Source organism: Grus americana, chromosome 8 (assembly GCF_028858705.1).
Source record: "Grus americana isolate bGruAme1 chromosome 8, bGruAme1.mat, whole genome shotgun sequence".
NCBI classification, from domain to species: Eukaryota; Metazoa; Chordata; class Aves; order Gruiformes; family Gruidae; genus Grus; species Grus americana.
The window spans coordinates 24,672,794-25,779,086 of record NC_072859.1 but is presented as its reverse complement, the minus strand read 5'-3'; the positions used below and the strand labels follow the sequence as shown (position 1 = coordinate 25,779,086).

Below are 1,106,293 nucleotides of genomic sequence, written 5' to 3'. Positions count from 1 at the left end.
GGCCCCCCTGCAGCCGTGGGAGCTTGGGGCAGGGGGGTTACCGCAGCAGATGCCTCTCCATATCTATGTTTTACATTTTCCATTTGAGGTCTTGGGAGCAGCTGGGGAGAAGCCTGAGTTCCATGGGGCAGCCTGAGGGTGGCCGCCCAAAGGGCTTGGGCAAGCTTGATGGCTGTCAGGGGCAAACCAGGGGTGGCTTCACCCCTCAAACATGGGAGTTGGGTGGGATGCCACAGCAGCATCATTGGAAAATATGGGCAGGGGCAGAAATGGTCTGTGCCTGGCTCAGCTGGCCAGGGTTGCAAACGGCTCGGTGTTTTTCCAACCCGCTGAGTCGACCATTTCCCAAAAAGTGCTGCGCCAGCATTTTCTCACATTGCCGAGTAAGCCTTTTCAGCTGCTGAGTCAGCATTTCCTCCATTCCCTGAGCCCCAGGCCCCTCTGCCAGCAGGCAGGGAGCACCAACAAGGGCAGAAAAGCCCCTGTTCGGGGTGCAGAGGAGTGGCAAGCACCCACATGGACCCTGAGGGCTCATTCAGGCTTCTGTCTTTACACCCAGCCAGGAGGATGCCCCACATTAAAGCACCCCGAGCTCAGGCCCCCTCTGCCTGCCCCGTGCTCCCTGCTGCCCGCAGTGCTGCCTGCAGGCACGGGGCACAGCGCTGGAGGGATGCGGCTGGCCCAGCATCATCACCTGGAGGCGGCAGGAGCCACGCAGCTCCCCACAGATGAGCCGTGGGCGTTGTGGGCCGGTGTCCACTCATCAGCCCCCTGGGCACCCCAGTGGGAGGAGAGCAAAGGGAAACAACAGCAAGGAACTGGGAGAACTCTGCAAGGCGCTCCTAGGGACTGCCTCTTTTTTTTTTTAATGTATTTCTTTTTAATAAAGGCTAATGAGGTAGAATTACAGGAAAGATGTAAGTCACTAATTGGCGAATCATTTTTCAGGGCTTTGCCAGACGGGTCGTTTCATTATGAAAACATTACAGCCGGGAGCTGGTGTAGGAAATTTCCAAGCGGCTGTGCTGACTGGATGGAAAGAAAAACACCTCCCAGCTCAGATGTCTTCTTGGAGAAAGGGCAGATCCCTGGGATTTTTCCATCCTCGGCAACGCCACGGAGCTTCCTGCAAGTCCCCTGGGTTCCCTCCCCCGGTCACACACCGGACCCTTCCTGGGGCAGGCAATGGCCATGGCACCGCAGGGCAGGGGGGTGGGATGGATGGACAGATGCCCCCGGGATGCTTTCATGGGATTCCTGTTTCCCCAGGGCATGAGATAGTTGAAGTGGGACTTTTAGGGGGGGATCTTACCAATGGGAAAAAAAATCTGGGGTGGGAGGGTGAAATCATCTCCAAAAGCCAGTCCTCCGCCAGCCAGAACGCCTTGTTGTAAGGCACCAGGGTTTGGTTCGAAAGCCATTGGCTTGTGGCAGAAACCAAGCTGCTCCACTCCTCCTTGGTTTCAGCTCTCTCAGGGAGACACGAGGAGCATGGAGGAGCGTTCACACTGGCCACGAGCCCCAGTGCTCCCAGCAAGACGTGAGAAGCAGTTTCCCTCCCCAGAGCATCAAGTCCAAGCTCAGAGTGGGGGCCAGCAGCTTTCAAGTAAACCAGAGGATTAGGGTTGGCCAGGGACCCAGAATCCCCATTTCTCGGGAAATCTCGTCATCTCACTCGCCGGGTTTCATCCAAATTGGAACAAAATGTTAAAATACAAAATTTGACTCTGGACAATATTTTCAGTGGGGGAAAAAAAACTCAACACAACGATTTGGGTTCAGCTGGCACAGTCCCATGCCAGAGTTAGCCTTTATCCACCAATACAATCCAAACGCCCAGGAAGGTTTGAAGGAGAGAGGCTTCACCCCTGACCGAGATAATCCACTTCACTGGCTACTATTTTCTCCCTGAATTTTCATCAAATCTGCACTTTCTGATGGCAAAACTTACTCACTGGGAAAACCAAACTGCAGAGAAGTGAGGGGTAGGGGACATGCTGATGGGGCACTCTCTGCATGACAGCTTCATGCTCCCTGGGGCAGAGGACACAGCAGAGTAGAGAAGGAAAGGTGCAGAGCACCAGTCTGGGCTGCTGCCTGCCCTCCTGCCTCCAAACCCAGCCTTGGTGGCAGTGGTGGCTCCGGGGAAGCATCTCAGCCACGACCGCCCAGCCATGCTCCCCCAGCCTGAACACTGGCACCATGGAGCGAAAACTGACTCCGGCTTCCCCATGAGCACCCACTCTCCTCCGCAGTGCCCTCTGCCCTCGGAGCCCCTTTCCCTTCCCCATCCCTGCCAGACCTGAGCAGAGGGGCACAGCTTTGACCCCTCCTTCAGCGCAGGAGGAGGAACTCAGGCAGCCTCTGGCCAGGCTCCTCACACCCGGCTGGCTCGGCCTCAACGCCCTGATGCAAAGCAGAGCAATCCAGGGGCTGGTTCCCGGCAGAGGGATAAGGAACAAGAAGGGGAGCATTAACTGTCGCAGGGCCCTGGGGGCAGCAAAGGCATGTCCTGGGATGGAGCATCCAGGGCAGACCAGGACGCCAGGGACCAGGGATGTGCCCCTCCATCCCACGGGTGCTGCGAAGGTGGCAGATAAACCTCTCCCTGGGCTCCTGCATGGGGTCCTGGGAAAGATCCTGGGTTTTTCGGGTGACTGTCACAGGTCTCTGCCCGGGCGAGGCGCTTGCTAGCTACAAGCCTGCTTCAAGCGGGGCAGGCACTGGAGCATTTCCCAAACATTTTCCCGTTCCTCCCGCTTTCAAGGGAAGGGGCTGGATGGGTGCGCTGGGAGCAGAGCCAGCCCGCCCGCCCCGGGCAGGTGCTGTGCATGCTCCCGCAGCCGCTCTGCCAAAGGAAACACAAACATCCTACCCAAAGAAAGCACTTTTCATCAGCAACACAGGTTCCCATTTTTGCACAGGGCTGGCCCGTTCTGGGCAGCTTTCCCCACCACACCACTGGGCTGAGCAAGAGCCCGGCCGAGCTTTCCGGACTGGGCTTCGGCCAGAGCTGCCCTTCCCATCCTGCGTTAGATCCACCGAAACCAGTCAATGTGACCACGTCCGAGACCTGGAGAGGATTTAAACTGGCCTGATGTGAGACACTTTGGAGTTAAAGGGGCTTAAGTCAGCCTCAGAGCCCCTCCTGTCCTCAGGGCAGGAGCTGGGGATGTGGGTCCAGGGGGATGTGGGACCTGGGATGCGGGATCTTGGGAATGTGGGTCCAGGGGAATGCAGGACCCCAGGAGGGTGTGGGACCTGGGGATTTGGGACCCAGGAGATTTGGGACCTGGAGGATACAGGACCTGGAGGATGTGGGGGGCCCCAATTCTCTTTACTTCTGGCAAGGGGGAATTTGGCCAAACCTGGCTGTCCCCAGCACTGCAGATGATGAGCCCCAGTACCTAGAAGCAGCTGCTGGAGGGAAATTCCACTTTCATGGAATGGTGCAGCTTATGAAATAGGCCAGGGCAACAAAAATAGCTAAAAAAAAAAAAAAAAGTCTGTAACTTTGGCCTACAGTTTGGGAAGATGTGAGGAGAAGACAGGAATCAGGGCGGAAGAGGGGGCGAGCAGGAATGTGAGGGCCCTTAGACCAACATCACACATGGAATAAATAGCTCCGGGTATTTTATACCTGCCCTCAGTGGCGGCCGGCCGGCCAGGGAGAGGAGCAGCAGCGGTTCCTCATCCTGCTCCTCTGCGCCCATCAAAGCGCTGCCGCTGAGTCAGCGCCGGGCCGGTCCCCACCGGCCCCCAGCACCTGCCCCCGGCAGAGCCGGCACGGCGGCGGAGCGCAGCCTCCCTGGCTGCCGGCGGGAGCAAAGTCCACAGGGGCAAATGTGAGGCCGAGGCCCTGGGAACAAAGCGGCCTTTCACGGCAGCGGCTTGGCCAAAGAACCCGGGGAATATTTCTGTCCAAGGGCTTCCAAACGGCATCTAGCTTTGATCCCGGGCACGGGGTAGGTTGTTGGGTTGGGTTTTTTTTTCTTTCCTCCTCCGCGTCGCGCTCATTTTTTTTCTTCCTGCTTCAAGGCATAATTTTTGGGAGTGTTTATAATTTCTAGGAGGAATTTCTTGCCGCCCCAGGAGCCGGAGCTAACGCGCTCCAGGGAGACGGGTGCCCAGCCAGAGGCATGGGGTGGCTGCGTGCTCCAGGGGAAAAGGAAACACCTTGCAGGGAGCAAGGGGCAGGTAATGCACGACCCCTTTACCCTGTCATGGCTTTTCCCCGCAGAGCAAGGCTTCAGCTGCTCTTTCTGCTGAGGATTTCAGGTGCAGTGCCAGAGCATGTGGCTCCCACAGCCCCTCTGAGGACATGGCACCCCTCCTTCACACCCAAAGGTCCTCCTAAGGGAGAGAAACCTGCTCCCCAGGGCTCGCTGCGGGCGCTGGTGTCCATCACTTTCATTTTCTGCTCAGAGGTTGGTTTCTGAACCCAGCTGATAAATCCCGGCCTTGCTCAGGGTGGGAAACCCAAGCAGCTCCATGGCTGTGTGCTTTCCTCCCAAACCGTGCCCCTTGCAGAGGAGGACCCAGGCTCTTGCGTGCTCAGGTGGCCTTTCAGACCCCCCGCCCCAGGTGATGAGGACAATCTTCCTCCTGACCAGCCCCCAAACCTGCTGGATTTCCAACCAGTTTTTCTGTCATCTGCCTAAAATCTGCTACCACGCGCCAAACGTGGAGGGAGGGGACTGACACCCCCCCCCCGCCCCCCCAGCCCAGCCGAAGCCGTGCCCAGCCCTGGGCTGTCCCCTCCTGCAGCACGAGGGAAGGTCCCCACAAACCCGAACACCCACATGGTGTGGGGCGCACATGACACCCCCTCGGCAGGGCAGGCAAGCCAAGCCTCCCCCTGCCTGCTGCCCACATCCCAAACATTTTTAGGCAGCAGGAAACGTGCCTCTGCTGCCGCCAGCCTCCGGCACAGGGAGGGGAGGAGACGGGTGGGATGGAGAAATGGAGTCAGCCCTGCGAGGCCACTGCTGCCCTGTGAGCCAGCAGCCAAGGGAATAAAACCAGCCCTGCTCCTCTTTCTCTTCCTCCTCCTCCCCCCAGCCCCACTAGCCGCCTTCTGACGGATGTTGCCTTTGGACAGGACCCTCTTGCAGCCCAGCTGCTGAAAAAAGTGCCGCGGCGAGGGCTGTGTGCCCATGGGCCATCTGGAATCCATCGCCGGCTGCACGCGGGGATGTCGGCCAAACCCCGGCCCTGCCTGCTGCCGGCAGCGCTTTGCTTTCCAGGGGAGCACCTGCGGGTGCAAAGGGGTCCCCCCGCTCCCCTGGAGCATCCAACCAGAGACCCTGCTGTGCCACCAGCAGCAGCTGGGGAGGGGAGCGGCTGCCCCACCACCATCACAGTGCCAGCGGGAGCAGGGAACCCCAAACCGCAGCAGCCCATGGGGGCCAGCCCCAGGCTGGGGGGATAGTGCTTTTTTTCCCCCTGCCAAGGGATGGATTGGCACCTCCAAAGCACGGGACACAGAGGATGCTCCTTGCCAGCTCACCAGGAGGAGCGGTGGGTATTCCCCGGGAGGGAAATCACCGCTTCCGCTCGAGCTGGGAGATGCTGCGGGTCCCAGCTGAGCTGTAGACCAGCCGCAGCTCCAGGAGGCTGGAGCAGCCCTGACGTGCTGGAGCAGGGATGAGCCGTGTGATGGGGCTGCAGGTGCCGCACGGCATTTTCCAGCTCTGCCACTGCATCCCCAGGCATCCTCGGGGACATCCCCGCAGCCCTCCCCATGGCCCTCAACAGTATTTGGGGCTCATCCCTCTCTTTCTGAGCAGCAAACGCCCCATCCAGCAAACAGACCCCAAAGGAGCATCTGCACCCTGTACCCACGGGTGCAGCGCCTGCCCCAAACCCCGCCGTGTTTATTCCCTGGGCTGCCTGCAGCCCCCGTCAGGGCAACCCACCGCTGGGGCTTCGCCAGGGCCTGGCTGGAGCATCGCGGGAGGGCTGGGGCAGTTCTGGTGGAGCCCCAGCCCCGCTCCCCAGGGACCAGGAATTGAGGCAGGATGGGCTGGATTGCCTTGAATTTGGGGTCTTCCCCCTGCACAGGATGGCCCCAACGGGCAGTTGGAAAAAGGAGTGCCAGCCCAGCTCTGACTGCAATCTCACACCAGCTCAAGCTGCCAAACCCCAAAGACCCCAAAAAATTCACGCTTGGTCTCCTGGCGAACTGAGTATCGCTCCTGTCCCATTGCCAGCGCCCGCCCCTCCAGCGCAAGGACGGAAAAGCGGGGCTGAAACACGTGCGTCCCGCGAACAGGAGGGGTTTTCCTGGGTGTGGGACAGGGTTTGTCATAAAAACCAGAAATCCTTGCACTGCTGCTGCACAGGCAGCTCTGGCCTGACTCCGGCAGCTGGAGATTTTCCTGGGGAAGAGGAAAAGCGGGGCCTCCATCCAGCTGCAAAACAGCTGGGTGGGCTGCCCGTGCCCCCCCCCCCCCAGCCTGATCCGGCAGCACAGTTCCGGGCAAGGGCTCAGCTGCTCCGCAGCGCTGCTCCACCACCATTTCCTTGCATTTAAAGGCTCACATCCCCCAGCGAAGTTTCCTTCCCGTCACAGCAGCCACGGCCCCGTGGCTTTCTGCTGAAAACGTGGGAAAGAGACGAGGGGGGGGGGAAATTCCTCCCGGCCCAAAGTGCTTCATGGCCAAAGCAACCGGGAAAGTCAGCGCATGGAAATTCAGGGGCTGAGAGGATGTGGCGGAGAGGGGGGGCACAAGGGGGTCCTGCTCCCCTCCTCATCCTCTTAATATCCTCATCTTTTTAACAGACAAATAAGGAAAGTGGGCAGGGCTGGGGCGCAGCGTGGGTCCCCTCCCAGGAGAAGCGTCCCCCACCACCGCGGGAACGTGCAGCCCCAAGCGGCCCCACCAGCAAACCCAATGGCACCACCGGGGTTAAGGAGCAACCTAATTAATGACAACTCCAAAATCAACGAGCTGGCTCCACATCTGCAGCAACTTCTGTAACGATGGGCGAGGGCAGGAGGGAGGCAAGAGGAGCCCATTTGCTCTTTAAAATCACTGGCGAGCACCTGAGCAGGAAGCGGCCCGGGGTGGCACAGCGGCAAACCTGGGGCTGGAAACCGTTAAAAGCACATTTTATTCTTCTCCTTTTCAATTCCAGCAAAGCGGACATGGATGCCAGAGGACGAGAGGATGAGGACAGGGAGGAAATGGGCTTTTAATGTCACCCTGTTTGCAGAAGGCGCCCACGCTCTGCTTCGGTCTGTTTTTCTTGGGGACTGATTGAAACTGTTCAAACATCCTCAGTGGAGCCAGCGGCACGGTGAGCGGGAGTCAGGGACAGGGAGTGCCGGCCCCGGTGAGGTCCCGCTTCAGGTGTCTGCCTGGAAAGCCAAAAATCGCAGCCGAGGGTCAGGGAAGGTGCTGCCCCCACACCTGAGCTGGGAGGGAGCAGGGTCGGGCGCTGCAGGACGGTGGGATGAAGCCCCAGCAGAGCTCGGCTCACACCAGGACAACACCGCACATGGATGGCAATCCCTGGAAGCTGACTCCTCCCGGGAATGCTGCACCTGCAGTTTTTATTATTGAAGTCCTACAACATCCATCTTTTCAGGGCCCTGGATCCATCCCTTCCCTGGTGGAAGCAAAGGCAGAGCCCAAGGCCCTGCTCCATCCCCCAGGCTCCCGTTCCCTCCAAAGCTGCTTCTCTCCTTCCTTCTCTTCCCCATCAGTAACTGGGAAGGGCTGGGGCTGAGGCAGCCCTTCCCCAAAGCCACCCTGGGCGCTTTGGAGAGACACCAGGATCAGCACAACCTTTTCAGCAGCTGCCACCCACGAGCTGGACCGAAAACCACGGGAGTGTGAAATGCAGAAGCAGCAGAGGATGGAGGGTGGTGTAACAGCTGCTGCTCTTCAAGCAAAAGGCGTCTGAGCAGGGGCAGGCACTGGTTCCCAGTTCAGCAGGTGGCACCGAGAGCTGGGACAAGGTGGCCGTGCCACCTGGCTCCTGGGAAGGGCTGGGGATTCGCAGCCGGCAGCATCCCTGAGCTTCTCCCCCTGCCCAGGAAAATATAAACACCACAATTTCTCACCACCCAGGGTTTTCCCATGGGAGGCAAGCGGGGGAAAGGAGTACGTGAAATTTTATATTCTGGCTGGAAAACTTTCTGCTTGACAAAGCGGTTCCTGCAGAGTCGCGCGGCCACCCCTGTGCTGCCCAGTCTCAGCCCAGCACCACTGCGGGCTGCTGAGCCCCAGCCCAGGATGATGCTCTGGGGTGCCGTGCGTCCCACCAAGAGCCCAGCCCAGCGCAGCTCCCTTCTCCAGCCAGTCCTGCAGCCCCAGGGGAGCATCCTGCACCCAGCAGAGCGAGGAGGTCCAGGGCACAGCACCCCAATGGGACCTCACTGCCGAGGGGAAACTGAGGCAGCGAGTGGGGGAGATGTGCAGTCCTCCTGGTTGTGCTTAAGGTGTCAGGATCCGGCCCCAGAGAGGCCAGAAGCTCAGGAGCCCAGTGGGGAGACGGATGCTGCAGAAAAGAGCCCGTTTAGAGGGTTAGCGCCTGGCTCGGTCCCAGGGACTCAGCTCAGGCTCAGAGATTAAAGGCAGCAAGCTGGGCTCGTTTAACTGGGAACGTAACCCTCTGCTGCCAGCGACCTGGGAGGGCAGCGCCTTTCCCAGAGACCTTCCCCTCCAGGATTAACGGGGGTTGCCAGAGCAAAGCCCAGGCTTATTGAAAGCCCAGCGAGACCTGTGTCCTCGCTGACAGCAGCGGGGGCGGCTTGGCCATATACTTGGACAGACCCCGAGACAAACCCCTCTGGGATGCTGCCCCCCCCCGCTGCCTGCAGAGCCTCCTGGCAGCCAGCTGTGGGGGGACTCCAGCCTTTTTTAGTCCAGGGGATGAGCTGGCTGCTGACCAGGGAGGAGTTTGCAGCCACCAGGTCCATGGGTTTAGTCCACCCTCTCCTGCATCCCTCCCTCCTGGCACCCAGAGCTCTTGCAAAGGGGCAAACCAGTAATATATATATATATATGTGTATATATACACACACACACGTATGTAATAGAAATGCAAGAGAATGCTGAAACCAGCAGCCAGAGCCATGGCGCAACTCAGTCTTTCAGCCAGTTGTGCCACTGAGGGACCACAGAGCCCAACGGAGCTGCAATGGGTTAAGTATTGCCTGACCCACTGCTCCAGGGAGAGCCAAGGATGCTCCTGGGTGAGATCTGGGGGAGCAGGATGCCCTCCCAGCCCGACCCCCTGGTGTTCAATGACAGCCCTGCACGTAGGAGCTCCCTGGGCAGTGGCGTGGGAGAGCATCCCACTGCGGGAGAGGTTCCCAGCCGGCCCCAGCCCGAGGAAACCACAGGTATTCCAGACCAGAGAGGGGCAGTGCAGCAGGGATGAGTTGCACAGCAAAATATAGCAGCTTGTGGGTGCTCCTGTCCCGGGGCATCACCGTCCCTGCCACGCAGCACCCCTCAGGACCTTGCACACCTCAGGACCAGGACGACTGACGCTCCCTGCCCCACTGCTGACCCCCTCCACGCCGATTTAACCCGCACGTCACGCAGGCCTCCCACGCCGGGCTGTCCCCGGCAGCACGCCGTCATGCCGAGGCCCTGATTAGGGCCGGTGCGAATAAGCCAGCTGGCGAGGAGGATGCTCCCGTGGTCCGAGCTCAGGGGAGGCTGTTCAGGGGAGCCCTGTCACGCGAGCGCAGCTTAGTGGGATTAGCAGACAGTCGGACGTGACTGCGAGGCAGTCGCCTGGTGCTAATTAAAGAAGGGATATATTTAGGCACTCGGTTATCCCCTGCATTTCACTTATTTTTAGCTCCCAGGCTGCCAAGCCCAGGTGGCACATGGGGAAGGGCACGGCCACGGAGCAGGATGGATCCATCCCCAGCTGGTGCTCCCCATCGAGGGCTGGAGGGACAGGGGAGGACCATGGCCCCGTGCCCTGGCTGGCTCTGAGCCCCTGCAGGAAGGACATCTCCAGCCCCACTGGCTGCAAAGGAGGAGGAAGGGTTGGTTGTTCCCCCCCCGCCCCGAAAGGCATGAAAACAGGTTTCGGGGAGCAATAGGAGCATCCCTGCCCAGTCCCTGTCCCGGCTCCATCCACAAGCCTCTGCCACCCTGATCCCCATCCCGGGTTGAAAATGGCCTTTTGGCATCAGCCAGCACAAAGTGCTGCCATGGCCAGAGCAGAGGCAGCTCCCCTGTCCCTCAGAGACCTGTCCCTCCATGGTGGCACTGGCCTGGCAGCAATGCCACCGGTCCCCATCCTGTCCCTTGCTCCCCCACTGCCCCTTGGCACAGCAGGAGAGTGTCCCTGGCCTGTGCCCGTGGGCCATCACCAGGTGCGGAGCTGGACTTCCTTGAGTTTTAAACACACTGAAGAGAGGAGGCAAACAGCAGCGAGGACAGAGCCCAGCACCTCCCGGTCCTTGTGCCTTCCCGGGCCAGAGCAGCCAGGTAGTCCCATTCCTTTTCCCCTTTGCTACACTCCTGCCAGGGCTCTGGGATTTGATACTTTGGTATTTGGGTTTGGGGTTTTTTTTCCCCCTTTCCGGTGTGAATTATTGATCAGGTGGCTGCTAAGCTCCAACACTCTCCCCGCCTCCTGGCTGCCGTGCTTCCCTGCTGGAGCAGAGGGTGGGACAGGGGAGCACATCAAAATAACAGGATAATTAACAGCCCAGGGAGCTGAAACCCAGCAGAAAGCAGAGCTGCTCTGGGAAGAGGCTTTCCAGCAGCCAGGAGGTTGTACCCAGGAGGGCTTTTGCAGGAGGGTGGTTTTGGGACAGGGCAGGCGAACGCAAAATAAAGAGGTGACAACAAGTGAGCATCTCCCTTCCCCTCCGAGGGGCTGCTGCGCGGGCTGATGCTGGCAGCCCTGCCAGCCCAATTCCCATCTCCTCCCTGCCGTTTCCCCAAGGTCAGCACTGGATGAAGCTGGGGGCGGGAAGAAGGGGGTGTCTGTTATGAGGCAACACCCCAAAATGCAGCTGCAGCTGCTGCCATGAGCCGAGCACAAGGACTAACATGAATCCATGTCCCCAGGGCTCATCACCAGCTCCCAGCTACCACAGAGCCCCACAGCATCCAGGGGTGGCCAAATTCCTCCTTAGGAGGCCCATCAGGTAAAGCCTCTCCCAGAGCAGCGAGGCTGGGCAGGTCAGACTATCACTCAATAAATTTCAGCTGGGGGGAAAAAAAAAAACCAACAAAAACCAAGCCAACAATTTGTTTTTAAATCCCTTGAGTCCAGGAGCAGATGCCCTGAACCCTCGAGCCTGAGGAGAGCGGCCGGGGCTGTGCGGGGCCGTGGGCTCCCATCACCTCGGCCACAGCTCGCCCCGGTTCCCTGCTGCCCGTCAGAATTAGCCAGCCCTTTTGAGCAGGTTTACGATAATCATCAAATAACTGGTTCATTGACAGCATGTCAGGCTGAGAAGACTGACTGAGCCCTCGTTTGGTGATTGCTAATTAGCTTAACATTCCTAATCCCTCATTAGCGACTATGAAGTAAGCTCTGAAATATGAGGTCAGCCCTAATCAGCGTTTAAAATATAAAGCCCACTGGCACGTGATGGAGGCAGAAGAGAGAGGGGGGTGGCTGCAGGTCAGCCTTGAGGGCTTCCATGGTTTGGGGGGGATGGGGCTGCACAGGGCAGAGCCAGATGTGAAGGGTTAAACCCTGCGGCCATGGACATCTGCACATCACCCCAAAACTCAGCCCCCCCCCCCCTCGGTGCACATACCAGCTCCACATGGGTGCAGGCGGTGGCATTCAGGGTGACAGCACGTGAGATGTCCCAGGTCCCTCTCAAGCCCCTTTCCCCATCGTGCCCGGCTGGACGTCACCCCCGGGGCTCACAGCGTCCCTCTGCTGCACCGAAACCTCTCAGCCCCTCACAACCAGGCTTTCCCGGCTGGAAACCCCAGACGGGCCAACCTGCAGATGGGGACCCTCATGTCCCCGAGGATGGGCAGCAGGAGGGACGGAGGAGCAACGAGCCATGGTAAATGCCCTCAGCAATTAGCACCATGTCCCTGCCCCGCGGCTCTGTGGAGGGGAGGAAGGCAACAGGTTTTAATGGGCTTTAGGATGGGTTTAACGCTGGTGAGCTGAACGCGTCCAAAAGGGGACAAGTCCAGGGTGACGCATATGACATCCCTGGGACGAATTCCAGGCAAACGCACCCGCAGGTGATGCTGACCTGGCCTCACTCCCTGCTGCGTCGGAGGGACCGCGGGCCGCTGGCTGCTGGGGACAGTGCCGCGCGCGGCCCCACGCTCCCACCGCCATCCCCACCGGTTCTCCCCCAGCCCCGTGGGGTTTGGGCAGGGGCTTTGTACCATGTAGCCGTGGTTTGGTCCCACTGCCCTGCCTAAACCCTGCCTGCTGAAACCTCCTGCCTGCAGTCAGCGGAGGTGCCAATCCCCCGCACAAATCCCCAAAGCCTCTTTCTGCTCCTGGCTCTTGTGCCATTTCTCTGGGGGTGCCTGGGCAGCACCCCGCCACTCACATCACATACCCGAGGGTGGCTACCACCCCCCCCCGGTGTGTCCTTCCCCATGGGCTGCTGCTGCCTCTTGGCGTGGGGGCCCAAACCAGCCCCCAGGCTGCAAAGCCTGCAGGGTCTGGGGCCCTGGAGCTGCTGCTGCTGTCAGGGCAGACCCAGGGGTCCAGGCAGCGGCTGCGAGGGGACGGCAACAGCTCCATGGCTGCAGGGCACAGGCGGCCACCAACCCCACCGTGCCAGGAAAGGCCAGAGAAGAAAAGTCCCCAGGAAGGGGCAGAGGAGCATCGCCCTGAGAGAGGCTGGTTCTGCCAGTGAACCCCAATTTGAAGCAAAATGCTTTGAAATATTTTAATGCACACAAAGGCAGAATAAACTTGTCCTCTTGCACCGCTGTCGGGTATTATTGGGTATCCCCTGCCCAGTAGCAGCTTTCCCGGTCCAGCCTCTCTCGAATCAGCGCTTTGCAACCCAGTTGCTCTCTCAGCTGCACCCGGTGCCTGGGCTGGGGTCTGAAATCGCACGTGTCGCTCTTCTGACAACCTGGCTGCGAGGAAACAGCCTGGGCCAGGCTGGTCTCACCCTAAATCCCTGTGAAGTCAGAGCCGTAAGCTCGCAGGCGCATCACACAGTTCACCGGGATAGCACAAACCCTCCTGGTCCGGGGATGTGCCCCTCGCTCAGCCTGACCCTGAAGGATGCTGCTGCAAAGCCTCCCGTGGGGACACCCTCTCCCCTGGCAAGGGCAGCCCCCACTCACAAGGCATCCCAGCCCTCCACACCACACACCATTTGTTATTAAAAGGCCTCAAAAAAGGGGGAAAAGGCTTGCAGAGGTGACAAGCCCCAACCCTCCCCGCTCACAGGGCACAGCAAGTGCTGCTGCTGCTGCAGATGTCAGATTTTGATGGGACCACGAGTCGCTGCAGCAATTCCAGCTGCAGTTTCCATTCAGGGCAGGCTGTCACCAGCGTGGGGCCAAGCATCCATGAGGATTGCTTCAGCTTTCCCCATAATTCTTCAAAATTTCTGGTAAGCTGCTGGCAGTGGGACTTTGCCCAGGGTATTGCTTGTGCCCTCTGATCCTGGGGAATGGAGTCAAACCTTGGTGTCAGCATCAGCAGGCGGGCACCAAAGCACACTGAGCTGCCCACGTGCGTGCTGTCATTCAGGAGGAAAATGGCCCTTATTTGTTGTGGCTTAATCCTCTGGAAGAATAAACTGCTGTGGACTAAGAGCAATTTATTTCTGACTGGGGAAACCTCTGCAGGAGGGCTGCAGACTTTAAACTTAACCCTAAACTCTAGCTAGTAAGTCTTAAAAAAGGAGAAAAACTGGATGCTGCCATGAAGATGTAATTTGGAAAGCTCTTGTTGCCACATCTCCGTTCATCCCCAAGGAGCAGCACCAAAGGGATGCTCCCGCCCCAGCCCCGGCCCCCCCCGTGCCAATGGCGTGTGATGCTCTGGACTCAGGCGGCGGGGCACGGCCAGCCCTTGCCCTGCACCGGGTCCCTGCAGAGCCAACAGCGGCTGCAGGAGCTGGGAGCCTTGCCGTGCCAGAGAAAGGGCATGTTGTTCAACGCTGCAGGAGATGGAGGAGCGTCCTTTCGCTGTGTGCTCTGCGCTCCCATCCCTTTGAGCCGTGCCGTCCCTCTCTGCGTGGGCAGGAATATCACTCTTTTATGAACTGACGTCAGCAATGACGACCAGCGGCGCGGCGAGAGGCTGCTGGCAGAGGCACTGCAAATCTCCCGTGGACGGAGCTGCGCTTCGCCCCCGATTTCTGCTCAGCAGCTTCTCTGGAGCATGGAGACACGGGATATTTTGAGCAGCAGCGAAGGAGGCCGAGTCCAACCCCCAGACACAGGCGTCTCCCCAGCTCTTTATTTCCAAGGACAGGAATAAGCTTTTGAAGGCTTTTCACGTGGCAAGTGCACACCTGCAAATGTTAAAAGCGAAGGGCTGGTTTCGGAAAGGTTTTGGGTGGTGTATTATCAAGACAGCCTAAATAACTGGGGACACAAGGGAGGCACACAGCTCCTGCTGCCTCGTGCTGTTTGGCTCATCCAAGCCAATGCCGTACCTGTGCCACTGGCAGCCACTGCCCTTTAGATTTTATTGTGCCGGTAATTCGCACACCCAGCAGCTGCTGCATTTGCTGGTGGCCAGTCCCATCCTCTCCTGGCCTCGCTGTTTGCTTCTGTCGCTCAGCAAAGTCTCACATCTCAGACCTTTATACCCCTTTAGTAAGGACCGACCATTAGGACCCGGCATTAGCAGGGACGCAGGACGCTGTAGACTTAAGGGACTCTTGGTGGAGGATGATAAATTCTGGGCGTGGGTTTCAGAGTGGAAAGCTTTGGCTCATCCACACATCTGGCTCATGGAGCAGAAAATCCCACACAGCCTGGCAGATTTACTCTGATACGTCCGATACCCAGACACTCTATTTTCTACCCCGCCAAGCCGCCAGGGCTGACAGCACAGCCACCCCGGCGCTGCGGGAGGGCAAGGGGAGACCGAACAAGAAACACACGCGAGTCTGGTTTTATGTAAAAAAAAAAAAAAAAAAAATTATTTATTTTGGAGGAGGATTTGAACATCAACATGCAGGTACAACATGAATAAAAATTATTGCACCGCTATTATGTGGCAATTGTTCAAGTTTCTAAAAACACAGAAATTCCACACTTTCTCTTATCTAGCTAAGTGCTGAGTGACACGGCTTGGCAGAGCCCAGCTCAGGAGGTGCTCTCACAGCCACCTGGATATGGTAATCGAACACAACGTAAACACACACTTCTGTCAAATCTTCTACTAGAAGTACAGAATTATCCTTCACATCCAGTAAGAGAAAACCAGAGAAAGACTTTATCCTCCCCTCTTCGGAAGAAAAAAAAAAACAAACAACTCAAATTAAAATACTCCAAATCACACCTTAATGCAAGTGTGGCAACCAAAACCACTGGTCACTCCTACCCCTTCCCCGGCAAGCGCTCTTTAGTATATTAGCAGCCAGAGGCCTCTGACATTCGGACCCAGGAGTGGCCGTTACAATGCTAAAGTCTAATATTTACAATAAATATCCTCCATTTCTCTTAGTTTGCAACAGTAAGAGACAAAGGGAAAAATAACACTGAAAAGAGGCACGGGGCAGGAATGCGTCGGCTGGATGCAGAAGCAGAGAGGAGCTGCGAAGGCTGGAACCAGCTCTGATGCCGTCATCCCAAAACGGACGAGGAGCAGGAGACGCATCCAAGCCGACAGAAGGAAACAGGGAAATGAAGCGGGACAGCAGCGGATTTGGATGGTTATATGCACGGCTCATTCACCACACGCACACCACTTCTACCTCCCGCCTGTCTGACTCGGGGTTATCTATGGAGGCCGAGTTCTCGGCTTGCTGAATGCTTCGCTCGGGTACCGCGGGTCCCATCCTGTGCTGGGAAACGCACTCTCGCTCTTCCCACACAGCTGTTCCAACATCTCGTTCATTTTGCAAGCTGATCTGAGAAAGTATTTAAGCAATTCTTAGCAGAGCAAGGAATAAGTCTTGGTGTATCTACCTGGTTTATTATCACATTGTTAAAGAAAAAGGGTTTTTTCCCCAAATATTTTTGCTAAGGTGCACCATTTAAATTTGACAGAAGGTGGAACCAGGACGATGGGGCACCTGGCACACCAAGGGAAACTGCAGGACTGCCCAGGAGCAGGGGATACGGGGCTGCACTAGGATGCTCTCCTGGTAACGCTGCTTGGCTTTGGCTTCCGAAAAAACAGAGGTTTTTAAATTGCACTGATCACTTTCCGTACCGTAGCTACAAAAGAGGTGACTAAACACATACCTCACCTCTTCTTTGGCCAATTCAGGAAAAAGCAGCAAAAGCTGTGACATAGGAAGGTTTTTGACTCTTTTTTTTTTTTTTTTTTTTTATGTGCAAGACAGGATAACTCTGCCACTCAGCGCTGGAACCCCCCGCTGCAAAGGGAGGGAGACAGCGGCTCATACAGCTGGTACCTTCAGGGGTCCCACCCCAGCCCGTGTGGGATGAGGCAGGTTACAAAGCCCTCTCTCTCCTAAGAGAGAGGCTGGTTTTTCCCCTGAAGTTTTTTAAACGCAGAGCCCTTTGTGGATGCCCGGGGAATAAGCTGCGTTACCGCAAGGAGAAGGAAACAGGGACCTGCCACCCAGGGAACGGCCAGGTCCTCATGCAACTCTGGGCTCACTACTTAATTTACACAGCGACTTCCATCTTGCCAAGGTTAGGTGCTCTCAGGAGATAAGCTTGAGGCTTGTCTTTGTAATTACCACAGACTCAGGATGCTGAATCAATTTTTCACTCTTCCTGTCCACTTTATCGTATAATGTACTGCCAATCAGACCTTGTTTCTCAGCAATTTTTTAGTAGATCAACCCATCAGGGAGAAAACCAGCCAGATAAGTACCAGATCCTGCCAAGTCTCTTCCTTACTTGCTATTGCCCCAAATCGGCACAGAATGATGCCCATCAACAAGAGTGCTTTGAGAGGCTGGAGGTACCCAGGACCCTGACAAGGCAATGGAAATATTGCGGTTTATAATTGCAAACCAAGTGTATACGAGTAGCCTATGAACTCCAGGAAAAAGAGCAAAGAGACAGCGCAGCAGGCTCTGCTCTCGATACCGTCACAGCAAGATTTATTAACGTGTTATCTGGGAGCATCGAGGCTTTGGTTAGTGTATTAACAACACCATACATGTTCACACAGACACACGGAGTAAACATTCATTTAAACATGTTAAAAAAAAAACAAAACACAAACCCAAACAAAAAAAACCCCCTCAAACCAACCCAAAACTTGGTCCAGAAATGAAATCCAAGCAGCCAAAATCAAGTATATAATGGGGGGAAAACAATGGTTATAGAGAAAGAAGCAGGGCAAGATTCCAGAGATTTTTGTGATTTGTGGATTGAGCTGAAATCAAGTTGAAAGAAATGGAGAAAATATATTCCTATATAAAAACAGATTTGCATTTAGGGGAAGAGAATCAAAACTTCAAGTCCGGAAAAGGCCGAGACAATGAAGAAGGTGGCGGTGTAATGAAATCAGACCAACAGAGGCAGGTTTTAGCTTGAAATACTGTTGCACGGTCATTCTGCTTCTAACAGAGTAAGCCAGTGAGCAGGACACTAGAACCTTGCGGGTGATCCGCAGGGAGATACACTCAGACAAGACTAGAGTAAAAGCTGAGCACAATCTGGGACAAATGACGGGAGTGTTCATTGAGAGGAACCTTTAATTGGATGAAGAAATGTCTTACAGTGCTATAGGTATCACCACTCGACACATTTATTGGTGTATTATTATTGATCTAATCCTCAGCAGAGAGCACTGTTATCCAGAGTCAGTCACACTTAAAGCAAAGCAATGTCTAAACCTAAGAGCGAAGAGTAATTTTTAATGGAAAGTGATCTCAGCAGTGGAAATGATCTAGCTATCGAAGCTGAAATCTTAAAATCTCACATGTGTTTTGAAGTCTGCTTGCAGCTTGTCCACAGAACTCGAGGAGTCAGAACTCTTCGTAGGTTTTGTTTTTAAAACGGGCAGATTCAGAAAACTCAGCAAGTTTCCCAAGCCCCAATTCAGAAATGTTAAGGAACACCTTAAAATCCCTACCTATTTAGACTCACCAAGAGAAGGAAAAGTCTCCAAAGGTCATTTATCACTGAGATAACTTCACCCGAGACATACTGGAGAACACGCGACTACAAATTTCTCTACTTTAAAATCAACCTACAAGGCCCCCCTTTCCTGGGGTCATTTATTCTAAGGCAGGGCAAGTTATGAATTGAAGCCAGAGAAAGGAAGATAAAACATCATTAAAATTTTAAAAACAGAGGGAAAAGTTGCTATGTGTCCCATAAAGGATAAGTAAAAACAATCTCAGAAGAACCAGCTTACGGATTGGAGATTTCTCTTTCTGATAATTCCATTGAAAAATACTTTTACTTGGTTTAAAGAGAAGACAGGGATCTCTGTCCGACCCCTCCAGCCAAGCCCCTTGCCTCTGTATCCTCTAAGGACGCGCACACGGTGATGAAGGGGCCTTACTTGCACCAAAGAGGGTTTCTAGTTCCAGAATAACTTGCGGACAAGAGAGTATTTTCTTTTCCTTGTCAAAGGACACCAGATTGTAAATTCAAAGAAACCACTGGGAATTTGTGAATTTCAATGGCATTTCAAAGAGAAGGTTGAAAAGCAGAGATTTTAAAGTAAGCTGCCTTTTTTGTACTCAGAATTTTGGGGATCTCAAATAAATGTAGGATTAGAGGGAAGAGCACAACAGGCACTAAACTCAGGCAAAATAAAAGGTCTGGGAGAAAAAAAAATTAAAAAAATCAACAAACTGTTTCTTAAGCCCTGCTTTAAAGATACCCTGTTCTAAAGAGACCTCAAACGGCAAGCATTACTGTGTACAAAAATAGAATAGCAAGGATGAAAAAACACAAAAAACAGTATGAAAAAAACCCTCCCAAAAATAGATGTACACAAGTTCTATTTTATATTAGTGTATATTACAAAATTCAAACATGCAGTCTCTATTTTGAATGTAGAATGCTCCAGTCCACCTGTACCAGGGATGCTGCTATGTTTTCTTTACAGCACCGTCATGTGACAGGGGAAAGTCTTGTATTTTTAACTGACTTCCAACCTCTTTGCTTTTTGCTTGCGCGAGAGTCCCTTCTTTACAGGGCCTCGTGCTGCCATCTGGCAGAGGAGAGGCTCTCAGAGCTGCTTGTCCAAGAGCCTGAGACAGCTCTTTTGATGGAGTGATTTTGCAGCTACTGCCCAACACTTCAGATGCTTTAGCACTGCAAAACGTTGCCTCCTTTTTTGCTGCCATGGGACACATTGCCTCCCAGGGCTTTGCTGAGCTTAATGACTCCGTGCAGGATACACTCCTTGTCGTCAGACCGTCTGTGCTAGATAGTTTGGCTTTCTCTTGACACACTCCTGCTTGTGAAGTTTCCTGCCTTTTTTGTTTCGAATCTCTCTCTTCTTTACAGGAGGCACCCAAATGGGGGAAATCCTTTCTCTTTTCCACCTCTCCGGAACCAGACATACTGAGCTTCAAAGGGCCTAACACGCTCTGAGCCAGCGGCACTAACTGAGACACGGAGAGAGCTCTTTCAATAGCACCGGGGACGAGGAGCGTGGAGGATACGGGTCCTGCTGGGCTCGTTTTGCTGGCAGTTGAAGCACACTCTGCCTGAGATGAGCTGGGTTGCTTTTCAGTACCAGGACTTTTTTGGGACACTTTGCTCACGCTTCCAGGAGACAGAAATGAGGTGCTGTGTTGTTCTGCAGGCTGAAGCATCTCGTTGAGATCTTTCTCAGTGCAATCCGCGGCGCTTGCCGAAAGAGGAGTGCTCACGCTTGCCATGCACCACGAAGGAAGTGACAGCAGAGGTCTGGAATCCTGTTTTTTCTGACTGGTTTCTGTTAGCAGAGGGTCTTTCAGGTCAAGCTTACCACAGGAGGCCCCTGAAGAGTCAACTTGTTCAAGTTCCAGGAGTTTGATAGATGGGTACTGTATATGTTCTGTGCGATCTATTGGTTTTTGAGTACTTGTAGTGCCCCCTAGGTCTTTGATTGCTTCAGAAGACTTGTCTTTTGGACCAAAACACTCAAAAGTTTTGTTTTCTGGCAATTTGTGTTCCTTTGCAGTTGTTTCTGATCTTAGGAATGCCTTTTCTAAATTAGCTAACTTTTCTGGAGAAGTTCTCGGGAGGACCTCTGATGGGGAAGGGCGCACACTGATTTGCAGCGGCACTGAAACAGGCTTGTCTTGTTGATTAGTTCCCTTCTGCAGATCTTCTGGACCTTTTGGATCTTCAGGTAGAAAGGCATCATCTTCAATACTATCCTTGCTTTCCAATTTAGATGAAAACTTATTATCCTCATTAAAAGAATCTGAGCCTTGGTCTCCACTTTCACGGGGCTTGTCCAGTCTTCTCCCATCTTGACTATCTTCTGAACCATCATCCGTTTCATCTTCGGAAGAATCTACTTCTCGGATAGCCTCTTGCTTCTGCAGAGACTCCCTCCTCTCCACCCTGTCCTGTCGAATAGCACCCAACTTCCGTGAACCCGGCTTCTGCAACATCCCTTTTTCCGCTAGCCCAAGTTTGCCACCTGTTGTTTCATTCGCAGATTCTTGTAAGCTCTGGAGACTGGGATCCCTCTGTAGCATCTCCTTCTTAAATTCGGAGTGAGAGATATCCAAGCTATGCTTACGTGAGGAAGTCAGCTTCTTCTCAGAAGAGGACAGCGAGGCAGCCAGTTTCTCGGCCGACTGCACTCTCTTTAGCAAAGGAGACCTAGGGGGCTCAGCACTTTTGGGGCGAGAAATTTGTCTCACCAGCGGTGGAGAGGAGTGTAGTTTTACTGGGAAAGACTGAATAATACTGGAGCTGCCAACTGAGTGTCCTGGTAAAGGAGATGGGGAGCGCTGCGGTGATGTGGACTGTGGGGTTGGTGACGGAGTGTGAGCTAGTGGTGACAGAGGGATGTTTCCCGCAGATTTACGCCTTGGAGATCTGTACTGCCTTTGAAGTTTTGGTGCTAGTCCATGCAGAGAGCTGGGTCGGATGTGTCCAGAGCTGGCTGGAGAATTGGGAACACTGGAACTGGGAGAGCTGCTCTGGGAAGAATTGCCACCAACTTAAAAGAGAGGGGAAAAAAAAAAAAGAAGAGAGACTAAGAAGATTAATATATATTTGGCCATGAAAACAAGTTATTGAAAATAAGACATGCAAAGTCAAGACAAAATGTCAAGACGTTACCAAGAGCACTGCAGTAATATTACAAGGTAATATTGCATGGCTTCTGACAGAAAATTCACATCATTGTCACACAACACCAGAACATAGCAAGAAACATTCTGCTATCAGAACGTTTTTTCTGAAAAAAACCTCCAAGCAGATAAACCACATGTCTCATTGCTGTTCTCAGGATGCAAATCTCTTTGTTCCATCAGCTGATTCAATTTTCAAATATGACATTCCCACACTGTTTCAATTCCTTTTCTCTGAACTAACATAGAAAATGTGTCAAACTGCTACAAAAACATTGCAACTTACAATGCAGATGTGCAACAAAGTGAAAGGATGCTGTAGTACAGCAAATGCATTCTTAAAAGGCTGTATGGATTTTCATTTTTAAGTGAATCAATGAATGAGAATACATCTATCCCTAAGATAATCGACATCACAGCTGTCATTTTACTTCACAAACAGATCTACTACCTGCTGCTGTGTATTTTACTTCAAAAAATAATCAATAAGCAAAAATCTTCTCCAAGCTTTTTTCTGCTTGTGTGGATTTTTGTCAGGTTTTTGTTTAGTTTCTTTTGTTTTTTTACCTGAGTGTACAGACTCGGGAGTGGATCTGTAACTCTGTGTTGGTGACCGAGGAGACAGGTTGTGAGTTGGAGAGCCAGGCACACTTTCTCCAGAAGACAGAGAACGGTTTAGTGAAGATAAACTCCGGCTGGTGTGAAGTAGTGAGGCTTGTTTAGTGATCTTCCTCAACAAAGAACTCTTCTTCTTACTGTGGAAGAGCATTCAAAAATTGCTGTCAACCCCAAGTGATTTATTTATCTTTATTGGCATATTTCTGACAATTTTATAGCAGTTAAAGAGAAAAAGAAAACAAAAAGACAAGAAGAACTAAAGGATGTACCTGCTGATACACATTATCAGCAAATGGCTTTCACAAGATTTCTCTTACAGTATCTTGGTTACCATTGAATGTTCACAGAGAAACATCAAAACGAACCTTTCCTGACCATCCTTAGTTTTGCTCTTCTTGTTCCTACGAGCCATCTTGGATTTGTAGCTGGCCTTTCGAGCTGGCCCAACTTTGATAGACGTGTTCTCAAATGGCGTGGTGGAGATGGACACTTTATTTCCACTCTGTCAGAAACAAGATGCAGAGACGCTGCTTAAAATGTGGCTATTTGAAGCAGATCTGCAGGCTAGGCAGTTAGGCTGCTAGTTTATTGCTGCCCGCCATTTTGTAATCCTTTGTCAAACTCCATTTTCCCCTTTGCATTTTCACCTATCATTTATTAAGGAATTGCTGAGAGAGCGTCCTTTTTAGTCAGGCTTTCACAAATGATTAGCTCAGGCCCCAGCTGGTAGGTAGAGCTTCCCAGAGCTGGGAGAATACAGCATCTGACCTCTCCCATTGAGATCCCAACTGCCTCAATTTAATACTTGTAATACTTGGAAACTTGAACAAAGTAATATTCTGTCACCAATCCTATTCCCAGTGCTCTGACTGATGGCAGATATGAGCATATCAGGCATCTATCATGATGAAACTGGAACACAGAGCACGGCTTGTCTCACTCATTTAAAAAAAAAAATTTTTAAAAATCCTGATTGCTCCTCTATTTGCAGTCCCAAAGATTTCTGTCTCTTGGAATGGTCCAAAACTTTGGGTTTTATTTCTGTAAATGGATTCAGCTCAGAGGAGGCATCAAAATGCAAGTCATTTAACTGGATAATTTTAAGACCAACCATTACAAAGCTGCTTTTAAATAGCACTAGGAATAATCCTTGAGAAAGCAGTATTAAGAGCTAATAACATTAGCACAGCCTAAAGGCAAAAAATAAAAGTAATTTGGAAAAATGTTATGGTATTTGTTTCTTAAAGTGATGTTTGAGGAAAGGTATACTTAAATCTTATTAACCTTTGTCTCTACTGGTGATAAAAATGTATCTGACAGGTTCTTATATCTCACACAAAATATCTGAGTTCAGCTTAAATTACATGCAGAAATTTTGGAGATTTAGGGAACAAGCTGCAGCAACGAGCTTTTGCAAAACAAGGGCTGGGTGCTGTGTACATACTTGTGTTTCAGACAACACCAATTAGATACCTACAGCGTTTTAAACAAGCTGCCTCATATTTTCCATGTCACCTATTTTCCAAAATGTAACAGTGCCGAGTCCCTACCTTCAGAATCAGCTCCACCACTTCTGTGTGCACCAGTCCATGGACCGGCTCCCCGTTGACATGGGTTATCAGATCTCCTTCACGCAGACCTGCTTCGTTTGCTGGACCACCTTCCTCCACGTGCTGGCAACGAGAAGGGGATGACTGATTTGAGAAGAGGAATGTACAAGATCGCTGGCCAGATCAGACTCAAAGCCCATCCATCTCATCTCTTACTGCAGCCAGCATCAGCTGCTTCAAAGGAGGGTGAAAGAAAACCACTGACTGGCTCAGCCAAGCACAAAAATCTGCGCTCTTCCATTCCTCCCCCAGCACCTTGCCAGTCTTCTCCTGATCCAAGGCAGCCAGCCAGGGTGGTTAAGCTGATCAAGAGACCAGTTCCTCCCAAAGCAAAAGGCTTAACACACGTCCAAAAATTTTCAGCACTCGGGAATGTTAACTAGATACTCTTGATTTCCAGACAAGCATTCAGTTTTTTTTCAATTCCTTTGCCATCCTAAATCCAGCATCCTCCCACATACAGACTTTTAAATAAGACTCTGGGCCATGTGTTTAGGGTGCCTATATTGCATCTCATCCCAAACAGAGTTTCTTTTTCCACTTTCCATCCTTTATTAACCTATCCAACATCAGATCTTTCCCCCCATGAACACTTTGCCTTTCCCCATCACTGTTCAGAAAGGTAAGTCTCCTTTACAGCGAGGAGACAGATACGCTTGAGAATCAGGCAACTCTCCCTCTAGCCAGAAAAGACTACAAATCAGTATCTTGGTAAACTCAGCGTTTTTCAAGGAAAGCAGAGAGGAGCAAGGGAAAAATGCAGCTTCAGATTATTTTTGTAGGTAAGAATGAGTGTTAAATAATGACCAAAGCATATGAAGTCCAAATTGTCTAATAAACACAGAGATACAAGGAAAAGAATGAATCACCTTTGCCCTGACTCCATTCTCCCTAACTACACAATTCAAGCAACACTGCTTTGGGGAACGGATCATTCCTAGAAGTCATATGCATTAAAAAAAAAGGAAAATGGAGATCAAGTACCAGAAGTAATGGGAAGGAAGAGATACAGACATGGAAACCAGACCTTTTAGCATAACAAGCAACTAAGCCAAGAGCTAAATCCCCAGGCAATCAGCATAGCAGTGGTGATACTTTAAGGCTTGTAATCAATTCCAAGCGACTGCTTGGAAAACCCCAGCAGACTGAACTGATCTGAAGCAAGGTATAATCGCTAACACAGGTCTGAATAAATTAGCTATGACTGGCCCTCATGCAACAACCCCAATAGAGAGAAAGAGGGTATGTACACAAAAACTTGCTTTAAAGTATGTGCTACAGGTGAAAGAAGGTGGATTCGTGTAGCCAGGGAAGAAAGAAGGAAAGAAAGGTTGTTGTGGTTCTGTGATGGGTTTGAAAACTGCTACAGGTACAACCCAAAGTGCTGTAATTTATCTATTTTTAGAGGGTTTCCCCCACCCCAGAAAGATAACTTTGGGTCCAAATAAGGAGAGAGAAAACAGGGTAGCAAAATACAATTTATAAAGTTAAATCCCACAATCCTGGCTAGACGCACTTCTGGCCCCAAGGGTACTCTTTTGAGAAAAGCAGAGACATACCCAGACCATGTGATGCACAGTGTAGATATCACTGTCACCCATATAGACGCGAATGGCACGGAGAGTGAAACCATATTTCTTTCCAGCCCGATGGATGATGATTGGTGGTTTCAGGTTTGCAATAGCAGGAGAAAAGTCGCGGCTGGGTGAGGAGTCCCTCGAAGATGGGTTGGAGGATAGAGAATGAGGTGACATTGGACTGGCCAATGGAGAACACGTGTGGTGATCTACAGTGATGACACAAAGGTGGGCAAAAATTAGGAAACCAGGCCTCCAAAAGAGAGAAAATTCTTGTTAGAGAACAGCTAGGAAACCATCTCTCCCAATGCTCTTAAAGCTGGTGGACTTCACCAGAGCTGGGCTTTGCCAGCAGCTTCAACTGCTTCATGCTCTGAAGTAGGAAAATCAGCAGTTTTCAAAAAGCCCACTTGGAGGTAGGTACTTGATACAGCAGCACTGCTCGCCTAGGATTATGATGTGTCACAGTGTTTATTTCTCCTCTATCAGGGATTTACAACCCATTATAAGCATTTGCTCTAGGCACAATTCTGGAACAACCCATTTCAAGGTTATGAGCTATTATCCCCCTCCAAAAGATCAGATAGCTTCTAGATCTTGGTGCAAGTTATATGTTGGTGCTGAGATAAATCAAAATCAGTTAGTATTAAAACCAAAAAATCAGTAGACAATCAGACAACAACTACATCTAGGTAGTTTTGGTAGTGTTTTAAATTCGCAGGGGCAAAAATATTTAAGCCTGAAAATTAGCTACTGCAGGGACTCTGCTACTGAAAAACACCACCACAAGTGTATTTTAGAGTGCATTTCCGAAACAAACAGCCAAGGGCTGGGCTATCGGCTAAACTATCTGACTCTGCTTGCTAGAGGAACAACACCCACTTTTAAAAATACAAAGCAAATACAGAACTCTCATATTAAAGTGAAGCTGGTCAACATCAGTAAAATAAACCCAAAGAGCAGGAATATTAAATGCAGCTGTAAAAGGTAATCTCTAATCCATTAAGAAACACCTGCTGAGTCGCCTGGCACACATTTACCCAGCAGATGAGAGCAGCCCTGGAGGAACCTTGGCTGGGTGATTAAATACACATTTTAGAGATTTTAGTATCACAGAATGATAGAGTGGTTTGGGTTGGAAGAGACCTTAAAGACCATATAGTTCCAACCCCCCTGCCATGGGCAGGGACACCCTCCACTAGCCCAGGTTGCCCAAAGCCCCATCCAGCCTGGGCTTGAACACTTCCAGGGATGGGGCATCCAAAACTTCTCTGGGCAGCCTGTGCCAGTGCCTCACCACCCTCACAGGGAAGAATTTCTTTCTAACATCTAATCTAAATCTACCCTCTTTTAGTTTAAACCCATTACCCCTCGTCCTATCACTACATGAGACACTTTGTAGTTTGAAAAGCAACCAACGCCCCAACCACAAGAAATGTGGCGTGCATCACCACGACGGTGCCAAGCAGCAGTTGCATGCAGAGAGGGGGAGGCAGGCATCGCTCTGCCAGCAGGTTCTGCTGGGCTGGCACTCGTGGGCCAGCTGCAGTTCCCTGCTCCCATCTAGGCTGGAACAGCCCTGGGAATAGAGCAAGGACTTATTCTCCGGAAAGAGGGACAAAGTCTTTGTGGGGAGAGCGTCCTGCTGAACCGGTCTGTCATAGCTCGGCATGATTGGGCTGTTCACTAGAAGTTACTACCTGGCATTAGGAACTGTCAAGGTCTGGCTCTGCTTGGGCACAGAGCCGGGCCAACAAGGTGAGCTATTCAGCGTAACTTGCCTTGTGAGTTACTGACACTACCGAATTCTCAACCAGGTTATCTGGAGCTACTGAAACTTCCTTGTGCGTGAACGCACCAGACACATTCAGTTCCCAAACAATGCTGTAGTTAGCATGTGACCCCCAAAAATAGTACCTTGTGGGTTAAAATCATTCCGTGTCTCTATACCTCCTCGCTGCACCATTGTCTAGAGACCAGCTAGGAGCCAATTTACACAAAACTACGGAAAGAATAAGGCCCAGCTGCCATTTGCAGAAGCTGCAGTCAGACCACGCACACAATGCTCCTGTCTGTGGCAAAGCAGTATTCATTATCCTGCCGAGCAGTAAATATTAAACCGATTGTAAAAGTTAGATCTCTCCCCTCCTGCCAGTGAGGGTATTATTCCAGGAGAGCGAAGGGGGAGGATCTGTCTGCAGACCTTTTGTTTAGAGCTTGCAGATTCTGACAATGCCTCACCCGAGGCATTTCTTACCTGAGGGAATCAGGAGAGACAAGGCAGTAGCGGATGCTGATTTAATCACTTTATTGACAGGTCTTGAGGTACGTTTCTCCCCTGATTCCCCAGAGAGCAACCTGTGTCGTGCCCGCCGCACTGCCAAATCGCTGATGGCTTTTGGAGTGGTAAAGTCTGGGCCTTCATTGCTATTACTGCGAGCGCGTGGATCAGAGAAATCTGCAGTGCTCCCAGCTACAGTTTAAATTAAAACAGATTAGAACCACAGGGAATTCCTAACAGTCTATTCCCCTACAGGCAAAATACATTAAATCAAAGTCATGTTTACATGAAGTCCAAGAGTAAATTTTCCTAAGAAGAAACCCCAGGGCTTGAATTTTTATTTACAGAAATGGTGTTATTCTGAATACAGAAAATCAGCAGCTTCTGTTCTGTTGGAAAAGCTCGCTAATGAAATCACGTTGATCAGCAGCAGTTACATGAATCCTAAAGCTGTGGTGCAGTTCTGCAGGCAAGCCATTTCAACAGGATCATTCAGAGATGAAAACAGGTTTATGAAAGTGCTCCATTTTTACAACCAGCAAGAACTGTCAATCTTTAAGTTAAAACTCCCTGTAACAGAAGAACCAGGTTCTACTGGAGTTGCATGTAAAAAATCCACTGTAAGAGAATAGTAAGGTACTAAAGTCAGGGAAAGTCAAAATGTGGATTGCAAAGACAACCCTAATTTGCCCCCTTCTGTGCACCATTGCAATTTAGTCTTGAATTACTTAACCTGCTATAATTATATATAAAATGCAAAGTAATCTTGAAAATTAGACTGGGCATACAGCAACAGCCGACGCTGGGGGTTGGGGATGCTGTATTCAAGCTCTGTTCCTCAGTTCCCCATCTGATACCTTAAAGGGGGGACTGTGAAAATACATTAATTAGAATTTACAAGGTGCTCAGAAATGAAAGTGGTGAGCATCACAGCAAGTCCACATGGGAAATTAATCATTCTGTCTTCAAAAGCAAATTTTAAGCAGCATGCGATAAATAAAGCCTAAGGGCCACATTTTGAACAATGAGGACAGAACAAAACATTGATCATCGTTATTTAAGTGGGCACCACTGCTCTGCATACTAAGTAAAGCAGGAAGTACCATGAAAATAAAAATTCAAAGCACCATTCCCATAGACCTCAGTACCAGATGCCAGTTCAACATTTAACAGCCGCAGAGTTACAAATAAGGCTGCCAGACAATGAGGAACCCAGAATCAGAGGCTGCGTGTGAAAAGGCTGCGATGTGCATTAGAGGAGCGCTCCGAGACAGCGACAGGAATGAAATTCTTTTCTTGCAATCCTCTGCCTCTGACTTAACTTTGCAGGCTGAAGACACTGAAGCAATGGTATCGTTGAATCCCGTGCGCTGGATTAAAGATTGATCTAATGCACTAGGCTCAGGGGAGCAGGCTGCCCAGGGAAACTTCATTTGCCCATTTCAACTTGTAGATACTCAAATTTGCAATGGAAGTGTTCTTGCAATTTTTAATAACATGTTTCTAGGCTTTTAGTATGAAATTGAGAAACTAAGGTTGCTTACTTCACTCCTACACCTTTTCCCACGGGTTAATGGAGTATGTGATGGCAGCACCGGGTCTCTTCTGGGAGGATGAGCCATAGCAGGGAATGGGACCATTTTGGAGGAAATTTCACAGACTGCATTGCAGAACAGGAATAACGAGATGGGGGAATCTTTGGCTTTACTCCAGTCTGGAGGCAAATTTCCTCTGAGGCATTTCCACCTTCTGCTATCAATCCGCCATCACATCTGCCCAGTGCCCTTCACCTTGTCCTTGTCCAGCCTTGCTGCTGCTCTGACTCCTTGCTCAGTACCCCTTTCCTCTCCCTTCCATCCTCAATTGCTTTGCCTGTCTGCTCTTTGTTTCCCCCAGCAACTCATTTCTTATTTTCTTAGTTAGTGCTTGTTCTTCAATGCTACAATCTAGTTTCTCCCCTAAATATGCCTTTCTTCTCAAATATTATCTTGCCAACCTTCAACTTCCCCGCCCTCTTCCATTTGGCTAAATTTTGTTTTTGTCCTTTTCTCCTTGCTACTTCCCACCAGTTCCCAGCTCTGGCTCCCTCTGTACTCAGGCAGCTTTGCCCTCTGCCTTCCCGGTGCCCTGAAGGGGGCAGGAGCTGGGGACACCCCAGCACCCAGAGCCCAGTCCTGCACCACAGCAGCCCAGGGCACGATCACCAGGAAGGTCCCGCTCAGCCCGGTGCTAGAGAATGGCCCCAGGATGGACAAAGCTTCCCAGAAGTCAAACACTGACTTCTAAGACTAACTCTACTAAACCTAGGCTGCTTTTTCAAGCCTGCAATTTTGCTAAATTTCAGGATATTTGGCTGAGAAGCAGGTAGCATGTCCCTGACGCAAACCACACTCCCCCAGCAAATTTCAAGTCTCTACTTGAAACTTGTTGGATAAATAAAATCATAGGAAGCAGGGATGTGTTAGTACAGATGACACCCATAGTCTCCAGCCCCAACTCAGTAGTGATCTGCTCTGACTAAGGATTAAAATAACGCTGCCTCAGGTAGGCACCCAGTGGTTCTAAGTAGGCATAGACCATATGGGTCTCAAGCATGAGAAGACCTTATTCAATTTGAAGTGACAGGACTGAAATATATTTTGAAGAGATTAAACTATCGATGTCATTTTAAAGGAAAGCACATCCACAAAATTATAGTAAAATAACCACTTAGCATGAGATATTCACATTACTTGAATCCAAATCCACAGTTTCACAGAGTTAACATCTGCAAGCTAACACAGGCTTTCTTGGGGACCACAACACCATCACGCTGTGCACATACCTGTCAGCGTTGAGGCGCTGCTGATGGCCGTGGAGGGGGTGGTGGGTCTGGCATCACCTTCCAGTTGCAGGTCTTGCTCCACAGGCTGTTCTGGAATGGGCACTGGCAGCCCCTCCCGCGATTGCACAGAGGATAAGAGCATCCCCTCGGACTGTGGCCTTTTGAGAACAGTTCCCTCGTCCTCGGTGGAGATGGCAAAACGGGGCATATCGAGAAGCCCTGAGCAGCGTCGGCGGACCGTCAAAGGTGGGCTGGAGTCGCTCTCCGTGTGTGAGGATTCAGACATAGACAAGCGCTTACGCAATCTAAGAGAGAGAACAAGACAGAGCCCGCCCCTCAGTTAAGTTAGGGAGATAATAAACTTAAAAGGGTGAAAATAGTCCACAGACCCAACTCACACATCTGAAGCCAAAATACGGTGAAGTTAGGAGATGGAGCTACATCGTTAGGAATTAAAACAGCAAAGGCTTGGAGCATCACCTGAGTTTAGATCTCCAATATATTCTGTTGTTAAGCTTCTAAGAAAGGAAGGAATAAAACCAAATTCTGAGCATTCATATATTTTACTGACATTTTTATTAGAACACAAGATTTTTTTGGATATTCTGAACTTTAGAATATTTGGACTTTCCTAATTGTTTCACTAAATTGTGACAAATGGTAAAAGTCTGGCAACACCAGACTTTGGATTCACTGATGTTTAAGAAAAAAATGCTGTTGATACATCTGCAACATAACTAGCCTTTCCACAAATGAAAGCTTTACTTCAGGTTAGAAACCTTTCAAATTAATTTATAATATTTGCTATAAATTTAGGAGATGTTAGTACTTAATTAGGTACATTTAAGGACTATATCACTTCTACACATTCATTTTCAGCTATTTATTCCACTTTTCAGGCTCCACCTGTGGAAATAAATCATACGAAGCACTCCCGACCTAACACTGGTCATAGAAAGTTTTGGCACAGGTTGGTCTTTCTTAGATGCTATGAGAAACCAAAAGATTTAGTTCTACAGAACTTACATTTCAGGAGATCCAATCACCCAGCTGCGGTCTCGACTCTTCAAGCCGCCAAGGCTGTCCAGTCGGTCATCTTTTTCTTCACTCAGACTCCGTTTAGTTGGTGGTGGAGTCTTCCTCTCTTCGTGGATGGAAAGACGCTCCATGCTGCTGTACACCTGCATATAGCAAAAGATAGCTCTGTACAGAGGAAACAGACCTGCGTGGCCTTTTCTGATCAAAGGGCATAATCTCTTCTCAAAAAGGAAGATTTCCCTGAAAACATGAACTTGGCAATGTTCTTTGACTAAATAACACAGTGCAGATGTGACATGCTCAAAGTGTGCCAGGGAGAAAAGGCAAAAACAAGCTTCAGAAACATTAAACATGTTTTTTCACAACAGCATGTCCTCTTAAACAGTCCAGCACACCACAGAAAGACTAAGACTTTTTGAAACTACTTGATTTTTGGTTTTAACGATTCTCAAATCCAAGAGGAGATATTGCTAAAACAGGCTCCACAAGCCTTGAAGGCTGGCATCTGGATCTTGAAATCTTACTACACAAATTCAATTCAGTGATAGGCATCACGCTCATGACCCCATTTCATTATCATCAGTCTATCAGCATTGCCCCAAGCTTATTTCAGAACAAAAAAGTCCTGCCCTCCTCAAGGAATCTACTATAATGCTGACAGCTTAATGAAAGTGCCTTTCTTGATTTTACAGCCGTCTTTAAATAATTAAATGATTAAGCAAAAAAATCCATCCTTTTAAAACTACACTTGACTGTGGACCTAATTTCCATAAGAAGAGATTAATGAAAATAATGTTATTAAAAATTCAGAGCATCAACAAGATAACTATTAATAAATCATATGGCTGAATTGTCAGACAAGAATTTCAAAATATAATGAGCCTTTTATGCCTCCCACATTACAAATGCTGTATAATTTTCCAGGTCTTAAAATAAATTCATTAAAAGTGAACTTTTTCTCTTTGTGGCAAAAACACTGAACCCTAAAGAAAAGCTTCAGTCTTACAGATGAATAATACTCATGATGAGACAAGGCAGAAATAAAGAAACCCTTACGTACTCCTGAGAACTTTTTCAAAACCCCAACTAATCCTGAGGCCCAATTTTAAACATACTTTTGGTGATGCAAATCAGGAGCAACTCCATAAAACTAATGGTAACTGTTACTTAAGCCACTGTAGCCCAGCTGAGGACAAAGAAGAACGAACTGGTGCTTCAAAACTGACTTTGGTAGTGAAAATCTGGAGGAGCTGTCATGGAAAACTAAGATAGCTTTCAGAGGCCCTAAGGAATTTTACTCCCATCTCATCAAGAAGAGGGAAATACAATTCATAGAGCAGGCTGACCTCAAACCAGCATTTCATCTCCCTTCCCCCCCTCCCCAAACATACTTTATTTTCTCCAAGTTAACAGTGGAGTTGCACTACTTGAAAATGTCCTGAATTCCAACTTTTTATTTCAGATCACCTGGGTAAGAATGAGAGACCTGCACAGACCTAAATCCAGAAAGCATGGCTAGAGGGGACCTTCTCAGGGCTTCCTGCCCATTTCCTCACCTCAGAGCAGAACCAGCTCTCTTGTGATCACCTGACAGATGTTTCTCCAACCTGTTCTTAAAAGCCACCAGTGATGGAAATTCTACAAATTCCCCAGGCAACCCATGTCAGTGCTTAATTATTGTTCAACATTGGAAACTTTTTCTCGTCATCTCCCCTACACCTCCTTTGTGCCCATCATTACCTATCAGTTCTGCGTAGAACAGGAAGACCAACGGACTCCTTTCCTTCTAGCAGTTATGTATTTGGAAACACGTTAGGTTTTGTGTTTTGTAGATCTCGGATCATTCTTGTTGCTTTCCTCTGGATTCTCTTTTACTGGTTCATGTTTATTTTCAAGAACATTGCCCAGAACAGGACAGAGTACCCCAGCCTTCCTACTGCTAAGCAGGTGGAAAGGATTTCTTCATCCGCCTTGCAGAAAATATTCGTGCTTGCCCAGAATGGTAGCTAACTACCTTTTTGTTTCAATAATTTGGCACATCTAACTCACGATACACTATCTGCCTAGATCCTTCTCTTTGAAATTGCCACCTCGCCTTTTGTTCCTCAGGCTGTACTTGAGACAACGAACAGCAGAGGTGTAAACTCCACCTTTGCTCTTACTGCATGGCATCCCTTTGATTTTAGACCATTATTCCAAAATGTCAGAATCAATTTTCATCCCAATACCATCTTGTTACCTACTGGAAGACCCTTTCAGAATGACACTGTTCAAAGAAATAAGCTTTGGACACTCCCTATGCCAGCATCCAAGTCATAAGCAAAAACATCAAATTGTATCAGACACAGGAGACACCAATTATTCTTGCACTCACCTTCTAATAGGCCAGAAACTATCACAGAATAAACAACGTATACAGTTTTCTCTTTCCTCCGTGAATACTAAACACCATGCAACTCCCACATATCATCTGCATGATTAAAATCTACCCCGTATGAAGCAACAAAACCGTGTCCTCTCTAAATTTTTTCTTTCAACAAGTTAGCATGCTCCTACCTTGCTGAACCTTGGCGAGCATGAGGAAAACTGTCGAATTTCCACATGATCATCATCATTAGTGTCCTCCTCTTCTTCTGAATCCAGGTGTTGGTACCGTTCTGAACGAGCTGTGAACAAGATGTGCCACATTTCACCAGTGCGGGGAGTGTTATAACTCTCACACCTCAAGCATTCCTACTTGTCTACTTACACTGTGCAGGGTATTTTCCTTAATACTGAAACACACCCAGCCAGCTTTGCTCATCCTGTACAATTAGCAGTGAAGAATATCTTCTTCCTACTGAATTTATCTTATATCATCAGCTATACTACATTCTAAAAGCTGCTGATGCTCAGCAGGTGTCTAATCCTGCAGACCCTTCATGGTAGGGATATTTCTACCCTATGGCAAACAATCACATGGAAGGAGACATGGAAACAATTCACTGTCCCAATTTCCAATAAACAGCTTTATGATTTTCCAAAGTCTGTCCTGCAGACATATGTACATACAAGCCTTCTTTAAAAAATAAAAATATTTACTCCCACAAAATATTTCTTCTTCTCCCTCCTACAACTAGAAAAAGGATTAGATTTCATGAAAGAAAATGGGCAAGCAGCCAATATGCAAAGCTATTTTTTAATGCAAAAATCTAAACTGCCTGCAAAGAGATTTTGTGCTTTGAGATTTGCAGCACTGGATTTCTAAGCCAGCCACACTGGATTTTGCAGGGCAGGCACTAATAAGTTTGGCTACAGAAAGCTGATAGCTGTACTGAGCCAAATTTGCTGCACTGTATCAGCCAGAAAGCCACTTTTGTAAATTCTAAAATTTTCTGCATTAGAGTTTATAACAGCAACACCAACTCTTATCAGTCTCTATGTGAGATATTTCCTGATGTGAGAATTCCAGCCTTTATAAAGGACTCAGATCAAAGTTACCCTGATAACCTGCTGAGCATGCCTGGGCACCTGGGGAGTTTGCCATCATTCTGACTTGACAGACCCAGTGATTTGCACCACTGAACTTAACGTGGTGCTTTTACCCACCAGGATCTGCTCACGGCTGCTGTGCTGAGCCTCTCCCCATCACTGCCCCAGTTCAGTGACCACAGCTCAAGTTACAATGTCCAATAAGTCCAATGAGTGAGGGGAACACACCGCCACCTCGGTTTCTACCTGTATGTTGTACCACAACAACCTCAATACACACAAAACACACCTCTGCTCCCTCTGCACAGCTTCACTCAGATTGCTCTCTGCCATGACTACATGGAGATGTCTGCGTGTCTCTCTCTCCATCCCACCTCTCCGCCCAACCCCTAACCTAAAAGCCTCATGCCCAAACTGGGAGTGCATTATCCAAATAGGACCGCTGCTTTTGCAGCTTGGCACCGAGGGGCGAGAGGTAGACTGCTCTCTCCCTCCCTTCACCCTGCGCAAAGCGCAGGAGCAGAGCAAAAATGTGCTTCATACGGAGTCAGCGAGTCCCGTGATGGCCCTGGGAGAAGGATGGAAGAGATAGTTCAGGAAACTCAAGTAGCCCAGTATCATCCTGCTCTGCAGCTGCAGTGGGGGAAAGACCCCCCTGACCAGTGACAAGCCCCAAGCCCATTCCACCTGCTCAGCTCCCCAAGTCAAATGAGAAAAGCCAGGGAGGCAGAGGCTCTGGGGACAGAGACCTCTCCATCCCTCACATGATGCTCCTCCCTTCTCTCCCAAGGGCACCCACTCTGTCTGGTGCTTATCTGGAAATACCAGGAGTCTTACATAGCACTGATACCATGGCAGTTCCCAGACATTTATACACACCAGACAGGCACTTTATATCTCATCAGAGTTAACAATACTAAAATAAGGTTGCAGTGAAAATAATTTAAGTTACTTTATATCTCTAAAGAATTTTCCCTACATACTTGTCTTCAAGCTTTGGATTTTGCTTGATTTTTTTTAAAAAAAAAAATTTCTTGGCTGAAAACAGTCACTAGGGAAAGATAATATTGCTCAAAAACTCATGGAAGTTGGATATACTGAATGCTTTGGAAGTACTGTAATAAACTCAGCATAACAACCGCAGCTCCTTTCACTGCAGGGCCATGGCTGGCAGGACCACGGGTACCCGTGAAAGGCCAACTGACTTCAGCAGCAACATTTTTTCATTTAAAATTAATTTGCTTTCAAAGAAACCTTACTTGGCATTCAACAGAAACTTTTTAAAGCAATTTCCATCAAGTGTTTTATTCAATTTCTAACAATGACTTATCCCTAACAATTCAAAAAATGAAATATGCACGAAAAATATGATGCCATTTACGCTGAATCTTTGTTCTTACTGTCAAAATAGCTTGTGTCATCCTCAGATTCTAACTGTGGGATGAATTCAGCTTTCTGCCGAAGTAATCCATTCCAGTCCAAATCTTTAAAGAACCGATGCTGTTTCACTTCAAAGGCACTACCTGAAATAAGAATCTTTTATTGCACAGTATTTCTTTCAGCATTTGCATAATAAGAAAAACAAACCCTAAAAATATCAAGAGCCTAAAAGAATATACTCGAGTACATTTAAGTCACAAATCTTCCAGAAATTTTGAGAAACAATTTATCCTTTTACCAAAGTGGTGATACAGGATAAAATCTGAACAAGATTTCCTTCTTCCCACCTCCTCTTCCTATTTAATGACAACACATGACTAAACTGGCTGGAACACAGCATCTGCTGTTACATTCCACAGCAAGTTGCAAGAGTAAGACTTAATTAACATCTTCATTTAAAATTTCCAAACTCTAAATACCATGTTGTTCATAGCTAAAGAGAGGAAACTCAGAAAGGTACTTAGCAGTTGAGTGGCTCCACTCATGAATAAACTCATCCATGTGCTTAAAACAAGGCAGGAGCTTACATATCTTCCTGAATTACTATCTTTTGTTATTAACCTCAGCAGCTTGGGTACCCAGAAGGAGAAACTAAGGACTATCTGTCTACTAGTATGTGCATTTTCTTTCAAATGAAATTAATATTCATAAAAGATGTTACTGTCTTTTTAAAAAAGAGAATAGCAGAGAAAAAGAGATAAAAGGTTTGCTGAGTGCCAGTGGCACTACAAGATGCCAAGTGGAACAGCAGTCTCAGCATTACAGGTATATAAAAAAAAATCAAAAAAATCAGTTCATCAACTCATTTTATAAGGCAAGAAACTCTACATCTTTTCCGTGACAGTAACATCTTTCAAGTACCTGGATTTGAAGTAAAGAAGAACATGTGAAAATCATCTGATATTATTATTAATTCATGATCTATTCATCACCCTTGTGTGCACATGCGTTAAGTCTGCTGAATACATGTGCCTTTTGGAATTGTTATATATTTGGGTTTTATTTTATCCTTACAGTATAGTTTCCAATTGAAAATCAAATAAATCAAATCAATGAAACAGACAACCTGTGCCGTGAAGCCACAGTGTTGCACAAATTATTTTAAAACAAGAGCGTAGCTAGAGATTATTTATGGTTATTTACTATCAGGAAATGAGAATTGTTGACTTGTAAAACTTTAAATTTGACATTATATACAGAAAGATTGACATACACATCTGACTTTGCCAAAGAGGCTTTGTTGTATGTTTGGAGAATTCTACAGTACAGGCATCTAGGAATGGGAAAGTTTTCATTTATTTTATTATACCCAGGAGTTCACATTCATACAGGGGATTAAGCCCCTAGTCAGAGAGAACTTCAAAGAAATCTGATTCTACACGGTTCAAATGGAGACACAACCCTCAAGCCTTTAATGGAACAGCACAAATTTGAGAAGTTATGTTGCCGAGCTGACGGTGCTCCTTTCTTGTTTCCCAAACAAGACAGTCATATCTGTCTGACTCATGTACAATCTACGCTAATTCTCAGAGTTTCATCGCACGGGATTCATCGAACCCAGTATAAACTGTTTCCCAGCTCTAGATAAGCATTTTTCAACATGGGCGGGTGTGCATCACTGGCAAGGTAGCTTCTTTTCCCACCTCCGGCTAGTACTTTCCTACGCACAAGGTTCCTACCTGTTCCCATTCTTTCCAGAGGATTTTGGCGGAGAAGCTTAGAAATGAGGTCCTGGGCATCTGGTGGCAGTGCATCGTCACCTTCTGGCCAGGCAATTTCATCTGGGGACATAAAGAGACTTTATGTTTTCTACTAGCTTCACGACCAATTTGAATAACCATTCACATTCCTATACTGTAAACCGCAGTGTTCAGTATTGCCCCAGAATCGTAAATACCTTGAATTCAGCAGCTTGCATACTTAATATAATTCAAGCATTGACATTTTCCAAAATGCATAAAATTCAGCGTCAGCTAAAGCTGCTGTCAATCCAAGTAGTGCTTGTGGAGAAAAAAAGCATTAAGAACTCTATTAATAAAGTATGAAATGGGACTTCCATGACAATCCATAAACAATGACACTGACAATACTGCAGCTGTATCTCGTGCCCACACATTCCACGCTCGTTATACTTGGAACAGAGAGAACAATTCACAGGTAACAATTTCATGCATCATCTTTAGTTCTTTGCTGAAATTTGCTTTTTACAAAGGACATTTGCCAAGTGTGTTAAAAATTTACTGTTTCAGAAAGCATTCCCAATAGGAAATGTTTTCACTGGCATATTCACTGAGAGAACACAAAGCAATCATTTGTCCAGCTCCAAGCAGGAGATGGGTTTAAAAAGCCACAAGACTTGAAGGTACTGAGTACAACAGCTTCAATGTGTTTTGCTTAGAATTTCCTTTTTATTTCATTTATACAATTACTAATTGACTGCCATTTGCACCTACAGAAGCAATAACCAAAATCAGACTGAATTAGACCAGTTGGCAGCTGCTCCTTTCATATTCTCCATTATTTAAGTTAAAAGGCAGAACAGAAAAATCCCCAATCCCACAAGGATTTGCCTGACTCCCACAGCATGTACAATGACAGAACTATCTAGCAAGATGTTAAGCAACTCAATAACTTTTGATAGCTGGAATCGGATGGATGCTACTTTGACATAGAAAGATAAATATTTTAAAATTAAAACCCATTATTTTATACCTAGTCTTTCCTGACTAAACTGCGTATCCTCAATATTTTCAAGGTTTTACTTCACAGCACGCTTTGAAACCCCTTCAGAACCAGAACAGAAACATACCACTGATCACTTGTCCAAACAGCTCTTCAGGTGTGTCCCCAAAGAAAGGAACGCAGCCGACTAGAAACTCGTACAGGATAACCCCCATGGCCCACCAGTCCACGGGCTTCCCATAGCCCTGGCGCAGGATCACTTCTGGTGCAATGTATTCCGGAGTCCCACAGACCTCAAGAGAAACACACAAGAAAGTAATAAACCTACAAATTGCCAAATTCACATCAAAGCTTAAGCTTGGTTTGCTGGTTTGTTTTTTTTCCTTTCTTTTCTTTCCCCCTCAGAGCTTTACAAGGAAGTTAATGTTTTGCCACTAACCACTTTATGCTGTGAACTACTTCCATGGAGCAAGAGTCTATATTCGAGGAACACATTACCTGCACAGAAATGATATCACATGCTATGAAATGTTCCTAGTGTGGACATGCCAGCTAAGTAGTTCTTTGGTGCACGTAAAGCATATGGGAAAAATGCATATTCTGTGTGTGTAGGTCTGTCTGCTTGATGGATGTCTACTGGCACAGCTATAGCGATCAGGAACTGAGTTCTGACAAACCTCTCACAACTCTGCGCTAGCAGAATTCAGTTTCACAGATGCAGAATTAGCAGCACAGCATGATTACACACTTCAGCGTTTAAACTTGGGAGGTATAGCTGGCACAGACAATGGCTAAGGAAATCACGCTGGAAGATCTAGGTTGCCTCGGGCTTAGAAGCAGCAACAATTACAAAATAGTTGTAAAAAAATATAACACTGCAAAGTGCAAGACCATGATCTAGTGACCAGAGAGAGCTCCTGCTAGAAAAAAACATCGTTACTCAGAAGGAAAGCACAGATAATGCCCCAGGATGATTATGAATTAACACTTGGCACAGCTAAAAGAGAAAATTCAGCTGCGATCCTAAGTATTTCCAGAAAAGAGAAGTATTTTTTAATCCCATTATACAAGGCACTGGTGAGCCTGCATCCAGAACAGTACAGTTCCTGTGAACTATGCCCAGGAAATATCAACTCAAGCTGAAAGAGGTGTATGGAAGAGTTATTCATTCATCAAAGGAAATTCTATCTTGTTATCTAAAAGAACTTAGCTGGTTAAGCCTAGCAAAATGAAGGCTGAGGAGACAAAAAGACCCTTAGTAATTATCATTGGGATAAAAATCCATGTTTAAGCCATCAGACACAATTACAAGAAGAAATATATAGGAACTTGCCATGAACTTTCTAAGCACCAGAAGGGGGAGACTGTGGAACAACCTTCCAGCAAAATCTGTGTTACATCCATAAACCAACTTCTGTTCACACCTGCACTGCTGCCTGAGACACACTTTCAATATCCTAAACTAAGAGCTGAAGTGCATCACTCCAAAACAAGAAGTTGAAATAACAAACGATACCAATTTAGGCACAAACATGAGAATGGACTCGTATCTTTTCCTCCCATTCCACAACACACAGCAGTGTTGATGCAGAGAGGGAGTGCTACAAACTCCAGTTCTATCCCGAGACAGAATCCTGCATATGATCGCATATCAACAGACAAAGTTTTTCAGCTTACCTGCTTGTCCAGGAATTCCCTGGTATCCTTCTCAATGTGTCCTTCGTAAAGATTAGTTGTAAGACTCATTAACCCAATTTTAGATAGTCCAAAGTCTGTTAGTTTAATGTGACCCATGGAAGTTATCAGGAGACTGGAAAAAAAAGAAGCAAAATAATCCAACATTCAATTAATTGTTTCCCAAAAACGGTTTTAAAAAAAGAACACAAAGATGATGCTCAGCAAGTTCTCAGTGTTACGTTCCCATCAAACACCTGGAAGGAACCTCCTATGTAACTGAATATCACAGAGCTGCCAAGGCAGCTAGAAATGAGACTACCTTCTGCCATAATTTCATTAGTGTAGCAACAGCTTTGAGATAATATCAGAAAATGTTATTCCCACCCTTTCTCAGTATCTATCTGGTTGTATATCAGTAGCAAGAGACTCCATAAAATCTCCTACATGTCAGATGCCATTGAAGATCTCTACTGTCTCTAGCCTCCATGTCCTCTTGCCTATGGAGAAAGCCCCTGAAGAACTGGCTCTCTCCCTCCAGCTTCTGAAGAGCTAAAGACTTACTTATCAGGTTTTAGGTCACGGTGAACAATCCCATAATTGTGTAGGTATTCCAACGCCAGAACTGTCTCAGCAAAATACATCCTCGCCATATCAACAGGTAGGGCACCAATGTTCTTGAGAAGTGTAGCACAATCACCTCCTAGAACAAAAGTTGCAAATGTGGCACAGCGAAATGGCAAATATCAGTAAGAAAGAACAGCTACGGGTCTACAATACTAGAATAGAGAAAGTTTCCTAAACGCTGTCTCTCTCAACCCTGTTAGCCTGAATTCTAAAGCTCTCTCTACACTGCATCTTGAGCTTCAAATAAATATTAAAATCTTGGGAAAATTGAGATCCATGTGTGCTGGGCATGTTTGCTCAAGAGCTGTACAGATGCCGTTTCCAAACCATTGAAGAAAGGGCAGTCCATAACTGTTTGGCCTCCCTATAAATTTATTTGCTTTCCATCACTGAGATACATACTACTTCTGATATACAACCTTCTTAAAATAGTAAGTAAACACCTCTACAACAACTAACTGGCTCTCCCTAGACATGGAGAGGTAGCCATGCCTTTGGACACAGTGGTACTCATGAAATTAAGTCTGTGGACCCCTGATTCAAGCTTCTTAAGGAGCACTGGCCACACATTTCATTCAACCTTCATCTCTATATGCAAACAGGAATTAATTTTAAAATTTGTTACGTCAATACATCTGTTTTCATTCTACTAATTTATCTGAAAGAGCACTGATACAATAACTGTAAGCTTATTTCTCATAAACATTCAGCCAAGTAAGCCAGACATAAGAAATTAATCTGATCCACCAGTGGAAATATATTGCTTACAATAAGATACAGTAATAAAATAAAATCAAACAATATTCCAAAGAATAAGCAAAACAAACAAACAAAAAACCCCAGCATAAAATAGCACTGTATTTTAAAAAAGGCTGCTAAAGAACAAAGACTGTGTTGCTTGGTGATGTTTCTTAACTGTCTTTTTCTAATTGTAATGCCAAGCAAACGTGCTATGGATCTAGCCATGCCATCCCATAGGAGAGCGGGAGGTTCTCTTTCCAGTGAGGACTGGAAAGTTCATGCCGACTTCTGACTCCAGCAGTTTTTCACATGTGGCTTTATGTTTCCTCGGCTCCACTACAATCATGGTGTATTAGTCACAGGGATTCACAAACGGAGTATCCCCTTACCCTACACTGTGCTAGCAGTAGAATGACTCATTTCTCTGGCTCAGCCCAAGCAGAACACACACTCCTCCCTGAAAGGAGGACCTCCCCTGTGACTGCAGGGCTGACGGAGCCCACCTTCTGTGAAGAAAGGACTAGTACACACGTGAGATGGTCTTCCCATTTATTGTGTTCAGAGCAGTGCACAGATCAGTATTACACCCAAAAGTACACATCTTATAAATCACTCAGAAACGTCATCCTTTATGAGGAGACACACTGCATACACACTACACATCTATCCTATCTAAGGTCCCTTTGCAGGTGTAGATAATGACAACCATACCTTCCACATACTCCATAACCATGCACAGGTGGCGCTTGGTCTCAAAGGAGCAGAACATGCTGACCACGAAGGGGTTCTCGGCAAATGTCAAGATATCTCTCTCTACAAAAGCCTGCTGGATCTGGTTTCTCAAAATTAGGTTCTGTTTGTTGATCTTCTTCATGGCAAAACGTTGACGGGTGGTCTTGTGTCGCACCAAATACACCGCTCTAGAAAACCACATACCAAGAGGAAAAGTTCCATTTTCAGTTCAAACTGGTTTGTTGGGTTTTGTTTGTTTGTTTAAAAAAAAAAATAGTGATGGTAACTGCTTTGGATAGATGCTGACAGACTTATCTGTGATTCCATAAAATCCCATCTCAGTGCCAAGCTCCCCTAGAAGACAAGGAACCCCATGAAAGAACTTCCTTCCAAAAGCTACTCTGCCTTCTTAAATTAAGCAGCATTTTCGCTGATGTGACTAACAAGGAGGTATTTCAGACACAAATGTCACAAACTTCCTTAAGCATCATTGCAGACACACATGTATTTTTCAACACTACAGTCACCATTCCACTTAAAAAACTGTCCAAAATGTATGGAATCAGCACGATTTCTTTCCAAGCTCCATAAAATTAATTTGATGCAACACTGTTGCCGTGGATTTCCTTCAGTAAAGTATCTCTTACATTTCTATCATTTGCAGATCATTAGATTCCTGCACATTAATAATACAGTTTGCAAATAAAATTTTCATCCAGTTTGCCTGCTTTATTGAATCAGTACTTGTTTCCTTTTCTCTGGAGTATATTACATTTAATGTGGTATTGTGTCTCACCAGCAGCTGCCTATAAAATACACCCAGGATAAAGATAGATATGAGTAACAGCAAAACTTCTACCTCTCCCATTTTTAAAAAGTTGTATTTAAATCATGGTGACTGTGCAGAAATACAATTGAAAAAGACATAAAATCTTCTCGTCTAATAATATGGCTCTTCGACATGCTCCATTGTGTCTTCACTGACTAAAAAATATGCTTACGTTTTTTCCACATATAATATTTAAAAAATGAGTTGCTGTTAACTAAGCACCCACTTCAACAAAACACTCAAGCACATGCTCAAGTTTTGCTGTTATGACCTACTGAATATCACTGCTTTTCAGTTACAGCCTAATGACTTCACCGGTAAGGATTTATGAACTGCAGAGTCAGGAACCATCTTTAATATTCCGGATAGGTTTGTATGACCAGTTAAAATCTTAACCGACCGACTTCATTCTGGATTCTTCAATGGATAATAAAATCTAATAGCATTTACTATATTACTTCTCATAGTAGATTTGCCCCAATGTAATTTTAGCATTTCTTTTAGTATTTCAAGGGCTCACAAACAGCCACATATTACACATATAAACTAAATACATGGAAGAATAGAAAAGCATGAACTACTCCCTCAATATTCTTGCTGTTTCAATAAATCATCAATAATATCTGCAGCTACAGAATTTTACCCTCATTCGTTTAGCCTTTGAACAAGTACAAATCACAGGACTTAACCTGACAGCACGAAAGGAAATACACCCTGCCTTGATGAGTAGTAAGGAAATGGGTGCACAATAATTTTCTCAGACTCATTGAACTACATTGTTTTACTATTACTTACGAAATCTCACAATAAAGTAAGTGAAAATACTTTCCCTGGAGACAATGTCTAGGGAAAATGTTTTTGTCATCTCAAGCTAAGGTACTGAAGTTCTATATATTACCTACCTGCCATAAAGAAACCGTGCAGAAATAGTCGCCAGAAAAATAGGCTTGAGGTCACAGTTAGGAAGGGCTTCAGAAAACTTGTGCCACAGGAGGGATTAGGAATACCAGAGTCTGAAAGCTTTAATGTAGGGCAACTAATTTTCCTGAGCTGGAAGCTGTGTGTCAGTTCAGTGCTACGTAAGGACTCCACAGCCAGGAACTATGTGCGGGTACAGGGGCTATTGTCTAAGAAACCCCAAAAACGTGCAAGAAATGGCATCTCCCAGAAGAATGCAGAAGACATCACAAGTGTGGAACCTCTGTAAGACCCAAGTAAAATTCATTTGTGCTTTGGACCCTGGTTTTTGTAACCAGTCATTTGCCAAACTTCACTATAGTCCTTCCCTGGGTAGGACAACAATGGTATCTTCTTCTAAAGCAAAGTCTAAAAGCCTTACCCATAAGCACCATTACTAATCAGTTTAATAGTTTCAAACTCTTCTTCAGATGGAGTTTTCTTTGACTGGACAGAGGCTCCACGGCTCTGGGGAAAGAAGACAAGAAAATGGAAATCAGGAGCAGGAATGACTTCATTCTACGCATCGCTTTTTGGTCCTTTTGTTCTTTAAGCAGCATTCACCCAAACTCAATCCATTTCTAAACCACTGGAGTCCTCACCTCTAGGATAATCATCGGTATCCCTAGGACCCTTGCAGATTCCCCCCACAATTATTAGCGCAATCAGTGGACTATAAGATTCAGGCCTTTCCCCAACATTAGATTTTTAAAATACCAATAAACTAAACAACTAAGGATTTTTGAAACCCAGTGAGTTATATAATTAAATATTTCCAACAGTCCATTACTAAAGCCAACTCTCTTCAATACCCATCACATTTTACAAATGCAGATATGAAGAATTTCTCCAGATTATTTTTGTTTGCAACTCCAAAAAAAAAAAAATCAACAAAACTAGACGATAATGACTATTTGCAACTTTTAAGCATTTCACCACCACAGTGTAGAGATCTCCACATTTTTATGACTGTATACACTCTAGTTTTAACACGCACTTTTAAATGTCAGCACTTTTTTTTTAAATTAAAATTACTCTGCATTATAATTAATTCTTTACTGTAGACTACTTCTTTCCAGAGAAAAAAAAGCACTAGACTGAGCGTATTACTGCTTTACCTCGACTGAATCATCTGTCTCAGGAGTGTCTGGGCTGTCATAGCTATTCAGCTGGGCCATTTCTGAAAAGAAAGAAGAAAGATTACTGCTAATGATCTCAATCAAACACTATTCTCTTTGTTTATACAAGACAAACAGGATTTTAAGAGGTACTTGTAGATGAGGAAGGACATTTTTTCCCCTCTGTAAAAATTCACCCCAATTATACAGTGATAACCTTTAGCATCTTTTAAGCTGTAGGCAGTATTTTATATAAGGATGAATAGAATTAATTGTTCTCATTTCAGCCTGACTTATTCTAGGTGGTTTCTATAACAAGTAAAAGCATTAAATGCAAGTTTGGGGAAACCACTAGCTAGTTAATATTAAAATCTATTCCATGCATATATGTCTGCATACAGCCTGGTGGCACCTCTGTACTCCAGAAAAGAAAAAGCATTACATTTCAAACCTCCCTCCATGAAATGTGTCTGATTCTGCAAAACGCTGAGCAGCAGCAAACTGGGAGAAAGTCTGTTAGATTAGGCTACTCAGCTGTCATAGGAGATGCTATAGACTTTGCAAAACTAAATTCTACATTAGCTACTAGTCTCTGCACAGACATCATTGACATTTCTGGGTGCCCTCCTTATAGAAAAGAAATAAGGCACCTTGACATCTCCACACATTTCTAAAGAAAATTTGACTTTAGTAAGGGGAATTAGTGATGGAAAGGTTCTCTCCCATGACAGGGATCAAAGGAAATTTCCCTTTAATGTCAGATTTCAACAAATGCTATTAAATTGCATTTAGCAATCTTTGGTAGAAATTCTCCCGAAGAGCTCTTCACTTGAAGTCAACCTGTCACTGTCATTCCGGTAAACACCGCAGAAGTTAAACTAGTCCTATCCAGACTACTAATTTATGCTAAAATTATGCTCTCCTGAGAAAACAAAAAGTACGGTTCAATTGCTGAAATATTCTGCAGTAACCTCCAGTCTCTGTCACACTTCTATTGTTGCTGAGCAAGCTGTGCACGCTCGTAAAACTTGTCATAGGAGAAGAGATTCAGCTAGCAAAGTGCCAGACAGAAATATTAACTCACAAATTCCAAAATTAGGATCTTCTGGGCCTCTGTACATTTACAGTATATTTAATTTACCATATGCAATGCTGGCACCTAGCAGAAAAGCTGTTATGTCTTCTAAAGAATTGCTCTCTTTGGCTTTGTTGCTATGCAAGATGTAAAAATACAATCTCATCTCCACCTAAAAATTCATACTAGTCCTGGTTTCTCATGGAAAATCACAACAAATAGACTTTTCCCAGAGAGGACAACAAAGTGGGATGACAGGATACTTTGCAACCAGGCCATCAGCAGGCAGGCAGATCAGAAAAATAATGGGTAAATTTACTTTTACTGTCCAACAGCACAGAGAAAACAGTTAAATCATAAAGCGATTTTCTAATATTGTTTCAGCTATAATACAGGGAGACATTATTAACATCGTAAGTAAAGAACTGTCACTGTTGATGTGCCATCCTTACCCCAGCAACACTCCTTTGAGACATGGGGCTGGAAAAGACAATCTAGAATTTGACAGCAAACAGGAAAATAAGGAAAAATGGTCTAGAAATAAAACCAATAAAATAAAAGCCTCCTTCAGCTATGTAGAGACCAAGAGATCTGGTTATCCTTTCAGCAGTTTGGAGAGCACAAAATGAGTTCTCACCCTCCAGGGGATCCCTGGTGAGTCCCAGCTGGCTGATAATATAACGAGGAATGTCGCATTTAATTCCTTGCCCCTCCTTGGCATGGCCTTCTGCAGCTTCTAACAAATGGTAGAACTCTTCAGGATCAAACTCCTACAGCAAGGTGGTAAGAGAGACAGAGAGGTAAATGATTCAGCTTTACAATTACGAAAGGTTTCTCCCCCATATAGGAGATTCCTCACAACATCCAAAGTTAACTCTGAGCTCAGCAGTGATGCAAAACATCAAGCATGTCAATGCATTCCACGATGCTCTGCAAAAATGACAGACATTTACAGCCTGCTGGATGTCCACTGGCTTAGATCTGCAAATCAAAACATGACAAGACCGTAGGGACTTTTTATGAACCAAAACCAGACTACGGATGATATGGTCATGATACTGAGAGCAACAATGTGGAAACACCTCCCAGTTTTGTCACACTGAGATGGGCCAGGGAAAGGTCTGTGACGAGGACTGAGGTGCCGCCTTCTCCCACCTCCCTCTGACAGGTGAATTAAGCCAATATAAACTCTCCTGCTTTCAAATGTCACCTCTGATCAAACCGTATACTAACCCAATTCTGTAACTGTCCCAACCTCAGCAATTGCTAATAAAATTATTAATAAAACAGCAATTGCTATTTCATCAGCAGAGAAGATTTCACTTTCAATATAATAAATACTGCTGCAGTATTTCTTGTACGATACAGTACAGGATCATCTTAACTCCGCCCTGGTGTATATGATCTCTAAGGCAAGAAAAGGTTGTGAGAAGTCTTTTACTAGACTAACAGATATAGTTGGAAATAAAAGACAAGCTTTTGGAGGCAGGAGCACTCTGCTTAAAAGCAAGTTCACTAGTTAACTTTAACTCTCCCCTATAAACTTCACCAGTAATGAGCAGCTTTGCCAAGACTTCAAAAATTTTCTAGTGAAATGAGAGGATAAAAGGGGAAGAGTTACAGCATACAGCCGTGAGGGCATCAGAAAAGAACTGACGTGAGTGTGCTCAGCGTAAGAGAAAAGAGAACACAGAACTGCAAACAAGAAAAACAAATATGATGATGTAAAGACATTTGAATGGTTAGAGAAATAGAGAAAAGATACGCTTTTTCTTGATTGCTTTAAGCAATGCTGCTTAGATACATGCTATCACCAACAACAGCAAGAACGCAAGAAAGTACGTTCCTTCCTGAAAAATCTGGAAGAGGATTCATCAGCTACCCCAGAACTGGCAGAGAGCAGGAGCCAGAGCAGAGAAGACCATGGGAGAGAGAAGGTCAACAGCACTGCGCTACTGAAAGGGAAGGTGGAGTCAAGGAAGGACTCTTCAAGATACAACTGTAGGTTGTTTATTGGCAAGTGAAGGACAGAAGAAAAAAAGTCTGGTGACAAAAAATTCAAACATATAAAAATTAATACATTAAACAAATTCCAATTCTGTCTTCCTTTTAGTAGATTTATTTAATCATCTCAATACCATTTTACTTAAACAGAGAAGAATGATCCCTACTAAGCAGAGGTAAATGCTATGGAAAAATAATCTGGAAAAAAAAAAAAAATTACATACTTTTTCCCAAAAGATGGTTTCAGTGATGCACAAAACACATTATTATTTTCTTGAAGCCCCAGAGACTCAGTCCGTAAATCAACATTTCACAGTTCAACAGGTAATACGAAGACTGAAACCAAATAACTGAATTTTAAAATACTTAAATGCCTTCACTCCCATTAAAACAATCACAACCATCACAACCACTGCCTATATGGTCAATTATTTCATTTACAAGGAAGAAATAAGAATGACCTGTGTTACTAAAATTAACATCAATATTAAATCTTAGAATATTTGTCTATAAATTTACAAACAATGAAGCTAGAGGTTAAACTACCAAAAAAATGTTAAAAAAAAAGAGAAATGTAGTTCTCAAGCTCTTTAAATGATAGACTATCCATTGCTATATATCTCGTTCTTTTAAGGGATAAAAGGGACATTAATACTTAAGTCTTCACGTCACCAGAATAAAATACATATATGGAAAAAATTGCTAGAAAGGAAATCAGGTTAAATAAACAGGAAAGACTAGGATACAGATACAAATACTATTTTTACACTTTGAAGTTGTGTTGAGTTTGTGTGGCAAGGTTTGGGGGGGGGGGGGGGGGGGGGGCTACAGGGGTGGCTTCTGTGAGAAGCTGCTAGAAGGTTCCCCTGTGTCTGATAGAGCCAATGCCAGCCGGCTCCAAGACAGGCCCGCCGCTGGCCAAGGCCAAGCCAATCAGCGCCTCTGTGATAACATTTAAGAAGGGAGAAAAAAACAGTTAGTGAGAGCTTTTGCAGCCGGAGAGAGGAGTGAGAAGATGTAAGAAACTCTGCAGACACCAAGGTCAGTGCAGAAGGAAGGGGAGGAGGAGCTCCAGGCGCCGGAGCAGAGATCCCCCTGCAGCCCGTGGTGAAGACCATGGTGAGGCAGGCTGTCCCCCTGCAGCCCATGGAGGAAGGATGAGGAGGTGTAGAGATTCCACCTGCAGCCCATGGAGGACCCCACGCCGGAGCAAGTGGAGGCACCTGAAGGAGGCTGTGGCCCATGGGAAGCCCACGCTGGAGCAAGCTCCTGGCAGGACCTGTGGAGAGAGGAGCCCACGCCAGGGCAGGTTTGCTGGCAGGACTTGTGACCCCATGGGGGACCCACACTGGAGCAGTCTGCTCCTGAAGGTCTGCACCCTGTGGGAGAGACTCACGCTGGAGAAGTTCATGAAGGACTGTCTCCCGTGAGAGGGACTCCATGTTGGAGCAGGTGAACGATGACAGGAGTCCTCCCCCTGAGGATGAAGAAGTAGCAGAAAGTGTGATGAACTGACCGTAACCCCCATTCCCCGTCCCCCTGTGCTGCTGAGGGGGGGCAGAGGTTGAAGCCAGGAGTGAAGTTGAGCCCGGGAAGATGGGGGGGGTGGGGGGAGCTGTTTTAAGATTTGGTTTTATTTCTCATTCCCCTACCCTGTTTTGCTTAGTAATAAATTAGATGAATTTCCTCTAAGTTCAGTCTGTTTTGCTCGTGATGATAATTAGTGAGTGACCTCTCCTTGTCCTTATCTCGACCCACAAGCTCTTTGTTATACTTTTTCTCCTCTGTTTGGTGAATGAGGGGAGTGATAGAGCAGCTCTGGTGGGCACCTGGCCCTCAGCCAGGGTCAACCCACCACAGAAGCCTAGCCACTTCATTGTCAAGGTTGTCACTACATGCTTTGGAGTTTATTACTCAAATCTCAATGACTTTACAGCTTCCACCTGCTCCCACTCACTGTGCAGAACATCAGGTGCAGAAGACAGCAGAGGAACCTGGAGACCTATTGATTTACAGCTAAAAGCTGGCTTGAGTTTGGATCTGCTTGCAGGTATAGAGATTGGTTCACAAAACTTGCTGAGGTTTCACGCCTTCCTAGATGATGTGTTACTAGCAGGGTGTACACAAGTATAAATGACAATGGTGAACACAGCAAATACAAAGACAATAAGCTTAAATTCAGTTGCTTTCTTCATTGTCTTCACTTCCAAAGGGTATTTTGAATAAGTGCTGGAAGATAACTGGAGTCACAAAACACCTCTAAATCACAAAAATAGTTTTAAAAGCCAAAGAATTCCCAATCTGAATGGAGTTGTGTCCAGAATTTTCAATGCAATCTAGTGGATACTTCTTGAATAAGTAAGCATAGGCATCTATCTTTCTAGTTGTGTGACCTACTTCTTCATGTACTGGCCCCAGTACAAGAAAGACATTGAGCTGTTGGAGAGAGTCCAGAGGAGGCCACAAAACTGATCGGAGGGATGGAGCACCTCTCCTATGAGGACAGGCTGAGAGAGTTGGGATTGTTCAGCCTGGAGAAGAGAAGGCTCCAGGGAGACCTAATTGCGACCTGCCAGTACCTGAAGGGGCCTACAGGAAAGATGGTGAGGGACTGTTTATCAGGGAGTGTAGTGACAGGACAAGGGATAATGGGTTTAAGCTAAAAGAGGGTCGATTTAGATTAGATGTTAGAAGGAAATTCTTTACTGTGAGGGTGGTGAGACACTGGCACAGGTTGCCCAGAGAAGCTGTGGCTGCCCCTGGATCCCTGGAAGTGTTCAAGGCCAGGTTGGATGGGGCTTTGGGCAACCTGGTCTAGTGGAGGGTGTCCCTGCCCATGGCAGGGGGGTTGGAACTAGATGGGCTTTGAGGTCCCTTCCAACCCAAACCATTCTATGATTCTATGATTCATCACTGACAATGGTCTTCCTTGCGCTATAGTGTACACAGCAAAACAGTCCATCTGATAGTCATGGAGGAGGAATAAGGGAACCCTCCAACACCCCTACTGGTGTTTTCACCGGTACCTCAGCAGATATTTTCAAAAGCTGATATCACTGGCAAGGTTAGACCACTCTTGTCTACTTTGTCAAAGAAAGCTCTGCAAAACTCATTTATCTTCTAGTGATTCCAGTGATAAAAGTCACCCCTGTGCACACTACCTGCAATGTGCTTCAAATATTAACTGTACATCTATATCCAGCCACAGATTCCTAATTTAGCCAACTTCTTTAATCTCTCAATCAGATGTAGCTGCTTTGTCATTTTTATGTCCAGAAAGAACCATTACATTGTAAGATTCGACCTCTCGTGTAACACAAACCAAGGAATTTCATCCTATTTCATAAGTTTCCGCTGTAGATTTGTGACACCTTCTCCAGCCCTCAATTTGTTGTGACTCTTCCCTACACTTTCACCAATTTTTCAACTTCCTTTTGAAATAGCGTCGCAGAACTGACCCCTATAATCAATAGCCACCACAACATTGTGTACACCAGAGGCCTGAACACCTCTTTCCCTATATATTCAAGAATTATGCTAACCCTCTTGCTGTGGCGTAACAGTGAGAATGCACATTCAGGCTGCATAAATATTTTTTGGAGTTGCACGACTTCAGGACACGGTGGTATATTTCATTGGGATGGCCTATACACTTTTCACCATTTCCTAGAGTTAAATAAAAGAATATGTTCTTATTAGCCAGAGTAAGTTGTAAAAAAAGCAATGAGACTTGCTTTTCCATATATTCCAAAAACATTGAAAAGGATTTCAACTACAGGCTTCCAAATCTGCTTGGATCTCTCATTGGCCTATCCCTCTGCAGTCACAGCTGGAAAACCTGACATCAGGTTTCTCTGTAATTGTTGGGTCTACGGTAAGAATTTGAGTCCAAGAGCCCAAACACCATTTATATCGTGGAAGGGAACTTCTTCCTTAGCGGCATTTCTTTCTTAGCATGGCTCTCAGCACCGTACACACACCATACATTTACACACTCTTCACTGTACCTACTAACAACAGGAGGAACATCAGGTGGCATCAAGTAGCATGAAATGATGTCAACAGCTACATCTGGTGCCTCAGCCATAAACTTTATAATAAAATATAATCTAGCTGCTGTTGCAGCTGACACTCCAATGGAAAGATACTTCTATATTAATGCAAAAGACACTTTGTACTTCTTTTTTGAAAATATTGATTTATTTTTCATCAATGCTTTTATGAGCATTTAGAGCTTTCTCTTGATGGCTTTGTGTTCCTTATCTCCTTAAACACTCACCAGACTCTTTAGATCATACGTGCACTTTCCCAAGGACCAAACTTACCAGGCACTCAAGCAGCCGAGCTGGTCGTGCAATGATAATCATCAGCTTCTTCACAAGTTGGGTAACGAAGGCAACCTCGGAGCTCTCGGATCGCTCGTGGGCCTGTGGAGAGCAGAACATCACATTATGGTCCTAGCAGTGAACTCCTAATTTTTATATGTCAGATGCTGAACGCAGAGCAATCATCAGCTCAGTAGCTGTAATTCAGCAGCAAAGGCACGACTGAGTCAGGGCAGGCAATGATCTCGGCTCATTCAAGGATGCCAAGTTACACATAGCTTTTCCATTACAACTGACTCCTTTTATCATGCAAGAGATATTTCAAAGGCTCTATTTGCATTATATCACCTATCAATTATATTAGATACGATATGTTTTTATTTTTTAAAATGAAAATAAGAATACTGATTTTTTCAGTTTTACCTTCCACATGGTACTGACATCTAGATAATTACTAACAGCTACACATATTTCTAGGCTTTACTTTCAGCTAGAATTTGAACTACTTCTGTTCATCATCAAGAAAAACTTAAACTTTAATTTTTCTTTATTTATTTTTATAAATCCTGCTGAATGACTACAGCATTGTATCGTATGCTATGTAAGATCACGCACACAAGCAAGGCAAAGAGCATACAGAAACCTAATTCAGAGAATTTATTCTTGTCCACCCCTTTTACTTTACCAGTTCTGAGTATAAATTCAAGGCTTAGTTTTAAGGTATATGTGTGTGTGACAGGGTGTCTTTTTATAACAATGAACACACCAAAACAAATGTAAAAAAAACCCCAAAACCACCAAAGGCACATTTGAACAACCACCCCCAAATTACTTTTCTTTTGCTCAAGCACACAATGGTTACATTATGAGTCCTGAAGAACAAATAAATAGTATTTTATTGCAGGGTCATAAAAAGATGGTTCCAATGAGATGTGAAAATTATGAAACAAAGTATAGCTATTTTTTCCCCAAGGTCTAAAAATTAGTCCTTAGCAGGGCCACAAATACAACGTCCCGAACTTAACCAATGAGCTTATGCTGGCAATGAGCCAGTTGCTTATAGGAATTATATCTTATCAACATGGATGCAAGCAACAAGAAACTAAAAGGTTCATTTAGCATTGTTCATTAGCACCATCTAAGCAAAAGACATATATGATTGGGAAGTCAAATCACACTGGTGATCACCTAAAAAGAACAATAAAAACACAGAAAAGCAGAAATTCAGAGCTAGAAACGTGCAGGCAGTATGTTAAAATAATATATCCCTGGTATTTTTTTACCAAAAAAAAATTTAAAACTTCATTATTTTTCATTTTGACACAGGTCAGAATTAGAAATGTTAATTGTCTATGTCAGCACTGATAAGCTAGAGCTAGAAGTTAAACCTTGAAGAAAAAGATGTACCTGCTAGTTCATTATCTAAAAACAACACCAGATGCTTCCTGGCTATACAGCCTTAGAAAGAAGATTATTTTGAAAGCATTGAAATAAGTTGCAATTTTTTTCTAACTAAAAGGTATTTTCTAAATATAAAATAGAAAATAAGCAAAATGAAAATGATTAGTATTCACTCTGTTTCCCCCAACGCATTACCCAAACTTATGAGTTAAAATATGAATTCTAGAAAGAAATTAATGCTTTCATATTTGAAAAGCCATTCCAGATCACCAGGGGTTAGCTGTGTTGAAATGAATAAATAAAACATCAACAATTTAGTATTATTTGAAATATGAGCCGTGCAATTGGAAAGTCCTCCTCCCCCCATAAGTTATATTATGCAAAAAATAATAATAATTCATCTTTTTGCATCCATTTATATTCTGGAAACAAACTTATTCTTTTAAATCAAGTCTTTCTATTTTCTCCTTTTCTCATCTAAGACAATTTAGGCAAAATAATTTTAAAATGTAACTGATTTAAATCAGGTATCTGTTTTGAAAATGAAAAGCTAGACCATGACTGCCAAATGACAGAGAAAAGCAAAAGTAAAAAAAAAAAAAAAATTACAAAAATCAAACACAACTTGTAACAGCCACTCAGCCATCATCTCTGCACAGTGCTGCTCTTCCAAGATCCTCAGCAAAACTGCCTCTTCTTGTTTCCTTCTCGCGCAGGACAGCCCGGACATCCCTACAGACGTCTGTTTATAATCTGTCCCACGGACACTATCTGGAGAGCAGAGCGTTATATAGCCAAGCACTGCCTGCCGCTTCCATGTGCCTTGGTACGAGGCGTGCCATCTAATTAGCAGTTCCCAATGACGACACGCTTGTCTGAAGGTTGCTGGGGGCATTTCAGGGTTTCCCCCCCTCCGCCTCCCAAGGGGAGGTGGGAGAAGCTATGGGGGCTGTGGGTAGAGGCTGATGCCATTCCTACACACATTGCCAGTGACACGTGGACAGGAGGCAGCACCGGGTAATTTACAAACCGATTCCCTTATCTGAAAGACCCATCCGTCACTAACTGTAGCTACTGGGGCATGAAATTAAAATCACTGTCCTCCCCTGGGGTTCGGCAGGACCAATAACTGGGATATGCAAGTCACAACGTTGTAATTGAGCTAATATACTGATGGAAACCAAAACAATAGACCTACGGTGCCAAGAGCCAATAAATTTACGCTCAGGCTTGTATTAAGAAAGCAGTCCCAATCAGAATATCCGTTTGCCAGTGCGCAGCATCAGTCACCGCAGTACAACACTAATACCCTCCCCTGTTTCTTTTGTTCCAGGCATAGAAACACCTGTAATCCTTCACCTTCCTCACCAATTGCCTACACCTACACAAAAGCCATTAAACTTCTTTTGGCTAGTTTTACCTTGTCAATTCAGCCAAGTAATAACTGACTATAACCCTTTTTTTCCCCAGTAACCCAAGGTCCTATGCCATCCTCTAAGCCTAACCCATGGTAACAGATAAAGAACTAAATGTCATCTATTCTTTTTTATAGGTGCTTTATCTCATTTTTCAATGTTTTTACTCTAAGTGTGAAGTGTAACATTCAAGTTCATTTTTTTCAAAATAAAGAAAATCTCTTAAATTCATTTTTACTTCAGGATAATTTCAATGATGCAATAAGCAATAGGTTTTTCTGGCTAAAACACATTATTTCATGCTCCAAACAAGGGGAAAGATCTCATTTGCCATAACTAATGAGATTTGCTGGCATTCTATTACAAAATCCAGGATCTAAAAACTTTTAAAAGCTTTCTGGTTTGGTATATTTAAACAGCTCATTATTTACATACTCAATTACTCTGTTTTATAGACACATTTTTACAATATAAAGTAGACTCAAACTGCAACATATTAAATTGAATTTTCTTTCTATGGTTTGAAATACTGTGAGAGTTTAGTTTGTTACCACATGTCAGAATCAACACATTAAAAAAGAATTTCAAGAGAATCCATTCTTTCACAGTAAAACTGTGTGAAAATCTATGGATTTTCCTGCCACTTGCTGATCTCCTTATTCACCAATAAATCATCTTCTCAATCTTTCGATATGCTATAAAAATACACGATAAAACTATATATCCTACTGCATAGAACATACAACTTCCCAAGTGGAAGAGCTTTTTTGATGACCTTCCAGTTGGTATTATTTATACAGTGTGTAACTCTGCATGGTACCTTACAAGCTAAGCAAAGGTAAAGACCCTGCCCTCAAATTTGGAATAATCTAAACTTGACTCCAAACTTTTTGTGTTTCAGGTGAGTCCTCCAAAAGAAATATTATCACCAATTTCTATATATTTAGACTGAAGTGTCCCAATTATTTCCTTCTAGAATGCAGTCTGAAGGGCAAAGCACAGACTGGCACACAGAGGAAAACAAGTACCTTTTAAATATTAAAATATAAAAGAAAGACCAAGGAACCATGATAGGACAGAAAAAAAAGAAAAAAAAAAGAGAAAGAAAAAAAAGAAGAAAAGAAAGGAAAAAAAAAAGAGAAATATGCGGAATGAAGTCTTTGGCATTCCTCTGCTGTCTTGAATTTCTTTGCGCTCTTCCTTCCCAGCCTGTTCTGCCTGCCTTGTCTCTCTAGGTTTTCCCTTTAATCGTCTCTAGCCCACCTTACTTCCTGAAGTAAATCAATTAAACTTAGGAGCTGACCTTTCCCTCACCCCTGCTCTGCGAGGATGTTAAGGAGGAAGAGGTCAAAGAAAGCCCTGAACAAACCCAGAGATGACCACTGTATCTTCTCTAATAACAGTTCAAGGTCATCTTTCCCTGTGCTTAGGAGCAGCAGTGTAATGCATGAGGATCAAGGGGGAAAGGACATTCAACAAGTGTGTTTTGAGGATTTGTTCTGAGGGAGGGGAAAGGAAAGGAAAAAGATTTATCTGACCCATGCCTCCTCCAAGATCCTGGTTAACCTCTTCAGGCCACACAACAGGCCTGAAGGCGGCCAGACCCAATTCCTTATGGCACGAGAAATCATTGTCCACATCCAGAGGGGGGAAGTCTGGGAGCGGGACAATTTCAAGCTCTGAGTATCTGCTACCAGAAGCAGTAAAACACACTGAGGTCCCCTTGCACCCCTTGAAACGTCAGCTATTTTCCTGAGTATATACATCCACTTTTAGTAAAATCTTTTCAATTTCCAACCCATCACCCAAAGAGAGTTGATCCCCTCTGTCATAGCTGACACGTGCAAATACCCTGCTTCCAGACTCCAGAGATACAAGGTGGACCCAGTGGCATGTGCCCATCTGGCGCAGGAATTCCCTCCGTCTCACGTGCCATCGCTGGCCCCAGCACTAACACCTGGGCGATGCTGATCCTGCCCAGGAAAGCTACGCTGCCACTTTCAAACTCCGGAAACATTTTCCTCTTTTTTAAAGATTATAAATACTGAACAATTTATTTGACTAGATGCAGTTTTTCCAGCCCTGGGTGGTGGCATCAATGGTCAAACTCTTGCATAGCGTCCAAAGAACATCACTTTTCCCAGGAAACACATTTTTTACTGTTAAATGCCTCCACAGCGGTTACTGATATCCCATAGGCAGACAACCATATAGGCCCTCGAAAGATATTCTCTGTCTCTCTTGATCGGTCAAAATTATATTCCCCATCCAGGCAGAACACCACAAAACCAAACATGAGTCATTTTTTTCCCATGTATCACAAATATCAGGGAAATTACAGCCACAGTCATATAAACAGGGTAGCCAAAGATTTTAGGTGATACAAAGGAAGACTCTGCAGTTTTCACAAAGCTTTTTAATACAATAATTGTATATTAATATAGTATTTTTATTCATCTCCCATTTTCTAATGTCTGGAAAGAGTGGCAAAGGGGCACAACCTAGTGCAATTCATGCCAGTGGGTTGGCAAAATGATCAATGACATATAAACACATCTTCACCAAATAGATTAAAAATCATCACAGAAAATAAATTATTTCAGGTGTTCTGTTTCTAGATGTCTCTGTGATATTTGTTATCTGAGACTACGATCTTTATAAATCCTGGTTTTTTTCAGCTTGCTATCTCCTTAAATCAAAGCTTAGGAAGACATTCCCAAGCGGAGGTCTGGACCCAGCAACTGGTAATTGCACCGACTCTTCACAACAGCTATAGCATAAATTCTAAGAGATTTTCTGAATTTAATATTATTTTTATTTTAAAGGAAAAGAGCAATTTTTAATGAGTAGCTGAAGCATACGGAGCACGCATTAAAATTGTGCCCCCTTGTGTATTTTCATATGCTTTGAACACCACAAAACACACTGAAGTACTAAAAACCCCACAACTGGATGAAGTTCAGCTCAAGAAATTTTTTTATGAAAAATTTATAGCAACATTACAAACTATGGTGTTTTCACTCCTTGAAGGCACTATTGTAATTAATAAGTCATTCAGAGTCTTGAAGTACATGAAAGAAAAGTTCAGTAATTTCCTTCATCTGGATGAACCCAATTTTCATAAATGGTAAAGACTTACTCATATGCAGATTTAACTTTTGTACAAAACGAAGTACACAGGTGAAGTGCTTTGCTCAAATCTGTCTGTGGTAGATCAACAGCAGACTGAAATGACTCAGATCTCCTGACACCCCCCACCTGCTGCCCTTCCCCTCGAATCCACATTGTCTCTCCTAAAATCAAAGCTCTGGCTTATTGTTTAAAGTTTCAATCAAAATAATACATTCTACTTTCCAGACAGCACTTACATCCTGGAGAAGTTTCTCCAAGTTTTCCTGCAGCTCATAAAAGTACCGAGAAGTAATAAGACCTTCACGTGATTTATCTAGGCAATCTCTGGCCAGTTCAATAACTTGATGATGGATGAAACTTAGAACCCCATCTGCTAATTGCAGCACGTTCTCTGGAGCATTAGAGGCAATAAACTCAGCCAGCCGTTCTTCCATCTGTGCCGTGGCCTAAGAGTACAGAATAAATGGAGATTATTCTTAAATTTTACTATCCCAGAACTTAAACAAAAACAAGTAGGGTGCTAAAGTAACATATTCTTAATTCCAAAATGCACGTGACTTAAAAATGTTCCAAAATACAATAGCATTTTTGCTGAGAATAAAAATAGCATACCATAGGCAAAAGTTATGTTCACGTGAGCAAACAACAAAAATTAATCGGAACACACTTTCTCAAAATGCAAATGACCATAAACATATCCTGGTCCTGAGGCTGTATCCCTTCCTGGGTCTCCAGAGTAAGGATGTAAGATACGAGGCAGTTTTCAGAACTTTTAGGCAAGACCATGGAACCTGAAAATGATTGCCCCAAGCAATAGACACATGGCATTTCTATCACTATAAGCACTGATATCCCGTCACCAGAGAAGCATCTATTTTTGCTGTTGGTGGAACAGGAAGGATTGGCCATATCAACAGCTCCAGGATACACAATCTTTTACACTCATTTCAATGAGATGTTAACTTTCAAAGCTTAATTCCACGGATTTCAATATTCAGGTTTATTAAAAAAAACAAACCATGCTTATTTTTATGGCAAATCACTTGAGCAGATTTCAGTGTGACTGAATTCAGACTGACTTTTCTAAAAATCCAAGTCCATCTTCATTGCTTCTCTGGTACCAAAAGCCCCAGTGGCAAACTTAGTTTTTGCCAAAACCTCCAGTATAATTTGGAATGACTTTAAAAGAAAACTTTGCATTTCCAATATGTAAATGGAAAGCCTACCAAAAGCAAAGAAGTTTGGATCAGTATAAAGCAAATTTAATGTAGTTATACAAGGAATGATGAGAGAATGTTATTCAACATAGTTTGAAATTACTCTTTAGAATAGCTTTTTAAAGTATATATGAAACAAAGCAAAACATCCCTCTTCTAGCCTTGATCTGATTCAGAACTTAAAGAAAAAAGACAAGGATTAGTTAAAAATATATGGAGACACTGTCCTCATAAACAACATAAGTGGACTGCGCAGCCAGAGCAGCTCAGCTGCTCCTCCTTCCTGCGAGCATTTGTCTTGCCAGTAAGAGACGTGAGAAATTTAGCAAATATGATGTACATACACAAATACACAAAGCTTTTCTATTTCTTCTACTGCAGGATTGACATGCAAAGCAGAGAATGCAGCTTCAAACTCTCAGCAAACTGCACTGCTTGGAAATCAGAGGTAAGAGCCGGGCTCCTTCTCCAATGAGCACTAAAACGAATTCTGAGCTTGGTCATTGTATGTATTATTCAAAAAGTGATTCCTTACCTTTGGAAACCTTTCTTTGTACACATGATTCATCATTATTATTTCACTGTCAAAGGAAATTGGGGAGCGACCCGGGCTAGAGGAGAAAAGAAAGTACGTTATCATTTACAGATATCACAGCAAAACCCGCCAAAATCCAGTGCTGGTCATAATGCTGCCACGCTGACTGCAGCCCTTCCAAAGCTCTGCCTTCACTTCGGAAATGGGCAGATGCTTAACTTCAGAGAAAATCCTGGCAAGCAATGGCAGTCTGCAGTCATCTGAAAACATTCCTGTCTTCACATGAACTCAGGCAGAAACCCACCTATTTTCAGTGAATCCAAGCCCTAACGTACAAGCACGTAAAAACCCCGTGCATTTGTTGCAGGTACGTCTGTAATTCCTCTTGCTCTCTTACTGCCCTCCATGGCAGAGGTAGCAGCCCTGCCCAGGAAGAAATCACTGTTATCTCTGGAGCCTCTAGTGCTGGGATAGAGCAGAATAAATGAAACAAGGAACTTGAGATGACTTGCTTTCCTTTGTCTGAAGCATACTATGCTACGGGAGGGATGCATAAGCAGTGTTATTTGGCTAAATCTTATATATAAATACCACAAGCAATAGGAACAGAATACTTTTATGAAAACTGCACTCCCTTGAGGCATGTAACACTACGGATGCATGTGCATGTATGCATAGGTTAGCAAACAACTTCAAGGCACACCAAAAAACAGGACACTAAATCATGACAAACTGCATTTATATTAGTGTTTGGGTATTTTTTTTTAAAGAAGAGTTGCATCTCATTTCATCACATCTGATGGTATGCAATGCTCTGACTCATTCTGCCACTGAGGACAGTTGGAGTGAGGTAATGCGAATAATCGCTAGCTACAGGATCGCCTACAGCATCTCATTTCTCTGGTTACCTTGTTTTGATGTTCAAGACAAGCAAGGGCTTCAATTATTTGGCATCTTACATGATCATTGTCTTTATGATTTTTAGAGTACTACATATTGCTAAAAATATTTTCTTTATGTCAAAACCCACAATTTTATCTTGAGTGAGTTCAAACATTTTTAAACTTTCTTGTGAAGGATTAAATGAATCTCTCTAAATGGAATAAATACATTTTAAACTTGGAATGCATCACAGTTACTACCTTGCTGCTAACCTATTTTAAGGAAAAAACATTCTTTTGGGAACATATATTTACAATTCAAAGAAAATTTGTCTCATGGAATCTAGCAATACCAATCTCTTTTCATGCCCGGCACTGGAATTCCATGAATTACATTGTGTCTTGTTTTTATTAAGGTTTATCCCTCAGCTTGGGAAAATGCACTTCAGATTAAATGTCTCACTGAATCCTTACATTAAAGGAGAAAAACTGATTTGGATGTTTTGCATACCAAGTAAAAACACATTTTCATCAACTTTTTTTGAAGAAAATACATCCCTTAGCTTGGTAGAAACCCATTTTTAATCAAGGGAAATTTTCTTAAAAAAGAAACTTACATTTATGTTCATATGTAATGCATAACATAATAAAAAGAAGTGTAAGAACATTTAAATTCCAGGCTTAGAAGCAAATTTCCCCACACATCTAGCCTGCTATCTTTATCTTTTTTTCTCTAAGACCCAAACAATCTGACACAAACATATGACACTTGTTTACTGGCGGTTCCTATGGAGCTGAAGAACTTGGTGAACAAAGTTATTGAAGAATGAATTTTTCTATGATGTATTATTTCTCTGTGTGATTTAAGTGAGGTATAAATTACAAGGATATATAAGCACTTTGATACTAACTACAGAAATACGGATGTACATACATCCTTCATTCTAACACTAAAGTAGTCCTACAAAATTTGTGCACGCTTAAGGATTTGCTGTCTTAGGGCCATAATAGAACACGAGGGGGTTTGATTTTCCTTTCAAGGCACTTTATTCACAGGGACACAGGAAATTAAGAGCTATGCAGAAATCACGCTACTTGAGCTGCGCTGCAGCAGATGCAGTGTTTCCTTAAGGAGAGCCACAATGATACAGGAGTTTATTGGGTTTGCTCTTGTTTTTTACGATTCTAAAACAAAGTAATTTCTTTGCAGAAGAGTCTACTGATTGGCAAGAAAGTAAACCCTTAGAATAATCCCTTAGCTTCCTCAGGCATTAGTAGTTTTATCTCTCATCTTTGGAAGCTGATTAATGCCACTTTTTACCACTTAAATGACAGAGCATCCAAACAACTCCAGATAAAACCTGGGATCAAGGTTCAAATTATCATTCTAAATAAAATTTGCCCAATATAACAGGTCAAATTAAATGTCTAGCTGACTATAGCAAGACTGCAACATAATATACTGCACCATAATTTTTTAATGTTGATCCTCAGCCCAGGAAACTACAGAAATAATTAGATGGATAACTGCCTAACTAACCACAGGGTAGCTGCCAGGTGCTGCTGGTTATGTTACAGCACCTTGGAGACAAAACCAGGTGAAAAATAAAGCAGGACCGGGTAGATAACCAAATGCCACCAAGGGAGAACTTAAGGATATTTAGAAAAAAAAGAAAAAAGGAGTTTAATAGATTTTATTGGTGTGACAGCTTTTCAAATGCAAAAGCTTCACACATCTATCTAGCACCAAAATTTTCACATACAGAACTAAGCCAGTCTAACATTTCAAGCCTCACAAAGGAACAGATTATTTTCCGTAAAACAGAGGGCACATACTTTGCACGTGCATAACATTCTAAGACAAAAAGCAGGCTGCTTCTCTTTTCTTGGTGTAGGTAGGTAGGTCAAAGAAATTATTATTGGCAGTGTGTTTTTCATTTCAGCAGAGCAGACATTAGAAGAATAATATCTGTCCCCTTAAGCTTAACAACAGAATGAAAAACTATGCTTTTCCGCTTCTTCATCCTCCCTCCACTTTATGAAATGATGTGGTGGTAGACTTTCAGTGACATCTATCTCCCGCTAAGGTTTCTAGCCTTCAACTTGCCAAAACTCATGTGTCTTTATCTGATGCTAGAAAGTGAAAATAGCTTATAGACAGCTATTTCAAGGAGTAGCATTTATAGTAATAACTTAAATCTTAACAAAATCTAGTCTAACTGTGACTAAATAAAATTGAGATGTTTATGAATACCTAATTTTTCCTTCACTGTGACAGCTGTATTTAGATATAAGGAAAAAATTGTTTAAGAAATTTTTTACGATGAGGGTGGTGAGACACTGGCACAGGTTGCCCAGAGAAGCTGTGGCTGCCCCTGGATCCCTGGAAGTGTTCAAGGCCAGGCTGGATGGGGCTTTGGGCAACCTGGTCTAGTGGAGGGTGTTCCTGCCCATGGCAGGGGGGTTGGAACTAGATCATCTTTAAGGTCCCTTCCAACCCAAACCATTCTATGATTAGGAAAAAAGCAGAGAAGTTAAAAGCACTGTGCTCCCCTCTGCTTTTACCCTGTACATAAAGGTTTAATCAGGACGTATGTACAGCACGTTACCATCAGAATCCATCTGCCACAGTCTGAATTTATGCAACATGCAGAATCATAGTGAAATACAGTTTCCCATAGAATTACAACAATCTATACCATGAAGGAAAAAATGTAGAAAAATAAATGTGTAACTTTAGATTATTCTTCAGGATTTATTCAAGGATCCTTCTTCCTGTATAATCATAACAAACAGCACAAAGTCCACACCAGGCAGTTATTCTAGTGCTGCTAGAAAAGAGGGAATCTGAGGCAAAGCAGAAATTCTTCTTCTTATAGAACAGGCAAGCAGCGAAACAGAACAGTAACGAGTCTTTCTCACTGAGCGCTTTGAAAAGTAATTTCTGAGTTTGTTTACATACCTTTTGATTTTTTAAATTCATTTTTACAAAGACTGAGCTTCAGCTACATTTAGTCTGCAGACAAATAGTATTTGTGATTGGTTTTGTATCACTTCATTATACTAGGAATGACAGTTTTATGAACATAAGGTGTTTTTTATATGTATAAATAATAAGTTAATAAACAATAATTATAATATATATGTATATATATGAGATAACATTAAAGGAAAGAGAATACATTTCAATTGAAATCTCTTTGAAAGTAAGGACTAATGAGTTTTTTTCTACAGACCCATACCAGGGCTGCTACTAGCTCTTTCCAATACTTTATGCATGCCAACAAAGACTGAGACTGCTTTAGACAGAAAGCACTAGAAAGTTAAAGTAATGAGCAGTACAGTGCGCAAATAAGAATACCCAGTTTTCCTCATATTAGAAAACAATAAAGATGGTGAGTGAAAGCAAAAGTTAGTAAATTTAAAACCAATCACTCTGAAGAACTTTTTTTGAATCAAGTTCACAGAACTCACTGTCTTGAGAGACAAACCAAAAAGACCAACATTATCTGTAACGTAGTTAGAATGTATTTTCAAAAGAAATAGATGCCTTATGCTTCAGAATATAAAATTATTATCCTTCTCTGACAAATCCGTGGCTGTGTGAATCCCCGCTCTGCAGGGAACACAGCCTGCCCCTCCGCAGCTTGGGGCGGACGGCACTTTCTGAAAGCAGCAGCGTGAAGCGATGAAACCACCAAGATTACTCAAGTGGTTAAAGCTGACGCTTAAGTGCAGTGAGATGAGAGAGCTCCATAACCTGCGGGATCAATTTTTAAGATAAAAATGGACTATGTGGGCCACCGGTGCGGTTTCACAACACCTAGTCTTTCTTCCCATCTTGGGTATTTTATTGTCAGAAACCATTTTTGGCAACTGGCATTTTCTAGGAGTCCTTAATGGCAGGATCTAGCATGTCAAAAGTCAGGTTAGAGGATTGCATTTAAAAAGCACTACCCAGTAAAGAGATGAAGGAGCATATTTGATTAAGGATGATCTCATCTACTTCAACTATATAAAAATTCACTGCTGCAGTCTTCAACCCTTTTTCCTTAGACAACATTATCCTGAAATATGAAGAGAGATCAAGAAAAATGGGCAGATTGGTGGGCTGAGTGACTGCACAAAGGCAGCTCCTGAAGAAGTCGTTATTAGTTAACTCTACTTTTATCTCTGACATTCTCCACACATTCCCACGTGTTAGCAACTGCTAAAGGATGACAAGTAAAGAGAACTGGGAAAAGATGGAGGGCAGCATCTCTCTAACTTAAAAAGAGTAACGATGCCAAGTTTAGTGGAAAAATTCACACTCTCCCTGCATTTTACTCCTGGGAAAAAAGATTTTCCTCGGGTAAAGCTCAGGATTGTTCTAAACAAAATGAATGTAACCTGGGCATCTCTCTGTTGGTCAATAACTTGAAGGTTGCATTACCCAAAAAAGAGAACAGTTGAGAGATGATATTTAGGAAATACTTCTGCAGATAATAAAGAAATATTCTTTTCTACTGCAGACATGCTGTAAGCCCCAAAACAGGTGGGTGACATGGAAGTATGTTCTTTCATTTAGCATGTGAGTACTGGACCTACTGGAGATGGATGAGAGAACAGTCTCCTGGCTTTAGCAACCAGCTTTATAAGCACATCACACTTTTGGATTCCAGCATTGGTCTCAGGCTACCTCCTTCCCCCTGCACAGGAAAGCAGCTGGGAAAGAACTAGTGCCATTTCTTTGGTGTAGAAATTCAGGGACTTTCAAATAAGGCATGAGTAGTTGAGTATCTTCAAGCCACACTGGCAGAACACTACCAACCTATCTGTGTACATCAGCCAACGTCACCCTCCACAACTGTACGTTTTGTTAATTTTTTCATCCAGTTTGATCATTAAGACTGCTCTGCATGAACAGAATATTTGCAAATTAGATACAAGGAAATGGTAAATGTCTAGTCAAAGTAGATTTTCCCAAAATTTACATCTAGGCAATACTTTCCTCTATCTACAAGCATAAAAGGATCATCTGATACTTCTAAAAAATCCTGGGATACAGAGACCCTCTAAAACAACGGCCCCAGCATTTGACAGTGACATCTCAAAATACTAGTTCCTCTCTCATAAAAAGAGATGTAAGGCTGCAGTCACAAGAGATGAAAGATGAATACATGTTAACAATAAGTCATAAATATCAGACCACCTTTTAAATTACAAAGTTGTGGTCACCAGTTAAGGAAAACATGTGATGTATTTTGTTCATCTGCTTTTCATTAAAGCTGATCAAACAAGACCATTAAATGCTTATGAAAATATTGCATTTTTAGGAAATTCCTGCTTAATTTTCAACACATTAACTGCTCAGGTTTTATTTTTTTTTATTTTTCAAGTAAGTAAAAATATCCTCTCACCAAGTGAGCTAACTCTGTCGTGTGGGCAAATAAATAAGCAAGCTGTGCAGTGAATATTTCTTCACATATTTCAGTACTTGTTTGTTTACAAGGACGCGCTACCCTCTGTCAAAGAGGGTATTTACTCCTGCAAACATTGCTCCAATTGGTGGGACTGACATATCAATTTTCCTTTGAGGTGCAAGGGCCAGCATGAACGCTTGGTAGTGGCAAGTGTGCTTTAGAGTCTCACAGTATCACAATACTAACAACAAGCAAAATAAAAAAGAAATCAGGCATGGTTTAACTTTAAAAAATTAAATTACTTCATTCTAAGCTTTGGAATACCAATAAGGCTGGCCATTACCACACTGAAAGCCAGTGAGAGCTAGAGGAAGCATTCAAGAGAGGAAGAAATTAATTATACAGGTATATGTCACACTGAATTAATTTAGTCTCATCACAAATTATAAACCTACTATATAACTCTGCTTTTAAATTGGCTCACAGAGGTAAAATTCTCAGCAAGTTGATAATCCATATTAACAAGGAAAAAAATAAAACTGTGCTCTTCATTTGATTGTTTATATCATTCCTGCATTAGCAAGAGTGTCTTTTACTTCATTATGCCAAGAGTAATATATCTGTGTTAGAAAGAACAATAATTACTTTAGTGATGTGTTGTCTACGTACAGTAGCTGTCTTATCTATAAGGAATTAGCGCCACTACAGTTATACTACTCAGCGACAGCGTTAAGAGTGACAGCAAGAGGACTGAAGTAGGACTATTGTTCAAAGAGACTTAGTACAAATCACATAACTACTCTTTTACTACATGGCAATTGACGGAGATCACAGGCTAAGTGTGGTACTACCCATAGTACTTACCTGCTCTTGTAGATTACTGTGTAACTACACTTAGTAGATCCATATGCAATTACCATGCAGCCTGCACTGAAGTTTAGAACATACAAATAATTATAAATAATCATGCAAAGTCAGCTCTGCCATGACACGATACTCACCATGGGGATTTTTTTTTTTTTTTTTTTTTTTTAAATCTTGGTCTGTTTCAGTTCCCTCTATTACAAACCCCAGCCTAAGTCCTGAGCTGGGCACACTGATTCAGTATGTCCAGCTGGCAAAGTTTCTGAATCTTGCCCATTAATTTAAAGTTGATATCCACCTCTGACACCCTCAGATGAGAAGCAGAAGGGAGACTTCACCTCCTTGTCCCCTGCTTGCATAAATCCTTTTTCTTTCAGAAGATGCTGTGTCTAGAGGTACACATCTCTAGACTTTCATTCACCTGGTCCAGAACTAAATGCACAGCAAAACTTAAGGCTTTTGCCATGACACAAAATGTTTGTGGATTTACTCCACATAATTGTTAGAGACCTGCAAGAAAGATTGCCCAGAGAATCTCTGTCGTTGGAGATATTCAAAACCGATCTGGACTTGGCCCTGGGCAATCTGCTGGAACAGGGGCTTGGACAAGATGACCTCCAGAGGTCCTTTCCAACCTCAGTCATTCTGTAATTCTGTGAAAGATGAAGTTCTAGTTGCTTCTGGTTGGAAAAATCAACTGCATAAGGAAATAACCCCTGGATAGCTGTCTTTGAACAACCAGATCTCTGAAGGAACAGTAAAAAATATCCAACTGCTAATGCAGGTGAAATGTTTTCAGCACTACTACAAAATCACTCTTGGGTGCAATTCCATTTAAGGTTTTGACTTCATCTACTCTAGTTTTCATACCCCTTCAGAAGCACTGCTGGAAAAGTTATTAATAGTGACTGTAACCACTTCCTTATATTAATGCAGCAAAATTCTGAGAAGAAACTTCACTAAAGGAAATCTACATCCTATAGATTTAGTCCGAGACGCTTGTGGATCATGTTTGCATAGAGGTATTGTGAAGATACAAAAGCAGACTATGCTAACCATCTTGCAATCCAAAACCTCAGTGCCAAATGTGGGGAAAAAAAAATAAATATCCCTTCTGATTATGTGAGGTGGGTTAAATGTTGATTAAAATAATTTCAAAAAATGTAACAAAACAACCATTCTTAGATCTGAAAGCACACACAGAAATGCAATACATGTGTCCAACATCTTAAAAATCCAACAAACAACCTGAAGCTCACCTGAGACTGCGCGATCGAGGCCTCAAGGCTGGAGAATGGCGCCCTTCCTCATCTGTGATGCTCTCAGTACTGAAATGCTTTGTCAGGAAATGAAGTTCATCTGCCGTAGGCTGAAAGGGCAGCTGGTGCAGCTTCTCCTGAGATGAGCATGATGACTGAGTACAGAAAAAAATACAGAAAAGAAATGCACTAAACGCATGCATAGGGGTCAGCTAATGAATGGAAGAGGAACGGATTCTGCCAGACACTGCATACTCCAGCGGAAAAGAAAGCTACTTATCAGACCAGGTGCCTCTTTTTATTGTTCTCATTAGGCTAAGCCAACCCTTATGTACAAGGATAGAGCTGGTGAGATCAGGCAAACTTTGGGAAAAGGCTAGGGAACCATTGCATCCGATTCTGCAACCACCACATCTGATCATGCAGGTAATTTACTATCAGGAGATAGAAAGCAAGGTACGTGAGTACCAGTGCTACTCTGGAAAGGACAAAAAGAGGTTCCTGGAGTGGTGAGCAACTTTCTTTCCTTTTCCCTCATGCTCTCTTAGCTCAGGAGTTTCACTGGCATGCAAAATGCTATGGAGCTGCGTAGACATGAGAGTTTTTGCTGATTATTGGGTCTCATTGGAAATTGCTATTGTAAATGGTCAGGATATTATTTCTCCCTTCCTTTACCCACCAGGCATCTTCTCTAACCAAGCAGGCAATGATAAAATTAAAGTAGCTGACTTTGAAGAGTTGTAAGATTAACAGAGTTTCTTGCTATAGAGTTAAACAGCTTATTATTCTTTAAATAAATTGACAAATTTATATGACACACGTCCTGTAATAATGATAGACATGAAACTGTTTTAATTCTTGAACCTCAAAACCCCCGAGATTAAAACAATTATTTGTGGGAAGTGTTAATAACATCAAACGTTGGATTTTCCAGGGGAAATAGCAGTAGGTCAACTAATGAATTCATTTTTTCTTCTGTGATTTTTCCATGCCATTTTCTGTTTTACAAAAGTAAGAAAATACATTATGGAAGAACAAAATAAAAATCCTCTCTAAAAAAGGAAGAGTGGGGGGAAAATGTGCTGAATAACCAGAGTAGCACAGAATAACACCAGTGGGCCTTATTAAAAAGATCATCCTAATCTAAGTTCCAAAGCTACTTATTGATCTGATGAAATTAATTATGTACACTGTTCCAGTGGAAAAACTTTTCCTTTTGCTACAATGACCCTCACTCATACTGGAAAGCACTGCATCCTAGTACCAGAAGTATGGGTAGGAGGGAATTATACATGATATGACATGTACGACCAAAGCTTTAACTCACCTAGCATGCTCTTCTAGACTTATTCGCTGTTGATGTTTTTTGGAAAAGAAAGCTAAGGAGTATGGCCAAGCAACGAAAGCCAAATGTTGGCAAGGTTTTCACTAAGTCCCGCAGGTTTGTAATGTTGATAGCAAAGAGTCTGAAATCACCTAAACCAGCTACGTCCAAATTTGTCAAGAAGGTAAGTGCTACACTTGAACTGAATTAAAACTAAGCAGATTGTTGCAGATCCTAGTATGGTCTTATCTAGAGAATTCTAGACAAGACTGAGATGGAGATCTGAATATGAGAACTTATATACCTAAAGATCATATTCTTTGAGAAAAATATAAATGGCACCAGACCCCAGATCCACTTCCTCTGCACTGCACAGAGGTATTTACAGAAAAGAACCCCCTTGAAAGCCCTGGGACATGCACGAACTCCCCAGGTGTGGCTGGAACTGGATGCCACCACTTCCAATGTTTTCCTTCAGGCAGACCTAGGTGCAGGGATCATGTTGGGAAGTTGTCTCCAGCACTGTGTCCACACAGTGATGATTATCCAGAGGATCTATCAGCATACATTGGTCTAAATCCACAGTGAAGCCAAGACAGAGAGTCTGGGTATTTGATAGCCCCTTCGCCCACAGGTATTCTGCTGTGCACACTGCTTATGCCAAATACAGGAAAGATTCTCTCCCTGTAGTACAGAATTATGCAAGCCCTGTTTGACTTTCAGAGCTTTCTTTGATGTCTGTCTTTGTGTCTCTCACAATGCAAGGAGTGGGAAGAAGTGCTTGCCTATGAAAACACAGCAACGCTTTTCAAAGAAGAGGTACATGTCAGTTGACATCCTGTTCATGATGAGTAAGTCGAATCCTGCAATAGAGCAGGAAGTACTAAAGACACTGTCTTACAAACTTGTGTTAGCAGGTACTCAAGTTCTGGCATTACAAATACATGTCTTATTCAAAACAAAATTAAACTAAGAATACCACATTAAGGAAGGCTAGCACATAAGTACTGGTTAATAGAGTTAGAAAAAAATAAAAAATTGTCTAGAAAAAGCATTAAAAACTTTGTGTCTCCCAACAGCAAAATCACTGGGGAAGTAGTGCTAGTCAACTCATGGATGACCCAACAAAATCCTCCCTCCACTTTCTCTCCTTAAAAGCGATCAGATCACAAAGTTTATAATTCCAGAGAATGAATAAAGAAAACCCTGAAGATAAAGACTGTGATGAGAAATGGACTTTCCTCTGCCAAAAGCTTCTCTAGCAGTCTTAAGGCATACCACCTTTCAATGAAAAAGCGTGAAAACAAAGTGAAACACTTCTGAAGTATTGATTTTTAAGTAATTACATCACTGTATTCAATATTTGCAGCAGACTAATACAAACACCCTCAGTGTCTTAATTACAGATGCAGAATTAACCAACACTTCTCCAGTAAAAATATTCAAGCTAATACTATAGTAGCTTATATATTAACTCTGCATCTAGAAAATTAATAGCAGATTAGATGTTTAAAAATAATTATTGGCCTATTCAACTGACTGTTCTATATTCATCTAACTTGAAAGAAAGTCTTCTCCAGCTTTTTCAGTGTTGGTCTGATGATACATATCTGGTCTTCATGATTTGTATGAAAAGGGTAAACATGTATTTTTTAAAAGTGTCCTCCCTCATTTGGAAACAAAAAATAAAGCAGAATCTACAGGTTTCCACTGACCTTAGACTAGGTAAAAGTCTTGGTGTGTTCAGCTGGTTGGTTGGTAGAGCAGCTGATCTATGACCACAGAGGTGCAGGTCAGCCCTAACAAACTCAGGCCAGCAGAACACAGAACTGATGCTCCTCTTCTTGATATTTCATTTCTTACTGATACATACACCAGGAAGAAGGTCTACTGGCTTCCTTCTATCTTGCTTGAAAAAGAAATGTAATCTTGAGGACTGATGACACCAAATGGAAGCTCAAAGTTCTGTTAAATTCGCATCTGCGGCATTAATTCATTGTGCCCTTTTGACAAGCCCCTTGACTACTTCTTGCTTCAGTTTTAAAGTCTATGCAGGAATAATACTGCTTATCAGCTTCAGAGGTGTTATTCACATCAATTCAAATTAATTCTAATCTATGAAATACTATGATAATAGTATTGTCATAGACAAGTAGTAAGTAGGATTGGCTTAGAAACGTAATACTGAGTTTAATAGCTCCAAGAATTGCATCGCTACTTACTAAACAGCCCATGTCAATGTCTGAGACTGTAATACTGAACCAGCAAAAGGACAAGAGATGAGAGACTCAGCCATTTAGAAAAGTAAAGTCTTGGAATTACAGGTTTTAATCTATTTCCCGCAGGAAGGTAAATTCAGATCTATATATAACTATCACTTTGTGCTTCTCATTATACCACCCTGCTTTCTGTTTCTTACAATACTTATAATACTTACACCATTTGAAATTGTACTTTCTATGTGACATGTCTATCTCAGATTTGTTGGGTTGTTTGGGTTTTTTTCTGGAAAAATGTCAATCAAACCAATCTAGCTATTTCTGGGAGCGTGACAAGAGACAAATATGCTTTCTTTCCCATGTTAGAAAGCTGAGAACTTTCTAAAAGTAGCTTTAATGTCCCTATTTCAAAGGAAGGACTGATACTTCCAACAGATTTTTTTTGTTTGTTTGTTTTTTGTTAGTTTTGCTCTCTCTGTGGACATCTACCCAAAGGCTGGTCAAACTATAAACTCTTGAAAAACTACAGATCACACCTGCAGGTAAGAAGGACTTATACACTGCAGGCAGTTTGGTCTCCACAGGTGTCATCTTCACAGGCATCTTGGAAGCTCTTTCAGTGACTACCAATGATCAAACTATTTAGAGAAGGTAACTGTACTTGCTCCATACTCTCATAGCTTGCACCCAGAAGAGGACTTAGCCATGGTTTATGCCCATAAAGATTTAACCTGAGATTATAAAGGCAAAAGCAGAGATCTTTTTTAACAGCTGCTCTCAGGCGCTTGAATATATAATATTGCTTAGCAGTGAAACCAGGGGCATCTTTTTCGTGTTGATAATAAAATTTTCTCCCACATTTTTCTGTGCTCTTGCCCATATATCTGTACACACACACAGAGACTTCTCCCACAGGAGACTGAAATCAAGTCACCTGCCTTCTAAGGAGACAAAAAAAACCCCCAAAACCAACACAAAAACAACTATCTTGAAGGACAAAAGAGAATAAATTGTGGTAATTGTGCAAACTAGAGTCTGTAGGAATGTGTCAGAAGATATGAAGCTATAGAGATGAGATTAACGTTGCAAAATCAAATTTTAATCATATGAATTTATACTAAAAAGAAGCTTGCGACCCCAATTTCTTCTCTTGCTATACAGACTGAATTTAACACTCACCTCCTAAGGATCTGTGATGATAAGTTTGTGTTTGAGAGCATAGAAAGTTTATGGATGAACATTAACAGAACAGCTCACAAGGAAAACAATGATACTGCACACAGTGTAAGATTTGCATAACGTGGAATATTAAGTCCTAATTAGTGCAGGTATTACAATTATTAGGAACATACTCTAAATAGCGCATATAAAACAAAACGATCAGTAGAAGTATTATGGAAAGAGGTAGTGATATGTGAGCACACAGTTAAAGAGACTCACCATAACACACACACAAAAGCGTGTTACATTAAGTTTGTACAGGCAGCCTTAACATTTCTAATTTTTCTATGTTTGGCTTTGCGAGGTTGTTCCGTGGGTAACTGCAACATCTAGTTCACATAAACTAAAGAGTAAGATTTATTGTATGTAGTATCTGAGAGTTATAAGAGTTAACATGGTGCTGCTACCTTACTGGTATTACCGACAGGCTAGTTTGAAAGTACAGAACTCAAGCAAACTGCAGCCAGCCTTTCTAATGACATGTGTAAGAACTGAAAAGCTTCATTAGGAGGTTCAAATTATTGGAGTAACAGATATGGATTATCAGTTTTTCTTTCTGCTAGCCTATTAGCAGAGGTTTTCATACTAAGAACTTGAAAGCAGACAAGAATTTCATTTCCCAGTTATAAAAAAGCTGAGAGCTGGCTAGTAATTACGCGCTATCTCTTAGAGTCTTGCCACTTCTGACACATTGTGCCTCTCAACTGATCAGTCGAGCCAAGTGCTGCACTGGGATTTTTTTTTACCAATGCTAAAGGCAAAGTGCAAGATGATAGGAGCTGGGAAATGGAGGAAAAAGCAGCAGAACCAATAATTAAAATAATTTTTAAAATAATTAGTATATTAAATAATGTTAGCAAAACAATGAATAAAGATCAGGTATTTTAGTAAAGACTCAGAAGCTGATTTGTTAGGGTGTGTTTGTACAAACTGAATTGCATGAAAAACTCTGTGCCACTTACTGAAACTGTTGAACTGGGAGTGTTTGTTCCATATCCAGATGAAGGAAGGGAGGCCAAGGACCAGCGGCGTCCATCCGTTCTGGGGAAAAGAAGTAAGAGAAGTTACTCTCAGGGATATATTACGGCTAATACTTGGGGAAAATAAACATGTTCCTTCCTCAAATCTCTTAACTTCACATTTTTGCTATCTATTCAGGTAAACCAGGTATCCTATTTATAATGACCTTTGTAAAAAAGCAGCTAGGGTAAGTTTTAAAAGCAAAAGTAAGTGACCTTGGAAAAGGTAAAGGGGCATCAGATTCCTCCATTAAGTAAATGCTTTATAAATATTACCAGTTCTGCAAAAATTGGAGTTTCTAAAACAGACAAATTAAATTGGCTTATTTCAAACTTCTCTGAAAAAGAAAGTCAAAAGCGGACTTGTTTGTTTACCTAGGCAGAAAGCATTCTGCCCAGCACATCGCCTGGCACAGCTGGTGCAAAATCCACTACAGCGGGTTGAACAGAGCCGAGGGGTCCACGCAAAATACAGAGGAAATTGAAATCACAGAAATTCCACCTAGGGTCTCTTTCTCCTCCAGTCAATACAACATTAGTAGTTATTTTCCTATCGTAGCCAAAGAAAGATAAACCTCAGCGAAAATAGCCAAAACATCCTGGAGATACTGCAGAAAAGGTCTTATATTACCATCATCAAAACTGAGGAACTGAGGAACTATACAACTGCTTTGAGAAGAAGCAGTATTGCCCTCCTTGAAATCCTCTTCGCCCCCCAAAACCCGCCTCAGTGAGGATGGAACCTGCACAACATTCAGCTCAGTCTCACAGCCCTTTTTCTGCCTCTGATTTCATTCCAGTCTCACAAGCATTTTGTGTCCTATGCACGTTGGGATGCATGTTAAAGTCTCTTCCTCACATTGGTCTCCACTTGTTTGATTACAGCAAATTATCAGTAACTGGTCATAAAGCAAAGGTGAATTAGAACAGTTCTAACTTCCTTTGGAAGGATTTGGGTTCTTTTGGGTACACACACGTTAATGCAAGTGCAGTATAAAACAGGATGTTTGGTACAGGTCTGAAATAGTGCTTAGTGCTTATAAAAACCTCAACTGTTATCATCTTCACAGTAACATTTCTCATCTCACTACCTGCACCCATGAAGCCTCATCTTCAGAAAAACATTCACTGCACATCCAGACATAAATGCCTGTTTATATTTTTTCCAGATCTAGTTCCTTTTATTTTCAGGCACTGATACACACCGCTCTTGTTTGCCATCTATCTTAGAACAAGAGGGAAATAAACCCACTGTTCTACATCACTGAAAGAATATTAAGAGAGTTTTTTAAGAAGACTCATGCTTCATGCATTAAAAAAACCTCAAAAATCAAGTTGTAATGCAGTTTTCTATTGCATGCGTAGGTTATAGCTAAACCCCATTTAGCGACAGGTGATGTTTTCTTTGGCAAGACAATTACATATAAAAGAACAATCTCAAAAAATTTCAAGAGAAATTAAATTCCTTTTTTAACCCTGAAAAACAACTAACGTCAGCATTACAAAGCTGCTGCATGACGTGGTCAATGACCGAACACCAAACTTCAATGATCTTCATTCAGCTTCTTGTAACATACAGGGGTACTGGGGAAATATTTAGGTCAATGATTCAACCCCAGTTTGGACCCTCAGTCCCAAACTGAGACAGCACGTTCCTGACTTCTCAGACATTAGATAGGAAAGCACAAGTGACTCATTTTTTGCAAAAGGAAAGCCTAATCCCTTTTTTTACTGAGGTGCTTAAATAGTGTATTGAAATTACTTCAGAATTTTCATTTTGGCAAAGTTAACCAAAAAAGCCTTCCTCAGTTAGAAAATTACAGGATACCTCTTCATGCTTGGGCTATTTTCTGCTGATGCAATCTAGGCAAGCAATGTGCTAAGCAGTCAGGACAATGCATATCAGCTCTATTCTAGCAGAAATAAGTGGGCCAAGAGTAGAAGTCTTCCAAATCAAAGGCAATGGGAAAAAGACTTTAAAAGAAAATTTGTCCTTCATTTATGCAAAACATTTCAAAGTTACTTCAGTGTTTTGTTAATAAACATATTTTTAGAGAGGCCTCATGCAATTTTGCTTCAGGAAAAGATACTTAGAAAGAAATTTTTAGGTCTTGTCTTTTATTTTATTTATTATAGACCCTTTGCTAGCACAATAAAAACATGTGAACAACAAATTTTGCCTTTAAAATGACATTTTAATTAGTTCATTATGGAGGTATTTTATGGCAGCTAAACACCATTCAATGAAGCGTAGATCAATTTCAAAACAAGAATGTGCTAGAACAACACCACCACTTCTCCTGAGTACTACCTGTTTATCATTTTAAGTCAAAATGCAAAGATTTCCTGTTTTGATTAGAAAGAATAGAAGCTGAATGCCTAAATGGGGTTATTATAGCATGAATGCGTTAGGGACACAGGCTCAGCTGCACAGAAGCATGGTTTAGACGCACACACAAACAGCAGCAACACCATACACATTACCTGTCTGCTCTGTGTCCGTGGCTGTATGGAAGAAATTGTAAAATGAAAATGAGAGAGGGAGAAGTAAAAGATACACATGTGATTTCTGGGGGGGGGGGAACACAAAAAAAACCCCACACCACCAACCCTCATCTTCTGTTAGTGGTATTCCACTAAGATCAGTTTTAGTGAATATGGACAGAATTAACCATACATTTCCTTACTCAAACAGGAGGATTCCTGAACATGCTAACTTTGCGGCTATGACACAATCATTGAAAGGGTGTCCAGCAAGGGATTTATGATTAATCATTAGTCAAACTAAGGACAATCTTGCAGTATATTTTAGTGAAATTGGCTTTACAATAAAATGAGTTTTCCAAATGTGTTTTCTATTCTGTCCCAAAAATCACCTCATCACAGAGCTATAACGAAAGAATGGAAATCACAAATTATATCCCAACAGGATAACAAATGAAGAAATTACACCAAATATAAAAGGCAGAAAATCAACAACAGAACATTTCTGTGATGGCAACAGGAGGAAATCAGGTAAAAAACATCTCCTACGACCCACGCAATGCCAATCAAAAGTGTACAGCGAAATAACTGTTTGTCTGGGGTAACAGAACACCATGCTTTCAATTACTTAATACCATCATATAGAAGTTATTCTGATACCACTATGTGATAATCTAATAAATATGTATTGGTACTACTTGCATAGCTATTCAGGGTGTAATGCAAGCAGAAAATAGAAATAAGTTTCTAAAACAAGCTGTGCTTAAGTGTTCTTTTCAATGACAGAAAAAGTATGGAGAGCAACATGCATACTGTAAAATGAACCACAGTATTCGATAGGACAGACTTAACCTTTATTCATCTATTTTGTTAAAAATTACTTTTAAAAGTGGAAAAGTATGAAAAGGTACTCTTCAGAGATTTATTATTAAAGCACTTATTTTCTGTTCGGAATTTTAGAAAGCAATGATACTGAAACATCAAGTTGAAACCAGACGTTGAAAATTTATGTTAAGTTTTCACAATGGTTTCAGCTGTGACTTTCCTCCTGGTTTCCAGGGTCCAGAACTCCAGATACTGTGAAAACTGGTAAAAATTCAGTTGACTTCAACAGAACTTATTGAATACACCCAGATCAGGCTCAGATACTTCTTTAAAAATAAAGGTGGATGTCATGAGTCCATTTGAATTGTTTTACCAGCAGGTAAAACACTAATTTTTCCCTCTGAGGCAACAGGAAAATACATATCCAGTCTCTCACTTTTCACATGTGATTATACAGTTTTTTCTTGCTTAACACCTGAAAACCAAAGTCTACTTCAAACAGTATTCAAGGACACCAGGTCTTCTAGCAAATGCAGATAAAAAGTGTACCTTATTTCATCAAATCCTAAACCTTTATTCTTCTTTGAAGTTTTGAGACCCATCCTTTTTCTAACAAGTCCTCAAGCTAAATCTGTCGTTCTCAGAAAATTTACTTCCTCTCAGGATGATCACATATTTCCCATTCTCAGATCACTTTAACACAAACAGGGTTTTTTCAGCCAAGGCAGAGTTTAGCAAATCCAAAATATCTCCCTCACACTTGAATCAAATAATCCTGGTAGTATGCCCGAACCCTGCTTGGGATCTTTTTTTTTTTCCCCTGTTCTTCATTTCTCCACAAAATTTAACTTTCCATATCATTATCCATTTTTGCCTACCTGCTGGGATTTGACATTCAATACACCATTTGCCTGCTTCTTCCAGCTGTCTTGATTCTTTCTGTCCTATTCCTTACACTAATTTCATCCCTATAGTATCAGATTTCTTTCCACCAGTTTGATATACGGCAGGACCAGCATTTGTCTAGCATTCACTGGAGGACAGACGATAGCTTTGCATTCAGGTCTCTCAACACTGCTGCTCTTCTAGAAGTTCTTGTAGACTTGCAATTTCAATTATCAGCTGTTTTCCTCATTAGAGCATTAATGTCCTCTTGACAGCAATGCCCAAGACAGCAGAGAAAACGAGGAAGTTGCTACCAGTCAGAAGGCAGTGAATGAACGCACGCACAGTTGTGCGTGCCTAATTTTAGATATCTTTACGGCTTTGTGCAGGCATAGCAGAGAAGATCAGTACACTTACAACTTAGAATACACCTCAGTTATCCAGTGAGAAGAGCATCTAAGACTACAACTAAGATATAATTATCCTAGTCATAACTGGTTTTAATGTCATTATAACTACATTTGTTACATCACATGCCCTATATGTCACCCTTCTGGGAGAACGTTGCCTCCTCCCTAGGTGTATTGACTACTTAATTTATCTTCTTCTAGGCCTGAAAAGCACCTAACACTTTCTGAGTGCTGCCAAGATCTAAACAAAAAAGAAGAAAATAAAATAAAATTGCGAAGTAAAACACAATCGAAAAACTTCTAACCCATAGGCCATTTCTAAATCAAAGTATATAGAATATTTGCTTGCCAGTCCAAAGCGAATTAGATCCTGCCTTACCTTCGGGCAGGAACAAAGGAAAAATGAGCAGGTGCATTTGGAGAGAAGTTCCTGGGACTGTCCAAAGGGCTGCTACCTGTTTGAGAAAGTAAAAAAACCCCACCCAGAAACATTTCATTCATATTTGCAACAAACGGAGTAAGTTTTCACTGTGCAGAAAGACTTTCAACTGCAAGGTGTAGCCACAAATAATTGAAAATATGGAGCTTTGAGTCTTTGATCATCTGAGCGTTAGTTTGCTAAAGAAATGTTCCGATATGGCTATATCAGTATTTTCCCCCCTCTTAAAATAATTTAAAGTGCACATTTTCTTTCTTCCTTTCAGATAAATAATCTATCACACATAAACAATATAGTCTCTTAATATTTTGCAATAATTTCTATATACAAACTTTTCCTAACACTCCTCAATGAAAAACTTGCGTTAGAAATTACATTGATGACAGTTTCAGGGATAATAAACAGTAAGAAAGTTTTTCTTCACAATGTACGTCAAGGCCGAATGCAAAATTCGCTAAGGAAGAAAAAGACATACCAAAGGAACTGCACATGATAAGAAAAGGACTATACACACGTAAGATGATCAAGCTATAACGTGTCAGTGTTCACCCTAACTACCACTTTACTGATATAATGCTTTTGTCATGAAAATGAAAGATCCAGTGAATTTATACAGTGAGGAAAAAAGAACAATTTTCACTTAGCACAAGAATACTTTCTCTAGGCTTTGTCCTATGATGTGTAAGCATATGGTTGGTAAGTGGCATGTTGTGATGTATTTTATTTTAAAGTAAAAAGCAACCATTCCACAGAAAGCCCTTCTGAAAGCCAGTATCATTTACAGACTAGCTGCAGAAACCTTTGAAAGTTCTGGATGAATTAGAAGCTTCATGTCAGCAACTATGCTTTCTGTTGGGCATATTCTTAAGTGGTTTGCTCTTTCAGATCCTTAATACAAGCACAAAGAGAAACTATACATAGTAAACATATGCCAACAGCAATTTCTTTGTGCACGGACAATAAAATAACAAAATAAAAGCAGGAAAACTAAATAGATACTGGCAAGGAATGCACTGCAAGGTACATAACTGTGATCATCAGAAACGTTTTCAAATTTAGATCCCATATAAAATGGGATTTATTTTAAAAGACGCATTGAAAAGTCAAACATCAGTGATGAGTCACTGGACTTGTCTCTGTTTCAGGAGAAGTACTAGGTGCCCAGCTCGCCCCCCAGCACTGTTTCTGGGGTCACAGTCCCATCCAGCACCGTACTGAAGCTTATAATTAAGTTGCATTAACCCCAGCACAAGCTGTTCATACACCTTAACCGTTACGCTGAGCAGAAACAGAATATAAGCACTGTGCTCAGTCACAGGTAACATTCCCTCACGCTTAGGCTGTACAAACGGGTCACAAGAAACTGCAGTAGCGTCTCTCCACAAGTTCTTGTGAGCAAGGTGTGTGCACACCTGGCAAGCATGCCGGGGCATGTAGGGAAGAGAAGGGGGAGAACCCGCTGATGCCATCTGGGTACGAGGATGGGCACAGCGCAGCACAGGCCAGCAAACTCCATCTGGTCTACAAGTCTACGAGGGGAAAAATAGCAACTGGTTGAGATTAAAACAGCCCCAGGCTGATCTAACATGTGGCGAGGGGTGATGAGAGAACTGGAGAGGTAAGTGAATTCCAGACCACTTCACAATCTGCTTCACCAGGAGCAAACTAAATTAAAAACAAAGGGCTTGAGCAAGAGGTTCGTTTTCTTTTAGCTTGGATTTCTTTTGTATTGTTAGTTAAGAACTATCAACAAGTTCACAGTGTAATATAACACAATGCAAGTCTTCACCCAAAACTGGATACTGCTTAACCCATTCTCAGTATATCCCAAATGGGAAAGGGAGAGAGCGATCAGAAATCATTAACTAGATGATTTTGGGGGCTTCATTTACCGAGCTTGCAGTCATTTTAATTCTTAAGGTCATAGTGGAAAAACAGAGATATTATACTGCTTTTGAATTAAGAGAAGACTGGTTTGACAGTCTAGATGGCACTGCAAGCTTACAAAAAAGCTGGAAGGCTGCGCTAGCCACAAAGTGAACAACTCAGCGGTGCATAAACACACACATCCTGGTAGCAGCACACAGCTAGGGTTAGGGTCACTATTTACTTGCTAGCAGAAAGCTGAAGGAGCATTTTAGGTCCAGAGGAAATGCAGCAGGAGTGAAGCCTTTTTGTGTTTACGTAGATCTTCTAACAAAGCAAGGAAGGCTGCCAGTTTTGGTGGGAACCTTGGTCTTTTTCTTCCCATTTTTCAAGCTTTACTACCGACGAACTCTACTGTGTTGAGATGATCTTTTTAAACAAAAAGCCCGTTGCCCAGTGCTGTTATAAACAAGCAGTGAACTGTCGTTGCCTTTTTATATCTTCATCAATCTTTTGTAAACTTTCCAGATTGTGATCAAAATAGGATTTCAGAATAACTGAGCAAATTGGGTAATGACAGTTTTTAAATTTTGAAATTAAGTATGTGGGTGTTCGAATTCTTCTGAGCCTGCACAATCTGGTACAGAGATACTACTAATTTTTAAGCAACTACTTTTTCAGATTTATATAGCATGTTTCCTTCCAGACACTGGAATTTTAATTGGATCCCCTGTGAGTTGCTTCTAGTTTTAAAATGAAAAGCAATTAGTTTTTCTACTCAATTCAAGTCTGGGTGAAGCTTTTAAAACAACAACAGGGAGAAGGGGAATTACTACTTTCCCTAAAATTTCCCAGCACCGCTGCATCTGCTATAGTTGAAGGAATTTTAATAAGAGAAGCCTTAGTGCAATGGTCTCGTTCACCAAGGCTGATCGAAACCCTATTTATTGTGTTAGCAAAGGTAAATTCCCCTGTTGCTCAAGGGTTATAGTTGGCTACTACTGAACCTGAAGTGACTCTGTCTCACGGGAGGCTGTTACACAGACTGATTACCCATTAGGTAAATCAACACAATTACATGTACGTTAATAATTCAGGCATGAATCTTTACATTTTCCGGACACGGGAAGATGGATGCCGCCAAAGCATTTGTACATCCGCTACCCTCAAAGTACAAAAACAGACCTTATGGGCAATAGAGGGGTGAAAATCTCAGCTATCATCTACAGATGTGACAGTTAGCAGATAGGTAATGAGTCCAAAAACTTACACTAGAACCATTTTGTAAAACCTGCTTCTGAGACTTGTAAAAATAAACACAAAAGACAAAGTTGATGTGGTCTTCTACGTAGGATATACTAACATTATCTGCTGAATACTAACACAAGCTGCTAAAGATCTTATTGCACAGTACAGAATTAGCTGCCTTCCAGCACACACAAATCTTAAAATGACCAAAAATGTTTAAGGATCCTGTGTACCACCTGTCTCATATATAGTTCTCACACCATCCGAGGATCACACACGTGAAATGCTGATGAACTGGACAGGACCTGGGGTTGTATGTTACACACTCTGCCCACTCTAAAAATAATAAATAAATAGAAGCCTTAGTACTAGCCATTTTTCTGCCAGAAGGTGGAACTGAACTTGCAGTAAAAGAGCAGAATAATTTAATTCAGTACCACGGTGCTGCCTGCGAGCAGCTCCCTCCACCTGCCGTTACAGATGGGAGCAGGACAGAGGTCCCAGCAGTGACAAGTGTCTCCACTGGAAGCCAGTGAGCAACCTGGCTACCTTACAGCTGGGGAAAGTCAATTTTAAAATAGCCTGAACTTCAGTCATCCAGCTGTAAGAACCTCTCTCTCTCCTACTGAATTATAAGGATGAAATTGCTGCTTTGATTGATTTTAAGCTTTTCACTTTAAAATATAATCTAATGGTAACTTAGTGTTCAACCTCATGACGGGGATTCTATAACAGATTACTGTGCACACCTTCTCCGTAATTTTCAGATTTTAAAAAATGGATTCAAACAAATACAAAAAAATGTAAGGAACGTATGTATATATCTTTTTTCCCCTCTGATTTTGAAAGAAAAAGAATTTAGAATAAAAGGAGGATTTTCAAACCTGTACTCTTAACACTGGTCACTTCAATCCAAGTTTGGGTGACCAGACAAGCAGAGTGACTTTCCCACAAAGTTAACAAGATGTAGCACTCTATACCAAGGTCCCAGCTCATTTTGGAAAACATTATTTCATACAGTTTGAAAACTGAATTAGCACGCTTCAAAGCCATTAAACATTCTTGAACCAGAAGTGATTTCATGGCAGAGTTGAAATTGTTTGGATGTACTTCCATCTCAAATGTTGAGATCTCTTAGGTATTACTTTTCCTCTAAATTTTCTAGGATGTAAAATTGCCTGGCATCTTATCTGGATGCTGCTTCAGACAGCAAGTGTATCTGCCTGGATCAGTGGTCATTAGGAGGCAGGTCTGCCTGATGGACAGGGGTATATCACACCCACCAACTTCGACATTACCTACAGAAGAATAACTCCTGAAGCTCGTGCCATATGGGATTCGGGTTTGGAGTGGTTTCTGAACAGAAACATTTTAGAAAGCCCCCCTGATTTCTCTGCAGGCTTGCTGTTCCTTTGATTCATAAGAGAGGTTCAGAATGGGCATTAAGAAGAACGTGTTCAAGACAAAGGAGGCCAGGGAGAGGCTCCAGCATTTCTTAGTAACTTATCAGTGCATGTGCCTGAACAAACAGATTGATAGATTCTGTTCAAATACTAAACAAATATCACAGCCTGTTCTCAAATTCACATCTCATATATGATATTTCTTAAGAAAATATTTGTGACACTACTCTAAATTTCAGCTACTTTTCTCTCTTGAATAAATGATTTTTCCCAGGGAAGACTCCTAAATATAGTACTGGTAGAAAACTCAAATTACAAGTAATTTATCTTCCTATGCTCCACTGGCTATTCTTGGAGGTCACAAAGGATATCCTTTTAATTAATAGTTTTAAATCCCATATGCAACATCAGAAGAAAAAATGGAAATATTTGACAATTACTGCTGAAGAAAGATGACATACCACTGATTAGTTACTCTAGTTTCTTGAACACAGTCGCATACTTCTAATAAAAGATAAGCTTGTAAAGCCTGAGACAGCATCAAAACCACTAGGAGCAATTTTTCGTTTTTTAAATAGAGGAGACAAGCAACTCCAAAGAAAATACAAATGTTTCTATCGTGAACATTTCTGCATTTGTTTTCTAAGCAATGATCATGTTAACATCTTGTTGCAATCTGCCAAGAAAGGACACTTCTATATTCTGAGGAGTATCTTTCTCTGTCACTTTAGTTAAAGGCTTGTCCAGCTAATTTAGAATTTGTTAAATCCCGCATATATATTAACTCTAAGAACAACGTAAAAAGCAAAATGTAACTAAGTGGAGAATCTCAACCAGGAAAAATGCCCTGCTGAAACCAAATTTTACAAAGCTATCACTACCATAATCACAGACAACAGAACCAAGGGAGTTTGAAGTGGAAGGGAATTGCCCTATGCACATTTTTGGCCCCGTATTTTATCTGAGATGCTGAAGCAAAAAGAAAATCGTTTTAATATACTACTATTAAGATTTTGCTAACATTTTAATTTGAAAATCATGGGCCATTTTAAGAAAACAATATCATTAAAGTAACTTCCCAGTCTTCCATGACTGGGCTTTATAGCATCCCAAGCAAGCATGACAAAGTTTTATGAAAACTTAGAGTGGTTAAGGAATTCATGGACATCCCAGAACAATAACTTTGGTTTTCTTTTGCCTTTCAACAGGCTGGATGTCACGTCTCGAGATGCAATGCTCTGCAAACAGAAGCAGATGGCTCCTAGCTGAGCTACTATCAGTTTGCTGTTCTTTCTCAGCATTTCCTTAGTTTCAGTCTCCAGAAAGTATTTACAGAACATACTGTCATGTAGGAGGAAGAAAGTCTGATTATAATGAAAACAACAGTTACTTGTCTTATGTGCAACAGTGATGTGCTTCCAGACAGGCTCCGCTGTGGATGATGTGCCACAAACGTTCAAGCTGTTTCATGCTACTGCCTGGTGCCCATTAGGGCCACACCTGAAGCCCAACCGTCTTCTCTGGCATTTTGAAATATCGAAAACAATGCAGTTACACATAACCTACCTCCCTCAACAATAAAACCATCAAAGGAACATGGTCTTCAGGTAAGCTACTGAATCTGCATGTATGACCCTTTCTGAAAATCCTTAGTTACTGTAGGCTGAACAATTATTCTTGCTTTTTCTGTAGAAAGAACATCTCCACACACTTCACCTCAATGACTAACAAGAAGTTGCCCATTTGCTCTGAAATGACCATTTCCCAGTTGCTGCCATGGTAAAACCGGCAATAATGTAAAAAAAAGAAAAGAATCCTAAACATCTCATGCTGCTCGAAGTAGCAGATAGAGAGACCATAAGCTGGCACACTGCACTGCTGACAGGCTGCCGGAGGCATACAGAAACAAGCTGGATGTTTCCTCTCATGCAAACTGCAGTTCAATCACTGGCACAAATTAACCATGCTAGGAGACTCAAAACAAGGTATTTATTTAAATGTATTTATTTAATTTTATTTTACTTTGTTCTCCATCTCAGGTTGTTTTGCGGGATGTAACAGGACTGAATTCCCCAGAAAGAGTGGAGGATGGATATGGCAGCGAACTAGAAAGTCCAGAACAGATGAGGACATAAAACATTTATTTTGAAACTATAAGGACTGTCTTACAAGTTAGAAAAGGTGAAAAAACATAGTCAGGTTAAGTTTCAAAGAGCATATTTTGATGTAAAGTATCAATATGTTCAAACTCACCACAATGAACACCACTGATTCCCAAGTAAAGCAGTCCTAGGGAGTTACCTGCGTGTCCATGAAGAGGGGAATGTGGTCGCGGGAGAGTTGGAGACGTGCTGGATGTTACGATCAAACTCTTTCTGTTGCTTGTCCGACAGCTGAAAGACAGACAAACGATAAGGCATGGTAAGATGAACAAAAGCATCTGAAGGCAGGTCCTGCAGAATGTCTTTCAGTTAAGGAGGAATCTCTCAGTACTTAGGTCAGTATTTCCTCACGCTCTCAATCTCGGTAGTGACCCTGTAAAGAAGTAAACATACAGCACCAAAAGGTACTCTGTCAACAACAAGTGGTTTAATGTGCTGGAAGCAATATAAAAACTGTATCTCATGCTGTACAAGCCACTACAGATAGCTGATAACACACTCCTGATTCACAAAATACATGCAACTCATGCTTTACAAATCACACAAAAACCAGAAAACTAAAATACCCCAAAGTGCTTCAGATATTCTTACCAATATCCAACCTAGCAAAGAAATCTGTTACCATTATTGGCTATTACTATAAGAAACCAGAACATATCCCGTAAGGCAGAGTTAAATTATGAAGCAAAGTGTTAGCACAATTCAGCAGATGAGCAGGATTACTAATAAAACTTAAAAACCTGAGATTCAAGAATCTTTGTGAACACATATGGCAACACCGATAGAAAACTCTGCAAAGCGAGTTTCAGACAAGCCTTCTGCCGAATCAACTCTACTCACAGCCATGACTCTGTTCCAGCAAAGAAAGCAACGCTTCTGTATGAGACAGTTCAGATTCATTTTTTCCCGCACTGGAGTTTCAGAACTTAGCCAAAGGAAGAGAACAAAGTGTTCCTCCATTTGTTTCCCAGCCTGTGATTGCTAGTAGCAAACATTTAGCTCTAAAGATGATAAAAGTAATTGTAATGGGCAAGGGAAGCATTTTTAAATCATGGGAGCTGTGAACAAGAGCAACTAGATATTTAAATCACTTTCTGATCACCACTTTTCCTCCTGTTGTTTAAACAGAACAAACAGTCCAAGTTCTCAGCAACATCTTACAACCGATCAAGTATTAAAGCAACGTACATTTATTCATTGTACCCCTAACTTGCTTTCTAGATGGCAGAAACATTTCTGCTTACTTCAGCAGTTCTCAAAAACAGGAAACTGAAATCACATTGGCCTTGACAGGGGCTGGGAGAATAGACAGGAGCGGGAAAGACTGAGCAGAGGCTGAACAAGGTGCTCACTGGCCCAGCTCCGGAGGTGTCCTGTGAAGCTCCACGCTGGGTTATCGCAGGCGCAGGCAAAGCCCTTTCGCTTCCAGAGCTCCGACTGCAGACGCCTGCCCGCTCGGATTCTGGAGCTGCCCAACAATGAACACACTCACACTGCCAAGAACTACAATTTAATGCAAAACTATTTTGCTGCCATAGGATACAGTGCATCTGACCATTATTATTTGTAAGCTTTTTTTATTGCTGTTCTATAGGAAACTAGAGAACTTGATGCAGAAATAAAATACAACTGCACTGCCAACTATAATAAACAGTAATAAAGTTGAAGCACCATTAACTGCTATTAAGGCTCTTTAGTGTACTTAAAGCATTCCTCAAAATTATCCAACTGATTCCATACAATCTCCATTTACATTCATGTATTATTCAACAACAGTCTGTCCAAAAACTGATTGCCATTGTGTACATCGTATGGAAAAACTAACGGCCTGATTTTAAGAAGCTTAAAATCTCAGTTCATGGATTTTTTTTTTTTTTTAAGATATTTTCAGTCACTCTATTCCAATAACAGTTGAAAAAACCAGCATACTCAATTCCAACATTAATACCAGATAAACACTATGTTTATATTACTAGAAAAATCTTTCACACAACACAGAAGTCCTGAGTATTCTAATGTAATATATATTATTATGTAAGAAATAAAAAAAAATCCTGGCTATTTTAATACAACTTACAATGTAAGAATTCAAGATTTTGCTCAATATAAAAGACTAGCACAACGAGAAAGCGGAGCTCCATCCTCTATGGTCATATCCCTTTGCTAAAAAGAGTTCCTAAAATACACTTTACCACAGCGATGTCTGGAGCTGGCTATGGAAACTTGGTATATTTAAATCACAGCATAACGGGGAACGTGAACTGTCCCAAACTCAAGAGCTTTTTAACTGCTTGCCTGCATTTGCCAGATTGAACTTAGTTTTACAAACCTGTTTTCCCTACTGTATTTGCAAAGACAGGGACCCAAAAGAGAAAGGGTTAAGTGGCTGGAGAACAAGCGCAGCTGAGACCCCTTAAAATAGGTCAGGTTCACACAAACGTACCCAGAGGAGGGAATGGCTTGGAGTGAAAGCCTAGCCCCAAGTTAGCAATAAAAACATATTCTTTTTACACCCCCAAGATTGGATAACTTTCAATTTCCCTGGATCTCTAACCTGGGAAGGGGAAACATCTCTTAGGCCCATTTAGCCACAACCATGTGTGTTGGCAGTAAAGCAAAACTTAAACACAGAGGCTAAAACCAGAATTTCTATTTTCTTGAATCTATGATATACGATGAGAAAAATATACAATTACAGTCATACTCTTTACTGGTTGAAGAGAGCTCTCTGGATATATGCACAAAATTTTTAACAGATCTTGGAATCCCAGAGAAACTGCAGAAGAAGAGTGATGAAGTCCGGCTGGTCACAAAAATATAAAAAAATGGGAAGGGAGGAGGTAACATGAAGACTTCAGCTGGGCAACCTCCCCAAGAAGTCACTACCACAGCATTTGAGCACCTCCTAAAGAAGAACAGCTAAATGTGAAAGAAGTAAAGCTGGCTTTAACCAGGGCTTTGTGCCAAAGAAATTCAAACTAGTCAATTTAAGTGTTGGCAGAAACAGTTCAAATGAAGAAAAAACTATTTCCTGGAAGATGCACTTTAGCCAAACAGACGGTACTGAGCTCAATACTGATCTACAAGGCCAATGATAATGACAAAATCATATTGTTAATCCTTTAAATGGTATTAATTGTTGTTTATTACTGTTCACGAATTCAACAAACAATACTGTATGTTTCTCTGCCCTAAAAATTATTCAATCTACATAAGAAAACAGGAGTAGAAGGAGAAAATAGAAAGATAAAAGGTCACCTATATGTCTCTGAGTATTTTAACTAGAAAAAAAAGAAAGTTCTTAACCAGTCCAGAGAGGTTCCAAGCATTATTATTTGTTTATAAGCCAAAGTTTTACTATTTTCATTAAATGCAAGGCAAGCCTGACCTTGACCCTCCTTTCCTCTCACAATTTGCTATGGGTCTCGTTAACCTTTTTTTTTCCTTCCCCCCTCAGATTCCACTTCATAATTTCAGAGAACAAACCCCCTCCAGCTCTTCCAGTTTATGCAAAATCCAATCTTAAAAGCATGGAGTTTCTGTACCGCCTGGAGTTGCAGGGTCAAGCTCCAGGCAGGGAGTGCTTTGGAGGGCTGTCAACGTAAAAATACCCCTGCTGCCACCAAGGTCGCACACCCACGCTGCCAAACCCAAGTCTAGAAACCTATGAGAGCATGAGAGCAAATTGATTTAATTCTGAACATGCACAGCAAAATGGATAGTTTATACCGAAATATTTGAAACAATGCCTTTGCCATCACTACGGAAATTGTGCTTTTACTATTTCTAGAGTTAACTTTGCCTGCAGTAAAAATAACGCTTGTTACGTGTACTGAAGCATTCCCAGGGCATTCTTGAAACTGAACACTGCAGGACATCGGACGTGGGTCTGGTAACTGGACACTGGGTTTGGACCCACTGAAATGTGCTCTGGAGCCAGCGCCCTTGGCTGGTGTTATTTATGAGAACATTTGGTAGCGTACCTGCGAGCTGCACGCAGCCCGCGTGCTCTTCAACTGCACCCGAACAAACCTTCTATGCACCAACAATCTGATGTCGAGCCTCTAAAATGAGCACTGTTAATACACCTTGTTTCATATGTGTTTTCAGTCCAAAAAAGAAATCAATGTTTCAGTTCCAGCATAAATCAATATTTGATTCTTTATTTTAGCAGTTTACTCAAGGGACATCTCTAACTCACTGAGCAAAACTGATTAACATCCATGAGGCATTCATGTAATGAAAGCCAGGGCCACAGAAAAACAATTTAAAAATAAATAACCAACACCCCTATCAGGTAATCTCATAGACTTGCTGGTTATTAGAAATGAATAATGATAAGGAAGTGTCTCAAAATCTATCTAAATTTATAGACTTTGAAAAATTTCTCATAGTCGCAGCTGCTGAATATGTAAGTAAACAAGATTAGCACTGATCGCATGAGTCTTCCTCCACAGACTTTGATGGAAATCAACTTGAAGTAAAAACATGTACAGAAAAAGTATAGCTTAAATCACATTTTGGTTAGGAATCATTAATGCATTTTATTTGTATTAGTGATTTTTAATTACAGAGTTTTAGTTTTGTAAACCACCTCAGGCTGTCATAGTGCCAGACTAACTCTTGCATTAACTAAGAGCTCCTTTCAAAACAACATTTCAGAAGTCCAGCATCAGACTTGTTCCAGATTTGACATCTAATTCAGTGAGCCTAAATCCCTACAAAATGGGATCCAAAATTCAGAGCGATCATACCTACAAAAGCTATCTGTGGTTACATGTTTTCCTAAAATGCACTATCACCTAACCAAATTTAACTAGATTCTCCTCTGATGTTACAGGAGTTTGGTTTCAGTTGATTTGGTTTACAAAGACTTCTTTATGAGAAACAGACATTTTGGAAATGAAAATAAGTATTTAAAATTTTTATTCACAATGGCAGAAAATTTACAAAATCCAAAATCTGCATGTCAATGAATGCACCAGCTGCGCAGCAATGTTAACTAGATGTGGAAGTTATTGTCTTAATTATAGTAATTCAAAGATGGAAGCAATTTTGTAAGCTTTAGCACTACCAACAACAGGGATAATTAGTTCTCTAAAATAGATAAGAATAAGTAAGCATCTGGTTCAAATGATTATTTTTTTCATGTTCAAGAATAGTTTAAAAGTTATTCATCCTAGAATAACTGGGGAAAAAAAGTGTTATTATTCATGGTGTAGGTTTGGTGGTTTGCACATTCTTACGATAAACACTTGTCTTTTCTCTTAAGGAAATACAGTTACGCTCGCTTAAGACATGAAGAACAAGTCCAACACACAACTTTCTAAAGATCGCAGACAGATTCTCCATCACTATTCTCTTCCCACTGTCACCCAGGAAAACAATATATATTAATTTCCTGTCATTAAGTCCCATGAGCAGGGAAACATCCTTAATTTGGATTGCCTCCTGGTTACCTTGTCCAGACTAAATGACTAAGGATTCTTTCTCCAGTGCATCCCTAGACTGTCTTTCCCTGCCATCCAGCCAAGCAAAACTCTCAACTACTCCAACATCCTCATCACTAATCTTCACAAATGGAGCCTTAGTCCACTCACAGCAATCCAAAGTGCTACCACAAAATTAATTTTTCTAGTTAAAAGCCTATCCTTATGACTCCTACCTCTGGATATTACTAATGCAACTTTTGACAACATAACACTTCATCGCACATTTTTATGGGTGTTTTGGTAGAAGCAGCTCCTTTATATACCAATATAATCCATGTGCTGTCTTCTTGTAGATCTCTCCTGTTACAGATTTTTAAAGTTTTGCTTTTAAACTACAATTACAATTTTTATTGTGTTCCTTGGAGGGGGGGGGGGGGGAAGCCGTTAGGTATAATTCCTCCATAAAGTCAATCCCCAACTCCTGTGACCTTGAGGCTGGTTTGCAGTACTCCTGTTTCCCCCATCTTATCAAAGAATTTCAAATAGGATTGAACTCCAGAACCCAAAGGAATTTAGCCTTAAAGAAAAATAACAAGCAAAATCAAGTGCAGGAGTGCAGGATCCTTTTCCATGAGAAGTTTGCATGGCCTGCTTACTACAACCATGCTGACTACAACCACAGAAACAGATGCAAGTCATTCAACAAGCCAGGCTCTTCTTGAATTTGCATTGCTCGTTGGTTTCAAGGTCACGAGAGGAAATAAACTGGACAAATAAGTATTTTTTTTTATATCTGGCCACTTTGCTCCAAGTTTTTTGGCTTCCTGTAGGTGACCGTTGTACCAAGCTGCTGCAGACTCCGCTCTATGTTCAAGGGTGTTCCACGCAGAATAAAAAAAAAGCTTTATCCTCCTCCCTCCAATTTTTTTAGCATCTATTTCATATTAATCCAGATATGTGCAATGGATGAGCTACTTCAGAGGAAGAAATTTTGCACAGCCATCTACGAGGCACAAGAAAGTCTTCTTGGAAAGTAGTTAGAAACAAAGGAAAAGTCCTGCCATCCTGCCCGTATGGTCGAAGCCTTTCCCTTCTGTATTAAAGATGTGCGTTCCCATGCCTCAGGCTGGTACCAGTAAAGTAGAGTCAGCGTGCGGATGACTGTGGAAAGATGTGAATTCTGTGACACAAGGAGCATGGAAATAAAAGATGTAGTCAACTTGTAAAGTGTGGGCTGCACTTCTGTACGGATATCCAAAGAGAGCACAGGGGAAAACCACAAAGAATGTCTTTTTTCGTAAAGTCACATATTTCAGCATGCTAACGAACACATTAACTGAAGTGAACAAGGTACTGAGCAATGCAAGACTGACAAAGCATGCAGTAAGTCGGATGCAGACTGGTTCTTTTTTTTCAGGAAAATTAACACCTTAGTATTTAGGAATTAACTTATTGCATGAAAGACCATTTTCCTTTCATCTAAAACAAGCTAAATGTTAGATATACCCTTCTATTTCTTCATTTAGAGCTCAAATTTAAGCAGCAGCGTCACCTCAAGTTAAGAAATTATGAAAGAAAAGGCTAAAATTGCCATAATTTATGTCTAATTTGCCTAATGTTTGAGGCTGGTGCACATCTGCTTACACCACGCTGTATAGTCCAGACCTTTTACATTATTAACAATGTAGGAACAACTCTGCAAAGCCAAACAAAATGAAATGTCACAACAAATTACAATGACTGGTACAGTCATTCTCAGCTAAATCAAGCCACTTTATTTTGAAATATTCCTCCCTTGCAAATACGCTCCACAGCTATCTTCATTCTTGTATGAAAAGAAAAAAAAATGAGAAAAAAATCTCTGATTACAGAAGAGACGCTCCAGAATAAATATAAACAATATTTAATGGGAGAAAATACACACTGACCTTCTCAGGCATTACTATCTCCTACTTCAGTTGTGTTACGCATTATACTGCCATGAAGTTACATCGCAAAGTGTGAAAGGATGATTTAATGAAAACTAATCATAACTGCATACTTTCATTTCCCATTTCCTCCAACTATTATTAAATGCTTCATGTAGCATAACTGCTTTTTAAATATGTCTCTATTCGGCAATTCTCATGGCATATAGTTTATCATATTGTTTTCTCCAAAAAATTCAAGAAAACAAATTCAAGAATGAAATGACAAAGGGATTTTATATTGTTTCAAATCTTTTTACCATGTAGCTTATAATGATATACAGGTGTGTAATACAGCAAACCCATTCTAAACACAATCCCCAAAGATGTATCTAGAAAACTAAGCATACAAGCTGAAAATGAAACGAAACAGTTTTCCAAGATTCAAAAGTGAGGAGGTTTAATATAAATCTTGCATAAATTAATATGAAAAGTCACTCAGTTGCTACGTAGCACACAACATGAACAGTTCTCATTGTTTCAGAACCTTTTCTTAGTTTAAGTATCAAAAAATGTTACAAATTAGTTCTTTATCAGCTAATTGCAGTTTCAAACCTCAGTGTGAGGATAAATTACATACCTAATTTAAAAGATATTCTAACTATACATTATTTTGGAAATAATCTCCAACTCTGACTGTCAGTGGAGTTGCCTTCTCTGCACAGAGCACAGATTTTCACACGGTTGTACAGTAGAGCAATAACCAGGGTGGGAGCATTATGAATGTAAATGGGACTAAAATGTTTGCAATTAAATTATATGCCAAATTTTAAAAATACATATTCTGAAGGTTAGACAAACAAAATTAATACATATGGGCAATAAAAACTATACTTTTCCTGTGACAAATACTCAAATCAAAAAGTAATCTTTTCCCTGAAAAAAACCCATCCTCCAGGGTTTATTTTCTAGTGATGATTCACAGCCAAAACCTTTTCAATAGGCTATACAGAAGCTCAAAAAGGATGATGTGCCACTGATACCTTCATAACTACACAGATTTTCACAACTTAATAGATTTGAAAAGCTATTCCTCTAGTTCACACAAATTATCAGGTTTGACCTGAGTTTTGCCAGATAGGGCAAATGCTAGCACAGATGCTATTCTAAGGAAACCCTAGTACAGACAGATCAGGGGAAATGAAAAGAATGTTTTTATTTATATATCTGTCTCTGAATGCTGCTCTCCCTCCAAAAAAAGGGAACGTCAAATACTTGTGGTTCAGCAGACCATGAACTGCAGAGGCTTAGTCCATAGGTGGAAGGCAACTCTCCCTGTCCGTCAGCCAGCAGTACCACCGGTCTGCACCAAGGACTCCCCGCTGCTGGAGCTGACTATTCCCAAATTGTAGTTTGGAAGAGACAGAGAGGTCCTGTGCTTTCCTCAGCTCTACTGGAAAGGTTTTGCCCTGTTGGTGAGACTCATCTTTCCAACTATGGAGATGAAGAGTAACAGCCCTACTGAAGAGTTTCAGGTTTTGTGCCTGCTTGGCAGGACTTTATGCTCATGGGACGCTTTCGTACTAGCTGGAATTACAGTCCTACTTTGGCTTTTAGGATAACAGGCTAACGAGCGCTGGGCCATGCTTCCATCCCTGGTGCTACTGCTATTTAGCAGACAAGCCTCTGATTGCCATCCTTAGCTCTCTGAGGGGCACAATGGACATCATCAACTTTCCTAAGAACCATGCAGCATATTTAGCTTTCCAATTCATTGGAGTCCAGAAAAGCCTGAACAGAACATGGCACCACATCTGGACAACCATGCCAGAAGAACAGACACCAGGGAAAGTATGTTGTTAGACAACAAATCTACTTGCCATGTCCTCATCTACAACCAATTACTCACCACTCCAGATAGCTTTGGGTAAAATCACCATCCCTCAATTTTTCAGTTCTACGTGGCTTTTGACAGAAAGGCTTCCTGGATATTTTGGATTTATCTCAGAAGCTAAAGGGACTAAAATATCTGGCCTTAAAAAAAAAACCCACCAAGGTAAGCTGCAACATATATTATCATGCTTTGCACCACTGGTACATTGACCCTCTCATCCCTTCTATACTTCTGACCCGTGCATTGCTCCAACCATCGCCTGCGATGAGAACCATGTTCTTTTATCATACTGGGACTGCAGCTGCCCCTTTTTGAATTTTGCAGAGCTTCAATATATAGATATAAAAAAAAGACTGAATGTGTAAATCATTCACAGGTTCATCCCCTATAGCAAAACATAGTGGATTATGAACTAGATCCAGAAAAAATCAGTCTCAGTCTTAATCTGCCTACAATGATACTTTAAATTTATATTTTTGCTTCTAAACTAAAGGTAAGAGTGTACTTTGTATTTTCATTATAAAAGACCCTCCCCTTTCTAAAGGAATAATGTTTCCCAACTCTTAGTAGCTTCTTACAAAACAAAACTCTAAAAATTCAGCAGCATCTTAGCAACATTTCTTAATAAATATAGGTTGCTTCTATAGACAATCTAATGAATAAAGGTTCTTTCTTTCAAGAGGGGCAAAACCACTTTCCTGTGAAAGTATTAAAGCTTCATTCAGCCCCCAAAGCCCTTCAAATAGAAGCACTAAAAACAATTTGCCGCTCATTATCTTTACACACACACAAAGATGGAAGAAAAATCCTCAAAAGTCTCTCTAAAAAATACAAGCAACACGTGAGGTTGCTAAGGTAGGCTGGTAACAGTCTAAAGGACATATTAGGAAAATAACCAGGCTTAACAAAACTGTAATCTCAGCAGGTAAACTACAAAACTTTTGACACCGGTTCACGACTAAGCTGTCTTAGAAAGGAACGTGCCATGCTCTGCCCATCTGGGCTCAAGGGGCTGGGCAGAGCTGTTCCCCACCAAAGCAAGATAAAGGTGAGACCGGCGTGCTGCTTTAATCCAAAGCAGACATCCAGAGAGAGTACATATTGCTGAGTTTGCTCCCTTCAGCTTTGCAAAAAGAAATGCTGCTCGGGATCCTTCTAATCAATACACTGACTGAATGGCAGAGAGGGAAAAAGGATGCCTAGGAAAGAGTTGGCTCTAAATGTCAAAGTTGATAGATGGGAGCTGGAGTTCTGTGGATATAGAAAACGCTCAGTGTAGCAAGTAAAACTGGTATAAATTCATGTAGACAGATACACTACACTGTTGCAAACAATTATTTGGTCCTTACTCATTTACGGAGGCAGGTCAGCCCGCAAACCACTCTCTCAGATAAAAACAACAGACTTAAAAGACATGAAAAAAAGACTTAGAAAAGTACATTAGCTAACTATACTGCAGTGCGTATCACATCAAATAAGCAACCTACTTTAAAATAATGAGGAAAATATGCCTGTAAAAGGCATTTCAAGTTAATGGAGCAATGGAACCACAAAAGGCAGTAGAAGGCGGGGGGGTGTCCAGGATGCAGATCCCCCCCGGCACAAAGAGCAGCCCCCAGATCTCCAGCAAGGCTAAGTTTCTAGAACAATCAAGCCTGATTACACGGTAAACCTCATTCTTTTGTGTAAAGCTTACTTGCTATCTGAGCCAAATGTTCATTATCCAATTGCTATCAATTTTTCATACAAGGATGGTCGTTCCAGTTTAATAACTACAAATGCAAACTACAAATAGATACACAACATTTTGAAATTTTAGGAGCTCAAAGCTGAAACAATCATCCACAAAACTAAGCAGAAGAAAAACACAAGCATTAAAAGCCACAAGCTGAGAGTTAAAGCTTGCTGCAGTACATGCCGAAGGGTAAAAGCAGTTCTGCCATCGCCTACGAAAGTACCCTTGTTTTAAAAGCTATTCTACTTAAGGCTGAAGAGTAAAATCAAAATCAATTCCACTTACAGTAAGATGGTGGAGAGCAGTAAGTACAAATACATGAATGTATCAAAAACAAAGGGATGGTAGCAGCAACAGAAAGGAATTGTAAAAGAAGTTCGGAAAAAACTAAATCCTAGTAAAATCACAGAGCCATAATTTACACAGCTATTAAAAAAAGCAGATATTTAATAAACGTTCCTCTTCTAAAATTGGATCAGAACACAAATTAAGAACTCACTAAAAGCTTTTTGATTGCTTTATGTACTTACTCATAATTAAAAGCACTAAAAACAGGTATTATTTTTACAAATGATGTGTAACAAACTTTAGCACAAGGTCACAAGCACAGGCAAACGTGGCCCAAATTTTCTCTGAGACAAAGTAGGGAAAGATAGGACTGTTAAATAAAATTAGCCTATTTCTGTATAAGTAAAAGATTGTCATAAAATACATTTCTGGGAGCCGGGTATTGTCATATCCCAGCTTTCTCGCCATACCCATTCTGTTCCACCTCAAAGTCTGAAACCAGCATGGTCAGCATGAAACCAAATGAGACCCATGAAAACTGCAGAAAGCACAAGAATGAAGACACAGAGGAAGACAAATGCAAACACTTACAGAAAGTCAGGTCTTCAAATTCCATAGCAATCAAGTTTAATTTAAATTAAGTTTGCTAATTGTAACATACTAATTTACCGTGCAATCAAGACTGGAACAAAATTAAAGGACAGGAAAACATACAATATACTGGAAATAAGTAATTTCAAATGCCACCGCAGGATTCAAGCTAGTTTCCTTAGAGATCAAATATTCAGGGAGAGACTATTCTCATATGTGCGGGCAGAACATTTTAATCGACAGAGACTCAGGTCTCTCGGTGGGTCCCGGCAGCTCTCCTCTAGTACATGCTCACTGGCAGCGTATTATGATACCAAAAGTAACTCCTTCAGCACCAAATAAAACACATGAAATGACAGTTACATCTTCTATTAATTCCTAAGTAGTTTAAGTGATATGCTTAGTGCTATGTAAACACAGCAGGCAGTAATGGATATGGGGAGACTAATGCGAGCATCATACCACTATATAAACATAACATTTGCTTAGATTTTCAATACACGACTAAGCTTTGTCTTTATATAAAATATCACAGCCAAATACCGTCTCCTCAAACTCGAGGCATTTTGTGGAAAAGATCACTATTAAGCTTACAGTCTGAAAGCATGTCCAATTTACTGCACAGCATTGCCTAAAACCACAGCCAAGAGAGACTGGTATCGGGTGGCTTGGATTTCACATCTGGCACAAGGACTGCCCTGTGCAGGATTCGTAAGCATTCCCCTTCTGAATCCCGATTCTCCGGACTCTTCCACCTTCAGCTGACATAGTACCAAAAGCAAGCATGCCACAACAGTCTTTGAAACTCAGCTTTTAAGAGGCTTGGAATAAACTATGAGTTTTCACTACTGAAGTGCTTATTATTTTATCTACAAATCTACGCTAAAGAGCACTTAGTAGTGCTCTGTAGAGCACTGTAGTCCTCAAAATGATAGCAAAAAAAAAAAAAATTGGGCTATAGACTGGGAAAAACTATTCGGGGAATATCTGATAATTAGCTACAAATCATACATAGAAATCTTTCTACAAATGTAGAATCAAATCACTTCAAAGGTGTGTTTTCCTTAATACTTTGAAAAAATGTATACTTTCTCAATACGGTAATTAAGATGGTGATCAATACCAGGTGGTCAGCAGCTGACCAAAAACTAAGTCATTTGCCTCGAGGTAGGTGTATGGTGATAGAAGATGACATGTCATACACTGTTTCTCTCAATTCTTTAAATAAGGTCTGCTTTTTTATAAAAAACATTTTGCCCTAAGGTGTACAGTTCCTAGTTAACATCAAGAATCCCAAGTGCTCTGGAGAACATCCCTCTTAGTTTGCTCCTCACCACCACCCAGCACCTCTTCAAAGAAGAACAAGGACCCACAAAGAGTAACATCACAGCATGGGTAAAGGTTCCTCAGGACCAGATATATCTACAAGTCCATCCCAGAGCTTTAAGCTGATGGGTGCTCTGGATTTAAAACTCACTTGTCAGAGACAAACAACAGTTGAAATAAGCAGATGCACAGACTTTGTAAGGATTCCAAAACCCAAATGTGTCGACTTCAATTAAACACAAGAACTGCACATTTCCAGGCCAAACGCATGCCAGTATGTACTTTTTCTGTCTCATTTTCCATAGTAGCACTTATCTCTGTGTCCTCTGATGTTCAGAATCTCCCTTCTCCTCCTACCTCTTCTGAAACCAGTCTCTTTCCCCAATTTTTTTTTCTCACTTAAAACATCAGTGTAAATTTATTTTCTATTCAGCAGCCTCCTTCATGAGAAGGATCCAAATAATTCATTAAATCATCCACGATTTATGTGTTGCTTGGTTTCCTCTCCACAAAAGTTCTGACTTGAAAAACTGGTTTGTCCTGGGCTATAGCCAAGCGTTCATACAAGAGAATTTCCATCTGAACAAAGCGCTTTCACGGCTTAAAACTTCAGTGTTAACCCTGTAGGACACTTTGGGGTTTAGTCTAGCAGGAAAACAACCAACAGTAGTGAAAATGAATTTAAAACCTGATTTATACACACAGAATCCCAAATAAACTAGAAATTACAAACAATCCAGGTGCATTCCCTGAATCAGTACACTTATTTTGGATATTAGGAGGACTGTCCTTCCATTCATGGCACACCAGTCTCTTTTGTTGTATTTAAGTAGCACAAGTATCCCGAAATGGAGAGTGTACTAGAAGCTCCCCAAAACTCATCCATTAGTGAGCAAAATGCCCATTATGTTTTCATGCAATCCAAAAGACTATCCTCATAAAGAGCTTTTCAGAAGAGAAGGTAGAATTTTTTTCTCCCCCCAAACAGTGTTTTTGTCCTAAGGCCATATTGAAATACTAGCAGAAGTAATTTGAATGAAATTTCCTCTCCAATTAGGGGTGCCAGGAGGCCATTTAATATGCTGAGCTAGGTAAAAAGTTGGAACTAAATATTATCAAAAGCATCAGATTTCCAGGCCTTTCACATCCTTCCCAACATAAGGGAAACATTTCTTACTTTATTCATTTGAGCAAGGAAATGTGTGGCATGACAGCTGTCACTTTAAAGTTAATTATAGCATAGACTCACATTTTTAAGATTAGCTTTATGTTACCACAAAAAAGTAAGTATTCTGCTAGCGTCAAACTAATTGTTTTTCTTCAAAGTGACAATGTATATATGGAGGAGGTGGCATCCTTCTGACACACACAGCTTTTAATGTCAATCTAGATGAATCAGCATAAAAAAGACACTGAATACATTTGAAGGGATATGTATGGACTCACTGTCTAACACGATCCTGTTGTGGTAGCTTAAAAGTTAGCACAAATACACCAATGCATCAGAAAGCACCATTTACGTGCTCTTGGCCGCCTGATTATTTCCCACTCCCTCGTTTCTATCCCAGTGAAAGGTGGTTTCGCTTATCATTTGTGATTATTTCAACAAGGGAGAGCATTTTTCTTAGTTACAAAGGAACTGTTTATAATGAAATACAATGTTTTCCATAGAATCACTGATTTTAGAGGTGTCTTGCTACTTAAAGATTTGTTTTACAATTTACGGGTAGTTAATTCTGTGATTTTAACAGATTACTAAAATACTGCATCACTGATGGCCTTTCACTGAAAGGAAAAGTGAAGAAAGAGAATTAGAGCATCAACGGCAACTGCGGACACAAAACCAGCACGTCCTTCCTAACAGAAATCCACCTTTGTGATCCCCCAGAGTTCTCTTTCAAGTCACTTCAATACACAAATCTCCCCTGTCTTAACTTTGCAAAAATAAAGTCACTAAAAAAAGGTGAAATTATTAAAATCCACAGTCACATACTGTTCCATCCAGACAGGATTAAATTGCTGTAAAATTGAGGAAATATTAGAAATCAGTATTCTAAGTCAATTTTTCAAAACCAACACACACACACCCACTTGCAAAATTCTACACTGCTGTTAATAATATCAAATTGTAGGAGGATATTCAAGATATGCCTAAAGCGCAAAGGCACAAAAGGATTTAAAGAGACATTTAATTTAAATACGTCAGAATGATACTTTATCTTTCCATAATCCAATTTCAATAGGTAATGCCTCAGTACCGCTGATACTAGAATATCAACCCCACGTGCCCTTTGAACCAAGGCATTCTCATATTTCTTCTATAGTTTAAAATCATAAATATGTATACAGAACCAGTTTCAGAGGCAAATCTGATTTATGTTTATGTCACCCCTCCCAAGACAAACTCTTACGTATTTACAGTTTGCTCTTGACTTTCTCTGTCCTTCCGGGAATATGCTCAAGAAGAAACAATCCAGCCACTTTGACCGGAGGAGCAGATGGTTCACTTTTACAGTACCATTAGCTGCAGCAAGAATCCCACCAGCTGCACGAGAGAGCTCATTTCAACATAATGTACCAAGGAGAAGAGTAGTCCTTCCCATTTTCCTCTTAATGTAGGAAAAGCCATATGGGAGTGAAGCCCTTCAGGATTTTTAGTACTTATCAGAAGCCATCATTACAAAGAAATGTGCCATAGCACAGTAGTCAGAATATCACTAGTAACACATTCTGGCAAAGCAAAAACAAATTAAAAACTAAGAGAAATCAAAGGTGGAGAAGTCGAGAATTAAGAGTTATCACAAATGCAGTAGGACCGTACAGAAGTTTTACAAACAGATCAGAGGAAAATTGCATCAAGTATCTGACACAGCAAAAAAAAAAAAAAATCTCTGCTGCTAAAAACACCCAAGATCGCAATGCTACAGAAGAAATTTAACTTGCAATCATACTTTTGAAAAGTAAGAAGTTAACTACGAAGTGAACATTATGCTTTGAAAGGGAGCCAATTAAAACGGAAAAAAATATTTATTCATTTAATAATACGGTTCTTTGTTCCAAGTGCCCAGATGCCACGATCCTGAGAACATCAACACACGGAAACGCCCAGGTCCCGGCACTGCTTCGCACTGGATGTACAGTGACCGCTCTCATAGCCCAGTTACTCTTGGGAGCAAAGTTACTACATACACGTACACACGTTTTCAGGACCGCTGCCCTGGCAAAAATCACCGTACCCCCGTGTGTCGTATGAACTAGCCGATTTATCACGACACACATAGGACCAGCCCAACCTGCCCACCCATCTCCCCCAAGACAGATGTCGAAGGGATGGCAGGCCGCCAGCAGAGCATGGCAGAAGGTGATATTCCCAGCAAACTGTCACACATGCTCAAATATTTCATTTCTAAGGCTGACTGAAGGCTGTGGTTTCCATGCTGTGCGAAATAGGATTTTCACCACGTGACTTTGTGCAGCTCCACTGCTATGAATCCTCACAGAGCTGTTTGATCATTTTGAAATATCTAATACTCATTTATGTGATTGAATCAATAAAAAGTCATCTCTTTTCCATTAAGATGTGCAGCAGATTTACGGATCTATTTCTTTCATTTTGTACTTCAACTACTAACAAATAAATGGAATTGTAAATTTTGAGTAGGAGTTTTCTGACAAAATATTGCACCTGAAACCTTGTTAGTATATCTCAAATTGTTTCTGTCCTTGATGACTAATTTTAAATCCAAGATGGCACATTAACAAGGTATTGAAAAATAAAGATACTTTATTTTTGTTATTAGAAACACACAGATGTCCACTCTTTATGGAAGCCCACGATTATTGAATTTTCACAAAATCCTACCTTTATGCATGCAGAACACCAACTAGAATGGAGTGAGCTTTAGAAAAATGAAGTTCTGCAAGCAGGAGGAATAAACAAGTTGCTCCATAAGCCGCAGGTCTAACGCAGGTTATATTCTTACAGAACAGTGTCCTCTTCCCCCAAAGCCCCTTCTCCCTCCCCTGCACTAACCCAACTCTGCTCCTCCTGGCTCTGCCCATCCCACCTTGCTCTCACAGTGAGCCAAGTCTCATTACACCATGCTGCTTCCATGCTCACCGATTGGTGACCAAGAAGCACCAGAAAACCAAACCTTATCCTTTGGAAATGGGGGCACAAGACAATAATTTGCTTTCCTTTCCTCTCCCCAGCCAAGTTCAAGAAACGCCTAAGGAAATACTGAACTTCATCTCTGCCACTTCTCTTCCTCCATCGAACCACTGCTGCAACTGCTCAATGAGTATGAAAGTTACTCCTGGGAGCAGAGAGATCAACACACCACCTGAATCTCAAGGAGCTCTTTTCCTTTAAAAACCAGCCTAAAGACAACAAAACTTGTATTTGAAAAGCATAACATCTCTAATGGAATTCTTTGCAACTAAGATCTAAATTAATTTACAAAAATCTTTCTTCATCGCCAGTAAAGTTTCTAAACTGTCAACACAGAAGACAAGTTTGATAAAATTTAAACCACAAAAGTGGAATAACCGCAGGAAATAGAGCTCCCTCCCCACCACACCCTGCCAGTATATTTCTATTTAGAAGCTACAATCCTTAAAAAAAAAGATTAATTTCATTTCTGATAGCTGATGAACAAAATTCACCCAAGAATCAAGTCAAAGCTTACATTATGAGTCTCACACAGATTTTTAACTGTATCAAGAAATCAGCTGATAAATTGTGGTACTAGCTGCAACTGTTTACTCATAAAGCTGAATATCCTGCTGTAGTTGGGATTAGCTACCTACCATACTCACCAAGTCCATTCCTTCAGTAAGTTTTCAGGCTACATACGGTAAGCTCCACAGAGCACCTGATGAGCAATAATTAGGTTGATATTTCCCAGTCTTGAAGGGACACCACTGTACTGCATCAGATCTGATACCATTTATTAGTTCACACACTTCATGATTTTATCAAAATCCAGAGACTGGTGTCACTACAAATGCTCACTACCACATTAACATATTTACATCTCCAAGAAAAAAATGCTAAATGTATTAAGAATTATTTAAAATGTAAGGTTATGCATATCTCCAGGCAGACTATAAGTCAAAATATTTGCAAGCCCTGCCTAGTGCTGTCTATATAATCACAATACTGTTTTGCTACTTTGAATACTAAAGCAGATTGTTCTCAGTAAACCATCTATCCATCATTTTGTAGAAACAAACCCCTTATCGCATTCACCTACTATTAGAAGGAACAATGCATTTAAATAAATACCGTAAAAAAGAATGATCAGTGGATCTGCACAGTATGATGAATACAATTACAAATCATTAAGAAATAAAGAAATTGTACCTAATGTACTAGGAATATGATTTAATCTGTTTAAAAAAGAAGAAAGCAAGCCTAAACAATATTAAAACAAGTATCTTAGAAAAACATTATAAGAATTACTCGCAAAATCCTTAGATTACCTTTTGGATCGTCTCAACATGCTGGTAGCAGGCAGAGAGAAATTGGACAGCACTGTCCAAAAGGAGTCAGACATGATCTTTAAAAGCTTTCATTGCTGGGAAAATACAGCACAATCAAGCCACTAGCAATAAATAAGGAACTAAATAATACCAGTGACAGAGCCAATGCAAATTCCCTGTAGACCTTGCAAGCTGTTCCATTAATGTGAGACAGGCAGGCAAGCGTACATATTGCTGCTGTTTCCACTGCCTCCGTTTTCTCCCGGCTCCATCCCTGCTTCCCTCCCTCCACCTTAGGAGGCAGTGCAAAATGAGATATTTATTCCCTTCCTAATATATACACTTTAAAACTGGAGTTTGTTGTATGCACAGCATGCATGCTTTATATACATCTCTCTGTGTTCATCCAATTACAATCAAAAGATTTTCAAGCAAAACCATAACCGGGCTGTTTGCAATCCTGAATAACACAGGGTTTTAAGCTGTGTCTGCAGAGAGAGCACCACTTACTGCCTAGTTGGTGTTTTTCTTTTGAAATGGTGGCCCTTCTGCTTCGTAACTACATGAGGCACATCAGGGGCATTTTGCTTATTTTTTAATTAACCTTCCATCTTTAAACAAATCCCACCTTTTATCTTAAGTAACCCAAATGGGTTTTAAATTTAAAAAAAAAAAAAAAGAAGAAAAAAAGAAAGAAAGCAAGCAAGCTTACAATGCCGCCTAAGATCAGTTTAAAAACAGAAATCCATTCTCCCCCTGAAGTCAGCCGCGCCACATAGACGTCAGTCACAGTAAACACAAACTCCTACGTGGCACCTGGTACCCACAAAACAACTCAACCAGCTGAATTCTGACAACAAAATGCAAGCGGGAATCATGTGTGATGCACATCAGAGGTTTCCCACACATCCCCTCGCACACCAGCCACAAGTTCACTCTTCCCCCTTTGTGCCTGCAGCAGCTCCTTGCCGTGTTTTTGCTTTTTCCAGGGTCTAAACAAAACCTCATTGTAGCGGCCTTTTTTTTTTTTTAATTTCAATATGCAATCTATTTTCTTTCTATTGTGGCTTTTTTAAGCACTTCTGCCAGTAGCAAAGCTAATGACGTTCTCATATTTCAGCCTTCTTGAGTGGCTCTTTATCACAGACATGAGAAAGATGACAATCAACAGCTGGCACTGCCTTCCATGCACAATACAGCCCTTAAAAAGTACACATAAATGTCTGGGAGAAAGAAATCCCAGTGGGCTCCCTTTAGCTTTCCACAGAATCGCATGAAACAATTAGATGGCCTTCATAATTTTCCATTAAATAATGGCACATTTTTAATATATACATTGATCAGGATCTGATTCAGCAAAGCACGCCCTCCCATCTGAGCTTCAAAATAGGGAAATGTGATTTTGCGTGTTGCGGGAACCAAATCTCTGCTCAACACAACCATCTCTTCTAGTGCTTTTAAATATTTGTATCAATTGAATCTAAATCACATTCTGGTTTGATTGCACAAAGTTAATTTAGAGTACAAGCAGACAAAACTCTGCCACTATCTACTACTGATGAGAAAGAATAAACACATTTATATTTTATCCACATAACAACATACACCAATCAAGTGTAGAAACTGAAGAACAGCATTTTAACAGGATATTATGTGACCTTCCAATTCCAATAAGCCCTGGTTTTGAAAAGGTATAAAAATACTCAGATTTACTCTGTCAGCTAAAACATGAATTGAAATTCCTGAGCAATAATGGAGGGGGGAAAAAATGCTCAGTTAACTAACAAAATAAACCCATCACAACAAAAATAAATTCCGGACTGCTTATAGTTAGCAAACAAAATCACAACCAGCTAAACCCCTTAAATTTATATTCATTGTGCTTTTTTTCCAAAAGTGATTGAGAGCTCAGCAGTTGAAGACACATCACTCCTAATGTCACTGTACCCAGCACCAGCCCTTCACATCTCTTACAGGAAAGACACAAAAAGGAGAAGCCATTTTAGGAGAACGTTCTCCATGGGCAGCAGTGACCGACTGCTTTACGTCAGCATTAACCCAGTGAAACCCTGTCCATCCTCCGCTGCTCTTGGGGAACACAGGGCACCCCGAGCAGGACAGGGGGAACGGGATGTTTGCTATCATCTGAAACCATCTTACTACATTATGTGGTTCTGCAGAGCACGTACCCAAGAACTGCAAAAAGCACTTTGGGAATTATATAACACTGGTTCACAAACAGCAGAAATTTCTTTAACGCTTCATATTCCTGCTTTTCAAAATGTGCGTTCCACATGCCAATAGCAAAATTGAATCTTGCAAATCAGTGTCTGCAAAGCACTCATTTTGGGATGTCCCCAGACGTTAACTACAGAGAAGTTCAGAGTACCCAAAAAAAATGTGAAGACACCATACTTGGAGATGCCGTGTTTTTGCCAGAAAAACAGAACACCACAATGAAACCGTCAAACATCTCTTAAAAATGTCATGTCTTAAAATACAACAGCGTCAACATTTGCAGAATTCATTTTAGTTGTAACCAATGTATGAAGCATAAGGATTTTCTCACATCTACAATGACAAATGAAATCCTTCTAAGGAACTATACTACTGTCTCTGCATGATAAGCAAAATATTTTGCAAAATTGGGACTAGAAAATCCTCAGTAGTTCAAAAAATATAGCCTTCTGTATGTCAGAAAGCATGTCAAGAAAAATAGCACACTCACAATTAGGTTACAAGATGAGTTTTCTATTTTATTTAACTCATAAATACATTGATATGTCTTTGTGAATTCCCAATCCTGAGCTATTCCAAACCTGAAGAAATCTCTTTCCTTATAAAATTCTTCCACTCGCCTTTCAGGATATTCATTCTCCATCAATCTCCCTAACGCACCTTCTCCACTTCATGCCCAACTTCTCCTCAGAGAAGATCGCCTGCAGAACTTTTCAGCAGCTCCTGTGATGATGGAGTATTTCTTTGCCAGGGCCCTCTTAATGACCCCGCATCCACTGGACAGTTATAAATAGCCAATGTCAAGGACTTCCCCAATTTTTCATCTTTACCATTACCAAAGTAGGACATTAATTAAGCCTGACATTAAATGAGAACGCAATTAGGCAAACAATCCACACAAAACTCCTTACTTTCTGGACTTCTTTCATAGCAGCTACATTTATCATTAAATAAATTCACTTGGTATAAGACCATCTTCTTTTAAATAAAACCTGTCATTTTAAAAGTGAGCCAAACTCCTTGTAAAGTTTGAAGTGGTACCAAGACGATCATTAAGGTCACTTTGAAAAAGAATATCCCGGAGGTCAAAACTCTTGTGACTGACTACATTTTAAGTTAACTATGTATCAATAAAAGTTCCCACAAAATATTATTGGCTATATTTTTTCAATATTTCAACCAGGATGAAACTTGTAGTAGTCCAGTAGTTTTCAAATGAAGATAATTTTCGTGTGTCACATTATGGTAAAGGCAAATTTATAATGGAAACCAGCTGAAACACTAATTGGGAAAAAAACCCTATCTCTTCCTAATTACTCAATTATTTTAATAGTTAAATTGTATTGTCTCACATAAATACCTGATACTTTCAGACCTAACTTTTTTTAATAGCCTTAAACCCACAAATTCCTCACTAGATATATCCAGAAATTAAAACCATTTTACTAGCAAAACTAAATTGTTTGGAGGAGTCACAGAACAGAAAATACATTCCTTCTCTATAAAGGGAATATCAATTTTATTTTAAACTTAAATGGCATCCCAACAAGCACAGAAAATTATTCTCCTATATGTAAGTTAACGCAGATGAACTGAAGAGATATCTGCTCTGTATCACTAAGAATATAGTTAAAACGGAGTAACATGTAAAAGCTCCAGCAGAAAACTTTGGTCTTTCAATACAAAGAAAGAAAAAAAGTTCTTCCTATATGCTTCGGAAAAAAGGAGGGTTCCTTTAAAAAAAAAAATTACATGGAAGATGTGTGTTGAGCTATTTGGGGCATCATTATTATTTGAACAGTGACGTACGCAAATGAAGAACAGACTGCCTTTGAGCAGACTGCAATCTTGAGACATGTAAGTAACAGTCTGACAGAAAACATTAAGTTGAATATATCTTTATGGTTCATTTTGCTAGGTCATACAATCTTAGATTTCTTCGGGTTTTGGCAGAAGTCACCCCAGCTCCAGAAATCACCGAGCCCCTGCAGAACTAAAGAGCCACACTCTGCTGCTACAGTGGTTCGAGCAGATTTCAGTTGCTACCTCTGTATAAAAGGGCTCCCAAAGACACAATTTATCTGAGATTAAAGTAAGAACTGATGGCCAGGTTTTCTGGGGGTGAAGAACAACCGAACTTCCCTCTGGTGTGCATTTCCTATGCAGGGAACATCCTAGTGACTGCACTAGTTAATGATTCAAAGGATCAGAAACATGCACTGAACTGAGGCAGAACCAGCTATTGGGCACTGTACATTCATATACCTGAATAAAAGCTGCCAACTTCTCATGTAACTTTAATCTGGCACAGTTACTGAGTTAACAGGGGTTGCCATCATAGCAGATAGCCTGAAATGCTATCTAATTTACTACAGTAGCACTGCACAGCTTAAGCGTAAGCAACTGCTCTGATTTCACAGTCCTAAAACAATTCTTACAAAATTGTACTCACTTAGATAGAGAATGTCTATCATCACAGCTCTATCATCACGATTAGTATTTTCTAAATGAAAACACTACCAAATAGTGATAAGAAGCAAGCACTGCTAAAACACAGTTTATCATGCCCCAAATCCTATGAATATTTAATGAGAAAGATTATTTCTTTACATTTCTATTTACAAAAATATCACTTATTAGTATGCTAATATTCCATACAAACTATACTTTCAAAAATAACACTAGTAAGATGTTTGGCAACTTCAATATAACATAAACTTAACATTATTTCAAGCTCACAAAATTGGTGATTGGACTCAGATGCCATGGAAAGGTCAATTATCCTCTTTAAATAAGTTATTAGAACTCGCATTCTTTCCCTAGCCCTGTCTTCTTCATGTGTGATTCAAATGTCAGTTGTCTGATTTAATCAAATGTAATCTCAGTATGTGATTCAAACGTCATAAAAAATGAGATGTGTTATTTGAAAAATAACAATACCGAACATCAGTTCTGAAAAATCTCACTTCACATTTATGCAGAAATTTTCTAATATTTTATTCAAAATGTTCTCAAAGACACCCAGTACCATTAGCGAGGAACCCAGCATCACAGAGTGCTGCTATAACCTCGACATGCTCATCCAAAGATTTTCCCTCCTCTTCCCCAGCCAAAATTTATCCAAAGGAAAACATAGATCGAGCCTCCTGTTGCCACCATAGCATTTCTTCATCTTTATCATTTATTATTTATAATGATGCACTTAAAACTTTCTTTCTAACCTGTAGTACAGTGTTAATGAATGCACAGTGAAAACAGGAAGATATCTTAATCTCTTCTGCCACTCCAACCTGCATCAGCCTCTCCACGAAAAAGTAGAGCACTTCATTGGCTTCAGTTCTTCGCAGAATTCTTCCACCTTTGGCTCCCTGCGTAACAAGACTGGGCTACTGCTAAATTCTCCCGTAACAAGGTTTTTGTATATATCCCAAAGAAGAGTAACGCATAGTTCTTGACAGATGTTGTCCATAACCCATTCCAACAAGACTGCTGCAGCAAAGCAGCTATGAAAGAGCGGGTATTTCTGTTTTCCAGTGAAACTATCACGCAGAGCTTAAAGAACAAATTAAGAGAAAAAGCAGCAGTGAAAACAGCTGGAACACTTTGTGTCTTCACAGGGATTGAGGACTGCAGAAGAACTACCAATGGCTGGTTAAAACTAAACCAAGACAACGCACAGGTAATTCAGGTAAAATGAACTAAGCAAAGAGAGGGAACAGAGCTGTATTTAAGTGAGTGAATTAGAGGGCTTTTTGTTACTCAGCTCACAACTACTACCTCACAAAAGCAAAAAGGGCTCCCCTCAGCTATACAGGACCCCAACCTTCCAACACCCATCTCATGGCAGCAACCGGTACAGACATCGGGCCAAGGATCAACATGGTGCCTCGGGGCTACACGCGGTACCCAGCTGGCAGGGTGCTTTCACCAGAAGACCAAGCCCGAACTCCAAAAGGACCTCTGGCATCTGATTTGGTTCTAGGTATAATTCAGGCTGTTTGCTCCAACCTGAATCTCCAGTGCAGGACCTGCCACCCCACAGCTTGTTTCTTGGTTAACACACTGAGGCTCAGCTGAAACATTAAGGGTATTGTAACAGCCCTTGCATTTACCACAGCTTTCCTGAGACAAAAAGCTTATTTTGTAGGATGTTGGCTAAGAAGAGTTATTCTGGGAGCAAGGGGAAATGCTAATGTAATGAACAGACTAAGAGGATGAATTTTACATTTTCAACATAAATTCTTAATGAAGTTAGAGCATGGGATAAGAATAGACTTTACAAAATAAGCCATGGTACAGAAGAGACATGAGAAATCAAAACCATGCTTGGGAAACATCATGACTGCTGGCATACCAAAAAAAAAAAAAAAAGGATAAAAAGTTCATCCAGTTTTAGGCAGAATTACATCCTAATTTGGCCATGAATTTTCAAGAGAAATTGGTCCCTATTTTAGTTATTCCTTTGGAATAATATGAATCTTCACAGCAAAAGCTTAGCTTTTCATCTTAAAGTCTGGGAAAGGCGTGATAACATATCATCAACCAGCAGGCAAACCAACTACTCAAGGTTGTGAGTCTCAGAAAAATCGAGAATGTACAAGACAGAATGAACATGAGAACAAGCCCAGAACACTGATTTTTATATAACTACAGATTGATACATCTCCATAAACTGTTTCACAGTAATTCTAGGAAACCTACAAAGGTAATGCATTACACAAGTTATGTTTCCTAAAACATACATAATATTTAGAAGGTCTTCTAATGAAGATATTTATTTTATATATGACTTCTAATACCTATGTCCACCTATATATAAGTAGGGACATACCTGTTAGAGGTCTGGAACACAGAAGCATATTTAATAAATTAAGATAAATTTGCCCAAACTGAATTCTCTGCTTTGAAATAAAGTACAGAATAGACAGATACGCAACTCAATGATTTCTGCGGTTTCCAGAGAAAAATTCATTTTAAAATACTAAAAACAAAATTTAAAAAGTTTGCAATGTTAAATCTCACTACACTCCACTGTAACACATTAAAAATGGCACAGATAAATCTAATATAGCTAGAAACAAAACCATAACAGAATTGCTCCTTTTTTAAATAAATATGACTTACATAGACTACCTCACCAACAACCTTTTAGACCATCTCATATATAAAGAAAAAAGAAAATGTTGATAAATGGGAATGTTCATCTTATGCTTACTTTACTTTCTTTTCTTCCAAATTTTGATTAGCAGATCTAGCATTATACAGATTTTATAGATTAGGAGAAGAAAAAAAAAATCAAAATTTAGAGCAAAATTTATGCAATTTTTTAACATTTTCTGACAAAACCAAATTTAGGTTTCCACAATACCTATAAAAATGCAACTAGTAATAAAAGAAAATAATATTTCCAGCTTGTCAAATTGTTTGGTACAACACACAAACTACTAAACACATAAGCCGAGCCCGCATAGATCATGCATGCAAATGAACACCACCTGCTTGTCCAAAGAAGGTATTTTCTGCAGAGAAAATGACTTGCAAAATTCATAAAGTACTTTTCACTTACAACAACATTATGTAAAAAACAGACTGTGGCGTTCTGTGGTGTAGTCTGCAGCTGCCCTTATTTTTAGTAAGAAGGGGAAAATTGCAGAAGCGACAGGTCAGAGTTTTATGATCCATCTTGATATCAGAGGAGGCTGCGCACACTAAGCCATGGGGTGCAGGCTGGAACATGTCCCCATGGGCTGTTCCTCTATGTCAAAGATGAATGAAGCTGTAATCAACTCCATTTTGTTCAAATTAATTGCAAGATCTCTGCGAGGGCAATGCAGACACTCGTAACTTAAAGGAACACTTCTGGTCAATATTTGTGTGTTGATTCACTTGGAAAATCAGACGTTTAACAATTTTTCGAATCTTCCAGTTTCTCGGAAGCAGAATGGACAAACATTTGGATTAAAATGAAGTGAGGAGGAAAGCTGAGAGGGATTTTTACTAGATTTCTTTTGGTTGAACTTTTTTGCCCTAAAAATTTGCTGAGAATTATCGCTTGACCTGTTCTGTTGTTATTTTAAATTTCTCATCTATTGACAAATAAATCTGAGAATCACAGGAACAAAAATAGGAACAACATAATAGCACACCAAAAAAAAATCATATTCACCTCCTCAGGCAAGCTATAGCCCAAACATACATTATCACTTCTCCTTGTGCAGCAGGTCTTCTAATAGAATCAAAAGTATTACTTCCATAACTTTTTTTTTTTAGTGTTTATATAAATAAATGCCTATCTCAGCCCAGAGATGTGACAGCATGACTCTCATCGCACAGCAAGTCTTTCCCAGATGGCTGGATCAATAACATCCCTGCTCTAAAGACCTGAAGGTCTAAAGAAAGGAAAGGACGGGGAGGACAGGAAGGAAAACAAAAGCGCATAGAGCTCTTTCACCACAGCAAAGATTATGGTTTGAAGATTTTATTTTAGAACATTAATAATTCATAATGACAGTGTAATGTAAACTAGGTTAGAAGATTATGCTCTCAAGTACCACACAAGGGATTGAATGACAGAATAATAACCACTAGCCAAAGTAGCAAAATTTTAGGAGATAAACGGAGGGAAGAGAGAACTTGGAGGACTAGAACAAGCATATTTGAGATGAACAAACAAAAACAGGAATAGAGACACTGAAGAAAAGGGGAGTAGGGATGCAGTCCATAGAAAAGAGAGCATGAAAGGATACGTTATAGAAGATGAAGCTCTGCTGCAAGCCTTCTGGCATCATACAGTTTGAATATTCAAACAAGAGCTTAAATTTGAGACAAAAGTTCAACATGGCTCAGGATAGCGAGAGACAGCCGAATTGGGATATAATTTTAAAAACTGGTGCAATGCTACCCTGAAATCTTCTTTCCTTCTTTACCTTCTAAACTTTCCTTAAGCTTTCAGGTTAATATTGATCCGCTAAATGGTTTATCTATCTAAATTAGAAAATGCAACTCATGCCTTCAAACAGTAATTTTTTAAGAAAATAGATCTGAAAGGAATCTCCTGCTCATGGGCAGGAATAGTCCCGTGCTAATGCAAGCAGCTGTATCACATAATCTCTGTTTCTCTCCAGCTCAAGTCCGTTAAGTTGACACTAGGTACTTGCTATTAGTACATCTCTACTATTAGCACCTCAGTGCGGGATGTTAACGGGCCTGTTTGCACACTCACTGATTTTCCATGTCAAAACTAAAAATAGCACCTGATTGCCTCATAGTACAATTAAAAACAAATTTTGGAAGATGCATGTGATTGTCTATCAACAATAATAAACACATGACTGCCTGGTTAAGAATATAGATTTCTTTCTCAGAATGATTCCCTTGCCAGGAATCTTTCAGTGCAGGGGTTGTTTCTGTATCTGTATTCAAGATCAAAAGGTGTTTGAGGGAAATACAATGTGGAAAGAAGAATTTCCTACAGAACTGAGCACACCACTGTCGTTTGAGGAAATCACTGTTATTTGAGGATGACAGAAAAAGAAAAGCTTCAATATTTACTACAGTCTCTTCGGAGCTTTTAATTCCTCACTACAAGTTGCTAGCTCGTCCCAACCACCCCAAACTCTTTGGACAGTGCAGGGGTAGTAAATGAGTCAGTCAGCGTACGAGCAGATCACAGCTTTCAAACACAATTATATAGAAAAACCAGTTACGAACTACTTGGTTTATAGGTGAAATGGCTAGCAAACATTAAAGCCCTCCAATTTCTGAAGTCACAAGTACACATTGCTCCCGGGAGCCTCCGATTTCCCAGGTCAAACCACCATGTTATGCTTTACAAGTGGTCCCGCGGAGGGCAGCCAAACGGTGAGCCTGGAACGAGACAAGAATTCACACCTCCAGCTCCAAACCCCAGGGTTTAACTCTTCTGCTACTGCAGCTCCAGGCAGGACGCAGGGATTTTAGCATTTACATAATGCCTGCACATGAAAAAATTATACCATTCAGGCCACCATGCCACAATATTTCCAACCACATGGCAAGCAAACGGCCAGTTTCCGATCAGCGTTAAGACAGACAAAAAGTTATCACCAATATGTGCCTCCCTTGTAGCCTCCATCTCCTAGACGGGAAAAACTATTCCCAAGAATAATAACTAGTACAAAAGAAAAGGAATAAAGAGAAAAATTTCCATTAAAAAGGAAAGGAATTCTGGGAAACTCATTCATTCATTCAATGTGAGATGTAGATTGCAATTCAGTTGCCAAAAGATTACCTACTCAAAATTCACCATTTCACATCATGCATAATGATATATTCACAAAGTTGTTCTGTTACTCATTATTCCTGAATTGCTTATCTACATTGCTTCCAAAAGTGACATTATACTGTCTTGCAGTCAACTCTGACCAATTATTTAGCACATTTAAGAAAGCAGAACCTGTACCAATTCAAGCGCTAAACCAGGATATCCCTTGCTGCAAAAACAGAACAATTTCCAAATGTCATTCAAGCTGAATATAGTCCTCTTCATTAATCTGCTGACATTTGTCAAATAGGAAATTCTAACTAAAATAAACTCTTAAAACCTCTATCAAGTGACTTTAAACTAAAAGGAAATTTAAGTACAAATAGGAAACTATCACAAACTCTTGACAAGCCTTGAGGCATTTCAAAATAAAAAATATGAAGAACCTCATCAAGTTTGAATTCTGAAATGTTTTTTATCTTCCCTAAAAATATGCAACTTCTGCTGTTTACAGGTGCTGCCCTGCTGTTGTAAAATATATGTAGTCTTCAAAACCCAAAACACAGGTGATTTGGAGCAGCACATGCCAAGAATATATCCTTATCCTAGAGAAGGGATTTCTGCACCTGCCTTGAAGTAGAAGGACTGGAATGACAAGATGCTCATCAGGATGGACCAGCAATCCCGATACATAAGAAAAAGAACTGAAGTCTAAGAGGACACCCCACTCAAACAAGGCAGGTGTTACCATCCCCAGCCCTTGGTGAAGGTGAGCTGACCACCACCCTGAATGCCCACAAGCCCATCTATTTGCTGCAACAGAGCAGACTCGCTGCACGCCGAACCCCACTCATACATCCAAACAAGCCATAGCTCTAAATATAGGTCTCCCCTCATCCACTGCAACAGCTTATACGAAAAAGGCTTTAAATAAAGGCAGGCAACCCTCCCAGTACATTTGCTGAACGCCTATGTATAATATATTCTTGTTACTTATCACAGTTATTGATTAAATGCCTGTTTCCTAGAATAGGCTTTTTATGTAAATAAATATATTCTTAAATTATATCACAGATGTCCATAAAATCCTAATTATATAAAACTCATAACACTGTAATTACACACTGATCAAGTAATTATGTACTGTGCTCAAACACTGAGTATTTTGGAGCAACATTAGTTTTCCCACTTTGTTTTCCTTAAGACAGCAAGGATCTGACCACCATCACATTCAGAAATGGTGACCAGATTTTGTACAGGCTAGGAAAAAAAAAATCTGTGAAACTATTCTGCAAAGCTATAAAAAAAATTAATAGCTATTATCAATAGATTTTATTAAGGCTAGAACCTCCAAGGAAAAACATTCCTATAAAAATAATCTCTACCATATATCCCTGTAAGAACATGTTCCACAACTGGCATGAATTCAGGAAATCAAAATAGCATGAGAAAATACCCCTTGAATAATCCAGCTGAACCCAATTCTTCCCTCGATTTGTTGGGATAAAGCACATTTCCACCGAGCATCTGCAGCACCCAGAGATGCCAGAATACAACACCTGAATGCTTTCATCCTTGTTACCACAAACAAATTAATCTGTTTCTAGAATTATTGAAACTAGTGTGTATCTGGCTGAGGTTGTTACAGAGAGCGTAAGGTTTTTTGAGATGGAGGAAAATGCATGTTCCTTTTATCTCAAGGCCCATCAATTCCAAGTTAGAAAATTAATTCATGACATCTTTTAAGCAACTTGATATCAAGAAATGCTGTAAATCCATATTTTGATTAAAGGACAAATATGGGTGTACAAAGACTTGCCAACTCATAAAGAGGACCAGCTGTGAAACACGGCCTCATTTTCTTCTTCAGTAATTTGACTTCCCTGCTACCCCCAGAAGAGTGCAAGCCAGATCCCAAATATGAGACACAATACTTCAGTTTAATTTTGGACATCATTCTCTTTTCTTCCTAAAGATACATGACCTTAATTCCAACCCACGGTTGCATCAACTATAGCAATCTTATTTCACCTGTTATCAATTTATTTTTATCATAATCATGCCACTTCACATTTCCTTTTACTCTTTTGAAAGGGTCGCATTCTTTTCAATTGTTCAAAGGTTATGTATAGAATATTTTCATTCTTAATTAGATTAATTCTTTCAGAAGCCAGGAACTTCCATCCTATCTGACTTGACGTCGGACACACCAACAGTTGTTCATCCATCCATATAAAAATATCAATACCACCTATAGGCAAGAAGGGAAAAACTATACAGATCCTTGCAAATGCAATATACCAAAGGTAAAAAGTGAGAAACATTTAACATTAAGGCATAATTTTTTCTAGTTACATTTTCCACCAGTTCCAAGTATCACTTGTATAGCCATGGAAATGAACCATTGCCTGGCTAACCTGAGGGTGTTAAGCTGAGCAGATCAATGAGAGCAGTAAGTTGCCAAGAAGAACCTTTGCACTAAGCAAGCCGGAATGACTATCACTGGTACCGTAACCAAGTAAACAAAACTACAACAAAGACAGACAGGATAAAACAGGATCAAGAGCTGCACAGGTGAAAGCAACAAGGACAAAAATAAAAAGTTATTATAGTAGACCTAAGCTCTTACACAGAGCCATGTATCTGTGAATCATCAACCATTCAGGATTTAGAGAACAGATGGCTGGAAGGTTCCCATATGTGAAAAATATTATTGTCAAGGAAAGGCCATAGTAACAGTGGAATATAACTTGACACTAAGACTTTTATATGAACTTAAAGAGAAAATTATTCACTGACCCATGTAAAAAGCCTGAAGATTGAAGGATTCTCAGAGGAAAAAAAACCAGTAAGTACCAAAAAGGCTTTTGAAAATAATGAATAATCATTAGATCTCCTCTCCAAAAAGAATGGTTTTCAATTGCTTTAACAATAATCTAATTTTGATACTTAATTGCTACTTACCGGTCTGTTAATTAGCCTCAATGCTAAACAGCATTTAATTGCATTTAATAACCTTTGTTGTAAAGGAACATTACCTAATACCAGCCTTTAAATAACAAAAATTCATTTAAAATTATATTGATGACAATGACATTAAAATGTTAGGAGACTGCTCTTTAGTCACTGCCCTTCACTTCACTGCAAGCGCTTGCAAAACGAGCACACCTTATTAAGGATTTTCACCAAGTGCTGCCCACCGTGCAGGGAAAGCAGCAGGCACAGTTAAGTACAGACACGTGCAAGATCCCTTTCCTTTGCTGACAACCTGATTTCCACCCAACAGATGTAAAATAGGTTACTCTCCATTAGAGGGACAGATGCCTAAAATAGCTCAACTTCACATTTTCTGGTTACTCCTACCAGAGCTGGCCAGCAAGAGCAATCTCCCTCTGAAATAACAGTCTAGATTCAGGGGCTATTGCATTACCACCTGATGAGTAACTGAAATTTGACCAGCTACATCCACACTGCAGCATGTGAACTTCAAAACCAGCCCTCTGACAGCTCTGCTGGCTCAAGTTTTAAGTAGGTACCACCGAGCTCCGATTTCATAACTGTGTTAGCCTTTGTCTGTGACTAGCTCACTAGGTGAAGTTTCTTCTTAGCGAAGAAGCTGAAGGTTTCCACTGGGGCTGCTGATGGCCATACATGTTCCATAGTAGCACATAGTGGAGGAACAGCTAATCCTGAAGGAGAATACATCAGCCAAGCTCTTAAACACTTTAATACAAACCAAGCTGGTTTGAACATTTTTTCCCCCTGTTTACAAATGCTTGTACCCCCTATTTAAGCCTGCTAACAACAGGCTTGATTTTACTTGTTAACCTTTGCAGACCCCATGTTTGGACACAGAGCCGTCAGCCTGCTGGCCTCTGTAAGAAACCAGCGTGGATTTACAGTGAAGAAAACAGAGCCCAGTATGTTAGCACAGACCCACTACTCTAGGCAGGGCTTTTTAGGGATCCCACTCCAGGCTGTTTTATTTTTAAGTTGGTTTTCTTGACATCAACGATGGCCATGAGGGTTCCTTTGCTGCACGGTACAAGTTGCACGTGCACTAGGAAGCTAGCTCAAGGTACAACCAGGGATTTGCATGCACACACAGGTGGACAGGTTTCCACTCCTTAATTCATTTTATCTTCTTCCTTACAAACGGCCTTAAACTACACATGAACTAGAAAAATTTGTACCAACAAGCAACATCAGCCTGAACCTGGCTGTAAGTAAATTACAACTACGAGGCTGTTCCATTCTGTTAGAAATTATTCTCTTAAACTATAAAGCTGGTAAGTTCATAAATGGTTACACCAACAGCAAACTGTTAGAAATTCCTAGTTGATACCTCTTCTTACCTCCACTGAAAAGGATGGCTGTAGCATGGACTAGACGGATTGCTCTGGGGTTTTGAGTTCAGGTAAAATACTAGAGGAGAAGTAACAAGTGCACAGTCAGCACTAAATGGGAATTTAAGGTGCTGCAGACCTGGAGCAGATGTAGGAGAGAACATGTGCTGATGACCGTCACTTCCTCGGCAGTGGGAGTACAAAGGAGAGGAGATTCTGACGAGGTACCACAGTAGAAAAAAAATAAATCATGGTCAATATTACATCTTCTGTTTCCATAAAGAAAAAAAAAAGACTTCCAAACACAAGATATATCTTCTTAATAAATGCAATAACCTAAGTGGTCAAAAGTCATCCTTTTGATTATTATCCAAACCAAAATGTATTTGTCAGTCAATATTTTTTCATCATTATTTTTCCACTATGAAAATCTTCCAATCTGGAATTATCCAAATTCTTTTTTTTTTTTTTGTAGTGATTCCCAGGCTGTCTGGAATATACACCACTGTCAATCCTTAATGTAAAACTTTTAATGGAGAAAAATTAACAAAGTTGATAATGGCACCAGTAACAGACACAGACCATTAGTATCACAGCCTCCATAGATTACAATTTGGGAGCCATGGTTCCACACCACGACTGTGGCAAGAATAGAAATAGGCAACTGTGAAAACATGAATTATACAAACCGTTAACTAGAAAACAACATTTAGCACCGGCAGGGTTTTACAACGAAAACTAATTAAGCCTGAAAGCAGCACTGCAAAATGGCTTTATTGTAATTTTAGCAGTGGGGAAACTGAGGCACAAAGCAGTTAAGTGACTCGTCCACAGCACATCCATGGCAGCATCAGGATTACAGCTGAGGACATCGATTCCCAGCTCTGTGCTCAGTTCTGTAAACTATACTGCTTTTGCAGGGTTAGCAGCCAACACATTCGTATACACAGGGAGCACAGAAAATTTTTCAAATCAGCAGCTTTCCAAAAAAGCTACAAACAGACTTCTACGTAAACATATAAAAGAGGTTCTAACACCTACTTTATTGAACTATACACGATGAGATGTCCTTCACTAGAAATAAAGTAAAAGTTAACTTACAAATATTGGTATTATGAAGTGTGCTTATGTGTTAGAATACAAACTAGTGCCACCGTATTTTTACAACTACAACATTGATTTTGATTGAGGGATGAAAAAAGTTTCTATTTACCATATTTAAGCATAAAAGTGAACAAAAGGGAAATCTGGGGCATGCTTCAGTTTTGTTTAGTATTCAGACATTTTACATTGAAAGTCCTGCAGTCAAGCATATTTGTGAATGTTCCTTGCTTTAAATTTCCTAATGAATCCAAATACTTATCAGTAAGTAACCTTTACAGATTGGAAATCCTCCCCACTAGCAATCTCTGCTTAAACAGCTGATGAGCTTTACAGTCCGCAGACAGAAAAGGTTAAGCCTGCCTCTTACTCTGCTCCTCCCTTCACGGACTATGGAGAGATTCATTTAACCTCCTCTACTTACAGTATTAAATATACAATTTCCTTAATTTTCACTAATAGAAATAATAAATATAATTATGGACATCATAAATAGCAGTTTTCATTAGTAGATTTCGAAGCATTAAAAAGGAATTGCTTCTTTAAATTTCATTTGTAGAAATACATGTGGCAATGTAAATAAAGATTTTTTTGCTTTGAATCTAAAAGTTTTCAATAGCATTCTTAATTTTAAAAGATAATAAAGGTAGCAAAGGTTTCTGGAGATTTGAGCCCTGTGACAGCTTCCTGGCAGGTTATTAAAGGTATTTTTTAAATCTGAAGGATGGTCAAACTAGAAAGACAGAGTTACAAACATTCAGTTTTACTGCACTGATTCATGCTTGGTACAAAACCTAACCACAACGTACCCCATTTAAAAACATTTAAATATTGCTCTTTTTTTGGCTATACTTTAAGATAAATGCTCAAAAGTAAAATGTTAAAGCTTCCAAATGAAATTTCATGTACAGCCAGATAAGCAAGACAGATAAAGAAAGTTCTAACAGATAAAAGCAATGTCTATTGGCCACAGAAAATTCTGGCTTGTTTTTCTTCAGAGTTTCAATTTGAAATATTTAAGCGCAATTTATTTTTCACAATTGTTCTTACTGGATCCGCAGAGACGGGGCTCCAAGCCTCTGTTTTCTCCGTTTCATCATTGTACTGCTACGCTATGTTTCTTCGCAGTGTAAAAGGCTTAGAGCCAGGAAGGAGAGCCCACCGTTATCACTCCAACGCAGAGCACAGAACAATCAGTGCAATTCCAAGCTCTTCATGTGCCCCCAGTGTCACAGAGACCTCAGGAGTTCAGTAATGGTCCAGGTTAATCATAGGGCTCATGTCAAAAAAACTAATTCTTTTTAGAAAAAAAGAAAAATCATCTATTCGTAGCATCCAGAGGAAGGAAATGAAGCCCACCAGTATGAAACGAAGGTGCAGGAAAGTCCGGGACACAAACTAGCCATCTGACCTGTCACACAGCCAGCAATGTAGTCCTGACACACTCGGGCTGAGCCCACAGCAAATCAGCGACAAACTTCTCCCGGGCTTCAAGGAGCAGGAACAGTCAGTCTCACCAAATCAAAAGGAAAATGTAAAGCCAAAGGGAGCAATGGCACACTTGAAAGGATTCTGGCAGAAATCTCACATAGCAGCTTGAAAACTCACACTGCGATAGGAATAGAGTTGCTGCTCCCACCCAAAGCCCTTGCAGAGTCATCAGCGGTGCAAAGAGCAGCTGTTCTCGACCGGAAGGGGAACATGTGAACCATCCCCTTTTCAGAAATCAATCCCCTTAAGAACATGCACAACTTTAATCTTAAAACATCTTCCTGTAACTCCCAAGCTGTGTTTCAGCTACAAACTTTATGGATTCTAGTACTGAAAACAAAGCAACAGCAATTGCAGCAGCCTGGGGAGCCAAATGCTGAAGGAGCAGGGGGAACACCTTCGTTGTGAGACAATGTTCCCTTGTACAATGCAAGTCTTGCATTTTTCTGTGCAAATTGCAATTTCAATCAGCTCAAAATCAATTTCATGCTATTAACAAAACTGCCCCAAAATAATGTCCAATATTTTTAAACGTGTATTTGTAAGAAAGTAGCTTTCCTAAAAAAAATAACAAATATATATCTTTGATAGACTTTAAAGTGTTCAAGACCGTATTTAGGCAGGTAAAGACTGCTATTCACAAGTACTCATCAACCAAGTCAAATTCCAGATTACAACTCCTATCTTCAGATCCTCCCATGATTCAAATCATGGCAGGAATGCCCCATACTCCAAGATCACAACCTCTCAACAGCTATGTCCCACCAGGAGAACAAACTGCAAGTCTCAAACGTAAGGTCCAGGGTGCCCAGGGTGGCTGTTCCTTACACAGCTGGAGTACCTACCCCCCACACACACCGTGCCTTCAGAGTAAGAAAGCACAGCAAGCAACAAAAGGTACAAATTTGGTGTGTTATATATAATTTTATTATACTTATTTAATAAGAACCTGGATTAAGTAGTGGAAACTTGATAATAAAACCTACACAGAAGATTTTTCTTTTAAATCCTTGATGAAAACCTCCATAAATTCTTTGTCTCTGAGATTACGGTATACACAGAACACTAAAATCCCCCTATTTCACTAAATCACTTCTTTTATAGAAACAATGCTTTAAAATTATTTTTAAAGCCTAATATATGAATAGCAACACTCCTACAGAGCGCTGCAGGAATAATTCGGCACGTTCCACCTCCAGAGCCAGCCCCACATATCAGCTTAAGAGCACCGGGTTATTTTTGATCTACTGCTTGTGAGCTGCTTCTGTGCAGCTCAGGGAAGGATGGAGTGGTTAGAAAATACCACCTCTTTGTCTCCCCAGCTATAAAAAGTATCACAAGCAGAAAGCATTGAATGGAGGCATTATTTCTTATTCTATTTCCAGATCCAAGACAGAACAGACAGCAGAAGTAGCAAAACTCCCCACTCTTTTTCAGAACCATTTTTTTCTCCATTTCCAGCACTTTGGCTTCTCCACACTTGAGGCACAGCACTTGCTCCTGGCAGGGAAACGGAATCAATTGATCCCCAGCAGAAACGCTTACCCGCTATGACAAGCAGAAACAGAATGATAGACTCCATTTCTCTGCAGACACAGAGGAAATTCTCACTGCACCTGAGCATGGCAAGATAGAGACATAAACCAGCACTGAAGGCCAGAATTTTTTTCCCCGCAATCAAACTTGTTGCTGTTTCAAGGTCTAAGCATTAAAAAGATTGTAAGTTGAAACTGATATAAACTGGTATTCAGCATATCCTCCCAAAAAAATTCCTTGGTGTGTTTGTGTGTTATTTTACAGTCAGGAAGCCGGGGATAAGTTTAACAAATGATGATGAAGACTTGTTTAATGAAACACCCCATGAAACATCTAGGGCTGTAGAAACTAAGAACCTTCGGAAGTTTATAAGTAGAAGGGGAGGGCAGGGAGGAGGGGAGGGAGAGGAAGAGAGGAAACAAGCCCCACAGTGGACATAAATTGCCTTAAAAAGAGATTAGAAAGAATAAAGACCACCATAAAAGTCTTGCACATGTCCTTAGCAAACACCATTATGTTGCTTACCGCATTTCATAAAGATAAACATAATGAGGTAAATACTATTTCTTATCAGCACCTATCACCATCAAAACCGCAGTTTGTAATATTTGATTTATTGAAATGTGTATTTTAACTGGATTTATTCTGCCTTATAATTATTTTGCCTGTTTCTTATGCCTCCATGTTCTTTTTCCAGTCATACACAGACTTTAAAAGTATATTTAATACAGATCATTGATAGCAGGAAAGATTTAACAAGAATAACTTGCATCTGAAATTTAAAACTGGTTTAGTAAATTTAGTTTGCTGAGGAAATTACTCCTTTAAAATTTAGATATAATGTGGGAAAACAATATTTTCTTTTTAGGAAGTTTAGATAGTACAAAATTTACAGCAACCAAAGCTAGTAGCCCTGCCTAAGAAACCATTAGAATTTCAAATATAAACTCATGGTTTTCATTTAAAAAAAAAAAAAAACCCAAACCTGAACAGGTCAATAAAGTTCATGTTATAAACAACTGAATTTATTAAAAATGGAGTACTGAACAAGAAACCAGATGGCTCAAATGCAACCCCAATGAGATTCAGTGACTGCTGATTAGCCGAGGAGGCAATAAAGAGAAATAGCGAGCTCCAGGACAGTGCTGTTCATCCTGCAGCCACAAAGAAAATCTGCAGTTTGCAGCCTGGTCTTTTGGCTGCAGAGTTGCTGTTATACCCGTGAACACACAAGCACCTCATCATGAGCCTCGTCTTGCTGCGCGGTCCCTACCTTTGTCCTTTCAAGTCTCGAACGTCTCTAGTGCGCTTCACGTGCAGGTGCACATCAAAACCATGTGAAAGCTGAAGCCAACAATACAAAAAATCTCTGTACATGCTGCAGCACCAAAAGAACAGAACAGGGTAATGGCTGAAAATAATTAAACCACTTCCACTAATAGGATGGAGATCAAAGTTTGGGCCTATCACTTCACATTCACTATTTGAAATTAAAGAAAATATTCATGAATGGTAATTATTTTTTGTGAACAAAGCATGAGAAAAACATAACCAATACATTCATATGCATAATTTATTAAAGGAAAACTTTAAACTCTGATTATTGAACCACACCAGAGACAGAATATAATTACTTGTTCTTGTTCACATACTTGTATTATTCACCTCTTTGTAGCCTACAACTCAGTTGAGTATAATTTCCCTTAGTGTATTAAACATAACCCCCTACAGAAACACACGCACTTAAGCATATTATCAACAAAATGGTATCTAAATAATCAGGCATTCCTCTTAATGTCACCCCACGTACAGTTCCTCCATCTGTTTTACATGCCTCTCACTCTGTGCTGATTATTTCAAGATTAGACTGTAAGATCTCCAAGGGCAAAGCCATCATTTACGGTGTGCTTGTGTTCCCTTCTGCTAACGTGGAAGCAGAGTCACTAATGAGACTTCACAGGCTCCATCCTACCATTCATCCTGTTCAGCTTCTACCCAAGACCTTCTTTAGGTGACAAAATTCCTCATGCTCTCCTGCCAAATATACTGAGGCACTGAACTCCACTCCTTTTCCTTAGTGCAAACAAACATTGGAACAGTTGTTGTCCATGCATACAATCTGCTCATGCACAAGGAACTAATACTGACCCAAGCAAATATGAAGCAATGAGTCAGATAAAGAAAAAGTTAGAAGCATTGTCAGAAGAGCTCACCCTTCTCCATTCTGCAATGGCAAATACCTGAGCTAATCCACAGTCTAAATCCTTTCTAACTCAACAATCAACCAAAGCAATCACCTAGCAAGCAGCAAGAATCAAGTCTTCTTCCTTCTACTTCTGGCTAGCTGGAAAATAATTACTTCCTCCCCAGATACGATCTTTTTACAGTAGTAAATGCACCCCAGCCTCCAGAGTAGCACACAGAAAAATCCTGAGTGGCTGGACATTTCTGTGTAATACAATTGCTACTGAACTGCTACAAAGGCTGGAGTTTGTGCTGAAAATGGATGCATCTCTCGAGGGTTTCTGGCTCCAAGCCAGATACTTCATCCTTCTGTCAATTCCTGCTTCTGCTCCTGTCGGTGAACAAAAGTCCATGAATGACAGCCAATGCATCAGGACTGAGCTACATCCATAACTATCCCTACTCATTAGCTACAGCACAACACCACCATTTCAGAATAAATTTTATTTTCAGAATTTATTTTTGTATATGAGGTTCACTGTTAAGTTGATTCAAGCAGAGGAAACGCCCCAAGAAGAACTGAGAACTGCCTATAGTCTGTATTTAAGTGCACATCGTTAGGCCACCCTTTTTGACAGAATGGTTGAACAAATTTATCCATATTATATGTATATTTTTAACATATATACACACACATAATTATTTCCTTTCTTGATATAAATTTCTCTAATTCATGATTCAAAGACTAAGAGCAGATTTAAAATCAAGTAAGCACTCTCATACTGGGATATGCAAATCATGTACATCGGCTCCACAGGATCCTTTTCAGTGAGCCTGTACACTTAACAATACGGCATCAACACAAATATACACAAGCCACAGTGCACTACTAACTTCTTAAATAGTTAAACTTTTCAAACAACAAAAAATCATTTGCTAGAATTGACTACAGAATCTGTAATTCCAGAAACTGCAATCAAATAATCAACTAGATAACACAGGCAACTAACTGAAGACATTTCAATTCTTCATAGATTTTCAGTCTCGCTAGTAGCTGCAACCTTGTGCTTAAAATTTATGGCCTGGATCTTCTTGACACGGGTTGCTAAATTTCTTCACATAGCAATACCTTAAAAGGCACTCATTTGTGGAATAAAACTAAAGTAATGAAAACTGAAGGTGCTAAGTCAGTATAGAAATAAAACATTCAGTCATTTGGTTTAGTTACTGCTAAATAAAACACCGCACACTTCCCTTGTATCCCAGATATTTCAAATGTAAATGCATGAGTAGATTTGTGTCATACCCACCTCCATGCTTGACCGAGGGAAGGGAATATCTCTGGCATCCTCAATTTCAATTCCAAATGTTTTGTACAAAAATATCTAAGTTACATTAAACAAAAACCCTGCTGGTAACTCACAGCTCCACCATTTGTTCGGAGAACCTTCACAATCTTCAAATGTTGAACACCACCTTTCTTAAAAATCTATCAAATATGGTTAAGCAAGCCTTCAAGGCATACTGGTTTTAAAAAAAAATAATCAATTCAGTCAGTGTTTCATGTTCTTTAAATAACTCCCTGACTGGTTTACCATTGTCATATGAACTAAACAAAAAGGCCTGGTCATGCCCCATTTAAAAAAAATGCCTTTTGATCCGTTGTATTGTTTGGCCCTGAATCACTGGCACTTTCCAAACACTGCATTATCCAAACACTGTTTCTTACACAAAGGGGAGAGCTTACATTAAAAGACTGAAAAAATCATTTCTCATTAGAACCAGAAACCTGAGGAAGAAAGGTTATATGCTTTTGTGAGCTTCATGTCTGTAGTACAGAAGCTTTGGGAAACAATTTTAAATCATAATGCAATAACAGGCAGTACAAAAGCTTTCTCTTTTATATAATGCAATCAATAATGCAATTTCTTCCACCATAAATCTGTAAGCATAGCAGAAGCTAAGCTCTTATAATATCACTGAAACACAAGTTAGTTCGCTAGAATGCGTTAAACATCATAACGTATTAAAAAAACCCCAACCTTGGTATTTGTTTAAACCACATTTTTAAAAGTCTACTTTTACCAACATTTGCTACTTTGTCCAAATCCCTCTATTATACCGACTGCTCCACAAACGCCTGGCCAGCATAGCCCAGGAGTTGTGTACTTAGATTTCTGTCAACAGACTGTTTGAAGAGCAGTGATCAGGGCTGTCCGTATCACATAAATAATCAGTGACTTCTGTGGAGTCACTTCAGCAATGTCAGCGCAAGCAACACTCAACACCACAGCTACTTCCGTATCAGGATCAGCTCAATAATAAGACAATTAGAAGTAAGCTTACACTACTACTATTTTGCCTATGACACTTAAGGAAATTGAATAGAGGTTTCAGTCTCAGAGAAACTCAAGCTAGCTGTTCCCAAGTGCATGACAGATTCTTGAAAATGCTAACAGAGAAAACAGAGTATCTGCCCATTTAAATGATTTCCACAACTGAACAGCTATACATGTTCAAAACAAGCCAAGTGATGAATAAAGAATAATTATACTTACAAGCTTCCTCTTCTGGGGAGACTGAGCTCCTTCTGGAAAAAAAAAGAATGAAAACATTGAGTTAATTTTACTTGTTATTATATATCATTCATTTATCTATCAGTAAATGGCCAAGGTCAAATTAATAAAAAGCTGGCCATTTCTGAACACATGCTCAGTGTGTAACTGTGCAGGGCACTGCTGCGCATAAGAGGTGAATCCCCACCGGGTCATAGCACGGTGGCCTGGGATACAAAATCCGCTCATTTTGTCTGAATTATCATTGCCTTTGCAGTCACAAAATCACAAGCACTCAATAGAGCAGATATAACTTTGAAATTCAAGCCTAAACATAGATAAGGCAGTAATTAATTCTGTCCTACATACCTCACCCGCATCATATCCAAACCACTTCCAGAAGTGTGTACGCAATATGCCTAGCATCTGCTGCATGTACGTTCTGACATTCTCACCAAAAAGCAAAATTAATGCCACAGAGTGCCTTTGGGTTGTTGTTTGTTTGGGTTTTTTTTAACATACACATTACTTGTGTTATGTATTATCACAAAAAAGCCAGGCCGATGAACAACTCCCACTTAAAAGCAGCATTTTGCACCTAAGGAAGACCAGGAATTTCAAGGTTCTTATTTAAGTAAATAGACCGTGAGCATCCAGCAGGCACCGGCGGGGGTGGATACAGCATCGGGAGACAACAACGAGCCGCGGGTTTGGTTTTGTAACGTCCATCCCCGCACACCGGTGCTGCCCGGGGCCGCCGGCCCTGCGCTTCCGCGACGCGCCACTAGGTGGGAGCCGGCTCCCGCCCGCCGCTGCCCGCCGCAGCCCCGCCCCCCCGGCGCCGTGCGGAAGCTGAGGAGGAAGAGGAGGAAAAACAGCGTCGGGGGTGAACAGGAAAACCCCTTCACACCACGGAAACGTTACAAGTGTCCTTGCCGGGCCCCACCCGCCGGTGCAGGACAGGGCAGGCGGACACGACTCCTGCTGATCCTGGGCTGCTTCACTTCAGCCTTGCACAACAAACTGGGAAGTGACAGTACAGCCAATTTCATCGGGATACTGACCTACGAGCCCTATTTTTCATCCCCACTGAGAACAATATCAGGATTTTCACTGAATATTGAGAAAAGTCAATAGGAAAAAATAAATCCATAAAATCCGGTGACCTCTTTTCCATACTGAGTTGTGGAGTACATGCTGACTTAAATGATGAACAATGTTACTGACAACTTGTCAATGACTGGTCTGTTAAGTCATACTTTGGACATTACTTAGCCAAGATTTTCAAAGATACCAAAAAGTTACAGCTACTAGAACTAAAAAAAAAAAAAAATTAAAAAAATCTTAAACATGCTGTTGTTATTTTCAAGTATGAGCTCTCTACAATTTGCGATTTCATTGCAGTTTAACGGTGCTGAGCAAATTTCATGTGTGAATTATCACATGGCTGACAGCTTACAGCATCGAGAAATAAATTCCCATCATTAGACAAACTTGTCAAGATCTAATCAAAACATTTCAAGTATGTAAGAGAATAAATCATTAGCATCTATAACAGGTTGTGTGGTTTATATTCTAAAAAGGTACTTCTTCCACTCTCATTTGTTACAAAGAATTAGTTTCCAACTGTGAAGTCTATGTAGCAATGGCAGCTTTTTGCCACTGCAAATGGATAAATATCTAAGATACAGCTAATATATATTATTCTGTTTGTGTATATAGTATATCACTTATACATGCATATATATCTCTTACATCATATGAGCAGATGTATTTAATTTATCCTCTTTAAAGAAAATCTGATATAACCAAGGTGCTTCGCAGAAGGTACTTTTCCTGTTCAAATGGCACATTTCCATTTATTCCAACACAGCCCCAGAAAATTTCAGAATGAATGAACAAAGCTCTGGGATTTAATGGTACCAGTTGTAAAAGGACAACAGTGACCTTTAAATCTTTTTATCTACCTTCTAATTTTTGAGCTTTTAGGGTTCGTGTTTACAAGCTTTGCTCTAGTCATTAGGGCTGAAAAGTCATTTAGAGAGAGAACACTTCCTTGCAGCAGCACAGCTCCAGTAATTGTAACTTACAGACATACACCATGGGAACTGTGGGCCAATAACAGGACTTGACAAACCTTTTCCTTTACCATACACTTGTTTTACTCACACAATATTACCTTTAGTACTTCCTATAATGTAGCTAATTCAGGATTGAATGCATGCAAGGTTAGAAGGAGGACTGACTTGGGCTTTGTTTCTGAAATAATCCTTTGAAATCTGTGATCAACTGAGTTTCCAAATAAAGAAGGAAAAAAGTATCAGCAGATGACGTCTCAATGCAATTGAAATATTATTCTATCCATGTAGCAACTGTTTTCACTCTGCACCTCCACCTTGAGAAATGCAGTGCAGCTGTGGAATCAATAGGCAGTAGTTCAAATGCAATACCTATGTGGTCTTGACAACAAAGAGCACAATCAAAGCAATCAATTTTTATACCTGTTGTTCCCCTATGTCTCATTCCATGTAAGTCTTAAAATCCCCTTCAAAAACCCTATCAGCTGTACAGCGAGCCATGGCCCGACTCCTGCAGCACTTTTCCTGCCCTCTGGAGAAAGGCCAAGGCTGCACCCTCCCGGCTACTCACCCTTTCCTGCTTCTCCAGAGCAGGGCTGGCGACAGCCCCTCTGAGAATCCTCCCAACCAGACATGGACAGAGGAGCCAATGCAAAAGCACCAGAGCTGGAAGTTACACAACTGTGAGCAGCATAATTATAAGCTGTGCTTCTTCGGAATCACCTGCAAGTTAGTGTCTAAAAAAGCTACATCCTGGGGAGAAGAGAAAAGAAAATGCCTGGAGATGGAAGCAAGCAGGCAGCAGACTGCAATAGAACTGATGACCTATTTCAGGGCACCTATGTGCTGCTTTTGGCTGGGGTAGAGTTAATTTTCTTCACAGTACCTGGTATGGGGCTGTGTTTTGGGTTTGTGCTGGAAACAGTGTTGATAACGCAGGGATGTTTTAGTTACGGCTGAGCGGTGCTTACACAGAGCCAAGGCCTTTTCTGCTCCTCACCCCACCCCACCAGCAAGTAGCTGGGGGTGCACAAGGAGCTGGGAGGGGACACAGCTGGGACAGCTGACCCCAACTGACCAAAGGGATATTCCATACCATGTGACATCATGCTCAGCATATAGAGCTGGGGGAAGGAGGAGGAAAGGGGGGGATGTTTGGAGTGATGGCATTTGTCTTCCCAAGTCACCATTACGGGTGATGGAGGCCTGCTTTCCTGGGGATGGCTAAACACCTGCCTGCCCATGGGAAGTGGGGAATGAATTCCTTATTTTGCTTTGCTTGCATGAGCAGCTTTTGCTATTAAATGGTCTTTATTTCAACCCACAAGTTTTCTCACTGCGAGCAAGCAGCTGTGTGGTTAGTTGCTGGCTGGGGTTGAACCACGACAGGCTATTTGAGGATGTCTGCTGTCAGGAGAACATTGCAGATATCCGGAGGACAGAGCAGACAACGAAAATGCCAACCAGAGGTGGGGATACACTCACAGGGTGGAGACTCAGCTGGGTCTTAGCATGGCTTAACACTGTAATGTGTGCAGTGGGACCAACTGAGAGTTTACATCTAAAAATAATAGGGTAGTTTCAAACATATGAAATAGCACTACAAAACCACTGATTAAACAGAAGTCCAACAGCATTTCACAAGTACCCTACAAAGGTGAAACTCTACTCAGAATCAGTCTTATAGTACAGCTTAAACGTTTTAGATAGTAATGATGAGAGAAGTGGTATGATTTGACTGGTTTCCACTCACTCCACAAAGGAGTTTGACATTACACGTCCCTGTATCCTGAAAAAATAAATCACATTTTAAGAGGTAAGATAACTAATAAGAGTGCTGAGCTGTGACTGCTTGGTCTGAAACACTATTTACAGGGCACAGCTGTAATCCTATAAGTAAATATGCTAGTTTATCCTAAAGGACATTTTTTCGTGATGAGAACGACACATGAACATTCAAGATTCCAAACCGCCTCTTCCAACAGCACATCTGCCACCCTGAGCACTTGTGCTGCCAGTACCTATATATATTACCATTATTACCTCGGCTAGCCTCTATGCCACCTGCTCTCTAGGTCAACTATATAACCCTCAAAATAGAGGCTCACATTTATATTTGATTTATGTGAAGTGATAAATAGCATAAGAATATTTTAAAAGATCATTGCATATTATTCACACAGAACTTTCAGAAGTGGAAACAAATAACTACTTTCACAGATCCTACATCACTAGAAAATAAGAAATGTATTAGATCTTGCAGTACCCAAATGACATGAACAGACTGTTCTGAAAGTTAATTTTTTTTATCAGATCCATATTTCAAGGCATAATTAAACATGCAACCTGATGACAAAAGAAGCAGCAGATTTTCAGACAACTAGTTAAAAATGAACCTTGGGAAAGAAATTCAGCATTGTGGAACTTATAAAAAGCTGGTTCAAATACCCTCCTTCAAAAGAGTTCCTTATATTTGTTTCCTTTTATCTTGTTTGTCATCTCAGATCACGCAGATATGAAATCAGTTGGATATCGTAATGCACACTACAGTTCAGGTTTCACAACAGGACTGGATCCTCACTGGCCCTATCGTTTTTGAGGCAGCAAGGAAGGTGAAAGAAAAAATATATTGGCCATTTTAAGCATCATTTTTCTGTTTACATAATATATTGTTTAGTGCAGAGACACTGGACATTCATTCTGTTGTGATCTCTTGTATACAGAAACTGTGTCTGAAAACAGGAATGTTTCAGGGAGCAGGAGGAGCGCTGGCCTCTTGCATACGTATAATGCACACAAAATGAAATGGAAATAAAGTCTGGAAATCTATTTGTTCATTGACCTACAAGACAACCCATATCTTTTAAACAGATATGTTACGTTATAAAAGCGTGAAGAAAACAGGAGCCCATCACTCAAAACTGTCACTTTCTCTCAGTCTTGTAATTTGTCCTTGAATATGTAGCTGCGCATATGGCACAGACCCACAGGCAAAGTTGGATGCTAGAGTCTGCACTGATGGCAGCTTAAATGTAGTCCTTTCAAATTAAAGTGAGAACCAGCGTTACATTCAGGATGTTCCATATTTTTGCCAGAGCAGACAGCGTGATTCCTGAGATTGCCTTTGACCTTGGCTTTCTTGCGAGGTAGCTCACTATCATACCAGCTGGGACAATAGACAAATATTTTTACAGCTATAACAGTAAATACGTTTCAGTTAATAAGTTAATATTTCACAGATGATGAAATTCCACTGACACTCATTGACCTGGTACCATGCACTCATGTTTTAATTTTTTTCCTTTGCTGACTATGTTTGCTTTAGGGTATACTACCAACCAGCAGGGGATTAATTAAATCTCTTTCTATACATAACCATTTGCATTACAGAAATGATATAATGAGGGTTGGAATCTCCAGTTCTGATGGAAAATACAACCTGGCTGTGCAAGGACAAACTGTAATCCATCCATCAGATTAACAGGAAGAAATTTTTCATGGTGATTAAAAAAAACACCCCACACTAAGCTTCTCTTTCTCCTATCAGAATCTGTCAAGAAAAATAATTTCCTTCTTTTCACTGTATCATTGTAAATGGTTATTAAAAACCGTACTTCTCAATTTTTCTCTCTAGAAATTATTACATCTGAACTTGTTTCCCAAACTTATCAGCAAAGAATTTTAAATAGCAACACTAAAAGCATATCTGTATTGAATGTCAGATTAACCTATGGAAAATGCTGCAGATATTTTCTATAATTTACTGACTTCTTAGAAACTAAATTCAGGATCATACTGTTAGATCATCTGCTTAGCTACAGAGATGCTTAAAATACAGAAAATGAATACCCACGCTCTTGCCAATATAATCCAAAATATTGAGAGGACACAGAGTTTAATTCCCAGACCTTTCCCCACACTGTACAGAATTTCTGCCTGCAATAACACAAATCCTGAATTGCCATGGATATCTTAGCCCCAGCACATCTTCCCATATTCCCAGTACCAGCCAAACTGCCTGGAACTGCTCTTTCCTAAAAAATCTCACCTTCCCGGCATCCAGGTGCCAGAGCCTTCAGACAATGCGTGTGGCACTACAATAGTTAACAGTATACATGTTCACCCAGTGTTACCCTAAACATACTACAATTTCAAAGCAAATTAAATGTATTATTTGGATTAGTCCTCTACCTCAACAGAGGTTACATGTCAGTAAAAAAGTCATTTGCAAAGTACATTAACATTTAAAACCAAATGGGGGAAAAAACCCTCAGCTGTTTCACTAACAGGAAACCCTATTTATCTAAATAATCAGTTTAAATCAGTCTTCAGACCCACAGGTTATGAATCAGCCAACGATGCACTTAATGTTTTTAGCATCTTCTGGCCTTTCTCTTCTCTTCAGCTTAGAAATCCCTTACTAGTCAGAAAAAAAAAAAAAAAGCCTTTGGATTTATTTCAAATTACAGTTACTGCAGAAGAAAATAAAGCTAAAAGCCCTTTAAACTTTAAGCAAAATTCTCAAACACAGCAAATTTTTTTCCCCTCCCCCACAAGCCCCCCTGCCTGGACACCACAAAGTCCTTCCTTTGTAGGCAAAGCTAAGGATCCAGGTCACATCTGCGTATTAATCTGTCAAGAATATACGCCTCCAAAAGTTGCCCACTAACCTTTCATATCACTTAACCTCAGGGCTTTCCATGTCATTAGGGGTATTGGTTACTTGACTTAAATTTATTCCAGAATAAATCTCAAAATGGACAGGAATTCCCACTTTCCTCAGAATATTTTCAGTGCCCACTCCCACATATATATACACACACACATATATGTTTTAGTAGTCTGAAGTGGCTACTCCATATTTTGTACATTACATCATGTTTTCAAGCCCAAAATACAACATTACACAGTAATGGACTCGCTCACATTAACTAATATGGCTGAAACCACCCATCATGGCTTAGATAGGCAGATGACAATAAAACCAATGCATGGAAATGACATTCCCAAGTGGGCAGAGAGTTGCCCAGCCCCAGGAATAAGCCAGCTGCCACTGCTGAGCTACCAGTTACACGAGGAGCAGCGTCTGCAGCCGCAGGCAGGGTGGTACACGCACATCCCTTGCTAGCCAGAGCAATGAATGACTCACAATTCTCCAAGTCTCACTTCCTCCGCAGGATTCATTCCTTTCTCTGTTATTTGGGACTAAGAACACAGGGTCACTCTAATTTCATGCTATCAGTCAAGCAGCAGTCTCTTTCTTTTCAGAGTAGAGAAAATAGCTAGTTTCATATTTGATCTCAAGCTTTTCAGCTGAGGTTAAACAGTGAATGGTTTCTGAAAATTAAAGGCAACCTCTGAGAACCCTGGTCACATCAAGAATAGCAGGTACAGTAACTCAGCTGTTCAAGCCTTAGATGTCTGCAAACTAATTTGCTATCAACTTGATTGTTTTCCTCAAGGCCAAAAAAACCAGCATAGCAGCAGCCCTCTTCAAATACACTTGCCAAAGTTATTTTTAAATGATATGTAGCACATAAAAGATCATGTTTTGAAGATGTAATTTCATTTGCAGGAAAAGTAAATTTAAAGATTACAGCTTGAATTTTGCAACCCAGAGTCCTAGCCGCAGAAGCATAGGAAAAAAATAGCAGAGCAGAAGAAAAAAGGTGAATTTATTCTCATAACAGACAATCCATAAATTGCAACAGCAGTAGCTTCAGAAGACCATTATTCCCCGAAATAAACAATAACAGATACCCAAAATGTGCATGTGGATGAACGAAATAAAAAGCGAGAAGCGTGGTAGTCTTCTGTAAATAAAAGGCAGGTTATACTTTGAAACCTGAGAAATAACACCCTTAATAAATGTTCCAAGTCTTCCTTATATGTATTATAGTTTTGCACAAATTAGCCTAAGGGAGAGGGAATATTGAGAGGAATAAAGCACATGGCTTAGACAGCTCATTAATCTTTCTTATTACTTAATTCTAGCTCTACAAGGCCATGAAGCAGTTTACTGATCCATCCTATGTGTGAAACAGCCTGCCCAGCACTGAACAGTCATCCAAAATAATGGGAGCGACTGTTCAAAATTCTCTTTCATTTTACCTGACTGCACCAGTTTCAGAAATCTAAGTCAAAAAGTCACATTCTACAAAATTTTGGAAAATGCAGAGAAGAGCATCATCTCAGAGACATACAGGACTGCAGCTGCAATGCTATTGTTAGAAACTGCTCTTAAAATTACTCTGTCTTGACTTGCACCAAAAATTCCTTCAAGACTGGGCATGCAACGATCACAAGGAAACAGTCACAGCTGCTAAGAATGCCAAGAGCATTACAAATGAATAAATCCAGTTTTATTCTCTGCCTTGTTGGCTCATACTAATATTATCTATGATTAAGTCAGTTGTCATTTCTACTATACACACATCTACTCCTTAAAAGGTTGTTTCTAAAAGAATTGACAGCTGGCATCAATGCTACCTGACCACCAATTTTATTTATAAAAACCTTTAAACATCGTTTATTCAATTTAAAAATTAACAATAAAGCTCAGCATAATTTTGGTGAGTTTTGGGACCCTTCTCGTTTATCCCACGTAAAAGTTATATAAAATGACGTGCGTCTCATGAAAATCCCTGGACCTGCTCACCAGCTCATATCAATTCAGTGCACTACTAACACGCACTGTGAACAAAAGATCAAAGCTTACAAATAAAATTATATTGAAACATATTGTTCGAGAAACAATCTCTAACATTGTAGTTGGACCAAGAAAAGGTACATGGTCAGCTCAATGTTAACAACATCAGAAGGTATCTCCTAACAGTCCAAAGGGTTCTGTTTATTCCATGAGGTTGGTTTCTCACCAACTCCCCGGTCATGAAGTATCTGGGAAGCGGACAGGCAGAAATGAAGTTTTGGTGGTTGTTTTTGAGAGGCACTCTGCATGTCTCCAGTTGCTTTGTCAACATCAGGCTAAGACTTTTGACACCTCAACAGAATTTTATCTTTACAACTGTGTATTTCTCAACTAATTTAGACAAAAAAAAAAAAAAATCTGTGTCAGACCAGTCCCTCAAGAAGGCTGGATGGCTTGGCAATCCCTGAAATAAGACTAAGTTTCCTAACAGTAAAGCTCTAGGGGAAAGTCCTAGGGAAGAGAAACTTTTCAGCTCCTCAAAAATAAGATCTCTGGGGAGACCTTACAGCAGCCTTCCAGTACCTAAAGGGGTCTACAGGAAAGCTGGAGAGAGACTGTTTACAAGGGCATGAAGTGATAGGACGAGGAGTAATGGCTTTAAACTAAAAGAGGGTAGATTCAGATTGGATACAAGGAAAAAATCTTCACTATGATGGTGGTGAGACACTGGCACAGGTTGCCCAGAGCAGCTGTGGATGCGCCCTCCCTGCAAGTGTTCAAGGCCAGGTTGGATGGGGCTTTGGGCAACCTGGTCTAGTGGAGGGTGTCCCTGCCCATGGCAGGGGAGTTGGAACTAGATGGGCTTTAAGGTCCCTTCCAACCCAAAGCATTCTGTGATTCTATGAAAAAGCCTCAAGAACAGAGGCGTCTCCCATCTTCCCCTAAAGCTGCAGCAAGTCCATTCCACATAGATCATATGAAAACACTCTCAGAAATTGAAAGCATAAGCAATCAATTTTAAAGATATTTAGTAATTAGTCCTAAAAGGAATTCCAAGCATATAAAGCTCCCTTGCCTTCATCTAGTTTATGACTGATAGCATCTGTAACCTCACGAGGCATCCATTAAGTTCAGTAGTTAATTACATCTGCTCTGAATGGACATTATTTACAGAACAAACAGATGTAATTTTTCATTGCCTCATGTAGACTAGCTAAACATTTCAGCTTACCCCTCTCAAATCACTGCTGCTCAACAGAAACAGGGAAGGAGGGACAGGCAAAGGGTCTGATCATTTTTTGCAAAGGAAGAGTTAAAGGCCACATGATGAGCACCACGTGAATATTTGGAATAAGCAGATGCCAGCCAGTATTTACAGCTTTGTAAGCAGACAACAGAATTTTAACTTCTCTTTTTGCCCTCAAAAGTGAGCAGTCTCTGATACTGCTTATGTCTGCTGGGCTCCAAGCTGCAGCCAAACTGAAACATAAATCCTTGATAGAAGTGATGAAAGAAAGGGCTCTGTTGCTTCATTCCCAGATAATAAATATTTTTTTTACAGCAAAAGCAAATGGTCGCAGAAGTTTGACATTTGTATCATGTGTATAGGAAGACATTCATCCCCTGGAAATATGAGGTGGTTACACACTTAGTGTGACTCATTTCAGCGTTATAATACAAAGTATTGCTACAACTCCCTTTTTATAATTAGTTCTGGAAAACAACATTTTCAGTGAAAAACAAACATTAAATTGAAACATGCTCCTATCATCTCTTTCACACATACTTTCAAACAAGTATTTTTATCTGCTTAGGAATATTTAAAATAACCATAAAGACAAAAAAAAGGGCAATTAAATGGTCCTCTCAATTTTAGTGAGGTGGAACTGTGATAACCACCAACCTTATCCTAATTTTAAAATTATAATCTTGGACTATCTTAATTTCAAGGGAACAACACTGCCTGTCATGTTCATATGCGACAATGCTCTGAGGTGAAATATAAAACGGGAACCTGCAAAGTGGTGCTGGGCCAAACCCAAGACGAATTTACAGATCAAACTGAATGGGTGAAAGGTTTATACTGGTGTATGCAAGACAATCCTCAGGCTTAGAGGAGGTGGAACATATCTTGGGAAACCAACATCTTACTGCTTTCAAAATGAAAGGTGACAGAGCTGGGAACCACAGGCACTGACTGACCTCATCCCAGGGCACATTTTTAAATAACCACATCCAGGCCTATCCTTCAGGTGTATCATAAATTGTGCAAACGTCAAGTGAACTAAGGTTTTGGGATCTCTAAGATTTCTCATATGAAAAAGCATGTGATATACCTAACCATCTTCCACAGATATATTTCTGAACAATCTTACATTTAATACAGTCGGATAATTCAGACGTACTTGGTGCCAAGAGATCTGTTTCAGAGTAAAGGAAAATTCATCCCCAATTAAAGTACTGGTAAAATACAGACAGTCACTCCCAAAGCACAGATTTGAGAAACTGCAGACTGTGCCTAATGACTTTTAGTTCTGATGGGCGATTAGTGTGCCCTGTAATGGACTGACAGAAACAGCTGATTCTATTACAAGGACATGTTCTGGCTAGGATTTTCTTTCTGTTGCATTTAAATTATAAATATGAGTTCTCTTGAAAATACATGAAGACAAGAGATATTAATCAATCTCTAAAACTTCTGTCTTCTGTCCTTTACCATACTTCAAATTAGACCAAACACTGACTTCATCATCAGGAAAAGCCTCTCAGGTGTTCAGGACCATCTGTACCATCATTACTCTTCCATACTATAAAGCACAGAGTTCTCTTCATCCTTTACGTCTTTGGGAAGAAACCGCAAGATTTCTCCTTCAGGAATCCGTCAGCTTCAAAGGCAGACTTTAAGGTATGTTCTAGTTTGTACCAATGGGTACAGAAGAAGTTTCTGAAGTCTTTGCAAGACTTGCAAATGCATCAAAAATTGTCATTGAACAGTCCTTTTCTCTAAAGAGGATTTGGGAAGGGGCTTTTCCTGAACCTGACAGATCTCACAACAGCTCGTCTAATTACCATCCTTGTTCACACTTTCAGATTCAATGCATGGTTAAGGCATTCAGCTCACAATAGCTTCTGGGTAGTCAAAAAGTCTTTAATACATTGGGTTTAACTCAACGTCCTTACTGTACCAGAGGAGAATTGGAATAGCAGAATCTACGTCCGTGCTTCTCTAATACACACTTCATACAACTTAGAAACAGTTATATGTACTGGAAAGAAAAAGTAGCATGTAAAGTGTAAACCATATTGCAGGCAAATTTTTAGTACATCAAAAAAATTAAGTACAGAAGTAGTGCAAGCACCTAAAACCCAGCTGTATACCTCTGCCCAAGCTTTCTCACTGTTGTTTTTCAGCAGTTTTGCTGCAATTTTCTTTTGCCTATCTCACTCCACTATCAGCCCCAATTCAATAGCTTTTCTCAGAGTAGACGTTACAATTTTTATGTGCTTGCCGTATATGTTAGAGGACAATTTATACAAAAAATAGTTGTTGTAGATATTAAAACACTTAATTTTCATGATGCTAACTCATGAGAAAAAATTCTTATAAGACTTTTGACAGAACCTTTTGCATTTTTGTTTGAAAGGGATCAAATTACAAAGAAAAAGCTAAAGAAAAAAAAGTTTAGTGACCATCTCTGAAGAAATAACCTAAATAGCTTGCAAAGTGAGAGTCAAAATTTAACTTTGCAACAGCAACCTTCTACCTATATGCTCTTTGGTACAATAAGCTGTCTTCTCCATCAAGAAAATCCTTAGTTTATTTCCTTTAACTGTTTAACTCATTAATCCATATTTAAACATGAACATTTTCTCTCAGCCAGGGCTGCCACAAGCTGCATGACTCACCAAATTCTCACAAGAGAAGTGCAACTTCAGCAGCCAGAACCAAGGATTAATAAAAGAATCAAGTGACCCTGTAAAATCATTCATTGCATACACAAAACCTGAATTAAGTTCATTCATTCTCCTCTAAATTCTGTGATTACTGATGTTTTTCATTTCAATAAAACAGTTTAGAAATTGATAAAATAGCTCCAACGTATTCTGACTTTTTTTTTTTTTTAAGTATTTTCACTTTTTCGTTTCTCATAAAGTAAAAGCACAGCAAAGAAAAGAAAAGATGGTTATTCCCCTTTAAATCCTATTCTTGGGGCTAAAATATTACACTAAACTCACTGCTGCATTTTAAGCATTTCAGTTTAGGTAAGAGGAAAGATACACCTACAGACAGAAGCTTTCAGGATCTGAGGGTTTATTTTTAATATGAACTTTGTGTTTGTTGAATTCAGAATTTTAACATTGGAAAGAAAAACCACCATCTAGTCCAGAAATTACAGATGACTGGCTATAGGGGACTTATATTACATAAACCCAAAGTAATCCCAGTGCAGCTTCTGGGCTTACCCCATATTTACATATATGCTAAGTGACATTTTAGACTTAACATCTTAAAGGGTCTTTTCTCACTTATATGATAAAAAAAAGCAAGTCACAGGTAACACTCTTGGGTTTTTTCACTGTCATTAATTGCCCACTATCATCTTAAATAATAAATTAGATTATTTTCTGCCCATCATTTATTTTTATAGAAGTATTTATCTTTGAAACAAATTAAAACATCGGCTTGACATTTATCAAAGAAAAATTCTGAGATGTCTCACACAGAGACAAGAACTATCAGAGGTTTGACCAAAAGAATTAGCTATCTTCAGAGGAAAAAAAAGCAGTTTTTTCAGATGTAGTATGTCTTCTGTCTTACTAGGAGATGAGCCCCTGGGAAAGTGCACTGCTTTGTTAACATGGTGTTGGAATATATTTCAGCTGGAGGTAAAGCAACTCAAATGATACTCCCTCCCTTGCCTGAAGCTGTAAGAAGCTAGCCAGCATTTATGCCTAGTCTGCTTAAATTGCAATGTACGACTTGCTTAAAAAAAATAAAATCAATAGACATTATGCCTACTTATTTAAAAATCAATAGACATTATAGATGACTAAAATATTCTTTTAATTTTCCCAATAATTATAATTGAATATTTATAAGCCTCTCTACCCAAGTTTAACATTAAACACAGATATACATGGAGCATTTAAATGCGTACAAGTTCTAGGAAGCAGAATCTGTACCGTAAAACAAACTAGAAAGAATTATTTGTAAAATAACTACCTGAAGAGTACTAAACCTTATTTTCAGTCTTCAAGTTTTGCTTATTTCAGTATACTTAAATAGCATTCCACTGCCTGTCCAGTCCTAGAGAGATAATGTACAGGATATAAAACTGACAAAGCAAATGACTGACAAAAAGAAGATGGTATTTTCAAAACAATATAGGGACCTCACTGCACAAATTTTCACTAATTTCAATGCAAAGAGTGGGAAATAAAGGCAACTGTACTGTTTGAAAATCTCCATCTGTGCTCTTCTTCATACCTAAGAGGCTTTTGCCTTCATGGGTTCAGGGATTCCTATCAAGGTAAATAAGTCCCTGAAGCCTGAGAAAGGCAGAGAGCAAGAAAGGGCTGAAAAACCTAACAGGCAAATGAACAATATAATAGCAAGGTCCAGGAGAGAGAAATGAATCTGCCTACAACACCACTTAGCTGCCCTGTGCAATACCAAGCAATGGAACAAAGCAGAACATACAAGTGCTTCCACATTAATTCTAGAAGCCTGAAAAAGAAAACAAAAACATACTTGGCATCAACCAACCGCCCTCTGTGACAGGCATCCCACACACCTACTCACAAGAGGATAACCTATGGGATAAAGTGTTGTCAGTATCTACTTCTGAGGAATACTGGATTAAGATGTATGGGCAGGGAAGTCGCTCTGTACATAAAGTTTACCAAGATAAAAATATTATAGAAGAAAAGCATCATGGAATCTCTGTGGGCAGGAACCCCAGACTGTAACAGTAAAAACCCTGCAGTTCCAGGACTGTACTACCAACTCTCAGCTCAGGACAGTGACAACAATCAGGAAACATTAAATAAGGTGAGGGAAGCTGCAAAGTTAGGACAAGTCATTAAGATAAGCAATAGAGAGAATATTTTGGACATAATATATAAGTGCTTCCTGGAAGACCAGTTTGAATTCCAGGAAGAGATGCTATTATGGATTTGGTCTCCAGTCTTCTACATTCTTTTTAACTTTTAGCACCCACAGCAAAACTCTGTCTTGACTTTGGTGCAGCATTCTTCTTGGGCAGATGCCTTCAGTCCCGAAAGGTTCATTGGTTCCCATTGCACCTAATCCCTCCTTTACACCATCATCTCATCCACACATCGGGGCTGCTAATCTCTTCTTGCCTACCAAGTCCTACACATGGAGCTGGCAGGTACTACAGAGAATGTTATCACAGAAATCTTATATTTCAGTGTCCCACTTGGCAACCTGAATTTAGCCTCAAGAGTATCCCTCCTCGAGCATCCTACAGATGTTGTTTTGTTGGGTCTGTGGGGGTTTTTAAATGCTGACGTGAGATATTCTCTCTCTTCACTGATGACAGCCAACCTTTTTGTTGTCTACTGTTCACTGTACAAATTAGAAAATTCTGTTACTTGCACTCCTGCATCTCTGAATAGGCTAAGCATTCCCACTATCCCATGGGCTTGAACAGAAAGCTGGGTAATGTTTTAAGCATGTGAAACATCTTACAGAAGTGAAAAAAATAAACAACAAATGCAGAAGATCAGAAATAAATTATTTTATTACGGCAAAATGTTAGATAGGAGACCTCAAGGTTTTCCACTAATGCCAGCACACAGTACATTAGTACATCCTACACAAGACCAAACATGCAGATTTTCTGTAGATCCCTAGCAGTGAGGAACTTATTAGGTGAGTGGTCAACACAATGCCAGAATCAATAGATACACAACTAACTACTCATACACCCATGTAAGGCCAAAGTAGCACTAATTTCAAAAAGAATAGGGGAGAAACTGTGAACAGTTCACTGAAAACAATGTACAGCTGGCACTTGGGGAAAAAAAAGGCAAACAAGCTGTTAGGCAGCGTCAAGAACGGGATGGAACATAACATGGAAATTATTATAATGCCATTAGCTCAATCAGAAACACATCAGCAGCTATGATGCCATGTCTGGTTCTGGTCATATCATTCACAAAGACAAATGCCAGACTCCTAGCCAAGACAGCAAGCTACTATTCTTAAAATTCATTTTCCCATGTAATATATACTTGAGCCTGAAACTAAGGGGAAAAAAAAAAAACCCACAAACCCAAGCACCCACTTTAAGGAACAAGTTTTCAGAAGAGAGGAAATAACTAGTCCTTCTAGCTAAAAGAGGAGAGGTAGCTTCAGAGGCCTGCAGTGTGGCAGCACAGGCATTGAGCAGTGCCTTCCACAGTTCAGCACAGGAGCATCTCCAGTTCCTCTAAAAGAAATGAATATTCAACTGCTGGCAGCCATCATTCCAGCAAAAGTAGTCCTTGGCTGCAGCGAGGACAGTCTCTTGGATTCATTGAGTAAAATCAAGTGAGAATTCCCATGGAAGGAAAGCTACTCAGAACAAAGGACAATGCTGGCACAAGAAATAATGCATACAAATGGGTACATGTAAATGTGCTGGAAATGGAAATTAAAAGTTTCTAGTTTTCAGAGGACCATGCTTCTGAAACAGTAACAATACAGATTATGAAGTACCTACATTCTCTGTGGCCCTAAAGAGATACAATTGGACAGCGTGTATACACTGTTCCATACATATGTATATATACCCACACAATTTCTATGAATACACACACATAGAAAGAAATTCTATTTTCTTGGGATAAATGGAAAGCTCAATATATTATCATTTATACATATGCAAGCTTCAAAGAAATCAGAAGAGTAAATTTTGTTCCAATACACTGATGCAGCACAGACTGCAGTATTATTTGTAACACCTTCTATTACATGTGACTTCTTTCTCTGGAAAACAAAAGGCTTAAAAGCCACAGGTTTCTGGAATGCATTTTCTAGATGCACAATTTAAGGAGGCATTCAAAAATGGCCTACTATATATATAGTAGGCAAACTGGGAAATCTTAGCACAAGAAGAATTTTCCTAATCTGCTTAAGGACAGGATTTTTTTTAGTGACAACATGGCCACTGCTATATGCCTGTGTTTCTCTGCACTAAGCCTGTTTGCTTTTTGTTTTCTGTTTAGTTTGATTCGCTGGGGGGGATTAATTGTTTTTTGCTTTTTTGCCTTCATGGTAGGATCACTTTATTATCTGATTTTACGGCTGCCATTGCCATTTTCTGTTGGGGCACTTTTTTGTTTGTTTTGTGGCTCATCTTCAGTGAATCCTCTCTAGTTACATACAACCTTTTTGGCTTTTTACTCCACTCTGTTAGTACACCGTGCTACAAGTTCCGCTATGAGAGATTAGCTGCAAGTCTATCAGTCCCAATTTTCAGCAAGAGAAGATTTGTCTGCTGCTGATACGCTGAGGTCTCAGCTGAAATACTTCTTAAGCCACAAATGTGTCATTTGGGATGGATGGGGCTAAATCGCCACGTCCTTTCACAAGAGGATGCACTCCAGGAGTAGGAATCAAACCGCTGAAGACGACACCATGGATCAGAATTTTCTCTAGCAGAAGAAAGAGCTACCAAGTATCCAAAGGTTTTCTCATTTGACTCCCATTCCGCCAGCAACTATCATGAGCTGCTATTTCAGGTTTTTGCATCTCTAAACAATAAGGCTTTCACTATTGAAAAAAGAATTAGCACCTTTACGTTAATCAATGAAAATATTTACCTTAATTTTGACTCAGCTATTAATTTCCATATTACATATACTTATGATATGAACTTTGGAAATACATCGGATGATTAATCTCCACCATTAATACTGCAATAAAAGGAGACTGACAGGTCTCTCCTGATCAACTTCTGGAGATGAAGATGCAAACTTTATAAACTGAGAAAGTTTCAGATCTTCTAACACTGATTGCTGGCAGTGTTATTTATGCATCAGCATCTTCTATTACTTGTAAAAATTAAAATTCTATGTTCTTTGGGGAAAGTTCTACTTTGCCCACCACTAGGGGACAAATGGAGTCTATCTGGCTATTCTTTTAGTATTAGCTTGTTGTTATGTCTTGTACATCAGAAGGTAACCTCCCACGTCCAAAAATCAATTTATTGTAAAATTATGTCACTGGTTAGCAGGTTTTCCCACTTCTGTCTTCTGCAATGTTTTTCTCTCTCTGTTGAAAGTTCAAATTGTGTTTAGCAAGTGTTCTTATTCAATATTTTGCTGTCAGTGGAGTTCTAATCTCTTCTCCGCAACCAGGAATTACTATCATAATAATCCCAGTGGCATATTGGCTGCCCTTGCAATTGCAATGAAGTGTTTCCCATTGTTTTGAGATTGTCCTTGAGGAACAGCATAAATGGCCTTACTTCTCAGTTAATTCTCACATCGCCTGCAAACCAGGCCATGGTCAAACTATTGCGAGTGATCAGGTAAGGACAGGACACAAAGCTGCCACATCCAGGTCAGATGCAGTAGCTAGCCACATGCACAGCTAGAAGTCCATTACAAGCCTTACTTACATTATCTTCATTAACTTTCTTAACACTCGCCTGCTCTGGTGAATTCATCTGATGTTGAAAGCTGACTTCTGTTTCTATTTGTTCTGAGGTTGGAATTCCATCAAATTTGCAGCTATGTCTTTAATCGTCCAGACCAAAATAGTATAGATGAATTTCTACCTGGATCAAAAATAGGAGACCTTATTCACATTAGTAATGTTAGCACTTTTCTTCTAATATTAGTACTAACGTTTGTATTTTTCTTGTTAAGCTAATACTGTACAAATGATAGATCTACTTTGTATATAGGCAATCCTGTGGCATTAGGTGTATTATGTGATAAATATTCTATTTCTTACTTGATACTCATATTTTTAGTTTAAAATTTTCATGAGCTGATCTCCATATTATGATTTTATATTTCCACCAGACTACTCATAGCTATTACACGAGTTCTTTAAGGAATTATGATTCACATTCTGATATCTCTTACACTGTTTAACATGTCAAAATAAATAGTAGAAAAATCCTTTTTAATGCAAGGAATATCTGCATGGATACTGCACAAATCTTTATCAACTGAAATACTATTTGAAGATTTCCATTCCAAAGCAATTACCACTCCTGCAGAAAAAAGCAGCTGATGAAACAGGGGGCAAAAAGATCAGTACTTAATCCATTATCACATCCCAGTAATGCTAATCTAGGTGTAAGATTAATTTGGACTTCAAACATATTAAAGCAGCAAAATAAGATTTGCTTCCAGAAATGTTCAAAAGACAGTATAGCCATATCATCAGATTCAACATTTACTGCAACCTTTCGTCCATAATATGCATTTGAAACCAACTCTTTCAGTTTATAATTTATCTCGGAAGTTTAATAAAAGATAATAGAAACATATGGTCTATAGAAACATTTACAAGACCTAAACATGGATTTTAATATGAGAAACAAAACTTAATGGTTAAGTAGATCATCTTCTCTGGCGGGGCAATTAAAAGACAAGGAACATATTTCCAAAGCAATCCCTTCAGTATTTCTCTCATATAAATTTATAAAAAGATTGGGACATAGCATTTTCTTTGGTTCCATCTATGATTTTTCTGTTCTTTTTAATTCTATGTTTTTCCCTAAAAACTTGACAGCTACTCGACAATTCAATTCTGTAAACATTTGTTTTGGGCTGCCTGATCTTAACAGTTGAGTGTATTATTTCTAAAGTCATTTTTTTCCAAACATAACAATTCAATAACCTATCAGCTTATTTCCCAGTGGTAATGGTGAATAACCTCGAAGTATCTTACTACTGTTAAATCTAAAGTTAACTGGTTTTAAATTTGCTAGTTTTTCATTTTTGTTTCACTGGCTTTGATTTCTGCTCAATTTATAAAGGCAAACACTGCTTAGCAGATTCTGACAGATATCTTTTTTCTATTTGGGATTTCAAACTGCTCAGTTTACCTACCATTGACCCAAGAACTCATTTCAATGTAACAAGAATTAACACTGTGTGTAAGGATTCAGATGTGAAGGCACTGCAAGACTCTGGTCTTCAATGTCCTTCTGGGTTCTGACCATTTCTACAGCCTGCCTTATGGCTTTCAATATTCATCTTTCTGCCTCCTTAATTTTCTGTCACTTAATGGAGCTCTCACATCACCTGGCCAGTACTGAAACGTAGGTTCAAACATATATCTATTTTTTAATGCTACATATATTAGAAGACCAAAGTCTTGTTCGCCCTACTCCATTTTAGAGTCACGTGTGCCAAAATCTAGGTCAAAATCTTTTGCTTGATGTTTTGCTTGAGTTTGGTTTACCTTCTAGCAAAACCAGAAAACAATTTGTAAGCTTCCAGCACAAAGTGAGGCAATGATGGTTTTTGGCAGGGAGGGGACAACACACATCTTTTTGTTCCTACTTGTCCTTGGTTTAACATTTCAACATGCATTATTCTCATATTGCCTCGTTTTAATGAAAATGCATATCCTCTGAATTCGATTTAAAATTTTAACCTTTAAAAACTAATATCATGTTCAAAGGGTATGAATGTTTATCTCTAACTTATTGCGCTCTCAGCTGTAATTTTATGCTCTTTAGAGTTACTTTGACTCCCTTGTCTACATTTTACAAGTACAAGTCTTTAAGATGCCCTCTGTTTGGAAAAATCTTTACTCCATTCATGGGATTAAGCACAGTCTTTTGCTATAACTTAAAATATATTTACAAATATTTTTACACTTTGCATGATTTTTCATTTTCTGTTTCAATGTGGTTCTCCGGCTGGTATGAAGCATTTTAGGACTACGGAAATTAGCAACAACACAAATACCAAATGGAAGATTCAGAGGGGAAAAAAAGAGGAATAATTATTTAACAGCGAAGTGAAAGTTATTTCAAACAGATCAAAAAAGATATCTTGGCCAAATACATTTGCATGGTTGAAAGACTGTGAGAGAGAACAGACACAAGAAGATTTTGAGAGGCGCGTTAAGTAAAAGCCTATAGTATTGCTCAAGCTGTTCCAAAATATTGTGCTTAAAACCAATTTCTAGCCATAACACCAACTATCAATCACTATCTGTTACACTAACAAAAGGATTTTATTCTATTTTTGCTTTTTTAAAATTGATACACATCCAAGACCAAAAGTGGCAAAGAATGTAGGATACAACAGACATTTAGGAAAGAATTACCATTCATTTGAAGAGTTATAGAAAGTTCCCCATCACCACCACCACTCCGTATTTGTGTAGCATAATACAGTCCCTAAACCTGTAGGAATTTCATTTTTTTGAGAGTTCTATTACAACTGACTTGGCACCTCAAACTGTTTGAGCGCCTGCAGCTTTCACATATAATTTGGGTCACCTATCCTTCCCCTTACTAACAACTTGTTCCACACGAGATGACTGTAAATGTATGCCAGTCTTTGGTTCGTGAAAACAAACAGCGTGCATTTCTTCGTTTTTATATTAAAAAAACCCCAAAAGCCAAATCAACCAATTCCATAAAAACACTCAGCAAAGATCCAAAAGCCCAGCCCATGTACAAAGGTAGATTATTTTTATTTTTACAGCTAAATATCTTGCTGTGTTGGGTTTTTTTTTTTTTCCTTCAAGAGAGCAGGGGGGCTCTTGAAATACCAAAAGGAATTATTTTAATGCTTTCTCAAATCTGCCTCCTAGGAGTTTAGAAGCACTAATTCTTCACCCAGAATACTTGGGGAGAAATTGTATTGGCTAGCTGGGGGCAGGGAAAAAAAAGCAACCATTCCATTTAAAACATCACTTCTCCTCTCAAGTGGTCAGGTTTCATTTGCACAACGCACCCTGCTGCCATTAATTTAGCTGCCCTCTAATCAAGCTCACTTCCTGAAAGAAAAGTAGAGAATATTGAAATGATTGTTGTTAAACTCCAAAGTTTTCATAAAACAAAAGAAACTTGAGTATGAAGCCTCAAGTCCCATTATACAACATGCTCAGCGATGCTGTTTGACTTCACTTGCAGAAAAAGTAGGATCTGCACATTGGGGCTAGGGATAAATGAGGAATAACGAAGGGAGGCAAAGCCCTCTTATGAGAAGGCTTTAATTTGGGGAAATTTTGTGAATAATTAAGTAGTGATTTCTTGAAGTACTCACATTCATCTGATACTGGTGAGCAGCACATAGAGAGACCCAAGAAATCAGAGTTTTCAAGAACCCAAGACACCAATACTAGACTGCTTTCTTTAAAATACCAGTGTCTATACTAAGGGTATTTAAATTCATTTTACTTCAGGAAGAAACTAGGTCACCTGAGGATTAAGGAATAAATGAATGAAAGCCATACACCAATCTCTTAAACAATAAGAAAACACAGTTGTTTCTGGTTGAAAGGTGAAGTTCGTAAAACTGTTTGTTAGCTTAATATTGTCTGCCAAAAACACAAGGAAGGAATGGAAATCACTTAATCCAGTAATTCACTTAGCAAAGACCAAGAGAACTACTGCCTCTCACAAAGAAGTGAAAAATAAAAAGACATTATATGCCACACAGCAACCAGACTAACCTTCTCTGAAGTCATTGCAACTTTACCTTGAATGTTATTTTGTTTGATTTTTTTTTAAACAGAAAAAAAAATAATGTTATCTTGTGGTACACAAGTTATACACAAAAAGATGAAGTTATTTGTGCAACTGATGCAAGGCAAGGTCTACCCGAAACCCCTCTCATTCCACTGCCTTCAGTTCTATGCAAGTTATGTGAGGGCTAGCTTTCAAGAAATTGTTCTTTTTAAAAAGTGTGAGTTAAGTGAATGGAAAATTGTCAGTTCCCACCAACATCACATGAAGTACCTCTCAGCTCCCCATTTAGACACATAACTCAATTTTGTTACCTGGCTACAATTGCCTCCCTATCGCTATCAAAAAGAAGGAATTCTCTTACAGTACCATTTTTAGGTAACTTGTTTCACCAAGATTGCTGCAATCCATACAACCAGGCAAGGTACAAGCTATTTCTCTTGATTCATGGTAAATCAATATTATGTTTCCAGCACCACACAACTAAATTACATCTATTGCGTCTGCTGCTGAAAGCTGTATGTAAGGGCATGGTTTTTCTTTAGTATTTCATTTTTATCAGTCCCAATGGTACTACATTGCATTCTATGTTATATTATGCCTTAACAAAAATGATTTTACTACATCACTCCATCATCTGTCTAAACTTAATCAAGCACAACATTGCTTTCTGAAAGTCTACAGTAGTCTCATGTCCCCGAGGGGCTTTCTTCATGGTAGCCACTTTGGAAGAAAAATATCAGCTCAGCACTGTCAAACTATCACGATTTACAAGCAGGCAGTCACTGGCACACAGGAAAACTGTCCCTGATCATAGAGTTGTTAAAAAAATCTTTAATATTGGTCTATTTCAATACAACAAGTTTTGGGTGCTATTTCATTGATAAATGTTTTGAGATACAAAGTACAGCAGAACTACCAGCTTTAAATTTGGCCTACAGAGTTTTAAGGTAGGGCCTGCCATAACAGTCAACAAGCTAAGAACAGGAAGCTACATGACATTCACATTTAAGAAAGAAAGAGAAGATAAAAGCTAGAAAAACAAATAGTAAATGACTGGAGACCATTAGAGAGAAAAAGTTGTCAGCCCACAGCCTTTGTAATCCTCATATCAACCTGAAATGTAAAATCACTCATGTCCTTGTTTAAGTCACCTCCAATCTTTTTCTTGCCCTTACCTCACCACAATCCATTCCTCTGGCCTTTACATTTATCCTCATTGTTTAAGTCTTTTAAGATCCTAATCCCCTCCCAACAGGCACCCAACAATTAGCCCCCACAGGGGAATCTCTTTTCTAGTGGGTACACATTCTTCCACCTTGGCCAAATTGTTCACTATTATGAAAAATAAAGCTAAATTACACTCTTTTTTATTGTTACAGAGAAGGAGATGACTACATACACCTAAAGACAAAAAGCAGCATATTAGAAACACTTTATAACAGTCTGAGGGCCACATATTTCCTGGGAAAAATATGACCATGGGTTTGGTTTGTTTGATTTCAAACCAATGTAGCCTGGAGTCATTCCCAGCCTGTACAAGCCATAGCTCACAGAACAAATGGAGCAGAAAGGACCTTCTTCATGGACTACACTAACCTACCCCAGCGACATCCCATCTCATTTCATTTTTTTGGCTGCCAATACAAGTGACATTTATTAGCCTGTGCTGATATAAAACAAGTGATAAATGTCAAAGTCAATTAATATTTTCATATTTTGATGGAAGTAATTTAAAAGTAATTGTATCAGGTTACAGTTGTTTAAGCTATGCCATACAATAGCCAATAATTATATTCATCCTCATTCCAAACATGATTTCATCACACTAATATCCAAGAGCATCTTGGAAAGAGAAACCTTTGGCTACAAAAGCATCTGATGTGCTAAAACAATATGATTTAAAAGGAGCATTGCCATTAGCAAAATGAGTCATTTATAGATTTGAGCAAAGACAGGTAAAACCGAAGTTGAACTACTTTCTATCCAGGGAATTCCTTGTTTGCATTCATAGACAAAGTGCTGCCAGCTTCAAAGCCCTGATGTTAATGATATGCATCTCATCTCCAAAGAGAAGCAAGAATACAAAACCATAAATGCAATAGTTTATTTATGAAAGAAGAAATTCATTAGAAGGATAGCAAGGACTATGTCAGGATAGTCTGCATACAAAGGAGAAGAATTGAATGCTTTATTCACTACATTATGAAAAGCCTGCAGTAGAACACTTCACCCATATGTCCGCAGCAGACAACATGTCAGAACACGTGGAAAAATGGACCTTATTACCTTCAGACATATCAATAAAATTGATGTGGAGTAATAGTTAAGGACAGTGAGGCTGAATGTTAGAATGAAGGACCATCAAAATCTGAAACAACTTATTAATTTTTACTGGATATCAGTCTTGATCCTTAAAGCAAAAAGAGAAACTTCAAAGTTTAATCATATAGAAGCATTTATATAACATGTCATGTATTATGTATTTATGCCATAGTATACAATAATTGAATTCAAACTGAAATTAATTTTCTAGTATGGAATAAATAAGACTAGCAAATTCAAATGAATCAATAGATTCATAACCTACCAGTCTGTCTTTTTGGCTCCAAATCACAGAACTAAAAATGTGATTTGTAATAAATTTTCCAAATAGAGATAATGATTTCAAAGCTCATTAGCCAAGTTTAAGGAACTCTGCGCTGCATTATTTACAGCATAAATACAATGTTTTCACAGAGATGAGTAAAGTGAAAATGCATGTTTCTAAAGTATACCTGGCTACATTAAACCTAGTCTAATAAATCATTTCTATGCCACTTGAATTTCCTGTATTTTGGGGTGGCTTTTGTTTAGCAATTTCTTTCAAATGTGCCACACACATAACAGGAGTTATACTACCTAACCTGTATGATAATTAAGAAAAACCTTTAACAAGTAGAAACATGAACATTCAGATAGCAAAATTTTAGTAAATCCATGAAAACCAACCCCATTTTTTCAATTCCTGAAAGAGTCTGTAAACTTTAAACAGTTTGCTCCTGTAAGAAAAAAGGCTGCTAAAGTATATTTGCAGATTTGAAAATTCAGAATATATTCACACAGTTGAACACAACCTACAGGGAACACCTGAACTGTCTTGGATGCTAAGAGAAAAATAGTTGCATTTGCACACTGTTCTGGTGGGCAAAAAGACTCACCTGCTCACGTAGCTGCTGAATAAATAATCCAGATACCTGCATCTCACTGGTATGCCGAGTATGCGTATTAAAAAAGTCTAGGGTATGCAACTCTTATAAATAAACTTCATTTGAAGATTTAATACCATATACTTCAGAGAGTAACACAAAAACACCACTGACATTTTGCACAGATGCTTTAGGGTCTACAAATTACGCCCTATTTTTTAATAATAGCTTCTAGAAATCAAAGAACAACCAACCTTGAAAAGCCTATCCTGTCTTGATTCCAGAAATGGTAAAATTTCGTACCTTGTAGAAGTCCCATAAATACTAATTGCTTGGGTAAAGCTATTTAATACGAAGTAAGAGAGGAACAACTGCTGAATTATATGGGAAATACTGCTACATATTCACAACTGACTTTAAATGTCTCTTGACATTTTAGAGAGTCTTTTCTAGGTGTTAATATAATACTGCAACTCATAATATACTTCTGTCATTTATCTGAATAGTAGCCAGAATTTACAAATATTCAGAATGCAAAGATACTTCATATTTATCCCTTGAAAATATGAGAGGACTACCCACCCCAAATCAATACTGATAGCTTTTCAAAATTAGATTTTCACTTGGCATGTTTTAATTAGGTTTCCTTTTACAAAAAAACTCTCTCTCTCCACATAGCAGAGAAACTGAAGAGGCAACCATAATCAGCAGAACTGACAGGAAAATAAAAAAGTACTCTAACCAATTTCAACTTCTAGGCTGATGACATAAGCCTAGAAGCAAAATACACGCTGCCTCACTGCAGGACATTTCTTCTCATTAAAGAGGTAAGTGGGTCTGTGTAAGCAGTGAAGACTATTAAAGATAAGCAGATTAAACACTAGTCTTGCAGCATGGTAGCAGCATGTTACGTTGCTAGGTTGGAGAACTGGCTTTTCTTTTAAGATTTGGGATTTCTAGCATTAAGGAAGTACAAAATGAAGCAATACGAACACAAGTGAAGCACCCCAAGCGGCTAATGGTGAGGAAAAGAAACAAAAGCCACTCTCTACACAGCAACCCCTGCAACTACTCAGCAGCAGCAAAACCTGTTCATCATGCCCTCCTGGCACCAAGCAAGTCTATCAAGCAGATTCTTTCAAGCCAATGAAATGTATGAAAAAGATATTACTGTTTATCTTTGGAAAGAACCCCTTTGTCCAACATCTACTTAGACTCAGACGCACATACATGCAACCATTCTTTCATGCAGTCATCTGCTAACAAAACCTTTCTTCGCAGAATTAATTAGTGGCATTTTTATCTTTTCACATAGGCTGAAAATAAAAAGTTTAGTTCAGCTACACAAGCATTCACACAGTCCTTACAAACTGAAAGCACTTATTTAAGCATAACTATAGCAAATTATCAGACCAATTTAACAATACCCTGAAGACAGCAGCTAAATACTATCTTTTCTGCATGAGCAAATCATTTAACCTTTTATCCTTGTCCATATTTTAAGGACTTTTTATTCTGACAGGCTTTCACATTTTTCCCTTGGTATATTTTCTAATGTCTTCGAAGTGCATGCCAGAAGCGTATGCTCCCCAAACTCAGTTCCATTTCCTACTCCATTGCAAAGTGGACCACAAGCACCAATCCTGAAAAGTCAAACCAGCGTGAAAGCTCATGTGCCAGGCAGATATCCACCAAAAATCAATGATGCTCCATACCTCTCTAAGCATGAATCCTCAGTCCTATGATAGGATGTAGGATACTCATACACATCATAACAATCCATCTTCTTATGTTATAACATGGCATCCAAGCACAGACTCGCATAATAAAACTTCACAATTTGTTTCCACAGACTGAGTTCAGTCAAAAAAAAGTTGCTTATGACTATTCTAGTTAATGAATTCTAGTAACCATTACCCTGTAGTCAGTGTTCCCCAATCCTCCTCCTCACTCAGGTCCCTTCAGACACTCCACCTGAGCAAAACCAGCCAACCTATGTATAACAGCAAGTTCATTTGGCCTTCACCATCATGCTAATGCTAATGTGGATCCCTCTCCTTCTGTCAGCTGCTAGTTTTCACAGAAGCTGAAGAACTTAGACTATCTTTTGGACATCTCCAGACCAAATTTTAATTAATTTCAGGTGTTGACAATTGACTGGGAGCATGGGAACCAAACCAGAGCACAAAAACTTGTTTCTTTTGGAAGTTAGTCTAAAAATGACTTTTTTTTTTTTTTAAAGAAAAACAGTATGCAATTTCTTGTATCCTAAGATAAGTCTACAATTTCATTATCTGCATAAATAATTTTTATTTATCTTCTCATATTACCACCCCTTCTTCAGATGTCAATATAACCAGCAACTGCCTACATCATCACTGTTGGAAGCAGACATCTGATCTGTGGATTCACTTATGTTCCTGGTAAATTTGTAAGCAGTATAAAATAAGTCTTGTGAATGCAAAGAATCTAAATCAGAAAGAAAATGTGATTATGTTCCATGGGAAATTTGGGGGTTTTTCTTTTGGAGTTTTGAATTCTTCAAGTAACTATAGAAAACCACCCTAAGTTATTCCAGACTTCAAATGTGAAACTTTACACCCAAATTTCTAATGTTATCGTCCAGAGGAAACTTTCATGACTCAAAGAAATAACCACATTTTTGCTAAACATAATTTCAATGTTTTTTTCTTTCTAAAGAACACTTAAGCTTGAGCTTTCAAATCAGACCTGTCAGCTTTGCTTTGATATAAACATAACGCTGTCATTCTTCTGTTGTCTTAAGAACAGAGCAAAGTCATTATTCCATGTATACAGGAGAACACAACTGGTAATTACAGGGAGCCAATATACGCACCAGTGTTTAGTTTGATTAAGAGAAATATTATCCAATTTATACTGTTTATTATTCAAAGATTTTAGAAGAATGCTATTTAAAACAATCCCCTCAAAGATTATGAGGAAAGATGCTCAAACTTTTAATCTCAATTTGTGAGGGTTTTTTTCCCCTTTGTTTCTTTTAAACACATCACAGGTATCCCAAAAGGATATAAATCTCTAGTATGGGAGAGAAACCAATCCCCTTCAAAACCTGAACCTTCAAAACCTTGTCTTTCATTTCAGCATACTGTCCATTGTCTCCCACCAAGCCCCAAGCACAACGAACATTATATAGTCCAGGCCACACCCCAAACCAAGGCAAACAACATCCCTGGCCAGACCAAGTTTCGTTTGTGGAACACTGAAGTGAGGATCTGGGGGAGCAGAGGGAGTTTCAAGGGGGATGCAGAGTAACTGAAAGTTCTTGGATGGTTTGCACAGCTCAGCATAGCACTAGAAAACATCTAAGTGGAGCAAAATGCACCACAAGAATCAAAAGGTGTAAAGATAAGAGTAATCTATACAATTTTAAAAAGCCACTCAGTTGAATTTCTTCGAAAGGTTGTAAAAGCAAAGCTACATTTCTCGTGGGAGTTAAATGCCAATATTTCCCATAGCAGGATACCTTGTACCAGCCAGTTCCAAAAACTGAAATCCAACAGACTCATAATAGCTGAAGATTTTCACATGTACGCATGCATGTTCATGCTAAAGTTAGTTAACCTTTAAATTAAAGTTAATTTAAAATTTATGTATTAACCTTTCAGTTAATACATATTTCAAAAGTTTTAAAAAAGCAGAACAAAATAAGTGAATTTTGAGTCCCATTCACAGTCTCCCCTAACTGTAAACAGCTTTTCCTTTATAGAACACAATTTCTACTTCTAACTTTTTATAAAAATACTGTAAAAAGCAACATTCATACTAACTGCATGCTTTATTAGATCTTGTAACCAGATCTGTAGCCAGCAAAAGATGTCTTCAGTAATTATGAAAGACACTCTTAAGGAAACAAAATTGAAGAGCACATCAATTTTCAGGGTCTCGAAATTATGTCCAAAGACATCCCAGAGAAGGTTTAAATGGTACGGAAAACTGAACAGTACAGTAAGCTTTCTCTTGTTAAATATATTGAAGCTTAGGGTTTCTGTAGCCACTGATTCCCTGATTCCCTTTCCCCATAAAACAAAAAAAGTGCTCAGTCCTTTGGGTAAAATAAATAAGCTCGAAAACAAGTCCACCAAATATTCTGAGATTATATTCTCCATGCCCTATTTCCCCACCCCTCCCAGGAGGAAAATATAAGATTTATCTTTAGAATGAAGAAATTATTCTACTGTGGGTTTTGTTTTATATATATATATACATATATATATAGTATATACATATTAGCCAAACATGCTGTGTAGTAGAAAACACTAGCCAAGATAAACACACTGAAGTACTGTGATGCAGTTTGTGTTTCACATCTGCACTGAAACCAGCACAAAAAGGGTCCAAAATAAATTAACTAGTTGAACTTAGCCCGAATTGCAGCAGAAAATTAAAGGGGGCTAACACTCTGTAGGAAGATGTGGATGCAGAGAACTCTGGTAATGTTCAATCACATCTGAATACTGCTCAAGTACCACATATGCAGAATATAAGCTCCATGAGAAGTATCTGAAATTCCGAACAACACACTCCCCATTACTTTTCTTACTTTCACTTACTTGTAAGGGGTTTGGGGATAGAAAGTCTAATTTCTTGCATGTGCAAGAAGAGTAAAAGCATACAATGCAGCAGCTACTGCAGTGCAAAAAAAAAAATCACAAATTTCTAGTACAAGATGATGTCCATAATACAAGCTCACCTTCTGGGTACTACTGATTTTCATCTGTACAAAAACACCAGAAACAACAAATGATACACATGTACAGGGAACAATAACAAACCTAGGTAGCCTCATAACATTTGTGCCTAACATCAACATCACCATGTATTTTACATGATGACAAATAATGTAAAACCCACAGATCTCTGCCCAATGCAGCAGAAGCGGCTCCACCACCTGCATTAGCACTTGTCCCTAGGCAGTAACTTATGTCAATAGTGCCAGTTCATTAGCTACAATGAAAGCCTAGAAATTAAAAGAATATTGCCTTATTAGGAGCACTTTCTCAGCCTTCTGTCAATACTATTGCACAGCCACATCAGACTGTGAGCATGCTATTGTGTGTGCATGTGTGTATATATTTATACAGACACAGAAAATCTGATTTGACCCCTCCTGGATCTTCAATTTCCACATATTTCACTATTACAAATTTGTGACACCAAACAGGATGAAACAAAACCAGACTGAACACACAAGAAAGGTGATACAGACCGGTCACACACCAATATATCAACTTTGCCTGTAGGAACAATTCCTGTTCCTTTAGGTTACCAGCTTACACTATGACATGGCTATTTACTGCAGGGATCACAGTAGAAGAGAGTTCCCAGAGAAGATAGAACGTATGACAGTAGCGATAGCCAGTATACTTCAGGTAACGGGGGTGGTAAGAAGCAAAAGGAAAATATACGCATGCATTTGTTAGAGAACAGAAGAGCTGGTGATGGAGAACGGTTTATTTAACAGGGAAAAAGAGAATAGTCTTTGAGAAGAGTAAGCTACCTGTGAGAGATGAGCACAAGGAAACCTGAAAGTCATGCAACCCAGGTTCTTGAACAGGTGAACACTGAAAATAAGAAAAGAAATAGACCAACAGTACTTTCAAAATAGTCAGGGAAAGCACAGTGAAAGACAATTCAGAAAGGTTAGAGAAAAAAGAGTTTTAATCTAACTGTAACTGAATCAAAAATTCCGTGGATATGAACAAAGAGTGTGGAGACTGGAAAAGCACCTGGAAATCCAGATTAAGTGCTTTCCATAGGGACAGAAAAAAGGAAAACAAACAAAAAAATCAGTTTGCTTTTGTTAGTCAGCAGGAACAACACACAAAAGGAAAGAGGTTCATTGTTTTTCTGCTGAGAACTCAGTTACAAAAAGCAATACGTGGAAGACAGAAGAGAAGGAAGACTGAAACATCGCCACAAAATAAAAAGGATTCCACCATATAAAATGCCAAATGAGCAGGAAGGTATAAAATCAAAAAAGGACAAAACCCCTAAAACATGGCAATCTCAGCAACGTCACATCAGTACAAGTCTAAATCAACTGTGTTAAAAACAGCCAATTGACAAAAAAAAAAAAAAATCAGAGGTTATCAATATAAAACAGGAACACTGGTCGTGAAAAAAAACCCAACCCTAAGATAATCAGTTTGTTCATGTCAATCAATCTTCAGCAGTCAATTTGTAAATATTACATGAAATAGTACTAATAGGTGGTGGAAAGTGCTCTTCTATACCAAAATATAAAGGAAACAATATTTTCACAGTGCAAGTGATTAAGTACCAGAACAGGTGCCAAGAAAGGCTGCAAAATCTCCATCCCTAGAAATACTCAAAACCAGCCTGGACAAGACCTTCAGTAACCTGATCTAACTTTGGAATTATGCTGCTTTAAGCACAGAGGTTGGATTAGAGGACCTAATTTAGGCTGTGATGTTCATTTTAAAAGCCATCAACATCTAGTTTGAACTAGGAAAGTGGTTTTTTTTTTTCCATCAGTGGCTTTCCAAACTATTATCACCCAGCTCCCCAAAAATGTAATTAAAACATATTGCCTTGGCAGTGCCAACATGAACCAAGAGCTTTTTATTTTTTCCTGATTGTTAAACTTGAAGTTATCTATAAAATGGTCACTTTTCTGAGCCACAATTTCTTCTAAAAAGTCTACTCCAAGATGCAGAAGAAAAAAATCCAATGTTAACTTCCTTTTGGACTTACACATCTGCCTTACTTCCTGATCTCCTTTTAGCATATTCTTAGCTCCTGAAGCATTTTTTGATGTAGATATTAATTATACCTGTATATATGCACATATATTTACACATACCTACCCAAGTGCATTCAGACCCAACACCACATATAGACAGTAAATACTCAAGACTACTAAAACTATCAAATTCCACCATACTACACAGCTAAACCAGGGAAATGCATTTTCATTCCCAGCATGTCTTCTGCTGCCACTGGTAGGCATTTGGGCTCCTCCAACCTCCCTTTTCCAGTACTCCCCTGAAGCATCATCATGAAAGCCACTCCCCTACATGTTAAACAGATACAACGTCTCAGAGAAATTCTAGGCTCAGGAAAGCTCTAAATAATCAGCATATAGGGCTTGAAAAATTTTTATTATCTGTGGTCAGAAACAATTTTCTTGGTTATGAAGTACCAACTACTGAAATATATTGAAAATAAATACCAGTTTATCCAAAACCAATCTTACTTATTCCTATATATTCAGTTATACAAAAATTAAATACAGCTAATTTTATGATAAGCAAATGCACTACCATAACACACTGTCACCATGTTATATGCAGCATACTGTGTCAAACTATTTCAGTAATATTAATAAGCCGGCACAAAGAAAAATCTAAATATACACAAAATGTAAAAAGGTGAGACATAGAACATATTCAGATAATGCAACAACAATTCTGTAATTGCCTTAAAGCGTCAGTAAGATATGAATGGTAGTACATTAAAAAAATTTATTTTCCTCAAAGGAAGTTAAATTAGCTATGCCTGTCCTATTGTTTAATAGGCAAGGTTCATGGTCTATAAACAATTATTTATGCTAGCAAGTATGTAATAAGCTGTATCATATTGCAATGAAAGAAAAAAAGAAAAAAATGATGCTTTCAACCAAAAATCTATTCCATGCTCAGTTCATGTAAGATTTTGGAGCTCACTCACTTCCAGCTGTTTTACTCCATAAGAATCAGTTCAGTCATCATACACCATTGACACTAACAGATTAACATATTTATCATACTACTGCAATTGACAGAAACACCCACAAAATAAAACTTCACTAGTATGTTAAAGCTCCAAACAAATTGCAGGAGTATTTATTTCAACTTAATGATAGTTGTTGAAAATAAAATATAAATATTATTTGCATTGTAGAATTGCATTCTGGTTTTGGATTACTGTGCATTTAAAGTAATAAAGACGCATAGCTCTAAAATAAATGAAACTATTCACTCTGCTTTGACATTTCATTTCTAAATAATGCTCAACTAAAATGGCTACTCTAAGGCAAGTCTGAAAAGTCACTTAACAGATTTTTGTAAATATCTGTAAAAGTGAAGTTTCAAAAATAACGTAAGCCTTAGAGTTGAGACTTCACTTCTTTCCATAAGAAAATTCACAAGACTATTGGATATAAACTAAGCATTAACAAACTGCATTTTATTACTTTATACAAAATCCTATTTTTAATTAATAAAATATACACTAGATGAAAACAGAAAAACTCCAATTCTAGCATCACTTATGTACTCAGTCAACCTTTGATTTGCTTCAAAAGATTGTCATCATTTTTATGACACTGTCAACATTGCAAGCAGGAGAAAAAAAAAAAGACTGGAGTTACACTTACCTGCAACCCTCTTCTTCGAAGAATACTTGAATCATCCATGTTTTGACTCCGCTGATCACAAATTCCTGCTAAAGCTCACTTGCTTCTGGCTAGCTTTGCTCTCTGTTAAAGAAGCCCATTATTTTCAAACTTTTCTCCCCCTCCTACCCCCCCCCCCCCCCCCCCCCCCCCCCCCCGGTCCACTCGCTAAAAATAGGACATGGTCGTTCACTTGCCTGTCATGAAGAACTGCAGCCACGGTCTCTGACTATCGGTACATAATTTTGTCTGCCTCTTTTATGGCAGATTTAACAGGTCACATTGGAAAAAATCTGTTTGACTTTCCAGACCTTTTCAAGGTTGGATGTCTCATTCCCCTCATACACACAACTGTCTAGAAATATATAATAATCCACAACTCCATGTAAGGCCAAAGAGTGGAATTTAATTCAGATCCCCCACACACCTATTTTTGCTTTATTTCAATTTACTTGAGCTGTTATAAGGGATCAGTAAACTACAACAGCTGCCTTCATTTACTGTTTATAATAAGCTCCAAAAATCCAGGTCACATTTCCTTTAAAAAACACACGGTCACACTTAACTAAAAAAATCAATTCTGTGGACACACAGGATACAGCACTATTTAAAATATGGAAAAAACTCACTATGAAAAAATAGAAATTTTATTTTTCCAAATTTTGAAAAATTCCTTTACTCCTTTGTACGACAAAGCAAATGTCAGATTCTTCAGATACTGTCGCACATTCTTTTGTTTCTGCTATCTCTGAGGTATGCTAGTCTCCTCCTCGTATGCAGCAGACACGGCACATTCTTTAGTTCATTGCTGAGATCTTGCAACTCTTACATGCTGAAGGGTCTGGAACACATGTTGCAAGTTCTGAACATTTAAGAATTCATTCATCTATTCATCACTGACAGAGCTGTCTTAAGAAGCCCTTCCCTCTTCGTCATCCATGGCAAAAAGGAAAAAAGAAAAAAAAAAAAAAGCAGCACAGTTCAGCTGAGACTTTTTCAGTCTGTCCTGCAGTTTCTGTTTTCCAGCTACCTTCACACAGACAAGTCCAGCAAAGTCAAAAAAGGCTTTGCCCCTTTATGTACAGTATCCCAATCATATTTTAAAATGAGCTGTTAGCCTGTCTTGAAAAATAAACAACAATAATGCATCTAGCTATACCAAACACCATTTCAATAAAAATAAAAATCTAGATAAGTTCATCCCAGTATTATTTAAATTACTGAGCACGTCTAGGAGCCTTTGTCCTACACATGCCCCTTCTATATTAGAAAGGAAAAAAGAAATATTGCAAATATAATGAACAACCTACTGCCACAATGACCTTCAATTTTTTTAGCAGAAAGCTAAAGCAACAGATTTCATCTCCTGATAAAAGCTTAGGAAGAGCCTATGTATAACTTCTGAATATAAATACTGTATTTAAAAAGAACCTAACTTCAACCGCTGAAGGATTTCACCAGATACATAAAAGAAATCAAACTTCAAGAGCTGTGTTTATGAGGGGGTTTCAGCCAGACATCCTGAAGTGTGCAAATGCAACAACAACGAGAGCCCAGACCGTAGACTGCCTACCACAGCTTGATGAAGTGTTCCTGTTCCCACAGTTATGACAGCTGCAAACCAAAAAAAAGGTCTCAATGCAAGCACACAGGTTGATGGTGCTTAAAGGTATATATATTTACATGGAAATCTTTAGCTGATCTTCATGCTAAGTGACCAAGTCACATGAGCTAAACACATCACTGTAAAGTCAGCTGAAAGCAGATACAACTCAATCCCATTCACCAGGCTTTTTCTGATCCTCTGCGGAGCGAGTGTGGTCTTTTATTGTGAGTAGCTAATAAATCCTCATCTTGCCGATACCTCCTTCCATCTGCCGTTTTAAACAACTGAATGCTGAATTAGGTCTGCGGAGTCTTTGTGAGCTCCCCAACAGGGCAAGCAGCCACACAGAGGCTGAGCAGGCAGCTCATTTGCATGGAGTATACTGTACCATATAAAAAGCAGCACGCTAGTAAAAACAACTCAATGAGACACTTGATTTTAAAGGAACAGTATCTTCTTTTGAAAATATAACTGGAAAACGTTAAGCCATGCACTAAACTCCGCATGAGAACTTAAGAACTTGTCACCATGGAGAACAGCAACATGAAAATACAGATAAAGCTCTGTTTAAAAGCAGACTGAAACACAAGATTATATTTCTTCACTGTGATAATATTTATGATGTATTTCAGTATTATTTCCTGCATTTTGCCATCAAATAAACTTCCTGGAAAAATATTCCAAAAACTGTTCCTTGACTTATCAGACATTAGTGTCAAATTCTATTTTTACTTAAAAAAAAATCCCATAGAAACAAAACATTTTGGCATGCATACTCAGATATATTACATGCATTTTGCAGTTTATTTTAGTCCATAATAGATTTTAGGAATATTTATATTAGACCATGCACTAACTGGATTATTGATCTTACCTCTTCTTACTAAGGCCACCAGCATTTAACAACATATACTGTGAGAGGAATCAAGGAATTTTAACAATTATGCAATACCATTCACACTGTATTTTCCTCCTAAATCAGCCACTAAATGAAAAGATTTAAGCCTGATAACAATAGTATAGAAACGCCACTTACTTGTATAACGTAACTGAAAACATTGTCATTCGCACATACACATCTAATCCTTCCTGGATTGTTTACCTTAATATTCAGACATTGCCATTTCTCAAAATGTCTTCGCAAGTGACTTATAATTGATTGAGGCTGGCACGAGTCTCAAAATACCATGAGAATCATCTGTTCTCTTCCAAATTTCAAGCTTTCTTGGGGAGAATGCTTTCAAATTGGCTGCCTGCCACGCTCACCCAGTTTCTGGGATAGAGAAGCCAATCAGGGCTGCTGCAGAAAAGCAAGCATGGTTTTTCCTCTAGCTTCCCTCTCCCCTTCCCTTCTTCAGAGCAAACAATCCTTATTTAAATGTCAGATCAAAAACCACCACCAAAAAGATCCCAAATATGGTGACCACCTTTTCCTCCCTCTTATTTAACTGTTAACACGTATCCACTCTCCCTTTTTCTTCCTTCAACAAAACCTACCACAGAAAAGCAATGATGAAAGAGGGTGGGAGAGAATACTTAGTATAAAACTGAATCAAGCAAAGGACAAATGGAATTTAAAAGTAACTCTGACTTGGAAAATTTTTCTTACAAAATATTACCTTTAGAAATGTATCTGTCATTTCATCAAGAGATTATGCCATCCTTAGATATTCATTTTAAAATCTTAAAAGGCCTGCAGATAAGTCTCCAATGAATGTATTTTTGTAAGATGTTTCACTAAGATATATTACTGAAAGCTATTAAAGAAACTCAAGTACATAATTCTCAACAGTTTTCAGATGCAGGCAGCATTTAGAAAGGGTCTAATAAAATATCTGTTTATCAGAAGAAAAATTCAAAATAAGGACATTATGTAATATTTGAATCCTTTAAGAATTACAGGGTCTACCTTAGCACTCAACTTCACTAAAAAAAAAAAAATAGGAAGGGGGATAAAAAGAGGGAATTCAAAGCTTGTTCACCAATGACTTTACTAAGTTCCTAACTCAATTCTTCCCTCCTCCACTAAATTAACAAATCTGGGGAAAATTTTGCTTTGCTCTGCAGCAAGGAGAAAAGAGAAAGGGTAGTGTGGTATTGGGATCATTTGGACATAGTCCAACCAATTCCTGTTTCCTTGGGAGCAGACTCCAAAAGCATTTCATTTCTGTTGATAAGAAGAAATCTCTTCTCATCGATACTGATTCAGGCCTCATCCCACTGCCTGCTACCAAAATCTATTACTCCTCTGTCCTGAAGAAGAAAAATCTGAAAGGTTAGACCAGTTTCAATAACTGTCTGAAGATGACTGGAGTTTTCCATCCGTTAACTTCAGTAAAATCAAAGCAACAATTCTTTCAGTTATTCTGTAGCCAGGTTTCTGAATAGCGTCAGTGGAAGATGACCAAAAGCATACCGATTTCACAATTAGGAAAGCAATGACCACAGGAAGTCACTATGAAGCAGTGTGATTGTTCATATGTACAATACATCTTACAAAAAATAATTGAGAAATTGTGAATAAGCTATTATCCTATTACTCACATTTTCTAATCACCAAAGCAACTGCAAAGGGAGATAAATAAGAAAGGAGTCTGTATCTACTATATTAGAGTGCACATATACATATGCACAAAGAAGTATCTGTGCAGAGTCACATGGCTCATCTTTGAGCTGTGTTCAGTTTGTTTGTTGTACTATGTATGATGAATATAAAATACCTCCTATGTATCTTAAATTGTAATTGAAACTTGAGGCATATTTCAGGAATCACTCAACATTCATGGAAAAAGTTTCATCCAGTTTATTAAGAATTCAGTAAAATATGAAGAAGAGAGCAATTAATTTTGCTATGACTTCCTGGTCCTTTCAGGCTTTTGGCACTGCATCCTGTCATCTTTTGTAGTCTATACCATTGCATGAGGATGGAAACCTACCATTACCATAAAAGCAAAATCAGTAAAGGCTATCTTAGCAACCAAATCATTACACTGTGGATCAAAAATTTGTGTACTCTCTAGTATAGCTTAAGTGAATTCAATAGCTGCACACCATAAACTCCTAACACAAGAGGTCTAAGACCACTTACACTGACAACTTAGAAAAGGTATTAAGCCACTTGTGATATTTAGGGTCTAGAGGGGAAGACATATGAAGAGAGGCTGAAGTCCCTTGGTTTGTTCAGCCTACAGAAGAGGAGACTGAGGGGAGACCTCATCGTGGCCTACAACTTCCTCATGAGGGGGAGCGAAGGGGCAGGCGCTGACCTCCTCCCTCTGGTAACCAGTGATAGAACCCAAGGGAACAGAATGAAGCTGTGACGGGGGAGGTTTAGGTTGGATATTAGGAAAAGGTTCTTCACTGAGAGGGTGGTCGGGCACTGGAACAGTCTCCCCAAGGAAGTGGTCATAGCACCGAGCTTGACGGAGATCAAGAAGCATCTGCATAACACTCTCAGTCATATGCTCTGATTCAGCTGGTCCTGTGTAGAGCCATGAGTTGGACTCGATGATCCTTATGGGTCCCTTCCAACTTAGGACGTTCTATGATTCTATGATTTAGTATTGACTACAGATACACCAGAAAGTCTCACAACACAACCGGGACCCCATCATGGGAGATGTATGTGAAGGACATCAACATTACAAAATAGTATAATCCAAGGATGATGACCTATTCATGTTTTGCCATACAAAGAGTACTCCCATCCAAAAATCAGGCCAAAATAAAACAGCAGCTTTTCAGTTCTCTGCAACAAGATAGAATGCTTTTTATTGCATACTTTTATTATCAAGGAACTTTGAAAAGAACAATTCCTTGATCTAAAATACTGAGATTCAAAATTCACTTTTTTCATGATTCAAAATTCATTATTTTTCTTACTCTATTTAGTCACAACTAACAACAACAGAACATCAAGCTGTGGTAAACCTTAAAGATATAACATTTCCTTACATAACATACTGTCTGCTGGGAAGAAAGATCATTTTCCAAAAGATTATCGGCTGACAATTGCAATGGATTTTTTCCAAGTCTTGGGTAACATTTGTCTGTGCAACCCAAGTGAGCCAAATGTTTCACTGTCAATCTGAAACTTAAGTGTTGGGGGGGGTGTATTTATTTATTTATTTTTATCAAGCTATGTTTATCTGGAGATTTAAAAACGTTTCCCTTTGAGATAAACTGACAGACTACTGAAACAAGGAAGGTTGAAGAGGTAACTTGTTTTAAAAGAAAAAGAAACCCCAAACTTGGCAGTCAGCCTAAGGAAACTCGCCTGACAGCTTGTCTGAATTTCTTCTGGATTTCCTGCCTATTTACAAGATTCAGTTTGATAAACTAAGACCTCTGGAGCAAAGCTGTGCATTAACAATGAACCATAATAGGAACTCATTCTGAACCACAACAAACTCCGCTTATAAGGTTTGGTCCCAGGGAAAAGAAATACTGAAAAAATGTCTAAAATCCTCAAGGTTTACACAATAATCAGGCTTTCACAGTGCATTTTCTGTTTCTAGTTTCTTAGGTTTAGATTCCTGGGCAAGACCGCCCCATTCCCCACATTCAATACATTATGAAAGGCAGCACACCCACTAATCTTCCATACAAATGTAAATTTGCTGTCGACAAGGGTGGAGGAAAGAGTTCATTCATCTACAGACCAACCGTTTTCATACTATACTGTACTATAGAAGGTATATTCAGAAGAGACACCAGCTTGCAGGTAGAAACAAGTTCCTTGGCTCAAGCCCCTTCGAAAGCTAACATCTTTGGAAAGGAATCTTCAATTAAACTTTAATATTTACAGAAGATGTTGAATTCACTATGCAAACATTCTTGTTCTGAAGTTAAACTGGCGTTAGAACACAATGGAAACTAGCTTCTCTGATGCTACATTTCAAATACAACACCATTTTTAAAAGAAAAACTTCTCAGTAGGCAGAGAAGCCTTTTTCAATATATGCTGCAAATTTAAAGCTGAAGAAATAAAATTTCTGTTTAGTAAACATTTAGATGACACTACCAAAATCAGGATTCTCTTACTTTATAAGACGACAACCCTCATGCTTTAGAGACATTCAGAACTTAAACATCAGCAGTGAATACCTCTAATCAGCATGGCAACAGAACCAAAGCTGAAGGACCCAACAGCAACTCTTGTGTGTTTCCCTAATGAAAGGTATTCATATTTACTGAAAAGTTTGTAGGAACAACAAAACCTGTAGTTTCAAGAATCCTGCAGGAAAGACATCACGAATCCAGTCAGCCCAGGAGCTATTTTGTTATGGAAACTGGTTCTATAAAAACTACAAATTATAGATGGATCCCATGTCCCATGCAAGCACACACTGAGAAATATCCCCAAAATTTTATTATACATAAGATTTCCTCCACTGTCCTCTTCAGTTCTTCCACACTCATGGCTAGCAGCACTCTTCCTGCAGCCTCAGCACAGCAGCAGTGGTTCACACATACTTATTTGCCTTTTCTGTCAGCTCTTCCTAAACTTTTCTGCTTCTAATTCTTACTTCATCAGTAAAGCCACATTTGACTTCAAAGTACAAGCTAGACAATTTTCACATAGAGATAGCACTTCCTTTACAGAGTTAAAGAAGTTTAAGGACAAGAAACTGCTGAAGTATGAGTCTACACCAACCTGTATTTCACTGTATTTTCCTCTCACTTGTAGCTATAGGATATTTGTCATTTGGACACTCAATTTGTCAGAACACACACTTGATGCTTCACTAAACAAGGAACCTCGTCTATTACACTAGCATAGCATTTACAAGTAATGAAGTAGACTGTCAAAGATACTGATTAGGAAAAAGTTAACAATGGATTTTTCTTTAATTATTCTGCTCAGAACAGAGTCTACAGGACCAAATATATTTTTCCAAATTAATCTACATGCAATTCACTTCAATATACCTTGAATTTTACCTTGGTTTCCAGCTGACATTTAAGTGCTTGGACAAGTCTCCAAAGATCGTACTATTTTGTCTGCCTAAGACCAACATGATATACATTCAAACACTGCCTTTCAATTAAACACCTGAAGATAATAAGCCAAAACATTTGGAGTCAGAGGGTTTTACTCTCCCCTTCTCTCCTTCCCCATACCAGACTAAGCTTACGTTGATATCTAGGTAGACATCTTCCAGCAGTTTTTTGCCGATGGGTTCTGACAGATTTTTATTCTTCCTTTTCTGGTCTCAGACAAAAATTTTGCTATTCATTTTCACAATTTTGTCATCCCCTTAAAATGCTAGACAATTTAAAAGCTGTTCATTTTTTATAGATATCCCATTTCCCAACATTTATCCACTAAACTAGAACAAAAACTGAAAGAATGATAAAAGAATAAATTCACTCAGGATTTCAAAGATTTACAGTGCAATGGCAAATTTTTTTTTCATTCTTCCTCTCCTCCAGGATCTGTGTCAGATCTCCAATTTTTATGAACTCTCCTGTTATTTTTTTCTTTGAAAGCTATTTCCCCCCCCCCCAAAAAAAAAAAGCAGATGCATAGTAATAATTTTGCAATCTCATGAACTTTTTTGGTTTTGTTTAACAGAACCCATTATATTTAGTCAGGGGAGAAGAAACAAAAGACAGTAGGAGATGTTTACTTAGAGCCTCAAATAATATTTCTCAGGGGAAAAGTGTGACATTCATTAGCAGGTAAAAAAAAATCCTTGGATTTCAAATTAAAATAATAAAAAAATTACATTTCTTGATAGTTATATTTTACTCCAAACTCAATTCAAGCACACAATTCTTATGCATGATGCTATAATACTGCCATGTTCAGCAACTAACATTTCATAAAAACAAATATGCTTCATTGCAGCAGCAATATATTTACAATATATATTCTTTAAAGTGTTCAGACATCCTACTGAATTACTAATATAACATTGAGCTTAACAGTTGAAATCTTGTTTAAAAAAAAAAATCTAATCTTAGCAGAAAAACTGAAATGAGTTTCATGCATCATTTGAATTGTCACCTGGGCTTTTGTCTCAAGAACTGACAGAGAATATCAATGTGTTAATTGAAACAAGCGGTATGTTATCCACAGGACATCTTTAGCATGTGTTTCCTTCCAAGGCCTGACAAGAGCTTTCCTGGATTTTTCAGCACTAGAGTGTAACATTTCCATCGTCAAGCTAAAAATACAAACAAAAAAAATCTTACACATTAACATAAATATGTATTTTCCCAGCAGTATCTTTCCACAAGAATCAGTCAACATTATATCTGCTTTGAGACCTCAAAAAATAAAATGGGAGTATGGTAACATTGGCAAGAAAGTGTTGAAAACCCCATCTTTAAAGCTGTATTTCTCTTCAAAATTCAAAAGGCCCAGAAAAATAAATCCAATCAGAAACCTAGCTCCATGATGGAACATTCTTACTGATGAAGGAGAATGAGCTAGTGGATGTAACAAGGCAAAGCTCAATACTCAAAGCTATCATAATTTAAAATTAGACATAATTATCCTTAACAAAACCAGGCACTGTGGAAAGGGGCTTTGGAACAGCTGCTCCTCTTCAATTTAAATGCTCATTTGTTTTACATTGACCTAGAAATCAGTATCCTCCTAACCAAAAGCCAATTAGATAATAGTCTCTCTTTCAAGCTTGTAGAATACTAATTTTTTTAATGTCTTTAGTGGTGAAAAGCAAAGAAATAAACTGCAGATGATGCCACAAGTATGCTCTGCTCCAACATGCACAACCAAAATGTGAGGGTTCCCTCCCCCAATTCTGAAAGGTCAGATTTACAGTCCAGGAAAGACACCCATCGCTTCCTCGTGCTAACCTTTCAGCGCAGTCTCAGCTCGGGACAACCACAGAATGCCGCAAAGGCAGCACATGGAAAGATCCTCAATTTGCTGGAGTAGCATCCCACCATCCCTTCCACAGTAAAAGTAATATGCCAAACTGACAAGGAAGTATTACAAGAAGCATTTCAAAAGCTGTCCTTCCAACCCTGTCCAGTTAGGTCAGTAACATCAATGTTTTTGGAAACAGAAGGATGGCAGATTCTTTCAGTACTGCAATATAAACAAGCTGCTTCTCAAGCAACAGAATTAAAGACACACAGCTTCCTACAGACTCGAATTTGTCTTTTTGTCATCTTGCTCCCTCCCATAGTCCTTACAGAGGTAACTCCGGCTCTCCTATTTTACCTCCACCCAACTGGAGACAGCATACATATTCATCTACAGATCTGTTCCAGCTCTAAAGAGACAAAATGATGATGAATGCCAGTTTGATTACACTCATAAACAAAGCCATAAGATTTCTTGGTCTTCTGAGTCTTGGCAGCATCGCTAGGGAAAATTCTTTCCATGAAAGAAGTAGAGCCTTTTCTAAATGCATCAACAAAAGCAGCTTCTCGGAAGACTGGTGTCATACAGAGTCTGACAGGATCAAGAAAGAAACTAATTAATGCAGAAAACTACATTAGAAATCAGAGAATTAAGTTCTACCAAAACATTAGGTCTTCATAGAAGAAAGAAACACTGGCAATCACCAGTAGCAATCCACAGTTCCATGCTGAAAAATAATCCGTTAATGCAAAAGGTGGATAGTTTAATATTGAAAGGAGCCTTCAAAAATTGCCAAAGTTGTGAAGTAAACAAGCCTATATTGATAGAATGATCTCATAGCAGAACACAAATCTGCACAGTCAAGGTGGAATTCAAGGGAAGGAGAAGCTCTTTCCAGAATAGGTAAGGAAGCTGAAGAAACCCCTGTCTCCTAAGGTTTCCTTCTGAAGTTACTGAAATAGAAAGCAACTAAATGAAAGTGTGAGCTGCAACAAAACACAAACATGACAACAGCAGCATGATTCTAAGTATACCTCACAGTTACTGGACATCGGCATCATCAGTTTATTGTAGCAGTTTGCTCTCTATCCTGTGCTACTGAATTTCGCACACTAGCAGCCCACTTTCCTTCTCAGTATTGCCTTCAAAGCTTCTTTTGCAACAGGAAGCAGAAGAAAAGTCAAAAAAAGCTCATTCCTACCCAGCCAAACAAGAGTGAAGGAATAAGTAGATTATCCAGGACGTTTCAAAGCAGCTGGGATGATGTCGATCCCAGGCAAAATAATTATTTTAATCCTGTATCATCTTTCCAATTAAAGAAAAAAGTAGAAGTAACATCAGTAGTTGAGATTTTTATGGAAAAATATGGTTGCAAATAAATCACTGCAACTTCTGAGAAGAGCTCTTAGGTGCTTTTGGATGGGGGAGGTAGGGGCTGGGGTGTTTAAATTACTGCCTCTGCTGATAAAGTAAACACGTACACATCAGACTTAGAATTTTTCAGAGCATTTAACTTACCTGCAAGCTATACTTCTAAAAAACGTATCTCTAGGAAACAGTAAAACTTTCTGGGTTAAGAACTTGCCAATCAATTGAATTTTTAAAAGTAGTGTCAGAAGAATTGCTACTGAATATGACCATTCTGTGTCAACAGAACAGTCATGCATATAACATTATTCAGCATTTTAATTGATGACCTAGAAATAAATATAAAATCACTGATGACAAACGTACCGTAATAGCAGAGTATAAACAATGAGGTCAGCACTGTCAGGATTATCTGAATGACTTGGTAAGGCTGCTCTATTCAAATATTGTCTTAATGCAACCAAATGGTAAATCACACTCACAGGAATTAGGATTCAGGCAACTGTAGCATGAAGGGAACATCTGCAATTCTGTAACTCCCCAGATCTGTCCTGGATCCCTTTTTTTAAATATTGGTACCACATTTGCCAGTTTCCAGTCCTCAACTACTGATACTATTTTAAGCAATTGGCTATACAGCACCAATAGTAGTTCACATGTTTCATCCTTGAATTATTTTAAAGCTGTGTCATTATCTCCTTTTACTCACTGAATTAACAGCCTCCTTTATTCTGTTTTCAACTACTTTGCTTTTCTTTTAACCATTCTTAATTCTTACTCAGGGGTAGGAGGGAGGAATACTGCATTTCTCTGCCTTGAAGAAGAGGTCCTTAACTCAGTTCCACGGAGACTATAAAGATGCAAGTGTCTCAGCTCATGTTCATCGCTCTTCAGCAAGCTTTCTCTTTCTAAATCAGTTCATCTTTTTGAAACTGAAAGCAACTTTAGCAACTCTGGATACATATATTTCAGATTCAGCCTTTAGGGTGGCTTTTTTGACTTACATTTTGAACCAGAACTGAGCACTGCTAAGGATAAAAGCAATGTTACTTCTCCTCCCGTGGGCTCTTTGCTAGATCTTCATCTGTTTTATGAAACAGTCACTGAACATGTAAAGTCTACTTTCATCACATCCCAGTGTGGCATGTGTCCAGTTTACATATAAGTAACTGAAGTCTCTCACTAACATTTCATTTTGCAGTGTCCGATCTACCTCGGGACACTGCAGTCAGCATCACCTATCCTCATCATACAGTGAGTAATACAGGCTCCAGATTACTACATCTTAATTAGAGCCAAGTTTCAATGCTTCGGTGGTCTGTGCTACTCGCTGATGCTTTGTCTGCTTCAAATGGGGACAGGGAGGAGGGTCTTTAAATGTGCGGCAACCCCAACCTCTTTAACTTTTCCCATATACTTTGAGGACACAATATTGGGACAAAGAACTGCATGTAAATGAGACAGCCAGACCTCAGCATAGCCATGTCAGAATTTCAGCATTTTATGGGATTAAAGTCATTATCTGCAAAACATATAGTAGAAAATGTAATATTTCTACTTATGGGTAGTGGACATTATTATACACTTTCCACTACTCTGAACTGAGGGATTCAACACAGAACAAAAGCTTATAACAAAAGGATAAGCTCAATTATGTAGCTTAGGTGAAATGGAGTTAAATCAACTTTATCCATTTTACTTAACACAAAACAGAGTTTAACCCAACTTTCACTACTTGCTCCAGAATATGAAATTACAATCACCTACTTCTGAATCCCCAAACTACTAGAGAAGTTTCCTGATGTGCAAGGAAAAATGGAGCTAACAATTACTAATAGTTGTCCATGACTATTCTCAGATGGAGATTTCATACAACGCAAGCAAAGCTTGATGATAAAAGCCTTGTTAATAATGGGACAAAAAAAGAAATCAGAGAGCAGATGGAAGGGCATGCATCATTAATGTACTTTACTGAAGAAGTTAGGCACAATACCTTTCCCTTGAAATTATTGCAATCTATAGTAAGCCAGGGGGAAGAGCTGCAGTTTACCTTTTGCTTATGGAAAAATAGAGGAATTCAGCAATTAGAACAGTAAGGGATATCTACCACATTATTGTAGAGACAAGTTTAATGGTTTAGTACAACTCCAGTTACATGCAGTTTAATCCATTCTTGACACTTTCCCAGGGAAGTTGATACCACAGATTTGTCTCGCAATAAGCCACATGGAACAAGATCCTCCAAGGTTTTCAACACCTCTCATTTATACAAAGATTTGCTGCCATTTTCTTTTTAAATCTAATCTATATAAAACTGATTTCTAAATAACTTTTAGCATTTAAAAAAAAAAAGAGATAAACATTCCATTCAATTTATTACAGTGTTCTCTTGGAATTCAGTTGGTACATAAATTAACTCTTTTGTTTGTAGATACTACCTGATACTCAGACAGGTTCCTATCAGACATAAGAAGGTCTGATTTTCTTTCTACTCTATGTCTGGTACAGTTCAGCTATTTCTCAGTCAGCAACATTTTAAACACAGTATGTAAATTATATTGAGAAAATAAACATGTCAGCAGGCAAGTAATCATATAGAAAATAAAAAGATGTCATTGTCAAATATACCACTTTAAACAGCTGCCTATTTAATCAGGATTTATGCTGATGCCTGATCAATATAATTTGACAAGGTTGACACGGTACTTTTCCTCTCAATTTAGATAGTTCTGCATGTACACAATATTACAAATTGTTCCTCGTTTCTTTCAAAAACCTCATCAGTTTATCTTGGTAAACACCTCTAATTATTCCATTAGCCTATTTTGTTCTTGTAAGATTTAAGATTTCTTTGATAAGAAATGCATGCATGTGTTTTAAATTCATAACACACTACATGTTACTTTATTTTGAAAGAAATTATTTAATAAGTGAATTTTAAGGCAAAATAACCTACCTAAAACCAAACAAATAGTTATCAATAGATTTAATAATACCCACAAACTTAATTTTGCATTGCAGACTGGTCATTTGAGCAGAGTCAAAGAGCTTGTGGATCAAAAGTCCATGATTCAGGACACCATTCATTTAGCAAGGAGATACTACAGAAATAAAAGTTGTACCAGAATGAGTAACTGTACGGTAAGAAATAGATGTGCAAATTTTGAGCAACAGTAAAATTGTAATACAAGACATAACTCCCTAGCTTTCACACTGAGATTTTCAGACCAGCAATCCACAGCCCAAAGAATTTACAGTTGAGAGAGATTAAGGAGGTCACAGCAGTATACTTGTGCACAAAGCAGTCCGAATTCACAACTTTTCTGGCTATCCTCAAATAATAAGAACTAATTTTTACTGCAGGGAGGTTTTTTCCCTGTTTTCTGGGGGTAGGGGAAGCCACAGAGAAAAATAAACACTTCTGGGAGAACACAGGAGGGAAAGGAGAGCTCAAGAACATCAGGCAAGAGGGATCTTAAAAGGGATCTAGCTCATGCTAGAGACAGCACAGTATGCAAAGCTGCAAACAGGCAACCAAGGTTAGCAACACTGATGAAATGCAAGCAGTAATGAACATTCTGACCTTTGTCTTCAACCCTTGGATTCTTGACACTGTGATAAACACACTATGTGTTTTCCTTGGCAACAGCTCATCCATTAAATTAGTTCAATTACCAATATTTAGAAAATTCGAGATGCAAATTTGCCAAAAGTACCTCTGCGGACTTAACTATTTGAAACTAATACATAACAAAGTATTAACTAGAAGTCTTTGTGTGAAAAATTTAGTGCATGCACGTTTGTGTAAACCAATCACATAGCAGTATTCTCTATATTAAAGGCATGCAAATACTTATTTCTAATTTTGAGTGAAGACAAATGCAGAAATCACATTAGACCTGAAGTTTCCTGTTTTATTTAAACTCCAAGGCAGAGAATTTTAATTCCAAGTTTCACATAATAATTTGTTTTCATGAACAACCTATGAACCCTGCCATAGGAGTTCATCATATAACTACTTTTACTGTCACTATACCATATGACCACATTAAAATAATGAGGTTTGAACATTCATATCTTCAATTAGAGCTTTGTGGCATAAAGCACTTAAAGAACAAAGGCTGCCATTAACCTAGACCTTACCCCTCAAATACGCACCAAATACATTAACAATGTTACTGAATCATGAGTCATTGTGAAAATGTAAGTCTCTGTGGATTCCATCACAAAGCAAAATCTTGAGGATTTTAATAGGATATTATTTAAGGTAAAAATTTAAAATTTCTCATTAAGTTATCTCAACAGCTCATTTAATTTATCAGACTCAAAAATATTTTAAAGGTTATTTTAGGTTAATTACATTTCACATCCTTTTATGACAGATCTGAAACCCCACACATCTTTCAATCCTCTATTATAAACATTTCCCCCTTGCCAATAACTTAAAGTTCACATTGACATATTTTTGCATATTCACACCATAGTCTCAACATGACAGTGCTTTATATTTGTGACGTACACCGAATTTTATTTTTTTCTAATGGAAACTTGGTCATTGCAATAAATAACAAAAGCAAGAAGCACCTCAGTCGGTTGTTCCACACTATTTACTAATAAAACAGCTTAGGTAAGCTGGTTTGTTTGGAACACATAAAGCACCCTCTCAGCAAATCTTGCACTATACATATGTAGTTGGCCACAACTGCTTTTCAATGAACAAAATTCTGATCAATCCAAAATGCCACAATACAAAAATCCTCCTCATCTATTCCCCATAATAAACAAAGCTTTGAAAAAACAGTCTGGCCATTATTTATCCTAGTCTCCATTCACAAAGGGAAGAACTACAGATACTAACAACTCTAAATCAAGCTTGCTAGTATAACAGTTATTCTGACTTCATACCTCATGTTCTCACAGCATAAGGACTCTGCAGTTCCCACCAGGGAAGAGTTTAAAACTTGCAATTCCTGCAGAAATGCTCAAGTTAGCAATAGTAACATAGTAAAGTCAGGTAAGAAATCAAAGTATTCCCTCGCTTTTGAACAATTGACTTTAAAAATCTAAATATCTTTAACACAATCAGAAATAAGAGAATGACCCAGGCACACAATATACAGTGACTGCAGGAATAAGTTATTTCATAGCACTGTCCATTTGAGCTTCAAACATTTCCCGAGCATTAATAAACTCAGCTTTACAGAAAGTTAGTGAGCTATACTTTACTCCCAGTTCTACTGATGACCAAAGGACTTAACCTCACTGTATCTTAGTTTATCAAAGTTTAGGTATCAGGACTGTTGCATAAGTCTCAGGCTTTAGTACTGTGTTTCACTTACAAGGATACACTTATCTCTGCCAAGAGATTTCACCTCTCCCCCTCTAGTAATCTCAATGTAATAAGGACTGTAGATTAACTCTTAGGAAAGATTCTGAGCTGCAGCTGCTCAGAGGTGAAGCATATAAACCCCTGGATTCCCATTTTCCTCCAAGTAAGCAATCACTGAGTCTCTGGAGCTGAAACTGGATGGCTGGAAAGACACATTGCATGGCTTGGATAAACCAAAATGATACAGTATAGGAAAATATACCAAACAAAAACTGGCAGCAAAACGTGGAGGATCATGCGACTGATTTCTAGAGTATCTCCAAAGCTTTTGCTTAGTTGAAGAGTTACAGCAGATTTTTACAGATGTCCTAAAGCTCAAAACAGTTTGGAACAAAGTAGTTTGAAAGTTAGGCAAACAAACTATTTCATGTTTAAAGACTGATTCTCCTATTACCACATCCTAAGAAACAGTTACCCAAAGTGTTACCAGACACAGAAGGCAGCCATATTAAAATACTAAATGCAGACATCTCACACTGCCTTTCTATGGAAATACCTGCCAAAAATCACCAAAATAAAACAGCAAGTTTTCAACTATTTTAAATTAAAACTCGGAATTTTTATTGTCTACATTGGTATGTTTTTATATAGAGGTCAGTAAGAACCACAGAACAACACTCTTAAGGAACAAAGCCTCGCTCAGTGACAATGTGTGCGCCAGACAGTCTGAATAATTCTTTATATTTTATCTTAAGTTCCCCATAGCTCCCCAAGCAAAAAAGCTAATTTTCCATGCATACTACAGCAGTTTCTCACTTTACACCTACAATAGTGCTGCTGTCAGGAACAGAACTGACTGCATGTGCCAAAAATCAATTCAACATATTCATAGACAAAAAAATAACACACAGCATCTGAAGATAATGAGAACTGCAATCATTCAAACTGACAGTCTAGTGCCTAACAATTATCACTAGGCAAGTTTTATGAATTCATATTTCCTACAGTGACAAGCCTCAGGTTACACAGAAGGGTGTTCAAATTTTCTTTGAGCCAATGAGTCCACTCCAAAATGGAATTCACTTAACTGGAGTAAAAAGATGCTGACTGTGTTTAAGTAACATGCACTCTATATCAAATATAACTTTAGTACAGAATTTATCACAATTATTTGCTGTTCTTTACACAGATACACATGAATTATTCAGAATGAAGTTTACTAGTGAAAAACCTATCAGGACTATCAGTTTCAAATGTCATTGTGAAGCATGCATCCCGAATCTGTCATGAAAACACAAAGAATTATAGCATATGCATTTTTGTTTTCCTACCACAGACACCCTAAAGCTGTGACAAGGGTAAGTCTCTGCAAACACTCTAAACACTGCCCAATGCTCAGAATACTTAAATAAGTTCAAAGAAACTCTTCTGCGGTTTGCTTACAATATCATTTACTACTTTGGAAAGGTCTTATTCTCCACTGTTCAACATTATCAGATCCAAATTCCTTGTTCTTACTTTCAAATTTTGTCATTCAGCTCATGCCAATAGGTACAACTCTCTGCCTAGAACTTGCTCCCTACCTCTTCCTCAAACCCAGTCCCTTCAAACAAATGCAAGCCTGGACACTGTTTTAGTTCTTCAAGCAACACTCATCTTCTATCCAGCTCCTTATAGCCATATCTTCCAAAACTGATAATGTACCCAAGCTCTCAAAGATTCACCCACAGACTTTGCAGCATAAGTCAATGCAAAATTTTAATTAGTATGCATAAACTTAGACTTCACATGGTCTTAATTCAGAAATCCACTTACTTCCCATCTCAGGTTATTACAATTAAAACTGCTATTTTAAAGTGCAGTTTCCATGACTTCATACAACCATAGTTTCTGCTATTTTCTGCTTTTCTAACACTGTAAAAAATATGAAATTCTACTTGTATAGTTAAGTATTGAAATTTCTCTACTCCCTAAAACAATTCCTGGTCTTCATCAGCTACAACTTTAACAATTATGCTTAGACAAAAATATTTTCAGCTGTATTCAGAAACATTTAAATAGTCAACATGTTACCACCTAAAATACAAACTAAAAGTAAGGTTATCTATGACAAAATATTTTGGGAAAAGAGCAGCTGCATGTTTCAAAACACACAAATGTAAATGAAGTTTTCTCATCAGATTCAAATGTCTGCTTCTGTAATAAGTATCCAGTCAATCAGCAAGAGGTGGCTCTACGCACAACTGGCATTAATGATTTGTCCCCCAACTAGTATTGTATTTTTCAATAAAAATACAGAGATTGCATCTCATTCTTTTGTGAGGAGGTAGAAGTCTAAGCTCCATGCACTCACCTCACTGCCAGCATACATATCAAGCAGAAAAGTGGAGAGTGCAGTGGAAGAACAGCTATTGTGCTTTATAAACTAATGCTTAACTTGTTAGTCAGATACCCGCTAGTCACTACAAACTCTGTTCCTTCCAAGACCTCATCATTGTGAGATTAACAACCACTACCCAGATGCCTGCATAAAGCGGAGATCCTAAATAATAAACAGTAAATCCGCTAAAGCACTCAGGACTGAGTAGGAGACCCAGAGACAGAATTTTCTTTTACACCTAGGAGGGGGCTTGAAGCAGAGTGTAAAGAAGCTTGAACTTCTAGTTCCACTTCATCAGGCCTTCTGAATTATTAATTTCTGTACTGAATTGATAACCAACACAGAAATAAGGTCTTCTTTAGCTATAGTCTACAGGAAAACATCTCTAGCCCTTCTTTAGGTTGGCCCTGTAGCAATGGTGTAATTTTGTGTTGAACATGCAATTCACTATACAGAGATCTCCAGTACTCCAGCACCACCTAGCAGGCTGCAGACCAAAACACAATTAGGTAACATGGCTTCTGACCCAAAAATTGCTAAAGATAATGGTTTATATAATTAGCTCCAAATAATAAATAAAAAAATTTCTTATTTTCTTCATAACTATCTCAACCATCATCTCTCTGTTACCAGAAAAAGAATGTTGCAAACTGCAGTACAGTATTAAAATATGAAGCTAATTCATACTGCAGCTAAAAGGCCAAGTTATTAGCAAGTAGCTACTGTGGAACACGATCCCAGAAATAACATGTCTGTGCTGTAAAATCATTAACAACTACCAGGATCTCTAAAAACGTTTTACAAAAGTTACTTGGATCTTGGAGTGAATTATTTCCATCAATGGTGGCAGAGCCACCAGCAGATGTCAGAGCAGCACCACCAACTCCTCCTCAGGCGTCCTAAAAACTAGCAACTGGATTTAGCTTTCACACGAATGTAAAGGGAATTACCTAAGCTGTCTCACCCACAAACCCAAATCTGTAGCCAATTAGCCACTCTTCCTTGTAGCCAGGAATGATACAGATTTGAAGTACCTCCTTTTGTAATTAAGAGCAACCTGCACAGGGGAAACACACTATTAAGGGAAGTTTATATATTAGGTACAATTGATTCTATTCCTAATGTATTTTAAATTAAATTAAAAAAGGAAAGGAGTAAAACTTTAGAAAATAAACAGTAAATATTCTCTCCTACATCTAAGAAGCGTACCCCAACTTGGACATCAGAGATAACATGCCACAGTGCGAAGCCCGTCTCAGTTACCAGGTTTCCAACACAGGCTTCCCAGCAGAGCCAAGGACCCACCATCACAAGGACGACCATTTTCCCCATTCCACTCGGTATTGCCTAATCCATACATCTTTGGGGAACTAAACGTTCAGAATAAAATCAGGCTGAACGGGCAGCATTGCTGGCTCAGTGTTATTCAACATAAGAAGTTCTTCAGCTTGTTAGTAATTTCAAGTCTTCACATTTGAGCCTTTCTATCCTCCAGATCATTACTCAAAATCCAAGAGGCTTTTTTTTTTTTTAACCACTTCTTCTAGACCAGGGAAAGGTGAACTACCTGCCACTCTCTACAACAGAAAGAATATGCAATTGTCTCATTTTGTTTTAACAATTACCTTACAAAGTGTAAAACTGTAAGTCATTTGAAATTATTGTCTGAAGAGGAGGCTGACCCTACAAGGAAATCTGGCAAATGTGGCATCAGAGGATTAACAGAGCACAAACTGCTTAGTCAGCAGACTTCATCTCTGAAGATGAAGAAATGGCTCTGACCACATACCACGTGGTACAGAATATAAGGAAGAAAATTTACACCAAAGAGAGAACTGCAAAAATCCGGTTAGAATCCTCAACCTCATTTTCAAAAATTACGTTCAATTTTTCAGTTCAAGGAGTACAGTGAGTTTCAGTTCAGTACTGGCAGCAGTTTAGAAAACTGAAGTTTGTAAGTATATTAAAAACAATCAAAAATAAAGGTTCAAAATCTCTTTCACAGAAGTATCTAATTTTTCACTGACAGACTTCTTCAACCACAGTTGGCAGAAGGAACATGCACGCTTTATTATTCTTGGAACATCTCAAACTTTTCCAGGCATTAGATAGTGAGCAATGCATGTAAGATGTAGTCCTAGTTAATGGGTAGCACACTGTCAGATGTTTCTTTCACAAAATGCTGGAGACAGAGCTTGAGATGCTGTCTATGGGGGTGAGGGGGTGGGACACACACACACAAAACCCCACATGTCTCTCCACAAATGTAAATACATATTCAGCATTAGTGTAGTGCTCCAGTTGAGCAACCTGTCCTTAACAATAAACATGAGGGGAAAATCATCCCTTGCCCACCCATTGCAGCCCTGGAATATTAACACTTTACGGCATTACTTCTGGCAATCAATTTCATTCACATTGACTTTTGTCAAAATAAATATTTGCAAGACAATCCCAATCTACCTCCTCTACAACAATCACAATCTTCTCTTCACAAGCTCTTTTTTCTTTCTAAAATTAATAAACCTTGATGCTCTTCATGTCTTTCCTCATAAGAGGATGCATCCATATTCCTGATCATTCACATCAGCTGCCTTCAAAACACAGTCCAAGTTCTAACTCTTTTTACAACAGGGTGCCTGCAGGTCGAGATGTCAGATAAATAAACCCCCAAACTAAGCCTAAGAGATTTTCCACATTATCCTTCTGTTCCTTAAACACACACTTTACACACACTCCCTGCACCCCCCATTTTTTTACTATATTTGGGTCTTGAGAGAAGACACCAATGAGATGTCCACAATGATGCTTTATGTCTTTTTTTCCTCTGATTACTTCCTTGGCTATCCTAGGGATTTAAAAGTCTTAAACAGGACGCTCCCCACCAGAATTCAATCTTCTAGGATCAGAGCCATCCATCTTAAGAGAAGATGATCAACTGAAGGTCATCCTCTGAAATCCTCACATATATTTAGAAGGCACACAGATCAGATCAACATCTATCATTCCACGATGACAGCACTCGGCATTCTGTCTGCCCCAGCTTATTTCTCAAACCAAGGATCTAGTAGCAACTGCTATGCAGACGCATTAATCCAGACTATCACATGTGTACAAGCTGAAAGATTCTCTCTAACAATAAATTGTACTTATGTAGTTTAGCATGTTAGAATTTGATGTATTTACAGTTCTTGAGTTGTTGCTGATAAGTAGCCTAGCTGTCAGTCTTGTTTCAGAAGCTGCAAACTAATTTCTATAGATTTGCTATTGTTAATTTATCTTTTTGCTTTCCAAATACTTTCAAAGTTGAAAAGAATGCAGTTCAAGCACAGCAAATAATCTGTAGGATTAGTAGTGGTTAGAAAGTAAAAAAACACATTACTGAATGCCAGCAAAGGAAAATCCACTGATACCTACAGTGCCAAAAAGAGGGAACAGAAACAATGTACATAGCTTTGAGTATTCTGACTTTCCCGTAACACACTCCCACTTCTCTCTAGCTATCCGTCTATTGTATTATAACAAATAACAAAAGAATTAAATGCTCTGGCAATCAAGGCTGGCGTATTAAAATGACACTGCATTACTGAACCTACTCATCACTAATAGAGCTATTCTTCAAAGGACATTAATTATACTGCCAAGAGACCTTTTGCTATTCTAATTTGTGAAACATAGTTCAATACCACAAGCATATTAAAACAGCTGCAAACATGTAACTAGCTCCAAGATCCCAGGATTCACTGCATTTAATTAGGTGTTCATCTTGTGACCAGCTCTTTAGTCATTGCTTTAGAAGCCCAATTCATATAAAAATTCTTAATTTCTAGGCTTAATTAGCTGCAGCAGCAATTAACATACAGCCCATCATAAAACATAGAGATAGGAAAGTCACTGTATGCTTCAAGTACCTAACACCATCACAGAGGGACACACACTGGATTTATAGCTGAATTTCTCTGCTTCAATTAGAAAGCAGAGAATTTAAAATTATTACTTTAAAATAAGTTATCAGCCTTGTGTTTCATATCAGAACATTTGATAGCACAAAAACTGCCATGACAAACTGAAAATACGTCATATTAGTAATATGCAGAATTGTAACACGCAAATGCATCTGCAGCTCGCTGAATTGTACATAGCTGTTAAGCAACAAACTAGTATTCCAAATTAAATATCCGAGAACTAATGTTTTGTTTTATTGTTATTTTCATTAACTTAAGCTATGAAGCTTCAAGGCATTTGCCTGCCTCTAGAGAACAGGCCTATATTTTACCATATTACTTTTTTTAATCCCCATCAGATAAATACTTACATGCCAACTTCACGTGAGCATCTTCCCCTTCTGTTGATATAGTCAAATTATAACCACTGCCAAGAATAGAAATTTAAGGCAAACACGGAACAGGCACCAAACTAAGACACAATACAATTAAATCAAATCAGAAAAATTTTGATATAGTAGTATGTCTGAAAATGCTAAGACTACAAATACTTCATTGTGAAATCAAAACTAGTGGTAACACGAATGCATGGCTTTTTGAACTTTAAACATTTAAGTTTCTTTTCACAGCCTGGTGGTGCCAAACTGTCTAGGATCACGCCAAAAATTCGACAATACAAGAGCTATATCCAAGGTACACCCTTTTACTTAAGGGGTCATCGCTTCTAAACAGTCTTACAACATAATATAAATTTACCCAGTTACTTGCAGCTCTATGAAGTAGTGCACACTAAAATTTCCTCATTTGAGTAAAACTTGTTATATAGGCAGTTCTATGGAAATTCAGCAAAAAAGGCTTCTAGCTTTGCTTTTAGCCTACTATTTAGCCAAAATTTCTGTTGCATATGTGACCGCTCACAAATAACTGCTTTTTCCTACTCTTACATTTTTCTTCTCCTTGCACTTCAGTGATTTTAGACATTTAGAGGTAATAAGGAACATGTACAAACAAAACATATGCTCCTTTTGGTTTGCAATTCAGTCTTGACTACAGCCATTGGAGTTTCCTCCCCATACAGAATACTCTTACAAAATGCTAATTTAACAGATGCAACATTCTTCAAAAATACATTCACTTTACCAAAACCTTTTGACAGAAACCACGCAGAAGAGTAGATGTCAGTTCCAGCTCTTCAATTCCTTGGACAGTTATCCCTTTCAGCTTCATCTTCCTACCTATTCTCTAGGGAAATAGGCAGAGGTAGCTGCTCAGAAAGCTGTTTCCCAATTAAACCTGTTTTAAGTGGTCAAGTTCCAATGCCTGCATCTCCTTACATTTCCAGTGATATTTTCTTTCAGGTATCAGGCAGCTTAAGTAACACGGAGAAGGAGCTTCCTCAAAAAGAAATTGTTCTTCACACACACATTTTTTCCTGCTTTTTGTCAAAAGCAGGATGAACATATTCTCCTCCTAATTCACCCTCTACCCTAAAAAGGGTCCACAGGAACAAAATGCTGCATTCACTGAGCAGGAGCAGGGCAAGCAAGGTAAAAACTAAAGCACAAGATCACACCACTCTTTATTTATAGCACAAAATCATCATGAGGATTCCCAGGCTCACTCACCAAACCAGCAGTAAGTGAAGGAGCAGATTGTCCTAGGGACTGATTTCTCATGCGGACCAGGTTTGAGGTATCTCCAGGTGGCTGCCATATCGTCTGTCCCACTCCACTGTGGACACTATTTGATAAGGGAAGTAGCTGCTTTCCTTTAAAAACAAAACCAAAATACTCTCAGTTTGTTTTGTTTTTAAACAAGTCTGCAAGCTCAAAATACAATGCTGAAAAATATTGCATGAGGAGAAAAAAATGTTTAATAAAAAAAAGCAATTTAAAGGTCTTGGTAGGTTAGAACTTGTTAGAGCACACTACCTGTGAATTCATTATGCTTGATAACTAAGTATTTCCAAAGAATCTAGTTTATATTATGAGGCAATGGGTAAATCCAAAACCTTGTAGAAACCAAATTCTATTGCCTTATACCTTTCTATACTTCACACAGCTTAAAAAGGAAACAATATTTGCTGCCAATTAAATAATTTATTGCCCTATAGAGGCAATGTTAACATTGCAAAATCTCTTAAGTATAATTTTAAAAATTCTTATGAAAATGTATTCATAATTGTAAAATATTATCTCTTCTAAATAACTTAGCCATCTAGACATCCCCACTTTCTCCTACCATTGGAACATTCAGCAGTAGATTTCATGCAGCTGTGATCAGAATATAGTACATGTTTAAACATTGTTTTGGTTTGAACCATGGATGGATATTTTCTGTCTAAAAAATTTCACTCTTCAGCAATATCATATTATCTTAAAAGCAAAATATTCTGTAGCTTTCCCAAGTCTCCTCTGTATCTGATTGATCAGCACAGACACTAATCTCCCATGCTACATAGGCAAACAGTGAGAAGAGTAGTTCCTATCTCACTAAATTCACACCATAGTACTTTACTGCAGGAAATACAGTAATCATTTAGAAGGGTCTGCTCAATACATTTTTTTTCTAGTCAATATAACACTCCTTTTTGAAAAATGTCAAGCAGTAAATTTCCACAATAAGAAAGAACCAAATTAGGTCATATTTTGACTCCATCAAGCTTGACAGTTTCCTTTTATGTACAATGTCATTCACAAAAAAAAAAAAGAAAAAAAAAGAAGAGAGAGTCTTGTGGTTAAAAACACATAAGTAAAAAAGTCTGTCAATCTGGGTTCCATTATTAGCTTCTAGATGACTTCCTCTGTAACTCTGGTCACTCAACCTCTGTACTTCAGTTTCACCATCTGCAAAATGGGAGTGAGTAATACCTCTTTTCCTTAAAATCAGCACTGTGAGACTAAATTACACAAACCTTCTTCCAAGCGTGGTGAAGATAGTTGCATTCAACAGATTATTACCAGCTCAGATACTACAACAGGAATCACAGGGGACTAAGACATTTGTTGCAATAAGTGGCAGGAAGAAGTCTACATCTTTAATCACATATACTGTAGAAAAATACTTTTTTTTCCTCTGAGGCAGCAAGCTATTTTACAAATTCAACATCACCTCAGAATGAAATGTGAAATATTACATTCATTACATAACAGCGGCTACAATATTTGGAAGATTGTCACATAATGTGCTTAGCTGTCATGTGCGCAGGGTATGGGAGTGGTGTCTTTTTTTTAAGTTTTTTAAACTTGTTTATGTTAATTTTCTGTGAAAGTTACAAGCAATGGGCCAAGTACACATTAATAGAATCAGTCGAAGTGTACGAGAGATGAGAAGGCTCAGCTTTGGCTAGCAGAGACACAGCACATTAGTACCTTTTTCCCACTCCCACTCAAGCTGCTTACAGCTGTGGACATGATTTTCATGGTTTCCTCATTTTCAAGATTATGTGTAACTACAATGACTCTTCTTGTCTGTACAGAAATGTACATTGCTGTATTTATCTCAGTAAAGCACTAACAGAGATATCCTATAATAGCAATTCAAATCATACAATCATCTAACAGTTCAAAATGCCAGTGCTTGAGAGCAAGAACAACATTATTTAAATCTCCATAAGATATAACTATCAGTATCTCCTAGTTCCACAAAATCTGAATCCAGGAAGACAGAATTCTATCAAGAGTCAAATTAAGCCAACCACTTTGCATGCACAGTCATCTATATACTTTAAATTTATTTGCTTCTGTTGCAAAAATAAGGTGGAATTATTTTGGGGATGGAGCTTAATCTGAAGCTTTCCCTGCCATGCCTCAAGTCCTACATACATTTCAAACACCCACATTTAAAATATGTATTTAAACATCTACATTTTCTTTTCCAATTGGGTCAAGCTGATCTTGTTGGTGCTCTTTTCCCCTTCCTGAATCAGGCTATAGCAGATTAAAAAGTCATTAAGATGAAGCAACAAGTTCTGAAGAACATTATCATTTCAGAATAGAAAATTTACAAGAGTATTATCTCCAAACAGAAAAATTATTTTTTAAAAAAGAAACAGAACTTCTCCAGTTTTCCTGCTTCCTCCTATTTACTTTTCTTTGCTTACTTCTACTCAAGGAGAGAAAAAAAAAAAGAAAAAACCAAACAGAAAACAAACTATAGTACTATCTTCAGCCCTTGTAATCAGCCAACAGCTGTGTAGTTAATAAACTTCTATTCTCCTCTAGCGATTAACTTACCTTAGAGAACAAACTAACATGAGCGCAAAACATTATGAATGTTTCCATTTTGCAGAAACAAGCCACTTATTACAAATAAAACATTAAGACAAGGCCAAGCCAAAAATAAAATGTGCATACTTTACTGCTTATTTAATTCTATTCCACCTAGCACCTCAAACATTAAAATATTTATCTTCCCCTGATAAAGGACAGAGGGACCAGGACTGGATGTATTTTCACAATCATTTAAGTCAAGCCCACGCTGCTGCCAAAATGGGTGGTTTCACCCTCTTCCCCTCTCACCTGAGAGTTTCCAACCCTTCTTGTGCTTGCATGAACATGCAAATAGGCAAACAGCCTAATTAAGGAAGAAATGGGTTGCAAGTCAACCCTACAGAACAGCACTGGTATTCAGGCAGATCAGCTATTTCTAGACTGATCATGCAGCTCTATATGTTCTAATGCCAGCATCACAGACTTTGATACCAGCTTTAAACAACTGTGAAACCATCCTCTAGCCTACATACAGAGTCTTTTTCAAACGAAAACTACTGAGCTCGGTCTTCCATTTTTGGCTAATTACTAGACTATGCTCGCTCCATGGTTCTACAGTTGACAAATTTTCTGACAGGGCTGAAGGCTGTGTTCACATGAAAAAAACCTGAACTTTATACAAACTGAAAAAACATCTAGTTAGTAAGCGAGATTTTTACTTTGAACCACAAATGCCTACTAGTGCTTTTGAAGCCTAAAAGAAACTCAATAATAATTTGAACCTGATATAAAAGTCAGCTTCCCAGTAAGAAACAATATGGCAAAATAGGCAACCTTACAGTCAGTGCTGACCTTAAAAGTAAAAGAGGTAAGAATGCATCGTGTTGCCTAAAGTTCCACCACTCCCTTCTTTTAACTTTGCACATTAAGTCTTAGCTTCTAACTTTTCACTCTGGGCAACATACAGAATTTCACTCCAAATCCAGTCACTCTTTTTCACTCTTTTTCACTTTTTTTCACTCTTTTCTTTTTGCATCTTTCTCTTACATAAAATTTTGTATGCCCTCCCAACAAGAGGTCACTTCTAGTTTTAAAGAAATTACTTACTAATATCTTTTATTACAACTGTTCTGCCAACAAGTGATACTGTATCTTTAATACTAATGAATTGTCATATGGTCTTTACAAAACGGCATACCTGACAAAGAACTTGCCAAACTACCTCTTCGTAGCTTGCAGTCATCTTGACTTAGCTGACGGTGGAGCTTGGTTTTCCCAGCAGATGAAAAGATGTCAGGATTGCTGAGCTTCCTGCAACGTAACGGAGTGGACTCTGCTATCATCTCCTGTAGAAAGAAAAACAAACAGAAGTTTGTTAATGACAGCTAAGTGTCTGTTTTCCCAAACATACAGTATCCAAAGCATAAATGAGACTTTTTAAAACAAAAAAAAACCTCTCACCAAAGAACAAACCAAACAAACACAACACACACGCAAAAAACCCCACTTAAAATTGTAAATCCCCCTCTTTTGTGCCACATATCTGTGTGGAAAGCACATCACAAGACCCCAGTCAAATACAGTCCTTGAACACTAATGCTATAAGGAATATCATTAATAATAGTCAGGAAAAGGCTATTATGCTACGGCAGTTATTTGCTCTTACAGAACATAGGAAAAGAGGCTACTGAAAAATCAGGCTCAGTTTTGATTCAAGCTATTTCCTGCTAAAGCAGACTATTTTCTTTGAATTTCTTGAATATTTATTCCATCCAGTCTATAAGTAATATACCTATAAAAAAAAAATTGTTGCAATGTCTAATTGCAACCCAAAACTCCTATTGTAAGTTACAGCTCTACTACAAGACCCTACGTATCACTAAATAATAATTAGGATAGAGATCATCCTTTGTGTAATGTCTTTGTTATTACTATAAACAAAACTAAACATGTCTTTGTCAGAAACGCTCCCACACATGTAAATTCCTTTCACAGCATACAGCAGACTTTCAATCAAAACAACAGTAGGTAGAACAGTGGCAAGCACAACCTCAGTGCTTTCCTCATGCATTTAATTGTTCTGGAGGTATCAGACTCATTCCACACCCAAAAAATTACAAGCATAGCTATCATACATGGATTTGAAAATAATGTGACACTTTTCATTATAGCCTTTATAGATGAATTTAGTCAAGTTGTCCCTTCTCTGCAGTAATGCAACACGTTCCACATGTCTTAATGGACTGTTCCGTTTTATTTCAAATGCCTCTCATTAGCTATACAGCACTTCAAGCCATGCTTATCCTCATAAAATCTCATCTGAGGCAGAAAATAAACTGAAAGGAACACTCTCTGCATGATATATCACCACGTGGTTTAACATAGTTTTAAATCATGTTTAAATAAAAAATTAATCTACCAGTAATGGTTTTTAAAATTTGCAGATTTCAGTCAAAATCTATTTCTGAAGTCATTAATTCAAAATTTATTCAATCTACAGTTTGAGGCATAACACTGTCAAATCCAGACCAGGATTACACACTCTAAAAACTTTAAGGGGTTTTTTTGGTTGGTTGGGTTTTTTTTTGGGGGGGAAGAATGTAAATAAAGTGGTTTTACATGAAAGAAATTAATTTGGATTTTAAATATAATCCTCAATTAGCTCCAAGTCACTCATTCTCAACTTTTCTTAGACTCCATTTCCTTTTAATCATGAAATCTTTTGGCACCTCATAATAGTAAAAAGCTTTGTTATTTGTTTGAGGGACAGGAATGGTTTGCTCCACATCTGCTTCAGTGGTCCACCTTTCACAGGTTGAGAGGCATTGCGCTGATACAATTTCTCCCTTTGGTTACAGTTAGACATTCAGTCGCCACACTGTCTAAACCGGATCAAGAGAGAGAGCTGGGTAACTTAAAGTAGGTCAGTTCACTTATCCAGTTCATCACACAGCTGCAAACGGTTGTGTTGGCGCAAGAGTGGGGAGAGGCACGAAAACAAGTGACCTGGGGTAGAGAAAACTGCTTGAGCTGAAAACTGCTTTAATCTGAAGATTCCTCATACACATCTTGCAGCAAAGAACCTCACATTTTCATTTGCCTGTGACCTTTTCCACAAAGGCACTGAAGACCTTCATTTCCAGCAGCCTATACTTCTGATTTTCTGTCATTTGGAGAGCTGAAAAGACATCTACCACAGTTTCTGTTTGTACTTAGGAGTAAGCTAAGTAACTTTAAACTGCAGTATTAGCAGTCTGCCAGCACGCCTCTGAAAGCTGCAGAGGCCAAGGGCAGAAAGTCTCTGCTGTTTTTATTAGGGATGGCAGAAAGTAGTTACATGTGTATACATGTCTGAGTAGGCATACAGAAATACACACACACACTTTTAATATGGCTTGTCCTAAATGCCTATAACATCTAAAATCCATCATGTTTCCCCATTGTGACAGTCAGAAATTACCATACCTCAAAAAAAAAAAAAAAAAACCACCCCACACCCCACAAACATGGGCCCTCCAGGTTACAAGCAAATCAGTTAAAAATCTCATCTAGCCTACCCTCTCACACTCCTTATGCTTCAATTCCAACAAGTGTTCCCAGCATCCTTTAATGCTTCCCTGAAACTAGTCATAACTCTGTTGAAAGGCCCTATGCGCAAGATGACACTGGTCATCCCCGCAGTCCGTGTCCTGCCTCCTTACATCAATCCCTAGAAAAGCCAGCTTTTTCCCACCCTCACCCTGCACAGGCCATTGCCATGATTGTCTTGCCTTCATCAGTGCATTTAGGTTCCTTTAGGAAGGGGAAGCACAGTTCTGCTTGTCAGGCTGATGCTGCAACTGTAGTTGCTCTTCCATTGTGTTCAGCTGAGGTGGGGCAAGGGAAAGAAGAGGGCAGAGAGAAGATAGACAGAAGCTAGTGCCACCAAAAGCAGCCTGCCCACCTGGCTGCTGCCCACCCCTGCCCAAATACATCTGCACCCAAATAAAAACAGAATACACCCCTTACTTAAACTGCAGCTTTCGGGCACCCCCTTTACATCCTGTTCCTCCCACCCAGCACAAATGCCAGAAAAGAGGAGGAAGGAGCACCAGGGAACGGGGATAAGGCTACGTGGAATTTCCTTGGCTGCTTCTTTGCTGCCACTTCACTTTCACAAACATCTCACACATCTTGATGATGGTTCAGTGTAACAACCTTAGCTTAAAAGGTACACCTTACCTCACTAACAAATGTCCGATAAATCTAGTAATTTTACCCCAAGTCAACAATTAATTTAACATCCAAATCAACAAAAGGAACAAAAATCAGCACATGCAAGAAAATAGGACCTTCTCTTCATTTGAGGGAGAAAAACAAGGTATTCTTTTGCCTGCAAAAAATTTCAGCAGAACAATACAGTACAAAAACAATTTTGAGATTATTGTATTGATAAAAACACCCATCAGCAGTTAAAACTTCAAGACTAACATGAAAAGTGTTTTAACTGGAACTTCTTTGTTTGTTCGAGGTTTTGGGGTTGTTTGTTAGTGGTTTTGTTTTTGGGGGGTTTTGGTTGGTTGGTTTTTTTCTTCCTCCACATACACACATATATGTCTCACCCATCTTTCTCAGTGAACTGCAACTAAAAAAAAAATTTAAACCCTACATTCATTCATTTGGGGCACCAAAGTAAGGAAAGGCACTAAAGTGAGCACCAATCTCTGTATTTTACATCTCTGTTTTTCTACCCAAAATATAGACATTCTCATACCCCTTCCAACCAAAGAACGTGCCCACTCCCCTACTCTTCCCCTTTCCCCTCTACATAGGGTCTCTTCTTATTGGTAAAAATAAGAACAAATTCTTAATGTTTCTTCTTGAGTTACAGTACACAAGCTTTCCAGATCTGTTAATATCTAAATCAAAAGTACCCCAACTGAAGGAGCACATGGAGCACCAACACTGAAGGGCACACCTACTGCTACCACAATATCCGCTCAGCTGTGACATCCTGCCTACATACACCTTTCAGGTCAACCCAATGAGATGTGCCACTTCTCAAAACGTCATTCCACATGCATTTCTTCAGCAGCCATCCCAGTGTAAGCAACTCCTCCCCATCAGGACTTGTACTGCAAATATATGAAAGGAACAGTGGAAAGGGAACAGCTTCCAACACTCACCAAAGAATCTAGGCTGTCTTCTACAGGAGATAGGCTAAGTACAGATTACATATGGAAAATTCTTCATAAGCCCTTTTTTGTTAAGCACATTAAACACTTCAGCAATATTCAGCAGACTACATAGCTGTTGAATGTTTTGAAGAAAGGGAACCCAATCACACTCTGTAGGTTTATATACTATTAAACTCACTTTTCAAATATAAAAAAAAAAAATCCAGTGCACTGTTCTGAGACAGCCTATTGTTTAAAAAAATGCTAAGTACAACACAGCCAGTTTAAAATTTCATTTTCTAAGAGCTATGCCTACATTGTGTCAGCAAAACAATGAAGAGGGAAAGTTTTAACTTGACAACAATAGAGTTGTCTTTCATAAGACTGTAATTTATTTCACTCATCCATCAAAACTCAGCTTGAGTATTGCAGTTCATAGATGAACTACATGGAAATAGCAGTGGTTTATGTTACCATTCTTAAACAAGGAAGGAAAAAAAACAAACCCACAGGAAGAGATCTTTCCTTGTCCTTGCCCAAAGCAAGATACAATACATACAGAGGTCAGAAAAATCTTACACAACATTCCAAATCAATCGATACAGAAAACTCTTTGCTGTGATAGAGCAAAGTTTTGCTTACATGCTTTCAAAATTACTAAATTAGACTACCAGAGCAAGTGGTTGAAGAACAGATTACATAGCACAGACTGCCATCATTTTGAGGACTCCACTTCTGCTTTTGAAAAGAAAAAATTCTTGCAGCTTTAGAAAGGAAAGCATTAGTAAGCACATAACAGAAGCACTTTGCTCACACAGTGTGAAAAGGACTGTGAGCCTCTCTCCTTTAATTTCTTTTCAAGGGTGATAGAAAAAAACTTCTTCATTGACTTTGGCCTTGTGTCTTCTGCCACAAGCTAAAAAATCAGGCTCAAACAGGCAGCTAAACCCTGCAAAGCTTAGGGCTGAAGATAAAAGCGTCACACAAACCATCTTGATTTGCTAGGCAAAGATTATTTCTATCAGTCCCTTCAAAGGTACACAAAAACTCGCTCACATAACTTGAAACAGTAGGATATGAAGAAGAACGGCCAAAGCCTTTCCTGAATAGTGTGGGGTTCTGCATTCTTCAGCTCAGTCACTTACCATACTTGCACAGAAAAACAGTTAAAATAGTGTGGCACTGGAAATACAGACAAGTCTGTTTCTCTTGCCTGAAATCTCACATAGGGGTTATTACACTCACTAGATGGAAAACTAGACAGATTGCAACAATAGGTACAGACAAAAGACGAGAAACCAAATGTGCTTTCTGATGTGTAAGATTACACTAATATCCCACATTAAAATCCTCATCTGGTAATTTCAGAATGCAGCTACAAAAAACCTTCTCAGTCATCTTTTCCATTCCATTGCACAGGAAAAGTCTCCCAAGCAATTCAAGGAAGAAATAAAAGAACAAGCACGAATACCACCACAATGATTTTCAGCAGCTTTTTTTTTTTTTAATGTTCATTTAATGGTGCTGCAAGAGAGTGACACAGCACAGATCCTTAATCTGCAAATGGCAAGTGTGGATGCATGTCAAAGTACTTCCTTGAACTGCCAAAGTACCACACGGTTAGTGAGACTGATGGATCAGAAACATATGAATGTTAGGAAAAAAAAAAAACTTCTTAATATCTGTCTTTAAGATGTAACAGATCATACAAAGGAACACTTCCTTACATGTAATTGTGTTACAAATAAATCAAAAATACATTTTTCCTAAAGATATCTACAAGCAAAAATATTCAACTATGACTAACAAATATTCAAATCTGCAGGTCAAAACATATTAAACTACTGGGGAGCAGGGGGGCGGGCAAGGGAAAAAACATCTACAAAAAAGTTTTATATGAACATGTAATCCATGAACAAGAAGAATGAGAAATCTTTTCTTTTTTTTTTTTTAAGCCTAATGAGCACAACAATCTAAGGTCATCTGGAAGTGAATTCTAGCAAACTGTTGGAAGGAAGAAAAGAATGAAAATCTAAATACAATAAATTGGCAAAGAATACACTAATATTACCCTGCTATGTAAGGAAGATAAGCAACAAGTAATGCAACTCAAGGATAACTTGACACTTCCTGAATTATTTGTAAGCAATAAAAGTAGTCCACACTGAAAGCTGCATTTTCTATTTTTTAATACAGCACTGTTTGTCCTTTAAAAGATAAAAGCCTGTTGTGTCAGGATTGTGTGCACATATCTCAGAAGCTTTCCTTTTCTTCTCAGCCTTTCCTCATTGCTTTATATAATGCGTGCACGTACCCATAACAAAAGATAAATCTGATCCTGCCATTAGGTCTGCTCTAATGTATTTTAAAATACACTGAAAAAGAAAATTAAAGGTCTACAGAACAGATCACAAACCAAATACCTGTCTAAATAAGTAGCAATTAACACAATGGAATCACAGCATTTAGACTGTAGTATTTAGCACTGAAATTTGCCTTAACTTTCTAGCCTGGACATGACACATTGAGGGAAGAGGGCCAGCAGTTTACCAGGAAGCTGAGGTGAGCCCAAATGTGACCAAAATTGTAGGCTCAATAAGAACTTGCAACTAAGACTCTTCTTAACTGTATCTGCTTAACTCATGTACTTGCCAGCAGCATCCCGAAAAATGTCAAAGACAGCAGAATCAAGAAAAATTACATTAAATCAACATAGCCCTCTTAGCGGCTATAATATATTGGTTTACTATAGCAATAAGAGAGAAAAGCTTTACAGAATATATTACATTATCTAAAAGTGTCAGTATTTTAAAGACAGAAAAGTTTTACAATATTTTTCTCTTTAACAGATTTATTTGAAGAATTTTGCAATAAATCCCAACATTCCCACAAAGGTAAATATATAAACTTAATTTAGCGTCAATAGTGAGTATTCAAAATGACTGGAAAGCTATGCATTATTGCCACTGTGAAGTTTTCAATATTTATACAGTGTAACATCCACACCTTTAATATTCTGAATACCTATAGCCTCCTCTGTACGCTCTTCTATAATGCGTGTTATAACTGCAGATAAGTTACAAAACAAATTTAAATCCTTCTGAACAAAAAAAAAAATCCCAGTTTAAACAAACAAGAAAAAAAGAACGTTTCCTGAAAGACACAGTATCAGAAACCTATACTATAAAATACATCCTCCTTATCTTGTTCTTCCAATGGGAAGATTTTTGCTCTTGTTAACTCTTCAGGAAAACAACTCCAAGCCATGTTTGATTAGAAATGGTGGATTAGAAGCTTTAATATTTTTTAACCAAGGAAGTTCACGTTGTTAACTTTGTTGCCAAGTGTTTCCAGCTGCAGGAACCCATGAAAAAGCTTGTTAAAAAGCAAAAGTAAATATTTACAACTATGTACATTATTACCCCCTTTCTGAGGATCATTGAGATGCAGAATCATTTTATTCCTAATGGAATCACAGTCTAGAAGACAAGGTAATTTGTGATTAAATGTCAGCTTGAATGTTTGGTCCTTATATGAAAACACAAATCACACCACAATGGTTTACACAAGCAAAGTATTTGATCCTACTTCAGGATCTCCCAACTAAGAGACAATTCCTGAATTCAGCTTGTAAATGCCTAAAAGCAGAAGAATTTCATCTCAGGAAGAAAGAGCAAAAGAGCCACTCCTAAAGTCTGTATCAAACTTTACAGAAGTTCAAAGAAACCACTATCAACTCAAAAGCCCACTACTACGTGGTCACTAGTCACACTGAAAACAAAACCAGTCTGAACAGACACTGCATGTTAAAAGCCACATCATTCCTTTATCATTGGTATTCTAGGATGAGTATTTCAAACATGAAAAAGGTTGCATAGTGCAGGGAAATTAACTCATGGCCAGCCTAAAAAAACCCATGAACGACTCCATAATTCACCATCTGTACATTAGGATCCTGTCTGCTGTAAGGATTAAAAGAATTATGACCAAAAAAATGTGTTTTGTAATAAAATTTGGTGTTATAAGACATCAGTGACACCTTCTCTCTGAAGAATTGCTTCCATTAAAATCAGATGTGCCAAGCATGTGATATGCCCCAACATTACTGACTAGCATTACTGCAAGTTCTCTTTAGCATCCTATGTGTTATCAACTACTCATTTATCTTCTGTATTCTCATCTATTAGATTTTATGCAGCCAAATAGAGATGTATGTTTAGATTTGCTAAAGACCATAATCCATGGTATCAACAAGCCAAAACTTTTCTCATTTGCCAGTTTCTTCCAGATTTACGCAGAAAACACTGAATTTAACACCTTTCATTACAATTATGCTGTAAGAAAGAGTAGAATGGGAACTGATTAAGGAACCAAGCAGGCAGCAGAAACACAGCTGTATCTTGAGCTGTGCACGTAAAAAGACCTATAATTTCATATTGACTATAAAAAGGAGAATTACCAGAACATTCTGCAGGGTGTCCTGATTCCCTGCAACAGTGATGCTAATTTTTTTTTTTTTTTTAATGAGTGAGCTTTCAGATCTCCAACTATATTTTTGTTCACATTCAAACATTGTCTCACTGTCTCATTATCAAGGAAGGAGCAAAACAAAATACATACTTATACCTGTGTAAATTCTATTTAATGCCTATAAACAAAGTTCAATCAAGTAATTTTCATTGGGAATGTCAACTCCCTGTTTGTCTACAGAGATGAACAAGACCTAGCGATAGGTTAAAAGTTCATTCAAATTACATAAACAATTGCTTCATAGCAATAGGACATGGAAGAGAGTTTCACCTAATTTTATATGTTACAGACAGGAACCTCTGGGTCGTATGTCAAAAACTGAGAAGTTATCTGTATTAATATTTGATTCTCAACCCAAAACAACATAGAATTTTCTATGTCTAAGGCACAAACAAAATATATTTAAAATTAAAATACTAGCTGAAAATAAAAAGTTTGGCAAGTGAACATTAATATAGTTATTAAAATAGGTATTAAAATGTGCACGCTGTAGAAAAATGAATTCTTTACTAGTAAATCTTCTTTTGAAAAAAGCACTTCCCAAAGAAAAATGTTAAAGAGTCGTTAAGTATGCAGTATAGTCTCAAATAAAAGTCTCTGTTAGTCCATATGAGACATAGCTCTTAAAAAACTGTCCCAAGGCTAAGGGGGCTAGAAGAGAGAAATCCATGCCCAACTGATGTTCCAAGGCTGGTTTCAAATGAAGCTGCCTACAAAGAAAAGAAAAAGGTAACTCATGAACTGAACTTTGACAGAGAACTGCTCAGGTGAGTGACTTAAAGGAACTTTTCTAATTAGACATTCAATGACTACTTACAGATGCATAATACAATTATAAGACTTGATCTTAATTTATAAAGCTCACTTGAATAGCATACACTGCACAGAAAGAAAAATATGAAACAAAAACACTACGGGAATCCTCTTTAACCATGCTACTTTTTTGCCCAGGATGCTTTTATATATTGCAACTATCATCTTAATAGTAGCAGTAGTGAAACCATCTGTGGTTAGGTAGAGATTAGTGGCAAAAAAAAAAAAAATCTAAAAAGGCACAATGGTCTGCTAAGAGTTATAACACTATTTGTTTACGTGATGAAGAAAGACCAAGACACATTTTAATCTGGTGTTATCATCACTGAGGAAGATTGTTATTTGCAGCAGGAAAAAAAAAATTAAATGCTTCTTTTTGTTTGTGACAGTGGAAATTCCAGTCCTTTGGCATCAATATTTTTGTCTCCATGAACCATGTGGAATTTTCTCACTTCCTACCACAAATGAGATAAACACATCAATGCACAGCAGAAATAAGAAGCACTTATGTGAAGTTTTCCTGAGAACAAATTTTCCCTCAAACTCAACAGCAGATCTGCACGTATGGAATGGGGAAAAAAATATCGTTTGATTATAAGACTGTAAATAAAACTACCAATGGTTTCAGACCTAAAGGAAATTACGTTAACATTTGGAAACACAACAAAAGCTTATCCTTAGCTTTTCTTAACAGAAATCACATAAAATGTGACAAAGATAAACTAATGCACAATTCTTGTCAATGTCCACACAAAGACAGGGAGTCTCTACAGTCTGGCACAAAAGCTTCTCCTCACCAAGCAACATAATACAGTTCCATCCCAAAGAAACAACAGACTATTTTTTTTCCAAGAATAAGGCATATATTTCTTCCCTTCTGCCTGAGAGCAAAAACAATGCCCAGCTGTTAGGTTTATGAACATCACTGGGCCTCAAGCTCAAACTGAAAGACTCCAGTCAGCAGACACTTCTGCTAAAGTGTTTGCTAAACTGGCAAAGCAATGCCGTAAACAGATTCTCCTCTGTCCCAAAAAACAGGGATTGATGCAAAGGTCAAAGAATATACAAATAACTAACTGAATGCATAAATTATCTTTCAGTCATATATTTTTGCCACCATCTTCACACTGCACAGGTCCAATTTCAGTTATTTAATAAAACAGAGAAAGATATATTTGCTACTAATATATCACTACATCTATCTAAGACTACATGTTTAAACATCTAAATGCCTACAGTCACTATTAACTATACAACTGATTTATAAGCTTTCCTCTAAAACAGTGACTATTATTTATTTATTTGTACTCTCTGATCTTCTGGTGCTGTCCAGAACACTTAACACCAGTCCTGACCACTTGATTTCCTTTTAAAGGTCTTTTCTAAGGCTCCATATTAAAAATGTGATTCTTATGATAATAAATTGCCTATAAATACACTAAAGATTGAATGGTGTGATTTTAGTGACTAATAAACCTGTTTCAATTATTAAGCATTCCATTTTGGAGATGATATTTCCTTGCCCTGGGGTCTTACAATGACTTCTTTAAAATAAAACTGGAGTCTCACTCCATTTCAAATAGCAAAAAATACAATCATAAGAAGAGCTGTTGCTAGCCCTTTCAGCTAGTCCTCAGTGAACAGAAGACACGCATCTACCAGGACATTAACAGAACAAACATTAAAAAAAAAAAAACAAAGCAAGACATTCAATTATCTCACTGCCTATCATTGCACTTTTTCCCTAAGTAGCTCCACAAGTCTCCATTACACTCTTTTCCAGTTTTACCTTTCTAAGAGTTAAACATTCTACTTGCATTAGTGAAGTTGGATTCTTTGGGTCTTGTACATGCTTCATCAGAAAGTTCTGAAAGCCACATAAAGGGCAAAGATATCTATGCAGTTTTGCTGATTTGTGAACTTGCTTTGTAATGACAAATTGTATTTTAAGAAAGAACACAGAAAAATGCAATTTGATGATTCTGAGCTGTACATTCTTCAATGCAAAGAGAAGCAAACCCCAAGTTTAATACCTGGGATAGCTGAAAATCAACATGCACAGGGAGACAAGTCTTCCTGGAAATGTGGAACCACGCTGAAACCATTTGTAGAGTACGAATCAGGTGTTTATGCAGTCCTTCTGCATGTGTGTGACTCTCAGTGTCACGAAAAAAGCATGCATAAGCAGCAGTATCAAGTTCCATTTAGTATACATAGTATCAGGAAGGCATACTAGAAAATTGCCCTTTTTTTTTAAAATTGTTCTCATTGAGCTCAAAGCACGGCAGCTGCATATTTGAAGGATAAAAGAACAACATGCTTGAGCATCAATTAGTCAATCTGACAAGTACTACATTTCATAAAAACCACCAAGCTTTCCAAAACGCAGCTACAATATGTTTTCACAAGTTTTCATCCCACAGACAGGACTGAATTCCCCTGACTTCTTAGTGGCTGTAGCTTTCACACTTAGTTTTTACTGGGTTGGAGTAAGAAAAGGCAACAAGGTTTCTCAAGTTTGGGTCCAACTGTACACATAATTCAGTCTTTAGTAAAACCACTGTCTATATGCCACAGGAAATTTAAACAGGTACATGGAATGTTTTAAAGCGCTGTTTTGCTTTTACATTCACGAAAACCCAGACCAACTAAAAGGTTTTAGAAAGTATTTTATTGTTAAATTGTTTACTATATGTTTAACAAAAAGTAAAAATATTTACAATGCAGTTCTAATAGCAAAGGCATGATTTTTTCCTGGAAAGAAATAGAGCATCATCCTATTTTCCATGTAAATAATGGATCTCCATTAATGCTAGAGCAATTCCAGATAGCAAAAAACTGACAAGCTAGACAGTTAGATTTTTCTATTATTGCTGGGTTTTCAGTCTTGAACTCTCTTCCCTCACTGCACTGTAATGTGTATAACAGAACATTTGAAACTAATTTCTGACAGATTACTAGTTTTAGGGCTCATGGGACATAAGCTAAGTTAGATAATACACCATCACAAAAAACACTGCTTATAGGAAGAGCAAGTAAAAAGAAAAAATGTTTTAAAGCAGGTTTTAAAGGTAACAACAGAGCTACTTCTTCACAAACCAAACAAAGCCTTCAGATCTTTCTACTACAGTGAGATACCAGAGCATCAACTTCCTACACCCAAGAGTGACATCTATAAAGACATCAAAAGAGCGAGTATATTTTCTGCACCTGAAACAGATTTTTCTACTTCCTTGGAAAAAGGTAGAAGTTTTTTTGAGTGACCATGGACTCAGCTTCTTCCTCCAAACAGCCACATTTTCACTAGGCTTCAAGTTGTACTACATCGCTGCAAAAAAACACTAACCACAGCACATCATTAGTTGATGTGGAAATGGAATTGTCAAGATTCTACATGACCTGTCTATTTAGCTACTGTTGTTCTTGAGGAACAAGGTCTTGATGGGTGATAAAGCTTTTTGGTTTAGCCTCAAACAGTTCACTAACCTGGTGGTCTTCACTGCTTCCTTAGCTTCAGCTACTCAGGTCCCATGAATAACAATTAAATAAAAGTTAAACACCCCCCCCCCAAACCTTATTTTAGATAAGTGTCTATCATCGTATCTATAATAATCCACTGAACTTCTTACAAGCACCAAAGCTATGGTGGCTCATGGTGCACAACAGGCATCTCGGGCAATAAAAACAACCCATCAGATAAAAACAAACAATTGCCTCTTCTAGAGATCCCAAGAACTACCTTGACAGGCAGGACAACATTCACATTCTTTGCAATGCAAGAAGGCGTATGAGCTTGCTCCAGAAGTAAGTCAACTTCTAGACATAAAGACAATAACGCATACCCATTCCTTCAACACAATACACATGGATATTACTAGGCTTGCTGAAGCACAGTCATGAATATATCCAGAGTCTGAGTGTTTTGTAGATGCTCAATCCTAGCCTTGGACAGCACCCCACTGTTATTCTCAAGTGCTGTATAACAAATTCTAAGTAGCGGCAGCTTTTCCCTTCAAGCTAATAATTGATTATGATTATAACAAGAAGTAGTCCCACACTAACTCCAGCCATTTCTGATAGAAGACTTCTCTTGGCTCCTTCACTTCTATACATGTTTTGGACAAGAAATACAGTGCACTGCTGAACTCAGATGCAAATCATCAGCAATGTGAATGTCTATATATTCATAATCTCTCCACTGCCTGCTTAGCTATTCTAATATGTAAGATATGAAATTAATGTGGTTAATACACAATATTTGCTCTTACTCTTCACTTGTGACAGGAAATTGAAATCTCACATGGGCGAGCTGCCCCATCTAAGCTGCTGATGCAATGCCTACCTACTTATTGATTTACACAAATCAATTTAAACCAATTAGGTTTGTCCATTAATATTCAACTTTGAGGGAGGTGATACTTTTATTATATCAGACCAGAGAAGTGTCATATGCCTTTTGGCTCTATTTTGCTAACAAGCCCATGGCAAAATTGGTCACTTGACTCTACGTTCCTTTTGTCTGCTTCTAGATGAATCTTTTGGCTCAATTCTATTATTACCTAACAAGCACATTGCAGAACTGATCACTTGATTCTACTCCCCTTTGCCTGCTTTTAAATGACTCTCTTCTTCAGTAATTTTTCCCCTCCTTGTACTACTATACATTAGTACGAACATACAAGTGAACTCAGAGTGACATGTTGCCAGCAGCTGCCATTGCTGCCCAATCAAAATACAGAAAGGCAAAACTATGGCTATTGAAGACATAAAGCAGGAGTAGCTCTGGCATCAACAAGAATCAGCTTATGGAAGGCAGCGAGACATACTTACAGGACATTGAGAGGTTTGTTCTTTCTGGCTCCTTTTCTTGCCTCCTCAGGCAAAGGACAGAGAAGAAAACAGAGACAGAACCATACATGTCATAAGGACCAGCTCCTTCCACAGCTATGCTCTAGCTTCTTCGCTACCTTTATTTCTCCACAGAGAAGGGGATAAACTTAAGAAATTAAACTCTGAGGATGAGCAAGAATGCTTGCCAGCCAACCATACATTCCAGACTCTGGTTCACCACATTAGAAGCTTTACAGGCTAGAACCTGGCATCTTCTTATTTAAAAAAAAAAAAAAAAAAAAAAACCCACACTTATTTTTTGCTCTCTCCCTGCAATGAAAAAAAAAAAGGGCTAGACAGCAACAAAGAAAGGGAGATGGGAAAAGGAATTCTGAGGTCTACAAACACTGAGTTTTTAAACGGTAAGTCACATCCACAGCTCGTAATTTAGGAGTCTTTACCAACATCTTCCTTAAGACTTTCTTTAGCTCCCTTGATGAAACAAGCCCAGGACAGAATTGCCAAAATCAGCCCTAAACAACAACAATATCCCAAAACAGGTAGCTAGAACTATTTGTATAAACAGGTGGTTCCTGATCTTCTAGAAGTCAGCAGCACTCTGTCCCTCCTTTGATAAGGGACAATGATGCTTACAGAACATATTTGGCTATGTTTAATCTATATTTGCTTTTATGGAATCTGTAATGTGATTATTAAAAACTACACTTCACTGCAAATGCAATCTGCATTGCTAGCGATACATCCATTCGATTCTGTTTATTTGCTTGAATTTTGGGAATAAACTTCCATCTTCTTCAGATTAAGTTTCATCCCAGCTCATACGTTTTGATATGAACTTAGAAGAAACAGCTTTGACTGTTGTGAGCTGTTAATCATAGGGTCCGTGGCTGGGGGAGCAGAACAGGAGCTGCAACAGAGCTCTGATCAGAAGCCTGATGGACAGAGGTGTAGAGAAAGCTCAGAAGCAAAGTGTCAGCTGAACTCCATAAGCTTGCTTCTTCACCTATCAAACAAAAAGGAAGACTCATGGTAGAAAAACAACAAAGAACACCAAACTGTTATGCATTCTACATACAGGGCTCAACACAATAGAGGTACTGCCGTTAATAGCACTGATGGCACCTAGAGGGAAAAGAAAAAAAAAAGAGAAAATGCTTATTATATTTGAAGCACGGAAGTTCTTATTAGGAAATAAGAAAGATCTCTTCAATTTCCAGGCTTGCCACGCAGCAAGGAAAGCATGGTAACAGCTTCTTTGCAGCTGTGGAGGCAAAACAAATCTGACTAGCACTCTGGGGTTTGGCCAGTTTCTCCCTGCTGGTCACTGACTGCTTTCCAAAAAAACAAACAGGGTGAGAAGTCAGTGGAAAAGATCCTTTGCCATTCCTTAAGGAAAAAAAAAATTCAAAATATAAAGACAACATGAAAGGGGGGATAAGCTTTCTAACCTAACATTTATAAGTAATCTTGGACCAATTTGCATGATGTCCTGAATACAGGGAGTAGAAATATCCACATAATGTTACAAAACTCTCATACGACACACCCAACTGTGGTAATGCAATCCCTGAAATTGTTAAAAGACAAGCATCAAACAGTAGTGGAGAAGTAACCTTGTATGTGATCACACTATTCCAGGCTGCTGCCAGAGTACTACCTATTTTTGGTGCGCACACTCCAAGAACAATCAGGAAGAAAGCACAAAGTGCTAGAAGCAAAAGAACTCAGTGTCTTCTGATCCAACTGAAGACAGATTTTACATTTCAAATACTTATACATGGAAAAGATATCAGATAGTAGAGAATTTTTTACTGCCTGTGCTAGCATAGGCATATTCCACAGCTGAAAGTTGGACATTAGACAAAACAAGCTTTGAAATAAGATGTGGTTTAGTTTCCTAACTGCAGGAATAATTAAACATTGGCAGAGCTTTCCAGAAGAGGTGACAGACACACCATGATCTAAGGCTAAGATAAGATCAATTTCTAAGACAGATGTTTTAATTTATCTTTCAGGAAAGCTCCACAGCCCGCACATGTGGGGAAATCACACTGGATAACCACAGTAATCCATTTTGGCTTTGGGTCATACAGATCTACAAAGACACATGGAAAGAAAGGAATACTTTTGCTACTCTCAGAAAGTTTGTAGCACTACAGTTCCCAAAGACTGTAATAGTTAAATGATTTGATTGTAAGTCAGTTACCTTGTTCAAAGCTCAGGAAATACTTCCTACCCACAGAAATGTTAAAATGTCTGGGGAACAGGCAAGATCTCCCTCAGGCACATCAAAATTTACAGCTGAAGATAGTCACTGTACTGACTGCCCTATAGAAAGGGCTCCCCCAACACAAAACTAATCTGGACTAAGGAGATTTTTCATCCTTCGCTATATTATGTATGCAGCTTGCCTGTCGGCATCAGCTGAGCATTTCCCATCCAACCAACATACGTGCAGCAAGGGGAGCCTCCAGGTTTAGCAACATTTCAGTCCAACTCTTCAGCAGCAGCAAAGTTAAACTTTATACAAGACAAAAGGCTCCACCTAACCCCAAATCTCACCTCTACAACTTGCAGTCCCTCTACCAGCCCCTTGAGCTGCTTGTTGAGATTCTGCTACTATTGCCCCCTTCATCTCTTTATTATCCTACAAAATTAGTCATGGAATCTACTCATAAATCCTCTCCTGGCCCTGGCCATCCATAGCAAGAGGAGAGGGGAAACTTGACAGAAGTGAGGGTAAAATGTTGACAAGCATGGGGTCTGTTTCTGTTCCCTCACTCTGTCACACCTCCAAGCAAAGCGCCACTGAGCAGCACCCACTCCATTCCCTGGCTGACTTTAGAGCAGAGAATCCCTTTAGTTCAGGGATATTCAGTGTTCAGTGTCCTCTACTTTTACTCTTTTGACCCTTAACCTCCATCCCTCTAGACTTGCCACAATACTTCAGCTTTCCTCATATCTGTTTATTCTCCTTCTGCTTTCAGGGGAAGACAGGATTTAGATTTGTTAGGGACAGGCTAACACCCACTCCTCATGGAAAAAAACCTATAAAAATAGCAAAGACATTCCCTACAGACAAGCAAAGGGAGGCATCGTGCATTTGCCCCATTCTAGGGTTCTCCTAGACGGCATTTAATTTCAGCTGTATTCCTCAGGTGGATGCAGTCTGCCTATTTAATCTTCACTAGATCCCTTCTCCTCTGAATGCTTTTTGCATCTATTACATCCCTTGGGGGAAAAAAAAATCATATATGTATTACCTTTTGTGTGAAGATCTGCCTCTTTTTAAGCTTGACTCCTAGGTTAACACTACAGAAAAGTCAGCTGCTGTTTGCCATCTACCCTCTTTATAACCAACCATGGTCTTGTATACGTCCATCACAACCCCCTTAAGTCATATCTTCTAGACACTGAAGAGTCCTTTATGAGAACTTTGACCTTTAACTTCTACCTGAAATAGAAAATGCTAATAAAAGCACCTCTGACAAATATTGGCTACAATCCATGTGAGATCTTTCACAATAAATATCACAACGTCTCCAACCAATTAGGTAAGCATGATATGGAAACAATCTAATGCTTGTAATATGCCTCTGGACAACGGTGACTGTCATTCGTAAGCAACGATAACTTTCACCTCAACTTTCCATTTTTCTCCTTCAATGCAGTCAGCAAACATACAATGATTAAGCTGATACTTTACAGAAATCCAAGTGGGCTGTGTTTGACAAAGATGCCCTCACTCAATGAAACTAAACTGACACATAATAAGAAGGCAATTCAACTATGAATTAATGACTGATTAACAGACAGGAAATAAGAAGTTGGAACAATTGGCCTTTTTCCCAAAAAAGAAGGATTACCAGTGGAGTCCCACAAGGGTCTGTTCTGGGATCAACACTTTCAACATTTTAAAGCAAAATCTAGCAAAGAAGGTTAACACTTACACAACAGAGTTTGCTGACTGTTTAAAGCTATTAAAGGTTGTAAAAGTGATGGCCAAAGATCTGAAGACGACCTTAATGATACCATTTAAGTGGGCTGTAAAATAGCAGATAAGATTAAATGTAGGTAAATGTAAAATGATGCACAGTGTAAAAGAAAAATCCTAAAAATGTATATACACAATGACAAATTCTGAACTAGCTATTACCACTTAAAAGAATGGTTGTGGAGTTATAATAGACAGTTTCACGGAAGTGCCAACTCAGTGCTTAAAGATCATCAAGAAAAAGCAGGCAGAAGATTAAAGAATAAAACCTAATACGCTATATAAGTTTACAGGGTGTCATATGCTGAAATACTGTAGCCAGTCCTGGTTATTATTCCCCAGCCCTGTTCCTCTGATTCCTGCATCACTATCTCCGATCAGGAACACACCTGCAAAAGGCACAAAGGAAACAGCAAGGATAACGAAACGGATAGAGTCATGTCTTTCTAAAACTTCCCTGGAAAAGTCACAAACAAGATACGATAGAGAAAAGAAAAAGTTATCAAGCCATAAGCCACACAGAATAATATGGATTCTCTTTTTCACCGCCTCTTCCAGTACAAGAATTAACAAACAAGGCATGAAATAAGCAGGTAGAAAGTTTAAAAACAAACAAAAAGAAGTGTTTTTTCCACACAAAATGTGTTTAAGCCTTACAACGCTCAGCCACAGGATGGTGTGGATGCTACAAGCATACATGGCTTCAAATACTGATTGGACAAATTCATAGAAGAAATAACCCACTGGGGGCACTAAAAACAAATATCACCTCTAGTTCCGGAAACCTGTGAGCCACAAATTACTGGAGGCTGGGAGAGGTATTTCCTCAATATACACTATACTCTTCTCCAAGCATCTGCTTTTGGCAGCTCAGAGAGGCAGCATACTGGGCTAGAGGGATCTTTAATATGACCAAGTACAGTCATTTTTATGTTCTTACATAACTCATAAAAAAGTGAAAACATTAATCATATGCACATCTCAGAACTATAAGCACAGCACATTAAAGGACCAGATTTTCTAAGGCCTAAAGGTCTACAGTGATTAACTACTACAGTCACAGTTTGATAAGTACTTTTTCCAACATTGAAGTAGCTTACGTCTCCCCCAACCACAAACTTGTGCAAATGTATGGCAAACAAACTGTGAAATCTGAATTTAATTCAAAACGCTTCCCTGCAGCTGTGCACACTGTTGCATTAGTACAGCTGAGGGCTACAGGCTTGGAAACAACAGGGCTACTTAAATCAGAAGTGGCCCCAAAGGAAATATTTGTCAAGCTACAACCTGCATCGGTGGAAGTGGAGTATCACACTGTCTTTTGCATCTCAGAAGGCTCTTTCCACCACATCCACACTACCAACTCCTGATGTTTAAAGAAATACTGAATTATTAATATTCAAGACAGAAATTCTGTGAGTAGACTTATTTGTCCTGTTTATTGAATTTGTCCAACATATCTATTTATTTCCAGTTGCTTATCATATTTACAAAACTTCCACCACTTCAAATGGCAGACAGAAGGGGAGAGGGGATGAGAGGTTCTCCTTTGAAGTTTGGGTGGCATCTCACACCAGTTGAGTAGAAGCGTTCTTAACTTTAGCTGCAAAACTCCTCAAAGACTCCGTCACACTGAATGCTTGCCAGCACATAAAGATCTGTTTCTGAAAGTCACATCAGGTCTTAGTCAAAGCACTCAAGCTAAAAACAAACTGGCAGTATCTCCCATTAAAAAGCCTTGTGCCTCTCAAAAACTGGCATTTCTGAATTTGAAGCCTTTTCTGTTTTGCAATGTTAATGTTGTTTTGGTGAAGCTTCCTGAGTGTTCAATACATTATACGGTATACACCGCGTTCAATATGCATGATGTGTAAATAGTTTAGTTCACAACTACTAAGAATGGAAATAATTTCCTCAAATTTCCATGTCAATATCATATACAGTATGTCAAAACAATACAACAAACACCTTGCTATTGCATTGGATAGCGATACCAACCACTATTTGAATGGACAGTTGGGAAGAAACTAAGTCACCTCTTCTGCTTTTAGATTTTTTTTCTTCCTGAGTAAGGATATTAGTGTTCTTTAATTTTTTCAGGAAGTGATAAGCACCAAAAGCAACAGCACCTCTTAACCACCTGGCTGAACAAGGCACTAGAGAATAAAAAAAAAAAAAATAGACCTCTCTTCTTCCTGGGCCCAGTCTGAGAAATCTGTATTCAAGAGATATCCACTAGTCAAAGCCAAAATACAAGTCTCCTATAACTGAAGGCAATGTAATGCAGCTTTTCTAGAAAAATCTAAGAAATTATTTAAAAAAAAATAGAGTAAACCTGTGCACCTGCAACAATGATATAAACTTAAGACACCTTTTTGACAAGAAAGGTCATAGAACCTAGTTCTTCACTTTGCTCCTAAAAATGGCAAAACAAAGCAATGAATTACTGCATCCTGGGAGTCTTCAGGATACTTGTGATACTTTCTCCTTCTCTTCAAAAAAAAAAAAGCATTAGTTACCATCTACATTTTTAAACTGCTAAGTCTCATCCCCCATTTTCTCTCTTGTAAAACTACGAATATCAAAACACATCAAAATATGGTTTAATACCTCTCGGGTCTCTCATCCCTGTAACCCTAAGCAGCAATCAGTAGATCCATTTTTGTGGGGGTGAATGACATAAAAGTGGACACATTTAACTTACACAGTCTCACTTTTAACAAGCCTATGCATTTTTAAATATCTGCAAAGGTATGTTTCCTAAATAAACCACTTCTTGCGTTAAGAACTAAGACCTGAAAAACGCTGAAAAATGCATCGTAATTAACATCACAGTTAGAAGTGACCTACAGAAGGTTACTAGCAAGAAGTATTCTGTAATTATTAAAACCAGAAAGCATATAACATAATTAGATTTCACTGCATCCTCCCTGCTTCTTCATCGGCATGCAGGCAGGACTTCTGGCACGACGGCTGCCCCACCACTCAATGTCACGCCGCCAGAACACCGACACCCCACCACTCCATTTCTGACCACCAAACCTATCCGTTCCTCTTTCTGGGAGCGTCTACCTGAGGAAGCGTACGTAACCCGAGAGGATGCTCGGAGATGCAGTCGCAACAAGCGCCGCCGCACGCAGCGCAGCACGCAACCTCCCCCCGCCCCGACCCCTCCCGCCGAGCCCATCACCTCACCTCTCCCCGACCCTCGCCCTCCAGCCACCCACCCCCCGGCCACTCTCCCCCCGCCGGAGCCACGGGAGCCCCCGCCCGGGCCAGGCGCACCCCTGCCCCGCGACTGCGGCAGCCGCAGCCCGGGCGGGCGCGGAGGGCGGCACCGCCGGGCACCCCCGCCCGCAGAGGTCCCCCGCCACGCGGGGCGCGCGTCTCCATGCCAACGGCCGCCAACGGCCCGGCAGGGCCCCCCCGGCCCCACGCCCCGGCTTTACCCTTTCCAGCGCCTCCCGGCAAGGCGCCCCCGCGGCCCTGGCGTCCTCCGGCTCCTTCCTGCCGCCGCCCCCCAGCAGGGTGGCTCTCCGCTCCGCGGCGGTAGCGGCCACCGCCCGCCCGTGCTCCCTCCGCGGCGGCGGCGGCGGCGCCGCCGCTTTGTCCCCCCGGGAGCGGCCCTTCCTCATCGCGGCGGCTTCTCCTCAGCGGCGGCTGCGGCACGACTCGGGCCCCCGCGGCGCTGAGCCGGCCATGGCCGGCGGGACTCACGGAGAGCCGGGGCGGCGCCGCCGCCACCGTCGCCGCCACCACCTGCGTGCGGGGCGGAGGGACATACCCGCCCGCCGCCTCCGCTGCTCCCGCCGCCCGCCTGTCAGGGAGCGCGGGCGCAGCGGCTGCCGCGGCACCGCCCCCACCCCGGCGCGCCCGCCCGCCGGCCGGCCGTTGCCTATCGCGAGAGCACCGGCCTCGCGGCGGGGAAGAGGCGCGAGATTTGGGAGCGAGGAAAGGAGGGGAGCGCGCGAGATTTCTCACGAGGGGCGGGCGGGAGGTGCGAGGCGGGAGAGGGCGTGCGGCAGCCTGGGAAGGCGGCGGCCGCCCCGTGGCCGGTGAGAACGCTCACCGAAAGGGGGGATAAACCAGGGGCGGGGGGCACGGGGCACGCCAGCCTGGCTCCCGTAGGGCTCCCCCGGGGAAGTCATGTCTTCCAGCTGCAGAGGTTCTGGAGGTCCTGCAGAGGAACGGGGCTGCCTCGCTGCGGTATTAAAGAGAGGCTCAGGGGTGCAGGCTGAAGATCTACATTACGATGCAATAACGTCTGCTGGCGTGCGGGCAGCGCTTCTGCGCCCATCGTCGTGATCCAGGATCAACTGAGGTGTCCAGCAGCGACCAGTTTCTGTGTCAGATTCTTAATTGCTCCTGAAGACATAAGGGGAGTGCAGGACCTTTCCAGTGGTGTCACCCCTAGTAGGCAGTATTTTGGAAAACGCCACACTTCTTTGTCCCAGGAGGCCCACTGGCTCCCCCAGCGTGGCACGGTGGGCGCCAAGCCCCAGCTCCCCATGCACTCAGGTGAGTGGGGCGTCTCTGGGCAGCCCCCAGCCCTCTGCGAGAGCACCGAGCTGCAGGAAAGTGTTCACCCGCTGTACAGCACGCTTCATGGAGAGTGAGGTCCCGTCAGGGAGCGGATTAAGATGGAGTTCACCATCTCCTTGGTAGAAAAACGTGCAGAGATTCATTACCTCAAGGAGTAATCAGAGCATATATTCATCTTGTGTTTCATCTTAATAGTTCATAACCCTCTTGCATTTTTGTCTTCGCAAATTATTCCCCAAGGGTAAAAGTTACTGGTTTCTGCATTCATTTTTCACAAAAGCAACTTCAAAGTTGTCTCTTTTTTTTTCACGATTACATAGTCAGGAACCATGCTACTGCTGCACAAAAAACAATTCTTTCTCCCTTTTTACCAGGCTGAAAAGGCTCATACATCTTCTACCAGAAGTCTGATTTTATAAATTTTTTATTCATTTTATACAAACAAAGACAACAAAAAACACTTTCAAACAATTTATTGATGTAGATGAGTGGTAACTTTTTTAAATCATTATTAAGAATATTTAAATTCTTGCTGAAAACTGTTTCAGGATGCTGGATTAGTCACAGAGATCTTTTTCCATTGTAATTGTCTATGATAGAGATGGACAACCATGTGGAATTTCCCAGCTGGGAATCCTGCCCTAACTAAATGTAAATAATGCAAATTTATGGAACCTTGGCATCCGTGATAATGTGAGTCTATTAGGATGGCACGGTGCCTCGTCATAATTTGTCTGGATCTTTGCCCTGTTGCAACATAGATGCCAATTAGTTATTTGCTGGTTATGGCCTGTGGGCCACATTGCACTGGCTCACACCTGTTCACTTCATGTGCCAAAAAAGAATTTCTGAATACGGGAAGAAAAGTCAATGAGAATTTGAGTTACACTACCTGCCTTTGAAACATATTAAAAACAAATCTCCTGTTGTTAGTTCTAGATAGAATTGCAAATAGTTGCCTTCTGGTTTGGTATTTTACTCAAAACAATTTAAAAATCTTTTTGATCACTCTGAATCAAAAAGCTGTTTGGGGGTTAATAGGATATTTTGCCAGTGAAAATACTGTGTTCGGTTTGCTTCTAGATTATTTCTTTCTCTGTTTAATCCCAGTTTAGTATTTTGCACTCAAGATGTCTTTCCAACACTTTTGAAACAAAAGAACTGTGAGGTTTCGTGTTGAAGGAATAGGAAAAATACTCCTAATTTTACTGATTCTTCCATTTTTTTCCGTTTAAACTCGTCACTGAATATGACCTGAATCTGCAGACCAATCCGAGTGACCTGATTTTTCTTTTCTGTATGAGCTAGTTTTCTGAACTGGTTTTTTTTTCCAACTTTAGATAAAAGTGAACAAATCATGACAGGCTTGGCAGGGAAAAGGGATACAGATGAATGAGGCAGAGCGTGGTGTTTGTCTCCAGAAATATTCTGTCACATCCAGAAAAGATAGAAGAGTAATTAATAAAAGCTTATAAAGGGGCTGATTCTTATGTTATCCAGACTGACTAACACAGAGCAAAAGCAGGGGAGCACAGAGAACCTGTGTAGCTCAGTGATACTCAGCTAATACTCTGTTAATTCTGTTTCTCTTTGCATTTCCAGATGCTTCTTCTCCCTGGCTCCCACCTTCCATTTTCTCCATATAAAGAACATCTCAGCATGCCCTTCTGATTCAGAATGTAGCTGGAACCATGCTGTCCAGGAAGAGTTCCCTTCCATTCTTCTTTAGCTGGTTTAAAGGGATTTTGATAAGGGAGAACACAGCGTCTAGTCCAGCTTATTCCATAATGTTTTCTGAAATGACGTAAGTCCACCTGCAGCATTTGTATGACTACTGAGCACACAGCTACAGCAATAATTCCTGGAGCTGGAATAGAAATATACAGCTTGAAGCTGTGAGGTTAAAACCTCTTTATTCCAAATAGAATAGAAAATGCTAAATAGTAGATGTTATTAGGATGCTGCTAAAGAATGGAATTTCCTCTACAAAATGAAATACTTACCTTGATCATTTGAATTCCTATTAAATTTGAACTTTTAGCAAAAACAGTGCAGCACAAAACCCAGCTGATCACCTGTTTTCACTGTTTCCAAGGCAGAACTGCATCACTAATGCCACCAAAAAAGTATATCGCTGAGGCTTGTTATTTGTCATTCTGCTCATGCTATAGACATAATCTTCACTCTCAATATTTCTGCTCTGTATGAGACTGAGCAAATGGCTTTAGTTGTTATGCATGTTAAGCTGTCACACACCTTCTGTTAGTGACCCAGTTCTAATGGCATTCAGAGAAGTTTTGGTCTTTTTGCTGGAATGCTAATGTTTAGCAATTGGCAATATGCAGTCAGCCCGGAAGACGGCACGGTACTTTGGGATGTTGTACTACACCTGTGTAGAATGTCAGTAATGACAAGTAATTATATAGGCTGCACGTCATCGCCATGACTCCTGGCTATTTCCCTAACTTCACCCCCAGGACAGCGTTCCTTTTTCAAGATTCACTAAAAAAAACCAGTGTGAAACAACTAAAGAATACCAGTTATGAGGAAAATAAAAAACAAGGGTAAAAAAGTAGTTCCATGAACTGCAGGAAGAGTGAGATTTGCTAGGAAAAGCCTTGACTAAGACTAATCAATTATTCTTTATAGAATGATGCATCATTTTGTTCAGCAAAAAGCTCTGCCAGGCTAGCCAAGCAACATATGTTGCCTGCACAGCTGAGAACTGCAGTCACAGAAACAGCTCCCCACTACCACTCCTAAGCTCCAAGAAAATGGTAAGAAATACAGGATTTTCCAAAAGAATGCAGGAGAATTAGTAAGTCTGGGACCTTGACACAATCTAGGCAAAATTTACTCATGATCTGAATCTAGCAAGGTCTGCTATTTGAGAAGTTCTGCATTAAGACATTTGTGCAATTAATAAAAAAGCTTATAGTTACATAAGGACTTTTTACAGGAAGGATATAAACACTCTTGTTTCAAGGCACAAACTAATCATTGAATTAAGGAGGATTAGGAAGGAATTTCTTACAGGCAGGTTAGTCCATAAAAGTATATTACATAGTATATTATTCCAGTGCATTTTCACTGGAAACTACTACTATTAGTCAGTCTTAGGGACAGAATAATGAAGTAAACCAACTGAAAACCTGGTCCAGGATGGCAATTACTAGATCTAGATATAACAAAAGTCTAGTCCTAACTGGATATGATTTGCTTTCCAATTGTTATTTTCCGTCTTTAGGTACCATGAAGGACATAGACCCTTGTTTGCAGTGATGCAGTATGTCAAAGTGACAGCTTTGCACTGCTGTAACCTTGTTCCAGATACCATATTTACATCTGATAAGGAAGTGGAAGACATAAATATGCAAATATATAACAGGAGTTAAAAGCATGGCTGTGAGGTTTAGGGAGAGCTTAGTGCAATAGCTAAGTTAACAGCACTTCTTAGCAACAAAATTTCATCACATTATAGCTTTAAAGAGACAGAGAGAGACCAGTGAATATGCTGCTTTCACTGTCAGTTTGGACTTGATTGTACAGCAGTTGCCACAGTTGAGCTGTTACCCGTAGGCATTAACAGAGTACAAATTACATATGCATATAAATCTGTATTTGTGTGTATTTCTGAAAGGTTCAGGAAGAGAAGCACATGGGGAATGGAGAGATGCTGGCCAGCAAGAGCAGCATCAGATCCTAACTGTTGTCACCCTCTCTTTGGGCACCCAAAGAAAGATGAGTTTTAAGAAGGGCCAGGGGGAGGATTGCACATAGTTCTACTGTTACTTATGGAAACACCTTCCAAATATGAAATCACAAAATACAAGAAAGTAAGCCATGGAAATCTAACGGGTGTGCAGTGGAGGCTAGCATCGGGACACTTCAAGAGAATTAACATGTCTGTATTGAAAGAGAACAGACAGAAAGGTCATAGATAAACTGAGATGGGAGTTGGAAGTGAAAGCAGGTTTTGATTGATACAACAGAGAGGGGAGCCATTTGAAGGATGCAGAGAGAGAGATGACAATATGAAGAAAGGTGTTGGGGAAAAAAATACCTTTTCCATGAGTGTTGTGGTCAATTTTCTAACCATAGATTCATCACAGTGCAATGAGTCAAGCTATCTAGAACTAATATGACAGGTATGGGAGTCATACATGAGATGTCTGCAGAGACACTACATGGACCTCAACTGTGTCCTCCTTAAAATGCATCCCTGCTGTGATACTAACAGGAAAAGCTCAGCAATGATTAATCTGGTGGTTTCCAATCACTGCCTTTCAATATCTTGACCAGTATTATGTCACGGTTACCTTGTGCTTGCATTATTTGTTTTCTTTATAGACCTGTCAGATCTTAATTTTTATTACAAGGTGTTAAACATAACAAAAATAATAAAAAACCAACCAGAATGCTAACACAATGGGGCTTAGATGTTGGCAGTTCTGACTTAAAGTACTGCCAGTTCTACCCTCCCCTATTTGTCTCTCTTATTGTGATATACCACCCTTTTCCTCACAGCAACACAACTCTTCTACAGCTGTGCTATAAACTGAACAGGAAAATTGATGTGGCTAGAAACACTGGAGGCAGGGGGAAGTGCTGGATTTCTTTTTGCTGGATCAGTTCCCCCATCTGGTTGAGTGCACAACCCCATCTGGGCTGTGCCAGCACAGTGGAGGGAAAGGGGCAGTATAGAATCAGGGCAGAAAACGGGGCTGGGGGACATGGCCATCCCTAATCCACTATAGGCACCAAATACTTTAAAACACCACATCACAACTTGACACAGCAACATCTAGGCATTACCTCTATACAAATAATAAATACCCATAATAAAAGTATAAATAAAAAAAACCCCAGTATTCATAGAATAACAGAATCATAGAATGGTTTGGGTTGGAAGGGACTTCCAAGATAATCTAGTTCCAACCCCCCTGCCATGGGCGGGGACACCCTCCACTAGACCAAGTTGCCCAAAGCCCCATCCAACCTGGCCTTGAACACTTGCAGGGAGGGGGCATCCACAGCTGCTCTGGGCAACCTGTGCCAGTGTCTCACCACCCTCACAGTAAAGAATTTCTTTCTAACATCTAATCTAAATCCACCCTCTTTTAGCTTAAACCCATTACCCCTTGTCCTGTCATTACACTCCCTGATAAACAGTCCCTCACCATCTTTCCTGTAGGCCCCTTCAGGTACTGGTAAGCCGCAATTAGATCTCCCCGGAGCCTTCTCTTCTCCAGGCTGAACAATCCCAACTCTCTCAGCCTGTCCTCATAGGAGAGGTGCTCCAGCCCTCTGATCAGCTTCGTGGCCCTCCTCTGGAAGGAGGCCCTCCTCGCGGCTCTCCTCTTCTTACTCCCCTAAGAAGAAACTCATCAGTCATAACTGATTGTAGAAAATTCGATCAAATATTAATAGTCTAAACTAGAAACAAGATTGCAGTTGATTAATTCTGGAGTATAGATCAAACTGGACACAGATTTTCTTTGTCACTAGTGAGAGCCCACATCACACCACATAGTCAATAGCTATCCAAACCAGAGCCCATTCTTTGTAGAAAAAATAACAATAATTGTTAGTGGTTCAAGGAACCTCACAGTAACAGACTAGCAGAATGTGAAAGGCAAATGAAAGACTAGGGCAAAGGAAGAGCATTCAGTTATGCTTTCAAGAGCTGCTTTCAACTTAGTAATAAGCTAAAATAAGTAGGTTTTTGTCCCCTTTAATTTTGAAAAGCCTAACATGGGGCTTAAAATAACATTTTTACAATGATAATTTTGTTGTTTGGGCTGTGATTGCTTTTTAAACCTACTATTCATTAAAATATCTGCTTTTTTTCCCCACTGACTCACTCTCTTGGTTATATAAAATTACTGGTGCTTTTGTCATTCCCGTGCCCTGTTGGAGAACTAGCTCAGCAACATTTACGTACTCAAATAAAGCAAGTAAGCCTTACTTCATGCCATGATGTATTCCTTACACAGACAAAATAAAAGGAGAAATCCCAGCTCCACCAAAGTGAACAGAAACAAATTACACCTTAAATTCAGTAGCATTAAGATTTGACCTCAGCTTTTTTTTCAGAGTCAGGAGTGCCAGACTGAGTCCATCTGGAGTGTCTCCTTTGGCATTCAGCTTGACTTGTGACATGATACGTTCAGCAGAGAGACTTGTGAATACAAACTCTTCGTTGTGAAGTCTAATGTAATGAAAGTCAAGAATATATACTTAACTGATCAACAAATAATGTGCCCTTGTTGCAAATTTAAATGCAGTTCTGCAAAGGAGCTTCAGGAATGACACTAAATTAGAAAACAACCTGTGCTCCTCATTACATTTCTTGTTAATGAGAAAAACACTTCCAACTTGTGAGCATGCAGGCTTACACTGAGATATGAGGAACAAACAGATTAATTTCATTAGCAGGCATTGCCATCTATAATAAAGCTCTAACAGGCCAAATGCTCTCATTTACGCTCCTGAAACCCTGTCTCCCTCCGGTCACACTGTTACACTTTCAGGATGCCAAGAAGGGAAATGGATCTGGCAATTGTCACTGGTTGGAAGTGCAAACAATTTTTCCCTTAACCACATTGGCTTTGCAGATTTAACAAGAATATAAAACCATAAAAGCTTACTTCAGTCATTAAAGAGATCTGACTCACAAAAAAGGAATCGCTATGTTGAGTTCGGAGTTGTCAGTTGACATAGTTACTAAACTAATTGCCAGAAGTGGGAAGTTAGCAACTAGCTTTATTTTTTAAACTTTTTTCCCCCTAATTTTCTGCTAATGACTGTTGCCAGAAGGAAGTTGCTCATGTAGATGGCTTTTGAGACCTACTATAGCAATGTTTGCGGTTTTGGAATAGATACATACTTTTACTAGCATCATAGGCCACTATCAATTAGATCATCACATGATGATAATAATTTAATGTTGTGGTGCCTGAATTACTGTCTGTGGCGATATCTTAACATCATGTATGCTTTAACTCTTGAAAAGATGAATAGAAGTTACAGGGCACTGATATTAAAGTTAAAATTTAATGGCAGTGGGAACCTTAAAAGTACACCACCACCACTGAGTACTTGAAAATAAGTTCAATTTTAACAAATAAAGAGAAATTACCCATTCAAGTATGGGAAGGGATAAGAAACTTCCTTTAAAGAATTCCTCAGTATAAGACATCACACAAAATAACTAGTCAGAGAGTACTTCAAGAAAAAGGAATCAAGATTCACTTCTCAGGTGATGTATAGCTGAGATCCCTAAAAGCTCCTTAGCCTGAGCCTGCTTACATGTGTTACTAACCAAAGCCAAGTCTGAGAAATCACAAACATATGACAATTTCCCTTCCTGCTGCTAGAAACTCTGCCTAATCTCCCAGCAAGTGGTCCCATTTGGCTCATACTCAAAGCCTGAAAGAGATCCCAGTTTCCTATAGCTTAATATAATTTGTATGTCAACTCAGTGAACAGAGGCATTACAAGAAACCTCCTGGCATGCTTACACCTTTACCAGCGTGCATGTATTTTATGCAAACTGAGCAGTAAGGCACAGAGCAGGTACTATTTCTGTGCTTTTTACCAGGCTGGCTAGCCCATCCACTCATCACAGTGTTGGAAATGAGTGTTCATATTATACAGCGGTCTTTGTTTTGTGAATACACAGCTCCAAGTGCCAAGCGGTATGCACGAATCTTTTACATTACAAATCAGCGAGGAGCTCCATTAATTTCAGCCAACACTAGATGAAGCCACATGAGGTGAAGGCGTGGGTAATAAGCCATTAGATTTACTTCAGTTTCTCCTATAGTTACTTTATGCCTTTTTAAACTTGCCTTAATTAAATTCATTCTTTAAACTTGTCTTAATTAAATTCCTTCTGGAACATAAAAATCACTCAGTTTCCACTGATGTGGAAATGGCTCTTTTTAGGCCAGCAAGACTTTTGCCTTGAGGCATTTACTGGAGCTAGGATAGGAATCAGTGCTTATAGCTTATAGAGATTGTTTTATTATCATGCTCAGTGAGTTTGCTCAATGAGATTCATACTACACTTCCACTGTGCCAATGTTTGTTTTTTCAAGCAAAAAAGGTTTGTAAATAATGGCCCCAGAGTATTATCTGACAAACCAGTGTTCTGTTTTAAACACAAAACCAACAGATGCTACCTTCCTTATGCATCTCAATAATTGCAAGGTAGTGAGTTGTGCTGCTCTTTACATTATTCACTGAGATTTGATCTATGAAAGTAAGTGCAACTATTTGTAATCACCATGTTGACCTTATGCAATGGTTTATGTTCAGATGCACAATCCTCTTTGCAGAAAGCAGATCCCACAGTGAAATCCAATCAGGAATCACTGTCAATGGTACAAGCAACAGTTTCTTGTAGTGCTTGTGACACTGGTTGGAGAGTACATGTGAGGTAGGTAGAGCGAACAGCAGCAGGTTTTAAAGGGATCTTGTGAACAAAGAGCAGAGACCTGGGAATTGGGAGATACGGATTCTCTTCCAGAGGCTGCAGTAAAATCACTGTGTAAGCCAAGGCAAGCCATCATATCTATAGTCAAAATTAAGCCAGTCAGGCTATAATATATAGCATTGTTTTTAATGTCTCTAATTCAGTGAAGTCCTAATCTGTGATAAGAGCCCCATGAAATTGATGTAGAAATCAATTGAGTCATTAACAATAAAAGGAACCATTGAACAATCAGGTGGGGGGGTAGTTGTATTTGGTATATAGGAGAGCTGTTGTTTTTCTAATTCCTGCCTGTGTTTGTACTTTCCACTTTATCATCTCGACATTTGCAAGCAATAAAAGGGCATTATGTGCTGGTCATTGCATCTGCTTTTGAGATAAATCTATGTTAGCATTCCAAAAGGTCAAGGAATTCTTCCAGGGCAAACAAATTCTGCAGCACTGATGCCAGATGGTGTGTATATAAAGTGGAAAATAAGAAAAGCAATTCACTGTATTCCTGTTCCAGGGAGAAGCATCACCCAAAAGGACAGCAAAAGAGGTGAGAAACTACTGAGAAATTGGAGAGACAGTTTTCTTTCTCTGTAACATGTTGTTTTCTTTATATCTAAAAAGTCTAGGTACATAGAGGAGCTGCAGTTGTTATTCAGGCAAAATTATTCAAAAAAGATAACAAATATTTAACTAAAGAATGAAGGGTTAAATTAATAACATGTATAAAGAATTATGCAGTGATTTATGTAACAGCTTCTAGATTTATCTATATAGCTCACTAATATATAGTCTGTGTTTAGAGAAATTTTAGTCTCACAGACAAAACGTTTTTATCTTGCTTTTTTGACCAAAATCTGCAAAACAGGCAGAAAATAATGGATCAGATTCTTAAGTATAAATTAGCATAGCCTCCACAAAACAAGTTATCAATGTAATTTATCCAGCTCAGGTGCTGACCACTACTAGCTCACTTGCAGCTGTATTAAATGTGTAATTTCCAAATGTGCAAACCAACTCTGCAAGTTTTAGAACTAAGCAATCTTTTCAGTGAAGCAGAGGAATGTCTCTTGGAAGGGCTCAAAGATAAATTCAGGTTGGTGTAAGAATTTTAAAATAATTTTCTTAAATACTGAAAATTATAACATGTTTTCATAAATAGCCTGAACTATTGGTGGCTTTTAGCACTTGCCACTGAACCTCAAAAATATGTAGAAGTATAAGTGTTTAGATATAAGCAAAGAGAAAGGAAGAATGTGTGTCTTAATATTTAGGTGTGCATCTTTGCTGAGCATATTTTATTTGGTTATATATGTAGCTTTTTTAAAGTAGTCCTTCCTTTTAATGCTATGGCTTCTCCTAGAAATAAAGGATATAAATAAAGACTTCTCTCCACACAGGAAGAAGAACCAAACAATAATGCTGAGGTTTGCTGTCACCCTCTTTGCTGTCATAACGTCATCTACCTGCCAAAAATACGGATGTCTGGAAGGGGACACCCACAAACTGAAGCCAAGTCCTGAACCAAATATGCATGAATGCACTCTGTACTCTAAATGTAAGAGTGGTTTAATTTTTGCCAAATACAGTCTAGAAGTTCAGCTTTGTACACACTAATTGTTTTGGCAGTTCCCTTAATTTCTCAGAAATATATAAGTTGCAGTATATGTTGCATTTGAAAAGCTTCCTTCGTTGGCATTTTACTGCATGCAACTCAAGAGTAAGATTCTGGCTCTTAACAAAGTCAACTGCAAAACTCTCATTGACTTCATTTATTATCTTCAAAAAATTATGATGCAGTTTCCTTTTCTTCTAGCTCTATCCGCTTAAAAAAGTGTACAGCAAAGATTAATTTGGTTTATTGTGATTAAGTATAAAAATTAATTATTTGTAGCAGACACCAAATGGAAAAGGTTGAAATCAAAATTCTATAGTGGGCAAAGTACAGTATTTATTACATTTCTTCAACTCTCTTTTTATGTTTGGTAGCTTTCAAAGTTAGTATCCCTCAGGATATAACACCTGGCAAAACACTAGTAAAATTCTTGGGGATCTCTGGGCACAACTTGAGAAAGCAGTGTTGATGCCAGTCCACCTCACTTAGCATTTACACTGTTACTTCCAAAATCAAAAACATTAGAGCTTGAGTACATCTTCTAGTTCATGCTAAGAAACTTTATCATGTTATGGACCAAAACAGATTCATCTTACATTTTGAGTCTTCCAAGTACAGTATTAAAGAAAATCCTTATTGCAAGATCTCTGTTTCGTTCCTAACAGCTTCCTGTTGCTATGCAAACTTCACAGAGCAATTGGCTCATTCCCCAGTAATTAAAGTAAACAACAGCTACTGGAACAGATGTGGGCAGCTCAGTAAATCGTAAGTCAGCTTTGATGTTGTCTGTGTCCTGGTTCAATAGATCTATGTTATAGCAGCCACACAGCTAATGGTAACTCCCCCTGCAGTTGCTGATGGACAATCCCTAAGTTGCCCTAGAGATGATGCCACCCAGCCTAGTTCCCGTCATCTTTTCTCTATACCTGACCAAAGTCTGGCTCTTCTTCTCCTTTCACAAAAGCCCATGGATCCCTAAGTATATACTATTTGTGCAGAAGGATTTATGCCATTTTATCAAGAAAGGGTTATGTTCTTTCAAGTTTGCTTTCAGAAGAATCAGGTCTAGCAATGCAAAGCAGTCATAAACCCACTGTAGGTAACAACCACACTGCACCTCTGTAGCTCTCCACAGCAACCATCACATACCATTGAGTGTGACCCTTAGTCAATACAGACCAGGCTTCTTCCTTTGTTTAGAAAGCATATCAACTAGATTATTAAATCTCACAAACAAAACATGCAAAAGTCCAGAAATGAAACTTCTGAATATTTAGAATCAAAATTCCTGTAGTCCTGTGGGTTTTGTAACCATGAAGAATGTCTTCATAATTAAGATTTTTAGTACCCCTTTAGATGTTAGAGCTGTGAAACATGGCAAGTTATAGAAATAAAAGAATGAAAGTACAAAACAATTAAGCAAAAACAGATGTGCAAAATAACAGCTATTGCTTGCCACCCCCAGAAGAGCAGCAACAGTATGCGTTTTTAAGTAACTTCAGCTGGGCTGTGGGAAAATCTAAAGATTAGTGAAACCATGAGGCTACAGCATAGAAGAAGTTTGTACTATAGGTTTAAACTACATTTTATTATTGCCTGGAGTCGTGCTTGCCAGGAAAACTCAAGGCCTCAAAGTTTACAGAAAGCTTACACAAATGGGGCTGAAATATGCATGGAAACATTTGTGCACTCTTCAGCTGGCTATGGTAATTGCACAGTCAGAGTCTGTACACAATGCCAAAGGAATGAGTTTGGAACCTAGACGTTAACAGGGTGAAAAGATGCTTTTCTATGTTTTTCTCCTAATCTGTAGTATTGCATCCACATCAAAGCAGGCCTAGAAAACTGAAGCTATAGCCTTGATGCTAAGAAACAGGCTTATTTGTGGCTTTTCTCACCCACCACAGCTGCGAAGATTTCACAAAGAAAATTGAGTGCTTTTACCGGTGTTCTCCACATGCTGCTCGCTGGATCCATCCCCACTACCCTGCTGCTATTCAGTCTGTTCCATTGTGTCAAAGCTTTTGTGATGACTGGTAGGTTCAGCTTTTTATCAAAGGATTTTTATTTAGCTTTAATATGCCTGTGTTACTCAGGTGTCGAGAAGCATGGGTGGATGAAGCACAGATCTCCCAATCACATGGCAGGAAGATTCAATGGTGGGGTACCACCTTTATGTCTTTTCCCTTGTTTTTCCTCTTCATTTCTTGTTTGCCATCTCTACTTTTTCCTTTCCTAAGCTACTACTCCCAAAATAATAGACACAGGCTGAATGCAGGATGGTCGGTCAGAGTTTAGTGACTCACGGACAGCATGGCTCTGCTCTCCCCAAGGAAGCAGTGCAGGGGCACCAGAACTGCCTGATGTGACAGAGGAGCTCTCACCACGTTGATGGGCACTAACAGCGGTGAGGGCCTGCCCGCCCTTTGAAAAGCCCATGCCTGTGAGTTAGTATTTATGCAGTTAGCATTTTAAATCTAAATACTTCATCATGATATGATACATTTCTTTTATAAGTATAAAATGCACTACGAAATCATGAAAGCAGACACTTCCTGTATGTTTTCAATTAATTCATATAACAAATTAGCTTAATTCCTTAATTTTTCACGCTTGGCCTTTGCTCTTCCTTTCCATCATCCCTCTCTCTAAAACCACTTCCAAAAGCCTGAATCTCTGAGAAACTTGCAGTCAAGTAATGCTAAAAACATTAATAGCAATGAGCAAGCATAACAGCATTTAATTTTGTTTCCCAAAATACAGAATCAGGGAATCACATTTTTTTTTGAGTGCAAGACATGTAGTGGGACAACCCAGCACCTGTCTGTCCATAGTCTTGGGGTACGAGCATTATATCCGGGTGGGGTACTGAGATTTTTTCAGTGGTCCATATCCAGCATTTATCTCTCCCTCCCTCCCTTTATTCCTCCCTTCCTCCCTCCCTGTTATGAGATGTTGGATCTTAAATAATGTCATATAAATCTCAGTCAATACCATATTAATGTATGTAACTACAGTAAATAGTCTGTATGGTTAAATTGGTGTGAAGCATAGTACAAACAGCACAGGCTGTGTTCACACTATAGGATTATAACTGCTAGCATCCCTTGAAAGTAATGAACCGTGAATGTCTGAACCCCTTAGACTGCTCTGAAAATCATGGAAAACTGATATGATTCTTCCAAAAATGTTATAAAAGACCTTTTTTTGGAAGCACAGAAAATACAGAACACACAGTAGCGCATGGTCAGGTTCTCTTGCACTACTCTGTACAGTGCTGTCCCTAGTGATTATGCAACTTGAATATTATTGACACATGGATCCATTTTCACTCTCATCTTCCCTCCAAGGGCAAAGTCATGTACGCAGTGCAGTATTTTGGTAGGACGCATCTTTAATTATGTCTCCATTGCTTTGTGCCAGAGATGGAAACAAGCATAGTGTGGATTTGTAATGGAAGATAGTGAGAAGGGCTGGCGTATTTCTTAGCTTCCCTAGAATTTCCTCTAGTGATGAATTTTATTTCTGTGTTAGGAAACTCCATGTGCCTCAGGAACAGATTTGTCATGTGCAATCTTCCTTCCTAAATTTTTGGTAATCTTCTAAACTGAATCCAGATTATTGACCTCCTTGAAGATAAAGACCGAGACCTTGAATTTGCCTCAGTGCTCAGAATCTCAAAGCTCAGAACCAAATATTAACAAAATTTGAAAGCATTTGGATATTAAAGCATTGGAGTTGCCAGTGAGCTTTAGAATAAATCTAACAGCCAAAGTGACATAATACCAATATCTAAAACAAATGTATCCCAAAATAACTAGCCTACAAAGTCATCACCAAACTGCTATATCCAGTGAAAAGTGTAAAGATGAAAGAAAATAAACCCTATAAGTTTAGTTTGCATGTATGAATTGGTTTAAGCCAGTCTTAGTATATATGAGAGTTATACCAAAGTGTATATGGTGGGTCAATATTACATAGCAAAAGCATCAGTGTCCCCTGCGTATTGCCAGAACCTCCAGTTAAACAGCATATTTAACTTTTAAATAGCATATTTAGCTTTTGTTGTTGGAAAGTATGTGTGTGTGTGTGATTGAGAGCTGCTGCACAGGAAAAACTGATCCTTTTCCAGTAGAGAGTCTCCTGGCAGAGAGCAGGCGCTACTCTAAACAAATACTGAACAATGATCTATTGCCCCTGTTGGCGTCATAGATGCCTGGCCTGCATCAAAAATGTAATGATGACCCATTACCGGGCACACTAGTCTGTGGGCCTGCCTAATGCCAATGTCAAACCCATTCCCTCACCCTGCTTAAGGCCTGAAGCTAGAAAAGAGCTTGGACAGAATTCCCACTCTTTCTGGTGATTTAAAGTAACATTTTTTCATGTTCTATTCACTGGAGTCCCACTTTAGCGTGCCGTAGCATTGCTAGTGATGTGACCTACTTTCTCTACATGCCATGAGTGTGCCTGCTGCATACTGTATGTCTTTGTGGCCAGAAATGTGCAGAGGATTCTGAATGAGCAATGACTTCATTTAAAAGAAATTCATCTGACTAGCTTGGAGCCTTCCTTTTCTTCCTATTGTCTTAGGATTCCTTGCTCCCACTAGTCCTAAAACTATTGCTTTTGAAAGAGCCTGATGTACAAGCCATTTTCTGATCCACCTGTGAAAGGGCTTTGTGCCCTTTAAAAGACAAACAGCTAATTATAAAAAATGGAGGGGGGGGGGAAGCTGTAAAATAAAAATACCCAAAATATCCTGCCTGTTGTATGTAGGGAACTAGTATGTTCAGGAGTGATATTTTAAGTATTTATGTTTATGTTTCTCACAAGTTTTAATTAACGTTTGAAGAAATCGCTTACGGGTTTCTGGACAGCAGAAATCAGACTTTTCATAAGGCATGATTTTTCATAAACTTAGCTTCATAATTACTTCCATTGGGATAAAGAAAACCTCGTAATAATAGAGTTATGTCTTGCTACCTGCTTATATAACAAGCCACAGAGTCAGACAATAATCACACTTAGGAAACATTTAACCTGACAATTCAATAGATAATAGTGAATAAAAATATAAATACTCTAATAAACGTATTTAATTCAAATTCCTGAGGAACCTAGATGCATAGTATGAATGCCCCAGTTCAGTAAAACTCTGAAATACATATTCATAATTTGAAAAGTATAACTGAAGGTGACACTAATTTCAAAAGCAGCAGTTCTGCCCTCTCCTAAGCCCCAAGGGCTGCTCATTCTTTCCCCTGCTCTGTCCCCACCCCTGTGCCAGCAGCACTGTCCGAGAGGCTGTGAAGCAATCCTGGTCTGGGAACCCATCTGGCTGAAAAATATTTAGCCAAATAAAAAAGGAAACCAAAAAAGAAGACTGTGGGAAGGGCACAACTGCTTTAAGTGAAAGTGCTAGTATTAGGCAGCTCACAGTAGATATTGATCGACTTTGCTGGAAAGCAATGAATTCAAATGCATGCATAAAGAACATGCCTACATGGCTTGAAAAATCAAGGGCTAATTGTTGAATCTGATGCTGGTACGTAGAGAGTTTATAGATAGTGATTAACAGAAAGTTTGCATTGATGCTTCTAACTGGTGTGCCTTCTAGCAGGCAAAGTCACTAGTATTAGAGAAGCAGCTGTCACTGAGGAGTTACCTCTGTGTGTGTTTCTCAGTCAGGGTACATACAGCAGCTAACAAAAAACAAACTCATAATTTTTAGAGTCCCTAGTCCCAAATCCAGTCATGGTACAAACTGGTAGGATCTGCCTATTAGTGTCACATTATATTAATTTATCAAATTGCAGCCTGTTTCCAGCAGAGCCCTTACCTCTGACAGCAGATTCATAGATGAACACATTTAAGAATGCATGTCTCCTGCCCCAGACCTGTTTAGTCCAGGCTCTGGTTACCCTCCGTTACTGCTCTTTCTCCCTCCACTCGCTCTGTCCTTCTCCCACTACCAAGGAGAAGACACAGAAAAAAACTAGTGTTTTGGGAAGGTAGAAATGGTTTGTGATCACTACAATATGCAGGATTTTTTTCCCTAGTGTTCAGATCACTGTGTCAGAGTAGTCTTGAGTAACTGAACGTGTCAGAGATCAACAAGTCACCGAATCACAGGAAGAGCTTCTCATCTAGTCAGTCCTTCAGCAAAGATCTTGACTTTTGAAGACTGACTTCAATGTGAAAACAAGAGGCAGGAATATTTTAAACTTACTGTATGGTTTCTCTGTGCACTGCAAATATGTTTAAAATCACGTCAGCCACCACTGCAATAAAAACTACTACAGGTAAGGTCCTATAGGATCTATACTGGTCTGAGCACTTGTAATTAGTACTTGTGCTTGTAATATGCAACACCTAGAACTCCTGATGCTGGCTGTGGCCTAATTTTCCAGGCACTGTGCAGTAAAGATTGCCTGTAGCACAAAAAGCCCAGAAAACCTACATGAAGGTTCTACAGATATGCATGTTCTTACCTTTCTGCATGTGCAAATGTATTGCAATGTCTAGTTCCTGTAGTTCTGTGACCACATGACAACCTCATATTTCACATAAAAATGTAAGTCTGCAGCCCTCAGGATATCAAAGTAGTTTTGGAAACATGACCCTGAAGATTAAAAATGACAAACAGAAAATATTTCCAAAGGCATTAATTATAAATACCATGCTGAACTATGCTTTTTGAAAGCTGTGCCTCATGGTTTTGGCACTCTGTTACTGGTGTGAATAGTCCGCCTGAAGCCATTGAGACTAAATTTAAGTAGATGTTAACTGATTTGCAGAAAGTGATCCGTAAGAACGGTAAGAGCCAAAAAGTAGAACATAAAAAGAAGTAGAAGGAAGGAAATTATGTAGGATAACGATAAGTCATGAGATTTCTCATCACATAGACCAGCCAGTTGCGTACCATACTCATTCCACGCCATTTATAGGCTTTTTTTTTTTCTTCTACATTACCATTTGCAAGTTAAAAATAACTTAAAATTTAAAATTTTGGACCCTATACTCTACAAGACTGTTATCTTTCCTCCTTCATTTCAAGTTTAATTCTCTGAAAACATGGATCTGAGGCTGACAGCCTATTACTTTTTATGATTTTGTTCTTTGTGGATTTTCCTTATTTTAGCAAACATTCCCCATAGCAATTCCCTGCCCAGGAATTATCATTCTTCCTTTCCCATATTAATTCATAAATACAAACTTTCCCCACAGCTCCCTCAAGTGACAGTTCACTTTTAGTGTACCTGTGCTGTCACAATATTGAACATCAGCATTCATGAAACTCCCTCCCACACAGTATTTCCTCCACTCACTAACATCAGCAAACACAACCCAGCAGAAAACACTCCATGAATGTTTCTCCTCAGAACATGAGCCCTTTACTTAAGTCTGTGAGTATAAAATGTAGAGGGTGAACTGTTTGATTTTCATGGGGATTTAGGTCTTCCTGGCCAGCTCAAAGTTTATGTACATGTCAAGCTAAGATAATGTGCACATTTCTTGAAGATCTGTTGCTAAGCTGTGCAACTATACAACATTACTAGCATAGCCCATGAGTTGAGTTGAATCTGAGTCCACTGAAAAAAAGTGAGAGAAATAACTGTATCTTCCACACTATTTTCCATGAAGGTATGAAGCCTGCAAAGATGATTCCATATGCATTCATAACTGGCTGACAGACTGGGAATGGGATGAAAGTGGAGAAAACCACTGTAAGAATAAATGTATTCCATACAGTGAGGTAAGAGAACCTGATCAACTGGAGCAGAATATACATTTTAAAACATTTATATTTATGTAGATTGTTTATTCTAAGTATATATACATTTAATCACTATTCCTACCACTTGTGAAACAAAAGTAAAAGTTCAAGCAGCACTGATATTACAACCACAGTGGGGCTTAGAAAGTAAACGCTAAATGAACTTTGTTCATACAACAAAGACACTGAGATGCATTTTATAAGGTTCCTTACATAATCTGGGGTTTTACACACCTCTGTCTTTTCAAATTGGGACCTAAGTTCCCAGATCATTAAGGAATTTTTACGGTTTTCTTGCCTATTAGGCATCTCTGCCCTTTTCTCTTATGCTCAAGTCCTCCATCCTCCAAACCCCTAAGTACTGACATTCTTCTAATTGCCTCCCTTTTCTTCTCCATAGATCTATTGTATCTCTGATGTGTGTTCTCCATTGTGTCTGGCAATGACTAGGCAGTGTTAACTTTGTTCTGTATCACTCTGATGGTTAAAGAGCGGCACTGACAAGCTTTCTGGGAGCTCATCCCATCTTTCTGAGAAGGTTTAATGGTTCGGGTAACTAATTTTATGAGCAAAAGTGTATAAAATGAGAACTGATAAGACTTAGAAGAGCAAGGTTGGCTGGAACCTGATCTACAGAGCTTTCAAGAGTCAGGTAGGATTTTCTTTAGTGACTTAAGTAAGTTTAGCATCAGGGCAATATAATACAGCTCAAAACTGATACACTTACTTGAATATTTTTAACAGCTGAACTTCACTGAGTCCATGAAAACTGCCCAAATTGCAGAAGTAAACAAAATTTAAGTGTAATGCTTAGGGACTCGTAGTAGGGCTTGCAGAGATCCCAGATTCATTGTTTTGAATTCAATTCACATGCATGTACTTCCAGAGGTCAGTTCAGCAACTGATATAAGTGGAAGTCACAGTCCAGTTAGTGCAGGATTGCTGTCTGCCTTGCAAAAGTGACACTAATCAGCAGGCTCAGGAAGGTGGCCAAAAAACAAATGGGCTGCGGAAACTTACAGCTTAGTTTCCCAGATGTGCTAAATCATCAGTAGTTCCAGATGAAGTGAAAAATCTCCATAAATAATCTCCAGTCCCTGTTCAAACTGTCCCTGGTCCAGAGATAGGAGGTTTTAACCTTGAATTCCCTTATACTTATTTCTTAAAGAAAATATACCATCTGCAGGGAAAAACATGCAGCAAATCCAGAGGTCTTATCACTTGAAGCCAGGCGCAGCTATTCCTAAACTAAATGGAACCACACCCTAAACTGCCCATGTTTTTCACCAAAAATAGGCTTGCATGGTAAGTAAGAATAAAGATGAAGTTTCTTCAGAGAAATTAAAAAAACACATTTCCCATGTGAAAACTACATGATATACACTAGACTTGCTTGGTTTGGATTCAACTTATGGGAAAGCAAGTTACTGTTACCCAGAAGCACAAAGGGTTTTCCAATGTCAGAGCACTGTGGACAGATGCCTACTTTCTTTTGATGCCCTCAGCTCATACGGAGGAGCAATCAGCAGCCCTACAGTTGACATATGCAAGAAGTTTTAAGGACTATTTGGAACAAATGCTGAATATTAAGAATGCACAATGGATCGTAGCCAGTTTTAGCCTGGCTAAAATGAGGCATGTTTTGTCATTGTTCTCCCAGCTGAGTGCTCCCCAAGCAATGTTAATGCACAGACTGGAACATTTTCCAAGAAGCTGAAGAATCAGAATCCTTTGCAATAATTTAGGGGACATGTTTGGCAAATGAGCTGTGTGCACTGTTTGTTTGCTGCACCATTCTGTCTGTGCTCTGATCTTTAAGCAGAGTTAGAAGGAAAGTCAAAATAAAATTACCAATTTAGTAGAAGAATAAGTAGAAGAGCATGAATACGTTACAGAACCTGTGGGAAAGAACAATGGGATGTAGCCATGTCTCTTACGTACAGAGCTAAGAAAACCCACATGACAGCTTTTAATACTTTTTGGAATGATTAGGTAGAAGCAGGTAGAAATCCAGGAACTGTACAGGAGCTGGAAGAAAATGCCTAATGCTGCTTAAAAGCATGGGAATAGTGGGAAAGAAACAGCTAAGATCTGCCTGCCCTGAGAACACAAGGAGAGAACCAGATACTGCAACCTTTCAATTTCTGACCTTGCATTGCTCTCAGTGCACTAGCCAACCTCCACACTTCTCCAGCAACTGCAGCATCCATGGAGTGAACCCTGCATAGAGATGGTGTGAACTGAAAAGCTATTTTACAGAGGCTTTGGGGCTATTTGGAATGGAGTCTTTATTATTCACAAAGGATAGATTTCTAAGGCAAAAGCAATGATTATGATTTCTTCTCATCTGCCTTCCTGCACAGTATAGGTCAACACAGTTTTGCATGTGGGGAGACAGAGAGACATCTCATAAGAAGAACTTGTGGAAAATAAGCGGAGTAGAAGCAGCTGCAGGACTACAGATGCCAAGTCCCACTTCCACATAATAGACTTAAATCTGTAATCATTTAACTTTTTCCACACAGAGAAGCTTCCGTGCAGAAATCTCCCAACCACAAAGCCAGGGCACCTTCTCTGACATTCACAGTGTCAGATCTTTATATGAGCTGGTGATGACAGTAAACCAGCACACCACCCAGAAATTACAGCACTAAGAGAAACACTGTAGGATTAAGGAATCAGCATCATATGCAAGGACTACTTGTACTACTACAGTTGAAACACACCTTTCTTCAGAGAGATGCTGGTGACATGGTCAGGATGAATCAGTCAGTAATGGAACCCAGCAGCCCTGCTGCCTGATCCGCTGTTTCAGTCATTAACTCTCCCACTCCTTAATTCCCAAGGCTTCTACTCCTGACACCACTCCAAGCCCCAACTTCATTCTTAGCTTTGCTTCTGAGAGTACCTAAAGCTTCCTTTACAGAAACAGAAAAGATTGAACTTCAACCACAAACACATGGGAGAAATGCAGGCAAGATAAAGTGTATATCCTGCCCACTCAGTAGCTGGACCTGATAACTCCTGAGCTAATACTCTTTAAGCAAACTCAAGCTGGGCAGACAGGAGGTTGTCACAATGTGAGCTTGGCAAGCAAAAAATATCTTTGTTGTGTGATTGCACAGGTCCTATGACAGAGAGGCCTTACAAAATGACGTAGTATCAAGAATCGGACAGATTCCCTCGCAGAGAGTGCAAGAAGATGCAGTTTACAATGTCTTGAGCCAGAAAAGCCATTGCACCACTGGACACAGCACTTCGGAAGACTGAAGAAAACTTTTCTTCAAGCAGTTTCTAAGTTATGTCCCTTATCTTTGTCTGTGAGGTCCCGCCCGGTCACGACATAACACTGCAGCAGGCACAGTGAGATCCCACAGAGCTGTGACTCCACTGGTCTGTCTCCAGCCTGTAGATATAAAGATTCCTGTATTCAAAACACTCAGTCTGGTGCTTTCAGCACTACTCAGATCCTGAGACATGTCAGAGTGCCCCGACATGCTACAAGTTGTACTAGCTCTCACACACAGCTTTGGTCTGTCAGACACAGAAAGCTAGCTGGGCTGCCGGGCACAGGGTGGAAACAAAGGGCTGGCTGTTGATCACTTTGCATGTTGTGTAATTACTTGCTCTCACAACACACAAATATCTTTTGCCAGTGGTGGGACCGGCTAACATTTTACGATGTCTCAGAAGTGGTGAAGCATGGCACGCAGCAACACAGTGGATGACTGCAGACTGGTTTTTTATAATCTAGTATCAATTTTTTAAAAGTGATAAATGTTTATAGATTTGATACAAATCAATTTTAACTCATTTTTAAATGTAATTGATGCATTTCTTATTTGACACACAGATGTATGCAAACGGGACTGACATGTGCCAGAATATGTGGGGGGAGTCATTTAAGGTGAGCGAATCCTCCTGCCTCTGCTTGCAAATGAATGAGAAGGACATGATGGCAATGAAGTATCTCCTCTCCGAAAGCTCAGAGGAAAGTTCCAGCATCAGCAGCAGTGAGGAGCATGCCTGCCAAAAGAAACTCCTGAAGTTTGAGAAACTAAAAGGAGAGGAAGGGGAACAGACAAGATAAATGCTGGTGGATGTATGTCAGGACAAGAGAAATTGTTGTGGAGGCTGGACTCGGGGCATCATGCCAGCCTGCTTTATCCCTTACTTCCTAGAACACAATAAATCAATGGCTGGTTATATTAATCTTTCTCTGATGTTTTTGCATCTGCATCACAAAGCTCCCAGACAGGTTAGCACAGGTGTAATCTTGTGACTTGAACTGAACAGCTAGAAGCCTGAAGGTAACATCTAGGGGTTGACTTTCAAAGAGGAGAGGCACAGGCAGCTCCTGCTGACTTAAGGTGGAACACTGAGAACTAGAGACCTCTGGAAGGCCACACCAGTAACACACCAAATCTTCAACCCAAACCCTTCATTAGCATAGGCACACAGCATCCTGTCACGAGTTCCTGTGTGCCAGGCTCTGCTCAGATAAAGAAAAATGGTCCAGGCAGAAATAGGTCAGTGAGCCTGGCTACTGACCACTGAAAATTTGTTTATGTTGTATCTCAAAAACATTTTTGCAAAACAGGGGATTGTGGTGTACTAGATAAATCCCTGGATCCATATATTGGCAGTATACAGTATGCACGGTCTGTTGCACTGGGCTTTTACCTTATACAACAGCAGTACCAGTCTCCTACAGTATGAATTTGAAGCATAATTTTGAGTCCAATTAATCCCACCGAATGATTCCAAACAGAATGATCTCTGACAAATGGAAGTGTCAGGGAAGACCCTAATTACATTTCTCCCATCAGTAATTCTGTTTCCCAGCATCACTGTTACGGTCAAAGTAAAACCAAAATCTGCACCAGTCCCAGAGGGACATGTCAGGTAAGAATGAATGAAAGCCTGCTTTCACTTAGGCATCCATACTCCCTCTGATACCACAGTAGAGCAGACAGGTCTGTGCCATTCTGTACAGCCTTTCATAGTGGTATCACCAGGGAAAACATAAGAAGGATTTAATTTGGGGGGGTCAGATTACCAAATTGTGAAAATTCTCAGTGTTTGCTGTGGAGCTAGCCACCTTACATCACTTAAGGATCTGGCCCACAGTTAAAACTGACTTGGCGCATCCTGGTAAACTAGCAGAATCTTAAGAATTCAGCACACTTTCTTCACTGGGCTGTTTATTTATTGAATGGTTTCACACAGCTGCAATAGAATTGCTAGACCCATTAGGTCATGCTCTGCTTCCAACAAGATTCTCAGTATATTTAACAATGGGCTAATTCCTACCAGCACTGAAATAGTTTTTAGAATGATATTTTTCTACATCTGTATTTTATGCTAACTCAATTTGTCTGTTGTAGTGTTTAAAAAGAAAGAATTTGGAAGAATTTGGTCTTCTGTAAAGTTCTGACAGTCTTTTTTCCTCTATTTCACTAACTCTGTTCTGTCCTGTCCTTTATTGCACCTGAATCACAGTGGAAATTTTCCTGCTTTTTATTTTGCTGTGGTCAGAATTCAAGAATGAATTATCCCCTCTCACTGCCATAACACCAACTTTTTCTGTATCACCATGGCCAAAGATTTCCTTCATGTTCTTTGTTAAATATAGCACAATTGTTTCTGCCTGTGTCTCTGCTCTTTTTCTTCCCATTCCACTTTATTCTCTTTGCTCTGGCTACATTACTCTTGAAACCACACTCAACAAACAATTCTTCCATGCTTAGTTTCAGGATGACCCATGACACTGGTTGTTGCATGCTCTTGAACAGCACTGGATCCTACAGCAGCTAAGGGACCAAGACCATTTAGCTCCTATTCATAACTTTCCCACTGACTCATGATGTACCATTTAAGCAAACCATTTAACTCTTTTGTGACCCCAATAATTTTTCAGAGCTACCATATTTCCTCTAGGTCATCTCTTTTCTAAGCCAAAAAGTCAAGAACTACTCAGTTGTCCCTAGCATAGAAATTGTCCCATACCTCTTGGTCATTCTTTCATTGATCCAGATATGTTTTATTCAAATACAAATTATCATCCAGAAGGACTTTCAGTCTTGATTTAAAACTCCAAATAATGCAGAATTCTCCAATGCACCTGATAATTTGTTTCTTCAGTGGTAAAGATTATCCCAGATTTAACATTTGTTGTTTCAGCTTTCAGCCACTCATTTTTGCTAAAGCCTGTTGCCTGTTGTATTAAAGAGTTCTTCAGGATTCATCATTGCTTTTCCGCTTAGCAGCATATACCCTGGATCAAACTGCTTCTCGGCAATTAGCTCCATCTTAGGTCTATTTAGTTTACATATGTCATTATAAAACATTCCCTCTCTCCTTAAATCATACTTACGGTTCTTCCATGCACCTTCTCCAGTCATGAATATCCTCCCCAAATGGTACAAATTAAAGCTGTACTCCATGGCAGTGTTAAGGGTGACCTACAGAGAGAGCACCATGTCCCTGCCTCTCTACACACTTCTCCCTAATTGCACTCCCGTGTCTACTAGAGCATCATTCTGATTATTTTCATACCTCCAGTGTCCACGTGTTACAATTCCTTGTTTTTTCTTGGCATTACTCTTTTCCACTATACAGCTCCCTGGTCCCAGAGGTGTGAGCTGTGATCTTATCTCTCAGGCTTATTGCTTTGAACTTGGTTGTATTACAAAACTTCCATGTGCATATATCAACCTTCCTAAGCCACTGTTCACTCTGTCTAGCTGCTTTATACTCACAGTAATTTTCATCTTAGACAATCTCTGTGTCACTCAGAAATGCTATCAGTGGTGATTTTACATTTACAAAAAGGCTAGGATAACTCGGATAAGGCAAAATTAAAAATAACACAAATCACTAAATATCAGACTACAACAATACAGTGTGAAGGTGAATCAGGGAAAAGAAAGATCCAAGTTACTGATGATTGCAGACATCCCCAGCTAATGCTGACCTGATTTGGTAAATGCTTGCTATATATCACAGCTCAAAAGCACATGCCCTGCTTCTGGACCCACGCTGGCCCAGACAACTGAGATGTCTCTGTATTTAGTGACACTAGACTCAACCAAGATCTTTATCAAAATGTCACAATGGTAGATCAAATGTTTTGTGAAATTTGTTGTGAAATATGTTCCCACACTAATCTGTAGGAAACAGACTTACAACCTTTATCACTAAATTAAATTGGATTTATCAACAAGATAATGTTGATAAAAATAAAAATTATTGCCAATTATTGACTTATTTACTACCTGGCTAAGTATTAGCTTTTGTACTGTGCTACTTGGGACTAGTGTCACGTTAACCATAACACAGCTAGTTGGGTCATCCTGCTTGCTCTATTTATTTAATTTTCTTTCCTTAAACATTCACACAATACTATGAGTCATCTGAAATTTCACTGAAATGCCAGGACTTATTACAAATGAGATCTCTCTTGACAGTTCTGTTAGAGCTCTTTAGTACAGGTTATCTGAGCCTGCTGCTTTAAAATTATTCATTTACTTATAATGATGAACCTCGTCTTTAATTACTTGCAGACTAAAAAGGATTTCATCATCCTTTTGTAATACAAATACCTTATCCAGCATGTATTTCAATACTAAGCATTATCAACAAAACTTCTCCACTGTATCTTGTGCCATTGCAAGGCTTTCTCCGTCAGGTTACTCAGCTGTTTTGCCTTCAGTTTAGTTGTGCCAGCCACAATTTCCTCTAGTACCTTTAGAGTCCTCACTCTATTTTTTTAGTTCATAATTCTCCATGGATATTGATTGCAATATAGCTTCCTTTTTAAAAAATAATAAGCATCAGTGATGATGACATTTTCAACTTCTGTTGCATTTTTCATGTGCAGGTTTCACTCAGAGCATTTTATAAACATTCTTTAATCTTCAAAATATACCTGAGAGGAAAATAAGTAGTGAGAAGCAAACTGAGTCAGTGGGAGAGAGTCAGTAAGAGTCTTATCTGATCATTGCAAGTATTGCAGAACTAGGACTAGCACAGACAAGTTCTGTTTCAGAGCCTTATTTCATGTTCCAAATGGAATTGTGCATTGTAAGGTGATCCTTGAACAAAAGTTATTATGCAAAAATTATAAAAGAGATTTTATGAAATAAAATATTGCAAAAACCTGAGCATCCAAAAAATAGAACAAGCTATTAAATAATGCATTTCCATGCACCTTGAAGGATAACGAAATTATAAAAATAATAATCGTTAGATTATTTAAGACAAATAATGTCAAAACAGGATAATTTCTCTTGCTGAGAAACAACGAGCCTGCAGAAAAAGGGAAAGCTGTAGATGAGATGTGGCTTTTTAAGGGTTTTGACAACATTTGCTGTAACATTCTGATAAGCAAACTGAGAAAACCAAAGTGCAAACGAAATCACCATAACATGGGTACACAACTGGTTAAAAAATATATTAAAATATTATTATGAGCATGTTGTCATTAATCTCAGACAAGTCTTCTGTTAGGAATCCTAAAGGGTCTGTTCTGATTCTAGTCAACATTTTTGTTTACTCAGACAATGAAGCAGAGATTTTGCAAGCAATTTGCAGGTCAAGATTAAAGTAAAAAGGATCTTTCTAACCAGAGAACTAGTCCAAGTCCCCAAAGGTAAAGAGTTCTGAAAAGGGAGATGAAAAATGCTTGCACTGAGGAAAGGTAAATCAAGGAAAACATTCAACCACAGAAATACATGGCAAGGGAACAGCAGACCTATGCCATTTACGGTTGAAATGTTACACTGTGGAAGTTTTAATCTTTTAACGCTTCAGTGTATGCAGAGCCCTGGATGTCCTGACTCACACAACAAGCAGATGCAGGACCTGTAAAAATCCTTCTAACAGTTACTCATGGAGTTTGTGACGTATCTATCTCACATTCCACTGAGGCGCTGCTTCTGGAATGACCCTACTGCACACACAGGCTGTGGAATGTGGTGGGTATCAGGCAGAGTTTAACTCTATCCATCTTCTCAATGAAATCAGCTCACAAGCTCTGTCAATGCAAGGGCAATACCTTCTAGGAGCGCAAACATGCTCCTGGTATGTATCTAATGACTATATAAAATAAAGGCAATAAGATTAGATGAATTTATGCACATTTTCTGGTTATATTTCTTCCTTTTTTCTGTTCAAAATGTTTGCATAACTAGGAGTTATTTAAAAAAATGTCGTATGCTCTAGACAGCTCATGAGTCTGTTGTGTGTTTGCTCTGCTTTATTATCCTAGAGAACACAATGATTTAGACAAGAGTTAAGTAAAGAGTCCAAAAAGCATTAGCATTTGGATTACACTTTGAAACATTGCCAAACTTTACTAATGGCAAGACTAAAAGTCCCACGTGCCTGAAGACTGATAATTCTCAAGCACAACTCATTTTTCCTTCTGGCAAAAAAAGACTTGCACCTTTGATAAAGTCACCGTAGCAAGCTGGTCTAGTTCAGTGTGAAGCTACAGGACAACTCTAGACAACAGTGGAAAAAAGAGCCAAGCTATTAAATCGATCATCTACTTCAGGTAAGTGTCAGGATACAGTGAGGATCAGACCCCAACAATCTGGCAGCTTTCAGCATCTCCAAGAAAAAGTTGCAGCGATCCCCTACTACTGAGATTTAACTTCTCAGAAAAATGAGGGGGCAAAGTCTCTCTGCTGCACAGTTTTGCTTCCCTTTAGCTACTTAAAAGCGTATCTCTCCTGCCTCTGTTTTGATCACTAACTGCTATCTGAGTCTTAGTATTCTTTTGGCCTCCTTCCTTGCAAATGCAGCAAGCTCTCTGTGGAGTTTGCCTTGGTTCCCCTCTCAGACAGCTGTGATTAATTCAATGTTCAAGCTCTTGAGTTAATTCTCTCATTAGATCACTTTCCTTCTTCATGGAATGATTATTCCCACAGGAGAAATGAGAAAGACTAAAACAATATTGTGCTAGTATCTGACACACTGCATCCAGGATGTTTATTTTAAATCAAATTGCCTGGAATTGCTCCAGATTTATGGCTTAAACACAAGAATCTTCTAACTGGTGGGGAACTGTAGCCATGCATGTTGCACAACATTCCCAGTTTCACTGGAATTCCTCCAAACTTCCTGCTAGGTAAGTGTACCCAGAACACAAACCTCTCCACACAAGTAGGTCAGATGACACAATGCTTTCATTGCTAGGGCATACTTTAAGACTGGAGAAGTTTTATATTTTTCCCCTTTTTATTACTTTTTTTCCTTTTTTTTATTACTTTTTATCATACACCAATCACCTTTCTACCCAACGTTATTGTGAAGGTGAAGCCTGGAACACAAAGCAGTGAAATAGTGCCAGTGCTCCTGAAATCACAAGCCATATCTGTTCATTACTCACTGGGAATGTCACATTCCATCTGGAGATTTGCAGCTCAGACATGCTCCCCACTTTTGCTGCCTGCCAAATTGCTCCCCCGGGTACAACTGGTCATTGGAGGACATTGCCCCACTCAGCTGGACTCCAGGACAGCCTGCTTCTCTGTACCTTCGGTGCAATGTGGATACTTGGGAGAGTTTCTGAACACCCAGTTCAAGAATGCTAAACTTGTCTGGACTGACAACTCTGATATCAGGCAGTTACCTTAACATCACCCTTACCTGAAGCCATATTACAGTGAAAGTGATAAAAATACTTAATTACAAATTCCAAAATAGACAAACAAGTTCACAAAGGCTTCTAAAGATGAGATGAGGTGAGATGAGACGAGGAGAACCATTCAGCATGGCACTTCAATGAGCTTTACAGTTTCCCTTAGCCATTGTTGTTCAGCTGACAAATGGACAGAGCCATCACCACCTTGCTGGTGACGCTTGTTTTCACACAAGCCCTATATTCTGGGGGTGCCTGTGGAGAAAGACCAACTTTGGGGACCCCTCCTGCTCTCCATCTTTGGGTCAATTCCAGTTCAGACCTCCACCCTACACACACACACACACACACAATCATTGAGATTCATTAACTCTCACAGGAATGAAGGTAATAGCTCTTGGGGCTGGCCCAAACCTGCTAAGAGAGTGTTCTCATGCCTAGCTTAAGTCTGGAAAATGTTATCTCACTGTGAAGCACAATGCCTTTACCCACTGAGATGAGAAACATTCAGACCCTGAAGAGAAGCTTCTTCATCCACTAAAGCTTATGTATCACATAAAAACATAAGCTGACAATAGGTTTAGGTATCTAATTAGAATCTAGTGCCTGTAGGTCATTAGAGACTTTTGACTGAGTAGACAACATGATAACCAGTCCCATTGGGGTGATAATGGATTAACCACCATTGTCTGAGAAATAACTTGAAAGTACCCAGGGACCCTCTTCTCTCCTCCATGTTGCATGAGTGTGGACTCCAGCAGCCTCTCTCATCTTACCCCTACTAGGGGTTGCAGACTCATGATGCAGCACATAACACCACCACTCCACTAAACTGTGCCTCAACAGAGACTGCTGATCTGCACCATTGCCTTGTGCATCCAGGGTAAATGGGACACCTGGGCAAATGTAAGCCTTAACAGAGAAAAGGTGTCTTGGAAGTATAAGAGATGTAGCTTAGTGCACTACAGATACTTCTAGTCCTTATAAACTCTTGGTGGCTCTGTATTTGTGCAATTGTGGCTTCCCTGGGAGAAGTTTGCGTTCAAGTCCTCATGAAACTTAGGGCAGTGGAGCAAAAATGGTTGGATCCTACGAAGGTTTTGTGACCTGGACACCAAAACACAAAGTAAGCTCATTTCCATTTTGGTGAGGCTGTCCAACACCTCTCATCTGACAGGTCCAGTGCATTAAAATGCAACTAGTAGCTACAGTGGGTAATTAGTAATTAAAATGGCAACTGACTGTACCACTGAAAGATTATAGCAGATGCCTTAGCACAGAGGACAAAGTGCAGAGATGCACTGCAGTTTGGAACAGAACGTGAAGATTTCATACCCGTTGAAACTGGGAGAGGAATTTGACCTGGCACATTCTGGTTGACTTTCATGGAACGTGGCTCCTTATTACAAAATACCCCATGGGGTTTGTCGTACCTACAAATAGTCAAGGCCTGAATTTCATGTCTCCTTTGCAAGAGAGAATTTTAGCAGCCAAGCATGGTAAGGATGCTGCTTGAATACTAAGTCAAAATGATCCCCAAAGCTATAGGTATAATGGGCAGGCTTCTGACTAAAGACAGAAAGATGAAACTGTGCTTTCAAATCAATTATTTTTATTTTAGGTTTTTGGTTTGGGTGTTTTTTGTGGTTGGTTAGGGGTTTTGGGGGGGGGGGGTTCTGAGTCTAAAAGGCTTCCATCTTTATGGAGTTCAGGGGAAAAAAAAAAGAAAAAAGAAAAATACCCACTTAGATATAACTACAACACATGCAACACCTTTTAGGCACTCATTTTTGTTGCATGTTCAAATGTATCGTCTTGTAGTAACAGCACCATCTGCAGGATTTGAGAGAGGGAGCACAGACACATTACTCAGCAGATTATCTTCCAGGCATCTGGAAAGGTTTTCCTGAGAAGCCTTCAGCTAGGGAAATCTGAGCAGCCATGGGCCTCTGTAGGATAACACAGGGAGGACTACAATGCTTCGTGGTGCTCTGGCACAGCACAGGGTTTTTTCAAGAGAAAGCCTGAATACCTTGTTTGTGAGGTTCTTCTCACTGAGGGGTTACGGTAGTGTGACAGCAGCACTTCTGTGCAGGCATGAGCAGTGGGACACGTTGAGGAGCACAGGGCATGCCTTTTTTGTCGCCCGTCCTATATATCAGTCAGCTGGCTTATTGGCAAATATTTTAGGAGCCTATTAAATTAAAATTGAAGACATTTTTAATTCCTTCGCTGCAATGACTGTCATTCTTGGTGTTAGTTAATCAAAAGGCCCCTCATTACAGTGCAATTTCACACTGTCAAATGTACTTTTGGACTTACTGCTGAAAATCTACAGCTTGCTTTGGGAGATGCACAATAGTATATGGGAGCATTAGCTCGTCTTGTACAGATTCTGCGTGGTTACAAAAGAAACGTGCTGAAGCAGTGCCCTCTTCTGGAGGCAGAACCATTCAACCACATTAATACAGTACAGGACAGACCTTCAGGGCAAAATTAGCAGTCTCAGCAATGCTATTTTGTGTCTGTAAATTTGGCGCTATGGTGTGAAATCCTAGTACTGGCCAAGTGTCTAACAGCTGACATCAGCCAGCAACTGAGCCACTGGCATTTAGGAGAATTCTAAGCCTTTTACTCACAGGCCACTTCCGATGAATAAAATGTCAGTGCAAGAGGGGTCTGGTTTCTTTTACTGATTCATCAATGAAAGAAAAATCTCAGCGCATTTATTAGCCTAGCTTAAAATTTATACCACATTATATCAGCATGCATCCAACTGTGTGTGCTTCCAGAAACCTTATTTTTCTATCTAGATCTATATTTTCTATGGGTATTTTTTTAAGACCAGCTTGAAAGGTACTTTTACCCCTCTACTGTCAAGAATGAAACACTGATGAATGGAGAAACCAACAGCCCCCAGAGAGCAGCACAATTCAGATTCCTTCTAGAAGCACATTTAAAAGTTATTACAATGAAACACAGAATTGTGAGAAAAGCCTGAGGGGCCATGACCGTTGTAACTGTAAGCAGACATGTTTTTCTTTCCCAGTCTCACAGTAAATAGATATGGAAATGTTCCAAGACGCTCTTTGATTGCTTTTTTGCTTTGGGTGCATGTCATGTTGCTGGAACAGTTGCGGAAAACTCAGGAGGGATGCTTTTCTCTCAGAATCAGTGCCAGCTCTGCCAGACCCAGTGACTACGTGCATGTAACTCAGTATGTGATGCTCATCCCTCGGTCAGTGCTCAGGCATGCACTGACTCAGTGAATTATACAAAGATGGAAGCATGCCATGCCTCAGGATCGGTGCTGACCTCAGCGGCCCACATGGTACTGCTACAGGGCACTATGATGAAACATCTCTGCTGGAATGAAGAGGAAGGCCCAAACGTGGCATGACAGTATAGAGGAAGGGCGTGCGTGGGCTGGCTGTCTCTGGTCAGTCTGGCTCTGATGCCACAGACCTGAGCTAATGACAGGCAGCTCCCCTGCCCCCCATCTCTGGGGTTCCCCCAGGCAGATGGCAGCTGTGGTCTCTGCCCAACACTGCCATGTTTCTCTCTTACAAGCACAGATTAAAGTAGCTAGGAATCCAGTTTGCAAAAGCATGCCTGAAGGGAATATGACTGAGGGACAGACATTGTGAAGGCAATGAATAAACTGCCAGCATGTATGCTGTTCACCAATTACCTCAGCACCAAACACGGTGAGTGAACCCTCAGAGGACCAGCTTTAACCACGGACAAGAAAGCTCCTCACAGAGCTGGCAGCGAGCTCATGGTGCGGTGGCCAGAGGTGCCTGTGGGGATGAACAGGCTCCGTAGGGCCAAGTGACCAGGCAAGCACATAGACAAAGGATCAGACAGACATACCACAACCAAGGCAGATCCACCTCCTACACCCGCTGAGGGAAAAGGGCACTGAGCACACAGGACACCTCAGCAGACGCTGTTTTACGAAGCCCGCAGCCCCCAGTCAAACCCGCCTCAGTTGGGCGAGCTCGCCCCCCCGCGAACGGCTGCCCCCCGCGCGCATGCGCCACGGGCGGGTAGAGCTGGGCGCCGCGGTGCGCATGCGTCAGCGCTGCCCCTCAGAGCGGCAGCGCGGGGGGGCGAGGGTAGGTGTCGCCACCTTGGGGAGCGCTATGGCGTGCGCCGCGGCGGCGAAGAGCGGCGGGAGCTCCTTCTCCGACCGGCACGCCCGCCTCCTCCTGGCCCAGATCAACCGGTTGTGGGCCGGGCAGAGCTTCTGCGACGTGCGGCTGGAGGTGGGCCCTGAGGCGTTCGCCGTCCATCGCCTGGTGTTGGCGGCCAGCAGCCCTTACTTCGCGGCGCTCTTCGCGGGCGGCATGAAGGAATCCGGTCGGGATGTGATACGGATCGCGGGCGTCGAGGCGGACACCTTCCACACGCTCCTCGATTTCATCTACACAGGTAGCGGCTGACGGGGGGTGGCGGGGACGAGTGCCCGACGGCCGGGCCGGGGTGGCGGTTGCCCGACGGCCACGACCTCGAGCGGAGCCCCGCTGTCGTGTGCGTCCCCGCAGGGGTGGTGAGCATCGGGGAGCACAACGTGCAGGAGCTGATCGTCGCCGCCGACATGCTGCAGCTCACCGAGGTGGTGGAGCTCTGCTGCGAGTTCCTGAAGGGGCAGATCGATCCGCTGAACTGCATCGGCCTCTTCCAGTTCTCCGAGCAGATCGCCTGTCACGACTTGATGGAGTTCACCGAGAGCTACATCCACGGGCACTTCCTGGAGGTACAGAGAGGGGAGGAGTTCCTGGCGCTGACAAAAGAGCAGCTGATTAAGATCTTGCGAAGTGAGGACCTAAGTATCGAGGACGAGTACCAGGTTTTCATAGCGGCAATGCAATGGATTTTGAAGGATGTGGGGAAAAGAAAGAAATACGTCGTAGAAGTACTGGAGCCTGTTCGATTCCCTCTGCTACCAGCACAAAGGCTACTAAAATACATAGAAAGTAAGTGAAAGAAGGGAAGAAACAATATCAGATGTTTGGATTTGGGTGATTGTTGTGTCATTCAGAGTTACTGGATTTGGTGGACTTTTTTTTTTTAAATTGGTAGCATGATGATTGAAAAGATTTACTCTCCCCAAACAAATTCTACTTTTTAACAAATGAACACAGCTTACTTTAAAAATATGCTTTTGAAAAAGTCTTATGAAAGTAGGCAATCTTGTTTTGCCTACTGTTTTAGGAGAAGCTAGTACCTTTTCTACAACTGAGTTACTTATTGTCTGTAATTTTTCACTGTGCCTTTTTTCATCTGCTTTATTTCTCAAGGTATTCCAGATTTCAGCCTTCGGGTGGCCTTGCAAACTCTGTTGAAAGAATATTGTGAAGTCTGTAAATCTCCCAAAGAGAACAAGGTCAGCAGTTTTCTGCAAGCTTCTAAAGGTCGTCCCCGGAAGAAAGCCAGGAAGTACCTTTATGCAGTAGGTTAGAATGTGGCTGTTTGAACCTTGTAAAACAAATGATGTAGTAGTATCTCGTATTACAGTGCTGAGGGAGATTCTGAATTTTTTTTTAAATCAAAAGATATAAAAATAGCAAAATATTTCATCTGGCTGAGTTACCACGTTAGCTGCTTTCTGCTTAGAATTGCACAGAAGTCCAGCGTGCACATTTCTTGTCAGTGCGACATGGCATTCAAAGGCTAGGTTTACCTTTTAGAAATTATTTGCCTTGGGTGGGAAGCTGCAAGTCAGCGGAGGATTTGCCCAGGGTTCGCTGCTGGAATGGTGTTTGCAAATTCACTGCACACCTTGTTCTTCTGAAGGTTGAAATTTTCTCTGTCCAGGATACTTTGGTTCATGTGACGGGATACTTGAGATATAGCAAGTTTTCAGCAAAGCTGCAGCTTTGTATTGGTAGGGAATGCTCTTGTTTCACCCTGTGGGAAGTAATACCAACTTCAGATAGTAAAGGCTGTTGAGTGGCCTCTGTGTTTTACTAAGAACACAAATGGTGATATTTGTAGTGTTGTGGTGAGGTGGTCAGCTCAGGCAGAAGTTACATGACCCTCAAGGCGACCATTCTTCCTTGTGTGCTGGAGAAACAATGCTACTTGGGAAAAGCCCAGTTCCTACTAAAAGTGGCTAATGGCTGTTACTGTAATTTTTTTGATTGGTTTAGATATAGGAGCATGGGGATGAGCAAGAAGCTATTACTCAGCCACGATCTTTCCACTTACTTTGTAGGTGGATACACCCGACTGCAGGGAGGACGCTGGAGTGACAGTAGAGCCCTCAGCTGTGTGGAGCGATTTGACACCTTCAGCCACTACTGGACCACAGTGTCCTCTCTCCACCAGGCCCGGAGTGGGCTCGGTGTGGCTGTGGTGGGAGGAATGATCTATGCCATTGGAGGTAACAGCTGAAACATGCTTTCTTTGCTACAGGGATACTAGAGAACTCATGGATGGAGATTTTTTAAATTATTCTTCCTGTAAGGGGCTCTGAGGAGCCCGACAGTAGATAATACAACTTTAAGACATAGTGACAATTGAATTGGCGTTACTTGGTTCTCTACCATCATTTTTACTAAGCTGCTCTCACCTCATGGTATAGCAGCTCAGAGGTAAGCATATGGACATGTGCAGGTACGCTAAGAGATGTTGGATATTCTGCGGACTTCGTGTACCACCACTAATAGCAATTCTTTTCTCACTTGTAGTCTAGCAGAAGCCCATAGCATGAAAGGTGGTAGTACAGGACAGGCCACTTGTGGTCTGCCTACCTGGAAGGGTTTGTTATGTATGTTTGCATAAGGATGTGATGAGTAGCTCTACCAGCCCATCATTAAAGAATGCATATGTATACTGTTTTTGCCACCACAGAACACATTCTTTGGCCTTGAAAACTTTGAAAGTTGTACTGCGGAGTAGAAAGTGTGTAGCATTGTGGGTGTTCACCTCTCTGATGTTTTCAGTAATGTTTCAGGGAACTGTTGATGAAAGCTGTTCCTAGTGATGATTCAGTTCTAGGTATAAACTAAGCTTTTGCAATTTGGCTAGCTGAAAGAAAGAGCTTTTATTCAAATATTGTCCGTCCTGGAAGGAGTTGAAGAATGCTTCTATGTCTGCAGTGCAAAACATTGTGTTTCCCCTGTCTCTGTTCTTGCTCTTATTATGCAGGTGAGGACAACTCGATGATTTTTGACTGTACTGAGTGTTATGATCCTGTTACTAAGCAGTGGACCACTGTGGCTTCAATGAACCATCCCCGTTCTGGACTAGGAGTGTGCACGTGCTATGGTGCTATCTATGCTTTGGGTAAGTTAATTTTAAAGGTGTTAATTCATGGTACTTGTAAATTGATTTGATCTTAAATATTACATCTTGGATGTTGCAAATTTGCAAACTTAGGTTTTTCAAAACAGCGGTTTACATGAGCATTAGCATACCACATCTTTGTGGATTAGTTATTGTTCAGTTATAACTTATTTCCATTGTAGATGGATGCATGCTGGTTTCAGAATTTGTCTGTCCTGGAACAGTGTACCATATGTCTAAAAATGCAGCTAACATACAGCTTCATGCCGTTAAACTGTTTCCTGTGTTTGCTGTTGTTTGCAGGAGGTTGGGTTGGAGCAGAGATTGGCAACACAATTGAAAGATTTGATCCTGAAGAAAATAGTTGGGATGTGGTGGGAACCATGGCTGTGCCCCGTTACTACTTTGGGTGTTGTGAAATGCAAGGTAAATATTGTTAAGTTTGCATCCATAAACAGTTGGATTTTGAAGTTTTATGTTTCAGTCATGAATTTTTACCTTTGTCTTGTACTGTGCTGTCAGTTGAACAAACTTGTCTTGCTTATGTGTCCTTCTAGTACCATATTTTTAATTCTACAGAACTCAAAGACTATAAAGTTCTGTCTTCTGCCTTTTATCTCATGAAAACAGTTTTTATGTGGCTTCTATATGGTTATCCAGCTAGTCTTTAACAGTTGATTGTCTTTCCTGATACTGCTTTTATTTACCTCCCATATTTGGGTTTCTGTGTGTTTTTGTGACAATCTGAAGAGTTGCCACCGATTATTTTAAGACAGACATGTCTAAAGACTTGATCTATAAATGTGCTTAGTAAGCATTTGATCCAGGCCTGGTGAGCAGTTGCAGTGCAGTCTTCTGAATTCTCTTTGCTGCACTTGATTAATTAGTGCTTTCATCAGAGCTTCTAGTGCTTTTGAGCCTCAAGTTACTCATTTGAAAGCTTTGCGTATCCTGCTACTGGACAAATGGAGGACTTCTCTTTGGCATTCTTAAACCATCTTAATGTCAGGCTGAAACTTGTATTGTGACAAACATTTTCTTTCAAATCTTTGTATTATGAAACCTAAAAGAGGACAAACTCTGTTTCTACAGGTTTGATTTATGTTGTTGGTGGTATCAGCAATGAAGGAGCAGAGCTACGTTCTGTTGAAGTCTATGACCCAATATCTAAACGCTGGTCTGAGCTTGCTCCAATGGGCACCCGAAGAGCGTATCTTGGTGTAGCTGCTCTCAACGATTGTATCTATGCTGTGGGAGGCTGGAATGAATCTCAGGATGCACTTGCTACTGTCGAAAGATACTCCTTTGAAGAGGTATGGTAGAGTCCCTATCTTTCATAAATGTAGGTGGCGTCAGCTTTGTGTAAGATGCTATAAAGGTACCCTGCTTCCTCCTTTAAAAAGAAAAAAACTTGGAAATTCCATTTCCTTTTCACTACTGGCTGGTAATCTGAGTGAAACAAAGCTTCAGTGACCTCAGGGTCTCTCTGTCCTAACCAGTCTGTAGAATCTTGCTATCTTAGTGGACTGTTTACAAAGATTGTATGCATGCTTTTGGGAAACGGAAAGCTAACCAATACTGATGATGCATAGAGATACTGTAGTTTGGTAAATACTTGTTAGGGTTAAGATGGGGGGTAGATTCCCCCTCTGCAACAGAATGGTCAATAATCCGACAAGAGAGAAAAAAATCCCTGAAGAACTAGGAGTTGCCCTTTGTTGCAAAAGTTGAAGATCTTTCTTCTGCAACAAAATGTAGTGGTGTTTCAGCATGACTAGAAAAATCACTTTGAACATTTAAGCTTTTGAATAAAATAAGAAATTATTCCTGACTATTATTGCTCATGTTTACATGATGCTCTTTGGAACAGTAGCTAGTGTTAAAAGCAGAGCGTAATCCAGTGTGGCTTTCTGTTTTTCTTTTGGAAGTGAATCTAGTTTTCCTTACTTCGCACCTCAAACTGTGTACCATTCTATTTTGGAGACAGACTGCGTCTTTAGTGACTGAAGAAAGGGAGGGTTGTTGTGTACGTGATCTGTTCTTTAGTGACTAGCATGATTTTGACCACTTGTGAAAGTGGTCTTGTTGCAGTCTTGATAAGCCTCCTGATACTGTACACATACCATATTTGAACCTGTGAAGTGCATGCATAGTGTTCTTTGTATATGTTTCAGACTTTAAGCTTTAAAAGTTACTTCTGTCAGAATTGGGGCTTACCCTAAAACTACTTGCGGACTCTTTCACTTTCTCATTAGGAAAAGTGGGTTGAAGTTGCACCAATGAAGATACCAAGAGCTGGTGTCTGCGTTGTGGCTGTGAATGGATTTCTTTATGCCTCAGGAGGCCGAGCTCCCAGTCATGATTTTGCTGCTCCAGTAACCTCTGACTCTGTTGAAGTTTATAACCCTCATATGGACAGTTGGACTGAAATTGCCAATATGATCACTAGCCGCTGCGAAGGAGGTGTAGCTGTGCTGTAAAACACAAAGAAAACTCATTCAAGGAATGAGTAAATCTGTCTCCTCAGATTTCTGGTTTTGTTGGCCAGACATCTCTTCTAACACAGGAGCTTCAGCAGAGACAGTGGAGAATTAGATCAGAGGGCTTTTCCTGAGCAAAAGGAAATAATAAAACTCTTGCCCTTCAGAGTAAATTGGTTTATCCGATGTCTGTCTCAGGAAGTATTCTGTTAAGAGTAGGAATGCCTCTTATGACTGGATTAAGCTCACTGAAATAAATGGCGAATTTGCCCTATAAAATCTGGAGAAATCATTCCAGCACATTAGAGACATTAATGACGTTGTTAACTCTCTAAGGTGCACCAAAGCTAGCATCTTTAGCTGGCCTGACAATCTGGAAGGAGGCTACTATAGACAGCTTGGAGTTATCTGTAGATAAGAGCAGGTGGTTAGCATTAGTTGTCCTTTTCCAGTGGAAAACAAGGAACAAAACATAACAGATGGGGAAGACTTGGCATCTCTACTTATGACCTTGATGCATTTGAGCGTCTTTTCTGCTGCTGGACATGACAGGCATTAAATATGAATTGGATATTTACCTTCTGGCCACCCCACCAACTTGGATTGTGAGTGGCTGAGAATTTACTGTTCTGGAAGATTCTCACAGTTCTAATAATGTCATTCCACTTCAGCACAGGCTTTTTCTTCTCAGTGGTATCAGTGATGACAGAGCTTCTTTTTGTGCAAGCTGTGATGAATTTTAAATGGAAATGCTATTCACTAGATTAGCTGTTCTGTTTAGGACTGCTTTTAGTATAAAAATACAGGGAAAGCCTTTTGCCCTTTTTTTTTTCCTTAGTTAAAAGTGTTTTTACCCTGTGTGACACATGCTGAGATTTGGCATTGGAATACATGCTATTCTACAAGGTACACACATTCACCTTGCTACATCTTGTGTCCTGCCTCTTCCAAATTTGAGTGGACGGAGCTTTTTGTGATAGAATCAGCTGCGTTCAGCATTAAAGCGATGCTATTAGTGTGTTTTGTCTTAAGGAGTTTGTATTTAGTTTGGATACACTTAGTAGAACAATACTACTAGGAGTTTGGAGTTATTTCTTGATTCATTTAATTAATATACTTGAAGTTGCTTTTTGCACAATATGATTGCATTTTCTGCACAGCTGTGGATGATTTAGATGGAGTCTGAAGTAAGGCTGCTTGAACTTTGATAGACAGTGTTATTCTAGAACACAAAACCACAACTGGAATGTCACAAAACAGGAAGCCTACACTGTGTAGACAAAGGAGCATTCATGCTGTCTAGGTCAGTGTCTCCTGTGTAAAATTAACAAATTAATACATGAATAAAAGCCTCCAAGGTGAATGTTGTAGCTACCTTAAGAATCTAGGTCTTACATCCTAACATAGGGCTGGGAGATTGCCAGGCTAAAACATGCTAGACGATGGAGCATCTGTTTCTCTGATCATTCTATAATCTTGCGTGTGTTTTTACTTCAAAAGGATTTCTTACATGTGTGAACTACTGTCTATTCTGTCAGGTTTTTCCCAAGTTTAAGCTTGTTTTAAACAGTTTTTCATAATAAAATTCATTTTCAGAACTGACTGTGGAATGCTCTTGAATAGGTTGCTTTCCTACCATGAGTTGTATCACTGCCACGTTCTTTTTTTTCTTTTCTTTTTCTCTTTTTTTTCTGGAAGTCCTATTTCTCAATAGGTTATAAATGTTGAATATTTGAAAGGTGCAAGTAACACACTTCTGTAGTAAAATACTCAAATATTTCTCTTCTCAATGTAAAATTACTCTGACTTCTTGGAAGTCTGGCTGCATTGCCAGCTCTGCACAGCCCTCCCTGGGATCAAATGATAGGTAATATTTCTTAGGCTGTCTTTGTATTTCAGGATCCCTGTGAACCATTTGAGAAACGTTACATTAGCTCTATTTTATTAGTTTGGGAACTATGAGTTCACTTCTGATCCCTGCCTGTAAACTTTACAATTTAGTCTGCTGTTGTATGAAGTTACTTTCTTGTTTTTGTAGCCAATTCTGTCATGTTTGAATGAAACTCTGAAGTTGTTTGATTCTGATCTCTGATACTCAGCACCTCTTTCCCTGAATCAAGCCAAAGGCAGTACTCTCCTCCAGACCCATTTTAAAAAATGCCATGTCTAAGTATGAAAGAATAAAAGAACTGTTTTCATTCACAAACTCAATTTTACTCTCTTTATATTCAGAGAGCACTGAAATACATTGCTGTTTCAGAGGTATTATGCTGTTAACGTGTAAAGGTTAGCAAGTTACAAAAACAAGGCTCACACACATAGTTGCTGTTTCAGCAATACCATATAAGAAGATGGCTCCATCTTCAGGATAGGCAGGTTTCCTAAACATCTGTTCTTTGCAGAATGAACAGATAACACATTTTAAGTGACAGTATGTGATTTATTCTGTATAGAACAATGAAGAATAGTGCTTTAAGAGAACTATGACGATTATTTAAGTTGGTCCTAAGATTGTGTGTGGATGTCACTTTTCAGCTTCTTATACTGTACTTTAAAGAATACTTAAGATGATAAATCCACAGTAAATACGCCCACATCCAATTTCATAGGTTTCTCAAGGTAGCTGAAGCTAGAAAAGAAAATCCACATGACTCAGTTTGTATCTTCTTCCCTTCAGGAAGTACGAAGAGCATATGCTCTTACAGTATTTTCAATAATTGGCCCATCATGGAGGGTTTGCTGGCTACATGTCCAGGTGCTCAAATAAAACAAGTTTTGAGAAGGAGTAGACACAAACAACTTTCAATCCCATTATCTGATCCCTTAGTGCCAGCAACTGAGTCCATGTGTCATATCATCAGTTGATAGCACTTTAATTCAGGAGCCTGACAGATCTTTATGGCTGTGTTGCACATAGCTTCCTTAGCTAGGCAACCCCAAGTCCGAACAACACCTAGGAACAGATGGCCCAGGTATCCTTTTTGATTTGAGCCTGAGTAGGAAGTAACCTTCTGTCTCTTGTGGCACCTTGTCAAGGATACAAAGCTTCCCCTTCTAGCTTTCCCCGCTCCATCACTGCAGCTGGATGACATATTTCAGGTGAGCGCTGACCTTGGCTTACCACTGCAAACCAACCTTGCCTATCCTTTCCTACCTGACTAGCACTTAATCATGTAACATTTTCAGCACCTTCTCAGTTGCAGAGAGAGAAGAGTTTTGTCCCACAACATAGGAATTTAACATATATGTACTTTTGCGTAATTCTCTGCTGCTTCTTTAAACACTAAACTAGAACTGCTTTCACCTTGTCAGTTCATGACTACACAGTTGTTGTCCCCACCACATAATATTATCACACATTATAGTTAAACCAGATACTTTAATAATTCAGCGTAGAGCAATTCATACCCACGTCATTTGAATCTCTATTTTAAATTCACATAACAGTAACATTTCATTCAAGAGCGATGCTTTGTTCTACAGATAGGGACGGACTTGTGCCTGCCTTGGAAGTCATTGGTACTTACACTCCTTCCCTCCTAAACCAGCTGTTTGCTTCAAGAATAAACATCTTGCTCACTGCCACCTTATGACTTACAAGCACAAATAAGTCTTTTTTTCCCCTGGAACTCAATACATATACCTTATTGGCAGATAAATAGCTTTTCACTAGTGATTTATTATTTTGTGTTCTGCCATTTATTTCTGCTTTTACTTAGCTGCTCCTCTGAAAAACTCTTCAATGCTACAGTAGCTAATAGTGATAATACCATCACCACTGTTCCCACTACCCTCAGTACTTTAAACCACCTAGGGTAAGTAGGAAGAAGGGAAAGATCATAATGTAGTGCTATCCCTAAGGCCATTACCAGCATTATTCCACCATGAGTGACATCTTTAAAAAGTAAGGCTTGCCAGGCAAGTAGAGGAGGAACTGTACTGTTAGCCAGGTTCAGCCAGTCTGGCTTGGCCGGGCTGTTTTCTGGGAGAGCAAACCCCCACCTCATTCCTCCTAGGAAAGAGGCTGTTACAGCACCGTACGTAATCTGAGCAAACGCCAGCTCTGGGTAGTAGGTGCCTTGGATGACCATTGACAGTGGCACAGAAACAAATGGAATTAGCCCTGCGAGGCTTAAGTAAAGGGCTGGCTTTGGAGAATCTTTTAGTGATTTCATACTTCGTTCCAATATGCCCGAGTCTTCGGTCTCAGATTCTTTGGGGGTTTTCTTCTTGAAGAAGGGGAGAGAGGTGTGAAAAGCCTGGAGCTTGGCTGCATGTATTGATGCTGGGTTGAGACTTGGAGATCTCGAGAGGAGACACACATCTCTCTGCAGATGGTGGAGGCCAAGAGAAGAGCAAGTTGTCTTATTCTTTCCATACAGTAGTAGTCTGGGAACCGGTAACATCTGGAGCTGCAATTATAAAGCTTGTTCTGAACACCTTACAACATAGGGTTGCAGATCTACAGTTACCTAAATTACCTATGAAATATTGTACCAAGTACTTTTCCAAGTCAGGTCACATCACAGCTGCCCCTCCTCTCGGTTTTCAGGTGTTTTTAACTTAACTGATGAAGCTAACCGATATAGCTTTCACAAGCTAGCTAGCTAGCTAACGAACAGCAGCTAGGCTTTTCATAATGAATAAGCAAACCTTCCTTACTACAACAGGTTTGTATATCTGCCTAGCCTTCCACCCATGCACACATTCTTTAGGCATTTTTAAGTTAAGATGTATCAGTCCTTTTCAGATTAGAATATAAAATTATTTCAGAAGTAGGACAAGGTTATGCCAGAAACTAGCTACTATCCCCTCACTGCTCTACAAAAAAAAAAAACCCCAAACCAAACAAAAAAAAACCTACTGAGGGGGAAAAAAGGCCTTTCAACACTAAAACTTGATTTTATAAAAGAAGTATCTTAGCTGTGGCTAAAAGCTGCTGTAAAGATTACAAATTATCTCAGAAAAGCTGTCTGATAAATGTGTGGCTACTCTTATTCTTAATTTGTAAGTCTTCAAGGCTCCAGTCATACCTTTTGCTATTCTAAAGAAAAATAGACGGCAAAGGCGGCTTCAGAAACTTACCTTGAAATGAGCGTGGAAGTAGCATCGTTGTATGAGAGGAAACATTTGCCTTATCAAGCCCCTAAAACAGAAAAAGTCAGGAGAAGGTCTGAAATTGATGAATAGCTGAGTTTGTCTTATAGCCAAAGTTAGGTCACAGTCTACACTTATCAGATACAAGACTCATATATTTAAATATAAATATTATATGTACCCAATCCTTATTTGCCCACTACAGGATATTTTGTTTCAGGTAGCTCTTTGAACTTAACTTCTAAAGTTGAAATAACCATTAGAAGAACAATTTCTAATTAAGAGAACTGAGAATCAGGAAACAGGTGACGACTTCCCGTTTATGGATCATCTCCTTTTCACGGGCTGAATGGCTGCACGCAGCTGATAAACGGCGAATTCCTTATACGTGGGGAAAAAAACAACCCTAAAGGAGTGGAAACTTCATCGCACCCCCAAGCTGCAGGTAAGCTGCCTGTAGGGGGGACAAAACTAACCGGGAAAGGCGAGCAGCTCGCCGGTGGACTTGGCTCCCCGGTTCAAGGTCCCGCTGCTCTCGGGAAGGGGAGCGGCTCCGCGCGCCCGAAGCCCCAGCCCGGAGGGACGCAGGTCCCAACGGGGCCGAGGTGATCACCCCGGAACGGCACGGAGAAGCCGTTCCACCGACCGGGGAACGCGCGGGGCGCTGCAGCCGGCCGGGCGCGGGCTGTGCTCGCCGACAGGCCGCGATCCACGGCGGCACCCACCGGCTCCAGCCCGCGGCCTCCCCAACTAGCGCGGCCCTGAGCCTCCTCGCTGAGGCGGCTTCCGGTACGCCGGGAAGCGCCCTGGTAAACGCTCCGGCGGGGCCCGGCGCTCAGCGGTGCAGTCCGGGCGGGAACAGGCGGGGCCCGTGTCGTTCCGCCAGGGCGGGGAAGGGCCCAGGTGCGCGTGGCACCCACCAGAGCCGGAGGTCCCGGTTCTGGCGTGCTTGACACTGGGGACAGCAGAGCCGAAAATGTGCGCTCCTTCCCCTGCCACCGCGGCTGCCTCGCTCACTCCCACCCCGAGGGCTGCGGCCGGGGTTGCTGTGCGGGGCGGCTGGGCCGCTCCTGCTTTCTGGGTTCTGGGATCTCCGAGGCGGGCGAGCCTCGCTCACGCGGACAGGAGCGGCGCGCCGGGGGGGGGGGGGCGGACTACAAATCCCAGCCTGCCCCGCGGCGCCCCGACGCTCGGCGCGGCGTAGGGGGCGCGCGACCTTCTGGGGCGCGTAGTCTCCGGTGGCGCCTGACAGGTGACGAAGGCGGTTCGTGCTGCCGCTCTGATTGGTGGGGTGAGGGGTGCGCGCGCGCCCCTCTCCTTGGCGGAGGTGGGGAACGCTCCGCGTGGCCGTCGGGGGAGCCAGAGGGGGCGTGTCCCTTCCGGCTCTTCGGCCCCGCCCCGCACGCTCGCAGGCCCCGCCCCCTCCGGCCCCCGGCCGGGCAGGGCCGGGCAGCCATTTTGGGCAGAGCTTTGTTATGGTTCTGGGGCCGCAGGAGGCAGCGAGAGGGGCCTGGCCGGTGAGTGCGGCTCCCACACCCCTCCTCCCGGCGCCCCGCCGCGCCTCCCCGCGCGGCCCCGTCGTCCGCCGCTCCGGGACCCGGCCCGCTGCCCTCCGCCGGCTTTGCGGCCTCGCAGCGGCCCGGGATCGGCCTCCCGCCAGGCCGGGACCCCGCTGGCGGTGGCGGGGGGCGGTGCGGCCGCCGGGGGGGCTCTCTCCACCCCGGGCCCCGCCACGCGCCCACCCCCGTCCCTCAGCCGCGGCGGGCCCGGGGGGAACCCGCTCCCGAAGGCGGTAGCGAGGGGCTCCCTGCGGGGCAGGGCCGCCGGGCCGGGCCGGGGGAGGGCGGTTGGGGCCGAGGCTTCTCGTTTATTGTTTCCTGCTTAGCCGGAGAGTTCCTGGTGCTTGACACTGCCTGGGAGCTCCCGCGGCCGTTCTGGCTCTCGCCCGGAGTTTAGCCTTGTCCTGTCATCAAGCGGGCCGGTCGAATGCGGGCCGCGGAGGGGGGGGGGTGGGGGGGAAGGACGGGCCGGAACGCCGCGTTCCGCCGGGGCGGTGGGGTGAAGTCCCCGGGGGGGTGGAGGGGGGGTCGGGCCGGGAGCGGGGCTTCCTGCGCGGCAGCCCGGGGCGAACGGAGCGTTCGCGATAGGGCCGACTGGGCTGCCGTCTGTTTTGATTGCGAGCTGAAAACGAAACTGGGTGAGCCGCGCTGGCTCGGGCCGTTTCCCTTCGCCTCTGTGGGATTTACGGCCGCTCTTTCCGGCAGCCCCCGGCGGGAGGGGGCGGTCGGCGCCGAGCAGTGACACGTGTGCTGCGGGCAGCCGAGCCCGAGCTTCCCCAGCCCCTCTCGGCCGACCTGTGCGGGGGGGCCAGGGCAAACGGAGGCTGGGAAACTTGTCAGGTGCCGGTCGTTATCTCTTCACAGGAAAACAGCGCCTGGCATTAGCGTGAGGTGGCTTTTTTTTTTTTTTCCCGTCGTGAAAGTTATTTTGGTGTGTCCGGCGTGTTTTATGCCTCGTTGGCCTAAGGTCTTGCACGGTTTAACTTAAATGGCTGTAGCTGGACTTGATCAGAACAGCTGTGTTCACACCTAGCATTTCAAAGAGGCATTTAAGACTTTGAATTCAATTCAGTTTAATAATGAGCTGTTTTGGAACGATTTTAGAGCGGTTAGTGGGTGTCTGCACAAGTTACGAGTTTTTAAACAGCTTCAGAGAAGCAGTCGCTATTTAAATCCTTGTAAGTAATGGTAGGATCGTTTAAGAGCATTGCTTAAAAATCTTTTTATATTAACATGACCAGGTAAGTCAGCTTTCCTTTCCCCGCCTCCGAGGTCTGAGTGACACAAGTGTTAGTAATGTTGATAATACTCTGAAAGGTTGCAAGCGACTGAGTGAAGCACGGAAACAGCAAAGGGGGGTATGGAGATCAGAAGACAGCTGAGAATAATTGAAGAGCCATCAAAGCTGAGTTTACTGTAGAGTTGTCATTGCTACTATAAAAATGTTAGGTGGTTATGAAAAAACTTATGCAAATGTTACTTCATGAATGGATATGGCTGGTATTTCAGTGAAAGGTTCCCTGTGCTCATCCATTTGGAGACCGGTATTTCAAACTTCCAGTCTGACTCAGGAAGGAAACAGGTGTAGAGCAGTGGTAGAAAGAAATAAAATCACCAGGTTTAAGAACAGTTTTTCCTCTTGTATTCTTTCTGATTATTTCTAGAGAAAAGTACCTTAAGAAGAACTTCTTGAAGTTTTGTATTTAGAATAGAAAAGCTTCAGGTGATAGTTCCCTCTTTTTTTCTTTTTTTTTTTTTTAATTTTTTACAGCTATATGTAAGGAAGTGCAGCCTCTGCATTTTATATTCATCTAGTTTGTTGTCTTAATCCTATATGACACAGAAGTTTCCATTGCAGATATCATACTAAGACTTAAAGTGAAAATATGCAGGGAACAGATGGCATAAAAAAAAAGTCCTGTTTTTTCTGCGGATGTCTCAGAAATAAGAGGAGCAGAATGCAGATGTGATATATAACAAATCAAGTGGAAGTGCACACTTTTTGAATTGTTAGGAAAAATACTTCATGAACATTTTTGCAGGGTATGGTCACCTCGTGTCACAGATGTGACTGCTTTGTGCATGGTGTTAGTGCCTCTTCAAATTCCTGTTTTAAATTAGGAAATCAGTCACAATTTATTTCAAGAGCTTTGGGACACCTTTTTTAATACCAAAAAATAGTGTGGTTGGTTCTGTGAATTTCTTCAGAAGTGTGGGATGTCAGTAGTTCTTGTCTTTACTGAGTGAACAAAACCTATTGGCTCAAGAGTTAAAGTTGCTTTTTTAAATTTAATTTCAGCCTTACAGGATGTTTGAAGTTAGTTGTGTAGCTGCTGAATTGACTTAGTTGTGAAGCGTACTTCAGGGCGTACTTTATTCGTTTGTATGAACAGATTGGAAAAGGGCTGGCTGTGCTCAGTAGAGCTAAAACATAACGCACCTCTCCAGCAAACTGCTGGCTGCTCTTGCATGGATACAGCTTTTTCTTACGGCTTTATAAAAACACAACCATGGGATGACTGTTGCTATAACTTACACAGGGAAAGGTCATGGTTACTGAATTTTGCAGTTGGCAAGGTAATGCGTATACCAGGAAGTTTGTTTGGGATTTTTAAGTTTTATGTTAATTTATTTGTAGAGGCAGGGCTGGTTTAGATTTTGTTCTGTTAACACAGCTACGCAAGTGACAGCGAAATGTCTACTTACATTGTGACCAGGATACCAACTAAATCGTATGTGGCTTTCATTTCAGTAAGAGTGATTGAAGTATGTGTTCGTTTTACTTGTCAGATTTGATGAAAAGCAGTGGAGTTGGCAGAAACATGGTCCTGCTTAGAATACTTCATGAATGCCAGGATCTTGTTTAACTTGTGTTCTGTAAGTTAATATGTTCCTGTGAAAATGTGCCAAACTTTAATGAGTTACTGTATGGTCAGAAGATAAATTTACATTTTGGGGAGTGGATTTAGGTAGAGATTGATAATGGCTAAGTATCCACCGCCCCATACATGTATGTGCAAACACTGTGCAGAGCTAAAAATTCTAGGTTAGACAAGGCTATTAGCATGACAGTAAGTGGGAAGGGAAGCATATTGGTTAAATTAATCATACATATTAGCAATCAGGCTGGATCACTCTAAACTGGAATGTCTTGATTAAAGTGTGCTTAATGATTTCAGTGCCTGCCTTCTCTAGCTGGCCTTCAAAAGTGTCAGAAGAATTTTAGCACTTTATGCTTCTTAGGCCTTTCTGTAATTAAACAGCAAAAAGACTTTGTGAAGTGTTGGTGTATGCAGTTCCATAAAATGACTAATCTGAAGTAGTTGCACTTCCAAAGTCTGGCTTAACAAAAATCCTTTGAACCAGTGCATCGAAACATAACTGAGGTTTTCTGCAATAAATTATGCTCAGAAACAAATATTTTGCAGTGTATGACCTTGTGCCTCAGGGACTGTTGTACACTAGAGAGTTCACCAGGAGCTATTGAAGTTCTAGTATTTACAGTCATTCTAGCAAAAATGCCAATGTCCTTTTTTTTTTTTTTTTTCCTCCTCAAATCTTGTGATTGCTTCCAGTTCAATGTTTTCTATAGTCTTATTCTCCACCCTGGAAGGAGCATCACAGCTTCACAGTGTGATGTTGATGGCTCTGAATAAGCAAAGGTGTATGTATATAATGTTGTCCAAATGCGTGTCCTTCATTTTGGGAATCCCCTTTTTCCAATACAGAAAGAAATGAATCATTGTAAATTATTTTCCTTGGAGCAGTTTTATTTTCAGCATCTCTAGGTTCAGGTAGATTATAAGTGTCAGGGGTTGATAATATCATGGCCAAGAATGACTGGCAGTGAGGATAGAGGTTTAGTGTGGCAGGGAATGCTTTCCTGGGTATTTGTGTGACCCTCGTAATGTAGTTGCAACATACAGAGCATGTGGCAATGATCATCACTCTCTTTGACTTTTGTCATCTTCAGTTTGTGATGAACAATTAACTTGTAAATAAAGAGCTGAATCTGCCATGGAGGTATATGGTATTATTCTGAGCACAGAAATTATTGGTATTCACAATGTTGCTGGTGAATTTGTATGGTAAAGATTATAATAGGTCTCCAGCTTTTCAGCAGAAAGGAGTGTTTTGCCATTGTGTTCCAATGCGTCATCCATCATCAAGGGATTAATCAGGATTCACGTGAGGTGGTCTGAAAAGACCTTTGATGCTGATCTTAAAAAAAACTCAGCAAAGGAACTCTCTCACTCTGTAAATGTTGAATGTGTTATGATCTTGACTGTTAGTTTGGGAAAACTGTCTTTCCTCTACTTTGTACTCTAGCTAAACTAGAGAAGCAGGTTAATAATGACTTATAATGTCTTCAGGTTGGCTGGGCCTTATGGAATGTATCCTACAGTATTTAGGGAACCAAGAGCCTATGGGTCTGGGAAAAGTTCCAGAATACTGAAAGGCGTTGATGAGCGCTTCCCCTCACAACATCTAGAAAAAGGCAGGATTTGGGTATGTTCAAGGCAAGAGTGTTCGCACCAGGGAGTCTGTCCTGGGTCACGTTTTGTTTGGTGTTTTCACTTTCCTACATTGAAATAATGTTCTTACTGAACACACAGATGATATGATCTTGACAAATTCAAGAAATCAATAGCATTGATTTCAGCCATTTTGGTGTAGATGGGTTCAAATTCCCATGTTTAGGAATATTACCTTATGTGTGCACAAGTAACAGCTGGCTAGGCAGCAGTTCTGTGGGAGAGTATCTAGGGGATGTAGTGGTTCCTAAATTATCATGAGTCAGCAGCATCACTTCTGAAAATTCACTTGTCATACTGGAACATATAAAGGAGCATTGTAGATAAGGTAGTTAAGCAGTTTTTCCATTCTATGGAGGAGTGGTAGGTCTTCAGATAAAAGTATCTTGTTCAGTTTGATACTGTCATACTTTGGGAAGGTTATGGCTGAGTAACAAGATCTGTAAAGAAGATAATAAGGTCTGTTAAAGAGAGAACCCCTGAGTGAGGTTTGGGGGGGAAAAAGTAGATTGTTTAGTTCTAGAATGGTTTTATACAAGTTGTGTTTCATAAGACATCAGCAGGTGATCTATAAAGCAGCTTAAAAAAGTTATCTGCAGGTATAACTGGGAGCCAGCTCTGACATTCTGTCACTGCCTGCAAGCTGCCATGCTTGGTAGGTGGGTCACATCAGTTTTTTCATCATCAGTGCTTTGAACTTAAAAGCTTATAGCTTCAACAGTAAAATTGGAGTGGTTGTGGGGGTTTTGTTGTTTTTAAAAAAAACATGACTATATTTGATCCCAGAATACGTCATTACATCGTTTCTCTGCTGCCGAACAGTGCTGGGGTACAGGGTGGTCTATGAGACTTCTCCCCTCCACACACACCCCCCAAAAAAAACCAAACCCACCACCTGCTAAGGTTGCCTTTCGGTCAGGGAATAGTGAAGTACTGGTCTGGAGAAAAGATGTCTTAAAAGATATCTGCAAAGAGAGGTTAGTCAGCTTGCCATGTCCATTGTGTATAACATAAGTAGTTACAGGTTGAAATTGCAGCAGAATGTAGTTAGGTTAGGCATTAGGTACAGGGACAGGCTTTCAAGCCATAAGAATAACCAAAATAGATTGTAGAGATATGCTGGAGAATGCTGGTATGCTAATCTCTTTTGATTTACAGCTCCCAAAAAATATTCCAGTGGAGGTATCAATAGCTGCATAATGAATTCCAGTCTGCTGATAACAAACTTGTATTTCTGATACTTTTTGAGACATTTTGGGATTAGTTTTTGGACCTCTGCAGCCTGAAGATGACTGTACAAATTGGTGGAGGGCGGCATTGCTCAGTTTATTTTCAGAGACATCTGATGGGAGAGGGTGGAGCTAAAGTCTTTTAAATCTCAGAAGGAGGTGAACTATGCAACCTCTGAAGATTGCCTCCTCCACATGTTTTCTTAGTATTCCCTAGTTTATTGTAGGACACTACGGTAGAAGAATGATATTGTTTAACTCTTGGCCTACACAGTGTACCTGCAGAATAACAGCACAATAATCCTCTACAAGATCTAAAGACAAAGCTCGAACCAGCTGGACAACACCTTGTCTGTAATTCCTTGCTTTATGTTATCTCCCAAGAGTTTCACAGACTAGATCATAGAGAGAGCTCCAGCAAAACACTGTGAATGTCCAAAGAGGATGAATCTGCCAGCTGCAGCAAATCATCAGATCACAGGACTAGGGATCACTTGTTCCTTTTTTTAAGCCAAGACCAAATAAATGGAATATTTATTATTTGTGCGATTTATATGTGTATATATTTTAAACTGAATTGTCTTCAGTGATTTTTCTGCATTGATGTTTGACAATACTTTCTTAAAGTGCTGAAAATTTTAAGCTAGTGGAATGAAAAATATAGCAGACATGTAAACTCTACAAACTAATGCAGGTGTTGTACACATGCTGAAAAGTGCTGGGTGAACATGTCTTTGTATTGTCCTGGTCACAGACAAATAAATGTGGAGTTTCTTCATACTGTCCTGGTCTTGAGGTAAAATGGTTTGGAAGTAATCCAGGTGGAGGGAGGGGCAGAGAGAGTACGATTTGTCCCCCAGTCTTGGCCTGTTGTCTCAGGTGGGAAGTACCTACAACTGGAATGTACTGCCCTTCCCAGTTTGTAGTACTGGTCTTGTACGGCCAGAGTAATGGTACCAAGGGGAAGAATTAACTATTATATTGCTTAGGAGAATGGTCTCTTATTTCTGACTGTCCTTCCCTGTTTATTTTATTGACTCTCAATTCTCTTTCCTCTTTGCAAGTGACATGCCCTCTACTCACTTATCCTTCCTCTGGAATGCAGATCTGTAGTTCCCTGTACTTGATTTATAGTCTCTTGCCTTGACACAAATATTTCATAAATAGTCTGGTTGCATTTGATGCTCTTTTCCAAAGGAAATATGTTTTTCTCAACTCCAAATGGAATATATTTAAATGTAAATGTGCTATAGTAGCAATAGTAACCCTGGTAAAATACCGGGTTATAAAATACCCTTAGTGGGAAACACACATCCCATTATTTTTTTTTTTTTAAGATGCTGGAGAACTACTTGCTTCACTTCTGCTTAGGCTCTGTCTGCATCTCTGGAAGACAGGTAGGTAGGAGGTATGTAGTATGCAGCAGGGATAAGCTAGTAATTACATATTTGCAATTCTTTCCTTATGATGGGGAACATTATCCTGGTGTATGCTACTGAGCAGTAGAAGTGACTTTGTTCATTAAGGCTTTAGGCAGACCGTACAGATAGGCTCTTCATTCATTTTTGTTCCCTTCAAGAGCTCAAAAGACCTTTGCATTTGATTAAAATTAGCAGAATGCCTTTTCCAGATTTAAAATACCTTATTTAATAAAATGCTAAAGCTGGTTGAAAGTTCAGAACATTGTTCACATTTAAAGCCTAATACTATTTAAAATATATTTCTTTGTTTTGTATCAGTAGTGTCAATAGATACACTTGTTTAATAGAGGTGTACACAATCCCTGGAACCTTAAACCCTGCAGCAGGGCAGAACAGTGAGCAGGTTTTAATATTTCAGGTAAATACCGCAGTTCTCTAACATAAACAGTACTAAAGACTGTTAAAGGGACATTGGAGGGAAGTGGAATCTTAAGTGGCACAGGAGAGAGGCATAAGGGATGATGGTATTGCCAGTGGCTGTAGAGTATAAAATATCCAGGAATATTGGATATTTTGGTAGGCATAATATCTAGAAATTCTGTGCTGTCCCCATTCTGTGCTTACAAGGAGTTGAGCCTTTTAGATTTTACATGTTTAAAATGCTCCTGTCTTGGTACTCAGAGTACACTCTTCAAAACCCATTGGAACGGTTCAGTTGCAGTATATCACACTTGCTGGCTGAGGTTCAGAGTCTTATCATCTTACGCAGGCTTCTGTACAGGTTCCCCAGGCACTGCCTTTTCCAAAATGTTCTTTGGGCTTTTGTGTTAAATACAGCTTGCTTCCAGAGACAAGCTTGTTGGCTTTGGAGTTTGTGGTCTCCTCAGTGCACCCAATACTGTTGACCCAGCAGTGATGCGGTGGTAGCCTTGCTGGCAGAAACTCAGATCAGCTGGGGCTGGAAGGGCAGGTGTCACTCAATCAATAACATTGCTAAAGGTAATGTTTTTGTCGATGATGTTTTCTTAGTCTATGGAGAATCTTTCCTACATCACAATCCTAGACATCACTTCGTGATTTGATTATGTTACTTTTGTATGCCCTTGTATCTTTGATTGCTGTTAAGAAAGAAAAAAAAAATCATCTCCTTACCCAGACCTTGCCACATTCTAGATGTCAGTATGTATTCACAAGACCAGGCTGTTCAGGCTTTGCAAGGTATGTGGTTGGGTGGGTGCGTATATTTGTTCCAGAAATTTTGAAGGAGGTAGGATTTGGGTCAATGTGACCTTAGAGAAATGGAAAGTAGGTAGGTAAGTGGACAGGTTGTTTGTGAAGCAGTATTGTACAAGTATGAAGCGGTATTGTACGAGACACCAGTGGGAGGACTGTCAATAGAGAAAGGGGGTTTAGGGTATAGATGTGTCCACAGGGACCTTTCTTAACCTGTTTTCAGTTCATTGAAGTTAGTCATTTGGTTTGCAAAAGTAGTCAGATACATAACAGTTAATATGATCTTTCCCCACCTCCAGCCTGTTACTCTGGAAAAACTTTTGTATGGACAAGCTTCTGGCATGTTTTCATCTTGGAATATATAGATCTGCAGTTTCGATGATTCTGCAAGATAGATTCATTTGCTTTTAAACTTGAAAAACAGGGTGTTAATCTTTCAGTAGTAGCTGGTTTTCACAAGAACTTGTACTGTCTCTCTGTATCTGGGAAAATTTTGGTTTGGTACATGATTAACGTTTTAATCCATCATTTTAGTGTTCTAATGGGTTCGTGTTTCCCTAATTCCACAAAATCCTGCATGAGTGATGCATTGCATTTGTAGATACTAAATTTTTCAGCAGTCATATACAAATTAAACTGTTTTCTGCAGTCTTTTTCATTAATAGAACTGTGCTTTATATTCAAGTAACCATTTGGGGGGGCTGGTTTTATGATACAATGGAAAGTAACAGGTGACAATGGCAGGTGTGTATTATAGTTATTCTGGTGCATAATAGCTCAGGTGTGTGAGCACTACCAGTTGTACGTGCCATTCTGGAACATCTGCATTTGTCCTTTCAAAAGGTAGCCATATTTCAGTCGTGTAGACAGACTGAAGGTGTGTCTAGACAATTGTATTAATGGAAGCTGAAAGCAAAATGAAAGTAAGTTTGTTTTGTAGGTACTTTATGTAGGTGAACATGCCATTAACTGCAAATAAACGATCTCAACTTAAGACGACGTAGCTCGCTAGTTGTTATGACAAGCTTTTGAGTAGTAATGCTGCACTTGTGTCTTTTATAGTAAGGCCTAATAATGCATGTGAGGTTGAAGCAAGATATATAATTACATTATTTTAAAAGGGCTGGGCACCCAAATATGATTATCTTATTCAATAAAATGTTTCTAATAATAGTAAGACCAAGCCATGTTCTGCTCTTTTGGAAAACAGGATAATGAAATTTCACGTGGGGCTTTTTGCTGTCCTTAAGTAGTATGCTTTTCACTCCTCCTAGGTTGGGCTCCAGGCTGTGACTCGCTGTTTCTGTGCATGTGTTGGATTAATCAAAAGTTTTTAGAAAGAGATCGTATTTTAGTGAATGCATGTGGTATTAACTCTTTATCATAAACTAACATACACCTGTTAAATGACACTCTACTCTGAAGAATAGCTAAGTGAAAAGGTCTGTTGTGTATGTGTAGGCATATCTGCTTGATTAAATAATTTTAAAAGAGCTGCACAGAAAGAAAACTGATGAGGGAAGTAAATTCTGTTCTGCCTTATGCATCCATTAAATTGTTCACTAATTTTTCTGAATGCTTTGGCAACCCAGCTGACATCTGATCTTTAGGAATATTACTGAAATCCCAAATTGAATTGGCCGGTTAGAAAAACAAATCTCTACCTTTTTTTTTTTTTTTTTTTTTTTTTTTTTTTTTAAGTAAACATGTTCTATTTAGAGAAATGCGTAGAAATGCAGTGAAGTGGACTGAAATTGTGGCAGGGATAGACAGATGTTGTCCTTGTGACCTTTTACAGCTGCCATTAGCTGGATTGATACATGTATAATGAAGGGTAAAAGTTTACTTTTATACTGGTTTTTTTGCTAGAGGCTCCATGTATATGTATGTTATGTATAGGGAAAGCTCAACTTGAGAATCAAAGCTTCAGAAGCTCTCTGGTATTGAGATTAACTCTGGTCAAGTCTGTTATGAGTAGAAATGACAGTTAACAGGATTAAAACAACTGGGCAGCTATATTCAACAGTAACACAGCAAGAATGCTTTATGAATGGTGTATTAGAGGATGGGGTTTTTGTCCTGGACTTTGTATATTTCCTTACTGTAGTCTGTGCTTCCTCTTTAAATTGAATATGCTTATATGTTCCTTCCATTTTCCTGTCAGACATTTAATATTAAGTTTAGACAAATACACAATGAAATCTAGTAATATAAAAGAGCATCTGATAACTTTCGCTTGTTTATTTGACTTGGTGATAAATATCACTTCTTCCACTTGCACTGTTAAAACATAGAACCCAAGTGTTAATACAGAGTTGAATTTTTTATGTACTTACATTACTTGTCAAAGACTTCTGCGTTTTGATCCATGAAAGAGTGTTTTGGGGTAGCTGACAGACAACCTTGTTTCTTCACCAGAGCTCATTAATGCAGATTTAATTGTTCTGAAAGGAGGTATGCCTTTATAGAACATCTCATTCAGTGATATTATTATTGTTTTCTCTTTTTCTGATTTGTTTCCAGACATAAGTCAAACTTGAACTCTTTTAAAAAGAGAGAATTAATTAAATTTACATTGACGAGCACTTCTGTTTGCTATTTTCCTGGAATTGGGAGTGGCTACTGAGGATGATCTTTGTCCTTGCTGTTTTCCATAGTGAAGCAGGAACCAGTTCAACTGAACTGTAAATGCAGTATGGGAAGAATTGGGAACTTTGCCTTCAGGGAATGCGTGTTTGTTCCACGCACAAGTCGTGTGCATTACCAGGGAAAAGCATCCCTTACCTGTACTTTGAGGAATATCTTTGCTCTATTCATTATTGAGTAGTTGGCAAAGGTCATTTCAGTTCTATGTAATAATCAAAAAACCCAACCAAACAAAAACACACCACCACCAAACCCCCCCAAAAAAATCACCAAAAGCAAAAACCCACAACGTTAGATATTAGGAAGAAAGGTTAAAAAATGCACAATTTTGCCGCTGCATAAATTGGTCATGCTCCCAAATCTTGAACACTTTGTGCAGTTTTGGTGACATTATATCTAAAAGATATGGTAAAGGCTAATAAAGATGATTGGAGGTGTTTAGAAAGCTTCCACAAATAGCCTGACTTTGCTTGTAAGAGGGATGACTTGATGAGTACGTATATCACGTATAAAATCATGAGTGTCATGAAAAACTGCATTGAATGTGGTTGGGCACTTTGGTAGCACAAGAAAACATCCAATTGAATTGAGGCTGACATTTTTATAGCCACAGATCGACTTGTACACAATGCACAAGTTAACTGTGCCCCCTTTTATTTGGGAGGCAAAAATGTGTAAATGTGTCTAAAAACAAAACAACAGATTTACATAGAAGCACTGACAGGTACTAAACTGTAATACAGACTCTGGCTTAAAAGTCTGAGAAAGTATCCTGGGAGCCCTAATGCTGTTTGCTCTTGTTCTTGCACCTTTTTTTTTTTTTTTTTTTTGTAAGAATTTATTGTAGGTTGCTGTCAGGGAAGGTAATTGAGAGACTTTGGGTCCTGCCCGTTATGATTTTGTGATATTACTGTTGTCAGTAGTACGGTAGGTTATACAAGTGGTCTTAGGTAGGTTGCAGGTGTAATGTTGGACAGGATTCAGAGTGTGTGTGAGGAGGCTGTAAAACCTAGCACATGGGCTAAATCTGGAGACCGAAGGGTTTCAGTAGTAGTATAATTTACAACGTTTCGTCTAACAGCAAGTTTTTGCATTTTAATGTCACACACTTGGTTCTTTTTGTGATCCTACATGCACAGAAAGGCGATGACTGAAGAGCAGTATATATGCCTCTTGAAATATGGAGCCAGCTGCAGGCTGTGTTGGCATATAGTGTATTGGCATATAGCCTTCAGTCCATTGCTCATGCCAGGAAACACAACTTTGGAAGGGCTCGAGCATAACTTTGAATTTACTACCCGAAGTGTGCCTTCTATACATTACCTGAAGAGAAGTGGGTAGAGATTAATTTAAGCCTCTTGCTTTAATTTACGGCAACCTCAGTGCGGAGCCTCCCAGTAACTGTGGCACCCAAGAGTGAGATTCTTTCAGAATAAAGGTTACAGAAGTATCAAAATACTTGATAGAAGGTTTGAGATGATGTGGAGGTCATTCCTTTAACAAGTGTGAAGTTTTCTGATCAGCAGTACCTAATTTATGCTAATTGTGCAAACATGATGTTTGCAAGACTTGGACGTCAGTCCAAAATGTCATGTCTGGGAGTTGCACTAGACTGTCTACGTGTGCTTTGAATACTGCTCCGTAATGCCCTGGTCACTGATACTAACAATGATATCAAAATAGCCGGTTAGGAGATCTGAACCTTCTGCAAAATCTTTTCTAAATTGGTGGTTGCAGAGAGTTTCACATTGGTTTTGATCGTGCTGAAATATAAAAAGATGTCTTGCAGCAACACATTTTTGCAAACTGTTCGTGTGCTTTCCTTTTGTATTTTCTTTTCCAAAGGTACTGGGAACCTTTTTTGTGAAGTGAAATCTGGGTATTGTACTTTTGTGGTGTTTTTATCTTTGTTGTGTACTCAGATCTAGTTCCTTCTTCAGAACCATAACTCTGTGGTGTTAATTTATTCAGATACCCAGAGAACGGTTGTGTGGACTTCGCTCTGTTTAGGTCCGTTTTTCACATCACTGCATCATTCTCAAGGTTCATTAAATCAACTTCTTAAATTATATGACTTCTGTTAATAGTTTGACATGGCTTAATTGCTATACAGTTTGTTCTGAAAAGCACATTCAGAAGGTAACAAATCTTGTTTAAATGTAGTCAACTGCGTTGACTTTGTCCCTGTTTTGTCTTCTACTTACTACTCAAACGTTTGGTAGCAGCCTCAGGTCACATCTAAAGGAGTTCTGTACCTGTACTGAATTCAGCATGGTGGTAAGACTGTTCTGTCTGCAGCAGATGTTCCAGCATGTTGCTATACACACTGAAATAATTACTCTTTAATATAAAAGCAGGTCTCGATAGGTTAGCAGTTCTGTTGTTTGCAGTGTGTGACACTTACTAGCTTGTGTACGGGATGGGAGGCTTAGAAAGTTCCCAGGTCAGTATTGTGTATGGCCATGTCCACTCTGGTTTTGCCTCATCTTGGCTGGTAGTTTGTAGGGATTGTGCGTCTGCTTGTTATTACTCTACCTCCAGAAACGTGATCATGGCTTACAGCTTAGGTACAAAACTGTTTCCCTCTTTCCAAATGCCCCTGCACAACAATAATATCTAGTTCCAGAAAGAAAAAAAAGATAGGAAAATGAAGGGGTTTATTAAAGGGAATGACCCAGGGGATAAAAAGGTGGTGATTCTTTTACTATTCCCTGTGTGTGTTTATTTTGGGTCTCTATCAAAACTGTTTTGAAAATTTTAAAAAAAAAAAAAAACCCACATGCTTAAAGAATGGCATAGCAAGTGCAATGAAAACCAAAACCGATCAAAGAGTGGAACCATATCCAAACAAGGAAAACAAACTCTGATAAGTCAAATATAAAGGCATAATAAAGCGTGCCTGAAGGGATCCTGAGAAACAGCTGATAGCATCAAAATAGTAACGAAACTTTTCAGATGTTTCAGGAGCAGTAAACCCTATCTGCTTCTGCTTAGGTAAGATGGTTCAAGGAAAAAGAGGCCATAGCAGAAAAACAACTTTTTGTTGTTGGTGGTATTTTCTGTGGTGGAGTTAATGGAATACTGGATATATTATTATCAGGAGTCTTGAGAGGGGAGTCTGGCTGTATTGCAACAGGTGAGGAATGATGTGGGCACAAGGGGAGATGAGGCATGTGGGATGTCCAAGCCTACCTGTGGCCTAGAGTCTCATTGTTTTAGCAGCAGGTTTTAAAATTGCTGCGAAGTGTGGATTCCCTTTCATCGGCTGTATGCAGTTTCTCCACTTTTCTTTTTATTCTGATTCAGCTTGTATTGCCCTTTTGTAAACTAAATCTGGGAAGTGATCATTCAAAAGCAAAAATGCCCTTTTCTGGGACTTTTTTTTTTAAATCAGATTATTTCAGGTTTTGTTTTGATCAGAGATCAAATAGCTTTTGGCACTTGCACTATAGTTGCTCAATTTCTCCTTCTGTTCTCTCTAGTTATACTTTGTCATGTTTATGCCACTTGTATTGATGGGGTTTTGTTTGTTTTTTATAGTGACTACAGTTCCTGTCTCACCTCTTTGATGGAAGAGGACTATGACCCGAAAGTGAACTCTTCGCTGTAGAACAAGAAGCTCTTGTGGAATAATTTGCGTCCCTTCAAAAGCAGCACTCTACAAAAAATAGAGTAGAAGAGATTATTTTTGGACCTGGCATTTTTTTGTTCATGTGACCTATGTTTCAGCATGTAAATGGTGAAAACGGGGAGATAAACATTTGTGCCTGCTTTTGAGCTTTATATCAAGTAGTGCTTAGCTCTCTGGAGCATTAACCAAGTTACGTGAAGACCAGAGTATATCCTAACATTCATTTTTTTTAAATACTATACTTTTTTTAGCAGATGTATGTGATAAAAATGAAGCTTATATTTTAAGAGCACTAGGGCAGATGCTTCTTGTTTAGATCTCAGCATTTGGGGCAAACGTTTTTATGTAACGTCGTCCTTTTTCCAGAGTGTTCAGGTTGATCTGCTGCAGATCATGAATTATCCAGCAGACTTGAGTGTATCTGTTCAGTATTAACCATGGTGTTGCTCTGAATGTTGTCATGCAGACTTCACAAACCTTTTTGTAATGTAAAGGCTGATTTCTATACTACCACGACCAGAGGAAATTTAATGAGGTGAACGTGGTTGTTCCTTTTTTTTTTAAATAGAAATTACCTTCTTAGGGTTTTTTTTTGTAGTGAGAGTGCAAAGAGAGGTTAAAATGAGCAGCTGAGGGGGTGAAGGGCACAGTTGGCACGAAGTGCGGCCTCTCGTGCTCTGCTTCGAGACGCACTATTGCCTCTAGACTGGCCTTACAGCATTCTGGAGAAGGAAGGAACCCGAAGGTCAGTGAAGCACAGAAACTGAGGACATTGGACTGCAGAGGCCAAACTCAGGGTAAGTGATCATATATACTTTTTTCTTTGTTTATATAGTGTTGACTTGTTCATAGATAAATTAAAGTTGAAAAATAAAGCAAAATGGTAAACTGGAGAACCTTCCACAAAAAGGCAGAATTCAGTTACACAGACCACTAATGGCATTTTCATCATTTTGAGCAGTGGAAATTGCTGTGATATGTTGGAAAGAGCAATTCAGTTTCAGACCAGCGAGATGCCTCAGCTGGTCTTCAGTTGAACTTCCATTAAGATCCTTCAACCAGCTTATGTTCTGTTCATAACCATTTGGTTTCTTACCTATGAAAGCAGTTTCAGCATAGGATATTCCCTGGTGTATGGGAAGTTGGTGGATCTGGATACAATTTTAAATTGAGGATGCAGGAGCTGGCATATGGTTGTCTTTCAGGTCTCTGATCTGCTTTCAGTGTCTCTATCATCAGCACTGGTTTGGTCATATTTGATTTACAGCCACTGGAATAAAATATGCAGTGATCACCCCTTTGTAAACTGAGACAATGACCAATGAAGGGATGTACCCCAAATTCTGTCATATGTTGATTTTACACATCTGTGAATTATATGGCCTTTGTATGCTATTTGTTCTGTGTTCTTCCCACCTCCACGCCCATCCTATCATGAATTTCATGGGTGTGTTAATTGTAAACAGGAAGTAACTGGGAATGTTTTAAGTTCTTACCTGTTTTGGTCAGAGGAACAAAGTTGGCAGGAAAAAAAAATGCTTAAGCATACTATGAAAAATGATAGTGCTTTTCCCCTCCTATTCGTATAGGCCAAGCTTTGGGAAATAAATTGTATTGTTTGTTCAGTTTGGAAAAGATGACAGTCAGGGAATGTTCTTTTCATTTGCAGATCCTGGCCATGAGGTTTGATGCCTCATTTTATTGAAGGGAGACACTGGACCTAAATGGCGCAGCATGACTTTGTTCCTGCCTGGCTTAACTTCTCAACGCCACAGTCAACCAAGGTAACATTAGTACAGATCCCCTTCTTTTACAGCTATGACAAGAATAGAAAGCAAAAAAAATGCCCCAGTGTTTTGTTGAATTTAAAATGTTTAGTTTTAACTTCTTTTGTGTTTTTAAAAAAGGCTGTTGGAAACTTAATAAGGTGAAAATAATTTTTGTTGTCTTTGTTTCAACAAATGTATCCCTTTTATTTCAGAGTAGGAACAATCTTTGTGTTAAGACATGGAAGTAGTTCAGTATCTTTGTGTTGAGACTTGAGTGGGATCACAGGTAGAAAATCATTAAAAAAATGGCCCTGAATCTGTGGGGGTCAGGACTTGAGCTGCCGTTTATTTACAATTCAGGATATAAATTGGGTTTGATTTATTAATATAATCTGACCCTTGCTGAGTAGTAGATTGATAAGCCTTTGGGCTCTAACTCCAAACTGAGAAATACTCATTAGGTTTTTTGCAACCTTAAAACGAGGGCAGTTTGCCTCACCTTCTTTCTAAAAGTGATTTCAGAAGAAGCTTAGGTTGACCCAGGAAGTCTGGTTTTGGACTTTAACAATTTGCATTACTTGTTCATGATGGTGAAAAAAAAAATTTAGTAGCAAACCAGATCATGATGGACAACACTGATGAGCAAGTAAGAATACAGTTTTCACCTTCATGCTTAAATATGAGGAGACAAAAGTAATTTCAGGATATTTGATCCATTTAAAACAAACCTCTGAATTTTTTAGAAATGAAAGAAAATAAAGAGCAAAAGATTCTTTGGAATCTTAATACTAAAAGCATTAATGTTTTCTACAGCATCCTAGTTGTTCAGCCCAAAAGTGCTTTAACTTATTTGAGTGTCTCCGAATTTTAGTCAGATTTATTGGATCCTCCACTGCTGTCTGCTGTTCTGTCTTTAGAGGGAGTGAATGAATGAGCACCTGTGTATCATAGGATTTCTTAAATGAACTTTGCAGAAAGTATGTATTTGCAAAGACCACTGGTAAAATTAGTGTGTTAGGTTCTCTCTGATTCTGTGTAGGATACACTGATTTGTGTGCCATTCTCATTGAGTTCACGTGATTGTTGATGTCGTTGGCTAAGCAATGCAGATATGGATGCTGTATTGAAATCTAGTACAGGAATGTGGGGTTTGGTGTTTTGTTCAAGTGACAAAATGTCGCTGACAGGCTCCTAGAGTGCCCTAAGGAATGCTTCATTACATCACCTTTTCCTTTCTGCAGTCCCCTGCAGCCACCTTTGAGAAACATGGAGAGCATCTTCCACGGGGAGAAGGCCGCTTTGGGGTGAGCCGTAGGAGACACAACTCTTCTGATGGATTTTTCAATAATGGGCCCCTCCGAACTGCGGGAGGTGAGTAGGAAGGATTAGAATGCAGCCTGAGGCTTTGCATTTTGGAATATTCTACGGAATGAAGAATTCTGCAGGATATAAACAGCATTTTCCAAAAATGTACCTTTTCAAAACATTCTATAAGAAACTTGTGCTATTCTCTTCTCCCATGTCATGTGCTCAAGCCTTAAGGGGTTTCTGTGGTAGCTGTATGTGCATTGTGTAGCTTGGTTTGTTTTCTGATATAATCACACAGTAGCTTAATAAGTTTGGCCTAGTAGTTACTTGATGAACACTGATTTAACAACACAAAAAACAGCCTGATATTTCCACTATTCTGCATGCTGTGTTGACTTTTTTTATTTGCATACTTATCTCCTTTTGTTTAGACTGCTGGCATCAGCCGTCCCTTCTCCGCCATGATTCTGTAGATTCTGGTGTTTCTAAAGGAGCTCATGTTGGGCTTTCTGGCAGTCAGCCTGGCTGGCATGGTCCCTCACGGGGCCATGATGGTGTGAACCAGCGTGGTGGAGGAGGAACTGGAGTTCATCGCCACTGGAATGGCAACTTCCATTCTCGGAAAAGTTCCGCCTTTCAAGAAAAGCTGCCTGTTGAATCCAGGGAAGAGAAGAAGGAAGATAAAGAGCAGTTGCAATTTGAAGAAGAAGACTTTGTAAGTGTGTAGCTTCTCACTAGAAGTGGCAGCTGTGAGAAGTGGCTTTTCAGATCTCATTTTAATTAGCATCGATAGGTGGCGAGGATCTAGAGTTGCATTCCATTCCATGTTTGAGATCACAACAAATTTAACAGAATTATTCCAGTGCTGACAGGATGCTAATTGGTACCCAGAGTCCTCAGGATTTGCTGACCTGTTGGATTATGGATTTTGGCACATTACTGTATTTTGCCAAATGGTTATTGTGAACTGAAGACAGCATTGTAACACACAAGCCAGATCTTCAGCAAACCCTGTGAGGTGACACTTTGGTCTGCCACAGGAAGAGTAGTTGTATTGACTTTGTGGCTTTGCTTACAAAGCCTTTTTTTGCTCCTAAGTACATCTATTGAGCTATCTTCAGTTTGCCTGCTGTTCCCGTTTCCTGCGTTCTGGTACATGTTGGTGTTTGTGATAACCTTCCCAAGCTTGTTCATGACGTGCTCAGACCTTTGCAACCATCTGTCTTGAATCTTCTGGAATAGTGTTTCGTTATCAGAGATGTTTTCCTATCTCTCTGTTAATCTGTGGATCAGGGTTTCTTGAGCCATTTCTTCCATCGGTATCTCCAATTCATGAATCTTCTTCTTATCCAGCATTCTGATTCATATGGTATTATCAGTATGATAGTCTCTTACATCCTGGCTCTGGTTTTACTGGAATATCTTTAGTTTTCCAAACTTTACCAAATAGTACTTGGATTTATAGCTTTCATCCTTACCATGTGCATTCCTTAATGCTAGTGTTTTGAGATCTACGCACTTTTTCTGCTTTCTCTTTCCAATTTTTTTTTTTTCTCCTGTCCCCTGATGAGGATTTTATTGTTATCAGAGCACGTATTTTGCTTTTTGCATCTTGTTCCTTGCTTGCTCTAGGCTGTTCTTGACCATGTCAATATCGTCTGTAAGGTTCCGGTAACTCAGTCCCTGCACCTAATGAAATTCCTCTGACTTCACTTTCAATGCTAAAGCCATTGCTGCCTCCAGTAATGAGAGTTTCTGGTGATAGTGTGCACGCTTGTGTGTATCATCATCTTGAGCTTTTTGCTCTCTTATTCAGCTTTTCTCTCTGGAAGGCTGTTTACAGCTGAAATCGTCATGGCAGTTTGATGACACTGCTTCTATTCAGGAAGTTAGGAGTTGGAGTGAAATATGCTTCAGGCCAAAATCTAGAGTCCCCACTTAAATTGCTGCAGGAGCCAGTCTGATTTAAGAGGCTGTTTTTTTTCAGAGGAATGCCCGGGGAGTGATGGTGTGCTTTTCTTCAACTGCTTCTACTGGGAGTGGTACCCTGCATCACAGGTGGTTAACACCTGGAGAGCAGTGCTAAAGCTTGTGTGTAGATTTCCATTAATCTCATTTCTCAAGAATACTGTAATTCAGGATTTCTACAAGCCTGTTCTTTAGACTGTCAAAAACCTGTTGAAGTGTAGAATATTATTGTAACAATTGCAACTGTGTACTGTTGTAGTCTAGCTTGGTCTAAATCTTTCTTCCATATACTTCTTCATTCTCTTCTTCAGTGCCTTGATGAGTGCCTTTTCCCAACTACACCTTCTGTAATTACTTCCCTCAATTTTTTATTTTTAAGATGAGAATACCACACACTGTCCAGTAGCAAGCTTTGCTAAATAACTCCTGTATTGTCTTTGCCATAGTGGTGAAACTAATGTATACTGTGGTTAAGTATGTGGACTTTAGGCCTGTATGGCTGATGATGGCAACACTTTTCCTGAAAGGTCTGCAAAATAGTCTGTTGGTCTAAGTTCTCCTGTGGTGTGAGCACCTCTGCTATAAAACTGACCTGTAACTAAAAAATGAAGTACTGAAACAGAGGAATTTCTAGGGTCTGAGGCAGGAATTTATGCTATGGTGTGACATTTTTTCCTAACTCTTATAGAACAGGAATGCCTACTATTTCAGAAGCTCATTATTAGAGACTTATGCTGTCACTATAGTAACTAACATATGAAGAATTCATTAAAAAGAGGAAAAAGATGGCTTTATTTTGAACTGAAGTTATTTGGGACGGGGGAAGAGGAATAGCTAATCAGGAACACTTGTCATTGAATGCTTAGATTTTTCTGCATTCTGCTTCGAGCTTGGACACGTCCTTAGTTGTTCCACTAAGTTGAATTCTGATACTGAATCAAAGGTAAGTCTGCAGAGAGTATTGAGTCTGCATGCAGTATTGTCCTGAAAAGTGGACTCTGAAGCTTAACATAAATTCACGTGTAGCTTTTTTGTCAGTAAATGTGTATATATATTCATTATTCTTTTACATTAGGAACCTAGTATTGCTCTTGGGTTTTTTTTAATTGGTTAATGCATAATTATTGTATAAAAATATTTGGGAAATGAGTCTAGATTCTTTATATACTGATGATGTGGATTCCAGTTTTGTATTTCAAGCTGCTGATTAAATACCTAAATCTTTTATGTGTGTGTTGGTTGGTAGAATGTACTTAATCATGTAGTAGAAGATTAAAGGGCTTATACTGAACCCTCTGATAGTTCTGTTGGAAATACAGCAGAAGCCAAGGAGAATACAAACTTAATTTTTAGATGTCTTGTGACAATGCACTCTCTTTTAATTCAGGTGCTGTTCAGAGAAATCAACCTGTACTTTGGGTTTCTAGAAGCATAGTGTTATGTTTAAACTGATTTTTTTATTGCTGTTGTTATATGCGATATAATGATATACTCATTTGCATTGTCTTTTTACAGCCGTCTTTGAATCCAGAAGCTGGAAGACACAACAACCAGAACAAACCTTTAGGAACACCTTCTGGAGTATGGGGTAGGTAAAGGCATTTACATCGCTGCAGAAAATGCTGATGCTAAAGCAGAAAGTTGTAACCGATACTTAAATGCTATTTTTTTCACTCAGATTTTAAAGACTTAAGTGAAGCAAACAGTTTGTAGCTTTCTCTGCTTTGTTGTTTTCATCCCCCAATCTTCACTAATATCTTGGCCTTTTTGTCTACTTGAAACTGTGCTTGTCTTGTCATAAAATAACTGCTGGTGGCAGTAATGTCACTGTTCCGTGTTTGCTGCCTGTCTTACTGCAATTACAATTTCATGCAGACATCACTTGAAGGGCAGAGCAGATTTGAGTGAACTAGACATCAGTTCCTAACTTGTGATCATCATATTAGAAATACAGCAAAACTGTCATAATTCTGTGGTTTGGATTTATTTGATTTTTTTTTTTAAACTCAGAACAGGCTTGCTTTTGATTCTGATGTGGTATGCAAATTTATGCCTTCAAAAAAAAAAATTGAGTGAAATAAGCTAGCAACAGTTCTAGCAACTAAGTACAGGTTTATTAATCTCTAGTTAGAATGTAGGTAGATTAGTTGGGTTAGATACTGTAAATAGTACAAATACAAAAAAGAAACCACAAAAAAAAACCCTCCTCAAAAACACCTCTCGCTATAGTACTGGATTGTATTTTTGCATGTTTGTCAGATAGCTATCGTTCTGCTCAAAAAATAATGACAATTAGCATTTAGGGGGCTTTCAGCTGTTTATACTATTAGTGTTTTTAAATTATTCTGCTCCTGCAAGTGTGTTGATTTGGCCTAAGTAATATTAATTGTGCTTGTTTGTAAAAGCACTCTGTCTTTTGAGGTATAAGTTATGCAAAGTATTTTTGCTGTGTTAGTGAATTAACAAAGCTGATCCACTGTTGCACAAAAAAATGTTAATATCTATTCTGATACCTGTTGTATGGTGGAAGGCTGTTAGCTGATGTCACTGTAGGTTTTTCCCTTCAATGTAAAGGGAGCGTTGTGGTTAAATGAAAAAAAAGATTGGACTTTGACATCCTTATCCAGTATATTTGCTCAGAGCTGAAACAAAAGAACAGCTGGTAGCAGTCTCAGAATCAGAAGTGTAGCATCTAAGATTGAGAGGGGAGAAACTGGAGTGGTATACTGAAGCTGTTAGGAAACTGAACGTTTGTATTTCAGAATCTTTCTTGGTTTGTTTTTACAGAAAACCCCCCTAGTGCCAAGCAACCTACCAAGATGCTGGTCATCAAAAAGGTTTCAAAAGAGGATCCTGCCGCCGCCTTCTCAGCTGCATTTACATCACCTGTTTCTCACCTGGCAAATGGCAACAAAGCCACCACCATTGTCCCAAGTGTCTACAAAAATCTGGTTCCTAAACCTGCAGCTCCTCCTTCCAAGGTACGGGGGTTTCCAACCAAGTTAGTGAACTGCAGATCAAGGGAAAACTCTCTCCCTTGACAAGGGAACCACTCCCCTAACAAATAGCAGGAGTTGGAATCCAGTAGTTTCTGGGGTGGTGGCATTTACAGTAGAGGTCTGTTAACTACTAAAATTGTTGTTCTCTGTTAAAAGACCATTTGGTCTTGTCCCTCCAGAGAACTAACCTCTCTTCTGGCTATACTAATGTCTGTTTGAATGTGTTCTCATTCATTAGACAAATCCTTATCTTAGACAAAACAAGCAATGCTCGAGAAGTGGAATGTGTGCTATGATGTGCTCAAATTGTTTACGTGACTACTGTGAAAAATTTTTATTGGGTTACAATACTTTGATGTGTTTAAAACACAGTTGAGGCCAAGATCAGATTAGATTGTAACATCCTGCAATTTAGCTCTTAATTTAGTTAGGCCTTAAAGACAACCTGGAAAAGTAATGGGGTTTGTGCTATAATTCTTTTACTGAATGAACTACAGGAGTATTGAAAAACCACGTAGGTTTTTTTTGTTTCTTAGTTCTAGGCTTTATCTTGCCCATTTTTCCAGAGAATCTACTTGTGCAGATACCCTAGAAACTTTTCAGGATTGATAGTGAAAATATTTAAGAAGCTTAAGAAAATTATTAGCTGGGGGTGTCCAGATACTTTGAGGTCTAAAATTTATTAATAATGCTGGCTGCAACATTCCAACAAAATCTTCCCTGTGATTAGAGAGCTTAGTTTTACATAATTCAAAGATAAAAGGAAAATAGGAAAGATTAACAACTTTTTTTTGTAAGAAAGCAAGTTTAGAAATTCTTTCTTAAGTTTCTCCTAATTCAGACCAAATTCTGCCAACTACAGGGAAAATGCTGATGGTTAAAACGAGTATCAAATTGTCTGCTGGTGTCATCAACAGCACTTTTGTTAATGAACATGGCTATTAGCAAATCTAAAAGGTGGGAGATCAGCATATCCTTAGGCAGAAAAACTGTGTGTGTGATGCCTTTTTCAAAGGTACGGACATAAAGCAGCTATGGTAGGACGCATTATTCTGAAGACTCTAGAAAGCTGTACAGGAATTGTAGTGCATAAAGTAGCAGAGGGGTCAAAACATTCCTTTTGACAAAGTCAGCAGTATTGGAAAGCTGTCACAGGCAGACTGAATGAAAAATGTTTTTGTTAAGTTGTACCAAGTAGTATTGAAAGGAAGAGAACTGATGGCAGTGAAACAAGTGCGTTTTCTTGGCTAATTAAGATGGCTAATTGTTCACAGTCAAGCAGTCCATGAAGGTCATAATCTGCAAACGCTTCGTTTTGATACTCCTCTCTCGTTGTGCTTGAATCTAGCAGCCTCCCTAAGAAAGCAGTAGGGGTCTTTCTTTGAATTTGTCTAAGCTGCCCCTTGGTGGAAGCTGGGAGAACAACAATCAGCAGCCAAGAGCTGGGTATCTAAACAGTGCAACTGTCGGATCTGCGGAGAGAAACTTTTTGTCACAGTAATTCTACACCCTAATTTTGGTACCAGGCAATATTGCGCAGATCGGGTATCTTCTGGGTTTGAAGGGAATGTTTGGAATATGTGCTGTGAATGCCGAATAATCCGTTCAATAATACGGACTGCTCTCGTTTTTAGGTTGGAGTGGAAGAGTAATGCTGATGGCCTCACCTACTGATTTATTTATTTAAAAATGAATAAAATAGCCCAATGGAGAATGAGAACATACTGAAATAATGGCTTCTGCTGTCATTGCTTGCAGAATGCAACATCTGTTGCATCTCAGATTTAACTGAATCCCACTGGTGCATGAGTTATTTTGCTACTGAATTGAAGTTGGCTTCAGAAGTCTAATGGGTCAAAGGAACCAGTATGTTTTAATGCTCTGACAGGTGTATTTCTCGTGCTACTTGATACAAGTTTCCTGTTAGGATCCTTTTTGTAAAGACTGTCACTTCACAGTGTTTGTCCTTGGTTGATAAGAGAGGGTCAAGCTTAACATTCCAAGTAATAAAAACTTATCTTGAAGTCTTTGCTTGTCAGCCAAAGTGCCAGTGTATTTGGAGGGATACTGCAGAGAGTATGCAGAGCAAAACAGCAAGTGCTCATGCACTTTAATGAACTGGATGCATTTTTTTTTTGCTTTTTTTGTTTGTTTTTGTTGTTGTTGCTAAATCAGTGCAATGATGGACGCTTTCAGAACCGTGGAAAGAAATAATTTGCATTCTCAGCCTGCACGGAAATATTCCTTGATGTGCTTCTTCCTTGCACAGGGGAAGTTCCTGTCAAGTGATGCAAACCCTTTCTTTGTGGCATACAGTGTTCCCATATGAAATGTGAATTTAATTGGGATTTTTTACTTCCCATCTGTGGGTAGCTGTAAGATGCATTGCGTTACTCGGTGGTGATTCCAATTAATGAAGAGCAATGCTGGATTTTCTCTTTGAGCTCTAATGCTGTTTTACTGGAGGGTGGTGCCCATGAAGCAGAATTGTGTGTGGTTTGGGGAAAACAGGAGAAGATGGGGAAAAATAATGGGTGTCGAGATAAACTTGTTGAGACCGTTCTTGGAGAGGGAGGAAAAAAAATCTGTACAATAGCCAACATAGTTTGTTTATCTGTTTTACTACTTGCAACCAAGCCCTTCTTGTGCCTTACCATTTACTGTCCAGTATTTTGTGTTCTCTTCAATATAGCCAAGTCCGTGGAAAGCCAACAGAAGTGAACATAAACCAGGCTCGCTTTCCTCCAGCCGTGACTCTGCCTTTACCAGTCCAGTGTCTGTAACCAAACCAGCGGTACTGGCGAGTGGCTCAGTCCTCACCTCTCCCAAAGAGGTAAGGGGTTGGGTTTGGGGATTGGGTGGGAACTCTTATCACTATCACCTACTGTAACTTAAACATGATAAGGTCCTCTCTGTACATACCTACCTTTGCACCCTTGAAGAATGACTCATTTGTACATTCTTGGCACATTCTGTCACATCTCTGACACACTATAAAAAAAAAAGTGGTTTACCTGGATGTAAAGCCATTGGTGTTTGTCCAAATGTATTAGAATTTCCCTCCAAATATATAATAAAAAAGTACTAATGCTTTAAATAGTGTTGCATAACAAGACATGCATAGACTTGGTGTTATCAGAGTGCAGATACCAAGAACTGATGTGAACAGATAGGTAAACTGATTCCCATGCTATTCTTTAATACGGAAAAGAAGGGGAATTATGGTGATCTGCCTCGTTCCCTTTCTCTAGGAGAGCAACAGCACAAGCAGTGAGCTCTGAGAGGGTTGAGGGGGTTTAATGTGTGTATATGTGTCTTAAAAACAGACACTGTAGCTGAATTTTGGTGTTGGAAGGAGGCAAGGTGGAAACTGACTTACCTCCACTTTTGGTCTGAAGTATGGAGAGAACCTTGCATATAAATCTGTTAACATTGCAGCAGTAACTGTGACAAAACACGTTTTGGCCAGTATTTCTATGCATCACTTTATAGATTGTATACAAAATGCTGTTTTGGAGCTTGAAATTTCACAAAGCTTAATAGAAGTGTGACACTGAATAACTTTTTCTCCTCTGCTCCTGGGAATCAAAATTCAACAGGTTTGTGATCATATGTAAAAAGAATAAAAATAAAACAGACTGTGACAAGTGACCTATTCACATAATTTGAAATGACTGTGTTTGTGTTTCAGGTGTAACAGTGGTTTTTTTCCAGTTGTGCATTTGTCTTTTCCCTTTATGGATCTTAGTTCTAGAATAAGACTTTGTCATCTTTATGATTCTCTGCTTTGCAGGCTTTACTTTGCAATAGCCTGTATTTTTCTGTTTTAGCCACTGCTGAGTGTAAAAGCAGTCATTAAAAGCAATAGTTAACAAGCATGCACCTGCCACTCTGCCAAATAGATCTTACACTGTATCCCTCTCCCTTACCTTGCTTTTGTCTGTCCTCAGACCAAGTCCTTTGTGCTACTGACAGCCTTCCTTTTTGTGTAATGCACAGTGTGGACACCATTGCAGCATAAATATGTAAACTTAAATAGACTTTGACCTCCAGGTAGATACAGAGAAGGGAATTCACTTTATATTATACAGTAGTAATGCAAGTAGTCTCCATTACTTTATTTCCCACCCACCCCACCCCCCCAAGAAGGTCTTGCATGAAACTTAGTCAGCAAAGATGTCAGGTACTAATCTGACAGCAGGAGCAGGCAGCTGGGTTTTCCCTGGAACAAGCAGTACCTCCTTAATACTTCTTGTATTACCATCATCAATCAACTAAACAAAAAGAGCTTAAAAATTCCTCCCAAGTAAAACTGAACGCTTGCAATACATTTTTCTTTCACTCTGTTGGAGACGGGCAATATGAAAACACAGAACCATGGCCAGCAAATGCTCCTCAGGCCTATTACGAGCAATCTCTGCCTTTTATTTCTGAAATGGGGATAATGCCCCTCCTGCAGAAGTGTTGGAAGTAGCACCTTTAGTCATAAGAGAATACAGTGTGTTGACAACTAAAAGGGTGGCAGGTAGCACTGGCACCATGTCCCCACAAGCCAGTCTAAGATAACCACATTAAGATACAGTCTGAATTCTTAAAATTATACAGGATGACTTTTGTGTTAGAGTAGCTACCCCTGTTGAACAGACTAATACCTGAACAAATCTGAGATTATGCATACTGCCTTCATTTAAAAAAAAAAAAAATCTGAGATATGCCTTGATGTTTCAGTCAAAGGACTAAACCTACCTTTAAAGAAGATGTCAGAAAATGACTACTCGTACCCCTTTACATAACATTCTCTTTTAGGGTTACAAAGTCTTCTACAGAAAGTTATGTATAAAATCAGAATTAAGGTAAAATTTCATTCCCCTTCAGGACTCTGTTGTTTCTAAACCGTAGCTATAACTGTCTTCACCTAATGTGTAGAAATTAAGTTTTAGTACCTCAGCAGTTCTATATAGTGCCATTAAAACGACTATTTCTAGCAAAGCTCTCAAGTGCTTTAGCAGAGTATTCCAAATCACCAGAAGACATCTAATTTTTAGTCTGCTTTGTGGATTATTACCTTCTGTCACTGCAGTCAAACTAATTACCATGTTGAGAGCTTTAATTTCAGTCCTGTGCTAGCTTTTTATCCTAATCTTCACAGTCACTTGTTATGTCTGTTACAATTGCTGATTTGTTCCTTATTGTGTTGAATTAGGCAAAATGTGAAAAGGCTACCTGAGAAATGTTTACATGTAAGACGTTACTTTCAACATGCACTTCCCTGAAAGGTATTATTGCACACCAGTGTTTCATGTGCAACAGGCATTAGAAATATAAGCAGCAGTTGCTGCCTTGGTTTTGTTTTGCTAAATATTTTAGTTCCCTTGATCTTTGCTCAGAGCATTGTAGTACAATAAAAATACTTTGCAAAGGAGATTCATCTTGAAGTGCCTGAATTTGCAACCTTCATGCCCTAGTTTAAAAAAAGGAAGGGAGGTGGACAAAAACACTACAGGCTTTAGGAAATTTTATTCTGTCTTAATATTGAGAAAAAGGTCAAAGCAAGTAAGTGAAGGAAGAGTTTTGCATGCAAGATGCTAGTGTCAGGTATCCATATTAATGACTAAATTCCTCATTGTCGTAGAGTAGCTGGACACGAACTCCATATATGAGCAGAAGGTTAAGATATTGGGAACTTTCACATAATGTGTTCTTAGATTTCTTTTGTGCGTCCACTCAAAATGCTGGAACAGACTATATTGAAAGCTCATCTTAGCAACGGTTTTATTGGTGTGTCGTGGTTGGGGTACTGCTAACGTGCAAACTGTTCTGCCTTAGGCCTGGTTCACAGATTCAAGATAACTAAGAAAGCTTACACACTGTGGAACAGCATGGGACCTTGGGTTCAGGAATTGAGCTGAGCAGATTTCACACAGCGTCCAGGGTTGTCTGTGTCCAGCTACATGCTGACCCATCTGGGCTGTGGAGGCTGTGGCTGCCTATTTCACATCCAGTTCTGGTTAGTTAAGGATAAGACCGCTCCCTGAAAGGAGATTACCACTGTGTAGCTTATTTTCATGGTAAAGTCTGTCAGGATGGCTTAAGATGCAAATTTGAACTGAGCCTAATCTCCTTAATTTTTTAAATTTTTGTGGGCTGAGAGTCCTGCGTGAAGTGCTCTGCCTTAATATTCTGTTGCAGGCTCCAGCATTGCTTGAGAGCACTACGTTGCCAGGGAACAAAATAAACATCTTCATGGCCATATGTATTGACTCCTAGGGGAAGAAAAAATTAAGAATCAATAATGATAGGTGGGAGAACAACGTGCTGGTAAGGGAAGAAGTGAATATGCAACACCAATCAGTATTTTGGTGGGAGCTTGACATTAGGGGTTTTTTGAGGGGTCAGTAGCCAACTAAAGGACTGTGACGGGTGTTTGAAAGGTGTAAGCACAGACCCTGAAGAGGGCCCCGTCTTCACAGAAATACAGCTTGAAAGTCTCTATATTCTACATTCCTTGTCTAGAGTCCTTCCAGCACCACCCCTCCCATCGAGATCTGCTCTTCACGCTTGACGAAGCTGATGCGCCGTACCACTGATAAAAAGAGCGAATTCCTGAAGGCACTGAAAGATGATAGGAATGGGGAGATAACAGAGAACAGAGAATGTGACAAGCTGGATGATGTAAGTTCGCTGTCCTTACTGTATATACGATCGTTATGTATTTAAGGAGTTGGGTACTGAAAAAAAAAAAAGAGTAGTATGTGTAATTCAGGCTCTGGAGGAGGAGGGGAATGGCTCTACTGGTCTGGCACACGTGCCAGTGGAAGTAGTGCACAGCACTCTGATGAAGGGGGATCTGTAACATGATGAAATGCAAATGGGTAAGTAATAAATGAGGTGGAAGGGAAGATCACAGATTGTGAAGGTAATCTAGATTTTTTTCAAGGATTCTCCAAGAAGTGGAACAATACCATATTTTAACATCTTAATTTGTTTTCAAACTTCCTTGTCAAACTACATCCATAGAAAGTAGAATTCGGTGTTCGTGAAAGGTGTGGGACAGTGACTCAAGCCGCAGAGGCTTGGACCAGACCCCTCAGTGCGTAAGTCTGTGGCTTAATGTGTATGTAAAGGGCATCCGAAGGAGTATTTCATTCTTATAGTTTTCTTATTCTCGCTCTGAAGCTGCTGGTGATGGCTTTGTAATGCCAAGATTTACTCCCTTGACACAAAAGTGCTGTCCGCCAAATACCATTCATGTTGTGTTGCCTTCTCGCAGCCAGATGAAAGTTATTTTCAACCACTCTCAGTCCAGGCTCTGTAAAAAGGCTTTACTTCCAAAAGCAGAAGCTTGAACTTGGAACTGGTGCTGTCTGTGCGAGCACACTTTGATGCTTTTCTTTCCCTCTAGATGGAGAGCAACAGCACACCAGAACCAAAGGAAAACTGGGAAGAGAACTGCCATCAGAATGGCCTTTCTCTCCCTTTGCCGGAGGAGGGGGAAAACCTCTCTCATTCATTGGAAGCAGAACACAGGTGAGTAAATGGCAAAATAAAGTGTCTGGAGTAAAGCAGGGTGAGTCCTTGGACTGTGTGAGGAGAAAGAAACTATTTCCAAGACAGCTCTCTGGGAAGCAGCAGTAGCTTTGTGTGTACTGAGCAAGAGGTGTGTGGGCTTCACTACTTGCGCTGGACTGGGTGGAGTCTGACTGAAAGTAAAACAAGACGCTGATGACAGGTGAGCCAGGACTTTACCAAGGTCTGTAATTAAATTCCAGTGCTTCTCTAGTGCCACATCCCTGTGTGTTAATGCTGCCTAGATATTTACCTGCCCACAGGAGGAGTGAGCGCAAACCTAGTGTGATTCTGGTTAATTTACAAGCAGGTGTCCTAGATGGAATGATCTGAAGACTGAAGGTACACCCTCACAAGCACGCACCACTTTGCACTTAGAATACTCTTGTACTGCTTTAAAAACTGCAAAAGTGGAGGAGAGTTAAGAAAATATTTACCTAGTACCTCAGCTTGTATCTTGCTTCAGTGAGTAAGCAGTGTGTGAGCATCTGGTGTAAGCGGATAGTAAGTTTTAGGAGATTCCGAGCTGTGATACTGGTTTGATTGCCTCATGTCCTCCTTCGGTGCCTTTGGGTAGAATTTCAAATCCCTGCCTTGCTTTCCTTCTGCCAGACTAGTTATTTACCTGTTGTACAGGATGGCTGATGATTACGTATTTGTAAAAGCCATTGAAAAATGTTGGGTAAACATGAGGCATTGTTGAAGTGGTCTCTGATATAGAAGAGTCTCTGGTGAATTGGGAGCGAATTAGTACAAAACCTTGTGCTTCATGGACAAAATGTTCTCTCCTTTGCTTTAATTCTCATGCCCCTTTTATTTTCTCCACAAATCAGGTTATTGAAAGAAATGGGATGGCAGGAATATCCTGAAAACGATGAGAACTACCTTCCCCTCACGGAGGATGAGCTCAAAGAGTTCCAAATTAAATCAGAGCAGGTATGTGTAAGCTCTTGCCACTTGTGACTGTTCTTCTCCCTCTCCCTTCTCATGCACAAGTCTGCCGTGGTGTAATTAATTCTTAGGGATGTTCGAGAAGACAAAGAATTGAAGTGAGATTGTAGTGCAGTTGATGACTCTGCATTATCTGTGCAGAGCGCGTATACACTTGAATATATAATTTGTGTCCGCAGGTGGTTAGTGACAGTTACTCTCTGCGCTTTTGCTTGGTTTAAAACTTGCTTTCGTTCCTACAGCGAAGAAGAAATGGATTTGGGAAGAATGGATTTCTTCAGGGCCGCAGCTCCAGCCTGTTGTTCCACTGGAGAAGCACTTTTAAGACAAAGATTGAGGACTCAGACACAGAAACTAGTAGCAGCGAAACATCAGATGACGATGCCTGAAAGTGGGCACAAGAAAATTAAAATAAATAAAACCAACCCAATAAACTCAGTTCATAGTTCAACATGTGTTTGGGGTTGTATAAACTAAACAGAGTTTATTCTGTCTCCAGTCTGTTCAGTTTTTTCTTTTGTTGTTACTTCATGCACAAGGGAAATAATTGTATCCCAAAGAAGAGAGAAATTGGCTTCTTTAGCTTTTTCTTTTGGTTTTGCCCTAATGCTTAATAGAAGTTTGTGCAGCTAGCAAATTTTGACAAAAATCCCTTGTGGGGCAGTGCACAAGTTCAGTCTTGTAAGCAGGATACAAGTGGCTGACTGATCTTTGCAACAACAAGCTTCTAACAGTGCCGCCCGCATTACATAATGCTGTGCGGTAACCGTGTGCTAAAACAATCATTGTCAATGACAAAATGGCTATTGAAGTTCTAATTATGTTAAATTAATGCTAATAACATGAATTTTTTTATTTTATTTTATTTTTTTTTGGCGGCTCGGGGAGCTTCATCACTTAACCAGGCGTTTGTGGTTTTCTTTTTTTGGGTACAGCTGTAAAATATTTGGATATAGGAATTGTTTGTGTTCTTCTTCTTGCAGCCTTGATATTCAGGGTGGATTGTAAAATATAAATTTTTTGTGAGATTTCAAAGATTAAGATTATTTTGATAACATTATTTACAGATTTAAAAAAGTGACTATCACATTGAGTCTGTATGAGGGGGAAAAACTACTGCATCAAAAATAACTAACTTGGAATAAATATTTTGCATCAGTTTGCCAATTCTAATTGTCTTTCTTATATAAGAAAAGCTTTCCTCTAAAGGGACCTGCAACTTTGGGGGTTTAATAGCACTGGGGATAAATAGTTTCTTCTCCCGCTGTATTTTTTCCACTTGGCAAACATCGCTGCAGCGCTCAGACTGCAGGAGAGAAACTCTTCCTTTAAGAAGGGAGAGGGAGAACAATGGTGAGATGATAGCCTATGTTTGTTTGTTTGTTTTGGGTTTTTTTTTTTTTTTAAAGAAATGAAAGAAAATAATTCAAATTATCTTCCACTAAAGCAGTTTGCTTTTTTTTTTTCTCTCTGCTTCATACAAAGTCGTGAAGCTCGACTGGTCGGTGTCACTTGTTCCTAGTGCAATGCTGCTGTTTATGTTCACAACGTGGCAAGGGAATGTCTGAATCCAAAGCTGTTTTCATTGAAATCTTTTTTAAAAATTCATGAAAACATTTCTATTAGATTAAAAAGGATTTTACAAACAACTCAGTTGTGGCCTAAGCTATTTCAGTGTCTGTTTTAAGTTCAGCTTGTACACAAACATTTTGGATTGGAAAGTATTTGCATGGTTGTGCACTGTTTGCAAGTGGGTTGGATGGAATTGCACAGTGAGTGTGAAATCCTGGTCTCGGGGGGGGGGGGGGGTGGATTTCACCTGAGGTCATGCTTGGGTTTTTTTAATCTGCTCCTGGCCAACCAGGGAGGACAGAGGTGTAATAAAATTGTTTAGCTGTGAATCTGCATCTGGACTCGGGGGAGCACTCGGTGATGCGTGGTGTTACTCTGCTTTTGGTTCACACTGGCACTTGGACACTCAGCAGCGGGGTGAGGGGTGTTCATCGCTTCCAGCTGGAAGCTGGGCTCAAGTCACTGCGACTTCTGGGAATGCTGGGGGAAGCGCTCAGTCTGCTGTCACACATTTCACAGATCATCTAGTTCCTTTGGGGGGGACCTACCCCTTTGGTCCCATCAAATATGGCTTTTGTCTGGAAAAGTGTATCCATTTTTAAAAATTTTAACTTCCTACATCCATTTAAGTGAACAATTATGCAAATGGCTTTGTATTCTTGCAGAGAAATGGGGTAAGTTTAAAAGTCCTTCACTTCACATCCCTGCTGATAGCCACTGGTAATGGGAAACCAGATGGATAAACAATCCCTGACCGGAGTAAGGGACCTACCTGGGGGACAGCGAAGCCTGGTGGGGGTGTGCGTACCGAGAGCTCCTCCTCTTTCCTGCCAACCTTCCTTCAGCCCCCTGAGGGGGTGTGCATGGTCTGAACATCAGTGATGCTTTTTAAGGCGTAACAGTCTGCCTCTGGAGAGAACCGCTTTTGAGCAAATCCCCAGGAATCAAACTAGCTTTTTCCTGAGCAAATGATGGATTATCTGTCAATGGTGGCAAAGTGGGAGAGGGGCCGACAGCACCCTGAGAAGAGCCTGCGGATGCTCCTCACCGCGGGGTCAAGGATGGAAGGAGGGGAGCTCACTGTGGGAACAAGGGGGTCAGGCCGTGAGCAGTGGGCAGGGGGTGGAAGGAGAGGTGGCTCATGAGCTTGAAGGCTGCGGTGTGGGGGTGTGAGCTGCTGCAGGGAGCAGCAAGGCTGGGGGCAAGCGCTTTGTAACCACCAAAGGGGGGGAACGCTGCAGGGGTTGGGGGACCCCCTCACTGAGCATTGCCATGGGTGGGGCCTCCCCCAGTTTGCGTTCTGTGGGTAGCTCAGGTGGCCAAGCAACATTCCTTCCTCTTTCCAGTGCCCCCAGTAAACAGTGGGAATGGCCGAGGCTGTGGCCACCCTCCCTGCCCTCCCTCACCCGTCGCAGCATAGCAACAGCGATGCATTGCATTGCTTCAAACACCGCCGCCACCGCCGAGCAGGTCTGTGTGGGCTTCCCAGATCGTGCCGGGGGCAGAGGAGCCCCCATCCCCTGGCAGGGGCACCCCCAAGTGACGCCCCCCCCCCCCCCACTGTGCTTTCCAGGCAGCCCCATGCCGGGCACAGGGGCCTTTGCTTGCCCCTGCTGCCGCATGGCTTTCGGCTCCCAGCCGCTGCTGCGGGCGCACGAGGAGAAGCTGTGCCTGGGGACCCCGGTGACCGGCAGCTCTTCCCTTCCTGAGGGGAACCCCCCACCTGCGGAGGGGGCTCTGGGCACAGGGAGACCACAGGACACCTCGGTAGCACGGAGCTGGGTCTGGTGCAGGGCAGGTGGGGATGGGGCAGCCAGGGGGGACGGGCACAGGGATGGGTGCTGGGCTGCGACATGCCGCGGGTGAGGAAATGGGGCATCACAGCCACTGCAGCTGGATCCGACCTGCCCTGAACTGGGGGCACCCTTTGTCCTCCTGCCCTGCGCCACACAGGCAGCCCTCGGTGCTTATTTTGCCAAAGCCAGAAAAGTTGATATTATGAAGCAGGTTCCACCACCCACCCCCACCCCCCCCTTTCCTTCCCATTTGCCTCTGTGAGGTTGGGGTGTCCCAGCAGGGAGACCATGCTGAGCCACGCCATCTCCTCGTGCTTCCTGGGCTCCCACCAGCCGTGAGGGGACAGCGGGGGCCAGGGCGAGTGCGGGAGGCTCCCCTGGGGGACGTGCTCACCCCCCGTGAGAGGGCCCTGCTCCGCACGGCCGACCCCACTTCCAGGAGGCTGACGGCAGAGGTATGGCGAACCCCACACCCCTGGGGTGGGCACTGGCACCCCAATGGCTCCAGGTGGCTGGTGAGGGTCTGGCCCCTCCTGATGGCTGCAACCCCCTGAGCAGCAGGGAGAGCCCAACCAGCAGCCGGCCTCGCCGCGGGGGCACAGGCAGCAGCCACGGGAGCTGCTGGAGGCCCACGAGCGCCATGTGGCCGAAATCCGGGCCAGGACCCAGCAGCTGGAGCAGCAGAGAGAAGGCAGGTGCTGGGGTGATGGGGAGGCACCTGTGGGGTGCAGAACCCCCAGGAGTGGGGCTGTGGGGCTCATGCTGAGCCCCTGTGGGCCCTCACCATCCCGCAGGACTGTGCCGGCGGCTAGCGGCACTGGGGGGCAGGGCAGCTGCAACCCCCCACCCTGAACAGGAGGAACTGGAGCTGAGTTGGGGTCCAGCGGTGCTGCGGGATCATGTCGGACAGCTGTCACATGGAGGGTAAGCCCTGGTCGAGGCCCAAGAAGTGGGGGGGGTGGGGGGTGGGGGTGGGGGGTGGGGGGGAGTGGGGGGGGGGGTGTCTCAGCTCCTTGCCAACACCCACATACTCACCTCCTCATTTGCCTGTTTCCTCCCCAGGGCTGCTCTCACCCTCCTGCCTGCTGCCGGACCACTCACTGCTGAGGCCAGGTGAGGTTCTGTGGATGATCGCGGATCTGAGCGTCCTGCTGAGCCCCAGCAATGGCTGACACCAGGGCTGTGGCAGGGCACTGCGACAGTCCTACCTGCGGGCAGGCGGGCACCACCCGGCCATCCTGGCCCAGCTCCTCCACCTCCAGGTGGAGGCCACAGCACTGGAGACCAGAGCTGCAGGGACACACAGAGGCAGGAGGCCAGGTAAGCCCCCACCCCAGCCCAGACACCCCCCCCACCCCCAATCCCCACAGCCAGTGGCTGAGGCAGCCCCAGCTGTGTCACAGAACCCGCCAGTGCTGCTGCACCGGGCCTGGACGCAGCGCTGCTGGCCGTGGAGCTGGAGAATCGACGGCTGGAAGACGAGCTCCTGGCGCTGAAGGTCAGGAGGGAGAAGAGAGCTGATGCTGGTAGGTGACAGGTCCCAGGGACCGGGGCAGCCCCCACCTGCAGCACACAGCCCACCCAGTTATCTCTGGGGTTGCAACCCCTGGGCTGCCAATGGCTCATGCAAATACGTGCGGGGGGGGGGGTGCACATGTGTCTGCAACTGCACAGCCCAGCGTGGGGGTCTCTGCACGTGGGGAGACCTTGCACAGTGACAGCACTGAGGGGTGGACAATGTCCCCTTAGACACTGGGGAGAAACAGGGAGGGGAGAGTCACAGCAGCACCACCAATGGACAACCCCACCCCCCCCCCCGTGTCCCTGCGTGCTGGCCTGGTGGGCTGCCAGGGGAAGGGCTGCTGGGGGGGGGGGGGGCTGTAAATCCCGCGGTGAAGAATTTCCTTCCCCCAGGCTCGCGGGCAGCCCAACGGCATGCGGAGGAGCTGGCCCAGCTCCAGGCAGAGGTGGGGATGCTGCGATGCCATGCAGAGCAGAGAGGGCCGCAGCTGCCCCCCGCCATCCTCCCACCCCCTGTGGCCCCTCCACTCCCAGCCGCCCTGGCTGCACCAGAGCTTTTCATGGTAAGAAAGAGCCTCATCCCGGGCTATTTCCAGGTCTCCAGTGGTGAGGGGAGATGGGCTTGGGCTGCTGACCCACCCAGGACTATGAGTGTGGAGGTACAGGCTTGTGGAGGTGATTCAGGAGCTGCTGCCTTGGCCGCAGCTGAGGACACCGGAGCCCCATGGAGCCAGGGCAGGAGGCTCCTCCCCAGCGGGTGCCAAACCATGGACATCCAGTGCCACATGTGGCATGGGCTGCTGTCACAGGACCAGGCCGGGCTTCCCCTCCTGTTAACGCCACTTTTCTCCTTTCCCAGGAGCCTCCCAGGCCAGTGCTGGGGACAGGCAGCCCTGCAGCCTTTGGCCACCCCCACATCCCTTCCAGCCTCCCTCTCGCCCCCTTCATGGCCCTGGAGGACCCCCCTCCGGCTGGGGAGCCCCTGGCACAGCATAAACCTCCCAGAAGGTGAGCTCCCCATTAGCACCACCCCCACATCCCCTCACCAAGCTGGAGCAGGAAATCAGGGTTTTATTAACTACACATGTGATGAAGGGATGGCAAAATTGGTGTGTTCTGCATGTGTTGGGGCTTGGGACCAGCAGTGGAATTATCACTGGGCACCAGAGAGGCTCTGGGCATTTCAGCAGCAGGCAGGGAGGGGATAGGCAGCACCCAAAGCCAGCAGCCACCCAGCCCCAGGGCTCAGCCCGCCCCCCTCTAAGGCTGCTCCTCACCCAATACAGGGAGTTGTCTCATCCAGTTTACAGGGAGGGTTCGGGGACCAGCAGAGAGGCACAACCACCTTTTTCCCTTCCCCCAAGCCCTTTCTAGGGGAAGCCTCACAAGAAGTGACATAGTTCAGCCCCAAGGACCAGTAAAAGCCACAGCAAGATTTCCTCCACTAGATATTTAAATAAATTACTTCAGCCAGTTGCTCTTTGCTTCTTGGATTTCTTTCTCATCTATATCCACACACACACAGAGGTTCCTGAGCAGCCTCCCACACCCCTGGGCATACACTGAGAGGAGCAATCAGCCCCTGCTCAGCACAGGAAGAGCCAACGCTACAGCTCTTGTACCCCATGCCCTGCCCCAGGTCTGACCATGACATCCCCCCCACAAGGCTGCAGTGAGCATCATCCATCCATCCCTTCTTCCCCTCAGCCCCCACCCTCCTCCTGCTTCACCACTGAGCTTGTTAGAAGAGGATTAAGACAAGGACCATTTGCTTACAATCTTTATTGAAGTCATACAAAAGTTGCCAAAAAGTGAAAAAATACACTATATACAAAAACCATTTTCCTTGTAAGGAGAGGAGTGTCCAAGGTTAAAGAACTATCATACTGTGCTTTCAACTGCAGCCCCTGATTCTGCTTGTGGCCTTTTCTCTGTCTAAAAGAAAAGAAAAGGTTGTTTTTAAAAAAGAAGATACTGCCTTACAGCATCAATTCATACAGCAGTTCAAGGTTTCTGTAATTCAAAAGACTTAACTGACTACTTGTGTTTTGCTGGTCTTCAAGCCCAATATTACCCTAAAATATTGCCCTTAACAATTGTAGCCCAGGTGATCAGCATTCAAACCCAGGAACACTGAAGAGACTTTGGGAAGGGCCTTGTGCTGCAGCTCAGCCCAACTCCAACACCAGAACATGTTTCTGTCCCGCCCCACAAGTTCCAAGTCTCCACACCAGTGCCCTTCCAGCCCAGGGCCAGGCACAACGCACATCCTGCCGGGGGGAGTATTCCCCATCTCACCTGGGAAGCTTTGTGAAGACCAGCAGGCAATAAAACCAGCACACCTACCAGGCACAAACCCATGCCTGAACAGAGGGGAAGATAAAATAAGCACGGCACACACTCCTGCCTCAGCTGCCCACCTCCTCTTCCATTTTCTCTGCAACCTCATTTCCACTGGGGGCAGCATCACCACCACCACCATTGACAGCCGGCTCTGGTTTAGATTTCTTAGCTTCATTGTCTCCCTGTTGAGTCTCCTCCTCTGGTTTCCTCTGAGGACAAAATTGTTTAGTCTTCACTATGTTAAAATTAAAGTTTAAATATTTTTTAGAAAGTTAGCATCTAGATGTCATCACACATTATCTATTCAACCTCTACCTGCCAGGTTCAAGACAGATACCAAAGTGTTGGGATTTAACCAAAGCGCTGAAGCTTTGGTAGAGGTCTCAACCACAAAGGAGTTCCAGTAAGACCTTATTTAGGTGCTAGTACCTATAGAGCTGGATTATCCTTATAGTTTAGCAAGGAAACATGCAACTGCTGAGCCAGGTCAGTTGGGGGGTAGATTTAAGGCACCCATGACATTTACAGTCACCTGTGTGAAACAGGTCAGAGTTGCTCCAGGTAAACCTGAACTGAGAGGCTAGGAGGACACAGGCCAGGTTGTGCCACAGCAGCACACAAAATAAAAACTAAGATTCCATTATGGGATAATTTTAGTTATATTTGCAAACAGTTCAAGAGAAGACATATACCTTTAAAGGCACCTAGTGCTCAACACATTATCTCTTTAAGAGGCAGTTTATAATTTCTACCATTAGACTGGCTTTGCTGTTTATTAAGTCCAATTCTCCATTTCCACTTGGAAAGAGGGGAACCCAACTCAGCCTGGTTGCTGGCCCTTTTCTGAAGATCCATAGGCCACCCTGCTCTTTGAACAAGTGCCCTCCGTTGAGGACCTGTGCGGAGAACACCCACAGAAACTGCACAACTTAACTGGGAAGTTAAACCTGCGTGGGGCAGGCGGGGTGCGGAACCATCAAGAACTAATCTCCTGGAGGCTAGATGGTTCCCAGACTGATTGGCTCCCAGTGGAAAGGGGTTTCACACGCTATTTCTGGTTTTACAGTGTTTTTTTCCATGATAGAACTAAGTTAAGAAAAAAGCTTCAAGCCAAGAAATCCAATTATACAGAGCAAGCCAGTGGTACTTTAACAAACTCTTGGTTCAACTAGTGATTTCTGGACTCACCTTTTTCCGGACTAGGTGAGAGATGTCTGTAACACACTGAGACGCACCACCATCAGCTGCTTTTCTTACTGGAATCTATGACAAGACATTGACACATGAGTGACAGCAAACAGCAATCCTCGGAGCAGACAGGAATTGTCAACATCAATCTCTAACTTACTGTGGAAACAGAACCACTGTCTTCACTTTGGGCAAAGCCAGATGTAGTTCCAACCTTAAGAAAAAGCAGAAGAAAAAAAAGGTGGAATAAATTCTGGCCATCTATTCACACAAAACCATAGATGCTTGTTTAGAAAGGGACAGAAAACCCAGCTCCTTCATGTCTCAGCACTGGGCTCTGCTCCTACACTTACACAGGATGAACAGATGAAAGAGCTCAGAGTGATGCAACACTCTGGCCATTCTCACATTTGGCTGACTGATCATTCCCAACCCTGACACATTAAATTGCTATAGAAGCCTGTCAAATTCCAGTTCAGTTAGGAACAATTAATGACAGTGTATTTATTAATATCCTCTCTTTTAGCCATAAGCTGCCTCAGCTTCCTTCTCACAATCACAGCCCATATCATTTGTGAGCAACCACAAGCCCCTGATCTGTACGATTGGGTCTGAGCTCTTCAAGAATCACTAGAAGAACATTTGGTTAAAAGGAAACAGCAGGACACACTAACCAGAGTTGCTTTCAGTGCCAGCTCAGCTACTCTTGCACTCTTTTGAGACTCCTTTGAATCTTCTATCTTTTCTTTAATTTCAGGAAGCAGTCCCTTCAGTTCTTCAATCTCCTTCTCATCTTCAGGGGAGCCACTTTCCGCTGCCTTTATTCGTTCAGTAAGCATTGCTAGGATGAAACAGTTATCATGGCAAAAACCTCAAGACAAAGTAGCTGTTCAGTTATCAGTATTCACAGAGGCAACTGTCTGCTGACACAGTTTCAACACTTCCGATTATCAGTATAGCCCATTACCGGTTTCAGACTGGCAAACATTTGCACGGCAAGGTAACAAGCACATTTAACTACTTTCAGAGCAGTTAAAGTCCGCTTTGACTTGTGAAAGCCCCCAGTCACTAGAGGCAGTTTTAGAAATCCACTTACCCATTCTCTTGTCAATGACTTCTATGGATTTACCAAACTGCAAAACCGCCTCATCAAACTGGCTGTTGTAGTGGTACGCCAGCGCCAGCTGGTAGTGACTCTCAGCGAGCAGGCGGTCGTGAGCCTCCAGGTACTTCTGCTGCAGGGCCAGGCAGGCCTGAAACTCTTCTATAGCCTGCGTGTAGTTTTCTATAGGAGAAAAATAAGCATAGTTTGTTTGTTTGGATAGATGTAAGGTCTTTACAAGATCTAAACCCCTTATTCAGTTACTCTGTATTTTATTACACTATATAGTCTGAAAACAGAACCAACATTGAATACGGCAGCTGAGTTCAGTGACAGGCTGCTTTCCGATGACCAAGTGACACCACTCAGTCCAGCACTGCCTCCCCTCTTGGGAACACCATTCACAGCGTGTTCCTCTAGTTCTCCGTCCAGTTACACCACAGTAAACTAAGTGGCCAAGTCAAAGTCAGGCACACAAATTCTGCTTTTTTACCTGCTACCATGAACTGAGTGCAACTTGAACCTAGTCAAGCTTTCCACTGAAAATATTCTAGTGACAGAAAACACAACCCTCACTTTGTATCCCTTGTACAGAACCTGTGAGACTATTTCCAGTGCTTGCCATAGGGAAAGGTTACACTCTACTCTGATTTAACACGATTAAAACACATTTTTAAATGAAAAGCAGATAAGACACATTAGAAGGCATGAACCTGGGGCTTGCTTCCCACTCCCTTTTTCTGCTGCATAACACCAGGGTCTTTCCCAACCACATCGTACTATTTTGGAAAGTCTAAGGTGTCAGCCACTTATTTATCTGCAGTCTTTATGTTCTGGAAGTGGCACGGCACTGACACCTCCCAACGAGCTCAGCAACTCACTACTTCAATAAGGAAAGTCCCTCCCAGGTTTCCAAAAGTAACCAAACGTTGTCTATGAAGCCGAATACAAGGCTGGGTTTGATCTGGTAACTCGTTACTTATTACTCAAAGCTTTCTTTCGCTGTTCTGGAAAAGTACAGACTATCCTGTTTAAGGCACTGACTTGTTAATTCATTGATTCCAAAGCTTTTCACACAGCTGCACTATTTTAAAATAGACTTTGTGTAATTACAAGTCTTAACTCACCCCTCCACATTTTTAATGACAAAATAAAGTGTGACAGAAAGTGGAACTGAACAGTTTGTACATAGGAATTAATATTACTTACCAGATTCAATGCTAACTTCTCCTAGCTTTAGATGAGCTTGAGCCGCATGGAGTTGAGCTTCTTTTGTTTCTTGTCTAAATCAAAAAAAGTAGTTTTCAAATCCTGATGAGAACACTCCACATTTGATAACTGCTTACAGCACCACCCAGTTTCCAACGAGTTTCTCTAGCACATATCCAAATTAGAGGACTTAAGCCTTTACCTCTTGTAGATGACTTTTGCTAACTCCAGCATGTCCCAGGCTAGCTCAAGATTTCCAATTTCATCCTCCTCACTTTCCTGTAAAGACTAGAAATGCATTAAAGATGGATGTGATGTATGTGATATGTAACCAAGTCACTTCAAAAACAACACTATGTTTCTAAGCAGTGCTGTCAAAGAATAAATTTCTTTAAGAGGTAAATTAGTTTACCACTGGATGGAGAAAAAGAACATGCAGAAGAGATTATTGCATCAGCTGAGACTTTGTCTACAGTGACGATGTTTAAGTGAAACATAAGCTTACATTCTTAGTTGATATGGCTGTAATTTTTTTCCAGAAATAAGAGGACACCAAGGACCAATATTATCTTAAGAATGATATTTTGTTTAAGGTGCTATTAAGATGAACCAAAAACTAAAGGTGTTTATATTCCTTTTTAAGTGAGCTTTTGAACTCCATTAGAGTAGTCAGAGAGATACCCTATTCAGGACTAGAGCATGCTTAGTACCACACTAACAGGCTTCAGATTTTCCCAGGTGTATGGACTGCTACATCAAGGTAACACCTCAGATTTAAGCAGTGCGACACTTCCTACCCTAATCATGGCTTATTGGACTGGGCACATTCAACATATTTAGTGAGACACAACAATAAAACAAGCAGAGAATAAACTGTCACAACTAACTTCCATGACAAGCTAAAGCAGCCCTCCCTGCTGAAGCCCACCTGCCCCTACATTCACCAGGCTGTATTACTCATCAATAAATTGCAAGCATTTGTTTCAGCATAGCTAAACAAGCCCAAGCTCACATACAGAGCTAAGCAATAATCTACAATGCTGACTATGCATAATGCTGTCCCTTCCTTAGGCAATACTTGTTCCCCAAGAAAAATAGTTTCCCATACAGGACTAAACGAAATACAAGTGAGCTTTCATAAACTTAAAGACATTAACGTGACATGTAGACAAATGCTAACTCTTCCATGAGCACCGATATCAGAGCTCAGCAATCTCACCTTGTCTTCCACTGTCAATTCATTCTCCTTATCATCTTCAGCTTTATCATTTTCTTTATCTTCCTCTTCAGATTCTTCTGTTTCTACAAGGAAAGTAGATTAATGAGAACACTTCTTACTATGTTTGCTTCACATGGAGTCAGGCAGAATCTATTATATCCAGCCCTTATCCTTCCAGTGACAGGTTAGACATGTGATGCAAGAACACAGACACATTAAATTCTCAGCAGCAGCAGCCATCTTGCTGAAAGTGTTAGGCACTGGGGACTAAGGTAGTTCCAGGCTACTTTAGTCCTTATTTTAAGTTTAATTTCATACTACCTAGAATGGAAACTTACCTAGAATTCAGTTCTCACAAATGCATTGTGAACTCCCACTGAAGCCATGGGATCGTGAGCAGCCCTGGAGGTACTGGCCAGTTGCTGGACTTCATGCTACAGATAACAAGCATTTTCAGCAAGATAGCTGCCAAGCTGTGTACAAATAAGACTCTTTCTGAATTCGTGTTCCTCGTGTCAGGCATTTAAGTGGCAATGTCATTAATGAACCTACTACTGTGTAGCACTGATTTGACTTCTAATGCTGTGTAGGAGTGGTGCATAATCTATTCTACCAGTAGAAACCATTTTGGGAAAACCTGCAGTGAAGGAGTATGGCTAGCAGCTTTAGAGCATTGCTTGACTTGCGTGAAGTTGGACACTAGTTCCTATATCATGACCACTAATTTCAGAATAACAGGAGCTTGATGGGGTGGAGACGAGAGAACCCGTGAGCTCGTTAGTCTAACTCCCAAGAAGCACACACCTACCACCAAGAGGGCCAAACCTGTAAGCATGAGGACAGCTTGATGAAAGGTAAGACAGAAGAGATGTTAGGGAGCTGAAGTCCATTTTAAATAGTGCGAGGAGTCTGGAATGACCAGGCACCAGACCAGGATGTTCAAGCATGTCCTCACACCACCAGACTTGGAACAAAAGGAAGTGGGTATGCATACATAAGCAGCCTTTCACAGGATGAAGAGTTGGTAACTCCTCTTAGTTTATGTTCAGTCATGCTCTGTCCAGACAGACACCTTGTTAGGCAGCTGCTTCACCACAGTGTTCACTGCACTCAGCAGTGCAAATCCTTTCAGTGTCCAGAACTATTTAGTCTGAGCATTTGTCCCTCCTAAAATAAAGCTCCTTCTGTGCAGCTGAGCTACGGACAAGCAAAGTTTCAATTATCAGCTCATCAATTAACTTGTGCAATAAAAAGCACTGGCCTACTAAGACCATGCAAGTACTGCTTCAAAGTGTACACATTTTACCAGGTTACTTTAACATAATCCTGAAAACATCAATAATGAAGCAGGGAAGCAGAACAGCAGAAAAAGCTAGATAGCTCAAAGACTGTACTAGATAGTAGTAACAAGCTTTAAGGTTCCAAGGCAAATTAAGTTTAGATCTGCCAACCAAATTCTCACTTGAAGTTACTACCAGAAAGACTCAAATGAAGAGTTCCTTCCCTCCCCCACCAAAAGTTACTGTTTTGTTATGTACTCAGCTGTTCTTATTTTTCTGCTCCACTGTTTTAAAATAAAATATGGTTATAACCAGAGGCAACTTGTGCTTCAAGTTACTTGAAGGTTAGTGCAATAAACCCAGACGCATGCAAGTGAACATCCATTCAGTATTCTCCACCAGCCTAGCCGTTACTTACACATTTCACAGGGCTGTAAGTTTGCTTTCAAGTAAGATCTGCTTTGCAGTTAGTTAAGCGTTAGTCTAGAGAAACTGAGACTATTCACTATTCCTTGAAACTTTACTTGGTTGTTAAATACTTCAAGAGCCCCTTCCTTATTCTAAGGCAAACAGAAAATTCTGAATGGAACACTTTTTACCCATTGTTAGCCAAATCCATCAAGTCATCCACCCACAAGTACTTTTCTCCTCTCACTGTTACCTTCTCCCTCTTCCATCAGGTCATCTTTCTCTTCTTTTTCTACCTTAGCACCTTCACCCTCTTCCATCAGGTCATCTTTCTTTTCCTCTTTCTCTACCTTAGCAGCTACTTCAGCCTTTTCTTCCATGTCATTAGATGGCTCTTTGCCCTCTGTGGGCACAGGTTCCTTTGAGGACTCTGTCTCTGGTTTCTCTTCTGTAGCTGTCTCTACCATCTCTTGTTTCTCCTCCACCTTCTGTTCAGCTGCCTCTGCCTCCCCTTCACCAGCTTCTTTCTGCTCCACAGCGACTGCTGCCTGCACTTCTGCTGCTGTCACTTCCTGTGCTACTGCCTTTTCTTCCACAGCTGCCTCTGCCTGCCCTTCTACAGTCTCTCCCTTTTCCACAGCTGGCTCTTTTTCTGTTGCTTCTGCTGTCTGGTCTCCCACATCTCCCTTCTCTTCCACAGCCACTTCGCCAACTTTAGCCTCTTCCACAGCTGCCTTTGCCTCCTTGTCAGACACTTCTGTTGTTCTCCCCTTCTCCTCAGTTGCCTCTGCTACCTTGTCTTCAGGCACCATCTTCTGCTCTTTTTCTACTACCTTCTCTTCCACAGCTGCCTCCTCTTTCACAGCCTCCTTTTCCACAGCTACCTGCTGCTTCTGCTCTTCTGAAGTTACTTCTTTTTCCACGGAAGCCTCTGTCTTCTCTTCAACCTTTATCATCTCCTTGTCAGCAACTGCTTCTTCTGTTGGTTTTTCTTCTGTGATCTCTTTCATTTCAACATCCTCCTCTTTGATTTCCTTCTCAGTTAGTACTGGAGACTCTTCTGTAGACTTTTTGGCCTCTTCTTTTTCCCCCATGGCGTTATATACCTGTTCTCTCAACTCCTCCCTTGCTTCTTCTACATGATTGAGGAAGCATAAACATTTCTTCGAGTTTAGTGATAAATACATTAATGGGCACTGACAATACCACCCTCAGACCCTCCAGTGTTGGTTTGTCATCAAGTTAGACGACATTCCTAAAAGCTCCATTTTCAAAGTACAAGGAATTAGGACGCAACCAACATAGTAACTTGAACTAAGTAAATCCCTTCCCCTTCCCAGGCTGCATTATTGCAAGCGGCCGCTCAAGCAGTGTGCAGTTTTGCATGCTAGCGTTTTTAGTCACAGCTATGCAAGAGGTGCCAGTGTTTTGTCTGGATTGACAGGAGTTCCTGTATTATCTCCAGCAGAAGGTAGTATAAAATAGTTACAGAACACAGACTTTTTACAGAGACTCTGACCTACCCTAGCACACACACTGTACTGCTACAAGGTTACAATGCAGTTGGAGTTGACTGTGAAGCTTAGGAAAGCAAGTCTGAATGCAGTGTTTCAGGACACAGATACCTGGTGACCCTTTACACATGCTTTCAGTGACCAATTCCTTGCAGAAGTTTTAGAGGTTTTGTTCAATCTTTAAGCAAGATTAGAAGAACAAAAAAAAGTCCACTCAGGCTGCTAAATTTTGACAGAATGATTCAGGCTACCTCAGATACCAATGGATTGAATTTGGATCATTTAGATGAGAAAACACAGCTCGATGCTTCCACGACACGGCAGACAGCTTTACATACCATCAACAGTTGGTAACACAGAATCATTTTCAGCTTTTTCTCCTTCCTCTTCAACCTGCACCCCTTCCAAGGCATTTCCCAGTACACCATTTTCCATTCTAAAGGGAACAAAAGTTTGTTGCATTTGGAATAACATCATTTTAACTGCACAAACTGCAATGCCATGGCTCTTCCCACCCAGAGCAACCCAGCACATATGAAGTTCTAGTGTAAACCTGTCTGTATGAGAGTGAAATCCTATTACACCAGGCAGACTCTTGATAAGTGAGAAACTGTTAGCATACCTTGCCAACTCCAGGAGAGATTTTCCATAGTAAAAAAAAGCTTCTGCACACTCATCCGCTGTCTCACCATATTTTTTACCCCTACAAAAGTAACAGATAATTACTACTTTAGATTTTGATACGTGAACTTGAAAGCTAAAAATTCCCAGACAGGAAGAATCAGTTTCTTAGTTCATCTCCCATTGTTTCAAACCAAAAAAGGATGCCCCTCTCGCTTCACTGTAAGTGGCTTCATAATCATTCAGCAAAGCAAATTAATCCAAAACCCAAAGAAGTATCACCCTCAAAGACTGATCAAGGCTAGCAACAAAGTTACTACTTACACTATCCCATTATTTTCCAATTAATAGACTACATCAGAACCATACACTGCAAAATAAAATATGAAATCCCTTTTCCTCCTTAGGGAGCTGCACTAGCAATTACTATCACAAAAGCAGTGTAAATTGCAACCAACTACAGTATTGTTCAATAGTTGAGTTAAAGTTAAGTACATCATACTCTCCTTGGTGGCATTATAAATACAGTAGCATATACAAGCTAAAAAAACCTTTATCTTTCTCATAAAAGCCACATCAGTATAGTCAAGCTGAAAACTAAGCCCTACAAAATATGCAAAACGCTCCATTACTCACAGTAAGCTTGCAGCTTCCTGGAAGGCATTAACAGCAGCTGGAATATTTCCCATTACCAAGTGTTTCTGTCCTAAACCCAATAGTTTCTTCGATTCTCCATCCACATCCATACTGGGGAGGGGGGAGGAAACATCAAATACAGGATTGTTAGTTTCCATAGTAATCAGAAAGTTTAGCGTCAGAAAAATTAGTATCTGGTTTTCAAAACCTAGTCAGCTTTATAAAAGACTGAGTTGCACACATCACACTGGCTGGCACTACCAGGGTGGGGGGGTTGTTTGGTTTTGTTTAAGTCTGGACCAACTTTTAATTCTAATGACCAAGGGCAGACAGGTTCATTTCAACCACCTTCTGCAAGAAGCAAGTATCAGAATCTGATATACACTTTAATACAACACCAAGTACTGTACAGACTCTGATACTAGCTAAACCAAGAGAAACAATAAACTCAAGTTATGACTTGTCATAGCAAAAAAAGCACGATGCATCTGAAAAGAATAACTGATGCAAGTCTCAGTTCAGTTCAGTGCACCTCACACAGCTCCCTTTCCAGAGGGCCCATCCATCCGAGTCCAGTATCTTGGACTGGGACAAGAAGAGCTGCCCACAGAGGAGTACTACTACTCACTAGTCACATACTTGTACCTCCTCAATGCTTCCCCTGCACTTACTAACTCATAGATTAAGAGCTTCCTAAACCACAGCTGGTATTTGTGTATTTATTAGTGCTTGAAAGAGTTTTGTTGCACCAGATTTGTGCAGACTACTGGTGGACGCAAATTGTCACCATCTACAACATCCACATCTGTTCAAGCCTAACCACCTATCTGAAGGGCAACCTCATTTTGTATCACTCACTAACCCCTGCATTTCTCCTTCTTTAGTAACTGACAACTCCGACCCGCATCTCACCTGTCTGTCTTGTCTGTGGATGTGGAAGGAGCTGCCAATTCCTCTTCCATCCTGCAAACAAAATATTGAATAAGTGTTTATAACAGGCCACCCATTTCATGGCAGGAAATGAGCTCGGAGGTGCGAAACCACAGTGAGGAGCGGTGCTTGCTTTCAGGCGTTCAGCCATCTAGAGCGAGCTCGCACGCTTGTTCACTCTGCAGGCTGTCTTTTGGAGACACCTATGAGTTTCAGCTTTGTTTATTGTTTGAGTAAGAGACTGACTCATTAGGAAAGCAGACACTTTCACATCCAGTTTATATCAAACTAAGCCTGGCCAACAGGTCTGCTGTCTGAAAGCCAGGACTACTCACACCGGCCAGCCTGAGCCACTGACACACAAGCACCTTGCGGCTCAGTTATCCCCACACGCACCCGCAGCACGGAACAAGCCGCGAAGCCGAGAGTTGGGTGTTTTACCCCGCGTTTCCAGTTAGAAAAGTGGGGATGTGCCCGAGGCGCCCGCCCGCGGGGGCTGGTCACGGCCACCCGCCGGGCAGCCTCCCCTCAGCCTCCCCCGCAGAGGGGCAGCGGCGGGGCCGGGTGCTGGCAGGACAGCCGCCGCACAGCTGACGGCCACCAGCTGACGGCCGCCGCGGCCCTCCGGGACCGGCAGAGAGAGGCCGGGGGCGGCGTTGCGGAGCTCCCCGGGCGGAACAAAGGCCGAGCGAGGCGGGCAGCGGCCTCGGCCCCCCCGCCCCTCACAGACAATGGGCGCCTTTCCCGCCTTCCCCCCAGCCCCGCCCCCCGCCATTGGCGCCAAACCCCGACGGCGGCTCCTCACGGGCTGGCGGCCTAGCGTCACGTGACGCCACAGGAACACCCCACCCCCCCCACCGCTCCCCCTCCCCCCACGGGCAGGTTCCGCGGCGTCGGCTGCCCCCAACAAAGATGGCAGCAGCCTCGCAGGGGTCACGTGGTGGCTCCGCGCGAGCCGAGCGGGCCCAGCTGGCGCTGGAGGAGCGGGGCGGCACGTACCACCGGCGGGGTGGGGGGGCAATAAAGTAGGGGCAGGCGCTCGAGCCCGATCAGCGCCCCCAGCCCTTCCCCCCCCACCAAAGGAAAGCTTGCCCGCCACCCTCTACCCCCCCCCTCAGGTCACCCCACAGCGCAAAAGCGGCCCCCCTCTCCCCTACTGCCCCCCCTCCCCGACACGAACACACTGTGACCAGAAACGGCCCGCCCGGGCCTACCTTGTCGGGGAGGCCGGCGCGGGCTCAACGCAGGGGGGAGTGGCGACGGCCGAAGATTGCATAGAAGCTGCTGGAGACAGGGGCGGCGGCGGCAGAGTGCAGACCCCTACCCCTCCGGCTGCCTATATACCCCCGAGGACACGCCCCGGCCCGCCTCGCGGCGCGCGCACGCCGCAGGGGGACTACCGCTCCCGGCATGCCCCGCGCCCGCCCTCCGCGGGACGCTCGGGGCGCCGCCGCGCGGAGCCTGCTGGGAAGTGTAGTCCCGGGAGGGAGAAGCCGCCGCGGGGCCGCGCGGCCCGCTGGGAAGTGTAGTGCTGGGCGAGGCGGGGCGGCGGCGCGCAGGGAGCGCAGGGAAACGGAGTTCCGCTGAGAAGCCGCTGCCGCGCGGCATGCTGGGACGTATAGTCCGCGCCGCGGGGCCGCTGGGTGCCGGCTCCCCGCCGGGCCCGCCCCGACCCCGCGGTGCCTGTGGCCCGGCTGCAAACGCCAGCTGGGCGGGCCCTGGGGCGGTGCGAGGGCCGGGGCTTCGCTCCCTCCCGCCCCAGGGAAAGGTGGACATGTTGTGGGGGCGGGCGTCGCCCGGGCTCCCCGGGAGGCACGGGAAGAAGGGCCTGCCCCAAGGGGAGGGGAACCCTCGGGGGCCGGGTTCGCACCTCGGCGCAAGTCTCTGGGCGCTAGAACGGCCAGCCGGGACTTTGCTCACGGGTGTCCTCCGGCCTGGCGCTGCCTTCGCAGGCAGACCCTACTCCGCAGCGAGCCAGCACCCTGCCGTCTGGTCAGAGCAGAGGGCAGGCATTCAGTAACACAGTGCACATCTTTGAAGAGCTGGTATTTCCCTGCCATTCACGTCAGGAGACGCTAGCACCCTTCCCTTGGCATAATCTCACCCTATCCAACCTCCAGGTCAGCGGTCAAGGGGCTCCAGCTCAGCTCACGCCGACGCTTTGCTTCCCCCCCCCAGCACATGTAACCCGCCAGACAAGGCAGACATGGCTGCTGCAGCTGTGGCAGCAGAGACCTCCAGAAAACTTGCACGGCAGCAGCAAAGCCATTGGTGGAGGCCTGGAGGCTCATTTCCCCCTGCGCTATTTCAAGATAAAAGTATGCCAGCTTCATCTGCGGTGCGTTACTCCATGCAGGAACAGAGCTGGGAATGGGAGGTTTAATAGAGATACAGAATTAATCCGCTTTTCTTGGGAATTCTCTCTGCCCACCTACTCTGGTTTAGAGAAGTAACTAGAAAAAGTTAATCGGGGCCCTGACATTAGAGGGGCAAAATGGCTCAAAGTCATACACAGAGTAGTACAGTGTTTATTTAAGACATGCAAACCTACAAGTGAAAATACATACAACAAAAGCAGTTTTTCTTGGCAGGATGATTGCTGTTAACATTATATGTAGTGCCTTCGAAGTAAAATTGCTTCCTTACTGATTTGCAATGAGAACTGTATTCAGTCACCCATGTTTGATTAGGATAATTAAAAACCAACATGGATTTCATTTCCCTTAGAAAAAAAAAATCCAGTCTAGTAAATAATCCTGACTGGGCTCTAATGGCTTTCTCCACTGACATAAATTCAGCAGGAGTTAGGAAACACTTTACTGAGGAACAGAAATTCTTTCAATTTTACATAAGGATTACAAAAAGTGATAAACAGATTTGTTCCAGTTCGGCTGCGTGGCCCAGGGCAGGAAACAGTTGAGGAGGCATTACGCTTGAGATGAGTATATAGTTTTACTATAGGCCTACTGTAAATGAGGTTATCAAAACTAAAATAATCTAATTCTTTAATCTTTGAACTATTTGAATACAGAGGATTATTTTTCTAATTTATGTTTGTTATTGCTATGGGAAAAGTGAAAAGTAAGTGTTCTTTATTTCACTTAGTTAAACTTTCTTTATCCAGCAGCAAACGAGGAGTCATGCCTATGGCTGTCTCTGAAAGGCATCAACAGATCTGAAAGAGTTCCTTTGTTTTAAATCCCAGAGGCCTTTAGAAACTCTGCCTTACTACCCGTCTGCACCAAGGCAAGAGAGCATTAATCCTATTTTACAAGTAGGGAAATTTAAAATAAAGCATTAACATTGCTAAGGCCACAGAAGGTATCACCATCAGAGCACTGGTAGGTGCTATCACCTTGCGCCCTTTGTACTCAGATGGCTAAACTATTAAGAGACTGCAACAAAATAAAACCGTAGTTAGAGCTAGAGTTTCAGTTCGGCTCAACAGTGTATCAGCACATCAGTCCCTGCCAGTGAATAACACAGAAACACTGCAAGTGGGAAAACAGAGGCACAGAAAGGCAAATCACTTGCCCAGCGCTACCAGCAGGTCAGCAGTAGAACCAAAGATGGGACCAGCTCTCTCAAGGACCAACCCAGGCAGCAGTCAAAAATGCAACATTAAAATGGAAGGAGCCCTCTGACAAGTCTTTACTCTTACTGTATAGCCAGGCACTAATTTTGTGATCTTCCAGAACTCAAACTGGACATCTTTGGTAAAGAGACACTGGACAACTTTACGGGAAAAGGAGGATGTTTTTCTACAAGACTTGCTAAAAAGTTTGAGGCTTTTGTGATAGGACGATCAGAGCTGAAACCTATCCATGTGACAAGCAACAGCAAGGATTGCCCTGAAGGCCTGCTCCAGGGTATGCATTTATTCTCCTCAAATTTACAGGCAAATTAAAAGAAAAAGAAAATAGATAATTCTAAGTCCCACAAGTACTCTATATTGGATAAAAAGCACTGGACATGGCTGGTTACTTGGGTTTTAATGAATGGTTTATGGACATAGTGCAACTGTAGCACATTTTACTTTATGCCCAGTATAAAAATATTAATAAAGTTGATAGCTGAGAAGTTGTTTAGTCTTAAAATGCTTTCATGCTTTCACTTTTTTTTTTTTCCCCCCCCCTCATGGTAATAACTAAAGCTTTCAAAACTGTTTCACAGGCAGTAAACCCAAAGTATTGCCCTAGCCTGATAAGAACATGTTTGGAACTTGATTTAGACTCCCCCACTCATTATCTAATCCCCAAAAGATTTGATGCTTCCAGGAGCAAGCTTGCAGTCGTCATAATAATCCACAAGCTTTGACATGGAAGCTACAGTATCTCTAGAAAGGAGTCAATTAGAAGCAGTACTTTGTAAGTAAACCTACTCAGGAAGGAAGGTTTCATTTGGACAGGGTTTTTTGACAAAGTGTGGCAACAATGATTTTGTGGAAGGGCACGCAGAGGAGCATGTTACTCTAACACCTTATTTTCTAACAGTTAATAGGAGTCATTGAAGGGGTAATAGGGGTGTCCCGCATCTCTTGCTACTAGCTTTCCATTCACCTGTGAAGTAAACAGACTCAAGTCAGAAAGATAAAAATCCATGCTTACTCGCAGTTTCAAATTCTATGTGATGAAGATTCTAAATCTTCATATCCCAAACATCTGGGAGCATCTTTTTCAGCTTAAACAAGAGACGTTCCCTCTACTCCTGAGTCCTCTTAACACTTCTTGAAAGAAATTTTTTTTAAAATAATTTTAAAAAGGAGATAGATTTCTGTAGCCTCAAGCAAGAGTCTTTCAAGCTGCTGAGGTTTGAACAATTAGATTAAGAATAATTAAAAGGCTTTTGCCTTGTAGTGTTATTAAGTGCTGTAACATGCACACTTCAAAACACTTTATTCGAGTTGGAGCTTTTGCCCGTGTTTCCATGATGGAGAGTTGCTGGGCTGCCAGTTTTACAGATGGTAAGATGAAACACATTAACTAACTTGTTCAGGGTCATATACTGAAGCATTAATAGTGTCACTGAACTCCTCCATAGCACTTTTTGTTCAAGAACATTTCCAAAGAAGATCAGCTTCTCTAGCTGTAAAATGGGAATACTGAAACCAATACTCAGGCACAATGAAACAGAGACTCAGGCTGGCCCAAAAGCAGACGGCCATGCAGAAGTTTCAGTTCCTACATCCCAACTCTAAGCACTCACATGCACAAGTTGCATTTCTAGTTGCACTAAGTTCATTGCAACACCCCTGACTTCCAAGGAGCTGAGGTAAAACCTTGCTCCTCATCTGTAATGTTTGGGGAAATTTAGGTGCAGCATTGGCAGAGAGATACACACCTCCCTGAGTGACAGACTTGCATCATTCAGCTAGAACTTAAGTGACTAATGACTGCATAAAAGTTACATTACAGAAATCATTGATTTTTATACATACAAATGTGATGTTAGAGATCACTCAAAATGTTATGGGGACAGAGGTAATCACAGGGACTTTTAAACCAAGTATCCACTAGCAAATGCCTCCATTAGCTTTCAGTATAAAACCTGCATTTCAAAGCAACACTGGAATCCCTGGTAATGAATTGCTTACAGTGACTACTGAAGTGTGAAATTAGTCACTTGGGGGCACTACAGAGCAGAAAACTAAGATGCTAAGGTTTAACATTCGACTGATAATCAGATTAAAGTAGAATAAAGCTGAAATGAAGCTGTCAACTGAAAGCAATCCTTAAAATAGTGGACAAAAGTGTCATAGTATCTTCAGGTTTCCTCATATTCTCTTGAGAGCCAACAACTTCCTCATGTTCCTAGAATTCATAATCCTCATTTCCACCCCCACCCCCCCACCCCCAGTTTCTTCCCCCTGCATATTTTGCTACACAGAACAGCTCTTCAGGTAAGCATTCTTGTTTGCAGCATGCCAAGACAGCAGCTGCCAGAAGCAATGTTTCACATAGCTGATTCCAGTCTATCCCAGGAATTTGAGGGGCGGGGGGGCGGGCAAAATCAGCAGTGAAGACGCTGCAGGTCAACAGTTGCTAACTATCAAAAACAGACAGATCATCACGCGTGCACCACCACCACCACTCCTCCTCTCCTGGCTTGCTAGTCATTCAAGTTTCGCTTAAGTGTATTCCTTGGCCAATTATGTGTTTCCAAAAAGTTTGGATTTCAGGCTGGTGCAAGGTAATTTCCCAACCTCTATCCAGACAATGAACTGTCAAAGTACAAAGCAACTTAAATTGTCTACATGCAATGTAATAGCCTCTCCTCAGGCTTTAAACAAAACACAATATGGAGAAGTGTGGCACAACTATAAGAACTTGTTGTTATATATTAATGCAATGAAAAAAACTGTCTCATCAGTTATGATAGGAGCTCTGATATCACTGCCATATCACACTTTGAAATCTAGACAGTGTAAGTTAGATTCATAGAGCAAATAGGCATGAAAGGTTAAGACAGGAATTTTAATTCACAGTTGATGAAAATTCTTTCTGATAAGCCCAGAAGGGATGGGCAGGAGACAAAAGGTTCCACTAGAGATCTTACAGCTGCAGTCGTGTTTTAATTCTCATCTTGCTTCTTCCTGTCTTGTTATCTGACAATACAGCAATATCTTTGAAGCCCAGCTGCATCACATTCACCCTTTTTCTAGTTGGATGGGGCTAGCACTTTGAACTGTATTTCATCTCTCCTTTGTGAATCACTGTGATCTGATCAGGTCTCCCGGGTAACAAAAGCACATGAGTTATCCCTGGCTCATCCAAGCCAGGCTGCATTCTAATGTATTTTGCAGTTTCATTAACAAAAAACAACTTTGCAGCATGAGTAGCAAAACACTTGAAAGAAACACACTATCAGCAGCAGGTGTGCTTGTCACTACCACATTCACACAGATCAGCAGCTAAGCTTCCAGTTTGGTGTACAGACTCCTAATCCATAAACAAAGATACTTTTAGTTGCAGGGATGTGGGGGTTTATATTTATGCACACACTGAAGCAACCATACAGTTAAAAGCACAGCCTTGAAGCTCTCATAAGCCCCAGCATGACAAGCAGTGAAAGCTGTAACAAGTATCTACCCTTGCTATGAGACAGTCATTCACCACACATTCACAACTTCTCTTTTCTAACTCAGACCAGGCACTGGTATGTTCTCAAGTATTCAGAAAACCTCAATGATAAATCCTGGAGAAAAGCTTTCCCTAAAGAATTCCTACAGCCGGTAGCCACTGACTACTGAAGAATAATTTACAGGCAGACAAACTGCTGGAGAGGCAAGGGTATGCTTGACAGCTTCCAAATTTGCAGAGACCTACTGTATCTATGCAGTACTGTATGATAGAGAATGGATAAATCACTTCAGACTCATTATAGCACAGTTGCCATATGTTGGTTGGTGACCCACCAGGGAATGGTGACAGCTGTCTGTTGTATAGTCAGAAGCAGGACAATAAGATATGGAGAACATTATAAAGACCGGAGATTTCAAGGCATTGACTTTTTTTTTTTTCCCTTTCTGCAGTGAGGGGGAATGAACCAGGTTAGGTCCTTTAATGTAAGAAAAGAAAGACCAAGAGGACTTCAACACTTAGAATACATCAGTTTCTCTAAAAACAGCCTGGCACCTGATAGCACATGAGGTAAGGTTTCATGTGACAGAGTAAACTATTGATGCAAAAAGATGCTGCGGTTAATGGATTTGAGAAGAAAAACACAGCAGCCGAAACCAAACTCCTTACGTTGGAGGAAAGTCATTACAACAGATGCTGAAAGGGGGGACATCCAGTGGAGGGGAGCAGACAAATTCCCTCATGTGACTTCCACGATGGATGTGGAGAACTAACAGCACCCTGAAGTCTTCACTGATCTTAGAAGTTTATGGTATAAAGTAGACAGGGACAAATGCAACAAGGAGTACTTCTGGAGGAATGGCATGGACCTTAGCCTGCTTGTACATGAGAAGAACAAATCAGCAGGAGTTTGGTAACATTTGAAGTAAGATAGGACTCTGGCTTAAAGGCCCACGGACAGGTCAGTAATAAAAATTCAAGAGCACCATTGGTGGCCAAAACAGATGAGAAAAGTTTTCAAGAAGTTACCTTTTTTGTAGCCAGCTTTTGAAAAACTCTGTAATCTTAGATACCCTAAAAAGATGTACTGTTTTTATAAGTAGTTCTGATGGGGACAGTTAAAGAAAGAAAACTGCAAAAACCTCAAGTTGTGGCCACATACCCATAATGAAAAATAATAGAAACATGAGAAATTTACCGTAATCATTGGCACAATGTAACGCCAGTTTTTATTCAGGCTTCCAATGTGGCTCATCTCCTCGTCTGTGAGGCTGAAATCAAACACCTAAGAACAAAAGCAAGAGGCTTTCTTCAATAAGCATAGGTTTTTCATATTTAATTGATGCTGAGTTTTGCCTCTTGGTTTTGTTTCCTTTGTAAGTCCCGACCATCCCCTTGTGCCAGGAATTTCTCCAGAGATCCACAAGCAATAGAGCTGACTTAAAGGCAAAAAGGTTCCACTTCACAATAATCCAGGACAGAATGAAACAGCAGCAGTGACCTGAGACATTGCTGACTATTTCAGTGTTTAATTTCAGATGACAGTGCAACAACACAGTTGTAACTGAGACAAATCCACACATGCACACACACAAAAGACTGGAATAATTTATTCAGCTATAGTTACATAATATTTCTTTTGCACTTGCAAAAAGAAAACCTACGTGCTGCATTAGAGTTGCAAGAACCCAGTGTTAAAACCAACATAAATTAAACATAATGCAACTCGTAATATTTCAAACATCTTCAGAAGCTGCAACTTTGATAAGTCTGAGCCTCAAATACAGAGAATTTCCATGCAACTCTGATCAATAGAATTTACATATCTGTAAAAAATCTTGGCTTCAGACAGCATTAGTTTGTCTTCTGTTTATAAATATGAAGTTGCAATTAAACTTATTTTATAACAACCACCAAAACAAAAGCTTAAAGCCTGAGCTGTTCATATGCTTGCCAAATCTAAGCTTACACTGATACTGCATAGCACTCTTCCACAAAGAGAAAAAGCAGCAGGACTGTTCCTCCAAGTAAGTGCTGCCTATTCAATCAAATATTCTGTTCCCATGTAGATCTAAACCTTGAGTAACTGCAGAGTTTACTAGAGTTCCTTGACATTTCTAGCAGCATACTACATGGCAGAACTCAGTTTCATGGGAATAAGTTCCAGAAACAAGTCCTAACTTAAAAACATATAACCACCCCATCTGTATGATTAAGGACTGAAAGAAGATCATGAGGGTGATTCAGAGGCTTCCCTCCAAAGTATTGGAAGTTAAGAGTTTTCAAATAATTTGTAAAGTGAACTATTTCTACTTCAGAGCAGAAGTGAATCACACCAATTCCTTCAGCGTCATTAGAATGACAGCTTGCTGCAGAAAGTCACCAGCCCTTACTTGCAGGGTAGAGCAATTGTTATTCATAAACAAGAACCATTGAACATCATTAAAAGACTCCCTTGTTCAATAAATTTGAATCTCACAAATTTCAGTAACAATTTTTCATTTAACTTCTACAAAGTACATTCTTTACCTTTCCATAACAAGACTATGCATGTGCACATATGCACACACTCACACATTTAGTTGCTTAAAACGTATCACTTGTTTTCAAAAAATCTTTACCCTCCCTTCTAAGCGTGTGCACACATTGATGAACACGTATGAACCAAGTGCCTCAGCCTGTTCTGTAAGCAGTAGGACAGTATATTACTCACATAAAGGGCATCGCTGAAACTCCTTTCCTCCATTTAAACTTACCTGGAGATTCTGCTGAATGCGAGACGGAGTGACACTCTTGGGAATGGCAACCACTTTACGCTGCACTTGCCACCTGTTAAGAGGAGGAGAGAGATTTTCTGTGTGTGCAGCCCAAGAACCATGATATTTATTTTGGTTGAATAATAATCTGTGACATCAGAGATGCCACTTATGTTTCTATGTGGAATAAAACTACCCAGAAGAGGGCTGACATAGCACTGTGTTGTATTAGGACATAGTATGTCCAAGCTCAAGCAAGGCAATAGCCACCAGACTACCAATGAGGGGAAGATGTTCATGCATTTGAACAAGCAAGCAAGTTTCAGGTGCTTTAAGCTAGAAACCCAAGAAACAGTCAGAAAAAATGTTTTTAAGCATTTTATGCAAGTTCTAACATGACAACCACTGAGAAACTACAAGAAAATCCAGATCCCACAAGTGTCTGTCTAGTGACTTGAGCACAAAATCTTGAACATATTCAGCTGGCAGGGTGACTTGCTGCTGCCCAAGACTGTGCTAGTGGTATTGATAGATACAAAGCCAGACAAAAAATGAGGATAGAAATCCAATTTTACTTTACAAGGTGCTGATCACATTCTGGACATCATTCAATCATCTTGTTTCCCAGTGTCCACTAGCTGGCTTTTGCTATATAAAAAACAAAACAGCAAAGGGTTCTTCAGTGCAAAGAAGGAAGGTCCCTTCCTCAGCCCCTCTTCCTGGGAGCCTATTTGATTGCAATAGCTCAAGGGTTCAAGCCACTGGCCAAGTGCAAATTCAGTAGGCAGTGCTCAGATGTGGTACACTACTGCCTTAATTGTCCTACTGCTAATTCACAGCAGAAAAGGCAGTGAACTGTCCCAGGTATGGATCCAGACCCTGAATGGACCCCTCTGATCTAGTCCATTCACCTGCCCTAAGGTAAAACAAGCACCAAATGGGGTTTTCTGTTGGCACTCCCTGTGATTTTAACTCCCCATTGATGGGGAAGAACACATGCTTTAAGTAGATTCCTTCTAGCTTGTGTGTTTTGCTTTATTTAAGGCCAAGTCCCAAATGCCACCCTCTCTCAATTGTTTTGTACCTGAGGATGATCTGTGCAGGTGACCTGCTATATTTTTCTGCCAGTTTTTTGATCCCAGGTTCTTCTAGAAGCACAGGCTCATCTGGGTGTTTCCACATGCGATCTGGAGAACCGAGGGGACTGTAGGCAGTGACAACCAGTCCTTGTTTCTGGCAGTGAGCTATCAGCTCATTCTGAGCTAGGTAAGGATGACATTCTACCTATTAAAATGACCCACAATGAGTGGTGAGGGAACAGATATCAACACACCTCTAAACAAACAGAAAGTCAAAAGCACAGCAGAACCAAACACATCACAGGAGATCATTCCAGACTCTGCAAAACCTTAGGAGGAAAAGTTTTATTAAAAGAATGAAAACATGTCTGGTAGGCTAAGTTTACAGGAAAAGGAGAATAGATTGCCTAAGTTTAGAGTGCTGGGTTTTCCCCATGTACCAAACAGATCATCCAACAAGCAAAGAAGCTCTCTACAGAATGGATTCAAGTTACTCCCCCCGTCTTTCTTTCTTATAGTCTAAATTGTTCCTTACAGGGAGGATGAGCTCTTCCACAGACCTGTTCAACTAAGCAGGCATAAATGGCCACAGAACGTGTATACAGGCTTCCTCCCCAACAAATTAATCTGCCTGGAAAGACAACCTCTGCGTGCCTACTCCCGCAGAGGTGGCTATATTCTTCCCTGTACATAAGAAGCTATGTCCCTCATGCTAAACACATAGCATTGGTTTGCAAATTCTTCACTCTTATGGACACATAGGAAAGGTATTCATCCTTGCCTTTATTCACCTTACCTGGAGCACAGCTGGTTTGACAGTAGCCACACTCAGTACATCATCAATCTGACAGCTGTTGAAGTTTGATAGCCCAATGGCTTTTACGAGACCTTTTTCTACCAGCTTCTCCATAGCCTTCCAGGTATCCTTGTAATCAGTGTAATCATAACGCATCGTGTTATCAGGATTCTTTGGGAAGAGATTGTCTCCTCGTCTATAGCATTAAAAGTAAAGTGTAAGTACATATACCACATTATTTACATGACATTAGTTCTTCACTAAAATAAACTGTTGTCAAAGTATTCTCAAAAGCTTATACATAGTTTGGAGGACAGTACAAATTGAGCGAATTTGTCTGTTGAATGCCATTATACTGACTTAAACTATAAAAAATTATTTCACATACAGTCTTTCCTATGTAAATGCGTTATACAGTACTTTGAACTACTTATCTATACCATAGTGACTACACAAAACAGATAAGCCACTGGAGAGTGAATGGTTTCCAATAAGAAACCATGAAAATGCTTTATTAGAATGTCAGTTGTGTCAACGGTTTCCACAACATCAAGTAAATTTCAATATTAGTAATATCTAAACATGCATCATTATTTGTGTTATGGTCAAAGCAATGTTTAATTCTTTTTTTTTTTTTTCCAATCAAATGGAAAACAAACTTATTTCACAACAGGGGGAATTTTTAACAGAAGTTCTTCCTCCAAACCAGCTCTAGTTGAAAACACTTCCTCATTCTGTTATGCTGAGGGATATATGCATAATTTGAGCATCTTGCCTCTTATGTTTAGTGTTGTATGCTTGTAAAATTCAGTTCATATGACTAGAAGCGGAAAAAATGTTCTCAAATTTGCAGAACAGACAGAAACCCCTCAACCTGACAGGGTTTCCCCTGCTGAGTGAAGTCTCCATGCAAACATCTGGTCAGGAGATTTATTCTTCCCCTGCCTTTTTACTGGTTGTACGGGGAAAAAATTGCTTCCACATCTACAAGAAAATAAAGCAAGGAGCTCTGCTTCTGATGGGGCTGTAGGATAAGCACATTTAGCACTTAACTGGAGAACGTTTCTCATATTTCCTCAAATCGTAGAATTTCTGCCATTAAAGTGTCATAAGAAGTCATTTTCATTTCCTCCTCATACAGATACCACCATGATACTGCACGTGCTTCACCACACCAGTACAGTTAATAACTGTTAGTGAAATGTGTTGTCTTCTTCACAAAGCACTTAATTCTCATTTTACAGATAAGTAAAACTAAGGCACAAAGCAGTTTCGGTATTTCCATGTAGGTCAATAGCAGGATGAAAAATAGCTGCCACATTTCCCCAGCGTCTAGATGAAGACACTAGACTAATTTAAACTTCTAATATATTTTAATCTCAACAAAGATTTTACCTCACAGCAAGCAAAATTTTCATCTAGCGTAAGACAGCAAGCTTCAGTATAGAAACCTGTCCCATAAAGCTTTATTACTTTTTCTCAGTTAGACTACCTCGACTGTATGTTTACAGACGTGCTACAAATCTAACAGCAAACAAATTCCCACCCAACTGAAATTCAAAAAAGAATGAAATTTGAACAATCATTTCTGTGAAAGAATGGACCAAATATGAGTAAGTGTAAAGGTTATGGATAGAAAAGAGTGTCTGTATGACAGTCCATAGGACTACACTGTTAGCCACAGTGAAAAATATCTTGCAGGCAGTATACATAGGAAGAAATTCACAGCTCAGAAAGAAGGTCCTCAGGATATAACACCAGCCACTTATGTAAAACTGGGGTTTCTGCATTCTGTGCCCTTTCCAGGTAGAACTTACTCAAAGGCGTGAGGCCAGTGCATGAGGTACAGATCCAGGTAATCCAGTTTCAAATCTCCAAGTGTTTTCCTTAGCGCTGGTTCTACGTCTTCCGGGTGGTGCTTGGTATTCCAGAGCTTTGATGTTACAAACAGGTCCTCCCTTTTAATAACCTTTAAGAAAAGGAGGAGAGCATAATTTGCTGGAACAAGTTCAGAAAGAGAATTGCAGCAATTCCCCAACTAGCTTTAAAACAAAGAGAACAATTTAAGTTTTAAAAAAGGTAACACATGGAACCTACAAATTAAACATTTAAAAAATATACTGGATGGAGAAAAGCGAGAGAAATAAACACATTGGCAAGTCCTAAAGTATACCAAATACTGAGCAATGTATTAGAAGTTTTGAAAAATAAAACAAACCTCTCCACACTTTTCCAAATTTTCCAATTCAAGCCACTAAGTGCGATGTGGCCAAAAGAAAGATTACTTAAGTTTATTCATATGTAAATTCTGTAATTTCTATTTAACAATTCACATTTTCTAGGCACAACCAGCTAACTCACTATACTCATCACATGTTATAAACCAAGAATGCTTCTCATGGAAAGAACGTGGGAAAATAAACAGAAGAAGTTTCCCCAAACCTCTGCATTTGAGTTTCTAGGTTCCGGAAAGAACACACTAAGAACTGAGCACCCTGTACACTGTATTGGAAGGATAAGACCCAGAAATTAAACAACTAGAGTGCTGGCTAACTAGAAAGTATAAAATGCAAAAGGGAGATTGTATTTGGCAAGCTGAAGCACAGAACACCATCAGAGGGCACTTCTCACTGACTTAAGTGTGACCAAATTCCACTCAAGTCTATACCCTGTAGAAGCTGGAATGATTAATTCCTTAGTTTCTCTCCTCCAACCATTCAGTTATTTCTGTGTTTCACATATGGCAGTTGTGTTCAAAGAGAAAGATGTTTTAGAAATTCTAGTTTTAATTTAGCTAGCTAACATGAACTGAAGAAGACTCCTATGCTTCCCTGTATTAGTCACCATATCTAGTAGGGAGGAATCCCTGGAGCAAGCTGAAAACAGCCTCTCTCAGGCTAATCACATAACAAAGAGATTGCCCTAAAGCCAAAGCAAGAGCAGCAGGAAAGCAGGAACTTAAGAACTTTCTTTCCAGGGGCTCTGAGGCTGTACAGATAATCAGCCCCTCAAGCCAACAAGAGCAAGGGGGATGAATTTAAGATTCCACCTGAGGTCATTCATAGGAATGCCTGTCACGTTACTTTATATTTAGGCCATGGACCCTCACTGCAGGCCCTAGAGTCACAATTACCAAACCTTCAAGTGCAATCACTCTTGGTTTTGTTTTCTAAAGTATGTATTTACTCACTCCTATTTGATCTATAGCAAAAAAACCCCACAGCCACCGAATCTGCTGTGGCTACCCACCACTGCATGCTACTCTAGGCTGGCAAACTAGAATAACTTTTCATAGAAATCGTGGCAAGTATTTTCCATTATAACTAATGATTCTGGGAACCTCCAATTTTTGGACACACAAATTGGGATACTTGGGGCAGGGGGAATAAAACCAGGCATTTTCTGTGGCTTCCATGCAAATATTCCTGACAATCTTTTCTCCTCCTGACAGCCAGGATGGTTCCAGAGGAGAGAAAGCCATCTTTCATGCCTACTTCTAATTAGCAAAAAAATAGCTGGGATAGACTAGGAGGAAAAGCCACAAATGTTAACTTCACAGTCTAGTTTCAGGTCACAGTTGTAATTCTGATACAACATATAGTGAGCATGATGGTTCTTGTGTTTTTACCTTGTTGGGCCCAAGGCATTCCTGGAAAGCATCACCGATCTCTGCTTCATTGCTGTAAACTGCTGCACAATCAATGTGGCGATAACCCACACTTAGGGCATATTTCACTGCTTCTTTCACCTGTAATCATAAACAGATTACCAAATGCAATCAGTGGAAAGGGGAAAAAAATTTAAAATATGTTAGAGATTTAGTGAGGAACATCCCCAAACTATAGACCTACATAAGGTCATGAGACTCAAATAGAATAGGATATGGTCCTCTATGGCACAGCCTTTAGGAGTGAAGAGCTAATTGCTAATAGATGCTCCAAGAGTAACAAGAAAACAGACCACGCACACAGGCCAAGCATGCAAGAACTTGCCAGATAGAATAGGGATTCATTCTTAGCCAGAGTTGTCACACTTTTCTTAAATATAAAATGAGCATTAAGAAGCAGTTTTCAAATAGATCATGGCTTAGGAAGACAAACTTCCAAGAACTAACAGACCAATCAATGTCAGTCAAGCCTGGAAGATATCTCTTCTCTCCCAGTAAAGGAAGAGCTTGGTTTCTAATTCCAGAATTGCCAGAGTTTGGGGTTGGTTCACCTGCTCACACTTAATTTCTAAGATGATGCAATTTTAAGGCACATTTTTCCTTCATGTCTCAATCTCTCTGATTGTACAACAACGAAAATCACTATATTGCTGAACATTAACCCATGGCCTGCAGAGGATCTCCTGACAAAGCTCAAAACTTCGCTTTCCACGTTTCTGACAACAAAGGTGTTGCCAACAGCAACACATCCCTTACTCCATATTGTTACACATAAGCCAGAACGGTTGGGAATCAAGGCACTATACTTTGACTCTGTTTCTGCTTTTGAAAGCTCTAACAAAGCACAAGCACAAAATATATTCACATGTGGGCCTCAGATAAGGAGCAAGCCTACAAACCAAAGAAGGAAACACAAAGTGGCATCTTTTCGAGGATTCTTAAATAGCTTTTGAATAAAGATTATTAATAACTGATTGTGCAAGAACCAAGAATTACTACAGATTCAGTGTAGTCATCATCTTCCATTACATTGATGAGCATTAAGTAAAATTTATTTTATTTAGCTTCCAGTGGACAGTAAGCACATGTTCCCTTTTACATCTGCCCATCTCAAGTGCTACAGTAAGAGTTTGTCTTATCCGTACAGTGATTTCTATACATTGCTCTTCTCTGACTTCTCTCTTGAGACAGTGGGAGATTGTAAATTACTGTGTAAAACCTTGACGCAACAGGGCCCTGATCTATTTGTAGAGATTGTCTCTCTTGTGAAGAGATTAAAAAAATGTGTCCACAAAAGCTAGAGACTGATTTCTTTCAACTTAAAGTACTGGCACTTTCAATTTTAAAGCTGACAAAATTATTAACACCAATTAAAGCCATGTACAGTCCTGCTTTTAGATGCTTCAGAAAGAGAAAGGGGAATCAGACATGAAAAAAGATCTGCTAGTGGATTTCATTTATTTTTCTTGTCAGGGACTGCCGTAAAGGCAGACACAGGATATTCTGACTGCATTCTTTGGCATTTTGAGAGGAAAACTGGAGCGTAGACCAATTTCCCTTAGCTATAATGACAAAGCACTTCTATTACAACAGCAAAGTAAGCTCTTCCTTTCTGTAACAGGATGGTATTTACAGTCCTTGTTTCACTTCGACAAGGACATTCCTCAGAAGGTCACTATGAAGTCAAGGTCGTAGTAATTCTGAAATCACTTGAGACATATTAAAGGGTTCTAAGACTCAATATCCACCCTCCAAAAAAGTGAGAGCTGTGGAGCAGAAGCAGAGAGGGAAAGAAAAATAGCCGTGTTCTTTATCTGTACTAATCCTCCATTTTCTCTATCAGGATAATACATTTTTTTAATCCAAACAGGTACAAAGTTTGCCATAAAATGGAAGTAGGCACCACTTGCAGAAAACCGAGGATAAGACACTCTAAAAATGTCTCTGCAAAGCAATAAAAAGGAGGCCATATTTCTATATCAGAGTATTTTGACAAGTTTCTAGCACTGAAAAACTGGGACTGGTCATTTCAGTAACGTTCAGATTTGGGCAGCATTTGTATTTGTGTAAACTACTCTCAGCCTACTAAGACATTCCAATGTGAACAGAGAGCTCCTGTTCTATGCAAAAGGCAAATAACCAAGAGAAAATGTGGAAAAAAAACATTTCTTGGAGGTGGGGGAAACCCTAATAACAGACAGATGGTACTTTGTTTTAACAGAAAGTTTTATATTTTTGAGATTATGTTCAGATAGGTACATGCATTTTCTGGGGGGCTGGGGAGGAGCAACAACCAAAGCACTTGAAGATTCATACGCTTCTGGAAATTTGGTGCTGCGAAGTAATAATAGACAAAGGATCCTTCAAATTTTCCATATACCCTTTAGTTTAGCCTGTCAATACTGCTATGGAAGGAGCAATTACTGAGTTCATTTTGCATTGGGCAAATTGAGTCACACAGCTTAGGTGTGACTCACCAACCTAGCATCACATAACTACAGAAAGCAGGTCTCAGAATCTGCAGCCATCATCTAGTCTACCCTCATGCCCCATAGCTGGGCCAGCTAAGTCTAAACCACTCCTACACACATTTGTCAAAACCCTTCTTGCAACAGGCAGTCTGTTCCAATGCTTAGGTATCTTTATGTTCAAAGCCTTTTAGATGTCTAACCAAGACAGCCTTGGTGCCACATTCTATTCCTCACAGATATGAAATCCATATCTTCCCCTTGGTGAGGGCTTTTTGCACATTTGGAAAGCGTCAGCATGTCTCCTCTCAAACCTCTCTTGACCACGTAACTGTAGGTGCTTCCATCTTTCATCCCAACTTACCTTTCCCAGACCTTGCATTGGTGTTGCTGCTGTCTTGTCAGTTGGTTCATGCTTTTCTTCAAGTGGTTTGCCCCAAAACAGACACAGCATTGCAGCTGAAGCCTTACTCTCCTTCATTGTATAGCAAATTCCTAGGAACTACACGCACTCCCATATACACATCCCAGCAAGGGACTTGGCCTTCCCACTCATCCTCTTTTGGTTTTGAGGATGGAGGAACACAATATCGCTAACAATCTGTGGCAGATTCAGAAACAGAATCTGTAAGTCCCATTCATTGTAATATCCATTATTAGATTTCCAGTTCTTTAATTTACCCATCACAAGGTGAAAAACTAACAAGCTATCTTTATACTTCCAAGCAACAGAGAATTCAAGTGATTAAGGAGCCTTTTCTGCACAGCCACAAGCTGTTATGAAGAGGCTTTCACTCTTAACAGTTCCAGTCAATAATACCTGGAAAGAAAAGGCTCTGATGGCCGCCTCTGCTTCCTGCAAAGCTGTCACATTTTAGCAGTCCAAGTACATCTGCTGACAGGAAACAGGGAAACACCACCCCCTCTCCCCCCCAGATCATCAGTCCACATGATATTCAGGTGCAGTATGACTAGAACATAAGTGTTGCTATATCACAGTTTGTACATACTGTACTAAAATTTGCTGAAAAGGAACTCAGACCACCACATAAGTAATGCCAACTTAGAGCTGACATTCCCTAAAATAGTTTTGCCTCCTATCCTTCAGATGTGGAACTGAAGTTCCTCCCTTAATACATACCAGCAATAGTGAATTTCTGTGCATGTAACAAGGATTCTCTGGATTGTCTAACAAACTTTTCAGGAACTAAACTGTCTCCTCCTTAGCTGCAATCCTGTCACAAGACACCCAGTCCCCAGTCCGGCTGGTTTTCTGAGGTATGCATTTCCTCTTCAGCTTTCCTGAAGTTTTGCACAGAAAAACAGCTTCCCTCAGCCCCACATCTCTCTTCCCCACAGAATCAGCCTCTGCCACAGCAAGTTAGACTGTTCATCTGGTGGGGATCAATCCTCTAGGTTGAAAGCATGGCCCATTTGAGGGAAGAGAACAAAGCATTAAAGGATTACAGATAATCAAGCTCCAATATTAAACAAACATGCTACTAGTATCCTTGATGCTGTTGCCTGAATGGACTTGTCTTTGAACTCATTCATACTGCCAGTTCATAAGTTTCTGTACTGTGCTCCCTTCCGTTCAATAGGCCTCCATCGTGTTCCCATGGTAACATGGAAAACAAATTTCTCTTCTTGCATTTGATCATGTAAGATAGAAAACATCGTATTATTTTAAGTTAGTCTTCCAACGTGGATTGAGATTTGATAATTTTCCCCCCACACTCTTACCATGTAGGAAACTAGGGCTGCAATGACACCTTTGTACTGGACTGCTAAAATCTGTCTACCAGGACAAGGCTTGTTTAGGATCAGGAATAGTAACAGCAATAACAAAAGAAATTAATCAAGAGAGTAAGGTCAAGACTGAAGAGCAGCTGGGCAAGGAAAATAATTCCAATCTGCAAAATATTTACCTGAAATAATCTAAAAGCCATCTGCTTCCACTCTTGTTTGTAATGCAGCCCTTGTACAAAACAACTTTCAATAAATAGCTTCTAGCTGGGAAACAACTAGATTAAACACAATCAATTATTATTATTCTGCTTCTCTAGGTTTTTGGCCCTTAGTCTTTAATTCACAATAACAATAATTCTCTCTGAACTACATCATGTCCTTTTAAGGGTAAATCATTTGGACACTGTCGAATTGCTGGTATGCTTCTGAATTTGATAAATCTCCATTTAAAAAATGCAAACAATTTTGAAGAATGATAAACATGAATTTATTTATTCCATAGGAAAGGAATAGCAGCAACTGCAGTAACTCTGGTCATTTTCACTGCACTTTCTAGGTCATGTCTTCAATATATTCTAGGAATAAGTCTTTGAAGATAGTAAATATTCCACAGAAGTGACTCCCATTTACTTCCATGGGATCCCAGAGAAGATCTCTGGATCCCATGTGGGGTTCAGCTGCTAGAAGTGCTGCTTACTATAGCAAAATCCATCTGAACTAGGTTTAAATTATATACAAGCGGGATCTTTCCAGGTTGTTTTATAAGACCGCACTTTCCTCAGAACAGTTAGTGCACAAACCCAATGCATTCATATTTTGTTTGTTTAGTTTCAGGCATTTGTTTTAGCACAATGCATATTAAACTGCTTTGGGTGCACAGAAATTCATTAAGTTCCTGCATTTAATAAACTTAATTCAGTTGTCAGTTAATGTTTTAAGTGACAGAGCTGAACGTTCACCCTTGTCCTCATTTAAGAGGTTGACCGAGCTCTCACACCAACTCGGCTTCCACATTAGCACAGCTTCTATTCCCAACAGCTCCACTGTCCTGACAGTTGTTTGGACAGGAAGCCCAACAATAAAATGGCTCTGAATAGATTCAATTTTTATAGCTTGTTTCCCACCTTTTCCTCCAGCTGGCATGAGCTAATAGCACAACAGGTCATCTTGAGAAGGGTTTTAGCTCTCCCTCTCCATCAGGAGCACAATATCATCCAACATACTCGAAAAACCATCATGCAGCTAACACAAAAAGCATTAAAAACAACACTAAAACCAACAATAACAACTAAGAATTCCACCAAGCAAGAGGACGCTCCTGCTGGACACTGCACGTACTTGCTGTGAAAGGTAATTTCTGCCCCCAGGAATTTATCTTTTAAATAAATTAAACAGAAGGGAAAAGACAGACAAGGAGGAGATGTATTACCATAGCAGGCACAGTTCACAGCATACAAACATTCCCACAGTTTGTGGTAACACACAGAACTGTTTCCAAGTGGTGTTTGCCAATTCATTGCATTTAGAAGCAGAGTGAATGTCTAATGACACATTAGCTTTCTTAATCTAAAAGCAGGATGACCCAAGCAAGTTCTTCATTTCTCAGCTAAACATAGGCTGACCACTGGAACAGGACTTAGGACAAGCACAACTAGAGTTCTTGCCTCCCAACATAATGCTTTCAGCTAAGTCATCAGCCCAGGCCAGAGGGATGTCTGGTCGGACAGGCAGCCTGAGGATTTCCCAGAAGAGTCAGGAACCATATTATAGCAACAGCATTTTCCCTGTCTCAGCTCTTCATCCCACTCAGTGGTCTCTTTCCGGATTCATCTCCCAGAGCACCACTGCCTGAGGCCTGGGTTAACAAGTCTTCAGGAATCTGCTGCTGCTGCACCTTAAGGCCTTAGCCATGCAAATGCACACATATATTCCACTGACCTCAGTGAACCTAAGACTAAAACCATCCAAGTGAAGGATCCAGGCCCCAGATCTAAGATCTTCAAAAAAAGGTGCACAAAACATAAATACTAGTTGAGAGCACGGTATTGTATTGTTCTCTGCTTACTTGGCCACGGTCGCTTTTCCAAGTTCCCAGTCCCACGAGAGGCATCTTCTGCCCAGTGTAGAGTGCAACGAAGTCACATGCTACAGACATTTTTGCCTAGAGAAGAACAAGAATAAACTGAGTTTTGCAGCAATTCGGTTAGTTGCAACAATTTACCTTTTCTATGTAAAAATAAATTAAAAAAAATCATAGAGGTGGTCATGATGCTAGAATAAAGATGAAGTACATTCTTTACAGTAGGTTCTTTACAGTTTTTACTGGTACAAAGATGAATAGCTACCCTAGAGAGACTAGAAAAGGAGCCCTTTTTCTCCCCTTCCTTCTTATTCTCTTCTCTCCTTTACAACGTACGTGTTTAAGATTTCTCAGAGTTGAGAAGTACAAAAAGAAGCATCCTGCAATAACATACAATTAATAGAGAAGCTCAGGTGTAAACATGCTTTTGGGGTTTTTTTGTTTGTTTTAAATCAGCAGTAAGCATTGATGAGGCAGAAGGAAGCAAGAGATGTTTGTCTGCCCTTAGTGTACAGTAATTCCATACTACTTCTGCACTAAGTCTTTCTCTTTTACCAACTCACTACCACCTGGCTCAGGAATCAAGCTCTAATTACCACTGCAGTTGGGGATAAACACATTTTGTCAGAAACAACTGGTGCAGGTTAAGGTATGAAGACCTGATACAGGCACGGTTTTGATTAAGAGAGAATGGTAAGGCATTTATGAAGGCATAACCCACAAAAACAAACAATAAAAAAATAATACTCCAAAGAACATCACTGCTGGAGGATCAGTCCCATCTTTTTATGCCAGATACGTGCTTTGTCACCCTTGAATCCAAATTTTCACCAACTCAGGGCTGAACTACAGCTCATTATCAAGGCTGTCTGCCATTGGGAAGAAAACCAGAAACATTTTGGCTTCCTTTGCAACACGCGTAATTGTTTACTAATTGTTATATACCTGCAACAGGCAAATGCTACCAAGTGAGAAGACTACTTTAAAAAAAAAAAAACCTACACTAAAAAAACCCTCTCTAATGTGAAGTCAGGGCTAGCAGAGAGGACAAAATGAAGGCACTTTCAAATGTGGACACTAGGAAATAACACCTCAGATCAAAAAAAACTAGTGCATATATATATTTTTATCATTCTGATACAGAACTTGAAATAGCTGTGTGCAAAGTGAGCTAAAATGCAGTAGGTCCTTACATATTTATGTGTTTTGCATCCCAAAATAACTTTATCTTCCTGCTCTTTTCCATCTCCCTGCTTATTCAGAAAGGGACACTGTCTTGTAAAGAGCTACAAGATTCCTTGTTCCCATACTGCCAAAATCTGCATGTGGACTCTGAAGGAAACTCGAGCTCAACTCTTACATAAGATGCATTTCAAGTACAAACAGAATGCAATAGCTAGCATTGCTATTATAGAAAGTGTCACACACCTGATTTAGCACAAATTCACAGAGGAGTCGCGTTCTTCTAAGTGGAGAATGAAAAAAGATTATGCAAAGTCAGTTGTCACTTTGAACCTGGGTTTCTCTTATGCTTAGCACTATCATACCCAAGCATTTTCTCTGTGAAATTCAACAGAACAGAGGTCCAGCAGGATCTTCCATTATCTGTTGCTGGCTTTATAGCTGCTGCAAACAGTGACCTGCTCACAGTGGCAAAGCTTTTTATCAAAAAGGAAGGTTTTACAGTGTGTCCCAACATCCTCACAATCTATGTTTCTGGTCAAACCGTTAAAAAGAAACCGCATTCAGGATAAGCTCCAAAGCTGACTAGCCAATTTCAGCAGAAGCTGAGGAAGATACTTCCCAAGTTCAGCTGTGTCCAAACTCATTAATGTTATTTGTTCTAAAAAAAAAAAAAAAACCCCAAACAAAACCAAGAGTGGAAGCATGCAATGTTGGTTGAATGGCCGACAATTTAGGAGGAATGGATGCTTTCAAAGCAGAGCATTCACACAGCATACCATCCCAAAATAGCTCTGCCTTCTTGTTATCATTTTCCTCAGATAATTAAGTCCCAGCTGATGGATGTGTTCATACAGAAAGTTTATATTTTCCACTTTCTTGCTTAGCTTCTCAACCCGTATTTTTGTAGATTCACAGCAAACACCAAACAGTGCACTTGTTTTACAGGGAGACATAATAGAGTAGTTGGAGTGATCCTGACCTGAAGGCCATTGTACACCAAGGAGCTGGTGACCCACAGAACAGTTAACCTGAGTAGGTCCAGGCTTGTCTTGTGCTGCACTTCACGTACAGTATAGCCTTCAGGCCTGTGTTGTGGGACACACAGCCCATGGCTTCAGAATAAGCTCAGCAGCTAGTTGTAACAGGGGAGTCTGCAGGCAGCTCCCACTTGGTACATGCAATTAAGCCACCTGCATGTCCTTGCCTTTATCTAAGAAAGTAGGAAGTTCTCAAGCGAGCATCCTTTCTGTTTGACAGTAGAAATGATGAATAGAGTTGTTTTCTTGTAAGAGAATCCCTAATAACAGAGTAACCCTTTCTATGGACAGGGTCTGCACGGCATGCTGCGTGTGGATTGGAGGAGGTCTGTTCAACGCTGCACAACTCAGGGCTCCCAGCACCTGAAGAGATGTAAGATTATCAATGCTATCCTCTTTCTTTATAGGGTTAGCTCTAACAAATAGTAGTTTACAGAGCCTGAGTGCCTTTCTTATCAGGCTTGTAACTGACTGACACCTCCTGGTACAAAACAGCAGTTAAACACAAACTAGTGCCACTGGATTTGCACCAAGATGTACTAAGTCCAGATGTTCGTGCTGAAGGTAATCATCAGTGAACCAAACTGTTGGTGTTCATACGTTCTTGGGGGGCAGGAATTCTCTTCTATTCTGAGTCTGCATAGCAATTTTGCAGCCAGCTATATGCAAGTGGGTGCTTTTTACCTGAATTTAGTTGCCTAAATAAAGGTACCTTCTTATATCATGCAATACAGCTGAAGACTTGAGGCTTTCTGATTCACATTGGCCTATAACGCAAATAAGACACCAAATGCTTTACACAACCACGTTACGCAATCATCTTAAATGCAACACTCTGGCCCAGAAGACAAGGTACACGTGTTTAATCAATAACTAGCATCAGCACATTTTCTAAGAGCCATCTTGCTTCATGTAACTGTTGTATATTAATGGTGCAGAGAAAGCAGAACTGCAGCCTCTGGAAGAATGGGAACGTGCCAGAATTAGAGACTCTAGAAGAAAATACACTAATTAATACTTTCCACTCAAATTCTTCCCCTAACAAGGGGATGTAGGAGCACTACAGTGTCTGCTAGCCATCACTATTCAATTCATTAAAAAGCTGGAAGCCTCTTTTTAGAAGGGCAAAGACAAAAATAAACATAGAAGCAAACTAATTCTGGACAAGCAAGATGTAGCTTTAGTTTAACAATGCTCACCTATCACCACATTCACATAAGAGAGTTAAAGCTCAGAGTAATTCAAAGGTAGTATAGGCACTCTGGCTAGCAGGATGCATTAATAACCAAAGAAGTGTAAACTACACCTGTGCATCCACCCACAGCTACAACTCATTTTTAATCCAAAGGAAGGAGCCTTCCACCAGCAAAACACACATAAATACGAATTATTATGTACAAATATGCAAATAGGCATATACTGAAAATACGGAAGCCGCTGCTATTGGATCACTTTTGCCGCACAAACGGGAGCTAACCCGCCCTATTTTGGCTCCCACCGAGGCGCCAAACCTGCCCCTTATCGTGGCGGCCCAAGGAGGGGAGTGCCGGGCCGGGTGCGCCCCGCGGCGGGAGGCGATGAGGCGATAAGGCGACCCCGTCAGCCCCGCAGCCCACCGCCACACTCACCCCCGCGCTGCCGACCACGAACCACCCGCTCACACCGCTGCCGCCTGGCCTGGTGCTTCCGCTTCCGTCTGGGAGCTGCAGCCGGACGGCCCGGCCCAGCCCAGGGGAAACGCGTTATGGTTTTCACTCACAGCGCTTTACAGCCCTCCCCGCTGGCCGTGCGCTGGCACCGCGGCGGTGCTGCGCGAAGCGTCCCTGACCGGACTTAAACAGTGCGGGGTTGTCCATTCCGAGAGAAAAAAAAACCAAAATCCAGCAATGAGAGTTTCTGCAGGGACGAGAGCGGAGGAGCCAACCTCGTCACGGCCCTTCACCGCGGCGGGGCTTTTGCGGGCTTTTTCCCTCCTGGCACGTCATTTGAATCTCGGGGTGCAGGATCATGTCCCGCGGGCCCCGGCTGCCCTCAGCACCGACCTGCTGCCGGGCAGTCCATCGGGTTTGCCCTGTTCATCTTTATTTTCCTCTCGGTTCGGTTCCCATCAGGAAATCAAACCGCCCAGACCCCCATTCACAGCCCGGTGCTTGAGTGATAAATCACGTAAATGATAGACTGCACCACACAGGGAAATTAGAAAATGCCAGCCTAACAGATAAAGACTACATGAAGTGTATGTGCTACATAAAACTCTCCTCCTCTGCTGTTTGTCTTGGCCTCTTGAAGCTGATTTTACTGGTAGGAAGAATTTTGTCAGTTTTATGTGCAGCCCTAAATAATAGGAATCCAGGGAAAGTGCAAAGCCAGTTACACTCATTTTGTTTCAGCTCTTGTGCTAAAAGGTGCATAAAGAGAAAGAAGTGGTGCTTCCTGAGAGGACTAAGGCTCCTTTTGTTGCAGGTGCACAAGAATGCATTTCCTTATTTGTGCAAGATTGAAAGTAAGATTAAAGCAGACTGATTTGAGCAGAGTGCTTACTTCTGGGTATGTACAGTCTTGCTATTAGAGTAAAAAATACAATCTTCAACAGGAGCAGACTTTGGCCTGTAACCCAGAGAAGACTGTACAGCTAATCTTAAACACAAGTATTATAACCACTTTTGACTTTTACTCCAGGCTTCCATTTTATAAGTAATTTATAAACATTCAGAACTTGAAAATAGTAAGATTAGATCAGAAATAAGGCAATATATATCTATATTCAACAAGGCTTTGAAGAGGCAGATATTTATTTCCAGAAAGATAATTCTGCTGCCGATTCTTTCTTTGCTGTTCCGACTTGAACTGCTCAAGAGGCTTAAAGGCACAGGGGTTAATTAATCTCCTGGGCACTCACATGACCAGATCTTTCTGTTGTGCAGCCTGTTTTGACAAAATACAGGAAAGTGGAAAGACAGTGCAAGAACAAGACAAGACAGTAACAAACCTCAGCCTCCAATAATATCATAGGAAGTAAAAGAGAAAAGGTAAGGAAGATTAAAACATTTTGTCATCAAAAGGCAGTGAGTATCCAAACAACCAGTAATAAAGTTTGTTAATAAAAAAAAGATATGTAGAGAAGGAAGAGGTAATGCGAGACATTTTCACCTAGAAATACCGTCTTCACTTGAGCAAAACAATGAAGGCGAATATGTGCATTGTATATTTAATGATACATAATTGTTTTCATTAAAACTATTGTGTACTAGCTGTGCATAAATGCCCCATGGCTTGGGAACATGTCAGTTGTTGACTTTTCAGTTGACTTTCTGCATATATCATATTAAAAGGTCCCCACATGGCCAGGATTTTGCTCTTCCTATGCCCCTGATGGTACCATGTGTATACAGTAAGTTCTGTGTGTTCAGGATTCAGCAGGCTTTCTGCACATGCAGTGATCAGCTCAACAGAACATGCGTGATGATGTCCCAATGTGCTGGCTTTAGAGGGCACGCATACATCACCTCTGCCACAGAACTGATGTGTATGCTAGAGGGGCACGCCCAGCATTGCCCAAGCCCAGTTCACGCTATTGTTCCAACTAAGTTCATCTCACTCTGGAAGTCCTGGATACACTTACATAAAATCCTCAAATTCTCTTCTCACAAAATGCATGGAAACCCAATGTGTGGTAGTGTTCTGAAACAGGACCTATTTCTTTGGTTTTTACACACAGTAGGGGTTTTATTTTTCACATCAGGGACCCTTTCCCTACCAAGAAATATGGGAAATACTGTGATCAAAATAAAATAATACATGTAAAATCTGGCATGGCTACCAATTTGGAAATCTTTGGCTAGTTTCAGTGCTCTGGCACTCTTTGTTAATACATAAACTACATATTGTGGCCATAGCTGTATGGGTGGGTGCAAAAAGGCCCACACTGGGGCTTCTGACGCTCCATGCTAAGCAGGTACAAGCTGATCCTGTCTGGCAGTTATTTTAACAGAACACTACACCACAAGTAATCTGCTGTGTGAAGAACAGAGTGTGGAAAAGCAAGGTGTAGAGAGAACTCTGTCCTTCCAGCACCTGCTTGGGTAGACATGCCCTTTCTTTCTTGGAGAATTTTTTTTTTTTTAATCTAAGTAGCATCTTACATCTAAAGACTGAAAAAGCCTACAGAAACCCATCTGCTCACTGAACAAGGAGTGGCCCTGGCAATTTATCACTCCAAAACCTCCAGAAACTGATGTTTGGAAAGACTAGCTCAGAAACTAATCAAAAATAATGAGGCCATGGACATAAGAATGGAAATGCAATGCTTAAGGCACAAGCCCGGAACAAACTGCATTGTGGTAGCTATGCAAAATGGGTATATTATGCATCTGAAAGTGTGAGAAATGAGCATAAGAAGCATTTAAGGAGTCTGAAACCATGAGAAAGTCATTACTGCTTTGTCCATTGGTAAACATGCTAGAGTTACAGTAAGACTGCATTGTTCTAGAGGTTTTAATTAGGACTGGCTGACCTTTCAGGGGTTAATCTGTTCACAGATTCATGGCCTGAGTTGATAGGTATGTATATACATGTCTCAATTTATAGACCTCAAGTGTCATCACAACATTGATGTTAAGAAAGTAATAAACTTCTTTCTGTAAAAGATTAAGCATGCTGTAAAAACAGAAACACCAGCAGATAAAGTATTTGCATTAAGGTGAGTGTGGGGTTTTCTCTGAATGCACAAACACGTTATTTTGCTTTTATTATTTTGCTCTTGGGTGAATTACCACATGGGTACGGTCACCCAGCAACGCTACACAGTGGCATTGACTATAAACATTTAAAGTTTGTTAATCCTTTATGGTTTTCTCCTCATTACAATTTATAATCAAGTTTTAGCAGGTATAAGAAACACAACTGTAAACTGCAAAACAGACAAGGAGTAAAAATGAGTTGGTAAACGCGTTTATCACTTTTGACTAAAGCAAGCAGGTTTGTCATTGGTATGTCCTTAATGGCCTTTAGTATTCACTATTTAATAAAGCTTTTATATTTAAATTCAGGGTTTGGTCCTAAAAAAGTACCAACTGCTTCAATTCAGTCTTGGATCCAAACACAATATTTATAAGGATTCACTTGGGCTAAATGTCCTACAGAGTAGCTTCACTCTGGGAATGATGCAAAACTCCCTGAAGTGAATAACTGTATCTTCCCAGAGTCTCCATCCTACCCTCTGTCTTGGTTTCAGCAGGAATAGAGTTCATTTTCTTCCCAGCAGTGGGTATAGTGCTGTGTTGTGGATTCAGGATGAGAATAATGTTGATAACACACTGATATTTTGGTTGTTGCCAAGCAGTCAAGGACTTTTAAGCTTCTTATACTGCCCTGCCAAGGAGAAGGTGGGGGTGCCAAGAAGCTGGGAGGGGACACAGCCAAGACAGCTGACCCAAACTGGCCAGTGGGATATTCCATACCATATGATGTCATGCTCAGTATATAACTGAGGGTTGGCTGGGAGGTGGTGTGGCTCAGGAACTAACTGAGCATTGGCTTTGAGTGGTAATTGTGCTGTGCATCACCTGTTTCGTATATTCTTTTATCACCACCACCATCATCATTATTATTCTCTTCCTTTTCTGTCCTCTTAAACTGTTTTTATCTCAATCCCCGAGTTTTACCTTTTTCTTTTTGATTCTCTTCCCCATCCCACTGTGCAGGGGGAGTGAGCAAACAGCTGTGTGGTTGTTTTAGCTATCTGCTGGGTTAAACCACAACACCCCCGAAGCTCAGAGGTTAGACTTAATTTAGTTTTCAAGCTTTTTTATCTGACTTGCATGACTTGGATCAAGTCTTCTCATGGATGGAGAACAATCAATTAAAGCCTTGGGAGTTAGGATCAGGTTGAGGAGGCAGTTGGTAATGCAGAGCGAGAGGGTAAAGATTTGACCCCACACCTGTATAACACTGTGAATGCATATTGCTTTGTTAATAGGTCTAATTTTATTGATAATTAATTCAACAGCCAACTCCCATTCACTAAATGACATGCCAGACATCTCTTACTTTCTCTCAAAATCCTGTGTATCCTCTGCCTCTTTGATGACTTCTAATAATTATAGCTTTCTTATATTAAGGCATTAAAAAAGCAATTTCTTGTTGCAACAAGCCATCTGAATCATCTTCTCATTAATTGTTTACAACCATTACACTGGATATTTCCACGGCACCTCCCAGGACACTATCTAGAGAATTATCTCAATTTATTCAAATTCTTTTGCTTCTTTCAACAGTCCGGGGCAGTGTCCCTGTTCAGATAAAGCGGTGAAAACCCGCTATCGAGCAACCCGCCGGGGATCGCTGCAAATCTGCCAAGTCATGCTGCCCTTGCAAGCGGCTGCCCTGGGAGCGGCGGGCAGGGAGGGGCGGAGGCGGCGGCCGCCCCCCTTCCGCAGCGGCGCCCGTCTCCTCGCGAGATCAGGGCGGCTATAAAGGGGGCGGTGCGGCGGGGGGTTGTCGCAGTTTGGGGGGGATTCCTGGAGTGGAGCGGAGAGTTACGAGCTGCTCGCTCTTTGTGTAAGTGCGGGCGGCGGGAGCTGTGCCGTGGGCGTGCTTGCCGCGGAGCGGTGTCCGGGGTGTCGGTTCTTTTGGGGCTTTGCACAGTGCGGGTCTTTTTGGTGTGGGTTTTTTTGGTTAGGTTTTTTGGTGGGTTTTTTTGTTTATTTTTTCCCCTCCCCCTCTGTGCGGATGGGGTCTTGAGCGAAGCGCGCAGGGCGGGCTCTTGCTCTCCGCACCCTGCCCGCTAAGGAGCGCTCTGCGGAGGCTGCTGCTTTCTTGTTTAGTTTTCACCTTTGGGGGGGGCACAGCTCTTTCCTACGCGCCGGCCTTTATCAGCTCTCCGCGTTGTGCCGCATGGGGAGGAGCGCGGGATGATCTCCGAGGGGGAGCGTGCAGCTCGGCTGCAGCGCGCCTGCCGGGAGCGGAGCGGCCTCGCCCCGCGGCGCCCCCCCGCCTTGCTGGGCTGGAGGCTTCGGCTCAGCGGTGGGGCGACCGGCGAGCGTGTCGGCCTCCCGCTTTGAAGTTTTTTTTAAAAAGAAAGTGCTAGCTTCAGTTTGGTGAGGGGCAGGTGCTTCCTATCCCTGAGCAGTGTAGCAGCGCAGGTGAATGCTTTGATCTCGCTTCAGAGCTTTTTCACCAAAGCGAGTGTCGTGGTCTGTGTGTGCCTGGCTGCGGTATGCTCGAACCGAAGAGAGCCGTGGCAATTGCGCTCTTCTCTGACCGCAGTAGCTTAACCGCGTTTTTGTGACAGTCTGAAGTAGAAGGCTGATGGTGTGTTTTGAAATGGCTTTTCACTTTTGTTCAGCATATTCTAAAGGTATGAATTATTAATAGTGAAAGGCCTGGCTCGTTATAATTGTAATTTGAAGATAATTGAGGCTGTGTGCTGCTATGAGCAACAGAAAGATATTCTGACCTGATTAAAGTGTATTTGATTTGCAGTGTCCCTTCTCATTTCCTCTAGAATGAAAGAAAACAAGACACTGAGTCTGTGGTCTGTTCCTCTGTGGGTTAGGAAACGCTGTGGCTAAAAATCTAAGCAGAACATGTGAGAATGCATGCTAACCCTGCATGGAAAAGCAGAAATGTTGGCAGGTTGCATTCGGTGCTCTGAGGAAAGCAGATGGCTCTATTGCAGTACAAGGCAACTAAATCTGCCAATAATAAAGATTTTCATGTTGCCTGAAAAGGGGACAATAGTTTGTAGCTTAGAAAGGGGAAGTATCAAAGGGCAGTCTGATAGTTTTTATTTGACATCGAATACCTAGTAAAATACTCCAGGGGATTGCCAGTGGAACAAATATAGGAGGACTGGCATAGCACTGAGCAAAAGGATGACCTTGAGCTTGAGTAATGGAAAAGAATGTAATTCAGTCCCAAAAGGTGGGGTCATGCCCTCCAGACAAAACAGCTATAGCTTATAAGATAAAACTCACTAGTTGGAGGCACTTATATTGTGCAATGGCTGTTCCCCAATCCCTCTTCGAGAACTGCAGTTTCAGAACTTCACCTGCATTTATGGCTACATGTGATGTTTGGCAGAGGGGTTATTATCTTCCTACTAGGCTGTTTTTCAGTACAGTGCTATGGATACTCTGAAGTTCTGGCCACCGTCATTGGTAAGACTTGCTCCCAGTCTGCTGCAGTTAGACTAAACCCTTGGATGAACATGAGGATAAAGAGCTCTGTTACAAAAGGCGGTTAGAAACACTGAACAGGTTGGCACGTCTCAGTGAAAACTGAGAGGTAGGTGATTACTGTCAGGGTACGGAAGAGGAACTTTCAAAGGTAAATCTCCTACTGAAAAGATTTTAAACTGATTAAACTTGGATCGAAGGCTAAATGTTCATGACTTCTGGGCTAGTTCTCCAGGAAGAAAGTGGCTGGCAAGGGGACAGGAGCCAAGAAATGAGGTGTTCTCAAGCTTCTCTAGAATGGACTTGGTGCCTTGCAGGCAGGACTTGGAAGAATCCTTGAATCTCCGTTTTCCTTAGCAACATGAGACTTGTACTAACCTTTTGGAGTTTTTTTTATCTCCAAGTCAGCTAGTGCTTGTAGCAGTGTGTAGAATGACTTAAATGAAATCACTTTTAAGAAGATTTTGTGAGTTGAAGAAACAAGGTTCATAAAGTTACCTATTGGAAGGATTATGTTCAGGAAGTAACTGGAATTCTAAAATGATATACTGCATTCCCAGACTAAGCAAAAATACTCTACAGGGTGTGTTATAAATTACTACCCTTTTAGGGCAGGCAGCCCACAGTAGAGTTCTGTTGTCCTTGTGTGCCCTCTTACTTTTTTCAGTAGACTTGGGGCAGGGGGGAAAATGACCTAGCTATACAGGTTTAAAGCCTGGTGAAACTTTAATTTCTAACACATAATGTGATTCCCATGTATACCATGAGTCTTTGTAGTTGCAAATGAAACAAGCTTTAATTGTTCGAAAGGCTAAAGTGTTGTTATGCAGAGCACCGTTCTCTGGAGATTAACAAAAGTTCTTTTCCTCTGGAACCAACAGGAAGATGAAGTTTTGAGGTCTTAAATTCCCTTGTAAATTTGAACAAGGGTCCCCTCATCAAAAGTTCTCAAACCCAGACTTTCTAAATCATCCACTAAGTAGAACTCAAAGACTTACTGAATACTGCTAAACCTCTAGAAGGCTATCCCTTTTGCAGGCTGTGAGCTGTTGATGGTCAAAAATAACCATTACTGTATCATTAGGATACTGATGAGCCATTGATCTTGAAGTGCTAGTATCTGTGTAGTGGCTTGGTCTGGATATCTTGGCTGTGATTATTGAACTGCATCTGACTTTGTTGCTTATTTAGGAAAAAATGCTAGTGTTTTTAGCTTTGCCACCTGGACAGTCCAATCAAACTAACTTCACTCTTCAGCCTTGTGTTGCAAAATCAAGTGCTGATAAACTGTCTTTGGTTTCCAATCTAAATTGATAAAGATGCTTTGAATAAATGCTTATTTCCAGGTGCGAATGTATGATTATCTAAAGTGTATTGTTCTCTTATCTAGATTAAATCAAGATGTCTTCAGGAAAGGCTTTCATTGGAAAACCAGCCCCTGACTTTACTGCCACGGCTGTAATGCCAGATGGACAATTTAAAGACATAAAACTCTCTGACTATAAAGGTAAGCTTATGTGCTTCTCTAATTACACAGATATAATCTGGCCATATGCAGGAGTAGAGGGCATCTGGGGATGCATCTTGATTTGGTTTTGAAGTAATAGTGGCCACTTGACAGTAGACTGAAGTATGCAACTTGCACAGTGGTTCTCGGTGATGGCTGGAGTATACTTGGGAAGCTGTTGGCAGCATGGTTGAATGTCCCAGCTATGATAATTGTTGCTAGTTAGCATAAAACTCCTCAAAACTGTAATCTTGGATCAGGCTTATTTGTCATGCCTATCATACTATGAGACTGATGAAACATCTCCAAAGTATTATGTGGAACAGCAAAATCATAGAACCATAGAGTGGTTTGGGTTGGAAGGGACCTCAAAGACCATCTAGTTCCAACCCCTCTGCCATGGGCAGGGACACCCTCCACTAGACCAGGTTGCCCAAAGCCCCATCCAGCCTGGCCTTGAACACTTCCAGGGATGGGACATCCACAACTTCTCTGGGCAACCTGTTCCGGTGCCTCACCACTCTTACAATAAAGAATTTCTTTCTAATATATAACCTAAATCTACCTTCAGCTTAAAGCCATTACTTGTTGTCCTATCATTCCATGCCCTTGTAAACAGTTTCTCTCCAGCTTTCCTGTAGGCCCCTTCAGGTACTGGAAAGCTGCTCTAAGGTTTCCCTGGAGCATTTTCTTCTCCAGGCTGAACAACTCCAACTGAGTCTGCTCTCATAAGAGAGGTGCTTCAGCCCTCTGATCGTCTTTGTGGCCCCCCTCTAGACTTGCTCTAAGAGGGCTATGGCCTTTTTATGTTGGTGGCCCCAGAGCTGAATGCAGTATTCCAGGTGGGGTCTCACAAGAGCAGAGTGGAGAGGGAGATCTTTTCTTGTAGACTTTCTGCAATGGAAAGTAGATGCTTTCCTCTTAACAATGAAACTCCTTTCTCTAGAGTACTGGCAAAATGTTTGCCTTGCCAAAAAAGCTTACTAAAATCAAAGGGAAACCCTAAAATACTCAATTACTAATGTGGATGGCTTTAGAAAGACTTTTCTAACTGGAAGTGGCAGCCCTTAAGTTGCATGAGAGTGGTGAGTAGGTATAGACTAGTCACAGACTTGATTAAAATGTCTCCTTGGCTTGTAGCCTTTCAGACTTGTGGCTTTTTTGCACTCTTGTTAGTAGTGAACCATAGAGCCTTCTGCTGTAGGTACTAGGTGTACTCTGGGCAGGCCTATGGGAGTAGACCCAGGAGACAGGCATTCCCTGCCAAATCTGACAGTCTGGTTTTGGAGTCTTCAGTTGAGTAGGGTTCTGTTATTGGCTGTCTAGTGGTCTTGAGTGTTGTAAATGGTATTTGGCTGAAGTGTAAATCCCCTAAGTGTTTTATGGGCTTGCCACCTATATAGTAAGGCAAAACAGAGGAATCTGCCACTTAATCTTTAAAGGTAGTGTTGTATCAAGTCCTTTCTCCTGTATCGGTATTTGTATGGTTGATATTGAATGCGACAACTCTTACAAAGGTAAGAGATTAACTGATTATACTGCTTTTCTAGGAAAATATGTGGTGTTCTTCTTCTACCCCTTGGACTTCACTTTTGTCTGTCCAACTGAAATAATTGCATACAGTGACAGAGCTGATGAGTTCAAGAAAATTAACTGTGAAGTAATTGGAGCTTCTGTTGACTCTCACTTCTGTCACCTTGCCTGGTAAGAATCAGCCTTCTAACCTAATAGAATATTCTGCCTGGCCTCAGTTATTGCAGGGACTGAATCTTGAGTGTATTCAAACTTTCTTACTTAGTATCAAATAAAGGCACTTGGGAAGTATTGGTAGTGATAGGTGCTTCTGACCAGAACTGAGCATACCATTCAGTTCTTTTGTTGCCTCATGGCAGACTGAGTGCAGTATTGCAGAAAGGATCAGCTTCTGTTGTACCTTATGCCTTACTCTGAACTTTCCATATTTTTAACATTTAAACTTCTACTTTTAGGATGAACACTCCTAAGAAACAAGGCGGTTTGGGTACTATGAAAATCCCATTGGTTTCTGACACAAAACGCGTCATTGCCAAAGAATACGGAGTACTGAAAGAGGATGAAGGTATTGCATACAGGTAATGTGCAAGAAGGTAAACTTGGCTGTTAAGTCTTATGTTGCAATACATAGAGCATGTCAGATGAACACAGAGCTTATGTATACTTGCATATACACCTGCAGCAAGCCAAAGCTATCTTTTAGTTGACTGTTCAGTTGAAGTTGCAGAGGGGGCTGAACTTCTAACTTTTAATGTGACTTTGGAGGACTAACTGGTGAGCCATTGCTGGGTTGGGTATTTGAGAACAGTGTCTGTAATCTTCTTTGAATGTAAGAATGTCTCTTCTTCAATTCACTTTTTCCTTGGGTTTCTCTTCCATTTTGTTTCTCCACAAGTATGTTCCTTAAGTAGAAAGTGTTGCTTTTCTGCATTAGTGTTTTGACTTACCTCCTGTCCCTCCTGGTTCCTGCTAAATGTTAGGCTTTCAACTGCTACTGTATACCTGGTACTGCATACCACCAAAGGTATTGGTTTTTTAGGAAGAGGTCAATAATACAACTTACTGCCATAATAGAATACTAAACTTGAGTTTTTGAAACTCATTTCAGTCTAATCAGTATTTCAAATGCTGTGTTTAACTTTTTAGGGTTGTGTATGTTGTCTCTTTTTAGGGGTCTGTTCATAATTGATGAGAATGGGATCTTGAGGCAGATAACAATTAATGATCTTCCTGTTGGCCGTTCTGTTGATGAAACCCTCAGACTTGTCCAGGCCTTCCAGTTTACAGATAAACATGGAGAAGGTAAGAGTTCTTCTTTCTAATCTTAAGTGTTTTTTTCTAGAGAACAGTATTAACTAGGCAGGTTAAATCAGAGTTTACTGAAAGGTGCTAAGTGCCTGTGTTGATCTGTGCACAGCAAGTAGTTGTACATCTCAAAATGCAGCTGATTCTGTAAAACTACTTGTTGAAGGACTCCATAGTGTTATATTTATCCTATTCCAATTAACAGTTCATTGAATAATTCCTAATGTTGAAATATCACTTAATTCAGTGCTGGAAGTTGTTGAGCACATAACAGGTGTCTCTTTCAATTAGACACAGAACAGTTACTTAAGACAGAAATTAAGAACATGTAATTGTATGAGGTTCAACAAGGCTCAGCACTAGGTCATGTACTTGGGTCACAACAACCCCATGCAATGCTACAGGCTTGGGGAAGAGTGGCTGGAAAGCTGTCTGGTGGAAAAGGACCTGGGGCTGTTAGTTGATAGCTAGCTGAATATGAGCCAGCAGTGTGCCCAGGTGGCCAAGAAGGCCAATAGCATCCTGGCTTGTATCAGAAATAGTGTGGCCAGTAGGATTAGGGAAGTGATTGTCCCCCTGTACTTGGCACCTTGAATGTTGTCTTCAGTTTTGGGCCCCTCACTACAAGAAAGACATTGAGATGCTAGAGTGTGTCCAAAGAAGGGCTACAAAGCTGGTGAAGGGTCTAGAGCACAATTATGAGGAGTGGCTGAGGGAACTAGGGTTGTTTGGCCTGGAGAACAGGAGGCTGAGGGGAGACCTTATTGTGCCCTACAACTACCTCAAAGGAGGTTGTAGCCAGGTGGGTGTTGGTCTCTTCTCCCAAGTAATAAGCAATAGGATGAGAAGAAATGGTCTCAAGTTGTGCCAGGGGAGGATTAGATTGGATGTTAGGAAAAAATTCTTCACTGAAAGGGTTATCAAGCATTGGAGTGGGCTGCCCAGGGAAGTGGTGAAGTCACTATCCCTGGAAGAATTTAGGACATGTAGATGTGGTGCTTTAGGGACATGGTGTTTAGTGGTGGACTTGGCAGTGCTAGGCTAATGTTTGGATTTGATCTTAAAGGTCTCTTCCAACCTAAATGATTCCAGTAACTTAGCCTGCAAGGTTAAGCATAATTTAAAAATTACTGTCAGACTTGGTAAGTTGAGACCATCAGTACTAATGCAATGTTAGACAAACAGTCTGTTAGACAAAGTATTTAAATAGCCAGAAGGCCTGCTGCTCTTTGTGTCAATGAGTAGTGAGGCCATATGTAATGAGGGAAACATGGATGAGAGTATCTTTGTGCCCATAGTTCAAGAGTGATACGAAGTGCTTGAGGCTGGTAGCTTTTCTGCAATAATTACAAAAACAGCACTGCAGATGAAAGTTTTGAACCAGGTTATGGAAACTCAAAATTGCTATGGAGGCAGCTGTCATTAATGTCAGGTGTTGCTGCTGGTCATGCTTAACTTGTTTCAGAACTGGTAGATCAATGGCAGATTTTAATAAAACGAGCTGCTATTGTGGCTATGTTATAGCCTGTAGAGCATCATTGTTTCTGAACTGGTATGCCATCCTCTGTCAGCTGAGGAGACATCCTTAATATTTGATGATGGAGCAGTTACATGCCATGCAAATAAAGCTTTTTGGAGTTCACTGTGCCCTGGAGTAGCCAAGAGCTGGCAAAAGCTTTTCTTCTAGAATTAGGACTGCAGTCTCATCTAAACCAGGATAGACCAGAACAAGGTGTGTGGCAACACTCAGAAGCTGAGAATACTATAGCTAAAACTGCCAGTCTTGCCATGGAGCATGCATTAAGCCTTGCATGGCTGTATACAAGGAAGACTGTCCAAAAAATGCTGTTCAGGAGTCATTGCAACTTTGAGGCCATGTGACCTCTGTATCTTGGTGGTATTTTGATAGCCATGTAGGGGAACTCTTTTTCCCCTCCCCATTAAATGGGAGAATGGGACTAGGGTTGATTAAAGTTAAGGGGAGTATAGACTTGACTGGATCCAAGGAGATGTGTACTGTAATGTTGTAAAAAGCCTTCTGACCCAGGCTGCTGGACTTGGTGTTACTTTGCTGTCAAGCTTCTGTAAAGCTTTTAAGCAGGGTGGGGAGGGGTGCATGTGCAAAGGGCCCACTGTTCCACAGGCAAACACCTGGTTCCTTGGGTGCTACTACCTAGTGAACAAATAGAAGTGAGTAAAATAAACTGAACATAATACACCTTCTGTATGTTGCAAAGATGTATACATGTTTTGAGTTGCCAGTTTGCTTTAATGTTGTATAAAACATGTTCTGCAGGAGCACTGGTAAGACTAAACATTCTTGTCATTTCAGTGTGCCCAGCTGGCTGGAAGCCTGGCAGTGACACAATCAAGCCTGATGTTCAGAAAAGTAAAGAGTATTTCTCCAAGCAGAAATAAACTCAGTCTGTGTGGAAACTAGTATGCCTTACGTAAAGAGCAAGTATCAGTTACTGAACTTTGACTAAATCATTGCATCCAAGTCAATGGATCATGCTATAGGTATAAACAGTAACTTTTTTACTTGAAGGAAAGTTTGTCCTGTTGACACTACCTTCATAGAAAATATTAATAATCCATATCTGTACATTGAGACCTGTTGACTTTAGTGACAATACAGTCTATGTGGTTAGCCATGTGTTGCATATAGAGCAGTGGTATCCTTTTGTAACTCTATTAAACTTGTGGAAAGAGCATACTGTCTACTGTTATGTATAGTCATCAGGAGACCTGAAAGCAATGCAGGCTGTGCTTCTGAAGGCTCTGTACACTGTCTGTAGCCATCTCAATTCCTAAAGGCCTTTTACAGTTCCATTAGAATGGAGATACTAACACTTAGTTTTTATATTGCAGTAATAAAGTACTCTCTACACTCTTCATGACTCTACTATTCTGTAGAGGAATGTGGTTTGATACTGGTCTGTCAGACTTAAGCAATGCTACAGTACCTAGTGCATGAAGCACAGATGTGACTGACAAAGGCTGGACACAGTTTTGTGCACTGTCAACTTACTCATTTCTGCATCTGCTTTGGTCAAAACTATGACTCTTTATTCTAAATTTCTGGGAATCCAATATTCAGTTTGAACACTTATATACAGGAGTGGAAGACTGGGATTTCTGGAAAGCAAACTCCCTTTGATATGCATTCATCCCTAGTCTCTCCTACTACATGGAATGGGAGTGAGAATATGCCAGTTATCCATTAGCTTGTAGTCATATGATAAAGATCAAAAGAAGGATGGCACTATAAAATTTGGTACTTAGATGTGTTCAGCCTTGTTAGTATCTGTATTCCCAATGATTATGTGCATACTGTAAAAACTCAAAGCACATGAATATGGCTTTAAGTTACACCAAAGCCATGTAGCTTCATGGTTAAAGGTGGCTTGTAATAAGGTCCTGAACTTCAGAGCTGAGGATTTGGGTAAGGAACTATTGTGTAACAATATAAGTGAGTTAGAACCCTGTGATCTTTATGTATCTGTAAAGATTAAATTCTTAAAGGCCAAGACCTTGCATCTAACTTCTGCTCCTCAAGTGGTAAACAAGTTCTGTCCTGCTTAAAGTGAGCAATAGCAAAGTTGAGACCCAGGGCTACTTGCATGAGTCAGAGTGAAAGCTGCATGCATTGAGTGGTAAACTTGCTTGTGCAGTTGGAAAAAAAATACTTACTGCAGAAGCCTTACTACCAAATACTGAAGTAGCTAATCCCCTTGGCCTTAAGTGCCACATAACTTCCTGAAGATATGTGAACATGATGCTTAGTTGGATCATTTTTTGCTTAGTATTCAAAATCTAAATTATTATTCTCCTCAAGATAACAAATGAGCCTAACATCCCAGGGTGGCATTAAGAAGTAATAGGAGCATTTATATATAGGATATGGTTCAAGGTAAGTGAATGAATACTAATCAGTATGGCTGAGCACAAAGTTAATCTCAGTCTATTAAACTTCCTTGCCTAGCAAATGAAAAGGGAGTAAAGTCAGGGGTAATCTAATGTAAGACTTACCGTAGTTGTATCTAGCTATATTAGCCTTGAAGTGTTATAAAATTGATTACAACAGTTCTTTGGATGGTATAGTAATAGTGCAGTCTAGTTCTATGGAATGGGGATCTTTAGCCTGATGATGTGACTAAAGTGACTTCTGCTCTTACTCAGGATTAAAATTGCACCTGTTGTGACTGGGCTGTTACATCATATAATGCTACATGAAGCCCTGCTAACTCCTGATAGCATAGCAAATAAGCCAGTTCTGTGCCCAGACTGAGTGCCTTTACATTTATGACCAAGTTCAGCCCCTCACCATGATATAAACAGGCTTTCCCATAATCCTTCAACTGTATTCCCTATTCAAATGTAAAAAATGCATTTAAAATGAACAGCCTGACTAGCTGTTCTCATGTCTACCCTTGTCATAGGGGTTAAAGGGGTGTGCTCACGTTCTGATCTTGGAGCTCCTTCTCAAAAGGCAGAGTGAAGCTTCATCTGCCCGTCACAGGTCCGCGGAGGAAGAAGAAGGTCTGACGATGGCCGAGCCCCCAGCTCGGGCGGAAGCCTTGACCGGAGCGGCCCAGCCTCACCCTCCCCTCCCCTGAGGCGCCGCCAGCGCTTTTCTAACGGCCGCCGCTGTTCCCGCCCTCGCCGATGCGCGCGGAGGCTGGGGATTGGCTGCGGGGGGGAGGGTGTGGGGGCGGTGCCCGGGCCGCCTCACTGAGGGCGTCGCGCGGCGGGGAGCAGCGGCGTTCGTCGCCGTTCGCTGTTCGTGTCGTGGCTGCTGAGAGATAGGTCAGAGCTGCCCTGGCGGGAGATCCCGTGAAAATACCTATTGTCTTCACTTATTTAACCAACTCCTCTGATGTAACGTGTTTCGTTTGATACGTTATTTCCTTTGCATACCGGTCACGTGGAGACTCGAGTTCTGACAGGAAGGTTTGGTTAGCTGTTGGCATTAACCTCCCTGCCAACGCAGTTATGTTCACTTCTGCTTTGAGTGATACGTTGTCTAACAACTTTTTTTTTTATACCTCCCACCTTTTAAATGCCCCAATAGTCATAATTGTGTTCATGTGTTAATTTTCCCATTTCGAAAAGTGGTTAATCTTGATAGCTACTTGAGTAGCTACTAATTTAGAAAATATTCTGGCACTAAGAAAAACATTTCAGTTATAATTAGTCTGCTGTCGTCCCCTGGGAGTTGGTACACTGAGACACTACTAACAGTATGTATTGAAACATCGTAGTCACTGGTGAAGGATGACAATGTGGAAATTCAAAACAGTCAAGAAACAAAATACCTGTAGGTTAGGAACTGTATTATATGTTTGCACCAAATGATTGACTGTGGGAATTAATACAACTAAACATTTTTTTTTTAATTCTTCAGCCATGTGAGGCATTCGTGGGAACGTTTGTCATGCTGTCATTTTAACATTTCTGAGAATATAACACACAAAACTTAGTCAAATCAAGAAGACTCTGGGTTTATTTTTTTTTGCTTAATATTGAGTCAGATGTAGCTTGGAATTTCCATGAAGTGTTCTGGGGCTTACACCCCACTACTGTGACATCTTAGACTGGTGTAATTTTTATGGCATTCAAATAACTATAATCCTCATTTTCTGAGAAATCTTTTTTCATGTACCAAGATGCCTATTCTCATTAGTTATGAGCTGGTTTTGCTTTCATGATCAATGGGTGCCATGTTTCCCAGTGAGGTAAAAACACATCAGCAGTTCTTAGTTTTGGTGACGAGACTGATGGCTGCTGCAGTATCATGTACTGCTTAGCGGGATTTTCCCTGAAGATGCATACAGCAGATGCTATTTAGAAAGGACAGAATCTTGAATGTGATGTTTGCTTTTTTTTTTAAATGTGTGAATGATTGCACATCTTTTTTTCTAGTTTGGGTGTTTACTATAAAAATAACCTTGTATTCATTAATTTTTTTAGAATATCTTACTTGGAATAGTCAGATGAAGGGAAACAAATACATCTTACTGTGTCTCTCTTCCATTTCTCTTTATTTGTAGCTGATTATTATGATTACTGGGGGTTTATATAACTGGCTTGCTGCTTTGCAAAAGAACATTCTACAAGCATACGGAGTTTGAGTCTTAAGATAATGCCTGAAAAAATTATTTGGATCAGTTTAAATACCTGTATGTATCTTTTACAGACTTGCACAGAAATTTATGATACTGTATTCCTCTCAAAAGCAGAGTGCCAATAGAAACAAATGTGCCAGCAGTCATCTACTGACAATATTATAATGAAATTTGGTATATTTAAATATATGTACTTGTTTTGTGAGGGCTGAGCTACATAGCACCAGGTATTTACACTGGTAAGCGGCTATAGTAGATGTAACTATGCAAATATATATGGGATTTTTATCTGTTTGAGATCTGTAAAACTGTTTGTAATTAAATTTTATTTCAAAATTGTATGCAACAGTAGTTAACAAGAGCAAACTCTTGTCAGTCTTTGAAACTGACCTTTAAACAGCTGTGGTGAAGTAGCCCTGACATTACCTCTCAGGTGATGTGATCTTGCTCTCAAAATAAATGGCAAAACTCCTGTTCACTGCAGTTTTACAGACAATGGCTTTAGGTCCTGATTTGTCTGATCTTATTAAAGACTGAGTAAAAGTGGAAGGAAATTAATGTCCTACACATTGTGTTCTTAATGTCTAAAATTAAGAGTATTTACTCCTTTTATTTTTGTGATAGATATCTAAGTTTTCAAAGACAATAGTATTTGTGCAAGAGCATCAACAGGACTTTTGTGTGTGATATCAAACAGCGCATCAGACAAATTCTATACGTTATATGTTTATCATAGAATACATAGCATGTGATTTTTGATATTTGGCATACAGAACCTAACTTTTCCTAGATTTGGTACATCTTTTACGATTTGGTACATCTGTTATTTCAAAATTAACAATTGCATATTTATTTTGGATGTTTATAAGAAAAAAATTGTTTACTAATGTTTAAAGAATTAGCACTTTGTTACAAAATGAGTATCTCACTGGTTTTGAAAACTACTCTAAAAAGTGACTGAATTTTAAAAGTGCTATTTTCTTAACAAATGTTCCAGCCTTTTTATCAGGCCTTTGATGAATAGTTTATCAGATTGTCCAACAAATCAATACGGTTCAAAGAACAAAAGCAAGTAGTTTACATCTCACAGGTATTGCAAAATGATGCACTTTGGTTCAGAAAGTATGTTTACAAAAGCCCCATGAACGTATTTTTTAGTAATATTGTATATCAAAACAACAGTCATGTAAAGAGTATGTTAAAATAATGGGATTTATTATATTAGTAGTTTGAAAAATATGATATATATCCTCTGTGAAATTTTCAGTGGGTCTGATGTTCAGTATTAAATGACAGTCTGTGTAAATACATATTCTGAAGTATCTTGCTGGGCAGATAGAGGACTTAAAACAGAAATGTCATGGTTCTACTTTGCTCAGGGTGAAATGAGGGAAGCACAGAGGAGTGGTGTGAATCCATAGGGTATTTAGCTCTGTCCGTTCTGTACTAGTAGGAACGCAGCACATTTGGACATCAATTCAGAAAGTGTGTTAAAGCTGTCACTATCTTTTTTTTTAACATAAATTAATGGTACATACAAAAAGAACACTGAACTAGGAAATCAAAGAAATAGCAGGTATCTTTTTGATCATGGATATATTAGCTTCTATTTTTAATACCAGAAGAGGAAAAAACAGATGAATTTGCCTTTAATGTACAGTCAGAACAGATTTTACTTTGGCTGTCCACGTCTGTGTTTATATCAGGTCACTAGTCAGTGTCTTCACCTGTAACATCAGTATAATTTAAGCACCTCACAGAATATAAGAGTATGATATTACAGAGTGGCTTTACAGGCCAAAGCCTGTTCATATTGAACGATTCTGCATAATCAATCTGTGCTGCACACACTGACGTGGCTCCAGGAGGACAAGTTGCCATCACGCTGTGAGTTGTTTGCAGTGTTCCTGAAAGAGATGTGTCTGTGGTAAGCTCTTCTCACCACACCTAGTGATGAGGACTTTAATGTGAAACTTGGCTCTTTCACCTGAAACTTAAATCATTGTATGTATTATGTGACACGTGTCTGAATTTAGAATCTTCCTGTGCATGATACCATTTGACCATATGAATATATGTGAAGTCATTAATATTGCACTGTTCTCTGAAACTGTGAGCCCAGTAGGTTTATGTTCCATATTCCACAGCAACATATTTTTGAAGTATCTACACTAACAAATGAGATTAATATCCTTTGTCAAGAGAGAAAAAAATCTTTACTCTTAATAAAACAATGTAATTTAATGTATTTCATCAAATTCACTTTTCACAAAAATAAGGTGAAGTTCTTTTTCATTTTTATTGCTGTAGTTTTTTTATATTTTGGAAGAAGAGCCTGTTAAAAAAAGATTGAAGCAACAGTGAATGATTCAGGAAGACTAGTCAGAACAATAATGGAAAAGGATTATGACATGAAATTAAAATCTAAAACTAGCTAATTTATTTAAAAGGAATAAGAGGTTTTATGCATTCTTAGAAAAACTAATGACTCTGCATAAATTTTAAGATTCTGTAGGGTATTTTTCAACCCAGAAAATCCCCCCACCCTTTCCTGTATTTAATTTACTTACAGGAATTCTCATATCCTACGTTTTGTTTTACATGAGGGTTAAAAAAAACAAAACCAAAGCAACTTAGTGTAAAGGTATATGATTTCCGGAAACTTTGAAGACAGGAAAAAAAAAATCAAATTCTCTTTCAAAATTTCCTTTAGGAAGTGTTTTGGGGAAATAAAACATATTGAGTTATTCAAAATAAAATTTCTTGCTCACTGAATTATGTACAAACATCAACAAAAGTAACATAAAATGAGAAATTAATTATAGATGTAATATTAATGAATGATAGTTATGTAATTTCTTTTTTTCAGGAAGTAGCCATTTCAAATACTTTTATATATATATATAATCACATTTTACAGATTGTGGTGTATTATTGGAGAGATTTTTAGATATTCCACTAAAATATCTGATTGTTCGTTCTATGATAAAAAATGAAATATTTTAAGTTTCCCACCATATTTCCCATTATTGTATTTCAGTTACTGGGACAAAAAATACCACCCCGTTTTTTCATCTGAAGTAATGTTGTTCTAAGGAATGCGAACATCTATGTGTTTTTTCAGTCGCAGAGAGAAAAGCACGTTTGTGTTCTTTTGTTCTGTTTCCTCCTTGAAAACCTAGAAGGGAAGTGCTCTGTTCGCTTTCTGAAGTGAATGTGATGGATGATCTGTCACAGGACACACGATAAGACAGGAAGCCAACTTAACAGCAAAAAAGTCTCATGAATACATTTTTCCGTTTTGGTAGATGAATTTGTGAAAGTTAAGGTTGCAGAGGTACAGCTGGCTCTCCCCTGCAGTAAACAGCAAAACCCACTTCCCCTTAGAGGAAGAACTTTGGAACTGTTGCTGCTTAAATCAGTATTCAAAGCTAACTTTTTAAATGTACTTTTTGCATGGAGCTGAACAAAGAGTGCTGATAACCACAGTGGTGCTGATCAGTACCTGCCACTTCTTGTTTTTAGAAATACGGAACTCTTCATTCACATAAATTTTTTTTTTGGTCAAATTCAAGTAACTGCATTTTCAGTAATTTAACCCATGTTAAATAGTAGCTACACCACTGATAATTTTGGTCACAAATGAATAAAAGACCATTTATACTATACTGAATGAGTAAAATTATGCTTCTGACCCAGAGGAGGGCAATCTAGCCCTAAAAGAAAGCTTAAAAAACCCAAACAAAACCAGAAGAGTGCACAGCTCTCAAGGTTGGCTGTTTTTGTCTGATCCACCAGCACTGATTTATACACCGAACCATCTTTATTCATCCCTGGTTTAGAGGAAGACAGGATTGTTACAAACCATTGTTTTTATAGGAGAAGGAAATAAGGCAATATCAGGAACTGAATTTGCCAAACTCTACTTCATACCCCAAAGAAACATTAGTGCTTATTCTTGCACCACTAAGATGTAACTGATTTAACTGGTACAAAAAAATAATGTTTTCTCAAGTGTTTTTCCCTTTCTGAGCAACAATCCTGATGGCTGCTTGTCACCAGATTAGATAGTGCTTTGCATTTAATCAGTATTTTCTGTCACATATTTAATCTTAATAAAAATATCAGATTTTAAGGTTAATGAAGTCAAAAAAGAGTGATTTAAACTGAAGATTATGATTGATAAACATTATGTGCATGAAAACATTACAAATTTGCTAATTGTCCACAGAATATTTTATTAGCTTGAAATACACCAAATATCTTGCTGCTAAAACTGAATTCAAGTAGCTTTTTTTTTTACTGTTCAGCTGTTAAATACTCACCCTACTGGTTGTATTGGGGAAAAAAGATACTTTAATAAATGTTTAAAAATTAGGATTTAGAGAAAAACTTGTCTAAAAATGTAAAATGTGATACTCGAACTGGTAAATCTATCCAAGTATTTGCAATTACTTGTTGTCTTCACAAAGCCTCAGGATCCAAGAATGATCTGTTCCTCACCATGTCTAGTCTTGTCCCAAGAAATGAGGGAAGTCAAACAGGTTCTCAAATTTCAATTTTATAAGACAAAGACCATTACACTCCAACCAGCAAGGGAAGAAAACTACTGGCTGCAGCTGTGGATCTCAGTGACCTGGCTAAGAGAAAGCCAGTGAGAACTAATACAATTCACTCCAAAATTACCGTAGTAGGAATGGATATGTTATTAAATATTTGTATTCTGTTCTGCCTGACATAACTATTGCCAGAATCACAAACTGTTGCTGTTACTGTGACTCAGTATTCATTAATATGCCTTAACAAATAAGCATTCCAGTACTTACAGGTATTACTTTTAAGTTACTAAGGGAAAATCCCTCAAGTATCAGTTATTTATCGTGGGACACCTTGAACTTCTATTACTGCAAGAACAGAGGAAAAAATGAAAGTGCATTGTCATGTGCCTGCTGTTAATGATCTTGCTGAAACGACCCAGGAAAGGTAAACATTTATTAGATTTATTCATAATGTGCTGTATGTTTTATTTTTTTATATCCCAGATGAGCCTGCCATAATAGTTTACTAACTTCTACTAAGATAACTTTCTCTTTTGTTTTCAGATACTGCATTTTTTGTGTGTCTTGGGTAGCTCACTATTTTCAGTATGTTAAAAACACAGTGATCAATTCTCACTTTAACATCTGTAGCTCTCCACAAGTTAATCAGTACGTAGTTTAAATAAAAATACTCAGTACTGAGGGTTACTTACAATTTTGTATATTTTATTAACCAAAGTACCATGTGAAGAGAAATAAATTACAAAAAATGAAATGGCCATGGTAATAGGTTTAATACATGAACTAAGACAAAATATTAAATATTTGTAAGAAATCAACCCCAAAATAGCAAAATATTTTACTTTAAATTGTAGTGTAAGAAGATAAATCTGATTCCATTCTGTACTTATCCTTCTAAGAGAATAGTATGTTGTATATGTTACTAATATGAACCATTAACTCAAGTCCTTGTTAAATTACACTTCAGTTGGAAAGTTCTGGAACATCAAACAACATTTCAACCAGAAGGAATTCTATAACAAAAAAGCAGAATTTAAACAAATTTGATTATTTTACTTAAATTAAAAATCGCAAAAATAAAAATTGCAGTATCACACAGTAAGTCAGGTGTCTGCCTTAGATGTGGTGAACAAAGCATGGACAGCAACAAAGACTTTTTTGTAACAGCAAATACACTGAACAAACCCAGTGATCACATGCTCACTGCTCTGTTCACAGGAAAACAAACTTGTTATGCTGAATTTTCATTATGCTTAGTTAGTGTATAGACTATGAAAAATTGTACCAAGCAGTGACTTTTTGTGAGGGCAACCATAGTGTTGGGGGTCTCCGACAGATACGCAGACTCACAACATAAAATAAAAAGAAAGGGCTCGGTTCTGCAAAATGAGTATCAAAGAAAGGGGAAAAGTGCTTAGGGATTTGCAGCATTGCACTTCAGTCAAGTAACAAAACTCCCACACAAATATTATTTTCATTTATTAGAATATAATATTTTAATGAGGCCTGAGCCTCAAAGTGCTCTAAGATAAATTAATTCCTGATTCCCAGTGCCACTGTAACCTCTGAACAAATCTAACAGGACAGTCATCTAAAAAAAATGTTATGTTTCTGTCTGAAGATGTTTTATCCAGCAACATAAGTAACATGAACATAATGAATATTTTCTCTCTTTTTTCTCTGCTTGGTTGCCTGTGCATGACAATGCTTCATGCAATGTTTTTTTATGTGTGTGCAGGTTTACAATCTCCCCCCTATGGAAAGTACAACAGGAAACTATGGTAGTAAAACTGTGGTGTGTGCTGGCACGGCACTGAAAAATATTTTACATTCAAACCTCATCTACCTTAGAAAAAGGTCATAAGAATTGATTTTTCCACTCAGTTATCTTAATATGAGCAAAACTCCACTCACATAGACATTATTCAGCACCTTTCCAAAGATTATAGTCAGCTGCTGTATGGATACCTAAAGATGTCACGTTGTTCCGAGAAGCTGACCCTGGGTGAAGAGGAAATAGCAGACTCAAGCGGTCACCTTTGTACTGTCCCCTTCCCTTTCATAACTACCTTGAAGGAGGCAGCTGCGTTTTTTTCAATTAAATTAAGCCAGCTTCAGTGCAAGTCAAGAAATATAGGACAAATTTTCTTTCTGAGGAAGACAAGACTGAACATTTCTTCCCTAGAGAGAGTTAAGACACAAGGTAATAAAATGCTGGATACACCTAAAAAAGTATCTGCCCTCACTTCAGATGAAAAAAAGAGTACGATGACTGAAAATTAACTTTTTTACTCTTATACAGAATAAAACCAAACCAAAACATTTGGAAAGAAAATTCTTGAGAAAACAAAGATGTCTTCTCTAATGAGCAGCACAAGTGTTCCAGTTACCAGGGTGTCTGAACTTTACCCAACCAAAGGCTAATCGGCATCTTACCAGACTCCCAAAAAGATGCACCAAATCGGCAACAGCACAGAACAGACTGCTCCCACCTTCCTCCAGACCACAAGTGCTACGATGCAATGCTCCCTCTTACTCTGAGAGGATGATGTTTGGATTGAGATGCTGCACACACTGCTTGGATTTGCCATCTCTGTATCAGCACGCCGTCCTCCTCAGCGCTGTGGAAAAGGTGGTGCTGATGAGTTATGCTTTGCTTGCCCTCTGCTCCTCCATGAAGCCACGTCACTCAGTGAAACATGCTTTTCTGGGTTTCTTGTGTCAGCCCCAGCAGTTTGAATCTCTCCACTGGAGGAGTGGCAAAGTAGGCTTTTTGCTCCTCTGAATACCTTTCCTTCACTTCAATTATGTCCCTGTAGTGGCCATCCTGCCAGTGGAAATTAAATTGCTCCAGCAACTCAATTCTTTTTTCCTCTGTGCTCACACAGTCAACAGGGGCAGACTGTTCCAGGAATGGTACCTGAATATCTGGGAACAGGAGGAGACCTCGGATAGCAAACCAACCGCCATACTTGGGATGGATACATACACCATAGATCTTCTGGAAGAAAAGAAGAAGGATCTAGGATGTCTCATTTTGTATCTAGTAATGGTTAGTTGAAAGCATCAAGCTTTGATGCAACTTCTCACACTCCTAGCCCTCTGTCAGAGTGCTATACAGAGAAGAAAGGAAAGCTCATTCCTGAATAAGTGGCTCAAAGCATTGCATTTAATGCCCATCCTCCTGTGCCAACACACACGACCCTATAACGTGGGGAGAGGTCCCTTTCTGAAAAATCTAACATAGAAATTAACCACAGTGCATTTTTTTCCCTATATATAATACTCCAAGCAACAGGTCTTCTTTTACACTGAAACTTACTCTCCTAAGCAGTTTAATAGATCAAGATATTGCATCTCCCTACCACCCTGAAGAATCTTGGAAGCTTCCAATTCTTGTCTGAAACACTTTATGCATCTATACATGATCTGGTCTTTGTATTTTCCTGCAGGAAGAACTAGTGAGTAAACAATAGTAGCACAATTCAGTGATTGCACTTTGGTGGTTCTTCCCACACTGTGTTTTTGCCTCACCTTTTTCCCCCAAGGATCAAGCTTCACATCCTTCCTTTGGTAGTAATATGCGGCTCCAGCAACATGGGCAGCTGTCTGCGCTAAGAACTTGGGCTTTCGGCTTGGCAGAATCTCATAATCAAAGATGACATCCATCCTCTGGTCAGGGAATTTCTGAGAAAATGAAAAACCATCAGCCCAGGCTCATGGAAGATGACTTGCCACTACAGAAGTGGCACAAGTGAAGCCTGCAGATTTCCACATCCTGCTACTGAAATCTATCAGCACACTTGTGGCCTTGGGTTTTCAAACTATGACTGTAAAGCATTCTACATAGCTACAGGTTGTAATGGCAGAGACAGAATATGCAAGCAAAGCAGGTCAACAGTCTGTTGCTGCTCTTACCATCATCAATAATGCTCTACCCTTCTGAAGAGCAAGGGCAGGAACCTGGAAGGCTTTGTCTGCGGCTCAACCCACCTAGTTATATGCCACTATAGTAAAAGGAATCGGTATTTCAGGTTCTTACCTCCTTCACACGTAACAAATGATGAGAAACACACTGATCCACAGGATCCCTGATTATTTTTAACCGTTCTTTGTTCACAAAAGGTTTAAGAGCTTTGTCAAACATTGAAGGTGTGCTGAGGACCACGAAGGCCAGTGTGTCATCTGAGTAGGGGAGATGAAAGGCTGGCTGGAGAATAGCATTGTACCATCCAACCTTTGGCAAAGAAAAACAAATCTCTGTTAAAACAGGGACAGCACTCTTCTTGCTAGTGGGCATGCAAGAATTTAAAAAAGTGGAAAGGCGTGTAGCCATCTTCATTTGCAACGCAGATATGCAACCTGCCTAGTGCCTTTCATGCCAACCAACTTGTTTTGTATACTGGGATTTACAGTTTCTGGAAGCTGTACTGTGAGCTGGACGTCAGAAATAAGAATCATCCACTGCATTCAGCTCAAGACTGCCCTTTATCCAGCTCTGCTCAGAAACAAGGAAGTACGAGCAACCAGTCTTGTGAAGCAAATCAGACATTTTGGTTTAGATAAAGCTTTTACAGTTTTTCCCAGCTTCGGCCAGAAAGAAACGAGTGCTTCTCTTTTGCTCATGTGACAAGTTGCATGGCTTATTTTTTCAGCAGGAAACCTTTATGTGTGGAAACTAAGGATGTGAAGCTCCTAGCAGTGCTAGAATCCCCCAGAGCCGTCAGTGCAGCGCATGGATTGTGAGACAGTCACATTCTGATATTTGTTTTCAGGGCTGGATGTGTTATAACACCATCCAGAAATGAGGGATCAAGCCAAGGCAGCAGGAAGACAAGACCAGGGGGACAGGGCTCAGATCAGCAACTGCCAAGCATGAGGACGTAATGGCTGAAAAACCCCACACCCCGCTGCTGATGTATTGCACAATAACATCAATCCTTTTATAGGTTATAATGACTCCCACTCTCCTGGGATGCCATAAAGACCAGGTCTAACATTGAGATGTCAAGTAATGTAACTCTAATATTTACTCAGAAAATGCAAAATACTGGTCACCTCTAAATATCAGTGAAATGAATCTGAAAATGACTTTACCGGTGACAGTGGCAGTCAGACCTGCCCATATGGAAACACAGCATGAAAACTAAGCTTACTATAAATATACATTCTTATATCAACCCCCAAGTTTAATCAGTTTTGTGGCTCTTGTTTAAGATGCTGAATTGAGATGTTACAGATTACAGAGATGTGAATCTAAGGTTTGCTGATTTCCCAGTTTACATCAGTCAGTACACCTGCTGCATAAGAATTACATCTAGAACAAGATACAGTGGTATAAGGTTTCCCTCTGGTAGCTATAGCCTTTTTGATCAGGGTTCTGCCCCTAATTCTGCTGCTGTGTTTTGGGGAAGCAGTGTTAAATTCTTCTTCAAATTCTAGAGATTTCATTCTCTCAGCACCCCATTCCCTTTTACTTTTTGTCAGATCAAGAATATAGCAGGAAATACAAATATTTCAGGTGACAAATACAACATTTCCCAAAGAAGGGAAGGTCGTGTTTATAGTAGATTGATTTGTATTTGATATTGCAGGTTGATTTATTGCAGATTTCCCCTTGGGTGGACAAAGAAGGAACCTCTATGTTTTGGTGGAAACTGAGCGTATGCAGTTGGACACAGGGACACTGGAAGAGGCTGCCTTGGTCGCAAGGGAGAGACCCCCTTCAGTGGGCAGAAGGAGCTGAGTGGCAGCAGCAGGCCATTTACAAGCGGATGAGACAGCCTGCACTTCAATACACACGCGTTTCTACGTTTAGATTAAAATTTAAACTTGCTCAGAGGACTTTACTCTCTGCCGGTCCAGATGTGTCTTTATTTAACTCTCCTGACCTTATCAGCCTAGGAGCAACGAAAAGGACCCGAGCAGACCTCTAGTTCAGCTGGTGCTCCGCCGGTGCCAAGGCACGGCAATACCCTTCATCTGCTTTACCGGGCAGACCAAACCGATCTCTCGGATGTGCATTAACCCGCGCCAGCAGCACGGCAGCACGGCTCCTCGGGACCATTTCCAGCCCCAGCCAAGGCCCAGGCCCCGGTCAGCAGAGCGGGGCTCTGAATTCCCCCGAGGCAACGGCCGCCCCGTTCGCCTCCCCCGCGCCCGGAGGAGGGGCCTGCGGCGCTGCGGGGGCCTGTCTGCAGTCCCGCGGTCACTCGCAGACGGATCGCTGGGCCTGCGGGGGCGGAGCGGCGGCTGCCAAGGCTCGGGGAGGCAGTGCCGCCTGCCGGCGGCCGCGCCAGGAGCACGGCGGGCCCGGCCGCGGTAGCACGGGGGCTCCTCCTGCCTGCGCAGGCGGCCCGGGCGGAGCTGGAGGCGGGACCGTGGCGGCACAGCACCGCCAGCACGGGCCCACGGAGATGAAGCGGCCTCCCGAGCCGCCGGCGGCGCAGCGTGTCCTCCCCCCGCCCTCAGCCGGGGCTGACCGGAGCAGCGAAGGGCCGGCTCTCCCCGGCAACGATCGGCGCCTCGGCCCGGCGCCGCTCCCCTCACCGGCGGCAGAGGTCACCGCCGACTGCGGGAACCGCCACCGTCCCACACCCCCACCAACCCCGGGGATGGTGACGTCGCTCTGATGACGTCACAGCGGGCGACGTCACGGCGAGCCCCGCGTGACGCCAGTACCTTAAAGGCGTGCATCTCGAAGCCGAAGGGGCCCAGAGCGTCGCGGAGCCCCTCCGCCACGCGCCGCTCCATGCTGCGCGGGGCACCACGGGAGGGGTAGTTTTAACAGCCCTCCCGCGTGCGGCTGCGCGCGGGGCACCATGGGAAGCACGGCGGAAACCCCCCCAACCCATCCCGCGTCTCCTAGGAGACGGACGGCCGCGCAAGGCACCCTGGGACTTGTAGTGCGCGCCCCCCCCGACTCCCGTCCCCCGGGCAGTGAGCGCTGCTCTCCCCGTCCCGGGGCGGCGGGGGGGCTCCGGGGGGTCGGCTGTTGAGCAAGCCGGTGGAGCGGCGGCGCTCCTACCGGCAGGGTGTTGCGGAGCGACGTTTGTTGCACTCGTGTTCCCCGGGAGCTGCCGGTGAACTGTCCTGCTGTCCCCGTGTATCCCGCGGTGTACGGGTGTTTGGGCTGGTGATCCCGGTAGAGCCCTGCCGTTTCTAACGGCTGCGCGTGGCTGTGTAGCTCAGGTGGGAGAGGGAAGGACTTTGGTTCCTCGATGCGCGCCCTGGCCGGGTTCCAATCTCCTGGCTGAGGCGGGTTCAGGGACGCGGCAGGCCCAGGTGGGCTCCTTTCTTCACGGCCCCCGGTGATCTCTGTCGCTTTTGACCTGCGCCGGGTTTGCAGCTTGGCAGACGAGGCCCTGAGAACGCTGCGACTGAGGAGTGCCTGCCTGGCACCCAGCAGCCGCGTCATACCTGCCTGCGTCTCCCACGCAGCGAGGCCACAGCGGAGCTAGCAGCCATCCCAAACCAAGGGGATTTGAGGGCTCTGGTGAGATCGCCTCTCTGTTAGGAGCAAGTTTTCCTAGCAGAGCTGCACAGTGTGCCCATCCGCACTACACCACTCTGTATTGTGTGTATTTTTCTTTCATCACACGCTGTTTGAAAGCCCCACCTTCCTGTGTGGGTGAACGCTGCTCACTGCAATAGTTAGCAAGACCAAGACCTCTGTGCTGATAATCCTTTCTCCTTCCCCATCTGAAAGTATGTGTTCTTTGTGGCTTCCCTATTCTCTACCAATACATTTGCCACATTAGAGACCAAGCCTCAGATTTGGATCTCCTTACCCTAATCTTTATAGCAGCTTAACATAATCTTTACAGTTCTTGCGCAACATTCTCCAGCCGTTAGTCCTGAGTTTTATGAAGTGTCAGGACATCAGATCTGCAGGTTCTTGGGGACAGAACTACTTCAGATATGCAAACTTCTTTCTTTGTGGAGTTCCCTTATGTCTTCTAGAACCCCAGGAGTTGTTGCTTATTGTATCTGTGCCCTCCGTAGGAAGAAGGCAGAAGAATCCCATCAGTCTTGTTTAGAATTAAGGTTTGTTCTCTCCAGGCCTCCCTGTATTTTCAGCTTCTGAAGTTGAACCAGCCTACTAACCATGTTCTCTCCTGGACTAAGTTATTCTCATACAAAATCTGGGTTTTCCCATCTGCTCACTCAGTCTGTGAATTGACTAGGAAGCAGGAGAAAGAGCTCCAGCAGGAGCAGATCAATAAGCTAGAAGGTAGTGAAGGTAAATGCACTGGAACTGAAGCACTGACAGATCTCTTACACAGGTCACTTCTTGTCTAGGTTGCTCAAGTCGTGTTGAAGAAGCAACAGGCTGTGAGTGTAGCCTGGCACAACGTAGCTTCATCTCTGTGCTAAACAAGTGAGCACAGACAAAGGGTTGGATACAAAGCAGAAAGGGCTTTTTTAAATTTCTCATTTATTCCTTTGTCTTTTCTTTAATGATCTGAAAACCTGAGAAGTACCTTTGCTTCCCAGGAGAGAAAATGGACAGTGGAAAACAAAGTTGAAGTGATTTCCTTGGAGGGCCATGACCAACCTTGGTCTAGAGTCACATGGAGTCCTTTGCTGAAACCCTTGTGATGCACAATATTTAGTCAGCTGGCCAAGTTGCCTCTGAGGGAGGTTAGTTCAAATATTTGAATTCCTAATGTGCATCTTGCCTGTTTTTCTGTCTGAATATAGTGGTCCAGGAAGACGGGGTTTCTGTGGTCTGCTGAGCACACAGCGTCGTGGTGGAGGGGAATTCTTGGGCTACTGCTGTTCTCTGCCTCTGTCAGGGATTGGTATGGGGTGGAACTTTGAAACCATCTTACTGGGTGATTCTTGATCCTATTCTTATCCCTTCTGTCCCAGCGACTGAAGACTGAGGCTGGGACCTTAACACCTCCTGACTTTCCTGTTTGCTGTTACAGAGGATGCTTAGTGATTGCAGAACAGCACGCAGAGCAGCTTGGAGGCTTTGCTAAGGAGGACAGAGGAGCTGAAAGGTGAATGCCATAACTAGCAACAGCAAGTGCTTCACCAGCAGTATGGAGATTGCGCATTCTCATTTGTATCGCGATGCCAACAGCCCACAAGAAATAAATGAGATGTCAGTGCTAAGACCTTCGTAGATTCAGGGCTGGTGCAGGGGAGGTACTGGAGGAAAAAGGGTAGCTTTTCCCAATTTTTTTAAACAGCAAAAAACTACTGTGACCTTTGCCTTGAGAGAGATGTGGGCGGATATAGTTCTGTAAGGTTTTGCCTGGCAATAGAGATGGAAAATCAGGTGCAGAATGTAGTTTAGCCATGGCCTTTTTCTTGGTCTGTGTGAGGCTAGGTTGCTTTACTGTGCACGTCAACAAGAGGAAGAACTATTGAACCAAATGTCTGCAACTGATTAAATCAGCAGAACTGAACTGATTAAATTAGCAGAAGTCAACAGTCAACACTGCAAGGTGGGTTGCTTTAGAGTCATGCCTCTTCCATCCAAAATCTGGCACTGGATGGTTTGATGGCCCGTGGTAGACATACAGTTGGAATGAGCAAACTTTGCTACTGGGATCCGTGGAGGAGAGCTGAGTGCTGAAAGTGAAGTATGGAGAGTTTACTGTGAATACTAGCCAGACTGAAAAATGCTGTTGCTGCCTGCAACAGAGGAAGTATTTTTATTGTTGTACGACTTGAAGGCTTTGATTGAGACAGCCAGTGTGTGAGGTGCTCTGCAGGCACCTTTCCTGCCTCACAGGCTTGCTGAAACAGCAAGAGGCTTTTCTGTTCCAGTGTTGAATGATGGAGGGCAGTTGGAAAGGTATCTGCAAAATATCTCTAAGTGCAGGAAGAGATACGTGTTTGTATGTATTCTAACAGGTCCTACTGCAGCCAGAATGAAATCAATAATTTTTTTAGGTGTTGCAGAAGTAGATGACCTTTGCACAATGGAAAATCAGAAAAGACTCGATGGGAGAAGAACAGGGAATGTACAGAGCTGAAGGGTAAAGGCTGAAATGAGAGTAGGGCTAACAACTGGCCTGTATCTTTTGCACCGAGCAGCATGTTACTGTTTTGTTGGAAACCTCCTGCTGCAGGAGGATACTTGCATAGCCAGGACTTGTAATCTACTTCCCAAGGGGAGGTGGAAGCACACTCTCAACTTCTCTGTAGAGTAAGGTGATCACTGTGGGCAAAACGCTGCTATTCTGTAGCAAAGCTTTAATTCCTGCTGAGAAGAGCTATTACAAAGAAGAGATTACAGATGATGCCAGGTAGGGTGTCATTGTGATCCAGAGGAATATAAAGAAACAGAGCATTACCTTTAGTGCTGGAAACACGTTCACCAATGGTGGCATGTTATATGTCCAGCTCTCTACTTTTTCTCAGTTGTTCTGGCCTCATCTGGACATGATTTTTCTGCAGGGCTTAATGATGGTGTGGTGGATCAGAGGCTGCCTCTGGGAAATGCTTGGAAGTGATTGTCCCCTCTTTCTCAGGTGCTAGATCTGCTGAGCAGCCACAAAGCACAATCTTACAGTTTAGACAAACTCAGGATGGAAATGTGGAGCACCCAGCAGACGCTTGGCCACGTCAGGTAGAGGAGATACACCTCCAGGGAATTTTGGGGTGTCTGTGCATGCCACATGAAAGCTTCTGCAGGGGCAAGTGCAGCTCTTTGCTTTCAAGGGGAGTACCTGCCTGGGAGCTGCAGGAATGTGTCACAGGAGGGTGCTGCTGGCTGGTGGGTGTTCAGTGCTCCGACAGCTCGCTCTCACAGGGGCTGGATTGCCAAACTCAGATGTGGGGGACTGATCTCTCATCTTGCTGTTCTTGTTTGCTAGCTGTCCTTTGTACTTGCCTGGATAGAGTATTTGTCTTGTGGGGCACAGTTCATCTCCATGGCTATTATGGTACTGGCTTTACCGATGCTGGAGGTAGTAGATTTGTCAGCTTTGTGAGGTGAGGTCTTCTGTTTAAATCCTGAATTGGCAAAGCTTGAAGCAGGTATGGCTTAAGTGTCTGCCCTTTCCTGGAGAGGACTTCTGGCTACGTGCAGGCAAGGTGTTCAGTCCTTCTGAGACAGCTAATGAAGGGGCTGAAATAGCATCCTCTGTTACGGAGACATCTGTATCCTGAGAGTTAGCACCTTCAGCTTATTCAATGTGGGTGTTGAGAATGGGTACCTGCTGTTCCCTTCCCAGCTGTCCTTGGAGCTGAGCTGGCAGGGTCTGAGTTAGCTCACGGCTTCCCTGAGCCATCTCATCCACCTTGTTTAATCAGGAGTGTTCCTGTCTCCTACCCAAGCCCTCTGTCAGGGCAGTGGTGGACTCCACATGCTCTCCTGGTTGCATTGGACAGTATCTTACTTGCTTTTTGGTGAAATGACTGGAAATAATAATTGGTGCCTCCAAGAAGAGGTGCTCATTTGAATTGCCTAAGCTCTAATTCTTTCCCAGCTTCCCCAGACGCCCTCACTTCCCTTTCTCATCATGCTCGGCTGGTGGGATCTAGCTTTCCTTGTGCCTTTAACCTCCACTAGCTTGGCCCTTGCTCTCCCCTCACCCCTACCCCAGGGGTCTGACCTGCTCCCTGGAGAGAAATGAGTGGTGTTGGAGCTTCCTTGTTGAGGATCCTTAGATCTTTCTGGCTCTGTTTAATTGTATCCTCTGTCCAACCCCAGCTGCCGTCGGACGGCTGCCAGATGTCCTAACTGTCACAGGTTTAGCTGAGGATTCATGTCACTGTTTCCAGCATTCACTTCCCCATACAGCTCTGTGCTACAGTAAAACAGCATCCAGAGAAATATGCATCACAGCGATGTCTCTGTGAGGTGTCTGTGTCCCAGGTATGGTTCTGGGGGGGGGGTTTATTATTAGGAAAAACGCAACACTCCCATTCATCTCCCTCAGGCTAATGCTGATGTCAGATGGGCTACAGCATGAATTGGTGTCATCATAAAGTATTCATACAGAAAGCATCTTTCATTCTCTGTGTTCTCCAGAACAGTAAATAAGTATCACCAAGACATGATGTTGTACTGCTTATAACATAAGGTACTTTCTTTCTGCTTTCCATCCACAGCTCTTGAAACCTTTTTCTGACTGTTAAAGAACTATTGCTCTGCATTAGGTAGGAAATCGAGAGAGATGCTCACACAAATCATTTGAAGACTCATGGCCATTTGGTAACTGAAATGGAGTTAAGGGATATCTTAATTCCTTGTCTGTTTTTCTGATCTTTCTCCCTCTTGACCATAAGCATATTAATGTCTGTCTATATTAGTGGGGAAGTATTGGTGGACACTGAGTGTGGAGATCAATGTAGCTCTGTTCTTAGGTTTTCTTTGATAAAGGATATTGTATCAACTTGGTGAGATGTTTTCAATAACGGAACTTCATAGCAGTTCTCCTGTAATTAAATATTGATTCCCTATTTCTTTCTATAAAAGCCTAAGGCCTTCCCTTATTATGTCACTCTCCCGCCTATTGTCAAGCTCTGATTTCATGAGATGCATCTGTGCTGTCAACATCAGCTTAAAATGTTCCCACCCTCTGCTTTTTCCTGCACTGGCCTCACAGCACATTGCCTCCTGAGTTTCTGCCACTGCAACTGTTGGTGTGCTGTAAATCTGATCAGGGAGCTGAGCTGGTTCTAACAAGTGCGTCATTGTTTTGTTTTGTGATTTTTTTTTTCCTGAAAGTGGTGTGCTTCACAGTGCTGCTGCAGGAAAAATTGTGCTGGCACAACTGAGATAACAATGTGAACAGGGCTAGGTGGGGAGGCAGACATTCTGCTGCCAGACCGTTCATCTGCTGAAAACGCAGTTGAACTGCTCAGCAGAACTGCCGTCTGCTGCTACGAGGCATGACTGTGTCAGAAACCCCGTCAAGGTGGTTCCGACCCCATCCTCTCCCCAGTAATTGTTCCAGTAGGCATTGCTAAGCTTAAGGGACTGTCAGTGTTATCCTTTTGCTTCAACCAGATCTACAGTCTCTGACCTGAAAGATCAAGTGAAAAGTCTGTTCTTGAAGGAGGTGCCCTCCACTGAGCCTGCAAAGAAAGACAGAGATTGTACTCCAATGTTACTAACACTCTGGGGACATGGTATTCCAACCTCCCTTAGGTTTAGAGATCTCATGGTCAGGTCAGGTGTCCTGTTGTCCCTTTCCAATGCAAACTGACCCCTGTATTGGAACAGTTTGGCATTGTGACTGGGACTTTGAGCAGAAATGAGCTGGCCGATTCTTTCTGTTTTAAACCTGCATGATTTGGAGTTGGTTGGAGCCGTTGGTGTCAAAGAAAGATGAAATCCAGTGCCTGGACGTTTTTGGCAATGTGTTTCCAGCCTAGGTTTGGGTATCATGGAACCTGTTTTCTGCTGCCTTGTGCTACTGCTTGTACCCATGCAAGAATAAGTAAAATGTATTAAATCAGAATAGCAGCAGTTTCTCCACGTGATAAGAGGTGTCAGAAAATGTAGACAGTGGAGGCTTAGGCTCAGCAAGTTTGTCCTTGAACTTTTGACCCAATCTGCTGCTTGCTTCATTTCTTTTAGAGAGAAGCAAGAACTTGCTGAGAAAGGCAGAGTGGTTTTCTCTATCTTTGGGTGAGGTTTCCATCTCAGAGACTTCAGCTCCGATAAGCTTTCCAGCACCACAGAGATCAAGGTGCCTGAAGGTAAGTGTGGCTGATTGCTGCACCCTCAAGATCTGAGGAACCTAGTGGGGTTTTCCACAGTAATGCAAATGACAGAAGTCTGCAGAACCTATTTATGTCTACCGTTAGAGCATTCCAGCGGTCATGCTGATAATTTGATCAGAGGCACTTGCTGTGCCCAGTTTTACTGGTAGGCACCTAAAGGCAGGAAGGCAGTACAACTTGGAGTAGCGGCCTAGCACTTGTGCCACAGTTAAAACCTTGCTGTGAGAACACACACTATTGCTATGCCAGGACAGAGGTAACATGCGTGTGCCTGTCTGTTCTTTCATCCTTCCTCCCCGTCTAGTGTCAGGGTAATGTAAAGCTGCATGTGAGGGCCAATTATGATATTTATCACTTCCTCTGACAGTGCCAAGATACCACTTTTTAATGTGGCTGCATTTTTGTTTTGGTGCTGACACGCAGCCAGTGAGATTAGGAAGGTGAAAACTGCTCACTTCAAGAAGGTTTGTCTCTCAGCCTCTTTATCCTTTTGGATTTATGCCTTGCTTTTAGGATATAAAACCCCCTTGTGTTTGCACTAACACTTAGCATTAAAGGAAATCAGGAACAAAGGGCTAATGTTCCTTTAAAAGAAAAAATCCATGCCCTACTTTGGTAAGATACTTAAGATTCTTGTGAATGGAGGCTGTAAGGCATATTAAACTGCCCTGTGTTCTGTTTTTCCAATTTACTAATCCTGCTGATTCAGACTTTACTAGCAAACCTGCTACAATTAACCACTTTGTAAATGCAGTTGTAACATGTCAGGTTGCTGTTAGGACAATGCCTAAGGAGTCTTCATGTTCCATCAAAGGGTTAAGTTTTTCTCTTTAACATTTATTGTGAGGTACATGCCAGGCAGGGACTCCTATACAGAGCTTTACAGGTCAAATGCTCAAGCAGTGCCCCTCATTTAATCAGAAGCAGCTAGTTACCTGTTGCTTAGTATTAGTAGTAAATATTTATATCGTAGTAGCATCAGAAATCCCGGCCAATATAACAGTAAGGGCACCCAGTAGCTGCGTTGGCAGCTTGCTAGGGCTCTTGGAACCATGATTCACTTACATGGGCACCTATTTTTATTTGGGCTTACATAGCTTGTGAGGATGCTTGTTGGTATTTCTCTGTTTCAGTAGATGAGTGAGGATGGTTTTTATTAGAGTTTGACATGGATTGCAGCCCATACTGAACCAGCAGTACTGGAGGGGCTAGACATAGGCTGACATTTGGGGTAAGGAGTCTGGGGAAGGCTAATTCCTTGTTCTGCTGGTGTAAAGGTATCTCCACGCTGTGTTTTGAGCTGGAGAAGAGCAGTGCTGGAGAAGAGTCTAGAAATAACTGGAGCAGATAACTTCAGCGGTGATCTGTCTGACAGCCTGCCTGAACTAAAGCTGCATGACCTTTAATGTTAACTAAAAGATCACTTTTTACTGTAGGGAACAAGTAAAAGATGGAAACGATATTGGCTTCCCTACGCGGGCGAACTCTTCTTCTTGACTTGTTTGTTACCTGGAAGCTATGAGGTGTGGGGCTGACCCAAGGGAGGCAACTCAAGGAAGGGAAACAGCCATTTTGGTAAGTCATTCACAGACCTGCCCAGTCCCACACTCTACCTGAGACCTGAACTGTCATCTCCTGCTCTCTTGCTTAGACCTACACCTTATACCTTTACAACACAGCGCTGTGGATTCTGTTCCTTCACCCCAGGTGACAGACATTGATAGAGGGCCGGCCTGATTTGTGGTGTGTCAATCGGCTTTTGCAGCTGCTGGCTGGTTTGCAGAGGGAGACATGCTGTGGTGGTTGTCTGCAACAGGGGTTTTCCTCTAAGGTCAGAGAATTCCTAGCCGCAGCCCTTTGCTTCAGCCCTCTCCCTTGGGATGGGCTGTATGATCTTGTCTTCTGAGCTCTCACTTGGTGGACCAGAACAAATGGAGAGAATTTTGTGTGTTGTCTCTACTAATGCCTTCAAATGTTTTTTCTCCAAATATACTGCAAGTTTTGGATTACGTTGGATGTTGTTTAAACTGTTGACTAGCCAAAGCTCTGGGATATATAGCTGGGCTTAGATCGTGCCATTTAGGGAGACTCTCTACATAGCAAGAACAGAACAGATATGGACCATAGATTTACCTTGTCTGACAAGACCCAATATGGAGCAGCTGACTTGACAACTGTTGGTAAATTGCTTCCTCTTCTGTGGCTCAAAACAGGCTAAGAAATCTTGTTCTTTGAACAGAAACTTCCATGACCACCATAAGGGGGAGGTTGCTGGGTTTGTTTTATGAGAATGAAGTGCCATAGTGGTAAAAAAGGACCTTGTGAAATTTCCTGATGTGGTTTGAATTTTTTTATTCCATTTTCCTCTGAGAGAACTTAATTTTAGAATTGCTAGCTGGTGAAGGAGAAGGGAAGAGGTGAACTAACAACACCGAGTTCAGAAAGCCTTAGAGTATGGGGAAGGAGGACAACTACCTATTTGATGGTGAAGGCTTTGTAGTCTAGCAGATGGGAAAGTGCAGGAGATAGATCTGTGGCATTCTCTTTGCTGCCTGCTTCTCAGTTGATACAAAGGACCTTGGGATGTGGCACAGAGTCAGGGATGCTGCAAAGGGGGCGCAGCAGAGCTTGGTTTGAACTGGTTGGCAAAGCAGGCAGAGACTGGTGGTGCTGAGAGTAGCAGCAGGAGTCATCAAGTGGGACCTTAGCACAGATCAGGACAAGACACAGTGGCGGAGGTTGCTCCTGTGATCTTCATCTCATTCAGTTGCATGAACTGTGGCTTTTGCTTTGAAGATCAGTCTGAGATGAGTTAGTTTTCCCTCTCCAGGGAACAGCTGCTTCCCAGAGTTCAGCTCTGCTTCTTAGAGTGGACCTGAATGTGTGAACAGCCATTGGCAGATCACCGTCGGGATATAAAAGCCTGTGTGAGTGGCTTGGATCTGGCTGAAGCAGAGCTGGAAAGCAACTTGATGCATCCAAGAAACAGACTGAGCAGGGTGCAAGTGACCAATTCTCTGTCACTCAGTGTGGGCCACCAGGTTAGACTCTGTAAAACAAAGGGAGCTGTTTTCCCAGTGCTTCTTTCAGCCCTTTTTGAAAACGGGTTCCCTTTCTGCCAGCCAGCCACAAATAGTATTGTGCACAATTGCCTTCCACCTACAAATATTGAGAGCCTTTAAAAAGTACGTGAAAATTCTTATCCTGCCCCCAAGTTTATCAGTAGGGAAATGGAAACAATGATCATGTCAGTGGTTTGATCTTTCTGTGTGATCAGAAGGCATAGCCAGGATTAGCACAAAGGAAAATTTTGCTAATTTTGCAGTTGTCCCCAGTGAAACCCTTCTCAGTCAGAATCAAATGAGTGCCTAAATCTGGCTGAAAGGCATGTTCCAGAACCCATGAGCCTTGTCTTGTTCCAAGCAGAACCTGTAATTTAGCATCGAAAGCTTCTGGAGTTCGGACACAACAGCAAATTTTTAAGAAAATACTGAACAGGACTGACTGCTCATCCCTCTTCCTACAGCTGCCAAGAAAGACCAGTGTGAAAGAGAACACTCTAACGCTTGTGAAAGTCGTCCTATGGCAACTGATGTGTCTAATTTCAGAGCAAAAGTACTTCTGAAGGAGAGAGGATTAAAACAGGGGAGGGGAGAAGTTACCCTGCGGGAGATTGTCAACAGATGTTCCATTATAGTTCAAAGAGTGCTAGCAAAAGGCTTCTGCTGCAGGGATATATTAATTCTGGGCAGTTCATCACAGGGAGACCTGTTTTATGACTGGGAGGATACCTCTGGTAACTTAGCTCTTTATTTGAACTGTGGGTGGGGGATTTGGTCTACCTGTAAACAGAGAGGGAGCAGAACAGTAGGAACAAACACATACTTATTTTCTTGCAGCTGTGACCACTGTCCGTCTGATCAAGATCAAGCTGGCTTTGTGGTTCAGGGAGTTATTTGGCTGATCGGTCTTTCAAAAGAAAAAATATTACAGAGGAACTGAGGCTAACCATTGTTAAACTGCTGGTGCACATGAAGCAGACCTGTGTTGAGTATGTCTTTCAAGTGTATTTATTAGACAGGAAGTGGGAACAAGCACAAGGAAGGCTGTGCAGGCTGTCAAGCAGATGAGTACATCCATCCCTTTGTCTTTAAAATGCACAAATCTATCAAGTGTCTAGCACCCTGTCTGTGCTTCCTTCATGTAATAGTTAATGCTTGCTTATAAAAGCTTACTAATACTGAAGAATCAGCTATGGTGGAGGATCTAGTTTGCAAGCTATGTATCACCAGCCACAATTAGAAGGTCCTCTTCTGGGCAGGTCTAAGTCCTTTACCTTCTAAGACTGTTTTGAAGTTCTGCTTTAGGTAAAGGTTGATTTTCCTCAAATCTGTGAGGAAACATGTCCCCTGCAACATTAGAGTGGGGAAGAATCTTTATTCAAATGTGGTTGGATGGGGAAGTTTGAAGATCTTGGTTATCTTACAAAGGTCTGGGGGATTTTAAAAAAAAAACCAACCAAACACGAACAGTTTTGGGGGCCTAATACTGATAGAGACTTTTGTATTAGCAATCATGGTCTTCCAGCTTTGCTTATCACTTAGCTACATATCAGTAGGACCACAGATTTGACTCTTTTATGGACAGGAAGTGCACAATTTATTTTTTCTTTGTGAGGGATGGAAGGGAGGATTGGAGAGAAGATCCCTCTCTCCCTTCTGCTATGCGGTGAAGCAGAAGTAGCGATTAGATGGGAACATCCTTGGCAGAGGCTCAGGAGGTACACTTAGAAAAACTCTCCCCCTTCCCCCATGACAAATCCACATTTATACTGAATTGAATGTTGTCATAGAAAATTGAGTATAAATTATGCGGAGGCGTGCAGACTCCTGTTTCCTTCCTGGGTGTCTGGGAAATGACAGTAGGCGTATTCTGTTCTCCCCTGGGTATGAGAAGAAGATTGCTTGGCTACTGGCTAAAAGCTTCCCAGGTTCTGCATCATTTCGTAGCCTTCATTACTGAAAGTTTACTGCTCTGCCTCTCTGGCTTGCTTCTGCACTCCTGCTCCCCGGATCAGTGCAATGCCTCTTTCATTCTGCTTAAGTGGTAGCAAGCAGAGGACTATTATCCATGAAAGAGCCTCATGGGGTTGTTGGTCCCACAAGATGCACATGCTGCCTTGCCCACCCCAGTGCTTCTCATGGCAGTTTGTCTCCAAACACTGTCTGTAGCCTTATTTACAGGCTTGCAATGTGACATGATGGTGAAAATACACAGCGTCCAAAGCTAAACTACAGGCCCTGAGCCATGAAGGACAACTGAGTGGGCAGAGAACTGGCACGTAACACAGATAGCCCTGCCTTTGGCACAGCAGCTCTAGCACTGTCACTTTTCAGGTGCCCAAATCCCCTTCCCTTCAAAACATGACTCTGGAGAGGGGAGGAGGGGAAGGCAGAGAAGGCAGGTGGGTCTGAAACTCTGCTTTTATCTGGGTTTCTTTCCCTCCTGTTTGGCTTTAAACGTGTGTGATTTGATTCATTCTTGTTCCCTTGCTAATTAATAATATAATTGTGCCTTACCCTAGGAGGCATTAAAACTAAGCCTCATCAAAAGCGAGAGCTGTGTTCAAAGGGACATGCAGAAATTGGCAACAGTTGTTTTCTAGTTCTGTCAGTTTGTTCTGCTGCACGAGAAAGAGGAAGGCCATACAACTGGCCCATAGTCCATCTCCAAACCTGCCCACCTCAGAGATTGCATCACCTGGCTGGGAGGTCAGAACTTGGCTGGAGAACAGCAATGAGCTTCATGCTTCCCGAGGGTGGCTGCCTGCACAAGCCTGTCCTGCTGCTGCCTCTCCAGCTAACGTAGATCCGTTCTGTGCTACCTCTCTAACAAGGCAGCTCAGCAGTTCTTTTATGCAACAAATGAATTAGCTCTGAGCGGGGTTGGTGGCAAAAAGGCAGAACAGAGGAAACTCCGACATAAAGCACCAGAATAATGCTGACTTCATACCTGAGAAGACTGGCTTAGTTGTAGCATGTTTGTTCTGTTACTTAGTTCTTCTGTTTTGTATGGTTGGGACAGGACTGAAATCTCTGCAGGATTTAGAGTTCACCCCCAAGTCTTCAGATTACTCAGCAAGCACTTTGCTAGTCTAAGAAGTCTTTGTTTGCTCTCCCCTTGCTCTAGATCTTCCAGGAATGTGCTTTTCTAGATTTGTTGTGGGAACTCTTTCAAAAACAGCACAAGCCAAATGACCAAGTAGTTTCGCTCACCATATTTTGCTTCTGCAGTAGAAAATCTTGTAACACAAACAGTCTATGACATGAGCTGGATGATTTTGCCCAAATATTGTAACAGCTAGGAGAGACTATTAGCTCAGGAGAGACTCTTTATCAAGTCTGTAGCAAGAGCTGGGCTTTTGAAACAAACCGTAAGCACTTACCTCCCTGTGGGTTTGAGCTCCAAAGGGAAGAGTTCAAAACAGCTATAAAGCTAAACAAAAAGAAACACATGCCTTTCAATTTGCTTTGTCTTCTGTACTATAGAAAGAAGCATGACAGATGATGCTACTTAGGTTTGGATTAGGCTGGCTTTCAGGATATTTTTGTAAAGTTTGGGCTTACAGTTGACAACAGATGAGAATAAGGATATCTTCAATCAGAGACAAAGGAAGAGAGTCTAAAGGTGCATGTTAGATTATTTGGTCTAGTGTGGTTCTCCAACACAGAATTAATCTGATTTGACCATGCAGAAATGAATCTCAGTCAACCCAGACAGGGAATGACCCTGATAAGAAGCAACACAGGCAGGGGGTGGTGTCCTTCTGAATCCTCAGAGCTACGGTTTATAGCTGTCTGGCATTTTCACTAGTATCAGCTCTGTGAGTCTTCCTACCCCAAACTGCTGCTGTTTATCTATCACAGGATTCATTGTGATCTACAAAACCTTTTCAGTTAGATGTTTGCAACAAAACTATGAGGACCAGGACACCTTTGGCATTTGTAACTTTATTGCAGAAAAAAAATTCCACTATTAACATATTTTACAAAGAAAGTTGCACTTTGGTGTTGGGCAAGTTTTCTTCCTCGCCCCTTTCCCCTGGACAGCGATGCATGGGAAACCAGAACAACTGGCCCCTGCCCTTTCGGTTGTGTGCAGAGACACTTTCCAGCTATGCCAGCCTGCACCAGTTCCAGCCAGGATGGAGTTCTATTTTCCACCACTAACTTGCCTCTCTTTGTGCCAAAAACCAGTAGCACCCTGCCCTCCGGCAGGGGAAACAAGTCTGTAGCTAGGGAGATTGCTCTGTGCAGACAATGCTCAATACAAAAGCTTTGGAGTTGTGACAATTGCCCTTTAGTTTTCATGCAATAATAATAGGAGAGAACCAACCCTTCTTCCCTATTTTACTGGGCATCCTTACAATAAACAGATGCAAGGTCAAAGCCAACAGCTGAACCCAGACTGCACTGCAGCCATTTGTCAGCCACTTCGGAAGTAGTAATGCAGGAAGGAGGAACTGCTGCCGTAACCCAGTTCATCTATTTGACCCAGACTGGTTCTGCTCCATCTTTGCAGATAATTTGAGCCTTGCTGATGGGGAAATTCCCCTTTTCCTACTAAAACAAGCAAGAACAGCACTGGAAAAAAAAGGTACTTTTGCTAACGAGGCCTGGTATCTGTCCTTTGTGGGGTCAGTGAGCGTTGCTACTGAGAGGAGAGACTGAGGCTTGCAAGAGCAATGTGGTAGATAATCTTTAGCCCTTGCTGTATCCTGAGGGAGCAACTGGCTTAGTCAAAAATCAAACACTCTAGAGAAGGCGTGTGTTTCTCTTTACCTGCAGTCAAACGTGAATTAGAAAACAGAAGCAGGTATTAATTTCATGAAGACTTCCATGTCACGCACACTCCGGTCTTTCTGAGGCAAGGGCACCTGAAGATCCACTCAGACTCTGGCCTGTGAGTTTCCTTGAGGAACCTCAAGAGCCTTGGATGCAGTCTACAGCAATGACATTTTGAGGCAAAAGTGCAGAATCTAATCAGCCTAACGCCTAGAAGGGGGAAGGGAGGAAGGCACCTACATCTAGGATCTGTCCTCATGACAAGACACCAGCTGGCTCAAAGACCAACATTAGAAGGTAAAGGAGCTTTGACCTTGCATTAGCAGAGGAGGGAGAGCGTGGTACTAGTTTGGTACAACAACTTTCAGCAACCAGATGCTAGCAGCAAAATGGGAGGTACCTGAGGAAAGGCAGGTGTCCATCCAGGCAGGGAAATGGACCAAAGCATTTACTGAGCCTGGGCAAGGATTTTATGCATATGCTGAAAGCATTAAGTATGGGAGACCCAGTTTCCTAATATTGGTGAGACCAAATTAGTGGGTCTAATTGGCACTAGACTGAGTCCTATCAAGCCCTGTTAAGCTAAAATTATGTTCATTTTCCTCCCAGCAACATCAAGTAGCAAGGGCACTTCTCCAGTGGCCACAAAACTGTTTTCCCTGGTGAAAGAGAAAAGGTATGCATGTAGGAAGGAAGCAGAGCAGTCTCTCATCCTCCTGGTAAGTGTTTCAGGATGGGCAGCGCCAATCCCAGGACTAAAGCTGAAACAGGAACAAAAAAAGTGCAAGAAAAAAAGCCCAAAATAAACCACCTTAAAAATACAGAACAAGAGGGAGCCCAAGAGAACTGATATCCACATCCTTGGCTCCCTCAGAAAACAGCAGTCTCCTTTGCTAGCACTGTGCTGACAACACCAGTGTTAAGAGCTGTTGTATGGATCACTTGCCCACCTCCTTTGAAAGCAGCCGCCGCCAAGAGGGACAGAAGAGATCCATGCAGAACATGATGGCAAAGGTTTTCTTGGCTAATTGGTCACCACACTAAAAGGAGGCACGTCTTCAGGACATTGATTTGAGGAGAGCCTCGAGGAAAGGGCCAGACTTGGGCTCTGATTCCCAGCATAAAAGCTTCAACATTGAACTATTTAAAATGTCTAAAACCAAAAGCCATCTGAAAAGGATCTTTCAGTTGTGTGCAAATCACAGCCCCTCATTCCTCAGCAGATCGTCTGGGACCAAGTCCTCAAGGCCTTCTCCTCTGGGAAGTTCAGCCAGCCAGGCAGAGGACAGCCTCGTTGCCTAGTAGCTGTAGAGTGAGAGAGGGGTGTCCTCCATCATGTCATCCTAGAAGCAGAGAATAGTGTGCTTTAATGAGATGTCTGCACGATGGCATACAGTCCCAGCCTGGAAGAGTGCTGTGCAGGCAGCACAGCCTTCTCATCCACACTGTCACAGTGTGGCCATCTTGCCCAGCAATCCACCCAAATGCTGTCCTTGTGCAATTCCTGGATCTTTGGACTGTTGCCCCCCCCTCCTGCTGCAGCTTTTGGAGAGAAGAGGTGCATGCAGGAAGAGCCTGCCTGCTGTAGGGATGTGGAAAACCCTGGCTGTGCAAAACTCCACTGGGCTAGAAACAGCATCAGCTTGCTAGCCTGCTGCAGAAGGGAAGTGGTACTCCTCTGCCCCAGAAAGCACAGTGAGTTAGTTGCAGCTTCCCCAGAGCTAATCCAGCCTCTGAAACCCTCATATCTTTTTATATTCCCAAAGGGAAAATGCAGACAGACAGACAACCTCCCTGGAACAGAGCACAGAATCTGCTTTGTCATAGTCACAAAGCAAATATATTAGAATACAGGAGGAGAGGCTAGGAAGATGTCATTTCAAGGGAAATTTGGATGGAGCTCCCCTTTCTCTCACTATTTAACCTCTGAGCATTCCCCTGCAGAGTGAGGGGAAAGCAGAGAACTTCTTTAGTGGTCAACCTTGAGACTTGCTGTCTTGATTCAAACCCTGGATGGAAGTAGAGGGACCTAAGAGGGAACAGGAGTTGAGATCAGCATTCTTCCTTCTACAAATACCCAAAGCATTGCTAATGTAGTAGAAGGGGAACTGCAAAGCACCAGTACAAGCCAGACCATTTCAGGCTGGGCTGAAGGCATTGCTCACCATGGGCAGGTCTTGCAGGCGGCGGAAGTCCATGCGGCTGTTGTGTTGGCGGTATCTCAAGAAGCCCACCAGGCCTAGGATGCCCACCATGATGATGAAGACGGAGATTACAGTGATTACCAAGGGATCAGCCCTCGTTGTATCAGCCGAAGGAGAACTGGGTAGCTCTGCAAGGATACCAAGGGAATGAGGCCAAAGGAGAGTCTTCAAGGGCTGGAGTAGCAAAGCCCTGTCTTCTCTGGTTCTGCTCAGTACAACCGAGAGGGACTTTGAGGTACCCCCAACCCTTTGCCATGTTTTGCGAGAGCAGGGACAAAAGCAGACCATTTACCTGGATTTTCATCATCACCAACATCCAACACAGAAGCCTTCTCATGACTGCGCTCTAATGGCTGCTTCAATGCAGATCTGCTGGTGGGGATGGCAGCTGTGCTGGTAGCGGTGGAGCTGGTCACAAGGGGTCTCACCATCGTGGTACCAGAGGCGGTAGCAGAGGACATGCTCCCTACGGTGGCGATGGGAGCAGAGGTTCTGGGCTCCATGGTGCTTTCCTCTGTGGCACCCACAGGGCTCGTTCCTGGCCTGGTTTCAGACCTTGCTGCTGTGGACCCCACCGTGTGCCCATCAGAAGGCCCCAGCTGAGAGCTGTTAGTTGTTGCTGCAAGATAGGAACAAGCAGTTATTTCAAAGGATAAAGTGTAAGCGTGCTGTTCTGTGGGACTGGACGAGATGGAAGCAAGGCTGTAAAGACGACTGCTGGGACTATAGGAAAAACAGCCCTTTGGAAAACAAGCAGGTCCTATAGCGCAGCCACAGCTGAGCCACGCTATAAGCCACAGTGCTTTAGAAAGTCCTCTTCATTTTCACATGCACCAATCTGCGATGTCAGCCAACCTCGGCTGGGCCCACAAGGCCTGTTGTCTGGGGACAAAGGACAAGCAGAGAAGCCCCAAACAGCTCTGCAAAGAGCTGGGGATCACCCCAGAGCAAGAGACTGGGAAAGGTCTCTCGTGCCTCCTTATGAGGAACGCAGAGGGGGCTGCCCAGGGACTGGGTAGCTGCGTCCCCTGAGGCTGTGTCTGTGCATCACAGAGCAGCAGAACCCCGTGACACAAGCCAGGGCGAAGCATGCGGTTGTGCAACACCATGCAAATCAATGGTCAGTCAATATCTGCTTTGTATCAGGGGTGAGTGACAGCCTGGCAGGCCCCAAGGTGGGTGAGACTGGGATCGCAGACCCTATAGTCAGTCCCCATGCTGCCCAGAGGGATCTGAGGGTAGGGTAGGGGTTCCCATGGTCACCCAGGATTGGATGGGCTGATGCGTGTGCCTGCCTATCTCCATGCTTTGTGTTAAGGGAGGGTGTGCTGCCCCTTTCTGCAGGCAGCAGGGAAGCCCCCAGCAGTGGTGCAGGAACAGCCCAGCAGGGCAGCACTGCTGAAGCACGTTGTCTCAGATGAGATATATAAAGGACTTCCCTGCACACAATCAATGTCCTCATCAGAAAGAAGCCAGCACAATTAATACCATAATTAATGGGGTTTGCAAAGAGGATGCTGAACTAACAGCATCTCTGCAGGTTGGTCCCACTGAACTGGTCACGCTTAATGGCTCACTCCCTTTTCCCCCTCCCTCCAGTTCCCATGAGAGTTCACAGAAATTCCCAGGTTATGCATCCTTGGGGAAGGACTTTCTGCACAGGCAGGGAAGGCAAAAACCTCACCAGGCACACTGTTCAGAGGAGGCGTTGGGGTTGCACTGCTGGCATCATCCATTTCTTCAGTTGTGCTGAAAGGCTCTGTGACTTCGTGGTTGGGCTGGTTTTCTTCCAGAGTACTGGCAGTTGGGATAGAGGAGGGGATTTCAGTGTTGCTGTTGACCAACAAGCTCATGTTGTGGTGCTCATACTGTGCAACTGTGACATCCCTGGGGCTGGCAGTGGTGGAAGCCTGCAGTCTTTCTGCCTTGGTGCTCACCATGGGGGTGGTAGGGATGGAAGCATTATCCATCTCTGTAGCGTGGGCTTCAGTGGCATTGAGTGTTGCAGCAGTCAAGTTTTTCTCCAGGCTTGTCTCAGGAATGGCAGCAGTCAATGGACTGAAGTCAGAGGCTTCCCTTGGCTGATGCGAGGTTAGCACCGTACTAAGAAAAGGCGATGGTGTCACCAAGGTCTCTGTTGTCTTCTGTCCCTCTCCTACAGAACAGAGTTAAGAAATGCTGAGGAGTTTGTCAGAGATCCCACACTGAGAGGAAAAACAGAGGGGGAGGCCAGGAACTGAACCTCTCCCTCCCTTTAACTCCAAATCCAGCACACGTTCACACTTGGAGAAGGGGTTCAAATAGCTGTTCTGTCCTCCTGGTCTCTCTGAGGCAGGGACCTGTCTTTACCCTCCTCCCCTTCAAGCCCTGTGCCTTTGTTCTATGGAGTCAACATCACTAACCCCTTTACCCTGGAGCACCTTTTAAACCTTTTTAGAGGATTTGTCTTTTTTAAAAGTACTACCTGAGACCTGATTCTGTGAGAAACGATAAGTCTTCCTTGGTTCACTGAGAAAGAGTCAGAAGTGGTGCAGAAAAAATGGAAGTGGGGAAAAAGTGGAAGTAGATCCTTTAGCTCCCCTGGCCCAATGAAGTATAGAGAAGTAATGTTTAAAAAGTCTGTGGCTGGTAAGGGTAAAGTATATATTGCTAGTCATCTTAGTAGCAGCGTGGGCTTGCTGCTAAAGGGAAGGGTAAAATGGGTAGCAAGAGAGTACTACAGCTAACAGAGCTGGTGGTGTACTTTGGGAGCCACCTTCATGAGCTATTTATGAACACATCACCACCATAAAGTGTGACTGTTGTCATAGAAATGGGGAGCTACTCAGCCTCCCACTACTGCAAACAGGGCCGGCTTCCCTCGCAGGGACCTGCAGCGAGCAAGGATCCCCCCCAGATCCACAGCCGCCAGACAGTGTGACAGCGTGCGGGAGGAGGAAAACCACAAGGCTCTTACACTGCCTGTTCATAAACACGGATCCTGTGAGGGTTTTTTAGGGTGTAAACAGGAAGAAAACAGAGAAATGTAGTCACATCAGGATGGACTCTCCAGACAATTTAAAAACATCGTATGGTCAATATTTTGATGATTTCTATTCAAGTTTCTACCCAAGCCACAGAGGTGTGATGAGCCAACTACAGAAAAAAATAAAGGTAATGAAGAAAACCCATCTTGGTGCCCACTCTTTCCACAGTGGAGAAGTGTCTGAGGCAGATGCCGTAACCAAGAAACATTAATCCACCAACAAAGCAGCCCACTGTCATACTAAGGCTTTGGGAAAAATCTCAGCAGTTTTTAAAAGCTCTTCAGAACAGACATAGTTATCAGAGCTCTTCTCCAGCTACAGCACTTAACAGGACCTAAAAAAAGACACAATACATCTCCCTCAGGAGACCTTCGCAGTACTCCGACCAGCTGGAGAATTCAAAACCTCAAAGCAGCCTGACAGAGCTGTGCTTCCCCAGCCCGGGGCCCCCGTCCCAGGAGGGCTCCTGTGGGGGATGCACAAGCAGGCAGCACAACCTCACTCCGCACATTCGGAGAACAAGCTCTCCAGGAGAGCCCCAGCTGGGGCAACTTAAACATGAAGACTGAAGGCGTAAGCGATGCTTCCTTTGGCCTCGCCTGGATCCAGCTGTCCGTGGCCAGAATGTGCCTCTAAACAAAGCAAGCTGCTCTCTGAAATGGAGCGAAGGCGTAGGATACGCTTACACCAGAAACACCTGGAAGGAAAAGAGCTGAGCACTTCTCTTCCCAGGATCAGGCACCAAAGCTCACAGCTCTTCGTGCAACGATTCCCAGCCCTAAACCCAGCATTGCTATTCAGCGTGCTGCCCGCTGGGTGAGATCCCAGCAGCTCCCGAGCTTGTGCTGGGCAACGCTGAAGGATCCCGGCTGGGCATTGGCAGATGCTCTCTCTGTAAACACCCGACTACCTGCTCCTATGTAGCACGACACACACAGAGCTGCACTATCACCGTGGGGTAAACAGGAAAGGTGGTGGCCAGGTGCCCGGCCAGCGGCAAGCCTGGCTACGTGCAGCTTTGAATAGCTGGCCTGTGCCCGGGGGCAGCAAGCCGTGATCAGGGTCACGCAGAGGAAAGATTTGGGGAGAGCTGTCTTGCACAAAGGCCTGAGCACCTCCGAAACGGTTGTGCCGGTTTCTGGCTAGGAAAGGAAAGCCGGGGGGAGGCTGATGAGTCTGGGCCCCACACGCCAGGGCACCTCCCCACAGTGTCAGGAGCCAGCATCCCTGCCAGGAGGTGCTGCAGGGCAGGAGGGTTTGTGGGGGCAAGCAGCTCCCCCCATCCTGTGAATAAGGAGGGACTGCACACAGCTCCCCGCTCTCTGTGAGGAGTACAACTAGTGGGAGTAGTATTTCCCTAAGCTCTTCTCTCCGTAAGTAGCCACACGGCTCCTTCCCGCAGAATTGCCCGGTGTCCATGACCGCCAAGGAAGCAGGACCATTGCAGAAAGACTTGTGCTGTAGCAGCAGCCGGCCTGGGTCTGGCGTAACACACTACTGTGGTGTGTAAAACCTGGTTTGTAGAGAATCGCAGAAGAGATGTTAAAATTGGCAAGTATGGCACAGGATGGGAAAAGGCTGGGGCAGCAGGGGACCCGCTCAGAGGCCGTTGGGCACGGCAGGTATTGATGGCACCTGGTTTAGCAAGTCATCCAGCCCAGCACATCTCAGCACACCCAGCTCAAGAAACAAAGGAGAGCCTGAAAAAAGGGAGAGCCTAAACCAGGCTAACACAAAGACTCAAGCCATTAAGAGATGATGGTGGGAAGATAGAGAACAAGGAAAGAGCCTTAAGATGGACAAGGAAACAAAGAACAGTGAGTAAATCCTGATCACTCAGGGACAGACTGACAAAAGATCACCATCACTGTCTGTCAGCTCCTAAGGGATAAGGGCACATCCAAAGCCAGCACAGTCACCAAGCAAAGCATCTGGGGAAATACTCAATAGGTGCAACTCAGTACTTGTGGGTAGGTGGGTGTTAAGAGAGTGAGCACTAATGAGTTTTAGTTCGGGTTTGTTTGAAAATAAAAATACTCCCCCAGGGTCTTACATTAAGATTTCCTACATCCTTACTGCAACGCCACAGTTTTGTTTCCCACAGTTTTATCAGCAAAACAGGCACCTACTGCAACCCATTCCCACCCAGCTCCAGTGCAAACCCTGCAGTACAGTGGGGGAGAGCAGGACTCTGCTGGGAAGCCACTGCGGCTGGCTGTGCTGGATGAGACCCAGCAAACCCCATGCCAGCTGTGATGCTCCAGGATCCAACCACTGTGGTTTGCTATGGATCCTTGGTGCACGACACGTCGGAAAATCCCCAGCTCCAGTGCTGTCGCTGCTGCTCCAGTCGCTGAGTGATGATGTTTTTAGCTGTTTGTCAGTTACTTATAGAGACACAGGTCAGAGCTCGTTACTCTGGCGTCTTCCTGGAGGAGCTCTGCTTCCTGCACCACATGCCAGGGAGGCTGTGGCTGCATTGCCTAAGGCATCACCCTCATCAGCTCCTGCAGACAAGAGGAAACCATGCCCCTCTTGTCTCAGATGGAAACAGTTGGTACGGATGCTTACCCATCCCTGGGATGCTCCAAGGCCTGACAGTTGCAGCACCCCAAGACAGCTGGTGAAGGTTCAGTCACCCCTGGATCTCTAATAAAGCAACTATGACTGTACTGCACGTGAAGAAGCAGGATCAGCTGCAAGTAAGAGCTCCAATAATAACAGCATCTCTTTTTCCCTGACAGGGAACCAAGGGTGGGTTTGCTTTGGTTAAGCTGCAGTGCCTGCTAAAGCGGAGCTGGCTGGCGGTCCCCCGCCTACAGCCCCGCTCCTGCCCCGCGTCTGTGCTAACCACCAGGCTCCGTCTGCGTGTGGTGAGAACCAGCAATCTCAGATCACATTAGGGCAGGGCTGGTGGATTTGGAGCAGCAGCTCCCATCAGACAGTGCTGACTGCAGTGACCTCTGTCTGGGAAACAACAGGGGTGAAGGAAGAGAACGGCCCCAAGGGAGGAGGGATGCAGCCAGCCAAGAAGCCCCTGCCTTGGACAAGGGTGGGAAACGCTCCCTGGTCCAAGAGGGAAGGGAGGGCTCTGAGCATCAGCCCACAGCTCTGGCCCCTCTCCTGCGCTGCATGATGACACTGAGGGACCTTCACGCATCAACCCGAGCTCCCACCAGCTCCAGAGCAGACATGATATAAATATGCCATAACGGAGAGGAGTGAAGGAAGCCAGCTCTGCAGGAGACCGGGCTGTTCCTGCTTTGCGCTCCCTGCCCAAGTTTCAGGGCTGGGGCCAAGCGAGGGGCTGAGGAAGGTTTGCACAACCAGCACTGAGCATGGTTGCTGTATCAGGACAGCCACGCAAAGTGGGGACGTCTCCTCCATCCTCTGCTACAGCAGCCACCCCACTGTCAATTTGTTTCTGAGCATAAAACAAGGCAGAGAGCCAGAGCAGGGCCTCAGCTGGACCAACCTGCGGATGAGCTCTTGCCACAACCCTCCTGCCCCTGTCCCAGCAGCATCCTCTGCACGCTCTGTCCTAACCCAACTCCAATCCACAGGCTTTACCACTGTTTCTAAAATCCCTCTTGGGGTGACATGTAGGAGAGCCACATAAGGTAAGGAAGCCAGCAGCAGGCTGGCTGCTGGGGCTCGAGGGAGAGCAGGGCAGCAGGGTACAGGCTGCGGTCACCACTGGAAGAGGCGCAGAGACCTAGGTGAGAGCTGAGCACAGAGATGAGAAAAGGTCCACCCAGGATTTCAGAAAAAGTCCCCGTGGGAGCAGGACTCCCTGGTGTGGATGTATCCCCCTGCACAGGCTGTCACTGTCTGCAGATAGCACTTCACTTAAATCAGCTTCCTACAGAATACATGTCAAACCACTACTCTGATTCATTGAAAAGGCACCCAAACCCTTCTAAAATCTAAAACACTTCTATTTTTGTGCACTAACTGAATTAAACTTCCATTTAAGTGTAATAGCTTAAGTTGCAAACAACCTAGTAAAATGCAAAATTAATATGTTTAAAAAGTAACAGCATAAGCTGTAACCTGTATGTATTTAAGCAATTACATTACATCCTATTGCTTAGCAAAGTACTCCATTAAGTGTAGAAATTATCTTTTGTTGCCAGTTATTACATTTTTATGGTTACCAACCAACGGTAATTAAACAACCTCTTCAAGGAAAAAGAGCTGGAGTATAAATGCAAATAACACCATATAGTGGGATTTAAAACTGCTTTGTAAATTCAGCTCCAGTTTGATACCTCAATGGAGGCAGGATGCCACTGGGCTGCATTTGCCGCAGGCTCCAGTGCTCTCCTTGCCAGGGATGATGCCAGGACCAGTCCCATCCCCATCCGGGCAGAGAGACAGCTCGGACCTCGCAGCCCACTTGGGGACCACAGCAGAGCTCTTGCACAGCAGCAAGTTAATTCACTGCACCCCACATGGCCTCTGCGAGCTCAGCCATGCCCTGTTGCGCAGGCAACAAAACTGGGGGGGGGGAGCCTGAACTGGGAGCGCCAAGCGTGGCCCTGGAAATTGGCCAGGCCAGGCACACTGCACAGCAAGGGTTGCGGTAAGGGACAGGAATAGAAACCAGGTCTTCTGACTGAGAAACTCTTTCCAGCCCGATAGGCAGGTGGCCACGAGCCGAGCACGAGACAAGGCTCAGATTAGATATGGGGTGCCGAGCGAGCATGGTGCTGGGGAGGAACAGCCCAGCACCCAGCCTGTCTGGGCAGGCAGGAGGATGCTTCCCCAGGGCGTCTGCAGATGCCGGGCCTCGGGCTTGAACCCCTGGGGAACAAAAAGGGGAGACGGTGCTACCGCCTCGTTTGATGGCACTGCATTTGGGACAGGGACAACCAGCTGACAGTGCCAGGGCAGAGCAAGAGTTGTGAGAGCAGAGATGAGCAGCCCTGGAAACAGTGCCATAAATGCCAAGTACGGGTTCTTCAGTACTAGGAAAACCCATAGAACAGCACAGACATGCCCAGAGCACGCAGCGGTGCTGGAGCTGGAACCAGGGAGAGGGGCAACGCCAGTCCAAGTGCCTGCCTGCAGGACGCAGCACCCTTTGCCTAGCCCTGCCACATGAGCCCTTAGCCACCCAGCCCGGGCAGGGAGAGATGCAAGAAACTGCTTTCCCACAGGTTTGCAGGAAGCCCCATCACTGATCCCCCATTTAAAGGCAAGGCAGCTTATCCCAAATTCCCACGGCAGAGCAAAAGGGGAGAGCAGACTGCCTTGTTCAGCCACCGTCACACCAGCCAGTTATTTTCCACTGGCTGCGTGCAGCTACGAAACACCCTGCTTGGCAAGAAGGTGCCCAGAAGGCTCCCACGCTGTTTGCTTTGTTCCTGGATTGAGGGACTGAGCCGTGATGAAGACCCCTTTGCCCAGAGGCTGCTGGGGACACGCATGGCACCCAAGGCCTGGGAAGCCTGACCTGCTCTGGGGCTGGGTAACCCCAATAATACAGCACCAGCAGGGAGCTCTGGCATCAGCCAGCCCTGGCGCTGCTTACCTCGGGAGTCACAGCTGCGGCGAAGGAAGCTCTCATGTCATTAGGAGAAAATTAATCAGCCATTTGCCTTAATAGCAGCCCCATGTCAGCAGGGAGCCTGGTCTCCAGTGCAGTGTGGCATCAGCTAAGGGGAGTCTGGACATCAAGAAACCTGCCCAGCCATGAGCAGCCCCCAGGACCTTCCAGCTGTGTGGCTGGTGGTGTCATGGGCTACAGGGCTTGGAGGATGCATCCTGCCCTGAGCAGCGGCAGTTTTGGTCATGCGGGGCTCTGAGCAGCCCTACAGGGCTCAGGACAAGGCCCCAGACATGAGCAGTGTTGAGCCTTACGAGAGCTGCCCCACAGAGCATGGTGGGGACAAAGGCAGCCCCGTGGAAACCCCTGCAGCAAGAACTGCATCTGCCCACCCAGAGGGTCTAGGAAGGAAGGAAGGAAGGAAGGAAGGAAGGGCCTCTGCTTTGGATCGTCCCTGCTCCCCTTTACCTGGAGGGATGGGGCCAAGGGAGCTGAAGGAGGTGAGTGCTTTGCCCCTGCCCAGCGGGTCAGGCCATGGAAGGGCAGCAGGGAGTCAAGATGCACCCGCACCTGGGGCTGGAGGAAGAGCACATGCAGAAATGGCATCAAAGATTGACACCACGACATGGTTGGGCTTGACAGGCGGTGCAGGGTCGGTGGTTACCCCACACAGCTGGAGGTACCACCCTGAGGAGAGGACGGAGCTGTGGCTCAATTCTGGATGCAGGACAGCTGGGGTGGGGTTGGGTCCAACCACTTTCCCTTGCCCTGGGCAAATAAGGGGAAAAAACCCATGGCAAATCAGCCGTGGGGCTCTGGAAGCGGACACACTGCCTGCCTGTGTGCATGGCCCCAGGTGCCGACAGACGGGGCTTTATGTGCTTGCGCCGCTCCCGGCCCCACGCCGTCCCCTCCGTTTGCGAGGCAGTTCGGCACAGGAGGGGAAGGCAGCAAAATGCCCAGACCAAAATTACTTCGGGGTTTTATTTGTAAGGCTAACGGTGCTGGAGGAAGTGGATTTCCGCAGGCAGCGAAGAAAGGCTGCATTGAGAGGCTGGGGTGGGTAGAGCACGGGGGACGCGGCAGCCAGAGCCCCTCTGTGGCCCCGCAGCAAACCCGGCTGGGGAGCATGAGCAGGCGCTGCTGGACGGGGGGGGGGGGCAAAGGGGATCTGTGCCAGGAGCACGGCAGAGACCAGCTTGCAGGGCTAGGACAAGCCTGGTTTTGGACAGGTTTGTCTGAGGACTGTCAACTTTGGGGCCAATCTCCAGGTGAACCTTTCCTTCCCCCATCACTGCCGTGCTGCGATTCTCTGGTGTCTCATTAAGGGTTGTGCTTGCTATGGGGCAGTTTTTTATTGCTGGCATCTATTCTGTGCCATCTAGTTTCACAAAACATTTGCTCTCTCAGCTGTGGCTGGGATTAGGTAGTGGACCCAAAAGCCAGGAGGACAAGGGCTAGGCCAGCTGCATAGGTGCTGTTTCCTAAGGCTGTGAAGGGACTTTGGGATTGGGACGCTAAGCATGAAAGATGCCAGGAAAAATCCAGCGCAACTTTAATTCTGGCATGTCCCAGCAATTTGAGTCTTGGGCTTTGTAGCAGCTCTTATGAGCCAGCTGGGGCAGGGGGCTCCTGGGGGTACCCCAGCAGGCTGGGGCAGGAAACGCTGCGAGACATGGGGCCAGCGCAGCCAGCGGCAGCCCTGAGCTCCTCCTCCTCCTCTCGGCTGATGGAAATCCCTAGTCGAGTCGTTTCTCTGCCAGCGAGTCGCTCCTCTGCCAGCGCCGGTCACCTCCCCACACCTCGTCACAGCGCAGCCACCCTTGCACAGGGAGCGCAGCGTTACCCAAGGCTTTGCCCATATAAAGGGGGCTGCTTTGGGACTGTTTCCCCATGCTCAGCCTCAAACTCAGCCAAACCACATCCGGTGCCCAAAACCTCAGCCTGAGCGCTGCTCTTGCTGCTGGGGCTCTGCCCCACGGGCACCTACACTAGGGTTTTGCCAGCCCAATTAGTTATTAGAAACCCAGTTTCTATGGGTCACCCCTCTGTCTCTTCCTGCTGCCATCACTGTGCTGCGATCTGACCAGCATCTGGTGAAGGGTTTTTTCTCAGCTGCCAAGAAGAGGAAACACGTTTGCTTCCCGAGCCCCAGGCAAGCCCCTAAATGCCAGCTCAGACTTTGTCACTGCCAGGGTCACGGGGGATGGTGACAGCCCCCCACTCGAGGCGCGCTCCCAGCCACGCGGCAGGGCTCGGCTGCGTGTCGGTGTGCGGGGCTGTCAGCGCCACGCTGCAGACCGCGCCTGCCCACGTGGGGACATGTTGCTCGTGGAGCCGAGCCGAAATACAGCCTGGGAAGAGGCTGCCTGGGGATGGGATCTGGCTCCTGCTCTGTCCCGGACACCGGCATTGCCTCCTCTCCCGCAGCACGAAGGGACGGGCGCCCCGTGCCTGCGGGGAGGCGGCAGAGCTCGGGCTTTGTCCGGGGTCCCCTCGGTGGGAAGCTCAGCGGCGGCTCGTAGGTACCCAAGACCTGCAGGGTGGGAGCCGCAGGGCTGGATGCTGGCGGGTGAGCGTCTCCGGGCTCGCTGCTCCCCTCCCCGCGCATCCCCTCCGCTTCCCCGCTGGGCCGGGGAGCTGAAGCCAGCCCGGCTCCGCTGGCGGGGAAGCAGCACCCGCGGGGCGAGCGCTGCTTGCAGCTGCCTTGTATGGGCAAGGCCGGGGCGGGCGGCCTCGCTGCTGCCTTGAGCGCGGGGATGGCCCGGGCTCCCCCCGAGCATCCCTGGGCGACCTTACCTGCGCGCCCGCCGGGGCGACGGCGCCCGGGGCCAGGGGACTTCGCCCGTTTCGGGGCCAGGCCCGGGATGCTGCTCCCCGGAGGTTTCCGTCCCCGGGAAGGGCTCCCCAGACCCTTCTCCCGCAGCCCCACCAGCGGGCGGAGGAGCCCGGGCCCCGGCGCTGCCCCGACGGCTGCCGCCGGCGCTGCGCTCCCCGCCGCGGCGAGACCGGCGGGACCCCGCGGGCCGTCGTTCCCCGCCCCCCCCACACCGGTACCCCTCGGGCGGCCGCCTCCGGTACCTGGCAGGGCGCAGAGCAGGCAGCAGGCGGCGGCGAGGCGAAGCACGGCGCGCCGCGTCCCCTCCATGCTGGGCCGATCCGCGCTGGCTCCGCCGGCGGCACCGGGGCGGTGCCGAGGCGGGACGGCGGGCGGGGCGGGGCGGGCGGCACGTGGTCCGGCCCCGGAGGCGCGGGGCGGGGGGTGGCAGCGGCCCCCGCCCTCCCGGCACCCTCCGCATCCCCGTCCGGGCCGGCCCCGCATCGACCCCGCCGCTCCCGGTCCGGTACCCGGCACCTCCGCTTCAGGCAGAGCACTCCCGGTCCGGTCCCAGTTCGGTCCCTGGCACCGTCGGTCCGGTTCGGCATCGCCCCCAGCATCGCCGGTTGGTCCCCGGCACCCCTGGTTCGGGCCGGGCACTCTTGGTCCAGTCCCGCAACAGCCCTGGCATCCTCGGACTGGTGACTCCTGGTTTGGGCAGGGCACCCCCAGTCCAGTCCTTCCCTGTCCCAGGCATCCCCAGTCCAGTTCTGCACCACCCCATCACCCCATGCTGGTCCAGGCCCTCATCATCCCCCAATCTGGTCCTGCATTGCCCCTGGCACCTCCAGTTGAACCTGGACCCCCTACTTCTGCCCGGTACAGGGATGGGGACAATGGCCAAGCCGAACATGGGGCATCACCCTAGGGCCCTTGCACTGGTTTGGGGTACAGTGGGCACAGCTGGATGCAGAGCTGCTCCAAGCATCCCTGGATGCTGCCCTGGCCAGGGCTGAGCTGGGTGCTCAAGAAGCCATGTGCGTTTCTCAGGGCATCCTGCAGCCCGTGGGGCACCCCCTGGGCCCACGTCCCTCCCAACCTCCTGGGCTGGCCAGCCCCATCCAGGCATTGTGAGGGCTGAGCTAGCAGCCATCCTTCAGAAAGTCTGACCACTCTCTTCTGGTTGACTTTTCTGAAGAAGAAACCCAGCCAGGCACCCTGCGCCCACCCTGCTCTCTGGAAGGACCAAAAACCCCCTTGCAAATCCTTTGTCACAGTGCTTCCTCCCTGACCCCAGCCCCAGCCTCACATGGTGCAGCTGAAGTGAGCCCTCCTGTCCTGCCCCATCAGCTCTCACAGAAACAACAGGAAGGTTTTGGGCTTTTCTGATCTGGGAAGGTGCCCTTCACCCAAAGGGTGCAAAGAACATAGGGCCTCGGAGGCATCCAAGGGTCCCACGTCATGGTGTGGTCCTTGCTGACCCTCTCTCGGGCTGCTTTGGCAGAGGTGGGGCTGTGGGTCCCCTCTTCTGTCCCAATACCTGTGTCTGCAGCACCACGGGACAGAGGAGGAAGGTGGAAATGGATATTTTTGTTCCCTGAGAGATCTTGCCTTGTTTCTTCAATGTGGGGCTCCTTGGTAGCTCCTGCCCTCAGTTCAGAGGCAGGCGGAAGAGAACAGGGCTGATCTGATGCAAAACTGATCATGTCTTTTACCAGCTCTTTAAAAAAATAAAATTAAATCTCAGCCTCTCATTGGAAATAAGTATCTCGCTGCTTGCTGCTTATTGCCACCAAAACTAGATGTACAATTTTCCAGCATCCCGTAAGGCAGAAGTAGTTGGGCTTGTACAAATTTCCCAGTTCTAAGGGGAATTATTTTAAGCATATTTACAACTTTTTGTTAAATTATAAGTCTTCTGCTCCCGAAGACGCCACAGGGCTGCCCGGCAGAGCAAACCTTCTTTGTGCCAGACAGGTTTGGGCTTTTGGTGCCACAGTGTGCACTCCTGACCTGGCATCTCGGAGCCTGCCACGTCTCACCAGCGAGGGACCAGGGCATTTCCACCCCACGGGCACCCATCCCCGCGAAGGACATGAGTTCTGGGGGACGTAGGAGCTGCTGGCTGTGACCACGGTTCATGTGTGCGTCCAGCGCCTGCGAGCTTCTGATTCACGTCTCTCCTCTGGTCTCTGGAGATGCCGAAACAATATCCATCTCAGCTGGCTTGTAGATGGTGGCTCTCAGTCGTCAAGGTTACCGATCCCTCTGCTTTAATTAAGCGTATAGACATGGCACGGGGTATCTTCAACAGCTGGGGGACAAGGAGAGCGTTGGGCTGGCATTCCCTGAAGGGGTTTGTGAGCAGCCGATAAACCTGGGCAGATGAGCCCCCCTGCAGGTCACTGCTATTACTTTAGCTGATCTCTGCACTCATTAGGATTATGATTAACACAGTAATGAGGCACCTTCGGCTCCCCATAGCACAGAAGGGGCGGTTGGGAGTGAGAAAAGTGACTGCATGGGCCTGACAGTGTTTTTGCAGTGACACTGCTGCTCTCCCACCCTGGAGAAAGAAGGGAAAACAAGGGGCGCTTTAATATCCCACTGGTGCACGGCCACTTTCTCATGGAGCGAGCAAAAATATCCCCCTCAGATACCAGGCAGCAGCCCCCTGTGTCGGTGTGGGCTGTACAGGGGCTCTGACTGCTCAGGGGGTTGTCACCCTGGGCTGTTCTCGAGGAGGACTGAAAACGTCCTTGCAAACCCACACAGCATGTAAACCAGACAGGTCTGGGTAGCAGTGAGAGTCGAGGACTTAGAATAACTTCTGAAAGGAAGTTTTGTGCTCAGAAAACACGGCATTGACTTCTGCCAGTGTCACACTCTCTCTTGCACTGGCTTTATTTAGCTCCTGTCCTTTCATTTCTGGCTGGTGGCCAAAGCACGAAGCAGGCCAGAGATGATAATGTTGATTATGTTAATTTAATAGGAAGAAGGAGATAATAGAAAACAAGTGAGTGGAAAATAGTGGCAGCAAAAGGGCTGAGGGGAAGTAAGGGCCTAGGTAGGAGGGAGGGAGATGTTGGCCCTAGGAGAGATGTGGAAGCTCAGTGCGTGGGCTGTGTCCCCCAGCCTGGGGTATGACACCAGCTAAGCATCCCCCAGAGCGAGCAGAGCATGATTAGAGCTGGTCTTGGGGTAGACGGGCCAATATATCACCCCCAGACGGCTGTTCTCTCCTCCTCCAGAAGCACTTCACTGTGGGATGGGGAGAGGGGCTGCTCTCAAAGGGAGACAACTCCGCATTTGAAGGGATTTCTAGTTCTCAAGGGAGATGGTAGCCAACTGACTGGAGCGGAAAAGCTAACCCAAGGTGAGTCATTCCCCCCCCTTCCCAAGGCTGAAGCATTAAAACAGTTTTTTATGAAAGGCAAATTAAATCCCACAAGTCAGAGCCAAGAAAAAAAGAATTTATCAAAGAGCAGAAGATGCTATTGGGTGACTTGCAGGCAGACAGAGGGAGCATTTGCTCAGCAGCCCGGGATATTAAATCTCCTCTGTTGCTCCTCCAATGCAAAGAGCACTGCCATTCATCTATTTTTAATAACAGTGACGCAGGCAGCGAACCTGACTTCAAGGCTGGGAGCTTGTCTTCTCCCCCCTGTGTATCTGTCCTGACTCATCTTCCTTTCCAAGGGCCCTTCGCAGCTTTGTAACTCAGCGAAGGAAGAAAGGAAAAACAACTGAAATAAAGCAGATCAGACCGCAAAGCTTTGGAAACAGAGAACCACTCTGGGAGAGGAATAATAAACACTGGGACTTCACTGGCTCAGGGAGCCGGGGAAAATTGAGGGACTGGGAGATCTCAGTGTATCTGGGGACATGCAGATCTGAGAGTGGGATCTCTCAGCTGAGCAGGGATCTGGTAGCATCTGGATGCTTGTGGGTCTGGAAGCTCTGCAGAAAGCCCAGGCTGGAGGAAGCAGGGGCAGAGCTGAGGGTGCCCAAACCCAGGGTGGCTGGGGGGGGACAAGCTGAAGTGCTCCGCTGTGGCAGAGGTCTCCGATTGTAGTGCCACAATGGGTCTCTGTGCCGTTGTAGTTGCAGAGATAAGGGCAGTGAGTGTGAGGAGTGTAACCAGCCCGGGGAGGTGAAAAGCTGTGCTTTCATCCCAGAGATGAGTTAGCTTTGCTGGGCAGTGAGGATGGTGCCACCAGGCAATGCAGGAACCCTTTTGGGCCTTGGCACGCAGCAGGAGAGGTGGGACTGATGGCCCTGTGGGCTAGTGGCCTCAATGCTTAATAGGACTGTGTGGTGTCTCTGGGTGTCCACCACAGTCCAAGCTAGTGCAAGTCCATATTGCTGCACTCTGGTGGGTGTTACTGTGCATACACCTTTGCAGATGTTTAAGGTTTTTCCCTACAAAATTGGTATTTTGGTATCAGACAACCCAAAACCTCAGGGGCTGCTGAGGGGAGCCATGCCTCAGGCCTGCCCTGAGCGCTGGGGTCTCACCCGTTGTCCCTCAGCTCCTAAGCACTGGAGCATGGTCTGATGGGCTCTCCCCAGGGCTGAAGCCACCCAGGCACAGTGACACAGGGTTAGTCCTGGCTCACTGTCCCAGTGCTTGCACAACCTCACGACATCGCAGAGCAGGCTGGAGCAAGCTGGCTGGCTCCATGCCACTCCATGCCCACGGTAGCACCAGGAGCTTGGCTATAGCCATGCCATGGCACTGTCGCAGTGTGGACAGTTGAAGCCAAGACAGCAGATGGCCATGAGGAGCAGGCAGGGAAGCACAAGATCACGACACCGGTCACAGCAGGGCAGCTGCCTAAGTGGGAACATCCATCTGCCCCAGCACAAGCCCTCCCTGGTTCCTGAGGCAGGGTGTCTGGCACTGCTGCCAGCCTCCTGCCTGGGCTCTGCCCAGCCTCCTGGAAAAGGAATGTGAAGACACTCTGACAATCCCACGGTTGCCAGGTCTCGTGCAGAGATGCGTGGTGCCAGGCTTGGGCTGACAGGGCAGCATGGCTTTGTGCACAAGGACATGCTGGTTGCCCTGTCCGCGCTGGTGGTGAGACAGAATCGTTAACCCTGTTCTTCATCAGCAGGCATGTAAATCCTCGTCCAGAGGACAGCATGCAGGCTGCCCCCATGGAGCCCTCCTTGCTGCCAGGAGGATGGTCATGACATGACCAGGAGCACGCGGTCCAAGCGCAGCCCCCGCTGTGTCTTCCTCTGCTCAGAGCGGTGGAAAATGCCCTCTCCTCCATAAGCATACCTCACCTTGGTCTGCAAAGGCCACCTGCAAGGCTGGCTGAGGGAGGTGCGGATGGGAGGATGCTCCTCCAGGGGAGCCTGTTAAGATGCTTTTCAAAATCTAGGGGGTTTAGTGTGTGACTGAAAGCCTAAAGGGATCATTTTCCATGGCTGTCCTGTTAAATGTTCACCAAAGACAGGGCCAGGAAAGGGACAGCGTTGACATTAGGCAAGGGCAAATTCCAGGCAGTCCCGCTGGGACCCGCTCCTCTGGCTTCCGTGACGTGACTCCAGATCTCCGCTGGTGTAAGGCAGAGCAGAATCTGACCAATCCTATCTGAAGAACATGATTTCCTTGATGGCTTTCATTACATCAAGTATGTCATGGGTTAAATCACTGAAATGCCCAATCTCATCACAGTACTGTGAAGTCAAACCACAGTCTTGGTCCCCTGGGAGGGGAGAGAGACAGTCCCCTGACACTTGTTTAATTCTGAAGCCCACAAAACCTCTCCGCTGGGGAAGACACCTGCTGCTCTGCTACAGCAGAGGAAACTTGTGTGGCTACATCACAGCTTCTTTCTCCTTGTGAAGGAGAAATGTCCCAAACTTCTCTGCCTCTGGGGCATTTCCAAAGCCCCGAGGAAGGGAATTCCCCCTCCTGCCTGCTCTCACCCAACTTCTCTCATGTCTGTTTTTATCACCACCCTGTGAGTTAACCCTCGGCTGGTTTTTTGTCAAACCGGTTACATTTAAAAAGCCAAAGTGATCTATCTGGGGAGGAGAGTCAGTGTGAGAGCAGAGGAACAAACCGCAAGCCACAGAGCTGTTTTTTGGAGCGGCCGATCTTTGCATGGGGCAGCACCCTGGGGGCAGCTGGAGGAGAGGGGAATACCCCTTGAGCAAAGCTTCCTGCATGACCCTTCTGGGAGGCAAGGGAGAGATCGTTAGAACAAAGTACACCGTAACATCTGCAAGACTTTGCCTTTGACGAGTCTCTTTGATGAGTCTTCCAACGCAATGTTCATTTTCTCTCTCTGGGAAACAGAGGAAGACTAGAAAAGCCACTCGTATTCTGCAGATTTTAAGGCCACAGATTCGCTAGGGTACTTCTGCCAGCTGTGAGGAGGGGTGGTGGACTTTCTCAGACAAAGGTTCTGCTGTTGATGTACGTACACATGTGGTCCCTGGCAAACCCCATGTTTTTCTGCTTTCAAAGCGTAGTCCTTGCCTTTGAGATAAAGCCATAGGAGGGGTCATAGGACTATCTTATTTCCTTCTCAAAATAGCAATCATTAATGACATCGATCACAGGACCTCATGCAATGTTATATGACATACTTTATGAGAGTTTCCAATTGAGATTTAACATTACTGAATCACACTGGCATATTTTAATGGTGTTACTTTGCACCAGCCCGTGGGATAATGCTTATTCCTGGATATTACCAGTAAGACGTTTGCAGGCCAAAAGCAGAGACAACGTATAGCTTGTTTGGGAAGCAGGAAGTAAGTGAAATTTATGATGGGGAAAAATAATTCATGCACTTTAGCGCTGGGATTAGCTCCCAAAAAGAGAAGTAATAAAAACCTACCACCAGATGTCATCTTGAAGCTAACTAATAGATTCCAAACCAGCAGGGACAAGGGTTACTGGGGAACAGTGAGATGAAACGAGAAGGCATGGGGGTTTCTTTACTGGGGTACAAGGCCGTAGGGATTGCTGCACCCTGGCACAGTGAATGACCACGGAGATGTTTCAGAGTTGGCTTTGTAAAGTCTTTTCAGCTTGCTTAAGTAAATCCCAGAAAAATGTAAAGCATTAATTTTAAAAAATAAGTTGTAAAAAATTAGTCTTGATGAAAAACCCCATTCTGGAGCTCAGTTCTGCTTGAGTGTCAGAGAGCGGAAGGCATTGACAGATCGGAGTGGTTCCATCTGCTTAAAATATGATGGATATGAGAATAATTGTTTAATGGCTTAATTACAAAAGCTTTGCTGCACCCTATGTTTGAGCTGTCATTAGAATACATGTTTGCATATGGTTGATATTTAACATTTGGGAGTGTGGGAAAATGTCCTGTGAAGGAAATCCAGAAGGAAAATGAAGAAAACAGGACAATCTTTTCCTCCACACAAAGCACTTTTAATCTGTTACCTGTGCAGAAGTGATTACATTTTTCACAGTTAAATTTGCAGAGAAAAACCTCACTGTAGACTTGGGTGCAATTCTGAGACTAAATTCAATCAATAAATTGCAGAGAATCCAACTGTAAGGGTAAATCTCTGTTCAGTATTACTTGTACTGAATGTCCTGATGTTTCCAACATGAAACCCCCTCAAGCACATTTTGGATTAAGCTGAAAAGATTAGATGTAAACTTAATGACAAAGGATAATGAGAAAACATATTACTAACATCATATGGCAAGGTTGAGTGATGTGTTCTTGTCTGAGATCCTTTTTAGTTATAACTCCGCTGTTTTTAATTGTTTGGGATTCAGTCATTTTATCCAAGACTCTACAGAAAATGAACTTTGTTTTTTGAAGAGTTTCAGTAAAAATAGCTCAGCCATTGCCAAAGATGAGGTCAGGGAAAAAGATCGGTCCCTTGCCAGTGTAAAACAAAACCAAAACCCCTTTACAACCATTTAATGAGATGTTCTAGTCCCGCTGTGCTCTGGAACGGATACTTGAAGTTTGGCAGTGTGAACTAGCAGGAAGAAAGGTATCTTTTTCTGTACCTGTTACAAGCTGCCTACCCGTGGATAAGTTATTGTTTGAAAAATAACAGTTTATATGCAAAAAATCACAGACTTATTACAGCTTGTCAGCCAAAACCTCAGAAAATTTGAGATGCATTAAGCAGGCTGCAGGCAGGGACTCCAGGGGCCGAGCAGGATGTGCTGTGCAGCGCGCTCCTCTGCTGTGGCTGGCGGCACGGCTGGGGTGCAGGCAGCTGGAAAAAAGGGGAGTTTGACTAAAATGCTGAAGTTGCAAGACCCGAAGGGAGGATGAGGCCAGAACAAGGGATGAATCCTGTGGGAAACGTGGTAGGGGGACAGGTTAAAGCCGGGTGTTGCCGCAGCGGCCTGTAACGGCCTGCCCGGGTGGAGGGGTGAGGGCTGGTGCCGTAACTGGCTGCGGTGCTGGTCACGTTTTAGCGCGAAGAGCCCGCGGAACCTACAGCGCGAAGGCCCGAGGTGCGCGGTGAGGCCCCGCGGGCCGCCCGGCAGCCGGAAGAGGACGGTGGTTACTGCGCTTCCCGGACGGACAGTCGGTTACCGACCGGCGGCCGCTGCCGCACACCCCCAGCCCCCGCCTCAGCGACACCGCCCGCGGTGCGGGACCGCAGGGGCTCCGCCGCCGGCTCGCCTCAGCTCGCCGTCGCCATGGCGCCCGCGCACGGCCTGCTGGGACCCGCCGGAGCGGCGCGCCCGCACCGGGCCCGCTGCCCTCTGCGCCCGTTGAGGTGCCCGTCCCGCTGACAGCTTCACGCCCACCTCTGCCTATAAACATACAGAGATTGGCTCTGCCGCCCGCCCGTCACCACGCGCACCACGCTCTTACTGGCTAACTCACTTATTTATAATCCGCCCTCAAAGGCTGACCAGTGAAAGCGAGGCGCCCCTAGCAACACCCCTCTCTCTTTCCTGCCACTGGCTCCCGCTCTTGTCTCGGGAGTTGTTTTCTCTCGTATGGTTGGTCAAAAAGTCTGCCTCTCAAGTGGCTCACGACCAATTAGAAAAGGGCACTCACGTGGACTACCTGCGAGTCCCTTCGCCTGACTTCCCTTTCTCCATTGGCCGAATGCCGCTGTCCATCCAGCCTCACCCGGCGTCGATTGGCTGCTAGGGAGGGGTGGCTCCTGGTTGGGTGCCGCCCCGGCGCTGTGGGCGGCTGGGCTGCGGCGCTCGCCGGAGTCGGGGCGGACGCGTGAGAAGGAGGAGGCGGGGGCTGTGGTTGCAGGAGGAGAAGGAGGAGGAGCCGTGGTGGCGATCACGGCCCCGGGTCCCGCAGCTGGGTTCCCTCCTCACATGGGGCCCCCTCGCTTGCCGCAGCGGCGGGGCAGACCCTCGTCGGGTTGCTGAGGAGCCGGGGGTTGGCCGCGGGTGGGGTATGCGGCCATGAGAGCCCGCGCCGCCCGCAGGCCCTGCTGGCGCCGCCGCTCAGGTAACGGCCAGCGCGCGCGCGGCGGTTGGGGGCAGCGCGCGAGGGGCGGGGAGGGGGGTGCCCGCAGGCTCGGCGGGGGGGTGCCCGCGCTTCTGTGGGGAGCCAGCAAAGGGAGGGTCCTCGCGGGTGGGGGGCACCCCCCGAAGGCGGAGGGGAGCCGCTCCAGGGAAAGGGTCCCTTACAGCGGAGGGGAAGGGGCAGCCGGCGGGGTTCTGCCGCTTCCCCCCTTCCCCAGCAGCGCGGTGAGGTGAGCGATGCGTTTCGGTGAGCAGGTGTATGCGTTCGCCCTGGGGGCGAGACGTGAGGGGGGAGCGGGTGCTGCAGGGCGCCTAAGTGCTGCGGGGAAAGCCGGCTGCGGGGAAAGCCAGCTGCAGAAACTCGTGCCCTGATCCGGGGGCAAGGGTCTGCTTGAGCACAACTAGGGTCTTTGCCTAACCACATGGGGATTACTTTGAAAATGCTCGCTTTGCCAAGAGGTGTGAGAGCTTGGCTTGGGTTTTGCTATTTTAAGTGCTGCCCTGTAAGAATACATGAATCATGTTTTAATGACAGGCTCGTCTGTTAAGGTGTATGTGCATATAAGTTTGCATTATGGTCTTCAGATGAAAGGTACTGTATAAATGCAGACGATCACTCTTAATGTTGCATTCCTTTGAGGGTGGGAACTGTATTTTCTTTAAGAGCGGGAGACTTTCCACTTGGGTATTCTGATATGTGGTACCTTGACAGTTGAAAGCTAAAAATTCCAAGAGTATTGAATTGAATTTTATTTCAGTTTATAACTTTCTCTTTGTCCTCCTAAAAAAAGACTTACAACTAACATTTAGGCTAATTTATGAAAAGCCTTTATGCTTCAACTAAAATTATTATTATTATTATTAATAACCAGAGTTCTAGCATATTTTATGGTCTGCAAAATCAACAGACTCACAGTTCTATGGACTTAATTAGGCAGTGGAATTTACAACCTAAGATAAGATTTTTTTATGAGAAACTCTGATATGCCCAGTGGAATAGCCATAAACCTTTCCATTTAGTCATCATCTTTGGAAATTATTGTTGCATGGCCTATCCTGATAGGCCAATAAAAATGTCATTTTCTGACTCTTGCAGAAGCATACCGTACAAATGTAGACGTGACTATGTAATTCCATTGTCCGTTTTGGTTTGTCTTCATGTAAAACTTGCATGCAAAACATGAGTTGCTTGAACTGAAGGCCAACAGGGATGTTTCCTGTACCTGGTGGCAAGTGTGTGCTCTCCTATGTTTTTTGCTTGGAACTTGTTTTGTGCTGTTTCATTAGGATGAATGGCTGGCAGTGGGAGTGGAGCAGGAGACAGGGACGGAGCAATCCTTGCTTCAGCGCTTAATATTTTTGTGACTGTGGAAGGACAAAGGTGGTCCAAATGAGGTGTTGTGGTGGTACAGGCTTCCTGTAACCTAGTTATACCCTCCAATTCTATATATCTGTGCCTTTGTCATTATAATTCTTTATGCAAATGATTTCACAAATTCATTGAAGAAATGCAGGGTTAAAGGAGGGGACTGTTGCTTCTGTGTGTGCTGCAGAAAAAAATGAAGCTTGTGGTTCACTTGCATCATAGGTTCCCTTTCTGTATTCTTCCTGTAGCTGAGAACTGTGCATTTGCACAATGGCAAAGCTTTTTATTGTATCCTTGCAGCATGGTATCTTGCAGCTTGGCACCAGAATGAGTGCTCTTCTAGGCAAGATCAAAAAATGGTCAATGCTCATAATTTTTTTTTTTTAAGACCTTTTCCTGCTTTTTAGTTCCCTAACATATTCATTTGAAGTTACGTATTTATCAGTAAGTACATCTAATAATTGGCAGCTCTGTCATGCTGGCTCTATCTGTTGTCTGTTGCCAAGTCCTCTATCTGATTTGGATAGTAAGCTTCTTTTCACATGGCTCTGCCACTTTTTCTTAAGTTGAACACATTTCTGGTAGTGGCTAAGCCACTTCTTGATATGATTGTCCCATTGGTTGCACCGGAGAACTGTAATAGCTCTTGCAACCAGGAGGGGAGTTAGTTGACATAACTTTGCTTTTGAAGGCTGACTTTGTGCACTGCAGGTCAGTGGCTCACAAACTGTGTTATATGTTTCCCCTTGGTACCCTGGGCATTTCAAATTGAGATGTAAATACCAGCAGTCTCCAATGTCTCCAGTATCTTAACAACAACAGATTTGGGAAGCCCTGTTTGTGCTTCAAAAACTCATAAATAGATTAGCCAAGACTGTGTTAACTGTTCGTTTGTGCAGCCGGTACCTTGAGTAAATGTGGTACTGGCTGTTTCATGGTAACATGAAACCAGTAACATGGAGTGGTGTTTCAGCTGTATTTTAAGGGTAGATTACAGAATGTGTTTAAATATTTGTCAAGATGATACTTTTAACTGGAAAATACAAATATTGACTGTCTTGTGTGATGTATAAATGTAAGATAGTGTCCAAGAGGTCAGTCAGGTATGCAATTCAGCCTGCTAACTTTATCTTCATCCCTCTTTCAAGCATTCTTGTTCTCTTTTCTTACCTTTGCTGTGCTGGATCATCTCGCTGTCTGCATTGAAACAACAAAAAGTTGCTTCCCGTCTCCTGTGAATAATGCCCTCCCCACCCCCTCCGCCCCCCAGTGGTAATAAAGCTGTCAGCCCTCAGTCATAAACGTGGTGGAGGGGCTGAGGGGGAAAATCCTTGATTACTGAGATGTTACAATACCTGTTGGTACTGGAAGGCTTTGATTCCCTTTGCTCTTCTCAAGAGCTAAGCAAATGTCAGCCTGCTGACACCTGGAAGGCATGAGCTGCTTCTCAGTGAGCTCTGAGCTCTGTTTTGTTAAGCAAACATAATATATTAAAATTGTTCATTTGAAGCAGCAGCTGTGTATTGTACATGATCTACTTGAGTGGTTATTTAACTCTAACGATGCTCTGTAACTCGGCTAGAGCCTGTCTGCACTGTGGATTGGAGTGACTAAAACCAGACTAGGAGAGAAATGGATTTTTGCAAGGTCCTTCTGTACAGGTTTAGTTTTGTGTTATAATTGTACTCTAGAAACTGTTGGCAATTGTACTATGAGCATAAGGATAAAGTGGTTTTCTGTTTGTTTGTGGGTTTTTATTCCCTCCCTCCCTTCCCCCTCCCCCCCCCCATTATATTTGCCTTCTAAATGTGTGCCAGAATTTATGCCTATGCTTGATGCAAATATTTTTAAACCTACAACCCTTGGCCCTGAATACTGAGTTCTGCAGTAAGTTAATGGCTAGTCTCTCTTACTGGTTTCAAACTTGGCTACAGTCACAAAATAAATGAACTGTTTGTTTCAGCTTAGCCTCTTGTGGAGGTTTGTTTGCATTATAAAACCACTATGCAGTTTAGCAGACTTCCAGTTTCTGGACTGGTGTAGTAAGGCTAATGCAGGTCTCTTCTGAGGAATGTCGGCCCTAGTGGGAATCTGATGCTGTGACAGTGCTGGCTAGAGCTAGGAATTATCCCCTACAGGGGAGATGAAATTAAAACAAAATGTTACCTAAATGAAAATAGAAAATGTTCGGATTTTTACGTTCGAGTGCAGTGTTGTAACTAAGACTATAAACTGGACCCTAAGACTTAACCTGTAGTTAAGTAAGTAGTCAAAAAGACTTCAGCTTCGGGATGAGCTGGGCTGAATATAGTGCAAGCTCTGATTCTTGTAGCTACCTTGTCTGTAAATATTTGATGTTATCTTCCTCCCCAAGACTGGAAGCTAAGTTATGGACAAACCAATTCCCTCTGTTAGGAAAGTGGATGACAGCAGTTGAGAGCAAAATTGTGAAATGCCTGGGTCTCTTTACCTGTTTAATGTGATTTCTTGTGTTTCATTCCCAAACATTTTTTTTTCTTCTCTAGGCTAAGATTTTGTTCTTTACATTTCTTTGAAGCTTTTCCGAAATGTGCACATTACTACAGTGATTTCTTTTTTCCTTTTCTTTCCCCCAAGTTATTATTTTGTTGAGTGACACTTGCCAGCATAATTCCTTCATGTTTTTGTAGTGCTGGGTTTTGAAGCTACATCAGACTATGAGTTTAAACAGTTAACTCTTGGCAAATGACTTATGTCAAAGCTTTGGCATCTTGTTCTTCAGAAAACCTTTTCAAATTAATAACATGCATCCACCAGATTTATTGCTTTCCAGGCTGAATGCCTAGCGACAGTCTTCTGTGTCTAAAAATGGTTGTTGTTGTTAAGGCCATCTTTTAGGAAATTGTGAGTTTGACATTTGAGTGCAAATATGCACATATTTATAAAGATACTGGGGACAGAAAAAGTCTTAGTAATGAATTGAAATGTTTTTGGAAGGATCTTGTTTTATACCCTGCGGCATTAAAGGGATGCTGCTAAATTTGAGAAGCCTTTCCCATTTTTATGTCTATGAAGTATAAAGTGTTAAGTACTGGCTAATATATGTTACCTGTTAGTTTTACATTGATGTGTGGGGTATAACTTGATGTGCTGTTGTGGAGTTTCCATCTTTAAATATTTGCAGGCTTAGGCATTGGTTTTGAAAGCCAAACCTCTAATTAACCAAATAAATGCTGAAAATATTTGTATTTATAGTAATTTCTACAGTTCAAAAATCAATGCATTCATGCAGTGGAGGAACTGATCTTAATATATTAACATGGTTAATTTTTTTAATCTTCAAGGTTTGTTTTTTAAGACAAGAAATTAAAATGTGGTAGGGCATGAAACGTTCTGAAATTGTGCTTTTCAGTAATGTAATAAATGGGTGAGTAGGGCAGGTATGCATTTTGAGAGATGTATTTCTAAAAGGTTTTTGTCTTAGCAGAGCAGGGTGTGTCAGAAATAGTGGTCTGAAAGCTGAGAATTTATTAGGAAATATTTTTTTAGAGTGTTAAGTGTCCTTTTTTTTTTTAATTGGCTGTTGAGCACAGCTTAAGAGTTTTTAAGCTAAACTTTGATATGAAAAAACTCCCCCAAAACAACCCAACAACCTTTTAGTTGGTTGCAGGATTTGCAGGATAGTCTTGGATTCTGTTCAGTGCACTTTAATTAACCATACAAGGTAGTAAATTAAAGTACCTCAGACTGACTTGACAGTCAATTAAACCTTGGTTGATTTCATTGAGAATGTGATCATTAGGGTAATTGGCCAAAATGACAGGAGGCCCACTTGGAATTGTGCCCACATGAAATTTTCCTCTAATTCTGTGTATGCAGTCCTGGGCAGAAAGCTAGACAAATGGAGCTCTATCCTAATAATTTCCAAGGATTTCGCGTAGCTGTCTGGAAATAAGGCAAACTCTAGCAGGCAAAAATGAAAGAATTGGTTACTTGGGAATCCAGATGGCAAAATCTTTTGGGGTTTATGTTGTGTGAGGTACTTTGAATCTCTTCGTTGTGGGATTTGTATAGAGTTTTGCGAAGTTCACCACGTGATTTCAATCAAAAGGATGCGTATGTGTGAGGGTGATTTTTATTATTATTATTTTTTTAAATAGATTGAGAGAATGTGTTAAGAGCTGATCTTCTGTTAATGATATTGGGATACTTAAGACAGAGTTAAGCTTTTCCTCCTGTTTAAGATTGCTTACCTAACTCTGTATCTTCCTCCAGTTAAGACAACAGCATTCTTCTCTATTTTGCTTTTGCATATATCTTGCTTTGCTTGAGAACTTAAACTTATAGTCCTGATTTAATAGTTGCTTTATTTTGCTAGGCTGCAGTGTGGATGTGTTGTTTTACTAGATTTAGTGGGGTTATCTGCAAGCTCCAGGGTCCACTTCATATAGCATTACTGTGATACTGGAGTGTCAGACTGTGCATTTCTGGGGCAAGTGCTTGCTCCCTTCCTTGGAAAGTATCTAGTGCACGTGGGCACTTCTCTGATGCAAATAAGTTCTAAAAAATTGTTTCTTCAATTACAGCAGGTTTTTTGGTCAGTCTCCAAAGATACTTGTATCTCCTGTTCCAGAAAATGAATTGTTAACACTATAGTTTCCTCTCTATTCTCTTTCCACGGACAGTTCGTTCTTTATCTCCTTGAAAAGTAACCAAATATTAGTTTGTCCCTTTCAGATCAAAAGGAATTATTTAAGTGTGCCTTGGAAATTCCTGGGCATCCTCTCTATAGCTGAGGAGGTTCTCTGGGCTGTTTTTCACAACTGGAGAGATACAACAGGCTTTATCTTCCCATGGTGCTTCTGTATCATTTCCAGACCCTCAAGGCTCATGGGGCAAGAATATGAGGTCAGAAATTGGATCCTAATCTTCTGTGTGGCAGTCAGCCACACCATAACATTAGACTATGTAGTACTATCATCTGAAAAGTGCAGTAAGCTCACGCATGGGCGAGTCTGCATATAAAATTCTGTATGAATACCGTGATGTAGGATTTGATAGAGATTAAATTTTCTTAATTAGGCCCTGGTAAGACTCTCTTATATCCACCTCTCCCCAACTCCCACTTAGAGAGGTAGGTGTTAAGATGTTTAGAATAAACACCCTTGAAAAATACATGGGTTTTTTTATTGTTGTTTTTAATTCTTTTTCTTTTTTGGAGAGGACAACCTGAAATTAATTCCATGCAGTTCAACAGAGCTTGCTTCTGAAGGCAGGGAAAGACTACGTGTTTTTCTGAAGTGTTGGCACAGAGCATCTCGGAAAGATACACTGCATACAAAACATGGGTATAGCAGCACTGCTATATATTCAGAGGACAGCTGGTATGCCTCTGTTTTTGAGATGCTCTTCAAATTTAGTGTATTGTTCAGGTTCTGTACATCTGTGCAAATAGACGTATAATTGCCTGGCCTGCTCCCTGCTTGTGATTATTTTTTCCACCTTTTTTTTTTTTTAATTTTATTGTTTCTTTCCCCTCCCTCCAGTTTTTCGTTCACCCTCAGGAGGAAAAAAAAGAGAAAGCTATCCTCTTTGTGATTGCTTGCTTTTTTTCAGGTTTTGTAGGGGCTCACCAAATTACTGTAAATAAATAGCTAAGTGTGGAAAAGATGAATAACCTCCTGAGTCTAAGGTTTAAAGGGGAAAGAAAAAAAAAAAAGTAGGCCACCTGTCAGGTTTCCCAGTCCAAGCTGAATTTGATGGGCTCCAGAGTCATCCTGATTACTTCATCATCCTCTTAAAAAGAAAAAAAAAATTCCCTTACTGTTGTTTCTTCCCTTTTCTTTTTTTCTCTTCTACTTGGCAAATGTAGCTTATTTCCTGTGTTTTCAGTTGCACTGAAATTAATATAGCTTTAAAAAGTGTTTTTGTGGGGACAATTGTTCTGGCAGTTTCTTGTAAGAATACTTTGTTTTTTTATAGTAGGATTGTTGATGTTTTTATCAATTTGGGGGCTAGATCTTTAGTACATATAAAGTTGTGTTCCTACCAATTAAGGAATTTGTCTTGGAACACTCAAGGGTGAAAGCTTTAAAAACAAAGGTTTTGGTGCTCCAGCTACTGTTATTGACAGCTAATAATTTTCCTTATGTCAACTGAAAGTTGATCTGGTTTTTATAGTTAGGGATCCTTTGTTCAGTCCCTAATGCGAAATGGTTTCTTGCAATAGCAGTAGATTGGTCACCAACTGCTACTGAAGTAGACTAGAACGTTACATTTTGTGGGTTTCCTCCTGCTTAGTTGATTGCTTTAGCAACCAGAACTTAAGTAAAAAAGAAAGGGGGTGGGGAGCGAATGAAAGTTGTTAACAGTAACATTTCGAGTTCCAAACCTATTCATTTTGTAATAGCCACAGCATAGGGTATGAATCTAAATTTCCATGAATCTAAAAAGAAAAGTTCATTAGATAGTTCATCTTTACTGATGATGCTGTGTGGTTGGTTGTGGTGGTGTTTTGGGTTTTTTCTTTGTTTTTTTAATGCCCCTACTTGGATATCTTCTGCTCTTTTCCTTATTCTGTTAAACTGGTGTAAGCTGTGTACGAGTCCTATCAAACTTATTAGATATGTTTACAATAATGGTAATCTCAATTTCTTGTATTTTAGGATCCAAGAAGAGTAGAGAAGACAGCAAATTACCTAAGATGTGAAAAGTCTTCCCTTAGCAAAATAAAACCTTGTTTTCAAAATGGACCGAAGTAAGCGGAATTCAATAGCAGGATTTCCACCACGCTTGGAGCGCGCTGAAGACTTTGATGGTGGTGCTGGAGGAGAAGGGACTGCATCCCAAATAGGAAGAGTTTGTACCTCTTCATACAGAGCCCTGATAAGTGCCTTTTCCAGACTTACTCGTCTTGATGACTTCACATGTGAGAAAATTGGCTCTGGTTTCTTCTCTGAGGTGTTCAAGGTCTGTGTTTAGTTCTTTCCTCTCTTCATGTTGATTGCTTCATGTTTGGTGCTGAGAATGTATGGGAGTATCAGCAGAAGTACTTTTTGCTGAAGTCAGCTTGTATTTGTTCTTGTATTTGCTTTACTCAGGATGAATGAGTGAGTGATGAAGAACTTGCAGGTCTCAAGTATTTCCTCTGTCACTCTACCAGCTGTTTTTTCATCACTTGTAATTTATTTGGGCAGTTCAAGAAGCTATTTTGGAGAAACAGTAAAAAAAATTGGTTTATCTTTTGGTCTCTGCTGTGTGTTTTTGCATTCATGTAGTGTATTAAACACCAATGGCTATTGGTTCTCTCGTATGTAAGTGCAACTGTCTTTAATTTAGCTAGATTATTAGTTTTGTGGGATTGTACTCATTCCTTTGGTAGTCTTTGCCTCCCAACACTAGATGCATATGTGTTAGGAGATCTACACGATTACTAAATTTGAAACCACAAAATTTATTGCACTGAAGTTAAAATACAATTAGCTGCTCTCCTCTCTTTACTTTGCTACTTGTTATGCCATGTGTCTAACTCAAATAATCAGAGATTGGTTTGAAGTAAATAGTATGAATGAGAAAATCTGATATTGTCAATGACTTGCTGCTATGAATCTGGGAAGTGGATAAGATCTTTGTGAAGTAATTTGTGAAACCATACAGGCAACCCCAGTTTTATAGTGCTGGTGATATTTCTGCTGTTCTGACTGTTCTGGTAAGGTTTATCCTAGAGGAATAGGACATTGACTTGACTTCCAGGCTTTCAGGCATTGTGAAAATAATTTGTTGCCTTGTCCTAGTTCCTGACTTTAAATGAAATCACTCTCCAAATCATTTCCATTTCAGTGAAATGCCCACAATATATTATGTCCATGCCATCACACTTCATGTAGTTTATTCTTTAAAAAGTTAAACAAAAAACCTCTTATCCAGCTTTATTGCTGAAAATAGATATGTGAATTAGAAAATTAAAATTATTTTTATGTTACTTTAATACCCAAAGGCATTCAGATCTCTCTATACCTTTCCTCTTGTGTAAAGGCAAATCACTCCACAGAAGTTTTTCTGTTTAGCTAGATATATGAAATTTAATTTCCGCCAACACAAGTTTTTAATTCTTTCAAATGGGCAGACATGAAGAATTTTATTTGGGGTGTGTAGAAGACTTGGTATAGGTCAGCTCTTTATAAAGCCAGCTTGTATACCAATGGAAAACAAGGTCTGGGTTTTTTGTTTGTTTTTTCTTCATATTCTCCTGTTTGGAAAACTTTCTGTAATGCATTTTGCAGCACCTGTCTTTGTATCCAAACATTTCTCAACGTGAAATGAACTGATTTTAAAAGTTCTATGTGCCAGTGGAACTCATCTTTACAGCTTTTATGGCAAAGCTGCTGTGAAATGTATAATAGACTTGGGTCATCTCTACGTAACTGGGAAATAACAGACCCTGGTTTGTTTGTGTGAATTTCAGAATTCATGTTTTGGAGTAGTTTTGTCTTAGGTTTGTCTTGGTGTTGCTGATTAGACGTTGCATCTTTTCCTATTCTGTAAATTCAGGATTTAGCCCTCTTATGCACTGAAAAATCTGAGTATTAAGGTTATGAATTTATCCTATAGTAGTATTGCCAATGATATTTATGTTGGGATTTCAAAAAGTTTTATAGTTGAATAGCTACATACTTTGTGAACAGACTTACTAGGTGACATAGCTATAATACTCTACCGTGCATTGGTGAGGAACATCATGGAGAAGTACCCCGAGGCAAGGTGCTTGCATATCCGGCAGAAAGGAATGGTATTGTTGATCATTAGGAAACAAAAGTAGGTGGGGAAAAAAAGGTGGCTAAAAGTAAAGGTAAATTTCCAGCATTCATAGTAATTTATTAAGAATATGTTATTTTAAGAGAGCACTTGGTTTAGTCAGGCATACAGAGGTAAACATCTGTTTGAGAACTTATATCAGGGATTTCTCTCGATCAACATCTAATTTACCTTCTGTGCATAAATAAGCCTGCTAACTCTTTAAAAACCTTCCCCTGCCATTCCCCCTTTCAGTAAGCTAAACTAGACATCAAATGGTGTCAGCCTGCCAATCCATGGCATTACTGTAAGAGAGCGATGGTAGCAGTCTGAATATCTAGTGTCTGTTTTCCCAGAAACAACCACAGACCTTCTGCAGGGAAACAATGAGTGTTAAAGCCTTTTCCTTCACATCGGATTCAAACAAGGTCTCGCTTCAGTTCTGGCACAAAGGGATGAGAGTGCATTACGACCTTATCTTAGATGCAGTTCCATACTCATTTAAGAAGGTTTCTGTTCTTCTAGTTTATCAGCCTGACCACCTCTGTCATTAATCCTACTGTGCTGATGATCAGATTTCATGCAAGAACCTTGATGTGCTTCCAGGAAGGAGAGCCTCGTGGTTTGACACAGTTAAAGTTCGGTCTGATCTGCAGGCTCCCAGCTAAGTGATTGAACTCGAGAAAAATCCGGGATAGTTCTAGACTTACTGCGTAAGTAACTTTACAAGAGCAATGAAGCCTTCCCTTTAAATTAGCAAATGTGTTTTCAAAAACGTCATGTCACCAGAGATTTTTCAATTATATATCTGTTGTTTTGTGAGCATCATACATTGGGTTCACTCAAGTGATTTAGCAAAGAACGCTTGGACTTTTTTGATGATTTTTGTTTTGCTATGTAACTGACAGTTGTTTCCAGTGATTTCTTCCCCCCCATCCTTTTCTGTGGAAACTCCTTTTCATATATAGTCTATCACAGTTGATAGAAGTTGCCTTGTCTTGACTTGGGAGTAGGAGTACATTACAGCTTAGATGTATATATTACTGGTCATATGTGCTATCAATGATCTTTTAGTATTTCTAGTGCACCTTTATTCATGCACAAATTAAAATTTGTGGTTTATTCAGCATGAAGTTTTAAACTAGCATTTCGATTTTGTCAGCCATCACTATAAGAATTCAAATTCATGTTCACCTGAATACTAAGTATTATTGAAACTAGTTTAGAAAAACTGAACTTTGTCAAACTATTAGCAATCTAGTTTGAAGCAGCTGACTGACTAGTGCCTGTTCTAATTTTCAAAGGCAAGTGCAGAACACTGAGGTTTGCTTTTAAGATTGAGCTAGGCAAAGACTGTTTATGTAAATGAACAATGCCCAGCCATGATCCCAAACCTTTAAATTCCTAGCTGGGAAGGTTATTCATGTGAGCAGTGGAAAAGGTGCGTAACACCTTAAAAAAAAAAAAAATCAGTTGATTAAATACTTGTTTAATGGTGGATGGGCAAAGATGAATAGCAGATGCATAAGACATAAGGCAAAATAAACTACTTCTTGGAGCCAAAATACTAAGCACCTGAGCATAAGTGCCTCCAAAGAAAAATTTTGAGATGAAAATCAGTGCTCCCATTTCAGCATACCTATTGAAAGCACCAAGTGCTGAGCACTTGGTTTATGATTCCCTATAACTTAAGATCATTTCTGCAGAACTTCGGGCTACACAGTTTTCCTGGTTTTGCTCTTGTGAAGCAAATTTTACCTACTAATCCCCGCTGGGTTAAATGCCTGCCTCTTTTTTTTTTTTTTTTTTTAATTGCCTCCTTTCAAGCACTTCTTATTTTTTTCAAAATCCCTTTGAATTCTAATCCCGTCTCAGAATTGCTGGGCCCTCCTTCACTCTCTGATTTGACTTCAGGCAGATTTCTCCGGATTCCTACTTGATAATCTTGCCAGTTTACCTGTGAACCACTAGCTACTCCTTTGATTATGGTTTTACATTGCTACTTTATAGTAGTAGTTCCTTCTAGATCACATTTATCTGGTTTATGTATGAAGATGTCTTGTAAGATGCATCAGAACCATATGAAAAACAGGATATGATGAATCTTTGCACTGATATAGCATGGATACGCTTGAGAAACAAATGCTGGAAATATCAGTGCTGTTCTATGTGTGTGGACTCCATAACCTGTGAAACCAGTGCTATCCAGCTGCAAGGCCAAGTCTGAATACAGAGAGGGTAGCGTGCTTTGGGTTGACTTAACAAGATGGATGGTGAGTGCAAATGGGCCAGTATCCTCAGGATAGTCATGCTGCATGTGTTTATGCTGTAAGGCCTCTTACTTGAATATCCTGGAATGATGGTCCTCAATTCATTAATTGGTTGTTAGTCTTTATTTCATACGGCCAAATTTATGTGTTTTGAGTCTCAAAAGTGCTGACTGATCAGAGAAGGTGTGCCTGTTTAAATACATACCTTGTGCCTGAGGCGAGGATCCCGTTTCTCATATTTATTTAATGTCTTCAAGGTACCTTAAAGATAAGCAGCATCCAGCTGTCTAATGGGAAAGGAGAAACAGGGCTGATGTAGAGTTGTGTGTAGGGGTAGTGTGAAGAACACGTACATATAATTCTTTTTTATCAAATACTTGTAACGTACTTAAGATAAAACTGGTAGTTCTGTTACCTCTGATGTACGCTATCTAGTATCATTTATGTTTTGTATCATTTCTGATACTATGTCTCTCAGGCACATTGTTATGCTGATGGCCTTGATCTCTGGAACATCTGACTTTGTTAGATCTGAGAGATACTACAGATCTGGCTTTCCCAAAGTGACTCATTGAGAGCTGTCTTTTTTTTTTGTGCTTTATGACGTGATTACCATTCTGCTTGATTAACATCTCTCTCTGTGTTTGTCTATAATTTTGCAGGCCTTGAGGAGTCCAGTGCAGAAATGTTTGATGTTAAACAGTAGTCACTTTCTTCTTTTGGCCTCTGACCTAAGTATGACAGGATTTGCTAACTAGAATAAACTGTGGAGTAAGAACTGTACAGTAGAGTAAGTGAGGGACTAACTCATAGGACTTCAGACACTTGACAGTAGTATCTTATGTTTAATACGTGTGGGTCTCCTGTAGCCTTCAATCCTCATTTATAGTGAAGTTTGCCATTTGGGTATGTTAATTTTTGCTCAGAGGGACCTAAGATACAAAGTGGCCTTCACTACTTAGTGAAATAATGTGAACAGGGTAATGCTACAAACTTAGAAGTTTCACATTTTTCTGAGTGGCAACTTCCATCAGTGAGCTGGAAGTAAATGCAGGATATTGAGTAACAGGAGGCCTAGCTCAGTTCCTCTGGAAGCTCAGTAAAAGACTTCTATCTATTACGCTGCTTTGTCACGTACAACTGCATCTTGAGCTATCATTAGCCAGTCTTTAATCTAGTTGTAGTGGGTTGTGGCACGAAGTCAGATGTCTTGCAGAAGTCGGTGTGTTCATGTATGTATATTGGTATTGTAAAACGCTTATACAATTAGCTTAATAAATCTTATCACCTAATTTTAAAATAAATATAAAGCTGGGAAGGGATGTTATGAAAACTACTACAATATCCTTCACTGAGCCAGGCTTAAGTATATGTGATCTGTTCTTGGCAGCTATTTTCAGCCTGCCCTTTAAACTTCCATTATAGAAGATTCTAGAACCTCCTTTGGTATATCCAGGCTATATTTTATTATTTTTTTAACTATCCTTTTATAGCCAGAAGTTCCCAGTTTGAGTTGTTTCTGCAGCTGGTCCTGTCTATTTGCTTATTGACTCTACTAGCAACTCATTACTGACAGAGGGTTCAGTTGTCCTGTGGCATTCTGTGATATATCATGTCAACAGAGGCCTTCTTCCAAGACTGAAATGTCTGTGAACATGTAGAAGGAGGGAAGGAGATATTTGAGAAGTTTTATAAATGAGCATGCAGAGAAGGGAATGCCAATTCAGATTAAAAAGAGAGGATAACCACAAAAAGGACATGGAAAAGGTGTGGAAAAAATGACAAGACAATCTGAATTCAAGGCAAGGGAGCTGCTGCTTGGGTTTTCAGCCTATACTCAGCAAAATGCCACTGGAGAAGGTGCTGGAAACCAGTGGCTCAGAGTTTGTAGGCAGCACTTTCCAGAACTGGAATCTTTATTAACTTGGTTTTTGACAGATAAGCAGGCACTGCAGTATTTGAACTGTCAGTGTGTTTTAAATCTAAATGTGAGTCTGCATTGTTGCCAGTCTTTGCAGGGTGGCCAAGAATAAAACTGGTATGGAGCTCCCTCCTGCAGGACAATGCCCTAGCACACTCCCAGGACTCTACAAGGAAGTTCTTACTGTCTCCTCTGTGTTACATCTGTTGCTGCATAAATGGGATGTCAGTCTTCAGGACTGTCAAACCAATACCTTTTCCTTGAATTCTTCTAAGGGGGAAGGGGTTAGATGTCAGCATAAATCAAGGAGATTCTGGGCATTCCAACTGGAGACAAACTTTCCTTAATCCTAACATACCCTTTTGATTATTATTTCAAAACTCTCCACATAAACACTGACAACAGGAAAAAGTTCATTTCTTTGTTAATACCAAACTAAGGGATGGATTTGGCTCTTAGTACAACTGTGGCTTTTGCTTTTGAACAGATTCATTGCTTTGTCACCATGTTTTAGACCAAAATGACATTCTCAAGGTGACATTAATCTCTCAATAAAATCCCTTAGTTGGGCACAATGCTTGTGCGTTTTTTATGTAGAGAATGATAGAAAGACTAATTGTGTACGTGGTTTTCTTTATGGTAGCTGTTGTAGATGAGATTTACTGTTGCTGGAGCCACAGCTTGGTTGACATAGTGCATGTGTGAACCTGTATTGTGTCCACAAGACTTAGTGTAGTAACAAGAGTTGTTGTCTTGTTGTTAGTAGCATACTGGGGATAACTGCACTTATTTTTTTCCTGGAAACTAATTCTTGCCCAGCAGGCATAATTGCTTTCTGCGAGTTTTGCTTATGTCAAGCTTTGGCATTTTTATTACTATTTAGGCCTTCCTACCACACTGTACATCTTTATGTGGTTTTCCTTGCTTTATAGAATTGTGGAGTCAAAAGCATAGGGTTGGAAAAGACTTAATGTCATCTTGCTCTTCATCCTTTTGTTCCAGGGCAAAAGCAGCTTTATCTGTAATTTTTCATGGACATCTCCCTAACCTATTCTTTAAAGCTCACTATTGCACTGGAAGATTTTAACTCCCAGGTATCTCTGAAGAATCAATTTTACTGAGCAAGAGCGGAGTGGTTGTATCATAAGCCACACTGGACTGAAAAACCTCCAGCAGTAGATTAAGCTACCCTGACTTCCTGTGAAGATGATGGACGTGCACAGCCCCTTCATCTGGTTGAGCTGGGAGGGCAGAAGCTCTTTACAGGGGGATGGTAAAAATCTACCAAGGAAGTGAGAAAGCATCTGGAAGATGTGCTTTCCATCATCTATATATTCTTTCCTCATACCTTCTTTATTTAGAATGATTGTCATTTTGTCTTAAGGAACAAAATAGTAACACTGTTGACTTAGAAATTTGAAGTACAACTAAAATATCTTTCTACATAACTTATAAGGGAAGTATTTCTGGTATTCTGGTTAAAAATATTCTGAAGGCAGCACTGAAGTAGAAGTCAGCTGATAATGTGAAATTTCACAGGAAACCTCAAATCTATCTCATGCTGCTTCTTTGTCCTTAATGGTTCAGTTTCAAAGTTCTCTCACTTTCTAATACACTGTTTTGAACATTTAGTGTAAGGTTTGCACAAGGAAAGAATCCTCTTTGATTGCCTCTGGAATCAGCAGCCTGATCAGGGGCCTGAACAAATGTAGGTGTTCTTCAAAAACTGTGTAAAACTTTAGAGGTGACATCACACAGTACACTTGATATTTGTGGGACTACTTGATAGGCTTAAAAGGTATTTTATTTTAGTTACCCTATGAAGTATTTGTAGGAAACTTTCTAGTTGTATGTATTAAATAGCTTTTCAACATTGGATATTTGACTTTCTAAAGCTGGAGTACTGTGACAGTTGGTGTCAACACATGGGGAAAATTAATATATATTATATATATAATAACTAGAAAAGTGATTCAGTGAACGACTTCAGTCTTAACGTGTTTGGTGTATAAAGAGTGATGTCATTACAGTGCATAAACATTCTTATCATGAGAAAACAGTTGTTTGAAGGTACTCTTTCACTAATGTAGTGAAAAAAAGGCATAGTAAGGCCCGATAGCTAGAAGCTGTAATAAGAACTGTAGGAACAGCCTCACCAACCAGAAGTTGTCTTCTCTCTCCTATTGGTTCATTGGTGATATTTGTAACCATCCTGGTTTTTTTAGAATGTTCTTCATTAAGTTTGGCAAATTGTTGATAAACTTACAGCTACTAACAGTTTAAGGCCACCAATTTTGGAAACTAAAGGTCTAGACAATTGAATTTTTTTTTTTCACTGAAGTGTTTGGATTTTTTTCTTCTTGAGATTGGTGTAGCTACATCAGGCAAAATGAGATACTTCAGGCTCTGCTTACGACATAATGTCAGAAGAAGTCCTCGTAGGTTGGAAAATGAGAACGTACATACTGGTTATGCGGATCTAATATTTGATCTTGTAGGCATGGGAAATATACCTTGTGACTGAGAAGTGACACCTCTTTGAGCAGTGTGTGTCTTCCCTCACCCAGGTGTGGTGCGTTGTTCCTCTTCTAAATTTCTGCTTTCTTTCTGTTTCTGTGGGAAAGAACCATTGCAGTTGTCACTGCCCTCCCTGTGTGATGTGATGCCTGTTAGAAAGACAGCAGATCTTCTTGTCCACATGTGCCTTTTGGTCTCATTTCTTATTTCAATAGGATTCAGGTTTAAGCTGAAAATCTTCCCCTTTAGACTAGTGGAGGAAACTCTTTCACCTTGCTCAAGATGACAGAAGCAAGATATTTGAGGCTTAAGGTCTCTTATGTGAAGTTACAGTGTTAAAACACGCTAACTGTTTGCTTGGGAATACAGTCACTCTGTGTGTTATATAAACTGCCCAAGAAGGCTAGAATAACTTTGAAACTTCATTTTAAGCTCTTGAGTTATATCAGCTAGGTGGTTCTAATCAATCTCTTTCTACTCTGATACTTGTCAGGAGTAGGAAGAAGCACCATTCTGGAACTGAGATGAAGCATAAATCCTGAGGATGCTGGTGCTTTCTTAGTCTAAGTAGAAGTCTTGTAAGTTTGATTTGTCTCATGCTGATGTGTGAAATACTAGCCTTTTGGAACCCTTCTATCAACTGTTAAGATGATTTGTATGGTAACCACTAAACCAGACAGTTGTCTTTTTCTTGCTAATGATTTTTTGGTTATTGAGGTGCCAAGTCACTGTCATCTTAGTCCTTGTCACTTAATTAGCCAATACTTTTATAGGGCATAGGCTGTGGGGACAAGTAGTAATAAATAGGCCTTATCCAATGGATCCTTAACATAGGAGTTAAAAACCTCATCTGCATTATTTATGGATTGCACAATTGGGGCAAAATATTCACTTCATCCTCACTCATGTTTGAGTATCATTAAAATTCAGAATTACCTGTCTGACTTGCAGGGCACTCTTACATTTAGCAGAATTGACAATGCTTTGAAATACAGAGTAGAATGGAGGGTTAATTCACATTCGTTATCTGAAATAAGTCCTGATTTTTATTTATTTATTTTCTGGCTAGAAGTCTTAAGATATGCATGTAATAATCACCTTATAACATCACCTGAGGAAACACTGGCAGTGACTCGAAAGATGTCACCAGGTAGCAGATCTAATGAAAGCCTTGCCTTTTGTAGCGATGTTGAAAAATTTTAAGAACATTTTCAAAATCATATTCTGTAATACTTTTTCCTAACGTCCTACTTGGCATCACAAGTAAAGTCTAAAACTATACTAAGTGAAGCAAATTAACAAACAGGGTAAAGAGAGTTTTGCTTACACTGTGTTTTACTTTCTCTGGTTTGGTCAGCCAGCTTCTCTGCTGAAAAAAGAAGTCTTTGGAAAATATGGCAGAACTATCATTATACCCTGAAAGTGAAAGATTTGTTTCTTTAGTAAAAATCTGGAACAAAAATCACTGAAACAAACTTGATGCTATAAGAATCCCCAGTCAAAAAAATGAATGTAAGTTGCCCATTTTGAAATACTTATCACCTGTTTAGAAACTTGGTCTCTTAACTCTTGTTGAACAGCTGATACGTTGAATGTCTGAAATAAGTCTTTGTTGTCCTCACAACCAGTGAGAATGCTTGCAAATTCTGTCAACAATAAGAAAGGCACTCTGATACTGTAACAAGTGGGACCTTGCAATAAGAGATAACCCCCTGGTTGGATTTTGTGTTTAGTACAGTGACTTCTGTAGTTCAGAGTCCTTTGGGCCTTTGATTTTCTTCTGGAAGAAAAGTTGTGCCAATCTGAGTATCATTGTGCACTTTCACAGGGGCAAAGCAGGTGGCAAGATTCCCTCAGCACAGAAATGTTTGTGGGCTTTTTGTCTTATTTTCCATAATAATTTCTCAAGCACAGTTAAATGATTGGTTTAGTTTTCTGCTTTGGATGGAGATGTGCTGGGTTGGCAGCTCTGGGATTTTCTGTGTTTTGCCAGCTGGCAAATGTGGATGTTTGTGTAAGCTCATTCATAGCTGATACTGAGAGACAGGTGCTGATTTACTGGTCTTCAAATAACTGTGCTGGTATATGTCCAATATTAACATGACTGCACCTACAGAACAGAGTGCATCACTTAAGATCATTGTGACACACCTCTCTGAACGCTTATTTACTGGTTTTGGGAGGGGGGAAAGGTTAAATATATTTCAGTGGTGGATTGCACTGCCTGTGCCTGGAGAATGTATGGGTGATGGTAATACACATGCATGTGTTACTGACTAGTATGAAATCTAAAAATGAAAAGTACAAATTATTATTGATGCAAGTAATAGAAAAGAGATGTTGTTTACGGTCTCAGATCCATAGGGAATGCTTCCTCATAGCCCCTTAGTAGCCATTGGTAATGATTAGAGAAAGGAACTCCCAAACCTGCATGAGATGGCTTCTGGTAGTCTTTACTTCTCCAGTTGTTGGGGGATGTTCTGTTCTTAGTAGCTGCTGAGGCCATATCCAAATTGTAGGGACTGCCTTCTCCTGTCCTTGTGAGCTTCCTCTGTCTGGGACCGCCCCCCCCCCCCCCCCAGCTGGTGACCCGACCTCACTGTGCTTGTCCCAGCCTGAGAGCGCTTTGGGGCGGCTGTGTGGCCCGTTGTGCTGGGCAGCAGCAGCAGGCACTGCTCTGCATGGGGGGCTACTGTTTCATGGTCTGGTGGGATTAGGGGTTGAGGAGACGACAAAGCTGTGAAACATCCGCTGGAGGAATCGATACTGAGACAGCATTGCTTTGTTAACTAATCTGTAGCTGACAGTGTGTCTGAGTCACTGACAGTTTGTAACTTTCACATCATCCGCCTGCAATTAAGTCCTGCAAATCCAATTCTTGTGCTTCCTAGCCTTTACTGACAATGAGGAGACAGAAGAAATTGCATGGTATACTTAATTAGCTACTTTTTTTGCTAGAACTTACTTCTTTAGAGGAGCAGTTCCATGAAGGCTTAAATAACAAGAAACTATTTAGAACTTTTGATTTTGGCCATAGCCTGACAGTTATTAAATGTAGCAATTTATAAAAACTTAAGTATCCTCAAGTAAGGAAAATGTACCTCCTTTATACTCCCTGCTCTCTTCTTATATGTGGTTGTGGTCAAGTCCTAGTGCTGCAGCTGTGATTATAGTAGCAATAGTTGTATGCCAGTGGGCTCTGGTCTGAAATGTGAGATTGACTTCTTCACTCATGCATGGTAACATTTATTTGAAAGATTTATAAAGGAAAGGTAAGGGAATTATTTCTGCCCCAAACCCCACTTTCTCTCAAGGTTCCCATACAGATTTTGAAAACGAACGTAACAAACGTGTTTGATGAATAGCGATGATGATATCATTGGTATAGTAGGGGGGACTGCATGCTCAGTACCAAATGGTTAATGTACCTTAAAAGACTAAAGGTGCAATTATATGTCAGGGAAACTCAGCATGAAGTGTGTTGGGGTTTTTTGCTTCAAAAGCATCTGCAGATTATGTAAATACCATCATCCTTCATATAGGATAAACCCATAGTAACATGGGAAATACTTAACCATAAGTATGGCAAGTTAAATAAGAAAATAAGGACACAGATACAGTATCTGATTATGTATTATCTTTGGATGTTAAATTTGCAGATGTCAAACTTCCAGCTTCCCTGACAGGTAGACAGCAATATCATCTCCGTTTTATAGCTACAGTTAAAGAGGGAATGAAAGTAAGTGAAGTAGCATGCCCTGGGCTGTTCAATGAGCTGATGATACTTTTCATTTTCAATGTTAGTCAAGCTCCCAGTTCTGTACTTCAAACTCAATAGTTCTTTTCATTTCTAGACTATGACATTAGACTCAGGTATAAAGTACATACTTGAGCTATATACTGAGGTTGTGGTATAACAATGTTCTTATGCATTTTATTGCCTAGTACTTAAGAGGTGGCTCCATGTTCCTTCTCCTGGATTGCAAAGGGAATTTTATATGGTTACATTCTGCTGAACTGGCTACAAAATCAGTCAATTTTCCCACCTGGGCTGTGCCTGTTTATATCTCATCTCAAACTATAGAACAATAGCCCTCTGATTAATTTGTGCTTTCAAAATAAGACTGTAGTCTCTTTTTGCCTTTATGATTTGATTGAGATCAGGTTAACAGCAGAGAGATATACACAGATTCCTGTCAATAAATGGTTTGTTTAAAATAAATGAATGCTGTATTTTGGGCCCTGGTTCTACGTTACAGTGGGCAATGAAGAAAAACAAAATACAAAAGAAAAATTGAGGGGGTTTTGGCACACACAAATGGATTTATGAAGTGTCCACGGTACTGCTGTCTCACTAATTATAAATTCACTTTAGTGTGGGAAAAAAAAATTGGAGAACTCATTTGACTGTAGATGTGGACATATGCTGTAGTAATTGAACTTGCTACTTTGCTGAATTGGTGATGCTAGACGTTACTAAAGTTATTGAAGTAGGATCTTTGATCAATACCAAGCCTTTGTACTAAAGGGAAAATGGTAAAGGCTCCAACTTCTTATGTGTATTTCTCACAACTGTTTTTAGTAACAGAGATTAGTGGAGTCACAATTACTGTCAGGCTTTTGAAAGGTACAGAAACTAGGCACAAAACAAAACCCAAAACATCTTCTGAACCTGTGCAAAAGTTTTTGTAACACGTGCTGACTAGTTTTGTTTGGCAAAGTTTTGTTACACTTGGCAGGCTTCTCTCTTGCTACAAGAAGTTAGTGTAGTGACATTATGTACTACTACTCTGAAAACAACCACAACCCGATCTGACTCCCTAGCATCAACATAGCAGCTTATTATTATCTGGACTGATGTATTTCTTTTAAGCTTCTATTTGTCACTGCAAATTTTCCTAGTGACGTGAGATTTTTGACTTAATATAGGCATCACTTCTAAGAATATGTGTATCTGACTGTGGGTACATTGTAATGTTTAGAAAAACATTTGAGATTCCAGTTTTACAAACAGGGTGATCTGAGCTGAAGAACAGGTTTGTCCTCTCAATTAAAGGGAGCTTTCTTCAATCAAACATAGAGTACTACTATATAGCATAGTTAGTGCAAACAGCCTAGAAAAGTAACTAAGGTAATGTCTTAATCTCTTATCATCACAAGAGAAAATACTCACAAATCAGATGGAGACATTTAAGACTGTTCCAGAAAAGAGGTTGACAGAAGGTGGCATAGTTAATAAAACCTCATTTGACCTTTGTTGTATATATCACTAACATGAAGGCTGCAGGCTGAATGTGGAGGAAGCTTTTGAATCGGTGAGTGCAAGGTTGGTCAGTATAAGTAAAAATATGTGCAGCATTTTTGTGGATAATACAGTGAGCTCAGGAACAGGAAGCAAACTCAGGGAAGGTCATATATTTGGACTAGAGAGGGCTGCTTTTAAAGTGGTACTTCAGACGCATGGCAGGAGAGGTGAAGGTGAAATGGCCAGATGAAGATTGAGGTGTGTAAAAGAATGAAGAAAGAATTGGTGTGGGTGCTAGAAATAGAGGCAACATGATTTTATGTAGTAGGATGTATAATATCTGTAAATGCAATTAAGTATTGAGGCTGGATACCAGAAGAGGGAAAGGTAAGGAAAAACTGGAAAGCAATTAAATGCAGTTTTGGAAGAGAACAGTGACAAAATGCTTCCAAATCATTGTTATACAGTTGGAAAATAATGAAAATGTAGTGAAAAGCTAGGGGCAAAATTGAAAGTTGTACTGGCAGATTTATAACATAAATATTAGGAAATGTTCTTCAGATGCTTATTCCAAGGACCACCTGGAAAGGTACAGTTAATAGTAAAGGTCGAAAAGGCCTTGTGAAAGATGAAATCAGGCTAGATTTCAGCAATTGCTTAAATGTCCCCCTTTGGTCCAGGCAAAAAGTGGAAGTAATATAAACGTTTGGATTTTCAGAAAGCCCTGACGGTTCTATATAACTTAATAAATAATTACTTAAATGATACTTAGTGTTTTTTAATAATAAAGAATTTTGCAGCTAAGCAGCAAACTGCAAATTAAAGCCACCAATTTTTGCAGGATATTTCTCATGTGAACTTGGTATAGCGTTTAATATAGCGACTAGTTCTTTTGAATGTGAGCCCTGTTCAATCACTATTATGAGATTTCCATCAAATATATTATTATTTCTGTACCTGGATCCATGAGTTCCTCTACTTCTCACCTTCTTCTAAAGGAAGGGGTAAGGTCCAGGATCAGAACATGGTTTGGAGATACAGTGAGCAGGCAGGCCTTGCAGCTAGCCATAGCCAGGTCAAAGTACTTACAAAGTACTTTGATCCTGGAAGAATCAGAGTGCACAGGGACAGTTTAACTGCCTGCCAGCAATAAAACAGGGAGGCAATATCTGGTTACTGTGACCTCAGAGATGGAGACGCATAGGTAAGCAGACTGAGAAGTCAGAAGTGCGTGCAAAGCAGCATGGGAAAGCAGCTGTGGGATTCTCAGAATATTTCTAAGCAGAGGCATGGTCATCCAGACATCACTGAAAGGTTACTTGCTCTGATATGCAAGGAACCCTAATTAATAATAATGTCAACAACTTTAAAAGCTTTACAGCAATCTGCTAGTTGCATCAGTGAAAGGTTTGAATTGCATGAGTGAATCCCTGTTTATGTGAGGTATACAGGCATATGCCTGAGGCAAACTGCCTTGTAAACAAGTGTAAAATTGGATCAGCAATATTTCTGAAATATTTACTAGCTTTCCTTCTGGAATGGTCAGGTGGTTGAAACATCACTTCCATGCTTTCATGTCACAGAAATGGCCTGAAAGGAGATGAAGGATTAAAACTAAACAGTTTGGCAGGGTTTTGGCAAGGGATGCCAAAATAGACCCAAATTTTGTCTAGGGTATGATTGACAGGTAAGTAGGCACAGAGGGTAGTGTAAGTGATAGCTCCTTCTGTGTAGATGATTCAGAGTTTGACCGAGACCTTAAAGATAGGACCTGTCCTTTCCCTGTTGGCAGTCCATTCTTGCCACAGAAATACTGTTTGCCAGCAGTGCTTCAGAGGATAGAACACAATTAGCCTTATGTATATTCCAAGTGATTAGCATTGTGTTCCATAATATATAAACTGGTATTTGATTTTATTTGTAATATTGGGCATCGTCCTCTTGAGAAGATGCCCTCCCACCTTCAGTTCTGGTTCTCCCTCCTTGCTTAAAGGGTAGCTAGCAAGAGAGGAAGAGTCCCTGTGTTCCAACCTCTCCTTTGGTTTGATTAGGTAATTTGCTCCTCTATCAGATTTGCAGGAATACATCCTCCAACATCAGAACAGTATATGGAAGTTCAAATAAAATTGCTGGCGTTACCTCACAGTGTCCCTTTAAGTGAAACAAAGCACAGCGCATATGGACAGATGCTAGAAAACAGAGCTATTCCCAAGCATGGGGAAAATGATTTTATAAAACAAACAAATGAAAACCCCCCAGACCTCACCACAAAACCTTGTTCAGTCTATCAGGACTGAAAAGACTCCAGCAATGTCTTTCTGAAATGGAGGATGAAAAATTTTGTCTTTGCAAAAGCTACTCAGTTATCTCTGTATGTGGAGTTAGTACTGCGGATGGTCAGACCTTTGAGAAGTAGTTGCTAACTACTTCCTCTTGCAGATCAGACCTGGAAATCCAGGAAGCATGCAGGACATGGTGCTCCAAAACCTTACCCACCTTCTTTTCTAAGGTTTCCCTAGCTCAAGAAGAGCAGTTAGACACGGAAAAGGCAAACAACAAGGAAGAAGTCCTATGATAGGTTCTACTTTTGCCTCAGAGTTGAGGCAAAAGGACTTGTAGTTTGACATGAAACTGAGTGAATTATAGAAATGGGCAGGAAATTAAGAGGTAGCTAGCAGAATTCATGAGAAGGCAAATACCGTTTAAGACCAAACTCCATCTGAGTTCCTGCTTGCCTTCTACCTCTATTCATTCCCTGTTGGCAGACCTTGATGCCTCTGTGTTAGCAGAAAGCTAATTTCTGAGGAAGTTCCGTTGAGAGCATATCTCTGCCTGTAGGAGTTAAGTTCCTTCAAATTCTTTCCTATTCCCTGCAAACTCCATATTATTTCACCACAGCACCCTAATCCTCCTTCCAGAGGAAGTGTGCTGATTTAGCTGGCTTGTATAGATTTAAAGCTTTTAAATTGTCCCTTTTTCTTAATTTAAATTTGCATTGTTGGAACAAATCTTCCTTTGTTAAGACTATGAAAGCATTTTTAAAAATTTTTTGTTCCTCAGCCAAAGCGTTACTGCTAATGAAACTAATGTATAAATAAAATTTTAAAAGTCTGTATATAGACATTGACCTGTCCAACTTAGCTTGTTCATTCAAATTGGCTGGTTATGCAGAAGCTGCATAAAATTAAAAATTAATGAAAGCACACAACAGACACAAGAAACCTGACAAGTAACAATAAACCTCATCAACTTAACATGCAATCATCCCGCTTAAAACCAATAAGCATGCCAAACAAGCAAGACAGGTTATGTGCAGACGGATTCTAGATTATCTTGTTATAATGCACTAAAGCTGTAGTTTGACCAGTTTTATTTTAAAGCCAGTATTGCCACTGAAAGGACGAGTCGCATGCTTGTGAACTTGCTGTTGGTTTCTGCTCTCAGTGCTGGTTTCTACATCCTTCTCCACCTCCTTTCTCTGATCCTTCTTGTACTGGGATTACTGGGTGACTGTGGGTGAGGCAGCTGAGGAGCTCGTGTGCATGGGCAGAGGGGGAAGCAGGAGCAAAAGCACCTGTGGGCTATTTTTCTACTCATTCAACCCCTCGATGGTGTTTACAACACTTAACTGTGATCTTTCCAGTGCTACCCTATACTTCAAAGGGAAGGGAACAGGCAATTTGGAAGCCTTAAGTGGGCCACACATCTGAAACATTCCTGTGCTGAATCATGGTACTTCATGTCTGGGTATGTTTAGCTAAAATATTCCCCTTGTTCTTGCAGCGTGCAAATAAAACTTGAAAATGGGTATCACTTGCTGCCTCAGACCTACCAGTGAGCCTCACCTCCAAAAAACATACCTACCTTTCTTCTTGCATCTGCTTATCATGAGTTCAGCAGTGCTTTCTGTAACTCACATACCCCACAGCTAAAGAAGCTTTTATTGGAGAAGATGAGCAGAGTCTCCTGGAATAAAAGGAGGCATGCTGCCATTGTTAAAATGTAGGTAGTTCGCATGTATCTACATCATAATGTAGATTTCTGTTTTAAATTAGAAAGCTGATGAGAATCCTAAATCCTTGCATCACAGATTTTTCTAAGCTAATCTCCATAAACATGAATTAATTTGCTGTGGTGGTAGTTCAGTGCTTTGAAAAGTACACATTTTATGGTTTTGAGGTGCAGGTACTGATGTAGGAAGAAAATAATGGGAACACAATTTCCATGAATACTAATAGTATGCATGTGGGAATGCCTAACTGCAAGGAAATTTGAAGGATTGGCAAGCTTTACACTATCGTGACAACTCCGTAACGTTGGTCTGTGTGCTCATGACAGGTTAGTTTGAGAGTATCATGTTAGAAACAGCCACAATCATGCGTTTCTGACTGGGGAAGGTGACTCTGAATGGTGTGCTGGTTCTGCACAGATGCTAGAGAAATCCTCTTTTTCATGCTGACACTCTGCAGCCACTACTAACATCCTAGACTGGATGATACCATGTCCAGTAACCTCTCTGCTTTGCAGTAGGTGTTGGTATGAATGCTTTCTGTCCACTGAATGTATAATCTGGTTCGTGGTCTTGGTTCAGAAGTAAACACTGAATACCTCTGAAATCTGCCCTGTAGCTGTAACCAGCCAGTGCTCTCGTAACACATTCTGTGGAATGATGACACCAGCCACTGTAGTGGGGAAAGAAGAGGGATATGGGTGGAATGAAGGTTAGTTTCATAGGTCTTGGAATAGGAAACTTTGTCTCCCGGGACAAGTAAGTGACTTCCTTCATTTGTACTATGAAGCTGATTTTTTTTTTCCAACTTCTCAAGCTTTCTGTCATCACCAGTTGCCAGAGAAGAGCAAAATACCTTTTCACATTTGGATAGTATGCTTATAGAAAGTCATGTGTGTGATAAAGACTACAGAAATCAGAGTATTGATCAAGTAATTTGTCTTGAAGGATCTCTAAGTCGTATGACAACGCTACAGGTTTTTCAGTCTTGCATTTCATATCCTTACCATTTTTTGCTTGTATCCTATAGGTAAGGCACAGAACTTCAGACCAGGTAATGGCTTTGAAGATGAACACGCTGAACAGCAACAGAGCAAACATGCTGAAAGAGGTTCAACTTATGAATAGACTCTCACATCCAAACATCTTAAGGTATACTGGCTTTTTTTCTGAATTGTATAGATAGGTTGTCTTTAGTAGAGCTTTCCTATTTCCAATTTTTAATTTCTTTTTTTTATTATAGCTGTATCTGTTCTGAATGTGTTAGGATCAGCTTCTAATTTAATGGAAGAAGGGGAGGAGGAAGAAAAGACTTGAGCAAATTGAAAATCCACATGATTTTGGTATCTGGAGTTTACCAGTAATGAGCAACTTATTTCAGAGAAAAACAAGTTTTCACATTATACATTTTTGATGAATCAGTAAAATTATATGAAGAGTGAAGTTTGGTTTCTCTTTGTGAATTTAAAATTATTGCAAATTTAACACCATTCAAGTAATCAATGGTTATTAATCTTGCAGATTAACAATGCAAAGTGCCATAGCTTCCTTGTATTTTTAGGTCTGTTTTCTAGTTTTTAGCATTTTCTTATTGTAGTATTGCAAGGTGGGAGTGACTGAAGAAAAGAAGCTAGACTTGAACTAATCTGATTTATCTGCTCTTGAAAGGAAAAAGGTAGTTCTTGTTTTGCAATAGATTACTGGATGCAAATCCAAAAGTGTTTCAATATGTATCTTGTTATTCCTTGAATCTTCCAGTCTTTGTTACTCTTGTATGATGATATGACAAGCAATTAACATAATTAGCTGAAGCCATAACATTAAGAAGTTTATAGGTGTGATGACAGTGTACCAAATAACCGGTTCTCCTAAACTGCTGAGGCACAGCTGGGATCCATTTTGATAGTCTCGGGCAGCGTAGCTCTTTTTGAAAAGTTTTTGAGACACAGTGAACTTCAACTTAATTTCATCTTCTTCACTGGACTGTTAAGTAGTACAGACATAGTACCGATTCCTAAAATCCTTTATAATCAACTTTTCTGATCCTTGAAATCCTGGCTCAGTCTTCATCAACTGATGTGTAACAATATTATCTTGTTCGTTTCCCTCAGTATTTATGAGGAGACATATCAGAAGCATTTGGACTATCCGTAGGGAGCATTCCATTAATTCATGCCTATTTTCTATTTTTTTTCTTAAAACTCCAAAAACCTGTGCATTTAGAGAATTTTTACTCATAGTAAACTGTATTGGTTTTATTACAGTATATTAATTCAAGTGTTGTAGTAATCTGTCCCTAATTAGAATTCTTAGTCTGTTTTCTGTGCTCCAAGGTGAGGTGAGTTCCCAGCAACTCCTCTGGCTCTTCTGTTTGTTCGGGGTTTTTTAATCATGTCAGATATCTGGCTTTTTAGGTTTCAGGATCATTAATTGTTTCTTTTATCAATCCACCACTTCCTTTCCCTCAGAATCCTTAGATAAGTAGCATATGATCCTGAGGACTGATACAGATGCTTTTTTAGTAAGGTTTGTGGAAAGAATAACTTCATATGATTGGCATTGTCAGAATCCTGAAATCAGTACACTTCATCTCTTTCTTTATCAACTTCGTGTCATTTGTAAATCTTATTTTTACAGACATCTAGCTTTACAACTCTGTTCAAAATAAAGTGTTTGATTTGGGCTGGGGTGAGGGAAAGTAGGAAAGGGATAGTTTGACAGCCAAAAAGCATTCAGGTGCAGCTTAGTGTAACCCTGCTCCCCCTTGAATGGAGTTACCCAGGTGTTGCTGAGAACAAAAGTTATTGTGCTCAGTTCTGAGTAATTGCTGAAATTTAAATGTCTTACAATGTCTAAGAGATCGTATCAATGATATACCAGTCCCCTCTGGCCTTAGAGCCTATGAATAATTTGAAGTCAGTGGTGTTGCACAGATGGTCCTGAAGAAGGAACAATAATATATTGATTTATGCATGAAGCAGAAAAGGAATTCCATTTGGTCTCCCGGTTATTACACAGGATTGATAGAGAAATATTTTTTCCTGTGTGCTCAGCTAAGCAGTTATGAGTGAATACATAAGAAATAAATTACTTAAATAGAAACAGTTTATCTTTGTGTATTTTGTTTTGAAGAATAAACTGTACTTGCTTTATGAATTGCTTGATTTGAGGCTTCTTCAAAGAGAGTTAGTTCTCTGGTAAAAACTACTGCCTTTCTCTTAAGTATTGGGTAAGTACCTTTGTTGCAGGCAGCAAGGACGTTCCTACAGAAAATGCAAATGAGAAAACTGTGTTTAGTTTTAGTTTATTCTTTTATTGAATAATAATACATAGTAAAAATGATTATTTTTCTTTCCATAGCAGATAATTTGGTGGTTTTGTATGTTAGTTATTTGTAACTTTATTTTTGGTTTAAAATCACCTTTTTCTAGTCTGTAGTGTTTCTAGTCCCTTTATAACTGGGAGAAGACTTTGTCCTTTTTAAATGTTACCTGCTTGTGCGTGTATATATACCTGTATATATACATAGTGTCAAGTAAGAGCAGCTGGAGTAGTATTGCTCAGAGGTCACTAGGAAAATGTTCTACGATGTGTTCCTGCTGAAACATTTTCTGGGATTATTTTTGGAAATTTTAAGCTTGTATTAGTATTTAAAGGGAATGATCCTCTTCCAAGAATTGCTACTGTATAATTTTCCTGTTTCAGGGACTGTGATCTACCTCAGTTTGCTGTTAAATGTCGCTTTCTTCACTTAATTTCTGTCCTTTGAAGTTCTTCCTCTATATTACTTAGTAAGCTGTTTTGTCACTAGCATCAAGTTTAATTATTTATTGATTAGTCACTGGATCTCCTCCACTTGCCTTGAAGGTGTACTCTGATTTTACATACTATATATATCTGAGCGTCTTCATCTTCTGTAAGCTCTAGGATTACTTAACTTATGCTGTAAACAAGTTACTTTCCTTAGTGCCGATCTGTTGCTTGCCAGTAAGGATACTAGTGGATTCTTAGGCTGAAATGTTGAGGACGTGTGCAGTAGTTAATTGTAGCAGGTAGAGGGCTGCGAGGCACTCTGATATCAAATGGCTTGTAAAATTATGAAACTGGATAGATACTGGCTTTACGGCATCCAAAGTCTTCTCTCAACCTACTTCAATATGTGCAGTTCAGTCAGTTAATGTTTAGAAAGTGAATGTCAGATTCAGCAATGATGCATTTATTTTAGTATACTAAAATCTTTCTTAATCTGGGTGTGGTTATGTTTTTGAACATCCTGATGCTTTAGTATCTATACTTTGTAATTGAATCAGTGTTTTTGTCCTAGAACTCTTACCTGGTTTATATGACCTAAGTGATATGGAAGAGAGAAAAGATTCCTCTTCCTAGTGTATTTGATAGCCAAAAATCATTGTTATCCTTTGGATGAATAAAAAACCCATCCCTTTGCCGGTGCTCCAAAATACATAGCAACTTTTTACAAGCTATCCATTCCAGTGTGCCCACAGTTAACTTCAAGATGTTATTGCAAAGATTCTTGTATTTTTGCCATTGATTGCACTGATGTGAATAATAAAAATTGCTGACTATTTGAAACTGCTTTTGCTTCTGTGCTGTCCAGGTCAACTCATTTTCACAGTTACAGATGTCTTTTGAGGTTTTTATCCTAGCCTGCAACCACCATTTTGGAGTGTGAGTTTGTTGGTACTTGCTGACTTTCTTCCATTCCTTAGTACGGTAGAGATTACCTAGAGGTAGGCCTGTGTTCTTACCTTACTGATACTTTTGTACTACTATAGGAGATGGAGTTGTGTCACTGTTTCAGTTTCCCTGCTTCTAATACTTGGTAAAATATCAGTCTGGTTATCTAGGCTTTAAAAATAACTTGTGTTGCTGGGCATGCAGTGAAATGCTAACTTTAAATATCCCCACTCATTTCAGTATTTCTGTGCTTAAATTCTGCTCTTGCCCAGCTGTGTTGATCCATCTTGATCAGAAGACTGATGTAAGTGAAGAGCTTAGTTTTCATTTACCGAGTCTCCAGTAAGTATACCATCCCCATGGTACCATCACAAAGATTCTAGTGGTCAAAGATACACATATATATAAAATATATTTAAAACCCCAAAATTCTAGTAAATTTTCCATCAACAAAATGAGAAACTGCCCTCTATTAAAGGGATTATTTTAGCAAAAATGGAACCTCTTTGTCAGTCTGTTAAGGGTATTTTGGAATAGAAGACTGCAGCTCTTGCACTACGTTGACACGATGGTAAGAAGTAAGGAGATTTAGAGGTGTTTTTTCTCCCTCCCTCTTGCTTCCTGTTTCAATTAGCAGATGCTATTCTAGATGCAGACTAGATTTTTAACTGTAATGTAGAAACTTTTGTTCAGTCACTGTCTGGTGATCATAAGGAACTATGAATGAAAGATCTGGGGGTTTTGTTTGGGTTTTTTGTTTGGGGGTTTTTGTGGCTTTTTGTTCGGTTGGTTTTGTTTTGGTTTATTTTGCTTTTTTTTCCCCAGGGACCAGCTTAGGGATGTTTTAGGAATGGATAGGGCAAAAGCAGACTAATGGTGTTTATGGAGTGCTCTGCTCTGTTTCTGCCACCAACCGCATCTCATATAAACTCCTCTCTCTGCCTCACTCCTGCGTGTAAACTAAACATGGAGGACTAAAATGCTTTTCTACCTTGTCTCCTTGCTGTGGGTGTGGGATGTGCTGGCTTTATCCCATCTTCCCTCAAAACAGATGGTAAGAGCAGGAGTGGAAAAGTGAGCTGGGGTTCTGGTTTATACCATGTGATGTTTACTATGGCCACTTTAATACAGGTTGGCTGACAGGTGGTAAGACTGTAATTACTGGGGTTAGGGAAACCAGAGATTTGGAGCATTTCTTCACTTCCTTGCTAGCTTGTGTCCCATTTAAAGTCAATGCTGTTCAAGGCTTGGGTTAGATCTGGTACCAGGGTTATGAAAGGTCTGGTGTATGCTTGTAAATATTTTTCACTGCTTTGCTGCCTCTGTAAATGCTGATGTGCTGCAATAGTCATGAGTTTTGACTCAAATCAAAGTAAGGAAACAGGGTTGGAAAGGACTCAAGAAATCTCTCTTATTGTGCCCTAGGCTGGAAGTCTTAGGGCTGCATCCTGAGAGAACTGATACCTTTTCATTCTGGTAATGTCTTACAGATGTGTTTTTCTCATTTTCACAAATGAAGTGGTGTGCTAACATAGATTCTCTATCTCTTGTGCTGTCTCTTAAATTAGTGTATCTTCAATTTCGAGATAGAGTTTCAGTGTTTAATATCACTACTGTTTGCATGAATTTTTTTTTTTTATTTGATCTGTACCTTGGGGACTTAATGTAAAACATTCTGTACACAGAAAGCCTTAGCTTGTGTCTTAAATGCTGTCACGGGAGTGCTTGTAGATATTGCTGCGTGTTTGGGAGTGAGCGTGCTGGCAGATTGAGTCATTGACTAAACCCTCCTTCTTGTGTGTGCACGCACATACACCAATAAGCAAACAGTGTGCATATTACATGAGCTTCTTTCAAGGAGAATTTTATTTCATCTCCTTTCAGACAAGTCTAGCACCCTGGGAACACAATACCTTTTTTTTTTTTGTGTGTGTGCAATTTTCTCCTGTCAAATTTTCCTTTTTGTGAGATTACTTGTGATTGACTGTGTTACAATAGGCAGAAGGATGGCTTTTGTCTTATAACATACTCTGTCCTGTACTGAACAGTGCTTTAACAGAGAAGAAAAATACTTTTACTTCACTCTGCATTAATGTGGTTATCAAAAAGGAGTATTTTAGAAATGCTGTGCACAAGACAGCAGAAGAGAGGCTGTAGGTGTTGTATATGATATGTTTCAGAAAGGATAGATTAAATGCCTTACCTCTGTGTCTGGAATCAAATTGCAAGTGTAGAAAACTGAAAACACATTTTAAATCTAGCATGGTGCCTAAATCATTAAGAAGGGTCTTAATGCAGACTTAATATTCTTACTCACTCTCTTCTGTCTCCAACAGTCAATACAACGAAGTAAGTATGTGTCTTTTGACCTTGTTTCTCTCTTTGTGTTACTGAGCTCATATAGGAGACTTTTGCATTGGTGTGTTTGGTTTGTTTCTTATGTTTAATGTTATCATCAATCTGCTGAATTTTCTCATACAAGCAGTAGATTTCAGAAGGCATCAATTTATTTTGTTGGACTGTAGCTGCCCCAGGTTTATCCACAGAATGCAACATGTCCCAGTGAAGTTCTTTTAATGGGAAGCATGTGTTCAATGTCTAGATGTCCACAGTGGCTGTATAATCTGGATATTAGTTTTCCTTGATTTATCAAGGAGGCAAAAGATTGCGGGCTGAGGCTACAGGTCTTGGTCTCCCTCTTCCTGTTCAGAATTGTCTCCCTTGCAGTCAGACTGAACTGAAAGCAGTTTGAGTAAGTGCTGTAATGGACTTAGAAATATGCAGAGTACCTTCTATTGCTCTTGTCTAGGAGGGCAGGTATTCCAGATTGATCGAGGAATAGCCTGGTTTATGGAAAGAGACTTCCACCATCTGAACATTGGTGACATTTGTTAGAAAGCATTCTGTGGTGGAAACTTGCTGCGCTGTATTTAGTAAGGTGGACTCAAATAGCATCTTTCATATATGCAGCTTCTGGGGAAACTTTTCCAACCACTAGTTGGGATTTTGGAAGTGCTTCAGCTTTCCTGATAAGGCCAGATACACTGTCTTCAAAATGAACTTCCTTAAGTCTGCAAATTGTCTCTTGTTTTGTGGATGACTGGCTCATTGAAGCTTCTTCCAACTAGAAAAGCTTATAGGAAGTGTAACCTTTGGCTGACAAGACATTCTGCTGAAGTTCACCTACAAGCACATTTTGGCTCTGGAGACAGTGCGTCTAGCCAACAGGAATAATCTCAGCTGTTCTGGACCAGTGTGTCAGCTTCCTATCCACAGAACTTGGAATCTCATCTGGGGCGATCTCAGAAATTGAAATCTTATGTGAAGTCTTCCTTCGTAATTGTATTTCCTGGTAGCAGCTGCATGTATTATCTTTTAGTGAAAATGCTTTCCAACAGTGTTTTGTAGCAATACTTGGCTTAACCAAGAGGCTTATTATTGCTTGATACAGCAGCTAAGAAGAGGTTTTCCAGGAATTTGGATCACTAGGGGTCTATTCTATCAATCTGTTTTCCAGAGTCTGAAAACTGAGATTCTTGACACAAAGTTTAAATGGTTTCAGTATGTTGCTTGTAAACTCATTAATTCTGTCTTTATTAGTGTATCTGATTTCTCTTTTCCTGGGTAATAACTTCTAAATATGTGGGGTTTATAAATGTATCTTTATGTCCAGCTTTTTACCATGAGATCATGATATTGAGCTCTGTTTTTAATTTCTGATTTAAAGTTAGAAATGTATGTCTGTTTCCCAATAGAAACCCTAAATGTTTAAGAATTTTTGAACTCTTGCTCTTGGTAACTTGAGCCAGTGTGTCTTTCCTGCCTTAAATGTAGGTTCACAAAGGTAATGAATATGTTTCCATTGAGACTTCTCTTGACCAAAACAGGTTGGCAGAAAAAGTTAAGTTCTACCAGTCTTTGGGTGACAGTGATGTTTTTCCTGTTTGATAAAGATGAGACAAGAAATGTAATTTTGCCAAAATTTTGATAAATTCTTAATTGCATTCATATTTTAAAATCAAGTCATATACAATGAATTCCTAATTTGAAAGTAATGTGTTACACCTTTACAAAGAAGAGTTGATACATAGATGAAAACATTATTATTTTTTATTACTTAGCCTCAGTTTTTGTTGAATGAAAATACCGCAGTACTGGGTTAACCTTGTGTCATTAGCATGTTTCATATAAGAAAAAATAATACTTTCAAAAGTTGTCTAATAGCAGAACTGATCTCTTGGATTTTTTTTCCATTTCTGCTTGTGAATAAGGCTATTAACACCATGGTTGATGGCTCTGGAGACTTTGAGAATGCATTAAGGAAGAAATAGATTTCTGCTCTGGAGGAGTCTGGATTTCTTAGTCTCAGGAAGCTTGATTTGTCAACTGGCTTACAAAATTGTTCATATGCAATTGCTGTATGAAGTGAAATTCAGAAACAGCAATGTTTTGAGTAGATGGTATATCTAAAATAACCCTTCTTCCCTTTTCCCCTGAATACCTGGTTGTGCCCTATTGCTCTTCATTAAACAAGAGGAATTGGATTTTCACTGTCTGTCACAATTTGCATATTTAATTCAGGGGATATTATTTGAGGTGAGAGCAGGCTATAGACATTGAAGTACAAGTCCTGCTTCTTGTTTGGTTATAAAAACAGATTTCCACAGCTCAGCTTATGCAAAGGACCTTACCTATATTATTTTTCTTTGGCTGCTTGTAATTTACCAGTCAGCTGTTAGACAAGAGAACAGTGAGGATCATTCATTTCTTCAAAAGCAGCTTAGCTGAACTAGTGCTACGTGTGTCTTGCATCATTTTGTTTTTAAATTCGGAAGTGTTTGAGGATATAAAAGGTCCTTTTCCTTCAAGTTGTTCTCCACAGGATTCCCCTGTCACATTTAATGAAATCATGCATTTTTACTCCTTGCTTGCAAAGTGGAAATCTCTGAACATTGTGGAAATTATAGACAATGTGGTTTTGCTTGTTGAGACCAAAATCTAAATGCTAAAATGGAAAATTAGTTAATCTAAAACTAACCAATACTTAACTGTGCAAGGAGGGCTCTAAAGTGCATACAACTTAGGTTTTACTGAACTTTCTCATGGGAGATGTTTACTGTTAATATTAATTTGCATTTTGTCACTTAAGTTCAGCTTGGTGGTAAAAATGAGCTTTCATTTGTTCCTTGTATGTTAAATGTATAGCACATTCTTTATGCTTTCCAGAAAAAACAAGGGTGACAGTCATTACTATTAACAGCAGGAGTCTGAACCTTGTGCGTGTAGGTAACTTTTGTGGAATGTGTGTATATTGGATACTATTGAAACTTGCTTCGATCGAAGTGTTGGAAATAGCAGGTTGGGGAGGGGAAGTATGCTGCACGTATGTGCCCTCATATTCCTGAGTGGTTAGGAACAGGATAGGACGAAACATCTTTATGCTTAAGCAGCAAAATGCAAAGGGAAGTAATTTTCTATTTATGCAGACCAACAGTGGATTACTTGGCTTAAACTTCCTTAAAACAGAACTCTGAGACTGTTCCTTTCTGCATAAATCGTTATATGCTGCCCTTTGCTTATAGTGAAATTAGTGACTTTCCATCCTGAGTTTCAGCTGTCTCCTGTGCTCTCTTGGAACTGCTAATTCAAATTATATTGTAGTGTAGACACATGATTTTGTTTTGTATTGAGACTTTTAAATAATCAATGTTGAGGTATGCAGTATCTGTGAGGCTGAATTTTTCTTTTTCCTTCTTTCTTGGCATAGCAAGTACTTCTTATTATCCTGGTTTCTTTAAAGAAAAATAAAGAGGGGGGGGAAAAAAGCCCAAACCACTTTTCTTTTCTTGTTTCTTGTAGGTTTATGGGTGTCTGTGTGCATCAAGGACAGCTGCACGCACTTACTGAGGTAAGACTGTTTCCTGATATACATACTCAATATGACACAATTCTCAGGCGAGATTCTGCAACTGCTGTTCACCATGAGTGGTAGTTTCTCTTATGTTGACTAGTGAGTTAAGCACATGCTATTTGCTGTGTAGTGGAATCAGGCCTCAGAACAGTACTTTGTTCATAGCCCTTGTATGTCTTTCACATCAGAAGCGCTTATTACGATGAAAAAAAAATCACAGTAGGAACATAAAATTTCACTGATAATATTCAACATGAGAGATGTGGATTACCGTTGAGCTGCTCCTAAATATTATTTGTTTCAGTGACATTGCATTGTATTTAAGTCTTATTTATGCTCCAGTTGTGTGTATGTTTCACAGGTGAATCAAGGATGTTTCAGCTGGCTGATATTAGTGCATTCAGTCCCTACTACTTTCTTATTTGGAATAACATCAATATTACAGCTTAATCTGGGTCCCATAAAAAGGAATTATTCCATTGCCCATATACCCTGGCCAAGATCTAGGTATCAAATGAGAAATTGACGTTTCTGTTCATGTGAGTCTTCCCACCAGGTTTTACTGGATTGTATGTTTAATACGCTTGTAAACTGCTCAGGAAAAACAAGAAGGGAGTATTCCCTTGTTAGGAACAGTGTTGCTTGTTTTGAGACAAAATCAATAAAATGTTTTTTCTGCTGGTTTAGTTTGAGTACAGATTGAGGGGAAACTTATGTTTTGTAAAGTTAATGTTTCTTATTTACTTCTATTTTGTAGGAACTGCTCAAATAAAAGATTAACCCTTTCCCACCCCCAAAGACAAGTATGTTATTAATTAGTAATTAAAACAGGTTCCTGGTATGCTTGCCAAGAACTACTGTAAAACGAGAAGATTGGATAGCTGTATGCCAATTATCAGGATACTTGTGGCTGTCATTTTTTGTAACTTTCATATGCAATTCTGAGACAAAGGTGCATGTATGTGGGCAATGCATTTCTTTACCATCTGGTGTGACAGTTCTAGTTCTAGCTACTATTAGAGTGATGCACACTAGTTCACAGTGGCCATATGTGTAGTGTAAGAACAAAGATAAAGACACTTTCAGAAGTTTCAAGATACAGGACATGTGAGGGGTCCTTTGATATGAGAGGGATAGTTTATTTGATTTCTCCTTTTATTTTTTTCTTCTTTTTTTCCTGTGCTCAGAAGAGGAAACATTTCTAAGATTTAGCATTAGATGGGTGATCAAATCCTTCAGGCAGGCTTTGCTAACATTATTACCAATTTCTTTTGGACCTCCGATCAGTTAAAATGGGGACATTTCAGGTCCTTCCACTTATTAAACATGTCCTAGGATACACAGAGCTTCATAACACTTCGTTGTACTAAATCTTGGCAGATCTTCCTCAGTGTGGGTTTTTTTTGTTTGTTTCCCCCCATCATCCCAGTTGCTTGCCATTTACATGTCCCTCCCCACCCAGAAAGCCAAGAAAATGAAACCAGCACAGATGCTTCCTCATGGAGAGCTAACTTTGTAGCTGCTTGCTTTGTTCAGTTATTTTTGAGTTCTTGGCAAGCAAATAAATCTAAGAGAGACTTCAAAGAATAACTTTTTATAGTTATAATTCAGAATAATAGAAGAGATTCCTGAAACATCTTGAGACTAAAGAGGAAAAGTTTCAGACTGAAGAAGATTGTTGCAAAATTTTGAGAAACAGATTAGCTTTAGTGACATGTTATAAAAGTACATGTAGTGATCCTTGCTTTTCTTATGTGGACCAAGGTGGACATTTAATGCCTTTAATAGGAAAATCCCAACCGAAGGCCATCATAAGTTCATGTTGTCGGGAATCCCCACAATTTTGTCCAATACAGTAGTTGTTCTTTGTTTTTACAGAGCTTTTAAAAGTTAAGAGCTGTCCGTGTTCCAAGTGGTGGAATTAGTTGTGTTTTCTGGCAACAGTAGTGGCATTTTTCATCTTGAAGTGTGCATAGAGTAATGGTTGAGTTCTAAAGACTTCTGGAGGTTGGAGAAGGGGGCTGAAATGGCTAGCTGAAGGAATTATTAGTAAGATGGGCATGGTGAATCACCACTTCAAATATAGCCCAGGAGGATAAACAAATCAGCCACTGTCTCATGGCTTTTTTCAGCTTGTGGTTCAAAAAAGTGGTCTCCTAGCTTCCAGTGCTCAACATAATTGATACTAGCCCGATGCTACTAGCACTCAGAACTTCTGCCAGGGTTTCATTATTTTGGACATGAAACTGTTAATTCAGAGGCCCATTGCTCAATAGGTGTGTGAGTCACTGCAAGGAGAATCTTCTCTTGCATGAGTCTATGCTGGACCTGTTCCGTAAGGAGCTTAATTATCCCTTCTTGTGTTTTGACAGTACAGTGGATGATATGCCTAAGTAAAAGGGATAGAACATCACTTAGACCTTATGTCTGAGGGCATGATGGGAAATCGTGTTTGTTTCTATGTATATGTTTCCATGACAGAAGTTGAGAACTTGTGGCAAATGTTCTAGAGGACTTATGTTTAATAGCCTCCTGTGCTATTAACAGGGAGGGCAACAACAACAAATGGTCTTAGAGGAGCCTTGAGGATTTTACAAGCCTGTTAAGGGGCTACATTAGGAATATACAGCACTTTGTTACTGGAAGGCAGAGTCTGAAGCGTTAGAGATTTCTTTTCTTGCATGTTTAAACACACAGGAGGCTAAACACGGTGGATCATGCAGAGCAGGTTTTTTGCTTGAGGAAGGTGTTGATTGTATGTAGGCCTTGGGTTTTTTCCTTTTGGCAGCATTTTACATTGTTTTAATTGTTCTCTCTCAAGTGGTTTTTGTTTCTAAAACTGTTGGGCGAGAAGCAGTTTCTGTTTGGTTTGGTTTGGTTTTTTCAAAATAAGAATGGAATTGTTTCATTATAGACTGCAGTAGGACTTTGGCCTTGTTCTGAGTCCACGGTCTTATCAGTTTTGAAAATCCAATATTGTTTTCGAAGTTCTACTCAAGCCAGAAGCTATGTCATATGCCTCTTCTGTAGTAGCTCAGTTATCTATCCTTAGAGTCACAGAATAGGTTAGACTGGCAGGGACCTCTGTCCTTGCAAGCACATAATTAAGAAACATTTAAGGAGAGTGAAGTAGGTGCTTTAATAGGTGTACCACTCAGATGAGCTGGCAGGTGTTAGATTGCCTCGCTAACTTTGAGCGGATGGGCACAGATTTGCTGTGCTCATTTTCTGTAAAACCAGGAACTGGGTATTCCTTTCTCAGTGTTCAGCTCTAATCTGTAGTTAGTGATTTGTTTCTGTAGCTACAAGAATCTGCAGGGCTTCCTGCTGTACTTGCATGCCTCTTCAACCTAGTCTCAGACTCTCCTTCAAGCCTCTCTGTTTTCCAGACACCTTCCTAGTCTGACAACTCTCTATTCACTTCTATTTCTTAATTTCCTGGCACACAGCATCCTCAGACTTGGAGAAACTTGCATAGTAGTACAGGCTCTGGTGTCAGTTAGCATGAGATGCTGCTGAGCATTCAGAGACCAGATCTGAGCCACTGCCAGGAGGTTAGCAGACCGCGTACACTCCAAGGGACATGAAGCTGTGAGCCAGTTAGTGTGGAGCAGCCATGGCTTAGCAGCAGTAGTGTACGATCTCATCCCATGTACATTTAGCATGAAATAGATGCATGAACAAGCACCCATTTTAGATGGGAGGCAAATTTATTTGTGCTTTGTAGGTTCTATAGGCCGATGCTATTACACTGAAGCAGATAACATACAGTCTAGCATATAAAAACCACGTAATACCTTTTTGTGGATCTTAAATTATTTGTTGAACTCTAAGCCCATTTATCTGAATTTCTGAGAGAGAGATCAAGCTAAAATCTTGTTATAATTAGATGTATATATATGCACAGAACGAGTCATACAGCTTGATAATTTCTTCTTGAAGGAAATTAAAACCCTGACAGCTGTGTGTATAGAAGATGAGGAAGGGAGAGTTGTTATGCGTTGATTGGGATATCTTGGAATTGCAGTGCTCTGCAAACAATAGCTAATTGTTACAACAGAAGTTTTATGGCTGCTATTCATACTGAATGATAGTAAAAAAAGTGCACAAATGCTCTGTTGCCACAATCTGAAGCTGTAGCTTTACTTGCTCAGTGCAGGATCTGACACACATTGGAGCTTTCTCGGGCAGGGAGCAGGGCTGTGGCAGTATGATAGGAACACATGATCTGTAGTGGAGGGGTGGACAGTATTGTTTCAACCAGTGGCTGGATCTGCTGTCTGCCTGACATGCCTCTCCCGCAGCCTTTCGGTCTGTGTTCTTGCTGGTGTACTACCTGGTCAGTTCTGATTCCGTCCCAAGTATTTGGTGTGGTATTAGATGTTTCATGGATCTAAGAGTATATTTGGGCAGCCTTGGTTTTAAGGTGCTGTATATGTGGCATTGGAACAATGGTGAGAGAACTGTAAGGGACGAGCCAGCCTTTCTGTGCACCTGGCTCCTCCAGTGCATCCCATTCAGTGAGTTCTCCTTATCAGCTGCCTCACGTACTGCACCTTACAGGTCCTGTGTGCAGGGGTGCACAAAAATGCCTTGAAGTCTGAAACGTTTCCTGGGTGCTCAGAGTGGTGTTGTCTGAAATAATGCGTGCTGGCAATGTATAGTATGGACAACAGAGTTTAATGCAGTTGTATGTGGCAAAAAGTGCTGTATAAAAAAATCTTGACTACTGCTTTAACTCTTTTTGTTTTGTTTTTAAGAGAATACACAGAATTCTTTGAATATGTGCATGTTTTCAGTTCAATTAATCTTTTTATAGCCGTGTCATGAACTCCAGGAAAAAAATTTAATATGGAAATCCTTCTAGACATGTTAATTTTTATCTTGGGCAAGAAAATTGCTATTGGACAATTTTGACATGTTGGACCCTAGCAGCTTACTGAATTTGACACTGCTGTTTTTACCATCAACCACAATTAATTGTTTTGAGACAAGAATGCTGCTATGTAGCAATTTGGAAAAGACTTTTTTTTTCCCCTTTTCCTTCCTTGCACAGTGTATCCCTTTTGTATTCCTAAAGTTCATCTTAATGAAAGAGCTTGTGGCTTTTGAAGACAGAGGGTTATTTTCAATAAGTTCCTCTGTGATAACTGAAACCTTTCCTTTTCTGCTTTTCCTCCCAACAGCAATAACTTAAGTAAACTATAAATGCAATTAGTGGAGTTTCAGGCCTTTGGAGAACTTCCTTTTTTTTTTAGGTTTGTTTGTTTTTGTTTTGTTTTTTTTTTTTTTTACTGTTGGAAATAGCACTGATTGGGAAGAAAAATGTTAAAAGCTTAAAATTCTCAGAATTATTACAATTGTGCTGAGTTAGCCTTTTACAAGGAAGGGAAAGTAAGTTCTTCCAGCAAGAAAGTTCTTCTGATATACAGCTTTCACAAGCAGAATCCATAATTAAAAATATTTAATTTTCCTCCTTCTTTTTCCCTCCCTTCAGTTCTTAGGCACCTTTCTACGGAGAGCCTTTGACCCTGGAATGGAGAAAACCAGACAGGCATCACTTAGGTCTCCTCTTCTAAATCTTTATGCTGCAGCAAAAGTTGTAGGCGTACATTGCCTTCCAGATGGCAATTGCACACTTTTGAGAGTTTTAAAAAGCCCTGAAACACCATTCCTTCCCTGCTCCTTTCTCCCCCCCGTGTCTTGTAACACTTGCTAATCCCTACTGGTGTTATTCCACCAGTGTGATTCATGTTGTTTGAATAACTTCAGTTTTACTCATGTGACACTGCAAATATTTAACTCGGCTTTGGTGATCACAGTAGGCTAGCCTGTCAACCCTAGAGAACTTAATGTCTTTAGAACTGTAGTTCCTATTATCAGTCATTCCGTAAATATTCCATACGGCAAAGGAATTGTTCACAGTTTAGGTATTACCTATTTACCAGCTCAGGTTTAGTTCCTGGATAAGATGGCTGTGGTGGTTGTCCCTCAAAAAAGAGAATAGCTGCAGTGCTAACTTGATTAGCCTGAGCTTGGAGACAACTGAAGAGAAGATGAAAGTTGTGTTAAAGGTGGCACCAAGTAGAAAATTAAAGGAAATGAAGGGACTCTCAATGTCATCCTATTAGAAAATGTTAATCTGCTGGATACTGCTGTCCAATTTCTAGGGGAAAAAAAAAAGTAGACAATTATTAGGGAAACCCTTTACTTCATGTAAGATTAAAGGTTTAGGTATTACCCAATGTATACAGTCAAGCCATACTGGTTAGAGGCTTCCACATCAGTTTGTGTTCCTTGATATTTTGTGCTTTTCATAAGCTACTCTTGCTTATTGAAATCTTCCTTAGGCACTTTATATAGTCTTTCTGACTGTAGTATTGAAAAAGAAAAACTCAAGAGGAGGAGCAAAAAAGTGGAGGGGTAGGGAATCTCTAGAGATGTTTTGGTCCTTTTGCCTCTCCTCAGATTTGGTCCCTAATGCTGGTCCAATTTGGTCTCATTTGCATACATAGAGCATCTTCCTTGAGTATATTAGAGGTCTCACGCAGTATGTCAAGTTACTTACTTTATGGTCTTGTGGAACCGGCAACTGCTGTGACTTTGAAGTGAGCAACTGGGCAAACTTTCTCTTGGATGGTTTTGTTGACAGCTCTGAGAATATACCTGTTAATTCTAAATTCTTTACACACAATAGTGTAAAAAAGATGGAATTTACTTTGAAGTAACTTAAAAAAAGATTAATATGCTATGATGACAAAGAATATCTTTCAGACAACTTTCAGCAGCCAACAGGTGGCATTTTTAAATGCCTCCTGGCTCTAGGATGTTACAGAAGGACCGCTGTTTAAACTTTGTAAGAACTCTAAGTATGTGTAAAATTCTGCAGATTAAATTGATCCTTATAATCTCTCAGCCAATGAATAGCATGACCTGTGGATTAATACTGTAATAAATCTCTACTTGCATGCTTTATTCTTTTTGTCCTTAGTTCAGATATTTTTTTTGTAGCACTCATTAGAGCTACAGTTCATTTTATATACTTCCCTGAGAATAAGAAGAAGAGGAGTTCTTTCAGTGTGCTGTACTGGTGCCAGTGCTGGAAAATGTAATGTGTAGAGGCAATCTGGGCTTTTTCAGGTATAAAACCCAAGTACCAAAAGTGTTTAGTCTTACTCAAAATGCATCAGAGACGTTGGGTCCTCTGTTAAACTAGGGTTACTTTGTACCCCTACTGGTATGGACTTGGGTATTAGAACTGAGTATATTTAATTCCAGGAAAATATGCTTTGATGGCAAGGATGGTTATGTGGTATAAAACTAGAGTACCTATTGCTATTATTTGCTTGCCCCTTTTGCTGCTTTTGTTGTAGGACTGGAAGTCCAGCCAGCACACGTCTGTGTTATTTCCTCTGTTAATTTGGTTGTTTGGGTTCGTTAGCTTTTTCCTTACAGGAGTCATTAAGAGTCAGGCCTTGCATATACTTGCTTCGGGGTCAAGAGAAAACCATTCATCTGGACCCCAGGGATTTGACCTCTAGAGAAGAGTAATGGTAACCTTGTCAGATGCAGCAGTAGTTGCACTCCCCCTTAATGACTGAGGACTGTGTGAGAAGTTCGCTGTAGGACCTGAGGAGAAGAGTAAGGGTCATGGCAGCAGAAGTAGGGTTTAAAACAGAGCGGGAAATAACTCGAGTGTTAGGAAGACTAGGCTAGTCTGCAATGGAAAAGGTGAGAAATCAATCCATTTCATTGTAACTGTTTTTTCCAGCACTAAAATAAAATGAATATATCACATAAGATGTCTGTTAGGACTGTTCACTACCTGCATAGTGCTTTATCTTTCTGTTCTTGAGAAAAAGAACTTATGTCACCACAGAAAAATTGTTGCAAGCTAATAGATGCTTTGAAATATCTAGTTAATTCTGTCATCCTTTTTAAAAATACATAGAACTGTGAAGTTTTTACTTTAGGGAATAGAGTTAAGGTGAACCTGCAAAATGCAAAAATCTCTTTTACTGTGTGTCTGCTTACTGGCACCTGTGAATATCGGCTTAATGGTTTTGGGTTAAAAAAACCCAACCAACTAAACATGTACAGAAAGACAAGTCTATTGCCTGCACTTCATTGTGCATGAATACCAGGCCTAAGTTAGGAAGAACTGAAAGTATCACCTTTGTCGCATACAGCAGCTATCGTGCTGAAAGGGCACAGGCGTAGGTCATAGGGACTTTTCTTAGACCCAAAAAGGTTAGGAAGCTTCTGTTTATTTTCCAAGATGAATGTGTTTATAACACAGCAAATGAAGTCTCTAGCAATATCTTTTTGAAATTTTAAAGATTCTGAATCTTTAAAGTGATAAGCCTTGGGATGTGCCTCAGATTTCTTGTATCAAAGTACATTTTTAGCTTTTGCTTAAATTATTGTGATATTAAAAAAAGAGAAATATAAATTTGAATATTAGGTACTTGTATGTGTGTATGTATCTGAAATAAGTTATTTTAATAGCTTTGTCCAGGACCACATGTAGACCTTGTGCTTTTTCTTGTTACTGTGTAGCTTGCAAAATGATTCCTAGTACATCTTTGATCGTTTTGAAATACAGTTATTTTTTTTTATAAACTTGTTTCAGTGCAGACACTTCCCTTCATCTCTTGATTGTTCATAACAATTTTAAAAATACTTGTCAACACTTGAGCCATATTTGGTCTTAGTTTTGCACTCTTCACAGCATATGGAATATGAGTTTCAGTTTTGCTGTAACAGTTCACTTAGGTTCTCACTTTAATTTATAAAATGACTGAATGCACTCTCAGCAAATGTTGATTGATGCTTGATGACCAGCTCTACCTCATCCTTTCTCTGTGCTATACAAGGCATCACATTGTTTCATCTTCAAAGCGGTGTCCTTCTTTCTTATGGATTCATTGTGTTTAGAGGAGTACAGCTTGTCTCTCTTCAACTTGAGAGATACACATATGAAAGGCTTAATATATCTCACACTTCCCAGCTTGCAGAATTGAAGAGACCCATCCCTCTGCCATTGATCCTTGTCAAGAAGCATGGGTAGCTTTAGGAGCAACCATGCTCTGATGCAGTATTAGCTGGAGAGTGCTAAACTAACCAACTGTATTGGTTTGGGGAGAGGTGTGTCGGCCCTAACTATATTTTTTGAAAGGGTGCATGACAAAAGAAAAAAAAATCCCATTTCCAGTAATGGTTCAGTCTAGATTATCAACTCTAGGAAGACTGAGTGCGGGTTAGAAGGATGTGAGCACCATCATCGTGTTTTGTCAGCTAAAGTTGTCTCATTTTTGTTGAAATAATGCTGTAGGCACCTGTACGGAGCCTAGATGGCTGGTTATTCCAACAGCTGAAAAGTTGCAGACTCTGGTACCCATCACTGTACCTTGTACTTGAGATTTGAGTTAGGCTGATTAAAGGTAGAAGTAAACCTGATTCATCTGTATGCACCAGAGGATGCAAAATTAAATCTAAACGTGGTACATGTAATAAGTAAATTAGACTGTTCAAAGTAGAGTTTAAAAAGCTTGTAGAAAAGGGAGGGTAGTGGTGTTTGCAAAATGTCACACTGTTTAAACCTTATGCTATAACTTTAAGGCTTCATGAATTATTTTGTAACACAAAAAAAGCAGTGTGTCTCAGATAGTGAAGTTATTTCACAGAAGTTAAGACAAAGTACATATTCTTTACTTTGTTTATATTATTTTCCTTGGGAACCAAATATTTTTGTGAATTAGTTAGAAGGAAAAAAGGCTTCAGTCCCAAACACAGCTTGATGTGCTGCACATACCAAAAAATCCATTTAAAATCACACAAGGGGGCCTGGGTTTCAGTGACAGGAGGCAGGAAATTTAGTGTTCTGGCTGAAATTCCATCTCCAGTTCATACTCTTGCAGCCTGACGTTGTGGCATACGTGGTGTGCTTGACCCTTTAGTTCTTGCTCCAGCAAAAATGATACAGGCCTCCACAGGAGTTTCAGCTAAGTCTGTCTGATTTGTAGCTTTGCAATTTTGAATGCTTAAATATCAAAAGCCAGGTTCTTGGAAAGCATGTAAAGAACCTTTTTTAAGTTAGGTGATCTTTCAATTTTTTTTCCTACATCTGATGGCTATTTACTTTTTCACAAATGAAAGCTAACCATCTTGTCTGATTACAGTGGTCAAGGACCTAGGGTTTCCAGAAAAACACTAAACAGAGAATTTTTTTTAACTTAGTTTTTTGGTTGGCTATACCATGTTACCCCATAGAATGCCAGAGCCCCTGTAGTATAGCTTCAGTTGGATAGGAAGTTAAATGCTGCTGTACCTGGTCGCAACACTTGTTCTGAGGACAGGAAGAAGCTTTAATTACTGAATTTGTGTGTGTTTTCCTGTGGCTGTATGCCTGATACGATTTGACCAATTCCCCAAAATGCATCTCTTAGAGTGATTTCCTATCATGTACATGTGCAGAATTAGAATAAGAAGTAAGAGAGGCTGAAGTGGGTCCTTGCTTTACAGAAAGATGGAATTAATTCTCAAAAAAGCTGCAGTAAAAAGCTCAGTTCTGGGAGACAGAAAGCTGACAAAAATGTTGGCTTATGGAGGATGCAAGCTGGCCTTACAGGTGCGCTCTCAGGAGGGAAGGGCTGGCAGATCAGTTAAAGGAAAAACCTACTCTGGGTTGGTGTTGACCAAGTAAATTAAACACATAGGGGACAACTCTACAGAGAAAGTCTCTCCTTTTACCAAAAGCAGGCAAGCAATGAAAGTTGTGTAAGCACTGCATTGTGCTGAAGGCACAGGGAAACAGCTAGATGCATTTGCAATATGTGGTTAGGCGAGGAGAGAAGGGTGGGTTCTCACAGAGAAGAAAGGTCAGACGTAAAAAGTACTATAATCAGCGACACTAAAGAAATCCTCATGTAAAGACAGAAGCCAAGACTTTGAAAATATGAGTCTAACTTCAGGCACACAGTCTATATTTATGCACGCAGGTGCTAGATCAGAAGTGATGAGCAACCAGTTATTGCAGTGAGAACTTTGGGATGTGCAAGCTTTTGGATTCTAGTCTTTTTCTTAAATGCCTATGTATGAGCTTAAGAGCTCATGGTTAAACCTCCTTTTCTCCCGCTTGCTTGCTTCCTTGCTTGCTTTCAATCTTATCTTTCTTATAGCTACACAGGCTATATGTTAAATTTAATTCTTTTTTTCCCCCTCTTGTAGGAGGATGATTGACTTGTTTCATCACTTCAGAACCTGTAATAGTGCACAAGGAACCTTTTTTATTTGTTATTTTAATTGATATGCATCTAAATATGTTGTGTTCTGAGGAAGGCTTACTAAATATCTTGCTGGTGGTAACCTCTTCCTCCTTCTTAGAATGTCTCAAGGATAGAAGAAAGTAAGATAAGAGACAGTTAGATGTTGAACTGCAAATAGCAAGCTCCATTGTCTGATTCCTTCGCTCCCTTCCGTGCATGTGTGTGGCAGTTGGGTGTGTGTGTGTGTGTGTTGTGTGGGGTTTTTTGGTGGGGAGGGATTTTGGGTATCAGTGTTTTGACGCTCACTGTGAGCCTACTGGACCATCTGCCATTGTCTCAAGTGAAAGAAAAACATTCTTGAACTGCAGCCCCTGCAATTCTTTTATTCTTGCTTTCTGACATCCTGGAAATATGTCTAGGTTAATAAGAGTGAGAAGATGCAAGCTTCTCAACTGTTATGGTGTGAGGGGAGAGAGGGGAGGAGAGCAGAATACTGCCTTGAGCACTAGATTTTTCTGTAACTTGTGTGTTGAAGAGCTGCAGTCCAAATAGATAGTGTGATAATGGCCCTTTAAGTTTTTGTCTGGGATTTTTGTCTTGTATTTTCCATTCAGATTGTTTGTAGTGCTTTCTAGAGACACACACACACACCCCCGTCACCCTGGACCCCAGGAAACATACTGTTGAATTAACAAGTGTTCTGCAGTTTCACTTCCTCATTTCACTTTACTTATCAGCCATCCAAAACATTCAGAAACTGAGCTGTACAAGAAAATTCCTTTAATGTTTGCTTTTGCACACCACTATTAATAGGGATCTTGGTGCATTCTGTACTTGCCAGTAAAGTGTTTGAGCACCCTCAAATGTAAATGGATGTTGTGGCACAGCTGGAGTGTTGAGGCTTGGAAAAGCACTCTGAAATAGCTCAAACCCAGTAATCCTTCTGCAGAATTTAAACAAAAATTGTACTGTGGGAGGTATTTGTATGCTATAACTTTTGCGCTCAGTAGATCCTTGTAACTGTTTTACAGACTTCAAAAAATGAAGCAAACACGTTAGTTATCTGGAATATTGCAGGCATATAATCTGTAGGCCACTACTGCTGGTATCTTTGTGGGGAAGGCAGAACTGAGTGTATAGTATGTTCAAAATGCTGTCATTGTGGATGGAGCCTTCTGCTCTTAACAGAAGTGTTATTACAGAGATGCTGTTTCTCTTGCCTGTGGCAGCAACAAGGTACGTTCTCTTCTGTGCCTCTGTGCTAATTTATGCCATTGCTAGCCTGCCGTATCCCAGATTAACTGCACTGAAACTAGGCTCTACTTAGAATCCCAATGGTTGTGACTTCAGATTATAAATACAGTTTTTTTGTTAGGCCTTGCTTGGTTTCTTTTTTTTTTTTTCTACTAATATAATTACAGGAAAAATGGTTATCAAGGTCAGTTTGTATAGATATACTGGGAGTGTTTTCCGGTTCCAACAAAATAAGCTTATTTCCTGAAGTATTTCAAACCCTTCATACATATGGGTTGCGATAGTGCATTGTGGCTATGCGCCTGCAGTTGAAGCCTTACTTACAGTAATCTGTTTTGAGCAGCAGGCAAGCAAGTGAACATTAAATTTTGATTGAATGGAATGACAGGAAAGGGATAAATTCAGTATGTTGACCATAAAAGCTGTTGGATGTGGAGAATTAAAGGAAGACAACTCTTGCCATATTCTCTTCCATACCAGCATTTAAATGTTTGGAATGCAACAAATGGTTTTCATTACAGCTCCTTCCTGAGTTAGTACATGTTAATTCTTGTTTGCCCTTATAAAATAAACCGTGCCTGTACATGCCTTTATAGAAGGAGGAGCCAGTGAATCGATCAGTACCACAACTGAGCGTGGAAGAAGCAGCAGAGGTAGATTTGTTGCGTTTCTTGGCTTTTGGTCCTGAGTTCTGATGAGTAACCAGGCCATGGCAATTGCATGAGGAAGCTTGCCTTCTCCTCTATGAATAGCTGACACTTTTTAAAGCAAGATTATTTTAATCCTGTAATGGTTAATGCTTTTAAAGAAAAGATATAAATTTTTTATTAAAGAACTGAATTGTTTGTATTAGTTGAAAAGCAGAAGAGAAATTGACTTTAGGTTATAGACTTTTTTCCCCTTTGGTTTTCAGCAAGGAAGGAGCAGGAAACAAAAGTGGCCTTTAGAGGAAGACTTTTGGCTTTTCTTCTGTCCTTGCAATCAGGTTGTTTTTCCTAGCCCATTGAGCCCTTCTGGTCTTTCATGAAAAAGTTTGAGTTTTGTTCTGAAATGTGCTTGCTTCACCTGCATATTCTGACTCTTTCACTACTTGTGGTTTGCTCCCTGGCAACGTGAGTTCATCTGCTGTCCAAAAATATACTCGTACAGCCCAAATTAAACATACAGCTTGTTCTGTTTTAATGTTTAATTTATTTTGTATGGTGCAATCAATGTGTTCAGTATTTAATGGAAATGGAAGGTTACTGCTCAGAGGTACTTGGGTGAGATAGGTTTGGGGTTTTTTTTAAACTGTTTTGTTGTTGTTTTGTGTGGGGTTTTTTTTTACCAAGTGGAAGTCTATGAACTAACTTCAAAAACAATTCAATATTATCTCACAGTCAGTTTCAGTGTAACAACTTGTAGTATCTCATACTGTAGTTCTGAACTTACTGATACTGTCTTTCTTTTCCAGTTCTGCATAGTTGAAGCTAGTGAAAACAGTTGGGGGAAAGGAGGAAATTTCCAGTCCTCCCACTGTAGCTAATTATGTCAGTTGTGGCAGAAGGGTACATCGGCTTGTTGCGTTGCAGCCAGAAGCCTTCAAAGTAGTCACTTAGAGCTGAGTGTGACAGATGACTGTTAAACATACAAGAACTGAAGACTGGGTTGTGTCCTCCTTGAAATGGGTAGTTTAAAACTTTTTTTTTCTTCTCCAGAAAGCTCAGTGAAAAGATCTTAACTGTTTTTTATTAAGCACAAGACTTACCTTCTTACTTCCAGCATTAGAAATGATACAAATAGTCAAGCTCTATCTCTTTTGACACTGCTTCAATGCATTTGTCACCGACATCTGCAATGTTATTGTTTTGTTTTCCAGGTCTCCCTTTAGAATCCAACTATGTAGTCTGGCTTCCAACTATGTAGTCTGGCTTTTGCTCTGACATCTCTCTTAATTCTCCACGCTGAAGGTGCTACAGCCACAGTTCTAGTTTCTCTTTCCTCCTTCTTCTCTGCCTGCTTTCTTCATTGGCTTCTTCAGTATATTAATTCACTGCTATCTCAGTGTTTGTCTTGCGTTCTGGGTCCCCAGAGTTCTTATTTTTTACTTACCTCATTTGGTCTGTCAACCTAAATGCACTTTCCACACCTACTTTTCTTAACCACCTAATGCATTGCCTTTGGCAACATTTGGCCTACTGTATAGGGGTGTCTTGTGGTTATTTGCTGCTTTTTAAATGGCAAGCAGTGACATTTAAAGCTGAGTAAATAGCAGGCCAACTTTTTGCTGTTTTTCCTGTGCAGTATCTGGTGGCTTCTTTATGTTAGACCTACATGTTGAAACAGCATTGGTTTTCAAATTAGCATTGAAAACTTTGCAATTCCCTTCAGTCTTCCCCGTCAGACTTGGCAATATTTGGAGTCTTTTTGGTTTTGAGCAGTAACTGCTGGAATCGTGTGAATCTGATGCACCTTTTCTTTAAAAGCTTCTAGTTCTCATATTAGTACATTCAAACCTTTATTTTGAATTTTGAAGGCTAAAATCTGACAGCTGAAGTTCAGTATTAGTCTCTTGAAATGAAGTATGTAATGCTATGTGTAAGTAGCATTATATGCTGAATTTAATTCCATTCCTCATTTCATATGCTTGAATCTGATAATGTGACTGCAAATGTCTTGCAAGGCAGCAGTCCTATTATCCTCTTCTCAAGTTAAAATAGCGTGTCTCCCTATGCCCTGACTGTTGTGTGGGAAAGGGTTATACACTGCTGCTTTTGCATTTCATAGCATTAAGCTATAACATCAGAAGGCTCCTCAATGCTCTTTGATCCAGAAAGCACCTACGCTTGGCTGAGCTTCTGGGTAACTTGTCCTTCAAAGAAGCTACTACCCTCTTTCCTCATAAGGTTCATGAGGAGTGTGACAAACACAGTTTTGCTGAACTTTTGCTCTAGTAACAAAAGCATGAGCTCTTACCACGGGTAAATTTGTAGGAAAAGAATATTTTTGTGAGCTAAAATGATCTTTTAAACCAGTGTTGAATTTGCTCTGTTAAGTTGTAGTAGATGCAAACATAACCAACCTAAAGTAGTTACTTTTAGACTCTGGCAACCAAATAAACTGACTGTTGGTGTCCTGTTACATGACAAAAAGCTAGCAGTAGGAATAATGGGTAGCTGTTTCACTGCAACCTGATGATACAGAGTTTGAAAAGGTCTGAACACTGCTCCATTTAGCTGTGAGGTCTCTTTATGAAATGTAGTGTCCTTTGCTTTCCTTGTCATAGCCTGATCAGATCTCTGCTCCAGTTGCTTGTACACTTACGCAATGGCTGTTGTTGTTGTAGTAGAATAATGCTTTGAGACAATGTGTGTGCTGTAGCTTTACTGTACCAGCACTGAAATCTTTTGGGGACAAAATAAAATCCAGTATTCTCTTTGAGATAGTTGCGCTTACTATCCTTTAGAATATTCTTACCACCCAGAGCTGGTTTGTGCTAGTAAGAGACCAAGAACAAGTATTTTTCTTTCAGTTGCATTGGCAATTAGGAAATAATGTACAGAATTTTGTGTCTATTCCAAAAAGGCATTGTTGAAGGGCTCTGAAAAAAATAGGCCATCAGGCTGGCTGTTGGCGTTATCAGCCCGAATGACAGGAGGAATTGGATTAGTTATGTGATGCTGAGGGAGCACTGAACTCTGTGTGGTGCTTGCCTTAGGGGCAATTCAGGACTCTGCATGCAAATATTACCTGCTGGCCAGCTAAAATCTGAGATCAACAGGAGTCTTAAAGGTGTCTATGGGAAAGTCTTAGTTCAGTTGTTCACTTGATGATTATTAGCCTGCTGTGCTTCATAGAAGTACACTAGAAATTCAAGCCAAACCCAGAACTTACGTCTCTAATAAATGAGGTCTGAGCACTTGCCAGGTGGCAGTTTCGGATAGGAGGCCTAATGAGTTTTGTATATGTGCTAGAGTCAGGTTTGATTCTTGCTCTTGCAGCTCATGCATGTTGTGTCCTATGCATGTGTCAGGTTTTCACCCAGCCCATGCTAGAATCCAGTCCTGGCAGTTAAGATGGGTGAATAACCCTGCAAACCAATTTGACTGGAAGGGTGCTGGAGGAATAGATATATTAGATACACTTAACTAATATGGCAGCAATGGATCAAATCAGTAGGCTACTTTATTGAAAAAGAAAGCATGAGCATGCTCAAAACAGTAGCTAGCTATTGTCACATTTCAGTAGGTATGTCAATACTGTTATGGGTTGCTTGTTTTATTTTATTAGCATTTCTGGAGCAATTACTGTCATGGTATGGCACAGTTTAACCCTAACCAAAATAAAAAGGCAGGCCAGTGATTCCCTTCCCCTTTGCATTCTCTTGCCAATGAATTCAAGTATGGTAGTGCTATATGGACGGTCTGTTGTTGCCCAGTCAGAAAGGTGAAATGGTCTGAGATAATTAAGTGTCACTTTATAATTGGGTTATTGAGCTAGATGCTTTAGTGCCTTCTGTTCCAGATTGGTCAATACTGTTCTGGTTTGAACATAACTGGATGAGAAGTGCTGCTCACACTGTTCCAAGGAAGCTGGGAATATATATGAAGTTAATGTAGAAATCTTATTCAGCATTTTTTCCTTAAGCATACTAGCAACTTGTGATTTAAAAAAAAAATAAATTGAATGATATTGAGCAATTTTTTTTTCTACCTTGAGTGCTCTTATAAGGTCATTTAGCTCCCATACGGGTTCAGATAAAAGCAACGAGAAAGAAAGATCAAAGTTGGAAAAGCTCAAAGCAGCATTGTTTCCAACATTAAGTCAGGTTGGCTGCAGCTCTGTCTAGTTGAGTCTTGAAAATCTCCAAGGATGGAGATTGCATAGCCTCTGAGTGACCTGTTCCAGAGCTGCTCTGCCCTCCTGACACACGAACTCTTAGCACAAGGGATAGGTTGTTTGGGATCTCTGGCTTGCACCAGCCTGCAATTTCTAGTTTCCAGTGCAGTCATCTGATCAACTCCTTTCTCCTCCAGCTGCAGTGCCTGGGCTATAGGAGTCCTAAACATTTGATTTTTATCATTGGTGTGTTAAGTCTTGTTTGCCTTGATGTTTTGGAGAGGGGCCAGCAGGCATTTTATTTTGCAAAATTATATGCACTAAGCACAAATTTCTGAGTAATTAAATTATCTTGACTTCAGCACAAAAGAGAATAGTTTGATAGAAAATTTTACTACTTAAGAACAGAACAGTGCATTTTAAAATGTCCGTCACATTACTTTCTAAGAGTTCAAGAGCTTTCCTTGCCTAATTGTAAAATACACTTTTTGCCAGTTTGATCTAGAAATAGTCAATACGAGGAAGCTTTCTGTTTCTTGTTTTGAAATCCTTTCCTGTATATCATTGCACTCTTTCTCCTGCTGTTAGTCTAATGCAAAAGATATGAAACAGCATCTTGAAGTAGTCATAAGAACATGAATTGCTAAATATTGGAGCATTTCCTAGATCCAGGCACCTTTTGTGGGATTGCCTCCTTTGATATGAGAAGGTAGTTGATACCAGCTCTAAAATCTGGCCCAGATTGGAGCTAATTGTCAATCATTCTTTCAAGAACATTGAGTGCAAAGAAGTAACTCTTGTACTTACTCACCCTTTGCCTTGATTGTTGCTCAAGGACAAAAGGTGGAGGTACAGCAGCGTGATCAGGCCAAAGGTTCATATTTAAAAGGAGAAAAGCAAATGATTAGGGCGAGGATATTTAGTGCCTGCTGTGTCCATGTGCTGCAAGTGTACTGCCCGGCAGTCCACGGAGCTTCTGTGAGAGAAAGGGGTCACATCCTGGACTGCCAGTGAAATGGGCTGAGATGAACCCAGTTCCCAAGGGATGTGCAGTAGCAGAGGGGAGCAGTGGAGCCCCACACTGCTTTATGGTGCCCCCTCCCGGTAAGCTTTGTGACCATTAAAATTGTTCTGTGCATCTTCTGCCCAAACAATTTAGCCTCATTAAACTGATGTATCTGCTGAAAAAAAGTTTTCAAAATTAACTGATGAGCTCAGAAAAAGACAGGGCCTGACTGTAAGGAAGAAGCTGTTTTTTGTAGATCATCCAGGAGGTGAGCCATGACTCCCAGACTTACTAGTAGAATCTGGCTTTTGTGTGCCCTTTCCTTGCTATAGCATAGTCTGAGGAGATCAGTCACATCCACACTGTGTGGTGCATGGTTCATGTTTGCCTTGTGCCCTAGGCTCCCAGACACAAAGAAGCCCAACAAAATACAAGCAAGTTCAAAGTTTCTGAAATAACAAGAGCTGAAATTAGAATTTTTATTTTAACATGATAATGATGGCACATGTTTTGTCTGGGTGAATGACACGGGAAAGTGCAAAGCCTCTTGAGAGAGAGTTGGAGAGCTGTCTGGCACAGAGGAGCAAAGTTGGTGCAGCCTGCCACAGTGTTACATGCTTGGACCAAGCTCGAGAGCAAATTATTCAATTTGCTTCACTTGGATTTTCTTGAGACAAGTCACTGCATTGCTGCCAGGTTTTCCTTCCGGAGTGAGCTAGTCTCTTTACTTCGTCCGCTGGTGAGGGGACCGGGGCTGGGAGTGAAACAAGAAGCTACTCAAACACAGCAAGGCTGCTCTTGTGGTGTAGAGGGTCTATACATAAAGCATAAGCCCAGCGTTGCTGTAATGATTACTTGAGAAGCAGTGGAGCCTCCATGTCTTAACCCTGGGTTATATTACTTAGCATCATTTGGGTGCTGCTTTGTTTCACTGTCTCTTGTAGCATTTATCTTATCCTTAATGTAGGTTCCTTTTCATGAGGGCTACCATTTGATGAAGTTGATGTACTACTGGACATAGTGGGAATCAGATTGCTGATTAGGACTTGTAGATACAGCAGTGAAAAAGTGTAACTTACAGCATCATGTTGTAATATTTTTCTTTGATGCTGCTTCAGTTTAGGGAATTGATATATAGGAACTTGATCAGGCTCCATGACCTACACTTGGATAGTTAGCCCTCTCTTTGTTGACTTATTCTGCCAGAGAGCCAGGTCTTTGTCCTTTTTGCCCTTATTTTCCTCACACTGAAACGAGAGGGTGATATTATATTGTAGGTGTTTCTGAAGGGTCTATTTAAATACCAATATTTAAATACCATAGACTTAATACAATGGTGGCTATTGTGTGCGTCTTTAACATAAATGCACTAGTACGCACAGTGAAGGAAGATGTTTTCAGCCTCTCTTGATCTGCAAACTTTGTGCCTGCCTAGCCCTTAAGAAAAAAAAAAGTTTTTAATGTGTAGCTGAGCTGAGGACACATGTGTAATGATGGATTTTACATTCCTGACAATATATGAAGTTAAATAATTATAAATGTTGCTTTGTTTTTTTCAGTACATCAACTGTGGTAACCTGGAACAGCTATTAGACAGTAACCAGCATCTGCCCTGGACAGTGAGGGTGAAACTGGCATATGACATTGCTATGGGAATTAGTTATCTTCATTATAAAGGCATTTTCCACCGAGACCTTACATCCAAGGTACTGTTTATAAAATGAAGGGTACTTTTTAATGAAGGTACTGTAACTGGTCATTTGGTTCTTTCTCCTCCTTCCAGCAGAGCACTGCAATTATATAAAGTGTGATCTAAGACATTTTGAGAATCAAATTTAAATACAGTTTATGGGATTAAAACTTTCTTCAAAACATGTTGATAGTTTGTATGGGAACTGGAGAAATAACTATCCTGAAGGAAGGTCATTCCTTAAATGAGTTCAGATTAGGATTTCTCAGAAAATAGCTGCAGAGTTTTTAGTTCTGAATTATGGTTCAGTAAAGTATTTAAATCTCTGGATAATTAAGCATAACAATCTAACATTTGGAACAGGTCAATGATATAAAGAACCCCAACTGAGGAGGTTATTACAAATGCACTTTAAAATCTCCTTGTTTTGTTTCCCCATGTATTTCACAAATCATCTTCAGGAGGAAGAGTGACCTTTCATTACTAATTCAACATTAAGTATTGTCCCCAATTCTGGTTTATATTTCTTTCATTTCTACAGTCAGTAAGATCAAACTAGTTTACCTAAAATTTTCAAATTTCACAATTTCCCCCAGAAAGATATTTCAGAGGCAGACTTTTCAGTGAACATAGATTTGTTTGAACTGCTTTGGTGACAACTTGTATGAACATAGTTGGCTGAAATAGCTGGCTAATTCAAGCTCAGCTAGAAATATTGACGTAGGAGCACTAAGCTCTGTGAACAGATTGCCCCAGTATTCACACTGGGTCTTGCCATCCATTGCAGCTTGTGCTGAGGGCTTGTCTGTCCTGTCTGTCCTGTTGTCTGGAGCTAATGAACTGGTTTAAGCTCACTGGAGACTTGCAACATGAAAGTACTCCAAAACTGTTCTTGGGAAGATTTCATAATGTCACTTCAATCAAAAGCATCCAGAAAATATTATCTTAGCCTAAAAGGAACTATTTTTTAAGATTAGAAACGGCTTTTAAAAATAAAAATGCAGTATAATGTGTTTGCAAATGTGACTACTAGGCCTCCATCCAGTTTTAGGGTTTTTTTTAAAGCTACCTCAGTGCAGCATTAAACAGATGAAGGATGTGCATTTAGCCAAGGGGGAAACAAAAATAGTTCAACTGGTAGGTGAAAGAAGTATTTCAGTAAAATCATAAAATACTTCCTTGGGTGTCTTTTCAAGTGAAGGGTGCTGAATTCTACAAGGAAGAATATAAAATTTATGAAAAATGCCCAGACATGGAGTCATGTCACTTTGACATGATATACTTGGAAAGCTCCATTGCAGTCACCTTGGAGTGTGCAGATAAGAGGTGCATAAAAATAACTGAAAAGATAACTCGGTGTTCCCCCGATATTTTATTTTTTTTTTAAATTCAAGATGTATTTTAGTACATTTAAGAGTGGGGAGGTAGAGTTACTGCAAGGAACCAAAGTAACTAAGGAGAACTCTGTGCCTGCAGCATTAATCATAAACATGTACTGTGATGGCTAGTCATATGAAAATCCATTTCCTGAGACCTCTGTGAATGCCTTTGTTCAAAGCTTTACATAATTGTATGTCATTCTCCAGAGCTGCCCTACTAATGCTTCAATGTTATCTATTGTTGAATGTCAATTGTTTAGAAAATGCGCCCGCTGGGAGGAGTGCATGATTTCACCACAATAGCAAACTCATCAGTGGCCACAGGAAGTAGTAAGGGTTATTTAAAAAAACCCAACCAAACGACAACAAACGCCAAACCAAACCCTAAGAATTTACTAGCAGTTATGCTATATTTGGATGGTTCTTAGCACTAAAGGTATAATATCTCTGTGGATCACATTGGAAGCTGTCAGGATAAAAGTTTGTCATCAGCTATATTCTGTATTTTCCAGTTTCTTGGGTTTGTTGGGTTGGGGGTTTTTTTTTAGTTTTTTTTTAACTTAATTTTTTAAATTTTTTGAGGTGATGTGTGTACTTGCCTGTTCGGGAAGGGAAGTAGATGAAACACCTGGCCTTAAATGCCTGGGTACTTGTGAATTTTATTAGTGTATTATTGTATTGATGAAATATAGTTTAAAATTAAATCTGCTGGGCAAGTTACTTTCCTTTTGGGCAAATGTTTGCCCTGCTGTCTGGCTAGGTTTTAAACAAGTCACTTTGTTCCAAAGCAAAAAAATTATGATGATAACCATAACAAAACTCGAAATTTTCAACTCTGAGTGTGGCTTTTGGCTTCTGTTTGAGGAGATGCCTTGTATTTTATTGGGTTTGTACTGGTGGTGGGATGAGTTGTCTTCATTCTTAGTAATGTGTGAGCAAGCTGAAGGAAGATGTGATGGGCTTTTTCCTTGGCAGAGAACTTGTGATCCGGACTGGAGAAGGGTAGATTCAGTGCTGTTCTATATTGTCCTTCTTTCTTCAGTAAACTTCAGTTATCGATGTGATGGCTTTATTAATCAATTGAAGGCAAAGGATTTAGACATCTGCAAAGGTCAGAACAGAAACGCAGTTTGCTGGGAAGGGAGGGAAGTATTTTTCTAGAAAACTTTCTGGCCTTGACTGAACTAGGAATAGAATGAAACTGAGACTTTCTGTGCAGGAATGTCTCCTTGCTTTACCTATTACACAACAGCCCACTGCAAATTATGCCTCTAATATGAATTTTACTATAAAACTTATTTAGACCCATACTGCTGCCCTTCTTTTTCTGTGTCTGGCAAACCTCTAATTCCTGCAACTTCCTGGAGCAGGTGGCATGAATACATAAAGTTTATTCTGTCGCTTATGGCAGCAGAGCTGTCTTGCTCCAACAGCAACATTATATGTGTCTATGTACTAGATGCATAAAAACTTAAAGAAGGAAAAGTTCCTGTCCCCTGCAAATCTAAGACTGAAAAATAAGTGGTTTTGATGATTAGTATACAGCAGGGTGATCTCTCTTCCTAATTGTATCGTGTGGAGAGTAGCAGAACAGCATTGATACTGCTGAAAGCCAGAGGGAAGAACAGTAGAGAAGAGTAGATGTAGGTCATTATAGTCAATGTGGCAGCCCAAAGGGGATGTCAGCCCTGACATGCCACTGGTGCCCTTCCCCCTGCCCTTCTGTCAAAGACAGAGGCAGTGCTTGTTAGAAGAGAGTGTGCTGTCCAGACAGCCAGTGCCTACCCATGCTGCGAGCATCTCAGTCCTTGGGCTCTGGGCTCAGGCTGCTGTAGCTGATCAGGCTGATCTGCCCTGATCAACAGCAACAGCCGAATGGGAATCTGTCAGAAGGTAAGAGTAGCCAGACTGGCTGTTTCCAGCCTGCAGATAGTAGCTGTGTGGGCAGGGTGACTTGTACGTTTTGTAAGCCAATAAACGTGGTGTCCTCACTTCTGACTTCTTGTAAAGAGATTTACACAGAGATTAAGCCATAGATTGGTTGTGACTACCAGCCTCATTGGCTTGTTCCCTGTCTGCTATCTGTATCACTGCAAGCCCTGTGAATCGGTTTTTATTTGGGGCTTGCTATAATGTGCACAAGGAGGATTTGCATCCTGGAATCATGAGGGTTTTCTTTTGGCTTTCAGTGATTCTCAAGGAGGTCTGGTATATGAATTTTAACTCTGATAGTCCTAGAAGATGCAGTCATTAAAACAGAAATCATAATGTGAAGCATTGGAAGTGTTTCAGTAGGAGCTAGTGGATTGTGATAAAGTTTTTCTTAATCTGACTTGGGTTTGCAACATTCTTTCTGTTGTTACCTACAATTAAAATAACAGTTTGGGAAGGCACAGGGAAAAAGCGTCCACCCTGCAGAAAGAATATAGCAAAATCCTTTTGTACCTCACTCCTCAAAACAAAGATCTTACTACTACACAGAGAGTTCCTTCAATACCTTGTTTATGCTGTATTTGCATTGCATTCAAACCCTGCTCTGGAAGCACTGTTCATTTCCTTGGCAGCTTACATCAGTGACTACCCTAATATCAGTGAATTTATTCCTACAGTATCTCTGAGATGAGGGAGATGAATAAACTCAGCCTTATCAGAACAGATTAAAAGCAAGAATATTGGTGAATATTTGGTTTGTGTTTTAAGACTTTGTTTGGAGTATTTGGCATTTTACACGTTTAAGTTAAAGGCAATATGCTCACTGACCTCAGGGGCAGTTAGAAGCATTACAGCACTTATAAAATTGTCGGGTTTGACCCCTGGACGCAGAGAGAGCAAAGATTAGCATGAATCTCTGAAAGATTTTGTTAAATTAGCTTCCTTGTCACAGAATCTTCCTGTGATGCTGAGGAGGGCCAGAATCCAGATCCTGGGGCAATGTTACCATAGATTTAATCACAAGACAGAAGACCTTCATTTCCAGCCCAGCCTGCCTTTTTCATCTCCTCCCAGCCTTTCTCTCACTCTACTGTTTCTGTGGCAAGAGTGGACAGAGTCCTGAAAATAGTGGTCCAAGTGTTTTATGTACAGCCCCAATTCACTGTTAGGGTGAATCCATTGCATGCACTAAAAATGGTGGGTGCCAGGTGGAAAACTGTCTGCGTGATCATGTAGTTAAAGACTTTACCTTAATGTGCATAAGGGGAAGAATGAATGTTCTCACAGGAAGTTTTCCATCCCATGCTTTGTGCAATATTAATTTTTTGATGTAGTGTATGTTGTATGCAACTTTCTACCAATTTAAAACGGAAAAAAAGGAAAAAACCCAATGGCATTATACACGTCATTTGTGGTGTTAAAGCTTGAGATTCATGGCAGAGGTGTCTGCTGCCTTAGTTAATACAGTATAGAATCATAGAATGGTTTGGGTTGGAAGGGACCTCAAAGATCATCTAATTCCAACCCCCCTGCCATGGGCAGGGACACCCTCCACTAGCCCAGGTTGCCCAAAGCCCCATCCAACCTGGCCTTGAACGCTTCCAGGGATGGGATATCCACAGCTTCTTTGGGCAACCTGTGCCAGTGTCTCACCAATCTCACAGTAAAAAATTTCTTTCTAACGTCTAATCTAAATCAACCCTCTTTTAGCTTAAACCCATTACCCCTTGTCCTGTCACTACACTCCCTGATAAACAGTCCCTCACCATCTTTCCTGTAGGCTCTCTTTAGGTACTGACAGGTCGCAATGAGGTCTCCCCAGAGACTTCTCTTCTCCAGGCTGAACAATCCCAACTCTCTCAGCCTGTCCTCATAGGAGGACATGTAACTAATACATGAATACGTGAATACTAATACATTATTTTTAATCAGTATTTATTGCTACTGTTAACTAGTATTACCATTACACATTGCCTGGTTTTGCTATGGAGCAGGAATAGACAGAACAATGAGAGACTCCTTGGCATATAGGAGTCTGCGTGTTTTTCCAAGACTGATCACATCTACTCTGTGACTATCCAAACCTTTCTGCTAGCGTACAATACCAGCCTCTCATCAGGCTTTTCCTTCTTGTTTAAAAGCTTTTTCTCTTCGCTCCCAGTTCCTGCCCCCTGCCCCCCCCCCCCCCCTTATTGTTCAATCTTCTTGTCTGGCTGACTACAGTTACCCTCTTTCTATTGCTCCTGCTTGATGCTATCCAAGCTATCTTTCTGCATTCTGGTCTTTAGTATGTTTAGCCATTTCTAGCTCTCCCCCTGTTCTGCTGTTCCAGGTTAGCTTTGTTCCCCCCCGCCCCCCTGTTCGCTATTCCTGCAGTTCTTATGTCCTTCTCATAGTCCTTGATTTCCCCATCCTCTCCCCATCTCAAGAACCTAGCTCAGGACCCTGGCCTTGGTCCCTGCCAGCCCCTAGCTTGGACTCCTGCTCTGTCTTGTCACCTTATTCACTCTTTCAAATTCCCCACACAGCAGATGTCCTGTCTCAGTCTACTTTTTGCAGAGGTGGCAAAAGGTCTTGTCATGTTTCAAGTTGAGAACATGCCAAATCTGGGTATGATACAGTAGGATAATATTTTTGAGGATTTTTTATTTTCATTATTTCAAAATTTGCTTGCAACACATGTTCGAAGTTTGGTCTCCCAAGCAGCTGAGCTGTCTTAGCTGAACCCCTCCCCAGAAACCCACTACCAAAGCTCTTGATTAAAAACAAACAGGCAAACCCCAAACAAATGCCTTTTAGTTTTGCAGAATTATGTACAATTGCAAGCAGTGTCTTATAATCAGTAGTAGGTTGTGAGCAGTTTTAGGGAACATCATGAGCTCTCTTAATGATAAAATCTATGAAGAAATTCTAATCTCTGGGCCTATATATACACATATATATGTGTGTACATTCCAGCCAACATGTGCTTTCACTTCACAGTAAATGTGTAATGGCTCACCCTTCTTTCAGTGAGAGAGGAGTAGTCTGAGTTACTCCAGGACAGAATTATGCATGTAAGCAATTACTGTGGATTATCTGATGTAACATAAATTCACTGCCTTTGGGCTTGAAAGTGACATACCCTGACTTCCTACCTTGTATGCTGTTTGCTTGTTTAACATAAAATAAAACAAAATAAAACCGAAGCAATGAACAGAATCTTTGTCTGATGAGTCTCATACTTGCTGCTGCCGTTGTAAGGTTCCCTTTGTACTAGAATAAGCTCTTGCCTCGATATTTTGCACTGCAGGGGAGGGCTTGCACTGAAAAAATTAGCTGTTACAGATGATTATTTCTAAGGATAGTCACAATACTAAACTTTTACTGGTACTTTGGGACCCAAATGGAGCCTGTCCCTTAAACATTTAGTTTCAAAAGTGTATCTAGTACCGTAAACTTCCTGTTGTGTGTTTAATTGTCAATGGTGTTTCTCCTAGGGGATAGCACTTTAAAAACAGCTGATACATTTCAATTGGCCTTTAAGTATTTTAATTCAGTAACAGTTACTAGAGGGTTGCAAATGACACTGCAGTAGCGTTCCTGTGTTTTCTGGAGTGCAATAAAATCTCGGAGAAGTTCAGCTTGTATGTCATATTGTAAAATAAAACGATGGGGTTTCTTCATTTAAGCAACTTATTTTTAACTCTGAAACTCTTGAGTCTATTTTCATTTTTGTTTATGTAAAAGAGAGAGTAGAATATTGCATTTGTCTTAGTAGGATTATGCTGTGCAAAGCAGATGTTAAGCTCCTGTACCACACAAAGGGGTCTTTATGTTCTTTCACATCTGTCTCTGCATAAACAGCTCTGTTAACTCTTTAGGGCTCATGTACAGAGCTCCTTGCTTCTATTAAGAGACTGCCTCAGGAAGGACTGATGGGGTCCCCATTTTGGGGGAGAAAAAATCTTGAGAACCCAACTGAAGACAAATACTGCCCTCTTTGACCATGTGAGCTGCCAAAGAAAGAACATCCCTGACTGTAGAGGTCTAAAAAGAAAGCTTGGGATGCTCATCATGTTTTACTGCCTTGCAGCTTATACAAATAGTGCAATAGTAAGTGGAAAGCATTTTCTTAAAGCCTGTGTTGTAAAGCTGCTTGGCATTTCATCTCGTAGGCAGTTCTCGAGAGGCTCTTTGCACTGGAGAGGGGTTTGGACTCGTGTGTGTGTGTGCCAAAATCCATTCATGAATCTTCTTCATACCAAGTTGATACACATTTTTCTTTTTTGTAGAAATTGAGAAGTATCACTTTGCAGTAGAAACAGTGCAGTATGCTCCGTTGTACTTTTCCTGCTAAGATACCACCTCTAGCTTAAAATTAAAAGCTTTCTTCAACCTTTTAGTCTATAATGAAGCTTTGTGCCTTTTTTGATCCTGATTTATCTTGGGAGTAGAATGTGAGTGCTTGGAAATGTCTTTCATTGAATGCATGTGAACTACCAGTTACTGTGGGCTATGTTAAGTCACCTTTTTATGAATTGCATCTTAAATCTGGTAACTAAACTATCTGTGCTGTGGATTTGGTGCAGTGTCGTGTAATGGATTTACTAGGTTGGGAAGGGTGGACAAGGAGTATGGCGGTGCTGAAGGTGGCTTTGAACACCTTGAGAATCTCAGCACAGAATGAAGCATCGCTGTCTGCAAAACTTTGTCCTGAATGAGCGATACAGGCTTGGAAGGTAACATCTGACCACGCTAGTATCCATAGAAGGGTTTTACTACTGATTTTGGTAGGAACAGGCTTCCATCCTTTCTGGGTTCCAGGAAATTGGTGCGTAGCTACACAAAAATTTGCCCCAGTTGAATTAAATCAGTTTAGTTTCACTACAGTGAACATTTGTAGTGACACTGGCATTTTTTTGTCTGGTGCACGTCACCTGCCCACGGCTGATTTTAAGTGTGAATAAAAAAGTCACTCTTGTACTGGAATATGTATCCTAGTGAATTTAAATTCACGCTTGGCACTTCTTCATGTGCAGACAAAAGATAAGCTTCCACTAATGAGAGAGAATAGTTTAACGTCCTTCTTTGTCACTTAACGTTGCGTAGCCCACCACAGCAAAACAACTGATCAGTAGAAACGTAGCCCTAGGCTTTCTCCCGTTGCCTTGTCATGGTGTACTGGCCTCTCCTGCAGGACCTCTGGACCCCACAGCAGTGGGATGTCTGCTCTGTTTGGTTTCTTGTAAGGCCTGCACTGAAAGGGAACCCAGCTTTGCTGCAGGCAGCTCCTGCTCACCCAGGAAGGAACTCAGAGCTGTCAGGTAGCATTACTTGGCAGCTAGATTGGATGCACTACTGGTTTAATATATGATTTATCTAGGAATAATCCACTTGTATAATAGTTCAGTGCTGTACCTGAGACTGCCTGGGGCTTGGTGGGGAGTAAGATTGTTCATCTGCAGTTGATGATGTGTTGCTGTCTAATGGGATGTGATTGTGTACTCGTACGAAGCTGAAGGAAAATTTGCTGTCAGGATGATGTTGCATTTAAGCTTCCTTTTGGTATCAAAGCAGCCCTGAAAATTACTGCAGATCTTAAGGTCGGTAGAAATGTTTCTACAGATTTTTAGATATGTTGAAAATAGTTCTAAGTTTGAATATAAATGTTCCCCTGAAATTTTGGAGACCAGGAGTTGTTGGAGAATAACCCTAATCTTCAAAACCCAGAAGGCAGAATGAACTATTGCAGTCTTGCTACTCAAAATGAACAAAATATAGATAGTCAAAGGTGATGCAAGAAGGAAATCTAGATTTTAAAACTAATTCTTTTATGAGAGGTTTGGGTTTTTAAAAAATGTCAAATTACAAATCATCTTTAATTGCTGATGGCTTTAATATGGCAGAAAAGAACCCTGATATTTTGCTGCATAAACTCATATCAGCATTCTTGTACACTGCAAAATCTCTAGTGTCCTCATAGACTTGTTTCCATGTGATACACAATAAAATTCCACTTGTCTGAATCATTTGAGTAAGATTTTTCAGAAAAGTTTTTTATCCTTCTCAGTTTTAAGTCCACTTACAGTGACCAAATGTTTAAACAGAGGCAAGCTGAATGAATGTGCTCTTTGATAAAAGATAACAAAGCCCGTAACTGAGAAGCTTTGCTGCTCTTTGGGCAAGCATGGTTGATCTAACTTGGTACATGTTTATGAATCCCCAAACTAACTGTACTTATACTTGAGTCATGCTAAACAAATAAAACTTTGCATCTCAGGAGCCCGGCATGCGTTTCAAGAGACTGGCATGCATTTTCTTTACATCATCGCAGGAGCGGCTTGCTTAACTTCTTAATTGGCAGGAAGAAAACTCACTTCACGGCCTGGGCCACAATCATCTCTGAATAATGTAAACAGTGATGACCTGAACTTGATCTTTTAGACAAGGGACTCACTTTTCTTGGTAGTTGCATTATACAGACAAGCTAATGCTCTGGGGTCAGTGAGGGGCTTTTTTACATCCAAGCACAATAAAGCTAGAAAGTGTTTCCTGCTGTTTAGCTAATTAATGCGGGGTACCACTCTGTAGGAGTCGGCGGCGGTTTTGTTGCCTGTCACTGCTATTGTACTGCCTGCAGAAGGATACAGAGCAAGGCATGTGGTCAGGGAATGAATTCTCTGTCTTGCTCCACCCTATTACAGGACAGAAAAAACCTTGGGGAAGTCGCCTATTGATTCATTCGGTGAGAAGGGAAAAGATGTGGTAGTGGAATGGTCAAAGCATGTTTCTCAGAGTTGTAAATAAATAACAAAAATAAATCGATAATACCCTGCATATGATGTGATGCTGCGAGACAACAATTATCTCTGTGTGTCCTTAAATTGCCTTCCCTGCTGACACTGGAGGGCATATCTGAAAGGAAAAGATTGACAGCTTTTCCCTACTAGACTTTCCCCTTGAATCATGTTTTATGATGTACTTGTAGAATAAATAATTTTATTTGAGACTTTAAAAGCACATGGAACTTTGTCACATCTTGTATTTTCTGATGAAAATTTACTGCAAAGCAGTGAGTTCCTTTTCAGTAATTAATGTAGCAAAATATAGAAAGGCATTTAGAGTTTGCTCTGATCTTGCATTCTGCTCAGGTACAGGCAAATTGTAAAGAGAAAATATAAGGTGTCATAGCAAACAGCATGTATTGCATACTTGAGCAGTAAGGGAACTAAATCATCTTAATTCTTGCTAGAACCTAGCTGGGTACATGCTGGCTGTGGCTGCCTGCTTTCTCAGCAAGTTTTTAAGTGGATTATTAACTAAGTGTAAGTCTGTTTGCAGCATCTGAAGTTTGACAGACATGTGATTGTGCAGGGGGGAGGGTAGGGGAAAAGGGTGGTTGCTTTCAGACAAAAGCTTTTCATAGATGAATGTCTTCCAAACAATATCTTGTAATCTTGTTCCAGATTAAAAATAAATAAAACAAATGGTATATGAGTTTCATGCCCTGACAATAACTCTTCTGTTTGTTTTTTTTGTTTGTTTGTTTTTTTTTTCCAGAACTGCTTAATAAAACATGATGAGAATGGATACTCAGCAATAGTGGGAGACTTTGGTTTAGCAGAGAAAATTCCTGATCACAGGTACGTGACCTAATCAAAATACAGCAAGAGTTGCAGTGCAATTGCAGGTCAGAAGCTCTGAGCTGGATCCCTGAGGCCATTATTGCATTCTGATACAAAATGTACAAAAAATATCCCCAGTCTTCAGTCTAGAACTGCAGGCTGGATGGCCAAAAGGTTCTAGCCTTAATTACTGTCCATTTTAATAGACTTAGTGGTGATATTTATTCTTCAAAAATGTTCCATCGAGGATTTACTCAAGCTGTGAAGATTTACTCAAGCTTTGCAGTAGATCTTCTAAGCAGGTACTTGGGAATTTTGGTTTAAAAAAACCCCAAAAACGAAACAAAAAAACCCCTAACAAAACACAATAAAGCAAGCACAAAAATACTGTCCAGCATTCTGGATTGGGATGATTTTATAATAAATGTCCTCTGTTGATTCCAAACAACTTTAATCAGCTTCTTTCCATTTTCATAAACAATATTCAGTGGCATTCCTGTATTATTCTCTTTAACCTCTGGGTTAATTAGGATCCAGGTTTATAACAAAGAGATGTTAAAATTACTGTCTAACAGTGGCTCACCATTTTGCTCTCCCTAGGGTGAAATTACAGTCTTAACTCATTTGAGGAATGCACAGGTGACTGTCACAAGCTATTGTCACAATTCGAAATAGTCCTTTTGTCATCCCTCCGTTAGGGAGATCAATGACAAGGATTTCATTGTTCTCTCTGTATATTGACTCGTGTATTTCAGAGTATTCTGACTGTGAAATGTGCTGTCAGATTTTCTCCAGTGTATGCTTCTGCGTAAAATAAATAACAGCCTTCTAGCTCTTTTGACAACAAAGAAAACAATAAAAGTTGATCTCAGCTATGCACTGTTTTTAAACTGCAGATATACTAAAACTGTATCTTGGGAGGTCTGAAGGCCGGCATTAACGTTGATGAAATGTTGAATTAAAAGCTTAACAAAGTGAATATTTTAATTTCCAAACTACTGATAAGTACAGCCAATGTGTATTTGTACACTCCTGTGGAATCTCTGCCCTTTAAGGTGCTGAAAGCTTCAGCTGTATTCACAGGAACCCATCACAAAAATCAGGAAGGCACCACAGGTACCTTAAGGTGTTCTGAATACCCAGTTTTGAGATGCCCTGAAAACTGTAGGTAAAAGTAAGGTAACTTGATACGAAAACAAACAACATAATAAAATTGTTACATTAGCCACCATTTTGGTTTGATCTAGTCTTACCTCCATTTTCAAATGCAGTTTTGTTGTTTCCACTTTGCTGCTAGCAAGCCATGCTATTTGAGGCCTTCAGAGGCCTTTTTTTTTTTTTTTTTTTTTAATAGATATTCCTTCAAGGTCAGCTGCGTGACAAGCTGGAGGCCTTTCTTATGGCCCCAGTATTCAGCCAAAATTGCAAATTTTTCATATTGGCTCTATTCTGATTACTTCTAATTTTTCCCTGTTAAAGGATTCATCTGATCAATCTTGACTTAAAAAAACAAACAAAAACCAACAAAACAGTTTGCAAGCAGGCTATGCTGAATGCTTTCAGAACTGCTTATTGGTATATGTGTAGGGATGGATACCTGCATGTCTTGCTGCGTGAATGGAGAACTTGACATCTAGCCCAAAACTGATGTCCACAAGCCTTTTTATGTATAGATGAAAGAGCGCTGTCTGCCAAGAGTTTGGAAACCAAAACTATTGAACACCTGTGACCTTTTTTTATAAGTGGCCAGGCACTTAGAAACTGGAAATAAAATACATGTATTTGATTGAAGCTTTCTTTTTCTTTCACCTTCTCCTCTGGCTATTGAATGTTCCAGTGACTCCAGTAGGCAACCAGTGTACAATACAGTATGTTATGGAACTCGCTTGTATCGACTTCCCTCTGGTAAAAGTTTCTGCAGATACTTGGAGTTATGGAAAGTTAGTACCAATGCCTGAGCATTTAATTAATGGTTCTTTCTCTCCCCACACCCCCCTCCCCTCTTTCCTCCCGTCTATCCCATATCTATGTAGTGAGAAGTTACCAGTGGTGGGTTCACCCTTCTGGATGGCACCAGAAGTTCTCAGAGATGAACCTTACAATGAAAAGGTAGGTACATGATGTAAATGGACTTTAGTTGTCAGATGTTTCTCTTCAATAGCTGTGTACAAAGTGTAGAATTTTCATAATATTAAAATTATGTTATTTTCATTTCTGATGTTTCTGTACTTAGTAGGTCATTCAGACTAAGGGAGAGTGTGAGTTGAATAGCTAATATTTTTATTCATGGTGTGGATTCTTATATGGAAATAGAATTACCTTTAGCATAAGTCACTGTTATGCTATTTCCATTCTGAAACCCCCCACATGCAGAAATATGGTATTGGCTGGTTGACCTAACACAATTTAACTAAGTCTTATGAGAAATGTAGTGAGGTTACTGTCCTGACCATATGTTAGTGAAATCTGGATGGGAGTAAAAGGTCTGTATGTAAACTTGTACAATTTAAAAATAAAAATTCAACATTTCTCAAGGTAAAACCTTTATCCTTTACCTGGATAAAAATGTTCTCCAAAGGTATTTTTAAGTCTTCTTATTTGTGGCATTGGGAAATGTTTCTTTCCGAGGAGGATCAGATCACATTGGAATTTTAGAAATAGTATTTTCAATCAAGGTCTTCTTTACACAGGATTTTCTCTCCCACGTGTAACAAAGTCTAATTCAGCCCTGCAAGTGCAGCTTTTCTGTGATAAAGCCCACATCCTGTACCTTTTTATAGCTAGTAGTCAATAATCTATTTAATTTGTGGTACTTTTAACTTGCAGGAAGGCAGTAGCTACCTCAGTAATGAATGTAGTAATTATCATTTCAAAGATTTTTTTTTTTTAAGAGTTCCAATTGACCTAAATTAATACTAAAGTACCCAAATCTATTGTGCCACATTCTTCACTAACCCTAGGGCATGGAGGACTAAAGAGGAAGTAGGTCTCATACTTCATCAGCATGAAAGGAGATGTATAAGCCTGCCTGATATCTAAGGGCTGAGAGATGCTGGCTTCTGCTCTGTAGACTTGTATTCCATGTTTTCCTAAATTTTATTACATGATAAATCCAGGTGGGTGGAAATCAGAGGAACTGTGCAGCTCCAGGGGTAGTCAGATAAGTGATTACTAAGTGTCATGGAAATTGATGCTGGTATGCAGTGTTACTAGGTGTCTCAAACTTTGGGAAAGACACTGTTTTCTCCAGAGGTACTGAACTGTGAGAAGAGAAAAATGTAATTTTTCTTAAAAACAGCATTAATGTTCTGGATAAGCTGTGATCACGTGTATTCTAAAACCATCTTTCTAAGCACAGTGATATATAGGCATGTCATGTTTTGGCTATGTTTCTAATTACTCCCATCTGAAAGACATCAAACGCAATTTACCATTCTTTATGCAAGGAAGGATTTTTTTTTTTTATATACTGCTGAATTGAGTGGTTTGGTGGTTTTTTCTTTTTTTTTTCTTGAGAGAGTTTTAAAGTTATTGCTATTTGTGCAACAAGAATGCTTTACTGTGAGCATGTGTTTCTTCACATGGAAAATATGAGCTACAATGCAGTCGATTAACATTGTAAGGCTGTGGTGTTGGTTTAGTTGTTTCATGATAACCATTTGGGGTAAGGAGAAGCTCAGTGGCAGATAAGAACGCTGGGTATTCATAGCTGAACCACGTGGCTATTTATTTTTTTCTCTCTCAGGCGGATGTGTTCTCCTATGGTATAATTCTGTGTGAGATTATAGCGAGAATACAGGCAGATCCAGACTATCTCCCTCGCACAGAGGTAAGTGGTTACGTTTATAACATTGGTGGGAGGTGGTAAGTATGTCACGATAATGGTTGGCCTTTAGAACTTCTAGCATTGCTGCCAAAGATACGATGAATAGGTGTTACATTAAAAACAGCCTGTAAAAGGCTTTTGTTCTTCTGTGCTGTTATTGTAAGAAGCACCATCGAAGACGCTTTCACGGAGACTTTGTCCAGCTGCAATCCTCATGGGAAATCCTTTCTGCCCCTAACTGGCAGAACTTTGAGAGCATAGCAGTGACCTTCCTTTTGTAGAATGATAGCTCATGTAGACTTCTTGCCAAATTCAGAACAGAGCACTTTTGGCACACTGCATCCACTAAGCAGTCCCTCCTTGTGAAAGGGGCAGGAGCTATGTTAGCAGCAGCTAAAATAAGCTCACTGCATACTGTGCTAAGCACTGTGGATCTGAGCTAGAATTGACTAATCAAACAAGATACTTCTTACTTGCTTCAGTTGTCTTTTGGTTGAGTGCCATCTGCAGGGAAGCTTTTGGCCCTCTGTGGAGGGTCTTCCAAATTGTCTATCGCCCTCCAGTTCTGCAAGTGCAAAATTGCTTAGGTCTTGAACTGCAGTAAATAAGAGATCCTTTTGTTTCTCTGCCCTTCAGATTTTATAGAAGTGCCTTTAAGGAACTGGATAATTTGTATAACCAGTCTACCATCCACTGAAAAATTAACCATTTTAATTGATAAATTGTCATCATAGTGAAGCCTCTGGTTTTATAGCAGGCTGTTAATTTACACTGTGAAAGTCACTATAGTGAAACATCATAGTATAAGATATTGCTTCCAGATCCACATGGGCAACGTTTCAAGTGCAATGGATTGCAGTTGAGTCCAGGAAGAAGGATGGGCTTTGAAGTCAGCTCATTCTCTTACAGGTATCTTGTATCAAGTAATCCCCATTGGGAATGCTGCAGTTTGGAGTGTGCATGAAGTTTTCTCAAAATCCTCTGTATGTGGCTGCTGAGAGATGGTGTTCATGGTTATTCCTGATAACTTCATGTAGGGACTCCCTGAAAAGAAGATGCTTTGGGCCAGATAGCATACGTCATGTATATCTCTGTGCTGTATTTTTGTTTGTACAGAATTTTGGATTAGATTATGATGCCTTCCAGCACATGGTGGGAGACTGTCCCCCTGACTTCCTCCAGCTGGCCTTCAACTGCTGTAATGTGAGTATCTTTCTTGAAGGGAAGAGGCCTAAACTGGAGTTCTCTAAATCCCTCTGGCTTTTGAAGATAGAGTTTAAAGCATTTACAGAAGAGACTTGAAGAGCTTACTTATAAAAGCAGTGTACATTCTGATAACCCAGAAAGCCCTTTGCCGTTTTTATAACACTTCTCTTCCTCTTGCAAAAAGGTCTATCTTGTGTTTTTGCAATTCTGTGTTCTGTCATGCCAAACAAACAGGTCTGGCACACTGAACAGCTTCTTGCAGGCTGCTCAGGCTGATCATAACCAGTTGTATGTTATTGACACTGGCTGGCCCTTGGGCTGACAAAATCCAGCTGTTATTGTGTACAGACCTACTGAGCTGTGAAGAAAGAATTCTGAGTTGCTCTCACAAACAGGGGGGACAAACAAATCAAGAGCAGGCAGTAAACTACTCTAAAGTTTCTATATGCTGCCTTTTGGAAAGTGGGATAAACCTCCAAATCCCTAGCCTGTGTTCCAAAAAAAGCAAAGTTGGACCCAAATGATTTAATATCGGTAAGGCTATAGGCAATGCACTGTATGGAGTAAAATTTCTGCTAGTTATTCAAGTAAAATTGTGCTGGATACCTTCATGGCTCCTCAGTGTGAAAATTCCAAGGAAGTAGATCTCTTTTGTGGGTTATCCCCTAACAGAGGTTGCTAGTACCTTTGTAGAGTAAACTGGTTTATATTAAGTAAGAGAACATGAGCTTCCACCAAATTCAGCTGAAGTTGAGAATGTCCGGTTTGCACAATTTAAGTTGAGGCAAGTTCTGAAAATTTTACTGCAGAAAACTTTGTGTGGGACCCCCCCAACCAGGCCATGCTGGGCCAATACCAGCACTACATCCAAGTGAGTGTTTGTAAGAAAAGTCTCATAACAGGCTTTTTATTCCAGTCTGTTACTGATTTTTCAGGCTTTGTTTTCATGTCAACACTGCTGCTGAACGAAGCAGTCTCATCTCTCCGTGCTCTTGATGCTTATTTTTGCCCCAAGCTTGCTCTGTCCTTTGTATTAGTACAAATGCACATGCTTGCTCAAGGGGAGAGCGGTATAAAGGTGGGATGTGAGCAGGTGGGGTTGGCTGCTGCTCTTGAAACAACAGAGCATAAATTAATTCTAAAAATGTTTGTGGAACTTACTCTGGACAAGCTACTTCACTCCTCTGATTTCACTTTAGTACAGTGGAGCTTGCTTCACCAGAACAGTGGCACATCTGACTCATGTTTATGAAGTGTTTTGACTACATAAGCTCTAAAGGGCTTGGCTTAGAAGTAAGATTTGACTTTGGAAATCTCAGCTCCCACCTGTAGACTCCAGAAATCATACTGCATCCAAACACATGATGCATGATTCAAAGCAATTTTTCAGCAAATTTTCAGGTAAAATTCAGAGTAAAACTGTACTCATGAAGAAAGGTGAAGTGATTGATCTTATATTCTCATGTAAGAATTTGGTGTGTTCAAAGAAAAAGGATTTTCTCCTACTGATTATTGTCAAATGCTGCTTTCTGCATAATAAACGTCCCTTCCCTGAATTGAAAGTGGAAATGACTGTCTTGTGATCAAGCCATTAAAATGCTGATTTCATTGTGGGGCATGCTGTAATTCACTTACCACTTACCTAGTAGAAGGAAAAAGGTGGTGAACAGATAAGGCTTTCTTATTTCTTCCTAAGCATGCTGTGCTTCAGTAATAGGTGATCTGTGTGATAATTTACTCTTAGGCATGAACATTTATATAATTTTTTTAATTATTTAATAGGTCAACAAACAATGTAAGCTGTATAGCTAAGCTGTATAGCTCAGCTGATTAGCTGAACTGATGTGCAAAGCCCTGGGGTTTTCTGCAGCCAGGAAATGTGTTTTAGGGCAACCAAAGAAAACCAGTAAAAACTGACATGTATGAGTGATGGATTAAAATTTCTTTAATTTGCTGTTATAATGTGTTGGTGTTTTTAAAATAAGTACATGCAAGGAAGTCTAAAACTTAAGGCTCCCCAACAGCTATAAACCTACTTTTGCAAATACTTATAAATGTAATCATGTATGGTCATGCAAAAAGCTCACCAGCATGAGCCGAGTGCTGGACAACCACTGCCTTGAGGAAGAACCTTCTATTCCATTTGAGCAGAATCTGGACTGCACAGGGATGGAAGAGGCAAATGTTGCTCTGAGTCACTTTTCCATTGTGGCTTTTGTCCTGGATCTTACCTATCACAAATTAAAATAGCCAGAGAGCTCTTCTTACTTCCTGTAGCTTGCAACAGCTCTCTAAGTTTCCCAAATTTGTAAGTTTGTTGGAGTACAGAGTGTGTGCATTGGTTTTGCCCCTGCCCTACTCTTTCATTGAAATAAGGAAAGCAGAAAATGATGTTTTCCTATGCCAGGAAATTCCACATGCTGCATTAGAACAACTTTCTTGCTGCTCTTGAGCTCTTCAAGTATGACTTGTTTGGTTGGTTTTTATTACTGTACATATGAATTTTTAGCCCTTTACCCTGTGTTGCTAGAAGCTGTGCTGGCATTGCTGATCACACTGGTTCTCTTCAGAAACATCTACCTTGTAGGACTTGCAAGGCAGTATCAGGGAGATCTTTGGGGTTTGTTGTATACAAAGCACCACTGTTCCCTTTGTACAAGAGGTTAGATCTGTCTGGGCTTGTCCGCTCTGAAAAAGCCTTTAGAGGGCTGGAAACAGGAATCAGGTCAAGCGAAATCTTTTTTTAATAGTGTAATAAAGTTAACTTTCAGCTGCTGAATTAGATATTGCTACCTACAGTAGATAAACCTGTAACATATATACAGGGTCAATGTTCAAAAGAATGAAATGTCTTCTAAGTTACAGCTTAAATTAAGCTGCTTGCCCTCTAGTACAATTCAAGTGTTTAGAAATCCATTTCTACTAGGGTGAATAAATAGCTACATACTGATAAATACAAACTAAATACACACTGATGACTGAGGGAAGGATATGTTACTTGATCAAAGATTTTTTTTTCTATTGTACTACTTTGTCAAATAATATAATCAATCTTGATTCCTCACAAGACAGACCAGTACACTGAGTAGTAAGGCTAATTAACAGATGGAAAGATACAGCATTTTAAACTTTTAAATCAGCAATGCCATTTAGGTGGGTTTTAATTAAAGCCACAAGGAGACGATAGAAGAATTACAAACTTTTAAAGAACGACATAGCCAAGTTGTTGTGATTAATCCTTATTGCTTTCAGGCACATTCTGAAATAACATTGATATATCATCTCTGACTGATAACTGGAGTCCAGAAAGAAATCTTTGAACTATAAAAGCTGTTTAAAACAAACAAACTCCCCTTGCAAATCCTGAATCTAACAGCTTCCCACCTTTTCAATTCAAAATGCGTCCTCTTTATAGAATATTTACAGCGTGATAATTAAATGTGAGAGGTATAATAGACATAAATGAGGACAGAATACTACTTTTCCCCTGCTTTACTTAGGTTTTTTGCAATGACAACACATTTCTTGAAACAGTCTTGAATTTCCTCAGTTCCTTCATATTGTCTCTCTGTCTGTCCACTGTGTAAGCAGAATAGCATGGACAAACCCATGTGAACTTATTTGATCTGTGTGCATTCACAGATGGATCCAAAGTTGCGTCCTTCATTTGCTGATACTGTCAAAACACTGGAGGAGATTTTAAACCGCCTGAGAAATGATGACTCAGAGAGAGAGAGAAAGTTTTTGAACCTTGACAACAGTGAAAGAAAACCCAAAGGTAAGTGTCCATATTGTAGAAACCTTGCTGCAGGCTAATAGCAAGAGGCTACAATGCTTCATATTTTGAAGACTGGGATTTCAGCTATATATGGTATTATTTACAGCTTATGAATGATTTTACTCAAAGCCCGAAAATTATTCTGGAACAATGCTACATGCTTTGCACTGCAGAGTGTCCTTTGGGGAAAAAAAGAGCTAACTGTTTCTTAAAGTGCCTCAAAAGATTCTGCCCACAACCTCTTGAGACGAAATTTAGAGTTCATTTGGGAAAGGTTTTGTAAATTGCTAATAGTATATGAAAATCCATCAACTTTTGCTTTGTCCCTGCCATACTTAGTGCATATACATAATTTCTTTTGGTGTTACATGTAACACTTGGAAGCTTCTTAAATTCCTTCAGGAGGAAGAGCAGAGAAGATACAAGAGTAGTATAAAGTACCCAGAAATACTCTGAAAGACCAGAGAAAACATGAATCCCAGATCTGCTTGGGAATGCTGGCCTTGAAGGGCTTTATCTAAAGCTGTCTAGTGCCACCTGGTGTGGGGAGCAAACTGCAAGCAGTTCTTGCAGGATGGGGTGTATTCTGACTTACTTTTATGTTAGTAGACTTCTGGCATTGCAAATCTAAAGTATAGTAAAAATAGTTTCTCATATTGTGTATATATAAATACACAATATATATACACATACCTATCTATCTGTAATATGGTTATTGATTGAAGTAAGTTCTGTATTTCAAACCACATGGAATGTATGCATGTGGTTGTTTTCTCACACCTGGAAAGCATCTAAAAGAGGTGTGAGTTAAAAAGGAATTTTTTTTGTTTATTTGGCGTATTGTGGTTTGGTTTTGTTTTTTTCTTTTAATTTTCCTGGCATTCTCCCTTTGGAGTACATGTCAGATGTGCATCTTCTTGGAGAAGTGTTACATGCTGTTCTTTGACTTGCAGAATTTTTCCTAGGTGGACTGACTACAGTCTGAACTATGGCAGTATTTAAAGGGAAAAGTGGAAATTATTCTGGCTTATTCTGGATGTGGTAATCAAAATGAGATATCTCTTCTTTATATCTGTTTGTTATTGTTCTATCACAGCTCTTCAGAGGCACCTTGAGAGCCAGTGGCTGATGCATGTTCCAAACACTCAAGGAGTTAGCATCTTTTCCTGAACAACTACCATTTTCCCTTCCTATTCTAGTGGTAGAGCTTTTATTTCTATATATATGTGTGTGTGCGTGTGTGCAAGTAAATACACATACACACATATGTACAACTCATTAGGGTCCAACTCTCATATATCCCTAGTTTCTGTATTGTGTAATGTACTGGATAAAGGCTGGGATGGAATGATTTAAACTCTTCATGTATCAGGAGGGGAATTTATTTTGGTTTTAGACTTTTCCCATCAGGGTGAAAAAGTCCCAATTCCTTTGGCAACTATGTTTTGTACTTGTTCTCTTTTATGGTCAGTATCATCAACAGATCTTGGGCAACCTCTGCTGGAAGCCAGAATGATAAATTTAGAAACGTGCAAATTGTTCTACTCCAAGACCACCCTGTGCTGTCTCTGCTGTGTCAGTGTACTGGCAGCAAGGAGGTTTGAAGGCGCCCTAAAATACAGGGCTTGGATAGAAGAGGGAAAAGACTTCCTCATTCCTACCAAATTTTTGTACAGTTTCCTTTGTTTTGTTTTTTTCTGAAGAAAATATTGTCTTGCCAAATTAGCATCCCCCATAATGTGGGTGGCAAATTTTATCATAAACTGATAAAGAAGCAGTCTAGTTTCAGTGCCTAGGGAAGTAAGATGGCATTAACTGAACTTGCATTTCCTCAAGTCTTCAAGATGACTCTTAATTAGCCTGAGGCATGAGTAAAAAGGAGAGAATATTTTAAATCTATTGTTGACTGCCTTACATTTAAAAGGTCCTGTGGACAGGGCTGCCAAATTTCCACATTTTAAACCAGTAATACACTGAGGAGAAGAGAATGGTGTACTCATGTTTGTGCAGGAACTTGTAAGGAACAAGCTGACGTGCTCATGGAAGATACTTTGGAACATCAGAAATGCAGCTTTTTCTTTACAGTTGTCATGAAGGCTCTGTGAGTGAGCAGACATGCAGGTATATAGCTCCTTTAAGCTAAGAGTATTTCTCTTCTTCTACTCAGGGTCAATTGAGAAAGGACCAGGAGTCAAACGTCTGAGTTCCCTGGATGATAAGATCCCACCCAAATCACCCCGTCCACGTCGGAATATCTGGTTGTCACGCAGCCAGTCAGATATCTTCTCCCGCAAGCCTTCCAGGAAGATAAACGTGCAGGACCCCTACTATACACCAAACAAGGCATTAGGCCGGAAAGTTAATCCCTTCAGTGCCCGTGAGGACCTCAAAGGGGGGAAGATCAAATTCTTTGACATGCCAAGCAAGTCTGTGATTTCCCTGGTGTTTGACTTGCATTCTCCAGAGGCAGGTGGAGGCCTGAAAGCCAGCCAGTCCCAATTCCGGCAGGCATATAGCACAGACTGGCAAGAATTTTCCCTTCTTCCTGGGAGGAGATGCAGATCACTTCCGCTGTCTCCTGAGCTGCCACACAAGGAATATGGCCTGTTTGGGGGACTGTCTTCAACTGTCAGCAGGTGTGACCCAACCCAGCTAGGTGCAGAGGTTCGGCAAAAACTCCTGAGTAGCACTAAATACGGTGTGTCAGAGATTCCTCCCTTTCAAGCCAAGCCTCACAGGCCAGAATTTCTTCCTATACCTGGTCAAGAAGAGGATATGGACTGTTCAGATGGGCCAGTGGCCCAGGAAGAAAATGGGTTTTGCCCTGCTGAGAACACTTGTGGAGATCCAGCATGTAATCAACCTTCAGTGCTGGCCCAGCCTGAGCCACTATCTTACAAAAAGCTCCCAGTTGAGAATTCAGTGAACTCTGAAGGTCATGGCTCCTCACAAGTGTTTGCAGGTTGTCTCCCTTCTGAAGAGATGGAGGTAGAAGATGACCTGCTGAAAAATACTCCACTAGAGTCTACAAAGCCTCTGTTCAGTGTTAGTCCTTCCACCGAGCTGAAAAGAGAGGCATGGCCCTTCAGGAAGCAGGATGGGGACAGTCCTGCCCTGTTGTCTCAGACCTCCTCCAACATCTCCGCAAGTGGTAGCACACAGTCAACTTGTGACATATGAAGAGAGGGCTCAAAATGAACCTGTCCTTGAGGGAACAGTTGTTCCCAGTCACTTAAACTCTGTGTTTTCTATAGTGCTGGGTTTCACATTCGAAAGAGATTCAGCAGATGGTAGAAACTGGCTGTTAAACAGATAGCTGCAGACAGCGTCTGGAAAGACTGATTATTTTAACTTTATTTCAAACTGTGCTTATTCCGTACCCTGATTTGTATTAGGAGGGGGAACTAGTCCAGCCAGCATGGCCATGTGGGCCCCAGAGTCCTTCCAAGAGAGAGCAGCCAGAGCAGGCACCATGTAAACAGTCTGACCCAGATCCCAGCATGGAGCATTTCAAGACCTTAAGCTCCATATTGGGTAGAAAGCGCAACCCTTAGGTTTTCCCTCTTCCTCTGACTGACCAGCTGCTCTAAACCACTGCAGATTTGCATTAGTGTTCTGCAGCAGTGCATGTGAGTTGGAGCCTGTAGAAATGGGCACAGAGATCTTTCAGAGCTATGTTGAGCAGATAGGAATGCTCTCTGGTCCCAGAGCTACTGAGTGCTGGTGCAGCATTATACAAGTTTTTCTTTCAAAAGCAGCAAAACCAAACCCCCTCATGCTGGTAGCAATCTGCAGGCTGAGTCACATGACAAATACTTTGCGATTAACGAGAAGAGTCTGTTCCCTGGTGTTTTATTTTCCCTTGGGACTTGGTAATGATGTGTAACACATTAGTGCAGGGAAGCACCGCTCTCCTCCTTGCACAGTTCTTCATGTATCTCAACCCAAATGCGGAGGAAGATTTGTCCAGGGTTCAAGAGGGGAGCCATATTCCAGGCATTGTCTGTCATTTCTGGGCTTCTGGAGAAACTGCCACTGAAAGTACCAGTTGTACTGAGCTTTTTGGGGGGTAGAATGGACATCATGATGTGTTTCTGCAGAATAGTCAGTTAAATACAGTATCTACATCACAGTTGACTATTACGACTAAGCTAGGAGGGTCACATTCACCTTCCTCTCTGGTACAACATCCCATCTCACTGATATCAGTGCAGTAATGACGGCTCCTTATTTAAAACCAGACTGCTTGAGAGAGGACAGGAATCCCCTGCCCAGGGGAAGTTGCCAGCAGTGTTGCAGCCACACAAGAGGTCTTGGAGGAAGATAGACTCACAGAACAGCTTTGTATTGTCAAACTGAAGAAAATTAGCTTGCCTCAAATTAACTTTTTTTTCTTCTACAGAAGGAAGCTGTTGTCGTCACTGGCTTCTGTTATCACTGAATAGGATTATCTCTTTTTTCTTTTTTTTTTCTTTCTTCCACCAGCAGGTACATGTTAAAGAAGCAATGGCATAAGCTTTAATGCTGCTCACTTGATGTGATTTATGGGAAAGTTTGTTCTGTGATGACATTTGTGCAACATCCTGCCCTTTTCCACTATCGTTATCCCAAGAACATGGGATTTTTAATTTTTTTTTAACCTGTAGTATCATTCCTGAGGTCTGCATTGCATGCCTGCTGAGCAGATGGTGATGCAGTGGAGGCCAGAATTTCACCCAGGTAGCCTGTTAGGCTCTCTTTGGGCTCTCGTGTAAGGATGGAAAATGTAAGCTAGTCTCTGATGGAAGCAAGACTATTCCTACTCTTTTCCTGTCTCAAAGAAAGGATGAAGGAGAAAGTTTTAGTTCTTTCTTGGCAGAGATGCCAAGGTTTAGGTAACTATTCTGTGAGTTATAATTGTGACTTCCTCTTGTGAAATATGTGTTAACCTGAGCAGCAGTTATCCCTTTGCAGTGGCTGTGAAGAATTAAATGAGAAACCCAGTGTCGCTGAGTTACGTAGCACAGCCCATGCCAGATTAGGCAGCTGTTAGCAGTTTGACAGAGAAAAAGCCTATCCTTACCAAGATCACCCCTTTTGGCCCACACGTCTCTGCCTCTTGAAGGTCCTGATCAGTAGTCTGTCTTGTGTATCTTGTCTGCAGAGTGCAGAGCAGCTTGGATGGCTGACACTGTGTGTGTGTACTTTCCTTTGAGGACAGGGAAACAGGCAGTGAAACTCAATTGCCGGCTAGTTGCCTGCCAGGTGCTTGGTTTCTTTTTCTTTCTTTCCCCCTCTTTCTATCTCTTATACAATTGTAATCTTTTGGGAGGGAAACACATCAACACCAGCTTCTGTTGTCATAAAATGCATTTAGGTGCGTGACTTCAGACAAACAAGCAATAAGGAATAGTTTACTTCTAGATCACCAGGCTGTGAGGAAGCTGTCCGGCATCCTGCAGCCTCATCAGAGAGCACACGCACACCTCTGGCTGCTCTGTGGCTTGCATTTGCCCTGGTTGTCAGCGCTGACACCTCATGAAGCCTGTTGCCCTCTCTGGCACTGTCTGCAAAGCCTGTGCAGTCAGCTTGGGGTACCTCTGTGGTGCCCATTACAGTGACCTCATCTGTTTTCTTACACCACTGTCTCTTAAACTGTTTCCCTACTCTGAATAGTTCTCTTACAAAGCAGCATGGCTAAAATTTTATTTTCTTAAATGTCCACTCTAAGCACAGCCAGCTGACATGCATAGGGCACATCTGTCAACTTTTCCAGCTCTTTGTACTGAGGTGGAGATGTCAGAAAGAGAAATGTCAAGGAATAGCAGCTCAGGCCCTTCCTGGATTCATGGTCTGCATGGTAAAAGAGGCATATGTATGGAACTGGAGTGAAAGGCCATTTTAAAACAGCTAAGTGCTTGCTAAACCCAGTGTTTCCAAGGGTCTGGATGTGGTTGGCACTCACTACATCTCATGCCTTTGGCTGTGTAAAGCTGAATCTAGGTTGCACATAGTAACTACTCTTAGGGTTTTTGCCCTCCTGAGGGTGCTTTTCTACTGGGGGCCATTTTCTGACAGCTATTGATGAACACGAATACGAACATGTGGCCAGCAAACTCCTTGTTTTATAGTGATGTGACAAAGTTTTATTGTGATTGGATTTTATCATGATTTTTGACTTTCTTATGAGAGCAGTTCTTGCTCTTTTAAAACACTTTCTACACATTGCTAGGTTCCCTGAAGAGATCAAAGATGTTTTTAATTCACTTTAAATCTTTCTGTGTTGAATACATTTAAATGTCTGTTATAAGCTATATTTTTGTTGTGGTTGCAGGTTGATAAAATGCAACTAAGAGAATGCATGTGAACTGCTGCCCCTCAAAAGCAGTGCAGACAAGGGGCTATAGTAGACATACTTGTTGGAGAGGCATTGATGTATTGTGTGTAACAGAACATTGGTATTTTTTGCCAGTACAACTAAAGACACTTGAATAATTCCTGTTTGCACTTAATGCTATTGTTTATATTGCATGTCACTACATTTCTATGCAAAACAAATAACCTTTTTTTTTTGGGGAGGAGGGGCAGCCAGATATTTGATTAAGTATAAAGATCTTTGCGAGATGATCTATTTTCGTATTTATGAAGGAGTTTTACGTCTTAATATTTTGCAGTCTGTAAATAGCTCAACTTGTAATTAAAGGCTTAGGAAGAAGTTTGTAGCCTGTGTATAATAGTAAGTTAACACTGCCAGAAAAAAAAAATCTTTGCAAAACAACTTTTCTAATATTGTGGATATTTATGAATATGTAAAGAAAGCACGTCTTGTTTTTATGTTGATTGACCTTCTGACTTTTTTGAACTATAGAAATGGTGTATGTTTTATTGGAACTGCAATAAGAAGTAACCAAAGATGAATCCAGTTAAATATTTTCATAATTTTTTCTTGGTCAGGTTTTGTAAACTTTCCCAACTTGCTTTCAAAATAAAAATAAAATCAAGGCCTGAGTCTTGTGATTAAGAGGGCAAATTCTAGGTTAAAAAAGCTGGCTTAAACACTTACTTACTTTAAGCTATGGATGGCATTAATGTGTGGCTTGAGATCGTAATCACTATTACTTGGTGCTGAATTATAAACAGGGAGAATTGTTATCCTTATTCGGTGTTACTTCTTTCCTGCATCTTACTGAAGTGTTACACTATTAAATCCAAGAGACTCAAGGACTTTTTTCCTGTTCTGCCTTATAGTGCTCTGAAGAGTAGGCAGTAGCGTGTGACCTACAAGACAAGATGGCTTTTGATAGCAGTCAGGCTACAGGGAGCTTGCCCTACAGAACAGCTCCAGCAGCACAGGAAGCAGTGCAGTTTAAGGACCGCATCTGGCTTTAAGTCCCACTGCATCTCCCCTTACTCAGAAGTTTGAAGACCTTCTGTGCCAGCCTGCTGTGGCTTGGTGCTGCGTGCAGTTACCTTGCACTAGAATCAGATGGCCCATTTGGGAGGAGAAGCTTTCTCCTTTTCCTCTGTGGTCAGTGCCTCTTAAAAAAACTCCCAACAAACAAAAAAACCCCAACTAAAATCCACTACTTTTTTCCTTCTTGACTTCCTTAGAAAGACAGGAAATAATTATGAGGGTTATAGGTAATTACCCTACCAGCAGTGACTGAAAACAGTAACACTTGACCAAACATTTATAAAACTGTATGCTTTGCCTGAAAAGCTAGCCTGCTTTCATCTGGTGTCTATCAGAAGCATCACATCATCTTCCAGTGCTGTTTACAGCATTTTCTGTCAAGCTGGTTGTATGTGTCAACTGCTTGGAGCTTGCAGATGTGTTTTTGTAGATAGACTTGGACCTTTAGCATGTGCTTCTTTCGAAAAGGTCCATCCCACCCTAAACCACTAGGTAAAGTGACAGCATGTAGCAAGGCTGTAGGTGCAGTACTTATCCGTACACAAGATCTAGGAGGAGGCTGGGGCTCTAACTTCCTAAGAAGTTTGAGTGGGAAGCTCTGGCCTCTGTCTCCTCTTGTTATCAAGTGATTACCCTCTTCATCTTATGTACAAAGTGAAACCCATGCTAAAGTAGCTAGCATATGGTCTTTCCAGAAAGGCAACCCTAGGTTTGTTTTTTTCAAAACCCACTTTGAGTGCAGAGCGCTACCCTGAAACTTGCAGCCCCGGGTGCAGTTGGAGAGGTGCATTTTCCTCCCTCTTCGCCAGCCTCACCCCTGCCTTCACAGCCTGGCATGCCGCTAAGGAACAACAGGGGGAACTCCAAGTGAGAGCAATTTAATCCATCAGAAGTTAAAACAAAAACAAGAGTAAGAAACTTGCTCCCCTTCTGGTCAGTTCATGATGGAATAAATTTCAAAACCTGAGGAGGTGCGGGGGGGGGAGACCAGGTTGTTGAGGAGTTCTGTAGCTCTATCCACTGGCCCAGGCCAACTTCATCTTCTGCCCGTGAGCTTTGGAAGATTTAGAAAACAAGCTCTTCACTATTTGAAGTGGCACTGATTTGCCACTGAGGTATAGTTTATTGTGGCAGTCTGGCAACCAGGGCCCTGCATCACCGTCCATGTTTTTTCCTTTCTTGAGCATCCAGACATAAGCCATGATATAACCAGTCATGAATGCATCAAAGCCAGCTCGGTGTGTGCCCCCCTGTGAAGGTGGGCCATGGGTTTCCTTTTCCTTTTCTGCAGCACATGCTGCTTCAGTCTCGGGAACGTCTGGGTGATGGATGGAGCCCACCTCAGCAGGAACCTCTGACTTCCCCTCCACTTGGTCACTGTCAGAGGCATTCTCCTTGGCAGAAGGGCTCACAGCAGCTGCTACCTGGGCAGCAGTTCCTTCCATGCTCCCCAGATCCTCCTCCCGTTGCGTGCTGGTGTCTGAGCTGACCTCTGGTTCCGCATCCATGGAGTTCTCCTCCAGTGGCCTGCCGTCACTGCTGGGTGTGATCTCTGTCAGCTCTGTAGCAGCTGCAGGCTCATAGCAGCTCTGTTTTCGTGGCGGTCCGTCCTCCCCATTCTGAGCTAGCTCCCTTTCTTTCCCTGAGCTTTCCTGTTCACATGCCTTTGCAGGCTCTTCTGCGTTCTTCCGACGCTTCCATTTGTGCTTCCGTTTCTTCCGCTTCTCCTCCCAAAACTTGTCATCCTCATCAATTATGAGGTCAATGTTATGAGAGTGTGGACACTTCGCCCCTTTTGGACACCAGCCATAGGCCTAGAGAGAAAGAGAGAAGTCTTGTTGCCACCAGTCTCCTGGTTAGAGCAGCTTATCACCATAACATGGAGCAGAACTCATTATTCCCCTCTACTGAGGGTTTGTGAGGCTGTACCGGGAACACTGTATCCAGTTACAGCCCCACAACACACAAGAAACGTATATATCAGTTTGTCGATGCCTTTTTCACAAGAAGTGGCCAAGCGCTGGAACAGGGGCCTGGAGGGGTTTTGTCATCTCTGTCCTTAGAGATTATTCAATATTTACCAAACAAGAGCAATACTGAGTTGGTGGTTGGATGAGAAACTTCCAGAGGTTTCCCCAACCTGTGCTGTTCTGCAACAGTAACGTGCAACATCTGGAAGAGCTCCTTTACTCCCTGAAACATCTGAAACCAGTTATGATCTGACCAGATGGGCTCTCTGTTTACTACTGGAGCAGCACCAGGACCTGAGATGCTGTGAATCACACTGTACTACAGTCCCAGAAGCTGCAGAAAGGTAATTTTTTTTAAATATATATCTAATCAAGATATGGGGGAGGGAAGAGGGGGCAGTTCTTGCTCAGAGGACAAGCCAAACTAATTTAGACCTTACAGCCCTCCCAGGACAGCAATGGGTACTGTATCTCACACCATCCCACTATTTAGGGCCATATAATCTCTTTCTGAATCTTTGTGTCTAATGTAAACTGTAGAATTCACCACCTCCAAACAGAGCATCATGAAGCCACCTGAAGCTTGAAAGTCTTCCTTGTATTGTGAAGCAAGCAAGGGGAAGTTCCCAGTTGCCGCCTTACTACTTCCTACTCTGGCCACATGTGGCTCGTTCCATGGAGCCAGGAAGGAAGCAGGCATTCATATTACTTACCGAGAATTTCTCACAGACAGGCACCTTATTTTCCCCTCTCGCATTGTGGTTTTCTTCTTCCAGAGAGCACTGGCGATAGTCAATGTAACGGGACATGTTGGCAGGGTAGTTGCAGAACTCGATGGTGAGGTGCTGGCCGCTGGAGTCCTTCAGCTTGCAGTTCTCTCGTTTGCTAGAACAAATGAGTACACGGTTACTGCGGTTAACGCATTGAAGGTACCACGGCGCAGAGCTGGTGCAAACACGCTGCTCTCCACCAAGTCTCAACTCCACTAGTTTCCTGCTCTTGAGCTCCAGTCAGTTCGACAGCCTGCTGCACAGAAACTCAGTCCTGGGAGAACAGCTTTAGTAAGTAGTTGCTTCCATGCTGATTTAAAGGTTGGTTTCTCTAATGCTGACATATAGGCAGGGACAACAGTGTCTCTGGTGAAGCTATGGGAGAAAGGGACACATAGCTTGGTTTTAAATATTAAGGGCACCAAGATATGTCTTAGTCCTCATAATATTAATGGACAAAGAAGAAATGCCTAAAAATGAGATATTGCGTAGAGTATCCAGCAGCCACCGCCCACACAGGTCAAACCTGGGCAATGCAGACAACAAGGAAATGTTTTCCATCTCATGAGAAAATAACGATGTTGTCCCAAGAGCTGGCTAAAAGGCCAAAAACCTTTGGGAGGCTCTGTGTAACTAGAATTGTGGGTTAAAACATTTAAGAGGTTGGTTTAAAAAGTATTTTTATCCTATCAAAACAAACCATTCTCATGTTTGAGAACGGTTATCTTAAATGTTTTCAGACCTGTCAAAATGGCATTTCCTGATATAAAACAGTCACTAAAAATACCATTTCTCCTCTGCACAGAGCGTAACTTCAGTTTAACGGAGATTCAAGGGGCTGTATCACTGCCAGGGGCTTGTTTGGATTGTGTGGGGAGTGCAGAACCAGGGGCTAGACTGACACGTGAAGTGGGCAGACATCTCTGCTTCTAACATGTGTCTGCCTGGAAGATATCTGCACGGAGCTGGGGGCAGGACACAAGACAGGACACCCTGGAACAAAAGCACAACCTTTGCTTGGAAGGAAAGTGAGAGGAGTTGTAGCTGACCACACGTGGGACGCGTGACAGAGCTGGTCAGTGTTGGAAGGTGCCGGGAGCAGCCACCCCTTTAATTTCACCATCCCTTATGAAACCAAGTTGTAACTAGCAGACCCTGCAGGCACAGCCCTGTTTTCACCTGCTCTCTAGCGGAGTTTTAAGGGTGTCTCTCCCACATGTGTTCCTGCTGTGGCACTGCTGGACCTGAGCCATGCAGCAAATCAATTAGTTTTCAGTTAGATCAGGTCACCCTGTGGTCAAAACTGCTGCCAGTGGAAGACGCAAATCCTCTTTCAGCAGCTGCCCACCGAACAGGTAAGGCGTATTACAAAATGCACCCTTATGCACTCAGCAGCCATCCTAGGAACAGGAAGAGCACAGGGCAGAGTCACCTGAAAAGCACCTTTCTCCACTCATTGGGATAATAACAGAGCCAACCTCCTTGCCTGGAAAAAACCAACCAACCAACCAACCACTGACACTCCCTTTGCCTTTCCTCCCATAAGCTTTAAATACCAGAGTGCTGCTCACCACTTCTTGTAAGCATACTCCAAGTAGGATGCCACAAAGCGAGTCTCAAACTCAGAAGCATATTTGGTGTCGTATATTCCTGCTGGAAACATTTCAGAGAGGTCAGCGGTGAAGGTGCCAAGGTTGTCTGGGAGGTGAGCATAGAAGCACTGGTACAGGAAGACCAGATCGATCAGGCCATTATGGAGAATGAGAGGCTTCTTCGCTCGTATGAGCTCCAGAAAAAAAGTCCGAACACTCTGGCTCTGGTTCTCATTGCCCTGCAAGAAGGAGGATTAGTCAACAAGCCTTAGCACCTTGACTTGCCACCACCTGGGAAGTCCTCAGAGGCAGAGCAGTGCCTACAGCTATGGCTTGCTCTGAAGAGAGGCCCAAATATTTGGAAAAGTATCTGCAACAAGTGACAGCCTGGATATAAAACAGCAGGGAGGGGAGAGGGATAACGCTGCACTCAAGGCCCCAGCATGAGTGAACAACCTCCCCAGAAGCCCAGAGCAGGGCAAGCCGAGGTGGCTGAAGGAGAGACTTTCCCTACCTTGTCGTTGCCCTTATGGTAAGGAATCCCCTGGGAGTACTGCTTGTTGAAGTCAAAGCCGTGCTGCACCAGGAACTGCACCGACTGGGGTTCGACAATATAATCCTCCATGCAGAGCAGCGTCAGGTTGTAGATCTGGCAGAGATACGTGTTCTCGGACTGCGGAAGAGCGTGCAAAGCAACACAGGGATTACCTGTCACAGGGAGCTGCTGGAAAAGCCAGGGGCAAACCCAGGGACCACGGGTGGGTCGAGTCCCGTCTCCCAGCAGAGTCCCAGTGCCCGCTGCTCCCTCGGAAGGCGGGAACAAGGGCGAACGGCCGCTCTGCGACCCCCGCACGTACCTTTTCTGGGAGCTGCTTGAAACAGGCGACGCCAAGGGACAGGACGGAGCGGGTCCTGGCCGCGCTGCAGACGGCCTTGTACCGCTCCTCGATGCACCTGGGCGGCAAGAGAACGGCAGCTCACGGCTCCTGCCCTGGCTCCCTCGGCCGCAGCCCCGCCCCTTCCCACCGGTCACTCCCGGAGAGGTAAACTCGCAGGGAGAAGGGAACCGGGGAACCGGTACCGGAGGGACGCGCCTCGGAGCACCGGCAGCTCCTTTCCCCCCACCCCCACCCCGCAACCGGGGCACTCACGGGCTCAGCAGCGACTTCCTGGCGCCGAGGCCGCTCAGCTCCTGCGGGGAGACACCCGTTAGCGGCCCCGCGGGCCTAGCTGCGCCGCCGGTCACCGCCGCCCCCCGCCCCGCCTCACCGTGTCCACGGCGACGAAGGTGGCGGTGCGCAGCGCCAGCACCATGGAGGGCCACAGCTCCCTGAAGTTGTCGCTCTGCACGTCCACCACCGGCACCCGCCGCCGCGCCATGGCCGCTCCCGGGGCCTCCGCCGACGCGGCTGCCCGCTCCCGCCGATCGCCCCGCCCGCCCCCGCGCCCCGCGCTGCCTGCCCCCGCGAGCGGGCCGGCTCCTGTCAGCCGCCAGCGGGTTTTGTTCCCATTTTCCAAAATCCGTTTTTAACCGAAATTTGCTTTTTAAGCAAACGGGCGTTTAGCCCGGGCAGTCCGTCGGGGCCCTTCTCGTACGGCTGCTGGGACCGGCGGGAGAAAGGGCGGGGACATCCGCATTTCCTCCCCCCCCGGAGCGCTGATTGGCTCCGGCGAGCCGAGAGGTCCCGCCCCCTCCCCCGGGCGGCCTGAGGACCCGCTCCCTCGCGCCTCGCTTCGATTGGCTCACGCACGGGAGGTGGGCGGTATCGCCCGCTCTGATTTGTCCCCGCGCGGGGGCGGGGCGCTGGAAGGGAAACATTTTCCCGGGAAGGTTTCACGTGGCGCCGCATCTCCTCCGCTGTTCCCGGGCCCCTACCCCCGTTGGGGAGCGGCACGGCCATGAGCCACCTGCGGGCGGCAGCTGCCAGGGGTCTCCGGCGGAGCGGCAGGAGGGCAGTGTCGGCGGCGGCGGGGAAGCGCAGGAAGGGCGCGTCGCCCCGCCGAGGTACCCGGTAGCGGGAGGTCTGCGGGCGAACGCGGGGTGTCCTCTAGGGCACGGGGCCGCCAGCCCGAGCAGCTACCGGTGCTTGCTGCGTCCTCGGAAGGCTCCGGCTCTGTCGGGCTCCCGCCTCTGTCCCCGTGGTGCTGCAGTCGGGTCCCGCACCCCTCCCGTGCCCTGACCCCGCCCGCTCTCCTGGCAGGGGCCCCGGCTCCAGCGCCTGCTCCGCCGCCCGCCCGGCATCTCTTCAGCGACCCGGCTGAGGTCGAGGCCCTGCGCGGGAACCTGCTGGCTTGGTACGACAAGTGCAAGCGGGACCTTCCCTGGAGGACGCTGGTAAGGGGAGGCAGCGGGAGGCGGGGTGCCGTGGCGGGGAACCCGTCCCTCTGCCGCAAGGGAGCGTTGCGGTGTCTTTCCCTACGCGTGACGTCCCTAGCTGCGTGGAAGTGGGCGTTGGAAATGGGAGCGTGCTCCCTGGCAGTTCTGTGGTGGGTGGTCTGTAGCCAGTTCCTAGGTATGAACAGCAAAGCAGGGCGCAGGGGGAAACCTCACTTCTCAAACACAGCCTCCAACCCGGAGCACTCCTCTAGTCCTGGCTGTTCTGTTTCGGTTTGTTCCTGCCTCCGTGGTACCCTGCAGCAGTGAGCGCTGCACGGAAAACGTTTTCCCTGTATTTGCTTTAAGCCTGCCGAGTGTTTTTATTAGAGCTCCTACCGGCTCTGTGCTCGGCCTGGCAGCAAACGGTTAGATGGTGTTTGGGGTGCTGGGGTGGGCGTCAGCTTTACAGCAACGTCTGTCCAAATGGTGCTGGGAACTGCGTGGCCTTTCTGTGGGATTTACATCTGCCTTCAATTGCTTCCCGTGCAGAGGGGCTCCGGTCTGGGACAGCTTCTCTGGTGGGATTTTTTTAATCTTTGAGGTAAACTCTCGCTGTGGGAAATGTGTGAAGTCCTTCATGCTTCGTCAGGGAAGAAGGTGCTTTGGCTGCTGCTTGATTTAACCCAAACTCAAAACTTCTGAGCACTAGGGGGAAGCATCTTTATGCACTGTCCCATGCAGCATTCAAAACACATCACAAGATTTATTTTATATGCAGGTCCCCTCTGTGGTGGGGTCCTGTGTCACCCTGTTTTCCTCACTCCGTCTTCCCCTTTCAGGCTGCAACTGAGCCGGATGCCGACAGACGGGCGTACGCAGGTGAGGAGTGGGGACTGCGCCCCGGCATGCGTGGGGTGCCCTGCTGTGTCTTGCCTCCTGATACGGATGTGCAATACGGCCTTGTGAGGGAACGTGGCTTCAGTCGCCATCCTTGGAACAAGCTGCCTGCGGTGGCCACGGGGGTCACTGAGCCCCACTTGCAAGGCGCTGGGGGGGTCTGAGAGCCCACTTGTGTCTGAGGGAGCTCCTGTGGGACAGCACGTGGGGAACACAGAGTGTGGGAAGGGGTCCCATGGGTTGGATGCTGGTGCAGTGCTTGTAGCTAGTGCTAAGGTGGCCACGGCACAAGGTGTGGGTGGCATTGGTGCCTCTGCTCTGATCCCTGCCCTCTTCCCTGCAGTGTGGGTGTCTGAGATCATGCTCCAGCAGACGCAGGTGTCTACAGTGATCGACTACTACAACCGCTGGATGCAGGTGACCGCTCCTTACAGAGTCCTGTTCCCACAGGCATCCCCTTTTGGAGACCTTGTTCACTGCCTGTGGCAGATCCCCAGCTGCAGAGCATGGCTCTGCTTGTCCCTGACTTGTCCCCTTCCCTCTGTACCACAGAAGTGGCCAACACTGCAGGCTCTGGCACAGGCATCGCTGGAGGTGAGCATTGCTGGGGCCGGGTGCTCTCCCTGCCCTCACAGCTCTTCATCTAACACCGCGCTGTGTCTCTTGGAGCAGGAGGTGAACGAGCTGTGGGCAGGACTTGGCTACTACTCCCGAGGGAAGCGTCTACAGGAAGCAGCAAGGAAGGTGCCCTGGTGCTGGGGTGGGGGAGGCATTTCCAAAGCTCTCTGAAGCCCATGGGTTGGTGCCAGCTCCCGTCTGCCCTGGAAGACTGGGATCCTGTCTTCTCATGGCTGCAGTGGGTTGCATGCATGCACCTTGGCTGCTCCTCTGACCCCAACCCCTCTCTGCCAGGTGGTGTCCGAGCTGGCTGGCCAGATGCCCAGGACGGCTGAGGACCTGCAGAAGCTGCTGCCAGGAGTGGGCCGATATACGGCAGGAGCCATCGCATCCATCTCATACAGGCAGGTGAGAGCTGGGTGTCATGTCTCCCCTCTCTGCCACCCAGCCCTGATCCTGGCAGGGTCCTGCTGGTGGGTCTCACAAGCCAGGGTCTCCCTGGGACGGCGCTTGGCTCCGTCTCTCCCCTGCTTTGTGGTGCGTCTCACCCACCGCCCAGCTTGGCCTGCGGGTTGGCAGCATGTGTATCCCTCCTCCGTCCTGGGAGCACCTCAGCTCCCTGCCTTGCTGGGAGCACGGGCACCTCCCAGCGTGGTAACCCCAGCTCCTGGTCCCAGGCTACCGGTGTCGTGGATGGGAATGTGATCCGGGTCCTGTGCCGCCTGCGGTGCATCGGTGCTGACTCCAGCAGCCCAGCTGTCATCGACCGGCTCTGGTAAGGGAAAGGCTCTGTCCCTGCTCCAAGCTGCAGCGATCATGGCTGTGCTTGTTGTGGTCGAGGGCAGGATCCCTTGGGAGCCGTGGGGAGCAGAGCCTGCGAAGGAAGGGAGCCCTGGGGTGTGGGAGCTCTTGGGAAGCTGGTGCTGCTGGGAGTGGTGGAGAAAGGACCTGTGTTGCCTCTGCCTACCTGGGAGCGTCCCCTCTCTCAGGTGGGAGGCAGGCAAAAGTCCCGGGGCCCTCTCCCCCCAGAGCCCAGTATCACTCATTGCTGTTTCTCCCAGGGACATGGCCAATGTCCTGGTAGACAGGAGCCGCCCGGGGGATTTTAACCAAGCCCTGATGGAGCTGGGGGCAACTGTGTGTGTGCCCAGGGCCCCGCTGTGTGGGGAGTGCCCTGTGAAGCAGCACTGCCAAGCACGGCACAGGGTAAGTATGGCCCCAAAATCTGTCTCCTCCCTGCCTGTGGGTGGCTGGGGGATGTCAGCTGTGCCAGTGGGGTGGCAGAAGGTCACCCTAGGTCCTCTCTGAAGTACAAGCCATCCCTGGCCCAGACCAGTGCTGCAAGCTGTTTGTGGCTGGGCATCACATCCTGCATCCTCACGGGGTGCTGGCCCTGAGGGGTCACCATGCATGGGGACAGCGTGGGCTGGTGGATGAGCCTGTCCCCATTCCTGTCCCCCCTTGCAGGTGGAGAAGGAGCTGGCCTTCGCCTCTCAGAAGCTGTTTGGAAAACCCACCCCAGTGCCTGATGTTGAGGACTGTGGTAAGTGCTTGGGGAGACCCCTGTTGCGGCTCCGGGCCTGGGCCCCGTGGCAATTGTTACATCGGTGTTTGCAGGTGTTGGGGACTGTCCCCTGTGCCCCCCAGCTGCGGAACCGTGGGACAGCAGTCTGGGGGTCACCAACTTCCCCCGGAAAGCAGCAAAGAAACAGCCGCGGGTGGCACAAACAGCTACATGTGTGCTGGAGCGGAGGGGCTGCCACGGGGCCCCGGAGTACCTCATCGTGCAGAGACCCAGCTCGGGTAATGGGGCTGGGCGGGAGGGTGGCGAAGGCACTGCGCTTCCCCTTCCCACCTGCGTGAGGGACAGAGCAGCCTGGGAGTGGGATGTGATGTGGAGTGTCCCCAGATGTCCCTCTTGCCAGCTCATATCCCTGTTGTGCCCCCTCCCCAGGTCTCCTGGCCGGGCTCTGGGAGTTCCCCAGCCTCCCGCTGGCTCAGGGCCTGCAGGAGGAGAAGCAGAGGGAGGTGCTGGCAGATCACCTCCGGGCCTGGACGGGGTGGCCGGTGGTGGCGGAAGGCCTGCGGTTCATCGGAGAGGTGAGCCTGGAGCTGGAGGGATGCAGCGTGAGCCCCCTGTGCTCGGCCATGGGGAACATAGCACAGGGGGAAGAGGGTCCCTTCCCTGCTGTCACCCCTCCCAAGCCCTGCCCTGCTCCTCAGAGCCCTGGCAGACTCAGTGCACTTGTGAGGCAGCTGAGCAAGCAGCGCATCCCCTGTTGCGTGTCCATGTCCGTGTCTTCTCATCCCCTCGCAGGTCGTCCACATCTTCTCTCACATCCACCAGACGTATGTGGTCTACTCCCTGCCCCTGGATGGGGATGTGACCCTGGACCCTGCCTTGTCCCCATCCCGCTGGGTGACAGAGGAGGAGTTCCATGCCTCAGCTGTGTCCACGGCCATGAAGAAGGTACTAGAGGGACTTGGGCCTTTCTTCCCCGCCATCTCTCTGGGGTCCCAGGTATCCCCCCCCTCTCTGCGGGCAGTCCTGGCTCCAGGACCCTGCCACCGTTCAGCTCTGGGCTCTCTTGTGCTTCCTTCAGGTGCTGAAAGCGTGTGAGAAGCAGCGTGGGGAGGAGAGCAGCCCTGGCAAGGTGGGCATCACTGGAGGGTGTGCAGCCCTGGGAGCTGCTCCATGTTGTGGTGGGCCAGGCCCTGGTGTGCGGTGCTGGACCCTCTCTGGCTTTGGGGTCAGGCCAAGGAGCATCCCCAGCCTGGGGCAGGGCTGCATCCAGGGGCTTTGCCTGGCTGGCTTTGCCCCGGATGTCCCCAATACCAGAGTCCCCCCTTGCCTCAAAGGCAATCCCTGGAGGCCGTGGGGGGCCCTGGGGGTTTGGCTTAGCCCCAGTGTGTCTCTCCTGCAGGGCTCCAAGCGGAAGCGGGGGGCAAAGCCGCAGGGAGCAAGCAGCACCCGCCCTGGGACACAACTCTCCCTCCGCGCCTTCCTCCAGGCACCCACTTCCTCATGATGGTACCTTTGACATCTGAGACCACCGGAGACCTGCAGTGCAGTGAGTCCTGCCCGTGACATTGGGCTGGTGTCCCCCGCACTGCTGCATGCCCGGCCCACGGCCCTGTAGTGATCTCCTGCTCCTCCTTGCAGAGTCCGCTGGCTTCCCCAGCTCTCCTGGGGGAGTTGTGCCTTGATGTGACCTGGAGCCAGGCTTGCCCTCCCCCCTCAGCTGGATCCCTCCTGGGGTCACTGGGGACTGCAGTTTCTCTCCGGCAGCAGGAAGGCTGCGGCCACACTGCTCCCATAGCCCTGTCCCCAGTTCCCCGCCTGCACCTCATCCACCAGCCAGCGATTGTGGATACTGCTGTACCCTTCCCGGCCTCCCGTAGCCCTTTTTATACACTTGTTTTTACTGAACCTGAGCCACGGGCTTTTTAGTAATAAATCTAAAGTGGGTGGGGTTTTTTAAGTGACTTTCTGCCTCTGTTGCTCTGTGCTAAGCTGGGGGTGTCTGGCAGCCTGTGGTTGAATGTGAGGATGACTGGCAGGATCTGTACGGCACCTGTGAGCCCCTCTGCTGAGCATTAACTGCCGGTGACCCCAAATAAAGCACCCAGAGCACCTCTACTGCGAGGGCAGGGATCAGCCCCCAGGGGCCGTGCAGCTCCTGCCCACAGGCTGGTCCTCCCTGGGGGCGAGCAGCCAGCCCCTGGGCTTCTTGTAGGGTTTTATCCCCCTTTTTTACCTTTGCTGTCAGGTTGTTCCCCACTGTGGTGACGCCGTGGCTTTCCCTGACTGTGATGCACAGTAGCACCCTTGCAAAGGCAGAAGCCCAGGAGACTCTTTCCGGGGGCCTGCCAAAGGTTTTCATCCCCCCCAGGCTTGTGTCCCTGCCTGGGGCTGGCAGGGACAGGGGCCAGTCCTAGGGATGTGCAAGGGGCAAGTGGCCTCAGTTTAGGGACCGCAAGACTGGGGACAGCCCCCCGCCTCGAGGGGTAGAAAGGGTCCTTTTATCCTCACCTGGCACTTGGCACATCTTAAATGGGAGGAGAAAAAACCCAAGGCAGTACTTGCAGGTTAATTCTTTAATTGGGAGGAGCAAGAGGCCATCACTTGCCCCACACAGGGGCTGGCCATGCTCTGGGTGGTGTCCATGGACCCTGGGTTATCCACTCCCCTCTGGCAGCTCCTCATCTCCTCTACAGCTGGGGGTGTTGCTCTGACAGCAGTGTACTTGGCCATGCTACAGGCACAAGTCTGATCAGATTAAGACAAAATTAAGGCAGAAAGTTCTTCACGTGAGGCCAATAACTCACTGGGAACCCAGGGAGGGGGAGAAATTGCCCCCCATCCCAGGGAATGCTCAGAGTCCCATTACACCTGGCTCCAAGCAACCTGCTGTCACGCTGACGTTGGCTCTGGGTTGACCTGGAGACCTCCCTTGGTCCCTGCCCACCGGGGCCATGCCGCAGGCACCCGCTGGTATCTCTACAGCAGCGTATTGCCCCAGGGTTGGACCGGGGAGGACGGGGAGCTGAAGGAGGAGGGTTGCAGTGTTGCCACTACTGCTGCTGGTCCATATAGACCTGCACAGCTTTCCACAGTGCCCGTATATTGCCTTCCCCGAAGCCCGGCGCTCCCCGACGGTCAATGAGCTCCAGGAAGAAGGTGTCCTCGGAGAAGATGGGATGGGTGAAGATCTGCATCAAATACTCCTGGGAAGGGCTCTCTATGGCATCAGCACCCGGCTGGTCCTTGTCCCTGGGCGCTGTGGTGTCTAGCAGGATGCCCAGCTCTGCCAGCGTGTGGGGGTCCTGCCCAGCCCCCCGGATCTCCTCTGCTTTGCCCCCCTGGCTATAATAGGCAGCAGGGGGTGTGAAGAACCGTGCACCCCCCTGCTGCAAAGCCCTGGTTGTGGCAACGATATCGGTGGTGCGGAGGCCAACGTGCTGGATCCCGGCACCACCGTGCTGTTCTAGGAAGGTGTCGACTTGGTTGGTGCCGTTCTCCGAGAGGGACTCAGCGAGGACGAGCTTGCAGCCGTGTGCTGGGGCACCCTGGGCGCTTTGCAGCGCGAGGAGCAGCATGCCCACCCCCTGCCCACCGAGCACGTACCCCTCAGCTGGCCTCTCCCGCGGGTTCAGCAGGAAGCGTCGGAAGCCGAAGCAGCACTGGTACCAGTCCAGAGCTGCCCGGGCGCCGCCCGGCGGGCAGACATACGTGATGTGGTCAAAGTGGGTGATCGCAATCCCATCCCCTGTGGCCAAGGGGGCTCCTTGGATGGGCTGGAAGCCGGGCAGGAAGGGTCCCCGGTAGCGGGATCTGTCCAGAAGGGTATGGCTGATGTTGCCCACGATGGAGCTCACCACGCCGTAGGTGACAGAGCCACCGTCATCCCTCACCTCGGTGGGGGGCACCGGCAGGGAGCATCCCCGGCTTTGCAGCTGCTTGCAGAGCCCCGGCACGTCGTCCACCTCGAAGCAGATGTTGGAGGCTGTGCCCAAGGCGGGCCAGGGGTCCACATCGTAGAGGAAATCGCGGGAGGAGATGCTGGTGGGCCCCAGCGCCAGGCGCTCGTTGACAAGGAAGATGGCAGATCCCTGTCGCAAGGCCAGCTGCCGGACTCGTGGTGTCTCCCGCATGGCCACCGGCTGGAAGCGAAAGGTGTTGACCAGGTCCTGGGCCCAGCCCTGCCTGTAGGGCATGTGGAGGGAGATGAAGCAGGGGCGGCTCAGCAAGGCTGCCATGGCTGGGCAGGCTGCAGGGAGGACGCACGGGGTCAGGGGGGGCTTGCTGGCTGTGGGAAGGAGCCATTCCTCCACCTTGCACAGAGCCTGCGTGCATTTGCATGCACAGATGCACGCGTATGTAAATTAGCACCCATTAAATGTGTATTTTAAATAAGTGGGTCTCACAAGCCAATACGCGCTGTGCAAGGGCACCCACCTTTGGGACCGGCAAAAAGCTGCCCGAGGATGCTGAGCCATCCCGCCACCCCTTCGCTGTGCTGCCCTGCCCCACGTGCCTGGGGGGTCGCAGAGGAGGAAGGCCCCGAGCCTTGACCGCAGCGGGTCCCCTCTGCAGCCATGTGTCCCTCGAGGGTGCCGCAGGGAGTTTGGCGGGGGAATCCAGGTGAGGGAGGTGTGCTCCGTGTGTAAGCCAGACTATGGGGACAAGGGTTGTGGGGGGGATGTCCTGTACCAGCAACCGGGAACGTGGAGGTTGGACTGGTAAACACAGAGCAACACGCTGGTTACAGCTAACAGGCTCCTGTGCTGCCCTGGGGTTGTCAGTGGTGCCCCACAAATGGCGGGGGGGAGCAGTGGGGTCACGGCAGGCTGATGTGCCCTTCCCCTCCCAACAAGGACAGCGTGGAGCTACCACGCCCTAGGAGTGACCTTGCCCTAGGGCCACGGAGGGTGACATAGGTGGGATGCGGGGGGGAAAGCGACCTCTCTTCTCCCCAAATACCTGTCACGCTGAACGGGGGACAAAAGCTCTGTCCAAAAACCTACCTGGCATCAACTCTTAAGAGCATCCCGCTGAGGCTTCCTGACCCCATGCCATGCACCAGCCACCCTGGCCGGAACCCCACGAATGTGCATCAGGCTGGGGGGTGACCTGCTTAAATATTCCCTTCCTCCTGCCCCCCGAGAATGGGCTGTGCAGTAAGTGCTCCCTCTGCCAGGCTGGGGGGGCAGGCTGTGCTGCACCCGGGCACCCCACCTGCCAGGGGGGAACAGGGGGCCCAGCAGTGCCCCCTTGGGACCCCCAGCTGCTCCGCACCAGCCCGGGGAGGGGGAGTCCTTGCTGGGACCCCTGCCCCGGTAAGCACATGGGCAGGGGACGGCGCTCCCCGGCTCCCTCCCTGCCCTCCTTCCGCCCCGCTGCGCCCTGCGGGATCAGCATCGGCCCCGCTCTGCTCCCACCATCGCCTCTCCCAGCCGCCCTGCCCGTCACCCCCAGTCCTGCCACCCCCGTGCCCGTGGGGGCCTGCAGGGCCCCCGCTCGCCCTCGGCCTGCGGCTCACCGGGGTCAAGGCTGCGGGCGAAGGGGATGCCGGGGCAGGGGCTGGCCCTGGAGAGGCGGTTCGGTTTGCTCCTCCCCGGCATGCACCAGGGGAAGGGGGCTGGCGATGCCAGGGAGGCTGCAAAGCGACCTGCCCTGCCGTGGGGAAGCCTCTCCAGCGGGAGGAACCCGTGGGCGCCGTCCTGGGCAAGGACAGGGCCGGTACACGCGGCGTGGGGTTGCGCCGGTGCGGCGTGAGAGCTGCTCCGGCACGTTTAAAGCCAGGGACGTGTGGCTGCCGGACGCTGCGGACACCGAAAAGTTTCTATCAACCCCGGAGGTGCCAGGCTGTGTTTGCAGAACAAAAAGCTGCCCAGACTGATAACCGCCGGCACCGCTGCCACCGAATCGGGGATGAGCGAAGGGAGGAGATGAACTGACTGCTGGGGGGTGGCTGGTTGTCCCCAGGGACCCGTGATGAAATGGCTCGTGTCTGTGCTGGGTCATTCCCTGCTGGCCCAAATCTCGGCGGGGCAGGGCGTGCAGTGGGGGGTACGTGCCCCTGCTCAGTGCTTTGCAGTGCCCAGGGTACCCGCAGGGGGTGGGGGAGCAGCGTGCTGATGGGGGGTGACAGCTCTGCGGAGGGTCTGGCGTTGGTCATGGGACGGGTTTGCTCCAGGCTGACTCCACACAGCTGTGCCTGCTCCCGCATCCCAACCCTTGCTGACATCCCTGAGCCCCTCAAGCCCCCCAGCGACGATCCCCTCTCTCCCTGCTGCTCATAGCTGTTTTCGGACAAACCCCACGAATCCCGTATGTCTGGGACTGTGTTACTGCCCCTGTTGTGTCCATGTCTGCTGCCCTTCCCTGGCTTATCATGTTTTTGTACAGAGCCCAGGCATGATAAACTGCTCAAATATTTGCAGAGATGGCTGTGTGCGGCTGAAGTGGTGAGTTCCTCTTGTTTGGTTGGGGGGGGGCAGGGGGAATCCACTGGAGCTGTGATTTCCCAAAGGAGTACCGGCTCCTCATGCCACCACAGCCCCCCGGTGTGGGGCTGGACAGGAGGCATGGGACCGGACGCCAGGGCCAAGCACAGCCCAAGAGTGGCCGTGGCACTGCACACCAGGACGGCACAGCCTTTGGGGTGGCACCCCGTGGGGCAGGGAGCTCGGGCACCCCACGGGTGCACCTGTCTTTTTGGCTGCAGGGTGACAGAGGCTGTACCGGGGACCTTGCACACCCCAGGGACCTTGTGCATGAGTGGCACCATTCGATGTCATCCCACGGTCCTGCAAACCTTTGGTACAAGTGGTGCCCTTGGCAGTGCCACCAGCCCTCCTGTGCCTGCGGAGGGGTTTCAAGCGGTCCCACCCAGCTTTTCCCCACAGCACCGCCTGGCACCCTCTGCGCCAGCCCAGCACCAGGCACTGCTTTGCCCCAGCACGGCTCAGGCTGGGCTGCGGCAGCAGGACCCCGAAGCCGCGTGGCACGGCGGGGGACAGTGCCTGCCTTGTTGCCGTCCCCCGAGCCAGGCGGTGGGGGCTTGCGGGGCGCAGTCCCTGCTCCGCTCTGGCCAGGCTCTTCTCCTCCCTCCTGGGCGGGGAGAGTGGACAGGAGATAAAAGGGAGACCCGGGCCAGCTGGGTATTGCCGGGAGCCGCTGGGGCTGGGAGCAAGGTCTGGCCGGAGGACGGCAGTGAAGTGCGGTATTGAGGGCTCGTTCTCGCGGGGGAGAGGGCTGGGGATTGGGGGTACATCCATCCTGACCAGACCCCACAGTCTCCTGCTCCCTCCCCACCTCCTTCAATCGTCCCCTCCAGCCCTGCGTCCTCTCCCTGCCCATCAAGCGTGCTGGGTCCCGGAGGGATGGGGCATATCTTAGGGTGGACGGGGTTAGGGGCTGTGGGAGGAAGGGGTTTCAGGTAGATATTGGGGGCAGGGGGGTTAAAGGGTCTGTGCACCCCTTAAGTGCTTTGTGGGGCATCGAGAACTCTCAAGGTGACCTCAAGGTGAAACCATTCCTGTCCCACTGACTCCTTGCTGGTGGCCAGGACGATGGGAGCTGCATCCCTGCCCACCTCTGGAGCAAAGACAGACCCCTGGCCATGGCTGGGTCTGGCTTTTGGGGTGCGGAGGTGGAGAAGGCCCACGGGGGGAGCGGAACCTTCCTCCTCCAACACGTGGAGCGGGTGCCTCGCTGCCAGGGGAGACTGGGGCACCCGGCTGTCACAGCAGGTACCCACGAAAGCCAGAGGCAAGGGCACAGTGCTCATCAGGAGCTGGGCACCCCGATCCCCCCGCCTCATCCCCCTTTCCTCACCCCGCTGGCACAGGGGTCCCAGCTCCCAGTGCCATGCTGGGACCAGTATGATACTGCCCACCAGACTTTGTCTACCCCGGAGGGGGGGTGTGGGGAGGCAGTTTGGGGCTGGGAGGACCCTGCCAGCTTGAGCCCCGGGGCAGAGGGGAGACTAACGTCCCGTTTCCCCCTGCCAGGGCCGGGGGTCCAGGATGGGGCTGCTGGTGCTGGCCCTGGCCACCTGGCTGGGGCTGGGGCTAGCCTCGGCCTCCGAGGGGGTGGCCAACAGCAGCCGGCTCTGCCAGGAGGCGCCGGCATGGAGCGTCAATGGCCTGAGCCCCATGGCAGGGGCGGCAGGGCAGGTGACGGTGGTGGCCCTGCTAAAGGCCAGCTGACACTTCTGCCTGCAGCAGGCCCACAGGTAAGCCCCACTCCCCCCACCCCAAACCCAGCCCCACCACCTTGGGGAACAGCGTGGGGACCCCCCACCCCGGCACCCCCCTCCAGCGCCTCCTTCCCCGCAGCCTTGGGGGCCTGCGGGACAGGCTGGTCCGGCAGGGCACGGCCGATGTCCGCTACATGATCGTCAACGAGAAGGCGCCGCTCTCCCGCGCCATGTTCAGGGAGCTGGAGCGCCAGGCACCGTCGGGCGTCCCCGTCTTCCAGCCAGAGCTGGACGAGCCCGACATCTGGCAGGTCCTGGGGGGCGACAAGGACGACTTCCTCATCTACGACCGGTAAGCATCCTCCATCCTGGCTGAGGCTTTCCTGGGGGGTTACAGAGCATTTGGTGGGCTTCCCAAAGCTCTCCCCATGGCTGGACCGGGGGGACCCCCACCTCAAGCCAGGGCATGGCTTCTCCCTGCAGGTGTGGCCGCCTGGCTTTCCATATCCAGCTGCCCTACAGCTTCCTCCACTTCCCCTACGTGGAGTCAGCCATCCGCTTCACCCACAGCAAGGACTTCTGTGGCAACTGCTCCCTCTACCCCAACACCACCCAGGAGGTAAGGAGCAGGGCTGCTCGCTTGAGCTGGGCTCCCTTCTCTCCCGTGGCATCACACATCGGGAAGAAAACGACCTTATCTTCACACTGGGGACAGGCTCTGGGCTGGCAGCCGCCCTCGGCCACAGTTGAGAGGGAAGGTGATGAAAGGTCTGGAAGAAGGGCAGTTAAATAGGTCAGAGCTTTCAGGCTGAGAAGGAGGGGACTAAAGGGGTCACAGCCCAGCTCTGGAAACGCTAACTAGGGTCGCTGGCTGTGCTCATATAAGAAAGGCAATGGACCCAGAGGTGGCAAGCTCAGAACAAAGAAAAGGATGTAGCTCTGGGTTTAGCAGGCAATTAGTCACTTCCTAGGAGAAAAATCCATCTGGAAATATTAAATGCAAAGTCCCTTCCTAGCTCAGGAGTTTCCTGGACCACAGACAGCTTGAGCCAAGGGATGGAGGTACAGACGCTTGTGCTCTTCTATGCGCTCCAGCCTCTCCTGTCCTCCCCGTGCCCTGCGTCAGGGCTGGAGAGCCTTTGCTCTGACCCACACAGCTTTCTACATGACAGATGCTATTCTGCTTTCATCCCAGCTCACGGGCGTGCTCGCAGGCTCGCTGCAGGGCTCCGTCTGCATTCACACACTGCACCAGCCCTTGTGTTACTTTCCCCAGGCTAACAGTACCATGAGCCCGCTTCCTGAACAAGAGGGGAAGGAGTCAGAGACCCCCATCCACCAGCACAACCCTCTCCATCCTCACCACCACCACGTGGTCAGCAGCGAGAGAGCTACAGACCCAAGTGGGGACCGTGAACCTCCCGCCCGCGCTCACCACCACCACGGAGACCACGGCCAGCTGCATCCCAAGGGGCAGAAACAGAAGGAGGGAAATAAGCGCTAAGCCAGGCCGGGCAGCCCTGCAGAAGAACCCTGTAGTGTGCAGACCATGACAACTCGCTTCCCAGAGGCATGAAAGGACTTGCTTTGGGCTGCTGGTCACCAGTAGCGTTGGTATAACAACCCGCTCCAGCATCCCCCATGTGGGTCATACTCCCACGCTGTGACCAGGGATGAAAATCCCCCTCAGACCCCACGAGGTGCTGCATTTTCAGCCCCAGGGCTCAGTTCTGAGCCGCCTTCTGCTGCCGCCTGCCTTTCCGTGCTCAATGAAGCCCGCCGTGCAAACCAGGATGTCCCTGGTCACTGCTGGCTGACACTGCACGGAGCAGCAGGGCAGGGATGGAGACACCAGAACTGGGACGGGAGCAGCACTGCCAGCACGCTCTGCCTGTCCTGGCACCCCTGGGTGTCCTGGCTGAGGAGCGAGGGGAGGAACAGCGTGTACCCCATGGGATGTGATCCCAGGGGACGGGAGCGTTAGGAGCAGTAGGAGGTCGCAGCTCTCCATGGTCCAAACCCTGTGCCCCCATAGCTGTCACATCCTGGGGACCCTCCAGGCCTTGCACACGGGTATGTGCAGTGGTGATGGGTGGCCGCAAGATGGTGGCCTTGTTCCCTCTTGGAGACCTAGGGGCTGCATCCAGGGCCCACAGCCCTGGGAGGACGGGGATGGGGATCCTGGGGTCTCTCCTGGAGAAGTGAGATGGGAGGGCGATGCGGATGTCCAGAGTACAAATAAAACCTCTGTGAAGCGAACCCTGCTCAGCCTGGCCTCTGGTGCCCCTTCCCCAGAGAGGATGGGGGGCTTGCTCAGCGCTGGGCTGGCCCTGGGCTTTTCACTGGACACGGGGAGGGACTCGGGGCTGGATGTGGACCCATAAAGCAACAGCCGGAGGTGATTTGCATTCCCCTGTGCAGGCACCTGGAGGTAAATGGGTTGGAGACCCAAGAGACCCCATCTCTTCATACCTTCTGGTTACCTCCTGCCAGAGGTGAACCCAGGGCTTAGTCCCCCTCCCAGGGCAGGATATTAACCCTGTGCTGCCAGGAGGAAGTTAGGCTTGGCACCTCGATCTCTGGCTTGTAGGTGTGATGTTGGGGTGCCTGCCCTGAGCTGCTGTCATGGGGCCAAAGTTCCCATATGCAGCCCAAGGTCATTTTGGGCATCTTGTTCCTGGTGCCCAGCCTGGTCCCCATTGCAAGCACATCATGGGGCTCCCCAGCCCTCAAGCAGCTGGGTGCTGCATCCCTGGCAGGCAGCCGTGCCTGCCCGCACCCCAGGCTGCCCCCATGCCTGTCTCAGCCTTCACTCCAGCTCCATCCACCATCCCACACAGCCCCACTCAGCACCTCCCCTGACCGCTCCATCTCCTCTCCGGGCCCCACAGCCTGAGTGGGGAGCAAAGGGATGTTTTTTTCTGTTCAGCATTATTCAGCACCATGCCGTGGTGCATGTCCTGATGATGATGCTCTGAGCTGACTTTCTGCCCTGGGAGGCTGCACCCCTCCACCATCTTTCTGCGGGAGGATGCTCTGCCCAATGACTAGGGCAAGAGCCAGGGTGAACAAGAGCTGCTCCCTGTGGGGATGAGGGCGGCGAGATCAAGTGGGTCTTTCTCACCAGCCCGGGGAAGCCAGCCAGGCTCTCCGGTGGGTGCTGGCTGAGACCCTGCTCCCCCTCCTCCATTTCTCTTGCTCCCTCCCTCCTCCTCCTCCTCCTCCTCCTCCTCCTCCTCCTCCTCCTCCTCCTCCTCCTCCTCCTCCTCCTCCTCCTCCTCCTCCTCCCCTTCCTCCCCTACCTGCTCCCAGCATCCCACAAGGGCACCTCTGTCTGCTGCTCCTGCCATCAATATCGAGGTTATCTTTTTCTTCTGGCAGCTGCTGTAATTGAAACAAAGCAGGCCGGGCCTCACGGGCTCCACTCCTCTCACTCATTTTGCTGGTGCTGCTGAGACAACTAATTCATCTTATCGATGCATGGTTGGCCTCTTTTCCACCAGATCCAGGCAGAGCCCTCTCCCCACCACAGCTGGTGGGAGCAGTCTGTGTCCCTGCGGTGTGCTGCTGGGTGCTGCTCTGCCCCAGCCTCTGGTCCTTGGCTTGCAGCAGCTGGGTGCTGGTCACCAGCAGCAGATGCCAGGGGAACCGGCCAGGGGTGAGAGGTGCAGACTGGAGGGATGCAGATGACTTTTGTCTCTTTCTTTTGCCTTCTGATGCTTCCTCAGCCCTTTTGTTAAATTTCGCATCCTTTTCCTTGCACGGCTCCTAAAGGTGTCCCTGGCAGGGAGGTGACATTCTGATGAGTGGGGCACACAAAGATTTGCCATTGCTTCCCAATGACCAGATCTGCAATTAGCAGTGGCAGATAGAGTGTTCACCTCTGGTGCTGGGTGGGTAGCCCAGTGGCGCTGTGCTGCACTGTTACCATTTGGCTACCTCCCAGGAGATGTATTTCCATCCCTGAAGACTTGGGTTGGTGTTTTGCTTTGGGTAGAGAAACAGAGACATGGGAAAGAGCTGTGGCACTGTTTGGCTGAAGCCCTGCATGTCTGAGTAATGGCCAGGGTAAAGCTGATGCTGCTCCATATGTTATTGTCCAAAGGCCTGAAGGGTTTGGGGGTGCGGTGCTTGGGGCCCCCGTGGCATTGCTCTCCCCTGAAAGGTGCTGGAGACCCAGAGCTCTTCAAAACCTGTGTCAATGTCTGTACTCCAGCGGTGCTGAGGGAGAGCTTTGCTCTGAGCAGGGTGGAGGAGAGGTATTTTGGGGGACACTGATGCCTTGGGGAGTGATGCTGTGAGTAGGAGTCAGAGAGCCCCAAGGAGTGCTGAGCTGTCAGGGGGGCTGGCTCAGCAGGGCAGGGTCCAGGTCAAGGAGCTGGGGCTGACATCAGGTCCTGGCAGTGCTGGGCCGTGGTACCCTGGTGTCCGTGGCAGTGCCAACCCCGGAGGAGGACAGACCCCGGTCCCACGTCACATGCAGCCTGCTGCCTTGGCCCTGTGTGCTGCTCCTGCTGAGGGCCAGGCAGAGCCTCTCAGGAGAGGGGGAACAGCCAGTCCCAACGTCAACAGAGGCCTCTTGTGCAGCGATGCTGTGTCAAGAAGAGGAATGGGTCCCTCCTCCTCCACCCATTCATCTGGCAGCCGGGGCTGGCGAGCCGCCAAGCCAGGCTGCTTTGGAAACATTTCATTGAGGAGGCAGCTGAGCCTAGGAAAACAGAATGAAAATACACAGAGAGATCACTGTTGTTAGGCAAAATAAATGCAGGCGGCTGCGTTTCTGACCCCCAAGTCCAGCCCAGCCGGGCCCCTCTTGCTTCTGTGGGGTGAGGGTGAATGCCGCTGCCTGGGGACGGCGGCCGTGTGTCTCCATCGTGGGTTAGGAGCTGGGGAACGAGGGCTGCATAGCTTGTCCCCAGCTTTGGCCAACTTGCTGACGTCCCTGGTGAGTAGGTCCAGACTCATCTTGATGTAGCATTGCCCAAGGAGATGGGACAGAGCAGAGAAACAGCCACAGAAACGAGCCAACCCCAGTGATTTGTGTCCCCTGCACGGCCACCAGTGCTGGAGACTGGCAAAGAGAGGGCTGAGGAAGTGCGTCAGATATTGCACTCGTTCGTCCCCACCTCCCTCCCCAGCATCACATCACAGGTCCTGGCCAGTTGTGAGGCCACCAGCAGGACAGAGGCCAGTTGCTGGGTTTTCAAAGCCCCACTGCTTGGCATGTCCCGTCTTTTGTCTGCTGGCAGAGGGAGAGCAGAGTCACCCCAAAGCAGTCCCCAGGGACAGAGGGTGGAGGCACCTCTCTGGCTTTTGGGCAAAGGTGCATTCAGCAGGTTCGCCTCTCCCATTGCTTCCCCCATAACCCCTCTTCTCCCTCCAAAGGCCTCCAAGTGTCTCCCCCAGCCTTTTGCTGCCCTGCAACAGACCCATCCCAGCTCCTTCCCTCCCTCCTGGTGGATCCAGAGTGGTTTGGGGGAGGCAGAGCTGGAGCCCTGGCCCCATGGGACATCAAGGCTCTCACCCCCACAGAGGTGCTCTGAGTGCCACCGCGGTGCAGCTTTGCGTGGCTTCACCTCCTCTCTCTGTCCACCCAGCACGGTCCAGCCATCGCTGCGCAAGAACAAAACAGCCATTTCTCTGTGCTGCTTGTTTCTAGTCCCTACCTTTGCTTGCCGGCGATGGGCGATGGCACGGAGGGAACCGTTTGCTTCTGTTATTTATGGATTTGATCTGGGGGTTGAAAGGAGCCCAGTGTGAACAGACAAAGCCCAACCAGCACCCCAGGAGAGACATCTTGCCAGCCCAACACACATGGATTTGCAGCACGGAGCAGACGCCCAAGGCTGAGAGTGGTTCCCACGCTGGTCCCTGTTAGTAGGAGCTTTGCTAAAATTCTGGCTCCCCTCCACCTCACCTTCCCACCAGGAAAGCAGCTAGCAAGCTACTCCTTTTTTGCTGCCGTGCAAGGGGAGAGTTGCTGTGTCTCTCTCCATCTGTCTCTCCTGAAGACGAGCTGGGTGCGACATTTGGTTTCCAGCTGAACCATGGTGCAGTGCCTGAGCCACCGTGTCCTGCTCTTGCATCGGGTGGCTTCAAGTGGTGCAGCCTTGTGCTGGGACTGCTGATGCCTCTGCCAAAACTTTGCCACTGTCTGCTGCTGGCTCCTATGCACGGAGCAATGTGCAAGGACACGCTGTCGTGGAGGGGAGCTGGGATGGGTGGGCTGTTAAAGAGAAGGTCAGTGTGGTGCAACCTTCCCTTCATCCCATTGTGCCCCAACTGACCCACACTGAGGACAGCACTGGGGTCTGGCTGGGGTCCCCACATGGGCTTTCCACACTGCCGAGAGCTGAGGTACATCAGCCCCCATCATGGGGACTACACTGACCTCCTTGTAAAGCAGCAGAGGACAAACCCATGGAGCAGCCTCTGAGAGAGCACTGTACGCCTCCTGAATAGACACAAATCCTGAGCTGGGGTGGGCAGCTCCCCAGCTACTGTGAGAGCCCTGATAAAGCTATAAAAGAAAAGCTGAGTTAATGACATTCGTTGGTTTTTTTACTATGGAAGAGGTCCCAGGCTGGAGCCTTTTTTTTCCCCCACGTAGATGTGCCCATGGAAATGGCTTTGGAATAAATTGTTGAAATGGATGGTAAGGAATGACCCAGCTGAGATGCTCCAGGTGTCTGAACTCTGGCTCCTGAAACCTGCTGCCGAGCGTGGCCTGGGACGATGGCAGCTTGACAGCGATGGTCCTAGCGGCCTGAGGAACTGCAGCTCGGTAGGGCTGGCAAAATAGCGCAGATGACTGTAAAGGCCAGCAGTACCAGGTATGGGGAGAAATATTATAAATTGGAATGATCTGACTTTCATCACAGCTGGTTTTTTATTAGGGTTATTTTTTTGTCCCAGCCAATCAGCATGCAGTAATAAGGCCACACAGCCAACTAGCATCCAACGATGTGGCCAACCAGCCAATCAGCTCCGTGGCACTGTAGCTTCTCAGCCAAGTAGCCGTGCGGCATTGTGACCTCCCAGCCAATCGGCCACGGGGCATCGTAACCTCCCAGCCAATCACCCATACAGCATTGTAACCTCCCAGCCAATCAGCTCTGTGGCATTGTAACCTCCCAGCCAATCAGCCGTGCCCTGCGTGCCCATCGCAAGCAGTGTGGGGTGCGGCAGGCAGGTCTGCCCGCCCCACGGGGGCCTGTCCCAGTGCCCTGGTGTCGTGCCTTCATCCGAGCCGGGCTCCACCGCTCCCTTGTTCCACCGTTAATTACGCTCCATCGCTGAGATTTTGGAGCTTCTCTTTGCATCTGACTTTGCCCAGCTTTCAGCCTCCTCCGCGTTGTTTTTTAGCTTGCAGAATCTGTGTGTTATCTTCTCTCCCTTACAGAACTTCTTCTTTTTTCCTGAAAAAGTGAAGTTCATCCAGTGTTTAATTTCTCCCTCCTCCCCTAGAAGACCATTCCCCACCCAGAGTTATCTACATTTTAGTTACCATTTGCAAAGTGTGTTTAAATGCAGAGGGTAAAAGGCTGGGACGATACAAAGGGGTTATGGTATAAACGACGGTCGGTTCTCTGCCCAGGGAGGAGGAGTGGGGCCCTGGGTGACGGAGGGCGGAGGGACGAGCCCCAGCCCTGGCCCGACTCTGGCTTCCCACCCAGCCGGACCCTGGAAACCGCTCGCCTCTCCGAAGCCAGGGCAGACCTGATGCAAAAGGCTGACGGGAGCATTGTTTACGCCTCACTTTGCCATCATTTATTCATGCTCTTGTAGCCTGCAAAATGATTCCCTGGTTATTTTAGCATCTCTAATTAAGGGGAGGGAGCTTCAGTGGCTGAGAGGGGGGCGATCAGTTGGGGGGCTGCTTTCTGCTGAGCTCAGCACCACGGCAGCCAGGCTGGCCGGGATGGATGCCACTCTCCGGTGTGGGGCTGAGTAACTTTCTGGAGCGCGCTCTGCTTTTAGAGTCCATGCCGGGGAGGTGACTGTTTCTCCTGGAAGCCGAGGGTCTTCGCCCAGCAGCTCCTCCGTGCTTAATTGCTGGCCTGCACAACAAATGCTTTTGCTGGACGGGTGCAGAAATCCCCGTGGCAAGGCAGAGGCCCAGCACTTTGCGAAGCTTATGGGGCCAGGGGAAGGCAGCCCTGGCAAGCCAGAGATGTAACGTTGTGTGTGTGGGAGAGGGGGATCAACAGCTCCCGACAGCCCTAATTCTCTGGTTGGGCACGAGGGGGAGTTTGGATCTCCCCAGTCCCAAGCACCTCGCTCCATTTTTCTCCCTCACTGCTGCCCCGGACCATCTCCTTGTTCCTCCTGCCCCTTTGCTCCTGGGTGTCCCCTCTTCAACTGTACAAAGGAGCCTCCCAACCTCCCTCCTGCCCCACGGACCCCATCCCTGAGGCAGGGCTTGCCGGCTCCCCATGCTCACACCTCCCCAGCCTCCTGCTAAGGTCCTCCAGGACCCCCAGCCCTGCCAGGTCCAGACTCCCGGTGCCTGCGGAGCATGGCAGGCAGAGGCGATGTGTCACGGGGTGCCCTGGGGAGGGCATGGCAAAGTGCTGGGTGCAGGCATCCTTGATCATGGATCAAGGATGGAGCAAGGTCTTTCTCGGGGATTGCCATTCCTTTTGGCAGCAGACAAAGGGCAGAGAAGCTGCAGCACCCTCAGCGTCCCCTGCTTTAAACTTACGCATCCCTGAGCAGATACAGGGACATACAGGCAAGCAGAGCCGTTCCTGTGTCAAAGCGAGGGTGACAGCACCCATCCTGCACCTGATCTTTGAATTCAGCCCATGTTTGGGGAGGGGAGGTGGTACTTTCGGTCCTTGCATTTCTCTTTTGAGTACACGGGCAATTGCAGTCACACCTGAAGGAGGTTCCTGAGATTGTCAGTTCTGGAAAGTTTCATTAAATAACTGGCTGGCTGGTGAAAAGCAACTTTACTAGAGTCCCTGCTGAAAGAGGAGCACAGCAATAACTCAGCACTAATGAGTCAGTGGAGAATCCACGGGGGATTTGAACAGTTTGATGTGAAAAGCTCCAGCTCAAACTTACGCTTTGTTGGAGACCTTATTAGGCACTGGAGAATCTAAAAATGGGGCTCAACTCTGTGGGCAACCAAACCAAGGTATGGGTCCTCTTGCTTGCAAAGCCAAATATTTCATAAGGCAATGCTCTCTGCCCCTTCGTGGACATTGGATCCACCAGAATAACTATTCTGGGCAATGGATCCCTCTGCTCCTGAGTGCATTAGGCAGGGGAGCTGCAGGCTGTGTTATTCCCCGTGTCCTCTCCCTCCTGCCTCTGCTCTGAATAGCAGCAGCGTCACGGGAAAGGCAGAAACAGCCATGCTTCCAGCAAGCTGGGGGCTGTAGCAGGGAGCTTGGCTGCTGATAAGCCTGGCTTTGGCAGCTTCAGAGCAGCAAATCCTCTGGGTGGCCAGAGCAGAAGCTTGGTGGCTGCCTGCACTCTGCTGTCTAGCTCCTTTCCCATCGTTAATTGGCCGTAAAGCTTCTGCTGCTCTTGTATATCTTCATGTCATCAGAGGACTTCCTTGATGCTCATTGGGTCTTGCAAAGCTCCGCTGTCATCTCTGCAAAGCTCAGGCAGAGTTACCCATGTTAGTGAGGGCACAGCATTGACTGGTCAGAGTCAAAGCAATGTCAAAGAGGCACGGGAGCATCCAAGAGAGGGGAAGATGCCCAGGGAAAGGCAGTTTTTCTGCTGGATGTGGGGTTTGGGCATGGTGGGCAGAGGAGAGCACCTACACAAAAGCATGCAAGTGGAAGCAGCCGAGGAGGTGGCGTCCCCTTGGACGGAGACACGATACCTTCCAGCACTTACCTTCTCTGCCACAAAACAAAGCGCAGGTGCCAGGAAACCCGCAGAGAACATCTCAGCAGCATCCTTTTCCTCTCTCTCTGTTGGAGCTCTTGAATTTAGTTTCTAGCAAGAGGAAAGCAGATTTCGTGCCCTACAGCATCTGCAACTTAAAGCTGGACTTCTGATTGAGCTGGCACCCAAAAAATTTCCCAGGATATTGGATTGCAATGCTGCCTAACTGCAGTGTAGAGCCATGGGGGCTCTGGCCCCTTTGGTCAGTAAATTTTCTAGCCAGGGACTCAAAATGTTTTTTGGGGCCAGCGTGAAAAATCAGCCCCTTGTGAGTAACACCAGTGCTCAGGCCAGAAGGGCTGGAGTTGGTGGGTTGCAGCACGGGCAGATCCTGACCAAACAGCCTCGAAACTGGGAGGGGAACCAGGGCTGCCGGTGGTAGAGGCTCAGCAAATGGCTGGGCTCAGGAAAGCATGCGGTGAATTATTGATGTACCTGGTTCCAGGCTCTGAATGAGCGGCATCAGGGGCTGGGCGGGAGGCTGACATTTTGCATCCTTCCCTGGGGAGAAGAGGTCTGTCCATGTTCTCTGGAAGGAGGAGAGCTCCCCCCTTGAGAAATTCAAGGCAGTAATGAAAGAGAGAGGGAGAGATGGGGAGGAATGGGGAGCAAAAAACATTCAGATGATGAAGGAGAGGAAAAATAGATTGATTTGTCTTTGAAATAACATGCTAATCCCCCAGAGACAGGCTGGCCAGTCACTGCACCGACCTTGCTTTGATTTGAGTCTGGATTATATGTTTTATGCAGTGAAAAGTCAGCTCATTGGGAATGAATAACATCCCTGCTCGGGCCGAAGTCTAAAATCCTCTTTATTGGCACCGTCTGGGGACGATGTAAGTAAGAACACTCAAGGTTGTCACTAGGAGACATCTGCAGAGCATGGTGAGAGAGGGACCGGACAAGCCAGGGTGCTGTGCCCCAGCTCTCACGCAGGCTCCCCCCCTGCCTGAGCAGAACCGGCAGCTGCAGGGACACACGGGTGCCAGCAGAAACTCCCGGGCAGTCGGGCTGCTGTAATACCGGAGCCCGCAGCCTGCATCATCCAGAGTGCTTAAGATCTTATCAGACTGTCTCTGCTGAGAAAGCTTACTCTGCCGTGGGGCAGGAGGGTGCTTTGGGATGGCCCCTTGAGGTTCCTCTGTGCAGCCAGGGATGGGCAGAGGTGGACAAAGCCCTTCTCGTCCCTCCAGGTCCTGCCGCCACCACAGCGAGCAGAGGTGATGCACAACATGCCGGCAGCTGTGCAATGTGCTTGCAAGTGCTCCCTGTCACCACAAATCCCTTACGGAGAGCAAAATGCCCTTCGGGGTTAAAGAAATGGGGACGTGATTCCTGGGGAAAATGTAAACAAATCCATGTGTAGCCGCTGCCCTCGGCCAGGCCCTGCTGCCGATTAGCACTGATTATCTAGAACAAGACCAGTGGCAGCAAGGAACACCTCAGCCTTCAAGGAAAACCTCTTCCTGACCTTCATTGATTAGCATGTGGCTTATTCTCTAAAATGGAGATCTCTCATTGCAGTAGCTCTGCCTGCTCTCATTACCTGCCTGAGATCTGATTCCTTCCCTCCGAGTCCTGCAAAGGAGACCTTGGGCTTGGAGGTACCTCGTGGCATAGCAAAGGTGCATAATTATTTCCTGTTCTCTAATTGCATCCCCCTGTTATTCCAGGAAATGTACTCTTGCTCTGTCAGTAAGAGTAAATAGGAGATCTCTGCAACAAGGGAATAACCAGTAATGGTCTAGATGTGACTGAACTGCAGATAGAAAGGAATTGGGGTTAGATTCTCAAAGGGCTGAGAAAAACAGAATAAGAAACCTGAACTCTGAAATCTGTAAGCTCTGCTCTTCCTCAGAGGTTTGCCACTTGAAATTAGACAGGACAAAAGAATGGGAGTGTATTTATGGGGAAAATCCTGGGACAGTGTCCTGCTGGACATGGCAGCCAGGTGACCAGCCCCAGCAGGGCAGCAGTGCTCTCCCTGTTGGCCCCGAGCTGTGCTGGTCCCAGGGCTGCTGCCATCATCCTCTGCTGAAGCGAAGTCCAGTGAGGAGTCAGCTCCCTGGATTTTGGGGTGCTGACTCAGGCAATATGTGCTGAAGGACCTCGCTTTAATGCAACCCCACCTAGTTGCAGAGCAGAGCTCCCTGAAAGTGAGCACTGTCTATGTTTCTTCATCTCTTCTGCCGAAGGCTGAGTGTGCTCCGGTATTTTCTCTGCACCCAAGGATGCTGCACTGACATGTGGGATGAGCTTCTTTACACAGGGCTTTAAAAGAAAAAGCAAACCCACTGACGCCCACTGAAGGGTCGGACACTGCTGTCAGCTCTGCTACCCAGCATAAACCCAAAGGTGATTTGTGGGCTAGGCTGGGCGTTGAGGTTGGGTGCCGCAGGGCCCAGACTTGCAGCAGGTCCCCGGATCCTGCCGGACACCTCCGGGGCAGCGATGCCGTGTCCAGCCCCGCCGTGCCCCTCTGCTGCCTCTAACTCAGCCCAAGCTCCTTGCGCTCGGCTGGCCTCGACACCCCCTCGCCCCCCCGCCAGCGCTGCGGGGACCGGACCCCGCGGGGCTTTCCCGCTCCCCGCCCTCCGGGCACTGGGAAGGCAGCGTCCCCCGCGCCCCCCCTTCCCCGCTTGGGGACACAGCCGGGAGGGCACCGGGGCGGTCCCCCGGGGCCACCGCTTCCCCGCCCCGCGGAGCCGGTCCCCCGGCATCCCGGCAGCCGCAGCTCGGAACTGGGGTCCGGCTACCGGCGGGGGCGGCCAGGGGGCTGCGGAGCGTCCCGCCCCGGCGGGGGCCGGCTCCCGGCCGGCGGGACCACCCCCTCCAGTCTCCACCCCCGGTCTCCGTCCCCCCACCCCCCTCCTCCTCCTCCTCCTCCCCGTCTCTCCTCCCCTCGCCCGGCTCAGTCGGTCGCAGCTATGGCGGAGGGAGGAGAGGGAGAGGAGCTGCTCCGCCCGCCGCTGCCCGCCGGCGCCCCGGGCCCCAAGCGCTTGTGCTCCCGGGCCTGCCCGGCGGGGGGCACCGGGGCCGCTCACCCCCGTCCCGGCGCCGCGGAGGCCGGCGCGGGGCCGGGCGCTGGGGCCAGCGGGGCCCCTCCGGCGCTGGCCGGCTGCTGCCCCGCGGCGGCGGCAGGGCCGGCGGCGGCGGGGGCGGCGGGGCCGGCGGCGGCGGGGCCGGGGGGCGGCGGCGGCGGGGCCGGGGCGGGCAGTCTGCTGCAGCCCGAGTCGCTGCTGGACGCGGCGGCCAAGCGGGTGGCGGGGAGCTGGGCCTTCGAGCGGGTGGAGGGCCGCTTTCAGCGCATCCCCGAGCCCGTCCAGCGCCGCATCGTCTACTGGAGCTTCCCCCGCAGCGAGCGGCAGATCTGCATGTACTCCAGCTTCCAGCCCGGCCGCGCCGCCGCCGCATCCCCCGCCAGCGCCGCCGCGGGGGGACCCGCCGCCGCTGCCCCCGCCCCAGCCGGCGAGGAGAGCCCCGCCGCCGGCCCGCCGCCGCCCGTCGCCCCCACCGCCGCCCCCGCCGCCGCGCCGCAGGGCGAGGGGCTGCCCTTCCGCCGCGGCATCCGCCTGCTGGAGACCGGCGCGGTGGACAACGTGCTGCAAGTCGGTGAGTGCCGGGACGGGGCCCCTGGGGGCTTCTGTCCCGCCCCCCCCCCCCCATCCTCTCCAAACACTTCAGCCTTTTGTCTGGCGCGGTTGTGGTTTGACAGGAAAATCCTGCCCCGGGGGCAGGGACTGCCTTGTGCTCCTCTGGGAGGATGCTGGCTTTGGGTTTGGGGGGTGGAAGGGCTGGGGGTGTTGTCATCGTCATCCCCCCCGTGAGGTGTGTGTGCTCGGGTGTCACCGGCAGCAGCCCGCAGCGTGGACGCCGTCCATCCAGCCCGAGTGGGAAAATAAAGACAGCTTCCCACCCCCCCCCCCCGCGCCCGTCGGGGATTTGTATGGAGGGCACGCAGCCCTGCCGGCCCCCCGCCCCCCCCCCCCCCCCGCGCCCCGCAGCGTGGGTCCCTTTCACCCCTGAGCATCCACACCCGCGCTCCCACGGGCGTCCTGGCCCCTCCACCGGGAGACGGGTTTATAAACAGAATGCATCTCCCCAACAGCTCTGAGCGTTTGCCTTTGTCTTCTCCATCAGGGGCTTTCCCCCCATGGAAAATCTCTAGGGGGGCATCTGCCCCCCGGCTTTCCCCTTCCCAGCCCCCTCCACGGGCACCTTCAGCGGGGCCGGCTGGCAGAAAACGAGGGGAACGGTTGGGATGACAAGTTGGGTGGACTGGCAGGTACCACTGCCGGTGGCCTGGCGCGATGCGCGTTTTGGGGACGGATGCGCGCGGCCTTCTCGCTTTCGTTCGGTGACGAAGGGGCCGTGGGAATGATGGTGGGAATAATGGCATCGTGTTTTTCTCCATGGGCAGGTGGCTTTTGTGTGCGTTGGCGGAGGGGGATTGTCAGAGAGGAAATGTTCCTCTTCCCCCATCCCTCCAGTGCTTGTCCCCATTTGAAAGCCGCCTTATATCTGTATATATTTAAAGAGAAACAAAATGTGGTGTTTTACATACAATAATCAGCTCCCGGTTGTTATTGGAAGTGATTGAAATGTGCATTTCCATTAAAATGACATTAGGCTGGAATTTGTTTTGCAAATGTGAAATGTAAATTCATCTTGTGTGAATGAGTGAAAGGAGGGTGGTTTTTGTTGTAAGGAATGGTTAGTTCGGCTGTGTTTATTTAAAGAGCCCTCCTTCCTTTTGCGGAAAAAACAGCTTTAAAAAAATCCCATTTGGTACAGTTTACATTCAGAAGAGTATTATCAAAACATTTTCCATTTGAGATGTGAAAATAGGAGACGGCAGAAGAATTCTCCTTCCACCTCTGAGGATACGCAGTGAAAATTCCTGTAGCACAAAAGGTTTTTCTCTGAGGATATGATTATACCCTTTTTTTTGAGTGAATTAATATTTTCTAAGGTCTGCGTTAAGATGATTAATTATTCTGAGTCTGTTTAAAATACTTTGAAACTCAAAACCAATTTTTTTTTTAGAAAGAGAGGAGTAGCTCTGCAGGAACTTTAAAATTGGGAGGAGAGGAAATAATAGCTTACTGTGGGCAATGCTTTACTGACCTGCCCACCAAGGTGTGGATGCAGTGAGCAGCTGGCGTGGGAGTGGGAGACGGAGTAACCATTGCCTAAACCCAGGGCTGGTTCTGTACAAAGGAATTTTCTTTTTTTTTTTTTTAATGAGTTTTTAAAATTTATTTGAAACGTGGCTCTGATGAGGTTTTAGCCAGTGCTGTGAAGGATCTGGGTGAGTGCTGGGGTCAGGTGCATGCGGGACACGCAGAGCAGTCCCATCCCAAAGTGACGTCCAGCGCTGGCATGCAGCATCACGCGTGCCCCGGCTCCCTGCACTTCCCGCTGCTGTTTTTGGGCGAGCCGGAGGACGGGGAGGATGGTCCCGGCTCTGGCGTTTCATATTCCCTGACAAGTCTAAACCGTCTCCCCAGCTTTGAAATCGGAGCTTGTGCCCATTGTCCTCCGAACCGTCAGCTTTTTAGATGAAGCAGCATGTTCTGGAAGCGCTCGCCACAAAGTCGGCGGGTGATTTATCTCTTGTTTTTACAGCCCGAAAGGGGCGCGCGGGATGCTCGCCGTGGGAGTTTGCCTTCGGAGCTGGGGGGGGTTTGGTTCTTGGCTGTAGTGCAGCTCCTCTTCAGATGGGTGATGTGGGGTCGGGCACCTCTGGTTTTGTTCCCGGAGCAGCCCTGTCCCAGCAGTCCCAGCAGTCCTTCGCAGCCCGGAGCCGGAGGAGGAGGATTTACATCAAACAAAAGGCTGTGAAGGGCTGTGTGTTTACCCGGGGTGGAGGGGAGGCATAGCTGAGATGTCCTCCGCCAACTTTCCACATCCATCCTGCGGATGCTGCTGGAAGGTGAGGGGGAAGAGCTCCAGCCACCGGAGACACAAACACTTTGTGGCTGCGTGTGTGTGTTTGCAATTAAGATAGGAACTTGGTTGTCGGCTTATATGGGAACCATTATGTCTTGGAAAAAAACATAAAACCCCAACCCTGGTTTACTTGATGCTCTCCAGCGCTAAATCAAAACTACTGTTCCCATCTAAGGATCTCTTTAATGGACACCGCCAGCTCCTGGTGTCGCGACCTGAGGTTTGCACGGTTGAGATTTGCTGTTAATGAAGATCAGATGTTTGTACAGTCGTGTTTCTGACTCAGACCTGTGAGAAAATAAGGACAGTACAGACATGAAATTCCTTCTCTTTGTGGTGGGGGAAAAAAATCTCTCTGAAAAATTGAAAGCCGAAATCCAAGAGGAATGGCCTTCTGGAGATAGAAGGTGATGTGGAGGGGTTAGGGTTGTACTTGGGGGACAAACTGCTTTGGGCTCCAGCTCCCTCATGCTTACAAAGCCGGCAGGTCCGAAAAAAAGCATATATGCCACATTATCAACCAATAATTCCTTCATGCTTAGTAAAACTTAAACGAGGCTTAAACCCTGATCTCACTGGAGTCATTAAATTGATTTTTTTTTTCCTGCTCAAAGAAAGATCTTGGATGTTGAACACAGGCATCTTTGTCTTCTTAAAAACTGCTTTATTATTATGTGTACAGATCCCGTCTTTGTGTGTGTGTGGTGGTTTTTTTTTTCCCCTTTTAATTTTTAGACAAATGACAAAAGCATGCAGGAAAGGAATGCAGAAATGCCAGGCTTAATATAAAGCATGCAACTGCACTGCATGCCGGGAATCCTAAAGGATACAAAACCTTTAACGACGGCGGTTAATTTTTAACAAGTTCACTTGCATAAATATTTATGAACAAAAGTTTTTACACCATTATCTCTTGGGTTCTCGGAGAGAGAAAAGTCCTCTGGTGGATTTTGACAGTAGGCTGTGATCCGGCAGAACAAATTCACGTTTCTCGCCTGTGCTCCCCAGTCTGGTATAATACGGTTTGCCCTCGAGTCGTCACGGCTGCCGATGGGTGGGCGAGTGTCTGTGGCAATTTTAGGTGGGAATTCTCCTTTTTTTCTGAAGCATCCAGCTCTGTGCTGTTCTTTGCGTTGTAACCAACCACTTAATCTATACGGTGTGTGCTGCCTATGGCTTCTTACCCGCAGATAAGCCTTTGTGCCCTGATGGGGAGGTATGCGGTCCAGCCGTAAGTACATAGGCAGAATTTACTTTTGCTGTTAGGGTAACAATGAAGCAGGGCTTTAAAACGCACTGGCTTTGTAAACACTTGGAGGGAGCCTGTTTTTTTCAAACCTGCAATTAATCCTGAATATTTCATCTGATGCTTTGCAGGTTGATCCTTGGTACCTTCCTGTGGTCCCTAGTCCCGTGCTTAAGCTGGACGTCCAAGGCGCGGGGGATTTTCTGACCCTGCTTCATCAGCCTTCTGCCTGGGCAGAGGTTAAGCTAGACCTGATACTTGTAAAGAATACCTGTAAATGCCTTTGGCATTTTAATCCGAGGAATTGTGATTTGGAAGTTTTTTGTTACGTTATGGTTTTCAGCTCCCGTTGGTGCCTATTTGTTATGATGCCTGTTGAAATGCAGCTTCGGAGGTAAAAATACTGATGGGTTCCTGTGCTCTTAACGTGGTTGAAACTACTTTTAGGGTTTTTTCCAAAACTACTTTTAGGCGTTTTAGTTTTTTGTGTTTTTTTTTCCTAAAAATGCTCACTCTTAGGTGAGCATTTGGTTTCCCTCCCCTGTGACGTGGTACAGGGCAGAGTCTAAATTTATATCTAGTTGTTTTTAAAACTCTAGATGGTTTGCTGCTTTATAGAGCTGTTTATTTTGGGGAAAACACTTTGGGGCTCTCTAGGGCCAGTTGTGGTTGCTTTTGTTTTGTGTAAAGTTCATTCTCCTCCTGGGTCTAGTTCTAAGGCTGTATCCAGCGGGAGCAGGTTTGGAAGGAACGCCATGGGCCAGGAAACATTTTTTTTTTCCTTGTTGAAACCCAGTATCCCATGTCAGGGTGCTACTATAGGAGTTTAATTTTTCTGTATCCTCTTAGTTTTTGGGTGGGGCAGTTGTAGTACAACATGTTTCCAATTTGCTAATTAATTTTCACTTTATTTTTCTTTATGGGTAGATTACTTTATCCTGCCATGAATATTAAAATACTTTAAACCACATAAAAGGGGCCAGCAGAGGTTCGTTAGTCGTATCATGATGGAAACTGTTGAACATTTTAAATATACATTAAGGCCTAATTATTTTTTTTCTTAAGATATATAATTAAAAGGAAGGATTATTAGGCATTAAAACTTATGATCTGTTTATTGTCGCTCCCTCATAGGTGAGATATTTCTTGAGCGTGTTCTGGACTGTATTACAGAAACTGGAATTGGAGATGATGAAAGCCACCGGAGTTTATTGCTGGTCGTGTAGGGAGAGCTAGGAAAAATTTGACAGCTGGAATTTTAACTTTTTTTTTCTTTAGCAGATTTATTTGTTGGCTTTTGAGTCTTTTTTAAGAGTATAAACAGACCCTCTGAAGCTGGGACTTCTTTTTAACTGGGTGGTTAATTACTCCAGGCAAAACGATGCTAGCTTAAGGAGGCTAGAGACCTGAAAAACAAAACACAAGAAATTAAATATTTAGTTTTGGCTTTAAGAATAAATAGGTTTGAAGTGTTTTTCAGAGAGAAAGTGTGACAGGTCCTGGTTCCTGGCTTGAGCAGGCAATAGGAATTTGTTCTCAGCTTACCTGTGCTCTTATAAAGCTTAGCCCAGGTGAGACACTGGCTTTCGTTGCTTCCAACACACACATCATTCACAGCAGTTTTTAATTTTGCTCACATCTAGAGGGAATCTTTTAGGAAATATTTAACTGTGCTAAAACTGCAGTAACATAAACCACATGTGCCTGCGTGCTTTGTTTCTGAAGCTTTGTGTGAGGGTATGTGCTTTGCTGTTATTTGACGCTCGCTTTGATGTTGGATGTTTTATGATTAGTCCCTCTAGCCTCAGATAGGACTTTTGGAAAACTTAAATGAGCTCATCTATCCGATATCTCTGTAAAGTCACATTCAGCTGTCAGTCATCTCTTGTGGTGTGTCAGCTTTTAATTTTCTTTGGAAATATATATATTAAAAAAAAATAGTCTTGGTAGCACTAGGGTGGAAGAGAGAGTTCATGGGCTTATGTGTTTCCTTGGCGTATAGGTGAACCTAGCCCTGGAGGAGGACCAGGTCCATGGGCAGGCAGCGAGTCTTCAGTGGTTTTGGGGTTACATCCTGCTCCTTTTTCCCACTGGGAGACCTGCTCCCATCCGGGGTTAGCTCAGTGCAGGGTGGATGAACAGCATGGCCAACGTTGTGCTTGTGTTTAATTTTTAGAGCTGTCTGTGCCACCTAAATGGCACAGACAGCTCTGTGTTTAGCGGAGATGCAAGCTTTGTCCCCTCCTGTCCCTGAGGCTGGAGTAGCTCGTGCGGGTGAGGAGCCAAGTGGGGATTTTGGGAGGAGCAGCATCTCTTTGCCTTCTCAAGGCAGCCGAGCACTGTGATTTTCAGTGGGAGACCAGGGCTGCTTGGTGCATGATGATGTTTTGTGCTTGACGTGGGAGGATCTTCTTCTGGAGATGTGTGGTGGCGTTTCTCCTGGGAGTGTGAGGCTTTGATTTCTGTTCCTCTGGCCGCGCTCCGAGGAGCAGACCTCGCAAAAGGTCCCAGGCAAGGCACTGGGGAAGGAGCCTTTGCGTGCTCCCGTCTTTTCACAGTGCGTGTTTCTTCTGGTGGGGCCGTGGGTGAGATTTGCTGGGGACCTGGGAAGGTGGGTGCCAGAGTCCTCTCCTGGCTTTGCTCAGCAGGAGGTGGGGGATGGTTGAACCTGTGTTTCCCCATCGATCTCCCCATCTGTGGCTGGTGTTGGTGACTTTATTTTGCAAAGAGCCGGAGGTGTGGAATATCTATCTTGAGGGTATTAAAATGAACTTCTAGTATGTCTTACCTTACACTTGATGCTGTCTTGAAGAGGTTATGTCATAGGGTTGTCATACACCTGGTCATATTGGGATGAGGAAAGCAGGTCCTCTGAGTAACTGGTTCCTGCCTCTGCTGAGCCTTGGCTTTCTCTGGCATCATCAATAGAAATTGATCTGTTTTCCAGTGAAAACAACTCAAAGACACCAAAGCTTGGCTGTGTTAATAAGTGCCATGGGACAAGTCCACCTTCTGGATGGAGCTGAGTTTGGAGCCAGGATGCGTGATGGTGGTGGGGAGCTCTCCCTTGGCAGAGCTGCCGAGGCCCTGGAGATGCTCTCCTGAGTTCCGTTTCATTTTTGACCTGGCTTTCACAAGGGATAGGGTTTGACGTACCAGCTTGACCATTGACTTCTTGTGCCTTTGCAATGGGAGTTGGGAAAAGGGCCTGCTAATGCCTCAGAGAGACACAGGTCCTGCCAAACCACTTCTTGGGATGGGGAAAGCATCTTCATGTTTTTATGATGAGATGTCCCAGGAGCAAAAAAAAAAATTTTTCAAAAGCTTTTTTTTTTTTTAAACCCTGTTGTTTAAATATGAATGGATTTCACTTGATTGGTGTGGTGGGTGTGTTTTATTAAATGCTGAGGATTCACCTGCGCACACCACCACCACATTTCTCTCCAAATGGATTTTCTAGTGCTGCATTTTAAGAGCATTTGCTTTTTTGTCTCAAGCTTATGGCTTAGGATTTTGTGCAGGATTGGGGTTAGCCCTTGTAAAATAGTGCATTTAAAGCAATGCACAAATTAATAAAATCCTGGGCTTTTACTTGTTGCATTCTAGGTGCATGTTGCCAGGGATTTTTCTTTTTTTTTTTTTTTTTTTTATTTCTCACATCATTTAAAACAAAGCCACAAATGTGCTTAGGAGGCAGATTTGCTGGGATGCCAGCTCAGAACGGTTGCATGCGGATATGTTGGTCCAGCTTGTCTGCAAATGTCCTGCTGTCATCATCCCCGGGTTAAAATGGGAGAGGGAGGTCTGCATCCCCCTTGCAATGCCCCGTTTATCGCTGGACGCCTGTAACGAGCTGCCTGCACCTACGCCACCCAGCTCGTTTGACCGGACACCACTAATCGTTATTGAGGTTTGCTCAGCAGGACGCGGCGTGGTATCAGCCTGGCTGCTGTCTTTGCACCTGGAGACGGTGCCCGTGCCCTGCAGCTGCCGGCGGGGAGGGATTCCCCGTGGGAACACCGGAGACTTGGTGTCTGGGACCTTGGCAAGGTCAGGACAGGCTGCACCTTCGCTCCGGACGCTGTCTAGTAACCCTGGCCTCCATCCTTCAGCTGATGCCGCCGGCGTGTGGGTGACTGCTCGGGACGCCAATAATAGCCATTACTCGTTATTGGTGTAATGTGGTTTTTAAAGGCAGGGATTGCAGGAGGTGCCACGTGCGGTGCCCTGTCCGTGGATTTGCGGCTGCCTGGATGAAAATGAGTGCTCTGTGAAAGGGGTGGCAATTTTTCATCCTGAGATAAATCAAATTCGCATTAATGAACTGCAATGGCTTTGGATGCCAAATTAAAAGAAGTGTGTCTGGAGGATGAAAAATAAATATATTTCCTGCCTCACTCGCTGGTTCTCATCTCTTTTGATTTTCTTTATCATCAGAAAGAAATTTTTAACTTTTTTAAAGGCAGTTGTGTTTATTTCGGTAACAGTTCATTGGCTGCTCTGTGTACAGAAGCTTTCTCTTGAAAGTACTGAAACTATATTAAAAGTGCTTTTGGCTGTCAGCTTTTATTTTGCTTCTCCTTCGTTCTTTTCCCAAAGCTGGGTCGTTGCTGTATCAAATGCTCTGAAACTGTCTGGTAGCGTTTTCCCTGCGGTGCTCCATATAAACTGGAAATAAAAAGGGAAGAAATTGGAGGATTTGGATTTCTGCAGCTTTCCCCCCCCCCCTCCTCTGTCTCTGTGTGTGTGTGTGTCCCATTGAAGTCTGAGCAGCTGTCTCCATCCGCACAGCCCGCCGATGGCATGCACAGATCTGTTTCTTGTGATTAAAGGGAGAAATAATACCCCAGTGTTCAGAGAGGGGCCGGGGGGGGAGGAGCAACGCTTCTCCCCTCCTGCCTGCCCCTGCCTGCTTGGCCCAGGGGCCAAGGGAGCTGGCAGCCTGGCTGCTCCTCCCCGCATCCTTACAGCTTTACATTCCTGCGAAAGAAGCATCCCGTGCCGTTTGCGGCGAGCTGCCCTGCTGCAGCATCTCCGTCTGGGGTGGGCTTCTCCATCCTGCTCCGGCGACCTGCAGAGGCCTCGGGGGTTTTTATTCTATTCTAAGGGTGTTGAAACATTTTGGCGGCTCCGCAGCCGCTCGCTACCAGTGCACTTTGAAAAATACCCAGCAAGTGTCGAGCATCTGTCTGTGAAGGGGGAGGAAATCCCCCCCTGTTATTATTTTCTCCCGATTGTTCTCTCTTGGTGTGGCTCTGGCTATTATGGGTTTGTAAAATAGAACTATATATGACCTTTTATCTTACAAGAAATAGGTTAAGCCATTTTTAAAGAAAGTGGTGGAGTCAGCAGTGCTGCTGAAGGAGCTGCTTTCGCATGGTTGATAGGCTGTGAAGCCGTTCAATGGACTTTGGTTTCAGAGACAATATCTGTTTAAATTAATCTTTGTCAGATACATGCCACTGCAGACAATTCAAATTCCATTTGCTTTCTGATCTCATAACAAAAAAGCACCTTACACTGGTTCTTTTATCGTAAAATTAACTTTTGTCTGTGTGTCCTGGAAACAGGGGTGGCATAAAATCTAGTTAAAAGGCTCTGTTATAGGAGGATTCTGTTTCTTTGTACAAGGCGGACTTTTTTTTTTTCTTCTTTCCCCTGCGTGCATTTAAAAAGAAGATGAGTGTTTGAGATGGATTAGGGAGAATGCCAGCAGATGGACCGATTCTGTTGTTGCTGCTGGCAACCATCGAAGCAGCCATTTTGAACAATGCTGATACCGGGGTACTGATAACACAAAGATGAGGATGGGATAAATATCCAGCTAGTCCCTTTCTCCCCGCCTGCTCCTCCTCCCTCCCTTTCACGCCACCGCTGCAGCCCTGTTATTAGAGAACCCAATTGTTTCCAGAGAAATACTTCATCCTCTTAGCATGGCTGGTGGATGTCTAGTGTTGCTTATCGCCTTGATTTTCTTCATGGTTGGTGGAGACCCTGGCAGATCAGCTTCTCCCAGGAGTGCTCGCTGCATGGGTACTAAGGGGAATGTACCACGGTGGTCATGATGCTCCTTCTTGTACCCTAGTAAAGCATGGGGTGTTTGGTCCTTCCCATGTAAGTGGAGATGGTTTCCTTCCCTCCTTGTGCACGTTTTAAGTGCTTAATTACAAAGCGTTATGGCATCTGATGGGTGGATTCTAGGGTTTCAGGAGATGCAACATGACCTTCTATCTGTTTTGTTTCTCATCTCTAGGAAAATAACCTTTTCATGGATCAAGAAACCCCAAGCAAGCTTCATCTTTTCCTAGCAAATGACAAAAAGACTGTTTTGTGTTTTGTGGGAGGAGTTGGGCCAGGATGAACGTGGGGTTGTTCTGGAAAACCTACGGGGCTTTGCCCTGAGCTTGCCGTAGCATAATATGGTCCTGAACGTGTAATCTGCAGGACCGGTTGGGGGATGCTGCATAGCCTTGGCTGTTTGGTACAAGAGCATCCATGCAGCGTGGAAGAGCTTGGTAGAGCTGTGAAGCATCTTGGATGGGAGAGGTGCCTGTGGGGTCTGGGGTTTGGGGTTCTTGTAGGAAGAGCAGGGGTGGTGGGAGACAGTTAGTGGATAGTCTTCATTTGCAGTTTGGTGTCTGAACACACTGCCTGTAGGAAGGGCCGGTCCCCTGCCACGTTGTCCGCCGCAACCCCTCTGCAGTGTTTCTCCATCTGGGAGCATGAGGTGGCCCAGGCTGGGGCTGAGCCAGGCAGCCGGAGCAGGCACAGTGACAGGAATGCCATGTGGTATTTGTCCTGTTGCCTCTGGTTCTTGGTGAGCTGCTTTGGGTCAGGAATTTCCAACAGATTTCCAAATTGCAGGTCTTCAAAACATTCCTGGAGCTGCAGGGCCCAGCGTGGGGAGCTGAAGGCGAGCAGCAGTAAGCTGGTATGTTCTTGCTGCCTTCTTGCACGAGTCTGTAAACCACAGGCTGAAACCTTCGTTTATTTACATCACAGCATCTCTGAGACCTTTATGCATGAGGTGATGCTGTTCCTGTCTCCCATAGTAGTGCTTTCTGCAGCTTTTTTCAGTTAAAATTTCTTTGGGATTAAAAACTTACAGATAAATCTCAAAGAAATCTGTATGTACATATACAAGTATATTTACTTATACACAGTAGATGAAACTTTACTGTAAAACAGCAGATGTAAGAATTCCTTTTTAATTTGTCCCCTGGGTCTGTTACTTTTGAGGTAACTCTGATGTCGTATTTCTTTTTTTCCTGTTGGGAAATATCTTCTCCCTTTTGAGTCTTCCCTTCCTCAGCCTTATTTGATCCATAAGCTGTGGACTGGCCATATTTGACATGCTTGCTAAAACAAGGGGCATCTGGCCTGAAAGCTGAAAAATCAGGCTGTAAACTCCACTTTGGAAATGTTGTAATGGTGTGTTGGGAAGTTGAGGTTGTCTGAGCTCTCTGAAGACTTGGGCTGAGCGACTAGAGGTCTCAGCAGGTTGACTGTCTCTGAGGTCAGCTGGCATCACTGACAGATGCTTTTAATGTGCTCAAAGGGTTCCAGCGCCTGGCGTGGTCCCAAGCCACCACCTGTCATGGTGGCTTCTCCTGTGTTGATTGACCTGTTGCGTTAGGAGATAACTTTTGGAGACTGGAGGATGGGTGAGGAAAGAGTGCCTGTTCTAAGGAGATACCTTCTTTGAAAGGTGGTGAGAGGGATGATGAAGTATGCTCTTCTGCCCCTTTGGCTCATGATGAGGTTGGACCTTAAAAGCTCCTGCAGGTTTTGATGGAGAGGTGCTGTGACCAATGTGTGACCAAGCGTGATGGTGAACTCGGTGGCTTCTGGTGTGCTGCTTCTGTTCTCTTGTTTCCCACTGTGGAAAATATTACTCACCAACAGGTGTGAAGCAGGTGCTTGCAAGGATGACCAAGAATGAGCAATGAGGTTTGAAGGGCTTTTAAGCTATGCCCTCTGAAATGGTGCAGAGTGGAGCTTAGCCCCATTGCTCTTTGCCAGAACCTCCTAGATGGCATGGAAATGTGTGTTGCCTCCCATTCCTAGAGCGTTCTCTTACTTTTCTTGAGTTTGACTCGGTCTGTTTTAGCCTCATGGACCATGTCCCAGCTGTATAAAAGTCAAGTTCTATGGCTAAACCCCCTTCAGGTGTGCTTGCTGGCAGCCAGTTTTTTGAGATTGAGGAGTGTGTTCAGGCACTGCTTTATGAGGTTGCTGCTTTCAGAGCCGGGACATGGCACCTCGCTGTTAAAACCTCCCCGTAGCCCTCTGCGGTGCAAGGACAACGGCTTCTGCAACCATCTCCCCAAATGGATGGTGAAGAGCAGCACACATCCTTGCTTTCTGCTGCTTTAGAGTCGGGGTGGATGAGGAGGTGGTTGGCAAGTTCAGGCTGTTCCCATGCAGATGAGGTGTACCGGGAGCAAATATTTGCTTCCCAGTTTAGAAGTTACTGATCATTTGGGAAAAGATGGTTTCTGGTCACCTCCTGACCATGTTGCTGGGAGGATGTGGAAAGAGTGGGTATCTTTAGGTGCATCACTCTGTCCACTTTGAGTCACAGCCGTCATACAGCACAAACATCCATTATCTCTAAAATTCAGCACAGTGACGTGGTTCGAAAGACTCCCCTGCCTTGTGCCTTGCTTAAGCTGGAGGTTGTTTGCCGGTGGCTCGTGGTGGACTGCCTTCTCCGTGGGGTTCCTGAGAGCAGAAGGGGAACTGGAAGTGTGTTCTAACTGGTGCTGTGCTTGCTGGGAGAGGGGGCGGAGCAAAATTTTGTTCTATTGCCTTTCTGCCTTGTGCTGTGATAGTAATCTGCTGGTAGGCCCTGGAAAATCATAAAAACTTACAAAAACTGGACAGGATAAAGATGAGTGATTAGATGTTCCTTGCTATGGCTCAGCTCCTTGACTTTCACTACAGAAAACAGGATTCGTGATGTGGGGGAATGACTTCATGGGAAACTTCCAAATTTGGGGCTTTTGCTTGAAAGCACTAGTTTTTCAACAAGAGTGAGCTTCTGGGTACTGAGGGCTCTTCCTAAAACCACCAAGTAGTGGTGTGAAATAAGGTTTAGGCAAAAAGGACCAAACCAAATGAAGTCAGCAGAGGGAATCGGAGTTGTGTTACACTGGAGACCTGCTCCTGGGCAAACGGAGAGTTTGGACGTCGTGTGTTCCCTCTGCTGACGGTGGTGTTGTGGCCCAGCACAGCTGATGCCCTGGGGATTTGCAGAGGGGCTTAGCAAGGCACGGCTGCTCCTCACGTGGGGATGCCATGTTTTGGAGAGCATCCCAAATGGGAGATTGATGCTTTCCATGAGTGATCGCTCGTTCTCTGTGTTCCCCGTGTCTGAAAGAGGCACAAGGCAGTGGTGAGGTTTTCCCTTGCCTGCCTGCCTGGTTTTTGGCTTGTTGCTGGTGGCTCCTAGCTCAGCCCAGAGCCTGTGGTTCAAGGACTAAGATGCCTGAGAGGGTTTTTTTTATTCCCCACCCATCCCCACATACTGGTCAGCCACACTAAGGTTTCCTGGACTGTGAGGTTTGATGAACCATTAACCTAAAAATGCCCTGAGTAGGAAGAAATGTTTCCAAGGTCTAAAAAATCTTCCAAAGCTTCTGAAGTGGGAATGGGAGCTGTGGTTTGCCTGAGCGGCTTTTCTTGCTCCTGGCTCCGCTGTGAACTGGCTTCGCCTTGTGGGTACAAGGGTATGTTTGGGATCTTGCAGAGACGGGAAGGCAGCCCTCCAGGGCCGGGTCAGGCGGAGGGGCTGCCTTCCAAGCAGATGTCCTCTTGGCATGAGGCTCGGCAGGTTTAAGACAGGATGTCGCTGCACTCTGGAGAGCTGAAAGCATTGAAATAAGTAACAGGCTGGGAATGTCTGAATCCAGCTACGAATTCCTGGGGAAGAGGATTTGGCAATGGCAGGCTGTATTGGCGGGCAGGCCCTGTGTTGCTGGTGGAGGACAGCACCTCGCTGTCCTGTGGGCTCTGCCGGGTGCTGAGCCCAGTGTTAACGGGGCAGCATGGCTGCACGAGCACCTTCCCATTCAGGGCAGTGCTTGGTCTGGCTCCAGCGCTGAAGGAGACCACCACCCTCCTTGTCCATTGCTTTGCCTGTTACTGCACAAGGGGAGAAGCAACTGACTGTAAAGGGTAGGGAACTCTTTGTGGTGTCAGCCGGACGCTGCTGTGTAGAGCTGTGGTTGTTAAGTCATGGTTGTGATGTGGTGGTATAGCAAAGTAGGGGTCTGGTGGCCATGGGGATGGCCCTGAGGAGGATCTGGTGGATGTGGCTGTGTGTGAAACTGGAAGATGGGGTTGCCCAGGGGGGTGGTACAGAGATACCCTGGTGAGAGGAGGTTGGTTTTACTCCAGAGTGGGGTTGGTGGCTGTCCATCGAGTCCCAGCAGTCCCATTCCTGAGGGCTTTCCTAGAGCTGCCTCTGCAGCATGGGTGATGCTGCAGCTCAGGATGGAGCTGCGACAGCAGAATCCTGACCCTATTTTCATAAATAGTAACAGCATCTCTAAAGGCTTTGAGGGCTTGGTTGGGAACAGAGCGGCTGGGTTCCCCTGTGTCTGGCAGTGGTCAGCAGCAGATGCTTGGGGAGGAGATTAAGAAACGGGGCCAGAGCAGAGGGATGCTCCCCTGGTTGTGAGCAGCCTCTCCAGCCAAAGGGCTGCCCTGGCCCTCGGCTGTGATGTGAATGCAGAAGATGGTTTGAGACAGCAGCCCTGGTCCCATATCTCCTGCAGCACCGGGATTATCCCCGAATCTCCTCGGCATAGCATCCCTTCTGTGTGGGCAGCGGCATGGCCGCTCCCCTGGCAGGGGCTGCTGGCACTGCGCTGGGAGGCAGCAGTGACGCGGAGCTGGTGGGGCTAAAGAGGCTTTTGGAGAGACCAGCACTTCTCCACCCCACTTTAACACCATCCTGGAGCCGCAGGCTGAGGTTTGGGAGAGAGAGCGAAGCTATGAAGAGCTGTGGATTTAACGAGGTGTGAGAAATGTGCAATCAAAAACCATGCTGTAGCACCAGACTCTACTCTTTGCCATCATGATCTTCTCATTGATTTGACTTTGCTAAATGTTTTAACACTTTTCTGGTTGCAAGCCGAGTTAAATTCCCCCTGCTAATATTTGAACAGGGTTAGTGGTCTGGAGCAGCATCTCTCTGAAGGGCTGCCTCATCTTGGGGTGCCTGGTGCGTTGTCTGGCCCTCTCTGAGATGCCCGAGGTTCTGTTGAGGAACAGCCCCTAGCGTAGGGATGTTTGCTGGAACGATGAAGAGCTCTTCATCCTCCTGGCTGTGACTTTTCAACATGCGGCTTGTTTACTGTGGGCTGCAATGGAGGAGTTCGTAGCCTGCGGTGGAAGGTGCGTGCAGAGGATGTTCCACGGACCACGCTGGATGAAACCCTTGCTGCTTGGTAGCTCATGGTGCCAAGTCTACGAGATCTCTTTGCAATGTGGGTTTTGGAGCATGCAGCTGTTATCAGGAGGTTGAGTGAAAGGTTCTCCTCGGAGCTCAGGAGAAGTGTTTATCGTTTAAAAGAGTAACTTGGGGTGAGAGAGACAGAAAGAGAAGCAGCCTAATCTTGCAATTTAAATATATTTAAAGATTCCCTCTGTTTGAGTTTGCTTCCTAGCCTTGATCAGAAGGAAATGCTGTTAGCTACAGAGTGGAATAAATCGAGGGCACCCTTATCTGTGCAAGATAAATTACTATTGTTTAGGAAAGACACTCCAGGGATTGAAGAATTTAATTAAATACACAGGGATTATGAATATGCATGTAAATTAGACAATCTAGATATGACATGGCTACAACTGCAGGGAATTGTTCGAACTTAAAAGTGTAATCATTCTTTTTATCGGGATGTGGGGATGGGTAACAAATTAGAAGATTCCCTTTCCCATTTGCCTCTGCCTCGGCTGGTCTTGGGTCATTAAGCAGTGGGAATTACCCGTCGCGGATCAGACCTCGACAAGCCCGCAGAGATGATGCGCCGGAGTCTTTCTCCACCCTAATGAGCCGCCGCAGCAGCTGATGGAGAAATGGGGGCTGTGGTGAGGGGCTGCCTCTGCCCTGACCCAGATAAGGGGTTTGGGAAGCTGGGGGGATGCGGTTTGTCCGCTGCTAAGAGAGAGGAGGAGAGTGCCGCTGGCAGGGTGCGTGCTGCCAGCTCGCTGCCTGCATGCTGCCTGCTCTCCTGGTACCGCCACCGGAAAGGAGGATCCTCTCCAAAGGACTTGGAAAGATATTTGCTGCAGTTTCAGAGCGTCTCCCTAAAAATTGGGGGGTTAGGGGGTGCAAAAATTGATTGATCAGCTTGTCTGCCATTTCTGGTGCCTTTGCAGGGGTGCCTCCCTCCGATCTGATCACCGACGTTTAGAAAGTGCAGTTTGGAAACCACAAAATGCTTTTGTAGAGACTAAGCTCTAGATCAGTGTGAACAGGAGAGGCAAAATTGAAATGTTTCTTAAGAGTCAAGAGTCCCAAGAAATTCAGACCGAAATGTGGGAACGTGCTGGTGCTGCCCTCCCAGTTGGGTCTGGGCTCCTTGTAGCAACCTGGTGCCTGTGCTGAGCCAAGGCAGGTTCTTCAGAGGCCATTAACTGCAATATATGGTGCTGCCTTGAATGTGTTTAATTTGCCACTCTTAGAGGTGGCATCTAATAACAGTGCAGAGAAATATTTTTCTTCCCCCCCTCTCCCCCCCCGTGTTTCCTTTGTTTGACTTTACCTCCATCCGCTCGGTTTCATTGTTCTGCTAAAATCGGATTTCTCTGTAGTTTGAGTCCAGGACCTGCAACTGAAGAAATAAATTGCTACAAGCCCCACCCCCCCCGCCCCCGTGAATTATTTTTAATTCTTAAAATAGGCAGCGCAATGTGGACATGATCTGACTTTGAATTTGATTAGTCATTTAAAAAAAAAAATTAAGGAAAGGCTGGATCTTGACTAGATGTTTCCCATTTTTTGTTGTTGTTTCCCCCCATCTTTCCATTTTTTGCTTTTCAGTTGGCCAGAGTTGTATGAGATGGACTTGTTCTGATGGACCAGGAGCAGGAGTGGAGCTGAGCCTCAGGCTGGCTTCCTTGGGGAGCTGGGGGTGGTCTGCAGGGCCAGGAGGTGATGCTGCCCTGGGTCACCCCTCCACAGGGCATCAGCTTCTCCCACCTCCTCCACCCCCTTGAATTGAGGGCTTATGGTAACCACCTTCGTCCAAGCCTATTCAAGGCACGTGGGAACAATTCCTATTTATCACTTTGAAAAGTGGATGATTTTCCAACCCCTGGCTCGTGGGTTCTGATTAAAAAAAAAAAAAACAAAAACAAAAACACACAACAAAACCCCAAAACCTCCAAAAAACCCCCAAACAACCCCACATCCGAAAACGTAAAATATCTAAAGCCTCCACACTGCACGGTTTTTTCAAAAACCTTGGAAGACCTGCTTTTTTTTCTTTTTTCTTTTTTTTGTCAAGGAAAAACATAATAGCAGGAGAATATTTGTATGGGTGTACAAGTGCATGGAGACAGGTTTGAACATTTGTAATAAAGTATTTCTAATAAAAATTTAATGTCCTCAAGACAGTGTTATGGCAGCTCATTACTATTAAAGGTCATTTGAAGAGTATTGATCCTAAATGTTACAGCTGAATGTAAACTTTGACTGTTACAGTTATTAATGTATATTTATGATCTATGGGATATATGTAAAAGGAAAATGAGAATATAAATGGTATGGTGAGCTCATTTGTTTCAGGATTGCCAAAGGCTGAGTTCACACAATTCACCTCGGTTTTAAGCGTGTCTGTCGTCTTCGTGTTACGTAGATTGACCCTTATTTATTTTTATTTTTTTAACTGGCAAAATCTTTTAGTCCTGCCCTAGAAAAGGAATGTGTACTTGAATTTCTGGTCATGCCCGTGACACGGCCTGAGCTCTGTATCTGTTCTACAGAAGTACCAAGGACTGAACTTTGTGTGTGACCAAATGGCTACCGTAAGTAGGAGCTCTGAGAAGCATGCATCTACTCCGAGTGTAATCAAAAGGTTATGCCAGAGAAAAGCAATTGCAGGTTTTTTAATCGAATTAGTTAAAAATGTTAAGGTTGTATACTGAGAGAGCAGGTGGTACTATATTTATATTTTTTCTATACTGTAATGCACCTATGTTTGCACATCTGAGGCAGAAGAGCTGTATTTGCAGTGAATTTTAAGACTCTTTGTATTAAAAAAAAAAAGGGGGGAAAAAAAGACAAGAAACCTGTGGTGGCAGGAGGAAGATAAACGGTGCTTGTGATATTTCAAAGTCACATTAATCTTTTTTCTTCCCTTTTTTTTTCTTTTTCCTTTTAATGTATGACTTTCTCCAGGGAAATTGTCTCCTCATTGACTGCAGCGGATTAATGTGCACAGATCAGCTCCTGCATTATTTTTCTGTTTTGACAGAGCGGTGATTTTTATACGCGTGTCCCTTTCTGCCAAGATTACAGCCTGTGTTCTTGGAGTTTGGAAGAGTTCCCTGCCAAGAAGTGGCAAAGAACGGGAAGCCGCCTTTCTGATGCACAATGCTAGCAAGAAACTCTCCGTGGGTGTGGGGGCTGTGGTTTTGGTGGTGAGGATGGGAGCCTGCTGGAGGTTAGTGAGGGTGAGTGCCCGGGGCCAAATCCTGGCGCACGTGCTGGGACTCGTGCCGCAAGGCGCTCTGTAGGGTGGCACGGAGATGGCGATGCGGTGGTTAGCCTTCCGGCGAGGGTCCGGCGCTGGTAGCGAGGTGTGGGCATCCAGTAGCAGGGAGGAGCCAGCTTTGGATGGGTTTGGGATTGCATTGAGAGCCCTTCAAAAGATCCTGCTGTTCTCCAGGCTTGTTGATGTCAGCTTATTTATTTTAAACTGCAGTTAAATATACATTTTTCTGGTGAGCTTTGGTAAAGTTCCACTTAAACAAAAAAGCGACAGCCAGAGCCAGCTCTGGCCATCCTATGTGAACGGGACAGATTTGGCTTTTTCTTCTCTCCCCATGGCTCCCGCAGTATCTCTGGGCACGAACTTGATGTTGCATTTCTGATGATCGTTGCATCCTGTTTTTAATGGTTTGTCTAGACAGTGCTGACATAACTATGAAAATAGTTTGGTGACCTAGTCTAGAATTAGTGTGCATAAAGAAATCAACCCTCGCTTCTGATGTTTGCAATCAGTTTGAATGACTATATTGTAGCGCAACTTAAGAGGGAGGCAGATTTGGAGTTGCTCCAAAGAGCAAGCCGTGAGCAAAACGCATCCAAACAAACCCGTGCGGTAAATATGCAATGGGTACGGAAAATGCCTAAGTGCAGGTTAGCCGAGGCTTGCTTTGGAGCTGCGTGGCAGGTTTATGGAGTCTGGCGTAAGGCTGGAGTTCCCCCCCTTGGTTGGCCCAAAGTTTTTCTGGGAAGCTTGTAACCCAAACCCTAAACTCGGTGTGTGTGATGTTTTGCCCTGTATTTGGAGAAGCTTCGTCAGCATAAAAATGTGTTCCTTGCAGATGTCAGCTGTGTTATTGAGGGTGCCTTGAATTAGGAGTTTGTAAACTTTGGTGGTGTGTCTTGCCAGTTAGCTCAAAAATACCTGGCGTGTCAGTACTGGTGACCCTCAGCAGCGTAATCGTGCTGGACTTCTACTCTGGTCCTGGCTTTGAAACCAGTTTCTCCAGTACTTGACTGCCACCATAAGGAGTGTGTGACCTGCCTGCTTAGATTACTAATCCCAGGTATTTTAAGATAATATAGGTCTCCTGAGCTGTAGGGACTGTGTGTATGTCTCTGTGGACCACCCCCTTCCTGTCATGGGGTTCATTGTTGTGAGGATGACTTGGGCACCCTAGAAGAAGGGTGCAACTTGAAATTAGGTCCTTGGTTGTAATGTAGCAGCAACAAAGCTTTGGGACAGCTTTGGTTTTGGCAGGGGTGTGTGGAGTGTGGTCTTCATTGGGTTTTGTAGCCTTTGAGAGCTGGCTTGCTGCTCTTGGAGAGCACAGCAGCACATCCCCTTATTCCAGTAGCGTAATCAGAGGAAAAAGAGCAAAATATGAAAAGTTGAGCTCGTTTGCAGGGAAATAAATGACGTGTGAACGGGAGTTGTCTGACAGAGCAGTTCAGTGGTTCTGTGCTTCATGCATAGCTAGGTAGCACATGCAGGCACTTGCCGGATGTGTGAAAACTGGCCTCTCCCCTCAAGACCTCCCAGTCTGTGTGGGGACGGGAAGAGGTTTCCAGGCTGTGCGAGCAGGGGAGGAGGAAAAGGACAGGCAGGCTGTGTGCAGGGGTTTCGCTTGCTTGAGGGTGGAAGGAGAGGGATGGCATTGCAGATGGAGCCAGGAGCGGTGCCTCATGCCAAGTCTCTTTGGGGGCTTGTGGATTTGTAGACATTTAGGATGAAAAAGCTCCCATGGGTGGCAATGCAGCTGTCTATCCTGTCAGCTTAAGGCTTTGCTTTGTTTGCCCAGCCGTAACTTTTATTCTTGGATTGCAGTGTGGAAAACACTGGAGCTGCAAGTGTCTTGGTGGAGGGGGGTGAGAGCTGTAACCCATGAAGGAGGCTGCCCCGGGCAGTGGTCGTATGGTGAGGGCTTGGGACAGGTGTCTGCCTGGTGTATGTTGAAAAGTCTCCCCTCTGGGCTGTAGGATTTATTGGTGCAAATGCCTTCAAATGCTCCTCTTCCTCTTCTTTCCCCTGGAGAAACCCTGGGGCAAGCAAGAGCGAGGAAAGACGGCCAGTAAAACTTGTGGATGTGACCTAAACCTGACACTGGGCAGAGCTGGGAAGGTCTCCCAGGTTGATGGCTGAAGGAAAGAGCTGGGCATGGGCTTTATTGGGGAGGGCAATTAGGGATTTGAACAGCTTTCTGAAAGTGGGAGACCTCTCCCACTCCTGCTGTGCATGGGAATTGTGTGCACAGGGCAGCGCTGATCCCATGTGTGTCGGGAATGTGGTGGGTCCAGGACCCTCAGCCTGATGCCCTCGGTGCCTGCACTGGCTGCTCCCCATGCTGGGGAGAGGGCAGCGGGATGGAGGTGGTGTGCAGCTGTGTGCAAGACCGAGCGTGCAAGAGCTTGGATGCCTGACGATGGTGCGGTGACTTTCCATGCCCTTGAGCCTTTGCAGAAACACCGTCGCGATAAACCAAAGGGAACCGGTCATGACATTTCCAGGCCGGCGGGGAGCCTGGCCCGCCTGCCTGCTGCTGTTGGAGGAGGTGTTTCATGACTACCATTAGTTATGTGCTTGAAGAGGGAGGAAACAAATCTTTACTGAATTGGAAACCTTGTGAAAAGGTCACACTTCTGAAAAGCTGTGCATTTTAAGACTGCTCAGCTCTGCAAAGCTGCCTTTGAACTGGAAGAGTGGGAGTTTAACACCCTTGCGACAGCTCTAGGCCTATTAAACCCACAAAGCTGGAGCTGGAACCAGCCATGAAGTTAACTCTTGCTGGGTGCATAGCCTTGGGAGGGGAGAGAAGCCCGTCCCTGGTAGGTCTCCAGGGGAAGGCAGCATCAGTGTGAACCCAACCCTTCTACCAGGCACCAGAGTATCCACTTGGGAGGGAGACAGGGCAGCTGGGGGAAACTCCTGTTGTTGCTCAAACTTTGTGGACATCAAAGGGCCATATGAGGGAGTGGTTCCTGGGGAACTGTGCTTCCCCAGTGCCTGCTCCTTCCCCGTCCCTCTAAGTCACCGACTTCCCAGAGTGCCAGCATCATCTGCCTGTATCTTCTCTCCGCTGCTGTGGCAAGCTGAAGGTTCACGATGAACACTGATAATGAAATTGCTGTTTATCATCTGCCCTGCTATTAGCATAGGTAAGATCCCTTCATTACAGGCTATTAGTTTGAGATTGTAGGTGCTAATGGCCCCATTCAGGAGAGCACCAGGCACTTGCAAAATCCCGCTGATGCGAATTGATTGCTATCGATCAGTCCCTGGGCACCGGCCGGATGTTTTGAAGAGGCTTCAGTATTGCTTACAGGGCAGCTGGTCCCTTGTTATCTTTTGGACCTTTTTGAAGCTTATAGATAAGGAGCCCAGACTCTGTCCCTCCGCCTGTGAAGTCAGGACCTGGTCAGATGTGCCGGGCACGGGTGCCCTTGCCCTCTCAGCTGGAAGCTGCCCTCTGCACCTGCGCTGGGAAGCACAACAGGTAGCTTAGCTTGCCGCTCAAGGTCTCCTCACCTTGCACAGGGCTGTGGATGTGTCAGCGGACACATCCTGCATCAAGGGGATGAGACCATCCTCAGTCACCCAGATTTCCTGGGTTGCTATTCTTTGTAGTCCTAATGCAAAAGGGGGAGGTGCAGGGAGAACATCTGCTGTGGTGGATCTGGGCCGTGTGGCATCTGGAGACCTTGGTCTTTTGTGGTTGTGCTTTAGCTGAAACTGTTCGCTGGCTCCTCATTGTTCCAGGTAGATGCTTTGGAAATGTGACATGGGTTCTCCTGATGGATGTTTCTGTGCAACCCTCAATCTATAACTGATCTGGAATCAGGCAATGAGCCCGCAGATGGTTCAGGTTTTAGGAGCAGTATCTGTGGGCAGTAGGAGAACATGCAAATGCTTAATTGACCATCTGAAAACCCAAAGCGTATCTTGTTGACTCTGGTCTACTCAGGCACAAAAGCTGAGTGCTCTTGTGCAAATGCAGAGTCCCATCTCTGTGATACGGCTTTTACTTCCATGGCTAGTCCAAAAGGGATTTTGCTGGGATTCCCAGTGTGTGTAAAACATCCCCTGCAGCACAGAGAGCAATGCGCTATGGTTCCTTGCAGCTGCTGTGCCTTCGCTATTACTGCTCAGCTGGGATGTGCCTCAGGGGCCTGAAGGAGTGGTACAGGATTGAGAGGGACAGGAGACACTGCAAATAAGCCATCAGGACAGCGCATGTCCTATGGCGTTGGCGAGAGCTCAGGTCGTTGGGAAGAGCACACGGGAGGGTTTCTGAAGCGAAGACCTGCTTAAAACCAGGAGGAGAAGAAAAGCAGGAGCGTGGATGGAGTCCAAGCAAGTTTGACCTTTGCTAGTCTCTGCTCAACATCTGAGCCACTGGGCACCATGTCCAGAGGGACCTATGACTCCAGTTTTGTGAGCTGACGTCATTTTAATTAAATTGTGTCTACCTGGCTGGGTTCCTGCTGTCATAAGGGATTATTCTGAAGAGTCAGCTAGGCTGCATAGGCACTCATCTCACTAGTTCATGTATCCATCACAGGTTTTCCCATGACACGTTTTCATTCTGCCATCATTGGCAGTAGCCCTATCGTTTACCCACATCTCAGTGAGTGAGGTGGGAAGCAGATCTGGGGAAAGGCAGAGTGAAATGCTGGGCTCTGGACACCCCAATAAACACTCAGACTATGGCTGCAATGCCCTTGTGTCTCTGTGTGAGGCTGGGATTGCTCCATGAGGGCCAACTCATGGTGCGTGAAAACTTCTAGCAAGTTAATAAATCAATCGGATGCCTTTCCAGGCTGCGTGGTGTGAGCCAGGGAGGAATTCTTCACGGCGATGAGTCACCTGTTTGTGGCCCATTGGCAGACGGACTGTCGTGCTGCCTCCAATCTGCAGTCCTCCCCTGTTCAGACACCATCGGCTGGAGAAACTGCTGATGCAGCCTGCAGCGTCTGAAACGCGCCGTTGCCATCTGCCTCCCTGACGGAGTTGGAGCAGCTTCTTTTTTTAACCTGAGTTTGCTGAGTCTTGGCTAATTAGCACCCTTTGGAATTTGTAACGTAGGAAAACGACTGCTAAGTTTGGGATGGAGTGGGGGTGCTAGGGCACTGTACAGTCACAGGTTTGTTTTGTGTTTAAGTCTAATTTGAGCAAAAACAGATAAGCAGTAGTCTGATTTGCTTCATTTCTAAATTTGAACTCTGATGACTTTGCTGTTTCCAAATGCAGGGACGGTAGACATTTCTCTTGGTTGCAACCTTACCCAGTGCAACAGCTCATCGTGTTTTCTTAGGGGAAGGAGCTGTAGGTCACGCTTGCTTGCTGGTCTGTGGGGTGGCAATGAGCAGAGAGAGCCCCACAATGTGCCAGTTTGGACCAGGTTGGCAGCGTGATGGGAGTGGGTGGGAAGTGCATTGGGGTGCTCATGGTGCGTTCATGATGTGTCCTAGGTGAGACCTGGCTGGAGACTGTCTCTGTCTTGGTTCCCTTTGCTGAGGAAGGAGATGGGCACTTTGGGGGTGCTCTGACTGGAGAGGGAGAGTGGATGAGGAGCTAGGACAGAGGGTTTTGTTGCTTGAGTTCAGAGTAGGACAAGATGAATCCCAGCTGAGGTGGCTCAAGGTGGTTGATCTTGGAAGACTTTTTCTATCTGAATGACCCATAAGGCTTCAGGAACCTCTCTCTGCTCCATTTTGTGATCCTTTTCTATGATCTTCAGTAGAAGTTAGTGACTTGGACTGTGGTGGGGATATTTCTAGGTAGGGTAAGAGGTCTACTTTCTGTAGGAAGGGAACACCACTCACTGTGGTGTTGGCTCCAGGGTCAGGTGAACAGTATGCTCAAGTAGCCTTTATTGCTTTGAAAGGAGTTCAGCGTGTGAGGTCCATCTGGCACTTTAAACAAGTACATTTATTTCAAAGTGAGCAGGCTTTTTTGATCTTTGGGGTTGAATCACCTGGTTGGACCTGTAACGATCCTTGGCGCTCTATCCCATTTCTCTAGACCTGCTGCCAGTGGGCAGGAGGGCACTTCAGACAGGGAAGGTGATTGAATTAGTTTTCATTAGGTCTGGGCCTCCTGTCTGCTCTGGACACGCTGCCAAAAATTCATCCAGTCTTATCTTCACACAAACTTTCATCTCATAAACTGGAGTGACAATTAGATGATGCCTGGGCAGCAAACCTATTAAGAGGCCAAGCAGAGCTGATGTTTCACCCTTGCTAACTGAGTAGCAGACTAGCTAGCTGAGACACGTCCCTTCTCTAAACAATGTTGGCATCCAGACATTTCACAGCAGCTAAAATAAATAAGCCCTTCTCCATTTTGTCCATCAGGAGAGGTTCTTGCTGTGCTGGGGGACGTATCCTGGAGCTTGCTTCCCTGGGAGAGCTGGCTGTGCGCTGCCTGTTAGTGGCCGGTGCAGATCCCTGCTCCTTTTCTTGCTGCTAGAGCATCCAGGCAGAGGGAAGGTGCTCTGCCCCACTGAAGGCTTGAGAAGGGGAGAGGAGAGGAACACTCAGCCTTCAGAGAACTGTCCTTCTCTGCCTTTACTGACCACATTTCCTAAGGCTTCTCTTTCTCTCTTTAAAAAAAAAAAAAAAAAAATCTGAATATCTTTGCATACCTCATTCTGTTTAGGAATGGTCTCTGAATGTTTGTCCTTCTGTCTCTGCCTTTTGGCATTGGTTTTCGGGTTCCCCACTGAGCCTCCCTCTTGCAATCATGACCCTGTGTTGCAAGAGGATCTGTTTTGATGTCCCTGCTTGCCTGGCATCTCAGGGGACTCTGGGAGTGGGAGAACCTTGCCATTTGCTTGCCTTAGCACTTGCCTGTTTGGTCCTGTGAATCTCCTGCAAGCAGCATCATGAAGGGTGAATTGGTGGGATCGGTGGAGCTCTGTGCCCTGCCACTCCGGGAGGGTGCCCTGCTGAAATTCATGGGGGTTATCAGGGCTTGGGGTGCTGTAGAAACCGGGCTCCTTTCTGATTCAACACTCATTTGATGTTCAGATATGTATTATTAATTGCAGCCACCAAAGAGTTGGGGACTCTGCCCTCCGGGGTTGGAATGTTTGTGCTGTCGGGACTAATTTCTTTGCACAGACAGAGCATTGCCTCCCTGTCTGTGTCCTAGCTGCCTGCTTCCCCATCGGGTGAGTAAATAGTGTGGGAGAGACAGCCCATTCCCCCACAATCCTTAATTGATGGATTTCACTCTGGAGGTGCATTCTGTGCCATTGGACAAAGAATGGGAGCCTGCACAATTTGCTAAGTGAAAAAGTTGTCTCCTGCTATTTTTGAGAACTTGCCTATAATTGTGCATCCCTGCTGTGGCATATTAACTTAAACAAAACCTGCACCTGGCAGGAATATTGTAAGGCAAGAAGTTGAAAATACCTCCAACATCAACCTTCTGCAGTACCTTTTAGCTTGTCTTGTCAGCTGTTGAGTGGCAGGAGGTATCAGAGGAATGCAAACATGTTTTGCTGATGCTCTTGTGGTGGGGATTTAGTATCCTTCTTTCTTTCATTTGTATTTTTGTAGCTTATCTTCTTTTCCAAATTCATATTTCTTCCCCCCTCCACCTTCCTTTTCCATCTTTTTGCCATCTTTGTGTCTCTTCTCCTGCCCCAGTGGTTGTGGTCTGAGGGCCTGGAGATTAGAGGATTATCCTAAAGGATCTGCAAAAGTAGTCAGGCTAAGAAAACCCAGCCTGTTTTCAGGAAGCTGATGTTCATGCTGTGGGGTTGCATCTCCACTGGGAAAATGCAGAGAGATCTGCAAACAGAAAAGGGTTGAAGATGATGTGCTCTCATCTCTTTAGCTTCCTATGGTGTCCAATCAAGCTGGGTAGCGCAGAGAATAGCTCTGTTCCAAAATTGGAAGGACGTGAGCAGTGTAGCCTGAAGGAGCGCAGAGGATGAAGGTAATTCAGCACATGTGAAATGCAGCAAGGCTTTTTTTTTTTTCTGAAATCATTGTGCTTTCACTAAACAGTCACTCCCTGGGCCAATATATTCTTCAAGTTGGAGAAGCTCAGAAGATGACAGAGTTTCCAGTTTTAGGGGATTTCTGGATGTAAGATCTCAGGGCTACAGGGGAACCTCAGCCCTGTTCTAGCTGATGGACTATGTGCCTGATTTCACCCCATGATGACTAGAAGTGACCTGTGCCGGGGGATGTTGCCTCCCCAGGTCTGTAGCAGAGACCAAGAGCTACATGTTGGAAGGAGCTGAGTTCTCCAGGGCAGTTTGTAGAGAGTCTCTGAGTCAGGTTGGGGCTCATGGTGGCCACTTACTCGGCAAGGCTGGTGACAAAGCCCATAGTGGGAACGAAGTGGAAGATATCAGCTCCTTCTTTCCAAGCATGCTGGTACCAGGCAGTTCCAGTTCTCAGGATGCCAGGAGCTTGGCTTTCTACTTGTAATGGTTAATTCTGCTGTAAGAATCACATTCTTCATCACTTGGGAATTGTGCTGCAGAAGTGTCTCCAAAATAATAAATGGGTTTCAAACTCAGAAAGAACAAGTGTTATAGATTACACTTCTCCCCCACTTTCTTCTTTTTGTCTAAACCAAATTCATATTGCAGAACTTTAAAAATATACAGTCTAATCTCCCTGAAACCTAAAACCATTGATCTTTCCTGTGGGGCTTCATGAATGTGTTTCATTTTTGCAGTGTAGCTGTCATCCTGAAGATCTGTGATTAAAGTAAGGTTTTTTCCCCTCAAAACCCATTTTCATCTGCTAGTGAAGCTGTGGTGAAGCATTGAATTGGTGCAAGATTCAAAGTAACTTTTGTATTAGGAAGCAGAAATTACTGGTGCTTGTTTGCCACCAAGTACCTACCTCACCATCGGTGCCCTTGGTAATGTTTAGATTATCTGACTATAATGTTCTGGGGGTGGGGGAAAGAAACACTTTTGGGGATGAAAAAAGGCTTGGTTGCAGATAAATTGTTTTTTTCGAAAGCCCATCCAAACAAAATCAATTTTTGAGCTATAAGAAAGTGTGCTCTTCTCCTGCAAAGATGTAGATTGTGTGTTGTAATACTCAGCTGATATCTTCTTTCCCAGTGATTAGGTCCCTGGGAGGACATGTCCTCAAGCCAATTACATGCTGGAATGAAAAACCACTGAGGGAAGCAGCTATGCCCGCATGTGATGCTAAACTTCTGTAAAATACGTAAAGGTATACTGGCAAACAGGGAAAGATCCCACTTGAGGGTAGAGGAGTAGGTCCGTGCCATTTTGTGCTGTCGGGATGTTGTCACACATGCACAAGTCTGCTCGCACGTCATAAATTGGGTTGTTTGATCTTTTTTTTTCCTTTCCAGAAAATTAAACGAAAGCCCGTATCCTAACCGCGAGTGAGGGAAACGTGTTTTCACAGAATTCTTGTTCCAAGGTTCTTGTTCCACTCATCTGAGCGTGGCCCAAAGATGCCTTTTGGCGAGGTGCTGATCTCTGACCACTCCACAGCTCCTGACGTAACTGAAACCCTGCATGGCATGGGCTTGTTTCAGGGTGGGAGCATCAGGGTCTGGCTGGTGGTTGGCAGCACCAGTGGGGCTGTGCAGCATGGAGGTGTCCAGCACCGTGTCCTCAGAGCATCAGCAGTAGAGGAACCTTCTCGCGAATGAAATTGTTGCTTTGGAGTCCCCTTTATACCTTGGAGGGCTTTTGCTTTTGCAGGAAGGAGGTGACACCAGTCTGCTCTGCATCAAAAGCTGCTTTAGAGACTTTACTGGGAGGTGTGGCTGAGGCCAAATTTTGATGTGGGATCTCTGAATTCTTCTTATTGAGCATGCCATATGTGCAATAGACTTGGTCTTAAGTTTGCGCGTTTGACACTTAGCATCTGTCTAGCGTACAGTGTGGTTGTGTAACATTAATAACCAGTAGGGAAAGTACACCGTGCTACACTCATCCTTCCAGTCTCTGGGGAAGGAGGTGGGACGTTTTATCCCAATAACTGGGATGCTCGTGTTGGGTGGCTGTAGGGACTTTCTTGTTGGAGTCTGTGCTTTTAACTTCAGGGTAGAAGTTTGTGAAACTACAGATTTACTGAAGAAGAATTTTATTTTATGGTACCCTCTGCTTGATCTTTAAGTAGATACCCAAATTATATGGGTGTATGAGGATTTACAGTACAGGCCTAGAGAAGTGCTAGGGAGGGCAGGTAGGACATGGGTTAAATTGATCGTAGTGATCTGTAAATGTCACCTTGCCTTCCAGGTATTTACATAAGTAGAAATCAGTAAATATTTGCCTTAGGATAGATGCTACCATTATGCCAGCTGATATATGGACTTGGGAAGAGGTGATGTTACCTCCCAGTGTCATCTTGGTAACCTAAGTGAAGGTGAATATTCCTATTTACCCTCTGGGTCTTGGGGTAGATTTCTTTTTTTAAACATTGTTGAATTAGTTGAATGTGGGGTGATTTTTTTTTTCTTTTTTCAACTTTAAGATCAGAGTTTTTTGCCCTCCAGATTAAAACCCAGCTTTCAAAACCAGAGTGAATTTATGGAGTGTGGTACATTTTAATTAGAACATTTAATTAGGAGAGAATTCATGAGTGGGTCTTGCTTTAAAATGATCAAAGGTGTTAAGTGAAAACAAAAGAGAAAAAAGTTATGGAAAAGCATAAAAGATCATTTATTTTGGGTATCTTCTCTACCCATCAAAGGAGATCGCTTTCTGTTCTGTGCTTTTTTTTCCAAAAATAGCCGAGGTGCTGCCTTATTTCTGCAGGTTGATGTTGATCTGTCTTTGTAATTAACTATGAAAACAAATTGCACAGTTGGGAGAGGAGAGAAGTGAGTGTCAGCAGGCTGCTGAAGATAGCTCAGGTGTGTAAAATGGCTACTCCGTCTCACCACCAACTACCCTGGAAATAAAGCTGTGGATTTCTCGCTTGTGTTTAACATCTGTGTCGTCTCCTTGGCCTCTTGCTGACGGTCATTTTTCATGTGTGGCAGTTTTATCTTCTGAGACTTCTGCCCATCTCCTCTCTGAGCTAACATCTCCTTGCTTTTGGTATCAAAGCAAGAGCATCCAATGTAGGCATCCTATTTTTCTGAAGGGCAGTGAGAGAAGCAAGGAGGTCATCTTCCTGACAAACTACTTCTTTCTTGCTGTCTCCAGGCAGCAAATCACGCTAGGTACTGATGCCAGGGTGAAAGACTAACCTGCAGGTCCATCAAAGGGTTTGATCTCCTGATTTCTACTCAGGTATGTGCCATCCCAGAGATTTCTGTGGAACCTTAAAACCCAGCATCCCTTTGCAGACCTAAAATACAAATCCATATTTTTAGTACAGAGCAAGATCTGATGTCCTGAGGAAATGAAGTCACTGACTTCACTGCATCACCCGTTTCTGCCATGGAAACAGTTGGTGAATTAATGCAAGTTTTGCACAGGTTTAACAGCCATCCTCCTCTTCAGAGCGAGGGGTGGGAGGAACACTTTCTATTAAACTCAGAATTGTTGTCTTAAGTTATTAATTCCTTGCATCCTAATGTATTTATCTCTGGCTGCAGTGAGGAGTGGAGAGCTTTGAAATCTAGCTAGCTCAAAGGATGCTTTCTGTACCGGGGAACAAAGAAGCAGCATTGCTTTAGTAGGAGACTACGTGGATTTAAAGGCTACTTTACATACAGTGTGCAAGCAGCATAGTGGAGCCTTGCTGCTGGTTTTGAGGGTCTGCAGGTCCTTGTGTCCTTCGTGAGGTGCTGTGTGTGATACATGTTCTGGGTCAATGGAGCGTGCAGTTTCTTGTGCTTCATCCAGGCAAGGTCAGGACCACCACTGGCAGTCACCAAGCTGTCCCAGACGCTTGGGACTGAGACAAAATGAAGAGGCACTAGGATGGTGGCAGTGGAGGCTGTAGACCCTGTGCACCAACATGCTCTTGTCATCTGTCTTTCCTAGGCACTATAGCAAGAAGGAGAATGTTTTGTCCTAAAAATCGAGACTCCAGGACGTGGTTTTTACCAGGAGCAGGATTAAATTTGGGATATTTGTGACTCTTAAATGGTTTTTGCACTTGGTTTGGCACTCTACCAGCCTTGCGGTACATCTCCCTCAACAACCCTTGGCACGTGGGAGCACATTGGAGGGCGCACCGTGTGTCCTGGTGTGAAGCGCTTGCCTGCCCGCTGTCCATGGGGTGGGTGGGTGCGAGCTGCAGTGAAGGGGTGCTAGTTTGGCCACGTGGCTGTGAGCGCCGTCCCCTTTGGGTCCTCTTCAGACAGTGTTGTGCAGTTGGCCAGGCTTTCTAAAGCAGTTTCCATCTCCATTTCCTTGGGCTTGCTCTTGGCCAAGAAAACATCAAGTTGCTGAAATTATAAGTCAGGATTGTCCTATTTATGTTGGAGGAATGGTGTGGTTTACATAGATGGGCTCTTTGCAAAATCAGCTTACGCTGGCTTTTAGCAGTTGAAGTGAACAGCTGTAGCAAGTTAGAGATGTTGAAAAGAGTCCAGCTTGAGAACAGTGTGCTCCACCACCATGGCAGTGGGATCTCTACGAGCAGCAGACAGCTCTGGGCTTCGCTGGGGTTCGAAGTGGTTTGGGATGGGGGCTGAGTGCCATGCTCCCTGTGAGGAGCTGGGATCCTGGGAGCCTGCTGGGTTGTTTTCCCCTGTCCCAGCAGTGACTAACAGGCAGGGCCCCGCTGCCTCCGTCCAGCCCATGTTGAGCAATGCCATGGCACTGGCTTGACGTTTCTGGCCTTGCTGGAGACTGAATCTCCTTGGTGTGGCTTTCTGAGCTCTGCTCTTCCCCTCTCCTCCATTGTGTGTGAGCCTTGGGGTGGTCCCACTGTCACCCCAGCCTTGCCCACCCCCGCGAACCCCCTGAACTGGGAGCAAAGATAAGTTTGAGCTTGAAAACCCCTGGGAACGAGTGGAGACTTGGAGGCCAGTTTGAGTGTGGTGGGGGAGCTGGGGGATATCAGGCTCCTCTCTGGTCTCTGGTCTGAACAGGTTTTGGTGCACTGCTCTGGTCTGCCAGCACGGTCTGGAGGGTGTTTGGGGCATCCCTGTCTAGGCATGGCATCTGGCAATGCGTAGGAAGGTGACGGATTTCTTGGACCATGGGACAGCTAGAAGAAGAGACAACTGTTGGGCAGATGTGTTCTCTCTGAAGTGGCTTGAAGGGTCTGTTGGCCCTCAAAGAGGGAAGCACTCTCTAAATGCAGCTGCCTTCTCTCTCTGGGTGTGAGCAGTCCCAAAACCTCAGTGAGTGTTTGCAGAGTGAGCTCAGGATCCAGCACCTGGACCCTAAATGGGCACCATCACTGCTGGAGGAGCCAGCTGCCTCCCACTGCCTGAGCTTCCCGTGGCCCAAGGGCTGGAGGAGGCTCTTGCTCTCCTTTTCCTTCCAGCTGAGGAGCTACTCTGGACAGGACTGAACCTCCACATTGTCCTGCTTTTTTGCTGACACTTTTGCCCGGCATCAGTGGATGTGTTGAGTAGGGAACTAGTTTCTTGTACCTGTTGGCCTATTTTCTCCATAGAAGCAGCTTCTCTGATGGACACCATACGTGTGTTTGTAGGGAGCAGGCTGGCCAGGGTCTGGAAATAAGCATTTTTAAGGCAGGGAGGGAATGAAGATGTTGCAAATATGATTAATGGCAGTGGGTCTGCAACTTAAAACTTCTTTTTGTTGTTATTTGATCTTTCTCCTGCAAACTCAGCAGCTGACTTCTGCAGAAGATAAACACATGGGAGGAGAATGGAGAGGGGCTCTTTGGTCTTCGAAAGCAATTAAATGTTGAATGTCTGACTTGAGACATCTTGAAGAGGCCCAGATTTAACTGGGAGTGTGTTCATCCTTTTCTAGAAAGCAGGCCCCATTTAAGGGCTGTCAGATGGGCAGCAGCAGTTGCAAGACACTTGGGCGAAGTATGATTTTTTTTAATTTTTTTTTTTATGGTAGGAGCTGCATGGACCTGTGCTGGTCAAAGGCAGCTCACATCAGGCCTATGTTCTGTCATATAATCTGTATTTGGGTTGTGTTTTGCATTCACCGCTATTGCTTTAAAATAGCTTGAAATATAGCGGATGTTGATAGAAGTTAATGGGTGTGATCAGAGGTTTGGGTCCAGGTGACTGTGAGGAGATGTTCTTGGTGCCATGAGGTTTCTGAGAAATGCTGAGTCAATGGGTTGTGCAGGAAGGCAGATGAGTCTGGGTGCCAGTGTTTCTGTAGCACCGAACTGGCAATAGTCAGCTCCCAGAGGGCAGGGGCTGGTGCTTGAGGTGTTCCTGGAGATGGCCCTGGATGAAATTTGGCATTCCTTTGAAACACGAGGTGGCTGCCTCCTGCTGAGGTAGGTGTCAGGAGGTGAGGGCAGAGCGCAGGCCGGATCTCTCTGCTTGGCTGCACCCAGTTTCTGATAGCAGGATCTGGCCAGAGATGCCGTCTGTCCATGCAGGCTTGTCCGGGCTGTTTGTCCTTTCTGAAAGGGGTCCTCACGTGTCCCGTGCTGCCCCACTTTGTGGTGGTCCCCCATTGTTTAGCCTGATTTGAAAAGGAGTTGAAAAAGACTTAAAGATGTGTCCAAGTCCATCAACTGTATTCCTGTATGAAGGACAGGTTGAAAAATCATCTCAAGGGACATGGAAATAGTTCTTGTTTAACCGCTTCCATGTGCGAGGAAGGCGAATGGGGGCCAGGTTGCTGCATCTACTGAGATTCTCTGCCCTCCAGTGTCCATGCAACAAAAAAGTCTTGAATTCAGTCAAAGCTGAGAAACTGGGCAAAGTTTAGAAAGAGACTTGGTGCAGACTCTTGTTCCTTGTCCAAGGAGCATGGTATCTGCTTCTGAAAACAGCCAGGGGCGAATTGTCTAGGATCCAAGTTGGAGGCAGAACAGCGGGGCCTCTCGCTGGTGCCAGTGAACTTTTGGTATGCTTCCTGACTGAATCCCACATTTGGAAGGTAAATCCTGGGGGGAAATTGCATCTATTGCCCAAGCAAATGCTGTCTGAGAGGGATTCTTCTTGCCTGCTGTCTGCCATCTAAAAGTTATGTGTCTTTTTCAGTATAGTCCTCCAAGATCTCTGTTAGTTGCTGGAGAGACCGGTGCTGCCTGGAGGTGATCATTAACCCAGTCTTTTGGGGTACGTAGGTGATTTTGTCGCAGTTGATGGTAGAGGAGCCATGTCCACTGGCATAGACCCTCAGTGGGTAGGAGATGAATCCCACCATCAGCCATGCAAGTGGGAAACAAACTGCTCCATTTTGCAGTGGATTTAGCTAAATTGGCACAACATTCCCATAGACAGGAGTCCTTCCTGCTGGCTTTGCACCCTGAGACCAGAGGAGATGGCCCTGCTATGCAAGGACTGTGCAGGCCAGTTGAATCAATGGCTCCTGTCTGTTGGTCATATGCTCTGTAGCACATGTCGAGGTTCGCTCATACTAATGTTCACAGCATACAATCTTACAGAGGCAGGGGGATGTGCTGAGGAATCTGGAAGAAGAAATGGGTGACTTATTCTTAAGGGACATTTTTTGTCTCCTCACATCTGTTATTCTGCCTTTTCCTGCCTTTTCTCCCCCAAATTTGCACTTTGTCATTAAAACCAGGAAAGAAAAATCCCAATATGCATATGACATTTTACAAAAGTGCTCTCCGTGCTCTTAAAATCCAACAGTTTCGCTGCACGGTGTTCATCTGTAATCAATTAAAAGGTTTTCTGATCAACAGAAGCTGAGGTTCTGCTCCCTGGAGCTTAGCACTCTGCACGAGGAGGTGGGATTGCCTGGCACTTAGTCTACTTTCACCTGAAGAAGGAAATTGGAGCGACAATGAATGAAACTCAGTGAGGCAGAATGAGATCAAAAAGCTCTAAACTTGCTTTGTTAGCCCTATTCCAGCCCCATTTCAGTGTTAGACGGTGGTATTAAACCAGATGGTCCAGATGTGGCTTCCAGCTCAGGAAGTGCTGAAGCTGCTTTTGCCAGAAGCAGGGGAGAAGCTCTCACTCTGTCTTCCTGGGGGTTGTCAGCCTCTGCCAGAGGCAAGATAGAGGTGAAAGCTGTGGTCCAGTGCAGACTGGTTTGTTGTTTTGGGGTCCTCTGAGACGTGCTGCCACTGGTAGGATTGGGACTTCGGGTACCTAGCCTAATTTCTCATTTCTGTGGGGGCAAAACTGCTTTCACACTGCCTGAAGCCTGCTCTGTCTCCTCTGCAGCGCGGGGACTTCCACAAAGACCTTCATTTCCAGTTGCCCCATGGGCTTTGGAGAAGGCAGTGACTTGGTGAAGACGAGGAAGGAAAAGAAAACTTAAGCTAAACACTGGGAGGAAAAGAAATCTAAGTGGGGATAAATGATCTCAGTAATTGGCTTCTTGAAAAGAGAGACTGAAACCTGCTAAGATGTCAGAAACTAGGTTGGACCAGAACTGGGACGTGATCCCGCAAGGCGGGATTGGTTCTGGATGTTTTAGCCACCAAAATAGGTCTCTTCCCTCCGCACTCCTAGGAGAGCTGGCTCCGTAGCAAACCTGTCCAGGGCTGGCTTCAGCTTCACGGTAATCGAGAGCAGCAGCAGAAGCATCATCCTGTCCAGTGGCCCGAGCATCGGGATGTTTCCCTCCTCCTCGGGGGCAGGGGCACAAAAATTACAAATAAAAGGCAGAAGGGCTTTCGAGAGGGTAATAGAGTATAAGATGGAGTATTAAGCCCATCTCCTACCATAATTAAACCTGCAGTTGGAGGGTCTGTCACATTGCTTCAGACCCTTGGAAAAAAAGTACTCAGTTGCTAGCTTCATTAGTAATTAAATGTCCAATTACTGTATGTAATGTTTCTGCTTTGCTGAACTCCACAACTGCATTCATAAACAGCCCTAAGGAAGGCCTCTAATCTGTGCCATTGTTCTTCAAGTGGTTTGCACATGCAGAAAAAGAAAAGAAAAATCAGGCAGACATCTATAATGTGGAAAGGAAAGGGGGAAGGGGTGGGAAGAGGAGGAAATCAAATCAGCATCTTCCACCACTCTCCCCCCTCCCTGAGGTAGGATCTCTGCCAAGCCCACAGAGAAGCCCTCAGGCCCCTCGAGCATGCAAATGTAATTTTCTATCCAGACAACACACTATTTTTTTTTTTTATAAAATGAAGTCCACCCCCACCCCCCAGAAAACCTCCTCAAATCCCTGAATGCACAACAGAAGCAAGAAGAAAATTACAATGAAAGGAGGAGAGATAGGAGGGGGAGAAAAAAGCGGCAGCAGCAGCCCACAAACAGAAGGAGAGATGGAGGGAGAATTGAGATGAATATGCAGTGTCCAGAGTTTAAATAGACATAAAAGATAATGAAGGGGGGGTAGGGGGAAGGAGGGAGGGGAGATTGTAATCAAACAAAATGATTTTGGTCCTCTTCAATCATCCCTGGTTTGCAGGCTGTCATTTTATACAAATTAGAGCCGGGGTAATTTTATGAATATTCACTGGGATTGAAATCACGTTCATTAAAGGGAAGGCACCCTTCTCGGGGCCCACTGTGCCGCTCGGCTTTTGTTCGCCTAGAACAACAGGAAAGCCACTTGCGTGGTGGATGAGCGCCGGATCCGCGCCCCCCTCCCCTCCTCATCCCTGCGGGGGCTGGGGTCCCGGGTGGATGCTGGAGGCGGCCGGGTGCTCCGAGGGATGGGTCTCCCCCAGGGCAGGGTGGCCCTCGCCTTTGGGGCAAGAAGCAGAGGACTGGGTGGAAATGCCTTTCTGGGGGATAAGAGCTGTAGCCTGGGAATTGGCTCTTCACCTCATCTGCAGGGGGGGACCGCAAGTGCTCTAGCCTTTAATTTCCAGGCAAGCCCTTATTGAACCAGTAATAGCTTGAAACCATTCGGGATGAAATAATTGCCACATTTTTACATTATTTCCCCCCCCCTCTTCGAACGTGGCTGCTGAATTGAATTCTTCTTCCTGCTTGAGAGTCCAACCCAAGTCTGCATTGCACATGTCTGGCACCACGCTGGGGATGGTTCCTCTCATACATAACCAATCAAAGATGTATTCAGGGCTGTTGTGAGGAAACCAGGGATGATTATAAGTCGAGAGATCCAAGCCTTTTGCTGACTGCTCACCCTCGCATATTATGAAATTTCTCTTAGAAAGGCAGACAAAGCCTTTTGAGCCCGTGTGTGGCGATGGCCTCGCTTGGATGTCTGGCTTTAACTGCTTCACAATGTCAGCCTCTCGTTTCCGAGAAAAGGCAAACGTATCTATTGTAGCATGTCAAGTACCCAAACTCCACCATTCAGCAGCCTGACGATGGCTGTAACCCATCCTCGGGTTGTCACGGTAATGCAAGGAGATCGCTCTGCCACTTGGTAGCCACCGGCAGGAGGAAGGCAAAGCTGACCTAGAGACGAAATGTTCGTTTAAATATTTGATTATGTCTCAGCCTGGCAGTGGGGTCGCTTGTCCCTTCTCTAGGACAGCTGGACTGCACGTGAAATCGGGGTAACTGGGTGTATTGTGTTTGGTTATTGTTGATGAAGCCATTTGTAATAAATTGTGGTGCTGCGCTGGGGTTGCCCAGGGAAGGAGATGTGATGGCTGTGGGGCTTGGGACCGGTTTTCTGCTACTGGTGTGAGCAGGTTCTCCATCAGCCCAGGTGCTGGTGGTGCTGTGCATCTGTGTGCCAAACACAGGTGAGAGCAAGAAATCACCTGGTGGGGACCAAAAGCATTTTTTTCCTTTTTAGAGCTTATCTATTTTTTTTTCTCTTTTGATCTAAAAAAGGTGAATTCAAATCTGAGGCAGCCAGCCCTGCCAGTGCAGTGGTTGCACAGGTAGTCAGAGTCTAGCTTGAGCCTTACAGTAAAACCAGCTAACTTAATCTAATTAAAGGGAATGTTTGGGTGGGGTTTTTTTTCCTGAATGTGGGAACATCGCTGGGGCAGAGTGCAGAAAAGTGGTTGCACATGTAGTGGCAGAAGTTTCCTTCTGAAATCGGAGTGACTGTAGCATCTGCCTGCGCTGTGGAGGGTCTTGCCTTCTCCAGATGATAAACCAGGCTCAAAGGGCTGACAGATATTCGCAACATTTTCCCAGGGCTCAGCTGAGGCTGCAGGGGGTTTGGTCCAGTAGCGTCGACTCTGTAAGACCAGCCCTGGTAGAGCAAGGCATTGGGTTCTGCTCCCAGCAGTGGTTGTGTGTTGGGCCAGGACATCATCTCCATTCCCTCTGCCTGCTGCTGGGCCAAGTAAAACTTTGCTTTCCCCTCTTCTGTCTGTCCTGCCCAAACCTTCCCATTGAAGATACTGCCCCACCAGTGCAGTGGCTGTTCCTCAGCCTGGTGCTTCAAATGGCAGGCCTGGTTGGGTCATCTCCACCATGAGGGGAGGCCACGTGTACGCCCTTCATTGGAGCCACAACACTCTCTCTTCTGTCTACCCTGATTCAACAGCCTCATATACAAATAATCCTTCAAGGCTCTGATGTGGGAGGTGGCATGTGCTCTTTGGGGTTGTTGGGCAATGTGGTTCCTGGCTTAGCACCCTTGCTAGGGGGGCCCTGTCTGTTGGGTGTTTGGAGGTGGCGTCTGCTTCCTGCGGGCCTGATGCAGAGCAGTAGAGCTGCTCGTTTGTTTTTTATCCAGGGTTTTACTTTTCTGGCAATGTTTTGTCTTTGAAATGCAACCCAAACTCCCATGGAGAGCCCCCTGCCTTGAGCTGTGAGGCACTGGGGGTTGTGCTCAGGGAGCTGCTTAGGAGGATCAGAGGCTCCCTGTGGTGTCAGGGGCAAAGAGGAGGAGTGGGCTGAAGGCTTTATGACACAGGGCAAAATGGTTCCCTGTCTGTTGTTGTTGTCCTCGTTGCTTCGATTGGTGCATGTGTGCTGCCAGACCCTTGCAGACCCCAAAGCCCAAGCAAACTGGAGCCAATGCTGTTTCCTGTGTGATGGGAGTCCCCAGGGACCCATGGGAGGGTGTGAAGCTGAGGTTCTTATAAGGGGGAAGGACATCAAGGTCAACCCCAGGGGCAGCCAGGCAGCAGCATCATTTCTGCCCTTTGATCTTGTCGTCTTTGGTGTGTGTGTTGCCTGGCCCCTCTTGAGCTTTTCCACCAAAAATAACTTTGCCAGCCAGGCTGGGCTGGTTTTCTTCTCATTTGGATCTAGGAACCTTAAAATGTCTGAAGTATGTTTGAGCTTCTAGAGACTATGATAAACACTTTCTGACCACCAGGACGTATTGGTGAGGAAACTTCAGCCTGGGCCTGGACGATCTCAGTTGCTCTAGGGTTGTCTAAATTTGAGACATACAAGGACTTCTTGAGTTGGAATAGAGGAGAAGGGGCTGTTCACTAGGTCTGTGCTGGGAAGCCTTTTTCTACTCTTCACGTAGAGAAACAGAAATGTGCTTTTTTTTTTTTTTTTTTACTCTGAGCTCAGCACTTGTTTGTCATTGCCCTAGTTTTTGAGCAAAGCTGAGAAGAAGAGTTCTCCAATGATTCAATATTTTGTTATGATACCAGGAACGAGGAGTCTTTCAAACAGAAAAGATAATCTCTTGTCTCATTAAGTTTATGACTTAAAAAAACCTCCTGCTGGCCATTTTCTGTGGGGACCATTTTCCGAGGCAGCTTCTAGGGTTTTGGATGGTTTCATCCCTCAGTGCTTCTTTTGAGTGGAAAGTTTAAAGATGCGTCATCTTGCTCGAGCAGGACGATAAACTGTAAAGCAAATCTGAAGAGCCTTAGAAAAGGGCTGTACAAAATGCAGATGTAGGGGATTAGAAAACAGAACTGCACTACATCCAGTGATAAGTAAGGTCGAACTCAGCAATTTCTGAGCAGTTGCACCAGGGAGGAGCCGGGAGTGATTGCTTTTTTGGCTTCCAGCGGTAGGAGCAGAGCTGGAGAAGTATCTAGCGTTGGCTTGCACCTTGGGTGCCACATGTCATCGTGGCAGTCAGCAGCGTTACTCTGTAAGGGTTGGGAGCAGCATGCGGTTGAGGGCTGTAATCTCGTCAGCTGTTAACCAATCAGGGCAAAGTGATGAAAACATCCCACTGGTTTTAGCAAGTGGTGTATGCTCTAAAATGGTTGGCACTTCCATGGATGAAATATGGCTGCTGGCAGCTATCTGTTGCTGCTGTTTGGGAGATACAAAGGGAGAGCAGGGACTTCCAAGCAATAATGATGCTTTCAGGTAAGGAAAACCCAACATGCAGCTAGCAGGGAGCATACCCAAGCTGCTGTTCTTGGAAGTCAGGGAGCCCCAAACTAAAACTCAGAAGTATGACTTTGACCGCCAACTAAGAGAAAATCAGCTCCTGCCTGGACGCAGGACCTCCTGGAGCAGGGCAGGTAGGGAGGGGTGTCCTGGCCCATGGCTCTGATCTATTAGTACTCTGACTTATTTTCTCCTATCTCTCTTGGCCTGATCAAGGCTCAAAGTGTTTCCCCAGGGCTCAAGTTGCTCTCTCCTGGCTGAGGGCACCACATGCCTTGAGTTTGTTCCTGGAGAGGCTGCCTTGCTTTTGCAATGCTGATCATCACCTGTCTGAGCAGCTTTGCAAGGTTTCGGTTTTGCTCAGAAAATAAGCTCCTGTTGAATATTCAGCTTCTGCCTCTAGCTCAGGGTTTCCTGCACAGCCCTTTCCCAGTGAGATGATTTTCGTGCCTTCTTCTTTGGCTTGCTCGTCTTACTGGAGAGGCAAAGCTGCCGTCAGTCCCTTGTGCACTGGGGTAAGATCTGTTGCCGTATCCTGAGGCTAGAGTTACTTTCTGTTTCCAAGTAGTTCCCAGGGCACAGATTACAAGTGCTATGATAAAAATGTTGAGTCGGATATCATTATTTTTTTTCTCCTTTGGTCGGGTCTCTCACTGCTTGCCTCTTGATAATTAGGGAGTTCTGAGAGTTGGGCAGATTTTGGAATTTCTATCTACCCCAAAAGCTGTGCAAATTTGGTCCAACGCACTGTTTGCCATTGGTCCAGCCTCACGAAGCTTAAAGCTCTCTGTCTCCCTTTGACTTAGGGAGTAGCTGTGCAGGCTCACCATCTTGCTGGAGCTTGTTGGTGGACCAGAGCAGCTTCCAGATCTGCTTTTTTGCTTGACATGAGCCTATATTTACGTTGACTTCAAGCAAGATCAAAGTTGCAGCACTCAGGTCTACTTGATGCTTTTCCCCTCCTAGCACCTCTCACCACTCATTGCTGCTGTAACACATGATGAGAACATGTCTTGAGTGTAGAAAAGAGACAGTGTGAACAAGCTCCAGGGGCAACACAGCTCTGTGAAATAGATTCATTGTAGGTGTAAAGCTGATGAAAGGGAACGTTACGCTCTCTCTTAAGAAGCTGCTGTATGTTCTTTATCAAGGAAAATGTCATCCAGGAGATCTGGGGGAGTGGAGACTAGTCTACTGAGTGATACATGGGATATCCTCTTGCTTGGGATGCCTAGGGTGCAAAGACCCCTGCATGCCCCATCCTGTTCCTGCCAGATGTGCCCCACCAAGATGGGAAGCCATGGATGTGGGTTTCCTTTCCATTTCCAGCTTCTTGTGGGAAGGCATGGATAATCCTATAGGACTGTTCTGCTGGATTTCTTGTGCCATTTCTTTCTCCTAGTTTCTTTTCTGAAGACTATCCAAAGATGTGAATATTTTGTGATGGACTGTGAAGGACTTGAGATTGAAAGCTGTAAAATCCACATCAGCCATTCCATAAACATCAGAGACGTTGCGCAGAAGCACGGCTACTTGAGTTTAGCTGGTTCTGTATATCAAGTGATCCCTGCAGATTTATTAGATGTTTCAAAATGGATTTGAAATAACTGGATTTAGTGTTTCTGGCGATTCCTTGAACCATCTTGTTTTTTAGCCAACTTGCATAAATGTGCCAGTCATGGGCTGCGGTGTATCAGCCAACTTAGCAAATGGTTTTATTTATAGCTGAAAGAGTGAAGCCAAGGAGTATAAATCCTGGTAAAAGTATAAACTGTATCGTGGAAATAATAAACTTCAAATTCATAGAATTTCTAATGTTCCACTGATGGCTAAAAAATCTGTTTAATGGCCGCTGAGTGATATTTGGCTGCAAAGCAGAAACCCCAAAGTTGTCTTAACTCAACAGTGATATTTTTTAGTGTTTCTTTATGTGCTGGCGCTGAGTCTCTTTGCTGAATGATGGAAAGTTGACCTTCTCTGCTGCATTTCTGCAGCGACCAGATAAGATTTCAGATCACAGCTTTGCTTTTTCTGGTGATGATCTATGGCTGTAGCCCGAGTCTCGCTGTTAGATGTCGGGCTGTTTATCTGGAGGATCGGTTGCGTGCCTGGCTGACTTTGGGGGTGTGAAAGATGTTCAGTGCTGAAAGCAAGTGCAGGGGAAGGAGCTGAGGATTCGAGTGGATCCTGTGCTTTCATGGTGTGGCTTGCCAGCCGAAGGAGGTCCAGCCACGTTTTCAGAGATGCCAGTACATGTTGGACTCTGAGAGGTAAGATGATCAGGACTGTTGAAGAGTCATCCTCCTTCTTCATCTCTTCTTTCCATTGAAATAGCTAATGCTAGTGCATTTTTAAGCTGGTGACCATTGTATTCTTTTTTGAGGTGATTCACTGAAGTTTAAGGACCTGATTGCACATCCTTTCCTCCTAGGTCAGTGTCAGGGCAAATGTATTGTAGGGACCTCCTTACTACATGGATTATTTATGTGGGAATGTGTAGGACCTGCATGTGCATTTAACAGCTACTGGTTGGCAAATTTGCATGTAGTTGCGTTGTCTTGGGTGGTGGTGGTCAGGGATGGTTCACAACAGCCTGAGCTTGGGGTCCCCTTCAGGAGTTGGAGTTATGGAGGGAACAGTGACAGCAGAAACCAGCGAGGCTTCATGGTCCCCGTTTCCTGCATGTGGCTACTACTTCCCATTTGAGAGATGGTCTCTAAAAACCTAGTTCTGTTTTATTTATTTAATTTTATTTATTTTAGGGCTGAGTTCAGCTAAGCAAGTTTGCAGTTTCTCTGGGTTCTGGTGATTGACATTGTGTTTGAACACCACATTCAAAGCTAATACTTCTTGCAGATGCTGAGATAAGTATCTGTAAATCTTTGCATTTACCATTATCCCCAATTTTCTTGTGCAGTGCCTGCTGTCACTGTATAAGGGTATTTATCCTGCACATAATCTGATTGGAAAATAAGGCTTTGAAACAGAAAGGAAAATACACATTTCAGGTGGTGTTAGAAATGTCAGTTGTGGATGCTTAAACAGTGCTGATTGCCTCCAGGCTTTGGGGCATTTGGGTTTTCAGCCCCCTATTGTTAGATCTAAAGCTGCTTATTGGAGTCGAACAGGTTAGAAAGACATCTTGTTCTTTGGATCCTCAGAAGTCTGCCTCTCCCCCACCGAGGGGGATGGCCTTCTTACATCCCAGGCAGTCAAGTTTTAACCCTTGGCTTAGATGGCGTGGGGCCAAACAAAGAACCGCTGCTTTCAGATGGAGCAGAAAAAAAGTGCTATTATTTCATAATACTACTCTGCTCTTCCTCTCCAAGGATTTCCTAAGGACTTTACAAATATTAAGGCCTGGGCAGTCATCCCTGTGACTGAGGGCCAGAGAAATGGCTGTGTGTGGGCATCTGAAGGATTGAACATGGGGTGTAATCTCTGTGCTGGGGTAGTTGCAAGTCTTGAGGTCCCCTGTGCACTTCATACCTATAAGAGGCCAAGGTGTGGCAGGAGAATGAGGACAGTAGGGGCCAGGAGAGCCTCCTGATTTGCATTGCTTTGTCCCTGTTTCTTAGCCTTGTTCCACCTCCTTGGATCTTGCCAGTCCTTGTTGGGTCTTACGTTGGGCTGGTGGCTGTGGGATCAAAGATACTCTCTGTATGGTACAGACGAACCATCCTTCGTGCCATCCCTCATGCAGGGAAGAGGGAAAGATTTCACTGTTCACTTAGACACCATTATGGAGGTGATGGAAATCCAGCTGATGTTTCCAGGCCTGGTTATACCCAGTCCTCTGCCTCTGCTACCATCATAGCGTCAGGTAGGTGATGGGGTGGAATTGAAATGTCTTTGTATGGAGGCAGGTGCTTGCAGCCCCATGTCCCAGTGACGGGTGGAGAGATGGGGGAGCAGGAGGTCTTCCCTCTAATATCTGGACCTGTCACTGAGTGGGTTAGACCCATTTCAGGTTGATAATGGGAACTCCTCTTACAAGTGAGATCAAGAATCCTTGCTCTTTTGTCCATTCTTTCCTGCCTCTCTGCTCCTCTAGAGCACATGCAGGAGCTGGTTTAGGTTGTACGTTTTTCTTCCCCCACCTCCTCTTCAATTTCTCCTTAAAATTGGCACCTCCAGGGATCAGGGATGTTTTAGACTCTCAGTTCGGCGTCTGGCACTTTCTGCCCAGCCTGGGGCCGGCTGTCGCTGACAGTGAGCAGCAGCGGGTGAGCGATGCTGAGGACCTGCTGTTGCTGTGGATGTGGGTACCACCACAGAGGGAGCACGTGGCACTGCCCTCTTTGTCCCTCTGAAAAAGCTGCCTCTGGCCAGCATCACAAATGGGTGGGTGGATCAGATGCCATTTTCGCCCTCAAACAGTGACAATAAGTCTCTTTCCTTTGCGGGGACAATTAGTTTCTTTCCTTTGCGAGAAGTTTGGTTGGAAGGGCTGACCTCTCTTCGTGGAAGGAGAGCCCTTGTCCCTTGTGTCCCTGGGAGAAGCCGCAGCATGGACCGTTTATGGTTTTTCCTTTTAACACAGTGACGGCGGCTTTGTTTTCTACATTTAGTCTGCATCTAAGACCAGGACATGGCTCATGCTGTGTCCCTGATCCAGTGTTTAAAGCTTTGCTGTGATTTAAGTTTGGCCTGGGCCCTGCAGGGTTTAGCTTAATTTTTAAAGCTCTCAATGTGAATAATTCCTCGCTGAATGCAGATCGCAAGAGGGGATATTGATTTAAAGCTTTAAAGCTGGTGGTTATGGATTTAAAAAAAAAAAAAAAAGAGGAAAGAAGGAGATTTACTGTAGTCAGAGCTGGTTGCCTAAATGTTAGTCCCTTACAGACAGGCTTTTGCTGAGCTAGGTGTGGGAGCGGCAAGGCAGCCTGGTGAATTTTAGCTTTAAATTATTGGCTGCTGAGAATCAGCCCTGGGATATACTCGACTGCAGTTCCCCGTGCCAGGGGAGCATTTGCTGTAACTCCTTGGCCCGGACTTTGCGCGGGTACAGATATTGCTGTGAGGTTGCAGCAGCTGACCCGAACCCTTCCCCAGGCGTGGGGGACCAGGGGGAGGATGCGCTGAGTCGGGGTGCTGCTGCTGTACATCCGCACGCAGGGGTCTACCTGGGGCAGCAGGCGGGGAGCAGTCGGCAGGACAGGGGCGTAGGGGCTCGGAAAGAAAATGATGGGGAAATAAGCTTTGGTGGAGAAGATGCTGTGGAAGAGGGAGAGAATTAAAGGCAGGGAGTGTGTCTAGTTAGCAGGCAGGGCTCTGAGGTCACTAATGCTGGTTATTTGGATTTCAAAGAGGATCCTATTAGCTACTGTGGCAGAGAACCATTAATCAGTGGGACGGGAGGCAGGAGCTCAGGCTGGCCGGAGAAATCAGTTTCCAATGTCCTTGATGTCCTGCCGGGCTGGCGCTGCAAAGCTTCCTGCACAATGATGGGTTTGTCTCGGACGAGACGCTTCCAGCCAGAGGCACTGGGCAGGATGGGGAACACTGAGCCCCTCTGCCTGTGACCGGTGGAGGGATACAAGGACATCGTCTCCATGCAGACCCCTTTGCAAAATCCCGTCTTGCTGCTGCTGTCCCAGAAGGTGTTGCTGAGCCTCTCTTCCTAATGGGTAGAAAAAGTATATTATTTATCTTTGGCAGGCGCCACGTTAAAAATTTCTTGCTGTCACTGTGCCACAAGCGCTAAATGGAATTTGGGAGAGGATTTGGGGAAAAAACCCAGCGTTTCCAGGTGTGACTGTTTGTGATCCCTTGGAAATATAATCTCTGGCCTGCCTTTTCGTTCCGATCAGGAGTTTTCACGTGTGCCCAGGAGCAATTTCTAAAGGAGCTTTAAGCACAGGACCTGAAGTCACACTGAAAGTTTGTGAATTGGACTTGTATAGCAGCCTTGTTCTCCAAGCCTGGTGCTAAAGCCGCTTTAAAAACCTCTGAAGGAAGCTTCTGGCTGGTTGGAAGAGCCATTTGTTATAGAAAGATGTCATAAATAATGCAGAAAGAGACTTGTGAGTTGTCAGAGATGGGGTCAGAGAAGGGTTGCTTAGTTAAAATTGAGATGTGGACACGGTAGTTGAATCTGGAACGAAATGGGTTTAGCAGTTTTTCCCCAAGAAAAGTGGCCAAAGCCTCCTTGCTTACAATGTTTAAATTTTTGCCAAAAATTGTTTATCTGGGATTTGATCTAACACTTCCTTTTTATTTAAACCCTTCAAATGCCATTAGGAGGAAGATATTTACCAACAATTGCTATATCCAAACTCCAGAAGCCCCAGTAATGTCATCTTCTATGTTTAGATTTAACCCCCTGGTCTGACCTATTCAGACTTTGTAGGGACTGACAAGCAGAGCTTTAAAAAAAGGGCAATAAAAATGATCTTGTGTACAACTAATGGCCATCGCTCCAAGAAACTTGATTAAGATCAGCAAGATCAAGTCTCGGGCTGGACCGAGCATGCTTGAAATCCCTAATTGTCTGGCTTTTTGTCTGCAGGATGGATTTATAAGAAAAAGGAGAACTCAAGCCTACTATTTCAACACCCCTGGAATTCATGAGTAGAGCTGGGTTTCGGAGACTCCCCTGCCTTGTTTTGGCTAAGTCCTTAAAATGGAAAGCTGGAGATTAACACGGCAGGCCTGGGGTCATCTCGTTGCAGAATATATAGTCCCAGACACACAAGATCTTTTTCTTCAGACATCCCTTCTGGTTGCAATGTTTGAGCCTTCGCTTTGCTCCCTGGCTAAGAGCAGCGTTAATCATATGACTGGAATTTGTGACTTAACCAAAGAGGCGTTTTAATACTTTTCCTGTCATCGATCAGTGGGCTGGAAGCCACTGTCTCAGTAGCCTTGTCACGTTGACCTCTGTGATGGTGCTTGATGGGTTCCCGTCCTTCTGGGTGCCTCCCAGCCCAGGAATGCCTTCCAGTGTGCCCCCCTTTCTCCTTTCGGAAGGGATGCTCTGAACTCGGACCCCCAAAGACAGAAAAGGGGCTTTTTGTGCAGCTAGCAAAGGGCTCTTCTGTCTGCAACAGGGCACGGCGACAGACATTCCTTCTGAATCTGTACTGCTAGAACAAAAAAAAAGCCCTTGCATCAGAACTTGCTATTTATATTTCAAGCTCTGAGACTCCTCAGCTGCATTATTAATGAAGCGTTTACCAATTAAGATAGATGAGTCTGCTCTTGAGGGTGTTTGTTAAGGTAAGGTACCTTATTAGCATATCTGATAGATACAGTGCCAGGTGCTGATTAAAACCTCGTCAACTCCTCAGGGACAGAAGTGTTGAGGAAATAAGGTGGAGAGAATTGTCCCGTTTCCTGGCTTTGGCCGTGCAGGGAGCAGGAAGAGGAGCTCAGCATCCCTCCCCAAAGGCACATCCTGGACCTCGTGAGCAGCTTGAAACGGGCATGGGGAGGAAATTAATCAGCCCGGATCAGAGATTCCAATAGCTGGAGCGATGCAAGTGTGATTAATGCCTCCTTGAACGCAAGAGGTGGAAAGATGCTGGTTTTGCTGCTCTTGCAAGGCTAGCAGTCTGTCAGGCGAGGAATTCGTTTCTGACGTGGACCCTACGGATTGTGGAGGTCTGGAATTGATGCTTGCCTACGTTACAGCATTTTGGCAGCTCGGTAAATTAGGTTTGCAGGCAAAATGATGCTGTGAGGTGCAGTCAGCCCACATATGAAATCAATTTCCCTTTGAAACAGCACTAAGGAGGGTGACCAGAAGAGAAACGAGATCATTGTTAGTTCTCTTGTGACCTATGAGAGTTGAGAAGTGTGTATTCGCTTTCCATATTTATTATAATATGGCAAAGGAACTGTATTGTAGGCTTTAATGATCCGCATGTGAAGAGCATCTTAAAATAGACTTAAGATCTCCTTGGAACATACATATGTGTTTATAATTTTATGGCTATAAAAATATATATTTACTGAATACATGTACTTTGTTTCTCCATCTGCTAAATATAGTCACGTATGAAAGTTTTATAGAAAATGTAATTTTCCCCTAAATTATCCCGCTGTCAGTCTGCTTCAATTTCAGCGTCGGCAGAGGCGAGGAGTGAGTTGAGATGGGCGTTGTCGTGCTGCCGAGCGGGTGTCTGGAAGCAGTTTGCCTCAGGATGGGGATTACTGGAGGCAGGGTTGGTGGCACCAGCTATTATTAAGGTTTACCCAACAGTTCACGAGATAAGACCCTATTTTCAGTTTTGCTTGTTAGGGTTTTAACTATGTGTGCTTTCAATTTCTATCAAGCTGTTTGATTTTTTTTTTTGGGGGGGGGGGAAGAGAATAAAATGGTTCTGCCATTTCAGAGAGCAAGAGAAGAGAAAAATGTTGGGTTTACCCTGCTGAAGAAGTCCAAGGAGCTTTTCTTGGAGCTTGCTGTGAAGCTCAGTGCAAGAGGAAGGGGGAGGAGGTGCCCATTTTGCGAGACGTCTTTGCCATCCCTCTGCAAACGTGGCCAAACCGATGAAAAGTTGGAATTTGCATGTGCTCAGAGGAGACTACTTTGATTCCAGTAGCTGGTAATTATCCGAGTCCCTTCACAATGGACAAGGCTCCTTCCCCCCCCCCCCCGCCCCCCGGCTCCCTGGGGAGGCAGGGCTGGATGCTGGCCATCCCCAGCCGGTGACTCCCTGGGGCTAGCTGCACCAGAGCAGGCTTCTCCTCTAATAGCTGCTTTGGGGAGCAGACACGGAGCGGGGAGCCTGTCCCTAATCACAGCCGGGCAGGCAGGTGGGGCTGGGACTGGCAGGGAAAATAGAGATGCTCTAGACAAGGGTAGAAAATGGGAAGGGGTTGGGATAGCGACTGGAGGAGGGAGACCTTCCAGGGCCAGGGAAAAGCATGGGATGGCATTGTGCAACGGGGATACACCAGGTCAGTTTGTCTCACTCCGATATTTCCTAATTGTGCAGCTTAAGTAACGGCCCTTTGCCGGGTGCTGCGTCTCCAGCACGCAGTCCTTGCAGAGGTCTGCAGAGATGCTTGCGCCACATTTGGGACCTCAGCAGATGGTTTTTCTAAAGAGAGCCTGAAATGTTGCTAAAATCAGTTTTTAGAATAACCGCAAGCACTTTAATAAAGGATCGTTCCTCTTGCAAACTCCAGCTCAAATAGTCGCTTTAAAATAAATACACTTCTGTAGTGTCTGCAGTTGGGCCTGGCTGGAGAGCCTGGAGTCTGCCTCATAAAAAGTGTCATGACACTAGAGTTTATTTTTGTTAATTTTTGGAGTGTTTTGCTGAGAAGGAAGGAGCCAGGCAGCTAGCAGAGCAGTCCCTGGGTAGGATCTGGGATGGGGGACTCCACTGTTCCTGTTTCCGCTCTGCCGGGCTTGCAGCAGGAATTTGGAGAGCCTTGAGAAACCAGTCACCAGCAACGTGTCTCCAGAGAAGAAGCTGTTGAAGACGATGCTGTCTCTTCATTGTTTATTCCTGTCTGCTCATCTGGAACCCCACCACTGATGGATGCATGTGCTCCTGGTTCACCTCTGCAGCAGAGTGAACCGCTCGGTCAAGCTTTCTTGGACCTCCTGCTTTCTGACTCACTGGTGTCCTACGACAGCAGCACGGCAGGACATGCCACTGTCTGCAGCAGTAAGGGAGGACTCCATTGCAGATGTGCTGAAGCTCCAGAAGTGACCACGGTGACTCCAGCACACAAAGGGAGGTTTCCCGTTTGCACCCCTAAATGCCAAGGAGAAACCTGCTTTTTGGATTTCAACCGATGCTGCATCCAGCTGCCAGGGCAGAAATTTATAGTCACGGGGAGTGCAAAGGTAGCCATGTGTCAACTTAAAATAGTGTTAGTGGGTTTTCCTTTCAGAAACATGGTTTGCTATCAAAGGAGCATCACGGTAAAGGGCTGCCTCCATGCTGCTTTGGCCTGTCTTCCCCTGCCACGTGTGCACCGTGGTGGGCTTGGACGCTTGTGGGAGCGGGTGGGTCCTGTGTATGAGGCAAGTTTCATTCCTCAAGGATGTGATTTACTGAGAGGCAGCAGGAAGGAGAGTTTGTGGGGTAGAGCCTGTATGAAACGGGACTGCGTCGTGGTCTTCCAGCTCTCCCCCTGGGGAGCCGGGTGGTTGGCATGCTTGCCGTTGTTTTCAAGAAGGTTTCCTTGTAAGCGTTTGAGGAACATTTGCTCTAAATTCACAATCAAATTCTTTTTTCTGTTGTACAAAAATGCTACCAATGAAAATAGACAAGCTCTCTGGGTCATTTCCAGATGCCCTTAGTGAGGCAGAAGTGTTTATCTTTTATGGGCCAATTCTTGTAGTCTACCAGAACGTCTTGTACTGTCTAATGCCGCATGGAGCAATAGCTCTGCAGAGTGTGTTTAATAAGAGCAATGTGCTCTCAGGGATATTCAAATCAGAGTTAGTTTCCTCGCATGTACGTGCTCGATAGTGTGTGTTATAAAACATCTGGGTCCAAAATTGCACTAAAGAAATCAAATGGCCAAGTCAACCTGAAAGTCGTACCAAGGCTCTGCCTGGGGAATCACCGTGTGCAGCCCTCTCCTCTGCTGCAGGGACCTTGAGCAGATGGCCTGGTTGGTTTTTTTTCTGCTTTTCCTCCTCCTCAGGATCTGCAAGTCAGGAGTAAAAATCAGCTTGGAATTTTTTGTCAGCACGAGGAACCGCAAGTCAAAAAGGGGCGCTCTGGCCACAGTTCCGTGGCTGTGTGGGAGGTGAAGAGCCCTTGGCTCTCCTGTCTCTGCATCAGCCCTTCTTTTGCTGCAGTTCTTGGCTTTACCTCCCAGGTCTGGACACCCTGTTGCCAGTGGTACTGGAACAGTGGTGGGTGGTGTAGGAGGATGTTGGCAGCAGCAGCTCCACCACAGCATCTTGGCTGTCTTGAGTCCCTCCAGCCCACATCCCTGCAGTGTGATGCTGCTGACTGTCTCCTGCTTTGGGGCTTCTTGTGCCTTCCACCTGGGCTTTGACCTGCTGGGCAGGTAGCTGAGTGTCATGCCTCCAAGGTGAGAGCAATGGTAGGTGTCTAGGGGAGAGCATACACACGAGGAAAGCTTGTGTGGGTGCTTCCTCAGAGCCCTCTGTGTGAGCTTTCTTGCCATTGGACGTACTCCTGGCAGGGCTTTTCCGTCAGCCCCAAGAGGCATGGGGTTGTTCCTCTTCAGAAGGACCCTTGTGTGTCCTCTCTCCTTTCCTGGGTTCTGCGTGCATTTACCATGTGACAGGTGAGCGATGTGACAGGCAGCGGCTGGAGGGCTGTGCTGCTGCGTTGGGTTTGGCAGTCATGGCACCAAAGGCTGGGACACGGTCATTTAGGTGAACCTTCCTTCTTTTGTTTGAACTTAAAACCAATCTTTCCCTTCGTGGATGAGTGTGTAGGGGAATGATCCTCAAGATTTAACCTTTCCAATAGGAAATCTGTTCCTACAGTGACTTTCATCAGTGGCCACTGTCCTTAGGTAATGTCCTTGGCAGTTCCATGTCCCTGTCTGCTGTGACTTGGTTAGAAGACTTTGCTGCAGAGATGGAAGAGGGCTGTAAGCAGCTCCATCTCACTGAAGGAGCTGGCTGAAAAAGCAGCTGTCAGGGAGCTTTGGTGCTTTCTCTCTTTGCTACGTCAAGAAAAGCAAGACCAAGAGCTTGGCTTTAAGGGGATCTGAAATTACTCTTTGCAGACTGGGAGAACATCTCCTCCTTGGCTTGAAAACGCAGCGGGTTGTGTTTTAGACGAAGTCTGTTTAGTGCAGTTGATGTTGCACCATGTTCTACAGGGAAACCAACTATCTCCTGTTTTAAATGATGGGAGATGCAGTGGGAATTGGCCCTGGAGCAGGCTGCTTGTTCACGGTGTGGGCAGTTTGCCTGTGAAGTGTGTCAGCGTGGGTGAGGGAGCCAGGAGGGGCTGAAGCTCATGTCCAACGCTCATATAGGGTTGTTCCCTTAGTGCTGCACCAGTAATTTGAATGACATCTGAATTACTTGCTGCTTGCGGATGCTGTAAAGAGTGCTAAGCCCTTTCCAATGTGGCTTTCTGAAGGGACCAAGTCCCAAGGCTTTCTGAATGGACCAAGTCCATTCGCATTTGTTCTGTGTGTTCTCAAGCAGTGTCTGTGCACGTGGGATGGGCTGTGTCTGCAAAAAGCTGGGCTTAAGCCTGAGCTACTCCAGTTAGTGCTGGTAGGCTGGGGACCCCTGAAGGGATGTCCCGTGCTCCTGTACATGCTGTATGTGCTTCATGGGGTGCTGAGAGGAGCAAACTGAAAACGATGGACTGACCAGAAAAAGCATTTCCCCAACATGCAACGCCTGGGTTCCCCCACCCAACAACAGCTGATGTACTAGAAACCATGAGCCTGTGTCTCTGCTTGTACATCCCAACTGCACTTCCCTCATTCAGCTGGAGATAAATCAGGGTCCTGCTGGGGGAAGCAGGAGAACTTGCGGCTGAAACCTGTTCCTGTACCAGCACAGTACATCTCCAGACTGCACTGCTTTGGCCTAATTAATAATGAACAGGCAGCATGATGGACTGTATGCAGTACTGCTCAACCACATGGCTAGGTCTGCAGTGTGCAGTGGTGGAGATGGGTCTTTTCTTGCCTGTGCAGCTGACAGGGAGGAGCCCTGCTGACTCCTTCGAAGATGCAAGGCTTGGTGTGACTGCCCTGCTTGGGAGGTGAGCCCAGCCTTTGGTCTGATCCACTTGCGCTCACATCTGTATGGACTGTCTGCAGAGCATGAGGTGGGGCTGGTGTGCCGGCAACTGTCCCAGAAGACTTCGTGTCACTTCTGGAGGGGCTTCGTGCTCACTACAGCAAGAGACTGGGTGGTACATGCCCTGCTTGGCCTCGGGTCATTTTTTGTACAGCTCAGGTGCTGTGTGCTGAAGCTAAACTCAAATGTGGACAGAAATCATGTGGGACATGGTAAGACCATGCTTTGCCGTGCAGCATAGGTACAGTCAAGGGCTTTCTTCAGGAGCTGGATGGTTGAATAACACTTGAAGGAGAAAATGTTTGTGCTGAGCCCTGCTGCTAGATCCCCTGTTCTGAACAAGCCTTGCAATTGTCTTCATTTTTTGTATGTCTGTCTGCAGAGCAAGAGCAATAATTAATGCAAAATTGTTCTCCTGGGTTCTGGCAAAGCCAATACTAATTTTCCAAAGTCAGCTCAGAAGTACTGAAAGCGCAGTGTTAGGCAGGGCTGCGGGTCGAACATTTCTCCATTTGGCTCCTGTTACTTTGATTGTCAAACATCACTTGAAGCTTTTCAGTCAGCATTAAAGTGAGAGCATCAATCCAAACCAGGGAAGTGCTGGACATCAGATAATTACATGTTCCAAAAAATTACCTTAGCTTGACCTTGGAAGAGGGGGACAGCCAGCATCATATTTATATATTTTTAATACAGCTTTTCATTTTTAATTTCTTTCAAACAGGCTTTTTTCCTTTATAGATCTTTCTGCAGTATTTTGCAAATGCACCGGTCATTTCCTAATGAGCCAAACAACTTCAGCCTGCTCCTTAAAATACCCCAGTGAGGCCCAGAAGGGACATTATCCCAGCTTTGCAGTTGGGGAAACCAAAGCCCAAAGAGGGTGAGAGCTTCATTTCAGAGGTGCCAGGCAGTCGCACTCCTCATCACAAGCACTGGAAACTGGGGTTGTTTTCAGCAGCATTGAGTCTCTGGCCCCTGTGAGCCGGGTGGAAGACCACAGGCGTTTGGAGAGCTGGAGCTCCCGTCTCACCCAAGCGCTGTTCGCCAGGAAAATGCTCTTCTTGGAGAAGCACCGGGGAGTTTGGTGGAAGGATCCGTGCCTGGGACTGACGTGGGCTGGGCGGTTGCTGCCACGTCACCTCCCCAGTGGCTCAGAGCGAAGGCGGGAGGGATGCTCAGAGGCAGGATGCTCACAGGCTGCCAGCCGGCAGGGCCGGGGAGCGGTGGATGTTTTAGGAGGGGACCCGGGTTGTTTGACGGAGAGACCACACAATGGCTGGTGGTTTTGCGTGTGTCTCTGGAGCTGGCGGGGGGGGGGGGGGGGGGGGGCGTGATGAGATACATACCGTTCGCATGCCTGTGCTCTGGCTTGATGTGGTCTCGCCGAGCAAATCAAAGCTTTTGCTTTGAAGGCGGCAGAGGGGGAAGGGACCGCCTTTGTTCTGCTCTTTGGAGAGCGCTGGAAATCCTTCAGCCCAGAAGACTACACCCTTCATTACCCTCTGGGTTATTGGCCCCATATTGGAAGTATGGCTCTGTCATGTGAAGTATTTGATTATTTATACAGTTAATGTTTAACAGAGTCAGAGTATTAGAATTAAACAGGGGACGAGCTTCCAACGTTGCATGGTTAAGGGCTAATAAAACTTCTCTGATCCAGTGTTGTCCTTTCACCAGAGGGGATTTTTTTCATTAGCTTTGGAGTGTTAAAAAGAGATCTCCTGTATTTGAGGCAGATTGATCTGTTGGCTTCAGAGAAAGTGAACGTGCAAAAGTGTCAGCTTAAATATCCGGTCGACACAGATGCAGGCAGCTGAAAATTTCAAGGTAAGTTCAGTTGGTGTCGTCAATGGAAGTAGGTGGGTTCAGCAGCATCTGCCCTGGAGATTGCATGATGTCCACGGCCTGCTTCGGGTGCGAAGGAGCAGAATGCAGGCTGGGTGAATGATGGACTGGAAGGTGGAGGGTGACCAGAGGCTGGACTGCCTGGCATAGGCTGGTGCAAGCAGCAAAGCCACCGCTGTGCTGTTTTGGCTGTCAACTCACTGCAGGACAGCCTGGGAATGTCAACTGGTGACCCTTTGGTCATTGCATCTTCCGGAGGCATTGAGCGTTTCCCCAAGCATGGGGATTGCAAATGTGTGCCTGGGGCTGGCGTGATCCAGGAGAAGGAGACAACAGTTAAGGCTGGCTGAGCTTAACAGAGCCTGCGATAGGATTGATGTAGCAATGGGTTTGGGTTTCATTTCTTTTTAGTTTAGTTTACTCAGAGTTATGGGTCTGGTGGTTTCTCTCCCTCAACACCCTTTGTACCCATTGCCCAAATCCAGCAACGTCTCTGGGTGGCCCAGAGCTCTCAAAGCTGCACTTCCTAACAGTTATGTGATTGGGGATGGTGAGGACATGAACATGGGTTTTCTTACCTTCGTTAATGGGGAGGCTGATGGATAAGGGCTTTGAGGCATCCTAGGGGTCCCACAGGGTAGAGGGTTACGATTGCCCCAGAGGTTTCCTCAGTGCTGTTGCTCACTTAAAAAGCAGTAGTAGTAAACCACTAGGACTGAAGGCAGCCATGACTGCGAACTCGTCGCTTATGTTGTAGGTGTCCTGATTATCTGCTGCATGTTTTCTTTCCCTCTTATCTCTGAAGAACTCCTGTCTGTGCAAATGCTGAGTGTACTGGGAATGTAATTTGCTTCTACTTTGGCCCGGTGTACCGATGCGATTGATAACTCACATTGTGCTGGTGACAGCCATTTTTAATCCTTTCCTTATGGTTGGAGAAACAAGGAGGGGATGGAGCGGCTGTTGCATGGGTGAAAGATCCACAGATGACGTTTTGCCTTTACAAATGTACATCGTGAGTGTGATGGGAACTCTGCTTCTCATTGTCCTTCCATCCATTTCTCCTCACTGTACAGGATGCAGAAAACTCTGCTGAAGACTTTCATGCCTCCAGTTCCACCTGTGAGCATCCCCTGCTTGTTGGCTGGATGGAGCGAGACTGCTTTCAGCTCCCCTGAGAAATGTTGTCCTCTGTCATCTGTCCATGATGAGTTCGTCTCTAGGTTTAACAGAGCGGCTTTTCTAAACAAGGAACTGAATTGATTTAAAAAGAATACACCTCCTCTGCAAGATGTCAAGGTCATGATCTGAGAGCAGCCTGTAGACCACATTTTCAGATGTGTTCGTCACTAAGATAGACTTTTATTTCTAAAGTTCTATTTTTATTTACATTTCACCTGCTGGGTCCTAAATTTGGTGCTTCCTTCCCTCGAAGACGGCTGAGCCCTTGAGCTGCCGTAGAAGCCTGTGGGGTTTCCATCTCCTGCGGAGGAAACACACAGTGTGGAAAATGGCTCCTAGGGGAAACAGCAAGTGGAAAGTGTAATCTGGTGTAGAAGTATTTATTTTTTAAAGACAAGTGGCAACCTCCTATCCCTCTGCTGCCCTGTGCGCTCCGTGTCTTATTTCAGATTTTAATAAATTTCTTGTTTATCTTGAGGAAGCAAATTAATAAGTAATGGCAATTGCTCTTTAGAGAGAGAGGCTGCTGAAGGCTGCAGTCGTTTTTAATTTGGGGTGTGTGTTGTCGCAGGGACTGTTCGCCGTTGAGGCGGGCGCATTGGTGTCAGAGACGGTAAAATGTGACGGTTCCCTGCGCACACAAGCGTTGGGTGTAAAGTCTTGCAAGTAGGTCTCCGAGCAAGGGTTTGGGGGGTGGGGAATTAAGCTGGTCTAGCTGGGAGCTTTGGGGCTCCTGTCTCCTTTAGCTCTGGGTAAGTTTGAAACCCAGCACGACCCGACAGACAGATCTTCCCTGTGTATTGCCAGGCAATCCCAGCGTTGCTCTTCCAGACAAGCATCGTCGTTCGATGTGTGGTGCTGGTCAGGTCTCAGCCCTCTTCATATAACAGAAACCCACAGCTGCATCCCTCAGGCACCTACCCAAGCTGATGCTGTCTTTGGTTTGGAGGTGGCCTGGGCCTGGGCACGGTACGTACCCCTTCTGTGGGCGTGTGGTGATGATGGTGGAGCCTGGCTGTGTGTGCATCAGGGTGATGTAAGCATCACCAAACAACTAAACCCAAGTGCTCAGAAACCCTGAGCCACAACGAGAACCATTGGATCTACTTAAAAGGTTAGGAGCTTTGGGAAGAAAACTGAGTTTCATTTCTGCACCTTTCTGTGTGGTTTTGGGCTCGCGCTTGCATGTCCTTGAGGTGCCTGTGACCCCACAGGTTGGGGCTTTTCAACCCCAAATGGTCTGATCGCCATTACTTGGCGTGCACTGCGGGCCAGCATGCTGATGGGGGCTGAGATGGCGCCTCTTTGTTTTATTTCCTGACTGTTCCTCATCTCCAAAACCTGAGCATGAGGGTATGTTAACGCCTGACGCACAGTCGGTGCAGCAAGCTGTTGGAGTTGCTAAGCAGCCACGGGAAGTGGGGTTAGAACGTCCAGCATTGGGGCAGGACAGAATCCACCAGCACGGATCTATTTTCAGGTGTCATCTTGGCGAGGATGACTTTCCCAGCGTCAGCCCTGACCCCTCCCATTACAGCAATTTAGATCGCAATTACGTGCTGTGTTCAGCTTGGCGGCTGCAGTTCCTGGAAAGCCCAACCACCAGAGTTTACCCAAAACCTTGCAGATATTCCAGGTTGAGCCTGAGAAGGTTGTTTAGGGGGAAGGGAGAGCTGGAGGTTTCCTTCCCGGCGAGGCAGGGGCAGATGTGGGCTCCTTGCATCCCTTGCCCAGTGTTTCCCAGCTGGCTGTCCCGCAGTGCTCGCCTTTGCTGCCAGACCCTGCTGCCTCAGTTTCCCGGCTGCGTGAAGAGGAACCCGGCTCCTGGCTCAGCACAGGGTGGAGATGGTGGTGGGTGCCACTCTCGGGGGACATCCCCAGCAGGGTACAGCTCCCCGGGTGCACTTTGTCAGCTGGCCAAGTGAGACACCCCAAGCTAGGACATGTCACCCACCATGTGCGGCTGCTCCCCCTTTTCTGGGGGTGTCCGTGGACCTTCTTTCAAGGGTCAAGGGAAGATTTCCCCCCACTACTTCCCAATACTTGGGTTATGTGCTAATTAGGGTGATTCCTAAAACCCTTTGCTGAGATCGTGGGTAAAACTGCCTTCTCTCAAATTAGCGGCTTCCCTTTTCAAAAGGAAGAGAGGAGTCAACTCCCCAGTCACTCATCTGGTTTTGCTTTTTACTTCGTTTCTGTCCTGTTATGCTCAGCTCACTGCATTTTTGATTGCTTCCAATTCCAAATTGAGATAAATCTGCTGATAACCCTCTGACACATGTGGTGTCCACTGCCAGGGAGCCCTGCCTGGCTACCCCGCTGAGGATGGGGGCAAACCAGGAGCTGCGGGAGGCTGCAGGCGTGGGATTTCACCCAGTGGGGCTTTCAGGTTGTGTTTCAGCCAGCCAGCAGATATTGCACTGGGATGTTGCAGCCCCCTTTCCCAGGGACTTAACCACAGACCTATTTCAGTAATTAGAGGAGCTGGAGACTCTCCATCCACCACCAGAAGGACCTTGTGCCATATAATGGGAGAAAACCTTCACAGAATGTCTCACATCACGCTTTCCCCCTTTGCCTGCGGTCCTGTGTATTTAGTGTTAACTGCACAATGTAGGTTTCTTTTTGTTTTAATTGTGATGATTTCCAGGGAGAAATCGCTCCCTCATTTTTCTTTCTACTGTAGCCCCAGCCGTCCCGATGACAGATCTTGTCATTACGCAGTGTCGTTTTAGATGTTTGCACTGCACCAAAAGCAAACGGAGAAGCCTGCAGTCTAGGCTGTGGATTGAATAACAATGTTTTTCCAGGAAAAAAAAAAAAAATCTGTGAAGTTTTTAATCAGAAACATGAGTTTTGCAGAGGCAGCCTGTACACCGCTCCCAACCCAATGAAGCGATGGCTCGCGTCTCTCTGGGTATCGGCTTTTATGGTGCTTTGTGTTTCTGAAGCCTGTGAAGCCATGGAGTCATCTTGAACTTGAAAAACAGGAGGGCTTGTGTTTTCCCATGCACGGTGAATCCTCCAGGACAGCTTTCCGGTTGCAGGCTGTTTGGTAAAGCAGAGGTTGGTGGTGTGCTGCTAGGAGATGCTGAGGACAACATGTGTCCGGAAGGAGAAAGGGTAGCGCCAAGGGGCTTAAAATCACTGTATGGGAATCTGCTTCTCATGAAATGCCTGCGTGCTAAAGATGGTGAAAACTGCTGATGCAGGAGAGCGGAGCATCTTTGTCAGGCATCTGTCTCCCAAACACCTTCTTTTCAAACAAGGAGGGCTGCTGGGGAAGTCTGTGCTCTGCAGACCTCCTGCTGCCTTCCTGACTTCTCAGAAGGGTCATGTGAAGACTAATGTCATCAAAAGGGATTTTTAAGTGTTATTTAAAGCGTGATGACTGTTCTGCAGAGGGTTTTCATCATGCAGAATTGGGCGATTTGACTGCTTGTCAGCCATGACCCCAAACTTCGCTGCGGGGTCTCACCAGAGAGGAAATACTGGCAACTGAGAACTTGTATGTGGTTGCCTCACTTGGGTTGGTCTTATCCTTCTTCAATTTTTCTTACAGTGCCTGAACACACTGCCTTGCTGTTGCCCTCTGAAGTGTGTTGAGCTTTGTGGGTGGCAGAGGACAGTGTATTAGGGATCCTTTTTGTTGATACCACTTGTGGGGCCTGTGGAAATAGTCATGCCCAGGAGATAGCAAGGAGTCCAGTTGCTCTGGCACAGCGTCTGGACTTTGTGGATCTGACTCTGTAGTTGTCTGAGTAATTTTGGGTGCAATGTATAGTTTGGTAGGACTGGAGGATACCCAACAAAAACCTGGTCCCTGTGGAAGAGGTGGAAAACTCATCCACCCGCAGGTTGAGTTGGGCTTGGGAGCTGCCACAGCACAGCACACTTGAATGCTCTGCAGGTCTCTCCACTGTCAGAGCTGGTGCTTCTTGGATACCCTCAATGCACTTCACATGCGTGATGGATGAAAGCCTTGCCACCTTTTAGGGATGTACATAAGTGCTGGCATCCTTCCTGTGAGGGACCAACTGGGGATGGGGGACCCCACTGTGTGGGCCCGACTCATGCAGGAAGAACGCAGTGCCAAGATGGAGGTGTGGGAACCACAACATGACAGCAAGCGTTCCCCCCTCTGAAAGCGTTACATCTCATGATGCAAAGTCCTTCAACCTTCTCTCTAGATTGTTCCTCTCGCTTCGCAGCCTTTGGGTTGAAAGAAAGCTGGAAAAGTGGTTTTCCCATATAAAATCAACGTGTGTGCTTTTCCCTCGCCTCAATTTTTGCTGGACATTGAAATTCAGCATCATCCTTCCCAAGCTTACCACCCCCTCTCACCTTCTGGGCTTGCTCTGGTCAGAGTTGTCACCAAGGGCTGGTGACCAGCCCAGCCGCTGATGTGCAGGAGTTATTTCAATGACTCCCTGTCCTGGAATTAAAGTCCCTTCCTTCAGGGATAATTAATACACTCACAAAGTTATCATCCCAAAATGATTCTGGAATAAAATGTCCACAGAGGAAGCTGATCTGGAATAGCAATAGCTGAATAATTTATTCTGCAATGAGTAGTTAATTTCCCTATATGGAGCAGCCCTAATAAGCTCCAAAATTTAAACTTTATTGGTTTGGGAAGGTGGAATAAAGGAAACCACTAAGTTTTTGTGAAGCTACTGAAGTGAGCTAAGCCGTTTAAGTATAATAATATTTCTACAATATAAAAAATGTTTGGCTGTGGTCTCCTTAGTGAAATTCAGTAGGGGGGTGGGGGGGAAAGGAGAGGTGGGTTTATTCTAAATGGGGGCTGTAAAAGTTGGCAGGAGAGAGGGGGGTTGTCCCCTGTGCCCAACTCCTGAATGGGGGACGGAGAGCAGAAACGGCAAAACAGTGTCATCTCAAGGATTTTTCTACTTTGGGGGAGCAGTTTTAAAGTAGACCCCTCTTCTGTGCTTAAAAGCGAGGTTTTCGGAAGGAAGTTAATTGACCTTTTCAGCAAATCTGTTGCTGAGGCTGTTACCACAAATGCTATTGAAACGCTTCGTAAATATAATGTTCGTTTAACAACATTGCCAATAACTTAGAAAATCAGACTTAATCCTCCCTTTAAAAAAATAGAACTGTTCTTAGTGGAAAAAATGTTTTTTGGGGGAAGAATTTGGAGCAGATTTTCATACTGAATCTAGGCTGCCTCATTCCCTCAGAAAGCTTCTGAGGGCCAGGAAAATTATCACTAATAACTTCCCTATAAATTGTAGAGCTGCTATTTTAAGGTCTGGTGTCTCAGAGAGGAGCGGGGTGGTGTCCTGCTTCCCTCCATTGCTGCGCGATGCCCTGGTTTGATGCCGGTCCGTGTTAAGCTGGCTGCCCGTCCTGCCCTGTGGGAGGCAAACAAGTCGGGAGGCTGTCGGGCTTGGTTTTGCTTTTAAGTTTCCACAGTGGTGCGTTGAGTTTGGATTTTGGTGCGGAGATGGCCCGATCTGGAGCTGGCTTTAAACTGCAAAATATGCGTTGAATGCAGTTTATCTTTTGTGTATTCGGAGACAAAAATCCAGAAGCTGCTCCCTAGCCCAAGGCTAAGACAGACCTGGAAGATGGCGGGAGGGAGGCCGTGTCTCAGGAAAGCAGGTCAGCAAGGGGAGCAGATACGTAGAGAGAAGAGGATGTCCCTGGCTCTGGAGCAACTTCTTTGCCAACCTGAGGGTACGCAGGGATGAGCCCTTAAGCCAGGAGCAACAGGTTAAGGGCTCTGGCATGGGAGGCCTTTCGCTTTTGGGGTTTGGGATTATGTGTTTGTGGGGCTAAATTATGTTAATTACCACATAAAAAAAGACGACGAAGGGAAGGGTGCTGCTCCGCTTGCTTTCAACTGCGGTGAAGATCAGTGATCCCATCATAGTGACACTTGGATGGAGGGATAAGAGGCGTTTTCTAATTAAAACCCTTTTATCTACTAGAAGCCAGCTTCTCAGCTGTTGGAAATCTGGGTGGCTCCATTGAAGTCAGGAGATGACCCCAGCTCAGCCTCGCATGTGAGTTTTGGCATCTTCCATCAGTTTCCTTGAGGCAGCCGAGGTGGTGACAGCACGGGGCTGGTTCTGCTCTGCGGCAGCCTCGACTGATGGGATGCACGAGCCCGGAAACTCCAGCAACAATGAATTTCCTCCCCATGGATATTGTCTTTCGTGCTTGAAAACAACCCTGCATCTGTTAAGAAAACACCTGAGTTATAACAAGGAACCGCGTTGCTCCTTATTCAGATACAGCCACTCATGAATGCAGAGAGGAGAGGGATGCTTTTTGGGTGGTCACAGAGATGTGCTGCTTTTTCTCTCTTGATGTAGAAATGGTGCGTTCACCACTTCTGCCAAAATACGTGCTGCATATCCTCATCTTTCTAATTTCTCATGGTTTTAAGAAAGCTCTCTATATTCAAGCTTACCATAAGATATACTGTAGCAGTAAAGAGCAGAGACTTGACAGCATTTTGCCACCAGTTATTACGTGGGCAGCACATGTTAGCAAAGATGCAGTGAGCCCTTCCTCTCCTCAAGCCCTTTCTATTGCTCATGCTGCTGCAAAAATGGCATTTGGGTTGGTTTGTGTTAAATCTGAACTGCTAGAGGAGGAATTCAGCTTGCAGGACTGCACATTAGCAGAGGAAATCAGTCCGAGCTTTAAAACTGGTTGTATTTTTTTTCCTTCTTCCCCCCAAACCATATGTCTTTGGAGCAAGGGTTGCACATCTGAGTAGATGAAAAACCCATTTGTTGGCAGGCAGCAGAAGGATGTGGAAGGTGATGAGGGGAGGGGTGGTCTTGGCTTTGGGGCTGGCAACAAAAACAAAAAAAACCCTGGGTCTTCAGTTTGGATGGGCAACAAAGGAGCGCTCTGGGCTGGGGAGAAAATGGGGGAACAGTTTTGAATATTTCTGGGGAACGTCACAGATCAGGACCAGTCGTCTGGAGCACAGGCTTGGTCCAGCCACCCTCTGAGCTGGGTAGGGGGAGGAAAAAAACCCCTTCATTTCAGGCTCCTAGATAAACAAACACCAGAAATCTCGTAAGGGTAATAATGGAAATCACTGGGAAATTGAGTTAATACAAGGGCATCTGTGTAAGTGAATGCTCGGGACAGGGAAACGGCTTTGTCCTTTAACTCTACTAATGCTGGAGCAGATGGGAAGCGTGGTGTGCTTCACGCATTAGCTGGCTCGGATAAAGAGCAAGGCAGAGGCTGGTCCTTGCGGCTGATTAGAGGTTAACAGAGATAGAAACCAGCGGATTGACTCTTCATTTGCAGGAGGTGTTGTGGGATCAGAGCAGATGGCAGAGAGAGCGTCCCTCCAGCTTACTCAGCTGCTCAGAGGAGCTTACGGCTCCCTCCAGCACAAACAGCCCCACTTGCATCTCCTCTGTTTACAGCTGCAGCTCGTGCTTCTTCCCTGGCCTACCCAGAGAGACAGTATTTCTCCCAAACCTGTGGTAGTTGGTGTCTGAGGCCGTAGGTGCGTGTGGGGACGCTTGCAGGCATGGAGCATCCTCTCCAACTCGACTGTATCCCTTTGTTACGGCTCCTCCAGCATCAGCTCAGCCACGGGCACGGCTCCTTACCAAGCACTTCTAATGGTCTTCATTAGCTCTGTGAAGGCCAGAGGTGCATTTCCAGGGTGGTAATGACTGGGAACGGACAGGAGCATGGTGGGGACTGAGGAGGAGGGCTGAGAGGGGAAAACGTACAGCCGAGGAAGCGCGGCTGCGTTCTGCTGGGGCAGCGTCCTCCCGGCCAGCCATCGCCTGCCTCCTCCGTCCCTGCCAAGGTCTCGCTCAACGGCAACACCTTTGCGGTCACAAAAAGAAATCGCTTTGGGGAGGGAGGATGTAAACTCATACCAGCTCTGCTCATTGACTTGCTGGAAGCCTCGATTCCCTATTTTGCAAGGGAGAAATGGCAATTGATTCAGCCTTACCCTCTTTCTTTTTGTCTGCCAGCGCTCTGAAAAGGCACATTTTATCTGTGTGTGACAACACCTGCCTAGGGTGCCTCTCATTGAGCCGCGCTGAATCAAAAGAGCAACAAGAAAAGTGGGTTTAATTGCACGCATCTTCAGCGGAGTCTTTCTTGCACTGGCAGCACAAAAGGCCAGCCCTGCGCTGGTTGAATGGAGCCCGGGAGGGCTGGGGCGCGCCGTACTCTCCGTTACTATCGGAGGCAGATGATTCACTTTGCTGGAGCATTGTCATGTGCAAATGAGTTCATGAGCCCATCTCCTTTCCAACTGCAAGGTCAGGGACTGAGCAATTGTCAGCATCAGCCGGCTGGAGGAATTGATCTAGAAGCTAGAAAGCTTTGGGAGATTTTACTAACCTCTGCTTCCCACTGCGCAAGCACACCGACACCTTCCTCCCACGGGTGTTGTCTACATTACAAATATTGACCGATTTTAAGTTCACGTTTGGAAAGCTGCTGTTTCGAGGCATGGAAATGTGACCGAGAATGGCTTATAAATAACACTCGGTGCAGCAATTATTATGCATTGCTAGTTATGGCTTTCACACAGTGGAAAAACAAATGGTTTTTCCACTAGGAGCTGGAGCTGCAGTCCGTTTAATCACTAAAGAGCTTGGAATCGCTTTAGTTTAAAATACCTTTCCGCTGTGGTTTGGAAATTTAAAAAAAAAAAATAAATTTGGGTCATGTTAACCTAGCGTATACGACTTGCGCTGAGAATTTCAGTTTACCTTGTCTGCATCTGCTGAGCTCCATAAATATCTGTGTATTTGTTCCCTTTTGGTTTTGCAGAGCTCCTGGCTGCCTGAAGGCAGAGCTGCGCAAACACAGATTTGAAATGGGGTTAGTCTGACTAGAGGTGGGTCCTGGGAGCTGAGCACCGGGCACAAGAACAGTGAGGAGCAAAGCCAGAGCCACCCCTCTCTGGCCAGGATGCAGGGGGATGCAGCTGGTGCCTTCAGGAAGCTGCATGGATGGACTTTCCATCACGTTGCTCCTAACAGAGCCTGCCCAGAATATCAGCATTGGTTACTAGGAGGTTGCTCGAGGTTTTGGCATCCAGCTGTGGGTGTGAGTTCTTTATGTACAGCATCAGCTGCATCCTGCCAGCGGTGCTTGCTCAGGGGAGTGGATGGTTGCGCGTTTCCTTCTGCAGAGCCATTCCTTGCCCCGCTTCGAGGTTCTGCAAAGATCAAGAAAAGCCTGCAGAGGAGGTAGGGGAACCACAGTGACGTGAAGAAATGCTCCATGTGTTACCCACGTGTTACTGGTCCCAGTCCTCTTGTGCAACAATGCCAGTGCAGCAACCTCAGATGGTCTTGGCTGGGCCAGGGTTAGGTCCTAGAAATGGTTGCTCTGGCATGAAGGCTGGCTCCCCGGCAGGATTGCGCTAACCCTCCGTGAAGGGCGAGTGCCATGCCTGGGGAGAGCAAGCTAATTTTTTCCAAATGGCACAACTTTGCAAATGACAACTGTGACTTCTGCCTGGGCTGCGGTGTGAAATCTGGGGGATGGCTGTGAGCAGCAACTGCCAGAGGGAGCAGAGCTGAGCTCTCGAGTTCCCAGCTAGTGTCGTAGCTGCGGGGTCCTTCTCTCCCTCCTCCTCCTCACAGGTGTTGGAGGGATCTAGATGACCCAGTTACGAGAAGAGAAGGCATTACCCCTGGGTTTTTCTTGTTTCTGGGGTTTAAATTTCCACCTGTGATCTGCCCGTCTCTGAACTTCAGGTATTTTGATGTAACCAGCTTGAACGTTGGCTTTACCTTCAGTGGTTTGCTGGAGGATCCAAGACTAGGGGTCTCCACAGCTGGCCTGGTGGTGTGTTGGAGCTGCAGGACAGGCTAGTAGTCTTTCCTGATGGGTGGCTTGTGGACATCTGGGTTAAAAATGCCCAGCTGAAAGACTCTGGCTGCTCGTACAGAACTGGAGGGGTTTGTAAAGCTCCTTTTGGTTGAGTAGATTTAGATATGAATGAATTCTGTGTCGTTGAGGCCTTAATGGTCTTGTCTTAATAGCAAAGTCTCCTGCACTGGAGCTCCTGCTAAAGGCGCGATCCTTCATAGCCATTTCCGAGCCCGGGGGATCCATGCTCCTCCCAGCCTGTGGGTTTATCAGCTCCAAAGAGGAAAGTGTTGCCCAGCTGATGAGTTTGGAAGTGCTACTGATGTGGAGCTCACAAGCTCCCAGAAGACATTTCTAGGGTCTATTTTAATTTAAATCAGAGGCACAATACCCTGCTGCACTAATGCAAGGTGCTTGCTCCGATGTTCTGTCCTCATTTGATGGGTAGGTGGGATTAGGAAGGAGATGTGCTCATCATGCCCTGTGTGCCTGTGAATACAGAGGGACCTTTCTGTGCTCTTTCTGGAGCAGGTGTGAATGCTCGGCTCCTTTTGCAACCTGGATCAGAGAGACATCCACTAGGAAGCATCCCTGGTAAAAGTAGGGGAGGCGACGTCATTCTTGGGACAGAGCTAGGCTCCGATGTGGTGTAATGAGTCTGTAGTTACAAAGATGCTATTTAATTATTTCTTTTCCATGATTTTCAAGCCCTGGCACTGTCACTTTGCTGGCAGCAAATCAAACACCAAGTTAGTTTATGTTAAGGAACAGAAGATGAAGTCCTAGATAAGCACTTGGCTGTAGGAACATCTTAAATTGAAATGTGCAGGGAGGGACACGGAGGAAAGTATTTGGTTGTGCTTTCAATGCTATCTAGAGCCCGTGTCTGTGGCCAGGGTTGTGTTTCTCTCTGCTAGAGTGCCAGTATTGCCTGCCCCATGTGCTTCTTGGGATGTGAGATGAATGCCGAGGAGGGTACGGTGACAGCTGTCCTACTCCAGGGTGACCTATAGCCTCTTGGTGACTGTAGCGTCAGGTTTTTGTGTGATGTGCTTCAGGAGTGAGTGCTTCAATGGATGATGGAGTAACCACACCATAACCTACTTTTTAACTGCCGCTCCTGTCTGGGACAGCGATACCCATCGCTGCTGGGCTGGTGAAGCCATCTCCCACCCATGGGAGCTGCAGGCTGACCTCCCGTTAATGTAAACATTCCCAAATTATGCTGCTCTTCCTGCCAGCTCCTCCTTTCCCCTCTCACCACGTTTAATTTCTGATGAAGCTTTTGATAAATGTTTTGTGTAGAGTTCCCAGTTTATCTTAAATAGACCTGCTGCCACCGCGGCTAAAATCTAAACTGACACTTGACTTGGGGCTCGTGTGCCAGATGAACTTGGCAGTTGCCGACGCGCTGAACGGTCCTGTTCAACGGGCAGACCCCGGCTAGGAGTTGCAAGGACCGGCTCTTGCAGCGGATGGGGGAGCGCAGCTTTCAGGATGCCTGAGAGCAGCCTGGGGAGTATCTGGGCAAATGTCGTCTCTGGAGGGGCTGGGTTCGGTCCACGGTTGATGTATTTTTCAGACTTACACCTGTCTGAAACAGGCCGTTTAGTTAAATGGGTTCTTCCAGCCTTACACCGGTTAGCCCCCAGTGGGGTCTGGCCCCTGATCCTGCTAAAGTAAGCATTTGAAGGCAGTGTTTATGGCTAGTGATTTGTCTTAGAGGGTTTTATATATGTGTGTGTATGTGCCTATGGGTGTACATATATGTATATACATATATTCTTGCTCAGGAACGTTGTTTCCAGTCCTTTTAACTTGTTCAAAAAGTAAACTAGGGAGAAACTGGCAGCAAGTTGGAGCCGCCTGCCAAGCATCGCAGACCAGAGAAGTGGTAAAACATAAACACTTCGGAGTTTATCCTCGGGATTTGTATAGTTTGGCTGCTGGGGGACGGACTCGGGGCGGGGGGGGGCTCGTCAGCCCCTGGCCACGCTGCTCCCGCAGCGCCGAGCCTGGCACCTCTGCTGCTACGGTTCCGCTCCTGTCAGCGTGCGAGCGAGAGGGCAGCGCAGGGTTGTCCATCCCTCCCCTCCCGGTCCACCGGCCATGCGGGGTGGGTTTCGGGCGATGGCAGCAGAACAGGTCTGCTTTCCCCTTCCCCTGCACTAAAGTGAAAGCAGACCTCCTTGACGCTTAATCAGATTTGAATGTGGTTTTTGGCGTGGCTTTAAAGAGACTGGCAGTGAATAGCTGGTTTTGATGCCATTTATTAAAAACCTCTGGTAGAATTTGTCTCGGAAAGCCTTTGTGAGAGCTGGCAAACGCACAAGGGTTTGATGCAGTTAATGTATTTTAATCTTCGCCCCCCCACCCCTTCTCCTTTTCTGTCGCTAATTGTAGGGCACTCAGCTGTCTGCTGCCTTCTCTGGGGGGACGGCAGGCTCCGCAGAGACCTCTCTACAAACACGGGCTTAATAAGGTTGCAGTGGTACGGAGAAAAGTGAGCATCCTCTTCAGGGAGGGAGGGCTGGGGTGGGCAGCGTGGGGTGCCGGGTCCCAGGTACGATGCCGGGCTCTGATACAGGGGGACTGGGTGGCCCTGGCCACGTTAATTAACCTCCTGGTGCAGCCTCTTTCTACTTGAAGGAACAAGGCAGATGGATGGGGGAAACAAAGATGTCCCTTTTCCAGGTGACTGGGCAAGTGCAGTGTTGGCGTTGGATCTCCTTAGCAGCCAGCTCCTGGGAAGGGCTGCCTGGGCTCTCAGATCGAGGTTGATGGACACCCAGTCTTTTCTCACTGACTTTATCCTTTATTTGCTTGGTGCATCCACCTTCCTTGGTCCCAGAGGACCGTCAGAGCCCATTTCATGCTCCTCACCTGCATTTGGGACTTGTTGGGATTTTTTTTTCACGGTTTGTGTCCGAAGGTACTGCAGCCCCTCACAGCACGGTGGGGGGCTGTCGGGAGCACCGTAACATTTGTGTGAGTGATTTGGACTGTCCCTGCAGCCCAACACATGGATCATGCTAGATGAGTGGCTGGCTCCCTGGCAGCAGCATTTCAGGGAAAGCTCGAGAGCTTGCAGGGGAGCGGCAAATATTGTGGAGCTCAAGGAACAAACGGTTTTCCCCCAGCCCACGTTTCAGACTGTGCACTGCTCCTGTCCTTGCTCCTTGTTACTTCTCTGTGGAAGAGCTCAGAGCTGTGGCCCTGCCCTGGAGTGTGCTACCTGGTTGAGGGACTGAGGTTGGAGTTCCGTTGCATTTAATTTGTCGGGGGGGTTTGTCTGCCTCATCAAAGAAAAAACCTGGCCTTTTTCTGCTATCCCTCGCTCACGTGAGTCGCAAATTCAGTGAGAGGGAGGTGTGGATGAAGATGACTCCCAGGAGAGAAGCAGTCTGAGAGACTCTTAAACAAATGGGAACTGAGCAGCTTTGCTCTTCCCCTGAGGGTTTAAATAAACTCACCAATGAGTCTGGCTGCATGTGTGTGTTGGTGCAAAAGCGTGCTCGTACGCAAGTGTAAGCCGCCGGGGCGGTGTGTGTTGGGTGCTACATTGCTTGATATAGTGATGCATAAGTGGTCTTGGCTGGTCCTTTCCACCTTCCAGAGTTTGCATCGGTGGTCATGGTCAGAGGGAAGCTAACATGGCCTTTTCCCCCTTCTCCTTTCCTTCTTCAGGGTTCCACCTCAGTGGGACGGTAACAGAGCCGGCAACTGCGACAGAACCAGAGATGACCTACAAGGTGGCCATCAGCTTCGACCGCTGCAAAATCACCTCAGTGACATGCGGCTGCGGGAACAAGGACATTTTTTACTGCGCCCATGTAGTGGCGCTTTCACTGTACAGGATCCGCAAGCCAGACCAGGTCAAACTCCGTCTTCCCATCTCAGAGACCCTTTTCCAGATGAACAGGGACCAGCTCCAGAAGTTTGTTCAGTATTTGATCACGGCACACCACACTGAGGTGCTGCCCACGGCCCAGAAGTTGGCTGATGAGATCCTGTCGTCCAACTCTGAGATCAACCAAGTGCACGGTAATTCCTCCCTCCTCCCTGGGTAGCTCGGCACTGATTCACTCTCTGTTTTGGGGATGGGCTGGTGGTTTCACGCTGATGGTGGTCACCTTCATTTTGCCGTGTTTGTTGCTGCACAGAGGAAGTGGCAGTGTCAAACTGACATTAATGCGTGGGTGTTGGGACCACATTGATATTGGCCATGCGTCCCCGTTCTGCCCTCTGTTCTTCTTTATGTGTTTATCTGTCAAACGCTGGCTTCAACAGGTGAGAAAAGGCAGAGCAGACAGGCTGGCGGTGCACAAGACACAGGTCAGAGTAGGATGGAGAAGCCCAAGGTGGAAGAAGGGAACACAGTTTGTCCCCAACACAGAAGGACGTGGTGCTGGGACCCCGAGGAGAGAGATGCAGTGGGGACGTGGCTCCTCCAGCGTGCAGGAACACAGTGTCAGCCCAGCCCTGCACGTTGCTAAGTCAGATGAGGCTGAGCCGGTGGGAGATAAAGCTTTAATCTCCACGGGCGTTAATTTGCCCATAATAAATGAGCGCCGCTGTCCTGACCTACTGCACAAAGGCAGCGGAGATGTGTCCTGGGGCTTTCTGTTTGGAAGATGCTTTTGACTTCCTCCCGTGGAAAGCACTGGCTGGGGGACAGTGCCCATCTCAGTCCCGCTATAGTTGCCCAGTGGCCCAGGAGGTGGCCCAGGCTCCCTGGGGAGTTGCCCTGAGACTCCCTTCATCAGCCCGAGCCAGGCGCTCCTGCTGTCTTTCCAAGGAGTCCAGGAGCTGAGGTTGCCCAGGGTCTGCAACAATGAGCCGCTCCCCACCACGCCTGTCCCACCAGCTGTAGAGCGGAGATAATAAACACTTATCTGCCACGGAAGGGCGTTGCAGGGATTAACACATGCCTGTTAAGTGCTCCGAAGATGAAAAGCCCCATATGCAGTCTAAAATAGGATCTGAACTGGTTGAATCCACATGTAGAAGTGAGGCCAGGGGTCCACCTCCACCGCAGAGGTGATGGCAGCTCTGATCTTCTATTTTCCCCTCCCTCTATCTGGTTGTTCCTGCTCCTGTCTTGGGAAAGGCTTTTGTCTCCTGTGCTGGGCCACATCTGCTGTGAGTGTGATTGTGCTCTAAACTACTGGCTTTTGGGGGGAGTTCCTTGTTTTTTGGCATTAAAAAAGAATGAGGAGCTGTGGTGCTACAGGAATCTGGTGAGGTCTGTTCCCTCCCTGAGCTGATCCACTGAAGCTGAGGTTGGGCAAGATCCCTTCTTGGCCATTGTTTGAGGCTGCTTTCTCCTAAGCAGATTGAAGAAAAGCTTTTAAGGCTCTGAATATTTATTGCTCTAGAGTCAGCAAAAGGCTGGTGATTGAGAGTCTTACAAAGATACAGATGTTGGCTCTGGTTCAATATCTGCCTCTTGTTTTTATAAGTGGTTTTAGAAAACAAAGCAAAAATTCTCTGTCCCTTCAGACTTGTGCAAATTCACACACTCCAGCACACGATTTTGAGCTGACAGAGATGCATTGACTCACCCAGCAGAAGGTGGCACCTATCTGACACCCATGTGGCTGCCTAGCTGGGGTCACAAGCGAGTAAACGCTTCTTCAAGCAGGAGAACGGCCTCGTCTCATCCTGGGGGAGGATGCAGATCAAGCCTTAGGATGATGAGGTGATCTAAAGATGATCAAAGATGAACTTAAGATGATCTAAAACTCATATAGGTTGCACCCTGTGAAAAGGAAGGCTCAAAACCCCTCACATTCAAGTTCAGAGTGATGTTGTCCAGGGCTTCAGCTCTCAGTCCTGGACAGTGCTGCAAGCTTTGCCCTCTTTGTCCTGCCAGCGAAACACAGCTGAAGTGCAACTACATCACAGAGCTACTTGAGGGTGAGGAAGGGCTGCAGGCGTGTGGAGCTGCGGATGAGAGAGCAATTTTGGGGGCTCCAGTTGAAGGGGATCCAAATTTTTCCCCCATCTTGCCCTTCCCAGCTGTGGTTCATGCATTCGTAGAGGGTTGCTGATCATGGGATTTGAAATTCTTCAAGGTATGCTTTACATGGAGCTTTCTGGGCTTATGTGCGCACTTCTTGGCCGTTTCTGGTTCAGACCCTTGGGGTCACACCTTTGTTCACCTTGGGGTTGAGACCAAGGTGGCTTTTGGCAGGCCAACCTCTGCAGCCCAAACGGTCACCCAGTGTGTGCATTGGACACCTGAGGTTGTTATACCTTGGAGCAAGAACAGCCTCTCCAGAAATCCTTTCTTTTTTTCCCCCCCTTTCTTCTGGGGAGAGGTCTGTTGAGCTTTAGATCAGTATTGGGTCTTCCCCACCTGCCTCTGGTCATCCAAAGGGCTGCTCCTTCCATGTCGATGGTGAGCACATGGGACGGAGGAGGTGATTCTGCGCCTCAGGAGCATTCCAGGCTGGCTGGGGAATGCCCCTTGTGCAAGGGGATTGGCTGGTTTAGTAAAATAAGGCTTTTGGGGCTGCTCCTTCTCCCCCTGCAGAGCCTGAATGGCAAAGAAAATTAAAGGCCATTGTCTGGCACGCTCGTCTAGGGGTGTCAGAGCTTTGTTCCTTGCAGGAGTCTGTAGCTGCGGCTGTGCACCGCATGCCGATCTTCCCGGCTGCCTTCCTAGAAGGAAATGTAAACTATCCAGTAACGATGGAGTCTCGGATCGCAGCCAAGGCGCTTGCGTGTTCTCGAAGGATTCAGTCTGAGCAGAGAGCCTAGGTGTGCCTGCCGCTCTGCTCCCCACTTGACCTCTGCCTGCTTAAGTGGGTCACGTTTCTGCTCTCGTAGCTGGCTGCAAAGGGCAGCGTGCTCACAGCGAGAGCGTCTCATGTGTCTGACACTTCCACACTCAGCGTCTGAAGTGGCAGCTGGAGTGAGGAGACGGGTGGGTTTCAGTGCTGATGTGTCCCTTCCCTGAGTGTGTTCCTGCTTGGGGATAAAGTCAGCGGCGTGACTGTCCGGCACGGAGCAAGGCTGCAAGGTTGTCATTGTGCCAGCAAATGTGACTCGTGGCTACTTGGCCTTTCCTGGTGGGGTGGCTGCTGGGGGCAGCCAGGACCTGCAGCTGGAGAGCTTGGATCCAACAGCCAGGCCTCCGACAGAGTGAGGAGCGTCTATCTGGTGGTGGCCACCTTGGCACCCTGCACCCTCTGCTTTTCCGAGAGCATCAGCCCAGGGCTCGTGTCGGTTTGTCATGGGGCCAGCCTGGCTCGGGGGAAATGCACGCTGAGAAAGTGGCTCAGGGCCGCCAGCCATGGTGGGATGTGCTGGGGACAGGTGCAGCTCTGCCATTGCGGAGGTCCATGCTTTACCACCATCGGAAGAATATGTCCTCCTGCGGTGCAAACGAGGAACAGAGAGTGATTGCTTTGGTGCAGTAAGGTATTGCAAAGAGGGCCAGGAGGTATCAGAGAGGGCAAGGCTGAAATGGGCTGGAAAGAGCAGAAATGGGAATTGCAGGCAGAGAAGGGAGCATTTGGGGAGCAAAAGCCAGCAATGTGGAGGAGGGGGAAACCAGAAGCACCAATGAGTCCTGACAGCAGCGCTGGGTTTCGTGCTCTCAGAGCGTGGATCCAACACCCAACAGCAGCAAGTGTGCAGGGTCCAAGCCAGCCAGCAGACTTGGGAGGTGGCATTCATCTCCTCTTGTGTTTTGGTTCATGCTTGTAGGGAATGATATGAATTTATTTTGAGAGGAAGATGTGACCAGTGTGGGGTGTACAGAAGGAAAGGTGCTTTCTCACATACATCCTTTGAGCCTGATTGGGATGTCTGGGCTTTGGAGGCACACGTTGGATTCTTCCTGAGGGCAAAAGCAGTCTGCAGTCAAGGAAAGAGAGGAGGCTGACGGAGACTGCTGCAGGGCCAGAGACGATGGTCGTTAATATCTTTAATTAGAGGCTTAAAGACAGGAGAGGCAGCTCTGAGGATTGACAGTGCCTGCAGACCCAGAAGATTTGGGTCTTAAAGGTATTCTTTGTGCACCATCAGTGAGGTCTCCACCTTCCTTGGGTAAGGAGCAGGAGGTTTTGGCCAGCCTGGTGTTTGCAGCTCAGTAATTCGCCCTGCTTGAGCAGTGCTTGGGCATGGCAGGGAGAGCTGCTGCCCTCAGCCCAGGGGACGTGGTCAGGGCGGTCTGTGTGCCCCACGGAAATGCCAGCGGGTGACACAGTGTCTGTGGCTCTCAGCTGATGCCATTGAAATGCTCAGGATGCTCCTTCTCAGCTAGAAGTGGGAAAAGCCACAAAACCTCCACTGTCTCGCAGGGCAGGGACAGCTCCTTCCAAAAACAAGCCAGCAGAGAGTCAGTGTGAATCACCAAGGGGCCTCTGTGGTCCTGCAGCGTCTCAGGAGCTTCCTCAGAGGAGAGGACCTTCAGAAAACTCTTAGTGGGAATGGTCCCTCAGGCTTTGGCATAGGAAAAACAGATTTGCTTACGTGAAAGCCATAAGGAGCTCTCTGCCTCATCTTTTCACTTTTGTCCCACATGTATTCTTGGCCACCTTGAGCCATTCTTGACCACCTTGAGCCCTTCCTTCAACTCCTGGGCTAATACTGTCCTTCACTTGTTGGCCCATCTTGCTCCTTGTGCACAGCAAGTTGGCTGCCAGGTCAGCCAAGCGGGAAGTACCTGCCTGCTTGTCCTGTCACACTGAGCCAGGGCTAATGTTTGAGGAGTCCTCAGGCAGTCTTTAACTTTGAGGTCACCCCATGACAGCATCTGGACAGCAGCACTGGCAAATCTATTTTAAATTCTGCCTTCCTGCTAGGGAGGAGGAGAAGGTCAGGTCTGCAGGGGATTCATCTTCCTGGTTGCTGAGCTGATGTGAATTTAAGGGAAAATAACACACCTGAGTGCTGGAGAGAAAGTCTCTGCCAGTGGCTCTTCCCCCTTGTCTTGCAGAGTCGCTGGGGTTGCTGAACAACCAAAAAGCACACGTGTGGTGCTTCCAAAGACAGCTGAACCCAATGCTGGTACCAACTGGACCAGGGAGCTCCTGGCCACCATGCTGGCAGACGGTCTGGCTTCACTTGCCCCATCGCTGTCAGATGGGTGTGAATCTTCAGGCCATCCTGGAGGCTCCATCCAACCTGTGCCCCTTTGAAAATGAACCAGGAGCTTTGGTGGAGCTTGACTCCTTACTTCGCTGCTATTTTTAATCCCCTCTTAGAGTTCATTTCCTTTCTGGTGCCTGGTTATTTTCTCTCTGAGGTTTTCTGCTGTTTGTTTATTTGTCCGTGTCCTCCCCACCCCCTGCCCCGAGCTGTTCCTTCACGTCTGTTTTCTCTCTGGACGCCGGAGAGGCAGCCCAGAGGCATTCAGCAACGCCACCACATGCAGTCATGAGATGGCCCTTGTGAACCTCTGCCACAATGGCCAGCCCTGCTCTGGGCGGCTGCGGCTTGGCTGGCTGACAGAGCCCTCCCCAGCACCGCCGACCCCAGGACCAGCACGGCCAGATCCCAAGCTGCCAGCGAGTACTGGGCATGGTTGGCCGAGATGACTGTGAGGGAGATGCTGGGGTGGCCACCTGCATCCCTGGGTGGCACTGGTTAAAAATAATAATTTATCCCTTTTTCTTTGTGTCGCCACTCCTGCTCTGGGTGAGATGCTCTGGAGTGCTTCCCACGCTGCCTGGCTGATGTATTTCCCCTTCTTGGGTTCATGAGCTTGGTTCTGGGATGTGGTGATGCCTTGGCATGAGCCATGAGGTTCTACCACCTCCTCAGCCCTGGAAACCTGCTGCTTTCCAGTTCAGGAGCACCTTACATTTTCTTCATGTTGGGTAGCTAATTTCTGAGCGAGGCGTTGACTTTTCCATGTCTGCCGTTGCTCTGGTTTCTAGCTTGTAGATTTTTCCAGTCCTTATTTCTCAGTCTTTGTATGCCGCTGGAGAAGTCTCACTTGGGTGTCAAACAGTTAAACCCCGAGCCCACAGCGAGGGCGGGGGTCCTGCTTCTTGTTTGATGGATGGCATTTTTATCTCTGTTTCTACAGCCAGTGTAAACGGGCTGGTGAAACACTCTTTCCACTCAAGATGTGTGGTGGTGTTTCCTTAAATCTGAATCCCGCAGGACCAAGATCCAGCACATCTGAAAGAGGGCTCTTTGGAGCACAATGCTGCTATATGAGAAACGTGTTATGCAGGCTCTGGGCTGTTTTACATGCCGTTCCCTGCTCCTTTGGAGCAGAGACATGGAATCACTCATTGGCTGCGTCACAGCATGCCACTGCCGAAGCCCCCACGGTGTGAACGTTGGCAAGGGGAGGTGGACAAATCCTGCCATTAATATTTAAACCCAGCACAAATCCCGTTGTTTGCTCTTAAATGTTTATCCAGCTCCCCGGCGTAATTGGGCAGCCCATTATCTGCTGAGCTGCGTTGCACGTGTGGGATTCTGCTATTACAACCCTCTCTCTGAATCTTTTATAGGAGAGCAAAATAGATTTACAAGCAAATTTGGGTTTTATTTGGAGGCGCGGGGGCGCGTTACTAATTTGGCTGCGGCCTGAACCCCAACGTGCGAAGCGCTCAATGTGTTGCGTGGGAGGAGGAGGTTTTATTTAGCTGCACGCTTCTTCCCTCGCTGCTTGGGCTTTCCGTCGCTAGCGCTATGCGTGAGCAGCGAGCACGGAGGGTAGCCCTGGGAACCCCAGAAAAATGCAGCCACCTTTCGCACCTTGCTAACTCCTCCTCCACCTCTATCTGTCACAGCGGCCTGGGTGAGGGACCAAGGATGAGCTGAGCTTAGGTGGGATGGGTCACCCCAGGCATCCACACCCTTCTGGTCCCTATAGATGCAGCCAGGTGACCCTATAGATGCCGGGCAGACCCGGCAGGTCTGTATGGCTGCAGCTGGGAGCTGCGGGCGGGATGGTGGGGAGGAGGATATTCAGAGCGCGAGTGTCTGGGATACCTCGGCGATGGGGCCGGATAAGCGCTGGTGGTAGACAGATTAGTCATCGGTTCCTGATAGGGGATAATCGCTGGCTTGTCTGCTCTTTATCTGCGAGATAAGGACAGGGTTGGGGGAGGGAAGGAAAAGGCACCGTAAAGCTGAGATGGCCAGGATGGACTGTCTCTGGCACGGTGGTCCCTCGTGGCTTACGGCAGGGCTTGGCCACCGGCGGCAGGGGAGCAGGATCAGGGCACGTGTGGGGCTGTAGGCAAAAGCCCTCGTGCTCATCCAGGGGCCATGATCTCCTTTCTGCTGCTTCAGCTCCCATCCCAATTACGTGGTTCTGTCGACTACAAATTATTCTACAGAGGGAGCAGCATCCTCCTCTCCCTTCAGCACCGTGCAGGCTGTGCCTAGAGCTTGTTGGAACAGCTCTTGGGCAGCAACTGTTAGCAGAAATTAAAGGAATTTTATAAAGGACATTAAATACAAATAGCTGTATCTTATCGGGTCAGGACCATTCTCAGCCTTTGCCGGAGGAGCAGAACCCCTCGGGTTGATGTCCTCTCACTTACAAGCCAAGAAGAGACAGTCGCCTTGCTGAGCAGGCATCCTGGAGCTTGATTTTCCTGAATTGCATCTGAGCTCCTCGTTCAACAACGTGCGGGCCTGGGGCGTGCACAGCATCCCGAGCTGTCTCCGCATGAAAGCGATGTCTGCTCCTCAACCAGATCCCAGTTAAGCGGGGAAGATACCATTAAGATTTAATTGGGAATGTGTTGGCTTACAGCATCCCTCAGCTGTCCGTGCAGCACCTCGCTCTTCCCACACCGACCCCATTCCTCGCTCGAGAGGGAGACGAGATGGGAGAAGCAGACCAAAGTGGAGCAGAGCGTTGTCCAGCTGCACCGGTCCCTCCTTGGCACTGGTGCTCCCTGAGAAGTTCTGCAGAGCAGGACTCAAAAGTGGGGAGCTGAAAAGCTGAGTTTCTGTTCCCTTTTGTACCCCTGGCTGCTCGCTGGAGCCGGGCTGCTGCCTGCCCCGTGAGCCTGGGAAGCCGGGGCATCGCCGGGAAGTAGAGCAGCGCTCGGAGGGGAAAATGGGACTTAAAAGGGGCAAGGCAAGGGGAGGTGGATCCAAGCTGTTGTTTAAAGCACGTGTAGATTATTTTTTTTTTCTTTTTTTATTCCCTGGAAGATGAAATACAGCCTGTGAACAGACGTGTGTGCCTGCCAAAGGCCCTGCTCTAGTCACAGTTTGCTCTTTGAAGGATTATTGATCCTTTGCTCTGTGCAGCAGAGGGTCTCTCCCAGGCAGGTATGCTGACGCGCAGTGACTTGTCCCCGTCCTAAAGCAAATGAGGGGCAGCACCCCGTGTTTAACCCGCGGCTCTGGAGCCCCCATGCAGTGGTACCTTTGTTAAACTGTTCCTAACGTGGGGAAGGGCTTGCAGGAATTGGAGATTTACTGCTGCTTAAACAAACTGGTGATGTGGAGCAGGAGGAGGAGCACCCCAGGCGATCCCTGGAGCCGGGGAGCGCTCCGGGCTCTGCAGCTGCGCTGCCTGCACCCCTGGGGCTTTGAAGGAAGGCAGGTCCTTGTTCTTCCTCAGCCTCACTTCACGTGGGGCGCGGAGGAAGAGGGGCTAGCTAGGCATTAGCCCTGCGGCTGGCATCCCTCCTTTTGGCTGCTGCCACCGCCATGGAAGGAGAGCGTGATGCTGCCAGCTGGGGCTCACTGCCCGGGAACCTGGTTGGTTTTCCCTCACCTGAGCTGATAAAATAGAGGTGGGTCTGTATAAAGTAGAGGTAGGTTTGCTTCTTGCTGGTGGGACTGCTGACCCTGCTGCTGTAAACATGGTTGTCTTTTTTTCTTCTCCCTCCCCATCCACACAGGCGCTCCCGACCCCACTGCTGGGGCCAGCATAGACGACGAGAACTGCTGGCACTTGGATGAAGAACAGGTCCGAGAGCAGGTGAAGCTGTTCCTATCTCAGGGAGGGTACTACGGCTCGGGGAAGCAGCTCAACTCCATGTTTGCCAAGGTGAGGAGCCAGCTACTCTCTCCCCTCTCCGCTCGGTGTGTCACGTAGCCGGCAGCTCGCCGGCTGCCCTGGCAGGCTGCCCGTCACAGCTGGGAATCTCTGCTCCAGTGCCTTCTCGCCCGGTCACAGAGCAGGCGGTTGTAATCCAGGCTCTGGGTCAGGCCTGGGTTGTCTCACCCACTCTTCTAGCAGGTCCCTTCCTCCCACGTGATGGGTTTGACGTGATCCCTGTGTGAGGGAGGGCTTCCCCCCATCTCCCCATCAGCACGGTGGGGGGAAGGCCAACCCTGCAGAGCCTACCGAGACCATGGAGAAGTGACACCAGCCTACGAGCTGTTCTCTTTCTTTGCAGATGGGCCTTGTTTTCATGTTCTTGATCGCTTGGTCCTCTTTACGCCCTAGGCTGTGGCTGCTACTCAGTTGGACTCCAACCAGCCACATCACAGCCATGGCATGAGCATTATCATGTATGGCTATACATTATATATATATGTATATATATTCACAGTCTGGACCCCCAGACTGAGGGAGCTGTGGGTTGCTAGCCGGGTGACCATGTCTTTAACACCTCGGAGGGTCCATGCTTTGTCTCACCAAGACCTTCTCTCTGTCCTTTCCAGGTCCGGGAGATGCTGCGCATGAGGGACTCCAACGGGGCCAGGATGCTGACGTTGATAACGGAGCAGTTCATGGCCGATCCTCGGCTCTCCCTCTGGAGGCAGCAGGGGACGGGCATAACGGAGAAGTGCCGGCAGCTCTGGGATGAGCTGGGTAAGGGTCACCGCCTTGCAGAGAGCAGCATCAGGGTTGCCTGGGCTGCCGGACCAGCAGACATCATCCCAGAGGTCTTTCGGGCTCTTCTGGGGGCAGAGGCCCTTAGAGATGCCAGGAGCTTACTCTTTTTCCCTGTTGGGGAAATCCTGGTGGGACAGCTGGATCAGGTGCAAACTACGCAGTTCAACACCTTAAACCAGCCACTGTCCTGCGAAGGGGATGACGATGGGTGTGCAGAGTGTGGCTGGTCCCATACTTGCAGCAGCCTGGTGTTTGATGTGCTGCCCTAAAACCTTTGCGAGGGAGGACACAGGGGCTGGTGAGCCCCAGGGGCTGGCCCTAGCCTGGACGTGGAAGTGCTTTTCCTGGAGGAACTGTGATCCAGAGGGGAAAAGCAGGTTCTCAAGTCTCATCCCATCTAACAGATTTCAGCCTGCTCTGATGCACGTTTCCAGGGTGAGGGGGGCAGGATGGCCAGCACAGAGCCTGGCTTTAAGGGAAATGCAGTTCTGGGTAATTCTAGCTAAGCACCTTAGACACCAGCTCAGCTGGCTGACACCGTAATATCATTAGAATAAAACATTTAGATGACGTGGGCCCAGGGAGGTTGGTTGTGTGGTGGAGTTAATCCAGCAGTTCTGGGCTCTCCTGGACATCTGGGATCTTGGGTGAATAGTTTGACTCGTGCCATAGTTTTATGAGTGAGTTTGAGCTTCTCTGCAGCCTGCTGGTAGATGCTGTGTAAGGGCAAGGGCTCGTGGGCTGAGACCAAAGGGATGTTGTAGAGCTGGAAGAAGGATGACGGTGGTCCAGGGTCTGGAGCACCTGAAACTGCAGCTGGGACCCTCCTACCAAGTGCCCAAGAAATGCAAACATAGCCATGGGCCTGGCCAAACTGTGCGGAGGAGAGCCAGGCAGGGCCGGGGCGTCTTGCTTCTGTGCAAAGTTCCCTGGATGGAAATAATCACGCCGGCTCTGGAGAGCTCATCTGTGCTTGCTTGCCAAGAAGATATGTTCAGGATTTCGGGATGCTGCAGCTAGATGGTTGGATATGCAAGGATCCTGGAGAGGTGGCCAAAGCCACCAAGCCAGAATTTCTGCATGGAAGAAAGCAAACACATTAGTGAAACGTGGATGGATGGGTGTCTGAGCAGGCCTGGACGCAGGAAGCAATATGCCCAGAATTACAGATTATTTGGCCGGATTTCAAACCCTCTATCCAAGCCGAGAGCCCTCCTTCCCTTCCTGCACACACAAGGCAGGAGTGGTTGGGTTTCAGTCGTGGCTTAACTGTGCAAGGACCGGGTTGGTGCCCGTAGTTTTGGTCACAAGAGTGGGAGGAGGCAACGGCACGTCCCCATCAGCAGATGGCAAGGTGGCTAAGGAATGTCAGAGCCCAACCAAGGCTGGATCAGTGTGACAGCAGGTGAAGCGTGGTGCCAGCCAGCGCACGTCAGAGCGAGCAGCTCACCTGGTGTAGGCATGTCACGCGGGAGGGATTTGGGCATCTCCATGCTGAGGAGAAGCCCCTGCGGAGGACACGGTGATGGTCCAAGAAGCAGCTCCAGGGCAGGATGGGCATGGGATATACTTAGAGCAGGGATTATTCCACTCATTTTAGAGAAGCCTTTTGGATTTGGCCTTGGGCAGGGTTTTTTGTAGGAACAGAGCATCCCTCTGAAGGAAGAGTGGAGGCACGGAGGGACCGGAGCTGCAGTAGGTCGGTGGTGTTCACCAGTAACAAACATCAGCGAGGCAGAGACATGTCCCAAACCATCACTGGGTGGGTAATGGTAACTGGGGCGTGTGGAGCAGCGAAGGCACGTTGTCCAACTGCCTGTGGGCTGCGGATGCCAAAGCTGCCCGGCGTTACCGCTGCTGCCAAAGGGAGGGATGAGGGGCCCGTTGCCAGCTGCCGCGGGAAGCACCGCCACAGACTGCGTTCCCCTGCCACATGGAAGAGAAAAATGGGCCTCGCAGAAATTATTTTGGGCACGTGTTTAATAATTAATCATCGATTTTAGCAAAGACTGCATCACAGACTTGTGTGGGATTGGAAGAAGATCAGCCTTAAAGAAGATTGTGGATTTATACTGGGGAAAATGTAAAGGATTTTGCAGGATTTCAGAGGGTTTTTTTTTAAAAAAAAAAAAAAAAGGGCATCGTTTGCTTGTGCATGTGCTGCCAACTGAACATCTATTGCCCCGTCTGCTGGGGAGCCAAAGGAAAGACCTGCTGGATGGAGAGCTCTGTGGCGTGGGAGTATTTGCCCTGGCGCATTAGTACTTACGATTAAAGCCTAATTACAAAAAATAGACGAAAAACCAGCTGAAGTGCAGCCTGACCTTAATCTGCCTGGAGACGGGTTTATTTATCTCGGCCACTTGTTTACAGTGGCGAATTTCAGCAGATTAAGCCGGGGAGCGACCCTGTGGGAAATGGGAGAATTTCTTTGATGGTTTAGAAACTTGGGCGCGGGAGCGGAGCGCCTGTCCTCTCCGGGGCCAGCAGCCGGGACCGCTGGGCTGGGAAGGCTCTGACCCCCCCCGTCCCTGCACCCAGCCCCATCGTCAAAAAGCATTTTTGTTTAGAGGCTTAGCTTAATCGTGATCTGCCGCTTTGTTCCCCGCTTAACCTCCTGCTATCGGAAAGTTCAGATGAAGGTTTCTGCACCATGTGAACAGACGCGGAGTCTGACCCAGCGTGGCGTTTCGGCTCAGGACAGGAGTCACTTGTGCTGTCAGCTGATGTCACTTGACCATAGGGCTCTGAAAACCCCTCTTTTCCATCTCCCAGATAATTATCGCGGCCGAGACAGATGCGAATCCCTCTTCCCTCCTTGTCCCCACCTCCCCACCACATCTTCCCTTCTGCAAGAGAGCCCGGGGCACAGCGTTTTGGCAGGCAAAGGATGCCTCGGAGGGCTCCCAAAAGTAGGCTGCAAAGTCATGAGGCTTCAGAGGATTGCATCTTAGCTGAGCTGTGGGAGCCAAAAAAATCCAGTGGGCACATCCCATTTCTGGGGGTGGCAGAGCCGGAGCACCACGCCTCGGTACCGGCTGAATTGCTGAAGGCTGCTTTTTGCATAAGGAGCTCCAGAGCAGGCGAAGAGGGGCAATGACAACAGGCGGGAGCGCTGGTGGGAAGGTGATGCTCGAAACCAGTTGGAGTCCTGGGGTGCCCAACACCAGGAGCAGAGGGCAGGATTTAGCTCATGGCCACCTGAGATGGCGTGGAGTTTTATGCCCTTGGGGTGGCAGCAGGCAGGCACCCACCCCTCAGCTGAGGGGCGGTGACCAGAGCTTAAGGAAGACTCATTTTCTGGAGTTGAGACCTGCTTTTTTACAAAAACACCGTGTCAGTGCAGCCCTCGTGGAGCCTGCAGGAGCCTGGGAGTGAGTGACATAGACCTGCTCTGGGAGACATGGGCCCCTAAAGCCCCTAAGAAGATGGCTCTTCTCCTGCACGTGCATTAATCACCACTGTTGGAGCTCAGAAGTCTAATTTCCCTCCTGTTCATCAGAAAGGAGTGAGGTTTCAGTGGGGTTTCCTGGGAGCCGCAGAGCTGACACACGGATGGAGTTGGACCAGGCAAGTGCTGCTTTGAATATTTGCTGATCTTCAGTGTCTGTGGTTGCTTTTCCCATGCCCGTGTTCCTGGATGCGATGCTGCTGCCACCATCTGCGTTGTGACGCCATGACGTCTCTCCTGCCAAGCCAAGCTGCTGCAAGGAGCCAGACGTGCACGGCCTCCACACCTTATTAATGATTTGAACCAATCATGTCCACAAGTCCCAACTGGCAGAGGACAAGTCCCAGGAGATGCACCCCAAGAGCACCACCAAAGCTCAGCTCTAACCCAGAGGAGCGGGGAGACACCGGAGCAGAGCCGCAGTCAGGACGTTGCTGCTCAGCCTGGTTTTGCCTCATGTTGCCAGGAAAAGGGACCGGCTGCTCCGGCTGCCTGTGTCGGAGTCGCAGCCTCGCTCAGGGCTGTTTGGCTCGACGGCGTGGCTGTGCAGCTGGGGAGCTGCCGCACAAAACACAGCGAGCAGGGGAGGTGGTTTGGGCACGTGGAGGAATTCCCCTCGCCGTGCTGCGGAACCATGTCTGGGTGGTGATGTCCTGCTGCTGGCTGTCGCTTTGGGATGGGAACTTTGGCTCTGGATGGAGAGGTGGGGGAGAGCATCTGGCTGGGGGGGAGAAGGAAGGTGCTCCAGGTCTCTGCTGGGCCCATGGAGGAGAGGCGGGGGGGTGTTTCTGTGGGGGGCTGAGCTGTCCCACGTGTGTGGCAGGATCGGCCACGGGCAGAGGGAGGAGCAGCATGGGCTGCTCAGCCCGGGGGGATCCCCGGGGACACGGTGCACCGCAGCTGTGCCAGCACGCAGCCATCCCACCCTGCGGGGCAGGCACGAGGGAGGGGACACACCGTATCCTGGCAGTCTTGCAGGGAAATTTGAGCAGAAATGTGATTTACTAAAGGTGAATTCACAGATTTGCACTTACTTGGGTTGCTGCAGCCCTTTTCAGAGCAGTGGGTGACCCAGGAGAGTTGGCAAGGCTCGGCTAGAAGCACCAGCGTCAGCCCTCTCTTATGAAAGGGTGAATTGGATCTTAATGACAACAGATGTCCTTGGGCCTGGTTTTGCCTCTCACGCAGCAGACAGCCCCTGTTGAGGTCCCATGGTTGACCTGGAGGGTGTCAGCATGGGTGTCCTACTGATAGACACCTCTGCTTGCGAGATCTGGAGGGCTCACACCTTGGAGGGCTCTTGCCTGTGAGACATCAAGCCAAGCTCCAGGTTCCTCTGCTGATTCCTCTGCAGGCTGGGGGCTACTGGGGATTAAAAAAGAAAAAAGGAAAAAAAAAAAAAAAGGGCGGGGGGGGGAAATACACCAAATCTCCTTTTTAAATAGTTGAATGCAAATGGCCTGAAGAACAATGGCAGATGAAATAGTATTCAGAGCAGGCTTTAAAGCGCTTGGAACGTGGGTAGGATCAAAATCAGGTTAGTCTTTGGAGATACAGACTCTGCAGCTTGCCAGGGTGTTTTTAAGCATGCTTTGATGTGTAGTTCAAACGCTAGATTTGTCCTGGCAGACAGAAGCACTCACAAATTCATACACAGCCACTCTCTCCTTCCCTCCTCCCCACTGTCCCCCATCTCATGAGATTATAATTTAGCTTCATTACAGAGGAGTTTTACTTTTATTTAAAAGCTGTCTAAATCCCCCTCCTGGGTCCGTGCATTATGTTGAAATGAGTTTACGAATGCCGATGAAACCTCTCAGGCTCTCACGACGAGCACGGCAGCAGAAGAGCTTTGCCCCATGGGTATGGTGGTGGCACCTCCTTGATTTCTTGGCTTTGTTTAGGGGCACTGTGGGTGTGCGTGGTGTTAAACCCACACTGCAAGCTGGAAGAGAAATCCTGCTGGCTCCGGCAGCTGCGCAAGTGGGGTGAGATGGACGTCTGTCCCCTGGAAGATGGCAATTACGGTAACGAGCTTCCCAACATCACCAACGCGCTTACGCAGAGCTCCGGTCACAGCCAAGGTGAGTCTGGCAGGGAGTGGAAATCCGGCCAGTGGCCACAGGGGTTGGGTCTGGGTCAAAACTCACCCCAAAGTTGAGACACCTCGATTCACCTGCTGGCGATGTCTCCGGGAGTCATGGGAATACAAAATATTTCTCTTTACAGCCTCTGGTTTTACATACACTTGGGCACGTTTGGCTCTTTGCTACACCTTGGGTGAAGTCACCTGTATTTTGAGCATGAAATTAGAGGCCATTTTAAAGCAATTTGACCTTGGGGGAGTTTAGACTCCCACGGTCTGCGCGGGGTTTGGGTATGGAGTTTTACAGAAAACCGGTGCTGCATGAATCCGAGCAGAGCAGATCTTGGAAGCTCTGTCTGTACTGTCAGAGTGAGGAGTTAAGAGATGATGCAGAGCCCCTTTCCCAGCCCTTGAGCCTGCTTATGGGCTTTGATTCAGGTGGTAGATAAGTCATTAGCCAGGAGTGAAACGTAGTTCAAGTGCAGAGCACAAACGGAGCGATGTAGTTATGGGGTTGTTCCTTCGTGCTAAAATACTTTCTCAACCCCTGACAAAGCATTTGATCCTTTTAAATTTAAATACCCCCTTCCTTTTGCCTGAAGTAGACATTAATTGAAAGTTACTGCTCTTACCGTGCCTCCATCTGCTGCACTGGAATTGCTCTTTGGTGTATTATGGGTGGCCAAAGTGGGAAGAGGAGAGGGGACGGCAGCCGTGCCGTGAAGGAAACTTCACTCTTCTGGGTGGGATTAGTCCCTCGGCAGCAGTTTGGGAGCGTGACTGTCCTGCCAGCCCACCCCAGCCACGGCCGGGACCACACACCCCACGCTGTGCCTCCCTGTGTGCATCCTTGGGGAGCAGCTTAATTTAAACCTGGCCTTGCTCCATGTCCTGTGCCAGCCCCGGGACTCCCCCTTGGTGTTCCCAGCTCGGCCGAGGATTCACTCTGGCATTTGGAGCAGGTTGCCGGGGGCTGAGCAGGTCACTTTTTTTAGAAGTGCGGGGAGTTTCCGAAGCACATGCCGGGGGCGTCCCCTTGTCCCCAGCGCTCCTGCCTCTCGGAGCAGGCGACTGAAAGCAGCACAGATCCTGGAGCTGTCCCGGGGTTAATGGTTGTGCATATGCAAATGCTGCTGCAGATTGTTGCCAGCCTCTTTTGTTACTGAAGGAGAACAGATGATTCCTGAAATCCTTCCTGGTAAAGTGAGCAGGCTTGGTTCTCTACATATGAACACCTGTTTAATTTCTCTCCACCTCGGGGTGCCCGCAGCATTCAGGCTAATTGCTTGTTGCCATCGTTTCCGGAGCGTGTTTATCCAGCCTCCCTGGATCAGCTTTGAGCAGTGTCTTTTGTTTTCCCCCCGAATGCATTTAACTTGGCCTGTCTTGTGGGTTGCAGGACCTAACGTTCAGCATTGCACGCCCTTTGGGGCTTCCCGTTTTGCAGCCCGCCGGCTGTGTTTGGCCCTTGTGATCTGGCATGGCTGGAGCAATAGCGGGATTGCTCCAGACAGGCCTTTTCCTCCCAAAAAATCACTTGTCTGATCTGTCTGGACAAGAGTGAAATGCTTGTCCAGCATTCGATAGCTTCAGAAATGTCAGCGAAGTTACAGAGCGGCTCTGAAGAGGACCACAGACATCTGCTGCAGAGCAGCGGTGGGGTTTCAGATGATGCCGTCTCCTCTCTCCCACCCCTCTCACACAGCCAGAGGAGGTTGCTGGAAGGCGATGGTTCCCCCCATCGCCTGGAGGCAGAGGAGACATGCTTCTGCGGTTCCCTTCGTGGCTTCACGTGCTGCTGATCTAAGCAGCTGTGGTTCAGCGAAGCCAGGACTTTGCGTTGGAGCAGAAGAGGAGAGCTCGTGGTGCTTGCAGGGCAGTAGCACTGAGGAAGCCCAGTCCTGACCCCTGGCAGCTGCCTGCACGCTGAGCGTCACAGGGGTGGGAATGCAGTGCCATGTTTCAAGGCATCAGCTTCATGTGTGACAGTGGATTATTGTCAGAAAGCAGGCAGACAGTCCCTGCCTCGATTCTCACCTCTCTGGCCAAGGCAGCTATTCTAGCAAGTTACTTAGCAATGCCGTCTGAGACAGCAGCCTCCATCAGAGTCGGGGTGGGCAGCAGAGGTGACTAAAGGCATCTGCCGCAGCGCAGGAGCCGGAGCCCCTGTGCTCAGCTCGGAAACGGCTGGGATGAGACCAGCTGGGGCTTTGATCTCATCGTAAAGATGTTGCTCTGCCCAGGGAGGTCGTGTCTGGGGGGAGGAACAGGCTGCACTGATGGTTTTTCTCTTTGCAGACTCGCTGGCCAGGCCCAGACGAACTGTGTTCACCCGGGCGATCGAGGGCTGTGACCTCCACTGGCAGGACAGCCACCTGCAGCGCATCATTAGCAGTGACTTCTACGTGTCTCCTTCCTACCAGCGGGAGGGCGAGAGCCTCCTCTTCAACTCCCAGGGGCAGCCACTGTGGCTAGGTGAGCATCCAAACCAGCAGCCCCTTGCGTGGCCTGGGTGGGTAGCGTTGCTAGTGGAGAAGAGCCACCCGAGGCATCAAAGACACTTTGCTACCCTGGGTCCTTGCAAGCTTCTGCATCCTAGATTGAAAGTGCTTCCCTGGCCCTTAGCCTGAGGAGTAGGGCGAGCAGAAGAACTTGATGCCCTCCCGCACCCCAGCCACAGTCCTTAGAGCAAGCCCCACGTCGTTACAGTCTGGGTTCCCCTTGGGCAGCTCGGACCAGGCTCATTGCATCCTATTTCATCCTGGCAGTGTTTGGCCGTCCCCAGTGCAAGCTCTCACTGTTCCCAGTACAGGGGGACTGGATGCTTAAAGTCCCTTGAGAGTTGGCTGGGGAGCACAGCTGTATCCTCTGGGTTTTTTTCTTCCTTGCTCTCACCCTCTCTTCAGTCTTCCGTTGAAGGCGATTAGCAGACAGTACAATAAGCCTTGTATGAGGCTTACTGGCATGCTGGACCAGTCAAGCCCAGATTCCTGCTGTGTGGTAGACATCTAGTCCATGTACACAACCACACAACTTCTCTACTGCAAAGTCGTGACCCTGGGCAGACCTGCAGACCCTCGACAACTGTGTCTGGGATGAGAACAAGTGAGATGAGGGGCTTGGGGGGTGCCTGGTGTGGCTGTCAGCCCTAGACTGTGACCCCCAGTTGGGAGATGCTCCCCAAATGGGAGCAGGAGAGGACATTTCTGCGCTGGGAAGAGTTTTGTGTAGCTGCAGGCAGCAGGTCTCCTCCCTGCGCAGCCATAGGCAGTGGTGGTGGGTTAGTTCTTCCACGGGCTCCCATCTAGCAGGGACGTGGTGGCCATAGCTCCCCTGTCCGTAGCATAATCTGGGTTCTGGTGAGCCCTTTGGCCCAGCTGGTTGGTGCATGTGATATTTTTTTTTTTCTGATGTATTTGCCATGATTTTTGGATTTTGCGCTTTCGCTTTCTTGGCACCCCTTCAGGGACTCAGTGCTGGGAGAGGAGTGTGATTTGTCAGCAACTTCCAGTGATAAATTCAGCCAGAAGCTGAATATTTCATCCATTTAGCAAATGAATAGAGGGAACAGCAAGAAGCTCTTTTACAGATGTGTTTGTTCTGAAACCTCTTCCTCATGTGTTCTTTGTGAGTGACCTTTGGGACGTGGAAACCCCATTTGTGGAGGTGGTTGTCTGCATTTCCAAAGCTTTCTGAGCTCTTCCAGGAATAGAAATTATCCCTCTACCACAATTTTAGATCTTCTGTTTGAGACTTCCCTCCCCCCTGCCCCCCCCCCCGCCGCCCTTGATAGGACATTTTGCAAGAAAATGGGATTTTTGCTGCTTGTTATGCAGCATGTCATGTCATCTGCTCCTGCTAATTTCTCACTCAGTCATAATCCTCTCCACAGTTGCTTGTGATTTCAGGTGAGCAATGAGCAGCAGGAGCAGATGAATTCCTAAGCAACTGTGAGTCTGGGGAGGGGGGGAGGTTCATGCAACTGTTCCTAATAATAAAACACCAGGTAGGAGAGCTGCAGAAGAGACAGGGTGTCTGCAGAGCTCGCTCCACAGGGGCGCTAAGGAAGCAGTTCAAAACATCACCCCAAATCTGCCAGTGGCCCCAGCACAGTGCTGGATGCACAACCTCACCCCATGTATCATCACCTGTGCCAGGAGAGCAGGGAGAGGTGTTGGACAAGACGCCAAGAAGTGTTTGGGTGCACAGCAATGAGAGAAATCACCATAAGCCGTGCAGATTTTAGGAGAAAAGAGCAGCAGGGTTGTAACAGCCTGTGTTTGGAGCCGTCGTATTGCAGCAATGGCGTGTTGGAAATGCTTCCACTAGATCAGGTTCGTGGAGGTGGGGATTTAGGTACTGACGTGCCTGCTGTGGGTTGAACAGGGTAGGAGTCCCGTTAGTATTCCTGGTAGGCATCCCTGCCGGGAGCAGGCAGAAGAGGATGACTTTAAGGCAGGGAGCAGGAGTTTAGCTGGGGCGTGGGGAAGACCAGTAGAAGAATCCTGATACTGTCAGGTTCTCTCCCCCCCATCAGCACCATCCTGTGAATTTTTGTGCTACTCTAGCTCAGCCACACTCCTGCGTTTGTCCTTGCCTTGCAGAGCACGTCCCGACAGCCTGCGCTCGGGTGGATGCCCTGCGCTCCCATGGCTATCCCAGAGAAGCTCTCCGACTAACTGTTGCCATAATCAACACCCTGCGACTGCAGCAGCAAAGGCAGCTGGAAATCTATAAGCATCAGAAGAAAGGTATGAGTAGAGCTATGGGAGAAGTGTCCCTCGAGGTCTAGCTGGGGTGTCCCAGCTGGTTGAGAAAGTCTTCATCTCGGAGAGCAGCGCTGCCCCATCCAAAGCGGCAGAGGTTGACAGTGGGCAGCGCTGTATCAGACAAACTGATGCATCTGATCACTTGAGCCAAACTGTGTTGGTACCCACCCGCTAAGGACAGAGAGGTGCCCACATGCTGTCTTGGGGCTGCTGGAGTAGGGGTGTTCTTGTTCCCACTGTTGCCGTGTCTGGTTGCCTGTAGGGATTGCACAGGCGATAGTGGGTGATGCCTGCCTTAAAGAGGAGCTGCTTGTCTGCAGACCTGTGGTAACTGGCTGCGTGTGCTACCTCCATCTTGCATTCGCTGAGACAAGACCAGTGTTCCACCTTTTGCAATTGCAGTTGGCAGAGCACTGGGGTCAGTTATTGCAGTCCTGCTGGTGGTCGGTGACTCCTGGGCCTTGCTAGCTCAGCCAACTTGAGATCATCCAAAGATGGAGCTTTTAAGACTCACTGGGAGTCTTTGTCATCTCCAGAGAGATTTCTGCTTGTGTTTCCAAAACATTCAGGCTACCATTGCAAGTGGGTCCATAAGCTGCAGGTCTGACTTTATAGACCCCATCATGGGACTGTGCAGCCCCTTGTGTCCTCCTGGAACAGAGAACAAACTGCTGCATCTTATGTGGCTTTAGGGGCACCTTTTTTGTTGGGTGCCTGCTCCCTCTGATGTCTGTGGCAGTCTGCGAAGTGGCTGCTCTGAGCTGCTCCTTGCCCTCGCAAGTTACCATGCCCAAGTTGGCCTGGAGGTCCCCATGTCCCAGGCCTGTGGGGTAAGAAAAGGCTTTTGGTCTCAGAGACCTCTCTGAGTGCAGAACCTGTCTTTAAATAGCTCACTTTTAATGTCTTTCTGTCCCGTTTTCTTGCAGAGCTGCTGCAGCGAGGAGCAACAACCATCACCAACTTGGAGGGCTGGGTGGGCCACCCTCTGAACCCCATCGGCTGCCTCTTTCTCACCCTGACCGAAGCTTGTAGATTAGAAGAGGAAAATTGCCTTGAAATTTCAGGTACCAAGCGCTCCTCCTGGCTCCCTTCCCATGGCTGTGGCTGAACCGAGCCCGACAGGCATGTCCTGGGTGCAGGTCTGGGGTTTGGGACTCCTGGGCTCCAAAACTCCCCGGCCAGGGCAGAGCTGCAGTGCAGAGAGGGGGACTTAGTGCCCTGACTTTTCCCAGCCTTCAGGGTTTGCAGCCAGAGCCGGGCCAGGGTGTGCTGACCCACAGGAAGGCTCTGCCGCTTAGGAAGGCTCTTCTAACGTTGCTGCATCTCTCCCCCTTCTTCCAGACGCTGGGGACTCCAAACCCCCAGTGTATCAACACGTGCCCGTCGCAACCGGCAGCCAAGACAGTGGCGAGTCCTACCTGTCCCTGGCCTTAGAGGTGGCCCTGATGGGGATGGGTCAGCAGAGAGTGATGCCTGAAGGTCTCTATGCCCAGGACAAGGTGTGCCGCAATGAGGAGCAGATCATCGCCCGGCTGCAGGACCTGGAGCTGGACCCGGTGCTGGTGCAGACCCTGCGGAAGCAGTGCATCTTGCTGCTGGAAGGTGGGGGCTTGGTCCATCTAGCTGGTTCCTGTGTCTTAGCTCAGTGCTGGTAACATCTCCAGGGTGCCCTTTCCAAGGTTTACGCCTGGCTGACCCCATCCTGGCTTCTTCCTCTGTGAGTGTGGTGCTGAGTCTGTAGGATGGCTGCTCTGCCTTGTCGTCTGGCAAAGTGAGGGTTTGCTGACATCCCTGGAGGGAGACCACCTTGGAGGCGTTACAGAGAAGGGTGCTAAGAACGTGGCCTCAGTTTCTGAGGGATTTTGACCTGAAAGGGTTTTTAGAAAAGGAAAGAGCAGCCCTTTGCCCTGGATCCAACTTGAGTAATGCACCAGGGAGCTGCTGAGCAGATCGTCAAAGCTTTGAGGTGGTGCAAACCCCAGCCACAGATCCTGCTGTGCTAATTATGGCTGATGGGCTCTGCTTCCGCCTAGGTGGTCCCTTCAGCGGCTTGGGAGAAGTCATCCACCGCGAGAGCGTCCCCATGCACACCTTTGCCAAATACCTGTTCTCTGCCCTGCTGCCCCACGATGCAGATCTGGCGTACAAGCTGGCTTTGCGGGCCATGAGGTTGGTGCATGTTTTATTCCGTCTCTGCCCCCGTTTTGCCTCCCTCCTCTGCTCCGCCGGGAAGCCGGGATGCTTTGCAACCCTAAAGCAGGGATGGGAGTGGAGGCAGGCTCGGAGCTTGCCATCCCTGGGATCATCCTGTGCAGCACGTGGAGCTGCCTGGGCACCAAGCAGCAGTGCAAAGAGACTCCTGCTCTCTGTTTGGGCAATTCCTGGTTTTCAAATCCCGTCATAGGGATTTGCACGGGCCTGATAATATCTGCTGGTCCAGCCCCTGCCCAGCCCCTTGCCCCAGGCTGGACCGCCACCTGCCCGTCCTGGTGACAGGTGTCCTCCACCGGAGCAGGTCCCAAACAGGTACGGAGCTGTCATCTGCCTTCTGTCTGCCAGGCCTCAGGCACCCTGCAGCCCTCCCTGCCCGCAGGAAGGGTGGTTATCCCAGCGCAGATGGGCAGATGATTTGCCCCGGGCTCCAGGATGTTGCAGAGCCAGGCAGAGAGCACAGTTGCACTCTGTTCTCCATTAAAGCCCAGCTCTGTCTCTGGGACTGGGGACAGAGCTGATGCTGAGAGCTGCCCCATCTCCCTCACCGGTGCGTGACACACCTCAGACATCAGCCTGTGTACTGCAGTTTTTTGGCAGGGGCTGGATGGGTCTTGAAAAGTCTAGAACTTACCAAATGAGTCAATGTATGAAGGACCATAAACCTCAGAGCATCCCAGTGCCGTCTCCCTCTGCCACCATCTTTCTTGCAGCATTTCCTCAGTGAAATGGGCCATCTCTCCTCAACACTGAGGGAAATTCTGAAATCCCCTTGTCCTGGGAAGAGCTGCTCAGGAGGACAGCCAGACCTAAAAGAGCAGCCAAGGGCCTTTGCAGTGTGTGGGGACCCCATGTCCCACCAGACCTAAGACCTCCAGGTGCCAAACAGGAATGGGACTGAGTGCCCTGGGACCCCCTGTGTCAGGGTGCCTCTGACCTGGGCTGGGAAGGTTGAGCTTGTGCGGCCCTGTGGGTACGCCAAGCCTGCGAGCAAGGAAAGCAGAGACGGTTGGATGCTCTCCATGCCCGGGGGTGCGATTTCCCTCCTGCACTCCTCGGCTGGCCATCAAGTTAGTGACACCAGCACCAGCTCAGCAGGGGTTTAAAAGCCAACATAGTTTTGTCACCATGGCCTGCAACATGAGATTCCTGCTCCCCTTCCTTATGCTTCCTTCTCTCCCGGGTTTTCCAGGCTTTTAGATATCCCCACAAAAGCAGGTAACCCAAACCGGCTGCAGAGGCCCTGGGGAAATGTGCTGCTGCTTCTGATCACAACTGGGCATTTTAAGAAGAACCAGATGATAAAGCCAGGAGTTCTGCCGGGTGCTCTGACATGAAAGGAGTGAGAAGGGAGGAGGGATTTTGCTTTTTTTTTTTCCCCCTTTTTTTTTTCTGAGACTTGTGCTTTTCCTTACAAGTTTATAAATCACTTCACGGATCATTCTCATCCTTTCAAGTTGGTTTCAGATTGATCCCTGTGCCCATGTGTTGAGCACGCAGCCTCAGGAGCTCCCACACGTGCACAGCAGCAGGATGCTTTCAAAGGCAGTGCTGCGGGCAGCTGCCTGCAGGCAGCCCCTGCCTCCCTTGCCAGTGTCTCAGGGAGAGGGGGCAAAGGCTGGGCTGGGGTCTGATGTTGCCCGCTCCTGTTTGCCCTTCAGGTTGCCTGTCCTGGAGACCACAGCGCCGTCCGGTGACGTGACTCACCCCCACCATCTGGTCTCGGTGGTCCCCAGCAGATACCCACGCTGGTTCACCCTGGGGCACCTGGAGTCGCAGCAGTGTGAGCTGGCCTCCACCATGCTCACGGCAGCCAAAGGTTGGTGTGGGGGCAGCTCTGGGACAGGGGTGATGGGATGATGCTGCACAAGAGCATTAAAGGGATTTTCTTGGAGAAAAGGGGGAGCTCCTGCTCCCTCAAGCACTGGCGGAGACCAGCTCGGTGCCCTACTGGCAGCCCACCATGGGTAGGGCATGGTGACCTGACCTCGGAGCAGCCCACTGGAGCCCGGGATCTCTGGGGCTCTTGTCCCAAAGGGCCCCAAGGCTTGTGGTCTGGCAGGGTGGGACAGGAGGTTCCCAGGAGGTGCAGGCAACCCTGCAGGGGTGCCAACCACAACGCTGCAGATCCTGGGTAGTGCCCCTGGGTGATGCTGGACACCCTGCAGCATGGTCAGCTGCCAGGTCAGCTAGCCCCGCCAGATGTGTGATGGGTTCATGCCATGGTTTAGTTTGAAGCTGCTTATCCTTTTACCTCTGCTTTGTCTCTTCCTGCCCTGGGGTAATGATCTTGCACAGACTATAGGAGGGAGAAGACCTCCCTGTGCACCAAACCGCGTGTGGCTTTCAGCAGGGCTGGAGATGGGGACAGCTGTGCTGGGTGGGACACCTTGGCCCCAGCCGTGGGGTGCTCGTAAATCACCTCCTTGCTGGTGCATTGGTCCTCTTTGGTTCCTGCGCAGGCACAATGATGAAGGAGAGCACAGGCTTTTCATTAAACATCCCTCTGTCCAGAAACCAACCCCACCAGGATGGCGAGTGCCTTGTGCCCCATGAGGGTTGGCATGCTGAGCGGCTACCACTGCCCGCTGCTGTCCCGCACAGCCTGCATCACCCTCCAGCCCCCAGTACTGTCAGCCTGACGGGGAAGGTGCCCTTCCCTGGCGAGGTGGGAGGTAAATGAGCTGTCAGAAACCTCCAGCCTCGCTGCCTCAGCAGCCTCTTCTCCCCTTCCAGCCCTCCTCCTCTTGGATGCTTTTCCAGGGCTGATGGTGTCCTGCCCCTGCCTTACAGTGCCCTGATGGAGAGCTCATACCTGGCCTATCCTTTAGGTTATTCTCCCTTCCAGTGCCTAATGGGGACAAGGTTTTCATGCCGGTGGTGTAGGCTGTTGGATTGCATCTGTTTTTCCCACCATCCCCTTCCCCAGGTGTTCCCCCACCGCAGCATGTCCTGATGTGATCCTGTGTCCTCGCAGCCTCTCTCGCCCACACCCCCACGAGCTGTTTTAGGGACGCTTGGATTTTGGTGGCAGTACGAGCGGCTGCTGTGGGCGGCAGGTGATATCTTTAGCTGTTAGTCACCCGAGATGTCTCTGTGTGCCCAGGTGCAGTGCCAGGTTTTTCACACTGCTGTGCATTATTTGGTTTTCTTTGCTTGAGGTTCATCTGCTCATTTTACAACTATGGGAGTATAAACATGAACTTGGAACAAAGCGAAGGGACCTGATGTGGCACGTTGGCATCTCTGGTCTGCACCCACGCCAAAGGTCCCTCTCCCCACCCTGTGTCCCTCAGGGGCTGACAGGAGGATTTCCCAAGCCAGATGCAGGATTATGATATTAATATGCCTTGATGGGTCCCTGCTCCAAGATGCCCCATCTCCCAGTGCCATCACACATCCTTCTTGCACCCATGGCCTCCTTGTAGCAGGAGACCCACAGCATCACTGGGTGTTGTGCCAGGAACCTCCTTCTTTGGGGGTATCTCAGCCTGTCTCAGTCGTGAGAGCCACATGTCTGACCTGCGACATCCAGGACCACCCGGTGCAGGCAGGAGATGGGGCTGGAGGGCAAGGTGGGGGGAGGCCAAGCCATCTGACCATTCTTGCCTGCGCCCAGGGGACATGCTGCGCCTACGCACGGTGCTGGAGGCCATTCAGAAGAACATCCACTCCTCCTCCTTGATCTTCAAGCTGGCCCAGGACGCGTTCAAGATTGCCACGCCGGCCGACAGCAACTCGGACACGACACTGCTCAATGTAGCGCTGGAGCTGGGGCTCCAGGTACGGGATGGCGCTGGGGACGCCGTGGCCCTTCTGCCTGATGCGCTGCAGCAGTGGCACTGGTGATGGTTTTCCACCAGGCAGGCTGTCTGCTGTGGAAGGAGTAAATTCATCCTTGCATGGCCCTGAGCAGGGGAGCTCAGCCCTGGGAGGCTCCTGTGCCCGCTGCGGTTTGGGTGGAGGCAAGGCAGTGCCAGGGAGCCGGTAGCAACCTGGGCCAGAGGGATTTTTGGGGAGCGCCACTGTGTTGGGTGGCCTCATTGGAGCCCTGTGGGGCACCCGGTCACCCCGACTTTGCCTCGCAGGTGATGCGCATGACCCTGTCCACCCTCAACTGGCGGCGGCGGGAGATGGTGAGGTGGCTGGTGACGTGCGCTACCGAAGTGGGTGAGTGCCTCGCCGCGCCGGGGGGGATCCAGCCCGCATGTGGTGGGAGCAGGGTGGGCACAGAGATCCTAAGGTCATTCATAGCCCTGGGCATCTGAGCTCTCCTGGGTCTCCTGTTTCTTCTGGGTAACTGGATGCACCTCAGAGCACCAGCTGGCAGGGCTGCGGCCACAGTGGTGGCTGGGTTTGGGACTGGGACAGGTGTTTGCTGTGCCCCGTCAGCACAGGGTGGCCTCTGCCTGTCCCCCTCTGCCCGGTCCCTGTTGGGGCAGCAGCAGCAGCTCAGCACTGCCGTGGGTTGGCTTTGCCCTGGCTCTGGGGACTCCAAGGAGCCCTGTGATCCAAGCCAGGCTCCAGGGCTGTGCCATAACCCTGGTGTCTTCTTGCAGGGGTGAGGGCCCTGGTGAGCATCCTGCAGAGCTGGTACTCGCTGTTCACTCCCACGGAAGCCACCAGCATTGTGGCGGCCACAGTGATGTCCCACAACACCATCCTGCGTCTGAGCCTGGACTACCCTCAGCGGGAAGAGCTGGCTAGCTGCGCCCGCACCCTGGCCCTGCAGTGTGCCATGAAGGACCCACAGAACTGTGCCCTGTCCGCCCTGACCCTCTGCGAGAAGGACCACATTGCCTTCGAGACCGCCTACCAGATTGTCATCGATGCCGCCTCCACTGGCATGACCTACACCCAGCTCTTCACCATCGCTCGCTACATGGAGCACCGGGGCTACCCGCTCCGGGCATTCAAACTGGCCTCGTTGGCCATGACACATCTCAACCTGGCCTACAACCAGGACACACACCCAGCCATCAACGACGTGCTCTGGGCCTGCGCCTTGAGCCACTCTCTGGGCAAAAACGAGCTGGCGGCCATCATCCCACTGGTGGTGAAGAGCGTGCACTGTGCCACAGTGCTCTCGGACATCCTTCGCCGCTGCACCATGACAGCCCCAGGGCTGGCCGGCATCCCCGGCCGCAGGAACTCGGGGAAGCTGATGTCCACCGACAAAGCCCCCCTGCGGCAGCTGCTGGACGCGACGATAAGCGCCTACATCAACACCACCCACTCCCGGCTCACCCACATCAGCCCGCGGCACTACGGGGAGTTCATCGAGTTCCTCAGCAAGGCCAGGGAGACCTTCCTCCTGGCACAGGATGGGCACATACAGTTTGCCCAGTTCATTGACAATCTCAAACAAATCTATAAAGGCAAGAAAAAACTGATGCTACTGGTGCGGGAACGGTTTGGGTGAGCCCCGGCCCTGGCCACGCTCACTGGCAGGGTCCGGCTGCAGCACGGGGACTCGGGAGAGAAGAAGGAAGGAAAGTAGAGATCACCTTTCCCCCATTGGCAGAGGCTGCTCTGTTCTGGTCTTCTGTTTCTTTTTTTTTTGGTTTCTTTTTTTTTTGGTGGTTTTTTTTTTTCTTTCTTGATCTTGAATTTAACCATTTCACACGCTGAGAGGATCCAGAGATTCCTTGGGCACAAACCAAAAGGCGACCACGGGGAAAAAGGATGGTTCGCTCAGCCCCCTGCCCTCCCTTGCCAATACCAAAAGCTAACCTGGAAATCTAATACCTCTTTCCTGAAGGAAGCGGTCGCTGGAGGGATCTGAAGGTTGCAAAGTGCAAAAATCTTTAAAATTATGTGGGGAATTAAAAAAAAAAAAAGAAAAAAAAGAAAAAAAAAAAGATCTAGCAAAGAAACCCGCAACACTAGAACCTCATGCGTCACCAAAAGCGATGGCTTTGCAGAGCGCTTCTCCCGCCCGCCCGAGACATGCAAACTCCTCTATTTGTGAAGATACTTCAATAAAAACAAGTTAAAGTAACTGTTCTCAGGGATTGCTTACTAAAAGTAACACAAAAAAAAAAAAGCATTTATGATACTGTAAATACTATAGTATATGTGTCAATTATTAAATTGTAAAGTTATAATTATTTATAATTCTGTCTTTTATTTGGGGGATACTTGAAATTGTCATGGGCTGGGGCGATTATTTTTATTATTGCTATTATTATTATTATTATAACTATTATTTAAAAACAAAAACCACACAAAACAAAACCACGGACAAAAAGAGGAGGAGGCACGCAAACATTTCTCAGGTTCCCACGGCATCGTCGGCAGTGAGAAGGGTGTGGGGGGAGGCGAACGTCTGCTCGACTCGCAGCCCTGGGACGGACAGATGGACAGACGGATGGAAGGAGGAGCAGCAGCCTAGCGCTTGAGGACAGCGAAGGAAGGGACTCGGGGCAACGCTCGCTCGGACACACATGGATGCTGGCGATGGAGGACACGAGCCCATCGCCTCGTACACAGCCGTCTCCTGGCGGGTGCAGGGGTGCGAGGTGCCTGGGCGGGTGTGTGGGTACCAGGGCTGCCTGGCTCCTGGGGGGGGGGGGGGCAGGCGCACCCGCGCCGCCTCCCCGCACTGTTCTGCTTCCCAGCTCCATGGTGTGGCCAACGCTCAGCCCTTCCCGGCTTTGCCCCGCGCCAGGGGCAGACTCTGCAGCCCCGGGCCAGCGGCTCTTTGGTTTTGGTTCATTTCTTTGCCAGCGGGTCGGGAGGGCTGGGGGGGGCCAGGGCCGGTCTGGACGGTGACTTGTAGTTAGAGAACGTGGGCTAGTTATCTGCTGTCTGGTTTGACTTTTAATTTTTGGCAAGTGACTTGTGTCTGCGCTCCGGCCAGGAAACCAATTGTACTCGGTCTCTGTCACCACCAAAATAGCGGTCTTCAGCCAGTCTGTTTCTCTCTTTTTTTTCCTTCCTTCCTTTTTTTTTTTTTTTGCGTGCGTGTATGTGTGTGTGCGACCTCTTCATCTGATGTTTAATAATAAAAGGGATGAACGTTACTGCCTGTATCTCTACTGCCTTTCTCTGAAGTTGGAGGGGTCACCACGCTTGCTGAGCAGAGCCCCGGGGAGGAGGTGGCTTCACAGGCCCCTGTGGTACCCAGCTCCTGTGCCCCACAGAGTGGGACAGAGCAGCAGCAAGGCACCCTGGCTGCTTTGGGGTGCAATTCCCTGCCATGCTCAGCATTGGCAGGTCCTTGCCCACCCTGCTGGCGTCACCTGGTGCGTGCCAGCCAGAGCAGCGTTGGTGCCTGTGTCTTGATCCATGCTACAGCCAGCCTGGACCGCAGTGAGCGTGCTGCAGGGTGGGGTGGCATGGAGCCATAACCTAGGGCTCCTGGGTGCTGCTGGCACCCTGGGCTGCTTTCTGCATAGTTTGCTGAGCCCCAGGCAGACTTTGGCCCCGAGTGTCAGAGGAGATGGGGAGGTATGTGCAGGGGAGAAAGCTCCAGGACCAGTGGGATGATCCCAAAGAAGCTCTGGGGGCTGGAAGAGGGGGATGGCGGTGCTAGGGCCACGGTGTCTCTGCTGCCATGCCAGCCAGTGTGGTGGTGCTGGTGTCTGGAGGGCCCCTGCCACATGGCCGGCTGTCCCCCAGTGAGTCCTGCTGGGTCTCCCACCCACTCGGGGATGCCCTGGGTCAATGTCATGTTGCTGATTCCCACCTGAGCAGGACTGTAGCAGCAGCGGTGGGCTGCAAGCTCCCAGTCTGTGACCCTGCCAGCCTCAGGCAATCCACCTCCCCAAGCAGGGCTGAGCACACCTGCAGCGCTGGGAGAAGCCTATAGTGCTCTGGGTTCACATCCTCTCTCGTAAGCCCTTGGCACAACACGCTGCAACCTGGCAGGGAGAGGCATCCCCCTGCTTTGCTGACATCCCCAGTTCCCCATTCTGGCCTGCCGGATGAGGTTCAGGGTCTCCCCCTGACCTCGCATTTCCCCGCTGCCAGGCTGCCATCACTGCCCATCTCCTCCAGGGCCATCCAGTTCCCCGTCCCCCCAGCCAGAGCCACACGGCTGCTGTGGAGAAGGTGCTGGTTTAATGCTGCAGCCCAGCCCAGAGCGAGCCCTGTGACAACACGCTACTCAGGGTGACTGAGTCCAAACTGGAGCCCTGTCCCCAAGCCCCAGGCTCAGCTGTGCTTGTTGATGTGGCGGGAATGGCTGTGCACGGCCTCCACAAAGGCACCCACATGCTCAGGGTTCATGTCGGGGTAGAGGCCGTGGCCCAGGTTGGCGATGTAGCGTTGGGTCCCGAAGCCCTCCAGCATCTTCTTCACCAGCTCGCCTATCTTCTCCTGTAGGCAACGGTGGGAAACCATGTCTCAGCCTCATCCACCCCCACCAGTCCCCAACCAGCCTTGGGGACTGCTGGGACATGAGCCAGCATTACAGGTGGGGAAACTGAGGCAGGACGCCTTTAACACAGGCTGGAACTAGCCCCTGTTGCTGGCAATGGCCACAGCTCACCTTGGGTGCATAGAGAGCGCAGGGATCCAGGTTGCCTTGCAGGGTGACATCTTTCCCTGTCTGTGCACTGCAGCGGGGAGGAAGCAGGCGAGTTGTTGCATGTGGAGCAGAGGCTGGGGGCAGCTGGGTGCCTGCAGCCCCCACTGCAGGGCACACGGGACCTCTCAGTGCAGCCCCTGGTTGCTGTGAGGCCCACAGGGCATGAAAGCCCAGCTATCCCCACCTCTGGAGCAGAAATCTCCAGTCCTGGGATGGCTCAGGGCAGAGGAAGAGGTCAGGGTACCCTGGCCTGGGGTGCTGCCCAAGCACCTGAGCGTTCTGCCAGACTCTTACCGAGCTTCCTGGGGCCGGATGGTCCAGTCAAGACCGACTACCTCGTAACCGGCACGCGCTAGGTCATGCAGTGCATAGTGCGCATCCTTTGCAAAGATGATCTGGAGAGGGAAGAGATGGGCAGTAACTCCGCTATCGGCCAGGCCCCTCTCCATGGACTAGACTGGGGGAGGCAGGTACCAGGGGGTGCACCCCTCTCCAGCAGCCCCCAGATGCCAGGGTTGATCCAGGCAGCCCCCGCTCACCATGGGCACCAGGGGCAGCGCCTCTTCCTTCAACTTGCTCTTGACAGCCTGGGCAATGTCTCGGATGTAAGGCAGGGCGAAGTCCTGAAACTGCTCCGGGCCCAGGTGCCCCGCATGGGACTCAAACAGCTGGAGCGCCTGCCGGGGACACGGGGCTGGGAAAGCCGCACCTCAGTCCCTCCTCCTCCTCCTCCTCCCAGAAGCTGCACCCCCTCTGCTCCCTGTCCCCCGTCCCTGCCCTCCTGCCTGTCCCTGTCCCCATGCCCCAGGACACACCTGCGCTCCAGCAGCCACCTGCCCCACCAAGTAGTCAATGATGACATCGGCCAGCAGCCGCAGCAGTCGGTGGCTTGCCTCGGGGTGACGGTAGAGCCAGCTCTTGGCTTTGGCCATTGTCGTGGAGCCACCACCTTCAATCATGTAGGACATGAGCGTCCACTGTGGGAAGGAAAGGAGTGGAGTGAGGAAGGTGAAGGAGATGGAAGAAGACATGAGGGGATGGTCACAGTGCTGAAGTAGAACCCGTGAGCACCCCAGAGCCTGGGGCACAACTGCTCCTGCATTGAATGTCCCCTACCTACACACCCCTATAGCACCCACAGCTCTGGGGGTGTCATGGCCAGTGTCACCCCAGAATAAAGAGCAGAGAAGCCCAGCTGGGAAGCCCACATGGAGGAGCCACATCACTTACAGGCGCTCCAGAAAAGCCAATGAGGGGCACCCTGCCCTCCAAGCTGTGTCGTGTCAGCGTGATGGCCTGGAAGACGTAACCTAGCTCTGCAGTCACGTCCACCTTCTGTCGCAGTTTCAGCAAATCCTCCACCTCCTTCAGGGGCTCTGTGAATGTGGGTCCTTTGCCGGGGACCATCACAACCTCCATGCCCAGTGCCTGGGGATAGAGGAGAACAGAAGAAGCAGGAATCGGGTGGCCCCAAACCCAGCCTGGTTCCCAGCTGCTGCTCTCCACCACTGGCCATGGCTCTCACCTGGGGCACCACCAAGATATCAGAGAAGATGATAGCAGCATCCAGGGGGAATCGTCTGAGCGGCTGCAGAGAGGAAGAGGCAGCAGCAGTGAGGGGCTAGGACGCCCTCCCCATGGAGGACCAGGACAAGCACATGGGGCAGTGGGTCCCCAAGGACTGCACAACCACCTGGGGTGGCCAGACCCAAGGTTTCTTCCCATCCCCACCTGGGCAGGCAGAGGGGACACACAGACCTGCCAAGGGATTCTCACCTGCAGCGTCAGCTCACAGCACAATTTGGGGCTCCGGCAAGTGGCGAAGAAATCCTGCGCTGCCCGGGTCTCCCGAAACTCTGCAAGGGACCGGCACAAGCATTACGGGGTGCATGCCGAGGCCCCCTCGCTGTCCCCACCCACACCCCTCCGCCTGCTCACCGGGCAGGTAGCGCCCTGCCTGCCGCATGCACCACACCGGGGTGTGCTCCGTCTCCTCCCCGCGCGCCGCTCGCAGGAACGTGTCATTCTTCAGCTTAGGGAAGCCCTTGGGGCTATGGACAAAAGAGCAGGTACAGGTTGTTACCCACGAGCGGTCCGGGTGCCCTGTCGGATCCCCAGGGCTGGGGGCAAGGGGGTGCCAGGGCCAGCGGCTCATCCCCATTCCCTAGCTGGTGACCGCAGGAAAGAGCTTGTGCCCAGCTGTGACAAACGTGACAAATGCTCCCGATCACGGTTCAGGGCCTCTTCCTGCCTGGGATCACAGGGCCCTCCCTGGGGAGAGGCGATGCCCAGCTCAGGGCCCCAAGAGATTAAGTTATCAGGGCCAGCAGTTGCTCCCACCTGGGGAGATTTGGGGCCAGCGGGGTGCGGGAGCGAGCAGCCCTGCCACCCACGTCCCCGGCCCCTATCTGTGCCGTGCAGTCCTGGAGGCCCAGGCGCCCGCCGAGGTGGCAACCACCCGTCCCCAACCTCCCCCCACGGTGCCACCACCGAGGGGCCGCTGGAGCCCGGCCTGTCCCAGGGACAGGGACCCCGGGGAACCGTGGGGGACAGCCAGCACCATCCTAACATGACAGGCGGGGGCCACGGGGACAAAGTCCCCAAAACCTCCAGTGTGAAACCAGTGACTTCACTGCCAGACCAGCGGCCCTGCTGATCCATCCCAGTGCAGGATCAGTATTCCCAGTGCCTCACCAGTAACCCCAGCACCGTCTCCCCATGGCCACACCAATGCCACACCAGCGTCCCCCCGTGCAGGCCCCTCACCGGACTAGGGAGCCCCCGCCGCCCTTCCCGACCCCGGTTACTCACACGAGCCGCTCACCACCCTCCATCCTCCTGCGCCGCTCTCCGGCCTCTTCGTTGCCTCCCGACACGGCGCGGCCGGTCCCGCCCCCATCCCCGGCCCGCCCCACCGGCGCCGCCATCTTGCCGTAGTCCCGCCTCTCCGTACGCCGCCATCTTGCCCCGCCCCTTCCTCATGCCACCATCCTGCTCGGTTTCTCTCTACCCCGTACGCTGCCATCTTGCCCTGTTCCTCGCTCATCCGTACGCGGCACGGGCGCCGCCATCTTGCCCTACGTCCACCCCATCGGGCGCCGCCATCTTGCCTTGTCGGCGGGCGGGGTTTGCCGTAAACCCGCGAGTAGCGACCCCGCCGGTGCGGGGCTCGGCTGCTGCTCGCCGTCCACGGTACCCGGTACGCGATGCGTGCGGGCGGGGAGGCGCCGCACCAGGTGCTGGGCCGGCTGCGGTTCCTGCTGCAGTGCAGCGAGTGCTTCCGCCGCGCCCGGCCGCTGCCCGCCGCTCTCTGCTACGTGCCTCGGGAGGTGCAGTACAAGATCTGCAAGGACCCCGCTGCCGCCGCCGCTGCCGCCGCCCGCAGCCTGCTCAGCGTCTGGGATAGCCCGGGGCCGGCGCGGGGCGGCAAGCGGGCGGCGCGGACCACCATCGAGGTGCGGAAGGGCGGCTGCCTCCGCGCCACCGGCGAGGAGTACTGCAACGGCGCCGGGCTCTGGGTCAAGCTCAGCAAGGTAACGGCGGCGGGGCTGGGAGGCCGCCGCGGCCTGCGCTGACCGCGGAGGGGCCTGTCCGTTCCCTGACGGGAGCCGCCTGTGCCCCGCAGGAGCAGCTGGAGGAGTACCGCAGCGGCTGCGAGCTGGAGGAGGGCTGGGTGCTGGTGTGCAAGCACGCCGACGGCGGGGACCGGCTGGTGCCGGTGGAGTCCACGGAGCGGATCCAGCGGCAGCAGCAGCTCTTCGGGGTGGACTACAAACCCGTCATCAGGTGCGGCGCCACCGCTCTCTCCCTCTGGGTCGCTGTCCCGGGCTTCACTGGCTCCTCCGTGCACGGCAGAGAGCTGGGAGGTTCTCACACACACACCCCACCCCGTTCACCCAGGCCCAGCTGCGTGGGGTTCCGGCGTGCTGCCCCTCAGCCCTTCCTGCCCTAGGCTGAGGAGCCCTGGCCCCCTTGGCCACTTCCTCGGTGGAAGTGAGGCAGTAGCGATGCCAGATGCAGAGCTGACTGGGTTTGGCTCGGGCGCTGTGCTTGTCACCAGCCTAGAGGGGTGTGGGCTGGAAGATGTAGGGATGGTTGGAAAGGAAAGGGTGGCGGCTGAGGCTGGAGGTGATGGAGGATGGAGCGCGGTGGGGTTTTAAACCCAAATCTTCCCCTTCCAGCTACTCTTCAACCACTAGCTCCTCCTTTCTCCTAGGATTTTCTCACTCCCCCTTTTTCTGGGTTGTTTCAGATGGGAGCAAGTGGTGGATTTGACGTACTCCCTGCGCCTCGGAGCAAAGCCAAAGCCCATGGAGCAGGATGAGGCTGCGGTAGAGAAGCTTCGGTATGAGCTGTTTCCCAGCTTCTGCTGTGGTTGGGTGCAAGCTTATGTCTCTCCCAGCTGTCTCCTGACTAGGGGGAGAGGGGGGAAGACAGGCAGCAGGGAACAGCTCTGCTTGGCACAGTCTTGTCCTGGGTAAGCCTGGGCAAAGAATAAAACAGGGCAAGATCAAGGCAAGCAGGACATGGACCTGCCTTCACAGACCCTGGCTCCCCCAGCCTGGCTGCCCCCGGCTTTCCAGACCCATTAATCCCTTTTCCCTGGCAGGTTTGTGCCCCCAACATGGACTTATGAATGTGATGAAGACTTGGTGCATTTCCTGTATGATCACATTGGGAAGGAGGATGAGAACTTGGGCAGTGTCAAGCAGTATGTGGACAGCATCGATGTCTCGTCTTACACGGTGGGTTAAAGGGACAAGGCTGCATCAGCCCTGCTGTGCCATGGGGCTGGGGAGCGTGGATGGTGCTTGGTGTGTTGCGCTGGGCTGGACTGTGTTTGAGGATGTTGGAGAGAAGCCTGGGGAGCATCACACAGCATGTTGTGTAATGTGGCCCCTGGAGGGGCTGTGGTTTGAGAAGGAGATGCTAATATTAGCTGCTAAGCTGATTTTAGGGAGAGTTTGACATTCTGTAGTTGTGTGTGACCCCAGAGCACCTTGGAGGGTCAGCCTTGGTGTCCTGTGCATTCTGTACTCCCTGTCTACCCACAGCCCAGCAAAGGGAATGGCCACTTTAACACCCTCTGGCTCTAAGATTCACAATGAAAGTAACCACTAAGAGGAAGTTAATCCTACCCCCATCTGATCTTCCTTTCATTCACTACCCTCTTCCAGGAGGACTTCAATGTGTCATGCTTGACTGACAGCCATGCCGACACGTACTGGGAGAGTGACGGGTCCCAGGGCCAGCACTGGGTGCGGCTCAACATGAAGAAAGGCACTATTGTCAAGTGAGACACTTCTCCTCTGCGCGCTGGCCCTGCATCCCCCTCTCTTTTCATGAGCAGCAATGGGTGTTCAGATGCAATTACCGTCTCCTCATTTCATGCTTCCCTTTTCAGGAAGCTCCTGCTGACAGTGGATACCACCGATGAGAACTTCATGCCCAAGCGGGTCGCCGTGTATGGGGGCGAGGGCGACAATCTGAAGAAACTGAATGACGTCGGTATTGATGAGTGAGTGGATGGAGGTGGAGAGGTTAGCATGGCCCTTGCAGGAGCCGGAGGTGCTGGACACCCCGACCCTAAGCAGTCATGCCAGCACCAGCCTGGCTTAAAAGCCCCAGGGCCTTGAGATAGGTATTTTTCATCTCTGAGCTGTGGGTTCACTCTGCCTACAATAGCAGATGGCACAGTCATCAGGGCTCTCCTGATCTGATTGTGGGATCCCATCGGGATCATGTCACCTGGACCTGAGGCACCAGCAGGTTCAGGCATTCAACATAGGCCATGTTGTAGGCAACTGGGTCTGGGTTCCTGCTGCAGGCTCCCATTTCAAAAGATTCAAACTCTCTTCGCTTACAAGCAGCCAAGTGGGTTTTGGCAGGGTGGGTGAGGGAACGGCTCTGCAGCCCTCGTCTGTGCTGTGTTTACAGGAGCTACATTGGGGATGTGTGCGTTCTTGAGGACATGACAACACACCTGCCTGTTATCGAGATTCGGATTGTGGAGTGCAGAGGTAGGGCTGGGTGTTACGGCCACATCCGTAACGCACCTGTAAGATACTGTACGTTAAGAGTTTGTTCCTGTGGCTTGTACTTCTTGGCCCTGCAGGCTGTTTCAGATGAGATGCAGAAGAACCATGGAAAACTCCAGGGGGACCTGGAGGTTTGCAAGCTCTCAGCTTTCATCCTAGCTTTCTCTGTCATCAATTATTTATTTACTTTTTTCTTCTGTAAATGCCCCGCTGCTTCTTCACAAAGGTATTTCAGGCTCTCGGTGCCCAGCCCCGGAGCTGGTGGACCTGGTCACATTCCTAATGCCTTTACTTATAGACCTCCCACACTGGAAGTCTTGCTTTCTCATGGTCTTAGTGTAGCATCCATGGTCTTCCTTGGCAGATGATGGAATTGATGTTCGCCTCCGAGGTATCAAAATCAAATCCTCCCGACAGAGGGACTTGGGGCTCAGCGCTGACATGTTCCAGCTGCCCAATTTAGTGCGCTACCCCCGTCTGGAAGGGACAGACCCTGACCTGCTGTACCGACGGGCCGTGCTCATTCAAAGGTATGGTAATGGAGGGGGGCAGACAAGTGAGGTGGCGTTGCCTGCAGGGATTGGTGCCATCTCCAGCTGTAAAGCTCTGTGACTCCCCCTGGGACAGGCATCCTGGACCCTGGAGAAAATAGCAGAGTAACCTGGGAACAAAGCGGGCTCTCTGGAGTAACTCCCCTACACTTTCAGAGGAATTTTGCAGTTCCAGTTCAGTGTCTTGTGTTGCAAGGGCAGCATATCTGTGTGGTGTGTGGGACAGGCGCACGCAGAGTCCCTTGTAAGGGGTGCAAGGTCCCTGCAGTGCCCAGGGGGTGGGAATTTGGTACCAAAGGCTCTGTGATGTAGATGACCATGCTGGGTTGGGTTTGGATCAGTTGTTTTCTGCTTGTGTCCAAGGGTGTCTGGTCTGGAATAGACTTGTGCAGTTCCCTGTCCCTCCTGTGTCAGAATACCACCTTCTTTGGGATTTTAGGTTCATCAAGCTTCTGGACAGTGTCCTGCATCACTTGGTACCAGCCTGGGACCATACTGTTGGCACATTCAGCAAACTCAAGGTGAGCAATTCCCTCTGTGTCTTGTGGAGCCTCAGTTGGGCAGAGTGATTGCACTTGGGCTGTGGCGATCAGCGCTTGTTGCCTTTAAAGCAGCTCAAGGGAAATACCTGGCTGAGCTCAGTTCATTAAAGCTGTGAAAGGTGATATTGTTTAGAGGCTGGTTTCCTGCTAAAACGCTGATGTGGAAACGTGTAGCTGTGGGGGTAACAAGTAGAATCAAACCAGAGCACTTCACCCTCAACAGGACTTGGACCATAGCAGCACTGAACATGTGACTGTGTCCAAACAGCAGGGCTTTTACCAGTAACTTCTTCCTGGCTTTAACAAGCTTTTGATTTCCATCTTTCTCATAAGACTGAGTTTGTCCCTCCAGTTGTCTGTTTCCCTTACATCTTCTCCCAGAACACATGTGCCTGACATTGCTGGGGTAGCCCCATTCTGTGTGTTTCCAGGCCTGGTGTCAGAAAAACACTGTAACTCCTGTGCCAGCTCAACATAGGACCCAAAGCATTTGAGGATTCTCATTTGTTTAGAAGAGCTTGCTTTGATTAGATAGGAGGGATAGTAAGACTGGTGCTCAGGTGAGAATGTAGGAGAGTCCAAGCAACGCTGCAGCGTGAGCATCGGATAACAACTGATGGAGAGAGGACTGGGCTTCGTAGTTCCCTTAAGTAAGAAAGCAAAATCTTTCAGAGGCAGAGGTGGAGCAAATATTGTCAAGCAGAATGTGTCTGTGTGTGGAAGGCAGTGGCCCTGGGAAGAGACCTGGCAGTGCAGTGACTTCAGTAGGAAGTAGGTGACATGTTTTGGACACTGGGCACTTCTGACATTTTGGACATACCTGTTGGCAGCATATCAAGCAGTTCTTGCTGCTGTCCAAGAGGCGCACAGCTCTCATCACCCAGTGTCTGAAGGACTCGGAGACCAGCAAGCCCAATTTCATGCCGCGGCTCTATATTAACCGACGCCTGGCTATGGAGCACCGAGACAACCCTGCCCTGGACCCCAGCTGCAAGAATGCTGTCTTCACCCAGGTACTGTCCCTCTGGAAAGGGTCCCCGCTGCTCTGGGGAGAGTGGGGCATCCCCAAACCAAAATGAACCACATAGAGGTGGGTGGAAGGGACAACTTGGAGCTGGAGATACCTGGAGTCCTCAAGGCCTCTTCACATGACTCATAGGCTCTACAATTACATGTGCTGACGATCCCATATCCAGGAATAACATCTAGGAGGGATTTAGGTTCTCTTGGGTTGAAGTCTTTGCTCTATCCTGGATGTTCTTTGTGGCGTGTTGCTAATGCAGAGCATAACAACCTCCTTACACTAAAAGGGCAGCAAAGAAATCTTTTGTGACAACAATAATGCAGCTGCATACGGTACTGTGTCATGGTTTTACAGCAATGCTGATCTTCGTATTGTCACTCTCCCCCCACCTCCAAAAGATCTATTGTTTTATGTATGTACAAACAGACTGTTGGGAGGCTTAACATGTGCTCAGTGTACCTCTGAGGCCAGAAAGCTCCATTCAGTGGTTGGCACTGTAATTTGTGTTCCCTGTCAAAAAATGAAGGGCTCCTACACCATTTAGAGATCAGCTTTGGTCAGCATTTAAAGGTTTTTTCCAATTTCCTGCCTTCACCTGGTACTGGTTTCCCTGGAGAGAGGGGATACCAGCCTTGATCTTCTCTGCTTGTTGCAGGTGTATGAAGGACTGAAACCCTCTGACAAGTTTGAAAAGCCTCTAGATTATAGGTAAGTAGTGTCTGGGGGAGGGGATCATGCAGTGCTGGGAGCTATGTCCTCTGTCACAGCAGGGTGTTTGGGAAGCATGTGCATGTCCTGTGCTCTGGAGAGGGTATGCTAGGTCAGGAGCCAGCATGCCTGCTGCCTCCCCAGCATCTCCTTGGCTTTGAGCAGCACCTCAGGTGATGCCTGCTTCTCCGCAGGTGGCCGTTGCGTTATGACCAGTGGTGGGAATGCAAATTCATCGCAGAGGGCATCATCGACCAAGGTAGGGGTGTGTGAGGCAAGGGCTCCTCTGGAGCAGTCAGGGGTTGACGGGGTGACTCTGCTGCTGTAGAGGCTCTCATTGGCTCCCAGTGTTACTGCCCATGGAGGAGAGACGGAAGGCAGGTTGCCTTGTCCTGCCACCCCCGGTCATGTCCCGGATAAGGAGTGCTACTTGCTGGTATGGGGACCAGACCTCCATTAGTCACTAACAGCAGCTTTGATGGTGCCAATGCTCCTTCTGGCTGTCCTCTGCAGGCCAGACAGGGATGTTATTTCTCCTGGCTTATTTCCTCCAGTGCCATAAGGCTCTGACAGGAGCCTTCTGCTCAACCATGGGCCAGGTTGGACCAGAATTCCTCATCATTGCTCCATAGCTCTGAGGGTCAGCACATGGGGAATTCACATCACTAAAAATGTCCTTCTTTTGGGGTTGCAGGTGGTGGTTTTCGGGACAGCCTGGCAGACATGTCGGAGGAGCTGTGTCCCAGCTCGGCAGACACCCCCGTGCCTCTGCCCTTCTTTGTGCGCACTTCCAACCAGGTGCTGTGGGTCGGGGTATTTGAGGCAGATCTTTCTGTGTCTGGCAATGCAGTGCTGCCCTGTCCCCCTGTGTGCCAGGGATGTACCTACTTTGGCTGGTCCGAAGCTTTTTCTCATGAATGGTTGGGTAGATTGCTTTGTGGCATCTTGTTTTAGGATATGTTGACAAGTGCCTAGATACTTGTCTCTCACTAGGAACATTGCCAAGGAGGATGGGGGGAGGGGGTTTAGCCCACTTCTGTTGTGAGACATGTCCAGAGGCACTGCAGGAACTGAGTTTCTGGTGTTTCATGCAGTACTGAGATCATGATTTGGAGTTTTGCCTCTCACTCCTGTAGGGTAACGGCACTGGAGAAGCCAGGGACATGTACGTCCCCAACCCCTCCTGTAAAGACTTCCCAAAGTACGAGTGGATTGGGCAGATCATGGGAGCAGCTCTGAGGGGCAAGGAGTTTCTGGTAAGCTTTCAACCCCGTCACTGCGAGGAGGTTTGCCACAAAGGGAGTTGTTAGCCCCCTTCTGCAGCCTGTCCGACAGGAGCATGGGAGGGCTCTGTGATCACACACTGGGACAAAAGGTGTTTGGCAGGATTTGGGGCTGAGGGGTTACGAGAGATCACAGCCTGAGTTCTGGGAGATGCTGCTGGGAGTTTGGGAGAGAGTGTCTGGTCTCTACTTGGCTATGATGAGCTCTGCATGTGGACAGGGGGAGCAAGGACGCTCCTTTGTGTCTGTGCTGTTGAGCCCTATCTCCATCTTTGGGGATGTATCCTTTCACACAGACTCAGAAAAATCCCTGTTTTCCTTCAGGTGCTGGCTCTTCCTGGCTTCGTATGGAAACAGTTAACAGGGGAGGAGGTCAGCTGGAGCAAAGACTTCCCTGCTGTGGACTCCGTGCTGGTGAGAGGGACTGGGAGGCTGTGCCTATCCTATTCCTTGCGACACTCAGAAAGGTGGTGATTTGTGTCCCTGTCCTCACGTTGTACTTGCTTCCTCCTGTGATGTGTCAAAGAAACATGCACAAAAAGGGCGCTCTTAGCATTTAAAGCATTCTGTAGCTAATATAAAGATGTTCCCATGCTGACTACCGCTTCAGGCATGCGATGCCCCAGGGTCTGCTAAACAGCTCTAGGGCAGCATATCCCATGCTGTGCTGCAGTCGCACCAGCCCTTGTTTGGGAAGGGAGGAGATGGGACCTCGGGCTCAATGCTGTCCACTGGGCACATCTCTAACAAGCACTCATGTGGGGCCTTTGCAGGTGAAGCTCCTGGAGGTGATGGAAGTGATGGACAAAGACACCTTTGAGTTCAAATTCGGGAATGAGCTGACCTACACAACGGTGCTGAGTGACCAGCGCATGGTGGAGCTGATCCCCAATGGCAGCAGCACTGTGGTGCACTATGAGGATCGCAAGGAGTTCATCCGCCTTGTGCAGAAGGCTCGACTGGAGGAGAGCAAGGAGCAGGTAACACTCTCTCATAGCATCAGTGGTCATTGAGGTCTCAGGAACGTACCCCCCCAGTCCATTTCTGGTAAAATGCATTGTGGTTAGTGACCCTGTGCTCATTTGCGCAATAGTCGTCAGCCCTTTTTGGTGAGGTCATGGAGCCTGTGGAGTTGTTGTGAACCAAAGTGGCTTGTAGCAGCATGGGAATCATGGGGTTTTATTCCTAGCTCTAACACAGGCTTCCTGAATGAACTGGGATGCATCTCTGTGGGCTCCTGTTCTCTTCTTCAGGTTCCTTGGAGCACTGACTGAGCAGTCACACGGTTTGTGTCCAGTTGAGTCCCTAAGCTCAATCATGAGCCAGGGAAATGGGCAAGACATGCTGCTTACCTGCCCTGTCTCCTTCTCAGATCATGGCTATGCAGGCTGGACTGTTGAAGGTGGTGCCCCAAGCTGTTCTTGACCTCCTCACCTGGCAGGAGCTGGAAAAAAAAGTCTGTGGAGACCCTGAAGTCACAGTTGATGCCCTGAAGAAGCTCAGTAAGTGAAGGGCTCTGCTGAAAACTCTTTCCCTGAAAACAATACTGTCTTCTCTGTGCTGGGACAAGGAGAGATGTGGGAGGTGGGTATTAGCCTCTAGTACAGTGAGAATGTGGGCTTCCGTACTACTTGCCTTTAGCTGGGTGCTATTGAGGGCAGGGGTGTCCCTCGTCTCCATGCTGGGCCTCAGAGTAGAGGCTGGGGCATCCCTAGGCTGCCAGTATCTGAGCCTCTGTGGAGCTGTGATGTGGATCTGGATGTGCTCTCTGGGAGGGGCCTGACCACATGTCTGTCGCACCTTGGGTCTATGTGCTCACACCCTGCAGGCACCTGGAGGTTTCTTTCTGGGCTGGCAGGGACCCCTGGGTGAGCAGGGGACACCCTGCTCTTAATTTATCTGGGAGGACCTTGGATCTTTAATAAACTCCCTTTCTGTATCCTTTCTGCCAGCCCGGTTTGAGGACTTTGAGCCATTGGACACCCGTGTTCAGTACTTCTGGGAAGCACTCAACAACTTCACCAATGGTGAGTGATTTCCTCTGTCCCTGCGTATCTTGTGCCATCACAGCCCCTGCGTGTTGGCTGGGAACTGGGAGAGTGAAACCACTGTCATTGCTGCCTGGGAGCCAAGGAGAGCTAGCAGCTGGGCTGAAGGAACTGCTTGCTAGCGCTTGGGGATACCTGGAAGTGACTGTGCTCCATCTCACATCCCTCTAGGGTCTGCTGATGTCTTTGCTTTTCCTCCACAGAGGATCGCAGCCGCTTCCTCAGATTTGTCACTGGCAGAAGCCGCCTTCCAGCACGGATCTACATCTATCCAGACAAGATGGGGTGAGTCCATTCTTCTGTAGGCTGCAAGGCTGACAGCTCCCACACCAAAGCGATGTGTGGTCTGGTCTCCCCTGCCTCACTGGCCTGCTGGTTCTGACCAATTTGTTACCTTCTCCCCAAGCTCTGAGACAACAGATGCTTTGCCAGAGTCATCCACCTGCTCCAGCACCCTCTTCTTGCCCAACTATGCCACGTAAGTTCTGGTGCTTCCCTGCCTCTGGGGGACTGTGTGTCTGGGCTCTCTTAACCTCAGTGCTGACCCATAGGGCCCCATCGCTTTGTCACACTTGTGTCCCCCTGCCTGTACCTTGTGGCTGCTGTGATTCTCTCTGTGAGCAGCTGGTGAAGCATAGCCTCCATCTCAGAAAGCACCTTGTCCTCTCAGCTGGCAAATGCAGCAATGGCAACTCCTCCTTGTCTTTTTTTTCCCCCCCCTCTGCCATCCCTAGAGCCAAGGTATGTGAAGAGAAGTTGCGCTATGCCGCCTATAACTGCGTGGCCATTGACACAGATATGAGTCCGTGGGAAGAGTGATGTTGCAGCCTGACTGAGCAGTATGGACAATCGTTTGACAAATCCACGCAGTGGGAAGAGCTCCCCTGTCCCCCCAGGATGTGTATATATAATAAACATATAGGTGTGAAGCCTGGCTCCCAGCAGTGGTAACCAGCATCTCTTTGGACATGGAGGTTTGAGTTTTAGCAGGGTGGGAGCTAGCTTGGAGTGTAAATGTGGTTGCAATAATGAAACCCTGACCCAGCCCTCATACATCAGAAAGGTCTGGTAGGCTTTTGTAATGAGTTTCTTCTTCACATGTCCCTGTTGCAGCTCCACAACTCTCGCTCCTCCCAGGCTGCACTCTGTTCCAAAGAGAAGTGGGGTAGGACCACAAAGCTGCATGGCAGGTTACACCACAGGACGGAGAACTGTGAGCTGCTGCTGAGACCATGGGGATGCTCAGAGATGCTCAGTGTGCCCTAGCCTGAGTGTCCTGACTGCGTTCCCTTGCCTGGTTCCTGCTGTCACCTGAGCTCAATGGAAATGAGATGATTCATCTAGGTTTTAAGAAGAAATGGGGCAGTCTGGTGGCAGGTGCTGCAGGGGTGCCTCTGGCCACCAGGTGTCACGACAGACCTGCACAGCAGGACTGCGGGTGCTGTCAGGAAAGGGCTCCCATGGTTTTACATTGCACAAAATCCCGGTTCCTGTGACCACCCGTGGTTCCCTGTACCCCTTGCACAGCAGCGGCTGCTGGGGGTGCTGCTCCCCTACAGGAGGTGGGGACTGTCTGCTTCCCTCCTGCTCTGTAACCTTCAGTTCTGCATCTGGCATGCTGGTGGCCTAGCAGCTGTTCTCCCATGCTCTTTGAGTCTTGGTTTTCCCCTGAAAGCCAGTATTACAACTAATCTGTTCTAGTTCTTGTGGAGATGTGCAGGCAGGGCCAAGCTCTTCTCCCAGACAGGAGGGGCTAGAGCAGTAGCAGGTATGGCAGTGCTGGGCTCTGCTTCCCTCTGCTGTGGGGAGGTAGGTGGAGGTTTCAGGTGGCCAGGGAAAGCCTTTGCCCCAGGGGAATGGAGAGACTGGGGGGGTGCCAAGGGTTGGAGCTCCTTGAGCAAATCATAGAATCATAGAATGGTTAGGGTTGGAAGGGACCTCAAAAATCATCTAGTTCCAACCCCCCTGCTGCGGGCAGGGACACCCTCCACTAGACCACGTTGCCCAAAGCCTCATACAACCTGGTCTTGAATGCTTCCAGGGATGGGGCCTCCACAACCTCTCCGGGCAACCTGTTCCAGTGCCTCACCACTCTAACAGTAAATGGACACACTGTGTGTGCAAGGAGCGGGCAATGAAAGTTTTACAACTTTAAGGAATATTTCCAATGGTCTTGACCTTCCCAGCCCTGGACAGGGCTAGTCATTGCCTAGCACTGTGAGCTACCAGATGTTGGTTCATTTTTATACCCCCAGCTCTGTCTTCAGCCCATGTGGTCTGTTGGACCACCACTGGTAAGAGCCACTGAGTCGCTGGGGCTTCACTGGAGCAGGGCAAATGCTGAGTTAAGATTCATTCTGTCTTAACGCTTCATGCCTTTTATTCTGTTGAAGGAGTCTGTCATCCAGAAATCACTTCAAGTTGTAAACTAAGTCCTTTCCTTCACCGATTTCCTTTGAAACTGCTGTATTCCCACACCTGCTGCAGAGGTTTGTACTAAAAGGGACATAGGACCAGGAGAGAGCATGTGTTGCCATCTCCCACATCACAGTGCGTGGAAGGAGTATAATGTGAGCAGGGAAGCTGTTTCTGGCAGCCCTTGCCTGCAGCAGAGCCTTCCATGCTCAGCTGCGTCGGTGTGAAGTCCCATCTGCTGGAGGAGGGTTTCTGTAAATCCTAGAGTTATCTCAGAATTGAGCTTTCTGGCTTTGTGGCTGACTTCAATGACCAGCATGGACAGGAGCAGAGCCAATGTGATACCTTTTCATGTTGGTGGCTTCCTAGGGTGTCTGTTTTAAATGGGCATGAGCGAGCTGGTGAAAGGACTTTAATCTGCTGGCTTGGCCTCGCTCAGGAGTATTGGTGAAGGAGTCTTCAGCATCAAGCTGGGATTTGAAATGAGCCATCCTAGATCCTTCCTGGCCACTGACACTTGGGTGGAATCAGTCCTGCTTTTTCCACCCTTGCCCACTTGTCTTTAAGGGAGATCAGCAGGGAGGTCACATTATTTACTGAGCAGAACTAGAAGTAGCAAGACAAATTGACTCCTCTCTGGTGCTTTATTGCCAGGCAGGGGACAATTGGTTGATGAGTGGCTCAGGGTGGGATGGATAAAATGGCCCTAGTTTTTGGTGGGGGGTGAGCTGATGTCATCTATGGGAATGGGCAGGCTAAGAGCCAGCTGGGACTGCTTGGGGTGACCAGCTATGGGGTATGGGCATGTCTGGCTGAGACATCTCCCACAGGTGACCTCTGGCTCCCTTGGCCTTGGTGGAAGCGACTGCAGCTGACAGAGGGTAACTGAGGTAATTATGGAGGTACCCAGACCAGCTCAGGTTTCTCACTGAGGGATGAGGTGCTTGGACAGCTCTATTCCCTCTTGTCATCCATGTACACAGTTGTGGCTGGCTGTGATGAGGACAGAGCTGCTGTGCAGGGCAATGCTGAGAGCAGAGCCTGGCTGAAGCAGTGGGATCCTTTCCTAGAAGCATGGTGGCATCTCCATCCTTGGAGATGTTCAAGACTTGTTTTACAGCCCTGGGCAGTCTAACTTCCTCTCTTGCTGGCTTCAGGTCTAGGTCCTCCCTAACCTGAAGCACTTGATGACTCTGGAGTTACCGACTCCAGCTTTTCCCACATTTCTCTACTCTTTCTCCCAGCAAGGTCTATTAGCCCCTGACCTCTCACAGCCTTGGGTTTATTTCCTGCCACTGAGAAAAGAGTGCTGCGCAGGGGCTTGCTGGAGCTCTGATGTGAGTGCTGGAGCTCTGGGGAAAGGATCTAGCTGGTAACGGGGATTTCTCTTTTAAAAATATTTGTAGTAACAGGACCGTGGCCCTAGCAGGAAGGTTGCAGTCGGGAGCTCATCCAGGATGTTCTGGGTTTAACCCCTACAAGCACATTGCTGCAGCAAGGTCTCAGCTGAGATCATCTAGTGCATGGTCAGAGGGTCTGGACAAACATGGCTGCTGACTAAGGATGCCAAGATAACCTACAGATAGTGCTGTTGAGTTTGCTGTGCAAAAGTGAGCTGGGAAGGGGGAGCTGGTAACCTGCCTGGATCTCCTCTGCACAGTCCTCTGTCTCATCTGGTGTTTTAAAGCCAATCATAAACTGAATTTCTGCTGTGACAGCCCAGTGAATTGTGGAAAAGGTCAGCCTGGCTCAGCCCTCGCCAATCTCAGGGGCCTAAAGTAGGTGTTATTTCATTGCTGGGCACATTCCTTCTCCTCTGATCTGTAAAGCTGCAGGTAGGAGCTGTCTCCTGCCATCTTTTACAAGACACAAGTCCAGTGCCCCTGCCCCGGACTCCTTCTGCACGTGGCCCGGGATGAGGGAGCCCTCCTGGGCACCAGGAACCAGAGGCTGTGCATCCCCACCCCATCACCCAGTCTCAAGGTGGTCAAGATTGATTTTCTAGCCAGTGCCATCCTGAGGAAGGTGCTGGTGCCCCTGTGCTGCTGAGAAGAGGAGGCATCCGTGTGTGCCAGAGCTGCCGCTTTGCAGGGGGGCTAGGGATGAGCTGGGGGAGGGACTGATACCATGACGGCTCTGTGTAACCACTTGCTCTCTCCTGACTAAACTTGCTGAATTGTTATAGAATAGCTTCAGGTGATTAATAATGCACGTGTAGTCTAGCTGTTCTTGTTATTCCACTAATACCCTGGAGTATGACAAGCTATAAATAGTTCGACAGGATCTGTCTGTCCCTACCTCATGTAGGATCTAAAATAAAGTGACCGAACTAACTGTTCCTGGCCTTTCTGATGATTTGTCTGGTCTGGCTGGGGCTCCTGTGTCCTCCTGTTGGGGTAAATGGGGATAGAGACTGGTCTCATTAGAGGCAACTGGAGGTGAAGCAGAAATTGGCCCTGTGATACCCTTTGTGCATGAAGTGGTGTCACAGAGCTGGCTCTGAGTGTTAACTGGCTCAATGCTGTGCGGCAGCTCTGCAACCCCTTTCATAGGGTGGCATGGCTGTGGAGGAAGGGCATGGGACCCTCCTGGCTGCAGTGGCTGCAGTTAGGAGCAAGGCAGAAGTTTGCATTTCTCTCGCACCATGGTTCAGGGCACTTTGCTCCTGGTGAGGCTGGCACCGATCGCTGCAGTGAGGCATGGTCACGCCTGTTCAACAGATAACGCTGCAGGGGTGACAGCTGTCAGACCTCCCTTTGCACCGTCCCTTTGCAGGCAGGGATGGAGCTGGACTCTGACCTGCCAGGAGAGCAGGCAGGCACCAGAGGGGTGTGGGGACCTTTGAGCTCTACCAGTCTGGCTCTTTCCTGATCCCTATATGCAGCACTTTGTGCTCAGCCCGGAGAAATTCAGGCAGCGTGGGGTGGAGCTGAGTTGTTCTCTGCCACCGCCTTGCCATGGTATGTGACAGGCAGACATGAGGTGAGGTGACACACTGCCAGTGTTCTTGGGTGGTCGGGTGCTGCCGGATGTCACGGCATTGCTCCTGCTGTCAGGATGCCACTGCTGGCTGGGATAAAGCCGCTCCTGTGCAGGGAAGCCTGTCATCCTCCCCAGTGGGTGCCCGGAGCCTCCCAACCCACCGCAAACCTGCCTGGAGCTGGCTCTCCCCATAGCAGGACGCCTGCTCCCCTCTTTTCCCTATCCGTGCTGGAGATGTAGCCCTGTGCCCTGACCCCACAGGGACCCCCTCTCTGCTTGTAGGGATGCAGGCAGCACAGGGACGTTGGAGGCCAGGAGGGAGCAGAGTCCTAAGCCGCAGGGCGAGGGGATGCAGGTGACCTGGGCCAGCTCCGGCCGGGGACCGGTGGGTGTAACACAGTCGCATCTTGGTGGAGGGGGGGATGACTGTGGCCCCACACCCAGCACCCCGCTGGTGGCCCAGGAAGGGTGAAGAAGGGCTGGGGCAGGCCGGGGAAGGAGGTGACAGCCCGGGACCTAGAGCTGCCCGCGGCGGGGCGGCCCCGGAGGGCCGGGCTGGGCGCGGCCAGAGGCGGGCGAGGCGGCACCGCCGGAGGCGAAGCGGCACCGCGGGTAGACCGGGGCGGGCACCGCCGGGGCACAGCGCAGGGACAGCCCGGAGCGCAGCGGGAGCGGCACCGCCGGGACAGCCCGGGGCGCGGAGCCGGTACCCGGTACGCGATGCGTGCGGGCGGGGAGGCGCCGCACCAGGTGCTGGGCCGGCTGCGGTTCCTGCTGCAGTGCAGCGAGTGCTTCCGCCGCGCCCGGCCGCTGCCCGCCGCTCTCTGCTACGTGCCGCGGGAGGTGCAGTACAAGATCTGCAAGGACCCCGCTGCCGCCGCCCGCAGCCCGCTCAGCGTCTGGGATAGCCCGGGGCCGGCGCGGGGCCGCAAGCGGGCGGCGCGGACCACCATCGAGGTGCGGAAGGGCGGCTGCCTCCGCGCCACCGGCGAGGAGTACTGCAACGGCGCCGGGCTCTGGGTCAAGCTCAGCAAGGTAACGGCGGGACTTGCTCCGCCGTGCAGCCATGATTGTCCGGTACCGACGGCGGTCACAAGCCGGGATGCGCTTTCAGGAGCAGCTGGAGGAGTACACGAGCAGCCATGACCTGGAGGAGGGTTGGCTCCTGGCGCAGAGGTTTGGAGAGGGAGGAGATAAATTGGTCCCGGTTGACTCGGTGGAGAAGATCCAGTGGCAGCACCAAACGCTCGGGGTTGATTATAAACCCATGGTCAGGTATGGCCCCAGCCTGCTGCACCTCGGATAGGGTCCAGGCTGTGGATGCTGGAGGCACGCGCGGCCAGTACCCACAGAGGACGTGTGACCCAACCATCCCAAATCCCCTGAGTGCGGCCAGCACAGCCCCCCTCACTCCCTCCAGCGCAGGTGGGACTCATCCCTGCTGAGCCACTTGTGGGCCCTCATAGGCTCATCCTGCTTGCTTGTGGCAGCACCTGTGCAGGGTAAAGATGATGCCAGGTGGTTTCTGAGGCACTCAGGTTTGGGCTGAGTGGTGTCACAGAGGTAATGCAGTGATGAGAAAGCTCATATTTGATTTTCATGATGGAAGGCAACATGCAGGGCTGGATTCCACTGTTCTGCCCCAGTCTGCACCCAGGTGCAGGGATGCTCTTATCCCTCCCACAGCTGTTTCTGCAGCCCCTGGGTGTGACCCCCACTGCTGCTGCCTCCACTCCAAGCTAAGGCAGTAATGCTTGGGCACGCTGACTGCTGACCCATCTTTTCCCTTGTGCGACTCCTCCACCGGTGCTGCTCCAGCTGGGAACAAGTGGTGGATCTGACCTACTCCATACACCTGGGAGAGAAGCCCAGACTTGCAGAGCAGGATGAGGCCGCAGTGCAGAAGTTTCGGTATGAGTGCATCTCCTAGAGTGGTACTGCAGCACCCCAAGGGGCGGCCAGTTGGGCCCTGGACATCCCTGTGGGGCTGGGACTGGCTTCAGGGTTGGGAGTGGGGAGGATGAGTGCCAGGAGATGCCTTTTATATTGGTATCGTTTGACGCTGCTCAAGCAAAGATGGCCTTTGCTCTGCAGAGCATCAGACCATTAGAGCAACCACGTGGTGCTATTCCCACTGGGCTGGGGTGGCCATAAACACCCGGTGTGGGGTGGTGGTGAGATACAGCCATGCCATCTGCCTGCGGTGGTGACCGCTGCCCGGCGCCATCCCACTGTGGTGACCATGAGACACTGCAGCCAATCCAAGCTGGGGCACCAGCACTGTGCTGGTGGGCAGGTTTGGGGCACAGCCTGGTCTCCCCATCCTGTTAACATGAAGCCTCCCTGCAGGTCTGTGCCCCTGGGCTGGAGCTACGAGCACGACATGGAGCTGGGGCGCTTCCTGTATGATCACAGCGAGAGGGAGCTGCAGCACCAGGACTGCACCAAGGAGCACATCAGCAGCATCGAGGTCTCCTCACAGGCAGTGCGTAATGGGGCTCCTCCACAGCCTAAAATCAGTGTGAGACGCACAAGCGTCCTCAGGCTGTGAGGAAGAGCAGCCGACAGTGGCTTTCCCCTCCATAAGGAGTAGGGAATGGTGGTGGGGTTTTGCTGCTCTAGCGAAGCTGCTGGGAGTTGGGCATGTGGAGCAAAACTCCATTGTGTCTCTGGGTCACTGCGAGGGGGTCCATGGCCATGCCCAGCTTGCTCTGTGTGGGAGCCACCATACACCCACAGCCTGGCAAACTGAGGGGCTGGCCCGGTCCTGACCTCCTCTGGCCCCATGGGAGCCGTCCCGGGGTGGCTACGATGTGCTCAAGGGTGCTCGGATCCATCCCTCCATTCACTCCACTCTTGCAGGAGGACCATGGCGTGGCCCATCTGACTGACAACCAGACATACACCTCCTGGGAGAGCAACGGGCCCCCAGGGCAGCACTGGGTGCGGCTCAACATGAAGAAAGGCACCATTGTCAAGTGAGACCTCGGGGTGTCCCCTCCCTGCAGCTCTGCCAGGGATGGGCAAGGTGTGGGGCAGCACACCATCTTCCTCCTAAATGTAGCTTTCCCTGGGCCACAGCTGGGGGCTTGGAGTTGAGGTGGGGGGCAGCTGCCACCAGATGCACGCCAGGAGGACACCGCCTTGTCCCCAGCCCCGTGACATCTCCAGGGGTATCTCTGTGCCCAGGCAGCTCAGGAGGAGAGGACAACGCTACCCCTCACTCTTCTCATCCCCAGGAAGCTGTGGCTGATGCTGGATGGGCAGGTCAGCTCCTATATACCCAAGCGGGTTGCTGTGTATGGGGGGGCACTGAACAGGCTGCAGCACCTGAGAACCATCCTAATTGATGAGTAAGTAACAAGCGAGGAGCAGCCTGGGTCTGGCTTGGGCCAGACTCCTGAGCTGTCTCTGCATCCCGAGCAGATGCTAAGGAAAGGGCTGGGGTTGGTCCTGAGTGACCTGGTGGTGGTATCTGTGGGTCCGGGCTCCCTGGGTGCAGGCTACATCTGTCTCCACAAGCATGGTAGTCCCTTGCTTCCATGTGCCAGCTGAGTGCCTTCATCTCCACCCTGGCTCTTCATCCATGCTGCAGCACCTGTGTTGCAGCATGCTTCCTCCTGCCTGGTGACTTTGGGGATCTTTCTGTCTCGTCCTCCTCGCCTCTGGGGACACGTGCCACTGCCATCACCTTTCTGAGCATCTCTGCTGTGCTGTAGCTAAGTCCTGGGGTGCTTCACCTTTCCCTCTTCACCTTGGCTTTGCAGCACCCTTCTCAAGGCAGGCAGGAGTTTATACATGGGTGCAAAGATCTCCTCCTCCTTCCCCAAAATTTGCCTGTTTGCCTTTTTTTGGCTGAGCAGTGAAATTTGTCTTTGAAGAAGCACCCATGAGACTGCTGAGGTCTCCTTCCTGGTGGCAGGACCCAACTCCTCACTGTGTCTGGGCAGTCGCAGTCATTTTATCCCATGCGCCCATAGGTCTTTGATGGGACTTTGCCAAAGGCTTTGGAAACACAAGCAAATCACTTACCAAATTGCTCATCTCCACAAATTCCCATTTCCTTCAAAACACGTCACCCTTGCATGATCAGCTCGGCTTGAAGGATGGTTGTGTCATCGCGAGATGTGCTGGGACCCCCATGGATCAGTGACATGCTCTTGACCATCTTGCCTTTCTATTCTGCTTTGAATTTATGCTCTTTTCTGGATCTTTGGATGTGGCTTCCACCTTCTTCAGGATGTCTCTGTGCCTCTGACAGCCTCTCCTCTCTGCTTGGTCCCCTCCTGCCGCAGCCCTGGTGAGGCGGGGGGGCTTTTGCCATGGGTAGCAGCACATCCTTGGCTGGGAAGCCGGAGCGGTCCAAGCCTCGCCAGCTGCCTCGGCAGCATCTGCCTCACGGCTCTGCCATCTCCCTCTGTGTGCAGGAACACCTTCCAGGATGTCTGCATCCTCTGTGACATGACGACTCACTTGCCGGTGCTGGAGATCCGCATCCTGGAGTGCCAGGGTGAGCCTGCACTGCCTGACTGGGGCTGCCAGCCCAGCCCAGCACTAAACCTGCAGCTCTTCCTGCTGCACTGGCTGCTTTTTGGGGTCTGTTGGAGGAAAATCTGGGGATGTCACAGGTGCTGGGGGCTCTTTGGCCCCAGTTGCAGCATCTGAGCCGTGCCGGCCGTGCAGCTGCAGCCACGCATGCAGAATTGCTCTCCTTTCTTGGCAGACCACGGGTACAATGTCCGCCTGCGAGGCATTAAGATCACATCCTTCTGGGAATGGGACCTGATCCTCAACGCTGATATGTTCCAGCCAGCCCGGCTGGTGCGCTACCCTCTCCTGGAAGGGGTGGATGCCGATGTGCTGTACCGGCGGGCCGTGCTCATTCAGAGGTAAGGCACGGTGGTGGCGGTGGGGCGAGGGGGACCTGCATCACATGGAATCCCCCACCCCGCTTCCTGCAGGGCAGCCCCAGGCTGGGGTCAACGCTGGCCCCACAGCGATTCAGCTGCAGTGCTGTGGCGTGAGCTGGGCTGCCCTTGTTTGCAGCTTTTTCTTGTGGGGGGACTAGAGGATTGGCTTGAGCTAGAGGATTGGGTGCTCCCCTTGGTGTGCTGGTGTCCCTCCATGGGCTGGAGGAGACCCACATGCTGGGAGCACGGCGTCCAGGCTCGGTGCATGCCTGGGGCTGTCTGCAGTGAAACCCCACGGGCGTATTGAGCTCCATGTGTCTGCCAAACTCCTCGCATCCTCACAGTACTCCTCTCCGGTCTCCAGGTTTGTCCAGGTCCTGGACAGTGTCCTGTGTTACCTGATCCCCCTCTCCGAGGAAAGCATCGGCACCTTCAATGCACTCAGGGTGAGCATTTGCCAGGCTCCCCTGGGATGATGTCATGGGCTCGACTGGTTTCCCTGGGGGCTGTGGCATGTCCCCCTTGATCCAATGGGGAGCTCATGCCAAGAGCTGCCGTGCTGGGCATTGCCAGAGAGATGGAGGAGCTGAGCATCCCCTCTGACACCGGGGGCTGTGCTTGGGGAGGGAGAAAGAGGGCATGTAGCAGCAGAATCTGGCCTCTAACCATCCCCACTCGTCTGCTGCTAGAGCATGAAGCCGTTCCTGCTGCTGTCCAAGCAGAGCACAGCCCTCATCACCCACTGTCTCCAGTCCTCGGAGACCACCCCACCTCACACCCCACCAAAGCTGTACATCAACCGGTACCTGGCCGGGGAGCACCGTGCCAACCCTGCGCTGGACCCCAGCTGCAGGAACGCCGTCTTCACCCAGGTATGGCCATGCCATGTCCTGCGCCAGGTACCTGCCAGTTCAGCATTGCTCGCCCCCCGCTGTGTCTCATCCCCTTTCTGCTCTGCTCTCCTCTCCAGCTGTACGAAAGCCTCAGATCTTCCAAGAACAATTGGCCCCTGGACTACAGGTAGGTCTTCACATCACATTTGTGGGGTGTTGCCTCCCCAAAGCAGGGTGTTGCTGACTCTCTCAAAGGAGGGGGGGTGCATGGGGCTGTTGCTTCCCTGCAGGTGGCCCCCGAAATACAGCCAGTGGTGGCAGTGCGACTTCATCGCTGAGGGCATCGTTGACAATGGTGAGAGCTCTCCCCTCCTGCCCATGGGCTTTCTCCTGCTGGGGGGCAGCTTGATAGGTTGCCTGCTGCAGTGGGGTGCCCACATTGTCCTGGCTGCTCTGTGGGAGCCATCCCCGCTCTGCATATGTGGGGTGGTCCCTGCATGTCCCCTATGCCCCCAGCGCTGCCCCTGCCCCAGGGAGACGGGGTGGCTTGGCCAGATCCTGCAGCTCAGCATCTGGTCCTGGTGTGTCAGGAACTAACCAGCCTCTGCCTCCATTGCAGGTGGTGGTTTTCGGGACAGCCTGTCAGATATGTCAGAGGAGCTGTGTCCCAGCTCAGCGGACGTCCCTGTGCCCCTACCCTTCTTTGTGCGCGCTTCCAACCAGGTTTGACACCCTGTTGTCTGCCTGACCTGGCCCTGGGGGAACATCCAGCAGAGCTTGGGGGCTTGTCCCTTGGTTGCAATATTTTGGGGTGTTAGTCCTGTCTTAACACTTGTAGGGCCATTGGGGGGGGGGGCTGTGGTGGAGATCTCCTGGAGGGGTGTAGAGGGCAGAAGAAGCAGGTGGAGGGGTGATGGAGAGGGAGGCTGCAGGGAGGGACTGTGTTGGGCTGGTCACATCTGCGTCCATGGGTCATAAGCCTCTCTCCCACAGGGTAACAGCAGCAGTGACACCAGGGACATGTACGTCCCCAATCCCTCCTGCAAGGACTTCCCCAAGTACGAGTGGATCGGGCAGCTGATGGGTGCAGCCCTGAGGGGCAACGAGTTTCTGGTGAGCATGGCAGAGCCTCCCCGACCAGTGAGGGGGCTTGTCAGGGGCCACCATGTGTCAGGCAGAAGGGCTGCCCTCAGGTGAAGGAGGAACACGAGGAGGACATGGATCTGCTTCCTCTGGCAGGTCCTGGCTCTGCCAGCACTGGTGTGGAAGCAGCTGGCAGGGGAGGAGGTCACCTGGAGCAAGGACTTTGCCACTGTGGACTTGGAGCTGGTGAGTGGGGCCGGGGGCCGGCAGGGCTGTGCCATGTGCTCCCGTGGCTGCTCCAGCTCTGCTGTGATGGCTTTCACCCGTTGGGATTGCAGGTGAAGCTGCTGGAGGTGCTGGAGGGAGTGGACAGGGAAGCCTTCGAGTTCATGTTCGGCAGAGAGCTGACCTACACAACGGTGCTGAGTGACCAGCGCATGGTGGAGCTGATCCCCAATGGCAGCAGCACTGCGGTGCGCTATGAGGATCGCAAGGAGTTCATCCGCCTTGTGCAGAAGGCTCGACTGGAGGAGAGCAAGGAGCAGGTAATGCCGTCCCCCAGGGCCAGTGTGCCTCCAAGGGGACCCTGCCCCTATGGCAGGCCCTGCTGGTACTCCCACAGCTGGACCTGGGGGGTGGGTGGCTGCAAACATGTTTCTCCAAAATCAGTTCCAGCTGGGTGGTGCCCCCATGCATCCCTTGCCCTGGGTGTCTATGAGCCCCAGGGTCCTGCGGTCCCTGGCCCCAGTGCCCTGGCCGGCTGCCCTGGGCTCAGATCCATTGCAGTGACGTGGGGCCCCTCCTGTGCCCCCCCCAGATCGCAGCCATGCGTGCCGGGCTGCTCTGCGTGGTGCCTCAGCCTGTGTTGGACCTGCTCACCTGGCAGCAGCTGGAGAAGATGATCTGTGGGGACCCCAAGATCACAGTGGCCGAACTGCGGAGGTTCAGTAAGTGCCAGGGCCAGCCCAAAGCTGCTCTCAGCCCCCTGCCTGGGCAGGGCCCCCCCTCACCAATGCTTGTCCTGCGCACGCATCCTGCCCAGTGCTGATTCCCTGGTTGTGGCGTGCCTGGGAGCCTGGGAGAGGACGAGCTGGAGGGACCCTGGATAGGGATGCTTTGGGTTTAGCTGCAAACCCCTCCAGTTCCCACTCTGGTTCCTCTGGTCTTTGGCTGCTGTGGGTGGAGGTGAACGGCCACCCTGCAAACCAGGACCCCCATTTCTCCACCTGCCTTTGTGCAGGGTGCCAGCCCCTCTCGGGGTTCCAGGGGCTCACAGGGGCTCGCCAAGAGCGGCGGGTCTCCTCCTCTCCTGCCTCAGCTCAGGGCTCTCACAGAAGGGCAGGATAGACATGTCCCATGTTAATTTTCTTTGCTGGGAGTTTCTAATGAAGCTTTTGCACATTCCTCATCACAGTCACATTTGAGGACTTTCCCTCTGACGACACTCGTATCCAGAACTTCCTGCAGGCGCTCAACAACTTCACCAGTGGTGAGCAATCCCAAGCCTTTCCTTGCTCTTAACGTGCAGCGGGGTGGGCCAGGGGTTGGGATACCACTGCCCTGGAAGCCGGCTGGGGTCATCCTGCCTGGCCCTTCCCGGGATGCTGAGAGCATCCCTTAGCTTTGCCTCATGCTCCTGGGATGCTTCTACAAGGGCAGACCCTGCCATGACAGCAGCGACCAGGATGGTCCTGTCCTTGTCCCTGAGACCTGAGCCCTTTCCTTCCCCTCAGAGGATCTCAGCCGTTTCCTCAAGTTTGTCACTGGCCGGAGCCGCCTCCCGGTTCAGATCACTGTCTACCCGGAAGGGGAGAAGTGAGTCCGTCCTGCCTGGGTTGGGGTCCCTGCGTGGTGCCGGGGTCTGACTCTCTCTCTTTCTCCCAAGCTTGAACGCACTGGACATGATGCCCCAGGCTTCCACGTGCTCCTGCACCTTCTACTTGCCCAACTATTCCTCGTGAGTTGAGCTGGGGATAGGGGACAGGGACACTCCCCCCTCCCTGGGGCCGGCATTGGGGTCTCCTCCCAGGATCTCCAGGTCCTGTCCTGGGGGGACATCTGGGTGGGTGTGGGGAGGGAAGCTTGGGGTGCTCAGTGCCCATCACAGCTGTGACCCAGCGTTCCCCTCTCCCAGGGCCAAGGCCTGCGAGGAGCTGCTGCGGTACGCCGTGTACAACTGCATGTCCATCGACACTGACAAGAACCCCTGGGATGAATGAAGCCCCCCAGGTGCCCCGTGCCATGGGAGCTGCCCACCCTGTGGACACTGGATTCAATAAAACTGCAGGGCTGGATCCTGCCGTCCTGCCCCAGGTCCTGTTTGTGTCCGTGCTTCTCAAGAGCTGGAACTGGGGCAGATGTGACCAGTGCTGCAAATGGGGGGCCAGCATGGCGCTGTCTGCTGGGTGCTGCACCAGCATGGGGTGCTGCGGGGTGGAGAGCATGGTGTGCACTTGGGGCTGTGGGTCCTGCCCTCTCCCTGAACATGGTGTGCGTGGGGAGCATGGCTGCAGACCGCTGCCCCCCCAATGCACCCCGCAGACCGCCCCCCCAATGCACCCCGCAGACCGCTGCCCCCCCAATGCACCCCGCAGACCGCCCCCCCAGCGCACCCCGCAGACCGCCCCCCCAGCACCCCGCAGACCGCCGCCCCAATGCACCCCGCAGACCGCCGCCCCAATGCACCCCACAGACCGCCGCCCCAATGCACCCCGCAGACCGCCGCCCCAATGCACCCTGCAGACCGCCCCCCCCAGCACCCCGCAGACCGCCGCCCCAATGCACCCTGCAGACCGCCCCCCCAATGCACCCCGCAGACCGCCCCCCCCAGCACCCTGCAGACCGCCCCCCCAATGCACCCCGCAGACCGCCCCCCCCAGCACCCCGCAGACCGCCGCCCCAATGCACCCCGCAGACCGCCCCCCCCAGCACCCCGCAGACCGCCGCCCCGCGCCCTGCCTGCAGCTCCCCGCAACCCCCTGCCTGCAGCGCCACCTCCGGCCGCCTGGGGGCGCTGTGCCGCCGAGCCCCTCCCGCGGCCGGGCAGGGATCCATGATTCGGCGCTCCGCAGCTTGGGATCTTTCCCTCGGTGTTCTTCTCGCTGCCCTGGCCGGGAGGAGCTGATCGCGGCAAGGCGAGACGAGGGATCGAGTCTATCTGCGCTCTACCGCGGCTATGCGCGATCGACCCATTCGGCTCTCCGCGCGCATGCGTACTGCGCGCCGGTGCCGCCATTCCTGTCCTGTCAGTGAAGCGCTGGGAGCCGGCGGCCACCAGAGCGGAGGTAACGGTGCGGCGGGGGGAGGCCCGGCGCCTCCGCACGGGCTGTAAAGGGCGCGGGGGAGGCGGGGAGCCGACGCACGCCTCTGAGAAGTGCTGGCGGCTATAGTTGGGTGAGGCTGAACCGAACCGGTCTTAGCCCCGCTCGGCTCGGCCTGGCCCGGCCCAGGCCTGCCCGGTTCTGCCGTGGTTGAGTGAGGCCTTGCCCCTGTGCTCCCTTGCAGCATGGAGTTCCAGGCCGTGGTGATGGCGGCTGGAGGCGGTTCCCGTATGACGGACCTGACCTCCAGCATCCCGAAGCCGCTGCTCCCGGTGGGCAACCGGCCCCTGCTCTGGTACCCGCTGAACCTCCTGGAGCGTGCCGGCTTTGAAGGTGAGGTGTGACAGTGGCTTGGGGTGCGAGCGGAGAGGATGTGCTTACCCTGGTCTCTTTAGGCTTCCTGTGGCCACCTGTGCCACTCCTGTTTGTTGCCCCCCTTGTTCTAATGTCCTATTGTAGGTGCCTTGTTGATCAAGGCAGTTGCCTTAGCAGGAGGTGTCCTCTGCACTGGAGTTATGCTGTTGGCCCATGTCACATCCTTTCCTTAACTCTAGACTGTGCCTCCTGTGTCTGCACCCCATTCCCCCTCTTCTCCCCTCACCAAGGCTTTTACCATCTATATGATTTTCCCAACTTTGGTGTTTTTTCCAGTGTTGTTAACCTGGAGTCTCTTGTTTCTTTTTCTGAATCATTAATGAGAGTGGCATGAGAAGCCTGTCAGCTGTCTTGAGATATGTCTTGGTTTGTTGTTTTAGTCTGGCCTGAAGTTCAGGGTTACTTGCTCTGTCTGAGGCATTTAGTCCTTGTTGCAGTGTGGAGCCAAGTGCTAGGTTTTGGACAGAACAGGGCAGGGGGAAGTGGCAGACTTGTAATGCTTGCCCGTGGGCCTTGTTTCATGGGAGGACTAAAATGGTATTTAGTACATGATAAGGCTCCTTAGTATTTTTGGGTTTAGGTTTTTGTTTAACTTTAGTGATGAACCAAATCTTTCTGCAGTGTCCTCCCTGCTACTTATAGAACTTTTTCCTGACACCTTTCATGGCTCCATTTTTTCATGTTTGTGTTTGTCCTTTGCCTTTTTGCTTCTCTGTTTTTGCTTCTGCTGTGTGACTGTGCGATTATTCTCTCCATCCCAAGAATGTGGCTTTTTTCCTGACTGCTTCTTTTCTCTGTGAAGATGTAAAGATCAGCTCATGGTTATCCACGTCAGCCTCTTACTTTTTCAGTGTGAAGGAACAAAAGAAAGACAAGCTTAATACTTTGCCTTTATTTTGTTTCGTTAAGAAATCCTTAAGAACTTATTTCCCTTGGAGTTGCTTTTTGCCTGTTGTTTGTTGAAGTCTGCTTTCTGAATGTCTTTCTTTGACTGTCCTCCTGTATCTTTTTTTTGCTAGGATTGTACTTTTATCCTGTGATATGGATATATGGGTAGCTAAAAGCTTCTCTGTAACCAGTCTTGTGCTTTGTGTGGCTCTTTATTCTGAAATAACCATTTCCACTTGACCATTCTTGACCACTAGTAGGTGGTGTTACGGTCAGATCTTTCTCCTTTCTCACACACAGCTCTTCAGCTCATCTATCCCCTATGGAAATTTGAACATGCAGGGTTGTGTATGCAGCTTCAGTAAGCAAGCAGCCACCTTCCTGCTCCTCTCTTGCTTCTGCCCCCTGACCAAGCTGTACATTTCTGCATTAATACTCCAGTGGCATGAATCCTCTCCCTGGATCATAATTCTAAGTATTACAGGAGGCTTTAGTTCCTCATACTTGCTTATATTAGTAAGTAGGTATTCCACAGTCTGACTGACTGCATCCCTTCTGTCCCAACTGCAAGTGCTTCATCTCTCCTAATATTTCTTAGGAGACCTTTGTCCAGCTCACCAGATTTATGCTGAGCTGTTTAGTCTTATAACTTCCACCTGACACCCATTCCTTCTCCATTCGTTACTACTTTCCTCATTTTGAGGTGGTCTTTCAATCCCTTTCAGTTCTTCAACCTGTTTTGAATCCAAGTTGGTATCCAGTATGGGAGTGGGAGGGGAGCCCTCCCATATCTCTGGTATCAAACTACCCCACACGATTCTCATGTTTACAGTTCCTTCCTCTTTTCTGTTAACAGATTCAGGATATCAGTTTTGATACAGATTTATTCTTAGTGTGTTTTCATCTTACTACCAGAGATTCCTAGGCTGAGGGCTGTATTGTTTCCCATACTTCTCTGTTAAAATTGCACGTGCAGTATGATGGTATAGTGTTGGGTTTTTTGGCGAGGTGGGATATTTTAATTTGAGGGTTTGACTCTTACTTCCAGTTCTTGCGGCCAGGGCCAAAAGGTTTCTTGCTGTTTTGTTTTCTCGGTCATGTCTTTGCGAAGCTTCTGTTGGAACATTCTTAATTTTGGAAAATATGCTTTCATGCCACTGTTGATATCCTTCAAATATGCATTTACTTGTTGCTTTTGTAGATGGTATAAGTTTGTTGCTTACATATTACTCCACTCCCTTGCCAAGCTGATGCTGAGAAATAGTTTAACCGTTGTTTTGTAATACTGGTTGGTGGTGCTGTCCACAGAATTATACAGGATCAGGGTGGGCAAAAGACAAACGTCTAACGTGTTGGTGGCATTAATGCAGGGTTTCATTGGTCTGTTTGAGGACATGTGGTTAGAGGTCACTTGGTAACGATAGAAGACATTTCTGTTCTGTCTTGCTAGCTCATGCCACTCACATGCAAGTGTCTCTTTCAATAACAACCCTCCACCCACACAAAGAAGGAGAGATTGTTTTCATAATCAGTAGGAGTTTTCTTTTTTGCAAAAGTTACTGTTGCCAAAAGAGCTTGATTTGTTGTAGACCAAGTTAATGTTACTCAAGCCTTTTGACAGTTTCATCAGACTTTGTAAATAAAAAGTGAATGTATTCTATTTGTGATTAATATGTTTGGGGTTTTTTTGCTTGATTTCATCCCACTTTCCTCTGTTCTAGAGGTCATTGTGATTACACGGAAGGAAATCCAAAAGATGTTAAACTTGGACACAAAAATGAAGCTGGATTTTGTGTGCATCAGTGACAACATGGACATGGGTACAGCAGATTCACTGAGGCATATTCACCAGAAAATTAAGGTATTGTTGTCTTTTATTGAGCTTGACTGGAAGACATTTGTTTATAATAATATTTTTTTCATTGTGCTTTAAGAGCTGTTGCATGTAATGATATTGTGGGTAACTGAATTTCCTCATCTTCAGAAGAGCTGAATTTTGTAAAGGTCGCCTCATGGGGGAACTCAAACAAAGACTCTAAATGACTAGAATTGACAGCTAGGAAGGCTGGACCAGATCCAGGCTGGGCAATGGCTGCATCTTAGTCAGCGTTAGCTTTCTGGCAGGTTAATTAAAAGGTTGTATTTGTTCATACAGTTTTTGATATGATGTGTGATAGCTGTTGTCCAGTTAGTGCTTGGGGAAGTAGTTCTGCACAGTTGTTCTTTGTTGCCTTAGGTTAGGCAATGCGCTGATATGTAAGGAAGCTTATGTTCAGTTCTTGGCCCTGCCGCAGCCCTGCCTGCGCCATTAGGCAAGTGACTTGCTCTGTGCTTTGGTTTTCTGCTTTTCCTGTGCTTTTGCTGGCTTGGTTGTATGGCAAGCTTTTCAATAAACAGTGCCCAAACGTGATAAAGTGCTGCTGTTCTAATAAAAACCACCAATTTATAGAATTTTAATTTCCAGCTGCACAATTAAAACACTCCCATGTAAGGCAGAAATGCTGCTCAGAGCTCTTGCCACGATCTGGGATGGAATTTTGTTTTTGTCGTTGTCATACACTTAATCTTTACGATTTGTTCCCTGTCTGTTTAGGCCATCTTAGCCAAATTGGCTGTTTAAATAAAGGTTGCTACAGAACATCAATGAACCATTTAAGTCCTGAGATGTCTTTTTGTCTTCAGCCTCTTTTTGAAGGTAATAAACTGCAGTATAATAGGCTGTGTACTCCCAAGAGAAAGACTCCAGTTGAGACAAGATGAAACTTTCCAGGCAAATATGGGTGTCTAAGTGGCACAGTGAGAGAGATTCCTCAAGGGATTAATGCACAGACTAGAATTATTTAGAGGGGGAAGAGAAGATATAAAAAAGAAAAGCAAAATCAACAATATCAGTTTAACTGAACTGAATGTTTCTGTCATGTGGAGAATAGCGCTCTGTCATAACTCAGTTTGGCAGTAATTTTTAAATACGTGCATGCAGTAAGGAAATATCTCTGCGCTGCAGATTGTGGCCCTGACCGTACAGCTTTATTGCCTGATCAGAGCGATCAGTCTCGGTGTCCCTCTTTTTGGTAATCCAGGCAAGTTTGCTTAGGGAGAGGCCTGGGAGACAACAGTAAAGCATGTGGGGATAAGAAAATAGACTGTGTCTTCAGAGGCAGCAGTGTTGATCTTCTGTTTATTTTTCAGAAAAAAGGCTTAAGAGAAGATGTGAGGTAGTATTGAAAACCACACAACTTTTCTTCAGTCAACTGCTGTGTGTGAACAGCAGCAACTGCTTCTGCCCTTTTTATTCCATGTCTTGCTTGTCTGGCCAGAGGACAAAGTGGTCTCTTATTTGAAATAAGCCTATACTAAGTTCTTGAGCAGATTGCTGCACTGTGTATTTTGGAGTCATTCCTCTAGTAAATGCATACCACTGGTACACCTCTGACGGGGTATGCCCTCTCCTGTGTGATATAGGTGAGAGAACTACACAGTAGAGGTAGCTGAAAAGCTGCTGTATGTTGGCTATGTCTGCGGTGTAGTGGGAGAGGGATCTCGCTGAAGAATGAGTTTCCCTGGTGAAAACAACTGCTGCTTGTGGCCATAGTTTGCTGGCAGGCTTTTTGCAACCCATGCCAAAAGTCTGCTGAGAAGTTTAAACTGGTTGCTGAAACTTAGTTGTCGCAAATTGAGTTAATTGCCCACAGACAGAAGAGCAAGTATGCTCAACAAAAATGAGGTAACGTGGCACAGTATAGATAACTTGCTTGTGTGCAACGCAAGTGACAGGGAGTAAAGCCAAGATTATAAATGCACAGTAAGAAATACGTCTAAGGTAGCTGAACTGCTGATCACAAATTCTGAGATGTGCATAAATGTTAGACCACTCTAAAGCATAAAAATCTCATGACTTGCTGCCTTGTCTAGCATTTGACTGAGAGAATTCCACCAGCACGGCATCACTGCTTGCTGTGCCTGCGGTTGCAGGCCTTTCTGTTGTGTTGCACCTTGGTTAACGAAGCTTGATATTTTAAAGATTAGATGTTGAGATTAGATTTACGGAATTGCATTCAGTAGTAGCATGAGAATACATATGTGTAAAGCCTGTAAGGGCTGAGGGAAGGTAGTTTGCATCGTTGTTTTATCGCTTTTTGGTGCTGGCATTTTTGGAGGCAGGTAAGAGTGACTGTCTCGGTTCACAGTAACAAGCAGCTGACTCCTCCAGTCTTTCTCTTTCCTGGTTGTTCAGAAGTTCATGAGAGCAAAGGAAACCTGTTCAAATTTTTGTTTGCTGTTTGCCCGCTGTACACACACAGGATTTTTTGGACATATTTACTTCAAGAGTTGATATAGTAGATGCATGCTCTTCGCTTTACTGGAATTCTTCTGTTATTTTTGGCTGTTTCGGCCTACACCTGATTGACAAGATAGCAGCTTCATTAGGGTTTTTATGTTCATTACAAGTCTGAATGTATCCTTTTCTTGGATCCTTCACACAATAAAGATTATGCTGAACTTGATTCCTAAAGGCGCTTGCTTGAGAAGTAGTGAACAACAGACAACTTGGTCCCATAAATTCCACTTTCTGAGTTCCTAGACCTAGGTGTCAGTCTGGCCTGTTCTTTACCAGTAGTTCTTTGACTTGTGTGGTGTGTTGTTTTGTTTTATTTAAACATTCAGTTCTGGGGTCCGAATAGACAACACCATTAACCAGTTTGTCTTCACAACTCTACAACTGAGAACTGAGGCTTAACAAGGTGAAATAATTTACCTAGAATCATTAAAAAGATTCATAACAGTACTGGAAACTGGACATCTATCTCAAATCTCTCAGGGTTTCATGCATAAGATCATCTTTCTATACTGTTGGCATATTGTATACTCTGTTTCCCCACCTTGAAAAAGCCAGCAGGACAAGAGGTTAAACACCAGTTGAAGCTGTTTTAGATGGAAACTACTGAAACAGAAATTTCAGTAGAGCTGCAGTCTAATTGCTGAATTGTGAGTGTTGTGGGTTTTTCAGTGTGCTAGATTATGACTTCAAAAAGGCCCTCAATTTGGGAATGTGTCTGTCTAAATGTAAGTAACTGAAAAATCATTTTGCAGCATATGAAGTAGAAACTAATAGGATTTTTCTTCTTTGCCCGTGTTCATATTATTTGTTGATTGGGCAGTATAACACTTATCAATGTGTAAACCACGCGACTTTGATGGAGCATAACATGCAATGAATCAGGCAGTTACATCCATAGGTTCCAAATCTGTTGAAGCAGTACTCTCATGCAATTTATTCAAACCAGTATCTTTGTAGAAATTTTAAAATATTGCTGTGTGTTCATGTATATTTTCAAGAGTCATTGTCAATAATTACTTCAAATAAAAACTTCAGAAAATTATTTTTATAGATTAAATAACAAAGTCAGTTCTAAGTTTATAATGGGTAGTTACCACCTCATCCAATGTGCATTAGTAAAAACAAACTCTGAGATCTTTAGGGCAGAATCTATGCTTCCCTTTGACTCTGAAGGGCATATGTTTTAGTCTCCTGCTTTGGTTGGAGCCACGTTGCTATTGGTTTAATCTGTTACTTGCATTGAAGAATATTCTTGACCTGTCAGGGAGTGCTCGAAATAAAAAAAAAAAAGTTAGCATAGGTGTAAAATATTATTTTTGTATGAAATGTAAATCAAACTCTCTCCTCCATGAAATCTCATTTTCTGCATCCATTTTTTTCCTTGTCGCTTTCCAATTCTACTCTCTTAAGATATCTTTCCTACTTCATTAATCACTTAGGGTGTTACTGGTCGCTCTTTCATCCATTACAGGCATGGGAGGCACACAGCCTTTGCATGCTTTGCTGAGGAGCCTGTAGAATTTGTAAGGGGGAAGAAATAATTTGCTTTCTTAGGAGTCAGATTCTCCCTTTCATTAGGGACAAATAAGCTATCCTTACATCCAAATTGTTTGCTCAATCTAGCCTTGAGCACGAACAACTGAATACCTCTTCCACAGATGATAAGAAAACACTAAACTCGCTCTGGATTTGTTTTTAATTTCCCTCACACGTGGTGCTTCAAGATTAAAGGGATTTTTAAATGAGACTAGTGTTTGGTGTTTTTAGTAAAATAGTATGTTCAGCGTGCTGCTGTAAACTAAGGATGATGTTACAGGTGTGACAGAGCGGGTGCTAAGGTGTAACTTGATAACTTCCATGTTCCTGATTTTATTTTTATTTAGCATCCAAAGCTTCCTAACTGCCTGGAGCAGTGTGGAAGGGCGTCTCTGTAAGAGGTGTGGTTTTTTTTCTTTTTTTAAAATCATGTATAATTGCTTTCTCCTCAATAACTATTGCTAGTCCTTGTTTCTGGCTTTCGTTGGTAAGCAGCATTGGCTGGAGCATTCAGATGAGTTAAATCTGAATAATAGGGAAATTAGTAAGAACCTTGACAGTTTCAGTGGTGATATGATACGCTTTCTAGCAAGAGAAGAGATGTAAGTGCTGCATGCTGTGGTGGGAGATGATGCAGTTTTGTTTTGCAGGCAGCTCATCTTTCAGTGGTGTTTTTTGTTTTGGTTTTTTTCATAATTGTGGGCAGTAGACCTCCTTTTCAAAAGTTAACTTATTTTGATGTCTTTGAAATTTTATGTAATGAAATTCCCTGGCTCACTTAGGGAGGCTTTTCCTCTGTAGCTGGTGTTAGTGGACACATTTTTTTCAAGTCATAATGTAAAGTCTTCTGGTACGTCCATTGGAGCTTTTTAGTGTAGTTATTCCTTCCAGTGTGTTGCTCTGTGACTTCTTCAGTCCAGATTTATGTCTTCATTTATTTGTCTTCTAATACCATTCTTAAAGACCTTCTCTTGCAGTTTAGTAGACCTCCTTTGGATGATTCACAGGACCAGTATGCAAAATATGTGTGCCGTGACCTGCCATGTTATAGCACAGTACTAGTGTCAAGACTTTGGTTGGTAACACAGAACTCATGATTCTGGAGATGAGTAATAAAAAATTGTACTAGGAGCTGGGAGTGCAAGAGTAAATTGCAATATTTGAGAATGTACTAGTTGAAATAGTGACGATGAGCAGCCACTCTGATGGAGGAAGGAAAGGTAAATGCAAGACTAGACTGTATCAGGTAAAGAATTTGTTATGGTAGAGATGAGAAATTAATACTATTGCTTTAAGGCAATGGGAAGATTTTTTGCCTGTAACAGGTGTGGAACTGAAATGCATCAAATGTGGAACAAACACTGGAAAAGGAGATAAGATATTTAAAGTGGAATATAATTGGGTTTAAATTTGGTTTGAGAAAACACAGGCTGAAAATTACAGAAAGGTTTTAATCAGAGCAGAATAGGATTATGAAACAGTCTTCAAGGAGTAATCAAGACAAAAATCCCCTAACTTTATACTAGTGTGAGAAGCTGGGTTTTTGTTGTGGATTTTTTTGTTTGTTTGTTGGGTTTTTTTTAAACAAACTAAGTAATGTGATACCTGGAATGGCAGAGGGCTAAACTGACTCAGGAAACCCCTTTGAGAACTGTGTTTCTGTGACCTTCTGCTTGTACCATTCATCAAACTGCTGCAGACTTTTTTGTGGGTTGTTGATTATTGTTGGGGGGGGGGGGGGGGAAGGCAGGGGTGTCACTGTAGTTTACAAATGAAATTTAGGCACCTCTAATATTTGACCATTTTGTTTCCTGTGCTAAATTTTACCAGACCCACGCAGCTGCTGTCTGGTGCCACCTCCTAGGCTGGGACCTCTCCAGGCAGCAGGTTGAGAAACCTGGTTAAATCATGAATCTGTTTCAGGCTGAAGCAGGAGGTAGATTGGGTGTGCCTGGATCAAGCATTTGTCTTCACAGCGTCTATATTATTTTCACCTTCTGTTAAGCATTTCTCTCCCTTGTGTCACTCAACTATATTCCAGCCAGTGATTAAAATGTGGCGTTCCAGCAGAGTAACAGCAATGGAACAATTTCAGATTTTCCTTCCTTGATGAGTCCTTAATTGTGTTAATGGAAGCCCTGACTAATATGGTGTGAATTAATCAGCATGTCTTCTGCTGCTATCACTGGTGAGTGCTTGCGTGTGAAATGTTTCGTCTCAGGTGGTCCACCTGGTCTTCTCAGTTTCAAAAAGCAAGATTTGAAAGTAATACAGCTCTTAAAAAGCAAAGCAAAACAAACTCTAAAAAGCTACCAAAAAGAAGAAGAAAAACCAACTTTCTCTGAACAAATAAACAAAGATTGAAACTCCAGATTCTCTTGGTATGTGCATCTTTGGGAGCCATGTTGTGGAAAGTGTGATGTCACGGTGGTGGTCTGTATGCTGCTGAGGGTCACTGATCCGTGGAGTCTTGGACGGCATGGCTAAGCGCTTCACTTCCTCTGTTGAAAAATCTCCTTTCCAAACACATGATGTAAGTAAGCTTGCTGTAACGGCTGGAAGGTGGAATCTGAATCCTTTTGGTACAGCTGAGCAGAGTTTGGTGAGCAGCGAAAGAACTTCAGTCCCCATAATATATAGTTATGTATTTTTTGTACTGTTAGTGGAAATTCAAAAAAGTAAAAAAAACCCAACACAAAACCAAATGAAATTCATTTGTAAGAGACAAGGCGTCTACCTCTCTCTGTATGAGCAAGACTTAACTACATATTCTGTTCATCTCATTTGAAATAGTAAAAAGGATTTAATCTTTTTTTTTCAGCAGACCTGATAGAAAATACTATTGACTTTAGTGTCTAAAATGCAAATAAAAGTTGCTGTCTTGCTGATTTTTCCGATTCTACCTTTCACAATGTTGTTAGTGCTGCGTGGGCAAAGCAGATGTATCAGAGGGCAACTCACAGGGTAGGTAGCATCTTTTTCCTTCTCTACCTCTGATTGAAAGCTGCCACCACTGAGGCACTAGGCAAAATTTATTACAGATCACATGCCCAAGTCCTGTTCCCAAAGCACAGCTGATTGTCTTAGTAGAAAGCAGCTATACTGGCAGGTGCTCAGGCTTGCGATGTTGTTGAGGGGAATGATACAGCGCTACCTGACTGTGTGCTTGATGAATGTGTTCAGGACTTTGGTCTGATCTTTATTTTTTCTGGCAGGGTGAGAGTTAGAGAATTCAACAGTTGTTGGTTGTTGGGGGTTTGGGGGTTGTTTGGTTTTTTTAAACTACTCAGCTTTAGAAGAATGTAGCTAATTAAATTAATTATTTTGCTGCCAGGGTTTACTATGGATCAGGGCTAAAACACCAGAGGTTTGAATGAGGCAATTAGCTCTGAAGGTAAGGATCAAGAATGATTATCAGGGCATTTGCTATTCTGTGCGTTGTCGGCTAAAGAGGATGCCTTCCATTATACACGCAGGCAAAACCTTAGGTGTTCTGCAAGAAGGCATTGACAGATCTGAGATGCCTGTCACTTTTAATTGTTGCATCTCCTACTGCATGTCTTTATCCTTTTCATGCTCCTGGCAACTTGAGGCCTGTGTTCATTATGTTAACCAATACCTCTTGTTTCCATGTAGAAGTTAATTGTCAGCATTTCTCCTGTGTTTTAGTATAAGTTTTCATTTAGACTCGATGTGGTTTCTGAATGAATTAGGCAAATTCAACCTATTCCAATTGCAGACATAGTAAGCTCTTTGCACATGTATATAGCTGAAAAAATTTGTTTAAAAGCATCCTGGTAAAAATCTCTTCCTGTTCTAAGGAGCTCTACTAGTTTTTTCTTTTTGGGAGTAAATAGAAGTTAGTATTCATTTTTGTAAATAATCCTTCATTTTCCCTGTTTAAAATATATACACTCTTGTGTAAATAACTTACTGTGCTATGTGTTGAGGGAAAATTACAACTTCAGTAAAGGTAGTCTCAAAAAACACTTTATACTTTCTGTCTTTTACAACACTTTCATGGACCCAAAAGAAGAGTTAAACATCCTTTATTATCACCTCATTTTATCAGGCATAGGAAGCCTTTTACATTAATAAGTCAAACTCAAGTTTATGATTTTCAACAGTCATTCTGTGATGAATGTTCAAAGAAATGAAAAGTCTGTGTGAAATGAATTTGTGCATCTTTATTTCCAGAGAGAGTAAGATTTTAAGAGAGTGGTGGTGGTAAAGTTAGTCAATGTCCTCCATCTGCCAGTTTTCCTTGGTGCTGTCAGTGGAGAGGGCAGAGCCTTGTGCCACATATGAGCCTTGAAGATGTAACTGTCACCTGTGCCTGGGTGAGGACATGAAGGGTGACGTGAAGGCATCACTGATGTCTGTGCCACCCTGCACACAACACAACAGGAGGAGTTGTGTAGGACTCCGTTTGGTGTTCCTCAATGATGTCCTTGTTTTGAATGTTAAGTCACCATCTGGTCTGATGTTTTAATAATTTTTTGGTTGTCATTTCCAATGTCCTTTGCCTTTCCCCATAAGACTCAAGGCCTCCCTGGTTTCAGGTAGCATTCACAGGCTATTCATACATTTTTCTGGAGTAACGTTCCTTCCTTGCTGTCCCCAGCCTTTTTACTTCGTTTCTAGCCTGCATGATTTCTACTTGTGTATTTTCCCCATACTTGGATCTTAACAGCCCTTCCCTCATAGGAGTTTGGGGCTTTTTATGGCAATTGTGGGCTGTAGAGCTGTAACAGTTACTCTGTTGCAGGTGATACTCCTCATCCCTTGGAAGAGAAAATGCAATTGTTTAGATCAAACACAATTGCATGCGTTAACCTAAGTACATAGTTCCAGTTATTGGGGAACGTGCGAGGGAGTAGATGCCAAATATCAACCCATGGAGTTACTGTGCCAGAGAGGGTTTTTCCCTGTGTCTGTTCTTGCAGCCTGGTACAGTAGTGTAACATTGATAATAGGAAGGCAGTGCTGTGAACAGCACAGGCTATACTTTGCTCAGCACTGGTTTTCTGTCACTGTTAAATTTGGTAAAAGCCATGGTGAGGATCATTGGACTTGCAGGATGCCTGGAATTTAATTTTGCATTTTTGTCATGTTATGTTAACTGGGAAACCCACCTAGTTATAAAGCTTTTCTTTTTTGTCAGTTTTGTGCTGAAAAGGGGGGAAAAATGGTGTATTCAGATTTTCTTGAAGCAAATTTAGGTATTCTTCTGTAGTATAAATTCTGTTAGCTCCTTTGAGAAGATGGTGACAATTCTGGATGCAGACTAATGGTGCTGGAAAAAGCAGTGGAGGTCTTGAAGTTTTCGTAACATGTTTCTTACACCACCAGTTGCTGCAGACCAAATATCACTAGAAAAAATTGAGAGGTACTAGAGGAGAAAATAGTATTGCATGGAGGATAGTGTAGGAATCTGTTTCAAAATAGTACTTTTATGTAACATAGTGTGAGTTGTTTGTACAGGGGGAAAAAAAACCCAAACAAACTTGAACAAATCTAACCAGGTTTCATGGTGTGTACACTCAGTTCAGTGCAGGCTCATATGAAGTGGCAATGCCATCGAGCTGTGCTTCACGGTGGCTGGTTTAGTTGAGCCTGTGCTTTGCAGAGCAGATTAGTATTTGGGTTTTCTGTTGGAGCAGAGTTGAAACTGGGTTTTGTATAATGACTTGGGTTGATCTTGGAAGGAGTTTCACACCTATTTGGGTTTTTGGGGGGTTTGTTTTTCGTTGTTGTTGGGGTTGGGTTTTTTGGGTCTTTGTTTTAATTTAAGATCATGCTGATACTTGCTGCGGGATGGCAGAACGATTCCTGAGGACACATGCTGTATATGTCTTGGTTTTCATTTATAGTTTTGTTTGAGACCACAAGGAACCATTATGATCCTCTAAGCTGTAAGGGAATTTGCACACAGTAATTAGGACTGTTAGCCCCAAAACTTATGTATGACTTAGTGAATGTGTTTTTGAAAGATAGCAAGTCTTTATTCATATGTTCTAGTAGATGAAGAGTCTATTGTATCCTTTGCTGTTTTATTCCAGATGATATTTATTCTCCCTCTTAAAACACTTTGCCTTTTATTTCTACGTTGAACACATATTTCTATCCACTGAATCCAGTCATACCTGCTTTTTGTTGTGCTGCTGAGAGATCTTCTGCTGTTTTGGTAATTGCGGGCTGTGGGCAAAGGCCTTCTTTCTCTTCAATAAGTTGAGCCGGTTGAGCTCCATTAGGACTACTTTTTATTATTATTATTTGTATGACTACAGCACCTGACTGCCTAAGGCTCTGCTTACATTAAGTGTTAAGCCTGGACTTGAGCTCTGGGCTTTGGCAGCAAGCCTGCTGCGCCACTGCTGTTGAGATTGGAGCCCGACTGCGGCGTTCTCCTTTCTGTTCATGTGAGGCAGAGTCCAAGATCAGCTGCGCAGCAGGTCTGGTAGTGCTGCTGTCCGGGTAGTCCTGGAAACCTGCCTTCCAGGAATAGGAGTGACAAGGAAAGCGCCATTCGTTTCATAGGCAGGAGAAATCCAGAAGAAGGAATCTGTATGTGCAGTGCATTCAGCCTGCCAGGTTCACCCTCCGTGAACTGGTGAATTCAGGGCCCGGGTTATGGGGTGCTCTCCTGAGCTCTAGTACACATGGGGTGCTCCCCTGAGCTCTAGCACACATGGTTCTCGTGAGTGACAGTGCACACTTTCTGGATGCCTTTAGATGGGGGAGAAAAACAGTCTCTTCTGTGGCATGCTTAGGATCTGGACATAAAGCCAGGGAATGACTCCTGACCTCAGACAAATGAGAGGGCCTAACAAGACAGGATAATATGTGTCAGTGTATCAGACTGGTGCTCCAGAGTACTGATAGCCTGATAATTGTCAGTTGTCTGTAAGTGTAAGGGTAGCAGGTTTCTTTTATTAAAAAAAAAAAAAAAAGAGAACAGAGCCTCAACCCATGTCCTTTAGAAGATGCAAATAGGTAAAGGGCATCCTTTATTGATGTAATGCAGAAGTAGATTTGGTAAGTGCATGACGAGTGGAAAGGATAGGCTATTAAAAGGAGGGTAAACAACTTGTGCTTAATGTGATGGAAAATGGAACCAGTGAAGAAGGGTGATGTGGTTGGAGGAAGAAGCTGGAAAAATGATTTTTTGGAGTACTGTGTAAGTAGGACAAAACTGCATTGGTCAGAGCCGGAGGAAAAGGTGGGTTGCAAAGCTTATGTTCCAGACCGGAAGTTTTACAGTTCAGTAAGTGTCATAATAATGTTTTCAAAGCAGGACATTGATATTAATAAGCTTATGAACTTGTGTTCATCTCTAAACTGCTTTTGGTTGCTGATAACTGTAAATTACCCTTTTCCACCCCTTGTGTCAGTTTAGGCAATAGGTAATGAGACTTCCTCCTGGGAGGAGACAGGATGCCTCCCAGGCTTGAATATCTTTCCTGTTCCTAGCTTATATGTATGTAAATTCAAAAATATTGATTTTGGATGGTAGCTCTTGAGATACAAAGATAACCTAAAATGGTGTTTTCATTGTATGATCCCATCTGATACAACGCATAGGATGAGCCATATGATGGGTCCGGGGTTAAGTCTCCTCCCCAGCTTCTGGCATCTTTCTTTGAGCAGATAAACAGTGATGCTGACAGGTTACGTATGTGAAGGCATTCACATTGCCTTAAGATATCCTCACCTGATGAATTCAGGGCCATCCAAGAAATTAGAAGAGACTCCCTTGGCTCCTGCATTAGACTTTTCTGTATTTTTTAAAAAAAAAAAAACCCAAACCAAAACCCCCCCCAAAACCAACAAACCCTCTTTCATGTTACACACTGTCTTTCAAGAAAAAAAAGTTTCTTCCATCTTTTAATGAGGCGAGGTTGCTGTTGGATTTGAGATTGAGGGCCATCCTGTGCTTCCACTGCCCTCTATCCTCACAAGAGTTATGAAGGTGCTGGTCTACAGCAACCTTGCTGCTGCAGGGTGAGTGCGTAGTAGGTAAATGCTTCATGTCTGCTACCAAAGTACTAAATCATGATTTTCTTCTGAATCTTGCTATTAAAGACATTACAAAAGCAGAGTGGGAATTCCCAGCCAAAGGCAGCCATTTCAGTTGGTAGCCAACAAGATCTTACAGACATCAAAAAATAAATGAGGTTCCCTGCTCCAGTTACAGCAACAGCCATAAAGCTTCAAAGAGGTCACAGGTGTGGAAATTGGAGGACTCTTAATGGTGACTGAGATAAAAAGGGATTCTCTAAAGCCTTGGATGTAAGCTTCTGATCTGAAGAGTGGTGAGTAATGCAATTGCTAGGAGGTATCTCTGGCTTTGCCGGGAGCACGCTAACAAGCAATCAAAATGCTTGCCCACAGCCAAACTGTTCTTTCCCTTCCACTCTTTAGAATAATAAAAGCATTACACACAAACCCCACTGTTAATGCAACATGTGGGTGAAGTTCCAGGCTATTGTGTATAAAACTGAGTCTTAATTCCAGCAGTAATTATAACTTGTTCTTCTCTCCCCTGTTGTATGGTGACACCGCAGGAAGTGATGCAAAGTTCTCTGTTTGTGCATGTGTTAGACTCTGTTCCTACGTTCAGCCTAAGTTATCTAATCTCTTGATTTTTTTCTTTTCCTGTCAACGTCTCAGCTGTAATACTGTGCAATTGGAAACTTTTAGCATTTAATGTCAGTGTTTTGTCAAGGAACTGGTTTTACTGCTCGTGGATATTTTGCTTCTTTTCTGTTTATAATGCAATCTGACATTTGTTTTCCTCTTTCTCTTGAGGCTGATTTTGTTCAAATTAGAGATTTCCTTGGAACACATGTTTTCTCATTTTCTAGTCTGCAGTTTTTAAGGCCATCAGCAGTTTAGGGTATGAGGTCCTGCCCTTGTCTATACTTGATAGAAAAAGCACAGTGAATACCACTAAAAATTCATCATTGCTGCCAGCTATCTGTGGTAACCTTGATATCTCCTTTTTGAACAGAAGGGACCAGGAATTATTGTTGAATATAAAAGTTTTTAGCATTGCCTTTGTATGCAGGGTGTGAGAAAGTCCAAGGCTTTTTATTTATGCTGGTATATTACACCATATAATTGCATCCATCTTTTGATCTGTGGTATGAATTAGTTCCATTGAAAACATGTTTTCTATTTTTAAATCGGTTGTCTTGAACTGAGTTCTTGAAACATTCTGCTTTTTGGTCTTGTTTTTGTGTAGATTTTCCATACTGTGCTGGGTTTAATATAATTGTTGACATATTGGGCTTGAGGTTTTTTTTTTTCTTTGCTGTTGGGTTTTTTTCCCCCCTCTATTTTGTATAAATCTCCTGATGTTTTATGTTAGTGTTGTATTTATCCAGATTGAGTATGTAAGTTATCTCATGGTATCTGAGCATTTCACAGTTTGGAAATGTTCGATGGTGAAGTGCTTGCTGTTAGCCAGTGTTAGAAAGGGAGAGTGGAGAACTGGAGGCCTTAAGTGGTGTGTTTCTGTACTTGACTTTACTGAGCACTCTGTGTTCATTGATGGCTAGACTGGAAGCCCAGGGCTCCATCCATGGTCAGTAGGGACAGAGAAACATCTTGAAACTCAGATCATATAGGTGGGATGATCTCTGCAGGACCTTGTTTTTTTCCACTGATCAGCAGCTGAGTCTAAATTCTGAACTTGAGTGTGTAAATTGCAAATCTGAGGTTAAATGGGATTACTGAGGCCCAAGTGACTCTTCCAAGCAGTGTCATATTCTCCTTGTCTCTTCTGTGGCTCTTGTGATGCTCACAAAACGTGAGCTGTGCTGCCAGCAAGCTAGGCTGCTGTCCCTATACCTGAGTAGCACTACAGTGTTTTCTTGTGTTCCCCAACCCAAAGTCATTTGCTGTTCTTTTTTATTATGCTTGATGGTATTTTCACCTGGTCTGTACAGCAGCTTCTGTGGTAGTTCCGGCCTGTGACGAGGGCTCCTCTGTGTCAGAAAAATAGTAAACAAAATGGCACTTACCAAGATTGGCAGAGCAGGAAAATGCCATAAATTCCAAGCATTTGTTTCATGCCCCATTCATTAGATGGTCCTTCTTGAGTCAAGACCCTTGCCTTGTCCTTCCTGTGGTTGTAATGGGTGTTAAGAGTGCATTTCTGTATGCATTTTTCTTCCTTTGCAGTGGTTCTGCTTGGGGTGTGTGCTTGCTGGGATTTTTTAATCAGTTCGTGTTGATTCTTATCATCTGTTTGTATAATAGTTTGGGGTTGATGTAATCATTGTTACATGTATTTCATTAAGAAATGTATGTGTGTGTGTGTATTTAGGTGTTTGCATAATTCATGAAGTCAAGTATGTTCACATATCCCTTGTTAGCACATGAGTGCATGTAGTAAGTACTTCTCTTCTTTGTATCAGTGGCTCATTGGGAAAGGTGCACTGTATTTATTTGGCATGTATATATGTAAAAAACCCACAAGCTCTACCATTTATTTTCTTTCTTCTACACCCACCCTAAAAACGTAAAGAAAAACACACACTTCTGCTGGGGTTCTAGGATAGTTTATTTTTTCATTCAGCCATTAGTTTATTCGTTCAGGAGTTGTACACTGGAAGAAAAAGTGCATCCATTAGACAGTGAGGGCTTTATTTATGAGGGGGGTGGTGTTTCAAAGGGGAGGCTGTCAAGTCCCAAAAGAGCCTTTCATGGTGTATTCTCAGCGTGCTTCTGAGGCCACTGCTCTGCTCATCAGGAGGAGAGGCAGAAATGTGGGCTTTACAGAGCAACTGTGTGTTTCACTGGTCCCTGCGCTCACTGACGTTTATTTACATATTGGGAGAGTAAATGGGTAGAACAGATGGCAACCAGACATTTGGTGGTTCTGTTCCCGTATGCTCCTCAGGGGTCTTGCATTCAGTTTTTGCAAAAAGCTTGTCCTATAGTGGGGAGAAAAAACCCAGGAGCCTGTTCACAACTATGAAATACTTGTTGGGTTTTTGCTATATTGACAGATTAAAGCATTTAATAAAATGTGAAATAATTACAATGTTTGTTTTACAAGTCCAGATACTTGTTCTTTAGGATAAGTCCATTGGTCGGTCGGTCTCTCTCTTTATTATTATTTCTTATTTTCACCACTGGAGTGAATGCATTTAGATTTGAAGCCGGAGATCTCTTCCCTCTACAAACTGAGTTTGAAAAGTGCAGGTCTATTTATATGGGTCTTGGATACCTTTTGGCCTTTTGTGCAAATACTGTAACTCATTTATGCTCTTGTAAAAACAGAATATCTGAAAATTTTGCAGGATTTTCAAGGGTATTTAATATGTGTTTCTTCACTATTTACAGTTATGAAGTGGGAGATTTACTTCCATACCAAGTTGAATTTTTTTCTTTCTTTCTTTGTACATACCAGAATGTTGGAGCAGGGCTGCTCCAGAGTGCTAGGCAGCTTGCTTTAGTGGTTTGAGTTGGGATGTTTTTTGGTTTTTTTTCCAATATGTGCATGTTGTTTGTTTTAGAGAAGTGATAATTAAAGCACTTCTGGGCAAAACCGTAGTATAAAATACACATTTTGAAAATATGTTAAAAGGGGAGATGCAGGTCAGATTTTGAAAGTGTAAAATTCTCAACCTGCACATTGTTCCTGCCTGTAAAGCAGCCAGGTGTTTCTCAGTAAAGTGGGGAGAAATCAAATGAAAATTGAAGAGCTTGACCTTTTGCATAGCATGCCAAATCAGCAACTCTAACAGTTTGTGACATGATGAATTCCAATGACTTATTGGTAAACACATGAAACTGCCTAGCGTTTGTAGGAGAACCTGTCAAATAATGTAAATAACAGACTCACCTCAATGTGGAATCTCCTAGTATTAGATAAAGTCTATAAAACAAACCTTTCTATAATAAACCTTTCTGTAATAAAAGGTCAAGGCTGAGCTAGTTTGCTTTGAACCAAGGTAGTGTTCAAAAGTAAAAGTAGAATTACTGATCCTCCATGAGTTAAGCAACTCAGGTTTTACCAGGTATTTTCTGGTGCCCTTCTTATGAAGTGATGTCTTTTAAAAAGGCAAAACTAGGAAGCCATGTCATGCTCTGCAGGGAGGCTTACCTTAGCAAATGGTAGCAGAGAAAGTGAAAATGGTAGATGTCAAGAAGGAAACACTATCTTCTTGAGACATGTTTAGAAGGTTGATCATTAACAGAAAATAAAGTGGAAACTTGCTACTTTTCTTTAGGCCATGCTGCACAAATATTACGTTAGGATTAGTTTAAATGAAGATAATTGCCGAACTAGTAGATTTTTGGCAGTATATTCCACAACCCACGTGAAATACAGAAAATTGTTTCTAAGTAAGAGTTTTTAGCCAGAGTATATTGATAGTCTGCATGTTTAATGAAGCTGCTACATCTCACTCAATATGTGACAATGTTTCTGTGATATATGCAGCAGTTCTCTTAAATACTTTGTAAGGCACTTTGGAATCCTTTGAGATCAAAATTAAATACAAGCCTGTTATTAAATAGGACCTAACTTCCTCTTTTTTTTTTCATATGGGGTATTGCTGGTTTTAGGAAATGTATTTCTAAACTGAACCCACCATTGCAGTGCAATTACTGAGTAAATCACATCCTAGATAGTCTTTGGGTTTTTTTCCCCCGATAAAATAACATAGTTTAAATATTTTTTCCAGTGGTTTGTAGCCAGATGCAAAGTCAGCTAAAAAGATTTCTTCAGAAAGATTTCTTTTCTACATCATTATATAACTAAAAGTAGCTGTTGTAAATACTGCAGAATTTCATGGCAGTCTTGAAAGTCATGGCTTCTGTGTCCAGGTTCCTTCCCATAGGAGCAGATAATGGCAGTTTAGATGGTTACATATTCTTTATGGTCCAGAGCTGGATAACCCTTAACCAAATAACTAATTCAGTAACAGCAGGACTTGAGAAAAGTGAACTGGTAACAACCAGTAACTACTTTTGGCAGAGTATGGCAGACGTTGTGTTTTTTAAATTAAAAAAAAAAAAAAAAAAAAAAAAAAGTGGGGGGGAATGTTATGAGTGTATTTGTTGTTGAGTCCTCAAATGCTAATCCATATGTGGTCATCTGTATCTCTGAAGGGTTTGTTGGTTTTTTTCTTCTTTGACAGACTGATGTCTTGGTGTTAAGCTGCGATCTGATCACAGATGTTGATTTATATAAAGTTGTGGATCTCTTTCGGACACATGATGCTACTCTCTCCATGTTGATGAAGAAAACTCATGAACCCACAGAAGCAGTACCAGGACAGAAAGGGAAAAAAAAGCCAGGTATGTAGATAATACTTATATTTATTAATAAATGATAGAGAAACCACTGGCATGTATGTATATGTTTAGTTATCAATCCCAGAGCAAAAGAAATAAAAACCATACAGATATCCTGGTTGGGGTGTGACTTGTTTTTTTCCAGCTCAGAATTAAGTATTAGACTCATGTAATCTTGCAGGCTCTGATCCAAAGCTCACAAGAGTTAAGGGAAAAGCTCCAGGTGACTTCAGTGAGTTTTGGATCAAACCCTAAATTTTTGTTACATATGAACATTAAAACCGTTAGGTTTTTCAAGAGTGCTAAGCATCAGCCAGATTATAGCTGGGAATTTTAGCATTGACTGTAGGGACCAGCGCAGATGGGTAACATACTTCTAGAAATTCTCCCCTCAGTATGTACTGAATTACTCTTCTGAGATCACATCCAGGAGCCTTTTGCTAGGCAAAACTCCTACTGATTTCAAGGACTTGGTTAGATGCTTATCTTGTCCCTCTTACCATAATATCTTAGTTGGTGCCTTGTAATCTTTAATGTAACACTGCTGTAAGGCAGAGCAGGGCTATTATCCCCACTTACATGCTAAAAGTACTAAATACCATACAGTTGTTCCCATACCATACCTCTCACTTTCTTTTAATGGTATCTGTTAAATTGCCGAGACTTGATTATTGCCAGCTTAGTGAGTCCCGGTCCATGATTAAAAGCTCAGACACGTTGCAGTAATACGAATAAGAAAGCGTAGCTTCAAACTGTTTGAGAGGAGTGAAATGCAAGTTGGCAGTTGGACTATGTGTGTCTGAAAGTGGAAGAAATGTGTTTTTTAAAAGCTGCTTAGACTCTGCATGAAAGGATTTTCTGGTGTAAGGATAGTAGAGCTGAAAGCATTTAGGACTTGGACTCTGAAACAACTCTAACTTCCCCCCACCCCATTTTTGAAAAGGGAATCTAAGTGATAATGGAACATAAAACATCATCAAGAACACTAGCACAGCCACAGAGTTGAGCATTCAGGAGTTATAAACTAATGGGTCTATGGTTAAACATTACAGAGCTGCCCAGTATGTGAGCTCTGAGCAGGCAGGGTTGGAGTGAGGAGGTCTGTGAGGATAAACAAGATCATCTGAAGACTCTTCGTAAATGTAAACACATCAGGTTGCACATGCATTCTTAATTTGCTTGGTTTTCAATGTCTGTGTGCTTGATTTTTGTGGCATTATTCTTCCTACATCACTTGTTAAAATTTGTGTATGATTTCTCAGATCTGTAAAAGACCGAACTTGAAAACATTAAAATTCCTGTGGAAGTGTTTTGATATCCACGGTGTCTTTCTGTGGGGCTGGATGCTAAGCTCTCCCACTCAAAGCTGCTCGAGCTGTCATGCATAGCTCTAGTAAGTTGTTTTCTATGAACTGCATCGAATGAGATTTGTACCATACCAAACTTTTTTCAGTCATTTGCTAAAAGCAGAGGAGTGCCGAGACTGAGGAATTTTGGGTTCTTCTCCAGGCTCTGGAGGGGGACAGTACATTTTAGGGAGCACTGGACCCTCCTGCCTCTCATTCCTACTTGACTGAATGCACCCCATTGCTGTCACCTTTGTCCTAGCTCATCCCTATCTCTTTTCCCATGCTGACTTCTTGCTACCACCAGCCTCCATTCTTGTTCTCTTTGCTTAGTCTCCTCCTTCAAGGATCCTTGTGAAGAGTCCAGCTTCTCTTTCTCATGTATTACTCTTTTCTTTCACTACCAGTCCCATCCCCTGTCCTACTTCTGACTTCTCATTTTGACCTGTTTCATTTATCTGCCCATAGTCATCTTTTTCCTTCTCTTCTGATTCCTGTCTCTGAGGTCCAGTGTCTTTTCACAGACAGTCCCAATTTCCACCAGTTTTCAGGGACTACTTTCTCTCCCTTCCAGCCCATCTTGCAGAGTTCTTGTTTTTATGCTTTTCTTTCCCCTCACCCTTGTGAGCTTATAAGTTTTATTTCCCTGTAAAAAAAAAAAAAAAGTTGCAAAACCACAACAGATCAAGCTCTTTTCCCTGGAGCAGCCATCACAGCATGGCTGCGGAGCCTCATGGCTCATGTGGTTTGCTTGTACCACCTGACGATACCTGCTATTTGATCAGTTCTAGGAGCTGGGGAATTGAAACAACCTTTCCTTAAGAATAAAATTTGCAGAATTTTTTTCAGCAAAAATAGAAGCCATGAAAAGAGTATGTGAAACTGCAGTTTTTCAAAGATTTATAATGGAGTCAGATGGCAAAAAGTACACTCCTGATAAATGGATCAGCAGCGCTTACTGAATGTCATGCTGCTTCTCTGAAGAACTGGAATTCCAGAGCTTTTAAAGGGAAGGGCTGCCTAACTGTTTAAGCTGAGGCTAAACACTTTTCTAAAATTTCTTTAGCCATGGAAGCAGCTGAACTGTTTTCACTGAAGTTTTCCAAACGTTCCTCTTAAGGCAGGCACATGGCGTTGGCAATTTTGTCCCAAACAGTTAAAATTTGGTGAAGCTTATAAGCAACTGAAGACAAGATATTAACGTGGAATGTGTCAGGCAGCTTTTTGTAGTACATGACACTATTAGCTCCTTCTCTAAATCATGACACGTACATGTTTCTATATACTTGTACTGTTCAAGTGTTAGTATTAGGAAATACATCCTTAATCCTGATGAGCCACTAGATATACTTGCACCTTTCTGTATTGTTTCACTGTTCCTACTAATTCATTAATTTTTGGAGAAGGACCAACAAGGCTTTTATCTCTCATATACCATGTAATCCAATACAAAGTCATTGCTAAACATTCAAGAACTGTGATATAAGGAATGTTTTTTTTCAAATTAGCATGAATTGCAGTGTTACAGCTATAAGTTCATACTGATGATTTCCTGAAATGCTTGATATAACTCAGCTGCAAGTTAAAAGGTGAAGTTTATTGGCTTTTATACTTCGGGGATCATATATTGATGATGATAATCTCATTGGCTTTTTTAATTGAGGCATGGCAATTAAAAAAAAAATAGCAGAGTGTTAGTGACTGGTAGTAACCCAAATAAACAGAGAGCATCAGGAATTCAAACACCCAGAATGGAGCCATCTGCTTAAAGATGACCTGCAAGGCATTGGGTGGAAAAGAGTGTCTGAACCTTTCTGTGTATAAAAAAGGCAGAAAAGATGGGGATGGTGACTTTCCTGCTTGTTTTTCTTGTCTTGAAAGCAGCAGGCATGTCATCACTGGTATTCCCTGTGTTTGCCAGAAGACCTCTTGGTGGTCTTGCAGGCTGCATAGTGTGAATTCTCTCCCTTTAACTGAAAGGGTGGGGATACTAAATCTTTAACAAAGGTGTCTTTTTCCCAAGTGTCAATTAATTATGTTTGATTAAAAAGCATTTTAGAAAATCTGACTGAAAACTATTTTTTCTCATCACTGAATTACTCAACTTCCATTCTCTTGTGATGTCATGATTTCTTTAGGTCATTAAAGCTGTCAAAATTGATGGAGATCTAATTTCTAAGGTGATTAAGAAATTACAATAGTTATGTCAAATCTTTATTTATCTATCGTGCAGAGGGAAGACACATCCTGCATTCCATTTTTATACTTTAAATGATTTTTTTTTATTTACCATCACTGCAGCTTTAACATTTTTCTCACACTTCCCTTGCAGGGATTTTGTAAACTAGATATGTATTTGTTCTTCCATTTATTTTTTTCCGCACTAAGTAATGCCAGTGTGATTTGAAACAGCATACTGGTTTCTCTGGGTAATTGATTTTAGTAATAAGTTTTATTTTTTTTAAATTACGAAAGTAATGCTATTTATTGTTAGCATACAGGGAAAAACTTGACCTGCTATCTGCTACAAAAAAAACCAGCGCTCACATGGTTTCGCTGTCTGTTTCTGACCTATCCATGCAAGCAAGAGAAACTGGTTTGGTGGCAGTCATGTACCTGGTCCTGTTTTCAACAAGTTTTCTTTTTCCTTTCTATTATTGCATAGAGCTTTGCTATGGCAGCATAATATGTTACATTAGTGTAGGAATGGTCAGGAGGTGGGCAGCCACAACCTGAACTTTGAGAGAAGTGTTAGTACCTCGACAGAGGAAAATCAGTCACTGTTGTGTTTCTAGGCTGTCAGGAGGCCCCAGTTGGGTGACAGTGGTGATGGTTGGTTAGCCCCTACTCTCAAACTTCCTCTTTCCCTAGCATGAGGATCAGCACTGCTTTCAAGATTTATTTCTGAGTTTTTACAGCAAGAGAGCTTTATCCTAATTGTACTTAATTTGTCATAGTGTTACATGTTCGGGCCTATTTTTGTACTTCTTTGCTGTATGATTAATACCTGAGAAAGGGGTAGGGGGATTTCTGAAGAGGGTACGCTTGATCACTTGGATCAAAGGCTGCCAGTAGGAGACTTTCAACAGCTGCATAGATTTGACTCTATTTTGATAGTGGTTATTGCTATGGTAACGCTGAAGGAACAGGTAAAAGGAAAGTAAGGAATGGGGCTGAACTGGGGAAAATAGGGTTAAAAATAGTTTGGCTGAGAAAAGATCTTAGAGAATTAACTACTTATAGAGCATGCTGTTACTCCAATGTGGTTAAAGGCTTAGAACTTAAGAGATTGAATATTTGCCAGTTTGGCCCAAAATAATAGTATTTAGCAGGAGAAAAGAGGCTTTTTGTTAGAACTGTACCATGGCATTCTTGTACAGCCTGTGTTCCTGTAAAGATCAGTGTATGGTTGCCACCAGAGTGATGGAACATGCTACAAAGTACAAGTTAGATTAAGCTGCCACCACTGTATTTAGATGTTGTGGAAAGCTTTTAAAAAATAAATACTTTACATTTCAGTAGATCAAAGTCACTGTTGATGCACAGTCACTGATTGCAAGAGATGAGAACTGCCACAATAATATATGTGACTATTAGGTATTCTGTTGGTTGGCAGTTTTATAAGTAGATATTTAAACCAAGTTAACCCACCCAGAAACATCAATGGTGGAAATCTTAGATTCTATACTTTTACATGTATTTGTTTGTGACTTAGGTTTTCTATTGCTATCAATATTTATATGAAATAGGAGAACAGTTGCAAAGTAGTTAAGACATAACTGAAACAATAATCCTCTCCAGGCCACCAAATTTTAATGTAGAGTGATTTATAATGAGGAAGAAGCAGTTGGATTTTAAAGAAAACTCTGCTTGCCTTGGGTTTGTTGTGTAAATTCAGGTAGCAGGGTTGGGGTTTTTTTATTTAAAAAAAAAAAAAAAGAGAAGGAAAGTACAGCTCAAGATGGAGTGTTGCATGTCAGGATTTGTAGTTGGCATCTTCATAAAAAGGATGCAAAAAGCTTGCTGGGCCAGTGTTTTGAATGTCATGATAGATATCAGCTAAAATAAGTTCATAAATATTGTGGATAACTTTTGCAAATTCATTGATTAGCTGGGTTAGTCGGAAACCTAGTATTTCATATTTTGGGGATGGTTGGTGGTCCCATTTGTCTTTCCAGCCTGTATTAAGACAGGGTGATATAATGATTGTGTTTCATTTTCTACTTCAGTGGAGCAGCGCGACTTCATTGGAGTGGATGACACAGGAAAAAGATTGCTCTTCATGGCTAATGAAGCTGACTTGGATGAAGAAGTTGTCATTAAAAGATCCATCCTTCAGAAGTAAGCTTATGAGTCCTTGTGATAGAAACTGAACTTGGGATGGGGGAAAATAACTGTGGACTAGGAGTGATGGTTAAAGACAAAGTAGGATGAGAAGGGGAGAGGAAAAGAGCTTTTGCAATATTCAAGGAGCAGTGTTCTATTATTCATTACATCATTACAAGTTGATAGGCTTGTCTGATACCTTTGTGAAAAATTCCAGGGAAAGAAAAGGATTGGTGAAAAGGTAACTCTCCTTGAAATGAAGCCATATCACTATAGTGCAGATACAGATTAAATTCAGAAGTGGTAGACTTTTGTCCATAAATGACATGCTAGCCTCACTAGTCCCAGATGGATTTACAAAGTATCTGAGAAAGGCTCTCAGGATTTCACAACACTGTTGTGCATGTGAGACACAAAACTTCAGCTGTGTTTCCAGGCTCCAAAAGATTCTTCAGAGAATCCATGTTATATGCACCATTAAACTGCACTGGGGACTTGGATGAATTTATTAAATACGCCAGACTAGCTGAGCTTCCCGCACAGCACAATTCATGTCCATTAGTAGAAGAATGAAGGATGGCTTGTTGCTCTTTATGCTCTTCTGTATGGTAAGTTTAGTTTTCTCGGACACACGTTGTCTGACACTTTCTGTGGAAAGCTCTGCTGGCTCCTTCAGACCCAGCCTTTGTAGTCTGTCCCAGGCTGACAGTCAGACTTTCACCTATGTGAGATTAGACACCTGTGGGGCAGCCATCTGAGAGCTGAAGAATTCATCCATGTGGACCTTGTAAGTCAAGGATGCGGACATCTGGGGTCTGCTCCCAGGTAATCTCTTCTGTGAAAATGCCTCTGGTGTGTGCTGTGGGCCACAGTGAGGCGTAAACTTTCCTTGAACATCCCACTACCAGATGCAAGGGAGGTGCTGTATGCCTGTGGAAAGATGACTCCTCTTCTGCCTGAGTTTAAGGATTACCCTAGAAGGAAGGTGGTCAAGAGTGAGCCATGTGTTAACTCCTATGATGGAAGGAGCCTGTCCCAGCATGTTCCCGCTGGCGCACTCCTGGGTTTTTCTTGGATGTGGCAGGGACCAAGCAGCAGGCAAGCCTTCTGTACATACACAGCAGCTGATCTGCCTAATGTAGGAAATTCAGCCCTCTCGCATTCTGTGGTTTTGAGCAAACAAAGAGCAATAGATTTATTTTGGGCTAGGGAGGAATATTTTATCTACTGTTAGTGATAGGCTTGTCTTTATAGCTTTCTCCTAGCACTGGCGGGTGGCTGTGATATAACGACTTAGAAATTGCTGTAACATGTGTGATCTTAGTTGACCTCTGATTTTACAGGTTCATCTAACCAGAGCATTCTCATTCCTGTTACCCTATAGCTAAATTAATCAGGCTTTATCCTGTAGGCAAAACTTTGCCTTCAGGAACACCTGTTCAGATACGTTGTCTTCAGCAGATCTTCTTGAGCATAACTGTTTGGGATTTGGTATGTAGTGTTGGTGATACACAGATGGGAAAAAAAAAATCTGTATGTCTCCTTATCTTTCTTACATTTCCATATGCACAGCTATCAAAACTAATGTATTGTTAACCACTGTCCAAGTGAAGCACGCAGATGATAGGATAGTCTAGAAGCACAAAGAGGGAAGATCTGCTAAGTGTTAAAAAGAAGAAAAAAAAAATTAAGAAAAAGATGCTCTTGAGCATCCTGCTCATGCATTCTCTCCATTTTACAGCTGCCATCTTGGAGCAGCTCTGAGGGAAGCAAAATAGTTTATGGAAATTGTAAAATATTTTCAAATGAGGCAATTCCAGGGTAGCAACAACTATGGGAGCTCTCAGAAGACAAAGTGTTGGCAGCTAATGATGTTTTAACCACTGTGTTGTCTAGACCTGCTCAAACCCTGACTTTCTCATGTGAGAAACAAAAGTGATGCTTAAAACGATCTTTGAAGTCTTTTTTTTTTTTTAATACATCATAGTAAAGCAAGAAGAGGAAAAAAAAAAAGAGCAAGCCCAATCTCGTTTTTCTTCATGGATCACTTGAAGTGACTGACTTTCAGCTACCATGTTGGCCGTTTCTTGATCTCTGGACTTTGTTTTGATGAAATAACAGACTTTGTGGGAAGATGGGAGAATTTCCAGTACACTCATTTGTTCCTCTGTAAAATACAATAGACATCTCAAGGGTGTTGCTTTTGTTTGTTTTGCTTTTAATGGTCCCTTTGAAGGGCTATGGTGGTCTTGTTATATGAACTCTAGAACTCCTTCTCTGCTTGTTTTGCTCTTCAGATCCTTTTCTATTTTCTTTTTTCTCTCCCTTTTTAAGGATGGGAGTGGAAGGAGGGACAGAGAGGGAGTGGTGAAAGGAATGGGAAGAGGGAAGACGAACTTTCTTTTAAAGCCAGGAATCTTGTTACTGGTAAAAATCTAGATCCCATACAGAAATGGTTCAAAGGACCTTTGGCTTCCCCTCCTCACAGGAGGAAAGTTGTGTTGACAAAACATCCAAAGCTGTAGAACGCTAATTTAAATCCTTGAAGAAAAACCTTTTTCCTGACCTTTGCCTTCTTCCTATCATTGGATTTCACGCTCTTCACTTTCCTGCCATAAAAGAGCAGCTGCTGGGGAGGGACAGGGGAAAAACACACAATCTCCTGAGTACCTGTTCAGTATTAAATATATTTGGTCTTGACTCAGGCATTTTGTAATAATAGAAGTGTTAAAGAATGAAACATTTTAATAGGATTTCTAAGTTCATGGTGTAACTTGTTATACTCTCTCTGTTTGGTTAGGCTTTCTTTTCCAGATTTGTTTTTATTTGTTTTGGGGTTTTGTGAGTTGTGGATAGCCCTTTTGGTTTTGAGAATGCCTCTCCTTATTACACCACAGAAAGGAGTCTGGATTTTGCTCCTTTGCTTGCCAGAGCAAATCTGGCAAAGCTTTCCATTCAGCTGTTAAAACTGTCCTTCCCCCCCCCCCCCGGGCTGTTAATCACCCTGATGACAAGTCCCACAGGTAGCATCCTCCCTCCAGTAAACAAGTGCAAAACAGTATCAGATACATCCATCCAGGCATGTCTAGGTGTGCATCAGGATGGGCCAGGAGACAAATTTATTGGTGGTGCCTAGAGAGACTAATGCTGCTGGGGAAAGCATTTTCAAGGAAATGGTTCCCTGTTTGGGTAATGAGAGCTTATAAAAAACCATGAACAGCCTGTGCATGTCATTCACTTTGGCAAATAACTACAAGATGAGATACTAGAATGAAAGAAATACAGTTTGGGGAAGCTTTGGAGCCAGCTTAGGGCCATTTGAAGAGAGAAGAAAAAAAAAAAAAAGTTATGTGCTCATCTCTGGAGCCTGGTTTTGCCGGTGACATCTCTCTGACTTGAGTCTTGGCAGGATGAAGGAGTGAGGAAATGATGAGAATTCCATAGCTGCTGCCTTTGCTTTCGGAGGGGGCAAAGGTATTTGTTTTCAAAGCACGATTACAATGGACAGGGAGCTTTTTGCTCCACCTCTGATATTTATGGTCATGCAAAGTGAGACAGTAAAAGACACCTGTTGGAGCAGGTCTAAATTTGGAGCATTTCCTTTTAAGATCTTGTGGGCTGTGTAAGGGTGAGTTCAGCCTTCGTGGGTGTTCTGTCTGCACAGACGCAGGTGCAGGGCTTCTCGTAGAGAATATGTTAATAAATCACCATGACAATTCCAGCTACTTATTACCTCATGTGCTTCAGACAGAAAGGAATACCTCATCTATAAATATATACAGTACTAACATTAGTAACCTTGAGGTAACAATACAGATCTGTTTTTAAGATATTTTAATAAAAAGAGGGGGGTAAGATGGAGGAGTTTTTTTCTTCCTTTTCCCCTTGCATCATGAGAGTAAAAATGAATGGTGTAGTATAATTTTAAAAGTCAGCGTTGCCAAGTGGGTAGGTAATGGGAGTTCAGGAATAGCTTTGATACACTTGATTTCCTTTCTGTTGCCTTGGGATATTGCCTTTTTTTTCTGCTGATAATTTGTTTTAAATAAGTGGATCATATATAAACACACTGGAACTTCCTTAGTGTTTCTGTTCTCTGAAACTGCTCTCCTTGGGAAATTGGCACCTCTGAAATACTCTGCCACTCCTGTGGTGGTTCTTTTGGTCGGTTGTCTTTTTGGTTTTTTTTAAATCTGCTTCCATGAGAGAGGCTGGGAATGACACAGGTATACGCAGATGCTCCACTGTGTAAAGAATCCTAAACTAGATCATGGGCAGATGTCCTCTTCCAGATCCAGCTGTGCTGGTGAAGGGGGCCACCACCTCCAGCTTGCCCCCAGCTGGATGTATGATTATTTCATAAGCTACATATATCAAAATGAGTTGCATTACTTTTAATAGATTAAACAGCAGGACTTTGATAACTTGGTTCTTTTTACTTTGTGCATTAGGGAGCAGTTCCCACAAGCAGTGCCACTGCTGAGGAAGGGAGGGATGCAATAACCCAGTTCGGTAGGAAAATCCTGAGGAGCAACTCAGGGCAGACCAGACAGCAGAAATTCTTCTGGGTTCAGCTGTCTACAGGATGAATGTACATGTATTAGCTTTGGTGGTGGTCTTGTGTTGGAGAAATCAGTAGATTTCGCTATTAGCAAACTTTCATTACTAAGTTTCCTTTGCACTCAAGTGATATTTTGAGGAATGCTGTGGAAAGATGTTGGATATTTGGTTTTTCTCTAAAATGTGACTTTTGGAGAGTGATGCATAGATCTTCATGTCTTTCCTGTTAGTCCAGATCTGCTCTTTTCATAAATGAAAATAAAATTTTCTGACTAGCATCCAGAACATAAGTCAGGTTCTTTTTGGCTCCTCCATCACAAAAATAGAAATTGTATGTGTTGATTTAGGTAATCATCCTTTTGCAGATGCACAAGCCAGAAAAGAATCTGGTTCCCCTTTCCAGAACTGAATTGGTTTCACAGTACTAGTAGGAATTTAGAAAGTTGTAAAAGGTTATTTTAGCCAGTAAAGCAAGCGGATCTGACTCTGAATCAAATCAGGGGAACTAAGTCTATCAAATAAGAGGGTGTGATTTTTACACACTAACTTCTCAGACTACAACCACACTTTAAAAATGTTGGATGTAGCTTTAATCATATTTCTTTACAAAAGAGGATTTTGCTAAACATTTCAGGAAAAGATGCTGGCCTGTGAGTTGTTGTTTGAGCCATGAGTTGGGAGTAGGTGTTCTCAGGATGCCCTTGGAGGTCTTGCAGGCCTGTTTAGAAGTTTCTCAATTCACTAAGAGTAGCTGCTGTAACTAAAAGACATTCATTTTCTCAGAAACTTTGCCCTTTGTATTATGCGTTTAAACTTTGCTCAACTTGCTTTTTCTGTAAATATGTTGGGGATGAGCGTAGCCTTCAACTTCAGAAATGGAGTATTTTTTAAATGACTTATTGTTTCTAAAATGGATGTAGCCAAATGTAAGGAAAACATTTTAATTTGGTGCTTTTATGTTATGTTTGTACAATAAACATGAACATACTATCAAAGCAGTTTGTGAGACGTTGACTTTATATTTTAAAGGACATACTGCTATTACTGATTTTAATACTGCTGCTTCCACAGGACTTTATTGTGTTTTGCTGTTGCCATGTTATTTTATTCATTCAGTGGGGGGGTTGAAAGGAATGTACAGCATATCCAGGTCCTATTTATAAAAGAAAGGTCATGTCATGTCTTGACAGCTTGTACAGGTAAGAGGCCATGAATCTTAGAATCTGGAATATTAGCAAGGACTTCTACTGAATGTAGCTATAGAAAGACTTATTTGCAACGGATTTAATTTTACTGCAAGATTCTTGCCAGCATTACAGTACGCTTAAGACTAAAAGCAGAGAGCGTGAGGCTTAGCATTTGGTTTCTAATCATCAGTAAATGTATGTTGTGCGGATCATTGTTAGTCATTTGTCTGTCTGTCTGCTGCGGTCTCAGCCCAGCGCTTAGCCCGTGATTCAGTTTTACTTTTCAGAGGTTTCAAAGGAGGAAGAGCTGACTGTATTGCTTGGACACCCCGACGTCCATGTGACTTGGTAAATGCAGTGCTCTGGGTGAGTCATCGGGTTGGACAACACCGAAGTTGAATCTCTCCCCTTGTTACTCTAAGCCAGGCTTGGGTCTTGAAAAGATGACAAATGGTCTGTTCAGTTTAGAAAGATGTCTTAATATTTTAATACAGTTGCCACTGTGTATTTTTTAGCAACGCTGTGAGTTAGTTTATTTTGCAGAGGTGATGGGAAGTGTAGCCATCACCGGTTGTTTTTGTGACATATTTACCCCAATTGATCCAGAGGTAACCTGTATGATCAAAAAGTTCCTCTGAATGGTCTGGTTAGGGGAAAGACACAGAATGATCAATTATTTGCTTTTAACATATGTTTTCAGCCATAGTGTGTATTCAGTATACCTGCTTGTTGAAATCTGAGGGTCCAGCAATCCCAGAATGACCAGTACACGACAGAGGGGCACAGACTCCTTATTGTGCGATTGGGATGGGACCGAGGAAAAAAAAGCCAAAGGTCAGAGGAGTTATCCCTGCTTGTGTGAGCACTGTCAGGCTCTCCCCTACCACATGTCCACCATGTGTTCCTCATCAGCGGGATGTGGAACTCCATGACGCAGAGCAGACTGGAATGCGGAGTTAGTTAACACCCGCCGTTGGGGAATTTATCAGCCAATGTGGAATATGGCAGGGGGAGGAAGCAGCCTAGTTTAAAGCAAAGTAAGGGTGAAATGAGGCATGTGACTGTTCCTCTTCAGTTAAAAGGTCTGATTCTGCTTGGGGCTGAGGTCCTGGCTCCTGAGCCCAGCCAAAGCTTGTGATTCCATTGCTGTTCTGCGTTACTGATTTATTTTTTTAATCCTTCAAATTGTCATGCTTAGCAGAAGATTTTTGCAGGGGGCTGGAGGGAAATACACTTGGGAAATTTGCAAGGAACCCTTCATCTAGTTTATTCTAAGAAAGCCAGACTTTGAAGAGCCTTTCCTTCATCCTGGTTGCTGAGATCCCAAATCGCTAACTTGCAGGGATACATAAAAGTGATAGCCTCTCCATTAAAATTAGCTACACTTGGTATCAATTGAACTGTAGTTGCATAATATTTTTAGTGCTGATTTATTACACTTATTCATGGCTACTGTGAACTCTAACCTGGATGATTTATTGTGATGTTTAGCACTGATATAAAAATATTGTGAAAGTCATAATAGAAAGAGTCAGAATATACAGTTAGCTGGTTGAAGGTATATGTGTGCCCATGATCCTTATTGGGTTTGCGTTCTACTTTACTCGCAGCAAATATATATCTTTCAAAATGTTTCCATTCATTCAGAATACAATGCTGAATTCCCTCTTGAATAGCTGTTGTGTGGTTCTCCCCAAACAGCATTGTGCTGGCAGTTTCTGGAATTGCACAGGAAATGAAGAGCATAGCAAACTTTCCTTTCTCTTGCTAAGACATGCTCCCCGGGCGTTCTTCCAGTAGATCGAGTAAATAGCAGAGATCTATTCCTAAGGGCAGCATGTCCTCTACATTTCTGCTTTGAGAAATCCTAATTTTCACTGGTTTTAAATCCTTCCTTTCTTCATCAAATTTATTGCACCATTTCCCCAGCTAGAGAAGATTAGATAGATTCCTTTTACACGCAGTAAAACTTCTTATCCGCTTGTCTGAGAGATTTCTTATAGGACTCTCTCCTTCTGCAGTCACCAAGTATGAAATACTCTGTTAGGAATTAAGAGGAGATGGCTGTTTGACCTTGATATGTGAACTGGCAATGCAGAATGCTGTATCTTGCACAGTTACTCCTTCTAAGTATAGCTTACGTATACCTGCATACCTGCATCTTGGCTGGCAGTAGCTGTTGGTATTACTTGGGTCAAACTTCTTGAAATCCTTTAACCTTTTAAAAAAACATGTGTGGGTGGTATTCATAATTCAGGTTAGTGGAAGCTCAAGATTTTGAAATATCTAGGTCGGTCAGTACGCAGATTTAAAAAGGGAATAATTTAGGGCCTTCAGACAGAAAAAAAATTGGCTGATGGACTTTAATTAAACTCCGAGGGTTGGAAGCAAACCAGTAAGAAAGCAAGGGAAATTCAAGTTAAAGCTGAACTTCTGGGTTTTCTGCATATAAATCCTCCAGCAGCTGGTGATATTTGCAAGAGCACAAGAGACTGTCTTTCAGTATTCCCTTTGATTATTTTTTTCTTCCCTTTGCTTTATTATTCCCAAGGTGTAGCATTAAATATCATTTCAGAGGCCATGTGTGTCCCTAACTTCTCTGTCCCATCTCTATGGCACATGTGTTCATAGATGTATGCATACATGTGTAATATATAGCTTTGTTCACTAATGTATGGGTACAGCATTTCTAGAACTAGGCATTTGGGGTTTTGTATTCCGCCCCTCGCCCCCGAAATGTACTACAGCATTTCTGAAAATACCTGTGAAATTCCCACTTCTGTGACTTTGAGCCTTAGCCAGGTAGAATAGTAATAACAGAATCACGGCCAGTGGTGCCATAAATTTCAACTGAAGTATCGGGCAAGAAGGCTGATTTCTGTTTGTACTGTTGTTAGAGATATTTATGCAGGGCAGGTCTTTCAGCAAGTATGATTATTTTCAGAGAGGCCCTCTCTCCATTCTTGCATTAGAATGTGCTGGGGATGTGTGTGGGGAATGGCACCTGACGAACAGCAGCCAGACACAAGGAGTAAAATCCCTTGGAAATGAGACTTCTCTTTATGGCCATTTTTCACTTCTAAGGCCACTTGAAAAATACTGTTCTTCAGGTAGATCTCCTTCTTAGATCCCTGGGTTAGCATTTGGGTGCCTGCCATTTTCCCAGACCAAGGAGCTACTGAAGACTCAAGTTTTTCAAGTAGGAAAGTATGCAAGCACATATTTTGCAGCACCAGACGCTATTGAAAGAATAATGGACCCTTCCCACATTCAACTCCATTCTTCTTGCACTCGCTCCCAGACCTCTGGAGCCACTATGCTAGCAAATGATTACATTCTGTTTCTCTTCCATAACTCTTCCTAAACAAAATGTTAATTGAGACGTTGATTTATACAATTTAGATTCCCTTGTTAAGTCAGTGTAGTTAAAAGTAGCCTCTGGCTATTGAGGGGATAGATCAGTGAGACAAATTAGTGCTTGCTGGTATGTTTTTCTATATCTTACCCTTTGAGAAAATAGTATATATTTCAGTTTTAAGGAATATGTCTCTTGCATGTGTTTTGGTTTAGATGTACCCCATGATAGTGTAGCTCTAGAATGCAGAGATTCTGTAGATTCTGTGTGTTCTCTGATTTCTATTATCATATGAAGGAAGCAACCTGGAAAAAAGTAGACTTTGGCATTTTTTTTGCTATGCCCTTGACATTTGTCAACTGAAAAGAAGGGGTTGTGATACTAGGGATGTTATATAGATTCCAGGCTTTCATATGTGACTGGGATAACCTCATGCCTGGGGTAGAAAATGACTTCTCATGTCCTGGACAACTGTTGACTTAAAGGGTTTGCAGAAAAGTTGTCTGTCCTTACTTCTCAGTAATTTATTCTTGTCTCTGGAAAAAACCAGAAATGTTAATCTGCTTGATTGTTGTAGAGAACCATTCAAATAAGCAACCTTTGTGTTTACAGATGAAGAGTTCTCTTGTTCTACAAGTGATCTGGTGCTGGAAAGAGTAAACATTAACATGCGACTTGATGTGCTATCACCTGTTTGCATTAAGAATGTCTTTTAATTAATATACAAAGAGATCTCACTCCTCTGCTTGGCTTTGTGGCCTTGAGAAGTCGGCTTCAATGTTTGTGTCTTGTACTTTCTTCACTTTTTAAAATGAACACAGTATTACTTTCCTGTCTCATGGGGGAATAACTCATGAATGTTTATGTCAGTACTATAAATGTAAAATGCTGCTCTGAGTACAGGGTATTAACTGTTGGCTTTCCTACATTTAGAATCAGAATAGTACTTGTTAAAATGACCTGCAGGAAGCAGCTGATACAATACTGCGTACAGCATGAGCTACGGATCATGTTTAAACCTAGATTTTCAGTTTCAGCACTTGCATTTCTGCATATCAGACACCAGTAGTATTTAAATGTATTATTGTATAGTTTATTGTGTGTTACGTTGTTATGCGCTGCTATTCTTACACTCCACTGTCTCTAATTTCCTTTCGATGTACTCATTCTGCAGCTTTTTGATACAAAAGCACTGGGCATAGAGTGAAAAATGAAATACATTTTCTTTTGTGTTAACAAGCCACTACTCCTGAGTGTACACGATCAGATTTGTAGATAGGTGGTTCCTTGCACGCACATGAACTGGTTTTACAAATGCTGGCTTGAGTCTGGCACAGCTTGTAGCCATGCACCTGAGCTAACAGGCGAGTGGCTGTACTGCTGCCAGGGCCAGGCTGGGCTGGCAGCGGCATAGCTGGGCAGGCAGGGCCGCTCCTGAGCAAGCGAGTGCTGCGGGGGCTCGGCCACTCCGTGGAAGTACCAGGAGGAGTTGGAAGGAGCCAGTTCTGGTGCAGAAACAGTAGGACTGTCTGGACTTTCTTGGGTCCATATTACTCTGGATAAAGGAGGAGAAAGTGATGTTTATGTTTCTTAATCCTTGCATTTGTTTGCTGTTCTTCACTTCCAAGTTGGCTATCTGGTAGCAGCTTTTAAATTCTGAGATAAGAATTGTGTTTTGATCAGCACTTTCAGGTTCTACTGGAATACAAATATCAAACAAGAGTTAATCTTTTATAGTTCTTCAAATAGCTTACTTTTCACAGTAGAAAAGTAATTCCCTTTAGAAGGTGATCCCTCCAAAGACTAACTTCTTTCATTTCTCCTAAGCATTTTCAAAGTATGACAACTATTTTTTTTACAAGTGATCTGCTGTAAAACATCTCCTGAGTTGATTTGGGCTAATGTGTGTCATCTGCTGCTTCTCTTTTTTAATGACAATTTTATCCATAAAGAAAAAGAGTTATCTTTCTCCGAATTATGGGTTATCGTAATAAAACAAGATGATACTACTCTACTAAGTAGAGGCCTCAAAGGTCATGTGCATAAACGAAGACATAATGAACCTGTAAGTCAAGAATGCCACAAACAGCAGAAATGCCAAACACCAGAACTGAAGCACAGCTGAAGAACGTGCTGCAAAGAAGCCTGTTGCTCTACCTGTTCCTTTGTTTCTGTGTTTTGAAGTTGTAACTGATTGCATCCACTGCCTTCAAGATGGTGAATCAAGGATATGACCTTGTGCATATGAGAAAGGTATGTGGATGCAGGGATGTGAATTTGTGCATCTTTGAGAAGGGTGTCTAGTACTGAGCATGAGTCTTTGAGTGACAGAAAGCTCACAGCAAACTGCAGCACAATAATTTAAAGGCTAGTTTTGCTTTGACACTCTTTCTGTCCTTTGACTTCTTTATTTTCCTAAATGAAAACATGTTGTGTCCACAGTGGAGGTGACTCGCAGATTCCATTCAGGACTTGTGGAAGGCTTCAGTCTTTTACCTGCCATGTGCCTGCCTACCTACTGCTGATTTCAGCTCCTCCTACAATAAGAAAACTGGCCATAAGTGTTAATTCAAGTCTCAGTGGAAGTATCCAGAGTCTTGAGTATCTTAGGATACTGCTGTTTCCTTGTGTTTCTAGATATGCTGACATACAGCTGATGAGTGTTTTTCATCATTGGTCAATGCCTGAAAAGTTATTATATGGTGACGAGGTGAAAGCTGAACCAAGCTGTTCAGCATCAAAATGCACGAGGATTATGGAGACGTATGCAACACTGGAGCAATTTTAGGCCACAACCAGTTGTGTGCTACATGCGTGGGAGAGTCAAGGGCAACTGCAGTGCACGCAAGTGAAAGATGTTGGGGCCGTATCTTTGCAAAGGCTGATCTGATTTCTAAGCGTAAGTTTACTGGTCAAAACTGTTGATACCTGCTTGCTGCAGGCTGGGTAGAGCAGGCGTATGGCAAAGTTACAAGGAGGAGAAAAACTGATGAGCCTCAGAAGCATTCCTTGCAGGTAGGCACTGACTTGAACTTGCACGTTGTCTCTAAAAGTGGATAATATTTTCTTATTTACACTCACAGTTAAATATTTATTCCCAAAATTCTGGGATGTTTTGGCTTTTAACTCTAACATGAGGAAGGACAAGCAAAGTTTGTAACAGTGTGGATCAAAATACAGTGGGGAAAAAAGTGTATGAGAACCCATTCGTAGTAGTCCTGTTTGTTACCTTAAGCAAAAATGTCCCCCTCACTGCCACTGTATCCTGAAGAGAATCCTGTGTTCACATCTCCAAGGAACTAATTTTGTCATCCAGTTGAATAGTAAGACCCAAAATTAAGATTAACAGCTATCAAAAAGTAAGAAGCAAGTGCTCTGCTGTTACTTGATCATTTTGTGCTTACTTGCTAAGCTGAGATTTTTACCAGTTACATTTTTTGATTTCTGAGTACTGTTCATTAACGTAGTTATTTCATTGCTGAATGACAGCATATTTGTACACACTGCTGTCGCTTCTAGCATCATTTTGAAAGGAGAGGCAATTCTCCTTGCCAGAAGTAGAACTGTTGTGCTGTATGGTTGTACTTCCAGAAATTCCTTCAAGGCTTCATTTGTATTTGATTTTTGGCTGGTTTGCAAGAATATATGATCCAATTGATCCAGACACATTTTTAATTGAAAACATACATAGTTTGTGTGTATTGAAAGAGGATCATTAGTACGTAAGGAAGAGCCCATGAAAGTGTGGTTGAGAATTCTTAACCTGCACCTGGGCATGGAAAAAGTTTAGTAAATGATTTTGTGTGTATCCATTGTGTGTATGTTTCTTTTTTTATCAATGTATGCCAGAGGTCCAAATACAAATAAAGCGTGCTATGCAGGCTAATTAAATCAATGCCTCTGTGGAAGAACTTAGTTTCTGGAATTGCTCTTGTAAATCTGAGATGTAAACAAAAACCTAGTTATTTTTATATCGTTTCCCTTTGCCTCATGTACGTGATTTTGGAAGTTGGAGAGTTATATGTTTATGCCTCTCTTTATAGCAGAATATTTGCGTGGCTGAATTTTTATTGAAGCATAATTCCTGGTTTCCTTAAAGCTGAGCAAGGCTACTGTACAGTGGGAACACACATTAATTTGAGTCACTGTGAAAGGCTGTTCATTTTAAAGCTGTCAAGGCAGCAAATTGTCCTCAAGTGTTTCTTCATTAAGAGCTGTTTGCCACTTTTGTAGAAATGGCTGCTTCAGCTACAGGAAATAAATTGGGAGCTTTTCCTGAAAGAAGGATGTGCAAAAACCCCAGCATGTAGGCCATGGGATCTTACCGTCCCTCCTCCTGCCCCTGCCTACCTGGGGGTGATGCAGGCACCATCACATTTTATTCTGTTTCGCTTCAGCTGTGTGTAGAGATCAGCAATCTCCAGAGGCTCAGTTTATCTGAGGTTGGCTTTAGTTTGTTCTTTTGTGGTTGGTTTGTATCTTCCTTATATACTATGAGCTCATTGTGCTGGTTCCGTTAAAATGTAGAACGCAAAGATACTGTCTGTCTTAAAAACTTTAAGTCTAAATGGACTGTACATGGATATGGCCTTTGCTCCCATTAAATGTGAAATTCCAGCTCTTGAAAATAAACCTATTTTCTAGTGCATTCCAGTATAATCTATTTATGAGGAATGCAGCTTTCTTGGTGTGAATAATTAGACTCACTTCTTCTGTTGAAGTGCAAAAACTGACTTTTGTTTTTAATAGGAAATTATTTTGAGAGCAGAGCCCAGAAGCATGGGATTTTTAGAGGTAAACTAGTCTTTTAAGGCTTCCTGTTCATTTTGGTTGTGCTTATTGCTTCTTAACTCTCTCTGATTTTATTTTTTTTTTAACTGTTCTCCACAAAAGCAACCAATGTAGACTTGGCCCTTTATATTGCTAATATAGTCTAGAGGGTTAGCACAGGTCTTTATAGTTACACATTGTTTCTAATACATTTTTTCTTTATAAACTAAGGGCAGGACTGTACACGAAATCTCTGTTGTTGTATTTGTGCTTTGTACTCACGTACTTGTTGACTGTTTTACAAGCCAGTAACATAGTAGCCACAGGCTAGGAAGCTTGCCCAGAAATCTGGCATATTTAATTAGTGCTAGTAAACAAGCAGAGTTTCAAATTTAATTTTTCCTTCTTTAATTCCTATAAACCTCAAGCCATTTAAAACTTAATTTTGACACTAGCTTCGCTTATGCAGTTGGATAATACCGAAACAGTCCACAACCACAGATGGAATAGTCCCAGTTTCTTCCAAGCAAGAAGGGAATAAAAGTTGTTTTGTTTTAATAGTATTTGAGGTTGCCATAAAACTGTAAATTGTAATCTTCAGGTCATCCACGACCCATTTTCTTTTTCTTTCTGTTCAACTAAGCGTTTCAGGATGAGGAAATTGTCCTACGATGGGTTTAGCCTTGTAAAGGAAAAGGATTGGATTTGTTGCCATTCTGGTCTTTATACAGAGAGCTGTTCTGGGAGCAAATTGTGGAGGTGTCTCAACTCTGTTACTTGCCATGGCCAGTTTATTGCTTCTAGGCTGTGAGGTTTAAATTGCTATCCCAGATGGCATATGCAGCAGAGGGTTCAGTTGCTGTCTTCTCTCTTGCTTTTCTATCCCAGTTTGTGATCAGGGCTGAAAATGTTTTTTTACTACTGTCTTAATTGTTAGGGACCACTTATGTCTAGATTAATGACGTTCCTCCTACTATTTCATTGCCAAAGCCAAGCTGTCTCCAGACAAGTGGTGTGCTGATATCTCCTTATCACAGCAATAAGATACTTCCTAATTTTGACAAAAACTGGACTTTGTAACTGCAGCTAAAAAAAAAAAAAAAAAAAGGCATTTAAATTGGGAAAATACCCAGATGAGCATGGTGTCTTTTCAGCTGTTCAGACAGCTTTTCCTTCAAGAATGCTTTTTAAATGAACACTGACTGTATCTTACTTTAAAGGCAGCTCCCACCTACTATATGAAGTGAGTTAGCACATGCTGGGCTCTGTGGAACAGCACTCTTGTTTGTATGAAGTTTCTCAGTCAGCAGTAACCATCCCAGGGAAAGAAGTTAACCTACTGCTTAAAGTACTGTCTCGCTGCATTGAATTCACCAGGATTTTCTTGTCCGCTGTGATATTCTAATTGCCATATTATCACTGTTCAAAAGGAGTGAAATTCCTCCAGACCAACCTTAAGCTGTTATTCAGGCCCTAATAATGGGTGAAGGATGAGAAAGATTTTTGGAAATCTGGCTCTGTCCTCAGTGCAGTGTACGTTTTTGTGCAGTTGGGCTTAATGCTGTAGTGTTCCAACTTCAGCATCCTCCTGAAAGCATTTTAGGTGTAAGCTCAGTTTCTTATAGTAATATGATGCAGCAGCTTCTGTTATAGCTATTAACAAATCTGGAAATTTTAAATCATGAGTAATCTGGTCTAACCAGAAACTAATCCAGTGTGGTTGTAACCACTGTAATTACTTGTTTTAAAAAATGCAAATTTGGACTTTGGGTGGATGTTAAACTCTTCTTGTGGTAACGATAGATTTTTCTGTGTCTTGTCTTTTTTCCTTTTTTTTTTTTCCTGATACCACGGGATGATGAATCTAAGTATTTCTATTGGTGTTTTGTAAAACGCCAGTTAGCTATTAAAAGAATTAATCATAAAGTTCTTCTGAGTTGAAAAGATGAGAGATATCTGCAAGTGCCTTCAGTCTGACTTCAATTCTCCTTTGGTTTTAAATTCTGCTGTCACTGTGCAAAGAGAGTGCTACATTTTCTAATTTAAGGCTTTGTTTTAATGAAGTTCTTATTTTATACTGTCACAATATTAGCTGATAAATTAAATAGTATAGGTTCTTTTAAACTAGAAATGAATGCAAGTATCTCTATTTCCTCTGTGATGTTCCTATCGTTTGGGGGTCTTCACTGCAGAATTGGGCTGTGCTCTAATGCTGATGACGTCCTGAGCCCTGATGGCCCTCTGTGTCCTGAAGTCTCATGGCTCAAGGTTGATGTAGCCCTAAATCCAGGCTAGCGCGTGTCTGAGGATGTATCTGAATACACAGGCTGATTCATGACTTCAGTGTAGCCGAGTCGGGAAACCCCTATGATTTTCTGTAGGAAGCACGATTCATCAAGTCTGACTGCTGATCCCTTAGTGTAGTTTCCCCTAAAATATATTTTTCGTCTATGTACCCATTCAGCATTGCCACAATGTGGAGCAGCCTGTGTCCTGGCTGTCCCAGCCAGGCTCCCTCTGCAGTGGTGGCCACTTTAATTTCTGCCTGAGAAAAAGCTGTTTTCATTATCTGATTAAATATTTGACACTTGCAATTGTTGGGATCTTGTCAAGGTGAAGCGTGGTTACTGTGTTGCCAAATGCTAAAGTGTCCAGGTTTCAGTGGAGTTGAGATGTGAATAGATATGACTGGAAAAGCTTATTGTGAATCAAAAGTGAGGCAGAAGCAGTAGGTTTCAGGGGGAAATCAAAGGGAAACACAGATCAAAGCACCAGCTGAGAAAGCTACGGATCTTCGAGGAGCAGGAGCTAAGTATAATACACTTACAGTAGATGAAAGAAATGAGCTTTGCCAGCAGAAGACATCCTACATGGGCTGGGTTGAGGTAGGTTTTGGTAATTAAAACCATGACACTTGAATTTTTCCCTTCTTTGGATTCAAAGCTCATGTCTTCGTGGTTTCTAGAATGTAAGCATTGGGGGGGAGCTAGACACTGCTTTGTCTAACACACAACATGTATTGCTCTTTGCTTTCTTCTCTTCTCTCCCTCTGTTCTTCCTTCTAACCCTGATGACCTGCTCTCAGACTCTCGTCAAGTTGTTCTCCAGTCCCATGAAATTTAACTGTTTTGAATTCAAATATCTTCTAAAGACAGACAAACACTCACCTTCCATTGTGAGAGCCCATTTGCTTGTCAAGAGAAGATCCTAGCAAAGGAAAGTGAGTGATTGGATATGGCCTAAGCACAGCAACAGGTTTAAAGCGGAATTTTTAATTTTAATAAACTCATGGTGCAGAAATAGGTGGTTTTCCTGGATGGCTACTCAGAATGGGAAATCCAAAGAGGTGTGACTGCTTCAGCATGTCCTGCTTGGGCTCTGTAAAGTAAACCAGAGATGCTTAAAATGCTTATTTCCACTTTGTTTTGTCCACTTCTGCTTTTCCTTGGAATTTAAGGTCAGCAGAGGGAGGATTTCTTTTTGCATATGTGCTTTAGTAGTCTGAAAGTATGTGATTACCTTAATTCCCCAAATTTTGCAGATCATAGATTTCAAGTTCTAGTCACTACTAAAACCCGCCTCACCTGGGAGGCGCAGAAGGTCTTTGGAGCCTGTGATCAGCCAGTCACGCTGCCGCGTACGGTTTTGTTTGCCTTTGAGTCTAGGCCAGTGACATAAAGAAATTGTGGCAGCCTTGCTGTGTTTAAGCTATATATTGCTAGTGACCTACAACTTTGACCTAGTATTCAGTTTCACTGTTTCCCATGCATTTACTGTAATTACTTGATTTAAGAAAATATATCATATGTCTGCTGCTTAGCCCTTTGGGAACTGGCGTAGGAGGGATCAGCAGGAGCTGCTGTTCTTCAGTAGCCTCTGTACAATCCTCCAGCTTCAGTTGTTTGCTTAAAACTTGTTCCTCTTATGTGTTGTCATCCTTTCAGCCCTGGTGATTTTGGGGAACAATTATTTACTAAGGTGAATTTCCCCGAAGCAGGAAGCAAAATGAGCTGAAAATTGAAAATTATTAGGGTTGCCAGGTGCAGACTTTTAGTTCTTTCTCTTTCTTTAGCAAAGAAAGCATTTCCCAAAGCTTGATTAAATCTCTTAAATCACAGTTTAGCTCAGCATAAGAAAAATAAGCTCAAATACCAGATCTGAACCAAGTGACTAAGCCACGTCCCGTTGTGTTGGAATTGAATTGGTTGTAGCGCACAATAATCTACTTTATGTCATCCTAGCCTTAACTGTAGCATAAGATGATTACATTGAATGCGTATAATAATAAGGTTTACACTTTGTATATACTGCTTTAAATATTTTGGCACGCTGTAGAAAGAACCTTTACATGCAAGGCTTGATTAATCCTTTTCCTCTGTGTATAGAACAAGTAGCTGCCAGAGCTCAAGGGTAAAACCTATTAATAATGTCTCTGGCAGTCCCCGCCCTCCTTTGCAGTGTATTCTCTTCTGTTCACACCAAACTCCGGACTTATTATCATTTTGGTCTCTCTCTTTTGCTTTCCCAGTTTCTACATAGCAATTGAGGTGTTCTAGCAGACTTGAGTCTAGTATAAAAGTGTGTAGGATAAAATATTTGCATTTTCTCTGTGTTGTCAATGGAGGACAGGGAAAGAGGGAAAGGGGCAAGGGGGGTCATGGGGATCCCGGCCCCTGCGTTAATTCCTACAGCTGTTAGCACTCACTATGGCAGAGAAGACCCTTAAAACCAATTTTAGGGAAGTGCTTTCCCCAGCAGCTGTGTCTGGCGTACTCCCAGAGGGATGCACGTGCATCCAGCGATGTGGCTGCACACCCCCCAGGGAGTGCTCCTCGGACTTGGGGTGGGTGAGGAATTACTGTTCTCGTTTTCATACAGGGAAGCTGAAGCAGGATGAAGAAAAACATTTTATTTAAAGTCATGGGATGAGTTGGCCACGCAGCCATCTGCACCCTCACTGTTCAGCGTCGAAGTCAAGAGATGTTGACATTAAAGCATGGTGTTGGGACTCTTCTACAGAAGGTCACACAGGCTTATTGTAAACCATAACTGTCCTTGAACAAATATTAATGCTGAGTTCTGACTGCTAACCTGTACTCTTTATACTAGAGAAAATGATTTAATCTTTGGCTTTCAATGAAAGTTGGTTCTTTTACCAAAAAGTTTTCAGCATGTTTTTGTCAGAAGTAGGTTCATAGTTTGTATTCTAGTCTCATGGGGATATTAATAATATAACACAACAAAGAAAAATGGCATGCGGTGAAGGTTTTAAATGAAAAATATTTATTATTCAGAAGGCTTTCAAGGAGCTTAGGTCATTAGATCAATAAAACATTTTCCTTTGGAAAGTGCTTCCCATTCTTGATACAGTGTCTCTTTAGAAGCCACAGCTGTGAAGATGGATCGGTGGGTAGTTCCTCAAGGGTCCAAAGTGTGTTGTACTCTCCTGTCTTTGTAAATAGGGCTGGTACAAAACTGAAGGAAGGGGAGCAGTGAGGGGGTGCCTCTGAGCTGGGAAACGGAGGTCAGGGTGACCTAGGGCCCGCGGCACATGTTCTAAGACACTTTGTAGCAGCCTACACAGTCTTGAAATCTTGGGTGATAGCTTTTTCGTGCCCCTTTCCTCTCCACACCAGCTCTCACGTCACCAAGGTATTCCTCATAGCCAGAACTGACCCAATTGTTCCACCTGAGAAGCAGCATCCTAATTAACCTCTGCCCCACGTCCCCTGAAGCCTGGCGGAAGGGGGGGCTCCGGGCAGAGCGGTGCGGGGGGCCCGGCAGGACGCGGCGGGGAGGGGGCCGGCCTGTGCAGCTACAGCTGCTGCGGTTCAGCCCAGAGGTGGCAGCATTTCACTGGTGGGCAAAGGCAGCCTGGGATCCAGCGGGGACAGGCATCGGGCTAACTGCTTCGGGATCTTTTTGGCCAAAAGCACTGTGTTTAATAAATAAATAAATAAATAAGGTCATAAGGTGTCTGGGGTTTTTGAAGAGCCAACGTAACAGTGGTCTTTTATTATTAGTGTGTTTACAGCCAAGAGCTGTCCCGTAAATGAGCAATACGATTTAGGGATTTTTTTTTTTTTTTTCCTTTGAAAGTAGGAATGTTTGAAACATTAAAGGTGGTCTGGCAGCTTTTGCTGTGAGACTGCTCTTCGTGTTGATCTATACACTGGCTTTGTGTCAAAATGAGAGCACCACCTCCACACAGTCTGGGGTCAGCAGTGTGTGTTTGGATGGCACACTGCTTCACGCAAGGCTACAGTACATAGCATGGGGATAAGAAGAATGTGGTAGGCTGGCTACAGGAACTGTGAGCTACGTGTGATAAATTAGAAAAGAAATGAGTGTGGAATGCATTAGTGTGCTGTTATTTATTTATTTTGGAGGGATGGGGACGAAGATGAACTAATCCCCATAAGCCCATGGTGGATGTAATTCAGATATCAGTTCAGGAGCCAGGTTAATAGCAGGTATGATTGAATTTTTATTGTGTCGTTGCTCAGATTAGTGTTAGAGTACAGACAGCCTCAGGTCCTTGAGCTTATTTAAAGACCTTCATATTTTCCGTCAACAGCTGTATGAAGTTAAAGGGAAAGAGGCCATGGGATTTCTCTTTCTCAGCTAGTTTATTCGTGAGGTGGTGAGGTTAATGTGGCAATATCCCATGCTTAGTAGAGAGGCTTTTTGGCTTTAAGCATTGTGTGTGCTCCCTTCAGATTTATGATTTTGACCCCAGCCTGGCATTATCACACTGTCAGTGGGAGTGCAGGGCTGGTTTGAACCTCCAGCTCTTGGTGGTAATCTCTCTTAATTAGTTTACAGTTGAAACAATTGTCCGTCTTTTTGCCATTAAACAAGGGAAGTTTGCTCTATCAGTGGTTGATTTCCCTGAGGGAGGAGATCCTGAAAGAGGTTATCAGGGAGAAAAAAAGCTCCAGGCTCCACTTTCAAAGCAATGCCATGTATGAAGCATGCATCAATCCTGTTAGTACTGCTTATTATTTCACAATGGCGTGTCAGGAATTACGGGCACAGACCTTTCTAAGGACTCTTGCAGACCTTTATGCACTCTCATCCCAAGTCAGGATTTTGTGGAATTATGTGCTAATAAAAGCTAATTTTACACATTAAATTGCATTCTTTGAAATTGCTCTTTTAATTGCTGATCTCTCCCTGACTTCTCCACAGATCTCTCCGAGCCTCTTCATTGTCAACGTTCTGCCAGGGAGCCCTCCATGCCTCATCATTAGGGTTAAAATCTGCCATCACTTAACATAACACACAGAGCTTACAACTGGGAGCAGCCCCCTCCCTTGCATGGGAGCACAGACAATAATAGACACTATAGTAGCAGCGCCAATGGGAGTTTTACCATGTATTTTAATGACTTGTGCTTGATTACATTTGCTAGATTGAACCGAAGTTCATTTAGTAATTGGTATGATTCTTAGAGGGTTCACATTTGACATTCCTTGCTCATTAAAGAGCTCCAACAATGGCCGTTGCAACTTTCATCTCAACGGTGACCCTCTCAGATATATATCTAGTCTTTTTCTTTTGATAAACCACCCAACCCAGCACTCATTAACACTTAACCATCTGCAGCCAGCCCCTCCTAGTACCTTCTCCCTTGCTTTGATGATATAATTAAAAGCCTTTGGTATTACCTCCCTCAGAGTGATAAGTCTAGGTGCGTCAGCTCTAGGCACATGCATTGTTTGTTATTCGATTCTCTCTGTATCAGCTGTTCCTCGTGACAGGCTCATTTTTCATATGTTGTAAAGATTAGCCGACGGAGTGGGAGATCAGAGGCATGAGAAGCGAGTGTGGCTTTCGATATTAGTAACCAGATGCTCATTTGAAATGGTGATGGAGTTTGCTGTTATCTGTTAGATTATTTGGCTCCTTTGCTTTTACCTGAAGATAAACTGGTTTAAGCACTAGTCAATGAAAATTAGCATCATCTTTAGTGGCTTGTTATGATAGAGTGCTCTTATCAGTCTGGTTTAGTGTGGCTATTCTCTCCTCGAGTCTGGTTTACAGAAATGGCAGCTTTGTTTATGCATGTGCCCAAACTTGCCTGTTTGACCTTTGAAGCTGTGATTATAATATTAATCTATGGGACTATTCTGTTGCAAATCACTTAGGTGGTCTGTATTTCAGAGGATTTTCATTGTGGGACCTCCCTCTTGTCCAGCATGATGTTCCATTATTGTTAGTATATTCTACACTGAAAGCTAACTCAGAGTGGCGTTTCAGTACATCTTGTTGTCTGGCTGGGTTGGGTTTTTTGGGGGCGGGGGGGAGGGGAGTAGGGAGGAAGTATAATGGAACTGCAGCTAGGATAGCACTGTGGTACTGTCTGTCCACTTGCACTGATTTTGTATAACCTTATTAAGAAGTTGCTTAGCTACAGAAAAACTTGGTACAATACTCGCATGCAGATACAAACTTCAGCCCACAAATCCTCAGAGTCCTGCGGTGTAGCTAAATAGTGTTATTCCAGTTTGCAGGTGGGGAGACCGTATGTATGAAAGCCACACAGACACTGGCAACAGAACCAGCATTTATTAAGGAGTTCCTGTTTTACACTCTTCTGCTTGATGTCTGGCCCTTGCAACCTTCCCTGTCTTGTGTTTAAGGGGGTTGTGGTAGATCTTGGATAGGGAGAGAAGAACCTGGCATTCTGGCACTAAAGAAACTGTGTCCTGTTTGTAATCTTCAAGTTAAGAATTAGGTTTTTTTCCTCCTATTTTCCCATCTCCTTCCCATGTTACATCCAATTCTTTTTTTTTTTTAATATGTCTCTTGCCTTGTTCCATTGTTTTGTTTGTTTTCCCAGCTTTCCTCCCTGCTCCATTTCTTTCCATTTGTCTCTTTCACCCATTTCAATAAACTATTATATTCATTATATAAATACAAGAAAGCCCTTTTTCTCAGAGAAGATATGAAAATTCTCCCTCTGACAAATACCCAAAATGTGGAAAGCATCCTCAGGATGCAGAGCAGGAGGGAGTCTGCTGACTTCCAAATGCAAGACCTCATTAAAATTAGTGGATTCCCTATCCTCTTTGCAAAAGGAACATTGCTATTTGGGCTGACTTCCACAGCAACATCTGGGCCACTGATAACATCAGTAGTGGTGCATTGCTAGGTGAGCTCATGTTTTGTTAATGAAGTAATCTACTAAAAGTTCATATATCATTTTTTAGTACCACATACTTTACTGCAAAGTATCATACTGCTATTACAGGAGCTTTCCTTTGCAAGTGGGACTTAAAGAATTTTGTTATAGTTAATAATATGCTTAGCTTGAATTGAATGGCATGCTTGAGAAATGCCACCTAAATTATAAAATTTTAAGACTTAAATACTTTTGTAGTTCAATGCATTAATTGAGAAATACACTGAAAAATGGCTTACTGGAATACCTGATATTCTCGATAGCTTTATTGTTACTAAATATTCAGTCTCCTAGTATTGGTTTACTACATATACATATATATGCCCAAGTTGTGAGTGATCCCTCTGCTGAGCTAACTAAATAATAAAAGTGATCATGATCACAAACATCTGACTTTAGTGTGTTCCGAAATAAACAAAGGTTGGATGGAATGTACTGATAAGATATGTTCATTCAAACTTCATTATGAAATTCAGTCATCAAAGGAGGAAAAATGAAAACAGAAACAATTTCAGGCGTGAATTGAAATTTCTCTCCTTAATAGCCTCTGGACTATGAGTGCAGTTACAGATCTCTTGAACATCCCGGTGTAGTCCCTGACTGTTGTGTTTCGTCTTTTTTAATTTGCAAGCTAAACATTCTTGTGGCTTTTCTGTCCTGAGAACTAGTGGTGAGTGTTCAGTCAGCCAGAACACTCTTAAATGAGGCTACAGGTGTGTGGAAGGGAAGATAATATTGGCATAAAATATCTAGCTGCTGTGAGACAGGTTCCAAAAGAGCAGAGAATGCATAAAGAGAAGTAATAGAAGTAATCGATGGGTCTTTCTGATTTAAAACTGTTCTTAAAATATTGAAGCTATAGGAGGTTTCTGAGTTTCTGAAATACTAACCTGTCTGAAAGCGAGGACTCCCCCGTTTGCCGTTGTTTGGCTAATGATGAGAGGGAGTTTTACTGATCTTTTCCATCTTACTGGGCTGGATAGGCAAATGCTTTGTAATTGAGCTGTGGCAGTCATTTGTAATGTGTAGTGCAGGAAAGGTGGGCAGACCCCATCTCCTTCCCCTGTTCCCCTCCAGGATGTGTTGGAAGAAATACAGTAGTGTTGTTATGTTTGCTAGCAGAACATGCACAGCCTTGCATATTAAGGCAGGCACTTAGCCAGAAGCTTTGAATTATTGTACCCTGACATTACCCACTGTAACTTTTAGCACTCTGGGCCCATTATTTTGGCTTCCTGCCCAGTAATGTGCAATTTCCACTTACATAAGAAGATGTAGCAGGAGTAATGACTCCTTGGAGGAGGTGTTTTCTTTCGCAGCAAATCAGCCCAGGGCCAGCAGGTGTAAGTTTATAGACACAGTCCAATAATGGCAGCCTGCACTGTTCTCCTCTGTTAATCCAGCAGTAGATGGAAGGGAACAGATCTGCCTTTGCACACTTGTCACTATCCACTGACTTAATTGCAAAGTCAAGCTGTTGTACATGGCCATGCAAAGCTCCATGATTTTCCCTTTTTTTTTTTCTTTTCAGGCACCCCAGAATGCACATCAGAACAGGGCTGATGGATGCCCATCTCTACTGTCTGAAGAAATACGTGGTAGACTTTCTTGTAGAAAACAGGTAAGAAACCAAGCAATGCACAAGGTAGTAGCAGGTGTTTGCAGTGACATATGGTTCATATTGGAGCTTTTAAAGGAAGATTTGTTTCATTAAATTGGCTAGCATAAACTAGAAACGTAAAAGAAACCAGTTTTCAAAATGCTTTAACTACACTAAATAGAATGCCAAGCATTATGCCTGATTTTCTTATTCAGACCTTTTTTTAAAAAAATAAATCATCTACTAACAGTGTAAGTGAAAGTGAAAATTTTTGCCTCTTTCTGCATCCGTTGTTTTCCTAATGTATCTGTGCTTTTTGGCTGCTCATTTCACCAGGGCTCCCCCATTGTTAGGGCTGTGAATACATTTCTGACCTTTGATTTCCCCCACCACAGTCTGTTTTGGCCTTTGCAATCACCTTTTCTCTCCCCCTTCACATCCACCACTGCTGCAGGTGGGCTATCTCTGTAGCATCCTATGTTTTTAGCTTGTGATGTTCCTCTGTCAAAACTCTGAGACCACCCACTGAGAGTAAGAAAAACATCCATTTATGGAAGTGGAGAAGAATCTTAGCTATAATATTTCATGAAACAGGCAAAAAAAAACCCAGCCCTGTTTATCTTTAAAAAACAAACAAATGAACAACCCCCCTTACAGTAAGTAGTTCAGTTTTGGAGTGATGTCCTGTTCCTAGACTTTTTGTAGTGCTCTCATGCCCATTACGTATATTGAATGCTCACTGAGTTCTCAAGAGTTTTTCTCCCCTTTTAAGTAATATGAAAGATAAAGGGGATAAGTGTTGTGTTCATAGTGCTTTTTCTCAGCAGATAAACTGACGTGTGAAAAAATATTGGGGGGTGGCAGGGATTTGTGTTAGTCTTGAAAATACACGGATCTGGTGATACAGTCGGATATATGATTGAAGGGGCTCTTCCAGAATGTGGTTCTGTGAGTGAGTTAAAATTAGGTGGAAAATCTCTGTTAACCCCCAGGGCAATTTCTTACCATGCATAAGAATAAAGCTTATCCAATACCTTGACTGGCACATGGGGGCATTGTACAAAAGTCCATTTCAGTTCCCATTTGTGTATGGGAACATGTCTGAAAGGTCAGAAAGCTTCAGGATCAGCAGATGCTTTAAATCTGGAATAAGCCATTTATTCAGTGTATTTTAGAAAGTCAGTGACAGTTTGTACTTCTTGTATTTCCTCTGGTAGTGTGAAGCAGTGTTTACACCCTTCTTTTGTCACAATACAACATGTAGGACTCATTTCTTGAAATCCTAGCCATCTAGTTTTGCTGGGATTAGACATTTCCAGAATATTAGACATTTCACACAGTCAGTACTTTTTCCCTGGTATTTCATGCTGGTTTGAATTTAGATCTTTAGGTCTGCAGGACAAGGATGGTCTTTGTCAGACATGCCACAGTGCATGACACAACAAGGCCTGTAAGCATAAATAGTGGTAACTTCAGATTTCAAGGCTTTATGCTATTTCCATTGAAACTGGTGAGATCTTTGGCTTTGTCAGTTGTGGGATTTTACCTTTTATTAACCAAAGCCAGGAGAGTGAAATCCTGCTGTGAATTCCTCTGGTTGCCCCCAGGTCCCCCTAGAACAAGTCTACTGACTTTTTGCAAATATGAACTTTTTTTTTTGGTTTCTATAGAGAGGTCGTTCTTTGTCTTCATTATTTTTTTGAAGCTGTGCTTCTTTTCTGTGATGCTTCCACGACAAATACATAATTAGAGCAGCTAGACAGCATTTCTTAAGACCTGATAGCAACATCTGGCTTACTGATGGCAGGTAGCTGCTTCATTCTTTGACACACATGCTGCTTAGTCAGTCAGTCGAGAGAGTCAATTGCAAGTAATGTGCTTAACTGGCAAATCTGGGAATGGGACTTTTGCCATGAGGAATAACTTGGGCTTTCAGGCTTCTGGCATTGGTGGGCATTTGCAGCTTGTTTCTCTTCTCTGAGGAAGGGGAGGACAGTGCATACCCAAAGATCTTTCCATGTTTGGCAGCAATATGCCAGGACTCTTGAAAGATCCTGTGGAATATTTTTGCCTCAAAAGTACTGACATCTACATAATTGTTTGGGTTTAAGGATTCTTTCTAACACTTTGTTTTTTAGTCTAGAGAAAATCTACAGTAAGATTTTTGCCTCTCTGCAAGTCTGCACCAGGACTGGAGAAGCTCAGATCCCTTGTTTAAGTTGTGCGTGTTTAAAACTAACAGCAGGGACTGAAGTGAACAGTGAAGCTCTTGTAGGGTGCCAGGAAGTACTGACACAGTGTACTTCCTCAATATTACAATATTTACATTGTGTTAATATTTTAACAGCGGGGTTTGATGGCAGGCAGAACACCTTCTTTCATTGTTTGTAGCTCAGTGAAGCATTTACATTTTTTTTCAAGTTTTATTTTGACATACAAAAGCAGAAAAGATGTTGCCCAGCAGTAAAAAATTCAGATCCTACAACTGGCTGTAGCTCACTTTTTTGCAGAGGAAAATTATGATTACTTCCAGGTCAAAGAATTACATGAAAACTAATGTGGTTATGTATGCGGGATCTGTTGCTTCAAATAGGATAAAAGCCCAGTGTAGTCCTAGCTTAGCTGCAAAGATGTGGCAAGAATAAGCTCTCCCCAAGTCAACGTGGTTTGTATGTAGCTGCACCTGTAAGGGTAAATTGCATTCTTCCACTTTGATCGTATTAATATATGCATTATATGTAAAATCCAAAGTCACTAGCGACTAACATGAAAACAGGGAAAAGAGAATGGGAAATGGCTAAACCTTTGTTTTGTCTAAGTATATGAATCTTGCTTTAGGATTTGGGACAACTTTATTGTATGAGACCTCTGGAAAAAGCCTGAATTTGTTGTTCAGCTCCAGAATGGAGTCGCGACGCCAAGGTTTTATCATCAGCTCGGCCACTGTCTTGGTTTGCAGTACTAGACAGGTCACTTCATTTTTCTATGCGCTTGTTTTTTCTTCTGGGTGGGATTGTTTGGAGAATAATCAGTATTTGTTTGGCAGCAGTGAGATTCTGCTAAGGGGGATGTTAGGAGAGGTCAAAACACTGGTAGTCTGTAACTCAGTTCATAGTCCTTTAATACATTTTTATGAACTATTTTAAAAGGACTGAAAAGTAGATTCTCCTGCCTGAAGTTTTATTGCACTATAGCAAACCAAACAAATTCTTGAGTTTTAAAAAGCAGAGATCATTAGTGCCTTTGAATAAAAGTCAGAGGAAATGGTCTGTTTATTAGAACCCCGTCAAATATCTATGTTCAGACAAAAATAAAAAATATCACACCCCTAATGTTGCTTAAACCTGGGGAATTTATTTTTTGGGAGGAAAAAATGCGTTTTGGCAATTAAAATCCCCATCTCCATCTCTCATCCACTAGTTCAACACTGTATCTTAGTGAATTTGAGTCTTTAACGGTATGACAGTCCTACCCTGTCTGAATTTACCAAGGTCAAACGCTTGTGGTTCCACGGTGACTTGGGGAACAGCTGAAGAAATCCTTGCCCCAAGCAGTTTGTTGTACCCTGTGGCTGGAATTTACTCTTTCCCTTCTCTCCACACACCTGCATCACCAGGGCAGGTTGATTATCTGGGTTAATCAGCTCCAGCGCACTGGCAGCCTCTGCCAAGGGATGCCAGCAGCAGCACTGAGAGCCCTGGGGGAAGGACATCTTCATCCCTGCATCTGCAGCGATACCCAGCCCTGACAACTTCTGGGTCTGTTCCCACTAGATTCACAAGAGGTCACGGACCAACCGGATTTATCCCGTCTGAACAGGGACTGTGACCTCAATGTGAACAAGCAGCAGCTTGTTTGGGCTGAAATTTCTGCTGATTCTAACTGTCCCTCGGTGTTTTTTCTGTAGAGGCCTTTGGTTCTTCCCCTGGTTCCTTTCTGCATCAGTGAAGTTAAGAGTTGCTGAGGTTGGTCTTGGTTTGGCAGATGTACTGAGTTTGCCAAATTGTATCACGTCTTTGCATGGGAGGGAGGTCAGGTAAAAATCTGATCTCCCTGTATGCAGGCAAGAGCTTTTCTTTCCTAAACACTTCCTTTTTCAGAATAAAGCTAACCTGAGGATCTTATAGGTGCTGCGCTTTGTGGTGCAGGGAAGACAGGCAAGCGCAGGCCATGTGCGTTGCAGGAGCTGCTCTGCCAGCACAGGGCAGGGATAATTGAAGGTGAACACCTGCACTGCATGATGAACTGCACAATATTGCTTTTCTTAAAACGATCATTACACGAGCTGAGCCAGCAGGCTAGACAGAAGCAGAGGCTGTAGCTGGCTGGGGGCACGGCTCCACCCCACAGCTGGCGGGCCTCACACCCCTGGGGCCCTGGGGTGGCAGCCAGCACAGTAGCCAGTCCCTTTTCTGGCACTCTCCTGAGTGCTAGGTTGGAATCTTGCCTCGCTGCTGCATTCAGGGCAGATGGAAGAAGAGAGTCCTTATTCCCTTTCCTCTGTGAATTTCATCTGTAGCAGAGGGCAGGATCTAGGCCTGTGCTTTGTGAGCCCAGCATGTTGCACAGGCGTGCACTGATATTTCCTTACTGTGTGCTGACAGTTTGCTTGCTAACAATCCCTGCAAAGCTGCTAGCAGAAGAAATGTGATCAAAGTGAAGTTGCGTGGTAGTTTGTGTTCTGTTTTTCCAGAATATTTCTAAAGCTCTAGCCTGGTGAAATAAGAGATCTGATTTGGGGAGGGGGAGCGGGGGAGATAGATATAAAGCAAGCCCTTCCCCTGTAAAGTTTTAATGTGGAAAAGTAAACTTGCTTTGGAAAATTGTTGAAGATGTGTGTGTCTATATATCCTGTGTATATGCTTAAAAGTCTATGTAATATGCATTTATATGTATGCATGAATGGCATTGTGCCCACAGTCTGTTGTGCAGGTACAGATTACGACATTTGCTATATGTGTAAGGATTTCACTCTGCTCACAGCTGAAACCTATAGACACATGGAGGCTGCCTTTTTCACCTCTCATTGAGGTAGACCAAAAATCCAAAGCCAGATCAAGGCTGCCTAAAACAAGGCCGTATGTGGTCTTTATTAAGTTACCTCCCAAAAATCACTTTTGTCAGATTTCATCAGTGCAGAGTTTGTCATGAATATGCTAATCAAACCTTAGTTACAGGTTGGGCACATGAAAAGTGACGTTTAAAAACACTAACTTTGCAAAGTTAAGCACTTGGCAGTTAGGAAGTGCTGCAGCTGAGGCTCTGTGTGCGTCCCTTTGCTTCTGTATGTGCCACATACTATGGTACAGTCTCCAGTTACGTGACTCTATAACATTTTCCCCTCTGTGACCATTGCTTCATTTGTTGCCTGAGATGCTCACTGAAGGAGATACTGTTCAACATTGTATGTAACTTCGGTAGTTGAGGTGAAAGTTACCAGCCTTACTTGCTGCTCACTATTTAAACCCTGTTCTGAAGATACGGTGAATACTTTCCTCTTGGATTCTTGGTGCTCATCACTGATACTATAATGCTCTGCACACACTTCATTAACTGTCTTTCCAGCACCCCGATTAGTGAAGTTACAGTCTTTCCCCATTCTGAAAGGGGGAAACTAAGGCACACAAGAGCTGAAGTTTGAAATATCTTTGTCCTAAGTATGCTATTTTTCAGTCCTTAATGTCATACAGAGAGCTCTTAATGTTGAAAGAATCTTTTCCATTGATGATAGGTGTCAGAGGGTGACACTGATCAAATCGAAAGCATACAATCAGTGGTGACCTGCAGAAATTAGATTTATGTTCTGCACTCCGCAGCGTCTGTAAACTCCTCTGACTGAATGGCATTAAAAAAAAAACCCTAAATCAGTTCTTCAGGCATCATTCATTCGTCTTAAATATTAGCAGTTCTTTTCTCACAGTCCTCTGCCTTGTACATTTAACACACATGTTCTAACAAATGAAGCAGGTACTCTTCTGCCTCATTACACAACCTTGATTCATCCCCAGGGCATAGTCCATCTTTACATTGGGTGAAGAAGAGATCGAGATTGGGGAGAGAGGAAAAGTAGGTGAGTGCGTCTTTAAGAATTGTGTCATAATGTGTACACATGAGGTCTTAATTAAGGTTGTATAAGCAACATAGTTCTAGCTTTTCTTAATTCAAGTGCACAAACTGTTACACTGATGTTCTTTTAAGTGTGTGTATATATATTTATATATGTGACACTTTTAGAATTAATCAGTGAGACTACTGTGACTCTTGCTAATGGAGCAGCTGTTATCAACATAGATTTATCACCTTTCGGGTCAGCCACCAGAAGGAGGATGGGATGCTCTAAACTTCAAAGAATAACCAGCTCAGCCTTTGTAACCCTGGCCTGGAGCATACTCTGTTACTTCATGGAGTAGTGTACAAGCAGTCCAGTTAACTTGCAGAGAGAGAGAGTGGAGCATGCCCAACGTAGGACTCAAAAAATTTAGCTGCAAAACTGGTCTCTTCCAAGCATGTGCAAACAGCGATTTTTCAGACTTAGCTTGATGTAGTATGGGCACTTTTCATGTTTACAAATGTAACGCCCTGACGAAAAGACAACCTTGTGCCAAATTGCAAGCATGGAAGTGCAAGAGCTTTTCAGCGGAGCAGTTGAAATATTTTTAACACGGACAAAACAAAGTATTTTTCCATAATTTTGTTCTTGGAAATAGCTGAGACATTTTTGATGAAGCTATCCAAAAAAAATCAGCTTGAGGCAAACACCTGGCATGGGTAATTTCAGCCAAAACAGTTAAACTTTGGCAAAGTTTACAAACAGATGAAGACAGAAACTTACAATAGGAAATGCCGGGCATTTTATCTACACGCACCCCAATTGCACCACCTCTGAAAGGCAGTCATCTCAGTTTTTCTGAAGGCAGATGCCACTGAGTGTTTGCTCAGATATTATGGCTTCTCTGGTATGCACCAGAGTGGCGATTGCATTTTCTAACATAAGGAGAGCTTTGGACTTCATTTCAAAACACTATGTCCATATCTCTAAAACAAAGTTGATAGCGCACGTCTTCCTCTTTTATTTTACATACCCTTGTGGTGTTCTTCCCCCTTTTCTCCCCCTTCTTCCTCCTAAAAGCAAGGTAAAATTTTTATTGTGTTTAGAAATGTGTTTTGCAAATCACTGTTTTTTCCTGAATCTAGTATTTCTAAATTGTTGGGTGTAGAAGCCGCCACTATTTCCACTGTACAGTCACCTGGGAGCTGGGCAGCTCTGTTTGTGGCTGGGAGGAACGATGTGTGGTACTGGAAAGGCAAGAATGATAAACAGCGGCACTGTGGGCGTTTGGAAAGGTCCGAGTAAGTGTTTGCAAGTGCCTTGTCCTGGGAACGCTGAGTGCCAATGTCTTGCTTGCCACCAGGGAAATCCACTTTCCCTGGGGAGCCCTCCTCTCGGGGTGCATCCTGCAAGAGGCTGAGCTGGAGCTAAGGAAACAAATCAGCTCTTCTGCAGTTTTTCCTGTGCTGTCTGGAGAGCTGCCTGCCAGAATTCACCAGTAGAGAAACTCCTTCTCTGAACAGAGCAAATTTGCAGTAAGCTTTATAGCCAAAGTCAGTATGATTTGTTTGCAGAGTTAAACACTGGGTTGGTTTTTGTTTTTTTTTTTTTTGAACTGCTGAAATAAATAAGAGCAAATCGTGTGAGGTCATAGCGCTCTGCCTTTCCAAACTGCTTCAGCTGCAATCCCAGAGCAAGCTTCTCTTCTCGGCTCCCCTCTGCTCTGTCCAGAAAGCCTCCACTGGGCCCACACTAGGAGGGGAGAGGAAGGTTTGCTGTCTCAGTGCTCTGTGTTCCGAGGTCTATGGCTGTGAGAAGAGCTGCAGTGGAGCCATCCTTCTCCTTCCCAATAAAAGGCAGGGGCAGTATGAGATCTTTGAAAACTGGAGGTGCGAGTGACTGGCTCTGAAGCTCCTGCTTGGATGGCTGTGTGCTATGCTGTACACAAAGGCCCCTGCAGGTTTATATTAAGGTGCTGCCCAGACTAAACCAGTGAATTTTTTTTTTCTTTTTCCCCTCTAAATGCCTTTTTATCATTCAGGCTGTCACCTGTGTTTCCTGGCAAGGGCTGCTGGCTGGGGGAGGTCTGGCAGAGCTGAACACCCAGCTTTGGTGGTCTTTGTGTGGCTGCCTGAAAGATGGCTTAAAACAGAACCTGCTCTGTGAATACCTGTGAGTTAACATGTGTCGGCCGTGTGGCTGGAAGGTTTCTCCTTTGCTGTAAAGAGAGATTTTATAATGAATACTTTCCTTGTGATTAAAATGGGTAAATAAACAAATAGCTCCTACAGGAAGTATACCGTGTGAAGACACGGCAAATAGATTGTAGCTTTCCAAACGAGGAGAAGAAAAAGAGGAAAAAAAAACCCAAAACCCCCAACCAACCCAAGCTCCTCCTTAATGCATTTAATCTATTAGAATGTGAAATGGCAATTTATCTTTCCCATTTCCTTTCCTTGTCAAACATGTGCAGCTGTTGGTGCTTTCTCTGCTCCTTACTAGAAATGCCAAGACTTGAAATTACTTGGTGTTGTCCTCCTCCAGAGTATCACTACCGTTATCGTCTTTCCATGGTACCAATCAAGCTCACTCCTGAAAACCTCAGGAGAAAAAAACCTTAATGATCCAAAGTAGATTTAAACAAATTATAATTTCTGGCAAATCAATTCTGTAATAAATCAAATTCCTTTTCTTGTCAGCGGACTACCTGAGAGCAGACATATCTATGGATCTGCTGAATTGGAGCTGATTAACCCTGTGACTAACTGCAAATCTTTCTTTATGAGACCACAGTATGCCATAGTGGCCATGTGCCTGAGATACCCGAAGCATGCTCGGTCACAGTACAATATTCTGTGCATGCAAGCTGCTCCTAATGCAAATTTTTGTAAAGTAAATGTTAAAATTTGTTAATTTTGTCCTCTGTGATTTACAGCATCAGATAATGACCCTTTAGACTCCCTATTAGAAGTCAATGTAGGGAGGATATGAAAAAGGTCATTCAAATGTGAATGCAAATATTATAGAATCTGAAAAATTTAGATTGGGGAGGGACCTCTAGCAGTCTCTAGTCCAACCTCCTGCTCAAAGTAGGGCTAACTTTTGTGTTGCTCAGGGGGTTTTTTTGCAGTTGAGTTTTGAAAATCTCCAAGGATGGAGACTGGGCCTTGTCCCAGGACTGTACCACTCACTGAAAAGTTGTTTTCTTTATGTCCCAACTGGAATTTCCCTTGTTTCAGCTTGCATCTGTTAGCCTCTTGTCCTTTTACTGTGCACCTCTTGGAAAAGTCTGGCTGTCTCCTGTATCGCTTCACTTTTCGTAGTGGAAAACTGTAATCAGATCCCCCTGTAGCCTTCTCTTCTCCAGGCTGAACAAACCCAGCTCCCCCAGCTTCTCCTGCATCATGTGCTCGTGGCCCTCTTGGTGGCCTCAGCTGGGCTTGTTCTGATCTGATAACAAACATTAAAAATTGTTGACTAATTTTTCCACTGTTTCATGCAGTTGCAGTTTCTTTGGGTAGCCTTCAGTCAAATTTACTTTCGTCTTCATATGTTATGTAGATTTTGAACCAAGGAGGAATAATGATTCTTTTATCCATCTATGTGTGCTTTTTTCTTTTTTTTTTTTTTCCTTAAATCATTGCCACTTAGTATCATCCTAAGCATTCTTTCATCAGTGCAGTACATTTTCTTCCACGTAGCACTACTTGCATGTAAGATAATACTTGGAATGAAATTATCTTACCTGGCTGGACATTTCCCTGTGAGGATACAATCCTTATATGTGGTATCATGGCATAGTTCTCTTGCAGTGGAAAACATAATTCTCCTATATTTTCTGTTCTGTTCAGATGATCTAAATTTTTCCCCGAGATTGTGAAACTTTCAAGAATTTTCAAGGTGTTTTCCTTTCTTCCCCTCTCCGGTTTGCTTCTAAATCTTTTCTCTTCCACACCATTTCAGTCACTGATCCTTCTGAAATGCTGAGTCCCCTTTTATTCACAAGTCGAATTTTTGGGAAAGAGATAAAATAGTGATTGTTTCCCTACTATTCCCCTTAGAGTAGTTTTTGTACTGTAGGTGTTAGTTCAATGTCAAATTTCATTGTGCCTTAGCCAGTCAAATGAAACATGAACAATAATAAAGATGTCTTTATTATTGCATTGAATTACCGTGTCGGGAGACTCTTAACTTCCTGCATATAGAAGGGAGGATAAATGTTTCTAACAATGATAGAGTAGCTAAGAGGTATCTTCATTAAGTCAGTGAATCATCAATAGCTAACAACACTTTAAGTTCCATTTTAAGTAGCTAGAGCATGAGGTAAGGGCTGATCTTCGAACACAGTCTTGAATCAAAGTAGAGCAACTACACATTGCTTCACTTAAAATAAAGTGAAAAAAATAAAAAAAGGGAGTATAACATTTTAAGCAGCCATAGGCCAGCCTGTGAGAAATGCTGAGTGCTGTCTAGTTAAGTTACTGGTTTTAAAGAAGTCAAAGACCTGAATGTGGAGGAGGAGTGACATTTCCCTAAAACAAAGATCCAGAGATGAACTGTAGCACACACAGCACTTTACATCAAACCTTTCTGGATGAATATGACCTGGAAAGAACGTTATAAATAAAAGTAGGCTTATGAAGAGAGATGGGATTCATTGCTCAAAAAGCTTCATCTTAAAATTCTTCAAGAAAGGGTAAGGTCACCAAAAAAAAAAGTTTAGTCTTAGCACAGGACAGTAGAACATGTTGAAAATGCCACAGTAAAGAGAACAGAAGAGTTGCCCTCCAGGAAGGGGTGGAGCAAGGATTAGTAATCAATAGTGAAGACAGGAATTAATTAAGGTAGAATGATTGCTGGGGAGAAGGATGTAGAAATGGGACTTGTACAGGTGGAAGCAGGACTGAATTACACACCAGAGTGTCCAGTTTGTCTCCCAGACTGCTGAAAGAATGGGCATGTTGTTAAGTCACACTTAGAACGGGTCCATTTGGTTGCAGACTACCAAGCACAATATCTGCATGGAGAAACAGAGCAAAGGGATGTGGACATCTATGATGCCTTTAGGGCACAGTGGAGCAGGGTGAAAGAGCTTACCCGTGTGAAGCTACAGCCATGTCTACATTTTTTGACACATTTTACACAGACAAGTCTCAAGTGTTTATCTAAACATATACTTGTGCACCTAAAGTTTACATAGTTCATCAGTTTTATAGCTACATGTCAACTTTATCAAATGCATCATATGCACATGTTTGTTTAGGCACATTATCAGAATGCCTCTGTTTGCACTTTTCAGAAAAGGAGCCTAATTTAAAAGGCATTTAGAAAAAGAGTTGGTAACTCAGACACAGATGGCTGCAAAGGCGGAGGTGGGAGAGAATGGGGAAGGATGAGTTCTGGCGAGGAATCACATTTGGTGCAGGTGCGCTTGTTTTAGAAGAATGGGATGCTGTCTGGGAATGAATGAGATCCATTCCTCAGCAGCATGTAAAACCTGCCAAACACCCTGGGTGGCCTCCGACGGCCTCGGAGACTTTTGGTCAGAGAGAAGTTCTAAAAATGTCTAAACTTGCTGGCATTCCCATGCAAAAGCTGCATTAGTCAAGAGCTGTGGGGCGTTCCTGGCTGTTTGGCAAGTGGGCAGAGTTAAGGTTACTTAGATGACCCAAGCCGAGTGTGCACACGCTTTCAAAGGATTTGAGTATGTAATTGAGGAGTTTTAATTTCTGTGGTCAATTTTTCAGAAAGCTGCCTTGTTTCCCAAAGGGGTTTTTGGCAGCAGTTAGATCCCTGCTCCTTTAAGTGCATCCAGACTTGGTGGAACTTGAGAACAGCTTTTTATGTGGTTTGCATCCATACTATCCCTTCCATACTTTGATCCGGATCCTCTCTGCGTTATGGTGTCTATGACCGTCACTTGCGCGTAGTCTTCTGCTTTCCCTCCGTCATCCAGGGTGCAGGGATTTCAGTGATGATTCTGCAGTTTTAGAAGTCATTCATAAACTTGAGCCTGCAAAGCAAAGCCATGCAGTCATACAGGTTTGCTCTGCAATGGCTTTTGAAATATTGTCATGCACACGCTTATGAACGTTGGGAGTAGGTTGCTGTCAGACTTGAAGGTTTTGCTTAGAAAATAGTATGGAAAGACAAATGAAGCACAAATGCAGTCATGTGGAATTACCTTTTAGTAGAACGTTTCTCAAAGTTTCCTTGCATGCTCTGTAGGCTTTTAGCTCCAAAAATAATAAGACACACTGACAAATAAATAATTATGAAATTTGCAGGGGGACACGCAAGAAATATATTTACTCTTTTAGCAATAGAAATTTTGAGAGTAGAACAGGACAAATAGAACATAGCATGAAATAACATCTGCTTGATGCTATGATTGGTGTTGGTGCTTATTGAATTAGGCACAAGTAATTGCCTGGTGGTTTATTGGCTTGCCTGGTTACTTTGGAGTTTTCCTTTATTGTAATTAGTCTTGGGTACGCCAAACAAAGGCCAAAAGATTATTGCAAGATACAAGGGCAGAATTAGCCTTCTGCAGCGATGTGGCACACCCTATAAATTTATCATTTGATACTTTTTCCTTTTGTATGTAGTCCTTGTCTGCTTTCTCCACATTCTTAGCATGTCTCAGAAATTCCAGCATTTTTAGCAGTGAATCGGTGAGAAGAAGGGGAAAAGGCCTGGAATTGCTTTTTCCATTGTGCTTGTTAAAACCGCATTGTGGGAAATGGACCCAAACACTGTCTTTTAAGTGGTGTTGAGTCTGAGGCAGGTGGTATTAACTCAGGACTGCATTAACTCTTTTCAAATCTCTTTCCTGTTTCCTTGAGGAAACATGCCTGGTGTATATATGTGGCAAGGGCTGTTTGCCTGCCTCTTGTATTGACATTTTAATTTGGTCCATGATATAAATATCATTTCCCTAATCCCCCTTGCCCTGACCCTGTTTTGTCTTTTCTTCAAAGTGAGTTGACTTTTTTTTTTCCTTTAAGGAGGGGGGAGGAGATGGGAATGGTGGCTGGCTGCTCTAGTTTGGAGCATTAAATGCTTGAGGAAAAAATCTCAGAGTAACTGTTGTTTCTTTCTTTGTATTCACATGGAAATTTTTAATCTCCATCAAAGGATCAGGAGAAAATAACGCTGAGATTCAACAAGAGAGCTCCCAGCTTACATGGAATTTTTAAATGTTATTTGGCTTTATCCTTTAAGCGATGAGAACCATGAACTATGTACCTACAGGGTTCAGAATTAACTTTTCTCTTTCTTCCAACACACCCTCTTTTTTTTTTTTCTTTCTCCCTCCCTTTTTCTTACATCTTTATTGTTCTGCATAAACATGCAACTTCTTTTTGGCCAAAACTATAAGTGCCTTAGGATTTGTTTAGTTGTATACATTTCTAACGTTAATTATGAGCACCAGTCTGAAATACAGCCTCATGTTCTCCTTTTGATGTGATCTGAAGAATTTCTGTTGAAGGCCACGGAGCTAAGATCAGAACCCAGCCCACTGTATGCTTGCATAGTTGTACAAGAGCTAACATTAGCTTGTTATAAAAAAAAAAAAAAGGCAAAAGTAGGTATAAAAGGGCTAATAATCCGCTTGTTTGTAGTGGGTAATCACAAATACTATCTGCACCTGTAGATGTAGCTGATTGTGCTAATAACGATAGCAAGGGAGACCCCCTGCAACTAGCCCATGGAGAGTAACAGCAGATTTCACAGGTGGGTGCTGACAGCAATGGTAGATTTCATGCTTCATCACAGATTAATAAAACAGGGAGGATATTAAAATGCTAATACTCATTAATACTGTTTTATGGTGTTTAACATTAAACATGGCACATGAAAATGAATGACAGCCAGTAAATGGAACTGACAGTTGTGTTCAGAGTGTCTGAAGCTAGTGAGAACGAGCTGCAGGAAATAAAAGCTCTGGATGCTCCTTTTCCTGCTGTGGGTCAAGCCAAACAGCACCTCCTGGTACCTAGACTTTCGTAAGGTCTCCTGAACTTGGACTTAAGTAGACTCTTCTATTATTATAAAATATTTGATGAGATTTTTTTCTTTACCAGCATTGGTCATTTCTGTGTCATCTGAAAGACAGAGTCTCCAGCAATATGTATGTCTAAGAGCAGAAATCACAGCCCATTGAAGCATAATTGTGAAAATGTTTTGGTTTTTTTAAGTTAGGTGGTCATCCTTTGTTTATTTTTCCCCCAAAACTCTTGTGTTTCAGCTGGCTCCATTGTTCTTCATTTCTTGCTAAAGTTTCAGTAAGGTTCCGTTCATCTCAGAGGCAGTTGCATTTCAGCAACACGTAAAAGTTGGCCCTCTGTGGGCTGTAATGCATGTAATGTAATATAATATAATTATACATAGATAACAAACATAAGTCTGCCATATCACAGACTGTTATAATTTTATTTGTGGTTAAAACTCACTGAAAACTTCTTCGGAGCTGTTTTTAAATACGAAACTTAAAAATCTGGGGTATTTTCACCTAATGTTCTTCGCAAGTAAAAATGTTTAGTTTAGATCAAACCTTATCTCTGCCCTTGCTGTCGTGTAAAAATCCCAGGAACACTGGGAAGACAACATAGTGCACAGGGACCAGGGATAAAGGGATTGTAAAGGCATGATACTTATGTCTCTCTGTTGGTGCTAGTAGTTGTAAAATTACGGTTGTCTGACCAAGTATCCATTTTTGTACCTTAACATTTCAGGTTTTAAATAAAATTAACCTTGAATATGCTAGGTTTATAATGCCTAGGTCGGAGCTTACAGTCTGCATATCTGACTGCAAATGACTGATGTGTGCTCTGAGCTCTTAGGTACATTTAATACAGACTTTTCCAGGAAGTTCTTTTGGTTTTGAAAATTTCATCTTCTCTTGAATTCCCAGCTGTTTATTGCACACGCACCATGAATTTCAACTGCCCTGCTGTCTGCATTTCCCCGGTGTATGCACCGTTTCTTGCCAATATCCTTCCCCCTTTGTTGTGACCTGCTGCATGAATGACGGATTCCATCCCAGAGATATTTCTTCTTTTTTTTACATGCTTAAAATGTGATCAGAATTCACCCCTTTCAAAATTGCTGCCATCTCCCGTTGTTCTCATGGGACTGAAGCCACATAAGATGCTCCAGCGATTAGTCCCCCCTTTCTTTACAAGCAGCAATTTGACAGCACTCTCAATCTTTGGTGGTTTATTTGAAAACCTACTACTTTCTGTCAAGGTGAAAACAGACAGAACTTCAAAAATAAAATTTTAGGAAATGAAAGATCACAAAAAAGGCTCATTGCTTGGGCTGGAATTTATGAAAGCATGTTTATTTTGGCAAATGTTTCTCAAAAGCAGGTTCATTTTCATCCTCTCTACCGGCTGGATTTTCCTGTAAAGTGTCAGAGTATAGTTACTCTGACTTGGCTTAGAATTGGAATTCTGCCAAAATTTTGTGTGCCCTCCTCTCCTTCTACCCACCCCTTCACTTTTTTTCTCCTGGTTATAGTAGATTTTTCCTTATGTTGATCACAGTGGGTATTTCGTTCTCAGTTCTTGGTGCTAAAGAAAATAACAAGCTTAGAAACCAGGGCGATGCCAAGTTTTAAAACCTGCAGAGAATGAAAAAGAGAATAAAAAAGACAGCTTTCTTCAGTGTATACAGTCTTACACTTATTTCTTCTTACTATAGGCATGTATAGTTCAGGATTTAATTGTAAGAATTTTTAGCACAGTTTCTTTTCTCCTGAATCTAGGTGACAGGCTAGTTGGTTCTTCCAAACTCCTGCTAATTTTTTTTCTCCCTTGATGAAGGGTTTCCAGTCCTATCCCTCCTTTGATTTAAATTCCTTTCCTAGTCCCAGCCAGATGTTTGCTTTCCCCCCGCTGTTGACAGTCAGATAATACTCTCACGCTATCACTTCGTATATCCACATTTGCAAGACCTGTCACAAAAAATACCCCAATTTTTTTGTCACTGAGTGCCTTACTCCGTATTTTTTAATACTTTCCAAAGGCAAATTCCTTTAATGTCGCATATAAATGCTGCTTAAACAGCAAGCAAAAGCAAACCTTCCTGTTTTTTCTTTTCCAGTAAGAAGGGTGTGTTTCTGAGCCACATCTTATAGTTGACCTGGAGATTTACTCCACCTTTGCCAAAGGAATGTGGCTAGCACTTCAGAGAATTGCAGGAAAGCTTTGGGAGTTTGGCTGAGAAAGAGTAAACCATCAAAAACCAGGCAAAACTTTGTCTTTCCCCCTTTCCACTGCTTTCATTTCCTACTGTGTTGTGTTGTCCTCTGCATCAGACTATTTAAGACTGCCAAATACTTGGATATTTTATAGGTAATATATCTTATAAATGCCATGGCCAGCCTCTGAGGGAAACACAGGATTGTCGGTTTTGGATGGAGTATAAAACCCAAGCAGGAAATCATTGCTGAATGGCACAGCTGCAGGCAAACATTGTAAGCTAGTAAACTGCCCATCTGCACAGCCACACGTGTGTTGGAGCGCGGGGCCAGGACGGCTGTGGCAGAGCACGGCTGTAAGTGGTTAGCAGGGAGAGATTTGGTGATTAAAGAATGAAGTGTTTGGCTTCATTAGTTCCTGAAATACAGCTATCTGAAGGTGATTATAATCTGATTTTCAAGAAGGAAGAGAGACTGAAGATGAGAGCTTTTCCTTGTCTGTGTTAAAAATAAAAGCAGAATTTCAGATGTGGGATGGGTTAGATCATCCCACTGCAGGATGGAGGATGTGACACAACCTACAGTTGAGGACTGAAGGAAAAGTTTGTCAAGAAAAAGGAAAACACTGTATTTGTTTGTAGGGCTGAACTGGTGATTCCATCTGAATCTTCCCCTCAAAGTTAGAGACAAGAAAGATTGTTTCGGTCGTTTTTTCTGTTTCACTGTCATTGACCTGAACAGGAGCCTGGGCGGGATATGAGCTGTATGTTTCTTAAAGTTTGAACTGTTTAAGATCTTCCTTTGCTAGAGATTTTGCCAACCAAAATCACTTTCAGGAGACTCATTCTAGTACTTTCCTTTTTTAATTTAACCTATAGTTAGTTCCTAGTTCTGCTGTCTTCCATGCTAAATAGTTCCTCTTTGTGGCTTATCATTTGTTGAGTACCTCTAGCCAAGCTCTCTGTGTTCAGTTCTCCCAATCCTTCCTCTGAAGTTTAGCACTTCCTCTTATAGATGCCAAGTTTGAGTTCATTTTCCGCATGATTTTCCCAAGCACTATTTTAAATAATCCACGATTCAGTAACTAAATGCAGATTGTTAAAATAATGAAACAACAATAAAGCTCTTTTAAGGCTGCATCTCATGCACTCCAACTTTAAAAACTATTGATTTGAGATTTCTTCCAAATACTTTATTGAAAAATAAAATTATCTTCTAGTAGTCAAAATTCAATTACCAGTGTTATAATCCCATTGTACAGTAGACTTTGTACATTGATATTTGTCTATTGGGAAGGGTTTTTTCTTGGTTCATTGTAATGTATAAATCAATGCAACAGGAAAGATAATCTAGTGATCAGGGTCCTTGTTTATGGCATAGGTGGCTTGGGTTCAAGTCCCTGCTTTATCGCAAACCCCTCGTGATTTTTTTGCCTCCTACTGTTGGGGTGTCAAAATGAATCGAATAAAAGTTGAAATCTGTACACAGGGAAGAAGGGTGTATTGCCAGCTGAAGCCTTTGGAAACTTTCTGTTGACTGATGTATTTTGGATTGGGGTGCCTAAAGAGCGTGAAACTCTTGGGACCTAAACTTGTTAAAATGTATTGATTTGTCTTGGTTAAAGAACTAAGTCTTTAAAATGTTCTTGATGTTTAAAATCTTTAAATCATGATATTTCATGTGAGTAGCATGAATTAGATGGCATCTCTGTTAAAATATAGGGGAATTAGTTCTGAAGGTGAAGTTTTTCTTTATTTTAAATCTTCATTATATTTTAACGCGTTAAGGAAGCATGTGACTAGTGGACATTTTCTTAGTGCTAGATATCTTGGCATTTTGATTCATTCTCATGAAAAATGATCAAAATGTCTGATAATGTTATGCAAAGAATATGAAGACATCTAAGTTTTAGTGTTCGTGGACTTCATGTGTGCTTCTCCTCCCCCAGGACAATCACATCTCTCCGGAGTGAACTGATTCCACGTCTGGTTAGGAAACAGTTCTCTTCTCCTACATCATTGCAGCAAGGACTAGACAACAAAGAGGAGGACCAAAAGAAAAAAGAACAAGCATCCCTAGGTCAGTACAAGTATCAAAGATTTGATGAAGATTTTAAAGCCCATGTGCTACAACCGAATTATTGGGTAGAGTACAGAATTAGCCTGAAAATCCCTAGTTTGGGGATTTCATTTTTCCTCTTATACTTCATGGTAGCAAAGATTCTAGTAGATTTCTTTTTCAAACACTATTGCGCATTATATAAATATTTTTGTCCTCCCTTATTTTGCTGTAAATCAAGAGCAAATCAGCTAGGTACTCTGGTTTTGTTTTTCTTCTGGAATACAACATAGGTAAATGTGCCTCTGAAAATGTAATTTTAGGAGGGAGTTCCTAAAATTGTGTAGGGCAACAGACTGAGCCTTAACCTCCTTGCACTGGGAACTGGACAGGATCTCAGATCTCGGAATTTATTTTTAGCATTTCCGCTGTCTCCTTGTATGACCTTGGGCAAAACATTGTATCTGTCCTGATCCCTTGATTCCCACCTGCAGAATGAAAATGAGCACTTACTCACTACATGTGATAAAATCTGTTAATGATTGCTAAGTATCTAGCCATTCAGATGATGTGAGGCAAAGATTTCCCTTCACCAACAGTATTTTAATAGTATTCCTCTTCAGAAAGTATTTCATTAAATCCTGTCTAACTTCATGCATGTGTGTGTTCTCCAGACATTTATAGTTTCATAAAGGAAGATAATAGCTTGCTGAAACCTGCTCCAGATAACTCTTGTTGGAATGATCATAGAGGAGATATGAATGAAACTCTCCATGAAGGAAAAGTGCGCTGCTACGTCCATATAATGAAAGAGGGACTGTGCTACCGAGTGAATACTCTTGGGTTGTATATTGAAGCTAACCGACAGGTGAGAAAAATACAGAACTGCCATGTGGGAATGCAGCAGTAGTTTATGGGACATTTTAGCCTCCAGGAGTGGCTCCCAGCAATAGAGATGAGGAGTGTGTGGGAACTGAACCAGTGCCACGTTATCTAGGCACATCACCCTACTGGTTGCTGGAGAGGGACATGAGGCCAGGAAACAGTTCTGTCACTAATTTACTTCATAGCTTTGATTTAGCTAAGAAAAGCCCCCACCCCACACACGCTTCTGTTCTTTGGGGGTGGCAAGACCTGCAGCCAAAGAGCCAAGAAGTATGGGAAATGAGGCTGGAAGTAGCTTTGATAGATCATCTAATCAATGTCCTCCGTGTCCTAAAAGGAAGATCAGTTCTGACTGGACTCTTCCTAACAGATATTTATCTAAGTGATAATGACAAAGGTTATTAAAGATGTGCAGGAAGATTTAAACTACCCATACATTCAAAGTGCCTAATGCTTTCCAGTATGAAAGAATTATTTATGAACAGGTTTCACTATAGTGGCACTCTAGGTAAACACAGAGGTGAAATGTTGATCTGTTGCAGCTTTCACTTTCACACGCCTGAGAATTCATAAAATAAAAGATCACAGGGGAGGATTAGAGAAATCCTGTACTAGCTAATGAGCTGATGATTAAAATCTTTTAATGTTTTGTATGTTTGATTGGTTTTTTTACTGCACTGGCTAATGCAATGTACAAATTCTCACTTCACTCTGCTAGTGATAAACTACTTTGCTATCAGGAGTGGAGAGTTTCCTCTAGTTTTGAAAGACCAATAGCGAGTGCAATAGGGAAAGGCTCGAGATTTCTGGAAGTGGGGCTGGGAGAGTGATAAAGTTGTATCAGAATCCTGGAAATGGTCACTGCCTTGCCTTTGCTCTCAGATTGAGTTGATTTCTTTTTAATAAAATGAATGGATGAATTTATGCAAATTAGAATTGCATCATGGCAGAGCGAGTTCACACACTGGAGCTCTTTCTCCTTGGTGCCTGTAGAGGAGCACAGAAATAAAGTGATTTGTTTTGTGGTTAGGGACATGAGGAAGAGAGGAGGGAGGCAGCACTGCTGTCAGGGAAAACTTTCCCCAAGAATATCAGGAACAAGTGTGCCCAAAGGGTTAAGGGAGAACACCGCTTGCTAGGGGAAGTGTGCGTGTATATTTGGCAGCAGCCACTTCGGTAAAAAGTTATTGAGTTGAGCCAGTCAGACTCCATGTGGGTTTTTTGGTGTGTTTTTTTGTGTGGGTTTGTTGTTTTTTGGTTTGGTTTTTTTTTACCCTAAATATTCTACATTTTGGTCAGTTCAGGAAATGTGTTTGCTCCTGGGTGGTACATAGAATTAGTGTTTTGAAATCACATTGGGGCCTTCAATGTTGGAAAGGATTTTCTTTGAATTTTTAACTTTTCCAGAATGGTAAAATTTCTAAGGAAACTATGTGGAGGTAAACATAAAATGGAGCTTAATGAGGGGTTGTGAGAAAGGAGTTCCTTTTTTCAGTGCCACTGCATTTTGTTTCTCTTGCTAATCCTCATAAAAGATACACATTTAATTTTATCGGCTTTTTTTTTACCTGTTTTGTTGGTCTCTAAGGAAGACTTTTGGTGCCTTGTTTGCTCTTACCTTGGTCTTCACAGACCAGATTCTGATTCCCTTGCTGCAAAGCCAGGACCTATAACTTTGTTATCCAAGAGGACAGGCTCCCAGAGCAGTAGCAGTCCAGTCCAGTAGCTGTGGGAAGGAATGGCATCCTAACCCATTGCCCTTCTGGTGAGGAAACACTTTACTCACATCATTTCACTTCCAGCTGGGTTTCTGGATGCCTGCAGCCTGTGTGTGGGCAGGTGGGTTCAGGAGGGAGTTATCTTCAATAGCAGGAAATAGTTTCTTTGTAAGATGAATTAAATCCAAACACATCTTAAACCTTCCCTTGACCCAGGCACTCCCTCTGACTCCTGCCCCCTATCTAACCTTCCTTTTCAGAGCAAAATGCTTGAGCTGGTAGCTTTCTTGGGTCACCCTTCAGGCTGCACAACCATTGACTGATTCTAATAAGGGGTTTGCTCTGGCCAGTAAAGTCCTTTATTTATTTCACCGCACCACCTTTCCACTGAGGAGGGCAAGAGCCATTCCTCATTTCTTTCCCTTCCCACAGAGCAACACTGGATAGTAGGAATCTTTCCAACCTATGCTGTAGGTATGTTTTGGTGTGTGTTCCTCTCTTGGATCTATCTTTTGTGGCTGCCCAGCTATGTGTCAGGTGAGGACAGCATCCCTTCACCAAGCCATCATCATCCAGGTAGATTGGCCTAGTTTGTGGTGTTGCTAAGCTGGTGGTTTTCTGTGGTGCCTGTACCTTGGACTGAAGGATCTAACCTACTTCTGTTTTTTAAAAAAAACAAAGAAAACACAAGTCTAGTGGGAAGGACCATCTTCAGGTCATAAAGAGCTACAGATGTGGAAATGTCTACCGGGGACAACAGGCAGCCTGAAATGATAGCTCAGAGATGTGAGCTCATCTCACTCATCTGAGTGAAGCATAAACTGTGAAAATTCTTGTCATATGAAAACCAGCACTAGTTATCCGTCCTTGCATGCTGGAAGGGAAGTGGGCTGGTCATATTATGAATATCCAAACAATTTCCTGCAAGTGTCATCTCATTTGAGATTTTGAGATATTTTTTTCTGATCTGATCCCAACTTCTTCAGATCTGTGGGATCTGCTTCTTGAGGTTCACTCCCTAGCCATCAGCTGTTGTTATCCTAGCTTTCTAAGGAAGGTGTTTTACACAATCATACTGCATGGCAGCTCCTTCATAGCAGCTTTGGAAATTGCTGGCAAATCTCAGCCAAATTTAACAGAGCAATAGAGATACCATAGATAAACTTTCCTAAGAGTTTTGTAAAAATAGGTGCCTGGGTAGAGAAAAGAGAGACTTAATGAGTGCCTCTTCCTCCCCTCAGGCAAACCCAGTGACACCATCACTGTGCTGAGACTCCAGTTGACCTTCCAGATGGACAGTCAGTGCACGCATCCTGGCTGGCCAAACAACATGTGCGGAGCTCCATACCAGCCCCGGCATGTGCTGCCCCTCCCTCAGGCATGCGATTTGCCATGGCACAGACCTCTCAGCCCTCATGCATCACTTTGCCACCTTCTGTATCTCCCATGTTTCTTTGACTGCCATCTCTGTCTTACCAATATGCATCATACATTGTACAGTTACTTGCAGTGGTGATGCAGCACTGTGTCTGTGCATTTCTGCAAGACTCCCACCTCCCCTGAAATCCCCATCCATGCTGTCATCACCTCTTCTGTGGTGTGTGATCTTGGCCCCAGCCTGACGCCAGGAGATGCAGAATGCCTGAGGCTGCTCTTTCATTCAGAAAAGGAGGAATGATGGAGTGATATCCCATCCTCCTACAACACTGGCTCCCCTTTCTTTTCAGGAGCCAGTTCAGAATTGCTCTCCATGGATTTGTTCTTGGCTACCTCATGGGCTGTGTCTCTCTCTATTACCATTGTGGCTTTGTCTGCTTATCTAACACCTGCCTTCTCTCTGTCAAGAGCCTTTTCTTCTGCAGCTTTCTACCATCTGGAATAGCCACTTGATCAACTTTAGTTTCTTTCTCCTTAAGTGTCTGAAATACTTTTTTGTTGCCTGTACCACGGCATGCTACCTCATAGAGTGGGCTGAACATAGTCATCTTTTTGTGCCCGTTTACTAGTTTATATTTGATATTACTTGCTTCCCTCTCTTGCATTACTGAATGGTCTAAAACATGTTGAGCTGCATTTGAAATGGCAGATGCTGGACATTGTGATAATGTACAAGATGTCACTGTGTTCAGCTGGAACCAGCCTGCTTGATGATGATTCACTGCTGCTCGACAGGTAGGAAGCTGAGTTGAGAGGAGACATGCAGTGCACTGCAGTGGAAGTGTACCTGTCTCCTTTCCAAAAGGGGAAGATGATAAATCATACGTATCTGGTTGCAGATTTTAAATGCAGGAACCTACATTTTCCTTTAAGTTGAAATGTTTATGGTAGATGCACTAGTGCCATGGAAACCAAAGCCATCTTTGAGCTGTTCGTGTAACATGTGGGTGCAGCGCTGTCATGTTAACTTGTGATGTGGGTTTTTCCATCCAGGTTCCCAAGCTATTGCTTAATCTGGGTCTGGAAGAGCCACTGGTTCATGGGTCTGCACAGATCACTGATAGAGGCATGGTAAGTGTTCCCTTCCCCATCTCTGCTCTTTCAATACAGTCTGTACACCCTTTGCTTCAAGAACTGCTTCTTAAAATTCTTTCCCACTGTTGGAAGTGAAGCTGAGTTCTGCAGTGTGGAGTTACAATGTAGGTGATACAGCCCAGAGTCCCCTCGTAGGCATGCCCATGGGTTCCCGCCTTTCAGTCTCTGTCTTTAAAAACTCAAGTCAGACACTGCAGTCTCTTGTTCCCTAATGCCGTTCATGGTAGTTGAGCAGTTTGCCTCCCGAAGGACACCAGCCTCAGAAGGGGTAAGCATTTTAGCCCTTGCTAAAACATTTTGGTTGAATACCAGCTTCAAGCCTCCCTTTCGCAGGTGTCACTGGGCAAACCTTAGTGAAACCAGTGACTACCAGCAGGACTATTCTTACCATGCTTACCTTACTGTGAGGCCTACAGAGCCGGACGAGCTAATGGAGTTTTACCAAGCTAATGGACCTTGGGAAGACTGTCTGCATATGGGATGGACCCCAAATTTCTAGGTCTTTCCTCTGCCAAGCATTCCTAAGGGTAGAGCAAGGTACGCTTTGTTGATGAGTGCTTGAGATGTGCTGTTTGGAAGAGGCGCATGGAGAACGCATATTGGAGAGCTCCAGGTACTTTTGTCAATTTCCGTTCTTTTCTTCCCTAGGTTGGATCGGACAGCATCATTGGGTCATCCACACAAGTCGGGGAGAAGACATCTATTAAACACTCCATCATCGGGAGCATGTGTACCATCAAAGACAAAGTTAAGATAACAAACTGCATCATCATGAATTCTGTTACAATTGAGGAAGGGTATGTCACCTTTTTGTATCTCGCTCCCTTAAATTTGCAGTTTCTTTTTCAGAGTCAGTAATTTTTGACCTGTAAGCAATCCTCAGCCAGAACAGTTGATATCAGAGGATGTGTTTCTAAAGACCAAGTAAGAAATAAGTCTCTATAAATAGGCTACAATTGCACAAGTGAAATGAATTAACAAGAGGGCTGCAGTCTTGGAACATAAATTTCTTCTTTTTAGAGGAGATCATATCATCTTCATAATATGTAAGTACGTTAAGTGGATGTATAAGTCTGTACAAGCTTGTGTGTCATCCTTGCAAGCTTTACTTTAGTGGCTGGATCTATGAGTATACTTAAAATATTTGAGGCACAAAGCATATTTTAAAGTGGTGCACTTACCAACTAGAAATGTTCTTATCACTTTTGAACATTACAGTTTTACCTTAAATGTCATTTTCTTTGGCCCTTTTGTCATCTTGCAGCTTCACTTTACCATTGCATATGCTGAGTAATAGAATAAATGAATAAACTTTTCAAAGAGAAAAATCTGCCAGCTAGTAAAGGTTTCCCATGCATTAAAGACACTAACTAAATAGGTAGCCTTGAGCTGTACATTTCCAAATGTGGGAAAAGTGGCCTATCTGTAATTGTTGATGTCTGCATGCCCCCATCTTTCCATCCATGCTGGCTTCCTGTGGATGTCAGTGGAAAGGAAACTGCTGATTGAGTCTGTGCAGGCCTGTATAAATTCCCTGCTACTTCATGGCTTGAGGTTTGCTTAGGGCCTCAGGAAAAAGGCCAAACTCTTAAAAAATGCCAAGTTGGCTCTGAAAGTTGCATATCTGAAAAACAAAAAACCCCAAAGGATGTGGGGTCTATGGAGGATACTACTGTTACATAACTAAATTACAGGTAAGTATGGTACCTTACTGCCAAGTGTTTGTCTTTAATAGAAATCCACAGTAATTTCAAGCACATCATAAATCAGAATTCCGTTGAGTATAGAAAATAGCTGGTTTCCAGTTCAATCACAAATGGATCCAGTATGGCTGTATCACAAGCACTGCTGTCATAAGTAGTACTGGAATCTCTCCTGTTTGATTATGAGACCCTCTGTGATTTTGATTAATGAATTGATGCCACAGTCATAATGGTATGGTTTTGCATATGAGGTGAACGGCTCTACCATGAAATCACGGAGGCAGCTAAGTGTATAAATAGTGCTATTTTTATGAAGAGTACGAAATCAACTTGTGTTTGTCTGCACTGGTATATCGTATTGTTCTCGTCTAAATCCTAAATCGAGCTCAGAGTCATTATCTTAAGCATTCCACAAAACTCCACAAGCATCATAAAGATGGTGATTAATTTATTTTTTTTTTAAGAGGGAAAAACTAACTTTTGGGGTATCATTTTTGTGAACATCTGGAAAACAGTGTCATCCCTAGTTGCTCTCAGTGAAAACAATGTAGCCACCATTGAGTGAAAAACCTCATAGTCCCAGGGGTTTATCCTCTTCAGCTGCTCTATGGTTACTACATGCTGATGCACTGGAGTCAAATTTGTAATTATTCCTCTCCAGCCAGAATTAAGATTATAGACCGTGGAGCTTTATTTCAAAGCATATTTTAATTCAGATTGTGTAGATCTGTGCAGATATTGAGCTGATAAAGTATTACTTATTGCTTCGTGGTAAGTCTCGAGATTAGAGTGGTATGAAGTCATGCATACACAGGTAATGAGATACAGAAATATTCTAGCTGCTGCATTTTGTTGAAAGAAGTCTTGCTTGTACTTAGTGAAGAAGTTGTATGTATTTTGACCCTCTTTCATGACTTTGATTAAATCTGATAGAGTTTTGTTAAAAACCTAATGAGTCTTACACGTGTTGATGGATCCGTTTGTAACAGGTGGATAAGTTGTATGTAGTTTTGCTTTAAACAGCCCACAATGGACGACAACTCTTTACAAACATCTTTTCTCCCAAGTGTCTCTGAAATAACTCAGGCTTCATCTAATCACCAACTTCAGATAACATCTTGGACTTTAGTTGGAAAGTCAATATATGTTGGCTGACATGGGTCAAAATGAGCATAAGAAAGTGCCTTAACAGATCTAATTTATTTTTTCTTGCATAGCAAATGTCTGAAAAGTAAGCCAATTTTAATACCATCTAAGGTACTGTATATTAAAAACTTCTGGAACTGCACTGAGAAGTGGATAAAAACTGTGTCATTTAAAGAATACACATTTTAATGCTGACATGAGCAGCTCCATCAGACTAATGGACTACTACGTTAATGCTCTAGTCAAATGAGAGTGGTAACTGAAGGCTAGTTCCAGCAGTGTTCATTGCAATAATACCAACTCGAAGCAGTAGGCTGAGAAGACTGCAGTAGGGCACATATTATGGAAAAGACAAAGCTGGTTAGATAACCCAGAGGAGAAAGAAAGATCGGGTAAATAATTTCTGAAAGTCGGGAGACTGGGAACAACCAAATGCAAAAATTGCTCCACATTCTAAGTTCATTTATCAAGAGCTATGATGATACATGGCACTGCCTTGGTAATTCACTTACCACTTAGATCACCTCTAGATTTTCTGGGTTGAATCTTACCTTTCTTCCCCCCCCCCATCTCAGCTGCAAAAGTGATCAGCAGCTTTGGTTCACTATGTCAATATAGGAAAAAAACAAAAAAAAAACCCAAAAAATGATGAAAAAGTTTTATCTTTTGATGGTTTTCCTGTAACGTGAATTGAGGATCCTGTGTTCCTGCGGCTTCAAGATCCACAAATTACATCTTCACCCCAGAAAAAGTTTTTGAATAGCCTCACCTCAGTTGATACCAGCTTCTGAAATGGATAAACAGATTTTTCTGGGCAGATGGGAACACCACAAGGTGCTTAGACCAAAACTAGGTTCCTATTGTTAGGCTGTGGTTGGCTCCCTATTGGAGAAACAGAGGTTATGACCTCGATGATGATGACCTTCCCAACTGTATGGATCAAGGAACTGGGGTTCACTTGGACAGTGTCGTTGCATACTGTTTGCAAATTCTGATCCATTCTCCAGCGACGGGTGGTGCATTTGATACTCTGGAGGACCAGTAGCTGTTTTTTTGTTTTCCCTTTGGTGTAGGGCTTTTGTTATGTTATATATATCTCCTGTGAAGTGATTTGAGTAGATATGAATCCCCTCCTTAGAAGAGATTACAGGGGATTAAAGAAGTTAGTAACACGGGCAAAATAATTGGTAGTCCTTTCTTAATGCATTTCCCACTGTGCAGCTAATTCTTCCATCAATGAGACAATAAAATAGCAAAGATTACATATGTGTTGAATGATGGACATACTTGACCAAGCTGGGAGGGATGTAATTTATACAACAGCCTAAGTGCTGAGAGATGCTGCCTGCCCAGGTGACAGGCTGCAGCGGGGAAACGGTTCTTGTTTCCCTCTGGACGGCTCCCCAGAGCTCAGTGACAAATGACTGCACTGAGTTACATAGCTGGAGAAAATCTACTAATCGAGCTGAAATTATAGGTCACTTGAAAACTTTATATATCTGAATGCTCCCGCAGTAGCTGTACGTGTACTCAGCCTCTATAGTACCTTGGGGCTGCCCCTTCTGTTTGTGTTAGAGGTGGTGCCATACAACAGGGTCCCCAGATTCCTGTGGCTTTGGTGCGGGAGTCTTCTCATTACAGCTCACTTGCAAAGGAGCAGTCTGTAACACTGGCAGACTGACTGAAGCAAATTGCCATTTGCAAATGAAAAGTGATGTCTCTGATAATGTTAACTCCACCCTGATATCTTCATAGAACAGAAATTATTGCTGTTAGAGCTTGCAAATAATCTCACAACTAATTATGCTGACTTGAGCGTGATAACTGTGTTTCATTTGATATACTCAGGCACACCAAGCTTCCTTGAAATGAGACCTAGATATAGATTAATTCAGCTTGAGGTTCCTGTTTTGGCTTTTGTTTTGGCAGTTGGTGGGTGGTTTGTTGGTTTGGGGTGGGTTGGGTTTTTTTCCAAATATTGGCTTTATTTTTACCAGGCTTGTAGTTTTACTTAGTTTGTTAGCTTCTGGCAGCAGGAATTATCTAATTGCTCTGGTCATACAGGACCTTGTGGCGAAGTGCTCTGAGCATTACAAATAATACTAACAGGAAAAGCATGTTGAATCCTTTATTCCATCCCTGCAGATAGGGATTTTGAAATCTCTTGTTTGTTACTAAAACTATTTCAGTGTATACACTTGCTGAAAGGAGCTTGGCCATTTTGTCATGTGCGCAGAATATCCTTCTTCCGTGGTCATGGAAAATGAACGTTTCCCTGGGAAGGATTCAAGAGACGGGAAAAAAACCCTGATCTTTGAACTACTTAGAGGTTAGTTGAGGAGGCAAGCATGGAAAGCTTGGATAAATACTGAGTCCACTGTAAGCCATGCTTTGAAATGGTCTTTATGACATGCTGGTAGTCAGTACTGTGGCAGATTTAGTCTCTGAAATAAGGTATTTTGCTGCTTTTCTTTATTCAAGGAAATAGAGGAAAACAGTAGGCTTCAAATGATGTTTTTATGGAAATCATAAATGGGCTGCTGTGATTATCAGAGTGGGTGACAGCAAGATGCAAACGGCTCAAGATTTGCATCAATATTTCACCTCCGCAGCTAGGAAGTACCAGATCTTCACAGAGTAATCAGGGAAGCTCAACCTGTCTCACCTATAATTTTATCAGAAAAACTGCTCATTGGGGATGATCCTTTTTGGACAATGGAAAAGATAAATGAAATGTCTGGTCATCTCCCTAGCACAAGCCAGAGAATTTTAGGTAGTACCTGCTGAGTTGAACTCAGGAGCTTTTGACTTTAAAAGATGGCGATCTTTGAAAATCATGAGCAATTTGAGGTCTATAAACCACATCGGAAAGCTGTTCCAATGTTCATTTTAGTCTCCCTAACTGTTTCCATTTTTATGTACAGTTACCTCCGATCCTGAGTGTCTTACAGTCTGCGATCAAAGATGCTTCGTGTGGTGCAGGGGCTTGCCAGCACAGGTGTAATTTGTGGGATGTAGAATCACAAGCTCTGAGGGCAGGTACTGCCTTCCTTTGGAATTTGCATTGCTGACATTTAACAGTTCTCTGGGTGGAACTCTGCAAGGTTTCCCCTTCGATTGTACAACAGTGTCTTTATCCTGGTGTCCATCATGTGGATATACTTTGATGTGATGTCTCAAAAGATTCCTCACCGTTAAACTCCTCAAGCTGTATCCCAAACTGTGAATAGCAGTGGGAGGAGGAGAGGGTTCCTTCCATAAAGGAGTTTGCAGCGCACAGTTGCCAGACAGCCTGATGCAGTAGGCAGTCTCAGGTCAGGAACTGTAAGACTGGGATTGCAGATGGGACTTAGGTTATCGTGTGTGCGTGCAGGGGCAGGAACTATTGAACAATAACCTTGTCTCTCTGTTGTATTAGTAAAGCTTACAGCATGTTGTTGGAATTACATAAAAACATACTACCCAACGAGAATGGGTGCAACTCCCCATATGACACGCCGTTAAGGTTACCTTTTGGAAAGGGAAGGGGTTAAAAAGACAAGCAGATATGTTTTGGGTCAGGCTGCACATGCTAGCAGCAAACTGCAGAGCGTTGCAGCATCAGGGAACTTGGAATGCAAGGGAGGTGACACCAAGCACTGCGGGTTACTGAAACTGCAGGGAGGTGACGTGAATATTGAGGATAGAGGGAAAGTTAGACGAGTCCCACGGGGAGATGCAGTAAACCTTGGGGAGTTCTGAATCTCTGGGCAGAAAGAATAGCCTGGATTAAAAATTTGCATGAAGGACTAAAGTACCTGGATTTGTGGAGGACTGGCACTGCGAATGTTATGTCAGCCAAAGCTAGCATCTTCCTTGTTCACTCATATCAAGACAGTTATGCGTTGGATTTTGTTAAATGTGTTCTGTCTACCTGCGTGAAGGTAGATGGCACAGATGCTCTAATGTTACTCAGTGAGGGGACTGGAGAGAGACCATGTGTGACTGGTTAAAGGCTACTCTAGTTTACCACATCTCCGATTTATTGCTACTTTCTATGAGAAAACGTACAAAGGAAGAAAACAACAAGCAAGCCGAGCTGGATTGACTGCTAACTGCAGATTGATTGTGAAGTTTATTGGTTGTTTCCTCAATAGTGCCAAATCAGCACCTGATGTAGAAACAGTCAGCAGTTTGAAGAAAGTTCTAATTAAAACCAGGATGGAATTGAGCGTTTATAGGGGTTCAGCGCATAAGCGGTCTTTTTCCCCTTGGATAATGGCAGTACAAAGGAATGGTCCTATTGCCAAGGCAACATTTGTTGAAATTGTAAAATATATTTTACAGCACAGTCCCTGATGAGAAGGAATGAGGAGATGAAGTTGTTTCCAGCACTATAGCTTGCAAAGCTGGAAATAAAGCTTTGCTTATGCTGGAATTCCCAAACTTTTTGTATCTTGAACCACTTTTTAAGACGGCTGTTGTCTTCTGGACACTTTTGTCTCTCACACCACCAATTGCCCCCCTGTCCTAAGCTAGCCCTAGAAAGAAGATCGAGTTTAGAATAGATATCGCAGAAAGCAAATGAAAAGTGAGAACTTGATTCAGAAAAAGCACATACTCAGCTTAAAGATATAGATAAAGTGTGTATATGGATAAAGTATATCATGGATATGGAGAAACATGAATATATGAAGAAAGCTAGCTATAGTCCTTGCCTGTAAAAAAAGGCTCTTATTTCTCTTGATTATGTAGCAATTACATTCTGTCCTTTCTGTCACACCTCTTGGTTTTATACTGTACATTTTTTGGTCAGGAACCATAATTTTCATTCTACTACTTAATTCAATGCATATACTGAATAGAGACAACCTCTGGCTGACAGAGTTTGTTTTCAGGAAGATAAATTGAAGAAGAGAGGGCAAACTAGGAAACCAGTGAGCAGAAAGTGGTTGAGCTACTTGCAGGGCTAATTTTCAGTTACTTTCAACTGAAGTCAAATTCCGCTTTATGTAATGTATTTAGGATATTTCTCATATAGTGTTTGTTGTCTTGTGAATGTCTGAACCATTATTACTAGCAGCTCCTCAAAAAAAAGTTTTCTTCTGGCTAGCTTCCTGGTACATCAGTCTGTCTTAAATAAATCACCTGTTCTTTCATCTCAGACACAGATGTTTCCCTGATAGTGCAGGGAGCTCTTCCCAATTTTCCAAACATCTTGTACATCAAATATTGAACTTAAGGCACGGATCAGCTCTGAAAAGTGGCATTTTAAAACTTCTCCTCTCATTCTGCTGATCTGCTGCTTCAGGTGGCCGGAGCTACGTCTGACTGCAGAGCTATAAATAAGATTCTGCCTCCTGCTAGCTACATGGGTCTAATCGAAGAGGGGTATAGAGATTTTCATAAGGAACCGATTGCTGTTGGGTTTGGGTGGGAATCTGGATGTGAGTGTCTCTTGTGCTCTTGAAAATCTTCCCCAACTTGCGTATGGAAAAGGAAGAAATTCTCACATTGTGCCAGAATTGTGCCTGTACGTTCCTAAGGGGACTGAACAAGTTCAACGTGGCTCTAAGAAGCCAGGCTTAGTTTGTAAGGGAGACATTTAGAAAATCTTTTTCCTTGTCAGTCTAGCCCATATGATACAGAAGCTGATTTAACCTATGGAGGGCTACAGCTCTCAACCCCAAATTGCCCTTGAAAAACCCCAGAGAAAGTGTCTTTCTACTGTGCGTGCCAGCTACCCCACTCAGTCTGACTGTGCCAGTTAGTGAGCAAGTAAGGCAAACCCAGAGATAAGAGTGAACATGTAATTTTTTCTGCTTTGTTACCTCTAACATAGACATTGACAGCTTTTCCAAGGCATCAGCTGAGTGTCTGTAATATTGTGCAGGACATTGCCCTCCCACTCTGCAAAAGAGAGTCTGGAGGGAGGTCAGTTTTCCTGCACGTGGGGTTTCCTGGTGTAAAACTCCTTGCAGCGTACTTTTGCTGAAGTGTGCAAAACCGAGCTTGCAGCTACATAAAAGGCCACCAATTTGTTTGTTCCAAGATCAGCTGGATTTAACTGAAGTTTCAGAAGTGAGGCACAACCTTCCAGGCGACCTACCCCAGCAGCCTAAGTTTCACTTAATAAAACATATTAAGGTAGGTTTGAGGCAATCCTTTAAGGTCAGTTGAACTTTCACTGGGAAATACGAGTGCTGGCAAGTATATGCAATATGTAATGCAAACTGTTTAGGGTGTGGGGAAGAAGTGTAAAGGAGCCATACCACAGTGATGAGCTTGGCTAGAAAAGAGACATGAAACAAGTTCCTTAGCAAAAACACCCTCAGAGATGGGTGAAGAATTTAGGGGGGTTGGTAGAATGTTTTTGTTACCCCCAAGGGGAAAAACAGGAGATCAAAGCCCAAATTCACTTAAGAATGCTTGCTTTGAAATGTATCTATAAATTATAGCATGTACTGCTGGCATCTATTGTAGTCTTTGGTATTGAGTGTATAACATGAGATTCACCGTGCCCTGCATTCACTTGTTAGTATGGAAAAGCGTGTGGGTCTAAACGTGTGTTAGTGTGTAAAGTGCGTTGGTGAAGGCAACATTTTGGATTCTCAAGCGGTTTTGCTCTTCCCTGTTTTCCCATGTGATTGTGTGTCCCATCCATCCGACTCACTGGCTAACGGAGGATTCCTTGAGGGGTTGCTGGTAGGTTTTAGAGCTCTACCTGCCTCCTTGCCACCTCTCAGTGTTATTAATGTGCCTGTTGTGGCTGTTATCTTCTTGGTCGGGGCAGAATGGGATGTTGCTCCCAGGGGAATCCACAGCTGTTACCCCTCAGTCAGCAAAATAGCTGCCGAGGCATGTCACCCTTTGCTTTTAACTCCTGAATCAGTCTCTCCGTTTCGTAGCTCATCTGGAGGAGCAAGAGACCCAACTTCTTGGCATGGTGGAGCATTACCAACAGGCTGTCCTAAGCTTTGTACTCCAGGCTCTTTTTTCCTCGTGAGCATATGGTTTTAAGCATTGCATTTTAGACACCTCATTTGCTTTGCTGCCCAACAGAGATTATGTCGGGGTTTTGGCACAATTGGATTAAACTAGCAGACCTGGATAGCTTCCATTGGCATTTCAGGAGATTTGCTGTAAGGCAAACCTGTGACATTCATACCTTCCTAAGCTTGCACAACTAGGGCGAGAGCTGCAGTTGAGGTCTTGACCTCAGTTACTTAAGCCCCTTTCTCCCAGGAGCGTTCATCACTTTAATCACAGAGTCCTAAATAATCAGTGGGTAGCCTGTAATTAGGGGGTTGTGTCTTGGACTCCTGCAGCCTGCTCGCGGTGTGCTGAGCGCTACGTATTTTGATTTCCCGTTCCCCCAAAGGATGTTTGATCTCAGATTTACACTTCAGAAAATTAAGACGGGTACGGCACCTCAGTCCCCTGGCAGTCTTCCTGCTTTCAGTGGTAGGTGCCTTGCTTTTCCCAAGTATCGCAGTGCTGCAGCAATTGACACACTTGATTTAAGAGTTTGATTTATAAACTGATACTCAGGCTGAAAGTCAGCAGTTCCAGGGCTGCGTAAATCAGCCTGTCTCTGGGACTAATACTTCCTTATTTATAATTTCGACAGGAGATGGAATTCCTTCTCGATTCTTTACATTTCTTTCAGATGTAATCGACCACCCTGTCCTTTGGTTTAAAGCTATGTGACTTTGCCACAAATAGAGGGAGGGGAAAGTAAGCTGAGTCCAGGAATTGCTGTGCTGTAAAAGCTCCATATTGTATGCTCTTGGACTTTGCTTTCTCCCAGCTTCCTTCAAGCCCACACAAGAGATGGACTTGAGGTTTTTTGGCTTTCTTCCCCTCCCCCCCCCCCATACATACGCTGACCTTTTAGAAAAATAAATAAGAGATAAAGAAGGACCTGGAATGTTGCAGAATGTGTGTACATTTTGCTCTCTGTTGTTTTCTGCTGGGATTAGTTGTTTACAATGGGGGAGAGAGGGAGGGCAGAGGAAGGGAGGTCTGTGGCCTTAACTGAAATTAGTGGCATTTCAGAGTGATCTTGTTAGGTGGTCTGCAGTTTAAAGACCTAAATCCTTGTAATCCCCCCATGCCTCCTTGGCCACTACTCCTTCTGCTCTTGTTCTCTCACTTTCAAAAAAACCACCCCAAAGTCAGCCTCTCTGTCTGTCAGATGCAAGCACGTAACATGCACGCGCGCGTGCACCGACACAGGCGTACACGCACCCTCTCTCTCATATGCTTCCATTCGCACGTTGTACCTGTATAACAAATTAATGTCTTAGCTACATCTGTTCCCACTACAGGACTGGGCTTGTAAAATTCTCTCTCTAGAATGCAGACACACACTGAATATTTTTATTTATTTTCTGAAAAACACCCAGCTGCCAGACTTTCAGTTTGTGATTACACTTAAAACAAATTCAAATTGAAATTTCAGCCATAAATCAAATGCCCCAAATTAGTTCCTCTTGTGGGTTTGAACATGCTCTTTGGATTTTAAGGTCAGAAGATATCCGTTTTCACTGTGCTGAAAAGTTTAAAAATATACTACATTTTCAGGAAAAAAAAAAAATATGGTTTGCATTATAAAGTAGTACATCAAATGTATGCGCACACACAACAGTGTTGATGAAGCTGGATGCTATCGGAGCACCTTTGAGGACTAATAGCACCTAATTGTTAAGCAAGGCAGGAACCGCAGTGGCTGTTTAGCCAAGAAGAATACAGCGGAGTGCCCTGTGATATTTACCCTCCAAGAGAATAAAAGTTTATTCCTTACTCTTCAACTTAAAAAAATAGTAAAAATTAAATAAACGCACAAAATACTTCTCTTGGCAGGCTTTATAACATATTTTTTTAAAAAAAAAGGCATTTACAAGTGGTTTCAAAATGGCTGTGTTACATCTGTCAGCGGGTGAAGGGAACACCCACAAATTGTGTTTTTATCTCTTGAAGTTTTGTTCCACTCGAGCAATAAAAGCCGGATTCGCTGCTGGTTTGTGTGATTGGGGTAATCTGAGCATTGAGAATGGTTTTAAAACTTCTGCAGTTCGTTGGGTTTATAAGTTTTAAGAAACTCCTAGGGTGGCGGAGTTCTTGGGTTTTGTTTTACCCTGGCACCGGGGAAGGGTTGGTTTGCGAGCACCTGGCACAGACAAGTTCATCGTGGTTCCCTGGTCTGTCCCTCCCAACAAATGGTTTGGCAGGAACCCCCCTTATCTTTGATGTTAATGTCATCAGCAGTTTCTTGGTTACAATGCTATTCTTTCTCTGGGACTTGAAAAACTATCCCCAAGTAGGCTCTGAACAGACATCCAGTATCCTCCAGCCTGAACTCCAGACCGACAGCTTAAATCCCCTCTCTGTTGGGGAACATCCTCCTGCATGAGGGTAATGCCGAGAGGTGCAGTGTACTCACGGCTGCTCTCGTGCTTAGAAGTGATAGATGGTGGGAACCTAAATGTTTGCAGGGGAAAGCTGTCATCTAACTGGCTTGAAGCGATGGAGGAGGAGGTATTTTGCAGCGTGCATTTTGGATGGGAGCCATTTCAGTGGGAAAGGAGCAACCTCTCCCATCGCCTTCACTAGTCCTGTTGAAAGCCAAGTCAGGATGGCAGCGGTGGGCAGTTCTCCACCAATTCATTTCCTAGCCTGGTTGCAAATGCAGAGTTGCTCTCAGCGACCGCTGTTGCGCAAGACGATGGCCTGAACTGCTGCGCAGGCACATGAAACTATTGGAAAGGAAGCAGATCATGACAGTGTGAGAGCAAAGGCAGGCAGGGGTCTGCTGTGTATCTTTGCCGCTTTTTATCTTATTAACATGTTAGTAAAAACCTTGCCAAGGCAACCTGAGCTGGTTACTTGTAGCATAATTGCTCATATTGCCTCCTTATAGGTCAGAGGAGGGGGAGTTTAAGCGAGTTAAAAGAATAATTGTTCAGAGGGGACAGTCTGTTCAAGGGGGGTCCTAACTGCTAACCACTGCGGCTGAGGTCCGGTTTTATTGCTTTTACTCCTGCAGAATTAATGCCAATTTTGTGGGGCAGATGGTTTCTGCTCTGACTCACACAAGCAACGGAATTGTAGTATGTTTAATGGCAAATTCTGCATACTAGATAATAGGAATGTATGAGCAGGAAAATACTAGGGATTAATTTTAGGATCAGCGGTCTGGAGTGAGGATTGATGTTTCTCTCTTCTCCTGAGGACCACAGCCAGCAGGCTCTCTATTCAATACAGAACTGAGGCTGAGGGCTCACAGTAGGAGAGCACAGAGGCTCAGAGGCCATGGTTCACAGTAGGATTAATATGGGGAAGCAGATTACCTGCATCTCTCTGGGGTTATATATTTCATTTACACCTTTCTCCCAATCAGCTGGTTTTGATGTGTGTTAGGCATAGTATTTTTAGACACTTCTCAGCTGGGTGGCTTCAAATTTTCTGCCCTTCAATGACTTCTACCTGTCTCTGCACATGTGAAAATAAGGAAACAAATAATTTCAGAGAATCACAGAATGGTTTGGGTTGGAAGGGACCTTAAAGATCGTCTAGTTCCAACCCCCTGCCATGGGCAGGGACACCTTCCACTGGACCAGGTTGCTCAAATTTGCATTGTAGCTATATTTTTCTCTGTAGCTTTGAAAGAAATTACATTTAATACCATTTAACACTACTCACGATGCTGAATGAACAGCATTTCAGGGCACATCACAATACTAGTAAAGATTCGCAACTTCTATTTTACTGCATGGAGTGGCTCAGACCAATGCAGTAACTCAGCATCTCTCAGCACAGGAGCTGAGCACTTGGACTCTGAACTTTTTTTCCTATCTGGACAAGCAGAACTGAACCTACTTACAACATCATGTCACAGGCTCATTTGATATTCTGGTGGATACCTTTGCTTTGTACCCGTCATTTTAAATTATTTTCTTCCTTTGCTTTGTGTTTATGTTGTAGGTGCTGTCTTCAGGGCAGTGTTATTTGTCATAATGCCGTGATAGAGAAGGGTGCAGACATCAAAGACTGTTTGATTGGAAGTGATCAGAGGCTGGAAACCAAAGGTAAGTGGAGGAGCTGTATTTACAGTGCCTTTGTAATCATTTTCAGAATTTCTTCCTCAAGATTTTACTCCCCCTTCTTCATGAAGTGCCAGTAAACAGTGGCAGTTCTACAGCGTGGTGTCCTATAATACTAGGATTTGTTTTCCATGGAAAGTAGCTTCTTGGCATAAGAATTGTTCAGGGACTTGCTCCTCAGAAGTTGGCAGAAAAGCTCTGTTGTTGTCCTTACAAAGAACGAGATTGGGTGCTGAGAGTCTTTTCCCAGAGACCACAATTAGATCAGCCTGAAGTTGTCCTCAGCAGAAGAAACCGTTATTTTGACTAGTAATCTTTGTCAGTGTCGGGGCAATCCAGTCAAATTATTGATCGCACAGACATCCTTCTCTCTGTAGATGCTGCCAACCCACGGTGACAGTGTGTTCCCATTCACCTTGCTCCAAGCAGAAGCTCAAGGTGGAATATCATACTAGGAGCTGCTGTGCTCAGTACAAAATACAAAGGCAGCTACGTTCAGATCTGCTTTACTGCAATGAAATACTATTTGGGGGCTTCAGGGAGGTTACAACTACGTAGCCCTCATTTGGTCAAAGTTAGGCTATGCAGTGGAAGTGTGTGTGGCGAGGGTTTGGTGGTAACCGCCTGAGTGGAACTGTTGATTTCCTGCCCTAAGAGATAATAGGCAGGAAATGGCTGTCTCAGTGACTGCATCCCAAGCAGAGGGCTTTTTAATGAATATTTATGGATGGGGTTTGGCAGATCCCTGCTCTAGGGTGTGGACTGAGGACAAAAGTGAGTTCCTCTGCAGGCTGCATGTGAAGTTATTTAGTCAGATCAGGATTTGTTTGCTCGTTTTGTCTTTATGGGTGGACACCCTATTGTAAATGTCCTGACACAGAGCAGGGTTTGCACTTAACGTAGTATAGTGTAAACTATTGTCAGCGATGCACATGACGAATTTTCCTTTAAATTGAAACTAAAAGTAAAAAAGACTCATGAAAACAAAGTATTGATCTTGCAGTTGCAGATCTGTAGGAAACCCCCAGTTCTGTGCACTGCGGTCTTGTTCCCTGTATACCAGAGTCTGTGCCTACTCATGGCTTTGCCCATCACATCACTGTGAATCAGCGGCCCTTGCAGGGTTCATTGCCCCCATATCACTGATGATTTGCACTATTCATGATGCTCCATCTATGTCCTCCCCTGAGCATAGAATCATAGAATAATTCAAGTTGGTAAAGACCTTTAAGATCATCGAGTCAAACCGTAAACCTAACACTGCCAAGTCCACCACTAAATCATGTCCCTAAGTGCCTCATCTACACGTCTGCATGAATCACTAGGAGAGCTGAAGCAGGTCACGTTTGGTTGTTAACCTGCAGTGTGAACTATGAGGAGATGGGGTGTAGATTTAGCTAGTATTTTAGGAAATGGGAATATGTGTGATTTCTTTAGTAGGTTATATCAAACAGATATATCACCCTTTGACCTCATTTACATCTGCTTCAGTAGTCTCTTCCAGGGTGCAGATTCTAGTCTGGTTGATTTTAGTATGGAAACCATTCTTTCTTCTTGATTGTCCTTGTCTGAATACTTTTTAGGGTCTGTAGATGTATTTGCAGGGAGAGTAAAGGAGCTGTAACCTGTTGTTCATTTGCCTATTCTTGTAGACTTTACTGCTCACCTCTCCAAAGCTTAAACCCATTTCCTAACAAGTCTGTGGGTCCTCTAGTTAAACTGTTCAGAAACGTATGATTGACGTTAGCAAAGACACATTCAGGTAGATTATGAATACACCATTATGCTGAGCAAGAAAAAATAATAAAGCCTCAGTTCATTTCCCTGCCTCAGTTTCTTAACCATTCTGGAATTTCTTTGGACTGGGGGTCAGGTTCTCCTCGGTGGTCTGGGATCTGTCTGCAAAGTTCATGACTTATTTCCTGAACTGTGGAGTCTTTCCAGCCCAGCATGTCTCTTCTGACCTTGGCTGGTCCCATAGTAAACTGGGTCCTCTCTTTTTTGCTGTGAAAGCATGCCATGACTTCCTTTCCCCTGCCCAAGACTTCCTGTATCTTGTGCCAAGCTTTTGGTGTGGCCCTGTAAGTCTGTTTCCATATTCCCCCTTTCATCAAGACTTTGGCTGTGTTGTTGGTAACTTTTCCTTCTTCAAACTCGAGCCTCCATGGCCAGGTTAGAAAAAAAAACTAGTTCTCTTGGGTTGGAGCCACCTTTTGTTGCAAGCTGATCACACTTCAGCAGACGTAAGCAGTAGCAGCTGGCTGTTGACCCTAGTCTGGGAGTTACATGCTAGAAACCTCAGCAAAGCTGCATACACCTTCCCAGAAATATTAAAAAAAAATACAGCAGTCCTTATTCCAAAGCAGTCCCTTATTCCAAAGCATCAGCCAGGATTCATCAAAGGTAGAAATATCCCTGCATCATCCTACACAGCCCCATGCAAATCCCACAGTTGACTTTGCTGCAGAACTGGCTGTGTGCTCCCTGCTCTGCCATGTGAGTCCTGGCCACACTACCCAGACAGCTCGGGGTACAAGAGCTCTTTGAGCCCATGGGGCACTGACCTCCTTTCATAAAATGCACTCTGATCCCATGCAAGGAGGATGGCAGGAGAACAGCTACCACAAATGATAGGCAAACGTAACTCAAACCAGCTCTCATCCTTTTCCTTCTGCGGAAGAATATGGGCATATTTAGGGTGGTCCAAATGGTACAGCTGGGAGTAATGGGATTGAATTAAACACAATTTAGGTTGGCTATCTGGAACGTTTTCCTAACGATGTGGTCTGGTAGGCTGTGCGATAATCTCCCTGGGGACATGGTGGGAGACCTCATCACTTAATAATGGGCTTGGCAAAGCTCTGGACACCTAAATAGAGGGAACAGTCCAACACTGGTTACTGGGGTAGATCAGATGCAGCCTAGTACTTTCAAACTGAAAAGAAAGTAAGAAAGGCAGGAGGGCTAGGTAACTGTCAGCAATGACATCCCAGTCCTGCGCTGACTTCAGCCCTATCACAGCACTGGCCAGAGATAGTACTTTTAAGTGCCTCTGTTAAAGTCAAGGTATGGCGTGTTAATAAACTTTTGGATTTGCAAGCCATGCCTCTTGAGAGCCATACTATCCTCTTCCTATTGCTTTTATTACCATGCTTAGGAAGCATCCACTTTCCTTCCTATTTGATACTTAAAGAAATTTGCTAACAGAGAATTAACAGATGGGCTTTGTGAAAGCTACCTCACGCAGGTAGCAGTTTGAAAAACATGCTGGTACCTAAGAAAAAGGAGGTAATTATTAAAGGGATAGGAAATGGCAGGCAGCAGTTGTGAAAGAACTTAATTGCACAGAGCATTCAATCACTGTTTCAAAGACAGTTATTAGGATCACGCTCCAGCCTTTTTTCTGAACCTATTTTTAAAGAGAAGCTCAAAAGCAGCAGGTACCCATTGAAGTAGGACTAGAGAGAGGGAGTGCTGGTGATGGGCCAGTCGAGGAGTCAGATGGGCCCTACAGTCAGTGAGTACAGTCCCCAAAGGAGTATCTAGGCGAGATTCAGCAGGGAGTACACTATACATCTGGTATAGGTTAGCCAGGAAGAGGCATACACAGTAAAGCAGCCTAACCTTTCTTCAAAGCAACACCAAGAATAGAGATGGTAAAGATAGGACAGAACTAGCAAAATTGATATAAAACTCACCACTTTATCGCTCGCCTTCATCTCTGTTGTCGTTGGGGCAGGAATGTTTTATGTGCATTGGATTTTAAGAAGCCAATGTCGTTTGGGGACAGCTTGAGTCACTGCACACCCACAAACTGCATTACAGCAGCGTTGTTGCCACAAAGCCTATGTTCAGAAAGGGGAAAAAATACCAGCAGCCAGGATGATGATGTAATCTTAGCTTGATATCCTGGTCCGTACTTCATAGTAGCATTATCTCCGTGACTAGTCTGCAGACTAAGACTTCACTGTGCTTGTTCCTATGCAGTTTTTATGCCACCGTTTATTTTTATTTTCCTTGGTGCCCTGAGACAGTCAACACCCAGAAGGAGCAGTGCTTGCTGAATATGGGGGTTTTCCATATTCCTCATTTTCCTGTCTTTGTTCAGTTTGAGTCTGAAGGCTTAATTACTGTACGCTATACAAGAGACAAGATCCTTCCCTTCTATGGCCTCTCTGCAACATTTGTCATCTTAATGCTTCACAACTGTTAACAACCTCATTTTCGCCGCCTCAGTATGAACATGGCTGGGTTTACCTCCTATGTCACAGAGACCTGAGAAACAGAGAGATTCTGATAATCTGCCCATTAATTTGGACTGATCAGCTTAAGTGCTGAAGCTGCATGTTACATGTGGCATTTCCTAGCTATTAGAGACTTGACATTTTAGTCTTAACATTTTCTTTGTAAATGTTGGGAGGGAGGGTTCAGTCCACTGAAAAAAAACCAGTTTTTTTATATGGGATCATGCTGGCCCTTGCTTGGATCATTAGCAGTGTCAGAAACTTGAACTCCATCGTACAGCTTCTACTGCTCCAGCTGATGGGAACTGACAGTAGTGGGTTATCTTCCTTCAGCAGAGCTGGATCTGGAATGGGACAAGAGAAGCTCTTTGCCAGAAGGTTTCACAGATGCCCGTGGGTGTCAGCAGCCCTGAGATCCACTCCTGGTGCTGGGGGACTCTAGTTACTGTAGACTTTACTGATCCTGCCCCCAGCATCAGTCATTGGGCCCCAACTACATCACCTACATCCTACATGATCCTGACTCCTGCTTCACAGCTCCCTGCTATGGCTTTGTCCCAGGACCAGTCTCATCCCATTCCCAGCCTTCTCTTTGGTTTTTCCTCTAGACTTTCTCCCATGGAGATTCTTGTTTTTCTCTCTTACTTGGCTATTCCGAGACACTCACCTGACTCCTCCTCTGGTCTGACCATAGCTGCTATTTCCAGTCCCCTTGCTGAACAGTCCCATACTCTGTTTCCCATCTGGCACTTGCCCCCGACTGCTTTGAGTCAGACTGCATCACCTTCTGTACCACCGCTGTGCCTGAGCAGGATCGCTCTGGGTGCAGGAGGGAAGCGGGTCTGTGCAGAGTGCTGCACTGCTCCATAGAGCAGGGATACAAGTGTCGGGGAAGCCCTGCCTTCCTCCTGCGCTTTCATGGTCGAGAGTGCACACTGCAGACACAGTCTCTGGAGCTTTTAGCTGCCCTCCTGAGAACATGTGCAAACTGAGGTTTTTTTTTCCAGAGGCTTATCACGTAGCCAAAACTGTGTGGTTTCTCACAAGAACAGAAAAAGGCACATATCCAGTAAGGACTGGCTCCCGTTTCCGATCATTTTCCAAGTCCTGTTCCAAGCTTGGAGTCCTAGGACTTCTCAATGAAACAGAGTAAGATTGTTTTATTTTAATGAGGGCCAAAGAGCACATTTTTTCTAATGTCATCCTCTGAAGGCAGGTACAGTTTACGAAACCTCCACATATGAATGGTCAGCTGCTTGTGAGAATGCTTCACCCCAGCCAAGATTTAGCAGGATAGGGACAGGAAGGAACTCAGGGACTTTCTGATGCTCTCGCTGCATTCAAGTAGGGGCAAGCATCTGCTCTTGCAAGATGCTGAGTACCTCCTGGTGAAGTCTTCAGGAACTGAAAACACTTAGCACGACACAAGGTCGGGATCAGAAAGCATGCTGCAGTGCAGATGGGAGTTATGAAAAGCTCACGAACAAGACACAGACTAAACAGCGCACACATGTATGTTGTGCACTGGGGTGCAAGATGAGCTGGAGATGATGTAGGTATGATGTAAATTCATAGCAAAACTGAGAGGTCTATATGATTTGTTCCCTGAAGTAGTTTAACTACTGAGTGTCCCAGACAAAGATACTAGTTGGCAATTAAAACAAACATCTCAAATAGTTGTCATTTTTGCTTCAGTGACTATGCAGTGACTACATTTCTAACTGATCCTAATAAGCCCTCTTTTCCAAGTTGTATAAAAATGGTTTATGAGTTCTGACCTTAGCAGTGGCATAAAACTTCCCTAGAATATTCATCCACCGAGGCTTTGTCCTCCCCACTGCCGCTGGGGACTGTCACACTTGTGCACACTGTCATTCCCGGCTGCGGAAGTTCAGGCTTCCTGAGTGAGCAGGTTAAATGAGCTGCCACTTTCGCAGCATGTTGATTGTGAAGTCTACCCATAAGGCAGCAGTTCGTAACCTTGTGGAAATATTTTTACATGCTCCACACAGAGAAAATAACCACTTGTGCTCTGCTAGAGCTCGGCCACATGAAAGAGCCAGGAAGAACACCCCAATGGATGCTGAGAAAGGAAAGGGACCTCTACTTGCATCCAGCGCAGCAGGCAGCAGTGTCCAGGCAAATATGGCATCTTGGCCATCTTAGCAGGAAGTGTGGACAGAGTCTTTCAGGCTGACATTTCCGAGATCCCTGTTTGCATTTGCCATGGGGTGGTGATACCCTGTAGGAGCACACTGATCGGTACAATCCAGTCCCTTTCTTAAACACTTTGCTAGGACTCTGCCCCAATACTAGGACTCCAAGTGGTCCCCCTCCCCAAGGAGCTTGCTATCTTGGGCACATCCCCAGCTCTTGGTCTTCTTTTCCCTTAGCTAACCATTCCCTTAAGACCCTGACTGATCCCTTTCCCATACACCTCTCTTTCCAGTTCCTTCTCTCCCACCATCCATCTGCTCCAAGCCACAGTAATTTCATCTCTCTTCAGGCACTGAATTCAGTGTTACCTTTACACTCTGAAGACACATCTATTCCCCAGATGGGTTGAAGGCAAAGGGGTTAATACTGGCTGAACTATGAGAAAAGCCTCAGCTGAACCAGGTGAGCACCAGCACTGTGCACTGTGGCGGGTGCTCAGGGTGTGTGTAAGGCAGGAGTGAGATCTTTACTACCAGTTCCATGGGCTGGAGGCCCCAGCTGTGGGCTAGAGCTGATCTGCCTGAAGCTATCACTAGCCCCATTCACCCCTGGGGTGAGTTGCACATCCCACCTCTGGGCTGGGGCACCCAGCTCATGGGAAGCATCACTCCCGGACAGCCTCAGCCTCGGCCGACACAGCACTTGGGAGAAATCTGTGAGACGCTCCTGGCATTTGGGGCCACAGCGTGGTCACCCCTGATCTCCAGTGATCGCATAAGTAAAGCGTGGCTGGGGAGAGAGCAGGCCTTGACTGGAAAGCCCCACTGCTCTGTAAACACAAACAAATCAGCCCCCATCACCTGCTTCCCTTCTTTATCTCTACATGTAATTTAAAACACCCTCCAGCCTCCCAAAGTCAAGCTTCAGCTGCTTCCCATCCCCTTAAGCCCCTTTAGTTCCTCTCCCCCCCCCCCCCCCCCCCCCAACCTGGCTGCTTTTTCAGGGCCAACCATCACTGCAGAGACAAGTTGCTCTTCTCTCCCACTCTCTGATCCTTTCTGTCCTGGGTGAATGTGGTAGGAACCACCCACAGCGTGTTTTCGTGCATGCGTTTCTGCAGCCACCCCTCCCCCCCGCCTAGTTTTTTAAGTTAAACTATCTCTTGCTTTAAAGAGAGCAAATACACAGCAGTGGCTTTCATCACTGCTGTATAATAGAGCAGTAATTCTGTGCCAGGGACTGTTTTCTATTTTATTTTAAAGGGTTTATAAAACAGTGTATGTAATTGAGTGAGTAAACTGAACGTTTTCTGGAGCCCCTGAGGGCTGGAACTTCGTGGTGGTCCTGGGCCTAGGCCCTAACCTTTTTTTTTTCCCCTTTTTTTTTTTTCCTCCCTTTCCCCTCCTTCCCCTCCTCCTTTACAACCCAGCGTTGCCACCAGCAGCAGCAGCAGCAATCTGTCTGGGGCTAATTGAGCAAACAACAAGGAGATGCTTTCACATGGCTTTTAAAGGAATGCTCCGGCATCCCCTTTCTGTAAGCAGCTTGGCAGGAACCTGCCAGGAAGGCTGGGGAGCACTGGGTCCCCGGCCCCCGGCCTGCTGGTGGGGTTTGTGCTGGGCTGTGCAGTCATTTCCGCCCCTCTGTTTATTTGCATTACAATTTGTTTTTAGCCAAGCACCAAAAGCTGCCCTGCTCCCCAGCTCTCTAGCTCTCCTTGCCTTGTGCGTATGTTTTTAAGGGGCTAGTGTACAGTATGTGTAAACAAATGTCTTCCAAAGCAGGAACACATATATAATGAGTGACAGGTTTTTGATTTACATTCAGTAAAATTTCTGTGGACACTCGGTTCAAGCACCCAGGCTGACATCAGGCTGGGCTGCGTCAGCAAGTTGAAGCAAAGTGCTAATCAGGAGGTTGAGTGTGTTGATCAGCTCTGGATTTGCTTAGCACCAGATGCTCCCAATCTGAGAAGATCTAGTTGAACATGATTTAAGGTTGCAAAGTCCAACTCTAAGGCTTTCTGAAAGTCCTTTCTCTAATCCCTCTTCTTTCTCTGTGGGCTGAATGCATCTGTAACCCTGCCAGTGTCAGATAAAAGGCAGCCTGGTAAGAAATCCCTAATGGGGAGCCGGGGAAGGAGAAGGGAGCTGAACAGCTAAGCATGTGAGGTACTTCTCCCTCCTCCCCCAGAGTTTCAGGCAGAGTTTCTGCATGAGCTGAGCTTGCTGGTACCAGCCAGAGCCACTGGCAACTGGCAGCCACGGCTGATAATGAAACGCTATCCACAGCTCGGCTCTCTGGCACACACAGTGGAGTCTGAATTCCCTTCCCTCTGCAAGGAGAGCTTTGGGAAGGGAAGAGGGAAGCAGGGTGAATCCTTATCTGCCTATCGCATCCCCTGGGGGTGCGGAATCAGGCTTTGTTTCTAGCAAAACCATTCCCTTTATCGCTTAAAAACTTTCTCCTGGATTTGAGGCAGGCACATTCATGTGTTTTCTTTTAGGCTGTACAAGGAGAAATGAGTTTGGTGATTTCATGCGAGTCACTCAGGTAGCAGTGACATCCCGAGCAGGCTGTGTGTGCCCATTGCGGGCAATCTGGGCCACACGGATCAAGGAGGGGACAAAACAGGCGGGGGGGATGGGAGACGAGGGAATGTGTGCTCTGATTTCCTGTGTGGCTTTGGCTACCTAAACTCCCTAACTCCCTGCTGCCTCAGTTTCCCATCTGTAAAATGGGAATGCTCTTATTTCCCCACTCTTGAAAAGCATTTTGAACTCATCAGGTGTAGAATGCAAGATATCATAAAGCAGCTACAAGCATGTCAGTGCAAAATACAAATAGTTGGTACCACCTCTGCAACAAAGTATGTGACAGGACCTATCCCAGCTCTGCATGTTTAGGACAGTGCAGGATGCTGTCTCAAATGAAGCAAGAAGTTCCTTATTAAAAAGTATTGCTACAGATAACCTATATATAGAACCATAAATTGACAGGGCTCTTTATAAGCCTAGATGAAGGCATGTTTAATCTGCAGAGGCATAACGTAATTACTCTCACTGGATGGTAGCCAGAGTCTTATTCACATCACAGAAATCAACATGATAGGTAGTCTGCTTGGAGGAGGTTCAGGAATGGAGTCACAGGAGTTGCTACAGGGCCTGTTTGAGATATATTGGGAAAGTTGTTGGGGGTGAGGAATGTTATAGCAAGAAGTGCTGCAGGATGGATTTGAGGTACCTTGGCAAAGCTGTGTGGGGTCCAGGACAGGAGGAGAGAGGTGCTGAAGGCTGGACTTGGGGCTATTGGCAGAGCTGTGCTGGAGAGGTTGTGTGGTGCTACCTACATCACACTTGCACCTGGCACTTGTACAGTCAGTCCCTCATTTTCCTGAGCGCTGCATCCACCTCTGCTTGTCCTGCCCAAAGTGCTGGAGATTGGGCTTCACGTTCCAACTTTAAGCTCCAAGTTGTTAACGTGAGGCTCCAGGATTAATTACCAGTTGTCACTAAATGCCCTGAGCAAAGAACCGAATGACTCGATCTGATGCTGAAGGTGAGAAGCAGCTCCTCAATCTCATTATTTCTGCCTTCATGAAGGGTCTCTGAAAGGCAGTCACAAGGCTAACCCAGCTCTGTCCCCCAGGCTGAGGAGACAGCAGGATCCATATGATTGTGGGGTTGGGGTTGTAGCGGGAAATTATCTTGCCAAAGTCCAAAACTCCTTGAAGTTTATAGAACATTTTTTGATCAAACCTTTTCTGGAGCAATGGTTTGCATGATGCAAAGGTGATGTCTTGAATTTTAAACCAAGAGAAGCATCGTGTTGGCCCGGCCAGTTTGAGAATTGCCAGGAATTTCTTAATTTGGCCAAAGGTGGCATGTTTGTTGTTTTGCAGCAGTCTTGCAAAATCCACTCCCCTGAGGGGAGGAGTTTTAGGTGGGTAAATAAAACACAACTCGTTATTTCCATCATCCTTGGCTATCCAACCCCACTGCTGTGTAAGGTTTTGGAGACAACACAGCCTCTGCTAGTGTATCCCAGCACCTCGCAGGCCTTGATGCTTTATCCCAGGCTCCAGAGCCCATTGTTATTCCTAATGTGCAGAAGGGGAGATGGAGAGCCTAGGGGCATGGGTCAAACCACCTGAGCTCCACCCGAATAGGTGTCCAGCTTCTGAAGTGCAATTTAGGTTCACCTCCTCCCCCCACGGTACCCTGAGGACACCCACTTTGAGCGCACAGGGTATTGTGTCAGCTCTGAGGCCACATGCTTGGGGGTTTTAGGCACCAGGCTTTCAGTTGTATGTTTTTATTATTTTGGCTTTAGATCCCTTATTTGCAGTCCTTCCCTGACAAGCTGCTTTTGCATTTTAAAGGAAAGGCTCTTTCAGTATGGTGCATTAACAGTGCTGAGGCAGGGAGTGGCACGTTAATGTGTCCACTGGGGCTGTCCAGAGCTCCTGGGAACAGGCAAAGGAGTGGCCTTGTAGAAATTGCTCCTCTGACAAATTTGCTCCGTGGGAGCCTGAGGTGGACTGTCCACCATTACCCTCAGAGATGATAACTGTTCTCAGAGACCTTGCTTCACACGGATGCTTTTGGAGAGGCTCCATCCAGAGCTCAATCCAGGAAGGAGAAGTCAGGTTTAAATTTAAAAAAAAAAAAAGCGCCCTCTTTTTTAGGCTGCCAAGATTGAGTTGGGATTGCTGAGAGGATCTCAGGCTGCCTCGGTGATGGCCCCCTGATGCTGAGCAGCCCCTCTCCTCCCCAACCTCCGTGCAGTTTGAGTACACACAGAGCTATTTATAGCCGGGGTGGATTACTGATCTTTAATTTTATGTCAGATCTCCATGTTGGATGTTGATGGTTCTATGCCTCAACCCAGGTGTACACCTGTCAGCAGCAGCTGTGACTTCTGTCAGGCCTCTCTTGTTTAGTAGTGACACGTACATGTGAAAACTCTCATGAGAGAAACCTCCTGATGTTTAGTCAGTTGTTTAGGCTTTTGCCATGTGTGTGGGATACTGTCGGAGAGACACTGGAGTCCAAAGAAAGGCAGCGAATCCGTGTTGGAGTTCCCCAGAATCTGCTTTTCTCATTTGTTTTAAAGTTGCAGATTTGAAAAATGCAAGGTCTGAAGCCCTGCTGCAAAACTCAATTCCTCTTCTTTTCCTCCCTCTGTCTTTTCAGCCAAACATGTTAATGAAGTCATTGTGGGCACCGAACAGCTGATGGAGATATAACCCGAGTAGGTTTTAAAGATGATTTTATGGAAGCCAGCAGCAGAACCAGATGTTCAAGCATTGTAAGATCATCCGTGTGGATCAGTACTGGCACAGTTTACCCTGTCATTGCTCCTTTCCTGTTCAGCTTTATATTTATGTCTTAATAAAGAAGTATTTACAGAGTGGTGTGTCCGTCAGCCCCTCCCCCCTCATTGGGATGCACACGGGTTTGTGCCGGGTAATATCGGTTCCTGCGCGCCTGGCGAACGCACTGTACTTTTCCAGCAGAAGGGAGAGCGGGGACCACACAGACTGTGCCCACTCCAAAGAATGACTTAGCCGCCCTCCCTGCGATGTAAACCACGTCCCTGCAGTCCTGCACCACCATCCCCAAGCCTGGGAGAAACTGCTCGGGGATGCTGCTTGTGCATCTCATCAACGCAGCAGGCGGGCAGTGAAACAGCGGTAATGAGGGCTGCTCTTTGCAGCCCGGCAGCTTTGCCAGCCTCCTCCTCCTCCTCTCTCTCTCTCTCTCTCTCTCTCGATGCTGCCCCATAGCACAGAAGTGTTTGAGCTGCGCCTCTCCTCTCCTGTAATGCAATTGAGGAGTTTGGCACCCATTGCCATCAGGGCTGAGGTTGGTCCATTACTTTGAAATCCTGCCCAAGAGCAAGTATGTGAGAGGGCTGGAGGGATGGGGCAGTGGCGGGGGGGCGGGAAAGTGGGGCATAAGCAGTGGGTACTTCTGCCTTATTTGATGGTTCTTTCGTGTGTTGGTCTGCTGTTCCTAATCCCAGATGAGAGGTCCCTCCCCCACATCTAGATGATCAGTGGATGACTATTCCTACGTCTGTGAGATGAGTCGACGTGCTAATGTGAAACGAACAGCCTTGTGGTCAGGGGTTGTGCCAGGATTGTAAAGCACCTGGATGGGATTGAAACACAAGCTGTTCTTTAACGTTTATAAATTGGACACAAGTTCCTACCTAAAAGCTGTTTATTAGAATCTAGTAGGATTCAACGGGACATTTATCTGCCCCTGGCAGTTTGACATCCAGAGGTGCTTACAGCAACTGGCTGGGATGGTATTTCATTAACTGAAGTGATAAATGTTAAATGTGTGCTTCACGGGCACCAGTGTCCCCTGAGGAAAATTACCGTTTCCTAGCTAATTTGACAGGAGAGAGATTATAATCCAGACATTCCCGGAGTTTCATAAACAAAATCCCTCCTCTAAAGGACCAGATTGGAATGGAAAGTATGGGTAAGGATGAGCTGCGAGGCCTTTGACAAGCTGCAGAAAGAAGAAACACGCTGCAGTTCAGCTCCGGCTTTGTGCTAGAGGTTTTGCCTTGCATATGTGCGCAAACATGTTCCTAAGGTACGAAGCCTTTTTCATCCAAGGATCGCAGAGGCTTTACAAAGGTTAATTAAAGAGAGTTCTTGTCTCTGTGTGTGGCAAGGGAGCGAGGCATCCATTTTGGGTGTGTAGAAACAGAAGCGGAGCGGAGCGTAATTACCTGGCTTTGCATTTTACCAGAAGGTTGTGGCAAAGCAGAGAGAGGTCCACAGGGACTTTAACTCCCGGTCCTTTTGCTTAAACACAAAGCCTTCTCCCTCTCAGTTTTTAGGATCCATCTTAACTTCTGAAAAGTCCACATCCCCTTACTTAATAGCTACAGCTTTACCTCCTTGTGCCTTAATTATATGTTAAAGTCTCAGTCCTTTTGTTTAGCTAATTTAAGAAGAGGGTGGGGGGCTCTTTACTGTGTCGGTTAGCATTTAGCATTAATTTAGTGTTCTCTGACACTTGAAAACCTGGCCGGGATTTGAGGCATTTTCTTTTCCTTTTTGCCTTTTACGACCTGCAGGTGTTTGGTGTGAGATAAAAGTAGATCCCAAAGTGAGATTTCACAGCACAAATTATCAAAGTGAAGATTCACTCTTGATGTAGTCTACGTGTGTGGCAGTAATTATGAAAAATAATTCGGGATAATAGGGCCTTCAGGAATCCTGAGGCAGGCACTGAGAGGTTAACCCTTCCTCATCTAACCTGGTCTCCATGTCGCTGTCATCTTCAGGTGAGCAGATGATGGGTTGAGTCAGGCAACTTTACAAACCGAGCGATAAACATTACAGTCTTGAAGAAAACCGGGGAGGCAACCAAGGAAATGAAGTTCTGTTTTCAGGTAGTTTTGGATGTGACTGTCTGGCCCTAGGTCGTACAGACCTTCAGGAAGGTGTTACTGGTACAGGCTGCTCACCAGCTTTGAGGAACCTGTCACCTCTCAGACAGTGAGTCAGTCTCCTCGCTTTGCTGCTCTGTCCCACCCAGGCAGCTGAGCATTACAGCCCGTGCCCAATACGGTGCTATTAGCACCCAGGTGGTGTTTTATAGGCAATGTTTCTCTGAAAAGATGGAAGTTCCCAGCTCTGTAGATGCTGGTGCTTTCTGGACAGGCTTGTCCTGAACACTTCCTTGGCAGATGTACAGCTGGGGTTGGTGTGAGGAGGTTCCTGTGGTGGCATGTCACATGCTGCATCTGCACGCAGTAAAGCAGAGGCTTGCCGTGATGCCCAGCGAGGTCACCAGCCAGCAGCACCTCCAGCTCCTGGGTTTCACTGAGCGATGTCCCACCAACAGCTCCTAAAAGGCTTTTTCTGTGGCCAGGGCAGCGGGTTGGCGTGGGTGCAGAGCCCAGCAGCAGGGTGTGCGCACACCTGGCCCTAACGTCTTCCTGTGGGTCCTGCACCCCTAGCACACTGTGATAGGGGCACCTGAAGCTCTGCTCCTTTGCCCTGGCTCCTGTGAGAGGTGGGCACCACCTGCAGCAGCTCTGCAGCAAGGTCCTGCCCGGGATGTTTGCAGCCAAACCCATTTGTAAGACACAGACTCGGGAAAAGCGTTTGTTGGGCAGTTACAGACACCCAGAGCCATGGCTCTCCTCCCTCAGCCGTTCGTGTTTGCTTTTGTAGGTGACTGTTGTGATCTTTCAGGAAGCAGCAGCTCATCTGATCCCTTCCGCAGTCAAACTGAAGTGGATGGCTCCTCTCTTCCTGGCAGCCTTGGAGCGGAGCCATGCGAGGGGCTGTCGAGCAGCCTGCCGTTCCCAGGGACAGTGAGCTTCCCACCCCAGCGGGGTTCAAAGGGACACAAAACCACCTTTGCACTAGGCTTTGATCTCGCTTTTGGGACACTTTTTTGGCTTGTGGGCAGGAAGGGGAGAGGAGCGCCAGGTTGAGCAGTCATATGGCCGCAGGTCTGGCTCCCCCATCACCCATCAAGTTGACGCTGCGTGTGCAGCCCCAGCAATAGGACTCTCCTGAACCTCTTGGGGCTGAGCATCACAAGGACTCACCAGTCTTTTACTGCCTGTCGTCTCCAAGGTTTACTGTGCAGAGCCATATTGCTCCTGCTGGCTGCTTTGCTGGTTTCTGCATTCCACTTTCCTTCCTCTGGATGCCTGAAAAGAGTGGTTTTCGCCATGCCCTGCCCATCCTTTGGACTTTGCTAGTGGGACCTTCTTGTCTCAGGAGACCAGAATTATAAACCCTGCAGGTCTGGGGAACACCAGTGTTTTCAGGAGGGGCCTTGCTGCCTCCACGCTGGCCAAAATCCACAGTGAGGACCAGTGGCTACTCTGGTCCCTGTCCCGGTGTCTTGCTCGGGGCAGGGTTAGATCAAGCCCCAGGTGGCCTCACGGAGGAGTTGCCTGCACCAGCAGCAACGGTGTGACAACCGCACGTTGCACAGTGCGTGGTGTAACCTGCTCCCCGGGTACCACCGGTCCTGGGACACCGCAGTGGCCATTGGTGCCGCCCTCCTGTCACACGTGGCCGTTCCTGTGGCCTTTGGTCACCTGTTTTAAAGGACTGAGGGTTGCAGCAGGCAATTGGGGCTGGTTCCCTTGGAGCCTCTTGCCATGGGAGGAGCACATGGCGTGGGGCCCTTCTCACTGGGCAACCTGCAGGGTTAATTTGGGAACGCTGAGGTTCCCGTGCCGGGGTTCAACACCCAGCAAACCCCCCGAGCACCTCTGCAGCAGCCTGCCCATGGAGGCTCGCTCGCTCTCAGCCAGGCGGATGATTTCTGGATCCTGTCGGTTTTCACTCCATCTCCCCGGAGCCAAGGTCCACAGCCGCGCCTGTGCCTCCCAGACGGGCCGGCAGACGAGAACTTCCTTCCAGGCCCTATAGACAGACATTTTATATACGTTAAAATACGTGTGTATATAAATATGGAAAGCAAGAGCTTGGGAGAGCTTAAGTCTAAATAAACTTGTATGTTTAAGGCTTTTAAAATGCTAATGTTGAATTTCAGGGGAGGGGGGACGCAAGGGGATTGTCGGACTGAGCACCAAGACAGCTGATGAGCTTGGATCGGTGCCTTTACAATTCAAGGAAAAATGGGATAGTTTGGGAAGGAAAAAGGGATTTTCTTGTTTTTGTTTTTAGTAGAAAATAAAAGAAGCTGCCTTCTTATTTGCCTCCCTCCCCCAGCGCCGGAGCAGCAAGCGACTGGTGTTGTATGCATAAGCTATTCCTTTGTGCAACATCTAAATGGTTAATTGTGTTTGAGGAAGATGTACGGGCGAATGGAGGGACCACCCAGCAAGAGACAGACAAGAAAGAGCGATCTCTGAAATGTTTAACTAGAGAGAGAGCAAAGTTGTTTAAAAATATTTAATTTACAACATTCCACACTGCTGATTATAAATTGGCCGTCCAAAAACACTGCTGCGTGCGGGGAGGGATCCAGGCAGCATGAAACAAATTCTTGTGATTGTTTTTCCTATCTTCCTCCCTCCTTTCCTTGGGGAGTTTAACCCCACGGCGGGATGTGGGTCGCCCCAGGCAGGGAAGGCACGACCGCTGTCCCCCGGGACCACGGGCTGCCATCCCCGGCGCTAACACCTGCGCCCAGGACTGGCGCTGGAAGAGCTGGAAGGGACGGTGAGAAACGACTGACCGGCAACGCCGGCGGCAGTGACAGGCACATTTGAGATGGCCGGCAGGTAAAGGTCCTGCTGCCTCTTCCCTCTGATTTTCACCCCAGCACCAGGTTTCCCCCGAAGCATCCAGCCATGCTTCCAGGCAAGGAAAGCTGGGAATCCCCCAGCGATGGGTCAGGAGACCTGGGGAGCTGAACCCGGCCAGGCCGTGCTGCCTGTGAGAGGTCCCTCGCCACTACAATGGTGCTCACTCTTCCGGTCAGCAGCACTCGGCCACATTGCCCAGCCATTCCCAGCAGCGCCGGGAAGGAGCCAGGACCTGGGCCCTCACAGGATTGTTGAGCAACAGTGGTGTCTCCTCCCTGCTCGGGCCTTTCTGCAAAGGGGGTGGTTGGTGCCGGATGCCGGGAAGAAGGGATTTGGCCATGCTGTGCTCACAGCCACTGCTGATCCGCAGTTGGCTTCGACGCACCCAGCAGCCCCAGCTCTGCTCCCCCTGTGCGAGGGGCTGGGGCTGCTCTGCAAGGAGGGGCAGTTCCCTCTGAATCATGGCCAGGCCATCTCCCCCATCACCTGGGGATGGCTCCTGCTCCCACCACGACGTCTTTTCCTACCTTTGTAGCCCCCATTCCCCCCATAGCAAGGGAGGTCTGGGAGAAGAGGCTCCCGGGCTCCTTACCATGCAGCCCCCGCGAGACCGGGCACACAAAGAATGTGTGTGGTGGGGGTCAGCCCCTTCTTCCCCAGCCAGCACCAACCCTGTCACTGTCCCCCCTCATGGACATCACCCGAGGGGTTGGAGAGCCACCAGCCAGTGACCCCATGCTGCAGACGGGATCTGAGCGGAGCTGAGGGATGGGGGGATGCAAGAGGAACCAGGATCTGAAAGTGGTGGCTGCTTTTGCTGCAGGTCCCTCCTTGGCATCTCCTTGCAGATCCTGCTTTGGGGAGTGAAGTCCGGGTGCTTTCAGACCCCTGCTGCCCTGGGACCCCAGCCATGCAACCAGCCCCCCTGGACCCCTGGGGAGCCCTGGGCCACTGGGGAGGGCAGGAGTCTCGCATGCTCCCGCCGGCTATCCTGGCAAGAAAGGGGCAGAGGGAGGGCTGCGGGGCTCTTTGCCGGGGATTGCCACAACTTTCCTAACCCCTAATCAGCCAGGAAGCCTCGCGCGGCCACCTGGGTGCTTCCTCACTTGCAGCGAAGGCCTGTGACACAGCCCGAGGAGCCAGGGTGGGTTTGGCTGCTTGCCCCGGTGGCGAGCTCGGCTCTCGGTGGCTGAACCGCTCTGGGCCCTGCCAGCCCCAGCCGGTGCCGGGAGCGAGAGCGGAGACAAAAGAGCTTGTGTCCTCCTGCCAGCAGCCGGCCCCGCCGAGCGGCCGCCCGCCCAATTAAACCGTGCCCGCTTCCCATGCGGCAGGGGCGCCCAGCGGGCTCACCGGCCCCCTCCTGCAACCCTGGGGGACCCCCACCCCACAGGACCTCCCCTGCCTCACCGCTTCAGTGACCCTCACTGGGTGCCAGTACGGTCCCTCTTGTCCTGCAGCAAGGGCATCTCCAACAGCTCATGCTGGGGATGGCTCACCCCATCCCCTAGCATCTCCTTTCTCCCCCTTTTTCCTCGGACCCTGGGGCTCACAGCACCTGCCAGCGCAGGCTGAGGGGTACTGAGCATCCCTCCCTGCTCCCACTTCCCCCAAGGTCAGGATGAGACCTGGCAGCAGCAGCCACTGCCACAGCAGGAGCATCCCCGTGCCCCGGCCCGACCCGCGGGGCCGGTGTCACATCCACTTAGCCGGCTCCGAAAATCCCTCTCCCTGACACCTTGTTAAATACCCACCAGGGGTCACAGTTCCTGGGTTTCTTTTTCCTGCTTTTCCTTTACCCCGCTGAGACGCTTCGGTTGGCAGGAGCTTCCCCCCACACACACCCCACAGCCCCCCCCCCGCTATTAGGTATCTTTCGGGGAACAAGAAACCTAGATCACTTACAAATTAATTTGGAGTTAAACCTACAGAAAATGAGAAACATGCTGCTTTGCAGGAGAGAGCGCTTGGCTGGCGATCAAGAAAAATACATCCAAACCACCCGATGCGGCGGGCTCGGCAGCGGCCGGGGATGGGGGCTGCACTCTCAAGGTAGAGGTTGGCTGCATTCGGGCACGTTTTAATGGGGCCGCGGCCTTTCCTCCCAATTAAGACCATAGCAAACAAACAAAAAGGACAACCTGCTCCCCTGGCGTGTGAGGGGATGTGCGACAGGACGTGGGGAAAGCTGGGGTGCGGAGGGAGGAGGTAGTGAGGTGCAGCACCATGACACAGGACGGATAGGGACCGGCCATGGGCACCCCTTGCCCTAATGATGTACGGACACTGCATCCCCAAGGCCACAGCAGATCGTGCCAGGGCTGGTCGCCAAGGGGGGACCCCGTGTTCCCTTGCCCCACGGTGCCTCGTTGGCCGCAGAGCAGCCCCTCTGGCCAACAAGGCGCCATGGGGTGAGGGAACACGGGACGATACGGGGGACCCCAAGCCCCCTGGCAGGCGAGTGGGAGCAGCCCCCCATGTCGGGCAGTCCTGGAGGGATGCAGGCATGGGTCTGGCCACCACCGAGCATTGTGTCTGCGGAGCAAGCGGCTGTGCGGGAGGGGGCTGAGCGGGGGAGGCCAGGGCGGCGGAAGAGCAGTGATAAGATAAAAGGTCTGCGTTCCCATGCCGAGGAGCCCCGGGGGGGGTCGGGAGGGGGGGGTGGTCGAGGCGAGCGCTGAGGCCACCCAGGTTTCAAGCGCTCGGCCTCGGCGCCTGACCCCAGCACATTCAGAGAGCACTTCCTAAATTTGTCTCCTGTGTTCCTGACTCACAAGCAATTTCCTCACCCATAAAACGGCATCGGCATGAAAGGACTGGCCGGGACACCAATTACTTGTCACCGTTTTTTTACCACCCTGCTGCTCACCGGTTCACAGCTCCCGGCAGTGCCCGGTCAGGATCTGCCCACTCCCCATGGAACCCCTCTGCCCTGCGCAGGCAGAGGGACGGGGTGGTCGGGTTGCCCTGTGCTGTGGGGAAGGTACCATGGGGCAGAGGGATCTCCAGTGCCCAGCACCTGGCAATGCCCCCAGGCAGAACCATCCTGTGTCTCCGATGTTCCTGGGCATCCTGGTCGACCATTCCCAGGTCCCTCAGCCCCACGCTGGTGTTGTCCCCTTTGCTGGCATTGTCTTCATGGTATTAAAGATGCTCCTATGCAACTGTATGGGAGGGAGCAAGGCTTCATTGTCACCACCATAGTGGCACAGGGCTTGCTGCTGAGCGTGGCCAATGGCACACGAACCCACAGTGGCACAGGGCATTGCCCTCCAGGTGCCTCTGTACCCTGCCTTGTCCCTGCTCCCTGCACCTCTGTGCCACCTCATCTGTCCGCCCTCGGTCCCCAGTGCTGTCCCCACCATTGGCACATCCCCACCCGGGCTGGTGCAGAGGGGCAGGTAGTTGTGGGGGTGTCAGGAGGGTCTGAGCACAGCCAGGACCCCCATCTGCCAACCGGGAGTGGCGAGACGCTGTGCGGCATCCACAGCCTGACCTTCCCCAGAAGCCTTTACCCACCCTCCCCACAGCAAATCGCTCCCGGCTTCGTGCCGGCAGCGGGTGAGGTTTGCCCAGGGCCCGGCGAACGCCACGGCGGCTGCTAAACAGGTTTTATGGTGGGATTTAGGGACTTTTCTGCTGGGTAATTGATTTGCCCAGGCAGTAAAAGATCAAGGCAAGCCCTCAGACCGTGGCTCCCGGCATCTGCCCACCAAGCGGGCCAGGGTGCGGGTGGCTCGGGGCATGGCCAGGGCCAGTGGTGTCCGATGCCACGATGCGTGGCATGGGGCACCATGGCCCCACAGCAATGGGGCGAGCGCTACAGTTCTGTCCAGGAGCCCCCTTGAAGCCCCCCCCCATCCTTGCATCCCCCTCCCCAACCCCACCACAAAACAGCCCCCAAAGGAGACAAAAGGGGCTGTTTGGGGACCTGCCACCTGCTAGTCCCCATCCTACAATACCGCAGTAAAGAGGCACCAAACAAAGGCCCTAAAATCCTAAAGGGGCCCATTCATTAGGGTGACAAAGGGGGAAAGAACTACATTATCATAATTAATCCCGGTGCTGGCGGTGGGTGGCAGGGCCCTCTGTCTTCCAAGGTGGTGTGGGGACGGCCGGTGTCACCACGTCCACACGCTATTGTGCGCCGTGGCCTTGCGGGGCTTAGGCGGTTTTTAAGCTCTGTAAACACCACGGGACCCCCCCATGGCTGCCAGGGATGCCGTCCTCCCCCACAGCCCCTGTCCAGCCCTGTCGGTTTGTCTGCTTGCTGCAGACCCCCCCCCAAAATCCCAGGGCTGGGAAGGGTCCATCCATGCCCCCTCAGTGCACCTGCCCCCAGGACCGCCGGGAGCTGGGGAAGAGCCCGGAGCCCCGGGTCCTGCGGGCGGTGCTGGGATGGGGACTCACTGGCCGTGTTCTCTGTGCCATGTCCCACGGCGAATTACCCCAGGTGGAATGTGGCAGGGACCCCTCTGCTCCCTCCCCGGGGCTTTCCCTGGCCTCGGAGATGGGGCTTTACCCCTTCCCTGCTATCTCAGCCCTGTGTGGGGGGGACCAGGTGGACTCTGACTCGGGGACTAGCCTCTCTCCCCATTTCAGCCTCCTGCGGCTGGGGAGGCACAGGGAAACTGAGACACGGTGCGGCACACAGGGACGCGCGGGGGGTTTTAAGGGATGTTAATGCCCCATCTCCAATCCCCTCTGGTGGATGCTGCCTCCCTTCTCTGTCCCTTGGGACACGGCATCCCTTTGGGACACAAGCATCCCTTGGGACACACCCAGTGCTGGCTGGGGGGAAACACTGGGGCAGGGGACACCCTGACACCGCCCATCCATCCGGGGAGCCCTCCCTGCACCCCCAGCTCTCTGTCCACCCCAGTGGGGTCCCGGCACTGGGCGCTGCACAGCCCCGGGGTCCCTGGGAGCCTGCTCCTGGCTCGGGTCCGCGGCCGGGCGGGCTGTGCCGGTGCTTGGGAGAGCACCATCTGGTTTCCAACTAACAAACGCCCGGCGCTGGCTCCCGGCAGAGGAGTTGCTGCTGCGGCGGCGGCTGTTTACAGCGTGCCGAGGCTCTGGCACGTCCCTGCCAAGTCCCCTCTGCTTTCCCCCCCCCGGCCGCAGGGCTCTGGGGCTGCGCCGCGGCGGTGCAAAGCCCGGCTCCACACCCCAGCCCCTGCCCGGCCTCCGCTTGCCCGGAGGATGCCGCTGCCCGCCGAGGCCGTTGTCCCGGGCTGCCCGTCCCCAAGGAGTGCCCGCTGCGGCGTGGCTCCCGCCCGCGGGGATTTTCCCATCCCCTTTGCTCGACGGGGTGGGACGCACAGTACGGGGACAGGCGACAGGGTGGGCTCCCCGGCCATGCCAACCCCTCTCCGGGCGCTCGGTGGGTGCGGTGCCCTGCGCTTCCCGGTTCCCACCGCATCCCGCCGGCTCACCCCGGCATCTCCCCGCGGCGGGGGCGAGGGTGGGCAGGGCCCCCGGGTGGCCCCGGAGCGGGGACAAAGCCCCGGGCTCCCGCCTCGCACCCGTGGCTCTCGCAGCCACCGGTGCCGCAGAGACACTGCGCAGGGTGGGGGCTGCGCGGAGCCATTTGCCTTTAATTGAATTTATTTGTTACAACCCCAAACAATGTAAAGCAGGCTTCTCCCAGGCTCCAGCTGCCTGCCTGCCCATTAAAATACCATCTAGAACAGCAAATCCCCCCTCCCGCCTTGATATAAAACAGCCGGTCAGCAAGAAGCGGCAAGCGAAGTCTCCGTGTGCACGAGCTGATCCCCCGCTCCCCATCCCATTCCCCCAAGGCCGGTGGCCTGCAGGGCTCCAAGTCCCCTCCGGGGTGGCTCCGGGGAAAATAAGGGTCCTGCAGGGAGACCCAAAGCCCCTGACTCACAACAGACCCACTGTATGGGACCCCATCGCTGCGGCGTCAGGGCAGGGACAGGCTGAGTCCCGTCCTGCCCACAGGCATTTTCCAGTTGGGTGTTCAATCCCCCTTGGCGTGGCAGGATCTGGCCCTGTCACTGAGGTTGTCACTGCTCCTGCAAGGCTTGGGATCCCCAAACCAGCCGCCCTCCTGCCAAGCCCTAGGCCCTCTTGCTTGGGGTGCAAGTCACCATGCCGTAACGGTGCCAACTGCTGCCAGGGCCATGCAGATCCTGGGGGGGCAGCTGGTCCCTGGGGACCACAGAGGCAGCGAGTGGGCAGCGGGACAGGGATGCATGGCACAGAGCAGGCAGGGGTGCCAAGGATGATCCTGCCACAGCCAGTCCTGCGTGGTGCTCGTGCAGCGCAGGAGCCCGGTGCCAGCGTGGGTGAGCCAGGATGGAGTCGGGGAAGCCAGTTCTGCATCACCAGTAGCCCAGATCCCAGGGGAACCCTCGGTGCTCTGGGATGGGGCAAATCCAGCTCAGCCCCGGGCCCTGTCAGACACTGAGTAGATCTTGATTGACCATCCCACAACTTTTCCAAGGACATTTGATGCTGTTTCCCTGTCTGCAGGGTACTAGCAGGAGAGCCCCAGGTGGAAACCAATGGTAACTGATAGGAAGTGGATGAAGAACCAGGGGAACCAGCAGTGCTGGAGAGGAGGAGAACTTAGTTTTTTAAAATTAAGTTTATAAAAAGCAGCAGCTGCCCAGCAGTAGTGCGGGTCCACCGAGGAAGAGGAATGGTGGAGCTGTTAATAGCGATCAGGCAGTAGAAGTGCTGAATAGCCGTTTCCCTTCTGTATTTGGGGACACGCCAGATGCTACAGGCCTATCGCCGGACGAGGGAGAAACCCTTTACGTGCCGCTAAGGCCCAGGAGAACTCGGCGTTAGCAGTCGGGCTGGCGGGGGCCATGGCCAGGCAGCACAGTGGAGCTGCCCGAGGAACTCAGGTTATTTCTTGGGGATTCCCCCATTTTTGGCCAGTATGGAGGCACCAGGATGAGCATCACCATCATTGCTCCAGGGGACTGGGGTAGGGGATACATGTGGGGTGGGTGCTGCTTCATGACACCCCTGGGTGCCCTTAGCAGCTCCTCAGGGCACCGTTCCCAGTGGGAGCAGCACCAGATCTGTCCAATGAAGACCCCAGAAGGGTGTAAAATGAGCAGAGAAATAATCCTAATTACCCCACAAATTATTGGTGGCATTTATCCCTGGCCCTCTTGCCAGCCCCCTGCCCCATGGATGGGGTTTCTGTGCCCCCCTGCCTCCAGCCTTGGGGTGTTGAGCTTGGCTTCCCATGGCAGGGGATGGGGTAGCACTTGTGGGCACACCCAAAGAGCGAGGTGTCTTTCTGCCCCCCATCATGGCACTGGGGGAATATCTGGCCCCTGGGGAAGGCAACCAGCACTGAGGGTGGGGGGACACCCTGGTCTTGGGGGGTGGTGGTTTATTCTTGGGAAAAGGCATTGGGGGGATACCTGTCCTTCGGTGGAGGACATCAGGCCCCAGAAGGGGGGATGCCCAACCCTTGGGGTGGCTAAAGGAAAGGTGCGCGGACTCTGGGAGGGGGCTGCCAGTCCCTTGAGGTGGCTACAGAGGGGGCTGCCCAGCCCTTGGGGGTGGGCATTGGGGGATATCCGGCCCTTAGGAGGGCTGCCTATCCCTTGGGAAGCGGTATGAGGAGATGCCTGGCCCTGGAGGGGATACCTGGCCCTTTGGGTGGCTATCGGGGGTCTGCCTGGCACTGGGGGGGGGGCATGAGGGGAATGCCTGGACCGAGGAGGATAGCTATGGGGGATGTCCATCCTCGGGAGAGGCTGTGGGGGCACACCCTGCCCTGGGGATGTCCTTGAGAGGGGTGCCCATCCTGTGGGGCAGCTCCAGGGGGCTGCCTACCCTTGTGGGATAGCTGTGGGAGAAGGATGTCCATTCCTGGGGGTGACTATGGGGGGATGCCCTGGTGTGGGGTGTTGTCTATCCTTGGGCGATAGCTATGGGGGGGCTGCCTACCTTTAGGGGGGGCGGTTACAGGGGGATGCCCATCCTCGGTGGTGGCTGTGGGGGGGACGCCCTGCAGATAGGGTTTGTACGGGGGTGCCTATCCCTTGGGGTTTGCTGCGGGGGATGCCCGCCCCCGGGAGTGACAGTGGGGGGGGTGCCCACCCCTGCTCTACGGCTGAGGAGGGGGACCTGGCCATCTCTGGGGGCGTCTGTGGGGGGGGCTGCCGGTCCCGGGGCGGGAGGTAGGGGGGCAGCCCCGGGCGCGGGGGGGGGGTGCCGTTGCCCGCGGGCGGGGCGGGCCGGACCGGGCCGCCCCCGGTGCCGCCGCCGCCGCGCTCCCCCCCGCGGCGGGGCCGGGCCGGGCCGTGCGGGGCGGGGGGGCGGGCGGGCGGACGGGGAAGGGGGGGGAAGCCGCCGTGTGTGGCCGCCGGCGGCGGGCGCGCCGTTGCCTAGCAGCGGCGATGGGCGCTGCCGCGGCGGCGGCGGCCAATGGGAGCGGCGGCGGCGGCGCGGCCCCGGCGCCCCCCGCCCCCGCCTCCCCTTTAGAGGCGCGGCGGGCGGCCGGCGGCACACAGCCCTCCGCACCGGCCCCGCTACCGGCACCACCGGCCCCGCCGCGCGCATGGGGGCCGCCGCGCTCGGCCCCACATAACGGGGGGTGCCCAGCCCCGCCAGTCGCCCCGCCATGCCGGCCGAGCCCCCCCGCTCCGCGCCGCCGCCGCTCCGCGCCGCCCACCGCAAGCCGCTGCCCGAGGTAAGGGGCGAGCATCGCCCGATCCCGCGGGGGACTCCGGGTCGGGAGGGGGGAGCTCGGGCTGCGCGGAGGGAAGGCGGAGGAGCCCGGGGGGGGGGGGGGAAGCGCGGCAGCGGGTGGGGGTACCCCCGTGTCCCCCGGCTCGGGGAGCCGCGCTCTCCCCGGCTGGGGGCCGCCGGCATCGCGGGTGCTGGAGGGGTCCCGGCCCCGCTCCACAGCTCACGGAGCGTGGCCGCCGTGGGCATCCTGCCCCGCTGCGGGATCCTCCCCCCCGGGCAGGGGCTCCCCTTATTCGCTCCCAGCCTGATCCTCGCCCTCTCCACAGGGCAGGGCCGTGGGCCAGAGGGCCCCGCTGTGGTTGCGGGCCCGCTTTCAGGCGCTGCTCTTCGCCCTGGGCTGCCGGATCCAGCGGCACTGCGGGAAGGTGCTCTTCGTGGGGCTGCTGGTGTTCGGGGCGTTGGCCGTGGGGCTGCGGGTGGCCTCCATCGAGACCGACATCGAGCACCTCTGGGTGGAAGGTAAGCGCGGCCCCACGGGTTCTCTCGCCCGTGGGAACGGTCCCGCTCCCGGCCGCGGCTTTGTTCCCCCGCGGGGTGCGGAGGTGCGGGGCTGGCCCGGAGGCAGGTGACAGCGCGGGAGCGGGGCGGGAGGAGGATGCCGCCGGGATTCCTGCGTGCGGGATCGCGGAGGACGGGGCCGTGGATGCCCGCGAGCGGAGGTCCCGTCTGCGCGGCCGCTCGGGCTGTGTCTCGCGCGGGGTGCGTGGTGCTGAGTTGCAAAGGGACCCCCACGCGTGTCCCGGCGAGGGTCCCCGCGCGGAGGTGCGGTCGCGTCCCCGCACGAGCGGACACATGCGGTGGGGATGGTGTTTGGCGCCGGCTGAGCGCGCGTGTCCCCACGCGTGGGTACTCCCTTCCCGCGGTGCCGCTCTCCCGTCGCCGGGCTCTTTCCCCGCGGGAAGAGCCCCCGGGAGCCGTCGCAGCCTCGTACCGGGGCAGAGTCAGCGCCGCGAGGCTGCCGGTCCCGGCTCAGGACCCCTGCCTGGCGGGGATGGAGGAGCAGGCAGGGTCAGGCAGGAGCAAATCCCCGTTTCCGAGTGGAAGTGGCTGATCCCCCTCCTTTGTTATTAATAACTTCAGCGTGGATTTTCTCTCTGCTCTCCCTGCAGCTCCGCTCTGCTCCCCGGTGCTGGTATTTGCTTTCCCTGCATCTCCCTCCTGCTTTGGGGGTTCCGGGAGGGGGGGGGGGCAGCACCCCGCATCTCACACCCCCCTTCCCTGCCAGACCCTAGCCGGGGCGGGGGGGGTCGCCCAGCCTGGGGTCCCCGGCGGGGTGCTGTGCAGGGGCAGATGTTGCTCAGCGGAGGGGTGTCAGCCATCTTTGTGCGGGAGCGCTGCCTCCTCCCCCACGCCCCGCTCCCTGTGTGGTCCTCAGCTACTCTTGGATTTGGTTCAACAATAGAAGCAACTTTGCTCTCCCACCCCCTTTTTTTTTTTATTTAAAAAAAAAAAGGCCCTGTGCTCCCTCGCTGCTCGCACACAGATGCACGCATGCACCCCTGCCCAGGAATGCCTGGTTCTCCCACCTGCTCCCCACATCCGAGGGGTGTTTGTTGTGTTGTGTCCCCCCCTCCCAGATCTCGTCTCCATCACCCCTTTCTTTTGCAACACGTAGCAGAGAGATCCAGTGATACCTCCTGGTCCAGTCGGCGCCTAAGCGGTGGCTGCTGGAGGAGGGACACGCTCCCTCTGTGGTTCCCTTGCTCTGGGTTGTGGCTCCAGCTCCATTGGACTTTTATTGTGCTTTTGGGGTTGTAAGGAGTTGGCATTTTGTGCAACTGTGGCCAGAGCCAGGGAAGTGGCTGTTCCTGTTGTGGGGGGAACAGGACTTGTGGCACATCAGGGTGGAGAGTGGGATGGGGAAGGGGCCAAGCCTGGGGATGGCTGGAAGTGCCCAGAGACCTGTTCTTTCTTGCACACATGCTCTGCACCCCACTATGCTTCCCTACTTGTGTGGGTATGGCCAGGAGGGACTGCGGCTGCTGTTGGGGGATATTTCCCCCACACTTGGGTACGGCTGTAACATGGGTGCTGGGGGCCTCTCTGAGGAACTGGCTCTCTCCTGTGGCCAGGGCGTCATCTTTGGTGTTGGGAGCTGGTTTGTGGTTTGGTGTGTTTTCGGGTTTTTTTTTAACCCCACAGTGAAACATGGCTGACCTGGGGTGTCCTGCCCCTTCCCAGGTGATGGGTGCACTGGGGTCTGCACGCAGCCCCTGCTCTGGGGTGTGGATGGTGAGCAGTGCTGGTGGTGCTCTGTGGGGTGCTGCTTGGCACCGCACCCCCCCCCCCCTTGGCCTTCCTGGAAGGGCTCTTCCCTGAGAGCATGTACTTGGGGCAGACCCCTCTGTGCTTGGGTGGCAGGGCCTCAGCATGCTCAGGAAGGCTGTCCTCAGGTATTGGCACTACCTGTGACTGCCAAGGATGATGTGGCTGGGGTGGCTTTAGTCCTGCAGGTCCCCGATGGGCATGCATGGGTCAGGACGTGGAAAGTTTGCTGCGGCTCTTTCAGTTTTGTGTATTGGCTATGGGACTGCCTCCTTTCCCCGTAACCATCCATGAGTCCTTGCCTCTCTGCTGGCCTCTGCTTCTCGACTTTCTGTCAAGATCAAAACATCCCCTGGTGTTCTTGGGTGTACTTAGCCCTCCCTGATCTCTAGACCCCATCCTGGTGTGGGGATGTGCATTACTGGGGGACAGGAAGACCTGGGGAGCAGGATGTGGTTTCCTAGGCTGTGGTTGAATCCTGAGCCCTTTAAGCCGCTTCTGGATTCTCCCACCCACTGCTTTCTCCTGTCCTTTGGGTGTGTGACAGGGTGGCTGGTGTGTGTGTCCCTCTGCAGCAAGCCTGGTACTGCCATACCAGGTCAAGGCAGTGCAGCCCTCCCTGCTGGGCTAGCAAATCTGGGTGCCCGCATCAGCCTGTCCCTAAAGCCTTGGGATCCCCAAGGTGCTGGGAGGACCCTGGCTCCTGCCCTATCTGCATATGTGTGGGGAGATGTTTGCAGGAGCATGGTCCATCCCAGCCCTGAGGCAGCACCATGGGGTGTTCAAGGGGCAGGGTATGTGTGTGGGGAGTCCTGATCCCATCATCTTGGACTGGTAGGTCCTGGCTGATTCTCCCAGCTCAGAGGCAGTGTGGCTGAGGGTTCCAGGAAGCCTCTGATGACCCCCTGAAGCTGGTCTGTACCTGATCATCTGCCTCTGCCTAGCCAGGCTGACGGATGTGGGTTAGTGACACTGCAACCCAGACCACCTCACCCAGATGAGGTCCCAACCCCACAGGAGCAGAGCGTGACCCCGTGCTGGGCTGTCCCTGCTACAGGCTGAGCTCAGCCCTCTGGGAGCTGGAGACCTGGTGGGCAGGGGAGGGAAGGGAGCTGCTTCCCACAGGGGCCCTCTGCTGCTCTCTGTGTCTTTCCCCCACCCCTCTCCAGGGGAATAGGGTGGGCAGCCCTGCTTTGGCCCCATGGCTGGGGTCAGTGCTGGGGCCACGCTGGTGGCAAGTCCCCAGCCACCGTGGGAAAGTGCAAGGTCCCCTGTCCCAGTTCAGGGGGTGTCCTCAGCCCCGTGGGCTGGCTGGGGTTGCTTGTGGTGTTCTGGGGTTACGCCTGACCTGCATCCCTGTTTGGGAGATGGAAGGAGGCTGTGTCACCCCATAAATTGGACTCGACTGTGGAAATGTTCAATTAGGCTCCTCTGAAGCAATTAGCCACTCGGAGGCTTTGAAATCCTGGCTAGCGGCGAGTGTTGAGTTACCTCTAGACACCTGGCAGCTGTTCCCGGCTCTCCCAGGGCGTCTGTAGGGCCGAGGGGCCGGGGCGGTGAGCTCCGGGCAGGCAGAGCCCTGGGTGGTGAATGGGTCTGCCTGATTTATAGCGCCAAGGGCTGGTTCAAAGGAAGGCCGGGTTAATTTCTAACTGGAACAGCCGAGCGCCCCGCGCAGCCGTCGCGCTCTCAGAGCTGCCAAGTCTCCCCAGAGAAGACCCTGTCCCTTTCCTGGAGGGGTCAGGGACACCCCACATGTGCCAGTGGGATGAAATGGGATGTGTGGTGTGGGGGTGAGGGGAATTTACTGCCTTATTCCCAGGTTGGGGCATGAAGCCAAGACCCCCCCCAACCCCCTTGGCAAGAGCTTTTGTCCTTCCTTGTCCTCTGCAACAGGACTTGGCACAGGTGTCCCTTCCCCAGCACCCAGGGCAGGGCTGGGGTGCAGCCTGGGGTCTCCAGGGGCAAGTGGGAGAGAGGACCCTGTCTGGCTCTGTCTTTGCAGAAAGAGGGGTATTGAGGGTTGGAAAGCCAAGGATGGGGATTGAATGTCCTCCCCACCCTGCCTCTGCCCTGGGGAGACTGTCCGTGTGGCCCCTCTTCCCACCCCCTGTCCCCACTGTGCGTGGTGGGACCCATGGGGGAGTGAGGGGCAGCAGCTGTGGTGGGGGAAATGGGATGCTGTGGCCATTCCTGGGTGGGCATGGGGAGAGGTGGGTGGTCTTGTTGCTGCCAGCAGGTGGGTTTTGTTGGGTGAGATGTTGGCACAGGATCTGAGAAAGGAGCGGGTGAAGTCTGGGGGGCTGCAAGGGGCTGGTGCTGACAGCATGGGGGGCTCTGATGGCAGCTTGTCCCTGTGGCCAGGGCAGCGAGACGCCTGCCGGGATCTGGCCTCAGCCAGACTCGTGCCTGAAGGGCGGCTCCCAGGCTGCCACGTCCTCATTCTGTCCCCAGATGGGCATCCTGTGGGGACAGGGTCTCCGCTCTTCTCGGCGTGCAGTGACGCAGGTATTGCCCCATGAGGAGGGAAGGGGCAGCCTGGGTTCCCCAGTACTGCCCTGGGGACCCTCCTGCCCATCCTGGTGGGACTTTTCCTTTGGGACCCTGCAGTCCTCTCTGTATGCAAGGTCTGGGCATCCTTGGGGACCCTGTGCCCACATCCTCAGGGGCCTGGAGGAGCGAGGTGCAGCTGGGACGTTGCTGCCACGGGGTGCTGTGGTCTCTGGTATCCCAAAAACCTGCCTGGATCTGCCCTCTGCTCCAATGCACCTTCTCCCTCACAGCCCCAGCTGGCTCTGAAAGGACCTTTCTTCTGGGGGGGGGGGGGGGGTGTCACCCAGCAGCCCCCGCCCACCCAAAGATGGGGCGCAGGCAGTTCACCTTTATTTATCTTTGGGAGGCAAGCGTGAAACCTCTTGCTTTTCCTTTTCCCTTCTTTGACAGCTCGGTCAGCTTTTTTGGGCTGGAAAATTTTGCTAATTAACCCAAAAAGATTGGGTGACTCTTTACAGATGGCTGTGGCTTATCTGTTCCTATCCATTTTGCTTTGCTTTTTGACTTACATATTTTTTTATTTCCTAGAAAGTAATGTTTTGGTTTGAGGTTTTTTTTTTTAAACTTAGACATATCCACGGACTTAGGGAGGGGGCTCTTTTTTGCGTTTTAAATGTTATTTGGTGACTGGGAGGGGGCAGCGCCAGGGCCCGAGAAGAGGGTTTTATTATCTGCCTCTCCCTCAGGCCTGGAAAAGTGGTCTGAGTTCAAAAAATTCATTTCTTGCCTGAATGAAGCCAGCAATGTGGAAAAATTTCACCATTCAGAGGGGGATGAATGTATGTTTCAACCACACATTAAGTGACATTAGCAAGCAGTGGAGTGCCTAATGTGGCCATTTTTCACAGCAGCCAACAGAGGGGGTGATTAGCATAATTAGTACAGGCAGCCCTATACATATGGAAATGGCAAATGCCTAAATGCCAACACCAGTGGAAATTTATGTCAATGCTGACAGGAGTCTTAGCCGTGAATAGTTCCCAACTGAATCCCCTCTCCCCCTTTTTTTTCCCCCCCTCTTTTTCGGGGGTCGTGCTGTCCCCTTGGTGCCGGCCAGGGCGGTGCGAGCTCCCAGCTGACCCCCCTCCCTACGCTGGGAACCGCTGCCCCATGATTTGGGGTAATAAAGACATTAATTTAGCTTCGCCATTAAACAAAAGGGTTTGGCCAGGGCTGACGGCTGGGGAGCTGGCCCCAAATGGGCCCTTTCAGCCCCTCCACTGCTGGCTTTTTGAAGGCATCCCCCTCTTCTGCCTCCCCTCTTGACTTAGCTGGGTGGTGGGAGCCACTTTGGTGGGGCTGGGTCTGATCGGAGGTGCCAGGGCAGCAGCAAGCCCTTGTTCATCCCTCAGCGTTGCTGGGGACACCCATCTGCCACCCACCTACCCCCCCCTTCCCCTGGGCTGGCCACACCATGGGGTGAATGGGGCCGGGAGGACGTGTTTTGACAGGACGGGGCTGCAGGGCTTTTGGCGAGGCTGGCGGTAGCGGCCGGGACAGGTAAAAATGGCTCTTTCAGCGTGCCCTGGGCGAGACTTCCTCCGGAGCAGCATGGGTCCTTTCACTGCCTCCCTAATCCAGCTAATCCGCCCCACAACACTTTGAAGGTGGCCTCTGGCTTGCGCGCTGCTCGGCACGGGGAAGCGGTCGGCCAAGGGATGCTCGGGGCGGTGCCTTGGGATGGCGCATGGGATGCAGGAAGGTGCTGACATCTCTCTGATGCCCCTGGGGGCTTTAATCACCCAGGGGTGGGCATATCTGCCAGTGGGATGCACTCAGTCTGGGATGTGGGATGGCTCCAGTCCAGTGTTGGCCCCTGTGGGTGCCCCTTGCTGCAGTGGGGGGGTGCTGCAGACAGGGGGGTTCCCCATGGCAGATGGCTTCTGCCCAGGGGATCTCAGCATGACCTTGTTCCCCCTTCCAGCTGTGGACTTGAGTGAGAGTTTCTAGCCCTGGCATTGGAATGTTGTGCTGTGGAAAGGGGGCTGCTCCCCAGGGGATTTCCCCCTTACTGCCTGCAGCTTTTAGCTTGCTGGGGTCAGGGCTGCAGCATCCCCCATGCATCAGCTGAATGGGGGACTCAACACAATTGTCACCACACCACATAGCCCCCATTACACCAGGCAGGAGGACAGGGCCTGACTTTTGGAGGCCAGCCAAGGATATATACCCAGGCGTGCTCCCTCCCTGCAACCCTGTCCCACTTGTGTCACCCAAGTGGTGGTGACAGCTGCTGCCAGTGCCCATGTCCCATCTGCAGAGCAGTGGCACTGCTGTTAACCACAGCCTCCATCCACCCACCCTGGGAGTACACAGAGTGGTCCTTGCAGCAGCATGCTTCTCCTGGAGGGGGACACTGGTGTGTCTCCACAGCCTCCAGCACCTCCCATGGCCCTCCCTCACCTCTGGCCCCTCTGCCCTTGCCAGACAGACAGGGTTTGGTGTGGGGCTGGCAGCCTGCCCTGACCCACTGCCCTCCCAGTGCCACCTGGGCACGCTGCCCTGGCACACTCAGCCCACTGTCCCCCGCCCGTGGGCTCTTGGGGACAGGGCTCCTGTGGGGTTTGCCCACCTGCTGTGCTGGGTGAGCATGCCAGGATGTCCCCTTGCTGTCATGCCAGGTAGGGTGGCTGTGTGGGAGTAAGCCCTGTGCTGGGGGGCTTGCAGCTGTGCCAGGAGCAGCAGGACCTGGCATGGGCTCCTCTGACCCCAAGCCCTCTGAGCTGAGTCTGGGGGATGCTGGCAGCCCCTGGGACATGTGGGGTAAGCTTGGGTCAGACCCCTTCTAGGGCAGGGGCTCTGTCCGGGCTGGGAGCATGAGCAACCCCTTTCTCACCCCAGCCTGGGGCTGCCCGTGGCTGGAGGGTGTGGGGGGGCTGGCACCCACTGGGGCAGCCGAGGGCACAAGCCGGTCCCACTGGGCAAGGGTGAGTTGGCTGCAGCCCCGTGGCTATGGGTCCTGTGCCAGAAGGGTTTGGGGAACGGTGGTGGTGGGACAGCTCAGGCAGGGTGGCCGGGAAAGGGGCAGGGAGGCTCCCGCCCTGCTCTGTAATTTTGTGGCGGATGCTGTAATTACGGGGAGGGCTCCCCCGGCATGGCCCGCAGGCGGGAGGCAGCTGCACACGCAGCCACCCTCACTGCCGGGGACCCTGTCCCCTCCCCGTCCCCCATGCCCTCCCCCCTTGGGCACAGTGGGAGACTGCTCTTTACCCCGGGTGTTTGGGGTGTGGGTGGGCATGGGGTCCCATCCACCCTCCAGCCCACACTGCTGTGTGCCTGCACCCCCTGACAGACCCCCGTGACACATACACACACTCCCCCCCCCCCCCAGCCAGTGGTACCCAGAAGCGGTGCCCATCCTGGGGAGGATGCTCGCACAAGGCACAGCTGCCTCCGGGGACCGTCCTGCCCCCAGGCCCCGCTGTGGGGTTTTTAGGGGCGTTGGGGTCACTTTGCTCAGCCTGGGGGTCCGGGGGGTGAAGCCAACCCCCTCTGGGGAGCAGAGCGGGCTGTTAATAAGCAGGACCGGGGCGCCTGATTGGAACCAGAGGGCCCTTTGCATGAAAAAGCCAAGGGCTCCCTTTGTTAATTGGAATTAAAAAAAAAAAAAAAAAAGAATTTACATACGGTTCCTCATTAACGTGCTCATTGTTGGTGTCGGGGCACCCCCCAGCCCCCTCCCCGGGCCGGGGGGCTGCGTGCGGCGTGGGGCGTCTCACCCCGCTCCCGGCCCCGGGCCGGCCGGCGGGCGCGCGCCCGTTTGAAGTGTCCTTGGCAGCCCTGTGTGCGCTGCCTTGTCTTTTCATGTTGCTCTTTGGTTAATTAGGGTGTTGGAATTTGAGGCTTCCTCACGGCCTTTGAAGCTTGCTGACGGCTCGCAGTGCCCTGTTCCAAATTAACACTAATTACAAGGGACGGCTTTTTATCTTTTTTTTTTTTCTTTAATTTTTTGGGGGGGGTCCCCCCCCCATTCCACTCTTGCAGATGTGCAGCTCCTCCCGCGGCCGTGCTGGGCGGAGATGCCCGCGGGGCGCAGCGGGACGCGTTCCCCCGGGAGTGGCGGCGATGCTGGGCGCCCCCCCCCCGCCCCCGGCCATCGCCGTGTCCCACCACCCGCCCGGGTTCGGCGTGGGTGGCGCGGCTGAAATCAGAGCAGCTCGGCGCACCTCCTGCCCGACCTCCCAGCCTGCCGGGGAGGGGACGGGGGTGTGTGTGCGTGGGGGTGTGTGTGTCCGTGTCCCGTGACACCCACCCACCCTCGCTGTGTCTTCGTCCCCTCTGACACACACACAAAGGCCGCGGCCGTGTCCCCCCCCTCCCCTGCCCTGGCACAACCTCCATCCCAACTGGCATCTGATGGACACCAGCTGCTCCCCGGCCCAGCCAGGAACAATAAAGACGCTTCCCCCTCCCCGTTCCCAAAAAGCGGGGGAAAAAAAAAAACAAAACCCAAACCAAAAAACACCAACCCATATAATAAGTCATTAAAAGGGAAGATTCTGCTCCCTATTTGCGGTCTCGCTCCGGCCTCCTTGGCGCTGGCGGGGGGCCAGGCCCGCCGGGGCCCCGCCTCTTGCTGAGGGAGCGTCCCAGCACGGATGAATCCTGCCACACACCCCCCCCCTTCCCCGGCACCCGGGGCTGGGTAGGAGCCGACCTCCCCCCTGCCAGCAGCGCTGCCTTGGGATGCACCCAACGCTGGGCACCCTGGGGCATCCCTGGCGGCTGGCACTGGCGGGGGGGCTACATGCAGTATCCCCCCTCCCTGCCCCGGGCAGGGCTCTGGGAGTAGAGAGGCTGGGTGTTGCACTTGGGGGTCTCAGGCTCAGCCTCCCACCCTCCTCCGGGCTGTGGTGTTCCTCCTTTGCTGTGCCAAGAGGGATGGGAGCCCCTCGTTTGATGGGAAAAGGGATGGCTGTCCCTGGGACGGTGCTCCACCATGCAAAAGGCCACTCAGGGTTCGATCGATCGCAGTCCTGGTTGCGCTGGCAGGGGGGGTGATGTGTCTTCTGCAAATGAAGTCAGTGGCTCCTCCCAGAAACCTCTGTCCTGTCATGCTCGGAGCTCTCCCACTGCCGTTGGGGGACAGATCTTGGAGCCTCAGTGGGGGCAAGAGGGGTTCCTGTGGAACTCCCCAGCACCATGTGCCTCCCCTGTCCCCAAACCCCTCCTGGGGCAGCCTGCACCTGCAGCGACTTGGGGGTGCCTGCTTCTCCCTACATTGAACCTCTGGCCAAAACGCTGCCTGCCTTAGGGTGCCAGGGAGCAGCCAGGCAGGGACGGGGTGGGGTATCCCCAGTTTTGCTTGCTGTGTTGGGGACTGGTTGCGCTGGGTATCTGTAGCACATGAGTGAGAGCGGTCAGAATGCGTCCCATCGGCTTCACCAGCTGTCTGTCCATGGGGATTTTCCAGGGAATACAAAGTCAATGAGCCACTCTGCGTCGGTTGGAAGGGGGATGCCTGGTCTGGTGTGGGCTGGGGTGCTGCCCGCTCAGGTCCCCTGGGCGTGAGCACCCAGAGAATGCAGTGGTTGGGGATGGGCACTGACAGGGCACATCACGGTCCTCTCTGCAGCGGGCAGCCGGGTGAGCCAGGAGCTACGCTACACCAAGGAGAAGCTGGGTGAGGAGTCCATCTACACCTCCCAAATGTTGATCCAGACCCCAAAGCAGGATGGGGAGAACATCCTGACGCAGGAGGCCCTGCAGCTCCACCTCGAGGCGGCCCTGGCCGCCAGCAAAGTCCAAGTCTCGCTGTACGGAAAGTGAGTCTGGCTCCGGATGGGGGAAAGGGGATCCCTGCTGTATCCTGCATGTCCTCCCACCCTTGCCGTGTCCCCTGCGGGATGATGCCCATCCTCAGCTCCTCCTTTTGCCTTTCCAGATCGTGGGATTTGAACAAGATCTGCTACAAGTCGGGTGTCCCCATCATTGAGAATGGCATGATTGAGAGGGTGAGTGCTGGGCACAGCGTGGCCCACGGGGATCCCCCCCAGGGATCAGTCCCCCAAGAAATGGGCAGGGATGAGACTTGCCAGCCCCAGCTGCTGCAAAGGTACCACCAGCTCCACACGGGAGGGTGCAGGTTGGGACAGCCCAGCAGGGCTGGGAGGGGAGCCGGGGCGGGGGGCCTGATCCATCCTTGCTGACCCCTCACATCTCCTCCTCCCACAGATGATAGAGAAGCTGTTCCCCTGCGTGATTCTGACACCACTGGATTGCTTCTGGGAAGGCGCCAAGCTGCAGGGAGGCTCAGCCTACCTCCCGTGAGTGCAAGGGGCTGTCCTGGGGCACGGGGGCGAAGGGTGGGAGCAGGGGGGGGGGGGGCTGCCAAGGGGCTGTGCTTGTCCTCCCCTTTCAGCCTGGCCCTGCTGCCCTGATCCCTCGGAGCTGCTGCTTGTCCCATTTGGCCTCAGGATGGTCCCACCACCATTGCTTGTCCTATTGGGTCAGCACCCCAGGGACAAGTCCCTGGCCTCGGTGACACCAGCAGAGCTGGTGGGTGCTGCAGCCCACAGGCAGGAGCTGCCCATCCCTGCCATGCCCTCAGACCAGCCAGGGATGGGGACGTGGGGACAGAGGCTGTGCTGCAGGCAGGTCCCAGGGGTCTGCTCCCTCCCTCCAGCACTTTGTGGGTGCCACGATGGTGAGGAGGCACCCATATTCCTGAGCTGCGCCCAGGGACACAGAGGACGCAGAGTCCCCGGGGTGGGTGGCGGGTGACTCCCGGCTAGCTCCCTGCACCGCGGTGGTGGGGCTGGGGACCCTGGGCTGGGTGGAGGGAGCCCCCCCCCCACATTCCTTCTGTTTACGTGTGTGTTTGTCCGGGAGAGCTGGGGCGGCTTGTGCATTGTCAGCAAACGCAGCCCCGCGCTTTCTCATGCTAATGCTGCTCTGAAAGCTGCCCCTTGCCAAACAGATGAAATAGTGGCCTTATTCAGGCTGCTGCCGGACAGGAGGAGGGGGAAGGGGCTGCAGCATCCCCAGCCAGGACTGGGGGACTGGCTTTAGACCCCCAAAACCTCAGATTCTCCCCATCCCAGCTTGGGGAGCAGCTGGGAGCGGGAGCGAGTGGGACTGGGGTGGCCATGCCAAGTGGGATGTTGGTGGCATCGGTCGCCGGGGTGGGCAGCATCCTGGTGCTGGGGTATGTGGCTGGCAGGGTGGCACCTGCAGCAGTGGTGGGACCCATCTCTCCTCGCAGCCGGGTGAGCCGGGTGCCCAGGCGGACACCCCGGCTGAGCGCGGCCAGCCCATGGGGACTTGTCCCCCTTTTTAACGTGGAGGGGTGAGGGGGGCGGGAGCAGGGAGAACAAAGAGCGGCAATCTATGGAAAGACAAAAGGATTTGCCCTGGCTCAGTGAAGCAAGCGAAAGCAGATAAAAGGGGCTCTCTTTGGAAGCAGCAGCAGCTCCAGTTGGTATGTGGGAATCTCGAGCGGCCGGCTCCGGCCCAGCCAGCCTTCATGAATTATTAGGCTGCGTTTCTCCCCAGAGCCCACACTTGCTCTGGGCTTTTTCTTCCCCTCTTTGGAGCTCTGGGTTGGGTTATTGGCTTTTTTGTGTGTCCTTTCTGTCTTAAAAAAGAAGCTGAGTGAGGCTGGGAGCTGGCCCCCGCACCCCAGGCTGGGATGGAGGGAGCAGAGCATCCACAGGCAATGGAAAAGCCCCTTTTCCCAGGTACCCAAGTCCCAAGGGGTCCCGCTGGACCTCCAAGGACCTACGCCTAGCTCCCAGCACCATCCTGAGCCCCCAGAGCCTCTGCTGAGCCCCGAAACCTCCAGCTTGGGGGGCAATAGCAGGAAGGGCCGGAGGAGATGCCGGGAGCCCTTGCCTGCCTGCTCCCCTCTATCAAGATGTTAGCCCGCGGGCTGTAATCGGCCTGACTGCTCGCACAAAGCGGGGCCAGGCGGTGGGGCCGGCTCCCCTTGCTTTGTCCCAGCCTAACAGGATCAGGCACGCTACTTGACTTGGGGCACGGCCCGCTGCGCCATGCGGGGCACGGGGGATGCTGCAGACGTGCCTGGGAGGGGGTAGGGGATGCGCTAGGTACTGATGCTGCTCCTCTGCATCTTCACACCCGGCCTTTGAGGGCACTCATGGGGCCCGCAGGCACAGCCCCATGCATGGGATGGGGTGGTGGTGGTACTGCTGGTGGGTTTCGGCATCCCCCATCACCCCGGTGCCTCTCTCTCTCTCTCCGCAGGGGCCGCCCAGACATCCAGTGGAGCAACCTGGACCCTCTGCAGCTGATGGAGGAGCTGGGGCAGTTCACGTCCCTGGAAGGCTTCAAAGAGCTGCTGGATAAGGCAGAGGTGGGGCAGGCTTACATGGAGCGGCCCTGCCTGGACCCCCGGGACCCTCAGTGCCCCCCCAGTGCCCCCAACAAGCAGAGCCAGCAGGTGGGTCACAGCCCGTGGGGACCAGGAGGGGATGTGGGGGCTTGCTGCTCTCCTGCCTGCCTCACGGTCCTGCATCCCTGACACCTCCCCTCCACCCGCAGAGCCCCGACATCCCGGCCGAGCTCTCGGGGGGCTGCCACGGCTTCTCCAGGAAGTTCATGCGCTGGCAGGAGGAGCTGATTTTAGGTGGCACAACCAAAGACTCCCAGGGCAAGCTGCTACGGTAAGAGCCGCTGCGGTGCGGATGTGCCCAGGCATGGCGCAGGGGCCCAGCCGCAGTACTCACCCCCGGGGGACAGTTTGGGGAGAGCGTGTGAGGCTGGCGAGTGTATGGGGCTGGTGAGTGGGGCGGTGCTTCAGACCAAGGAGGGGGATGGGGGGCAGGATGCCTGGGTCCTCTCCTGGGTGTGCACAGTGGGGCTGGGAGCTGTGGGGTGGGGGATGGACCCATTCCTGCATCCTGGGGTGCTGCAGCCGGTCCCAGCGAGGTGCGTGCCTGTTCCCCAGTGCCGAGGCCCTGCAGACCATGTTCCTCCTCATGAGCCCCCGGCAGCTCTTTGAGCACTTCAAGGATGACTATGAGATCCATGACATCAGCTGGAGCGAGGAGAAGGCGGGTGCCATCCTGGAGGCCTGGCAGAGGAAATTCGTGGAGGTGGGCACTGGGAACAGCCCCCATGGGGAGCTGGGCAGGGGTGAGCCTGTGAGTGGCATCCCCCTGCGCCCAGGTTTTCATGTGGCCATAGGTTCTGGCACCACTCTCTTGTGGTCCGGTGGGTCCCTAGGGACCCTCAGTGGTGATGCTGACACCCTGGGTGGCTCTGGGAGGGGGGGGTGTACTGGGGAGTGGGGGGGGTCCTGACTCCTCTAACGGGGTGCACCTCCGGCAGCTGGCACAGGACTCCATCCCACCCAATGCCACGCAGAGTGTCCACGCTTTCTCCACCACCACGCTCAACGACATCATGAAGTCCTTCTCTGATGTCAGCGCCATCCGTGTGGCTGGGGGCTACCTCCTCATGGTGCGTGTGCCCCTTCTTTCTGTCCCCCACTGTCCCTCCCTCACCCCCCCCGTCCCCACTAACCCGCTGTGCTCTTCCAGCTGGCCTACGCCTGTGTCACCATGCTGCGGTGGGACTGCTCCAAGTCCCAAGGGGCCGTGGGCCTGGCTGGGGTCCTGCTTGTGGCTCTCTCCGTGGCCTCTGGCCTGGGGCTTTGCTCACTGCTGGGCATCTCCTTCAACGCAGCCACCACCCAGGTATGTGCTGGGGGAAGAGCCGGGTACCGCGGGGCTGGTGGGATGCTGGGGGCTGCAGGGTGGCTGTGTCCCCTCCTGGGCGGTGGCCGTGTCCCCGCCACTGACGCCGGCTGCTCTCTGGCAGGTCCTGCCCTTCCTGGCCCTCGGCATCGGTGTGGATGACATGTTCCTCTTGGCTCACGCCTTCACCGAGACCAGCCAGCACATCCCCTTCAAGGTGAGTGCCAAGCCCTGCTCAGGGGCTCCCTGTCCCCCTCCTGCCTCCTTGCGACACCTCTCATCACCCCCTCCCTCTGTCCCCGCAGGAGCGGACGGGCGAGTGCCTGAAGCGCACCGGGACCAGCGTGGCTCTCACCTCTGTCAGCAACATGATTGCCTTCTTCATGGCAGCCCTGGTGCCCATTCCTGCCCTGCGCGCCTTCTCCCTCCAGGTTTGGCTGGGGTCCCTCTCTGGGGGGTGCGGGAAGGGGTGACCGGACCTGGCTCTGACATGTCCCCTGCCTGCAGGCTGCGGTGGTTGTGGTGTTCAACTTTGCCATGGTGCTATTCGTCTTCCCTGCCATCCTGAGCCTGGACCTGCACCGCCGGGAGAAACACCGGCTCGACATCCTCTGCTGCTTCTACAGGTACCAGCACTGGGCTGGCTGGGATGGGGCTGAACCCACGGGTACCCCCTCAGAAGCATGGGGTGGCTCTGCTCCTCTCCCTCAACATCTTCTCCTCCTTCCCTTTCTCCTCCTTTCCTCTATCCCTGCAGCCCTTGCTCCTCGCGGGTCATCCAGATCCAACCCCAGGAGCTCGCCGACGCCAACGACAACCACGCCTGCCACCCGTCCCCTTATGGGCACCCCAGCATGGCCACCAGCACCCAGATCACCACCACTGTGCAAGCATTCACCCGGTGCGACCCCTCAGGTCACCACGTCGTCACCGTCCTGCCGCCCACCTCCCAGGTGTGCACCTCGCCCGCCGTCCTCCTGCCCCCCACCGACCCCCTGGGCTCGCAGGTCTTCGCCCCGTCCAGCTCCACCCGGGACCTGCTGGCCCAGCTGGACGAGGCCAAGGGCGGGCGGGAGTGCGTCCCCCTGCCCTTCTGCCGCTGGAGCCTCGCCGACTTTGCCCGGGAGAAGTATGCCCCGCTGCTCCTGCGGACCCGGACTAAGGTGAGGTGGGGACAGCCTGGGGGTGCCATCTGAGGCAGGTGGGTGGCACGGACCCTGACTGACCCCCCCTACTGTCCCTGCAGGCAGTGGTGGCAGTGCTGTTCCTGGCACTTCTGGGGCTGAGCCTCTACGGCACCACCATGGTGCACGACGGTCTCTACCTGACGGACATTGTGCCGCGGGACACCAAGGCGCATGCCTTCATCTCGGCCCAGTTCAAGTACTTCTCCTTCTACAACATGTTCATCGTCACCAAGGGTGGCTTCCATTACCCGGGCGCCCAAGCTGCCCTGCTCAGCCTGCACCAGGCCTTCAGCACCGTGAAGTATGTGGTGCGGGAGGGCAACCAAGACCTACCCAAGATGTGGCTCCACTACTTCCAGGACTGGCTGCGAGGTGAGAGACATTCCTCTTCCCCATGCCCTCCCAAACCTGCGCCCTCTCCGCTGGCCTAGGAATGCCTTCCCTGGCGTGTGGCACCCTGAGGGGGGTGGTCCCATGGTGCCCCCAAGGTGCCCAGCAATGCCCAGCTGAGACCTGGGGTTTCTGCATGGCCACCCTGCTGGCACTGTGCTTCCAGGGGTGCACGGGATGCCATGCAGGGTGGCGTGCCCCAAGGGATGCTCACCCCTCGTGCTGTGTCCCCAGGGCTCCAGGCCACCTTCGACAGGGACTGGCAAGCCGGGCGCATCACCCATGACAGCTACCGCAATGGCTCTGAGGACGGGGCGCTGGCGTACAAGCTCCTCATCCAGACTGGCAACAAGAAGGAGCCCTTCAACTTCAATCAGGTGCGTGGGGACGGGGCTGGAGTGATGGGGCTGGGGACAGCGCTGTGCCCGCTGCCCTGCTCATGCCCGCTTGTGCTCTCTCCCCGTAGCTGACCACGCGGCGGCTGGTGGATGAGAACGGCATCATCCCCCCTGACACCTTTTACATCTGCCTGACGGTGTGGGCCAGCAACGACCCCCTGGGCTTCGCCGCCTCCCAGGCCAACTTCTACCCCCCACCGCCCGAGTGGATCCATGACAAGTACGACACCACGGGCGAGAACCTGCGAAGTGAGTGAGCACAGTGGGCTCCCCGCGGCTCCCCCTTGCTCCCCGGCATCCCCCTGCAGAGGACCCTACTCCCTGCACCTTTTCTGCCCCACGAGCATCCCCCTGAAGAGAAACCCCCAACATCCCTTGTCGTGTCCACATCCTCTGGTAGAGAAACTGCCCTGCTTCCCCATGCCCCACGCTTGTCCCCCTGCACCCCACACCCTGAGCGTCCCACTGCGCACTGCCCCTGCCCTTTGCGCTCCTGCTGCAGCAACACCCCTGACTCCAGCCCACGAGCATCTCTCCGCAAAAAAAGCCCCTCTACTCTGTTCCCCCCTCTGCCCCACAAGCATTCCCCTGCTCCCCGCCACCCCCTACCCCACAAGCGTCCTGCTGGCAGAGAAACCCCCTCCTCCTTGCCCCCAGTCTGCTCCCCGTGTGGTACCCAGCCCCGTGGTACCCAGCCAGGCATCGGGCTGCCTGAGCTGCCCTCTGGCTGGTGTGGCTGGGGTGCCCCCATGCTGCCTGCACTCCCGTGCTGCCCGTACCCCCAGACTACCCGTGCTCTCCTCCCCAGTTCCAGCAGCCCAGCCGCTGGAGTTCGCCCAGTTCCCCTTCTACCTGAGCGGTCTGCGTCGCACGGCCGACTTCGTGGAGGCGATTGAGAGTGTGCGGGCCATCTGCCGGGAGGCTGCCCAGCGCCACGGGGTGCTGAGCTACCCCAGCGGCTACCCCTTCCTCTTCTGGGAGCAGTACATCGGCCTGCGCCACTGGTTCCTGCTGGCCATCAGCATCCTGCTGGCCTGCACCTTCCTTGTCTGCGCCTTGCTGCTGCTCAACCCCTGGACAGCCGGCATCATCGTGAGTACGCACCCCGATGCGTGGGCATGGGGGCGTGACCGGCTGTGCTGCCCTCCTGATGGGTGGGGACAGGGACATCCAGCCCTGCTCCCGTCCTGCTGGTACCTGCTTCATGGGGATGGGGTAGTCAGGTGCACCCTGGGTGGAAGGGACACCCATATGGAGGTGGCAGTGGGTGAGGCACACCTGTGTGGAGGGATCGAGGACATCACTCATGAAGGGAACATATGGAAAGGACAGGAGTCTGGGGACATCCATGCAGAAGAGAGTGAGGGGAACACATGTATGGAAGTGACAGTGAGTGGCAGACCTGTATGGAGGGATCGGGGACACACCTTACGAAGGGAATGTGTAGTGGACAGGAGTTTGGGGACATCCATGCAGAGGAGGGTGAGGGCCACCGCCAATAGATGGGACAGAGGGACACCCTAAACAGAGGGAAAAGGGGCAATGAGGTGAGGCTGCCCTACAGGGACGGGTAGGATCAGGCATGCCAGGCAGAGGGACAGAGGGGACAGCTGGTCAGAGCCACCCCTTACTGACCTCATTGCCCCCCAGGTCTCCATCCTGGCCATGATGGCAGTGGAGCTGTTTGGCATCATGGGGCTGATGGGCATCAAGCTAAGCGCCATCCCCGTGGTCATCCTCATCGCCTCAGTGGGCATCGGTGTGGAGTTCACTGTCCACGTGGCTCTGGTGAGCACAGGCAGACCCCTGCCCAGCCATGGGGCACCCCAATTCCCACTCCCTGGCACCCTCACCCCCTTGGCCACGTCATGAGTGGCACATGGGGACAAGTCCCACATGACATCCCCATTTCATGCAGGGCTTCCTGACGGCTGCAGGGAGCAGGAATGTGCGCTCGGCCGCAGCACTGGAGCACACCTTTGCCCCCGTGATGGATGGTGCCATCTCCACCCTCCTGGGAGTCCTCATGTTGGCTGGCTCTGAGTTTGACTTCATCATGAGGTGAGTACTGGAGGGGGATAAGCCAGCTGCTTGCTGCTCCCCAAAAGCTTTGGCAAAGGGGGCTGGTGAGCATGGCAGCCCCCCTGGCTAGCGGTGGGGATGTGGGGCAGCTGGAGAGGATGTGTCTTGCTGGGGACACCCGCCCCATCTTGCGTGGAGGCTGGAGAGGCATGGGGGGGCTGGGGTGTGTGGTGTGGAAAGCCATGTTTGGGTGGGACTGGGTTCACAGGGGCCATGCTCGCTTACTCCCTCTGCCTGTGGCCCCCCCAGGTACTTCTTTGCGGTGCTCACCATCCTGACGCTGCTGGGGCTGCTCAACGGGCTGGTGCTGCTGCCCGTCCTGCTCTCTGTCATTGGGCCACCCCCCGAGGTATGAGACCCCTGTCCTGCTTCTCCCTGTCCCTCCCCCACCCTGTACCCACCTCTCTTCATCCCGCATTGCCCCTCACCCTGTCCCCATTTCACCCTATACCCATTCTTGCCTTGTCCAGTCCCAACCTCACCCTGTACCCACCTCAGCCCACCCCTCACTCTGTACCATCCCTGCTTTACCCCATCCTTTCTCTGCCCCATATCCAATGTGCCCCATACCTGCATGACCCCACTCCTGCCTCACCCCACACAGGACTACCCCCATCCCTCCCTGACCCATTTCACCCCATCCCTGCTTCACCCCATATCTCCCTCACCCCACACAGCCCTCGCCCCATTCTCACATCACTCCGTACTCCCTGTCACCCCCTGCTCCTCCATCCCTGCATGTCCCCGGTCCCTCTGACACTGTCCTCTCTCTCCCCAGGCATCCCCGGTGGATAATGGCCCCCGTCTGCCCCCTCCGGAGCCAGTGCCCCTGTGCCTGGGCCCTGGGGGGCTGTATGTCCGGCGTGCCCCAGCCTGGCCTGCCGCATTCCCTGACCCCTCGGACATGGAGCACTACGCAGAGGGTGTGGAGCAGGGCAGCCCCCGGGGACCCTTCATCGTGCCCCCTGCCCCGGCACACATCCTGCTGGAGGCTGGCAAGGACCCCAGCTTCCCCCGCATCACCGTGAGTGTCTGTGCCTGCTGTGGCATTGCTGGCTCCCCAGCATCCCCTGGGAGAGGGTCACGGATAGAACCAGGGGACAGGCTCATGGATCCCTTGTGACCCTGGTGGAGTTCCCAGAGGGATTCTCAGTGTGGCTGGGGCCCCTCACATGCTGTTTAACCCCCTCCAGGTGCTGAAGCCCTACAAGGACAGCCCAGAAGTCCAGGGAAAGAAGGAGGCTACCGGCCCGCAGCCCACAGCCCCCCTACCCTTTGGGGAGCCGTGCCCCGTGCCACCCCAAGATTACCTGCAGCCCTGTCCACCGGGCACCCGGCCAGCCCCCCCTGCAGCCCTGCCCACCTACAGCACCCACCTGCAGGGTCCCGTCGGCAGCTACGCCACCGTCACGGCCACTGCTTCGGTGACGGTGGCCCTGCACCCTACACTGCCCGGCTCCTACCCCAACTTCGGCCCCGAGGGCTTCACCAGCAGTGAGCGGGACTGCCTGGAGGAGCCTGGCGTGCCCAGTGCCGGCGGCACTGCTGTGCCCGACACCTTCGAGATGCAGAGCTTGGGACGCCGTGGGGCAGGCGCACGGTGTTAGGTGAGCGTGGGGACATGGGCACCCTACCCCGGGGCTCATGCACAGTGGCATGGGGGTGTGGGGTGCGTTTGGAGGAACCCTGCTGACCTGCTCCATTCTCTCTCTTTGCAGGTTGCCGGCTCCTGGGCAGAGCATCTCCCCAGCGCCCGGTGGGCACAGGAGGGTGCAGAGCGGGCTCGCCCGCATCGTGCTGCTAATTGCCGGAGCGGCGATGCCCCCCAGTCTCGGCCGAGGAGGACCGGCTCCCCTGCACCCCCTGCAAAGGGGCTCAGCAGGGCAGGCTGGCACTTCTATGCAAGCTGTGTGCAGGCCACGCCGTGCCCGCATGTCCCCCACCCGGGGCTGTGCCGATGGTGCCACATCCCCTCACCCAGGGTTCCGGCTGCCCCGGGCTTGTTGCCCCCCCCCCCCAGAAATGGAAGCACTAACCCCCCCCCCCCCTCTGTTTCTGGAGCTGCTGGCAAGGCAAGCTTGGTCCCCTGCCAGCTCCCCCCCCCCCCCCCGGGGTCACTGCCTGCTCCCTGTCACCTCCTCCTGGGACCCCCCCACCCGGGCCATGAGTTGGGGTGCCCCAACAGGGTGCCCTGATGCCCCCCATCCCAATAAGGGGGCAGCCTCAGAGCCAGCCGTGCCCTGGGGTGCCGTGGGCAAGGCCTGGGGCAGGCACCCCCACCTTTATTTATTGCAAAGGGAAACTATCTATAGAGAGATATATATTTTTAAGCTTATTTTAAAAGATTTATTTCTCAGCCTATGGCCTCGCCCAGCTGCCCAAGGGTGCAGGCAGGGAGGGGGCGGACCCTTTGCCGGTGCAGGGCTGCCCACTGGAGGCAGCGGGAGCCCGAGACGGGGGCACAGATCTGGTTCATGCCCCCCCCTGCTCCACAGGGTGCTGGGTGGCCACGGGCAGCTCACCCCCTCCAACGCGCTGCTCGGTGCCGCAGTTTCCGCACCGTCGAGCACGGGAAGGCTGGAGATCGGGGACGTGCCGTGGCAGAGCCAGGGAGCCTGTTGCTCCCACTGCACAGGCACGTGTTTGGTTTTTTTTTTGGGGGGGGTCCTTGGGGTGGTCCTTGCTGTGCCGAGCCCCCGATCGGTCCCACGGGCATGGCCCCTCATGCCACACTCGTGCTCTGCCCTGGTGACAGCACACGCTGGTGCACGCACAGGGCAGCGCACGCTCGTGTGGGCACTCGCGGTGCCACATCTCACTGGGAAAAACATTTTTCTGACCATGTCCCCGTGCAGCGGGGCTGTCCCTGAGGCCAGCCCCTGTCCCCGTCCCCATCCCGGGCACCGTCCGCGCCGTTACCCAGCACTTTAACTCCAGCGGTGTTTGCCGTGCCCGCGGCCCCGGCCCCCCCCAGCCCCCAGACACTGCCGCTGAGCTGGGGTGGCCCCGGGGACCCCATCCCCGTGCCGGGCGTGGGCACGGCGGGCAGCCCCCCCCCCCCCCCAACACGCCATCTAAGTTATTTATATCAAAGAGAGCAAAGGTTTATTTTTGTAGTTTGTACAGGCGGTAGTGGGGACCGAAGGTTTATTTTTAAAGAGTAAATATATATATTATATATAAATTACCTGTCGTGTCTGGCCCTTTCTCTGGGAGTAGAGCTTGGGACGGGGCGGGGGAAGCTTGACACAGACCCAGCTGTGTGCACACACGCAATGGGGTGTGCGGGGGGGGGGGGGGTGCGCACTGTGGAGAGGTGTGTGTGCCACGGGGGGGACGGGACGGGGCGGGGCTGGCAGCGTGGCGTGCCCCCCCGAGACTGGGGGGGGGGGGGTCGGGGAGGGGGTCTCTAGCGTTGGTGCAGTGGTGCTGGGTGGGTGCACAGATGCCGAGGTCTCCCCCCCCCGCTTGCCCCTCCCCAGTCCCAGGATCCCCCCTCGCTGAGCCCCTTCCCCACCGCCGCCACGGGGTGGAGGGCTGTGCCCCTGCCCAGGCCCGTGCCAGCACTCGCCGCCTGATGCAGCACGGCCCCGCTGCCGGAGGAGGGCAGCACGGCCCCGGGGAAGGGCCCCAGCACAGCGCCCGGCGGGGGGGGGGCAGCAGTGGGGCTGGGAAAAGGGGGGGGGGGGGGGGCTCATCCCGTGTCCCCATCCCGCAAGGGACCTCTGCAGCCCCGCCACACCTCGGGCTGTGTGTGGGCGCCGCGGCGGCTGGGTGTCTTTGCACCCACCCATGGCCCAGCTCCAACACTTCCCCCCCCCACCCAGCCCCTGCACCACTTCTTGGGGTGACTCGGGCATCCTGTCCTGGCCCCAAGGCCGTAGCATGGGGCAAAACGCTTTATCGATGCTCTTGGCCACGGCAGCACCTCTGGCAGCGCCCAGCCCCACAGCCTGCCCCACTGGGGGGGAAGGGGTGGGGGGGGTGGGGAGGGCACTGCCCAGCGGGGCGGAGGGGGGGGGGCACTACCGCTGCCCGAGCCCCTGGGTCAGGCTGGCGGGACCTCGGTGACTGGCCCCTACTTGGCGTGAGGGTCCAGGTGACGGTGGTGGTCACGGGGCCGTGTGCCACTCCGGGGCCGGCAGAGGCGTGAGGGGACCCCACTGCCCTTCCGCAGTGCGTGGGACCGCCAGGCTGCTGCGATGCTCTCCACCTATGGGGATGGGGAGAGGGATGGGGGCATCAGCATGGCCACAGCGTGGTACCCCCCAAAACCCGGCCCTGCAGCATCCCTCAGCCCCGGAGGTGAGGCAGGGCACCCCAAGAGGAGGCAGCAGCTCACCGGGATGAGCAGATCCTTCTGGTTGTGGGTCTCCAGCATCACCAGCTCGCTGGGTGACAGCAAGGCCAGGCGCAGCTCCCGCACAGGCAGGGCGGCCACCTCAGGCACGGGGCGCTCCAGGACGGCCTGCTGACCAGCGGGATATGAGGGATGGAGCTGGTGATGTCCTGGGCACCAGGGGGGTGGGGGGGGTTCAAACAGCCTCTGTGCCCATCACACAGCCCCATGCTCAGGGACAGGGTGTCTGGGTCCAGGCACCCCTGGGCGGCTCCACCTGGGGGTGGGCCTGCCAGGACACCCCCCACCCACCCCCCCGCCCCTGCTGCGTTGCACTCACCGAGCTGACATGTGCCCACTCCCGCACAGCCTGCACCAGGTCCAGCTCATCTATGGCCAGGCGGTCGCTGCGCAGCACCCGTGCCAGCACTGTGTCGGAAAGCTCGTGGAAGCCTCGTGTCCGCACCACTGCCTGCCAGCACACCACAGCACCGGGGCACTGGTACTGAGACCCATCCTGGCACCATCCCTGCCTGGCACCCCAGCATCCCCCCACCCAGACCCCCATCCCCTGGCACCCCTAGTCAGCCTCTACCTGGCACCCAGCATCTTCTCCTCAAACACCATTTGCTCCCTTTCCTCCCCTGCCCAGCCTCCATTCACTCAATTCTTAGGGGCCCCAATCCCCTGTCTCATGCCGTGCCCCCCAGTGTTCCCCATGCCACTGTCCTCAGTGCTCCCCATGCCCTGGGGTACCCTGTGCCATGCTCCCCCATTCCCTGCAGCCATACCGTGGTGCAGCCCTCGATGAAGGCCAGGCAGTGCTGCTGGAGGTCTGCCTGCCCATAGGTCACTGCAGCCTGTGGGACAACACAGACACCTGCGAGGGGGTCCAGGGCAGGAGGGACCCCCTGCCAAAGCCCTACAGAGACACAGGCACTCTCAGGGACCCAGGTGAGGTGAGCATCCCTGAGTATGGGTGCCATGGTGTGGGTGTGATGGAGAAGGGGCACCAAGGTCCTCTCCTTTCCTGGCCTGCCCCACAGCAAAGGGTTTGGTGGCTCTACCACCCACAACGGTCACCCAGCCCTTGCTGTCAGCAGGAAGTACCTGATTTTCCACTACTGCTTGGGGACGTCACCCAGCCCCGGGTGGGCAAGGGGCCCTGGCATTGCTCTCACAAGGCCACACTGCGGGGACATGGGGCCACCTGTCCCCAGGGCTCCTTGCATGGGAACAAGGTCAGCTTAGAGCCATATGCCCCATGCCCTGGTGCCAGCCCCAACCTGTCCCATAGCTTCCATCCCCCACTAGAGCAGGAATTTGGGGTGCTCTCATCCTCCTCCAGCCCTACCCAGTGATGCTCGTCCCAAGGCTGGCACTGCCCATCTGGGTACCAAGAGGCCATGTCCCTGCCCCCCTGCGGTGGCAGCCCCTGCATGCAGGGTACTCGGGACCAGCACAGGCAGGGTGAGCATCGCCTCCCCCTCCACCACGGCAGGGGACCAGCGTTGACGCAAGCAGGGAGGGAAGGCGGGATGTTTTTTTCAGGTTTGTTTTGTTCTGGGGTTTTGGGGTTTTCTGTTTGTTTCCTCCGGGCTAGTTTTAGCTCTGTTTACGCCACAGTGGTCTGGCACCACATCTGGCAGGAGCTTCTGTGCTCTGGGGCCGGCATCTCGCCCCAACAGTATTGCTTCAGCCCACAGGGAGATGGAACAAATCCCCCTTCTCTGGGGAGCACACATGCAGCATGACACGGCCATTGGGACCCCCCCCACAAGACTATTTTTAGGTGCCCCAACTCTCAGTAGGGTTTTTGGGACTGGCCTCAAAACCATGAGAGCTCCCAAAACCCCAATGACTCCCAGTTTCATGCAAATGATGGCAAGGCCCTGGCACTGGGGAGCTCTGGCCAGCCCTGCTCAGAGCAGCGTGGCCTCAGGGACATTTCCTTCCAGGCTGTGGTGGCCCTGCTGTCCCTCGCAGCCCTGGTACAATGTGCCCAGGGCAGCTGCTGAGCCAGGGGTGGGTAGGAAATCCTGCCCTACTGTCCAGCCCAGAGCAGGAGGGTCAGGTCACCTCCTGCTCCCAAATCAGACAGGCTATTTTTAACCCTCTGTGACCCCACTGGTGTCACACTCACCTGCAGAGCCTCGCAGACCTGCTCCACGCTCAGTGTGTCCTTGATGAACTTGACACAGAGCTGGAAGGCAGATGGAAAGAGGGTGGGCAGAGTGGGGACCCAGCCCCACCACCCCCTCCCGTGAATCTCAGCACCCCCGCAGCCCCCAGGATATGGGACATGGGACATGGGGTGGAGGCACCTCCAGCCCCACAGGGTTTCATGGGCTGTGACCAGCCATCCCAGGCACTGATTCAGCCAGGGACCAAGCCTGATGGGACCAAACCCCAGCCAACCTCATAGCCCCAGATAGGTCACCTAACCCTGGCCACGGTCACTGGCTGTGTCCTGCCACAGGGGATGGCCTTGGTGCTGGCTGCAGTACACTGGGTGACCCCAGCTTTGCCCAGCCCTGCCTGCCCGCTGCTCTCTGCCTGTGACTGGTCAGGGACCAGCATCTCCAGCTGCAGCCCACACACGGGCGATGCAGATGGGATGCAGCCAGACGGGCACGTCTATCAGGGAGCAGGACCTCCTTCCTGCCTATCTCAGCTGCCTCCCACGCAAAGGGGTCAGAGCCCCTGGGAAACCCAAGGGGATATGACATGCAGGGAGGAGCCATCAGCTAGAGCAGAAGGGCTCTGAGTCACTGGCAGGAGGGACATGAGGTCACCCTGCAGCTGGGGACACAGCCACGGGCTTTCCCCTGCTGTCTTTGGTCAGCCACCTTCCCCGCCGCCCCCCGCCACCGCCATGGCTCATCCCCCTGAGGATGCATTTACTGGATGGTGGGGTGAGACTCGTGTGGCCAGGGCACTGGCCCCCCGCTTTTTTGTAACACTCCTTATGTCCCTTCCCTGCCAAGTTTGACAGCCCCGTGCCATGTCTGGGGTCGGGCTGAGCTTGTCCCCATGGGGTGATGGGGCAGGTCCCGTCCCATCGCCCCAGCACACAGCAGACCTCAGCTCCTCAGCGAGGTCCTTCCTGTTGCGGTGGGGAGGGAGGGGAAGTCCGGGCGCGAGATGGCGGGTCACGCGATCAGCCCGCCGGTAATTCAGGAATCACTCTGATGACGTGGCCCGGCCGCCCTCCCCAGTGCCGAGCTGCTCCAGCTCCCTGCCCACTCCTTGTCCAGTTCCCACCCCTCCTTTTTGCTGCTGCGGCCTTCCCAAAACCTTCCTGCCCAAAGCAGCACCCGCTTGGCAGCACCGCGGCCGGGGAGCTGAGCGCTCTCCAGGACCAGGGCTTTCCCTACGGTATCGTCCTGCCACATGACTGCAGGGCACCCGTGGGCCATGGCATCGGGGCTTTCCTGCTGCTCTTTACCATGCAGGAGACATGAGGCTCCATGTCCTTCCCTGGGATTCCCCGGCCCCTGCGGGGCTTCTGGAGAGTGCTGCACCCCCTCAGGGGGATCCCACCGGATAGACCCTCCAGGATTGGGAAGCAGGGGCTGAGCCTGCGATGGACTCAGGTGATGCACCACAGTGCCGTCCTCAGAGCCACCTCCAGCCACTGGCCATGCAGAGACCATCTTGGGGTGCTCCTCAGCATGGGGGCACTCGGGGACCACCGCCCCCCCAGTTTAAGCAGGGTCATACCTTGCACAGGTCCTGCAGACCATACTCCACCGACGAGGTCAGCACGTCCAGCGCCTGCAGGCAAGTGAGACCTTGTGAGCACTGGTGCGCAGGGCCATGGATGGGCATGGCAACCCAGAGGCCAAGGGCACATGTCCTCCTGCCTCCATGGAGCTCCCAGTTGGGGGGGGGGGCTGCCGCATGGGGGCATATGATGGCGTCCTGCTCTGGTGTTACCCATTCCCAGCAGCCAAAGGTGTGCACAGCCAGCTGTCCTGAGGCTGGGGCAGGCCCTTGTGGGACAGGGTGCTCTGGACACCCCACTGTGCTGGGCTGAGATCCCACACACTCGTTGCACTGTTAGCCAGCCAGAAAGCATCATGCAGCACATCCCCTCCACCTTTGGCACCCCAGGAGCTGCAAAGCACCCCCTACCCCTGCATCCCCACCTTGTCCCTCCCACGTACGTGGTCCCTACCACCCCCATCCCCACTCACGATATGGCTGTTGAGGGTGACACTGTTTGTGTAGAGGAACTCGATGACAGCCAGGAAGACCTCGGGCTGCACGTTGCCCAGGATGAAGGGGCCCTGGGATGGGATGCTGCAGGGGGTGTCCTCACTGCCCACCGGCTCCTGGCTGAGCATCCCCTGGAAAGCCTGGCAGCGGCAGGCCAGCACGCAGCGGTGCGCAAACACCTTCTGCTTCTCCCGGCCCACCACGAATGTCACGTCACTGCGGGGGAGAGGGGACCATGAGGGATGGGGCACCTTGGGAAACCATGGCACGGGATGCCCTGGGACAGGGACAGGGCACAGGGGCAGGGACCAGCTGGGTGCCCATCCCAGCAGGGCAGCAGCCTCCAGGGATTTTCCTGGCAGAGGCAGAGTGGTCCTTGCTGGTGGTTCCTTGTGGCCATCAGAATGCTGCAGGCAGAGTGAGCAAGATGTGTCCTCTGGAAGGCACAGACAGCCATGGGTGCCAACACAGATGGCCATGGGTGCTGGCACAGAGAGCCATGAGTGCTGGCACAGAGCAGGGCAGAGAAAAGCCCAGGACAGCTGGAGAAAGTGGCTTTCTCTTTGGGCACAGCAAAGCTGGGGAAAGCACAGCTGCCATGGGGCTCGGTGTCCTTGACTCACAGGCACTGACTCATGTGCTCAGGGATGCGAAGTCTCCAGCATCACTGCTGGCAGGGCTGGCACTGGCCCTCCCTGCACCTGCGGGACAGGGCAGCCTGCACTGCACACTGGGGAGTGGGGTCCCCCTGCCCTGGTCCCCCATAGACCCCCAGCATGGTTCCCCAGCTCTGCGGCCCCAGGAAAGGGAGGCAGGATTGGGGGAAAGGGAACAGGCAAAAGGCAGGGAGTCTCCAACCCATGTGCACTGTGTGGCCATGGCCCATCCATCCCCTCATCCCCCATCCCAGCAGGGCAGTGAGCAGAAGACACACCACACAAACTCCAGCTGCCATGAGACCGTGCACGAACCCACCACCCAACCCTCATGGTGTCCCACAGACGACATGCCCACCAGGGGGAAGGACACCTGGGTCATCCCACATGTGCACCAGGATGCACACAGCTGGGGTGTGCTGGGTGGTGTGAGCAGAGCCCGATGGGTCCTCTATAACCAGTACTGCAAGGGAGACAGAAATAAACTGCTCCATGGCTGTGGTCCACAGGCCAAGTGGGGGAAGCAGGGTGTAGGCTGCAGGATGCAGGCTGTGAGATGTGGGACACAGGCTGCGGTTATGGGATGCAAGGTCTGGGATGCAGGATGGGTGCAGGATGAAGGCTGCAGGATGTGGGATGCAGAACAAAGGATGCAGGATGTGGGGTGCAGGTTGCAGGATCCAGAATGAAGGCTGCAGGAGGAAGGATGCAGGATGAAGGTTGATGGGTGTAGAGTGCAGGACACAGAATGAAGGCTGCAGGATGCAGGTTGTGGGATATAGGATGAAGGGTGCAGGATGCAAGATGCGAGCAGCACAATGTGGGCTGGGGATGGCCAGGTTCTGGCAGCTGCCTCCCCACTGCCTGGTGAGGTGGCTGGGGAGTTTTCACTGGGATTTCTCTTCTGGGTGGCCAAAATTTCAGCAGGGATGGGGATTTCCTCAGATAGCACTGGCATTTGTGCCAGGCCTTAGCATGAAGTGGGACCACACAGCCAGCCAGCTGCCAGGCAAGAGGTGCTGTGTGGCGGGGGGCGGCCGAGGCAGTGACTCTCCATCTCCACTCCACGCTCCGGGAGGATGTGGCAGGGATGGCAGGAGCAGTGAGGCGCTGCTGGGCTGCTGCCTGCCCTCCGGGATGCGGGGAGGTGGAAATGTCAAAGGAAAGCACTGGGAAAGTCGAGGTGGGAAAGGAGCTGAGCATGGGTGGCTGCCCCTGGGGAGTGGGGTGGCTGCGGAACCCCCACTCCCAGCAAGGGCGGGAGCCCCAGTGTGGGATTTAGCCTGGGACACTGCTTTGCCCTGCTGGCACCATTCCCAGAGACAGAGGGGGGTCTGGGAGCACCCAGGGACCTTCTCTCCTCCAGAGAGGTGGTGGCTGTCCCAGGGGGATGCACTTGGGCAGCGCTGGGCTCCTGCTGCCATGCGGGTGTGGGGGGAGCGCTGTCAAAGCCGTGCAGGACGTCCCGGGGGTGTGCACAAGCCATGCCTGTCCCGCCAGCTGCCTGGGGCTCCCTGCACTGCCCGGGGGCCAGAACCCCCCCCAGCAGGACTCGGGGCCATGGGAAAGTAGCACGGAGCGAGTGCCGGGGGGGTCGGCATGGCTTGGGGGGGGGGGGTGGCAGCTCCCCGGGCCCTCACCTGAACTGAGGGTTGTTCACCAGGGTGCGGAGGGCGGTGGTGAAGGCAGCTGCTTCGCCCTGCAGCCGCGCCGAGCAGGGTCCGGCCATGGGCTGTCTCGGGGAGGGCGGTGGAGGAAGGCGGCGCAGGCAGGCGGGAGGCAGGCGGGAGGCAGGCGGGAGGCAGGCGGGAGGCTGGCCAGCGTGGGGAGGCTGTGGGGAGGAGGCCGCCGCAGCCGTCCGACATGGCCCATTGCTAGAGAAACCTGGCAAGCAGCGCCAGGGCCGGGCAGCGAGGCTGCCGAGGAGGCAGCAGGAGGGAGAGAAGGGGCAGTGAGCAGGGAAGCCCACCCTTGCTGCCGAGGCGGCTCTGTCTGGGCGTTTGCCAGATGGGATTGGAGCAGGAAAGCAGTTCAAGTGGCATCCCCCTGACGTGGCTCACGGCACAGCCGCAGCATCGCTGGCACAGGGATCTGCCCCCAGCTTTGCTGCAGAGGAGCCAGCGGATGGGAGAAATGGGCGTGAAGGGAGGCAGGCAGCTGGAATTTTGCAAAAGGTGACACATGCACAGGTTAAATATGCAAAGATCACCCCCACCTCCACATGCACGACCCCCATGGAAAGCCACTGGACATGGCTGAGTCCCTGGCACCAGCAGTGGAGCAAACTCGAGTTCTGCGGGGAGATTTGCCCTCTGGAATGGCAAAAGACTTCTCTCCTGCTGACGCTCTGGGCCAAAGCCCTGCAGCTCTCATGTCTGCTTAGGGCACAAGCGATTGCAAGCAAAAAAAGCATAACGAGCCTCACTCAAGCCCAGATCAAATGCTGTGCCAAGGAATGGCCCATCCCCTTTCTACAGAACCTGTCTGGCCCCAAGCAGTCCATGGATGGGGACACAGGGAGAGTGCCCACGGAGGGACCCACCTTCGGTTGTCAGTGGTGGTGGTGGGAGGGAGAGGGAGGAGGAGGGCTCGTGGCTGCCGGCAGCACCCGGAGGGAGCGGGGTCCAGCTGCCAGCGTGCTTGGCAGCGCTAGTCAGCGGCAAGCTATAAATACCTCTGATGGGAGATAGAAACACAAAAGCCGTCTCCACTTTCCTCAAATAGCTCAGCAGCCTGGTCCAGACAAAGGCACATTGACAGGGCAGCCGCGGCGTACCAGCTGGGCTGGGCTCCGATGGCAGAGAAAAACCCTGCTCAGGACTGGGAGCCCCTGGGCAAACCTCCCCTTGGGTCAGGGCATTGTGACAGCACGGTCCCTGGCACATGGCGGGGCTACACTCAATGCATGCCCACCCTCCCGCACTCTCTCTTTGCTCTGGGAGAGATGGTGCGGGGGGGGATAAGCATCCAAACGCTGCAAATTTTTGGGTAAAATCAAGCCCTTGGGGGTTCCAGCCCTAGTGCAGCACAGAGTTGGGGTGCAAAGGGGAGATCCCAGCAGCTTTTCTGCACCCCTTGCTCTTCCTTTGCACATTTGACACCCATGAGTGCTTTTTTGGGGCTGCCAAGAAGGAGTGGCTGAGGTTGGAGGGCACATGCACGGTCCCATGTCCCCACACTGGCTGCAGTCCCAGCCACGGCTGGAAATAGGAACAGAGCAGGGGTGAAAGGTGATGGGGCTATTCAGGGACCAGGAAACAAGAAGTTACAGGAGCCATGCGCCAGAGTGGCCCTGGGGAGCTGCAGTGTCACGTAGCAACACTTCACGCTCCAGGAGCACAACAGTTTCGTCCCACACTCGCTGTGACCTGCAGGACCAAGGTTGGTCCTAAGCAGCTGCTGGGCATGACATCAGCCGGAGCTGAGTCCCCTGGGTTTACCCCGGCAGGGTAGGAGTGGGGCTGGGGGGTAAGTGTGGGACCAGATGCAGGCAAGAGGGTTGGGGAGGCTGGAGGGGTAGGAGCTGCTCACCCATGCTGGGGGGAAGGGCTGGAGATGGGAGACCAGAGGGCTGGATGACCTGTGTGTGGCTGTGCTAATCAGCCCCCGCTGGCCAAGGCTGCTGAGGATGGAGGTGCTGGAGAAGCGAAGGGGGCTGCCACAGTGCCCCCAGCCCCTCTGTTCCCAGCCCCACAGGGACCTGCATGCCAGGAGGTGGGGGATTTGCAGGGAGCAGGGAAAAGCAAAGCAGAGAGGCAGTGGGATAGAGAGGCTGGGGGACAACCCACCTTCCCCCAACACTCAGAGCCACCTCTCCTTTCCAGGCCACCCATATGGCTGAGCAGCCGTCCCCAGAGATGGCCCTGCCAGCCCAGGTGATGGCTGTGGACAACACCGAAGCCCCTCTGCTCCAGGCCACTCGCCGCGGCTCCCAGCCCCCGGCCCCAGCCCGGGGCACCGAGGAAGGCAAACCGCCGCTCTTGCCCTCCCGCCGCAGCTCCATCCTCAGCACCCTCCCAGCACCCCTGGCCAGTCGCCGCAGCTCACTGGGGGTGGCCCCGGGGGGCAGGCGCCCCTCCATCGGCCCCTGGATGCTCCACAGCCGCGTGAGCTTCTCCGGGCTCCCCCTTTTCCAGCCCATCCTCAAGACCCGCCTTGAAAACACTTACAAGATGCAGCCAGATGAAGGCTGCAAGTTTGATGCAGGGCGGGTGCAGCGGGTGCTGGAGGGGGCCCTGGCCAGTGCCCTGGGGACCACGGTCTACAGCCCCCAGGGCAGTGCCCCGCTAGCCCAGAGCCTGGCCGAGCTGCTGCAGAGCCAGGCAAAGGAGGTGGTGCCACCCCGCTACAAGCTGGTCTGCAACGTGCTGCTGGGCCAGCAGGGCCAGCAGAGCCTGCTGGTGGCCAGCCGGGCGCTGTGGGACCCTGAAAGTGACAGCTTTGCCTCCGCCACCTTCTCCAATGCCTCCCTCTTTGCTGTGGCCACAGTGCACGGGGTTTACTTTGAGTAGCACTTGCCCTTCCCTTCACCCAGCCTTAAAGAGCTGCAGGGGGAGAGCAGCTGAAAATAAAGATGTTTACTCCAGCTGTGGCTCATACCTGGAGTCTTTGGCCATGGTGTGTGCAGGGAGCAAGATAGTGATGCACCGTGGTGGCCTGATGCTCACTACAGCCCCCAGCCACGCTGTAGCTTCTACTACCACAGTTTGCAAAAAGACCCAAGCTGCAGCAAATACAACCCAAAAGGCTGCATTACCCTGAAGCAGGCAGCTGCCCAAGGCCACGCTACAGGGAGCAGCCCAGGCTGCTCCCCACAGCACGAGCTGCTCACAGGCAGATTGATTACACCAGCACTGGGGAAGGAGGTGACAGATCACCTTCAAAGCAAGCTTATGGAGCAGATTAAGTCCCTCCTCTTTCCTAGCTTAAGTCCCAGCTCATATCCCATGAGACCAGGTCTCACAGTGCAAGGACCCAGACAACTCACTCCCCTGGGCCACAGCCCCTGCCTTCTCCAGGCAGGAGAGCAGCTGGGTTTGGTCCAACTGCATACAGTTGGGAATGAGAGTTTGGCAGCAGCAAAGAGAAGCTGAGGCAGCTCCAGGGCTCCACAGGCATCAGCAAGAGCTAAGTCCCAGGAACAGCAATGGAGGTACCACATTGGCTGCTCCCCCCCATCCTGCCTCCCTGACCTTGTCCCCCAGCGATAGCCAGTGTCGAGCAGGCAGAAGCAGCCCTGGAGCAAGGGTGATGGGAAAGCTGAAGCCCTTTTGTGACCCCAGCTCCAAGCAAGGCAGACAGTTTGCCCTTACACAAATAAATTTTTATTGAGGTGAGTCAAGGACAGGGGGGCTGCACATGGACAGATCAACAGGAAAATAAATAATTCCATATAAATAAGATACATAAATAGTCCCACATGGCAGAGACTGCCTTGAAACAAGAAACCTACCCAGGTCCCAGCAAGATGAGAGCTTTTCCAGGCAAGCCCTCAGATCCCCTCCCTCCCTTATCAAACCTCAAGTTGTACCAGACAATTCACAATTTGGGAACAGACAGGACACGGTTGGGCCCCGCACAGTCCCCTCCTTAGTGTAGCAGTTGTGGAGCGGCACACACCAGCCCACACAGCCCCGGCAGGGCAGACAGCACCCTTCACCCCTGTGCACACCTGGAAAGGGAGTTTTCCCTACTCCACAGCAGCCAAGCCTCAAGGTCAAGGCTGTGCCAGTCCTCTCCAGGCCATGGAGAGGGTCTGTGCAACTAGTGCATCACCTTGGGCAGGACAGCCCGAGTCCCCACTGCAGGCAGCTGCTGGCCAGGGCAGGCTGGAGCACCAGGCAACAAACAAGGCACAGCCAGCCCCAAACCTGGCTGCAGGACACTCACCCACCACCACCTCCCTGTGCCACTCTAGTTCATCTCCACCAAGACCAGCACAACCAGAGCAGGAGCTGCTAGTGGGAAGATGATTGCCCAAAGCCAGGGAGCAGCAAGGATGTCCATGTCCAGACTTGCTGCTGTAACCACATCCACATGTCTTAGTCCAGAGTCCAGCTGAGCACCACGATACAGGGTGCCCAGGTGGGCAGCCAGCACCACAACACACCTCCCATCCCATGGGAGGGCAGGGGGAAACCTCTATGTCCCGAGAGGGTCCCCCAAGGTCCCACGCTAGGCCTCAGCCCGTTCTTGAAGGAGCTTGAGGATGTATCTGAGGCGGTGGTGGAGCTCAGGAGAGCAGCCCAGCTCCTGGATGCTGCACAGCTTGTACGTGTAGGAGTTGCGCTCCCGGTTGATGTAGGTGACAAGGCAGGAGTGGTCAGGCTTGCTAATGATCACCTTGGTGTGGTCATTGTAGAAGTTCACCTAGGAGACAGGTTGAGCTTGGTTTAACCCACACTTCCCACAGCATGCCGGGAGCCAGAATGGAGCCACGCTTCCTGCCTCAACCTGTTCCTCCTCCCCGACCTGCCCAGGAGCATCCCTGCTCCATGCCCCATGGTAGGAACACACCAGCCCCAGCACTGGGACAGACGGAAACAGCTGACTCCAGGCACTAGAGCAGCATCCTGTCCCCACAGCTGTTGTCACAGCTGGACACATTTGGACTGTGGCAGACAAGACCTAACACAGGCCAGGAGTCCCCAGCTGGCCTCCTCCCCACAGGGGTCTGGGCATCTCCACTGTGCCCAACACATACCTGGAGGGTGCCACTGCTGAAGAGCATGAGCAAGGCTTGGTCGGTCTTCACCCACTGCAGGAGGAGCAGGGCTGGCTGCCCGAGGTCATCTATGCTGGGCAAGTCACCTCCCTTGGAGAGAAGGGTCTGCATAAGCCACTGGTCCCACACATGGGAGCACTGCCACCAGCATACACATAGCCAAACCTGGACACATCCCCAGTGGGGTCCCCACTCCCAGGATACAACTCCCTGGGTGTCCACCTGGCCAGAGCCTGTGAGCAGGGAATCCCACAACCCCAAGCAGTGTGGTCAAACCATGACCCGACATGTCTACCCATGATGTCAGCCCAGGGCCCCAGCACCCACCTTCATGAGATGCTGCTCCATGTAGGATGCAAAGTAGCGCAAGACACTCATCTGTCCCTGCAGCTGCTCGGGGATGGCGGCCACAGAGAACACAAGGTGTTTGCTGTTGGTCGGGTTGTAATGCACAGTCCTGGGAGGGAGCAGACCATGAGTTTTGGGGCCACCCAGCACCAAAACCACCCCAGCACAGCCTCCCCTAGCCCCTTCCCACCCAAGGAGCTTCCCCAGAGAGACCAGCCCCTTCCTCACTGCTTACCTGTGGTTAGGGGAAAGCATCATGTGTGTGCCATTGTTGAAGAGGACTCCGATGCTGCGGTTGGAGAGCTGGTAGCCAAAGCCGTACTTGTTGGAGTAATCCACCCACTTGCTCACCCAGACAAAGTGCTCATGGCGGGCCAGGGAAGCTGGGTTTTTCTCCGCTGGTAGAGAGGAGAGGGGGTGAGCAGAGCAGGCAGCCAGCCTGCATCCACCTCACCTCCCCAGGAGGGAGCAGGTCCCCCCACAGCAGGCTCTGGCAGCGTTTAAAGTACCCCAAAGAGCAGCCATGACTTCATCCCATGGGGAAGGGGATGCACAGCACCCTGTCCCATCCCAGAGCAGTCCAACCAGTTTACCTAGGGGCATGGAGGAGAGGCAGGTCCGCAGGAGCCGGACAGCTGACTCAGTGATGGCAGAGGCAGTGATGCAGTCTTCAAAGGCTGTGGAGAGAAGATGACAGGTTGAGTCAGTTGGCCCCTCTATCAGCCAGGGCAGGACAGGAAGCTTGGGACAGGCCGGAGTGGCCTGGACAAGTATTGCTCACCCTCACAGCTGCTGGCTGTCATCGCCCGGATGGAGGGGGACACAGACTTGTGAGATGTCTCCTCTACCACAGTCTCCACAGGGCTAGAGCTGGCACTGCGGCATGATATAGGGGTGGCCTGTGGAGAGACCTGGCTTTATCACTGTCCTACCTGCTCCCCTGAGCAGGGGCATTCACAGGCTTAGGGATGTTCTCACCTCATTCCCTTCCACAGTTTTATAGCTCATCTGTCGGCAGATCGAGGTCTTCATCAGCCCAGTGACCAGCTTGGAGATGTCATCCTTGTCCTCTAAAGACCCCTTCTTGGCTGAGGAGAGAGCAAGTGATGAGCACACTGCTGAGCACAGGGGATGGGGACATCTAGGCCACCCCTCCCAGTAGCTCAGCTCTCCCTCTTCTGCTCCCATGCCCATGGTGGTGATGAGGATGGTGTCAGGCAGCTGCCTCCCACTTTCACTTCCCAGTTCTCATGCAATGCAGGGCTTTCAGGAAGAACTGCACCCGTGGGTTGCAGCACAGCATCTGCTCTCCAGGTGCACACCCATGCCAGGCCACCAGCACAAGAAGGGCAAGGGGTCCACAGAGACCCATCAGGAGGTCTCTCCAGGTGACAGAACCCACTTCTCCCTGGAGGAAGGGTCATCCAGAGACTCCTGGGCAAGTGCATGGACTCACCCTTGGATTTCTTCTTCCCAAAGAGCGTCTTAGTGACTTTAGCAAACAGACTCTTTGCTGGGTTGGGGGGACTCAGCTCTGGAGCCATCACACAGCTGCTGGGAGGGAGCTTCTCAGGCGTGTAGCCCTGCAGGGAGGTCAAGGCAGAGGTTTTGTTTCCATAGCCCATGTGCTCCAGGCAGAGCAGCTGCCCTGATCTGACTGCAGTCACTCACAGCCCTCCTGACAGCCAGCTTGCATTTCTGTCAAGCCTTGGCCCCACGACCAGCATTCAGTATGGGAAACAGCCCATGCTATAGGGACAAGGTGGCAGTAGCACACCAGATGCCTCAGTTCCCCTGGCTGGCATTCGGGCAGGACAGCAACTGCTTCCTTTGAAGGACTGAGACTTGGGCTCCAAGGACAGCACCCTGCACAGCCCAAAAAGCCTCATCCCACCTGGAGAAGGGTGAAGGCCAGACTCCAACCCACTCACCTTGAAGAACTCATGATCCAAGATCTCCTCGAGCGTGAGGCGGTCCTGTGGGTTGCGTCTGAGGATGCCTGCAATGAGGTGCTTGGCAGGCAAGGAGAGAAAGACCGGGAGGGTGTACTCCACCTGCTTGATACACCTGTAGGTCTCCTTGAGGTCGGAGGTCTCGAAGGGAGGGTTCCCACACAGCAGGGTGTACCTGGGAGGGGGATACACATGCCATCGTCACATCCCCACCAGGCCTGTGACTCAGCAGCACTTAAAGCAAGGAAGTTATTGGCATTTGGCCGGCCACACCTGGCTGGGAGCACCACTTCCAGCCCGGGCAGCTGTGCTCACATCCGGCCACGCTTCCTCCTAGCAACTGTTTAGGGCAACAAGCGAGGAGCCCTAGGAAACGGAGAGGGCTGGCAGGAGAAGGCCACCCCACTGCTGCTGCTCCCACCCCCTGCGTGGCTGACGGGGCGGAAAGCAGAGCAGGAAGCTTGCGGGCAGCGGCCGGGCAAGGGGCTGGAAGCAGCACAGCAACCGCTCCCCATACAAACAGAGCGGCAGCTGCCACCAGCCACCGAGATTTTCCGTTGTTTATCAGGTTCACAGGGCGGTTGAGCCTGCTTTGAAACGGAGCTGAATGCAGCACAAGAGTGCCTGCCCTTAGCAGTTCCTTCGCAGTTCCCGCTTGCACAGCCCCCGAGTGGCATCCCGGGATGGCTAGCGGCACCCACCCCAAAGCGGGGCTAGGCAGGATCCAGCCACTCGCTCCCCTCCCCCGCCTTTCGGCAACCACTGCAAAGCCACGAGGCAAAGCACAGAGGACTTCCTCATCGGGGTGCTCACAGCCCAGCTCTCCCTCACCCCGCACAGGCAGAGCTGCCCAGACCCCTCCCCAGCCAGCAGACAGACTTACATGACACAGCCCAGAGACCACACATCTGACTCCGGCCCGTGGCCCTGCCTCAGCAGCACTTCTGGGGCCAGGTAGTTGGGGGTCCCACATATTGTCCTGTGGGGCAGAGCATCGGGTCAGTGCATGCTCTGCATGCCCTTGCAGACAGCCTCCACCCCTCCAAGCCCTGGGATTCAGCTTGCAGCCTGCCCCCCCCACCTCCATTTTGCTCTTTGTGGCCAAAAGCCCCCATCCATCTCCAAGGAGCCCCAGACAGACTCGCCCATCTCCAGCTCCCAGGGGTCAGGAGCAGCTGCTCCTGGGGAGCCGTTGGGAAGAGCTTGTCCTAGAGCCAGGGAGGAACAGAGCCTTTGTGTCCCAGCCCATGCAGCCGGCAGGGCAGCCAGACAGGCACAATAGCCATAGTCAGCACATTGTTCTCCCCGACGGCTGCGAGCTCACTCCTGAAGGAGCCACAAAGCCCCCAGCCCCCTCGCTTTGCCTGCAGCTGGGGCAGGAACTGCTCCCCCACCCCAGGAAGGGGCCCTAAGGCTTCCCCTCCCTAGGCCAAGAGGGACCACTCACCCCTCCACCCTCCAAGGAAGCTGCAGGAAGAAGAGGAAGAGTGAAATCTCAGCAGGCTCTGGAACAGGGAAACTTCAAACTTACTTTTTCTTCTGGTCAGACATATCCTGGCAGGCAGCTAGCCCAAAGTCCCCCACTTTCAGCTCCATGTTTTCATTGATGAAGAAATTGCCTGCAAGTCAAGGGTGATGCGTCACCACAAGTCCCTCTGGGGCAGCTTGCTCCCCACACAGCACCCTGCCCTGACCGCAGCACTCACCAAGCTTGAGGTCTCTGTGCAGGATGCCCTTGAGGTGAAGGTATTTCAAGCCTGAGATGATCTGTTTGAGGTAATAGCGCACTTCGGGCTCCAGCAGAGTATGGCGGGCCTTCCAGATGTGGGCCAAGGACTGCAGAGGGAGAAAAGGCAGCTTGGTGATGGCAGGCAGGGAGAACAGGCAGCCCTGCTGACTAGGCAAGGGGCAGGCAGGGTCAAAGCCAGTTCTTCCAGAAGTTACACATCCACAAATAATCCTTCTTCCACAGCCATGACCTCAGCAGATCCCCCACGTGAAATTGAGGTTGCTCAGCACAGCCAGGGGAACCACTGGATTTATGGTGGCCCCATCAGGAGCTACGGGCTGCCAACATGAGCAAGGCAGCCCAAGTGGGACAAGCAGCCGGCTGTGTCCCCAGCACTGTGCGAAATCACATGGGTTATGGCTGAGCACAGAGGGTGTGACAGAGCAGGCAGCAGGGCAGCCCAGGAAAAAGAGAATGCTAACAAAGCACCTCAGATAAGGTCTGCTCCAACCAGCCACAGCTCTGTTTAGGAGATCCTTTGACAAGGAGGCCACACCAGTGCTCACCTTCCTACTGCAATGCTCCAGGAAGATGTAGATACTCTCTGTGTCCTCAAAGTAGTGGGAGAACTTGACGATGTGCTTATGGTGCAAGTCCCGGTGCAGCTCGATCTCATTGGTGATCTGAAAGGGAGAAGGTGAGCGCAGGGTCCCAGCTGCACCCTGCCAGCCCAGCACCCCACCAGCCCCACAGCACCCACCTTTTCCCGCTGGTGGGGTTTAGCCACCCGGCTGTGAGGAATAACCTTCACGGCATAGGTTTTGTTGCTGGAGAGGTCCGTCATTTCATAGCATCGTGCAAACCCACCCTGCAAGGGAAGAGGTGGTTATGGATGGGTGAGAGACAGCTCTTCTCCCATGCCTGCTTACAAGCCGCCACCTCCTCCTCCTCTGTTCCCTTACAGCACAGCCTGGCAAGCATCACACGTTCCCTCTTGCTGCGTCGCCCACTAAGATCTGAACTATGATGCTCTCAACCAGGGATTTTCTTCACCCAGTTCCTGTAAAACCTCCAGGGCATTTTTCCTCCCACCATGGCCAGACTGTGCATCTTTCCACGTGACAGATCAACCTGGAAAGTCCTGCACAGGGCAGCAAGCCCAGGGATCAGAAGCCACCGAAAAGCAGCCCCATGAAGACAGGTTTTTCCTGCCGTGATGTCAACCTCCAATCTGCACACTCAGCCGCCGAGCCCGCCCGGGCTGGGCTGGGAACCGGCACCCACCTCCTACACACACCGCTGGCAGCGGGAGGAAAAGTTGCGTGTGACGGAGCGGCGCGGGCCGGCACCCCTGGGAACCGGGGCACCCGCCGGCCTACGCACGCCCCGCGGGGCGCCCCAAAACCGATGCGACTCCGATAACCGGCGAGGCATGCAGCCAGCTCGGGTGATTCACAGCTTCCAGCGCCGCTGCGGACCCGCCGGGAGAGGCGGGGAGAGTGGGGGCGGCGTGCGGCAGCCGAAGGGCCGCATCCAGCCCCGGGCCACCTCGGGGGGGTGGGGGTCGAGCAGGCGCATAGCCCCCGTCCCTCCCCGCCGCCGCACCGGGCGGTGGCTCCCAGCCTCCCTCAACCCGGCACGCCCCGGTCGGTGCTCCCCGCGGCGGCTCGGCCCCCCCCCCATTCCCTAGTACCTTTCCCAGCAGGCGTCCCTTGCAGTAGGAGCGGCCGGAGATCGGGTCGGTGATGATGCGGGTGGTCTCGGCCGCGCGGGGCGGGGGCGCCGGGGCGGGTGCGGGCTGTGCGGGGAGGCAGGCGGCGGGGAAGGGAGGGAAGAGGCCGGCGGGCTCCATGGCGGATGCGGGAGAAGGAGGAGGAGGAGGAGGAGGAGGAGGCTCCGCGGGGCTGGGGCTGCTCCGCCGCCACCGGGCCCCACACACGTGGCCCCGCCGCCGCGCGCTGCTGCCGCCCCGGGAATCCCGCCGCCTTTATCAATGGGCGCGCTGACGTCACCCGTGGAGCCCCGCCCCCAGGCGGCCCGCTCTGCCCTTAAAGCGGCCGCTGCACGGTGACGGGTGGGTGGTGAGGTTTTGCGCATCTATTGGCACCTCTCGGCCGGCGGTGACCTGGGGGAATCCCGCTACGGCCCTGCTGCCTCCTCCGCACAGGCCCCCCCCAGGCTCAGGGGCCCCCAATAGATGCGTGCCCCTGCCTAGACACAGAGACCCCCACGGGACAGCAGCCCCCCTAGGCACAGGTGTGCCCTAGACATGCGGAGACCCCTCCCCGTACATGTCTGTAAATACACATCCCCCAACACTCACTCACCGGACACCTCTCCTCGCAGGGGTGACCAGGCTGTGTCACGCGACCCCCTGGGGACCCCACACCCACACCCCATGGAAAGGCCGTGGCCAGGGTGGGATTTCAAAGCCCATGTGTTTGCTGTGGGCGCTGCCCCCCCATGCCACCCCTGGATGCAGGCAAGGACACCGCTGGAGCCCCTTGCTCTGTGCCAGGGGCTGGGGAGGGGAGTTGCAGCCCACCCCAGGTGGGGCACTGGGGACATAAGGGACAGTGGAAGATGCAAGTGGGCTGCCTGGCCAGGCTGTCCCCTGGGTAGGTGCCTGTTGGACACCCTTTGCCCTGGCTCCAGCCCAGCCCTGTGCCCCAGTGGCCCTCAAACAGCCTGAAATGTCGGTCCCCTGTGGCTGCCCATGGTGACCAGTCTAGGTCTGGCGACCTACAGGACTGTCCCACTGTGGATGTTCATCCTTGTCCCTCGGCGCCTGCCCTGTCCTGGGCTTCCTGGGGACTCTGGTGCCGAGGGGGGGGGCTGGCTGTGCTGGCCCCATTGTGCTTTAGTGTCTGGGCAGTGTGCCATAGCGGTGCTGCTCTCTAATGGCCATGAGGAGGACACGTCTCTGTGTCACCCAAAACAGGTCATGAAAGAATGTGGGGCATTTCTCCCTCCCCATGGGTGTGGGAGCTGGCAGAGGTGGCCACAAACCCACAGCCCCCCACAAGCCTGGAGCAGCAGCGTTGCAAGAGCCCCTCAAAAGCAGATCCTGCTGCCCTTCCCCTGCTCCATACTGCGCACGGGGTGACTGTGTGCATGTCCCTTGCTCTGTGCCCCAGTTTCCCCCTCTGCACTCCACCTCTGCTTCCCCGAGGCAGCTCAAGGCTCTGGTCACCGATCCTCAACCTGCTCCTGAATATGCTGAGGGTTTTGCATGAGTACTCCCAGCCAAACAGCCCCGTGCTTCACAGCAAATCCCCTGTGGAGGGAATTACCCCCCTTTTTTTGCTGCAGGAAAGCTGAGCAAACCTGCCTATAGGGAGAAAGGAAACAACCCCGATCTGTCTGCTTTTTTCTCAGGTTTCCAGCTTTTGCAGAGGAAATGTGTGCAAACCCGCAGGCAGGGAGGCTGCTGCCCCTTGGGGGAAAGCTGCCTGTTTCCACCAGGGCCCCAGGGCTCCCCAGGGCGCAGGCGGCGTCACGGGGCAACGCTGGTTTTCTGACAGAGGCCCAGAATGGGGCTGCTGGGAGCTCCCCGGGGGAAAGCTGAGTCAGCGTCTGAAGGCAGAATGTGGGTGGAGGCACGAAGGGGTGCAGGGAGGCCCCAGGGGACCTGCCTGGGGGTGGCGGGATGACCTGCACGGGGCTTGCCCCGGGGTGCCCCACAGAAGCACAGCGGGGACCAGCAAGGGCTGAGAGCTGCCGGCCCTGCTCCTCCTCCTCTCTGGCTTCACGTGAGCTCTTGGGCTGGGTTTGGGGGCACGGATGGACCCCACAGCCCATGTCCCGCCAGGGCTGAGGCATCTCCTCTCCAAGAGGGATGGAGCCTGAGAGCAGCCCCCCCTCCACCTGCAGATGGGGTTCATGGTGATGCAGAGCATCCTAGGCAGGGGTTTTCCCATCACCGAGCTGGGGCGGTGGGAGGAAGTGTGGTTTAACATCAACAGCCTGCCCAGCCTGGGGAAGGGGAGGCTCTCGGGTGATCTCCTGGCTGCCTGCAGCCATTTAGATGGAGTTACAGGAAAAAGGGAGCCAGGCTCTTTGGGGAGGTGTACAGCGAAATGAAGACAGGCACCTGATGCAAGTTGCATCAAGGGAAATTCCATCTAGATACTAGGAAACTTTTTTCCCCTGTGAGCATGGTAAAATACTACAGGAATGCAGAGAGGCTGTGGGATCTCCAACCCCAATGATACTGAGACCTGGCCTGGCTCCAGCCTGGTCCCCCCTGAGGTGCCCCCACCCTCACAGGGTAGCTCCCTGGGGTTGGGGTGACAGCCCTGACCCCCTCGGGAGAGGGGTTTTCCCCTCCCTCGACATTCTCACCCGGTGAGCTCCTGCAAAGCACGGGGCTGCAGACGCCAAGGAGGAGGAGGAGGGAGAAGATGGCTGGTCCTTCAGCCAAGCTGGGGAAAGAAGCATCCGCACCAGCACCAGCACCAGCACCAGGGAGGCCAGCCCACCCCAGGGGCTGGCTGGGGATGTGCAGAGGGGAAGCTGCAAATCTGGGCAGAGCTGCCTGGAGGGATAAAAGGACCCGGATCCCTCTGGATTAAGGAAGCACTTGGATCTGGAATGGTATATAAAATGCCAGTGCTGGAAGGTTACCCCCAGGAGGTCGTATGCGGCCCATGGAAGCTCAGGGAGCCCTCGGAAATATCCTGCAACGGGCCTCTTGGTTCAGTTGCTGCCCCGGAGAGGAGGAAGCAGGGGAGACTGTACCACAAGCAGGGTGTTAGCAGGCTCCAGCCCATGGGTGCCAGCTTGGGGCTGTGTGGCTGTGTCCAGGGCACCCCAGGAGACAACTCTTGTACCCCCAGGCCAGTGCACTGCCAGCATCTACCTTCCCGCAAGGACTTGAACGGCCATTTCCTGCATCCCACCCCAGCAGCCAGGATTCGGCTGGCCCTGCTTCCCTCCCTGCTCCATCCCATTCCATCCCTGCTCCCCAGCAGAAATGCCTGGTGCTGGGTTCATTGCTGCAGCATTTGCTGCACAGCACGAGGTGCCGGCACCCCAAACCCACTGCTCACAAGGCAATGCCTGCAGCAGGACGGGGTAGGTCCCACTGCCAGAAACCCACCCTGTACCAGGGTTTGTGGGTCTGGGAGAGACCCAAGCAGGGTGCACGGGATGTGGGTGATGGGTCTGTGCCAAGGGGAGCTGCTGCTCTCCCACTGGGAGCTGGAATGTCCCTGAGCTGAGACGTGTGAGCAACACCCGAGGTGCCAGTTTTGAGCCATGAGCGAGGGGTGAAATCAAGGGAAGAAGCCCTTGAAGCCTGGTGCCTTCTCAAACATCGCTTCATCCCTCAGGATAGCACAGGTGGCCCAAGGAAGCCTGAAACAACCCAGCGCTTTTATTACTGGTGTGCTGAGCTTGCCAGGCCTCTGAGGCACCCCAGATATGCAGCATGTAGGGTGTCCCAGCACTCTGCACCCCAAGCCAACCTGAAGAGCAGCTGCCAGAGCCCTGCCCCACTGTGGTCACCCCGCTGGGCTCCAGCACCGCAGCACTGCACTGGCACTTGGGCCAGGTCCCATCTTACCCACCTCCCACCAGTACTGAAGCAAAGCGCTGTCGGTACCACACTGCGTGCATCGGTTTACCTGGTTCACACCGCGGTGAGCACACGCACACTTTCAGGGTGTGGAAACACAGCTTCCCTCTCCAGCGCTGCTTTTCCTGCAGGCTGTAGTGCTTGTGTGTCCGTCTGCTCCTCCTTCCCAGCCCAGGACTTGTGTGGGATGGAAGGAGGCTGTCCAGTGACGGAGAGAAAAGCATCCTGCAAGCATGTCACCCCTGCATCCTCTCCCCACTGGGGCTGGGAGTTGCACCGTGCACAGAGGTGGGCACCAGCCAGGCAAAGCTCTCTGCCCAGGAGGGAGGGAATTCAGCAGAGCGCAGTCTGGTGCCTCTCCAGGGGCTCGGGGGGAGCGATGCTGGAGTATGGAGGGGGCTCGAGGGAGATACGGCTTGCAGGGGGCCAGAGGAGGGTGGAAATTGGGGAAGGCTGGGAAGGGACATTGCTTCTGGGGGATGGAGAGAGGAGGGATGGGGAAGGGATGGGAGACTCTAGGGGCCATGGTTTATGGGGGGGTGGTGCAGAGGAAGGCGGGGTGTCAGAGGGTGGATTGCACGTAGGGGGCTGGGGACAAGTATATTTTGGGGGGTGTCGCCGCACAGTGCGGCTGGAGGGTCCCTGACTGGTGGGAGCCCAGCGAGGGCAGAAGGCGCGGGGGGCTGAAGGGACACCACGGCCCACGGGGCGGGGGCAGCGGGCGCGGGGCGAGGCGGTCCCGGGCCGGGGCGGGCGGGCTGCAGCGGGGCCGCCCCGCAGCGAGGCGGAGCCGGTGGCCGCGCCCGGCGGGGAGCTCGGCGGGGCGCGGAGCGGCCCCGGAGGATGGGGCGTGCGGCGGCAGGTGAGGCCGGGCAGGGCACCCCGGGGGGGGCGGAGAGCGCGGAGCCGGGGGTCGCTCGCTGCCGGCGGGCGCGGCGGGACGTCGGGTGTGAGACAGCCCCGGGCTGGCGGGGGGCGGTAGCCCGGGGAGACCCTGCTCCTTTTCCTAGGGGTGGGAGAAGCGGGGTTCACCACCCCCCCTCCCCCGCCTTGGCGGGCTGGAGCAAGGGGAGAGCTGGTCTCGCAGGGTGTCACCCGTCCCCTCTGCTCTTCCTGCAGGCGCTGGGCTGGGGACTGTGTCCCTCTGGGGCAGCCTCCTGCTCGCTGCCGGCCTTGCCCTCGACCCAGCACAGCAAAGCTGCAACTGCACGGAGCCCATGGACTTCCAGGCTTTCCGGGAGGCTCCGCTCCCTGAGAGCTGCTGCCTCAACTTTACCGGCTCCAACATCACCCACCTGGAGTGGAGCGTGCTGGTAGGGGTGTGGGGGCTGCGGGAGCTCTACCTCTCACACTGCAGCATCATGGATATCAGCAATGCACAAGAAGTACCCCCTGCCTTGGAGATCTTGCACTTAAGTCACAATCTGCTGAAAAGTCTCCCTGGAAGCTTTCTAGAAGATGCCCCCAATTTGAGGATCCTTTATCTGGACAGCAACCAGCTCCAGGAGCTGCCCAAGTCCTTCCTGAAAGCATCCACCCAGGTCCAGGAGGTCTACCTGGGCTTCAATGCCCTGACCTTCCTCCCCACCAGCCTCCTGAAGCCATCTCTGCTCCAGCTCCAGCTCTCCAACAACAGCTGGGACTGCAGCTGCGCTTTGCTCAGCAACCTGGAGGATTGGCCCAGCCTGGTCACTGAGGTTATCTGCCACACACCAGAGCGGTACCGCGGCATGGACCTCCAGAGCATCCCCCGGGATAAGCTGTGCCGCTCGCACAGCCTCACTGCCCTCTTCATCTGCCTGCCCCCTCTCCTCATCCTCATCAGCATCACCTGGTGCTTCTGCAGGCGGAAGAGAAAGACCAACTACAGCCTTCAGAGCAGATCCCACAGCCACCCAGCCACAGCAGAAGGGGACAATGTGGTGGAGTCCCACCACTATGAGCTGCCCACTGCCCCCTCTGAGACCAAGAAGAAGGTGCTGCTGGGGAGCCAGGTCCTGCTCCAGCCCTCTGCAGATCTACTGGAGAGTGGCAGAGACCTCTACGAGGAGGTGGAGATCCAGGTGGGATCCCCCAGCAGTTCCCAGGTGCTGGCCCGTGAAGGACAGCAGGGCACGGGGCCAGGCAGTCAGTGGGACACCCCGGCACTGAGGGCAGAGGAGCTGGGGGGCAGCGAGCCAGAGGTTGACACCGTCAGTGTGAGTGAAGTCCTAAAGGACTCTGCCGACCGGGAGAAGATCTACATGAGTCAGTCAACCAACTATTACAACCTGGTACCCGGCATCGAGCTGGAGGACTCGGACAACCTGGAGTATGAGACCATCAACCTGCACTGATGCTGGGACTCGGGCCGTGTCTGGGACATGCTGGGAGGATGGCAGGGGCTGGGCAGTAGCAAACACCAGCAGAGCAGGAGAAGCACGAGCCATCCTGCCGTGGCTTACAGTGGCTGTTCGCAAAGTTGCACACCCAAATTCCCATCCCTTCCCCTGCACTAACATGTGCACCCCTCGCTTGCCATGTGCTGCAGCTGGGCAGGGGGTGTGAGGGTGCTTTGGGCACTGGGGGCTCTGCCACAGGCTGGCAGTGTTTGGGGACACACAGGCTGGCAGTGCCTGAGGAAGTATGTGGAGAGGGGGTGGGGACTGGTTTTGGGGACTGGGTGACAATACTATGTGTGTCAGACCCACTGACCTCTCTTGCTGGAGTGAGATGGCATCTGGCATGGACCTGCTGCTCCCCAGCCCACAAAGAACAGGGTCCGGGGACATGAAATGGGGCTGGCTCTGCCTGCGTGGTCTGAGGGGGGATCATGTGTGGACAGGGTGCCCTGGGCTTGGCAGGGGGAGCTGGGGGTGGCTGGACCTGCTGCCCACCCCACATCCCACCCTGCCCCACTGCGTGGTATAGGGGCTTGAAACAGCTGGTCCGTGTGTGCTGCTGCGTGCATGAGTGTGTGTGTGTGCAGGGACTGTGCATGGGTGGGCGTGAGCAGGTGCGTGAGGTGCACATGCACACAGGGAAGCACTGGGGGGGGGCCCTTGCAGCCTCCCCTGCCCGATGTGCTGCTAAGCCCTGTAGGATCCAGCTCTTAATAATAAATAAATATTTTTACCCCTGGCAGTGTGGCTCCACCCCCGTGTGTGTGTGGTTTGGGGTGGTGGGGAGCTGACCGATGGGACGTGGGGGAGTGCAGGGATGGGGGGGCTTTGCTCCTACCCCATCTCCCCTCCCATGCCCTGGGTGATGCCCCAGCATTGGTCTCGTCTGGCAGATCCAGGGCTGCTTTGCCAGCCCAGCAGAGCAGAGCTGGGCGCTGGCTGAGGGCGAGCAGAGCCTCTGCCTTGCACTGATTTACAGCCTGGCTGGGGAAGGTGTCAGTCTGGTGTAAATGCCATGGTTCCTGGCTGGGGCAAGGACCCGTGAGGCTCCTGGGAACCGGGCAAAGGCTGTGGGTGCTGTAAATCACCCCTCTGCAGAGGCATCCCCTGGCGAGTCTCACCCATGGGTGCTCCAGCCCTTCTCCAGGGATGGGGAGGACACGGGTGCCCTTGACTTCTGCCCCTCCCTGCCCAGGGGGACGTTTCCCAGGCTGGAAACCCCAGCAGCTACCCCACTCCACACTGGAGCTGGCCTGGGCCAGGCGCTGCACCCGGGCAGGAAGGGAGGGAGCCCGGCATGGCAGGACGCGGCGCTCCGGCCAGCAAAGGAAGCAGCGTTTCCTGTAGAGCATGGCATGGCCTCCGGCAGCCCACGGCAGGACAAGCCACAGGCCCCGGCAGCACTCAGCCCTAGCCTCAGCGTGGATTGGGGATGAGGACGGGATGGTTTCCCTGCATGTCTCCCTGTCACGGATGTTTCCCACTGTTTTATGTACTGCTGGAATTTTTCCCTTCCCGCTCCCTCCTGGGCCCTGGGAAAGCTGCCTGGTGCCAGCCTCTAATGTGCCTCCACCCCCCCGCCAGGTAGTGCAGCCAGGGGACAGCCAGGGGATCCCAGTGTGCCCCAGCTCATGCCACCCGCAACTTCCCCCTGGGGACATGGGGGACCAGGAGCTGCCGAAGTGCGGAGGCAGGACAGGCAGGGGTCAGCCAGCCGTCCCCAGGGGCTGCAGCCCAGCCCACGGCTGCAGGAACCGCCTGCTGCTGGCAGTGAGGACGCAGGCAGCGACAGGCATGTTTTTCATCCGTGCTCCAGAAATATCCCGCAGCCCTCCCCGGGTGCCAGCTCTGCCTGTGTACCCCGGGGTTCCATTCCCAGGGCTGCCAGGAGCCATGAAACTCTCTGTCCTTTCCCCTCCTTCTCATGGAGCCTCAATTCAGCTGCCGTGGCTGCAGAAGGGAACGACCCAAGCCCCCCCGCTGGGTCCTGCCCAGCCCTGGCTCCGGCACCCACAGCCCCCACTGAAATCTCCAGCCGTGGCTGGCAGCGGGGAGGTGTGACCGACCCGGAGTTCCCTGTTCCCTGCCTCTGACAGCCCCAATCCGTCACGGAGAGGGCTTGGCTGCCTGGGCCCGCGCCGGAGTGTTTAAGTGGAAGAGGCACCAGCAGGACGGGTGGTGGCAGAGGATGGCAAGAAGTGCAATCAGGCGATAGCTTTTTGTGGAGGTCCGAGGCAGCACCCCAGCCCCATCACTTGCCCCTGACCCCGCCGCATGTCCCTGACCCCACTGTGTGTCCCTGACCCCACTGTGTCCATTGCAGCGGCTGCTGACTGAGGAGCAGAAGCGCCTCTATACCAAAGTGGCTCAATACCGCAACTGCTCCACAGACCAAGTCTACGTGTTTCATGTGCTCCATGGGTGGACCAAGGGATGGAGAGCCCATGGGAAGCTGTTCCTGTTCCCCTGTCTCACCCAGCCCCCTCCCTCCCCAGGTTGCAGAGCAGATCCTTAACCCCTTCGGAGAAGATGGTGATGACTTTGAGACCAACAAACTGATAAACAGGAACCTGCAGGTGGGTCCTGCCCCAGGCTGACGCTGTGTGGGGCTGCTACAGTCAGGGCACAGGGACATCCCTGCTCCCTGGCAGTGGAGCCTGTGCCCAGCTCCTGGCCATGCAGGTCCTTGTCCAAAATAGATTCCCACGCAAGGAAGCAGGGCCGCACCTTGTCCCTCCATCCCTGTCCCACTGTGTGTCTGCTCACTCAGCAGCCTGGCACCACTGCTCAGCTCCTCACCTCCCAGAAAAGCGTTCAAAAGGCAAAAACCCCCAATGCAGCCAGGAGATGGGCCTGGAGCCTCCCTGGCCCCTTGCAGAGCCCAGCCCTACCCCTGCCAGCTTGGCACCGGGGGCAGCACCTGCAGCCACTGGTCCTGCTCATGTCCTCGCAAAGCCACCCCTGTCCCCTGCCTTTGCCGTGCCCAGGTGGCCCTGCTCCCCATGGATGACAGGTACCAGAACCTGCCCCCCGCCGTGAAGGACAAATACTGGAATGAGCCCACAGCTCAGCCCCCCTACACCACGGCCACAGCCGCTGAGACCTTTAAGCCCTCGTTCCTGAGCTGCACCTTCAATGCGTGGTGAGTGCACAGCGCAGTCCTGGGGCTGGAGAAGAAGAGGGCGAGTGCTTCAGGGTAGCAATAGCACAAGGGGGCTTGCGCCCGCTCCCCCTCCCCCTCAGACCCAGTTATAGTGAGCAAACAGCAAATCCCCCCTGGGAGTGCATTGCTCAGCCCCTGTGGGGCTTGGGGGCTGCACTGGGTGACGGATGAGCTGCTGGGGCAGGGACATGGCCTCCCAGAGCTCCTCCCTGCTTGCAAATGCATTGGGACGGAGGCACTGAGTGGTGTGGGGCATCCCTGTGCTCCCCCAGTGTGTGTGAGGACGCAGAGCAGACCCAGCCGGCAGAAGCCTTGCCAAGCATGCTGCACATCCAGATGCCTCTGCTTAGCTGCTTCTTTGCCACCGCTTCCCCCACCATTAGCATCAAAAACTTTGGCTGGGGCAGCCAAGGTCACCTCCCACCTGCAGCATCCCTGGGCGGATGGCAGCATCCCTTCCCCTTACCTCAACCGCTCTGAGGACCCCAAGTTGGTGGTCTGCATCAAGGAGAGAGAAGATACAGAGAGCTGGGCCAGTGAGCCCACCATGCCTGGCAGTCGCCCAGGGGGGACCCGGCCACCAGAGGCCTCTGAAACATGGAGAAAGGAGCTGATGCTGATCCAGGTGAAGGCACTGTCCAGTGACAGCATCAGGGCTGACTGGCTGGAAGCCCTGAGGCTGCCCCAAAAGCACCCCTTTCCTGGGGGCAGAATAGCTGCCCCCACCCCAAGGCACCGCCACCACCAGCCATGAAGCTCCCCGTCCCCAGACACCCCCCTCGGCCCCCCTGCCCAGGAGCAGGACATTGCAGGTCTTTTGCTGCCCAGCCCTGAATCAAGATGTGTCCCCACGTTGATGGTGAGATCCTGGTGGGTTTGGGATTGGGCAGACAGCATTCAACACTAGCTGTTAGCCTCCAAAACTGCAGGATTCAGCCCATCTGTGTGATGATGCCACCAGCTTGCAGCTGGCCAGGCTCACTCCCTGCTCCCAGGACCCAGTGAGGCAACAGGGGACAGCCCAGACCCCAAGCAGGGGGCAGGATGAGAGCATTAATCTTGCAGAAAACCAACACTGTGATGGAGGTGTCCCCTCAATATTAATAAAGCTATTGCCAACTTCAGCTTTGAGGTTCTGCCTTATCAGTGTAAATCATTCCCAGCAGTGAGACACCAGGGGTTTCACATTTATGCAAAAAGTGGGTGAATTTGGATTTTGTCAAGGAGTGCGCATGTTCTCCTGGGGCAAAAAGGGCACAGCCCCAGGGACTGACACCAGTGACAGTTGTGGGGTATTAGACCAAGTGATACAGCCAGAAAAAACCCAGAAAGATGCTTTCAGCTCCTGTAGAAGGATTCCCACACTCAGAAAGGTGTGTTTCCCCTAAGAATATTAGCAGAGCTGTAAAAAAATTCCCTTTCCTGCAATCCCCTTTTCCCAAAGCCACCTTTCCTTTAAAGCTCCTCTCTCCCCCTAGCAAGCCAGCCCCACCCCTCCTCTGCTACTCTCCAGGACACTGCTGGACCCATTAAAGCGTACCCACGAGGTCATATTCTGGGTTGGACCATGTCCTGTGAAAACACCCTGAATACCGCGTGGAGCTGAGCGCTACTCGACAGCAAGGAGCATCACTCAGGATGACGAGCGACCTCAGTTGGGTTACACTGCTGGCTGCTCATTCTGTGAGAAGTAGCTTTTTTGCTCTGGTGTCACTTTCGTTCCCACGGGCTGTTGCCCTTGGCAGCTGCATTTTTCAGAGCAGTAACTATAAGCAGCATGTACTGATGAATTAGCAATAATCCTGCTCATCAGGGGCCAGGTTTACAGCTCCTGCTCCAACACCAAGTTGGTGCTTGCTCTGTAAGAAGCAGTTTCTCCATCCGTACAAAGCCCCAAAACCACCTTGAACACTGTTTGCATTCTGTGGAGGGCGAGGAGCGAAAAGAAACACATCAGAGGAAGCAGATGTGACGCATGCGACCCAAGTGCCCTTTATCGCCTCTGCCACACCTCTCTGGAAAGCAGGCGTTGCTGGAGAGCAGCGAAAGTTTACCCCACATCACTATGGAGAAGGAATGTGCTTGTGCAAACGTCCCACCCAGCCCAGGTCCCTCTGCCAGGGACTCTGGGCATGGCTCTGTTCATAGTGCCAACACACGCCCACCACGGCATAACCGTGCTGCTGCAGCCATCCGGGTACAGGTACTGCTCTCTGATGCTGTTGGCGTGTCTCTCCGTCTGTGGCACAGGTCTATCCTTGGCTCCCTGCCACCAAGACAGGATGAACCGGTGCTGCCTGAGCCCACTGGCACCTCCTGCTGCCACACACGGCAGCCGGGGCAGAGCAGCAAGCACAGGAAAAACAAAAACAAAACAAAAAAACCCCAAAAACCCCAAAACAAAAAAACCCCAAAAACCCCAAAACAAAAAACCACCCAACCAACCCCCCCCCTCAAACCAACAACAAAAAAACCCCAAAGCCAAAAAACACACCAACCTCAAAAAACACCCAAGCACAAGCCATGTGCGGGGCTGGCAGTCTGCATTTTAAGGCACTAGAGACATGGGTCTCGCCGTGGCTCTGTTTGGGGCAAGATGATCACAGGCCACATCCTCCAGTTCAGAGCTAAAAATTGTGAAGCTGGGGCTGTAGGTAGCCTGGTTCACACCAGATAAACGATACAGATAAATGAGGCTTTTGTAAAAAACATAGAAGTGGGTGAAGCATGTCATGTCACCACACGGCAGGCACAAGACATGAGTGTGGCCTGCCCCCACGGCCCCAGGACCAGCCTAGACAGGCTCCCAACTCCAGCCTAATAGCGGCACAAAGCATTTGGCAACTAGATGCTGAGAACCATCACACCAGCTTTCTTCAGACAGCAGCCCCAAGGAATGACATCACACACCCCAAAACATCCGGAAAAGCTTTCAAAAGTCCACCACAGCTTTCCAATCACAGCACAAGTCATGGAGCAGAGAGCTGGAGTCTGTACCCAGCTTTCGAAAGGGACAGACCACGAGGAGAGCCTGGCCCTTCTGCTAGAAGGAATTTATCTCGCACTGGAATGAGACCAGGGAGGTCAGGGAAAGACCAGCCAGTCACTGAGCAGTGCAGCCAAGTTTAGCCAAGTCAGATTAAAACAAGATACCCTGAGGGCAATCATGCAACCCGGCAGGAAACAGCAAGGAACAGCGACAGGGGCTGCTGGCTCAAACCAGAGGACGTGGGCCGCAGCACTGCAGCTCACAGGACAGCCCTCTACTGAGGCAGCAGGACCCCCTTCCCCACTGATGTCACTCCAAGGCCCCAAACGCAGCATGTGCTGACCTAACAACCACAGGAAAAGGGGGGACGTGCCCAGCCAGATCCCAGCAGCTCCCAGAAAGCCAGAACTCTATCGGGGATGGGCATTTCCACCTTGCTCCTGCACACAGCTTTCCAGTACTGGAAATTCTCCACTAGAGCCAGTCTGACAACTCTTTTCCACACCCACTTGGTCCTTTAAGTCACTGTCCTAGAACCCAGGGAGATGTTTTAGTTGAGAGCAGGCAGGGTCAGAGCCCGAAGACACAAAAGCGCTCAGGGATTCCAGGAGAGAGCCTTCTTCCTTCACATTTTACAGGCAGGAGGAGCTACGCAATCCCCCTCCACCCTGCACACGCAAATGAGCACACAACGCCTTTACTGTAGAAGACTCTTGGTTTTATTCGTTCTCTCAGCAGAACAGTTTTCATTCATTTGCCTTTTCTGGCCTTGATCTTCCTCAGGTAGAACTCTAATTCCTTGCCTTCCAACACGTAGCCATCGGCTCGGCCACACTGTCCAGGTCTGGAGGCAATGCAGGCTGCAAGGAGAAGTCATCCAGTTAAAGAAATTTAATAATTCACCGCCCCAGTATATAGACAAAGTGAAATAAGCACTGCAAGCAGTCTCTCTGCAAAAGCACGGAGGTGCAAGTTACCAGTAACAGATACACCAGCTGATGTGCTGGCTTCAGTACCTTCCCCTAAGGCATCCTGCTCTTGAACCTGCTCTGCTGGACCAAGTCCCTAGTGAAGTCCTCTTCAGATCTCCAAACTGTCATCGCTCAAATTCAGTAGCAGAACTGGACATAGGTCTCATCACCAGAAGACTTCAGAACACTGAACTATTCCCCAGAACTTGAAACCAGTCGAAGCTGTTACAAGTTTGTGGAACATTCTCCTGACACACAGTGCAGCCCGTGGGTCTTTGCTCATTTTACAAGTCTTGAGCTCCATTATGTTTCTCAAAGGCCAACCAGGAATGATTAACTCCGGAAGCCTGGCTGGGACATGTACCAATTCAAGCTCCAGAAATAGATTTCCCCTTCCTGCCAGAAGTGGGGTAACTTCGGAGATGATAAAACAACAGTTACATTTAAGACCCAGAAGATACTCCTGCAGATATGGAGAACACCCCCTCACTTTCACCCTGCAGTTAGCTTTATCACAGCGAGTAGGACTCCCAAGATCAAGAGTAAGATCCGCTCTGGCATCCTGTTTGTGCCCCGACTCCCTTATCCCCACCCACGTGAATGCTGCCAGGGACTCACCAAGTAGCTTTCCTTGCTGGAACTGCTCCTCAAGAATACTTGCTATCTTGGCATTCTTCTTTCGCTCATCGTATTTTTTCTGGATCTTCTTTGAACGTTTCTTGTTCAAGATTTCCTCCTCTTCAGGAGTCTAAAAACAAGACCAGAAATGAAGACAAGGTTAAGCATATGGCTACCTTCGGCTAGCACCGGTGGTCTCCAACAACATCAAGGAGACCCTCGGATTCTCAGCGCTGTACTCTTTCCCAAGTCACACCGTCCAGAGGTACAAATACTCCAACCTCACAGAACCAAGCGGTTTCACTTTTGAGGCCAAGAAACACAATGTTGCTAACTAGAGTCTCTGCTGACAACAAAGCACAGTGCCCTAGGGAAGGGTGCTCTTAGATGAAATTGCAAATGTTTCCTTGATGCATTAATCCTCCTCCAAAAGGCGAATACTCTTTCCCTCTCCAGACATGATCAGAGCACTTGGGTGTGGTGCAAGTCCTGGCAGACAGGTTACAAGCATCTCCCCGTGCTTCTGAGCTGCACAGTGCTCAGCTAAAAGTGCTTTGTTTTCAATGCAAGGAGAAAACCTGAAGCTGAGTGCTACCCATAGGGGTTTAAATACCTTTTAGCAGGCTGGGGTTTGGATCTTAAACAAAATTAAAGGCAATGGGTCTGGATAAAGACACTTAAAAGCAAGTTGAAAGTTTAGTTAGCAATCCATAAGCTTCTCATCAAAGCAATCAGTCCCCAGCACAAGGACCTGACCTGCAAAGTCTTCCTCAGCATCATTAAAGTGTCATCACTCTCCCTTCAGTAGCAGAACTGGACAAAGGTATCATCATTAGAAGACCAATGAGATCGACAGCCAGGTCCTTGTGCACAAATGGGTGCAATGCCTCAGAGAGAGCTCCGTGGCACTGGACACTGTTAACAGAGTCAGGCTTATCCTGGGAGCTGACAGGAATGTAGCCCAGACAAGCAATGTTATCACTGATGGGTGCTCAACCCTCTTCTGGCAGGCACTGTCCACTCCCAATGGCTAACTGCCTCTAGCAGGGCAGACTCTACTCTGCAAGGAGTCAAAATGACAATCCCAGACATACCAGTTTGGCACCCTTCTTGCGTCCAAGGGGCAAGGCATAGTGGGCTTCATACCACTGCCGGTATGGGGTGCTGTCAATGAGAACGATGCAATTCTTCACCAGGGTCTTTGTCCGCACCAGTTCATTGTTGGAAGCGTTGTAGACAACATCGATGATTCTAGTCTTGCGAGTGCAGCCTTTCAAAAGAAGAGTATGAATTCAAACCTACAGGGATCAGACAACTGAGAATACAGTCCACAGCATTTCACACATACCCTCAAACCATCTCACACTCATCACCCCACCAAATGTCCTCCAGGTTCCCTGGCACTGAATTAAATTTAACTAAGAGATGTAGCTATTTTTCATCAGTCCAACTTTCTGTTGCTAGGATAGAAACCTACGCCTGGAGACTGATTCATCTCAGGTGAAAAACTGTGATGTGTGGCCTTGCTGGAACTGTCAAATAAGACTGAGCAATGCTAAAACATAAGTTTCTGGACTGGAAGATACCTCAGCAGATGCCAACTAACATTGCACCCAGGGCTCAATCCCATACGTACTTCCTAGAGTTACTGAATTAAGCTGTGTTGAACAAGACTGCTCTGCAACATACACTAGAAACCACGTTTATAGGACGAGGGCTTATGAGTAAATTGAGAGGGGAAGCTGGTGTTTTCACCCTTCAACACCCACCTGAAGCATTCGGTCTTAGCTACTAGATTAGACTGTTTAGCAGTTGCCCGCCCTGGAGACACAGCCCTCCACGTATGGAAAGACCAGACACAAGATGGGTTTTCTCATCTTCGCTCATGTGCCTCATCCTTGTTCTGCAAAGTATGCTCAGTCCCCTCACTTCTGCAATAATGCCTACGAACGACAGCACTTATCACAGTGTGGACAACACTCTGATCACTGAGGAGAAAGCAAGTCCTTTCTCCCTCACACCACGCTAGCCACTGAAACACCACCTCACTAACTGCTGGCTTTACCACCATGCTGAGTAATGCTGAACAGGCCCGGGGTCAAGTTACATGGTTTCCAGTTTGTAACACAGAGAAAACTCACCTTACTCAAGGGAAACACTACAGACTCCCCTCCTGCTTCATGCTCCTGCTTTGCTAAGCAAAAGTAGGAAGCTAAGAAGTAAACCGCATGTGCTACGATTTTTCTGAGAAGTTGTGGCGCTAGGACAAAATCCTCAGCATCTTCCTCTCTTGTACAGGACTGCCTAACTTTTAGTAAGCGTTCATCAATAAACAGAAGAAGTTGCGTTTATGAAGAACTACCCATATTTATTTTTGCCCCCCTGTAGTTTTTCCCCAGTAAAAAGGTAATGTGAGCATGTCACTCAGTGTAACTGATGGTCCAATCACTGTGAATTTAACAGACATCCAAGGCTCCTAAGGCCACACATATCATCACTACGCACACAGCTTCACACCCAGTACTGCAAGCTCCACGATGTTCAAACCCAGCCTACAAATCCACGCTTGCATCATCACCCCTCTACACTGTAGCAGTATAGCTGTAAGACATTCCCCCTCCAACACATCAGGCTTGCGATGTACTTACATTCCGATCCCCAGGAGAAGTTGCCAACATCCAACCGAAGGGCACGGTACTTCTTATTTCCACCCCGAACCCTCACGGTATGAATTCGGCGTGGGCCAATCTGCGGTTAGAAATAAACACCGGTGTGTTGCTGGTGCTGGAACGCTGCACAGCTCATGCACGAGCTCAGCCAAGTCCTAAGCTCAAAGGCAATGTGGTCAGTGTAACTATGACAAACCCCAGCATCGGCAGATACGGTAACTGACCAAAACGGTCTGTTGCATCTACCTAAGGTGAAAATTTCATCACTCCAATTGCCTCTCACTGCAGAAATGTATTACTGCCTTCCACAGGCATAGGGGAAAGCACCACCTTTTAAAGAAGCAGTAACGAATATTTAACAGTCACAAAACACAGCACGTATTTGAACGTCTAACAGCACACAATCAGCAACTCGAGTTTGAAAACATAACTACTGACCACCACCCCCTGCAAATCACCCACCTTAGTGTTGGCAGGAGGTCGCCCCAACTCATACTTCCTCTTCTTGTGGTAGGGCTTCCTCTTGCCCCCAGTCTTGCGACGCTTATGCCAGTTGTCCCTGGAGATACCTGAATGGAGAGCAGTGTGGTCAGAGGACGGCAGAGAGCCCACATGGCCACAGCAAGGCACAGTTCTGAGTCCTCAGCTCTCCAAGGTTGGTATCCGCACAGTGCACTCAGCCTTATGCAGCAGTCAGAGAAGCTTCATCATTGATACTCAGATCCACCTCGACTTCCTCCCTTCCAGCACAGCTGTACAAAGCAGACAGACTCCTTCCACCATGTCAGACAGGCACCCCTTTGGGAAGCAGCCTCCCAACCTACCTCATGTGCTGGGCACCCTATAGGAAGTGCCCCATCCCAAGCTGCTAGGCGCCCTATAGCAGACACCTAAGTTATTCTCTAGGTCTGGTAGATCACCTATGGAAAGGAACTCCCATCCCACCTGTCTCCTGGGCCCCTGAGAGACAACCCAACACAAACCCCATTCTGCTGGGTACCCCATAAGGACTATCTCCCCATTGTACCACATCTCCCGTTTCCCTTACAACCCTCATCAACAAGCGAGGTACAGGCACCCCCCACCCTACGAAAGCCGTCCCACCTCATCCGCAGGGGTCCCAGCAGGAAACGCTCCCTCCATAGCCCCTTGAGCACCACAGCCCCAGCGCCACCCCGAGCGAGCCCAGCGCTCGAGGCCTGTAGCAAGGTAAGGCCAGGCCGTGCGCACCCCCCCCGCCCGTCGCCATGTTGGGCCTGGGCACCCTCCCCCCCGCCAGCAACTCGGCGCCGTCGCGGCCGCCCCCAATGGCGGGCGATGCATGCTGGCGGCACCCTCCGCTGTCACCCGGTACGGGGCAGGGGCGGGCAGCGGCGGCGCGGCGAGCGGATGGCGGCGGATGGCGGCCGGGCCCCACGGCTTCCCCACTCACCCATGGTGTGGCACTGGCGCAAAGAGGGAGGGGCGGAGCCTCACGGGGCGGTTTGGCGGAGCGAGCTCTCGCGAGGTCGTGCCGTCACCACGCCGCCAGCGAGGGGCGCGCGCCGTTGCCTAGCGACGCGGCGGTGCTGAAGGGGAGGCGGTGGGCGATGGCGGCGGCCGGTGCCCCCGAGGCCGGGTCTCGGCGTGTGTCAGCGCCGGGGCTGCTCTGCCGGGGCACCGGCGGCCTCAGGCTCCAGCCCGCGGGCCCGGGAGGGAGGAGGGCATTGTCGGGGGGGTTCGCCTGTCGCGGGTCCGTCCTTCCTGCCCCGCGGGTCACCTCACCAACGCCTGCGGGCAAGGCCGAGGTCCGGCCTCCCGCGGCGGGGCCGGGCGGGCGCAGCAGCCCCCGAGCCCCCCGGACTACGGCCGTGCTCGGCGCTCCGGGCCGTGGGCGCCTCATTAGCATACAACTTATTAGCTCTTTGGCTGATTTGCATACCCAGGGTGCACCGCGGACCGGCGGCGCGGCCCCGGTAGTGTTTTCCACCGCTCCCGCGGGGTCCCTCGGGTCCGGGCGCGGGGCCGTGCCGTGTGCGCGCCGGAGGGCGGCCGGGGAGGCAGAAGATCGAGCGGGGACGGGGGGCGGCGGGGGTCACCGTGTGCTTTGGGGGGACAACCGGAGGACGGTGTGTGCGCGGGGAGAAAGACTGTCATACTCTGGTTTCTCTTCAGATCGTATAAATCTTTCGCCTTTTACTAAAGATTTCCGTGGAGAGGAACAAGCACGAGTGTCGTGGAATTTTTTGAGGCTCCACTTCGGTGGAGCTACACATTGTTGGTAAAAGAAAGAACGAATTAAAGGGCGGAGGGAGATCACGGTGCTACTGTGGGGGCGGGGGCGGGCTTACATATTGTCAGGGCAGTTTGTACGGGGCTGGTTTGGATCAGCGCTGGAAATAACGCTGACAGCACAGGGATGCTTAAGTCACTACTGAGAGCGGTTACGCAGCGTCACCACCTGTTCTGCTCCTCACGCCGCCCCGCCAGCGAGCGAGCGGGTGTGCAGAAGGAATTGCGAGGGGACGCAGCCGGGACAGCTGACGCCAACTGACCACAGGGATATACTATGCTATATGACGTCATGCTCAGCAATAAAACCGGGAGGATGATTGGCGGGGGCGGGGGGGCTGCTGCTCTGGGACTGGCTGGGCATAGAAATATAGAATGGATGGTTTGGGTTGGAAGGGGCCTTAAAGATCATCTAGTTCCAACCCCCCTGCCATGGGCAGGGACACCCTCCACTAGACCAGGTTGCCCAAAGCCCCATCCAACCTGGCCTTGAACACTTCCTGGGATGGGGCATCCACAGCTTCTCTGGGCAACCTGTTCCAGTGCCTCACCACTCTCACAGTAAAGAATTTCCTTCTAACATCTAATCTAAATCGACCTTCCTTCAGCTTAAACCCATTACCCCTTGTCCTGTCACTACACTCCCTGATAAACAGTCCCTCACCATCTTTCCTGTAGGCTCTCTTTAGGTACTGGTAAGCCGCAATTAGATCTGCCTGGAGCCTTCTTTTCTCCAGGCTGAACAATCCCAACTGTCTCAGCCTGTCCTCATAGGAGAGGTGCTCCATCCCTCCGATCAGCTTCGTGGCCTCCTCTGGACTCTCTCCAACAGCTCCATGTCTCTGCTGTACTGGGGCCCCCAGAGCTGGACGCAGTACTCCAGGTGGGGTCTCACAAGAGCGGAGTAGAGGGGCAGGATCCCCTCCCTCGACCTGCTGGTCACGCCTCTCCTGATGCAGCCCAGGACACGGTTGGCTTTCTGGACTGCAAGCGCACACTGCCGGCTCATGTTGAGCTTCTCATCAATCAATACCCCCAAGTCCTTCTCCTCGAGGCTGCTTTTGGTCCATTCCTCGCCCAGCCTATAGTTGTGCTTGGGATTGCGCTGACCCACGTGCAGGACCTTGCACTTGGCCTTGTTGAACTTCATGGGGTTCACACGGGCCCACCTCTCCAGCCTGTCAAGGTCCCTCTGGATGGCATCCCTTCCCTCCAGCGTGTCGACCACACCACACAGCTTGGTGTTGTCAGCAAACTTGCTGAGGGTGCACTCGATCCCACTGTCCATGTCGCTGACAAAGATGTTGAACAGTGCCGGTCCCAGTACTGACCCCTGAGGAACACCACTCGTCACCGTTCTCCACTTGGCCATTGAGCCGTTGACCACAACTCTTGGAGTGCGACCATCCAGCCAATAGGTGGCTGGATGCCACCAGGCATCAGTGCGTTGTTCTCATTTGTATCACTTGTCTTTCTTGGGTTTTATTTTCCTGTTGTTGTTTTCTCTCTTTTCCTGACATTTTTTTAAAGTAGCATTATTTCTTCTCAATTATTCAACTGCTTTTATCTCAACCCACAACTTTCTCACTTTTACCCTCCCAATTCTCCCCCCATCCCACCGGGGGTGGGGAGTGGAGGGAGCAGCTCCGTGGGGCTCAGTTGCGGGCTGGGGCTGAACGGGGACCCACAAGCGCTGTTTGGGCTGGGCCAGGAGGGGCCTGTGCGGTACCGGGACCGGCAGCGTTGACCGGGCCCCTCCGCGCCGCCACCTCGGTACCGTGTGTCTCATTACCGTGTGCCTCATTACCATTCGGCTGATTTGCATACCCAGGGTGCACCGCGGCAGCGCGGCTCTGTCCCGGCCCCGCCGATGGCCGCCGCCGCCGCTGCTCCGTTCGGGTCTGCAGGGCTTGTGCGCCCGCGGCGGGGCCGGGCCACGCTGGGCCGGGCCGGGCCGGAGTCCGCGGTGCCGGGAGCGGGCGGGCGGGGGTCCGTCGCCCTGACTTGTGGGGTGCGGGTCCGGCGGTCGGTGTGCCGGGGGGAGAAGTGCGAGTATACTCTGGTTTCTCTTCAGATCGAATAAATCTTTCGCCTTTTACTAAAGATTTCCGTGGAGAGGAACAAGCACGAGTGTCGTGGAATTTTTTGAGGCTCCATCTCGGTGGAGCTACATTTATTTTGTGAAAAAACAGAACAAAGCAAGCTAACTTTAAAATTCCCCAGTCGCATCCGTACCTTCTTTCTCCACCATCCCCGGTGCCGCTGGCTCTTCCCGCAGCCTCACACCGCTCGCGCTGCCGCAAGGCCGCCGATCACGCAGCGGGACCGACTGCGCACGCGCGCCGCACTATACCCTGAGCGCGCGGCCGCCTACAGGTCCCGACCTGTAGGCGGCCACGCGCCCAGAGCATGCTGGGAAGTGTAGTCCCTCCCGCCGGTGTTTCCCGGTAGGCCTCGCGGCACGCCGGCGCGCGGGGTTTAAATCGGCGGCGGTTGCCCGGCGCTGGGTTTCACTGCCGGGCCGGGAGGTGAGGTCGCCGCTGAGGAGCCGCTCGCTCTCCTTGTGTCCCCGCCATGGACTCCCGCCTCTACCGTCACGTCTGTCCCGGCCGCGTCGTTAACATCCAACGGAGCAATGGTGAGGGGTGGGGACGGGGGAGCGAGACGTCTGCGGGGGTCCCGGTCACCGCTTCCCGTAGCGCCCCTCAGTACCCGGAGGTATGGGGCGGGCGGGCCGGGGCTCAGCGCTGTTCTCTTCCAGGCTTGATTCACAAGGCGACGGTGAAGACTGTGAACGTGGAGCGGTCCTGCGTGTCCGTGGAGTGGTCCGAGGGCGGTGCCATCAAGGGCAAGGAGGTGAGTGACGGCCCGCCCCGGCCTCTTCCCCGGGTGCCCGCTCACCCTCGTCCTGCTCCTGGGCTCTCCCCTCCCCGCTGGCGGCCACCGTGTTCGCGGCCGTGCTGCCCGTGCTTCCTGTGGGAAACAGGGAAACAAAGCCACGCGTGTTTTGATGTCGGGCTCTCGCTAACGCTGTTGGCTGCTGATTCTGAATGTCCCCCAGTCCCTGTTTTCCCAGCTCTGGGGGCTGTTTTTTGGCTCTTCCTGTCTTTAACAATGACCTTCAGGCTTTCCTTATGATTTAATGTGCCCTGTTTGATTTCCAGATTCTCTATGCTGGTGTAAAATAAATGTCGTGTGAGATTGGGGAGGAAAGGGAGCCTGGGGCACTCGATGTGGATGAAGTCCTGATACTTAACAAAATTTCCTGTGGTAACTGAGCAAACATGCTTGTCCTGTCTGTTTCTCTGGCAACCTATACTCTAGAATTTAGTTAAAGTCTTAAGGTTGCCATTGGCTGGTTCTTTGAAATGGGATCTTATGCTGTTTGTGTGCGTGCTGCATTCAAATGTGCAAAATTTGCAGATGCAGGTGTAATTGCTGGCTCAATTGTGTGTATATCTTATGATACTAAAATTCTATGAACACAATTAAAAAAACAGCAAATTTTCTTTTACACTGTTAGTATATATTGTTCACATATATGTATTTGAGCTAATTTACTTTCTGATTACTTAAAGATTCCATATAAATAAAATTTGATAGATTACTGATGTCAGAACGTGGTATCTCCACATTTTAGAGGCTCACCTACTTGCTCTTTCTCTTTTTATGGACTCTTAATTTATTTAAGTAATTTAAAAGTTAATTGAGAACTCAACAACTTCCTGGAGTGATGCTTGTGTTGCTTTGTGAGGTGCATCCCAGTGCAAGCTGCTGTGATACAGGAGTCTTTTGTGTACATATTCTTCCAACCTCTTCTGTGGGATCAGGTTCGAAAAACTGAATGGAGGGAGTTACTGTCTTTTGTGCTTGAGCCTGCCCTTGGCTGCCTGCCCGCTGTCGCTATCCCTGCCCTGCAGCTGCCTGTGCCAGGGCGCTGCAGAACACAGTGAAAGCAGGATTATGACTTCACTGAAGGGTCAGGCAGGAGGTGGTAGCTGGCTCTAGGTAAAATTACAATAGCAAGTGAAAATGCAGGTGAATTGACTCGTGGATTAGATGCTGAATCCTTCATTTCCCAAAGTTTAAGCAGCTCTTTGAAGTTTATTTCAGTAAATGCAGTCACACAGTAAACAATGCTCTCCTAGCACAGAAGTCACAGAGCAGCTGAGATTTACTAAGATTAGCAGTAAGAGATTAAAGCAGCTGATGCCAACTGTAATGTGCTTTGCCCATCCCTTCAGAAGTGCTCTATGGCACCTGCAGAGCTGTGTGGTGTTTGTCAGGTGAGGGTAAATGGCTTACCCAGCATGTTTCTTCTTAGGATATTCAGACATATGAGACTACTCAAACAGAATATGAACTACTGTCTTGCCCTTCCAGGCATTTTTAGCTTAACTTTTGGCAAGCAGTGGGTCAGGTTTGTTTGCCTGTACAGAAAGTCAAGGTTTAAAAAAAACCCAAAAAAAACCCCAAAACAACTGTAAGAGGTAGCAGCAATATTCCCACTCTGTAAAATCCTGCCTTTGCTCTTGTAGATTGACATTGATGATGTGATAACAATAAATCCTGAGTTATCAGAAGAACTACCTGCTGCAGACGTGAAAGAGAACCTTCCTTTACAAGAGAATGTAACTGTACCGGTAAGTGCTTTAAAGTGATTTAGCCTCTCCTAAGGCACTAAAGTGTCAACAGTATAGGTCTTGTTATAAATAATACCCTCAGTCTTAAAGTTTGAGGTTTCTAACTTGTCTTTTCTGTTTCATAGTTAGACTTTGGTCAGAAATCTTTGTTGTATCAGTGTTGTCTCGAAGTGCTGTGCTAGGTGTTTGTAGCTTACTCTGATTACTTACAGCATACATTGTTTTTCAGAAACAGAAGCGTAGAACAACCCTTTCAAAAATTCCTGCTCCACGGGAAGGTGAGAAAAATGTTCTTTTCTCTGCTATATCCTTATGAAACAGTGGTGGTCTTTCATTGCAGCCATAATATTCTAGCTGAGTGTATCATAAGGCTGCTTATTCACGCAATGCTACTAAAGACCATTCTGGTTTATACCAACACTTTGGACTCCTGAGTGCAGAAACTTTGCTAACAGATTGCTGTCCTGTTCCTGTCAGCTCGGGTTTGTTGATGTGCTGCCCTTTTCTGCAGCATTGCTGTAGTTATTCCTTGATACTGCTCTAAATGTCACTAGGCAGTTACTGTTGCAGTGAGTTTTAAAGTTTTGTGTGGAGTTTTGTAAATGCCACAAACAACAAAAGGTAAGTGGCAGTTATTAAGATTAGAAGTCTCAAAATGAGAGTGGAAAGGGCAAGAAAGAAATGGTGGTGACAAATGGATGTCTCCTCTTCAAACAGTCTCCCTAGACAGTAACTAGAGCTTTATCCTTGGAGACATTTCAGATCAGGCAGCCAGAGTGCCGGCTGGTGTGCCATAGCTCAGTGATTGTGTGTCAGGACAACGTTTTGAGCAAAGCCAGAAGAGAAGATAGAGGTGTCAGTGTGGGACTGTGAAGGAATTGTTTTTCTTGAGGTGTCAGGAGTTAGAAGTGTCTCATTTTTTTTTCCTTCTTTAGCTTATTAGTTGACTCTTTTGGCTTTTTGCAATGCAAGTGGCAGCATTGCAGGTCTATCTGTAATACACTTGTGTGATGCTGAGGTTGAATGGTTGCTGTTTTAATGATTCTCTTAAAGTGCATAGTTAGCCAGAACTTCTGCTTTTCCATGTGATTGAGCTGTAAACAGAACAGCTGGGCTTGTCTGGCCTCTTTTGTTGTATGTGATGCAAGACAGGGAAGCGGGTACCAGAAGACAATGGTACAAATCCCCTTGCATCAGAGAGGCAGGGGTAGTCCAAGAAGCTTAATGTGTCAAAAATTGTTCTGTACTAGAGCATCCAGATTGTCCTCAAACCCAGAGAACTCTCCATAAATTTTGTGAACTGGCAAGCAAAATGATGTGGTAAAGTTGTGACCATCTCTAGATGGGTCAGTTAATGGAGCTGGATAGTCAGCTAGGAAAAGAAGAGTGGTTTAATCCTGTCACCGATTGATGGAAAAATGTCCTCACAGAGGTCATGGCATTCCTGAAGTATAGAATCTAATTGCAAGTCTGAAATATCTGTTGCCTTTCCTTCTGGCACAATCTTGTCCCTGAAGACCTGCTCGGAGTACAAGAGAGAAGCAGTATTTTCAGTTTTCCTCAAATATTATATTATAGCTAGCTAAACCCCGTGAATGTCAGTGAGTAGCTGTCCTGTTGCAAACACTGCACCAATTAGAGAGCTGACATTGGCTTCACGTTTTGGTTCTTGAAGATTGGGAGGTGTCTGTCTCCATCTCATTCAGGGAAGTGAGAGAAGCAGTGCTTTCAGAATGAGTTAAGAAACAGATACTGCCTCAGTCCTCCGAATTAAGAATTTTGGAGGATGCTGAATATCCTCATGTACAAGAATCACTTGAATCAAACTTATTTAGATGCAGCAAATCCTCCAGTTGGTATGTCTGTCCAGGAGTACTAATGTTTACAGAAAAAGTGCTGCTGAGTTTGTGATGAGATCAGGTCTGGGTGTGTGTGACAAAAGCAAATGGAATAAAATGGCATCTCTGAGTATAATGAAACTGATGCTTTTTGTTCCCAAAATTGCAGCAGTGACACCTAATGTCTCTGCACCTGAGCAGAAGATTACAGGTAAAGAGTTAACAGATACGAGCACTGAATTTCATGGGTACGGTTCTAAGGAATTTGATCCAGAATTGACATTTACCCTTGGTCTGAAACTGATCTGGTGCCCTTTGAAATCATAGTGATTAATTCTGGATAAATTCTTGTGATTGCTAGAGGTGAAGGCATTTAGCTTTATCACACTTATATCACACTTCTATTTTTTCCTATCAGATTTGCTTTCTTCACAAATCTATTGAGGTGTATGTTGCAATCCCTTCCCTAGGAACCTTTGCGACTTGGTCTCAGTGAAAGAAATACCTTGGCATGTGACAATGGAGACTGCCTACAAAAGGACCATTTCCAAAGATTTTCTGTTGTGGGTCTTTTAGCTGAATATATATATCTATGTATAGGGTCTTTTGGCTGAATTTAGTATTATCAAGCTCCTGATGCACTGTACACCATGCACACTGTTTGTGCGTGGGTGCTGTGAAAGTGGGCATGATGGTGCCCATGGCCAGTTGCCAGATTGCAGTACTGCTGTCACCCTCAAACAGTTAATTCACACAGCCCTGCAACTGTGAAGCTTCAGAGGATTTCCCAGTTCCCTGATGTGTAATTTCCTCTTTCCTAGGTATGTAGGTTCTGGAACTGCCATATTAGTGAATCCCTAGTGATATCTGAAAGAAATTCACTGGAAGTACAAATCTGGAATGAACTGTTTGCTTTTCTGTAGTGGTATATTTCATGATCGCTTTTCACCCACCTACTTTGTTCTGCACTTTGCTAATGCATTGGAGATCTGGAAATGGTCCTTTTAACCACACCTTGTTCCCCACTATTCTGCATTTTGTGAGCACTTGATTTACTTGCAAATGTCTGAGTGTCTGAGGCTGACCTTGAATTTGTGTTTCCAAAGCTGTGCGTGGCCGTTCCAGGATGTCTGTTATCGCAGAATCGCAGTGCAGCCTCCAGGAAAATGAGATGGGGGTGGATCCCTGCATTTCTACACAAACCAGAAACAATTCCTCAGTTCCTGGTGAGTGGAGAAAGAATACAGTGAATTCTTACTATGAAGCAAGATGTTTTGTATATGTTTAATTAGGTAAACTGCAAATCCTGGGGGAGGAGCAACCTCTACCCCTTTATATATAAAAACAAGAGAGATGTAGAGGTCTGCCATTATGTAAATATCCGGGGCTCCTGCCTGAAGGGGTTCCCAAAGGACTTTGGAAACAATGTTGTTGAATAATGATGTGCTTTATTAGCCAGAGAGCTGTGGGTGGATGTGGTATCTCCCTAACAGCATAAAGTGGTATTCCCAGGGCTGGAGTGGGAAGAGAAGTGCCTTAATACTACTGACAATGCGCTTTGTAACTACACTGGTAGTAGTTTTACCTATACTGGTTGAGTAAAGTAAGAATTTGAGCCTACTTGAATTACAAAATTGTAGTTGTTTATCTTTACCCTATGAATAGGCATGCCTTGTGTATTAAGTTCTGCAAAGACATTGAAATAAGAGGCTTGATACTAAATTCTTGTCTGGTCAGTGTGGCCTTGACTTGTAGCTTTGAATAAAAGTTGGTGATCGGCAAAGGATTAAAAAAAGTATATATTTGCACACTTACCACAGGTTTTAGCTAGCTTACTCTCTTGATCCAGAATCAGAGCCGAGGAATGCTTGTGGTCTGTGAGGCTTTACAAGTTACAAAATTATTCTTGATCTTTGGGACCTAATTACTGGTTTTGGTCTGGCTTCTTTCTGCAGTTGGCCGAACCAGGACTAGCAGGCTAAGCTGTGCTCCAGAAGCCTCACTGACAAATGTAAATGGAAATATAGAGGATCATCTGCCTGCTGCTAGAATGAGCTCTTCAGTGAGCCCAGGTACCAGGGAGCAGTGGGTAAGAACTGACTCGCCAGTCAGCATTGCATCACTATGTGATGCTGCTTTGCATACTCCAAGACTAAACCTTTGAAAAGGTTGCTTGGGCAGTAATCTGAATATCTTGAGTATTTTCTATTACAAAGGTATAATTCTGTTACAGCAGTATCTCCTCAGAAATACTGCCTTTACCTTAGAGTGGCAGTGAGGCTTGCTAGGCAGTTTCTGTGGTAGGTAGATCTGGTTTGGGAAGGAAGCACTGCAAAATAAATGACCATCCTTCTGAAGATGATTTTTTTCCTGCACACCTTAGTCTGTCAGTGACCTGGAAAAGTTGAAATATTTGTATTGTGATTAGAATCTAGTATGAAAATTTAATCCAAGGAAATGTTTTTATTTTACCTAGTTCGGAGAAGATCTAACATTGTGAAAGAGATGGAGAAAATGAAAAACAAGAGAGAAGAAAAGAGAGCTCAAATTAGTGAAATCAGGACAAAACGTGCACAGGTGGAGTACTCTACATCAAATAAATACACCAGTATGGGGAAATTCTATAGGATAGTGCATCACAGTAGTTGAAACCAAAACATTTTGGACAGGCTTTGTTCTTATGAAGCTGTACATAAGGGTGAATTGATTCTAGTTTCAGAATGTTCTGAATCTTGTGGCCTTTGAGATAGTTCTAATTGTATACAGCTGTTTAGTATGATCTGGGGCTTTTTGCTGCAACAGGTTAATTACCTTCACATCCATGCTTTTTCCATGCAGGAATTTGACAGCAGCTGTCCAAACTGGGAGTTTGCACGGATGATCAAGGAATTCAGAGCAACTTTAGACTGCCAGCCATTATCTCTAACTGACCCAGTAAGCAAATACCGAGGCTACTGACTGCAGCCTGTATGGACTTCTTTATTTTTGCACTGAAGATTTTAGCATATGAGCAATTTAGTGCATTGCTGCACCTTGGAAATCCTCTGAGCATAATGTGATCTTGAGGGACCTGGTGGTATATGTGAGGTCACTTACCTCCTCCACTTAGGGCTAAGCTACCTTGCATTACTTTGCACTTCAACAATCATTGTGCAGTGATTTGTGTGGTAATGTCAGTATTTTTCAGAGCTTGTAAATGGCAGAGCCTATTACATGGTAGCTTAGCTTGTTGTAGGTATAGGTACAAGTTAAAACAGACTGTTGCCCTGTAACAGAAAGCATTATTGCATGTAAGTCATATGTTAAAAAGCAGAGGAGCAAAAGTAGAGGTCAAAAACTAGAACAAACAGGTTTGGTTGAGATCTCCAGCAATTGTGGAGGAAGCATTGTTTAGTACCTGAGAACAAGTAGTCCTTGTCTAGCAAAAGCCTTGTTAGTGAAAAATGACAGCATTTAAGTTCAAACTAGGTTAGAACATGAGGTGGTTTGTGTGCCTGCATCCTACGGGGCTGAGAACCAGCTGTTTGGTACATATCCCTGCATGACAGAAGAAGAGTTTGTCATCTTCTGTTTCTGCCTCACCCAATAGAACATGCACTTCCTGATGTGTAGCTGTGCTGCACAAATAGCTAAAGCTGCCGTATCAGTAAAGAACTCTAGGTCAAAAAATACTTCTGGGGTGAATTAAAATAATAATTTGCTTTAATTTGACTGTAGTTGCAGTATTGATATCACATGTTTTGCTGGGAAAAGCTGGCCATGGACTGAACTTTTTACTAATTCTGATAGAGAATATTTGCAGCACTTTCTATAGCATAGCAGCATTTCCACCTGATATATTGGAGCATATTGATGTAAAGGTCAATTGTTTGTAGTGTTTCTTTGGCACTGAATGGACTTTAAGACTTACATCCCTGCATGAGTGGGTCTGATCAGTAGCAGAGGCAACTCTGATTAGCATATGGAAAAGTAGATGTGAGGGAACATTGGGTCTTTCTGTAATACTAAGTAGGTGTGGGTGCAATTGGGAAATAAAACTTGTTTTCTTACTTTTCTTTTAGATAGAAGAACATAGGATTTGTGTCTGTGTGAGGAAGCGCCCTCTTAATAAACAAGGCGAGTGTACTGACAAAGCAGCTCTGTACTTGAGCAGTTTCACATTGCTTACTCTTGTTAAAACTTGAGGGTCTTTTCTGTCAACAGAACTTCTAAAAAAGGAATGTGATGTGATTACTGTTCCGAGCAAGTGTGTCCTGCTGGTGCATGAGCCAAAGCAGAAAGTGGACCTAACAAAATACCTTGAAACCCAAGCGTTTAGATTTGACTTTTCATTTGATGAATCCTCTTCTAACGAAATGGTATACAGGTAATGCTTTCTTCTTGTTGGGAATGATTAAAATAGAGCTATGACTAGGCGGCATCCTGGCTTAGAGAAACTGCTACCTGAAATAAATATTAAAATCCTTTTTGGAGGAAATCAAAGGACTGAGAAGTCTAAAGCTTATTTTTGGCATGGCTTTGCTGATTTCCTAAGGATTTGCTTTTATTTGCCCTTTTTTTAAGGAAAACTGATGAAGCAGGGTGTGAAATGCCTGCCTTAACTGTCTTTTACCTTCTGAATATCCAGGTTCACTGCTAGACCTCTTGTAGAGACCATCTTTGAGGGTGGGAAGGCGACATGCTTTGCATATGGCCAGACAGGCAGTGGCAAGACGCATGTAAGTGTTTTTCTCCAAGGTCTCAAATTTTCTAGCTTTAAAGTATTTTAAAGCTCCTTGATGTTGATAATGAGTAGGATTGTATAAGGAGTTTGGATATTGGGTTTATTGTCTTAAAGCTAATACTTTGCCAGTTGTTAATCCTCTTTTTCTGTACTTATATGTATTAGTGGGTTTCCTTTGAGGTTGTGAGAAAAGTCGTACTAAAATAACCCCATAGCTGGCTTTTTAAAGACTTAGGATGTCCTGATGTGTGTTAGTCATGGCTATTCCTTGCCTCAAACGGCCGTTGCTGTCTAAATCAGCCTGCAAAGGGGGGCTATTAGCCTACATTTGAGACAAAGGCTGTCATCTGTATTGTGTTTTGATCTTGGAGGTATTCCAAAGACTTCAGTGACTATATAAGTCTCTTGTTGCACCTAAAATACTTAAGTGATCTGGTATTGTTTGTGAGGTGGGCAAATTAGTGTGTTCACTTTCTAATCGCTCCTTCCAGTCTACCAGTTGCAGTTTCAGGAGACCTGAAGATTGTGTTTTCTGCCTCAAAGGTGATCTGCTCTAAATTTTCAACAACTGTGTTTGTCTTTTTAACTTTCTTCTGGAAATTATAGGGAAGGAAAGTGGGGAAACTCTTTTGTCACAGCATGATAGTGGAGTCAAATTTGCTGTCTTGTTCTGCAGGAAGCCTTTACCTCAAACCACAGTGATCTGGACTAGGCTAGCCTGCCAGTTTGAGTAATCAGGCAGTTGCTGTCATTCCAGTGTTAGAGGCAAGTTTTAGGTTAGGCTCTCCTATCATTAGTGCTACATAGTGAGCTGTAGATCTCTTCCAGTAATCCAGAAGGAAATTTGGAAGGTCATAGAAGTTTGGATGTAGGCTGCCTCTGTTGCACTGGAATGGGCAGACAAACCCTGAACATCGTTACAGGAATACAACTCTGAGGCACTAAAATCACAGGCAATGAAGCCACTTTACTTTCCTGATCCTCGGCTGCAGCACTAGTGCAAGGACAATAGCTGTACCTTGAGACTGGAGTGCTGCGTATTTAAACTCTGGTCAATTTAGAATGTGTCATGGGATTGAGTTGTGCTTTAAATAATTGACTTTTTCATATAAAAGTGGTAGAGAAAGTCACCAGGATAGCACTAACTTAAAGTTTTGTTGGATTAAAGGTATCTTGGTCAAAGGAGTTAAAGGTATTGTCTACTCTAGAAGTTTGTGTTTTGATATCACACATGTGAGCTTTTTCAAGTAGCAGTGAAAATGCTACTCAACCTATGTCCTAAAAAATGAGGCTTTGTTTCCTCTGACCAGAGGCTATTTGGTTGCACTGTCAAGGCCACACGTTTCCCTTTGGAGGAACAACTGCTTTGACTCTGCGCTGCAGACCCTTACAGGCACTCAGCTGTTGTTTTGCATAGTGCAGATCTTCCTTCTGAACTGATAGGGAAGCAAGAAATTAATTTTGTCCTGAATTGCACTGTGTTCTAATCATAGCACTGACATCGGAGCATATATATGGTAACTTCCTAGTATGTTCTCAGGACTAAAATCAGGTAGCCTGACTTGTTTGTACACACATTACCTCTGGTCTTTTCTCTTCACAGACCATGGGTGGAGACTTCTCTGGGAGAGCACAGAATGCCTCAAAGGGCATATATGCTTTTGCGTGTAAGTTGATTCTTCTTTCGATATGAAAAATCAAATTAGTGCTTGTTTTTCTTAGATAAGATCTGGATTTGTATGGTTATTTAAAAACTTTTCAGTAAAAGATACATAAAGTATTTGTGTTTTCAGTACTAGGTAGTGGTGCTTGTTGCAGGTGGTATGATTATTTTTTATCAGTTTCACAAAATATTTTCCATCCAGCCTGTAAGTTTCTAGATCCACACAATTGGACAGAAGATATTTGCTTTTGAGGCAAAGAGATGACATAATTTCTGGGCTGAACCATTTAATTTTGATCCTTCTGCTTTGCTTTTGCCTCAGACTAAGGATGATGTTTGGAAACACCTGACTAGGATGCAACAAAATCTAGCTATTTCTGATATAAAGCTTGTTATACAGAAAGCATACGAACGTATGTGTTATGTTTCTTCCTGTAAGCATTAGTTGCAAAAAAACTGGCACATGGAAATTATTTCAGAAAACAGATGCTTAGAAGCCTCTCATTGATATAATGCCTAGAAAGCACCATGAACCCTGACCTCTTCCACCTTCCCTTTAGAAAAGCATATTGTGAAACTAGTCTGTGTAGCAATGCAGTTGAAACAAGAGCAGCTGTTTGCTAGTCTCTGAAAATTAGTTATGACTGGCCCTGAAGGAAAGTCTTTGCTTTTCAGATTAATTTCAAAGTCTGAAGACTAATTGTGAGAAGCTGTACTGGATCCAGCCAAAGGGTCAACTAATTTGTTATATTGTCTCCAAACAGCAGCAATGCAGGTGCTCAGGGATGCATGTTTTCTAGGCTTTCAGCAAGAAGTGCTTGAAACACAAATACCTTACTTTTTCAGGCCTGTCCAAAACAATAGCAGATGCCAGTGTTCCCCCAGGATCAGTAAGGATTGCTGTCTGCAAGTGATATTAGCAGTAGAAACTTCTGAATCCTCCTGATTTCAGTCCCTGGATGAGGATGCTGCTGAAACTGTTCTCCAGATGGTAGCCCAGCACTAATTGTTCCACTAGCATTTGTTTAGGGCAACTGTCATTTGGCTGTGCTAGACACTGCCTTATGGCTGTGCAATGTTTGAAAGTAGATCAAATAGTAACTAGAACATGTTTTAAACTAGTTAGCTAAACTCTGCCTTTCCTCACTAGCACAAGATGTCTTCCTCCTCCTAAACCAGCCCAGGTATAGGAGTCAGAACCTAGAAGTCTATGTGACTTTCTTTGAAATATACAATGGAAAGGTAAGACTCTTTAAAAAATCTTAACCTGACTTCTTTGGCTGAATGTTTCATAAGAAGCTATGTGAAACTTACTGGTTTCTGTAGTTCTATACAGTCTGCTCTTGGTGTGTTTGGAATTGAGTTGGAAAGCTATGTTAAAGGTGCTGTTTCTATATAGCTTTCTATAAAAACAGCACAGAATATTTACAAGGAGACTTCATTCAGATTTGCCTCAAACTTGTTCCCTGAATATAGGTGTTCGACCTCTTGAATAAGAAGGCAAAGCTTCGAGTCCTGGAGGACGGCAAGCAGCAGGTCCAGGTTGTTGGTCTCCAAGAGAGACAAGTTGGCTGTGCTGAGGATGTCATCAGAATGATTGAGATGGGCAGTGCCTGCAGGTTTGGTGCCTTAAAACCACTAAGAAGAGTCATGTCTACAAAAAAATATATGTCTGTAGCTGGTGCTTTGAGACTTAAACAGGAGCTTGTTGTTCCCAGTAATAGGCAGGCACTGAGCAGCATCTCTGCCTGAAAACAAGAAGGTGGTTACAGAATAAAGGGCTAGCAGGGATAGGTTTAGCCTGCCTTCCATAGAGAAGGTCAGAATTCATGGTCCACATGTTCTCATGTAACTCCAAGAGGAGAGAAACTACTTACATGAGGAGATGGCTGTCCTGGTGCCATAGCTAAACTGAGCAGTTTAGCTGCTTTCTAGAAGTATCAGCTAGTTTACAGGAGCACAAGTAGCTCCCTGTGGGCTTGTAAGATCAAGGAGGAGCAGCTGGCATCAGCCTACAGTTGCAAAAATGCTTTGCCTTAACTGCAGGCCAGATGAGCTATTCCAATAGCAACAAAAATGCTGCATCTTGTTCAGGGATCTTGTCTAAAGAATCCTTGAGAGTAGGTGCCAAGGGACAGCCGTAGGCTTGGCTCGTCGTCCTGGCAGGAAGACTGCAGTCAGGGCAACTCTACCATTGTGCTGGTGTCTTTAATCAGGAGCTAAAATCTCCATTACCAAGCCTTATCTGTCTTAGTTGCAACTGCTGTGGAAACATTACTAGGCAAATGAGAACTCCCTGGCTTCTGTATTACACTGCATGTGCAGATATGTGCATCCAGCACTCTGCTGTGTGTGCTGCTTTGACAGTTCAGCCAAGAACTGTTTAGCATTTCAGACAGTTCAGCCAAGAACTGCTTAATATTTCAGACTCCTGCCTTACTTTAGGACAACCTCCCTCCCTTTCCCCCAGCAACAGGGACTCAGGTGGGACAGTGAACCTGCCAGCGTTCTCAGGGGGTGATAGTGAAGATCACAGGGAGGTTTATGGTAACTTATAGGACTCCAGTCTTTGTCTTGTGGTGATGGGGCAGGTGCAGTTGCACAGCAGAGGTAGTGCCAAGGCAGCTTGGCTGGAGAAGGGGATTTACCATGATTGCAATGTGCTAGCAGAGCTAATGCTGCTCACTGGGGAGCTTAGCTGAGCTTACTGTGTAATGGCAGATGCATTAGGAAAATGACATGTGGCTTGCTCTGAGGCAGGGAGATGCAGTGCTGAAGATACATCTTTCAGCTCCAAATGCATGTAAGGTGTCAGCAGTCAGAAAGGCATTCCAGTGTAGGATGGCTGAGTTGAGCCAGGCAGATTAAATAGCCTTAAATCTACAACTGGGGTGCAGGGTCATGTTTCTCACAGTAGTACTTCTGTGCTCTTATATCAGAGGTAATTCTATAATTACTGCAAACTTTGAGGTATTAATGTGTGGGATAAAACCGTGGAGGTTAAACAACTTAATTGAATGGCTGCAGGTCACTGTCGGCACCTGTTGCATTTTCTGTGACATAGTTCTAATGCTTGTTTGCATCTTTGCTGTAGGACATCTGGGCAGACTTTTGCAAATGCTAGCTCTTCACGGTCACACGCCTGCTTCCAAATCATACTACGCCGAAGAGGGAAACTACTTGGCAAATTTTCCTTGGTGGATCTGGCAGGAAATGAGAGGGGTGCAGACACATCTAGTGCTGATCGGCAGACACGAATGGAAGGTGCAGAAATCAATAAGAGCTTGCTGGCTTTGAAGGTGAGCTATAGTGTCTGGAGCAAATAGCGCTAATCAACACATGGATTCTGTTCAACTCTGGGGTTATCTGTTCTGTTTCTTTCCAGTGCAAGGGAAAAAAATAGCCAAAAAATCCATTTAGAATATTTCCAGGAAAGCAGTGTGGTCTTGTCAGGCCAGACACTGGTACAGCCGTTTCAAGCTTCATTCAAGTTGTCTTTTGGTTTTTTTGCATGTGATGGATATACCAGCTGTCCTGTGACAGTCAAGTACCTGGAGTATATTTAAAAGGCTGTGAAGCACTTACAGAGCAATAGGGATGACTGTTCTCCAGTCTCTTGGGTTTACCAGCAATTGGTGGTTGATAGCTTGCAGAGCTGTTTGAGAAGAGATGCAGATATTGCATTCACAAGACTTGTCTTTTCTTAGGAATGTATCCGAGCTTTAGGGCAGAACAAATCTCATACCCCTTTCCGGGAGAGCAAGCTGACCCAGGTGCTAAGAGACTCCTTCATAGGAACAAACTCAAGGACCTGTATGGTGAGTATGTGTGTGGCACAAACACACACACTGCTTATGGGCTCTGCAATTTGACCAAATAGCCACACGCTCCTCTTCTAGAGTGAGGGGACTTTAAAGTCAGAAAGCTTTGGTTCTCTGAAAAAGTCAGTTCTCTTCCTCCACTTGCCCATGGTGGCAGAGATCAAAAACTGGTGAGCTTTGCCCAGCCCCAGTAGAAGCAGGACTGCAGAAGTCACTTTCACACAGTGAATCTACAGTAGAGCCTGGTGCGCCCTCAAAGGGCTTTGCTTCCCACAAAGGGTGCACACAAAGCCAGTGGAAAGCTGGATACAGGGCCGCTGGCATGTCACACAGAAGCTATAATGAAAAATGGACTTGTCTGAATGTCTCAACTCTGACCCTTTGCCCTAGAATCATAGAATCTTTGAGGTGGGAAAAGACCTCTAAGATCATCAAGTCCAACTGTCAACCCAATATCACCATGCCCTAACACATCCCAGCTGCCTGGTGAGATCTGTAGGGCCATTAACATCAGTGAAAGTCAGATGTGGGAATCACTGAGGTCTTCTGTTCTGTTTGCAGATAGCAATGATTTCTCCAGGCATGAGTTCGTGCGAGTATACCTTAAACACACTGAGATATGCTGACAGGTAATGGCCTTTCTGACCTGGGGATTCTACTCACGTTGCACAAGGTGTTTTGGCTGCTTTTATTCTGACCAAAAGTTCTCCTGTCATTGCCTGTAATGGCAATTTGGAGGTTGGTTGTTAGGAGCAAATTATCTTAGAGCTGTATTATGAAACTAACCTGGGTGTTCTCTGTGTGAGACATAACAGAGATTGTATTAAACTGTGACTAATGTCTCCTTTCCTCAGAGGAGTCTCTCATGCTAGACTTCAGACTGCCCTGGTTTTTGTAGGGATGTCCTGAATGGTTACCTCCATGCTCTTTACTTTTTGTAGTACTTTGGGTCCCATCTGTAAGTGGTGTGCTAAGAATGAGTCCCTGACACAGCCCTACAGATGGCACAAAACTCTTTGTGTTCTTGATGGACTTTGATATGAACTAATAGAGTATGACACCTTGGAGACTTTGGGTGAAATCTGAAGGACCTGAAGAACTCAAATGCCTCTAAGCAGATGGTGAAAGTGTGTTTCGAGTGCCCCATGGTTAACTTTGGGTACCTGCAGGGCAAGGTAGATTTGCAGGGACTGAGCCTCAGGTTTCTGTGGTGGTCCTGGAACCCCTGTGAGAGCATAGTGAGTACCTCCTGGTATCTGCTTTACATGCCTCTACACCCCTCTGATGAGGTGACAAGTAAAAAGACTGTCACTTTTGTCATATCTTACAAGATGACACTTGCACATTTGAAGCTCAGTAGCTTGCCTTCATTTAGTTCACAAAAGGCTGCTTCATTCCTTCCTGGAAAGCATTCCACTCTCTGAAAGGATGTATGGTAATGCTTGTCAAAAGCATTCAGGAACACTGTGAATCTTGATAGATTTCCAGATCTGGTTCTGGATTGAAGCTGTATTTCTCTTCTGCTGGACAGTGCTCACCTGAAAGTACAGGACAAAATACAACATCTGACTTAGTGTCCTTAAGTTAAGTAAGAGTCTAGTCTTGAGTTGGGCCATGGCATTCTTAGCCAGTGCACAAGGCAAGTTCAAGCTATAAGAAAAGGGGGTGTTAGGCTGAAACTCACTGGAAATATGAAGCTGACACTAGTAATTGGAATGAAATGCCCAGCTGGCATGTGACATCTACCTCTAGTACCATGTCATCAGCCATGACTTTTATCCTTCTTATAGACCTATTCTGGCACAGTGGGTCTCTGGGAAAAATCAACCTTATTCCTTTTCTTTCCATACTAAGTTCTCTTAGCTGGTCATGACAGACCAAGCTGACATGTGGAAGACAGCTTCTAAGAAAGGTGCTGCTGGCAATTAGCATTGTGTACTTGCACATTTCTCTCCAGGAGGGGTCTTGAATTGGGCATGGAGGCAAACATCTCTCTGCTCTCCTTCCCACTGCCCTTCTGGGCTTTCTGCCCATGTTAGCTTGTTCTGGGGGTGGTAATGTGCTACTTAAGTGCAGCTGAATGTTTCTTGCTGAGCGCTGATTGATTGCAGTAGATGCTTTGTGATGCTGTAGCCCAGAAACTGCTGGAAGAAGAGTTTGAGTGACAATTCTTCTTGTTGCAGAGTGAAAGAGCTCAGCCCTCATAATGGAGGTGGTGAAACACAGAATCAGATGGAGACTGAGAATGAGGAAACGGAGACCAGTGGGGAAGGCTCATGTCTTCAACACAGTGTATGTGTGCACAGTGGGCTGAACAGATCTCAAAGCTGGGAACAACTTGCTGTTCTTACTTGTGCTGTTTCTTGTAGCTCTCCAAGGATGAGGAGGAAGATCTCTCTCCCCACATGTTCAACTTTCGTGAGGCTATGACTCAAATCAGTGAGCGGGAGGAAAAGGTTGTAGAACAGCTTAGAGACCTGAGACAGGTATGTGGAAGAGGCAAGCCCAGCCCAGGCTGCCTTCTGCATGTTGTGATAGCAGCTTGCCTTGTCTGAGCCAAGTGCTGCTGGGTAGGCTGTGGGCTGTAATGCAAGATGCTGTACAGTTGTGTTATGTTTCCTCACTGGCAACTTTTTCCTGTTATTTCTTGCCCAACTGGTTAAACTGGGACATTTCAGTGCTTGTGGCCAGCCAGTCCCCCTTCTGCTCCAACTAGCAACCTCTACTTGCTGCTCATGAGCACTGACTGGTACTGGTCTGTAGAAGCTCAGCTCTGTTGATTGGTGTACCAGATTTGAAGAAACTTAATTGAATTTCCAGAAAGTCAATTTCTCATCACTGTTATCCTTCTAAATATAGAGAATGACGACTGAACTTGACTACCTCTTGGGAATCACGGAGCAACCAGACTATGATCTCGAGACCTTTGTGAGCAGAGCTAAACACTTCGTGGAGGAGAGCTCAAGAAACTTCCTTAGTGTCAGAGGTATGTTAGTGCCTGTCTGACTAGCACAGTCACTAATCTTTTTTGAAAGACCTGAAATAAGACCAGCGTACCTGTAGGGGTTTGAGCACCCAGGCCTTCTGCATAGCTTACGGTTGGGTTACTTTCTTAGGTGATCACACAGATCTGAAATGTCCTATTGTCTGCACTTTCCAAAGTAAAATTTTGGCTAGTAACATCCACTTGCTTTTCACTGCTGTATAAAACTGCCTTCCCTTGAGCAGAATGCAGTATCCACCAAGAGCAGGTGAGCTGAAGTCTGTTTGGCTAGGTGGTTAAATAGTTTACTTTTTGCCTTGGCCAAAAAACCCAGACTTTGAGAAATAGGTTCCAGTGCCATGTCACAGGGATTCAGAGGAGTATGCCCACTGTTTCCACTCCTTTTTCATGGATATCAGGCCTTAATACCCATCTGCCAGGTGTATACTGAGATGCCATGTCTGCCAGCACCTGTGTTTGGGCATGCCTTTGCCTTAGAGTGCACTAAGTAATGTGCAACAAAATCCCTCCAACTGTTCTGTTCTCACCCAGTCTTGAGACTTCCCAGCTCTCTGCAGGAGGATGTCAGCTGCCTGTTCCCTGAGCACTGCCTCCCTTCCTTTGGACCATGGTGGCTGAAGTGGTGGTAGAGAGGCAGCAAGGCAGGTGTCTGGGCTTGGCTGATACATGGGAACAGAGTGCCAGGTACAGACTGCCGGACTGGGACAGGGGAAGCGCCACTGGTGGCAATTGCTACTTTTCTACTGCTGTTGCAGTAACTTGGGCTTTGCTACTTCAGCTGTTACAGCTGGTGTAGTCTTTGCCTCAGAAACAGGGCTGTGAGGATTTGAGTTTTTTTTAAAGGAGGCTGAAAATTGTGGCATCAAAGTGAACTGTTAACTTGAAGTAGTAGTGACTTTTTTTTAAACAGGCCTGACTGTCCTCCCATCTCAAATGCAGCCTGATAGCTCTATCCCTCCATTCACCATGTCATGGGCGGTGACAAGATAACAAGAGTAAATGCCCTGCTACCCTCTGCCTTATAAGCCAGGGAAATCTGGCCCTCTGGGATGGTTGGATTAGTGGCATCTAGTTTGAACTGCAGACTGCAGGCTTGAAACTGTTAAGTAGAAATGAACAAGTATGGCTGAAGACCTTTGTGGGACTGGGCAGGATTTGATGTTGGCTGAGCAGTTCTTGCAGAATTCATTTTCCTTCTGTGGCCCTTGAAGACCCTTGCTGAGGGGGACAACTGGGCTGGGAAGTTCAGCTTTCAGGCCAGCCTCCATCACTCCCCTGTTCCCTTACAGAAACGCTGGATGCCCTGGGGATTGCCATGCAGCTGGAAGAGCAAGCCAGCAAGCAGATGAGCTGGCAGAGGCCTTAGTAAATACAGCAAAACCTGGTTCACAAGCAGTCTTCTGTATGTCTTGCATGTTTGTCGGTGGTTTGTGTAACTGCTGTTTTAAATGTGGTAAAGTGTCTGTGGGTCATGCGTGCAGTGAACATGGCAGCCTCTCTCTTCATAGCCTCGTATCAGGGTACTTGGTAGGGGAGGGGAGCCTGAGGGGGGGCAGAGATGTAGATGTGTCCGGCATCTGGCCCTTTGCTAGGGACAATGCTCTCCTCTAATAGAACTAGATACACATGTATCATTTTCTAGTGTACGTATAACTTTTCCAGATGCACTTGAAGCATTGCAGAACTGTTGCAAGTCTGGCTTTTCTAGAAAGAAAATGGACTGATGTAATTGTAAAAAATCAGTATTTTAAGAAGTTTGATAAATAAATGTTCCTGGATTTAATTATCTTCTAAAATATATTTCTTGCTGATTTTGGTAAAGTCTAACAGCCCCTAAAGACTGGCTGATTTCTTGGATGAGGTTTCTTTTAAAAGTCTTTACACTTGTAATGTTTACATAAAAGTTACTCAAAATAAATTTTGTTTCTTAATTTTGAGATCCTGCTGGGTAGAACTTGTCTAGTAAGGGGGAAGCTGGTTTAGATGGTACTTATCCCTTACCTGAGCTGGATAGTGGAGTTTACTTAAGCTTTGAAGATAGCCCCAGGATCTTACTTCACACTCTTTCATATGTATTTCCCATGGCTAATATGCAATATAAACCACACACATTCAGTAGCGTACCAAAATCTGTATTTGAGGGCAGAAGTGCAAAGCTGGCCACTGGCTCAGGTGCAGCAAGGTGCTGCCATGGCCCTTGTGTGCAACCTGGGTCCAGGTGGCCCCACACAACCTGCCCTCTGGGCAGGGGCAGGCATGGGTAGAGGACAGATGGGAGGCATGTGCTGCTGTCCTCTGCTTACTGTTTGTTCAGCTTGCTCTAGGGTTTGTCTCTGAAAGGACAAAACAGCCCTGTGAGCTCTAGGTTCAGCAACACAGGATGCAGCTATACAAACATCAGATTACAAAGGCACCCTTTTACCATTATTGCCTCTTCCTCTAGATGACCTCCCCCTGGCCCCAGTGTCCTGCTTCCTGAGCTGCTTTCTGCCCCTGAAAATGAAAGATGTAATTTAAGTGTCTGTGCTCCCAGCTCTGCACCCACCTTCTGTGGACGGCATCCTTGCCATGTCTCTGGGGATGTCTACTCTATTGGAGGCCAGTTCTTCAGCCTGGACTGGATCCATTTTTGTGTACCAGGTCTCAGGACTGTCCTGGAAAAGGCAGCAAAAGATAGGATCTTAATGGGGCCTGGGCAAGCTTCTAGAGAAAGGGATATTTCAACCCAGACAGCTGGGGCACTTTGTGATCAACAGTTTAGGTACTGAAAGTAGTGTGGGGCTGAGCCCTCTAAGGGGCTCTGAACTGACAAAGCTGACTTGTGCCTGGGCTCTGCCTGCATCATTAAGATAGCACCTCCAGAGTAAAAGGGGCTGTTATGCTTTACTGAGTTTGGACTGTTCCACTTCAGCTGTTCACACTTGGATTATCCAGCCTTGCCCAGTGGTGTCTTGGGATAAGGATGGGCCTTGGTGCAAGGAACAAAATGTTGCCCCTTGGTTGTTCCACCTTCCCTCCCTGGACCTACCGTTGCTTACTAATCTGTATATCCACCTCAGGAGCGAGAGTCAGGAGGGACCTGATTTGGAGGAGCTCAGGTCACCTCTTGCCTCAATGGCCCTTCAGCTCACCCTTCTGACACCAAGTTCCCCCAGTCACAGCAGTCTGTGATTCCCTCCTTGCTCTGTCTTGGGGTTGAGTCAGAACAATTATCTTGCTAAATGCTGAGACTGGAGGTGAACACTTCTCAAAGGTTGGCTTGCTTTATTTCTGAGCTGTCATGCAAGACTGGATTTCTTGTGAAAAGAAATTCAATCCCTGCAAAACAGACCAAGGTCCTAGAGCTGCTAATAAACCCCATGAGGGAGGAATGTTTACCATAAAGTGCCGGAACAGTGTGTGTCCTAGTGCCTTCTTTACGCACTCCTCCACAAAGGGAAATGTGTGGACAAAATACTGCAACAGAACAGAGAGTTGGTGTGTAAAAAGGGATGTGAGCATGTGTATAGATCTGTGTGGGTGATGTGGCTCCAGGTAACCTGTGCCACATGCCAGTGAGTCCCTGAGCCACCTCTTTAGTGCTACTGCTGGCACTTCATGGACACACCAAGAGGAAATTTGCCCAGTACCGGCAGGACAAAACAGCCTGCTTATAATTCTGTGCTAGCATCTTTCTCCAGGCAAATTGTCTTGTTAGTCCCTTAGGTCTCTCTGTGCTTGCTACCCACAGCAAGCATGGGGATAGAACAGATGTGCGAGGGCCAACGTTGGCTTCCCAGCACCTTGTTTGTGGCAGGAGGGAGGTAGACAGAAGAGGAAATACAGCTCTTTCCTGAAGGAAGTATTGCTCCTGCATTTGTGGATAAGTCTGTGTCTTCTGTGCTCAGAAAAAAATCCACAGTGTAGGGAGCCTTTCTGCTCAGGTGCTCTGGGAAGAGACCATGTGCTGTGATGGTCTCTGCCATATACCACCACACTCACCTCCAGGGAGATGCTGGCGTGTCTCTGGCTGGCCAGATGATCCAGGTTCCCCACAGCAACCATCAGGCCATGTACCACTCTCAGCTGGAGCAGCTCTTCAGCCACTTCTGCTGACTCCTTGGCTAATATGCTGGAATGAGACAGGCCATCAGCCCCTACCCCATATGAGGGAAGAAACACACCACAAATTGAGTCTGGGCCTCTCGGTGCTTCTGTGGGCATGTCCCTGGAAGACACTCCAGTATGCCTCCCTACTCACCAAGGGCTTTCTGTCATCTGCTTTTGCAGGAAAAGCGTTCTGATAGCACTATCTTGTGGACACTGCAGGAAATTCATACTGAATGAACAAATTTTAGCTCAACTGGCTGAATTTCCTGAAGGATTCTGTAGTCGATCATAGACACTAGACTCTTCAGTTGGATGGCTGATGTTAAACAAGGGTGTTTCACTGCTTGCTGGGGCTCCCAGCTATGTGGAGAATACAGTGGCCTTGATCAATACAGCACCCTTCAGCCCTGTATTGTGGCAGGAACTCACACATTGCTCCCAGGCCCAGCCATAAAAGGGACGCTTGTGACAGCACACAGGGCCAGAGCAGATGGGATTCCACATCTCCCTGTAAATAAAACTTCAAGCCAGCTCCAGTGTCAGCAGCAGGGAGGGTCTGCCCCATTCCTGAACACAAGCCATCTTTGAACAGTCTTGTACTGGAGACTTGGCAAAGCTGGGGTACTCTGGCAGAACCAGGGGTGAACTCCCCCTGGGAGGAACATGTTCCAGTCCTTTCCTACCCAAAAGAACCACTTCTCTAAGGTCCTTTTTATGCTCCTGTGGATTTTGCTCTAGTTTCTTACCCAATGGCTTTTGCGGCAGCTGCCTGTTGAATATACACCAGCACGGGCTGCTTCAGGCAAAGTGTGGCAGGGTCTGCATGAGGAAAATTAGGAAGGTGGGAATGATGCTTTGAAACACTTTTAAGATGTTAGAAAGGAGGGTAGGTGTAATTACACTGCTAGCATGAAGGGAAGATGTCATTTGTCATTTAGGGAAACCCTGTGGCTATGTATCAAACGTAGTACCCTGCAAGGATCTGTGCATGTGATGCCCACAGCAGCACAGCTGCAGCTCATGGAGCCTGGGCTGTGGCGGCCTGCTCTGCTGAGTTGGGGGAGAAAACACCTGGGGCTGGAACTGTTCATCATCCTCACCCAGCAGACAGACCTCAGTGGGTCTCTGGAGGCCTGCATGCTAGCATTAGTGCCGCAGGCAAACACTGTCTTGACCTGGGCAGCCCTTGCTGCAGTGCTCCTCGCCGCAAGGGGCAGCTCCCTGCACCTCTTCCCCTACGAGTCAAGGTGACGGCTGAGCCCCACAGAAGATGAGAAAAACATGCCCCTGGTCGCCCCGGCAGGCCATGGTCAGCTCTTTTACCTTTGGCAGTCGTGTTGTAGAAGGTTAACATTTTCTTCCTGGGTGGCATCAGGAATGCAACCAGGCCTTTCAGCAGGGCTGGCCGGACCTCGTGTGCCATGAGGGCCCTCAGTAGCTGGATGGCTGGAGGAGAGCGGAGCCCCTGTCAGTGCTGGGACTTGCATTTGGGAAGTGTTTGTGGAGGGAGGCAGGGATTTGGGTATGCCCGTCATGGCGAGAGCTCTACAGGCAGGAAAAGGCAGCAGCCACCTCAGCATCTCTACATTTGGGAACCAACGGCTTTAACGGTTACTGTGGATTTTTTTCTATTTTTAACCACAAAAAGAGTAGCTCCACCAAGATGGAGCCTCAAAAAATTCCACGACACTCGTGCTTGTTCCTCTCCACGGAAATCTTTAGTAAAAGGCGAAAGATTTATTCGATCTGAAGAGAAACCAGAGTATACTCGCACTTCTCCCCCCGGCACACCGACCGCCGGACCCGCACCCCACAAGTCAGGGCGACGGACCCCCGCCCGCCCGCTCCCGGCACCGCGGACTCCGGCCCGGCCCGGCCCAGCGTGGCCCGGCCCCGCCGCGGGCGCACAAGCCCTGCAGACCCGAACGGAGCAGCGGCGGCGGCGGCCATCGGCGGGGCCGGGACAGAGCCGCGCTGCCGCGGTGCACCCTGGGTATGCAAATCAGCCGAATGGTAATGAGGCACACGGTAATGAGACACACGGTACCGAGGTGGCGGCGCGGAGGGGCCCGAGGGGCGGGGTCAACGCTGCCGGCCCCGGTACCGCACAGGCCCCTCCTGGCCCAGCCCGAAGCCTGCGGGCTCCTGTTTTCCCCTGCCCGCACTAGCAGCACAACCCATATAGAGAATGCACGATCCTGTATTCTTATTAATTCCCGCTCTATTTTTTAACCGGCATTGTGTAGCTCCACCGAAATGGAGCCTCAAAAAATTTCTCGACACTCGTGCCTGTTCCTCTCCACGGAAATCTTTAGTAAAAGGCGAAAGATTTATACGATCTGAAAAGAAACCAGAGTATGCGTCCTTTACCCCCTGCACATGTACTCACCCCCGGCTGCCGTCCCATAGGACACGGCGATCTTCACTCCGCTTTCTCCCGCCGCCCCACCTGACCCGACACTGGTCCGCCGCGGCTACCGATACCTCGGCTCCACCTGAACCCACCGGCCACACCGCTCGGAGCGGCGGTGGTCAGCGGGGCCGACCGGGCGCTGCCCGCAGTGCACCCTGGGTATGGTAATCAAAGGCGGGACATGCTAATGTGGCGGCCGGCCCCGAGGCAAGAGGGACGGCAGGGCTGGGCGGGGTTGCGCGGCGCCCGGGCAGGGACCGGACGGCGGGGTTGGGCCGCAGCGAGCGGCCGGGGCGGCGGAAGGGGGCATCCGGGGATAGCGAGCGGAAGCGGATAAGGACGCCGAGGTGCCCGGGTTGGGTTGGGCAGAGACGGAAGGTCGGCTCCGAGGGAGCCCGCCTTACGCCCCCACCGAACCGGGCCGGCCGCGCCTTCCCACCGCTCCGTGCACCTCCACGGACCGGAACTCGGCGGGGAGGAGGGAGGCGGGACGCTGAGCCCCGAGCAGTAACGACAGGGCCCGCGCTGGAGCCCCGGGCGGGGCTGGAGCGCCGGGGACAGCGCTGCGGTGCCGGGCTCGCCGCGCCCGAGGCAGGTCCCCAGCTAGCCGCTTCTCCCGGACCCCGAACCGCCGGCAGGCAGCGGCCCCGCTGCATCGCTCGGGTCGGGAGAAGGGGCCGCCCGAGCCCCCACCCGATCGCCCGGTTATCTTGCGGAGAAGCCGGAGCAGCGGGGTCAGCGCTGCGGGGAGCTGTGCCAGGCTCAACTCCACCGTGCGCACCGGAGCCGCAGCAGATCTCTTCTAACCCCGAACGGGCCTATGTCTCCCAGCGTCTTCGCTACAGCACCAGAACCCCCCACCATGCTCCTTCTCCCCCATAACTCATTCTACTTTTAACCAATAAAAGATAGCTCCACCGAAATGGAGCCTCAAAAAATTCCACGACACTCGTGCTTGTTCCTCTCCACGGAAATCTTTAGTAAAAGGCGAAAGATTTATACGATCTGAAGAGAAACCAGAGTATGCCTCGCTTGTCTCTCGCACACCTAGCCACTGCCGCCTGTCCCTCTGTAGCACACGGAGACCCCCGCCGCTCCCGCCCGGTCCCCGCCGCTCCGGCCCGACACCCCGGCGGCGCACATGGACACGGCCTGGTGCGCCAATACGAGCGGCCCCACGGGAGATGTAGCGGCGGACAGCGCTACCGGGGCCGCACTGCCGGTCCGCGGTGCACCCTGGGTATGCAAATAAGGCGAATACTAATGAGCCTCACGCTAATGAGCCGCCCACGGCCCACAGTGCCGAGCACGGCCGCAGCTCGGTGGGAGCGGGGTCTCCGTGGGGGCTGCTGGGCCCGTCCGGCCCCTCCGCGGGTCCGGGAACGCCGAAGACGTCCCCTGCCCTCTGCCATGACGCCATACTTGCCCGGGTTTGGAGACCACTGCCCCCGCCTCCCCCAGACTGCCTCGGCCACCGCCCAGGCTGGCTAGATGGATCTTACCTTCGGACTGGACCTCCAGGTGGACCGAGCACAGCACATCCAGCACAGGCTCCACGAGGATGGAGGGTGCCTTTCCCACAATGTCCTGGGGGGAAAAGGGCAGAGTGACAGGGACAGCCTTCACGCAGTACTCCAGGCCATCTTTCTCTCTCCCAACACTGATGGGGCTGGCCCAGCTCCTGCCAGGGCAGGAAGGGCAGACGTGGAAGCTAACGCTGCCCTTCACTGCCAGCCAGGCCCACCACCCACCTGCATGGCCCCAAGCGCCTGCAGAGCCAGCTGCTGGGCTCGCGGGGAGGCACACGGCAGCACGGCAATGAGGCCTTTGTAGACTTGGTTCTGGTACTTGGAATTGCCGCGGCCCAGAGACACCAGCAGGACCTGCACGTCTTCTAGAGCCTCTGCTGAGTTGGAAGCGGCCAAGAACTCGGCGAGGGATCGCACCCCTGTGCAGAGAAAGAGATGCCAAGTCGTGTGCCTGGATGAGTCTGCAGGACACCCATCTCAGCTCTTTCACTGTCACCCCCTGGGAGAACCCAGTACCACATCCCAGTCAGATGGCTCAAAGAACACAGGAAAAAAATCCTTTGTTCTTGTTGGGAGCCACACCACCAAGTGGAAAACCAGTGCAAAATTCTCAGCTGGAGTAGGTGGCCAAGGCCCTTCTGCGGGTGTTTACACAGAGAGCCTGGCACTGGGATGCCAATGGTGCTGCTAAGGATCCCTCTGCTGATCCTGCGGCTTCGTCTCTTGGAGGAAGCTGTGACGGCAGATATTGTCCCATAGCCTCTGACAACATAATCTGAACTACAAAACAACTACCGGGGTTTTGCTTTCACTGCCCAGGAGAAAAAACAGGAAAAAAAAATGTTGTAATGGTCTTTCAGAAGATACAAGCTGCAAAACCCTCCCACCCCCAAAGGGGAAGCCTGGGAAAGTTTGCAGTAGGAGACCGCTGTGTGTAAGAATGGAAACTGTTTTGTGGTTTAACTGGAGCAGTTGCAATCAGCAGGACAGCAATATTGCATCAAAAGAAATGACTGTAAAGAAAGTGAGCTCATTAAAAACTGAGAGAGGGGATGAAATGCAACCGCTCAACAATAGTTGAGACTCTGAAGTCCTTCCAGCCAGAGGAACGCTGCGGCAATCTGCCACCCGGCAGGTGGAGGGAAGGGAGTGGCTCAGCGCTGCGAGCAGCCCCCGAGGCCAGAGGTCAGGGAGAACATGCTCGCCTGAATTAGGAAAAAGCATGGATGGACATGCTGCCTACCGTAGCTTTCACAAATGAGCTCCTTATACTTCCTGCCAGCGTCTGCGACGAGCTGCAGCAGCTTTACAGACTCCCTTTTGTCCTCTTCTTTCAGGTGGTTCAGCCCTAGTATTTCCAGGAGAATCAAGACGCCTCCGATCTCCAGAAATTCAATAAGGTATCTGCGTCTGCAAGGATAGGGGGAACAAAGCCAAAAGCATTACCCGTGTTGGAGCCCATCTTCCTCTGTCAGCACACCATTGCCTCCTGCCTTGCTGCAGTGGGTGCCCAGTACCCGGGCAGTGAACACGAGGAGGCTCAGCCTGGAGCGCAGAGGCAGATGCCCACCAGCAGCACGCTTTGCTGCCAGCAAGTCACCAGCTCCCATTTTACCCTGTGCTCATTTCAGATATCAAACCACAGGCACAGAAAGCTCCATCCCCGCACTCAGGCTCTCACCACACTCCTCCTGCATCGTGCCAGTGGCCCGGAGGCTCTGGAGACATGCACAAGCAGTGGATTTGGTCTTGACAGTGTTCATTTGAAATTCCTACGACAAGCCTTGCTGTGAGCTGCCTTGCCTGAAATGCTTACACAGCCCTCCCAAAAGACTGCCAAGGACTTCTTTTCTTTATCTGCTCACTCCCTCACCCTTTTGTGCCTTCCCCTTGGCACCTGTCATGCAGGGACATTCTATACTCACCCACTTGCAGCAGATAAGAAGATGCCAATGGACTTGAGCAGCTTGTTGAGGCATGTGCTGTACATGTAGCTGTTTGACAAGGCTAAGGAGACATTTACAGACCGTTGTGGTGTCCCCCAGGCTGCCTTTGGCAATGTGGAGGCCTAAAGTGGGTACTCCCTCTGTGATGGAGCATGGACCTTCCTCTCACATGCGGGCAGAGGCAGCGTGCTCATCCCAACATGAGAAAACCCACTAATTCTAGCTCTAGAGACAGGTTACTTGACTTTCCCTTCAGTTCCATCTTTAGATAGCCAGTTGTTGGTTTTTTTAACCCTGCAGGATATGGATGTCTCCATACAGAAGCTTATTCTTTAAACAAATTTTCATAGAGAAATTTCCCATCCTCTCCACCCCACTGCCACACGCCACCTCCAGCTGTGCAAGGAAACAGATACGTCATCCTGAGCCATGCCGTTAGGCGAGCCAGAAACAAGCTGGCTCCCTGAGAGAACTCCAGCTCTAGCTCTGGTTCTGTCTTGCCGTTATTGCTTTTAATGAAGTTGTCAAGGATGCGGCTTCGAGCAACTTTGTGGGCACTGTCCCATTCCTGCAAGAAAACCATGAGCTTCCGGATGGCTTCCTGCTCTTTGACAGAAGTCATGATCTCTTCTGCCTAGAGAAAAGTGAGAAAGAAGTGAAAAAAGGGCTTTGAAGATAGAAAAAGTCTGTGCTAAGGAATTACCACCAGAATCACGTTTAAAATCTCTGGCAAATAATATTAAAGCACTTACTAGCCATTAATTTAATCTGTTTTTCCTTTATACTCATTTCCTAGATAGGAAAACTGAGGCAAAAGGAGAGTTCCTGGTATGTCTGAAGCTGCTCAATGAATCTGCAACAGACTTGAGATTATTTACCAGGGCAGGTGGCTTCACCACAGGGACTCTCTTCTCTGCTCCGTTAATAAAGTCATTTTGATGTTACCCATTACCCCAGCCTTGGTTTCTTGCTAGCCTCACGATATGAACACTGCATCTCATATCTGACCTGCCAGAGAATAAATAGGGTAAAATGAGAGCACAAATAGGTATGGATTTATGGGGAGCGACAGGGTCAAGGGGGCTGTAAATGCCTGTTAGCACAGCGGCGCAGCGTGCCCTCACTCACGTGATGGAGTAACAGTCATTTGGACTGGGCCCGCACCCGTTCCAGGAAGATGTGCTTGGCCTTGGCAGTGGGAGAGCGCTTTGGACCCCTTGGCATGACAGATATTTGCTGGGTTTTTTTCTTATCTAGTTTCTATGGCATGCTTTTAAACAATCTAAGAAAACCTGAAACGGTAAGAACTGTAGGCAAGAAGACAGAAGCTCCAGAAACATCCCTTGCCCGCACTTCCTTCCATCCCTTCACACAGGTGTTAAATAAAGCAATCCATATTTTGCCCAATTTCTCTGGCACACTTTTGGCTCAGTATGATATGCCCTATTCCAGCTTGACAAATGTGAAGGCGCATTTAGTAGGGGGATGAAATGTCAGAGAATTAAGTTCTCCATTCTTTCAGGTAGGTGAGAATTTCACCGATGTGTATGCATTTGGCTTTAAGACACCGACCAATCTCAAGGAGCCTCGCAGTTAAACGTCAGCATCTGTGTACACACACAGATGCAGAAAGAGGAAAAAGGGCACAGGCAGCTGCATTAACACAGGTGCGTTCTCCCCCACCAAGCTGTATCAACACGCCTCAGGAGAAGAAAGGAATTCACACCTTGTCCAATACAGTTCTTGGACTTTCTACATAAGAAAAGCACCATTTTAGGTTTTATTTAAAGTGTGGTTTAAGAGAAAAAAAGTTAAAGTGACAAAAAAATCTTTGGGTTTAAGAACAAGTCGCCAAGATTACCAATTTCCTATTACAAAGTTCTTAAGCCTTTTCTCCTAGAATCTGGAGCAACAATCAGTTCTAGAATATCCCCAAGATACCTGATCAAAAATAACTTTCTGTTGCTATTATCTGAACCAGACTGAACCCAATGACCAAGAGGCAAATGTACCTCAGTTCCTGAAAACAAACAAAGTCTTCAAAAAGCTGGCTAAGAAACAACGTTTGGGAATTAACATGAGATGAAAATTCATTTGGGAATTAACGGTCTGTGCTCTGTAAGGAGTCTGTGTCCTTGGCAGGGCGTTTTCAGGATCTCCTTTGCAGGGAAGCAGGTTTAAAATCCATTTTCCCAAAATAGTTGTGATTGAAAATGTTATTAGCCATAACAAATGTTAGTGCTGACAGGAGAATGGCCTGTTAGGGGCCTCTGGTGAAACAGTCAAGTGAAAGTCATATTTCACATTATTGCGAACATTTTCCTGTGATTTACAGAATATTTGTGAAACATTACTTGCAAGGCATATGATTGATATTGAGAGAACAGCTAGTGTGTAGGGGGAATCTGTATTTCACAGAGACTGTTTGCATGAAATTTACAGTCCCATAAAGTGCTCCTCTGTCCTCAACAGAGATCTAGTTAAAAGAACTTTACAGTCTGAAACATCCCAAAATTGATTCTAAATTAACGTTTCCATATTTATGTGTGAGATGGTGGTGGTGTAATGCTATCCTATTTTTATTATAAAACTGCAGTAACCCCCCACTATTCAGAAATACCAGCACCAGCCACCGGATGGGAGGATTTTAGTGATACAAAGGGCTTGCCTATGAATCAATGGCAAAAAAAAAAAGGAGTTAGAAACAATGATCACATGAGGCTTCTGAGGATACAGTGGTATCTGTCCCTGGCTGCTATAATAACAGCATCTGCTGACATAGTAGTCTTTAAGCCAACATTGCAAAGTACCCTGAAAATGTACATGAATATTTTTATTATGACCATTTTACATATGGGAACATATAGTCACAGGAAAGTTAAATGACTTGCCTGAGTCGTTTGTCAGTGCTAACTAACAGCACATAACTCCTGTTTGTTGGCTTCAAACTCTGCTCTCAACAGTGCTGGGCTGCCACCCCAGTCCATTGGACCTAATAATCAAAACAAGGCTGGGTCAGGGCAGTGCTTTTTTCTGGCCAAGAAAAACCCAAGTGATTTAGGAACTGGCTCTGGCAATTCAGCAGTTCTTTACATCCAGAGTGCTGCTAAATCATCAGATTGAGATCCAAAGGCAGACTAGTGCTGCGTCAGCCTCAGTCCAAGTGTGAGGTGCCAGGGACTGATAGCCTTGGACTCGTGGAAGGACAGAGTGACAGTGATTTGGTGTTACCTTTGCATCTTGCAACATCAGCAAAACCGAGAGCTTCTGTTTCTCCAGCAGGTTTGACCCTCTCCTGGCATACCTCAAGTCCCTCACAACCCTCCTCACACACACTGCATCTTCCTCAGTGTACCCCAATGCCTTCTACCCAGCCCCTATCAACCCACAGTCCCACTGGCCTCTCTCTCACCTACGTGTCCTGCCTCCCAGCTCCCCTGTTAACCCCAGCCACAAACCCAAACCTAGCCCCTGCACTCCCCTCACCCCCAGCCAGGCCCTGCACTGACCCCCTACATCCATCCCAGCCCCTACCCCCCTAATTCACCGCAGCCTCAACATTCCCGACCCCAGGCCCAACCATCCCGCCAGGCCCGATCCAGTCCAAACAAAGGCCCTGTGCTTCCCCACACCCCACACCCCAAACCCCACCTCAGGCCCTACAGTCCCTCACATGCTCCCTGACCCCAGCCCCCATGCCCACCCTCCCTGCCCCAAACGCCCTACTCAGGACCAACAAAGTCCCTCAGCATCCCTGACTGCGACTCCCACCCCAGGCCCTACAATTCCCCTCAACTCACCCCCCCAGGCCCTACAACCCCCCAGCGCCCTCCTCAGCCCCTCGCTCCCTCTCACCTTCCCCGAGGGGGCGGATACCCTGCAGCATGACTGACATCCACGAGAACCAATCGCGACCCGTCTTTGCCCCTCTCGGCCCAATAGGTGAGCCGGTTTCCATCACCAGTGGGCGGGACGTCCAGCCCGAGCCGGGTGCTAAGGGCGCGTTGCTAAGGAAGTGGGAGGCGGGGAAGGGATGGAGAGTGAGGCGGGGTCGGCTTTTTCCTTCCCATTGGCTGCAGGAGGGACGGAGGGGCGGAGCTTCCGGTGGGGAGAGCGGAAGCGCCGGTGGGGTGGAAGGCGGGAGTGCGCGGCGATGGGGGTCCGGGGGCTGGAGGCGGCGGTGGAGCTGGCGCCGGCGCCGGGGGAGGCCCGCGGTGCGGGGGGGAGCGGGCATGGGGGGCCCGGGGCTGAAGGGGGGAACCGGGCCCTGGGGGCCCCACTGACAGGAGGGACTGAGGGACCCCTGAGGGTGGAGGGGGGCGGGGGACCGGGCCTGGGGGATCTCTGAGGGTGGAGACGGGGGGACCGGGCCTGGGGGACCTGTTACGGTGTGGCGGGAGGGAACTGTGTAGACCCTGGTGCCGTACCGGGTGTCTGGTAGTTCCTGGAGGGCAGGGCAGGACGCTTCCCTTTCCCCCTGGAAGTGGGCAGCAGTCTCTGAGGCCTCCCCAGCTCCCAGGAGGCGTGAGGAGGGGGTCTCTGCCCCCCGTAGCGATCTGTGCGCTGCTGGCTCTGCACCCGTGGAGACCTTTGGGAAGCTGCAGGGACTGAAGCTGCTGTCCTATTGAGCACACCCACGTAGTGAAACTGGGATGAGGCAGTATTCATGATTGAGAAACTGGTACCTGCTTCACCGTTACCTTTAAACTTTGTTATCTAGACAAGTTCCTGTAAGTTCTGATTCTGGTAGACTGGAGGACTATTATTTTAAGTTTTGTGATTTGTTTCAGAGAGCAGTAGAGAGAGAGAGCATGCAGATGGTCAGCCTGTGGTGATCCTCCTAGGCTGGGCAGGCTGCCAGGACAAATACCTGGCCAAATACAGTGCAATCTACAGTCAGAAGGTGAGTAGCTTATTTATATTTTCACGACGCTGTCGTTCAGCTCTCTGAGAAACTGCCTCTTTTCTGCATGTTGGTAAAATCAAAAGCCTCTCTCAGTCTGAAGAGTCTTTGGGGGTGAGTGGTGAGTTCTGTTGTCATTGAAAGCTCCTTGTCTCTTGGAGCCCAGGTAGCATTATCTAACGGTTGCTGATGTCATCTTTGTGCGTGCAGCTGAGACAAAAATAATTCCTTGGAGAAACTTTTTCACTGTTGTGTGAATCACTGGAGTGTTTTAACATTTTTAAAGTTGTGAGGTTGTTCAGAAATGACATGAACTATGTTAGCTTTCCAAACAGGTAAACATACAGGGAAAGATGATGCATTTACACTTGCCAATAGGCCACAGCACAGACTTGGTGAGCCAGGCTGAGGGCTGACAGAGCACATCAGCATCTGTCGCTCCTTCGGCTTTTTCTTCCTGTCAGGATGATTCACCTAAATGTTGTAATCTGAATTAATTTTATCCTGTCTGAAACAGGCATCCTATGGTAGTCATACCTGCCCACTAGGAGCTCCTTGTGTTTCATAGAACCATAGAATGGTTTGGGTTGGAAGGGACCTCAAAGATCATCTCATTCCAACCCCCCTGCCATGGGCAGGGACACCCTCCACTAGACCAGGTAGCCCAAAGCCTCATCCAGCCTGGCCTTAAACACTTCCAGGGAACCAGAATCAGGGAGGCCTATCCGATTGCTATTTCTCTAAGTTACGATAATTTCCTTTCTAATACTGTATTTTACAGGGATGACCCCAGCTTGTAGTATGGGGACCCTGTGAAACAGACTACTTTTTTTTTTTTTTTTTGTCAGCATACAAGGTTCTTGGATTTATCCAAATCTGCTTCATCTATAGGTGGCAAAGTTTGTACATTAACAAATCTATTGTTAATGTGTAATCCAGTGCAAGAGTCACGAATTGGCTTGTTCTAGTGAAGAATTAATTGTTAAGTGACTGTTGTGACTAAGAGATGCTGCCGAGCAGATGAGGAGCGCATTACGTGGCAGCATGCCAACTTTTTTTGAAAATACTTTTTTATCAGAAAGATGATAGGAACGGGAAAGGAGAGAAAGGGTTTTCGTAGCTCCCTAATGAGGAAGTGGCTGCAACCATGGCAAGACGGTGTAGAAGACTTTGATTTAAGAACTTGATAGCCTCTTCTTCCTTGTTCACTGTTTAGGGAGCTCTGGGTGGGAGGGCTGTCTCGGTGGCTTTGCCTTGTGTTTGTCAGTGTGTAATGTCAGTTAGCGTAGGTGATAGAACAGATCTGAAGCATTTATAAATGTAGTTCCATCTGCTCTTATTTAGAAACTCCTCCAAGATTGTGTTTCCCAATCTGTACTTAAATGTAAGGCTGTAACTGTAAAGGCAATTGCTCAGGCATTCTGAATCTCTGAACTCTTCATTTGCGTAGCTGGAGCGTTTCAGAAAGGCTTATGAAAATCAAGTCAGTGTTGATTGTGGGTGGGTCTTAGAGACAGCTGTGAACAAGTCCTGCCCAAGGACAGGGAGAAGGTCCTACTCCTCTTTACGTTTGGTTCAATGTCATGAACTAGATGTGTACCAGAGCAGGCCCTTCTGACCAAAATGGCTGATACTGAAGGTTTGTGAATCAGGGACATGGTTTTCTCTTCCTGGATGAAGACTAACACTCATGAAAGCCTGGGTGGCAATGTCCCCAGGGGCTGTGCCAGTCAGCACAAGATTTGAAAGGATCTCAAACATTGTCAAATCCAAGCCTCTGCTACTGCAGCAACCTTTTCATAATACTGTGTGCTGTTGTGATTAATATAATCCTATTCATATTGGTGCCTCGCTACTGACACTAAAGACTTTCTTCTGGCCCTGTGGTTTCTGTTGCAAACCTGTCCCAGATTTTCACATTCTTTGTACCGATGCTTGCCTACTCCACGTAACTTACAGCACAGCCTAAATATGTGTGGGGTCTCTTTCTGTTCTTCTTAGGGCTGCACCGTCATCCGCTACACGGCTTCATGGAAGATGATATTCTTCTCTGAAACCTTTGGCATCAGATCCCTCGAGACCCCGGCCAGGCGACTCCTGGAGCTGCTCTTTGACTACAGCATTGAAAACAGACCAATTCTTTTTCATGTTTTTAGCAATGGTGGTGTCATGCTGTACCGTTACATCATTGAGGCACTCCACACTCACAAGCCATTTAAGAACCTCAAAATAGCAGGCACCATTTTTGATAGTGCCCCTGGCAGAAGGAACTTGAGAGGAGGCCTTCGTGCCTTGGCAGCTGTCTTGGTATCCACGAATGTGCTGCTCAAGTATTTCCTCTTATTCACTTTTGCTACTACAGCTGTTGTGCTGCGGATCTTGCTGTACCCGTTGACCCGTTTCATCCACGAGAGCCATTACGACGCCCTGCTGAAAGCACCCTCGCGGTGGCCTGAACTTTACCTCTACTCCCAAGCTGATGCTATCATCAAGGCCAGCGAAGTTAAGGACATGGCTGATGCCCGGCAGCAGCTCGGTGTCTCCGTGAAAGCTGTAGACTTCTCAGATTCGGCTCACGTCAGCCATATGCGGGCATATCCCACTTATTACAGCAACCTCTGTACGACATTCCTGTCTGACTGTGTCGGGGGCTCACCTCGTTAGTGGTGTAATGACTGCCAATGTTTGCCTCTGCTTTGCTCAGCTTGTATGGGAAATGTCACCCCCTTTGCCTTTGTGCCTTTGAAGGGACGAAAGTAGAGACTTCTTAGCTTTATTTTTTGTTTGTTTTATTTTCACCATCTACAAGCCTGAAAGCCTCCAGACTGGCCTTTGGGCCAGGCATGTTATAGCAGAAAGTAGATATGGATTAATTTAAAGTACTAAAGGTGAAATCCTAGCGTGGTTGAAGTTGATGTGCTTTACCAAGGTGTCACAGACCAGAATTTTCCAGGGAATGTTATTTGTTTCTTCCTATCTCCTGTTGTTCTCTGTTTTCCATGTTGTCTCCTTGTCCCTGATGTCCGATGTTCACGTTCTGTTGCCTTGTACTGATTTTACAATACAGCTCTTCCATGTCTTTGTTTTTTCTCTCTGCCGTTTCTTTTATCTTGCAGTAAGCGAACAGAAGCAGCTCTGCCGGACTTTTCTCTCGGTGCATCCCAGCTCTGCTGATGCTCCTTGCTGGAGATCAGACCCAGAAACCAAGCATAAGGCCTGGAAAAGGCTTGTGCAGGGCAGTATGACCAGGCAGTCATCTGGTTCCCTTAAATAGCTGAGATAGAGCAGTTAAAGCTCTGATCTTTGGTGGGAGCTCAAATGTTTGTCATAACTTTTGTGTTCTTCAACTGAAAGATTTAAGTTAACCTTTTTGAATGTGTCTTGTGTTTTGTTTCTTTTCCTTCCAGTCTTTTGTGTGTTCTTCTGAGTAGTTTTGCTTTCTTGGAGAACTGCTCGTTTATTTTCACGTGTCTTTGAGCAGCCTGGGTTGTGCATCAGGAAATGCAGGGAAACTGCCACAGCTGTAACCCAAAAGACCTCAGAAAGAGAAAGGTGGAACTGCAGAGAAAAATGAAACTGTCTCTTGGAGCTATGATTTATACTGGGTGTTTCTTAAATCACTTCCAGCCCACAAATGACCATGAAATTCAATATTTTTCCCCATAATGTTATCTTCAGATGATCAGTCTTTGCTGTCCATGCAGCATGTACTAGTAATACAAGAAATTAATTCCTTCCACCTAGTGAAAAAAGTAGCTCATTGCACTGTACTTCACCCATGTTTGGTTTTGGGTTTTGTTGTTTATTTGGGGGAGAAGTGGGCATAAAGACAGAGGAGAGAGCCTGCTAATATGTTTATGCCGTGTCACAGCATTGCAAGCTAATTAATAATGTCGTGGACAGGATTAGCCAGCTTTAAATTCCCTGTCAAAGATTGCCAGGAACAGGAACAGGCTCTGGAGGACTCTGAGATGGCCCTGTTTGAACAAGGGGCTGCCCTCGAGAGGGAGGAACATAAAAAGCACGAGGATTTTTACAGATGTTTGCTGCCTGTGGGCTGCTGTGCTTGTCTTGCCCACCCTGGGCATGCTGTCATCCCCAATTACAAAGCACTTGCTGTTCAGAATCGAAACACAGAGAGGGAGGTCTCTTGGGAAGCACTAAAATAATTTGGAAGTTTAAAACAAGAACCATAACACCTCACAGAGGTGGAAGCATGAGGTGAGTTGTGGTCAGTGGCTAGCACAAGTGGTTTTAGCAGGCTAGTGTGGCAATGCTTATTTCATAGAATCATAGAATGGTTTGGGTTGGAAGGGACCTCAAATATCATCTAGTTCCAACCCCCCTGCCATGGGCAGGGACACCCTCCACTAGCCCAGGTTGCCCAAAGCCCCATCCAACCTGGCCTTGAACACTTCCAGGGAGGGGACATCCACAGCTTCTTTGGGCAACCTGTGCCAGTGTCTCACCACCCTCACAGTAAAGAATTTCTTTCTAACATCTAATCTAAATTGACCCTCCTTCAGTTTAAAGAATAACCCCACGTTGGCCATGGTTTTAAAGGGTGGACTGGAGTGTATAGGATAGGTGAGAATTAACTGAAAAGAGGCTGATGGTCTGGTTTGTCTGCAGGTTTTTTTTTTTTAAAGCAAAAACTGGCTCCAGGCACAGGAGTCCTTGTTGCTCAGGGTCCAGTCTTCTGTGGGTGTGATCCCAGTTTCAGCTTCCACTGCCGAGGCAAGCTGTGAGGGCCACGCTGTGGTAAGATCGCCTTCAGCCTGCCGCGTCTTATGGAGAAATTCTTGTTCCTAGGGTTTGGACCTCTAAAATCCAGGCGTGGTCCCCTGTTCCCAGAAAGCCCATCAGAGATCTCCCAGCTTTTTAAAGCAGGCCCCTGGCTTGTGCTATCAGTGCTGTAACTCCTGAGCCGTGCTCTATTTCCCCACCTTCCTGGAGAGCTGGGCTGTGTCTTCTGTGATACTGTGAAAACTCTTGGGGAGCAGAGGTGACAAAGGTTATTTAACTAGCACTTGCCCTCATGCTGCTTTCTACAGGTTCAGTATTTACAGAACAGTTAAACACTCCATAATATACGCCTCTGAATTAATACAGTTGTGCTGGGCTGCGAATCTGCTGTTCCTGTTTATTGCTGTGGGCGTTGAAGTTCTCCCGTTTAAGGACTCGGGCTGTTGTGGAGCTGGAGCTAAACCCTCCGTCCCTGTGTGGTGGGACGGCGAAGCTCCCTCCAGGCAGAGCCCCATGCGTGTCAGCTACACCTTCCATCCCACCTTTACCTCCCACCACAAGATTGCTGCTCCACCAGCTCAGTCCAGCCCTGCTCCACCTCCCTGCTGTCCGGGGCAGCAGGCAGGGAGCGGGTCGGAGGTGCCCTGTGCAGATGGGAACCAGCTCACAGGCATTTCCACTGCTGCAAAATGGACTTGAAATTCAGGGCTAATTTGTGTACACACCTCCCTAAGAGCAGGGGGGATCTCGAGCAAGCCACTGATTTACAGAGGAAGTCATCAGTACCAATGTTCTGGGTAGGTTTTGTTTTCCATGTCCCAGCAAGTTTTAATGATGATTATGAGCAGTGTGTTAAATGTATGGTGTGATATATATTGCCACCTTCTTTCCTATACAGCATGTATGCTTGTCCCCCCTTTCTGCCCTCTTTATTTCTGTTGCTTGTTATTTGAAGCAGAAGGTTAATAACTTGGAGCCCGAAGGCACACGGCCAGGAACTGATCCAAACGCTAGATTTAAAAAAGGCCAGCCTCAACCCCTTTAATCCTTGCTAAACTGTCACAGTTTGGTGCAGCATGGGTTCCCAAAGAGCTTCAGCCTGAACACTGGAAGCCAAAGGCTGGGATATCTTGGCAAATGCACGTAAATCTCTGAGATGAGCTGTGGGAGGGGTGTGCAGATCTGCTCTTTGGGATGAAAAATGCAGTGTCCCTGGGCTTGCCTGGCAGGTGGGGAGCGGGATGTGGCACCGGTGATCTCTGCCTGGGGAGCCTGGAGCTCGTTTTGTTACAGCCCAGCCCTCGTGCGCAGACGGTGGAGCAGTGTGGGCGAAACACCAGTGGTGGTGGGAGAGGAGGGTGCCCAGGGTCCAGGTGCTGCCATTGTGCGTTTCCCAGCTAGGTTCATTTTGCAAAAGCACAAATTAACCTTTCCTCAGCAACAAAAGCTGGTTTTGAGTGTTTCCTGTGAGGGCAGCTGGCTGCCGGCTCGCTCCCCTGTGCTGCCTTCACCCCCCCCAGGCAGCGGTGATATTACAGGAAGGTTTTTTCAAAAAGCCACTTAGTTGGTGTCGTGTGCCTGGGCTGGAAGGTGCTGAGCTGCTGCTGAGGGGCGGTGGAGGGTGCCCGTGCAGCCAGCGGGCCCCGTGGCACTGGGAGAGGCTGCGGCAGGGACCTGGGGGCAGGAGCAGGGGGGAGCATCTTGCAGCATAAGTAATTCAAACCAAGCCCCTGGGCAAAGCCTGACCTGTGTCCACACCTAATAAAGGTGTTTTAAAACAAATCTGCTGTTGCCTTTTGTGCGTCGGGGCAGCAAATTGCGTATGGGCTGAGGCCCCGTCTTTGTAACTGTTGGGAAGCCGCGGGTGTACGTGCGAAGCTCTGCCGCTGATGGAAAAGCGTGGGCGGCTTGAGATGGAAACGAGCAACCCAACCCCACGTGCTGCTTCCTAGGAAGAGAAGGGGGAGGCGTGAGGTCAGTCTCCATCGCCCCGTGGAGGTGACGGAGGAGGGAGCTGGAGGGGGCGGCTGTGCCAACCTCCTTGGCCGCAGCGGCCGGGCCGGGCGTGGGATGCTCCGGCCCGGGAGGGAGCAGCGTTCCACGAGGTGGCAGCAGCCCCCCTCTTTCCTGCGTGGAGAGGCGGCTGGTTTAGGGGACAAGAAGACCAGACAATCCTGGAGAAGACCCCAAACGGCGCGGCTCAGCCCAGCGCTTCTGCGTGCCTGAGAGCATCCCTGCCTGAAGTCCCCTCTCGAGGCCGGGGAAGAGACTAACGGGAACAAACTCCGATGACGAGAAGCAGGGGTTGTGAGCTAAGACAGAACAGCACCTAGCCCTAGAGCCGCCTGCCCCTGGAAGTTGTACTAGATCCTATTTCTCAGCTTTAATTGATAAAACCGACAGTCTAACGGCAGGAATAGTTTTACTGCCCTTCCCGTGTCGGCAGGCCAGGTTGCAGCACTTCCCTCTCCATCACCCAGGCAGGGCTAGCTGTATTTTAAGCAAATCTGTGCAATACTGTGGTTAGACTGAGCATGGTCCAACTTCTGGAAACCCCACAAATCGGGACCATGGAGCTCCCTTGGGTTCTCTGTAGCCCCCCAGCCCTGGGGAGGGAGCTGAGCTTAGCGCTGCTCTCTGGAAAGGCTGGCGGGACTCCCCAGCACGCGGGGGGCCACAGCCACTGTCTGAACCCCCTCAATGCGCGCCTTCAGCAGACCCCCAGCACGGGTCCTGCACCCAGCCTGGGGCACAGGCAAGGGAGGCTGGGACTCACAGGGCAGCTGCTCACGCTGCCTGCCCGGCATCGTCCCCATCCTCTTCCCTTTGAACTTGAGCTCCCATCCCCTCCTCTCTGCGTCCTCACATGGCTGCAAGCCCACCCCAGTGCCGCTGGCCGGAGACAGGCTGCCTGGGCAGGGCTGGGGTGGGCAGAGGGGTGCACGGCATCCTTCGGTCACCCTCCCAAACCCATGGGGGCTGGGGCAGGGAGAGCTTGGGCAGCCCCTGCCCTCCCTGGGTGATGAATGAGCTGACAATAGGGTATTGATAAGGAATTAACCTTGAGCCCTTCTTGCTTCAGTGTCAATAGAGCGGGAGCCAAGTACACACATTTGATTGGAAATCTGTGTTTGGCCTCTGCCGCCTCCGCACCCATTGATGGGAGAGACAAGAAGGGGATGCAACCCATCCCGCTGCCCCCTCCCTGGCCTGGACCCCCACCCTGGTGGGTCCCTCTTGGCTTCCCCAGCCCATGGCTGTCAGGGTTGACCACGGGCACTCGGCTCTATGGGGCTGCAGCAGCCTCTGTGCCCCCACCTGGCATGTGGGGGGCCAGGTACCAGGGCCCCCCGGTTCCCCAAAGGGCCTGTGCCCATCCTGCTCTGGCCTCCACTCTGAGCAGTTTGTTTAATTAAGTGTTTTGCCTAATGGGATTGCCTCATTTCCATAACAAACTGGCGGGCTGTCATTAGGTGGGCTCCCTCATTCATTACTGTTAATTAGATATGGATCCCCCAGAAGGCGGCTCGGGGTGATGAACGAGGCCCCTGACACACGCTATTACACATTAGCATTTTCTCAATACATCCGATACATCACGGCCCTGCGCTTCCTAAAGATATTTTAAATAAAATATTAGCAGCCTGCTGCAGGGCGAGGGGTGGTGGTGAAGGGAGGGAGGGAGGTTTCCAGCCCCTCACCCTGGCCTCAGGCCTCCTCTGGGCTGAAAGCGAACCAGAGAGTGGCTGTGATGCTGTGCTGCTCCCTGCCAGCCAAAAAAGCAGCCAAATCCACCCCTTTCCCCATCCTTGCCACTGCAGATGGCAAAAGGACCCTGACATCCTCACTGCTCCCCCCTCCCAGCCTGGGGACCCCCCCAGCACCCCATCCCCAGGGGACGCAGCCATCCGCATCGACCCGTCTGTAAAATGTTTGTAAACCAAAAGCGTCGGCGCCAGCCCCACGCCAGGGGGGAACCTGACCTCTACCCCCCCCAACCCCTGCAGCCTCCTGGTCCCTGCTGTCGGGGGTAACCCTATACGGTGCCAGTGGCCCCTAATGCAGAATATATAGATCTGTTGGGGCTGGGTGCCTCCTGCCCCCATCTAATGCAGCTGAAGAGACTTCATTATGGGGGGGGATGTCCCCTGAGGTGTGCCCTCCTGGCTCTATGGGGGGGGGGGAAATTTGGGGGACCCCATCTGTGGTGGGGCAGAGATGCATCATTGCAGGGGGATGCTGGGGAGGGACCCCCACCAGCCCCCTACAGGGGTCCCTCCCCAGCATCCCCCTGCCTCTGTCCATGCATCTGTCCCTGCATCCCAAAATAGGACCGGTGCTCCCCTTTGGGATATTACCCACACCCAGGGGCTGCGGCACGGTGTGTGGGGGGCTTCACCTCCTCTGCTTCTCGCCTGCGAAGGGAAACACAGAAAGGCGGGAAGCGCCCAAGAAGATTTATACTTGTTTAATTAATGTCAAATGTAGTTTACAAACGGGAGTGACAAGTACCTCTTTGTATAATATACACTGACACACAATCATCGACACACCGGAATATCGCTTTGTGCAACTGGGATTCTTTGGGCGAAGATAGGTAACTCCGATATTTCAATTTTTTTTTTTTTAAAAATCATTTAAACTCATTATAGAAGAGGGGAAGCAGCAGATGCATGTTACAAACTGGGATGCCTCTCTCCCCAGCCTTCCCCCTGCAGCCTCCTCCCCCTTAAAAACAGGGGATGGCTTTACAATTAAAAAAAAAATAATCAAAAAATAAACCCCAAACCAAAGAACCAATGACTAGTTACATATGGTTTTACACATACGTACATAGAGCACACGGCTGGTCCACAACACCCGCCCGAAAACCTGGCTCCCTCCTGTTTCCAAGTAAAGGCTGGGGTGGGGTATCCTGTCCTCTCCCCCTTCCCGGCTGCCTCCCAAACCCACCCACTGCACCCTCTCCAAACCCATCTCTGAGACCCCAGCGCCAGCACCCAGGCAGCGCAGCCCTGGCTGGGTGGCACTCACAGCCCAGCCATACCCCTTCCCCCCGCCCCAATTTTTCCCCCTTTACACACCCAGACCCAAGTTCTGTGTGCCCACCCTTCCCCTGCCCGAGTGCTGCTGGCCGGAGGGTTACCCAGCAGGGACAGCCCACCGCTGCGCTCCTTCCCCTGCCCGCAGCCTCCCTGGGGAGGCAGAGCCCTCCCGGGGTGCCTTGGCTTCCTCTGGTCCCCCGAGCTCTGCAAGGATGCGCCCCTGAGCATGGGGGGCTGCAGCTCTCTGGTCTCAGAGGCCACCACGCTGCTATGAGCTTGGACACCCAGGAAACTCTCAATTGGGAATTGTCACCTTTTGCCAAGATACCTATAGAATACAGCTCCTTCAATTTGGTTTTTTTTTTTTTTTTTGGGTGCAGCGGGATCCTTCTGAAATCACTCGAGAGATGCCAGGGACAGCAGCTGCTCTCTGCAAAACAGCATCAAGCTCAGGGCAAAGACACGGTGATGGGACTGTCCCCCCTCCCAGGCATCCTGCCTCCCCAGCCCTTCCCTTTCTGGAAAGGCCCCAGCAGCCCAGCGGTGCTGGGGACCCAGCTCCAAACCCCTCATCCACTTAAAATGCCCCAGTCACGTTGTGCTCTCCGCAGGAGCAGGGGGAGATGAACTTCCCCATCTCCCCGTCTTCTGGCTTCGGGGGAGCTGGCACCCCGCGGCTGCCCGGGGAGCCGGGGCAGGGCTGCACGGCATGGGACTGCGAGAAGTTCGCCTTGGGAAATGGATCAGTATCTGTTTCTCAGGTCCTGAAAATAAAAGAAAACACAACAAAAAAAAAAAACGAGGCCAGATGGCAGCTTTGGTTAAGGCTGAGGATACAGGAGACAGGGACAAGCATAGGGGATGACGTGGAAGAAGCTGGGGCTGGGAAGAACCTCCGGCTCTGGCTGGAAGCATCTCTGCAAGCCCTGGGGGTGGCCATGGGGATGAGACAGGGCTGGTTTGGCTCTCCACCATAGTGCCAAAACCTCTTTTGCAAAACGCAGGCTCCAGAGGCGTGGGAGCTGGGGGAAGCCAGTGCGGGGCAGGGCTGGCTCTGCAGGGCTCCTGCATCTCTGCCGGGCAGCGCGGCGAGGGAACCGGCCCAGCCTCTCTGGGCAAAGCCACCCGCAGGACTGTCCCATCCCGTGCCCGCCGCTTCCCCGTCATCCTGCCTTGTTAGCGGGCACCAGGCACAGCTTGGGCATCCTCGGCCAGCAAACGCTGCTCGCAGGGGAGGAAGGCAAAGCAAGGCAGGGGCGTGGGAAGGGGCTACGGCCTTGGGAGAGGCAGAGGGGGGTCAGCCGGACCCTCGAGCAGGCAGTCCTGGCTGGGGCAGAGGGCAGCGCTCTGGCACGCTGCCTCCCTCCAGCTCCGCACCGTTCGCCCCTTCCCCAGCTGGGAAAGGCAAAGGGGGCTGAGCCAGATCCCCCCACCCTGCCCGGTCTCCCGGCGAGGAGTTAAAAGCCGTGTCTTTCCGGGGATAACGATTCTATTATAAATAGCCCCATTAGCTACAACTAATGACAAAAATCCACCTCCTCTACTCCCCATAAGTTCTGTAAGTTATGGGCAATGCTACAGCCATTACTAAAAGCTGTTAACTTCATATCTGAATGAGGAAATATACACCACAGAACATTAAACCATTTATATTATATATATGTATATATATACTTTTTTTAAACTAATGACTTTAATGCCAAAACTTTGCTGAACCAAGAAAAATATGGGTTTAATGTTCTCTGCTCATTTTTTTTTCTTCTTTAAAAAAAATACAACCCAAAAAAAAGAAAGGGAAACTTATTAGTATGTAATGTTTGAGTCTATCCCATTTATACACAACATTGTAAACATATATAATCTATATTACATGTGCTTCATTTCTGCCTGGGTGTGTTTTTTTTTTCTTTAAACCTTTTTTTTTATCACTAGAACACCACAAAAAACCAAAACAGAATCAAACCAAAAAACAAACCAAACCAAAACAAATAAAAAACCAAATAACTGAACAAAACACAAGTTACAGGTTATTTAACATCTTTCTGTCAAGGGTCCCTTCCCCAGTCTCCTGGGAGCAGAGTGGTCAACAACACAGTCCAAAAGATGGCTCACGAGCCATCCGCGATGCAAAGCCAGCTCCAGGGAACGGGTGGATGGGGAATACTGGTTTTAAAAAAGGGGGCTTCACAACAAAGGGTTTGGTTTTGCCCGCTGCAGATGCTGAAGGAGGTCTCAACACGCGGGACCTGGGAGCCAAGGCTCCCCACTGCTCCTGTATCCTCGAGTCCATGTCTGGAGTCTCTGGTTTGTTTTTTTTCTTTAAATTTTAAAACGTCTTTTTTTTTTTTTTTGTTGCTGTCGTTCTTCTCCCCCTTGGTGTGATAAGCTGAGCCGAGTAGCTGGGTCCCGCCCTCCCGCTGGGTCCTTCATAAGTAGATGCGCCGAAGGTCTCCGGGAGACGTGATGGTGTTACACTGGGGACAGAGCTTCTTGGCACCCTGCAACCAGCAGACGAGATGAACAGCGTGAGAGAGCGAAGGAGGAAAACCCGCCCGACCCTGCCCTTGGCCTGGGATCTCGAGGGGAGCAGCACAGGAGCAGGGGCAGCAAGGCCACCCCTCTTCCCCTCCAGGCCGGGCCATGCCCTCCCAACAGCGGGCACAAACTGTGAGAAGGGGGAGCCCCAACACCTTTCCCGCTTGCCCTGCAAACCCCTCATCCCGCTCCAGTCCCCAGCGCGAGGCAGCTGGGCAGGCAGGAGCTCTGCAGGAGGCTGAAACCCAGAGCCACGGTCTGTCACCAAACTCAGCAGCTCCACGAAGAGGAGTATCTGCAGATGGATCGGCCTGAGCCCCCTGTCCTGCTGCGCCATCACTGCTGGCTGCCAGGCAGATCTGCTCCTTTCGGCTTCCCTTGCTCACCGGCAGCCCTCGATGAGCCAGTTCAGGTCACTGAGCAGGCAGGAAACCAACCCAGCTGGAACAAGTGCAGTTTTCAGCTGGGATGACTGAACTGGTTCATGGGGGGAGTTGGACCATCCCTTTCAGGGCAGCACGTCAGGGGATTGCCTCGGCCATCCTGCAAAAGCCCCAGAACTGCTGGCATGAAGAAAACCCCTGTCCTGTTCCCACCCAGCTCACAGAGATGCTGCGGAGACGAGTGTTCTGCCAAGGTGAGCTGAAACCAGCAAACTGTGATGTGAGCTGGGGCGAGGTAATGGGCGGCCGACACGAACACTACATGAAATAAAACAAGGGCTGATGTGCCATCTGTCACCGAGCCTGACAGCAAGAGGGTGTTAATAAGCCTCAGAATCGGGGTCAACCTAAGCCGGTCATCATTAGATTGGCAGATGTGACAGACAGTTGATGGGAAAAATGACAGAAAGATGGCTCTGCTGCGAGGCAGCCTGCCGTCTACAGCAGCAGCAGCAGCGCAGGAAATCGGGATGCCCTGGCTTTCAACACTGACCGCAGCCTCGACACAACCTCCTGCCGCACAGAACTGAGCACAGGCCCTGTCCGAGCACCCCGAGTTTTGCTCGCTGCTGTCAGACAGGCCCTTCCAGCAGCTAAACGCCTAGCGCTCAGTGTGACAAGCGAGCTGATGGATGCTGTGTGAGAGCCTGCCAGCTTGCGTGGGGCTTGCTGGCAGAACTGAAGCTGTTCGGTTCAGCGATGCTGCTGCTCTCCCCTAGCAGGGCTTGTTTCACTACCGGCAGCACTAAGTGCGGCAGCTTGCAGCACGTGGACTGAGTGGCAGGGCAGGACTGTGACCTGCCACACTGCTTCGGTACTGCTACCTGCATCTTGGGGACATCCCTAGGAGAGGAGCTGGCACTGCTGCTTACAAAAAGTAAGGATGCTTAGAAAAGGACTTCTCTCTGCTCTGTGACAACACCTGCGGAGGGAGGACAGGGGCTTTCTCCCCTGGGAGAGAGTCCCAGGTACAGAAAATTTACATGGGTGCAAGTAATTCATGGGGATGTCGTTCTGAAGAAGTGCAAGTCATGTTTGCTCTGCAGTCTTGAGTACTACCAAAAAGTCCCTGCAGACCAGTCTCAAACCAGCCCGTCCCTGCTCCCAGTGCACATTATTGCTGGCAGACATGGACTTTGCACGTTCGCTGTTCCTGAGCTTTGGCCTCCTGAGCAATCAGGCTCCCATTTGATATCCCTGGCTGCTGGCGGCTGAGCTGCTGCCCCGACACACGTGGGAACCACAGGGACTTGCACCTGAGATCTAAAACAGCCGCACACCAAGTCTGGGTGGTGCACCTAGCTCTGGTGCTGATGCCTGCGGGCACATCCTTCTAGGTGTCTGGGACCTATTTTATGCCCTAACTACTGTGTTTAGATTTTCAGCATTCTGGGGCTGGGACCATCTCACTCTGCCTGTGCAACGCATCAGGCAGCCCTGTCCACTGGTCTTCACAGAGTGGACTTGGCATGCTGGATTCTGGGAAGAGTAAGCACAAACCACAACTAGAAGGAAAGGCTTAGAACCCTGATGAAACCAAAGACTGACCGCACTGGACTTTAACAGAGCCTATGTAATACACCTCTTTGCTTGTGCTCAAGACCATAGCTTTGGATCTCCAGCATCAGAAAAGGACAAGCTCTAACCCTGCATGTCCCAGTAAAAACTTCCTGCAGCAGCTACAACAGGTAGGAGAGAAAAAACTAAACATCTGCCTCTTTTGTCACCTTTAAAGCCATTGTGGGCCAAGCTACACAGCAGCACTGCCAAGGAGGGGCTCACTAATCTGCATGCAAATGCCACGAAACAGCCTGGTTCAACTGAGTCCCCGCATCGCCATGCAGCTCCCTGGACCTCAGCGGTGCCTGTTGCAGCTGGCTGGCCTCTTGGCATCGTCTTTGTAGCTGGAGGGTCCCAGGGGAAGTGGCAGGGAGGTGCTGAGGAATTAATTCACAGCATGCTGTCAAAGGGGCAGTAGTTGGCAGCTGCCCGTTCGAGCTTTCCTGTGTGCCCTGACAAGCAGAAGTAAGCGTGCATGGGGACTTTAAGGCACTCCAGATGTGACTACTGCACACATCTGCGTCCATGCTCTCCTTCCCCAGACAGGCGCAGCTTACTGGCAAGAGGCAGCAAAGCATCCAACCAAGTAGCTGGAGCTTCTGCCTGTCTGGACAATGCGCCAGGGAGAGGTACCTTCTGCAAGACCAGTCCCCTGACCCATCAAATGCCTCAGCCTGCCTTCAGTCTGGGGTGAAGGATGAAGGGAAGTGCTTGCTGCCACCTAAAAACATGCCCCCCTATTCCTCAGTGCTCCTGTGCAACGCTGGACAGCATTTCTGCTGTTGTTCTCCTTTAGCTCTGCTGAAGTTGGAGGTGGGTGGGGAGGAGCACTGAACTCCCTTGAGTTCATTTTTGCTGAAAGCAAACCTCAGCTGCTGCCATCTCACTGTCTTGCATCTCGTGCTCCGTTCTGGGATTTGGAGGTGGACTGAGACAGCTGCAGGCAGCTGTGTGTGACACTTAGCAAGGGCAACCTCGCTAGCACGGACCAGACAGCTCAATGTGGGAAATTTTGGAAGGACAGATTCCTGGAAAGCCCCTCTGCCCAGGCCTCTCCAAAGGCTGCGCAGGTGCTCGCTGTAGGCGCAAACCCCCTGCACTCAGCCCACAGGATGGCAGAACAAGCCTGATTAAACTGACTGCAGCTTTGCTCCTCTGTTCCACGGCAAAGCAAGGGCAGGTATGCAATTCCTTCATACTGCAGGTGAAGGGAAGATGGGTGGATTTATCCTGCCAGAGCCTGCGATCTCTGTCCTGGAGATGTGCTTTCTGCACCACATACTAATGGCTTTAGGGGGATCCACTCTCCCCACTAGGGCTGAGAGCTGCACATGGGCAGCCAGGGCCAAGTTTTCGACCGTGCCAGAAGGCAGAACCCAACCACATGTAGCTTGACCCATTTTCTGCAAAAGCTACGTGATCGCAGATTGATTTAGGGCAGTGGCGGATGTTGCTTCACCTGCACGTGGGAAGGGCAGCTCGTCTTCAGCTCTGAAGGCGGGGTACATTGGAGGGAACAACGGCATCCTACAGACCTCCAGCAGTCTGGCCTGAATGCTGCGCCGGCTGACTGCACGTGGCATGCCGGGCCCAGGTCTCTGGGTCTCCCTAGTACTTATGCTTGGTATTAAACAGTTCAAGCAAAAATAATGACTTTGGACCCTTGGGGAAGCCTTTTTCTTTTTTCTCTTTTTTAAATAAAACTGTCATCCTCTGCACACATAAGCTTGTATGTTAAATTCAGAACTAAGTCCTGATTTTTTCTTTTTAGATTGAAATTGCTTAGAACCTTGTCCCTTACATCTGACTTTTCAGTGTAGGTGTACAACATTTATTGGCACTAGCGTTTAAGCTCTCCTCTCTTGTAGAGAGAGGCACATAAGCTTGTACACACACACACGCTGGCACAGGCACAATGAAAAAGCGTTTGCTCCCCCACTGCTCACCTGCCAGCTGGGGTTACTAAACTTTTCCCTTGAAATAAAAATGCTGTGGAATAATAAGTCCCACCTGTCGGCCATTTCTTTCTTTCTTTTTTTTCCAGGTCCTTCTGCTCCTTTCATCATAGCTTCATGGAAAAGCCTTGATGTGTTATAGCTGCGTGTGCTAGAGTAAAGGCCACCTCAGCTTTTCCATTATAAACCCCAGTTTTGAGGGGTTTATAAAACTCTGCTGCAAGAAGTTTGCTCCAGGGCTGTTAGAAAGCAAAGAAAAGGGGCTGGAACCAGGATGTTTATTTTTTCTCCTCCTTTCTTAATTAAAATTTGGCAAGTGATTGATCCACAATACAGGCTAATCACTTGGGGTAGTAGTTTGAAAAATACATTAACGAGAGCTGAGATGTTGAGAAGTCGTTAGGGCTCACATGGTGCCAGGAAGGATTGGAGTATTTTGTCTTAAAGTTGCCTCTTAAAAAAAATGGCATGATGTCTGCTATAAATTGGCTAAAGCAAGAAAACTCAAAAGGAAGGATTTAGGCACTTCCTGCTGTCCTGTGGGTCTAAAAACGGGCAATTTCCAAGCAGAATATGCTACCAGGCACAGAGAATAAAGAGACACAGACAGACCAACTTCGTCTACACAGTCCCACTGTCAAACCTGGGCTCAAAGCTTGCCTATTTTATAGGAAGGAAAACCAAGGCAGAGAGATGACAGGAGGGACCCAAACCCAGAGCAAGCTTCTACCAGGAGAGGAATCAAACTCCAAGGGCCAATTCTCAACCAAGGCGACAGCCCCCTCACCCCGTGCCTGCACATGAAGCAGCCGTTTCTTCTCTGCAAATGCCAGTTCCCAGAGAAGCAGCCATTCACCACTGCTGTTATGGGGTACTAGGTAATGGGGTTAAAGCAATCAGGAGAGCATCCTTTTTCACAGAGTATCCTCAAAGGGTAGGGCTCACTGCCACAGGTTGTTGGAGGCCAAAACTGAAATATGTTAATAAATAACTGGACAACCTCATGGCAGATAGAACTTCACGAAGAATCAAGTGCAGCATCCTCCATGCAGCTGCTGACTCAGGAGGTCCCTACGTTGCTGGAAGCACTAGGGAATCACCCAGAAGGGTTGCTCTGTATCTGTGCTGTTTCTTACAAAAATACTACAGCCCACATGGGATATATGGTATTATAGCCTAGAAAAAGCAACAAGGCTAAGAACGTAGTAGTGTAATCTACCAAAGATATAAATGTGTCAACTGCAGAACATACATTTCTATCGATGGATCCCCTGGAAGCATATTCTGTGATGAAGGTGGCTTTTCAGAAGTGATTTTTTTCCTCCTCTTGCAGTTGTGATTTTCAAATAAGCCCAAGACAGGCAAGTACAAGCCTGGGGTCAGCAAATACACATAGGAAATGCTGGATCTGGCTGTACAGTCGACAGGAAACTCAGTAAACTGCACCTGCTCAAATAAACCTGCCCTCTTTCAGCCCCTGCATGCCTGCACCCCCCGACAGCTCCATCCACTGGCAAACAACAACCTGACTCAGCTTTTAACTCCATTAACTTCATAGGAAGGATACCAGGGTTTGGGAGATCACAACACCACAGCTCAGAGGGATGTCAAGAACTCACAGACCCATTCCCCTGGCAAGATCGCCTCAACCTGAATTACTGCTGACGGACATGCATCAAACCTGTTCTCACAAACCTCCAAGGGTGGTGGCTCCAAACCCTCCCCAGAAAAGCATCACGGCAGATTGCCAATCTTTACTGTCAGAGCACTCTTCCCAGGAGATGGAAAACATCAATCTGACCCACTAGTAGCTGCAGGATCCCTCTTGGTTAATGGGGAAGGATAGCAAAGGGACGGACAAACCTCTTCCAGGGGGAGATTCACCCCCCATCACCCACTGACTCAGGGCTGCAGTCCAACAACTAGCTGAGGATAGACACCCACCGCAAGGACAGGTGACGTTCAGGGAGATGAACTGCTGCTCAGGCTAAGCCTCCCTCCTGCAACACCATTTCCTCTCCTGTCTTTGAAGAACCTGCATGTGTTTTCAGGGGTTTCCAAAAGGGATCACAGGGAAGTCACTCCAGGCTAGTGTCCCAGTTTCTGCATAACTTGAAGATATCGACTAGCTCTCTGCACGCAGGATGGATGAATGACAAACGCCACTGTGTTGAGTGTCCCAGACAATCAGCAAGTAGGGAGTAGCAAGTTCATCGGTGTGGTTTGACAGAGCAATACAAACCCAGCTGACAAAACAGGTAGTATGAATTCCTGGGGACGCAGGCATGATCACATGGCATCAAGCAACACGTTCTCGTATCCCTCTCCCTGTCTCCATTCCTGTTGTGCCTGAAACCACAGAGCTACCCACAGCGCATGCAGCATACAACACACCTTTAGCCTGCGTCCCCTGGACTGCAGCCCTCAGGCAGACCGGTTCTGCTCACAGAGCATGTGGAAGGAGAGAAAACCACTCAACTCATCATGTTCTGACGCTGAGTAAAGGGATGGTTCCTCCCTTTCTCCATGGCCACCATGAAGAGGACTAACCAAGAAGCTTCTGTTGGCGCTGAAGCACTGGCTAACTCGGCAAGCACCATGATCTCGGTTCTCTTAAGCCATCTCCAGGGTCTCTTTCTGTGACTCCAGTCTTTCCTTCATGTTAATCCAACACAGCAACAGGAGATCGAGATGGAGTCTGCTCTGGTGGATGTTTCATCCCCAGAACCTGGAGTCACTTTGATGCACTGAGCTCTAGTATAACAGTACCTAAGCTAGGGAGCCCAGCAGCCATTTGTAGAGTTGGTGGTTAAAAATGTCTCCCCCTCTCCCTTAGCAAGAGAACAGTTATAATCTGGAATTGGACATCAAGAGCCAAAAGTCCAAAAGTTATATTTTCAGAAAGCCTAAGTGCTTTAAAGATCCAATCCTCATCAGTGCCCTAGACTGGCCCTAGTCAGAGGATGGAAGTCAGAGGATACTAGAGATGCTCAGATCATTGTAGCATCATATCCTAGAAAATGTTTAAACCTTAAACCTTTTAAAAAACCCTTCACCTCCTCTGGTCCATAGACAGACGTAAGCACCAAATTTCACGCCATCTCCAATACCCTGCACAGGTTTAGAAGCGTTCCCAGGCACTCTGAGCCTTCAGTTCCAGGGTCTTGTTCAGTACACGGTCCTCCCTCTCTCTCTCACAGACACACTCACACTCTAATTTAATATTAGATCTCGGCTGGGCATATAAACCACAGGCACGCAGGAGAAAGGGGACTTTTCACCAGCAGGGATGGCAGATCTCCAGAATGTTCAAAAGGGGCCGGAAGCCCGACACAACCCGCCCGCCCCAACTCCTATTAACTCCAACAAATTGTTTATTGCACAACAGAAGAAAAATGTTGCCCCTCTCCCCCAGCCAAGTCTTTCCATGTGTGCTGCACGCGCAGGCTCCCTCCTCCCAGCCCCACTGGGGAGCCAGCTTTATACCCAGGGAAAGGTAACAGCAGCGATTATTACACACACTATCCCACAGCTCCTCGCTTGTTAAAAAAAACAAGAGTCTCTTTTGTGCCCGAAATAAAAGGAGATACCTTAATTAGAACAATGCAGGTTGGTGAGCATTAAACACTGAGCCCAGCTGCTGTATGCCATTAAATTCATAAAAAAGGAGGGGGGAAGGAGGGCAGTCTTAACGAGATTACACACATTGACTTTGATCAAGACACAAAAGCACCAAGGCGTTCCAGGGTTTTTATTGCTGTCTTCGGGCTACATTTTAATGGTTACATTAGAAACATGCGAACACAGGCTGGGAGATTTTTTTTGAGACGGGAGAGAGAGTGCAAGCATGCCTTGTGAAAAGGCCTGGTTTAATAAATTGGGGGCTGCAGGGAGAGGCTAGGACTGGGGAACACATGAGTAGCCACTTATTAATTGCTTCCCCTATGCAAGTGCCAAGTCCTAATTCGATGTCTTGCTGGACTATTCCCATCCCGCCTGCCTGGTCGGCAGAAGAGCCATGTGTGGATAGCACACCGCCAGCTCCATCTTGACCTTCCTCACGGATACCTAGGGGGGAGATGACTCCCCTCTGCAAGGGCAAATGCTAACCCCTGAGCACCTGGACTGGGGTTTCCCAGTCCTCACGAGCAGACGTGACCACTGCACATGAAACAAAGGGGCCTGACTGAAGTTGAACAAAGTTGCTGCTGAGCCTAAGAAGAGCCTGAAATCGGTGCCACAGAGTTAGAAGGTGACTTGAGGCTGCTGGGAAGAGGTGAGGACAAAGACTTCAGAGTAAAGAAAATGAAAAAGAAATTAGTGTTTTATCCTCTGCTTGTAGCACCACTGAAGGATAAGATTACTCTTCACTTAGCAAAGGTGGCCGAGCACACATTCATCCAAACACCTCAGAGCTACGTACCCACATATGTGTCTTTTATAACATGCTGCTAAAATGTTTACAAAAGCTTGTATAATCTAAATAGTGACGGGGTGTAGCTGAAGAGCTATAAAATACAGCCCAAGGGATAGCCAAGTTATTGAGTTGCTATTAGTACTCAAGCCCACAGGCACTTCACCGTCCTGGTAACTTTTCTTGGACAAGACTTTTAAAAGGCAGGATTTAAAGGAGCATGATCGACTTAATCGTAATTCCAAGCACACAACGTGTTCTATAAAGTAGATTTTGTAATGCCTTACAGGAACAGTTTTTAGGAGTGGCATTCCCTTACATTTTTTGCAACCCAACACTGTATCATCTTGCTAACAGGAGAACTAGAAAGCACAACTGACTATTTTCCACTCTCCAACCTGAGTAAAATGAAAGCTTGAAAATCAGCTGCACAGGGGACATTAAAGGCTGATTATAAAGCCCACAGTTTTAACACAGGAAAGGAAAACACTTTATTCAATAACACCTTAAATTTTAACCTCATGTCCTTTAATACATGTATAAATTACTGCCACACTGGGTCACCTATTCAGTGTTCAAAGTAGTCCCCAATCTTCCAAAGAGAATGGCATACACTTGAAAACTGCACAGTGCTATTTCAAATAGTCTGAAAAATACAGATTCATATTCATAAAAGCTCCCTTCCATATCATCTATCCTGAAGATGATTCCCTTTGCTTCAGGGGAATATTAGGTTTCTCAGAAGCTACCCATTCCATGAAATCTCAGTGGATTTGGCCTCCATTCTCCCAGCTTTACCTCTCTGCATGGATGCCCCACAGGAAATTACTGTAAGGAAAGGTTGTCCCTGGCACAGAGCTCTTACATGAGCAATGGCTTGTCCCCACAGCAGCAGAGGAGCAAGCAAGAGGCAGGACTGCACTTTGGTCACGACGACTCAAATGAAACTCACTCAAGTCAAAGCTACAGTGGGGTGTTCAACAGCAAGGCTTGGGAAGTCTGCATGCACAGCAAATAAAGCAACAAGCACCTTTCCCTATGGTGATTTAAATAAAGTATCCCAGAAGAGAGGAAGAAGTCTGTAAGTCAACAAGAAAGTAGCCAAGAGCCTCACCAGAGTCCGCAGCCAGCATTCTTCACAGTGCACATGCCAGCACTGAATGGAAGTCAGGGGCATTGTGTAGGAGTCCTGAGGAGAAGAAGCAAACAGGTTATTGTCACAGCAGGGATCAGGCGATTCTTCGCTCCCAACCCCATCACAACGCCTTTCTTTGTGGGTAACATTGCCTTGTATTTTGTATTGCAAAAAATAAGTTTGTGTAATACATAAGTTTGTATTTTTGTAATGTTTGTGCAGCAGAGGCAGAAAGTCTCCTGCAGGCCATTTTTCTGGCTTCCCAGAACTCCTGTTGGAAGCCCATAATCCACTCAAGCGGTGACCTGGCTCAGCACAGTTATCGCAAGAGCATCTGAAGTTGCTGTGGCCACCTGCCATTATTCTCATCAGAAAGGTCACCAGATCATACAAAAACCAGTGACGGGGTAAGATTAACCCTTATCACAACTCTTAGCTCTGCAGGAACAGCTTAACTACATCGCAAGAATGCTGCTGCTACTTCAGCAGACACACCTTGAGTATTTTCTATCATTGCTAATAAACCTTTGGAAATCAGCAGCAAGCTGTCATCCCTTCTGGGATGAGAGACGGGGATTGCACTCCCACACCTACAAGTCGTGAACCGGGAGAGAGAGCACCATGCATCAAGCTGAAGTTGCAGAGGGAGCCCTCAGCCAAGCAGAATTTTCTCCTGCTGTCAGCAGAATGAAAACCTAACAGGAGATGCAAAGCTTTGCAGGCTCAGACCATCAGAGGGAGCTGCTGCCTTTCTTTAAGAAGGCCACAGCATCACCACAGAGCAAGCAGGACACTGACAACTTTTAAATGCTCAGGCAACATTCCTGTTCTCAAACCGTACGGTGAGTCTCAGATCACAGATTCTGCTCTCTCCTACAGATGTAAATCTGCATATGCAGGAAAAGGACACTGGTATCTGGGAGTTTTCTATAGGAAGGCTGAAAGTCTTCTGAAGTTGAAGCTTTCTTGCCCAATACAGATGGACCGCTACAAATACCAGTGGAACAATGTAATGCATACGGAAATTTCAATTGCTAAAAAGACCTAGCACCTTCATTTGGAAGGCTAAGTCGTGTATAAGAACGAAGATGAGTTCCCCCACTCTACCCTAAAAAGAAGAAAAGCTTCTTCCCTCCTCAGCAAAGATACCAAGACATTTCTGATTCATTACCACAAGTGGAGTGCTACTCACCATGCAAATGAGACATTTATAGCGGTCCCCACGGGAAAGCTGCCTTTCTAACTCACGGACACGAGCCTTTAACGCTTCAAATGTTGTCACTGCAGAGTCTTCTGTAATTCTGCAAAAGATGATGGAGACTGAGCATCACTGAGCACACAAGATTGTTAAGAGTTCAGGGAAAAAATGATCCCACAACAGGTACCACACAGGAAATGGCAACATTTGAACTAATATATCCAACTTGTGGTGAAGTAGAGTTCCTGAAAAGCCCAGTGCGAATTCTTTGAGGTATGCTGTTAAACACTTCCAAACGCATCATGACAGAACACAACAGGGCTGGGGCTCCCAACTTCATGCAGAGCAAGTTTGTGCAAGACACAGACATTTAAAGACCAGATCTTTTTGTTTGGTTGTTTTTTGTTTTCTGTCTCTTTTCCTGTCTCCCTTAAGAGATTCCTTGGGACCAAATGCTCTGGACAAAGTTCTGTATGTTGCTATAAAGCTGATGCAATAACTTTCTGTGGGCAATAGCAGCTGTTCTTCCTCTTAGAGAATGGAGGTCTTTGCTGGCTGTCAACCTTGTGAAACACAAAATCAGATCATTACACAGGATCAACACAATGTTTTTACATTAAAGAAACCCTTAGCTTGTTGGGTTCTAATACTGAAAACAAGGAGAAACCAAAAGCACTGGACACTGTGCCAACAGGGTGGCTATAAAAGCTGCTTTACAATCTCTGCTTTCCCATTTCCTAGGGTCATTTTTGATGGGCAGCATTATCTCTTTTGTCACAGAGGCGCTGTGCTGAGGGCAGGCAAGTGTATTTTCATGGTTCTGTGAGGCTGGTGAAAAGACCAACTTGCCAACCTAAAAGCAAGGGCAGACAGCAATGCTTAGCAAATGAGATGCGGGGAGCATTATAGACAAGGATGTGTTGCTCCAGCATGCTGCAAAATCCGACTTGTACACAGTGCAGACATAGGGAGGGGCCCTCGAGCATTCCCCAGAAAAGGTTTAGAGCATTGCATTGACATTGAGGCTTTCATTCTTGCGAAAAAACAAACCAAACCAGCAATTTTCACATATGTCAGTGAATTTCAGGCCTGTCCAAGCAGACTCCAGCTCAGAAGAACCTGAGAGCACCTCGCCACCAGAAGCTGCATCAATCACAACACAACCCACAGTGGCACCTGTGTGTTCTACCTTTTTAGAGGATGATTCATCAACAAGTGGCTGAAACATGGGTCTAGTGGAATTACTACAACCAATAAAGTGAGCTGCCATCTCAGCACTCCTGCTGCATGCACACACTTGCTCCTTTGTTCATTAGTCACTTGTCGCCGGCACGCAGGGAGGGACCTGAGGTATCTCCCACGAGGTGATTCTGCTGCTTTTCCCAAGGCTCTGGAAACAGAGCTAGTTGAAAAGATCTTGAGTGATTTTTCTAATTATGACACTTCAGAAGAAACTGAAGCTGCAGGAGTGCATGTGGTTAAGTACACTCCTACCTTTGTACAGATCAGACACTCTCTGCACGAGCTAACTGAGGAGAGACCTTCATCAGGAGACTCATTGGAAGTGACAGTTAGTAGGAAATGGTAACAATTTTAAAACTGCAAAAAAGGCAAAGAAATACATGTGTCCCGTGATAGCCTGGTGAGTGAGGACTGCCTGGGGACAGGGACACTGTGGATTCAAGTCTTGGTATCAATAAATATTCTTTGGAACAAACCAAAAGAGCTTCAGTAGGAGAGAGCACTCCCCGCTGTGAAACACCCACTTGCTCCTACTCATTGGTATAAATTATCATCACCTCCTGGTGTGGGTTCTCACCCTCAAGGAAGAGCTGTTAGCATTTTCAAAGAAAGTCTAGAAAGGTGTTAGTTTTGTCCAAGGAAGAAACAGAGTTATTTATTTATAAGCTTGAAGGTTATTGTGGGATGAGAAAATCGTTTCCCTTCCAGTCTGGCCCATCAACAAGCTGAGGCTGGATGAAGGCTGCAGTTGGACTCGACCTTCTGGAATCCATCCCTCCTTCCTGCACACATAAGGGCACTGGAGGTGTAAAGGCGGGGAGTGTGGCTCCTGCCCAAAGCAGGTGGCAAGCAGAACCTCGATGCTTGCTAAATTCTCCCATTACTATCCGTGGAGCTACCCATCCTCCTCTGAAGGGCAGGTGACTCAGCAAGGAAAGGGAAAAGTGGAATACTCAAGCAGATCCAAGCAAAGGCCAATTCATCCCCAGTCCCAGCCCAATAACAGTCAAAGCTTGAGAAGGAAAAATTTGCCACTGCAACAACTAGAGGAGATAGAAAATGGCTTGTTTATAGAAGTCTAAACGGCTGACCCCCATCGGCCAATTTCGGAAAGTCTCTGAGATAATCGCACCTGTCCAGTAATAAACGAATGAATCAGAAAAGGAGGCTGAATAGAGGTATAAGCAATAACGCTCAGAGGCTGCCTGATACAATGGCCAATCAATAGGAGGGCTGTAGATCAGGGTGCTAGTTAGCTGGAAAATTACCGCACCGCTGCGTGCGTCACGCTGTAGGGATCCTGGACAATCAATGTGGGAGGTATTGATTTAGTTATTATCACTTCATACGCTCCAGACATTGTTAAATATACATTTATTAACAAGACTGGGGTGCGTTGGTAAGAGAGGGAGCTTTAGCCACTGCAGTATCTCCCAGCGCTGATCAAAGCTCAGCTGTGACAGACTTTAAATTCCATGTTCTCCCTGCCAAGTGTGTTCTCAGGACAAATCCTGACGCACAGCGTAGTGCTGAAGATGCAGGTCCTATCTCACAAGAGAGAGATTTTGGCCATAAGTGAGTATTTTGCACTTGAGATTTCAGGAAAGCCTCCTGGAGCAGCAGCAACCAGGGATGTGGTGGCCAAGGGTCAACCCAAAGTGAGCGATAATTGCATGGTTGCTTCCGAAAAGCTGGAGGAAATGAGGTCAAGGGAAATAGGGAGAACATTAGTAAATAAAGGAAACTGGAACTACCTCCAGGGATGGAATAAAGACAAGAGTCACTTCCCATGTGTCTGGCTCCCGTGGTGGCCAGCACACTTGGGACACATGCCATTCCATTTAGTGACATTTTACCGTCAACCTGCTGCTTGTATCCTAAAGATAAGCATCGCTTAGGAGCAACTCTTCCTGCAGCAGCAATCTTGGGAACTCCCTCAGGCTTCCCTCTTGCGTGCACACCTCGTGTGCACTTGCCCGGACACAGCTGGGAGCAGCCTGTGCAGTATTTTTACAGGGTAATGCCGGGGTGGAACGAGGGTCAGAAAGCCAAGCTCCACGGACGGGGTAAGGCTGTGTACAAGTTACCCTGCCAAGGGAGGCAGAGGGAATTACAGGGAAGAAGGAATTGGCTTCCACAGCCCTGCTCTCCCCGCTTTGCCTTGACCTCATGCTGGATGTGGGAGGACTCTTTTAACAATTTTGCGCCTCAGCGCTCGGATTTGACGTGTTTGGATAACGTCATTTATCAGTCTCGGGAGAGATCTGCTGAGCACAACCACTGCCAAGATCAATGCCTTGAGCCCCAGCGGTGATGCTTCTCCAACCACGCAGGAGCGAGCACCCTCGCTGATACCTGCATTGCCCTCCCTGGCTGAGAACGTATCCAGAGGGCACATCCACGCTCTACTCACCGCGGACATCCATCTCTGCCCCAAACAGGGGAGTATGAGCAAGAACCTTTAAACAAAAGCAAAAACATGAAGGAAGGGCTCCTCGCAGAGGAAGCTCGGTCCTGCACTTCTCTCCGGGCTTTGTGTTTAAGTCTTCAACAACTCAGCAGTCACAGCTGAGGATGCTGTGCAGCAGGGAGCGAGTCCATGAGACCTGGCAGACAGCATGTGAGAGTTTTCAGTCTTTGTGCCCAATGTATGTTTTTCTGCCGTTCATAGTGTTTTCCCCTGAGCACTGAAAATAAGAACAAACTTTCTTCCTCTCAGCAAATCTTTGCTTTGTTCAGGTAGAAGGCCAGAAGAAGGGCACAAAAATACCATGGAAGAGGAAAAAGGACCTATTTGTAGCTCTGAGCTGTTAGTCAGCAATCACCTCCTGGGAATTCTCTCCTGGGAATTGGCTGCCCCTCTCTTTGCAAAAAAACTTTAACCCAAACACTGGTTATTTGTCAAACATTAGCATGCATGTGATCTTTGTTTCTCCAAATTAAATCGAGCAATTCCTACCCGCTGTCCCAGTGGGCAATCACAAGCAATTCCGTTAATTAAATTATCTCTGATTCTGCAGCTCTGGAATCTCTCAATTGACTAAGTCTGTGCTTTATCATCAACAAAATACTGGACCAAAAAGGAAACAAAAAAATGCTGATGTCAAAGTGATCGGCTTCAGTTAACCCTTCCCAGCTGGATATTAAGGGCTGCTCAAGAAACTGTTGGACTGGAACGAGCCCAAGAGCGAGAGCCTCATACCAGAGATACCAGTAGCAGCTGTTCACTTGTGTTTCCTTTCCGTTGTAGTGAAAAAACCAAAACACTATACCATCACTGCATCCAGCATCCTGCCTATTTGACAGCCACAGAAAGATGCAAACCATTAGCTGCTGAAGCAGAAAAACACCTCAAAGATCAGTAAGCCCCCATGAAGCACAAAAACATCTCAAAGATCAGTAAGCCCCTGTGAATATCCCGTCCTCCCCTTACCCAGATCTTACTTGATGTACCCCGCTGTTGCGGAGTCTCCATAAAACGTTCCCCTTTGGTTTATTTCAACAGGATATAAATTTTCCTTTCTTCATAAATGGCCACACTGTACACAGCATTCCATAAATTTTTACAATTCCGCTGTTTGTATGTACCTTGTAAAAAACGCTTAGCACTGATTAAATGCACCACCAATAAAATTTCATGGGCTACTTTTGACACTTGATATTCTGACCTTCTTCTCTCTTCCTCATACATTTATTTTTGTTTTCGTATGCTTGTAAACACAGAGCAGCAGAGGAGAAAATGTACAGTACCACTGACAAACCCAAGAGCGATGTCTTTATTTTTAAACAAAGCCTTCATCTTCCCTTGTCCAAGGTGAAGAACCTGATCCCAGCAGAACATACATGCCACTTCTCTGCACCAGGGCCAGAGGTCAGGTCGCTAGCAGCTTACATATCATAAATATTAGAAACAGACTGGTCGATGCTTTCTCTGAAGGCAGAGTCAAGCTAAAGTAAGATTCCAGGAGCAGAGAAATTGCTCCTGGCCATATCCAGCCATGGCCACAGATGACAATTATCATAACCACTACTATGCTGCAGAAGACAAGGCCTACTGCAGTCCTCACTTTGCGGGGCACAAATCTTTAAGACTTGATAAAACAATCCAAAAAATGACCCCAACATCAGTGCATGATCATTTAACTGCAAGCCTTCTCTCCCAGCCAATTTACGTTTGGGTGAGAGGGCAACTTTTTCAGAGAAGAGACCATGTTTTATTAGCCTGTAACATGCTGTGCATAGCTGCCATGACACTGGCAGCACTGCGGAACAGCAGAGCATGATGATGCTGTCACTGCTCTCACTCACACGCTGTCTTCAACACAACTCCCTCCTCATCTGAGTTTCAAACACTAACTAAAAACAACCCCAAGTTTTCTCTGGGACAAGATCTGTTTTTGTTTGCAACCTGGTAAAAGAATCTGCCCCCTATTTCAATTCAGCAAGCATCACCTGCAGCAAGTGTTGCAGCTAATAATACGGGGAGTTTATTTTGGCAGGTGTGGGTGAGCAATAGTGAAGTTAGTAGGAGATGCACAGACACAAAGGTCTTTTGCACTTACCGGAGTGCGAGAACATAACATAAAGCTGAAAAAAAAGATTGCTACTAACAAGCAAAACGCTTAAATTGATAAGTAAGTTTTTTAAAACAAAAGTTACAGGTGGCTTTAAAAGGAAACGGACACAACTTGAGCACTGTCAGTATGCTAAGTCTCTGAAAGAAGTCCAGTGTCTGGCACTGGTGGCAGATTGACTGCGAATCACCCTGGAACATGTGGGCTACTGGACTGGCACGATGCACTGCGATTTTATTTCACTGGATGAGCTGGCTATGGCAGAAGGGGCCAGATCCCTGGCAGTAAGAAAACTGCCCAGCAAAGCTGTTTGCAATAGAGCTGTGTCAAAACACACCAAGCAAAGTTTAGACTCTCGGTCTGTGAGAATACCAGTGCTAAAAGCCAATCTTCTGGCAAGACATCAAGGTTTTAGGAGCTGCCTTCCCCTTTACTTAGCTAAAAATCTCATTTATTTGGTTTATTTGTTTTTAGACTAACCTCCTTTAAAAAGGCTGACTTATAATCCTGTAAAACATTGTCACATGTATTGAGGAAATTGGCAAGGATGCTAATTTATTGTCCTCTAGGAAAAAAAAAAGCCCTCTTTCCTTGATTAATGTATGTTTTTGTATTGTAAGATATTAAAGAATGTTGCTTCACCTGTAATTATAGAGAATAGTTTATTTTGGCAAAGTGCCCTGGCTTCTGGTTGCCAAGTTATGAATAATGCAATGTTCCCCATTCTAATTTCCGTGTTCTAAGTTGTGAATTTGGAGCGGGGTGCATGCAAGGGCACACACACACGACACCGAGGCGCTCTCAGTCACGAGCGCCTCTATTTTATACTTGCTTGCACAACTTGTTAATACTGGCATCTGCTTGCCAAATTCAGAGTTTGCTTCTGACTAATTTCATCTTGATGCAAACCAAAAATGTTGTCTCTTTTTTTTCCCCACAGAGGAATTATTTCTCTTACACTTGCATGCACCGTCGCAATACCACTGAGGGGAGCTTACTGCTGCAAGAAGGCGTTTTAAGCCGCATTTAGTAGGGACTTGGGTAAAGATTCCCCGAAGAATTTAATGACAGAAGAATTCATTATGCTTTCATATCTCCTCCGCCTCTATAACACAGAACCCAACAATGTCTTTACAGAAGCGGGAAGTAAATTCAGGCGCTGGCTCTTTCTCTCTCTCTTTTTTTTGGCCCGCGTTTCGCTGGGACACATGTGCCCAGCCCCAATCAAAACAGAGACAGATGGCACCGCTGATCATTCAGAATGGAAGGAGCCTCAGAGTCAGCATGTTTAGATGCATTTGTAGGGCTACGCAGTATCTGCTGGCCACTGGGACTGATTTAAAAAGGCGGCTAGTGAATGTCTGAGCTTGCGCCAAAATTTTAAATGTGCCATTTGAGCAATTATGGTTCGACATGAAAGCTGGGAGAAAGAATGCATGGGTCATTCTGATTTCGATTTAGAGACTATGTCCCCTGTTCCAAAGAGAAAATAAATGCAATCCCATTGCTTTACTGGAGCAGCTTTGGCGATAAAGTAAAAAGCCATGCTATGGAAGAGTATTTTGCTGCAGCAAGGTTTTGTTGAGGCAGCACAGGCTGAGTTAGAAATGATTCTCTAACCATAATTCTTAAATAGAAATAACTGTACATCTAATGTGTTAATATCTCAGTTCACTTTTCAAATGTATCCCTCATCCTGGTGACCCTAACTGTACTCCTAACAGATGTGTGAAGATGCATCATGGTCTCTATCTTAATGCAAGCCAGGGCCACAAAAGGCAGGCAGTGGAAATGGAAAATGCAGCTCCTCTCCCTACTGAGGCACACGGGTTAGAGGTTCCAGCCTACTGAAACTTGCCTCCATCCACAAGGAAACATGTTTGGATTATGACCGAGCTCCATGTATAGCTAGGCAGGTATATTTTTCTACCGGAAGAATTATGGCAGCTGTAACCTGTCATCTTACTGTGGCCTGGAGGTGCTCTGGGATTATTGGTAGCTTTGGTTGGATGATCAGGGCACAAAATTATAAAATATCCCTGAAGTGAAAGAGGAATAGCAAATTCCTAGGGCTGAAAGGTGTTCAGGAGGTGGGAAAAGCAGCCGAGTCTTGCGGCCAGCCTCTGTGCACAACGAAATGCCTTCTACTCCCATGGCCTGCATCCAAACGGCTGAAATAAACAGGAAATATCTATGTTACTACAGCAGCACTTGGATTCATCTGCAGCCTTTTAAGGGCTTTACCATGGAGGTGATATGCTTTCCAGAACTTCCATTCATGACCACTGATTGGAGGTACATAAGGGCAGCGCGATAACACATCCTCCAGCCAGCTTCCTACAACTGCTGCTGCCGCCCTAGAACTTTTACACTGTTGCTGTTTCCTTTATGGGGAAAGAAAGGATCAGAATTAGCATCATTTAAGGTAATCATGCCTTCAAAAAGAAACACGAGGCTATTAAAGGAGGCCACGGCACATTAGTATCACATAACCAACTGTGGTCCCAGAGCTGGAAGAGGAAACCAGCAATGCAGAGGGAGAGGTCATGAGCTGGCTATCTCAGGGAAGAGCAGGAATGCTTATGCAACCGAGTGGGAAACAACAGCTTTTGGGGACAGAAACTATCAAAAAGGAAGAAAGGAGAAACAGGATAAAGTGCCTGCAGCAGTGGGGAGCAAGTAAGGTTAGGACAAGCATCGACACTGAAGTGAGGGCAAAAAATCAGCATGGATATTAAACTATGTTAATTACATTACTCGCTATTACACTGCTGGTGTAAAGGCAGTGCTGGGTTGTGTGTTACAGAGGCGGAGGAGGTATGAAAGCATAATGAATTCTTCTGTCATTAAATTCTTTGGGAAATCTTTACCAAGCTCCAACTAAATGCGGCTTAAAACTCCTTCTTGCAGCAGTAAGCTTCCCTCAGCGGTATTGCAACTGTGCATGCAAGTGTAAGAGAAATAATTACAGACTCTACAGTTGTCCCAGACATGGTTTAGTGAGAACTAATACAAACTGGGTTTTTTTTTTTTTTGGTTCTATTTTGTATTTATACTTACTAACTATAGTCAAAGAAATGCATAAAACTACCAAGAGCCGTAATTACAATCATCCTGTTGTCATACAGCAGCTGGCACAGGACAAACACTTACTGAGTCCTGCCACAATAGTCAGTAAGTGCCAAAGAAAGCAGTAGCCCCATTAGCGCCAGCACACAGACAGCTTGTGCAGCCAGGGCTGCCCTTCAACAGATGCATGACGGCAACAGCAAACTGGCCGCGGATGGGGCACAACGTGATCCCTTTTCTGCTCTTCAAAGGAACGTTTCCATCCAAACAGGGAACGCGGCCTAGGTAAAAATAATTGTTACTTTTCTCTTGAGAGCATCTGGGCACCACGCAAACATTTCCTAAAAAAAAAAAATAAAATCAGTCCCCGTCTCTTAATTCTTGCAGTGTAGGTAAGGGATGCGAATAAACAGTCACGTCCTCAAAATATTTTCAGAAGGAACACAGCAGGATCTACAATGCTCCATCAGAGACACTGTTAAACACAACAGGCTAATTTTAGGGACGAGTTCTCTCTCTGACAAGCTGCTCACACATCTAAGGGCAGAATTCGTTTGCTAGAAGGCAGCTGTTTGTGTTTTATAAGCTAAAGTTTCTCTTACCTATGGAATAACTCCAATATTTCACAGGGAATCATCATCCATCTAACTGAAGTACCCTCTAACGGACCATCAGCCTCATATCCCCTTTGAAATAGCACAGCTGAGCACTTGCTGGGCCACGATTTATTTTTTACCTTCTAAGACATCTTGCTAACTCTATAGCTCAATAGTGACAGTCGAATTTCACACTGCGATAGCCCCCCATCGATTTTTCACTCCCAGGAAGCAACTCCACAAATTAAAGTTAACAGCATTTCTGAAACTAAGGAAAAAAAAAAAAAAGAAAAGAAAAAAAGAAAAGAAAAGAAGGGGCAGGCAAAGAGACACGAAGGGCAACATGCCTAAACTGCGCCCCCAGCACAGGAATAAAATTCCTCCCTGGGGTTTTGGTTTTCACAAGTTATAGGACAGGGATGCTACTGCCCCTGAAGCTGGCAGCCACCTTGGGTTTGCAGACACTTTAGCTCTAAAACATCACAGGTTCAACAGACAGAAGAGTCCTTCTGTATATGAAGATGTCAAATATGTATCTATAGAAAACTGCCTCAAGGTACGAGTATTAGACCAAACCTCTGGACACAGTTGCACGAAACAGAGATACCACCTTCCCTGCGGGTCTGAGCTCATACAGTCAGCCTGCCTCGCTGAGCTTCGTTAACCGCTAGCCTGTGATGAACCACGACACTGATACAATTTCAGCTGGCGCAGCGGTAATAATGTTTGAGACCATTGTTGGCACACACAATTTCTACCAGTTAAAAGAGGGAGCGGAATAAAGAAACGCAGCCCAGCAGTCTGCTCTCCATTGCTACAACCTAGAGAAAGAATTAATGCCAAAGTCACACTTCATAAAGAAACAGAGCATCTACCCATGCACCCTTCCAACGCTGAACACCAGTATACATTGCAAGCACATATTACATACTACTGAATTACTGAAAGGAAGGACTAAAACCTGATAAAGATAAAAATCTGGACACAAGCAGCACTCAGTCAAGCAACGCTTTCTCAGCTTGGCTCTGACAATCCCACGCTTCAGTTCAGCTTCCTGGATCCTGTCTCAAGTTTACATGGCTGATCTAGGACTGGACCCACCAGCAGCATCATGCTCTCTCTTAGCAGAGCACAAAGGGTTAGTTCTTTTATGACTAATTAATTTTTTTAATTCTGTCTTTGCTATACGATGTTCTCATCTCCCACCAAAGCCTATTAATGGTGTGACGCTATGGAGGAAGGCTGGGGAGTGCTTATCCTCTGGCGTGAATTCACAACAGCTTCTGTTTCCCTCTGACACACCAGCTTAAGCGTGGCTCCTTGCTTTTCAGGCCTCTGCTAATCCTCTGGCTTCACACTCACTCTGCTCCCCTCTCGACCCGTCTGCCCAGGAGCAGAGTCTCTGTGACAGACACTGCTACCTCCCCGACTGCTCTCACATGCTTGACTCTTTGCAAAAGGATCCCAACCTAAACTTTGCTTAATTTTAACCGATGCTCCTTCCTGTGCTGCCACGCCAGAGCCCCTCTGGAGCTGATGCTTTTGGACAGCCGGATTGGAAAGAGATGGGGAGGGGGGAACGAGAGGAAAGAGCAGACAGGAAAAATAAAACAAATACAATTGCTTTTTGTCTCTAAAACCCTCTTTTTAACCCAAGGAGCGTCTCATCCAATGAAGCATGATAAGCATGAAGTGTTATATAAAGAAGATAATTATAAAGGGATTTAATGCTTGGCAGGCTTGTATCGCAAGGTTTATAGCGGAGGTAGCATACTCACTTAAACAGCCTTGTGTCCAGATTTGCTATTATGCGGGCAGTGTGGCTGGGGCCAAGCGGAATCAGAAACAAGATTTGTTTTACGAAAAAAAAGAGCACAGCCCCCTTCCCACTGAGGATGGCAGCTCCAGTCCCACCTCCTTCCACTTCTGTCCCATCCCTGATTAATGATGTTGTCTGCCTGATTTATGACCCACCCCAACAGATTAGAGTTTCCCTCTTCAACCTCCCCCCTCCTTTCACCCCCCCAGAAGGCACAGCCACACTCCGTTGGAAATATTAGAGAATTATTAAATAAACATTCATACGTCATGTCTCTTCCCATACTGAGCTCATCGTAGTCAACGCTCAGCGGCCGGGTCCTGTTTGCTTTGGGGCTGACACCAAACAGCTGGAGTGATTCATGGAGAGGCTGGCTACAATGCTCTGTGCCATATATCATGCTCGGAGCGCTCCCTGCCCCGGCGGAGATAAACTGATCAACCACAACGGGCTGGAATGAATTTATGACAACACAAAATTGAGGAAAACAAATGGGAGGTGACCCAGTGGGCCACTAACCCAGACTCTCTCGCTGGCCTGCAATCTAGTCTGGTGGCAGAAAGCAAAATTGAACATTGGCACTCTGAATTAAGATGCTGGCTTTTAACCCCGGGGAACCTCAGTTTCAAAATGGCACCAGACCCTTGCAGGCGGCATCTCGGGAGGGGGAGGAAGACCTTTTGCGGGGAAGGTGCTTTCTGCAGCTCTCTGTGAGCTGAGAGCATGACGTGGTGGAGGAGTCGGGGAGGATGCGTGGGCAATTAGGAACCAGCAATTAGGGGCCAGTTGCTTTCTCTGAGCAAAGCTGCACCTTGATTTGAGGCAAAGGAGCATCGCACTAGCTGAGTTCAGCCCGTCTGCTGAAGACCCCAGCCACCACCTTCATGGTGATGCTCCTTTGCCTCTCCCCATGAGCCTTCAGCAGCCCAGGGTGTCTCTCCCAGACACCTCACATTGGTGAGATAAGAAAAGCTGAGACACCCCGCAGTGCTGGGAAGGAGAGGTGGGACCAAGCACCACCTCACTCATTACCTGTGGCTGCCATCTGAAGTGCAACACAACGCAGATGAGGTCAACCCGCTCAAGCTATCAATGAGCTGGCACGGCACAAGGAACGGTGTAACACACACAGACTTACCCCAAACCTCATCTAGTCGTTCTACTTTCCACAAAAAACTAAGTTTAGATTAAATTAACTTGCTCAAGCAAAGAGCTTCAGCTGCATGCCAAAAAGACAACCACTTGCTGTACTGTATTAACGGATTAAAACCCAACCAAACAAATCCACATCGCTCTCCTTGTCTGGGCTTATTTTTGGAAGAGGGGAGGGGGAAGGAACGTCATTCTTATGAGAGAAGATCAATACGCGGATCGCTGCTAACTCTATTAGCCGCTGCTCTAAACGGAGAGCATGGCTGACACAGGTGGTAAGCCATGTGCTTCTGGACACTTTTAAAAATGCTAATCAGATGCTACACAGGGTTTAACATGCCAATCAATAACGCTCAGATTTAAAGGCAAAAATTAAAGTTACAAACAATGGAGTAAAGTGATGCTGCCAAAAACTTCCTGTAAGCGCCACCCAAAACAAGAAAAATGAAACCAATTTAGCTCCAGATTAAGAAACAGGAACTAGAGATGAATCAATTTAGCCTGTTGGGCTGGGTCGCCATATATCATGGCTCAGCAGTGGAGTGGGAAGCAGCCAGACAGTATGAAACCCTTCCCCCTCCTTTTCTGTAGACTTCTAGCTCTGATCCCTGTTATCAATTAATTTAACAGAACCCCTCTACACAGACAAGCACATAGAGCATTCAGACTCCTTAAATGGCAGGACAGAAACTATTTATCATGCACGAATCTTAAAGGAAAGGAGAGGAGGAAAAAAAAAAAGCAACTAGGAATTCTCCACCTGAAACACCATTTTGCTTTTTGAACCTTGGTGAAATAAAGCACCTTAAATAAAAAGCTCTCCCTGCTACTTTAAAAAAAAAAATCAACATTATTGGAAAGACTCTGCAAGACACTTAAGGCTTTTCCTGTAATTTCTATTGGGTTTTGCTGACTTTTTATGCCTTCTGCAGAACTGAAGCTTTAGCGGGGCAAGGTTATTGCAGACCAAGGTGTGCACGCATACATATGCATGCACACATGCACACGCACACTCCCCCTGCTTCACAGCGGTGTTAGCACGAGTGTTGTTTGGAAAGGATTCTGGGATCCTTCAAAAGGTGCTAGCTAAAGCCTCTTTGATCAGATTATTAAAGCTATGTCAATTTTATCACTTGAGCTCAAGTGTTCTGGAAAATGTCAAATCCTTTCAGCTCCTGCAGTTTAAAGATTTTCAATAGGAGTGGATCTGGGAGGGTGGAGGCCTGCTGGGCTGACAGGCAGGAGGCCCAAAGGGAAGCCAAGCAGCAGCTGAGCCGGAGGCTGACAGATCAGGGCAGAAGGGATGTGTGCATCCTTGAGTCTCTGCCACCAAGACAGCACACAATGGTCGGCTCACTCTAAGGACAAAGATGCTTCTGCACTAACCTGCGAGCTCCTAAACTAACTGGTCCTTGGCCAAAGTCTGCTCACCGAGAGGCACTGACCAGCAGATAGCCCACGTTTGGGACAGGCTAATAAAAAAAGCCTTGTAAAGTGCTGAGACAGCGGAGCAGTGCTAAAGTTTCCTCTGCAGCAGGGAGTCTCTCCAGTTAACCCCTGACTGTGAACATATGCTTTGCCGGGCTGCCTGAACTGTCAGAGATCCTGAAATGTGCCAGGGACACAACCTCTCAAGTCAGGACCAGGGGCAGGAGGAGAACAAACTACACTAAAAAAGCCAAAGTTTATAGAAAGTCAGTTGAACGCTACCACCTGATTTTTTTCCCCATCCCAAATTATCAATGGACCTCATCTCCAAAATGTAAATGCCATCTGTTTAAAAAACACAATTACCTCTCATTGCTTCCACCTCATTCAGGCTGTTTTGTCTCTCACTCGATCTTGGGGCAACATTTTATGTCAGGCAATAATTAACTTAAAACACTGCCCCACCCCTATTAACGCAGTCCATGGCAGCAGTGAAGAGCCTGTAGTTTTAGGCTTGGATTGTCAAATCTGCCTGAGCAGTAAGTTACTCTAGCAGCGTGTGGAAGGAGGCTGAGGAGAGAGGTTGTTACTCAAATGTGCAGTGCAGATAAAACCATTTGTTTCTATCCCGAACCAGGCTGCAAGATATCCAGAGAGCAGAAAGGGACAGGAAAGCAGATGGCCTGGAGCCCCTGCACTACCATATATTCAAACACTGGGACTTAAACTTCTGAATCAACTTGAAGGGCTGCAGGTAAAAAACCCCAGGAATTGAGACATCATTTCTATTAGCAACCACACAAAGGTGAAATCTGGATCTTAAGGGAAAGGAAATTCTCTCAGGGAGGCTTCTGCCAAGTTGTGGGGCTGCTGGGATTCCCTTTTGCTGGAGAGATGGAGGGTAGAACATATGGGTACCATGGAGAAAACAGAATAGAAACCATGTGAAGAACTGCCCTCAAAAACCAAGATGCAGCAATAAGGTAACTTCCCCAGTAAAAGCAGGATCCCATGACACATTGATAGCAGAAATCTTGCGGGGGAATCAAAAAAGTCAAAGCACAGCTTGACAAGTCAATTGCTTTAGTCAGGTTGAAGTGGGTTTGAACCTTCACCTCCCATCCAACGTCCCAGCTCTAGTCTAGGCTGTTATGCACCACACAACATATCTGAAAACGCACCGTAACTAGAATATGGTGGAAAGCATGGATACATCTATTTATATATTTTAAAAGAAAGCAATTTGCAGTGGAGAAGCCTTTTAGAAGCTGCACTCAATTCCTTGTCACTGAGTACCTGCCCATGCAGAAAGCTGTCCCTCTGTGGACACAGCAGCAGCAAGTCAGGACACCAATAGCTCCAAGTCCAGGCTTCATGTTGAAGCACAACTTCCCTTCTCGGTGGTAAAAGCTTCAAACATACCTACCCTCAGACTAGCACTGCTTCTGGGAACACCAGATGGGATGCTATGGTTCCTTAAAACAAGAAAAGTGAAAGCCATCCACTTTACACTCACTTTTCAATGTCACTGTTCTTACAGGTCTTCTGCATGGTCTCCTGTTTACTGCTTTCACCGTTACTCGTTGAGGGCATTTCTGTTGAGGGAAGAACAGACAAATTAGTAAGAGAACATTTGATCATTGCAATGAAATAGTCTGAGCAAGTTACAGTTTGAGAAGCAGAGGACCCTGATGAGTCATTTTCATGCTGATTCTCAGAAAGAGAGAGGAGAGACCAATGCTACGTGTCCCTGTCTAGCAGGGAGGCCCTCTCTGGACAGCATGTTTCTATGATTTGCGGCTGAAGATACAACCCTCATCCTCTCCCCCCTTCATACTGACTGACCCTTGCAGACGTACCAGTTGTTTAAGCTAGGATTTAATTCAGAAAGGTCTGATGCAGCTGCCACGCCAAAGTGTACTTCTGGAGTCTGGAGCAAATCCACGCAGCCCAGACCCTGCTCTCAGCTTTTTCTGAGACCCCTCAGACACAGACAGGGAGAAAAACATACACCAGGTAACTAGTACAACAGAACCATCTGCTCATAGCTCTCCTCTACCAGCAGTCCCATGGCTCCTCCCAGCACTGGAGGGGATGTGAGATACCAGTCGGAGATGAACGAGATGAACTGTCCTGGGGCCAGCCCCTGGGCTGTAGGTTCAGCACCTACACGTAAAAGGTTATGAAGAAAACAGCTCACAGCAAGTGCCACCAGGGCTGCTTCCTCATCACCTCTGTGGCTGTAGTTACTGAAGCTGAACATAACTACAAGCGAGTGCTCCTACATCACAGAAAATAAATGTGATTGCCTATCCCACAGAAGAAAACGTCTGCAATAGATACCCTATGCTCTCCATTTAATCATCATGCCCTTGGCAAAACTGGTTCCACTCATCCCCCCCTGCCACTGGCAAGCAGTTATGTCTTGTGGGTATTTTAAAGGCTGGGAATCAAATGCCCAAAGCATTACAGTAACAGAACAGGGAACAAAATCATTGGGACAAGTCTCTTCAGGTCGCTGAGCTTCAGTTCCCTTCCTAAGGGAGCTGGAGCAGCACTGCCCAGCTCTGGAAATGGATTTGGCATCTACAGCTGGAAAGCGCCAGGTTTTATTATTCTCATATTTCCACTAGGTTGCTGCTTACACTTCCAGTGCTGCTGGCATTAAATAAAAAAATCCAGCAGTTGAATTAGTTTAACACCCCCCCCACAATGCTATGAGCTTTCAAATAATGCATGCAAAGGTACAATTTCACATTCACTTGTTTGCTCTGGAGTTTCAACTACAGGTCACGAAGTAGGATAGATCTTACAGTTCCCACTCTAGAGGTGCAGGCTTCAGAGCTGCAGGCTCTTCTTGCCATACAGAGGCCAACAAGGACAAGATCTACCCAGCAGATCATGACACAAGTCTCTAGCATACCCTTTTAAAGAAGGGAAGGTGATAAGAAAGCAGTTGAAAAAAACCCAAGCAACAGGTGCCTGTATAGTTTAAACCCTCAGCAGCTGAATGCCACCATCACATAGTCAAGCTCTGATGGCTCCCTCTGATACAGCAGTTTGTCTTTTAGTGACACGACAGCAAGTCAATCCAACCCCTATCTCTTATCACCACACCCTCGAGGGTGCATTTTTGGGAACTCCCCCAGCTGCCACTGACTACAGTTAATTGTGCTGTAAAGTTTCAAAAAGATAGCGTGATTGTATACGCATACATATCTGCTGGTACTCTGTGAGAGCATTTGTAACTACCGTTTGCCTAATTACTGGCAATCAGAAGATATGGAATATCTATCTGCCCTCCTGTAGCATACAAATTAATAATTTACAAGTTCAACACTCACCGTCGCTGGCCCATTTAGAAAACTCCGGTGTTATTCGAGTACTGGGTGTGCCACCACTAAAAGAGAAAAGGGCAGAATGCTAAAGATTGAATATGGAAATTTTTGCTGCTCAGGAAAAGCTACCCCTTCCACCCATCACTTCTCTCTCAATACTTCTATCCATCAGTCTAGGCTTCAAAATGTGAGTGGCTGGCCTGCTGCAGGAGATGTTTTTGTGCTAGTCCACATTTCCACCAGCGTTCTCCCAACCTGCACTTCTAGCTGTGACCTCTGCTCCATCACACAGGGGTTGTGATGCTGACTGAAGGCCTGGGATTCAAATAGCACCTGTGACCTGCGGCTCATTTTTGAATATGCAGTTTCAAAGATGAAAACCTTACTCATGAACAGAAATCCTCTGTGCTGCAACAGCTTCTCCCTTTAAGAATAACTTTACACCTTCACAGGCCCCATCTTTTCCATCTTCCCACGTGAACAACAGCATTGAAGTACAGACAATTCCTAACCCTGTCCATTCTCTTGCAAGCCAGTAACAGAGACTGTAAGAGAAAGGAATCTTCCGAGCAGGCTGCACACCTGTGACTGCATAACGTTTTAGCTCTACGAGCTAAGACAGCTGCACTCAAAAGGTAATGTAGGAATTCCTCATGCTTCAGGGCATCAGCCACCCTACTGCATTTCTACAGAAACTTGCCAGAATTGCAAAGTGCTTTTACAAGCAATATCATCTCTCCTGTTTTAGAGATGGGCAAACAAGTCCAGGAGATGTGCTGTTTGCCCAAACAGTAAAACAATGTGTTAGGTACAAGCCACGTGAAGGAACTGGGTCTGCTGGCCTCAGGTCCTCAGTCGTCTCACCAAGCACTAAGTGCCCAGAAGGGCACAAGGGATACCCTGATATCCTCCTGCTACAATACCACTTTCCTGGCTGTGAAGGAGCTTCAGCATCTGTGAGGCCGTGCCTGTGGACTAGCATGGTTAGCAAAGTATTGAATGGACCAATGGTTTGGATCCAGTGTGGCAAATGCCACTTTTCTATGGAGTGGAACCTAATTTTGAACTAGTGTTTGTGACAGGCTAAGCAGTAAGAAAACTTCATTTCACTGCTCTATCAATCACTTCAACCTTGACCTCACAGGATCACTCAGTGAAAGAGATAGAGGGGTAATTCAAGCCCTGTTTTATGCAGGGCAGAAGGCTTAGAAAGCAATCCTACCTCCCTGTTAAGACTCATTTTATTTGCCTGAAATGCTTCCCCACGTGCCCTGAACACTGACTGCCTACATTCTCCACCCTATGTATGTGGGCAGAGCACACATCCTGCCCCCGCCCCAGAGCCAAAGGCAGAATTAGTTCGTGCATCCCACAACACGTAATGGGATGCAATGAAATCACACCCCGGGTGTCAGACTCCTAATGTACCGAACAAGGTTCGGATGGCGCCACATCTCATCGTGAAGCAAGATGATGCATAAAGCCTTAGTACAGCACAGTTTCCCCATCACCAGAATTCACCTTCTGTCCAGCACTGCTCAGGGAGAAGACAGCACTGGGGTGGTTACAGGAGGGGGACTGTGCAGGGAGGCTTTATGAGGCTGCACGGGTAGAAATAGAAGCACAGTGTGACAAGTGGGTCTCTTTGTAAGACACTCTCGTTGCAACCCTTGCACTCAAGTGAACGGGTATTTTCCACAAATTGAGATTCCCCAAGAATAATGAAAGCAAATTAGAAAGGCACAGTACTTACTTTAAAACAGCACCTCGGAGCGCTTCCCTCTCTTTGGCTTCACCTGGCTCTTCCCCAGTGCAAGGAATAACGTCTGCCTCTGTGTACCTGAGCACAAGGGGTTAAGGAACGTACAGCCTTGCTGCGGACAATGGAAAGGCTTTTGAAATGGTTGGGATGCTATCTGGGATACGGAACAAATTCAGTGCAACTGGGAACACCTCAAAAGAAGAGAGGCTGGTATCCATGGAGGGGCTGGTGTTTAAATCCTGGATTAAAGTTTTATTTTAAGTAGAAAGAAACAGAAAAGTCTTTTGACAGCAACATGACACCACAGCCTCTTAGAAGGGGAAAACCAATTCCTCAGCCTCTGCAAGCCTAACTTGCACAATGCTACTATTTCTGTTTGAGGTACAGAGATCTTTTACCAGCTAAGGGTTGGGGCTTCAGTCTTAAAGGCTGGTACAGATTTCAATAAAATCTAACTCTATAGCTATACGTTCCCCCCCATCGCAGCTAAGTCAATGTCTGCTTCATACCCTTGCAGGAATTCCTCCTTGGTGGCTGTACAGCTGCTGCAGGACAGAAGTCTGTCCACAGCTCTCCCAAAGCCTGGCTCCCAGATAGAGTTCCCCAAAACTGCCCTTAATGATAGCTCTGCCCATGAGCTGTCTAATCAACGGAAAAAAATTTAGTCTCTTAGAGTGGCAGGTGCATAGAGCTTGAAATGTTTACTGCAGAAACCCCCTGAAAACAAAGGGGTGTCTTGTGGAAAATAAACTCAATTCCTACCCATGAAGCAGGAAAAGCTATCCTTATGGAAGAAATGTGGATGGAGACGAGATTGCTGATGAATCAGAATAGAGAAACACTAACTTTGATCTCCTTGCAAGGTCTCCTACACACTTCACCAACTGAGTCTGAAGTAGTGCTGCATCAACAGAAGATCTCAAAGGCAGCAACTGGAAATCCCTCCTAGTTCAAATAACATGGGAACTGGGGAAGGCGGTGGCATTTCCAGTAGGGCTGGACACAGACTACCCCTCACTACCCAGGGCAGCGCTGTATGAAAGCTTGCTGAAGATGCAACTCCAGGTTCCCTCTCAGTAAGAGCCTTTCAAAAACGATACTGTGGTTTCCCGTATTCAAGTGTGTCGTCGCCATCCACATCCAGGTCAGCATCACTGTCTGGATTCTCCTTGCCGCTACACATGATAAACCCAGAACCTGGAAGAAAATAAAACATGTGGATGAGTATTTGAATGGGAGACAAAGTGAAGGAGATATCCTAAGGATGGTGAGACAGCACCAGTCTGCAGGCTGTCGTTTACTCTTAACAGCCTCACAACAGGTACCATCTCTGAAGACTGCACAAGGATGATTTTCTGAAGACTGCACAGAAAACACTCACAGAAATGGATGCTGGATTTTATGCTCTAAAATGACCCTCAAACTGAAAATGAAACATTCTTGAACTTTTGGTCTCCACGTGAGTTATTTGAAAGTTGAAGGCATTGGAAGTGCCTCTCTCAAAGGCAGAAAAAGAATGAAGTAAACTAGAGTGATTTTTCATAGAAGTGGTTAACACAAAAACTATACTACTAGCAGATAAGAGAAGACCACAAGGACATCCTGAGTTAGTCCTTATTTCAGGTGCAGAGTGCAGGCAGAGGCTAAAATACAATTAGAAATACATATATATATATTTAATGCATTTAATCATGGGTTAGATTTTTACAATATAAAATGTTTAAAAAAAGCAAACCTCCTTCTAGGAAAAGATCAGACTCCAGACATCAACAACCCCTTACAAGCTTTTCTTATGTGAGCAAATTCCAGTGCAAGCCCACAAGAGTTCTGCACTTCCAAAAAGGCACGAGCCCAGTCTCAATTCCAGCAAGAAGCTAGAGTAAACAGTTACACCCGAGACTGAACTGCGTAGCAAGTGCCGCTTTCTAACAATATATACATTTATTTTGGTTCTCAAGCATTTTGTTGACTCTGTTATTGCTGATTGCAACCAGGCTTCTTTTAATTGAATCTGCATGCAGGCACCTATGAAGATGAACCTTCACACAGTATTTGCAACCTAAGGTTTATTAATGGAAACTAAAGATGACATATATTTACTCTTTATGTGATCTAACACTGGACACACTCTCTCCCATGAGACTGGAAGTTAAACTAAGACCTCACGAATCCTAGGGTGGTGCAAGATTCTCGTTTGTGTTCAATTCTGCAGCAGATCTAAGGTGTTTGGAGACATAAGCTGCATAGATAGAAACTGGCTCACTCTGGCTGCTTCTAGTAGGCTCTTTCACTTAACACACCACTGTCCAGACCACAGACCTGGACACCTGGCTCACAGACAGAGGGTACCTGCTAGAGCCTGAAGGACCTGGCACATCCAGATGGCTGGTGACCTCAGTCTGCGGTTAGACCAGGGAGCACATCCCACTGGGCAAACACTGAAAAGGTGAGGTAGAGGTAGCTTTGGCTTTGCACAAATGCCCCAAAAGCGCTACATTTCTGCAATGTGAATGTGGTTCTAAGAGCAGAAGACAGGTTAAAATTAATGTAGAAGCACCGAATATAAGGTGCATGTCTGAAGAATGAGGACATTCCCAAGTGTTAGGGTAGCCTTTTTAGTTCATCCCGCTAGGCTCTCACCAGTACACTCACACCAGCTTGTGCTGTCAGCAGCAAACTTGCACTTTCCCAGCCCAGAACAGTGAGCTATATTTCTAATAGTCTGCATCTGTACAGAGAGCAGGGCAAGGCGAAGGTCTCATTTCCAAGGACACCATGCAGACACAGTTCTTTACCGTCGCTCTCTAGGAACGGATGCTCTCGCTGATTCATTAAGCCCCCAATAAAATTTGTTTATATGGATTTGATATTTCTCTTCCCTGAATATAAAGAAGGTCCTTAACGAGTGATAACCGTAGCATGACAATGATTTTAAGACTAACCTTTCCCTAGAAGCATAAACTACCTTTTACTTCAAAGTAATTGCCAGCCTTAATTTTCAGCAGAGGTAACAAAACTAGCATTGACAATGCAGCATCCACCGTCTGCGCCAGGAACTGCAGGAGCCATCCATGCTCGTAGGTCAGCTTTGCGATGTCACTGGGGCCTGCGGTGTCACTGGGGCAAGCCCTCTTCCAGCAGAAGATGCCTTCTAAAGTGTTTCACTTACTGGCTGCATGCTGCCAGCCAACACATGTCATGAGCTGCCTTCTTGCTGCAACGGCTCAGCTAGTAAATCTTGAATCCTTCACTTCATCACAATGTTTGGGAGAAGATTTAGAGGAGTAAGAGAGACCTGTCAAAGAAGCTGGATGGTCTTTCAAAGCTGCCTTAGAAGTCGCAGTGGGCGACGGAGTGGTAATTTACAGGTATGGCATTTAACCTGCAGTAACACTGTCCCCTGCACCTGGCATTACTTTAGCCCATCACTTCTCAAAGGCCATAAACTTTGGACACACAGGTCTTCATTTTTCTTGTAGCTGTGGGACACACAAATCATGCAAAGCTGGAGCTGTGACTTGTCCAGTCCCGGAGGTGATCTGAATGTTAGCCAGGCAATGAATACATGGAGCAAGTGCCTTGGGAGGGGGGGAAAGGTGTCCAAAAGAGTGAACGTAAGTGGGTCTGTTCACCGCATCCCTCTCTCTGTGAGGATGCCAAGCACACAGCAAACATGCACCTTTCCATCAATTTTGTTTCCAAGTGACTCAAGCCAAGTAGTGGTTTATGGTTAGAGCTTAAGAAAAGAAGATCTGCTTACTGCGATACAATTTACAAATATTAAGGCACCTTGACTTCAGAATCCTGGTGTCCTTGCTCTCAAAACCTTTGTACTTAAGAAAATCCCTCTTAAGTCCGTAAGGAAAATAGTCCACAGACCTTTTGCTGAATCTAGCTCTATAATAGGAACCACTGCATTCCCAACAGAAGGGAGGGTACAGAGGAGGAGTTTGGACACTATGTGTTATAATGACAGCTACACACTGGGATGATCTGATACAGCATTTCAGTCAGAGAGCATAGCAGAGAAGTTCATAGGTTAAAAAGAGGGGCAGGAGAAGGACAAATTTTCTTTTCTGATCAAACAAGGACTCCCAGGCCAGGGCATAAAGGAAGCTGCAATAAGGTGATCCAGCTCTCAGATTTTCACCAAATATGGATTTTGGTTTTTTTGGAACATGACCAAGCACAATCCATTGCAACACAGTAAAAAAACCTGATTGGGAAACTGTATGCTAAGCAAGGTAACCTCCGTGTACCCAGAAAAGATTCTGAATATAAGCTGTGCTATTAGTTTTAGGACTTCAGAGGCTGCTTTAAAAAGAAGGAAAACCAAAATCTACAAAATGAGTTACCAATGTGAATCAAAAGGTCCGTAAATCCCGGTACTGCCACTGCAAGCAAGAGAACACCAAAGAACAGGATGTAAAGCTTGCTCCAGCATCACCTGTGGAACGAACGGTGTGCCACTGGCATCCCAATGCCCTTTCATCTGCAGCAGGGATGGATTTTGAGACCAGTTCCAGCAGGCTGGGGTTTGGTGCCACAATTTCAACCTGACCCTCCTTGTCTAACTTCCTGGGGTTGCTTCCATGCACAAAGCCAGTGAAAACACCCATGCAGCTGTTCAAATATTTGACGTCTGAACTGCTTGACATTATTCATTCATCTCAGGCTCATTCAAACCAGATTTCTGGACAAGTGCGGTTATAAATGGATTAAGAGGACCACTAAATGCAAGGAAGGCCTGATAGGATCACACCTGCTTCTCGCTAACTCAGCCCAAGTGTAAAGAGGGATCACAACTTCCAGCTCCTGCTGGCGGCATACACTTCTATCCAGGAGCAAGGAAAACGTGAAATGGAGCGCAGAGGGTGTCAAGCAGAATAAAATGGCCTTTGCAAGGGCACTGTTTTGGACCTGCTAGAGGAGAACGGCGGGAGCTTCCAGAAGACCCCCTACCACTACACTCATGTGATTTGCAATTCAATAGCACGCACTGGGAAGAGGGAAGTGTTCCTCCAGCAAGGCTTGGCTTCTGAAGGTCACGCAGTAATTCACGGCTATCAGCAATGCTGCCTAGAGCAGACCTCTAAAGCCAGTGCCGCTATCAAGAGGTCACTGCTTAGGACCAGAACTTTATCCCAACGTGTTAATAAAGTGAAATAAAACAACTGAATGTTAAGTTGTGAGTTTGACCTAGGAATTCACAAGAGACACGATCCGGCAGCTGTTATTCACAGGAGCAGCTGCGACTCTTACAAGGAGAGTCACCGAAGGCCTGAAGAATGTAATTCCACATGTGAATTTGAAAACATTACTTTCAGATGAAAAAAGAACCAAACCCAAACTCCTTTATATATTTCCCCTTCCTTGTTGAAGAATTTTTTGCGTTCTCTGTGCATTTGATAGGTCGCAACCACTTGTCATACGGTGCCAGCCTCGATACAATTAGCCTCCTGATGCTAAAGCAGCACAATCCTCTGACAGTCTTAATCCCAGCTGCCTCCTTAAGGTCCAGACAAACAGGAGTGAGCAGGCAGGTCAGACGCCGGGGCCATTAAACAGAGAAAAAACAAAGTTACAGCTCTGTCTCCAATCCCCATTGCTCTTGTAGCCAGGTGCTCTGACAAGCAATTCCAGCACTGGTATTGAGTGGCACCTCTATAAACCCTGTGACAGTTTGGGAGACAAACTCCCCCATCAATCAGAATGTACCTATCAAGATCACTTACCTAGAGCGCCCGCCACCCTCCAGCACTGTGTACACAGCTTTGCTTGGGCTGGCCTTGGAGCAGTCTGCCTGAGCACCAATTCAAGGCAGTTTCTGAAAAATTTAGGTACTCTTCACAAACAACGGTGTTTCCGAAATAGGGATGCAGAGTTCGGAAAAGCAGAAAAAAAATCACATGCCTCTCTGCTGTTGCCAGGCTGCAGGCACCGGCAGGCTACAGGAATCAGCTGAGCTTGAAGGAGACTGGAAGAGACTTCCCACATCTTCCATGTGCAGATAAATAATGGCTGGAGATAAAGCTCATCAGAAATCCTTTTCTTCCCCTTTCCTTAAGTTTTCAGAGCACTTTGTCTTCTCCTAAGGCATCCCCTATGCCTAAGCATCCTCTCTGACCTCTGCACTGCTTCTCAAATCTCACTTCCTTTGTGCAATCCCCCGATGACTGGTCATCTCAACATCTCTCAAGTGAGTGGTGGCTCAAGCTAAGATTGAGAGTCATTAACATGATATATAAGCAGATTCACAGAACAGATAAAAGGGCCTCACATTGAAGTCCCTCCTTTTCTCCATCACATTCAGTGGCAGATGGTTAAAGTGACAGCTTATGCTGCTTCAGGTGTTGGCAGCACTGCTGGCTCCTGCGCAGCCATGAGCTCACGCAGAGACTGGCAGTTTTGGGAGTAGAAAGGTAAGACAACCAGACCCAAATGACCACAGCCAAATTTCATCAGCACAGCTAGGAAAACACAGACCTACTACGCCCCATCTCTGCTCCTCAACTCCTATCTGGGCAGATAAGTCAGTTTTAGGGGCCAACTGTTTTGTATATATTTAATTATCACTCCAAATAAGACTGAAGAACAAAACTAAGAGGTTAGTATTATTATTTACACCACCGTTATGAATGCAGCTACTAGATGCTGCTCATGCAGAAGATCAAACTCATCTGCATAACTTGTGTTTCTCCTGTTTGACCCCCAAAGAATGTGGGGGTATGTCAAATCTGTATCAGAAATATTCTAGAAATCAGAACTTTCTGTAAATTCTGTAAGTGGATCTAAATCCAAATCCATCTCAGGGGCATGCAGCTCTACTGGGGCCTGTTTTGGCTGGGAAGAGGCATTCATTCTGCTTGCAGGTAATTTACACATGTTCAGGAAAGAAAAAAAGCCTCCCATAAATCTCCAGAACTGTAGCCTTTGCTAATTACACTCCTTGCAGTAACCCCCTTCTGCACAACCTCCCTTTCCAGCACGTTCACTCTATTTTCTTAACGAAATGTCACTCGTTGGCTTCTTGGAGAGTAAAACCAATGAAGGCTATAAAAGTAGTTTATGCAGACACACGGCCAGGCCTCACACACACTTCCCGAGAATGGCTCTAAACTGGGTTTATTTCATCAGCTGCTGAAGTATCCCAAACTAGTACTAAGAGCACAAGATGGCACCGATACCGTTTTATTTTAAAAGACGCTTGGGAAGAAAGAAAAAGCCATTACAGATTCTTGAAAACAGAAGAAAGGCAGAGAAGAGGCCATCCTGAACAGCAGTCTTTCTGCAGATCCGTAACTCTTCCCCAGCCATATTTTTGGACAGTGAAATTGTTCTCCCATTTTTTCCTAGCACAAATGGGGACAGAACAGTTCCTCTGGTGACTTTCCCAGCCTGTTGCAGGAAAAATGACGTTCAGAGGCCATGAAAAGCTGCTTGCAGGATGAGGGTTTCATTTCTCTGGAGCCAGATCTCTTTCAAGCAAAACAGTGATTTACCTGGAAAACTGACACCCAACTGTGTCGTTACAGCGTACACCTGAAATAGCAGGTGCATCCATCTGATGCCATCTATTAGCTCCCACAGAGACACAAATGGGCTGCCAGAGACCTGACTGCTTACCAGTGGCTCGGATGCTTATAGTGATCTTTGCTAACAGATCAGAAGAACAGCTGCCTTTAAAGAAAGGGCGGTCTAATTTTATGACCATTAACATCATTTCACAGCAGCGTGCTGAACAAAGGGCAGGCAAGCTCCGCTCTACACGATAACAGCCAGCTGCTGCAAGGCTCGGGGAAGGGGCTTCCCTACCCCTCATGGCACCCAGGAATATTCCAGAGATTTCTTTTATGCCTCTCTGTAACCCATCAGGCGTAGATTGTGGCTGCAGAGGCGAAAATGCACTCAGACCAAAGGTCTGATCTGGCATGGCCATTCACGCATGGCTGCCTCCTAGAGCCTCATGCCAGCGTGATGCACTAAGGTGAGGACAGTCTCATGTCCATCTCAAAGGCTGCTCTTCAAAACCCAGAGCTGAAGTACAAAAGCAGCAGCAACAGCTACTGTCTTTGCAGCTACGGTTTGTATTCCACAGTCAGGGAAAGGTGGATCTGAAAGCTTTTGTTCCCCTGGGGAGAGGGTAGAAACAAACAAAAAAGGAAGAGGGAGAATTAAAGTAATCTTGAATCACTAAGCAGATTCACATCACTGGATCAATAAGCACCACTGACAGGGATCACAGGAATGTCGCAACTTTGCCAATAATAAAGCAGCACAGCAGAGCTCGGAGGATGACTTTTCTAAGGCAGCCGAGCATGAAGCAGCAAGGCTGGGGAACAGCTGAAAGTGACACCCTGGCTTACACCGGGCCACTGCCAGCAGTGGGGCTCGATGCAGTTTACTTTAAATAATGATGAGCACAGAGATTGTATTTGTGGGGGAAAGGCAACCAAGGACTGGAAAAAACAAGGGCGAAATTTCACAGGCTGAACCCATATGTTCCTCCCCCCAAACTAATTCTTTTCTGGGCTGGAAAGAAGAAGGAAAAATCAGTGCTAATTTAATCAATTGATCAGCCTATTGATTGCAAAACTGGAGCTGCTAGTTAGCCATGTGCTGTAATGCCCTCAACTCTGAAACCACAAAACACACCATTGATTTCTTCACTTCCAGCTCCAAAAGAAGAAATAAAGCCAGGCTTTCAGCAGGAAAGCAACTTCCTCATCCGGGGAGAAGATGCAAGCAAAGAAGAGAGGCCAGAAAACAGGGACAGCCGCATCTTGCGAGGTTCAAACTGAAATTAGTTACAGATGCAGTCACGGTGTCTTGTGTAAACTCTATCGATTGGGTGGCTGACAGTCTTGGGAGCCTCCATACTAGGACAATCAATCCGGCTGCAGTGTCACCTGCCACTTTGCTGAACAGTTGACAATGCAATTATCCAGTGTGGAGGCAGGGAGTTGGCGTGTGTCAAACGCAGTTAGCCACTTTCCGGGCACTACTCGATAATGCGTTTCACCGCCGAGTGTAAGAGACGACATGCGGAGACAGAAGCTGTTTAGAGCCATTGAGACCTGTGCTCCCTTTTTCCTTTAGAAAAATCTCACTGCCCCTGACTTAACAACTGTATTCTAAAATGCTATTAAAATCACGTCAATCAACTGTTGGGTGCTTAAGGGTGAAGTTTGACCTGAGTGTCCAAGAAGTAGGTTGCAGTTCTAGCAAAACTGCAGACACTTGGGGAAAAAAAAAAAATTATCAAATGACTGTCTTAAAGTCTGGCATTTTCAAAGCCAGAGCAGACAGACCACTAGAAAAATGGATTGCAGAGAGCAGCTAAGCAAGTGCAGCAGATGGGACTGGAAGATCTTATGTTGCATGACTGAGATCTAGGAAAATTGAAGTTTAAAGGGATGCTGTCAACTTGAAACCCAGTCAATTTCAAAAAATTGAGTAGTTTCAGGTGCTCTACCTGCTCCCTTACTCCCCCTGCCAATTTTCACGGTGTTACAACTGCATTTTCTGTTTTCTTTTTAATTAATTTTTTTCCTCCTTCCTCTGTTGCTGGGTGACAGACATCCCTTTTCCTCCCCTAAGTATGATACATAATACTGTCAAATGGAGAGAATTCCCCTTCTTCCCACAGAAAATCTTTTCCTCGTTAGAGTGGCTGATGGCATTACGTAAACCAAACAGCAAGGTTTAGTTGATCACGCTCCTTTCAGCTAACGCGTTCTGGCAGTTTGAGCATAAAAATTAGGTTCTTACATTTTTGCATTCAAGGTAATGAAAATGTACTATCAACAATCAGGACTTTTAACAGCTATAAGCACTGATTTTTTGTTTTTTCCAGTTAAAGTGATTTTTACTTTGCTGAGTCCGATTGATTACTTTGTGTTCCAAAATGAAGAAAACGCTGCTCCTTGAAGCCTTGGATGAACTTCAAACACAAGTGATATCAAGCATCAACCACCTGGTGGGTGATGCTGACTTTTGTATATAAGGCAGGAATTCTGAATTTTTTTCTTTTTAGAATCACATACTATTCTCACCTGTTTTTCCTACTCGCTAAAGTTAACTTTTGTTATTAATAGACAGTATAATACCCAAGAGACATTTATTAACCACAGAATCCCTCACATTCTACATGTGGACACAAACTACGGAGAAATAGTCAGGTACAGCCCATCTGATTATTGTATATAATACTAGGTTAACAGATCTGTTAGCATTTTTAGGTCAAGTATTACCTTATGGACAAGTACTTGCTCTCAAAGGAGAGAGGTGCAAACAGTAAGGAGTGGTTGGGCTACTCCATCAGGCCAGTACAAAGCACCGTCCTTCAGCAACAGAGGGATTACCAGGATTACTACCATTTTACACAAGGGCTGAGGTAAGGGCACACAAGTGCTCTGGGACTCAGCAGCCCTCTAAAGGGGGAATAAGGCACAGGATAAGCACTTGAGAAACATGAGATTTATACATCTCACCCACTTGGAAGCTTACAGCAGGTAGAAGTGACCAGCACTGACTGAGAGGCTGGGAAGGATGCTCAGATATACAGATGCATCCACCTTAGAGACTAAGCAATGAGGGATGTTGACACCGGAAACGTGACAGAGAGAGGCACTGAACTGAGCTCTTGCTAAGTGGGAGGAAGATTAAGAATTTCATTATGGCAAAGATTCCCTATGCTATATATGTAAGAACTACAGACTGCTCTTACATCCAAGCTGAAGTTTGCTTTAGCCTGCCAGGGTGAAATGAATGAATTCTGACTCATCCACACAGAAATGGGGAAGATGATTCTAGTTACTAGATCGTTCTTCCAAAAGGCCTAAATATACCAGTGACATCTTCTATTTCCCAGTCTCTTAGGAAAAGTCACACTTTCACTATTCAGCTCAAATTCTTTTTGCTGAATTTGAGTAGATCAGTTTATACTCTCTTACTAGTAGGATCTCAAATGCAGCCTGAACCTCCTGGCATGGAAAAATGGAAAGTTTCCTTGCCTCCCAAAGCTTTCCTGTATGCCTCATTATATTGCATCTGAAAAAGAGGGCACAGCTGGCTACTAGGTGAGATTCCAGAGCAAGACTTTCAAGCTGTGTTCCCAGCTTTGCTACTATCTTTGTAACAATAGAGAAGATGCTTCTCCGTGCTTCAGTTTCCACATACACGTCAAACAGATTTTTGCAGAGTTTTGTTGTAGAGTTTGATGTTCATGAAATTGCACTGAGAAGCGCAACTGAGTTTTCCTCTATTTGGAGCTTTCTGCCAGGCAGTTACCAGACACAAGCAGAATCACAGTGTTCACAAACACCTGCTGCTCACGCAGGAGAACTGGAAAGCATCTACTCAGATTTTGAGGACAGGACCTCACACGTGAGAGCATGCTTCTAATGTTGCATGTCTTTAGAAGGAGAACAAATTGGAGGAGCATATAGATATTGCCCCACAAATTGGAGGAGCATAAAGTTATTGCCCCAGTGCTCTTTCTTGGACAACTAACCCATGCTGGATGAAGGCTGGCCTACAACATTTGCTGCTCACACCGAAGCACATCTTGATTCTGCAGACAGAAAGCCCACAGCGGGACTGGAGTTATCTGGTGAAAACTTTTAGATATTTTAATGCAGTCCCACTTTCTAGGCAGCTGCCCTAATTGTACATGACATCAGATCCAATGCAAATGGGCACCCAAGGATAACTGTAGTTTGTTACAGCTCACAAGGCTTTACCTAGCCCCTCTATGCATACGCCAAGTCGTGCTGTTCTTTTCCCTTGATAAGACATTAACGAACAGATACAAGCCCTTTGCTAGCTTGTGAAGAGGGCAGCATGGAGAAATAAAGAGAAACTTCAGAGTTAAGTAATCCCTGTGTGTTTCTCCTTCTTCAAGGGCATCGCAATCTATCAGACAGATCCTTGTCATGTTGATCTTTCTTAGAAAGTATCCTTCCCTGAAAATGCCCTGCTTACCATTTTAACATTTTCAAAGTCTTTCTCTCTTCTATGTTATTTTTGATGCAACTGATCTGCTGAAGGAAAAGAAACCCAGAAGAGCAGTGGTGACTAGCTTGCTACTGTGCCCGAAGGAAGGCTTTTTTGGTGGAGGAGCAGGAGGGGAGAAAAAGAGGACGGGGCGGGTGGAGAGAACTTAGCTACAATTCTTCAATTCTTTCATATCTAAAGAGGACAGCAATCTCTGTTCTATCAGATCGCGTGGTTCGTGCTTTAAATGGTACTTGCTGCTAGCTTGCTTTCCCTGTCTCTGTCTCTCTCCCTTTGAAGCAGACTGGACAGCTTCCTCAAGCTGGCGTTATCACTCCCTCTAACCACTCTTGGCAGGCAATCTAATTCCCCCTGAAAAGGTCACCGCCATTTTAACTGCCTTTCAATCACATTAAGCACGCTGCAGCTCGTGCTCAGAGCACTGCGCCTGCAGCTCTCCTGACTGAGGTGCGATCGATAAACTGACATCCCGTCCCCCCACCCGGTCTCCCCAACTGCCCCATCCGCCACTTGCCTCCTTCCCCTCTCCTGGACAAACCACCTTCCCAGAATGGACAGCGAGAGACCAAGTGACAAAAACCTCTCCTCAGATGTGAAGCAGCAGAAGGGAGCTGCTAACCTGGCATTTACTAATCTTTGTCCCATCTGCTAAGAAACAGAAGGGTGCAAGCGCCCCCCCCCCCGCCTTCCCTAGACCTACAGAGGCAGCGACTTCACAGGACAGTTTGCTTAGGCACCGGTCCAGACACCTTTGAAGCTGTGTTACAAAGAACAAGCCTCCCTCAAGCTTCCCTCAATGCAATCATTACCGTTATCTCTCCCCCTGTGCTTTTTTTTTTTCAGTTACGAGTTATGTGTTCCACCCATCGATCCCTGTGTAAGACACTGTTTTAAGTCCTCTTGCCTTTTGACTGTGCTAAGCCGTTTAAGAGATGACAGCAGCTTCTATCAGTGCGAAGCTGATGCGATTCTTCTCAGATAAAGCACTTTTTTTTCCACTCCCCCCCTCCCTTTCCCTTCTTTCAAGTAAGAGACATACACACAAAAAGAGACACTGAATCTTTCAAAGAAAAAAAACCCTTTTGAACTTCCCTCAGGAATTCTTTAAAGGGATAACCTTACAGTGTAAACACTGAGGGTAACCTGCGTCCATTCTGGAGAGGGAACAGAAAACTTGCTACAAATATGTTGAGTGTTAAAAAAAAAGCCATCAGAGACAGATCCACTTGATGCTTTCACTTGCAAAGCCTTGTTGGCTTCCTAAACACAGAAACTCATTAGACAAAGATGGCATGAAATAATCCCCTGCAACAAAGAGCTTTGGAGAGGGATGATCCAGAGACACGGGGATAGATGGTTACTGAAAGTTCAGGTATTTCAAGAGAAATTTGAGCCTTGCGACACTGTTCTGAGATACGGAAATATTTGATTATTACATCTGTATAGCTTTTTACTTCGAAGCACAAGCTTGATTTAAACAGTGCTTGGTATTTCATGTTGGTAACCACCTGCACGCATCCCACACAGAAGCAAAAGCTCTCCTGCTACAAACCCCTACTTCAAGCAAGACCTCTGCTGAAACAAAGCGATTCCAAATCCTATATAATCTTAATTTACACCCTACATTCTTCCAGTTTTGGGTAAGCAAATTAAATGATAGCAAATGATGCTTTAAGAAGCCAGGAGGACAGCTAGAAGTACTAAATAATTCCTGACTGAATGCCTTCACCAAACCCAACAGCTTAAGAAACAACATACTGATCCCAGCACTTCTCAGTTACGTCGTATTCCTACTTGCTGCCATCTCCTGTTCTTTCCACCTGCTGCCTCAAGTATGCCAAGCTGTGGCGGACAAGGTGTGCTTTGGCTCTGCTGCGCTAGACCCAAATGGGGATTTGCAGCTGCAACACCAACACAGAAGATAAGAATTTCCACCTTCTAAGGCAGCCCCTCAGGTGAGAGGAGCAAGGTTTCCCTGCAAGTGCTTTGAAAGCAAGAAAGCTTCATCCTGGGAACCATACAAGTGAGAGTTCCAGCCTGTGACTGCTCCCAAATATCAGACCACCTTCCAGAAAACCTGAGCAGGGCTGTTCATTTCCCTGACCTTTCTGTTTTCAAGAAGAAAAACCTCAAGATCTTCCAACCTTCCCCCACCTGAGAACCCAGCAGGATCTTTCATATAATTAGCAAATAGTTTTCCTCACCTTGAGAAGGATATGAACTCTGTCCATGAACCAAAAATGCTAAAAAGAAGCTGTCAGGACCTGTGTTAAGTTTGAGAGTCACTTCTGTAATTCTGCCCAATGGTTTGACCGACTCATGCAATACATGCTGGCCACAGTGTCCTGCTCCCCCTTCGCTGAGCTGTGACATCTCCTCAAAGCAACACACCATTAAAACTGAAATTAATGAGACACACAGACATCTATTTTCCCCTCCGGTTTTATGTATTTCCCCATGTCATCTCTTTAGACACTGGTGACATCCCTGTAGCCTGGCAAAGGCTGTCTGGCATTATAAAAGGCCTTCGATTTCCACATCGCTGCTACTTCACAGCAAAGGGAACAGAGCCAAACACAAAGCCTCGGGTGACCGGGGTTAACGAGGGCCTTGCCAACTCCAGACAAAGCAGTTTTAAGCACTGAAAAGCATCTCCAAAACGTTGTGCTGTGCTTCAGGGCTGTAAATTAAGAATTCTGTCCCTAAAACAAGGCAAGAGCCAACACTGGCAGAGAAAGGAAAAAGACAGTCACCTTAAGGTTTCCTGAGAGTGCACAAAGCAGGGCTGACTTACAGAGACCTCTGAATGTCAGCAGCCAGAGACGACACGAGAACCACAAAAGGGTGCATAAAAAAGTGTAACTCTCTTAAAGTAAAATACGATCAACCAGCTATGGGAGATCATTCCAGCTTTGCTTTCCCAAATTTTACAGAAACTTCTTGTGCAGAGCAGGTAGGTACTCTGCAGCTGTTAACTGGTCATCCCAAAATACTAGGTAGAAAGTTGGTGGCAAAAGAACTTCCCCTGTTTGTGGAAAGGGACACCTCTCTAGAGGAGCACGGCAGCTGTTGAATCCAGCTGCCAACAGAGGCATCCTCCAGAGGAGGAAGGGCAGGGAGAAACACATGCGCTAGGGACCTGCCACCCGCTCCGGTGATGCCATCTCTTCAGTAGCAGCTCTGCCACCAAAAGCTGCAGAGAGGATGCTCCTCACTACTAATGCTACAGGGAGGTTCCTGTGCTTGCGAGCTAACCTACAGACACCTTTCATCCAGCACCAGAGTGGGAAGGAGTCTAACCCAAAAGCCTTTCCATCAGGGTAATTATGGAGAGTTTTAGAAATGCATCTAGTTGTGCTCTACTCTCACCCCAGTCTTCTGATCCTGTGCTGGATCTGTTCATGTAACTAAACACTCCTGAAGGTGTCATGAAGGTCTCAGAAAGGAAAGAAGAAACGGACCCCATACTTCCTGATGGAAGCAAGACTATTTCTAAGTGTGAAGTACCTGTCCATGTGTGTGCAGCCATCTAGCAGAGGTTACAGCCCTGTTAGAATCTGTCTAACCTCTCGTGGAAGAAAGCAGTTGATCTATGTAACTCAAACTAACACATTCAAGAATTCTTTAAAATAAGGATTAAAACGCAAAAAAGAGCAAGTACTTCGCATTTACACAGCCTAATCACATCAGTTACACACATTTTGTCCACCTGAAGCCTCATTCAGAAAAACGTCTCCACATGATTAAAGCAGTACGAAAGGTTCTGACCACACTTCAGTGAGTTAACTCAAAACCAACTGGGAATGTTGACCAGGTGAAGACAGCACAATGTCCACACGAAAGGAAGCGGAAGATTGTGCTCTCCTCAAACTCAGGTGTTCAGTGAGGGTGAAGGAAGAAACTATACATGCACAAAAAAGGGCAGAAATGAATTGAGTAGCTTTTTCTTTAATCAGGAGTAGCAGTGACAACGATAGAGGCACACGGACTGCCCCGCTATGGATTGTAGTAACTGTACTACATAAGCATAGTCTAAGGCCCTGCATGGTCTCATCAAACCTCTACCTGGAATCACGTACAGACTCAACTCTCCATGCAGGCACAAAAAAGTGAAGGTAGGTAAGGTTACAGACACAGGAAGCGACAGCATGAGCTTCACTGAGTAGCCTTTAAAACCCAAAGAAGCTGCACCTTCACCCCTGTGCTCCTGATCATCTGCTCTGCTACGACCCAGCTACAATTTAATTTCAGAGGAAGGCAAGAGCAGATCAGGAGTGCCAGGCTGTCAGTGAGCACGCGGTTGGCTTTAAAGTCCAACTCCCTTATGTAGTAGCCTTTCCCCTTGAGAGATTTTAAATTAAAATCCAAGCTGATATAGGAAGATATCACATCCCATCCTCTTTATTGAATGGAGGGAGCCAGCATTCCTCTTCTCATTAGGCATGCACTACGTGGATTGCTTGCGAGAGACTCTCCTTAGTGCCAGAGGTTCATGCCAACAAACAGTTTAGTAAATCCTCCTCTTCAAGGCCAAAGGGCTGAGTGTAAGAAAGGGGCCAGGTTTCTAGCTAAAATTACATTCACCAATAAAGCTCACGAGAGGTCAAATTTTGCCATAACTCACTCTCTCCTCAGTAACTGATTTCCCCGTCACTGGGGAAGGAGCAAAAGAAGGAGGAAAAATAAAATGTGTTTGTCTGGGAGCCCTAAGGGCTTGCAGTGCTGGAGGTGCAGAGCAGGTTCCTGGATTCTCATTTATCAACCTTAAAAGGGATGGAGTGATAAATGCACAACCGGCCCTTTAATATTTTATGCAGGTGCTAAAGCGACTTAGCTGTCACCTTCAATACATCACCAGAGGCTGATACACCAGCTTTCGTCACTCCAGGCTGGGAATTTTTACAATTTCATTTCTATTTCCCTCTCTTCACATATTTCCATGTATTTCTTACTATGTGTAACATATAAAAAGCTATTTTCCCCAAATGATCTCCCCATTCTGCCCATTCCTACTCATTCCCTCTTTAGCCACATTTCTCGAGCAAGAAATAACACCATGCTTTTGTTCAAGATTTGCGCAAATTTTGACCCTCGTCATTCAAGAGAGGCAGAAAGCTGAAATCACTTTACATTCAGGCAAAGACTGAAGGTCCTGCCCCTTGTGAAAGGCAAATCTACAGGTCCCTCCCTTTAAAGATACACAATGATCAACTTCCACAGCAGAATGATTTAAAAGGGCCCCCAAAACACTGGCGCACCTCGAAATCCTCCCTCCAGGAGAGTAGTAGCCCGTATCCTCTTCTGCCCACACCATTCGTACTCTTCAAAGCGGTTGCCGTTCTCGTTCTCGATGTCCACAGAGTCATCCTCAGTCATGCATGAACCTTCTCTCTGCACAGGGTAAAGCAGGGGCAGAGCGTTGAGATGCATGAAATAGCTCTTTGGGGTTAATAACTCAGGGTGGGATGGAGAAGAAAAGCTGGACTGTTCCCAGGACAGCTAAGTATAGAGCAGACAGCAGCATTTACTCCCACCCCCATTCTCAGTGATCTAAATCTAGCAGTAAATGGATGCTGGAAGAACTATACAAACTTAAGATCAAAAACAAGTTGCAAGGTTCATCATTTTTACACATGGAAATTTAAGCTCTAGTTCCTATAATGCTGGCGCATTTCAACATGCATTCCCCTACCTTGCATGCACAATTCCCCTACCACATAAACCACAGATTCCTTTGACCCCCCAGTGGGAATGTTCTCCTAGAGCATATTTTTTGGGGCACACTGATCAAAAGACACTGCTCTTTACACCATGCACCTCTTGAGGCAACAAGAATGAATTTGCTATCATCTCTATTGTGGGCTTTTCCTGAGAAACAAGCACAGAAAGCCCTATGACAACTCCCTCTCTCCCTCCCTAAGAAGGAAGAGAATTCCTCCTTCCTCCTTGCTGTCTTTGGGATGAACAGCAAGGGAACAGTTCTGCTCAAATGCATTTCCTGGAGTAAGATGGTCATACAACATTTACAAATGCCAGTCTGTTACGAAAGAACCAAAAAAAAAAATTCTAATGTTGTCAAAGGCAGAGATCAGAAAGAACTCTTCTTGCTGGGCTACATAGGAAGCATGAAGTCCTACAAAAGGATTCACAGACTTCAATAGCTCTACTTTTACAGTCCACAACTTAGATTTCAATAACAGCAAAAGGGTGCATGAAGTAAAAAAGTTATACTACAACACAGGAAAAAAATCCAGAAGAATCCATCTTCCAAGACAAAGCGAAGACTACAAGACTACAGATCTTAGGGAGACAGTTAGCATTGCCTGCAAGCTCAGCAATGTTAGTTTTCGCCCCATGTTAGGTCAACTGCAGACAAAGCTGGAAGTAGGGAGAAGGGAATGGCAGCTGGTGATCCTGCTGCGCCTCTACCTTTGCAAGGCATTGTTCCACATGCCTACTCATCTCCTCCTCGGATCCTGACAGAGGTCGGCTGCAGAGGGGACATACCTGCCCTTCGTCTTGCTTCCTCCGTTTCATTTTTCCAATCCGAGCTGCATGGAGAAACCAGGAAAAGAAAAGAAAAAAAAAAAAAGAAGGAAGACATGTCAAGTTTGTAGATCCACTCTTCTCTCTATTTGCTCAGCTTCAAATAATAAGCCCCTGGCAGAAATGGTAAGATTTCACACCAGAAAATTCTGCTGCAACTCCCTTTCTGACCTCTGTAAACAGTACAGAGACTGTTACTTAGCACTTTCCAGATTAAATCTGTAACTTGTGGCTGAGTACAGCCTGATTTCAGAAAGGCAGCTACTCACGATTTAATAACTAGGAGAGGGAATATCTGCTGCACATCCCCAGGTAAATTAATCAAATGGTTAAATACTTTCTCTTGGAAGCCTGAAATTGTTTTCAAAGTTATATGATCAAGCCACTGAATCCTGTTCTGGATTTTGCTTTCTAAGTCCAAGACCCATCCACTAACACATCTGTTCCCTATATAGAAACTTGCTTAGGCCGTAGAAGGATGATGTAGCACCTGAAATGCCTTGGACAAGGTATGTAACAGTCACTTCCAGGACCACAGAGTCTCCCGTACACCTTGAATAATTCCTTCCCAGAACATCACAAACAAGTCAGAGCAGCATCTTAGTAGCTTAGGTAACATTTATGGAGAGGAAAGATCTTTGCACCTATGCTAGACAGCTTCTGGCACTTTCTGTTATTTTTATTTCACTATTTTCACGTAGAGGAAAACTGGGGGCTATACTGCCTTCTTGAGGGCACATTCCGGGAAACAAACATGTTAGGAATCACGATGATTAAAAAAGCAGCCAAGGTAGCCTGTTGCTTAATCCAATCTCTGGTTAATTTGAGCCATCGTTTAATGTGATCAAAACATCTGGAAACAAATCATTTGCATTAAAAAAAACTTCTGTCCTTTATTATGATGGCTTTAGGCAGGTATTACGGAATAACTCAATCACTGGCTGCAGGAAAGTTGCTGTTTAATTAATAAGGAAGGTCAAAATTCTGAATGAGAGACAAGGAAAAGCCCAAGGAAAGCCCATGTGATAACGAGAGATGACACCACCAAAAAGCTGCGTTAGCCAGAAATCGTTGCTGATGTTGTGAGCACTGCAGCATGCTCTGAAAGCCTTCATGCCTGAATACTGTGGGATCAACAGTTCCCTGCAGCCGAGTCAGAGAAAGCTGCTGGAATGCCAGGAAGAGGACCACCAGGGTACAGGAAAGTTTCTGTCAATCGTTTTCTAAAGTACATCAGTTTAGTGTGTACGCATCACCAAGTGAATTATAACCAACACAGACCTGAAAGGCCTCTTTCAAGGCTTTCTTGTCGGTTTCTCTGGACTCCGGACTCTCTGAGTTAGGATATACTTTCCCACAATCCAGAATTGGGAATATTCACCATCCCCTACACTCTGTGATGCTCCAGGATTAAGAATACTTCAAATTATTCCCTGTGCATTACTTTTCCTCACTGAACGAGATGGAATTGTAGGAAAACTCCCTCCAAAACAAATCTTCCCTCCTGGCATCGTGAAAAGGCTCCTGCAAATGTGACATTCCCAGAATAAGAGACAGCAACTGGAGACCACAACAAGAGTGTTTTTGAGACCTGGCACTTTGAACAAGAGAGACTGTCAAGTAAATGCACACCACTTTCATCAGTCATCTAAACTTAATTTGCTGAAGCTCCACAACCCTCTCTTGTGTTGGGTACACCACACTGACAGCTCCACAGCCCTCCTGCCTCTCCACACATTTCAGGTACTTCAGTATTCCTAGTGGGATATTTTAATAGTTTCCCTTCTATTTTGTCTGCTTAAATCTATTATTTTACCTATACTGTCAGCTTCTGCTCCAGAAGGTAAACCGTTTGACTTCCAGTCAATAGAGAAGCAAACATCATGAAGTGTTATTGCTAATTTCATTGTTCCCAGATGAATTATGTTCCACTTTTAAATAAAACAGTGACCTCCAACATGTCTTCTGTCTTTTCTCTCCCCTTCCTGAACCACAAAACACTATCCCCTCCTCCCCCTTGACCATCATCCAGCCCTGTTACCAGAAGTAGTCAGAGTTAAGCCATGCTCCTTCTGGTTTGTACTTCAGCATATGAGAGACTTCTAAAGTTCTGGTTTAGTGAATACCTATATCCTCCAGTACAGCTCTTTTGCATAAGTTTAGGATGCTCTTTCCTTGCCTCGCTAGCTCTGCAGAGCCAGCACAAAATAGGAGAGGGGGCTGGATTTGAGCATTCTCCAGCGAACACCTATCTGACCAGAGAAAAAACACAGGAACAAAGCCTTCTCTATCCTGATCGCAGACACATCTCTCTCTCACATCATCCTGTTTTTAAACAGGGAAATGTAGGGGAGGAACAGTTTAATTATTCTGGTACGACTCCCTGTGGCTAATCAATTCAGCTAAGTCAGTCTGCCCGGCAAGTTTATTGGTATTTTTAACTTTTTTTACTGCTATTCTCCAGTCCATGCACTGTAACAGTGATAAAAGGAAGACAACTTCATTTAGGACCTGCACCGATAAATTCTTGGGACCATCTTGCCAGAACAAGCACCTGATCTACTGTTGAAATGTTAGTGCAGAGCTGGGAACAAACCTCTCTCTGCTCCAGCTTCGCGCAAGGCTCAGCAGACAGCCCCTATCTCAGCTCATTTAGCTCCGCCGGGAAGCAGGCCTTTACATTTTAGTGCCACAAGTGAAAAAGCCACTGGAAGAAAGAGGTGTTGAAAACAAATCCCCCTGCCATTTTCATTCTGTGGTCATTAGCAGCGGCAGCATTGCACCCACAGAGGCCCAGGGTGCCCCTGGTGACAGCAGAAGCCGAAAGGGAACGCTGCAGCCTAGAAAGCGCATCCCGAGCAGCGCTGTCCCTACCCGACACGCAGCCCGGCTATCACTTCCAATCAGCGCAGAAGGGACCGAGCAGCCCCAAAGGCAGGGGGTGATTGTGGCGCTGTCCCGAAGGGGAGCAGCTCAAAAGAACACGCAAGTGAGACCACAGGATTGTTAATTAGTGTTGATAGATGCGATCATTTCTAATTAGCTCACTAATCCCTCTCCCCTTCGCTCCTGTCACAGGACCATGGGAGGGGAGGCGGGGGAAAGCCATTCCGTCTCGTAATTCAGGAAGATAAAAAAGCAGCCAGTGGAGGACTGGATGGATGCAAGAAGAGGACGGAGCTGAGGAAAGGAGGTTTTTGCACCAGGCTGACCTATTCTTATCTCTGGCTGAACAAAGACTCTGTAGTTATTATTCCAGCCTTCTGTCAGGAGGTGAAGGAGTTCACTGATTTTTATTAGCATTAATAATTATTATTAGGCCATCAGAGGGTTTCCAGCACCTTTGAGGCCTCATTTTTAAGAGCTGTACATTACCCTACACACCGCTCCTGCTGCATGTGCATGTTCTCCCTCAGGTGACACTAAACCACAGGGCACCCAGGGAGTTTAAGTGGCCACAGCGTACGAATGAGAAAGTAGCACATGGAGGTGAGCAAGAACTGGGACCCTCTGCGAGGGCCAGGGTCCAGTTACAGTCTCTGACTGAACTCAAGAGCTGTGCTGGCGGAGGGAGCAGCTCTTCTTTCCTAATACAGGGTCTTTTGGGACTACACAAGGGATGAAGCTGCTTGCGCTAGAGCAGCAGCCAAACTGCACTTGACAAAGTGCACCTCTACTGCTGAGGGCACACTGAGCCCTGCCTTCCCGCCGGTGCAGAGAGAAGAAGCCAGCACACCCCCGTTCACAGACACTGCTGCCTTATGGGCGGAAAAGACAGAGGATTTTTTGTGACAATGGGCTCTGCCCATCAAGGCTAAACCTTATTAATGCCTAAAGATCACATTATTCTCTAGCCTAGCAAAACTTCCTGAGAGAAAAGCTAATGGGTTTTAGTTTTCACTGGTACTCCCCTCCCCAAGCAAAAATTCACCTTCAGGACAAGGCACTAATTACCTCAGAAATGCTCTTACATAGCATCTAGCAGTGGACACTATACAAACCTCTACTGCAGCATCAAAGGAGATGATTAAGTTACTAGCAATATCTCTTATGATTCCCTCCACCAGTTTGAGTGGTCCCCCGAGTCCCATGCAGACATCATTAGCAGCTCCTGCAATGGCAGGCCAATCAAATTAAGTGGAAACATTTTTGTCTCCTTTCCAGTGAAAATCATCTAGCTCTATTCCTCCCCCACCCATCAGCTACAAAAACACACACCCTGCTGGTGGTGGTTCAACAGCAAACTGCATGGTGACCACCTCCGTGGAGGTCTGCGCCAGCTTCTCAGGCAGGTGCCAAAGGAGCTTTGTAAGGACCTATTTTACAACTCTACTGAGAATGCCAACTTTGCAAATACCTCTAAATTTGAATGAAAGATAATCATTCAAATACCTGCTCTCTGCAAATCTATGAGAGGAGTCTTGAGGAGCATTTAGACCTATCACAGAAGACTGCTGTGTCTGATTCAAGGGAACAAAGGCAGTAATGGCAGAGCACAAAAAGCCATCTCAAGAACAAGTGAAAGCAAGAAAACAGATGGCCAAGAATGGATCTGTTTCAGACCTTATGTACAATTTGCTGCTCATCTGCCTGAGAGAGAACATTAAGGGCCAAATTCACAGAAGGGTCTCAGAGGGGCTTTCACATTTACATGGCCAAACTTCCACACAGATGATTTTCAGCAACCTTCAATCTGATGCTATTCTCTGAGGTTGGCACATACTTAATCTGCTGAATCCATGTTCCGATACACTAACCCATAACTTCCTGCCCCCAATTTTGAATGACTACCTAACCTGCTCTGCACCACTCAACTCCATAAGCACCAATTTACAGGGTGGCTTAAAGTTTCCAGTTTGGCAACACTGGAAATAAGACAAATGAAAGAAATGCTGCCTTTATCAGCTGGGTTCATCAGGAATCAGCACCTCATACTTGTGGGTTCACAAGGACACAATCTCTGCACAGTGAGTTTAGTCCAGGTGAGAGGCGTGGGATGAACTCACTGAGGCCAACAGGGAAGTTCAGATACAAACACAGAGTTTAACAGACAGAACATTAATCTCCTGCTCCAGAGCTTGCAAATGCATTCACCTTACTTACAGGTCAATTTAAGTCAAAGGTTTGACTTACAGCATTAAAATTCTGGACCGTCAGGTACCCATGAACCCTGCAACTATCAGGACCTAATCATGTTGCAGCCAGGCCATCAGCAGCTCACAGAAGACATCTCCCTCACTCTACCTTCTCTTTCTTCACTCTTGTCGCACTTTCCCAAGTGACCACAACACATTGAGGAGATCTGACAGGACTTGGGCACAAAAAGCCTGAGCAGCTGAGACTTGAGTCAAGGACTACATGGAAAAAGAGCAAACACTATGGGTCTCTTTTTATGGGAGGAGTTTCCAGAAGTGATTCTGGAACTCAGCTGGTAAGAAGCTTGACAGAGATATCAAGATAAACTGTTACAACAATACTGAAAAGTACACTTAAAACATAATAAAACCAAACAAAATAGATTTTTCTTAGAAACTGCAATCTGTCAATATCCTAAGTTTCTTCAGTGTGTCAATAAGAATACGAAACAAAAAGCCAGATGTCTTTGGCCAAGTCCTACATAATTTCTGTCAATGTAAACTAACAGGGATAAGGAAACCATTCTCACAGAGTGAGGTATAAAGTTGCGTGATTGATTAGAAGCTCATTAAAACACAAGATACAGACAAATAAGCATCTTTTCTCCCCCAAAGCACTCAAGTGTTCTCCATCTGGAGCAATACTACTTAAATAACTGTTTAACAATAATGTGGCAAAGCTTACGAATACCACAAAGTTATTTTAGTGCAAACAAATGTGGAGGAGGAAACAAGAAAGCAGGCTGAGTTCAGTGGTCACAAATATAAAGTCACACGCGTAGGAAGGAGCAGTGTAACCCACTCAATCGCCCGGCTGGATACTAACCTAACAGCGTAGGACTGAACCAGGCATTACTACAGACATGTTCTGGGAACAGTAGTCATCAGAGTCATAAAAAGCTACGGCCAGGAGGAACCAGTTCTGATCTAGTTTGACCTTCGTTGTGACCCGAAGCCAAAGCACTTCAGCTAGTATTTCTGCATCCAGCTCCCCAACGTCTGGACCTAGCACTGTCCTAGAACGGACAGGATATACCAGCATTATAATTAGCCAAATGTTCTCTTTTGGAATATGACTATTAGTTCTGCTCACTGTACCCCAAAAAGTATGTACAAAAAGAGTAAAAGTTTCAGCAAAACCAACGCAAACACTGTACAAAACTAGCAGTCTCCCTTTAGATGATGAGCCCAGGTTCACAAAACCATCCAAGAACAGAGCCCAAGAGGAGTTCCTAGATCGTGCTTTACACAGACTGTGCTGCAGCACTACTTTGAGCTACAGTGAAAAGCGTCGAGCACTACTGAGCCAGTTCAGCAGAGCATGCTGTCATCAAGAGGTTTCATTCATACTGAAGGACTCCACAACACCAAGAACCCCACAAGCCTGGCTCAGACTTTTTTTTTTTAAATTTAAAATAAGGTAACTGCATATTGTTGGCCTGAAAAAAGGTGGAAGGTGGGAGCTTAGCCCCAGCTATCCAGAAATGATAAAGAAACAGTTTGACATCACTGACTCCAGAGACCTCTGTCACACAGAACAAGTCACTGCAGAGCAATACCTCAGTACGTTTCAGCCACCTGAAGCCTCTGTGTCAGGAAAAGGATCTACCCGCCAACGCTGGCAGCTCACCGCGCTCGCCTAGGAGCAGAGATGTGAGCACACCTGCCAGCAGTTACCTGGAACTGATGCAAGGCAACTCATCTCTTTGTTGTATGACTTAGCAGACTTTCAAGAGTTCACAGGTTTTTGGCCCTCAGGGTTGATATTTAAAAATCTCCATGCTAGCTCTGAATTCAGTTATACATAACTTAAAATTATTGGGTAACTTAATAATACTTAATAGTTTGCTTAAGACTAACCTAAACACATAGCATTTCAAATTCAAGCAAACTATTTTGGTATCAGTGCACTCTAAAGCCTTTTGCTATTTTGTTAAAGTATCTCTATCTTCTTCTAAATAAACTGCAGCAGCACAATATCACTGGTGTTATCTTAAACTATCACAGCAGGAAGCTCAAAATTAACAAGCCTTCTGATAGCCTGAACAACCAAATATTGACTAAATGGTACATCTTAGACCAGCTATAAGCAATACAAAATCAGGTGAGAAAATACTGTTGTTATCATTTAAATGGTGAGTTCTGATGTCTCTGAACTTTAGGAAGTTTCAACTTCTCCAGCTCAAGCTAAAAAAAAGTATACTTTTGGCTTTTTTTTTCCAATTTACAAACACAGATATGGGATTTTCTCCAAAATAAAGTGCCCTCTGTTTTGTTTTTTTTTAAGCACCAAGACACTTTTCACTAGAAATATTTGTTTACTTGTTAGAAACACCCAGAAATACAAGAATAAAACTAATGCACCAGCATCTGTGGGATTGAGAGGGGGAAAAAAAACCCCCAAAAAACCAAAAAACAAAACACCAACGAAAATATGACGTCAGATGCACGGACGCTCAGACTGCTGGTTTAAAACTTTACTGCAAGATTCTGCCGTGCGAGCCGGGAGAGCGCAGCAGCCCGGCCCCGTAATTTACAGCACCGGATCCGAGGCCTACTCGTGAACTCGCAGCCGTGAGGGAGCCAGGGACGAGCCTGCGGGCTCTCACCCCAACGCCCCACCGGCGAGGCAGACGGCAGCTCCCGGCCTGCGGGGACGAGGTGGGTGTTCACACAACTCGGGCCCAACTCCGGAAAGTTTTCCGGGAGGGGGAGGCGCGGGAGGAGGCCCGGCCGGGCGGGAGGTGCCGCGCGGGACCGCACTCACCGTTCAGCCGGGTCTGCCGGTTCGCTCGCACCCGCAGGAAGGTCTGCAGAGGGGAGACAAGAGCGGAGAAGTGTCAGGGCCCGCAGGAGACGGATGTAAACAACTCGGCCCCCTCCCCGGTAAACAAGGCGCAGCCCGGCCCGGTCCCCCACCCCGCGCATCACTGGGACAACGCACCGGCCCCGGGCCGGCCTGCCCGCTCGCCCCCCCCCCCGGCACCCACCTCTTCCCGGCCCCCGCCGCCGGGCCCCCTCCTGCCGCTCTGCATAGCCGCGGGCGCCGCGGGCGGCCGGCGGGGCAGCGGGGCGGCGGACCCCCCCGCGCTGCCCGGGATGCGGGCGGATACGGCGCGGCCCGGCAGGCGCCGCCGATCAGCCCCCAGCGGCCGCCGCCATGTTGGCCCCGGTCATGTGACCCACCGCCGAGCGGGTGAAAGTTCACCAGGAAACCGGCGGGGAGAGACGCGAGTAGAGGAAGTTCCCATGGCAACCGACAGGCGGCAGCAGGGCCCAGCGAGCCCCGGCCAATCAGAGCCCAGGGGCGGCTGGAACCCAGTGGCTTCTGGCCAATCAGAAAGCAGGGGTAACTGGGACTCAAGACTGCCTGGCCAATCAGAAATCAGGAGCCACTAGAACCCATGGGCACATGACCAATCAGAGACCAGGGGCAACTGGAAGCCAGGGACAGATGACCAATCAGAACCCAGAAGCTACTGGAAGCCAGGTTTCCTTGCCCAATAGGGATTGGGCATCCTTTAGGCCCAACAGTATTATCCAGTCAGGGCCCTGGGCCCACCTGTAACCAAAAGGTGCTGGCCAATCAGGAACCAAGGGTAACCTCCTCCCAACTTTTCTTGCCCAATTAGGGCTTGAGGGCCTTTAAGCCCCAAGAGCACCTGGCCAATCAGGGCCTGAGGATAACTAGACCCACAGGCACGGGGCTGGTGGGGGTCCAGGGGTCTCTCCACAGTCCCTGTCCAGCTCCAGCCCTAGCCCTGTTGTGGAGCCCCGAGTGTTGCCTCCCAGGCCCTGCTTGACCCAGCTGCCTCGGGCACTGCTCCAGAGGGAGACGAGGCCCTGCCGGGGCCTGAATGGCAATGCCAGCTGTGTCTGTTGGGGCTGGGCACCCTGACCCAACCCACCCCAATGGCACCGACCTCATTTTTGGGGCTCTGAGATCTTCCTGGTCTTCCCAAGGAGAAACAGCCCGTGCCTTCAGTGCAGGGGGTGGAGCAGTGCCACTTCCCCTGTGCTTTACAGCCTCTTCCCCCTCTTTTTCTTTCCATTTCAGCAAACCTGGGCAATCAAACCTGGCTCGTGGATTTCTTTCCTACATCTGCCCCACAGCTGTGGTGGGGGACAGCCCCAGTGGACCACCTGGAGTGTAGGACAGAGCTAGTGGCCAGAAATTGGGCATCACAGGCTACTACACACACAAATCCCGTTTGTTCCCCCCTCTGCAGACTCCTCAGACTTTGTTTCTTGGGATCAAACCTACAGTTTGGGTCTTTGCTCTGGCACCTGACAATCTGCTGCTCCTTCTTCAGAGGGAAAACAACAAAAATCCACCCCAATATGTCTTGCTGTATCAGAAGACGATGGGCAATCAGCAAGTTCAGGTGTTGGCTGGTAAGCTTTGCACAGTGCTGACCTGCATTGTACATCTCAGCTCTGTCTGCAAGCTGAAATGCAGCTGGATTTTCATACATGTGCTTACTTACTTACAAAATCAAAGCTGCTGATTGTTGGGTTTTCCCCTTGTAATTAATTAAACTGTCTTTCAGGATGCATGCTCACCACTGAGCTCAGGCGGAGGGAGGTGAGTCTTTCCTGGACAAGGATTTTAGGCTTTCAGTTATAGTTACTCTATGTTATTCAGTAAGGGGGCTGAAGGGCACCATTAATTTATCTGCGGCCTTTCAGAGCTTACGTTATTCAGTCACAAATATTTTGTGGGCTCAGCTGACCCACACAAGGTGGTCTTCCTCCAAGCCCGATATCTTTGCAGTACGGTGAATGACTTATAATTTGATGTTGATTTTTCCAGTGGGGATTCAGGGTTGTATCTAAATCTAACTCAAATGGCTTTATTTTTACTTGGAGTGCAGGAAAAGCCCCAATGGACAGGGCATACTGTATCTCAGAGGAGCACCCACCATTGACCCATATCACAAGGTCCTGCACTACCCCAGCTGCCGCCACCTTGGTGCGATCGGTACCAAACTCCAGCAGCCAGGCTTGGCACAGAGGAGGCAAGGAGATCCCCTCTCCACATCCTGGGGCTGCCCCACTGCCTCCAGTACAGCTCCCTCTCAGCACAGGGAGCAACGCAAGCAGCCCAAGTGCTGTGCAAGCCTGTATTCCTGTGGCACTCCTCTTCATAAATCTCCTTCTTCCCTAAATATCCCCATGGTAAATAAGCATGAGGACTAAGAAAACCAAGCCACAGGAATTCTGAAAACCTACACGCCAATAACTCACCTTCTAGCATGTTACTAATACACTGTATATTCATGATTAGATCACAGATAACACAAGGGACATTCATAATTCCAGCACACCTCCGCGTATGGAAAGCTAAATTTTGCAGCTCTTAAAGTCACCACCGTAAGAGTCTTCTGCTCTGCTTCCCAAGCATTTTACTCAGTAAGCCAGGAAGACTGACTTCTCATTCATATTGTGGCTTTATTAAGGATACACTGAGGCTTTACACAACCCTGGCACCCACTCTGAGGTCCCTTTACACTGCCAGAGCAGCATAACGCAGCCAGCACAAGCGTAAATGAAAATCAGGCCCCAGAGGTCTTTTCTCCCTGCAGTGCAGACTTACAACTCCCATTACACATTTGCATTAAGGGCTGCAACCCTCCATAAAATACACTCACAAACTTAAAACACATTAGAGACTAGCTAGACTCAGCACATAGAGGGGGCTTCTGCTGAGAATATTTGTCCTCAAGTATGACATAATAAAAATTTATAGGAACGGAGGACTGCAAGGGACCACCAATTTCACAGAGACTGAAGTCTGGAGGGGTGTTCTCCAACAAAGGGGGCCATGGCAAAAGTCTCTTCCATGCCCTTTTGGAAAGAACGTGATTTATTTATTAGCCTTAATAAACAGGCAGGAAAGAGAGTGGGATTACCTGAATCAGGCATTTCTGTATCTTCTGCAGGGTTTTGCTTCTCTTACTTGGTACCAGGTCTCATCGTACATAGAATCACAGAATGGTTTGGGTTGGAAGGGACCTTAAAGATCATCTAGGTCCAACTGCCCTGCCATAGGCAGGGAACAGTAAAGTGACTTGTGATGTGACACCAAGTTATAACTGAAGGCTACATGGGAGTACGTAGCAAACGATGGAGGATCAGGCCCATATTTGATAATATAACCAATAAATAGGACAGAGGAGAGAATAATGGGCAACAAATATACAAATCTGCTACTAATAGGACCTGTCTTCAGGAACACATGCTTTAACTGGGGCTGCTCGATTAGACCCCTGCACTGGTCATCAGCCTCTCCCTCCGCAGACCCCAACGCGGACCTGGCACACGCGGAGGGGCTGATGCAGAAGACCTGTCTGCCTGCCCCTGGGCACAGGGTATCGCTGCAGAGCACCGCAGGATACAGGGCAATGGGCGTATGCTGAGCTGGTACAGCCATGGCCCACCCAGCCTGTCCACACGGCAGGTAGAGGCACGCTTGGGGCTGTGCTGAAGGGCACCATTAATTTATCTGCGGCCTTTCAGAGCTTACGTGAGGCCAGGGGCTGAGCACAGGCTTGCAGCCAAACAGTTCGGATGTGTGCTGAGTCGGAGTCAAGTGTGCCAGCCCACCCTGAAAATACAGACAGACTTACAACAAGCAAAGCTGTATTTGTGCTGCTGCCTTTCACTTCTTTTCTTGCTCGACTTCTCAAGTACTTCTCAAGATACTCAAGTATCTCATTCAACTTTGACTCATTGCATCACAAGTCAAGACCTGCTGCTTCTCTGGGCAGAGGGTGTTTTATAAACCACGCTGGCATGGCTGAGGATGGTCCAAAACCATTTCTGTTTTGGGTGGGAGTCACAAGTCAGTTTGCTGGGCAGCGGCACACCAGTGAAATGGAGAATTTTGGCCTGCTGCAGGCTGACATCATTCACTGTTTTACAAAAAAATCACTTCTCTGAAAGTTTCCCGATGGCACAGGGTAAGTAATGACCAACATAGCCATGGCAACAACTGAGATGATGAATATAATGCAACAGAAACCTCTACAACAATTTAAAGCTGTTTTGCACGGCTGCGGTTTAAAGCCGGAGCTGGGAGGACTCTGCAGACAAAAGCACGCCTTCGTAGCCGAGTGAGGGACCAAGTGCTCACGGCCCCACGCTGCAGGCAGGCGAGCTGGGGCACTGGTGCAGAGCCGAGAGTCGGGCTCTCACACACGGAGAGCTGCGGGCACTGGGGCGAATTGGCTCCCTGCCTAAGGCTGAGACCAGCGACAGCATCCGCTTGCTTACCTGGTATCTGTCCGAGTGATGGATGTCATCTGAGGAGTGGGGTGATGCTGTCGGAGAATCTCCTTCCCGCTTGATTGAGGCCGACAACAAAATTGACTGCAAGAGAAAGGAGAAATGCATGCTGTGAGCATTGCCGAGCTCTCTGCCCCTCGCTAAGCCGTCCTCAAAGCCACAGATTGCGTCTGCTGGGCTGTGGGGCTGCACTGGGACAGACTGCCGGGCTGTGGGGCTGGCTCTGCTCTTCCCGTGGGACCTGCCGCACGAGAGGACCGGGTTGCAGGGTCTAGCAAAGTGCAAATGCATCGGGCAACAAAGAGATGGTCATCTTGTCCCCAGGTCTGGTGGTTGGGGACAAAGTCAGTCCCTGCTGGAAATGATGCACGAGGACCACACCAGAAATTCAAAGGGTAAAGCGAAGGTGTGCTGACGTGGAGTGGTGCTGACGTGCCCTCGTCCGCCCCTCTAAGCACCACTAAATCTCTCAATAGCTTTGTAAACCGCACTAAAGCTCTCAGCACCTTTGCAGCGCAACTACCTCTTCCTTCTGTAATGATGCTATTTATTTTAATAAGTAGCACAGAAAAAAAGGGCCTTTTAGAAGGTTAAAAAGATCAGTGATATTTGAGACCTAAGAAATCACTGATAAACTTCGAGTCAATAGTAGGTAAGTCTAAATTCTACACACAGTGAACTCTAGCAGGAAAATTACTGTGGGAGTTTGACAGCATCTAAAAAAATGTACACTGAATTGCAAGTGAACTTTATTATTAGAAGAGTTTGAGGGAAAATGCAATTTAAAATTCTAATTTAAAATATAAATTAGCTAAACTAAGCTAAATATAGCCCAATACATTGTAAAAAATGTACAGTGGAAATGCAGCTCTCCAGATGTTTGTTTCTGAGAATCAGCTGGCAAGATTCGACAATAAATGACTGCTCGGAGATGTGTATGTTTGCGAAGGGAAGTGTAGATATCATCTGAATTGGACAGGTCAAGTGTGGTGACAACATTATTAAAAAGCATAATACCTTGGAGAAAGGCAAGTATTCCAGAAACATTTGCCTCTGGGCTGAAATGAAACGTGAAAAAATGTGCATTTTTTGGAAAGATATGAGCAAGTGGAAAAATGACTCAGCATACAAATCAGTTCAGTCAGCAGGATGCCATCCCCCGGGCTCGGACAGCTCTCCCGGTGGGAAAAGCACGGCAGCGCGATCAGCGTGGGCACGGAAGGAGGGCACGCTCGGGATGGAGGCAGGGGAGGAGGATTTGGGATGCTGGGTTCATCCCTACGGGCATGAGCTGCCAGCCTTGCCACAAGGGCAAGAGCCGCATCCCTGCCTCCACTGCAGGTCTCTGCCATAAAACATGGCTCTACAGGCTGCACAGAGACGTGATGTCCTGAAAGGGGTCACAGGGGAATTACCTGCCGGGGTGCTCAGTCCCTCCTGCCAACGCCGAGGGCTGTGCTGGCCACATCTCGGGGCTGGCACGCTCCTCAGCTCAGCCCCGCGGGGGTGCCAGGCGCTGGGAGACCAGCCTCTGCTTCCCAGGAGAGAGAGGGGCACAGCAGGGGCTTCTCCTGCCGCACGTGTTGGCCAAACCCAATTGGTGATTGGTTTTGGTGTGCGGCTCGTTTATTTCTGGAGAAGCTCTCTAGCCATGCAAAGCAGAGTGCAGACCCCGAGCTCCTGCTGTTGATTAGTTTATTTTCTAAACGGAGAACGAGGACCACTTCTGAAGAAGCAGGATTGCACATGTCCTACAAAACCGAGGGACGGAGGCTCAAAGCCTTCAGGTGTGACTCAGAACAACAGCCCTGAGTGCAGCGGCGCTGATGCCCTTGCCCTCCTCTAATAAGCCAAGCACCCCGGAGCTGGGAGGGTTAAATCCGTTTTGTCTTCCAATGTATTCTGGAGAAGGGGAAAAAATACCCATCTCCCCATTCCTCGGCGACAGACAGACAAACCCTCCCCGCCTCCAGCTCCCCCCTCAGCTTCTGGTAGCTCTAATCCAATATTATTATGTGAAAAATGGTTGGGCTAGCTATGGAGACAGTAAATTAAACGTTATGTATTAGTTTTTAGCATGTGGTCCCGGGAAGAACGCCGGCCCCATTTATTCCTCAAACCTCCTGAGCACCATGGCGATGACCTCTGGAAAAACGCAGGGCTAAACTAATCCCAAAGATGTCAATCTCGAGGCCTCTTCTACATACACTTGCAGTTTAGATTAATAAACTGTCTATTTTTAAATTGTGTGCAAGCACTTCAATTCTAAATACCTCACCGGCATGTTAAACACAGCGTTAGAGATGCCAAGTCACACTTCCCCTTCACTCTTAGGAAACTTGACTTCATTTGTTTTTCTCATTTCCGTGCGCTGTGCCACACTTCGCCTTTCAGGCAGCCGTGGGGGCGGGCAGGGATGCAGGCTCAGGGGCTAAGGGATTAGCAAAGGCACTCGCCATCAGGGTGGCTTTCGCTTCTGTACTAGGCCAGCCTCTCTGCCATCCCAATTTTGGCCTTTTTTTTTTTTCCCCAAATTGTTGTATTGAGGCTGTTTCCCGATGGCTGAGTGACGAGGATGAGTGGCCACAGCACGCCAAGGCGAGGATTTGCTGCTCCCTGCACCCACACCGCTCACTCCCGCCTGGGTACCGGCAAGGGGGGAAGGGGCAGCGATACGATCCCCATCCCTCTCTCGACTGGCATCTGGGAAGATGGCCGGGAAGGGAAAAGGCAGCTTTACACATGCCCTCCCAGCCCTCATGCATGCCCAAGCTGCACGGCAGACCTAAATTCTGGCATCCCATCCCAAAAACGTGGTGCTGGGTGCTCTGCATGCAGACAGGCTGCGTCTGAGCAGAGCCATCAGGACGAGAGCACCCTCCTCCCTCGTCGGTCCCCCCTCCCCTGGCAAACCATGGCTCCCAGCATCAAAGATGGAGCAAGGGCCTTGTGCGAGCGGCCGTGCAGCCTCATATTTCTCCCTCCCCTTTAAATCATCTCTCTATTGGGTAAAGGCACTCTCTGCGGAGGTTATAAACCCTGAGAGGATCAGCCTGAGCATTACACCTGGGGCAAGCTAAATAAAAAAAGGTCACCGGCGCTTTTTAAACATGGACAAAAAAGCAGTAAAATGTGTTTGGAAAAAAAAATCTGGCATTAAATCATGACTTTTTGCCTGGCTTGCCTCATTAAAAGTGGCCTTTTGGAAGGTAAAATTATCATTGTAAGTGATAAGATCTTTAAGAAAATAATTCACGGCTTCTTCACCCTTTAATATGATAGCCGCCACCGGCTAATTTTTTTCTTAATGGCAACGAGGCCATCAATCTTGTCCGAGCCCTGTACTCCCTCCTTCCTCCTGCCCCTCCTGCCGTGCCGGGCAGCCATGGCCCCGCTTGGCGTTTCCTTCCTACCCCTTGGAGCCCAGCTGTGCCGTGCCAAGTGGAAGAGATGTGCCTGGATGTATGGCTTTACCCTCCTGTGTCCGCGGATCTGGGCTGTCCCCGGGGATGCAGCACCGCAGGAAGCGGAGGCCACGTAAGCCTTGCTCACGCTGCGAGGTTCACAGCCTGGCATCTCCCGACACCCTCCACGGACCGTGCAGTTCTGCAGAGCTGCGCTGCAGCGTCTGCAAATGTTTCAGCAGTCTCATTGCAATGAGGAACAACATACAGTTTATGTATATAAATATATGAGCAGGTTCGGCATGAATCAAGTGTGCATCATGCAGCCGGCGTGCCAGCGGCGATCCCACTCCATCGCTCTCCGGACCAGCTCCTCCCTGCTCGGGTGGAGGAGCCGCGGGCAGCTCCGAGGCGATACCGGGCAAGGGCACGCGTGCCACACGCCGCTGGCTCCCGACCCACAGGCGCTCGAGGCGCAGGCCCAGGGCAACACGAGGGGAGGGGACGGGTGTCAGGGTGCAGCTGCCGGCCCGAGGAGATGGATGGAAATTGCCGGCACGCACCGCCCCCAGCCCTAAGCGCTGCCTTTCGCCGGCAGCCAGGGCAGGTGTCAGCGGTGGGAGAGCCCAGCCGGTGCCGCTGACATTCTGCTGCCTCTCAAGGCCGGTCATTTGAGAGTATTAAAGTGCTGGACTCCTGCTTTCTGATAGCCCTGGAAAAACACAGGGAGTCTATTTTTCTTAAACAATCCATCACAGCTGCTGTCAGCAGAACAAATACCCTAACCCTGCTTTTTATGTATCTGTATGGTCTCTTTTTTTTTTTTTTTTATTTTGGCACAAAGTGTTCCCTGCTTGATGCATTCAGCTTTAACTCTGCCGTCTAAATAGGTACTTATCACTTAACATGGAGGTGATGGCTTGACATGTTTCCTGTCTCCTGCCCTCCCCTCCATGGTAGGGAAGCCGTCAAAGTGTTGCTAATAGCTGTTATCACTTGGGAACGGTAACCTGAAAGCAATGAGTGATACCAGGCCTTGCTGTGATTTCCCCCCTTAACTCTGCTAGCCATTTTTTATGTTATTGCTGGAGGATCCCTGACACAAAGATGCTACTATTAGAGCTGAGTTTCCTAGAAGCTTTCGGAGGGTCCACATTTGCTCCCGGGAAAGTTAGAGGTAAAATTATCTAGTGGCTTTTAGCTGGCAGAGATAAAGGTGGGATGGAGCTGGGAATGAAAGGCTTAAATGTGAGAAGGGTGTGAACAGAAATAATGGTATCAGCAGCTTCTGGCCTTCTCTGAAAGATTCCAGTGGTCCGCAAGCAGAATAAGCTTACAGAAATACGAGCTACTGATTTATTTCTGTATAAATTCTGTACAATCCCACACCTGGGACTGTAATTGAGCTCTGGATCCTCTTGGGTGAGACACCGGCTACATGGCGGGGAAAGGGGCCCCTTCCAGCAGAACTGCCCATCGGCACACCGGGGATGGAGAGGGAAAGATTTCTGTCCAGGGTCTGCCGGGGTCTGCCAGCCTGTCCGGCTCCCCTCCGCGACCACATCCCTCTCCGCTCCTCCTGCCGAACGCAGCGGTTTCCCCCAAACTGACGAGAGGGCACAGCTGTCTGGCCCAAGGGGAGTGAGGGATTTTGTTTGTTCATGGGGTAATTTGTTTTATGGAATAAATCCTGGCAGAGAGTTTTTTTGGAGCAACTCTGGTATTCATCACCCCAAACTGGCAGGGAGCATGGCCAGCCAACACTCATCCTACGTAATTTCCCCTCCTTCACGTATCTGTGGGCTGTGTCCCCGGCTCGGCCATAGCTTTGCCACAACACTCAGATTTAGCTTTTTAATCTTTCCTTGTAAATCAGTTACAGAGGGAGGGGGCACAGATACGGTGACTGACTTCTCCAGCTCCCCCAGTAAGTCAGTGACACAAAAGAAGGAGTTAAAACCCCGGAGCCCTGACACCCGTCCCCTGTTCCTACCACCAGACATGATACGGAGAAGTTAAATGATTGTGCTAGAAATTTCATCTCGAGCGAGGCAGCTGGGAAGGGCTTAATACAGACATTCTGTCAAGGTTTAAGGCTCCAAATCTTGCTTGCTTCAAAGCTCTTTTTCCTTGGAGGGCTTTAGTGGTCAAATTTCCCTCTAGGTGCTGTAATTCTCTTTCAAACTGCTCGGTGAAGCTGTAAAATCACGGGGGTGGGTGGGGGAATCAAAGGGCTCTGGCACTGTGGCTCCGTTCCCAGCTCCGCTGGAGGTCTCGGAGCAGCGCGCTGGCTGCCTGCCTGCGGGCACCCTCCGAGGAGCTGGGTGTACACCTAAAAAAACTGGCCGCAAGCATCTGCTGGGTGTGCGAGATGGATTTTGTTCCTGGCCGCTCACGTCAGTGTTTGTTTGCAGCAAGAACCAGCGCACGGCTGGACCGTTAGTGGGAAAGGCAATGGGCAGTTAATGCATTAGGAAGCAGCAGCGGAAAATGAATGCTGAACCTGTCATGAGTGGTGGGATGCTTCATGGACCCAGCCTCTTCCCCTTCAGTGGTCAGTACCAGCACTTTCACAGGCGATACAAGTTCATCTGTTAGGTGACATGTAACAGTCTGCAGCTAAACCCCTGAAATTTAGGGGTTGAGGTCTCTCTGGGCAGAGATGGTATCCCCCCTAGATGATAGCCTGTGGAGGGACAGCCATGGGCCGGACGGGCAGTGGCAAAGAACTGTGCTTAGGTAGCTAGGAGGACCTGGGAATGCTGACTCTCAGAGTTACCGCCGGCTGCTCAAGGAAGACCGGGAACAATTGGAATTATGCTGCTCATACACCTCACCAGCATGGGTTCAATCCAACGTGTACTCCTCTCCTGCACAACCCCTTGCAAGAGGCAGCCAAGGCAAGAGGGGAAAGGCAAGAGGAGAGTGTGAAGCCCAGGAACGACGCCCAGGGGAACTGCACGCTGCAGACAGCTACGTACAGACTCCTGGGCAGCCACGAGCCTGGATGGAGCCTGCGGTGTTGTCCATACGCCTCTGCAAGACATCCCTGCTGCCTGGTCTGCCTGAGACACAGCCTCTGGCCACGCTGGGGAGTGCTGTGGGGATGCTCTGGGCTCACAGAGATCTGAGGCACGGCTGGCTCGGACACACCTTCAGAAAGTGTCTTCCTGAGTGACTCTGGTGTTGGGCTTCCCCATGGTGACCCAGGATGACAGTGAAAAGTTAGTGAACAACCACATCAGTGAATGGGACCATGGAGCTGTGGCCTCTAGCTTAGCAAGAGCCAGGACATCCTCCATCCCTTCCCATGGGCGTGAAGCATCTGTTCCCACTGACACTGAAATCTCTCCTTGGTGAAGAATTACTTTTCCCACCCCTCCTCTTCCTCCTGGTGTCTCAGACATGTTATCAGAGAAGGATGCTATGGGTGTCCAGGACTCGCCTTGAAGTCCAATGCCCGAGGAAGACCTTTCCCAGAGCAGGGCCACTGGGTGTGCTTTCTGCAAAGGAGATGGGTTTTCAGCACCTTTTTGCACCTCTGTCTTCTGCAAAGCATAGGCACAAGGCAGCCCAGCAAGAGCAAGCTGTCGCCTTGACCTATGGGGGCTTGATGGGCTACCTGGCTCTCAGCAACATGAAGATCCAGGCACCAAAGGCTATCACAAGCCTTGAGGGGAGCATCCAGACATGCAACTGGGGACAGAAACTGCAGCTGGGAGAAGACAACGGTGTTCCCCTTGCTATCTCCAGGCAGCTATCTCAGGCTCTTATCCCCAGCCAGAGGCTGGCAGAGCCCAGCTTGTTTGTCACCAGCTTTCCTAAATAAGTGGCAGTCAGGGTTGGATAGAAATCTTATCCTGAGGCTCACTGTGCAGGTTTGTCAGCTGCTTGTCCAAGTGGCTTGTCCACACTGGCATACCACCATCGATTGGGCTTGGTCTCTAAGAGAAAGCAAACGAGAATCCTGAACGCTGCAGAGCTATGTGGTGCTCAGCGCTGCCCTCCAAGCTGTCTTCACAGAGAGGGAGCCCAGGCACCAAGCTGATGTGTTGGCCAGAGCCCCCAGCTCACAGCCCTCGCTTGGCCGTCACGGCCTCCATTGGCTCCGATAATAGAAGAACCTGATACAATAATCCTGCATTCATCACATCCCATGTTGAGTGATTGGATTTTCTTTGACATATTGCCATGAAAATTGACCCAGTGCAGTGAGTGACAGCTCTTCAGGGGCAGGAAAGCGGCGAGCGAGGAACATGCGTTTACATCTGGGCTTTTATTGCCAGGAGAGATGTTTGCTGGGGCAGCTGTGGGGAAGGGATGGGAGCAGAGCTGGGAGACAGAGCATGGGGGGGTTAAATCCCCTGCCCCCAGCTGCACCCTAGGAAGACCCTCAGGCCAGCACAGCAGCAACGGTAGTGATACTATATGCAAAGGTCCTAAATAAGTCCTAAAGTGGGCTTAAAGCCACCGGTGACCACAAAAGTAAGACAGCCAGCCTGCACCCTGGTTCCCATGTCCCTGAGTAGAACCAGCCTGCCCCTGCCCATGCTGCCAGGGGATGCTCCCGAGGGATGGGGAGGTGCAGCCCCTCCCTCCCGCTGTGAGCTGCTGGAGCTGCTGGCCCTTCTGTAGGCACCAGGAGGACCAGCCAGGAAACGTTGCAACAGTCCTCATGGTCCTTGCGACCCCTTCCAGTGGTGCCCAGGGTGGGAAGTGGGACATGGCGATGCCTGCCAGGCCTCCAGCAATGCCTGGGTGCCTGGGCATGGGCTGCAAGCCTACCCTGGGGGTCTGTCCCCATCCCTCTGCATGGGACCCCTGTTAAGGGTGGCCCAGAGGTCCAGCTTCGTCCCCAGCAGGACTTTCTCAGAGGGACTTCACATCCCGATGGGCTATTCCCACCCCATGTTGCAAACCCTCAGTGGGCACAAAGGGAAAGAGCAGCCTTCATCTCCCTACCACCCTCCTCCTCAATCCCGCCTGGTTACAAAGGGGCCTTTAATACCAAGCTCGGGTGAAGGTGACAGCGCTGTGCCTTCCCATGCCACACAGGACTTGTCTCCCAGCAAAAGCCACCTAGAAATAATGAATCCTCCTGGGCTGAGAGGCTTTCAAGCTCTCTGAGAAGGGAATGAAAGATTTCCTGATTTCACCCTCTCCCTCCCTGCTCTCCTGGCTTCTTGAAGTTAATGTTCTTAGCCCCAGACGTGACGGGCAAAGGGAAAAGATCCATGTGGTGACAGGGGACGATTGATCTCTTTTACATAGAACGACGCTCCAGTCCCAGTTTAATCCCCTCGCTCAAGGCAAATGGGATTCTTTGTCAATGGAAACTTCAAAAGCCCAGCCCTGCCGTGAGATGGACCTTCTTCTTTATCTGGTCTCTGTCAGTCACTTGCTGCGTTTCCCTCCAAACAGCTAATCTGTCTTCCTAGCTGTCCTTCTCCCTCGCAGGCGATGTGTTTGGGACCGTTGAGTTATCTACACTCAGACCTGACGAGGAGGGAAAGGGAAGCTTGCAGAGTCCAGCTGCTTTCATTTTGCAGGTGCCCTTTCCAGCTCCTTCAAGACGTCCCAAGGCAGCCTATTGCTCTGGGGATTTTCAGTGGTGGGTGGGTTTGGTGATTGCTTTCTGCTCTGCTTGTTTTTCATGGGAGAGACACATCTCCACTCCCCTCCTGGTCTCTCCCAGGACAGAGCATGGGAGACAGGGATAGTCACGCAGGAGACAGGAATGCCAAAGGTGTGGAGCACTACAGAGTATCGCTATGATCTTTATTTTCCTTTGTGGGGTTTGGGAAATTGTTGGGTTAAATTGGGAGGTGTCCCTGCCTGCCAGGAGCTCAGGTCAGCACGGTGGCTCCCCAGCCCCTTGCTTGGTGGAGCAGACAAGGTGTTGATGTGCTTGGCATGACACCCAGCCCCAAGGGGAAAACGTAGAGCTGAAATGTCAGTCTCTGTCTCTGACATCACATGCCAAAAATGACCCAAAGCTTCCAGAAGAAAAAGGGAGAATGAGACCTGAAGTCAATTATATTTAAACAAGCACGAAGACGTCTCCTCTGAGAGATGCCCTGGAGCTTCCCTGGCTTGGACTGTGTCACTAGAAGCATAGGAGAACCTGGACCACTTGCTTTTGGGGAGCACAGCGTGGTTTTCGGAGGCTGTGCAATGCCCAGCTGCTGTGCGGTGCTCCCTGCCACCCACCTGCCTGCCCGAGCTCTGGTCCTTCCCACCACCGTGTCATATGAAGTCCGGCTAATCAGTAATACTAATCAGTAAATGATGCCCTTTGCAGTGATGCCATGACGCTCCGTGCAATTAGTATTTTTGCATTTTCAGCCAAGGGGATGGGAGGTGGGTCCTGGGGAGGGGGATGCAGCTGAGACTGGGTCTTTTAGTGATTTGGGCTCCTCCTTGGGTGTGCTTCGCTCCCCTGAGGCAGCCCCACTCCCCTCTTCCAAAGCTGGCATATGGCTCTGGCTCCAGGAACTCCCGCACGTGATTTCCCAGGCTGAGCTCAGCCTGCGTGTGATCAGCTCTCATTAGCTGTCATTAGACACAATCTGGAGTCCCGGTGCCCGCCGGGTCCTTCAGCTCCACCATCCCTTGGCTGCACAGGGAACGAGAGCCCCGTGCGGGGACTCGGCCGCTCCAGCCCAGCGGGTGAATGGGGGGAGCAGCTTCCCCCAATGCTGGCCTGGCCCCCAGGTGCAGCCACCTTCCTGAGGGACACTGAGCAGCAGGACAAGGAGCGGGCTGGGAAGGCGAGGGGGCATCCCTCAGAGAGAGAGAAAGTGTGCCGAGTTGTTCTCACTTACCTTAGGGGTGCCTGCTGCCATGGCATCCTTCAGGATGGAGCTCTTGCTGCCAAGAGAGAAGAGAATGGGGTCAGAGTCACAGAACTGCTGCGGCGGGCAAGGGGGGGAGCGCTTCGAGGGATCTCATGAGGTCAAATAGCAAAGCACGTGGCTCCCCTCCCCCGGACCAAGGAGACCCTCCTCAGCCTGACTGGAGGGGCACGGAAGGGAGGGCAGCGCCGACCATTTCTCCAGCTGGAATAAAATGGTCCGACGAGTGGAACCCCCCAAACCCAGACACACGATGCAGAGTCAAATCCTGACTCTCCCCCTCCCCGGGGGCTTGCACGTCTCCTCTCCCAGCCCTGGGGAAAAGCGGGGAGCAAGCCTGCAGGGACACAGGGAAGAAAGGCAGGGAGGGGGGAGCAGAGGGGGTGAGCCCTGCGTAGGGTCAGGCACAATAAAAAAAAGGAGGGAAGGAAAAAAAAAGGAGATTAAATCGGCATAAGAGCAACGGAAAGAAGATCCCCTCAGCTCCAGCCGCGCCGTGGAGGCAGCAGTTCTGCTGGAGGCTGGAGTGATTTGTTAATTCAGCTTGTTCCCCATTTAGCAGGGAAGGAGGTCCCCGCCACAGTGCTCCTCCTCGCCTGCCCTCGCCAGCGGGAGATGCTATAGATTTAATAACACCTTCCCCCCTCCAGACAGGTTAAACTTGAAACAATTACATATCAAAGCCGACATGGCGGGGAGGCCTGCACTGTAATTTTTTGGTTATTAAAGTAATCTCTCTCATGTAAATTCTCCTGCTAACATGCTGCAAACAGCATTAGGAAATAAATTATTTCCCCATGATTCGATTTGTCAATGCAAAGCACCTGCAGCAGGCAAAAGGCTCTTGAAATATGTTGCCAAGCCCAGTGCCTGTGCTTGTAAGTGCACGCTGGTGGGGTGGCTGGCTCCCAGCTCCCCATAGCCCCGGGGAGATGATGGATGGGTGGGTGGAGGGGGGAGGTTAGCGGGGGGAGGCGGAGGTTGGGGAAGGGGGGGGAATGGAATTGTGTTTAATAACAAAATTTGTATGCAAGCCTGCATCCCAGGCTAAGGATGAGTGATCGGCAGCCAGAAAGTATTAAAAAGCCTCGCTAAACAGATGCTGACAATAGAACAAGACATATCAAATCAGATCTACTTCAGAAACATTAATATACACACGCACAAACGCTCGCCCGCGCGCGCGCGCCCGGCTCCGCACACCCGCGCTCCTTTCTTCTCAATCACAGCAATATGGGAGACATCAATAAATTTTTATGAGACTTTTAGAAGATCAACACGGTACTAGATGTGACAAAAAAGCAATGTGCCTGTCATGTTCGCTTTGTCGGGGACACTTTAGCCCCAGATGCCGAGCTGCAGTGGCAGCGGGGAGAAATTGAATTTGGCTGGCTTTAATCTGCCTTGATTTGGCAGATGGCTGGGTGTTATGAAATGAGCAGGGATGGAGGAAGGTGTTTTCTCCTGGGGCTACGGCCCCCCTCCTCTCCCAGTGCCACCGTCCTCGCCCCCCACCCTGAAACATGGGGAAACACGCAGTTATCCATCGCCATCAGGTCACCCCAAACGCCGCAGCTCTGCTCCCGGAGTAAGTGGCTGCGGTTCCTGGGGACCGATGATCGACGGGCTGGGGCATCGCCTCCCTCGCAGCCCTCCTTCCCTGAGGGGATGCGCCGTCAGATGCTTGCTGGGGGGTGCGGGATGCCCCCCACCCCGTGCCTCGTCCCCCAGCTCTGCCCCCCCGCTCTCGGGAGGTGGCACGGAGCAGAGTCAGTCCCCGCTGCCCCCGGAGATGCAGCCCCGGCACCACCTCCAGCTTGCGCCCGAACCCGTGCGACGGGAAGGATTTCCACCCCCTCCCCATCTCCAGTGCTACCTCGAATTTCTCAGTCACCCAAAGTGTGAAACAACTTTTTTTTTCCTTTTATAATCCAAACGCCAGGTTAAAAAAAACAACTCATTTCCTCCCTTTTCTTGTTAAAGGTGTTTAAAATTATTCCTTTTTGAGGGAAAGAGGAAGAATCTCATTAATTCCTCCCAGAAATGGTGTTAGTGCCAGGAAACTGCAGTTTTCAGGACGAGAGTCTCTCTGGTCAGCCAAAAGGCCAAGGCTCTGCTGTTGGGACCGATGGGGAAGGGGACTGATTTAGATAAACTATGCCAAGTTATTTTATTCCTCATTTGGAGGATTATTAAGAGCCACCCCCCTCCTTGCAATTTAGCCCCACTCTATTGCTAATGAGACTTTGCAATTTGTTTTTATTTATTTCCAGAGACAGGTCAGGAATGGGCACAAGCCCCTGCAATTTAAGGGTGCTTTCCTCCATCCCGCTAAACACCCCCCCGAATTACAGCGGCTTCAGCTCCCCGCACCTCTTAAGGATGCCAGCAGCGGGCTGAGAATTGAAAGGCCGTCAGCAAAGAGAAACCTTCCCCTCCATAAACACCGCAGACAAATTAAAAATGGTAAAAGGGAAATCAAGACCTTTAAAGTTCAAACACTTTTCGGTGCCTTTTAAAGTTTTTTCGCTCTAGGCCCTTGCAGAGAGCACAATCTTTGGAGACCTTGGGATTCTCTTTAATCACCCAGCCAGGCTGCAGTGGTCTGAAATGATTACACATTTACATAGTAATAACCCCAACACTCCCCACATTATTTCATGGCTAGCATATTTCCACTCGGCGAGTGATCCATGTGTTTTAAATTATAACCTGTACATAGGAAATTAGTTACTAAGTACGATATTCACGGGCTCGTCTGACACTTCTAATTAAGGTGATTTACACAGAATTATCCTACGAAATAAAAAAATGGTGTTTTGCTAGCTAATAAAATATAATTACTACCCGCTTTTATAAGTTACAGTTAGTTTTAATCTATTTGGGGAATTGTTTATCTAGTTCATTACAGCAAAACAACTTCTTTCCCTTTTAGGCAACCCCCCCAAAGTACCAAAGAAGACAAGAAATGCCCTGGGAAGACCCAGCGATTTGGGCAGCCTCCTTCTCTCCCAGTGGTTTTGCATTTCCAAGCAATACGAGGCTGCTTCCTCGCTGGTTCCCCTTCTCAGGGCTGTGGCACCAGTTGTGGCCGTGCATTCGTGCATCCCCACATGTCCGGGTGCCCTGCACCTCTGCGGGGACAAAATAAGGTCCCTGCTCTGGTGCTGCTGGAGGGCTCTGCGCAGCTCTGCAGCGGTGTCACCCGTTAACGTTAACGGGAGCTGCATGGCCGGGTTCCCACACGCCCCCGGGTGCTTGCTGGGGACCCATTGCTCCTTTATATTAGGGCACATCAGCTTTAAGAGGAATATTTACTCTCAGCAAGACTCTCCACAATGAAAGCAAGACTCAGGCTCTACGTCTTTTAACGCGAGGCAGGGATTTGGTTAGGAGCATCCCCAGATGCCACTGGGAATCCCCTGGCATCTCCCTGCGCGAGCCCCGAGGGGCTGTTCAGACCCAGCGCTTCAGTTGCGATGTCCCAAAGGGCAGCTCAGCGTGCCGAATATCTGCCCTCCTTACCCACAGTCCTGGGGTTTTGCTACCCCTGCCATGGTTGCTGTCACTCACAATGACCTTCAGGGGGTTTTTTTTGTTGTTGTTGTTTGTTTGGGTTTCTTTTTGTTATGGTCCTGCCTTTTGGGGTGTGCTTGCCATAGAAGAAAAAAACCCAACCAACTCAAAAAGCAATATGCAGGGAATGGTCCCTTATCATCTCCATGAGCAGAAGCTGCTGCTTTCCACATGGAGAACCCAGGGCTTGAGATGAAGGCTAAGTGATCTGATTGCGTTTTGCCGTGAGCAAGGTGGTACTTCTTTCCCTTTAAGCCTTTGCTCTTGCAAGCTGTTGTAGGAATCTCAGCTTTCCTCCGAAAGAAAAGAGAAGTTTTCTGGGTGGCCAAGTCAGGAGACAGGCAGAAGCCGTGCTCCCCATGGGAGATGGCTCATCAGCCACCGGGCAGAGGACCACGACCCAGGGTGTGCTCTTGGTGCCCACCAGATGCAGGCAGGGCTTTTGCTGACCCCCCAGCCCAGGCAGAAGCCCGGTGCCAGGCAGCTGCCCCAGGGAAGGAGGGCAGGAGCCCTCCTCCTCCGTGCTCACCGCGGCACATGCACTGACCGTGCCGGCACCAGGGCAGCACCAGCACGCACGCAGACTGTGCCGGCACTGGGACATCGCCGCAGCACCCCGGAGCAAGGCTTGGAAAGCTCTGCTGTAACTGTAGCTACAGGTGAGGTGTTTGCCAGCATAAGGGGACCAAGAGAGACAGATGTGCTCAGAGGGGAAATTTGGTCACAGAGCGGTGATGGGATTTGCCTGAAGCCTCAGTGCAGCAACCGTAGGGCAAGAAACCGTCCTGACGCTGTGCTTCAGCCCACCGTGTTCAAACAAGATTTCTGCAGAACCCCCACCCAGGGTGAGGCAGGGCTTATGAAGAGCATCCATCAGGGAAGGGCTGAGCTCAGCACCTGGCTTGGCGGCTGCCCCCCGGCCTCAGTCCCCTCATGTAATTAATAACAACTGCAAGAGAAGAAGTTCCTTGAGCTCAGGCAGCTACGGTTGTTTGTGCTCATCCCTTAACGACACTTGCAGCCAGAAGACGTTTAAAGAGGTGGTGAGAGGGCTGCTGCCATGCTGTCCTCCAGCTCCCCAACTCTTCCACAGAACAACTCTCAGCAGCCCTCTGGATTTGATGGGCACCAGCCAGAGCACATGCAGCTCCCACGTGAGAACCCTCAAAGCCAAAAGGTTTCTACAAGCTGCGGCCAACTGATATATTTCTTAAAAAAATAATAATCCAGTGGGAACAATTTGGTTTTGGTTGTAGATTCATGACTTGAACACACAGTCTTGGGACGGGAGCCCTGCAGTGGAGCAAGCTGCTTGCAGAGCCATGCGGACAGCAACGCCAGCCGTAAATAAGCAGTCGCTGGGTAGTAAGAGAATTGGATTTTTGTGAACGCCAGTTTAAATAAGTGGAAGTGTCACTTGAAGCCTAAATAAGGAAATGGGAGTTTGATTTTTTTTTTTTTAAACTACATGAGGCCAAATCCTCACCTAGCTGCAGGTGACAGCCCCTGGTGCGGCCAGACGTGGTGCGTGCCGTGAGGGGAAGCACGCCGGGATGTGTAACCTGCTGTGGCTCCTCCAGCGGCACCTGCTCCAAGTGCTGCTTAGAACATCTCCCCCATCCAGTGCTGGGGAAGGGGGCTGAGTGATAGTAAAAATTGCCAAAGACACTGCAGTCAGGACTAGAAGCACTCTGCACCTACAGTCTCCTGGTCAATATTTGTGAGACCTCAGTGCCCAGCACGGTCAGCTGTGACAAACCTGACCCCGCAGGGCAGCCACCCGCCTCCCCCAAAGAAATGATGCTGCAGCAGAAATGCAGCAGTATCATAAAACACTGTGCTATGGCCTGACCGCTCTAAAAATCCCCTATTTGCTCTGTTCCATTTGCACCCCCGGCTCTTTCTCCCCTGTTGGGGGGGCATTCGTCAATGCCTGGTTCCCCAAGCCCCTGCCGAGAGCCCCCGCTCAGAGCGGGTGGCAGATTTCTGTGTGAGGTTGTGATGGTCCACGTGTGCAGGGCAAAGAAGGAGGCTGGGGTTGTTCATTTCTCTCCCACTATTTGGAAAGGAGGTGGCTGGAAAAATAAAGAGAAAAGTCGGAGGGAAAGGTCATGCATTAGATTGATCTGGGGGGCTCTTTGCTACCGCGGCTGTAATGACTGTTTAATTATTCCCAGCTCACGTGGCAGTTCAGAAGAGGCTCCGCAGAAGGCATGCATCGCTTCAGGGCAAATAACTGACCGAAGATTTATTTCTCACCCTTGGGTTTCCATGCATCCCTTCCCAGGACTCCCACTGCCCTGGGAGTCAGCGGCGGAGGAAGGCTTTGCCTGCTGACGTCCCAAACCCCAGCCTGCAAACCCCTGCCCTGGAGTCGGGGAATGGGCTGTGGGTACCGCAGGTCCGAAGGCACTTCAAGGAGCATTCACAGCACTTCCAGGACATTGCATGAGTGAGGGGACACCCGACCCACAAATTTTCTCACCCGCTGGGCTACCCTGGCAGCCCTGACCCATGAGAAGTGCTCTCACCCATGGATTATGGGCAGCACCCCGTTGCTCTGCCTCCCTGGGGTCTGCCAAGGGAGGAGAGGAATGGGGCATCTCTCAGCAGGATGGGCAGCTGCGTGGCTCGTGCTCTCTCTGCTGAGAAGCCATGGATGAAGGGTCCAGGCTGTTGTCATTGCCACCCTCTGAGTGCGCGGGAGGAAGCTGGAGGGTCTCTCTTCCCTTTCTGTCCATGATTAATCTGCCACAGCAAGGGGCAGGGACACAAATCAGAGGGGGGATAAAAGAGGATAAATCCACGGTATCAGCAGCACCACATTTGCTAGATAATAAACAGACTGCTCTCCTCATAAATTTCCCTCTGTTCCTCCACGGTTCTCCACCAGTGACACCGGCGGGTGCAGAGCTGGGCTGCTCCTGGCCTTTCTGGTGTCCCGGCCGGTGGGGAGAAGCTCTGCCAGGGAAGCCTGGGACCCTCCACCTGGGCTGGCATCCTTCGTGCCCTGCACACCCCGGGGGGTAGCGGGGGCTGCAGGATGGCACAGCAAAGCCCCATCCAAGCTCATGGGCTTTAGATGGTGCATGGGACACCTGAGCTGACTGCGATGAGGCGATCCATACCAGCATGTGAAGTGGGTGGGAGAAGCACTAGAGAAACCAAGCACTCTTTAATTTACTTGGTATTTCCACTCTCCAACTCAGTCCCCTCAGGTGTGGCTTGTTCCCTCTCCCTGCCCCGGCACGACGCCCTTTCCTCACTCCTCGTTTCGGCAACAGCCAGCTCACCCACTTCTCCATGCCCCACGCAGGGACGTGACCCTGTAAGCTGCCTCATGGTGGCAGGTGGCCCTGTGCCCTGCTCCGGTATCACCACAAACTGACACTTCCAGGCAGGTTTCTCCGATGACGGAGCGTGTTTAATTTAAACCCGGCAGGAGTCACACCACTGGAGAAAGCCTCAGGTGATGCCACTTCCCACGCGCCTGGAGATGCCCTGAATCTTGACACCCATGACTGGGATGCCGAGCTCCCACACTGAACACCTCTGCCATGCGGTGGCATGGGATGCCCTGCTGCTGCTGTGGGGCAGGACCTGCTCCCTGGGGGGCTTGGGGCAGAGCCAGGCAGTGCAGGATGCGAATGACCCCTCCTGTGCTCCAGCCCCCGGAGCAAAGCGGCAGCTCCTGAGCACTGGCCCTGCCCCAGCGGCCGAGTTTTGCTGGGGGATGTTGGCTGCGGCGCAAACCCTGGGTGCTGCCCACGCTGCGGGAAGCAGCCGTTCGGGTACCGGCTGCTCGGTGCCACGCTCGGGTCTCTCCCTGGAGCAGCTGGGAATCGCACAGAGGCTGCCGCGTGCCAGAGAGAGGATGGGATGGCACCACAGGTAATCAACTGCTTGGTTGAACATCTCGGTGGGGGGGTGCTGGGCCCCTCCGGGAAAGCCCCCGGGAGCCCCAGGCTGGCCGGCCGCCATCCCCAGGGCCCGGGGAGAGGGTGCTGCAGGGGAGGTGCCCAGTCCCACCGGCACAAAGCACCGTCGGGCACTCGATAGTACCTGTCCCCACCACCTCCCTGGCCTGGATTTATGCCTTGAGGGGTCACCTCTGGTGAGACTCTAATAACACGACTTTATTAGCTTTCTTGTTCCTTCTTTAAGATACAGTAGCAAGGGGGGAAGGAGGGCAGCGGCACCTCGGGGAGGCACGGGGGGTGTACGGATAGGAAGCAGCTGCCCTCGCGATTCCCCTTCTTGGTGACAAGGGGGAGAGGGAGAAAAATGATGCTCCCTCGAAATTTATCATGCACCCAATTACAATGTTAATTGGCAAGTCCCAGAAATCAATTAATTCGCAAATTTTTTTCAATTAAAAATTAAGATAAATCATAAAACGTTATTAAGCAAAGGCCAAACTCCGTGAACTTTTTTTTTGTAGGCATCTGTTTTTTTTTTTTTAATTTAAATAAAAAAAAGAGCTGTGTTGCCAAAGCCTGATGCCCTTGAGTGCCTTTGCTGAAGCGCAGGGGGCTGTCATCAGCAGGACTGGGCTGAAGACAGATAAAAAAATATCGACCAGTCGGACACACTGCTTCTGCTTTATTGATCAGGCGGGAATTTAACTTGCTGTGCATATCCACCGTGTCAGCAAGGGCCACGGGCGAAATTAAAAGTACTTGGCTTGGAGATGTCGCCTTGATACCGGGGGGGTGGGGAGAAGAGGGAGGGGGAAGAAGAGGGGGAGAAAGGGAAGAAAGGAAAAGAAGAAGGTGGAAAAAGAAGAGGGGAAAAAGAAGGAAGAAAAAAGAGAGAAGTTGAGGAGCAGGAGGTTGCAATGCCTGCTTTTCCCCAGCTGCAATCTCACTTGTTGGCCAGGGCTCCTTGGCCTCTCTTGAGTGCTCGCAGGTGTCTAAAGCATGCAAGGAAGGGAATCAGCATATATTTTGATGGGGCTTTGGAGAAGAAACCCTTTCTTGCTCAAAAACATCTCTAATCTCACTCATTCGGAGGCTGGGGGACCTGCAGTGTTCGCTGCACAAGAAGTCTGAGGAAGTACCTGGCCGTCAAGTTAAAGTCCCCAGGCATAAATCGAGGAGACCTGAGGCGAGAGCCATGACCCTGATGTGACACATGACAACAGAGCTAATTCGGGTTTTACACACTCTATTTATCCTGCCAGCCTGGCAGCACGGCTGCTCACCCTTCCCAGAGCAGCCGCCCGCGCTGGCCCAGGGAAGGTCTCCCCAAGGGCCCTTTGGGACAACAGAGTGCTCAGCAGATCCCGCTGAAATGAAGCAAACCCTTGCCTGGGGCAGTGTGAGGAGCAGCCGTATTTAAACACAGGGTTTCCTGAGCAGGAGAGGGGTCAGAGCCACGTCTCATAACTTGCTCTGAGTCCTTATCCTGACCAGGAGTAGCACAGAAAGCCGCTGTCATTTGGGCGTGCAGGCACCACAGGGATGGTGTGCTTCTCTTGTCCATCAGCAGGAGTCTCTGGTGCAGCCTCTGGGAGGTTAGCATGGGATGACTTTAATCAGAAACACCACAAAACACTGGGAAAGCAACCCATGAAAGGACATGAAATCCAAGATGTGTCTCCAGATGCCTGGAGACATCTCTCAAGGACAGTGACCCTGCCTTGAGTGACCAGACCATCTCCCAGCGTCCCACAGACTTCATGTTTTAGCTATATTGCCAGCTTCCTCCTTATTCCTTATCCCACCAAGCCCGAAGCTGCCTCTGTCCCCCAAGGACAGCTACCACTGTGCCTCTCTGCATAAAGAAACCCTGAGCCAAAGTCCCCCCTGTGCAGGGTGGGGATGCTCAGTGTGGTGCCAGCAACCGAGGCAGCACTTTCTGCTTCCACCTCAGCTGCCAAGGGAGGGAGGATTGAGACGAGTGAGAGGAAAAGAGCACACGTGCAAATGAGGGAGAGGAAGCTTAAGAGGGATGCTGAAGGAAGATTTAAGCCTGGGCAGAGGTGCACTGAGAGCTGCGGCAGTCCCATGGTTGGCTCTCTTCCTCCGTTATGAATCAAAGCTGGTTCCAAGAGTTAGGCTAAATCCCCCATCTGGGCATTTCACCTGCTTTGAAACAAGCCTTCCCACTGCATCTTGCTCTGCTCTGACACTATTTGGTTTCCTCTTTGCGACAGCATCTTTGAGGTCACCAGAAAACAGCCCGCAGCACTTTCCATTTGCACCAAGGTGAGAGACCCCGGTGCCCTCTGTGTTCTGGGAAATGCTTCGTAATCAGAGAATCAGAAGAGAAATTATTCCTGGACACACCAGAAAGGTCGTTAGGGGGAATCAGTAGCTCCTGAGATGCTGGGTGCACAGGGATGTCTCCCCACACTCCTGGTGCAGTGGCAAGGAGCAATGAGAGCTGCTAGCCCAGGCTGGGAACAGCCAACACGTTGGCATGGGCTTCAAAACACAAATATGCTCAGATTAAGCATTCAATGTGGAGGAAAGAAAGGAAGAAAAATGAGGAAGGGGAGAGTTGGCACAGCCGTGGGGCACTCTGAGAACAGCATCATCCCCCATCTGCCCACCCAAGCACCCGCCGAGCACCCTGGGTGGCTGTTGCACCGCCATGCCCAGACCTGGGATGCCATAGCACAGGTAATATTACAACATGGCATGAGGATATTGGTGGCTACATCTGCTAGGCTTAGAAACCCCTTTAAATAAGGCGAAAGAGCTGAGATAGTTCTGTCTGAGCTTCAGCCGCAAAAGCAGGAACAGAGCCGGCATGGTCCAACTCACTGCTCCACCCTCTGGACCATTCCCCTGCTCTAATGATATACCTCATCCTTTTGGGGAGGTGAAATCACAGCTCTGAAGCATAGGTTTGCTGCTGGTAATGTAGGGAAGAATCTTCTAGCTGTCACACAGGGAAATAAAAATGCCCCCTGCCAAATAAATATTTTAACAAGAGCACTGCATTTTCAAGAACAGAGCATCTTAAAAGGCACGTTTCCCAACTTCAAGTGCTTGACTCAGCAACTGTAATATTTGTAACGCGACTTCCTAAGGTTTTTTAAACGGCCAATAAATGCCTCTTCCCCAAACTCCAGCCACGGGCTCAGAAAGCAGCGTGGACCCGTCGGGGCCATCAGCTGAGGTGCGCTCCACAGCTCCTGCTGCCTCCTTTCCCCCTCTTTTGTCCTCAGACTCATCCTCCCTCCCACTCCAAACTCAAACCATAGCCCCAAACCTGCCCATTCGCCACCCAGCCTCCCCCATCGTCCCCTTTCAGCAGGTTGTCCTCTCTGGACACTGCCTGGGGAGCAGCGGGCAGGGTTTAGGGTCCCCCCCCTCATCGTTACCTCCGCTCATAGTATTTACCTGCAGTGACACAGGCAGTGACACACTCCTGTGCGCACGGGGATTTTTGTGTGTGTGTCTGCTCTGAGGGACACCCATGGGTGCTGCTCTCGAACGCTGCGCCTGTCTGTGCTCGCCGGGTGGCCCTGGGCTGGGGAAATGCGTCTGCAGCAGAAGCAGCAGCCGAAGCTCGGAGCTGGGGCCACTGACAGCGCCAGAGAGAGTCTCACATTTCAGCGTGCTTTATTGCAAGCCTTTAATACGGATGAGGTGTAAAACAGGTGAATATAAATCGAGCGAGGATGGGAGACCTGCATCTAGCGCACAGATAAGCTTCATGCACACAAACCAGGAATATTCACGTCTTCTGCAGTGACCAGCCTGGCTGGGGGCATTGGCGTACACAGAGAGGCTCTGTTATTATTTCTTATTTTTACCTTGGTGGCACTTAGCTGCTCAGCTGGGGATCGGCACCTTTTGCTCCCCAGGCTGGACATGCAGAGCAAGGAGAGCATCCCTTCTGCACAGCGCCGTGGGGCTGCCGCTCGCCCGCCTCCCGCTCTCTGCTGCTTTGTGCTCGTGCTCTGTGAAGGTGAGCTCCTAGGTAATTTCTCTTTGGAGGAAGATTACCAACAGTCTTGCCCGGCAAGAGTTAAACCCCATAAAACCAAGGCTTGTAGTTTTGTTTTCTTTCAATTTATACCCTTCACTTAAAGGGGGGGGGGGGGAAGAAAGGAGGGGGAGAAAAAAGAAAGCCAGGTGACATATTCTAAGAGGGAGCACCGAAAACGTGTTAAGCACTTCAAAATCTCATATATTCAATGGGCCTCTGGCAAGACATCTGCCTAATGTTAGCGCTTAAATATCCTTTTCCATTTTACATGCATTCAAGTCTCATTTGAGCGAAATGAAACGGTATTATTAAAGGGAGATTTTGCACAAATGGCCTGAATTTGACATGTCAAGTTCAATGAGGCTGTTACATATGTAACACCGAGAAGGGCTCGGAGGCTGCCGGCTCTTGAAACAGCGCCAGTGGCTCAGAAATGAAATTTGCATTCAGAGAGCCTTGCCTCGCTGTGCAGAGCTGTGCACGGGGCTCGGCCGGACCCGCGTGGGGCGGAGGAGCCGTGGGGCGAGCACAAGCGGGTCACTCCCTGTGCTTTGGGAGACTGGACGCACCAAGAAGGCAGCAGAGCTAGAAACTCAGGTCCTTCATTCCTACTCAAGCCCGCTTTTCCAAGGGAAAGCTTGACCCTGCAGCAGGGTTGGATCCTCCTGAGCAGTGTTCATCATGGGTCCAACGGCTGGTGTCCATCCCTCGGGCACGCACAGCCCCTTGGCACGGGCGGGTGCTGCCCCACAGCTCAGCACGGCTCCTCCTGCCCTTGCTGCGTGATGCTCCAGCTGGGTAGACCTTGAGATGTCCCTGCCCTGAGGCCAGGCCAGTCACACCGGCACTGCCCGTGGAGGACAAGAGCTGTCCCTGTCACTGGGGAATAGCAGGGGCTGAGCGAGGGGATGCATCGGGGTGGGTGGGATGCAACCCCAGGCTCCTGGTGAGCCGGGACCATGGGTAACATCATCCGGGTTGGTCCTACAGCTCCTTTGTATCTCAGCCCCAAGAAGCTCCTGTGATCACCTGGAGGAATCCCTTTTCCTCCTTCCCCTGCCCTCCTCCAAGCACTGCCCAGCTCCCCGCTCCAGCAATGCCCGAAAGCCCACGTGAGCACTCAACACCTGGCAGAGGTGACAGCGTGGGGCAGCCCCTCCATGTCGCTTCTCCACCAGCCTCTCCCCTCCTCTTGATCTGGCCCCACGGCAGCATCTCGGCTGGCTCATCCCACCACGCAGCCCCGCTGCCTAGGGGGAGATCCCTGCACACGGGGAGCCCCGGTGCCGATGCGGCGCCCGCCAAGTCCCTGGTGCCGCGGGCTCAGCGGGCAGGAGGGGATCTGCCTTCCTAACCCCGAGCGCTGGAAATTTATGATTTTGTTGCAAATCATTAAGGTTTATTAAAACTTAACAGCACAAGCTGTGATTGGCTGCATCCTCTTTAAATTAAAAAAAAAAAAAAAGGCCCTTGGAAAGCAGCCCCCCGGTTCGCTTCTCCCCATCAGACTGATAAGTAACAGCTGCTCAGCCATTTCGGTAACGAGTCGGTATTGGCAGGGAGCGGCCAGGGCTGCCGGTGCCCGTCACGTTTATAGGCCTACATTTTATTTTTATGTTTATTGGGTTATTTGAGATCATTATTAGTTTCTCTCTCCTCTTGTTGATGTGTTCTTGCTCCCGGCTCCTCCAGGCGGGAAAGGTGGGGGAACGGGAGAAGGGGCCACCCGCTAGATCGAGCCGCCCCGCCGGAGCCAGGCAGCGCACGGGAGCTCGACCTGCTTGTGTCCCGCTGCCTGCTATTGCTGCCCGTCCTGCCTGCCCTGCCTGCTGCTGCCGGCTGGCCCCTGCGTCGCTCCCCTCCGGGACTGGGAGAGACCGTCCCCGCGCAGAGCCGCTGTGTTACAGATTAGCCTCCATTGCCTGAATCCATCGACTAGATTGAACGTTATCTATCACACTACGGAGGGAGTCGTTATTTAATAATTAATAAAGACCTCTGATTCTTCTTCGCTGCCTGCGTGGCCGAGCGGAGCGGGCCAGGGAAGCGAGGGCAAGCCGGGGAGAGCTGTCTCCTTTCTAACTGCTGCTGTTATTTAAAGGAATAATGCCATTCTTTTTCATTTGTCAGCTGGCCCACAATGGCCCTTGTCATGCTTTATGATTTAGGGTTTCCTTTCCTTTCCCATTAAACGCCACCTTCCCATCACCGCCTCGCGCCAGCCAGCCTCCGCTCCTGGCTTGCGGTTTCAGTTTCACTCTGATATTGGCCCAACTTCTTTGATGGGCTCCTCCGAGCACTAATTGCTTCTGTTCATTTAAACCTGTTCACTAATTTGCAGTGGCCCTTTATTAAGTTGGATGCGGCCCAAATTACACCATAAATTACGCTCGCAAGGGGACTGGGTGTCGCAGGGGATAAATGGGCTGCCTGTTCCCTGCCCCCCCACCTTTCTCCATCTTCCCGTGCGGTGCGTGGGGGGATGCGGGTCTCAGCCCGAGCCTGCGGGTGCTGAATTTGGGAGATCTCAGCCCGCACCCATTTGGGGAGGTCTCTATTTCTCTAGCTCCTTCTCCCTGCATCTGCAATGGCTATCGCTCGGTTGTGAAGAAGCTCCTAGCCAAGCAGGGACGGATTCTGCGCACTCCGCACCATGCACAACCGTGTGCACCCCCTTGCCCTGGCACACACGCATGCTGACACACGTGCTCTCCCTCCTCTCCGACCACCTGGTGACGTAACTTTGCTTCTAGTCGGCAGTTTGATTCCTTTCCTCACCTTTTAATGACCGGGGAATTAATTAATAATTGAAATAAACACGCTCTTTTCCAAGGCTGCTGAGTTTTATTAAGGCAGGGGCAGGGATCTGCCAACCCTTGGCTGCAGCCATTTCCTAAATAACTGCTAGCAGTTAAAATGCAATTATTTTTTTTTTTTTTTAAATAGGGAACTTTGCTGTGCTGGGGAAAGCAGAAGGGAGCTGAAGGCAGCCGAGGGGCAGCGTGCACCATTGCTGCAGGCCTGCTCCATCATGGGATGTGAGCAAGGTGAGAGCTGCTCATCCGACCACGTGTCCCCAGGGAAAGGGGTGTCTGTGTCCCCCGGGAGGCACATCTGCCTGACTTTACCATTGCGGTGAACGCCAGGGAAATGGTTCTGCCCCATGGGCCAGCACTAAACCTCCCATATCTGGTAGCTGTGGGTACCACCATCTCCTCTGTCATCTGTGGGTGCCCCGGCTGGCTAACTGGGGATGCTGGTGGACCCCAGGGAGCTGCTTACCTGATGTTCAGCTGGGTGAGCTTCTCCAGCTCCTGCTCCATGTGCTCCTGCAACTCCCCGGGACGAAGGAGGACCTGGCAGATGGGGCAGATCGGAGCCTGGCTGTCAAACAAAGTCGCTTTCTTTTTGCCTGCAGGGAGGAAAAAAGGGGAGAAAGCTTTAGCTCTGGTCAGCATTGCCTGCGCTTTGCCCTGGTCTCCGTCCTACCTGAGGTCTGAAACCGGGGGATTTTCTCCTGGTATAGCCCCGTTTCGCTCCCTGACCCACACTCCCTGGGGCAGGGACTGGCTCTGTTCTGCAACGGGACAGCAACTGGCACAAGAACATCCCAGCCCCAGCCGTGGGAGAGCAGCAACAGCCACGTATCGGGAGTGACCCTGTGCAACCCCGGCTCCCCCAGTTTGCGGTGCAGGTGATGTGACTTGAGGCAGATGGATGACACAGCACTACCCACTGCTCCTATTAACTAACAGCAATAAATTAGGAAGAACCATCTTCATCTTCCTCAGCACTCCTGAAGTTGGATGGGTCAGGATGATCCCCCCAAAGGGCAGAGCGATTCTCCATGGGCACACAATGGTTGGGAGGCAGAGGAGACCCCGCGGCGCTGGGCTGCAGATGGCAGGGAGCAGGTCCGGATGCTCGGCACAGCCGCCCCGGCGGTCACTGGGGATGGCTCACCCTGTCCCCAGGCTGCGATGGGGCCCCTCGCCCTCCCCGCACCACCAGCAGCATCAGACCCCGCAGCCGCCAGAGCCCCGAGCCCCCCCGGGGCCGCATCATTCCTGGGTGAGATCTAGGGGTGCCTGTGGACCTCGCATCCAAGCTGGGCTGAGGCTATCCTGGAAGTGGGGTGCTGCCTCCTCACCCCAAATCCTCCCCACCACTCCCCTGCCCAGCCACATCTCCCTGGTTCACTCCTTGCTCTGAAGCCAATTTCCTCCAGCTCAGAAACTTTATTGCCCCCTCTGTAAGGAATATACAGCGTCTATTTAACATAAAATAAAACTCTAAAGCAAACAATGAAGTTTCAATAAACCAGAGAAGCCTGCGGGTCTCCAGGCCCCCCTCTCCCAGCTGTATTAGCAGCTCTGCTCATGAGAGGGCGTGCGGAGCCCGGCTCAGATGACTCCGGCGAGGAGAAACATGCTTTATAGCTGCCTGTTGTCATCTAACGTGAACCCTCCTGCTGGATTATTTATTTATGTATTAGACATGGATCAAATTGGTTAAATCCGAGTGAGAGGCAGTAATGCACAATAAAGCAGCCGGTGCTGGATACGAGGGGGCTGCGTGCACCGTGGCCTTCCAATCAGGAGCCAAAAGGTGCCATTTTATGGCTCCTAACGATGGCAGAGCCCAGTTAAATGAATCCCCATTAAAGGAATAGACCTTCTCAAAGTATAAAACATTGGTGTGAGCGGCTTTACTGGGTCCCCGCTGCTCACTGTATAAACGCCTGGCGCAGGCATTTAATGAGAGGAAGGGTCTGAAATAAGTTTGAGAGTCACCTTGGCTCATCCTTGCCTTCCAGCAGGACACAGCGTACGTGCCTGGCGGGAGCAGGGCTGTTGCCGGGACATTACCTGCCCTTTTCTTCAGTAGGAAGTGGGGGAAACTGAGGCACGAGGTACAAGTCGGAGCAGGCCAGTGTTTTGGGGCATCCCCTACCTCCCCAGCTTCTCCATGCACTGGAAGCTCTCCCTTTTGCAGAGCCAGGAGGAAAACCCAGCCAGTGTCTCCTCTGGACTTGAGCCGCTCTGGATGGCTCCCGGGTAGAGCCACGGTAGATCCCAGGCACCTTGGCTCCTCATCCCTAACACCCTTCTGCCGGGGAGGCACAGCATGCAGCTCGTGCAGCTGGGACCATCTTCCTCTCTCCTCCTTCCCTCGTGTTTAAATAATGCCCAGAACCCAACCCAAACCCAAACAACCAGCTCCTGCTGACCCTTGCGGGAAAGGTCGGCATTTCAGTAATTCCACCTTCCTCTTGGAGCTTTTCCACTTTTGTGTGGTGGAGACCCAAAATAGCCCAGGAGCGTCCCCAACCACCTGCTATTTATAACCCCAACTTCGCAGCAAAACAATGGAGCTGTCTGAGTCTCCCTCCCAAAATAAACAGGCAGCCTTTGAGTGGACGGGAAATCCTGCTGGATCCCCGCTGTGGGGTGTGCAGATGGACGGATAAACAGGCTGCCCTCCGCCCTACCGCGCCGCGTCCCCGCTCCCAGCCCAGGCCACTGCCGTGGGGCCCGTGAGCCCCCCTTGCCTGCCACCCACAGCTTGGGCTGGTGGGGCAGGGATGTTCTCAGCCACATTGGAGGGTGAACTGGAGGTTGAGCATCCCCGAGGGTCTGCTCTCCGTGGAGCCCAGGGGTGTTTGTTTGCTGGGGGAGGTGATGCAGAGTCCTGGACCGCAGCGCTGGGATGGGCAGCTTCAGACCAAGAGGTCCCCCACCTGGGGACCAGCTCTGTTGCACTGGGCTGGTGGCTTTTTTAATTTCCTGCACGCCCAGGTCCTCGCTCCCTGCTTGTTCTTCAAGGCTCTTCCGTGGGGTGTATGTTCTTAAGCAGAGGTGACTTTGGATTTCAATGGCTGAGGCAACCGGAAGGGATCTCAGGCCATGGGAACAAGCCTTGCTGCCTTCCATGGCCACTCCCAACCCCAGCCCAGGCCAGCAGCAGAAATAAACAGCATGGCCGTACCCACCAGCTACACCAACGATACGGTGATGAATTCGTGCCAAGGAAGGATGTGACAGCTGTCACGCCGCATCCCTGTGACAGCGGGGGAAGATCCCCTTGCTCCAGCGAGTGCAGGAGGCTGGTGCTCACGCTGAAGCGAGGGCTTCCAGAGGGGCAGGAGAAGAGGGACCTGGACATGCAGCCAAGTCCCTGACATTCAGATTGCAAAGCAGGAGACAGAAGGAGCCCTGACTCCTGGCCCAAGGGGCTGACAACAGCACTTTTGCAGGAGCAGGGCTAAGCGCGAGTGACAACGGAAGGGAGGGATCATCTCCCATGCCAGCAGGACACCTACGCAAGCCTCCCCAGGTCCCTGAAACCCGCTGCATGCCCGCAGTGCCGCAGAGGCTGCTGGTGGGATATGTCTCCCCAAATCAGTGGTGGCCGCATCCACAGCATGGCCCGGAGCCCGGCACACGCCCACGCGGTGGTGTCTCACGCCATGCAGCGGTACCCAGCTCCGTGGCATGGGTGGGATGTTGGGTTGTGGGGAGGGAGAGGATGGGCATTGTGAGTCCTCAGGTTTCATCTGTGAACGCAAAGGTGGAGGGAGACACGTACATCCTGCCTCTCCTCTCTGCAGCAGGGCTGTCCTGGTACTCATGAAAAAGCAAAGGATGCTGCACTGTGTGTGGCTGGACCGCGCTGGGGTGTAGGTGCTCACCCCGCTGGAGGGAGCAGAGAGCATCGGTTTGCCCAGGGCAAAACTGAGGGTCCAAACCCCGAGCGGGCTGGACGTGTGCCTGCCCCAGCAGCGAATGCTCCCCGCTCTTCCCTCCCTGCCCTGTGCCAAACCCATCCTGGGAGACCCTGAATGGCTCTTTTAAGGCTTTTGTTTTTTGGCAGCTGTGTTTTTGTTTTCTTTGCCCCTTTCTCTCCCCTTCGCTCTCTGGTTACTCGGTAGGCTCAGCTCCAGTGTTTACCCTCCTCAGCTCTGCCGTGCTTTCACTGCTGCCGACCCCCTGCTCGCCAGTGCCAGAGAGATGAAAAGGCAGAGCCTTGGTGCTCCCGCTGTTTGCATGGTCTCCTGGGCTCCGCGGAAATGTTTAACTCCAAGTGTTGAAACCGAATATTTCCTGCTCTGAAAGCAGAGGGCTCAATGCACAGACGCACCCCTGCGTGGAGGAATTTGTCCATGGGCTCCATCGGAGGGCATCTGCAAACGGATCCCAGCCCAGGCAGGGATTGAACCGAACCCTCCTGATCCCACGGGGGATCGAGGGCCAGATCCTGCCCTCAGTTACATTGGTATGGATCCAACGTAATTCCCCCAAATCAGGTCTGATTCACCGTGTAAGTGACTGCTAACGGGACCCAGGCTCCGGGCTGGGAGCTGGGCTCAGGTACCAGGGATGCACACATGGCACCGAATAGGTGTGAAGGCATGAAGCCATCCCTGCTCCCACCCTGCGTCTGTGCCCTGGGATGGAGGGCTGACAGCACCGTGAGGCGTTTGCAGGCCAGGACTGGGTCATGTGGAAGGGAGAGCTTTCCCCTCACAAGCAGAATGGGAAATGCTATTTTGGAGAGCATTTATGTGAGGAAAAAAGGCGCCCAGCCTGCCAGCAGCCATGACAGCACGTGATGTGTACAGCCCCTCGTCACTGCGCAGCACGGAGTAAACGATGCTCCTGAGTCACTCCGAATGAACAAAGTTTACAAGGCGTGAGGGCTCGCCCTGCCCAGGAGCTCAGCAAGTTGCCAAATGAATGGAATAAATTGTTTATAATTCAATTGCTGAAGCTCTGCTGATGGCTCACTGCATAGCCAGGTGCCTCCCTGGGACTGCCACCGCGGGTGGCACAGGCAGTGGCAGCGGGTAGGGAACGCTGATGGGGGGCATGTTCTCGCTCCTTCCTAACGGCCCGTCATTGGGCAGGCCCCAGGGCGTCTGCCCCGGTTTTGGGGCATCTTCTCCCCACGCTGTCCTTCCTTGCGGCCATCTGAAACTTGCCCCCGGGAGGACCTGCTCTCCTCTCCCAACTCCTGATTTCCCCTATCTCAAACTGTTTTCCACTTGTCTGAGTACCAAACTCCCCCCTCCTCTGAGATGCCTCCCTCCATCTCACCCTCCTGTTTCTGCTCTCTCCCTCTTAAACACTCCATCATTTAAACCCAATCAAAGCCAGTTGATCTGAAACTCTTCTGAATAGAAATGACCCCACGCTGCGGCCCCGCGGCCCCGCACGCCGCTTCGGGGCCGCGCTAAAACCAGGTGGGTGGTAATGGAAGTGCTGACACAGGCTCCTTGACAGCATCGCCACTGCCAGCGCCTGTAATAATCCCTCCCGGCTCCCCCGCAACTCGGTTTCCGCGGCGATTATTTTCCATTCGATGATGGGCTTGCTGTTATTTGTGTACTGATAGCAGATATCTTGTGTGACAAGCCTCCTTTCCTTCCAGCTCAAAAAACAATAATTCAAAGAAAGCCCCATATTAGCTTGGAAATAGCCAAACACTCGCTCTTCTCCTGGTGAGCCCGCGCCGCAGCCGACGAGGCTCGCAGAGCCCTGACAGTAAGTGGCAGCCGAGGCGCTGTGCCGCAGCTGGGGGAGGATGACAACGGCGGGGCGAGGAAGGCGAAGATGGCTCATGTGTCAGTTCAGAGCACCCCGGAATAACAGCAGAAGCGAAAAGTATTTGGTAATAAAGTGAGGGGGCGAGAATAACATTGTTCATCGCTCTCTCATCTCCCTCCTATTTACTGGTGTGCTCCCAGTGCCATCCCCATGGGGCTGCATCCTGCCTGCTGGGCGCTGCCTTGGATCCTGCTGGTTTTGACTGGGGCCAAAAGGTACGTGGCCCCCCGAAAACCTGCACAGAGGGGTGGCTCAAGCTCAGGGCACATCCCGCTCCTTCCAGCAGGCCCTTCCCCTCCCTCGGGCTCCTGGCTGGCTGTGGGATGCAGACCTGGGCTGGGTGAGATGCAGACCTCAGCTTGCTGCCCAGGGCTGCGCGCCCTGGACCCAGCCGCTCCGGCACTGGCTTTGCACAGGGCGGTGGAGAGCCAGCGCTGGGGAGAGCGACGGGCAGTGAGGTGACTCCAGGTTCGCATGCTGTGGCTGGGTTTAGCATCTGGCCGTAACCGCATCCACAGCACGACCTAACTCTGCAAACGCCCACAGTGCAGCGAGCGCATCCAGATCACCGTGGAATCGCCCTGTGTCGAGCAGACCTGCCCTTCCCTGGAGCACGTGCGGTTTGGAGGGCTGTGCAGGTGGGAAGGGAGCAGAGGTCCGGAAAAGTGGCTTTTCCTGTAATAAAAAGACTTTTGAGGAGTCACTTCTCAGCTGGACTCAGATTGTGCTGGGTACAGCACGGGGCCACTCCTGCCTTGAATCTAGCAGAGAAGGGCACAGGGATGGGTGACAGCTGGTTTTATACAGCTGGGGTGTATAAAACAGAGTGTCACAGATGGACCGAGGGACCTCTACAACCTCATGAGCAAACTGGGACAGCAAAGAGCTGAACTCAGCTCCCTGTGTCCCTGCCAAGGGCCTGGTCCTCAGCACTGCTCCCTGCTAAGGTGCCCAGGCCACCAAGCAGCTTAGAAAATACACCTGCTCCTCCTGAGGGTAAAAACCACGGAGGGATCCGGGCAGAAAAGCTTGCTAAAAAATTGATTTCCTTCCAAAGAACAGAGTTGCTCTTGTAGCTGTCTCTCCAGGCAAACTGGATACTGGAGAGGACTGGTGTAAACTGGTGCAGCGCTGCTGCCATGCAGCATATGTGAGCTGGGGTGATCCCATGGGTCGCTCAGTAAAAATGCATGTTCAAACAGCACCCTGGGCTTTTTGGAGGGTCTTGCACATCCCGTTGGGTCCGGCACCACATTTCTCATGGTGGGTGGCAGCCTGGCAGTGAGGAGAGGTGAGGAACCCCTCCGAGCATCCGACCCCACCGCTCGTGATCCCAGCCCTGGCTCTCCATCTGCAGAGATCACGGCTGCCCGGCGTGGGGCAGAGGAAGATGGATTGAGCTGGGCAATAATTTAAGAAACTGAGTGAGTCTGTACATCCAATCACTTTACAAATCAGGGGAAAAGGAGAGAGGAGGAAAGGCAGGAGGGGGGGGAGAAGTGAAAAGGCCGCGCAGGGAAATGCATCACAATTACTGTCTTGGCTCTAATGAGGAGCCTGTCATGAGGCTGTCATCCTGCGGAAAGCCACCTACTCAGAAAGATTCAATAAAAAAGTAGCAGAGAGATAAAAAAGAGATATATTTCAGCCCTTGCTAATATTCTTTTCATTTGTCCCAGCACAAAATAAGATACTGCACTTAACCGGCTCGGTTAAAATGAAAAGGGGGGGGGCGGGAAGGGAGCAGCATTGATCAATACCACTAAAAGCCGGGAGACACGGTGATGGAGTGCAATTTTTTTGTCTGTGCTGAAGCATAGCAGAGGCCTGGGTGGGGTAATTTATGATTCGCACGCATGCCGGCTAACTAGAGGCTGACAAGACAATGAATCCTCGATGAGAGGGATGTGGGCCGCCGGGAGAGCTGGAAAGGGAAAGCGTGACAGGGACCTGGAAGGAAGATGGGAAGAGGAAGGCTGGGATGGGCTGCAGTCCCGTCTCCCCCCGGTGCTACTCCTGTGCTCAACGTAGCTCCGCAGAGCGGAGCAGAAACACCTCCTCAGCTTCACAACAAAAAAATCAAGAAACACTGAGAGCAAGCTAAGGGTCTTGCTGCCTCCATCCCCGCCCTCCTCCCTCTCGGCTCCTGGCTGGGCAGGCTGCTCCTGCCGGCTTCCCCCAAGGAAGCACATCAATGCCTGGCTGTGACCCGAACTGGGCTGGAGATGGACCAAACTGGGACAGTGGGGATCAGGAACAGAGATAGATGATCCCTTCTCCACTCCAGCTTCTCTGATGAGTGCTGGTATGAGTCTGGGCAAGCTCAGGACCACAGAGCTGGACCTTTCTGCTGCCACCCATCCTCTGCCCTGGCAATGAAACTGGAGCCTCCTCCAACCCACTGCCTCATCTCCAAAACCCACAAGTCCCGGGGAGCAGATGGGTCTCCCCAGCATCGGTGGGGTCTCTGGCTTCAGCGAGCATGGCACGGCAGAAATGCTCCTGGGGGAATCCTACAGTCCTGTCCCTCCATCCTGGGGAACCTCCTGGAGCACGGTGCACCTCCTTCCCCCACATCCTTGAGCTGCCCTCCATGGGTCTTGTCACACCACACAACCAAGACTGGGCAGGCTGTGAACAAACCACCCGTAGCCAGTGGAACCCAGGGACCATGCCTGCAATTCTGCAAATGCTGTGGCCCACAGCCAGCTCTTCCTCAGTGGGGCTGGTGAAACGAGGCACCAGGGCCCGGCACAGTCCCCAGCAGGCAGGCAGCCAGGCAGGAGTCCTTCTCCTGGCAGCTCTCTTGCTGCCTGTGCCGTGTGTGCAGCCATGGCTGGACCGAGTGCAGGGAATGGCTCTGCCTCATCCCCATCCCTCCTCCTCCTTGGCCACCCAGCATGCCTGGGGCTGTGCATCCAAGGATGCCAGATGGGTGACATCCACCAACAGCCTTGGCCTCTGGTCCTGTTTGCTGTTACAAGGGTCACTTTTTGTCCCTTGCTGAACCGGTCCCCTGAGCTGGGGTTCCTGCTGGCCCGGTGGGAGAGGGCAGAGAGGAGGAGCTGTGTAGCTGCATCGCCAATGCGTGCCTTGATTATCCATGCTCTTCATCAGTTCTTGGGATGGCAAGACCTGGAGCAAAATACCTTCTTTAACTGCCAAAAAGTGGGAACTAGAAAAGGTGGAGGTTTCCCAGGAACATCCCCATGCCTGGCTGGGAGCCCATGAGAGAGCTGGGGTCTGATGTCCCAGGTACTTTTGGGGTCTGAGCCCCATCCTTCTGCTCCTCTGAGTCCTCGGCAAAGGATCTGGCCGCATCCTGAGAGACAGGATGAGCCTGGAAATGGGTCTCTGCCTTCACCATTGGCAGTGAAACAGGGACCTGGGGACCACCCCGCTGCCAGCGGGCAGTGGGTCCCCCCACAGCCCCACGAGGCACCCTGAGAGGGGCTCCAGCCCCATCCTGTCCCCGCAGCAGACGCTCACAGGCAGCCACACGTCTCCATGCCCTTGACTTGGAGGGCAGCCTGTTAAGTTGGTGATATACTGATACGCTTATAATTTGAAGGGGTGATGGGGTAGAGTCTTTCCCTGCCTCCCACCCACTCCCTCCCCCCCACTTTCCGGCTCCTCTCTTCTCCTCCCTCGGGGGTGTGTGGGGCACATATCGAAAACACAGATATTGAACTGTCAAAACTATTTCCTACAAGAAAATAGATTCATCAGCTTGCAGCACGCAGGGTCATTGCCACATTTTCCCCTCGCGCCAGCACCTGCACATGTCGGCGCATACCCAATGCCTCTTCGCAGCACCGGCACTTTAGCTTGTAGCTCAGGGCCCTTAAGTGACTTTGAGAAATGGATAATCGATTATAATTCCACGGGCCTCTCTGCAGATTTATCCGGAGAATGTATAAAAGCCAGGGCTTGGGAGAAGCAGGTCCTTCTGGCCAACACGTCGATTGCCTGCGCTCTCTGTGCCCAGCTCGGAAAATCGCATCCCAAGCACGACTCTGTTTAATCCATCAGTACACAATCAATGCACTCTGTAATCAACTCTTGATCACTTAATTTTACACATGTTGGCTGAATCCCTTTGTTTAATCACTAGATCAGGCCGCCTTGTTGCACTGCCCCCTCCCTGCTTAACCCTCCCTGACCCCCGCTCCCCCCGCTGGCACCACCAAACGCAGCCCGGAGCCTTCATTTCACCTTGAGGAAGAGCTCCTGTGAATTTAGAGAGCCGTGAGATGGAACAGGAAGGGCAGAAAGGAAGACAGAGGGAGTGAGAAAATAATGCTGGAGAGAAGGAAAATATTTTCCCTTCTGTGTCTTCCTAGAATTTGTCCCGGCCATTATGACCCACATAACCAAAATCTCTGCCGGGATTTAAAATGGGGACGGATGTTGGGATATGTGCACCGAAGGCCTGCAGCATCCCAGGGAGAACGGGCACATCGGCGTGTCACTGGGCAGCCGCACCGGTGCACGACGGGCACCCATCACACGGCTCTCCAGGCTGCATCTAGTCCCTCCAGCATCCTCCCCACCCCATTATTATTTTGACTGTTTTAGCAGCTGAGGCCATTACGAGCATCGGTTCTTGATCTTTCCCTCCCAGAGGCATCCTTGGGAACATTGCTCCCATCTCGCTGGGGTTCAGCTTCCTTTTTATGGCAAGAGCACGACCCTCGGGTTGCGAATGCATGTAAACGCAGCTATTTGGCATTTTTAGCGTGATTTGTGTCGCTAGCCTGATGCCACCTCACCCTTCACACGTGCTCCGCCAGCACGCCAGGGTCAGCGTCCGGGGGATGCTCATAGGTGGAGACGTCTGACTGCCCGACATTGAAATGTGCTGGGATTTTGCATGTGTGCACCCCATCCTGCTGTCAAATAACCCTTTCCAAGAAGAGTTTGTGGCATTTAAACTGCATGATGAGAACCTGAAGGCTCACAGATAGGGGGACCACGTACTTGCAATCCAAACATGGACCATTTTGACCGGCCACGTAGGTCACACAGCATGTTCCTCCTACCCCAGCAGCCCAGCAGTAATTCATAACCCGGTTAAATCTTCCTTTTTAAAGAGGCCTTGATGCTGCCTTTAATTTGGCACGTGGAGTAACTGCTGCTCATGCTTGCAAGAATAAATGATGGGATATGCTTGAACAAGAGGGATCTGGAAGCGCAATTGCCAGGGGAGTGTGCAAATGTTAGCTTTGCACAGGAAACTCGCACAAAACTGTGTGTTGACACCAAGAGGCCAGTTGTAGGACAAAGCAGGCGCGGATGTTTAAAGAGAATTCCAGTTGCTATCCTATAGCAAATAGTCTTCAAAGAGCCCCTGGAGCTCTCGGCTTCTCAGCATGGAAAGAGGAGCTTGTACAAGATGAAACGCAAATAAATAGTTTACCATAGAAAAGATATCCAAGGCAAAGAGTGAGATGCAAGTTTTAGATCTCACATTAGCCAGCTGGGGTTTTATTGGTCCCCAAGTAAAAGCTGTAAATAAAATACAAACCTAACCTGCATATTGTCGAACTACATTTAAAAAAAACCCCACACGACTTAATTGCACTCAAGAGCACCAAGGGGTGAACTGGTGCACGGTGCATCACAAGGCAGCCCGCAGAGTCGATAGCAAAGTGTAAAGCCAAGAGCTGGACAAGTGGAGCCTTTTACCTTGGGATCTGCTGACAGGCATGGATTACTCCAGCTTTGCTGACGTAGCTCATTCCTGCCCCAGAAACTCTTGGTAAAGAGTTAGTAAGAACAGAGAGCACAAAAAGCTCTCTCTTCTGCTCATACTGACATCCGTGCCAGGGAGGAAGGATGGATGGCGGGTGGTATGCTGAGACCCTGTCTCCTTGTTTCCAGGCTCCTGCCTGGCTGAAGGGAATGAAGGTGATGCTGAACTTCAGGGAGGCACAGCCCAGGTGACAAGGACAGTGGCTGCAGGGAATGGGTGAGTGACCAGAGCATCCTCATCTGTCCTGACTGCTGAGGGCTCCCAGGGGCTCCTGTGCCGGTCTCTGCAGCAGTGCTCCTGGGGACCACCAGAGCAAGGACAGCTCTTCCCTCCACGTCAGGCTCTCATCCCTCCTACGCAGAGCTTCGCTGCTCTTTCCATCCACTTATCTTTTCCACTGCATTCATTCTTTAAACCTTAATATATACTGATATGTTGACAACATCAAAGCTCCCCCACCTGGCTCAGTTTAAGGGACCGCTCTTCCCGGCAGATCCACGCTTGGGATCTGGTCTGGTCTTCACCCGACCACAGTCTGCAGGGCTTTTTCCCCAGGGTCTGCACTTGTTCAAGGTGGTCTGATTTCCATGGGAATAGGCAAAGCCAGACCAGGTCACTCTGTCCCCGGAGTCCCTGGCCAGGGCATCAAAGGGTCACCCCGCCTGGGGTCTGCCACCAAACCAGAACAGGGACAACTTGCTTTGACCAGGGGTGATGCTGGGCTGTACCACAGTCGCTCTTCAGCCAGCCCCTTCTGCCCATCCCTACTCCTCTTCATCGTCCCCTGGCACAGCACGCGCTGTTTGGGTTGGGGTCCTGCTGTGCAGGAGCAGGGCAGGATGAGGCCTCGCAGGCACGTCCAGGGGACCAGGCAGCGTCTCTCCCGTCAGCACTGCCGGGGAGGGGGTTGCACCAGCCAAGCTGCCCTCATGCCCCACGGAGCTGACCCTCCCCATGGCCAGGCAAACCCCACACAGATTTATGTGCTGCCTCCAGAGGCCTCTCGCACGCACCTCACGGGCAATCAGGGACGATGCCCTGCCCCAGAGAGCTAAGTGCCCAAGCAGAGCGTGCAGGAGGGGAACCCGGGCAGAGATGGGATGTGCCCGGGTTGGGAGAAGAAGATAACGGCAAAGCTGCGGAGGGGTTTACAAACCCTGGCCCGGCAGCAGTGAACCCTCTGGGGAGAGCAGGAAAGACCTCGCTGCAAGCGGCCGCAGAGCAGGCCGAGCACAGGGCCGGAGGAGAGCCTCCCCCGCTGTCACCCACGTGCCAACACAGGCGATGACAGTGTCACGTCCCTTCCGCTGTTTTCAGGTGGAGGGAGGGAAATAAGAAAAAAGAAACCAACCCACAAAACAACCTGCCAAGGACTAATTAATATTTAATTTACTGCAAAATGTACTTATTATTCCCAAGTAATTGGCCGACTGCACAGCTGTGACCACTAATGAATAGAGGGGGGACAAGACGCAGGGACAGGAGGTGGGAGGGGAGCGCAGGGGTGCTGGTGTCTTTGATCAGACCCTGCTGCCTGCCTTTAATGTGCATAATAAGAAAACTTAAACAGCTTTGATTTTTTTTTTTTAAAGATCTAAAAATGGCCGTGATGCCACTAATGGATTGCGTTTAGCTTATTGCACTGTAATCGCCCTATTATCGCTGCAACTTTAATGAGGGGGGGGGAAAAGGACTTTGGAAGACGGCATTTGCAAATAGGTTGTTGAATAACACTGCTGCTAAACACAGAGAAAACAGGTGAGTCCTGCTTATTGTGATTCCTTGCATAGATTGCCAATACCTGAGGCACTCAGCATCCCCGTCTCTATTGCCGCTTTTCGCTCCGTGATTGAACTATTGGCTCATTTAACTCTAAGGACGGGAAATATTTTTTTACTTGCTAATAGAAGTGTGGCTCGGCTGTGGCCCAGCGTAGATGTTTAGATCAGTTTTTCTTGATGGCTTATTCTGCAGAGAGAGTTAATTTCACCCCAGTGCAGAGTGCTTAAGTGGGATTTAAGTGGCGCGCGAGTCTTTCGCTGACCCCTTCGCACAAGGTGAAATCTGCCCTGAGAGCCTCCCCTCCCCGGAGAGGGATGCTCAGCACGAGGTGAGGACATATCCTGATGCTTCAGCGTCTTAATCTGCTGCTGGGATGTGGCATTTCACACACAGTGCTAACCTGCACGGGCCCAGCTTCTGGGGACAGGGACGCCCTCGTCCCCTTGCCCTGGGGTGGCTCAGCTGAGGCACAGGGAAATGTGCCTTTGCTAGGCAGAGGGGATGTGGAGGAGCGTGCGGAAGGGATTGAAAGTCTTGTTTTTTCCCTCTTTCTGGGTCCTGGCCTGCCCAGACCCTCGCTGTTCCCTCCCATGATGGCCACAGTCGCTTTAACCATCACTTTTTCCCCAGGAGGCCAAGAAGACCAGGGCTGCCTTCCCCTTGCCCCGAGCCTCACCCCTCCCCTCCTCCACTGCATCCCCCACCCCAATTAAAGGCCTGGCGGTGGGTCCGAATGCTCCTTCAGCTTTATGACGGCACCGAGACCTCGGGCCAAGTTCCCATCCCGCTTCCATGGGTGTAAATCCAAAGCAACTTCATGGACTTCAACGGCGCGAAAGCCAGGTCAGCACTTGGCACCTCCGTGCCTCTCGGCATCCAAGTCTGTCGAGCGGCGGGCCGGGAGACGTGCCGTCACAGCCGCCCGCTGCTCCCGCCCCGTGGCTGGCTCTTCCCCCCGGCTAAAGCAAACAGCTCATCAGACACCATCCCAGGGAGGCTGCGCCGTGGCAGGCGGCCATGGCACGCAGCAGAGGGGGGAACGGCCCCGGCGGGGGAGAGGTGTGAATCATGAGAGCAAAGAGGAGATGGAGCACACGCACCCTGCAAAGCCGTCGAGTGGCTGGAGGGAGTTCAAGGAAGGGCGGCGGGAAGGATCCGGGGGTTGGCAGAGTTACACCTGCAGCTCAGCTGGGAGAGGAGTGATGCCCCTGACCTGCCATGGTCCCCACGTGTCTCTGTGCAGGGACCTTGTGCTGAGACGGTGGCCTGATACCTCTCCATCCCTCTGCGAGGGACCGGTGCTGGTGGCTTTCCTACGCGGTGGGGACAGAGGCAGAGCAGGCTGGGGCATGCAGCTTTCGGGGGGCGGACCGGCTCTGCACAGTCTAATGTGCAGATGCACAGGGAAAAGGCAGGGCTGAGCTGGGGTAATGCATCCCCACGGGTCATGCAGCCCCTCTGATGGAAACGCCTGGGCATCTTGCTGCTCACACGTGCCTAAAAAAAAGGCTGAGCAAGGCAAAAAGAAACGCACAGCTGGGAGCACACGCCTGCATGTAGGTTTTCCCATCTGGAATAAAAATACCTGCATCCCTGCAAGGGGAGCAGCTGTGTGGGGCACGGTGCTGGCAGAGCTGGGGTGAACTGGCACCGTCACCCCCAGCCTGGGCAGCACAGGCAGGAGCTGCTGATGGCGCGGCCACAGCCAAGATTAAAGGGTGGCTCTTGCTTCACCTTCCTTTTTGCTTTATTTATAAATTGTCCTCTTTGAATCTGCTTCAGCTTGGAGTTTTGCTTGGAAGTTTTCTTTGAAATGGGAAGAGAGTTTTTCTCTGAAATGTCACATTGCTTATTAATTTTAATAAATGGATTTTTTTTTTTTTTTTAAAGAAACAGCACAATAATAAACTCTGATCTGCTTGTAGGGCTGTGGCTGTGTAGGAAGCTGTGCAACCCTCCCTGCCTGCACGAGGGCAGGACTGTGGCGTCAGACTCCCAGGGGAGCTGCAGACCAGAGGATGGGCTGGAGGGGGTGCCAGCCCTTCCCCACCACCCGTGGGTGACCACCGCGGGCAGAATCGGCCAAGAACAGTTCTCCGCTGCAAAGCAGCCCCAGTTGATATCCAAAAAGGCCGCGCTTGGCTTGAAAGTAACTCCAGCTCTACTTTTTGACTACACGTTGTACATTATCCTCGTAGTAAAACTGTAACGGCAGCAGAAAACTATACGCTAACCCAATAAATAGTAACAGGCCCCCTTGGAGGCATTAGAGGGGAGCGTGTCGGCACACAGCTGGCCGTCTCAGCGCCGAGGGAGCCGCAGAGCCAGAGGACACCACATGCTTGGGGGGGCTGCAAGACGAGGAGCAGACCGGGTGCAGCGGGGTTTGCAGGGAAACCCCCTCTCCCTGCCCACACGGCGCCTGTCGCATGTTGGACGGGCTCGTGTGGCTCCTCTCGGAGGGTGAAATTCAAACCGAGATGCCGGGACTGAGCCAAGAGCATCAGAGCCATGCCAGCCCCGTCCCCGCTCCGCAAGCCGTGTTGAGGGCACTGAGCCGCAGGCAGAGGTACCCCCCTCTCCTCCCAAGCTGTCCATCCCCATCTCTGCCCGATGCCCAGCAGCTTTCCGTGTCTCTCTCGGGCTGCCCCGCTCCTTCCCTCTCTCCTCTACCCTCTTGTGCTGGCTGGACCAAGAAGCAAGGCGCTGCTAGAAAATCCTCCCCAAAACCACATTTCTCCCTCGCTTCCGGCTGACAGATCTTGCAAAAGAAAAATTGCCACCAGGAGTTAGAGGGGAAAAGCAATTTTGGTTGGGCTCTTGGCAAGCGGAGCTGGCGTTGGCCTCGCGCCGCTTGATTTTCCTCACTGGGTGCTGCCTCTCCGGCATCAGGAAGGACCTGGTTGTCAACCCCTGGAGTTTTATTTTGGATTTTATTAAACCTGATCAGAGAGGCACTGTTTTTTTGGTCCTCCCTCAAGGCAGCACTCAGCCGGCCCTCAGCATCTGCCAAAATAATAATTAACATGTACTTGATTAATGCCTTGTGTGTGGGGAGGCTGATGCTTCGTAACCGTTGAGTGGCCGCCGGAAGCGGGTCAGCACTGTCCCTGTTTCCCCAAAAACTGCTGCAAAGAGGGGGATGTGGTCTTGTGGCCATGACATGACACAGGGACTTGGGACCAGAGACTGCCTGTTTGATCTCACTCATTTTCCCATGCTTTGAGCCCTCATTTTCAGGAAGAAAGCGTCTTTCCCATATTTTGGCTCCCTTCTCTGTTCAGCCCTCAAGCTCAACAGGACAGGGACTGTGCGCGGTGCTCTGCTGCTGTAGGGGCTCCATCTAAGTGCAGCCTCAAGAAAAACATAAATAACGTTATAAATAATACAACAAAATACTAAAAGAATATAAATAATAAAAATAATATAAATAATGAAAAAGCCAGTCTCTGGCTCCCAGCTCTCTCCTTGCCTGACCAGACTTCTGTCCTCCCGCTCGCTCCTCCCTGCCATGCCAGAGTCGATGCTCAGCAACAGATTCCAGGTCACTTCCCCCTTCCCCCAAATATCCCCAGTAATCCCCAATATCAGTGTTGCAGCTTGGACATGGACACAAAAATCCAGCACAGGCAAAAAAAAAAAAAAAAAAAAAAATCAACAAAACACCCCAGGGAATTTAAAAATCTGACCAGATAGGCACTATTGATGGAGAAATATAAACGCTGCTATTTCAGTGGCAGCTTCGTGAGCCCTAAACCTGAGCCGCAAAGTGGATTGTTGGGTTCGATTTGTCAAACTGGGAGGCTGGCAAGTTTGGGCAGCTTCACAGACTGTGTTTTATGGAACCTTTCAGGAACCCTCAATAAAAAATGTATTAGATTAGTAATTTGAGTCCCAAATGACCAATTTGAAACGATTGCTTTCTTATGATTTTTCTGAAAGTGCCTGTTTCATGAGAAATTGCTTGAAAAATCAGACAGAGTTTTTAGAGACAATTGTAACAGCACACACGAGGGCTGGGCACGACGGCTTAGGAGAACATTCATTTAATTGAGAAAGGGAAAAAAAATCCTTTGTAATGCCTCCTCCGTCTTTCCCCAGCTTCTGCATTATCATAACAAGGTCTAATTCTTAACTACTTCTCCAGAAAGGAAAGTGCCTTATTCACCCCTGTATTCAGGTGGGAAGAAGGGAGGTGTGGAAGGGAGACACGACTTGCCGAGGTCGCGCATCCCGAGTGGAGCTGGGACAGCAGCCCTGGGCTGGGTCCCCAGCAAGTCCCAGTTCAGGCAGTTACTCCAGCGAACTGGTTTTCCTCCCCCCTGCTCGGCTCAGAGCTGCTGGCACGGGACGTCTGCCATTGCAGCTGGGTGCGCCAGAGGGGCGAGGGGCAGCCGGGCTCTTGGCGGAGATTTATACTTCACAATACGGAGATGTATAGTATATATAGTTCACACAAAACTATGAGCTATATTTTATTAATTTTATTACTAAAAATGCTAATGAAAACTGCCTTTTAAGTATGAGATGCATCAGAAATTAAGTGTACAATGACCTCCCTTTCAACCTAAATTATCCTACAACTCCACTACCCTGTGATCATCTTCTTCTCTGCCTTCTGGTCTCTAGACTTTAAGGACCCTGCTCACAGCACATATTCACGCTTTCTGCCCTGACCGCAGGGCTCGAAGCATGCCTTTGCTATTTATTTAAAGGAAAACTGAGATTCCTATATCACCACTTGATTGCAGGGGCTGAAAATTTAAGGAGGGAAAAAAAAAATCCTGAGAGTCTTATGATAAACTTGTGAAAATTGGCAATCCTGAGAATGAATCACCCTGGGATACCGCTACCTGGAAGGTATTAAGGAATTACAGTATATAGCCTAATTAGGATTATTAGTCAGGGCTGGGTTGGTTAGGAAAGATGCAGAATTTGGAGGAGAAACAAGAGAAGAAGGACTAACCTACCCTTCATCCTCTTCTCTTTATCCTGTCTGGGAAATCCTGCCTTCGTACTCCCTACTCTCCCTAATCTCTTCCCCCCACCCTCCCACTTTGCCACCTATTATTTCCCTCAGTTTCCCACTCCAGTTTTGAAAGGAGACCTCGCCCCTTTTCATAGGAAATACAGAAAAAAGAGGGGAGTCGCTGAGCCCTCGGTGCCCGGCACCTCCAACTGCCGTGCGTGCAAACCGCATCCCTTCTGCCTTACCCTCTGCCTCCATCCCGGGAACTCCCCGGGACAGCAGCTTCTCCCCAGGGCTCTGGTCCAGCATCCCCCATGCCTAACCGGGGGATGACATCCCATTAGAGCGATCAGCTCTAACTGGGACATCTGGGCATGACTCCAGCCCAAAGTAAATTAACTCGGGTCCCAGTAATAGCAAATAGCTTTTGCAAATACATAGGCAACCGTGTATGTTTTGATCAGAGGTTAACCCCCAGGCAGCAAGGCTGAGGCCATCTTAGGGTACCTCCAGGGGCGAAGTGATGGAACAACGCCTTCAGTGTTTGTGTCGTTCAGCTTAGCAACTTGACTGTTAATGAAAATGCAAAAAAAACCCCCTCGGATCACTGAAATATCTTTACTCTTATTCTCCTTAATTGCTCCTATTGAAGCAATATTTTTAAACAGACCATTTTTTTAAGACAGGAAAACATCAAGTCAGTAGGTTTTGCATAATTGGCAATTTGCAAAACTGCAAAGGTGACGTTTTTGACATGAACATTTAACAAAAAATTAATATTTTGTCTCTTTAATAAATGGGTATTTGCAAGAGAGAATTCATTATAAAAAGGGAGCTAAAGCAAGGTTCTTGAAGCCATTTCCATCAATTGCTATAAGATTTATATGTAAATATGTTAATGGTACTATTAATAATTTAATGGGGGCATGGCAAGCTGTGTTTACATAATAAATATGATTAAGTGTTTCCCTCGAATGAAGTTGCTGAACTGTCACGCTACCCCAGGTTATTATCAACATGGCTTTAAAATGTTAATCAGACAATCAGAAGGAAATAGTCCCCATCCCTGCTGGACCATCCAAGTTGTTTTAAACACAGCTCACCGTCAGCGCCTCAGCCAGTCCCAAAAAACCTCCCACGATCGCTGCAGCGTTACCGGCAGAGGCGTGGAGATTTGCTAAAATGCACGGACGATAGTTTACCTGATTTTATTTTTTACAAGGGTGGACTAACACCATCCACTTGAATGGAATCACTTCAGATTTACTTGAGTGTAATTGAGAAGAAAATCTGGTCTGAGATAATTAAGTCGCTGAATATGCTTATCGCACCTTAAATCCACTGCGCACGGAGCAGGGAGAATTACACAGTCTTTGGGCGGTGGGAACGAAGCAATTACTGGGACGACAGGGGAGGCTGCAGACTCCAGCAGACTCCTACTTCCTTGCTGGGCTGGGATAAAGGAGCATCGCGCTCTCTCTAAATGCTTGCTGAAGTTTTTTGACAGCTCAGATGAAGCTGCTGGGAAGCTGCACACCACGGAGGGGCTGTGGGTGCCGCAGCGGAGTCCCAGGCTAAGCCCCCGCACAGCCACCCTGGCTTACCCGTTAAGCCCAGCTTGCCCGCTTCAAGGAAAAGCCTTTAGTCTGAGCGGGCAAGGGACAGAAAGGGTTAATTTAACCGCAGTGCAAGGCCAATCACGCTGAGGTGTCAAACTATAATTTTATATTAGGGCCTGTAATAGTTACTAGAGTTTTACTACAATAACTACATGTCCAAGCAGAGTTTAATGAGAAAATCTATAGTTTTGCTATGGTATTTTCTCTTAGTTTGCATAATTCCCTGAATGCAACCCAGTAAAGCTTTTGACCCGAGATAATAAAAAGGTGATAAAAATGGGCTGTAAAACCCAGCATATACATACATATATATATATATATATATATATATGTATATATATAAAACAGCCACTACAAAATTATGGGTAATTTCCACAAGACAAGACGACACAAAAAACCCTCTTCCGATGCAACTAATTCAGGGGAGAACAAAAGTAAACTAAACCAATAAATTTAAACCACAAGCAGCCCCAGAATTGTGGGTCACGGACCTGATCCTGCCTGAGCTCAGCCTGGGTGCCTTAGGGTCAGGATCTACCCCGAGGACGACAAAGCGCCGGGTACGTCGAGCGTGCAGGCACAGGCTGATGCTCCACGTCACGGAGAGGGGCCGGGAATTTTCCTGCGGATGGGAGCAGCCCCTGGCTGGAGTGCTAATTCTCAGAGTTTAATTCATCCTCTGTCAAATAGAAATAGGAATGGTCTGAAGCGCTGCACTGATAGCTGGCCAGCCAAGAAGATGTGGCAGGGTAGGCTTTTCTCCCAAGGACCTGCAAAGAGGAGGGCAGCTAACGGACAGTCTGTTTGGATGCTCAAATCATGCCTGCACCACTCCAGGTTTCATTTAAGGCAGATTACGTCTGCCTCATGCATTTCTGACTTCCAAAGCACCTCCCAGTGCTCTGCGGATGACGGATCTCCCTGCGTTAGTATCCCTTCCTCCCCGGTGGAAATGCTGGGGTGCAGCTAAAGGAAACCCCATGCAGGGGAGCAGTAGAAGACCTGGAAGACCAGCGCTTAAACCCAGCCTTGGGCGTGTTAAGAAATACATATGGGGAAATTGCTGCTTGTTCAGAGCCCAAGTGACGGGAGCGCCTGCAGGAAGGTCCCAGCCAAGGGCCACACGTGCTGGGCAGGAGGGAGCCTGCTCAACACCACCACTACCTGACCAGGGAGCAAACCCAGCAGTGCAGCTCAGGTGGACGCTTGCAGCTCCCAGCAGGAACGGCCCATGGGCTGCAACCTGCCCGGGGAAACACATCTGTCTGGGTGGTAAGAGCTGGTGAGCTGCATGGGCTCATCCCGCACAACCCGCACACTGAGCTATTCCTATCAGCTAGGTTATTCCCTGCAAAGACCAGGCGCAGATTTACTTGTTGGTGGCCGTGAGGTCTCATGAGCCCCCATCTCCACCTCCAAACACCACAACCTCTCCGAAAGCTGGTGGGAAACCCTGTGCCTGGCCTGGCGAAGTCTGGGGACCACTTATTTCCATGAAGACTTTACCAAGGAAGGTGCAGGTCTGGGACATGGGTCTCCAGGTTCCTGCCCCCCCCATTTTGACCTTGGTTAAACCTCTCCTCCCGCTCCCCTTGTCCGTGTGAGTGTGATCACCGAGCCAGAGCCCGGCCGAGTGCGGGTTGGTGAAGGAGGGAGGAGGCTCCTTAGCTGAAAGGCACACGAGAAGGACACATTAAATCATCACACACTCTCTCCGCATTTCCTCCTCCACCCTGCGGCTGGTTACGAGGAGGTTTGGATTGTAAATACAGCAGTAACTTTCTCCATAAAAGTCAGCCTCTTCTCTCCGCCGGAGCCATCAAGGGATGGCACAACCCAGTGCTTGGGATCTAATAATAACAGCATCTTTCATTGCTACGGCATCTCCCGCCCCAAAGGCTACCGAAGGGCTTCGCGAGCACGCTCAACACATTTGGATCTCATCCTGAAACGCATCCGCTTGCAGGGACGGGCAGAAAAAGTTATTTACAGGAGGAATTCAGGGAAGGCAAGGCAGAGCGATCTGCACTGCCACCCATTTAGGACGTATTGGCGAACATGAAATACACCTTGGAAATTTTTATGTGCAAAAGCAGTTTTGCTTTGGATTCTGCATCACCCTGAGGACGGGACGTTTCGTACATCCATACCCCGAAGCGCCTGTCTCGCACACGGAGCACGGCCGGCGGCTCCCCCTTCCATCCCCTTCCCCACCCAGAGGGTCTCGGTGTGGAGGAAGGTGCCTGGGCCGGGCTGTCGCCTCAGGCAGAGCACCGGGAGGGAAGCGCAAGGTGGGTCAGACGTGCCAGGTGCCGCCTGCCCTGACCGGTGGCCCCTGAGGTTCATCTCCATTGGGTCCGTGTCTCTGGCAAGCTCCTGGCTCTCTGTCACCCTGCCAGCTCCGGGCTGTCCCTCTCCCGTTCCCCCATCAATCACCCACAACCGGGATGATGTGTTAATGTTTTTCCTATAGACAGACACATTATGTTTCCACACTGCCTCTGCACACGCCGTGTTTACGCCCCTTCTCCCTCCGGGGAGTAAATCAAGCAAATTGATGCGAGCCATGATTAATTGTGTATCTCGGACCAATCTTTTACCGAGTCCCTCACACGGGCAGGTTGTTCCCCCCCTCTCCCTCCCCGACGAACAGGGGAGAGGAGACGGCGCTCCGCTCGCTCCCTCTCGCGCAGTTTGACGGATAGAGCCTGCCTGGGACGCGGCGAGATAAATTTGAAAGGCCTGCGCCGGGCTGTCAGCGTTAAAGATGATGAATGTGGGAGGTGAGGCGGGAGGGACCCGCCGAGCTCGGCGTAATGGATAGGGCTCCTCGGCAATGGATGCTCGCCCGGCGATTCTGCGTTAATCTCCGGGCTCCGCCGAGGTGCCGCCAACTGATAACAAGGAAATAGGAATGACAACAATTTTTAGCCGAGAGATTCTTCACAAAAATGCCAGCCTGCTGGAGGTCTGACAGGCCCTGATTGAATGGGAGCGGGGAGGGGGGAGCCTGCGAGTACCTCTTGACTAACATGCAAAAGATGGATCATTTCATTCCCCTGCCTGACCATCTACATTTATTATCATTTCCCTTAATTCTGCCTCGCTTAGATACCTGTCAGCACCGTTTCTCTTCTGAGGGCCGGCTGATGGGATCTGAGTGGGGCCGGAGCCCCCGTCCCTCCTCCGGCGTGGGAAGCGGCAGCATCCCTGCCGCAGCAGGCGGCATCACGGACATGGCCGCCCTGCCCTCGGCTCGCCTGGACTGACGGCAGATCACCGGGACGGGCTTTGCTCCCCGAGGCGGGCTCACGGCACGGCCCCGCTGCTGCTGCCCACGCTGCACCTGCGTTCCTGGGCTTTCCCTGCCTGGGGGCAGGAGCCACGCTGGGATCCCCGCTCTCTCCTCTTCTGACAGCAGAGCGTTTTCTGTCTCCTCCAGCCGAGGCTTTCCAAGCCGCCCCACGGTGGTCGCAAGGCTGGTCTTGCGTGCCAGGAGTGCTTCTCTGGGGCTCAGCCTTTGCTCACCCACCCCGGGCACCATGGGCTGTCCCCGGCTGGAAAAGCCCCAACTCCCCCCCCCCGCCCCGTGTTTAAGCCGATAGCTTTGCCCAAGCTCAGCAAAATGCCCCTCTGCATCCCACTTTGCTCAAAAAGCGGGAAACAGAGCTGGAGGAAGTGGAGTGAGGTCTTGCCTGGCCAGAGCACAGTGGGGTGGGATGATGGTGCTGATGCAGAAACTTCAAGCCTTAGAGGGGCTCTTTGCTGCTGGCAGGAGACATCCCACCTCACTTTTTTAACTTTTCTGCAAGAGCCTGTCATGGCCACGGCATCAGCATTGCTTGCTCCGGTGGGGTGCCACGTGTCAGCCACGTGCCAGCGACCCTCTGGCTGGCACCGCAGTGGGGATGCAGAGGAGCCAGCAGGCACGTCCCTGCTTCTGGGTCAGGGATGCGCCAGGAGAAGGGAGCAGCCTGAGATGGCAGCAGGATGATGCTGTCCCCCAGCTTCTCTTGGGACAAATCTCTGGATCTAGCATGGTCCCTGAGATACTTCTTGGCCAGGAAGATGGTGTCTGGTCCACCAGTCATTGTTTGGGTCCCCAGCCATCCTGAGGACCTCCCCACAGGGTGCTCGCTCAGGTGAAACTCCTGGGAAGGGATCCTCTGACCACTGAGAGATGCTGAGGTCCAAGAAGAGCTGGCAGGAGCATGGCATGGAGAGGACAAGGCTGCGAAGTGGCACGCCATCACACCTCCATCCCTCCTGGCCATGGGGAGAGGATGGGGCTTGCTGAGCCCCAGCACCACAGCAGTGGGTACTGATAGCAGCCCTCACCTGCTTTTTGCAGCCCAGAGGCCACAGCAGAGGGGCACAGCTGTGACGCTAAGGGAAGGGTGACAACCTCTTTGGATCCAGCTGCACCTCAGCAGGAAGAGAAGGAGAATCTCTGGAGTGTGAGTTTCCAGAGCCTCAAGGGCTGCACAGAGGAACCTGGAGGTGACAGCGCAAGCTACGGCACTGACTGGAGCGAGGACAGCCCCAGGAAAACCAGGTGGGACAGGCACAGGAACGGGTGCAGCACAGCTAATACGCATGAGGACTGCCTTGCAGAGGCTGTGATGGAGCTGAGCCTCCCTGGCACAACATGCAGCACCCTGAGGTCTACCTCCCATCTGCCTGGGCTGTCCCCAGAGCACCTGAGCACCTGCAGCAGGAGCTTGGCACTTCCAGGGTCCTTCATAGCCACGTCAGAGTGATGAGGCAGGGAAATCGCCACTTCACCAGCAAACAGCCGAGCGCACCGGGCTGGGCAGCTGCAGCATGAATTTCTTCCTTGGGGTTAGGTGGGACACAGACACCAGACTGTCCTCAAATCTTGTCCCTTCTCGAGTGCTCCCGGGTTGACCTGCACCGTCTTCTTCTCCCTGCAGCCTCCTCTTCCCCTCCTCATGTCTCTCCCTCTGCAGACAGCACGGGTTCTTTAATGACCCTGATCATACAACTATTTTCTGGCCACACATAAACGCCTTCATTTCCCCCCCCTCACCCCTGACTGCCATCGCCATATTAAAAAGCAACCCGCTGCTGGGAATACATTAGTGACTTGCAGCAGATCCTTCTTTGCAAGGATAATTACAAAAAATAGAGGGACAATAACTATTAATATTTTATTGCAGTATTTAATGAGCTAAAGCAAATCGTCTTGCACTCCACTGGAACGACATGCTTTGTCATTCTTACGTTTCCTCCATCATTTTCCCCGGCTCCCCATCTGAGGAGCCCTCCCTGCTTTCAAGTCCTGCTCACTCAGTGCAATTTATATTTCCTCTAAGCTGCTTTTCTCCAACTTGAAAAATGACCTTGCTACTTTCCAGGGCTGGTGCGCTCTCCCTGCCAGCGGTTCAGCCTCCAGACCCGTCCGCTTGTACCGAACGGGTCCCAGGAAAAGAGCAAACCCCTTTATCTTAGCAGAGAAAAGCTGCCCTTTCATCTCAGGTGTTTATTGTCTCCATTTCACATGCAAGGAAACGGCTTCCAGAGGTTAAAGAAGGAGTTTTAAAAGCACTTTGGGACTCCGAGGGACTTGTGTCCTCGCTTTTGAAAGCCCCACATGGCACAGGTCCCCCATGGCTCGAGAGGGAGTGGGCGGCCGAGCGGGGGACAGAGACTTGCCCCGGCTGCTGGCCCCATGCCCCGGCCGTGCCCCAGGGCAGCAGCACCGCTGTGCACGCTCAAAGCCGGGGCCGGCCGGGTCTCGCTCACCCTCGGGACGGTGAGCGGGGCCACTGCCGTCGATGGGCAGCTCCGGCTCCCCGTTCAATCGGCCAAGCTCACTCGTGAGACCGCAGACCCGCAGAGGGACGGTGGCGGAGCCCTGACCCCAGAGCACGGGGCAGGCTTGCTCCCCCCCTGACAAACCCGCTGCGTGCTAATCCCTGCCCCGCTGCCAGCCTGTCGGGAATGCTGGGGATGTGTTTTGGAAGGCTCCGTGAGGCTAATCACTCAGCGTGGCTCCAGTTTGGGCTACCCTCCCCAGGAGCGGAGGATTTCAGGAGTGCTCTGTAGGGGACCCAGGATGCCAGGGCAGCCCCGGGCATCTGCACCTCTGTGCACCAGAGACCTCCCGGCATCCCCCTCCGCTGGGCACGGACCCACTGGGGGTCCCCTGGGGAAAACACCGAGATGTCAATGTCTGCTTTTGTATTTCCCTAAACTCCTTGATTCCTGCTTTCTGATCCATTCTGACAGGGGGAAAAAATGCCATACAAATAGTTCTATAGGCTCCTATATATTAGTTCTATATAACATAATAGTTCTATATTATACATATAGTTAGATATATGTATATAGTTCTATAGTTCCTATACAGAGTTTCTCTCTCAGCCTATATAATAGTTCTATAGACTCCTATATCTAAATCCCAGTGAATTCTGAATCCAAGCAAACTGTGCCCCGATCATTTAAACTCTTCCTAGTGCTCAAACATTCCTTCCTCTCTGCTGCAAGTTCATTACTTCTGAAACCCACACTCGGAGCTGCCCTGGCTTCCCTGACAATGACCATTTCTGTCCCAACCACCTCCTGCTCACTCCCCTCTGCAGGTAATGCAAGTTTGCAGGGGCAAGACCCAAAACTGCAGAGCACAGCACCTTCTCCAGGATGGCAATAACCCTGGAAATAGCGTTAGCATAAAGCTCTTGTCATCTTCTCAATGTCATTTCATCCTGCCGTGCTGGCTGTGCACTGAGCAGCAGGTTTAACCCAATGCAACAAGAAGATGCTCAAGGGAAAGGCACTATTGAGGCGGAGGAGCTCTAAGCCAAGCCGGTACATTCATATATTTGCGTACCCCGACAGATGACGTTACCGTGTGCGTAACGCCTTGTCGCACACAAGCCAAAGTCAATCAGGCTTCAGGAGTGCAAGCGGCCCGTAAAAAGTATCCAACCCAAACAGACCTGAAACGAGATGCTTTCATTTTAAAAGGACTCGGTAAGGTAAAATAAAAGTTGGAGTTGTTATTGGCACGATGACTTTTACCCATGAAAGTGTGAGTAACAGAATATCTTTCCCTGAAAAATACTAAAAATATCTTATGGATACACAGACGTGTGCATACACATCTAAGTCTATACGTAACATTCACTCAAACCACTCATGGCACGCTCAGAGCAAGGATAAAAAGGGAGACAGAGCTGAGCAGCATCACTGCCCAAGAGCAGCAGAACATGGGAAGCAGCAGCATTGGTGGTAAAACTGGGGAGGGGGTGGTTTTGACTGTTCCACTGGCTAAAAATCCGAGGCCAGGTGCTCAACGGGGATCACTTTGACGCTGATTTACATCAGCTGAGGGGCTGAGCCAAGGATTTCAGGCTGACGGGGCCCTATTAACGTGTGCTCCGGCTGGTCATTGCAGTCGATAGGCAACGAAACAGCAGGAGGGTTCAAATCTCTTTCCCTGACCCTCCCTCGCAGGTGGGCTAATGGGACAGGGGACGTGGGGAGCAGTTTCCTCGTCCTCCAGAAATAAATAATCACTCCCCCAGCCTCTGCGAGCGGAGCGGAGATTTAATGTGCTGACAGCCTGCATTTTTTACCTTTAGTCAATACAAGAAAGGCCCCAAGACTATGATTCCCAACATCTGGATTCCATCAATATGTGATCTGTCATGATGTATCGGCATCCCCCCCCCCTCCAGATTGAGCAATGCGGCTGGTTTTATTAATACGTCAAATACATTATCCGTGTAATACACTTGTCTGCCTCTGCCCTCCCGCTGCTCCCGCACAGCAGATTTGAATGTATGATGAATCAGTTTGCATTACACGTCTGTACGTCATAATTTGTCAGGATTAATAGAACTGTGTGCGTGGGGGGGGGAAGCGGGAGGGAGCGCGTCATGTGTGTTTAGTGCAGAGATGTCTGTATCACTTATTTATCTCTGCTCAGGCCGCTGGGTTCCCGGAAAACAGCGAGTGCAGCATGTCTGGGAATCGCTGAGCAACCCCGAGTGCTTCTGCAGGCACAGCCCTGCCCACCAGCCGCTCCAGCTGCGGAGCCACGGGAAAAGGGGCGAGCGGGGTATTTTGGGGGCCTCAGGTCCCTGCACGCCACAGCAGAGGCACAAGGAGGGTGACACAGAGCTCCTGGTCTTCCTCCCAGCTCCGCCAGAGCCATTACATGACCATGAAGCGTGACTCCTTGCCTCAGTTTCCCCATGCATGACATCTACCTCTGCCCTCACCGCCAGTTCCCTGCGTGACTTGCAGAAAGTCATTTATTTTCACTTTGCAACTGACTTTTGGTATCATTTGCTTACAGGGAAGAGGTGCTGGGAGCCAGGAGCCATGTGCAGGTGATGAGTACGTCCAGAGCCAGCCGGTGCAAGGTACACTCTCCCTAAGACCCAGCAAAACATGCACGAGAAACGGGTCGGGGCTCGGCAGGAGGCAGTGGTGCTGTGTCCCTTTTGCATACAGTGCATTTGTTTGTAGCTCTGCAGCTGGACTTTGGTTTGCCCCTGTAAAACACCGATTTCAGCTATAAACTTTATTTACAGTATATTACACAGGATTTAGTGGGACCCATAAAGACCAGAGAACAGAACTAACCGTGCCGTTGCTTCCCAGCAGCGACCCAGCAAGACCGGCGCGAGCAGCCTGCAATGGGCATGCAAGCTTCCCCGCTGCATCGCCCAGCCGATCCAGGGAACCGCTACCTATGTCCCACCCCAGGGGCTGACACCCTGCCCACAGCATCGTGTTAGGTGTCTCTCAGCTCGCTCCTAATGAGCTCATACCTCCACCCAGCCCAGCGCCGCAAAGAGCTCCTGTCTCGTGTCCTGGAAGCAAGACAGCCCCGTTAGCCCAGCGCTATGCTCCATCTCATTAGCGCTGCCTCTCACCAGGACTAATTATCCCGTCCGTTAGTTCATCTCTCTTGCCCAGCATGGCATGGCCAAGAGGAGAAGGTGTGAGGTCTCCTCACTATCCCTGTGCCGGGTCCTCGCCCCAGTGCTGTTGGTAACGTTGCTGGGACCGCAGCATCCAGTCCCGGGTGGCTCCCAGCGAGTCGTGAAGCCGCCCATCTCGATGCGGTGAAATCAGGGATTTGGGGAGACGGAGCAGGGACCACCTGCCTTGGCATCTGTAGGAGCTGAAGTCGGGTTGGACGGGACAGGGCAGCGAGCAGATCTCAGCGTGCCAACACACCTCCCCGCTGCCCTCTGTGCTTCTCATTCACTGCATGAATTAAAGGGTGGTAAGTGACCACCTTAAAGACCTGCGCATTCTAAATATAATGTCAGATATCAGCATTAGGGATAATTATGAACTGTCTTGAGTGAGGAACAGTGATACTTTACAGTATTGTCATTGCTGTTACTTTGCTCGCAGCGAAGCTCAGCAGAAATGTGGATTTAAAATACTTACGATGGTGCTGATGGCAGCATCTCACCATTGTACAACCCCCTGCAAATGGCTCACGACCCCCCCGTGGTGTGTACCCCAAAGCAGAGCACCCCAAATCCTGCCTCTGCATCAGGGGGGTTCGGTAACTGCTAGGGAAAAGGCTTGCCCCCTCCACCCCTAACCATTGCCTGGCAAAAAGCCCTGGCTACCCCAAAACAGCGATGCCATCCCACACCTTGCAGGGGGCTCTGCAGGGCACCTCTCAGCTGGCACCACCACCCCACCGAAAGGGTTATGCTTGGGCAAGAAATGGGCTTCTCAACCAAAGCAAACAGGCACATTTTCATCAGAAAACTGACCCCCCCCCCCCCATGGTTTCCCCATTTTGCTTCTCCAGAAGGGCTGGGGGAAGTCCTGGCTGAGCAACCTGTCCCACCTCCAATACCCAGACCCTGCTGCAAGCCCCAAACCCACGCCCTGACGGGTCCTTGGGGGGGGTCTGCTCTTCTGCATGGAAGCACAAGCCATGTCCCCAAGGGTCCCCAGGGGTCCCCAGGGCTTCCTTTGCCAGGGCCACCGCACTGCCCATCCTTGCCAGGGCTGGTGCCACCCTCCCTCCACCCTGGTCCAGGAGACACCACGGGTCCATCCCCTCCCCGTGGCCATCGCGTGGTCGAGCCCTGTCCCCCTCCTCCCAGTGCCGCTTCCCGAGCGCGGCTGGAGGACGTGACGTCAGGGTCCCTTAATGGGCAGCAGTCACCTCGCTTTAATAACAGCTCCCAGAAACAATTGTACATTTACAACCCAGCGAGCGAGCTTGGCACGCTGAGCCCGCTCCCCTTCCAAGGCTTAATTTGATTTTGACATATTGGCTTGAGATTAAAGGGCTCTCATAAAAAAGAAAAAAAAAAAAACAACACCAAAAAAACCCCCAAACACACACACGCATCCAGCCCCCCCACCGCCCCCTTTTCAGGGCTCAAGCAAAAGTGCTAACATTGTAATATTTTAAGTAGAGAAAATCCAAGTGTGCTTTACCCCCTGCTGGCTCTTATGCTGGGCTTATAAAAATTAAGTGGAAACCTACACAGCTGTAGGCTATAAATCCTTTGTCGCTAACGCAGCCAGGCCTGGTACCTGCCTCCAAAAAGAAAAAAAAAAAAAAAACCAAAAAACCCCAGCAGAAAATAAATGCAAACTCCAAGAAGCGAGCGGCTGAAAGAGATGCACAGGGCTGGCCGGGCCAGGCAGGCTCGGGAGCAGCCGTCGGGGCTCTGGGGACGTCCCCGCAGCCATGGGGATGTGCCCACTGGGATGAGGAACAGGGAAGGGGGGAAAGTGCCGGAGCATCGGGGAGAGCACAGCAAAGCAGTAAGAGCCCTCTCGGCTGAAGATCAATTAGCATCAATTACTGACTTCATTTAATTGTCGTAGAAGATGAATTTGTCATTTTTAGTCTGGAATTAATGGGAGACCTTCAACTTTCCCTTGGCAGCCCCAGCAGGTCACTGCGTATTTTTTTTTCTCCTTTTGCACAGGGGAGAAATGTGGCAGCGGGAAGGAGAGGTGAGAGCCGCCGATGCCGCCCGGGTACCCATCCCCATCCGTCCTCATCCGTCCTCACCCATCCCCATCCATCCCCATCCACTGCCGTCCCAAGCACAGCACCACGGTGGCATCCTGCCCCTGCAGCTGACCGGCACGAGCAGCACAGCCGGTGCCAGTGCCCTGGCCAGCCCTCACGCCATGCCCGGCAGCACTCCTGCCACCACCTTTCTTGTTCTCTCTTTTTTTTTTTTTTTTTGGCACCTTCCACTTTTTCTCCCCTTTCCCGTTTTCCTCCAGAAATTAATTTTGCAGCCAAGGGCTGCGAAGTGTTTACATTTTCCCCAGCAAACAGGCGACAGTAAACAATGAACGCTCACAGATGAAATTGAATTTATAACTGCATTATGGGGCCAGATAACGCCCTAAAATAATACAACGATAAGGAAATTCGATTTGATTGCCGCCACGAATCAGCTTGGGCCCATCTGCAGCCAGGGCCTCCCGTAATAATTTTAAATTGGGTTTGTAAACCTTATTTGTCCTTAAATATTTCTGTCATTTTTCATTGCCGGAGACAGATCCCTGGGCGCGAGGCTGCGGATTGGCCCCGCTGGAGCCGCGCCAGCGTGCAGGCGGAGGGCCGGCGCGGGTGCCCGGCGTGCCGAGCGGGCGCCAGGGCCGGCGGTGACAGCCGCTTGTCCTATCCATCACCGTGTCGACAGCCGGGGAGGAATCTCGGGCAGAAATTGAGTTTGCCTCACAGGGGACAATTGAACAAATTAATAGACCATTAGCCAAGCGGTGACCTGAGAAATGAGGGTGCTCAGGCTCTCCCCAGGTTTGGGGGGGGGGGAGGAAGGGGAGAGGTGATGGAAATCCCATGGTTGTCCCTGAGGGGATGGTCCCAGCGCTCTGGGATGGGATGGGACGGGACGGGAGGTGTGGGTGGGTGGTTGCGCTGGGTGGCTGTTGCCGTTCACTTGCAGCCCGGCACCGGTTCACCCGAAAATGGCTGTGCCAGTGTGCTGGCGTGCAGGCGGCATGGCGGGAGGGATGCGGGGCTCCAGCGGGTGGGACATGGCAAGAGGGGCTGCAAGGATGATCTCCGGCAATATAGAGAGACATCTCTGGTAAACAGACAGTCAGGCAGCAGTAAAGGGACAGGTAGGGTTGGGGGAATAAAAACCCCCAATCTCATTTCTGAGAAATCTGCAGGAAGCCATTGCGCAGAAGTGCTGCAGAGAACTGTGCTGTGGCATGCGTGGGACGCTCCCGGGTCCCCAGGGTGCAGGGGCACAGGGCACCCCTAGTCTCACTGGGTGATGGGCTTGTGGTCACCACTGGGCAGGACACCAGGGGTCTGCATCAATCCCTGCTCGTCTCAGCTCTCTTCACACGATGAAGGATGCCAAACCGGGAAAGGGCTGGGCAACCCCTGCATCCCGGCCACCAGCCAGGGCTGCGGGACCTTGCGGAGGGGCGATCCCAGGGAGGACATGGTCCTCCTGCCTCCAAATGCAGCCAGGTGCCCTGTGTAGCATCTCTCCTCTGCAACCTCCTCTGAGCTCGCCTGTATCATCACCATTCATTATCCAAATGACTATATTTATTAAGTCCCCTGCCAAGGCATTACAGAGTGGTCTGTAACAGAGATTAAAAGCAGAATAAAACACCAATGTGATCTTTTTTCAAGTATACAAAACGATAAACAGCCTCAGCATTGGCTACCAGAAGCACAAAAGCTGTGGGAAGGATGCTGAATTCATTGCTGCCACAACACAAACATATTTGTGCCTGCAAATGCCCCGCTCTCAGAAGTGGGGATCAGCCCCACACACATGTTTCTGCTTGTCCAGCTGCTCCTTGCACTGAAAACCTGGTTGGTGGGGGAACACCTTCACCCACCCTGCCCCAGGCACCTGCCCTGCACCACCCCACCTCGGTCGGGATGCTGAGCCCCACAGAAACGTTCTGCCCTTCCTCTGCCCTATGACTTGAAGGGCAGGGACAGCTCAGGGACGCGCCTCTGCTGGCGCTAACAGTCTGCTGCAAAGCCATGCATGAGCCAGGCTAGCTTGGTGACTGTCCCCAAGCATGCCAGCCCACCGACCCCCATCACACCAAGGCACTACAGCCCGGGGCAGCAGACGGATGGACCACCACAGTCCTGGTGGCATTTGCCAATGACTGGGGCAGCAGTGGGACGCAGCCACGGCTCCTTGCTCCTGACCACTCGGGTCTGCAGAGCACAGCATCAGCCCCTGCAGCACGAGGCTGCTTGGTTCTTATTTTCAAAGGTATTATTTTAAGTCTGTGGAATGAGGTGCTTTACGAGGAGGCACCAGGTTTCCTTTGTCTCTGCTGGAGATAATCAGGTGCAGATAGGATGTATATTCTGTAAAAACATACACTCACTTCCACTCACCGGTTACCTTTTTTTCTGAGAGCTGTAAGGGTTTCAATTACCGGATTCTGGGATTTAGTGCCCAGGGCTTTTTGGTGTGCGTTAGATTTATTAGAAGGTTTAGTACCAGCGGAGGATTCACGCATTTACTCCCAGGAGCCCAGCTTCCGTTCACAGACCCTAAATCACAAGCTGAGATGGGCTATTGTCACTTACGACATTAGCATGGTTAACGTACGTGGGGATGATTAATAGCGATATACATGCAGCCTCCCCCTCCTCCCCAACGCTGCATCTCTGCCACCTCTGCCTGAGCCCAGGGCTGCCCCGTCATGGGGAGCACCAACCCGCACCCCCTCCCTGGGAGCACCGGCTGCTCAGCACCACCCCAGCACTGACAATATTACTTCTTTATGCTGTGTTTTATTAATATTTTTAAGATTAAGTGTTTCAGACATAGGGCTTTCTGCCAAGGCAGGGCTATGGGAACCCCCTGCAGCCGCTGGCTGGGAGAAGGGGAAGGTGTGCAGGGGAAAAAGGTGGCTGGAAGAAGGGGAAGGATGCAGGTTGGCAAAACCTGCAGAAAAAAAAATTGTTATTCTAAGAGTAAACCCAACCTTCCCCAGCAGGACCCACCCATTCCCGCACCGGCTCCTTCTTCCCAAAGGACACCTCAGGTCAAATCTGCCGCTGGAGGAAAGAGAAGAGGAGGGTGCCCTTATTAAGCAGGGAGCAGCTGAATGAGGCAGCTCCTCTGAGCCAAGCAGATCTCCCCTGAAAAATCCCATGGGATTATCCCACCTATCTGCCTGGCTCACCTCCCACCTGCAGCAGCAGGAGCAGATCCACGTGTTACGATCCTCCCTATCACCCCAAGAGACTAGTGACAAGGCTAAAACTCATCACACGAGTGGTGTCCCGGCACCTCGGGGATGCGACAGCCCCTGCATCGCGGGCTCCGCGTCTCGCAGTGGCGAGTACCCGAGGCTCGAGGCAAGCCCTTGGCTCTGCTGCACTCCAGGGGAGACACGACCACACTCCTAACGAGCAAGATCCTGATGGATTTTGTCCTTTTTCCAATACTGTGTTACTTACATTCCTTCTTTTTTAATTAAAGCAGCCCCAGCTGATTTTACAAGCTTGCCACTGCTTCTCTCCCAGTCTCTGTGTCTCTCATATGCTTGAGTGCTAGTATTAATTATTAGAGCCAATTTACTGTTTATACTCTGATGTTTTAACTAATTACCACTAATGGCAGACACCAGTGGGCAATCAACTTCATTTAGTTCCCAGTGCAAACCACTCATTACCATCTGAGAGAGTGAAAGAGAGTGTGCGGGGGGATAAATAAAGACCGAGCTATGCAGGCGGGTGCCTGGGCCTGGTGGTGAGCTGCAGTGCTGGGGATGCTCCTGCTTCCCGGTGCAATCCCTTTCGGCAGGGCTCTGGGCGAGGGTTTAAAGCTCCAGCCTGTGTGGATGGGTGGCAGGGGAAGATTCCTGTGCACAACTGCCCTGCGAGGGCTGTTAGGTCACTGGTACTTCACACTGTGGGCTAAGCCCTGCCTGTCACTGGGGAAAGGCTCTAAGCCTGAGACAGTTACAGGTGAGCATTGGGCCTCTTTCCTTGCTTGGCAAGGGGCTCCTTTTGCCCGCTGGGTTTCATCTTGGGATTCGTCCCTAGGGAAGCGCAGCCCCTGCTCGTGTTCTTGGCTTGGTGTCATGCCAGATGGAGCCAGGTTTCCTGAGTCCCCGGTGTTAATCTTGCCATGAGAGGTACAGTGGGTGATGTGAAGTCAAGATGAGCTGGGCTTTCTCCCGTCTGGAGCTGGCTTTAAGCCTGGGCTAATGAAGCTTGCTCATGGAGCTAATTTAGCTGTTTGTGAGTAGTGATACTGTTGACGCCAATCCTCACCTAATGTGAGCGCATCCCTCAGCCTACCTTGTGCCTCTGTCTACTTGTTCCCTCTGGAGACCCAGAAAAGCTACTAAGTCACACATTTATCCCCCTGTTCCCCACAACCAGCCCCTGATGTTAAAAGCATAGAACCTTCAGATGACACAACTTTCCTGGCCGTGCTCTTTCCTCTCTGTTTTAGACCAAGAAACAAACACACGATGCAGAGAGGGGCCTGTGAGGAGGGATCATGGAGTGAGATGACTCCACCAGAGCTGGGCTGGCCCTGCAGCTCCAGCAGACCCCTTTGGTGGGTGCAGCCCAGAGCAGAGCCCGAGGGACTGAGCTCCCAAGCATCCCCAGATGTGCCGGAGAAACACCTCTAGAAAAAGTGATGTCCGCATCCATTTGCCTCCTGCCTGTTAACCCTGACCTGGGACAAACCTGCAGCCAACTGCATTTGTGGTCCTGGGGATCTGGACTACTCCAGCCCTCAAGCATGAACCGCTGGGGAAAGGAGGTCCTTTCCGGGGGACGGCTAGGGCTGTAATGACCTGCCAGCTCATTACCAGTAGTGGGAGTCCTGCCCTAACAAAAGGGACCGCAGTGTTTTCAGAGTTTAGATGCTACTGATGTGATTTTTAGCGCAGCGTTGCCGTAACAGCTCAGCTGGGAATCCCAAACCACGGGTATGAGCCCAGCTGCAGTGATGGGGCTGGGCACCACCTCTCCAAAGGGATCTCCAGTCTTTCTTTCTCCCTTTCCCTCTTTTCCCCCTTTCCTTTTCTGATTTGCTCTGTTGAAATCCTGCTTTTGAAAGGGAGACAGAGGCAGGGGGTTGGAGACCTGCTCTGCGGTGGTGGGGACGTGGTCGCCTTTCTTGTGGGGGGGGTTATAACTATGCACACATCTGAAATGTAATTGCTGTCAGCTCTCTCCATTCTTGCAGCACGAGGCCTTTAATCTCTCCCACCAGACCCATCGGCCCTGATATTGCAGCTCCAGAAAGGCTGGTTTTATGTACTTTAACCCTGCGACCTTTACAAATCCCATCATTCCAATCAATACGTCTCATTAGCGTTAGGTAAATGTATGGGATGGATGGGGAGCTGTGCTGGGAGGAGCCCGCAGAGGGTGGGGCGGAAAGTGCTCCTGCCTGCCCGCTCTCAGGGGGCAGCACGGCCCCACCACGCTCCCCGAGCTGCCAGGGACATCCTTCCCCTCCAAGCATCCTTGCCCCCAAATATACTTCCCCCAAGACATACACCTTGGTCCAGCTAGAGAAGGCGACCAGCTAGCACAGAGCATGAAACAAAGTCCCTGTGAAGCCAACAGTGGAGCCAAGAGCCCAAGCCGTTAACTGGACCAAGCTGTTGGAGTCATTTTTTTTCTCTCTCCTGGAGAAGCAGACATATGTTTTACAGCTTTCCCCTATGCCGACTAAATGAAAACATACGGGGCCTGTGGCAGGTGATGGGAAAACAATGTGGGGTGTGTGCAGGGCTGCCTGCCATCCCTGCCCGTCAGGCGGGGGAGCTGCCAAGGAAGGCAGTTGCTGTGGATGGTAGGATGAAGCCAAGGAGTGGGGTGAAGAAAGAAGATCTCTGGCACTTCCCATGAAAATGAAGGGTTTATTCCAGGGAGAAGTGTGAGTTTACACCAGATGAGGACCTCACCAGCACAGGAATGCTGGCTGTGCCAGGTGGGACCGACCCACGGGTTCATGGGGCGTCAGTCAACCGAGGATGCTTCAAAAAAAAAAAAAGGATGGGGCCAAATCCTGTCCTTGGGAAGGCTGGAGGTGGGATAGTGTTGCTATCCGGTTTTCGCTGGGGAGGGGGCTCCCTTCCCCCTGGATCGGTGCCTCAGCCAGCAGGGCTGTAAATACTATTACTGCCCATAAAACTACCCAGCTCTCCCCTGAATCCTGCTCAAACGCTTGACTTGGGCGACCCACCAGCAGCAGCAGATCCCGCAGGAGCGTGCGTTGTGGAGGCTGCTATTGCTCAGCACAGCCTGCACTGTCATGCGTGCCTCCTCGCTCCCCATGCCGCCACCAAGGTGTGGGGTGACTCCCTGGGGGACCACAGGACGAGTGGCCTCCAGACCGCTGCTCACCCATGCCGTGGGCTTTGCAGCTCCGCACCGTGCCAGATCTGTGTCCCCGAGCTTGAACTGAACTATCCCATGCTTAAGGGAATTCATCTCTGGAAAATCCAGCTCCTCAAAAGGAAAGAAGATGAGTTTAAGGTCTTTTCCTCCCAGTGGGGCAGGCTGAGGTGGAGGAGGAGGCGAGGGTGCCTTCCTCACCCTCCCCAGGCAGATCAAGCTTTTTAAGTGGCATCTGGAGCCGGGTTTGGTTTCTGAGCTCTGCTATCCCCATCTGCAGAGCCAGCACGTTACTGCAACAGCACTCAGCCCTGCCTGCTCCGGGCTCACCCCAGCAGTAAAACCAGCCTGAAGAATACAGAGCACAAAATATATTCATATGCATACAGCTATTTCTGCAAGAGCCTGCAAAAGCAAGGGCTTAAAAAACATGGGCGAGCTCTGCTTTTTCTCATCAGTGAGGTTTAATGAAGGTGTCTCCATGAGGTTTTAACTTAGAGCTGGGCCAAATACACCTCTTGCTGGAGGGTAGGATGGCCAAATTAGTCTCTGTGCTGGAGGGGATACGCGGAGCTGGGTATGCGACTTTCCCATGTACGCAGAGCTGTTTGGAGACCCCGTTCATGTGCTCCCCCCCTTTCCCAGCACAGATGCCTGCTCTCCCCATCTCCCCGCTGCTCTGTTTGTCAAGGCTTTTCGGCAAGACCTCGGACTTGTTGACAAGCACTAAACTCCGTGATGGCATGAAAACCGTTTAAGCACTAAGCCCCCCTCGGCTTTAGCGAGATGACTGTGCAGCGTGGGATCTTAGTGCAGCCCCTGGCAGGAGGCAGAGGGAAGGAGAAATGAATAAATCCTCTGGCAGGGCCAATTCCACTTAACCTGACGCTGCTCCTCCTGGAATTAAACGAGCTAGTCCCAAGGTGCCTCTCTGGTGTGGTGGGCTGCTCGGCGTGAGCACCCCTGCCCACCGGCTCCCCGACCACCAAGCTGGGAGCAGCCATGGAACCTGGGTCTGGTCCATGATAGGAAAAACCAGTCCATAGCTTCAGAGTTGTCCTCTCCAGCAGAACAACAGTTGGGCCTGGTAAAGCCCCCGCTGTGCAAGTCCCCAGCTCTGCAGTGCACCAGGGTACCTCGCCCTGGCCAGGAGCACCCAATGGCAGGGCACCCATGCACAGGGGGCTCACGGGGCCTTTCAAACGTGGGGCGTTTTTTGCCACCAACAGCATGGAGCCAGCAGCAAAGCCTCCCAGGCAGCTGCACACCCTCAGCAAGCGTTTCGGAGGAGCACTGCCCTCCTCGGCACTGCAGTCCCTGCCTGGCCGTCCCCACTTGGCAGCAGGACATCCTGCACCGCCGCGGCAAAGGGGAACAGGGTGAGAGAGCAGAAAGCTAACACATCCCCCAGCCACATGGGTATCGGAGGAGGACGGAGCAGTGGCCTTGCTGCAGGACCCTGTCTAACCTTCTGGGGCTTGTCCGCCAGAGGAAAGCTTAGCAGGAGGAGAGACATTGTAGATAGAGAGATTGGTGGGACCAGAGACGCAGGGGACTGCGTCAGCCTTAGATTTTATCTGTGTCTCTACGCGGCCAAACGACCTTGGAATCCCGATCAACAGTTGTTAATAAAACATAGGGGAGAAGCACGAGGGGTTAGAGGCAGAGCGTGCTGCAGGGCTCTGCGGGAGCCTCCATACAGCTGAGGGCACTCGATGCTCCCACTGTCTCGTCTTATGCTGCCCAGAGCACGTAAGCTTACCGGCTCCCTTTTCCTTACCCGTTGGAAAAGCTGCTTTTGGACAGTAATGGGAACAGAAGGAATTCCCAAAGGCCTGGAAACCCCGGCCAGATCCCTGTCAGCTCCGTGGCTCCTGGGTGCCTGTCTTGCTCCTGTGCTGCACCTCCCCGAAGGGCTGGGGCTGAGCCTGGCCCAGGGGGAGGTGGGAAGAGGCTGAAGGTAGCTGCAGAGGGGGGAGCAGGAGCTTCCCAGTTCTTCCTTTCACTCCTGGCCTCTCTTGTCAATGCTCAGCCCTCTGCGCTGCTCTTCTGTGTGCCCCTTAGCCCCGTGTCTGGTCTGGATCTCCTGGACCCATTCCTTCACTGCATTTGACCCATGTCACTGGGAGCTCCTCTTCCTTGTAAGGAGCTGGGGAAGGAGACGGGGCAGCCCCGAGGCCGGGAAGGGAAGAGAGATCTGGTTTTGGCTGTCACTGGACAGAGCAAGCAGGTGCTTGAGGTGCTGGGACCTCATCCCAGAGCCACCGCTGCCTCCCTGCAGCGCCCTGTCTCCTCCTCGCCTCCGGTTGTGCAGAAATCTGGCCCTCACTCAGCCCGGCATTTCAGTTCCAGCCATTACAATGACAAGGGTGATAAGACATTCTTATCACAGTGCTCTGAATTGATTTGAAGCTGAGCCCTTTCCCTGCACTCCTCCTCCTCCTCACAGCTGCTGGAGCAGCAGTCGGTGCTGCAGAGGGACTTGGCAGCAGGGCTTATTGGAGAGCAAAGATGACAGTTTGGGGTTCAGATCCCTCCAGAGATATGTCCCTCCAGCCTAGCAGCTTCAGGCTTATTCTTCCGCTGGAGACAAAGCACAGGACGGGAGCCAGGACGCCTGGGCTCCTTCCTGCCACGCTCCCTGTCCCCAGGCTGCAGGAGGGCGATGCAGCTCTGCATCCCTGGAGGGCACTGTGAGCCTCCATCTGGGGCGACCTGGGCAAAGGACTATGGCCTCCCAGCTGAGGCAGGAGCTTGTTCTCCTCCTTGTGCTCAGGGGGAAGAGAGGAGAAGGTCCCGCTGACCCCTCAAGAGAGACGGGGAGCAGCCTGCAGTCCTGGACCCCAAACCTGGGCTCACTGCACCCTTGTTTTACTCCAGCCCTCCAAAGAGCTGTCACTTTCTGCAGCTCAGTGTGACCTGTCTGCACTCCAGTCTCCTCCGGATCCTGCCCACCCACCCGTGCCTGATGGGGACAGATCCTGCCCTCCCACGCATGGCTGATGGGGACAGATCCTGCCCTCCCACATGTGCCTGATGGGGACAGTGCTCAGGAAGGAGACACTTCCCGCTGGCAGAGCCAGGGGCTCCCAGGCTGGAGTGGGTGTCTGTGAGCCCTGATCACATCACAACAGCCAGCATCCCCCCTGCGTCACCGCAAGCTGTTGTCACGTCTCCTGCGGGAGGCTGGCTGGGTGTCCCTCATGAGGAAGCAGAAACTGCACACAAGTTTCAGTGAGGTTAGGGCTGATTTAGCACAGCTGCCTGGTCTTTCAATCTTTCCCCACAACCACCACCTCCACCATTTACAGAAACTCAGTTCCTGCCGCCATCAGCCTCAGAACTTGGCCAGGTCCCTGCTTGAAGCCGTCCTCAGAGACTCACACCAGCCCAGCCTTCCACCTTTTCGTTTCTCCCTTCTGAGCTCCGGGATGGCCAGCGGGATGCAGTGTGCCCAGGAGGGAAGGCAGAGGACCTGGCAACACAGCTGCCTGCACCGAGGCTGCCCTGGGCAGTCAGCACTGCGGCTCCCCGATTCTTGCGGGTGCCTTGGCTCGAATGCACGTGCCCACTCTTCGCAGAACATCTGCAAAGGCAGAGCAGGACCTCAGGCACTGGTGGGGAAACTGAGGCCCAGGTGGGTTGTGGGCTCGCATGGTTACACAGCAGAGCTGCCGAGAGGACTGAGATGTCCTGGTCTGGAGCTGCCCGAGTAGCCTTGGCCCCTTTAGAAACCTTGAAGCCCCAGTAGCTCTGGCCATGCAGATGTTGCAAGTCCTCTCTTTCCTCCCAGAACCGTCCCTGGGAAGAGCAGAAGCACAAGGCGGTGGCAGGGGAAGCGGCCGAACAATCGGGGCTTGTGCGGAGATGAAGAAAGGCCCTTCTTGTTGGCGGGTGCAGTTGGGGTGAGCCCGGGGGCATCGCAGGATGGCACCCCAGGTACCCCAGCTGTGCCAACTCTGCAGCCCAACAGAGAGGGGGCTGTTGTGGGCACAGCCCCGGCACAGGGTGTCACCGCCTGCCTTGGTGAGCGGGGATGCTCTCTCTTTGTGCCTGCTGGTTTCTGCTCTGCTGACCTGCTTTGCTCCCTCCGCCGGCACCATCCATCAGCTCTGGCAGTCCCGTCAATTCCAGGGCTCTGTAATGCCATTCCCCAAGGGAAAAAAAGCCTTTTTTTTTTTTTTTTTTTTAGGGCAAGAAGTATTTTGCCTCCTTGCAAGCTGCTAGGCTCCCTCTCTCCCTTCCTCAGATACATCTAATGCTCAACACAGCCCAGGGGCAGGGGCAAAGCACGTGCCTGGGCTTTTCATTCAGCCCAGCCTCAGCCTCCCCACTGGCTGCCAGGGGCCCGAAGAGCTGCGGTACCTGAGCAGATGTGCAGCGTCCCCAGGGCAGATGTGCTCCAGATCCCAGCCTGCCCCCGGGCTCTTGCTGTCGCAGGTACCAGGCTGGTGGTGGCAGCCTGACCTGCAGCCTGTAGGTCCGGCGGGCAGGTCCAGAGGGTGAGCAGCCATGCCAAGCTGGCCGGAGCTGGGGGAAATCAGCCTGGCAATGGCCAAACGTGCCCGGCACTATGCACAGCCCTATGCACCTAATCAGGGCTGGCTGCAGCAGCAGCAGCTCAGGGAAGGCGTTATTGCATGTGTCCCACGTCCCACTCACCAGCCTGGCAGGCGGCGGTGGGGACGAGCCAGGGATGCCAGGGCGGCTGCCAGCTGGGTCAGGCTCGGGAGGACACTGCTGCCAGGATGGGGATGGGGCAGGGTGCATTCACACCTCCTCCATCCCCAAAAGCCCTTTTCTGGGAGACTGAAGCACACACTGATTCCAGCAATGCCCCACGCCTGAGTGCCTACCACCAGTCTGCAGCGCTGGAGACCACCTATAGCTGAGCTATAGGAAAAAGTAGGATCCTGTGAGCAGCCGCCTTCTCCTCCTCCCTGCCACAGCCAAGCTGGGCCAGGGTCAGCCCTGCAGTGCTGGGCATCGCCCCAGCTCTCCCCAGCTCCAACCCACTGTCCCGAGGTCCAGATGTGGGGCAGGGACCTGACCATTATTGGGGTTTTCTGCCCCTGCCCCGGCAATCCCACCTCAGCAGCAGAAACATCTGTCTCACCTCTTCGATCAATACTCAGTTCTTAATAGTCCTGACAATTCACAAGAAAACAAGGGCATTAAATGTTAATTATATCTATTTGGATTCAAAAAATTTTATTACTCAAGTTAATTATAGCTGGAGTCGTAAAAAGGTGCAGAGCAAGAGGCGCTGCGGCTCCGTGGGGTGAGCGGGGCTGAGCACCCCCGGCCGTCCCAAGCCATCGGCCGGGCGAGGATGGAGGGACGTACCCACCATGAGCGCAGCCACCCGCCCGGCACACGGCCAGAGCCTGCCGGGGAAGGGGCTGCCACGGGAAGGGGCTGCGCGGGGGCCGTGCCGGCGGGGGCACGCAGAGCTGGAGGCAGGGTCTCGGGGCGCACGGCAGGTACTTGCCTAGCTGTTGTGCTGGCGGGACCTGGCCTGCCCCAGCCTGTGGGCTTCTAATTTACTGCTTTCCTTTTACCGTAAAACTGAAAGGGGAAGGTGCACCCTTTAATCACTGCCTTTGGGGCCCCGCCTGAAACCACACAGAGACCGAGCGAAGGCTAGGAGTTAATGCTCCTTCCGACACCTTTTTATGATTCATGGGCCTGACCTTGAGCCATAAACCGCTCAACCTCCCCGCCACACTGGCAGTATTTACAGCCTGCAGGGGCCACTGCACGCAGTCACCGATGCAGAGCCGCAGCCGCGCACGCCAGCACAGGTACACAGCTGGGGTTGCAACAGGTACACAGCCGGAGATGTGCAGGCTGGGACAGCTACACGGCTGGAGATGCCCACGTGGGTGGGCAGCTGTGGAGGGATCCTAATGTAGCACACAGAGATGGAGATGTACATTTTATACGTGTAGGTGCATAGGGCGCTAACGAATCCATGCTTATGTGCACCCATATGTGCGCGCAGAGGCGTGCACAGGTATACGCGCTAAGATGCCCTCGCCGGGGAGCACCCATGGCTGCACGTGACAAGCACAGTTGCATGCGAGGAGGTGTGCACCCACATGCCCGCTGGCTGGGCTTTGTCCCCGAGCACCAAACCATGGAGGGAGGGTTTCTGCTTCGTGCAGCAGGACGGAGGGACATGGCCCCACAGGGAAGGGGCCAGGTGGAGCTGGCACACCCCAATCCCCCCTCCAAGCATCCTGCAGCGTGGGTCCTGCTCCCTGGCAGGAGCAAAGGGTGCTGACACGCGAACCACCTCGGTGGCACTATGGAAGCAGGTCCCGGCATCAGCGTTTGTCCTGCTGCATCCCACCAGCCAGACAGCCCCAGCTTTTGCTCCACAGGTGAGATCCATAAAAACCTACACTGGTCCATACTGGACCAAGGTGAGGTCTACTGGTTAGAGCAAGGGGTGTCCCTCTGGGTAGGCTCAGACCAGTCATCTCCTTGCTTTATGCCTCAGTTTCCCCACCGCTGCAGCAGGAAAAATAATCCTGACCCATTGTGTTTGCACGGAGTTGGGAGGCCGAGCTCGTTAATGTTTGCGAAGTGGGTTTGGCTTCTGTGATACAGCAAGCCAGAAATGTGAAGGTCATTATTATTAGCAGGATTAAAGCAATTTAACCCAGCAGTGAGGGGGTACAGGTGAATGTAGCAGCCGCGCTCACCAACAAATCGCACACGCATGCAGTCTCAAAATCATGACCAATGCTGTGATTGTGGCTCATTTTAAAAACATTGGGCAGAACTAGAGGGTTGCTGGAGTGCCCTCTGACACTTCTACCCAAAACACACCCTCCCTGAAGGCAGTTGGGACTGAGGTATGCTGTTCCTGGGGACATCCAGAGCCCGTACGGGCTGTCACTGCCCACTCAGCACGTTGTCCAAGTCTCCCGGCACGGGCCCACGTGCATCACTTGCCAGCACAGACGTGCTCACACACAGCCCGCCTGGTCCTCACCGGGACCGGGACCTTCTCCTCTGCCCCCAATGGGGGACCACAGCATCAGGCAACCTATTTAGAACAAAAATCTCCCCCTTTTTTTTTTCTTTTTGAGTTTTAAGGTTGTCAATTTTTTTTTCTTTCCTTACAAAACAAAAGAGGGAAAAAACATCCTTATCTTGGAAAGCAGAGTTCAGGAAAAAGCTACTGGTCTTTTGGACTCACTGAGTCCTCATTGGTAGCCTCGCTTGTCACGGAGAATTTATCAGCCAAACACAGCACTGGTATAATGTGCCTTATAACTAGTGCATAAACAAACTTCAGCATGATAAATGCCCTGCTTTGAAGCCATAAAGTTATTAGCTAGTGGCTGTTAGCTACTGCTTAGCATGGGACATGCTCCTTCCGTTAACCCCTGGATGCCCCGTCCGTGCTCGGAAGCCTGGGGAGATCCCTGGAGGGCACCTCCACGCAGCGGGAAAGCACGGAGGGACCCGGTGGGCAGGGATGCTTCTGCTGGCACTTTGCGCATGTCATACGTGCTGCAAGGAACAGGGCGAAGACTGCGGGAGGGAAATGCGTGTTAGGAACAGGGCTCTGAAGGCTGGCACCCCATCGCTGCCTTATTTGAGACCTTCAGCGGCTCCTCTCCTTCCCTCTGCCCTCCAAGAGGCAAACGCAGAGGGGAGCAGGGCCAGGGCGGTACATGCCCACGGCTCAGACCCTCCCGGGCTGTACCTGTTTCAGAGATGGGCTCAGACGGGGCTGGAGGCAGGCGGTTGCCCCTCCAGTGCCCAGGTCACTTCCTTTAGATGAAGTGCTGCTGAGGATTCTGAAGCAAGAGCCCTAAATTTTTCTGGCAGCAGCCAGGCAGCGAGCTCCAGTGAGGTGTTTAGAGTTCCCTCTGCTGCCTGCAGTGCACGGCTGCCTGCAGCTCTGGAGGAGCACAGCCTCACCGGAGGCTGGGAGATGCTGACAAAACACCCGTCAAGGTCCCCTGGTCCCCCCAAGTCACCTCCTGCTCCCGTCCCATGGTTGGGTGCTGAACCCCGGCAGGGAGCTGGGCGTGCTGGGGATGGCAGCAGGTCTCCGGTGCTCAGCCCAAGGCACAGATGGGGTTACACAGCAGCGTGGCAACTTCTCAGCCATGCAGCCTGGAGGCCCAGAGCCCCAGTGGGAGATGCCGGTGGCCAGGGGCTAACTCCTGTCCCTCTCCCAGTAAAACCATCCCTGCAAGGAGGCAGGAGATGTCTCAGCAGGGCCAGCTGAGGGGCAGCAGGACTCAGGGCTGCCTCAGCGCCTGTTCCTCATTAGAAGCCCGGTGTTGAAGAAACTCGTAATTAGAGCCCTGAGTATTAATTAATCTCCGTGACCCTCCTCTCATTCTCCTTCCCCTGCTCCCACAGCTCAGGAGGTCAGCCTGGATTATTAACACATGCATGCAGAGGATGGCAAGCTCCCTGAGCCCGGTCACATCCCCATGTTCAGAGCAGCCGAAGGTGCTCTGTCCATCCCCACCAGCACGGTGTCCCTTCCCTGCCTCCTCTCCCCCGTGGCCAGGCTTGGTTGGGGACATGTCCCACTCTCTTGGCCACAGTCAGCGCCTTGAGGACAGCACTTGAGTGGGCTGAAACATCCCAAAATGAGCAGAGCTGCTTTTATGCTAATTCTGCCTGTACAATCACTTGCAGCGTGGCTGAGAGCAGACCTGAGCATCCCAGGGGCCGGGTTGAGCCTCGCTGGAGACAGCCTACCCTTGGAGACCTCCCAGCACGATGGAGTGCAGAGCAGCCAGCCCAGCCCAAAACCACCACCGAAAGCTCTTTGAGTACCCCATCTCTGCTCATCCAGATCTCAGCACTGGGGTATGGAGAGGACACAGAGACCTTTTGTGCAGCATGGCCCTCCGTCCCAGGGCTGTCCACGCAGACTTGGCCGCTCAGGGCACGGACACGGCTCCTAGGAATGCCACACTCCCTAGCAAGAAGCTGCCCAGGCACAACTTGAAGACCAACGTGCTGCAGAGAGCTGCCACAGAGCAAGAAAGCAAGATACGAAATAAATCCAAACTTTTCTGACTCCCTGGTAACCACCAACTGCTTCCCTCATCTGATTTTTTCCCCTTTTCTGCTGCAGCAATAAAAAGGGGAAAATCAACATCCAAATGATCTTGTTTATGGCAACTAAATAAGCTGCATGTGCTTAATCCGTTAGAGTTTAATGAATTTACGACTTGCTTTGGAATTTGACAAGGGCTGTAAAAGAGTAATTAACATTTATCAGTGTGTTTTTTACACACACCCCGCCCTCCTCCCGTCTCCCTTCCCTCCTCCTGCCGCCTGTCGCGAAACGGCACTGGGTATCGGGGGGGAATATAAAAGTGATCAATTAATTCTTAATAATCTCAGGGAAAGATTGTAGAGTCGCAGTATGAACTCAGGGAGTGTCAATAAACATGCCAAAGGTTGGTCCCCCCCTTCCTGGCGCTGCTGCGGAGGAATGTGGGCGGCCGGGGAGGGGACGGGGCTGAGGGGGTGGCGCTTTGGTGGAGCAGCCCTGCACCCCTCTCCTTCTCCGTCACACTCCACTGGCCTCCAGAGCAGCTTTCTGTCACCGCCGGCACAGGAGGAGAGCAGGCAGGGGGCTGGTGGCAAGTGGGGTCCCCATCTAACGCAGCAGCGGTGGCGATTTGGAAACGCAACCCCAGTCGCTCCCTGTGCCAGCTGATGGCTCTGTCCTGATAGACCTGAACCTGCTGAGAGTGACCCCAAATCCTCACCACCACGACCACGGGGCAGCCGAACATCTGCCTAGATGGAGAGTGCAGCCAACGGCGCCGGCACCTGCGCCGCCCCCGCTGTCACCTCGCTGTCACTTGGCACAGGCGGCTGCCGCTGTTTCAGCTCTATTAGTCATGAGGGGACATCAGTGCTGACCCCCAAGACAAGCGAAGGGGCTCACACCTCGCTTCTGCCCGGCCCTCCCAGCTGCTGCAGAGCAGGGCTGGAAGCGGGGATGCAGTCTGGGGGCTGGGGGGGACCAGCCCAGGCTCCGTGCCACCAGTCCTGGGGCAGGCTGAACGTCACCTAGGGATCCCGGGGGATTTCTGTGCTGGGAGCCCAGCGTGCCCTGCCCTGGGCCACCTCCCTTGGCAGCCCTGGGGAGCTAAGCCAGAAGGAGCCACAGCCATCACCTTCCCGGTAGGTAGGACATGTCCCCTGCCGCTGTGACCGCAGCATCCTGCCCCAGCAGTGGCCTTCGCAGGCAAGCGTGTGCAGGGGAGCCTGCACGCCCGGGCATCCATGGGGGAAGAGAGGGGTCAGTGCTCCTGGGGGGCAGCAGGCTCCATGGAGGAGACAGAGAAGCATCTGGGCTCGGCTGTGGGGCAGAGGGTCCTGGAGACCCACAAACAAAAGCTCAGGATGATAAATCCTCAGAGGCTTGAGACTGTCCGGGGATCTGCTCTGGACAGAAACAAATTCTCCCTGTCGAACATAATGGCTCGGAAATAAGCAATGAGGCAGGGATGGAGAGGGCTGGACCCAGGGGGTCTGGAAAATCTCCGCCCAGCCCCACACTGAGCACCAGTGGTTTGAGGCCAGCTGGCCGGCACAGGCTGTGGGGTCGGGCAGGGAGCAGAGCCCAGCGGGGAGCGGGGCTGAGCCCCCACACAGGGTGAGGAGGTGAGGGAGGGAGCCTGCAGTGGAGGCCAAATTACTGGAGAGCACCAGCTCCCAACAGCCTCCAAACAAGGGTCTCCAACCTTGGGTAGGCTCCAACATCTACTCCACTCACTAGGCAGCAAGTTTGGTCTCCATTGCACGGGTGGCCCAGCAACATCCATAGCCAGAATTGCTCAGGGACCACTTGCCAGTGCCAGCTGCCCTGCCTCGTGCTCAGAGCGCAGTGCTCCTGCGGCGCTCCGCACTGCCGTCCAGGCTCCACCAGCCCCCCCGCGTGACCTCAGGATCCCTCCTCTGCCACGGAGGAGAGGATGCTGCCGGGCGGTTAGGGGGCAGAGAGGGGGCTGCGCTCCCCCCAGCCTGCACTGGCTCAGCCGCTCCCGTGTCAGCCTGTCTAAACAGCACCTCCTCCTGCCGAGACCTCGCGCTGGGGGTCGGCAGCTCAGCATCTCTGGGATTTGTCACAGTATCGCCTGAATTATCAAAAAGCAGCTTGGACCAGGCGTCCCAAAGGGTTGGGTCAACCAGACCCAACATCATCCAGCTGCCAGGAAAGCAGCCTCTGGGGCTGAGGACACAGATGGGACTCAGGTGACGTGGGCTGGTCCTTCCTTGCCTCACACCAGGCACATGGCTTTCCCCTCCGTGCAAGGCTGGGACCTCCCCGCCCCACCCCGGCGTGCGAGGCAGCGCTCATTAGTGAAGGAGCACGGCTGCGACGGGGTGATGCTTGGCCAACGCTTGCTGCTTTGCAACGGTGCTAATGGATCGGAGACAACCCAGCCATGCCCCCGCCTCGCTCCGCTCGGGCGCTGCTGACGGTCATAACAAAGAGCATTTATCCAGCTGCATTCCCACTTTCTCCCTCTTTCCATTTCCCTTTTCTGTTGCTCAGGTGTGACAATTTTAATACCCATAAATAATAAGGTGGATGGTAACCATAACAGTACGTGCAGCCCTGTGTCGGCTTTTCTCCGTCTGCGGGAGACCTTGGGTCACACTTCAGGTGGCAGAAGGGTTAGAAGGAGTTAACGGGAGACTCCCAGGTCCCCTAAACATCTTGCCCACGGTCTTAAGCCTATAAGCAGTGGAGCTAAAGATGATTTTAAGCCACGATTATAAGAAATCTATTGATCTTTTGGACTCTATAATGACAGATTAACCATTTTAATAAAACACCTATTAATCATGCATTAACCCTTCTCAGCTATTTGTACATTGAATATCAAATTGACAAGGGCACTGGGATTTCTAGGAGGCTTTTTGGAGGGGGAGGGAGGGGAGGTTTCTTTGGATAACAACAACAACAAGAAGAAAATAATGCAAACTTACAGAGGGGGAGAGTTAAAATCATACGATGAGTGGCAGTTGCAGACGCCTGGGGCCCTCTTTGGTTGTCGCTTCTATCTGGCAATCAATTGACAAGAAATTGAGATTATGAAACATTGTGCCTGTGATCAAAGGAGGCGGGCATCCTTTCCCCATCCGAGGCCAAATCTCTACTCCCCCATGGGAACCAACATCAGCGAACATCAGCAATTTGGCCTTTGGCAGGTACGAGACGATGCCAACACAAATTTTATCATGAACATGTCCACCAGCCCCACGGGTCTTCATGGCAAACTCTGAGCAAGGACGTAACATCCTAAAGGTGGATCCTACCGGAGCATCTAGATGCTCACGATTGGTTTTTTTTTTTGGAGAGACTTGGTTCTGAGAGCGAGTCATCCAGAGAGGCAGAGGAAAAAGAAAGGGAAATGAGGAAAGCAATCAGCCCACCAGCTCAGGACAGCCGGGAACGGGCACAGGCTGCTCACCCCCTCTCCCTGCCCACCCTTGAAATCCACAGCATCGGCGTGGGATGGTCCGGCTTGGGGACCCAGACTGGCACAGCCCTGGGGCCTCTTGTGTAAGTGCTGGGGAGGGGGAAGGCACCGCTTCCTCCTGCCCCGGCCGTTGCAGCCTCAGAAACCACCAAGTCCCCGGTGCATTAGGAACTGCCTGGAGGCCGGAGCTTCCTGCAGGTGCCCCGCACTCATGAATCACACCTTGTCAGGGCTCGGGGTGCCCAACGGCCGGGCGACCGCTGAAATGCCCAGGGGACCCCTGCCCGGGGATGCACCTGCCTCCCCACCACGCCATCCCGGCCAGGCGAGGGTTAAGCAGGCATTAATCACACTGTTTGAGAGACATTTCAAAGCCTCTTCCAAATATTATAAAAAATGTCTTTAATCATCTAATAGCGCGAACTCCGTTCATGATGGATGGAGAGAAGTCGCCTCTCTCCTCCTGATCCTAACAGATGAGGCTGAAGAGCTGCTGCTCTGGGGGGGGGGGGGAAGTTGGGGAGGGGGCTGGGGGAAGAGAAGGACATTTCTCAACCTCCCACCAGAGCAGTTATAAATATGAGGTCATACAGCAAGAGATGATAACGCATTAAGGGCTCTTGAGATATTAGTCTGTCAGCCTCGTTAGACACAGCCTATTTGGGGCTGACTGCATAATTAGAGGCTGGGGTACCCATAACTCATTGGTGTTTATATGGTAGGAAGGGGCTACACTCGCCATCACCCTCAGCACTCTGAGAAGTCATCTTCAGCAGGCATCAAATCCCACTCCCCGCTGCAAAAATAATCCTCCTCTCCCCAGGAACAACTGCTCCCGCTCCCCACCTCCTGCCCTTCCCGCAGCCTGGAGCCCACTGCGTGCTCGGTGCACCCACCCTCGCCTCTCCCCTCCCCTGCAGACGGGGAACGGGGTTACGGCTTGGCCAAGATGCCCCGAGGTAGTTTGTGACCAAGCAGAGAGTTCCTGGCTCCCAGTCCCCTGCCCATGGGACGACTTGCTGGGGAACAGCCCCTGTTCTGCTCTGCAAGGGACTGCATCCCCTGAGCACCCCCAGGCAGCCTCCAGAGCAGGTTTGGCCTTCCTATGCCCTTCTGCCTTCCCAGGGAATAAGCTCCAAGTTGGGCTGGAAACACCTCGGGGAGGTGGATATTCTTGAACAAAGATGATTCTGGGGAAGCCTGAACTGAAATGAGTCCAAGGAAAGGCAAAAGCGTGCAAGCACCCCAGGACAGCTTGTCACTCCTGCCCTGCTGTGAGCATCCCCTGCTCCTGACCTGCTGTCCCTCACCTGCAATGTGCACCAGGGACCCCTTTCCAGCCCAGGGTGCTGCCCTGCCTGGGCAATCGTCAAGAGACAGGACAGAACCCCCCAGTGCTGCTGCCCCCAGCCTTCTGGGCACCGCTGGTCTGCCCCAGGGGCTTGGGGGGCACCGAGTGCGGGGCAGCTGGGGACCCCATGCTTGGTGAGGAAGCTGGCGAGGAGCTGGGTGTTCCATGGCCCCTCCGCTTTCTCTTCTCGGTTCTGCCTGAGCTGCCTGAGCCAAGTTCTGCGAGTACCGACACGGAAGGGCACTTCCCAGCCGAGCCAGCCAAAAAATTGAACAAGTGAAACAGGGAAGGGGAGCGTTTCCCTTCTGCAACCGTGAAGAGTGAGGGCACCGCAAGAGCTGGCTCCTGCTCGGAAGGGAACAGAGAGGGAGCAGTGAGCAGGGGGAGGCAGGCGAAAGCCAAACCGAGCCCTGTGCACCCAGCGGAGCCGGCTTTGCAGCCCGAGCCCTCCCAGCAGCGTGTCCCTGTAACTCCTCTTGCCCTGTGGCAGGTGGGAAAGTGAAGGCACCGGGAAGGGCAGGGACATCAACATGAGAAACAAGAGCCTGTGCTGCAGGGACTGCCCTGACACTGCCAAAGTCCCCAGCATGACCGCCCAGTTCCTCACCCCCGCTCCCTGCTCACCCGCCGCAGCCGGGGAGGGGGCAAGGGGTCCGCAGAGGAGGGGGCAACCCCATGGCTTCCCAGGCTGAGGTAGGATAATGAATCCTGATGGGGGAAGTGACCTTTTCCAAATGCCACATGTCATTGGATTTTATATCACACCAGGACAATGTGCCATGGGTATTAAAATCGTTTTTCCAATAGAAGCGTGTGTGTGTGTATGTGTGTGTCAGAGAGAGATGTGAGAAAAATAAAATTAAGACATGAAAATTAGGCTGCCTCTAAACGTGGCCTTTAGAAAAGACTTAGGTCCTCACAGAGCAGGACTGACAGAGAAGATCCATGCCCTTTGCTCCCGAAATCACGGATTATTTTGTCAAGGGAATATGACTTGTCCAAACCCCATGACAGAACTAGGGAAAAAAAGCTCAGGAGTCCTGATCCCCATTTCTAAAGTCCTGCAAAGACTTTCACCTCTACAGTGTCCCCTCTGCCATGGAGGGACACCTCCAGGGCTGCTCTGCCCATATGTACAGATACGTATGGAGCACAGATCACCTTGCACGTGTGCTCCTGGACGCCCACGGGTGTTAGTCTGGGCTGTGCACGTGGAGAAAGCAAAGTCCTACCTGACAGCCAACGCCAAGTTACTTGGCCTCACCTGGGCTCCAGAGCAGCCCGGATCCCTGTGGGCCAGCCCAGAGATGCACGTGGAGCATCCATGGAGTTATCCATACGCATGGGTACGGACACCCGCCATGTGTGCCAGGATACATTCCCATGTGAAAACACAATGTAAAAAGGGAGACGCTGGAAGCCAAATTCACTTGAACTCCAGCCTGTTCCCTCAATCTGCAGGGCAATTGTCCGGCTGAAATAACAACGCTGGGACAAAAAAAAAAAAAAAAAAAGGGGGACAAGCTGTGTTTGTTTATTCAGCTTCTTTCTCCCCCTCTCCTCTCGACAATGCCCTGACACTGTGTCCTGCTGCGCCAGGGCTGCAACCCCAACGGGCTAAATTTATCCCAGCTGGAGCCCTGTTTACAAGCCTTGTCCTGTTTACAGCGTGGTCCATCCTGCCCAGGACCAGGCAGTGGCCATCCCCGGGGTGGACAGTCTGTGCCTCACCTTCCTCAGCCTCTGCCGTGCCCAGGCTGCCCGTATGTCCCTGGGAAGATGCCCAACGCTCCGCACTCCCCGTGTGTTTGCACGCAGGGCAGCTTGTGGCACCCTGCCTATCCGGGAGGTGACGGGGAGATGTGGGCTTGCATGGGCTGCTGCTTGCCCAGCATGGCTCAGTGGTGGCTCAGGTGGCCAGAGCCTCCATCAGTGCTGGCTGGTGGCACACCATCACCCAGGAAAACGTTGACTGCAAGCTCAGGAATGAAAAAACAGCCAGGGATAACAATGTTCCACCATGAAAGCATTAATGGAGCTGCACCTCTCATGCAACCATGCGTGGGTGCTCTGCTCCCCATACCTCGCAGTGGAGGACTGCAGGTTTGGGCTGTCACGTACCCATCCTTGTCTCCCTGATGGGCTCACAGCGGCTGGGAGGACAGAGCTGGCAGGAGCTCAGCTCCCTCTTCCTGGTGACAGAACTGGATGTCACAGCAGGGGTCTGAACGGTTGAGCCTGGTCAGGCCCGATGGGTTGATGGTGTTGTGAACAGACATTAAAATGCTGGGGACGTGGTGGCGGAGTGCTCCACCCTCACACCCCTCCCACACCGATTCCCATCTCTGGTGGGATGCACTGGCCGTGGTCTGCCGGGGAGCAATGGGGGCTCACCTGGCCACCCTCCAGCATGGGGGTCTCCTGCAGTCCCAAGCTGCCTCACCTGCAGGAGCTGCCTTCAGCAGGGCTCAGTTGGCAACATCCGGGCTCTTATTTGCTGTTTAATGAGTCTCAGCTAATGAATCCCAATGCACAAAAGCTTTTCATTAACCCTTTGGCTTGCTGTCAGCACTGCCCACCAGTGCGCAGAGGCTGAGAATCACAAGAGTGAATTCAGAGGTGACTGCAAACCCTCACCTATGAGCCTGCGTGCTACCTCATGCCCTGCCACCCTTTCCCTGCCCGTGCCCGGTCTCAGAGACTGCAGAGGGGACACCAGCACCCCGTGGACGTGAAACAAAGCAGCCGGTCCTTTGCTCCCGCAGTCTCCCTTGTCAGGGGCAGCTAACAGAGGTTCACCTTCATCCCCGGTGGCAGGGCCATTGCTCAGCGGTGATGGATCCCTCTTTGCACCTGCTCACGGCTGCAAGTACTTAGGCTTAATGAGTGAGCAACCTCCCGCCATGCTGACGATGCAGCCCTCTTCCACATGGTCCTGGTGCAAACCACTGCCTGCTCTCGCCGGGAAGCCTCCTGCTTGAAACCAAGAGCTCTGGATCACATCCCGTGGGAAGGGATGCCTCATGTGCACAGGGAGGGGAAAGAAGGATCTCACAGAGAGACCCTGACCTGCATTCAGCTCCCAAACTGGATGAGGGGCTCAAATCTCTGTGCCCAACAGAGAAGGAAGGGTCCAAGAGCAGCTGAGTCTGGACCAAGGCTCCAGCTGCTGTGCGAGGTCCCTGGCTGCAGGTACAGGAGCAGAAGAGAGAGCTATGAAGACTTTCCTGTTGCTCAAGTGTTTTGGAGACAAGCAGCCTGTCCAGAGTGATGTACTGTCATGGTGCACCAGAGTAGTGTCCATCTTCCAAAACACCTCATCCCTCACTGCTCACACCTACCGCACTTCTCACTACTGGCCCAATTTTGGGTCTGTTTGTACCCTGGGCGGAGGGAAGCCTTTCTGGACCGCGTGCCCCAGATCGCACTACCTGATGAAGCAGAAGCTCCAGGGAGAGCAGAAGAGAGGTTGTCCAACCAGCCCAGCTCCTTGTCCAGAGTTTTGGAGACAGTATGTACCTGATTGTGGGTGGGGGTGAATTTGAGTGTAAAGGCTTGTCTGCACAAAGTACTGCTCCCGAGAACTGCCCCCCCCCAAGCATTTCTTATTCCAAAAATAATAGCTTGCTCAAGCTCACCAAACCCCCTGTGACTCTGAAATATAAACGGAGCTTTTGGGGCATACTTCACCAGTCCGAAAATCACCTCCAGCCTTCATTCACATTCGCTTCCAGGTACAGGCAGGAGATAAAGGGAAGGGCTAATGGAGCAGCACATCCGCGCACAAACATGTACGTGGGTGCTCCTCACACGTGCGGCTCCTCATCTCCGGAAGAAGATCTTCTCGTCAGGAAGTCATGGCCCTGATTACTTTGTCTTCCACGTTTAAGAACATCCCTAACTGCTCCTTGGATAGCTCAATTAGTAAAGTGAATATATTATATAAAGTCTAAAAGATTAAACTATCATAGGCAGCCCATAATTTCATGAAGAAGTCAGGGGAGCATATCCCTCTTATTAACTCTATAACAAATGTGATGAAAATGTTCAAATAGAATGTTAATGCAATGTTACGTGTAATTTTCCCAGGCGATTTTCTGCTGAAATATTTCTTTATTAATAGTAATTGAGGGTATAAATTATGAATGAGACGATTTTCTCCTTTCACTGGGAAAGACGTACTAATGGCAATAATTCTTTATAATAATTTTTTGGGGGGAGAATGGGGAGGGAGCTGGGGTGAGGGGTTTAAAGAAAAAAAAAACCTTTAAAGGGATTGCAAAATATATAGACTAGCAGCGCATGTTTTATTGCAGGGCGCTGTATTTTATATCCGTGTGCTGGGCATCAGTCCTGTGCAGGTTTGTACTGCGTGTGCACTGCGAGGTTCAGGCTTCTGGCGAAGGCGATTTCCTTGTACCTTCTCTATTCTGCACGTGTGTAAAGCATTGCATCAAGCAAGGGGAGGATGAGAGCATCGATGCTGTGGGTCTGCAAATTCAGGACTTCCCTGTGACAGGGAAAGAGGGCAGTAACCACACTTTTGGTTAGCAGGTGGGTACTCAAGGATGAGCAGGTCAGTGGTACGGGCTCTTGCCAATTTAGTGCAGACTCTGACACCTTTCCACGCCCTCACCACAACCCAAAGCACTTCTTTGTGCTCGTGTTGGCTTTTTTGGGGGGGTTTGTTTTACCAGCAATGCAGCCTGCTGATCCCGACCCCCAGCATCTCCACTCAGGGAAATGCACGCAGAGAGTGAGGCTTGGTCCTGCAGCCACTGAACCTCGCACAGCCTCGAAGCGAAGGGGAGAGGGTCTGGGGGCTACGCTGGCTCCCAAATGTGTGTGGTGTGTGTTGTGTCCCCCTGCCCCTTTTCGTGGGACACGGCATGGGGACAGGCACACGTTCGGCCACGGACAGGCAGCACCGAGCAGCACAGCTGCTCGCGGGGAAACAAAAAGTCCTTTTTGTGATGCCAGAATGAAAGAGGCGTTTTACAAGGATTTCAGAGCTTGCTCTCCTTCAGGTTTGTATGGGGTTTTTTGACAGACCAAATGACTTCAAAATTTTTCCACTCAATTAAAAAAAAATGCCGGTTTGAGTGCAGTTCTCAGCCCCTTCTTCCTGCACACATGTTTCTTCTCAAAGAAAGATAAAGGGGAAAGAAAAGATGGTATCCCTTAAATTTTCATTACATTTCAATCAGCTGAAAAAAAACATCTGAATGGTTTAAAACTTTTATACTAAAGAACCCACTTTCCCCCCTATTTTATTTAAAACTTTTCCCAGGAAGGAAACTTTTTGAACAAGCTCTAGTCTACAACAAGCGTAGGAAGAAAAACCTCCTGACCCCAGACCTTTGTCGTACAAACTAAAGAGCATCCCGATAGCTGCTTAAACAAGCTAAAAAGCACCTCTGGTAACGGCTTGCACCGAGGTACCCAGCAAGGGGCAGAGGTTTCGGACACCCGTGCCCCCCGCGTAAGAGCTTTGCTCTTCCTCAGGGGCAGCTTACATCCCCCATTTCCACCGGAGGATCCCCCCTGCTCGGGCTCTCCCTGAGCTCCCTGCTGGGCTGGAAGAGGAGGCAGAGCTGGTCCTTCTGCCAGCAGCCGGGCTGTGCTGCCCCGTCTCTCTCCTTCTCTGGAGGCACTGAACCTCAGGCCCTGCCCGCGGCTTACGCCGCACCGGCAGGCTGCGCGAGACGCTGCAGAAAAGCTGACAAAATCAGCGTGATCCGTCACCGACCCTCCTCAAAATTAGGTTAATAATTTATGATGTTAAATGGGACAGTTAATAGCTGGGCCAGATGATTCCTCGGCTAATCTAGAGCACGGGCTGAGCTGCAACGAGTCCTCTGAGAGTTCATTACACTCCCCAGCCCTCGGCGCTCGTGCTTTTGGCTCTGCCGATACCTACGGGAGGCTGTGGCTGGTGCCGCTGGCAACGCGCCTAAGACTTGCCCCTCATCAATTAAGAGAAATAAGGAAATCGACAGGAAAATTAATTTCCAAAGAGACAATGCCTCTGACACCTGCACTGCCCTCGGAAAGCCGGGGGGTTATCTGAGAAGCCGCCTGCCTGGGAAGGAGGTTGTGTCTGCCTTCTTGCTGAGCGAGGTCAGGCTGCTTTGCTCGGGGCTGGGAGAGCAGGGAGGGCTGTAAGCGACTGAACAGAGGATGCTTTTGCTCCTGGGTGAGCCCCAAGCAGGCTTCTTATGGGAGGCGTGCTCAGCCGCATTTGGGAGGAGATGTAACACCCGTCCCTGCTGCTTAAAATCCCCCAACATCCGCTCCCCAGCACAGGGCAGCTCACCGGCAGCAAGGATTTACACCCTGACCACGCACATTCCCAAAGAAACCTTGGAGGTGAAGGGTCGGAATGAGAAGGTCCAGCAGGTCTTTTCCATCAAGGAGACAGCAGGGTCGGCTGCCCAGGGATGAGGCGCTGCCCCAGTGCTCCCCGGGGCCAGCACTTGTCCCAGAGCGTGGCAGCGGGTGGATCTTCAGCCACTTGCCTGTCTATCTCTTTAACCTCCCCGATTCTTGTCCCACCCTCTCACCTGCAGATCAGATCGAGCCTGGCCACAGAAACCAAGTGTGGGACATAACAGCCTCCCCTCCTCCAGACCGCAGCCCCTCTCCGTGCCCTGGGCCCTCCTGTTCCCCCTGCCCTTTCTGCTTCCTCCTGGGTCCCAGCAGCCTTCCCAGGGTGCAGGGCTGGCTTGGGAAATGCAAGGAATTACCTAGAGCACATCTCGTCTGTGTGATAGAGGCTTTCCATCCCTACCCAGTGCAAACAGACCAACTGAAGTTCATGGCACTTGGAGGCAACAGAGACCCTCTGGCACTGACGGCACGTGAGTCCCGCTCTGCCCATCCCGCCTCGCTTCTCTCTGCAAAGGCCTGATCCTGCAAGGCAGATCTGAAATCCTTCGCTTTGCACCGGGGGCTCAGTACTGAGAAGTGCTCAGCCTTGCAGGACCGAACCTCAGGGCAGGATTTCTGCAGAAAGCTTGCTGGCTCTGGGACCAGACTCCAGCGAAACAGAAAGCAGGCAGAGACCCACCTCACTGATCCCAACTGCACGTGGAGGCAGAAATCAACTTCTTTGCTCCAGCATCTCACTGGGGGATGCTGCAAAGCAGTGCCAGCCTTAGGCAAACCTGGAACAGGGTGTCACGGTTGCTCTCCTCTTCAGAACAGCCTGTGATGAGTACCCTGAAGTATGCTCCTGAGAGCTTTAATCTATTTTACAAATGGAAAAACTAAACCACCCCAAGTCTGTGTGACCACCCCAACAACTGCAGCAATACTGGGTGAAGGGAGTAATTTCTCTATCAGCCTAGGGTTCCCTGTCCCAGGGTGTCCAAGCCCTGCCCTTAGTGAGAGATTGAGACAGACCCATTGGGCTAAAAAGTGACCGTTTGGGCTACCAAGCGCAGGCTGCTGTGGCCAGATGTGCCCTGATGACTCGTGCAGATGTTGGCCCTGCAGCGCGTCTGGGCAGTAATTCCCCTTCTCCTTTCCACATTCCTGCTCTGCCAAATTCAAACCATGCGCAGTGTGGGGGGATTACCTGCAATTACAGCTTTCACACATCGGGGCCGGTTTCACGCGGCTGGGGAGGGGGGGAGAGCGGCGAGAGGTAAGGGCATCCATATGGTGGGCTTCTGCGGCCATTCCCCCTGCCTGCGTTAGAGGCAGCCGGTGCTGTCTCACCCCTCCAGCCCTCTTCCCTCCCCTGAACCCGCTCCCAGGTGGGAAGACCAGGAGGGACCTGTGGAGGCAGAGGGGAGTCCCAGCCTGGGGCCGGTGGCACAGCCGGTTTTCCTTCCAGCTTCTGCCCAAGTGCGTACAGGAGAGATGACAATTAGGGGGACAACAAATGAGGCTGCCAGCCCCTGGGGGGGGACATGTGCAGTAACTTGAGGCTGAAGCGGAAATAGCTCTGGTCGACCCACTTAGAAAATCATCATTACTGTAGAATTTATGGCTGACATGAGCTTGTCTGATAGATATGGCTATTTAAAGGCAGCCAAAGCCTCCATTTATAACAATGTGAGGGAAGGGGGGTGGAGGGAGCTGGGGCAGGTTTGAAGATCAAAGGGGCACCTGGGAAAGGAGAGGGAACCATGTCAGCTTCGGTGGTGGTGGGGGGCGAAGGGACAGTGGCTTCAGCTAGGGCAAGGGCTGGCGTGGCGGGACAAGGGGGGCTGTGCCCTGCAGGAGGGGAGCAGCCCTGTGCCGTGGGTCTGCCATCGCCGGACCCCTGGGACTGCAGCATCCTCCATGGCCCCCACAGCTGCTCCTGCCCTCGGGGCTGACAAAGTGCCAACACCGGGTACAGGCTGTCCCAGGCCCCTGGCACACAGGATTTGGCACCATCCAGGCAGGATTTGGCACCTTCTGGATTCGGCACCATCCAGGCAGTGGTAGGCACAGACGCCATCGCCCACTCAGGATGTGCTGCAGTATTTGCCAGGAGTGTGCTTTTAATTAGATGTGAAGGAGAAAGCAATTGCTGAGGCTGGGAAAGAAAAAAAAGCAGTGGCAGGTTTGGAGGACAACAAGCTAACACCTGCCAGGTTCAGATGTTCCTTTTTCCTTAACTTGAAGGACAGACAATGACTCCTGGGAATGATGGGCCATTGCTGTACCCAGCCCCTTAGCCATCCTCCTTGTCTGTGCATCCCTCGGGGCTTTACAAAGAGGATAGTGCAACCACTCAGCCGATTGTTAGGGGAGCACCTCGCCCCAACAGCAAAGCCAGGAAAAGATCCACTTGCCAATTCCTTCAGCCAGGATGTCTCTCCTGGCGAACCTTCATCTCTGATCAAACAGAAATGCTTCAAGTGTGCTGGAGGCTGGACCCCGGGGACGCCCAGCCTGGCTGGAGACACACGGCACGTCCCAGCACGTCCCTGCACCACGGTTCCCTATGGATGCGTGAGGGAATGCTGCACCCAGCGGTGAGCAAGCTGGAAACAAGCATGGAGGTACGGATGGGCTCTCCACCAAGGCGCTCCCGGAGGGCTGAGGGATGCAGAGCAGCAGGTTGCAGGGCAGCACTTCATGCCATCCAGAGCAGGGAGCAGTCTCCAGAGGGCACCCTGCCTAGGGACGGCACGGAGCCAGTCACTGGCGTCCCCGTCCCGGGCTCTCCTCCCCAATCTGGCTGCTCCCTGTCCTTTGGGGATGGCGGCGGCTCCTCACCTGATTGAATTTCCAGGCCATCACTCGCTCTCCCTGCAGCTGCGAGGCACGATCGCCCTCCCGGCAACCCCACGCTCACCCCGCGGAAGGAGGGGCTAATTCAGTTAGCCCAGTGGCATTAGCTGCCGTGAAGAATAACCCGCCAACAAGGGCCTGCGAGCCTGACACAATATTAAAGACCCCACTGCCCTCACTTGGGGCAGATTAAGCTGGGCTCATTGCTTTAATGCTGCACTCCTTGGCCGGGCTCCCTCCAAGGCTCTGCACCTTAACTGTATTACCCCAGCACCGATGTGCTTGACCTGCCGATATTGCTCCCGCTGATAATTCACCTCCCAAGAAACTTTGCCTTTTTGACCTCCTGCCAGAGCAAGCTCTAACCCCACGGAGCAGGGCTACCCCCGCATCCCACCGCCCATGGGGGCTGCCAGCCGCTGCCCTCTGCTCCCCGCTCGCCTTCCCTCAGCACCGTCCCCTGCATCCCATCCTTCCAGGGGCCTCAGGGTGCCTTCTTCTGCCAACCTTGGGCAACCTGCCTCTGTGAATGGGTCACTTTGGTGATCCCAGGATCCTGGTCATTATCAATGACTGCGTTGACACGCACAGTGAACATATAGCCATGGGATGGGTGTGTGTATGTGAGCAGAGGATGGAGACTGTTATTTACAGCGCCAAGGTTGTCCGGGGACATCCTGGCTCACTAACTTTATCTGGGGTACCAAGGCTCTCCCAGAATAACATCTCAGTAGCAACATGTAGTGATGCACAGAGGGAGCATCAGGTCCCTCCCATTCCCAGGGATACAGATGTCTCATCTCACCCAGGGAAACAATCAGAAAAAGCACCCAAATACCAGCCCAGGGGGAGCCTGGGCTCCAAGGGAAACTCAACAGAGCGGTGCGGGAGCAAGAAACAGAGTTATCCGACAAGCACAGGCAGTGCCAACATCATGTTGGCCCAGCAGCAGTCACTACCTCCTCTCACCCACACACTGTCAGCAGCTGTCCTGGTTCCACCCTGCTTCATCTCATGGCCTGAGAGCAATATGAGGACCAGTCCTTGAGACGCTGTCTGCTCGGGCTGCTGACTCACACAGCCTTGCTTTTCATAGGAAACATCAACGCTGCAGAATCACTTTCCTGCTTGGTCAAAACCAGAGGGCCAGTTTATCCTACAAGACTCCAGAATGAAGTTTTCAAACATGGGAAAGTCACTTTTTCTGAGCAAGAAGTAACAGTCTGACTTAGCCAACCTATTCACTTCTGCCCTTCTCACCAGAAAACAAAAATAATCTACGCTAATCTTTTCCTCTTACTTTTATTGTTGGCCAGACTAGATATTTTTACTGAAAGGAGTTTGAGCACCCCTGCTGCCCGCACTGCCAGGTTGCTGCAGGCTGACAGCTCCATCCTGCATCCTCAGAAAGGAGCGGGTTTCAACAGAGAGTTATAATTCCAGCTCCAGACCTAGAACAAGGCATCTACTTCCCACATCTGCTCCCCTGCCTTTGCACGGGTGATATTTATACTTGCCTTGTGCAGTTATCGCTTGGGTAGCATATATGAGGTTGGAAAACTAGTTATGTATGTTTACATAACTCATGTATATGAGTTATGTAAAAGTATCTCTTCCTGCAAAGCTTGTGCTGCCTATGAAGAGCCTGCACGTTGCTCTTCTAGGGACCAAGCACTGCTCACAAGGAACAAGCCCTCATTTCGGACACATTTTGCTTCCTTATTTTCTGATTTCACTATTCAAAGGTGTGTTTCCTTTTTTTATAAGAAACAAAACTAGAAAAGGGAACGAACCTAAACTTCTGCCCAAAGCTCAGACCACAAGTCTTGGGGTTTTTCTTAATATTAAAAGACTTGGTGAAGCTGTGTTTGATCTGCGCTCCTGGCGCAGGAAGCAGAGCACCCACACGAAAGGGGTGTCGCGGAGCAGTTGTGAAGCTGTGTGGTTTGGCAGCTGTCAGGACAGAGAGGGTCTATTTTGGGCTTTGCCATCAACCCAAAGTGTGATCCTGGGGAAGGGACTGCACTTCTCCCTGTCCCTGATCCCCTCTGCCCTCCTCTGGGTGCACGGGGGCATCAGTAGGTGCCGGAATTTGCTGCCGCCTCTTACCTGGGGCAGAAGGAGCTCCCACCTTTGCACCATGAAACACTCACCACCTGGCAAAATCCCATGCAGTCTCACATACTGAATTTGCTGGCTGGATCAGTGCTCCAGAGACTGTGCTTGTCCCCAGGGGTCAGCCCAGAGCCTGGCCAGACCTGGGACCTGTCCTAGCCTGATGTAATGCCCACGCTGAGCCAAACCAGAGGCAGAAATTTTCAAGCATCTCACTGCTCACAAATTAAGCCTACAGACAGGAGCAGAGCTGGGATGTGTAACTACACAGGAAACACTTATTCCTTCTACTGTATTCCTGGAAAGGATCCCGTTGGCTGCTTGCACATATATTGCCGACCAGGGACTCAATCCTGCTCCCCCTTATGCCGGGCGTGACGCGGCTGAGGGCAGGGGACATCTGCACTGCTGGAAGCAGGAGCAGACCCTGCCCTTGGTGTGCAGCCAAACGGGTCGGAAACAGGGAAGGGTGTATGGCTTTTACGAGTCTTTCTTAAAAAAGATAGACAGTGTCAGGGTAGAGTCAGACCCCAAATTTAGTCTTGGGCAAAGCAACAGGAACCATTCCCCATTTTGCAGTTAGCACGCTTGGGAGGCGAATGGAAAATGGTCGATGTGAACACTTTTTCCTAATGGAGTTTATTTATCTAAGTGCAACGCCTTAGTGCTGAGGCAGCTGTCCTGCCGTGGGACCTGAGCTAACCTCACACCACTGTGCCCGTCTCCAGCTCCAGCACCATCCCTGTGCCGTGCTCCTCTGCCGATGGGCAGCCCCTGCGGCACCGGCAGCCCACAGCATCCCCTCTGCTTTTCCACCCACTGGTCCAGAAAGCGACTGGCCAAGCCAGTAACATCTGCACGAAGGGGAGCCACCTGTCCCATCGTGGAGACAGGGAGCACCTACAGCACCACCAAGCAGGTGACATGGGACACTGGGCCTTCTGCTTCTCACCCTTCTGACGTGACCCCTCCTGTTAGGGGGAGATTTAAGGTGCTCTTATATCTCCCTGCTGTAAATGGCCTCATAAAAGTGACAGAAAGACGTTCATATGGATGCTTGTTAAAATTTTATTACTAATCACCACCAAAGTTAGCTGCTATATTTAACCCAGACTGGGGGAAAGAGGGGAGGGGGCACTGCCTGGGCAGAATGGAGAAATCAAGATCAGAAAGCGAAGGGAGGACAGGGTGACAAGTGGCCCTGACGCAGCTCACGGACACAGGCAGGGGCCTGCTGGAGCAATGGCAAATAAAACCCCCAGATCGTTCAGCCTCTGCTTGTCAGCAGCAGCCACAACCCTCCTACAAGCACTAACCCAAGAGCAGGGTGGGCTTGTGGTGGAGCACGAGGCTACAGATCAAAGAGACCTCAGCTGAACTCCCATCTCAGTCGCAGCCTCCTCAAGCAGCCCTGGGCTCTTCCCTGCGTGGAAGCTCCTCCTGCGCAAAGCGGATGAGAATGGAGATTTAACAAGACAGCCAGCTCTCCAGGCTGGGGAAGTCTTTCAGCAGCGTGCGAGCACCTGGCAGTCCTAGGATGAGCAAGGTCCCTCCAGTGGGGCTGCAAGGACACAGAGTTAAGCTTCCTTTCCTGCTTAAATCAGATCTTGTCCTTGCAGGTGAAAGAAGTGCTTAGAGGAGAGAGAAGAAACCCCAAGGATGCCAACTGTCTTGGTAAAGCAGAAAGTTCAGCAGTCGCAAAGGTATCACAGGGCACTTCCAGACTTGTCCTTGCTGAAGCATCAGTGGGAAAGGACCAGTGAGTTCTGCTCTCCTCAGGGTGACAGATGAGGAAGGAGGGAGGATGGTGAAAAACATGGAGCATGTACAAGGCATGGACTCAGCAATCTCTACCAGACCCACAGGTTGTGGTCACCTCCCCAGACAGAAACACAAGAAAAGGATGGTCCAGATGGCCACGAGGGCAAGCCCAGAAGGATCGAGAAGACGGTCACCTGTCCTGTTGTGTTAGTGGCATACACAAGGTTATGTCGCACTGTGTGTGGCTGCGGGCTGGGGCAGCTGGGGCAGGGACTGCTCTCCCACCTCGATGTGATGCACCGAGCAGGAGGGGACCTGCTCTGATCAGATGCCTACAAAGCATCCTTCTGTAGTGCGATAATGAAAAAGTCACGATGAGGTTTCTGCACTGCTGTCTGTCCAGCACTGGGAGCCGTAGGAAAATATTTGATTGATGCAGCGAGGAAGGGAACAGAGGGAGAAAAGTCTCGTAGTGAAAATAAACAGCTTTGAGTGTCTCCTCGATTTGATAATGGCATGCAGGTGACTACAGGTATGAGAGCATGAGAGACAAACTATTGCTTGAAAGACCTCGTCTGCCACTAGACCTGCCTGACTGTACTGCAGAGGGGAACAGGAGAGGGAGACATGCTCCTCTCTGCAGATGCTCTCACAAACCTCCCCGGTACTCCCCACCTGCACCTCCTTCCAGCTTTATGGCACCCCCAGGTGTTTTTGGCAGGTCCCAACATCCCCATCTGCCCTCATACATGCTGTACTGAAGCATCCCCGAGACCACTGCCCCTTTGAATCCCATCACCACTTCCCGGGTACCCTGTTCCTGGCACTCTGCAGGAGCTGCTGTCTGTCTGTCAGTCCTCACATCCATCTTCAGCGCCTCTGATAAATCTCCTAGAGGCCTCTTTGCTCCCTATATATCTATCTAATTAATGTTAGTATAAGTAAAGCACAACCTTTTTCCCTTAATAAGCAGAGTGCTGACTTTATTACAGGTCTTTCCTTTTTTTTTTCTCTTCTTGCTTCAGTGCTTTAAATCATGCTCAGGAAAGCGCTTACGAAGGGAAAGGCTGCACGCCGCATCTCACCGTTCCTTCGCCCCGGCACGGCTGGGGAGGGCCGTGGGGACCGGGGGGGCAGAGGGCAGCGGGAGGAAATTGGACAGGATGTGTTCAGAGCGGTGCCAAGAGCTCTGCGCTGCCAGGTTAGCCGGGGTCAGGGGAGAAGTCAAAGGCCATCGATGTGTTGTCTGGCTGAAGGCAGAGTCCAAGCAAAACAAGGTGTTAAATGTCTGCTAATTAGAAGTGTCAAAACAGGACTGGAAAGGCAGGCATGGCTGAGGAGGGCCTGGAAATGTGATAAGCAGGGCTTGGTGGACAGACATGAAATCCTGGTGCTCTGGACCACACTGCAGGTGAAAGTGGGAAGGGTCCTGCAGTGGCATATGAGCTTCTCTACATTTTTCGGTCCAGAAATCCCGAATGTGAGATGTAAAGGAGATGGGCTCAGAGGGCAATAAGATATGTCCTGTGTTCCTACAAATTCTTAGGATTGTAAGAAGCAGAGAAGAAGATTTTATAAATGTGTTATTTTGCTCCCTTTCAGATACCACCCCTCACCCCAGTTTTGCTCTCCGTCCCACGGGAAGTGTTCGTTCTCATTTCCTGCATCTCCCACACTCAGCTCCGTTGCATGCACTCAGCTCTGCCTGCTTGCGGGTGCCTGGGGATGCCGCATGTGATGGTGCAGAAGGGAAGCCCATAGCTCCCAGTCTCCTGAGGCTGCGCAGCAAATAACTGGTGGAGAAGTGATGGAGGAAGAGACCTGGCCTGCAGGCTGGGCTTGGCTCAGCTCTGCGGTGACTCCCCAGCCTTTTGGCAGTTCCTTCTGCTTGTGCGTCACACGGGTGCAACGTCTGATGCTAACCTACCCATGCGGTGTGCCACAAGCACCCCGTTGCAAAGGGCGATGGGGACACTGCTGGAAGGAATGCCGTGCATACACTGCTCACACTCCTGGTGCCCGATCACATCTCACGCATGTGCCATCGGATCCCTCGCAGCCAAAGAATCACACCTGGCCTCCAGAAAGCCAGGCGTGGGAAAGTGGTGATTTATCTCTTCCGATTGCCATGCCAAGCCACAACCCAGTCAACCCCCTGCTCCAGCGCCGGAGTCAGAGGGCTGCCCTGAAAGGGTTAATGCTCCCCCTGCCCTGGGTGCTGCGGTGAAAGGGTTACCCGTGTTGTGCTCGGATTCTTTGGCTGTAATGTGATTTCTTGGCTCTCGCGTATGTATTCATGCAGTTTCGTCCACACTCCCGTCCACTCCCCCCACGCGGTGGCTATTGATCAGGCTAATGGAAGGGATCCGATTGCACATGCTCTGACGTGCTCCCACACAGCCTTGCCAACTCTGGCCCAGCCAATCAATGCCGTGGTGCCCCCGAAAATTTCCCATAATCTGATTTGAAGATGTGTTATCACTTAATAAAATCCACACTTGCCCTTCCTCTTCCACCCCTACTGAAATGCATTTGCACTTCAGCTCCCAGGCCAGCTCCTGCCATGCCTCTGCATCTTGCCAGCCCCTGGGAGAAGGACCATGGAGCTGCCAGGGGATAAAAATGCCCTAAGTGGGTAAGTGAGGGACAGAGAAGATATCTGGCCTCTCCTGGGCAATCGACACTGCCCAGCAGTGCCAGGGAACACGCATGGTGACACAGGCTGGTGTGTGAGGGATACCGGCTCCCTGCTCCCTTTCACGGTGTGGTGGCTTGAAGGGTGGCAGTGGGAAAAGGGGATGAAGAATGTTCCTCTTGAAAACATGGTGAAAAATGCTATTGGTTTTCTGTAGCCTGTCAACACACATTCCCATGGTCTTTGGAAAACAATTCACAACAGTGTATGAAAACACCAATGGCATTTGTTGTGCGAACGGGTATCTGCTTTCTGACCAGCCCACACAGCAGTGACAAGAGGAAAGTCCTAGCTAGTTGGTGCAAGATGCCAGTGGGGTTTAAACGACATACTCCCTGTCACCGTGTCTTCTCCAGGGAGGTTTCTTTCTCCAAGAAGAGCAGTCAGAGGTTCCCGCTCTCTAAGCAGAACAACTCTTTGTCTCTTCCTGGCCCTCTGCTCCAACAGAAGATCTTGGTGCTTCGCACAACTCCGCTACCCCAACAGCACACCTCTGTTTCATGGGGGAGGACATGGAGACATGCAGAGCTCAGGGCTCCTGACCTGCCAGGCCGGTCAGGAACGGGAAGCTGGCCAGGAACAAGTCCATCTCCTCCCGTCCCTGTCAAATACGGGGAGGACAACGGTGCGGGATGCACACCCCAGAGGCACCACACCACCCCTCAAGTCCCAGCCCGAAAAGGTGGGGGTCTAATCCCACAGCAGAGGAAGAAGCCATGCACGCAGGGAGCCACGGCCGCCTGGGGACCCAGGGACAGGCGTGTGCCAGCAGCAGGCTGAACCTGAGCCCTGCCGATCAATGGCGTGCCTCAGAGCCCTACGCGTGCAGGCCTGCTCCCCGGGGCCCGAAACCCGACGCCAAGGTTCAATAATTCAGTGGGAGAGCTATCAATGGCTTCTCAGCTCTTCAGAGAGGAGAGCAAATTGAAAGGTTTGTCAGGAGTCAAAACAGAGCAGGGCAAAGCTGGGCTGAATGTCAGAGAGATTAAACAGGCAGAAAGCCACAGGGATGGCGACCAGGACAGGATGAGCGGGATGGCCACGGCTTTTGATGGTTCACTTTGGCAACTGTAAAAGGAGCTGGATTACAGCAGAGTGGGGTGCTTTCACAGCAAGATGGGTGATGAGTGGTCCACAAAAGCTGTCCAACAGGCACAGAGGGTTTCAGCAGCTCTGGTTGCGTAGGCTACGAAGGAACCTGGTGACAAGATACTCCTTCGAGCGTAGGCATGAGGTCCCCAAGAACCTCCATGGTGTGACCCTCCTGTCTTCAGGATGGCACAGGCATGGGCAGGGGCAGGGGCAAGCCACACCAGGGCCATGTCTCCCATTTTATACGTAGCCTCGTGTGAGGAAAAGGACAGGACCAGCCCCGTGCTGGCCTCCAGTACAAAATAACTCTTCCAGTCCCAGGCGGGACACTGCACCAACAGTGGATGATAAATAATGGTGATATTTCAATAGACACAGGTATGATAATGAAGAGCTATCCTTCTTTTGCAAAGATCACTTGTAGAATTAAATATTTATAAATGATATTTAGACTCCCAGTCCTGTAAAATGCCTTTTTTACACAGATAATATATGTTGACTTGTTGGAGAACCAAACCAGTTTGATATGATTAAATACAGAGCTGAGTGACATGATTCATGCCCTTTCTTCACCACTTGCCAGCCTGTAGCACATGCAAGACTCTCTCAACACATTTCTACAGACATTCACTTAAAATAAAATAAAATAAATAAATCCACAACCATCCCAGCTGCAAAATACATTGAAATCCTCCCAACACTCCAAATGCCTCTATCAACTTTGCAGTGTCTGGCCTGTAAGACATAGTATTTTGCACCACACCAGGCAACTTTTTTATGGACAGAGTTTAATTTGTGCTTTACACGCGACTTATATCCAGCTCTGGCGCCTGACCCTGCAGGCCCTTGTGTGGGAAACGAGGGGCTGAACTGGCAGAGATGAAGGTGAACAGAGGTATGGTCCCGAACCCCTCCCGCTCTCCCTTCTCACAGCACTTTGGTACCACGGTCAAGCATGTCGTGCTTGAGCTATCATTTGGTTTAAGAGGGATGTGACCAAGGGGGTGTGTGCCTTCCCCAGAGCCTGAACTGGTTTCACATCTTGAAAATACTCTCCATAGCCCCAGGAGTTAAAAAAACAGAGGCAGAAAGAGGCAGAAGAAAGAGGAAGAGATGGCCAGGCTGGTCAGGACACCTGTCCTGCGCAGCTCCCCCAGACCTCAGTGCAATCACAGCATGGAGCCTTCATTTTGCAGTTTCACATGTACGAGGAAGAGAAAACTGTCCAGCTTACAGAAAAGAGGTGACACATCCAGCTCAACGTTTCAAAAGATAATGGAGGAGCTGGAAGAGGACCCGAATGGGGCTGACCATGGCACTGGAAAAGGGCTCCTGCGCCGTCACGGGCAATGCTGGCTCAGGAGAGGTGAGACAGAGGCCAGGGAAAATGGGGAGAGCATCCTGGGCCAGCCTTCACTTATAAAAAGGATGAAGCTGAACTCTGCCCCACAAGGTCTAGAGAGGCCAGTGGGGCTGTCGAGTCCACCTGGAGCATGGCTGCAAACCAGGTGAATTTAGGCATGAGGAGGAGCCCTGTGGGTCTGTCACCAGCACCACCTCCTACAGTGGATCCAGCTTCACCTTACAACTAGCCGTATGTTTTCTTTCTCCTTATTCCCTCCTGGAAGGCTGTTTCAGAGACTCCTTCCTTGCAGAGCCAGGAAACTCCTTCTTAGCCTCACCTTAGATATGATCATGGCCCGTTTACATCACAAGGCTCTGGCACCAGCATTTGCCCCTGCCCTAAAAGCAGCAGGGCTGATGCAAGGGTTCTGGGAGCCGTCTCCACCCCAAGAAGCGAAGCTGGTTTCTAGCCCTCAGAGCACGCAGTCGGACTTGTTAAACAGCACAGGCAGCACTATTGGAAGGAGAAGTTTCCATTAATTTGCAGGTGCTGGGGGAAAGTGGGGGAAGGAGAGGCCAGGTGCTTTCTGGACGCTGCCCCCAGCAAGCTCCCCCTGGTCCGTTCCCATTGTTTCGCAGCTGTCCCACACAGCCCCGCCAAAGGGGATAACAGGCTCAGGAACAGGCTGAATGACAGCAGACACCTTATAAAATGCCTCGCAGAGTGGGCCTGGCGCCTTGCTGCAAGCAGCGCACATGCCCGCAGCCCAGCCGGGCTTGGCCCCCGCGCGCAGGTAGCAAAGGGGGGGGGTCACATCAAAGGCTCCGGTTTTGCAAGGCTCAGGACGCGGGAGGGCGTGAATTATAGACTTTGATGTCTGAGCAGCGGCAGAGGAATCGGCGTGAAGATCGTTTATAAATCGCTATTTACAGTCTCCACTAAGTGCCAGGCAGGCCCTTAAAGTGAGGGATCAGGTTTAACTGAGGGCTGCTGCAGAGCATGGCTGCTGGAGGCTGGGCCAGGGTTCAGGCTGGGCTTCATGTGGGCAGGACAAAGTTTTTAGATGCTCTCCATCCCAGACAGCCGAGTTCGACCCTGGGATCTTCCCAGCAAATTCCCCCAGGGCTTCCCCCTGCCCTCCAGGTCAGCACCCAGTTTTGATGAGCCCCAGCCTGGGAAGCCTGTGGGACAGGAGAGCCATGGCTCCTGGAGAGGCAGCCCTGTGCCACAGGACGGCAGGTTTTGGAGCTCACATGGGGCTGATCCCGGTCCCTGCCAAGAGGGAAAGCGGCAAGGCAGGAATCTCAGCAACCTGTTTCTGCCTTGAAGGGGTCTTCTGGCTTTGCCTTGCTGCCGACTCTGTTGCCTGATGCAGTTTGTGATAGAAACCAAACCCAGGTACAGCTGCTCTTCTTCCCTTGGCTGAGTCCATGCCACCAGACTCCGGCTGCTGTGTTCCTCTTGCAGCAAGGCTGGGGACACAAACCAGGCAGCTCCACAGCAGAGGAAGGGACAGCACTCAACCGTCCTGCCACTCAGGCACGAGGTCATTTCTGTCTGTGGTTAGCAGTCAGGTCCTACCACACACTGCCGAGCGTACCTGGCTCTCTTGGAGGGAGGGACAAATGCTGCTGCCTACAGCACATCTGGGTGTGCTGATGCTAAGAGCTACCTCAAAGTTGGAGGTTAAAACCTCTGAATCCTGGGAACGTAAACCACTCTCATTTAAATCCACTGATCTGAAACTGTCCTGTCCCCATGGGCTTAAGCCTGACTGGGACACAACTCAGGAAACACCTGCTTTTGGGCTCTTCTTTGTCTGATCTGAGAACAACTAGCATGGTGGGATTTCTCCCATGTGGTTTGGCTCCAGCCCCTGTGGCCAGAGGTCAACGGGCAGCTGAGCCCCAGGGGAGATGCAGCATGCAGTATGCCTTGTCTGGGGCTGGCACACTCCTGGTGAACCCCACAAGACCCAGCACCCCCAAATGTTTCCAAAGGCAGAAATGAGCCTATAGAGGTGACTGGGTCCTCCTTGCCCCTCTCCTCAGCCAGAAATACATGGTGCCTCACACAAGGAAGGACCACCACATCTGGGAACACCACGTGCCGTTCCTACACCTGAGAGTCCCCCACCTAGCATGCACTGTCCTCTCTACATTGACACTATTTCTTTGCCCTCAGTGGTGTTTGCAGTTCCCTCCATTGTAGCATCAACTACAAATTCCTCCGCATGGCTTTCACGTCCTCTTCAGCATCACCAGCGCAGACATTGGCTTAGCCCAGGCTTAACGCTGGCCGCTGCCTTTTTCCCTGAAGAGATGCCATCCAAACTGCAATCTGTGAGCTGATCTGATTTAGAGTCCATCAGCCAGTTCTGAAGCCACCGGCTGCATCACTCCGGGATGCACGAGTATCCTGGCCCAGGCACTCATTGCTGTTCAAACAGCACAAAAGGCCGTTGCTAACAGAACTGCATTTTCCCTCTATCTTCAATTAAAAGTTCATGTCCAGCAGCTGCACCAAATGCAGCTGCTGTGTTTTGGAGGTCCCTCATGAGACAGACCATGCTGGATTTCCCTATGACTTACAAACCCCGAATCCAATTCTGGCTCCCTAAATCAATGGACATTTTTGCATGCTGACTGTTAAATCAGGAGACGACAGACAGACTTCCCCATTGTCCTCTCCTTGCCTTACAGCCTCCAGCAGTAGCGGCACTCAGCAGGCCTGGTTCTGCCCTTGCACATGCACGTGTAAACTGTAGATAAGCACATATTTCTCCTTGCTCCAGCCACTCTCCAGGACTTATCTCAAGCAGGACGGGGAACCCTCCATCCCAGCCCAAATTGATCCCTCCTCAGACACAGTCATTTTTATGTCCAGAAATATTTATATACTTTGCACAACCGTTGTTTGCAGAATCTCTCTTGGTGGCTTCCACACTTCGCGGCAGCCCCTGTTTGAAGTTGGACCAGATGGGAGCCCGGACCAAGGATAAATAAACCAATCAAATCTGAGAAAACAAGCCCCCATCCCTCCTGCCTCCTCCTCGGACCAGTGTGAAGATCCAGCTTGGGAGAGGGGGGCAGGCTGTGCTCTGATGCTCGGACTGCTCCCTCCGTCCACCCTTGAAGTCCCTTCCTCTGGGCAGAGTTTGGTATGTGCTGTTTGCAGGGGGGCTTGTTTTTCTAACATGGTGAACACATGCTCTCTCCCGAGAATCATTTATTTTACATCAGAGATCCTGGGGCTCCTGACCCAGAGTTTTGCAAGATGGTTTTGTACTTTCCCCCATGAGGAAGGAAGACACATTCCTCCAGCTACCACTGCAAGAACGGCAGGTCCCAGATGTGTCCTTCACAGACCAAGCTCTCCCTCATTTCCCTCTCAAGACAGAGGTTAAAAATGACACGCTGAGGTCAGAGGATGCTCCAAGGGGCTCCATAACGGTCTCCCAGGAAGAAAATCCTGTTCCTTTTGCTGATAACAGTCTTCTGCTTGTGAGGCAGTAGATCAGAAGAGCAAGGAAAGATTGACCCTGGTTTCACAGTGACCGAAGGGACATCTTAATAAATTATCCACTATTTTGACTATACCCCAACATTGCAAGCCTCAAAGGAAGGCACAAAAAAGCCCTGAGGACACCTTCCTGCCATCAAGGTCTCTTCTGAGCCACCAATAGCCAGAGCAGTAATTATAACAGCCCAAAGTCAGTGCCACCTCCAGTCCCACCAGCAGACCTGGCTGCTGCTGTGACCTGCAGCAAGTTGCTCTGCCCTCAGCACCGGCTGGGCTGCATCGCACGTCGCTGGAGTTGCTGCCTTGCAGGACCAAACACACCTCCCAGCCCCAGGATGCAGGACAGCCAGTCCTCCTCTTCTTAATGGCAAGAGTCCCCTGAAAAGTCCCACTGCGCACGGACTTCAGCACCCACCTTCCTCCCCTGGCAGGGAAAAGGATGGCGAGGGAGAGCAATGCATCTTTGCGTAACCTGATACGTTAACACGCAGCTCCTCTGATGTGGGCAGCTTGTGCTTTACAGCATTAGAGGAGCAACATTTCATGGAAAATTCAATAAATACCCCTGTACAGCCAGACATCTGTAAACAAAGGCTTCCAAATTCAATCAGGCTGTGGGCTCAGAGCAGCATTTATAGGCTACAGCATGGAATATTATATAGGAAAGCAAAAAGTAGGGGGAGGGGGCAGATTCCTGGAAAATGAAAGATCTCATAGCTCTCTGTTACCCCAGTGAAGAATAACTATTTCTGTGCTGTACCACCGTGCTCCTTCTTAAGTAGCTGGGGCAGCCTTGCCATCCCCAGCCTGCCAGCTCCCACGTCAATCTGTGCTGGGCTCTCACCTAGCACAGGCATCGCAGTAAAAACCACAGCAAGACACGCAGGGCAATGCAGATGACTCCAGCAACTGCCAGCTGCTCCGTGTGCTGGAGCACATCCTTGCTGCCAGCCACACCAGGTGGGTGGCTTTTGGAACGTAGGTCTGAAGATGGGTCTGATGCACCAAGGAGTAGCTGCTTTCAGAGCAGTGCTCAACTGTTCAACTCACAGTGAGGTTTGGGAGCAGAGGATGGTGTTTTGCTTTTCCTTTGGGGCTTTCCTAGACCATGCCATCCCCCAGCTGGTGACGAGGCCCCATCTATCTTGTCTCTTGTCCTGTTCTATCACAGCCTCAGTTCACACTTGTATCAAACCAGCTAAACTGGGCAAACTGAAATGGGAATGCCCAGTCAAGGCTCTGCTGGGCCCCATGGCCACTTACTGCATTGAGCTGCAGCAGTGCCATGACCCATAGCCATCCATGCCAGATGGCCACTGACGCTGGTACAGAAGATTTGCTCCCAGTATTGAGCAATACAGGACTGGTGACACACAGCTGAGCACTGTTGGGCAGGTTTATGTATACTTGTGCACAGACACACACACAAGACAGTACAATACTCCAGTAGAAACCCCATTTCCCCCGTTGGCCAAGGTTTTGCCCGGACAACCAGCTAACCCCCCTGCAGAGGGGTGTGGATCCTCTCCCTGCAGCACCATAACTGTAAAGGTCTCCAGCTCACAAAAGCAATGTTGGACAGCATGGGTCAAGGGTGCCTGCTAATCTCTGCCACCCTGACTAGTTTTTTTCAAGTACCAAAGACTTGCACTGGCAGGTGATCAGAGCACTGTCCTCCCCACAGTAACCTGATTTTCCATCTGTCATCTGAAGGCAGACACGTGCAGATGATTTTGGTGTAGGCTACATGTAACCTCCATCATTTCAAACCAATCCAAAATGCTTTGTTAGCATCCGATGGCTGCAACACCTCGCAGACTCTGGACTCAGCCTCCCCAGCCGTGCTGAGGTCCCATCTGCTGGCTGCTCTGACCTGGACCTGCATGGTCAGAGGTCTCGATTTCTCTGAGCTGGACTTTGCAGATCCATGTGAAGGGTAAGCCACCAGCTCAGAGAGAGCCGCTCAGGTTCTGCTGCACTCCTGCAGCCCTTTGGGCCCCTCAGGAGTGATGACAAGGGCAGGATGACCCCTGCAGAGGACAGCTATCAAGGAACAGCTTTGTGTGGCTGCGGCTGTGTCTGGATGACCGCCTCGAACCCTGTGGCAGCACCCATAGAGGTTATAAGCCCATATTTAGGGCAGGCCAAATCAGGCATTTGTCTCCTCCTTTCCCTCGAGTGCACTTTTCCTTACAGCTCAATCAGGCTTTACGAACACACCGCCACACACAGAGGCCAGTATATATAATAAATAGAGCCTAGCTCTGAGGGCAGCAGTGGTAAACTATTGCCCAGGGGACAGGAAGGTTAGTGGGATTGTGATCTAAAACCCGAGGCTGGCAGCTCTGTGCTCCCCCGGGAGAGATTTCCACAGCTACTGCGAGGAAAACAATCACCGTTTTGGTTATTACACTTCATTTATTGGTTTGTTCAAAGATCACAGCCAGGTAGGCCCTAAATTCAGGGATGCTCGGAGCAGAGGTCTCCAGTCCCATTCTCTGTGGTGGGGTCCATGGGGCTGCCCTGCACCCCAGGGTGCTCCCCCACCTCACACCCTTCCCTACCCCAGGACAGCTCCATCCTGGCTGCCTCTGTAAGATCCCTCCACCACGACCAGGTGAAGCACAGGAGGGGAGCTGACCCTGAGGAACATTGCAATGCATTGGGAGAGATGTACAAGCAAGACCTCTCACTGATGTCTACACAGTCTGATGTCAATGCAAGAGGAAGCAGCACATGTGCTCAGGGGCACCATCCAGCAGACACTGTTGGGAGTGTATTCACTTCCCAGGCAACATCTTTCCTGCTATTTGAGATAACATGAGAAATTGTGGGCTGGAATGGACTCATCCACACGTGCACCTCGAAAGACAGAGCAGGATGTGAAACTTGCTGCTCCTCAGCCGAGCATGGGCGCTCAGGGAACCGCTATAGGACACGCATCACCAAGTCCACCCACCCAGGTTGTTCAACAGGCACTTCAAAGCCCTGGGAAGAGAAGCATATCCACAAAATGAAGAGGTCTCAGGAATGGGCCATGAGCACTGCTTTGCATGGTAGCAGAGCAGGCAGGAGCAAGTGATGCAGTGACCAGCTGAGGCTGCTTTGGCCACACAGACCCCGGAGCAAATCAAAGCAGCTACTGTCCCTACAAGATATGGAGAAGAGCACTAGGTCATGGTTGGGATTCAGGAAATGTGGGGTGCTTCCTGCACCTCTCCCGAGCCAGCTGCCCTGGAAATGTTCCTATAAACTCCTATTAATTAGTTGACACTTGGGCTGTGCAAACAGGCTGCCCCCTCCGTGCACCCCCCCAGGAGGCAGCGCTGGAACAGGCCAGTGTGGGGGCCAAGTCTTGGGCACATTCTTCCAGTTAATATTTCAGCCCGCAGTTGCCAAGGGATCAGGGCTGGCGTTCCCCCCCTTCCTCCCCCTTCCGCCTCCCAAAGCGCCAATGGTGAGCGGATAGCCAGGTTATTGCCTCCCCCTCCCTTTGCAAGCAGATGTATGGGAGCCAGAGGAGGAGATTGATGGGGTTTATAGAGTCTCCCTCCTGACCACCCACCAAGGCTCCAGCTCCTTTGGGCCTATCCACACCACAGTCATGGCGATGGCTCCACTGATGCCCACCGTACAGAAAAAAACAGCCTAGCTACATCTTCTGGGTAGCCTGGGTTGTGCTTGCTGCTTTAGAGGACCTTCCTTTGGTCCCAGGCACATCAGCTGAGATGGGAGAGTGCAAACAGCTCTTCCCTGGCCACATCTGTGTGGCAACAGGAACTCAGTGCAAATTGGGTCCCTGAATCACACCGGGCTTTCACAGGGTGCACAGAGCAAACTCCAGACCTCCCAAAGCCTTCAGCAAGTCAACGTACTGCAGAGAGAGACTGTATAGAAGGGGCTGCAGAGCAATTCTGTGCTGCACACTGCTTACACATGGAGGCCCTCCAAAGAGCAGCAGCAATCCCTCCTGGGCACACCAAGGCCCTGGCAGGCCCTGGGAGGCACAAGAGTGGGAATAAAAACCGTGGAGGCAGGCCAGGCTCAAGGTGCCCACATGCCAGGACAGTGAGCGGGCAGCAGAGTGCAGGCAGGGGGTGACGGACCCCAGCATGGGACATGCAGTGGGGCAGCTGTTCAGCATGGAGAGAGGCAGGGTTTGGTGGGAAGGCCAGGGGAGAAGCCTTGAGAAAGACCCCAGCTCTCATGACAGTGCTGGGGCTGGCGTTCGGCGTGACTGGCATTCCTGCCACCAGCAGCACGCTCAGCTGGGAGCACTGTCTGAGCAGAGGCTAGCTTGAAGGAGCATCCTGGGGGCAAGGCCAGCTGCCATTACATCCCACAATTTCCAAACAAAACCAGCCACTCCCTGCAACCCCCAAAAAGGAGAAACAAATCAAGCAAACTAGACCCGTTGGTAACATTTGGGCCATTTCCTGTATGTTTAACACATTTTCTATTAAGCCCACGACAAATGGCGAGGGCTCCAGGCATAGCCATAAAGGCTCCCTCCCGCAGCAAGCCGAAGGGGCTGCAGGCAGGGAGGGGAAGGTGAACCGGCTGAACGGGCAGATGGGAGGTGAGCGCGTAATTCACAGCAGATCCACGATTTGATTAATTTCCCTGCTTTTCCTGCTGGAGAATTCCGGGTTTTATTGGCCGTTAAAAGGCACCGCGCTGCCTGATTTTGGAGCAGAGCTGCGCCAAGGGGGGACACGACATGCGGGCTGGCTCTGGGGACCTGCCGGTGCGGGAATCAGGTGCACAGGCTTAGGGCGAGTGTTTCGATATTGGGGATTCCCTCCTGGAGGATAATCGCCCCCAACATGGTTTCTAGACACGGGCTTGTCCCAGGGACCTGGCTTGGTGGGGAAGGAGGCCGTCGGCCCAGGACAAAGCCCCTCCACAAGCCAATGGGACCCTCGCCTGGCCGACTTCTCCCTCCCGCCCCTCCTTCAGTCACTCTCCCCCATCCCTCCCCCTCACACGGAGCTGCTGGGATCGGCCCCCCGCAGGAAAAAAACCGCCCAATTTGTCATGTCATGTCCAGCTGTTAACCTCCCGTTGCCGAGCCATAGGGAAGACTTGCTTTCTTCTATTTATTTATTTGCCACTTGGACAATGGAAGGCCTCAGGCCTGCTGAGCTCTTCATAATAACGCCACCAACAATCCCCCCACCCTCCGTGCGCCTCCCCCGCCAGCCAGCAGCACCAGCCGAGGAGCTGCAGGTGTCAGCGGGCATTAACCCGTGCGGGGCTCCCGGCTCCCTTGGAAGGCCTGGCCGCCACCGGGGAGGCAGCCAGCGAGGGCCACCGCTGGGCCTGGGAGGTCCTGGGGGCCGGGCTCACATGGAAAGCCCCACACAAAGAGGGAGTGGGGGGAAAGGCTGGCCGATAACCATCGCTCCGGAAAGCTTATCGTGCTGCTTCGGGGATGCTTGGCTGGGGGGAGAATGGGGCTGTCCAGCCATCCAGAGAGTTTCTTGGGGGATGCCCAGGCCTGGCATAGCCACTGCGGCCACAGGGACACTTAGCAACAGAGTGGAGGGGATGGCTGCCCACGGGCTGGCGCCTGCTGGCCCTGGGGAGCCCTGCCAGCACCCAGGCTGGGGGTGCTCGGTGGCTCTGCCCCCCGCCAGGGTTATCCCGCCAGGCATGGCCGTGGGCAGTGATTTGGCCAGGTTGGGATGAGGAAAATTGTTCCAGAGCCGTGTCCTGGAGGGTAAAGGCACCAGCCCGTTTTGCCCTCCCACCCAGGCCACAGCGAGGAGCTCCCCAGGCTCCCCAGCAAGGCCTGAAACTGAGCGCCCTGCTTGGACTATGTGTGTCCCCCCAGGCAGTGAAGCCTGAGGGAAGCTCCACATCGCCCGTCAACCACCCCCTCATCATGGGTCCTGCCACCTCCGCAGGGACACAAGCCCACGTGCCCAGGGCACCGCACGCTCTTGGTTGGCCTTGCAGGTGGCGCGCTGCCGGGGCTGCAAATACATTGGCAACTGGGTTTCGTGTGCATTTGCTCCTCTGACAATAAAACGCCTCTCGGGTTACTGGGAAGGTAGCGGCGCCGAGCAGACGAGGAGGGAGCACACGCGGGCCTGTAACTCCTTCCTGTCTGCCCGGCTGTCTGTCAGGCCTTCCTCCCCCTGTCAATGTCACTTTATTTGCTGCTGGGGTGGCGATAGGATCACTATTAAAAGCACAAGTAGTAGGCATTAAAATGCATTTCAGTTAGTCCGGGATAATAAAGGCGCGCAAGGGGAAGGGGGAGGTGAAAAGAAGGAAGTTTTAACTCGCTAATAAAAATCAAATGCAGGCAGTTTGCAGGAGCGAGTGGCTCAGCGCTTCGCCTTTCTCTTGTTAAGGGCCCGCTGCCATAAATAACTTCCCTGAGCGAAAGCAGAGGAGAGCGGGAGAGCGAGGACGCAACAACACAAAATTTTTCATTTTTCTCCATAAATCATTTCAGCGTGTGATAATATTTGTTTTTTCTAATGAGTCTCCTGTGATCCATTCCGGGAGCTAACATCAGGGCCTGTCAGGGCGTGATGTGTGGGGCACTTCAGCGCTTTACAAAAACTGCCGCCTCTACAGATTTCCCCCCCCCGCCCCTCGCTTATGCTCAGGACAAATGCAGCCAATTTTTTTTTTTTTTGCTCTGGGATTTCAGGATCTCTCTCCTTTGGCATGAAGTTCTTCAGAATTAAGCCCCGAGAAGATGCCTCCCGGAAAAGCAAACCATCCCTCTGTTTTTTCCTTTCTCTTTGTCCTCCAGAACAGCGAACATCCAGGATGGTCAGCTCTCCGGGTGAGAAAAAGACAGATGCCAATGGGAACAAACCAAAGCAAACGCTGGCAGCGAACCCCCCAAGGAAGACAGGCAAAAGGCAGCTCACCGGAGATCTTTCAACGACCAATGCCTGCCACACTTGCCCTGCCCCATGGGCAGCCCAGCACAGACCCTGGTGCTGATCCCAGTCTCTCTGAACCTTCATGAAGTCTCAGACACCACCAGAAATACTATGGGGACCACAGGAGGTTGCAATTCCACAGAGCACATGCCCCCTCCCTCCCTCCATACAACATCTTCTTTTGGTCAAAGCCCAAGAGCTTCACAGCCAGGACTTTCTAGTGGAAAGCCTCTGGGCAAAAGCCTATTTGTTTCTGAGCTGGAGCGCAACATGCTTGTGGCAGTGACTGTGCCCCATGAGAGCCCAAGAAGTGGGGATGAGATTTCATTGAGATTCCTTCCATTCCTACTGGCTCCTCAGTACTCACTCCTTCAACCCAAAGAGCAACTTCAACTGAGACACTAGGACATCTCAGACCTGGAGAGGAGAGAGCAGGCTGGAGCAGGGGTGGGAATGAGACTGCAGGCATTTGCACCCAGGTGACCAGACTGGCATCGTCCCTGGTTATGACAACCAGAAATTATGACTAATAGCTGAAGAAAGTGCTGGGCACCCAAGCTGCTGGGTTCAGCTGCTGAGGGCAGAAGTATGGCCCCAGGGCACCATGTTCACTGTCACAGCAGAGCACCAATGGACCATGGAGACCAACTTCAGTCTGTACCTCGGTACATGTCTGAGCCATGCTGTCAGGAGAAACAGAGGATGCTGCTGGTGTCTTACAGTCTAATTTAAATGGAAAATGCCTATATTCAGGGAGGTCTGTCCATCATCAGATATATGGTTGGAAGACAGGGACCACCTCAGTGAGAAATAAAGGGAAGAAGAGAAAGTGGGACAGAAAGTATGATATACAAAAAACACAAGAAGAAAGGAACCCAGAAGCAAACTTCAGCTGAGATCTGTCTCTCAGTAGCTTGGAAATCACCAAAGACTTTGAAGATGCCTCGCTCTGAGCATCACACACCAAGAGCAGTCAACACCCCATAATCCTGTGCTACAAGAAAGCAGAATATCTCTACAGGGCTAGAAACCAAGGCCAACCCTTGTTCCTCCGCAGCTCAACCCAAGTGACAAAAAGCTCATTCTGGCTCACTCTGATCCTTCTCCTTGCTCCTGCAGTCATCACCATGACTGCCAGAGCCAAGGCTGCTCTTAGCATCACCATCATCATCAGGGTTATTATTATTATTAACATCATTGTTATGGTGCTTCCAGAGGAGGCTCTTAACTCTGGTCGTCAGGATAAAGGCAAGCTGGTGGCATCATCAGGGAGTCATAATGGTACGGGGCCCAGCTCAGTGTGTGTTTACTCTCTGCCAATGTATGTGAGAGAGAAAAAGAGAGAGAGGTAGTGAGATAAACACTGTCATGGGCCGCTTCCATCATCTACTCACAAGAGCATAATAAAGCCCTTGTAATATACTAGAACTTGTGTGGTCCCGGGGTCTAATTTGCATACTAATTACTCAGTGCAAATGGGAACGAGAGGTAGGGGGAGGGTGTGCGGGTGAGGGGGACTGGACTATTTGCTCTGCCGTTTCATATCATGCTAACAAGCTAATCCGGCGTGCAGTTAGCTCCTGATATATAACTGCTCATTAGTATTATAATAAAGTACATGAAACAACCATAAAACGTTATATACTGCACAAGTGTTGTTTTCTTGCCAATTATCTGCGGGCGGATTTATCACCGCAGTTGTTGCAAATTCCCCTTGGTGAGGTTTGGGTTGAATAAAGAAAGGTGTTGGTGTGAGGGGGGAGTGGGGGGGCTGCTTTCAAGGGGGAGAACATGTGTTTTCTTAAGTAGCACTTACCGATGCGCCATTTCATATGAGAGAGAGGGTGAATGCTGCATCCTTAGGAGGCTGAGAGGGGAAGGGAGCCCAGCACTCCACACTCAAATCAAACAAACTTCTGTCCATTAGGGAAATGGGACCAAAGCCCTAAGGATGGACTTCAACCCAGCAGAAACCAACCAAGGACAGGGCAGTGTCTTTTTCCTACTACATGGTAGAAGGACCATGGCCAGTCATATGAGATAGGAAAGTAGCTTCATTTGATGTGGAAAGGGCTTGCATATTCCTCAGAGGAGCCAAATCCAACCCAGAGTCCTCCCCCAAATCCTGCTGCATCTCCTCCTCCCCACCACTGCGCTGGGAGCCTGCAAGCATCCACAAACTGCAGTGCCCAGCACCTCTCAGGTCTGTGCCCTGCTGGCTGCTGTGGCTGATGTTTCTGCCCTTTCAGCCCTTAGCACTGCCCCAAAACTTGCTGCATGGCACAGAGGTGCTGAGCAGCTCTGTATTGCAGTGAAAATAGTGAAAACCATGAAAATCAGGTGGTTCACTGCTCCAGCTGGCTGGTCAGAGGACACCATCCCCTGCCCTCTGACAGGCACGGGGACAGTTACAAAACTCTTTCATAGATATAAGCAGAGCGCAGTGGTTTAGGGCCCGTGATCTGTGGCCCTTGAGGATCCATGGATTACTTCTCAGCTACCCAGGAATGCTAAACCAGAAAAGCAAACTGAGGATCAAATACTGCTCTGCATGTGGGCTCTACACCTCCAATGGAAACCCCCCTCTCCAGGGTGCCACAAAATGCGAAGAGGCTGAAAGCTGCCGGGAGGATGCGGATGGCAGAGCACCAGCAGCAGAAGGGGGCTGGATGGGGCTGCTAGGCTGCCGGGAAAACCTGCTGCACCCATCAGCAGAGACGGGGCACTGTGTGCCGACCCCTGCTTCAGCCCTGGAGGGACGGGTGACAAATCCGGGCCACAGCCTTCCCAGGGCACGTGCAGAGGCGTGGGCTCAGAGTCCTTCGCTGACGTTCTCTCAGAAAAACTGTGACACGACCATGGACCCTTCCTGGCCCAAACAAGACACTCTCCCTGCCCTTGAGGCTGCATGTCCTCCTGCCTTCACAGGTGCTGGCAGAGCTTGCTGTGTATGATGGGCACTTCACCCATAACCATGCACAACCTGTGGCTACGCTCAGCTCTTTTCAGAGATGCTCTGTGCTCAGAAAAGCACAACACCTCCCTGAACCTACCGCTTTGTATCTTCCCCGCACACGTACATCGCAGCCAGGCCCACATGTGTATGCAACAGGTACTTTTAAAGCTTCTACCAACCTCAGCATCCCACTGTGTCTTCCCAGCAAAATACCTCTGCAAGAGGAACACCCCCAGCTACCTCTCCTGCCAACACAGCCTCACAAACAAACTGCTGTGAATGCGCTTGCATAGCCCCCCGTGCCGGCATGCTTTCACCCAGATGTGCCCTGCCTGGTGTACACAAGGTTATGTTTCCAAACACTTAAGCAAGGCAATACGAAGACACACGTTCTCTTCCGTGGAGACCCAGCAGCATGAATCCCACTCACTTCCCCTCTTACAAACAGGGGTTACAAATGCAGCCTTCCCCCCCCCCCCCCCCCCCCGGGTATTTCAAACACAGCCATTCTCCCTCTCTTTCTCACACACACACACACACACACACACACAAGCCCCCTTGCTGTGAAGCATTTGCTTATTTATGGCTTGTTTTTGTCAGGCGGAGGCAGGACTGACAGCTCTCAGTGGTGGGGCTCTGTCTGTCTAACTCCGTAATAAGACGCATGATATCCATTCTGCTGCCAGCGGGGAGTGAATCACGCCAACCCCGTCACTCCCTCCCCGGTCCTGCCAGAGCCCTGCTTCGCCTTGACGAACTCCACAGCTTGTTAGCATCACAATATTGGGAGCAAAATGTGACCCAGGGCTGCCATGCCCCCTCCTCGCTTGGTCTGAAAAGAGAGGGGGAAACACACTCGCTCACATCTCGACACTGAGGGAAGGCACAAATCCCCCACAGGGCTTTAAAAGGACTTTAAACCATTTTAACAAACTGATCGGAGAGGAAACACCTCCCTTTGGGAGAGAGTTGCTGAGCAAATGCCAGCACTGGCTCTGTCCTACTCTGCCTGCCCCAGAGCTGCGCGGGGGCACCAGGGATGGGGCTTCCCCGGACCCTCTCTCCTGGTGCTGGCCTGGCAGCATCTACCTCCCGCCTCTGCTGCCGAAGGGACAGGGCAATGAGCATCCCTGCCGAGCCAGATGAAGGAAGGTTGCTGCGACTCATTTCCAGCCGCTGGTGTCCCAGGCTGGGCCAGGATCGCAGATACATATTTTAATATATGTCCCACAGAGGACAGTGCAGGAGCACTGGAGGACCCTGCTCTCACTCCCCAAACCCCTCCAGTGAACGGGAAGGGAACTCCTACTTACAGCTTGTTCCCAGGAGATAAATAGACCTCAGTAAAAAGATTGCTACATCCTTTCAATAAAGATTTTTTCCTCTTTCCCAGACAGCTTGTGAAATGTTTTAAAAGCTTCTCACATTTCCAGTGAAACCCACAGAGAAGAATTTTGCTTGTTATCAGCCCTGGAAGCCCCTGATAGACGGATGATATTTTTCCCCCTCCTTTCTCTCTCGCACTCTCTTTTTTTACAAGCTGAAAAGAGAGTCACAGTGTGTTTTATAACCGGCTCTCTGCATTTCAAAAGCTCAACGAGAGCTCTCTGCTAACCCCGATAAGCCCAGGGCTCTTAGTGTCTTAAATACCTTTGACAAGCTATACATTACAACGCTAATAATTTGCCAAATTTGCGCCCATAATATGATATCTGTAAAACGTCAAGGGTGGTAATGCGATTAGCGGCCTCAAATGAAATATCGAACATTCAGCGTTTAGGCCCTGAATAGGGGAGAAAGGAAAGGAAATCAATTTCAAAAGCAGGAGGGAAAGAAGCGATAAGCGTGTAATAAAAAGGGAGAGAGGGGAGCATGGACAGACCGGGAGGAAGAGCATCTTGTTTTTCATTCTTCCCTTTTTAAGGCATTCAAGCCTTAAAAGGGAAAAAAAAAAAAAAAAGAGAGGGGGAAAAAAGGTGCAAACAAACATCTCTGAATTAAGTTGGTTGCAACTCTGCAAAATAACATTTGGCCACCCTAACAACCCCAGGGTTTGGTTGGTGGTGAAGGTGGGGGAAGGACTTGCTGTTTGCTCTCTGATCCCCCCCATCCAACTCCCCGCCCCGAACAGTTCGGGTCCATAAAACACAGGATGTGAAATTACAAGTAGTCTGAGGGTGGGCTGCCCCCTCCTCTCTCCCCCACTCAAGGTGGGGGAATCGTAATGTACTAATTATCTGAAACCACTCTGAGTAGAAAAGAAACTGTCACATACCAGGCTGTAGACTAAATAACAAACATCCCACACCTGCGGCTTTATGAGCACTCGCTGCGCAAGGCGGGCAGGGGGAGGGAATTCCCCGCTCCCCACCGGCATGGCGGACAGGCTCCTGCCAGGATGGGGTACCGGATGCCACAACCCGGAGCTGAGCAGGAACCGGGCCCTGCGAGCGGCCCGAATCCATACGTGAATCTTGTTGCTGTTACTGTCACGGGCTTTGCGGTTGGTTTGGTGTGAAAATGAATCTTCTGCCAGGGTCTGGATGGGAAGGGGACCCACGCCAGGGGCAGGAGGTGTCAGCAGTGTCAGATCTGTCTTCCAGAAACAGTCAGATCTGGACACTGTAGAGACAGCAAGGGTGGGAGCAGGCTGCAGCAGATGCTCAAACCAGTGCAGCCAAGGAGAAAGCCCATGGAGGCACTGGAGGAGCCACCAGGCAATGACCCTGTCTCTCCATCCCTCTTCACTGCAGCTGGAGCCTGGAGAGCACTGTACCTGCACACGGCATGACTTGTGGGTGCTCAGCCACAGCACTCTCTGCTCTCTGGGGTTAAGAGAGACTGAAGCAGTGTGGCAGGGTCAGCCCACACCCAGCCCCACGTACCTGGTGGGGTCAGCAGCAGGCTCAGAGGCTGCAGGAGAGCTAGGATGCACGCTTTGCATGGTGACAGCTTCGTTCTCCTTGGCCCCTCTTGGACTTCAGCCTCTGTGCCAAGGCTGACAACAGGGGGGGAGAGCAGAGGTCGTGCCAGTATGTGCACATGCCACCAGAAACTGGGTTCAGGCCCACCAAAACCCTTCCATGGAGGATTAATGATGGTACTTGGACCGTAGAAAAGCCGCATGAGCACCATGGCTACTGGACATCACCAAGTCAGCACGAGGCAACTTTCAGTCAAGGAAACATTGGCTTAGATTCACCATGCAGCCAGGGGATTTAAACCAAAGTCTGTGAGTGAGTGGGACAAGGGCTGGAGGGGAATTAACCCCAAACTGCCAACTGCAGAGTACTTAAACCCTTGCTGGAGTACTGAGCTCCACTCACTGTTGCAGGGAAGGCGCTGGATTAAACAAATCACTTGTTTGCTTCCCAGCAGTGCAAGTCCTGTGGGCAGGTTTCCCACCCACGGCAATTCACCTTTCTGAACGGAGCTGAAAATGGCCAAAGGGGCAGGCCTGGCCAGATGCTGGGCTGCCAGGACAACCCAGGTCTCTGCAAGCTGCATGAAGAGTGCAAGGTCCAAAGCAGGGATCTTTCTGAATGGAGATCTGCAGCAGTCTGGCAGGGACAAGGGGGACAAATGTCATCACTGCCTCTCAGCTGCATGGTAAGAATGGTCGCGAGCACAGGGCCATGCTTGGGGGTGCTCGGTCCCAAGTAAGTTCGAGCAGGCAAGCTTGGTGCTGGTGTCCCAGGGCTTGGCCACCCCTCCTATAGGCAATGCAACACAGCATTCTCACTGAAAACCCAGCTCCCAGGCAGGACTGTTGCTCCAAGGTCGGCATGCTCCCCTTCTTCCTCCCATTACAAGCAGCAGGTCCTCTGACTTAATGCTTCTGGGTCTGCATCCGCAGCCCAGCTTAGCCAGCACCTCTGAACCCACCTCATGCAAGGAGAATTCATGCTGGCCCAGTACTGGTGATGGGGACAGCAGAGCCAGAACAAACACCTGGATGGCCACCAGAAGCACACCTTACTGCAACCTGCAAATCCCCCAGACCCTTCCCGAAGGTGCTGGGGTCTCCAGGTGGCCCTGCCTGGGGCAGTTGGAGAGCGGAAGGTGCTGGTCCCCAGTGGGAATGAGAAAACACGCTGGTGCAGGGGCAGAGCACGCGCCCCTTGGCCAAGCATGGAATGGCCATTACAGGGCCACTTCTTGCGGCATCACGAGTCATTAAAGCCAAGAGCGCTTGGGGAATCATCAGCACCAGCCAAATGACTTCCCCAGATGTGGCTCATTCTCAGGATGTGGGAGCCCCCACGGACACCCACCTCCGATCCCAGCTCCTCCAGACAAAACATTCCCAGCGTTAGAGTCTCCACCCAGGACCCTGCTCGCAGGAGCTTTCTAGGCCATTTAGCAGGAGGCACTGTTTGGTTTTGAACAGATGTTGCCTTCCCCCTGCCCCCAAGGTCCCCAGCAGCTCTGCCTTTGAGCCGGCAAGGCAAACGAGTTTTGCACACTTGTTTAAGGTCAGTCAGGTGCATGCGCACAAGCACGCACATTCACACACACAAGTTCGACAATGGGGAGGGCAGAGAGGCACCCCAGAGTAAAGCAAAGCAAGTGCAGGGAAGAGCTATGGCTACGCTCAGCCTTTAGTGTTAAAAGTGCCAGCCAGCGGCACAGACGTTGGGACTTTGCATTCCCACCCCTAAACGGGAGCATGTTCTCTGTCCCCCCAGGAGATGTGAAGGGCTGAGACGGCTGCAGAAGCAGGGACCAAGGAAAGGTCTTCTCCAGGCAGACTACAGAAGTACATGATCCATGTGGGCTTGGTGGACAAGCACAGAGCTTTGTGTAGTGACTTTCAACTGCCTAGGTTGAAGGACAGGCAACTGCTTGTAGCTTAGAGGAGAAGTGCTTATTCATTCCTAAAACATCACACCAGCGTGGGCTACCCATGTCTGCAAACTCACCAAGTGGCCAGTGAGCCCAGGCTACCCTCCCAGACCATGGCACACCACTTCCAACCCCATTGGAAGGGAATGGCGTTTTCTGAGATTACTCACTTCTCTGCTCAGTCTGGTCTAAACGACTGTTGATGCCTTAACACAAGAGGTGTAACAACAGCCCTCAGGCATTTTCACTGAGATATCCTGCTTTAAGCTCCTTGTCTCTTTCAAACTGTACTACTGCAAATCTACTGGTTTCGTTATGGTCAGAATGGGAGCAAGACATCTGTACAAGCACCCTTCGGTCATTCCCATGGGACATTTGGACATTCCACGCTATACATCCAAGCTGCCCTCTTGGGGTCAGTCCTTGAAGAATATTGCCCAACTTCTACTGGGTGATGGGCATGGGGAGCCTTGAGCTTCTTTACTAGACACACTTAAATGTCCTACACCAGGAGAGTAAAAGAATTGAGACCTTTTCAACCTACAAACCAACATGTAGACACACATCCCAATTCAATACCTTTTTGTTCATAAGGCCAGCAGCCCTTTGTGCTAAATCCAGCTTGAAGACACAGGAATTTGTAACTCAATGCACTCTAGATATCTTCTATCACTATCTAAATATCTTCTAGAATAGCTTTGTGATCCAAATTGCAGTGATGCAATTTGTCACTGAGCTGTCACAACCATGTGTGTGATAAGCATGCTTACAGCACAATATGCACACACTTTTTGAGGGCTCCTACAGGGTCTTGTACAAGCTTGAGTCCCCACCCCAAGCAGTATATATAAAATCGCACAGACACACTATTGCTCGTGGTGCCGCATTTCCAAGCTTCTGTTTGCAGTCACAAGCCTGTAGCTGCTTTCTGGCTAAGGGCCTTCAGAGTGCAATCCTACAACGTACAAACTTTCATTAGCACACACTGCTATTCCAAGGGAAAAAAAGCTGACTGACATGTATCAAGCAAGAAAACATGCAAGGGAAGCTGCAGCAGCAGGGAAGACCTGGGTGATGGTAGGGGACATCAAGCTGGACCTCAGCTTACACTGTGATACGGCAACAGAAAACATGCAGTGTGGTCCAGGCCTGCAAAGGAGTCAGAGCTTGAACTAGTGTTTTACTCTGGCCTGTGCTGATGCGGCCGTGTGGAAGAAAGGACATTGTCCCCTGGGACCGCAGTGCTGGAGAGAGACAGAGATGATCTGGAGTGCAGCAGGAAGAGATCCTGGGAGATGATCAAGGAGATGACTAAGGCTGGTGGAGCTGTGGCTGCGGTCAAGGAAGGAAGTTCATGGGGTCTGACGATGGGTGAGATATTGTGGACCTCTGTTCTCTGAATAGCAGAGCAAACGTTAAAGGAAATGCTGTGTGCTGAGGGCTAAGGGGAGGCAGGCACAGTGCTGCCCTTTCCCTGGCTCGCTGGACGTACATCACTTCCACTGTCCTCTGCGTGCACGGGCTCTTACAGCCCCTACAAGGGGAGATGGAGAAAGGTAGAAGGGATCTCACTTGGTGGTGTGGACAGCAAGGAGAAACAGGTACCCCTGCCCAAGCCCCTCTCTGCTGCTCCAGCTTCTGCACCCCACCATGCACCTCGCTTCCTACGCCACCAGCCTTGGCACAGCTGAGCCTTGGAGAAATCTCAGTGGGGTCCCCACATCCCACCTCTCCTGAAGGAGATTTCAGCAGCGCTGGCTTTCAGCATCTGACCCAGCACTTTAAAAACCTGGGCACCGCGCGGAGGGCTCTCTTGTTCAGGGACCCGCATTCTGACTTTGATTAAGTGATGGACATGAAAACACACACAGACACAAACACAGTGCGAGGCAACATCCCCAGAGGAATGGGAAAAAACGAGAGATAAAAACCAAACAGCCGTTTTCACCCCCCAAACCGTATAATTTTGTGTAAATTTTTACTTTAAACATCTCTTTTTTTCCTGAGCCGTGATATAGGCCCTGTCAAAACCAGGGCCAATTACTGCCATTAGGTTCCCATTATGTCACTGCTTCTCCCCCCATTATGAAGGTCTTCGGCACACAGAGCTATAATCTTCACTCACTCTCGCTCCATCACTCCCAGAAGGAACAAAATTGTTTAAAAAAAAATAAAGCCTTTATTTTGCCCCTGTCAACTCTGAAAAGGAAGGAAGGGAAAAAGAGAGAGAAAGAAACTGGTAAAGTTTTTAACTGTGAGGTTGCCAAAAGGACAGAGAGAAAGTATTCAGCGCAGCCGAGGCGTGTGAAACCAGGGCTGGCAGGAGGACTCTGCGGCATCACCCAAATGAGTCGCTCTCCTTATCCCTCACTGGGGAGATATTTGCTTCTCTTCACCTCTGCCAAAGCAGACCTGTGGTAAGCCTGACTCTGCCACTGGGAATAGACAAATGGAGAACAACTGTCATGAGTGGCACATATGCCAAAATTCATGTTCCACATCATGCTCCTCATGCCACGGGTGACAGCAATCTGCTGCTAAAGCAACCACTCTGTCTGCTTCCAAATCCCGACCATCCTCTTCACCCAAAGTGCTGGCATCAAGCCTGGAAGTGTTCTGAGAGCATCCTTGGACACACATGGACCTGACATCTGCTGCCATCAAGGCAGAGACTGCAGGATCATGTCCAGGAAGGACAACCAGCTGTGGAGGGCTGAGATGACCATGTTCTGAGTCCTCAGGAACAGGAGCCCACAAGACCCACCAATTAATACATCTGGGAGCGGAGCTCAGTAAGGGTGTAAGCTCATGAAGGATGATGAGGGACAGGCACTTGAGGGGGCTGCTCCCTTGTCAAAGTAAGAGCAGCCCTGGTCCAGGGGCTCAGGAGAACGTATCATCCCAAACACATTCATGCTTGGCCACAACTAGCCAAGACCATGTGCGTGTACATCAGAAGAGGCCTACTAGGCATGTCTGCAAAATCTCTGCTGGTGCTCTCAAATGCTGTTTCTCCCTGGGATGCTGGGAGAGGGAGTGCAGTGTCTGCACTTGTCTGCAGTATTCTCAGGGCTCAGGCACAAAGTGCAGTGGGTGTCGATTCCAGGGAGAGCAGCAAGAGGCTCTGCTCCATCGTGTCCGTCGCTGCATATCCCAGCACCCTGTGTCTTCCTTGGTGCCGTTCACTGCTCTTTCTTGATCCCACTATCTTTCATTTTGTGAGAGGTTCATGTGAAAGCCAAAAGATGGATCTGCCCCAGCTTGCTATGAGAGCTGGATATGGTCAGAACAGCTCCAATAAAATGAACGACTAGAGACATTGAAATGCAATACCCAATCCATTTCCCTCCACGCCAGTTAATTCAGTCCTAGGGCTCCATTTTGGTCAAGACTGGAGGTGGAAGCAGCACAGGAATCTGATGTGGTATCAAATAACAGCAGAAACTCAGACCAGAGCATCCAGGGAGAGACACTGCTCAGCAACCGCATGGAGCTCATGGCCCCAAGATGTGAGGAAGGAGACATGTCCTTTCCGCCCAGCTGCACTTCTTCCCTGTGCCCTTGCTCACACGCAGTTCCCCAGACACCAACTACAAATCTTCCAAACCTTTCTCTGTTCCCCCTTGTATCCCTGCCTCCCATTGAAAAGTGCTAAAACCAGCAGCTCCCCTCCCAAACTAGAGTCCCTCCTCTCCCCTCGTGGCTCCCGCACCCCTCTCTGGGGACCCCCTGCAGATGACAGCATCTGGCAACTCTGGAGCCGCAGAGAAGGGGCACAATTTGCCCCTAAACAAAGAAACATCATCTCTGCTAAAGCGATTTCCACCCTCAGTGAGACCTCACAGAACCATCCTCCCTTTGAATGCAAAGGTCTCGCCCATTCCTCCGCAGAGAGAGGGAGGGAAAGAAAGGGAATAGCAAAAGAAAAGGCGTGGGGGGGGCCAGGGGGACACACAGTGACAGACACTTTGGCTTTCCCGAGCGAAAGGCTGAGCCAGTGCAATGAAAGCGCTCAACAGCAGCCCACTGAGCTGTCACTTATGCGAGCCTGTGTGTGGAAGACACAGAAGAGGGCCTGCGCCCGCCAATCGCCCTGCTTTCCACCAAGCCCCCTTTTGTTTTTGTTTAAATCAAATCAAGGGCTGCTTTAAGATGTGCAGCAAAGCAATTTGCTGAGTATTCTTCCCCCCTGTCATGCCAGCAGCAGCCCCTGGTAACTGGGAGGCTGCCCATGTGGTGGGGGAGACCCAGGGTCTGCTCTCCCCAGGGAGCTGCGGGCTGGGGAGGGAACCCTGCGAGGGGGCACGGCAAACGCAGGGCAAGCGGGCGCCAGGACGCTGATGCAAGTGGCAACTCTCCCTGCCTGTCTGCTAGCCCGAGAAGTGACAAGCTCCAGCTGCAGTGGAGGGCTTGGAGGGACCCGCACATCCCAGTGACCTCCCCTCCTGGCTGCAGAAGCCAGTGGATTTGGGACGCTGGCTCACTGAAGCGGAGATGCAGAGGCTGCAGCGAGGCTACGGCTTTGCTGTCCCTCACTGCCCCCTTCTCCCAGCTTCTGCAGTGTGACAGAGCAGCCTGGGTCCAGGGACAGCCTGGATTTGCTTTGATGGGAAGCAAAGGTCCTCCCTCCCCAGCCTCCAAACTACACGGCTGTGGATGGAGACCTGGAGTGTTCAACAGCCAAGGACAAAGACTGGCCCCAGGCTCTGCAGCCACCCCTCTGCCAGCTCCGTATCCCCCGTACGAGCACTGGGAGGGGGCACAGGCATGGGGACATCCTTGTGGGTCTTTCCCTGGGGAAAAGTTGCTGCTGCTGTGCTGCAAGTGTGGGAGAAGAGAACTTACTGAGGAGGAAGGCTGAGGAGGAGGAGGGTGTGGAGCTGGGAGGGCTCAGGAGCGTTGCCAAATTGCTTGAGGAGGAAGGCTAGAGATGAGCTGGAGGAGTGAGAGCCTGGATGCCTCTGCCTGTGTGAGCACAGCACACAGGTTAAGAGAATTCAAGTTCCCATGCCCAGGGGAGACACTAGCGAGGGGATGTGGGAATGACAGGGCTGGATATCCTCCTCAACACCAGCAGCCCGACTCCACCAGAACCAGGGAGCAGCCTGGATTTCCAGCTCATGGACCAGACTCAGCCATGATGCTGATCACCTGGTGATGATACCTCTGGTGAGTTCCTTTGCTTCCTCATGGTTCATTTCTCCTTCAAAATAAAGTACTAACGAGGTTCATCTCCCTTGTGAAGTACTGGGAGTCCTACAGCTGTAAAAGTAGCTTTCAAGAGCAAAATAATGAGGATTATTGCAACTGCTAAGCCAGAGGACTGGAGGGCAAACCCTTAGTAATGTTTCTCAAAGAAGCCATAGGATGGCCATAAGGATTACAGATGAGCAAAGCCCTGCTTCAGTATCAGGCAAATCGCTGGAAACAGCTCCAGAATTAAAGACTGTATTCAAGTGGCCACAATTTAACACACCCTATGCAGGGAAAGGCGAATACTCTCTTCTCCTTGGGAATTGTCCCAGTGCCTCAGCTCAACAGCTGACTGGCAAGTTTTTTGGGCTTTCTAAGTGCTTTTGACAGAGGAGCTCACAAGTGAGCACCTAGGACAACTAGAGTCATCAGTGTGAAGAAGGCAGGATTCTCCCCCAAAAAGCCATGGTAACCACAACCTGGGAGATACGTGCGAGCATCAGCAGCCAGCAGCAGGGACTCTGCGTCCCACGCCAGCCCCCACGGCTCTGCTGCAAACAGGAGCCTTCACGTGAACCACAGCCACCATCCCACGTCGGGAGCAACCTTTTTCCCAAAGAGAATGAAAGTACCTTCTCTGTAGAGGACAAATAAAAATGGTCACAAAGGACATACACAAAATGGGGAGTGGAATAGGAGTCGTTTTAATAAAATAACACCTACTATGCCTTTCCTTGGGCAAGGGAAGAAGGAAATTAAATGAATAAGTGAAGATGAATGGCAAAAACCCCCTTACAATTGATAAAAAGGCAATAGTTACAGACAATGCAGAGTTAACCCCTGGGACACCTTGCCGCAAGATAGCACTGAGGCTACAATCAGAGAGAAAAAAACCCACTTAAACAGGATAATGAACACATCCTAGGTTATATCAGCAAGAGTAAACAAAACCTGCCATTGTCATTTTTTAAAGGAGTACTCACTCTTTCAACTGAGTAAGAAAAACTTCCCCTGTGGCCCCTTTATTCCAAAATTACATGCCTTTCTGAACCGTCCCCTAACTCAGCCAGCATGTCCTGCCCCAGAGAGGATGCTGGGCTTCAGGCACTCTCCTGATCCCAGGTGGGTGTTCTTTACATGCGCCCTGCCCTCGCTGCCTCCGCATCCGGGATCCTCCCCATCCCAATGGCTTCCAAGGGGTTAAAATAAAACTCCCCAAGAAGAAGAAGAAAAAAGAGCCAGAAAGAGAAAGTTAATTGAAAATGCTGTTTAATTTTTCAGCTCCACTGGATTACACTGTGGCACAGATGGTTCATCAAGACAGTCTCTGTCTGTATCACTGTCCGTCCCAGCCTCTCCCCCCATCGTGCAGGAGAGAGGGGGAGGAAAAAAACACAGCAGGCAGTGGCTCAAAAAAAAAAAAAAAAAAAGAAAAAAAAGGCAACTTAACACAAAAGAGCATTCTGTGCAGCTCTTTTCAAGGCGCTGGGACAATGCTCCCAACTTGATCCCTTCATAAAGAAAACGTTTCGGGGTCAGAAAACAGGACACATTAAGCCCAGAGAAGCACATTGGCCATTTTACCGCTGACTTTCGTGGCTAGCTAGAGGGCTGCACCGGAGTTGGGTTGTTTTAGTTGTTTTTAAAGGCGGCGGCCCTGTAGGAACAATCGCATTTGGGGTTTGGGGTGGCCTCGGCTCTCACCCGCCCGTACCACCCCGTGCTCCAGCGCAGCTCACCCATCCCTCTCTGCTGAGAGAAGTCTAAGGGAGATGAAAGGCAGCCTCTTTAACTGGATTACCCTAACAAGCAACCAAACCAAAGAGACTAAGAAACAGCTAATTAAAGCTGTTCAGATACACAGAGCAAATCCTTCCTCCTGCTCGTCCTTCTCTCGCTCAGCCCAATTCATTCATATTTCCCCTTATGCCTTATTAATTACTCGGTCGCTGCTCTAGGGGACAAGGGGAGGGGGAAGGGAGGCAGGTGGGGAGTGTGAGAAAGGGGACCAAACCTATCCATGGGTCAGATTTTCAGCATTGATTTGGCTTTTGCCACGGCTACAACCCATTGATTCTTAAGCTTAAATTGATGATTAGCACTTTCTGATTGAAATAACTCCTGAGTCCTTGCAAAGAAAATAACCACTTCTTTTGTGTAATAATTTGCTCAGCTAATCAAGCTATTTTCCAGAGGCCCAGGGAAGGTAAAACTCTCTCATTTTTAATTCCTGGTAAGCATCCTGTCTCTAGCTAAGGCAGGAAGAGGGGCCAAACAAAAAGTTGAATTTTTGCACATACCAACGTCTCAGCTGGGTAGCTGTTGCACTTGGGGTAACAGCCAAATCTTAACTCCTGAGCAAAATTCAAACCAAAGCTTTCTCAAAGATGACATGCATCTGGGGAATATTTTTGGTTGCATTTTCCATACCAGGTAGATAAGATATAGAAAGGCCAAACTGGAAAGGTCTGATCTCAAACGAGAGAGATTCCAAACATCTCAGAAGACTCCTGGCCGGGCATCCAGGAGAAGGCCGTGGTCTCCTCTACAATCAAACCCCCTTTCTCTGCTTCCTCCTAGTAAAACAAATATTGCCTTGGCCCCAACACTGCTAGCAAGGCTGTTCACCTGCTCTGCATCAGGCCAGCTCCCCGTCACCCCATCTCATCATGCCAGCACACACTGCACAACCAGGAAACTTCTGACTTTCCAACCAGAGAAGGTTTCTCCAACATGAAGGAGACTCAGGCTCTCTGGAGGAGTCCACAAGGCCATGTCAATAAGCAATGATTTTTCTACAACCAGAGATTAGATGAGAAACTGCAATGTCCATTTTCACTGCCTCTGGACAGAGGAGAGACAGGAGGCTCCGTAGCAGATCTCTGTCCCTCTGGTATAGCACTTTCTGGATAGTTATAAAACGGAGAGTCATGATCAGGCAATGATTGCAAGCAATGGGACCATTTCACAGCCTGGATCACTGAAGTCCAGGAAAACTGAACAGCTTTGTCAAGGTCACAGGAGCAGCCCAGCACAGACTTGCTGCTCCACGCGGGAGCCGGGTTGGCACTTGGCTTCCCCCCTCCATTGAAAATAAATCTCAGAAGAAAGCAATTCAGATGGTTTCACTTTGGAAAGGAGCGTACGGGTGGGAAAAGAGCTGGGTCAGCTCCCAGGGCCCTGGGATGACTGATGCACCCACCGCAGCCGCCCTGCTCCGGGATGCTCCCATTGTCTACAGTGCAACCACAGCTGCCTTTCATGATTAAGAGGAGGGAAAGGGAAGCTCCCCCTTAGAAGGATCACAAATCCACGTTTAATTACTCCTAACAAGGTAATTATAGTGTACGGCAGGACGACACACACTCCCCAGGCCCTGGCACCTTGGGAGCTGTGTTTTAAAAGCACACCTGCCTCCACGACCTGCTCCCTGCTGCCTCCTCCTCCTCCGCACGTGCGGCGCGCGGGCAGCTGCCGTGCCGCTGCCGGCAGGGCAGGCGCGGGCACCCAGGAGCATCCTTAGCTGCTGCATGCACGGGTATCGTTAGCGCTACGGAAAAGCCAGCATTATTCTTGGGCTGGGACACGTGCTTGGGATTTCAGGCTGAAGGACATGCCTGGCTTCATATAAGAAGGTACTTTCCACCGTTATTTTTTTTTTTCTTTGCTTTTGAAGAGGACCTGCCGGCTTCCCGCCTCTCATCTCACCTGCCGTAAACAGGGCGCGGAGAGGTGGAAGGGCCGGAGCAGCCGAGAGGGAGAGGAGGCTGGAGGGGGAGGGGGAGCAGAGATGACTGGAGGGAGGTCGAGAGAGGAACGAAGAAAGAGGAAAGAAAAGAAAAACCCAGCAGTGCACCATGTTGCATTGTTCACGCTCAGACCTTCAATTTGCTCTCTGCATTCTCCTGCAGCGGGGAGAATGTTACGCTGGCTTAAGAGACAAATCGGACACAAAATAAAGACCAAGCACTCAGCAGTAAAGCAATTATCGCAACATTTTATGCCGGGCCTGTTCCTTTTGAAGGCAGCCTGGTGCTGCCCGCATGTACCTTAACCCGTTCCTAATAACCATAAAGTCACCATTATTTACGGTACAAGACATTAAATAAATAATGAAAAAGCTGCCGGCGACAGAGCGAGGCAAGTGGGGGTTGCAGGGAATCTCCCGAGACCAGAGCTGGCACTGGCTTAACCTGCGCTGCAGGAGGCAAACAACTTCGCTGGACCTGGGGAAGGGAGGATGCGTTTTTATTTTGGAGTGGCACCTCAGGTCCTGGAATCCGTCAGAGAGTAAAAATTAGATTGTGAGGTTTTTTTGAAAGAAGAGAAAAGCAAAACGGAGTTGCATGGGACTCATGGGCAAGCCACAAACCAAAAAGGTTCCTACAAGAAGAAGGAGAGGTGGCAGGGCCAGATTCTGTCCTCCGCCGTGCTGGCGTCAATCCCAGCGTAACGCTGCTGGAGCCGGGAGCTCCTGCAGGCTTCCAAGGCATAACTGAAGCCAGAAGTGAGTCCCCTACCAGGAGACATCCACTCCCATCTCTCTTAAACTGAGAGGTAAATAGATAAAAATCCAATATTAACATAAATATGGGTCACGGCAGGAGTTCCCACAGCCATGGTTCAGGTTAATGTACAAACAAAGGGAATATATCCTCCTTGACCTCCACCTCTCACCACCACATCCACACAGCCCCTCCAGGAGCCAACATCTGCCCTCAAAGGTCTGATGACTAGCTTCATACACAAACACTTCAACATTCCTGTTTTCAAGGTCTAGCTGCTCTCCCCCAAACCTGTTGCTCTTTTGAACCCCTCCCTCTCTTGACAATCTCCCTTTTCTGGGCAATACTAGGTCACGCTCTGGGTGCCAGTGGATATGGCCATGCTGCCCTGCCCACCCTCAGCAGCCTGGGATGGTGCAGCCACCTCCTTCACCTCAGAGTCACACCAGCCTTGTGTCAGCACCCCTGGGGACTTGGTCCATCGTGGTACAGCAGCTCCTACCCTCCACCTCGAGGTTCTACGGGTGGTGACGGACACGGATGGAAAGCAGGACACTGTATGCTATCTTCCCCAGAACCTCAGATCATTTCCAAAGTTACTTAGGGTGAGGCACACAAAGTGCCTGAGGTGCCAGCAACACCTCCCCGATGTCGCAGTAGACGGCTTTCTTTGCAGGCATGCCCTCGGGTTACAGTGAAGTTCCTAAAAGGGATGGTGAGACTTTCCTGTCCACCAACACCTTCTTCTTTTGATTGATTTCTAAAACAGACCCTTACAGCTCAGTATGGACATGGTGAACATGGCCACCTCCATACCAGACACCAGTTGAAGGTGCTGGGCTTACATCAGAGACTGAAAGTAGGAAAAATTCGATCATGTCCTTCTGCACCAAGCATCACAGTGGCTCTGAGAAGCCGTTTTGTACCTCTCAAGGCAATCAATATTAATTTTGATACTGTTTTAAAGATGAAGAAAACTCCACACCAGGGAGAAAGGGCATATGACAAGACTACTCTAAGAAATATGATTTATATTGTGCATTTTTACCTGGTAAGTACTGCTCAGGGGCAAACCTGAAGTATTCTTAGAAATGTACAAACACAGTAAGGAAAGGTAGAAGGACACCTCGCCCCATGCAGACTGTACCCTCACACAGCCGCTGGCAAGCTGCTGGTGAGCTCTCCTGGGCTCTTCTCTGCTGGGGTTTGTCTGGCTGCCCATACTTGTCAATAGACTCAAATAACTTTAGAGGAAAAATCCAGGATCGAATGAGGCTAATTTCAAACCATTTTTTGTGTTGTGTAAATTCCTCCCAACTTACACTGAAATAAGGTTTGGGAAAAGGTGTTGCCCCCGGGGCAGGACTGAATGTCTGGATCTTCTGACTTTTGAGGAACAGAGGGGGGTTCTTTGTATTTTTAGAATATGAGACATCTCCATTTATAAGAGCTACGACCTGCTCCTGACACCCACTCATCCTCTTGCTCTGCTACTTCTGAAGGCATGCTGGTCTGGCAGCACACACCTCTGGGACATAAAATGTTTCTGATCAAAACCCGAAGGTTGTTGGTTTTATTTTCTTTAAACCAGGAATGTCCTACTCTTTCTGTGACCTGAGAACTGGCACCTATAATCTAGAATTCAGCATTTGGTTCAAAAATGGAAAACAATCATGTGAAACCATATTCCCTCTCTTTCCATGAGCTCTTCTACATTTTTTACTCCAAGTTTGTCCCACACAGAACTGCAGCAACCAGGAGAAGAGGGCAGTGTTTGATATTTAATATTGGAGGTATGCATCTGAACGGCCTGTGTTAGGAGAGCTGAGATCTGCTCTTGGAAGTGTGGGTTTGTGTTTTTCTTAAGTCTACTCAAAACAAAGGAAAATAAGCTTTTCTGCAGCTGAATGGGAGAGTCGAACGCAGCCACACACAAAAGAGGAAGGGCCATCTGCACCATCCGATACAACCATGGAAGCTGGTACAGGTTGTCCCTGCCGCCAGGCAGACGGGGGACAAAAGCCAGACAGCATTGCCACGTGCAAGAAGGACACATTACTGGAGATGATGACAAACTGGGATGAGTGATGCCCCTCTCCCCCAGCCCTCTCCTTGGCCAAGGCTGACCATGCAGAGAGGGTAATTCCCTGTTGCCTGTGTGCTGGGAAGGGGGTGAGCGGGGTGCAGAGGGAGGTGAACCAGCTCATGGAGGTCGTGGTGTGCTGCCCTCACCTCGTCACGGTGCTGGGAAATTGGAAATTGCATGGCACCCAACCGAGGGGTGCCGCAGCGTCCGGCTGAGCTTTCCAAAGCCTGCACCGTGGTGGCAGCCGTGGCACTGCATGGGAAGAGCAGACCCGAGCCCTGCATCTTGGGGGGCAACAGGAACCCCTTGCCCCCCCTTCACCCTGGGGTTATAAAGCGGAGTGCGGGGCAGGCAGGCACGGGGGCAGAAGCAGCTGGTCCCTGTAAGATCTGCTCCATTACACCTCTCAGAAAAGGGGCGAAGGGGTGGGAAGGGAGGGAGGAGGCGGATTTCTAGGCATGGGTGGGTCCATTCTTCACCAGCTTACGCAAGTCAAAGCTGCCACCGAGGTGGGGGGGACAAGAGAGGCGGGGGGTGGCCAGTGCTTCGCGGGGACAAGCCATTCAGGCAGGCTTGTGTTTCACACCCGGCCCTTCAGATGGACATGCCCGTCTCGGAGCTACTGAGAAAGCAGCCGCAGCACCATCCCATCGTCCCCCCGCGACACCCTCTCCTTGTGCCTGCCAAATAAGCAGATTCTGGGATGACACTTTTTTTTTTTTTTTGGATGCCTAGCCCCAAAGCCAAGCTGATGTCATTAAAGTGACTGCCCCCCCCGCCCCCTCGCCTCCCCAGCGCCCATCCACCAGGCTCAGCTGAAATGTAAACCTCCCCTCCTCTCCCCGCAACAAAAGCTAAAGGCTTTCAAAGCCAAACCTGATTGAAATTCAAAAACTTTTTCAGCCCCTCTCCCTCCTCCCCACCTTGAAAAGAGAGTGTATAAAACCGGGAGACAAAAGCCTCCCCCAGCCCACCCTCCGCATTGTCTGGCCGGGGCGGGTTCGGGCCAGCGACAAGGGGCACCCAGCCCTGCGGGGGCCCTGCTCCCCGCTCCCGGCCGGGGGGGGGGGGCCCTCGCACGCCAAAACACACCCGCACGCACCAAAAATAAAACACTCCCAGCCTTTGTGCGGTGCACAAAGAAGAGCCCGGCGGTGATGGAGCCGGGCGGCGTGATTTACTCACCTGCCTCTCCAGCCCCCCGTGGATTTCTATAGGGGGAGGGGAGGGCTGGCCTTTGGTTTTACACCCCCCTCGACTTTTGTTGCTGTCCCCCCTTCTCTTGAGCCGGCATCTTCTGGGTGATCCTTAACCTCACCACTAGCTGATGTTCCTCCCCTCCAGACCAGTGCTGGGCGTCCCGTTCAGTGCCGATGGTCCAGACATTGAGTCCTGCAGCTCCCTTCCCTTTGAGGGAGACATTTCAGGGTCCTCCCTTTGAGGTGAGCTCCCCTCTACACATCTGCAGCTAAACAGTTGCTTTGTTTTCCTCTCAAGCGCCCTCCCTAGTTCTGTATTCCCTTCTCAGAGCGAGATGTCTTCTCTGTAAGCCCCGCTCGTGCCTGGTTGTGTAGGAAGCCACCTCCACCAGCTCATCCATCCCTTGCAGCCAAGGCAGCATCTCTCAAAGGCTTCAGAAAGGCAAGAACATTCCTACAGCCCTCTGGGGCTTCAAAGCCTCATGGTGCTGACCCACCTGGGCAGTCCTCATCAGCTGTCCCCATGTGGCCAGAGGGACCACTGAGATAGATAGACAGACAGACAGACAGACAGGCTTTAATGCCCAAACTTCTTGCTCTGCACGGCTGCTGAGGTATGTCTGATGCAGTTAGGTACCTGCACGCAGTAGAAGAGCAAAACTGCACAGACTAAGCCATGGTTTTCAGACATTAGCCACCAGCTTTCCTGGGATAACCTCCCACAGCAGCACTTCTACCAATGCCATTTCACAAGAGCAGAAAGAGGGCTTGGCATTTCTACCACCAAGTCTCTCCAAAGCTTTCTCAGAGGCAGCAGAGGATCCAGTGATAAAACTTGTCCCTTCCCTTTAAGGAATAAAGAAAAGAGGTGAAGTAACTGTAAGTGCAAAGGTTTCTTCCCAGTCCAACAGCAGGGTCTCACAGAGGATCACTTGGGAAGGGGAGATGGTACACACTGACAGCAGCCCATCGATTCGGTCTTTGCTCCTACAAGCTCCCCAGCACCTCTGCTGCTGCTCCATTGCGACACCTCAAGCCTTTCCATTTTCCCTTCGATACAGCTCCTGCTGCCTGACTTCCCTCCCTAGACTGTGAGATCTTTGGAAGCAGCGCTCCTCCCTGCTCCGCGCTGTCCTGCAAAGGAGCCCTAGTCATAGCAGCAAGTCATACGGGTACCATCGCCGTGACCTGGCTGCACACACTCCCAAGCTGTCATCCCGAAGTAACGCTAAGTGGTCCTGTGCTCAAAGGTGACATGCTCCCCCAAGATGTGATGTTAAAATGCAAGTTGTGTCCCTCAGCAGACATATCCTAGTCCAGATGCTGCTACTGTGTGATAATCCATTTTTAAAAATCTTGAGAACAGCTGATGTGATGCATAAACAGGGGCGAGGGAGTGCAGACACCAGGTTCTCCTCTACTATTACTCCCAGCACCAGCCTGGATAGTTGATGCTTTTCTCTGGGCCTTATTTTCCGCATCAGCACAAGGGAGGCAGCGATTCCAGCTCAGTCCTTTAAACTGCTCTGAGATCTTACAAGTGAAAAGGAGTAGGTGTACAAAGTGCCAAGTAATAGCCCTGACTCCAGAGCTGGATGACAGACCTGGCTCCTGACTCAGCTGCCTGCCTGTACAGCTCCTTGGCTAGCCAAGACAGGCTATTAAATTATGCAAAACCTTTGATTTAATTTTATTTTTACTAAATTACCAGTGTGGGAGTGGTTGAGCTTGTGAGCCATTACTCCTGCTTGTTTCGGATTTTATTTGGAAGTAAGACAGTTCATTACATCTCTGTAAACAAGATGTACTCAGAAAGGAGAACTGGTGCAGAGGATCAATGCAGAAGTGGGAAGAGGAGGTGAGGGGACAAGCAAGCCAGTCTGGGAAAGTGTGATTAGCCCAGAGATTTGGGAAAAACTGTCCAAGGGCTGTCTATGCTGCACTCAACTTCTCCCCAACCTTCCAACATCAGCCTTCAAAATGCACCAGTCTCGTCCTGACACTTGCAGTACCATTGCCACCCACAGCAATGCTGTAGACTCTTGCATGAGGGACGTTTTGTCTTGAGAGACCTCATCCTTACACCCCACGTCCTTGGAGCGAGGTGATGTGAGCAGGATAGGCTCTTCACAAGCGCCCAGCACTGATCTCCCCACAGTCACCATCCAGTATTTGAAAGCAATGCAAGCGGCTCGTAAAACCCACCGCACACGACACCAGCGCTATCGTAACTGTCATGAGCTGATGCTGCCCCTAACCTAAAAATCACTTTTCCACTAAAATACTACCACCTGCCAGAGGCAAGGCATGACGGTACCTGTGCCTCTTCTGGCTGGCATGGGAGAAGCCATGAGCAGCAATGGGATGTGAACACAGGTTCCATGCTGGGAACTGATCTTCTTTGCCCAGGATATCGTCTCTATTGTCATAAATCCCTGATTGGTTTAATAGTGTGGTGATAGCCCATGGTGCTGCAATGCCTTCTGCTGTCACTGTCACTCCCGAGCCCACTGCGAACACCCAGCACCAGCCACGTGGCAGCACAGGACGTGGGTACAGCACGGAGGACAGTAACTCAGGCAAGAAATGACCTATCCTTCTGAAAATCTGATGTTTTGGATGCAAACCAGATATGCATTTTTACAAACAGGATCTATTCCCAAGGGAACAGACCAAAAAGTGACTAATTTGCTGTGTCTGGTACTTCAAAAAGTTGTTTCTAAAATATTGAATCTAATTTTTAAATTGAACGCAGCTCAATATCTTGTTAGTCAAATGTTACAGTATTTATAACTTAAATGTCCATCCAGAGAGAAATTATGATGCTTTTATAAATCTCCCTCAATAGCTTAAGTTAAAAACAAACTAGCCAATCTATCAATCAGCCTTATTCATTCATCTCAGCTATTGTGGGAAGAAAAGAGCAACATACGAAAGGCAGAAGCAAATGGTCTGAGAAGAGGCAGCTGAACGTATTGATCAGAGTTCAAAAAAAAAAAAAATTGTTAGAAAAACCAAGACACACGTCATTTGGTTTAATGCAGCCCATACAAACAGCTCCAAAAGGCCACAGCTGCCCGCCTCGAGCTTTGCTCAATTTGGTTGGTGCCTCTCACCCAAATGACAGCCCTCCAGAGCGGGCAAGACCTTTTACTGCTCCTACTACTTTAAAACTACTCTGTCTTCCCCAGAATAATAATAATAAATAAAAAAATTAAAACAAAAGTCAACATTGTATCCTTAGGGCACCAAATTAATAAATAAATAAGCAGGAATGCTTGCAACCCACAAAGTCTGACAGCTTAAAGTGTGCGCAGAGAAAAAAACGCTGGTGAAAGAGTGAAAGCCATCCTTTGAACTCCCGCGCCCGAGCACTCTCAGAGGCGACGGATTTATGCATCTGCTCCGGCACGCCAGTTCAGAGAGCCCCTTTCTCTACATCTCACCCCGATGGGGCTCTCAGAAGTCATTTGTGGCCTTCTCCCCCACTTTTGGCTTTTATTGTTTAAACTTGCGCTGTTTTCCTGCAGATGAAAAAGGGGACAGGATCACCTTAGACTTCTTGTGCTAAAAAGGGGAAAAAAAAAAAAGAAACGTATTTTTCTCTCCTGAAAGGAACGTTTTTGTATTATTTTGAAATTTTAATATTTTTTTTTTGTTAAATAACCTGCCTGGGAAGGCTCTGGCCCCCTGGGCTGGAGAAGGAGCTTCCCATCTCTCCCAGCCTGTTGCATTCAGGCAAGGTGAAGAGGCACAACTCGTGTTAGCCCGATGGGAACAAATCTCCTCTTTTGTTCCCTGCAAAAGGCTCTGCTAATTGCCGTTGGCCCGACTCTGCCTTATCTGCGATTGCTCCCAGAAGGGGAGGGCAGAGGCAGGTTCAAAGAAAGGAAGAAAGAAGAAAAGAAAGGAGAGAAAGCAAGAGAAAACATTCTCCCTTTTTTTTGTTGTTTGTTTGTCTGCAGCAGCCAGTGCAAGGCAAAAAAACAGAGGGAAAGAAAGAAGAGGGAGCGTGAAAGAGAACAAAAAATAAATAAATGACCTGGGGCTGCTTGGAAGACCCTCTTTCTCTCCTATCAGCTTTTACAGGGGGCAATACATTTTATTCATTGCCAGGTCTGACTTATCGCAGCCTTGTTTTTAATGAGGTATAATAAGGGGAACATTTTGTAACAACACGGTTCCTCTATTTTATCCGACAAACAGCTGTGTCATGGCCGTCGCTGGGAGAATGAATCATATCTCCCTGCCTGCATATGCTAACTCCCATGTAATTACCCTCGCATCTTAAATAAAGCAGGCCCTAAACCTGTCGCTCAGATTACAAGCAAACGGTGCAGACCTCGTAACTGGGGCCTCTATCATTACAATTAATTTATCACAGGAGCGCCTGAGATTAGAGACTAGAATTAAAACGCGGAGCAGGGAGGGTGCCACAGGACTGACAGGGAGAGAGGGAGAGGAGCTTTATTGCGGAGGCTAGGCAGGCTAATTCCTTAACGGGAGCAATCCTGGATAATTTTTTTTTTTCCTTTAAGTTATTCGCTCAGTTATTTTACTGAGGCTACAGCAGGACATTTTTCTCCCTGAAATGTCAGGAAGTAGAAAGCAAAGGGAACTTTGCCCTGTATTAAGCCCATTCAATAAACACAAATGTACAAAGGCCCCAGTCTGGGTGCATGCACGTGTGTCCAGATATGTGCATGCCTGTGATTTTACGGAAGACACGTATGCTGTGCTTGTACATGGATATGCCAATGTATACATACATTACATGCATAGAGAACGGGCAGATGTGCAAGAGTGTCTCTTCTTCGGTGCTATACAGAACTGTTTGAAACAGTTTTGCCTTTCCAAAACTTCTCTGCTTTAAATACGACAGCTTGTTGTCCGGTAGAACAGCCCATTTCTCCTTGCAGCTGAGCCTGGGTCTCAGCAAACGCTGTGGCACTGTGCTCCACTGCCTTATGGGGGTCACAAAGCACCTCCGCTCCCTGCTGATCTTCCCGCAAGCTTTCTGCTGGGCTCCTTCCGCCGGACCTCACTATTACACACCTGCCTGCCAGGGATGTTGCTTTTTAAGATGGCAGTTTGAGTCCATTGCATCTTTCTCTCTTCATGCAGGAAAACAGCCTTCCCGCTGCTTTGGTAGAGGAGAGCTGCCCCCAGCACCCACGCAACACGAGTTTGCTGCGGCACGGGCACGTCTGCCACCGCAGGGCTGCCCTCGCTCCCCGCACCCACGCTTACTGGTATGGGCTTACACATCCATGCCGGGCTCCTAGCACTGCTCCTTCTTATTCCTTGGTAGAAAGGAGAGGCAACCAAAGGTGCTGAGGAGAATTCAGATATAGACCTTGTCTACAGAGAGCTTTGGCAGCAATACAACCACTTTGTTTGGAGGGCGCATGTTTTACCAAGACCTTTACGTGAGTACCCCTGGGTACCGCTGCTCTCCTGTGAACTCCCTTACACTTGCACAATTTCTTTTCCCCCTCTACGATGCTCCTTTCAATCACTGAGTCGTGGCCTCCCTGGGGACGCTGCTGAGCCCAGCACAGCTACCCAAACAGATGATCTACAGAGCTGCAGGGCACCTCCAGCCAAGAGCTTCCCATCCCCGCAGCTGTCCCTGCAGCCCACCAGCACACACGCACCACCGCGGCGCACAGCAGCATCCTGCGCATCCAGCAGCCCGCATCCTGCACGAGGCCATCCCCGCTCCGGTGCGTCCCTTCCCGGGAGGACAGCGTGCCTTAGGGCCAAACCCATTTACTCGGTACTAATGTAGAGCAGGGGAGGGAGGCAGGAAGGGGAAAAGCTTTTAAAATCAGTCTCTTTAAGGTCTTTTTGTGTTAGAACAGCAATTTTTGCTTGGTGTGAAGACTCTCCAATGCCCTCGCTGTCGGAGACCCTCCCGGCAGCGTATGATCTTTGGCATGAAAACCACCCTTCCTTAGTCACGATCTATCATTGATTACTCACAATATCCAGCGACACAGCAAACACAAACAAAGCTGATGAACAATTTTACGTCCAAGTCAGCCCCACGCGCTCCTGCACAAGGCAGCTCGCAGTGTCCTGCGTTTTTTCCAGCACTGCTCTCCCCAGAAGGTCCCAGACCTTGGTCTGAGACCCAGAGCCTTGCTTGCTCTACCTGCGGACAGGCATCTTCAAGCAGAAGAGCACCATTTCATCGCAAGACATCAACACTGCAGCTAGACGTACAGAGGAAAATAGAGACAGCAAAGGCCTCCTGGAATCAGAGGGAGTAAGATGATTCTCAATCAATCAGCTGCATCCAAAATAGATCTAACTGTAGGATCAGGGTCTAATTCAGTAAAATAATAAAGAAACATACTTTGATTGAAATCATATGTATTTTTTAAAAAATAATCTCTATTCTTTTAGAAACTTCTGTGATTGTTGCACTGGGAAGAATCATGAAAATCTATTTTACTTTCTACTATCAGGAATTTGGGCACTTTGATCAGTCTGCATATTGAAAACAGCTTTCCTGTCCTCACTTTTGCTCCCAGTCGCCCTGCAGTGCCTTATCTTTCAGAGTTTTGTGCAAAAGCTGAATACTGCAAGGCCTGAGCTCCAAGATGAACAGATGAAAGGGAAGGAGGAAGGTTGGTTTTTAAAGGATTGGTGTACATATTTATTTCAAATTAATGTTTGTGTCATGGTTTTTTTTTTTTTCTTTTCAGGTTTTGTAGACATTGTTTCTTACCAAAACCTGAGACCAAATAACAGACACATTATAGAAAAAGCTAAACCACTTAAATCAAAGCGTGCCGGTCTGTCAGCAGCGCACTCCAGCCAGCGGGAAGGTTATAGTTTTATGGGCACCAGAGCTGTCACTTGTGGGCAGAAGAAGTGACCTGTGGTCCTTCCAGCCCAGTGTGGTGTCTCCAGCAAAGACCAGATGCTTCTGTGAAAGATCAAACGAAAGAAGACAAAAGGAAGACACCACTGTAAACAGTTACAGGGCAGCCTCAATACAAGGGAAGGTTCCTCCCCGAAAGCCGGCCGCTGGCATATGCTCTGTTCTCGTGGCAGAAGGCATTTAGCAACATCTTATAGGATTAAGCCCTAAAACTCCACTCTCCAGTATCAAGGGGACTGGAAAGCTGGATTGTTTATTATTATTATTGAAAAGTGAGGCTTTTTGCTTCTTGTTTCTACCTGCTGGTGCTTGTTTTTATGCTGTGTTTGCCAACCAGGTCCTGGAAATACAGAGCTTTCGGACTGAAACCCTCTGCTTCTTATCGAGTGAGCCAGCACGGCCAGTTTAACACCTGTACCAAATATATAGCTATATAATATCTCAAAGCATATCCTGCCCGTCCTGCCAGTATTTCCTTCTTCCCTGAAACTCCACCGTGAGATGGAGCCTGCCGGCACGGGCAGATGGATGGATGGCACTGCACGCTCCCTTTCCCGCAGCGCTGGCTTGGCTGCCGCCGAGCGGGGCCGGGGGGCCAGAGCCCTGAAGGCAGGCAGCGGACACGCCGCTTTTTATTTTCTGCTCACAATTGGCCGTTTCCTCCACCCACCCAAACAGACCCTGCAATGTTTTTTAAAATGCAGTCAGCAGCTGGAAACTAAGGCAACTTCTGTCTCCTATTGAAAGTCTCCCAGCAAAGCCGCAGCCTTGCCTGGACCACCCTGGGTCATGTAAATTCAGCAGATTATCCATCCCTAACTCTCCTCATCTATCACCCGCCTCTGTTATCGATCTGCTCCTCTGAGTAAGTGGGGCCCGGGCTGTCCGTTGCTGAGTCCTGCAAATCTGGCCAGACGCACGTGTGACTGCCTGGGAGAGCGAGGAGGACAGGTTCAATAATGCCGGGTTACTGCCACCGCACAGCCTGAGCCGAGCTGATCTATGGGCTCGGCAAAGGGAGGATTCAAAAGCAGAACAAGACTTGGCCGTAATGCCACAGGACTCAATCTAATCCCATGACACTCGGCTTTAAAGGCAATATTGCCAGCTGCCAGCTGCCTGGGAAGTCACTTCCACCGCGCAGTGGAACAGATTAAATGCCTTCTTTCCATCCATAAGATACCGACTACACCTCAGCTAACCGTCTGCTCCTCCATTTTGCAGAGGAAGGCTGGGAAGTGCCTATCTCCCCATGCCCTATTCGAGCTTTTTGCCAGAATCACATAAAATCCCAAGACTCGGGATCGTAAAACTCTGCCGTTTCAAACGCACTCAACTCGCAGCTGAGTTCCCCTTGCGGTTTCACCCAGGCAAGCCCTGCAACAGTGGTCCAGCTGCCAAGCTCAGCAGAGCACAGCCCTCCACCTAGGGTCAAAGCCCTGAATATTACACATGTGCCACCTGCACCACCGATCTTCATTTTCGTTAAGAATAAGTTCCTGTGCTTTAATTTGTAAATAAAACTGAAAGGCGAACCGAGTGTAATCACACCAGTGGTGTGTTCCTCCCCTGTACAGGTCTTGCTATAACCTCATGGTGAGGTCTGCCGTAGTCGACTCACCCCAGTGGGGTGCTAATTCTGGGAGCTGGAGGTAACCACTGAAATGGGAATACCGTTAACAATTTCACTGCTGATCTTTCAGCAAATATATGTGTCTATGATGCTTATTCATCATCTCAAACTGCTCTCCACTTATCCCAAAGAGGTGACAAAAACCTTATGCATCCATCCACCTGCCAAAACCTCCCACTTCCCCCGCTTCTACAATGCAGCTGAGTATTGTTAATATGAAAATCTTTGGCCTATTGATCACTCAAAATATGAGGGCGACAAAAAAGCATTGAATTTAACATAAAAATAAACAACTCATGCCTGCTGTATTGACTGTATTATTCATATTATGTTTTAATTCATTCGCCTTTCACGCAGCAGCTGCAGATTTTCACCATCTATGTCAGACCACTTCCGAAGCCCAGACCTGGGAGCCCTCTCTTGCTGAAAGCAATTGGGTCTCCACTCCAACGCTACCAGAGACATTATAGATGGAGAACACCACCCCGCACGGTGCAAAAACTTGAAGCAACGTGTGGCGATGCTTCCTTTTGGACACTAACCAGTGTTATGGAACATGACTAAGCCTAACTTGGTTTCAAAGTCTGAAAGAAGGAGGAAGCGAATCCATCCTTTGGAAGGACATTCAACAGCCTCACAGGCCTCAGGTTGACTAACCCAACCCTAACCCTATGCTGATGGTTTGACTAGGTACTTACAACATGCTCAAGATACTTGTGTCTCAGCCTGGATTTCCCCAGACCCCACACCACGACTATGCAGCACACACCAGATCATCTTTCTCCCTGCTAGTCCAACGGGCCAAAAGCTCTGCACACATTAGGGGTCCCAAAACTTGCCCGTGGATGGGGTGAACACAGAAAACTCTGCACCATCTCCGGTCCTTCTCAAGGCACTGGAACAGCAGGGCCCTGGGGAGGAAAGGCCTGACCCTAAATGGAAAGATGGGGTTGGGACCCCACCCCATGTCACACCAAGCACCACTAAAACCGAAACAAACCAGGCAGCCCCATAAGTCGTAAGAATTAAAGGCATGATTCCCCCTTTCTAACGATGCTTTTACAGAAACCGTTCCACTGTAAAACTTTATGATTTGAATCTTTATAGCCGCCAGCAGAGCACATGTTCACTGCCTTAAATTATAACTTAATCTCAACAGAATTGGTGCTTTCCAGCACTCTGTGGATAGAGTGAAAGATGAGAGGCAGAAATTCGTGCCTGCTGCCCACCTGCCTCCTTGGACCATAACCTCCGGAGGTACCGTGTGCCGGGGTGCAACTGCAAGCCCTCAAACCGGCTCCCACCTGGAGATGCTCTGCGGCACAGGTACTTAAGGAGCACCTTTCAGCACAGGGATAGAGGTGCCCACGGGACACTGTTATGGTGCCGTTTATCACCGTCATTGCTAGAACACTAAAGTGGAGGAATGCGGATATCAATAAACACAGCAAAGGGGCCAGTGGAGATATGACAGCAGCATCCCAGCCGCGCTTTGTGGGGCCAACACATCCTCCTCGGCAGGATCACACGTGCCCACTGCTAGTGGAAAGTACCTGGGGCAGCGAGGAACCCTTCGCTCATTCAAAGAGTAGAAAAGGACCAAATCTGCAACTGCTGCTGTCACAGATTCAGCGTATAGCAATCCCCCAGAGTACAACACCTTCCAGTGGATGAACGTACATGGTCTGTCTACCAACACAGTTGCTCCCAACTCTGCTCTCTGCAGCAGCAGGAGTGCTGGCAAGGCCATACTTAGGCTACAGTAAAGCAGAGCATCCTCCTGTGGTCTCTGACCTGCTTTCCCCACACAAATACCTTGCTCAAAAGAATCACGCTGGTTATTACTGGCTTTTTTAAAACCTTGCTGCACTTATCCAGAAGCTGAAGTTGCACTGGGAGAAATATAAAGCGTGTGCAAATGTGAATTTCAAGCATATTGTGCAATACTGGAAGAAGTCCATTTGGACACAGCAAGATGGTAGCAGAGGAAAATGCTGGAAGGAAACTGCCAGCTATCTGTAGGGAAGAGTACTCCAGTTTGGTGGGGGAATCGGGAACATTTTTCTCAATTCCTTCTCATCTTCAGCAACAAGACAGAAAAGACCAGACAATCAATAAAACAGTAAAATTTGTAACCCAGGTAACCTTTAAACACTAAACAATGTCATACTAAACTAAAACAAACTACACAAAATCCCAGTTAGGCATCGAAATCATCCTGGGTCAGCCAGGCTAAAAAAACAGAGATAAAAGTCTTCAGCATCCTGCTGTACCGAACCCTGGCATCCTCTCTGCTGAAACCTGGGTACCCATGAACGGGTGGTCCCCCTCGGGCAGCCACGCACTGCAGCTCTGAGTTTGTGAGTCCTGTGGTCAGGTGAGCGCACTGGATGGCTGAGGTGACCATCCTCCTGCAGCTCCTACGCTTGAAAGATATAAAGGCACCTCTCGAGCTGCACTCCCCGCTTCCAATCCCTGCACAATTTGTTCACACCTTTCCCCTTTGCATCTTCTTTCCTTTTCTTCTAAGGGGAGGAACAGCTTTCTCCCTTCTTCCAGTTGACCATGTGCTGATACATTTACATGGAACCATTTCTGCTGCCAGCTGCTGATCCTGCACTTTAATCTGCTGTGCCTCTTGTTTATTGAAGCATCTCCCCACCCAACAGGTTACCTCAGTATTGAGCTCCCACAGAAACTGGAGTGCATTTCTAGGAGAGCACCCAATGCTCCACACCTTGTGTCTGCACACCAGTGGGAACCTGATAACTGGAGAATCACAAAATCCTGCAGAAGTGGAAGGGGGAATGAGAAGTTATCTGCTTCTTTCTGTCCAAAAGAGGGAACAGCTAAACTTAATGCATTCCTGAAATAATTCGGCTTAATTTTCTCCTGAAACCTATCAGTGCTCCCCACTCTCTAGACAACCTATTGCATTGCCTCATCACCCCCATGCTAGAAGATAACAGCTGACAGAAAGGCCTCAGTGTAAGCTCCAAACTTCTTGCCTTGTCTGCCGTCGGCACATCTTCCTACTACTCAACCTGCAATGCCCGCCCGACACACCATCCTCAAATGAGAGTGGATTTCTTGTCCACCCTCCTCACGAGAGATTGATCCAACGACCCTCACCGTCTTTGGTTTCGGTAGGCTATAGCTGAAATGGGCATCAACGAGAAGAAGTAAGAAAGGGAACAGTCCTCCATTTTCTGCAGGACTATAAAGAATTTATGAATAAACCTGGCGAGCCTTTTCATTTTTTTCCCTTACTCTAATCTTCTCAATTTTTCTAGGAGAGGGGGATGCAGAGCTCCTGTAGGCAGGATAAGAGACTGCTCTTCGGGAGCTGAAGTTTGTCACTTCAGACTGGACATCTAGTACCTGGCAGATCTCACCTTTCACAGAGCCACATGTGACTAAGAGGTTCCCTTTGATGCTTTCTCTTCTGATTCTTTTAGGCTGCAGTCCAGTAACTTTCCTTCTTTAAAGGAAGGCCAAAGTGATTTTGTTTCCTGACTTTTGAAGAGCTTTTCCTCTTCTTTCTTTGATCTGTGTAGTGAATTTGATCTCCCTGAAGAGCAAGATGAGTGTGTCTCCTTGCAGCCCAGTTCCGGACAGTCAAGATTTGATTCATTGATTCATTAATTTTTATTTGGCTTTTGTGTTTGGCAAGCTGAATATGGAGCTGCAAGCAAGGCTTTCTTTAGGTCCAGGAGAAGGAAGGTGTTTCCCTGAACCTGGCTGAGTCCGTGCTTCCCAGGCTGTGGGCTGGCTGCCAGGACACCTCTGGAGGCACTTCCACCATCTCCTCAGGGATGCAGGGAAAGAAGCTCACTTCTCCCTCCTGCTCCATCATGGGCCTGAACATCAAAACAGTGTATTCTGATAGGATATCTGAGTCCTCCAGGGAATCTCCTACAGGCAGCGCTTCAATTTCCATCTTGTTCTGTGGCAGGCTCTGGGACAGGTGTCTGCTGACCATTTGTGCTCCCTGCTGGCCCGGCAAGCAGAGGAGGGATGAAGAGGAGTAGAGGAGGGGCCCTAGACTCTCTGGGGATGGAGAAGAGGCTGTAACAAACCAGGAACTCCACAAAATCACCCTACTGAAGGATGAGCTGAAGCTCTTTGAGGGCCTTTATCTCAGTGACAGCCTTTCTGGGACTCCAGCAATAGTCTGAATGCTTCTTCCAAATAGCCGTGCATGGTGAACCCCACAGCAAACCTCTCCCACACCTGCTGGCACCTTTGCATCCAAGAGGAGGAGACATAGGTCCTGATGTGCCCAGACCAGTTCCTGGCTGGAGGTTTACAAGACCTGTCCTGATTAGGAATCAAAAAGGTTGGGAAAAATAATCATTTAGAAAAGGTGCTGTGAGGTGAGGTGACCGAGGAGGACAGAGACAGTCCAACTGGCCAGAGCCCTCCTCCAAGGAGCCTACCGGCAGAGCATCCTCAGCTGCATGCCAGGGCACGGGTCCTGCCCACGTCCCTGAGCGCTCGACCCAGCGTGGGACAATTCCTGCTCCCGGGCAGCTTCTGGGAATCAGGAGTCCTGCTTGCAGCCTAACCCACGGCTTGAACCCATCATTGGGAATCAGCTCATGGCCGCACCAAGATTAAGAGCAAAACGAATGTTTGTATGGGTGTTACTGACGTTTTCGTGCATCCTGACTGACCAGTGTTGGAGCTGGGATAAGGAGAGGAGCCCCTCGCTCCCAGCCCCGAGACAGACAGCAGTGCTGTATATTCAATAAATAACTGGGGTATTTACTCAAATGAATGACTCTGAGCCTGTTCCAAGGAGTTAATTTAGTGCTAACTGACTGGATGAAAATGGAAAGGTCTCATTTTACATTAAGAATGATCACCTGACAGTTTTACTGAATATATTATGACAGGATTTATGTGCCTATATAATTTTAGGGTATATTTGGAAGATTATTATCCCGATTTAGCTAAACACAATCTCAAGAAAATCAACACAGAGGCAGGAACTTTTCACACAAGAAAAAAGGCAAGAAACTGGCTCAGAAGTGAACCTCGGTTGTTGAATCTTGTGCCTTCCATCAGCCTCTGCTTTGTAAACAGTGAGATCCCAGAGTTCATAGTAAGTGGCAAAAATCCCAAAGAAGTCCTCAATTCTGCTAGCTTACACATCACTAACGAATATGGCGCAAATTTCTTACCCTAAACACCTTATCTTTGCACCAGGAGGGGAGCAGAGAGGGAACCCGGCAGGTTGTGTGGGCTGGAGGTTGGAGGGGATGGGAGGAGGCAGGAGGAAGAGGTTTGGGTGTCCAAGTATCAAAAGTCCCCCTTGTAAAAAGTGTTGCTTAAAGAGTCTTCTGAGAGGAAAAAGAAAAAAGTGAGGAATCAAAAGCAAATATATTGTTGACTTCTGTAAAGGCATCGCTTTTGTGCATCCTATTTTCCAGGGGATGTTCCCATTCTCTGAATAGAAATGGGGCACAAAGGAGACTTTCGGGCACTTTTGTCTCTTGTATGGAGGGGCAGCTGGCAGGCTGCAGGCTTCTGGTTCACACAAGTGAGGCTAAAACATGCCCCGTTGCCCATCACGCACAGAATGGAGGAAAGGCCGCCCGAGGCGGCAGCTTCCATTGCGTTCCCGGCAGGTCTGTGGCACCGGCGGCTGCAGCCGGCGTCGGTGCAAAGCCCTTTGGCCAAACCCGTGCTGATGGGGCACCGGAGCTACGTTCCACGAGGCTGTGCCCATCTCCTTGCCAGCTTCCATAGGCTGCGGTGACTTGCGCGAAGGGGCCTTAGTGCAAACGAGTGTCTAGGACACAACCAGCTGCCTCTTTCGGCCTCCCCAGGTCCTGAATCCCCTTCCTGCTCATCCTGTGTCTCCAAGTGTAATTGCATACAAGAAAACCCCTCTCCAGGTTTGTTCTGTTTTACAGACTGCTTGATGGGATTATCTTTCCTGTCATTTTGAAGCTTGTATAAGCGTGCGACTTACACCACTCAAGCGAAATCACACTCAAAGACACTTTATCTGTCTAAATTGTTTTGAGGACCAAGTCATTTATTTACAGATCATGTTATTTATTTAGTAAAAAATAAATTTAAAAAAAAAGAATTCTAAATGAAATATAAGAAGTAGGTAATACGGACATTGCCGTCAAGTAGCAATATCCTGTGGAGCAGATAAGTGCCAAATAGAAATGATCTTAAATACGCTGAAAACTGCACTCTCTGGTCTCAGACCACACAAAGAAAAGGCAACTTATTTGGTCAGGCACAGTCTTCCTGGGAGGTAACACTCACTTAGATATTACAGTGATGATAGGCAGCCTAGACATAACCAAGACAGGTAGATCGATTATTCCTGTAGCAGTAACCTTGGGGCAATATTTGTCTGTCATAACCCCAAAGCAGATCAACTAACATTTCGGGACTAATCTGATGCCCAGTCCAGTCAGTGCAAATTTTTCCATTTATTTACTTCCACGGCCGCTGGATCAGACCTTTTGGGACTGCAAAATATCATACGAGCTCCTGTTGCCACTGGAAGAGCTATAAATGTGCAAAGAGCAGAAGCCAAGAACTGCCAGGTGGAATTTGGTGCTGGGTTTGTGAAATAACAGAAACACCACCCAGAGCTGGAGGGTGTCAGTGCCCAGACGGGGGGGGGGGTCAGCGGCACACACAAGCCCCTTCATGCGCCTGCTTTGTGCACGGTGAGCGTGTGCTTCCTACGGGGACACACCTAGGAGCACGTCAGGTGTGGGGGCACACCTCCACCTCCACGCTGGGATGCCGGTGGCAGTCACGGGGTCAGCTGGAGCATCACCGCCCCACACCTACGAGCAGGGATGTCTTTCAAAGAGCAACTAGATGAGGCCAAAGTCTGTGTGCATTCCCTCCAGTATGGATCCAAGTGCCAGAGCTGACTTTCTGGGGTTTATTCTGGATTTAAGTGGGTGTTAGAAAAAAAAAAAGGCTCATCACGGAGGGGACTGTGTGCTTTAAAGGGCTGCAGCAGGCTCTGAGAGTCCACTTATTTCTGAGTGAAGATGGATACCTCAAGAGGTTCTCCTCACCAGTAAATAATTCATAAAAAACAAACAAGCCCAGGTCTGTTTGAATTAGAACAAAATATTTCTTTAGAAAAGTGAAGTGATTAAGCACAGGAGGAGCTGGAGATGACAGCTGGTGTCTGCAGCTCCTGATGAGTCACCTTCACTCGCCAAGGCCCCTCTCTCCGGGAAGTGCTGCTGCTTTTTTTTTAACCCTTTGAGATTCCCAGGAATGATTTGTCACCGGGGTTATTAGCATTTCTCCCTTGATATCGACAGCTTGTCTTTCCTCCTTCTAACCAGTGAGTGATTTCTTCACACGCTCGCCAAATATAGCCAAATCACCATGGTAAACGTATCGACAGAATCATATTAACAGCTGCTGAGCATTTACAGGGCCGTAAGTTATACAAAAAAAAAGAAGGAAGGAAAACACACATGGAAATAAACCAACTCTGAACAGCAGTGACAAGCATTTATTTAGGAGTCACTCGATGGAAATATTTTTTATGCTTTAATTGCTAATTATAGGCTCTTACAGAAGGGTGGCTTTGGACAAAATTATCTCTTTAAACTGGAGCATTAAGCCAGCGTGGAGCACACCCTACCTGGATGCATCTTAGGGACGCAGAGGAAGAAGGATTTATTTTTAAAGTGCTGCCCTCATTTGAATCAAACCCAAAGTTTGCACACCAAAGTTACCTCTCTCCTGACTTATCAGGCAAGGACCTTTCGAATTTAAAGCCTAGGTGAGAGCTGAAAACACACCTACATGGAGAAAAGGAGGCCTTTCCAAAATCCATTTGGCTGGAGACCTGAGCCCTGGTCCTCCTCTCCCAGCTGCACACCGTGGGGCTGGGTTCCACCGCCTCGTGCTCACCAGCCACCCTTGATCCAAAGCAGCGCTGCTCCGAGCGTGGGTCATGCCCTACCGGGGGTCACAAAAGGGCCCAAAGGGCCACCAGGTAGCGGGCAGCAGCAGGCAGCATCCTCGCTTCTCTGCTCGCAGCTGCCCGGACCCCCGGGCAGAGCGCGGGAAGATGCCACCGCAGCCAACAACCCCCACGTTGTTCGGGCAGGGAACTGCAAACTTCCATCGATCGCCAGCCCCCGGGGCAGAGCATGGCTGTGCAGCTGATCGTCATCCCTCCGCCCGGCAGAAAAGGACCGATGCTAACTCAGAGGCCTGCGCTAAGCCAGCTTAGGCACGGAGGGACGGCGTGAGGCAGGCTTACATCAGCCGCAGCACCGTGTCACCCCGTAGCCCCGGCACGTCGCCTGGGCACCAGCTCTCTGCAGCTTCTCCTACACCTGCGACCACGCGATAACCTGTGGCAGGCCACCAGGAGGAGAAAGCCTTTCTTCTCCTACTCGCCTTGCTCAGCGCGTTCACGACACGCTCACCATCCCCCACCATCATTTGGGGGGGTACAGTTTTATTAGGGACACAACACAGATGTGTATAGGACTCTGAATACTTCCTTTGAGCCACCAAAGGTCCGGGATTGTTTCTGAAAACAGTCTCAGGCTGCAACACCAATCCCCCCGCCCCGTCCCAGCCCTTTCATTCCTGCTCCCGTTTCCTACAGACGCTCCCACCACCTCCGAGGCTCCAGCACCCGACGCCGATGTCCTGAGCCGCTCTTGTTCTGCAAGCTGTGAGTATTAAGTCCTTTCCATTTTCCCTGCAGGCTGCTGCTCCTGGTTTTCTCTGCACTGTTGATATCTTTAGGTATAAAGGCGGTGTCTCGTGGGACAGAAGAGCAGTTTGTTTCTCATCCCCGTGTCATGAACGGTGAGACAGTCACTGGTGACAGCATGGAGCACTGCGAATTCATTTCACATAAATCAGCCTGGTTTTGTACACCTGCAGCATCTTGGGCTAATGCTCTCTCTTGACTGGCGAATGAGGGAACGGGGGGTAAAGAGATGGGGAAGGTCATGCGAGGTACAACTCAGAAGTGCCAGGGGGGTTTAATCCTTTGAGATTCCCAGGAATTCCTCAGGAGTCAAAGCATTTCACTCCAAACAGCTGACAACTGGTGGGAATTACTGATGAGAAGCCAGCACCCCCTAAATCTTCCTCCACACCATCCTGCACGAGATGCAGGACCTGCTCTACTCCGCAGGAGCCACCCACCTCCCCTGGGGGCTCATAAAAGAAAAACTAACTTTCTGTGCGAGGTCAGATGCCCAAGGAGGGCTGCTGCTGTTGGACAAAGAGCAAGAGACCCACAGGGAACTCACTCCCAAGAAATCTGGATGCAGAATAAAAAGGCTGCTGCAGCCAGACCTTCAAACAGCAGGTATCTGCTGGGCCATGGACTTGGGACCACAATGGAGAGAGGAAGAGGAGATGCAGCGTTTCTGCTGCATGGGGACATCCACAGTCCCTACCACAGGCATCTCACCACGGTGCCTGCGTGAGCAACACCACACCACTACAGTCCCTTCACGATCAGCAGAGACAATCTGCATTGTGGTTGCACTGCTCAGTGCAAGGGCCCAGGCTGCCCGAGCCACGTAAGGAGGGCAGGATTGGGACCCTCCTCACCGAGCAGCACCCTCAGCTGCGGCACAGCCTGGCGAGCGGGACTCTCCTTGCACCAACCGCTCCCATGCAATGCATCTTCATCCGGCATGCAGGACTGAGCCCAAGATAATGCACTTCAGTCAACAACCGCAACCCAGTCTGCACCCACAGCCACGGGACAAGCATCAAACTAACACTGGCATCATTTTTAAATGCACAGTTTGGGCATCTCGGCCCCTCATTGCAAGAGTTTACGTCTAAACGCTGCTAATTCAGGATTTGTGAGGACTGGTCTGCCACCCTAGTATTTGGGACGCAGCCCTGAAGGACAGCGCTTTGAGCTCTCTCATTGCTTCCCAGAGTTAATAGACTTCTTTAAAGCTTACCGTTACACTCATGGGATGTTTTTTCTAACCACACTTGGACAAGCCCTCACGGAGTTGAATTTCATGAGAGTTGTACTCAACTGTGTGGCTTCCTCCTGTCAAAGGCAGAAATGGGCTGGGCTGGGGCCTGGGCACTATGAACATCCAGAGAGATTTGCTGAGACCCCACAGACGGGTGTTCCTACTCAGCCTGTTCTCTCTCCCACAACATTCCCTAACCTCGTTAGAAGTCCAAGGTAGAGATCCTTGCAATTAGCTGCTTCCCAGAATCTCCTTGTACCAACTCAGAAAAGGGAAGGATGGATGCTCAGGTACAATTTCCTAGCTATCAAAGCAAAGGCAGCAAGATGAGGGAAGGAATGGGCATCATCTGAGACACAGAGGGAAGTTGTCCCCAGGAAAAGTGCTTATTCCAGTCCCACCTACTTTCCTCTGGCATTTTTCAAGCCAAATTTGGGGCTTGAATCAAAGTAAGTTCTTCTGCTCACACTTCTCCTTGCTGTCTCTGGAAAAACAGAGACTGCACTACAAACTGAAGATGCAAAAAGCGCAAAGCCTTTCTTTAAAAATTAGATGAAAAAAGTGCTTTAGTTCTCCATTTCTTCTCTACAACCATCTTCCCCATTCAGCTCCTTACCATCACACATGACCTTTCCTTCCCCAAACTCCTTCATTCAACAACAGCAAAAAAAAAACCCAACAAAAAGAAAAGCACCCACAGGAAAATACACACTGTCCTACTCCATCTGTCCTTAATTTCTCTCCCAGCTCTGCCTCTCTGCAGCCCTCTTTTAAAGCAGCCCAACCGCCGGACACTGGGGCTGCAGAAGGGTCACCCCAACCCCGCACACCAGGGTCAAGGTATTTGAAAGGCTGAATTCAGCTCTCCATGAACTCCGCTATAAAAACTCTCTCTGGAGAGACTCTGTCAGCATCTCTCTGCTCTCTCCTGCGGAAACGCTGGCCTTTCAGCTTTCTGCACCTAGGCTTCCTCATCCTCCTTCCAAGCAGTTAGTTGGTAGGTGCACAGAGCTGGGGAGGGGCAGGGTCGGTCAGCGGGGGCACGAGTGAGACAAAAAGCTAATTAAGCAACATCCAGCCCTTGCCTAGAGAGCAGGGAAGCGTCTGAGGAGCTGCGGCTTGGGGGGCCCCCGGTGCCAGCGACACCCCTGCACAGCATCTCCCCTGCGCTCCCCGGGATGCCCGTGCCACTGACAACGCCACGGCTGTTGGCAAGCAGTGTGCCGGCGGGGAAAGGACCTCTGCCCTCCTCCTTCGCCCCAGCCCCTTGCCCAGTTTAATAAAAAGAACTCCCTAAGGCAGGGGCTGCAAAAAAGAGAGGAGCCCCCTCCATCCCCCGGATTCTTAAGCCTCTTAGAAGTTAGAACAGGAAGGCAGGCAGACAGACAGACAGACTGTGCTGAGCAGCTTAGGAAGGCCCTGAGAAGAGACTGGGCTGTGAGTGGGAAAGCCTGCTCTGGACAGTGGGCTGGATTCCAGCTCCCAGCTTCTCCCGGCCGTGCTCCCTGCAGGTACACCCAGGTTGGACAAACCTCCCCTTTCTGCTTTTTGGGGTGGTTCTTTTTTCACCGGGGACCAGCACGGTGCCAACGGCAGGGCAGCTGCCCTGGGGAGAGAGGCTCCCCAGAAAATATGCCGCTGGTCCCCCAGCAGTGAGAGTGCCACCCTCCTGCCACTTGCCAGGGCAAACGCAGCTGCCACGGGGACCTGGAGCACCAGGGGATGGGATGGAGGAACCACTCCATCCCCCATCCCACAGCATCACCACTCTCGATCCCTCCAGCTTGACCCCAGCACCATCAAGCTGGTGCCCACCGCTCCCAGATAGGAGCTTTCTGGACCCAGGAAAGAATTGCACAGTCCTGCTTTTATTCCGTCCTCCTTTTAAATGACATCTCAGGCACCGTCAGCTCTGTGAGACCTCTGCCCCGGTACTTCAGCAAGTTTCTCTTTCACTCTTGTTAAATCAGTGGGTGGCCTGGAGGTGCAGAGCTATGATTGCTGCCTCTGGAGAGCCACATCCCCTCTGCCCTGCTGCGGTGGGTACACAAGGCTACAAGCTCCCTGTCAGCTCCTTCACGCCTCTCACTGATGTGTCGCGGTGTCCGGAGACAGCCTGCCCTGGAGTCCCGAGGAGCCGGGGCTCTCCTCCAGCCCCAGATGTGAGCTCCCACACCCGCCGGGAGCACGGCCCGCAGGATTTGAAGGACTCACACCAGGCTGGAGCTGGATTTGTCTATGCACTGGGGAAGCACCCTCACATCATCCAGCTGTGTCACCTCCAGCATCACCCAGCTTCCAGGAAAGGAAATACCAGTTCATCTAATCCCAAAACATCACGGCTTTGTATTCAGGCAGCTGGATCTACCCTGAGGAGGATGAAGGGACATGAAGGAATTAAAGGAGGAACTGAACCACCCCAGACCAGCACACAAATGTCTCCTTAGTGACCCAGCCTGCTAACAGCACCCTCAGCAGCCAACAAAAGACTGTTACCCACCAAGGAGCCCTTCCTCCTCCCGGCAGAGCAGGGAGTAGGTGCCTGGCACCCCAACAGCCGTGACTCATCTGCAAGGTGTGACAGCATTACCGGGAGTAGGAAAAATAGAAGAAATGCTACCACCAGAAGAATTCTACATCAACTTCCACAAGGAGCAACCTTGGGAAACCAAGCGAGGCTCCTGCTCCGGCCCCTGCATGGTGGGGACCACAGGAGTTACCCACAGCACTTCTCCAGCCCTCCGTACATCAGCCCAGAGAAATGTGGTACCCAGAAGCACAAGCTGAGGACGCGGGAGGCAGAAGTTTGCTGAAGATCCACACGCTGAAAGCTGTTCAGGCAAGCTGTGCCAATAGTCTCATTCTTCATGTAAGAGAGCTCCCTCTAGGTTAAACACTCGGGTATTTCAGAAGCCATTGCTCATTTTGGAGTCCGCGCTCTGCCCGGATGCCTTTATCTCCGGAGAGGTGTCTGTCAGTCGGAAAGCCTGCGAGCACCCCAGAAAACGCGGGGTTTGCTTTCCGCCCGCACCCCGGCCTTCCTGCTGCAGGCTCCGTGCGTGCCATGCACACACGCGTGTGCTGCGCGTGCCCTCGCGTTGCCCTAACCCACGGGTCCTCGGAGCTGCTCCGATACGTTCGGGTGGAGCCACACCAGGGAAGGAGCCGACCCACAATTTCTCCAGCCCCAAGCCCAATCTTTACCCTGCTTTGAAACACGTATGAATCATTCCACAAACTGATGGGCGGGGGAGTTCAGCAGAGGCTCTCAAATTCACAGAACGAGAAAAATCAGATGGAAAAGACTTAATGCCGGAAAATGCAGGACCGTTCCGTGCAGTGGGATCCCAGGAGCTTTGTGCAAACTAGTTTTAAACCTTGAAGTCTTTAATACAACTTCCTGTTTTATTTTTATTTTACCTAGACTGGCATTTACTAATAAATATGCAGCTCGCTGTATACAGAACAGCGGGTAGCTCCCATTTACAGCTGTATATAACTGACTGCAATATTCAACACCCTTACTCTGCTATGCAGTATAATACTCACAATAAAACACATACCGTATTTGCAACTGTGTCCATGCTACTATTGTGGTACGTGACACACATTAAGAAACAAATTCAGAACATAGAAAAGAATTTACCATTTACACGAAAAAAGATGCATTGGGATTTTCAATAAGTTCTAGCATAATACAGTATCATTTTTATATCTTGTCAGCTCCCTTGGTCTTGCTGATTTCATACGCCTTTTCTCTTTATAACCATAACACCTATAGGTTTTATATAGATTTTTTTTAAACATAATATACGGTGCCAGTGTGTATTTATAAAACTTTACCATAGAAATGCAAGAATTGTCAGACTGACTCAGTCCAAGGGCCATCCAGGCCATTATCCTGTCTCCAACAGCTTTTTTCTATTAATATGGATTAGGCAGACAATACAGTTTACTACAACCTCATTTTATAACCACGTTAGTGACAATAATACTGCCTTGTGTGTAAATGCTTATAGAGCACAGTGGACAGGGAAATAGCATCATCCTCACAGGGAGGGAAACTGAGGCAGGGGAGGTGAAGATTATATATGTATGTACATATATAGAGATAAAAACTTATTTTTTTATATATATATATAACTTGATGGAGATTATATATAATGAGGAGCCATCGAGAGCCCTGGATAGCACCACCACCCACTCCAGCCCTTGCATCCCACCACGCAGCCCTGCCAGGCGCCGAAAGATGGGCCACCAGCCCCGGGGACGCTGCCCTGGGAAGAGTTAATGGCGGAGGTCTCAAGTCTGAGTGCTGCAGGTGTCTGCTTTTAATTCTTTGCTGCTCTTCTCCCAAACAGCCCAAGGATTTCACCCTCCCTCCTTCTCCTTTACAAATGAGTGTTTAGCATAAGAAGAGAGGCAAGAGGAGCCAGGGCAGCAGGGAGATCTCCTGCAGCCCTTTCTAGGCAACCTGAGCAGGCGGGAAAAGGCAGCTGGCTGGAGCCCAGCGAGAGAGCGGGGACCATGGGACGAGTCTTTTCACATCTGGTTAAGTACTGCTAAACCCTCCGACGAGCTGCCTAATTATTACAACACTTCTGCCGAAAAATTAATGTGCTTGGCCGGCTGCACTGGGGCAGAAAGGGTAGGAAAGCAGCTGTCAGGATGCAGGCAGCGATGGGAGCACCAAGAAGAGAGGTTTGCGGCACAAGAGCACAAGAGAAGGGCAGGGAAGCTCTGCCTGCAGGGATCCTGCTGAGAAAACAGCCTCCTGCCTGCTTTTTTTTGCTGCACGGCCCCCAGGAGAGGAGAGTGCCAACAGAGTTTTTACTCCTGCAAGGGCAGCCCTGGCAAAGAGCTTGACAGAGATGCTCCGCCTACCAAAAATCAACAGAACGACCTGCCAGCACCCCCAAAAATACACGATTATCCTGAGGCCCCAAGAGCAGGGCCAAGAACAGGACCAGGGGTGCTGGACGGACTCCCCTCTGCCCAGCCTCTGCTCACGTCTCCTTGCTGAGCCCTCGTTTCAGTGCTTTTCACAAAATCCAAGCATGGCACCTTATTTCTAGGTCCTCTAGGCACGATACCACCCAGGGAGCATCATTCATACACATGTCTCCTGCAAAACCTGCTTACAAAGGGCTGCAGAAAGGACACCGGTAGCTCACGGGTACTGGTCCCCCAGGGTGGCCATCTCCGTGTCAGGTTATCACAAGCTTGCCTGTGGGGAAACCTCTTTCTGCCACAGCTGCGGTGGGATTAATCTCTCTCCCTAGACAAAAAGGTGGGCTTATTTCCCGAGAGGTGTCCAAGTACACCCAGAGAGCTCAGAAAAAGCAGCAGCCCGCTGGGTGCCTTTTACCCACAGACATTTGATGAAATTAATGACACAAAAGTAAGTATAAAGGCTAAGACAAATAGAACTGGCAACAACTTGAACCTTTGGCCTGTCCTTTGAAAGTCTCTGGCAAGTCTCAAATCTTCTTGATCTGCTCACTAAAGGGATGACTGTCCCACAATTATTTTCCAAGCATTTGTTGGCAAGTTGTAGGAGGAAAAAGGCATTTCACTGAAGCTGTTAGTACAAAAGCTCAGCTCCAGCAAGGGCCCTGGACTCCACTTCAAATTATAATATTTTAAGTACCTGAAAATAAATATTTTGTCAGCTGCTGAGAATTAAGAAGTAGCTTCGACCTTTCAGAGAGGGGAACCCTGCGGAGAGCGGCGAGCCTCAGAGAGTTAGCTGCAAAACAAGCTTTGCCCAAGCCATTCAACCTGTCTAGCACACACAGAGCCTCCCCTCCCGCGCTCCTGGCTCCTTGCAAGCTGCCCAGAGCCTTCTGGGGCACGACAGGCTCCCCTGCACCCAGCAGCTCCTTCCCAGCTGGGAAGCGTGCTAACGAAAGGCACTGGAGCGGCACCGTGCTGTAAACTGGATGCTCCAAGTAAAATCAGCATCCCTGAGACAGCGACGGCGGCGTGTCAGGGCTTTCTGGCGGGGTTGCCAGCCCGCTCCCGCGTTGCTCATCAGCGCTGTTACTTCATGTTGTACCACGCCAAGTTCAAGGGATTTTGTCCACAAGGAATAAAAATACTTACTTTTGGTTTTTAACATGAACTCTGACTATGACCAAGCACCTGGATGGATGTAGCGATCACCTCTCAGACCTCTGAGCCACTGTGAACGCTGTTCGCGCTCCAGCCACGGCAAAAGGAACCCTCACAAAGCAGAAGATTTCTGGTTTTGCAGCAGAGACCAAAGAGTTAAATCCCTCTCCCTTCCCCCCCAATCTTTCTGCCTTTGGCCTTTAGATCAGCCCTGGTTGCCAATGAGGACTCATCGAAACACCACGAGGCTGGGCCTGTCAGGAAGGAAACCAGCGCGTCCAGAGTTTTGTTGTTCTAAAGACTTTTTTTTTTTTAATTTTATTTTACTGCTCAGGAAGGAAGCCAGAGCCTGCGCTTCGACTCCAAGAATGTCGATTACTCATCCTTCCCTGCATTATTTCTTTTATCTCTCACTTTTATCTACCTTACTCCAAATTTTTCCCCCCCTTTCTTTCTCTACGGTTCCTAGCCGCTGCTTTCAGCTGTTCATCCAAGTTTCACCAAAAAAAATCTGGCAACCGTTTCTCCAGAATAACTCCCAATGACAATGTTTATTAAACAAGCCTCCATCCCTCCACACACACAACCTTTTCAATGCTGGTGTAACCATCCAGGTACCACGGTTATAACCACTGCCCTAGGACCCGAGCACCCCCAAAACGTGACCGCGACCACCCTCAGCATATGGCTGTGCTACGAGAATATCGTAAGCCCTGCTTTAAAGACAGGTGATGAGAAATGGCTCTGCTTGTCCAAGGTCAATAGAGTCCACAGCACAAGCACAACCTACGCTCAGGGCTTTGCCCAGGCAGCCCTTCCCTCTTCCTGCTCTGCGTGGCTGCGAGGAGGAGGCACGCTCAGCTCTGCCAAGAAATGTGCCCTTCATCTTCAGTACCCTCACACCAGTCAAGCTAGAAGTGTGCAACAAAAGTAAAATAATTGGTATGGGACGAGTTCGTGAGGTGTTTCCTTAGCTGCACAAAGCGCGGGTCCTGGATCACCCAAACATCAGTGAGCCACTCAAGTACGTAGCAGAGGGACTATCGGCAAGGGCTGTCTAACTGCCTTCTACTCCCAGGGTCTGCAAAATCCATCACACGACCCTGGGATTTCCTTTTCTTCTTTGCCCAGCTGCAGCTAACAACCCAGACACAACTGGCAACATCTGGGAGAACGCAGACCCAGATGTTTCTCATTGACATTGTAACCTTCGCCAGCCTTCGCCAGGCTGTGCCCGCTCACCGGGGTGGGCACCTGGGCGGGAGATGCACGTGCTGGAGGGCAGCCTTGGGTCTTTGCACTGTCCCTGAAGAGATGAACAAAGGTGAAGCATTTTTAATTTTTATTTTTTTTTTTTTAGTTTAAGGCCCCTTCTTTCTTGAGATGTGCCATAAAACCTGGGGCCTGATCTGGACCGCACCGTACACAGCTTCCCCAGGCTACAACACCCACAGCATCTGAGTTACACGCAAGTGAGGCCAATTGAAGTTCTCTCTGCCCAACTCTGTCCTGCTCTAACACAATCCTTCCCTGTTTCCACAGTTAACGCGTTGTTTTCATTTTAAGAGGGAAAATAATGAGATGGTGGGAACATTACTTCTGGCTAATGGAGACAGAGATCTGCACACTTTCATGGCTTACTTTTTCCAGTATATCCCAGTCCTGATCCAAATATCATCATACTTATTTCAGTCCTGGACCCAACATGGGACTGGACACCACACATCAGCCAAATTAAGACAGAAATAACTTGTAGCACTTTTCTACTTCACACTCTCTCAAAGACCTCTTGCTGACATTTAATTTCTGGTCTGCAGACTCTCTGCTTCCCCCACTACTGAATCTCCAGGCGCCTTTGACACAGCTTCCCTGAACACGTTAGCCCCAAACCTTGAGCGAATGCAGGCTGCCGATCACCATCGCTCTTCTGTAACCAGAACAACTCTTTGAGAGCAACGTTTTTGTGCGTGAACCCACGTAGGCAGAAGGGAGGGAGCAGCTCAATGGCAACCAGGCCACAGGAGCAGACGCCACAGGAGCAATGCCAGCAGTCCTGTGCAGGGCTGTGCGCTGAGCAAAGTGCAAAACCGAGGGCGAAGAAGGAGGGTTATAAGAGTTTAGCTGCTCCTTCTCCCCTTCTCCTGTCTAAGGGGCACCTCCTGATGTATGAATCCACTCAGGCTGGCAACTTTTTGATTGTGACCATTAAGTTCCTCTGCTCGTGCTCGGCGTGGGGTCACCCAGGTCACTGATTGCTCCTTCATCTCCCCAGTAAAAAAAAGGCCAGTGGTCAAACTGCTGCCGCCGTGGGGAGGCTGGAGATGAGGAGGGAAAAGCTGTCGCCCTGGCTAAGGACTTTGCTGGAGGCTCACCTCCAACCTAGAGCGCTGGTAATGGGAACTGAAACTGGTTTGCAAGGAGGAGAATAAACAAGAGAAGGAAGCGGGCTTCTGCAGCCCCCGCGACGGTGCTCAGCGTTTGGCATGGATCCCTCTGACCCGCGCTGATACCCAGCACCCAAGATGGCACTTTCCACCCACCCACGGCTGTCGGGACCTCGCAGGATCATCCACGCTGCAAACAGTGACAAGGAGACGAGGTTCCCTCTAGCCTGCATGGGCCAAAGGTTGGCCTGGGTGCGGGGTGGCTCTGCTCCGGCACGGCCAGGCCACCCTGATAAGGCTCTCGCTCACCCGGCCCGAGGCGCCGCACCCTGGATGCTGTTCGCCCCCGCGAGCCCTCCTCCCCGCTCACTCACAAACACCCCCGCATCGCCGCCGGCACAGCGCGGGGCCTTGGGCAGGGGCTCCCGGCGGGGAACTCTGTAGAGTCTTTCCCTAAAGGGGACTGGGACAGAACTAAAGAGACTTCAGTACTGGAGGCAAGGTTGGAGGAGAAGGCAGAGCCGTCATCTGGTAGCGGGGCCTTCCCCACCCCGGCACAGCGGCCCAAGCAGGCTCCCTGCGATGAGGGATTATCGTCCGCCTCCTTCAAGCGAGGGACGGTACAGGACAGGCAATCCCACACATTAAATGGCTTGGCAAGTTGGTTGCTATAAAGTGCAGGGAAACAGTATCAACGTCAGATGAAAACGTTTAGTCATTTCTAGTTAAACATAGCTTAATTTGAAACAAAGCGTCAAAAAATCTCAATAAAAGAAATGGGTCATAAGGGCAGTCCCTTGAGTTTTACTTGTCGCTCTTCCTACAAAACCCGTCGGGTTTGGTGCGCCTTCACGCCGGCGGCACGCTGCGCTCCTGCCGACTGACGCCCCAGCGCTTTTTTCTGGTTTAGTTTTCATCCAGGAGCCGCAAAGCACTCCACCTTCCTCCCAAGGAACGAGCCCGCGCTCGGGAAACCGGCCGTGCCGGCGAGCCCAGCAGCTGCAGCTGGACGCGTCCCACCGCCCTCACCCCGCGCGGGGCCGCAGCATCCCGAATTTGCAGAGCACAGGCAAGGCTGCGGGGCTGTACCAGCCAAAAAGCTCTTGTGTTAAAGCTCTTGTGTCTTTCCAAACTAAAAACTTGATGTTGTTATTCTGGTGAGAGTCAGCTACTGAGAATCAGTGCTGCCGGCGGCGGGGGGAAAGCAAGGACACAGTTTCCAGGTCTTCCTTTTAGGGGTATCCAGAGACACTTAGTGCCTTCCTTTTCCCACTGCAGGACAGCCCGGTGTTTAGAAGAAAAAGTACAAAACACATTCTGGCTCTGCAATTCAGTGAGAAAGCAGATCTCAGCCTCAAGTTACCAAAAAAGGAAGGTTTTAAAACAATACTGATTGGAAACAATGTCCCTAGTGAGGAAAAATGCGATGGAAGCGTCCCACACCTGAACTCAACGAGTAGTTTCACTGTCACCAGGACTCTTTCCCCATGTTATCCATGTTTAAGACAATAAATCTCTCTCTGCCCCGCTCCTTCCCAACATTGCTTTTCTCCTCCTTCTGTTGCTCAGGGTACTGCCGCAATTTAAGATGCCAGCAAACGGTTGAAAGCGAGGAGAAAGCGATGGCTAAAGAAGAACACCCCGGCTTATGGCAATCACCATCCACGTTTTAAAAAGACAAGACAAAAAAGGAGAGGAGAGACACAGATAGTCCCCAAACCCACAGCGCTTCTTCAGCCAGAGCCTTCATTGACTGGAGGGCTAGGTCCCAGAGAAGGACTGCCAATCTGGCTAACAAATACCCTAGCAGCAACAGGAAAATACTTCAGATGTAAAGAAAACTGAATTCAGGGCGATGAATTTGCCCCGAACATGTGTAACTTGTGAGTTCATACACACAGGGGTCGCGCAGGCCGGCAGAGCCACGCAGGCAGACAGCGAGGTCGCGTGAAAGGGGAGAAAGGCACACATACGGATTGCACGTGTAGAGCTACAAAAAAATATATGTGCCCCTTTTCAGAGGGGGCTGTACAGGAATCCGATCCCACATTAAATTTCCCACATAGAAATCCATTATTCCCAAAGAATTTCAATCGCTTTGCATAGCTGAAAAATGTCCTCAGAAGTCCCCGAATTTGCTATTCCATCCTGAAGAAGAGAGGTGAAAAATTCATAGGCCATCAAGCAAACTGACATGATCAAAGACCACCAGTGACATGAACTGTGGGATAAAAATTATCACAATTTGCTTTCAATGGCTGCTTTTCTTGGAATATGGTATTAAAAGAAAACAACTTTGCCCCCACTATGAATTTGTGTTAGAAATCCATAATAAAAATAAAGCTTAATATTATACAAATGGGTACAGCTCTCTATAGTGCTCCTGATGCAGATTAAGATTAGGCAGATTTTAGATGACAGTTATTTACCTCAGTCTAACACCATGTATGCACAAATGGAATTTATTTTATAGCTGCAGATATTAGCCAGAAAAGGAGATGAGAGGAAATCTTACAGTCTCATGTAAAATATAATTATGTCTGTTTTCTACTCCTTGGAAGGCAAACAAAGAGGGAAAAATGAATCTGCTGCTAGCATTTAATGGGACTTGTCTAAATGATACCAAACAAATAACAACCAGCAACGATTACAAGCACCTTCCCTTTTATTTTTTTCCATAGGGGAATTCCAGAAACGAAGACTTCGTTGCCTTGAACACTTTCACTCCTACAGAGCAGGATTAGGCCCGTGCCTGAGTATGTCTCTTTCCTTTGAGACCTTCAAATTATCAAAGAAAGAGGAAAAAAAAAAATCATGGAGGCACTAATTCTTATTCTCTCCCTCTTGAAACATACGCCCGTTCCCCCCCACTTCTCCCAATTCCTTACGCAATTGCCACCGATCAACCAGGAAACTGTTGCTAACTCTTGAATTTTGCAAGTTAGCAAGTAAAATAATAAAACAATGTTTTAACTGTCAGAGATCCTGGCTCGCAAAGTGCACTTTGGTCATTTCCTTTAATAACTGTAGTTTAGCGGTAATGATTTATAATAGTTCATAATATTCTACTAACTGTACTATATTAATAATACTAATACTTTGCCCTTGCCTAGTGTCTTCTGTCAGAAGATATCAAAGCGGCACACGCCGCCGTGAGGGAGGTATCGCTATATTCCCGTTAGGGATCGGGAAGCCGCGACTCCGAGCCGTGCCCAAGGTCGGGATTCCCGGTCCCCAACCCAGCACGGCGGCCGCCAAGTCTGCCTTCACTTCTCCTGCCGCGATTTTGTGACAGCAGTCGAGTCTGATCGATGGGGCTGAAGATTTAATGTGATTAAATCCTTCTCGAAAAGCAGGGGTTTGGCCAGCGGTTTGGGGGCCGTCATGTTGATGGGAAATACCGAGCGAGATGGGGAGTTTGCCCTGGAATCGTACAATAAATACGCTCCCGCCGGCACTCAGACACACGGGGCAAAAGAGGAGCGATAAATATTTACTGTGTCCGTGCCCATCTCTCCAGCAGGAGATGGATAAATACGACATGTAGGTGTTGCTCAGCACGCCAAGGACAGTGGTTACGAGCCCTGGCACCAAGTCCCGGGGAGTCCAAAAAGGAGGAGAAGGTGCCCGAGGCACGGCTGGCACGGCTGAGACGACGTGAAAGCTGGCCGGGTGGCAGCGGCTGTGCGGGGAAACATTTTGGAGGAGAAAACAGCCCCAGCCCTCCCCCTCAAACGATCAATTAAAAGCCATCCTTCTGCCGAGAGCCGGGCGAGGACAGCAAATGAGGGCTGCGAGCAGAACGGCCGCCCGGCCGGGCTCTGCATGACAATTGATGGGAAGGGGAGGCCGGAGGGGGTGGCGGGGGAGGCAGCCCCGTCCCTCCTCTCACCATGGTGATTAGGTATTCCGAGTGCGCCAGATAGCCCCAAATAACAGAAAGAGAAATATAAACTGGAGACCGGCAGATCCAAGGCAGGCCAGATGGCCCCGCAGCCGGCAGGAGCTGCTCCCGTCCAGCCCTTCCCCACTTTAACTGTTCAAACATTTCTTTATCCCGACAAGACAATTAAGCCGAACAGCATGGAAAGGAGTCTCGGCAACAGTTTGCAGAGGGAGCGGGAAGATTGTTGCCAGAAAAGCAGGAAAAGGAGGCGATTGCTGCATACTCCGAGACCTCCGCGCAGTGCACCTCTCTCCACGAGGACAGCGCGTTTTCGGCGGCGAGACGGGGATGGATGCGTGGCCCTCGTCTCTGCTACTGTCCATCTGCCTGCCCACCCCTTCAGAAAAGCCACTACTGCTCCTTCACTCCTCCTACATCACGCAGGGCACTGCACGACAGAAAGCAAACGTTCCACTCGATTTATTTCTTTATTTCATAAGCAATGTTAAGCTTGCAATTTCCCATGGTCACGGCTGATTATTATTAGCAACAAAGCATCACTTCGTGTTAGACCCCAAATTTTACCAGCCTCGGAAGTGGTGCATCCCAGCAGGAAGAGTCGTGAGCGTGAACGATGGATGTGTGTGCACGTGTGCATTCCCCCTCCAACCCATTGTTCTGCCACAGACCGTAAGAAGATAAACCTTCTTCCCCCCGGCACACGTACACAGGTACACACACAGCTCTCTACGTAGGTCCCAGCCCGTCAACACAAAGCCCAACACACCCATGTCTGACCGGGTGGGGGACTGTAGAGACTGCCCTCGGTCTAATTTCCAAAGCACTACATTATTCAAGAATTCCAGCTGTGGTTGGTCATCATAGCCCTGATGTTCATCACCTGAAGTTGGATTTACATTTGATCAATAACAAACCAGTTGTTTCAAAAAGAAAACTACCTCCACGCTAAAAATGTTCTTTAAAACCCTAAAGCGGAACAAAGAGCTCACTAACATGGCGCACGACCTCTCTTGTAGGGGAGAAACTGGTTGCAGGACAAACTGACTGTGTCCAGATAACCAAGGTTAAATACGATTATAAAAAATAATAATCAAAATAACGTTAATGGAACCACCCCCACTTCACCCACCAGTCCCAAGAGATGAGCGAGGATCCCAGCCTGCTCACTGACTCAATCGCTCATCCCCAGGGCGCGCCAGGAGCTGGGCGAGAGCCACCAGCAGTAGCAGGGAAACTGAGGCTAGGAGAGCCAGTGGCCAGGATGTAGAAGGTCACCTTGTCACATCAGGCTGTGGTCCGCCACAAGTCACGGACAACACATGATGAAGACCAAGCAGCGACAGAAAACCATCTTCTGTGCTCCCAAGGTCCACTCTGACAAGGTCCAGCTCTTTGCCAAGAGATCCCGGCTTCGGCACAGACCTCTGCCTGTCACTTTGTGGGAAAGTGATGTCATGGTGACTGGGTACAGAAGGCCACTGGGACAGATTTTATTAGAAGCAAAGAATAAAACCAGGGATCTTTAAAATTTTTTTTCTGATTTTAAAACAGGGCTATAGATCTCTTTTGCAGAAAGGAACATGCCATTTATTTCCACTCCTTTTAGGAATCTCAACTATTGTACGCTTATTAAAGGAAACCCATAAAATATGTCTCCCGGTGTCTTTAACACATGCTTTACAAGAAGCCCCTAAACTCTAACAAACGGCATTATTTTTCTCAGTAAGCACCTACGAGAACGGGCCCATCCAGCACACATTACGTCTGCTTCTCCCTGGAAAGGCTCCGCTTTTCTACGCGCTCCCTGTACGCTCCATCGCTCCGGATGTCCTGAGTACCTGCATTTTACAGCGAGAGACAACTTGGCCAAACGCAGACATCTCAGCCCAATTTGCTGAGTAACAAGGAGCACAATCCCACACAGATGCACCCCAAAGGAGATGCTCTCCCTTCGTGGGATGCACGGTTAGGGGTACCGCTGGCAAAAACCACCCTGCTTTAAAAGGAGGGAAAGGTTCGCCCGAAAGACTGAGCAATGTCTACTCCACGAATACATATCTTACAGGGCCAGGTGCTAGTCTGGGTTACATCAGCACATCTCCCAAATAATTTTACTGAATTCTGCGAATTTGCTCCGCCGGTGAAAAGAGGATGAGACTTCGCTCCCCTGATGCGGAGGACTAAACAGAGCAACTTCCAAACACTCCTTGAGATGAAAATGCCCGACTTTGGATTCTCATTTTGCTGCAAAATATCTCAAGCATAAACCTATTTTTCAGTAAAATTAAAATTCAGTGCATTGAATTCCTTTTTTTTTTTTTAAAAAAAAGTTTCTTAGAAAATCACCATTTAAGCTGTGGGGTAAAGCAAACATTTTAATGAGCTATTCAAAAAAGGTTCTTGTGCAGTGGTACAGAAGAATATGCAGTGCAATCACAGTAATTCACCTTCCATGTAACACAAACCCTTTCAGGAATCTGAAAAATACAACTGAAGGACTGAGCTCTGCAAATCTGAAAAGCACGCGTTAGACACAAAAAGGTGTTGCTGGTCTAAGAAAATGTTACAGTTTTTGCTCGCTGTTGTAGAAAAACCTTATTACATTTTTGCCTAGAATCTACAGCCACCTACCTGCAAGATTCTCCATCAGGAGCACAAGCAGGCAGTTTTTACAAACGGTTATACATAACAGCTACACAAGGAATCCACAAAACTTCTCAGGGGCCAATAATAAGAGCCAACAACCCCCCCGAAGTACGCACTTATGTAGAAACTCCAAATATATGTATGCAGATGTCAATGCAAAACAGGATCACGATTATATCTGCAAACTGTGATCTCTCGAATTCCTCATTGCGGAAGTTTTTCTTTTCTAATGGCCAACATCAAAGATCATTAGGATCCTCTAAAAAGCTCCACCGCTCGCTCTCTCAGTCTCCAGCAAACACACCCATACGTGCGTATGCACACACCAAATAAACTCGCCGTGTTAATGGAGCGAAGTTTCCATGGTGCAGTATCTATATGTGATGGGAATATGATACAGAGCCAACAGACATATTTAGTGTACACCGTCCTGGTAGTTACAGAAGAATTTTAATGTCGATAAAATATCAGGGATGTTGCATTTGCTCAGCTCTACTGTGCAGCAAAGCATCTTAAAGAAATTTAACAATACGGGTAAGAAAAACAACAAAACAAAACACCTTCCACTTCTGCCCAAGTTTTCCAAGCTGCCTGCAAAGTTTTTATTCTGCTTCCTTTCCCCGGAAAGTCCCCTGCCGCAGCGCTGGGGGGGAGCTGGGTGTCACCGTGCCTGCCTCTCGCACGCGCCTGTGCAAAGCCCCGTCTGCTCCCAGGAAGGAGAGGACCCACGTTCGGCACGCGCTTTTGGCACAGGCAAGGCACGGCGGTGGATGTGGATGCGTCTGTCTGTCCACAGCTGCGCTCCATGCGGTCTAATTCATTTAACAGATTTACTTCTTTAAATGGGGTATCTGACAGGATTTTGCTAGCAAGATCCATAGCAGCTGATGCGCTCTAAATTCATTTAGCTAGCGGACCCGCTCCTCCGCCGCTATCTCCCGGAGTATTCTTTCGAGCAAGCTTCATTTCCACAGCCAGGTTATATCGATAAGGAAAAGAGCATCGACAAAGACGTCTCTAAGCCTTGCCATGTCACCTGCCTCCCCCCCAGGAAAATTATATTACCGGCTTACACACATACACATCCATACATGCTCCCATCTAGAGCCGCTTCCCCTACGGACCCAAAAGAAGGGAGAGGAGATGCTGAACAATGAAAGGCGCTTACGGCACAAAAAGTAGCACGGTCGGGGGTGGATCAGGAGAGGGGGGAGACAGATAAGAGCTCGCATTCGTAGTGCAGGAAATGCACGGCTTCTGCCTTCGGTGGGAATCGTCCTGCCCTTGCAAACGCCGATATAAAAGACACACTTGCAGCATATTTCAAAACCAAAGAGCGATGGATTTACAAGGCAGGTTGATTTTATGATGACTTTTATTGAAAAGGTACGCTGGGTTTAGGCAGATGCCTTTTAGCGCCGGTAAGTTAGCACAGTGCCTAATTCAAGGAGACAGCCTGAGGAAGCAGCGCCGACAGGGGAGAGAGAGCCACAATGTCTCTATTACTCTCCTCGGCACCATAAAGCAGAGAAGAAAAAATCACATCTGAAAGGGAGAGGAAGGAGTGGGGCAGCAGGTTTTCCTTGCAAAAAATATAGTCATAACAACAACAACAACAATAATAAAATGATTTTCTAGGAAGAAAATTCCACAGAACAAAGGAACCCACATGAAAAGCAAACCACTCGCTCCTCGGTCTACATGTCTGGGTTTACAGGAAAACTCTAATCATAAGTTAGCACTCTTCTTCGGGGGACCACTCTGCTACCCCCAGACCACTCCCCATCCCGGGTCACCTCCCAGCTCAGCAAAGCTGGAAGCCTGCCCTTCCCGGAGGCCAGCTCTGCCCTCTGTGTGGGCAGCACCACAAGGGACGAGGTGGTGGGGGAGCAGGGAGTGACAGTGGCGAGCATGTGGACTGGTTTCCTTCAGTCCGACCAGCGATCTGCGAAAGGGCACATCACATTTCAACAGGCACCGAAGGGGAGGAAACACTCAGAGAAAGCACGCGGTGCAGCAGCTGATTGAATTGTAAGAACGGATTTGGGGTTACGTCTCGAAGAGGGAGCTTCGGTGGCCAGAAATATTCTTAAGTTAACCAGAGGAAAAGGCACTTTTGTCCTAACCTGAGGCACGAATCCTGAAGGTGATGCATTTGCTCTAAGAACAGTGTGCATGAAGAAAAGGTCAGAAAGAAATACCCGAAGAAGCAGGGGATACGTTTTTGCTGCGTGGGAAAGTTTCAGGCTACGCACTCCAGCTGGATCCCTGTTCACACACACCTATGTACCAGCACCTACAGCCTCGCACTGGGGCACGGACGTCTTTCTGCATGGTCAGCCTTGTCTCTCCAGCTGTGTGCTGGAAGATAAGTTTCCTTCAAGAGCACCTCACCTTAAAGTCTGTCAATGCCCGCTTAGAAGCGACAAGGCGATACTGCGTGGCCGAGCCCGGCAGGCAGGAAAGGCTGGTTTTCCTCTGCCGCCAGCAAGAACCGCCGCGCTGCAGGACAATCACCTGTTGAGTATCTCAACGAGGCGCAACTAAAGAAGAGCCAACAAGTCAATGGAGGTACTTACATCTGTCACTTCGGTCTTCGGGACTGGATGAGGTCTCCCGGTCAGAAATGAGGCCAGAAACGGCAAAGATCTTCTTCCCCGTATCATCAACTTTGAGGGAGCCGGGGGAGCTGGAGGGGAGCTGCGTGCCAAACTCGTACTCCTTCCCATCAGCGTCCGAGAAGCGCAGATGGGGTGAGTCAGTGTCATGGCAGTTTTTCAGGCGCTTGGCCGGCGTAAAGGCTGACTGGTAGCTCTCCCGGTCTTCAGTAGATGCAAAGGGGCGGAAAGCCCCGACGCCGCTGTGGTTCAACATACTGATTGGGGTGCAGTCCAGGTTGGGGGGCGCAAACTGGGGGTGGAGGTGAAGCAGGGACGGAGGAAAGTCACGGTTTGCAAATGCTCCCGGCACCCCGCCTTGCCGGTGATACATGGAGGCAAAAGTGTACGAGCCATTGGTAAAGGGAATATGCACGTCCTTATCTGCTGACACGGGGACCCCAAAAGGCCTCGGCTGCTGGCAGGGAATGGAAGCATCACGGCTGGCTTCAGCGGTGGAGGCGAGAACCATCAGTGCTGGGGAGGCCAGCGGGTTGGGGAGGTAGGGTGAGTTCTCCATCTTGAACGCTGCCCGGTGTAAGTCCATCGGAGTCTCTTTCCTCAGCGGGATCACAAGCGGAACAATCTTCCCTGGAAGGAAAGCAAAGCGGTGCCTGGGAACGGAGCAGGGAAAATTACTGGAGCATCATCACCCTCCGAACGCTGCAAGGAAACAGAAAAGAAAAAAAAAAAGACAACCAGTTAGGTTTCTGCGCTCATCTCTCTGGGACACTCCAGCAGCAGGGTGGCCACATGTGTTACAACCCACCGGCCGGAGACGCGCCACTGTTCTCATTCAAGAAAATCAATAGACAACTTCACACACTAGTGGAATCAGCTCTGGCCCTCCAGGTTAAAGGGTATCATCCAGTGCAGATGAATGAAAGGCAAACCAAACATAATAACACGCAGATTTAATAACTCACTAATAAACAAGGTTCGGTCTAAAATTAAGATAGTAACTCCAAATTATAATTGCAATTTTATGTGGCAAAAGAGGCATGCACATATAATTGCAATAAACCCATGCATACACGTATCGCTATTTCCTTGGCGGGGGGCGGCGGAGCTGACATAAAAATATCTATTGTGCACAGGTACCCAAATAAGCCAGCGTACGTGGTTATACTGTACACGATGCCTAAGACATACATAACAGACATGTACTTTCTCTCACGGCATGTATGGGTAGGTGAGTGCTTGCACACACAGTAATTGATACCATCATACACATATACGCACCGTTGGAATGTAGTGATGTGCCTGTGTACGGGTGCGTGTGTGTAATACACAAACGCCCACGCGTGCACACACGCTCCCTATTAGCCAAAGGAGAAGAGACTTCCCCAGTCAAATGCCTGGCGTCTCTGACAATATTTAAAATCATAATGGGTGCTTCTGCCATCTGATCTCTGCAAGCGTCTCCCTTTCGGGTCGGGGACAAGAGAGAATGGATCAGTAATTTTAGTTCCTAATGCACTCACTCTTAAGTAGATTTGTAAACTGCCCTGGATGTGCCATTAACATTTAGAGGAAAATGTTAACAAAATTTCTGCTTCGCGTCTTGCTGAGCCTCCTAGGTTGGCTGCAGCCACCCAGCCAGCCACAGCCCCCTCCCAGAGTGAGAGAAGGGAAAATGCTCCTTTCTGTGTCTCCCCCACTTCGCTCCGGCTTTTTGTTTTGTTATTTTCTCCCCCAATCAATCTCGTGTCTTTTCTTTTAAGCTTCCGCTGCCTGCCATTCAGGCCCCACAACCCAGCTTAAAATACAAGGACTATAACTTTGAAACAATATACTAGCCGCTGGAGCTCAAAGGGCCAGAAAAATCATATAATAATAAAAAGCTGTTACAAATTGTGCCTCTTAAATCCAGAGGGTCAAACATCTCAAATAAAACTTAGTGAAAGAGTGTCTCCCTAATGGAGTGCCTTTTGTACTCCATGAATGAGGGAGCCTTGGTTAACAAAGTGTATGAAATCCAGTCTGTGGCTTTAATGCAGTTCAGTGATAACATTTCCTCTCTCCCATCCTGTACCCAGCCGCTCCACTGACTGTTATTAATTGTGAAGATGAGTGGACATCATCTCTCCGCTTCCTCATTTGGCACCCATCCTTACAGACATCATTGCTAAATTACCAGATTATGTATCTCGCATTAACGGATTTGCTCTCTTCCAAATTTTAAATAACTTTCCCATGGAGTTCTCGCCACGGAGAGCGAGGGGCAGAGGGAGAGTGAGGGATGCCAAGGGCATCCTGGTCAGTGCTGCAGTCCTGGGTACACTCGCTCGGCTGCTTCACGCGAGGCTGATCAAAAACTGGAGGTCAGGAAACTGCAGCCACTGGCAAATTTGGAGTTGCTGGGGGCTTACGCAACCGTCTAGCAATCTATATACACACCTATGATTATATATCTAAAGAGATGCATGCAAATGAGCCACCATTCTCAGAAATAAACAATCATTAGCATGGAAGTGAAACTGAGCAACCATGGGAATACACGGATTTCCAGGGGGAAAAAAAGCAACCTCCTCTGCCTCCTTTTCTATTTTTACTTGTGCTATCACCCCATTACATTAAATGTATTTCATAAATTAGTAATCTGGCCGCAACACTTGACACTCCTGTAGGATACTGTGAATCACTACGGCCGTTTATTCGTTTGCAAACTTCATTACACTGGGAATAAATCAACACATTACAATATCTTGGCCAGCCAAATTTAATTTTTTTTCAGCTCCCACTTCCTTTTTCGTTCTCTCTCGCTCCCTTCTCGCCCAGCACCTCCCCGCCCCCAGCAACACAGACAGATTAGACTGCAGCGGACCAGTCATTATGAAAATCTATCGTTAATACACTCCCAATGTCAAAATGTCATAGGTTTAAATACAGAACCCAAAAATAAGAAAACTAACTGACCTTCTTAATTAAAAAAATATGGATTGCAGGGTAATCAGCTGGAGGGAACATTTGGGTGCCGGGAAGGCAGTGGGCACAGGCGGAGTGAGGAACTGCTACTTTTCTGCCTCTATGCTGATTTTTTTTAATTTAGCACCTCGCGCAAATCCAGATTAAAATAACTCCAGCTATTGATCCGAGCAGTGGAATTGACATTAATTTTAGTTCACTTCTCACTTTGCAAAGGGATCAATAGGAAGTAATAACAGCTGACATCCCCGCTGAAAGGAGGAGAAAAGACGGGCTAGAGACAGAAATCGAAAAGCAACCAAATAAATCAGCAGCTACTTTTCCACAGCATCAGACAAACTCCAAACAGATTGCAAAAAGTCTTTGTTGAATTAACTAAACAAGGAGTAAGGGGGGGGGGGGCTGGAGATCAATCTATGAAGCTACATAAACTGTCTACCAAGTATGAAGGTTAGACGGCCAGACTGAAAACAAAGTCTAATTTTTTTATTATTATTATTTTCATGGCTACCTATACGCATAGTTATTGGGTTTTAGAGCTACCCTGTTTAAGGTGTACACAAATTACCTGTGCCATCGTGCACGTTACTAATAACAAGGCTAAACACACCACAACCGAGACAAATTGAATCAACAGCCTTTAGCTCTGAACCATAAAAAAAAAAATCTCTCACCAAGGAACAAGTTGTAATCAGTTATCTCTGCCTCAGTTTTGGTTCCTCTGCTTACGGAGGTTGTAGCACTGTGCTGAATTAGTTAGGAAGAAAGTCTGATAAAAGTAGGAGAAGCCATGCCAGAGCTGGATTTAGCAGGCATCACAAACACCCAGCAAGTGGAGAAAACAGCAGTGACCACTGGTTACAAGCGTAAAACCCACTTGCTAATCAGCCTGCAAAGAAACACACACATAGGCATGTGTGCAAGCACATGCACACTCCATACGCAGCCACCAAATCTGCAAATCTTTTACTAAAATGTTACTCGGAGTTCCTATTACTAAATCGCCTCTCTGCTATCGATTAAAATAAATAAAACACACCACTCTAGTTTCTACAACAGGTTGCATTTTTGTGGTCTCTCAACCATTTCCAAATGCCAGAGATTGAAATAATGGGGCAAATTAACATTTTTCTCCCTCCAGAAACAAAGTTTTCTTGGGGAAAAAAATTAATTAACAAGCTATGGGGGGAAAAAAAAAGATTAAAACAATAGGAAACCCAGGAAAATTGATGATGCATGTAAATTAGGAAAGACTCAGAAAAAAATCACAATATCCATTTACATTAAAAAGTTTTTTCCCCATAAATGTCAAGTAGGAATTTAGAAATATGCTCTGCGCAGAAAAGCCAAAGATTATAAAACAAAATAATGCCAGCTGTTTGGGGATTTAAGTGCTCAAATGGATTATATATTTGAACCAAACTGGATTTCCTTATAATAAATAAAACAAATGCAAGCTCGAAAGCCAACAAAGGAGAGCTCTCATCACTGGATTAAGATACAAAGGAAAAACAGTTAATTTTTTTTCCAACGCGTGAAATATGCCAACTGCAGCCGCACACCCGGGCAGCTGCTGTGAAAACCGGTTTAAGGGGAAAAGAGAAAAAATAAGAGAGCGGGGAGCGGAGGAGCCGGCGGCGGGGACGGCCGGAGCGGTCGGCCCCGGCCCCGGCCCCGGGCGGCTCCGCCGGGCAGGGCAGCCCGGCCTCTGCCCCCTCGTCCCGCACTGCGCGCCCGCTTTTGTTTTGCTGCAAACTTCTTAGAGAAAAAAAAAAAAATTTTTTTTTAAGAAAAAGAGGGGGGAAAAAAAGCCCCCGGGCGAAGAGGGTGCTCCCCGCGGCGGCGGGCTGCAGGAGGGAGGAAGCGCCGGGGGGTTGGCAAGAGAAAAAAAAAAAAAGGAAAGAAGGAAAAAAAAAAACCCAAACCAAAACCTACCGAGGGTTTTGCTGGCTGCTTCGCCCCCGTCCCGCGCCCCCCGTCCCCGCTCCCAACTTGGCGAAATCCGAGCGAAAATCGCGGGCGGCGTCGCCCCGGGGGAAGCCCCGCTCCGCCGGGCAACGGGCGCGCCCCGGCCCCGGGCCCCTCCGGCAGCGCCCGCCTCGGCGCGGGAAACCAACCGGGCTGGCACCGGCCGGCCGCCCCCTTTACCTCCCGCTCCCCAGTCTTCTCCCGCCCGGGGGAGGGGGTGTGCTAAAGAAACCCAAATAAAATAAAATAAGAAGGGGGCGAGCCCCGGGCTGGAGCCTACCGACGCCGCCAAGCCCCGCCGCTCCGCTCTCCCCGCCGGCAAATTAAACAGGTGTTTGGCGGTCCGGCGGGGCCGGGGCTGCGGGCACGGCTCGGCTCGGCACGGCACGGCCCCGCGGTCCCGCACGCCTCGCCGGGAAGCGGCGATCGGGGCGCAGCCGGGGCTGCTCCGCTCCTCTCCTGCCTCCTCGGGAATTATTCACTGCCGGGGAGGGCGGCGGGAGGGGGCTCCGGCAGTCCGGTCCGTACAGCCCGTTAAGTCGCCTTCCCCCCCCCCCCCCCGCCCCCACTTTTTCCTCCTCCTTAAACCCCAAGTCACAAAGATCATCAAACGCGAAGATGACCAGAGTTGTTTGGATTTATTGCAACAATCACTTACCATACACATTTCCTGTGTGGAAGGATAAGCATTCAATACAACTCTTTAAGTAGACAGTTCCTAATGATTTCATTGTGGTCAACCAGATGGTTTTTATGTATTTAGATCTGAAGGTGAAGAATTATTTTCCATGCTTCCAACCTATTTACAGACTTCCCTGGTCTAGAGCTGGGGTTGTTGATTAAAAGAAAGAAAATCCTGCGATTTCTCGATCGCATTGCTGGATGATCCAGAAAGTTTTCTAAGGGACCTAAAGCGAAAACACGGATAATTCCTTTCACCTCTTCTGGCTTTCCAAGCTACGCAATTCACGTGTGGAGTAATTTTAGCTCATTCGTTGAATAACGCTGACAATTTAAACCGCCTCTCTACCTTTGTTTTATCTGCAATAACAAACCCAGAACAACACCGCATGTGAGATCCAGGCGTTTGGTTCCTACCTGAAAGCAGTCGGGGGGCAAGGGCGGCAATCTTTTAGGGATGAAGGACCCGAGGAGGGGCGAGGATGTTGGACAAACTTCAGCCTCGTCCAAAATTAAGCTAAGTGGCGACTTAACAACGTGCGTTTAAAAAAATCATTCGGTCTTCGAGCGGGGATCGCGCATTTTTGGTACGGCTTAAAACTAAAGTTCACACGGGGACTGCACGACTGCAAAAATGAAAGCTTCGGAGTAAATAAAATTACTGGCTGTTCAGTGTTTCCTGAGCGCACAGAAACCCTGGCGGGGTTTTTTTTGTTTAATATATACTTTTATTGCAAAATAAAAGCCTTAGTTTGTGTATTCGAAAAAAAAAAAAATAAGAAAACAAAACCCCCAAACCCTAGGTGGGTGGGTGCGTGGATCTGCTTATTTCCTTTGAAAAAAGTTTTTGTTTTGCAGCCGCTGGGAAATGAAATTGTCGCTGCCCAGAGCGACCGCGGAGAGAGCGAGGTCCTGGGCGCAGCGGAGGGAAGCGAGGAAAGAACTCCTGGGGCTGCCCCACCAAAAAAATAAGGGGGAAAAAAAAAAAAAAGAGTTAAAAAAAAATGTATTTCAGAGCGAGGGATCTGTGCCGGTCTCTGGGTCCGGCCGGGTCCCCCCCGCCGTGCGCCGTCCCCAGCCGGGCTGCCGCGGCGGTCCCCGGCACCTGATCCCCCTGGTGGCTACCGGTCCCCCCCGGAAAGGCACCGGGGGGGAGGATCCGGGCAGCTCGGGGCTCGCCGAAGGTGCGGGGGGGGGAGGTGTCCCCCTTTTATCTGCCTTTCCCCTCGGCATTACCATGCCGATCCCCACCCACCCGGCCCTCCCCGCGGCCGGCGCGGCTCCCCGCCACCGCCGAGCGGCCCGGCTTCCCCGGAGCTGGGGAGGGAGAAGGGGGAAGGGGGAAAGGGCGCGGGGGGTTGGGGTGGAGGTGGAGGGGGGGTTGGGGGGGGGGGGGAGAAACTTGCCCTGCAAAGTTTGCGTGTGGCCGGGCGGCCCCGGTGGCCGGTACTCACGGTGCGGCTGCCGGCGGACGCTGCGCGGAGCTGGCGGCGTGCGGGGAGCGGGGGAGTCCCGGGCGTGCTGGCCCCGCTGCGCGGCCGCGGCTCGCATGTAGCAGAGCGGGAGGCGCCGGGGGTGCGAGGGAAGGAGCAGTGCTGCCTCTCAGTGCCGGCTCTCATCAGTGAATGAGCCTCCACTCTCCGAGGGACTCCTGGCTGCACACACACATGCACACACACACGCGCGCACACACACACGCACACACTCGCACACGGAGCCAGGCTGAGCACTGCATACATTAGGGCACTCGGGCAGTATGGGAAATGCAGTCCAGGACCGGGCGCCCACCCGCCGGCCGGCCGCCAGGCACAGCCCCCGGAGTTGCCTAAACGGGGCGTCCGGGGGCTGCTCCCCTCCCAGGGGCGCCGCTTCTCCCCCAGCCCCTCTGCACCGGCGTCGCCCACCCGCCCTTAGTTCCTGGCACCGGTCACATTTTCCACCGTGCAGCTCCCTCCCAAATTGCAGTGGGATGCTGCAGGGTTCCCCCGATGGCAGCATCCCCCCCAGGGCAGCCCCGTACCCCTCCAGCCCTGGGGCAGACAGCACCCCTCGGGATGCTCACAGGCACGCAGCCTTCCCCCACACACCCTGCTGCATCTCTTGGCACTCAGGGGTGCCCAGGGACGGGCAGATCTAACAACATCCCCAAATTCGCCTTGGACAGTTGCAGCAGAGCCAGAGAGCAAATTAGGGACTTCACACTCCCAGTGTTTCTCCAACTGCAGCACGCACGCACGGCAAGCACATTGCTATTTTAATGTTTCCTGGATGCACATTGCAGCTCTGCACGAACCCTCCTGCAAACACGCTCCACCTTGGCCGCCGGCAACTCCCCTGCCAGCCCTAGGATTGTCCCGAGCAAAAACTGTCGGTCATAGGAAATGGAAGAGCCAGTTTTAGATGGGGGCTCAGATGAAACACTTGTCTCATTGTTTCTTGTGAAGTACACCAGGGATCGATCCAAGAGACTTATTTATTCCACCCAGGAGGGAACTGTTTTGGATTTTTTCTTCAACTGCTAAATAATTTCAGGTTGTTCTTAAAAACAGAGTATGGGCAGCATTTTTTGGCTCTTATCTAACTCTGCCCTGGCATTCTCAAAATATGACTGTGCTATACAACATACACTGAAAAAAAGAAGTCCTCTCCATCAGCATCATCAACCACTTGGGCTGTATCCTATGCGTACGAGAGAGAGTAAGAGGGATTGTGTGCTTATGTCATCCAACAACTTTTGTGTAAGCAGTGACTCATCACTAAAGCACATGGGCTGGTTTTGCCTGTTACTTCATGGTATCACTGAATGTGCCAACCCCTATAAAAGTGCCCACAGGCCCAGTAAGAAATGTGGCCCCAGGCCTTAACTGGGTGCATCGTTCAGACCATAACGGTTTGCTTTTCCGCCGGGCTGAAGCTCACCCACCCTTTCTGCAACACTTCAGAGGCAGGTCATATGCAGTCAGAGTGCTTGCATGCCTCGTGAATGGTAAGATCTTTGGAAATGGTAATAAACGTAGCCAAAAAAAAAAAAAAAAGCTTTCTTCTTTTCACACTTAAATTTCAAAATAAAACGATGTGGCATTTCAAGCTCCCCATCTCAGGAAAGCACCTGGGCGAAGGAGCTTCTGGTACTTTCTTTACATAAGCATCTGTAGCTCTGTTCCCTGCTCTGACCTGCAGCCCAGCCATACGGAAGCTGAGGCTGGTGATACTCAACAAAAAGGCATCTGCATCCCCTTCAAGGCATCTGCTCCACTGCTGCCTCCCTGCACACGGTGTGCAGGAGCGAGGAGGCTGGCAGGGCAGGCAGCAAGTGCTGCCTTCTTCCATGGAAAGATGGTAAACGTGGGCTCAGATTCCTGAGCTCCTTTTCTGCTTCGTGTAAAAACTGGCATTTAGATATTCCAGGTAAAAAGCTCTTCCAGTTGTGAGCAGACATTACTGTGCATACATTCTGCTCATGAATAACATCTTGCAGTTACCCTGCTCAAACTTTTTAACCAAAGTTATGATTTTTTGGGGAGGTTATGATTTGCGTGGGGACAGTGAACTAATTGGCACCACACACTCATCCTGCAGCATGCTCCACACCAGCAGGACCAACTAGTTGAGGACTTAGGTAAATATTCTGTAGGTTTGTATAGATGAGCTGGATTTTTAATAACATCAGAGTTTTGACACACTCCAGGAAGCCACATTAAAAACCAACCCTTATCTCCCAGGGATCTTGGGGAAAATATTCAGTCTGTGAACAGTCACAGCCCAGCTTGTGCTACAGCTTCACAGTTGTAATTACAGAATTCTGGTTTAAAAAGTGCTGTTATTATAAAGCTGTATTTTCAGTACTTACAACATTGTGAAAAATGATCCCTCAGATTTAAACTTCTTTCTTTTGTTCTTAGCCAAAAAGCAATTTTACTTTTTTTTTCTTTTACTTTTTCAATTCCTTAGTATGGAAAAAAGGATCTGAATCTTGCGCCGGTGTCCAATTTATGCTAGCTGAGAATCAAGCTCTGTGTTTTGAGGCTTGAAAAAAAATTATGCAGCTTTATTTAACTTTATGTTACTGCATCGTTACACAAGAACTTAATACAGTTTGGATTCAGGGAACAAGTCTGGCATTTAGCTAGCTTCTGTGAGCAATGTCTTCAGAGGAAAATGAGAAGATACACTCAAGTTATTTATATTTGTAATTACCATTAATCTGTATTACTAATGAGGGTTTTGATCCTGAAAATGGATCCATAAACATGGACTCCTGCACCACTATGGAGCTGTGATATGCACAGAGGCCCATAGGAAAAATTTCCACTGAAATATATTCTACGCTGATAATTTAGACCCTAAAATAACTTTGAACATCTGATTTAACTTTGTCTGTATTGCTCATCCCTAAGAGTAATAGGGGACACCTCCTTTTTTTTTTTAATTAATATTAGAACAAAATTTGAGATTGTTACGGGCTATCACAGTGCTGTACCTTCTCATTGCAAATGCTGTTCTAAATACTGAAGTCTAAATTAAATTAATATGTACAATCCTGAACCTACAGAGTTGATTAGACGCACTTAACTTTATGCATACAGATTTCAATAGGATTACCAATAATACATAAAGTCAAGGGTACGTGTAAATTCCACCAGGAGTAGTGCCTCTGACTGTAAGCCTGCTGGATTCTTACAATATCAACCTACAATTCTTAAAACAAGGGACCCCCTCACTCATCATTATGTCCCCTAGCTGCTCTTTTATCAAATAAGATTGAGAGATAATGAATTATAGCAGCAACTACAGAAGGCATGGGGCAAAACTGGCAGCACATTGGGATGCCATGATGGTGCGTTGCATTTCTTGGGAACCGCCCTGCTGTGATGCTGTGGGTCCCCCGAAAAGTGACACCCTGAGAAAGTGCCAAAATTCTGCAGGTGTGGGACCAGGTTCTGAAGTCCCTGGCACCGTCACTTCTGCTAGACCCAGGCCATCCCTTGCATCCTTTCATCTGCAGTATGGGTGGAGGAGGGGAAACGGACAAAACAATCAATTAATTAAATACAAATAAACTTTTTATCACAATTAGGCTTCAACATGGCTATCGCTTCCAGCGAGGTGTGGGTGGCTGGCTGGCGTGTGTAATCTCCATGCCCTCTGCTGGCTACAGCAGCGTGTCTCAGCAGCGTGCCACCACCACCCTGCCCTCACAGCTGGGAGAAGGACCACTCCTCCCCTCCTGGGAGAAGATGCTGGGAAGAGCTGCCAGTGGCGGTAGTCCCCACTGTCCAAATGTTTTTGTCTCCTGGTTTTGTCAGAGCCATGGCCCTAGTTCAAGCATCAGTAAGCTGGTGGTTACGCTCCAGGAGGACAGGAGCTTGAAGCCTCTGCAGTCAGCTATGTCTCGCTCTCTGATGCAGTTAGCAAGCACATCCGAGGTGAAGGTTGACCTATGAGTTTGGGAGAATTATTCTGGTCTTAGCATCTGATCTGTGCTTTACTCTAGTGATTGGGGTAAGGATTGTCCCGTAGCTTAGGAGAGCCAATATGGGATCTCTTTGTCTTCTGAGCCATCTGTGGCTGCCCTCTGCCAGTCCCCTCTCTCTTGCAGAGGAAGAATCTGGCAGAGGCAGGGTTGAAATCATACTATCTGCCAGAAGTTTGAAATTTAGAGCTGGCGTACTCTCAGTGACTAGTCCTCCCGGAATGAGAAAACAGTCCTTTAAATGACTTGTTGACTCATAGGACTGGTAGTGAGAAAATTTCCTTCAGCCTAGAAACATTTTCTATGGCTGATGGATACGTGTGTCCCTTTTTCATCATCACCATCACCTAGACCTCTTCCAAAATCTGCTGAGCAACACAGAAGAGCAAGGAGCACCTCCTGGTTCTCCTTCTCAGGGCATGCTGCAAGATGCCACTTTACTTTTAAATCTTTCTCATCAACAAATGGTGGAGACCATGCCCAGGATTTTGCAAACGAGTGCTAGGTGTCCTTTATAAACCATTGTCCTGCAGTACTATTTCCTATATGACCTTCCCCTCAGAATATGCCTTCTCCAAAAAGGAGGTTGCAGACTGGGTGGCAGATGCCTCATAAGTAACTATATCAACCGTTTCAGGAACACTGCTCACAAGTGAACATCAACCATATTATCATTTCCAAAGCTGACACCTGACCCAGATGCTTAGGATAAGATATCCAGAGCCCTAAATGAGGCATTTCTGGGACACACTGCTCCTGAAGAAAGTTCTCTCCAAAACCCTGGTAGCCGAAGCTGTGTGATTTAAGCACGTGCGGCATGCAACATCCTTTCCTATCGATTATTTCTAACGTTTGCTGTTACAGCACTGGACACTTGTTTTCTGTACAAGCATCCACTCTTTTTTCAGGGCTTTTTGAATCCCTCTCTGAGCAATATCCTGTTGCTATGAGTTCCACAGGCTAATGGTGTGGAAAAATATTTCTCTGTGACAAGAGCTACACCTGTCCAACCCCCCTTCTGTGCACCATCCATCACGCTGACAGCATAGGTAACTTGCCCGGGATCATGTCAAAGCGTGAAATAGCTATAAAGGCAAAGCATATGTGTTTGTCATTTTTGTCATTAATGGGATCAAGTAAAACTAAGGCAAAGCTATTGAACTGTGCCTCGGAACCTGGGGGAAGCTGGAGCCACGTCCGAGAGCAGCTCAGAGCGGTGGCTTCTGGTTTGGCCCATGGAAAGCGAACAGGGTGAGCAAGACTTTGTTTCTTCCTATTTATTTCTTTGCGTTTGCTGTGACTGCACCTCAGGGAACGTGTTGGGTTTGCTTTCGGGGCCCAAGCAGGCTGCACAGCCTGGTGCAGGGGCAGCACTACCTCCACAGCCTGGAGGGACACGGGGCTGCACCCACCTGAGACGTGGGGCTCAGCGGGGAACCCCGGTTCAGCGGGGGACTGGAAACAACCCCCACTTTCCCTTTTTAGCCAGGCAAGCAAACCTGAGCAGGACAGATCTAGTGAGCTTTTAAGGCAGCTCTCTGGTGTGATTAGTTAGAGCCTAACATGAGATAAAATCAATCGGAAACTCGTGTGAGTTAGGGCTGCTCTCATCACTCAGAGTTTGCAGCAGCCAAGTGCAGCATGATGGTTATTAATATCTGCTACAGATATATACGCTGAAATGGGGCTTTACAGTAAAAAGAAAGACAAGTTGCTGTTTCCTAAGAACACACAGGTTGCAGATCTAATTCAGAGCCGTGCTGAGCACCCCGCACATCTGTAGTAATAGGAACTGGCTGTTCTTCGAATACATACTGGTGCCTGACATGCAGGTGCATTCGCTCACGATACTACGTAACACAGAGGGACGCTGTTTAGGAGTTCAAAGTGCTGAGTATTATGATGTTTGTGGTCCTGCCCAGGAACTGTATTAGATATTAGCCAGCTCACACGCCATGGGTGGGTTAAGATAAGCCTATGCTTTGTGCTTCTTTCAAAGGAAATTGTTTCACGCCGATGCAGTGAGTCCTGCGTAAGGCTGGACCTCAGCATCAGCCGTAGTGCTCACTACTGTGACTGCTGTGCTAATTCCCATGCTGCGATACGAACGGGATTGCACCATAAACCCACACACCTTAGCCGCGCTGATGGCCAGGCCTATGTAATAGCCCAATACGTTGGTGCTAATGATCCAGTGTTTATGGTGGCCCACAGCACCGTTGTCATGCCAACAAGATGGTATTCCTCCCTAGAAAAAAATAATAATAACCAAATAAATAAATACTTTCTTTCCCTAGACTGATCTGTCTGTTGGAGGTTAAATCTGAAGGGGGGAAATCCAGGATGAAATAAAAAACCAGCTTCTGTTCCGATGAGAACAGAGTGAAACATCTTTCGCCTTCTCCATCCCCTCTGCCCTTTGCAGAAGACTCTGCAAAACCTCCTCTCCAGCAAAGCAAACCCCTCCTGCGGCAGCGCAGGGGAGCAGGAATTTCTGCCCAATCGGTCCCTCCCTGGGGATTTGGGTCAGGTTGGGAACTTCCACGCTGAATCCCCATATCCTGGTCCCACAGCAGAGTGGCTCCAGCAGAGCCACGGCGCAAGGAAAGCCTGTCCCTATTGCTGCCATGTTGCATATGAGCAGCCTGCCTCGCCTGCCTTCTGCTCAGCCCCAGCACATCTGCTGCCCCAGCAGAGATTTTGGACTCTGACGTACCCATCGGGGTACTCGCAGGAGGGAGGGTGCTGCTATGGTCCCAATTGAGCCTCGTTCCTCCTTGGGATCCTCCCTTCCCTTTCTGACAGGGTGATGTGCTCCAGAGCTCCAGCTCTTCCTTAGCTCAGTCACCAAACCCGGCTTCAGAGACCATTTTTGCAATCTCTTCTCACAACTTTGGGTAATTTTTTGTTTCATACTGAGATAGACTCCTGCTGCTGATTTCCAGGACTTTGTGCCTGGTTCTCACTATTTCCCTCCTGGGAAATTACTCATCTTCCTCCGAGAAACACATGTCTTCTTTCTACAGGTCTTTTTCACGAGTCACTTCTCACTTGCATTTCCAATCCCTTTTTCTTGCCCCTCTCTTGTCCTTTAATCCAGCTCACATTACTCTAGCAGTAAATTATTTAAAACAGGCAAATACGTGCAACAAGCTAGCTTCCTGTCAGACATGAGCCTGTTCAGAAACTGATACACTCAAAATTTCTTTATCTTGTCCCAGCTTTCTCTTTAGCTGGCTTTTTCTGCCATCCAGTCCCAGTGCCCCACATCTCACCACCCTTCAGATGCCTGCTTTGATTGTTGGAGGAACATCTCACTGCATCTGCAGTTTTCCTATGGACCTCAACCCTCCCAAGGAATCAATAAGGCAGAATTTACTGGAATTCACAAAATGATTCAGATAATAAGAATAGCTTGAATTTTAACAGCAAATGAAAGCAATAAACCTTGGAAGGGGCATAAACCCTTACACTACAGGTTGGACCAGTAGCTGGCTTGAAGAGGAAACTGGCCCAGGGAACGCCTTGTCCTGCCAGTGTAGTTTCCTCTTGCAAAGTTTCTTGCATGCCAGCCGTGCCCTCTGGCAGTGTCCCTACCAGCAGGGGCAAGACATGGATTAGGTGAGCTCTAGGTCTCTTCCATCTCCAGACTCCTGTGGTTTTGAATCTAGTCAAAATTGAAGGGAATGAGGGATACTCAGGATTCAAAAATTCAATGACAACACCCCAAATTAGGCACTTCAGAGTTGAGAGCCATCACCTGCACACACCATCTCACCCACTTTCCTCTGTTAGCACTGGGACAGTGAGTTAGCTAAGGCAGACACACCAATTCCCATGTGCCTGCAAAGCACCACGCGTAGCTAGTGAGGCTGTAAGGGAGTCTGTATTAATTTCTCCCTGTTGTATGTGAAGTATGTGAAAGGCCACTTCTTCCAGTCCTGTGTTCTTAGGCTGGTTTCCAGGAGACTGCTTTCCATCCCTCCTTCCATCAGTCCATCGAGCCACCTATGCATAGTATTGTTCTCCCTCCCTTAAGGCTGTGCCAGTGAGAAACTGTCATAGGGTTTGACCAAGAGATGTTAAATAGACCTGACAATTGTGTGGTCTTGTAGGAAATCTTGAGCTTCAGTAGCATCTGGGTCTTTCTCCCATTGATGTTCTTGAAGCTGAGACAGGTTCAAATTGTCCTGGAGATGTTCAGGGTCTCTCTTTCATGTCCTCAGAGTGCATGGGTAGTTGACCCTGCTGAGTAATTTCATCTCATTAGACAGAAATGCATGTCCATTGAGATAAGGATGAGCTGTCTTCCATAAGGAGCAATAGGTTTGAAATCAGATGTCAGTTGGTCTTTCTCTTACAGGTTCAATTGGTGTGATCCCCCCCCCCACCGAAATCCTACAGGGATATATTTCAGTGGGCTAATTATAAATTCCCTCTGTCTTGCATTAGCTGGATACAGCATGCCTGGTGGCATGAACCTCCCCTCCTTCATTCGTGTTGTGCACCTCTCTTGCTGCAGGCAAAAGTAATTTCCCCAGCCTGGAAATGTGATTTAATTTGACCTTGTTCACACAGGTTCTGCATCTTTTACATTCCCACCCCCAATGATAAAACAGGATCAGAGGAAATTGCTATGATTCACAGTGATGCTCTGCCTCAGCCTCCAATTCTTCTTGTTCCTTCCTCTCCCCCGTCCCCTGCTCTGCCTACCCACCACAGCTGTTTTCCTTACAGGGTACTACTGACTGTAGGTGGAGGATGTAAGAGGGATGTGAAGATCTGAAACCACACACTTGTGTCACATCTCCACCGCCGGCAGAAGCAAACTGCTTGTCTTTGCTTATGAGCCGCTTCGGGAGGGAAAGAAAAAGAAATGGAGAGTGAGAGTGAAGAGGGAATATTAACAGAAACAAGGGGAGTGCTCTAGCACTCTGTTTCTCAACTGTTTTTGTAGCAGAGCCTTACTGGAAAGAATCGCCCGTGGTCCCTGCCTGACGGGATCCGTCCTTCAGCCCTCCGCTGCCGGCCCCGAGGCTGCTGTGGGGTGCTCACCTGCACCTTCCCACTGCCCAGGGGCTCCTGCCCCATGGCCTTACCCTCTGTACCACCAGCTCTTCTTCCAGTGCTGCTGAGATGGTGAGAATAAATTGTCTAACATAAATACCTCAGCCTTGGGCTCACCAACGGTCCCATTTAGAGGAGCATCTGCAGAGATCCTTGCACTCTGCCTGCACGAGTTTAGAAGATCTTATTTGTGGGACTCCCTCCCCGAGGTTTTCTGTTTGATCCTCAGCAGTGAAACTTAACAGTGACCTTCTCTAGTGAAGACTGTCTCTTCAGCTGTGCCAGAGTAGTATTTATAATACAGTTGCTACTTTGCAGAATCCCAAAGCATTCAAGATGCTTGGAGAGCACGCTCTGGCTGCGCGTCAGCTGCCTCCACCAGTAAACTCGGGCATGGGAACAGCAAGCCATTTTACACCAGCTCACAAAAGCCATAAACCATGACAAGAAACACTGGCTATCTGTAGCAATAAGCTGCAGAGCGCTATGGAAGCATGCTTACAATATTTTCCCAGTAATGGGGATGGCATCAATTGTCAGCGAAGCAGACAATCTGGCTGCATGTGTCATTCAGACTTGGTAATGCTCTGCTTCTCGTCTGCTGGCTTTCCCTTTTGTTCTGAACTGTTACTAGAGCCTTGGAAATTCTGCTGGGTCCAGTGCCAAATTGTGTGGATCCTTTCCCTCCAATTACAGAAGTTTTTAATCTTATTTTAGGTGTGTGGGACTATTATTCTTTACAGCAAGTTTCTGAAGGGGCTGAGAAATGTTTGAGATCCCTTAAGAAGAGATCAGAGCTATATTCAATATTTCAATAGCTTTATCTGTAGAAGGTCATACCTGCTCTCTCTGTCCCTACTTCGGCAATTCACATCAAATGGAGAATGGTCTAAACAGGACATATGCAACCCCAGCTTGTAATGAGGTAAGCTTTGCCAGACAGGAAGGACCCCGAGCAGTCTGTAAAGGACTGGTAGCTGCAATGGTTGAGCTTTTGCACTGAGAAGAGAGTGCGAAGGGGCAGGACAGAGGAGGAGAATATGTCCTCTTACCAGTACTCTGCAAAGTTGGGAAAAATCTGCCAGAGCTGGAGACCACAGTGGATAAAGGAGAAAGCACTCGCATTAATGTTTTGCCCCCAGTTTGTACAGACTGAGGAAGAGGAGGGGGCTTTTGGCCTGGGGAAGCTGGGTAAGGTCCTCCAGGTAGTAGACTTTAAGGCCAGAAGGTTCAATTCCAAGCATGGGGTGGGTTGTCTGCATGTTGACAGGCTGAGCAGTGAGTCAGTCCAACGGTCTGGAGGAGGGAGGGCTGTGCTTGCTCTCCATCAGCTCGAGCCTTTCTCTGTCAGCCAAAGCAGGATGCCTTGTTCCCCGGAGCCCCCAAATGGTGGCTGGTGCCTCTCACGTGGAGACAAAGGTCCACCTGAAGCAGCCTGGTCTGAAAACCTACCAGCCTGGCTTTAAGAAGAGGCAGTAGGAGCTCATTCCCAGTGAAGTGAATGTTTGCAGAGCGCAGTGCAAGACTGCCCGTGACTCAGTGAGATCCAAGCGCTGCCCACTGCCAAGTAATGTTTTTGTGAGTAAGAGACTCATAGAAGCCATCCGTGGTTTCTATTCATTTTCCACCACCCCCCCAGGCAGCTTGTGTGAGGCTGAGCAAGTCGCTTGCTCTCTCTGGCTGCATCTAAACTCATCTTCATTATTGCACATTTTGGCTCGCTTTCATTCTCTCCTCTTCTACCGTGAGCTTGCCTCCATCCCTCATCTTCGAGCAGGAATGAGCATGCTGATGCTGCCCTCCATCCTCTGGCTGTCTCTTGTCTATTTAAACTGTAATGTTTTAGGAGCAGGGACATTAACCCTCATCTGGATTAGCATCGCTCTAATGTAAATAATATTAGTTACATTATAGATGTTTCTGTAATTAGAGTTCCTATTTCTATAGGCATTTAAACACCTCGTCTCCTCATTTGACAGTTATGTTATTTGATTTGTGTTCTCCTGATGTGGAGATCAGTACAGAAACCTTTTTATCTCTTCCGATGAACGGGTTTAGACTATGATTGGATTTGATTTTTTTAGCATTGTGTGTAGGGAGGAGCCCACAGATACTGGTACAATTGGCATAAGGTGGGATACTGCCACAGAATTTGAATGGAGGTTAAATAACGTGGGAAGAAGCAGGGTTTTAATCGGTGGGTTTTTTTCAAGGAACGTGAGGTAAGGACAAACCCTTTCAAAAGCAGGGGGGAATAAAGAGCTGGCCTAGGTGGTGAAACCTTTCGGGAAGAAAATTTGGCCTCCCTGTCCCCGTTTGCCTGCCTTTTGAGTGGGACGCATCAGTATTTGTGGTACTCTGAGGGAAGCCTGCTCACGAAAAGGCTTACCAGAGATGATTTTATCAGAGAAGCTTGTCTTGGCAGATGGCTGTATGTTTTAAATTTAAACAGAGAAGCATAAATAGTAGAAAAGAAAAGAGGGTAATAAGAAAAATATTAAACTGCCCAGTGCAAATCTTTGGGGAACTTCTATTGCAATAACTGACCTCCCATATAGCACCATTTATTTCATATGCTGGCAGCTTTATAGGTGCTTGTACAGCTACAGACGAACACCAATTTGCCAGCGCAGTTTGTTTTGATAACTTGTTTTCAATAAATCTATATTAAAATAAAAGGGAAAATTAAATAGACTGAAGTCAGTGGCAGTAGAGATAAGGTAGCACATTACTACACTGGCCTCTTCGGCTGGAGGAGCCGCCTCTTATCTCCAACGTGGCTCACAGGTGTGATGGATTTCAGTGGTCTCAGCTGTGCTTTTTGATGGTGGCCAACATAAGTGAGAATATTTTTTGGGGGAAAGGGAATTTTGACGTTTCAAAACTCAGCTGCTTCAGGACTATATGGGTGAGGAGGCACCATTCACTGTCACAGGTTCTATCTATTGGGTTTCAAAGAACGCTTGCAAGCACCGAGGCCAAGGTCTCTGGCCTTTGGACCCCTCTGCAGTGTCTCCCAGGACCCTTACGTGTTCCCATCGCTACGTGGCAATCTACACAGCTGGCACCTGCGGACTGAAAGCAGCAGGAGCTGCAGGAGCTGCGACTGGTCCCCAGGCAAGGGGAAACTGGGATGTCAGTGTCTAAGGCTTGTCTGGACACGCCATGTCCTCCTTCTCTCTACTCCTGGCAAAATAAGTGCCCCCGGTGGCAGAAGGGGAAGTCCTGGTGGAAGAGAGGAAGGAGGGAAGAGAGAATAGAAACTGCAGGGAGAGAGCTGAGAAGGAAGGAAAGAAGAAAGAAAGGAAGGAAGGAGCGAGCTGTGGGAAATGATGGGAGGAAGAGAGAGGCTGGAAAAGGAAAGAGGGTCTCCAAACACTGGAGAGGAAAGACAAAGAGGCAGAAAATAGAATAAACAGAAGGGGAGACGATGGGGAAATTAAAGCAGTGTAGACAGAAGGTATGTGAGAGCAAGGGTCTGACTCTCGGTCCCTTGCACCAGGGAGTAACTCCTCACACCCTCACACACCTCCCTCCTGGTGACTTCAGCTGTCCTTTGGAGGTGTATGTTTCTGGAGAGAGCGGCGAGAGCTGAAGTTTGATGAAAGGAGCTGCTTCAGCCAGGAATTTAGGAAATACTCTAAAGACATGGCCTCTGGACACTTGGAGCAGCAGTGTCCAATTATTTAGTTTCCATGGGGCAGTTTAGAGGATATTTGGATCCAGGAAGTTTCACATTGTGCTGAACATCACGGCTGAGCCCAAACAAATAATGAACATAAAAGATTTCATGGTAGAGCAGGTCAATTTTTTTCCAGCAGACCAGTTTTCTATCAGAAAACGCTGATCGGAGTAACTGGAAACATTTCCTGGGATGTATCAACATTATCCAAGGTTCTGCTGAGAAATTAGCCAAAATGTTCAGATGGGTTTCTTTCTCATCCCCTTCTGACAGCATTGTTTTACTCCTGTTTATACCCCTTTTGGTCCAAGCGCTTGGCCAAAACCATGGGGTCTCCTGAGCTGAGGGGGAGCCAGGCGCTCTCTGGGTACAGTATTTTTCCTTTGCGAAGTTTCACTTCCCTGCCCAAAGCAAGAATCAAACCACCAGTGACGGTGGGATTCTGCCAGGCTGTTTTCCTGCCAGCCATCAGCCCGAGAGCTAGTTCAGGTTTTTCCAACAGCAGCCATGTTCCTCTTCCTCCCGGCTGCTCTAGTCTCTTATGTCCATCTTTTAAAAGCACGTTTGAAAAATAGTAGTCAGAAAGCCATCATCCTCGCTCCGGCTTGGGGCAGGGATCCTTGTCGTTCCTGATGTTGAGTTTCATGAAGAAACTTAGCTGGTTTAATAGGGATCTTAAAAAAGGGTGGAGATTACGCCTGTCGATGTAATATATGGTATAAGGAAACGTAACAGCGTGGTGTAATGGATGGTTTGGGCTTCTAGAATTATATACTAATAAAAGAAAAGAAATATCAAAGTGGTAAAGTGAAAAGAAATACACTGTTTTTATTTGGGAATATGTCATTAAATGGAAAAAAATCAGAGCGCTAAACTTTTTGTCCCAGCTTAGGTCAAAAATCATATTTTTTGAAACCTCAGAATTTCCCAAGGGACACAAATTCCTCTATTATTATTTTTGGCCAGCTGTCTTCCATATGACTGCCCGTGAAAAGTATTTTATCTCGAGTTAAAATCCCACACATAAAAATGTCTCTCTACCTTCCAGCAGGTGTGCTTGTCCTATGGGAAGATTTGCTTTATCAGCAATTTGTTCCTCCAGGAGAAACGCTTAATTTTAGATGGTTTTTCCATTTACACTTAGAGTTCAAGACACTTGAGCAGCGGCTCAGTATTGGGTGGCCTGTGCAGGCGTCAGAACCCTTCCTTTATGCACTGCAACCCTATTAGCTAAAATACTGGCAAAAAGATTTTGGTGAAGTGTTTTTTTTTAATGTTCCATTAAAAATGTTTAAAATGTTTAAAAATGTCCCATTTCACTGCTGTTGATGCCCTCGCTTTGAAATACAGCTTTCCCATGACAACATAGCTGTAAAACACATTCAACTTTTTATTTTTTTAATTTTTTTTTACTAGTTAGCAATGGAGTTTTGCTATAGCCATTAAAATATAAAGAATAAACTGCACCCAACTGTACAATATTTTTTTACCAGCATTTATAGTGACAATATAAACTGTGAGGGTTAAGCCTGAATTTTTTGTGGATGGCATTGGAATATCAAGATTAAGTATACAGTGTGAGCACAAGGGTTTTATGACATACAATAATGTAAAAAAGTTTGTATTCCTTTAGCAAATTGACATCACTGCTTGTCCTTCTTTCTTTGTACTTCTTGGGTCTGATTTTTAGGGTTGAGAGCTGGAAAAGGCAGGGTGGGTGATTCAGCGCAGCTCCCTTGAACCGGAATCGGGTTGGCACCGATGGGACGTTTTACGGTGCTGTAAGTGGCTGGTTTCACGGTTCCCACCGCTCCTCTCGGGAGGTGATCCCACAATTTAATGTATCGTAGCCTCAGGAAATTTCTCCTGATGTTCAGCCTATGTTTTCCTTTGGTCAAACATCTTGTGGAAATGCTCTGGTGAGCGCTCGTTTTATTTTGTGCTTTGGTGCTGACACCTTCCTGACACACGCAGCTAGTTCTTCTGCTCATCCCACAAAGTGGGGTAAGGAGCAAAAGCTGGATTCACTGGGCACGTTCCACCCTCCCTCCTTACCCCAGCCACCTACCCAGGTGTGCTCCTGCTTTCTGTAGCGCACACACTGGGGGCAGTTTCACGGCCAGTGCCAAGCCCCGCGTGCCTGGGGTGGTCACACCGGACCCACGCAGAGGGGAACCGCGGTGGCGTGCCGCCCAAACTACACAGTGCTTTGCTTTTGCTCTTGAATGACGGGGTGTCCTGGTTTTGGCTGGGACAGAGTTAATTTTCTTCCCAGCAGTGGGTATAGTGCTGTGTTGTGGATTCAGAATAATGTTGATAACACACTGATATTTTTGGTTGTTGCCAAGCAGACAAGGACTTTTCAGCTTCTCATACTGCCCTGCCAAGGAGAAGGTGGGGGTGCCAAGAAGCTGGGAGGGGACACAGCCAAGACAGCTGACCCAAACTGGCCAGTGGGATATTCCATACCATATGATGTCATGCTCAGTATATAACTGAGGGTTGGCTGGGAGGTGGTGTGGCTCAGGAACTAGCTGAGCATTGGCTTTGGGTGGTGAGCAATTGTGCAGTACATCACTTGTTTTGTATATTCTTTTATCATCATCATTATTATTATCATCATCATCTTCCTTTTCTGTCCTATTAAACTGTCTTTATGTCAACCCACAAGTTTTACCTTTTTCTTTTCAATTCTCTCCCCCATCCCACTGGGGTGGGGAGTGAGTGAACGGCTGTGTGGTTGTTTTAGCTGCCTGCCGGGTTAAACCACGACACGGGGGATTTTTTTGGAGACGGGACCAGCCTGTCTGGCCAGCTTTGTACAGCGCCTTGTGTGTTCAGTCAATGTGAGGTCCAGCAGGGACCATCGTGTCCAACCCAGTAAAGCACAGGCTAGAGAAATGTAATGCTCTCCTGCATCAAACTCCAGAGCGTTGCCCAAATCCAAGCTCCAGCAGATCTTCTACAGAGACATCCCATCCTGACCCGAAATGTCCAAGATACCTTGGTCCTCTGTTAATATAGCCCAGTCAATAGCCGCTCTCCGATGTCCTGCTGTGTTTTTCTAATG

General features: G+C 46.9%; 31 protein-coding genes, 1 long non-coding RNA gene and 10 other non-coding genes across 85 annotated transcripts; 19 read left to right on the top strand and 23 right to left on the bottom strand.

The window, feature by feature from the left end:
• Nucleotides 1-15,107: 15,107 nt before the first annotated feature.
• On the bottom strand, nucleotides 15,108-212,865 carry MAST2 (microtubule associated serine/threonine kinase 2). 6 transcript variants are annotated; one of them, XM_054834056.1, is made up of 31 exons: nucleotides 212,442-212,865; nucleotides 190,847-190,994; nucleotides 187,063-187,205; nucleotides 128,943-128,974; nucleotides 120,082-120,288; nucleotides 86,729-86,820; nucleotides 79,851-79,926; nucleotides 77,352-77,372; nucleotides 74,811-74,889; nucleotides 69,085-69,239; nucleotides 60,679-60,754; nucleotides 59,163-59,372; nucleotides 52,979-53,080; nucleotides 47,287-47,419; nucleotides 45,575-45,636; nucleotides 44,839-44,924; nucleotides 42,650-42,858; nucleotides 41,135-41,273; nucleotides 40,574-40,706; nucleotides 39,024-39,189; nucleotides 37,894-37,995; nucleotides 36,175-36,297; nucleotides 33,860-33,969; nucleotides 31,292-31,446; nucleotides 30,266-30,570; nucleotides 27,418-27,633; nucleotides 25,143-25,369; nucleotides 23,524-23,646; nucleotides 22,339-22,475; nucleotides 21,923-22,110; nucleotides 15,108-21,222 (listed from the first exon to the last, which is right to left on the bottom strand). In XM_054834056.1, the coding sequence occupies exons 1-31, from the start codon at nucleotides 212,625-212,627 to the stop codon at nucleotides 19,145-19,147; spliced, it is 6,219 nt and encodes a 2,072-aa protein (XP_054690031.1). In that variant the 5' UTR covers nucleotides 212,628-212,865; the 3' UTR covers nucleotides 15,108-19,144. The 6 variants fall into 6 exon arrangements, with proteins under 6 accessions (XP_054690031.1, XP_054690026.1, XP_054690027.1 ...); XM_054834051.1 differs by lacking the exon at nucleotides 120,082-120,288; XM_054834052.1 differs by lacking the exons at nucleotides 27,418-27,633; nucleotides 120,082-120,288.
• Nucleotides 212,866-214,000: 1,135 nt separating this feature from the next.
• Nucleotides 214,001-233,688, bottom strand: LOC129209523 (uncharacterized). Its single transcript, XR_008578099.1, has 3 exons — nucleotides 232,145-233,688; nucleotides 218,715-218,906; nucleotides 214,001-215,923 (listed from the first exon to the last, which is right to left on the bottom strand). It is a non-coding gene; the product is annotated as an uncharacterized LOC129209523 (long non-coding RNA).
• LOC129209519 (riboflavin-binding protein) lies at nucleotides 223,192-237,214 on the top strand. Its single transcript, XM_054834070.1, has 5 exons — nucleotides 223,192-223,580; nucleotides 224,303-224,402; nucleotides 225,545-225,673; nucleotides 231,285-231,396; nucleotides 235,271-237,214. The coding sequence occupies exons 1-5, from the start codon at nucleotides 223,367-223,369 to the stop codon at nucleotides 235,505-235,507; spliced, it is 792 nt and encodes a 263-aa protein (XP_054690045.1). The 5' UTR covers nucleotides 223,192-223,366; the 3' UTR covers nucleotides 235,508-237,214.
• An 8,185-nt stretch (nucleotides 237,215-245,399) lies between these two features.
• Nucleotides 245,400-254,044, top strand: IPP (intracisternal A particle-promoted polypeptide). Its single transcript, XM_054834061.1, has 8 exons — nucleotides 245,400-246,499; nucleotides 246,613-247,044; nucleotides 247,369-247,524; nucleotides 248,286-248,453; nucleotides 249,221-249,358; nucleotides 249,662-249,784; nucleotides 250,451-250,671; nucleotides 251,614-254,044. Exons 1-8 carry the CDS (start codon nucleotides 246,100-246,102, stop codon nucleotides 251,836-251,838), a joined length of 1,863 nt encoding a protein of 620 aa, XP_054690036.1. The 5' UTR covers nucleotides 245,400-246,099; the 3' UTR covers nucleotides 251,839-254,044.
• Nucleotides 254,045-254,257: 213 nt separating this feature from the next.
• TMEM69 (transmembrane protein 69) lies at nucleotides 254,258-258,018 on the bottom strand. 2 transcript variants are annotated; one of them, XM_054834072.1, is made up of 3 exons: nucleotides 257,661-258,018; nucleotides 256,924-256,984; nucleotides 254,258-256,250 (listed from the first exon to the last, which is right to left on the bottom strand). In XM_054834072.1, exons 2-3 carry the CDS (start codon nucleotides 256,966-256,968, stop codon nucleotides 255,519-255,521), a joined length of 777 nt encoding a protein of 258 aa, XP_054690047.1. In that variant the 5' UTR covers nucleotides 256,969-256,984; nucleotides 257,661-258,018; the 3' UTR covers nucleotides 254,258-255,518. The 2 variants fall into 2 exon arrangements, with proteins under 2 accessions (XP_054690047.1, XP_054690046.1); XM_054834071.1 differs by having other exon boundaries at nucleotides 257,412-258,011.
• A 293-nt stretch (nucleotides 258,019-258,311) lies between these two features.
• On the top strand, nucleotides 258,312-291,399 carry GPBP1L1 (GC-rich promoter binding protein 1 like 1). The gene is made up of 12 exons (XM_054834062.1): nucleotides 258,312-258,452; nucleotides 273,099-273,986; nucleotides 274,859-274,973; nucleotides 276,200-276,329; nucleotides 276,698-276,981; nucleotides 279,750-279,822; nucleotides 281,022-281,215; nucleotides 283,926-284,066; nucleotides 287,747-287,905; nucleotides 288,636-288,760; nucleotides 289,633-289,735; nucleotides 289,993-291,399. Exons 3-12 carry the CDS (start codon nucleotides 274,914-274,916, stop codon nucleotides 290,137-290,139), a joined length of 1,416 nt encoding a protein of 471 aa, XP_054690037.1. The 5' UTR covers nucleotides 258,312-258,452; nucleotides 273,099-273,986; nucleotides 274,859-274,913; the 3' UTR covers nucleotides 290,140-291,399.
• Nucleotides 291,400-292,835: 1,436 nt separating this feature from the next.
• CCDC17 (coiled-coil domain containing 17) lies at nucleotides 292,836-296,107 on the top strand. Of its 3 annotated transcripts, none has more exons than XM_054834063.1 (10): nucleotides 292,836-293,089; nucleotides 293,382-293,573; nucleotides 293,677-293,809; nucleotides 293,913-294,042; nucleotides 294,181-294,231; nucleotides 294,308-294,438; nucleotides 294,522-294,616; nucleotides 295,033-295,202; nucleotides 295,499-295,647; nucleotides 296,004-296,107. In XM_054834063.1, the coding sequence occupies exons 1-10, from the start codon at nucleotides 292,904-292,906 to the stop codon at nucleotides 296,093-296,095; spliced, it is 1,329 nt and encodes a 442-aa protein (XP_054690038.1). In that variant the 5' UTR covers nucleotides 292,836-292,903; the 3' UTR covers nucleotides 296,096-296,107. The 3 variants fall into 3 exon arrangements, with proteins under 3 accessions (XP_054690038.1, XP_054690039.1, XP_054690040.1); XM_054834064.1 differs by having other exon boundaries at nucleotides 294,522-294,644; XM_054834065.1 differs by lacking the exon at nucleotides 295,499-295,647 and having other exon boundaries at nucleotides 294,522-294,644; nucleotides 296,004-296,094.
• Nucleotides 296,108-296,406: 299 nt separating this feature from the next.
• On the bottom strand, nucleotides 296,407-308,455 carry NASP (nuclear autoantigenic sperm protein). 3 transcript variants are annotated; one of them, XM_054834057.1, is made up of 15 exons: nucleotides 308,304-308,455; nucleotides 307,072-307,122; nucleotides 306,160-306,270; nucleotides 305,525-305,605; nucleotides 305,241-305,338; nucleotides 303,642-304,523; nucleotides 301,701-301,783; nucleotides 300,684-300,769; nucleotides 300,482-300,555; nucleotides 299,267-299,455; nucleotides 298,845-299,011; nucleotides 298,331-298,384; nucleotides 298,171-298,245; nucleotides 297,060-297,191; nucleotides 296,407-296,574 (listed from the first exon to the last, which is right to left on the bottom strand). In XM_054834057.1, exons 1-15 carry the CDS (start codon nucleotides 308,363-308,365, stop codon nucleotides 296,521-296,523), a joined length of 2,199 nt encoding a protein of 732 aa, XP_054690032.1. In that variant the 5' UTR covers nucleotides 308,366-308,455; the 3' UTR covers nucleotides 296,407-296,520. The 3 variants fall into 3 exon arrangements, with proteins under 3 accessions (XP_054690032.1, XP_054690033.1, XP_054690034.1); XM_054834058.1 differs by having other exon boundaries at nucleotides 300,684-300,760; nucleotides 308,304-308,445; XM_054834059.1 differs by lacking the exon at nucleotides 297,060-297,191 and having other exon boundaries at nucleotides 308,304-308,445.
• A 1,139-nt stretch (nucleotides 308,456-309,594) lies between these two features.
• On the bottom strand, nucleotides 309,595-332,756 carry AKR1A1 (aldo-keto reductase family 1 member A1). Of its 3 annotated transcripts, XM_054834066.1 has the most exons (10): nucleotides 332,608-332,725; nucleotides 330,192-330,228; nucleotides 328,749-328,844; nucleotides 322,428-322,547; nucleotides 320,617-320,768; nucleotides 318,800-318,995; nucleotides 318,009-318,208; nucleotides 316,925-316,997; nucleotides 315,367-315,453; nucleotides 309,595-311,648 (listed from the first exon to the last, which is right to left on the bottom strand). In XM_054834066.1, the coding sequence occupies exons 3-10, from the start codon at nucleotides 328,836-328,838 to the stop codon at nucleotides 311,583-311,585; spliced, it is 984 nt and encodes a 327-aa protein (XP_054690041.1). In that variant the 5' UTR covers nucleotides 328,839-328,844; nucleotides 330,192-330,228; nucleotides 332,608-332,725; the 3' UTR covers nucleotides 309,595-311,582. The 3 variants fall into 3 exon arrangements, with proteins under 3 accessions (XP_054690041.1, XP_054690042.1, XP_054690043.1); XM_054834067.1 differs by lacking the exon at nucleotides 330,192-330,228 and having other exon boundaries at nucleotides 332,614-332,756; XM_054834068.1 differs by lacking the exons at nucleotides 309,595-311,648; nucleotides 315,367-315,453 and adding an exon at nucleotides 317,500-317,572.
• Nucleotides 332,757-337,403: 4,647 nt separating this feature from the next.
• PRDX1 (peroxiredoxin 1) lies at nucleotides 337,404-346,221 on the top strand. The gene is made up of 6 exons (XM_054834075.1): nucleotides 337,404-337,543; nucleotides 340,553-340,669; nucleotides 342,220-342,373; nucleotides 342,658-342,780; nucleotides 343,374-343,504; nucleotides 345,840-346,221. Exons 2-6 carry the CDS (start codon nucleotides 340,564-340,566, stop codon nucleotides 345,923-345,925), a joined length of 600 nt encoding a protein of 199 aa, XP_054690050.1. The 5' UTR covers nucleotides 337,404-337,543; nucleotides 340,553-340,563; the 3' UTR covers nucleotides 345,926-346,221.
• Nucleotides 346,222-354,630: 8,409 nt separating this feature from the next.
• MMACHC (metabolism of cobalamin associated C) lies at nucleotides 354,631-361,008 on the bottom strand. 2 transcript variants are annotated; one of them, XM_054834073.1, is made up of 4 exons: nucleotides 360,876-361,008; nucleotides 358,237-358,431; nucleotides 357,729-357,881; nucleotides 354,631-357,195 (listed from the first exon to the last, which is right to left on the bottom strand). In XM_054834073.1, the coding sequence occupies exons 1-4, from the start codon at nucleotides 360,945-360,947 to the stop codon at nucleotides 356,884-356,886; spliced, it is 732 nt and encodes a 243-aa protein (XP_054690048.1). In that variant the 5' UTR covers nucleotides 360,948-361,008; the 3' UTR covers nucleotides 354,631-356,883. The 2 variants fall into 2 exon arrangements, with proteins under 2 accessions (XP_054690048.1, XP_054690049.1); XM_054834074.1 differs by having other exon boundaries at nucleotides 354,631-357,192.
• A 13,875-nt stretch (nucleotides 361,009-374,883) lies between these two features.
• LOC129209633 (mucin-2-like) lies at nucleotides 374,884-389,716 on the bottom strand. Of its 2 annotated transcripts, none has more exons than XM_054834347.1 (5): nucleotides 389,596-389,716; nucleotides 379,622-380,092; nucleotides 378,230-378,556; nucleotides 377,899-378,065; nucleotides 374,884-377,076 (listed from the first exon to the last, which is right to left on the bottom strand). In XM_054834347.1, exons 1-5 carry the CDS (start codon nucleotides 389,660-389,662, stop codon nucleotides 377,032-377,034), a joined length of 1,077 nt encoding a protein of 358 aa, XP_054690322.1. In that variant the 5' UTR covers nucleotides 389,663-389,716; the 3' UTR covers nucleotides 374,884-377,031. The 2 variants fall into 2 exon arrangements, with proteins under 2 accessions (XP_054690322.1, XP_054690323.1); XM_054834348.1 differs by having other exon boundaries at nucleotides 374,884-377,762; nucleotides 389,596-389,713.
• An 8,773-nt stretch (nucleotides 389,717-398,489) lies between these two features.
• On the top strand, nucleotides 398,490-482,258 carry TESK2 (testis associated actin remodelling kinase 2). The gene is made up of 11 exons (XM_054833302.1): nucleotides 398,490-398,769; nucleotides 406,797-407,100; nucleotides 425,917-426,038; nucleotides 435,444-435,492; nucleotides 455,400-455,546; nucleotides 466,384-466,466; nucleotides 468,482-468,557; nucleotides 470,194-470,277; nucleotides 471,391-471,477; nucleotides 475,123-475,258; nucleotides 477,426-482,258. Exons 2-11 carry the CDS (start codon nucleotides 406,879-406,881, stop codon nucleotides 478,436-478,438), a joined length of 2,019 nt encoding a protein of 672 aa, XP_054689277.1. The 5' UTR covers nucleotides 398,490-398,769; nucleotides 406,797-406,878; the 3' UTR covers nucleotides 478,439-482,258.
• A 1,255-nt stretch (nucleotides 482,259-483,513) lies between these two features.
• TOE1 (target of EGR1, exonuclease) lies at nucleotides 483,514-488,460 on the bottom strand. Its single transcript, XM_054833303.1, has 7 exons — nucleotides 488,253-488,460; nucleotides 488,135-488,175; nucleotides 487,841-487,937; nucleotides 487,498-487,656; nucleotides 486,963-487,222; nucleotides 485,335-485,506; nucleotides 483,514-484,465 (listed from the first exon to the last, which is right to left on the bottom strand). The coding sequence occupies exons 1-7, from the start codon at nucleotides 488,361-488,363 to the stop codon at nucleotides 483,665-483,667; spliced, it is 1,641 nt and encodes a 546-aa protein (XP_054689278.1). The 5' UTR covers nucleotides 488,364-488,460; the 3' UTR covers nucleotides 483,514-483,664.
• On the top strand, nucleotides 487,899-494,296 carry MUTYH (mutY DNA glycosylase). Of its 4 annotated transcripts, XM_054833306.1 has the most exons (16): nucleotides 488,802-488,988; nucleotides 489,185-489,318; nucleotides 490,140-490,179; nucleotides 490,541-490,575; nucleotides 490,648-490,791; nucleotides 490,870-490,941; nucleotides 491,110-491,223; nucleotides 491,493-491,590; nucleotides 491,877-492,021; nucleotides 492,283-492,358; nucleotides 492,433-492,618; nucleotides 492,770-492,915; nucleotides 493,133-493,285; nucleotides 493,419-493,469; nucleotides 493,740-493,886; nucleotides 493,979-494,296. In XM_054833306.1, the coding sequence occupies exons 1-15, from the start codon at nucleotides 488,883-488,885 to the stop codon at nucleotides 493,842-493,844; spliced, it is 1,605 nt and encodes a 534-aa protein (XP_054689281.1). In that variant the 5' UTR covers nucleotides 488,802-488,882; the 3' UTR covers nucleotides 493,845-493,886; nucleotides 493,979-494,296. The 4 variants fall into 4 exon arrangements, with proteins under 4 accessions (XP_054689283.1, XP_054689281.1, XP_054689279.1 ...); XM_054833308.1 differs by lacking the exon at nucleotides 488,802-488,988 and adding an exon at nucleotides 487,899-488,026 and having other exon boundaries at nucleotides 493,740-494,296; XM_054833304.1 differs by having other exon boundaries at nucleotides 493,740-494,296.
• Nucleotides 494,297-494,898: 602 nt separating this feature from the next.
• On the bottom strand, nucleotides 494,899-497,894 carry HPDL (4-hydroxyphenylpyruvate dioxygenase like). Of its 7 annotated transcripts, none has more exons than XM_054834392.1 (2): nucleotides 497,859-497,894; nucleotides 494,899-496,586 (listed from the first exon to the last, which is right to left on the bottom strand). In XM_054834392.1, the coding sequence occupies exon 2, from the start codon at nucleotides 496,573-496,575 to the stop codon at nucleotides 495,391-495,393; it is 1,185 nt and encodes a 394-aa protein (XP_054690367.1). In that variant the 5' UTR covers nucleotides 496,576-496,586; nucleotides 497,859-497,894; the 3' UTR covers nucleotides 494,899-495,390. The 7 variants fall into 7 exon arrangements, with proteins under 7 accessions (XP_054690367.1, XP_054690366.1, XP_054690371.1 ...); XM_054834391.1 differs by having other exon boundaries at nucleotides 497,344-497,886; XM_054834396.1 differs by having other exon boundaries at nucleotides 494,899-496,522; nucleotides 497,859-497,876.
• Nucleotides 497,895-499,422: 1,528 nt separating this feature from the next.
• Nucleotides 499,423-502,781, top strand: LOC129209313 (selenoprotein Pb-like). Of its 3 annotated transcripts, none has more exons than XM_054833562.1 (5): nucleotides 499,423-499,544; nucleotides 500,335-500,558; nucleotides 500,662-500,874; nucleotides 501,006-501,141; nucleotides 501,799-502,781. In XM_054833562.1, exons 2-5 carry the CDS (start codon nucleotides 500,350-500,352, stop codon nucleotides 502,024-502,026), a joined length of 786 nt encoding a protein of 261 aa, XP_054689537.1. In that variant the 5' UTR covers nucleotides 499,423-499,544; nucleotides 500,335-500,349; the 3' UTR covers nucleotides 502,027-502,781. The 3 variants fall into 3 exon arrangements, with proteins under 3 accessions (XP_054689537.1, XP_054689536.1, XP_054689538.1); XM_054833561.1 differs by having other exon boundaries at nucleotides 499,424-499,515; XM_054833563.1 differs by having other exon boundaries at nucleotides 499,477-499,539.
• Nucleotides 502,782-513,339: 10,558 nt separating this feature from the next.
• Nucleotides 513,340-612,262, top strand: ZSWIM5 (zinc finger SWIM-type containing 5). The gene is made up of 14 exons (XM_054833219.1): nucleotides 513,340-514,043; nucleotides 582,859-583,215; nucleotides 592,014-592,162; nucleotides 592,783-592,933; nucleotides 598,313-598,492; nucleotides 600,793-600,969; nucleotides 603,099-603,245; nucleotides 604,190-604,327; nucleotides 604,605-604,865; nucleotides 605,297-605,432; nucleotides 607,136-607,293; nucleotides 609,094-609,257; nucleotides 609,563-609,644; nucleotides 610,034-612,262. The coding sequence occupies exons 1-14, from the start codon at nucleotides 513,359-513,361 to the stop codon at nucleotides 610,894-610,896; spliced, it is 3,648 nt and encodes a 1,215-aa protein (XP_054689194.1). The 5' UTR covers nucleotides 513,340-513,358; the 3' UTR covers nucleotides 610,897-612,262.
• A 1,257-nt stretch (nucleotides 612,263-613,519) lies between these two features.
• UROD (uroporphyrinogen decarboxylase) lies at nucleotides 613,520-617,093 on the bottom strand. Its single transcript, XM_054833221.1, is given in 12 exon segments — nucleotides 613,520-613,796; nucleotides 613,969-614,035; nucleotides 614,302-614,402; nucleotides 614,547-614,684; nucleotides 614,823-614,984; nucleotides 615,238-615,435; nucleotides 615,533-615,595; nucleotides 615,784-615,863; nucleotides 615,946-616,058; nucleotides 616,819-616,942; nucleotides 616,945-617,014; nucleotides 617,016-617,093. Coding segments are annotated over 12 exon segments (1,344 nt in total). The 5' UTR covers nucleotides 617,079-617,093; the 3' UTR covers nucleotides 613,520-613,631.
• A 23-nt stretch (nucleotides 617,094-617,116) lies between these two features.
• LOC129209188 (E3 ubiquitin-protein ligase HECTD3-like) lies at nucleotides 617,117-630,953 on the top strand. The gene is made up of 21 exons (XM_054833220.1): nucleotides 617,117-617,540; nucleotides 617,633-617,793; nucleotides 618,260-618,352; nucleotides 618,617-618,752; nucleotides 619,185-619,300; nucleotides 619,412-619,525; nucleotides 619,945-620,027; nucleotides 620,410-620,575; nucleotides 621,036-621,117; nucleotides 621,969-622,151; nucleotides 622,818-622,870; nucleotides 623,065-623,129; nucleotides 623,565-623,668; nucleotides 624,007-624,126; nucleotides 624,478-624,567; nucleotides 624,927-625,133; nucleotides 625,526-625,655; nucleotides 626,106-626,180; nucleotides 626,405-626,486; nucleotides 626,608-626,679; nucleotides 626,936-630,953. The coding sequence occupies exons 1-21, from the start codon at nucleotides 617,214-617,216 to the stop codon at nucleotides 627,018-627,020; spliced, it is 2,544 nt and encodes an 847-aa protein (XP_054689195.1). The 5' UTR covers nucleotides 617,117-617,213; the 3' UTR covers nucleotides 627,021-630,953.
• A 1,288-nt stretch (nucleotides 630,954-632,241) lies between these two features.
• On the top strand, nucleotides 632,242-640,688 carry LOC129209335 (E3 ubiquitin-protein ligase HECTD3-like). The gene is made up of 21 exons (XM_054833629.1): nucleotides 632,242-632,633; nucleotides 632,713-632,873; nucleotides 633,417-633,509; nucleotides 633,948-634,083; nucleotides 634,461-634,576; nucleotides 634,838-634,951; nucleotides 636,026-636,108; nucleotides 636,322-636,487; nucleotides 636,873-636,954; nucleotides 637,198-637,380; nucleotides 637,479-637,528; nucleotides 637,632-637,696; nucleotides 637,961-638,064; nucleotides 638,335-638,454; nucleotides 638,581-638,670; nucleotides 638,763-638,969; nucleotides 639,242-639,371; nucleotides 639,839-639,913; nucleotides 640,158-640,239; nucleotides 640,310-640,381; nucleotides 640,559-640,688. Exons 1-21 carry the CDS (start codon nucleotides 632,319-632,321, stop codon nucleotides 640,641-640,643), a joined length of 2,529 nt encoding a protein of 842 aa, XP_054689604.1. The 5' UTR covers nucleotides 632,242-632,318; the 3' UTR covers nucleotides 640,644-640,688.
• Nucleotides 640,689-641,569: 881 nt separating this feature from the next.
• On the top strand, nucleotides 641,570-741,722 carry EIF2B3 (eukaryotic translation initiation factor 2B subunit gamma). Its single transcript, XM_054833550.1, has 12 exons — nucleotides 641,570-641,708; nucleotides 641,929-642,077; nucleotides 644,729-644,868; nucleotides 662,040-662,199; nucleotides 667,772-667,883; nucleotides 692,459-692,548; nucleotides 710,732-710,862; nucleotides 711,516-711,709; nucleotides 715,875-715,952; nucleotides 716,625-716,773; nucleotides 729,791-729,894; nucleotides 741,506-741,722. Exons 2-12 carry the CDS (start codon nucleotides 641,930-641,932, stop codon nucleotides 741,556-741,558), a joined length of 1,359 nt encoding a protein of 452 aa, XP_054689525.1. The 5' UTR covers nucleotides 641,570-641,708; nucleotide 641,929; the 3' UTR covers nucleotides 741,559-741,722.
• Nucleotides 741,723-754,969: 13,247 nt separating this feature from the next.
• On the top strand, nucleotides 754,970-775,888 carry PTCH2 (patched 2). Its single transcript, XM_054833619.1, is given in 27 exon segments — nucleotides 754,970-755,039; nucleotides 755,042-755,104; nucleotides 755,107-755,162; nucleotides 755,164-755,262; nucleotides 755,588-755,780; nucleotides 765,715-765,904; nucleotides 766,024-766,093; nucleotides 766,314-766,405; nucleotides 768,345-768,540; nucleotides 768,642-768,763; nucleotides 769,048-769,195; nucleotides 769,431-769,562; nucleotides 769,643-769,798; nucleotides 769,923-770,015; nucleotides 770,104-770,229; nucleotides 770,306-770,424; nucleotides 770,556-770,961; nucleotides 771,045-771,357; nucleotides 771,610-771,752; nucleotides 771,842-772,022; nucleotides 772,582-772,865; nucleotides 773,424-773,561; nucleotides 773,692-773,834; nucleotides 774,105-774,204; nucleotides 774,634-774,879; nucleotides 775,049-775,462; nucleotides 775,574-775,888. Coding segments are annotated over 26 exon segments (4,293 nt in total). The 3' UTR covers nucleotides 775,574-775,888.
• A 1,240-nt stretch (nucleotides 775,889-777,128) lies between these two features.
• BTBD19 (BTB domain containing 19) lies at nucleotides 777,129-785,094 on the bottom strand. Of its 3 annotated transcripts, XM_054833638.1 has the most exons (8): nucleotides 784,712-785,094; nucleotides 782,394-782,631; nucleotides 781,918-781,971; nucleotides 780,338-780,397; nucleotides 778,986-779,054; nucleotides 778,535-778,666; nucleotides 778,198-778,326; nucleotides 777,129-778,068 (listed from the first exon to the last, which is right to left on the bottom strand). In XM_054833638.1, the coding sequence occupies exons 1-8, from the start codon at nucleotides 784,798-784,800 to the stop codon at nucleotides 777,934-777,936; spliced, it is 906 nt and encodes a 301-aa protein (XP_054689613.1). In that variant the 5' UTR covers nucleotides 784,801-785,094; the 3' UTR covers nucleotides 777,129-777,933. The 3 variants fall into 3 exon arrangements, with proteins under 3 accessions (XP_054689613.1, XP_054689612.1, XP_054689611.1); XM_054833637.1 differs by lacking the exon at nucleotides 782,394-782,631 and having other exon boundaries at nucleotides 784,712-785,051; XM_054833636.1 differs by lacking the exon at nucleotides 778,986-779,054 and having other exon boundaries at nucleotides 784,712-784,932.
• Nucleotides 785,095-786,387: 1,293 nt separating this feature from the next.
• Nucleotides 786,388-787,621, top strand: DYNLT4 (dynein light chain Tctex-type 4). Of its 2 annotated transcripts, none has more exons than XM_054833908.1 (2): nucleotides 786,388-786,520; nucleotides 786,896-787,621. In XM_054833908.1, the coding sequence occupies exon 2, from the start codon at nucleotides 786,905-786,907 to the stop codon at nucleotides 787,580-787,582; it is 678 nt and encodes a 225-aa protein (XP_054689883.1). In that variant the 5' UTR covers nucleotides 786,388-786,520; nucleotides 786,896-786,904; the 3' UTR covers nucleotides 787,583-787,621. The 2 variants fall into 2 exon arrangements, with proteins under 2 accessions (XP_054689883.1, XP_054689884.1); XM_054833909.1 differs by having other exon boundaries at nucleotides 786,432-786,539.
• Nucleotides 787,622-788,372: 751 nt separating this feature from the next.
• Nucleotides 788,373-795,862, bottom strand: PLK3 (polo like kinase 3). The gene is made up of 15 exons (XM_054834288.1): nucleotides 795,518-795,862; nucleotides 794,585-794,692; nucleotides 794,391-794,507; nucleotides 793,802-793,931; nucleotides 793,627-793,714; nucleotides 792,979-793,074; nucleotides 792,075-792,270; nucleotides 791,600-791,726; nucleotides 791,122-791,231; nucleotides 790,925-791,042; nucleotides 790,737-790,820; nucleotides 790,379-790,541; nucleotides 790,123-790,252; nucleotides 789,775-789,885; nucleotides 788,373-789,440 (listed from the first exon to the last, which is right to left on the bottom strand). The coding sequence occupies exons 1-15, from the start codon at nucleotides 795,674-795,676 to the stop codon at nucleotides 789,246-789,248; spliced, it is 1,932 nt and encodes a 643-aa protein (XP_054690263.1). The 5' UTR covers nucleotides 795,677-795,862; the 3' UTR covers nucleotides 788,373-789,245.
• LOC129209618 (leucine-rich repeat transmembrane neuronal protein 2-like) lies at nucleotides 795,208-802,525 on the top strand. Of its 2 annotated transcripts, none has more exons than XM_054834290.1 (2): nucleotides 795,208-795,271; nucleotides 800,522-802,525. In XM_054834290.1, the coding sequence occupies exon 2, from the start codon at nucleotides 800,620-800,622 to the stop codon at nucleotides 801,736-801,738; it is 1,119 nt and encodes a 372-aa protein (XP_054690265.1). In that variant the 5' UTR covers nucleotides 795,208-795,271; nucleotides 800,522-800,619; the 3' UTR covers nucleotides 801,739-802,525. The 2 variants fall into 2 exon arrangements, with proteins under 2 accessions (XP_054690265.1, XP_054690264.1); XM_054834289.1 differs by lacking the exon at nucleotides 795,208-795,271 and adding an exon at nucleotides 800,199-800,264.
• Nucleotides 802,526-807,935: 5,410 nt separating this feature from the next.
• Nucleotides 807,936-808,065, bottom strand: LOC129209754 (small nucleolar RNA SNORA35). The gene has a single exon (XR_008578198.1). It is a non-coding gene; the product is annotated as a small nucleolar RNA SNORA35 (small nucleolar RNA).
• Nucleotides 808,066-808,631: 566 nt separating this feature from the next.
• On the bottom strand, nucleotides 808,632-813,225 carry RPS8 (ribosomal protein S8). Its single transcript, XM_054833758.1, has 6 exons — nucleotides 813,194-813,225; nucleotides 812,656-812,827; nucleotides 812,173-812,272; nucleotides 810,619-810,794; nucleotides 809,525-809,654; nucleotides 808,632-808,795 (listed from the first exon to the last, which is right to left on the bottom strand). The coding sequence occupies exons 1-6, from the start codon at nucleotides 813,223-813,225 to the stop codon at nucleotides 808,686-808,688; spliced, it is 720 nt and encodes a 239-aa protein (XP_054689733.1). The 3' UTR covers nucleotides 808,632-808,685.
• On the bottom strand, nucleotides 809,011-809,082 carry LOC129209744 (small nucleolar RNA SNORD38). Its single transcript, XR_008578188.1, has one exon. It is a non-coding gene; the product is annotated as a small nucleolar RNA SNORD38 (small nucleolar RNA).
• On the bottom strand, nucleotides 810,290-810,363 carry LOC129209743 (small nucleolar RNA SNORD38). Its single transcript, XR_008578187.1, has one exon. It is a non-coding gene; the product is annotated as a small nucleolar RNA SNORD38 (small nucleolar RNA).
• On the bottom strand, nucleotides 812,364-812,467 carry LOC129209745 (small nucleolar RNA SNORD46). Its single transcript, XR_008578189.1, has one exon. It is a non-coding gene; the product is annotated as a small nucleolar RNA SNORD46 (small nucleolar RNA).
• LOC129209742 (small nucleolar RNA SNORD55/SNORD39) lies at nucleotides 812,829-812,913 on the bottom strand. Its single transcript, XR_008578186.1, has one exon. It is a non-coding gene; the product is annotated as a small nucleolar RNA SNORD55/SNORD39 (small nucleolar RNA).
• A 1,102-nt stretch (nucleotides 813,226-814,327) lies between the features above and the next one.
• Nucleotides 814,328-814,442, top strand: LOC129209757 (U5 spliceosomal RNA). Its single transcript, XR_008578201.1, has one exon. It is a non-coding gene; the product is annotated as a U5 spliceosomal RNA (small nuclear RNA).
• Nucleotides 814,443-816,518: 2,076 nt separating this feature from the next.
• LOC129209750 (U5 spliceosomal RNA) lies at nucleotides 816,519-816,633 on the top strand. Its single transcript, XR_008578194.1, has one exon. It is a non-coding gene; the product is annotated as a U5 spliceosomal RNA (small nuclear RNA).
• Nucleotides 816,634-816,963: 330 nt separating this feature from the next.
• KIF2C (kinesin family member 2C) lies at nucleotides 816,964-836,046 on the top strand. Of its 2 annotated transcripts, XM_054833565.1 has the most exons (21): nucleotides 816,964-817,102; nucleotides 817,226-817,320; nucleotides 819,003-819,107; nucleotides 819,337-819,385; nucleotides 822,052-822,171; nucleotides 822,901-823,017; nucleotides 823,422-823,522; nucleotides 823,784-823,879; nucleotides 825,007-825,061; nucleotides 825,149-825,311; nucleotides 825,573-825,663; nucleotides 827,272-827,335; nucleotides 828,482-828,573; nucleotides 828,808-828,950; nucleotides 830,426-830,630; nucleotides 831,039-831,149; nucleotides 831,714-831,781; nucleotides 833,336-833,444; nucleotides 833,522-833,638; nucleotides 834,012-834,138; nucleotides 835,446-836,046. In XM_054833565.1, exons 1-21 carry the CDS (start codon nucleotides 817,039-817,041, stop codon nucleotides 835,520-835,522), a joined length of 2,169 nt encoding a protein of 722 aa, XP_054689540.1. In that variant the 5' UTR covers nucleotides 816,964-817,038; the 3' UTR covers nucleotides 835,523-836,046. The 2 variants fall into 2 exon arrangements, with proteins under 2 accessions (XP_054689540.1, XP_054689541.1); XM_054833566.1 differs by lacking the exon at nucleotides 822,901-823,017.
• ARMH1 (armadillo like helical domain containing 1) lies at nucleotides 817,101-847,500 on the bottom strand. 8 transcript variants are annotated; one of them, XM_054833568.1, is made up of 13 exons: nucleotides 847,365-847,500; nucleotides 847,021-847,125; nucleotides 844,550-844,763; nucleotides 844,113-844,181; nucleotides 843,431-843,597; nucleotides 842,410-842,606; nucleotides 842,161-842,245; nucleotides 839,569-839,691; nucleotides 838,992-839,064; nucleotides 838,138-838,267; nucleotides 837,535-837,612; nucleotides 836,702-836,810; nucleotides 817,101-817,437 (listed from the first exon to the last, which is right to left on the bottom strand). In XM_054833568.1, exons 3-13 carry the CDS (start codon nucleotides 844,753-844,755, stop codon nucleotides 817,307-817,309), a joined length of 1,368 nt encoding a protein of 455 aa, XP_054689543.1. In that variant the 5' UTR covers nucleotides 844,756-844,763; nucleotides 847,021-847,125; nucleotides 847,365-847,500; the 3' UTR covers nucleotides 817,101-817,306. The 8 variants fall into 8 exon arrangements, 7 of the variants coding, with proteins under 7 accessions (XP_054689543.1, XP_054689542.1, XP_054689545.1 ...); XR_008578045.1 differs by lacking the exons at nucleotides 817,101-817,437; nucleotides 847,021-847,125 and adding exons at nucleotides 822,047-822,168; nucleotides 823,208-823,340 and having other exon boundaries at nucleotides 844,550-844,767; nucleotides 847,365-847,493; XM_054833567.1 differs by lacking the exon at nucleotides 847,021-847,125 and having other exon boundaries at nucleotides 844,550-844,767; nucleotides 847,365-847,493.
• LOC129209739 (U5 spliceosomal RNA) lies at nucleotides 839,897-840,011 on the bottom strand. The gene has a single exon (XR_008578183.1). It is a non-coding gene; the product is annotated as a U5 spliceosomal RNA (small nuclear RNA).
• LOC129209758 (U5 spliceosomal RNA) lies at nucleotides 840,490-840,604 on the bottom strand. Its single transcript, XR_008578202.1, has one exon. It is a non-coding gene; the product is annotated as a U5 spliceosomal RNA (small nuclear RNA).
• On the bottom strand, nucleotides 841,569-841,683 carry LOC129209756 (U5 spliceosomal RNA). The gene has a single exon (XR_008578200.1). It is a non-coding gene; the product is annotated as a U5 spliceosomal RNA (small nuclear RNA).
• Nucleotides 847,501-848,252: 752 nt separating the features above from the next.
• Nucleotides 848,253-852,407, top strand: TMEM53 (transmembrane protein 53). 2 transcript variants are annotated; one of them, XM_054833575.1, is made up of 3 exons: nucleotides 848,253-848,347; nucleotides 848,924-849,036; nucleotides 851,038-852,407. In XM_054833575.1, the coding sequence occupies exons 1-3, from the start codon at nucleotides 848,287-848,289 to the stop codon at nucleotides 851,698-851,700; spliced, it is 837 nt and encodes a 278-aa protein (XP_054689550.1). In that variant the 5' UTR covers nucleotides 848,253-848,286; the 3' UTR covers nucleotides 851,701-852,407. The 2 variants fall into 2 exon arrangements, with proteins under 2 accessions (XP_054689550.1, XP_054689551.1); XM_054833576.1 differs by lacking the exon at nucleotides 848,253-848,347 and adding an exon at nucleotides 848,516-848,814.
• Nucleotides 852,408-858,235: 5,828 nt separating this feature from the next.
• Nucleotides 858,236-1,090,600, bottom strand: RNF220 (ring finger protein 220). Of its 6 annotated transcripts, none has more exons than XM_054833994.1 (16): nucleotides 1,090,456-1,090,600; nucleotides 1,083,347-1,084,087; nucleotides 995,914-995,988; nucleotides 947,094-947,223; nucleotides 932,262-932,307; nucleotides 922,022-922,117; nucleotides 917,514-917,556; nucleotides 909,495-909,616; nucleotides 908,324-908,456; nucleotides 892,148-892,244; nucleotides 891,039-891,125; nucleotides 889,292-889,347; nucleotides 887,464-887,542; nucleotides 872,062-872,170; nucleotides 870,849-870,923; nucleotides 858,236-861,325 (listed from the first exon to the last, which is right to left on the bottom strand). In XM_054833994.1, exons 2-16 carry the CDS (start codon nucleotides 1,083,969-1,083,971, stop codon nucleotides 861,254-861,256), a joined length of 1,845 nt encoding a protein of 614 aa, XP_054689969.1. In that variant the 5' UTR covers nucleotides 1,083,972-1,084,087; nucleotides 1,090,456-1,090,600; the 3' UTR covers nucleotides 858,236-861,253. The 6 variants fall into 6 exon arrangements, with proteins under 6 accessions (XP_054689969.1, XP_054689972.1, XP_054689968.1 ...); XM_054833997.1 differs by lacking the exon at nucleotides 1,090,456-1,090,600 and adding an exon at nucleotides 1,088,601-1,088,778 and having other exon boundaries at nucleotides 909,573-909,616; XM_054833993.1 differs by lacking the exon at nucleotides 1,090,456-1,090,600 and adding an exon at nucleotides 1,088,601-1,088,776.
• Between the last annotated feature and the right edge of the window lie 15,693 nt (nucleotides 1,090,601-1,106,293).

Bases quoted from the DNA above. Each gene is read 5' to 3' on its own strand.
- TESK2 (XM_054833302.1), top strand. From the start codon at position 406,879: ATGGACCGAAGTAAGCGGAATTCAATAGCAGGATTTCCACCACGCTTG. The intron at 426,039-435,443 runs GTATACTGGCTT...TGTTTCTTGTAG, and splicing joins TCACATCCAAACATCTTAAG to GTTTATGGGTGTCTGTGTGC. The intron at 468,558-470,193 runs GTAGGTACATGA...TTTCTCTCTCAG, and splicing joins ATGAACCTTACAATGAAAAG to GCGGATGTGTTCTCCTATGG.
- RPS8 (XM_054833758.1), bottom strand. From the start codon at position 813,225: ATGTGGTACAATGGGGAGATAGTCCTTATGGG. The intron at 812,273-812,655 runs GTGGGTGATTTG...TTCTAACCGCAG, and splicing joins GACCTCCTGCCAACACTAAG to ATTGGCCCACGCCGAATTCA. The intron at 808,796-809,524 runs GTGAGTCCCTGG...TTCTCCTTGCAG, and splicing joins CCAGCAAGGAAAGCTACTTG to CCTGCATTGCCTCCAGACCT.
- EIF2B3 (XM_054833550.1), top strand. From the start codon at position 641,930: ATGGAGTTCCAGGCCGTGGTGATGGCGGCTGGAGGCGGTTCCCGTATG. The intron at 692,549-710,731 runs GTAAGAAACCAA...CTCCTCCCCCAG, and splicing joins GACTTTCTTGTAGAAAACAG to GACAATCACATCTCTCCGGA. The intron at 716,774-729,790 runs GTATGTCACCTT...TTTATGTTGTAG, and splicing joins TCTGTTACAATTGAGGAAGG to GTGCTGTCTTCAGGGCAGTG.
- LOC129209188 (XM_054833220.1), top strand. From the start codon at position 617,214: ATGCGTGCGGGCGGGGAGGCGCCGCACCAGGTGCTGGGCCGGCTGCGG. The intron at 618,353-618,616 runs GTATGAGCTGTT...TTTCCCTGGCAG, and splicing joins GCTGCGGTAGAGAAGCTTCG to GTTTGTGCCCCCAACATGGA. The intron at 624,568-624,926 runs GTGAGAGGGACT...GGGCCTTTGCAG, and splicing joins CTGCTGTGGACTCCGTGCTG to GTGAAGCTCCTGGAGGTGAT.
- DYNLT4 (XM_054833908.1), top strand. From the start codon at position 786,905: ATGGCTGAGCAGCCGTCCCCAGAGATGGCCCTGCCAGCCCAGGTGATG.
- BTBD19 (XM_054833638.1), bottom strand. From the start codon at position 784,800: ATGGCCGGACCCTGCTCGGCGCGGCTGCAGGGCGAAGCAGCTGCCTTC. The intron at 782,632-784,711 runs GTGAGGGCCCGG...TCTCCCCCGCAG, and splicing joins GTGAACAACCCTCAGTTCAG to TGACGTGACATTCGTGGTGG. The intron at 781,972-782,393 runs GTGAGTGGGGAT...ACTTGCCTGCAG, and splicing joins TCACCCTCAACAGCCATATC to GCGCTGGACGTGCTGACCTC.
- TMEM53 (XM_054833575.1), top strand. From the start codon at position 848,287: ATGGGGGTCCGGGGGCTGGAGGCGGCGGTGGAGCTGGCGCCGGCGCCG. The intron at 848,348-848,923 runs GTGCGGGGGGGA...GATTTGTTTCAG, and splicing joins GGCGCCGGGGGAGGCCCGCG to AGAGCAGTAGAGAGAGAGAG. The intron at 849,037-851,037 runs GTGAGTAGCTTA...TGTTCTTCTTAG, and splicing joins GTGCAATCTACAGTCAGAAG to GGCTGCACCGTCATCCGCTA.
- MAST2 (XM_054834056.1), bottom strand. From the start codon at position 212,627: ATGAGGAAGGGCCGCTCCCGGGGGGACAAAGCGGCGGCGCCGCCGCCG. The intron at 77,373-79,850 runs GTAAGGCAGGAT...TCTTCCATACAG, and splicing joins TCCTTTGTTCCTGCCCGAAG to CCACGGACACAGAGCAGACA. The intron at 22,111-22,338 runs GTTCGTTTTGAT...GCTCTTCCACAG, and splicing joins ACTAAGGATGGTCAGGAAAG to TAAGAAGAAGAGTTCTTTGT.
- CCDC17 (XM_054834063.1), top strand. From the start codon at position 292,904: ATGCCGGGCACAGGGGCCTTTGCTTGCCCCTGCTGCCGCATGGCTTTC. The intron at 294,232-294,307 runs GTGAGGTTCTGT...GGGCTGTGGCAG, and splicing joins CCACTCACTGCTGAGGCCAG to GGCACTGCGACAGTCCTACC. The intron at 295,648-296,003 runs GTGAGCTCCCCA...CCTTCCCCCAAG, and splicing joins CAGCATAAACCTCCCAGAAG to CCCTTTCTAGGGGAAGCCTC.
- ZSWIM5 (XM_054833219.1), top strand. From the start codon at position 513,359: ATGGCGGAGGGAGGAGAGGGAGAGGAGCTGCTCCGCCCGCCGCTGCCC. The intron at 604,328-604,604 runs GTACCAAGCGCT...CCCTTCTTCCAG, and splicing joins AAATTGCCTTGAAATTTCAG to ACGCTGGGGACTCCAAACCC. The intron at 609,258-609,562 runs GTACGGGATGGC...TTTGCCTCGCAG, and splicing joins CGCTGGAGCTGGGGCTCCAG to GTGATGCGCATGACCCTGTC.
- MUTYH (XM_054833306.1), top strand. From the start codon at position 488,883: ATGAGCCACCTGCGGGCGGCAGCTGCCAGGGGTCTCCGGCGGAGCGGC. The intron at 489,319-490,139 runs GTAAGGGGAGGC...TTCCCCTTTCAG, and splicing joins ACCTTCCCTGGAGGACGCTG to GCTGCAACTGAGCCGGATGC. The intron at 490,942-491,109 runs GTGCCCTGGTGC...CCTCTCTGCCAG, and splicing joins TACAGGAAGCAGCAAGGAAG to GTGGTGTCCGAGCTGGCTGG.
- PRDX1 (XM_054834075.1), top strand. From the start codon at position 340,564: ATGTCTTCAGGAAAGGCTTTCATTGGAAAACCAGCCCCTGACTTTACT. The intron at 340,670-342,219 runs GTAAGCTTATGT...CTGCTTTTCTAG, and splicing joins AAAACTCTCTGACTATAAAG to GAAAATATGTGGTGTTCTTC. The intron at 343,505-345,839 runs GTAAGAGTTCTT...TTGTCATTTCAG, and splicing joins TACAGATAAACATGGAGAAG to TGTGCCCAGCTGGCTGGAAG.
- IPP (XM_054834061.1), top strand. From the start codon at position 246,100: ATGCGCCACGGGCGGGTAGAGCTGGGCGCCGCGGTGCGCATGCGTCAG. The intron at 249,785-250,450 runs GTAAATATTGTT...CTGTTTCTACAG, and splicing joins TGGGTGTTGTGAAATGCAAG to GTTTGATTTATGTTGTTGGT. The intron at 250,672-251,613 runs GTATGGTAGAGT...CTTTCTCATTAG, and splicing joins AAAGATACTCCTTTGAAGAG to GAAAAGTGGGTTGAAGTTGC.
- KIF2C (XM_054833565.1), top strand. From the start codon at position 817,039: ATGGACTCCCGCCTCTACCGTCACGTCTGTCCCGGCCGCGTCGTTAAC. The intron at 823,523-823,783 runs GTGGAGTACTCT...TTTTCCATGCAG, and splicing joins TCAGGACAAAACGTGCACAG to GAATTTGACAGCAGCTGTCC. The intron at 833,639-834,011 runs GTATGTGGAAGA...TTCTAAATATAG, and splicing joins AGCTTAGAGACCTGAGACAG to AGAATGACGACTGAACTTGA.
- PLK3 (XM_054834288.1), bottom strand. From the start codon at position 795,676: ATGGAGCCCGCCGGCCTCTTCCCTCCCTTCCCCGCCGCCTGCCTCCCC. The intron at 794,693-795,517 runs GTACTAGGGAAT...CTTCCCTTGCAG, and splicing joins AGGGACGCCTGCTGGGAAAG to GGTGGGTTTGCACGATGCTA. The intron at 790,821-790,924 runs GTGAGCAATACT...TTCTCTCCACAG, and splicing joins GACAGCCAGCAGCTGTGAGG to CCTTTGAAGACTGCATCACT.
- GPBP1L1 (XM_054834062.1), top strand. From the start codon at position 274,914: ATGGCGCAGCATGACTTTGTTCCTGCCTGGCTTAACTTCTCAACGCCA. The intron at 281,216-283,925 runs GTACGGGGGTTT...TCTTCAATATAG, and splicing joins CTGCAGCTCCTCCTTCCAAG to CCAAGTCCGTGGAAAGCCAA. The intron at 287,906-288,635 runs GTAAGTTCGCTG...CTTTCCCTCTAG, and splicing joins AATGTGACAAGCTGGATGAT to ATGGAGAGCAACAGCACACC.
- TMEM69 (XM_054834072.1), bottom strand. From the start codon at position 256,968: ATGTTTCCTCTCATACAACGATGCTACTTCCACGCTCATTTCAAG. The intron at 256,251-256,923 runs GTAAGTTTCTGA...TTATAATTGCAG, and splicing joins ACTTCCACGCTCATTTCAAG to CTCCAGATGTTACCGGTTCC.
- LOC129209633 (XM_054834347.1), bottom strand. From the start codon at position 389,662: ATGGAGGGGACGCGGCGCGCCGTGCTTCGCCTCGCCGCCGCCTGCTGC. The intron at 378,557-379,621 runs GTGAGGTTTTTG...CCTATCTTGCAG, and splicing joins TCCTCTGAACAGTGTGCCTG to CAACAACTAACAGCTCTCAG. The intron at 378,066-378,229 runs GTAAATGGTCTG...GTATCCTTGCAG, and splicing joins TGGTGATGATGAAAATCCAG to AGCTACCCAGTTCTCCTTCG.
- NASP (XM_054834057.1), bottom strand. From the start codon at position 308,365: ATGCAATCTTCGGCCGTCGCCACTCCCCCCTGCGTTGAGCCCGCGCCG. The intron at 305,606-306,159 runs GTGAGTAATGGA...TTACTTTTGTAG, and splicing joins CAGGAAGCTGCAAGCTTACT to GGGTAAAAAATATGGTGAGA. The intron at 299,012-299,266 runs GTAAGTGGATTT...GTTTCATCCTAG, and splicing joins AGTCATTGACAAGAGAATGG to CAATGCTTACTGAACGAATA.
- MMACHC (XM_054834073.1), bottom strand. From the start codon at position 360,947: ATGGAGCGGCGCGTGGCGGAGGGGCTCCGCGACGCTCTGGGCCCCTTC. The intron at 358,432-360,875 runs GTACTGGCGTCA...TCTTTGCCAAAG, and splicing joins TCGAGATGCACGCCTTTAAG to GTTGGATGGTACAATGCTAT. The intron at 357,882-358,236 runs GTAAGAACCTGA...TCATTTTCTCAG, and splicing joins ATTTGTTACGTGTGAAGGAG to AAATTCCCTGACCAGAGGAT.
- ARMH1 (XM_054833567.1), bottom strand. The intron at 839,065-839,568 runs GTAAAAGAGCTG...TTCCTCATGCAG, and splicing joins CTACAACACGACTGCCAAAG to ACCCTGCCACACTTTGCCTG. The intron at 838,268-838,991 runs GTAAGAAACTAG...GTCTCATTCCAG, and splicing joins GCTGCCGCAAAAGCCATTGG to CATATTAGCCAAGGAGTCAG.
- RNF220 (XM_054833994.1), bottom strand. From the start codon at position 1,083,971: ATGGACTTACACCGGGCAGCGTTCAAGATGGAGAACTCACCCTACCTC. The intron at 917,557-922,021 runs GTAAGCAAGCGG...TCCCCTCTGCAG, and splicing joins ATCACTCGGACAGATACCAG to ACCTTCCTGCGGGTGCGAGC. The intron at 870,924-872,061 runs GTGAGTAGCACT...TCTTCTCCTCAG, and splicing joins ATAAATGTCTCATTTGCATG to GACTCCTACACAATGCCCCT.
- LOC129209519 (XM_054834070.1), top strand. From the start codon at position 223,367: ATGCTATGGCTTCTCCTAGAAATAAAGGATATAAATAAAGACTTCTCT. The intron at 223,581-224,302 runs GTAAGAGTGGTT...CGTTCCTAACAG, and splicing joins ATGCACTCTGTACTCTAAAT to CTTCCTGTTGCTATGCAAAC. The intron at 231,397-235,270 runs GTAAGAGAACCT...TTTGACACACAG, and splicing joins AATGTATTCCATACAGTGAG to ATGTATGCAAACGGGACTGA.
- LOC129209335 (XM_054833629.1), top strand. From the start codon at position 632,319: ATGCGTGCGGGCGGGGAGGCGCCGCACCAGGTGCTGGGCCGGCTGCGG. The intron at 632,634-632,712 runs GTAACGGCGGGA...ATGCGCTTTCAG, and splicing joins TCTGGGTCAAGCTCAGCAAG to GAGCAGCTGGAGGAGTACAC. The intron at 638,970-639,241 runs GTAATGCCGTCC...TGCCCCCCCCAG, and splicing joins TGGAGGAGAGCAAGGAGCAG to ATCGCAGCCATGCGTGCCGG.
- TOE1 (XM_054833303.1), bottom strand. From the start codon at position 488,363: ATGGCGCGGCGGCGGGTGCCGGTGGTGGACGTGCAGAGCGACAACTTC. The intron at 488,176-488,252 runs GTGAGGCGGGGC...GTCTCCCCGCAG, and splicing joins CCTTCGTCGCCGTGGACACG to GAGCTGAGCGGCCTCGGCGC. The intron at 487,938-488,134 runs GTGAGTGCCCCG...CTTGCCGCCCAG, and splicing joins AGGAAGTCGCTGCTGAGCCC to GTGCATCGAGGAGCGGTACA.
- AKR1A1 (XM_054834067.1), bottom strand. From the start codon at position 328,838: ATGTCTGTAGCATGTGACTTCGTTGCACTCTACACTGGGCAGAAGATG. The intron at 322,548-328,748 runs GTAAGCAGAGAA...TTATGATTACAG, and splicing joins GGAAAAGCGACCGTGGCCAA to GTGAAAGAAGCAGTGAAATA. The intron at 316,998-318,008 runs GTACAAAACAAT...TCCTCTTAACAG, and splicing joins CCTGCACAGATCATCCTCAG to GTGGCAAGTGCAGCGTAAAG.